Source organism: Anopheles stephensi, chromosome 2, assembly GCF_013141755.1.
Source record: "Anopheles stephensi strain Indian chromosome 2, UCI_ANSTEP_V1.0, whole genome shotgun sequence".
Taxonomy (NCBI): Eukaryota; Metazoa; Arthropoda; class Insecta; order Diptera; family Culicidae; genus Anopheles; species Anopheles stephensi.
In genome coordinates, this window is record NC_050202.1 from 75513057 (window position 1) to 76628300 (window position 1115244).

The window sequence follows — 1115244 nt, forward strand, 5'->3', positions numbered from 1 at the left end:
GGCGCCTGGTGGGTGACTTAATCACATGCCGGCATAACAGCGCGTAGGACACTCAGATGTCTCATATTTACCGGCAATTTATTTGCTTCCCCCTCTACTGTCCTCTCGGGACTTGCTTGGGAGAAGATGTTTGTATGCGTTGTACATACGTTTGTTTTGCTGACATACATGGCACGCGTATTGCACGCACGCGGATGCAATGATCATTGGAGCGCTATTTTGAGATGAGCTATTTATTGCTGCGGTAGGATAAAATTGGATAGCCAACTATAGTTAGGATTAGGGGGGAGGAAGGCACACTGTGTCTAAATTGAGCTACGATTGAGGCTCAACAATCATGCTAGATTAACGAATTGTTAATCAATATTTGCGATCTGGTATTTAAGTAGTGTTATTATGGGACTGATATAACACTAGGAACCTACGTAATTCTTCTTGAATACGTTAATGGAGCAAATGGTTGGGTAAATAAAGTAAAAAGAGCAAGAAAATTAAGGTCTTGTATCTTTGAGGTTGTAGCACCAGAAGCAGAAAGATATGATTTATAGAAAACGTCTGGCCAGACATAATTGAGAAAATTTACTTGAGAGATGCTTTTCAATGATTGCCAAGATAACTCCAAAAACACAATGGCAAAAGAAAACAATCCGGAAAATATTGAGCAGAAGGATGGAAAACATCATCTTTACTACCATTCCCCAAACGAGGTGAAGGTGAATCAACCTTCAGCGCTCCAGGTCAGATTAAAGGTGCGAAGGTTTATTGTAAAGAATAAACAGCGAAGCAAAGAAAGGTAGGGAAATTGTAAAGGTAGACAAAAGGAAACCTTTTACAAACACTTGAATGATTGTCCTTTTCAATTCGCTTTGGAAGTCTCTTTATTTTGACAGCAGGATTTTTTTTGTTTTCGTCTCTTTGAAGATCCAGCCTGAAAGGAAGTGATGGGATGCCAGCGGTCACGCTGAAAATATGTCATAATACTGACGTCACAATGCTGCATGCGAGAACTCAAAAAGCAGGCGCTCAGTGGGTGCTTCGCTTGGCGAGTTCTGCTCGCTCGTACTACAGTCTCTCACAGATTCGCAAAGGGAAGCTTTTTGAAGCATCGTGTACATCCTGCAAAGATAACATTCCATAAAGCAGTGCGCTGTTGTGTACGTTGGGCTTTGGAAACTAAACCAAAGTCACTCACACTCTCTTTATTTATCCTTAAAGTCTCTTTCCCGTAATCTTCCTGTTGGTTTTTCATGTTTTTTTCCCTAGAATTACGCTTCAAGGTACAATATTTTGCAATGTTATTGCACCATAAACTCGTTATTTACGATATTGTTAATACTAACTTTGGGGGTTTATGGAATTCAGAATGGTGGTTTTCTATATGTTAACCAGTATTTAAGAGCAAATAAAATTTAATTTTTAGAAATTATCCAACTTATTACAATGTTTACTAAACAATAGTTGAAAAATTATTTGAATCAGATTAACACTTAACAACATTAACAGATTAACAAATCAGGTTAACACTGTGAATTACTTACTATGGTCTTTTTAGTGAACGGCATAGTAGCAATTAATCCGAAGTTGTGGCTTGTGTTAATTAAGCATAATTCCTTCCTGTTGTGATACTGAACCTGTGGTTTATTTTTTTCTCAGGGATAAAAAGACTGTATGGTTTCGTGTACAATCCAATAACTACCCACACCCAATAATTCGACGAGTAATTAGGCTTTATGAAACTCTTCTACAACTCTTGAGCTTGAAACTTTCTCCGATAAAACCAAAATAATGTGGTCGTTCGATTTCTGGGTTCAAACATTACCTCCTGTATCGGAGGACCCACGAAAATTTTGTTCCACCTCTATGCGTGGTGTTTGCTTGACAATTAAAAGGAATACGTAAGTGGTGCTTGGTTGATTCATTGAAGTGCTTTAACAAATTGATTAGCTTCACCCGAACAGGGGAGGCATTAACATTATCACCCACAACTGTTCTTAGGTCTGTCACTGGCAGACGGATGTCACGTGGGAATGACATGCTTGGGGTGGTGTTTGTTTTCCACTAGCTGAAGATGAATGCTTTTCATGTTAAGCGTTTTAAATCTGCTTTTTCCGGTGTCGTTTCATCCTATTTAGAAGCTTTAGCATGATTGACAGCACAAGACAAGTGGTGTGATAGTAAGTAGCCAGCAAGAAATTGCACGAGTCAAGAAGAAGAGTTACAGATTGAAGCAGCATTACGTTTGAAATCATGTCTTAATCGCATGTCACTGGAAGATATGAAAGTTCCGAGAATGCTTCTTTCTGATAAACTGTTGATATTAATGTCTAGCAGCTAGGAAAGAAAATGGCTGTGTGTGTGGGTGTGTGTTCGCCTAAACGACCTACTGACTGATGCCGCTAATGGTTAACGGGAATTTATTACAATCAACGGTGCTTGCATTTGGAATATGCTAAACCGAAGACCAAACGACGAGAATATGAATATTATTCTAAGAAGAAATCGTGTAAGACATAAATTGGAAGGAGGTTAGACTACGGCAAATAATTTATTTCATTATGGTTAACGATACGTCTAAATATCGAGTGAATAGAATTTATGAGGTCGCAATCGTTTGTTTAAAAAAAAGATAAGAAAAAAGATAAAGATGAGTCATTTTCGAAGCATAGAGAAAGATCGATACGCAAATCGTAGCGGAAAACAGCTGCAATTGCAAACGACGAAATGTAACGAAAGCGGCAACCACTTTGCACTAGTGGAAAGCAACAGCAAGATAATTGCATTATAGCCAGACACCGAATGACATTGAAGGGAAAGGGTTGTGCTCTGTGTTGAACATTTTTTGCCAGCAAATACTTTCTCCAACGTAAACGGACAGAAGGAGCAGCAAGCTGGGAAAATAAGTTCGATGTTCGACATTGGGTGTCATTAGGATTGTTCTTTCTATGGTTTAAAATATTGATGACACAAGGGCATGGGCATATAATTCAAGGCCAGCGGTAGGGAAAATCAATCAACGATCTGACTTTGATACGGTAGTTAGTGTTTGAATATCTTACACGTGATAGCGCAATGAGTGTGTGGTTTAGCCAGGAAACCCCCTTCTTAAATATTAGATCGTCATGGAATTAAATCTCAGTACCATTAGATTGTTTTTCGTCATTAATGAAAGTTTTTTTTTTCTATATTCTTCTGTGACTCCTTTGACTCTTTTTACCTGTAGGTTCTTTTTTTCTTCCGTGGGTTCTCAGTCCCACGACAATTAAGGAATTTGTGGGATTGGGATTTGATAGAAGGAAGATCGCAGCAGCAATCATTGCTGCTACACTATTCTACCAAACTATCCAGATAAAAATTCAATAGAATCACTAAAATATAAATGAAAAAAAATCGATACGAATCAATAAATTCCTTAAATTGGAGGTTATTTGAGCCACTATCCGTTCGTTGTCTGAAGTAAACAACTCCCTTAAAGCTCTGCGAAGGCAGAGTCCTGGAATACAAGCACAAAGCAAGGACGCCTGTGAGCTTTCGAAGCAAAGCTTAAAATGTAACCATTTGAGCTTTCCTGCAGTACATCTTACTGTTATACTGCGTGTATTACATTTTCCTGTTTTCATCCGTAGATGGTGTTGTCAGTAGAATTTAAAAATTAATTTTTGAATTATGAAAGGTTCGGGGAACAAAAACAAAGTTTTTGTAAAAAGTGAACGTTTTCGACAAAAGATATGGAGATCTAAATTGCAAATATAATTTCTAGATAATGTTTAGCTTTTTCAAAGAAGGAGTTCAGAAGATAAATTATTATTATTATTCAATCAAATATTCCAAGTACTTCAATGCACAAAATGCATACATTTTGAAGGATAATTAATTAATACAATCATGCATTTCGAGCACATGTGTTGAGATTGAACTTTTAAACTTTTGACTCCGGAATGGATTGAAGTCGGTCAATCAAATTGAATTTATTACACGCTGCCACAGTCTTATTCCATATCCACACACTCCGAGCACTCAGTGTTAGAAAGAGCACCATTAGCATAAATTTTGGGGTGGGGGTGAGACATATCGTGGGCCGGGTGGAAGTTTGTTGATTGGTGTCCAGTTTTCACCGAACTGGAACATTAATTTTACAGCTTCCATCCGGGAACGGAGCAAGTTCTCTGCCGAATTCTGCCTGTACGCACCGCACTGGAAATAATGCTAACGAAATGTTTTATCACGAAAATTAATTATGCAGTGCGTTTTGGAAGGCACCGTGGATTGGAGAAGAATGCCCTAATGTTTGGATTGGCGATGGTTGTTGAATTTTCATACCGCTGCATGCGTGCCTGGTGCTGATGGGGTGCATCGTTCATCGGTGATTCCGCAATCGATCTAATCAAGTGATTTTTATATCCTCAAATTCCCAATTTTGATGTTTGAAAACGAAAAATTGGCTTGGATATTAGAAACCCTTTTAAAAAACGGTACCGATAATTTTAATAGTTTAAATATAATACTAGCACAGCTTTGGGTAGTGTCCCGGAAAAACTGATTTTATTTTGATTACGCTACCAAAATTAGTCTTTCTTTGGACCCGGAGAAATTATTAACGTGTTCCGATTCAGCAAAACAGATGCTTCAAGGTTTATAGCGTTTGGCTGCCAATCAAGCAATCGTGGCTCAGCTTAACCCTCCGGTCCAATCGGATCTAGTACCTAACCTTTTCTTTGACTTCAGATTAAAAGCAACTAGTTGTCCATTGTTACCACGAACCGGGTTCCCCGAATCGCTCGAATGTCTCGTCCACCGGAGGAAAGGACAAAAGTTTCGCAATGATTTCCTTACCCAAGAAAATGCTTAAGCCTATAAGCAGCCAACGCCCGCCAACACTCGATTAAATATTGATTTTACTAAAAGCGAGGGTAACTGGACGGAGCGGACCGCGAAAGCGTAAAGAAAAGAGGGGCCTTCAGTTTGACCAAAGTACCCCGGGGGCGAAAATTTGACGGCCGGAAATAATCAGAATTTCTAATCAATCAATCGTCCTGCTAACTGAGGCGTTCGTTGGGTGAGGTGATTGAAGAAGTTTTTCACTCTCGCTCCACGCCGCAGACGCTCTGAGATAGAGGGCAAAAGGATTGCTTTTTGTTTGCCCGGCCGGATGATTGAATGGAGAAAATGTGAAGAGTGTAATAATAATATGCCGTTCCGAATCAATTGCGAACCAAAAGTTTGCAATACGCTGCAGATTTCCCTCGGGGGGCGGCGATGGTTGAAGATTGATATTGTAGCAAGCTGTTGGGGCTGTGCAACCATCAAGTGGCTCCATTTTGTTATTTTTATATTGCATTATTGTGTTTTGGAAGCTTTTGATCCTGGGTAAACGAGGATCAAATTAATAAGGTTTATTCAATGAGCATACCTAGAAGTGTTGCTTGCTTGAAAGCTATTTCAAGCATTTTTTGCCGGTGATTTGCTACAACTATAACAGGATTTCTTTACTATTTTCCCAGAGAGATTTCCCTACGATATTACGAACACAAAATTCCGTTAAAGTAGACACCACCAATCAACTGGTAGCTTATCGAGCAATTTGATTCACTCAACACCGAAACGGTAACTCATTCGCCGCGTTTACAAGCTACTCTTTATACGGGGCGAACATTGAACCATGGCTGGTGTTGATTGCAACAAGCGAGTAAGTCGGTATCAAAATCCAATTTATCAAGCAATGAAAGCAAATCTACCCAGTGCCCTCGGTTAGCCGGCCCGTCGTTGTTTGCTGCACCATGTCTGCGCGGTCGGTGTCTCCATTCACGGGCCGAATCAACAACATGGTGGTAATACACAGATAGACTTCTTTATTTGCTGCCGTAAATCGCCCGAACATGGTAAACTCCGGTCTGTGTGTGTAATTGTTTGTTTTATTATTTTAGTCACACCGTTCGGGGTACTTTATGTTTATGCCCGCTCGATTAAAGTGTGCCGTGGCCGTTTGGCAGCTTTGGACCCGCACTCAAGCTTAGGTATGTTTAGAAATGTTTTGCATTGTTTTATTTAAACACACTTTCTCACGCACCCTGGCCGACATGCGAACGGATTAGCTATGGGCGTAAGTACGTACGGCAGGCAGCTTTTCCCCTTGTACAGAAGGGATGCGATGTACAAAAGCGACTACACCGAGTGCACCGATGAAGCGTGCCGCGTGCAAAATGAGGCAATAAATTAGCCGCATGCGTTGCATGTATTTGCATTTCGGTTTGGGCAAGGACAAGCAAAATTGGTCATAAATTTCTGGCACCGATAGAGTCATTAGTCGCAGGCCGTGTCGGTTCGAATCGACGTAAAGCGTAAGGAGAAAATAATTAGCCATGTACCTTTGCGTGTGTGGTTTGGCTTTGTTATTATAAAACTAATACTTCCTGTTCGGCACAATAAAAAGTGGATTACCTTTTTGGCCCACACAAACTGTCGGGTTGAGCTTATCCGCTCAACAGCACACTCAACTCAGAAACCAGGTTAACACGCTGTAAAGTTTCTTGTTGGGAAGAATATTGAACGCTCCGTCAGCAGTGGAAGAAAAAGAACCGTATCATCGTCTAAGCGATGGAGCCGGCTGCCAACTCGTTCGACCTATCAGATCCCGCAAGCTATCCCGTATTAAACGTCACTTAGGGCCCTATCGCGGTGAGGCCCTGGATCGTTCCGCTGGAAGCTTGAGCTGAATTTTAAGTTTTGCGCTCCGTCTTCTCGGGCAGCGGGCCAACTACGGTGGCGACAAGTTTGAGTTGTTTCTAGCTGCTGGGAATGGAGCTGTAGAAAACTACCACCTCCTTGACGATGGTAGACATTCACAGTGTTCTCACTCGTCACCGCTACAGTTGGCAGACATCGAATTGAATTTGGGAGCCTTATAAATCAGTACACAACCATGGGAAAAGGGCGGAACAAAGGATCGGACGGTGAAGCGCGATGTCTGGAGTTTTATGTGGTGGTATGGGTAAGAAAGCCTTCGTCATCGTTAAGGTATGTGGAATTGAAAGGATAGTGTTGTTAAAATCAACTCATCTGACACTCAGACAAATTCTATTTGATCTATTTCAAACTACTTAAACTACTTCATCCTTTAAAGCGAAAGGCGTATTTAAAGAGTAATCTTTACAGCAATAAACGTCGAAATGTTAGCAAAAGAAATTAAAAATGCATTCAATTTTCTCTTATTTCTCTAAATTTGTTTTTATTTCTTTGCACATTTGCTCTTGATGCTCTCTCCCATTCTCTCTTTCTCTCTCTCTCTCTCTCTCTCTCTCTCTCTCTTTTGTTTAACCTCTTATTTCCACCTCAATCATCAATCTATATTTCAAGACTATCATTTCTCTCCTATTTTTCTTTCAATTCTCTTATTCCACTCTTGATTCTCTCTCATTTTTTCTTGATCTCTCATTTAATCCTGAAATCTGTCTCGTTTTGCGTGCATCCTTTTTTTATTTTTTCCTCATTTTTCTCTAAAGTTTACATGATTTTTCGTATTTTCCCCATTTTTTGCCCATATTTTCCTATAACCTCTTAATTCTCTCTCAGTATTTTTCTAATTTTTCTCTTGGTTTTTTCTTATATCTCTTGGAATTTAGTCTCATTTCTCTCGGAGTTTTCTCTCATTTCTCACACAGTCTTTTCTTTCGTTGAACTCTCGTTTTTCTTTCTATTCTCATCTCATTTTTATTTGATTTTTCTCTCAATTTTCTTTATCATTTTTGCTATTATCTCTCATTTTTCTTTCGAATCATTTCAAATTATTCTAATGTTTCGCTCAATTCTCTTTATTCTCTCGATTTTCTCTAATTTTTCTCGAGATTCTCTTGCATTTTCATCCCTTTTTTCTTTCGGGTTTCTTTTATTTTCCTCTCGACTTTCTATCGATGTTTTCACATTTTTCTATCATTTTTCTCTCGACTCTCTTTCATGTTTCTATAATTCCTCGCACCGGGTTTTCTCTTATTTCTTTATTCTGTCTTTATTGCTTATTTCGCAAAGCATTTTCTTTCATTCCATATCTCATATTTTTCTCATTACTCTCTCATGTTTCTTACAATGCTCTCTTCTTTATCATTTTTCTCTCGGTTTTCATTTTTAAAAATAATTTCCTTTTTGAAATAGTCTGATTTATTTCACGATTACTTTTTTTAAATTATTTTTCCCTAATTTCGCTCTAATTTTTTCTCAATTTTCTTTTGATTCTCTTTATATTTTCTATAATTTTTCTTTCTATTTCCTGTAATCATCGCTCTCTTTCTTTCTCCCTCGATTCTCTATTGTTTCACTCTCATTTCTTTATCATTTCTCTCTTATATCTCCTATTTTTTTATTCTCTGTTAATTTGCAATCATTTATTTTTGAACTTATTTACATTTTATTTCGATTCTCTCCCATTTTTGCTCATTTCTCTTATTTTATGCTTATTCTTCTCTCAGTTACCTCTCACAATTTTCGTTAAAACTAGTCAAGAACCTCAAAAACTCTACATATGTCATGTTTCCTCTTCAATATGGAAAGCCTTTAAATCTCCCTGATGCCCTGAATAACAATGGCATCGGTAATAGGCATAAATTTTGATTTACCCTTTTCCCGAGGCCCGGTACGCATTACTTACTTATTACTAGGAGTTTTGGTGAGAAAGTTTTCAACTCAGAATCGTATGTGATGCGTCCAATCCCCGGCCCCCGTGGGGAGGTCATGGTCGCAACTCGTGCAACACAAAGTTTGCCACAAATCTTGTGCTTACCGAGTTTTGTTTCAATGATGATTTATGTCGACTGGTGGCTGAGCTTTGAGGTTTATGGTGTCAGTCTTCGTACGGTACTGACAGCAGCACTACCGCACGAAATGGAAAGCAGAGGCAAAGGACTACGGGAAAGATATTGCTCCCGTTACGCTCGAAACCCATAATCTATGGACTTTGGGTGTTGGAATGGGACGGTCAGGGGCAGCACAAAAAACACACACACACACACTTGGGTAAGACGACAACCGACAAATATACTACGCCTCAACAACAGGCGTTGGGCCCTTCGGTACCAAAAACACCCGACACGCTGCTAGCCTTGTGTCCCGTACCGTGGGACCGAAACTTAAAAGCTGATAATCACATTGTAAACTCAACAACGTCAACGTTCGTTTTCCGGTGACTTACGTGCAGGATGGAAGAGAGGAAGGCTGGTGGGTGAGGTCTTTAGCTGTTGCCGAAAGCACACACCCGTCAGAGCATATGTTTGCGAAACCCGTGACAGCCACCGGACTGTACAGAGGGCTTGATCTTGTTTGCAGTTCATGCAGAAAAGTCGCTTTCCATCAGTGCACCCGGTCAACGGTGCCGATTCTGTACAGCGGGTTAGGAGTATGGCGAGAAGAGCCAATGGAGGGAAAGGGGGGGGGGTGATGCACGTCGGGGGCAACGCGTCCAGGTTCACCGCCCATGTCGAACGCCGTTATTTATGAGGCCGGTTCAAAAAGGGTGACAAAATGTGAATTATGTACTCGTAATCCAATTTGTAAATATTTCCTACCGGTCCTTCGTTGTTTGGTAGTTTTTCGCGAATTTGCGCGGGAGCGCAGTGGTGGTGAAGTGGACCAAAAGCCATTTGTCATACACTCCAGTCCAGAGTGTACGAATGGATATCATTCGTTGTGCTATGAATTGAAATGGCAAATGCACTGTAGTTGGTGAATGGTGAAGCTGACTGAATCATAGGAATGGTAATGGTGAGGTGACCGTTGACCTTCATCAAGGATGCAAAAGTATTAGTGATAACTTGCTCTTTTCGATTGACCCACCACCTATTGATAATTTGTATTAATAGGCATAACTCTTGATCGAGTTCGAATAGTCATTTCTAAATACTTTGATGGTCATTTCGGCTTGGCGTCGTAAAGTGAATCGCTTAGCTAGCGAACAGATAAATACGGCGATTGGAAAAGCCCTTCTAGACAGCTTCCATTTGTCCACCAGAAAGCAACCAGTGCCGAGCACAAGCTACCCTGATAGCAGTTTAAGTATTCGTCCAATCTCTACCGCTCTACAGTCGAATGACATCCAAGCCTTTGCGGAAGGATTTCGCTAGGGCTAGAATTCAAACGCTAGAACCAAGACGCCATGATAGAAGGAAGACCTCAATAGCAGGAAGTCGCCGGGTGTGGCCTTCGCTAGGATGGAGAATGATGATGCAGTTTACGGCTTTTCTCCTTTCTTTTACGACTTCAATTTACATAATTGGATGATCGGCTTGAAATTATATTGATCGTAAAATTCGTTCGTCGTTCCTGAGCGCACAGCTTGGGGCCCACAGCGCGCCTCTCGCAACATGCAACTATACCCCCGCCCGGCGCTCACCACCGAAAGGTGGACAAATAATACAGATTTGTGACAATTGCGATCGTATCATCGAAGGTTGTACCGTCTTCTTGGCAGACTGAGCTGCTCTAAGCTAGGGGCTAAGAAGCTGCCAACAGCAGGGGCCACACGGCGACGACGACGGCGATGGTACGTACACAATCCGAGAAAGAAGTCCGGCTTTTCAAAATTTACTGTCCCGGGATGCGGAAGGAAATCGATTCCGAAGATTTATGGCGCATGGTCCGTCATGAGAAAGCACCTTTTAGGTGAGGATGGTTTTTGGCCCAGTTGCACGGTAGCCATCCGATGTCGGGAGGCAGTATTTATTGTCCAGCGACCAATGCAGTCCATGGTGGCACACACAGTCGTACAGCACATGTGCCGAAGTTTTCAGTAATGTTTTACGATTGTTTTGTAATAATCGCTGGCGCTGCTGTTGGAACGGTTTTTATGGGCGCCGGGTTTCACGACCGGGGTGAGCTACAATATTAGGATTTGTGTTATGAGTAGGGTATGTGTGTGTGTGTGTTACGGATACGGGACGTCCACTTGTCAAGAAGAGGAATGCTTCTAAGGTGGGAATGGTTGTAAATAATATCATGATTTACTGCTGTCAGCGAATAGTTGGATAAATTTACGCTCTTTACACTGCAGATTTGGCAAAGAAACTTTCGAGGTAATGAATTTGTTGACCATAAAAATCAAATCTTCTATCTTATTCTAGAAATTATAACAACTTCTATTTGTATCAGAAGCAGTTGAGCGGTTGAGTTCCAGTGATTATTTTCTGTTCAACGCAATTCCATTAGCCCAATAATTCTCAATTATAGCTAAATATTTACATTTTCGCTCGGTAGTTCCCTGCAACTATCATCCAATAACACGGAAACAGAGCATAGAGCTATTTGTGTCATTTGGTACAAATCTGCAGCCAGTAGATTACGATGAAATAGTTTTTTTTAGAAGTAAAAGTTGGAAAGAAAGAAACAACCTGTGTCATCAGGCTAGTGGACGATAAATTTCAATTCTCGTTTACTGTTGGTCCGCTGCGTCGTCCGAAGCGCGAGTATTGCCAGCCAGTTGATAAAGGAATCAGCTCCGGTACTTTTCCCCATTTTTCTGTCTGCTGATCATCGATTCGGTCGATGAAACCATTTTCCATCCCTACTTCGTACACATGAGCAGCGCGTTCAGCCGAAACTCAATTATTGTGTAATAATAATCTCACTCACCGGAAGCGTTTGTGTGCATAAAATGGCGATAATTTACAAACTTCCCTCGTTTGTCGGCCAACCCTAGCTTAAGCGCTGACCACGGACGTTCCTATTCATAGCTTCTTTGCCGGCGAGTGTTCACTGTTGGCTTATCCGCCGGAATAACGTTTCCGGATCCGGCTAGAGTCGGTTAGATTTCGGCGTGAAAGTGGTGCTTCTTCTTCCCTGACGACGAGGAACACCGGGTGATAGAGTTTTTCTTTCAAAAAGTGGGTTCTTTTCGGTGTTGATGTGACGGTACCAGCCCGGTGTGATTACTTGTGATTCCAAATCATCGTCATCATCGTTATCTCCGGAGCGCTTACGACGCGCTTTTGCGCTCCTTCCAGCCTTGGTGTGGATTGCTGCTCGATTTTGATCCCTTCATCTTCTCCGCCATTGCCAGTGGTGCCGGATGAACTTTCGCGTGACGACCGTCGGCTCAAGACGAGCGAGCGACCGTGCATACCGCTCCGGTTGGTACCGATTTGGCCGGGCTTTGTTGGCAGCTTACCAAATATCCGATCGGACCACGAAAAATTATCACCGGACAGAGTGCATTATCATAACCATTTATTCATGTGGACAGAATTAATGAATTTTTTAATACATTGTACATTGGCACGGTCCGCGCTACCCACGTCACCTACCGGCCCTTCCCGGTGTTGGCATTTGTTATTCCGTTCGTGATGGTTTCGGAACCGGGCCGGATTTGCATCGTACCGGCAGACAATTCCGTTGCCGGTAACAGATAGCGATGCCGAGCGGAATCTGACTGGTGACTAATGTTGTCGTCTTTCCTGGGGGAGGGGGAAATCGTGCCACTACGATAGCCTGGAATTGAATGTCCTTATTCGATTAGGGACGGTTCGGTCGGTTCGGAACTGAAAGTGAAAAATTACGTAGACAATCCTCTTTTGTTTTCCAGCTTCGGTCGGTTGTTTGTGGGGTGAGATAGTGCAGTAAAGTATGTTTTCGGTAGGGAAATTGTTGTAAATCTTCGATATAGATGGCAGATCATGGATTTGGTTTACGAGTGGCGTTTAAGGAAGCTTTAGGGGTGATATCTGAATCGTTTAAATTTATTTCCAAAATAATCTTCCTTTTATCGGATTCCTTCACTCAAAACGCAGACAGCTTTGCTCGTCCCTCAATCTTGGGGAAGTTTAAAAAAAATACTTCTTTTATTGTGTTAGACTCCCTCTCCACTAAATTTAAAAATTAATTCAACACGACAAATGCAAATTTTCTAGATAACCCGCCGTACCAGCACTCTCATAAAACAGCACACACATAGGAGAAAAAAATCCTCAAACAATGTACATGTACACATCAAAAGAAATGACAAATGTGAAAAGTTTGCAACATAATTTCCTCCCTACCACTTGCCACCTCCAACTCCAATTCCCCCCCACCTCCCATACCAAAGGAAAAGCTAAGGGAAATGACTTAAGCATCGTGGAAAAGTTCGACCGTACGCCAAATGGATAGAGCGGCCGGCACCTAGAGGGTTTGGGCACCACCCCGCTCCAACATTGAATACGAGGATGCTCATGAAAAATTGAAACCACGATATGCGCCCATCCACCCGTGCTTGAGTGCATCTGCATTTGGGACGGTGACAGTTTCAAAGCGACGATGCTGCGAGCGAGCGAACGCCCAAGAGTGCATTCGAATGTGTGTGTAGGGCGAATTCCTTTTTCTGGTCCATTTACCATCCGACGGAAGCGCCTCGGCCCTCTAACATCAAGGAAAACGTGTGTCCTTTTGGCGGGCCCTCGATGGCGGCGTGCACGCTCTATAGGAGTGTCGGTGTGTGTGTGTGTGTGAGAAGGGAAAATAGGAACGCGAGTTCTTTTGTGTGTGGAGAGTGCAAGCGAGCAGCAGCAGCACCAGTGAAGTCCACTGGCTGGCGATGTGTTGTAAAAGTTTTTATTATCTTAGCAATGGCAACAAGCGCCCCAGAGTGGAATCTAAATGACGCAACAGTGGAAATGGCTGCGGGCAAAGCGATGCGGGATAATGTGGGTAGACTGTTGTACGTGAAGTCGAATGCCGTGTGGCGTTTCGAAGGGTGTGCATTGTTATGATGTATCATTTGCTACAGCTCACTTAAAATGGCGGTCGGATAGCGGTTGTGCTGTTGATCTTGGCGTAATTCAATTGTTTACGACGTATTCCATTACATGTTTGCCCTTCTACTTCTTTTTTTTTTCGTTGGTGTACATTAGACCGTTAGAGATTCGGAGCATAAGGGAACTTATTGTGTTATGATGATTTATGCTTTAATTGTTGGGGGATTTTTAATTCAAAAGTAGAGTTGTGATTGCTTTTCTTACCGCTAAAATTACACACAGGCACAGCAAAAAGCCTCCGAAAACTGCCGGAAAAGTTAATAAGTGTCACATTTTATACATTTCCCATTGTACCATGTGTGTACACGGTTCCATACACGCCAACCCCGGGTGACATTATGCACACCATCCCGACGGAATGCCGAACTAAATGTGCCGAAAATACAAAACAAAATACAATCCAAGTTCTCACAATTATAAAACCAATGTCCGTGCTAATTGAATTTCCATGAGTCATTTGATCTGGTGAAAACACTCGTATGTTGTATTTTTTTTTCTCCCCCAGTACCCAGTTGCTCCCCTTTCTCGTGGAAATCGGCACAGCTAGTACGGATGTTTGGATGCAAAAATTGAAAATCCTTTCCCAGCAATCAACAGTTCATTCAGCCGGAAGCTATTCTTTTTCCGCCTGATTTGATATTTATAGCTAGGGCTTGGGGAGTAGAAAGGGAGACTCCACCGTGGGAGAGAGTGAGAGAGAGTGAGAGAGAGAGAGAGAGAGTCCCAGTTAAAGGGAAAAACAAAGCTCCAAATGGAAACCATTCAAGCCGGTGACGGTGACGGGGCTTCATATGCATATAACCTGGATGAAGCTGGTGGATCAACGGACGTATGCTTCATCAAATCTCCCGCGTGTGTGGACGTGTGTCGACAGAGGAAAAACCTGGCCGGTCGGGAAAAACATGCAGCAATACACCGAAACCGCAATTGAATTTTCGGACTGAAAATTCTGAATTTAATTAAACGTTCTTCGGGTGTGTCCCAATGTGTCCGTGGCAATCGGAAGCGCTGCGGGAAGGTCGCCCTCTATGCAGATATAAACAGTTTTGCAGTTTTGTTTGCAGCATAAATCGAAAGCCAGAGGAAAAAAGGCCGTGTTTTCAGCCAAAAACATATCAGCTACTTGCGTAGAATTCTAGATTTAGCATTCAATCGGGTCAGCTTCCTGCCCGTGGTGCAGTTGAATGAGGGTGTTTCAGGCACCGCAGAAAGCAAACCAAAAGGTTGTGTATATATTATGGGTGAGAGAAAGAAAAAAGTCATCTTCTCAAAGGCTCATGAAAGGCTCTCGGTAAAGTTCGATATGGGGGTTTGTTTTTTTTTCTCTTGTTCCAAATGTAGCAACTCCGGATGGAAAATATGTTGATTATTCGTTGCGACTGCTGCCGGTGCGAGCTACTCGAGAGGAGGTGTACCTTTCAACAAGAATGCTACACACTCCCGAACGCTCTAAACCTCAAAGCCCTCCTCGTGCCAGTGGGGTTCTTTCACCAGAGAAAGAATTTGCATATGAAAGATTGTTAGCTTTGACTCTTTGCTTGAGTGTGTGTGAGTGTGTTGAGTAAGTTTTATGCTGAGTGTGACAAGCATAAAAGTGTGTTTGGTTTCCCATTTGCACATTGCGATGCGTCTGGCTCTCTCCGAAGGGAACGCCGGGGGTACTCGGGTGGGAGCAGTGGAGTGGCAGTTGTGCTCTAAACAAGGACACATACACTGTGCGCTATAATTCACTTGCGCAAGAAGATGGTGGGTAGTTACCCGTACCCGGATAGCATCAAAAGGCAAGATGCAGCAGCGGCCGACCACACACCGAGGGTCCCAGAGCTGGAACGGAATGAAAATCCAAGACGTGGAAGGGATATTTTTGTTTTCAATTCCTTTCTTTCCATTTTTTTTCTTCGCATGTTGAGTTTAGCCGATTCTTTCCGCCATAATGTTATTTTACCGCTCAAGTATGCTTCTCTCGAGCATTCTGCCATAACACTGGACGATGGCTTTCCGACCCGTTTGATAATGGTCAAGAATGGAATGGGTGGATGAGTGGAGAGAGTGTTTTTCTTTTGCAAGGTTTGAGCTAAATTGTGTGAAATTTATTCGCATTGCATCTTTTGTACTGTGTCCGGTTTTCCAAAAGTGGAGTCGGAAAGGAAACGGGCAACAACCTGGCCGCTTCGCCGCTTTTGGTGAGTGCTTTGGGAGCTTTTTCTTAGCAAAAACCCACCGGTTTCTGCCAGTGGTCCAGTGATGGTATCCGGTGGTCAAGAGCATTTTAGTTTCAGTGTTAGTGTTGTGCTGTACTGGCCGAGGGTCGTACCGTTCCACACCGCAGTGCATCAACGTCATCGGAAGGAAAAATGGAATTATGCGATAATGTACACAGCATTACAGCGGAGGGCTTCTAGAGTGAGGTAAGGTGAGGTTGTGAGAAAATGAGATTTATTTTGCCACAGGTTTTTCTTGAAGGTTTGCTGTAAGAGGGACGGAGACTTTAAGTCTTCGGACAGTCCGAGGAAAGTTTTCGTTACATATTATACAGAAACAAGTAAAGGGGGGGGGGGGGGGTGAAACTATTCCCCCCATAGAAGAAGGCTCCGGCAAGGGTTTTGACTGGTCGCGCAGGTCATTCAACGCCCATTACACTGTGCCCACCGGGCTCACCGTACCGAAACTACAACCCTTTGAGTTTGGCAACCTCGCCGTCACCGGTCAATGGAGTAGCAACTTTGCAGTAGATGAGCTTTTTCGGCCAAAGTTTTCGGCTAAGTATACGCCGTCAACGTGAACGTCATCGACTAGCGCTGATTGTCCGAGCAAGGTACTTGTACTTTTTGTACTCGCAAAAAGGGACAGACAATATTAGCACAAATCCATCATTTTGATGTCCCCTTTGGGTGGGGCTTTGGCCTTCTAACTATCTAACCAAACGGGACCGTTGGACTGAGTGAACTCCTTTGTAATGTTATATGGATTTTCCTTTCCTTCCAACCAGTATGGAAACGCAGCGTTCGGAGCGTTTGGCTTATGATAAAGAGTAGAATGTTTGAGATTTGCGGTTTATCGACCAAAGGGAGTGTGTGGCCATCGTACAGCTTGCTATCGAAAAATTCTAGCAATATTCCCTGGAATGTGTACATCGTTCATTTCTCGTCATACATGTTAACATTTGAGTCGTTTCCGTTATTAGTTAATATTTTTTTATTTATTGTATAAAAGTATTACCAATGTGTTATTCACCCTTTCGCGTGAAATTGCATTGTTGTCGAATATGTTTTCCCGCTATTTAACACTTGCCAGTTCGGTGAATGGCGGGAATGAATAGCTATTCACCATTTATTGTAATCAGTACGATAATGTACATCGTTTCATTTCCCGGCGCACAAGAAAGGTTTCTTTATTCAGCCCTTTGTTCGGGGTTCAGCTGTGACGCACCGTTGCGTACACGCGTAAGGTTTGGAATTTCTACGAAATCGCAAAAGAAGAAAGGGAGAAAGAGTTAAGCACTTTTCATCCCGAGTTGATTCGATGCTCGAGTCAAAGATTGTGTAGCTGGAATAGCTTACACGTGTAATACTGTTCGAACCACAATGCAATCAAAGAGAGAAGAGAGAGAGAGAGCGAGCGAGATCGAGAGCAATATTGTAAGCTTGCCATACCTGATTTTGCACCAATCGAAATACAAGCCGCTTAACCTCGAAGTGCTTGGCGTACCGTAAAAATATGGAAAATAATCAGCATAACTACGAGCGCGCACATCAGAAAGGAAATGATGCTATCACAGTCACGAAAAAAAAGAAAAGAAAATCCAATGGAAAAATGAACGGAAATCAACAACAATGCATGGAATGAAAGTCGACGTAAAGATACAATTGGTTTTTGCTCCGGTTTTTTTTGTTACAATGTTCGATTCCATACGAACGCAATGGAACCAATTTAGAGAAAACCCTCTTCCTTTTTTCTACCGGTGGAAAACATAATAATTTTTCTTCACCGCATTTGAAACGTGTGTGTGTGTGTGTGAGAGTTTGCCGGTGCCTTGTGAGGTTAAACATACAAGCCAGCAAACGTATAACAGAGCATCTCAATCACCCCTTTGTTGGGTGTTTGGTGTTTTCGGTGGCAACCGGTGGTGTGGTTGGATACGAAAAGCGGGGTGGGGGGAATCAATGCCCCATGTCTCACCCCAGATATTTTTTCCTCTTTTTCACAATGATAAGCAACCATATGGCTTCACTTTATGGCCATACACGTGGCGTCACGGGAACAAGCACCTACCAAGATGCTTCCATTCACGTGTGCAGAAGCTTACGGGAATTGATTCCCATCATTCCCCTCATTCCATTTTTTTGCTTCTTGTTACTACTGCAATCATTTCCAATGCGGGGCAGGTTTCAATGGACGATCGCAGGGCAACGGGGCGCGCAAGTAAATTGGTTGCGCAGTTTTTCGATTTGTGTTGTGATTCAATCATATTTTATATGAATTGCAAAATCCATTCGCCGAAGGACGTTCGAAGATTTATGCACACCTACTTAGCACATTTTTGCGTTCGATTTTTTTCTCTTCGTTTAACAGCTTAGCAGCTTTTTTATGTTTCAGGAGCACAAAATACGAACCAACACTCTACCGAAGCATTCGCTACGGTGCGGTGAAGCTTGAAGCGGACAATCGGTTAGCTAGGCGAAAACTGCCAACGATAAGTTTGTCACAGGACACACGCTAGATCGATGACAATCCATCTCGGCAAGCTGCAGTGCAACGGACCGGAGAAGTAGTGCACTACGTTCGTCCGTTGATTAGCTTCAAGCGCAAGACGTTACAGGGAAATGATTTCAAGCGAGAAGATTTCAACCGCTGTCACAGCGAGTGCTGTTGGATGGGATGGTGACAATGCAAATGGCAACCGAAAACGCCCTGCCGTAACGTGGGACGGGTGGGGATGGGGCGACCGAAAATGATTATAGCTTCCGTGGCGATCCGACCGTGTAACGTCTGCTAAATAATGCATCCACTTAATTATCGCAACCCATTTGACGCTGATTCGGTGCGACGTTGCCTGTTCTTGTTCGGTTGGCGTTTCCATTCTACGTGGTGCGTGAAAACGGATGCGTTCAGTGGATAATTGTGGTATACAATCGTAGGGTTCTATTCGTTGAAAATTTCAGTAAATAAAATTAAAGAAGTAAAGTTATTTAATGTAGTTTTAAAACTTTTTTATAATTGTTTTAGTACAAGAAATAAAACAAATTTTTTTCTTTTCTTGTTTGGACAAACGACCTCTTAGGTCATGCCTGCCATATCCTGCTAACGAGCCTTAGTTGAATAGTCAATGCTCACTAAGGGGGAACGGTCAGGATGGGATTTGAACCCCGGTCCTGCCGTATGAAAACCCTCTATCACCGAGCCGCCCCAAAACAAAATTTAGCCGTAAGATAATTACCGAATGAGCAAAACATACGATAAAACTCAGTAATCAAATCGATACAGAAAATGAATATTTATAAATATTATGAAACCCTCTATAATTTTAATAACCTTAAAAACTTGCTCAAGAGTTTATAGTTCATTGGCATTTATCTAAGCATTGTTTCTTATGTTGGATGAATCATTTACAACTTTCTGAAACGTTCATGATGGCGGTCCGATGGCCGAGGCGATAACGGTGCTAGTCTTAAGACGGCAGGGGACCGGAGCTCAAATCCTATTCAGACCGCCTCCCCCCGCACGCAGGGCTTGACTACATTGCTTCGGGTAAAATCGAGTCACAGAAAGCCAGAAACGACAGACCGAGCACCAAGAGTTAGTGTCAAGAAAGAAAAAGAAGAAGCGTTCATAACGGATATTTATATAATTACTTTAAAATTATTCTTATGGTAAGCTCGCAATAGATCATCAGTCCGTCATTATTAAATAATAAAATAAGCTTGCAATAGATTTCTGTTCAATGATTTTTTTTTAAATAATTTTGTCTTTAGTTTGGTCAAGCGACAACCAGCGATTTTTACGGCGCTAAAAGGAGAATATTTATTATTTCATTAACGTTACTGTTCGATAAATTTGCTACAATAATTGCAAAAGGTCTTTATACACAAAATGGGAAAAACATCATCAATAAAAATAAAAGCTTTGAAGAATTTACTCTCAAAATTCTAATTTTTTATTTATTTTTTAATTGTGACAGATAGACGCCGCATTGTCTAAGATATCATAATATTAAGGTTTCAAATCCATTTAGATGGACAAGGTCTCCGACAAGGACCGAAAAATCTACATCTTTCTACATCCTTTCAGCAAACTTTCGACATCACAATAAACAAATAAATCGTTATAAAACTAAAGATTGAATTACAAATAAAAAAGATTCTTCAAAGTCCTCCACGAAATTCGTAATTCAAAGCCAGCCCATCCTCCGTTACGCCCGAAAGTCATAAAAATCGACCACCTAGTGCGACAAACCAAGAGGGCCGACTTCGGTAGGGTTTGGGAAGTTTTATGCGATTTCACTCCTTCCGGCTGGTTCCACATTCGGCAGTGGACGATTCGGTCGTTCATTTACGAACGACCACCCGGCGATATGTTCCTGTTGTCCGGCTGTGCAAACGTTGATTTCTTTACCCTCCTCGGTTTGATAATTCGTTTTGATTGGATCTATCGCCGGTTCGTCCGCGGCAAATGATCGGAGCAAAGTTGTGGCCCGTTGTGGCGAAATGGTGAGTCCGTTTTTATGATGCGTCTCTTTTTTTTTGGTTCCCTATTTCAATGCTTGAGCTCAATTTATGCTTTGGAAAGTTTTTCGCCGCCATTGTCACATAACTTACGCTCGCTGCATCATCCATTGCCGGCTGAGCGAGCGAGCGAGCGAGCTGGATCAATTTTCCGTCTCGGTATGATTTTTTCTAACCGGCACTTTCCGTTTCGATCGCTTCAGTGATCATCGCCCTGAAGTTGATAATATTTTCATTTGCGCAGAAGGTAAAACTACCTCGACAAGCGTCGGAACTTATCTAGTGCAAGAAGATTTCCAGAGCATGATGCTTCTTGATGCTCATGATGCTCAAGATATCCGGGAGGAAGAAAACCAATGGAAAGAGTACACTCCACAACCAGACGCACTATCATTATCATTCTTCATCGTACGGTATACCTTCCCCGCCACATTTCGGCCCCTAGATTGTGTACGTGTGTGTGTGTTTCGATTTACGACCGAACAAATGTTGATTTACGACCAACCAAAACATGGCGAACGCACACAGGAATGTCCTTTCGGTGGTGGTTCTTGGAAAAATCGCATAAAATGGACCTAAATCAAAATTAATGTGTTTTTCTGTGTATCGCGTGGTGAAGAGGCTTAATCGGTTAGGCCTCCAAACCCCTCGAAAGCACACGGTATTAGTCGGGAAGAAGAAATTGATTTTGCAATCTTACGAGCCGAAGCCGCTTCCCACGGGGCGGAAGGTTTTTGGCGTCCGGATGATCGATCGCTATCTTAGCAGGGAATGAATATAAAAGATGACCCGTACCCTCCAGCGCTGGAGATCGTCACGAGCCTTGGATTGAAATTTGATAGCCATCTTCAGCGTGCCGAACTCTTGGCGGCCGGGAAACATAACTTTTTCTTCTAATTTAGATCTAATAGAGCGACCGGACGGACCGTCGTCCTGTGCGTCTGGCCAGAGAGGTCAAGTGAGTTGTTAAAGCCGATGTCCTATTTTATGCCAGCTAGCGGGAGGGAGGAAGAGACAAGGGAGATCTTATAATAAACAACCTAAAAGCGAATTTTCATCTGAAGGAGTGAATGGGGCCAGATGATGGTACCGGAAATGGTGCTTAACGTGCAAAAATCAAACTCCATTAGTGCAGGCGGCTGGGCCTGTTTTCGGTGAGACTGAAATAAATCCGTCGCGGGCCGTTGCTCATAAACCTGCTGATTTGAAATAAAGCACAGTTATCACGGGTGGCCGTGAACAAGGATTTCTGAAGCTGAAAAAAGGGAAGCCCTCTGTGCACAGGAATAGCTTTATTCGCCTCTCTTAGCAAACGATTGTATCGGAGGAAATTGGAATCAAATTCTTGAAACAGTTTGAAAATCATGCACAAAAAATCGGAGCCACGAATGACCATCGGAAACGTAACGGTAGCCTGTGCCGCCAACCAAAACCAATAAGCTTGTTGGGGCTGATTTCTTTTTGATACCTTCATTACCTTGCGAAAGGATCTGGATCAGATCGAAAGCGGAAAAAAAACGGGAAATGTGTGTGAGAGTTCCCTGTCCGTTGAAGTAGAACATCTGATCCCAAACGAATGGAGCGCCAGTGTAACAGGTTCGCAAGTGCTCCATCAGCAAATGCAAACGAAGAAGGTGAATTCTTGGGCTGAAACACACCGGAATGATTAAAAAAGTAATCAGCGGGATTGGCGAATGGATCCGATTACCACCCGGTCCTTATTCGCTACCGGCGACCGCGGTAATCAAACGTTTGCCGAAGGGTGTTTTAGTCTCAGGACGGTTCGGTCAAATCAGTTACGGGAAGTGATGAAGTAAAAATGGTATGACGAATCGGGGTTGTTGAATTCATCCGGGAGCGTAGGTCAAACAACGGAACTGGGATTTATTTTGCAACTGGTGCTAATTGGATTTCTAAAACGTTATATTTATTTTAGTTTGTTAAACGGTTAGTTTTTCTTAGGATGTATGTATAATTTTAGTTTCACATTATTCATACAAGCTTGCTTCAATTGCGGGGAATTTGTACCATGCGCGTTCGTTTGGAATCATCCACCGCAATTCAACAGGAATTTCTCGACAACCAGCGAGCTGCATCCCGTACCCTTTGACATTATCATGCATATCCCATGGATGCACACATTTCCGAAACATTTGGCAACATGCATTTCCAGCTAATTGAATGCTTCATTTAGCATCAACCGTACGTTATGCGAGGTAAAGAGGCGAACACCGTTTCCAGTCGAACGCCACCGCACACTGGCTATTTCCGCCTATCAGTTCAGTTCCGATTGCGAACCGATCGAGCACGGCGAATGTATCGAATCGATGGTGCAGAGTGAGAGTGTGGAGACAAATTTTCGGCTGCATTTAATAATCCGACTCGGTTGAAGTGTGCTCCGACTTCAAGCGGGTAAGAGCATGGGGCACCACATCACCTGGTAATAATTCGTGTTCGATTCGGTTCGATTACACATCAATCTGGGGAGGAGTGTCCGGTGGTGTGGCTTAATGATTGTTTGGTTTTGTGCTGGATGAAACCACCGAATAAAATTTGGTACGCAAAAATGCTGCACCATAAAGCGCTCCGGCCCTTTGACCGTTTGCAGGCTGGGTTTTTGTGTGCACGTGTGCCGGAATGGCGGTGGGAATGGGAATGTGTTTTTGAAACGGATCGTTAGCAAAGGAGTATCTCGTTAAATCTCGGTTTGGCGTTGAAGTGGCAAAATGTGTGGCCGTTACTATGTGCAGCACGGAATTATCTCGCCCCCTGCTGCTGCTGGCTCGGTGACAGAGCGCCCGGTGATGCAGCTGGCGTGCAAAGGGCAGGGCTGGATGCTGCAACAGCGCGTAGGCAGTAGTAGTTAAGGCTGCCGGCTTAATGATGTGGCCCTCACCGTATCGTGTGCAACAAATGATGCTTTATTAGGTTGAAGTTGAAGTATTTAAACTGTCACAAACACATTGCACCGTACACGCGCACACACACACACACACCTATGCACAGCTTAATATGGTGCGAATGATGTTCGCAAAATCCGTGATTGGATCGTTGAATTAAATGAACACTCCAAATTGGATTTGCCGCAAAACACGCCGAACGTAACATTTTAATCGGATTGCGGAACCGATGTCAGAACGGGTGGTCGAAATATCGGATTCAGGACGCGGTTTTTTTTTACTTTGGTTTGGTTTTCCACGAACTGGAAGGCTCTGCTTAGAAGGATTAATTAAACCGAACGGCTCGAATAACGGAGCAAAGCCGTACTTTACGGGATACGGGTCGGCAGCTATGAAATCATTACGGGGAGTGTATGCTGTATATTAATACTTTGAACAGCTATTGGTGATGTTGGGTAGATTGATTCATGTTGCAACTCTTAGTGACAATAAAAGGGAAATAATAAATTAAGAAATATCGTTTAACGTCTGTTCAAAAGTTACAAACCAGGATCACTCCTAAACATAATCCTTATTTGAATTTAGTTCACAATCAGATTTGGTGACTCCAATTTGAGTCCCACTCAGAATCCAGATCCTAATCCGAATCCTAATTCAAATTTGAATCCCAGTCCGAATGTGGTTCCTGGAGGAATAGAAGGGACCTCGATCCCGGACTTTAGGTCTAGTCCGGATCGATCCGATATTATTTATTAGGTGCTACAACTGAATCGCGGTCTTGGGATGCTACAATAATCCTTGATGCCACTAACAGTTTAGCGAAGTCGTCTGGTAATCCATTATCCCGGCCGTTCTGGCGGACGCATCAACGTCGTCACTAACTCTTAGTTTGGGCCTACCAAATCTCCTCTGTCCGTGTGAACGACTTAAAAGGACTTTACTGGCTGAATCGTCCGGTGTCATTCTCATGACATGACCAACCAACCGGAGCCTGGCTCGTAGAGCTCGTCATTGCGGCTTCTACTGTATTGTCCCTTTTGGCATACGGGGCCAACTAGGATCCTATAATTAGATAGGGACTCAATTTTTTAATCTCTATTGGTATCCATTGTTTCCTTTCAGACATCGAACAGACTAGCTGCAAGCTAAAAGATCTCTTGAGTTCTTACTCAACGCTCAGAAGAAAAGACGATCCAATCAATACCATCAAACGGCACCCTTCTTGATGTCCACGTGCTGTTAAAGCCATTACTGAACAACCGTGCTCATTGTCAGTAGATTCGGTTGCAGGTGCCTTGTACTTTGACCCTATTTAAGAAACATTTTTTCCCAAATCTGATTGTTCCAGGCCGCTTCAATGCACGTTCACATTACTGTCCATCACTTCACGCATTGGCAGTTGATCGCAGAACGAGCTTGCGGCACCGTCCGTACGTGCCATCGTATCCAGACCGACACGAATCGATCGCAAATTCGGTGCTGAAACTGGTGCAAAAAGAATCCACTGCACTGCACTGCATCGACCACATTCTGCAGATACAATCGGTGCAAAGAGTAAAAGCGTAACGGTGCTGGGAGGTTGATAAATTTGTTCCGAGAAACTAAACCGATCGGAACGGGTGGCCAATGCAACCGGGCCTCCATCACCAGGGAGCACTTGCTTGCTTGCCTGCCACATCGGAAGTCACTTCCGCACAGCGCACTTTATATTCAAATCACATAATTCAAAGACAATATCGAGTGAAAATCAAATTCATAATAGTAAAATATGATGATGGTTTTGTTCGGGATTGGGCTGGGAAATTGGCTCCAGACGATGGGGAATGGTCCATCCACCGGCATTCGGATGGCTGGGTGCGTTATTGTTTCCCGGATGGTCCGAGCGCCCGGATGTTTTAACAAGAAGCCAAAAAATACGGAAAAAGGGTTTAGGTTGGGGTTTTTTTCTCTCTCTCTCTCTCTCTCTCTCTCTCTCACTCGCTCGCTCTATGTTATCCTCCCCCAAGGGTACTGCAGACGGAAATTCTTTTTGTCAGTTCGATGTTTGTGCGGTGCTTCATTCTTTTGAGAAGCATTTCGTGTGTTTTTCTTTTGTTTTTCACTCGCAAGAAAATACTCGGATGCATCCAAATAAGTGAAGGAAAAGAGTTTGCTGTCTGTGTGTGTGTGCTCCCTCATTCTTTCCAGCCATAACCATTGCTGTGGGATGTCGAAGGAAGCAGTACCCCGATGGGAAGACAAATGGTATGCCACTCGAGAGCAAACATGTCGGTCGAGAAATTTCTTCGAGCAGAAGTTACGTTCGTTCGGTGAGGGTTTAGTTTTTTTTTGTTATTGTACGTTGCTACTATCGTTCGACTTAGAAAATAAAACTTAAGGCAAGAATGGCTGGAATGCAGGACGGGAGTATTCAAATTGTTCGTTTGCATGCAGTTTACGACTGGAGGGAGGAAATGCTTATTTTTTGTTGCCTGGTGTTCAATGGCTTTGATGCCCGGTACCATGGTTTGCATGGTTGTGCAAATTTATCTAATTGCGTACGTTTTGTTACATCGTTAGATGTTAAAATGTAAACATCAAGTTTTATGATCGATTCAATTGCAATTAGATTTGCTCGTACGCATGGAAGGCAGCGTGTCGTGTTTCGCTCGGTGTTACATCAAGAGTCCGTTTGATTGCTATTTATGAGCATGTTTTGTTGAATTTTTTTTTTTCTGGTGCATCCATGCGATGCAGGTATGATTGCAGTTGGAATGATAAATGGGAAAATTTTGCTACAAGCTAAACTACAAGCTGTTCCGTGATCAATCGTGCAGGCATGTGTAGGGAGAGAGCAATGCAGGCAGTGAAAATGAAATAAAATGAGGGAAATCTCAAGCATAATTGATCATTTCTGTTGCGAATCTACTAAACAATGTTCGAAGCGCATAATTTACCACTCTGCAGAGAGAACCAACCAACCGGTCTGCAGTGTGGTAAACGATGTGATATTAAACATACTGGAATGTCATCAAAAGCTATGTGATTGATTGAAGTGAATTGATGCTACGGGTGAAATAACAAAGGGACTAAGTCAAGTGATTGTTTTAAATGTTTCTCTAATTTTGCATGCAGGATTTTGTTAAACAGTAAATTTAATTTAATTGACATTTTTCTTCTTCTTTGGCACTCAAGCCTTGAAAGGTCTCGGCCTGCCATTTATAACTTTCAGTGACTTGGTTTTTGCCCGTAGCTGGAAAGGCAGCTCTGCGTGTTGCGAAGCGGTCTGGATGGGCTTGAAACCCCGATCCTGCCTTGTGAAGACCGGTGCCGCAATCGCCTTGACCACCAGACCATTCGAACAAAAAAAAATTAGAAAATGGGCTGATTGTATTATTTCACACAGGGCGTTGCAGATTTCCCCCAAATTGATGCAAGATTCCAAAATGCGGTTCCATCCAAGATGGGCTTTCAATATTCCACTTTCTGTTTGAAATAATCCCCTTAATTATTACCAATGTATGGATTGAAACCTCGTAAATTGAATTAATTTTTAAAGCTGGAGGATTATTAGCTTTTTTATTTCATTCTTTTTATCCTCTCCACAAGGATCTTTCCGCTTTGTTAGGGCATTGAATTAAATGCCATCAGTTAATAGTTTTATTGTGTGTGTTTCTGTCCATCTCTCTCTTTCGGGATCGGGTTTTAAACTGTAACGAGCGCCTTTCACTGCTCGTGCTAGCAATAATTCCAACCAGTTAATACATTTTTCATCCAATGCCTCAGCCCGCCTTTCGCATGCCAATCACGTACGAGCTTTTATTATCAATTTTCACCATTGTTCCCATCTTGTTGTTTTTCCCTTTTTTTCTTTGCCCCCCATTCGGTTATCGTCCACGAGCCTTTCCGACACCGGGGTTAACATCCGGTCAATTTCTAGATGCTTAGTGTAACGATTCGTTGTCTCGAATGCAAAGGGCTTGCGCTCGGTACCATGTACAGGCCCATGGTCGTGGCTCGTATCGTACGGCGCTTTAATGGGGAAATTTATTTGTATTTCCTACCGTCAACCTGTTTCCCCGTTTGTTGGGACCGGGAGTTTTCCCCTTGCGCCATTGTGGCCGTACCAACGGCCGCCCATTCTCGCTCGTTGTGGAAGATACGGACCAGGGGCCGGAATTTTCAACCATGTGTGAAAAACTGAGCCTCAGACATTCTTTCCCCGGTAGAGCAAGAGAGAGAGAGAGAGAGAGGAAGAACGAAAAGATTCTCGTACCGTCGTCCGTTTTCCCTCGATGGCACTGTTCTGTCATCGTTAAAGAGCGATAATTTAAGCAAAGCCTTAATTTTTGTTCCTCCCCAAGGATGGAACCGGCGGTTCCGTTGGCGAGTACCTTTGCATGGGAAGGAAAAGCATAAAGTGGGTTGTTCTTTATTACGACTTTCACTCCAAGGGGGGGTGCAAGGCGCCGAGAGAGTGTGTGTTTTTTGGTGGAGGACTGATGTGTGGAGTAGATAATTCTTCTGGCCGATGATGAGAATGGATGAAGTCTTCGAGAAGTAGCTCGTGCAGAGTAATATTTACGTTGCGGTTAGGCGGGTAACGCATCATTACTTATTTAATTGCAGCAGCTTGACGACAGGTGCTCTACTTTTCGAATGAAAAATGGTAAGTGAATGAGATAAATCAAACTAGAAGCAGCAGTTCTAAAGAAAGATTCATTTGATTTTACAAAAAAGGGGGACAGTGGAGATTTATGTTCCTTTTTTTTTTGTATATTGAATGAATCTTTGGAATGAATATTTAAAAGCATTAAACGTTGGGTAGACAATGTAGAGTGCAGAATAGTTAACAGTCCAACAAAGAAACTATATTTGCCCTAGAAACAAGAAGGAAGATCGATGCTGAAGTAAGTCTTATTTTAGACTAGGCAATGAACTTTAAAAGGGATTGAACCACTCCAGGACGCAGGATTGTCTCCCCTCATGATGGGTTGAGAAATTGAAGACAACGAAGCTGGTAATGGCCAGGTCAAAACCTTCAAAGGTTGTACGGTGTAAGAAGAAAACGAAGAAAAATCCACCTCTCTTATTGTCATGATTGGGAGCTGTTCGGGAGTCAGTAAAATTAAAGTCAAGTAAACAAGAAACTCTAAAAGAAATAACGTGATTGAAGTGCGTGTGAAGGAGAACACCAACACCAGACATTTCAAAGATTTGGTTAATAAACTTTTAAACATCAACCCATTAAGAGAAGTGACAATTCCATTGAAGTTCTTTTACATTTTTCTTTCTTCTATGGGTTATAGAACTTTGCTATAAAAGTAGCAGGAAAAGTCCCGACTTAACTTGTGCTCTGCAGCGGTCATACAAGTGGTCAAACTTGTTGGTTCCAACTACGATTGCGACACTAAGTAAGCAATTATAATCACACTCCCCAGCACGGTTTGAAAAGTTTTCGCCACTGATTCTTTTATCGCTAATTCTCGATTCGAGTCAAATTGTTAATGCAACTACCGAACCAATTACATCCGTGGCAACATTCCCTGCTACCCCGAGTGTGGAGCTTCATAAAAGGTTTCCTCGTCTAGACCGTCGGTGTGAGAAATTACAACAAAAAAGAAACATCACTAGTTACCGCTTCCATCCTGAGGCGTGGAAAAGAAGAAAAAGCCTAGGGATGCCGATGAAAGAAGCAAAGGATGTGGCCAATAGCTCAAAGAAAACCGAAGGATTACTCCCCCCCCCCCCCATCCCCTTTTGCCCCCAAAGCGCACCGTCAGAATCGATGATGAAGCGGGGAAACAAAATCAATTTCATGGTGCTGAATATCGTTCGCGGTCGATGCGGTGATTACAGTACAGAGCTGGGATCGGAAGTTTGGATCCACACCTTGCCATACCGCACCATGGCGCCGTGTGGTGTGGTGAAGTGAAAGTTTTAAATCTAGTTGAAATGAGTTCCGACCTTTCGGCAGGACAGCGCGGTAGCCTTGCGCGAGCAGCTCACGGGGGTGTGCGTGCCGAGCAAAACAAATGCGCCCTGAAACATGCCCTCCTTCCGGTCAATGTATTAGTGGCGTACGGCTTCGGAAAGGTGTGCTGAAAGTTTTTTGCCCCAGTTTTGGGTTACAATTCTATCCATGTTTTTTTTTTGCTGCTAGAATTTTGTGGTGATCCGAAGTTTTCGTCGAAGGATTACGATGTAGCTGCTTTCGGGGTAAAGGTCGTCAAGTTGTTCGTTTGGAAAACATCGATGTTGAGTAGGTTTCACCTGTGGGCTTGTGGGATTTAGACCGTATTTATGATTTGATTCATAGTGGATAAAATGAATGATCCAGCTTCGGTACTGGCCATAGAAAACTCGTTTGAGATGTGCCTGTTTTTTGAATGAAAGATTCACAATAAAAAGCGAAGTTTGTCAGAAGCATTGAAAGGTATTTTAAAAGGAAATGTTATTGCTAAACCTTACTTTATAGTTGTGAGAAAGCATTAGCAAATGTGTTCATGGGTATTGCTTTATGAGCGGATATGGCTGTGGTTGCAATCACACGACGCTATTACGGAACTTTTTCTTCCACTAATGCCAATAGCAGCAATGACATTTGCGTTACGGCCATGATGATGATACGGGGAAAAAAGTTTTAATTCTGTGCCTCAACTCTCGACTCTCGTGTGGTGTATTGTGTGCGTTTGCATTAAATGAATTAAAATTCCATCAACCCGGGATCAGGCCGGGATGCAGTCACACACACACGCGCCAGAAGAAGCAGAGAAGTTTCAATGTTGCGATCCCGCTTGCTTACTGCAACAATGCAAACAATTTCCGAATCTCATCAGCTAGCAGTTTTTCTCCGCTTGCTCTTGGCCCAGCAACACCCGGAGTGCATTTTGCAAAAACATTCTTCGTCTTGATGTTCGTGATGGAAGCAGAAGCAAGTAGCGAAAGCAACAAGGACAACCATCATAGCAAAAGAATCGTAACTAAATAATACAGTTTTATGTTTTTCTTCATAAAACTCTACGGCAACGAAGCAATTTCATTCCGCAGCATTGCAATCCATGTACAAAAACAAACAGAAGGGCAAGGAAGATGGAGGGCATGTTGCCCACGGTGAGCCGTGTAGTGCGGAATGCATAGTGCCAGGCTGATATGTAACGTGTGCATGTTCCGCTCAAAGCGTTACTTTAAGAGATTCCTTGTGTGAATCTTTATAGCGAATGCCCTGTACAGTGTGAAGCAGATTCATCTCCCCTTCTCCCCCCCCCCCGTTTTCACCCCACAACCCACCTCCCGTTCACTTTCCCTCACCGATTGGACAGCACAAACTATTTCAATTTCACCGAAAAGCAATCAAAATCAACTTACATGCTGCTATTCATGCAATCTTTTTGCCCGCTTGCGTGTATGCACCACATCCGTGTGTGCAACAACCACGATCAGCTCCGAAACCCTCGTACTTGGGGGGCTTGGGGCCAAATTTTACGAACGAACCGAAAAATTCCAAATCTAGTGGCATTACGGGGTGCTTTTTTTCCAATCCCTTCCCCCCTTCCCCCCACAGGCGCTTTTCCATGCACTACGATCAGTTTTTCCTTCTTGTTTCACATGCCCATTTTGCTGATCTTTTACCCACGCATTGGTCGTTTGGTGCTGCTCGCTTTCTTTTATGATCGTGTGCACGAAGCAGCATCAGCAGCTCTTGTTTGGGGGGTTTCGCGTTTGAAGCATTCGCCTTCTTAAACGTTTCCCTCGGGCTATTGAAGGCGGTGGAGCTTTTCTTCGATCGTTTGCGCTTAGAAGGGTTGCACTATTGTGTGTGTGTGTGTGTCGATTGTTTAATTTGGGTGCATATGTGTGGCTGTGTGAGTGACTACCACATTTTTCCGATGACGAGGCAAAGCACAGCTAGGGAGCCTTGGGTGAAGAGTTGCCCTTTTCTGTACCTCATGCCCGAAGTAAAATTTGCATATCGAACGATATGATGTGATTGAAAGGAAGAAGAAGAAAGTGGAAGGTATTGCTCGAAAGGATTGCAAGTACGGGCAATGCAACACTCACTTCTTTCCCTACTCGCATCCCGATTACTACCTTTTTTTCCTGGGTAAAACGAAAGGCATCAGCTGATCGTAAGAAATCTCGGTGCAACCATTTTCTTAACCGAACCGATTGAAATATCTGCCCCGAAAACCTGAAAAGAACCTCAGCCTGATTGGCTCTCAGCATGGTTGAAAAAGGGAGGGGGTGGTTGTTCGCACATCGTTCTCGCTTTTATGCCGTTCGATGATCGTCTGGTTTGGTTGGTGGGACTTTTTTATAGTTTGGCCATAGGAAAATGGTGCAGATTGTGTTTAAATATGATTTTCACTAACGATGTCCCTGGGGATTAAGTGGAGCTCGTGCATGATGATACGATCAAACTGTTTTACTATCACATTTCGTAAACAAGCATTCACTTTAACGCTCATATGCACTTGCAGGCCCTCAAAATGTTTTAACTTGCTTTTCACCGACAATTTTAGTTTATTTCCTATAAACTTATATAAAGCTCTTACTCTTTCGTGTTGAAAAACCACTGCGGAAAACTAGCACCACTAATGCGTGTGCAGCAACTAATTAAAAGGTAGAACAAATGGTCAGCGTCGAAAGAGAAAACATTGCACTAGGTACAAACCATAACGCTTGGTATTGCGGCGCTAATGCAATTACTTTCAATGCACAAGCCCAAGCAGAAGGAACACCGCTCAAACTTGGCGCATTAAAAAACGCATTCCCATTCTAGCTAAGTGCAACTGCAAAAATGAATCCTCCCCGTTCTTCCCGGTTGTGCCCGGTATCTGTCTAGGAGTGGGTGTATGTGTGTGTGTGTGTTTTAATCTGGACAGACACACAGTCCGTACAGCGGCGAACGGTTAAATGCGAAATAAAAACCATCAGGCACGGTACGGCATGAAGTACGGCCAAACTTTTTTGTAACAACCGTTCCACTGCAAACGCGTGGAGCTGTTTATTTTCATTCATTTCTGCGCAATTGGACATTAACGGTGGTTGAACAGCAATTAGAGTTTGCAGCTTATAGGGCGCATTTGGCCTGGTGCGCACCGGGTTCGTGGATAGGTTTCCACTTTTCCCCCCTCCGTTGCTACTCATTTTAATAGTTGCTGCCGTGCAAAACTTGACATTAAGAAGGTTGTACACAAATAGGCTCGGTTTATGGGGTTTCATTTAATGAGCCTTTTCTTGACTTCCACCTTCCACTGAGAAGCTTGCGAACTGAAAATGATAGTGGAGAAATTGCTTTTGCTTGGAAAGCACGGCTGTTTGTGAGGGAAACTATTTAAGCTCTTTTCGCCTGAGTATGACTTCCGTTGTTTTTTTTTTCTTGTACGTCGATTTTGCTAAGAGGATTTATGTCGTGGAAACAGTTTTTTTTATTCAGCTCGAATGGAACGAAGACCACTAATTTGTGGGGAAGAAAAGTGTGCTCGATTCGATTGTGCAGACAGACAGACCACCTTTCTATCGCCTGTTTTTCCCCACTGAAGATCCTTTTGCCGATGATTTTCTGCATTTCAACCCACACTTTATTTATCAACAAGGTTTGCCTCCACTCACATTCCGGTGAAACGTTCACGATCTCGATTAAAATCGGTCCCCAGCTGCTTGCTTGCATCGTAAAACGAGCTGCATTGCAAATTGATGGGCAAATCACAACTCTTCTGGGAAACCCCTTGCTCGAGGACGAATTAATGAAGCCCGGCTCGTGAACAGCAAATCAAACGGTCGCCTTGCTGACAAAACCATTCGATGGTGGGATGGAAACCCATCGTTGGCTTATGCTTGCCGGGAGAGCAAAAATACGTAAACAAGCAAATTTTAATTTATATGCAAATCACCAATGCAATTTAGAGGCCGCAGCGGTCGGTGTGGTTGATATCTGATTTGTGCTGATTCTTTTTATTTTTTTTTCAAGCACCGTTTCGTATCCGTACCGGCAAATGAAGTAAACAACAATGAAGAATTGTTTGTGAATTATTAAATTTACAGAAAAAAGGTGAGCGAAGCAAGCAATGCTGAAGCACATTGGGTTACTTGTGGCTGGAAAGTAAATTGATTTAAAATTAAATTTATTGATGATTCTTGGGGAAAAATATTGTTACGAATTTATCGTACCATTGCTCTGGAAAAGAAAATATAATGGAGCAGTACGGATGTGCATAAGTTCAATAATATATCTCAATAGTATTTTCATACACATACAGAACACGATGAACCTGGCCAATCTGTTAAAAGAAATATAAATTTTATAGATGAAATACTGTGTTCAGAATTTAAATCTCTCTCTCTCTCTCTCTCTCTCTCTCTCTCTCTCTCTCTTCTTAACCTAACGACCTTTTAAGATAATGCCTGCCATTTTTGGCTTGCTAGACTAAATGATACCAAGTAGTTGGTTGGTCAGTCCTCACAATGGGGGAACGGTTCGAATGGAATTAGAACACCGGTCGGTCCATCTAGATGGGATAAAGGCCATTGTTGCCTATACCACTCTAGGACATACTGCAAGACTAAGAGACCTGAGCCTGAGAGACTAAGAATATATTACAAATTAACAAGAAAACACAGATTGACCGTTACGATAAATAAGTAAACGGCGACAAGGTACATGGAAGAATCGTCAAATGGTTTTCTTGACCTTAGATAATTGTTTTTTTTTAAGTTGGAAAATTGTTAACTGGAAAACGCCATCCAATTGATTATTAAGTTGTATGTTAATATTTACATTAAAACGATTCCACCTTAATATCTGATTTTCAAACTACTTTCGATACTACTGCCAGGTATAATCAAACCAAAATTTTGGTACAAAGCACCAACATCACCAACAACATCATCTTTACTTTGGACATAACGTTTGTGTTTATTTAAAAATGATCAATTCATAGAATTACGGAAAAAATCAGATAAAAAAAAATATATATCATTGAGTTTATTCTCAATATAAAAGATGGCCCATGCTAAAGCTGAAAAGTTTAGGAGAAGAAGCCTTAAGCTCTAAAAAGCTTCTTCTCCCTCTCTATCTTTTTTGAGTTTTTTAGATTCGTTAAAAACAAGCTGCATAACCTAATATTTGAGTTTTTTAAATCAGGTAATCTAATTTTATTCTCCATCTAGTGGGTGCAATATGGTCCATATCGTTAAAGAAAGTAAAGTATTTTTTCCAATGATTGAAGGCTTTTCAGTCGTTTGTCAGAACGATACTGTTTGATACAAAAAGGCAGATATTAATATTTCACAAAGTAGCGATCGTAGCTACTTACTACTAAATAAAATAAATTTACCGTTTTATCATCCCAAGCCAAGGCACTAGCATTGTGGTGAAGTGGTTCCAACAATTTCTCCTCGTAAATGAAACTTGCCGTAAAACAAAACGAAAACAAGTAAACAGCATCAATGTGAACCATATGATGGTGCTTATAAAACCGGAAAGTACAAAATCCCCTCCGGGGTAGTATGGTTAAAAACTGATAACTCTGGCCGCTCGGCCGCACTATGCAACGAATGACGATGGGTACAGCAGGTACAGCAGCTCAATAATTACTGCAATGCTGTTACTGGACGTTGCACAGCGCAGGCTAACGCGCAAAGTGTCCTTGCGCGATCGCAGCTAATGGTGTAATAGGATAATTATACTGCCAACAAAAGTTTGCTCCCCAGTGCACATCATAATGTGAGTGCAATAATAAAAATAATACTATGTGATGGTCATTTGCTGGGACGGCAGGGCAAGAACTAGTTCTGCAGTAAAAAAAAAGCAGCCGCAGATCAAAGTAGAGGGCCAAGTTGAAATGAAACTTTTACTGTGTACTCGTTTGTGTTCTGCCAGATATTGTTACGTACAGACACACACACACACGGTGGCTATAAAAGAGAAGGGTGTATCTTTTCTGGTGGCTGGTCGTGTTTTTTTTGCTCTCTCTGTGTGTGCTATACTTGTGCCCGCTTTCTGAGCCACGGACCGTACGAGGAACAAAACAGCACGGGAGTATAATAAAAACTGTTCCGTAACACAATTCGGAATGAAATGATTCCGATGGCAAGAAAGTGGCATCGGTGTTGGGTGAACCGTTAAATTAGATATCCTTTCCCCTTTTTTGTCAGTTCGTGCTGCTTCCTCCTGCCACGACCTGGTTCTCGGTACCGTGAGTCTCTAAATGTGCCACGTAAAATGGCTTCCGGTGGTCCAAAATACGATTACGATATGTTGACACCATTTACGGGATAGTTATCTCCGGAATTGTCAACCCGGAAGTCGGTCTCAATGGGGGTGTGAGTAGGAGTGCGTGGGAAAACTTTTCTCTCCCAACCGTTCCACCTCTTTTTCACAATGTTCCTCCCCCCGTTTTCTTACTCTTGTGTGCTCTAGCCGCGAAAATTGTTAGAGATCTTGCAAGAAAAATGTGACCAAGGTGAGAAATCGAAAACGAATGGGGGGGCCACACGGAGAGCGATTGAGTAGAAGTAGTGGCGGTAGTGGCGGAAAGACAAAACTCGATCGTACTGCCTGGCTGTGCAAAGGTTTTGTGTTAGGCATGTGTTTGTGTAAATGGAAATCTGGCGAAAAGCTCGTGGTTAACCACAAAAGTTTCACGTTGAACTTCGTCCTGTTTTTAAGCATCCGAGCGCATTCGGATGGTACGATGGGGCAAACAGATGGTACAATGTAGTGGAAAGTTCATTCCCTTCGATTGCGTTGGAGATGATCAGATTTCTCCGGGCTGCACTTTTCCGATGAGGTGGACTGGCATTCATTAGGCAAAGTCCCGATCGGATTGTAGCTGGTTGGATGCTAGGATCCGGCATCCCATCCGTTCCGTACATCTGCCTGTGGTTCCTACTCCCGGAGCGATGCAAACGGGGTTTGAGGATATTTGGGCGCTTAATTACTCTCCAATAACCACAGCCGGCGTAGGGCAGCGCCGAATGCATCTATTCATACACCAAAAGCAAAACTGTTGGCTTTTAACGAGCGACCGTTCCAGTAGGTTGCAGTACGAAGAATCGTTTCCATTTTATTAAACACACCGGATTGGTGTGCTTAACCTCAACTTAATGAAAGCCGTGCTCGCGCGAGAAGCATGGCGATGAAGATGCGGGACGGGTTGATTTTTCTTAATTGACCAAACGGGTAGAAGTTGCTCATGCTGCTCATCACATCTGATCCGATTTTCCATTCAGAGGTTTCGTTTCCTAAAAGATTCCTGGTATTCGGTGGAACGATTGCTTGAAAGACGTCAATGATAGATGGAGCTCTATTTGCGAGGCAACATTCATGGGAAAGCGCTACGTGAAAGCGTTTAAGTGCAAAATGAATAGTGAATTGGTAAAGCTTGGTGGATGGACCTCAATAATATAGTTTTTCAATAGAAAAACTCATTCAGAATCAGAAAAAATGATTTATTTCTCCAATTTAAAAATAAAATTCAGCACATCTCCGATATTTTTGACTGAAAAGCATAAGAAAATCCTAATAAAACTTTACAATTCACAAATTTCCCAGTACACCACTGACTCGAACCTACCAGAAACGCCTGACAGTGCCGCAACGTTATCACAATATTCCCATGATTCATTACCGTCGTGTTTACACCTGGCAAAAGCATTCCATTTTTTTAAAAACATGCTCATAAAGTATACGCAATTCCCATCCAAATATTAGCCACGTTGTAAACGCTTCTCCCATTAGGCATAAATTTTGTAATAACCTTTGCGTCAGCGTACTAATTTCACCTGGCACACACGAGGTGTATATGGTGCCCCGTGAACCGGCCCCGGCAGGCTGATTGCGCTTACGCCTTCAAAAACCCACCCGCAATTTTCTATGCCTATTTTACGACACAGATTCTCAGGTGTGCCGTATGTGCCGCTCAAAAGATTGAGTTTGGCAAAGTGTCTTCAGCCAACTGGAACGGCAACAAACTGGATTGCGGCCAAATTGCGGGCTTAGTAAAATTTAATGCCGCCAGGTAAGTACCCGAGATGCGGCAGGTAGCTCGAGGAACGATTTTGGAAATGAGTATCTTTTTAAATTGTTTATACGTTTTCAGGGAGGTTTCGACAATCACTTTTTTGCTCGTGCTGTGATCGTCACAGGTTTACCGTCAGGTTTTATACTAAATGTGGCAATTTGCTGACTGTTGCTTCGCAACATTTTTGCTTGAAGACAACAGCTAACAGGTGAATAGTGGAATGAGGAATATGTTGTACCTTCAATGACTTAAGAAAACAGATCGAATAACTAATATTATCATTTGTTCTTATTCAGAATGTCTAAAAAATACGACCATTTCCATAGATTGTTCGATCTTGATAGCACAACTCAATCCTATTACTTTCTTCGTTATGTTTCTCTTCTCTACACCCACCGAGCACTATGCAAATGGTATCGTTACTATCTTTTGTCTTAAAGCACAATGAGCTGTCGTGTCCAGTGTCTAATTTACCTCCCCTAGACACAAACGGGACATTCCGTGCCGTGGACATTCCAATCAGTCAACTACCAGATAACACACAACCCATCATCACAACCGTACGCAAAGCAAGAAGGACCGACTTTTTCTTTTCTTCGGCAATGACAAATCAACGGATCCAAAGAGAGAAAAACGACTTGGGACGTTAGAAAAACTAAACGTCTCGCCAACAGAACGACTGAATGAAGTCAAACGCAGGAGCAGCTGTAGATGATGTTGATAAGCGCCGAATGGGTAGCCACAGTGTGTCGTTTGCGTTGAACCGGCGTTGAACTTACGGGTCAACAGATCTTGTCAACAGGATACGACAGCAATCACCCTGCCGGCCTTCCTTGGCTCCCTTGCGAGCCGGCTGGGAGACACTTTGTAATGTCGTGGCTTAGCGTGGCAACGTGGGCAACGTAACGGGCAAACCTGTGCTGCTGGACGTTTTGTGTCCTACCCGAAGGAACACCTTACCATTTGCATAAAGGATAAGCGCTTGAGTGTTGTGTGGCTTATCGCGCATGAAGCCACTTTATTTTCTGGGTTCTTTATACGGGCTTTGGTGAGAGATGTCCAACGTTGTGCTGTTGGTAGGGGCTTCAGAAGAGAATCGTAAAGAATTTAGCGTCCCTCAGACAGATGCAAAGTGCCTGGCAATAACAAAGAGGTCAACCATTGCATTGATCCTTTTACGGAACTCAAGAATGCCGAACGCTGTGCACGAAGCAGGTGATGGAAGCCCGACACGCAAACGAGATACACCAAACTTCATCCCGGTATAATTTGCCTTATCGACGTTCGCAACGGATCCAGGTGGAATGATCCATTCGGGTGAGTGGATTTAATTGTCTCGTCTTATCTGTAACCGTTCGGGTACGCTGTGCGTAAGGTGGTCCCATGGACGACCAGTACCGGTCATTATCAACCCGGCCGGCCAACCAGGCCGGGCATCCTTGGTTGTCCATGGTGGCCGGAATTTTGTTTGTTCACCGGTCACTCGGCAAACAGTGTAAGGTACGGCCCACCGTACGGCAATGTTCAATTTGTGCTTGATGAACAATCATCAAAGAAGGATGAGATGGGCTTTTGGCACTGAAAGTAGCAGGAATTAGTGCTCACAGTTTATCGGACGGCATGTTTTTCTAATGTTTGATGCGAAGAGAGAGAGAGAGAGAGAGAGAGAGAGAGAGACAGAGAGAGCGTACCCATGGTTGGTTTTGTAAGACCGGGAAAGTTTCCATGAATAAGCCATATGAAGCAGGAGCAGCATGTGGAGTGATTAACAATGCAATGTTGGACGAAATTGCAGATGCAGGTGAACACGAAGGCTTTGTGCGTGTTAGCAACATGAAAGAGTTGTACGAAATTCATGTGAAATTTCGCTTAAACATCATTATCTGTCTTGATGCTACTCACGTTTGGTTGAGACAACTCGTTTCTTTAGTTTTACATCAGTGAATCTGAAATCCTAGCATTACATGAAAGGGACTTTACTACGAACTAGAGAGAAAGAGCTTTATATTTGTTAATTTTACAGTCTGAAGTCGATTGTTGTTTTACGAGACTTCATCAGCAATGATAATTATAAATGGTGACAAAACGTGCTAGCTGACAGTAGTTGAAACATTGAAGCAAATTTCAAGCTGTATAAATAATGCTTCGAATTTCATCATACTCTCAAACATTACTACTCTGTGGTTTTTGAGTGGTTCCGGGTTCCAGAAATTAAGGATTCAACCTCAAAAACCACAGTTTCCTATTCAAACAGGCTAAAAATACAACCAATCGCCGTTGGCCAGTTTCTGTATGACGTACTAGGCCGTGAATTGTGGTGGAACGTTGCTGCACATTCTGCCAAGGTGTTGGCCGACACTAAGATACCGGGATATTTCGACACGGCACAAAAGACCAGCATTTGGGGTAATGAAAAAATCCTGTGTGCCTCGGACCCGGCCAGCAAAGGGGCCACCAGCCACCGGCCAATCTACGACATGCACTGCTTATTGAAGGGAAGTTTTGTATCTCGGGTTGGTTGGCTGGAGCAGCAACTGGCTCTGTCTGAAGCAACCACGACGATGAAGCTGGACTGTAGGGGTGAAGCCGACTGCGGTGGCCGACGCTTGTTTCGTGTTGCACTCGAAATGGTCAGCTAGATGACAGACAGATCTCATGCCCTCAATTAAACGGGCCTTGGTGTTTCCACCCAGCCCACGGACGGTGTCTTACTCAAAGGACGTTACGAAACTATTGCATCCCGTTGCATCTGGAACTGGGCAGGGCTATTCAGAATCTTTCAGCTACACTCTTCGCAAACCCACTGCTCCATCATTTATTCAGTGTGCTGTGTATGCGTCCGGTTTTCGAAATTCAACGGGTTTTGTAACCGGCAGCTAAGCCTGTAAGGTGTCTCGGTGCAACCACTAACCAGTGCTGGGGCTAAGAAGAAGAGGAAGAAAAAAACAACTCTCGCTGACAGTTCAAGCGGCAATCGGGCCGGCTGTCGGTAGGATTGCGGTAAAGCGGTACTTTTTCTGCTCACTGGCCCGTTTAGCACCCGGTCTGTCACATAATTCTTCCGAGCACGTCGCGCCTAGACAGCGTTGCACACGGTGCAGAAGGCGTGCGGAGGAAGATTTGATGCATTGATTTGCCGAGAAGCTGAAACTATTTCACGCATGGGTTCGTTTGTCCGTTAGTCCGGTGGTTGGTGAACGGAACGAGAGTTCAAGGAGGATTGATGGTCGTGGCGAGTCTTATCTGAGTGCTTTAGTGGGAGTTGAACCGAGCGTTTGATTTACGAGCGTGGGAACAGTGAGTAAGGTGATGTATTTTTATTTTCGCTCAACAATTTTATCATATTATCGTTATCAAACTCACCCTAGTTATTTTGTATAATTTTCAGCGTTTGCAGTTAAATAGAATTTTTGAGAGGCAACATGTTAAACTTTTGTGATGTTTTTAAACATCGTCAAATAGATTTTTTTTAAATTTTTCTTTATGAATTCATTGAACATCATTAGCTGCTATGGATGTTTAGATAAAAAATGTTAAATTCTACTCAAATTCAAACATTTTTATTTTGTCACTCATTGTGCTTTTCATGGCTTGCGTTTCTGATTGAACGACGAGAATCGCATCTACCATTCCGCAGCCTTTCGTGACATTCTTTCCAATTCGATTGCCTAATGCAACGTTGGACTCTTCTGCAAAAGTTTCCCCCTTGCAAGCTCGCTCTAATAGACACGAGAGCTGCATAGCTGATTGACTTTCGATACATACGACCACCAATCCTAACCGGTAGCCCGGTAGGCATTCGTCGTTTGCTTGAACGTTTTCTTCCCCTCGAGCGAACCTAGTCGACCGAACCGAATCGATCAACTTAAGGCCTCGGTATCCGTTTTCAGTGTCCATCTCTCGAAACTGATGCTTATTTGCCTGATAAAGGTTCGAACACGTTCTCACCCACCACAGGACGACAGTTTGGAAACGAAGCGCAGCACGGCACCAGGCGCCTCCATTGCGATTGGAATTATGGCAAGATTTTGGCAGTCCGTCACCAGGCGCCTCCATTGCGATTGGAATTATTTCAACGTTTTGTCACGACAGGTTTGGTAGCTTTTTCGGGTGGCTGTTAGCGTGTATGGGGAGTAGGGGTTTGATGAGCCGCTGAAATTAAGGGTCCTGTAGAAGATACGATACAGTCTCTTCGGACTGTGTGATGTTCGCTGTGAAAAGTCTTGTCAAGCACGTTCGTATTAGTCGAAATTTTGTTTGAAATAATTGATTAGCAAGTTAGCAAGAGGAACGTGCTGTGTAGTGTGATTAAATGTAACCGTCAAAGCGTCTGACAGCCTTCCCAGGTCAGACCACCCTGCACAGTAAAAGAACTCATTATTTCCCTTCCAGCATACATTGTTACAAACACAGCAACCAACATCCTTTTTTTTTGTACTATTCTACTCTCATCAAACAAATCATTACACCCGAGCAACTCGTTTCGTAATGAAGCATACCATTTCCATTGCTAAACTGTAGCCTAACGCGACCCTTATGTACGGGGCCCGTTTTTTTGTCTGCTCCCATCCAAAACCCTTACGGAGTTTGTTTGGTGAATGCACCATTTCAGCTCATCATTAGATGGTGGCAGAGAGATAAAAAAGGGGACGAAGCACATTGGAAGCACAACTTCAGTGGTAGATTTTGCGGGCATGGTAACAGCCAGAACGAACAGGGCACATCGGACTGGCGGGACCGCATTACGGCGGCAATCCGAGAGGCGGCAGTCGGGGTGGTAATTGCAGTTTGCACTTATCGTCAATGTATCGCTCGACCTGTATGACGGTTGCATCTTTTCCTACCCGCCCCGAGATGCCGAGAATTCCCTTGGCCATTCCTGATAGTGCTGATGCCGAGATGCATTTGTGAGGTTGATGCCGAAATGCATGCTTCTTTTTTTCTCCTTGCGTTTGCCTCACTTTTCTGGTGTCACATTTTCGTAGTACCTGCATAGCGTACAGCGAGATCACTACTGTTCAACATTTTAAATTGAATGAATTGCCATTTCATCGTACGTTGCTGGTTGGTGGTGACGTGGTCGAGATTTTTAGGTTATCTCTTCCTTCTTCCGGTTCGTTCCGCATGCACACCGGAGGCTGCCACATGCACCACACAGCATATCGCGGTATTTGGCTGCTTCTCAAAAGTGTAGTGTGCAGAGTGCACGGGTCCGGTGCAACGTTTGGGGTGCTGGTGGGAAATGGTGCTTCATCATGCATATTTGATTGGCGCTGGGTGTATGGGGAAGTGGTTTGAATTTCTTATTGCAATCAATCTGCCAATTTTGCGGTTATTGTCATTCGCAGTAGCAGCAGTATTAATGCACAATTGATTTAAGTGCATGTGTGTGTGGAGGAAATACGGCAAACGGTGTTTGATTTTGATAAGCTTTTCTGAGGAAATTGTGTAATATGTGTAAGGTTTTCTCTGAAGTGCTCGTAGTCTTGGACACAGTGACACAAACACCTTTCTGGACACCATTCTCACAGAGAATTTTGTCTTCGTTTTTGGTATTCTTTGTCATCACTATTAAGACTTCGGTTAAGGATTGTGGATTTTGCCTTGGCATTATAGGCATCGTCAGTAAATCGTCCTCAAAGTCGTACAATTTTTCAAATTCAACCTGTCAGATTTCCGTCTGAATCACTGTGGATTGATTTAACTCTATTTAAGCTTCTGTGCGTATTGCACAACTCCATCCTGCAATAACCGTCTCTTACATTCAACATTCTTCCACCATCACCCAGGACGAAAACAAAAGCAACTCATGCAACCCATATGAGAAGTGTTTCGAGTGGCAAGAAAAAGGAAAGCCCATATTTACCTTACCAAACTTGAACGCCATACTGTTGCTCTCCGCCAGCAGGTACACTATCAATCATCATAACATTTGCCGAGAGAAAAATCAACATACATCAAATCAAAACTCCCTTTCCCGGGGAAGGGGTTTTGTATCAACTACTCAAAACGCTTCCTGAAGAGTTCGGTGTAGGTGCTTTCGTGTTTTTGTTCTTTGTAGTTGTAGTGCCGGAGCAGGAAACTTTTTCCCTGCCCCAAACATTGCATTGATGCCACGAAATCAAGATACAAAGTGATAGAGAGAGAGAGAGGGAGAGAAAGAAAAAAAATGCAAACTATTTGTTTGCCAGACACAACTGCACTTGTGTGGTTGGCGCGTGCAAGCTACGGTGTGCATGGATTCGAAAACCCGTACGGTTTGAAATTCGTGTCGTGCGTTTGGTTGTGAGACGAGGTATGCAGAAGGTGCTACTCCTTTCTTAACGTGTGCCAGTAAAGTAAGTTTTCCGCACAAAAATAAACTTGTTCCCTCATGAAGCGCAGACACACACACACGCACACGAATTGAGGTGCAGCAAGCAAAAAAAAAGCACGACCGATCCGTTATCCCGCTAGAAGACAGTAAGATACTTGGATGCAGCAGCAGCAGCAGCAGCAGCAGCGTGTCGTGTGTGTGTTTTTTTTTCGTTTTCCCAACATTTTTTTCCTCCTTGCCAAACTGCACTCGGTGTGTGAAAAGTTGATTTTGGAAGCTGACAGATTTAATGATGCTTCAAATGATAGTCCCGCTCCACTCGGCTACCGGTAGAAAGCTGTGAAGGGTGAATGCTCAAGGACAGCCGGAAGGAACAGCCGACACCAGAGTGGGGGGGAGGGCAGTGAAAAATGATGCATCTTATCGCAAACGCGGAACGGAATAGTTCCTTACCTAACCGTTTCTGATATGATCGTTTGTGACTTTATTCGGTGCTCGTGTTTCTTGGAACGGTGGCCGTGTTTTCTTAAAGGCTTTGCTTATTGAGAAAGGAAGTCTATTTGTTCTGGTGCGCTTTAACGTCTCGTTCCCGTTCGTCAGTCGGTCCGCCCGTTTCGGGTTTTCGAAGGGATGGGGAATGACAAATTGAGACACGTCATGTAGATTTGCGCATTTCGATTTGTATGTAAGAGCGCGGTGCAAAAAGGAGCTAGGAATGTTGGCTGGCTGCGAATTGCCATTAGCTGCAGGGTTTGGTAGTAGCGTTTGTTTGCAGAGAGTTTGTGTTGTTTGCATATGGCTGGTTTTTGTTTTTCATAGCGAATTATATTATAGAGTGTTTTTGAGTGCAAATAGCTTGTAAAAAACCAAATTTAATGCAAATATTTTTGTTTGCAAAATGCCCAGTTAAAATATTAATAATTTATTTTGAATATTTTAACCAGCACTTTGATCAAACATTTAATCGAAATCTTCTTCTTCTTCATTAGCACTAACAACCTCGAGAGGTCTCGGTCTGCCGTTTCTGGCTTGCTGTCACTTGATTTTACCCGTAGCAAAGTAGTCAGCCCTGCGAACGGGGAGGCGGTCCGGATGGGATTTGAACCCCGGTCCTGCCGTGTGAAGACCGGCGCCGTTATCGTCTCGGCAACCCGACCCCTAATCGAAATAAGCAGAGAATATTGTTGTTGTCAATGTTCGTGACGCTGATGTGGACCATTACAGGGGTTTGTTCCGTTTACTGCAAATACATAATGAATCACTTAGGGGAGTATTTCAAACGAATAATGGAGGAGCCGCTACGATGTCGAGCTCTGCGAACTGTACGATGATCTCACCATCGTGCAGCGAATTAGACTCGCCAGGCTCCGGTGGGCTGGTCACGTCATGAGAATAACACCGGACGACCTAGCCCGTAAAGTCCTTTAAGGCCGTCCACACGGACAGATGGAGTGATGGCGTTGATGCGTCCGCCAGAACGGGGGCAGAAGACGGCGCTAAACCGTGCGCGGTATCGAGGATTGTTGCAGCAGGCCAAGGCCGTAAAGCGGTTGTAGCGCCTGATAAGTAAGTAAGTTATGGAGTTTTTCCTTATCTTTTTATTTACTATCTTTACTTGGAAAATTCATTGTCCCTACCTTTCACTACCTTTCACTTTTGAACAGGTTTTGCAATTCAACGAGCTCATCTTGGCGATCACAACTCTGCAAAACACAAAATTTAGGTAATTTCAATTACGAAATATTGTACAATTGTCATTGTAATCTATACACAATGTTTTGCTGCAGCGCTTTTAATACCAGATTCCTAATTAATTGAACGTATTTAGGAGGAAAGCAATGGTGATTGCAGTGGCCACCGAATACCAGTATGATCATAATAGCAAATCTCACAGGCATCTCCTTCGAAGTACAATACGCTACCAGATATAATTGAAATAAATACAATGCCAATAGCTATTGCATCGAAAATGAAGGAATGAAAAGTTAACTAACCCAATAGTGTGCCATTGCTAAAAGATGAAGAAGCTAATTCCACCCGGCAAGAAAGGGGCTGCTTTAAAATTGAATTAGCCACTCCCTTTCTTCACTTGAAACATCCGCACACAACATGCCTACGATGGACGATGTTCCCGATGCATCCGATGGGAAGCAAAAATGAAGTACTATCGAAACGGTAAACCTCCAGCTGGTGGACATTCTTCGGGACCAAGAGGGGGTGAGTGGCGAAGAAAAAAAGTTAATGAAAAATCCAATAAATTTATCAGTTTATCGCCATTATTGGACACGAGCTTGATTGGCCGGGTAACGTTTCGGGCCGAAGAATGGAACGTGACTATGCTGCCGAGCAACCAGTGCTGCCAGTCGAGCTGAGTGGACGACGTCGGGCTAAACGATAACAAAAATCTCAATCGCACCTTCGCCAGGTTGCGATTCATTGCTGGCTGCTGGATGATGCTGCTGCTGCTGCTGCCAGTGCCGCCACGGTATATACTTCAGCTACGAGTGACAGAGAAAATTGATTATATAAATTGTTTGATTGGAAAATGCACTCCGCTCGAGATGCATTTGTTTGGTATGAATGATGATAATGGTGGTCGGATGAAAAGCGTGGCCAGGCCCAGTTTGATTCGATTCGTGCGCAAACTTTTCCATCAAATTCATTAGGATAATTTGGTGATTGTTATAGATGTGAAGCAAATTTCGCCTGAAAACGATGTTTGAAAGTGATCGATTTCTGTTCCGAGTGAAACGTTTCCTTTTTAAAAGGGAATATTACGAAATTGAAGTATTTAGTAGATGTGTTAAAAATGGGGTTATTTATTGCAGCCTTTAAATGGATGTATATCGTTAAGCTTTCGCCATTGTTATTGCTAATTGGGAGCGTAGGAAGAACAATAACGAATTTATTGATTTTTTAATACCTTTTGTTGTCACCGACTGTTTTGTGGTGATTTTTTTGGTTTGCGTTTGTTGACGCACACAAACAGACACACACAAAAAAAGGATTCCATCTGTCAGAAAGATAATCTCATTACCGGCCAACATTAATACAATCCGTTTCGAACAGCGATTGTCTCATTACCCGATCGTTTGGTATGGTGAATGAAAGGTTTGAGCATGGCATTGAAGCATCGAAAGCTGTCCCCGGATCAATATATGTTACGTTATTAAAGGACATAAGATTCCACACTATTACATTCATCCACTCGAAACTCGTTCACAGAATGTGTTTATGTGGGAGAGTTTTTATTTTTTCTTTTGTGAATAAATATTTTAGTTTCATTTTATGACCTTTCGCCTCTCTCTGTTCCCAAACCGCGAAGGGGGGAAAAAAATCAGTGGAAACGAGACCGTTACTTTGACAACAACAGCGAGCAGCAAACAAGCGTGTGTACCATCTGCAGTAACGGAGGATGGAGTTTGATTGTGTTCATTATGTCGCGCCCCATATCCGGTCCGGTTTTTTGACAGCATGAAATACACAAACCGCATTACCGTCGAAGCCACGTCAGCCACGAGTCGGTCGGTTTTTTGTTTCGTTGATTTATGGTGCGAAGCAAAATGAACTGGCGGTGCAATCGCTGCAATCCATAACGACCACCACCACCACCACCACCAGGCACAAAAGGCCTCCGGAAAAGGGTGAGAAAGTCAAACAATGATGAAAATGTCGGAGCATGATGAGCACCACAAACATACAGGATCCGCCTGTTTTTATTCTTCCCAGTGCCAAATCGACCGTTGAGCGAATGTTTTAATGCGACACTGGTTTCCCACTAGCGAGGGGCCGAGCAATCTGTGTGCCTGCCTGTGTGTGTGTTTTTGTTCCGATGTGTGCTCTTTTTATACGGTACGGTATGTACACAGTACCGAGCTTTTCAAGAATTTCGCTCGACAAGCTTCAAACGTACCGCAGCAACAAGCAACTCCGAAAAGAAAACTGCGACTCGAGTGTCATCATAGTACATTTTCATTTTCCATTCGCGAGAGATCCTGAACCCCCGTCCTACACACATAATGAATGGGAGCGTAAAGAAAGGAAGGATTTTGCTATTGTGCACTGGCAGAAAGGCGAACAACTCCTCCCGCCAGTCAGAACTTTCCAGCTATCGTGTCAAGAAAAGTGACACAAGGCGGGCTTTTTCTTATTTCAAGGGAGAAAAACTACCGCATTATCATTATTACAGTTGCAGCTACAGTTGATGCTTGAAGAGCTTGTAGAATATTATCTAGACAGGGGTATAGAGAAAAAACAGGGGAAAAGATCAGAATAACAGGAGTACATACATGGCCGATCGAGCACGTGACACCATTAAACCCAGCACCTAACGTGGGGTTAGGCAGTGTATTAATAGAAATGCTTGTTTATGCGTTAGACCGATGGGGGAAGAAAATCGTCCGGAGCGGACCGGTTCCGTTCTGACCGATCGTAAAGTTAACTGACATGAAGGTGAAATGGTGCCGATGAAAAATGTGGTCAATATGTTGGGCAGCGGAAATGGAGTTTTTGGAGGAAATTGTTGGTTTTACCCATTGCGTGACACCAATGAGTTCTGTTTGCTTATTTCGCTTCTTATTTGTATTTATGATCGTTGTTAGACGAGGATGATTCAAGCTTAGTCAAAGGCATCAAAAAATGGTAGGCCAAGATCTCTTGAAGTTAGGGCTAAGAGGCCTGTGACTGCCTGAAGATCAGCCTATGAATGACTTCTATTATCTACTCATAGCTGGATGGGTCTTCTCCAGTACAGCTCACCATATAGACAGATCACTTGAGGCACTTTTGATTACAATTTACTCTGTTATAAATTATTTTGTAAAGTTGCCTTTTTTTAATTTGGATTACCCTTAAATCAAAGTAATAAAACTAGTAGAGCGAGATCGATACAACATGTCCTATAGATAATTGAAATGATTCAGTATTCTGCTAGTTTCACCAAGTACATTGTGTCACGTGTTGACCGATTCAATAAAAACCGTTAACTTACAGTTACCGAACTCATGTCCGAACTCATGGGAGTGAGGTAAGATCCAAACTAAACAATTTATTACCACCACGAACAAACATTACGACCGTTTGGCACAAAGCGACAATAGTGAATCAATTTTTAAACTTCTCCAACTCCTTCGCTATCCTCAGTAAGACTCGCTAAATGTGAACGGGTGAAAAAGTAATTGTCATCTCATTGTCGGAAAATTGGAAAACAATTTCTTTGCCCCCGGTGCTTCGACCCTATCTGTCCCGGCACTCGAACAGCCAATGGTGGAATCCTCGTCAGAGCGTACCCGACCGGAAAGCTGTTGAGACTTGGGAGCTTAAGCTAGGGGAGCGAAGCAACCATTACGGTGGCGTCCACCATAGGTCATAAAATCGTCCATTTTAGAAGATCTCGTTCCGGTGACGGTGCTTCGACCACCGTTGTTCGTGTCCAGTTTTATGGGCAAAGTTTTAAGATGCTGTAAACGTTCGAATTTACGACAGCGAAGCATAAAGTTATTGCCGTACCATCTCGGGAATCTGATGCACCCCGGTGTTACGCCCCGGAGGTAGGATTTCGGGATGGAGCTAGGGCGCTGGAGAAAGCTGTTTGGCTGGAAGTACGATGGTGCGGACGTACCCAAACTGATGTGTACTAATTTTGGTGGAAATCATCGGCACGTAGGCGCTGATTAACTGGGCCACCAGGAGCCTACTGGATGGGACACATACTGCTGTAATGCTGATCCCGATCCTAAATGTGCTGATCCTAGGTGTGTTATCCGGCTGGTGGGTGCGTGCGTTATGATGGTTGAAGGTTTTTTGAGCCGGATCGATTGCCAATCGAATTGGGACGTGAAGTTAACGGGAGATGTACGGAAGATGGTGCAATGTTTACGACACGGGAAAAAGTTTACGATTTTGCGACTTATTGAGCAAAGGAAAAGTCGGAAAGGTGGTCACGTCCCACGGTGGTGGTTGGATGAAGACTTGCATCATGTTTTACTGTGCTTGAGTTTTATTGTGTTATTAGTCAGAATTCTTATATATTAATGTGTTTTAAATATATTCTTACTAATTGGAGATTCGAATCACTCCTATTCAGCAAAAAAAAAACCCTAAATGCTGCAGAGGATCATCCACTCACGAGCTCCGAAGATTGCCCGGAAAAATGTCACAAATCACACGCAATAAGTGACCATCTAACCTTGTCTCCGGGTTGATTACGCACCGTTCATCTTGCTGTGGAGGCACCCATTATGCCATGAGCTACTCGCCGACAACATTCGATTGCCTCAATTGGAGCCCAACTGTAAGGATGGCCCTTTTCACGACGGGCTCGTTGCGATGACAGCCGTCACATGAACCGGTACCCAGCACGGTTGGACACTTCCAACCAAGCTCCGATCGTTAGAAGGACCGCCCGGCTCCGTCACGACCCTTCTGCCTCCCCCACCCGGACCCGGAAGCGTTTCGCTTCCGGATGTGTTTTCGTGTCAGTGATTTGAGTGTTGATGGGCGGCCGCCGGGCCACACACTTGCCAGTGGACGCCCTCGTTTCAAATAACAGCCAATTTTATCGGGTGCTTTCCACTCCAAAGCAGATCCTGCTCTAACGCCCGGTTCCGTCCGGTTTGCCTGGTGACCCAGCAGCACCAACCCTGCTGAGCTTTTCCTGCAGGGGAGATAATTTGATTTTTCCACCATCGAATCGTCACCGAAAACTCGTGCACCAGGCAAACGCAATGTTTGCCCAAGCATAAATCACCGTACACCGGACGTTGCGTGATTTTGGCTAATTCTTGGCACTGCTCGCCGCGACACCGACTCGGGTTACACGGGGCCACGAGGTTCCTGTGCGGCTGCCGGGGCACACTATCGGACGTGACGACGAGCGTTGACGAGCAGGGATGATGGGGGAAATTCATTTCCGCCCTACCGATGCCGCGCTTCATTGGCATGTTTTGGACGCGGAAAGGATTTAGGACGGTACGGACGGCCGTTGGATTGTTGTGAACATTCTCGTAAGTCAATTAGATGCGTCACCGGTGTGGCAGGCCGTAAATTACTTTTTCGCTACGCAGCGTATCCTTTTTCTTACCGGGCAAGCATCTTTCTACCCCTGTCGGTCGCGTTGGTCACAATCCTTCCGGGCAGTGGCACATCCACATGGCTTGAGACTTTGTTACGCTGTCGTTGGGGTTTTTGTTTTCGTTGCTTCTTTGGTAGGATAACCGTTTTTTTGCTCGATACCCTGCTGTTTTAGTATTCGCTGTGATGATTCTTTTGGGAGAAAATTCGGACCCGTACACTTAATAGTCGAGGGAGCGAATGAGTGACGGGTGGTCACGCATTAACTATTCCGGTACCGTGCCGGTCGTCGTATGACGACGGTAAATGTATTGGGGTCCTTCCCCCCTGTTAAAGGCTGTCTTTGGGTCCGGGTGATTAAAACTTTCACCCCCAAAATGATACCGGTATCACCGGTCAGGTGGAGAAACCTTCCGCCTGTCCTTAACCTCAGGTGGTCGGATGCAAGACTGTTCGCTGTTGGAACACCAGAGATGGAGTCGTTAACCCTTGATAATCCAGAGCTGAGGTTAATTCTGATGCGATGAGGAAATATTTCTAGTATGATGCAGAGTTATTGAAAAAAGGCCTTTCAAAGACTTTTATTAAAATTCGTCTAATGTTGGACTAAGTAGTAGCTGGCAGCAGTACTACGTCACTGCGCTCAAGGGTTACATTGGAGCGTGTTAACCGTCCAGAGGTAATATCTCCGCTCCCATACATAACTCAGTTGGACATTTTTATCATAGGAATCACGTAGTTTTTTCTTCTCTCTGCGTGTGTGTGTGTGTGTACTGCATCTAACACGTACCACAGCCATGGTGCCATCCATCATGTCCGGCTGTCCGAAGTCCGTTAATCCGGTGCTTTCTATTCGTCAAAACCGTTGCCGCTTTCGTTTAATCACATCGGCTTTCGCAATCGCATCCAGCAAAAAGGGTCGAGCAAAGGATAAGCCCCGTCGCCGTATCGTAGAGATTATGTGTGTTTGTGTGATTTTTGTTTCTGTTTCGCTGCGTGCATCGGAACCAGGCATCCGGAAGCCTCGAGATGGTTATTATTCTGCAGCACCTGTCCGGGCTTCTGGTTTGGTAACGGTTTTGCGCTGTTCGGTATCGGTATTTTGGGGCAGGGAAAGATTGCACACCTGAGCAGTTAGAACACCGTCCGGTTCCATGGACACCATCGTCTCCAGGGAGAGAAGCCAAACGGTGGTAGAACATTGGTACGTGATTTTGCTGATGTTTCGTAAAAGCTTGCGCTAGCTCAGGTCCCTTAGGTGTAACGGTTGCAGGAGACTGGGTGTGCGATTGTATTAATGCAATTCTCAGCCCTCGCTCGGTGGCAAGTAGTTTTGATTAAACTGGGCCTTCCATCAAATCGTTATGATCGCTCGGATTGATGAGATAATCCTATGTGGTTGCCTGTAATGCGAAGAGATTTGAATGCTGGATAGCGCTTATGAAGACGAAGATAAATGGAGCTATATTATCGATACAGGGCGCGCGTGTGTGTTAGATTTATTGAGTTTGGTGATTTTCGCTATGATAGCTCACCGAAAGGGATGGAATTAATGATGCGATATTAAAATTGAAATTAATTTACCAATCTTGGTATCCAAATTGGTTTATGGTTCTTTGACAATCTGGGACTGTAGTGAATATAATTAAATAATAAAATAAATCCCATCTTACCCTACCTTTGAGTCTTAATTCAAATTAGCAAGGAAAGTGGAAACAGTTCCCGATTTTTCACTAGCTAATGGCTTGAACTATTTGATATAGCTTCCAAATGGCTATATTAACGATGCACAGGAGACCGTTTTGAAGTGCAAGCGTCTGGCGTCTAGTACATTAATTCATGCACCAAACCATTTCATTCGCGCAACCGCCTTATCGTACGCCAGAAACACCGTCGGTGGTGGCAAATTTTAATAAATAATATTTTATGTTAATGGTGCTGAAAATGATTTATACTGTCAGTTGGCCTATCGCGGCAAGCGTCTAATCGTGGCCAGTACGCCCGAGATGCGAGTGTCTTAGAAGCCGGATCCCGGATTCGTGCTACTCTTCACGTTCGGCGAAAGCAACCACAAACGAGTGGCTGGGTGGAAGAAAAATGTGGGAACGGAGTGAGAGAGCTGGGAAGACATTCAACTTTGTTGAAAGCGTAAATTCACTTGGCGTAATACCGGCCCTTTGCTGGGAAAAGGGAATCTCAAATCTCACGCCGGAATTCAGTGTGCGATGTGAAATTTATATCCTTTTCGTGGTCGTGGTCGTGGACTCCGCTTGAAGTGTGGTTTCCATCGGAAAAGTGTCGATTCCAGACCCACAACCAGCTATTCCAGAACCGTCAACGCATGTCGGTTGCCGATTTTCTGGGGGGAGGGAAAACTATCTACTAAGATTCGCAACACACTTCGTCGTCTTGGAATGGAGACTCCGGTGACCGGTACCCGGTCCTAGCAGAAGGATTCAACTTTACGTACACGACTGGTTCGCCCTCGTAGCGATGCGGTTTTTGGGTTTGCTGATAGTTGACATTTTTCTCGTGCACACTTTCGGTGAAAGCTAAGTCAGCGGTAAGGAATCGGTGTTAAGAAACCACCAAAGCAAAACTGTACCGAGTGATCGCCGGCTGCCAACCATCTTCAAGATTGAACCAGAAACAGTGCCCGATAGCATGTGGCGAACGCCGTGTCACGGACGAAACTTTGCTCACTCAAGTCCGCTACGAAGATGCTTGCCACCGCGGGGTCCGCCGGGTGATATCGTCGCTCAAAGTGTCAAAAGCGGAAATGACACTCGTTAACAGCAATCCTCCCCCGACAACGTTCAGTGATTTTCGGTCGATCGGTCAAACCAGAAGCGCGGTGGTGAACTGCACGTCGCACGCCGGGGCTCGACGCTGCGAGTTCGAAAGCAGGAAATGAACTGTGAAGAAATTAAACTTAATGGACACGTCTGGTATGTGGGTGCCACCGGACGAAGGTCGGTGGTTTTTTTCCCCTCGTTTTTTGGTTGTTGCATTTAAAAGATCCACAGTGGTAATTGATGTCACGGGCAATGGGACATCCCGGACATCTGTTTTCGTGACATCCGAAGGTTATACTGATGTCACTTGAGCGATAAGAAGCGAGCGACAGTCGGCTGTTACATGAAGCGTAACATTCGATGGAGAGAAAAAAAACTTTTACGCTTCCAGGAAGTGTTGTTCTTTCATATGTGCGTTCTAGTAGGTCAGTGAAAAGCAAAATGGAAAAGGAAATACTAATTCTCCATGAAGTTCGTCAGCAAGTATCTTGCGAGAAACTCAGATAAACATTCTAATTTTCCGGTACGACACAACCATTAACGAGCGAGCATGTTTCGGGTCCTTTCGCTTGCATACTGCACAATGTGTGAACAATGTCTCTGACCCACGGTACGGTGTTCTGCAAGCTCGTCTCTAACCAACCCTAACCCGGAAAGACATCTTCATCTTCCGTGCTGGGAAGTCGGGGCTCGCTATAGGGTGTTTGTGGGAGCAGATGATGGATTGGTCAGGGAAATGGAAAATGCTGTCATCCTTGCTCCGAAACGGTAGTACCCAAAACACGATAAGCTTTCCCAGCCCCGCTGTCCAGCTGGTCGGATGTTGATGTTGATTTGAAAATATTATTGTTTTCCTCATCTTTGCTGTTGCTTCCCAGACTGCAGCAGAGCTCGGTAGCATACCACTGTCACCGGAGGCGAGATAAACCACAAATTTTACTTATCTATTTAATTTAAACTTTGAAAATGGAAAATATCATTTCATTATGCGGTGCGCCTTTGTGCGGTGACTTTTGTAATGCTAGGATAAATATCAGTTTATTCTCATAATCGCTTGTGTCAGGGCCAGATGGGTGCGAGCGGTCAGATTTGGTTAATTAAATGTCCACTCGCAGGAAGACGATAACGCAAGCGAAAGATCGTCTGGTCGGTTTTTCGGGGTAGACCGGGAAACGAAGGCTCATAAAAATAATTTTAATGTACTGGATTGCAGGTAATGGTGATCGGGGGTTATTCTGGACAATCTTCCATCTAGTGTTAATAAAGACACAGAACAGATGTTTTAAGTGTTCCGTTACGAGGAGGTTGACGTAAATTATAATTTTCATTCTTATTAAAATTTATATGAGATTACAGTAAAAAGAATAAACTTCTTTGACTTCTTCTTTCTTGGCCTAACAACCTCTCAGGTCATGCCTGCCATTTCTGGCGCACTAGACTTATTGTTACCGCATAGTTGGATAGTCAGTTCTCACTATGGGGGAACGGCCCAGATGGGACTTGAACTGCGGTCTTGCAGTGTTCCAATCAATCCATACTATTTCATGCTTACTAACCAACCAATGTCTTTACATTGTATCATTTTGCATTGTACATTGTATTCTGCTGTTACGGGATGGAGCTCGCCGATAGCTTCTGAGTTCGGTGCTGGCCTGGTCGAGCTTTGGCTATCACTGCTGGGGTGCTTGAGGAATACTGTTCGCAGGCAATTGTGTGTGCTGTCTAGTTTGCTGTTTTGATTATTGTTTCAGCCCAGACCCGATAGACGGAAGGAAGATGACCAAATTCCGATCCGCCGACACCTGAACCCCAAATCCAGCCATCACATCCGTAGAAACAGCAATAGAACCAGATCCAGATAACTAACATTTCCATCATCTACACCAACAACCTGGATACATACCCTGCAACCACCTCACACTCACAACCGAGCATGCCCTGGATAAGGCAAATAATAGGGAGGAAGTGACTTGTTAACTTTTGTTAATGATTTTTAATTTGGAATAGTCAACACATGCGGTGTTGACAATACGGCGTCAAACCGTAGTACTAAAATATAAATAAATAAAATAAATAAATAAAATTTATTTGACATTACAGTAAAAAGAATAAATTTCTTTGACATTACTCTGAAATTTTCTCTGAATATTTGACAAAATGTTCCAATCAATCTATACTATTGCATGCTAGCTAACCTATCAATGTCTTTACATTGTAACAGTTTCAATAAAATAACTTCAACGACAACAGCCGCTATTGTAAACTCCTTCGGTACAAAGGCAGCGCTCGCAACAAACAACTCACATCACATTTTCCTAGGAAAATAATTATCCTTTCCCAACCTCCAGGAGCCGGTGATGCAAACGTATGACAATGGTGAAGATTGTTTCGCAAATCTACTTACCATTACACAAATGGTACCATTTTTTGATTGAGAGTTTGCTCCTTTTGTGCTTCACGAAGGATGGAATGCGTAACGCTTATGTGTTACGCTGTGATGAGCATTTACAGCGATCTGACAAAAGTTCGTGTAGCAGATGAAACAAGTGTGCTCCCGTCATGGTGCATAATGTCAATTTTACAAGCAAGGCACGCAATCACGCAGCGTTTCTTTTTTCTTTCGTTCTTGCTTCATAAAAGTAAATGTAAAATTCAGCTCCAAATTATCATTAGACGTGCTGTTATTTTTTGTTTAACGCCATGGTATGTGGGTTGGCAAATTTGATTTGAAAATCCTTTCGCGAGGAAATGTTTATTCACACGTTCGTCATAATTGCAGTAGTTGGTAGGACAAATGGAGAAATTTTTTTTTACACTGCCAAGCTTGAAGAACTTCTTTCTGCAAACGCAATTAATTTTGGATTTGTGCTGAAGTTGAACGGGGTCTTTTACAATCCGATTTTCATCCAATCGTAGCAATTTGGAATTCCTTCCACGATATTTTTTCCGCCCCCCTTTTTAGTGGTTTCACCAAACTGTCAGGGAGTATCTCAGCTTACTTTTTGATTATCCCATCAGCAGGGATTGGCTTCGTTACGGTACGCGGTTCCCGCGGTTGTCATTCCACAGGTCATTAGTGTGCGCGTGTGACGTGTGAGTGTGTAAAATGAGCCATACCTGTGCGAGTTCCAGGTATTTCGAGGCATTCGAAAGCATTATTTGCGTCAGCAACGTGTGCAGTGTACGTGTTGGTGTATAAAATTCAACGATCTGCTGTTAATTTTCACGATATACATTATGCTACGGGAAGAAGCAATTTTTAAAACCACCCAAGAACAACGCAGAATCAATGTGATTCGAAGGTGAAGGGAAAAGGAGCGTCCCCCTTAATTCTGTGTCACACCTGTACAGGAGTTAACCTTCCGGAAAATGGATGCTCACAAACTATTTACAGGCCAAGCGTTTTCGAAGGTGTTCTAACGAATGGTTGATGTTGGGCAGGTCCTTCAGAAAGGTTCTTTTTTTTCGACACCGACCATTGTGGGACCAAATTTCATTTCACCAACGTGCGATGTCATCAGCGGTGAGCGCGTTTCCACCTTTCTCCGTCCCATTTGTATTGTTTGACGGTGAGATCGGTTTACGATGACATTCGAAAGAATTGACAATATGGATGGTGTTGTGGAGAAAGCAAAAAGCGTGCGTGTGTGTGTGAGTGTTTGTTTTGTGCACACCATTTTAATCAAACGCTTGATTGGCATGGAAAGGATCTCATTTCGGGGACGATAGAACGGATAGTGTTGGTGATGCGAGCAGTTTCAAAGAAAACGTCATGTTTCGCCCTCATAATAAGCGTACGGATGATGATGATGATGAAACACATCATGAGCGTTCTCGATGAATGCTTTGATCTGGTGTAGTGTAATTCAATTTGAAGAAATTGCCGATCGATAATAGTCGGAGTAGGCTTCACAACGACGTGGTGTGGATCTTGAGATGCTATACTTGAATAAAGTAAACTGAACCGTACTCAAATGAAGAGTTATGATAATTCTGCTGGATGCTCATGCATCCAGCGAGAAATAATTTCTTGAAGATCACCTACGGATCGTTTGCATCTGCTTCTTGTACTTTAACTGTTTTTATTTCCTAGAATATCCCATTCTCACGCGTGAGGCCCCCGGCAATCGGCTTTACCCAGCGTGTTATGATAAACACCCAACGAGCTATCCCTTTTTTTCCCCGGATGAGTGAAAAAACAATTCAACCGTTTTATTTGCCTCAATTCCAGATATGACTAATGGGTTGCATAAATACAGGTTAAAAGGTGGCGAGAAATCCATGGGTACCGTGTAGCGAAAGAAACGACACTATACATGTTGAGAAAAAAAAATCTCCCCCGTCCCCCTAAACGACATCAAACTGCATCCAACCGTATCCCTTGCCGGCTTAGCAATCTCTAATGTTACAAGACATTTCGTCCCGCAAAAGTGGTAGTCTCGCCCGCACAGCAAACCGTCCGCAAAGGTGCCGTGCGGTAAAAGTGTCCAAGACGTTTATGTTTGAATTTCAATCGAGCACAACGACCGCTTTTAGTGTGCTCTACTCCAATCCGGGTTTCCGGATGGCGTGCGCTGTTACGGAGCAGCGAGCAGACAGACAGTCGAAAATAAAATAAAAACACTTGTTGAGAGTTGCGGATGCAGACGAGTTTGTCAACACTTTTAATAAGCAAACCCCATACAAAAGTTAACCATTATCCTCTGGCTAAACATGATTCCGTTCTGGCAGGGAGAGAGTTTGGCAATAAAACCAACGCAAAAGCCCCATAATTGTACACCCTTATTAGGTTTCCCTTTCCCGGCGCTTTGGCAGCGCTTTTTGTCTTGTTCGAATACAGCATTTTCCACACACCGAACGATCCGAACGTGTATGTTGACATCTTCTGTCATACACATCACATTTGCTTCGACAGGACGCCGACCGAGGGCTGGGATGGGTTGTTTGAAGAGGAAGAAGAAAAAAAACGCCCTCACGGAAACCCGTCACGGAACAACAGGAGTTTTCATTGTAATCTCGCGTCGTGTCGTTGAATCTTTGCACACAATTACACGATTTATGGCGAAAGGTACCGGTGTGTTGTGGAGTGCAAACATGCTTCACAGCTCCTTGCGGCGAAAGCAAACAGTTCGTCATTAGAGCTCAGGCCGAGCGGTATCATGCCGGGGAGGGCGGCGGATCGGAACGGGGGTAGGTGTTGGTAAAATGTTTATTATACCACCGCCGATGTACGCCGAGGAAGTCTTGGAACCGACCGACAGTTCTTAGACACCTAGCTACCTACCTACCTATCCAAACAACATAAATTATGCGCGAATTGTTGATACATGCGATACATGCGGTGTGGGAAGCAGAAAGGACGATTTTTCCTTCAATCGGATAATGGGCAAGACAACACATTCTTGCGTACAAATATTGAGCCGTCGGAATGGGGAACGAATATTTAACGGAAGCGTAACCTGATACCGGCACGCAGCGGGCTCGTGGCGCGCGTAGTAATAGCCATCGATGGGCCAAAGCTGTTCTACAATTAATTCTTATTTATGGGTAGCAAATAAATTTTGAAGGTGGAATCGTTAGTTTCGGGAAGTTATGGATGTGTGTGTTTGTTTCTTGGGGAGCATTAACAGGTGTTGTGTGCTAATAAAACGAGTTGTGGTATTTTATTGCTGTTTTCGAAGGTGATAAGATGAGCTTAGGTGGAGGAAGCTGCCTCATGCTAGTAAGGACACATATTCGTAGCATTTGGTTCTTTTTGCAAGAGTTTCTTTTATGCTTTGATGTATTTAACTGTTGAATACAAAATTTGTTATTTTTGACATGATCTTGCCTCTGTGAAAATTACTCCCTGAGTTCTTCTGTCTTTATGGCGTACAACATCAGAGGAAAGTTTGAACGTTTAATTCAAAATAACTTAGTTATATGGCCTATATTCGTTATATTACAGGCAATGAATAAGTTGCAATAATTAAACTAAATCCCTCAAAAAGTCATCGATTACAGCTTCAATCCTGCTTCGAATCCTGGAACAAACTAGATGCTAGTCTTCCTGGGAAGGAGCTCAAACGTTCTTTAGATGTTATCCATTAACTGAGCTATTGTACAACTAGAAGTGCTGTTGGTGCCTTTTTTTAACCTTTGCTTTGTACAAAATAATCCGCAAGATTAGAATTGAAGATTAGGTTAAGCGGTGTTTGGAGGATGAGGCCTGCTGAAGTCGTTTGAATTTTTGGATAACCTACGTTTGATTTTTCGCAGAGAAGGAGAGAAAGGTCGAATCTTGCTACGACACATACAGCTTACCATTAACTATCTCTGTTATCCCAGGCTGGGCTACCAGAGCAGTCATTTGAAGCAGCTACCAGAGCAGTCATCCAAAGCAGTCATTTGAAGCCAACTTGAGATTTATCTTGAAAAATACCGAGACATCACACCACTTTCAGAGGATACATATTCACAATCTATCACAGCTTGGGGAAATTAAGTCATCACCTCACGAGGAATGTCCTAGCAAGTATTTCGTAAATGCCTGATTCGGCAGCAGACATAATATTCTTTTTCCGATGGTTAGCTCTAATCATCATGAAACGAGTTTTATTCTCTTTCATAATTTCTATTGTAGCCTAAAAAATAGCCCCATCTGGTCTATTAGCGGTAAACACAACTCTCATGAGCAGCACTAAAAGTTCGGAAAAAGGTTTTTGCTCGATTGATTTTCCATGCCAGTATGCCGTTCCGATCAGTTAGGAATGCTTGATTGCACAATTACAATAACCCACCGGGAGTTGCTTGTTCGCTTGTTATCGGTGGTAAATGATTGATTGTTTTTGTTACATACATTTCAATGCAGAAAAAAAAAGAATCCATTTCCTGAGTATGATCCATTAGCACAACGTGTTGAAAGAAACAAATAGAAAAAAATGGTGGATAGTTCACTCAATTGGTGGTCATGCACCCAGCAGAAAGGGAGCAGGGATGATGATGCAAGTGCAGTGTGGAAACCCTCTAGTTGAAGGGATAAAATTTCAAACACACTCACACACACACATTGTTTTCTGCTTTCTCACACGGCGCAAGGAACCCTTGCACGGAACTTTGAAACCGGTGTCAATAGAGCCATCATTCAGGATGTTCACATTGCCCGCCCGGCACGATGACAGAATTCATCGTAAAGCAGGAAGAAATTCTAGCATTGGAAGGGTTTGTCGCTACGGGCGTTGATTGCAGGAAAACGGGCTCCGAACCAAGCTTTTTGCCGAACTGTCACTGCTGTATGGTTTCCGTTGTGATTGTGTAACGAAATCAACGTCCCAGCGGTTCGAGTCGTCGATCCCGAAACCCATCGGAACTGGACTCTTGCAGCTGGAAGCAACGGATGCCCACGCTTTGTCAGCGTGTTCCGGAATGTTCTTCGACGGGGAAAACAATTTTCCCACCGGTTATCGGATCCGGTTTTGCTGCCGGTGATTGTTTTGCAGCACCGAGAAGCTGATGTTTCTTTCGTGTCTTGGAAGCAAAACGCTATCCCACCCGCTAGGAACCCGAGACGCGCCCGGAGAAATTCTGATGATGACAAGCGATGAACCCGTGTGCCGTGTCTGTTGGGCAATATTGTGGATTGGGAGCAGGGATAATTAAATTGAAACTTAGCGTGCGCATCGTACCGGGGCCAGGGAAAAAGGCTAGCCAGCATCCAATATGTATGTGTATGTATTTGGGCGAATTTTTGTTTTCGGTTCATCGGGAGGTTCAATCTAAAATTCAACCACTTGCCGTGTGTCAGCCACTCGATCGACGAACTAGTGCACGATAGTGGCAGGATCAATTGCAACGATTCGTGGAAGTGTGAATGGAAAAAGCGGAACATCGAAAGGGAACTCCATCGGGACGCGTTGATGACCCTTGGTCGACCCATGGTGAAAATGGAACGCTACCCGGGGAACGCCGAACAGCATGATTGAGCTTTACAAGCAATCGACACGAATACAGTCCGTTTTTTATTGCTGCCGATGTTGTCCACCATTGGTAGGAGAATTTTTCCGAGAAATTGCAAAGCAAAACGAACTCCGGTGGGAACGGGAGCGCTAACTGGTACATTGGAAATAGAATAGAGAATATGCTCCTGGAAGAATGTTTCTCCAGGGCGGCGTGAATATGTGCGTTTTAAGTTTAGATATGAGTAGCCAGCAATACTTTATCTAAATTTTGAGTTACTGAAATCATAAGGTCTAAACCGGACGAAATGCTATCCTACACTGTAGGATTATACATATTTATCGCTGATGCGCAGGAGCTTTTAAAAGTCTCTTAACTTTGATTCAACCCAAGTTCAGTACAACACCATGCTCTTCCTGTCTACCCAATCTCTTTACGCAGAATGCGGATTTCGAGCGAATTAGAAGAAAAGCTTCAACAAATCCGGTTTTTGCTGAATCCATCCTCACCGATGAACACCATCCTATTTTAATGTCCCCAGCCAATTTTAAATTGCTCTTTCAATACAAAAATTTGTTCGGACGGTTCATTTTATAAAAAAAAACTCGTGTACCAGATAAATCTTGTAAAATAATGATCAAATCTCTCGGCAAAAACCCCATCCTACACATCACACCGATACCAATTAGTTTCGGCAAAGCAATAGTACTGTCCCATCGTTGGCACCTTCCATTGGAATGCTCTCATGCAGAAAGTGAAACCTATCGCAACCGTTGTCCGACTCGGGGCGCGAACACACACACACCTTTGGCCTGTCGCGTCGGTGTGCTTCCGGCACCCGAGCAAGGATATCGAACTGCTCGTGATGATATTATTTGTGCCAATTGGAGGAAAAAAAAGTACAACCATGAAAAATATATCCTACAGATTGGGATTGAAGGCGTGAGTAAACAAGCCAGAATAAAAAAAAAAAACGAAGGCACAAAAAAATGGGTTAAAATGTGAAAAGTTCAGCAAAAGGGACGTTACATGACAACAACAACGGTGAGCCGGTTCATTCGCCGGTTTGTCGTGGTGGGCAGCCACTAGGCCAAACATCCGAAACATAATCAAAAACCTAATTTGCTGCCTCAATTACGCTGGAAATTAAAATCCCATCCGGCATGGCAACTGGCTTCTCGAGTTCGATTCACCGCTACCATGGATTACAACACGTTGAATTGATGGGTCGCGCCTGCAGTGTAGGGCTCACGATGAATGGATTCGGGTAGTGTCAACCGTTACCGGAGTCATCATTCAGTGATAGGACTCCCAGCGGAGAGTAATTTTAGCGTTTGGACATGAGTTTGGCGTCGTTTAAATGGGTTGTATCGTAACAAGTCAGTAGGGCACCCTACCATATCACGATTTCCATATGTAGACAACCATGGAAACGTTGTTCATGGTAAGAAAATGAATATTTAAAATAGGATTTTTACATCCATTGCTCATCACATTTGTTCCTTGTGTCGAATCAAACAGCACGACTGTTGACTGACCATTTGACAGCCTTTTCTGGCTTCCTGAGCCTTAATTTTACCCGTTGTAAAGTAGTCAGCCCTACGTACGGGGAGGCGTTCTGGTTGGGATTTGAACCTTGGTCCTGCCGTGTGAAGACCGGTGATGCTGTCGCCTCGGCCACCCCTAAATCTTTACTCTGCTTGTTCTCAATTTCTTGAGCCTTATCAAAGAACATTCTTACCCACTTAATGAACTTTCCAGCGCGAGTAAAATAAACTTACATGAGCCCATCACATTACCAGCATTTACCTCATTTTTTTTTATTCATAAAGAACGGCCTGGCCGTATTGCTAGCATTTACCTCATTACCAATAAAAAAAAAAAACTACAGCTCCTACGCCTTCCCCCAACTGTATAGACAACTGGCAGCCTCAACTTGTTCGCGGGTATCAAATTGCGTTAACAAATTGCATCCAGTTCTGGCACTTTTGGTTTTCCCAAGGTAAACTTTTCCGTTTAGCTTCCACGCGCAGTCAAAGTAGATGCAGATAAAGTTCCGGTCGGCTTCGGGTACGGGTGCTGCTCGTCAAAAGCAAAGTGTAAAAATATTTTTACACGCAATAGGAAAAGAAACTTGTACCTGATGGGCTGGGAAACGGGGAAAATTTATCTTTCCATCCGATCCTGCCGGCAAAAGGGTGGCGAAATTGCATTTCTTCTGATTATTTCTACCAACTAAACTGCACACACACATATGCACTCACGTGGGACGTCAAAAACAGTCACGTTAAGTTTTGTCCGCCCTATCGTCAGAGTGGAAGGGAATTAGCGGTGGCGAGTGAACGCACCTTTCTTCGCCGCTCTTATCCATTTCCGGTGGAAGTTTGTAAGCGACAGTGTTGAGACATTGAAAAGATGGCCGGTCAGCAGGGATTTGGAGGTATTGCAAGGTGATAAAAAATGTTGCTGCTTGAGAAAAAGTTTGAACAACGGAGGTAACGTCGGTGTCAGTTATTTGCCACAACTACCGGCGGTCGGGAAGGGTGGTGAGCGCGGCTGTAGATGTGTCTTCCTTGCGCTTATTTACTGTATTGTGAGATTCGAACCAGGAAAACAGAACGGAAACGGAATATTTGAAAAGACAATTTTAACCCGTAAAACTTTGGCTTAAGTTTGGGGTAGCCTTAAAGAAGCAAGATACTGCTAGCCTGCAAAGTTTTGCTACCGTGTTCAAGCGCTGCCCAACTTGAATGGCCGACATGTCACATCTTAAGTGAAGCTCGAGCAATCGAGGATCGTCCTAGAATTTTCAACTTTTGCTAGCTTTTTGTTATGGGCATTCGTCAGAATTTTTCTCACTTCGTTCCGATGTACCTGCACGCTGTCAGATGTGGTACAAGGATGTCCTTTACCATCACAATGCACTTCAAACTTCGTCTGTCCCGCTTATAGGACTCGAAAATGCAAAAGTTTCTGGAGAGTGTTGTAGCTGTGGGATACCATTTATAAACCACGTGATAGGTGAGTGGGCTTATGAGGAGATCATTCCGAGGAGAAAAAATGACTTCATACCTAACGCTTTATTCTCTTTGGCGGCCATTTCTCCAACTTGTCATTCTTTTCATGGGTAAGTACTACGTCATGCAAAGAATATTTAAAAAAAATTCTGTGTGACCTAGGTCGTTGATGATCGTTAAAATAAGGAATCTTAATGATTTCAATTGCATTTTCGATTATTTTAAAGAACAGGAAAGCACCACTTCTATTCAGTGCGCTACCAGTATTCGGTGCAAGTGCCGTGAACGCTCTTAAACTGAATATTTTCTTATTATCATCCAACCGTAACTAGCGCCACGTGGCAAACGGATTCAAAAAAGGCACCAGCGGTGGTGAGTTTTCATTATCTTAGCTTTCACCCAAAAATTAGGCTGATGAGTAATGACACACGATTAAAAGTTGCTCTTTGACTGCACGCGCGAACGGTAGGTGTCCTGGGCGGTGCAGAAGTAACGAGTTTTTGCCAGCCACGAATCAAGAAGTATCATTGAAGAATTTTGAGCCCTCCTTTAGGTATGGAACGCTCCAATTTGCTCTTGCTGGTAGCAGCAGCCGAGTCATTCCATTCCGTTGGGTTTATTTGAAAACTTTTTGCCGAACTAATTTATTCCTTCCTAGGTGGGTAATGGGAACCCTACCGTACTCATGTGGGTGTTTTATTATTTTTGGAACAGGCGTGCGATTGTTTTGGTATGGAGTGTGATAAATTTGAAACGCATTACGAAAAACAAAAGCAGAAATCATCCCATATGGGGGTCGTGCAAGCAAGAGCACAGTAATTTAGGTGAAAGTGAGTAGGAAATTAGCTTTCCTCATTTTGAATTGAAAATCCTTTAATTTCGTTGTTTGTTTTGCTGTACAGAGGCTTTTTTTTATCATACAGCAGCAATGGGTTTGATTTCAGGACGACTGAATTGCGATAATATTTTTGTCGCTAAAAAATGAAAATCAGATTTTGTCACAATTTATTAAGCATATCATTGTGGTAATACTAGTATTGTAAGTTTCGAATCCCATCCGGAATGGCTGCCATATAAGAAGTGCTGTGACGATCCTAAGAAAAGAATAATAGAATAATAACATGCAAAGTAATCAGACCCAGAACCAGATAACTTCAGGATGCTTAGTAACTCAAAGTAACTCAAATTTTCACTTTTCGAAGAAAAATATGTTTATTTTTAACAAATTATGGTCTCCAATTCTGTTTGTTCGGTCGGTTTTTATGTTTCAAACGAATATTTTTTTTCATTTTTCATTTGTTAGTGTCTTTTTAATTTTTTCCTGATTTATAGAATTACATTTTCAAAGTGTTTTTATGGCTGTAATTTTGGATTTACTTTGAAAAATACTCGTTTGACAACCTTTCTCCGTCCTAGCACCAACCACAGGGCACACCGCCCAACCGTTAGCGCCATTGTTGTGGTGTGGCGGCGCTCGGTACTACTGCGCAAGACAGCTGTTGGTTGTTTTGATCGCGAACTGTCAACGTGGTGTTGTTGTTTAGAAGGCAAAACAGGTTTTTTGGTGTACGGTACGCATGGTGTCGGGGATAGTTTCAACTTGCTAATTTCACGTGTTACGGCACCGGACAACGTGCGACGCACTGCCCGGACCGAGCAGGAAGTGCAATGTGCAGTGTGAAGTGAATGCGCTTCTGGTATCGGCTAGCTACGCTTCGGATCCGGTTTTTGCTACTTCTGATAAGCACGCGGCACAGATCTGTCCCAACCGGGGACCGGGCGGACAAGAAGCAGGTGAGCAAAAGACAGCCCGAGGACCGGAATAGTAAAAGTGCCTTCCTTTCCGTTGCCGGTTCCCTTAACCTTCCAGCGCGGGTCGGCAGACAGGTCGGAATCAGCTGGAGCTGGTCGGAAGAGAAATGGTAATTTACTTTCACTTTCCGAATGGCGTGGCTGGTCGGTTTTGTGTAAAGTCGTTTCGGGCCGCTCTAGGAAACGTGCTCTGAGTGTGCAACCCGGTCGTGTCTCGGTGTCCCGCTCGCATCCCATCGTTGGTCTGCTGCCTGCAGTTAATGCAGGGTAGTGCGGGCTGGGAAAAGGGCACACCGGGAAGGCCATCGTGAAAGCTTCCTCAAATTACAACCGATCGAACCAGGAAAAGGGAGCGAACGTGTGTGTGTGTGTGTCTCTGTGTGAAGGAAACGTTATCAGTACCTCGGAGTACTTGTTGCAGTGGAGCAAGCAGTTTCTTTTCGATTTTTTATTGTAATTATTGGCCCTGATCTTGCATCACGATCATCGTCATCGGGCGAAAGACGTCACCGATTAGGTGACGCTGCGTTCGAGCTGCATTATATTACTCAATATATGTAAAGTACCCAACCTAACAGGGCCCTCGACCGATAGGCGAAAAAGGGCAGATTAGAGGCTATACTCAATCACGGTCATCACCGAGATGCTGGAGCTGATCGGTTGTTACGTGAATGTTTCATCCAGACACACGGCGAGCTGAAGCAATCGAAGCTGTGGTGCTTCGCCATCGCTTCGGGGCCATGCTTGAACGGGTGAGGATTTCGTATAATCATCAGTTATGTGTCTGGCCGGGAACTATTCATACGATTTATGTGCGGAGGGATCAATATCGCAACCCAGTTGATTTTGTCGAGAGCGTGAACCTAAACCCGTTAACGGATTAGCGTGACTGGCGCGGACCGGGAAAGCAAAAATCGTACCACGCTGTGCTACAAAATAGAAAAATTGCTACAATTACGATTATAATTCACACACGGATCTATGCTACGCAGTAGAAACGTCTGTTTGTGGGTCTCCCTAAAGCCTTGCAAAGCGATTAAGTTTGACCCAGTTGACATGGAGATTGAGCTGCACGTTACCGATGGCCATTCGGTACGTTGAAACGAAACAATCCTCTATCAGTTTGGGATGTTTGAAAAGTCTTAACCAATCACTGCAAAACTTATTTAAAACACTAGCAACGCTGATGATCCAGTAACATCCAGTTCTTCTGATACCTCGACCGTGGACGCACCGTAGCTAACCGAGCGTAAAATGTGCGGCCCAGTGACCATAACACACCACAACACACCACTCTGGCTGTTTCGGTTTCGGTCAAAAAAAGAAACAGGCCTGAAAGAAAAAGTATGCGAAATGACGTAAGCACGGCACTCTACCACACGAACTGTATTTATCTCCCCGTGGGTAGCGTACGCACGAACATCAAGGCTTGGTTGTTTATTTGTTTGCCAGACTTGTGACGGGCACTTGCCGTGCCGTGCCGTCTTGCGGGCACGTTTGCAATGGTTTGTGCATTTTTATTTACGGGACGCGTGTAGTGGACTGTGTTTTCATGAAACGTAGCGCAAACGGTAAGGAAAGTGAAGCTTAAAAAGTTTCACTAAGTACCGCGTAGCTATACACCGCTGACCGCTTGTTGTGGCGAAGCGATTTTGAACAGGAAATTCAAGAAAAAAAGGGAGCACGAAATTGTTACTTGTAGAACATTAAAGGGGGTGGGAAGCTTTTATTTAAAGTATCAATCACAATCAAATGCAATTGTTTTTACTTTTTGCATCCCATTATCACCTTTACACATGATAAGAGTAGTCGGGTTCCTTTGGCGAAACCATTATCAGCCATAATGTTTGACCTGACCTACATGCACAACGCTCGTTGCATTTGTTCGTGTAAATGCAATTACAGAACGATTCTTTGTTGGTAGGGTACGCGATGCAGTGTGTTTTGCTATTTGCCCGTTGCGCTTGACTTTAACGCCGTCAATGTGATGGACGGAAGGCTCGGTTCGGAAACGAAACCGAAGAATGCTTTCAGTGTTCGATTCGAACCGAACGTCTTGAATCGGCTGTTTAGATTTCAAGGTAAACACACCTCACCTCAGAACACAAAGCGCTACAAGGCGCGGGACTTTGCTGATGAGTTTCGAAAAAATCCCCTCGAGATGGGTTTTTGCCATCTCCGCGCCGTACGGTCGATGCATCTGTTCGATGGTTGGTTAGGTTGGGACGGTGCACTTGCGCACTTCCGGAACGTTTTCATCGATGTTCGCGCTGGATGAGGTCAAACGGCCAGAGGAAGGCAGTTGGTGGAGTGGCAGCTCAGCTCACGTGTAGTGATAATTGTACAATCTCACAGTACCAACGGAAAACCGGTGTTGTGTGTGTGTGTCTTTTGGAACGAGAGAACATCGCGTCCGGCTAACGAAAAGGAGCGGCCAACGGGCGCGTCGTACGTATTGGTGCGATATTTTCGGTGTAACCTTGAATTTTGAACGGTTGACTAATGCAGCCTGCACTTATGTCACTACCGTTTCCGTCCGTCGGGCTTAAGCGTCGGCATCGTGACGGATGTGCTTAGTTATATGTGTTCGGTATTCGGCCATAACGATTGACACCTAGAGCGACTTCGATGTGTGGGGTAAGGCTAACGTTAGAGATGCAGCGGATGGGTGTGAGTTATTAAATCACCATTGGCGGGTGGTTCTTTTTAGAGGCTAATAGTTAGCTGCTCATAAAGCTGGTTATTTATCGGCTATCGGGACGGTTGACATTGTTCATTAGCAATAAAATGTTGAGCTGAGTTAAACGATGTGGGAGTTCTTGTTGTGACACAGTGGGAGATTTGTAAGCTAATGCAATCTTATTCGGGGACATGAGTTTTAGAAACACATAATGTACTCTGATAGGTTGATTTTTTAATCGCATTGTAGTGCGGCTTAGCTTGGGATCGTTTCCCTAGCTTTGCTTTGAGAGGAGTAGCGGAAGACCTCAAAAGGCGTTACGGACCAGGAAGAACAATTGACCTGTAGTCGGTTTAAGGAGAGGGATCTAGTCAGTTACCAGCCCCAAAGATTTTCTTTCGATAATCCCAGTATTTTAGTAAGTTGATAAACGAACTGTTAGAGGCTCCACAAGCAGACAATATCTTGCTATTGTCATCAAGATCGACTAGTCCCATACGCCGAAGAGATAGTTGGAAACTGACTGAGAGGATACAGAGAGGAGATTCGGAGTTGGAAACCTTCGGGAGCATCCTCTTTAGGTTTAAGTCCCGGCATCCTGGCATACGCTGATAACTCTTCTAGGTAGCAGAGGTCCACATGAACCAACGCATCGCGCAATCGGCACATAACCTCAGGTTGGAGATTCTTTTTCTTCTTTCCTGGCACTACAACCTCGAGAGGTCTCGGCCTGCCATTTCTGGCTTTCTGTGACTTAATTTTACCCGTAGTAAAGTAGTCAGCCTTACGTACGATGAGGCGGTCTGGATGGGATTGGAACCCCAGCCCTGCCGTGTGAAAGACCAATGCCCTTGATCTCCTATTCTGTTGGAATATAGTTTAAAGTATAGCTCTCTGACATTCCCTTCTTTCTTCTGTATCGTATCGCCACCCTCCTGGATGATTGAAAACAATCAATCGGCCTGCAATACTTAATGTCATCTTCAGGGACACTCAAAGCCTTCTTCAAAACCACGAAACGATTGACCGTAGATCGAACAATGCCATCATAATTGTAAACCATTGACATTCTTAAAGACAGTTTCTCTTTAACGGAGCACTAATGTTGTATCGCACCAAATACACTCTGCCAGTTTTGGTGGAAGTCGCACTAGAATCGGTCGCTGCGGAGGTGAACCACGATATATACGCGACACTGGCGTAATTTAAAACCACCGCTTTACCTTCAGCGTCTTCAGCGTTGCTGCCCCGTTTGCTTTGGCCATTAACTCGCATCTGACCGCCGCTCGTTTGGAATGGTTTTTCGAACTCGAGCGCAAAAACCCGCCGTGTGTGTGTGTGTTCGCGCGCTTGGAAAGGCAACCTTCGCAGACCAATTGACGTTTTTCTTGGCCCGTCCAACCAACCACTTCCACCACGATTACCCGGTGATGCCCGGCTCTCCCCGACAGCCAGTGTCAATTGGCTATCGAGGTACGTGCTGGATTGTGGTTTGAAAGTTACGATTAGCTAGCAGCTTTGGTGGGATACGCGTTTATTTTTCTCTCGAGTGGCGTCCTTAGCTGTGAGTGTCCAAAAGTTAAACCATTTTCAGCTGCACATTTGCACCAAGAGTTATGGTGATGATGACCTCCCACCCCCCCTTGCGATTGCGCATAATGATGATGAAGTGCGTAGAAATTAGAATTTCTATCCAAAACCTTGCAGTTTGGTGAATTTTTAATGCGAATGGCTTTATTTCTACTCGCGCCCTGCACACTCGCTGGCACAACATTGTTTGTGGCAGAAACTGCGCGCTTCCGCCGTACAGTTTCCACGAACTTATCAGTGCGTGCATGCCTTTTTTTCTACCACAAAACTGCACCAGAAATACCTTTCAGATGTTTGATAAATGCCTGTGCCGTCTGACGATGGCGAATGTCGGTGTGTGTCGCTGTGTTGTGATGTTGCGTACGTGTTCGCCGAACACCTGAGAAGACCGGCACACGGCCACCACTGGTTCTGGACTGAATTCAGGCCGATTCCAAATCACGACAGTAGTCCGTCCACGTGCGACAAACTCCCCCCCAGTGCACACACACGTGGTTAGCGATAAGGGGTGGCAACCCGCCTGTTGGAATGCAGGCGAGAGAAATTGGAGTTTGCAATGGCCGTACAATGGCAGCAATTAAAACAGCTTTCCGTACAACAACGTTACAAGATTTGCTACCGGTGGTGGTGGTGGTGTGTGTGTGTGTGTGTGTGGTTTACCGGTTGATAGACGGGTGAGCCAGGTTGCGTTTTTTTTCCCTGTGTATGGCCGTGCCTCGTTTCTATTAGAATCACTTTGATTGCATTCTGAGTGTGATTTGTCGGTGTTTGTTTTTATCTTTCCCATCAATGGAACACACGCTCGCTTTGTGGTGACTTCCGAAATGGATCCATTGTTTTTTAGCATTCTGATTGGTCGATTGGCACACAAAGATTAGATTTGTATGATTTGTATGAAATTGTCTCGTGCGCGATTGCGAAATTGTTGTTGAATGCTGATTGGCGTGAGTAGGAATCCCCAGACATTATTCTGCTTTTTGTTGTCCTTTGAGAGGATTCCAGAACGAGTCGTTCAATGACATTGGAACCGTTTGGTAGATTTTTTTTTGTTGCTGTCCAAGCTGACCTGACTGACCATTCTATCGCTCGCCGTGTTAACAAACTTTCAACAACCTGCACCACTTGAGCAGCTCATCTCATCTTTTTCTTCTTCGTCTGTTTGCAGGCACTAACCGAATGAGACCCCTGAACCAGTGCGAGATGCCTGAACCGTTCAACATACTGCTGACCCTGGGCCAAATAGTTTGCTTTTTTTTTGCTGGCCTGAATAATTTTAGCATTTGAATTTCTGGTGATTTTTTCGCGTAAGGAACTTCCTGCAGAGCTTGCTTCTTTGTTACTCGTCTGGTCCATTTTATTCGCGATTTCACTCGGTGGGTCTGTTTTTCTTGGTTGCTCCATCGGGGGTTGGAAGCTGGTTGTGCCCTACCCCCCCCCCCCCCCCATTTCGAAGGACGATGTGTGAGATATAGGGTAAAGAAGAAGCTTGAATGTGTGTTGGTGGACGGCCGCGAAGAAGCACGTTCGACAATTTACGGCTTTCGTGAATAATCCGACAAAGCTCCGACAAGAGTAGTATTCTCCTCGGTGAAGCAGAGCGTGAGCGCGAGAGAGAGAGAGAGCTTGCAGGTGGCGTTGCGAGCGAACGGTCGGGTTTTTCTCGGAGAATCTTTGTTTTCCCATTTTCCATGAGCCTCATCAAAGCATTGTTCGCTTTTATTCGTGAAAATGAACGAGCCTGGCCCTCCTTCAAGGGTTGGCGGAGATTCTGTGGGGCAACTACTTAACGAAAAAGGAACCGCTCACCGGTTGGTTAATCCAAAATCTCGCTTCTGTCTGTGTCCAGATGACGAACATCCAACCGAACACCTCCTGTACGAGAGTTTGCCAGCGTGCGAGCACTTTGAGAGAGTGTGGTGCTCAGTTCCGGGCGGTTGCATGCGCGCTTTCGCAAAAGCTCTGCCACCGGGCAGGTTCGGGGATTTTTGTGCAATCGTGTGCTTTAAAAATTCATTTCTATTCATCTTATGCTGCCCCAAAACAGAGAGCATCGGGCGAGAGCGGATAGGAGTGGACACTCTCACCACTCGCCGCATCGGGCGGCTTCAGCTCCAGCTGGCGAGAAACGCGAACGATTCCGCGCGTTCATTCCGTTCATTCAGTGTTGGAACGCGTTCCGGTGCGGACACGGTGTCGACGAAGTGCCGACGGCGACCAAAAACGAAACGCGAATTCGTGGCGATTTGGTGGTGTGAATCGTTTCTTTTTGTGCCGTTTTCTCTACCGCGCGAGTGCGTGCGTGTCTCGGTGCGGGTTCTGGTTTTTTGTTGTTGTTGTTGTTAGTCGGTTAGCTCTTGCGGGGACGCTTTCCTCCTTCCGAATTAAGGGGGTTTTCGGAGCAGGGTTACGGTGGTGTGCTGGGGAGTACGGTGTGACGGAAGTCTGCCCTGCCCCGGTGGTGTTTCTTGCAGTAGAAAAGTGTAAGTTCCTGTGAAACCCCTTTCGGAGGTGGTTTGCTGGCCGCCTGACCAAAATTCATCATCCCCTTCCCGGCTGGTGGTGGTTTCTTTTGCGCCCCATTACTGATGTGCTCCACTGCTCGCGAGCTCACGAACGGACGGTCGTCAATCGTCGTTGTTGCTGACCATTCTTTTCATACGCTAAAGTCGTGCTGCTGCTGCTGCCACCGTTGTGTATTGCATGTTGTATTGTGGCCAGTACCAGACCAGACCCGTACATTTTGTTGATCACCTTCAGGGCCGCTCTCTCTCTCGCACTCTACCCCATGTTGCCCCGTGTCCGGGAGGTACGAATTGTTGCGCAAAGTTTGCGCCGTTCAGTTGCCACTAAATCCATGTGCGTGAGTGAGTGTGTGTGCGTGTGTGTGGCTGTGACTCAATTCGATCGCGGGTTAAGCTGCTGGATGTCGGCAGCAGCAGCAGCAGCAGGACAAATTGACGTACAACTATCATCATCGGGCGACCATAAGAGATGTAATCATCTGCTGCACACACAACATCAACCATTGCGTAGTGCAGTTTCTGTGGCCGGTTTTGATTCCCACCCCACGTTTTCGGAGTTCCAACGCGCAATTTTAGTTCGTCGCCGGATTAGCGGTACAGCCGTGGCCGCACGCCGCTGTTTGACAAAAAGTTCAAGTGCGACGAAGGAAAAACAAAAAGCCCCCAACAACTACTATCCAACATGGAAAAGTGTACAGATCGCGGCTGGTTAGGGTTTAACATTAAAACGTGCTACCGGAACCGGAACTGTGCATTGGTCTGGAGGTGTTGTTTTTTTCGCTGTTCGCCTTTCTCTCGCACTTTGAATTGAAAAAGGAATTTCTTCTTGAACCCCTACCGCTTCGATCGGGTCTCTCTCTCACACACAGGGACCAATTTTCAGTCGGGCCCTTTTTTTTGTGTGTGTCCCGATTGATTGTTTCAACCTGGGCAATTGGTGTTGTGTCCGCCCGGTGCGGTCGGGTTTAGGGTCCGTTTGCCAAATACAGGAGATAAGGTTTTGCAAATATTATTAGGGGAAGTATAACCGTGTGTTGGCGAGCGGTGGGTAGCAAGCAAACTGGATTCATCCCATTCGAGCTAGAATTGGTTGAATTTGTTGAACCGACACCGGCGGTGGAAAATCCGGAATTTTCTCCATTTTTTCACACGAGCAAAAAAAAAACAGCAGGAAAACTGAACCGGTCATATCCTGGTTAGGTAATTCTCGTGCGTTTTATTTCATGCTTCCCGGGAGAAAGATTCATACCCCCGGTTCCAGACGGGTTTTTGCGGACTGACCGGCACAGGAACAGGAAACGAAACCTTCCGGGATGTGTGTTGCCACCGGTCTTCGGAGTGTGGGCGTCCTCTTTTTTTTTGGGATAGATTTTGTTGTTGCTTTCAGTGTATCGTTTCATAGCGTCTCTTGCTGCTGCTGGAAGCCCTCTGCTTCTGCAGTGATTTCATCCAATAATTTTGTTTTAGACACTGGCTTTTTTCTTTCTCCTCCCCGCGACTGGTTTGCTTCACAGTGTCTGTGCGTGCTAGGAAGACCCTTATCAAAGGCGTGAGGTGAATGAAATTGGACATTGGGAAAAAAAAATATATGCCAAGCCTGCACGTGGAAGTATTACGCAGAATGGAGGAAAGTGTGCTCAGGACTCTAGCAAGTGAACAGTGCACAAAAAAAGGTGACAATTTCGCATTAAAACTGAAGAAAAGCGAGATTGCTGCGTACCGGTTTGTGAAAGTTTTTTGAATAGGTTCCTCGCTTTTTCCTCTGGTTTGACAAACGAATGTATGTCTGAGAATGGGTCGGGATTAAGAAAAAGCTTCTCCAAAGGGTTGGCTTTGTACTTGTAGCTCCTTCAAGTTTAAAATTGCAACAGATTCAGCCGACACAAAGGCGAAGGTGATGTCATGCCGATGATGCATCGGCTGTGTGTCTTTCTCACTCGCAACCCGAAACCCGTCTTCAAATTGCGTTTTGTGGACAGACAAGTCCTCAATGTCGCAAGAGTTTTGTTTCTGTATGGATCATCATTCTTGAAGAAGCTAATGAATCATTGGACTCCATTCCGCATCTCTGCTTCGTATCCTGCAGAAGGCTTGTTCGTGCCCGATACGAATGGTGCAAAGTGGCGTTACGTTTGCCACAAATGTTAGATTAATAGAGCGTATCGAAGTGCACTTTTAAACTAAAAACCATCGCCGGTTGATGTGGACTTCCGTCGTCGAGGTGAAAAGCTCGTCGGTGTTTTGACAGTCGGTTGTTTGGCAATGAGGATTTAGTTTGAGGAATTTTTAAATAAATCTAAAGTCTGAAGTGTTGATGGCACGAATCGGCTACTTCCTTAAGGTGGTAGTAATTGGACTTGTTGAAAGAGACTGCTCCCTAAAATTTCCCGAAACAGGCTTCATTCCGTCGGTTTTCGTGTGTAAACTGATAAGACCTTTGCCTTAAAAAACTGCTTCAAGGGCCATTATTGCATGCTGTTAATCGAGTATGAGGGAAGAAAAATAGGAAAATCACGCTCATTTTCCCTCAAGACTATCGAATTTTTCTTTGATTTAATTTCACCACCACTTTAACACCTCTTTCTTTGTTTTATTTCCATTTCAGCCTTAAGCACTAAAACTGGCAGAGCCTCTAAAAGGCAGTATTGGTCATCCTGATAGGCAATTGCGTTCACTAGCGTTTAGTTTTCGCGCGAAATTAGTGACGAATTATACGCGGGTACAGTAACCGAGCTCGGTTGCGTCGCGTTCGTAGTGTCGACGGTACAGTGTGTTCGTGGTGAATTATCGCCACCAGAAAGAAAAGGTTGATTCTGGCGAGGGTTTACTGAAACCTTCCACGCAATGTGAAAATTGTGAAAAATTAAGCATTTAAGGAAAGAAATAGCTAAATAGTGCAACAACAAAAAAAGGTGATCGAGCAGAAAAAGAAGTACTCGAGTGGGTCGGAGGAAATTGGAAGGAGCGAATCTTATTTCGCCCTCTTACCCCACAGCGGTACGTGTGTGTGTGTATGGGTGTGTGCGTGAGTGTTGATTGAGAAAAAGCGGTCGGAATGTATGCCGGTTTAACCTGTGCTTAGATACCGTGCATCAAATTTCTACCGGCGCCACGAGTGCGGCGGTTTGTGCTTAGTGTTTCATTAAAAAGTGTCAATTGAAGCTTTCGGGCCGCGTTCGAAGTGGGCTCTCACCTTTTCTCTCTATCGATCCGTTGCTTCGGATTTCATTTGCCGATTGCTGTTTTTTTTTTTGCTGAACACCGTACAATTTACCAGGTAAGTGGTTTTGCAGCTGTGACAAAAAAATGAGGTATTAAATCACTAGGCTTCGCCAAGCCGAAACAGTAGCGAATGGTGGAATGAAATGGGACAACGTGTGAAAAGATCGAATTTTTTTCCTGTCACTGTCAGAATTCCAAGCAATTGGCAAATGTTGTGTATAGATTTGATGCGTAAAGAAATCGAGCAATGTAGGGGATGAGAAATGGGTGCAAATAGGATAACATGATCCTAGTCTAGACGGTTTGAAGCAACTAAAACACTAGCTAATCTAGGATTGGGGTGGTCCGTAGGACGAGGGGATAACGGCGCCGGGCTTCACATGGCAGGACCGGGGTTCAAATCCCATCCAAAAGACCGCAGAGCTGACTACTTTGCTAGGTGTAAAATCAAGTCACAGAAAGCCGGAGATGGCAGGCCGCGAGAGCTCTCGAGGTTGTAGTGCCAAAGAAGAAGAAAAAGAAACTAGGACCAGCGGCCAAAGAAGGTTCTGCTGTGTATGTGGTTGGGACCTTAAGGAAATCGTTTATTATGAGTTGCTTCCGTGCGGTCATAAGCACTAAAATCAGTTGTCTTGTGTCAACCATAGGGACCGTTTGAGGCTAGAGATTTATCAGAATCAAAATTTGCCAGTAGAAAGGATGTTATGTTCCATCAGGATAATGTCATGCCTCGCACGACTGCAGCTGCTTACGGCACCTGACACCAATATCACCCTTTTCTCGCATCGCTATTCTTCCTAAGTGATAAGAAATTGTGATCAAAGGATCATATAAGGACTGATACTTCTATAAGAGAAGCGTCACTAAACTGTCCTTCGAAATGGCATCAGATTGTACAATAAAATAGAGCATATTTGACATGAACCGAAAAATCCAAAGAGTATCTTAAATAATATCATGAAATTCACGCAAAAATAATAGATTCGGTGACCTGACACTATAACATTGCTGTCTTGTCCTCTTGTTCAGACAGCTCCAAGCCCGTGTTGTCTCCATAACCACCACCTTCACACTCGCGACAATCCGAATGGAAAACGAGATTTAAAAAAACGCTTCTCATCATCGCACTCACCTGACCTGGTGATGGTTGTGGCCTCCTTTTTTTTTGTTGTTGTCGGTGCGTGGGGTGCGTCCCCGAGTTCCATATTGTTCTCCAACAGCACGCTCTTGTTAGCGTATTTTTTTAACCACACTCAAGTGCCGTTTTGCCGGATGGCCTGTGATGTAACAGACGCACAATTCACGAACGATCTTTCTTGGGCTGCCTGGCGCTGGCAGTGTGGTAATGCGAAAGTGACGCGAACACAGCAAACAAGCGCCTGCACGCGCAATACCGCCTTACCACCGATCGCAAAACCGATAGCGCACCCGCTATCGATCGTTCGATGGTGTTTGCAGTTTTGGCTTTCCTTTTTTTCGTTCACGCACTTCGTCCACTTTTATCTACTGGCGCGGGATCGAGTGTGGAAAAGCTCGCCGACGGAAATTACGCTCCGCCGTAGGAAATTACGCCTGAGTTCATCACGGGAATCGGGGGTTTCGATTTCGGTGCGGTTTGCTCTCGTTTTTTGTTTAAAATGGAAAACGCGCGGCTTTAGATTATGAGCCGCCTGCCAGAGGTAGCGTAGGGGCGAGAGTCTGGCAGCTTTGTTTTGTCGGTGAAGCGATGACCATAAACCGAGTTACTTAACACGCTTCGCCGAATGCCACACAAGCACACCCTCCAACCAAAACTCGATCACATTACCCCTAATTCACTAATCGCTACACTTTCATCGTCTGTGCCCTACCGTATTGTCTGTCCGTATGTATTATCGTATCGTAAGCGTATTAGTTAAAGGCCACCATCCCTACTTGGGTTTCCGCTTTCCGGTGGCTCCGGCGCGAGAGCGTGCATTTTATTTCACTTTCTGCTGGTGAAAATGGTATAGGCTATAGGGCTACTGGCGGAACATGTTGTTAGCGAGGTGTTGAGCATGCCGGGGTTAAAGTTTTCACTTTTTAATTGGAAAAGCTTAATGAAATTCAAGATTTAAAAGGCGATGTGAGGGGAGTAGAGCGAATCGAAATTCGTTAATTTTATGTCGATATTAACATTCGTTTTCGATTTGATAAGTAGATTACAGGAAAATCGATCAAACTTGGTTTATCAAGCTCGCATCAAGCTCAAGTAAATACATTTTGTTTAATTAGAAGTAGAGCAAAATGTGATGTAAAACTAGTAAATTTACACCACTATTTCAACACGATTATTTCAGTTGAATGTTTTCTATCCACAACCATCCATGCACATTCCGGAAAACTGGGTTAGCCCTAGATTGACGTAGAATTTGGCTCTAAAATTCATACGCTTGTGGTTGTTTCTGTTTCTCTCTATTCGCGTGGCACGTGTTCCGATTGTTAGTCTCTAATCCAAAACTCTGCAAAAACCCAATAAAACATTGCCATTCCACAGTACACGGACCTACGATAGCCTCACGATGGAGGGGTGGGGGAAAAACGGCAACCCAAAATACCCTATACATTCCAAATGTCGCTTAAATTGTCAATCCAAAGTTCCGTGGACAGTTTTTGCACCACCAGTATGTTAGGAATGTGACTGTATCGGAATATTGTATGGGTTGTATTGGAGTGGAGCGGTTTTTTTCTGTTTGTCGTTATTTAAAAAGGATACGTTTTTACTCCTTTATCGCTCTGCGCATATTAAGAAGCTGGCGAGCGCGCATTCAACGTTCAGCGTTTTCATCTACCTCAGCCCTCTCGCAACGAAAAGGACTCAACAAAAACCAACACTACTTCGTTTGTTCAACTTTGACTTCGTTATATAGAGAATTGAACGAATGTGCGGCGGAAAAAAGCACAAAACAGCAAGAGAAACAAACAAGAATAAACAAAAAAAAGTCACCCACAAATCAGCATTGCTACCACCCAATCACAGGGCACAGCGAGGGAGACGCACAACGAGCGTAGAAGGGAAAACAAATAAAAGCCTCCGGTGGCAAAAGGCAAAAAGCAAAAAAAAAAAAAATACAAACGAACGGGTTCCGTTGTGCATTTTTTAGCTCGTTTAAACGTAAAATTTACACTAATCAGTAAACTTTTGATGGTGAATCACTTTGACGGTGAATCCACCGGTGCGTGGTCCATGACGCTCGTGATTCTGATAAGGGCGGGAGGTATTTTGGAAAGGGGAGAGCGTTTTTTCTTATGGGGGCTTTTTTTGTTGTTGACTTTTATTTAATTTTCATTTATAGCGTTTTGATCGCGCGAGCTGCGTCGGGAAGGTGGTTTTGTTGCCTGGTTTGGGCTTTTTTCCGATATTCCTGTACCGTGCCTATCTCTCGGGGAGGCTGATTGAATTTTCGCTTGGGTGGGAAAAGTTTTAAGTAAAATATTTTGCGAATGTTTTTGGGTTTCTTTTTTATTAAAATAGCCCGGAGGTTTTGGTTAGTTTTTTGTTTGGTTTGCGCTTGCAAATAGTTTTAAAAATATTTAATTTAAATTATTAATAGTTCTTCTTCGCTTGACGGTCTCTAAGGTCACGCCGGCTATATCATGGCTTACTAGATTGATTTATACCGCGTAGCCTGTTAAACAGTCCTAGCTACAGAAATGTCTGGAAGGGCTTCGAATCCTTATTTTTTGGTCTAACCCTCTTGGTCTCTTTGCTCATGCCTACCGTTTCTGGCTTATTAAACTTATTGATATACCGCACAGTTGGATAGTCAATCCTCACTATGGCGGAACGGACTAGATGGGATTTGAAACCAGGCCCTTCCGTGATTATGGTTTATTACAAAACCGACAGCTATTGAATTTTCGGTACAATTTCTTCTAAACTGTAATATAGCAAAATATCCTAGAATCGTTTGTTTACATCACGTTAGAACATGTGAATACACATGTACAGAACATTTATAGTCCCAGTACTCACATACGCCTCTGAGACATGGACTCTGTCCAAAACTGACGAAGCCCTCTTAGCCGCGTTCGAGAGGAAGATGCTCAGAAGGATTTTTGGCCCCGTATGTGTGGAAGGACAATGGAGGAGCCGCTACAACGACGAGCTCTACGAGCTGTATGATGATCTCACTATCGTACAGCGCATTAGACTCGCCAGGCTCCGGTGGGCTGGTCACGTCATGAGAATGACACCGGACGACCCAGCCCGTAAAGTCCTTTTAGGCCGTCCACAAGGACAGAGGAGGCGTGGTAGGCCCAAATTGAGATGGAGTGATGGCGTTGATGCGTCCGCCAGAACGGCCGGGATAACGGATTGGCAGACGACGGCGCTGAACCGTGAGCGGTATCGAGGATTGTTGCAGCAGGCCAAGACCGCAAAGCGGTTGTAGCGCCTGACAAGTAAGTAAGAACATGTGAATGTTAAAAATAGTTGAAGATGTTTTATTTATTATCCCTAAGTAAATCCGCAGTTGAATACCAATTCGCCCCTTACTGAATGTCATTGTTTGACTGGAAAGTTAAAAAAGCGGGCATGAAATGTTTCGCTAATTAATTTGTAGTAATAAATACGTTGGAATCCCATTATATGGATCTAAACTCCGTATTGATAGTAGTAAAACTAGTCATTAGAACCATGACATTTCAAGCAGCAGGATTTTTTTATTTAACAAACTCGGTTTTAAATTGAAAATTATTTTATTTATCGAGCTATTTTCATAATTCATAGTCCATAACATAACAAAAACATAATTTATCCAATGTTTTGCTGTGAACAAAAAAACATCGTATATTGTATTGCTGATCCTCATTAACTGCGATGGAATATCTGTGAGTCACAACATTTCATTGAACAACGAACAATACCTGCCGCCAGAACAATAAAGAAATGGTTATGATGCTCGAAAAGCACCGTACAAACCGCTGATCTATGTACACGATCGAATGGTACATTACACCAGCTTCGCGAACTGTTGCTTCCTTTGTTCTGCTTTTTGGGGTTGTTTTATTTAGCCATTCACCCCAATTATCATGTGCCGTTTGGGCGGGTCAGTTGGTGTTTTCTTAGTTGATTAGCAAAGGTTGACCGAGAAAACGGAACCCCGGAGGTTGGTAGAATAAAATGTCCGTCACACCGTACGTGTGTTTTTAATCGCTTGCGGTAAAATTGTTTGGCTTTTGGTGCTGCTTTGCTTGGTTCCTGGAGAGAGAGAGAGAGCGAGTACAAGAAGTACGAGAATTTCTAGACCATTGAATTGTGTTGTTTGGGGTTTTTTCTCTCTCCCGACTTGCAATTTACTTTTCGAGTGCATTCGATTAGCTCTGTGTTTGTGTGTGTGTGTGTGTGTGTGTGTGTGTGTGTGTGTTTGAACATGACTGTACAGTCCGCAAATGTTCGTTCCTTCGTGCAGCCCTGGTCGAGAAGAGTGGTCAGCTCAATTTACAGTATTTGTGTAGTGGTTTTGTGTTCCGCTTTGTGTCCGCACCGTTCGGCAAAGTTTTCCCTTAAGCTTTGTATAGCTTTGGCACACTTGAGCGCTTCTTCACGAATGCTCGGCACGTCCTTCCTTCGGTAGCATTGCAGCGAACATACCACGGCCACTTCCTTGGCAATGGGTGGAAGGGGGAGAGAGGAACCGACCAAATCATGATGTAAGATTTAAGATGCTTTGCCGGTGAAAGTTAAGTTTCTTTCCGTTGTTTTGATTTCATCTGAACTTTTTTGCCCTGCATCGGGCGCCCTCTTGCTTGAAATAGCGCAGCCAGAACGGGAAAGATTTGAGGCACCAAATTTTAAATCGCTACCGGCAACGAATGTCCACATCCACATCTGGTGTGTTATTCGTTTCCCGATCAAATCGCGTAAAATCGCGTGGTAGGTTTGGATTGGGTTCGGTTGCTCTAGTTCCAGGTTGTGGATGCTGCTTGTCCACTCCCCCTTGTCCCCCTCTTCTTTCCGGTTCAGCTTACATCGGGGCGTGTTAGGGGTGGGGAGAGGGAAAAAAAATATTTCCACTTCGCTTTGATCAGGTTACGATCCTTCCCGGTGTAGTATGCCCGCGGGCTGATGATGAAAAGTTTGCACGAAGTGAGCTCGGCGCAAGAGAGATTTCTCATCTCGAGCAGGAAGAAAGTAAAAGTCGTGGATAAAAAAAGGAAAAATTAGAACAAAAAGTCGTTTGCGAGTTGAGAAGCTTGGAGAGATGGCTTGCGGCCGGGACACAGGGCGAATGCTCAAAAATAGCAACAGGAACTTGGTGCTGTTGTGTGTTGGTGCATGGACCTGCCCGGTAATGGCGGAAAGTGTAATTTCGTTTTCATTCGAAACTTTGGACGTGCGCTCCAAATAGCTTTATTTAGGTGTTTATGGTTCTAAGCCGCGTAAGTGTACCCGAAAGACACACACACAGTGAAGTATGTGATCCAAATGTTGTTGTTTGGTGGGTAAAGAAAGGAAAGAAAGGAAAAAAAAACGATTGAAGACAAAGTTTGATCGTGTCTTCGTTTGGGGTTTTTACGATTTATTTGCACAATGTTTTGTTTTATTCGACTCGGTCTCGTACATAAATCGATCGAACTCTGGTGCTTAATCGTGCATGTACTCACATTACGGAACACCGCACGAACGGGGAAGTTTTTGTTTGGAATGCTTCATTCGAAGGAAGTTGTATAGCTGTGACTTTCTGACGATATTAATCGCCTTGTTGCTGTGTCGCGCAATACGGGATTTGAACGGTTTTTCTTTCGTTGCTCTCAATTCCGTTTAATGCGTTGAAGAACGCTATGATATAGAGCTGTTGTTGAGGAATTATCTGTAAGTTAGACGTTAATTAAGTCGCTCTGGATTAGGAGATTCCTTCGAAAAATCTGTTCACTGTTAAATGAAGCAAATGTCTTTATCGGTGTGACGTCAATTCGAGTACTTCAAAGTGTAGTGCATTTTCCGAACACCAGCACCAAATTGCGCCACGAAAAGCTCGATTTGTGTGAACCCCCGTGATGGTAGTAGTAACGGTGGTTTTCTAGCCTAGCCCCGCGTATTTATGCAGGCGTTCAAGTGGGTGTGGTACAATTTAAATTTAGTACACGTCTACCCAGGGGCCAGCAACAACTGCATTGAATAGGCTAATTCCATTCCCATTTTCCATTTCCATTTCCATTAGCAACCGCATCCGCACTGCCGACAATTGTGGTACCGCCGGACAAAGAATATACCGTGTTGGTAAAAGGGGAGCAGGTGGTGTGGGGAGGGAATGAAAAAGCTCCCCAACAGCTATTGCACCGGTTATGTATGCATGTGTGTGTGCGTGTGTTTGCAGTGAGGGAAAACAATAACACAACAAGAACAACCCGGGTGGTAAAACAAAAAAAAAAACAGGTGGCAAAGTGGAAACACTCAAGTGTGCAAATGCTTGTGCCCAACCCGGCACTCGTTGGGTGCGTACCTCTGGAAGGGACGATGGAAAATATTAAAGAGAAAAAAACACACACATACACACATGCCGAGAGAGAACAGTGAGTGGGGTGAAGCGATGGAAATGAAGCTTGCGAACCCCTCCTCTCCGCTAACGTGTACAACAAACGGCTCTGACTTAAAACATGCGGAAGATGTTATTGACCAATGTTGCCTAGTGGTGCGTTTTCACTGGGCCTCGCAGTGAGTCCCCAGTGTAGCGAGGGCTTTCCAAAAGGCGCAATTGGTGGCCGCCGCCCTTTCCCGGCCTAGAGGTTGCATGCGTTTGCGTTTCCATACCCCGGTGCCATTGCTGGGAGGGTTGTTTGCATCTGGCACCAACACACCGGTCAGTTGTTCTTCGTTTTGCGAACGGTTGCTGCTGTGTACGTTTGTCCCAAAAAACAAAGGGTTTTCATCTGGTTTTGGAGCTTTTTTTGTTGTTGAAAGAAAGCACACCAAACTCGGGAACGTTGGTGCGTCGGTGTGATGGTGTGTGAGAGAGTCCCCTATTGTGACGCATGAAAGCTTATTTCCATTTTCACCCAGCCTGCTGGATTGTTCACGTCGTGACAGGTGAGAGCGAATAGTATAAAAAAAATCTCTGGCAGGGTTCGTCGCTTTGGTCGTTTTTTTTGGTGTTGGCGAGCCATCGTTACACACGCACACATCTATTCATTTACGTGCTCGCGTGTGTGTTTGATGTGTTTGTTTGTGGGCTGGCGAGTGGTTTGAGTTTTTTTTTTTGGGCGGGGGTGTTCACTTGCAATTCGATGTTAGATGCACCTGGCATCGTGTCATCAGAATCAGGCTGTCATTCGGGCGACAACCAGCTGGCGCAATATACGCGCCTGCGAGAACGACGAACGTACACCGATTGGCAATTACAGCAGAATTGAAAGCATTTAACAAGCGTGCTATCAATTGGAGAATCAGTGGGCAAACAAAAAAAAAAGTCACACAATTCAAATAAAAAATTAGTTAAAAAATTGTTATGATGATGCGATCACGAGAAGGAATAGTTTGTTTGAGTAAGCAGTCAGCTTTGTTGGATTATTTATGTTGCGTTTAATATATTGCCTTTTTTCGACCGTTCGGTATCATTTCTATCCCAAAAACGGGGAATCCCTGCTGATGATGCCTACCTACACACGCAAAGAATCCAATGTTCAGCATGCGACGAAGCTCACTATAATCAATCGAACCGGCTACCAAATCATACCGGTTCGTGCGTGATGGAATTCTGCTGCGAAGCGTCGTTGCACCTATTGTGGGCCAGGCCGGGAAGGATTTCGCACGAATGATAATAATTATTTTTCCCGATGTCATTCCATCATCATTAGGATTAATTGCCGTTGCCATTGGATGCTGCAGCCCCTGTCGAAGCATTCGCACGGCTGTCATCGTGACATTATGTGATTGGAACCGTCTGGCTGGTTGGCTGGCCGAGTGCGGATGCCTTTGTTCGGGGGAAGCCTTGCATTCCTGCTAAAAGCCGCTTTTATTGTCAAGGAGATTGATGGTTAAGCGTGTAAAAAAGTGAATTAATTAGTAAATCAGATTGAGAGCGAGAGAGTGAGAGAGGGGGCATAATAAGGGTCGGTGCATTTGTTAAATTGATTTCGGAATAGGTCTATACGTTTGTTAGACATTGATTATTGAATGTTGACTAGGTTAGATGCTAAATACATTCTAAAAGTAATATGGTAATTATTGTTTTTTCTCTATGTTATAAAAGTACATCTTTGCCCTCTATTTATAGGGAATTCGTTAAACTCATTAACTCCTCATATTTTTTTAATAAAATTGGATGCTACACAGCTGGCAGAATCTCGTCCAACCGTCTTCCCAGTACACAAAACTGATTAACTCTATATCCTAACTGAGTCTAGGAAGCAGGCCAAGACCTCTGGAGATTGTAGAGTCGAACAAGAAAAAGCAACAAACAGCTTGTATAGCTACAGTCGACAGCGATTCGGATCTAAGTGTGTTCTTGACAGTGATTAACTTGTTGTGTGCCACCTCTCTACAGCTAGCTAGCTTCCCAAAACTGAAAATTAATTTTCTCAATTTAAGCGAGCAAACTAACACGTGTGATTACTAGCCTCTCCTTCTGGCCGGGTTGTAAAAAAACCCCAAATTCCCACGCTCGCCTACGTTGGCCACAAGACTTCCTTTGCAACTTTTTCGTGTCGTCATTAAATTGACTGCTTAAACGGACAATATTTCCGTCCATTTAATCATCTGTTTATGTGACCCACTATCGCTAAGCCAATCGGCGGGAGGGGAGGTTACGTCCGTGTGATTCGTCCAAAGAAAACCTCCACCTTCCGGTCGGCGGCTACGTACGGATACGTTCCTGCCCTTAATGGTCGCCATGCTTTAATAAAGTCTTTTTCCCTAGCCTTTCAATTGAGGGGGGTCGCAGAGGGATTTTTTGTTGTTGCTGTTGCTTTGCTTCCCGTTGCTGGCAAGGGAAACTTTTGTAGTTTTCCCTCATGTGCTCGTGTGTTTGCTTGGTGGCGGGCTTGTTGGTCAGTAGAAGGACTTCATTGCGTGAACGTCCTGGCAGTGTAATAACCACCGTAAAAGGGGAACTGTGTGCGTGCAGCGCCACACTACTACTACACTCTGTGTGTATGTGTGTGTGTGCTTTGTGAGAGTGTGTACGAGTAGAACTAACGGCGTTCCTGATGTACATTACCGGCTTATTGCTACGTCGTAGAGCTTCTCGTACCCTGCGCCTGCTTTTATCCCCCCAAACCCCCACCGAATGCGCCCTCCTCGAACGCGATATTATGTGAGCGAAATGACCAATAAATCCTGAAAAAGCACTATTGCCCTCCAACCACGTGGGACATTTTTATGACGCCTTCCTGGCTTCACATGGTCGATAGGGCGTCCATCGTTGCGACAGTGGACGCTGGAAATAAAGAAGCTTTTGGTGTGTGGTTTACGGGGCGGTTTGGGTGGGTGTGTGTGTCGGGAGAGACGGCACGAGAGGACCAATAAAGCCGGATGGACGGTTGCGCCCAGGATGCTTTTTAGAGTGGTCACAAGGTCATAATGGTGGTGACACTGTCCACTGGTTAGCGGTTGCTGATAGATCCGGTGGTGTACGGCTTGTCCAGCCGGCAGTGCACTGAAGCGCTACACTGACAAGATCATTGCCGCACAAGAGATGGCCGTTTTGAAACGGGGACCGGCCCTTTTGTGGCACTGGCTTGGGTCAATAAAAGCGGGAATCGCTTCCTATTGAGGTTAGTTTTAATTGAAAATGGCTTCTTGGCGAGACTGTTGAATATTGTCTTTAATCCGTGCGCTTATGGGATCGTAGCGAGCATGAGTAAAACGGGCAAGCTACTGGGTTGGGTCTGCTTGTTGTGCATACACGCGACGAAGCAAAGATCCTGCAGGCATGTACTCTGGAATAAAGGTATTAAATAGTAAGAATATGGTTCGCTGAAGCTCCTTGCGCTGTGTGGTGAAAATTCGCCGCCAATCAGTATCGGCTGGGCAGGAGTGCTAAGTTCCAAAGACCCCATTACACATTCTGGCTTTCCTGGCCAGAACAGTCCGGCCAGCTAGTCAATGACCGGAAGTGTTCGTTTCCTGGTGATTAACATGAACAACGGTAGGGACGTGAGCGTACCCACTAATGTGTTCATTTTGTTATTCCTGTGCAGACGGTTCGTGCACGAGCATTGCTATTGCGTTATTGAAACGTCCCTCGTCGATAGTGGCTCTACCGTTCTTGGCGGAGTTGGCTACCATTTCATGCTGCGTTGAACACGTGAAATGGCTTCGCCACACAATGGCAAGCAGTAGCGCTAGATCCGTGGCCGTCTTCATCGTCGTCCTTCGCCGCCTTCGGTTGACGTGCAATCGCTCTTTCGTCCTGAAGACAGAAGTGGGGCAGGGCAGTGTTCCGGCGGCTGCAAGGTGTTGGGACGACCATTTCTTGGAAAAGTGAGTACGCCAAGGCGGTGGTCAGACTCTTGCTTGAAGTGGCGGCTAAAGTGTTGTTATTTTGGATACCGTAGCGGGGCAAGCCGGGCAGCCCAATTGCCTTGGGAAATTTATCGGCATCATCCAACATTAAGGGCGGATGGTCGGTGGATGGCGTGGTTTTGTTCACTTGCTGACCATTGCTGGTCGATGGCGCATCTGGCATGCGCTATGCTGCCCGCCGGAATGTAATCTTGATGCTGATGTGTGGCTCAAGATATTTTCACTTCACTGTCGTCGCGCGGGAGTGGGAGTTGGCTGTCCGTGGTGTTAACGTTGATCAGAGGGATTTTGCAGCGATTTGTGAGCTTTAAAAGTGATTTTCAATCGAACGGTTTGCTTTGGCGGTGCTGCGATGGCGGAGATGTAATTATTTTTTCACACAAGAATCGTTGCTGAAATGTGCTCAACAGGGTAGTAAACTGCTGTCGATGTTTTAAGTTCTATGGGTTTAAACAGAATTCCAATAATGACTAATACATGAATTTCGCAACTGAGCTATCTATAAAGACGGACTCGTAGTCTATATAATTATGCTTCAATTTCCAATAACACCTATTGCTCGTAATAGCTGTTTTATCTTCATCAACTGATTTTGTTGCGAAAAGTGGTGAAATTGGTTTGGCTGCGTTTTCTGCATTGGACAACCCATTACGCTCTGTTTTCCCCGCCAGACAGATGGCAATATTGCAATATTTTGTTCAAGTCGCCACGATCAGCGGGCGACGACGAAGAAAGGGAAACGCCGTTGCAGTGAGTAGCGATAAAAAAGCGATTTTGTTTTTGCTTTACCACGGTCGAAACGTTTTGTAACGAGTGAGCTCCCAACCCATTTGCACCGGACAATCCGCCATTCCGGCTACGGCAAAGGTACGTCCGTGTAAAAATATCCGATTAAATATGCTTTGATTAGTTTAAAACCAAGGGCAATTGTTGTGCACTAGCTTCACAGGTGCGGATGATGCAAAACTGCATTCCCAGCGTTGGTACGTTAATGTGGTAAAATGAGTTGGGGTCCGCTAGTTCCGCTGAAACCTTGAGTTTTTTCGCTCGGTGGAAACAATTTTCTTGCGGTTTCTTTCGCTAACGTTTGTGTCCGGTGGTACGAAGAGCAGTGGCGTTAAGCAGGTTTGTAAGAAATGTCTGTCCGTCTGGTGTAAGAATTAGCCCGCTTCCTGCCTTATGTCTGCAATAGGGTGAGAAACTGAACTCGATGCTCGATTGTTTGGTGCGGTGTGTTTTCGCATCGCAGCTATTTTGTAAGATAGGTATGCGTGTTGAATGTATAACGCGCCCAACACCTGCAACTAGTTGGAGGAGGTGTTAAGATAGTGTTTTGTAATCTCTTCGTTGATAATAACACGCTGAACAGTTTTGTTGTGATGTTAAAAGAGAAACCTCTTTTTACATAAGATGTTTTGAAGGCATTTCCGATTCAGCTGGGCGGGTTAACATTTTATAATAGTGTGATCTATATTGATATCTGGTGGTTCGGTGGCCTTGGTTTTAGTGGCGGCGATCTTCACACGACAGGAGCGGATATAGAATCCCAACACGACCCCCTCTTGACAGGACGAGACCTCTCGAGATTAAAGAGCTATAAAGGATGTTGGAGAGAAAGATCTATATCAGCGATCGAGCGTGTTGTACTAAGCAAAGCAAATCAATTCTACTAAACTCTACTGCATGTGATAAACTGTGTGTTGCCTTATTGACTGAACTACACCTTCCGTTTTCATATTTGATTTGCTTGCCTTAAGTGATGCAACGGCGTTTCGATCCTTCCGGCAAACCACCTGCGGCCTTGAGAACAGGCACAAGTTCCTGGGCAGACATTGTGTACGGCTCCTTCTTAGCCCCTTCGTTATCACGACATTCGTTACGCCGTGTTTGCACAGCACTCGCGCGAACACTTTGTGTACACCACGCTGTGTTTTCACTTTCCCGGGGCTTGGCGGATGTAAATCCGGAGACTGAGCCCGGTCGGTACAAGGATTGTAATGATGAGCGTTAGAAGCGATCCGGGGGCAGAGGAAAAACTCCCCGGAAAAATCCTGTTATTTCGTTCTTGTAAAGGATTTTCTCAGGTCTAATCCTTAGCGAGACAGCATCGCGCAGAGCCGAGGCGGATGGCGTATCCTGCATCAACCACACCGGGAGCCATCAGTACGCGGTATGTGAATCGGGCGAAGTGAAGTTTGCCAGAAGCGTCAGCAAAAAACAACGGACCGGGTGCGCCATAGAATATGTTTCCCGTTCCGTTTTTCTGCTCGTCCCACTAATATAACCTGCTCGCGTGGCACAGCAGTCTCACCCGTTCCTGGTACAATGGTGCGCGTACGAAGGGCCGTATGTGTAAGAACAATACGGCAGCGGATGGGTGAAAGATCAACATTTGCTCAACCCATTCGGGATGCGTGTTTCGACGGGGTTTTTGCGGGCACTATACACTTGACTTCCTGGCACCGTCGCTGATGCCAGGAAATAAGGTGTGCACGGTAGTTGTGAGCGAAAGAAGAAGATAAAAAGATTTCATTGGAAGTCGAATTGGGGAAAAGCATACGATATCGCAGCGAATTGTTTATGTGAATCTTCGCTTCGCTTATCCGATGTTCTCTCGTTGCAATTGCCGGAGGGATTGTAATGAAGTTTCCAAGAAGTCCCTTTTTCTATTATCTCCGCTGGTTTTGTGCTGCTTGCATCATATGTGTGTGTGTGTGTTTGCATCGTGATCTGTTGTAGTTTGTTGCTGGCTGCTGGTTGGGTTCCGTTTCTTTCTAGGAGTTAATGTAAATAATATGTCTTGTTTGCGTATAGCATCACATTCAGATGAATTGTTATTTATCTGGGTTTTTTGTTGTAATTAGCTGGTTTCATGGTGACTCAATTTTCTTAAAGCCAAAAAAGACAAAAGAAGCTATGTTCGAAAAAAACCTCTTTAATTGATACCGCAAACATTCCTACTTTTAGACAATCACTTGCCAAATCAGGTGGCAATCGCGATCAGTTTAGCTCAGCTTAACTCAAAGTATTCTCCAAAGCATGTTGTCGTACTTTGAATTTCTACTCAGACTTAGTAAATAAGGCTTATTATTTTGGCTCGTGTAGCTTGCTTTCCTTTAAAAAGCACTTAAAAAATCTCCAAACTTACCGTTACGGAGGGTTTGTATAATAATTTTCAACCCATCGCAAATAAAGCCACTCAGTCAGATTCAGTAAAAACACAGGCAATACTTTGTAGACGGGAAAAACACCTACACAAATTGATGCAATCAAATGCTGGCCCCGACTTAAAAGGTTCCTATGAGCACACTGCCATAGGGAAGTAAACCCAGCATCTCTCCCTTTTAAAACCACCAGGCAGTGGCGGCGGCCGCCGGTCCAGTTGCTCATGCTGCTGGCAGAACTCAATGGACACTACGAAAAGAGAGGACGAAACAGCACTCAATATTTTCAAGTCCACTTGAATGCATTAACATCTTCTGGCTCGCGCAAACAGTGTGGCACCAGTTCCATCCAACTTCCAACCGAACCGAACGAGCTATCGTAAGCGACCTTCCCGGCGCTGTGAAGTGCACGAGCCGCCGTTTTCCGTTTTCATGTTTTTGGACCTTTTCGGACCGACGTTCGACGTTCGATAAGAGGATGCGCCCTTTTACGGGAAGGTGAACCGAGGGGCGGGGGGGGGGGGGGGGGGTGGCTGACTTAAGGGTCAGGCTAATTTGTCGCCGGTTGGAAGTTTGGAAAACAGAAAAGAAAATGAGTTATTATGCTAAGAGCATCAAAGTACGGCCGGTTGCCTGCCGAGCAGATTTGCCTTCACATTATGTGCTGTTGCTGTCTTCTTTACGTTTGTGCGTCGAGGTCAGAGTGTGAAACGAATAATTACTTTCGTCTTCAGCTTCGTCTGCTCACCATCAGCCCCTGGTGGGCCTAATTATGCACCCGGCCTGCCGGCGAAGTGACGGTCGACACTGTCAAGCACCCTCTTGAACCTGGTGGAAAAAGTTTCCCCCAAGCCGAGGTCGAGGTTACTCCACGCCATGGGTTTCCGTGGACGGGCCGTTAACTTCTGTGATCCGAGGCATATTTCGCAGCCGAGTGGTCCGCTAGTCTCTTACTTTTCGCTTCGAATTCTCAGCTTTTCGCCGATCCCCCCCCCCCCCCCCCCCCCGTTACGGTTGCTTAATGAAGAAAAAGGAATCGACCTGAAGGAAACTGGATGGACCCGGGACGAGTTTACGAATGATCCATGGAACCAATTAAAGAACATCGGTCCAATCGTTGGGTGTGGTGGGTCTGTTTTTGGAGCAATTTGTGTGTGTTTTTTTTGTTGGTATCGGTTTCCCTCGCGACGGCAACTATGCCGTATGGTTTCTGGTACGGTTCTGATTTGCAAAAGTCAAGAAGGGCGTAGAAGCCGAAAGGGAATCAAAAATTAAAAACAAGAACCCGGGTGAAAGTGTCTGTTTCACTTTTGTTTACAGCACGGGGAGCAAAAGAAGGCACTAACCGACAAAAAAAAGCATGTTGAAGGAAATCCGATGGAGGATTTAATTTATTGAGTGAAAACAAGCTGAAAAGGGCCAAAGTGTTCATGTAGCGGGAGAATGAGTGAGAGCAGATCTGTGGTTGGGTTTGATTATATTTATCATTGGAGAGAGTAATTTATCACGAAAAATATTAGGATATTAAAAAATAAAAAATAGAAAACCGAGTTCAATAAACGTTCTGCGGCAGTAGCTCTTAGCCTTTTCCCCGTAGAACTCAAATCGTCTTAAGCGCGATTCAATTTCTGTTACCAATATCGTTACGATTTAATCCTTTTTGTGCCCTATCAAGCTCAGAAGCTTGAGAGAGACATTAGCCAACGCTTAAACAGCGGTGCAAAATCCAGGAAAACGAAATCCTCAAATTAGGCATACCCAATTAGGTAAATCATGTTAGGGCTTAGGTTTTGCTAGTTTTCGGTGCGTAGAGCAAGAGAGAGAGAGAGCGAGAAGGTTCGCTTCACAAAACCTCGCGCTTAGACCTCAGATCGCCTTAAAGGCGTTGCATTGTTAATAGCGTGTTGCAGCAAAGTGGAGCAAATTTGTTTTCCATTATCCTTTCCGGGTGCCGAGGCTTAACCCGACCCCCCCGGGGCTCGAACGACGAAACCATAATTCCCAAACCGGATGCGTAGGACGCTCTCTAAATAGTCATATTTTCTTATCTGCCGGTGAACGAAGGCATTCGATGTTTGGGAAACGGAGTTTTGCGATGAAAGCTATACAAGACCACGGGGAAAGGGTCTGTGAAATGTGTTATCTACAAAGGGCGACTGGCTAGGAAAGGTGAACGTTCAGCTCCTCGCGGTCAATCGATACGAAAAGGTAAACGGTGTGACCCTATTGAATACAAACAAACTACGGGATACTCTATCCAGCATGATGAACCGTTTAAATGTGTTGGTGTGTACTTGTCGAATAATAAAAACCAGCACACGGTGGTCGGAAGCTGTGGAAGGAAGCTATCATACGCAGGAAGGAGTTTTTTTTCCCCCATTTACCAAAGATGTTCTGCCTCAACCGAAGGAATGTGATGCAACCACTTAAAAGTTGTATGAATTCTAGCCCCCGGGAGTCAACATCTTGTGTGTGTGTGAGTTGGGGATAGAAGCGATGCTACTTCCTGCTCGAGAAGGATCTTTCAAAGCCATTCGCCCAGCCAATCTGGGTGCCAATTTAGTGAGCATGCATGAATATGTTTGCATAAGCAGATACAGAGTCGTACATTTGGCTCGAAAACACGAAAAGCAGCGAGAGGTTCTGAGTGTGCGACCGTTGCGGATACAAGTTCAAAGGAAACCCCTAACCTTAAATATTGCGCTCAAGATATCGCCAGAATCGAAGGATATTTATACGGCCTGAAATATGTATCCCAGCGTTCGCTTCCCGGTGCGCGTCTGCCCGCACACGCTGCCCATATTTAAAGCCATGAATTATTGCCCGATTATTTACCCTTCAATAAACAAACCATTCCGGTGCAGGACACCTCGTTTCGGGGTATCCGCCACGGACGGTGCGCGAAAGGACGTCCGAAAGGATCCGAAATTCTTACGGGAGGGGTTTTTCTTAGCTTAGGTTGGGATTTTCCGCCCGCTTCCAGCATACTCAACCTCAAAGCACTATCGCTTTCCACGGGAAAGACTGAGAGAGAGAGCAGATAGCTGTCGATAAAGGACATCATCTTTTGTAAACACATACACACACATAATGCTGGTGCAAAAACTCTTACACCGCGCCACATATGCCGATCCTGTGGGCTGGCGTTTTGTTAGGGCAGCTGAAGAGAAATGTGTCTCGTCGGGAGGGAAACCAATACAAAGATGCCCATCGGTCCCACATACGTGTCCGTGTCCGTGTGTGTGTCCATTTTTTGGGTTTCTCAAGCCGACAGTCGATGGGTTCCACTTTTCCTTTCGATCCTTTATTTATTAGACCCTGGCTCATCTGATTTATCTTTCCCTGCTGTTTTTTTCTTGGTTCTTTGGGCGAGGAGTTTACAACGGTCTCGAACGGAGCTGGGGGCGACCGAAAATCAATCTTCAAGGCAACATTCCTACGGGGCGGCGGACAGGAGGAGATTCCTGTGGGTGGGGAGGAAAACAGGGAAAAAGAAAAATACCATTACTATATACGGCGGTGGGAAAAGCAAACATTTATTCCACAACAGCCCACTGCCCGGTTAGCAGCTCACAGGACGAAAGGGCTGAAATGGGAGGGAGGGTGGGAGGGGGGGGGGAGGGGGCGGAGGATTGTCCAATCCGAGGCACGTTGTATTGGCGGAAGAAATGAAATAGTTATGCTTTGTGTAATATTTTGCTTCCTACCTCACGGCAGTGCGTGCGTGTCTGTTTGTTTGGCTTGCAACGAGAGAATATTGTTTGTTTTGTTTGGTGTTGGAAGTAAAGATGGGCTCAAGAATATGTTTGCACTACCGCAAAGAAGCTTCTCGTTTTTTTTCATCGTGGGAGTGTGTGTGTGTGTGTGTGGTTTTTGTTGCTGTTGCGTTGTAACGGAACGGAAGAAAAAGAAATCCTTTATGTTTCCGGCTATCCGGTCGTTGCTTCTTCTGGCAGGAATCTGTTTTATGTACTCGCGCTTACGATGAAGAAAGCTCCGCGGTAGATGGACGACGGGGGCGTAACGTACGCGTATCCTGTTCCGGGGCCGGGTTAATGCTTAAGCAGCATCTTATCTATTCCTGTTCCGCAGCATTCATTCATCTGTCAGTTTTAATTTTAGCGTCCTGCGTGCTGGATGTGCTCGGGTTTTTGCTTCGTCCTCGGTTTAGTTAGCTTAATACACTTTGTTTGCGAATTTCGTGACAGTTTGTTCCGGGGAAGATTTTTTTTTACTAGTCCGAGGGAAGAAAAAGGGCATACGTTAGTAGCAACGTAGGAACTAGTGAGGTGGAAAATTGGTTGACATTCAATTGGCAGATGTGTGCCGTAGATGTATCTTATCTTGGGCCGGGGGATTTTTTTCTTCTTCCCTGGACCTACTTTGGGCTTAGTGCTGCTTCGACTGGAGGAAGGCAATAAATTAGTATTATCACCAATATTTATCTATCCTGACTGGGCAAGGCCATCAGCCATCAGTGCGATTATTTGGATAGATTTTGACAGTCAGGAATGTGAATGGATTTTTTTTGGCATGTCAAGTTTCCTTAAGGAAACGAATATGTTAAAAATGCTGTTAGAAGAGCTGATGCTGTACTGCACTGTCCAATAACTTGCAACACAAAGCAACTTTAAACGAATTGTGAGTATTATTTTTTTCTTCCAGCAAAAGAAAACGGGATTGAGTTTTCTCATCGGGAAGCCCTGTTTGTAAAGTGGGTGATATTGATGAAAGGAGATAGTATTTACACGGCCATCCGATTTTCGTTTTCCTGTCCCTCGTCCCGATAGGGCAAGGCAAAAATGGGCTAAAAGTATTTGCCGACATCGCAATGAAAGGACGCATACAAACTTTCTGAAGATCATCCCCCCGTTCAGCTCCGACCGACAGAAGACGCCTCCTAACGAATCCATCCGCACCCAAATCCCCCGTCCGGTTACTTGCACCGAAAACCCTGTGCTAGTAGTTTTCCTTGGCGTTTCGCAACTTCCGCGCAAACACATGAGTCACTGTGGACCGAACTTGAGTGCAGTTTTGCGTTGGAGTCGGTTTGCTTTTTCGGCTGAAGTGAAAGGGATATTTCAAAAGGGGAGTTCTTTAACAAGATTTGGATTCTGGCAAGCTTTGGGGCTTTGTTTGGCGACATCCTCCCATATCGGAGCCGTCAGTGAGTGAGTTCGGAGCGTACGATGGGTTTCAATCACAACCGGTCCGGGTTGGCTGAGCACCGTCCGCCTTTTTCCGCATGACTTCCGTGAAACTATGTGCCACGAGGGAGACGAGCCATACATGACGCTGGCCGGAAAACCCGGGGTTAGTCGCCGGTTTGGCGGGTTTCCTCGGTCGGGAAAGTTTCGGAACCGCACGGTGACGCCTTTGTGGCTTCTTGGTTGTTGGAGGAAAGTTTTAAAATTTTCGTTTGGCTATTTGGGAATGCTAACTTCTTTATTTTTTTGCTTGCTTGCTTGCTGCTGTTGCGATGCTGCAACGGTGCTGGAGCGCATGGGATCGACGTGGGATGGCGCTTGGAGTCAAAATTTAATTTTCAAATTGTTTCGTTTGTGTGTCGAGGCTAGGTTTCCTTTGGCAGTCACTTATCTAACCACCTGGCCCCGGTGGTGGTTGGTCTGCTGCTGCTGCTGCTTGGGAGTCATTGCAGAAAGTTTTGCGAGGAGCAGAGTTTCTTTCATGTTACCACGGAAATAAAGTTAAAGCTTCCCTGTTGGGGACTTCCGACAAACGAGATAATATGGCAAAGTTTGATTTAGTTGACTTTTTTTTTGTCATACGATCTGTACGTGTAGGGGAATATGCTCCAGTCAATCCTGTAATGAATTTTAGGACTCTTCGAATGCAAGCAATGCTAGCAACAATTGAAACTACCATATTCATCGTGAATGCAATTTTAACAGCACGCACACATTAAGCTAGGCGCAAAAGTAACCAGATTCACCAAAGTGAACATCTTTCCTACCACATAGCAAACGGTTCCACCTTGAAACGAGTGGCCGAAGGCGACCTCCATCATCTCGACACGGCCATAGATCAAAGTGAAACCGAATGAAAGTGAAACGGTGCCAAACATCGTACCTTGGTAGTGCACACCCTCGGACAACGCTGTACGAAATCGATCGGAATTGGTAGATCTATAATTAGTTCCAATTTGGGGCAAATGACGCACCATTCTGCAGCCGAAGGTCCTTCAAACCGGTAGACGCTAACGGCGTCAACTCCGCACGACTTCGTTTCAGTCGATTGGGTTACCTGGCTGTAAGGCATTTTAATTGCCTCCGGAAGTGAAGCGTATGAATTTGGACCGTTTCCGTAGTGAAGATATCGAGATTGCATTTGAAAATTAAAGACTTCCACTTTGACATTCTCCGAAAACAGTAGTTTCTGAGCAATCGTTTTGCTGTACCTTCTGTGTGTGTGTGTGTGTGTGTTTTAGATTTCCGAAAAAAAAAAACACAACTAGTGTGACAGTGGTTTTCCTTCTTCCTTGGTGGTCCCGAATGGGCGTTCGGTCGTGTCCCGTTTGTCGACGTACTCTGTTGGAACGGTGCATTTTGTTTCATTTTAATGCTCATTTAGGGATCGTTAGTGCACGAAAAAGCTGCTCCAGATCTGGCCAGTGATAAAAGGGCTGATAATTATATAGCCATAGCACCCGGTAGCAGCACACCACAGTTGCATAATCCTACACCGGGGGTTCTGTTTTGCCGGAAGGATGATGGTGGCGTAGAAATGAAACCATTTCGTGACCACAACATCGCACGTTGGGCTTGTTAAAATCTACTTTCGTGTTGGACTTTCGGTTTGGTTGCGGGAGGTTTTCGTTCCTTCCTTCCCTTTTTTTTTTGTTGGGCCCCGGGAGGCGTATGTCTCTCTAGAGAGGTATGGATCGCGTGCCTTGCATCGAGAGACAGTTGGAAAACACTGAACGAGAATCTCATTACGGTTTGTTGGGTTTGCTGTGGTAGTGATCCAACAAGGGGTTCCTGGTTTGCTTCTTTTTTTTTCCTGTTGGTGCGATGAATAGCCAAACAAAGGGAGGACCAAGGGTTTGGTAACATCACGTACACGTGGGCCAGTTGTGAATCAGTCCCGAGGGAATCATCAGCACCTGGTTGATTTCATTTGACACGGACGGAAACAGCTCCCTGTCAGGTGGAAATTTGTGAATGTTTCCGGTGCGCGAAATATCTTGAGACAGTTTTTGGGCACGGCCGGGGGTGCCGAAACGTGCTGTGGAGGCAGCAAACAATATTTATCATTGGTATGTATTTAAGTTCGTTACTAGTTTTGGGGAACTTGTCGTTAGTTGTGATACGATCGTGTGCGGTGCGGAGGCACAAAGAGTAGTGTTCTAGTCATATCCCACGATGAAAGGTTCTTATTGTGATATGACTAATATTTAGCAGAACTAACCATTCAGGAGGAACATTTCTCTTAGCTTTGCTACAAACTTCATAATCAAATATTTTAAATCTCTTAGCCCTAATGAACACATTTTATGATCATATCGATCTTGCACCACCTTGTACACATGAAACCCTACCCTTATCGTATACTCAGTGCTCCGCTTCGTTGAATGCACTTGTCCCTTTGCCGCTACCGGAAGCACGTCTTGGGTAGCTTCCTGGTGCTGTGCCATGCCCCGAAGAAAATTGGTCCGATTCAGGTGGTGGAAAGCTGGGTGGACAGTACAGACCACCGAAATCGTAAACCACCACGGAAAGCCACGGAAGTCCAGGGCAATTTTGGCGTAAAGTGATCGTAAAACAGGGCGCATTGCAATTGGTGCGTGGAAGCCGGGTTGTTTTTTTTTTCCATCAGGTACCAAATAAAATGGTGGCGTTCCATGTTTCGGACGGTGGATAGTAAAATAAATTGTTTCAAGTGAATAATTAATTTAATTAAATTTCATTTCCACTACAGATGCGACGTGTAGGTACGCACGCACGTGGGTTGTGTGTGTGTGTGTGTGCGCGCGCGTGTGGTAGAGATTGTGGAACGCTGGTAGCTTGCAGGACCAGGAGCTCTGCGGGAAAAAAAATCGGAGGAAAAACACACACACAGACACACACCAACCAACGATTGCTCAGCTGGCCTGGCGCGCATAAACATACGAAATGGATTGTTGCCAGTGGTAGGCTGCTGCCTGCCGGTGGGTGGTCACAGCAAGCAAGCATATCCTGTCCGGTGCAACATAAAATGCTGACCAAACACACGAGCGGTGACCTCACGTGGACGCTGGTGCTCAATTGCAAATATTGTTGTTGCTGTTTGCATTCTCCGTGCCGTCTGTGGAAAGAGCGAAACGGACCGATTGTGTGCGAACGAGCTGCAACGGGCATGAGGAAGGATGTGGTCTCCGGAGAAGGGAAAGCGGGGAAGGATATGTTTCATGTTATTGGCACGATGCGGTGGTGTACCTTCATTTAACCGGTTTCGATTAGGTTTAAAAGCTAAACCTAATCGAAAGTGTTTTTGTGTAATAATTCCGAAAAGTTTTGCAATTGTCGCCGGTGCTCGATGAGTAGCTGTTCGGGAGGGAATGAGGTGCTGTCAATAAGTAATTACTTTCATCGTTTTAGGAATTTAAATTTAATTTAAACAGTGGCGCGTTGATGAGTATTAGTATTATACATTTTTAATGATGCTAATAGGGGTGTTAGCGAACGGAAGTGGAGATGGTTCAGTAGAAATATTGCTGCTAGCGAAAAGTATTTGTTATGTGATATTCAATGGACTTGATTTTACCAGTTGTTGTTGTTTAAATATTATAGAGATTTTGGACCACTTGGGTCTCTTTCGTCTCTTTTACTGGGATTGTGGATGTTGAAGGAATTGGAATGTTGGATAGGTTGTGTGAGAGGGTTACTGAGACGTTAAGGTGTCCCATTCCTTTCGACTTTAGAAGTATCAGACTATTTTCAATAGTTGAATCTTTTTCTAAGTTTGTACTTGAGTTGTTGAGGTCACTCAGTCCTTTTTTGTGTTGTGGACGACAGACTACTGCAGTAGTCGAATTCACCACATTGTTTAGTTTTCCTCTCTAATGTTGAGTGTGTTTCTTTATTATTGTTATTATATTTTTTTCCCCCTTTTTTTACCGGCTTAATTATATTTGGTTGTATAAGTTTGTTTTTCTTAAAAATTTCAATACTTTTTTCTCTTCTTTAGAATCTGGTCCTAAAATGCAGTCAATATTGGAATTTAACTTAAGGTGGTGTCGCTCCCTTTCATATCCTCGGCATTCCGTTAGGATATGATGTATAGTGACTTGGGTTCCACAATACTGGCAAAGTGGCGCTGGTGCTTTAGCTAATAGGTGGCTATGGGTTAGATTTGTGTGTCCAATCCGTAATCTGGATAATATCTTTTGATCTTTGTTGTTATCTGGGTCTTTCCAAGGTTGGATTGTTACTTTTACTGATCTCAACAGGTTGTCTATTTCCTTATTCCAAGCTCTCTGCCATGATTTTTCTATTAAATATTTGCATTGTTTTAGTGCATCCCTCTTAGAGATAGGAGGGGAGTTGTCAGTTGGTAATTGTCGACCTTCATTTGCCAGTCTATCTGCTTTTTCATTGCCTATTATACCAGTATGGCTTGGGATCCAACAGAAGGAAATGTTTTTAGCATGGTCTATTGCATCTATTGCCTGAATATGGGGATCTTTTGAACGACCATGTTCTACTGCAGCTAATACACTTGCACTGTCGGAGAAAATTACGGTAGGTCTGTCTGGATCAATGTTTTCATCTGCTGCTATATAAATAGCAGTGGCCTCAGCTGAAAAAATTGATGAGTAGTCAGGAAGTTTTATCGCGCAACTAGAATTATCAGAGTAAATGCCACACCCTGCGGAGTTCATATAGATTGACCCGTCGGTGTAAATTTTGTGATGGTTGAAATATTTACTGTTGATATGCTCTATTGAAATTTGGTATGCTTGTTTATTGTTTTGTCTAAGTTGATCGTAAATAGTCCAGTCTATTTTATGTGAGTTCTGGAACCATGGGCGTTCCGAATTTCTAGTTATTTTTAGAATATCTGGTAGGAGATGATTAGTGGTCCTTTTAAACATGTCTTTTGCTCTCTGAATTAAATTCGGGCATTCTACTCTTTTCTCTAAATTGCGTAAAGCCGTGCCTATCAAACGGAGTGTTATTATCTGTGGAAAAGGAAGAAGACCACTTTCACATATAAGTGATTTTATAGGGCTAGTAATGAATGCACCGGTGGCGCATCTTATAGCTGAATGGTAGATAGGAGCTAAAATATTATTAATACCGTCAAACTCTAAACTAATAAGTTCTATTCCGAACAAAATTTTTGGGAGAAGCCATCCATTAATCAATCGAATCATTATGAGACGAGATGCCCTGATTTTTCCATATCCTATCATTTTGAAGACATTTATGTACGATGTAGAGGATGTTTTGATATTTTTCAGATGTGGTTTGAATGATAGTTTTGAGTCGAGAGTAATTCCTAAGATTTTAGCTTGATTAACGTTCGGAATAATGCTGTTTTCTATTGAAATCTTCTTAAGATTTTTTGTCTTCTGGGTTTTACAAATTCGTAAGATTTTGCATTTTTCTGGTGCTATTTGGAAACCTGTTGAATCACACCATTTTTTTAGATTATTTATGCCAGTTTGGAGAGCCTTTCTCGATTTACTGGAAGAGACATCCGAGGAAATTAATAGAATGTCGTCTGCATATATGAGGGGGGTGATATTATTAGGGACATGTGTGAAAAGGGACTCGATACTAATAAGGAAAAGGGTGGGAGAAAGGATAGCACCTTGCGGAACTCCATTTTCTAAGTGTTTGATTTGCGAAAATGTATTGCCAATACTAATCCTAAAGGTACGGTTTTCTAAAAAGTTTTGTATAAAGATAGGTAAATTTCCTTGGAAGCCCCATCTTTCCAATTGATGTAAAATGCCATGTCGCCAAGTCAAGTCATAAGCCTTGGCAAGGTCAACAATGGCTAGGTCTATGTGTTTATTATTGTTCTTTGCGGTTGTCAATATGTTTTCTAGTGTGGCGAAATATGTTTCCGTACCGTGACCGCTGCGGAAAGCGTGTTGGTTTTTATGGAGTAATTTTTTAGATTCTAGTTCATGACAGAGTCTTCTGTTAACTATACGTTCGAGAATTTTAGAAATACAGTTTAATAAAGAGATTGGCCGGTAGCTGTCAACGTTAAAAGGTGATTTAAGTGGTTTGGGAATAGGAATTATATAACTGTTTTTCCAGTGCAGCGGGATTTTACCTGTGCACCATATGTTGTTATAAATTTGGAGGAGATATTCTAAAGCACCACTGGGTAGATGTTGAAGTAATGGGTATCCCACTCCATCTGGTCCGGCAGACTTTCCATTACATTTGCTAAGTGCATGAGAAAGTTCTTTTATTGAAAATAGTTTGTTGTATTGTAAATCTTGGGATGTTTGAAAGGATGTTTTTTTCCGTTCCATAGCTCTTTTGTGCTTTAAAAACTTGTCGGAATAACTATGACTCGAAGATATGGATTGAAAATGTTTTGAGAATTCTTCCGCTATGGCAACTGAGTCATTAATAGGATTTTCAGGGTTGAGTAGGGAAGGGAAATTTGTGTTGGATTTCTTGCCGTTCAAAATGTTTATTCGCCGCCACATTTCCTTTGAGGATATGGACGGATCGATTTCTTGTATGAATTTTTCCCAGCTATTTTGTTTTGATTTAGCTATTAATAACTTGGCTTGTTTATTTGCTTCTTTGTATTTTTGTAATATTGCTGGTTGGATATGGTCGTTAGTGATCGAGGTTGACAATTTCCTGAGCTTTCTTAGGTACTTCCTACGAGTTTTTATTGCTTCAGCAACTTCCTCATTCCACCAGGGAACGTATTTTTTGGGAATTTTCCCACTGCTTTTAGGAATGCTTTGGGAAGCAGCCTCTAGGATTATATCAATGAATCTATGTTCATTTACCTTCATCCTGCTCCACGGAATATTGTTCAATATTTGTTTATATTTTGACCAATCCGCCATGTCGTACTTCCAACGAGGACGGAAGGAAGGAAAATTGCTGTATAGATTAGTAGGATTAAGTTTAACTGTAAGTGGGAAGTGGTCACTGCCATAGAGGTCATTTTCAACAGTGAGAACAAACCTCGATGCTATGTTATCCGATGTAGCACAATGATCTATAGAGCTCATTTGACCGGTCGAAGGATCGATACGGGTAGGTAGGTTATTATGGAGAGGAAATATTTGATTTTGTTGTAAAATGTTATGGATGTCTGTGCCTCGTTTGTTGGTTTGGGAACAACCCCACTGTGTGTTTTGTGCGTTTAAATCTCCAATAATGAGGATAGGATTTGGAATTTTTGCAAGGAGGTTGTTCAGCTCTGTTACAATGTTATTATTATAATTTGGCGATAAGTAAACACTTAGGATATTTAACTCTATTGGGCTTCTAATGTGAATGCATACTGAAGGTATGGAAGTTTTAATGCGAATTCTTGTGTAAGGTATGCTTTTGTGGATTCCCATGCAGGTGCTGTGGGATGTGATAGGGGAATTGTTAGTTATCCAATGATAACTGCTTAGTGGTGTTCTATTGAGCAGAATAGGGTTTGTGTAGGCTTCTTGTAATGTTATTATTTTCGGCTCATGTTTGTTTATTAATATTTTTAATTCATCTAAATTTTTTGAGAAGCTACGTATATTCCAATTCAAAACAAGTTTAGTTTCACCTGGAAAAATTGTCCTGATAGAATTATTTGTAGATTGTGCTGTCATGATTAAAATTTTAGGCTAAAAAAGATTTGCTGATGCGATGATTAGGTTAATGAATTGTTTTTTTTTTTTTTTTTTGTTTCTATTTACGATGTCCTTTCCTTGTCTTTTTGGCCGAGAGTTCTTCGCTAGAGGATGTCAATGGATGCTTGAAGGTGGATGGTTTGTTATTTTTATTTGTGATAATTGTGTTACCTGCGGTGTCTTCTGTATCTGAGTCCGAGATGAGGTTTTGGCATTCAGTTTTGTTCTGTTTTGTTTGAGTGAATTTTTCAATGGTTTTTGTGAGAACAGCAATCTGGTCTTTCAGTAGGTTAACAGTTTGAGTGAGATTTTCTATAATTTTATCTTTCGGGTCTATTGCTTGGGCTGCAGCGATTCTTTGTTGAGCAAAACTGTTTGACATTTGCTTATGCGTGTTTTGTTCGTATGCTAATCTAGCCTCGCGGAAGGAGCAGTTGTTGTCGGTTTTAATTTTTATAATCTCCGCTTCTTTGGTGTAGTGTGGACATTTTTTGTCAAAAGTGTTGTGATGTTCGTTACAATTAACGCACGTTGGTGACACTGTGCAGTGACCGTGGGCATCTTGTCCGCAATTTGCACAGATTTCTTTGTTTGCGCAGTTTTTCGTAGTATGGCCAAATCGGAGGCATCTGTTGCAGCGCATAGGTCGGGGATAATAAACCCTTGTTTTTATCTTCTCTAGCCCGATGTACACATATTCCGGAATTGCCACTGCTTGCATAGTCACCACATATGCATTTGTTTGCACAATTTGGCCATTCACTCTTTTTGTGAATCTGTATACGTCGGTGATACCTTCTGCTCCCATATGTTGTATTATCTCTTCTGATTTTAAGGCGCCAATCGAGCTGCACGTAAACACAAACTTTACGGCGTTCAGTGTAGGATGAGGTGTAATTGAGATCTTGTCGCCGTTCATCAAGGAATTGATCTTCTGCAGTTCGGTAAACACTTTTTCTGATCGTGTTTCCAGCAGGAATGTTTTGGAATCCAACGGTCGGCCAGTAACAATTTTACCAATTGCACGTTTAATCGTGTCGCTCAGTATCCATGGATTCGCGGGAAGGGTTTTTTCCCCCACTGTACGTAACAGCAAAAACCGTTTTTCTCCGTACTCGCCGTTTCTATCCATATACAATGGCAACGTTCTCCCCCTCTGCTCTATAGTAGAGAGTGGGGGGAACATAGCTGCGGCCGCCGACGGGCCCGTCATTGGGATTGTTTGACTTTCTCAGAATCTGTCGTTTTGCGTGCACTGTGACGTTAAAAAAAAAAAAAAAAAAAAAAAAAAAAAAAAAAAAAAAAAAAAAAAAAAAAAAGGGGATTTCGCTAGGAATAGAGGAGTAGCAATATCGCTAACTAACACACACAAACACACACAATATCACTCGTGAGTCGCGCGCGCAAGAGAAAACACGTCCGATCACATCAACGTTTCGACAGCAACTCTGATTTTACCAGTGGCTGGACAGCAATTTAAGCGAACAGGGAGACGGGATTCGACATTTGGTCCTACCGCTTCGTTCACCGGACGGTCCTCAAATAATACAAGTACTGTTCTAGATCTATTGATATATAGAACGATCTGACGGTCAAAGCGATAGCGGTGGTAGTCTCAACACCGCAAGACAAGGGATCAAACCCCATTTTGGCCCTCTCGCCGGAAGCAGGATTGACTATCCAACTGTAGGTAAAATATTTTTGAGGCTGATACCTTTTGAGGTTGTAGTGTCAAAGAGGAAGTAGAAGAGACATGAAAGATCTACTGAATCCTTACTTTTAAAGGATAAAGGATGTTCGAGCTCTATCTAAAAATTCTGTTGAATTCTGCTACAAAGTAGATGATTGAAATCATTTCATCATTACTTAAGTTTAAGTGAAGCATAAATCGAAATACTCATTCGTGAGCGATTGTGCGAGCTACAATGCTCTCGTATGTATGCGTATCATTAAAAATACTGAAGCAAATGAATCGCTGTCCAGCACCGTACACCATTTTACACGTTCGAGTTCGTGTTCTATTTGGAGGTTTAATTTTTTCGAAAAAAAAGCCATGACACTTACTCGGGCTGCCACGTTCAGTAGATTACGTTGTTTTAACGGTTTCCGCTGTCCGAATGAATTTTATTTCCCAAAAAACCCCTTTAAAAGCCATTTCGTTTTATGCGGTTACCATTTACCCATCGGTGCCGACCTTTCCGAGCGCGGCACTTTCCTTTGACGGATGGAATTGGGTACTGGGTTCGTGATGGAGCGTTGTCGGAGAAGGCTAACGAAACACACTCACCAACACGCAACGCATTCAAAAAAAAAGAAAAAGGAAAGCATCCTTGGCATCCGTAATTTTTACAGCTCTCTTTCAGCTCGCATTTCATTACACGGCTGTTTCCGGTATTTATTTTTGTACGGACGGATAAAACACCGGGTGCCGCCGCGTACCTTTTTTGCTTGCGCTGTGTGCGGGAAAGCGGATGCAGAACGGGTGTCGTTTGGGAGGAGGCGGGTTTGGGAGGAGGCGGTTGTCCGAGCTTGAAATGAGGTTTGATCCTTTGATTTTTCGGGCGGATTTCGAGTGGAGCGGTGGATTAAAGCGTTCGCTTTCGGGTTGTTGAGTACTGTTGTTGGTTTTGTGTGTGTGTGTGTGTTTCGAAGTGAAAGTTGTTTTCATAAAGTTGATCGTTCTAGCTATTTATTCTAATGTATTTTTTTTTTGTTCTGTGTGCTTTTTTTCGATTCGCAGGTACGTTCATGGTTGAGATTTGGTTCGATAAGAGCGGGTAAGAGATTACTCTTAAACCGTATCCATGGCGGGCTGGCGAAGGAGCATCAATGGATCAACAACAGCAAGGCACCTGGAAGATGTTGGATCGCTTTCATGACTGTATTATCCATGGATATAGCTTGGAGATGTGGTGTTCTTTTTTGTTGGGTTTTTTGGGGGTCGAAGGCCATTTTAATTTTGATGAGAAGAAAAAGCAGAAAGAAATAGATTTAATTATTTCTGTGGGAAAAGAAAGTTAGGGTTAGAAGGGATGTTGGAGTTGTTTTAATGTTTATTGAATCTTGTTTCGTCCTTAACCAGCGCTTTGTAGTTGAATGAAGAAATGCTTTATTCCGATTAGTTGTTACTTTTTGTTGGAAGACTAAGTTTTCCTGAATTGAAGTTACAGTTTGGCTTGATTGACATAGAAATGATGGAGTATTTTATTTGTGATTAAGTTAATCAATAGAACATAATTGGCTCTTTATACTGAATTTATATCAATCGCCAGACAATAACATTGAATTCGTAGCATTTCATTTAAAACTGCATCTGTAGTAACTTTTCATTAATTAAATTCGTTAATAAAATAGGATTAATAGGGCTTTGTTTATTTAAAAAGCGAACTTATTTCATTATCTTTTATTCCAACTTCATTTTCCCATTCAATTTTTCTTTACTGTTGTACTTTTCTTATTATATCTGCACAATTGAAATTTCAACAAAATGTGCGTGTTTACTGTTTCATCAGGCGTATGAAGCAGCTTCCTTCTAGCTATCTGACAAATGAAATATGATTCCAATTAACATCGAAATGTGCATTCCGCTAGACAATGATGGAATGGCTGTCTATTGAAATGTTTGGCTTCAACTTGTTTACCTCAATGATTTCGCTGTTCATGGTATTAATTTAACTGTAATCAACCAATTGTGTTCAAATGCTTGAAATGGCCGTTTTTAAAACGCTTGAACTTTTTTAGCTGATATTCTTCACTTACATGTACGTGCATTCCAACGAAGTTACAGGGAGAATATTTGCAAATCTTCGACGGAAGGTACTGGGCACCATAAATCATCCTTTGCATTGATCATGACGATGAATGGTGGGCGATTTGTAGCTGACTTTTAGCCGTCGAACACACGTGCTGGGCGGTGCGTACTCTGTTTACCGCTTGGCGAACACAAACAAACAGCCCCGAACCGGAGCGACCCATCCTCTACCGGCGCCACACTAGATCGATTTACAGCGAAACCGAAGCTTGCCAGCTTTCCCGGAATGAATTGCCATCCCGTAATGTGGCGTGCTAGGAAGCGATTCCGCGAACCGGAATCTGTTGGTCCGGAAAATGTCGAAGATGAATGGATTAGCTTCTGTTGTTTTCGTAGCAAGATTTGTCAAAACATAGCTTGCCGTGCCCTCCGCTGGTTGCAAATGTGCCTCGATGTGCCAATTTGCGTCCATTTTCCGTGGCCTTCGCGCAGAAGATGGATGGAAGACGGGCGAATTAGAGCAGAGTGGTGCTGGTGGTGGATGGTACAATGCTCATCGCCATTGTACTGTCGATCAATGTCGTTGCGCTGTGGTTCCATTCACCGGGGAGCATCCGCTTGTGGTGTGTACGCGCGCGCCCTCCAACACTACACACCACATTCGACCTTTGCCGCATTGAACCGGTGGACCAAGATTTTATTTCACTGCATGCACACGGCCGATCGAAGCGCAGAGATTTCTCTTCTGTAGGAGGGGGACGCGCGAAGGCTACCAGGGGTTGAGATTTTCCAGTAATTGTTTTCCGGACATTTTCACGATCAAACGCGTCGGTGGAGCGAGATGCGCTCAGATGCCGGTCAGGTTCGTCTACCGGGTAGATATTTCTCGTGCTGGCAAATGTCTCGGTTTGCAACGCATGAGACCGCTGGGGGGAGGGTTTTCTGTTTTCTGACCGACATTAGCACACCGCGGATGGTAGTTGGACATGAACGCGCGACATTTCGCGAACGGGAAACAGCGAAAATGCGCGATTCGAATAACATGCGCCATGCTAATGTGCATTACTAGCACCGGGGGTGTGTGAGTAATGGAGAAGCACAGCCTGTGCGGTACGCAGAACAGATCAGTGCATGTGTCTCGGTGCTCTAGACACCGGCCATCATTACCAACCGGCTGACCAATCGAAACAATCGAGCGATAATCGTTTCCGGTTTACGGAATTGTTCGGTGCCACACAAAAGCACAGCGAACGATGGCTGATCAGCCTCGCGATTGATCTCACATTGTCCCAGTGCACACCGGCGACATGGCGCGAGGTGCAGACCGGAGACCGGGGGTCGACATACAGAAAGGCGAGGGCTAATTATATTAGCCCGTCGCACCAAGAGAAGGGGTAATGGCTGAAGCTGGCGATTGAAGTTGGACGACGGTTGGCTTTTCGAGCCAGCAGTACACATGTACTTTGCGCGTGCGGAGCTCTATTCTATTCACGCTCGGGGCTTCAAGATCGACGGTCAGATAAGGGATGATCACGCTCGAAGGAGAAGGTGTATTGGTTTGCGCGCGGGTGAAGCTGAACATGAAATCTGCTGTCAAGGTTATCATTTGCCAATTTAATGCCTTTGTCTGCCTCGGCTGTTTGATGGGATTGCTTTCGTGGACGTGGTCACGGGGGGTTTTGTTTTCTGTGCTCTTCTTCCACTGAACGTACAGAATGTACGTCTTCTGCTTTTTTTGGTTTTGGAGCAAATATTAAATAAATAGATTCGCCTTCATTGGATTTAAAGTGTACAGAGCTTCGTCAGTTACGTACGAATTTGCATGCCTTTGCAATATATTGACTTGCGCGAATTACATACTCTTCATCTTCTGCAACGAAACTCGGTCTTAATGTAAAGGTCAAATCGAAACCTGATTGCGATGGTGTTTAACTCGTTTAAAGTCTTCCTGCACCTAACCTTGACGACGTGTTCTATTTTTGAAGCTACATTAAGGTTTACGGTGTGTTTCACCTTCACTTTTCGCGTTGTCCCCAGCTGTTCTTTCTCTTTTGGTCTCCAAGCTGGCTGTCAGCGGGACAATGTTAATAGTCTTCTGCGAGCGTGCGTCTGGCTCGGCGGGATACGATGCTGCAATCAAAACAAACCGGTTGCATGCTTGATTGTTGGCTGCGGTATAAATTGAATCCGGTCACAATCGCTACAATCATAATAATAATAATATTTGTAAACTCAACGGAAGACGCTTGATTATTTTCTTATCGACGAAGCTTCACGGAACCAGAGAACTTTTCTTGAGCATTTCTCACAATTGTTTTGGATTAAAATTCTAAAATAATGATAATAGAAACCGTTACGAAGAATTGCGGAACAATCATTGAAGGCCTGATTAATAAATTCCCTTAAAAATAAAACTATTTACGTTGGTGTAAATGCTCTGTACAGAACTGTGCCATCGAATCGAATCGTAATTAAAGATGGTAACCATGGTGCCATAAACTAGGAGTGGGCGAAGATCCGGTACCTCATCGCATGCCGGCCGTGTGTGGAGGTGTCTCAATAAATGAGCCCAATTAGGTTCTATTTCACATGAGCGCACTTAATTCACTTCCTTTAATTATCATCCCCATCGGAACCGAACCGGAGGGTCGGTTCAACGTAACACCCCATCCTGCTTCCAGCGTCAAGTTCCCAGCTTCACAATGACTGATAAACATATAATTTTGCCAACCATTCCCTGGCGGAATCATTAGCACTGGCACTGCAAGTGGTTCTATTGATCAGTACCGTGAGAGTCACTAATGACAAAATCGTATGGAGTATCAAACGGGCCCGAGAAATTGGTCCGCTCAAAAAGGGGGCTCGGTTGGTGCCTTTTGGAGTAACACGTTTCGCATCGTTTCCCTTCGATTGGGGTCTAGTTTCGTAGAATAACATTGAGTGATGATGTCTGGTGAATTTCCCTTTTTCTTTTTTTTTTTGGTAGATGATTGGGATCGAGTAGATAAGTGAGTGAGTTAGTTAAAAGTACACATGCTCTACAAGCAGGCATGTGTTAAGGTTAATTAGTAAGAGAAAGAACACGAGCTTATGATGATAGTGTAATTTGAGCTGGGAGGTAGAAGCTTTTCGAAACTGGGGATAAAACTCTTGCAATGGCGACTTCCGATTGGACTGGTTGAACACTGTCCATCAGGCAACTGTAATCATGGTTCGATGTGAGAATCAAAAAAAACCCTCAAAGCTCACACCGGATCGATTGATTAGCATTATTATGTCCTAGCACGCGCGCCGGTCCTTGAATGCGGTGTGGGTTGCCCGCAATGACGCATATTCGTAGGTACTTCGGACATGTGTGCTTGTATCGTCTACCGCTCATCAAGCACCGTGCAATAGCACCCGTGTGAGTTTTGTGATTTGATTTCGACGCCCTCGTGTGCGCCAGGGCTACCAGGGCTAGTGGCGATTCCTCGGTTGCCGTTCTTCTCGACGGTGAAAGAAAAATGATCAGAAATCATAGAAATCATTGGGGAATGCGAAACTGATTGCGAGACTGCAACAGGTGGGTCGTGATGGTTGGAAAGGGGGCAGGACGGACGGACATGCATGCGAGTCAAGCTCCAGTAATGGTGTTCTGGGTGTAGAATCAATAAATCGTTTTCTTCCAACGTTCCTCATTCCTGTTAGGATGAGTTTCATTATTTGATCCCTGTTGGCTTTTAGTTTGATTTCGTGCAATTGAAATACACACACAAAAAAAAACGCTTCTTCTACACTAAGGGAGATCAATCCTGACGACGTTACAGATGGAGGCAGTACACGGGTCCCCTGTTGCACCGCGACCTGATTTATCGTTATTGGGTTTGAATCGCGCGGTTCAACAGGTTTTGTGCACGGGTTTTAGGCTGAAACGTAGCACAATTACTTACGCCTATAGTTACAACCGACCGACCCAGCTCCGATTGCACCTGACCGAATGGTATACGTTCGGTATACTGCGCTTGGAACCGTGCTCCGAACGTCTAGGCCTTTGCACTCTGGGTTTGCGTATTTTTTGGTATAGTTTTTGCGAATCGCAAAAACCATCCGATGTCATACTCGATTGCAATCGAGCTAGCGGAGGGAGCGTAACACGAAGCATTATTGCGTGCACAGCTCACCTGTTGCTGCGTTACACACGCATGTAACCCGTGAGCCATTCGTTTAGCTGTCGCTTGTGTCGCTTGAGGATTGAGGCAAGATAGATTGAGCTTCTTGTGTAGCTTGATTCGGGTTTTGCACGGGTGCGCGCTGGGTGTATTTTTGTTTGTTTTTTTTTTTACTGCTGCCGTTGCTATCGCTTAGATACGCGTTGTTTTATGGAAGCTTTTTTTGTCGCGCTGTGTGCGACCTCTCGAAAACTGTATCATGCGTACGTAATTCATACGAGCGTGCACGTGCTGCGTTTCGGTTACGGCTATCCACGGCAATCCATTCCACATGACGAAGTCAGCTTGTTTTTTTTTCGGCCTGCAAGGTTAGACGAGATGGGGCCTGAGATGGGGTTTGCATTGCAACAGTGTCAGACTTATGCGTATATTCGTTGGACGGGTCTGTTTTCCTCGTCCGCAAGGTAAGAGATTGTTGAAGTTTGTGCCGATCTTTCCAACGGTCGTGAGCAAGATGTATTGGGAGCATAAGTACAACGCTGGACTGTCGCATGAAGTCAGGATCGAATTTTCGTCATGCTGAGCTAATGATGGTGTTGAAATTGCAAATATATGTTCATGGCACTTACCGTGGATAGTTTCGACGGACAGATTGAAGTCGAATTACCTAAATTCTTTTGGGAAAGCATTTATCTATACCATTTTGGGGAAAAGTCTCGAGGTTAATAGAGATTCACTCAAATTTTTGTAATAATAGTCAACTTTAGCAATGTCACTTCCCCTTTCCCCGTTTGGATTTCCCTCCAAACATTAAATTAGACTGTCACTTTCTCAATGTTAAACGTTCCTGCTGTGAAAGCTTGCTTTGTTTTTCCTCTTTTTCACAACCGCTGAGTGGTGGGTTGTCCTACTACGCCGGTGAACGTCAAAAGTGCTTAATAATCGTCATTAGAAGTAAATATTTGCTCTGCTTTGTAGAGTAACGGGCGTCTCGTTTGCCCACCTCGGCCGAGGCCATGCTGTTCGGTGTTGGTTAATGCGCCTGGCCAAACCGACCGCCACCCTAAGCTTGCTGCCGTTGCTTTGCCAGCGAAAAGCCCCGTGCTGATGGGTGCATGTTTATGTTGATGCTTGGTGTTAGCGTAGCGGATTATGTCACGGTAGCGTTTCGTCGTCAGCGTCGTCACTGCACCCGGTGAAGGTCTTCCCGGAGAAAATGCTCGCCACAATGCAGTCAACCATGCCGTGTCAGGTAACGCGGAGGCTCATTAAAGCATGAACACCGCATGCTTTACTTTCGATCGTTGCAGTATGTTTGTCGGTTACGCAGGGAAAAGTTAAGCTTGGGGAAAAAAAGGCAGCGGCGTAAAATTCAGATTATTCCCCTTGGCATGGATTAACGTGGTGTTTTTCGAATCGGTGCGTTTGCAACCGCCAACACGCCTAGCTGGGCTTAGAAAATGCTACGCAAAAGGTCAAGATCTGTTCAGAAGCCGCGGGGCTCGGCTAAACATTTAGGCGCTCTCCCCCCGCGAAAGGTCGTTTGCAATTATTAGCTGAAGAAATACTTCACACAACTGATCGTTGTGTAGTGGGTGCGGTGAGAAACGATCATAACCTAGAAAAGCGAATCTGTGCTAAGGTCTGCGCTCTGGCATGGGTTGAGCTAGGGTTCGGTTCGGCTGTTGCACACGATGTTCGTGGTGTTTGAGGCGTTTGTTTTGCGTGACTTTGGGAGAAACATTTGGAGGACTCGGCTAATGATTTCTTAGAGCTATAAAGAATATTTTAAATCGTTTTGCATGTCTGATTATTAGCATCATCTGTTGAGGAATTATTTTACTCCAACACCACAAGATACTAATACAGGTTTAAACGATCAAATAAGTGAATGATCGGTCGCTCAGCACGGTCGGCTGAATGCATAGGCTTTCGAAGCTCGTTACACAAGCACCGTACCGTTTATCCGTCGGTGTATCAACTCTGCAGCAAACGAGCGTAGCCGTCAAACATGCCCATTGGTCCCAAAGGCACCGGGAGACGACGGTGTGCGCCATGCCACGTGGTACCGATATGCTGTCTGTCGTGTGCAATGAAACACATTCCAACCCAAGTCGTATCTTGCCCGAGTTCTTTCGTGCTACCCCTCTCCCTCTGTCCGGAGTAGCCGTTTACCGGATGGGAAATGAATTTGGTATCCTGGGCTATCCGGGTTTTACTGCTGCTCTGTCATTCATGGTTATGTATGCTTCCGTCAAGGGATGACGCTCGAGCACACCAGCCATTACACCATCTCGCACAACCCACCCACCCGGTCTCGCACGTCCTGCACGGGCACCTAAATTAAACCTTCTTTCCTTTGCGGAGGGACACATTCAAAACAAAGAAGACGTCTCTCGAGTTGTTGCAGACAGAGAATGACACACTGTACGTTCTGTGTTTGTTATATTCCGAGCACAGAAGCGACCCGCTCGCTTCGATTGCCGGAACGAGATTGTGATGCAATTCTGCAGTTGGTGTCCGTAGCGAGCGCTGCCGGATCGGTGGACGCGTTGGATGGAAATTTAATTAAAGTACTCTCCACAGATCACTCAAGCGGCAGCTTCAGTAGCAGATATGCGTTGTCGGGTCTGCCGACAGTATGAAGCTGCTATAGGATGGGGGTGGGGCAGTAAATTTGCTTTTCTATAAAATAGCCCATAAGCCGATGTGTCATCGTCACCCGAAGATCGTTCGCCCGGGATCGATCGAAAGTATTGCAGCATGATTGGTGTAAAATGTTTCTTGTTCACTGATAATAATGGAATCGGTAAAACGCTTCTGCGAAACAGACGCCCGCTGATGAAGAACCGGCAGCAGTTTTGCGAGTCGTGTCGAAGCGATTGAATAGAAATCGATTTTATGAAGCATCTCCACCGTGGTGGGATATGAATTGAAATCCATTGAATATCTCAAGAATAAACTAGATTCATGCAATTTAACCAACAGTCCCGTCACACAAACTACGCTCAGCTCTACTCTGGGTGGGATCCGTTGGCCCATAACTTTTTGGCTTTATTGAAACGGTTCATCCCCGGGAAGGATATCACATGATCGAACCATAAATTTGCTCACATAATGGTTCTGGTTGAAAAGCAGGCAAAATGACACAAACAGTCGTCATCCAGGGATGCTGATGCTGCTCTTACTTTCATACTGCGCTAGCCAAGGTGGATAACGATTTTCTTTTGCCCTAGTAAGAAAATGACACGAACATGGAAGCTGGCCAGCCGCCTTTCATGGTTGCCGTGTTCGTGTTAACACTTGAACGTAATGGCGGTCCTCTCGAGACACCGTCTACCGTTTCGATCGAAGATGGGATATGATGAATTCAACATAGTGTGAAATGCAAATAAAAAACCGGCCGCCTCTGGGAGACATGTGGTCATTCATGCAATTCGATGATTCGATGGTCATTCAACCAATCGATGCGTCAGGTTTTTCGTTGAGAACGAAAAAATTTGGAGTGCAAATTCTGTTCAACTGACGTCATCATACGCTTTCATCTGTTGGCCTACTTATTTTCAAAACGACTTACTATATTCAACTACAGTCGATTTCCTGGAGTCCACTTTTTTGTATTTAGTTGCTTCGGCAAGCTTTTCTTTCGTTCCACATATGTTTTGTGCTAGCAAGAAGTCGTTGGGGAAGAACGGTGGAGGGAATGTATTTCCCCCACAGCTTTCTTTCCATCCACGGTCTTCCGTGCGGTGGGTAATCTGTCTGTTGGTCTTTCGGGAAGGAATTTCGTTGTGAGGACGGTTAAGTACGAACGCTCACATCCTTGAACGGTTTGTGTGCGAAGCGTATATTTATGTCTAGACAGAGCGAAATGTTGTACTTGCAGAAAGGCCAGGAAAGGAGGAACTGAAGTTTGATTATATGTTTGTCAAATAAACAGATCTCGTCTTGCGAATCGGAAGAGCAAGTACTATCGAATAGTTATTGGGGGTTGTTTGGGAGGATTTGATATTGATCGGCTCGGGCACGGAAGTGAAGCACCAAATGAAGTTAAGTGTGGTAATATGCTCTCGGAAAAGTCGGTCAAGGGGATGTGGATAATAGAATGCAACCAGTTTTGGGAGCATCTGACATGTACCATCCGTTGGTACATCATCATCATGATCATCATCATCATCATCATCATCATCATCATGATCATCATCATCATCATGATCATCATCATCATCATCATCATCATGATCATCATCATCATCATCATCATCATCATCATCATCATCATCATCATCATCATCATCATCATTATCAGCATCATCATCATGATCATCATCATCATCATCATCATCATGATCATCATCATCATCATCATCATCATCATCATCATCATCATCATCATCATCATCATCATCATCATCATCATCATCATCATCATCATGATCATCATCATCATCATGATCATCATCATCATCATGATCATCATCATCATCATCATCATCATCATCATGATCATCATCATCATCATGATCATCATCATCATCATCATCATCATCATCATCATCATCATCATCATCATCATCATCATCATCATCATCATCATCATCATCATCATCATCATCATCATTATCAGCATCATCATCATGATCATCATCATCATCATCATCATCATGATCATCATCATCATCATCATCATCATCATGATCATCATCATCATCATCATCATCATCATGATCATCATCATCATCATCATCATCATCATCATCATCATCATCATCATCATCATCATCATCATCATCATCATCATCATCATCATCATCATGAGCAACCAACCTACCTCTTGGATGGATATCCAATCTTAGGTTTTGTTTTTCTTCTTAGATTTTTAAAAGAATTTTTGTATCCCAGCGATGGAAGCGCTCAGTCGGTTTTTTTTTTTTAGAGGAAGAATGCATAATTTGCATCTGAAGCGGAAAGTGTGTCCAAGGAGTGCCCATTCTGCATCACCATTCGACCATAACCAGTGAGTGAGTGAATGGTAATAAACAGCCGTATGTTTGTTTGGGAACTAGCTAGGGTTACTATGGTACTAGTGGCCGGGGTATGTACCAAAATCTAGAATAAACATTCCCATCATGTATCATGGTTGCATATTGACATTTAGGATATTTATTTAAGCGCCACCACCACCAGGCGGTAGAGCGTGGATGGAAGCGGGTTTCGCGCTCGTGAAGTCAAGATATAATTGAATAGAGTGCGAACGGATGTTTGTTTATACATTCCTTGGTAAATATGTTATCAATAGCTATCGATATTCCTTACAGCATCTTACAGTGGCGCGATTGAGAGTTGTGTACTTCATTTACACAGCAGTAGAGTGTTCCAATGCATCCTGAAGCGGTTTGCGCGCCGGAAACAATATCATTTCCTTTTCCGATTCGTATCAAATGGACAATCGTTGCAGGGTTTTCACATCCAATCAGTTGTCGTATAGTTCCTGCAAGTTTTCACTAACTCAAATCGTTGTTATGTACAACATATTAAACTTTTTCGATCTGTTTTGTCGTTTCGATGAGAAAATGAGAATGAATTGAGAAAGAATTAAGGGGAAATCGAGACAGAAATCAAATAAAACTGAGAGAAAATCGAGATAGAATCCAGAAAACGTGAGAAGAAAGAGAGAATCGAGAGAGGAATTACTGTAAAATGAGTGAGAATTAAGAGTTGATATTGAATAAGAATTGAGAGCGAAATGAGAAGGAATCGTACGAGAAATGAGATTAAAGAAAAATGAGAGAGAAATGATTGAGAAACTAGAAAGAATCGGGATGGAATTCGTTTGGGAGAAATAAGAGAAATTTCAGTAATAATCGCAAAAGACACGAGAGCGAATTAATTCATCGGAGCGGATAGAATCAATTGATCGGAGCGGATAGGACAACAGTCAGGCGCTTTACGACAACCGATTGTCAGCATAAAACCCTGTAATGAAGTTGCTACGGCTAAAGTCTTTTGTTTTCATGTATTGGCACGACTACAAAATCCTGTTATATTCCTACTCGAGCGCTTTCCATGGTTCGTTTTTCTATCTACCCACCGACCCAGCTCAACAAAGAGCTCAAAAATCATAAAACTGATGTGAAACTAACCGTGGGTGATTAACAGATAAAGTATATCCTTTTCTCGTTACTTTCTCTCGCTCTCTCTATCTCTCTCCTTCCCTATGCTTACGCATACCACCTTGGTGGTCGAGTTGAGTGTTTGCTGGCGGCTTGCTCGCTTTCCCCGTGGGTACCTTATCTGATAATGAAATTTCACGAAGACTATTAGAGAGCTCCGAAATTTAATTACAAACCAACCCACCCACCGGTCCACGCTGGGCAGGATTTAGTGAGTGCGCTACGCTATTCATGCATCGCATATATATACCTGTGCCGAGAGAAGCGGAACGGACTGGGGTTAGCCTGTGAATCCTCAGATATCGTTTCCGCTTTCGTATGCTGGACGGGTAAGCTACCCGTAGGCTACCTTCGTCTGTGAAATTGGCAATCGTCTAGTAACCATTGTCACTGTGCTGGTGCCCAGAGATGGGCCAGCGAGCGAGAGTAACACACATTTGGTGGTGGATTGTTTATCGTTAGCGTCTGATGCTCGCAAATGGAATTAAATTTCCAGATTGATGCGTCGATAGGTGGCTCGGGAAGGCTGGATCCATGTGCAATGGTGGTTACGCTTGGTTGTTTAAGGCACATATGGCATGCGCCGCGGCGTGTAGACACATGGTCTGAGATTTGTTATCGCATCATGGCTTAGTAGGCTTTGTGGGATATGTTTGATTTGTTTTGGTTAAGCAAATGTTTGATAAGATAACTTTCAAACTATTTTATTTTTTGCCTTAGTGTTTTGCCAATAAAACTAGTTTGGTGTTGAAGGCCTGTGCAAATCAATTTAATTCTTTAGTTTTCCATAAAATAAACGCTTAACTTTTCACCGACACAAGTGCAGGGAAAGCTTAACTACTTGCTTTACATGTCTTCCTTCGCGCATGTATACCCGGTGGGATCGTTACACTCGTGCGAAAAACATTTCCTTCGCCATTACGAAGAATGTTGTTCTGTTGGGTTTGGGTTCTTTTATTCTGTTGAAAACTTTTCCGTCATATTCAATAAGCGTTGGCACCGTTGCATGGTACGTGCTTCCGCCGATACAGCGGTATGCAGCTTCAAATGCACCGTGGTGGTGGGATGTGTGCTGCCTGCGAGCTCACAGCACCGCAGTAATGTTGATTCTAGAAATTTTTAGCAAATTCAAACTCAATTTGAGTAGATTGAGCCTTACCCGTCGTCGTCGGCGGCGGGTGGTTGGCAATCGCAGAATGTTTCGTTTTAGAGCGGAAATGCTATCCGCGAGAGAGGGAGAGAGAGCGATGCTTTCGCCGGAATATAACTGTTAAGAACGAAAAGAAACGAAAAACAAGAACACAAATGGAATGAATTAAATTTGGAGCAAAACCGTATGCACGTGGTACCCTTCTTGCTGGGATCTGGTAGAGCCGGTAGAGCCAACATCCATTGCCAACTCTTCAAATGAGCGGTTCGGTGTTCGGTGGCCGTACCTCCCGGAGCGAAAGTTTTTCCACACACACACACGTCCCAGGCCAGTAGAGAAGGGAATAAATTCGAAATTTCTAACTTTTAAATGAGAATTTATATTATTTACTATTGTTGAGTCTTTGCCCCGGCAATATGTGAAGGTGGATAATTTCATTCCATTCACCGAAACGGTTAAAAGGGTGGTGCGCAAAAAGGTCGGGCTTTTTTTGGGGGGGGAGGAAAACTTCCGAAACACGTAACTCTCCGCCGCTCAGCCAGCTGCGTGAGAAAAATCATCATTTTCCATTGCGCTTCGGTTGGAAAAGTCCGGGCATTTGCAAGAGGTTCCCGTTGGGCAAACGGCATTAAACTGTGTAGCACTGTGTGTTTGAAGCCACGTTATCGTGCTGTAGTTAATTTGCTTCTGGTGGCCGACCGGATGGAGGCGCCCGGTACCCGGTGGATGGAAGCGGGCCATGTTTCGGCCGACCGTGTTCGGGAAATTTTATCTCGTGGCTCGTCTTCACGTCGTGCTCGCTTCGTGAATCCTAGGTGCTTGTGTGCAAAAGGAAACGCGATTCCTACGAGCAAAGCTTGTGCGCGTTTGGGAAACACGTGGTGGAATAAAAATTATTATAATTAGCTTCATGGGCAAGGGCTGGATGGAGTGGATGAAAGGGGGGAAAAGTGTAAAGTGAAAATTTGTACCTTTTTTCTGAATTACTGTGCTGGTGGGCTGTTCTGGCACGTTGGCCTTCGGGGTGGCATGAAAAATCTCGCGATAGAAAGTTTAAGGTTTCGCTAACGAACTTTGTACGGTTGCCAGTAGTTCTTCGCGTTTAATCGAATGAAGCACGTTTTGCGGTGTTGCTTTAAGGTTAGGTTTACTTACCAGTAGTGAAGACATGCGACTTCCTGAATTGGTGGAAATAATAGAGCTGCTGGACACGAAAAGAGCTAAACGAATGTTTTAAAATTAGTTGACCGTTCCAGGGGTTCAAATCCCATCCAGATCGACTTCCCGTACGCATGACTTGACTATCCAGCTATGGGTGAAATCAAGTCACAGTGTGTCAGAATCTGACCGACCTACCCCTTTCAAGGTTGTAGTCACAAAATTTGTGAGTGGGATTCTTTGAGACTTGAAGGTAATTTGAACCAAGAATAAGTAATCTAAAGGTTCAAAGACTCTATCAACTAAATATCCAATCAATCAGAAGATAGAGGAACAAACAAATGCAGATCAATCCAAAAAGAAGAATTACAATAAGGTGTTAGATCAAATACCCGCAAGGACAACTGCTAGTTGGATAGCAGCACAGTTTGTCGTTTGCAATTGAGACAGCGAAAACCACCCCGCGCACTAACGGAGTATAATCGTGCAAGTTTTCCTCCTGTTTGCGGTGTCGAAAGTTTGTTCACAGTGGTGTTGTTGGAAGTGGAGCAAACGTTTAAAAAGTCGTGGCAAATGCATGCAACGACTGTGACCTTCTGTCGATGGGACAGGGCGCGCGGTGATGGAAGGAAGTCTTTTCACCGATGCTCAGGACCTGTGCCTTCAGGTTGTTTCCCGGTTGTCACCGATTTTCACAGCTGCTCACACACGCACACCCGTGCAACATAGTCCGCTAGAGTGAACCGTTTTATCTTAGCTCAAAGTATTTTCGTGGCCGTTGTTTTTTGTGTTTGCCGTTGCGGGTATGCTTACAGATTCCTTTTTTGTTGAACACACCCCGTCTGGCCGTCCCTTCTGATACGGCCCAGTGTGCGGTGGCTCACAGGCGGATGGTGTGCAATAGCAGCAGAAGAATTGTAATATTACAGCGCAAAGTGCGCGCTTCTATCCATCTTTTAAGCCAAATGCACGTTTGGAAAGGCAAGACCGAGGAAGGCTTTTTTTTTCTTGGTGATGATCTGTTTTCTTCCTGCACCACTTTACTAGATTGCTCCTAGCATCATCGTCGTCTGACTTTCTGGGTATCTCTCACTTCCGCTTCATCTCTATCTCTCGTTCATCCAACACCATCAAAGTGTAGGAACAGTGTTTTTGCTTTTATTTAACTGTCCTTTTTGCAGGTTGTCCTTCCACGGGCAAATGGTTGGTTGGTACTTTCGGAGCGGAAACGGAATCGGTAGCTGTGTTATCTGTTTTTTTTTGCTTCTAACGGGCTTACAGTTAATATACACACATCGACACACATCCTGTTGCATGCCACCCACCGTCGTCGTTTCGAATGATGTCATCAGCTCGGATGCTCAGTTTGCAGCAGTTTTCCCTTTTGCAGCTGGTGTAATTTTCCTCGTTTATTTGATTTTCGTGTACTGTCTGTTGGTAGTAGCGTAATAGCGCATCAGCGAGCAAGATAAAACAGGAACGGAAACGTCTAACGTCATATCGGGCGGCGTGTGTGGAAGTCATCGTCAGGAGGTCGTTGAAATATAATCGAACGCATTAAGGTGAATTATGGCCGTGAGGCTGTATGAGGACTTCCTTTTACCATGTACGTAAGAGAAAAAAAGCTTGTTTTCACCATAGATTGGCGTCACTTTATAATTTTTGGGCAACGATTTTTCAAACCTCTTTTTTGGAAGGTTATCACAACATTGAAATAAGCTTGTGGTCAACAATGCTCATCCTCAATAAATGAGGATGCAAATTATTTGCCATCAAGCGCAGAGAGTTATGATGCATTTCATGAAAATCGGTTCCATGACTTACGGGATCGACGGACAGCTGTCCCTCAGCCTGTCGGTTCCCTGGAGAGCAGCGAAAGCCAACTTTAAATGAGCACCGGGAAATCTCGTTCGTTGTACTTTCCAACACCCGACCAACACGTTCGGTACGTTCGCATCAGTGACTGTTAAATTATGTCACTTTCAATTAGGGTTCATTCAGCGTGCAGCGAAATATTGTTTGGGGAATTGGGAACGATGGTTGCCAGAATTTCGTTCACGCGCGCAAGTTGTTCAAATCATCGCTCATCGAACCTGGGACGAGTGGAGAAAAAGAAGGAGATGAACGTTTTTTTGTTGCCGTTCTTTCAATTCTTTAAACTGTGAGCACGAGAACGTCGGTGGTGTAAGAAGTGAAAATTTGTTCTAACCGCTTTCCATGTGCCCCGGTGTAGACAGGTTTCTCCCTTTTTTTCTCGAGTCCGTTTTGAGGTAGTATGATAATCACTTGCAAACGAGAAGAATGATCCAATATTGTTTGTAATGAAATTTTCCGACCCTATCAAGCGCGCTTGTGTACCGAGCCCGGCTGCGGAAAACAACGATTGTAACGATGCAGAAAAGGTGTAGCGCTGGTCCGTCGATGTGCTTTCGGTGTATCATCATCAACGTCACGGCCAGCTGTAGTTGTTGCTTTGCTAATGAAATTATCGTTTCTCATTTCAGGTCAGTGAGCGCTTATCGGGCGGTTTGGTAGGATCAATACTCACCGAGCAGGTCGGACAATAATGATGTGAATCCTAGCTCCAGCGTTGAACTATGGTAAAGGATTGTAGAAATGCTCTTAATTTGGAATATTTATGAAAAATTGCCTCTTAAAGCTCTATAGAGCCTCCCTTTTCTCCGTCTTTACTGCCAGTAAAGTAGCCAAAGAAATCAAATCGCCTGAACCACCTTGTAGCACCATTCCCACATTTTTGTTCATAAAAAGCAATCACAAACAATATCAAATTTATGGTTTTGTTGCGTTTGCTCAAACTATTACGAGCACACTCCATCAGTCGGTTCGCTTCTGTTTGTATACGAATTTCACACTTTAATTTCCTGCCCGTCGGATGTAACTTCGACATGGCCTCGTTCGAGTTGGTTTTGTTTTTGCCAACCGACACACAGCAGAGACGTCAATCCGAAGCTGACAGCTTCACGGTGAAGTGTTTTCACAACACATTATCTACTTCGTTTCATTCTCCAAGGGGTAAAAAGTAGTGGGATAGTGTACGCTTCCTTCCTTCGATCGACGGAGGCCACACGCCCGAGGAGAATGGTGGTGAGCGAAGCTGGTGAATCTGCCCACGTTGTCTGTGAATTTGACAGCCGGAAGATATCGAGAATCGGTCGATCGAGTTCTTGCATTCTCCGGTCACGAAACCAACAGTGGTGTGTCTGTGTGTGTGTGTTTGTATGTGTTGTGCGAGACTAGAGACAGCGTAGTTGATATGTGGTATCCTTTATCCGCTATGTGTGTGTGTGTGAGAGAAAGCTGGCGTTACAGCGTTCTCGTATGCGGCGACATTCATCCGCATGCAGTGCCGTCCCAGTACTGCATGAGCGCATGCTAATGCCAAGAATTGAGCATGACTTGGCGCACGGGCGCATGGTGGTAGGAAGTAGCGATGAGCTGTCATCGTTTCCATTGCATACATTATTGTCCCCATCAATTTACGAGATACGGCGCTCGATCGAGAAACCGTACCGATCTGCTGTTTGCTTCATGCTCCCTGCTAATAGTCGCTAGTCGGAAGATGCTGGGTTGCGTTTTTGGGGCGGCGGTGTTTGGTTATCAGTGGGTGCAGGAATGAAGGTTTTCCGAGCTGTGTATGGTATGCTTGCTGGTTGCATGTTGTTGCCGGGATGTACAGATGATTGTATTGTAACTTTCCAATGAAGTGCTTCATTGGCTTCCGTTCGCCATTGCCTGACAGCCTGGTAAATGTTTTCTTCTCCATCCCGACGTTCTGTGTCTGATGGTTTATCACATTTTGTGTAAGGATGTTTGTGGGATTTGATTCTTGTAAAAATTTAAATTGAATAGAAAACGTTTGAAACTTAAACTGTTCATGATTCAAGTGAGCTTTTTTATAATAATGTTAAGCAAGACAGGACGCTTTTGTGAGTATTTAAACAAGCTATTTATTTTGTGGATGATGATTTTTTCGTGAAAGAACGTGTGCACTTGATAATGGTTCAAGTAAAAGTGTATTTTTTGCAGTTTTTTAAATCCTAAATCATTCCTAAATCCTAAGAATTCATTTAACCCAATTAATCCGAGCTTCTCCTTCGGGTACGTGCTAGGCGGATTGCCTAACTGTAAGGCGTGAACAGAAACGTGGTCTAGCCTTTTCCTTTGAATTTATGAAATCAGACCTCAACTCATCAAATTTGTTACCCGCGAAGGATATTCATATTACAATAAGGTAACATGCGTTTTTTCCCCGCTTAAGTGCAGCCTTGCTCAAATGTAACAGTGCAGTCATAAATCGCTACAAATCGGTAGTTTGACCAGCCGTCATCATTATCACACGGTGTGAGCTATTTCACCATCATCGAATGCTCGTTACACAGCATCACGGTTGTCCGCCGAAATTGTTTCATCCCTTCGTCCGAATAATGTGACTAATTGCAGCAGCTGGGCAGTGTGAGATGACGCACACACATTACATCGAATGCATCATCGGGCTCGTGCTGGAGTGCCACGGAGATCGGAAGGATGTACATACCCGCCCGGTACCCGGTAGGCGTTGATGTTATCATTAACGGCTCAGCTTTCCCGTGCACTGTATTACAGCGTTTCGGACAATACACTTCACCCGCCGGACAGAAATCAGCGGTGATGATAATGATGATGATGATGATGATGATGCTGATGATGGTGGTGCTGGGCGTTGATAATATGTGTCCTCCGATTGTTACCCGCCGTGCGTGTGTTACGCGAACCCATTAATTGAGTTGTTTCACTTAACGAACCGAAGGACGATCTCGTTAAAGCAATCAGGTAATGCCACAGCATTAACCAGTGTGCGCACTCGTGAATGTGGAGTGGAAATTCCAGCTGGAAAATGTGCATTACGTTGTCCCCGGCTCTTCGGCAATGTAGGCGTGCAGCAATCGCCCTTTTATCCTACCTAATTGACATTTTTCGTGCCCTGTGATTTACTTTGGCGAGTTACGGCGAACTCGAATGCTTGATTTGGGTTCGCATTGTTCGCGGTTCTGACGGCGTGCGAGGAGTGTCCGTGCGGACCCTTTTTTCTTGCTGTTGTGTAGTGATTATGATCATTTGAAAAAGGTTTGGGCAAGTTTGTGTATTGAACGTGGGACGTTGCGTGGAAAAATAATGTAAAGGAAAGCCACAGTAAGAAGCTGTATTTTCGATGAGCGAAGTGAGGACATTTCCGTCAGACGGCATGTTATTTATTGAATTGAATAAAAACCGTCTACCGTCTAGCTAGTCGTGATTGTTGAAAAGTTGATCATTATGAAGAAAACAGCTCTTAACGACGCAAAGTCACGTTTTATCTAGCATGCCGAGTAGTGCCGATTGATTTTATAAGCAAAGATTTTATTTTCTTTGTTTTGAGAGTTTTTACTAACTTTGTAAAATCTACTTCAGGTCGAGCTGTAACATTCCTCGTCTATCATTTCCTGCTTTAAAAATCACGTAATGTCCGCATGGTACCATTATGAAGCTCTCTACTTTTCATCCCTTTGAAATTGAACTTGTAACGCTGTGAAACTGTCCCCTGTAGCAATCGTTTGAAAGCAGAGCAATCGTTTCATTTTTCTTTTTTGTTCTTCTGACCGGCAGTTGATGGCGTAACGAAAATCGGTGAAACGTAGAAATTAATTTCATTGTCTCGCTGTTGCCAATCCCTTCGATCCGGTGTAATCCAAGTGTAAGAATGATGGACGTTTTTGTCGTAGATGTGAACAATTTCCCAAACAATTAGAATCATCTACGGTCCGGGACTTTGGCTCCTCTTTTGTGTCCTTAATTTAGTTGCTGCTTTTGTTAGGTTTTTTCTTTTTATTTTTAAGGCTTTTAGAAAATTCCTTGTTCTTATTTCATCAGCGAGAAAATTTTATGGCCAGTGATCTCAATTCCTTAATATCCCGTTCTTGTGGTTTGAACAGGAGATAGAAAATTGTATTGCAAGGATATGCCCTACTGAACTGACGTCCATCTGTTTGTCATAAACTGTCGTTTCGCTGTCACATCATTATGTGTTACAGAAGAAAACATATTTTCCTTCAAGTGTACGTGTGTCCATACTCCATTCTCCCCGCATGTAACGTATCATTCGCCGTTGAATAGCAATCGGAAGTCAGTATCAATGTTGTCAAGTTGATCTAGAACATACTACTTCAGAGTCACCCCGGTTAACCGTTCTCCGCCCCCCTCCGCACACACTCAGGATGCAATCACGTTTGGTAGCAATGTTGCAGCTAGGCTTCTGCTCCACCAAACCAGCCGGCTGCCGGTTCTCCAGCTGAGGCTCTAGCCAGCAACCAATTCGCATGGTACGTTGGATATAGCTTGTCAATATGAAATACCGGTAGCAAATTGTCGTCGGCGAGCCATCGAATGAATATAAATTCAAATCAATTTACATAACGAATCAGTTCGACATAATTAGCATAACTTGCGATTCGTCACACAGACGAGCAGATGCAGAGTGTGGTACGGGCACAGTCGTCCGAGTCGGCTTCTTCGGCATCGGTCGGCCAGACAGTATGGTCTCAGGAACCGGGATATAGAAGCTATCAATTTCTTCCTTCCTTCCGGTGGGTCAATGGGCAAGAGCAGTGGATTGCATGCTGTTGAGGGTAGCAGTCCTAAGAGGAAGTGTTTGAAAGTATTTCCATACTGTGTGCGTGTATGTGTGTCTTCGAGAGCCGAACAAAACTACAATAACATTTCCGTGCAATCATTCTCGAGCACTGTTGTTTTCGGTACTAATGGTAGCACATCCACCACAGCAGAGAGCAGACAGGATGCTTGGCAGGTACAAGTTAAATTGACCAGCGTATGTAAATCTAGGCAAATCTTTTCAATCCGGTGGCTAGTGGAATGCAGTGTAAAAGCATCACCTACGAGTGGATTGAAAGTTTGATTGATTTCGTATTGTGCAGGACATGAAAACTCATGGTTTTTCTTTTCTGCTTTATGAAAAATGCATCAAGTTGTGATTATATTGCATAAACCAGTGTTTTGAAGCATTCTTCAACCAGTAATCACTCATCAAAACGATGCTATCGATGTATCGATCTAATAACTATATTGACATACTTTTCATTTCCGATATCGACCGTGCGTAAGAACGCATGGCCCTTGTGCTCACATGTCAAAATCATAATTAATGAAGGATACTTCCAAATAAAGGTTTGTGGTTTCTGGATTTTCAATCTTACGAATTGATTTGCACATTGAAGAACATCTCTGATTGGAAACATATTGGAAATCCACTCCACTCCAACCATGGACAAGCATCATTCGAATGAAACGATATGTTCTACCATTCTGGGCTCGAAGTCTGTGTTTTTTTTTGTTCTCCCTCCCGTTGGGCCTCGAAATATACGCTTCGTGAAGGTACTAAGCTTTGGGAATGTTGCTTGTCCCCAATTTGCTCGGTCTATAACCGTAGCCCGGGAAAAAGAATGCAAATTGGTTGCAAACCCCGTTCTCGTGCAGTTGCAACAAAATCTGGTCTGTGGATTCCAATTTTTTATTCAATCTTACAACGAAATTGGGGAACCGATAGAATGAATTGCACCACAGTGGATTGATATGTTCTTGTGAACAGGCCGACGTGCCTGTGTGCCTGTGTGTGTGTGTGTGTGCGGCAGTATGAGTGCAGTCCTTGAGCAGAGTGCAACTGGCATAGCACGTGTAAGGGTATGTTTCAGCTGCAACAAACTTCCGAAAAGCTGCTTCTGCTGCTGGCTATACGATTACACGAGTGCACGGCGACGACGACAGGACTCATCATTTAGGAAAAGTACAATGTAATCCCAATTCATGTTGCCCAAGAAGAGGGGGTTGGAGTTTGGCAAATGAAATTGCAATTTCTTACGGTCCCATAGCAATGTACGTGCGCCGTAGCATAAGCCATTGTGCTGGTGGAGTGTGTGTGTGTGTGTGGGATTGAAAATTCTGGGAAGATGCAACAGGCACAGCACAGCCTGCCGACAACGTGTGCCCCACCGTAGGAAGGACCGATCTTTTCGAAGTACCTCATCTGTGTCGAGTACTGAGGGAATTTCGATTAATTGGAAGCGACTGCTGCTATTGGTAAGTCGAACGGGATTCATTCGAATGGAAATGTAAGACTCTCTCTTCGTCGATTGCTGCTGCTGCTGTAGGATGGCAGGATCGAGTAGGAATAGTTGTTTACACTTGGTTGAACACATTGAAACCGAAATCGGAAGGAACTCGGCTCGGCTTACCGTATCCCGGATGTGATGATCCTTTTCGGGGCGCACGGGTAAGCGGAGACGAACTGATAAGTATGTTAATTTGCATGAGATATAAAGGGAATGATGAGAGAAATGTGAATCTAGAATTGGCTTCCTTAGCCACAACTCGTTAAGAATCGTACGGGTTTGTGGGATTGGAAAATTGGCTAGCTGAAATAGGAAGTTTCATGATGAAATGCATACATTCTAATTAACCATCGTGCTGATTTCACATTCAAAACGCATATTGAAAGGGTGAGTGGAAGTATGGTTGCATATTTAAATTTGTTGACAAACGATGCACATATTCCTCGGTGCTATTCTCTGTAATTTTACACGCTTTAAAGGCGTTTGATAGTTGTAGTAATTATTGTGTAGTGTAGCTCAGGTTCTTGGGTATTTAATAGAAGTTAAAGATATTTCAATGTTATTCTGTTTTCAGACCATCATTCAGCTTTTTTTATTGTGAAGATTTCTGTGAAGCTTTATAAGAACAGAACTCAGCAAAGAAATCCTTTTCTGAGCAATTTGTAGGCAAAAGCTAGCAAGGACAAACCAAAATAGATTTTTGCTCACCAAGGCAGACTGTTCTAACCCCCGCCCGTTTGCTGTCCAGACGCCCGACACGAAATTGTACTGCGGACAGAATAAAAATAGATCAATTGAAAGTCTGTGCTGAGTTGCTCGTCTGCTACTCTTAGCTCTTGCTGGCACTTTGAAGGAAATGATGGAGAATAAGAAAAACTCCAAACAATACCATGTGTGAGATCGTAACTTATTCAAACGGCCAAACAAGTAAACTCCTGCGTGTAGGTAGGTAGAAACTACAACAAACCACACCAATCGAGAAAGTATGATGGGGAAGGAAAAGAATAACAGTAAACAATGCGAATGAGAAATAAGTGTTTTCAATTATGTGTGCGAAGAAACGGTCCTGTTTTGAATGTTCTGTGATCTGTGGATCTGAACTTCCAAAAGTGGTTAAAAAGAGAGACCGTAGCCCGAATTATAAATAGAGCGAACCGTGCCGATCAACTTGCTCCCACCGCAGCGTTCTGTTGTGTTGTGGCTAGAGAAGCTCATACATACTCCATTTTTTATAGCAGTGGAAACAAAAAAAACTAGCAGAAACCATTGGCATTGAACCGGAAATCGATAACGCACCCAACTTTCCGGCTAGCTGATGATAGCATTGCGTTCCGGTTCAATAAAACACGATTATAGACCTACTACTACTACTACTACTACTACTGTTGCTAGTACTACTACTACAACTTCCACCAATACTATCACTAGTTTTACAACTACACTATTGCAAACTTCTGTAACTACCAGGACCGTCACCCCTGTTGCTGTTACCCCCACTACGCCATTGTCGACGCTCTACCCCAAAGTGTCATAAAATGGCGCCCCCGGGGTTCTCCGTTCGGCCGCCTTCCCAGAAGTGGTACGATCGTGGAAATTTATTTTATGACTCCATCTTTTTCGGAAGTTTCCATCATCCGCAGAAAACGCTGCCAACGTCGTCCGAGGACCAACTCTACGAAGCACGGCGGAAACATTCGTCCGATCGTTTGATGATTTACCGTCAAGCAAACCCTCAGCAGAAGAGAACAAAAAAAAAATAGAACAAACTGTCGATAAAAAAAGGATATACGAGCTTTCTTTCTTTCTCGTGCTCTTTTTGCCCTCCCCCCCCCTCCCCCAATTTTTCGAAATTTGGAAGCAAACGAGCACGAGACGAGATGATAGTTACTTCCGTCAGAGTGTTTTACGATCGGCTGGGCAGAAGTTTGTCTTTATACGTGTTCCATCAGTTTTCCCTTTCGGTTTGCGTTTGACTCGGTGTTGGGTTTTCTTCTTTTTCTTTTTTGTTTGGACGAATGTTAATACAATGTGGACGACTTGTGACCATCGGGCATGCTTTGATTGGGTCATGGTTCTTTGGTTAGAAGATGACCTGGTCGAGAATGTTTCCAGTCCGCAAGTTGTTGGGAGAGGTTAGTGAATGTTCAGGACAGTGAGATGGTTCGATACGGCAGAATAGCAATATAACTTCATAATTATTTGGATTATTTTGTGTACATTATTACGAGAAACTAGTTTTCCATTAAATTGACAAAAACATCCTCAAAACCCGTGCTTTTCATTGTTATGATATTCAAAAGAAATTAACTCATAATACATGTTAACCTCGAAGGCAAAAGCAAGTCTTTCCTAGAATTAATGATTCTTCTGTTGTTTTGACTACTGGAAGCCGTAACAGGGATCTGTTGTTGATGATTTGCTGCAACACAAACACTGAGCTACATTTTGAACCTTGTTTGCGACTTATAGGCAGAAACATCTTCACTACCAAAAGCAAGATTAAGCCATCGAAGCTGGTTTCGATCTACGATCAATTTGTGGCCTTTGTTTTGATTCAGAGTTTTATAAAGGTTATTGTTGTTCTTTCTAGACCTTTTAAAGCTAATTGGAATTCTAAGATATAGGAGGTGTGAAAGCTTTCATAAAAAAAGAATAAACGTCTCTGTTTTTGTTGGTGCTTTGTTTAAACCTTGATGTTTATGATGATGAGTATGGTGGATTTTGTTCATATCTTCTGAACTGTTCAAATGAATGAGCTGTGTGAAGAAGGCATGCTTGTAGAATATCTTTAAATTGTCCAATTTTTTTAATGCAAAATCCAGCTATGGTCCCATGTTTTGAAGTGTAATGTGCCCTTCAATGTCACCTGATATTATTAATTTTGCTCTCATTCTTTCTGCTGTGCCAGCTGAATCCCAACATCAACACTTAATCATTAGCAAAACGAAATCTATTTGTGCAAACAAGTGGCATTGCATGCAGCAAAAAATACCCAACCTAATGCTTCCCAAACGAACCATAACTTTTGTCAACACTACTCATTCTTGACTTATGGGAACAACTTCCCATTATGGTGGATGGGTTTTGTTCAGTACGGAACGATCGCGTGTGTTGGTTGGATCCGCTAACCCAACGCTTCGAAACGAACTGTAAATCAAACATAATGAATGCATAAAGGAAGGCGCCTACCATAAACGTTTGCCGCAGTTGTATTAATACAAAAACCGCACGCCGAAGACTTTTTTCTTCCTGTCGCCGCCAAAGAAGGGGCTTTTAACAGCATGGCAAGAAAGGCTCTCAAGACTTCTATCAAAAAACCTTTACAGCACGCTGTGTTCCAAGGCACCGTTGCTGGATAATGGTTGGATAATGGTGGAAAGCTAACCCACCCGTACCGGGCGCGCGTTAGTCGCGAAAGCGAAACTGCAACGAATGCATATACCGTTGACCCTTGCCAACACCAACGTTTGTCACAGCCGTCGGTACCTCACCGCGCTTGTGTGGCAACTCGAACGGTTGCGGTAAGCAGCAGCGCGTATTGCGCGAGTTGTGTTGCGATGCAGTTTAGCACGCGAGCGCATGGTGACATTGTGACGATGGTGCCACCACCGAGCACCGAATCACAAAGATACGGTACAAATCGAGGCCAACAATGTCGCTCGATTGTCGCAAGGCCACCCTGTCGTTATGCAATATGTGTTTGGTGGTAAGCTTTGATGTTTGGCTGCAGAAGGATGGTTGGATGGATGGGAGATTGTATGGTTGTGGGACGTGATAGATTTTTGATTTTATTAAATCATGTCATGTTGCAAGGACTAAAATAACTGCGATGCGATACGAACAGAGTTAGATCTAGGTGCAGTCAGCACTACACTTCCTATCGTCTGTGATGCTTTCAAACCGTGATTTTAATTTAATGATCTACCTTAAGCGCCCTCGGCTCAGCATAAAAAAGAGGAATAGATAGATTGAGCTTCATCAGCAGGCTGTAGCGCATTACAATGTTGTTTTGCCTGCTTGTTTTCATAGTCAATGGACGAATGGGTACGGTGAAGATGTCTCGCTGCGACGGGCTATTGAAAGCCCCATGTACTCATGCATACTTGACCGGCGAAGCTCGTAAGCTTACCCTCTTCACGATTAACAGGACAGCAGACCGAGGCGTTGCAAGCGTTGCAGTCGATTTGCATCACGTTTGCAATAGGGAAGGTTCAACGCATTTTTTTGCTCTCTCTCTGTCTCTCTGTCTCTCTTTCCCTTCATACGACAACTTTGATTTCTCGGGCCTCCATCAACGCAAGTGTTTTTATCGACTGCAGAGTATAGCATGACCTACCTTACAGTTTTACAAACTGCCCTCAGACTCACACGCGCGCATTTGAATGAGTGACTAGGCAATGAGAAGTGATCGTTGCGACGTAGATAGAAGAAGGGTGTAGTTTAGTCTAGCGTGTGATGTGTTGGCATGCGTTGCACACCGGGCCGGGGTTTGGGTGCAGCGTTGGAAAGAGTGTAATGTCGGCACAAGCGAAACAATCCACCATATGAAGGTGGTCGTGGTCCCTGCTGCACCGGTGCACCATGTTATGCATTCGATGTTGGTCATCGCCAGGTGTGCTTTTTTATGTTTAGCTGTTGACATGGAATGAAAATGACTTTATTTCCTTGCAGTACACGTGACACGGTCGTAGATTTGTAATCAACCGAAAGAAGCCTGAATGGTACTCAATCTATCTTATAAAGGAAAACAGAAAAGGAGCGATTGACAGATGGCAATTACGTCAGAGGAGCTATGCGGCGGGAGTGGTTGATGGTGACCGTAATTAGGAACATTTCACTGTAATTAGCAATACTAAACTAAACTGTTGTGAGAAGCTATATCATTTCTAAATATTTGAGGCGAACATGAAAACAATCAGCTTTACGGCCGTCAATACGTTGAACTTGATGAAGCTTGATGGAGCTGAAGTTATTTTGTTATAATAATGATACAAAATTAATTATACTTTAGTACAAAAATGTTATGAACAACAAATAGCACAGTTCTATAGGAATGATTCAGTACCATTTGATTGTGGTGAAGTCTGTTTTATAAGGAAATGGCACAGCCACACTAAAGCATCACCAAGGCATTAGAATAATCCAATTCATTTGTCCACTCCGGATGTGCCATGATGATAGACATTCATCCACCGCACGATCAGCCTAGGTGAAAATCAATCTCAAGCTCAATAAAAGAGATCGAACTCTAGGCTCAAAGCTAAACGCGATATTGGAGCTTTTGTGACGTGGCTAGCGATGCAACTTTTTCCAAAACTATCCTCCTCCCAACGTAGTCCTATCAATTGTTGACGATCGAAATCGGGTGTCCATTTTTACCTATTTTAGTGTACCGGGTACCGGTTTGGGTAGTCCATCCGTTTCGAAGACGAATCCCTCCGGACGGGACGAAAAGCTGCTCATTTGAAGCTTGATCCAATTTCCATCGCTGATGTGTAGTTTGGTTGTCCGTGATCCGGCCACAATGGACGACTGTGTCCAACGGTGCTAAAGCTGCCGTGCCGATCGAGATGATGAGCAAACAGCAGCATCATCCGAGCTTGATGACGATAGCTTGATGATGAAAAAATGTATACACTCCACGGTACCGCAGACGTAAATGAACAGCCATTGCTCTGTGATTTGCTGCACACACACTGGGACAACCGTTGACCGTGCTGTTTATTTCCCTAGTGGCAGGGAGAGTGGCAGAAAAAAGCATTGCAGTCGGAATTTGCTTCCAGTGTGAGCGATGTGAAGCACGCAGAATGTACTGTATGTTCGCAATAGAGTGTCATATGGCATAAAGTGGGCAAGGGTGATCACGCGTTCGTGTATTCGCCAGGTTAAGCCAAACCGTTGGACCATGCGGTGGCAGTAAACGAACGTAAATTCGTTTGCAAATATAGATTAGATTGGGAATTGGTGTGTCACAGGTTCGATGCTTGATCGGGACGAATTTCGTTGCACTCGGTATGATCATCGTCCACGGCTCTGTGACGTGTTTATTGAAAGCAAATGGCGACCGAATTCGTTTACGCATTGATTTATGCGATATGTCTGCTGATTGTATAGCAAACCTTAGGTTTGCGAGATCGCTTGACTTGTGGTAGGTGCTTTAATGACGGTCAAAGCACGACCTTGAAGAAGGAATACCTTCAGCGTTATGCCTTTAATATTATCGAACAATTTACAAGAAAGTGGAACATCGCATGCAAAAATGATTATCACCTTTGGCGCCCGCTTCGGAACCCATCGGCCCGATCGCTGATCAAACTCTCCTTCAACCTCGTAAAATGTTACGATGTCAATTGACAAACAGCACCGTGACACACTTTGGTCCTTTACTGCACAGGAAGTCAATTGAAAGCGAAAACGCCGTGTGACGCACACGGCACAAAAATGTGTCAAAATTGTTACAATCGCGCTGAAATGTTGGTCCATCATTCGTAATTCAATTAACACCAATGAAGTGAAAATCCAACAGTCGGGGTTATTCCTTCGGTCACCGCGGTCTCATTCGTCGATCGTTCCACTTTTAAATGTGCTCCATATAGGGGCGTTTTTTTGCCCCCCTCGTAGAGAATAACAGTTTTTGTCTGCTTTCGATCAATAATCTGAGATGAGTGGGTGAGTAATTTGTCATCCGGGAAACAAGAGATAGGAAAAATTCTTCCATTAAATTCCGGTTCTGCACGGGGAATGTTGGTAGCGCTGGAGAGAGAGAAAAAAATGGTGAAGCTTAATTTCAATTTTTATTTCTCCCCGGCATGTTTTAATATTTCCGTACTAATTTCCGCACGGCAGACAAGGTGAACTGCTGGAACTGCTTAACTGGTACAGTGTTAAAGTGTACGGTAAAGATACTCCCGTGCAAGCACTCCTCAGCTGTATGTTGAAGGAATTTATTTCTTAAATGCTTTGCAGAAAACATGCTCCGGAATATGTTATTTAGTCTTTCTGCCTACATGTACGTTCGCGCACGTTAACAAGCGCAAATATTTTATTCCGGTGGCGCTCCGAAACAATGCAGCAATCGGATAAGGTATAGCTAATTTGCATTCCCTGCGTTTGCTGGTACGTTGTTCGCGCGGCGAAGCTTTACTGGTGGTGCAGTGTTTTCATTCTCGTTTGCCTGGGTGCTTGAACCAAGAGCTCAGAATCATATGATATCTATTTGATTGTGAGAATAAGAAGTATGTTTTTGTTAACGAAAATCTAGTTTTTGCTCCACAAAATGAAAAAACGCAATTAATTCAGTTAAGCTTACTTAATGTTATCGTTTACCTTTGTATTATTCTTCAATAGTTTTAGCAGTGAAGCATAAATATTGCCTTATAACAAAGGTACTTAAAAGCGTGCAAACAGTATGGAAATTAAATAAACGAAGAAACAAAAAATCGATTCCCAAAACGATAATTTGAGAAGCGTGACTTGAGTCTCAATGTGCCACGACGAATCACAATAAGCCGATCGATTGTTACTGCGCCTCGTATCGGTTATTTTCAACACATGAGCTTCTTGTAGGTTAAAATAATTTATTATCTATTCTTTATTTATTATCTTTTATTTTTACGAATTTAATCTGCTAAATCAATAAAATTTCGAACATCAGCGGCAAGCTTTCGCACATTTGCTAATTAATTAACTGGCTATCTCTAGTTAATAGTATCATCTAGCGATCGATTTCAAACATGCATGAGCAAGTTGTTCATCGATTAACACTTAAATAATCAAAAAAACAATCCGATCAGCGAGCAATCGGGTCAGTCAGATCAGTTTTACAAATTCTTCTCATAAGCATGCCCCGATTTAGCTGCCATCGGTTTTTTGTTCGCTATCGGAGCGCTTTTTCGATATCGGTTTTATCTCTCATACGTGTTGACCCTCCCAACGGAATTCTAATGAGATTGAACGAGATTGTTAACATATTCCCACCGAGCAATCTAAATAGAGCTCTAACAACAGAGCAACTCATGCTTGCGTTGTTTATTGTGTTGCCGTGATCGCATGAGACGAAGCTAATTGATTCAAGCAAGTACGAGAAGGAGCACCAAGAATAGCTCCGCATGTGATTTAAAAACTGAGTAAGATTGTTTGTATGCAAGGACTTTCTGCAATAAAAATAAAGGTAAAATAACTGGTTTGTCTCATCTAAATAAAACCCAAAATTAGAACCAAATAGCATCGCCCAACACGCAACGCGTCAAATCGTAACAAACGCCACTGAAAGTGAAAATAAAATTTCACCTTTGCCAGTGCGCTTTTTCCCGGAAAAAAAAAAGAAACTTCCTCCAGGGCATCCACCAGAGTACTCCACCAGCAGTACGATTACGACCGACCTGTTCATCAACACTCTATTTATTGCACATCTTTTTCCACCGAACCGGTGTGCCGCCACACGAAATTTCTCGCATTCGACCCGCCAAAACCCCGAGAACACATACTTATGCTGACGGGCCGTAAAATCGCAAAAATCTAATTATTCTTCTTATCGTCGTTCTTTTTTTTTTTGTCGGTTTCGTGGTAATTGCTGAACGCAACCGAAAGCGCCTATTGTATCTTCCGCCAAAACTGCTGCTGCTGCTGCGGCTGCTGGATATGTATTGTCCCTTTTGTGGATGCTCGCGCGCGCGCACGCTTGCCCCCTGTATGTATGCATGTATGCGAAAGAATCAGAGGGTGAAACGAGGCAGCCCTTCAGGCTTCGCGTGCCCGTTTGCCGAATGAGAAAACATAATTAAGCCGCTGCTTTTCCGACCCAGTGCGGCCGCTTTTCGAACCGGATCGGAGTGGATTCTTTCGGGGCGTGCTTTTTTTCCCCCTCTCTTTTCAGATCCTCCCGGCCGGTGTGCAATTTGGTGGAGTGGTGCGCCTGCACACTGATATCTCAAGGCGATATTAATTAACCAAACTTTCGGTGGTGTGTTCGGTAACTGTGCAAACATCATCTTTCTTTGACCCGATGTCTTGCTGTGTGTGTGTGAGTGTGTTGCGATCCCTGCGAGCGATTCCAAAATGTCATCCACCGTTCCCGATAGGAACGACACACGATTCGTCGTTTCGTGGAGGCTCAAATTAAATTACTATCTTTATCTAAATTATGACATTAAATCACATTAAGCTAACAGGACGAGTTGTCCTCCGGGAGACACATCGTTCACATGTCAAGCTGAGGGATGTTTGTGGACCAACACATGGCCCTCGGAAAAAGCGTTGTCAAAGCGCTAGACTTGATAAAGAAAAACTATGTTTTATGTGCGATTGGCATTAGTTATCACCTGCTCAGGTTTCTGGTCTTCAATGCAGTGTACGGACCAAATATTGAACAAAGATTCTAGCTGCCAGCTTTTTCTCTACTTTCGCTGATCCAGCGTAATAATTGAACGCGTGCTAATTAAGTTGGTTCATCCTTTCGAGGAACCACCTGGGAGCAGATTGCCCTCCCACGGACGACCTGCGGCGGGAGAGTTACAGATTGCCATTACCTTTCCCCGATTCCGTGATACGAAAATGGAAATAAATATTACCTAATTTACAAGCTACGCTCCGGGTCCTGTGCTCCGGGTCGGGCCCACTGTCCTTTGCTTGTCAAGAGAGCAAATAAAAATCAAAAAACCGGAACGACGGACCCAATTCCTAGAGATAAGCGAAGGCGAATGAATCTCGCTGCCCGTAATCTTATTTCCTCTCGCTCTGGACAAAGTGGTGCAATGGTGTGCTGGTTTACGGTTGGTTGGACCCTGCATGACCGCACCGCGCATCCCGGATCGAGCGACGACTGTTGTCCCTTCGCGGTCCGTTTCAATCTTCAGCTCATCACGCCCCAAACCAAACCCCGGGGAGACATTGCTCTCCCATTGTGTTTGTGTGTGTGTATGATTGTGGCTGAATTGCTGCTGCTGCTCAAACTGGCCCCGAGCGGAAGTGGAAAAATGTATGATAAATTTAATTAACATACATTTATCAGCGGCACCAGAAGAGAGAGAGCTCCACTGCTCGGAAAGAAAGAACACCCAGCGGATGTGAAGCTGCTCAGTTTGCGTGCGTGTGTGTGTGTGTGTGCTGATGCTTAATGGTAACATCCGATGGCGCCCGATGTCCGACCTTCAGTATGACAACCGAACAGCCGAGTCCTAGATTTCCCCGAAGACCGATGGGTGCCAGAAAAATTACCTCAGTGGCCACTGTGCGAACCGGGCAGCGGCGCCTTCAGGGTGATGCCCCTTGCGGTAGTTGCAATGAGCATTTTCTTCCTTTTTGTTTTCGGTCACACACAGTGTGACCTTTTTCGTCGCCAGTGGCCACTTGGCCATCGCTAAGCAACAGTTCCTCGGCGCTGTTTGCGTGTTGGTTGTAGCTTCCGAGTGTGTGTGGAATTTCCCTGGTGAGATTGGTTTGGAAGGGACATTTTATCACGAGACCGGCACTAGACGTGGAGGGTCAAATTTTTAATCAAGTGATTTATTGGATTTGACGCACGGTTGGTGAAATGGTTCTGGCAACACACGTCACGCGTCGGGTTTGTTTGCAGAGGTGGTGAAAAATTGGATTCGAAATGTTGTGGATCATTTTATCCATCAATGTGTTTGAATGGTTTTGTACGAGGAGAAGGTAGCGATGGTTGATTGTTTTGAACATACTGCTCAAGTGTTTGATATCAAGTTGAGCTAGTTTATCATTCTAAAACGTTCATTTTTACTTATTACTACTTTTACAAAATTTACTTACTTATCAGGCGCTGCAACCGCTTTGCGGTTTTGGTCTGCTGCAACAATCCTCGATACTGCTCACGGTTTAGCGCCGTCGTCTGCCAATCTGTCATCCCGGCCGTTCTGGCGGACGCATCAACGCCATCACTCCATCTCAATTCGGGCCTATCACGCCTCCTCTGTCCGTGTCCGTGCGCTGTCGTCCGGTGTCATTCTCATGACGTGACCAGCCTACCGGAGCCTGGCGAGTCCAATTCGCGGTGAGATCATCTTACAGCTCATCATTATAGCGGCTCCTCCATTGTCCTTCCATACACATACGGGGCAAAAAATCCTTCTGAGCATCTTTCTCTCGAACGCGGCCAAGAGGGTTTCGTCAGCTTTGGACAGAGTCCATGTCTCAGAGGCGTATGTGAGTACTGGGACTATAAATGTTCTGTACAGTACCAGCTTCGTCCGTCGCGACAGGTATTTAGAGTGGAGAAGTTTCCTCAGGCTGTAGTATGACCGGTTGGCAGCCAGCACCTTTGCGCGTAACTCAACATCAATGTTGTTGTCGGTGCTGGCTTTTGACCCCAGATAGGTGAAGTTTTTTTTAATTGAATATAAAATATTGATGTCATCATTTATTAAACATTTCCAGTAAATAAGCTTTTTTGTAAATTTGTTGTACTTTTAATAAATAATTTGTACAACCATTCATGCGTTCTACAACAACAAAAAAGATACCCTGCAAAAGCGTGTAATTAAAAACCAAGTTTTTCGCTCGCTCGATCGCAGTTAATCGCATATATGTAAAGCTGCAAAAAGTTTTACGCCACTGTCGGCTACTTGCCACCAATAATCGATGTTCAAAAGTAGCCCAAGGCTAAAACCGTTTTATCCTGCATTGCCATACCCAGCGCATTTTAAACGCAAAAAACCCCATTTTTTCCAGTATATTACTAAACGATGGAAGAAACCCCAAAAAATAAACCTCAACGTTCATTCCTTTTGCTTTCAAGGTTCGCTCGGAAGATAAAAACAAAAACCCCGAACTGTAGCTTCGACACGCGGGAAAAACCACCATAAAACGATATGCAACAACGTACGCACCGAAGAAAGGGACAGGCTACGTTTTTTACGACACGGCACTTAATTTAGAGGCGATAGGCATGGATGCAAATTTTCTAACGAGCCACGAAAACTATTGCGCTGTGTGGGCAGGAGTTGCCGTTTGCCGACGCTGAGCTGATCCAATCGATTCCACTGGCACTGGTTCGGTTTTGGTTTTTATTGTACCAAAAAACCATAACATTTTTGTATTGGGGCGAGTGGTGATGATCTATAGTTGGCTCGGTGACCGTACAATAAAAAAATCTGACTCCCAACAGCCTGCAGCTCCGTGTGGCGCGAGGGCCAAGCGGAAGTCTTTTTGCCCCGTCACGTCACACCGTGATTGGATTGAACAAAGGCAGATGCTCCCAATTCTTGCCGTAGGATGAACATTATTCCCGCAGCTTAATGTAATGGAAAGTTTGATGCCATGCACCATATTTGCATCCTGCTTTTCCCGGGGATGCCTCACGTCCGATGCAGTTTGGCGATATTGTGTGTCTGTGTGTATGTGTGTGTATTGGGTTTAATATATTTCCCAAAAATAGTAAATATTGCGCCGGCACCCACGGCAGCACCGTTCCTTAATCGTTCAACCTAACGATGCACCAACTAGGCGCAGATCCATCGTATTCCATACCTTCCGGCTGGCTACCGGCCTTCTGCCCATGTATCATCTATGAAAGCTTCCGGTGGGAGAACCTGGCCGGCCGGTGCTCTGCTCCCTTTGCTATCCAATTCCGGCAGGATGCACCACCATCTAACTTGTGGCACACGCAGATAAGAGAGTGTGCAGTACAGGGGGAAGAAAAAACGAGGAAAACCTTCCTCCTGAAAACGGAACGGATGGCAACCAAAGAAAACAAAAAAAAAAATGCCTGTACTCACATCACCACGAGTGTACCACCGTACACGAGCGCTGGTGAGAGAGTAAGGCGTACAGAAAAAAAAATGGTGGGCAAAAAATTGCGATCGAGGCCACTGCAAGAAAAGCTACATTCTCGGCCGGAAGCGTAGTTGGGCAGGAATTTTCCAAAAAGGAGGGAGAAAAATAGGATGCACCCGAAACGCTTGTGTGCACGTTGCTAGCGCCATTTACTGTGCAAGACATGTGCGGTATGTATGTGAGTGGTTGTACGTATGTATGGAATCGTAGTGCACATACCAGAAAGTGGGTCAATCGTGTGGCGGTGGCAAAGCTCATCCCGATGGGAAGCTCAAGAGTTGTCTTCGTCCGTGAGCGTGAACACACACACACGGGCACAAGGGTGTCTGAGCATGTTTGTGGAAAGGCGATGACGGTGAGTAGAATTTATTCGCCTGTATCCTGTAGCCGGTCGGGTTTTTTGTGTGTGTGTGTGTGTGCATGTGCCGTTCTCTTGCGTCGTTGCTTGTCCTGTCTATAGGTTCATCGCGTACATTCGAATGCGATTTTCCATCATCACTATCGATATTGATGCTGCTGCTGCCGTTGTTGTCGGTACACTCCCGTTTCGCTACATTTCAATCCCGCCCGGTTTTGGTCTGGCCGCGTGGGAACCGACGTACCGTTCCAGAGATGCCGGAAAGCATTTCACTATTAGCAGCGTGATCGAGAGGCACTTTTTTGCTTCAATGCGCCAGCGGTGAATGATTCTGCGGGAAGAAGTTTTTGCCAAACGTAGATCATCCCTGTTCGGTTTCCAGTCGAGCCCGCTGGCTGGCCTTCCTTCTTGCGCTCACTAGTGCTAGGACTCATACAAACATATGCTCTGAAGGGAGTGACGGTACGTCCGCGCCACTCGGAACACTTCATGTTGAAAATCTAATAAAATTTGTTCATTTTCTATCTATCAGAGTTTTTTCTCCTTCTTTGGTGCACTCGAGTGTACCGTTTCTGTGGTGATGTTTGTGCTCGGTTAGAAGCGGTAGGATGTAGCTGGGATAGGGCTGATGTTTTTTTGCTTTTCTAAATACTGTAACACATGAATTTTCTTCTCTAACTGCTGCTTTTTACAAACCACTTCCGGCTGATATGAAGACCAGGGTTCTATGGCCAATGATGGCTGGAGTAGACACTGACATGTTGGAGCTGATTGTAAGAGAATTTGTGGCATTTATGTTCTACGTTATGTACCTTTGGCCCTTAGAGATAATTTAGTTAGTTTTATTTATTTTAAGCAGCTAGAGTAGGGCTTAAAATGTCCTGTTGATGTTTTATGATGCATTAAATAGTACCTCAACACAATAATCTAATCAATGCAAGAGATCTTATTTTGTAAGTAGAAACATGTTTGGTTATAAAATTTTAAATGTTTGCTCTCAATCATCCATTTCATTTTAAACATTTAAACATGTTTGCTCACTTGAATTCTTCCTCCAAAAAATCTTCAACATCCTCCCTTCCAAGAAGTCTTCCCTTAAACCAAGCCACCAAGAAGCAATCCCTTAAGCGCGACACTCCGGCAAGAGACCGGCCAAAAGAGCCATCGCTTGAGTGGTGAAAGAAGAAAATGGTATTTTCAATTTTCCCTCTCATTGATTCAGTTTTCCCTTTGATGATTGAAGGCAAATTAATAGGTTGCTTGCTTTCGATGCCTGCAAGCAGCACCGCCTGGAACCCAAGCGCTTCGCACTGTATCACCCGATAGGAAAACAAACGAAACGACAGGAAAACCCTTTCAGCTCTTTTGCACCCCGTCGCCTGACAATGGACAAAGGGGGGGGGGGTGGAGGGGGGGGGCTTTTGGGGGAGAGAGGGGGAGGTTTGTGCAAGAGATCAGAGCAGCAAAAGACCCAAACCATCCGACAAATGAAGTGGAAATTTTCGCATAAAAGTCGTCGCCGGGAGCAAATGCAGATGCACTAGACAAATACTGGGCGGCACACTGAAGTATACATAAAGCGTACCTTTAGAAGTAGAAAGGAGAATCTTTCAAATAAAGAAGGGCTGGGAAGTGCTTTTTTTCTCCCTGCACTTCATCCCACCTAGATCTTCGGAAAGCTTTCTTCGTACGCAAAACATTTCCCGCTAAAAAGGTGAGACAAAAGTTGTTCGGCCTGTGAAACCTGAGCAGATAAGGATGGCAGGCGAGTGTTCGAGACGCAGTTTCGTACCATTCCGGTTCCGTGCTGTTTTTCGTGCATGCAGGGCGAGTTTGTTTTTAATTTCAACAATGCCAAACCTGTTCGAGTGAAGATAGACTGTGTGTGTGTGTGTGTGTGTAGGTAGATGGAAATTGAATAAAACAAAGGTCAAAAAAATGAACCATCGTCCTTTTAGCCTCGTTTGTATTTATATTGAGCAAAACTGAAGGAAAAACGGCGATAGCAAAAAACAGGGCCAAGCAAGGCTTCGTATTTCCCGTGAAGCGCGCCCGTTGCTCTCGAGTGGGTGAACGCTGCCCGGGTTGATTGTGCTGGACGGGTTTGTGTTTCTTTTTGTCTTGCTCTTTCCAGCTGGGTCTTCCGTACCTGTGAAGCTACGTTGGCAAAGAAGCGACGAAGCAAAGGTAAACTAACCGAGCAGAAGAAGAAAAAAAATAGTCCGAAAACACTATGCAGATCTTTTAACGAGACAACCGAAAATGGGATGTACAAATTGATGCCTGTGCTCTCAGTTTCCAGCGCTCGTCGGTGTTGTATGATCACTGTGGACCGGTGTTGTCCATCGGTGCTTCCACTGAGGCTAATCTTCGCCGACAAAAATGGACAAAAAAGTGGGTCGAATTGACAGCACAAGGATAGTAGTGCATTTTAAGTGTCTTGGGAGAAGCAGTTCCAGTAGTGTTCCAGTACGGTGTGCTTAGCTACAAAGGATAAATTGGAAGCAATTCATGCGAAAGAATAGGAGCAACCTCAGAGAAGTGTTCGCTTAATTTGCGATAAGGGGTTTTGTTTTTTGTGAGTGTGAGCGTTCTATCGCTAGGTTTTGTCTCATCATCACTATTTTTTCTATCCGTTGGTTATGCACAAGAGGGGTTGTTTTTTTTTTGTTAGTTGGTTTTATAGAGTTTTTCATGTACGAAACCACACTGAACTTCACTATGGTCCAACAGGTAACAGGAAAGGGGAAGGAATAAATTGTGGTGGTGTTTGGATGGTAGAATTGATCGAGAGAAATTTAAAAGTAGAGTTACTTACCTTTGAGCAATGTTGAAGATGCATGCTTCTTAAATACTTTAAATTGTGATTTGGTATCTTGATCTTGTAGGGCATTTCTCAGGGCCTGATCTGGCCATAGAGTTGTTTTGTTTTCCTTTTGCGATCTTTTAATGATGACGATTTTAATTGAATAAAAGAGAAAATCTAATTCGCCATTTTTTTTAAATAGAATACATTGTAATTACACGTCGAATACCAAACAGAAGCTTCGATTTGATATGTTTTAAGTTAAATATGTTAAACTTCGGCTTTGATTTATAGACACATGGGATAGCAGCCTCACTTCATGAAAATGTGCCAACTGTATGAAACGTTACTTTATCACAAAGTTTGAAAGCCCCCGACCAACAGTTCCAATAGACACACACGTTCCACCAGCGTATAGAAAGAATCGACCACAGTCGGCAATCTGGTCGTACGGTTCGTAAGTGAACCATGCAACTCATGGAGAAAGTTTATATGCTGTAAGCGAATTGAAAAAGCATCCAACCCCCAGCACCAACGAGGGTAATGAAAAGCGATCCACTAGCCGCTAGGTAGATCAGTGTTACCCACCCGAGATGGGTCGCTCGAACTTCTCGGCGGGTTGGTTTGCTGCACTGACTTTGTGCAGTTCGAACAAATATTGTTCCGCATGCGGGCAGTTTAGTCAGTAGATTACATTACGGAATGCGGTTCTTATTACGTATCGCTGCTTCGACTGCGATGAACAACTTTTCTGGCGATCATTAAAAGAGCATCCACGTCCCTGTGTTCCATTCGCTTCAGAGCGGGTACGGGACGAAGACTGTTGAAGTATTGTTATGAGATGTCAATAAAAGGTTATAGCTTGCGCAAATAAGGCTCGGATATTAGCAACGGTTCAAAACTACACAAACAGGATACAGGATACGGCTCGAAGCGATTCGCGTAAGGCCCGAAAAATTTGTAAAAGCAAATCGTAACATGATAGAGGTCGCCGTCCGGACGGGGGTCGGGTAGCAGGAACAAGTATTGCTACACAACATGATTGATGTCCTTTTTAGTGGCGGCAGGGCGTCGGCCAAACAACGGCCATTACATCGGTTGGAAAATCATTCCCCAGTATGAATGATGTTGCCAGAGTGTGTTTCTCGCAAGTGATGCTTGCCATTTTGCTCGGAATTGATTTTCCACTTCCGATTATCCTGGCGGATGATGAAGTCAAACACGGTGATTGACTGGCTTTTCCACTCGTTCGCTCGCCGCAAGATGATGCAGCAGCAACTTTCGACGGTGGCACAAAGTGTGTGAAATGAAAAGCAGTTTTAAATTGCTTGGGCTGGCTAGAACCGTTCCATCTCCCCCTCTCGTGGGGGAAGAAGATAATTTAAAATCGATTATTCCTTGACCTGCTTTGAGCAAACGATTGATTTGTGGGGGGTTTTCTGTGTATTTTTTTCCTTCCTTTTGTTGTCTCATTATTTCCGGGCCATCTAGCTGGAAGAGAGTAGCAAACGATCTAATGGGGATGAAAGAAAGCTTTCCGAGGGCGCATTAACCTATTTGTGACAGGTTAACCGACGCCTAGTTACGGATATGTTTGAATTGCTTTATTTGCATATTTGTAAAGAGGTTTGTCATGTGAAGGCAGTACTTGCAAGGAAATAAATTGCGAATATTTAATTTATTTATTTAAATAAGACGTTAAATATGAGCAAATCAAATGTAAGTTGCTGATTGCAAGCAATCGATTTGTCGTTGCTTGCGAACCCTCTCACCGATTGATTTATTTGAATAGCACGCTACAGTTGCTCATTTCCCAAACTGGATTACATACAGTCAAGCTTTAAGCTATGGAAAAGTCGCCGTAGTTTTGTGAACTTTCTCATAAGCAGCACAAACTCAAACCCTATGTCACCAACACGCCCGAGGGTAAACTTTTAGCATATCGGCAACACCTTACTGCACAGGTTCTCGAAAAACAACATACTTTGCATCAGGTTATATGGCGAAACTTTTCGTATATCGTTCTGCGCCACCGGACACGTTGTGACGGGAAAATTGGCTCTACCCAGAGACTCCCGAGTGCACTGCGTATCGGAGATCGAACAGGGTCATTCGCTGTTCCATGCGACACCGAAGCTGCTGCTGCTGCTGCTGCAGTCAATCCTTTTGCCGATTAGAAACTTTATCCAATCAAACTTTCGCTGATCGCGACCGTACAGAACCATCCGCAGCCGTAGAACCACACCTTTCGAGTGCAATCCGAATGGAGCTGATGGTGGGTGGTGGTGACCGGTGCGAGCAATATGCATACAGTGTTTGGCACGTCGATATCCGGGCGAAAGTGTACATTTCACCCTGACAGCGTACGTTCGATTTCTAGTTATAGAATAGTTTCTGGTGAAAGTTTGCCGTATTTTCTAACCGTAGTCGTCTACCGCACAATCGTGCCGCTCGTTGGCGCACTGTACGGTGTGATAAGCAATGATGGATTTTCTAGCTGCTTTCAGTCGTTCCCAGTATGCCGATCGCTCCAAGTACACAACACAGGCACTGAATAGGCGGCAGTGACATGCATGCGTGCGTGTGTGTGTGTTTCCCCCCCATTTTTTTGAAGAAACACATTCCACCATCAAGCATTTTGGATTTCGACTAAATAATAGGGAAAATCCTTTGCCAAATCCCTCCTTGGCAAATCCTTGACGAAGGTACAGGATTAGGTCGGAATGAAATCTCGTTCCTTTCCTTTTTTGCTGTTGCTCACCGCATCAACCCCACCGTGCAGGTTCCCTGTGTCATGCGGTGTAGTGGTCTGTTTTACTTTATCGAAAGGATTTGTGATTCGAATCAAACACGTACCGGGTTTTTTTTTTGTTTGTTTCTCCAGCTCCCAGTGCTCCAGCTACTAGTGGGAAGAAGGAGCATACAAACCACTCAACGTTAGTTTGGCAGGTGGCAAACGGATGACATTTCGGCCAAAGTCCCAGGCCAATTCTTTCCAATTCATTCTCATCTCGATTGACATGGATGGCGTTACACGAAATCAGCTTTACCACGGCTGGCGTTGGGTTTTCGCTCCGATGAATGTGTCGGAGTTTGCTTTAGCCTCGACAAGATATTCGTCTCCCGGGGAGCGCTCGCAACTCGTGGGAGCTTAGGCGCGACTCGGCCATCATTCACGTCGGCCGCCTGAAAGATGTTCAATATTTTTTGGTGCGTTCCCGCCGAAATTGGGAAGACGTATCCAATTTGATTCTCTCGGCGTGTTTGACACCCGTCCAGTGAGTTAAAAAATTCGTTCCGTGGTAGGAAATGGTTTTGTAGCAAATTGTTTTGTTTTTCCTGGAGCAAGAGTCGATCGCATGGTTTTATTAACAAACCATCTTTAAGCATAGTGAGCTTCACTGACTGAGAGTCCGCACACACATTTGTACTTGCTTCTTGTTTTGCCCACTTACGAGCGGAACTTTTCAGACAGGATAATGTCGGAGGTTGCGTCCGTGATGTGGCACTCTCTGTAACGAGACAAAAGCCACCAACCGAGCTCACCAGAATCTACTGCGAAGTGGAAACGGTACGCGGTACAATGTCAATATAATACACACATCATAACATTCAATCCAAACGAAGCAACGTCAGGCTCCGAATGACAGCTTTCCGAAGTGCTTGTCTGTTCAGAGGATGTGAAGCTACCACCGCGCGATGCTCACTGAAGCAACGATATCGGACGGTTCGGTGGTTCGGTTCGGTTCGGTATCGACACCACTAGACAGACACAACAGGCAGCTAGATAGGTATACGGCATCGTTGGGCGTAAAAAGGGGACTCTCCCAAGAGTCGGCGGGAACGGGGAAATAAAATTGTTTGCCTGACGCACCAAACTCGTACACACTCACATATTGGAGTGAGACATTGATTGAATTGAGAGTTCAAAAAATCGTCCGACGCTTGAAACCACGAGCACGTCCGGTCGATGATGGTTCTATCTTTTTGTACTGTCAAGTATTTTTGAAACCACCGTTGCTCGCGCTGTGTGTCTGACACTTGGGTGTCAACTTCACCTCATTAGATGCTGTTTCTTTCCCCCGGAAGGGATTCAGTGTTTTGTTATAAGTGAGGTGTTCTTAAATTTTCCCTCAAGGCAAATAAGATGTCTCTAGCAAGAAACAAAAGAAATATTTATTGTATGATAAACTTCTAACAGTTCGTCAGCGCTCTTTTTTATGATAGTGGTATATTTCTGTGCAGTAATGCATTTTCCTGCCAACTTTTTATACTTGAACCATTCCCTCCTTGGATCGTTTTCCTTTTGGCAGTCAAAACCAGCATGTTCAAATTTAAATGAAACTAGAATCGAGACCTTTTTATGAATATTATCCTGAAAGTGTTTAGCACACCAAGAGTGTGGGGCAGGACGTTGAAAGCAGTGAGGGAGGAAAATAAAATATTATGATAAAGCTGCTCTAACCAACGCCACCGTCATGATGCTACTGAGCATCCGGCCAAGACACATTCGTTCCCATCTTTGAGGTGGTTACCGACCGCAAAAGGCCACTATCAATCATCTAACGATGACTAATGGTAGAAAGATGTCTCATCCTATCTGCGGACGGTGGCGGTGGCGCAGCACACGCTGTTTGCACGGAATATCCTGAAGGATGTAGAATGATGGACGAAACACATAACCAAGGCAATAGGTAGATTTACGCGAAGCGTCTTGCAGGAAGCGTCGTTTTTTTTTTTTTGGTCTGTAGTTCGTCCTCTCGAGTCTCCAGTTCCTGTCACCGTTCGTTTCACAGAAAGGAAAACCATGAAAATCTAATGGAACGGCAACGGTGCCATACCTACACGTGCTTGTTAAAAAAAGGTAAAGGAAACACATATACATCAATGAAATGGGGAAGAGTTTGTACCTAAACTCATACAAATACACACACAACCAACACTACCGTAGTATCGGTCGGTTCCAGATGGTGCATCTGTACGTATGAATAATGTTCGCTGGCCGGAAAAACCGGGCCGAGTTTTACCTTCCGTCCGGTGTCCGGGCACGCTCACCGTATGTAATGTGTGAAGAATAATAGAGATGATTTGATGATCGAATGCGGGCAAGAAGTGTAGGAAGTGTCCCCGGTTTTGTTGACTTTCCGTCATGTCGGTTGACCACAGCAAGACGGATGCCCATATGCATCCGCTGCGCCAGATGTTTGACCACTTCTCGTGGCACACTCTTCTCGCTCCTTGCGTGTGACCGCACCGGGTATCGTTATGATGAACATGTGTGCCGGAAGGTGGACCAGTCGGCTGCTGCTAGTGCTGCTGTACGGTAAGCTCGAGACGGCCGGTCATTTGTTATGTAATTGGACAGTTGATTTCCGTCAAACTGTCAATTACCGTCGAGTGGGGAGTTTATTAATATTTACTTTCTGTCCCTGGCTTCCATCAGAGTTTTTTTTCTGGATCGAGGTTGGGGCGTGGAAGGACGTAGTGATGCGGGTTAATAAGGATGGAGAGGATGAGATATGTGTGAAGAATAAACACACGAAGAAAGAGTTCCATTGACAAGGTAAAGCAAAAATAATGGTGACATTTCTCGAGAAGGGAATGATGGTAGAATGACCATTAATGGTAATAAATTTGCTATCATCATACAATGAATGTGTATGAGGTCTAATGGCCGTACTGTTCACTGTTCAAAACTACAATAAAAAGAGAAAAGTGTAATTTAAGTATAAGTACTCCAGTGTTTTATCAAGAGCGAGTACAGAAACGAGTGATACAATGATATCCCAGTTGTCTACGTTATAGCCAATGTTGACTAAATTATTCTCAACGTGGCAAGTTGAGCTGTACGTCTCTCAGCAGGGTGTTTGAATACATTACCTCCGACTATCGACTACTGCTCGTTCGAACATCACTCACTCGAACGTCAAAGCGTTTGAACGGGTTGTGTCTTCAATATTTGATATCAAACAAGAAGCAACCTAACCCGCGTGGCACTCGCCTTTTTTTTGTGAGTCATTCCCCGGGTGTCTCGTCCTATCAATATCTTGTTTTTCTGTCGATTTGCCTGACGTGCTTTTGTGGCACCGGAAGCACCTTCCGTAGCGTGCTCGTCGATATACGCCTCCCTTACGGCAGTATCACCTTTCATCCGAGCGAAAGCCAGTTGCAGCTTCTTTTTGCGGAGTGTCTTTTCGGTGTGCAAAATACTTTAGGGGGGCTACACAGTGCTGACACAGTTATCTTGTAGCTGATGGTGATCCTGTGTGCAAAAAATAACCCCCTTGTTGGTGCCGTTGTTTCGGGTGGTGTTCAAGCTCCCATTATTTCCCCCCCCCCCCCCCCCCCCCCCCAGTTCAGGAACGAATTATGATCGCTGACATGCGGTAAGAAAAGAGGCCAGCATTATCGTCATCATCGTGCGCTTCTATCACCATCATCACCACCCTCTACGGTGTGCACGTTTGCATGCATTTGACGTTAAATATGAAGCCGGTTGTCGCTTCTTGGTGCTTGCAGAAGATAGTGGTGCCAAAAGCACAACTCCATCAAACCTGTCGATGGTGGCCCGGCAGTGACATTCAGCGGGAACGGAAATTAAATGGCAAACAATCGAACCCTGTCCCGTTGTGCACGGGTGAGAGTGATAATGCTTTTGAATAAATCACTCTTACGTCCGGAGGATTTGGATATGCATCGATTGGTTTGTTTGCTGTCACGAAAGTGAGTGATCGCAACGCAACCGATTGAATAAATTATTTGTGTCGGATAAATACGCACGAATTGGGAGGGGGAAAAAATACGCCCGATGGAGTTGTTCCGGATTGGACGCGTTGGATTTTCTGGTTCAAGAGATGGTTGAATAATAAAGTATAAGTTTAAAATTTGTTTGAAGGTTTTGTAGTAATGCTGAAAAATTTGGGTGAAACAATTTTAAAGGACAGGCAATTCAGTGTAAGCCTTCTATTACTGCATCCCGACCCAGTTCATCATTTAAAATCCACCAAAATCTAGGTCCTGGTGGGGACCAAACATCAGCTCAGTGCATACGAAAGCTTCCCGTAATGTGGTAATGTGGCAGGTTAGAAAAAGGTGCTTTGCACTATTACAAATTGTCGTTGCGCGTCGCAAAAACGTGTCCTAGTTCCACGTTCAACAGCGCGTGTGTGTGTCCGTGTGTCTAAGTGCCGTACATAAAGTAACCTGTGCATGGTCTTATCTTCAGCGACCCGTTGCTGGCTTCATTCCCTTTTCTTCGAAGGATTTTCCCCTGACCTTCATGGCCAACGGTTGAACGGCTACAGTCTGACCGTAGCCGGACCAAACATCGGTCGTCCTGTGTGTTGGGTCACACTGATGAACATTATCCTTTTCTCCTCCTTTTTTTTTTGCTCGCTGCGCCCTCAGGGCCAAAGCTTCGACGAAGCCGATGACACATGGGGTCACGCAGGGAAAGGGGCATCACTTCATGTGCTTTATGGGGCGTAGCAATGGTCGTATGTGAGCAAATCGACAGCCAAAGTAGGAACCAACCAAAAAGAGAAAAAAAACGCGCCCGAGATATATCCTTCAAGCTGCGCAACCTTCCATTTCATGTGGTGGAACAGCGCAAACACAAAAAATGGAAACACATTCTGCATTTAAGGCGTGAGCGGATTTTTTTGTTGTTGCTTCTGCCTGGCAGGCAGAAAGCACGCTGCAGATCATCTATCACGGCAAAGCGAGCTGCTGCTTCGGGCAGGGCAGCGGTCGGTTTTTGGAAAGCAAAATGGAAAATGGTCGCCTGCCATATGTTTACTTTATCCCCGTCGGCGCATAAGTTAGCTTCCCGGGGTTCCACCCAGTTCGACTGGTATCCAGCGGGTCCTCTCGCCCGGGGAGTTTTTTTTCTAACCGCGTCCTGGAAATCGGAATCCTGCATAGCTCCTGAAGTGATTTTTACTTCTGCCCTTTTGCCCTTGATTAATCATTCAAAGTGGCATTTTCTTTTTCACCCAGCCTCGGATACGTACTCCCACGTTTGGCCGCATTCGTTTGACCAAATGGAAGACAATGCGATGTCGGTTGTTGATTTGTTTTTTTTGTTCACCATCTAGAAAGAAAGTAAGTCGTTACTTGGCCTCCAACATCCAACTGAGCGCCCGGGTGGTCCTCCCAAACCCTCCTACCCCTCGCTTTCCCTCCCAAGCACAATCCCCTTCAATCATACGGTCCGTGAGTTTTCCCTATTGTTCCAAGAAAAGGGCAGTAAATGGCTTGCTGCTTTTCAACGGTCGGTTTGCGATCGGCTTCCACAGGTGAAAAACGCCATTGTTTTTTTCCCCCCTGTGTGTGTGTGTGTGGGCCCTTCACTTATGCCCACTGCTGTCCTTTTTTTTTCTCTGCTTCCCGGTAGAAATGGGTAGCTTTCGGGATTTTATTGGCCGGACAAGGTTGGATTGTGATTGGGAGCCGAAGTTGCCATGCCATGACACACCGACTGTTTTCACGCTGCCGCTCATGTCAATACGAAGAACGGTAATAATGTGGGCTGGTGTTTTTTCGGGAAAATGGGCGGATGGTTTTGTTATTTTAACATCCCAGCTTATCTAAGCCCGGGTTGGATCGCTCAAAGTGGACGGGTTCTAATGCGCTGCTAGCCTTTCGGTTCTGTTAGGTTCTGTTGGGACAGAGAGAGAGAGAGAGAGACAGAGAGAGAGGAAAAAAAAGGGATGCTTTCAAGTAAATGTGTTTTTACAGTTGTATTGTATGTGTGCGAGAAAAATGTGTTTGTGTCTGGAGTTCGCTATTTTGTTGTTGTTGCTGTTGCTGGTCGCAGCTACTTCTGTAGTAAATGTACATCAAAAACAAGAATATTTTCACCATTTTGGTTGAGTGTTTCCAAGAAACGGCTGCTAATAATTGATACTGGTTTCCGATGGTTTGGTGTTGGTAGGGTGACTTCTCTTTTTTTTTTTTGCTATTAGAAATCATTCCGTGCGTAGAAGCGAGTGCCAAAAGGGACAGGATGTTAAGCTGTAACCGGAACGATAAAGGTGTGAAAAAAGGGTCAGTTGAATGCTGTTCCGGTAACGCAGCAGACTATTTGTGGGGGGCCATAAGTGGTGTAGGGACCGGATTAAAACAGATTACCGAATGCTAAGTAATGCAAAGTATTAAAAGGGTCGCTCATAATGTCACTTAACTGTTGTCAGTGTGTTCTTTCTTTTTTTCGCTACAAATCACGTTTAATGTACGGAAGCGTACAAGTTGTAAAGTTATGTTATAAATATCTTTATGAAGAAAAAGCTGAGATTCTTGTACAAAAAATAGCGTAACAGTAGTTTAGTAGTGTTCTTCTACTGCAAGTAAATTCTTAATTTCCTTCACCAGTTTTTGAGCGCTTATTACACAACTTTTATGTTGCTATTCTGGAGAATCCTTTCAAAGCAAAGGTCCACCATCTCTGTTTTTATTTCGTTGTTTAATCTACTTAAGGTTTCACAAGCAATTTAAAGCAACAGTTAAAACAACTCCGGCAAGCACTTGTAAAATTATGCGTGCGTTCCCAGTGATACAATGATGGGATGAATGAAACAACCTACACAAAATACACCACGATTTTGTGGAGCATGGCATGGAAATAGCTTTTCGCCCGAAATACACACCACAAATAGCTTTTTTTTAAATGATCCGAATGGATTTTTTTGGTGAACAAACTCTGCTTTGCTATGGTAAAGCACTAGCAACTCATGGAAACGCATGGTACTTCGTGGAAGAATTAAAAGCCCACAATTGTGTGTTGAGCAGCTCTAATATTTCTTAGGAAGAATTATTTCCGCATGTGCATGTGTGTGTGTTCAGAACTCACTCTCACTCGCAATGAGTTTTGAAGAGTATTTAAAATTTGCTAATGCACTCATAATGATTCACATGGATTTAAACGTAACGTTTGCTGGTCGGTAAAAAAGTTAGTCATTCGAAGAAATACGGTAAATTACCTGCCAGAAACAGTTGTCGTTGTGCAGCTCGTCGTTCTAATTGTGTGTGCTCGTACTATTCATAGCTTTTATATTGGTTGTCGCGTTTGTTTTTTTATTTAGCTCCCATCCGAGCGAGGTCACCATTTTCTTCGCCCGGAGCTACCCCAAGCTACCATTAATTACCATTAGATCAGGCGCAGAAGTTTGCCCCCTCAAAGGAAGCGGCGGAAGCTCAGTGGGAAGAAGAAACCGTCCGCTGTACTGACGCTGTTAGATTTGTGTTGCCACGTTACAGTGTCTCATCCGGGGATGTCCTTGGCAGGTGTGGTGCGTGTTTAGTACGCACTCATCTAGGCCGCTGCTCAGCGATCACCTGCCCCGAGTCAGAACATCGAATCGGAACTTCTTAAATTCTGTGCCACTTTTTCGCAAGATTTATTCAGCGCCCGTCCAGCTGGGCGTGCGGATCCCGGCTTTGCTACATTAAATCACGAAAAAACACGCTCCTTCCGTTTTTTTTGCGTGCAACCGAAAACAGCCCCTCCCCCCCATAGCCAGCCCGACCTACCGCCATCGTTCATTCTTCTTAATTGGATTATGGTTGTGAGCTGTTCCGACAAAACCTCGCCCACCCGCCACCCCTCTCAAAACCTGTTGGGTGGACCAACGTTATGGTTGTGTTTTCCTTGTCCGGGGTATTTCCGGCCGAATGTTTCAACGATTGAGAAGAGAAAGCAAGCGAAAAACAAGGACAAGGAGGTTAGGAGATGGGGGGGAGGGGGGGGAGGGGGGGGGGGTGGTAAACGGGACGGAAAGCGTGGGAGGATCGTGATTTTACTTTTCTTCTTCGTTTTAACAGCTCCCGGCATAACAACACGCGTTATGTACGTGCAATGGGCAGGTGGATGGGGGGAGGTGGGGAGTATGCCACCACCACAGGTAAATTGGAGACCGAAAGAAAGCGCGCAAATGAATGTAAGAACTAGCGCGAAAACGGTTTCGCGTACACCGGAATGAAAAGGAAAAGATGCACACTTACACGGTACACCGGTAGCTCCCGGTTGCGCAGAACACCTTTTCGGGGCCGGGGACAAACATCTGGGCTCGGGGAAAAGTAATGGAGGCCTTCCGGCGCCCGGTGGCACAATCAACCTGACAAATGTTGATTATGTTTTAAATATTAGAACGCGAGCGTCAGTGAGGTTCGCTTTTTTTTTTGGGGGGGAAAAGAGGAGCTACATTAATGGCTTTCCAAGCCACGCGACCAGCGAGGGCGAACGCATCGGGGGTGGTAATGGTTTTGAGAGGGGAGAAGAGAGTAAAAGGCAGCCGATTTTCCGAATCCACCCGGCAGTGATGCGAAGTGACGGTTTTGTAAATCAACTGTATTCGTGGTTCTTTTAAGGGGCAACGATGGCAAGAACCATGTTCGTTACGTCGTAACGCGAAAGGTAAGATTTGGGATGGTTTTCCGTCATTTCGAGTGCTTTGTTTAATTCTTCTGTTCTGTGTACGTCAGAAGTACGTGTGTCGTATGTTCGGTGGATTAATTAACATTTAAATATTTATAATTAAAAACTTGAACCGTAGGAAGGATGCTGGCAGTGACATTGAGATGTTGGGATGTTTTTTTTAGCCTGAAACATATAATTGGGTTGTCTCATGAAGCGGTTCTTTTCTCCCGTAGCGGAGGACATTTGCTTAAGGACACACAATCTTTCAATGGAAGAAAGGATACAGATGTAAAACAGAGAAACGAGTGCTAATAGGCATGTTTTTAATGCTTAAGTTCGCGCAATTAAAGACTAAGGCTTATAGTTAACATAATATTTATGTAACGTTGTTAAAACTAGCACATCTGAGACCTCGTTTCGAATGGTTTCAAGTGAAATATTTAAAGACACGCCGACATATATATTTTTTGTTATATCTGATACTATTCCTCATCCAGAGGTCATCGAAATGGCAAGCACAGAGAGCAGTAGCAAGCCCTGGATAAAGAAATCCGAGGATTCCCTCGGGGGAGGCATCCCATCCGAACGGCGATCCTAAGCAAGTGCAAATGATGTTGCCGTGATTCCGTGGCCACTGACATTGCAAACAGAGTAGGCACGGACAAAGCAGCATCGACGACCGGTACAAGCGGCCGAGGGCCATGTTGATTACATCTTATTACTTTGCGCGATAGCCATCGGGCATCGGGCACTGTTACCGTGGACACTGATAGCGTCATAATAGAATAGCGTACGGATCTACCTTCTGCAAAGCACAACCAACGCAAATCATGTTAAGGTATTCCATGGTTGGGCGAGCCGTGAGATTTACGAAAGCAAAAACAAAAATGAACATGAAATACAAACCAGGGCAGGTATTGCACAGTGTGAACCTGAACAGCATCCAGTGCTGCAAACTACACGTGCCAGGAATTTTGTGTGTGTGTGTTGTGGCTTGAGCTTGAGCGAATCGTTTGTTTGCGTGGTCAACCGCCGTACAGAGACGACGGGTAAGAGCGAAAAATATCTCTTTTTTTTTGGCTCGCGTTAAACAGAGGTAAGACCTCGGTAAGACTACTACCAGGGACGGAACTCACGTTCTGGCGCTTCGTCCATTTCGAAGGTGAGAGCTACCGAGACAGAGAGCTTATCGGCGTTGGCATTAAGCTAGCCCGCGGGCTAAGGATAATAATGGTACGGGTACGAGATGGCGTCTAACCACGGACGGGCACAGAACTAACTAATGGAGCCCGGGTGATGGTGCGTTTGTGATTTACATTTTGATTAACCACCGCTCGGCGAGTTGCAGCCGGTGAAGCGAAGTGCAACAATGTGACGCGAGTGTTGGAGCTAAATTTTTCATTTTCTGCGCCAGGGAAATGGGTGGATTATGATGGTTGACTCCCGTGTCGCGATGTGGCAGAGCCCTTTGCTTTAGGGCAACTTAATTTGATGTCGTCGCTTATTCGGGCTGACGGTTGGTAGGTTGTAGTTGATGAGGTAGGATTATTTAAGTACAGGCGAAAACACTGTTGCCCTCAGTGTTAACGTGGCTAGACGCTAAAGCCATTTTCTGCAAGGATTTCACTAGATATAGACTGATATAAAATGTGAGAATTGATTTGATTTTGTATCGCGATTGAAAGCAATTGCAATGGCAGGGATAGACGATGTAAACAACAGACCAATCTTCAAGACTTTAATATATCCTCCATTCCAACATACAGGCGATGAAGATTTTCGTACTTAACCTTTGCTTTTCTCTTTTTATTTTCTCTTTCAGATCGAAGCTGCTGAATGTTAGCTAGCAAAGCAAGTGATCGGGCAAAATAACCGAAAGTGTGTACAAAATGATGAATTGAAAGTAAACGACCCACGTTCAATGGTTCCGCACATGTAAGCATGTTGTTCGGATGAAACGAGCGATTACAAAACGCAGTGCGCAGTGCCATTTGCTGATAGTGCGCCCTTCCTAGAACAGCACTTGTCACATTCTATTGATCCTCGTTTGTTTTCCCACACCCTCCAGACACCTTCTCCTTACTTTAACATCCCTATCAAAGTGCCCTGTTTTTCGTTTTCCTCTCACCACGTGGTGTAGTTTGCCGTGCGATCGCGATCGTGATCGTGTGTGTGTGTCAGTCGGTGACGTGTGGTCTAGAGCGAAGAGCAAAAGTCAGTGTTTATGAGCGCGCTAAGTGTGCACGACCTCAACAGCAACTGCCCATCGCTATTCCGCCGCAAACGGTGTTGCTGCTGTCAGCGCTCCGACCCGACCGCAGCCACCAGCTAGGACCTGCGACGCGCACAACATGGCGGCACTATCACCACCAGCAAACGAACAGCAGCGATCATGCATCTCGTCGAGCGTGAGCCAAAGACGATCACAGCCACCTGTCCACAGCCCTTACCGGGCCGTTCCACTGGCAGAACCACAGGTTAGCAGTGGCAGGAAGATGGCTGCCCGGTGGATCTACGTAGCGCTGGCAGCACTGCTGGCTGCAATCACACTGCACGAGGTTGACGCATCGCCGAACGCAACCATCGCTAATGGAAGCGTTAATGGGCCGATTTCGGTGCTGCCCAATTACAACGTTAGCAGCGATGATCTAATTACGCCGGATGAGATCAATGCCGGGCTGCTGGAGTACGTAGCCGGGCCGCTTCCACTGGCAGCGGTGGATGCAGCCAAACCGAGGCGAGAAAATGCACGCCCAGCCGCCATCTACATGAACGAGTTCGCCGTGTACATTCCGCGGGGCGGCGATGTGGCCGACTCCATCGCGCACAAATACGGCTTCAGCAATATGGGACAGGTAGGTGCAGGCGGTGCATTTAATGCTCTTGCGTATTCGGGGGTTTTCAGGATGGTAAAGGTCAAGCGAAAATGTCAAACGGTGACCGCTGGTCCGGAAAATAATCATGCGACAATGATGCGGATGTGACAAAATTACATCACCATTAGACACCCATTATTGGCAGCGTTTGACAGTTTGGGGGGGAAATAGGGAGTTGCATTTTGCTGCATAGTTGTTTAGAGGGTGCCAAGCACACACGGACACACACATACTCGATGCCCCACATTTCCCAGGAGTCACAAGCCCTCGTGGGCTCGGTGGGTATGTGACCATTTTCTGCGCTAGTGTGCCGTGGCTACAATTTGTCAAGCGCCAACCATTGCCATCACGCCCGCCGGCACGGACGGATAGCTCGGATGGCGGACGGCTGATAGGCAAATGAATATTAAAATGTATAATCATAAACCGTTTAGAGAGGGCTAATCGTTTAATAGGATTTTGATTGAGAGTGCGCACATTTCGCCTCGAGGGCTCGTCCTTTCGGCGTAAAAGAGTGGAGAATAAAACCGATGAATAAAAGACTACAAGTTTCGGGCATGAGCGAAGGCCAATTTTAGATGGGAGATTTTTTTTTTTTTGGGCTACTTCTACGTACTCTACCGGATGGGATGCGTTGCCCCAACGATAAATCGATGTAGCTAAAGTAAATTCTGCCCGTCTGCTCAGCCGCGCCGTTGCACGCCGCGTTCCGATGGTTGGCTGATAAATTGAAGCTGATTTATCATTTATTCACGCACAGCCTGATGTAGATTTTGGTGGGGTTTTTGAGGCGCGCAGACATAAAACGGACAGTGCCGGTACACGGTTTGCATCAAAATTCTGACCTAATCGAGAACGCTTCAGGGCGAATCAGCTCGGCCTGTTTTCGTAATTTAAAGCACATATCTAAACCATGTACAAATTGCGCGTGGTGTCGATAATCTGGTCGACCAGGACACGTTAGAGCTATTATTAAGTGGCCCCAGTTTACGGCCATCCTGCATTTTATATGCGAGGTGTACCAAGATTGAATTGCTGACAGAATCCCGGAACGACCCTTTGGTTTCTCCCCAGAGGGAAAGAGAGAGAGAGAGAGTGAGTCAGAAAAAATGAACTCTCCAGCGTATAAGCTCGACAGAAACTCCTTCGTTCTTCGCTCAAGCAAACTTACCATGCACTGCAGCTAAATGTTTGGGAAAGTGCCGAGTGACGGTTTGTTTATCCGGCAACAAGAAGCCGTTCGGACACACGCCATCACGTGTATAGGCTCTCTGTTTGTACACCTCATTCTTGGCACGTACTTCAATTTGTCAGCATCGTTCAACGCCTTCACATTTTTCTAGACGTTGTAGGGTATTTGTGTGTGTTGATAGACATTTCTTTTAGTTGAAAATGGGTTTCGGCTGCCCAGCTTCTTGACGGTGAGCAGCCTTTGGAAGGTTAGAATATTTAGCGGGTCTTTTAAGTAATTCTGATAGGTTAAATTTTGTGGGACAATCAATTGGTTTGTAATCTATACGCACGGGGAACAGAACGAATTAGGCATCCATTTTTTGTACTCTCCATCAGAGATCCTTACTAAGTAAACACGTTTTGTCGAACACGTTTTGTGGTTCGTCGTGGCGCCACAAGTAGATGGCGCCTTCCACCGGCAAAGTCAGCTCAACCAATTAAGGACGGCTATGGTGGTGAAACACAATTTGCATAATTTTTGCATCTCTAATCCGCACGCTGATCAAACAGAGCGGGCTTCTTTAATTAGCGACAAATTACTATTACCACAGGTTCTTGTTCTAACACGGGCGAGAGAAATTCCGTCGAACGAGCGAGCTCGCAACACGCTATCTTTCCTGGTTATCTACTGAGCTATCGGGCGTTAGTGTTCTACTAGAAGTAGCGTATTTAAAAATTAGCCTTTCGACTTAAAAAAAAGGGTCTGTTAATTTAAAGTTAATTCAAGCGTGCCAGCGTCTCTGATCAAATATTCGGGGTATTCTGTTTTGAAGACAACATCCAAAACTGTGGTGCCGAGCTGCGCTGAACTGGAGCATGGATAGAGAGTGAAGAAAATAATCGTAAAAAATGCCACCATGATGGAATTAAAATCCATCTCTATTCAATCGAATGCCCTTTTGTTCGAAGGGCTATCCAAGATGTTCTCCCCCGCCACAGTGTCATGAATGTTGAATCGAACAGCATTGAATCTCATTTGAATGCAAAATCGATTGACTGCTAATTACGGACCCTCGAAAGAAAAGCCAATCCTTGCAGGGTGCGCGGTGGAACCAAATGTTGGAAATCTTCGATTCGGTTGACGAAATTTTGCACAGAACCAAAAAACAATAACAAAAAAACCGAAAACAATGCCAAGCAAGGAGAGGGCGAAATATTTCGATCGGGGAAAAAGTTCCATCCTACGCGTGTTCCTTCGCTATCCAGTAAGTTCGCTTTGTTCGCTTTCGGGTTTGCAAGAGTTGAATTGAAATTCTCGAAACTGCGTTGTCTGGTAGCACTGGCACCACCAACGAGACCCACTGCCGGTGCGAACAAGGATCGGAACGGGGTCTGTGTTAACATGCCGCAAGTATCTTCGTCGACCGAGACAATGGATGATGATGGCGGAAAAACTTGTGCCATACCAATTAAACCGTTTTCGGAAAGGCAAACCAAACCACCAAGCCTCCTCCTTTCCACCGGTTCTTCCACGCGTAGCTGCTTCCTGTGGAGCGGAGGCGCGTGGTTGCTGTGAATTGCTTTCAGACAGGCCACTTGACGCTATCCTTTCCGGATTCATCCGATGCCGGGAGATTGACACTGGAAAATGGCAACAGCACTCGAGCGTAGCCAAATGCCACTACTTCAGACTATTTCAGCTGAAGAACTTTGGCGTCGTGCTGGTGGAGAGCGGGAAGAGTGCGATTTTATACCGGGGGACAGAGTTGGCCACCGTTGGTTGTTGGTGGTAGGATTGCACTGCGAAGGAACGACTACTTGAGCCACATCTGAATCTGCATGAAGAACTTTGACTGTTTTGATAAGCAGTTTCTCCTTTTTACGGACAGGATTGAATGTGGGAAAAACTTGAGCTTATTACCCATTTCAATTATTATCCATCCAAAAAGAACAATTTTCTATATAATGTATGTTTCGTTAACGTATCTTAAGTTATGAACAAAAATTGCGGAATAAAATATATCTCATCTTACCTTCAAATTAATTAAAAGAAGTAGTCCAGTTCTTCAGCAAAAGCTTATCTTTCCGGTTCAGATTTTCATCGTTTGTTTGCTTTGTGACTCCTATCAATCGAAAAGCCAATTTTCTTTAAATGAAAAAGTGTCAAACACCTCTTTAAAATTACCTTTCTCCTACGTTGGGAGAAACTGACGTTAGAAACCTAGATCACCGATAACTTCCTTCAAGAGCATCCACACTTTAAGCTACTTTACGATCGCACCAGAACTTGTGGCGCTGCTAACCAATTATTTATGTTTATTAACCCATTTTATAAAACGCCCTTCACATAATCTTTTCATAAACTTACCCGATTTACCGACCGCACGACGACGGACCGCCCTTATTCCAGGCGTTCTCAATTCAAGCCGAAAAGGGGGTGGGTGTTATAAAAATCAAACTTAACCCGTCGTTCCGCCCATCGTCGTCGGTGAAAAACACATTCCATCCGGTCCAGTGATCGGTAGAGGGGCATGCTTAAGTGCCACATCCAAACACGTTTAGCGGAGCAATACAGGTCGTAAGTAAATTCATCACATCCAACACCAACAGGCCTGGGCGCCACTTTTCCACGAGGGTGCTCGGAGCTTCGTGCATAAATGGCGCCGTTACCATTTAACCCTTGCGAACCCACTAAAAATGCCAACCCCTTGCTGGCCGGTTTCGACAGCGACAACGACGCAACTACGAGCACCATTACCATCATAACTAAAAAAAAACGGAACCGATGTCTTACATGCCAGACGGTGGGACCTTGACGTTTCCGGTGCGAGTTTTCCATGGCCCTGCTCACCGGAAGTTGTGCTTCGATGCCACTTGCGACGGTGTTGTGTAGGTACGTGCTGCCGCTCACTCGAACAGACAGACAGGCATACAACCGCACGCACTCACACATCCGGCCCAGCCCGGCCCGTGTCTTGGCGGGGTTCGTTCGCAGCGAAAACTGTGCCACTTCCGGTGTGCGCCAGCGATGAGCGAATATGTTGGCAAGTTACGTGACTGGAGCGACATACAAAAACAGGCAAATAAATTTATTCAAATTAGAGTCACTTTTCGGCACAGCGCCCACACACATCCCTTTCTCGATGTAAGAGCGTGTGTGTGTGATAGAAGTTGAAAATTACTCGATCATATGGTTGGGATCTGGCGAACTTTTGAGGGGGAGTAGTGTTTGGCATTCTAGCAAGGCAATTTGGCTATTCGGGTTCCAGGAGTAGCTCGTGAGGGGAACGTGTAGTCGCAGAACCAGACATCAAATTAGCACCCTTTAGCTTCTCAAACAAGATCATACTGATGGCGAGGGGGGTGTTTATTGACTTGCTGACTTCTTTATCCCTCCATCTGGCAGCCCTTATGCGTTACGGGTTGCCGTTTCGTTGAACGTTTCGTCAACTGTACTCGCAGAGAGCATAAGTTCAGCATTTTGTTCCTTTTTAAAAGCACGTACCAAAATAAGCGAAATAAGTCCTTGGATACGTTCCAGGGTTAATGTTTGTTGTGGAGCTCTCATCTTTCTGTCACCTATCTCCGCGGTATCATTCTTGGAAGGTGCTTAGATGACGCGGATGGACGGGTTCTCACCTACTACGAAACGATATGGCCGTAGTAAAGCAACAGCAACAAAATTATAAGCCAATTTAAAATCCATAAAGACACGTATAAAGACGTTTTTATGGCGTGTTTGCTGCTTCACGCTTCTGTCTGCGTTCTACAGCTCACCAGCACCAGCGTTCATTATAGTTCTGCCATCCAGTGGGCTTTTCGGATATGTACTTCACCAACAAGTATGTACAACCTCTCATAAGAACCACAAAGAGAGATTGTGACCATTACCAGCACTGCCGGGGCTAGTATTTAGCATAGACAAGTAACAAAAATACGAAATTCGAAATTCCTAATGAGGGAAGCAAACACACATTGCCCGCGCCCTTAGCACAGCTTCAGATGAAAGCATTTCAGTGTTGGCACAATTTTTGTGGATTTTCGAGTCGAGCAAAAACGTTCATACTCGAAACATGTGGCCACTAGTTCGTGTTGAATTTCCCGGAAGGTTTTGTAGTTAGTGTTGTGGAAAATCTCATTTTAACCCTTTTTCCCCATGGCCCATCCCGTCCATTCCCAAGCTGCTCCCGGGTGCCTGGTTGCTGCCTGTGTATATCGATCGAGTTGCTTCATGTGCGGTGCTAAAGACAAGGATTATCCCGTTTTGTGCTGTGTGCTATGTGTATCATTTCAATCGGGTAAACAGAGCGTGTACGTAAGGTTTTTAAAAATTCTTTTAAAATAAAACCAGAACCATTCATCTTATTTCGGTGCTTTCCCGGAATGTTACTGTCCTTTCAATCTGGGACGGTTTTCGCTGAGATTTGAAACAAAATTATGGTTGGAAATGTGGTATAAGCGTAATGTTATTTAAGCCCCGTCTGGTTGATGTACTTGTGTGATGTACATGTATAATCGTAATGAAGATCTTAGCACAACACATTAAGATGAAGTTGATTTCGATTTCCGGTGCTAGAGTATGGATGGCCTTCTACCGTCATTATTCAAACAATAACTGCCCAATGTCCAAGTTGTCTGCTTAAGTCGACTCCTGTGAGTAGATCATCTCTGTACGGTAAACTGCATCCTTCGAAGTATCTAAAATCTAGTTCTATCCCTTCCCTTATGCTTCCTGGAGCAGCTTCAAGCACCTGAAGGTACTCCCTGAGGGTACCACGCCTTTCGTACCGATTATACCGATAGTTTTGATCAAGCTGCACTCTCGGCTTTGCAGATTGTGGTTCTTTGTATAAATATGTAGAATTGTGCTTGTATTTGTGCATAGTGCACAACTTTTTCGATATACACGATCTCTTGATTACGGCACACCAAGGTGATGGTGAACTGAAGTCCCCGCTCCCACGTGGCTAGGGATTAATAAGTAATCGTAAAACTTGTACATACTGTGTGCTATAGGACGGGTTGGCTGTAGGGCATAGTAGCCTTCTGAAGATTATTTATGTATTTCGGGGAGGTACTGCAGAACGCCTAAAGTTAGTCTAGTACGAGAAATAGAAGCATAAAGAGAGACAGAGGGAGAAAGAGAAAGCAAGAGATAGCCGGAGGGAAACACATGAAGATACAAATAAATTGAGACAAAACTCTGTTAGAAAGTAATTATCCGCAAACAAAATATTAGCTATCGGAAGTACTTAACAAACTTTTTTTATACATACTCCTGTACATACGCTATTAGAACTCAATCCCCAACAGATCAGCAATAAGTCTGTCGAGTTCGCAATCCATTTCTTTGTTCTTCGGGTGGTCTTTTTGATAGTCCTGAAGTATATTTACAGTCAAATACCCTCACGACAATACATTGCGTCTATTGTTATGTTGCGACTAGTTACGTTATAAGCCTCAGGTCCTATCCACAATAAAGATCCGGCCGATTGTCGCTACCACACCAACACCAGCATACGGAGCGAAAAATTCCATGGCGGGCGAGATGGAAATTCGTTTGCACTCCAGCGTGTCGTAATGGCGCATAAAACGGACACGGTCATCAATCAATCGCTTTATGGTCGATAATGGCTTAGAGTGGGTGTTGGCCCAGGAAGCCGTCCAATGTCGCAGCAGCTCATCCAACAGAACTGCTGATGCAGACTTGAAACAACGACAGCGACTTGCTGTATTGGCTTGGTGGCCTAGATGACAAACGCCAAACGCGCATTCGGCCGTAGCGCTCGCTGTCCGTGTGTCGTAAAAAAGGCCGGAAATTGTAGCACGTAACATAGGATGGGTTAAGGATTCTACGAAACTAGGTAGGGTGTATCACCATGTCAGGCGATGTAATGAAACATATTGTCATCAGTAGAGTGACTTCTCCCTCGGGTGCAGCGATGGTCGGCGGCTGCTTGGTTACTGAAGTCAGCTAAACTTTGCACCATTCTTCGGTAGCGCGACGTGTCCTGGAGAGAGGTCAGGCCACTTCGCGGGCGGACTATCCTGGCGCATAAATAGTATCATGCTTGTGTATCAGACTCTTATCAAGGTTCGGTACGTCGCGTACATCAGCACGCTCGCTCAATCTCACTATCCAGCAGGAGCTAATCGTCATAAAACAAAGTAATTGTATTTTCAGTAAATGTCGCGTGTGTTTTTTGTCCCTATCCCCGACTTCCTTAGAAGCCTTTAGTTACCCGGAAAGGTTTCACGTTTTTGCTCGTTTTTGCTTCGTCAGCCTTCCAAATGGATTGATGGCAAGCATGTGCTTTGAGGAGGAATACAAAAAAAAAGTATCAACCCTGTACCAACTAAGCACAAAACACAAATTCATCCATCCGTTGTTATTGCTTCCGTATTCTAGCGCGCTGGGAGTGAACTAAACACACACACACTCACTCCTTCGCGTAAAACCCCCGCAGAAAGAATGATACCCGATTTAGCTATCCTGGACCTGGAGAAACCCTGTCTAGTAGGTCTAGGTTTCGCCACCGTGGCATGGTACGGGGAATTATGATCGATACATGGCACAAAATTAATAGTCTAGGACTACAGCGTCATCATCACCCCTGGGGTAGCCCAAAACCGAGCGCATGTTGCCAGCACACTTTTCGGTCGCCGGTTGGCGTGGTTCGATTTTTGGGCTGGGCTCTCGCCACCGCTACCGGAGATGACGGTGCTGTTCCTGTTTTGCGAAAATTTTTACTCCCCACCTCGGCCGGCGTCTAGATTCCCCGGCCATCCTCAACTTCGAACGGACGTACGGCTGGTAGCGGCAAAGTTGGCCATAGATTAAGTGTACCTCATCCGCTGGGGCGTTTCAGACCTCTCGCTTCCCGCTTCAAGCTCTGTATCCTTTTGCCGGTCTTCCAGCAGATCAGTGCTTAACTTTTTAAGCAACGATCGGGTCATAAGCTTCGTGATCCGCGTTCGTGATTTTTTTTGTTTTGTTTTTTTTTCGATGTTTTGTTCTCTCGCTGGGGTGCTTTTTTTCTCCAGCACACCTTCTGAAATCACCACTCGCTCGCTAGTGTTCTTATGGTGCGAGAATTATGGCGTGGTTCTCGTATAAGCGGTGGGGCTCTACTCTTCTACTGAGCATGGTTTTTTTTTGGCAACCGTTTTCTTCGGTCGAGATTTTGAGCGTTCGCTGCTACTGGTCTCTGTCTGCTGTCTTCGTCCTCGCTGGCGCTGCCAGATGGAATTTCCAATCTAATCTGATGGTGTTGTATATTATCATACTATATTTGCTTTATGTGATAGGAATACTTTGTTTGAGAAGAACGGCCAACGCCACCGTGGTAGCACAGCAAGCGATCGAGGACCGTGAGCAAAAGCAAGAAAAGATTCTTGGCGTTTAAGACTTCGGGCCCCGGGAACGGTTGGTAGCCTTCGCGTGTACGAAAAACTCTGGAGGAAAAAAACTTCGTGCACAAACGATTCGGTGGTTTCGTTTTACTCCGCCGCTACCGAGCGAATCTTGCATATGTATTTGGTGGTGTAATTATCCGGAGCAATATTTCGGACGAGTTTATATTGTTGCCAGACGGTGCGGGAGGTATCCCAGCAGCTGGGTACGAAGATAATTTAGGAGTATAATGATATTCATAGGATTATGTGTTTTTGATGAGTTTCTTCCCGGCTGGGCTTTGGCCTGAAGGGGAAAGTTAACCGATATTGTTGAGTTATTTATAGATTGCCTGTTGGCTGGAGATGCTCAGCAAAAATTGAATGAAAAGGTTGGTACAGGGTTTTTTTTTCTCCGGACACAGATTATCCTTTAATCAAAAATTGCTTGCGGTAGCAAAATTGTTGAGCTTGTTTTCGTTCGAAAATATTCGGGTCGATTAAGACATTGCTGAAGTGTGGGTTGAGTAGAACCCTTTATATTTTTGTTATATTTATTAATTCGTTAAATGCTCTAGCGATTCGTGAATGTCGTGAAAATTTAAAAAGGAAATCTTTTTTTGCTACAGCTCTCACATTGCATAAAGACTTCAAAAACGGATTCAATAAAATCCTGCGTCGATTGCCATACATTGATGTAAAAGCAACCGGAGCTTTCATTGAATCTTGTTCCTCTTCCACAAACATACGATACAAATCATATTTTGGATCTACTATCTATCCTCAACAGAAAAAAGAAAACCAAAGTAATGATATCCATGCTCCACACTAAGAAGAAAAAAATCACTTCCCAGAAGCAGCTCCTTTACCATAAGACTTCTACAGTAAACATCACGGAGCTGCTGCCCTGACTGTGGCCCAGCACACACGATCATGCTATTTACGTGTTTCGGTCGGCTTTGGTATGGCAACACGCGATGACACAGCAGCATCCAGCATGCAAAAATGAAGCACTAGCATGGTGACACGAGAGCAGACAGCAAAAAAAAAACCCGGTGAAATCTTCACAAACCGCCTGCAGTCATGCAAACGCGCGGGTGGAAATACTTCAATCATCGTGTGTATTTCCACCACACAAAATCCGGTCGTCATCCGTTCGGTGGCACCAACGCTGATGGGTGAAATTTGTTTTTGATTGATAAGTGATGTCTGAGGCCTTACACCCCACAGTCAGCCGGGCAAAAGCGGCTTCTTTTTCCATCAACCACACCTAGCAACACAGCGCCACAAACGGGTTCGAAAAACGGTGCGCAGTTCCGGGCAGTATCCACCGTCGCTTTGACTTCATTGTAGCCTTCCTCCACTTGGCGACGAATCGCTTTCAAAGCTCTGTATGCTGGAATGCTGGAAGGCTTCTTTTTTGTTGTTGTTGTTACTACGAACCAAAGTGCAAAGCATCATGTCATGACATTTTGATTTTCGTACCGCGGCTCGGTTCGGGCAAAAATTCTGCTTCCAACGAAGGCGTGACGGGGAGTGAGGTCGTAATCGAATGTGGCGTGGAAAAACTGGCAAACAAATCATAATCCTGTAAAGCATACACATCATGCATACATATGATACCGTTGGGCTGGCGATACGACGATTTACATTGTGCCTGTGTCATCGCTATCGCTCTTCAGAATCTCTTTTTCGATCTTTGCACAAGCATTTGCAATGGATTGTCACAACTATCTCATTAGTTACTAACTTCAAAGCCGACCGATATGCAATTGAATTTCTTATTAAGAGGAAATTATTCGTAGATGAGTTTAAAAGAGGGAAAAACATTTGAAAAACTTTCACAAACACACACCCATCAAGCATCGCGAACTGTTCAAAATAGGATAAGTTTCGTGACAGTGAAGGATGATACTGCTTGACGAATGACGAAACGTATGAAGGCATAATACACGAAGTACAGGTAGCTCTATTCTCTTGTGTGTCTTTCGTTAGCCTTCTTAAACATACGATACCTCCTCACCCACTCCCCCCCCCCCCCCCCCCCAAATTGACAAAGAAACGATGTACGTTTCCATCAGGGACGACTACCCTTTGTATCATCACACTTCCGCCAGCTTGGCATGCACTGTAAGCACTGTGAAAGGATACCGCACCGCATTCATTCTGCATTCAGGCTTCGGTGTGTTGAAAATCTTAGAAGCACAAAATCAATCTCACCCGTCACATCAATAACCGATACGGGGGAACCGGTCGGAAAACAGTTCGACAAGGAAGCAACGTTGAAACAGTAAGCGTACCTTGACTGATGCGCGGAAGAGAGAAAAAAAAAGGTCCAATCCCAAGTGATGTACCGATGGGAAAGCTCCACAAAACGAAGGCATACGTGTGTAGTACATACCTTTTGCAGCCCGAACGAAAAGCATCAAGAAGTGCCGGGAAGATCTGAAGGCCAACCAACAGAAGAAGAAAAAAAACCCGAGAAGCGAAATAAATCGCAAGCAGATGTCAGGTGTCGAGCGGATTGAATGATGTCATGAGTGATAGTGGGATTGAAAACACATAAACCCGAACGGAGTGCAGTGCCGTTTCCCTGCACTCCCCGACGGTAGAGTGGAGACAGGCATAAGTGGCAATGTTGCAGATTGTTGCAATCCATCGGGATTCGGGAGGCTGTGCCGCAGCGGTGGCAGCGATGAACCCTCCGACAGTCGCAATGAAGACTCCCCATTGACTTATTTTGGCTCGAGATGCTTAGTGATTGATGGTTTGAAGCAGCTCGGCATAGCAAAGTGTGAGCCCTGGCTGTGTTTTGCATTGCACGTGGCGGTGTCCGTGGGGAATGTTGAGATAACTATCGAGTTTGTTTTTTGCAACTGAACTTGACGTGTACCGCAACACCTAACGAATAACCCCTCATAAATAGTACGGCATAGAATTTCTTCTTGATGGAGATCAAGAAAGGATTTTGTTGGATTAAAATAATTTTTGAAAATGAATACACTTAATTTATAAAAACTATTTAGATCCTTTTAAATTATTTTACTGAACTATAAAAAATAACTTTTCTTTATGTTTTTTTTTCCTAAAAAAACAACTCGGAAGTGCATATCCGATCCGAAGACGCACTGTCGCATTTGTTGTTCATTAGTGCCTGTACCGTGCCAAACTCCGATAACCGCTCGCTTCGTTTCGCTCGTCGTCAGCGCAATCGACAACGCGCCCGGTAAACACTGGTGCGTAATCGAAAACTGATGACCATTTTCATCACAATCATCTTTCATTTTGCGCACTCGCTCGTTCGTTCGTTCGTTAGGCAATTTCCCGCAGTGTTGGAATGCTGCATACCGATACCGAGGAAGAAGCGAGATGGGGAACACACACACAAAAAAAACGCCGATACACCCAAAGTCTTAAAGACACATCTGTCTTCCGGTCGTTGTGTTCTGTTTTCTTTTCTATTCTCTTTTTTTTCGCTCTCTCTCTCTCTCTCTCTCTCTCTGTGTTTGTGTTGCGCTCCACTGTCAGCCTCCGAGAAAGAGGTCATCGACGGATTTATGCGTTGTTTAGCGCTTGCACAGCACTAGCGCGTAAGGCTGGTGAAATGGGAAGGACCAGGCGGAGACAGCAATCGAAATCGCCCAGGCCTTGAATGGCGCCGCCTTTTGGTGTCTGGGCGATTGATGGCCGCCGGGAAGCACAGGAAGCGACCGGGTCGGCAGATCGGCACATGTTTATTAATGATCCGGTATCGAGAACACCAGCCAGCCAGCCAGCCAACCATTCGCCCATTCGCTCGTCACGGATGGGAAAATTGCATGGTAGATTTTCGGGACGACGATAAAGAAATGGTGCGTTTTCTTTACAGTGTGTATTGTCTGCGAATGTTTGGCGCACGAGTGTGCGTAAGCGAACGATTCGTTCGTGGGTTTGTGTTGCTGTTGATGGGCAGGATAAGATTTCCGTCCGTACCGTCGCAAATCGGTCGACAGGATGTAGAAGGCTGTCGCCTCGTAGGTTGGCCAATAATCAGCCCTCCCCTCTGAGCTGGTCGTTAGCAGTGGAGGACCAGCTGTGTTCCACCGTGACGTCCTTATCGATGTCAAGCATGGCTGCTGATGAGCGCTACCGATGATTGCACGTTGAGCGAGCGCTGGGCCATCAATCGATAGCTGGAATGATGAGGCTTCTTGATTTTTTTTTCGTAAAGTTTTCTTATCGACGGAGGAGATGTGTTGGCGGCGGTCGACCCCATACACCGAAGGTGGGTTATCGAATACTATCTCGACCGTTCCCCTAAAGCTTTGGATATAAAATAGAAGAATATGAAAGTTGTGTGTTCGACTGAATTTAGAATTGAGTGAGTTTCTTAAACTCAATTTTAACGATCTCAAAACACTTAACAAGAAATGGAACCAAAGCTCAATCGTGACTGCCGGGTTTGAACCATATTGCCTGCCCGTTACTCTCGACCGGTAAGACAACTGGTGCAGATCAAGGACAACTGCTGTTCCGAATTTTAAACTCGTGATAGTTCAGGGCCAATTGATCCATTCGCTTCACAGATCAACCGCAACCGGTATTGTGGAGCAGCAAAAGCATCTCCTGCTTGCTTACGCATGTTTTATTCAAACAGCCATCTGACTGACTCTGCATCACCATACAAATGATACCTTTTAGGAGGCACACGGTGGTTTTTTTTTTGGTTTCTTGCGTAATGACGCATTAATTACGAACGAGACAAAAAAGGAAAGGAAGAAATAGAAGCTAAAAAGTGAACCCGTTCGCCGAGTCACTAAACTTAGTCAACAAGTTTAACTTTGGAAGCTGGCACAACCAGACCACAACCACGTAGGTGAATGATGCGTGACACTGGAGGTTGTGGGTAGCGTCAACTAGTTGACCGTTCGGTGGCTTTGGATTATTAATCATTGCCAGTGAATTGCTCGCATGGTTTCTGATGGTTAGTTTTCGGAGACATGTCTCATTCTTCTTCGTTTATTGTTGCTCGATGCGAGAGACACTTTGACGTTATTTAGTTTTGCTTAGTGGCTTTAGCTTGTACTACTCAAGTCTTACTTGTTCGGTCATACAACTAACGCTGAAGTTTTTATCAACATCTGTAGAATTTATCACACTCAAACTTGTTTTTTTTTTAATTGAGGTTATGCTTTAAAAACAGTTTTTCAACCCCAAAAAAATCCTTTCAATAAATTCACGCAATATGTCGATAAAGCTGACCGTCTGCATAATGAGATGGGCAGAAATAAATTAACTTGATAAATGTACCCTTCGTTAAGTAATTTATCACTGGATTAAGGGCACGGGATGGAATATGGATCATTTAGGAGCAAAAAAAAAATGGCTGCTTATCCGGCGATGATGACATTATCAAATTTACACATTATGAACCCTGGCAAACTTATAATCCTCGGCCCTCTCCCCCCCTCCCTCCCCATGGAACGTTCGCTGGCCCTGTGTGAATTGAGGCCTTTTTAGGCGACGCGAACCAATAAATCAATTAAAAAGTCATCACCCCAATCAGGATCCTTTGACACTGTGTAGGCTTTCCAGTAGTCCGCGTCAAGAAAAAAGCCGAAGCGAATTGATGTCTGCTGCCTTTTCTTTTCAGTCCTTCTTCTCACCGCCACACACACACACACACAAAGCAAAAACGGATTCCCTAATCCGCTTGGCGTTCTTTAAATCCTTCCAAAGTCGACGACAATCTGGCGATTGGAAGTCAGTCAAAACTTTCAACGCCAATTCGTTAGGTTTCGTGCAAGGTTTCGGGATGGTGCGAGTGCGAGCGAATGTTCTCCATCCATCCTGAACTGATCTCCTCGGCTGGCAGCGGCGAAAGTAAAAAGTCAACTTTCGCTCTTACAAACACACACACTCACTCAACTATATACGCACGCTCGCTCGATTGCTCGTGGACGTGACGAAAAACTTTTCTACCCTACCCTAGCGGTTTGCTGCTTGTTACCGCTTCTTGTCACTGGTGTTCACCCTCCCCGGGGGTGCGAGGCGCTAGGTTGCCAGCGCGGCCAAGTCGGAAGTAGGATGCCGATCGACCTTAACCATCTTTCAATCTAATAAAACATGATTAATAATTCAATCAAAAGATCTTATCAAACTTTTACAGCTCCTGTCTCTTTACGCATCTATGGGATGGGATGGCTGTGAGTGGAAGGAACTTCCAGTCCTCTTTTTTGTGTTTTCAGCTTCCTTCCAGTTGCGCCCCGAACGACGGAAGGTTTGGTGAAGAAATTGGCTAAAGAAATTAATTGCGGGATATTGGGAGAAAATTCACTCCTGAAGCTGCCCTGGGCTGAACCGTAGGCTTACTTTTAACTTACTTGCAGAGGGAAGTAAGTGTGTCACTCGAGCTTCATTCGAAGGGCAAAGGAGATCAATTCTAGCTACGTTCTTGATAGACTTGACGATGTCCAATTGGACTGTTGATAGCTGCAGTGATAATATTGTCTCGGAGCGGGAGTTGGCAAACTTTTCCGGTGGAAACAAAAACCACCAGCAACGATCGAACGTACGATATGTGGGATAGCAAAGCATTATGAGCAGTTGTTGAACATGCTATTAGTGTGTTCTGATTACTTTGAGCCAGAGGATAATCAATGGAATAATCCAATGTCGCTAAGAGACACTGGTTCGTTGGGTGTCAGTGGTTGATCCAGTTCTTCTCTGGAGGATGTTAGGATAGAAAATGGTATTAGAGGTGGAAACATGGCTTAATTGATGAAAGTCTCACACAAACTTGCTAGTCGGATTTAAAGCGAATCCTTTTTACTTAATAATCCTTGCATGAAATGTAGCTAAATAGTTTTTCAAAGGTGTTTTCCTGTTAAAATATTTAAAAATGTTCTTCTCTATACTTTCTATACAAACAGCAGGATTCATGTTGTTAATGATATTAAAGGATTTTTACTCCTCGCTTACTTCTTACTTTCTTACTTCCATTGTTCCCGAAGAACAACACAACTTGCTTCGTCTTTGTAACAAGCGCTCTTTCTTGCCCTGTGGTGGCCTGCTGCAAACTGATGGCTCCATCATTTGATTCTCGCATTTAATACGAGACACCATCCTGTACATTACCACATTACATCGGAACCATCATCGGATCTTCATCACTTTCGCTTCTCACACGCGTTGGTTGTGGAAACTTCCCAAGAAGGTAGTTCAGTTTGGCCTTTTTTTTTGTAAATCCATCTTCCGTCGAAAGGAAAACAGCTTCGTCTCTTACTTTGTTTCTGTTGCCTGACAAAAAAAATAAAACACGCAGAATGAACTATGTCTCTTTTTACAGAGGCCAGGAATAAAATCAAAGACCAAAAAACCACGATATGATGCGCGCCCTAGTGAGCCATCCGTCGGTTGGTACCTTATCTTCGCCCGATGCTGTGGCACCTTTAGCAGAGCTTGGTTGCCGATTTTTTTTTTTTTGTTGCTGTAGAACTAAAAAAGCGGAAGCCATCTTCGCGCAAGAAAAATCTTTTCCCCTGGGTGCATGGAAATCTTGTGCCGGCAGCTGCTGCTGCAAAGTTGGAGCTTCATGTGTGCGTGAGCGTACGCCATAAGGCTCGCCTCGGTGCTGCTGCCGTGCTGACATGGGTTTGGATGGGCAAAGTTTCGAGCAGTTGTACGACGGGACGTTGCGAGAGAGAAGGAGAGAGGGAGTGTATGAAAAGTCTTTTATGACAGTTCATTATTATCCTTCGAGTTATTCTTGCCATTACAACGGCGATATCCGATCTCGCTTGGCCTTAGTTCACCCGACGCAGGTCGACTCCATTGAGTCGAGATCGCAAGAGAGAGCGAGAGAGAGAGTGCATTACCGGGTTTCTTTGCTCCACCGTCCGTTTTCTAGGGTTCCGGGCTTTTTTGTTCCGAGGATTGTTGTTGGTAGATCTCGCCCTTCACTTCCCGGCTCCGGCATCCCCGTCCCACCACCGACGGTTCGTTGAGTTCGGTTTCGAATGTTTGTGAAACCGTAACTAACGACCGCCGTCGTAGATTATTCCTTCGCACCACAAACCGGGTCACAAGGGGGTCTGTCTAGGTACCACCGCTTGAACGTTCCTCACGGTGGTGGTAGTTCGCTCTCCTTTTCTCACGGTCACGAACATGTCATTATTTTCCCGTTTCGCTTCCGTCTTCCGGTTGTACCACCACCCCCGGGAAACAGTCCCCACTGACCGTTTCTAGGGGTTTGTCCCACCAGCGAAGATGTGCGAAGGTTTGCATCACTTTATTTTTCTCCAGAGAGTCCGATGCTGCTGTCAACGAATGTGGGGGGGGAGGTCAGAGGACTCAGACATCTTCCTGCTGCACGGTTGTCAACGGGTATCTTCGTTCCGGTGGGCTTTTGTTTTGTCTATACTTTATCTACTTTATTTTTTCATCCTTTTCAACCTTGGCAAGCTTTTATAGTGTGTGTGCATTTGTGTTGTATCTAGTTGTAAGAAAGAAACGGACAAACGGAGCAGAATATTATTACTTATACTCATTTGTTTGCCGTGTATTTATGCCGATAGGTATCGTCTAATGCCTTCAAACTTTTCCCTGATGAAACCAGAATCGGTAACGTTGTTGAATGAAAAAAAAAAACGAAGTGGCCTGCACGGTCGCACCTTTTCAACTAGCTAGCCAGTCTAAAATGTGAGCAGTTGCTTGTGAAGATGGTCGTACTGAAGCTTTACAAAGCAAATGCGTACCTATAACATTGTAATGGATGTTTGTAATGGCGAAACTTTTTTAATGCACCATTTGCGAAATGTTTTCGTTAAGAGGTCGCTCCTTGTGTATAGCTCCGCGAAGTGGTGAAATTCATTGTGGCTCTCACAGTACTTAATATTCACTTACTGCTATATGGCTGGTTTGTCGAAGCAAACCGTTTTTTTGTGTTTGTTTTTCCTTTGAATGGTGTTGTTGGAGGTATTAGTTCGTTAATTTGTTTCTTTCTTTTCTCTTTACAGGTAAACATTACAAATAGATTGATATCGTTACTGGACTTTTAACGCAGTTTTAAGATAAGTATAAAGATGTTGACACTCGCCATGCCGATGCTTGGAACTACTCTGAATCCTAATAACGATGCAATACAACGATGTCGATTTTATCAGTTGAAACACTGATTATCTCATTTCCACTGCAGTTATACAATTTCCGTGCTGCAGCTAGTCACGCAGTTAAAGCTATTATTCTGCACAACCATTGTCAAGGCACTCGTCCGCATATTCTCATGTGGCTTTGATGTGCTACTGCTAGTGGTGACAAAAAAAAGACCAGTGGAAGCTCTGCAATATTTCATGTGATTAAAATGTGCCCTCAGCATTCAGCGAAACCTTTTTGTTGGCAGCCGTTAAAATTCGTACCAAGCACATTTCTATCCGTTTATGGACACTACAAAAAAGAAGAAGAAGAAAAATAACAAAACAAAACCCACAAAAAAATCGTCCACGCGAACAGAATCCGGTCACCGATGTCATTTGCAGAATATTTATTCACCGAAGTGAAAGACATCTCGACACCATACGCGGGCGAACAAACACAGTGTCACACACGAGTCAGGCGCATCACACGTGACGATCGTGTGTCTGTTTGTGGCAAAGGTGTCAACAATAGTCCATTCAACCAGGTTTTTTTTCGTCTTCTTCCTCTCTTGTTGTAGGTGTCTTTTTTTTTACTTTTCCTTTTCGGTCAATGTCAAAACTTTTTTCTGCCGCATCGTTTATCGGTTGGGGCCGTGCATAACCGTTTACAGCCGCTTATCCACACGTTCTGTTATGCTTTTTACGCTTGCAGGTGGGAAAAGGCCACTTGACCTTAAACAATGGCACCTTTCCGTTGTGGGCGATATTAACTTTGCGATGCGTAAGTAGCGCCACATAATGTAATTAATTTTTGTGTCACATTTGATAGCAGTGACCTAGGTGATGTAAGTTGCTGTAGTTGGGGTGGGTTTTGCCGGAGCGCTGTTTAAACCGGGGCGCCCCCAACAAGTGTGGCATTCTTTGATCTTGTGCAGTGCGGTGGAACAAAGCTCATAAATTAATTAGTCCGGGTGTGTTTGCCAAGTTTATGCGATTTATTTTATCACGCCCGGATGAACAGTAAAGGGAAAATCGGAAAAGTGGTGCTTAATAAAATATATTAATTGCTTTTCCACCTGTCACTTGCATGTTATGGCGTTGTCGTGCATTATAGGTACTGGTGTTTACTAGCCGGTCTTAAGGACTGACACATGAGATAGTGGATTTCTTTAATCGATTATTCTTTAATTGTTTGATGAGCTTTTGAAATGTTGGGCACCTCATGGTTTTGAGATAAGCTTCCTGGATCTTACCCAATTGCAGTGTTAACAGACCAAACCCGTTTTAAGCTCACTGTAAAATAGTTACAATTTCTCTTGCACTTGTTGTGCGCTTATTCAGCTTGTAGTTCGTGCAACAGTGTGAGAATGATCAGTTCATAGAAACTGTACAGCAATTTCAATGGTTGATGAATTTGCATAGAACAGCACAGAAGGATCAACGCTCAAACGTGCTATGAAACGTTTGCTCCGAACAGCATTGTAGTTCGTTACCTTGCTCATTAGATTTGCCACCCTGTACCGCCACTCACACGGTCTACACAAAATGGTGCCAAGTAACGCCAGCTGAACAAACAGAGCCTTCTGCCGCTTTGCCGGAAGCCGCACTAGCTGCAAAGTTTCTGTTGTTTGCACTAAATAATTAAACCCAATGTCATTAAGCTGCATCCGCTCTGTTAGTCTATGGGTTTGCTGACTTATTTACTGTTGGTTTTATAGAAAACTGCGTGCATTTGGGTTCTATCGGGGAGCTTGGTGGTGCTGAGGGCGGTTGAAAGGAAACGCGTAAAGAGGTACATTACCGCGCACTGCAAAAGCAAATTATCAGCTGCAGTTATTGTGTTACTTTCACGATAATTGCTTCGCTGTGATCGACTGCCGGAAGAAGCTTGATCAACGATCTGTCTCGGAAGTTACGTTGGATAGCAAAGCAGGCGTAGGAAAAAAATCATACACAGGGATATATGCATTTGACAGAGCGTAACTCAACATCCGTGTTGACGTAGTCAATACTGCGAGTTAGTTTGTGCGCGAAGGATGAGGCGTCTCCATATTGGTACAAATGACTGGGCGTCTCCACCGCAGATGGTATCGAAACATATTTCTGACGTTTTTGCTAGCCGACCGTGAAACTTTTCAACCATGAATTCCAGGAACGATTTTTTTTTTTTGGTGTTCGTTTTTCGGAATGTACGTGATTCTTCCGTCGCCGTACCTCAGGAGTAAAGTTTTTTTTTCTTTTTCACTTTTTCGAGAGGAAATGATCCGTTACCAATTTATTTATAGCGTGTAGCTTCTGTCATTCCTTTTTCCCTGTGATGTGCGAGTGTATGGTTTATGAAGAATGAATAAATAAACAGTTTCGTTTTTACTGGCACGATACGATGAAGAAGAATTGTTCGAGATCGATTCGGGTCGATGGCTTTATGTGATTTTTGTCATGATTCAATTTTTCGAGGAGTTTTTTTGTTGTTGTGTGGGTCGTGTCTATATTCGATTGTTAACTGTTTGATGCAAAGTGAATGTTAAATAGTTTATGAAGCATTTACAGTTTGTTGAATTTGAGTATAAAAAAACATTCTAATTTAAGTGCAATAGTTCCTTTCTAAAAGCACAAAAATTATTCTTCCTTTTTTGTACAAATGATTGATGTCTGGTCGCATAAATTATCGACAGGCATTGCAGTTTCTCAAGTTAGCATAGTTGTGTACAAAATTTCAATAGCCAAAGACAACAGTACTTAGAATTTCATTAAAAGGAATGTGTTGTTTGTGTGTGCTTCGCTGCCGTACGCTGTATTATTTATATCTTCATTTGCTGAAATGAGCTATTCATTGAACCGTTTCATAGCCCCCACAACAGTAGTTCCTTCCTTCCGCATGCTCTCAATATTTTGTTTCATTCGGGCTAGTGTGAATGTGCACACTAGCATAACTGGAACATAGCTGTGTTATGCAACCAATAACACTACTGTTCAAGGGTGGGGACGTGGGAACCGTAAACCCGCATCCGTTTGGTTCCGGCAGGCGAGATTGTAGCTCTGGCCGGACGGCAAAAAGAGTCCTCAGGACCGCAAATCTTGGGCGTAGATGTTTCTATCCCGACTACCCTCCCTCGCTTCCCCACCTCCCCTTTTCTCCCTGTGGACCGACCCGTTCATTGAGCGTGGGAGAGTGAGAAAATCTCTTCGCTCCTAATAGTTTAGGTCATACGAAAATGCGAAGACAATAAAAACGTGATCGGAATTTTATACCCTCAGCAATTTACCTCACTCCGAAGTTCGTTCTGCCCCACCCAGCGTCGATGTGGTCGTCGCCGTTCGTAGGAGAGCGAAGGTCGGAGTTGCGAGATAGATAATACGAGTGACAATGTATATGTGTGTGTGAAAGAGAGCGACGAACTCTTGGTGCTTGTTACCCGGGAAGTTCCGATGGCTTGCTGCTTGCCCAAGAATGCTGCTTTCCCAACACCCCCACCCAGACTAACCGAGCGAAGCATCAGACTGTCTACGGTGCAATGATTTTCGACGGCTTCCTTTCGATGGTTTCCGGTTTGGTAACGCGAGAAGTCGGCTGGTTGCTTCCTCTTCTGCTGCTGCTGCTGCTGTTTGCGCTCCGTTTTTGCTCGAAACGTGCGCCAAACAAAGATGGGTTGAGCGTTACGAACCTTAACTTTGCCACCCGGTCGCGGAAGGAAGCATTTCCGTAGATTCCTTCCAGCAGCGGCAGCAGCAGCAGCAGTCAAGGATAATAGCGTGTGCTCTGGAGGGCGGCGAATGGCGTTGGGAAAGAAAAATACGACCGGGCAAACAAGATGAGGTTTATCTTGGTATTCCCTATAATCATAACAGCATGTGACGACTACGGAAAATGGAACATCCCTCCAACGAGATGTGTCTCAGTATGCCTCAAACAAAGCTATTGTTTCTCGTTTCACTCGGCGTCCGCAAGATGTTGGCTAACCCCTTTCGGGACATCGCTTCTGGGAATGTTTTATTCCTGTTAATTCGTTATTTTTCTGCTAGCAGGTCCTCAAGAGGACATACCTTTACTTTAAAATAAATTATCACATAAATATGGATTGTGCAAGCAAAACTAGGTGCAAACATTATGGAAAGGTCACGAACAAAATCGCCGGGAAAATGTTGTGCCAAAACCTGCATTAAAGTAATTCACCCTCAGCTACCTGCTCATGGTACCCTTGCGTTGTATGGTTTCCCTGCACGAGGTCTGATTGCATTATCCTTGCACGGTGCTGTTTCGACAGTCTTATTTCCTAACCCAAAGGAAGCAAGTGTGAATAAAGACTTGCAGCGTTTGCTGCAGGTTGCACCAAATTTGGCAATCAGCTACTGCCGTGAACGCTACATTGGAGACTGGTGTGGAAAAAAAGAGGAGTGAAAGCGAAAAGGCTAGAGTTTGCGAGAGAGAGAGAGAGAGAGAGTGTATGTGTGTTGGTTGGGGTGATAAACGTAAATGCATTCTCACTTACTGTCGCTGTAAGCGTTTTTCCGTTGATTGCAGTTTCATGATTAGATTTCGCCGGAAACCGTAATGTCATAAAAACAATCTTTCCGGAAGTAGGGGGCGTACACGAGCGTATGTGTGTGTATGTGTGTGTCTATCGGTTGATGGAAATCCAATCCAATCAACGATCGTTTGTTTGCTGTGCCGTGGCATCCAACCGAGCTGAGCTGCGAGCATCGCATGAACAGTGGCGCATCGGCGCTGTCACTGTGGTATCGATGCTCGGTACTCGAGCCACGGCACACTCACACGCAAAAGTGTAGTGTGCGAAAATCACATCAAATTAAGTTAAATTTTACCTAGGACCTGGTACATAAATTGAATGATTAGCTTTTCCAATGAATTGGTTCGATTGCGCTTAAAGTGTTCCTTTTTAATGGCGTTGCTAAATGCTGTGTTTGCTGAACGCGTTCAGCTTTGGAGAGGTCTACCTAACGATTGTTATTATACCATTTGAGGCAGCAGCTTCGTTTTGTTTGTGATAACTGGTATCCCTCTTTAATAGTTTGCGAATTGATGCAAAATAGTGTGCCGTTCTTTAAGTGATACAAAATAATTTAAAAACAAAATAGCAAATCAGCTAAACACAACACTTGGCCAATGAAGATTCCCGGAAAAGTGATTTCTGACTTCAAGTGGCTACGGGCTAGCCGCTGACGGTACGAGCAAACTAATGAATTAATTAGCACATTACTCGGTGCTGACGGGAAGCAACAATTTGCTATGAACTTTTACGTCCCATCTTGGCCATCTTCTTTGTTGATTCCGCTGGTGCTGCTGGTGCTGCTGGGGCGATGGGTCTCACGGAAAAGTTACGTTACGGCAACCTCTCCCGGGCTTGAACTCGTGCGATTGCTATTGTACGTAGTGTACTATGGTCATAAAACATTAACGCTGGCGCTTGATTAATGGGCGACTGGAAGTGGTGTAACCGGAACCGGCCAAGCCTACAACTACGGCGGCCCACCCGGACGATCCGGACCGTCGCTCGTTCATTTTGTCCGAAAGGTGTTTAGCTTCCCTGCTAAACTGGGCCAACCGAAACGGGACACGGGACAGCCTCAATGTGCTTTTCGGGCAGCACAAGCTGCTGGGCGATAAGAAAAAACTATCTACGGTGCTATCTACCAGGCAATGTTCCTGAAGGATTACAGCAACAGTGCAGGAAAATGGGATCTTTGACGATGTTTGTTGCTACCATATGGTTCGTTTCAATTGATGCCGCTTATCGTAAGCATTATTTAAATTCTGTTCTTTTTCAAACATTTTTAGTTGATTTCGTTCTATTTCGCTGTGTTTGCAGGTTTGACCGAAACACAGAGCAATCAAAGAGAATTAATTTAACAATCAAACTAACTAACTTCCATTGAATTGTAGTTATTCTTCGACCGTTTAAAGTACTAACCGTTTAAAGTGACTACATCCCCCGAAATTGAGTTTTCAAAAACGAATTCTTTAACAGATCTTCCTCGATCATGATCGTTAAACCTTTAAACACAAACGTTGATCCTTTTCGTGAATCCGAAAAACCCGACCCGACCCATAACGATGTCGGTTTGCCGTTACTTTGCTTTTACGGTCGTTACGTTTTGTGGTCGTGTCACGCCTTAATCAGTGTCAAACATCAAATTAAATAGCTCATTGGCACATTTTTCCCAGCCATTCCCAGTCGCTTTAAACGCATCCCTATTTTACTCGCAAGAAGCAAATGGTTCTCAAGAAAAAAAGGGCAAGCTTACGAATCCACTTCATCGATTATTGGCAGCTTTGCAATTTTTTCGTACCTACCTTCTTTTTTTTGCTTGTTGCAAGTGTAATCGTGTGCGAGAGATGTCCCCACTTTGCTGCCCCCCACCGTCTCCAAAGAGTCGACTGCTAACCGGTGCGATTAAATACAATTCAATGAACCGAGGTACCGCTTAAGCTACTGACCGTGGCATTTCGGTACAAAGCTACATCGGTGATCCCGGTTCAGGCGGTTTCCCACGCGAACGGTACGGAGTCTATTTAGCCTCATTTAAATTTTTATGCAACCTCTTTCTTCGGCAGCATTCGATGTACCGGCGCGGTGTGCGGGTACCAAAACTATTGGCGGCAAACGAAGTGTGAAAATGGATGATGGTCGACAAGAACGAGAACGAGGTTCACGATCGAAGCGTAAGAGACCGGGGGCATCTTTAGAAAAGCCAGCCGAAAATGGGACGGGAAAATCGGGAGCGTACCGTGGCTGGTGAATAGAGCTCGGAATAACCGAAAAAGCATGCGCGAGGTGGCGTGGCGGACGGCGGAAGGAAGTGAAACAAATTTCGCTGCAAACCTCCTCATTTCCGGATCATCATCATCGGATTCGTTGGTGTTGTTGCTGTTGTCGTGTGCACGACGCAACCCGAAAGCATCTCCTGCCAGCGCTGGCGGAGCAGGATAATAAGAGAACTTCTCCAAAATCCAATTTCGACAAAAATCGCATTATCCCTCAAGCGAAGCGAACGGATGCGAGAGACAGACAGGCTGGGTGGTTGGAAAATTCGTTGGATTTGGTAAATTTGGGGCTCCACGAATGGTGTTGCAGCACTGGTGGATCGGTTAGATGTCGTTTGCGCCGGTTGCTCTCGCAACATTTCTTCGCCAGCGCCGTTCAGGACGAATGCGGAAGTGGGCCTCTCGTCGTCCAAGGCGACCGACGTACGTCGACGACGACGATCTGGCGATTTACCATGGCGCTAGCCAACTCATGTACACACGTACGAAAATTCAACCCACTGTCCAATGTCCTATCGTTTCGCCTCACTATAGCAACACGACGCAGCGTCATTCTGTGGAGGACCTAGATTTAGTGATAGCGTTTGCCTTTTCTTTCGAGGTATGAAACTTATCGAACCGTCCTGTGAATACATTCAACCATTCCCGTTAAAACATTCTACAGTGTGTGTGTGTATGTCTCTCTCTTTCTCTTGGTGGATAATTTTCTTTCGCTTTGCATTAAAGTGGACCCTTGGTTGGGCCGGCCAGTGCCACAACACTTTCCTTCCTTAATCCAATAGTCCTGGTGCCAAAAAAAAACAGGGGAAGCATCCTTTAAGCAGGACACACCCGCCGTCCCATGGACATGTGGTAAGTGAGTTAGTGAAACTGAACATGAAGCGAACAACGATGTTTGGACAGGAACATTGTGAAGTTTCGGTTGTTTTTTTCTCAAGCAAAAGCTTCAGTCACCAGAGACAGTTGGCATGCGAGCTACGCTGGTGGATATTCTCTGAAACATTCAATTTTCAATTTTCCTTGATTCTTTGTCCAACCCTTCTTGGCCAACCAGCTTAGGTTTGGTTGATGATGCGTTAGAATCCTATTAACACTAAAAGGGGTTTGTGTTGGCCCTGCTCTTCCTGATGCTCAACAAGATCCGAAAGGGTTGATCTGAACAAAAATTTTGCTTAAAATTTCAATGGCAACTCTTACACGGCGTGCAATCGAAATACCAGTCCAGTTTGCCGGAGAAAGTCTGGGTGGAACTTTCGCTGTCAACATGGAGTGGACATGATGGCAGTACGCTATAATGATAAGGACAGGTCGATGCGATTTAGGACGGCAGTGGGCAACTGATAGCAGCTGAAGTGGGCTTGTTAGAATTCATTCTGTAGTAATCTTTTAAATCTTTTTCTACACGTCTACCTGTAGCTGGATTAGCTTTCCATTTGGGTTTTTTTTTTTTTTTGCTGGATGATGAGGTAAAGGTAAAGTTATTCGTTTTTCGTTAAACTGGGTAAAACATTTCTGAACACAATCATTTAAATTGTAACCTATTTGTCTCCGCACAGATGTTACATCTTTTTTCCTTATAATAAAAAGTTTAAAAGAGACCCTTACTCTAGTTTTTTTTTTTCTTTCGGAAACGGTTAAAAACAGAAAAAGGTTTCTTAAGCTACCCAAACAACAGCTTGAAAGCAATATTCATTATTGTTATTATGCCCCTTGCTTGCCAACGCTTGGGTTGGCAGTCCGCTCTGCTGAAAGATTTAAAAAATGTTTTCAATCCTCCTGTCACATCCGGTCTGCGGGTATGGCCGTAGCTTTCACTTATTAATATCATTATCCGTTTGCTAATGCTCGTGCCAAATTTCATCACCTCGCATTCGCTTTTATAGCCAGCGAGTTTTCTTAGCTTCCGCTGCTGATGCCTTCGACGGTGGCTATTCGATGCGCTGCTCTTGCTTTACGTTGTTTTCCCCTTCAAAGATCGTTCTTTAAAGGATCTGCTTTCCTTTTCTTCACTAAACTCGAACGGGGAAGAGAAAACAAGGAAAAATTAGAAAAAATGTGAGCATTTTCTGAGTGATGCTCGCTCAGCCATTTGCTCACACAGCAGAAACCTCCGTTGGCCGGGTCAGCCGGCCCCTGTTTCAGGACGATGTCGCAAGACGATTGAAGTGGCGTTCGGCTTGGTCCCTTTTCCCCAATCATGCTCCTCATTATAGACACAAAGCCGAAGGAATGTCTGCGCTCGCTCGCTTTCCCGCGCGACTCGTGTCCTTTCACGCTAGCGGCGTGCGGGCGTGATTTGCCGGCCAGAAATAACCCCTCCAGGGCAAACAACTATGATGCGACAATGACACCATCTTAACGGCTGTTTCCGGCTTCGAACTTGGCCACCACTCATTTTGCTCGCTAATGCTGCGCTAGTTTGCTCGCATTATTGTGTGAAAAAGGGATAATGAAATGAGAAAAGATGGCGCACGGCAAGCAAACGGCCGACGAACGCGTACGAACAGCCTTAAAAGGACTGTTGTGCACACTGCCGGGTCTCTGGAGGTTGACCTTTTCTTTTTTTCGCGCGACCGGCAATGAAAGGAATGTGACCGACCCCAAACGTCGCCCCTTTTCTTGGAAGCAGTAGGGTTTTGCACAGGAGATCGAGATCCAGGCCGGAAATAGGAGGCCCCTTCAAATGGGATTATCATCCCTTTGGAAAACCGGCCTGTTCGGATGGTTCGTTGTGCTGTTCAAGGGGGGACGTCTGCTCTGGTCGAATGCGTTTTGGGTTCTATCTATATTTACAATATTTCTTAATCCTATCCTATCTTATGCCTACACTAATACTGTTACAACCGTTCACAAACACGTATTATGGCATGCAACAAAATCGCATGCATTTAGGCGTAAACATGCCGACCACCTAAAATTCATTAATTTTACCTCGCATGCTTGTAATCCTTTTCGTGAAATAATTGCTAGCTTCATGCGTTTATTCCTAACCTTAGAACATGCTATGTACAAACTTTAATCTAACTTCCATCGTGTGCCATTTGTCGTTCTTGATTCGGTATAATACAGATTCTCACAGTTGGTCTTTTAATCTCATTGCCTTGAGCCGTACGTACCTTTACCACTCTTACTATGCCGTCACTACCAGGGTAAACCTCTGTTATTATCGCCAATGGCCATTTCATAGGTGCTACATTATCCTCTCTTAACAATACTACTGTTCCTGGCACAATTTTTGTCGCAATGCAATCCCATTTGTGTTTCCCATTCAATTGTTGCATATATTCTAAACGCCACCTTTCCCAGAAGTGTTGTAGTCGTTTTTGAACGAGGCGCCAATGGTTCACACGGTTTTCTGGTACATCCTTCAAATCAACCTCTACGACATGCTGGAGGTGCGAGCCAGTTAGGAAGTGTCCAGGGGTGAGTACTTCTGGATCTGTGGGATGATTAGAAAGAATCGTTAGAGGTCTTGAGTTAAGGCATGCTTCTACTTCCGATAGCAACGTTGTCATGTCTTCATAAGACATTGACGCATTTCCGATGACGCGAATCAAATGGTGCTTCATAGAACGCACTGCAGCCTCCCACAATCCGCCAAAATGTGGAGTCCGGGGTGGGATGAACTTCCACGATATCTGGTTCTCGGCACACCAAGATGAGATCTCCCTTCGGTCATCAGGAGAATTGAGCAGCTCGTATAGGCGGTGTAGCTCGTTCGCAGCTCCCCTGAAGTTCGTACCGTTGTCAGAGTATAACTCCGATACCAAGCCTCTTCTCGATACGAATCGCCTTAATGCAGCTAGGAACGCTGGTGTACTCAAATCCGACACGAGCTCGATGTGGACGGCACGCGTAATAAAACACACAAATACTGCAACGAAAGCCTTTATAGGGGCGGCCCTCCGCGATTGTGCCTTCACCCAAACAGGACCGCAATAATCGTTGCCTTATTCTGGTAAGCATCATCTGTGGACCAGCATGCAGGTTTTTCCGGTGGTAGTACTCAGCTAACAGGATTGCCAACGGGTGTTTTTTCGGTATCACTATGGGCTGTTTGGCATCAGGTGATAGAGATGCATGTTGCAATCTGCCGTTTATCCGAATTAAACCATTGCTGTCGATGAATGGTTGGTACCCTCGAAGATGTGACGCTCGATGAACTGGTTTCTTGGCGTTTAAATCCTTCCATTCTCTATTAAACGAGTTACGTTGAGCCAATCGACACAATACCCATTCTGCCTGCTGCCGTTCTGCCGTTGAAAGGCCCTCACCAAACTTAGGCTGGACCTTTGAGCTGCTTACTCTCATTCGCAAAGCATGTATAAACCGCAAACAGTACCCAACTACCATGCGAAGTTTTGAGTATGATCCGTAACGGGTGAACAAATGGTCAATAAATCCTTCTTCATCCAGTGAAGAAAGTATTAACTCGTTGGAACGTTCTTCACCCGTCTCCAGAGTCTTAGACTCCGGTACTGTTGGCCAATTTTCTTCTGTCGATGCCAACCATTCTGGCCCCGACCACCATGATGTTGACTCCATAAACGTTGCAGGATCGCAGCCTCTAGACACCACATCGGCTGGATTCACCACTCCAGGCACATGTCTCCAGTTGGCTCCTTCCGTAAGGTTTTGAATCTTCGAAACCCGATTCGCAACAAATGTCTTCCACCGACTTGGAGGGGAATGAATCCAATGCCAAGTGGTCATCGAATCGGTCCACAGGAATGTAGGCTCATCGCGGCCAATTGCCTGTTTTACTTGCTCGTACAATCTGCTTGCCAGTAACGCGCCACAGAGCTCCAAACGTGCAATGGTCATCCTCTGAGATAACGGTGTCACCTTGGATTTTGAAATCATCAGTCGAACTAACACCTCTCCTCTGGTCGAGACACTTCGAACGTAGCAGCACGCACCGTAGCCTTTCTCTGATGCATCGCAGAACAGGTGATACTGCATCGATAACGTATCACTCTGAATAACTACCCGTGGAATGCGTACCTTTTCCAAGAGATGTAGCTGCATAAAAAATGACATCCAATCTCGAGCCAACTGTTCCGGGAGTTCTTCATCCCATGGCCAAGCGCGCTTATCTGTTCCCTTCAACATCCAAATTTGCTGCATAAAAAGCTTGGCCTTCATCTTAACCGGATCTATGAAGCCGAGTGGATCGTAGATACGTGCAATACATGCTAGCACCTGTCGTTTCGTGCATTTGCTCTCCTGTATCGGTAGCTTAACCTGGACTTGTAAAATATCCGATTCAGGTGTCCACAATAATCCAAGCGTCGAAATAGAGCTGGTCTCGGCTGCCAATTCATGCTGTGGGTTGGTTGCTCTTTGATCTTCCGGAATATCTTTCAGCGCTTCTGGGCAATTGGATGCCCACTTTCTTAAACTGAATCCTCCGCACGAAAGTAACTTATTTAACTGCCCGGCCATTTCTTGTGCATCACGTGTTGTCGTTGCACCGGACAGCAAATCATCGACGTAAAAATCTGCCTTGCATGCCATTGCCTTCGGAAACTTGGTGCCATGATCATCAAAGATTCGCTGCAGGGTTCGGATGGCTAAGAACGGAGCACAGGCCGTGCCGTATGTGACCGTGTTCAACTCGTACACTGCTATCGGCTCATTAGCATCGCTGCGCCACAAAATTCGTTGCAATGCCTTATCGCAGTCCTTCACGAGTATCTGACGATACATTTTTTCCACATCTGCCACTACAGCTACTAGTTTCATCCGAAATCGCAGCTGTATCGATACAACGTCGTCTTGTAGTTGCGGACCGGTTAATAGCACATCATTCAGGGACCGACCAGAAGTTGTTTTACATGATGCGTCGAATACAACTCTGCATTTAGTGGTGGTGCTGTCCGTTTTCCAAACCGCATGATGTGGAAGAAAGAAAGAAGGTCTTAAGTTATTTGTATCGATTTCTGCATACGTACCCAAATATGACATGTGTTTAAGATCAAGGTACTCTTTCATAAAGGCTTTGTAAGCGTCGTCGAGCCTGCAGTCCGATTTTCTTCGCCTTTCCATAGCCATGAACCTTTCCAGTGCAGTTTCTTTGGATTCTCCAAGTGTCTTCCAATCGAACCGTTTGAGCAGCTGAACCACGTATCTGCCTTCCTCGTTCTGGTATGTTGTTTCTTGGTAGCTGCGCTCGCATTGTTCCTCTTCCTTTGAGCGAATTCTTTCTGTTGGAAGGTCTTCCAGCATCACCAACCGCTTCATTGCCGTATCAAAACTATCGTCTTCAACAGCACAGCACGCAATATGGGCTTCATCAATACTTCCTTTAGGATGCTCAAACACAGTGCCACTAACTATCCATCCAAGATGAGTTTCGAGTAGCTTGGGTAAGTGGGGCGCGAGTTTGATCTGACCTTGCTTCAACATATCGGCAAACACTTCCGCCCCCAATAAAAGATCTATTGATCCAGGCTGGTAGAATGATGGATCTGCCAATTCCAATCCTGATGGAACATTCCAGCCTTCGACTTTCACGTATCTCGATGGGAAGTTAGCTGTTACCCTTGCCAGTACTAAAAACTCCAGCCTCTTAACAAATGTGGTTGTTCTAGATTTGACAGTTGTCGAAACCAAATTGTTCGCGGTCAATGCAACGGTTCCCACTCCTGACAGCGGCTTGTGAACTCGTTCCTTCTTTAGTTTTAGCTGCTGAACCAATCTTTCGGACATAAAGTTAGACTGGGCTCCCATGTCCAGGAGGGCTCGTGCAGGAATCGTAGAACCATTAACCCCTTCTACCAAAATAAGAGCTGTTGACAACCAGACGGTTTTTTGTGGCTTCTCTACCTTGTCCTGAAGTGTCGCACTAATTGGCAGCGCTGATGTCTCTGAGCTTGTTGATACTGGAAACTCTCCCTGCTTGATACACAATAAAGTGTTATGCCTTCCATTGCAGTTTAAACATCTGCCATGCATTCTGCAAAATCGTATAGAATGTCCTCTTCTTAAGCAGCTGAAGCATAACCTAGCTTCCTTCGCAACCGTCTGCCTTTGGGACAAGTCCATGCTTCTGAATGAGGTGCACTTCGCCACATTATGATCAGCCTTGCAGACCGGACAGGTATTAGAGGCTGCCTTGGGAGTTTGTGCTGCACATGCTAAAAAGGTCGCACTTTCTTTCTTCTGACGCGCTGCTGCATAACTACGTGGTGATGAACTGCCGACCACCCTTGCCGGCCTTGTGTCTACAGCGTTCGTTGTGTGTGTGGTGCAGCTACTTAGTATTTTCACTCGTTTCTCGCAGAACTCAATCATACGTTTATACGTGTCTGCCTCATGATCGGCAGAATATTGTTCCCAGGCCATCAAAGAAGCAGAATCTAGCTTGTAGAGAATCAAACTTGTAAGCGGAGTGTCCCATTGATTTACCGGCTCATTCAACCTCTCCATCCCTCGTACCAGCCGCCTGGTCTCATTTACAAGACGTGCCAACTCCTCAGCGCTTGACCCGTTCATAGACTCCAGTTGGTAAAGTGCCTTGAAATATTCTCGTTTTATTCTCTTAGAATCATCAAAACGCTGTAGCAATGATTTCCATGTTGACTCGTAGTTTTCTGCTACTAACTGCGTATGATCGTATGGTGTTGCTGCACTTCCCTTCAACGCCGTCAACAGATACTGCAGTTTTGTTACATCTGGGAGTTCTATCACTTCATGAACCATAGAGGTAAAACGATCTTTAAAAGTGAGCCATTTCGTTGCATCGCCGTCGAATGAAGGCAGATTGATTTCGGGAAGTCGTAATGGTGTATGCGTCACTGATGTTTGAAACGTACTGCTAGCCACAAGATTTGTTGCATCTACTCGTTGTTGTGCGCACAAAAAACCCTTCACCTTCATATATTTTGTCATGAATGTCCTTTGATCATTCCACATTTCGTCTTCGACGCTTGACTCTTCGATGAGTAACTGTGCTCGAGCATCTGTAAATGCATTTTTCACTTCCTCTAACTGTTCTAATTGCACTGGGACCTGGTCACTATCTCTGGCTGGATCGTAATTGTTCACAAACTCTTCGTAAATGTCAATGCTACGCAAACTATCGCGATATAAGCGCTGCAGCTGCTGTAATTGTTTCTGTTGCTTGTCCCCTGCAGGCATTTTAAATATTTTTCACTTCCTTCGCGATAACAAAAAAGGATTACGAAATGAACGCGAAATCCACACGTATTATTACGACCGACACTGTAAACGATTCTCGATGAACACTTCACCTTCACTGATGAACCCTGTCGTACTCTCAAAGCTGTTCACTCTGACGCGTTGCGTTGTAAGGTTAACGTACTTAGTTCTTTCGCACTAATACCACTATCAAGCCACGTGTTGACCACACACTGAATTCTATAATTTGAACCTTGCTATCGGCACAACATCAATCTCTGCAAGCAAGCTTGTTCCACACTTCACGGATAAAGCTTCAAAAATTGCCACTACCGCCGTTCCTGCCTAATCACCGTGGGTTAGTTGCAATGGCTGCTTCTATCCTTATCGAAGAACTTGCTACGGCACCGAACTGTTCATCGATGAACTTTCCTTCCAGCGTACGAAACACTACACTAATACCACTGCTGTAAACACACTAAACCTTGTGCAATGTCCGTCCTTGATAGTTCACTAGTTCACCGACAAATCGAAAGGTCAACACCCTGAACCCACGCTTAGTTAAGTCCGCGTGCAATTACTTATCTGCATTCGAACAAATTACTATGTGAAACTTAAACAAATCACAAATTCCCCTTGAAAACAAATAAAAACACTGTCGTTCTCCGTCCTTACACCTTCGCTGGTTACAACTGACACAAAGTTCTTACGAGCGCAAGCGCAAATTGTTCACAACAACACCAGGACGATAAACACTATAACTTTGCACAAAACCAACGTAACTTAAACAACAATAGGAACGGTAACTAACAGGAACTATCCGGTTCGAAGGACCAAATGTTCGGATGGTTCGTTGTGCTGTTCAAGGGGGGACGTCTGCTCTGGTCGAATGCGTTTTGGGTTCTATCTATATTTACAATATTTCTTAATCCTATCCTATCTTATGCCTACACTAATACTGTTACAACCGTTCACAAACACGTATTATGGCATGCAACAAAATCGCATGCATTTAGGCGTAAACACGGCCGAATGTACGTTTGGAATGACTCGAGAGAAAAGCCGGGCTTCCAACATCTAACCGGTACCGGTAGGGAGCGAATACAAACTGCTAGACACTCGGCACGGAACTAAACGATACGATCCGGCAATTACGGTCACGTGAGATTTGGCCAGAAATGGGTTGAATGAGCTATAATGACGTTCCTTAACGGCACCACCACTACACAACAGTTGTGATGGTTGATAAAAGTGATGTTCGATCATTATTATAGCCGATTACGATCGGCCAAAATTGAGACTAACGAGAGTTGGGGGCAGAAGGGTGATGGTCTATCTAAATGTGGTTTAGTGAGATATTTTTATGGTGCTACTTTTAATCGTCTATTTTGATGGTGGTTCGTCTAAACATGTTTGCTCTGTTTTGTCGTTTGTAATTGATAGAATTCGGTATTAGTTTTCCATCAAAATCGTTCTTTCCAACGATGACTTCAATCACCGCAAAATTCTAGCCTAAAATAGCGAAACTCTGAAGAACGATTCAGTGGCCTGTGGTGGCAGTGGACCCCCGGGGGGTTACCAACCGTTGCATTCATAATAAATGATCCACCGATTGACATTCTTCGACATCCATTTACCCGAGACACGTCCATCAAACATCATTCGCGGCTTGCCGCAACCATTTATCACTGTGCACACCGTAACCCACCGTACCCTGGCCGCTGTCTACCTAAATGCTCCTGCCGAGAGAAATTTTGGCATCACACATCCCGGACTCGACCGGCCTTTGCGGACCGGGAACCTCCGGCAGCTACCGGATCGGCTGTTTTCTTTTGCGACCGTACGATTATGAGCAGTAATTTAAGATGCCTCGTGACCGAAGAGTTCGCGACTAGTGATCACATTAATCTTGCCCCTTGCTTGCACTGCCCCGACAGATGAATTCGAAAACGGGCAACCACGTGCCACCCATTACGGGCACGAGCATCATTTCGCATCGCTTCCGGGCCCCGGGACGGAAATATCACATTTATTTATCATCTTCATCGAACCGAGTCCGCCTCTCGGTGGTGGCGGGAACCCGACAAATACACGGCACCAAACCACACTCTCGTGCATCAAGGACGAGCTTGTCCGGGTTCGGCAGAGCGGCTGATGAAGTCATTGCGAATGCTCCACAGCAAGCTTTAATGTTGCTGAAGCTTGGACAAAAAAGTCCATTAACAGCCAGAGAAAAAAGCACTGTCAAATCGGAAATTCAAAAATACTCCATGACCCAGAAAGTGATTTGGGTTGTTGTCATACATACTCGATAACATGTAGCAAAACTTAAAATGTTTATCGTACTAACTGCTTCTTCTCCAAACTTGTTGAAACATTTGTGGTGTTTGCCGTAAATATTAGTTAGCGGGGTCTGCTTTTAATGCTCTCCCTGGTACACCTTTTGAAGCAACTAATGAAATCTTCCCTAATGACCCGGCAACCCGGGAAGCTCTTGACTTCGCTCTAATAACGCTGCTCCTGGTATAAATGGGAACAAAATCTAACTACCCGAGATTAGTTAGATTTTGTTCCCATTTATACCAGGAGCAGCAGCACTCCAGCAGCTTCAGCACTTGAAGTGTTGCTTACAACGCTGTACAACGCCGTAACGAATATTAGTACTTTGGCCCTCCTCTGCCGGTGCCTGTAGCCCAGTTTTAAGAAAACAAACTAGAACAATTTGAAAGGGATGCGGATGGGGATGCCATCCGCCTAAGATGCTCCTCTTATCTGCCATATTTTAATGGTTTACCTTTACGAACGAGATAAACCTTGCCGGTGAAGTATCCGACCGACGGCCAGCCACAGGTGAAGATTCTGTGAAGTTGCTACCGCACCGCAACTGGCGGCACCCACGTACGTACTGTGCAGCTCCATCGTTAAGGGGAAACCCACCCGTGGCTTACCGAGATGAGTGTCGTTGAGCAGAATATTAGCAACAGCAAAAACCGGGTCGATCACATGCAGCAAAGCGGAAGAAAACGAGCAGCAGTTACAAAACCGTCCTAAGGGCAGGCGATGCACGTGTCCCCCGGCACCGCATGCCCTTACGCCCCCCCGCTCGCTCTTTCTCTCTCCGCTCTCGCGCCAAGAAATTCTGCACAGCATTCTTCAGGCAGATTTCCCCCCGCTGGAAAATAACCGAAAGGATGGGGTGAAGCAGTAGACGATCATTCCGTTTTCTTGACTGGCGAATCCTTCTGCATTCGCCTGAAATACCACCTCCCAGCGCTCTCGATGTGTGGAATGCAGGTGGAGGACAGGAATGCAGTTTTCCACATCTGTAAACGCGCCGCAAACCACTACTCGTGGGTCGCGTTGGCAAACGCGTTGGGCGATGAGTTCGGGCTGCCTCAAAGCTGCAGTTAAGGTCAGGGCGACTGGAAGTTTACGGAACAGAAAGTAAAACGAGACGGTGCAGACGACGCTGACGAAAGATGGGAGGATGAGTACGATTTAGCAAAATAGCTCCAGGTTTAGGGAATGTCTTTCTTGGTGAATCGTAGCGAATAAAGTGTGGTGACATATTTTTCATCCACTTTTTTTTCTGCTTCTTGCTCTCACAATCACTTGAAGTGTTATTTTTTCAACTCCTTTCAACCTCTCCGACACAATATGAAGTGTTGCTAAAGCGGACGTGTCGTGCTGGGGCACAACTTTCGCTTTACATCTTAATCTTTGTTAATTAAAGTTAAAGAGAGTACGCTGCGAACTATTTTAAACGACTTGGGTATATGAAGCGAGATTCTATAGCAGCTTGTGGACTCAAATTAATTGAAACTCTTTTGGGAACTATCAAGGACCACTATTTGCACGGAATTTGTCCTTAAGCTTAAAGCTGTACTTATCACTAAAACAGGTTGAGATTACTACGAACACAAGTCTTGTAAATACTGAAGGACTTGTATGCAGCATTTGTTCTCGCAAGTTAATTATTGACTACCCTAAGCCTACATCATTCAGCGATCCGGGCGCCATTCTCCTTCACTGCACTGCACGTACTTCAAAATTGTTTGCGAATTAACTCTGATTTGTATTCACACTCGTTTGGTTTGAGCCACACCACAATCGCCTTATGGTAACAAGCAAGGTTTGTTTTCTTCGCCCTCGCTTCGCAAGAAACACTCACTCGGCTTACAATTACAAAGTAAGGCTTCTTGAAAAACCGCAACCCATCACTGCCGCCACTTCATTACGCCGACCCTTTCCGCCGCTGCTTGTTCACCACTTTCGCCCAAGACATGTCGCGCAGTGTCTTGCCTCCCGGTGGCGGCAAACGATAAAATGTATTACATTAATTTGCATTTTAAATCCGACGGCAAATCATTACGCTCTGTGGCGCGCGCGCACACACGGCGGCTCGGTCGTCGTCAGCCTGTCTGTCTCCACAGGCGTATTGGCGAAGGTGTTTCGGGCGTGCGAAAGATGCGCCGGCCGCTTCAACCGGTTGAATTTTCACTCTGTGACACAGATAAAGGAAACGGGCGACGGCAGGAAACATATGTGATACCGGGTGGGCGCCCAGTTTCCTTACTCTCGAGCACAAAGGACGTTACTTGTTAGTGGAAAATTTGCACACCGAATCGAGTCAAGCGTGACGGCTCGTTGAATGGGTGCTGGAAATTACGTCTAATTATATGATGCTACCTGACGTTCGCCTGTGACAGCTGGTGGGGGGCGACAGCACTACACAGATCGGGAAGACGACGTCGTCGCTATCGTCGGGTGCCTTCAACTCCTTGCGTGTCCTTGTGCTAGTTTGAAAGGCACACGCACTCCTCCGTGTCGCGTATTCTTTTCTACCCCGATGGTGGATGCTTAACGTTTTCAACGTTTGGTGGATAATTAAGACGAGATATAGCGGCGCGCGCTTCGGTAATGTCATGTCACCGTTACCACGCAAGTGCTGTGGCGATGGTTTTAGGACCTGTAGAGAGCACAGGTTTTTTTTCTTCTTTTTCTATCGTGCAACCCGTTTCCTTCATCAATGTCGTCGCACGGTAGCTACAAGGACCCTTCTACTACGCGTGGGTCTTAGAAACTAGGGCGAAATGAGTGAGCGAATGTGATGTTCAACATGGTGGAAATGTTTGCGGTTTTAATTAGAAGTCATAATTCGCACCACAGCGACAAACTACCTTTACAGTGGCACGGTTTACGTACGCTGAGGATGATCATAAATCCGTCACGCTGTTGAATCCTGCCGCGTGTAGCTTGTGTTTATCAATGTAAACAGCAGGTTCGAAAGAACCATGCTCTTTTTGTGTGTGTGTGATTTCTTTAGAAAACTTGAGCATGTACATACAGGGTGGCAGCATAGGTTCCAGTTGAAGTACAGATTTTTACATTGAAAGCTCACCAGTTCGTTAGGATTCTAGGGACAAATTAAAGGCTCAATTGTGTATGATATTGCAGTATAGTCAGTCTTTCATTCCGGTGGTTTGTTATGAGACAATGCTACTGTAGACTCCATTTGCAAAGGAGTGTCTATGCATTTCAACGTAACTATACTTACTTTTGCTCGTCGTATAAGGAACATAATGCTTGATTGCTAATCACAAGAGCAAAGATTAATTAACATTTTCTGATAAGTAACTGGCTCTGGAGGGTGATTACTGGTATCCTTAAAGTGTTTCGAAGAATAAACATCCATTTAATGCCTAGATATTAAAGCTAGCTAGTCTGGACTTAACAGCTGCTTGTACCTGAGATTTGATAACCGAAAGTTTGAGGAATGCTTCTTTGAGGGCTTATAAGAATTGCTCTGAGATAGTACTTGTTTCTGTTCGACTCAAGGTTTTTTTTCTGTACTATTTAGTAAAAATTACAAATCATACGTTCAACACATCCATCCAGAGAATTTATGTTAAACTTTGTCTGTCGAATTTCAAGCATTATTCCTCTGCCAATGCTGCATCCACCACAGTTTAAAAGTGACGCTAACGACGCGCTTGCCGTTTTTTTCCACCGATGTCGCACATTATCAACTACGGTATAATAACGCTTGCCAGCATTGCTTAGAAGAAGAAAAAAAAACTACACAAATAATACGCTGGGACGGAATAAATACGTCAGTAACAACTGTTGCGACAAACGGTTCGCCATTCGCAGTCGCACCAGACATCGCTAACGATGAGCGGGAAATAATTTTCTTCAAATTCATCCAACCGTAAAGCATTCCCGCCCGATCCAGCGGACCCCTCAAGGATACCGCAACCCCCGTCGTCTACGCACGGCGGCAGCAGCATCTTTCGCCTTTTGCCTTTCGTGCGCACACTTTGCAAAACGACATGCTAACGCCCCGATATACCGCCGGCGCCCATAGCAGAAAAGGCTCTCTAGGAGGATGGAAGGGTGCGCCTGGTGCGAATGTTGCTGCGTAAAATTGTCCGCTACTACTGTCCTCCTTGCCACGCCAGGGGAGGGGGGGTTGGGTGGTTTGCTCCCACAACCGAAGACAATAAAGTATTTTTTTCTGCGACCCCAGCTCCCCAGCTGCCCCGTCCGTCGAACGCTGCTCACGCTCAACTGATGCCGGTGAGGATGAGATATCGCCCTTTTTGCTGCTCATTGTTCCTGACTGTTAAAGGCCGCCTGACGGGCAAAATGGCTGACGGAGACGTTTGCTGATGCTTCAGCCTATGGCCAATCGAGCTGGTGCCGGTTCCCGCTTTCTTTCTCCATTGTTTCTCGCATTATTACGTCGCTTCTGCCCGACAGACACGCAACGTTGTCTTAGAAACGTGAACCTTAAAGCTGTACTGGTGCTATTGTGCGAAAGAGGCGAAACAACAAAACGAGGAGCGAAAAAAAAACGCCACGGCGCGATGTCAACAAAGCTGAAGGGTCTTGTCCGTTATCAGATGGTCCCCGATTGGAAGGGACCAAGATATTGATATCTTAATATTATCGCACTCTTGACAGTTTTGTCCTGTTTTGTTGTTCCAAGAATCTTGGAACCTGAAAGCGAGTGGCAAGATTAAATCGATGAAGCGGTAGGGCCGTTGGCGGTGGCTGGCCGGTATTGGCAGAAAATTCGAGCTTTATCAGTTTATCTGTCCGGAAGGGTGGTTTGGTTGGTCGGTCCGTGCGCCCTGCACTGCGACGCCACGTTCCGGTCAAGGAAGAAAACTTTTTAATTGAATTTTGTTCCACCATTATGATAGAGCGGGGTTTGCACGGTGCTATCGATAGGCAGCAAATTGACGATCAAGTGAGCGTTAGAGAATGGTACAACAGTGTGTATGGGAAGTAAAACAATTCGAACGAACGTTGAAAGCGGACTGAAAAACCAGAGAAAATATTAATTAGTATGCTGTTAATAGATCTTTTTCCGATGTGGTCTCATGGAAGCTCACCATATTAATATTTTAAGTTAAATTAAACAAATGGATTTTTGGTTTCATTTATCCATATTTTGACGTATTATCAAAATTTCTTTCGAAAAAAAAATTGACAATAAAGTATAATTCATAGGGGCACATTTACACTACGGCACTCGAACATCTAACATCGATTTTTAGGATTTTACTTCAACACTTTTATTTGCATTGATCCAGCAAAAATCCGATCTTTTCTACTATACACTCATAAATAAAACCGCTGCATTTTTTTAACGGTTTGCATGTTTATTTTTGTCACGCAACCCATTTGGAAAAAAGCCAATCCAACACCGTCCGGGGGAAGCCGGTGAAAAATAGATTAAAACGGCTTCTTATCGTCGGGATTACAGGGGCACAGCCGGCAATAATTTGTTGGTTTTCATTCGATGATATGTAGAAGCATGCGTCGTCGTAGTGCTCGCCGTGCTGACGTGCGAGATCCCACGGTTGTTTCGCAGCTTCCAACACTGGCTGATCGTTTGAAACTACGTCCATTTTTTTTTTGTAGCTTTATTGACCGACCGAACATTCTTGGTACTGTTCGCACACACGCAATCCATCATCAAATTAATCCACAATTTACGAGCTGAAGCCCCATAGCTCTCACACACAGACACACATTGCTCGGTCCAATCTCTCCCTCCCCTATCGGGTGGACTGATTGTGAGGCTTCAATTGCACAATTCCAACTGCTGTTTCGCGTTTTTAACTGTGTTTTTTTACTGCATCTGAAAGATATGTTGCAATTTCTCTTCCTTGTGTAAGTATGATCGAGATGTCGACTGCTTGTTGGCTGCGTTGTTGGAGTCGCACTACAGAATGGGAAAGGTGTTATTTTGCGCGCGTGGAATACAACCCAAAGCCCAAACTCATTTCAACCCCGTACATCCCATTTGTAAGAGTATTATTCGACAGAGAACCAACACAGGGGTGAAAAAACGATCATACACAGCTTGGGCCAATTTTTCCCCATTTTAGCCGTTTGTTTTTTTTTTTTTATCAGAAAGTATTGAATCACTCGATTTTGTACAGCTTTTTTGTTACTACAGTTTCAAGTTATGTTTCCTTTTTTATAGCATAAAACCTTAAAACACAACATAAAACACTGTACGAAGCGGCAAAAAAATCATTCCATTAGTATCTCTCTCTCTCTCGGTCGTGGCGCGATACAGCACGGGAAAAGGTGGTGTCGGTACTTTGGCGGTAGTATTATCACGTGACTTTACCAGTATTTTCTGTCCGCATTTTGGTTGCGCGTACGCGCCGGAAGAATCATCTTCAGTTGAAATATTGCACTTTGATTGCCGACCTTTTGCCCGTGGCCATAAATAATAGGTTCAGAGCGAGCGCGGGTTTTCAGGTTTTGTTTTCTCCACTCGAACCGCGATTGCACAACGGGAAAGGGAGCGAAATATGAGCTCAGATTTTTGTTTTTATCTGTTACTTTAATGGTTTTTCTTTGTAGTGTGTGTATTTAAAAGTATTTAATTTATTGTTGAATAAAAAATTAAGCATTCGTTAAAGCTATGTGCTCTGGCTATCCTTTCAGTGCTCCAACAAACCTTCTCATTAGTTTATAACGCGTCTTTTGAAGCATCCACCATCTTCCTCATCAAACGTCGCAGCATCGAGTGCTTTACTTCTGCAAACTTCCGTGACCATAAGCGGATCGAATGTCGCTTAACGATCGCTTCCGGTTACCAGCGAGACCTACCTACGTCCTACGTTCAACAATTGTCCAACCAGCGGGTGGAACTAATTGTCCGTCTTGCTGTGTCGTTACCTTCGTAGGCAGCATGATTGAGCTATAGCGTTTCGTCGACTTTACATAAAACTTGTTACACGGACGCAATCGGTTGTAAACTGGTCTGATGATGCCCTTACAGAAATTAAGTCAATGGTGTGCAAATGACAGAGGAAGAAGGGGTGATGACGTTCGGACTGGTTCCGTCGGCTGGGACAGCTACTTTGGTGGTTGATGAGACTGGATCAATACAAGCCACGATAGGGGGGCATCAATCGTTTGCTTTTCCAGGCTGATGATACCTGAAGATAATTATTCATGCTCCTGGAGTTGGGCAGTATGAGAAAGATTACGTCAATACAACATCACTTTTTTGTGATGAAGAGGGTCGATAATGAGTTCAACGTCCAGAATATTTGTTCGGATATTACTCTAATTTTAAAAATCCTACATTGGGGAACGCTAATCTTGAATTCTCCTATTTTATACGTCCTTCCATAATCATAATTTTGTCTACGTTTGCGGAACTGCATTGCAACACATATTAAAGCATCAGCATCGTTACACGCCACGCTACTGCTTAAACCGAGAGCGAGAGTTTAGTCGAGAACCGGTTTGCCTCTCGCTTTTTTTTTTTTGTTTTTGTTGCTCCGCATAGTCTGAAACTGAAAGTTGCTACTGCATCCACGGCCATAACATGATCGGACCGATGAAGCTGATTGCAATGTTGCATCAACTGCATACCGTATGCGCATTGGTTCATTGGCTGGCACAGTGTTAAATAACGATACGCTGCAACGGTCGGTTGCAGGGATGGAAGGCACATGTGCCCCAGCCTGCGTCTGCGTCTGGTGCAATGGGTCGTAAATGGTTAACCACTGCTGAAGTTGATTTAATCCGGTAAATGAATTATGCTTGAGCAACCAACCGGTGAAGTGTCTCGGAGAAAGACATCATAATTGATTGATGCTTGCGTGTTTAAGCGTTTTTTTTTCTCCAATATATCTTCAAAACTGCATTTCTGACGCCCATCAGTGTATTGTTTATCTCTTTGCCTATTTTTAATTTTCTTCTGAAAGTTTTGTTTGAATCGATCACCACTCAATCATTTAATCAACACTATTGCGTTCGCTAGCTGAACCAGTTCCCAAGGATCTTGCTACAAAAACCTCTCTCAGCACCAGCTTCATTCACGCTGTGAGATATTCATCTTGAGCGCAAGTACTTACTTAACTGCCCTACATGATCTAACAAAGTCCCTTCTCCACCCCAACGCCCAGCATTAGGTGTCAGATGTGAATATAGCATACACACCTCCTGTGCCGGTCGGAAGTGCACTTGATTTTGCTAATAGAAACCCACAGCCCTGAGAGAGAGCCTGTGTGTGGTTGAACAGCATGAGTGGTTGGAGGCATGCATGAGTCGAAAAACACGAACCAATCGTCCCGTACCGGCGGACAATCCTGCCAACAGTAAAATTGTAGCAATCTTCCTCGCTACCATAAATATTGGTCCATGCCGGGACGTGTATCGTTTAAATTACTTGATATATTGGAAAATAAATCAAATAGCTCGAGATTTCCGAGATCCACCGTATCCCGTATCCTTTCGTCGTGCGGCGGGAGTGTTGGGCAAATCCTTTTCCAACACTTCCCTGAACAACGATCATGATGATGTTCCAGCAGTGCATCCCTCTGCTCGGACTCACCCCTTTTCCGCTCGAAGATTGTTATCCTCCTCATGTCCGTTTTCCTCTCATCGATGGGAGGGGGGGAGGACACTTTTCCTGCTGCTTGCCAATTTCCTGACCTCTGCTGCAGTGGTTGCTGGCCGACACTGGTATAGCTATTATTTTCTCACGCTGCATCCATGCCTTGTGCGCTTGCAGGCGGGCATCGTCTTCTTGAAATAGTTGCAGCGTGTAAGACGTCCTAGCATCATTCACGTACGCTCTTCGTACGTGCTTTTCCGCCTGCAAGCTCGGCAAGTACTTTCCTGCAGCTAGTGGAAAGCTCGTCTTAAAATGTCGAACAAGAAGAAGCTCCCGGCGTGGCAAAGATTTTCCCTAGTCGTATTAAAGCTGTGTGAGTCGATTTTCGTTACTGATTAAAATATGACATTAAGAAATGGCGAGCGAAAGCAAGAAAAAAAAGCTTGTGGATTATTCAGTTCGATAATATTTTCTTTCTTTTCTTACATTTTCAGATCGGTCCCCTAAAAGGCTACTATCTGTTTCACCACAATCACGTGCGCAAACGTTCGCTAGATCGTAGCGAAGTGCATCACAATGCTCTCAATACCGAACCGGAGGTAGGAACGCTGCAAACGAATGCATAAGAGATTGATCAGTTTGAGTTGCTTTTTCTACAAAATTTCCTTCTTCGTCTACAGGTCCGATGGGTGCAGCAGCAGCACGAGAAGCCCCGATACAAGCGTGACTACAGCACGTTCGATCAGGACTTTGTGCGATTTCCAGGCTTCCGGTCGCTAGTGTCCGGTGCGAGGATGGCCTACCGTGACACGAGCACCCACAACATCTTTCCCGATCCACTATTCAAGGAACAGTGGTACCTGGTGAGTGCAGTAGGTGTTCTTCTCCATTCCGTTCAACTCATTGTGTGCGTGCGTGGATGTGTGTTCTTGGCTGCCACCCCCTCCTCCTTTTACTAATGTTTGTTTGTTTGAGCTTTTTCATTATTGCCACACTACGGTTTCAAGCTTTTTTTGTGGATATTATTACCAATCATTTGCCTTACCGCGGGTGCTGTACAAACGCTTGCATACATTTAGGCGTAATTTGTATTTTATTTCCTCTGACTTTACAAAACCAGAAAAACAATCCGATTTATGAGCGTAATTCAACGCATCCAAAAGTTTAAAAAGGATTACAAAAGCTGCTTCTTCGAATTAAAGTACAGCTCACGTGAAATGATTGCTTTCCCTGCTACATTAAAGCAAATTCCTCACCCTCACGTCACGATCAGCTGTGTATCAATTTCTCATTCCTAATGCTAATTTCATTTTTTTCCCCTTCACATTTGCGTTTGCCAGTCAAACGTTCTTATCACGTTTGCACGCCGCCGAGGTTGCGAAGTAATTTGTTTTCCCGTCTTACGTACCCAGCGCCCGGGGTTGAGTCAACCCAACCCCCCAGGAGCCAAGTTTCGTGTGCGTATCAAAGCAAACACGCACCGGCACCGTCAAGCTACAGTCAAGCGTGTTGGCTTAGAAAGGAAAACAACCCAATGCGTGCGAGAAGAAAATGGTCTCCCACCACGAAGGTGAACCGTTCACACCGACGAACGGGATGGTGACCAAAAAAAATCTGATCTAAAAAGATAACCAGTTACAATGCGCGCTAAAGTCTGCATGTTCAGTGTGTTCAGTGAGAATCGCGTCACTGGGTGTGTGTGTGTGTGTGTGTGTGTGTGTGTGTGTGTGTGTGTGTGTGAACTTTTTCGCGCCCTCGAGCTTTTGAGTCTGCCAAAAAGGGCGCGTTTGCAGACGGGTGGAAAATATAATCATCTACAAATTCAACAAGAAATATTTAGCTCAAATATTGTTCTTGTGAGGAACGAGTTTAAAAGGAGCCGAATCATGACTTTTGCGCCGCTCGTTGATGAGCAGCTGGTGGGTATGTTTGTATTCGTCGGCGGGTTTGCTCCTGTTTTCATTTTTGTTGCCAAAGATAGTCGCTCGCATCGTGAAAATCTCCAAAACTCGAACGGTTCTAAAGCTCTCAAGGGCTTCCCTTGCTGATATGGCACCGTATTTGTTAACGACGCACGCGATGTACGTATGATGTTTTGAGCATTTTCTTGTCTTTTACGGTACTTTTCACACATCCCATCACCCAAACACTCGGGCAACCGGCACTCAGCTACTTCACCGAGCTCAGCTACGAACCGTTAAGCTTTTGCCGGGCCGACCTTCGCTAATCCTTTCGAAAATGGTTCTACGATGTTTGACTTTGGCTCGAGAGCATTTTTGATTTATGTATTTTTCCTACACTTTACTCGAACGCTTGCTAGCGTAGCCATTTGGCCAACAGAAAAAAAGCCGGCAGGAGTTTTGCTCCGTTCGCTTCGAAATGTGATATCATGCTTCCGTGTCGTTTCGTTCGTCAACATTCTTCTGCTGCTGCTGCTGCTGCTGCTGCCCTTAGCGACACATCTGGTTCGGGTGTAAACGCCCGCCGGAAGCAGGCATTCGAAAGCATCCGCCGGATGGAATGCATTGCATGGATAATGCGTGCGTGTGAGTGTGTGTCACGAGTTACATGAAGGAGACACACAACACACACACACACACAAAAGAGGGAATAAATTTTCTAGTCGGCTCAACAAATTCGCCAGACTAATGACTCCCGCTCTCGGGCGTGCAAGAAGTCGCGTGAAAATAAATTTTAAACCATCGCGTGAGGTTGGGTTTGTGCCTAAACCCTTCGGCCTTCTATTACATCCTTGGCGCCGCGCTCAACCATCCCCGAGCACACCCGTTGGGCAAAAGAGTTTCTAATGGGGGTGGACGAAATTGAATACCGATACGCAAAACCAACACTCACACCGGCTTAACGGTTTGAATTTAATTACTTTTTGAAAACGAGATTTCGGGCAGTCAACTTTTTCTCGAGCAAACAGGCTAGGAGTTTTCCGTGTTTCCTTTCCCAGTGCTGTTTTCCCTGTGCTTCCATGCCGTAGCTCGAACCACTTTCGGTTTCGGTTGCGCTTGGTTTTCCACCGTTGCTTTGGTGGGGAGGAGTTTTTTTCGCACGGTCGGTCCCTTCATGCCCTGTATTGGGGTGTGTCACAAGTTACACAAAGATAGAAAATAGGCTTCTCGTTATCGATAGGTTCTCCGGCCGTCTTTTGTTTGCCAGCGTTTTTTTCTCTCTCTCTCTCCGCCAACACGCGGGTAGGTGAAAAGCGTTTGTTAAATACATTTCACCAAAGGGATGGAAAAGCCTTTTTGCCTGGTTTTCCTGCCCGGTTTCTGGTTCCGGACCCGGTTTCCCATTTCGCCGGTCGTATATCATAAATTTCTACTCGCTCTTCATTTCTTTACCACGTCTTGATGGTCCGTTTTTATCATTCCATCCCGTCTTCCCACTGTACGCTGAAGTAATCGTTCCAGTCTTTTTGGAAAAAAGGCTCGTAAATATTAGCACCACCCGAAGTCTGAATCCACAGGAAAAGCATCCCGCTTCCTTCTCCGTTTCGCGTTTGATGTTGCGAAATTGGCAAAGAGATAACTTGCCGCTTGTTTGAAAGTGTCATCAACAGCCTCGCGCCTTGCAGCGTGCGCACCCGACCGAACTCGGAAGTGCTCTCGCCGTATTGAATCGGCACAAAAAGTAACATAAATTTTCCAGTTAGTTTACCATTGCCGTTGTCCTTTCAATCCTTGCTGGTGCTGATTCCGAACTCCGAAGCTGGCTTTCCCATCTTACATATCTCGCGTCGTTTTTGTTTGCTTGTGAGCCTCATTCACACATCAATAAATTTACAGAATGTTACATTAAGACGTTTTTCCTTCGGGGTGTCTCTTGTTTTTTTTTTTTTTGGAGCGTGGAAATCTTTAGATTGGAAGCAAGCATTAGTGTCAATTCCGGTTAGGATTGTGCCATTTTTTCTCCGGGCCAAATTTCTTGCCCACTCTGCTCTCACTTTTCGGGACAGCTTTGATTTATGACAAATTAAATAGCTGATACTATCCGGACCGTTCATTCCCTTCTTTAGAAGCGTTCCTCTCTTTTTGCGCTAAATGAGAAGTGAATAAACGTTTGCTCGGTTCACTTGGAGTTTACTCATGAATAGGGTACAATGTTTGAAACACTGTTTAATTCATGTCAATTTTGAATTCAACATATATCAATTTGTGACACATCAATCTCCCATGTCTTATGTTCTACCCTCAGACCGAAGCTCCAATCGCTACACTAACCGAACGTTGTTACGCTTAATTTTTGTTGATCAATTTGCACCGAGCTAATGCAAACGTGTAGCAGCTGCCCATAAATTGAGCAACAATTGAAATGAACACCTCGATTCCCTCCGTATGTTTATTAATCGTCTCAATCGCCCGCGGGGCTTGGAGTGCTTTACACAATTTACACACTCTGCCACGCGTATCGCAGCTAATTAGGCTCGTCGGAATTTACAGCCCACTGAACCTCTGCAGCAAATGACCGTGCAGCCTGACCGCTTCGGCAGCAAGCTTCCCCTAAACTTCCCACCGGGTGACAATTAACCTCGCACAGGCCCAATACATTAGGCGGCCGGCCGTTAGCGTTTGACGAAGGTATACGGCTAGCCTAGGGGGGCCGTGTGGGAAGGTGCAATCGCTTGTGGCATAGATCGAACCACACTCATGATTTATTAAAATCCTACACCTGCCCTGTCCCGGTGGTTTTCGGGCGTGCGTCTTCCAGTGAAACTGGTGTGCCATACCAGTGTTTAATTAGGCAGATAGAGCGCTGGGTTGCAAAGGGTTTCGGAAAGGGAAAGCCCGGACGCCAGATCATCTTCGTGAAAGCAGGCTGGATCAAATCTAATAGTAATACCGACAATAAAGTCATTAATTCCAACGATTTATCAAACGGCCCGAAACCGATCAAAACCGGGGAAGTAATGCTTCGGTAGAAGGGCTTTTGTTTGACATGTCGCGCACTTACCATATGCATGTCCTTTCATGTAAATCATATTCCAAGGTGGGATTAAAAACGGAACGCTACGCCCCGTGCGCAAATCCCACCCATCAATCTGGAAGTCAGTGTTGCAGTGTTCGATTTACATCGGACATAAATTATCACAGCACATTCCCCCGTATGGTGGTGGTGGTCGGGCAGTGCGTAACTTCTGTCGCTACTGTCGACCGGTAATAAAGTGGCAGGATTCACCGCGAACGTTTCCTCTCAAGTGTATCCGGTCACATGATGTTTTGCAAGAACGGATTTCACATCACCATCACCATCAATAAAACAGTGCGGCCCGATGTTGGGAACTGACCCGTAAGCGGTGAAGAAGCTCTTGCTGCTCGAACCGAACGTGAAACAAACTGCACTATAATTACGAAATAATGTCCCTTTCATATCGGCGCACACAGGCCGGGGAATGGTGGCGATGGTGAAAGGTGATTGAATTCGCTTCATAATTAATGTGAAGTTTATGCATATTACCGCTGCCAGAGGGAGTTTTATTTTGAGCAATGACAGCAGCAAAACAAAATCTAAATGCAAACCCACCAAGCGGCACAGAATGGGAATGCAATGGGGCATTTGGAAATTCTGGTTCGGTCGAAAACCGAAGATGTCGTGCCAAATTCTCTTACGAGGCTTTTTTTTCTTGCTCACCGCGCCTTAAAACTTTTCCCTCGTCCACGAATCAGTATGATTTATAGCTTTAAAATGTGATCCCGAAAACTCATTAAGCAACTTCGCCCATAATTCTAGTCGTTGGTATATTTTTTTGCATGTCTGTAGCGGATGTTTGTATAACTACGCTACGGTGTCGCTTTTCGTGTTTGCAACATAAATTCATCATGAGATTTTTCCCCCCTTTTTGTTTATGATGCAATTCTTAAGCCTAATGAAAAACGAAGTGTGCAATCGTTCTGTGGCGCATAAATTGCACAATGAAAAAGAAGAACCAGATATGGAACGCTGTCGCAGTTCGTGGACAAACATACAGTCTTACATGTTGTTTGTTTTCCTTCCAGCCCTTCCTTCAGACTGCCTTCCATCCATCCAGCCAGTGCCATAAGTGAAATTGTTTTCTCAAACCTATTTATGTTTCTGTCGTTTGTACGTGTGTGTGTGTGCGTCGTGTAAAACTTTCACTCCACTTTCCGGCATTAGCGCGAGGCTTGAAAAAGCGGCAAAATTTGTACATTCATGAGCATAAACTTGATTTCCAAACTATCAGCGCGACACGAAATTTTGCAACATTCATAAGCTGTTGCTGGGGTTTGGGGGCCTGTTTGAGCAGGAACACACTGTTTGCACTGCACGGTGTGTCTCGGGCGAGAAAAGTTGCTCCTGTCACAAACAAAACAAGCACGTGAACGTTTTCCACCGAACGAACGAAAAGGAATTTTGCTTCCCAACATTTGCATACCGAGCCACCGACGGTGTTCTACACATACTTTTTGAGCGCGATCTTCCGCGGCTCGTGCGAGTGTCATGTGGATCGACCAGCGCAAGACGATGACTATCGTCTCGGTGAAAAGTCATCACTAAAATGTCCCACTTTATGTGGGACGCCTTGCGCGGAACGGTAAGACATTGCAGCGTTGTGGAAACGTTGTTTGCTGTGCCGCCACAAGAACAACACAGCCGTAGTACAGGAAAGCCGATTAGCGAAAAGCACAGTCGGGAAATATTTTCGTACGCTCGCGGGACTGACTTCCCGGCGTGTAGTGTGGGGCGATCCACGATCGAAAGAAAGAGGAAAGAAATTGGGGCTGGGTATGTTGCAAGCACACGGTAACGGAACGTGGGACCGCCTATCTTGCGTTTGCTCAAATCCAAACGACATCCAGATAAACTGAACCACAATTATAGGCATGGCAGGAGACGCCAAAAAAAAGGATTTTTATTTGCGTTATTTGTTGGCTTGCTGGCACCTTAGTTAACTTTAGAACGCATGCGATGGTTGAATGTTTTCGTGGTCGGAGAGCCAATTCGATACTTGATTTTAGTAGCTTGTGAGAGGAGGTAAATAATTGATAATTGCTTCAAGAGTTTATGCTCGCTGTTAAGAAACTAAATAAACGATAGCAGTCGTGAGTAAGGATCGTTATATTCACATAAGACATCGTATCATACATTCTTAAAACCTTCAGCGATGCGTTGAAGATGCTTTGAAGCTGTAATACTTCGCAAAAATAGAAACCATTAAAATTGTCTTCAAAATAAACAGACATGGAGGAAAAATGCTATCATAACCCCACCGCTAGCTTCAGAGAGCCATAATCACATGGGACTCTGATGTTTTCTGTTCCTCATAACCAGTAGCCCATACAGCATCATAAAAGTTCCATTAGATTGCTCTTAAGGATAATGCAAATTCATTGCGTAAATTATACGCCTACCAACGGGCGCAAGGATCCGGCTATCCAGCACTGATTTGAATGGTGGTTAGAAATGTTTAAACCCAAGACCACCCGGCATCCTTACGGCAGCGTACGAGCGAGTGCAAGACGAGTTTGGAAAGGCGACAAACAGTGCTTGTCGACAGATTTAATCAGGCCACACCGTACGTACGAGACAATGGCGTTTGGCCATTTTCTTTTGCCCGCTTCCGCTTCCGTCCGCCCGCCCACCTCCGATTATGGATCAGCATGGTAATGATCCTTGCGGCATGAACTTCTGCTTCTGTCACAAAACTCCTTGAGTGTGAGTGTGTGAGTGTGCGTTTTTTTTAACTAAATTAAAATGTAACGGGCCCTTACACATTACGCATTCACATGAGCGGTCACCCCGGAGCTGACCCTTTTTCGAATAAGCTTAAGCTTTGGGGGAAAATCTCCATCTCCGGCATAGATTTTCTGTCTTGCTCTCATTCTCTCGCAAAGAAGGGACGCAATAGCATGATGTAAATTTGTGTGCTGTGTCCTCAATATCCTGTCTTTACTTGTACTGTTGATTCATACGAACAAGTCCACTTTTCAACGGCTGACGGCCGTTCGGCCGGGTGGCACTCCAGTCCCGGCACACGATATTGTTTGCCTTCCGGCCGTTAGTGGGAAATTTGTGTTCCGGACAGTCTTCTTTTAGCTAATGACAACTTAAGCGCCCGAACCTCCCATTTCCTTTATCCCCCAACCTCCCGCTTCACCGCTTCCGCCATGTGCTGACGACGACGCTGGACAAAGATTTACTGATATGTGCGTGTCTCTCTCTCTCTCTTTCCTTTCACAGAATGGTGGCGCCAAGGATGGACCGGACATGAACGTTGGACCGGCCTGGCAAAAGGGCTACACGGGCAAGGGTGTCGTGGTGTCAATTCTCGACGACGGCATCCAGCGCAACCATCCGGATCTGGCTCTCAACTACGTAAGTAAAGATTATTTGCATTTGCAGCTCTCACCAAAATTTAATCATCCGTATTGCCATTAAGCACATTTGAGTTGTAAAGCGTATGGGAGAGTAAATTTCCCTCTTGCTCAATGCACGATACCAGCAAGGCCGTATTATTGGGTTTGCCGAATACTTTGGAAGCACAGATCGCACAGATTGATGTGCTAGGGGACAAAAATTCTCAGAAAAGACATGCTGGTCTCGATGGTTGCATTTTTAATCCACCGTATGAAATCTATTCGCTGCGAATCACTCTAAGCGCCGCTCGAAGCTTTTGAATTGTCTGTTCGATTTCCGGTTCAATATCAGTAGTCATTTTGGCGATGGCTTCAATGGTGTGCATGGCGTTTTGATGAACAGAGACTACTCCGCACAAACGGACACAATTCCGGAACCGTAAACAAATAGCCAATGACACGCGCACGTTTGAGCTATATTCCTATCATAATCAACACACACACGCACGCACATATTCGGTCCCGTGTGTGTTTCGTTTGCAAATATGCTTCGGCCAGAAAGCTTCCCGCCTGGTTAATCGTCACGTGCATAACTATCGCCGGCACCGGACCGGAGATGACTTGAAACTTTCCAGCACTGACCATCGGAACGCGTACGTAACGTCAGGCACGACTCTGGGATTTGGAGGTTTCCGCTTCAGCTGCACTGTGTACATTATCGGTGTATCGTGACGCTTTCGCCGTGTCCTGCCGTGTGATGTGGCACAGTCGATGACTCACGAGATTATATATCATTCATCGGACGGGCGCACAGCTGCCTAAATTGAACCAGCGGCCGAAAGCCGGTCCTGGTGGACATTCCCAAAACTTCCCGTACAGCATTCGCAGTGCACGGAGGCTCTAGTTCGAGTGGTAACAATCAGGCTTCGGAAGCTTCCGCAAAAAAAAAGGCATCAGTTTTAATAACAGTATTGTGACGGCAGTTCGTTCACACTTTTGTTCGTTTTATGATGGCCAAAAATGGTGGATAGCCTACCGGCAAACTAGCAATCCGCCATCGAGACAAAGCAATGAATATTTATAATCCTCGGAATGTTTGTATCCTGATACAGGATAAAGCAAAGAAATCGATTGCGATCGGTTGAGAAGAACATTTGTGGCGTATATCGGCATTCAAACAGTTTCAACACACAACTCCACATTCCTATCGCTTTAATCGCTTTCTGGTCACATCCAGTTCCCTTTATTAATGTGCGTATTTACTAAGTTTCCATCGAACGAAACTGCACAATTGATCATTAGCGGTTGTCTGCATTCGAAAGCGAATCGAGTTTTCCCTACCCTTGTCACAAGCCATGTACTACAGTACCACTGTTCCGGTTCCGGAACGTTCTGAATGTTCTACCCTGCCCACATCGTTCTGCCGTGCTATGGTTGAGTTAATTATGAAAATGAAGTAGCTAGGCTCGGGTGCGCCCGATGCTGCCCCATAGATCAGTGCACTATTAAAACGCGCCTGTCCACACCGGAAGTCGCACTTCCTCGAACGATTCCGGTAGTGAAATGATAAAGATGAAGAGCGGCGTGTGGTTTCCGTTCGTTCGTGATGCATGCGTGCCCGCTCATCGGACGCCAATTGTGCTCACTTCCGCCACAGGAGAACCGTTCGTGTTGTGTTGTGCGTCAGTGGCGGAACCGGAGAAATCGATACTAATCAATCCTGCCTCACCGACCGTGGCAGCAGGGATGGCCATGGTGTGCTAGCGTAAATTTCAATTGATTATATTCCGTAGGATATTCCGAGTTGGCCAGGTTTTGTTTGATGTGTAAAATGAGTTCTCAAAATGGTGTGTGGCTAGTAGCTACACAGAAGAAACAGAACGATATTGCTATTATGAACTCCGCGATTGAAATAGATATCCAGAAAAGCGTGGTTTTAACTGCGATTCAAAACATAATGATTTTGGTTGTCATAAATATACACAATTCATAATCAAAAGCTCAAACTTTGATCGATTTAAAATCTGTTTCTATTTTGATTTACTCTATTTACTGTACTCTCTAGTTAGTGTTGACATTATTATTATCAATCCATACATCTGCAACATCCTCCACCCCAGCAATTCAGTTACTTGAACAGTCCACCCAACACGACAAATCACGACAAAGCAAACAAATTCCATTCATCCGGCATCAGCGCCCAGCCATAACAAATGTATGGCCCGAACACTCACTCTTGTTTCCGTGCGTAGCCCGATTCTCCGAAAGCCAGGAAAAAAAGCCAGCCAGCATCAAATTCGATAAAAGCTCTAAAACTCATTATTCAAATTAACCTCCCAAAACCGTTGCCACACCCCAGCACGAACCTATCGCCGCCAATCCATCCGGTGGCATTGGTTGGCGCGTTTGAAATCGTGTCCGGGCGGCATTTGCCAAATAACTCCCATTCCCGATCACCCGACCGGGGGCAGCATACCGTGCGTACGCATTCCTAGTCTCATTCCTTCATCATCCGATACTTGTCAAATTAAGACCCATGTAAATGCCACATTCCCACAGCGGTGGTGTGGTGCGCGGCACGAAGCGCGGCACGTGAAGTCAGTTTTCCATCCACAGCTTCGCTTCCCTTTGAAGTCGCGTCTGCGGCACCCAGCGTTTCGTGCTTGCCAGATGATAAAAGGTTTCGAAATGAGAAAACGGCCACCCAACCCACCGTGTCCCTGGCCACCGCGTTCCTGCCCGAATCTTCACCCGCCCATTCATGACCAATGGCGCGAAATAGTCTTGAATTGATGAAAATGGGATCAACTCATCTTCGCGGGGATTTGTGGCGGGGGGGGGGGGGGGGCGCTCTTCATTCGTGGAAGGGCTTGGCCGTAGACTCCGGTTGTTGGGGGTCCTGCTTGCGGTGTTCATGTTCAAACAGATAAGGCGACAAACCGATCGAACCACCACCACCATCGCTGGGTTCGCCAAAGTCGGAAAGCTTACGGCGGTACCAAATTTATTCAACTACCTAACGATTTCCTTTCGATTTTTATTCACTCCACATCGCGCCTCTGCTACCCGAAAGGGACGCAAAAGCATTCGAACCCCTGTAGGAGGTGGTATCGGCCTGTCCCAGAAGAAAAACTGCACAGGAGATAACGAAATCCGATTCCCTAGACCTGATCAGCTGATGGCATTAAATTTGCTTTCAATTTTCACGCGCTAACCAGTACCCGGCCGGTACGGTGTTAAAGTTTCGCTCTAGAGTTCTCGCCTTAGCTGGCAAACGATTGTCTTAAGCTAACCTTGCCAAACAATACCGATCGAGACACGAGTAAACAATTGTGCTGTACATTTGCACGGGCTATGCAACAAAAACACAAAGCGATGATTTATTGATGTCGCCACGGAGCCACGCACCACCCGCAGGGTAGGAATTTTTCACACTGCTTTGGTGTTCCGACCCTCCCCTCCCGCCAGGATCGAATCGGATTAACGATGGAATCCATTTCATTAGCAAAAGCATGCCGCCCCGTTTATCTGTTGCCCCATTTCTTAGCGAATGGTGTCGGATGAATGTAGGTGAATGTTGTGTCAATTGGTAATGCATCACTTGGGCAAAGCCGTAATTCTTTGTAATGACTTTTCAATTTGTTTTCGGCGAATTGATTTTGACGTTCCCTGGGTGAAAGACGGTGGCGACGACAAACGTGCAACTGGTAGATTTAGATAGAGCTGGGGATTTTATGAGCAGCAGCAGTAAAACGGATGATTATTTATGGTATCAGTTCATTAAAGAGGCTCTAGTGCGATACATTTGTCTTGCCTATCGTGTCGTTACTGTGGTGTGGTGGGAACGGTTTATGTGTGACCGTGTAACGACTTACAGGACCTGTTATCTATCTGCAAGCAGCTTTAAAGAATATTAAGTACAACTGTAAACATTTTTACAACGTGTCGAGGATCCTGACACACAAAAAAACTAACTCCAAACTCCAACTGTCACACAATATAAATTGTGCAAAAGAATTGCATCACATTGACTTCTTAATGCTGTACGGAGCGACGCTAGTGCTCCCTCGGGTACCATTCAGGTCAAGCTATGCTCGCTTGTGTCATTGCTGCAAGTTGACTCCATTCACGTTACCCGTGTTGCATCCGGTGCTAGTTCTTTGTCCTTAGAACCGGACCACTTTAACATTCATCCATTACGGAGGAGAAGTGTGTTGTGTGTTGCTGTGCGATTAAATTTCCTGTTCCCATTACAGCATCAAGTACTTCAAATGGAATCTCATGGAAAACTGTGCCAGACAACAACACATGCACACAAAAAAATGTAGGAGAACATTCTGGAGAGCTGCTGACAGTTTGCTTTTTAGTTTAACATCAGCACATGAAATGGTACATTTATAATCAGTACCTTGGCTTGGTACCTGGAAAGCAACTCAGCGCTAACCGAAGTAAACGTAGCCAGCTTGTTTGTAAACTTTTTCCAGCCTATTCCGCTGCCCCTGCAACCTTCCGCACCTTGCTGCTGTTACCGATGCTAATCGGATTACAAGCAAGAAAACGATTGAAACACTTTTATCTTTACCTCTGCAGTCAGCAGTACTTCTTGTGCTGTGATGACACACCCAAGCGTAAACAACAATAAAGGGCAAGATCTGTATCTGTAAAGAGTTCACGCACACGTGTAGTACGTCAAACATGCTTTAAATATTTCATGTTTTACCTGTCGACAGCGTAAGGTAAGCGGTACGCTTTGGGCACCCCTCTTCCGGTTTCTGAAGCAGTTTTGTTTTGCAAATTTTTAAGGAAAATATAAACAACAAACTCTGTCCCCCCGATATTGACACGCGCAGTCATCGGTTCCTATGTGCCGGTTGATTTTCTTTGAAATCGAATACTTTTATCCTGCTGATAATACACGGAAAAAGTTCGCGACAGCTTAGGCCCCAAGCAGGCCCATCGGGAGGGAGCGAACGTTCTGTCAACTTGCAAATATATTACAAACCTCTTTTGTCAATCAATACATAAAAGGCCGTTCGAAAGACGTGTTCGACTGGGAGAGCGTTTATCGAACAGGAAGAACTTTGTCCTGAACTCAAAAGTACTTCAATCGCAAACCCCAAATCATTACAGCCGTTTGCTTCTTTTCGACTTTCTTTTTTCTTCTTCAAAATGCTTGCACCACTGTTTGATGCCTTGTTCCACGCACTCGCGCGTACGTCATCTGGCGTCATCCCGCTTAGTCAAACACCGGTGGTCCGGGTTCGATATCAGCTCAATTTATGCTCATTACTTCTGCTCATCATCTGACAGCTGTTTGCACAGCAGGGGCACGGGGCTGCCGAAAGTCACGAAACTTGTAGCACTACAGACGCTCAAGAACCGAACGACGCTTTTGCCCCACTCGACTCGTACGAGCGGTGTGTGTGTGTGTGTGTGTTTGGGTATGTTTCCATAAGCAAATGAGCATGTGACGATGACACGTGCTTCAAAGTTCGATGAGAAAAGTTCTGATTTAGATAAATGAAACTCTGATGTGCGTATGTGCCCTCTGGCATACTTGTACCTGGTACCTGGAATGTGCTCCAAGGGGGGGCAGTGTTATTGAATTCCTCTTAATTTTGTCAAATGAGAGCTAGCAGCAGCTTGGGACGCTGACACCGTCGTCATCGGCATTTGCAAATTTATGCTCAATAACCATCGAAGATAACGCCTCTGCTCTTGTTGGATGGATGTTGTGTCTCTTGGTGTGTGTGTGTGTGTGATGCTTTGACAATATGTCTGATGATTTCACAGAACTCGATTAACATAACCTTTGTTAATTCGCCACAAAAGATTATCGCAGGTGTGATAATAAAAATAACTTCCTTGTAAACTGCTTTTCAACTACTTCTTAGCAGTGAATAGGCCAGTCTAGTGTTACTAACCAAAGGAGTTCTGCCTAAAAATATGGAATGAACCTTTTGCTATTCATAGAAACCAAGGTCTGCTCATGCTCTGTCGATCAGTTTCAACTCAACCCCTTAAAAAGGCTTGAAGGGTGTTCTTTTAAATTTTCCTCCCACCAATAAAATGTTCAACGCCACCTCACATCCTAAATGGTTGTAATGGATGGAATCAATAAAATATGATGAGCATCACTTTTAAGTTATGACTTCTCATCCCCAAAAACTTGGCCGATAGTTTTGAACGCTGGTCTGTAAACATACCATCGCCAGCGATGTTAACTCAGTGCTGACCTCCACCGGCAAAGAGTTGCCGCCTTCGCAGGCGCACTTCATCACTCCACACCACTTGACACACCGGCCACGAAGGTTTCGCCAGTCAATCAATGAAACTACCGAAAAGTCCTGTAAACGAAACTATCAAATTAGCTTCACCGTCAGCCGCCACGAACCGTTTCAACATCGTTGACCTCTCACTAACTATAATCGAACCTTCTTCGTTTGCCGAAAAGGAGAGCGAGTGAGTGGGGCACGTTTTTCCGGTGCTTTTCCGGTGCTTTTCCAGCACTTTTCCCAGCAGCGGGAAGGGAAACGGGTGGGAAAGCTCCCCACCACACGCCACACACGTCCGTTCCGGTGCGGAAATCAGGTGGGAGAAAATTGAGCGCAAAAGCGTGTTGGGAAAAGCGGAGCCGTGGTCTGGTTCTGGTGTGTAGCGTTTTCGGGTGCCACACATCCCACATCCGACACATACACGTCTGCACACACTGGTACAGCGGTTCGCTCCAAAATGTCGACAGGCCAAACTTTGACAGACAGGCTAGCATTGGGGCTCTGGTTTTTCGGGGTTCGGGTTTGATCCTGTGTATGCCAGAGGGAACGCTGAGAATGTGTGCCTTCTGCCTGCTGCCTTATGGGATACGTCTCTGTTTTTGCCGGCCAAGATGGATGTTTTCTTTCCCGTCGCGCACCGTTCCCACCGCACGCTGTCTACCCGCTTCGAAGGCTTTTAGATTTCAACAGGGCTTCACTCTTCCAGTACACTTCCCCATTGTGCTGATGCGGTCCGGTAGGAGGTAGAGCGTTAGTTAGTGCTATTTGTTTGCCTTTCGACTTCGGCCACACATCAGCAAAACGTGCCTGGTGTGTTCGGTACACACTCACACACGATCTCCGTGATAGACGATCGGTATGTCTTTCGGTGCTCTTTTCACCAGCTTCTTCCTAATCTATTTTCCAGCTGCTTTCGATGCCAAACTCACAGCAACCAAGCACCTTCCCACCCAACAGCCAAAAAAAGCTCTCCGTTTTCCATCAATCATAATTCTGTTGGCTCCGGTGTTGTTTATGCGAAGCAGGTCACTTCCGAACGGGGAGTCAGGTCCGAGCTTCATCAAACAGATATCCCACCAAGTTGCTACAGCTGCTTTGGTCCATTACCTCAGCCTGTCGCTGGCGTTCCTTTCCCTGCCCCACCGTTCCCACTGAATCTTCAGTTGGAATCTGGAAGGAAAAGCATTATTTCACTCCATATGTCGATACGATTTGGGCTGGCCTTCGTTCGGCGGCCCCCTCTTCCCACGGGACCGATCCGGGCCGAACTTTGGATTGCCACTTGATCCTGACGACGTCCGGTTCGTGCGGGTAAGCGTATCAGCAACAGGAGCTCGGAGCCACGGATCCTTGGAAGTGGATGCGATATTTGGAATACATTAATGCTATCCACCGTCAGTCAGCAGCCCGCACGGTGCTTGTTTTGCGCCGGAAACGTTGCGGGAAAGCCAAAAAACCCGGACATGAGGTCAAAGGTGGTATAATGTGGTCAATAGCGCAACTTCACGTTCGTACGCTACATATGGCACCTTCGTTGATGAGCTCGTGAATTATGATAGGTTTGATGGGGTTCGGTAGCATAATAAACCGAACCAGGCCAGCCAGCTGGAGGGGGATTCCGATTAACCTGTATCAATCATGGACGATTGGGTTGGCGTTTTCGGGTATTTCTTCTTCGGTAGCCATTTTCTTTGAATGATTTTCGCCGAAAGCATTGCCACCGGAGAACAACAGCAAACCAAATCACGTACAGCTTGCTACATGGCTCGGGGTTTGGCTTGAGCATGACCGATGACAGTTGCAATACACTAATCCGGCTTTTCATCGTCATCATTCTTGACCGGATGGTAATGGCAGTTTGGGCAATCCAGCTATCCCTGCGAATCGATTTGTACATGTTCAATTTTTGGATGATTTTTTTTTTTTTCGTCAGCCACAATTTATGATTGATGATCATTGCTCCAATCACGTTTCAACATGCAATTAGTGGTGCTAAAATCATTCACATGCGCAACACGGTTCCGAAAAAAAGGTTAAACTTTTATTCAAAAGCTCCTTAACTATGGCAGAAAATATTTAAAACATGGTTTTTACACTCAATTGTACATTCTTCTTCTCATACACCTCGCCGAAGCATTGCTCACAAATCATCATTACCATCCGCTTCCAAATTTTTCCTCGACTTCGTGCTGCAGTCTGTAAACATACTTCCGCTCCGTCAGCCAACCGGAAAAATAGTGAAGAAATCCGATTCAATCCAAAATTCTAAGTACCCGTTGACAGTACCTTTCACGATGATTTTGGCATCTCAAGTCCGCACAACAGCAACTACAACAAAAAAGTACCCTGCGAACAACGCAAATGATATGTTATATGCCGTGCCCCGAAATAGTGTTCGTTGCCAACAAATCGTAACAATTCCGTCGGTGATGGCATCCATCATCGGGATATCGTGGAAGCGCAACCAACCACCCCACCTTCCCCCTTCGAGCACGTCAATACCGATGAGCAGGACGAAAAGCGGGCCAAATTCATTCAACCGATCAAAGCCCCATGTTCCACGGCGAGCGCTTCGGTAATGTTGCATTGTGTGTAGGGAAAATGAAGACGAGCCACGGGCGAGAATCGAATCAAGCCGGCTTCACGGTCGCTAACGGAGGGTTTGATTTGCTTGAAGTTCGGTTCCAATCCTTCCAGTGCTTCTGTTACCGGTAGCGGTTTGTTTCGACTTCGAACGTAAAGGTTATTTCTAGAGACCCGCTGCTATCAGTGATTTTGTCTGATTCGGTATGCAGCGACCGTTGCCAGCCTGCGACTCCTCAACTCCCTCTACCCATTCGTCCCCCATTCAGCGGTGGATTTGTTTGCTTTGATTGCGAATTGTTGTTATTTTGGCGCAAGTGAACCGAACGCGGTAAAAGCATACACAATATCCTTTCCCTGCACAGGAGTTATCCGTTCGGGTTTGTGCTCTCGTTTTTTTTTTCGTTGTTGCGCTGCATAAAAGATTGTTTCCGCTTCTTACATCTTCACGGTTTGCCTGGTCGTGTGGTTCCCCGGGTTTGGCAGCAAGCACTTCACCAGTGGCTCAAAGCTCATCTAACCTCAATGTAGCCCTCAGGAGTCGTTTAGCTGTGATGCGAATAAAGTGTGTCGGGCAAGCATCGTTCCACCAATCGTTTTGGTGCTGCTGCGCTGAAGTGCTTTGTGGCCAACAGGGGCAGCCGGGAGGACGCCGAGAACTATCTCGTTAGAATGTATCGGTGCGCAATTGCATCCTCAACAGTTGCATATCGTTAGCCAATTGCATCCGAAGGGAGACCCGGGCTGCACGGATTTGGTACAAAACACACCGAAACCCGGTCTTGGATTGGTATCGTAAATTTGTTCCCCACTTGCTGCAAGGTCAGGCAGCTCTGTTCCTCCTATATATATTTTTTTTCGCTCCCTGCTTCGTTCCGTGCAGATTGAATAGATTGAATAGCTTATGTTCGCCGAGAGTTGGGCCACACTTTGTTGTACACTGGATGGATGGTAAGCAAAATGCCTTCGTTTATGTTGCTTCTACAGCAAGACGGGTGTGTACAATCACTGAAATGGTTTCTTATTTTAATGTGACTGCGACTGATTGAATGCGTTCTTTGAATGACTGTTGCGGTTGAGAGAGAGAGATCTACAAAAAGGGCGTGCAAGTGTGTTTAAGTGAAGCTAAGAGTTTCTTGTGCTCTTGAAACGTTGTTTGAAGCTGTGAGAACATTTATTTAAAGACTTTGTTATTAGTAAAATATTTGTCTTTTTTGGCATGATTTGCATCAGATCGTGCTCAACCGATTCTAAACATTCGATGAACTCAAGGAAGAAAACAAAAAAGAATATAAGTTCTTCTGTAGGAAAATTGCATTCCATCGCATGTTGAAAGGTGTGCATTTGGTAGAACCCACCTAGCTGTTTCATCATGTTCAACCTCCGGGAACAGTTTCACATCTGAAACATCAAGACGTACGTACTGCGTTATCCTCACATCATCATTACCGTAACCGAACTGGGGAACGGTAAAACGATGCATTCCCCACCCACCAAAACCCCTCAATCCTTTAACCGGTGTTGCCGAGCGGGCTACCGACCGCTTCACACATATGTGGCTGACGGTGGTGTGGTGTGGTGGGCACCAAGAAAACATAAGGTTAGTTTAAGCACCCCATTTCCGGACCGGGAGGTCCAAAACCATGAAACGACTGAATTAAGATCGGGCACGTGAAGATCAAATACCGACTTTAAAGGGTTGCTGCTGCCGACACACACACACACGATGCTTTTTATGCGCTCTACCGATGTGAAAACGATGTGTGTGTGGCTCAATGGGAGGTCCAGGTAAACGGGGCACCATAACTATGCAAAAGAACGTGTGCATGCCGACAAATTTGCTCCGCACGGGGAAGGATTCCTTGCACTTTCTCCACTACACACATTCCTGTCGGGAAAGGTTAGAATGATCCTGTACCTACTACTGGTTGTGTGTGTGTATATGTGCCGGTTTTGCTGCTGGTCTGCTGCTAGCCCGTGCACAAGAATCGGAGTGTCAGAAGGTAGCCTCCGGCCAGGTTAGATCGTTCCCAGACCAGCAATGGGCCGATTCGGTATAGCCCTACGTCAAAGGAAAACATTCGCACACGTCGGAAGCGTCCGGATAAGTCGAGCAACATTAAAATGCAGGTTAAACGGTGTACTCAAATGGTATTCCTGGTGCTGCCTTCTGGGGGGAGGGAGTTTCAGGGAAAACTCAAGCAAAAAGGTCAAATAGTGTGACATTAAAGGGCACTTCGGCTGCAATTCGATGCTATTTCTAAACGATGCAATTTCGCTTACCCATTATGGAGGTGTGCAGGTGATGTCCTGCAAAACGCCCCAAACTACCAACAGTACTTATCAAGGATAGTATGCCAAAAAGCCGTACGGACCGGCGCCGTTCGGTGCAGCAAATTGATATTAATTGACAAAATTAATATGGTCAGAGTATCTAATTTTTCACGGCACAGCTTCATGCACCAGCCGAATTGAATGAATGTTTATTACTGTATTCACAAAACAATAGGCCTGCACGGGTGGTGTCCAGCTCGGACTGCAGTATCATTTATCATCACAAACGAAAAACACGCGAAAAAATCATTTCTCAACTCCGTGTGGGTGTGTGGATGCTGTTCGATAGCTCCTGTTCAGTCTTTCACTATTTACTGTACGAAAGGCTTGTACCGTGCCGTGCTGTGTGCCGTGAGTAGGAACGGAAAATGCAACAAAACAATGCTGCAGTTTCGATTCCTTTCGTGATGCTGTAGCGCTGCAAGAGAAAACGGAGTGAAAAATTGGCGCTCGCTCCGGAAAACGAGAAGTTACGTGAGCGATATAATTTGTTTAAAAAGCATTAATATTCTTGCGCTTGCACGGATGCATTCAATTTCTTTACTTTTACCCTTTTTTTTTGTTGGCTCGTACTGTTGCACTCACCCAAAACAGACCCGCATGGGGCCAAGAAGGGGTTTCGGATGGCAACAGCTTTTCCATGGCAGAAATGGGGAATGCTGGCAACAGTTCCCAGCGCTAGTAGTAGTTCCCACCGGAGCAACGAAGGCAACTACAAAAAAAAAACACAAAACAGAACCAAATTTGTAACGGGCAAAGCAAACAGCACTCTTTTGGTCATCTCAATTTGTTTCTGTCATTTGGAAATGCAAAAACCGGCTGCGACTCGCCCGATGGTGGTGCACTGTTGAGTTTTGTGCTGACTAGCTCGGGGTCTGCACTGTCCAAGGCGCTTTCTGCTCCTCTTTTTCCCCTTTCGGGACGATTGCAAAAGGCTATGAATGGCTCTGGCGCTAGGATTCAGTTTTGTTGAAAACGGATGTGTGTCGTGTATAAAGTATGATAGATTGTTTATAATTTATTTCCCTGTTTGCTTTCTTGCTTTGCGCTCTCCTTCTCGCACCCAATCATTCTTGCTCTGAAGCTCCTGTTTTTGTTGCCCACATATGCAGCAGCTTTGCTCTTGCAGCATTTTCCCGGTCTCCCTAGAACGCTTTTCGATGACGTTCCTCTGCTCCTAACGACCACTAATCCTACTCTGGGGCATGACGTTACATTTCAACGCAACGACTGGAACAGGTCCTGGGCACTGAAGCAGGTCGGGCTCCGCATCAAATTAATGTTTAATTGTACCTATTGAAAGGACTCTTTTTCGCCTTCTGCTCATTGCTCTCGTGTGCTGCTGCTGCTGCTAAGTGGCTCACATTAGAACCGATCCATTATTAGCTATCGTTACATGGCGTTCCACGAATGTACACAGTTTGTTATTTATTTGTTGCAGTACGTTGCAGCTGTTGCAAAACCGGGCTGCTCCGGGTTGATTGAGCCATTGATCGGGGCTTTTGTTGTAAATAATCGTTGTTGGAGGTGAAAATTGCCTTAGTCTCGTGTTTTTCTCGTGGAGGCAGGCTGGTCGTATTTCTCCGGCAGAGATGATATTTCATTACATTTTCTGTAATCTAGCGTCCAGGTCGCATTGTATGTTGCGTCACATCGATTGATGGATGGTTGAGATTTTAATTAAACCTTTATTGAAACGCAGGGGTTTTTCCGTTGTTCGAGCATTTCATGATAGTTGGACAGGGAAAAAGTACTAGCCGGCATGGCTATCAGGATCCAATTCCACTGGTCGTAATTCCGGTTGTCTTTGATAATTTCATTGATATTTTCGCTCCTTTGCACGGCAATCGGTTAGATTTTATTGATTTTATTCTTTATTGATAGAAATATTTAGATTAAATATTATACAATTATTAACTCATTTAAGGGAATGTTTCAAATGAATAATGGAGTTTTGCAATCATATAATGGATTTTTCCATACTCACTTACTTACTTATCAGGCGCTACAAACGCTGATACGGTCTTGGCCTGCTGCAACAATCCTCGATACCGCACACGGTTTAGCGCCGTCGTCTGCCAATCCGTTATCCCGGCAGTTTTGGCGGAAGTATCAACGCCATCACTCCTTCTCAAGTTGGGCCTACCACGCCTCCTCTGTCCGTATGGACGGCCTAAAAGGACTTTACGGGCTGGGTCGTCCGGTTTCATTCTCATGACGAGACCAGCCCACCAAAGCCTGGCGAGTCTAATTCGCGGTGAGATCATCGTGCAGCTCGTACAGCTCGTCATTATAGCGGCTCCTCCATCGTCCTTCCACACAAACGGAACGCGGCTAAGAGGGCTTCGTCAGTTTTGGACAGAGCCCATGTCTCAGAGGCGTATCTGAGCACTGGGATTTTTTTCCATAAAATTATGGGAATGCATGTGGTGATTCATACAACATTTTCAAATAATTTGCGCATTAAATCCAATGTGACTTAAATGTGACGTGAACAAATGATTCAATGAAGCAATACGGCCAGGCCGTTCTTTATGAATAAAAAAAAAATGATTCAATGACATCTCGCAATTTGATAGTTTAGCATAATTGGATCTCATATTGAGGTAAAAGCCCACTGCTGATTGCAATATTCTCCTGTCCCTTTTAAACATTCTAATAAGTGATTCGACAATCGCATTATCCTTTTATTGATCATTGACATTTATTCTGAAAATTTAATAAGTTTAATGTGTATGCTTGGGTACATTATTGATTTCAACTTTTGCTTCAAAGTTCTTTACCTTTAACTCGAATTAAATCGCATTTCTTTCACACTTCATCTTTCAAAACATCGTTTCCGTTTCCCACCAACCCCCCGCACGCATGAAGCGCCGGAACTTTCAATGCCTTAATTTCGCGCGCAATGTATGCAAATCATGTTCGCATTCCACTACCGTTCGCGAACATTACCGATAGCAAATTGCTGTTGCGATAAAAATCAATCGTTACAATCAATAACGAGGCGAGCGGGCGAGGCAAAAATTATACACACACAAAATTTTCCAATACACGAAAAGTATTTTTTAATTTACACCCATTTATGTTGACAGCAAGGAGGGCCAACCATTTCTTCGCGTCCCCCCCACCCCCCCTTCCGCTTTCCTTTTCATGGGGAAAATATGTTTCATGTATGAAAACTTCCCTTTAAAAGCAAACACTGGCGCACTTCATTTCCACGAGCTGGCTGTTATTTTATCGTTCCGAATTTTCTCCCTTTCCCATGCGTGGTTTACCCTCCGCTGAAATACCCTCTGCTCGGAAGCTTTTATCGTCTGCATCACCCGTCAGCGTGTTGTTGTAGGCAGGGTAAAAGTTTTTAACCAGCTTTCAAATAATATAGAAAATCACTTTCACCTGCCGGCAGGAAGGTGAGGGACCCAGCAAACGGACGGAGCATAAAATCAGACCGGAAACCGGCGTTCCCCCCGAAACGCTGCTCCGTTCCGTTTAAACGATTCTTTTTATCGACGCTTGCAAAACGCAATCAGACTGTAAGGGAGGTTGGGCAACAGCAGCAACAAAAAAAACCTCCCGCCGAAATACCGCAAGAACCGGGACACGGTTTGCATATTTTCGATACAACCGTAGCGTTTACTTGTGGAATTTTGTTACCGCTTCGTATCAGACACACAAGCACGGTGGCTTGATTTTCTTTCGACGAAAATTTGCATAAAATATTAAGCATTTCCAATATTGTGCAGTTGCACGGATCGGCAAAAGGGCAGATAAGATTTGAAAGTTGAAATGTAGAAATTTCCCACCCCACACAGAAAAAGGTTCAATTTGCGATTGAAAACGAGCACAAGTTGAATAAATAAAATGTGCCAACTTTCTAGTTCATTATCCTGTCTTTCCCAGCGCTTGAGGCGTGAGACACAGCCAACCTGTACGCAAACCGGAACAATCCTTCAACAAGCGAACGAAAGCACAACAATGAAACACCTACAAATGCATCTACGGGGTCACGTGGCAGCATGTTGTTCCAACGATCGTTTCAAATAATACATTATTACGTTTCATAAATCAACACCCGAACCGAACGATGCAGTGCCTTCCGGTCTCTCCGGTACGTTCGGTTCCGGCCATTGCGAAACCGTCTTGCTGCTTGAACCACCTTCAGCCGGACCTTGAGCTAGGTAGCACCTACTGGACGCATCGTCAGCAAGAGTGATGGCCTCTAATAGGCACCTTCTGGCCGGTACGGTTAGGCGCCCAATGGCCGGGCGTAACATTGACAAAACGATACCAACGGCGTATCGTCGCACTTTCGACCAACATTGTTTCTGACCGCACCAACATCACTATTATCATCATATCACCTAACGGGCGTCGGAAATGGGTCCGGCGGGGGTTAGGTGTTTCGCCATTATCCTTCGCCGCCACCCAATGGTAAGGTGTTCGGCACCGAACCGGCGCTCCGGAGGCCTAAGGTCGTAATTATGAAAATTAATAGCGCCTAGTGAGACTAATATTCGGTTGAGCTATCGATTGTGTGGTTCCCGGGCAGCCAAGGGAAGACGTTTACGCGAGAAAGCCACCATGGATGTGGCCACATTTGTACTGCTAGCTCGCCAAGCAGATGTTCCGGGAACGGGTGATCACAGGGTGGGGGTAATTACGCCCCAAAAACCTTAAGCAATGTGTCTATTACCATGTGTTTCGCGCTGGAACCTTACCACACTTTACCACGTTCGGTCACTTTGAACGGACGTATGGAACTGTCGGAAGCTCTTGGTAAGGAAAATATCGCGAGAAATCCTACAAATCTTCATACTAATCTGTTGTTCAATATGGAGTAATAGTGTGGCTAAGTGTTTGAAGAAACTGGGTTAAACGGACCATGCAGGAATCTCTCCTAGTAGCTAATATCAGATACCGACCTGTATATTATCAAACCTTGGTCGGGGACATTTTTACCCAAAATAATAGACTATTAACGTACAGGAACACAGTACCTGATGGCACTTTGTTTCAGCAGCATTTTAATATGTTATAAGCAGAATGGTATCAAAAGCACTTCGGCACTCCAAGTTCTTTTCCTCTTGTACAACTTAAGCACATTATCCATATTATTCCTTCCTGGTGCCTCTTATACGGTACGGATTTACATCCCATTGCCGTTGTATCCGATTGCTTTCGTGTGCCCTTAATCCTTCCCGGTTTTCGATGTGCGGGCATTATCGTTCGCCGGTACCTCTCATCGTTCGAATACTCATTAATAATCACTAGAAGCGATAGTCCATCGCATTAACTATACATTTATTGCATTCCGAGTTCCGGGCTGGCGAATGGCAGGGAAAGCGAGAGAGAGAGAGAGAGTGCGAACCGAACGACTCCCGAAAGAATACAACGATACGCCACAGTAGTCGAAATCCGCTTCCTTCTTCGAGTGTAATCTATCCACGGGCCAGGAAGCGGATGAAGTTTGTTGTCTGTTGTTCCAATCGATTGAATACAATATTACGCACAGTCGCTCACATGCGCTACGTCAAACCTTATAGGATACAAAAGGATGGTAAAAATCGATCCATTGTGTCCATTGTGCTGTTGCTCGTCACGGCCATTATTGTACGGAGCTCAAGAGCTGCTCCATATCTTGCCAATCATTCCGTAGTCCTTTGGTTACGTTATCGGTTGGACCTCTCTCGATTGTCTTTGGGTAGGGTCACAATTGTTTTGGTCGACGCTTGAACGCTTGCCTCGGATACTTCTATCGCCCGATTCTAACCTTCGGCCGTCTTTATGTTCTGCTATCTTTCTCCACAGGATCCGGACGCTTCGTACGACATTAACGGCAACGACTCGGACCCGATGCCGCGCGATAACGGTGACAACAAGCATGGAACGCGCTGTGCCGGCGAGGTAGCGGCCGTCGCCTTCAACCAGTACTGCGGTGTCGGTGTGGCGTACAACGCCAGCATTGGTGGTAAGTGGACGTACCAACAACCTGCCTAATGTGGCTTTTTTCTAACGAAAAAACACACCCACACACACACACACAAAAGCTTCAACTAGTTTTCCGTCCGCCCAGTCCGTATCGCGTCACACAAATTGGTAGTCCTTTTTTTTGGTTCTATTCATGTACAAAGTAAAATTGAGCGATAAACATGACCTAATGAAAGCAGGGAAAATGACCATTTAACGCCTGGTGCGGTGGGTTGGGAAAGTGTGCGTCCATTATCGAGTTTTTTTTTTGTACGCGTACTCTATCGACACACAATGGCGCTTCGGATGGGCAAGCGTTTGTGCGGATCGGTGGTGCCACCCATCCGTCAATCATGTTTCCTACTTCCTGCATATGCACAGAGTCTCTGCACCGGAAAGCCTATGTGTGATAAATAGTGAGGTCGTAAACATTTTGTTGACACATGTCTACAAAGCCCCCCCACCCGCGTGAGAAGGACGATGCGCGCAGGAAAGCAGCGTATGCAGCTTTCAATTAAATTTTCAACATTATTCTCCAGTCCACAGCAGGATCTATTAACACCAGTAAAAGCAGTGCGTATGTGTTGCGAACACACACACACACACACACATCCATCAAGGGTGAGATTAATCTTTTTTGTTTGTTTTGTTTGCTCATATTGCGTTCGACACTTTGGCACAGCTTTTAGTGCCATTCGTGATCGATCATTACATTACATGGTGCCCACCGTGCTGGAATGTGCTCAGTGGGAGTAAAAATACCACGGAGGGACAGAACTTTACAGTAACTTATTGTGCAAAACAAATGCCGGTCCATTCATCATGCATGATTCACCTAGCACCAAACGAAAAATCCCATCACATATCTAATCGTGCAATAAAGATGCTCTGACCGGACCGGTGTCCTTAGATTTGACGAAGGTAGCTAATAAAGTTTTGCTTCGTTTCTTCATTTTAGAAAGAGTCTTGTTGGGGGAAGAAATATTGGTTGAAAATAAATAAAGCAAGGAGGAAGCTAAAGCAAAGCAGTCAATTTTATTTTTCCCTTTCTTCCTTTTTTCCTCCCTTGCGAGTGTGTATCCATCATCCATCATTGATGAAGGAATGTTGTACAGGAAGTAACCATCCCGTCCTTGAGTAAAGTAGGGCACTACCTTTAACATATGAATTGTGTGTAGCGTGTTTTTCTTCTTGCTGTTAAGCGAAGCATTCCACACACACACACACACCCACTTGTAACGCGTTCCGATTCCATGTCTCTTCTTAAAACACAGCGCAGAAACATGGGTGTTATAGGCATTTTGATTAAATATTTTCTGTTCCTTCATGCTGAACGCGACTTCATTTTATGGCGTGAGTGTTTGCCTGCCAAAATGCCAAAACCACGATCGTGAAAGGGCATACCATTTTTCTCCATTCTGCCAACGACGTGTCACAAACCCTTGGTAATAAAAATTTGATGAAATGTTCCCGTGTCGTCGTGGTAGTGAGCGAGTTGGACGGGCCCAGGCATTGCACCAAACATGAAACTCATTTCTTTCCATTATCAATTTCGTTCATTTTACCAACGGGGGCGTGTTGCTGGCCGGTCGAACGATTTATCAAACTAAGATCAGATTACATTTAAGCAGCTGGAACAAATGGGCGCTCATTCTTAATACCTGTGGGCAGTTCGAGATGTTTGCTTCTTTTTTTATACTACACCGTCCTGAAAACGCACACCACGAGTAGGTGTATCCTAGTCGGGCCAGAGGGACGGACGAGTGCGCCGTGTACGGATTACTCCCGGTAAATCGACCGTATCAATCACTATTGATCAATTTTAAATGGATTTGATTGGATTTACTTTTTTCCGCCGTTGTTTCCCGGTATGCTGGAGAGCTCTTGATTATCTATCTCTATATTTCTTTTATGTACGGGAGGAACAACGGTTAAGGCTAGACCTAGCCCAGAAGAAAAAAGCATAAAGCTCGCGAAAATAATGTGCGATAAAATTAAATTTATCAGGGCTGTGAGTTAAAGCCTATCTCTTGTATCCGATGGACCAACATCGCCCACGTTGAGCATTTATGGAATCAAATTTTATTTCCACATCTTCGCTTCGAAAAAGTGCATACTGTGCGGTGGGAATTCTCAAACACCTTGCTAAGCAGAATAAAGCTAGGGACGATGTTGTCGAATAATAGCAAAGAAAGCAGATTCAAAGCTTCAAGCTGCTAAAAATTGTTTAAACAACACCGATCGAACGCGCAACGCACACACCCCGTACTGCGAAGGTCCTATCACGAGAAGATTACATATTTTATGGTACCACATTTTTCTTTCGCATGGCGCATATTTTCACCCACATTCGTCGGTGCGTGCGTAATATTTCTTCCAATTTGTTCGACGTCCCGCTGGTCGGTAGTCTGCCGCTGGGATCCCTTGCTCGTATTTTTTTGTTGCCTTTCGTTCACCACGTTTGCATATATCTTCATGGGTGGTGTGCCGACAGCCGTGGAATCGGGTTTCCTCACCGATAGAAGATCACACAGCCACATCTTATCACCTTCCTTTATCCTTTGTCTGGTGCAAAGATATGAAACCCCTGAGCGTACGGAGTGAACCAACCAACGGATCGGGTGTTATCGCTCTCCTTGCTGTCGCTACGAATTTCTCCTGGGATCAACAACATAAACAAACAAAAAAAAAAAAGATGTCATAACTCGTAAGCGAATTTATTTTTATCTCTTCATTGGCTGGTGGGTGGGAATATTTTCGATAAACATGATCTACTTACACTAGCGCGTACAATTTCCTAGGCACGAAAGCGTTACATGCGTCATTTCGTTAGAATTCGCTCGTAAAACATTTAGACTGTTGGAGGCTTCTTGTGTTGCAGCAAAGAAGATACGTCTTATCATATTGTGCATCTCTCGTTTTTCTTTCCCATTTTCCTCCCAGGCGTACGTATGTTGGATGGTACGGTGAACGATGCGGTAGAGGCCAAAGCACTGGGGCTGAACCCGGACCACATCGACATCTACAGTGCCTCCTGGGGCCCGGAAGACGATGGTTCGACGGTGGACGGACCGGGACCGTTGGCACGACGTGCCTTCATCTTTGGTGTCACCAGCGGCCGACAGGGCAAGGGTTCGATTTTCATCTGGGCCTCGGGCAACGGTGGTCGCTACACTGACAGCTGCAACTGCGATGGGTACACCAACTCCATTTTTACCCTATCGATCTCCAGCGCTACTCAGGGCGGGTAAGTCTGCGCATTACGTCAATGTGTTATTGTTGCTGCTGACGCACTTGTCTTGTCTTTGTTCCGTGTAGCTATAAGCCATGGTATCTGGAGGAATGTTCGTCCACGCTGGCAACCACCTACAGTTCGGGCACGCCTGGACATGACAAGAGTGTCGCCACCGTCGACATGGATGGTTCGTTGCGTCCTGATAGGATCTGTACGGTAGAGCACACGGGAACTTCGGCCTCGGCACCGTTGGCCGCCGGCATCGCTGCCCTAGCACTCGAAGCCAACCCAGCCCTTACCTGGCGTGATATGCAATATCTCGTAGTGCTGACGTCACGGTCGGATCCGCTCGAGAAGGAGCCGGGCTGGATACTGAACGGTGTGAAGCGTAAGGTGAGTCACAAGTTTGGCTACGGACTGATGGATGCAGGCGCAATGGTAAGTCTGGCCGAACAGTGGACCGCCGTACCCTCGCAGCACATCTGCAAGTCACGCGAGATCAACGAAGATCGTCCGATCGAAGTGTCGGTCGGCTACACGCTGCAGACGCACATGGATGTGAATGGGTGTGCCGGTACGGTGAACGAAGTACGCTATCTGGAGCATGTCCAGTGTAAGATCACGTTACGATTCTTCCCACGAGGAAACCTGCGCATCCTGCTCACCTCACCAATGGGTACCACGTCAACGCTACTGTTCGAGCGTCCGCGTGACATCACCAAGTCTAACTTTGACGATTGGCCGTTCCTGAGCGTACACTTCTGGGGCGAACGGGCAGAGGGTCGCTGGACGCTACAGATTCTGAACGGAGGACCACGGCGTGTCAGCCAACCGGGCATCCTGTCCAAGTGGCAGCTCATCTTTTACGGAACACAGACCGACCCGATCCGGCTCAAGTCGGAAGGCACGCGTTCCGGAGCGGCCGGATATTCCGGGCTGAATCCGTTCGTGTTTCCCACCGAAACGGACATCAATCAGCAGGCAGGATCGCTTGGTGGAGCCGGCGCAGCGTACTATCAGTCGGACCTGTACAACAACTTCATGAACTACCCGAACCTGTACAGTGCGGCTGGCAGCGGGATCGATAAGACGGTGGCAACGCTGAACGGTCACAACATTCCGACGGCCCAGCGTGAGAACGTGATGGCCGACTCGAACAACAAGCTTGTGGTGTTGCACGACTGTGACCCCGAGTGTGATCAGCAGGGCTGTTACGGGAAGGGACCGACGCAGTGCGTCGCCTGCAAACATTACCGGCTGGACAAGTAAGTAAAGTGGTGTGCGGCCCCAGTACACACAGTTCGTGAAAGTAACCACCATCTTTTCATTCGCACGCGTTTGCAGTACCTGCGTAAGCCGGTGTCCCCCAAGGAGCTTCCCGAACCAGGGAGGTGTTTGCTGGCCCTGTCACGAGTCGTGTGAAACGTGTGCCGGCGCCGGCCAGGACAGCTGCCTGACGTGCGCCCCCGCCCATCTGTACGTTACCGATCTGGCCGTCTGTCTGCAGGTCTGCCCCGAAGGATACTATGAAAGTAAGTGTGCGTTGTGGCGCAATTGTTAGAACTCGTGCATACCAAATCCCTCCCACAGATTTTATTATTAACTCCGCTCGCCGCTTGCGCCACAGTGTCAAAAACGATGCTATACAAACGCATACCGACCGTGGCGGAAGTGGCGTTAAGCAGTGTGTGTGTCTGTGTGGCCGTTGTGGCCTGTGAACATAAAACACAGAATACACAGATTCGGTCGCCGCCGGCCGAACGGCGAACGGCTGCGAGTGTATGAATTTAATCCGTACTTTGTGCTACAATATCTTTCGCTTTTCGATTTCGAAACACCCAACAACCCCGGACGTGGATTCATTCCATTCCATTCGTTTCGGGGGTCGGTAACGGAAAGCAGTCGGAAAGGGCAAGAATGCCTCCAACCGTCGCTGGAACGTGATTGGATGGTATGAGCGGTGTGTTTGGTTCGGCATCCTCTGCCGTCGGCTGAGACCCGGTCCGAGCTCGGTGTGGCTGGGCGTTACAACCAGGGGGAGTGAAATTGTAATTTCACTCCCATCGCGTACTCTCCGATGTCACTGGCGACCACCATCGCCACCAGTACGACGACGACGACGACGATGATGATCACTCGGATGAGCACTGCTGTAATTTGTTTTAATTATGTTTGTTTGTCATTTATAATTATTAATTTTAATGCCATCCGGAGGACACGTTTTCTCGTGCCGTTTTGGGGGCGGGGGGTGGGGCCGACCGAAATTTGCTGTCACTGAGGGTCTCTGCTCTGTGGAATGCTGTTCTGTTTGTTCGCCGTCCGCGTGTTTGGCTTTGCGTGTCTGCTTGGCGTGTATTCCACGATGTTTGTCGATTGGAATGTGCTTGCGGGCCCGAGGCGTTATTTGTGAATTTTTCACATTCATTACAGCACCACTCAGCAGATGGTATTCTAGGTGCCGTGTGTATCTGAAACGTTTATTGGTCCGTTAAGACGTTTTCCGACACAGGTTCTGAACAATATTTTGCCAACTGGATGACACGGATGTTTGTGTGGTTTAGCTACTAATCAATGCCGTGACTTGTTGCATCCGTATTAAGAATGTGGAAAGGAAGTTAAATTTTACTCACCAAACCAATTGCCATGATATCACACGATTGTGAATTGTTAAGACTTCGAAATGGTTGGCAAAAACAGATAAGACTTTAAATTGCTTCACCATAAACATTTTTCTTTCCAGCCGCCGGCTACTAATTCCTCCGGCACTATTTATCGCCCAGCTTTTGGTGCTGAAACCAGCGTTTAGTTCCTTGCAGCTCCACGCGCAAGGCCGCGACACGTGTTTGCCCTCACCGAGCGTGGTGTGTTAATTTGTGGTTGTAAACTGCAAGGCATTTGCATGGTGAAGACAGCATCCTCGCAGCCCTACCACAACAACAACAACAACAACAACCTGACAAATGTGTGATAATGACAGCGAAGGAAATTGGGCTGCGAAAAGTTGTCTTTGATCTTACGCTCCGAATGCGGCTCACGGTGGTGCAGCAAACAATGGCGGTGCGGAGGCGGCAGGCAAAAATCCGGACCGTAAGCGGCGGATCTTTTCCTAGCTCCTCGATACGTACATACATACATGCAAGCGCTCGGTTTGTGGCGAACGCAAATTCAATTATCTTCAGACTAATCGGTTCGGGGAAGAGTGTGCTTGCTGTGGGCACGAGCAACACGAACACAGGAAACCATTTTCCGAAAGAATGTGATTGTGCAGATTAAGTGCATGCGAATGCCTCCACTGCTTCCGGCCACCGGTCCGGGCGTCCCAGTAAACACAATGGTTCCATCCCTCGCGGTCGATAGCGTACCACCATTGTGTAACCGTCTGCATGAGCTCCCATGGCATATGAGCATGCTTTTTGATGGAAACCCACCCACCAGTGCTGATGTTTGCATAATTTCGCCAAGAAAAGCACATCCCATAGTGAATGGGGTTGGGATTTTCCCAAACTCAACTTGTTGGCAATTGAGCTCCAGCGGGCTCCAGAGGTCCCTCACCACCGTAGCCCATGGTAACATGATGGTCAAAGACAAGCTGGTCATTTACTTTAATTTAATTCTGTTTACTTTAACTCGCCCACTTTTCATCGCCGCTCCTAACGCCTGTATGTAGGCAATCCGGGGTCAACTGATGCTGAATAATAACGATTTTCAGGAGGATGGTAACTAACCGATCTCCTCTTTTTTTTTTTTGCTTCCCTAACTCCCTTTTCCAGATTACGATAATCGAACGTGTGTGCCGTGTGAAGCAAACTGTGCCTCCTGCCAGGATCGACCCGACTACTGTACGAGCTGTGATCATCATTTAGTTATGCATGAGCACCGCTGTTATGCCGCCTGCCCGAAAAACACCTACGAAACGGAGGATTACAAGTAAGTACAATGAGTTTCAAGGTCCTACGTTGTGAACTGAACATTGGCCGGGCGACATAGTTGCAAAAGAAGTCACTGTCAGTTCACTGTTTGGTACAAAACTTTCCCTACTAGCTGGTCAAAAAATCGTGAGAATGCCGGAAGTTTCGGGCGAGTCCCGGGAAGCACGGGAACACTGTGACTATGATAATATTAGCACTGAAACACGTCCTTACTCGATGCGGTGTGTACACCGGGTACAACCGGAAGGAGAATGCATAATCTCTATAAGTCTGTACCATCCGCCGGGAAAAAAAAAACATGTGTACGTTACGCCCCCGGGAGGTTAAAGAAAGAACCCATTAGAATGACAGTGTCCGTCCGTAGCAGGCAAGAGTCCAGCACCGGTGCCGAAGCACCTTTGATACACAGAAGTATTATTTTAGGGCATTAACATGCTTGACCGAGTGGTTTCAAGTAGTAGACCACCTGGCCAGGCTCGAGCACACTACTGGCCGACCACCTGATGTGAGTGTGAACTACTGAAGCGAGATGTCTTTATCTGAGTGTAAACAAAAATTGCCACACATAGGGGCCCGTGTGTGTGTGTGGTTGTGTTGAACGTTCTTCACCTGGTGGTGTAGAGCGCCGAGACCACCATAGCATCACTGGAACCAATCCAATATAATCCCCCGTACGTAACAGGGTGTCCTTTTGTGAAACCCATTGCCAGCGTTTTATGGTCGACAAAGTCTATCGAACAACAAATTCATTCCTTCCCTGTTTCTTCCCACTATCCACCGGGCCCCCTTCTTCGCCTATCATCACATACCCTCAATGACAGCACAAAGTAATCTGCAGGTATTCAATTGCCAGAGCATTCCGTTCGCTTGCCTAGTGTCTTAACTTCTCGGCTGCGGTAGAATCGATTCCATTCCCTATTGATTATTTTCCTCCTCCCCGGTTCAAAGAACACCGACAAAGAAACATCTTGCCCGCTCCCGGTAGCGACGGGTGTTAAACTTCTTGTAAACAAACGGTAACAGGTTGTCCATTGGTTGGCCGGGGGTTCGTTCGTCTTTGCACGGCTGCTCGCCAGCCAGGACGACAAAGTGGACAGGCAAAGATTATTCTTATAAATTTGCACACACTTACCGTGTGGCGGTGGTGGTGTGCTGACAGTTGTCGATCTGCATTACAATCGTCCTCCGAGGACACGACGGTTCGACGGTTTCGGTGGCAGTCCAGCGCCAGCCTGGACCGACGGTGTATCGTACCGTGCCGGGCAAATTGAAAACAAGATAAGCAATCATTTAATATTCCATTGAAGATATCCTTGCTGGACGCGTCGGTTCGGCTCGGTGGGTCGACGATTCGCTGCCATTTTCTTTATCGTGCCTGTCCCTCTACCGAACGGGAAACAAAATGGAGAACATTGGTTCGTATCGCACACGCTGAATTAGCAGCACTCCAAACAAAGTACCCGTCGGGGGTCGCCCACCCCCAGGAGTGGTTGTCTATCGGTTGCTGTTGAATAGAAAATTTGCTTTTGATGAAATTTTCCTCCATTTTCCCTGGAACCCAAGGGTTTGCCGTTTTTTCCCCCCCACAACATTACAACACATCTGTACCATACTGAATGTGCGAGTGGGAAACTTTGAAAGCGTCACGAACCGTTCTTAACCCCCACCCGCAAACCTTTCCCTGTCCCATAGCCGACGACCGGTTCGGAGTCGGTTTTGTAAAGTAACAAAAAATCGGTTATTTTATGAATAAAATTTTATTACATCGTTTCACCAGAGGAAAGTGAGCAAAACGTGACGAAACTCACAGACTCGTCGGTTCCCACACACACACTTAGACCTCCCCCCCCACCGAGGGCTGTCACGGTCTCATCCTGCCCGTAACGAGTATGTGTATGTTTGCACCTCATTTCACACCCCGTCCCATTGGGTTGCCCAGTTTTGGGAGCCCAGTTTTAAAGTGACGATTGTAAAAATAATGCTTATGCTGCACAATAAACGGTGTGTCGTTTTATGTTTAACGCTTCCTTTGCCGAAAGCGATGGCGAACCGATCCCGGGGCCTGGTGAGGGGTACGGAAAATTGGATCGATTGTTTCGATTGTTTCGTGGAATATCTAAAACCGAATGTTCCGAAGCTCACCTTTTTTTTGGTTTGTTGAAACCACTTGTGCTCGTTCTTTAGTCCTCTTCTCTCCGTTTAAAGCCGTTTAAAGGGAAAGGTACGGGCTATTGGTTGAGGCAGAATGATGGATTAGCCGTGATTTCTTTTCCAATGCATTTGTGATGAGGTTCGTGAAACTTGAACAGGCAAGATAAGCAAAAAAAAAACAAACTCTCTCATCAAGCATAATTGATTAGCTGCCGGGGTTCGTTTTTTTGCACAAGGTAAGGAAAGAAAGTAGCAAATGCAACAAAAAAGCGGTCCCACACACACACCGTTGGGTAACGGCAATCTAATTCTAAACGCAGGAAAGCAGGAAAAAATATGCGCCAACACAAAATTAATTTAAATTCCATAACGTCACCGGGTACCGTCTAATCCTGTCCGGCATCGGATTACGTCCTGCGTTTTTCTTGTTGGTTCTTGTGCAGACATCCGCCGGGAGGTGTTGCGAATGGGGAGAAAGAGTTCTGGGGTTGTTTTTTTTTGTTACTACTAGCTGGAAAATCTCTACTCCTTCCTTGATGGGGGTAGAAAATAAAGATTTGCGTAATTTTACGGATGGGTCCAAATTTACTTACGGTTGCTATAGGACACAGCCACTCGCCCCCCCAAAAAAAAAGGTTTACATTAAACTATTGGAAGCAAATCCTGCTCCAACCAGTGTCCTTTGCGAAGCGAAAAAAATTAAAAGGTTATGCTCTTTCCTCGTCCAACGAGGAAGTGGAATCGCTAAGCCTCCATCTCCATCTCTGACTACTGAGCGCTTACGCCTCGCTCCATTTCTTCACCGGCTGTGCTGCTGCCCATTTTGCTGCCAATTTTCGATTATGATCCCGTTGGCGTAATTCTATTGATTTCCATTTGGCAATGCCATCTCCTCAAAGGCTCCCGAACAGTGGGACTGTTGGTTGGCTGTGCATCTGAGAGTAGCGGATTATTTCCGTTTCGGATATTCCATTATTATGTGCTCGATTGAACCCATTATAATTTGCCCCGCCGTCCCAAGGACGGTCGCGAGCGCCTGCTGAATGTGCACTGCCAAATGATGTTTCCTTACGTAGTTCTTTAGTTCTGTTTATTCCACATCAAGTGCAGAAGACAACAAAAAAGGAAGAATACGGAAACTATTCTCGAATGCGTTTTCACAGAACGTGAAGTAACCGTTTTAAACTGCAGCACCCTCGTTCTTGTAGCTTTTTTTTCTGCGTTATGTTTACGACACTCTTTCTTTTTGACAGCGGTCGGCAAACGATGTCGGTTGCTTGATGGAAGGTTAGCCAAAACCAAACGGACGAATCCATCCAACCCAAACCCGTTTGACACCGTGCCAATTTCTGTTTTGACTCGACTCGACGATCGCGGATATTGGAATACAGTAGTGAGTCCCTTTTCGCGCGATGGCCATTGTTCTGCTGGCCGCCCTCCCCCAAGGGGTCACTTATCGATGAGCGCTGCCATTGGCGTAAACTAGCAAAGCACCGAAAGCGATCACAATAGCACCGTTTCAAATGCTTCAAACGGTTGGATCGGATCTTGCGCCACTATTGCCACTTCCCTCTTTCTCGGACAAACATTTCGTACCCAATTTGTCGTTTGCCGTGCAGTACATTTGTGCGACAAAAGCGTTTCTGTTGACGACGGATTTCCTTTAATGCCACCGCCAGTGCCATCGGTGAGGTTATCGCTGTAACGAGCACGGGGAAAGAAAAACGGAACCAAGACGGAATAAAAGAAAAACCACAGCTCAACAAAAGTGGCGAAACAATATTATTTCAGCGAATCCCTTTTGCCACTACCATCAATGACAATTCGTGATTTTCAGTTTTTTTGTTAAATGAAAAGCTCGAGAACACGATCGAAAGGAAAACCCACAAGTTAAAAACGCACAAAGTAAAAAGGCTGGAGGAAAATCGTTCGGCTGGATTCGTTCAGCGTAACGAACCGTGCCGAATGACAAGATATGGGACGGTTAGGGATGAAGTAAAAGTTCCCCGCGCACCGGTACTCGATCGACGAATGAAGCGTATAATTCTATTCGAGGCAGAACGATGCTGTGCCAAATAAGCGCTGAATAAGAATATGCTTCGCTGGTTGCGTTTGTACTTTGAATTTTGCGGTTAGCGTCTTCGATCGATTGTTGAAATTTACAATTGTTTCGCGTTCGCTTTCGCTGTTGCTTGTATCTGTCCTTTTGTTCGCTTCTGAATTACTTATCATGTTGCAAACGACTTTGAATGGTGAAGAGAAAGGAAAGTAAAATCTTTTGTTCGGGACGATCTTAGCCGATTGTGCTTGGTGGCAGCAGGAACGAATCATTTCGCAACGATTGCAATCAGTTCATCTTGATTTAGTCAGTGTAATTGATTTTGTGGTCTTTTCGAGACTTGTATATGCTTTTCAATAACAACCAGTCGATATTTTTGGGTGTACTGTTATAATTTTCTGATCAATAATTTGAATGGTTGGAATAACATGATTTGAAAAATATTAAGACAAACATACAAATATTTGGGATTCACCAAAAAGTATCTGACGGAAAACAGAAATGCATAGGAAAGCCTTAAAAATAACTTCGGAATACCCTGTAATTGTCATTGAATAATTCTTCCGGAAAGGATCGTTTGGAGAGGAATATACCAGCAAAAAAAAAAAAATAATCGAGAAAATTTATTAAACTCGGATTATAAATCTCTACTGCATCAATTTCGTGCTTTCGTTTTGAGAAATGTTTCACCGAAAACGAAACGAATAGCTTTCCCTGAATTTTCTTTGGAGAGTCTACAGAGGAGGTTCAATCATAGCAATTGCATACCTTTAGGCGCTATTCGCTCGCGAACCGTTATTTTGAATATTTCGATGAATCCTTCCATCTTTTTTGCAATGTAGTATTTACCCAAACTCTTCTACGTAATGGTTAAGATACATCAACTGTATCCTTCACCAAATCCCTCCATTGTACTGATTACTTTGGCATAGTTCGGCCACTGTTTCGCAAAACCCCCCTCGGTACGGCTAACCCCCAATAAATAACTTCACTTTATCCCATCACAGCTCCGTGTCACCGAAGCGTAAGAACGCAAGAATGATGTAATGCAGTGGCGGGTGATGGTGCATCGTGCATAAAAATCATTTCTGTGCCTGCACCGAGCGCCCGAACCCAAACTCGCCCGTAACAACATTATTTAACTTTCCGTTCTCGTGGCGTTGCCGGGGCTTGCACAGTTTTTCACCACATCCAATGACTTTCTGGCCTCGTAGTCGGTGGCCTCGCTTCACGCGCTAGCATCTTTCAGCTACGGGAAGCAACATCCCTGCCCGGTAGTGTATCGCGCGCATTATGCTATCGCTCGTTAAAATCTTCACCACCAGTCTTGCACCACTCCGCCGTGCTGGCTCGTTGCGCCAGCTGACACTAATGCTGCGCATACGAAAACGAACGCTTCCTTCGCTTCTTGGGCGCGAACCACTGTAAGGTGCGCTTTTGTTTGCTCTTCGCCACGCCACAACCCGCCACCGAAAAGCTAATGGACGTGTGTCCTCCAGTGTCAACTTCCTTTATTTTATTCCTTTTTTTTTTTTTTGGTGGGGAGTGCCGGGAGAGCTACTCGCGGGAATTTTGCACCCACGCGACGTTGGGTCATAAAAATTGAAAATAAAATTTCATGCCGTCTTGAGCACATACACCACGCGCGAGCACCGTCACACTGCCGAGCGCTCCTGTTGACGGCTGCGGACGACCCCTGTTACCTACACGAACATCCCGATGCTCCATTCTCGACCCCTGCGTTACGGTCAACTTCGGGAGCGCAACAGTGACGGTGGCAAATATTATCTGTCACTTCATATTTTTTTACGATTATTTATCGCAATTTGCTGTCGCGTTTCACAGCGTGTGTCCCTCCTGCTTCGGTCGTGTCGCGCCGGCAACTGCAGACACATCTTTAGCTGCTCCCGTCCGTGTGCCAGTGCGTTCCGATTAAAGTTAGCCCTTTTTCTACGCGAACGGATGAAATGCTAGAACTGCTCGGTTCGGTCCCTGCCCCCCGAAAAAAGGTAACTTCCTGGCACTGGGAACCGGTATCTCATATTTTCTCTTATTTCATTATCATATGACACATGCTGGAACGAATGGTTACCGGGGCGTCGTGTTGCGTCGTCCCGGTGTCCGCCCGGCGAAAGCGACGCGCAGCCCTTGGCGAAGGTGCAAAAGTGGCAATTACGTGCGCCGGTGATCTTGCGACGGAAGGAAGCTAAAGCTCTCTAGGACACACGGCTAGAATCTGACGTCCCATGTATGTCTTTTACTGGTGCTCGTTGTTCGCGGAGAACATTTTCTGAGACAAACTTGCACCCAAGCGGGAAGGGGGCAGCCATTTGCTTGTGGTGTGGAGTTGCCACGATGGCGGTAAAAGTGTAGTGGGGGGCAGTGTCACGTGCACAGCCATGTGTGGTCTAGCGTGGTGAAAAGTCAATTTCAGGTGCCTCACTACCGGATGGTTAGCGGAACATAACTCATACGTGCGACCCCCCATCATCGTCGTCCTGCACACACCGTTGGGCTGTTGTTTCGAGTGCAAAATGCTTCGGCGATCCGACGGCCAAATGCATGCGCAGGCAGGGCAGTCAGACGGCACAGAACCGGGGCAGTACGTGTGTGCATAATTTATGCTGCTTGAGGTGTACATAAAAATTCTATCTGTATTTAAGTGCTTCCTACTGTTTTTATTCTACCCTCCGGCCGGAAGGAAGCTCTCGTACGTTACAGTTCCATAAGAAGCTCTCCACGACTCCCTGTGTGCGTATGTGAATGTGTGTTCGCTTCTTTTGCTGCCGGTCCGTGGCTATATTGCGAGTATTGCATCCACCGGTCGCAAAAGCGCACCAGAACCGCCCTTGTCTTGTGCATTTGTGCTTTGTTTCGTTGTTAAATTTTATTGCCACATCTGGCGATCGTAAAAGTGCTGAGTGCTGCTGCCAAAACCGCAAGTGCCCGTTCGTTTCTTCGCTACGTTTGCTGTATGTTTACCTTTAGATTTAATGTCCATTTTAGCATTGTGTTTTTGTCGGAAATGGATATTCTATCTGTTAATTTCAGTAAAGTAAAACTGGGGTGTTTTTTTTTGTTGTTGTCGGTAAATTGAATGAGAGAACTGGCCATAAATATTTATAAAACAATGAAGCTAAACTGCAAGTAATCTATCCTTGCTGCCGATGCATTTAATGATCAATTAGTCGGACTGGCACTTTTCGTGTGGCTCATCGTGGTAATAGCTATAGCTGTGGGAGCATTGCACGACAGCAGTACCAGTTTTAATTTTATGGTACCGTGCTGTATTAAATTTAATTGAACACCATATTACTCTAGCGCAAATCCAATATCAATAAATATCGTTAAATCCCTCAGCTTGATTTTTTTTGTTGCAGATGTGTAAACATATCCGAGAACAATGAAAAAATGTTTGAAAATCGCTTTAAATTCCCTTTTAATTGGTGTTTTTGTGTCGGTTGTTAATCTCTTCTCAAAGCTTTTTAAACGAATAAATTGTTAGAAAAAAATTGAAAAAGTAAACCAATTCGAACATAAAGTAATCCTCTTATTAAAGATAATTTGTAAAAAATATACATCTCTATCACTTCAGTATCATAATTAACGTTCACTTTCGATCTTTCATTTCCATTCCCAGCTGCGCCGATTGCCATCCGTCCTGTGCCACCTGCAACGGATCGTCCGAGAGCCAGTGCATCCTGTGCCGGGCCGGCCGGTTCGCGCACGAAGGCCGCTGCCTGAACGCCTGTCCGGACGGTTACTATGGCGATAAAAAGCGCCACGAATGCATTGCCTGCCCGCACGGGTGTGCAACCTGTGGCAATGGGGCCGTCTGTCTGACGTGCAACGTCAACTGGACCATGAACCGGAAGGGCAAGTGCATTGCGAACGGTAACAACAACTGTGACGAATGTAAGTGCATTTAAAACGTTTTAAATATGGTCTGGATGGAAGGTGATGGGGAAAGTCCTATGCACAATTATAAAGCTTAAATCGTTTAGCCATTGCACCGTGGAAACGTGCTTTCGAACGAATGACCAAATGACAAAATGGCAAAAAAACACAACGAGTCCTCCTTTTTCGCTTTCAGCAGACGCTCAGTTTGTACCGATGCCTCTCCATGCCGTAAACTACGATTAAACGGTGGCAATAATGGATTCAACGTAATAAAAAAGAAGAAGCTTCTTCTTCATTTTTCTTTCCCCTCCCCAACTCGTCACTCACACGGTCGGCCGAGCGGCTGAGATTGACCCGGCACGAACGGACCGAAGCGTAATGGCAATTTTATTCCTCGCGATAAAACCCAATGGTGATGATCTTCTCGGTCCATTTGGGTGGAAAATGCAATGTCTTGTCGTGCATCTTGTGCACCATTGCACTCGGACCTTGATTACAGTTAGCATATGGTCGGACCGGGATTGTGCAACCCTTTCTCGTAACTGGACTGCCCGGGGCCGCTGATAATCGGATGCTTTCGCACTCCACACTTGCAACACGTTATTTAAAGTATGGAAATGAATGAAGCGTACGCTATGGTGAGCTATCAGCTCAATTCACCTTTCATCTTGCACATCATTAACGCATCAGATCCGTATCCATCAAGTGACGGCTCCCGGGTCAAGTGAACCCTGATCCCTTAAGCATCACCGATTGTTGTGTCTCTAGCGGTGGACTGTAACTTGAGGGGGTGGGGTAGTAGGTTTTCTTTCACCATAAATCGGGAGCCCTCACGGAAAAGACGATCTTTCTTCGTTGATGTCGCATGCAAGACTAAAGTTCATTTATTATCACTTCAATGTGTGCGTGTCGCACTCCGAATTCTACTGTCACAAAAATATGCAAACCCAAGCAACAACCCAATCCCTGTGACACATGTCAATTTGCCCAAGCAGCAAACGCAATGCGCAACTCGCACAACATCCTCCCCGGCGTTGAAATGTCATTTCAATTTTCATCCTCGTCTAACGGTAGAAAACAGACCTCAGTTACCGCACGCTTGAATTCCGCTCCATTCGCTGTCTTAACGGTAACGACACGAATTGTACCATCATCTCCAGGGTGTGCGGCAACGATTCTGGCAAGTGGCCATTGCAGTAGTGGCGCATTCTGGTCAGCTAGTAGCACAAGTGATCCTACTTTAATCACCTTCCGCTTCAGCCATTTCGATCGATTCTGCAGCTCCGGCAGGTACTCGGCGGTCCATCGTTTCCAAAAGTGTTGCAGCATGGACTGCACTAACTGCCATCGTGAGAGATGATTTTCCTTCAAGGTAGAGTAGTCAGGTTCAGGAACCGTCTGCATCTCCCGTCCGATCAGGAAATGTGCAGGCGTGATCGCAGTGTAGTCGGATGGGTCATCTGAACTCGGTACCAAGGGACGAGAATTCAGTACTGCTTCTATCTGGGTCAATGTCGTGTAAAGCTCCTCGTAAGACAGCTTCCTATCGCCAACAATACGTTTTAGGTGGTATTTGACCTGCTTCACACCAGCCTCCCAAATGCCACCAAAGTGTGGGCTTCGTGGTGGTATGAACGACCAGTCAATACCCTTGTCGACACAATAGTTGGTGATCTTTTTCGTAGCGCAATCGTTCTCGAACATACGCCAAAGTTCATGTAGCTCGGTTTTAGCTCCGACAAAGTTAGTCGCGTTGTCAGAGCGTATCGTTTTCGGGCATCCACGTCGACTGATGAACCGTCTCAAACTCGCTAGAAAGGCGTCTGTCGTCAAGTCTGAAACCAATTCCAAGTGAACCGCCCGAGTCTGCAAACACACAAACAAGCACACGTACGCCTTGGTGATTTGCGGTTTGCGAGAAGTCGTTGATTTTATCCAAAAGGGACCGGCGTAGTCCACACCGGTATTCGAAAAGACGGGGGCTGGCTGGACGCGATACGACGGTAGGTCACCCATCAGTTGCGTCGTCTTCAACGGGTTTGCCTTGAAGCACACGATGCACTTCCGTATCACCTTTCGAATAGTATTCTTCACATTCAGTGGCCAGTACCGTTGACGTACAACTGCAAGCAAACCTCTTTGCCCGATGTGTAGGTTGTCGATGTGTAGTTCGCGAACGAGGGCTTCAGTGATTGGATGCTTAGCCGGCAACAGCATCTGATGTCGACTGTCGTAAGGTATGAAGGCTCGCTTGATCCTGCCTCCAACTCGTATGATCCCATCGTCAGGATCCAAAAACGCTTGTAGTCCATTAAGTCGATGTTTTGTATTCGCACCGTCCATAAGTGCGATGATTTCGGGCTGGAAAGTCTCGCGTTGAACCAGTCGTACTATTAAGAGCGTCGCTGTACGCACTTCCTTCGCTGTCAGTCGGCCCTTTACCACCTCCCTTTTGCGTGATTTGATGAACCTAGCTAGTCGCACCAAGTAGGCCATACTCCTTACAATCTGTGTGTAACTGCTCAACCTGTCAAAGATCGGAAAACGTTCGATCGGAACAGTCATGGCTAAAGCCACTCCAGCTCGCATTTCCGGTAGCTCACTATCCGGAATTTCCACTTCGTCCTCATCCTCGATGAGGTGTTGTGTTGGTTGGGGCCGCCACCAAATAGTTGAACCAATCAATTTCCTCGGTGTAACTCCACGTGAAATCAAATCGGCCGGGTTGTCATGTGTGGAAATGTAATGCCAATGGAAGGATTGGCTAAGCTGCTGGATCTCGCTTACCCGATTTGATACGTATGTCTGCAGTAGTTCTGGCGTTTTCTTGACCCAAGCCAAGACGATTTTTGAGTCGCTCCAAAGATGTACTGATTCAAACTTAAGCTCCGTAGCGTTCAGGAACTTCACGACCATTCGAGCCAGTAACAGTGCCGCTAACAGTTCGGCTCGAGGGGTCGTGATGGCCTTCTCCTTCGGACTTCGTTTTTTCGGTAGGATCCGAGACTTGCTGCAAACAAGCTGCATCTTGGACTCCTCGTCGGTGAAAGTGCCCTGCACGTACAAGCAGGCACCGTAGGCTTGGTCGGATGCGTCAGCGAACCCATGTAGTCTCAGCTGGAACACATCCTTCCAGGAAATCCATCTCGGAACTCGGATTTCCCTCAGTGATGTCATCTCGGTCCGAAAGTTTCGCCACTTCTCGTCGATTTCGGTTGGGATGGAGTCGTCCCAATCGATTTGTAGTTCACCTACTTCTCGCAAGATCAGCTTCGCGTAGGTGATTACTGGGCCAAAGAATCCAAGTGGGTCGAATATTTTGGCCAGTTGACTCAGAAGTTTCCTTCGAGTCATTCCTTCTGGGTTGTCAAAGTCAGGAACGGACACCGAGAACCAGTCCTCCAACGGGTTCCATGTCACGCCCAGTGTCTTAACGATGGTCTTCGAGGTGTCGTCCGTAACCTCGAAAGTGTCTCCTCGTTGTTCTTCAGCTACACCTAAAACGATATCTGAATGGTTGGCGCACCACTTGTGAGCGCTGAAGCAGGCTTTCGCCAGTAGTCCTGTCACATCTCGCTGTAGTTGGCAAGCCTCAGCAAGGGTATCGGCACCAGTCAGGATATCATCCATGTATGTCTCCCTGTTGACCACCTCTGCGGCCCTTGGGAACTCATCGTGATGATCTTCTGCAGCTTGCTTCAGAGCCATGGTTGCTTGAAACGGGGAAGGTCCCAAGCCATACGTAACTGTCAGCAGCTCTCGCACCGTAAGTGGGTCGTTCCGATTGTACCTCCAAAAGATTCGCTGGTACCTTGTGTCATCCGGATGGACCACCACTTGACGAAACATCTTCGGAATGTCGAGTGTGAAGACGTACTGAAATCCTCTGAAACGAAGCAAAATTGCAGTAAGATCGTTCTGAACCGTCGGTCCAGTCATCAAAACGTCGTTGATCGAGACGCCGGTTGACGTCTTCGCTGATCCATCAAACACGACTCGCAGCTTGGTTGTCGTACTCGTTGGCCGCAGCACGCAGTGGTGCGGTAGATAAAACACCGATCCTGGGTCGTCATTCGGTGTTTCCACAATCTCGCGCATGTGTCCGAGATCCTCATATTCTCGGATGAACCGCGAATATTGCTCCTTTAAGTCCGGCTGCTTGTCAAGTTTTCGCTCCAAAGCCAGAAAACGTCGCAGCGCTGTGTCTCGCGAGCCGCCAAGCTCGCGTTTACGTTCGTTGAACGGATATCGTACTACATACCGTCCCTCCTCAGTTCGCTCGTGTGTGCGCCGGAAGTGTTCCAGGCACGCTTCGTCATCCGCCTTCGGGGAAGGGCGGAGCTCGTCGCAGGATTCTACCTTGTAGAAGTTCCTCAGCAGTTCGATGAGCGGCTGATCGTCAGCAGTTTGGCAAAGTGTACGCGCAACGACCGTCGTGTCGCTCGCGATCACACCTCCAGCGATCCAACCCAGCTTTGTGTATCGCAGCGCAGGTCGGTTCGGACCGAGTTCACATCGGCCGTCAAGCATCAGGTTCCAAAAACTTCCAGCGCCAATCAGCATATCGACAGGTCCTCTTCTGTTGAAGGTAGGGTCGGCCAGCACCTGTTCGCTCGAGATGGGCCACTGTGATATGTCGAAAGACTTCGTCGGAAGTTCCCCAGTGATTCGTGGTGTCACTAGGAAGTCTAACTCAGCTGTAAAGTCACTGGCACGAGACCTGATCGTCGTGCGCAGTTTACGGCAAAGACGAGTTCTATTGCCGTTCAGACCACTGACCGTGACGTCAGCGGGTTTTGTCTTAAGGGAGAGAAGGTTTGCAAATCGCTCGGTGACAAAGTTCATCTGCGAAGCAGAGTCTAATACCACTCTACAAGGGTAGGGAGAATCGCACAAACCATCCACTAAAACAATGGCAGTCGAAAGGACGGTCTGCTTCTCCGGTTCCACGTCACTCGCGCACAGGGTTGTCGGTGTTTCAGTTTGTACGTTGGCTGTTTGGGATTCTTCTATCACTGATTCACTAGATGTCGTTTGACCTACGTTAGTTGCAACCTGACTTGGGGAATCTTCATGGAGTAAGCTATGATGTTTCTTACCGCAACGACGGCAAGAACTGGATAAACATGCTCGCAATTGATGGCCTTTGGAGAGACAATTGAAGCAAACACCGCACCGTTTTGCAATCTCGAACCTTTCCTTAACACCTTTAGCCCTGAAAAGTTCACAAGCTCGGAGTTCATGAGCAGCACTGCATACTGGACACTTCGCTAACGGTTTAGGTTCACTCACTACCAGGCTCCTTGCCACTGTTTTCGGCTTTGTACCTTCCGTCGATGTTTTCACGCTGGTATCGAGCTTCTCAGAAATTCGACACTGCTCCTCCAAAAACTCCATCATAGCGGCGTAGGAAGAAAGTAAGTTCTTCCTTTGTTTCGTCTCCCAAGCCACTCGCAACTTCTTGTCTAACTTACCAGCTATAAGGTTGACCAACATTTGCTCACCGAGACCACCTACCGGAAGGTTCTGATTCTTCAACGCCTCAACGTTTTTAGTGCAGGTGTCAATCACTTTACGAAGGCTCGAAGCATTGTCCTGGTTGATCTTGGGTAAGCTGAAAAGGTTTTCAATGTGCTTATCCACAACCACTCTTTTGTCTTCATACCGCTGAGTGAGAACCTTCCAGGCAGCTTCGTAGTCGTTGTTGTTTACCAGCTCATCGTCGATGATACCAGCCGCCTTTCCGACAAGGCAGTTTCGCAAATGAAAAAGCTTCAGGGCCGGTTCTTCTTGCTGGTATCGGTTCATCACCGTGGTGAACATCGCCTTGAACGAATACCACTTTTCGTATGACCCATCAAAGGTCGGTAGGGGCACTTGCAACGGAGGGAGGTAGGGCTGAGCCTGCTGCTGGGTCAGTGGGAGAGCAGGTGGAACGGCTACTTCAACTTTCGTTACGGCATCGAAACACGCGGTCAGTTTCAACGAAACGTCATTGAAACGTGTCTCAAATTCGATGTATTTGTCATTCTGCTCTTTGTCTTGGTCATCGTGCAGCGTTAACTCGTAGATTTTGTTCTGTATTTCGTTGCACTCGCTATAGATATTTTCTAAAGCCTTTTCCTGGAGTTGAAGGAAGCGCACGTTTTTTACGTTGAGGTTAGGCTGCTCTGCACTGTCACACAAAGCTGCACACACACGACTAAGCTTTCCACACACTGCTTCCCGTTGCTTCTCCAACACTTTCAGCTGTGCCTCCATTTCGTCGGAATTGTCTTCTACTAGCTGTTGTTGTGATGATGTTGGTTTCGGTGATGTCGTCCCACGCTTAACTGGTGTTCGTTTTAGCTTTTTCGATCGAGTAAATGGTGATGGCATCGTTCGTCACACATGCACACACACCATCAACGTCGTATCGAGCCGTTGCACAAGAATCCGCGCCAAGCTAAGCTGTCACACACACACGCGCATACACGTACACGTACATTCGCTTGCGCCACTGCGCAATTGCACACGAACCGATACCAAGCTGAACGCACTAACACACATTCACTTGCACCGGCACGCCATTTGCAACCGCTAAAACCCAAGCCAAACACTTCTCCTGAAAAGAACACTTTTCCCTTCTTGTTGTCTGGAATGCCCTCAGGCAGCTTCCGTCGAACAGCACTGACCGAAAACACTCGCGTTTACGGATACTGTTCGATCTGTTTGTCAGTAGTAACGCACCAAAAGTCACGTCACTGTAGGGCGTCTAGAGCCCTTAACACCCGGTCTCGGATGTTCCTTTGTACCGACTTTACGCGAGAAAGACAAACCACTTATCACAACACTGGGTAACTTTATCCGGTTCGAAGGACCACAATGTTGTGTCTCTAGCGGTGGACTGTAACTTGAGGGGGTGGGGTAGTAGGTTTTCTTTCACCATAAATCGGGAGCCCTCACGGAAAAGACGATCTTTCTTCGTTGATGTCGCATGCAAGACTAAAGTTCATTTATTATCACTTCAATGTGTGCGTGTCGCACTCCGAATTCTACTGTCACAAAAATATGCAAACCCAAGCAACAACCCAATCCCTGTGACACATGTCAATTTGCCCAAGCAGCAAACGCAATGCGCAACTCGCACAACACCGATAATTACTGTTTTCCCAGTGCAGTGCACTTGTAATGAGTTCCAGCTAAAAGTTGTTATAAAATTTCACGCATCAGGATTTGCTATGTTTTATTCGCTTCAATTCACTGCCGATTTCGATCGGGTAAAAAACTGCAACCGTAAAGAGCGTTACATTCTTTACGCGCCACCAGGCGTCTCCATCATAATAAGTATGAGTTTTGCATGCCACTGTTTTCGCATTGTGTTTCTCTTAAGCACCGTATTTCTAAATACGGGCTGGTGCATCGAAGTGCTGCTCCGGTGTAACCGTCGGTCCCGATTTCGATTAATGCGTCCGGGTGTAAATTTTGTGCTCGTTAAGCACGAGAATGCCCTTATCATTACCGCTGTAGCGCAGCAAACTGCACAACCGGTTTCTCCGTAATTGAAACGAAACCTTCACCATATTGTGACGATTGCGCGCATATTTCGTATCTAATCGGTGATAACATCTCCCTCCCCGATTTGGAAACCCTGAAAGCGCGGAGGAAAAACAGGGAAACAGAACTGATGGTCGCCACCCATTGCCATTCGGTGGAAAAAGCAGTCACAAAAGTACGCTCGCGTGTGAAGGGCAACCAACGGATCGAAAACTGTCATTTGCGCTGTGATGCACGGGTGAGTCCGTTACGCTGCGGATAAGCTTTGGACGTTACCATGACATTGGACGGGGCCATGGGTCTTTTTTCCTTCTTCTTCGCTGCCCGGATCATCATCACCGTACGTTTGCGCTCCGGTTGCACCGGATAAACGGGGAAGGGCAAAAGTAATTTCATCTCAGTCGATGCTGTGCATATTATGGACGCACTGACTCGCAATGTAGAAAGTCGGTCGGTTTTCGGCGTACCGTTCGGACGTTCGATGAATGTGTACCCACTTTTCTGATGATTAATTTCACCGCTCAAATAAGCGCTATCACTCGGTGCCGACCGGCACCAGAAGCGTGTGACGGAGAAGCATAAATACGACATGAACTGTTTGATTTTAATAATGGCCAATAAGTCGCTTGTATGGCGAGCTGAGATAGGAAACAATAAGTTGATATGTTGTGACGGCTCCGTATGCCGACCGTGCACAAATGTGCATTCAAAAGCTCACAACAAAAAAGTGGGAGAGAGAGAGAGAGAGAGAGAGAGAGGGACAAATTTCAATACACCCATCATACACACATGATGGATGTTTTAATTGGAAAACTTGATGAAATAAAAATTATAATTAGCAATTTTTGTTCAGCTAAAGAAAACAACAGCGCTCACTGCTGTCAATTAAATCCTATTGCTGTGGGGATTTCGTACGCCAAACAAAAGTAAAACAAAAAATATTGTAACACTAACAAAACGCGGTATAGATTTCACCGTTCGTTCAGTGTGCTTTCGTTAAACAAAATTTAATTATCTCATGCTAATTAATTAACATCGGTTTTCTTTCTCGTTTCCCGGTTTTTTTTATTTTTTTTCGTCGCAGCTGAATACTTTGAGAATGGTCACTGCCATCCGTGCCACTCGACGTGCGAAACCTGTACCGGGCCGACGGAGAACGAGTGTTTGACCTGTGCCTCGAACCTGCTGCTCCAGGGCCAACGGTGCGTGAATGTGTGCGACGAAGGCTACTACATGGAGGTCGGCGTTTGTGCCAAGTGTTTGCATACCTGCACCCAGTGTGTGTCGCGCATGAACTGTACCGCCTGCATGAAGGGACTGCAGCTCCAGAGCGGAGAGTGTCGCACGACGTGCGCCGATGGGTAAGCATCGACTCGGACTCAGAAGCCACCTGTGCGAAGCATACATTGTAATTTGTATCGTATTGCTGTTTGGTTTGCCTTTACAGCTATTACAGCGATCGTGGAACGTGTGCCAAATGCTACCTAAGCTGCCACACGTGCAGCGGCCCACGGCGAAACCAGTGCGTCCAGTGTCCGGAAGGGTGGCAGCTGGCGGGAGGCGAATGCTTCCCCGAGTGTCCGGAAGGATTCTTCAAGACAAAGTTCGGATGTCAACGCTGCCATCATTACTGCAAGACTTGCAACGGTAAGATTTGACCGTGCGCCTAAATGTATGCAACGTGATTTTGACCCTGCAGCAGCTGATATGCTGCTTGCAGCAAAGCAATTGTCGAAATAGAATATTTTGGCCGCTAAAATGGACGCTTTTCGTTGCTTTGTTCCTACTCCCAGGTGCGGGTCCAGTGGCCTGTACGTCGTGTCCAGCTCACAGCATGCTGCAGAACGGGCTGTGCATCGATTGTCTCGCCTCGCAGTACTACGATCCACCGACGCAAACGTGCAAAACGTGCCACGAGTCGTGCCGGACGTGCAGCGGTCCCGGACAGTTCTCCTGTCTCACCTGCCCCTTCCCACTGCACCTCGATCGACTCAACCATCAATGTGTGCCTTGCTGTGCGGCGGACGCCTCGCCCGATGATCAGAGCTGCTGCCACTGCGACAAAACGACCGGTAAGTGTCCCTTTCCCATAAGCAAAACAGCTCTTCTAAACATTGCCCCCCCCCCCCCCCTTTTGGATTTTCATTTCTTCCGCAGGTGGTTGCATTAACGCATCACCCGCCGGCAAACGACGCATCGGGGCCGAGCAACAGCTGCTGCAGTTCGGCGAGGAGAGCAACAGCGGTGCCGCGAACGTTCCCGGCGAGGGCACCGAAGCCGGCCAGTCCCGCCGCGTCTGGCAGCAGTTCCTAACAAGCACGTCCACGCCGACGCTGATGGTGGTCGCCGTGTCCGGCTGTCTGCTAATTGTTACCCTGTTTGTAGTGATATTTACCGTTTTACAGGTGAGTTCCCATTTCCTTGAATATGATGCAGAGCATCTTTTGACTGATCCGCAAACCAGCATCCAATTTCCAATCTAATATCTCCCTGTGCTCCAGTCGATACCAATCGTGGCAATGAGCTGCACTCCTTCGGGACGTGTAATCGTAAATTCGGTTAGCTCAGTTTATTAATCATCGGTCGTTAATTAACATCGACCCTAGCTATCAGGCACGAAGTTAATTTCGTCAATCCATACATGTACGTCAACATTGACAGACATTCCTGCCCACACACGCTCGCTCTACTTTAAGATGCAATCTTCGGATTCGAAGCGAAAAAGGGGAAGATTGAACGACTGAAGACGCTGCTCACAATTTCCGTTGCGTTGTGTCTCCACACAAACGGATCACGGATCACCTTTTCAACCATCGTGATGTCGCCCGCACGCGATAATATCGTGCCCTGCGTCGATAAATCACCATCAAACGCTTCTTCATCCATCGGAGCGATGCTTCCCAAAATGACTGTACTCGACGAGCAGCTAAATCAAAGCGAAGCTACACGATCGAATCTCGCATGCTCGGTGGCACGCCAGGGGAAAGGGAATTTCAATTATCCATCCCGACGTCAACCGGTCGGTACGGTACCGGTGGTGGAGAAGTTGTTTAATCGGAAATATGATTAAATCTGATGCGATGAGCCGCCCCGACTTTGAATTTTCGTTCCCATTTCGTTCGGTGATGAGTGAACAATGTTGTAGGATTTGCGCACGGTTCCAGTATCCTTTCCAGCGCCCTGACAAACGATGGGATGGGTTTACGAAGCTATTGACGCTCTTGAAACGAAAGTTTACGCCCAATGGGTTTGCCGCGAAAAAGGGACGAGATGCTACGGGGGGTGGGTGAGCCAGACCGCAATTTTCGGCTTTGATTTACGATACAAAACGGTGGCAAGTTGGAGGAAACGCAAAAGAACCACCACGGACCAAGATATCGGGCGCCCCTTTAAAACGCAGGAGCCACAGAGCCACCAAAACCACCGCGCGCGCAAAAAGGGAAGCAGCGAGCGGCAGGAACTTTCTCCAAGATGCTCGCATATACAACCCACCGAACGCTCACCTTAACGCTCACGGCCAACAAGCCGCAAATCAATTTGTCGCGCTAAGCCAACATCGTCGCTTCCGGTTACGGTGGTTTCCGTCGCGTTCCTACGCTTTCCCTGCCGATTTTGGACGACGGGCCCTGTCTTTCGTCGCGTAATACAGAACCCAACCACAATTCCGGGCAGAGTCCTTGATCCGGCCCACGCCTCTTTATTTGAGCCCCCTTGGGCGATCACAGCTTTCCAATCCCCGTAATGTCTTTCTTCCGGCCCTTGTGCGAGATAATCGAACGTCGACGTTGACGGTGTGTACGGTACGGTCGGTGCAAAAGCCATCGTCATCGAGCATTTGGGACCCTTCGGCCAGTTTGCTCTTCGGCAAACTGGAGAATTGGTGCCTTATTTATGGCATCCTGTAGGTGCTGGTGCAAATGATCAAATTTCAGTTTCGGAAGCGAGCCTTTCGGGGTTCGTTTTTTCTCTCCTCCTCGGTACAATACTCAGCAATGACTCAGTGGAAGGAACACTTTAATGTTGAAAGGATGATGAAGGATTCCACCAGTCAATAGCATGTGTTTGTGCGCCTTAAAGAGCGCCTCTGCAATCCGGTTAAATATTGAACGAACGACATTGCACAAGAATTTAGCAGGGCATAGCAATGTGGCTTACGTTATTAAACTCTTCCTCGCATGGGAATAATAGCGCCTGAAACTATGCAATCTTGGTTTAACGAAATGCTCTTCAAACTTACTGCCTCTCAAGCTCTGTTCCCAGTGAGAGCTGCTTCACCGAACGAGATGTGATCTAAGATATGAATTCGCCGAATCACAACAAACTGTTCCTCTCAGCGGCATGTGCAGAAACTTCGCAGAAGGATGCGACTTGAGACTTTTGTCTGCTAGCTGTCAAGTGTGTTTTACTAAGTCACTGAGCGCTTTTGAATAGGCCAGAATCTCACCTGTAACGTGGTGAATTGTAAAGATACATTTTTTTTAAAACTCTGGCCATTTTTCCTTGCTTGAGCTGAAACGAACCCAGACTATTTTACTGACATTTATAAGAACTGAAGAATCCTAAACTGAATTCTGATTGTCACTCAGTATTTCAAGCTCTAAACAGCAAACGAAATTTAAAAAAGGAGCTGGTATAACAGTCATTTTAAAACGGCTGTGCGTAAAATCCCTTGGATAAGATTTCTTTTTCGATACTTCGCGCCTGAAAGTATGCAATCACATTTTTTTAAATGTATTTAATAGAAAAATGAATGTTAACGAGACGGTCTAAAGGGCAGGTGGCCATTTAATGTATGAAAGCCTTGGGTAAGATCTCGTTCAGCTTTCCCTTGCGATACTTCGCGCCTGAAAGTATGCAATAGCGATTGAAACATATTTTTTATAGAAGCAGCTAGGCCAGTTATTGTAGCAATTTGTATACCATTTGAAGTAAAAATATGATAAAATGATTCCCAAATCCATTTAAGCTGAGTGATATCCATCATTTACGTCATCAAAGCGCTTTTAATCCACGTTGTCCCTCTTCAATCGTCAACAAATTGATGCTCAACTTCAATTTAAACTTTAAATTGTTATTCCATTTTTTACAAACAATATTAATGTATCTCTGTTTCGTTTTGGTACTATTTTTCCATTTCTCTTTCTTTTCCTCTGCTGCATCCATCGGGCGCTAATCGATGCACGCGAACGCGCATAACAAATCAAACAAAACCGCATCGTCGCTCGCTCCCCACCCAAACCGAAACGCCGTTGGGTCCGGGCGTCGAGCAGAAGCGTAGCCAAACGATGTACACTGGAATTAAGTATAATAAATTAGGCAAGAAACCAGCGTCGGGCGGTAGCCGAACCACCAGGATATCGATACCGGCCGAATGCGATGATTTACTGGAACCAATTGTAAATAATGGCGACGAGGATGACGACGAGGACGACGAGGATGAGGCCGGTGGTGCGTACGATGGGGGCGAGCGGGGAAGCCGCGGGGAGGACGGGGAGGAGGACGATGAGCAGCAGGCTGGCGGAGGACGTTTTGACAGCCGGAGGTTAACCGCAGCACGAGGGAAAAGGACGTTCCGCTATGCGACGACCGCCACCCGGACCTAGTTGGGGGCAGGGCTGTATTTAGAAGCGGAATCAACATAATTTTACACCCCCTTCCTCACCTGCCAGCTCTCTGACCGTTTCCACCGCCATCAGCGTCCGAGGGGGGTGGGGAAGCGGACACGAGTCTGACAAGACTGGAAATGGAGCGCAATGGTGGACGCGCGTGTTTGCCCTGAATGATTGCTCCCGAGTGTATGTGTGCATAAGCGTGCGTGTGTGTGTGTGTGGTGATGAAAAACTTTCCAATGAAAGGACGTATGTGTGTGAGTGCGTGTGTGTATGGTAAATCGGGGAGGAAAATGGAACATGGACATCAACAAGCGCGGACCCGTAAACCCAACACCTGCCCACAGTAGGAGGCGGTAAGGCCGAGGCCATGATAAACCACGGCCATTCACAAGGCAGCATCGGAGGGCGACACACTCACACAACCACACACCTCCATCGTGACAGCGAATTCATCAGTTTAGTTCACTGTATTTTCTTTCTCATTTTCATTTTCTTCTTCTGGGTGCACTTTAAGCTAAGTTCATTTTTCCTGCTTTTTCTATAAGAACGAGGCAAATAAGTCGTCCTTCCTTGCATTTGCGGTCATTATCGAGATGGTAGGACGGCGTTTAGTGCATAGTTTTGAGTGTGATTGAGTGTGCGTGTGTGTGTGTGTTTTTCGCCCCTCTTGTTTAATTTATAGTAACTCTTTCCTTCTTTTATGTTAAACACTCTTTCTCCTCTTTTTCGATTAGTAATTCTTTCGTCATGCCGTAATACTGGAATTATAAATAATTCTTTTTTTTTACTCATTTTCTTTTGTTTTTCTCTCTTTTTTATTCATTCTTTCCTTTCTTGTATGTGTGTTTTCTTTGTATAGTTATAAGTATTCGCTCTAAGCTTTCTTTAATTATGCTTCGCCCTTTTTTAACATTGAGCTCGGTGTGCATTTGTGTGCGTGCGTGTGTGACTAACAACCATGGTTAACAGAAAGTGGTGTGTTTTGCGCGTGGATGTGTGTGTGAGTGTGCGTGTGTGTGTCCAAAGGAGGCAAGTGAAAACACAAAATCAAAATCAAAACACTCAAAACAAAGGGGCGAGTCAAGTGTAAAGCAAAAAGGGCCACTAATCGTGCTGCAAAAAGGAGGAAACAAAACGAGACCGCAAGGCAAGGAAGCTAGGAAATATTATATATATACATATACATATATACATACTTTAAAATAGATATATATTGAACTATACATACTTTTTATTTTTATTTTAAAAACAAACAAAACCAAAACCGTCTAATGCATTAGCACGGTAGCGAAAAAAAAAGCGCCTAACTGGGAAGGGAAGATGTGAGGTAGATATAAAAACGAAAAACACCGACACACTCACACACACACACATTCTAGAGGAACTCAGAAGCAAAAGGGCGACATCTAGGAACTCTGTTTTAAACAACTCTCCCTGGCGGTTGCCTGTAAAATGTTGAACATTGTGTATAGAGAGATAAGGAGGAGGGAGGAAGAAATCCGATTATTAAAAGCATAAAACCCCCCATCTTAGGCCGGTAAGCGTGTGGGAAAGGTGAAAGGTGATCCCACTTTCCTTTCGAGGTGAAATCGGAGGTGCAACGTGAATACACTCGCATTGAAAACTCACACACACTCACACGCATACATAAAAAAAGCAGACGTCGGACGTGATTGGCGCCGGGGTGGGGATAGAAGAGAAAACAATGGAAAACAGGGGTGATATGGTGTTATACTAGGTAAATTTAATTATTTTTTAAGTCAAACAAGATAAATAAAAGGTAAAACAAACACACACAAACACACGAAACAAAACTAATGCTGATCAAAAGAAAAGCGTGGGAAGGAAGAGCTCGAACCGAAATCAAATAAAAAACCCCCTTTCGAAACACTCTCGCAGAGTAGTTAAAGGATTAGGGAAAAACAGAATCAAAAGTGGATGGAAAGGAAGGAAAGAACAGAGAAAGAGAGAGACGCGAGAAGGAGAGAAGGAGAGAATGTGAGCAACGAATGGGATCGAAAGAAAAAGGAGCTAGGAAAATGCGAATAGTGCTAGAAAAAAACACAGGTGAGTATCAGGGGAGAACCATAATACATAAGCCCCCTCCACACACACACAAAAGCAGCCGGAGGTGAGAAAGCACCCAATACACTGGAAAACACAGTGCATGACGAAAGAAATGTTCAACTTGTTTTTGTAAAAAAAGAGAACGAATAAAATGGAACACAAAACCCAATCAAAACGCTCTTGCTTGCCTCGTATTATCTGTTTCTTTATCTGCGGAAAATTGGAAAGAACACAAGGAAAATCCACGCTCAAAGGTAATGTATAGTAAAATTTTAGCTTTTTATTAGCACAGAAAACCCCAATGTCGGTGGAAAATCCCCTTTAACGATCTACCGCATCGATTCGGCTAGCTCGAACGTTCGGGCCCCGTTGCCCGGTTGGGCCAGATAAAACTGGGCCCGATATTTGCCACCCGTTTTGCGCGAATAGATCGTGTCCATCTCCTTGACCACGTCGGCCAGCGCGGCACGTTCCACCAGCGTCACGGTACAGCCGCCGAATCCTCCGCCGGTCATGCGCGATCCGAGCACACCGCGGGCCGCGATCGTGGCCTCGACCAGCTGGTCCAGCTCGTAGCAGGACACGTCGAAGTCTTCGCTGAGCGATTTGTGCGATTCCGTCATCAGTTGGCCCATCTGGTGAGAGACGAACAGCGAGAGAGAAAAAAAAAGTTGTGTGAGACCGGGAAAACCGAAAAGATCCGAAAAAAAAAACGGCGATCGCGCGTCGAATCGCATCGATCGCAGCGCAGAAAACGGACTTTTGTAACAGGAGCGAAGAGCATGCAGCAGGTACCAGCTACCGTGATCGAGGAGGTACGAGATGGCGCGATCGTACGAAAGTGGGGAAGTGAGATGGCGTTAGTAGCAAGGTTGGAAACAGCTGTCTGTCTCGCTCTGACATGTGTGGTGTCAAGAAGCGAGAGCGAGTGAAACGATAGTCAGTCAAAAAGTTAACCCTTCAATGATCAAAGCCAATTTTTATTTTAGCAAGCTATAAAAATATGTATATTTATAGAAAACTAATTATCAAAATTAGTTTGCTATATAAATTTATATTAAGAGCAAAACAAAAATATAAAATATATTTTTATATTTTGCTAAAGATTTTTATCTAGCGTTCGTAATTATTTATTTTATTTTTAAAGATCAAAACCTTTGGCCGTCAGGCTGTCTTTTTGTATGTCTTTCCTAATTAAAAATCATGCTTAATTTTTTCTATAGTTGTATTAATTTTAAATAATTCTTTCTAAAAGATGGAGTGCCTAAAAATCATCAAGGCTTAGAAACAGTTGACTAGGTGATAATATTATTTTCAGAATGCTTTCTGGTTCAGTAAAATTTTAAATTTTGTTTAGTATTTTCGTAATAAAAATGCTTCTCTGCAAGAGAAGCTCGTTAATGTAATATATGTTTACTCCATTCAGCAGAAGTAACTCTACCGTCAATTATTCGGGGGCGTATAATCTACCAATTGTGCTGAATAAAAAGGCCCACACATGCTTCGAATTGCCTCCCATTTAACCGCTTAATTGTGTAACGGTTGTCACCCAGCTAACATTGCTACCTTGATGTTTCACAATTACCCAATAAATTGACACCTTCGCGTGCGATCAATTGATTCGTTTTGGCACAGCACAAAACCGCCCAGCGAACTGATATCACAGGCGGTGCTGAGCCGGGTTAATCGTTAACAGGTGCCAAATTAACATTTAACCAACACCGTTTACCTTAATGAAGTTCTTCGCCTTCAGTGCTTCAGCAGCCTGCTTCGTGCGTTCAATCTCCGTAATGACGTGCCGGGCTCGGCGCAACAACAGCTCGTTCGCCCCTTCCAGTGCTGCGATTCGTGCGACGATCAAATCGTTATGAAAAGGGGTAAATAGAAAACCCATCCGGTTGGCAGTGATTAAAACGTGGTGTGTGTGAGTTAATTATGGGAAAGCTGCTAGAGAGTTTCGAAAATTGTTTAACAATCTGGGGTTTACTTACCCTTTAAATGGTCGAGCGTTGCATCCCGGTAGCTTTCCAGTTCCATCAGCTCTAGCGCCTCCTGGCACTGCTTCCGTCTTACCGGGTATTCGCTCGAGGACAGTTCATGCTTTACGTTAGAGTTGCAGATCAGGATGGCCAGGTGAGGTGCATCGAACGGAATCGGTTCCGTTTCGAGGTTGCTGCGGACACAAACACATAAACAATAGCATCGATATGTATTAATGACATTGACATTAAAAAATGTATACTGCATTTAACCTTAAGTTAAATTTTTAACTTTAACTTCATTGTCTTTTAAATTTATTTCTCAGCTTCTAACACCGTTAATGGCGTTGCTATTCTTTAAATAAATATTTTACCGAGGAAAAGTTCAGCTAGCCTTACTTCGAATATGTATGTAAAAAATCTTTTTTATTTATTTTATGTACAATATTTTAATATAAGTTTTGGCTTCATTTTATCGAAATAGTAGACAAAATTAGTCAATAATAAAATTAACAAAACATGATAATTGAAATGAAGCAACATTTTCCAGGCTCTCGTAACTCGATGGAGGCGCCCAGTACATTGTAAATAAAAATTTAAATTTTATTTAACCAGACATTTGTGTACGTTATTTCAAAATATTCTATTCACTTTACTTTAATTTAGAAAAAATAAAAAATTGAAACACTCCAAGTGATTCCAGATTAATTCTTTTACGGGAGATATTCCACTGATTGCACCCTCCAACAGTTACCCGTCGCAGTAAGCAATGCTGCTGAATCAATGTACTACATGTGTCTGTGTGTGTCTGCAGAGCACTTTTCTCTCAACGTTAAGGATAGCTCGAAGAATCTACAAGCCTCAAGTTACAATTATTGCCTTTCGCTCGATCGTCAAAGATGCTACGAATGAAAGGCAGCTGCATTCACCCGACATATCCCAGGCGAACACACACACACACACACAGAACACAACACAATCCCCCGGCCATCATTCCTGGGATCCGAGTGTGAGTGAGTGCGAGTTGAAACAGTTTTATAATCACATCGAGTTGATCTTCTCTTTCTCTCTCCCTCTAACCCATCACCTTGTGGGCTTGTGGTTAATGGGGCAGCACTGCCTTTAGACAAAAACCATTTTCCAGCACCTGTTTTGAACGATTCCAGTACCAGAAAGTACATAAGTTGCTGCAAAGGCCCGAGCTGCCGGGAGTTTAGTTTGCAGCTAGAAAGAGCTTACACTCACACACACACGCACGTACACTCGGCAAGATACGACCATGTAATCGCGTCAAGCTTGCGGACGATTCTGCAGGTGTTTCCCGTACCCGGTTGGTTTGATGTGGTAAATTTTAAAAGCGCCTTAATTTACACCTTAGTGGCAGTTGAGCTGGCAGTCAATTTAACACTTAGTGACTGCCGGTGCAGCCCAGCCTTTATTTGGAATGGGGATTGTTCGGTGCTTCGGGGCAGATTTGAAACACTTATAACGGGGACAGGGGTGATAGAAAACTGAGCTTGAACTGCAATTAATATCGTGCTCTGGTTTTTGCAGTAATCGGAATTCAATATCAAATTTTCTTTACTCGCTTTTAATAATTCTACAATATCTATCTTAAATTTATAGCCTTTCCCATCTTAAGGAAGTAGGATTTTAGTAAAACCTGGAGTTAAAGTAGAATATTAGGAGTGTACAATGAGACTAAGGGTCCAGATATTCATATGAATATTATTAAATAGATTTAGCAAAAAAATCACAGAGTCGCCCTGACGATTATTTTTTAAATTGCAGGTATTCCTCTTCTTATGTGGCTCTACGAGCTCTTGACTTGCCATTTCTGAATGATTTTACTCCCAGCTGGATAGTCAGTCCCGCGTACGGGAAGGCCATCTAGATGGGATTTGAACCCTGGTCCCACAGTCAGCCCCCTGCTCAGCAAAGATCGGCGCCGTTAAAGCCTTGTACACTTCGACAAACATAAATAAAGCCATAATGCTGGTCTAGATATCATAGGTTTAATATTTTCTTAGACAAAGATCGAGAAGGTCTTCAGGTTTTTCAAGCGACACCATATTTATCACCCGTCCTAGAGTTATTTGCCTACATTCAGAATCCCTCACTGAAACTAAATTGGCATGCAATACAGCCCAGCAAAGCTCAACACGGCATCCGGTGCCCGTGGAAAAAGGGATTCACATTCTCCTGACCTGTACTGTGCGCTGTGCGCCTTGTAATTTGCTTTGCCATTTTGCTGAAATGATGCACTTTCTGGCCGCTCAAATGTCAAGCTCGAGCAGCATCGAGCAGCAGGTTCGGATAATATGGTCAGCTGGTATTCGCATCACGCAACTGATTAGAGGCAGCGCCAGCGCCAGTGGTGGACTCGCAACTGTTGTGCAACGGCCGTTTTGCTGGCCGGCTTGGCAAGTACAAAGTAAATGCTGCATACCTCTTACCCTGATGGCATGTTTCATATTTCCGCTTCCGCATGTTAACACGCATGTTGACCCTTTTAGATTTCCTCCGTCACACACCCCGGACGGCGGGTGCATATCGTGCGCAATGGTTTTCCGGTGCATTCGATCCATTTCCGATCCTTGAACAATGGTGGTGGTAGTAGAAGCTGCAGCAGCACCAAGCGTGGCGTAATGAATGTCTTCCTGTGTATTCCGCCCCACTTATGTCTGGTGTTTGTTGCCGATGGCATTTCGGTTGCGATGGTACAGCCCAAAGTTTTGCAACGATGACTCGCTCTCTCTCTTTGTCTCTCTCTCTCTGCCCGTTAAGTCCGACACCTTTAGGTGCAACAGTGCACCGGAAGAAAGATAAGACCCGGTTTGACAAATTGTGTCTTGACATGTCGGATTTTCTGCCTTCTGCGCCCGTTCACCCGGGACGGATAAGTAAACAAAGGCGCACACAGGATTTCCGGTACGGTAGCCGATTGCGATGGATAACATGCATTGTATAATGCACTTAAAGGATACAGGGACATCGTGACAGGGCTATGGCATGTCTCGCATTAATTGCAAGCAAAGAAGGAACAAACTCATCAGAAGCGAAATATTGGGGCGCAGAATTGTTGTTTAATGTTTGCTGCCTTATAATATTACACGAATTGTAATTAAAAGAGTCCGCTAGCTTCCAGACTTCAGTAAGGCAGAAGGAAAATGAAGTCTAATCCCGCTCCAAGTGCATCAATCCCAGCAAGCGTTCTCAAGAACATCATCATCCATGCAAACCCTCGCCATAGCAACGGGCTTCATCGCATCGCACAACCGGCGGTAGAGTAAGGATTAGCCGTTTGGACACTACTTCTGTCCCTGTACCACGATCCGGGATTTTATTTTAACCAATTTTCCCGGTATTCAACGAACCAAATCGTTCGAAACGTATCCCGCCGTAGCATTGTCCGGTTAGTTGAATGCCCTCGGCCCTGGTAAAGGGTGTGCCACCGGAAGCGATATCGAAACACTCGTCGGAACAGTTTCGAGAACTCGGTAGAGTGGAAATTCTTCGAACACGCACACTCACACACACACACACACACACACACACACATCTGCGAATATATTAGCCAAGAATTAAGCCCTCGCTCCCCGGTTGGCTACCACTCTTGGATACTGGTCGAGAGTGGTCAGATGAAGGCGAATCTCTACTCCATAAAGCAAGCTCGTCCCTCACGGTCAGCAAGGAGAGGATTAGAGACGGATGGCTGTCCGGGGGATTCATTTGTGCACCTTAATTAAAGAGATATGCATCCGGGTAAAGCGCAACCCGTCACCTGTGTCCCTTCCCTCCATGTTTGTTGCTCTAAGGACACGTACACGTCGATATGTTTCCGTCCCTTACCGACCATCAGTCACCTTTTTTGGTGACTCCAAAGCATTACGTCAAGTGACGCTTCCCCCCCTTATCGTCGCCCCAGAAACCCGGTAAGCCGTTGCGAAAGGATTAAACTCACCCAAGCCATTCACTCGAGTTGGGTAGCTCGGATGGCTCGCCTGGACCGTGTCACACTGAGGATAATGCTTTAAAATCACAAAACCCCCGGTTCCTGACGTTGGCAACACGTGTTGCTTGCCCTTTTTTCGTCAGCCGAATGGAAGCATTATTGGCGTAGCAAATCGTACCAGCCAATGGAGGTCCGGGTGCCGGTGCATTGCCAGTCGGGTTAAGATGCCGCTGCAGTTGGGGTTTTTGAGTGGCATTAAATAATCCTTCGATGAATGAAATCATGGTACCGGGTGGGTAGCAGATAAAGTGGCCACCCATTTTTTTTTGGAAAAGAGGAAATACAAGGTAAACATGTTTATAAAATGCTCAATGCACAAAACTCTTGGTACTGTTGACACAGTTGGTAGTCAACCAATAACAGCTAACAGAAGAAGATTAAACCTTGCATGTTGGCAAAAATGGACACTGTTTTGGAAATGTTTTCTTGAATATTTATAAATTACTTCTAAGGAGTCTTCTTTCTTTCTTCTCCTAACGACCTCCTAGGTCATGCCTGCCATTTTTGGCTTACTAGACTTATGTTACCGCATAGTTGGATGGTCCGGTCCAGATGAGTGGCGGAACGGTCCAGATGAGACTTGAACCCCGGTCCTGCCGTATGATGATCGGCGCCACTGTCCAATCTATCAGCCCGATGGTAGCCCCATGGATTATTATTATAAAGTGTTCAAAAGTGGTGTCTTGCTGGGTACTTCCTACTCGCGGAATTTTTATTGCCCATGAAACTAGACTAGCTAAAGCACAAGACTGCCCGTTGGACAAACCGAACTGACTAAACACTTGAGAACAATTTGAAAGAACGATCAACTCTACAGCTCGACACAAAATGTGCCAAAAAAACGCTGATAAGTGTCCATCACTCGCAATCCACCAAGGACCTGTGAAGGATCTGGGAGCGGATTGACTCACCAGGGTAACCCTCTAGCCACATGAGGTCGAAAGTTATTTTTGAACAGACAGAAAGTATCTCATAGTCCTGAACGAATGCATAAATACCCAATCAAGTATCAAGCACTTTTATGCCGAATTATACTCACCGACAATCGATCAACAGTGCATGATCGGCACGTCCCTCGATCGCAATCAGCTGGTCCATAATGCCGCACGGCACGTTGGCAAACGTATGCTCCGCCCTCTGACACATCTTGGCTCCTTCGGCCGCACTGGGACAAAAAAAAAATCCTTGAAAATGACACTCTTACCACATACCAAACCCACTTACCTTGGGACCTTCTTCAGGGTGAGCTCCTCCAGGAACGTTAGCGTGGCCACCTCGAGGGCAGCCGAGCTGGAAAGACCGCTGCCCACGGGAACGTTCGTGTGAATAACCGCATTGAAGCCTGGCACCGGTTGGCGGAAATGAAACATCACACCCTTGACGTAGTTAAGCCATCTGGAAACAACGAAAAGGAAGCGAGTAATATAGATCGGCCGTTTCCTTACACTTGCGTGATTTCATTAGTAAAAAGCGTGTGAAGAGAGGCGCAACACATTTTGTAACTAATTATTACAACCGACAATCGCAGAACTGATCGTAATACGAGCGACGCTCGCGGGCAACTATCAGTTGAAACTTTAATTAAATTGACCAAAGTTTTGGCTAATCAGCACAACGGCAGTACCGGCAGCCAAAATTCACCTCTCGACAGCTCGATTTCAATTACATGCCGAAATTAGCTTTCGGGCCCGCGCCATCCTTTGTTCCGGTTCTCCGGGGAACCGTGCTTTTGATCTGCTGTCCCGGTTGTTTGTGCTTGTGAAATATGATCGTAGCGTGAACAACATTGTTACAACATCCCGATACATTTCCGTGTTCCCGGGGAGGGTTTTTCTCTCTCTCTCGCTCTCTCGCGCGCCCTCGGCTGTACAGGGTGTATCGTTAAACAATCATGAATCGGCATGCTCCACCCGGCCACACATCGGCATGTTGGAGCCTTAAAACCCGGCCACACCAGTACAACAGCTACAAAGCAACAGCAGCAAATCATCGCACGGCGATGATTGCAATTATAATGATTACGTTTGCAAAAATGTTTCATTTCGCTCTGGTGGACGTGTTGCGTGCGCCGGCCAGTGCCGAAACATTGATTACATAGGGCGTGAACATTGAACAATGGGTGCGGGTCATCCCCGGTAAGGGGGATGCTACAGGTTGAAGTTTGCTAATTATAAATGCAATTAACTCGATTCGCTCAAATGAGTTTCAATTTGGGATGGGAGGCGTGTGGGAAGCGAAACCCCGGCCAGAACCGGGACAGGGTAGCTTATGGCGAAGGATAAACAAGAAGGGGTTTTCCAATTTGGAATGGGATGTAAGGATGGAAAACAGATCTCATAATGCATTAAATTATGAGCATTTCAATACAAAACCAAAAAAAACGTGCAACCGGTAGCTCAACGTGACTTTTACTTGGCAGGCAATTAGTTGCTTAAGACTGAAATGGATTTATGGTTAACGAATGCTACCGCGCCTTTGAGGCTTTCGATAATTGATTCAAATGTTTGAAATTCTGATCGGTAAATGGAATATTCTGCAGTATAAAAGGGCAAGACCTTAAAAATATTTGATTAACGACACAAAGTATTACAGTTCCTCATGGCTGACATGTTAAGACCTAGAGGACCCTTGAGGACTCTGTTTCTTCAGTCTAACCTTGTTAAGTAAACCACAAAAATTGCATACGGTTATCAAGAATCCAACATTGATAAACCTACAAACAAATTTGATAGTATAATGTGCATAAGGGCAGAAGACATACACGACAGGTCCGGGGATCAACTCCTTTCTGGACCGCTTCGCCGTACGAAGGGCTGACTACTTTGGGGTCTGTGGGTGAAAACCAAGTCACAGAGTGCTAGAAGATGGTAGGCCGAGACCTTTAAAGATTGTAGTGCCAATTAAGAGAACGAGATTTTCTTTCATATGAGGTGAGATGCATATGGGAAATAAAGTAATCGAAGCGTCCGATCTTCAAACCATGCTTGATCGACACACCCGATCGTATCCCCTAATTTAATGTAACTGATAACTGGAAGCATTTTGAGTTAGTTTTGCTAGACCGATCAGTAGAGTTAACTATTAAACTACTTAAAACACTATTCGTTCAAATCTCATCAAACCCCACAATACAATTAAATTAGCACAACGTTTTCAAAACCAAACGAAACCCGCAACGATCACCCGGTCTCATCTGCTAAGTCCTCACATCCAAGCACATCAGTCACCAATTCAATAGCCTTCCAATGCGCTCCACCCCTGGGCAAGGGGTTTAAATCATTTGCCTCACTAGAAGGCGTTCTCATCCAGGCGGGCGAGCGGATGTATCCAGTGGCTTAATCGCAGATAATCACCCATCGGCGAATGCGTATCCCAGGCGAATCCCCGAGTAATCCACCCCCAGAGTGGCGGATATGTGTGCACGTGTACGCCCGTTGTGTGCTGTCTAACCAAGGGCCACCAGAATGCTTCGTCCAATGATGCTGATACTCCTGGCGATGATGATAATGATCGCACGACCTGTGACGAACTGTATCTTTTCTGTGCCTATTTGTCTGCGCGCGTGTGTGTGTGTGAGCGAGCAGGAGTATGCTTAATTTTTCCTCGCGTACCGCACGTGTTTCTTGCCCTCCTTCTCGTGTCCCACACCGCCTAGTGGCCGGGTGAAATAATTCTCGGTTAATTTGACAACAAACGGTTCCAACGGTTGCAACGGTTGCTGGGTGAGGCTCGTACACACACAGCAGCTACTCCCTCAGAGCTACCGAGTTTTCCAAACCGTGCCGTGGTTTCGGGAGAATTCGCCCGAACCCCTTAATCAAATTTTATCTTCCAGCACTGCGGGCACAACCCCTGAACGACACATGTTTTCGCCAACCTTTCCCACGCAGTGCACCACGCGGTGCACTTTTCGCTGCAGATGAGTTCGGGTTGGGTGCTGGTTTATTTTTCTTCCACAAACACATGCCATTAAGGTCACCCCACGAGGGCCAAATGGGGGAACGAGAGTTTTGCAGAGAGTGAAGAGAAAAAAAACCCGCTTCGGTCCCCATTTTTCCGAAAATCCTTTTTACTTTTTCTCAGAAATAAAACACGGCCACCGATGCGATGTCATTCTCGCTGTGGTGAAAGTGTGGGAAATTAATCAATTTTCTCCTGCCGTTGGTGTTGCTGGCAGGGAAAACATTTGCTAAAACCCACATGCCAAGCCCAAACCGTGTTACGCGAGCTTACCCCAAGCCGAGCAACCAAATCCCCGCCTTTCCAGAGGTGTTGCTCCTGTTTTGAAACGAACCTGCAAGAGGGGAAAACAAGCACAATCCACTTTTAGCTTTTCAGGGCTTTTCCATTGGAAAATGTGCGAAATAAAGAGAGAGAGAGAGAGAGAGAAGGAGAGCGAGTGAAAAGATAGAAAGAAGCGTACCCTCCACAGCATAAATAAAACCCTCCCTCATCGAAAAATATAAGGACACACTCGGGACAGTTGAGCCGGACGATGTGAGCCGATTAGTTTCAGTCTTCCAGGAAGGCTTTTTGCTCCGATCCAAAAGCACCACCAACAACACCACCATCACCATGGGGGGGGACAAAAAATGAGAAAGAAAACCCAACGATCCCACGGGGAACATGCACGACAGCGCGTTTCTTCGGTCGAACGTGGCCATCCAACGGATGGCCATGCGATACACACGGGTAGCGCGCCGCCAAAAGTTTGCATGAATTATGTACACGTTTGCACATTCATTATGCGCGCGAATTTTCCGCGAGTTTTGATGTCGTATTATTTAATTTAAATACATGAATATGAAAATGAACGCGCCATTTTCTTTTCCGCTGCGCTTCCGCATGCGGCGATGGTGGGAAGAGGGAGGAGGAAATGGCTGGTGGGAGGGCACATACACACAAACACAACATGCGAGCGATGTTGCACCGTGTGCCTATGAAAAATGGCCAACCCGGGGCCAGCACAGTGGGCTGCACATGGATTTAAAACTTTATTTTAAAATATATTTTTCAACTTTAACTTCCAGCTTATCAGGCGTAATAATTTTGTTTCAGTTTGTATTAATGCCGAGCAGCTTAAAATTTGCATATCAACTTATTGCCTTTACTTCAATTGTCTTAAAGAGTGTTAAAACGTCTCTATTCTCCTCTAAAACAGCATGGGAAAATGTGACGTTTTCCTTCACGGAACTTGCCAACCCAATAATGACCGCATATTGATGTGAATTACGCACACTGTGCCCCACGGATCAATTCTCAGAAATAGCGTTCCCGATGCCGAAATAGTGCGAGGTGTAAAAACACACGAACAACAACCTGCCCCACTCGCCTACTGACTGCTGCTCTGATCCGCGGAACCTACGCAAGCTCGTACGCCGTTCCTCCCAGTGTTCGAAAAGAACGCCGAACAAGGATCGGCTTTCGCAGCGCAGCTCAGCATCCCCTTCGCTGGTGGATCGTGATGGAAGGGGGTGTGGGTGTGGGTTCTGTTTGTATATGTTCGAGATCGCGGTCGCTTGCTGCAGTGCGGAATTTCACGCAGCGTACATGTACCGGCAACTGGTAGTCCTGTTTGCTCTGCCCTCTCGCTCTCGCTCTCGATTGGCTCTATATGTTTTGCTATCATTTCCCAATTGCAAAAACCCACCTGCGCCACGATGGCGCTCGGTCACCGTCCCGCTTAAGGACGGCGTGCAAATGCAAATTATGCGTGCGCGAGCCCGCAATCCTGAAAACGATGTCTAATTAATTAACTAGCGATGGCCCCGAATGTATGCAAGGGGGATGGAAACGGGAGGAGGAGAGTGGACAGTTTGTGCCTTACTTGGGCGATCCTTTCGCGATGGTGCTGCTGTCGAATTGGGCGCGCTTCGTGCCCTCCTTGATGCTGTCGGAGCAGGTAACGACGTCGCAGGTCGTGGCGGTTCCGTTACGCCGTCCAACAATCACCGTGCCCAGCTGGAGCGCCTGTACGGATGTTGAGGTTTTGTCCCGGATGATGAAGCGAGGGCAACGCAGCAGGCAAGAAGAAATTAATGGGAGTAAACAATTAGTTCGGTTGTTGACTGGACCGACACTCGTGGCGTTCACCGGTCGCAGTGACTTCTCGCTGCGAGATTAGTGTGTTATGCTGTGAGAGTGTGTTGCTGTACGAATCACTTTAAAGGTAGAGAAGGGCTGTTTACATTTCTAATAGGTTTTTTGAAACTAAATTAATTTAATTCACAATTTAAAATCATTCTAAAGGTAGTAAAACAGTTAAAAACCTCTTGGGTTTGTTATTTCGAACATACCGATGCGTGCATATTGCATAGCTTTAGGCGCAATAACATTAACTTGATTTATGATCTTCCATAGATTCTGGGAGGTCATTGGTGACTTTTTTTAAACTTAAAATTATGAAAAAAAATGACAGCACCAGATATCTAATCCCTCCCGGAACATTTCCTCTCGTACTCTCGACTGACCTTCCACCTACGGGTCAAAACTAACTCAAAGAAGTCAGCAATGACGTTCCACAAGCGCTTGTGAAGAAGAGGAACCTCACAAAACTGACAGTAAATTACCACATCTTGAGCTAAGCCTATCAAATAAACGCATCCTTTAGTTTAGTGCCTCTTACTACCCATCACTCTGAACAACGAGCGCCAATAATAATCTTATCTAAATACTAAAACCCATCAGTTTATAGTGCCTTGCCGACTTGCACAAATTTGCCCTCCTTCCAGGAAGTATCAATAACCCTGCCTGATGCTGATGATTCTTGCTGAGTGGCTAATAAACACTCGATCGATTAAACAAACGCACCAGCAAGGATTCGCCCATAAGCACCCTGTATCTTGCACCACACACACTCTGGACGAATCGGATTATAGCGTTCTATGCTTGTAAGTGGTAAGCCACCCACCACCGATGAGCGGGAAAGCTTTTCCATCTGCCAGAAGGATACATCGGAGTTCGTCAAAGAAACTTTTATCTTGAACCCTGCTCGTAACTCCTTGATCATCGCAGTGCCACAAGATCGGGCCTACCATCAATGCAAAACGTACGACGTAATTCAAGCTAATTTTCCTATCATTATTTTGTGCCCTTTTTACGTGGAGCGTGTGTGAGATTGAGATTCAATTCCGTAGCTTTTCAGCAACAGGTGAGCGGAACAAGTGATGTTTTTATGGCAAACTCTTTGCTTCCCCGCCTGTACTAAGGGTTTTCCATGCTCCATCTCACCATACATCCCGATAGCTCACCTGCCATCGTGTAGGCCGCCGGTGATAAAAATGCCAACAAATGTTATTCTTTCATCAGCGAGCCGGCGTATAGTGCTCGGCGGGAGATAAATGCGACCACATGCTGATAAGGCGCTTCCAGGCGGTTTGGGGGGATTGGGTTGATAAATCGATTCTCAATGGGAGTGGAGTGTGTTAATAGCACCTTCGGCTATGATCGAAGCTTGCAAGCTGTTCCGTTTACGGCACATGTTTGGGGGGGTGGGCGACCCCACTCATATGGTTTATTACTACTGTCTATTCAATTTCCATTTGTTGTCTTTTTTTCTCACGGCCGACTTTTGTTTTATGAGCCTCGGGGAGGTAAAGTGCTTCGTTGTTGACATAATTTACCCTCTCTTGGAGCCCTTTTTGTGGCCTCCGGTATTGGTTTGTTGTAAAATTTATTAGGCTGCGGTGTAATGGTTTGCAGCAATTGAAAGAAAATCTATTAACGGAGCTTATATTACTTCCGGTGCAGTTAAAACAAAACAGTTCTGTATGGGACTCGGTCGTACATCGAATGGAGATTGCAAAACCCTCACCAGCATCCCAATCAAAGGCAAAAACCCCATTGCCTCTACCTTTTATCGTGAGCTAATTGCCTCCGCCGAAAACTGATTGATACCAATTAATGTTGAATCACGAGCCTACGCTGAACCTGATTCCCAAATGCAAATAAATATACCACAGAAAAACCAATTCCACCCACTCAGCTCCAGCTCGGGAACTTTGATTCCAGCTGGCACGAATGACACATGCTGAACGTTATACTCAGAATGGGAGATGAAGCACTCGTAGCATGCTGCTGTGTGACAGAGCGTCCTGTTGCATTCAAGCCCCGGCACCAAACTCATCAACGCGTGTCGCAAACGAAACGATTTTGGACGTAGCAGGCTGGGACTCTCGATGATCAGCACGAATGGAACAAGGGTTTTTCTAATGTTTTACATGCTACCCCTCCCATTGCTGCCCGTGCTTGCATGTTGCCCGCCGGAGGCCAGAGGTGGATTTGAATACTGATACTTTGCTCCTCCTCCCCCCTCCCCTCGGGGGAGCATACCGGGAATTTCACTCACACACACATACACACACACTTACCATCGGTAGGACGAACCCGTCGTTGTAGTCGATGTGCTCGCCGATCAGGTTGACCCGGCCCGGGGCACAGGTGGCCAGGTCCGGCTCGGCTCCGAACGTGTTGCGGAATGTTTCGATTGATGTTTTAACAACCTCATCAAAACTAATTACTCTCGACAGCATCTCGATGTCCTCTTCAGAATTCCTGCGAAATAAATGGATGGCAGGTTACACACATGCAGGTTAAAAGTGCGGCACTGTCAATGCGCGGAAACTCTCGGAAACTCTAACAGCTCCGAGCTGTACTAATGACTTGTGGGAGCAAATCGAGGGTCCAGGGTTAATTTGAGCCAGCAGTCGGAAACGCGTTCGGGTCGTTGCACAAATTATTTATAAGTTAGTGTTGCAGTGCAGTGCAATCGAGTGAAATTATAAAACATTTCCATTCCGAACGTTCAATTCTAAGCCCCTCTAATTAACAGCAGCAAAAAAAAAAAGAAGAAAGTCTATCCAGAAAGCATTTCGAAAACGAAACAACAGAACATCAAACAAATCAATACAGAACGGGAAAAAGAGAACAAAACAAGTATCTAAAAATCGTTTCCAGAGTAGAAATAAACACAACACAATCTCAATCAAGGCAAGTAAACAACCCAACAAAATTCCCTTTTTTCTGTTGCTTCTTTCTGACCCTTTTGTTGTCCTTACGCGCTCATAAAAAATATGATTGGAAAATGGGTTGAAAGGCTCGCAATAATAAACATCGCAGTTCTAACAGCCTCCAGCAGCAGTTAATTAATGTTTTCAATACGCACTTCGCGTTTGTAATGTTTGTTATAGCAATACGCACTGTGACAGCTGTTCGAGAGCGTTTTGTTAGAAAGAGAGAGAGAGCGAAAGACCAACACTTTTCAATCCACTAAGCAGTCCCTAGGTAGTAGCAAATTAACACCTCGACCACGCACATTGTACTTAGCTTAGCTCCAGTTGCACCTCGCTCGTTCAGTCTGTTGCCGATATTCAACACTAGCACACGGAAAACGCTCGGCACACACAAAAAAAATAACCACACCGCGGTGGCGTTCCACGTTTGGTTAGCAGATATCAACTGACGGTAGTAACGCACGCCAATCGACCGAGATCCGTCGGTCGATGTGAAGAAATGTACACATCCAGCATGTATTGCTGCAGCTCAATTATGGCTCCACACTGACACGTACCATCACCAACACCATACGGTGGTGGTACCATACGATTAGTGCTAAAACCACCACCACTGCTGTACGGTTCGGTTTGCCGAATTAAGCTGAGATAACACGCGGACCACGAACACACTCATACGGCATCAACAACGAACGTTATTGTGTGTCATCGCTGGAGATGGCCGGAGCGCACTACTTTGCGTAAAACGCAACTGATAGCAGTGCGTACCAGAATACCGGTGGCCGCTAGCGCGCCGGCATAACGCTGGTGTTGGGTTACATTAACCTTGCGCTATCAAATTACTTGTCAAGTGGTCGATTGATTGCCGAAGGAATGTATGCTGCCGAAGGGTATCATAAGATAGGGTGCTATTTTCAAATATGCCTTAACCATGTATTGATTAGTGGGATTTTACAATGTTATTGAAGGGACCATATGTCGTTGAAGGGTTAGTACAACTCTCTACACGATAAATCTCTAGTATTACAACATTATTCTTTTTTAACAGTAGGGGATAATCAAAGCAAGTGTCATCGATGCACGAACATAACGCAAACTGGTCACAGCAGGCTGTGCTTTGCTTTGGGTGAGCGCCTAAATGTAGGCAATTAGCATTACACCTTGCCGCTTACGCTCGAACCGGTAAAGTCAGTGTAACGCATTTAAAATAAAAGACAAGACGAGAACGGTTGATTTAGTTTTTTGGATTTAATCAATCAAAGCTTATGAATTTTTAAGTTTCTCACGAAGTTTTAATAAAATTTGAATCCGGTTTCATTATAAAATAAAATATTTATATCATTTTAACCATAAATATTGCTTTAATTAGTTGTATTTTTTATATTTCCACTTTAATTATTCAGTTACACTAAATAAAACAGCTTACGCTTCTAATTAAACTCTAGGGCTCTCTAACCCAACACTCTCTAACCATCACATTTTGTTTAAAACTCAACTTAATGAAGACCGAAATTCCGATCCAATCAAACCTTACCCCAACCTTTATTTCGCTCCCGTTTTTCCTCAATCCAGCAGGACTGTCAGCCGGAAAATCGATTTTTGAAAATTTCGATAATTGGTAACCATGGTTTCGTCCTTCGTGTTTTCCCGAGCACAGATAGAATTTCAATAACATCCATACAGCTTATTCCCAGCCCCATAGAACATACCGAAACATCCTCACCGTCTGTCTGTCAAATGATTTTGCCTCGGCAATCGTTCAGGATAGAAAACAAAAATTTCCCTCACATTACCGTAAACAGTCGAGCCCCGGGCCACTCTACCCCCCTTCCAGCTGTAGAGGATCTCCCAAACTCCCGGAGGATAGATAAAAAACAGTAAGTCCCAATAATGGATGGAATCCCTCGATTTGCCCTGTCCCGGAACACGGGTTTCGGGTTGGTACCAATTATTCGCATATTTAGTGTCTAATTTGTGAACCGTTCGGTTCGGTTGAGCGGAGGAAATCAAACGGAAGCATACAACGAGCCAACGGAAAAGGAAAAGCACGCGGCACGGACAGTGGATTGCAAACATTTCATCAAAAGCGAACCGTACCAACTGTTGCCCACGAAACGATTCCTTCTCAATCGCAGAGCGCGGAAAATAACGATCGGAATCCTATTAGAGGCGGGCTTCCCGGCAAGCACGAGTTCCGCGGGTCCACGCGGTCCGTTACTGTCACCGTACGGCATGGACACACTCCCCGGGTTCGTGTAACCGTTTCGCACAAATATTCAATCACCGGGCACCATCTTCAATCTGGCGGAACCGCGGGGTGATGAGTCGGTGAATCAGAAATAGAAATATTGTGCGACGACAAAGGACACACTTTCACACGGGCGGCGGGTTATTTCTTTTCCCTTCCGTTTTTGTTTTTTCGTTCGTTCGAAAGGGAAAAAAAAACAGGCGGGAGACTAGTGAACGAAAAATACTAATCCTCGATTCGTGGACCCGTAACCCCGAGCTTCTCGCCTGCGTACGTACCGGTCGTAAATCCTGTAATTTATATTCAATTTCATTTTCCACAATTTCGGACAGCAGGCGCCCACCAGCCATGCCTGCGCAGTGTGGATGTGTAGCTTTCACTTCCCTTTTTTTGTTTCGCGTCTGCTTGATTGTGGGAAGCGTTTTTTTTGGTTGGTTGCTATTGCTCATCCTACGCCCTTTTCCGTGCACTTACAGCGTGAGCGGACTTCTCGAGGTCACGACCAGCTTTGGCGACCAATTTTCGGTGCGTATTTGGCATAAAAATGATTTATTTATTTTCCATGGCAGCTAGCCTGAAGAACGCGGCCGAACGAGGATGACACGCCGGGATCGGCTCCCTTCCCGTTTGGACTTTATTCAAATGGGGTGTCCTTTTGGAGGGGGGGAGTCTTTTCGGCATGCGTCGTCGCCCGGGTGATGGGTACCGTTCGTTGGTAATAGCGGAAAATATTTCCACCGAAATACCAATGTCAGTGAGCTTCCAGCGACTACGATAACGCAAAGTAGGGACAAATATTCGGTGGAATTGGTTTGACGCTACTTCAAACGCCAAGAGCTCTCTAGCGGACGGAACCGGCTTGACATTTAAATCTGTTCGCAGTGTTTCCAGTTGCGATATGAGCCGGATGCAGGCGGAGACGATCTACCTGAAACCTGTCAAAACATTACACCAAATTCAGTGCGCGTACGATCGAAAGCTTAATTTCCGCTCGCTATATAACACAGCGAAGCCCTTTTTCAGCGAGTTTAAAAATACGACACTCTGAGAAGGTGCTTGTTGAGTTTGCCAAAAAACACACACAGAACCAAACCCATTCCCTGCCACCGCGTATTTATACAGCGACCGCCGTTGCTTACCTATTCTGGTTCTGGTTTCTGGTACTGTTTTACTAGCATCTCTTTATCTAATCTCTTCTGCATCATCTCATTACGCGCACCCTTCCAGGAAACGTATTGGGCCATATTTGCACGCTGCCATCTCGGGGCTGCCTTCCAGCCGTCCCAGACGTTGTTTGTCTTTCGGGGGTGGGTTTGTTTGGCCTGCTGCTCTACGTGTACAGCTCCCGCAAACAACGTGGCCCACGAGGGTGGTGGGTGAGATTTACGTTTGTAGATTTGGAAACATAGCCTCGTGATGGTTGTGAATCTTCTTGGCCTTGCAGCCTGGTCCGGTGTCTGTGGCGCTAATCACAACACATACTTCTCGGAAGATCCCGTCCATTAGACTCAAGTCAAGAGACTCATTAGTCAAGATGACAAAAACAATCGATGGAGAAGAACTCACCAGAAGTTTTTGAGGTAAGAAATAAAAAAATAGGTACCTGCTCTCTGTGAACTCTTCACAGCATCCAGTACCTGAGCGATGAACTCTGTAAAACACCTCTACCCGGTTCGATCCTGAGTGACTCCATTGCTACTGCTAGCAAATACCGGAAGCGATGCCAATTGAACCCAAAACTCGTGACCGAGTCCGTGTCATAAGTCGGCCAAAAGTTGGCAGCCTCCCATCGACTACCGTTCGAACGGTATGCGAACGGTTCGGCCGCACGACGAAAGCGAAACCGGAACACCGAACGACCTCTGGAGCGTACCGATTGATCCTTGGCGCGCGGTGAAGTTCAATACCGACGTTTCGTTCCAGCACGGTGGTAGAAGTGCATGTCCAGCACGGTCTGCGCTAGCTCGTACACGGAACAGGTTAGACCAGTAGTGTGCGCTAGTAAGGCATGCACACATCACGCCGCCCTACCTACGAGCAATCCGGTGTGCCGGTGACGCGATGCTATACCGGCCCCGAGTAGCCAAGTAGAAGGGGGGGTGGATAAAAAGCTCAACCAGACCACACCCTTTCCCTGTGGTCAAGACACGCGAGTGGGTACGCGAGATTCCAAACCAGCAGTAGCGCAGCTAAGGAAACCAACCCTCAAGGGCACTCGGTACGTGTCGGTACCGGTTCTACTAACCGGTGGCTGTGGTATGTGTGCGTGGTGGACAACCCCTTAAACTGCACTATTTGCAACAAACGCTCCACGCCCTCCACCTCTAGCTGTCTAGCCTGGCCCTGTGACCGGGTTTTCCATGCGTAACGTCAAAACACTAGCGTCCCCACTCGCGCTGAGTCCCGCGTAGCCGATCGACCATACACGGTCGCTTAGTTTTCGCACGTGCCCGCACATGACCAGAAGATGACGATGGTGCGATAATGCATCGCGCTTCGCACGGATCGCGTATCAAGTTTTTGTCCAGCGTACCGGCAACGCTAGCTTCTAGTAGACCTGTCACCGGAATCGGTGTTGACGTTTAGCCCGGCTGACCTGTCAACGGGTGATTGTTTACTTTTCCCGTTTCGTGCGACCTTACGACTAACCTCTGCCGAGATGTGGAGTTTTTCTCGCGGCTGTTGTAATAATATTTAGCAAAAAAGAATCTGCTTCATCTCCCATACCGATCGATTGGGCGATAGCACGCAGATGGACGGTTTTCCAACGGTGGAGCATCGCAAGGTTAAGTGAGTACATTGTTACCCATCGAGCTACACTACTTCCGTGAGATTGCGATATCAAGCGTTTTTTTTTTACCCTCGCCGTGGACAGCAACCTGTTGCTTGTTGCAACAATCAATTGATTGCACTTAATTCGGCATGCAATGGCACGAATCATGGACCATCGGAACACCGACCGTTTATCGATTTGCTGGTAGACGTCACCGGAATACGAAGCAGGTGATTCTAATGCTAAAACGATGCATTAAAAGGGGTTTCGTGATCGCTGTCGCTAGCTGGCAACGATCAGTTATTAACCTCACAAGGGCATTTGCGAGCAGCTTGCTCTTGTTGACAGTGCTGATCGGGCTGTGGCAAGAAATTGTTCGAATTTTAAACCATACAAGCTCATCAATATTTAAGATCTACGTACTCTGGCCGGTTAGAATTATGCATCGAACGATGCCAAACAAATGCAGCTGTAATTGGCAATTAAAATTGACCAGCTTCAGCGCCATTTAAAACGAGTCAGCTTGAGAGTGGAAGTGTTGAAAACCCGGGGTCAATTTTACTATCTTTAAAGATTCGCACCCGGTCCCGGTCGATTCGCAACAAACACTAACAAGCGCACTGCACGCATCAGTGCCCTGAGTCCGACGACGGTGGCCATTGGACGTCGTGGCCGCAGGCGACCTGTACGGCCATCGCGTTAGCCTGCCCAGGCCGGTGCTCTCGTAACGGCTTCCTTAATTAATTTACGGCCACCAAATAAATCTTCACTTCACTTTGCGAGAGCTCATCTTTTTCGCTCGCGCGACCCCACTCCGAACTGCAACGGCGCCTTATCTTGGCGATCGCTCGTCTTTTGTTCGTTTGGGGCGGGTGAAATTCGGGGAGGATTAAACGTTGCAACTTCGTGCCCTGCTTGCTTCAGCCGGTTCGGGGCGGGAATGATTTCGTGCCATCATCACACAGACGCGCGTGCTCGAAAGGGGGTGCGGGATCCCAACACCCCACAGCAACAACGCACCATATTGTTACACAAATGCACCTCTGCATTCAGAGCCAGATCAAATGACATAAAGGTGCAGAGAGATGTGAGTGAATGGCGCTTGAGAGCGATGCAAGAGCGAAATAGCTAGCCACAGATCAGATGCAACAGATGCCACCGGGCGAGTATTGGTACGCGAATGGTGGTGCGTGAATGTTTGCGTCAATTCGTCACGTTCCGTGCGATCGTGAGGAAACGGTGGCCGCGATCAACCTCAACCCAGTGTTTGACCGAGCGGACGGGCGGGACAGGTCTCGTTATCCATTTTGACGGTAGCCGTTCGATTGCGTTTCGATTAGTGAGCGAGTGACAGTTGATGGCGTTAGGTGGTGCAAAGTCACGGTTAAGCAGCTGATTGAGCAGCTTTCCCTTATCACAGTGCTCAAGTTCGCAGGCAACACCCCGCAGCGTCAAGTGTCGATCCAATCTCGTCCAAAGTTTGCCCGCCTCGTGTTGTGTGCGTTTCGTGTGAAACAAATGCGGCCCTCGCGTAAGGTAAACTGTGAGAAGAGCCATTTCTACACGTGCTGCAAACTCCCACCCGGCCGCTAGCACCGTTCTCGGAACGCCTGCTTGGAAAAGCTATTGCTCCAAGCGTTCCCTACGGCGGTGGCGAGAAAATCTACGAAACGGCAACGCAACTTCGCTATGCTGGGAGATTTCTTAATTGAAATCTTTGCACCCGGAAAGCGCATCATTCTTCGGCCAGCGTAAGAGGTGTTGAGCTTAAGCATTCATTACATCCCTTCAGCGGCGCACCATCTGCCGTGGCCTCGCGGGATCGATCGCAATCTACAACGCGCCACGCAGCACTGGAGCGCCCACCCGAATGGATGGAAACTTGGCACGCCAGCCAACCATACCGGCATAGGGGGGGCAGCAGGGGTGGTGAAATTCTAGCTAAATCGTGTTGAAAGCTGCCGCTGATAATTACTGAAGAGTGGTGCGATAGAAGCTTAACTTTTTGCAACCGTGAGTCGTTTCCCAACGACAACCTTTCATCGTTAAACCCAGCAGGCCGAACGCACGGATCCGGAGCCTTCCTGCTTCCTGCACAGGTGAGTGTGGACTTCAATGGCCGATTCCCAACCCCCCCCCCCCCACCCCCCATTTCGGCATGGGGAACGATAGTCCGGGCTTAGGTTTGTAGTGGCGCGGCCACACCAAAGAACCGATGCAGGTGAAACAAACATCCGTTAGAAGTATTTAAAGCCTGGCGACGGTCCGTCAAGTATTTTCAAACCCCCGGCACAGCAAATTACGACACCGCAATGCACGCGTTGTACACGCGAGGAGCGTGTAAATTATTTTCTTACCGTTTTGTTTTTAGAATTTACACAACCACTAATCTTTCGCCGGGAAATGGTGGCTGGGTGCCTTGGTTTGGTTCGTGGTTGTTTTTTTGTTTTTTTGCTCAGTGCGGCATCTTGACCCGGCGTTAGTGCACTGTGCGATGCAGATGCACTGCAATATGCATATGAGGGTGTGTATGCATGTGAGTCAGCGTGATTGCAATTACTCTACGCTAATGATACGTTTTTTTTGTTGGTGTTTACCACACCATAATTGTGATCGTTAAGCGTCAAACGTGTACAGGAACATTCGATCATGTTTACTGTGTGGGTTGAGCCTGAACTAACTGACGCTAAGATTCCTCTTTATTCAAATAACGGGTGTAAAATATGTATGCTAAAATTTGTAAACATTTTATTTACAGCTACTTCTATCGAAACCAATTTAAAAGTATATTTGTTTTGATCGTGTAAAGCTATTTCGGTTCGATGCTCCGAATTAAAAGTCTACTACAACCTCGGTCTTGGCCTGCCATTTCTGACTTTCTTTGACTTACTTTGATTCATAGTGAAGTAGTCAGCCCTGCGTACGGGGAGAGGTGATGTGGATGGGATTAAAATCCCGGTCCTGCCGTGTGAAGGCCAGCGCCGTTGTCGCCTCAACCACCGATCCATCCTCCTCCTTATAAGATCTGAATTGCTTGGCTGACAGTCCAGCATGCGACATCGACCGGAACAAGTCGTAGTTCAATGCAAAACATCCGGAGAATACAACGGTTGTGTCTAAGCATCCCATTTTAAAGTCTTCTGGTATATTTCTACCAGTTATGTAGCTAGTTGGTGAAGTTCACAACGAATAACACCGGTCTAATCCTATCAGATACTGAGCAAAACATTTGAGCAAAGGCTCTTTAGCCGTGGAAATGAATTTGTAGTAAATGTCCCGTGGCGGTGACGTAGTAAAGGAATCCCTTCCGATTGTACCACTCGTGTAATGTCAGTGGTGGGTCAAGACATCGTGGCTTCAGTTCAAGGGGAATCCGTTTTCCATCCATTTACGTCAATCCTAACAAAAGTAACCTTGAAGATATTGCTTCCTTCGAGAACATTATTGTCATCGGGAAAATCAACGATTCACAAGCGTCGGATCCACTCTCGAAACCTTGTTTTACTAAGAGCAGCATCTCCGTAAACATTAAATAGTTCTTGACGGCATCCGAAGCCATAATTTATGTGTGGACCTCATAGTATCGGTGTGTTAAATTTTTACCAAGTATTTTCCTCATTTTATTTTGTTAATCAAATGTGAATCAACCATCATTATTGATTCCCACGTTGCGTTCTTTGCTGACGTCACTCTTTTTTTTTTACCTGACTCTATACTCTTTAGCATAAGCTTACCGACCATACTACCTGGATCTAATTCCAAAGACTCCTCTTCATAATCGTACCACCGTTTAGCAGTCCCACCCAGGCAATGCGTTAGAAGAAGGAGAAGCAAAAAAAAAACACACTCAAACACAACAGAACATCACGTGGTAAACGAAGGAGGTATAGTGAAACACCCACCTGAATCACGATGGTGGCCCACACGATCAAAACATACAATCAGCGTGAATTAGCTCTATTGCTATTATTAATCCATTAGGAGCATGGGAGTCACGGCGATCATCTTTGGCGCACCTGAGAGCCCTTCCCGCGGAAGTAGCATCTTTTGTACGCTTGCGAAAGTACGCAAGTGTGTGCCATGTATGCCGGCCGTGGTAGCAGTAATTTAATAGCACCTTGCCGACTGGCTGACCCGCTAGCAGCTCGCTTTTTTTTTTGTTGATTGTCAATAGATATCAATTAGCTGACGTTTAGTGGGATACAAAAATTTGCCAATCGCGCTCACATAGTTGGCACGAAGGTTGGGTTTAGCTGCTGTAGCATTTCTGTTGCTTTAGTTTGTATTCACACAAACAGGTAACATCGATAAACCCATTAGGGCTGATAATCGATCGGTACTGGAAGGACCGGCCGCGAACGCAGAGAGGCAACAAATTTAGCTTCGTTTGTTTCTCGACAGCCAGTTGAGAGTATAATCCATTAGCGTCCCATTCTCTGATTGAATTCAAACACACCCGTCCGGCGCGGACGGTGGCTGAATAAGAAAAGCTTCCAGCTTACCAAGCATCGCGCGTTGGGCGTTGAGGTATAATTACTACAAATCACTCGTAACTAGCTAGACAAGCGGCCGCCATTTGCGAAGTATTGTTTCAATTGAAAAGAACGATTAGGGAAGAAATCAAAATCCGCTTGATTGCATACTTCAGAAGGAAAGCTTGATCGGGGTTGCTTCCGTACATGAAGAATCTTGTGGGATGTAGTAAACCTTGATCTTTCCCTTTTGTGAGAAATTCTATGCACTAACGTTCGTCCATTTAATTGTTGTCTCTAATTATTTAAAAATTAATCTCATGTCCATGCCGTCCTTTGCCCGCGACACCATCAAATTCTACCACCAGACAGCGTAAATCTCTTCTGATCTCGCGTCTGCGCCAGCATAGACCATCCAGAATACCGCGTTCTTTAACGTGCTTTCCGACTCAATTAGCTGCATGAACAGCGTGCAACTAGCAAAGTATCGTGTACCGGTGGGCACACTTAATTAGTGTCTTGTTGTAATTATGATTTAATTCCAGCCGGCGGACACGACGACGAGTTACCCGCCTAAAAGAAATGGAACACGGGTAACACACACTGAGCCAGCGATAATGATGTCTGGAGAATGCACTCGTTCGTCCGCCGTTCGCCTTGATGTGATTTGGCCTCAGAGTGATACTTTCTGTAGTTGGGTTTAAAAACATTGAAGAAAGGGCGGCGTTTCTGGCGTCAATTGTCATACGCGCACATTTAATCCTTTCATCATATTTTACAGCGCTCCTTTTTTTCGCTGATGATGACTTTCGTATATTTCGCCGCGCTAAATACCCGAGTGGTTGTGAATATTCATGGTAATAAATAAAGATAGAGCGAACCAGAACATTCAGCTAGGGCCGTGTCGCCAAACTTTTATAAGCCAACAAAACAAAAACCAACCAAACAGAAACAGAAAAAATGCTGATAGAACTGTGCACGATGAACAGTCATCAGGAAAAAAGGAAGAAAGAAGCTCTTGACGAAGAATAATTAAATGCTACAAAACCCTTTTCATCATCGCCGTCCCTATTGCCGTCCCAATTTGTAACAAGCAGTTTGCAGTTTCTGCAGCCAGCGCAACCGTGTGCACACAGCGCAATAGTTGGGAGTCACGGTCGCGGAAGATGGTTGGGTGCTTTTGGGGTGTCCTTTTTTTTTGTTGAAGTTTTTCACTCTTGCTATCCCACCGTCCAGCAGCAAAGTGGAACTGCTCTGGGAGGACGGTTGTTGCTGAGTGATTTCAATTTTAGCCAGTCGGTAAATAATTCATTTGCATCTGCTTTGTTTTCTGTTTGTCTCCGGGCCGAACTTGAAAGTTGGTGGTGCATTTTCCCTTCCTTTGCCTTATTTTTAATTCACCGCGCGGAGAGATGTTCTTGCTCCTGCGAGATGGTTGAAAAAATTGTCACGGATGTAACGCGGAAGCTGATGCTGGGCGAGATAAAAGTTTGTCTTGAGTGTGTTGCCCAAGAACAGAATTACTTACACGCAAAACAATGTAAAAAAAAGCGGAATTACCCATTCTACCGGGGAAAAAACACATCCCAAAGCGCCGTTAAAGATTTCTTTTTTTCTTTCGCTGTGGTTGTTATTGCTGCCCGATTTTGAATAGCTTCAATCAAATCGTAAAAAGTACGACTCCTTAGAAAGCCAAACCAAACAGCTTCCTGGGGTGTAGTAAATCATCGAGCAACACAATCCGATGGTGATTGCATTCCGTTCTTTTTTCCCTCCCGAAAGCCCTGGCCCGTTACCGTACCGTACGAAGGAAAATAAAACTCGGTCAATCGCGCTACCATCTACCCTCGGTGAAGGGGTCTTCGTGCACCCCGTTAGATTCGATTCTAACGAAAATCGTTCATACGAACGTTATAATCTGCAAGTCCGTGTGTTCCGCTCACGTTAGCAGCAGCGGGGGGCATCAACATATTACTGGCTACGGACCGAGTGGAGAAAGTCGAAGCGAGAACATCCTCCACATCCGCCATAAGCCTGCCGGACGTGGTCGCAGAAGAAAGCCCACGCCGTCAAGGCATTCTGTCACACCTGGCTGACTACTGCGGTTGTTTGCGTGCGTTTAGATTGTACGGTTCCCCCACTTTGGGGAATCGAAGCATTGTGTGTGAGGCGGGGGGGGGAAGATGCTTGTTTTATTGCTGAGCGTCAATCAAACCGCGAATTACGGAACAGTGAAAGGGTCATGGTGTAGAACCGTTTTAGGAGAAGCAAACAAGGTTTGTGAGGATAAGGCATACGAAGATAAGACTCACCTTCAAATGGCAAATAAGAAGCGAAAGCGATTCAATCACTTTTCTCTGCGATTAGCAGTTAACCTCTGAAGTCTTGAAGTTATCACTATAGACACAACAGCAGTATGCACTCAGAACTCATCCACTGACAGGTCTTCAATTTAACTGATCTCTACCCAAAGTATCTACCCTGGTTTTATCCACAATTACGCCTGGTATAGTAAACAATCACTCAGCTTCACTCCAGGAACATCAAAATGCTCACCAACTTCGTACAGCAACTACTGGACCGTTGCACGGACGCAAGTGAACTGATTACTGTGCCGGCGTCAGCCTTCCGTACTGATGTCACACCCCGTCAAGGGTATCAGGAAAAGGTCCAGTCCCAAGGCTCGCTCATCGCAGCAAGCCTTGGCTAACAGAAGGAACGGCACGAGCACCACAAAAACAAAACTACACCCAACACAGAGAAAAACTGGCTGATATAATACGAAAGCGAACGAATGTAAAACAAACGATCGACCCCGCACACGATTGCCCATCGATTGGCCATCGAGGCGCTTGTGTGACCCCTTCGAGCACCCCCGGTACTCGATCCTCTTATCAGAACCTTCTTAGGCTGTCGCATGCTGCGCCAGGGGCATGTTTGTTCGAGTGGTGCCGAATCGAGGGCACAAAGTTATCAGTTATACGATTCTCCGGGACCTGAACATCCACCAAGGTATAAGCTGCCATATAGCTCCCAGCGTTCTATAAGTGGACCCGATCGTTTTTTTCTTCTTCAAAATGAAAACTAATTGGTAGATTTGTTCGATTAGCTGCCCGCCAAAAACGGCAACACACGAACGCGGATGATAGGAATCTTGTTGTTTGGTCAATAAATACTGATCCATGGGCCGATTACGGCACATGGGTCGTTCTAGCTGAATCGCCGGGCTTAGCATGAACCATAATCCGTTTATTCGAACGTAGCGGATTTAATCAGTAAGTAAAACACTTACAAACGATGAGCTTCGGTCAGGTGGTAAATCAAAATGCTAATTGAAATCATCCCCCGGTTTGCCCGGGTATGGTGGCGTTGCGTCAAAGCATTTAATGCGAAACATCAATATGAGTGAGCTTGCCTGCCTCGAAATGCGTCTAATTCGTAATGTAAACAACCGTTGATCAGTTCGTCCGAATTGGCTCGAAAACAATGATTTTTTTATTTCAAATTATCTTGAGTGTAGTAATAAAATTTAAAAGCAAATATTATTTGCCTTTAACAGGTTTGAATAATAAAACAGAGATCCGTCAGACTTTTTTTATGCAACACTTTTGACTTGGCGGTTCTGTTTTGACGCTAAATTTGCTTTTACAGGGTAGTTGTTCAGAATTTTTTTTCAATTCTACTAAGCCTCATAGTTAATAGAACTAGTCAAAACTAGAGGAGAATCGAATTTCATTAAACCACTCACCAGCTCAAAACAGGATGCACTTGGTTCTCGGGATTCGGGAGGATGGCGCGGCAAATTTCCGTCAGATATTCTGATACACGAAATTACATATTCCGTGAAAAGCTGTAACTTTCTCATTGTTAGTCTCATTATTTGGGCATGCCACCGTGTACAACAGGCGCACGTACAACTAGACGTGTGTAGTGCATCCTAATTTCGAAACGCGCCGGAAAGGACCCCTCATTCGAACCAGATTCGGCAACCGATTCATCATCGGAGGGTGCTTGTTTAATTAGTGCAAGAGAAGAGACCCTCTTACAGCGTACCCTTTTGATTGTGGAGTCCAAAAGCGATTTAGAGGCGAGTAAGCCACAGCCATATAGCTGTTTGAAAAACAAAGGATTTAAGAAGAGACGATAAACTGCATCACTTTGTACTCGACACCTCTTCTTCAAATGCTAATTCAATGTACTAAAAGCATATCAATCTGGGCAACGAAACAAAGCGCCCGAAAACTACTCCCAACTAATTACCAAACTACGGACGTGGGAATAATGTTACAACAGAGCGATGGAAAGCGAATTGCGCCCGGTGCAAAACTCTTCCTTGTTGTGCCGTCTGCCCAACGCTTCCAATGTGCAGCTTCATACGTTCAACAAGGCAGCATGAAGGGAGAGAGATAGAGAGAGAGAGCGGACAAATAGGAATTAGTTTTGATTGCTTGAATCTCAACACTCGTACACAACAACGATTTTCAAATGGAACTCAAATTGACAGGAACAGGGTGAAACAAAACGGGGTGCGAAACGATAGGGCAAATCTGCAACCTCCCCCCAAAGCCCGGCCCAAACAAACTGAGGGGATGAAATGAAAATGATGCATATGGCGTCACTTGCACCACGCGAATGGGTTGAAGCATGGGCGACGAACCTGCCACGAGGGCTGCCACTTTACATGCGTCGTAAAACCACACTTGAGGCTCGCCATCACAGCTACAGTCGCAAGTGCAGCTCGCTACTTGTATTGTCACTGTTGCGTATTTTCCCCGGGCAGCGTGCAGCAATCGACGGGTGGTTTTATCGATGGCACTGTTCAATTGGACGGACCAACGAACCGACGAACCCATTGCAGTGTGAGATCAGTGTGAAGCTCCCGCTGTCAGCTGTTGGGCGAAAGTTTATCAGCGTTGTCCGTGCACTTCCGGTCGTTTGCCGGATGGTGGAGGTCAGCGTGCGCTGATTGATCGATCGATGCAATGGGGAAGGGACAGTTGTACCTCCCGCTGGGTGTACATATCGGCTGGTTTAAAAAGGGTATTATTTCGGAAAAATCAATCAGAGTGCAACATGTTGGCTGCCGGACGCCTGGATGCTGGATGGTTCGGTAGCACATTGCAAGACAATTATGCAAATTCGGGGAAAAATAATTTTCCAATACGATGGAAAATCGACCACATTTTGCCAAGGAAATTCTTACCAAAACGATCTGTCAAGCTCATAGCAACAGTTACTTCAGTTTACGGAACACATTAACCAAGCCTTAATCATTGGTTCAGATTGGAGCGGTCCAGAGGCCCAGGCGGTAGCGGCGACTGATGGACCGGGTTTCGAATCCCATCCATACCGCCTCCCCGTATGCATGACTGACTATCCAACTACGGGTAAAATCAAGTCACAGGAAGCCAAAAATGGCACGCCAAGACCTCTCGAGGTTGTAGTGCCAAGAAAGAAGAAATTGTACTTTAGATATATCACTTTGACTGTTCCGAGAGAGAGAGAGAGCGAGAGAGAGAGAGAGAGAAGACTTATTTCCTTCACACAAGATATCCTCCAAAACAAATAGAAGCAGTTTACAGCAAATCACGAGTTCCAACATACATATAATCGTGTTACATTAGGTGTCTGTTACTGATGTAGTCTGCTCAGAATCGACAACTGAAAATGGCTGAAAGTACTACTCATGCATGGTCAAACTTGACGATCCACTTTCAATTTTGGGCCCAATAATGTTCGTATTTGTACGTCAACCCTATCGATAAGTTATTTCTACTTCGTTTAATATAGAGTTCTCTGCTATTTTATTAACTTTTTTGTGAAATTTGAAGCCGTATCATAAAATTTTACGTTTTTCTACCCAAAACACTCATTAGCTTTAGTTTTCGTTTGTTAATGTAATCGTGTTCGATTTAATTTCATACAATTACATACGCCCTTCAATTGGTATCCACTATTTCATTCAATCATCACTGCTCCTCAGTTTTCTCTGGCCATCAATTCGAATCAATTCTGCGAATTGAAGCAAACATATCTCACCAGCAGTGATTATCGTTAGCGGCTAGAATGTTTGCAATTTCTCCAAAGCATAGCTTTGGGAATGCTTCCGGTAAACCACACTCCAACAGAGTAGATTCCCACCCCAGAAAGGAGATCATTAAAAAGTGTAAGTGGTGTTTCACCGAAACCCGTTACTGACTGACGAAGCGAGCACCCCATATGTCTCCGTAATCCTAGCTCATCGTCAATCCTCCCTTTGTCCCCTCGCAGAAAGGGTTAACACTGACGCAACAAGCATCCAATGATCTGGTTTCGAGCTGTGTGTTATGGCGCGAAAATAAGATACCTGGTCGATCCGCACACACGCTCATCTGTTACCGGGCTTCAAATTAATATAGCACCCCAGTTTTGATCACCAGACATTCAATTCCACCCTTTAATTTCTCATCCCGAGTCCGTCTTGGGTCTCCCATCCGAATGAACTTTGCGCTTTCGGTCACTATCGCGAAATGGTTTCAGTTTGTGTGGTGCGTGGGGTGCTTTCCGATGTTGGTAGTTGGTGTGTTTTTGGAAGATTCACCCTCCGCCCGGTGCAGCTGCTCTGCACGAGTGCTCTGCTCTCCAGCGCTTTCCCACCAGTCAGCGTTTTTCGGACCCAAACTTGAGCGAACAATTCCATCGACATCCAGCCAGATCGGTTGGGGTTGGGGGTGGGGAGGCCGTGACGCGAGATGGAAACGTATTATGCAATGTTCCCACAATTTAATGTTCGGTTCTGTGTTCGGCCACGCACGCAAAGGTTGGAAGGGATAGGGGTACCCCCTGGCCCGGCAAGGGGTATAATACGGCAAAAGGGTTTCTGCAGTTTCGTGTGCTAAAGGAAGACGTGCGGCTAGGTACCGTGGTTTTATTTCTTTTTCGGGGTGAGGGCAGATCTCGCACGGCACCGCTACGGGCACGAAGGTGAATTGTTTCGCAAGATGAATAATTTCGAAGACACCGGCACAAACGGGCAGCCGTACAGATACACACACACCGAAAGCGCTAGAGACGCGAAAAATAATAAGCAAACGGCTGCCGGGTCGTGCGCTTTTTGTAGGTGTGTGCATGAGTGGTTCGGCCAGTGTTTGGGTGGTTGGGAAGGGGGGGGGGAGGGGGGCAGGTGTTAAGGTAGAGCCCAGCCCCTCCCCCCCAAACTCTCCCAGCCGAACCGTGATGTTTGTAATTCGTTTGTTGGATGCTGTAAAGAAGGCAGGCGAGCATGGTTTTCGCCGCTTCGCCTGCTGGTGGTACTCCATGAACAGATCTGAAACAGTTGTGTTCTAGCAGCAAAATGCTAATGTTTGCCGTTGTTACCACACTGCAAACGAATAAATGTTAAACATCTTGCCTTTTTTTAAGTATTTCACAAGGTCTGATGTTAAGTTTTCTCGGTAGACTCTTGTCAAGTCGATCCTTTATTTTAAAAATGACGGAACATTTTTTTAAATGGAGTAACATTCTTCAAGCTGAGTACCATTTTTTATCGAGTTTTTTTCTAAACCATTGAACAATTTTAACAGCTTAAAAAGCTACCTTATGCTGCATTTTTCTTCAATAGTATCGAGGCTTATCTCTAGTCTCCGCAAGCCGCTGTAAACGCTAGTACGATCAAATAAAACAAAAAGGAAAGGGCAAACTGTGCTCGCTCTTGCTAATGGTAATTTAATTAGTGGCAAAATGATGGCTTGCCTGCAGCTCCAAAGAACAGCTCCCTCCTACATGACTAATGGGTGTATCACAACATTTTCCCTAGCGCAATTTACCTGCTTGCGGCTCATACCTAGACAGCGCATTAGCGTCAAGATAGAGATCAGCACGTGCCCCTCGATGCAGCTCGTTGACGTGACGAATAAAAACTTCAATGTTTTACCATAATTTTTAGTGAAAAAAAAAGAAAACCCATACAACGGATGATCGTAACGAACATGTGGTTAAACGCATCCCGTGTTTGGTTGCGATCGTTGCAGATCGTGATGCATGAAAATGGTGGGGGAAAACTGACACATTTCCTTGACGTTCTATCGCATGCGTTACGATTTAGGTCATTCGGTGCTTTCACTGCCGAGCTTCGACAGCCAAAACCTCCCCCGGGCGCAAGGCAGTGAACTGCTGCTGCTGTAACAACAATGAAATGCGTGAGGAAAAAGGGAAAATGCAGCGGAAAAGCTTTACGCTTCACAACGCTGTCTGATGGTAATAAATCTGTTTTTTTCGTTTTGCAAATTGATCAAGCCTGTGTTGGTCCGATATCGAGATATGAATACATTTGGCTCGTCAGTTGCAATTACCTACCGCATGTTAATACTTAATTTATGCCCGTACCTGTTCGGAGATCAGCCAGCGCAGGTTATGCATATGGATTGGGAGAAAATAATTTAAAAAAACAACCAAAAAACAATGCTTCAATTTGGTGAACGGTAAAACTTGATTAGTGATTCAATTGGACTAAAAAGTGAAATGGGATACGGGTTGCGCGTGAGTGTGATGTGGTAAGAGGAAAACTCGTATTGTGCATGGTGGTGAAATAATACATTCTGCTAAAAAGCGTTTGAAGTTGAGCAAAAATTGAGCGAAGAACTAGAGCTAACATTGTAGCAAAATTCCCTCCGCACTTAAGCAAATCGCTCACCGGAGGAGTGTAATAAAAGTCGAATCAATTCTCATAAGCACCCAAAGTCCTGGCCTACTAGAGCAGCCATCTTTATCTTCATCAGTTTAACTCGACGCTCTTAAAGAAACGGTTTCCTAGCTACGTTTGTCCTCCCGTCTGCGATGTAATATTCTGCGCACCAGCACGCATTTCTGACGCCGAGACATTCGGTTGAAACGCTTGAAAATGGTTCTACAAACGCTTGACTACTGTGCGGCCAAGTTCAAAGCAAACTAAGCCTCTGCTACCGTGTTCGTTCGTTCGTTCGGGATGGCACGGGACCAGGTTTGGGAAGCGATGCTGGGAAACAGCCGCCGAGGGTAGGCAAGTTGGAAGCAAAACAGAAGACGGACCCGGACAGTCGTCACGGGAGCCCCGGACATCACTTACCGCTGGAACGATTTAATTTAAATTTGCACAGGAAATTGTTATTGCTTCAATGAGGAATGCATGTCGTCCAGCATTTCTATCCATACACCGGCCACGTCACGCACTTCAGCCGGTGCTCGACTACCACTCGGCAGGGTGGATCGGAAGGATGGCACGACCAACAGAAGGAACCGCCGCCAGTTCACAGCAATTGAGTACGATGAGTTAACTCATCATCATCATCATCGTGGCCGTCGTCGTTCTAACGCGACTGGACTGGAAGCGATTGTACGCTGAGGGACGGAAAAAGCAACGCCACAGAAACTCCTTGACAAGACGATGCAATGCTAAGATGACAGAAGCGATGCTGGTCAGAGACGGAGCGTCGTAAAACGGAACGTCTTTCTCTCTGTCCTGAGCATGGTACAATAATCAGCCGCATTAGGAAGAGGAGCACTTCTAGACAAAGAGCCGATTCGAAATAGTGCAACGAAGGCGAAGTTTTAAATAAATACCACTAGAAAACGTGCTTCTTTTATAGCAACTCGCTTCCCTAACTTGATACTCTGTTCCGTTCTGTTCGGTCGAGTAGCTGGGCGACAACAACAAAAAAAAGGCAAGTGACAGGTGCATTATTTTCCTGCTGTTGCAACACACATACACACACACACACAGTCTTTTGCATACCGCCCTCGGACGAACGTGATGCACATTAAGAAAGGAAAGTGCAAAAAAGTCCATCTTGATCTGGCTGCACGCGGCAGGAATCCGGTAGAGAGAAAGGTTTTGAAAATAGAACAGCCAGAAGAACATAGTCACGATCTGACGTGATTGGAACGCGAGTGTTACTTAGCTTTCTTAGACAGCTAGGAGCTGCGTTAAAGGCGCTGCACTTCCCACGCAACCGAACCGGGAAGGGTGGTCCGTTAGTCAAGAGGGCGGACAGAACTCGTTCTCGTCGCAACGGGTCGCCTGTGTGCACTCCCTGACCAAGGGCAATAGAAGAGCAAAAGAATCGAGTTTATCAACGTAAGATAATTCGCCACAGTGTTTCCCAAACCCGCCTGTGTTGCCTGTTTTGCTGCTGCAGCCCCCGGTTTTACTGCGCAAATACTGCCCTCGTGCGCCGTTATGTTGCACCCGTTAACAGATGATCGTTGACGGGGTTGGTTTGCTCCATTGGCATACTCACACTATCCAGTGACGGAGGGTGAGTTTTTTTTTGCAGCTGCTGTTGACATTTAGCTCTGGTCCGGTGTTTACCGCAGGAAAAAGACTAGTTGGAGTAGAACCTTTCGTGGTTAGCCTAGACATTGTAAGATATGAGATATGTTCATTGTCTTGCAGCAGCACTAACCATGGGCACACGACACTTGACATCATGCTGGCAATTTTGGAGATAACTATTGTTCGCGACAACAAGATGGATGGTGATTCTCTCAGCCAGCAAGCTCGCTAAAAATAGGAAAAATAGATATTAAATAATGCTTATATGCTTACCACATGCACTATAGGTTGCTTTCAGATTCATAAATTTTAATACATTTTCTTGTGCGGGTGAAAACACGCAGTTTCAATAATTACTCATGAATAGGGATTAAATTGATCTTTAAAAAAACTGTAATCGATCGCGCACAAAACATTGATGATGAGCAACATAATTTTACCCCTAGCAACGCATGCTACGCTCTCAGTGTGCGAATCAAAAAATAATAAAGAGAAAATTCAACACAATTACACTGAGCATTGCTCTCTCGCATCATGCTTCGATTTCTCTTTTTGAGTCGCTCTCGGGGGTTGTAAAGTGTGTAAAAATGAAACTGTTCTGCTGCTTCAGGGGAAATGATGCTGCATAAAGGGTTCGGAATCAGCAAGTGCTTGGGATGTTGTTTATAATATTTACAATTTTAATTCGTACCTTTGTGAAAGCCTTTATAAAAATAAAGGTGTGATAACATAGATTATTTATTAAGTATGTTTACAGATTGATTTGCTTGGGTGCTATCAATTACAATTCATTTTGCGTAGAAACATCAGCTCCGATGCCTTCTCCACATTCCGCATCATAAAAAATCGGTTTCAAATTTACACACGTACACACACACTGCACGTTTGCTCACCGATTTCCATTCTCTCACTCTCGCCATGCTCGCCGTCAACTGCTGTTTGTTCGCACTCGAAGCAACCGCTGTGTTTTGTTGACTGTGCTGTGTTGTGTTCCGCGACGAAACGATCCCCGTGTGTGGTTTTGCGCTTTGTCCAATAAAAAACTAATAAAACGCGAAATGTTATCCTCCCGTGCTCCAGGATTTATCCGCCTGGACCAACTGTGAGAACTGCTGCTCGTTCCTGCAGCTGGATGGCGTGCGCAAATTCACCAAAATTGGTGTGCAGTCTCATCTTTAGCACACTCACACGCTATCAGCCCGCGAGTTGTTGTTCGGTGCGTTATCATCCCGAGGTGCATCTTCATGTGAGAAAGGTTTACTGAACCTGGTAAGAAACCACAACGACGACGACGTGCAGCTTCAATCCACTAGTTTGTGCCGTGCCAAATAGGTTTTACACCACACTCTGCTCGTTTCGATTCGATTCGGAACGTGATCAAAAGGCCGCCGGATTGCCGTTTCCACCATCAGTGTGGCCCAAACCAATCCGTCGCGGGTGCTGCTGCCGTACGTCATCGATTCCGCGGTGTGCGCGACGTAGTTTTCAATGTTATTTCCGTTTTATTCCAACCTCAATCCAGTGGTCAGAAAGTGATTTGTTTAAGAAATCGCCCCTATCAACATCGCACGAATCGTCTCGGTTGATGCAGTGGTTGCTTTGTGTGTGCGTGTAGTGGTGTGGCGCTGGCTGGTGGCGGTGGTGTGGTGCGCATTGTTTTGACGTTTGGTGCAGACGTGAAAATATCGAACGAACCACTGCCGTGAGAAGTGAGACGTTCTATGTGGGGATGTTGAGAAGGTCATGCGGTGTTTTTGGGGTCATATGCGAGTGGAGCATCTCTGATGAGCTGTGAAACGGTTAAAAATTATTACGAAAACTTCACCCCATGTAATGAGTTGCCCTGAAATTGCCCAGACGTGTGGTGGATGGAACGAAATCAGGTGAGAGTGGGTTATATTGATTTTGTGTCAGTTCGAAACAAACGGTACCCTCTGTCAGGGGTGAGCAACCCTCATTAGGGCTGAGGAGTGCAGTGTAATTTTTATCTCATTTCATTTTCGCGGAAGCGTGTCAAAACATTTTGGAACGAAACCAAAAATATCCAGGAACGTATGGAAAAACCTCGAGATGGCCTGTGCAATTTATATGCCACTATTCATATCTTTCAATCAATTACCCCTCCAAATAATCTGCGGAACGCAGATTGCCTATCCCTGCGTAACATGGAGAGATCATATTTTTATGCTTTTGCTCTCTCATTCTCTCTCAAATGTTGCTCACGCAGCATCACCATCTGTACTGTAATGTACAAGTACAACATACCCTTAGTTCTCATGAAAACGGCATGCGAGATAAGCAGAACATTTGTAACTTTATGTGTTATAGGATGCTTTGCATAAGTAATTTTGAAAGATTAGTTATTTAAAGCTATCTAAAAATTGTTAAATTAATTTAACCTATATTTTGTATAAAAATAACAATCAAACTGAACATTTTGATTATGAATGATTGATCGCATCGGTGAACAAAACTGAAATACTTTGATTGGATGGAAGTACATCCAGAGAGATGTTATTTTAAAAGTAAAAAAATATTATACGTAATCGAATTCAGCGTTTTTATTTTGCACAAACGATCTTTTTTCGATCCTATTTTTATTCAAACATATTCTTCCTCATACGAAACAACAAGAGTCATTACGAGCATGAGAAAAACCTGTTTCTTCGATCGGTGTCTAGCAAAAGGCTACAATCGACTCACTGCCCAATACATCAGCTGCATCACAGTGAGATGAGATGAGATCTCGTTCCCTGGTGAGCTCGGGAGCAGCATTTCACTTTTTGTTTATTTTCTGCTTCTGCTACCTCCATTCCGTTCCGTTTCGATGCACCGGCATGCGATTGCATTCCGGTGGATCGTCATCCACCCGGTACCGCATTGCCTATCGTCGGTAACCGCGTGCAGTCCAACCCGGAGGAGTCTGTGAGGAGAAAGCAACCAGCACACGGTGAGCAGTGAACGAAGGTGTGAGAAGTGAAATCTGGCTTGATCTTGGCTCAGGCCTCGAATACCAACCACGGAGAGCGCAAGATACGAAAGCGAATCCGAAAAAAAGCAGGGAGGGAAAACTATAAACACGCGCGACACATGCAACACAATTGAATATGCATCGTGGCCAATTACACCGATTAATTTAGTACACTTTAGAGCCCACCGTGTGTTTCCAGGTTGACTTTTTGACATCGACGATCGTAAGAACTTCGTCCCAATGATTGTGGTTGGCTCACCGAAAATTGATTGGTTTGAATGGTTTGCCGATCGCACTACTATTGTCCCTTGAGCGTCCCCCAAGCGCAATTGTGATCATCCCCCACGGGGAGAATGTGTCCGTCAGTTCACTTTCATCCCATCACCCGCGACGAGGATAATGGTGTGCCGAAAGGAAAAATGGCGAGAAAGTGGGTCAGTCGTACGAACTGCAAAGTTTTTCTCTACCAGTCCCTAACGAACTTGTCAACCTTGGCGCGGGTACGCATGCTCCCACGAGCATTTCCCTCACTTTTCTTTCACTTCCCTGTTACAACCCTACAGCCCAAAAACGTACCAAACTACCCACCCCAGCAACGTGCATCGTCGGTCATGTGCACCGTCGTAAACATTCAAAACCCACTGACCCAGAGTCCCCCGAAAAGTACACGACCTACCGGTCGGCTAGTCGATGCCTCGCACCGAGAGTAGCGTGAAAAGTGCATTCATGTGCATTCAGCCATGATCGCAGTCAGTGTCCGTGTGGTCTGCAAGGGTGGTGGGGAGACTGGGCGAAGACCCAGTCCGGGGCCTATTGGTGGAAAGGAAACAGAAACGTACCAATCTTACCAATCTGCGATGCACCGTGTGGGGTACGCGCTTGCTGACTGCATTCTTCGTTTTGCACGGCTCGTTGCAACTGTGGGGGGTACATCCCCCCCGGGCTGAGTCGTGCCGCTGCTAGACTATCGCTTGATTCAATTTTTCCAGATTTCCCACCGCCGAATGCTGATTCACGACTTTTCTCCCATTCTTGGGGGTCGATTGAGTTTGAATGGCTACGCGTCCTATTTTCTGTCCATTTTTCTTTTTGTTTTAGAACCGAGCCGAATATTCATGAACCACTTTGTGGAGGCTTGTTGTTAAGGTGGGTGAAGCACAAGAAGATTGATTACATCTAAGCGTAAATCTGTGTAACAAATATTTAAACAATGTTTGGTGCCGCGTAGTGCATGATTCGAGGCAGTTTGTTCGTTCTCGTAGCTCGTGTTGAATAATGCGGAATAAATTTACGCCTGGAGGCTGTTAAGAACGGTGAGCCAAACGTGTAGTCAATTGGTCAACACTTACAGCAAACGATGTGACCTGGGTTCTTTTCATGTTTAATTGCTTTACAAGTTTGTTTTTATGTTACTACTTACTTATCAGACGCTACAACCGCGGTCACGGTCTTGGTCTGCTGCAGAAGTCCTCGTTACTGCACACGGTCTAGCGCCGTTGTCTGCCAACATTAACGCCATCACTCCGTCATCACCATAATGTAGACAGCTTGAAGGATCTTTATGCGTTCAGCAGTTCGGTGTCATTCTCATGACATGATTGTAGAGCTCGTAGCTCGAGGTATAGCAGCTTCATCATTGTCCTTCCATGTATAGGGGGCCAAAGCTCCTTTAGAGGATCTTCCTCTCGAACACGACTACAAGTGTTTCGCTAGTTTTGGACAGAGTCTAGGTTTCAGAGAATTATGTCAAACTATAAATGTTCTATACAGTACCAGCTTCGGTCGGTTCGGACAGGTACTGTGTTTGGAGAAGTTTCTTTTTGAATTTGATGAAGGACAAAAGAGTTTCGATGGTGAGTGGAAGTTTTCTACGACTTCAAGGGTACGATGCCTACAATTTTTAAATGAATATTTTTAATATAACATCCCCGAAAGCATAAAAGCTTTTTTCTACATTTTTAAATACTCTCTTGGCGAGTCCCTTAAACCACTCATTTTGGCACATAAACCGTACAAAAGAACATAAAGCCTTTAGAACGAAACTTTTAATCCATCATTAACGTGTGTGCCTGCGCCAGCCGGATTTGCATCCTAACGCGAGTGTGATGCGATTTTACGACTGCCTGCACGCGCACTGTCGCACTCCACATTTTCTGCCAAAAAATCGGCTCAAAACCTGTGCGTTTGCTGTGTGTGTGTTTTGCTGCAAACTTTTCCCCATTTCGCTACAAATTTTATCATAATAGGGGGAGGGAAAAATAATAACAAAAAAAGAAGAGAAAAGAAAAATACGCAAGCCATACTCCGCAGGAAAACATTCGTTTACATTGCAAAAAAGTTTCTCCTTGGCACACGGTGGCATCATATTTGAGGTTCATTATTTCACCTACCTGCCTACAAAGAGCTTCCCTTTTCCCGGTACCATTCGGCGCCCGACGCTAATCTGCTTGCCGCACAGAGAAGCAGAGAAATATGAACAGATCATTTTCCTGCCCGACCAGCCGGTTGGCCGTTTTCCGGGGGGGGAGGGAGGGCAACTTCCGAGCGGCACCTTTCTCTAGCTCGCTTGAGTTCCAAACATTTTTTCATAACTTCACGCTAACCCTCGGTGCGTGTAGGGGAGAGGGGTGGCGAGCGCACACAATGGCAAAACGGATCATCGGATCATGGCCCCGGTGTGCTGTCTTGGCAAGATGTTGTTTTTACCCGCCGCCAACCACCCACCAATCGGTCTCCTTTTTATGATGCCACTCTGCATCACTCTTACTTTTACGTCATGGAGCATTTTATGGTGGCTACCTGGTACAGATTTGTTTTTCCGTTTTTTTTTGTGTTTGTTTTGCTTGGATTTGGGTAACAGCAGCCAGACACGAAGAAGAAGAAAAACGTTAATGGTGGTTGGTCTTTGGGTTCGGGTGAGTCAGATGGAAGGCGCGAGTAGTTTTGCTGCTAGCGATCGTCTCTTGACCCCGCCAAGAGTTGAAGATGGGTGCACATCCATCTGGATGGCATTGGCTGGCTTCTTTAGCATTACTCAGGCGATGAAGGGTGGGAGTATCATTCTACTTTTCTTCTTATTAATATGAGAAATTTCATTAACTTGCTTTCCGTGCTTACCGGGAGCTATTACGATGTCATTATTTCATCATAGGCTTAGCCTTCACGCCATTGACACTGAAGCTTCTCCGGAGTTTGTTTCCTTGAAACATGAAAAATAACTCTTGTATTGAATGTTCGAAAAGAATTTCTATTTCAGTGTGCATTTTGAAGATCAATTCTTATTAATAAACAAGAACAGATACACTTTCAAGCTATTAAAAGCTATACAATTGTTGGAACTGGATACAGATGAAACATTCTTCATAAAATTGTCCTACGGGATCTGAAGTACACTGAATATACTTTCAGTACGAGATCTCGTACCTTCCAAGGAGTACCTACCTTTCATCAGTTCAAGCAGTTTGAGAAAAATCTTAAATCATCGCGTCCTACTTTTAAGTTTGACTTATTGTTATGTGTGTACACAGATAATGCCCAGAATGTAATCGATTTCTCACCATCAGCTTTCCCTCAACTTCAATGGCGGCATGCCCCTTTTTTTTGTTAATATGATTTATTAACCACGATTTAATAACATCATGAAACGTGCGTGTGCCGCACGTGATGCGAAGCAATATGTTTACACCCGTACAAAATGCCACAAATGAGTGAAATGAGAAAACAGAAACCGGGCGGAAAACTTTTACTCCTGCGTGCGTGTACACACCCACACCTGGCGCGCAAGTACCCGGCGGTTCGTTGCCACACGGGGCCCCGGCCAACCCAGATGGAACGCATGGATAATGCGAATCGCGTGGATTCAGTAGCTCGATCGCAAGGAATCCGCGTCCGTACAGCGTATGTTGTGCCAAATGAAAACTTAATGATCCGCTTGGCCTTACGCCGGTTGAACCGGCGATCGATTGTTCGCGTGGCACTATGCGAGTGCGATGGACGGAAGACATCCACGATCACTACCACCACTGCACTGCACAAGCGATGTTTTCGAACATGTTTTTTTGTTGTTCCACGAATGGTACGCGTCTTGACGACAGACCTTGGAATTAGGAGGGTGAACTGTTTGAACTCGGCAGTGTCGCCTGAAGACCACCTGAAGACGAGATCAAGGCGTATTTTTTTTGTGGTGCCGTTCGGTGTAAATGAGCCTCCGAAACCTGTTTCGGTGTGGAGTCTGTGTGGATTTTTTCGCTTCTCGTTAGAGTCAACAAATGGCACGATTGGCTAGTGAATGTCCGATCCACCGGGCATCTTTCTGGTCGCTTACGGAGTTTTGCGCTCTGCACCAATCTCCCGAGATGTCCGAGAGCAAAGGTTAAAAGTACGAATTATTGTCACGGAGCCATGTAGATCAACTTTTAAAAAGTTAGTGCATTTTAAAACCCCTTTCGAAGGAAGGCAAGGACGCCAGGAAAAGCTACCCCCTGTTGAATGAGAGATACTTGCAAGGGTCAAGCAAAGCACACCGTATTTGTGACCCACTTTTACTGACCAAATTAACTCATCTATTTCGCTATCACATTAGCGTAATTGGAAGGAAGGGCGGTTGATGGATGAGAGGCGAACGATGATGCTTACACGTGTAGATGACCCGCCGTTGCGGATTATCTTTCCACAAGCAATGAACAAAGAATGATAACAAGCAGACAGAAGTAAATGAAATAATACGCAATTCTTTAAGAGTTTTTTTTTTGCACCCAGAAGGATGTCAACGTCAAGATGGTTCACCGATGGTCCGCTTTATAGACAAAAAAAAAACGCCCGAAGTGATGCTGTTTGAATCGTTCAAAATCTCGTCGAACTGCTCGCCGTCCGCTTGGGTTCTGATGCGATATGGCCTGAGGCACCTAAAATCGGTGTCAATGCGAAAACTTGCAGAACTCTCCGTCCCCTCTTCAGAACCGGACCGTAGCGGGCGTGCGGGTGTTTCCCGTATTGATACTTCTTTAATCTCAGGAATGAAGCCGGTTTAGGAAGGCCGTCGTGGGCCTTGATTTGAATTTGGCCCAACGCTGTAGGAATTGCTTCGCGGCTCTTCGGTGTAGACCAGTTCGTTGAAGCGTTTTCCGTTTTCGCAATCGCCCCAGAGACTGGTGAGAAAATGGTTGCCTTTTTTTTTCTATTGGCGTTTGTACAATTTGCACAATTCGGTACAATATGGGGTCAATCGGCATTAAGATTTCGATCGCTTGGGGCATGATTACATCACGACAGTCGTGTTTTGGACGATAGTATTCTTGGGTGGATTTTGTTGTTGTTGTTGTGCCTCTTCTCCCCCGGCCCGGCCTATCGTCGGGGGGGCGGTGTGTTTGGGTTTGTTATTTTGCCGGAAGCCATCGGTAATCGAATCAACGCGCAACACGGAATGGTCATTAGCTAGCGTGTCAGATTCTATCTGCAGGCCGACTATTGTGTGCTGTGGGTACTTGAAATGTATTTTTGCTCCTCTTTGTTCGGCGTATCATTCAGGCAGGATTGTCATTAGTACTGTTCATTGAATCTTTTGATAATTGTTTTAATACCGACAAACGTATGAAATTTGTGGGCAGTAAATGAACTATTACGATGTGGAATAAGAGTACTTTTGTTCACTGGCATTGCTGACCATTAGTATTGACGTAAAAGGAAGATTTTTATTTACAGTTGATACATTCACAGTCGGATGTGTGTACGTGCTTGTTGTTGTGTACTCGTATCATTCTGTTTGTTCTATCATGTATCACAAAAATGATGTCATTTGCTAAGAATGCCTGACACCGATTTGAACTATGCATGTCAAATAGCAGATGTTGCTTACTTGGCTTGTCAAACATTTGTTTAATAATGCAGTTTGCAGTGAAAGTTGAATTCGGATGAAACAACCCACCCTCAAAGTTTCGAGCATGAAATATTAAAGCATTTAGACAACTTCACCGATTCACTAAAAATATTTCACATTTTCCCCTATAGCTCCAAAAACACATGAAAAATGGCCCTTATCGCACTGTCTTCCAGTGGTGTGGTTTTGAATGGACGCTTCCCAGGACACGCCACGGGGCCAAGGATTTACTTACATCGTCCCTGCTGCGAGGCCACATCATTCCATCACGCTGCTGCGGGAAGGCGCATGTTACTGTACCCGGCACACTGTTACTACAACAATGATATAATTAATCAGAGCCGAAGAACCAAACAGCAGCCTGGCATTACAAGCGCTGGTGCCCGATTTACGGTTCACGGCAGTGTCCGAGCCGGTTTGCAATCTGCAGCACGCTAGATAAAGTGTCCATCATACTGCACGGTGTGTCTGTGTGCGGCGTTTCCGGCGCGCACGGAAGAAGAAAACCGCGAACGTCCGGAACGGCGGTGGTGGAAGTGCACTTCACGCCAACACCTTCACTCGGGGTTGCCTTATCATTGGCGGCCAGCGACTATGCACACAAAGCATATTGGCCGGAGGGAGCCAACCGATGGTCAGCTGCGTTCATGTTAATCCGGTCCCGGGTGGCCTCTCCAACGTGTAATGCACAGCCCACGCTGTGGAGGTGGCGAAAATAAATATGTTTATTATTAGTGCAAATCAGAAGCTGTCGCAGCCAGGCAAGTTGGCAGGTCCATTCCCCGAATCTGCCTACCCGGTGGCCGAGGCCGAGGCTTTCTGACCAAAAATGGGCAAGCTTTCCGGACGGTGACAGCGGGTGTTTGCTGCATCGTTCGTCAACAAACATGTTTTGCCAGGCGATGGAAGCATTTGGAGTATATAGAATTGAAGGGAAAGAGAGAGAGAGAGAGAGAGAGAGAGAGAGAGAGAGGAAACCGAGAGAGAAGTTTGTAGAATATGTGTCATTTGTACGGATATTCGTTGGAAAATTGTGACACCACCAGAACCGGACGTGTACCACCGTCATCCATCTGCGATAGTCTTCGGTATGTTCTGATGTGTTATGTTCGTGTTTTTGAAAGAGCAGCACACGGGACATGCAGTTGACGAGATACGTCGGTCGTTCGATTGTCCCCAACTGCAGACCTCCCATGCGAACGCCTGGCCCGTGTGCTTGTGGGTGCTTGCGTGTTGGTGGTGGCACACGTGTACACAGCACTTCAGAAACTAAATTGCCACCGAACTGATACGGCTTAATAACCATAACGAACACGAACCTTGCACAATTCATTCGCCCTAATCGTGTAGCTTTCGTACGGTCTCGTACCGACCGTTAGAACTGTGCCGTATGCAAATCGGATAAATCAAACCAAACTCCGCAGAAGCGTCCCGGCGGGGAAAATGGACATGTATGTTGTCGGAAAAGCCAGTGGAGCATTGGTTTTTAAGAATCTCGTTGAAATTGAACCGTTTGGCGGACCTGCGGTAACGAAATGCTGAGCTGGTTATGGTTGGTGTTTTAGGAACTGAAACTGTTGGGATACGTAATTTCCAAGAATTGTCTAAGCCCTTATTCTAGGTGTCCGATAGGATACAGGATTTAATGACATATGCTTAACATACTTTAACAGCTTAATGCTCAAACGGTATATTGCTGCCTGCGTCCTAACTTCCCACAACAATAGGCTTTAACTAATTCTAGGTCTGCAGTAACGCTTCATCAGCAACTAGTAACGCTGGTTAACGAGCTCATTTGGAAATCCCAACGGAAGGTAGGAAAGAATGTGGATATTTTGATGCGTGCCCAGACGCGAGTTGATTGGTATGGAATTCTGGTTCATTTCTGGTTTTCGGAGGTCTAAACTACGTTGGGGGTGATGTAGGTAGTTTGTGTACATATTCATAAATGGAACGGGGAGTGAGAAAACGTTCTACTACTCGGTAACCTGCGCCAAGCGCGGGCACAATGAAGCAACTCCCGTTGCGCTTTTCGCTGGCTTAGGGGGCGGTGATGATTTGAAAGCGAACAAGCGCCATACCACAGCTCGTGCGGTGGTAAGTCTCTCGTCTCATCCCATCAGGGATAGGCATGGTCCCGGGACCGCTTGCGGCTATCGAACGTTAAATGATTGGAGAAGATCGACTTGGGGGCTCGCTCGCAGTGCGTACCGTGGCCCATGAGCGATTTTCCCACGGGCTCCTTTCAATCGCCGCACATGAAATATTGATGCCTGGCAGTACGGTTTCCCACAACGTGTGGCCAGGGTGGCCGCACATGAGGGTGGTTGTGGCGCATCACAAACGATATGTGTTTCAATAATTCGGCACGCCGGAGTCCGTGGACCGTGATTTTCTCTCCATTGGCGAACGGCGGTTACACAATGCGAGCGCTGCTGCTTAACCGTTGTTTAAAGAGCGAGAGAAAGACGCTTTAATTAGCCAGTCGGGCGGAATGCGTAGCCCGGTCCCGGCGCGTACTTCCATCGGCTGGTAATTGTTGGTGGCGGTTGATTAATTGCCAATGCTCGTAATGACATCGTGTAAATGAGAGGAAACCGTGGTACCGGAAAAGCGCGGTGGCTTCCTACCTACCAACCCTCGTTAACACGCGCGCCGTCGAAGATTCTGCCAACAGTGGTGCAAGAAGGGAGGCTTACAAAATGAGCGATAGTTTTTTGAAAAGCCCACTGAAACCTCGCCTAGATTGTAATTAATTGTGACAACCTTAAGAGGGCACCCTCACCGGGCCAACCGTCCGACCTATACCACAAGCTCACGCGAGAGAAATGCGGCCCTTTAACCGGGAATGCCGGAGGCCGTCCATTATGTTACGCCTGTTTGCGTTATGGCAGGTTGCTCAATTCGTAACGAAAGTGTTGTCACCGATGGAAAATGGTTTGCCTAATGGAATTGCATTAATGTAATTTTGCAAGAAAGCGAACGGCACGAGCTCGGGTTGAATTGAATTTTGAAGTTCAAACATTGTTAACCCGGTTTAGTACACGTGTTGTTTGGTGCGTAGATGCTTGAAGCATGCCCAACAATGTGTCGGCCAAGAACGGTTCATTAATGCAACGCAAGGGACGAAGCCGGAAGTGCAGTTAAGCTTGTTTATGTTCCCGAGGGTTAAATAAATTATTAAAATATTGTTGTTGTTTTTTGTAGGTGACGTTCTTGAGCTCCTGCTTCCTGCTTAACGATACTGGGCTTAGCAAAATCGTTTTACGTGCTGCTCATTTGTGAGTTCCATTTTTCTTACGGCAACGATTGTCGTGCCCGTTGAGCATATTGTCTTTAGACGGGTAACGTTCATGAGTTTGCATTTTATTTACTATCCAGGTTTGGCATTAGAAATTCCTAAAAGCGTTCCCCAAAACCAAAGCGACCGTTCGGTAACAGGCCTCCTGTGACACATCTTCTTCCCATGGCCTGGGAATAAATCGACATGATCGACATTTCGGACGATTTATACTCACCGTTCCATCGAACCGTACGTCTTCTGCACATGGCGCTATTTGTTATTCCAATCCAGTCACGTCGGAACGATTTGAGAGTGTGATTTAAGTCAATGCCGCCAAGATTTGTCCTGCCCGCGAAGGAGGGTGGGGGGGGGGGGTGCTCGGGTGCTTAGCCACACGAGAATCACAAAAGACGGATTATGCGAAGTAAGACGCAGACAACGCAGCACGATTGCATGCTTTTTCCTGGCGTGAATAATTCTTTGTACAGGTGACATTGGCAAAGCATTCTAATCGTTGGCCACATTTATCTCTTTCGGGTTGTTTCTTTTATTTCAATTTTGTTTTCTCTGTGGGAAGGTCCCATGTCTTGGTGTACCATGTGAATTTCGAATAATCAATTGCTCGTCCTCTAACGTGGATCGACATTTTTCAAAAATGGCGGTTAAATGGAACCTCACCCTATTGATATCCGGTTAGATTTATTAGCTTCGTGTGTGTGTGTGTGTGTGTAGAGTAGCAAGCTCAAAAACTCAGCGCATTATCACCTCAGGCAGCTCATGTGGTTTAAACTTTTTTCTCCTTCTTTTAGCATTTTCCCCCCACCACTACGACAGTGTTAGAAACCGGTTGCAATAAATAAACACCGTTTGCATTTCATTTTAACCCCGTCTCCGGGTATCACTTGGCCTAATATCGCTATCGAGTAGCGTCACGCTTACTCAAACATTTACACCAAACCGGAAATGAATTTGTTTGTGTGTGTGTGTGTGTGTGTGTGTGTGTGTGTGCTTGTGACAGTAAAATACATGGTAAAAAAAGCGATTTGCTTATTGTAATTAACCACCAGCACACACACACACACACCACGCAACGCCAGAACGTGTGGGGGCCAACGATAAATGTTTGACGGCTGACCATTAAAAATAACTCGCGCGGCAATGCGGATTTGCGCGAGCGGAATGCAAATATGCAGCGCTGCATTGTTGTTGCGAGCCGGCAGTATAACAGGCGTGTGCAATAAAATCTTCTATGATCCGACCCACTTGTCGAGCAAGTGGTCACATCTCGAGCGCAGGGCGGAAAAGTAGGTTGCTTGTTGGTTGGGTTTCTTTTCAATATTTTACGTTCAACCTTTCTTAGTCCCATTCGGGCTACAAACCCTTGCTCAACCAGATCGTTTTAAGAGGTAACGTTTATCTGACAACAACTTTGCAGTTAACGTTAGTTTGTGTGTGTTTTTTTTTTAATTATGCAAAGACATGTATGAGGAAGTAGTTATTGCTCACAGGATGCAATCTGAAGAAAGGCGTTATGTAAATAGAATTTTAAGAGAGGTAATTCAATGGTATTAGACGACTAGTCACAACATATCCCACGTCTAAAAGCATCGTTATCGCTTCTCCGTGTCTCGTTACCCTTGATGATGTGTTAAGCATATTTTTTTACTCTGGATTCTTATCAGCTTTTGTCTTGATAAATTAGTTTATGTACAATATGTGAATATGTTGTAACCAAGCCAGCCATATTCTTTGATATACTGTAGCACTAGGTAGGAAGTACATTCGTTATACATATTACTAGTACCGATAAGCTGTAAAAGAGTACACAATTCAACAGGTACTTTCCTCTTCATTTGTAGAACTACCGTCAAAGGACAACAACTGTCCAGATATCACCTGGACACATGCTTGCTGTCCAAACGTGGCCTGGTACAAAGTAGCTTTGTTAGCTCTTTTTGTCAACCCTCAACCGGACAAACCTCATGATCGATTGCCAAACACAAACTTACCTCTCTTTGTGTCGCTGGGAGGGACCGTACCAACTTACCGAGCGTATGTGTTGCTAGTTTCAATTCGCCTGCTTGAACGCACCGGGTTCATCCGCGAGAACAACTCAATCAATCATGAAAATCCAATTATTTTGCCAGCGTACCAAACGAAATGACTTCTTTCTCGGCGAGCTGGCTGTGTTGCGCCGGTGCCCTGCGTATCGCGTATCCCTAGAGCGATGTGCGAATGATACGCGAATTAGTGGCAAATTATTCCACACCATGCACTCGGCTGCGAGCGTGGCAGTCCGTAGAGACGAAGCGCAAGAAAAAAAAAGTGAGGCGAAAAAACAGTAACCAAACGAACTGCAAACAAATCGCAATCCTATCCCCTAGTTATGCTGTTTGGGGTCAAGTTTGGTGTGTTATGATGTCGGTTCAGTCGCATGTACATACCAGTGCCATACGCTCACTCGCCCAACTTGCCCAACGCATGCCGAACTAATGCAATCAACAGCCAACTGACCAGTGACGCGCATGGCCGAGCAAATTCTGCCGCCCTGAGCCGGGCTTCAACTGGCTCTTAATTAGCCTTTTCCGGTGTAGCACTTCCGCGGTTGACACGACGCAGGGATGTGTCCGTACCGTGCGTGACCCGGCGATGGATGGAAGGATTTAGGATCTCGAGAGGATTTGTGCCTCTGTGTGCGCTGCCACCCCGCCAGGCCAGGGGGGGGGGGGGGGGGGGATGGCGGTGGGCTACCAGTATCGTCAGATCATCACGTTCGTCATTGGCAGGTTTTGGGATCTGCTCGTACCGAGTGGCTCCGGCTCTGGGGACGTCCGTACATTAGAACCGGTGGTCCTTTCGAGCCGGACGAAAGGGATTGATTATTCAACCATATTCGGAGAGTAGTACGAAAATTGGCCAGGGGACGAGGAACTCCGTTATTGTTTATTCTGTGGCCCGCAGGTACCTTTGGTTGCGTCGCGCCCAATAACCACCCGGGCCGGTAACCAGCTGGCCGCCCCCCCCCCTCACCCTGCTCGCTAATGACATTCCGATCCCGGATCCCGGTACCAATACACAGCGGATGCATTCCGGAAGCATGCTTACGGGGTTGATTGTGTCAATATTGGCATCTAACTCGCGAAATTTGTGGCCTGTGTGCGTGTAGGGGTTTGTGCGAAACAGATCGCGAATCGCCGTCGTGCCCGATCGATGGGGGAAGTAAATTTGATTGCGCGCACCCAGTGTGGAGCGTGTTTGATTTGTGCGCTGGCGGCACAATCCAGGGCGCGCAATTTACTGCGTCACGCAAAGGTGGTGCTCCGGATTCAATTAGCTTTCTTCTGGGACTGGAGCGTTTTGACGACGATCCAGTGACCCTGGCGGGAGAGATTTATTAGCCCGATACACAGATGAATGTTTGCATGAAGTGTGCGGTCTGGAAAGGGTATAGGTTTTGATGGTGCACCCTTTTATTTGGTAGTTGAACCGTTTACATAGTGGGAAGGCTTTGTAGGAGCATAATGACATTGCATGGGTGTTTAATTTTCTGTGTCAAAAGCGATGTGGTTTACTATCTTGTCGGAATCTTCACGGAACAAGAATTTATTTTCAAGTACAATTTAGAGAGAAAAGTACTTTCGGAGCGCGGATTTTCTTTTATTGTTCAATTCAACGTCAGTTTCCACTTCGTCGTGTATAAAATGGCTTTTAATAGTGTACTCATCCAGCTGTTGTTTTCTTTTCTTTTCCAGCTACCATTTACAAAGCGATTCGAACGACTGTGGTGGTGTCAGCCTTGCTTCGTCTAACATATTTGTAAGTATAATTGTGCTCACCAGACAACCTTGAACCTCTTTCTAAACGACTACATCTGCCACTGCATCTTGAATGGTATATCAATGAATGCGGAGCAAACAAAAAACAGTATGGGACATGATTTAATCCAACAAGTTGATCATCCGATTACGTACCGCCGTTGTTAGCTTTGACACAGCCAAGTGTCACCCGAAACCCCGCCGTTCGGCCCGACCTGTGTTCCACGCCATTTAACACTGACGTAAGTGTAAACATTTGAGTGCAATTTTTGTTGCAAACATTACCCAACACCATCGGTTGCTCACTCCAGCCCGTTGATCGCTCAAAAGAGATCCAAGCGTCTGCGAGGGTGCAAGGATTGCGTTGTCCAAAAAACAATTTTCCAAAAATAAATGAAAAAGGACAAAAAAAGGAACACACGCAAAGCAGGTCTATCAGGAGCAGGAATCATTGGCAACAACGCATCAGTTTATCAGCATCATCCATGTCGTGCGGCGATGTTGTACATCTATCTGTAAAGGTTTCACCGAGATGTGCTATCGTGCGTGACGCGTCAACCTTGAACTGATCGATTCGGAACCCTGCCACATGCACCATGGTGGTAACCGTGAGCTGGTTGCAGTTTGCGGTACAGCTTAGCGCAATGTTTGCATGTTCCTTCTGTGCGTGTGTGTGTGTGTGTCACGTGTCAAAGAGGGAGCATTTGAAACCGCGTGGATCAGAAAGAAGCGTGCCCGCGTTCGCTTTGCCGTCGAGCCCGGAAGCTCGGGGTGGATGGGGTTCGATCATCATTATTCGCTTTTGGGCACGGAAGGTGACACGATGTATACGACACGATGAACCATCGAGCCGTTACATCGTTCGGCGGGTGATCAGGTGAGACCGATATGGGACACCGCGACATGAGACTGGCGGGACGTGAAACATGTGAAGCTAATTTTTCGTGGCAGACGACAAGAAAATGACGCCGGCTGTGGAGTGGAACGGAACTGGGCGCGGAAGGTGGATGGCAGTAGCTTAGCGTACTCTGGGTTTTTGGGGCATGTGGAATACATTTTTCGGGGACAAAGTGAGCATGAAATTGTTTGTGACACACACCGAAAACAAAAAAGGCTTGCATAGAAAGCTTTTGTTGGGGGTTTAAATTATTGGACATTTTTTGGATTGTTGTTTTGGACAATTAAAAACAAAAAACATTTCAGATTCAGTTGAGATCTAGCTGAACGAACATTGCAGGAAGAAACGATAATAGTGACTTTATGACTGATTTAACTTGGGAGATTTGAATACTACGTTCTAAAAGCTATTTAAAACAATGATGGGAAGAAAATTGCGCCATAACCATGGATTCTTTCGTCCAAGATGATGAATTGAAGTTTACTTTCAAATATTCTTGAGAGTTGTTAAGATTAATGTTGATGTAAATCTCATCACTCACACTCCAAAAAAAAAAACACCCCAACACCTGCGATGACGGCTTTTTTGAAAAGCAAACTTCACCACTTCAAGGTCGAGGCCGAGAGCGGAAATTGGATCGATTAAGCGCACTTGAAAACCGTTACAAAGACACCGCTTCCGGTGGCACGATCCAATTTGCCACAGATGTACTCTCTCACTCGCTCTCCTTCCGACACACGTGATCGTCACTCTTTTTTCCACCGACAAGGCAATGCCCAATGCCAAAACCTCTTTTTTGCAGCATCACCATGCTGCCAGGTGAGAACCCAAAATAATGCCAAACCGTGTCGGGTATTCCAATTTTCGCGCCTCACCGCACAGGCCTCCCCGTTGCCCGGGAAAAGTGTCCAATTAATTGATCAATTTTTCAAATCACTTCAACCGCGAATGATGCTTTCTGTGGCCGGGTTCGACCGGGTCCGCCGGTTGCTGGCTATTGTTCGGCCTGGGTTAGCGAGAAGGGAAGGGCCGTAGCTGCTGGTACCCCTAATCGCGGGAGGTAGGACACACCGAACGAATCGTGGTTTTGGTCGAAACATAAACCGCAGCCGGTACATTTGTGGTGTTTTACCATTTGTTAGCACCTGCAGCTCACTTTTTGTTTTGGGTTTGGTTGTTTTCGGCGAGCGCTTAGAACAGCTACTTAGCACGGGGTACGAAATTGTAAATTCGGAAACCCGATCGTGTGTTCGAAAGGTTGGCTGGGGCTGGGTAACTTTATTGGATGGGCCTGGTTAGACGGCGATGCCTTAACGATAATGTCATCATTTCGTTTTATTACACCGCCGGACTGCTGTGTAATGGTTTAATACTATCAGAATGTGCCGGATAGAACAGTGGAAGGCTTTTTTCCTGTGGTGAAAGTGGTACAAAAGCTGCCTTTTTATTGGAGAAACGATCATTTTTCCTTGAACATTGGAAAGTATAGAAACATTTATTTGTTTTATTCTGAAGAGAGTATTTTTTCCACTTCAATATCGCCAACAAAGAAGCTATACATTTAGTAATTCCAGTCTTTGGAAGGATCGCGGTAACAAGTCTTAATTGAAGTGATTATTTACCGATGCACGAAAAATAGATTAATTTCATCTCGCCATTACGGCAACAAAGAACGTTCTCTTACGTGGTTAATCGATCGAACAACAGCGTGGTTCTTTGTTGTGCAGAACAATTTCTTCCCTCGCTCGACCGATCTCCGGGGACATCTCGACCGGAGGGAAGATGCTTTTGATGCTGTACCGTCGGCAACCAACAATGCACCAAGTCTTCTTTTACAAAGCGTCGGTGAATGGTGAGCGCCGCCCCGTTTATGAAGTTATAATCGTTACATAAAGAAGTTTCTGCTCCACTGATGAGTGCCACTAGTGCTGGTGGTTGAAGCGCATTCGGGAAAACAATTCGTAATTGAACCATTAAGTCACCTCTTTTCTTCTTCCCTTGATGATGCTTCGGTGGCGCGTCCAGCGCACGGGTAAATTGTGTAAGAGTAATCGACTATTTTTGTTATGACCAGCAAGGCAATCCGGGGTAAGATCGTTTGTAGACACAGCTTACACCAGAGTGCTATCTTTCCTTGACCACCACTGAGGTTGGTGGAGGGTGCCACTAATGCGAGGTCCACTGTTGCGATGGATCTTCAAAGCTCCCTACTTCATATAGGGAAAAACAGTGCCAAAGAAAACTACTTCACTGCTCCGGTGTGTGTGTGTGTACCTCTGCTGTGGGGTACAACATCTTCTTCACGCTCTTAGCATGTCTTCATTTTCGTGACGAGTGTGCTCCACTTATGTCTCTTTATTCCTCGCTCTCTATCCAAATCACGCTTAAACACGCCGATCTTCTCGGTTCGGTTGGTTAGAAAAACTTGATTTTTGACCTCTTGCTCGCCAAGCCATCCGTTTGGGCACCGAAGCATCGAGCGCATAATAAGATGCATGATACAGCTGCTACTATCTTGATCGTTGATCCATACTTTCTCCAAGGGACTGTGCCTTTGTTTCGGTAACACACCGACAGGATGAAAATGGTTCCGCGCCCGCGTGATGTACGGGAAAAAGTTGCAACCCCCTTCATAATCGGAAACAACCGGTTTCCGGCTACGGGTTTGCTTTCGTAACCAATCTTCAACTCCTAGAGGCGAATCTATCGCGCTCCGGTTTGCAAGTTGGCAGCAAATCAGTTGTAACTCCGAAAATGGGGCGCTCGGAAATTTCGCCCAAAACAAAGCTATTGCAAACTTAGTCCAACATCGCACTTCAAACTCCTAACTATCGTGCAATACACCGTAAGTAGCGTATCAACACTCCACTGCATGGCTTCAGCATCGATTCAAATCCTTACGAGATTTGTATTTAATTACAACCTGCCAGAGAACGGCAACGGCACTTTCCGTCGAGTGGTGGCTTTTGAAGAGATCCCCCAAAAACTTATCTGGCCCGAGATGTTCCCCAAATCCTTCGGCAGCAGTAGCTTTCCAACACTCCGGCACCAAATGTGAGCTGATCTGATCCAAACAGTTTCCCACAGCGGATGGGGCGGAAAGCGTTGGCGATTGTTTATGTTACGGTTCGATGGGTTGCCTAATGTGTTTCCTTCATGCAGATGATACCTGTTGCCAGGTTTAACAAAGTGGAATAACTTCTCCGGTTAAGTATGTTATCGCTTTTGAGTGGTTTGCACGCACCGAGCGCTGGAAAGTACAATGGGAAGAGGATGGTGTAGTCGTATGAGTTTTTGGAAGCATTGGGATGATGATGTGCGAAATATGCTTTCATTTTCTTTTTTTGCGAGATATATTTACATTTATCTTACATTAGGTTATTGAAGCACTTTTGGAAGACTTTAGAATACTTTTCTATTAAAACTGACCGGTTGAGAGTGCCAACGCAATTTTTCCTACAAAATTTGCGTCACATCGAGAGTTTGCGATAAACCTAGCACTAGGAAAATTCATCGTTAAGGGCTTATACACTCGCACGCGTACGCAAATACCCAAACAATATTATTCTACATTCGCTCCGTTAGATTCGTTCCTTAATCTAACTCAATTTTTGTAACTTGGAACCATTTTTCCGAGAGCTTTTTTTCTGTTCACGCTACACGCCGTAGAGGATCAAACCTGCGCTAACTTTCCCATTCCAAACCAAATCCATAACGCACAGCGCGCGGATAAATCGTGAAAAATCAATTACAATCAATGTTTGTTCAGAAAACTCCATGTTTGTTGCTGTGCTGCTGCTGCCGTGATTGAAGAGCATTAAAATATAGAAAAAAATCGCTCAAACCAATGTGTGAGGTTTTTGGGGGACCTCAAAAACGGCAAAAGCAAACAAAAAGGGGGAAAGGAACATCACAACAAGCTGACCGGTTGGGAAAAGCTTGATTTTTATTTCAACACTCGAAAAGCCAACATAACCTCGGCACCGGAGAATTAGTGTGAAAGTGTGTCCTACGCGGCACAGTACGTGTGTGTGTGTGATCGTTTGTACAAACACGTTCAAAAATTCACGTTTCGTACCATTCAATCGGGGTCCGGCAATGGACTGACCTAGAACGATTGAAAATAAATATGAAATTCATTCATTTTGTTTTATTTATTTTTTTAAACAACAATCTGCCGCTAGTGGCGAGCTATACAAAAAAAGAAAAAGTAAAAACAAAAATTTAAAATAACGCAAAAATCAAATCAAACCAATTGGTCATTCGTCAATATTTTTAACCAAAAAACCACCGGATCACACACACACTCAGAAAAATGTCGATATGACGAAACAGAATACTACAATACTACTGCGCCACGCTACGGAACTGCCAATATAGTTTGGCAAACATGATTAAACATTTATTTGTGGACTTTCCATATAAATTGCATTCCCCGCTTTGCACTGTTACGCATCGGTTACGAACCGGGCAGCTTGTTACTGGCCGGAAATATATTTCAGCTTGTGTGTGACAATCGGTTTTTGCCTACAACAATTTTTAACCCTTATCGGTTTGCGGTCTACCCTGGGACCTTCTGGTGTGACGGGGTCTCTCCCCGGTGGTTTGAGGAACAATAGACGGCTAGATACGTCATCCGAATCGACGACTACAGCTTCTAGGGCCGGTATCGATAGTGAAAGCCCGCTCGGAGCCCTTGTGCGAAAGATTTACTCGCAGGAAAAGACACACGTGCGGAAGATAGTCGGTGTCTCAGGTCTCAGGCCCATGAGCCACCACGATGCCGTTGTTTATGTTGATCGATGACGAGCGGGTGATGAGCAAGGTGCAAAACCGTGCTGTGGAAGGAAATGGTATAGAATCTGGTGTCGGCGGACGGGCCCCGCGAAGGCCTTCACCTTGACAGCGACCATAAATCCGTTCGGCTGGCGGTTGATTGATTTATGAAGCCTGTTGGTCTGGTTTGTTGTTTAGTGTTGTTTCTTTGTGTTCTTCCGTTTAGCCGCGGCCAAGCTTTTCTCCGGTTTTTTTTTTTGTTTTGTTGCTGTCCCACTTTTCTTGCAACGTTCTAGCACCGCCGGCAACGATGACGGTATCAAATTCGCACCTCACGCCATTACAATGCACTGTGAAACACAGACGCACTATGTGAACACGGTGCTGGGCGAAGAAAAGGGAAAAGTGTAGCATGTGGAAAATCGGTGGGCGAGGGTATTGCACGTAAGGAGAAGCAGCAAAAAACGAGAGCACCGCACACCGCAAACCATCGCACCACAGGCGCACAATAATGCCCGGGTGTGCATGAAAAATGCATCACAAGGCAAAAAGCGAACATGAATGATGACAGTTTGCAGTGTCATTCGGTTTTTTTTCGTGTGTTTTAGTTTTTTGTGCGCTCAAATCTATAAACTAAGCTCGTGCGTAGCTGTTGGCTGTTTGGAGGACCGGATTGGAAGTGGAAGGCGTAATAGCTTATTGGTTGTGGCATACGGTGGGGAGATTTGTACACGAACCCCATCCTCTACTATTAAATAGTTTAATTTTGTTACAATTTAATTTATCTAACATTATTTCTCAGATAAGACGCATAAGACGAGTATTTTCACGTTTAAAGCAATGTGCAATTTGAAACAGGAACAGCCCCTTAGTGTTTTAAACATGCGGACACTTGCTATATGAACTGAGCATATAGACATGTTAAATAAAACTGTGAATTGAAAAAGAAAGCCCAATTTTCGCGAAAAAGAATTGCCACAAAACCGTTTACAAATCGCTTAAAATCACAGCAATTGATTACACCAACCGTCAAACAAACATGCATTTCACCATTTATCTTGCCCCAAACGATGTTAAACGCCTCGAGCCATATGTGGCTAAATGGCGGAAAAACAGTCTGCAAAGCGCTGTGAGACAGCGGCCCCACCGGTGGCTTTCTTTTTCGAACTACGTCGAATTTTTTTTCGAGCGCGATTCCTTCAATCGTTCCTCGCCACCACCACCATTCACCGTGACTCACTTTCAGCCTCCGGCCTCATCTTAACAGAGAGCGGGTGCAAGCGGGTGGTGGGCACCATTGTCACCCAGCGTAACTCCAGCCATTCTTTCCCAGCTTTTCGCTGTGCATCATGATGCATTTTGTATGCTTTTTCCCTTTTAAAAGCGATCATCGGACGCATTTTTCCGAGGCCCCTTTTCTGGGGTTTGCTTTTTCACGACAGTTTCGCTTTCTCCATTTTCCCATGCTTCCGATCCCCAGGGAATGGAATTTCCCCCATTCCATTCCTGGTTTTCCCGGGCCGTTTGTACGCTACGTTTTGTTTTGGTGTTTTGGTTTGAGATAAATTTCTGTTTTTCATTTGCGTTACGCTCGATTTTTACCCCGCAACGAAACACAAGGCTTTCCGAAAAGCCACCAGCACCTGCACGCACATTAGCACCTGTCTCGCGCACCGCCGTGTCTGTCCGCTTTTCTTCCATTTTCCTCCATCCACTCGTTCGTGTTTCGTTTGGTTGAGTTTTCTTCTTTTCCAGCACATAAGGTCACAAATTATCGCTCTCACACATACAGACGGTGCCTCCTTGGCCGAGATCACGCATCACGATCTCCGATGAAACTTCGGTTTCGGATGGCTCCGTAGTGGCTAGGAAGATTAATTCGCATTATGATTTTTTTTTTCAACATTTTTTGAGGCCAGTTTAGAAATGAACGGCTCTCCCCCCCTCTAGACCACAATGCCGCCGAGGAGTCTCCTTCACGAAGAAATTATGCCGATGTAATTGGGTCAATTTCGCACTTTGCATCAGACAGGGCACGGAAAATGCGCTTTCTTCCTGTCTCCCGGTTTTTCTTCACTCTTGCTTTTGCTCGATCCACGCTTTTCGGGGCATAATGTAATCAGTATGCACCTTGCAATTCACATTCTCTCGCTGCTCCGTAATGTACCCGTGGATCGTCGGTTGCCTTTATGCGTACGCACAGCCGCAGCGCTTGGAAAGCGACGAGAGATCACATTTTCCTCCCGGTTTTTTGTCAGTCGACGGTTTTGTCGGTGTGTATGTGCGTGTGTGTGTTTTTTTTTTGGCCAACGTCGCACCATTTTTCTATTTCCGATTTCGAGGTCGTCGGAAAAGACCGCATGCGTTGAAAGACGCTGATTGCAAGTGAATGCGCGCGGCTCCTGACAATGATGAAGATTGCGATAATGAGGCTCGCCGAGTGTGTGCGTGTCTCTCGACGACTTTTCTTTTCGCACTCGATGGGTGGGTCAAGAATTAGGCACGCGTTTACACTCTCCACCCTCCATCCCCCTGGCGCCCGGAATTACCCGGAGAGAAAATAAAATCATGACATGAAAAACGGTTCCTTTCTTCTCGGAAGCAGCCCCCGGAAAGTGGCTCACGAATCTCGAACAACAACTCTTTAGGGTCGAGCCGGGCAGCGAGCGTAATGGATGTCACAAGATGATCGTTCCTCGGCAACCGAGTGCCCGAGACGCTTAACGAAGCAATGGGGCCGAAAATTGGAGCCAAAACACAACCACACTTAGGCGGTAGGCAGGAGTGGTGCCGATGTTGCCTGCGGAAGAACGGAAATTAACACCATAACAACGGAGGCGGCGAAGAGAAAAGAGGCAACGATGGACACGAGCGACACCTTTACACACCTGCCGGCCACCAGCAGAAGAGACGAATGGTTCCGTACGAAATTAAGCGAGCGATTACGTCGGAAAACGTTCACCACAAACGAGGCGACCTGACCTGGAACGGTGAAGAAGCGGCATTTCTGCTGGATGGGAAAATCTTACCAACAACTACTCATTTGCCCGCTTGCTCATCGCGATAATCTTCGTAACCCTGGTGCCGTGACCGGGATGACCGAAGAGGACGGCCGATGTAACACACTCCGGCTCATAATTGAATGTCACCGCAAGCCGCGCGGGAACAAACGGTACCAGAGCTTCGCAGTCGGCTACGCAATACAGAACCACCTTTATTAGTCCCGGGTCTTTAAAACCTGCGCAACCAAGACCAGTCAAGTCCAGTGGGAACTCGGTCCCCCCCCAAAAAAAAAAAGAAAGGCATTTAGGTCAGTCGGGTGGAAAACTTTAGCATATCGCTAGTTTCGCGTCAGTTTTCCAGCGTCTTCGCGGACTTAACGGATGAAAACGCACGAACCCACGAAAGGTTAATCAAAGCCACCGCAATGAAAAGTAGAGTAGACCGTAGTCTCAGCTAAAACGTGCTGTGTAAATATTGTGCCAGACGGATCGGTTTTTCGGCGGAACGTGTCGTGGCGCGCGATGTGCGTAAAAAGTAAGCCAACCTGATGAAAAGCGGCCGTTTGTCACAAGCGAATGGCACTGCTGCTGCTGTCGCCGCCAGGCCCCGGATATCAAGCAATCGCATATTGTGTTGCAGGTAGAGACCGCTGAAAGGCATTATATAATAGTATCACGCATGAGACGACGCAGGCAGAAGAATGAAGGCGTAGTGTCAACGAGACGGTTTTTCGTTATCACAATGATAACGAGTGTTTAAGATATCACGCAGCAGACGGGGTGATGTTTTTGATTCGCCGGTTTAATTGATCGGAGAAGAAAGTGAATGTGAATGAGGTGAGCTGTGTTTATGGATGTTGGTACAGCCATTTGAATGAGAACTTGGCTCCCGGTTTCCGAGAATATGTTTTCAACACGCTGAAGGCTACAAGCGAAACAGCAGCGAATTTACAACCACACAAACGCTCGCTTTTTCTCAGCCAATTTCTTACCCAGGAGGACCTTATCTCCGGCCATGTTCACCATGTTTATGATTCACAGGGTAATGATTGATTACCGCGATCGCCGTGGACACACAACCTTAAAGCCGAAACTCGGCAGCCCATTCGTGATCGGTAGTTCACTCGTGCGCTGGAGAACTTTTCTTGTCGATTGATTTATGCTGTATCTGAAGGCTTAAGTGTCAAATCTCTGACTTTGGCCGTCTGGACTGGCGATTAGTGGCCACCTGATAATTAATGGACGTTCTGGTCCGATGTGATCGAACAGGTCGAAACGAGCAATAAAACGTGCGCCGATAAGATTGGCTTAAAGGAACGAATGTCTACCAAACAGTCAGTCGGTGACTAACCTTGGCGTTTAACTGAGTTTCGTCACTGCTATCGCATGGACATTTGTAACAAGTCAAAATGATTGTACTTAGACTGGATTTTTTAGCAGCATAGCCAGAGTGGCATTACAACTAGATTTCCGCGAGATCGAATCAATGGTGCACGGTTTCACAAGCTGCTAGAAGATCTCACCACCAGGTAACTGTGCGATAAAGCGATCCAGTTTTGTGCAACCAAATCCGAGTTACAATTCATTTCTAAATCCGATCGTTCATTGAGCAAACCATCTCTGTCCTCTGTCCGTCCTAAACCTAGGCTAGACCGCCTGATAGTTGCATCCCCTTATCAACGAAATCAACAGCCGAAGCATAAACACGATCCAGACGAGTTCAAACACCGATCTACGTCAACCCGAGGTCAATTGCAGCGCGTTTATGCAATTGCGCAATTTTTTTTTCGTGGAACGAGCGATGGTTCCTTTCACGTGGTCGCCCCGAGCGATGGACCCGTCAGCGGGTCAGTGCAAATTGTGCAAATATACTGCACCGTTCACACCGCTCTGCTGGCTGCAGTTTTGAGAGTGTCTGTGCTTTACTATCATTAGTCTTTGTTCACAGATGAACTGCCAGAGCTCACCAGTGTTTGTTGAAGGAGGGGAGTTCAATTTTTAGACTATCAAATCTAGTTCCCATACTACGATCCCCAGTACTATGTGTTACATTTTTGAACCAGCAGCAGCAGCAGCAGTGCTTGTTGCTTTAAGTTTCCCGACTTACCAATCATCTGCTGGAAAAGGTCAAAGTCGTGTATGGCCGGCGATATATCATGGATGTGAAGCATCTTTAATTTTCCAAACACTTCCTACAGTTCCCGCTAACTACTGTATTCACCGGAAAAGCCTCCACTGTGTAGTTTATGAACAGGTTTTTAGAAGGCTGCTTCTCGTTTACTTCCACCTTCCAGTGCTGCCTAGCAGCATCCGACGGTTGCGTAACTCGTGCAACCAACTTTCGAAGAAATTTTAATGAAAACACTACCCATTAACCCACAAACCGAAGCGAAGCCCTGGCTATTACAACTCGACAGCGAGCAGCTGCTTTTCCTATCCATTTAACAGTCGGATGCCGCATCTTTGCATCTTTTCCTCCTAGCGCGCGGCAAACGAGCTAACCCCCTCGACTTGAAACTTTTGTTCAGAATTTGTAGTTTCGGGCAGAACAACAACAACCATAGAAGAAAAAAAAAACAAATGATCCTTCCAAATGATGCAATACCGCAGTGGGCCTACGATTATAGAGAATGGGATCACAGGGAGTAAAAGCAGGCCAACCGGTACATGCACGATTTTGTGCCCGGTGCTTCGGGCTCGTGAATGGTGGTTCCAATCGGTCAGAACCTTCGATGTTACGATACAGATTGGTGAAGCAGCTTACAGGGAAGACCGGAGAAGAAAAAGAAAAATCGTTGCGCATGGATGTAACAATTAGAAGGTTTACCACCATCATCCCGTGCGATGGTACGAGAAAAAAAAGCTCCAGCTTCTTGGGGTGGCTTATCGATCGTGGTAATGATTTATTATCACCTTCCCGTACCAGTCGATCGATCGATGCATTTGGATGCTTCCAAACCAAAATGAGATCAACTCTTCTACACTCGCCCCTCGAGAAGTGATCCAGATTGCATTGGACGGTAGTAATTAAAGCCTCACCATCAGGAAACTTGTTGTTTTCGGGGATCGTGAGCAATTATAACGTTGGTTTTGTATTGCCAGAACAAACTTTCGGGTTGCATATGATTTCTTTCCGTGTTCAGCTACGTGCTGGATATCATTAGGTGCTGTAAATTAGGGGAAATCTATCGAACAATCCAAAATTAGGCGTTTAAGAATGAAAATTTTGAGAGCGTCTGAAGATCTCAATTGGGTTGTAGAGAAAAGTTCTAATAACTCAAACTTCCAAAAGCTGATCGTTAAACCTATTTAACGTGATAGTAAATTAAAATCTCGCAACAACAATTATATTATGACGCATGGATGAAGCCAATGCCAAAGCTGCCCCTAAGAACAGACGATAGACATGTTTCCAAAACCACAACAATAACCACACGAATGTAAGATAATGAGACCTTCCAAGTGTACGTTCCCGGGAGCATCAAGCACTGTTCGGTTCCGTTTCTGAGCCATAATCCGTTAATGATTAACCGTCTACGGTACGGGGCTAAAGCCTCCTCTGGCTGTGGTTTCTGTATTCTAGGTTTCAGTTACATCCTCAAACAACCACCTCCGCATCCTGCAATAAAGATGGCACCGAGACGATAAGTTTGGGAATTTTCATCCCCGCAAACGCCTTCCCCACACACCCCCCTCAATTTTAGACCTGGCGCGTACTGCGCGTTGCGCAACAGGGCCACTCTGATCTTTGATCTGGCCAAGATTCACATCTTTATCGCTTAAGCAAGTTTCGCTTTTGATTGGCTTTCGGGGAAAATCTTTTCCTTCTTGGTTGCTGGCTCTCACCGAACCGGAGGGGTCCGTGGTTTAATTATCGTTAACCGGTAGCAGCGGTAGAGAGGGCCTTGTGTAGCTGTCCCGCACGGAAAGTGATCCATTTCTGTTGTCGGCTGGTCCCGGTCTCGGTCGGGGTGCAAATGCTTCTTTGACGATGCAGCGATACATCGCGCGATAATCGTACGTGTTTTCTGATACCCCATTTGAACGATAATTCAACATGTTGCTTTCTTTTATTATGCTTAATTTTTATTTCTCCCCTGACTTTCCGTTTCTTTTCGACTTCTTTTTTTCCCTCCCCGACGCTGCGCTAGCGGTTCTGTACCGCTAACGGCTGTTAACCGCTGGACCCGTGGTGAGCTTTCCGAAACGGTCCGTTAGCTAGAATTGCTATGCCTTTTCGGTGAGGATTAATGCTTGTTCATCGATGAGATAAGCACTTCCATAGCCACGGCGGGAATGAGCCCGATCGATAAAACCGCGAAGCGCGAGAAAACTCAATCAGAGCAAGACCACGCTTCGGCCCGGTTTTGAGTTGATAATTGTTGCCTTTTTTTCTGGCTTATTTGTTCAAATTACTGTCATACCTTAAATTGCCAAATTTCCTTCCCCATCTCTTGTCGTCAGTTCCCGATTGGCCGCGCAATGGTGAGCAGTGGTTTCCGTCTCCTTTAATGGCTGTGTGAACATTGGCGCTTAAGCTTGACAGATTATGTGGAAAAACCGCCGAAAAACAATAAAGAAAAACGAACTCCAATAAAAGCAAATAGTAACAACGTGACAAAAAGGCAGCACCACAACCGACATCAGGTTCCAGCCGAGAGCATAGCGATCAAAAATCAATTTAGAAACACAACACAGTATGAATGAGGTAGGAACACACGAAAATCACTAAGCGACACCGCCCGTGGCACGATCGTAACCACCGTTCGACCGTTTTGTGCTTGCATTTCCGGTCATTTCCTCATCCAGCAAGCGCTGTTTCCGTTACAGTTTGAATGACTGAAATGTGGCTGCGCTGGTGGGAATCCGGTGGGTATGAGCCGGTGGGTCAGGTCATCGGCACGGCGAGATACTTCTCGTTAATTCGTTTGTACGCGGCCGGCGCGTACATGGACCCGTTCATAATCCCTCTATGTGGAGCGAAACTGACTGACTGACATGCGTTGTGGCCCACGGCACAGACTCGGCAGACGAGACCCGTACGAGTGCGCGATGATTTATGTGTGGCGGATCGGTACTCGCACCCCGCACGATCACGTCGAGCATCATCCTTTTCGGAGATCGTTAATCGGAGGAAGAAAACGATCAGCTCCAACTGTGTGAATATTTCTGAAAGTATAACGCAGCCCAAACATTCCCGATTGGAAGTGGTTCACCGGGTGTCCGTCCGTCTCCATTTCTCCCCTGCGGTCGATCGGTCCAAAATCGCCTAGTTTACATACCAAAACTTAACCTACAGAATGGCCCAATTTTTTGGGGTCTTTTTTGTTTTTGGATCCCCCCTGCTTCCAATCGGCGATATGTGTTTCCTTTCGCGAAAACATTTCTAAAACACTGTTGGGAAACGGGGTCAACGCTTGGTGCATCAAATTAAATCTAATCACCTCGTCGAAATGGGAACTTTTCGGTGTGGGCATCATCTCATTCACCAGTAATAACCGCAATCAGACGGAAACGGATGCCTCTCTGCACCGCAGCCACCAGATGCAACTGGCACGAACAATCAACAGTCTTGATGGGTGGCAAAAAACCAACACTCGGGAAACAAATCAAATGAACAGCTCAACACAAAAAAACACACGGCCCACGTGGGTTGCCTCTGCGCAACTGTGCGTGTGTGCTGGCGCGCGAAACGTCAGCCCAATCAGGAGCAATATGCATATATGGGTCAAACTGTAATTATCCGCCAAACGCGCATATCTTGTGTACACGATGTTTTGCTCGCATCATCACACGGTACGGGCTGTGTGCGGATCGATACGATCAGGCAACGATCATCAGGCGTGCAGGTGCGTGCACCGTGTGTGGCCTTGTTCTTATAATCATAATTTCGCTCCCTCCCTTGCTGGTCTAATGCAATGGCCCAAAAAAAAAGAAGAAGAATTACACAAACAAAGCAAACACACAGCCACCCTTATCCCATACCGTCTAGTGTAATGAGGGGCAGAAACAGCTCTGTCTACATCAAATTCAATCAGTGGTGAGAATCGTATTTGAATAGTCTTCTCTTCTTACGTTCTAATTCCAGAGCCACACCAGTCGGTCTGTTAGGCAGCCTGCCGAGCATCGCAGACGGATCGGATCGATGGTGTACAGCTTCGAGTATGATCGAGAACAAAACTTTCTCCCAGAAGACGATTCCGTAACGATCAGTGATTCAACATTGCAACAGACACGTTGGTGAAGAGCTACGCCACTGCGTAAAGTGTCCAGGGCACCTGTCGAGCGGGACTTCAACAAACCAGCTCACCTCGTTACCGTTCGTCCGGCTCTAGGTGGATCTGTTCCCAAACCTCGATACACACCACTACACCCGGGACCATCGTCATCTCTCCCCCCGTCATCATCACCAGCTCCAGCGTTCGGTTGCGGATACCGTGCCAGCAACGTTCGGGGCTAACGCAATCGCCGGAGCGCATCCCGAAGCGCTACCACGAAACACAACTCACCCCAAATCGAAAGCTCCCGGGGTATCAGTTCTCCCGGAGAGTTGGGCATAGGCTTCCGCGTGGTAGTAGCTTCCAAACGTGGGTAAGCATCTTCACGAGAGCAGCCCGCCGCGCGAGAGCCACCGCCACAGTATATCCAGAGCATACCGGAGTCGGACGTCACAACAGCTGCTCGGAAGGGTTATAGCCGGCGCGCGATAGTTAATGCGTCGCCGCGCACACGAACAGCGCACCAGTGTTGGCTCGGGTTTCGCCCGAAACGCGTCGCGAGTAGCAGCAGCAGCACCATATCTCAACGAACCAACGGCTACGGGCCGTTGTTTGGGGACCTGTTAGGTGGACGACGGGCATCACAGCTCGGACGTGTTATGTAAATCACTGGAATCTCAGCGTGATCACACGAGAGCGTTGTTCAGCGCACATCCGTGCAACTCTCCCATCATATTCTTATCATCCGCCACCATCACCGTCAGCATCCAAGCAACCCTCGGCAAAGGGAGGGATGTGCGTTTTTTGTCAGTGTGTGTGTGCGATTGGGGATCGTATTCCCGTGTTGACTATTGCGTGCGATTCGTAATATAATTCTCAACCGCGAGCGAGTTCCGAACAGCCGCAACAAGAACAGCTAACTGCGCACCGTACGAGTCATTCGCAAACTAAACCCCTGTCAGCAAGGGGCGACTGACTTTACCGATGTGGCAACCTCGCACACAGTGGACGGCAAGTGTTGCAGTGTGCTCGGTGGTGGAAAAACAGCTGAAATGCTGACTTTTGCAAAAAACCATCCAATACGACCGCGACCAGTATAAACAGCCAACGGCAGCAGCAGCAGCAGTGGACGGTGGCCGACCACCAGTGGCTTCCGTTTGACGATGGTGTCGTTAGCGACAGTGCAGCACTTATTGATGGGCCCCGAGTCCGTTCACATCATCGCGCCGGGCAATAACGCGATAAGAAACGATCAGTTAAGATCAAGCTTGTGTGCGATCTGTAGCGCCATGATCTCGTTCAAGTGATCCCTCATCCGAACGATTAGCCGTGGGGTGGGCTTTAAGGTGATTCAATTGGCAGAGTGATAAGCGCGAAACCCTTTTTTTTGTACCCCAAGCGTGTGGTGTGGAAGGGCCCTCCGTTTGTGAAGGTGAAACGGCAATCTTGGAGCGCACGTGTGTGTGTGTCTGTCTGTGAGCCTTGTGTTGTTGTTACTTATTATTTTGAATTTGTGCTCTTTGCGCGCTGCAGCGAGTGTGTGTGTGTGTGTGTTTGTTTGTGTTTCAAGACCATTCCGGTGAAGAGTTGGAAGAAAGGTATTTCGCGGTACAGGAGGAGGTCATACCAGACAGTGTCGAACTGTGTTGGAGGTGTATGTAGGTGCTAAAAGTAACGTTGTAACATTGTGCGCAACGTTTGGGGCAGCTAGTTAGCATCCCCCCCGACAAGCAGCAGCAGAAGCCTGCCACTCAGTGTGCAGTAACCGTGGCGAACGGATCGACCCCAACAGTGTCTTGACCATTCTGTCCCGACCGTAGTAGCATCGCATCACCGTGGTGCCCTCCATCATGTACTGGATCCGGTCGAAGAAGCTGCGCGAGCGGCTGGCGCTCGGATTCGGTGCCCTGCTCGTGCTCTTCACGCTACTGCTGGTGGTCGATTTACAGATGGATCTCGGCGTGTCCAGGGGTGAATTTATCCCGTCGCACGCGCGCATCCGGTACGCGAATCAGCAGGACCGAAGTGGCATCTACAACGAGTTTCACCGGAAATATCTGGCGAAAAGTAATGCGTCCGGTTCGAAGGAATATCTCACGACAAACGCGCAAGCCCAACACCGTGGCCACACCGACACTTCCGGTCCGGGGTATCCCGGCAAGTCGGCATCAACTACCACCGTTCCACCGCCACACGATCGCTTCAAGGATCTAACGGCGCTGGTGGTGGCCCCGCGCGCTGGCAAACACCGTGCACCGCAACCGTTCGAAAGGATTATTGTCCGCGAAGAATCGTACACGGACGATCCGATCGATGAAGATGAAGCGAATCCAACGCTCGGCGAGCTGCTGGACCTTCGGCCCAGTCCGAATGCGTCCAACCTGGAGCGGTTTCAGTTGCGCATCTCGAAGCGTGAACTGTACAGCCGGGACGATACGCTCGTGAATGCGGTGATCGACGACATGATCCGGCTGCCGATCCTGCACGTGGTGCAAAAGGAGGGCGGCACGCAGCTGAAGCTGATCATCGACTACCCGAACGATGTGCACGCCCTGTTCAAACCGATGCGGTTTCCGCGCGAGCAGCAAACACTTCCGAATCACTTCTACTTCACCGACTACGAGCGACACACGGCCGAGATAGCGGCCTTCCATCTGGACCGGTTGCTCGGTTTCCGGCGCGCAATGCCGGTGACCGGGCGCATCCTGAACATCACCACCGAAATCTATCAGGTGGGCGATGAGGTGCTGCTGAAGACGTTCTTCGTGTCGCCGTCCAGCAATCTGTGCTTCCACGGCAAGTGTTCGTACTACTGCGATACGTCACACGCGATCTGCGGCAATCCGGACACGCTCGAGGGTTCGTTTGCTGCCTTCCTCCCAACGCAGGACGATACGCAGCGCAAGGTGTGGCGGCATCCGTGGCGCCGTTCGTACCACAAGCGCCGAAAGGCACAGTGGGAAACGGACTCCGACTACTGCACGATGGTGCGTGACATTCCACCGTACGACGAGGGTCGCCGGCTGCTCGACCTGATGGACATGTCCGTGTTCGACTTCCTGACCGGCAACATGGACCGGCACCATTACGAAACGTTCAAGATCTTCGGCAACGACACGTTCCCGATCCACCTTGACCATGGCCGTGGGTTCGGCAAACCGTTCCACGACGAGCTGTCCATCCTGGCGCCGGTGCTACAGTGCTGCCTGATCCGGGCGTCCACGCTAGAGACGCTGCTCCGGTACCATAACGGGCCGAAACCGTTGTCGGAGGCGATGCGCGAATCGATGGCCATCGATCCGATTGCGCCCGTGCTGTGGGAACCCCATCTGACGGCGCTCGACCGGCGAGTTGCCATCGTGCTGCAGGCCGTCCGAGACTGCATCCGGAAGTCGTCGGAGGAGGAGGTGCCCGGCGGTATTCCCGATGTACCGAACGCGCTCGGCGAGACGGACACGGTGGCGAGGAATGGGTTCTATCGTTCCTAGCGACTGGCGGCGTACCGGCAAAGGACGGACCTGCAGGAGCGGCATGCGCGGCTGCACGCGGTTAACCGGTACTCGATGGCGGGTGATCCCGCGAACCATCAGCTCCAGTATCACCCCCAACATCAACACCACCACCACCACTATCACCAACCGCAGCAGCAGCAGCAACAGCACGGTGCTCCAAGAGCAGGCTCGTCGATGCGCTTCGACCGAAGCCGAACTCTGTACATAGTTTAATTGATATAGTCATACATGTGTGCGTGGTGCGAGTTGAGACACTATTAGCGCTAGGCAGATAAGGTTTAGGAAATTGGTTTTTCTACACAAAAAAGGGATGCGAATCGGCGTGTGTTTGCGCGAGCGTGTATGTATGTGTGTGCGAAAGAGAGCGTGAGCGATGTGCAAGTGCGCGTGTGAAGTGAGTTGAGAAAAAAAAGGGCCAGCCAACTATACGGACGCCCTTCGGCCTAGGTTCCTAGCGGAGTGTCAAGCGGAATTGCGGAAATACGAAAAGGGAAGCGATTGTGCTTTAGTTTATTGATTTAGTCTTTTAAGAACACGGATACGCTTAGGAAGCGAAACTCATCTAGCGGAAGTTTAGCAGCAGCAGCAGCAGCAGCACACACGTACAGCTGATTCTTCTCGGTAGGGTGGTTCGATGAGTGGCCGAGGATCAGTAAGATGGTTGTAAAATAGAAAATAAAAACTGACGACGACGAAATGTAAACGAATCGAGCGTTGTACGAAAAGCCTAACCACCAGCAACGTGCGTAGGTTCCATACTCACACCTTCTTCGCCTGTTAGGCCTACTCTTCTTCAGGTGGTCACTACACTTGAGTTAAGTTTCTCAACCTTCATTGTTAACCCAAAACCCGCGAAATGGGAGTTTATTCCCCGTCTGCCTGTTAGGGAAGCTAGGAGTAGGTAAACCATTATTAGCGCAATAGTTACATACGGTCTTCATCCATCGGCGGCGGAAGAAATTTCCACCAGCCTTTGGTGAAGCTTTGAGGCCAAAGTTTTATGACACTACTATACACACATGAACACACGGGATAGACTAGACAAACGGTTTCCCAACAGTGGTTTATGTTTTGCGAGTTGTGAATTGTTTGTGATTCTTTGAATTTGACCATCGTTGTTGCGTTTAAGTTTAAACTTTGTCATAAGTCAACTCTGTCACTCTGTCAGGTTAATACCGTTCTTTCCCTACTTTTTTAAACTCCCAGCACTAGTAAAACAGGACACTTTGCCAATTATTAATGTTGATTTCTCGTGCCGGATTTGGAACCGACTTCACTTGAAACGGGTGAACTGTGGCTAGCGCAAGTTCACTCGAGGGGCCAGTAAATAGAAAAAAAGGCAAAAGCAGATACCGGAAAACCGATCGCGATCGAGACGGATCGGGAGATGAAAACAAGCAAAGATATTAGCTACAGCTTGCCGAAAGCAAAACTTGTTCGGCTACACATTAAATATCAAACCATAAAACGATACGAACAGATAATGGACGAGGTAGTAAAGCACAGTGGCCATTTCACACGAGCCGCCAGATTTGAATTGAGAGAGCTTCAAGCACCAGACGTCAATAGTTAAGTTTGCATCGCGCACATGGTGCTGTTGTGTGCTGTTCTCTTGTTGTTATGTTTTTAAATAGTTCGCATTGCGCATCGCACCGAGAGAGGTTTTAAGTTCCGTCAAGTGGCGTGAAAAAAAGGGGGATAAAAATCTAACACATAGCACACAAGCAGCTTCTAGTAGGTGGCAAATGGAGCAGAGAGAAGAGAAAATGCATTAAAGAGCATGAAAATAAAACACCGGAGCAACAATAAATCTAAAACAAACACACACCCATAATAAATACCATAAAAACAACCAACCATGATGATGCGCGATATGGTGAGAATAGCAACAAACCAGTATAACAGTAACGATTATAATAATGGACATGCAATATGAAATACGCTATACGATAAGAGAGGGGGGCGATCTAATAGGCCCCCCCCTGGCAATACCCGTCTGCAAAGCCTCACTCACTTCTGTACGATCGGTTCAGTTTACGCTAAAGAAGAAACCAGAAAAAAGCAAAGCTTTTCCGCTCACATATCGCCAAAAACAAGCGTCGTCGATCGGTGTGGATCGAAGAGTCTGCGGAAGAAAGATGCCAAACAAAAAAAAAAATCTCCCTCCTTGTCAGAATGGGCGATAATAGCCACCCCTAAGCAAACGGGTATCGATTGCTCGACGGTTTTGTTTTGGTTTTTCCCACCCTTTATTATGTACACACTCACTCCCCCTGTACGGGGTGAGATGAACTTCGAGGGGTTTAGGGCGCCCATTCCCGACCTGCCAATCTATGACTCCTCTAACGGCTCGATTCGATGTTAATATTCGGAGGGATACCACAGATTGAGCAATGGATAGGTCAGCTATCGGATCGGATAGAGCCATACCCGTTAGTGTCGGAATTTTTAGCAAGCAATCATTCCCCATCCCATGCTTCGGTTGGCGGTCAGCTGTGCGTTGAGTATCGTTGTACATTTTGTAAAAAGAAAAAACACACACATTCACAAATCCTTCCGCTTTGTGTTGGGATGTGCTGTTCCCTATGTATGTCTGTTATCCACTCCAAATCGTTATTCGTTATGCTATTCTAGTGTATCTGTGTGTGATGGGAGCGACAGTGGTAGTAGTAGGAATAGTAGTAGACAACACTATCGGAGCAATATTTCACTGTTAAAAAGCATTGTGTCAAAAAGCAAATAGTAAACAAGGCTATAAACCGAAGGGGAAGTAACTTCCTGCCCTTCCTTGGGGGGATTTTTTTGTGTGTATGTAACGATAAACTCACATCTCACACGGGGTCTGTCATCTGTCAACCATAGTAAGCATGATGATTGTGTAGCAGAATAGCTAAAAACAAACACATTAGAACTTTCAAGAGCGAATCAAACAAAAACACAAAACAGCACAATATAGAAGAAAAAAAAGCATGATAAAAGTCTGTTGTTAGTGTTTAGCTAAGCAAGGTTGAAAACAAAACGAAAACTGATAAACGGAAAAGGTGACAAAAAAAGGTAGGACAAACAGTAGCCAACCAAGGAGGGTAATAAGTAAACAACTGAACAGCTGTGGTATCGATTATAAACTAATGATATAATATATTATTACGAACGGGACGGATAGAGGAACCATCCCTGAACGTGAACGAATAAACTATGAAATTTGACAGTCAAAAAATGGACGCTACCAGCGCGTTACATCCGAAAATGAAGTTAAGCCAATTATCACCGCATTTTTCCGAGCTAGGAGATGTGACTGCAACGGGTGTGAAATTGTGCGCGGTTGGGCGTGCTAATCGGTTCGGTTGATTGAACTTTACCTTTACCGGAACAGAGCAAACAATTCTAAGCCATTCCATTTGGCACGTTGCGATGTGCTCTCTGCGGGGATGCAAACCCAGCCAAGCCAGCGGAAGATGTGTTTTCGCTCGTTTGTTTTATTTGGAGTTTTCTTTTTGCATACATTTAAAGCAACAGCAAAACAAAACCGTTTTGTCGTTTTGCAGCCATATTTTACTTCCCCCAAGGATAGTTTGTTGGGGAGTTACAGTGAAACAAACCCCCACCCGGTCTCGGTCTCCGTGACGCTAATGTCAATCATGGCGTTACCCCGTACGTGCCTGTTCGCTTCCTTTTTTCCCGTCCAGGGACACTTCATGTACTAGCACACCGTTAACGTCTTGTTTTAATTCTGAGAGTTTGGGTGTTTTTTTTATTGCTAAGTGCTGTTGCTGCTCAGTTTGGCCGGGGGGGGGGGGGGGGGGGGGGGGTGGACATTTATGAATCTGTAATCCGAACGGACGGAATCTTATCAGACGGAATGGTCGGTCCAGCTGTAAGTTAAACAAATGTCAATCTACCACGAACGGCGAAACAAAGTGAGGGAAAAGTTTGGGTAATGAAATCATTTTATCAACTGTCCGTCAGACGACACTCGTCGGAGTAATTCGCCCGAAAACCCTAAGCTCAACCACGCGAGCTTTTGGTGTTGGGTTGAGGTAAAATGTGCTGACCGTGTTACCAGACTACGGGGCTGTTGGTGGAGTGAATGTTACAAAGAATTCAACTAACCACCCAAGAACTGAACGATTGTTACCGCTCGAGGTAACTGGGCGATTGCAACTTCGCATCTACAGTCTGTGGCCCAGTTTAATGTCACTCGGTGCCCCGGTGCTCGGTGAGGGTGCTAATCGTTATATTTACATTTTTGTCACTCAAGAAAACCTTAGATAACGGGACCTGTGTGTGTGTGTGAGTAAAGCTCTGAATAACTCCGGTGCGCTGTTGTTATGTAGCAGCATGTAATTGTGATTTTTGGAGATAAATTTTGCACTTACAAACTGTTCTCAATATCAAAATTGTAAACGGGTTGATAGTCTCGGGGAAAGTCTTACGGCCTGCGAATTATTTTTGTCCGTCTGGAGCACTAATTATTTACCGGCAGCTTTAAACCCCTTACATAATTTTGCATAACTTTTATTGTTTCGGTGAATCTATCATTATCAATTGCTACAGCGAACCGAACAAGCTTCTTCCAGGTTGGAACGGCCCCAAAATCACACGGCGCCAAGCTTCCAGTTGCGTAAGCTGCTACGGTTCGGTGGACAATAGCTTTCTGTTTTCGTGAAGCTGGGAAAATCTTTTTTGAACCAACCCTTATCAGATGATCTCAGCTCGATGCGTAAACCCAGTGTTTCATAGTTCTGGTATTTCGACAAACAGAAATAAACAATGCAACAGTGCAGTGATACATCTCGCGTTACGTCTTCTCTTCTCAGGGTGCAATCAGCTCGCACCGGTACAGCAACAAAAAAAAAACATCACCCACAAAACAGTTCACGAAAGTTCAGCAAAGCCTAGCTTCAACCCTAGCCCGAACGTCCTTCAAATGCTGGTGACGACCCATCACAAACCCTCGCGTGACTCCCGTCAATCTTGTTCTTACACTGTCTAATTAACGACAAACCAACTCACCCCGATTGCAGAATGCACAGACAATGGCACCGAACCGCGGACGCGCCAAAAATGGTGCTCGAATGTACTTTTTTTTTGCAGCAATCCTGCATTCAGTGTTTCGAGCTACAATGCTTCCCTATCTGCTGAATCCTTTGCACAGGATTGCCCGTCCAGCGCTGCAAACTTTTGCGTCGTCGAAAACTTCATTCATCGCTGGCGGATAATGATGACAGCTGCCCTTTCTGCTCGGTGCATTCTGCAGCGCGGCCGACTGCGATTAGTAATTTATTGTCGTACGCGCTGAATATTATTTGTGCAAAAAGTTTTTCGCAACTCATTTCGACGACTAATTAGTAGCGGGAGAGGGGGGCGGGGACTTTTTGTTTGGCGATCGATTGCGATGGTTTTGTGTGTTCGGGTCAGTAAGACTGCGAAGAGAGTGGAAAGTAAGAAGAGATTTAAAAAAGGTTGTTTTTGTTAAATAGGTTTATAATATTTAAATTTTTAAAGACGTAAATTCTTTAATTTTATTCCTTAGCCGTGTTACGCGTTACGCGTGAAAGCGTTACGCGAACCGGTTCAAAGCTGTGGTGAGAAATGCCACTGCGAATGTGTGTTGCACATTGCATACATTTGGGCGCAAGCATTTTCTTGCGACAGGCGCACTGTGGAGTGATGTAGGACAGAAACGGAGGCATTTAAGAATCGTATAAATATCACATACATAAAATCTGTAGTTTATCCTTAAGGAATAAAGGATTATAAGTATATAATTAAACTATTTTGATTCACTATTATTGCAAGCAATTGAAAAAGACTAAATTCAGTTTAAAAAATCCTTTATAAACTAGATATCTCTTACAATAATACTTTTAAGCTACTTCCCAATTGGCATTCATCGTGCGTTTCACGAAACTATTTAAATTTATTACACTCTTTACCGGGCGCGGCAAAGGTGCAGACAGCTGACCTTCAACCCTGCGAATACTTCGCCCCGGCTGGGCATCATTTTATTAAGCACTCGCTCAATTCCAAGAAAAAAAGCCAACGGTCTAGCGAAAGGATAGCACTTCAGGCACAAATGATGGCAAAACTTTTCCCAACCACTAACGAGTAACGCGCCGTTGCGTTAAGGATTCCACCGCAAAAACGGAAAGGACTGAAAAACAAGTACAGGATCAGAAAAAGATCGGCCATTGAAGTAAGGTGGGCAGCAGCAGTCCAATGTTTTATGAACTTTCGAATAAAAATATCATAAATCTTCGCGAAGGCTGATCAAATTATAAAACTTCGTACCAAATCAATTTGCCCCGGTGCCTTGGCGTCCAGACTTTACGAACGATCGTATAAAAATGAAGCTTCTCGAGACAGGCCGAATACGAATCTCGACGGATGTCGTTCCGGAGCTTCATAAAAAAAACTCTTTCCCTATCGTTCCGTCTCTATTACAGCTTGATAGCTAGCTCTTTCAACGCTCCAAGGATGTTTCTTGGATTAATAAAATATACATATACATCGCGCGCACGCTCTCACCACCATCCCAAGTGCTACACTCTTCAGCTTCAATTGTGAATATTAAAAAAAAACAAATCCCAACCCGTGTAGCTTTTATAGGCGGCAGCTTCCACGCGAGGGACTCATAAACCGCGGCAATGTAAACCAAACTTTTGACCATAACACTACGTAACCAGAGCTAACTTTCGGCCATTAAAAGTGCGTCCAAAGTGGTGGGGAAAGAAAGTTACCCGCGCTAAACGGCCACGATGACGACATCACACAGCTATTCCATACATCACCCACCAACCCCGGCGCGTCTTAATGGGCGGGGCGAACGTGCGAGGATGATGGAAAACATAGCTTGGTGCAAACAAAAACTTTGGCTGTATCTAATTATTGAGACCTCATCCCGTGGCACAGTGAATCGCCCAACACCACCAGCATAGCACAAGGGAGGAAGGAATGGGACGATAATTATGACAGAAGTATGGCAAGATTTATGATACACCCGTCATGTTTATGATAAGTACCGCTGCCCAGTTCTCGCGGTCACGCGCCTCTGTACTACTTGTTGGGTTGTTCTGGTTGGTGTCCGTTCCGCAGGACGTAGGTGTTTGTAATCGGTTATTAAAATATCATAGTCTGGATGGCCTTTTGCCAACTTCCTTCCAAAGACCATGATGCTTGTCCCAAGCAGACCCCTGTCTAGATTCTCTCACCCTTAAGACAAATATGCTATTCGCTACCCTCCCCCTTGCTGGTCACACTCACACTGCTTGCTTAGCTGGGTGGTTCGTGCTGAAAGTCATTTACATAATTGACTAACAGTTTCACATTTGACTGGTAGCCTAATGGTACAGAACCCACGGCCCCCGCCGTCCTGACAAGCAGCTACATAAAAGGAATAATTTCCTTCCTTCGGATGTTTGGGCACCCTTCGGCAAAACAATTCGTACAGTTTCATTCGCTTCCACTATCGCACTTCCGATCGTGATTAGCCTGATGATGGGAACTAGAAGCAATTTGGTAAGCAATTAGAAATCGCTGACGATAACATGCAATTTTAACTTACAATTGCTTAATTTAAGATGTAAAATTCGTTTTTTAAACTAGAACATTAGTTCAGAGGAACGATATCCAATCCTATTCGAACCCCCTTCTCGTTTTTACTACAAACAACACACGGAAATATTACGCGCCTAACGTGTATGCAATCCTCCGGACACAGTCTTCTTTCATTCAAATCGACGAACGACAGTATCCGCGACGGAGAGCAAAGTGAAGACAATTGCTTCTTCATTTTTTACCTGCGCACAATCTGCGGAACAAAGCTAAACATGATCGAAAAAGTATTCTTTACGCAAAAACCCCAATCAGTTCTTTAAGCAAGGTTTCAGTTTTGTAAAATTAATAGTAAGCGTTATCGGGAATTTTTGCATCTGGCCAAGACCGCTAAGGGCTCGTAGCGTATGTTTGTTCGTATGGGTTCGAATAGGATAGTTATCACTTATGAGGATGAGGATAGGAGAGGCAGCAAAGGATATTAAGCATAAAAAGAATTAAAGATACACAGCAAATGCATAAATTAAGCGAGGATTAGATTGAGACCTTTCTGGCATAAATAGCGGTTAAATCAGATCAAAGAAAACATTATAGGGGAAAATTTGGCCCGATGGTGAACTCAAAAATTCAAATCACCGCGTGATAACGTTGCTAGCACTTCCAGTTCGAAATACGATTCACGTTTGCTCGATTTGGCTATTTCTCGCTCCACAAGATACTGTTCGTAGGGCGACTCGATAGCAGCTAAATAGGCAAGGAACTATTAGTGCAGTCATGCCACGCTTCGAAAAGGGGTGGATTCTTTGCGGGCTACAAAAATCTTCTTGTGATACGCTTGGACTGCCGAGAGTGAGTTCAGCAGTAGTAGTTGCACACGCTGCAAACCCTCGTTCGCTATTCCGATTTTACCTTGGACGGCATTCGACGCGATCAACGCCACACACTACGATAGGAAGAGAGTCTTGCACGACATGTTGCTGATTCCGTTGGTGAACTAAGCTGTGAATGAAAATCGCTTTGCAGGCGCTGTTTATACTCGCTCGTATTCAAGCAGGACTCGAAGATGTTATGTTGCCACAAGTGTCTTCAACTGCTGCTGGATCAATGTACTCGATCGGGTTGTTCGCAGACCCAATAGTGGTGGAACAATCTAAATTACTTACAGTAAACATGGACAAATCGGACGATCTTAGGTGGTCTGCCACTTCGTGGATAGCATTCGTGAACATTCGCTATGTGCTGTTGTAGCTGAGAACAGATATTATGTACGGCAACCGCAAGATGAAGGTATGATCAGAAGTGGGCAAGGCATTCACCAACAACAGTTCACCAATTGGCTTTAAACAGCTGCTAATTAACCAGCTGTTGACGTCACTCTATTTTGCAGACACTTCCATGAGACAACAATTTGAACAGATGCGCTGGCCTATCTGGTATTAGTAAGCTGTGTTTTTAGTTTGCAGTACTTGTCAGACTTTAACAATCGCATGAATGATGCGACCTATTTAAACACTGTTTACGTAGCTGAAGATGTGTAATAGTAATTGCTTTCAGGATGCTTTCTCACCACTGTTTGCTTCCTGTGGTTCTTTCGAGTCTTATAACAGTGACAACTTTTCGTCATTAGCAATTTAGTCGAGCTCGTTTTATTCCACCATTGCTTGATCCTGAGAATCGCAATCATTTAATAATAAGCCCAACGTCGACTGCTTCCCAAGCACGCAACCTAAGGGAGGGTCTTTGTCCATGCAAAGTCACTTAACGGACCATTTATCTTGGGCGAGCTGGGAATGCACACACATATCCATCGAGCTTCTTGTCGCACTCCGAATCGTCCCACTTGCCGCGCTGTTCACCCTTCCAGTTGCCGACCGTCAGGCACTCCTGGCGTCCACCGAGGTTGTTGGGCTCTCCGGGATAGAAGTTCCTGTAGTCCGTGTCCTTGAGCTGCTTGTTCAAGCCGATCCACATCCAACGACCGTCTCGGCCAATGTCCGTTCCTCCGATGAAGTACACGCCATTCGGATTGCTCGATTTGGCCAATGCTTCATCCACAAGAGACTGATCTCTCGCAGATTCTATAGCAGCCAGGTATCCATCGAAGGAGTTGCAGTCATGCCACGCCTCGAAGAAGCTAGCGCTTTTCGTGATGACGACGAACCGCTTAGGAATAGATTTTTGTGCTAAACGGGCAACAATTGAGGTATTAGTGGTCGCACGCATTTCTAACCCTTCCTGCTACTCCCATCTTACCTTGAACGGCATTCAACCCGATCAACGCCACACACAACGACAGGAAGAGAGTCTTGTTGCACGACATGTTGCTGATTCCGTTGGTGAACTAAGCTGTGATTGAGAATTGCTTTGCAGGCGCTATTTATACTCGCTTGCATCCGATCAGGACACGGAGATGTTGTGTTGAAACAGGTGGTTTACGATGTGGCTGCATCCAGAACCACCTGTATAGTTGCTTCAAAAAGCCGAATTAGGATCAATGCATTAAAAAGAGCTGATGGTGGAACTATTCTTCAATAATTGTTTATAAAATGTTCCGAACGTAATTCTTATTTTAGCAAACCTCCACTGGTCGACTAGTCAACTGGCATTACAATTTTGCTTACCTCAACAACAAAATAAGTTTTCCCATCTTTTGCATATAGTCGTTGTTGCTGAAGCTGATAGTTTAGCTATTTATTGCCCAACTGCTTTAGTTTGTTCGCCAGTTCAACATCCTTTTTCTCTAGGCAGACACTCTATTGGATATAATAATTACACGTTGGCTTATTCTGCAGATCTATAGGGTAGCATTCGAAGACACCTGTGTCAACAAAAAATCTCCGTGTCCTGATCGGATGCAAGCGAGTATAAATAGCGCCCGTAAAGCAACTCTCAATCACAGCATAGTTCACCAACGGAATCAGCAACATGTCGTGCAAGACTCTCTTCCTGTCGTTGTGTGTGGCGTTGATCGCGTTGAATGCCGTCCAGGGTAAGTTCGGCAGACAAGAGTTGTTTGAAACGTGTGCGACCACTAATACCTACATTATTGCCCGTTTAGCACAAAAATCTATTCCTAAGCGATTCGTCGTCATCACGAAAAGCGCCAGCTTCTTCGAGGCGTGGCATGACTGCAACTCCTTCGATGGATACCTGGCTGCTATAGAATCTGCGAGAGATCAGTCTCTTGTGGATGAAGCATTGGCCAAATCGAGCAATCCGAATGGCGTGTACTTCATCGGAGGTACGGACATTGGCCGAGACGGTCGTTGGATGTGGATCGGGCTGAACAAGCAGCTCAAGGACACGGACTACAGGAACTTCTATCCCGGCGAGCCCAACAACCTTGGTGGACGCCAGGAGTGTCTAACGGTCGGCAACTGGAAGGGTGAACAGCGCGGCAAGTGGGACGATTCGGAGTGCGACAAGAAGCTCGATGGATATGTGTGTGCATTCCCAGCTCGCCCGAAATAAGTTATCCGTTAAGTCCGTTAACTTGGAAATCATGTTGCTGTGACTTGTATGGAATAATGGGAGTGAATGGGAATGTTGTAAAATAAATTCTCATACATCTACCAAATCTGCTGAAAAAATTATTTAGGGACAAGGTCTGCGAGCTGTAGATCGATCTAACCATCGTGCACATCATTAGACTCGCCAGAGTCCAGCTGGGTGGTCCCAAGCAGTGAAGTAATTTTAGGTCATCCACATGGACAGAGAAGGCGTGACGGTTCCAAATGGAGATGAATGTGTCTGCCAGAATATCCGGGAGGTATAGAACAGTTTGAGTATATTTCATATCGTATATTTTAAATTTAGTAATTTGGTTTCAACTATTATTTTTATTTCGTTTTATTTATTAATCATGACGAACCGTATGATTAATGGCGTATTGTCACCACCGCGTGTGGTGAATGTGAATTAAATTCACGAAAAAACAAGTATAACAAAAATTAACTAGGCATTTCCTCCTAGTTATTTAGATGGGTAGTTGTTGTCCATTTCTATTGTTTGTGTGTGTTGTAGTTTTTTTTTATTCCGGTTTTATTGTTGTGACTACGACTTCGATGGGGGTTGATTGGTTCAGGTTGTCTATTGTGGGTCTGGACTGAAACAACCAAGCACATTTATTTGGACAGTACAAACTTGTACTTTTGTCATCTCCAAGTAGCCCAGCCATGACACAGCCCGTGATCGACCATGTCAACATCGAATTCAAAAGCGATCGGCGAATCCCATCTCGCAACAGCAGAAGTGACTCCACTGTTTACGAGGCTGAAACTCGCCGACCACTCCCGAACCCAACGCCAACACAAGCGACCCCGCTGTACCAAAGCTGGACTGACTTCAAGCACACTATTACAGACGAAAAAAAGCCAGCCTCCTTTTTACGGCAGTATGAAAATTGCCCTCAAATGATATAGCTCCAACAACGCATAACCCGTTGCACAACATAAAACACTCACAACAAAGACAACGCAACGAATAACAAAAAGGGAATGGCGGATATGGATTGGAAGGATAATAGGGATGTGGAATCAAAGAATAAGACCGTTGCCTCTGGCAAAGTTTCAACTGATTATTAATATAAAATATTTGAACCGATTCAGAGAACTAAAGAATTTCCAATAGTTTTTAAACAGAACATCTTATCTCGACGCAACGTATCTTAGATAGAGTTAACAAACATAGGTATTTGCTGATAGGAAACTGAAGATAGGCCTACCCCGAATGAAGCAAGCACAATATATCGTGTTCAACTTCTTGAGACAAATAGTTTGGTACATAATAATACCTGCTAGTGTTGGTAATTTTTATAAAGCTTTTATCTTGATTGCAACAGAAAACAAGAGAAAAGGAAAGCAAAATGAGTAAAAAAAAACAACGAATTACATTCCTCAGGTGTTTCAGCAGCTTATCCACTGTGCCATTATCCAACAACCATGACATTGCAATTTTGCTGCTATCAAACAGCATTGATGTAGGTTATGTGCTGGTTGGAAAATGTTTACCCAACTGCTGCTAGTAGGGCTGGAATTTCCACAAAGGCAACGCGCCGATTGACGTCTTTCGTCTATTTTTACAGTTGCTCTCCAATTTGTTAAACTAAAACCCTAAATCAAGGCTAGAAACGCCTGTCAGGGAGTGTATTCCTTTACAGCTGTGCAAAAAACAACCAGCATTGGGTACAGTTATTGTTAAGTCAGAGTTAACTCGTTGGACTTGAGGAAATTTAAACAGACTTCCAGGTAAGAGAGCTATTCAACATCGTTAGAGGATTTTAAGCTTAAGCTTGAAAACTTGAAAGGTTCACCTTGATGTTCTTTCTTAACTAAACGGATGCTCAGTAATATGCTTTGGGTTTAGGAGTTAAATGGTATCCAATGGACTTTTGTTAATTTCCAGGACGGGTTAAGCTTAACGCCTTCGAGCCTTGTTCTTCTTCCTTGGCACTACAACCTCGAGATGAATCCTCGAGCCTGCCATTTCCGGCTTTCACTGACTTATTTTTATCCGTAAGGGGACAATCCCGGTCCTGCCATGTGAAGACCAGCGCCGTTTTCGCCTCGGCCACCGGATCGCCCCAAGCCTACTACGGACATAAAATAGGAGAGATCAACTCTTCTGAAAGGGTCCCATCTATACTTATTGAATCCCAATCGCACATGTATCACAAGCATTTTTAAATCGGTATACATGGATTTATCCACCAAGCCCTCTTTCGATAGAAAGTTCTACACGCGAAGCGTTTCTTCGAGATTTTGCTGCTCCAACAAAAGAAAAAAAGCCATTTAACTGCTGCGCTCCCATTCAAATGTTTACTCCGCTTATGAAACAGGAACACGATTGACGTCATTCGCTGTTTGTTTAGCACTTGTTTGAAGGACATTGGAGCACACTGCCAGTTGCCACATTTTAACTTTGGCTAAGTTTGCCAAATTCGGATTCAAGTACGATCGGCGCGATTAGATGCATTCACCTGCGCAAACACAACACAAGAAGGCTTGGCTGCGCGTTGCTTGTGTGCTCAAGTTTTTTTTGTGTGTGTGTGCGTTTTTGTTTTGTTTTTGTCAGTCAAACAGGCAGTGTTTGTTTGGTGAAGTAATATGAGAAGCAGAGTGAATAAATAATTTGAAGCATGCATGATGTAGGAGACTTTTTTAATACAACATTGTGTGTGTGTTAATTTAATTAAACAATGTCTGGCTTTTATTAAGCTGCCTTTACCCATCTTTTTACCTGCCCAGTAAACAATGCACAGGCAATGATGATACAGCGGAAAGGCAGAAAACCATAAAGCTAAATGCTTGGAGTGAAGCAACCCTACCCACCACCAGGCTCAGCGTTGCAGTTCCTCCAGAAACCGGACACTAACCAAACCACGGACGGAATTACCACGGCAGCAAGACTCGTGGCGTAATGGCGTTGGTTAGCATTTGCCCAACTGCAGCAGCAGCACCGACAGAAGCCGCCACCCCCTAATGAGCTACACCGCGGTGGTCGCCTGTATCGAGAGTAATTTATTTTGAACAGAAAATTCCAGGTGACCATTAAACTAATTAAACGGTACCGAAGCGCATCTCACCTGGCCCGACCTTTGCCCCCGTCCCGCCCGTCTACGTCTTTCCGACACCACTGTCAAGGATGTCTGCTCAAGCAGCAGAGCACTATCTCGTTCATCCTCAACTCAACTCAACTCAACTCGGTTGTATCCCTTTTATCCTACCTTCATCGAGATTATGTAGTGTTGGGTATCGTTTTTACCTTTCTTTTTGTGCTTCTTCTACAGTAAACATCCTGTTTGTGCAGAAGCACCTTTCTTTGCGGTCCACCAAGAACGCTGATGCATCGTGTGCGACCAAAACGAGAAAGGTGGCAATTTTCGCGTAAAACTTGTGCTCGTGTATGGTCAAAGTGTCATATTTTTGTTTCGTTTTGCCCGGTTGGAGTAGCACTGCTGCACCATTTCACGATGATTGTATTGCTGACTTGGCCACTGACCACTGGTTTCCAGTGGTCCGAGCACAGCAATAAGAAACCACCAAATGATAGACGATCTGGCGGGCGATCGGTATGTTGCCAGCCCGTTTTTACCTACGCGAACGGATATCGGGTGAGCTATCTCACCTGTTTACGTTTAGATGTTTTGTTTACGCTTAGACGTCACACCATACTTGACGAAAGCTAGTTTCGTCAAGTTTTTGATAAACGAAATATTTCAAGGATACAGTGAGTAAGGATGAGTGTCGCTCGCGTGGGGGGCACTCAGAAAGTTTATAAATAGGGCAGAAAACACAATTATATCTCTCTTCGAATTTGGAATCTGAACACGACGCTTGGTAAATATTGCAACACACCTCGATCCGAAACTCCGCGAATTCTTCATGGTGCCGTGACCAGGATATATAGCTCGAATTTCTGGTGTTTTTTCGCGAGTTTGATCGACCCGTCGTTAACCGTTTTGTGTGTGGTTTGGATTTTCGTTTGGTTTGGATTTTCGTGCACCGTACAGCTGTTTTTGCCGCATCACGCATTACACTGCAGGTCACTCACTCACACGCACATACACACACACGATTGCACAATGCCCGTACCACCCGTTGTTTTGGCGTCCCGTCGGACAATTTTGTTGGCGTCCCTTACTCGGTACGAGAAATTTTTGGATAGTTTCGTTCACGCACGGGATCAAGTACAAGTGGAGGTTCGCTTAAGAAAATTCGAAACATTATGCAAGGACCTAGAGAGTGTTCAACAAGAATTAGAGGATTCCGCTTCCACGCTGGAAGAAACAACGCAGAATGCTGCATTTCGAGAGAATTTCGAGAATAGATTGATTCGTGTCCAATCTCAACTGCAGGCAAAGCTAGCTTCTACCGCGCACCCGAGCACTGGATCGAACTCACTCAAGGGCATCAAGCTTCCCACCATCGCGCATCATACGTCACAGGGTCACGAACTGAGTCACTCGCGGCGAATAACCTTTCCGCGTCAAACTAGTTTTGGTACCACGTCACATGAAACGCGAAATTGCATTTTATGCAATTCCTCGCATTCATTGCTAAAATGCCCACGATTTGAAGGAATGGAGCCTAAGGATCGCTATCGTTTCGCGATGACCGCGCGTTTATGCACAAATTGCTTACGCGAGAATCATGCGGCTCGTGATTGTCCGGCGCACTACAAATGCCGGTATTGTAATTTGGCACACCACACAAAACTGCACTTCACACCGAATAGCCCTAGTGACACAGCTCCGCCACATCACACACACAACACCGCTAACGATCACACGGCCACCGATAACACACAACGCACATTTGCAGCAGCACTACAGCAAGCACCCGAGCAGGTATTGCTCCAAACTGCTTTCGTGAATATTATTGATAATTTCGGAATTGCTCATCCTGCGCGCGCGCTGTTGGACAGCGCATCGCAGCCGTATCTAACTAGTGATCGACTCGCTAAACGGCTAAGTTTGAAGACGAGTAACGTACACGTTACCACGCTAAATTGGATTTTGTCACCACCCAACACCTGGAAAACCGTTGTGGCTAATCGTGTTGCTGAGATCCAGAACTATTCACGTCCTCGTCAGTGGAAACACATTCCCGGCTCAACAAATCTCGCCGGCCTGGTATCTCGTGGGATGTCAGCAGTGGACATGCTGAAAAGGTCGATATGGACTTGTGGTCCCGAGTGGTTGGGGCTACCTGGCTACCTGGCTGGCTCATTGCTGGCGGCCGAAGCTGATATTGAAATTCGTCGGACACGCACACAACAATCGTCACAAGTTACTTCATCCGCGATCACACCTAAATTCCTGGAAGCAGCTAAACTCACATTATGCATCCTGGCGCAACAAGACGAGTTTTTATCGGAGATCCGGTTGCTGAAAAAGGGAGAAACTATAGGGCGGCGCTCACCTCTACGGCGCTTGAATCCATTCCTCGATGAGGAAGGAATAATGCGAGTGGGTGGCCGATTGAAGCTTGCACAGCTTCCCTACCAGTTCAAACACCCTATCCTACTTCCCAAGAAACATCCGTTTGCTCGTCTCATCGCATACCACTTTCATAAAAAGCTGATGGATGGCGGGGGAAGACTATTACTTTCCCAGATTCGAGAAGAATATTGGCCGCTCGACGGACGGAGATTAGTGGAAGGAGTAGTCCGTAATTGTTTTCGTTGCATACGACAGGATCCCGCCCTAGTGCAACAACAAACCGGCCAATTTCCGTATCAACGCATCACTCCGAGCCGGCCGTTTTTTGTTACTGGAGTGGATTACGCCGGCCCATTTTGTCTTAAGCCGACGTACAAGAGAGCTGCCGCTGCCAAGTGTTATTTGTTTTTGTTCGTTTTTTTTGCAACCAAGGCGGTTCACCTGGAGCTGGTCAGCGATCTCACCACTGCAGGGTTCTTGGCCGCTTTACTTGGCCGCTTTACGCTTGGCCGCGGGCTACCGTCGGATATACACTCCGACAACGTAAACAACTTGAAGGTTCGTCACACGCGCTAAAAGAATTTTTTGAGTTATTTCAGAGTGAGCAACAGCAAAACATCATCGCAACCAACTGCTCTGACATGGGGATTACCTGGCAATTACTCGTGCAACGTTTCTGGAAGCATTGGACCACTGAGTATCTGCAGGAAATGCAGAAGGACAATAAGGTTGCGGTTCGGTGCGAAATCGTTCCCGGCAGACTGGCCATCCTTGTGGACGATTCCCTCCCCATCACCCGATGGCCACTGGCGCGCATCATTGTTGTACACCCTGGAGAGGATCAGCTTACAGTAGTGAAGCTGAAAACGGCAAAAGGATTAGTCTCTCGTCCTGTTACGAAAATTTGCGTTTTACCTGTTGCGAAACCGTCCTGTTAGTACCGCGTGTTAGATATTTTGTTATGACATTCTGTCATGGGGGGGAGTATGTTTACGTTTAGATGTTTTGTTTACGCTTAGACGTCACACCATACTTGACGAAAGCTAGTTTCGTCAAGTTTTTGATAAACGAAATATTTCAAGGATACAGTGAGTAAGGATGAGTGTCGCTCGCGTGGGGGGCACTCAGAAAGTTTATAAATAGGGCAGAAAACACAATTATATCTCTCTTCGAATTTGGAATCTGAACACGACGCTTGGTAAATATTGCAACACACCTCGATCCGAGTTTTTTTTTTACCCGGGTACTTCGCGTGAAGAAATGCAGAATAAGCTGTGATACAAGAGAAAGCTAGTACGGGGGATTTTATTTATGAAAACCCCTTTGCGCTATCCAGCATCGGAGCGGGTAAGTCCGGCAAGATTTGTTCTTACTTCCAGAGATAATAAAAGCACAACTAAAGCAAGGTAGCGGGCTTGAAAACAATTCTCCTTTAGTCCGGCCATTGCCCTGCGTGTGATAAATAATTTATCACAGCACCACAAAACAGACCCATAAATTAACTCCAGTCCAGACTCACTTTCCCACTGCAGACAAGGCGTAGACTATGAAGTGAGTCAGTGAAACACTTAACTCATTCTGGTTGTCTGTCTTTGAGAGAACCATAGAGATGTTATAAAGTACAACGATTGATTAAACTAAAAAAGTGTTAAGTCAACTAATATCAGTCAAATCACAATGTTTTTGCTAAGCAGATAGGTGGTTTAGATAGGAGAGAAAAAACAGTCGTTGTGGTTTCAATGTCCAATAGCACCAATTATTCATCAATTGGTTTTGGAAGGCACAGAAAGCCCCGGACTAAAGGCAATGCTCGACAAAGATTCATCACAATCTTCAATCGAACTCCGTTGGAGTAGCTCTGCCAATTAATGGCGAGAAGAGTGTGGAGTTCATGGAGATTTATCTTGGTTGTGTGTTTGGTGGGATCAGTTGTGAGTAATGTATTGTGAGTTCCATCTCAACATAGCTTGGCTGACTCCGAAGAAGTGGAAACATTGATCGATGCTTTCAATAGTGCGATTTAAAAAAATTATATTTACTTTTAAAGCTAACCGAGCATGCCCGCGATAAGGCTACATACAAGGAGGACGTACAACATCAGCACAAGGTGTGCTGTTCATATGGTGTTGAGCCATCACATTGAATTTTAAAGTAAAAAACAGTTCTGTTTATGTTAAGCCTCGTATGCCAACAAGTTTAAAAGGTTTCGTTTTGAAAAGTACTATTGAAAAGTACTATTATAGTTTTGAAAAGTTAAAATAGCTCCAAAAATTGCACTGATTGCATACCTTTAGGCGTTCATACAGTAACGCGCTGAACCGTTAAGAACTCGTGGCAGAATCAACTTTAAATATTCTTCTCGTTGTTTTTAAAAACACTTTAACATCTCAACCATGCTTCAAGCTATTATTTAAGAATAAAAAAAAGCAGTTAAACATCCTTGTCATGATATGGTAGATACAGATTCAGGAACCAGCAGCCATCTTACCATCCCATTACGGCAAAGCTTATTCACACTACACTTTGCATAATATGACAAGCCTTGTGCACTGTGCAGAAATACTACACACTCACCACACACCGACAAAAAAATGGCCTATTTATTTTGCTAACCTACATTTATTGTACGGCCACCAGTGCCGAACCACTTCATCGCCATCGCCACCATCCAAGCCGGTGGAGTTGTTTCGCTTTTAATCAACATTTACCCCACACGAAACGAAACGCTGGCGAACCTGTTGAGAGTACCACCTGCAACACAAATTCATCAAAAGGTTAAGCCCACCCGCATTGATAGTCCTGCCACACCGTGGAAGAGCACGTTTTGCACGCTCCATCTACGTACTGCTGTGCCTTTGCACGTCGGCTTAATGCTTCAATTTTCGCCCTGCCCTGTCCCTTCCCCCCCCCCCAGTAAACGACATGGCGTCACAATTTCATCGTCGCACACAATACAAACATCTCGCGGCGCTGGGTGAAAATTGGACGGGCCCCCGATCTATCCGTTATGATGAAATGGAGACGCATGGTACTTTTCGTCAGAAATTCGCTTGACTTTTCCCCGGGATACTTTCAAATGATGAAGTAGTAAGCTGGCCGGTGACGAACGGCACGGAACGGCAACAAACAAACAGTGGCCGGAGCAACAGCAAAAAATGACACCTTAGCCCTGCCCCTGCTCCACTCCACGGTGGTGGCACTTGGAAACTAATAAAATTTACGCCACACAATCCTTACGAATCGCTCCCATGCTGTGAGCGGTTTTCCCGTTTGTGGTAAAGACTTCTGCCGGGGAGGGCTGCTTGGTTTTCAAGCATTCCTTTTAGCTCCTTTTCTCCTTTTTTTGCGCCCGCACACACACACAGTCATCGCTGCGCGTCCCGTGTTCCGGTCTGAAGCTTGGCCCGGTGGTGAAGCGAATCGACGGGTTTTGCTCGGGAAAATTTATGACACCAACAACATAATATCACTTTGTCCACACAGACACACACACACACATGCGCGCTTACCCACCACCACAACGTTATGTGCGGACCCGGATGGGAATTTATGTGCTTCCGGGGTTCTATCATTCGCTGCCAGCCAATTTGCCAGCCTCCTCCCCATGCACGGTTTACACGGGTTTGGTATCGCCTTCTTTTTCTCACATAACCAATCAACTCAAGGAACCAGCGTGGACGCTACATATTTCGGGGTAAAAGATCGTGCTTTGCAATCTAAAACAATAACTGCATACACACAGAGAGAGAGCGCGCCGCAACAGCGCAAAGGTTGTGCATGCAAAAATCATAAAACCGAACAGTGGAATGATACCGATTATTACAACGGAAACGAACGCCAAAAAAAAAACAAACAAGGAAGAATATCGTTCTCAAAACAACGGCCCAGTCCCACAACACCCCAAAATAAAGCTGTATAAGATTCCATTTGCAAACGACAATTACCCAAAGCTCGCCAGGGCTCGCAGGCATACCCGTGCACCGAACAACAACCCAATTTCGTTGGCCACCAATGGTGCAACAAGATTACAGCGAACAACGGTAATAACTGGCTGGCTACTGCTGCCTGCTGGCTTACCGAGCAGCATCTTTAGCACGGAACCTAGCCTAGCCAGCAGGTCAGCGCAGAACACATTGGATAAATATTGGCACTAAAATGCACGTTGCGTCCCACATTGCACGAAGGCAGGAATTTTAGTTCCTTTCGGGGCAGAAGGCGTAGAAGAAGAAAAAAAAACATCCCAAAATCCCCACCCCATTTCGTAGGTAAAGAAGCAGTGGAGAAATGAAGCACGGTACACGGCACGGCTTAAAAATCCTGCCCCACAAAAACCGCATAACACCCATGCGGCTAAATTACTACTACAGCTCCCGAACTGCATCCGCCGGTGGTGTTCGTATCTGTGTGTAGTGTGTTTTTGTCCCTATGTTTGCAAAATCCATTCCACAGCAGTAATCGGTAGCGCGGGGTCCATTGTAATGATCATAAAAATTCAGTAAATATTTCAATTTTGTTTCCTGCCGTCTTTTTTTTTTTTGCTTCACTAATCTACACTAAAACCACTGCCTACAGCAGCATCCCTAAGCTGAACATTTTTGTATAATATTCTGCAAATTATTTCAGAATTTAGATTTCTATCTCACCGCATGAAATATTTCTGAAACTTTATTAAAGTAACATAACAAACAGTTTACAATAGAAAACAATCCATATTTAATCTTAATAAACTACTCTTAATTAAGGTCATGCCTGCCATTTGTGGCTTACTAGACTTAATGATACCACGTAGTCGGAAAGTCAGTCCTCACTTCGGGGGAACGGTCCGGTTGGGATTTGAACCCTGGCGTATGAAGACCGGCGCCGTTGTCGTCTCTACCACCGGGCCGCCCGTAAAGCCGTTTAGTGAGTGTTTACTGTAAAAATGACTTTGTTTCAACTAGTGTTTCTCTTGGTGGACAAAGCAAATTTATTTGATTAATGTACATATTTATTAGAAGTTCTTATATGAGCCTGTTCTAATGAGAACAAAATTTTACTGTTAAACTATTCTGATCGGAAAATGGTCTTGTAATTTTCATAAATTCAGATTTTATATATTTTGTAAAATAAACGTTCTTTTTTAAATAAATAACGTTAAATTTCAAAAAGTTTTGTAGACAAAAAAACTTAAATACCTTTCAAACTACCCCAAACATATAAGCGCGGCTATAGAACGTGGTAGCAGTGTAGAGAATGCGGCTGATTGCTTCCACACGTGGGCTGGTATGGGTAAGGAAGCGCTTAGCAAGTTAACGTTTCAATCTATCTCCCTCTCCCTTTCTCTTTACTTCCTGTTGGATTTCTGCTTTCGTAAGGATTTGTATGCCTGTGAGAAACAATTTTAAAGGATTAGGTAGTTTGTTTAGCTGCAGAAGGTAACAAAAAGCTTCGAGATTAAAATAGATTTATCAAGAAACTCTCGTTGGAGGAAAAAAAAAACTACGTATCATGGATACAATGTCGCTTTAGGAGTTTTTAAATTTAATAAAATTACTAAAATATTTAAAAAAGAAAAACCTGATTAAATTCACAGTACGTTATATTAAAAGGAGAAAAGATTGTAGTCGTCTTTAATCAGTCATTCACGCTCAATTACAACGATTCCTATTAACGACTCTTCTAGCGTCCTACTTGTTTGTCATTATTTGTACATTTTCCACCACTCACGCAATTCCATAGCCAACTAGAAAACTAAAAACAAAATAAAAGATCCTTTCCCTTATAAGCTTCCATAGAGACAGATTAACTACGCTCCACGCGAACGGTAGCCACCATGTAGCCGTCCGTGGTCAGTTTTATGGAACTGAACCAAAGAAACAACAACAAAAAACGCTCACAGCCCAACAGCAGAGCTACAAACAACCATAACGAAGCACACAGTCGCAAAACAAAACAAACAAAAAACACATTCGAAAGAGATTTGCACAGTCGTTGTCCAACGGGCACACGAAAAGATGCTAAAGATAGAGAGGAAAATAAGAACAGCACGGAAATGCGATGGCCACAAACCTTCCAGTGAAATACGGCGCATCATAAGATACGGCGCAAACAAGCGACGGTGCACAATCCTCCGCGGGGCACGATCTGAGCTCTCGCCCCAGCAAACCCAGCACACAGCGGTACAAATCCTCGAACGACACTTTCGGAAGGATAGTTTTATTTACATTCCAAACTTTTCCATTTGTCCGTTGCCCGAGTAACGGCTACTAGGACCATGTTTTCGGACTATTTTTATTCCCAGTTTTTTGCACACTTTTTGTTCACCCTTTTTTGTGTTTCTTTTTGGTTGCGTGGCGCAATGGTTCCCTTTGGACAAATTCGGTTTACACCCGCGAGTGGTGCACACCTCGTTTCATCTCGCCTTTTTCGTCGCTCGTTCGTTTAAAGTACTTTTTTCCCACGGCACTCCGGCACTCCAACTCCTTGTGCACCCGGTTTGATAATGAGATATGATACTATGGCAGTGCAGAACGACCAACAACAATAACAACGAAAAAGTCCACCATAAAACTAAAGGACAATTTTTCTTTTTCTCATCCCACCACCATCACGGAATGTTTATCCGCCACACCACGGGCAACTAATAAGCGGTCTTATGCCGTGAGTTGGCTTTCCCACCTCCCACCTAGTCGGGGGCCGGACAAGCAAATTGGGACGGTCGGAAACCGAAAAACTTGCTGCACACCAAACACACACCGAAACGTTCACTGCTTACCTTACGCTTGGGCGTAATGGTTTGAACGAAGGGGAAAAAACGGTGTTCAACGGAGAGCCACAAGACACTAAGAGACTTGGGAGAAAGACATAAGCAAAAAGCTACCTCCCCCCATCCGGATATCCGAAAATGGCGATCAGAGACACCGGTTCCTGGGGGTCGGGTAAGCCACTGGCACAAGATCTTACAAGAAAATTGGTGCTTCGGTAGCCACCATTCCAGGCACCGTATTGGCCTACGGAAGGCCTTCCCATTCGCGAGGGAAACGGTGCGCGAAAGTTTTCCAATAAATTTTATTTTTAATTAATTTTAAATTCAGTGGTAATTTTTGTGGCATTAATTTCACAGATTTTCCACAGATGTTCGCACCACGGGCGGGGGTAGTTAGGATTGGGGGGGCAGAGGAGAAAGAGGCGTTCGGGAGGTAATATTCCTTGCCGTCGGTTTCCGGGGGCTTTCAAAGGGGAAAGGTAGCACCAGGCAGGCGGGTTGCGTTCTCCTGCTGCGTGTTGCCCAGCATGAGACGATATGGTTATGCTTCGAAAATTGGTAAAACCTTGCGGGATGGAAAAAAAACCACAAACTGGTGGCCAGCCCGGAGAAAACAGTTGGGAGCTTTGGTGGAGGACGACGGTTATGATGAAGATTTCTTTCCCGAGCGGTCTGTTTTTTATTTGGGTGGCCCAGTGAAACCAACCGGAAGACGAAATTACGTTGGATCATGTTCGGAATGATGTATACTTGCTCTCTTCTACACGCACACACACCGTTTGCACGATAATAGAATGCCCCTGGCCCGGTGGACGTTCAGAGCGGGGAGGGGAGGGAAAAATGGAGATCCCTCCCCCAAGGCCATGAAGTAACGCTTTTCATCCGGCCGAAGCTGTCCCGTAGCGTTAGCTTCAATTTTGCCCAGCTGCCATTAAACTCATGTTGATGTGTTCAAAATTAACGATAAAGCCACACCGAGCCAGAAACGGCGAAAAGAATGCGGGAGACGCATGAAAAACACTTCGTGTGACAACATGCTGGTGTGTGTGTGTGTGTGTGTGTGTGTGTCGCGATCGCCATGGATACGGCCGTTTTTATTCGCATCACCGTCAAAACTTTTGCGCTTTAATTTCCGCCCGTGTCCAGTGGTGGCGTTTTTTCTCTCTCTCTCCCTCTCTCTCTCTCTTTGCTGGAGAGTGAATGTTTAAAAAAGTTTCACCAGAACACGGGGCGAGCGCACAATTTCACGCCATGATCGATGTGACTGACGTTGCGTTACATTTGTCACAATTTATTTGCCACGCTTGAAATATGACGGAAGTAGGTCAGTTTTCGGGGATCGGGGCTGTTTTTTTTGGGTATTTGGTTTGAGGAACATAGCACAATTGGATGACAATTTTTAAACACACGCGACAAGATATTTCCGTGAGGAAGAAAAGTGACGATGATCATCGTGTCGAGATTAATCATCCTTGACTCAAGCCACTGATGCTGGACGCCCCAGGATGACATATATCATTGTGCTCAACGTACAATGAAACTAATGTAAAATGGAATTGTTTTGCGAAGCAACAAGTCGGACAAGCTATTAAATTACTGTATTTTTAATGCTTCGTTCTATTCTGACCGCTTTGTGGCCTTGGACTTGCTGGAGAAGTCTTTAAAGGTGTCGTCGTCCTAGTATGGATAATGTTGTTTATATCCCGCATTCTAGAGTCTACCCATATGGGCGATCCGATACGTTATCACGGCTGTTCCGATGGGATGTGATACCAGGGCTCCGTCTGACATTTTTACATAAGCTATGTTTTCACACGGCGTGACCGGAGTTCAAACCCCATCCAGAGAACCTTCCCGTAAGCGGGACTAACTATCTACTACTTCGGGTAAAATCAAGTCACAGAAAGCCAGAAACGGCAGGCCGAGACCCTTCGAGATTGTTAGTGCCAAGGAAGACGGAGAAGTGTATTGTCTGCCTATCCGTTGGTCTAACCATGTCAGACAATCTTCTTCTTCTTGACCTACCGACCTCTGAAGTCATGCCTGCCATTTCTAGCATGCTAGACTTACAGGGTTTCGTATCATATAATGGAACTTTTCAATAACTCTGTGGAATGTTTCATACGAATAATGGAATATTTTAAAACCATTATAGAAAGTTACAATCATACAATGGAATGTTGCATTCAGTTAAGGAAATTGTGCTACTCAAGTGTAGAACTTTGCTATGGAACTTGCCTCATCCAAAGGGCACAATCCACACAATCGTATAGTGGAATTTTACATAAAGTCAGTGGACTTTTATACACGACTGTAGATTTTGGATCGAAACTCTGTAACGTATTGGAAAGTTGATTCCGAAGATCCTACTATCAATCCACAGTAGATCTATAAAGAGTTCCTATAACAAATTAACCTCAAGCAACAAATCCTTTATTCTGATCCAACTCCAACCAGCCAAGGATTTACACCTTGTCGCCTTTTCTTCAGCATACCGCAGGCGCTAACAAAACATAAGAATTCTCCCCCGCCCCCCCCCCCCCTTGGCTGTACTATAAATCATAATACAATTTCTTCCCGTCCCGATATTTACTCCGGAAATGCTCGCGCACAACGGAAATGCAATGCAATGCAATGTGTCAGCCGGTGTTGCTGCATTTCTTGTGAGGTGACAACGGTTTCCTCTGCTGTGCAAGCCTCACACATCCCGCTACTTACCGCTTTTCACCCGTTTCGCTCCAGTTCCTAAATAGCTTTACACAAGGGAAAAAAAACGGCGAAAAGAAAGAGAAAAAAAGTCATATCTCGCAACTGCATGGTTGGAAACTGCCGCTGGCAATTTTCATTTATTGTTTCAGCAAATCCCGCACCGTTGGGCGGGTGAGGCAATGTTCCGTCATCAACTTCACCACCGTGCGGCACAAGGTACAAGAAAATCAACGCAAGAAAATAACTTTTCTCATAGCCCGCCGCACACGCGAAGACGAACACGGCTCGGCAGAAGAACTGGCGAGACCCCTTCCACCAGACCGTAGAACAAACAAACTAAAGTGTCAGGAGACGGAGGGCGAGAAAAAAAAACCCTCACCCACACACACACACACACCCATTCTGGCCGGCAAGTCGCAACCATAAAACTGTCATATTAGAGAGAAGATATTAAATCGTTCGTACTTGTCACGGCGGTCCACCAAGGCGCCGGCTTCCGGTGCAATTAGAGGCGGATGCATCGGGCGGCCGCTCCCAGCTGCGACACCGGTGGTGATATTTATGGCTTTAAACTTACTTTTTTACGCGCCATTCCGGCGATGAGACAGCGCTTCTGCTAACTATGATTAAAATAAACCTTATTCTGACATTCCGCCAACGAACGCCGGGCAACGACGAGCCACTCGTGTGTTTACATCTATACTTTTATTTAGCGCTTTCGTCCTTGTTGCAGAGCGCACTCTCTCTCTCTCTCGCTCTCTCCTTCCAGTCGGCTTAACGTACGATACACATTCTTAAATAGTGACACAATGGGATAGAATAAGGTAGCAGCAGCTTACGGACACGGGTGGTGGGAATGGGTAAATGATTCGGATGGAGTTCGGTGCGACGAAACACTGGTGTGTTGTGTCAGGGAAGCGCAACTTTTGTGCAAACGTTTGCTCCGGCGCGGCCATGAGTTGTGTGCGGAATGAATTAAAATGCGCTTCGAGAAGCCATTTGGCACCGAAATTTGGCTCCCGGCGGGCGGGGACGGTGCAGTTGATTAAGTATGTCGGTAGCAGCTCATTTACTGAGCTCCTCTACCCTGCCCGGTCTGTTGGTCGCCTTCGCTGCCGTCATCGCTGCCATTGACAGCTCCTGTGTACAAAGTACAATGATCGTCGGGTAAGGTGCTCGGGATCTAGCCCGGCCGGGGGAGGAAGACACGACCCATTTCGATGTTCAATTTTCACCTTATTTCGGTTCGCTTCTGTACCGGGCAGCTAAACGGTGCATTCTACATTCTCCGTTCAATAATAGGTCGCTCTTACTGGGAAAACACCCGTGGGGGGGGGAATTTGAAAGGGGGATGTGGAGGAGGGTTGGTTACATCCAAGTTTGAGATAGTGAAGTTGGGGAAGAGAAGGTACAGCATAACACACACTCTTGCTCTCTCTCTCTCTCTCTCTCTCACACACACACACGACTACTCTGTCTGTTATCAGTGCGCCCTCCAGGGGGGGTCAGTGAAGTTCATCGTACGACTGCTCCAGCTCCAGCTGCACTGTGCCTGCTCCTGTAGTGGGCTATGTGTGTGTGTGTGCGGGTGTGAGTGTGTGCAGCTGACAGTGATTGTTTAGTTCTTGTTTCGTCCGCCCGATTGCAATTTGCCACCCTGCAGTCCACCGATGCCGGACGATTGGTGAATGGCGTTTGGATTTCCCTGAAAGAAAATTCGAGGGTCGGTGGGCGAGCGCGAGCGAGGGAGGGAAGAGAAAGAAAATCGGAAGGCGGGCATTGGCATGAGATATGGATTGCAATAGAGGACATACTACACACGCACGCATGTTACGGCAGTTGGGTCAAAGTGTGAAAATGCTGGAATTGTTTCCGAACGTCCGATAAACCTGAGAATAAGGCTTTTTTTGATTATTTTAACTAATTTTACTTTATGAAATTAAATACATAAATAATGAAAAATCAACTTACTTGTTAGTTAAAACGTCTTAGGAACAAAAGCTCCTAAACTTATCCTATTGCTCATGTATTTATCGGACAATTGTCACACAACACACCAGCGTCTTTCCACACACATTTATTTGCCGGACATACCTTGCCTTGCTGCTGTTGCTGCTGCTGCTGCTGCTGCTGCTGTTCCGGTTCGTACTCCAACGGCAACGGAGTGGTTGGTACGTCACAGTCCTCAGTCGGTGGTACGACACAGCGCAGACTGCGTCGATCGAACACGAGCATGGCAGGACAGCGTTGGAGCCGCGGGTAGCCACCCTGACACTGCCAGTAGCGATTGCAAGACTTGCCTAGCGGGACATTGCCGTTCGCGTCATCGTTGCAGAGTGCTAAAAAAAGAGGGTTGTGAAGTTTAGAAAATGTACACTTGGTTCATCGTAACTCCTAGCACATCTATGAAGCTCTCACCGAATGCTCCAAATTCAGATATATGATCTTCAAGGATTTTTGGGAACAATACTTTGACACTCTTGACTCTTTGACTCATTTTTGTTAACTATTTTACGATAAACTAAATTGGACTTATCTATTAAAAAAAATAGCACCCAGACATCTTAAACATCTGAGAGTCCTTGTAACGAATTGCAATTCCAACCCGATGCTCTCCACTTATTTTGTTGGAAGTCATCGACGTTATTTGTCCCTCGTTTACACCGCACGTGTAGCTTCCATTCCTAACATTCCAAAGCGGTAACAAAACTAACTGCTTCCATTTTTTGTTTTTTTGTTTCGCGTTTGCTACTTACGGTGCTTCTGACATCCATCAACGTTCTCGGGCCAATCGCAGCTGTGAGCATTTTCGTTGTACAGCAGCCCACCGATGCAGAGCTGCTCGGTGGCGGTCCCGTTCCAGCAGGTCCAGTATCGCGTACAGGACGTCTCGTGCCCAAAGATGCCGTACAACCAATCGCAGTGTTCCGTCGAGATCGGACCGTCTGAAAGTAGAACGCCCCGTGGGGGGGAGGGGGAAAGGAATACCGATTAAGGGAGGACGCGCCGAGTACGGGTACGGATTAAAATTATCGCCCGTCCGAGAAGCGACGACGAGCTCGAACCGGAACATGGGGTCTTTCGCTCGAAAGGACAAACTTTGCACCGGTCATTACGCCCTGCTTAAAACTAAACGACACTCGAGCGTGGTACTTGTCGTCACTTGTGGCAGTCGGGTACTGGTGAGGTTTTGCACGTCGATTTTTCCACCGTCCACCGAGCAAAATAAGGGTAGCCGACGACCGACCAAACACACACACACACACACACACTACAGGACGTTCGAGTGCACTCAATTTTCAGCAATTTTGTTGCACATCGCCCATACATAAACTGCCGGGGTGCCTTGTTGCTACCCTGCCGAAAAAGAAGCTCGCGCAATTGAACAAAGACTATCAAAAAACGAGCTCGATTAAGTTTTAGATGCTTCCCTGTGCGTTCCAACCCCGGCGTTCCGACCTAAGCAAGAGTCCGAACATTGATGATGCACTTAGACGAGCTGCGCAACAACAACAACAACAACGACCCCCCGGGTGCAAAGGTGCACACCGATAAATGAGCGTCGGAAGAACCGGCTACCGACGCTACCGGCAAACGGACACCCTTTGATGGAGTTGCTAATTCGGCTTGGCGAAAACGGGGTTTCATGTTACCGTGCCCGTGCCGGGGAGCTGCATAATGTCGGTGAATTGGGTTAATTTCCGGAAAAGTGCACTGGGAAACTTTATTTTCGGTCGCTCGCTGTGAGTGTGTGTGTGTTTCTTCTCTCGCTTTAATTCTTTTTCGGTTCGGGGTTTTCGGGGGGTTTTGCGGTAGCATTGTGAAATCCTTATCCAGCTCACACGGAGCGCTTGCTACTTCAAAGAAACGATTGTTTCGAACTTTTCGTCAGCACTTCCGGTGAGCGTTTTGTTTTGGGAACACGAGTTTCGGTAAACCCTGTTGGCAAAGCCGTTTTTGTTATGCCGGTAGAATGATTGTGTAGCATTTTGTGTGTAAAAGTGCTGTTTTGTTTCTTTGGAACAGGTAAAATTCGTGCTGTAAATTGTTCGCAACTTGCTTACCGTCTTGCTATGCGGATTGCATACTTCGCATAACACAAAAACGCCTAAAGTTAGGCAATGTGCAACATCACCACTTCGAACTTAAACAAATCTAGCACGCTGGGGTTTCTTACTTACTTGCCAACTGTTTGCCATCGCAGTAGTTCGATCGCCACGGATAATCACAGCCCTCAGTAACGCCTCGGTGCTTGCCGGCAAACACGAGCCCATTCGGACAGTCGTACAGCTCGGGCTGGCTGTTGATGCACTCCCAGTATCGATCACAGTACGTCACGTCACCGACGACCTTTGATTTGGTTTTGCACGGATCCTCCTGGTCTTGTCGCTGCGCCGTGGCAAGTCCTGCAAATTTAAAGAAAAAACGAAAATTTTATCAGAATTCAATGACACCAGTTTCTAGTGGAAAATAATCCCGCCAACAGTGAAACAGATGATGCACCTTTACCGGTCTTACATTACATCTTCTCTTCAGCTCATCAGCTAACAGTCGCTCAAAACTTTCACCCCGAACCTGTTGCCTGTATCAAAGGGGCCAATAAAGTCACCGAATCGTAGAACAAGTTTAAACCCCCAGACACTATGCGACACCCATAAGATACTTAATTCAAACTTTCCGATGTGACTCGCTTAGCTTACCGCTGGCAGTACCGTGCGAAGGAAGAAATGTAAATGCAAATGAAAACACTGTTGCAACATAAGGAACACTCCACTCCTCTCCCCCAGCATGAGTGTCTCCTATGCTGTCGACCTACCGATCAGCGAAAGTGTCGCTGACAGACGCCTACCGACGCCACTACTCGCGAATCTGACACACACACCTACACACGCCCAAAGAAAAGCTCACCGTGAACGAGCACAACTTTTAATTACATTCCTATGTAATTGAATACCGAATAGCGTTAGGATCGTCCCGCGTTTCCCCTTGCCATAGTTCTTGTGAAACTTTCTCCTCTCCGGCGCAGCGAGTTTGGTCAACTTAGCGGATGACGGATGGAGAATAAATTTTGCCGCGCCACCGTCGCAAGTGCAATGATTTTGACAACAACGCGTTGGGTTGCAATGGGGGGGGGGGAGGGGGGGAACTGGGCCCCTGTTTGACAATTGATAAAAGCTTTAGAATGGTTCGGATTGGCCAACCTTATTACCAGTGTTAAAGTCGAGTGTTGGAACTTGGTTGGACGGTGGATTTATCGCACTTTGTATTGATAATTTAACTACAGTTTGTCCTTTACCTTTAAAATCAAGACAAATTTCTGTTTAAAATTCAATTTAAAAATTTCATAAGCAATCAAAGGACAAAGTTTTTCAGCTACGCAAACTATTTGTAGGAAACTGATTGCATTTCATCGTGTCCAACTCCGCCAACAGCCTACAGGTGCTCGGTTTGCAAAGGTTTAGCTAGCCCTTCCGCTACTAAATAGCACTCTGTCAATTCAATTCAATCTTATTGTTCGATCCCGAACTAAAATAACAACAACAGTGGATCCAGAGCACACAGGCACCAATAAGAACAATAACGAATCCACGCCACACGTGCCGCCGTTTCCATACTCGGCTTCCAAGAAGTCGAACCGTGTGGAGCGCTTTTGTCAAAGCGTTCCAGAAAGTGTGAGCTGCCGTGCGACGAGAAAGTGCTCGTCGCAGAAATTTAGAACACTCGGCTTCTTTTCCGAAAGCTATAAAAGAGGTGCTGATCGCAAAGCGCGGTCATTCTCGATCACACCGCGGAGGGAAGCCAAGCCAATCCAATCGGCTCTTTTCAGAGCCACCTAATAATTGAAAGAGAATATTGGTTTCAACAAAAAAAAAAAAAAAACACAACGTAGGCCGTCTTCGGACGTAACATTTGGTACCGTGACCAGGATTGGCGGGCTTCAGCACTCCTGTGATCCGTGAGTAAAGTGCGTACGTATTTTTTCTCACGCGTTTCGTGTCGTCGCGCAAGTGCGTGCGTGTAACGATTAAGCGAGTTTGTGTCCTCGCGCGTGTACGGGTGTGATATACCACGAGTTCGTGTCCTCGTGTGTATATGTGCGACTCTCCGTGAGTGTGCTTCATCGTGCGTGTGTGTGTGACTTGTCACGAGTTCGTGTCCTCGTGCGAGTGCGTGCATTCTTTTATTCAGCGAGTTTGTGTCCTCGCTTGTGTGGCTAACCACGAGTTTTGTGTCCTCGTGTATGTGATTGTGTTACTCTCCGCGAGTTCGTGTCCTCGTGTGTGTGTGTGACTCTGCAGTTGTGTGTGATTCGCCGTGAGTTCGTGTCCTCGCGTGCGTGTGACTTTGCGCGAGTGTGTTTTCGCGCGCGTGTGTGGTTGCCGCGAGTTCGTGCCCTCGCGTGCCTGTGACTTTGCGTGTGAGTGTAGTTTTTAGTCCAAAATGACCAAGGCGGACAAGCTTAAGGCCAAGCAGGCCAAAAGGCGATCGCTGATTGAGTCTATGCGACGCTCACTGCAGTTCGCAGTGGATTACACCCCCGAGCTACAAGATCAAGTGCCTGATCGTCTTGCAAGATTGGTGAAGTGTTGGGAATGTTTCCAATCGATCCATGAAGAGTGTGAAGAGCTAGATGAATCGGAAAACGCTACCAGAAGCAACGATGATATCCTAGCGCAAACGGAAGATCTATTCTTCGAAACCAAGGCTGCGTTATCAAAGCTAGTGAAAAAGGAGAAAGAAGAGCAACCACGCTCAAAGCTCGTAAGCGTGAAACTACCCACTATATCGTTGCCGGTTTTTAGTGGCGAGGTAACGCAATGGTTGTTATTTCATGACACTTTTGTTTCTCTTGTGCACAACTGTGACGATATCGCACCTATACAAAAGTTTCATTACCTGCGCGCGTCATTGAAAGGGGAAGCGGCAGGAATAGTGCACCCAATTCCCATTTCTTCGGAAAATTATACTGTGGCATGGAAAGCTTTGCTTGACCGGTATGGTAACAAGCCGTATCTACGTAAAATGCACACGCGTGAATTATTTGGGTTGCCTTCCATGATCAATAGTGGTGCGCAAGAGCTTCGACAATTAGTGAGCAAATTCCAGCTGCATATTGACATTCTAAAACAGCTAGGAGAAACCGTTTCGGATGATAGTAGCATTATCATGGAAATTTTGGCCAGCAAGCTCGACAAGGCATCGTTGAAGGCTTGGGAAGAACACTACGCTCAGGAGGAAGCTTTGTTAACCTATCCTAGCATGACAGCATTTCTGCTTAAAAGAGCGCAAGCGAGTGAGTCTCTAGCGTTGCAGGTAGGAAATCGTGTTAGCTCTTCCAACGCAAAGGTACCAAACCAGAAAACATCTAAAAGGCTTAGTGTCAATGCTGCAAGCATGAAAGGGAACAATGTGGTTCCTTGTGTTTTGTGCTCTAAAGACCATTATTTATGGCAATGCCAAGCATTTCTGGATCTTAAGCCTAAGGATCGACAGAGTGCTGTTAATGGCAAAGAACTTTGTGGCAATTGCCTACAAAAGGGGCATTTTGCAAAATCATGCCGATCAAGATATACGTGCCAGCAATGCAAAAAGAAGCATCACACATTGCTACATTTCGTGGAAGATGCTAAACAGCCCTGTGAAAAAGGTTCGTCTGATTCGAGCATTATGGCAGCTGCGCATGTAAATAGTGTTGATCGTGTATCCAAAAACGTGTTGCTTTCAACTGTGTTGTTGGAAGTAAATGATGCATATGGACAAAGGCATCTCGTGCGTGCGCTGTTGGACAATGGTTCGCAACCTAACGCCATTAGTGAGTCGCTGTGTCAACAATTGCATTTGCCGCAGAAAAAAGTGAACATTTTGATCGTTGGTGTCGACGGAATAGAATCCAGTGCCAATCATGAAGTTCGTGCAAAGGTACAGTCGCGCGTTACCAACTATTCGGCGGAAATGGACTTCTTAGTGTTGCGAAAAGTGGCGTGTGATACTCCATCCCACGAAGTCCCAGTGCAAAAGTGGAATATACCTGCATCATATCCTCTCGCAGACCCGCATTTCTGCACGCCCGGTCGTATCGATATGATTATTGGAGCAGGGTATTTCTACTCACTATTGTGTGACGGTAGATATAGTCTACCAAACAAAGGCGTGCTGGTCGAAAGTGTTTTCGGCTGGATTATGACCGGTGACATTCCTGCTATATCGAGTGATGCGGTTCGGTGCAATGTGGTAGCCGTCCGTCCTACGATCGAAGAACAATTGGAGCGATTCTGGAAGATCGAGGAACTCCAGGTGAGCGAATACTCTTTTGATGAAAAGGAGTGTGAAAGGCATTTTCAACAAACCGTTTCGCGTGATGGAAGCGGCCGTTATATTGTTCAAATGCCCAAGCAGCCCAACTTCAAGGAAATAATAGGTGAGTCGAAAACCAATGCATTGAAAAGATTTCACCTTCTTGAGAAAAGATTGTCGAAGGATGCTTGCCTCAAAAGCCAATACCACGACTTCATGCAGGAATATTTAGACCTGGGGCACATGGCTGTTGTTTCTGAAAATCAAGAAGAAAAAATCGGTGCATATTATCTTCCACATCATCCGGTGTTGAAAGAGTCCAGTTCTACTACGAAACTGAGAGTTGTTTTCGACGCCTCTGCTAAAACTACGACTGGAAAGTCATTGAACGAAGCTCTGCTAGTTGGTCCCGTGGTTCAGGAGGAGTTGCTAACTTTAGTAATTCGTTTCCGAAAATATCGTGTAGCTATTGTCGCTGACATAGCAAAGATGTACCGACAAGTAACAATGCATCCAGATGATCGGCATCTGCAACGTATTTTATGGAGATTTGACAATGCTCAGCCCATCCGATCATACGAACTAAGCACAGTGACATATGGCTTGGCACCCTCAGCATTCTTAGCAACACGCACATTGTTACAGCTTGCTCATGATGAAGGTAAGCAATACCCCAAAGCCAGTGCCGCTGTGAAACAAAACCTGTATGTGGATGATCTACTAGCAGGAGCGGGAAGTATTGCAGAAGCAAAAGAACTGCGTGATCAACTCAATGCTCTTCTCGAAAAAGGTGGATTTTGTCTTCGAAAGTGGTGTTCCAATTCGCTAGAGGTGCTAGCGGATCTCCCTGCAGAACTTCTTGGAACACAATCCGCCATAAAGTTTGAAGCTGAAGAAAGCATCAAGACACTGGGCATTTGCTGGGAACCCGAAGCAGATTCATTTCGTATGAATGTCTCTATTGAAAACAAGTCCACTATTCACACAAAACGCAGTATATTGTCATCAATAGCTCAACTCTATGATCCCCTCGGTCTTATTACACCAGTGACTATACGTGCGAAAATCATCATGCAACAATTGTGGTTGCAGAGCTTGGACTGGGATGTGCCAGTTCCTCATAAGTTGCAAGAAAAGTGGACAGAATTTCTGCAACAAATAGCAAACTTAGCACAATTTCGCATAGCTAGGTTTGCATTCATACCAGAACATCAGCATGCAGAGCTACATTGCTTTGTTGATGCTTCTGAAGTGGCCTATGGTGCATGCATATACATCAGATCAATCGACAGCAACGGTTCAATATGCATAACATTATTAGCGTCGAAATCAAGAGTGGCTCCACTGAAACCTTTAACAATTCCGCGATTAGAGCTGTCTGCCGCCTTGCTTGGAGCTCGACTCTACCAAAAGGTGGTGTATGCATTAGACACCAAATTCGACGAGTGTTTCTTTTGGTCTGATTCAACTGTTACGCTTCAGTGGCTCAAGGCAGCTCCCAGAACATGGAAACCGTTTGTGGCCAACCGGGTAGCTGAAGTACAAGACATAACACATGGTGCGCAGTGGCAACATGTCTCCGGAAAAGAAAACCCAGCCGATATGATCTCTCGGGGTATATCAACAGTCGAGCTTCTAAACAGTGATCTATGGAGAAATGGTCCCTCGTGGCTTGGCGGAGTCAAATCATCTTGGCCTTCTCAACACTTCGGCGAGAAAGGTGAAACAGAGTTGGAGAAAAGAGCCATCGTTCTCACGGCTCAAGTTGCTGAGACGGATCTAATCTTCAAGCGATTTTCATCGTTTCAACGGCTGTTAAGGGTTTTTGGATTCTGTGTTAGATTCATCAACAATATTCGCAAGCGTGAACCAAAACAGTTTTCGTCTTCGTTAACAGTGAAAGAGTTACAGTCGGCTAAAACGATCCTGTTCCATATGGTGCAAAGAGAAGTGTTTTCAGACGATATTCGCGCTATCACAAAGGGAAAGTGTCTAACAAAGAGCTCATCCATTCGATTGTTGAATCCATTCCTCGATTCTTGTGGATTATTACGCGTTGGTGGCCGGTTGCGTGAATCAAATATGGCATTTGATGGGAAGCATCCAGTTCTTTTGCCAGCATTTCACCCATTTACGCGTCTTTTGATCAGGGATCAGCATCATAAAACATTACACGGTGGAGTTACAATGACCCTTTCGTCCCTGCGTGATGAAGTGTGGATTCTGAATGGCATGCGGGCCGTTCGTAGTGTACTTCGAACCTGCTATCGGTGCATAAGGGCCAATCCAGTTCCAATAGCACAACCTATTGGTCAGCTACCAGTGTCACGTGTTACGGTAAACGAAGTGTTCGCTTGCGTTGGAATCGATTACTGTGGACCGTTTTATTTGCGCCCAACACACCGTAAGGCAGCTTCTCCCAAGTGTTACGTGTCAGTGTTTGTTTGTATGAGCACAAAGGCTGTTCATTTAGAACTCGTTAGTGATCTGAGTACCCCTTCTTTCTTAATGGCGCTGGATAGATTTGTGGCCAGAAGGGGCAAGCCGAAGCATTTGTATTCCGACAATGGCACTAATTTCGTAGGTGCCAAACATGCCTTGCACGAACTATACGTTCTTCTTCAGCGTGACAGTGAAAAAATCAGTGACTATATGGCCAAAGACAGTATCCAGTGGCATATGATTCCACCTCGCGCTCCCAACTTCGGCGGCTTATGGGAAGCTGCAGTAAAGGTGGCAAAAACTCACTTAGTACGTCAGCTTGGTGCAGCTCAGTTGGCTTACGAAGCTATGATTACTATCTTAGCAAAGATAGAAGGCCATATGAATTCCAGACCTCTTGTCCCCCTTTCACAAGATCCTAATGACCTAGAGGCGTTAACTCCTGCACATTTTTTGATGCTCAAGAAACCACAAGTAATTCCCGAACCTGAACTATCCCATCTCCCGCTTAATCGCCTGTCGCAGTATCAGCTTGTTCAGAGATATGCCCAGGGTTTCTGGCACCGTTGGCGCAACGAGTATGTGAAGTCGTTAAACGGTCATCGCAACGTCAAACGGAGCATTCAGGAGCTGAATGTAGGTGATTTGGTGATAGTGAAAGACGAGCAATTACCAGCAGTGAAGTGGCCTTTGGCGCGTATAGTGGAAAAACATCCTGGACCAGATTCAGTGACACGTGTCGTGACTCTTCGTACAGCGAATGGGATCATCAAACGTCCAGTTTCCAAAATTTGTGCATTGGAGTGTCATCAGGAAGTGTAAATTTTGGGAAATGTATTCCCAAAAGGTGGCCGGTATGTTCGATCCCGAACTAAAATAACAACAACAGTGGATCCAGAGCACACAGGCACCAATAAGAACAATAACGAATCCACGCCACACGTGCCGCCGTTTCCATACTCGGCTTCCAAGAAGTCGAACCGTGTGGAGCGCTTTTGTCAAAGCGTTCCAGAAAGTGTGAGCTGCCGTGCGACGAGAAAGTGCTCGTCGCAGAAATTTAGAACACTCGGCTTCTTTTCCGAAAGCTATAAAAGAGGTGCTGATCGCAAAGCGCGGTCATTCTCGATCACACCGCGGAGGGAAGCCAAGCCAATCCAATCGGCTCTTTTCAGAGCCACCTAATAATTGAAAGAGAATATTGGTTTCAACAAAAAAAAAAAAAAAACACAACGTAGGCCGTCTTCGGACGTAACACTTATCGAATAAACAGATTGATTGGAAGTTTTCATCAAAACTGCCTACCGTCGATCGCCCGTCCGCATCGCGTGCACACACACAGCGAGCGCGGGCGAAAGCCATACCGACATCGTGATTGAATACCATTTGTGAATCAACCCAAACAAGCCGCCGTGTCAAAAGGGAACTCACCGGATATCCTTCTCGACGTGTTCGGCTGATTATCCGTCCATATCCCACCCCCATCCCACTGCCAAACACGTGCCGTTTCGCAAACCGAATCCGCATGCCGTTCAGTGGGCCGCCCCTCGTGCTTGGGGGAACCGGTTTGGGAACTGGGTATTTGTTTGAAATTGATTCCCATGGATCGGTTCCAGAGCGCCACCGACACTAACACAGAGTTCTAGCCTGCGAAGGATTCTTTTGCAATCATGCAATCACACTCGTAACGTGATAGCCGAACGAGAGAGCTCGGGCGAGAGATAATTAATTCCTTAATACTTTAAGCGTTTTAACGGACCGTTCGCACGCCATTTTCCGGGCGTAGCCGGTACGCTGCAACCCGTCCGCTGAGCTTGTTCCATCCGACAGGTGGTCGGATTTCACAGGAACGCGACGCTCTGCCGATACACGTTTAGCACCGTGGCCGGGTAATCTGAACATTGTGTTCACCAAGGGCCCCCTTCGTCACATATGCTAGCGAGCGGTGTCAATGTGAAGCTTTACGCGGGATAACATAATGTAAAATCGTCCGGGGTTTTCCTCAGGGAGGGGGCTTGCTGGAAAGGGCGGTCCAGCACCACTATCGACGGCTTGTAATCGAATTACACGAAGCACTTCTTCGTTCTTAGTCACCTGGACCACTCATCCGGGTGAAGAAGCGATAGAGAGAGAGAGAGAGAGTGAAAAAGAAAAACCTCCCGCCGTTGTCCTTTACACATTAAATTAATTGCATCAAATTGTTTTTTTTTTGCGTTAGGTTCACACTCACTACTCGATTTTTGGGTACGGGTTGCTCTTTTTTTGGTGCGGCGGAATCGGCACACACACAGAGGTGGAAATCTCGCATTTCCCATTTGGCGCTACGGTAATTAATTCGATTATGATGGAAATATGATTTGAGATTTCCACCTGCCAAACACGGAAGCTAGCGATAAGGGACTGTCGGTCGCTCGCGTAAGCGCGTTAAAGTGGTTTGGAAAAAGAAAAAAACCGAAAAGGACCGGAAGCAAAATCGTCCCGTCACCGACACAAAGCCAGCCCTAAGGAGAGTACCGTTTTTCTTCCTTCACATAGATGTCGTGTGCCAGGCTGCAAATCTCGAAGGAAAAAGCGCTCCGTGCCCAAGGCGTTCGTACTCACGACGAGCACCGGTGGCTCTCTGCCACTGCTGGAACAATCTATTTATAATCTCATTTATCGCGTCCCATTGTCGCTACTGATTTTCACCTTACACTTATCTTGATCATAATTCAGCTTTCGGCCGATAAACACATTACGAGCCTCTTTTTTTTCTCTCGCTCTCGCTCCATTCAACACAATTAAATTCAATCAAACCAGCACGAAGCCGCACGAGGCTCCTCATTTTGCCGTTGCAAAAGATAGATTTGCGCACCAAACAACAAAAAAGCATAAATTCAAATCGATACAGAAAAAAAACCCCGGTCCTTGATTCAAAGGCGAAACACAAATTAAATCCCCAGGCTTTTGATAAAATGGACTGTAAATTTAACACTCATTATGTAACACTCACTCAGCCCGGTTCATTCTCCCCTGGGGCGGGAGAACACACAGCAAAAAGGACACTCTGGACAGTGGCGTCCATTAGGAAGCCGTGCCCGAAAAATGCGCGCCTCTTGCTTGCGGCATGCTGCCAAGATTACGGCCTAACTTCATTGCCAGTCCATCGGGACCGATAATTAAATTCATAAATACAGCGCTCAGCCACGCCTCGGGCTTTCGGCTTAAATCATCCCGAATCGTAGGTAGGCATCCTTTGTTTTCCTAATGCCACCTTCCATTCCACCCCCACGGAAAGACTTTCGATAAGACACATCGGTGCCGATTTTAAATGACCATTGAAGCCATTTCTTCCGAAGGCAAGGTGAAACCGAATTCGAATTATCGTTTCTCGTACCTTTACCCGCGAGCAAGCTTATCGGTGTACAGTTGTCATGTCGTAAATCGCTCGCCCGGAATTATCCCACTCGGTCGCCTACAAGCCGAAACTGACAGCCGCGCAATTTCCCCATTCGCCGATGGAGGCGCCCGGTCATTCATGCGGACGACTAATGGAGACGCCCGGTACCTGGTACCCGACACACACACACACACTTATCGGATGTAAGATATCGCTCAAGGGCGTCCCGCGATGGTTGCTGCCCATAAAAATTCACTGCCACCGGTGGCCAGTTTATCTAATTTACCATTCCCTCACGATTGCTCGCCCTGAATGTTAATTACTGCGATTTGTTCGCAGTCCCGCGCGCTTCTTTCTTTTTCTACGCCATTTGAGCTTCATGCTGTCCCAACCACTCCACCACAGTGCACTTTTCTTTCACTCCCGTTCTCTCCCTTTCTCTTTCTCTCTCGCGGTGTGTATTTTGTTGCCTTTGTTGCGTCTCATACTTGAAGCTGATCGCTATCTCCACCACTGTCGGTTGCTCATCCTAATTAGACTTCGGGGTCAAATTGCAAACTGTCAGAACTTTATGGAAACGACCCACCCATCCCACCGTTGAGGCGAAGCAACACAGCACTATCCCGCGACTGGCATCGACATTTCCGAACCGGCCATTTCTCCACAACCTTACAACGCGAACCGCTCACGATAAGCAGGAGCGGACTTGGCAGGGAAGCAACAAAAAATGTAGGTTTTAAGAATTAAAAGCATTTTTTCCTTAGCTTTACTTTGCTATCGTTCTCGCTTTACCGAGTCAATGCGTGTGCAAGATAAAACTGTGACAATGGAATGGTGGAAGGCATTCCCAGTACCACCGTTCATTTGCCTCCATCCGACCGTTCAATCACCCTCAGGGGTGACGTTTGGTCCACCAGGAAAAAGATGTGCTTAATTAGCGCTGTGACTTTTATCGGCGAATCTTTCCCTAGCACTTTGCAACCAAAAATGCGCTTAAAACATCTGCCCTTGCTGCCAGAACATCACATCGGCTCCGTAACTGCAGTATCATGCTGCTGCCGATTTGATGCTACTGCCGAGAGCTATTCCTTCTCGTTCGACCACCCCTTCTCACAGCAATCGTTATAAATTATGATGAGCTAAAACGTCGGTCAGGGATTTGACGCTACCAACGATGGTATGCGGCAGCAACATCCACCCGGAGCAATACAAAACAGAGCGCCAGTTTTATTGCACTTCAGGTAAGCAATCATCGGTTTGCCAGTCAGCCTGCCAGACGGTTCGTTTGCTTCAGTGAGTGAAATTGAAATTAAAATAATTATACGAATTAAAAGCTTCACCGGTGGCACCGTTCGCTGCAACTTCAGAAGCTTCCCCTTGCGCAACACAAACACTCAAACACCAGCATACACACACACATTCTTCTCACGTTGTACCCCTTTTTTGTCCTAAATGGTCCCGTTGCGGTGATTTAGGTAACAGTGGTAAGTCTCCTGGCTGCTTTCGCCCGCTCTCAGGCGCCTCTCGGCGAAGGCTGAAGATTTTGGGAAAGTCATAATTGGAATTGGAGCCATTCTTCGAGTCCTGCTGGGCCCGTGTCGATAAAGGAAAAACCCGTTCCCATACACACCATAAACGCCACTCAGCACGTACTTCATTAATGTCCACGGTACGGTAACCCACCCGGTCCTTGTGTGTGTGTGTGCGTGTGTGTGTGTGGGACATTATGCAAAGTGCTCATTACATTAATTGATAGTGCAACCGTTATGTTTATCTTTAGACTTCAGATTTCCAGTATGGAAGCTTTAGCGGCAGTAGCAGCGATTAAGACGCTTTTAGAATAATTACCTTTGCGGAGGTTGCTAGTTTTCAAAAATATATCCCTGTGTGTGTGTGTGTGTGTGTTTTTTTAGTGTGTAATTTATTTGAAACCGCAAAGAAACCGAGCCCGCAGTGTCGTCCCATTTACTATTTCTGCGCCATAGTTTGTAGCGTAACAATTGGAATATTTTAATTATCCTGATCGCGAGCGTAATGATGAGCCAGATCCAGCAACGGGCGCGCTCGGCACTACAAACTGCACCAGACAACTGCAGCTTCAGCATCCAGCGTACACCGTCGTACCGGCATTTCTTTCCAACACAAAAAACACTACCCCATAAAACTCGGTGCAGCAGCAGCTCCAAGCTATCTCGTGCGCGCCTTGTTCCTGCTGCACCGCAAAAGCCAGGTCCTGATTAATTAACCCGCCAGGCAAACCTTCGCTACGAAACACTAAACCGGCAACAACTTTTTCATTACCGTTGCAGTGTCAGCGCAGGCAGCGTCGTATATTCTGTTTTGCATTGAGTTGGTCGCTGGCAAAGGGGATACTTATCGTGCGCTCGAGCCCACCGCGGGTCGCCTGCATTAAAAGCATTCACAGGCAGGAGTTACGGAACGTACTAAACTCGGTCGCTAATGAAAACGACCGACCGACCGACCGACCGGGTTTGGCTGACAAACCGATCAGCGGATGGAAATGGATGCGACCCGAGCAAAACAATTCAACGGAAACAAGTGCTGTTACAGTGATGGCTTTGTAGTAATACAGAAAAATAGGAGCAAAGATTTTAAAGCAACTACCCTGCATTGCTTTAATTTAATTCTTTGTGAAGTCGTACATATAGATAAAATTTCTTAAGAAAATCCATTTTCTCGACAACCTCAGGAGATTATTGAGGCTTCCCGGAGGCTTGATGAAGATGTGCAGCTTGCTTGTTGCCTTCAATGCCTACTACGTATAGCGATCTTCTCGGAAGCTCTCTGTCTCTCTCTATCTCCCTCTCTTTCTTGTTCTGTAAACCACTCCCTATTTATCTTAATATCCTTTATCCACAGACAATAAGACTTGGCAATTATCAATCCGGTGCTGAAAGCCTTATAACTGTTCCCTTGCACCAACCAATACAGATCATTTCTATATTTCGATTATCTTCCATCATCCTTTTCCCCCGGCCAATCAATGGCCATGATCTGCCTTCCCTAGCGTTCGATTTGATGAACATCCAGCAAAACAAAACAAAAAACTTTGCCTTTAATTAATTCCGCAATAAATAAGTTTTCATTCCAGTGCCGTGGGCCGTTCGTTCCGGGCTTCGAGAGCCAATAACAAAAACTGTAATTAATTACACCGAAGCAAAGCTGACCGTTGGCTAGTCAGCGGGGAAAGGGGGAAGGATGGCAAACAAGCAGGTTAGAAGCAAGGTTGGAAAAGTTAAGGTTTCTTTCGACATTTACTGCCCGTCCCCGTTTCCCCGTCCGTTCCATACTGTGCCAGCCACGGAAACCGCAAAACCGTAACCTCGACGAACGATGGGACAATTCTGCACCGGAATGGTTGGTGTCTTGCCCGGTACCCGGCAAACTATTCACCATGTCAACGCAAGGCCGCAAGTGGCAATTTTCTACGCCAACTTTTGCCTTCCACACGCACACATCTTGGGGCTAACTTATTGGATCGGGGTGCTGTTAACTTTCTTATCCGACGCATGGGTACCGATAGCGGCACAGATTTCAACGGTTGTTTGATGTGGTTTTTCTGGACCGCTGAGCAGAAACAAACGGGGCGAGGATATTAAAATGCTACCGATCGGCTCGGCTCGGCTCACGTACCGGTCGCTACCGTTTGGCCGATCCGACAAACTTAAAAACCACAACTACAGCACGGTTCGGCGAGTTGATTCGATTCTTTGTCAAGCGATGGATCATAACGATGGGATGATGGATTGCGGGGTAACAAGCGCCCGAAACTGTTGTGTTGTTAAATGATGGCCAGGAAAGGCTTGTGTGGTGTAATACACAGTTCAAGTTCATAAGATGTCTTACAAGGATGCTAAATTTGTCCTCGTTTTTTTAAATATTAACTGAACCCTAATTGATCATCTCAAACTATGTCCCTTACTTTCTAACGATACAAGCTTAATAATCATCAAACTCATTTCATAATCAGACCAATCTCTCGATGTATGCAGTCTTTTAAAACACTTTGTACTCACTCTTCTATCTAGCAACTCTTTCACCATCCAATCAAACTCACTCCGAGCACTTTATCCAATCAACTCGCCCCAAATTATCTTGACGAGCGGTCCCGCCAACCAACAAAAAACGCACAATAAAAACAATCCATCCATCCAGTGTTTACCGTTGTGGTGAGATTAAAAGAAAACATCCCCATCGCATCATCCAAGCAACCATCGTTTCAAAACTTCAACCCCGCCCGAGGGGTGAGGATCACCCCGCCACCACGGCCATCACGCTAAACCCCTCGCAGTCATTTCAAACATTTGCACCCCGAAGGTACAGGCCACCGCCATCCGGAACAAGAACAATTGCTCGACTTGCGTCCACATTGCCCTAAACGTGCTCTGGACGCGCAAAAACAAGAAGCGTTTCCCACAAACGCACACACGCAAGTGTACCGGAAGACCGGTCGGCCGGGCGGTTAGGACCAGGACCAAACACCCATGCCCACGAGTTCGGCGTAGTGTCAGCTCGGCTGCTCGAATGACCACCACCAAGAATAGCACAAATATTTTCTCGAGACAGCCAAAGTTTTCCGGTAAATATTTGTATATTATCAAAGATTTTCTACGCCAACACACGCACATCGGCGAACGTTACAGGCTGTGGTCGGTTGGTATTCTACTGTACTGTCGAGTACGGATCGCTAGCTGCATCACTGGGCAGAAGTAACGAAGAAGAGCCGTGTCATCATGTCAGGGAGAGAAAACCTCATCAGAGCGACTCCTATCCTTCGAGGGGGAGTCCGGCCACCGACCACCAACCGAGACAACGACACATGATGATCATGAAGCGAAACCATTTTATTAGCCCGAGAACCCCTTTCGGGGGCCGGTGCCGTGCCGGGTTTTGAATCGTATCATGCTCTCCAAACATTCCATACCTGTTTCTGGGACGCCTGGACAGGCCGTACAAAACAGTAGGAAACCGGCACGCACGCACGCCCGCACCACCAGTATAATAATAATTTCGGTAAAACTTAATCAAACTCGTGCACAGAAAGCTTTGCTCGGGCTCGGGCCATCCTACACCCGCCCGTGGTTTTTGACGGCCGTCCGTACCATCCTCCGTACCATCCTCCGTGTTGTGATCTCTCATAACAGTTTATGGAAAAACATATTTGCCTTAAAACGGCCGTCATAAAATCGACCACCTACCGAGAAAAAGGCCTCCGAAAACCCGGTACGGCACGTGCTGTTTGGACTGCTGCACTGCTGCGTCCAAACCCGGTCCCGGTACTTGCTGCCGTAAGTGCAGGACAACTTTTCATCAAACATTTTCGACACCTTGGTTACTTAAAGTTGGACACACGCTGCAGGGACTGTTTATCAACGATCGTCACATCGGGGCGCAAATGCGGGGCAAAAACGTCGTTCGACGTCCCCCTGGCTGTGTGCCTGGTGGTTAGGTGTGTTAGGTAAACAAATTTTCGATTATCAGCCCACATTGGCGTACCATGGTTACGCTTCGGATGAATGGATGGGATGGATGGGGTTGACGAAAGCCTTCCATCCCCCCCCGATGTGCCAAATAAATCCTTTCACACGGCCAACCGACGGAGATGGGACCCCCGAATCGATGTCAATGGAAAGAAACGATACCTAGGGTCAGTTCTTTGAAGGCGTTCGTGCCATTCGTCGGAATGGTTGAAAGTTTGTGCCAGTGAGCATAAACATCGTCACGAGTGATGTATTTCTGAGAACATTGTAACAGGTTTCTAATACAGGGCGGTGAAAATATTTAAAACTTAAATGGAAAACTAGTTTTGGGAATATTGGTTGCGAGAGCTTCCTGCTCCTGTAGATTTCAATTCTGAGCTATCAAGCAACATCTAGATAAACAGCCTGATCATGAACGTCGAACGGCAAAAAAGCTTCCTCAAAAAGCTCAATCAGTATCATAGCAGTGTTCGAGCTGCCGTTCGAGTAATAACCGGAGCTTTCAATCGACGAATGCTTGAAATGAAATATGCTGAAATCATTTTTGTTTACAGCGTTTACTCGCTGAAATCGTTTTTACTTTAATTTGACAATAGTTTTTCTTTTCCTGTATTTTATTTGTACTTTATCGCTCTCTGTAAACCAAATGGTCATACAGTATTGTTTATATTTTGGGTCCGGTTTGACAGCTCAGAAGTCAGTTTGACAACCAAAAAAGCTAAAAAATCGATGTGACATTCGTCGATTCGAATATGTTAGATGATACCAAATTTTCTGCCGTTCGATTCGAAGTCGCCATTCGATTCGACTGCCGTTCGACATTCATGATCAGGCTGAAAATCTCTATCTACAAACATGCCTCGGGCTTAGGATGAGACCCTTGAATCTTTCCAAGCTGAGCAGCAGCGATCGGTTGAAGCATTCCAGTACGGGGAACCAAGATTTGCTCGACTTCAGCGTCCATTTCTGACTGAAAGGCAAGGTGTATGTATTTAGAAGGTGGATTTTTATCGATTTGACAGGGCGACATTTTAGTCGAGTTATGTCAGAGTTTGTTTACAAAAACATATGGTATGGGGCTACCAACATGAACAAACAGCCTCGATTCTCAGTCCTTTGAGCAATTTCGCTAATTTATGGGTCATCTTCGCATATTAAGTGTTGTCCCACAGACGATTGACGATATTTGGTTGCATTTTTCGTCAAAAAATCGCAAGCGATACCACCACCGGCGCCTCCTCCGACGCTGCCGTCACTCTTCTCAATACCCTTCCCCTTGATCTCCTCGGAACTGTTATGTCAGGTCGAGAAATGTCAATTTGCTCTAAACAACTCTACCTTCTATATCTACATACCTTGCTGAAAGGTGGGTTACGAAGTAAAGATGAAGCATTTGGACTTAAACCAATCCACACGTTGGTTCAACAAGGCGCAAGGCATACCCAGAAAATCACTAATAAGCATGTATTTTGGGGTTGGCCAGCCACTGCTCTCCTGATCGATGAGGTCAACATGTTCACGTTAACTAACAAATATTATCTCGCGTTGACAACTCACCAAGTCACCAGGATGTTCTGTATTAACTAGATCTTTTTTATATAAAAAACACCGCAAAAATGTCATAAATACAATAACCTTTTTCTAGGAGTTTCCCCCGAAACACCCAATCGTGTTAGAATTGTAAACTTTACTAATTACAAACCCCTCAAAGTGGTCCGAGTGTTGAGGACTGTTGAATCGAAAAAACAACACGTTCACACCGCCAAATCCTTGAGCATGGAAGAGTGTTTATGTGTTTTTTTTTTATGATGGATTTCCCTTTTCTCCCCTTTTTGCTTTTTATCCAAATCCATTCATCTGTCCAAACCTTTCGCAACAAATAAAAATGAGCGTACTACTGCGCGCTGTTCCGTTCGCTCACTCACGCAACGTGCAGCGTTCGGTCGAAATTTACCTGCAACCAGTGATTATTTAGCGCTTGAAGTGGAAGCTCCAGCTCTAAGCCTTTACACTTCCAACCCGTACTGGGAGCCACCATTCATCATCGCTTTCAATGAAGGAAGTGATTATAAAACTTTTCACCGACTCCGCCAAACGTTGGCGGGGAAAACTCAACCCATGGACGGAGTGTCGTGGCTGAGTATGGGGAGGGTGCGTAAAGCATTATTATTATTATTTTTAACTCAAAGTTATGGCCATTCTTTGACGCCACTCGGCAAGAATGATAGAGTGTACTTGGTTCTAAAGATTTGACGCGAAACTCCCATCTCCGTCTCTCCATTGGCAGGCCACCTCCTTAGTTATCCGAACGATCAATAAAGGGCAAAATAATAGCAATAGCCACCGTGGCTGTGTTTGTGCTTCAAGTAAAGACACTTCTCCACCTTACGGGTGCTCCCGAGAAATTTGATGTCCATAGTTCCAAGGAGGACCAACGTTTTGGCGATAACCCCAAAAAAAACCCTGCCCTGGTTGGCCGAGCACAACAACAACAACAAAAAATACCCGCCACGACAGACAGATTGTTTTTGGATGCTTTTAACTTTTTAAGCCGATTTCAGCGAATCGGTTTGCGAGGGCAAAAGTTTCCACCGAGCACTCCCAAGCATGGCAGCAGGAAATATCCATTAAACTTGATTCTGATAAAATGCTTCATAGAAAAATATCTGCTACCGTCCTTCCTTCAGGTGCGTCAGGTGCTTCAGGACGGTCGGTGGGGGAAACAAAAAACAGCAGCCAGCATAATGAATTTATTAAAAGCAGGAAATACAACACGAATAATAATTTAAACACAAAAAAAAACACTCAATAAATTTCACAGTGTGATAATTCTATCGAAAATGTTTGCCACCTCCAGTTCCGGTTTCCGGTTTGGTGGTTCGCTCGAAGCTCCGTTTTACAATTGCTTGCTCGAAGGCTCGAAGCGGGGCTGTTTCGGTTCAACACCATCCAACAATGACTAATTACCATATTCCGCAAACGTTCCTCCCCCCTCACCCCCCCCCCCCCTCCCCTTCGAAAGGCGAGAGTCCATTTTCGGGTACAACACTTCGCACGGGTGGGGGCTTCCCAAGTCCCACAGGGATCAGCGCCGTATCAGGGCGTACCGGCGAGCTTTTGGCGTTGGCCACCTACGGCGTACCATACTTGAACGATCATATTCTACCCCGTTTTGCGTCAGAGTTTAAATTAGATTTAACCACCAGACACTCCATGGTATCGGACAGGGTCCTTTTCCGAAAGGAATAGCATTACTTGCGAGTGCGGCTACGATTTTGGGAGGGCAAATTTCGGCAACCGAAACCGGCACAAGCATATTTATGTTAATAAGACAAACTTCAATAAATTTCAATAACTTTCACAATTATGAAATGTATCCTGTGGCGAAAGTTATATCAGACGAACACGGACACCCCGGAGAACTCATCTAAATCCCATTTCTACCGTGCCGTCTCCTAAGTCAACAGTGCCGGGTGCTACGGTCGGCCGAGACAGACCAGCAGACGGCAAAGGATAACAAGAGTGCAGCAAAAGGGAAATATCGTGCATGTAAGCCCGGCCCCCGGGAAGATAAACCGTTCGCTTACTGACCGGCGTGGTCACCCTCGCTCGAGAGCTTGAATCTTGAAGCCACCTTAAAGCCGAACACCAGGCGTCTCCATCGCCGAAAAACCGCACCGCAACGAAAATTAGATTGGCTTGATGGTATGGCAGAGGGGTGGGGGGTTGTGAGGCGGCCATTCCGGCAGTATTGGCGGAGTTAAGCCGATTTCGTGGCGATGGTTGTTGCGGTTTCTGCGTGCGGTATCAATTTAAATTAAGACACGACATTTAAATTATCCACCGGTCGGCTTTTCCCAGCGACGCGCGACCCACCGTCCACTCTCCAAACGGTGATCCGAAGCATTATCTTTGCTGTGCTGTGGAAAATCCGTCTCTCTACGATGATCTAGATGAAGCCGAGCATCCATCCATCCGGTGCGCTCCGATGGCGACATTTAAACCGAACCGTACACGCTGCTGCTTGTCAACGAAGCCAAATCAAGTGACCTGCTCGAATGGGGGCCAGGTGTATCTTCTGCTGTTAATCGTCTTATCATGTTCTCACTGAAATCTGGAAAGTCAAAAAAAAAAAAAAACAACGCGGTATGTGCGAGATTCTTTGCTTTCCAAACTTTTTCCACCGAGAAAAAGCGGTACAGGTGGCGCACAATTCTCAATTTCATTTAATAAACCTTTTGAAGATGTGAGAGCGAAGCAGCACAACAACATACAAAAGAAAAACAATAAACAGCATCACTTCAACATAACAAAGCGATAGCATTCCACATCAGCAAAAGCGCGAGCTTATTGGTGTGTGACGGTGCACGGTGGGCTAAGTGCGGAAGAAGATGCGGGCGGATTTTTTTTTCAAGTTAATAAGATTTCCAGCATAATACTTTGAGGAAAATGGTATAAAAGTCATGAAAATTAATTAATAAATTGTAAACTCTCTTCTTGGATACTATAAAATGAAGTTTTAGAGCCAAAAAAACGAACAATAAAAACCTTCCTATTTCATAACATATTTCATCAAACTAAGAAAGTACCTCCGGGTACCTTTATTACCATCAATACACGTAACACACTTTACTATAAAAATATTTCGTTTTTCTTCCCCCTTCCCTTTCAATGTCCACCCTTTAGCCCACCGTGTGCCCCATTACCCGCACCGTACGAACAATGGGCGAGAAGAATGTTCGGAAATGGATCCGTTTCGGTTGCGTTCCCTTTTTCGCAGGAAAACTTCCCCTGCCTTATCAGCAGGCACCGATCGTTACCCACCGGTGTGTGCGCCAGGCGGATGTAGATCTAAAAGCTTCGCAGAAAACTTTACCTCAGGCTGCCTGGATGCGTTGCCCGGGGTAACGCTAGCAGGAAAGCACCGCTAGCCATCACCCAAACCCCTTCGTCGGTTATCCATCGTTCCATCCCATCGTTCCCCGGGTGGAAGCTTCATGGGTGGTGTTTTGTTTTGCCTGTGCTTGTGCCCCTCTCACAAACGCCAGCCTAAAATAAGCTCGAGCGTAAAGTGGGGCCAAATTTTCGTTTTCACTGGAAAAATTGAAACGCAATTCACTGGAATCATTATTAAAACACAACAGTAAACCAACGATAAATGAAACCTTACTGTACGGGCGCATAACACAAGCTCATCGTACAAGTGGTGAGTTCAAGCACACGCCCGAACGTACGTACAGATTCGAAAAACCAGATCCCAAGAGGACACTCAAACCAAGTCGTCCGTTCGGTAATTTACGGGCGAAGATTTGCATTCCGCTTTTTTGTAAATCTCCACTAATCAGCATACAATCTCACCCCCGATACGGTGCTTCAGGATTCATCAAACAAAGCCCACCACCACCACCGCGCGATAGATAAAGAAGTGGCGTAAGACAACAAGGGCAACAAAAAACACATTCTTCTACTCCAATGGCCAACTACACTGCCACAAATGCTCACGGGCTGAAGCAAACGTAATACCCGGGCGAAAAACATTGCTCGAGAGGGTGCTTCTCAATCTGGAAAATTTATTTAGCGTTACACACCACAATACCCGCGGCAGCGACTGAGTGCTGTTGAAGCTTCGCCATCAAGTATCAAGCTGCAATCCAGCTCAACCACCGCACACACACACAAATAAGCCCGATAAGTACATCGCGCGCGCATTCACTGTCACCCGGCTAATGGCGCGCCGTCGCTACTTTCAAGCGGTGAAGTGCAACCGATGTCGCATCGGTGGCAGATCGTCGTACGGTGGTACGGCTGGATTTAAGTTGAACGCTATGAACCTTATTGTCATAGATTTTCGTCTCGCACTATTTCACCAAAGCCGCGCCATCGACTGAAGTTATGCCACCCCCCAATCTGGAAAATCACTTTGAATAGGTAATGAAAATGTGTGCCGCACTAAATATAAAAACCACAATTTGCCGGCACACCGCATTCGCTTTCGGTGGGGCAAACCAGAAACCCCCAGAAGGAATGCTGCCCCACCTACGAAACCTAAGAGATACCGCGCATTGAGAAGCATCATCCTCGACGTCCAACAACAGGCGAAACAGACGAAATTTTTCCCCAAACACAAAGGGATGTGAACTATACTATCCGGACCCCTCGACGGCAAGCCAAACCAGCCTGCCAGTTCTCGTGATTTCAAGTGCTTTCATACAATAAAAATAATAACACCCCGCTTAATGCTGCTCTTTGCTTTGCAGGCTTGTCCCAAACGAAAAAAAAAAAAACGCAAAAGGCGGGTCTCTTGGGCGGCCTGAAGTACTAATCCCGGTTGCGCTGGCCCACGCGCATTATGCCTACCAAGGAATCCATGGTTCACATAAAACAACGTAAAGCGGGAAATCGACATCAAGTGGCATTTCGTGGAGGGTCGGCTTTCATACTGCCGACAGGCTACCCCGCGGCACAGGGGAAAGCCAAGGATCAAAGCATTGCGCGGTTTCGTCCTGCTAGGTGCTTGGTTTAAAATGGAGCAACAACAACAACAACAAAACAGCACGCAAAGCGAAGAAGGGAAGTTTAATAAGCAAAAGAAAAGATTAAGACAGGCCGAGATAATCGCATTGGCGGAGAGAATGATTGCCTCCTGGGCAACGCCAATGAGGTGCGGTTGTTTATGTACGTAGCAGCCGGGAGACAGTGCCATGGTAACGGGCGGATCAAACGAAAGCTCGGCTCGACTCTCGATCTCGGGAATGAACTCTTTAAGTGACTCGTCAACCGGGCTAACCGACTCACTTACTCACCAACTGACTTTGGCCGTCAACGCTGCACAAACATTGTTTGCTGTGTACGCGTTAGATGATGATTTTTTTTTGCTGTTTTATTGCATTGCTCCGTTTAAAATATCTGCCAGGATATGTTGGTGAGATGCTGCATTCCGACGGAATGAAAAGAGAATTCGCATTGCATAACTTCCAGGCGCAAAATGCAGCCAAATATTTAACCGAACGATACTGTTGTTTTAGTTTCATTTAAAATGCGGTCATTTGGATAAAATTTCCCGGAGTTAATCTCCGACCGAACTCACTGAGAAAATAACAAATTTTCACGGCTTTTGCCAAGAATTTGTTAATTATTGTGTGCAATAGTTGAGTGACGAACCTTCAACTACCTATGCTGCACCGTACCGTAACCCACCACTAAATCCGGCCACCTTAACCTCGTTATTAAATCTTAAACTTAATGTACGGCTTCAAGCAGCACTTACTTCAGCACAGTGACACGCACCATTAAAGCACCGTTTCGTCCCACCGTAATTGAGCACACTTTAAACATTCGCTCTACCGCCCAGCACCAACCGACCACCGCAGCCCGGTTGTGCTTTTGTTTGCGCGCGCTTGATGCGTTTTGTGCGAATGACACGCGCAAAACATCGTGCCATCGAAAAGAGGGATCAAAGGAAAGCGCGCATCGCAACCGACCGGCAGTACATGACCCCCTCCGGGACATAGCGGTCGCTCGCACGGTCGCTTGTCGCTGGGGAGTTATCGGTTCTTTGAAGATGTCAGCGTGCCAGCAAAGGCGCGCACCTTCGTGACAGCTGTGTTGCGGTTAACGCCACGCGTCACCCATCAACAGGTGCCCCGTCTCCCGCCTGGACGCTCCAAGACTTTATGAAGTTTTGGCCAACTTGTGGGCTGTTAACGGGTGTGTGTTTTTTTGTTTTGTTTCCCGTTAGCATTTTCCACACCCGAGCTCATCGCAGATTCCCATTTTTCGGCATCTCACCCACACGGTGAAGCGGTTCGGGTAACTGGCTGGCACCAAACGTCGAATCCGTTCCCAGCACGAGTTCCAGCGCTTGGTTGTTGCGCCCGTAAAATTGAATTTACGTAAACCCGGCACATATTCACCTATCTATCCCATCCACGCTTGATTGAGTGAGATGAAATCAGGACGCGTGCATAGCCGGCTTTCGTGATAGCCAGCTCCTCGGTAAGACCTGCCAGTACCAGCACCAGTACGCAGTTGCCGGGCAAGTTGATCGACACTTGTGGCAAGGCTGAAGGCCCAAACTTCAAAGCGCTTACACTGCTTCACAATTTCGAAAAGGCGCTCGTGGCCACACTACGTGTTTGATGGAGCAATTTAGGGCAAAATCAATTTGGTGTAACACTTACACGATCACTGATTAACAAAAATGAGTTTCTGTGGTAAGATGCTGCTTATATGAGCGTATTTATCTGATAGGCTGACCCGCATCACGGCAATTCGCCTCATTTTCTGTCGCGTGGAAAATCGAGGCCACTCGATTCTGCAGTGCTGCACCCCAAACTGCTCCAGATGCACCTGCCAAAGCCTCCAGACACAACGCGCGAGACGGAAGAAGTTAACCCAACAAGTCACCAAAGGTTTTGCACCCGAAGCCAGCAGTAACCTTTGGCAGTAACATAATTAACGATAATAACACTTAAACGATGGCACTCGGGCACTCGGGCACCGTCGGCCGACACTGTCACCAAACCGGGCAAAAACTTTCACTCGACGGGGGGTGGGGGGTAGTGGCCGGTTTTTATCAGTACACCGGTTGAGCGGACAGGAAGAAAATGCAGGAAATGCTTTCACCCACCTTTCCCCAGGATGACCTTATTTCTCGCTACTGTTTCTAATGCACTGCCACCAATTTTGTTGGGGAGGGAAAAAACCTTTTCCAAGTAAGCATCTCGCACTGCAATGGAAGATAGTTGGCACATTTTCCGATAGCGTGTTGGGAAGTGTGGGAGTTACCTTTTGGTGCTTCTAACTGCAAGAAATGAGTGAGCAGGGTGAAAGAGTTTTTGGTTGTAAAAGTTCCCGAACCAAGCTCAAAGTGTGAGCGCTACTTTTCATTGGCTACCTTACTTAGTTGTAGCGACTCGTTCGATTTATGAGCTTCCGGAGGACATTTCGGCGAGGTTTGCTCAACAAGTAGCTCTTCTTCTGCTCAGTTTTACAACCTCAAGAGCGTTTGGACTGCCATCTCTAGCTTCCTTTACTTTTTATTACAACCGTAGCTAGATAGTTCAGCGCCAGAGAAGACGGTTTGGATAGGATTCAATGGCTGGTCTTGCTGTGTCCATCTCGGCAATTCACCTCGGCTGCCCTGGATTGCTCCGGAAATTTATCATATTATTTGAAGCCTCATGATCGAGGTCACACCTTTCAGATCTCATCACTGTTGCTTTAACTTTAACAGTTTAAAAATAGCATAGTATAATTCTCACTGCATAAAGTCATCCTTTACCCCACCAAAGACACCCTGCAGCTTATAAAAGAGTTGTAATCCTGTGCCGGCGCTAAATAGACACTCGGGACACCTCGTTTGGTCCGACCAACACAAAAAAAAACCAAACGGTCCTTGTCCTTGTCCAAGCACGTTTCATGCACCTTTCAAACTAAACGGTTGCCCCACGCTCGACTGCAGCGCGACTGGCAAATATGCATTCGGTGCATAGTTTCCACCAAACCTACTGTCCTGTACGCAAAGAAGCAAGGCCGAAAACGTGAGAACGAAAATATGTCAAACCAAACGTTGAAAATATGTATTTCCCCACCCTTCTTTTAACATCCCAGAACTCGCAGTACGAATTGGATGCATTCATTCAGCCCACAAAGTGCACTTTCGCGACTGTACACTCAAAGTCACGTACATGGACAACGTACAGGCGGTGATGATGGCGTCCAAAATAAAAAAAACGGAGAAAACGCCCCTTCTCCGACTCACCGAAAGCTTCCAAACATGGGTTGCGCGTCTGTCGCGCCATCGCTGACGGGGTTTTGGGTTTGTGGCGCAAGCCTTTTTTTTATTACTGTTTGTTATATTTACCATCGCAAACGATAGACAACAATACGATGGGGAAAATAATAATGGTCGAGCTCCAGCTCTAGCCCGAGCCTGAGCGGTAGCAGCAGCATCATCATCATCACGATGGTTCGAAAGGAGTGCTTTGCTCGCTGCTCGGTAAAGAATAAACCACCGGGCGCTTCCTAGCCCGGCTGCAAAGAAGAACGCTTTACGAACGCTTCATTCCCACTTGAAAGCTTACAATAATATTTGCCCTTTTTTTGTTTAGCAAAACCCCCAAACGCAGCCAACGGGGTTAACCCCTGCGCAGGGGTTTTTTTGTGTTCATTCGAGTATCATTCGTGAAAAATAAAATGGATCACTTTTTACAATCTGCCCCCAGCGGGGAAAGGAGAGGGGCGGGGGGTTTGAAGCGAGGGTGAAAGGGGGGAGGGGGGAAAGACAGGAGTGGTTTGGTCTGCTTTGAAAAATGCCATTTTTAGGACACCGCGCGTAACAGCAGCAGCAGCAGCATTTGCGTTATTCAACCGTTCACCCGGGGTTCCCGGGGAAATAATAGTGCTATGGGCTATGGTGAATCGGCAACAACAGCAACACCAACAATTGCTTACTGCTGTATGTCAAGAATGGGAACTCGAAAGGATTAACCTCAAAAACTCGATCGTTGCATTTTGTTTGCTATTTCAACGAACCCCGTGCCTTTGACCCACCCGTTCGAGGCCACTGTTTCGCGAAAAAGAAAACGTTTATTGTCATTCATTCTTAGGACTAAAAAAGTAAATGGAAAACAGTAAAAGAATAGAATTTTTGGGCAAATAGAATTAAAATAAAATTTACAGCTGCACAAGTTTAAGAATATTACACCAACCCCTACCGAGAAGATGAAGGTGATAAAAATAAATAAAAATAACTAGTTTTATCAGAAAAATAAGAAGACAATATAGAAGCAGAAGCAGCAAAGAAGAATAGCAAAAACACATTATAATAAAAATACAAAAGAAATAACAAACTAGATCAAAACAATAATGCATACAATTAATTTAAAGTACGCATTGAAAGAAAATTAAAAGTCATTAAAAATTAATTTAAAATATTTAAAAATAATTGATAAAATATAAATTTTACCAGCTATACTAAAAGCCAAAAAAAAGAACAAAAGCAATCAAAAATACGAAATAAATAAAACACAATGCTAGGAAACACAAATCCTAAGACATGAATATATAGAAAGTAAAAAGACCAATCTAATGCTCAAAAAATGATAAACAAGAAATGTTAAAATAAAAGTTTAAACAAATCAAACACAAGGTCGAGCTAATAGAAGAAAGCTAAGATAATAGAAGAAAGAAGAAGAGAGCTAAGTGAAAATAAACAAAAAAATCAAAACATTATAAAACGATTAAGCTAGAAGAAAATTTAAGACAAAATAAATCAGCATCACACCAGAAACAGACATAAAACAACAAAGAAGACCATATAAAAGAAAAGAAACCCGACAGCAAATAATGATGAAATATTAGAAATAAGGAGTATAATGAAATGTATGAAGAAGAGTATTCAAGAAGAAAAAAAAACAAGAAAATGATGAAAAAGAAGTAAAGAAAATAGTAAAATCGAATGCGAGATGAAACTACTCCAAAAAGCCTTCAAAAGAAGTGACTTTAAGTTGAAAGTTCACCAAAAGTCTGATTGATTAGTTCGCAGGCAAAGTGGATCTTCCTTTACCGGGAATAAGGCACTAGTGTACCGATGCAAATTGAGTTTCAACTAACGACCCAAAAAACCCAAAGTTCTTCCCGCAGCAGGACACCAAACTTTCCACCCCATTCTTTTTCCTTTTCCCTTTTTCTTAACAACGCACTACATTTCCATCCATCCACCAGGTTAGGCTATTGACAAACGGCGACGAACGAATCGCTCGATGCACCTGGGCCATAATCATTGGCCCGACCTGAGCCAAAACCAACCGGCCTCTCACACTCGACGACTGCCATAAAGTCAAACCGAAACTTTTATCGCGTGATAAAATTACTCCAGTCAAAGCTTAAAAATAGTTCACACACCGACGTGCCACAAACTTTCGCGTCACTCCTACCTGCATCCACGTTGAAGTTATTCATTATGATTTCTCTTTCGCTTCCACGTGGTGGAGCGTGGAGCTCCACCCAGCAGCCCACTAGAACGAACGAAGGAATGCTGACAGTATTTTGCATCAAAGCGAGCGAAATGCAGCCCGGGAACAAATGACCCAGCCGGGTGCAAATAAATCGCCCATCGTCCGGAAACGGTTACAAAAGATAACATGCGCCTGTTCGCTCGGTGGTCCGTTTGGAAGGAAAAGTTTTCCCCTTTTCCGACGGTGACGACGGCAGTTCCAGCACAGTCCAGCATTGCCGGTATCGGCCGGATGGGTGATGGGCTGGAGAAATTTGTTCATTTTTCAACCCCCGATACGCTGATCGTATCCTTTTCGGTGCTTTTCGGTTACGGGGACAGTGGGAAGCAGCTGCACTGATCCCGCTCCGTCGAAAAGCGGACAAACGCGAACCCAGATGAATGGGAAATTCCTTGTGCTTTGTGAGCGTGTTCGGTTGGTGTTGGTGTGCAGTTTGCCCCTAAAGTTAAACCGAAAGCTTTCTCCCGGCCACTGCCGGGTGTAGGCGGCTTTGCTCTTTATCGCGCTGGTCTGCCGGTGCTGCTGCTGCGAGAAAGGTGGTGAAGGATTTCATCCGCCCGGGTTTTTCCTTCCATTTCACCCAGCACGAGCGATAGCTTCCACTTTTCGGTCGCCAAATGGCAACATAACTCCAAATCGCTTTTTCTCCACCACGGCGATGCGGATTTAGTTTAACGTCAAACGTGGCGGAAATGGACTATTTATTGTAGCTGCCCGGGATGGAGAGGGAAATTTCCATATTTGTAAAATAAATATCTAATTTGTTTTTCCCTTTTTTTTGGGTTTTGTTTCACCCATCCACAAACCTCGTAACTGGCGTATGTGACTGTGGCCGAGTTCGAGGTCGGTATGCTGTACGGAAGTAAAGAAATAACTACATCAACACGAAACGTGAATTCACGGTTTACGTCCTGTGCATATTTTAAGCCATGTTTTGAATGGTATTAATTTATTTCCTTGCCCGCTAGTGGTGGCCATGTTACATTCGGTCTGTGTATGTGTGTGGTTTAGTTGCAAGTTTCGCTATGGACTGCTGGGAAAATTTGGTTGTTGAATTTGAATAGTTAAACTTCTCAAAACAAGCTCCAAACATTGAATGAAGATAAGTCAAACCCATCCAATACTTTAGTGCACAGTACCTCAGTAAAACCTTATAAAACTAAATTCATATGCAGTCAAACCATTTTAAGCGTAGATAAAAACACTTTGTCACCTGAATTTCCCTTTTGCAGCAATATTAAATTCTCTCCCCCCCCACCGTAAAAGCAATGGTAAGTTAAAAGCGCTCTTTTGCGTTGCCGAAAAGGTCCTTTTAAATGCAGTAAATGCATTCACCCGCTACTGGCCCTGACCACAAGCAGCATTGGTTTATTTTAATGAAACTGCTTCTGCTCCTTACTGGAAAACCGTCGCAAAAAAAAACCAGACACCACATTCGGCACCAACGAACCAAGCAAGCACTTTCATCAACATTGGCAACCGGTTGCTAAGCAACGCGCACACAGCAGCAGGTTCACCCTGGCGACTGGCGAGAAAATGATGAACAAAATCCCAACAATTCTCTTCCCAGTTTTTCCCAGCTCCGGTTGACAGAAAGGGGTGCGACCATGTGCACAAAGCGAAACGTACCCTTGTGCTGCATGTTTAAACTAACCGAATTCCAAATAAATGAGTCATGTGCAGTTTCCGAAAAGCTGTACAACCTCGGGCGGACTAAATTGTGCCCCCCCCCCCCCCCCTTTCTTAAGCGGAGCCGGGACGGGCGAGTGAAACGGGTGGAAAACTCGGGCCACCTGGATGCGTTTTTCGGAGGGACGGGGGCACGGTGTACCGGAACTGAACAAAACTCAAAACAAGAGACAGTCAACCACACTCACACACGGGTGGTACGTGTATGAGAATATTTGCAATTTTATAAATGGGAATGCATTTCGTATGCTAAGCGAAACCGGTTGCCCATTTTCCCAACCGATTTGGTTGGGTTTATCCTGGACACCACCCATTGGATGGAAAACAGTACGACACATGGGTTAAGACCGGGGTCCCTTTCCTAGCGCACACCACCTTTAAACAATAGTCCATCGCAATCTGTCCCCACGTGTGTGCCAAACTGCCGGGCTGAAATTAACAAAATTGAACCTGGAAATACCTTGGAGCACGTTGTCCGTTTTTCGGGTGTACCCATTGGGCCAAGGAAATGTATCGTACGTACACTCAGACACTCGGGGTTTCCTCACACCCTAAAACGCATGCAACGAGTGAAGAACGAACGGGTTTACCTTAATTTGACTCTTTTTTTTTTTTTTTTTTGAGTGAAAACTATTTCAATTCGTCTCGGATTGATTTGCTGCATTTATGAGCGATAGCACGGGAAATTGTTAGCTTCAGTTTTAAATCAGTTTAAAGGGTTAATTTAACTATGTAAAGCTTTTTGTTTTATTCATGAAGGACGGCTATTGCTATGTAAGGGGTTTCATTTAAAACTAATACCAGGTTTGTGGCACCGACCAACAGCCTGTGGCAGGTGAAGGTGGGCGGATTTGAATGGGAGATGAGCTGATCTGTCTTCAATCTGAGAAGCTCGAGAGAGCCATCAGAGACTTTTACTGTAAGACTGAGGAAACTTCGAGAACCACCTACTGTAAGTCAACTGTGATCCTGGCCTACTCTGATGCTTTAAACATCATTGGGTTGGAGATTTAGAAGTCTAGAACCAACATGACGGTTGCACTATCAGCGAGCCTGCTAATAAAAACTGATTGACGTAGAGATGATGTGTAGCTAGCTGATCACAGCAGCCCAAGACTTCATCCATCTGAGATAAAAAGTTAGTACAGATGTCGAAGAAAGGATGGACTCAGTTCAGAGCTAACGGATAGAAGAGGATCAGAAGATTTTTCCAAGATCGGCCCTTTATGTTTGGTAAGACTGTCTTGCCTGGGAGGGTAATGTCTGTTTAAAGCCTTCCACATGGACCGAGTTGATGTGTTCGCTAGAAAAGCCGAGATATTCGAGAGCGATATTAAGGACTTTTGCTGCAGGCTAAGATCGCAAACTGCATGAAAAAATCTGTTGAATAATGGAATTCAACAATGTTTCAAGTATAAGGATCGAACGTCAAACCACAAGGCAAGAAAATTGGGGCTCTCTGCCCGCATAATTGAATGAAATAGTATATCTGCTTCTAGCGTAATACAGCGCTTATTTGAAGCTTTTACAGCAAGATACTTTACTTCTTTTAACAGTTGTAATTTTCGACACTATTTGGAAGATAAACGTTGTTAAACAACTTTTGTACTAAAAAGCTCTCACCATTCCCAATACAAATTTAAAAGTGTACCTTGCCATATATTTTTATTCTCTCCTTTTGAAACCATTACAATCACGCTACCATCATCCTTATCGTCGTTTAAATGGCATCCCAAAAACATAATCTTCCTCGCCCCCCCTTTCTCTCACCTGACCCGACCCGCGACATTTAAATTGTCCCCCAGACCAACAACGCCCAAAGCCAACGACAGGTGTGAACACCGATTAGCACGGGTTTGTTGTACACATCCTCCCCCAGTAGTACACAACGCACCACCGTTTTCATCGTCCCACGGTAAAAAAAAGAAGCGAGGCCGGAAATAAAAGTATCCAACTCCCCCCCGTTTCGTCCTCCTCCTTTCGACATCCCAAGCCAAGGGGGGCCTGAACACTTATTTTGGAAATTTAAATTGAATCCACGAGACCGCACTGCCGCTTTTTAAAGGCGAACGAATTTAATGAAAATTTAATTGACCTCACAGGCGAAGGTGCGCTCGGCTGTGCTTAGGCATGACCGGTCCCCCGCCAAAACAAAAAAGAAGAGGCAGGAAGTACACAGTACACAATTTGCAACGCCCCCAAACACGTGGACGACTCGGTTTCCGGTCGCTCGCTTTTCTTTTAGCTTCGCTAAATTCCCACAGCAGCAGCGGCAGCAGCAGTAGCGAACCGACTGTTGACCGACCTCCCGACCGTCTCGTCCGGGATACCAAAAATGGGGCAAACTTTAAGTGCAAACCCACAAAACAAAGCACAAACGTTTCATCCTTAAGCGACACTTGCGTGATTGTGATGTGATTTTTCCTACACTTCTTTCCCTGGTCCCGCCCGTACACGAAAGCGAGAAATGGGGGAGAAAGCACGGGCGTAAAGTCGTCGTTATGTTCGCCCCAAGTTAAGAGGCCATTTTTCCAACGCTTCGTTCTGCTTTCTGTCAGCTTGTCGTACTTGGTTTAATATTTTTCAGATTGATTGTTGGTGGTAGTTTTATTCCCGCGCTTTCATCGCTCTTTAGTTCGTTGTGCAGAGCGTTCGTCTCGTCATCTGCTGGGAAGCTTTTCCCTTGGCGCCGTTCACTCACTTTCATTCCTTTCATTGTGTGAAAATGGTGAGGAGTGGTTGTGTGGTTGCAGTGGCTCATACAATCATGAAAAAACCATTCTTCCCCAAATCCCTGGGCGGACGATTGCAGAGTAAGATATTTGAATAATTCAAGATTTCCGCTTGCTAAATTAAGTCTAAGGTGATAAGTGAACCGTATCGTAAGTAGGCAACAGTAGTCCCTCGACCTTCGACCGAAAGGAAATGGAAATGTGTGCTTCTTCTAATTGAGTTTACAAGGATCCGTTTCCCTATTTCTAAGTCTCCCCTTGTTTAAACCCTCGTTTAGTAAAAGTCGGTCGTATGTTTAGCGTACGCTTATGCAGTATCAGTTTGTATTTCGTACTCCTAATTGAACCACACTTTATCACAAAATTTTATCTCTATCGTGACCTCATCGCCGAGACTTATTAAGAGCGATATTATGAGACAATTCACAAACCGTAGCGAACTTCTTAAAGAGTATAACTGGTGAAGGATTTAGATGCTGAGTTTATATCCTTCAAATTGCTCTCCTTTCAACCTATGACGAACAGGAAAGCCTCTGATACATCATCAGTAGCCGCTAAATTAATAATATTTTTGGGGCTAAATATGGAGCGGTCTGGTGTCTTCACACGGCAGGACCGGGAGTCAAATCCCATCCAGACCGGCTCCCCGTACGTAGGGCTGACTGCAGTGCTATGGGTAAAATCAAGTCACAGAAAGCCATAAATGGCTGGCTTGTAAGACATGGCTGGCTTGTAAAAAATTGTAAGACAAAACAAAACATTTTAGCAATACGGCCAGGCCGTTCTTTATGAATAAAAAAAAAAAAAAACAAAACATTTTAAGTCTTTTATCTTGATTTGGAGAAATTTTATCTGCTTTAGATATCTATGGGTATCCGGAAGCTTTTTAATTTCTTATCGAGGGTTTTCGAGCTTTCAAGTTTGGTGTAACAGATATTCCTGTGGCCATCCCATAGTTCTTTTAAGATTTCTCAGATAGTTTTAATTCTTTAAACGCCTTTTGAAACACATTTTTTTCTATTTATAACAAATTTTGACAATTATTTGTACCAAATTCTTCCATCCCGTAATTCTTCCTAAATGTTCTTTAGAAATTTGGTTACTTGCAGTAATATTCTGCCTAATGGAACAATATTTGTAGGGGTACGGCCTGCTCCAGGGTTTCGGTTGGGAAAGGGAGGGGAAGATGGTAAAAACTCCGGGATGGTGGTAGTGGACTAATTCCGGGAAGACCGATACAAGACCGTTGGACTGCGTCTGGAACTGGTAGACTATCGAGGGGAGGGGTTGGTCCGGGCTGTTGGTCACACCGAGCAAGCCACGTCCCAGGGATGGAAGGGAAGGGTGCGGATCGTAGGACTGTAACAACTAAACGCGTACCAGATGGGAGAAGGGCTAGGGTAGAGGACGAAAGGCAGGCTGCGGAAGGCTAGACTCACTGGAGAACACTGCAGAGTGTCGGAATGTCGCTACCCGGATAGGACTCCAAACCGATTCTATAACTTGGTGGTCTAAGACTTATCAGGCGCTACAACCGCTTTGTATGCGTACAATGCTCAGTACCGCTCACGGTTTAGCCTGCCAATCCGTTATCCCAGCCGTTCTGGCGGACGCATCAACGCCATCACTCCATCTCAATTTGGGCCTACCACGCCTCCTCTGGCCGTAAGACGGCCTAAAAGGACTTTACGGGCTGGATCGTCCGGTGTCATTCTCATGCTCGTAGAGCTCGCCATTGTAGCGGCTCCTCCATTGTCTTTCCACACACATACGGGGCCAAAAATCCTTCTGAGCATCTTCCTCTCGAACGCGGCTAAGAGGGCTTCGTCAGTTTTGGACAGAGACCATGTCTCAGAGGCGTTTTTGAGTACTTGGACTATAAATGTTCTGTACAGTCCCAGCTTCGTTCGTCGCGACAGGTATTTAGAGCGGAGAAGTTTCCTCAGGCTGTAGTACGACCAGTTGGCAGTCAGCACCCTTGCGCGTTACTCAACATCAATGTTGCTGTCGGAGGGCTGACTTTTGACCCCAGTCGGATGCAGTTTAGGACGACTTCGAAGGTGCGATCACCTATCTGTACATCACCCCTGCGTAAATCAGTGTTTGTTAGCAGGGTCGCTGGTGGTGCCCCGCTCCAACCCGAGGTTCTGTGCCGCACGCTCGATCCTTTGATAAGCTTCTGCTACATAGGAGAGACTCAAACCAATGCTATTTAACAATATAAGACGTTCAATTTTCTTCCAGTCCACCTGCTAGAACATCATACTTGGCCATGGGTTTGTTCAATTGTGGTCGTTCGAAAAAGATTCAACTTAAAAAATGCGAAATGGGCAAAACAGTTGTGAAACGTCCACAATCCACAAACAAATCCACAATTCACTTTGTTTAATTTAAACCAAAAAGAAACAGAGTTCACTTTTACCCATTACCCAGGAAACGATTTACCGGATGTTTGTCGTTCGCATTTGATGTTAAAAGAGAGAGAGAGTCCGTTTCCTCCAGTGATACCAACCATTGTACCAGCTATCACCCATCACCCAAATCTGGTACGCCCGATTTAAATGGCAGTTAACATAATAAAACCAATTATCTGCTCCCCCGGTCGGTCGGTCGGTCGGCCACCACGACGACAAACGCATACCACCCCGGCGTGATTAAGTTGTGCGCGACCGATGAAAATGAAGTGATGGAAAATTAACGCTTTGATCACAGTGTGGAACTGCGAGTGTCCGTGCACTTTTTCCACGTGTATCGAGGTGGAAAATGTTTCAAATACCAACACGAGTGTGCGAGCGCACTCATCAAAAAATAAATCGAATAATCATTTGCTTCGTAAATTGCAATTGCTATGATTTTCTGATTTTTATTCACCCATTTATATTCTTTCCATTCAACATCTGTTTCGATTTAACGTTTTTTTTAAAGCGTTTTCTCTCTCGCACTCTCGCTCTATTGTTTATGCTTCACACACACTCGGCAGTTGTGTCCGTCACCTGACTCAGACAAACTGCAGCTTTTGCACATCAAACGGCAATTACATCGGTCGTCCGGTTTCGATCGATGATGCGTGAATGAATAGAACTACTGCCCGGAACACGCGCATCCAGTCGAACTTGCAGTCGAGCTTTTCGTTTCCCATTCCAAGAGCTTCACATATCAATCGCGTAATATTAGTCACACGATTCATCCAACTGACGAGAACTAGGGCGGTAAGCAAACAAAAAAAAACATGACGAACTCACCCCAACAGAGCTTTCGCCCCCTCGACCCACTCGTCGAACCGAACCATTCGAATGACACTCGATGTGTGGCGGAAGCGCTCAGACAATTTGTTACCATAAAATTCACACAAATTAATTAAGTCACGATCGGGTGCAATTAATAATTGATTAAATCCAAATTAATACATCCACCGCACACGGTTAGCGCTCGGTGGCGCCGTGGTCAATTATGCATTTTTAGCTGTCCAATCCTCTGCACGGGCCGGGTACACGCATCAGTACGCGATGCAACAATAACACCCGGACGATGTTTTGTTGACGGGGGTTTGTTTGAGGGTGGTGGGCTTTTGTTTTTGGTTTTGGGGAGACGAATGCAACGAATAAAAACATAATTTGATAAAGCGCGCCCGGCGAACTAGCTAGCAGCAGCCTGATTTTAAGCATATTTTGAATAGTTTTCAACATGGTTCACACTATCGGAGGATGATTATCATGCAATAACATTGTTTTTTTCTTGTTACTTATGGGGATTCGTCGAATAATTAAAATTCCAGAACATCCCACTGCAGGCCTTCAAAATTCAAATTTCAGCCTATAAGACACTCCAAATAACAAGTTCTCCAGCAGTAATTACCGGTGGCGGCGCCATCACACTTGCTGGTGCAACTTTTCCCCACATCGAAAGGCACCAAACTGATGAAACCATATTTCAACGCACCTCATCACCCATAGGTTGCGGCAGAACAGCCGCGTGTAAGAAGAGGGCCTTTTCGACTCATCATTATCCATCGATCCTTGATGACTCAACCGAACAAAAACCCGTCGGCCAACTCTCCCCATCCTCCTACTTGAGCTGATAAATAACAACAACAAAAAAACCCGATGTAAAACCTTGAGAAAACCCTCCAATCGAACGCAATCTGCGATATCTGGCCAAAAAAAAAACAGCCCCATAATTGAAGCTTTCAAGACCGACCGACCGACCGAAGCTGCTTCAAAAAACCGTCTCAGACCCAAACCAAACAACATCATTACAAAACATCGTAATTTTCATCGTTACCAGGTCAACATTGCATGCGTTTAATTAACCACCACGACCGGCAGCAGCAGCAGCAGCAGCAACAGTTTTTCACGGTGGCGGAAAACCGGGCCATCGCCAGTTCCAGATGTTTCCTCTCACCAGCTCTCGCTATCGCAACCGGCCCCGCCCGGCTTATGATCAGAAAAAAGCTGCGCACGGGAAAGCTTTCGTGACGTGCCGTGGCAGAGCTTCGATCACAGTTGTCAACTCTTGATCTAGCAGGCTCTGTTGTGCGTCCCGCAACACGCCGCCTACCTAGTTTTAGATGACTAATAGGAGCCCAGCCTCCTGGGATGAAATTTGGCCACGGTGCGTCCGATATTGATTTCTTGCCGTAACTCACAATACACCCATTTTCGCAAAGCATCTTCCCCAATAACCTGCCCCCCTTTTTTTTTTGGTTTGGACACTCCGCATTCATTGAACAGCATCGGCACGGCACGTACAGCAGCAGTTCAAGGTGAACGTACAGCCCAAACCGGAGCTCACCTCATTTTTCACCTTCACGTGTCATTTTTCTCGTGTCGCGTCAACCGGGCTGATGGATCTGTGGATCCAACGGAACAGCCGATCGTACGAGCTTTTTCGCGTGCTTTTTTGGTTGCCTAGGTTTCGTATTCGTTTGGTGTTAAGTAACTTGACATTTGAATGAAATGTCACAGTTTGTAACAAATCATCCGGCTACTAAAAAAACCCACCAAAAAACTGATCAAATCGAGCTCATTAATGATACACGAAATCGCTGCGTTTGAGCATTTGCAAAGACAATGCGTGTTAGCTTTACTCACAGCTGCGTGATGGCAGTGATGGCAGCCTAGCACACTCTTGCCAAAGCTCCTCTCCGCAACCACGCAGCATCTCATCGCTGGGTGCAATAAACAATTATCTTTGCCCTTCTGCTGCTGCTGCTGCTTCACATTTCCCACCTGCTGTTGCGAGACTCGCTTAAGAAACTGCTTCCACGATGATTATTTTTTGTGTGATGCGTCTCATTTCTCACGCTGCGAGGAGGTGATGAAAATTAGGACAACATCAACAAAAGGTTTAAAAAAACCAAATCAAAACTTTAAACAAAATTGTGAAACCATCACGCAATATCACTCACTGCAATCGTTCAGTACGCGTGAACAGCTGCTTTGAAGCTGTTCCCGACGCCAACGCCATGGAATCGCACCCATGATGTCCCGTGCAGGTTAAACGAATTGTTTGGCTGCTCCATTTCTGCACACATTTACCACACGCACACGCACACACGGAATGTGGCGCAAAATCCGAACCGCCGCAAACAAAAGACTCTTCAGTGTAGCGCCTCCTCGCCTCAATGTGTTTGGCCGCCGGCTAAAGCTATGAAAATCTTGACAACGGTTTGTTTGTGGTTTCTCTTAACGTTGACGGTGTTTGACTGACGACCAACCCTTATTGGGCAGCCCCGATTATGGACCCGTGGATCACAGTTCGGGCGGGCGTGCGGTGCTTGATGAGTTGTTGGGTGCTTTTATTATTAGTTTTTTTTTTCTTAACGTTCATTACATAAGAGCAGAAAGGGGAACCCGGAGCAAAAGCCAATTCCTTGTGGTGGTAGACAACATGAAGGCTTTGAGGCCCCCCATTTTCACCCAACGAGCTCGGGTTTTATCCCGATCACGTTTATTAAATAGCGGCCACACAACTACCGCTACTGGGGCTACTGGATGGGAAGAACTCTTTTTCACGAACGAATGCAAATTTTGTTTTCCCTCCCGCGGTAGCCTCTTACACAATTCCAACTTTCTTTTCGTTTGCCGGACGGTGCAACATACAGTGCTATCGGTTTTGGTTTCGAAGAAAACGCCTTCCAATGGGGGTAAATTAATTTCGTTCACGTCTCCAGCCAATGTACATTCCCGGTTCCGGGAGACTATGCAGCGACTTCATTAGCTTTGCAGTTGCATTGCGAAAGGAAGACCAACGGAAAGGAATCTCTTAATATTGACCTACCGCTTTACCGGCACAAAATTTGCGGCTTTACACTGGAAAAACAATGGAAATATTACTACTCCTTGCACTATTTTGGACATCGGTAGTAATGTCACATACAAAAGCCATTCCCAACACGAAATGCAGCCAAAAAAAATCTCTGATAAAATTATTTCTAATCCACAGACAAATGATTGCAGCAGAAGTTCTAGTTTCCTGGACACCATCATCATCATCATCATCATCATCACCATCAGTCACAGGCTATCTCCAATCAAAGCCTCACCTGCTCGGTACGCACTGTGAGCGATAAAATCAGTCCCAACATGCCAGTTCCAGTACCAGCAATTTGCAACCAATTTTCTGTAACCGAGATATTAATAAATTGAAGCACTTAAACTAAGAGCTGGCGGGAAGTAGGCACCATACAGTTCGGAAGAAATAAAAAATATTCCCCATCCGTTTTTTTTTCCTACGAAAACAGAGTACCGGGGGGGAGGTGTTCCAGTTGGTTCATTTGTTCTGGAGCATTTATACCGAAACAGTTTGGAAGGGAAAAATCAAAAATAGGCATACGCGCACTACCAACCGCACCGATAAGCAGCATCCATCCAATCGGTTCGGTCGAAATCAACCGTGCCGCGTTTTATTATATTTTTTTCATAACTCGCTCCCGCAACACACCGTTGATTAAACGTTTCCATGATTTTTTTGGTGTAATATAAATTTTGCACAAAACTTCCCGAGAATTTCCATTCCCGTACGGTACCTGGGTGCGTTGAGATGGGAGCAAAAACCAAAAAAAGCAAACCCAAGCAACTCACCCACAGCTCGTTAGATTCGTGCAGATTGATTACCGTGCTGTATGTATAAATGCGTGCCCTGTGCCGAAGCACACAGGCGACCCATCAACATTCGGCAGCAATTTTTATCGCAGTACTTTCTGCGTGAATGAACTGCTCCCTCGCAAAACAATCGGTTTTGCTACACAGAATCACCCGACAGAAGTTTGTCTGATAATTTTCATCAAATGATTCGAAGAATACTCGGTTGCTTTTCCAGCGCCGCAGCGGTTATGGGTGATACCAAAATTGGGACTGCCAATTTTTTGCGCTCCATAGGCATAAGAAAGAATCTGGTAACTCTGGTAACGAAACGTTAACAAAAAGAGAGAGAGCAAAAACCATACAAGAATTGGCAACAGAACCGCGTTCTGCCATTCAAATAAACGAACCAATGTACAAACCACATCTGTACAATAAAAAAGCGAACTTAAGATGACTTTCAGACCCAAATAATACGAGCCTTTTCATAGAGCCCATCCATAAAAGAAGCAACGGGCCCATAAACCAGGCATAGCCGAACCGGTATGGCACTCACGAAAAATCGCAAAAAGCAAGGACAATTTTTTCAATTTCATATTTTAATACTCTAAACTGATTCCAAAATAAAAGAACTTTTCTTTAAAAAAAATCAAGCACTCACCAGAAGAAACTACTCAACACATCCCGGGTTCATCAGGAAAACGTAAAAAAGACTGTTCACCAACTAACTTGACCATCGGACCAACGTCCCTTCCGGTTGTGTGCAAGTGCACCGAAGGGATTTCGCAACACCGAAATAGCGATTCCGTGTTATAACCCATAAACCCCAAGTTGAAATTGTTTTGCTCCCCTAACGAAGTATACCCGGATCCGTTCGTTCGTTACCACCGATGAAACCCCCGAATCCAGCATTCGAAATATCAACATAAACTTTATGCTTACCATTAAACACCATGGACCCCCCCCCCTTCGACCCCGTACGTTACGTTAGGCTGGTAAACTAATTCGGACTCGTGAGCCCCGGACAAGCCCGGCCGGGCATAACAACTCACGCTCGTGTTATGAGTGTGCGGCGGGCTATTGTTTTTTAACCTTTCACAGCTTTTACGACAACTTACACCGATTGGCAAAGGGTGACAAACAAAAAAGTGTCTCCCAGTGGTTGTAAAAAGCAAAAGGCTCTATTTTTTATAGAAAATTTCCATTTCAAATGATGGGCTCTCTTCCTAGTTCTCTTCTCCCGGGTTTTGTTCCTTATATGTATTAATGTTTTCTCCTCTACTTACCGATTAACAGCGAGATCAGCACGATCGAGTGTGTTTTCCACGCCATTTTCCCCACTCGGTTTGATGCTCGATTGACACACGAAAAAAAAAACGAAAAAAAATCCTGGACAGGTCACTTCTGCCACCTGGCAAAGCCGTTCAAGTTCACCACACTCGTTCACAGATTTCACCGGATTTCACTTTCTAGCCAGCCTGCTGCGCCAACCGGGTGAGAGTCGATCTTGCTTCCCGATCTCGTCTACTTGCAGCTGCACTTGCACTTCTTCACAACGGTACGCACACAGGCACACACACGCATGCATGCACGCACGCTCACACATACACACGTAAACTTAAAAGGGGATAAACCTGCTCGATTCCTGTTCGATGCGCGAGAGCAGCGGGAAACTGGGAACTGATTTTCTGCCGGATACGGTTCGATGACTTCCTTTTTAACCAACTAGTAATAAATTCACTTTCGAGCTTATGCTGAAACGGAAGCAATTCTGTTAGTAAGGATGGCCACTTCGTTGGTTTTATAATATTTTACAGTTTAAAATTATATGAAAGGATGGTAAAGTCTGCAATTTAAATTACCATAAGTGGTTTTCTCTCTCGAAGACGAGTCTCTCGCTCCACAGTTTCTAATCGAGCGAAGTCACATAAAATTGCTGCCTTCCGGTGTTAATTATCTTGGAATTGAATTATGTCGGTTGAGGGTTCACACTATAACCACTAAATTTTAAAATGCCTGTAATAAAACGTCAGCAATGAACTATTACAGTCCTTAATACTTCACAAAATTGAATAGTAAAATCTTCACGATTAGCAGTCCTGACTGATTCGTGAATCGTCCAGTTCTTCCAAATGTGTCTAGTATCGCACACCTTTTCCGGTTTTACAATCCCTCCCCTCTCTTCACGCAACACTTGTACAAAAAGCTTTGTGACCCGACGAATCACTTACAACCTGTGCTGTGCCGCATTCTATTTCATCAAACGAAACCCAGGAAGAAAGCAAAGCAAGCCGCTTACCGAAGCGGTTCGGACAACACACGTCACAGTTCCCACCGCACCAGATTGTGCGAATGGCAAAGCTGTCCCGGTCACAACCCAACCCAAAGGGAAGCCGCGTGAGAATGATGATTTTTCATCGCTCAATTGAACGGCATACGAATGCTGGAAAAGCCTTCCCGCAAATCCGATTACCAGCGAGTACAAAGAAGGGCTTAGACGATGTTGGTGACGTGAGGGGCGATCACCACACATTAGCACCAACAGCCGTGGTGTATCATCGCACACGTTACACTGTAACTCAGAAAGGGTCCGGAGAGAGAGAGAGGGGGGGGGGGGGGTTTAAAACTGGTCAGTCAGTTGCCATAGAATCCTTCTTGGAATATCCTTGCGAGCTTTGGTTCTTCGAAGAACAAAGACACCCCCATAGGGTAGATTTTTAAGGAGACAAACACCCCCCCACACACAAAGCACACAAAGCACACACGCACACAGTCCCCATGGTTCACTGGTTTACCCTAGCATTGGACGTATAGCACGGATAGAACACGGTGGGAGATGAGTGTAAACGGTCTGCTGGCACCACGCTCGCGATGTTTGTCACTCAAGTGGCCAAAACGAACTGGTGAACCGCGCACCGATGCGATCGCTACGGGACAAGTTTTACCGGCCCGCGCAAGAGCTCTCTCGTGGGGATGTGATCCCCACCGCCGCGAGAGGGGTTTGCGGCGAAGACCCCTCGTGGCGTGACAGCAGACACAGGACAGCAGTTCTTTCCACCCTTTCCTGTAAACGATCACTCGCTGCCGTTCGCACTCGCTCCCACTCGAGCCAGAAGGGCTCTGCCTGGTGTGGCTGGGAAACCATGCCGCTTTGGATGGGTCGCAAACCGAAAGAGAGGGTGAGAAAAGCGAATGGAACGGGATGAACCACACCGTAGACACAAAGTCGGGCTGCTGCATTGATGCGCCTCCCCGGCGGGGGTAAGCAGCACCAGGGCACCGTGTTTGCCTTTAAGTGATCGTGTGTTTTTGCTTTCTGTTTTCTCTTCTCCCATCCCAAAGGCGAATGTTTATGTTTGCCTACGGTTGCACCTTCTAGCGCTGCATGTCGAGAAGGTTCATGCCGTTTCCTCCGCTTCTCCGTGGCACTCCGTCCAAGGCGCCTTCAGCCTATTGCTTGCCCGATCATGATGACCGTGATGACAGCTCTTTTTTTCCTGTTTCTACTACTTCTATAATCCCTGTAATAAATAGCAAACTTTTAAAATTTGAGTCATACACAAAAAAGGACTAAACAGGCATTAAAAAATAAGCTTTAAAGGTGCGAGACGATGCTATAACGCTTGTACTGCCACTGTCCACGGCCGCTGAGTCGGCCCGGTCTCCGATGCGGCTGATTGCGTAACCCTATTTTCGCATCGTTTTCGAATGGCCAAATAAAGCCTGTGTGTTCCGTTCCTCCCGAGTTGCTCCCAGCTTCCCGAGCAGCACCCCGCCGTGATGCCAGCCGGGCTCGCAGCCTGAGTGAAAGCGAGAGTGATGACGTTCGGTCGCTACTTTGCGTTCGATCACCCGATGCGCTGCGTGAAGTGATGGGCCTGCCTAACCGCATCAAAACAGGCGTTAGTTGTAACAAATTACCAATCGGACAAAAGCATAAAAGTGTGAGCATTTACAGAAAATCCTATCCAATTTCACGGTGAGCCAGTTCGCTCGCTTCGCTGCAGACTGTGCTGCTCTCGCTCGATGGAAAACAATTAACCGGGCTGACCGGGTGATGATTGATAATATGCAACAGCGACGACACAGCGGGCACGGTATGACTCACAGCCGACCCGAACTGCACGCGGACTTTCTCGACCGCGCTCCACTAAGGGGTTTGGTTGGTGCGTATGCCCTTAAGCACAACAACCAATTTGCCATTTATTCACCGCCGGGTTTCATTTCTCGCCCGTTTACATGCAGCAAAAAGGGTGCCCTGCTTTTCGGTCGGAGGCTGGGTTGTGTAACGCAACCGCACCACACAGACACACGAATCAAAAGCTTCCACAGAAGGTCTGTGCTGCGTCTACCGCTAGTCTGCGATGGTGCTTCCTCCGATCCTCCGATTTGATTCCGTCCGGTTAGGCTGGTGAACCCATTAATGATTTGCCTTTAAAAAAAAAAAACTGCAACACAAAACCAGATTATTTACATAATCACGCACCTCAAGTAAAAATAATCAATTTAAATACCTTCCGGTTGGAAGAGGGTTAACGTTAACGCAAAAAATTCGGCTGCAGATATGTCTCTTCGCCTGCTCCAACTCGGTTCGGTTCAGTTTCTGGTGGGCAAAAATTATATAACTTCTCATTTACGTGTTCGCGTTCGAGCATCAACACCGGGGCGACGGATTCCAGTGCCATCGTCTTGAAGCATTATCCTGCTGAAGGGCAGAGACGAGCAGTGAGTTGGTTCGCTGGCTGACATTTAAAACTGCCTGCAACGAACTGAGACGCACCAAGTCTCGCAAGCGCACGCTGGAAGTAAAGTGGGGCAGCTGTAAATATGGGAACTTACATTTTTAGAATCCAGTTTACTGCACGCTTTTGCCCCTTCCCACACTCACAAGGGCTTCACCTTCGCTGCACGACATCATGCTCGCACCTATGTCTCGTCGGTCGGTCGAACGGAAAGAACAGAAAGCCCGAACACGGGTGACTGCAAGCGACGAACCCGTTCTGGCCGCGAGCGGCTCATCTCATGGGAAGCTGGCTGCATCGGCTGTTCTACGCCTGTGTGCATCCGACACGACCTTGAAACTTCTTGCAGCAGCCACCGAACCTGTGCAACCTGTTAGCGTGCGTCTCCCGCTCTCAAGCGTGCGAGCGAGCGATGAAGATTTTCTGTCCGACTGGACTTAAGCTGGAAAGGGTGGGAGAAAAAGCGACTGTTTAGTATGCATCCAGTTTGCTGCAGTAAGGTTTTTATTTCAGGAAAGCGATTGAACTTTCAAACAACCTGTGCGCGCATATGCTTTCGTACCGTATGAGGTGGCGTACGCATATTGACCTTTCCCCGGTTATATCATACGATCGGTGGACCAGCATGAGCGCTCCTGCTTTCCTTTCGATGCCCTTTTGCCCTTCAGAAAACACCCACTGACCTACTCGGTCCTACTTACTTTCCCATTCCCAGAGCTCGCGTTTTGGGCTCACCCTTTCGCTGCTGGCTGAGGCTCTACGATGGATGGTGCCCTTTGGCCCGATCAAAAGTCAACCCCAAGCACGGCTCTCGAGATGGATCTTATTCGTTCGCTTTGCTTCCTTTCGCTTTGTGATTCGTATTTAAAAAGCAATTTAGAGCACCATTAGTATTGCATTGTGCAATGTGCATTCGACACTAGCGGCTTGAGGTTTTATACAAGTTTATCTTATTGAAAGCAAAACTAAAGCGAAATCGAGTTAAAAATTACATAAAAGGTACACCTATTAAGGCTGCATATAAAAAGGCTTGTAGTTGTGTGTAATATACAATGCAATAAACTTTGAATCGCTGCAACTGCCTTAATCAAGATAAACAAATCATCTCACACACGCGCCTAATGAGATAATCGGATAACGACAGTTGAATAAACAGACGACTACCGAACTGGCGGCAACATCACCAGCCACACATTTCAACCCTCTCTTTCCACCTCATACACACACACACTTTCACCTTTCTTTTTCCCTGGCCACTAACCCCTCGTCGGCAACAACCGACCGATGATCTAATCACCGGTATAACCGGCTTTTTCCTCCTGGTCCGTGGTCGAATAAAAACGGCACAAATCGATAAGCCCATAAAGGCCAATCTGATCGTCGATTGATGATTATATTATGAAATCTGGCCGTCCTGGCGATGAGTAATTAGTGTTGCCGGGACTGCCGAGGTGCGTCCGAACAAGTTAAAAGCTTCGAAAAGTTCTTCTGTAAATCTGTAACGACAAAAGTGAAGCAATGCGGTTCGTAAACTCGGCTCTACTGTCTGTCTAAATGGTTTCCATTTAAGGGGTCATTATTTAATGGACACCCTAATGCAGGCACCCCAATGATGAGTCACACGTAATGCACCTTCGCGAAGGAAACACCCGGCCCGAAAGCAATTATCTAAGTGTGAAGAAAACTTTTCATCATACAGCTAGCAATCACCACAACACAGGCAATCAAATAGAAATTATCTGTCTGATGAACTTTGGCTGTGTTGTTGGCTCGGTTGTTCATTAAGCTAGCCGTTTTCCTTCTATTTCAATTAGAAAATTGTTTACTATCGATTACAATTGTCCTACCATTCGCTACTACACCTCGGAAGGGCTTTCTCTCACTGATAGTAACAGGCTGCGGTGGGCGTGAATTGTGTTTTGCTTTCTTCTTGCAGCAAAGAAAAGTGCCAACGGTTCGTCACCACCGTAACCCATGGCCCCCTGTAAAACTCGTCCATTTAGTCAGTGGTTAATAATTGCTATCACAATCACGCTTGACGCCTGCATTTTCGTTCCACTTAGTTGCACACCAATCATTATGCTGCCGTACGGCCGCTGCACCGTTGCGGATCATAATTATGACACGGCCGGCACGGTACGTGTCGCCCGCCCGCGATGGTCACTTTTCCTTTTCCTAATCTCATCAATCAGTTATGCCACTAGGATTCGCAGTCGTTCAGTAGCACCGAGGGGCGGGAAGTCCGCTCTTCCGGACTCCTTAACGAGGCACGCCGGTGCCTCAGCCAAAACCCCAACACCGACACCGGGGTGGACGACGACCATTGTATGCGAAATCAGCCACCCGCGAACGGTTCCGAGCACATGTTTTGTTGTGCTTACGGTTCGTGAATGTTGTCGCGAATGATAGATTAACCGCCGTCCGTTTGCCGTTCCATTTCGCCCACGGGTTCAATGACTTCGGCGGTCCGGTCCCTTGCGCTGACCGGCGTATAATGGCGTGGCACAATTGCAACGCAACAGAAAATGCATTCAAATCAAATAAATCATCATCGATGTCTGAGCATGCCGTCCTTCACCCTTGAATCCTCCCGCTACTACTTCGGTTCGGGCGACACGCCTGCATAAATTGTCGTGTCATCAAAAACTGGTGAATTATTTGATGCACATATGCATTATTCACATCGTAACCGCCCTTTGTTCAGTCCGTTCGGACCGTTCTATACCGTGTGCTGAACCGCTGAAACAAAATCAAAGTTAATGTGCCCTCGGCATACAGCTCATTTGCAATTTGCAAGCTCTGTAATGTAATCTAAATGAACGGCATCCTACGTTTAAAGGTGCTCATGTTTGTTGTTAAGCGAGCTACACACAAAAATAATATTATCTACTACAGTTGAAAGCTGCCACCTCACCCAGCGTTTGCGCAAACTTATCTTTCTCTTGGCGTTTGGCTGACGCAAGGCACAGCGCCTGTGGCTTGCGTACATGCCTTTGCTGTATCTTACACATTGTGCATTCAAAAGCGCACACATCGCGCACATGGCAAGATTGTAACGCAGATGGCTCTACGTCTGCCACTCCGCTTGTCTTCATTGCGCACACATTCAAATGTTCATGCCAGCGTTATTGTTTTCCTTTCTTTACGTGATGTTTCTTTTTGTGTGTTACAATTGCAAAATGTGGATGCGATTGCAAAGTGGAGAAGCGCACAGTGCAGAGTTTGATTAGGGTAAGTGTGGACAGCGTAGCAATCATGTTGAGGATTACTCTTCCAGAAATTGCAGCCTGAGTTTAACGATAAGGTTTCAAATACAGTTGAGTAAATTGATAAAGCTAGAAACACAAAACAAAAGTAAGTCAATAATATGCCTTAAACAACTTTTTATATCTTAAATAATCCTACTCGCGAATTGTCTAAGTAATCTTCTCATTTTCTTTCAAATTACTTTACGCTCCCATCCGAAAATGTCACAACTATTTCCACTGCAAAGTCATTTATTGATTCAGTAGCTTGATGACGTACTTGACTGAAAACCGAAATGTCCAACTGCATTACATGTATTCATCATTCGCGCACTTCGCATCATTGTTATCCCTAAACATCTACATCGTTAAGTTACACTAGAGACGATTGTGCAAATGATGAAGAAGACTTTTAAAATTGATGCTGTTAATCTGCTGTACACATTCATTGCAAGACATATACAATATTCGGTCGCTGTCGACTTTGGTCCGGACAATGAGTTTTTTGTCATTTTTAAATTGCTTATTATCCCTGAACGCGATACTGGTCTCTACGCACGCAGGACTGACGAGGTCCTGCTACAGGTAAAGTAAGTCAAGGAAGCCCCAGCAATGGCAGGCTAACCTCTACTGAGGTTGCAGGGCAAAAGAAGAAGAAAGAAAAACGATCCAATGAAGCAAACATCCCAATTCTATATCGATCCTCTAACATGGTCGAACAAATGCATGATCTGTACATGTAAGGTATGCCAAATCGCCCCCAAAAAAGGTGTCTAAATGCTATTGATTTTGAAACAATTGCATGGCATTACGGAGGACTAATGAACAAACGTCAATCCAAAAAGAATCCAATCAAACTATGTATGGAAGTGTAAAAACCCTGATGTAAATATGAACCAAAAACCGTTTGAAATTTAAATTTTGCTACGAACCTATAGATAAATCATGTCACAGACAGCCTTCCAATAGAGACTAGAGGGAGGCCAAAACCGACAACGACAGCATTGCCAAATAAGAAAGAAAAAAGACAGATTGGGATTAAACAAGTCCAAGACGTCAAAAGACTGGAGTGCTCGTCACAGTATACATTAGTCACACTCCCCGATTATGCACAATTATTTGCAGGATTAACACTGCTGCCAGCCCTTAAAACTCGCGCCGATGATACTTATCTGGATCGAAGTACGACGTCACGACGACGCGATCGCTAAACTTGCGCCCGGTAAGCGCTTGCTGCGCCTTCTGACAGTCGACGATCGAGTTGAACTCCACGAACACCTTGCCACAGCCGGGCACGTCAACGCCTTCGATCGGTCGAGGAATTTCCACACTGCGCACCACACCGTACTTGTTGCACTCTTCCCGAATGTCCTCCAGAATATCCTCGTACTCTTCCTCGTCCTTCAGCTCATCCGGTGTGACCATGTTCAGCAGGCAAAGCACCTCCGTCGGTGGACCCGATGAGCCAACCAGCGAAAGACCCGGTACCTGTAGAATAAAATAAAAGGCGCGAATGGTGAGTAAAATGTTTGAGCTAGCCATAATTATACAGTATGTACCGCGCCGTCCAGAAACGTACCTGAATCTGTACCGGTGCAACGACGGCGGCGTTCGAGTTCTTCGCTCCGACACTGGCACGTTGTACGATCAGTTTTTTGTCTCCCAGCTGCATACCGTTCAACCCTGCAATTGCCTGCGAACAAAGTGGACAGTAGTGCACCAATTAGTCATGTACGCTTTGGGTCGTCTTCCTCGCTGAGCGCCTTGCCGCCGTACCTGATCGGTAGTCGTATATTCAACGTACTCGGCAAAGGCGTAACCTTTGCCCAGACCAGTTGCGGCGTCCTTGACCAGATTGAACGCCTTCAGTTGACCGAACGAAAGCAACAGCTCCTTCACCTGTACACGGAGAACACATCGAACGTCCAAAAAACCGGCCAACAATGCACCGATTTTTCGATGGAATCGAGGAGTAGGAGGATACGGTACGGGTAGGAAGCATGGGATGGGAAGGTCGATGCATCAGGGCAGAGAGGGGAAGGGATAAAAACGAAACAAAAGAAAAACGTTCACATATTATTATCAGTTTTCGACACTTTACAAGTATGCTGTTTGCAATCAAACGACGCAATCACCGTTGCAATTAGGGTATCGCACTCAACACAACTTCCAGCTACTAACTGAACCTAGCAACGGAAAACTAGTGAGATACTCTGCTGTTAAAAATCAGAAACATTTCATTCAATTCGCAGTTGATTTTGATTTGTTTTTAATCTCGCACTCTGCCTCTTCATTTATGCCTTCAAAGTAGCTCTCAAACCTCAACGATACTTACCACAGTGAAAGTAAAGCTACGGATCATTAACAAATCAATCTAATCTCGTTGCTCAATAACCTCTTCTACTCTCCGATCAGCAGGTAACCATTTCGTATTTTCCTTTCAAACTAAAAAGCTACCCAACTAAAAGGCCCTTGCTTTCCTGTACCTATTCCCTAAACACAAGTAGAGTTGTTTGCGCACCTACACGCTGAAAGACACACAATTCCTGCGGGGAATAGGGGAAGAGAATAAATTGCTGCCAGTGGTGTTTTGTTTTGCTGAAATGCACTTGCCTTGTGGCGAAAGAGAAACATGGCCAGCACCGTGCTCCACACACACGCACACCCCGACATGCACTTATGCCCGCCCGGACCTATAACAAACGCGCTTGGGAACATTTTTGCCTACGAAAGAAAACCTCCGAAACCGGTGCTCTATCCGGGCACTGGGCACACAGCTGAAAATTATAATAACATCGCTAGCGTTTCGATTTGCCTCAGGTTCGCTTGGCTCGCGTAGGCACATTCTCTGACGGGAGTATGTGTCGCACGTCCGTGGCGTGATGCCTGCAAAAGGGTGAAATTTTCCTAAAACACAATTCCGTACGGACCCTGCCCGGAACCCATCGAACAAGCAAAGCAACGCATGATTCGCTTCCCGTTGAAACTGAAAACGGTGCGAACGGTGCAACAAGGTGCAACCCCGACCATCCCAAGCATTTTGGCCTCAAACCGAAGTCAGGTTTTTCGGTGCAAGGATGGAAAGAGAGAAAAGAAAGAGAAGAAAAGAAGAGAAAATGGATCAGTTCTAGTTATCTGCTTGAATTTTAGTTGCATAGTTGCGTATGCCGGACGCAGTTTAGTGAAACGCATCCGTACGCTAAATGATAAAAGTACGCTGTAATAAGATGAGAAAACTGAAACTGAAACAATTCTGCAAAAGGAAATAATATAAACGATCCTTCTCTAGGGTGCACACAAGACAAGACCGTAACGCGTGGACGCCCCCCATTGGTGGTACCGGTTGCAAGATAGAGAAGAAGCTGAAAACGGTACTGAAATCGAGAAAAGGAAAATGCAGGCAGATGCACCTCACAGTTCCGGGCCAGCCGAAGAAGGACAAGGATACTTTTAAGCTGTTTGCATCGGGGTGCGCTAGCTGAAAGTTAAATTTAATTCTAGATACAAATCCTTTTGCTCCTGTTCATCGTCCACCCCAGATGGTGTTTGCACTGAACAACTGCAGAACAACTACAAAGCAAGGATATCGATGAACCTATCTGAAAACGCTGCCTAAACGTTATATAGAAAAGGGAGGGGGAAAAAGAGATGTACCAACAGTGTGCTTCAAAAACAATCATCCTTAAAAGAGGCTAGAACATTTTGAACGTCTGTATCTGAAATGAGACAAATTTACCGTCTGCAGATCGAACTTGCGGGAACGCTCTTCGTACAACCGGGGGGCTTTGAACTCTTGCCTTGACGTCGCGTCGGGATAAAAGTCAATTCAACAGCCAGTTTTAAAGCTTCTATAGCTTATTGGCAGCAGCGAAAAGCACCATTAGCTTACACACTGGTTAAATGCCACGTAAGGTTGGAGGTTGGCTGTGCAACGGAAGTTTGATTCAATCGTTTTGCCGCTAATCACACACACTAATAATCGATTGGTGCGCCATGAATTTTCGATGTGCTTTTGCGTTTGTTAGGGCTATGAGTAAAAAATGTTGGGTAAACGGTGTACCAATGTCGCAAGTACCTAATACCGGGATGGAATTCCGTGCATGCATTCTCTGTTCTATTGCATCCCGCAGCATTGGCATACATACACACACTTCCTCAACAACTAGAAAATAAATCGTTCGGTTCGTTTTCCTGTTTGTTTCAAAGCCTGCTACGATATTAGTGCTTCTCAGGTTGCCTAGTGCAGGTTGAGAAGAGAACACCGAACAACGCTGCCAAGCAACACGTACCTGATCCTCGTTCAAGTAGTTCGGCAACCCACCGATGAAGATTTTATGCGGCGAGTCCGGTACCACTGTGCTGATGACGCCGGAGAATTTTTCTAAAATGAAGCCCCGAACAACGAATTAGAAAGGCGCTTTTCGTTCGCTAGCGGAACCTTACACTTACCGGGAACATTGACCGCCGCTGAATCGGTCATACCGGGCATGGGCTGGTAGTCGTGCGGCCGTCGAATTTTCAAACTTTGTCCTTTAAAATTAATGCTATCGAATGCCATGGCTTGCGTGGTTTCGTCGATCGACCGGAACTCCAGGAACGCAAAGTTCTTGTCCAGATTGATCTGGCAGGCAAGCACCGGATTACCGGCCGCCTGAGCCAAACCGGACAGATGCATTTGCTGGTTAAAGAATTCCATCATTTCCTCCTCCGTAACGCCGAACGGTATGTTGCCCACGTACAACCTTCTCGCCTGACGCGTGATGGTGGAACCGACCACCGGAACGGCTGCCTGCGGCGTGTCCGCCACTATGTTGGCCGGGATTTGCCCAGCAGCCTGCATCGCTTTGTACTGCAGCGGTGTAATGTGTTCGAACCCTGGCGGTGGCACATCCCAGTAAAGCGAAGGTTTGCGCCTCCGCGAACGATGCTTCCGGTAAGGTGAACGGGAACGCGAGGATCTCCTCCGCTCGCCACGGCTTCTGGAGCGGCTACGGCGACGCTCGCGAGACCGTGAACGATGGCGTCCACCGCCTCCTCCGCCACCACCGCCACCACCACCGCCGCCACCGCCTCGACCACCTCCACCACCACGATACTCACGATCACGATCGGCTGAAACAGACAAACGAAGATCAATTAAATCACCGCCGAAAGAAACCACACGACAGGAAAGTTCCCCCTTCACGGTAGCTGCAAGCGCCAGCGACATATTGATTTTTGCGGTCTGACGCTAACGCTGCAGCACGCCGGAATTAGCGGTCGGAAAGGCACAAAAACCCATCGCCACTACTTACACATCGCGTTTGTTATGCTGGGATAACCAATTTTAAAGACCGTGGATGTAGTTTTCTGCACAAAACTGGTATTTTTTAGCGATGCGGAAGCCTTTTTGCGCTTGGAACAAGCGGCAACAATACGGTTTATGTCAAAGTTTACTCAACGAAGAAGACGAAACGGCCGGAGGACAAGAAGAAGCGAACTGTCAAGCTTCGGAACACTTCGGCTCGGTTCGGCATCGTTCGTGCTGGTATAAACGTCAACTGAAATTATACGAGTTCAAAATTAGGAAAATGAACGGTTATTTTTCAAGTTTATTTTTTTCGGCAGGAAATATTCTCATTCCCAACCTCACAGACTCTTTTTCTTTCATGTTTAAGCTTTTAAAGCATTTTCTCACACTTTCTTTAAATTGCACGCTTCTCAGTGAAAAAATATTTGCGAACAAAATCGATTGTTTTAAAATTTTATTTGTCTCTGGAACAGGTGGAGTCTGGCAGGGAACGACACATGTTAGAAACAGATATAAATTAATCGATAAAACAACAAACACAGTCACAAGTGGGTGGGATAGTTAATACTATAAAACTGTGGGCGGGTTTGTAATCGGATCAGCGGGATTATCGGTTGTACTTTGATGTTGGGTTTGCAGCTACGATTGCACCAGGATTTAAAGGAAGCTACCCGGACCCTTAAGCCCGAATACTCTTCACGCCCTTAAGGTAAACACCGTCACCGGGCGATGGCACATATTCGTTCGTGTTGAAGTTCAATTCCGACGGGTTGATGAGAAACCGATGCGGATAGTACGAGAGGACGGGGCTAGAGTACTGTCCGACTGGTCCATTACTGTATGCTTGTGGTTGCTGTGGATGCTGCTGTGCGTGGCTTACAGGGGCATATTGTGTGGCGGGCTGGAATGGAAGAAATCCAGCCTGCGTAGTGGAAGTAGTCGGTGGAGGAGTGGGAGACACGCTGTACGGTGTCGGAGGGACCGGACCATGTGCCGAGTTGCTGAGGCTTGCGGGAGACTGCTGCAGATAACTCGGATACTGCTGATACGCTGCTTGGTACTGCTGGTTTACCGCGTACGGATAAACGGCCGGACGTAGCAGCTGAATGTATTGCAGACCACCGGTAGGTTGTCCCTGAGGATTGATGTACTGCATGATCAGGGGCGTCGTCGCTGTGGAGTAGGTTGGTAAAGCGATAGGATCATTAGAACACACGTCCAACTAGCGTGTGATTTTTATCCACATACCAGGCTGCAGCATATGATTGCCTGCGGGCTGTGGAACCATGGCCAGATAGTATTGACCCTGGGCCGAAACGGGAGCGATCGCGGGCGCCGGTTGTCGCAGGTAGGGTGACGGCAGTGCACTCGGCGGTGCGATCGTGTGGAACGGCGACGCTACTTCCGGTACCTTAGCCGTGGTGGGCGATTTGCTCGGGATTTGAACCGTCGGTGCCACTTGGTTCTGCAGTTTGCTTAACGTTTCACTGTCCGGCGGCGAAATGGTATTGTAAGTCGTCGGTCCACTCGCCGGGGTACGCACCTTACGTGCATCCTGCGGTCCGATCACACCAGGATCCGCAAGTGCCAGGGTGAAACACAATATCAAACACACGAACAGCTTCATCTTCACTCTCACTAGATCACTCAATCACTGGCCAAATGCACTAAAAGTCCACCACGAAGAAGCGCGACAAACGAAGCTGTCCAGACGTCAAGAAACTGGTTGCCTGCCTGCCTGCCGGTGCAGGATTTTGATTGATAAATGAACGCCACACTGATAGGTGCCGAGGCTTTTATATTACGCCACACGCCGCGCGCTACAATTGCCCCGTCGGTAGGGCGTGTTGGTACGCAGGGATAGGGAAAAATAATCGCACCAACCGTACGCCATACGGCTGCATTAGCTTTTTTTTCGCAGTAAATCCGCCCCGATACACTGGGCCCTCGGCTCGGCGGCGGCGAACGGAAAGAAAAGCGGAAAAGCGGAAAAGCGAACGCGACAAAAAAGGACGGACAGTGAAGTGTGGCGGCCTGCCTCTTCGCCTCTAATGATGGCTCGTTTTGGGTTGCACGGCCGAATGGGGTGGTGGGAGTAGGTGAAGGACACGAAGGGCTGGCGGTAGCGATGTTGTTGTTGAACAAGCAAAATCATACTCAGTGCTCGAGCATCGGCCAGGACCAGGTTGCCCCGGGAGCCCTTTTTGAGCGATCCGCGGAATCTAACCCGTGTGCCATGTGTAAGCCTGTGTGCGAGTGTTGGATTGGGCGCTGAAAGACACTTCCTTCTTACATTGCTCCCTTTCTTGATCGATCGAGACCGAGGATCGATGTAGAATTAGAGGGTACCACCACCTTCGGCGCAATCCAAGCATCAGAGATGGTGTTGAGGGTGTTTCGTTAAAATATCGCACATTTTCCCCCAGCTAATCATAGCGCGATTGGACGAATCCCTAGCCAACCCCCTGGCCACAAGACATCGCTACGATCGCTACAAAACAAACTTCCTCCGAGTTTGCCCTCAACCTACAACTCCGACCTAAGCTTCGTTGCTTACGTTGCCGTTGCTAATCATCACAACCATTATCTGCGTACCGGTGCAGATTAGTGCGAGAAGTGCGCTGGTGAACGTGGCCCGCTCGTTTGTTCCGGTATCGTATCATCCGGTTGTGCGAATCGCGATCGCATCAGCGTCCGGTAGTACGCACTGCACCAAGGGTATGCAAATACGTTGCTCCCTTTCGCACAACGGGCGTATTGAGCCACGGACTCCACCGACTCTGGACAAGGTCTTGTCGATCCTGCTTCAGGTGCGCACTGGTTCCTGATGCACGTGTCGGCCCTCGGAGAGTGTTCAGCGTGTGTAGAAAATTATGTAGAAAGTAATCACATGAACAACGGCTAATCATCTGCCCCCTCGGGATGTATCGATGGCCGGCAGGCTCTGGGCAGGCTCCGGCTGGCCAACGTTTCACGCCATTGCACACTTAAGCCCAAACACTCACACGGCCCGGCTTGCAAACGGTACTGAAACGGTTGGTTTCCGTGCGATCAGTGATTACGTTTCAAGTTCATTATCCTGCTTATCGTTTGGACAGATCGGACTGTCCGCGCTCTAAAAAAAATCTAGGCTAGAGAGCCCTATATTGAAAATATTGCATTATAAATGCCCAAAAATTGCATAAAACCGAGGGCCGCCAATTCTGAATATCCATCCCCGTGACGTCATTTTACTTGCGTCAGCTACCGACCAGAAATTTATCTTCGAGGGTACAGGTTCATTGCTAGCTTTTCTGGAGATAATAAAACTATGTTATACGCGTAACGACTTTTATTACTCTGCCGCACTTTTCGTTGACGATCGTAAACCTATTTGCCATTAAAATTGTGACATCTTTTCAGTTAACAAAGCCATGGTTAAAATTCATACCCCGCCATTTCTAACCATCACCGGCGTGACAAATCATCCGCCCGATTTCATTCATTTCCTCGAGGGCCACACATCCAGCTCTGCCCGCAATCGCGTGTTCCGCATTCTCCGTAGATAACTATTACGCCACACATCGGAACCACCGTTTACACGATTTTGTAACCTCTGAGTTTGTTTTTTTTTTCTCTTTGCCTCTGCTCTGCACCATTCCCAGAGTGTCACTCCGAAGCGACACGATCGATGCAAACAATCGGTAACGCTTCCGGTAGTCTCCTAAAGTAGGGTAAACAAGTCAAACTGTCGCTGTGGCTGTGGCCGGGTATGGTCGTACGTTTACCGTGCTTTTGGTCACTTTCCTTCTTGAGCGTTGAGCGGTTCTGCCAGTACGCTTTGGTACCTTTTTTTCCCTCGTCAAAACACATGGCAGCCTCCTCCCAAGCGCCGGGCACGGCTCGAATGAGACAGTTTGCTCTGTCGCGGCTGTATGCGTTGGCCCTTTGGTTCGTTTCTTTTTGCGATGAAAGTGGGAAGTGAGAAGCAATAACAAGCGCAAAGTCGTGTTCCAGTGAAGACGCTGATCTGCAGAGGAACTACTAGAGCAGGGTAGGGAAAAGCACCAAGGCACCGTTGCGGCATGGTTGAGAGGACATCCTCTGGTAGGTGGAGAACGTACACGCGCGACTTGTTGCTGTTGCCACGAATTTGTCAAAAATGGGAATTATTTCGTTACCTACCCTTTCACCCGCCGGACATAACCCGCTCGAAGGTATCTTGCCGGTTTACGATCATGGCCTGGGCGGACGGTTTAACCGTTGACTCACGTACCTTTCCGTGTTGCTTTCGCTCTCGTTTGGTTGCTTTTCCGCGACGGGTTCCGCGCTACAGCTCGTGCAGCGGCAAGACATGGATTTTCATGGTGTCGATGTATTTCGAGCTAATAACGACAGTAATTACATTACGCCTAGCGCTAACATAATCATTCACCGCTGATCCGCTGAATGGAGTAGAACCGGACCCCGGGACCCTGTGTCTCTCTAATCATCATCACACTAATCCCCGGGGTGGGCTTGGGCATCCCGGGATGGACACGGATCACATCACTTACGCCACGGATTTAAGCGTAAGCCAACGCAAGGATCCCGGGACCAAGCTTCGCCGGTTGGGAACGTTCAACCGTCCACAAAGGGGCTACAAAGTCGATCGCAGCAGCGCTGATTTGCAAACAAGCGTTGGTTGCTTTGATCCGTAACGACTTTCCTCATAGCCCCCGTCACTCATTTCGTCACTAATTTCGGGGGGACGGGTTATAATTAGAGCAATGGCCACGCCAGCTTGGACCCGTTGAAAGGAGCATGCTAGCTGGTAAGGCGAATCGCCATTATTCGACGCCTTCGTACGCCGACGGGGAGCGTGCGTATGTGAAATCCAGACGCTGGAGATCGGCAAGTGCGCGCGCTCTTCCATGATGCAATTTGTTGTCCATTTGAGCGCATGATCACATTGCACCATCGTGTGGTGAGGTTCGAGATGAAATGCCGGGTGGTGTGGTTTGGTGCGGATTTTGCTTTCTGCTTTCCTTCGGACGACCTTGCCCCGGCGTGGAAGCACCGGCGTGTGGTGCTTTTTTTGTTATGTCCGCCTGGCGAAGACGAAGCGACGAAACGGCGATAAAAGATTGCGATGCGATGCGGTGGGGTTTATTTCTTCAGGGTTTTCCGTTACGTGGGAAAGCGTTTGGGCCTTATTGTTTGCCGCGCAATTCATGAGCAAGTTCAAGGTTTCATGGTTAGTTTAGCGGCGAACGAATTGGTAGATAATCCAAAGATTTAAATAAGGTAGCAAGAACAGAGCCACGTTCCAAATTTTCCGATTACTCCAAAATCTTCTACGCAAACCACGATCCAACATTGCAACAGTCCACTTCATGACCCGCACCATATTATTACAAAGCAAAAAGTGTTTTAACCATTGCACCCCCCATGCCCATAGCGGGGCAATGAAGTCTTTTCACTCTCTTTGCATGAGGAATGCACTTCAAGGACGTTTTTGGTGTGAGCTGCGAACACCTCAGTATCCTGGGTCACGGCACCAGTAATACTCTCTTTTTCTCGCTGCTTTCGATGGCGAAACGGTTCATGAAACTATGTAATCCTGCCTGCACACTACAGAATTCCGAAATACAGTGCTTTGTTTCAGCTCGTACACACACAAGGCAATTCCTCGAACTTCTTTGTCCGAAGCAATAGAAAGACCTGATGGCGTATAGGCGAAAACGCTGTGAGGTAAGAGAAAGATGGTCTAGATAAACGGGCCTAAAAGCTTAAGGAACTTAACTAAAGGAAGACACTCTTGGAAAAAGCTTCATGTATCTCAAGTACCAATTGGACCAAACAATGTCCATCAGGAAATTTTGTTGAAGCGATGATCGCCAAGGAGGATCTTTTTCTTCTTTCCTCGAAGAACCTCTCGGCCAGCTATTTCTCACTTCGTATAATTTGTAATTTTACCCGTGGTTCATGGATAGTCAATCCTCCGTACGAGGAGACGGTCTGATTTGGATCAGATCCCCGGTCTTCCCGTGTGGAGACCGGCACCATTATCACCTCGGCCGCCGGACCGACTGTGCATGAACCCAGCAAAGTGCATGAGCTCAAGCACCTAACGGACGAAATTATCAAGGAGAATCTGGTGGCTGGAAACTCCATGCAGGATCAACGAAAATGATCCTCGGCGGGGAAGTCGATAGATGTTCATCTTCTCTATCTCAAAATTTCCCTCTTAGTATGAATTTATCGTTTGACATTTCATATTAAGGAAAAAGTATTTATATCGCTTTCATTTCACCGCGAATTTTCATTCCACCCATTACAGAACCATTTACCAGTTTCAACCCATTTCCCATCATCTGCCAACCGGTGTCGATTAGCATTTAATTAGCGTAACATTAGCTCCACCTCAGCATTACCGTATCATATAGCGTACAAATTGATTGAAACTATTCCGTCCGAAAAACGGCGGCCCAATGCGAACGGAGGATGGCCCAACCTGCGTTACGTAGAATGTTCACGCACCGAAACGAAATCGACACCACATACACGTTGCCACTTTCGACTTGGTATGATGAGGCTGGGACCTTTCACGAGATGCATTTAAACCCATCGGTGGAGAAAGGAAGCAACTAGCAACGATCGCGGTTATGTGTTTGTTTGTTTATGTTTTATTTAATAAGTTCGCTCGCTTGCTAATGCGAGCACTAATGAAGCACGTGGCCACCGTGCAGGAGTCATTGGGTGGTTTTTTTTTTTTTTGTAATAACCGGTGTCACACTGTACAGACTTTGCTTTTAAATATAATTAACACATATAAGTTAGCGTATCGTACACTCTATCGCTCCCGCCAGGCTCGTTTTAGTCCATTATGTTTCCAATACGCCACGAATGCCTTTTCTCTCCTCTTTTTCTTTTGTTGATACATCCCCCCTATTGGTAATTGTTGAGGGGAAACTGGGGAAAAGGCACACCGGAAACCCGATCACGTCCATGATGTCCGTATGGTCGGAAACAAATCGGCGCACATGCCCAGAACGACCGAGCAGGAGCTTAAACTAGTTACGGACTAGTGCTGCCAGTGATGCGACGACGTAACGGACGATGGCGGCGTTGGGACGGATGCGGTCGCCCCACTATACTCGAGACTTTCGCCAGAATGGTCGGAATGGTGGTGAAGCTGTGGCTTCCGGCCGGTGTCCTCGTGCGAACCGGACGACGATGGTGCAGAACCGGAACCGGATGTGTGGGAGATGTAGCTGGTGCTGCCGCTCGACACCGGTGGAAGATATCCATGGGCGGGTTTGTTGAGCGGCGGTAGGTACGCATTGGTGGAGGGTGGTGGTGGTGGTGGCGGAGGAAGGTAACCATGCTTGGCCGGCGAATCGTAGCTCAGCTTGTGCGGGTACTGTGATCCTTTGCTGACCGGGGGCAGATACTGCAGCGAAGGAGCCAGATACGAGCCGGTGTGGGAGTTCGATGGCGAGGAGACAGTTTCGTGCGTGGAACCGAGGTAGGTCGAAGGTTTGAAGGGCTTCTGGTGACCGACCGTTGAGTGGACGGAGGTGTGCAGCGGCGAAACCATGGTGGCGGTGGTGGGCTGATGCAGATTCAACGTGGAGATGTACTTGTTGCCCGAGTAGAGATCGCCTGCCGGGACATTCGGAGTGGAGTAGTGACGGAGTCCCTTAACACCGTTCGCGTACGAAGGTTCGTACCCGAGCGAGTGCGCTACGTGGCCGTACGAGGAGGACGTTGAGGTAGGACCGGTTGGGGCAGTGAGTGCCGCGGCATGCGGCAGACCGTTCGACGAGTGGGAAAAGCTTGGCACCTCGTGCACCTTCAGAGTCAACGGTTTCAGATGGAAAGCGTTGTTTTCGAACACTACCGGCGGGCTGTTGCCAGTGTCGTGCTGCTCGCCGAATGGAGCTCCGTACGCGTAGCTGCTCGGGATAGCCTTAATCGTAAGCGGACCGACCGAGTGGAGCTGTTTCAGCAGGTCGGATAGATCCTTGGAACCGTAGCTTCCATACTTGAAGCTTCCCGCATCGCCAAACCCTCCGAACGATTGGTGCGGAGCGTGGTGGCCAAGCGAGGGCGCGAAGAAGCTATGCGACGAGGCCACACTGGGCGTGTACTTGAAGCTGGTGAGGGATGGGGCAGAGCCAAGGTAGAGCTTGTGCGGCCCGAACGATGCCGGCACGTGCATCGATGAGAAGGAAGAAGAATGCTGCGGGATGCTGTAACTGTACGATCCGTGGCTGGTGGCTGGTGCGTAGAACTCGGTCAGCGGTTGCGAATGCGCCGCGAACGAGTAGCGATTGTGCGTGTGATGAGGTAGTCCGTAGCTGGCCACCTCTCGCTTACCGTGCGGTGCTTTCTTCGTCACCGTGGCTGGCGGTTTGGACGGTGCGGACGGCTGCTGGTTCTTCGGGGTGCTGGCAATGGCCACGCTGTCGACCGGTTTGCTGGCATCTTTGCTGGCAAGGACGGCTACCGTGAGCAGCAACAGCGAGGCTACCAGTTTAACGGCCTGTCGAAGAGAGACGCGTGAAAACACGTTTGAAACTAGTGCAAGTTCGGCATCCTATTGTTATGGTGATCGCGCAAAGGCTCTATCGAGAGTAAAGTGTGATGAGCTGAGGAACCTTAAGGTCATAAAGATGTAACACAAATTATCTTCTGATTGAATGTCAAACGTCTGCTGAAGAAATTGAAGGGCGCGGTTGGACATGATTTCTTTATCTTAACTTGAAGTTGCTCATTTCCATAGCCGCCATCGAGGAAGAGAAAAAGGAAAAACGACCGTTGGAAAATTTATTTAGAAACTTTTGCTGCTTTAATTGCTTGACGATCATCGAATTAAAGCAACGAAAAGCTCCATTAACCAGCAAACACATGGACACACGTTCGATTTCATTTAAACTCAGCTCATCACGGCACTCAGCAGACGCTTTTCATGTGACATTTCCACTTCAATGAAAAATTTCACTCCAGTTAGTACGCCCCAATCTTCGCCACACACGACGATCGCCCGTGTATGTCTCCACCTGCACCAACTTTCAATCGATAATGTAATTCCACTCTAATTGCTCCCGCCATTTAGACGTTTCTACTTTCAGGGCTTCACTAACCATTTCGTCAGCTTTACTCCACACTGCACGCTTTTGATGGGTGAAAAGCTGTTCTCCCCGTTTGCACTTTCTAAGTATCACCACGCTCACAACACAACACTTCACAAGCTGCTTCCGCTTATTAATCGCACCGTTCTGTGGCTGGCTCGGTGACTTTCCGCGGGGAGGACGCCTTATGAACGACCTGCCTTCAAACACTGACCGCAAAGGAATGCTTCAAAGACTGCCGAAATTCACCTGCTTATATACCACCTCCAACCGGCCCATTGTGCTGTGCGGGTCGGTTATTGTGCTTTTCTTTTCCGTCTGCGGGGCAGGCTACATCACACTGGCTCATTCGTCGGTGTCCGCGTCGTCGTCGTCGTCGCGGTCGGCGATTCTGCGGAACGAGATCGCAGACCGATGATCCTCAAAACGCGTCCACCACCAACAATTTAGACGGTCCCCGGTAGTAGATGCTCGATACGGCTGGGCAGGTCATGAGGTAAGCTAGCCCTATTCAACCCAATCGGCCGGCATTGTGTTGGAGATGGAGAAAACAGGAGTTTGAAAAGGGTTTTGACAAGGGAGCGGTGGGGTAGGTGAAAGATTTGTACTTGCTTGCCTCGATCGGTGTTGCATCGACGAAGTGTCCCTTATCGTGGCCCCCCTTTGCCTGCTCGCCACCACCACCCACAGCACTGCACTGTGTGTAGAGCACGTGATCGAGATGGCGGGCGATTGTAATGGGGTGGGACTGATTCTGATATCACCAATTGCATTCAGACGAAAGAACGCATGCAATTGCATTCGCCGGACAATAGCACTTTTGTGGAGAAAGTTTCCATTTTTTTTTACTCGATCTTATTTAATTCAAATGAACCGATGGCAGAAGAAACACGACATCGATAGATCGTACCACGATGCCATTAGACAACGATCGACGATCTTCTAGCACACTATCATATTACATGATCGGTCGTTTGGCATGATTGTGCGTCTTCAAACACGTCCCCAAACAGGCGATATGGTTCGTCGCTTTTCCCACAATTAGTTCTCATTAAGCATCCTCAACGGGCGGGCTGTTTGCTTAGCCATTATTCGCCGGTTGATTGTTTCTGGCCGCGGTAGAAACTCTTCCGGATCTTCCGAAACCGATCGGGACGGTTTACAATATAGGAAAATAAAAAAAACCTTTGCAAAAAAAGTGAAACCTTTACGTAGTAGGTGTATCGGCATCGGGTTGGGATCTTTTTTCATTTTGTTTGGTTTCTTTTTTTAACAACAGGCATCGACTCACCACTCCTATGGGCCTCGGTTAGCGCCAGAGGGAAAACGCAACGCATCCACGGACCGGTGACTTCAATGCCCGAACCGAAGACGAACTTAAAAAAGGAAAAATCTTATTGCTCCAATCAATCGCTGATTTATGTCGCTTATACGCAGTCGGTGAAAAAAAGAAAAAAAACCCGGGTGTGTATTAACCCACCGAGGAAGAAAGCATACGAGTGTAAAGCGTGCCCACGGAAGGTGGTAAGTCATAAAGCATCAAGCCACACGGTAAACATGATGAACGTAAAATATGAACTGGCAACGGTCGCCACACCACACGGTTCGAGACAGTGCGCATAACAATCTGCACACGTTTTTCGGGGTTTTGTTTTTTTGTTGGTTGATTTTGGTAGACTGTGTGATGTTACTGCACTGAATTTGAATTAAGAGCGTTTTTTTTATTGCTTTGCGTTTGCACACCGAAAAAGGTGGTTAAATGGTTCGGGTTGGTTAAGCAGCTGAGCGATTGATACACGCTGGAGGAAGTCTGTTTTGATTCGCTGAGATAGAGGATGGTGCGTAATTAATTTGACTTCGAAGAGCCTTAAGAGAGACAAATTGTAGTTGGAGGATCGACAGAAATTCCAACTGAAAACATCCATGAGGCCGCTCAATTCTAGCTAAAGTTGCTCCGGAATACGTTGATGTTACACATGATCTTGTTGGTCTAATGTTGGGGTTAGCAAAAAATCTTGATCCTCATCCTGAAACCTCACTTTGATATTATTTCTGTTAAATCATAAATAATGCAAAAGCTCATCGCAATCTCATTGCCAAATTGTTTTGTTTCTGTTAATTATTTTTCAGTAAAGAAAGAGAAGATCAAATCATAAGAAAATGTGTTAAAACCCAAAGCTCAAACACTCATTACACACACACAAAGGCAATGATGATCGCCCATCAACATCGCCTTGTCAATCTGGTGTGATTTTTGCAATAGCATTTGCGCTCACATGCCGCTACCAAAACGGAAGCACCCGAAATAACCTCCTCGCTAACCTGGCCGAGTGTGGCCTAACGAGCTGTGTTTAAGATCGATCGAGACACCCAAATAAAGAAAACCAAAATACCCTCCAACCTTTTCCCACCACCCTCCCTCAAACCACCCCAGAGAGAGAGAGAGAGAGAGAGAGGTCTCTAAATGTGGTATACCAATTGGACTCGTTGGACCATTCGGCGGCGATCATCATCAGGTGCGGTGAGGCGGTGGTGTACAAAACGGTGTACAAATGGTGGCGATCTGACGCTTCGAAATCACCTCGTATCGACCGGTCATTAGGAAAATACTCGTGCACGGTTCCGGTAGTGAAAAGAGACGCTGGAAAACAACTGCGGCTGCAGTGCACAAAACAAACACGCAGGGTAAGCGAGACATGCCAGCAGGTTGCGCTGATGATCGCGACTCTCGCAAGATGAAACGGCAAGGGGGAAATGCTTGCACCAGCTCACCTTCACCGAGGGGGGACAAACGAGTGCGAGGAAATTTGCGGCCAATTCGCAACCATCGCACAGCACATCGCCGAAATGACCCCCTTCACCAATCGGAAAGCTGATCGCAAAATCAATCAAACATCTCGCCCCATCTCGATCGACGGAGCTGAAGCACTGGCCAAGCAGCAGGAACAGAACTCACTTTTAGAATGTACAGCCTCATGATGCTTTCGCCCCCCGGTTACCGACGATCATGATGGCGGTCGAGAGCCTTCGGACGTGAACTCTTCTCTTACAGGTAGCGATCGTACTCTGCTCCCCCTCTCGTTCGCTTACAATGTTTTACGCTGCTTCCACGACATAATAAGAAAGCAATTTCTTACTGTGCAAAGTTCTTCCTTCTACCGGGGATATATCTTGCACACCCGATCAAGGAAGCAGGGGAATCGCGTCCCAAGCACTTTCGCTACCAGGTACACCAGGGTCTTTGGTCTTATGTGATTTAATAAAGATTAATGAAAGCACACCCCAAGCCGGGGAGTTCCTGCTGGATTTGAACCACATTTAAACCGGGCGCTAGATCATCTCGGGTGAAGGAGGCAAAAGGAAAGCATCGGGCCCATTTTCCGTAAGGCAGGGCGCGCTGCAATCAGTCAATTGGAGCGGTTGCGTAATGACCGTTGCAAAAGTGGTCAATCGCAACGGGTGTGTGTGTATGCTGGATGGATAGCTCTGCCACACTATTATGCATCATTAAAGGGGCTTTTTGTGCTGACCAGATCCAAGATGAATGACGCTGGTGTAATGCTGGAATGTGGGGGTCTTGGAATGTCTCCTTTGTTTCTAACCATTGTCGGGACTTTGTCCTACAGTCCCTTTCCATGTGAGTAATGAGTAGTGATAGTGCAGCGACAGTAAGCTTCTCCATTTCACTAACATGCTTTTGATGAGGTTCAAACCTGGAGCAGCTTGAAAAGAAAGCAACGTCAGCATTGCGACCGTAACTAGTCATTTTCTCAATCTTTGCCATTTTGAAGCGATCAATAATACCACTTGAATACCACAAGCACATTTCACCTATCCTCCACCATCCTGACTACGAAATGAGAAAATCGTATCACACAAACAATACGTCCCCGGCTTCACACATTGCTCATCTCTAACACAACTCGTGTATTACGTCTTATGCTTTTTAAAAAGTAGGTCCTAAAATTACAAAACTACGTACCCTTATTCATTCGCCTATCTACGCGTGACCGGGATCCCCGACAGCTTAAACAAGCATCAATTATCCCACTCTCCCACAGGTGAGCAGTTTTCGGCTGCAGCGAATGCAAACAAAAGGATGATTTATCATAGCCGTAGGATCTCTCGGTAAGGGTAACAGGCGCACAGCAGTATGTTATGAGTGCACGTTTAAAACAATAGACTAACCTAGGGGAGACAAAAGAGAAGGTCACTTTTTACATAGGCAACGCACATACGCGATAGTGAAGTGTTGAATGTAAAGGAATTTTGAATAAATAAACCAACGGTCGCGTAAAGCGAACTATCATGAAAAGAGATTTCTTCAAAACCTTATCCAATTATGCAAGGTAGCCTCTTCATGTTATCTTTATAAGCCATTTTAATTTACTTAAATTAATTTTTTCTTATCTCTCTTGCTTTGCCGAGGGTGTTTTGCAACGACTTAAAAAGCTCGAAGAAATTTAATTTTCTATGCCAAATACATCAATATATGTACTTAATCCCTTCCGTCAAACCATATTCCACCGGGCCAAAAGAAACAGATCTCACTTCACCCGCCCAGTAACCATCTATGCGTTGATTAGTTAGTACAGGATTAAACGAGCTTCCACGCGTAAACAACAACATCCAAGATCCATAACACACCGACACAATGGGTGAGAAAACGGAAATGAAGCGCCTAATTTGCAAACAACACGTTGGGCCACGCTTGGCCCACCTGTTGGCTCCATTTGCCCAGCGGCATATGCCAACACGTGGCCTTCTTCAAGGTTAGTGGGGCGGCGGTGGTTGACATTTTCCCAGCACGATGAAAACAACATAATAACCTCAGCGCAAGCCGTCCACGCCCGCCCGCGCGAGTGTCAAGCTCATGAAATTACAAATTGTTTGATTACGCCAAGGTAAAGATCGCTCTATCGCCTTATCCTGAAGGTTTTGGGAGTTAGAATTCTATTCCGTTGTTTTCTATTCTAACCGAAAATAAAATCACCAAAGTGTTTCCAACGCTTCACACCAGCGCACACGCAATCTCTTGGCTGAGCTGTTTACCACGTGCCACACGGTTTGCGCTTCAATGGAGACGCCAATCGGAAGTACGCTCACGGTGCACGCGACAGAGAAAGTATGGATGGATGAGAGTCGGTTGGGGAAAAGTCGAGCGATCCGTAAGTGTTGATTGTACGTCATAAAGCGATCCGCGATCAATCGGAACGGTTAGTAATGAACGTTAGTAAAAACCCATCGATTTCGGAGCAGTTTATTAAGTCCACCCCGAATGTTTCGTCTTCGTTCCAGCGTGCCACAGTGACATAATGTGAAAGGCGCTCTTGGACACTTTCATCTTGCGCGAGCACCACATGCATAGCAAACATACGAACCAATGCGGCACCCATCCCAGCGGTGTGTATCTCGCTCCCAAATCGCATTAGTTTCGCGCAACTTACACACGTGGGTTGAGTGATTTCCCTCCCTGCCTGATTATATTATTTAATCCACGTTTTTGCACCCCAAAATCATCACCTGACCCGATTTAGACGGCGCGAAACTGATTGACTGAAAAGCAATTTAACAGTGGTTTACTAAACCCAGCAATTAAATCGATTCGATTTCCTTGGTTTTCGGGTTAAGTTTGGTTTTTGTACTACACAATTTTCCGGAAAGATGTAATGCTGAGTAGTTTCGCGAGCTTGCAACTTTGGGAATTCCATTCAAAAAGGTGGTTTCATACCTTCCAGAAAGAGTTTGAGGTCTTATTTCGGCTTTATAACATTTATAAAATCTATTCTAATGGCTATCAATATTCACTTAATGAAAAGAATTTTCCGAATCCATTTCCCAATCCCATTTTTGCGCGGTAAACCGTTCGGCACATTTTTTTTAAATGGTTAGTTTCACTAAATACCGCTAGGAGCGCTGAAGCGTTCGTTTGCAGCTTTGAAGCGTTTCGCCGTTTCGTTTCGCTTTTGTTGTTTGGATGAAGTTTATTTATTTACATCTGCCTCGTTTGACAGTTCTAGAAACAGCGTTTTTTCTTCACCCGGTTTGCATGTTTATTATCTAATCGTCAGTATCATGTTGTGAAATAAGGCTACCTGAAGCTGTTGTACAGAATCTTTACCTCCAGTTAAGTTATTTAAGTGCAAAAGTCGTTTCGTATACACAACAGACCGAGGAGTATTTCATCATGTCCCGTGCACAAGATGCAGTTGGTATTCTGCGAGGCCTCAAAATCGTGGCCGATGCAGTGGGCAAATCGCAATCCGAGTACGCCAAACATCTGTGGGCCAACTCGAGCGTACGGGAGGTGCTCGAACAACAACTCTCTACCAGAGAACAATCAGTAAAGCAGGTGCTTAATAATCCAACCAAGGAGTTGGAAAAGGCCGGCGGAATGCTACGTGAAACAATCGAACGGACAGCTGTGGTTGCGGAAGGCTTGCGACAACTGACCGTAGCCGCAATGCCAAAAGTTGGACCACTCTCGCCAGAAGCGTTTTTAAATCAACGTGTCCAGCCGTCCGGAACGGTGTCCAGTACAACGACCGATGGACAGCCGGGCGATATAGCCAGCTTAGATATTTCGAAGATAACGCTAAAGGAGCTGGAATCGATTCTCTCCGAGCATAGCAAGAATCGTGAAATAAAGTTAAGCTTAGACAATGGCAAACAATCCACCGTGAAGGCGGCGGAACCAGCAATCGCTACAGAGACTCCTGCTGCACCACAGCACACAACGACACCGCAAACCAATCTACCTCCGGAGCCGGCCCGTAAGGAGCCGATCCGTCCAACGAAAGCTTTTACACGTGACGAGCAGCAGATAGAAAAGATGTTGCATTTTGTTTCCTCTTACGATAAGAATCCTGCTGCTGCTGCTGCTGCACAGCCCGTTACACCTCAGCCGAACAACCCTACGCAACCGATCGACCTGCCTCAACTCAGCACAGTCGCCAAGCAGCGCAAAGTGCCCTCATCTCGCGTGGCCCGTCTCGCCTCATTCGGTGGGCTCTTTGCTGGGCTTGGACTTGGCACGGTGAATGAGCTCGCGAAAGGTGCGCTCGGCATTGGAGGAACGTTGGATGTGAAGCAAGCCCTCTTTAGCCCTACCAACGCCGAACGTATCGTTGACACACTGTGCAAAGTTCGTGGTGCAGCCCTGAAGCTGGGACAGATTCTCAGCATCCAGGATTCGAACATCGTTTCACCGCAGCTGGTGAAAGCGTTCGAGCGCGTCCGACAGGCGGCCGATTACATGCCCGACTGGCAGGTGGAAAAGCAACTGGTCAGCGAGCTGGGCCCCAACTGGCGCTCGAAGCTGGCCAGCTTTGATCAAAAACCCTTTGCAGCCGCTTCGATCGGGCAGGTGCATCGGGGCGTGCTGAAGGACGGTGGAATGGAAGTCGCCATCAAGATTCAGTATCCGGGCGTGGCCAAAAGTATCGAAAGTGATATCGACAATCTGGTTTCGATGCTGAAGGTGTGGGACGTGTTTCCGGCCGGTGTGTTCATCGACAATGTGGTAGCGGTGGCCAAACGCGAGCTAGCCTGGGAGGTGGATTACACGCGCGAGGCCGAGTACACGGAACGGTTCGCCGAAATGATACGCCACATGCCCGAATATCGGGTGCCGCGCGTGGTGAAGGAGCTCACCTCGAAGAATGTGCTGACGACGGAACTTGTGCCGGGTGTACCGATGGACCGGTGCTTTGACATGAGGTAAGGCGGAGCTAATGATAGAGGAGAAATGTATTAAATCCACTCGACGCTCTCCATTTGCCAGCCAAGAACATCGGGACCACATAGCCTACTGCGTGATGAAGCTCTGTCTGAACGAGCTGTTCACGTTCCGCTGCATGCAAACGGATCCCAACTGGTCCAACTTCCTGTACGACGCGTCCACCAAGCAGGTGATGCTGATCGACTTTGGTGCAACGCGCTTCTACCAGAAAGCATTCATGGACGATTACTTAAGGGTAAGAACGAACTACAAACCCTTTGGGCAATCCTGCTTGACTAAGCTTATCTCGCTGTAGGTTATCATTGCGGCCACCAAAAACGACCGGCAACAAATACTGGAGCTATCGCGCAAGATGGGCTTCCTCACTGGCTACGAAACGCCCGCGATGGAAAATGCACACATCGACGCAGTGCTCATCCTCGGCGAAGTGTTCAGCGTACCTGGCGAGTTCGAGTTCGGGCGGCAGAGCACAACGAAGAAGATTGCTGCGCTCGTACCGGTCATGATCGCTCATCGATTGTGTCCACCGCCGGAAGAGATCTATTCACTGCACCGCAAGCTGTCGGGAGTGTTTCTGCTGTGCGCACGGCTAAACGCGAAGATCGACTGTAAGCCCATATTCAACGAGGTGATGAAGAGCTACAAGTTTGACTAGCAATCCGCGTGGGGCGAGCGCTACCGATAAGCGAAATAAAACGATACGAATAGAGCTATTTGTATTTGTACGGGTGCATCTGCCCGCAAGGCGTCGATCGCTTGTACGTTACTAACCTAGCATTCCTCTTCAGTAGCCATCGTTTATTGTTCATCGGTGTGATCGTGCCTTAGTGTTTAAGGTCAATGCCATGCTTTTCGGCCGACTCCTTCAAACACTTCATAATCTCCACCGCCAGCTCGCACCGGTCGTCGTGCGCCACCTCCTTACAGTCCGCGGCGATCTCCTTCGCCAGCTCGATCTTGCTCTCGTCACCCTTCATCAGCATCTTTGCGATCTCGATGAACCCATCCTCCTGGAACGCTTTCCCGTTCGAGATACCGAACTGTTCCTGCATACAACCGGCCAAACATTTTTGGGTGCGCGATTCGGGCATCTTATCATTCACGAACCCTTCCACATCGTCATCCGTAGCGCCTTCCTTAGTTTTACACTCGGCCGCCAATCCTCGCAGCATTTCCTTCGCCTGCTCCATCTCCTCGCCCTGGTCAGCCTAAAAAACGAGCACGGGAAAAATGAGTCTGTGTGTCGGGGAAACCCTCCACGAACGATCGGTTTTTACCTTCACGCTGACCATCACCGAGAGACAGACGGCCACTAGAGCAATGCAGAACTTCATCGTATTAGCTTCGAGCGCAAACTATACACCATCCAGCGGTAAAATGTAATCTTTTATACACTACGCGACTCGGTAGGAACGTGTCGATCGATCCATTCCAACACGCTGGAGGGCTGATAGCGACAATTGCAAATGTGCACCGTTTTTTTTCACCCCGTCCACTAACCGATCGTCCACACGTTTACTAATTATAAACATTAGCTGCTGCCCACCTGACCCTGTGCCTAGTGACGGAATCCGCCGCCCACCGGAGCCCAATTTCCGGTGTCGAATAATCAAACCACCTAGTGATGCATCACGGATCACGGTAGAAGGTAATTCTTTTTTTCTGGACCCTCCACACGTTTTTTATCGGATTGCAGCCGGGGAGATCGGAGTTGAGGATTAAACACACACTCGCAACAGTTATTTTGCATGCATGTGCGATGATTTCCGTCGGAATATGCGATGCTTCGGTGTGTCGCGTCGTTGCAAACAGGCCTAAGATTAATTGCGCCATGTTTTATCAATCGAGCTGGACTGCATATGATACGCTAGCGATTCGTCACTCCCCAACTTACGGCAGTAGAGCAAAACTCAAGTCCTCCTGCTCAAGGTTCCCCATACTGTACGGTAATTGAGAAATTTATTGCGAGCAAACAAACAGTTTATCGAGGCTCCGTTTAAATCCTTCGCTAAAAAAGGATGTTGATCGAATTGCAATTAACCAATCAACTTATCGATTGTTTGTACTCTATTTAATTCAATGAGCAAAATGACTGCCGGGAAAGCATCAGTGTCCAATTATATTGGCTCCTTATTTGCATGTTTATATGTCAATATTTTACATCTTATTCAGATTGGTGGTATAAATGCAACGTTGATAAAGTCTGGATAAACGGTGCACAGGGCCTTTTGGCAACGGAAGGCCAAACAATGAATGTCAGTAGGGAGCTTCTCGAGCTTACACAGCGTGTGATATTCCCATTCGAATTAAACCAACTCCTGGTATGGATATGTAAGTAGATTTTTAAGTTTTCAGAATGGAATAACGCTGTACAGTTTTTCTGTTTTACAGTCAACCAACATTTGGTAACCTTTTTCTGTACCTGTATCGTCGTGGGCACAGATAGCGTAGGACTTTGGGCGGCTGCCGCTGACCAGTTTCCTCATCCTGTTATGATAGTAAATTTGTCCACCAACGAACCCGACGTGCTACTGCGAGCGATTGAAAATGGATGTCAGGTAGTGTAACGATCGATCGTGTCCTTCGGAAGTTGCTTATCATCGTCGGCTTCCTGATCCCACGGCAGCAAAACCACTAATTACGAGCCCAATGTAGAGCAATCACGCATCACACCATTCCCTCTTCCAACAGACCTTCGTGCTGGCCCAGTCGACGGCCATCACTTTTTTGGATCAGTTTCACTACGTGCATGATCGTGCCACGGCACGCTACTCCCACAAACGGATCATCATCGTACACGATGAGGGCCGGGAGAGCGTGCGTGCCGTCTTGGAACACGGTGCCATTCGTGACGTGATGGATTTGTTGCTGGTACGCCCCCAGCCTGCTCACAACCGTGTGGAACTGCTGACGAATGAATGCAACGAATGGATACTTTTGGATAGTTACGATTTGTCCAGCGAACTAACGCCCAGTACCACCACCGATCTATTCCCTAACAGGCGTACCGATCTGCGGGGACGCTACGTACGGCTTGCAATCTTCAATTACGAACCCTACACGCTGTGGAGCAGTGTGGCCGAGCCGGACGCTGCGAACGCATTCTATCGGCACAATCGGTCGCTAGCCATCGACGGCACCGAGTCACGGCTGTTCGTTGAGTTCTGTGCCAAACTGAACTGCAGTCTAGAGATCTCGCTCGATGAAGCAGGTGAGTGGGGCCAGATTTATGATAACCGAACCGGGGATGGAATTATTGGGGCGTTAGTCGAGCGGCGAGCGGATGTCGGAGTCGGGGCACTCTACTCCTGGCACCACGAGTCCCTGTTTCTGGCGCTCTCGAAACCCATCTCACGCACCGGTGTGACGTGCATCGTTCCGAAACCCTTGCCGCTGTCCTCGTGGATGATCGGTATTCTACCATTTTCGACCGTTCTGTGGATGGCAGTACTCGCCACCGTGGCAGTGTCCACCGTTGTCGAGGTGATAGTCAGCTTCGTAACGCAGAAGTTTAAAGCCAACGAGGTAAAGTTAGTTGAAACCCGCCTCAAGAAAACGAACTAAATCGACACACTGCTCCACAGACACATCGGGTCGATGTTTGTGAGTCCATGATGGGAGTCATCTCGATCTTCATCCTGCAGGCCGTGCTATTGCGCATCAACCGAAACCCCTACACCTCGCAGATGATCCTGATCGGGTCGCTGCTGTTCGTGGGCTTGATGATCGGCAACGCGTACAGTGGCGGACTGGCCAGTGTAATGACGGTACCGAGGTACGAAAAATCGATCGACACCGTACAGGATCTCGCCGACCGCAATCTACGCTGGGGCTCCACACACGACGCGTGGATTTTCTCCATCCAACTTGCAACGCAGGTCCGTACCGTTTGGGTTCTTGCTCATTGCGCTCACACGTTTGATCTTCCTGTTCCATCCGGATTTCCTCTAGCCGACGATTGTGAAATTGCTGGACAATTTTGTCACCTACCCGAAAGATGTGCTTCACCGGCACGCAAAGCAACGGAACCTGGCGTACAGTATCGAACGCTTGCCGTACGGTCACTACGCTGTCGGTGACTACATTACGGACGATGTGTCCGGCAGCTACGAAATCATGCTCGAGGACATTTACTGGGAGAACTGTGTAGCTATGGCCACCAAAACCTGGCCGCTCATGAACGAGCTGGACGAGCTGACGCTGGTCATTTTCCAGAGCGGCATTCAGCGCTACTGGGAGCTGGAGGTAAGGTACGATGCTGCAGGTGGACCTATGTACAAAGCCACGCCACCTGACAAGAGCCTGTTTACTGGGTGGACAGTGTCAGACAGAGACAGCTACTGTCACCGTGTCGCCAAGCACGGGTTCTATTGCGCATGAATGCTGACCAACGTTGGATCAACCCTCCGTAGAGATACTATTGGCAAACGACAGCTCTACGGAACATGGACGCCAACCGGACCAATACCTTCGCTCAAAGAAACACGCATCACATTTTCCAACCCCTTCCTTCTATTCCTCAAGGACATCGTCCCCGTGCCGTCAGCAGCTTTGCGTACTAATTCCTCTTCAACCCGTTTTTTTGTTTTTCCCCCCGGTAAAGGTGGTGACAAAGTTTGCCGATAATAAGGTCCAGCACGCCATCTCCAATTCACGCCATTTCGATAATCCGGGACCGATTGCGCTGCAACCGTCGCACCTGCTCGGCGCATTCTTTCTCCTTGCCATCGGGCTTGGGTTGGGGTTGGTGTGTTTGCTGCTAGAGCTACTGTGGCACAGATTATCTACCACGCGCCGATTGACGAATTAGTGTGGCAGTGGGTGGTTAGAATCAACAGCAGGACAGAAGCAGCACAGACCCCTGCCAGGTTGTTGTTGAAAGGGGGAAAGAAATATGCTCCCGGTACATAGACCCTTACCGGGAAGCGCCCTTCGCTGCGTAATAGTTCCCTTCTATTAGGGGATGAAATGAAAGCAAACAATTTTCCCCCAAAAAAAAAAAAACCGGGACGCAAGTGTTCAAAGTACGCGATGACTAGCGGTTCACTTTAGTAATCCCCCTTTCCAGTGACGCTCAATCGGGAACCAGCTTACTGATCGGCAACTTGCGTAGGGACGTTACATTAGATAAGGCCGATCGCGTGCAGGACGGGAACTGTTTCCCATGCAACACCTTGCACCTCTTGCGAACCCCCAACGGTGGCGCGAGTCCTTGCGGGCTTTTCAAGGTTCAGGTTGAGCGCGAGGAGTAGAGGAGACAAATAAAAACAAATTACACACAGGGGAGTATAAAACGATTCAGCCACCCTCCTACAAACTGATGGTCCCACAGACAGTTGAATAGGTTGGTAGGACGCGATGCGTGGTAGAGTGGGTAAAGTACGTGTGAAGTGCCGAATAGATGCAGACATTTATTGGTGGTGTCAATGCATTGTCGCAGGGCTAAAAATGATGTTACGTTTCACGCAAACCGAGCAACAAAATACGCAGCTTTGCATTGCTTGAGTTAAAGGGAGAAGCAATTGCTTGAGATATATCACAATTTTATCACGATATTATTGGTAGACGTTGGTAGATTGGGGCAGCCCTGTCGTATAGGCGACAACGAAGCTGAGCTTCATACGACCGGGGTTCAAATCTCATCCGGAACGTTCTTTCGTAGTGAGGACTTGATTATTCAACTACGTGGTATTATTAAGCCTAGCAGGCCAAAAAAGGCAGGCAGGACCTAAGTGGTCGTTAGCCCTAGAAGAGAAAGAGAGAGGGATTGGTAGCCTAGACGTTGACCCATTGCGACAAAACTTTTCTAAATTTTAACTTCAAATAAGTGAAAAGAAATCGATTTAAAATGAATCCTTATGAGGTGATCGATTAAAACACTTTCCTTAACAATTTTACAAAATGTTCTTATATTGAATCCCAAACTCGATACACGATCATCATTCCGCGCGTCGATCAATTGCGAAACGGAACCTAACCTAACCTATCTTCCGCCACAGTTTCTGTACGTACTCTTCGACTGTACATCTCGATACGCTTCACTGCACCTGCCACGCATAAGGTGCGTCACGTGGACAATGAATAAACATTACAACAACAAAAAACTTCGCAGGACACATGGCTATGGCGGCAGAGCGTAGCTTTAAACGGACCCTTACGGCGGACAGCTCTCTACAAACGACAATCGACGCTCTAACGAGCTTATGTAAAGATGTCGTTTGGAATGCAATTGGTAGCAGCAAAGGCAGACAGCAGCAGTGCAAGACTATCACTTCCCTCCTTGCTCGCGTGCTGAGGTCAAAGTTTGCTCTTAGTTTCTGCGTCTTTCTCCCGTAAAGTAAGGGTCATTGTGGAAACCGGCGTGTGCTTAAATCTGGACCCGTGCGGGGTGAGTGGGGCGATGACCGATTAAGCTCTGTAGCTGGAGCAGGCCTACCGTGGCCTACTACATACAATGACGTCATAGTGTCCTGCTTTCGCGTCAAACATCAACATCAGACCGGATGTTGCCTTATGTATATACAGCTAAACAGAATGGTATTAAGGTACAACACACACACACATGGGTCCGAAACGCAAATTCCATTCCCTTTTTACCCGAGACCCCTTTTGCTCTCCCTTTTGCTCGCTTCCGTAAAAAAAATTTGTTCACTCTGTCGCTCCTCCGCTAGCGACCCTGGTGCCGGAGGTCCTTGTTCATTCTTTATTCATTATCGTTTCACTTACAAACTCAGTCAATGGAACGTGCAAAGGGGACACAGGAGAATTTAAAAGAGAAACGAATAACCGTACCCACTTGGTGGCGTCCTGGCGGTGGAAGGAAACGCACAACCTCCACAATTCCCTTCTATTACTAGGGCAAGTGAGCGTTGCCCAACCGTTAAACAATTCTGACACATGTGCACGAACACATACGCCGGAGGACGGTTTTTAAAAGGCCCAAGCACATGATGCAACCGAGAAGGGGACAGGAATTATGTCCTGACCCGGTGGTATCCACAAAGGCAGGATCCAGCCGTTGGACTAGAGCAGGACCTCACCGCCAAGCGTTTCGTTCGCGTAACGAAAAAGGACATCTGGCGACGGTACGATCGAACGCGGGGACGTGTTCATTTTCCGAGCCTATATACGCACACACACACGAACACAGACGGGATGTAAGTGTAATGCGAGCAAGAGGTCAGAGAGTAGAGGTGCCAGTAGTGTGTACCGTACGGCAGGACAGAACGTACTGCGTGTCTGTAGCCAACGGTCAACAGGACCACCGAAACCGAGAGCTAGCTAGAACAGGACGACCAGTCACTGCACCGACTGACCACTGTGACCGCACGAAGCTGTGGTCCCCGATCCGGCGAAGCCTTTGTCCAGTCGGTCTCATCGTACGCAGACGGTAGCAGCAACGGCCAACCTGTCCGTCAATAGTTAAAGGGGCGCGCGCACAAAGAAGGAGGGTGAAAAAAAAGCGTCGGAAAATCGTTCCCTTAACTCCCTCCTTGCCCGGAAGGGGGGGGCGCGAAGAAAATTTTAATTTTAAAGAAAGAAAATAACACAAAAGTGTGCTACGAAACATTCCCCCCCAAAAAAGTGAAACGCTCGGTGGCAGATCGAATCTCAAACTAATCGATGAAATGCTGTCCATGATCGAATCGTTACGCGACATTCGACGTGAGCGGCCCAGTGCGCCTGTTTTCCGTTGAAAAAATTTGTCATCGATCCTTGGCCGAGTGTGACCAAACGGCGTGCCTGGTGTGTGTGTAGTGAACCATCAAGAAGAAAGAATTTTTAAAAGACGAGTGCTTCATAAATGGGTAATTTCAACGTTTAAAATGAAAAATGTGCGTTTAACAGATATTGATAGGGAGAAAGTTGGTCCAAAAAAAAGCTGTCCATTGGAGGATTTTTTTTTGTCCTGCTCGCTTGCGTGAATAATTGATAACGGCCGCTGATGCGTTGGCACTTACGTGACCCGTAAAAGTGAAGCTAGGAAAGCGTTCCTTGCGAAACACCAGTGTCTATCAGTTTAACAAGGATTACGAATAAACCCATGGACTTTTCTCCTCCCGGTGATGGATTAAAGCATTCGAATCATGTACGCAGTGCGCAATTTCTAGTGTCCCCTGGATAGAGCGCTGTAGTAAGGTGGCGTGTAGTGTAGTGTAGAGTGTGGATGTGTCGCTGAGAAGCCTCGGCCTCGTGGCTTTTTCCTCTGTTGCGGTGTTGAGGAGATTGATTTGAGCATACGCAGCTCCGGCTGGCAGTCGGGTACGCAATCACACCATGACGCAACTCGAGGAGGACGACCTTTTGAACAATTTGCTAAAAATCCCCGGCACCATCATCATCTACAACAACGATATGAGCTGTAAGTAGCCATTTTAGTTTTGGTGCAAGCTTTTCAACTATGCTCAAAGTGAACAAATGTCTAGGGGGTCCTAACCTTGTTCTAGAACCTCTACGAACTATGCCTTACTACAATGCATATTGATTGATAGACGGACACAGTGAACAATAGCTCACTTTCTAGCCTTAAAGAATCTGCTCTCCAACCGTTTCCTTCCTTCCAGCCTACGATTACATACTAAACGCTCACAATGTGGCGCTCCCGTTGACACCGGCAACGTCCACTGCCGGTTCCGCCACGTCGGAACAGTCGGTGGACGACCTTAACAGCAGTACATCGATCGATGCGGACATGACAGCATCGCCGGGCCATAACTACACCAGCGGCATTTCCTCCATCGCACTCGATACCCCCGGTAACTCCGAGCTGGATCAGAGCTTCAGCAGTGTGGAAACATCCGGCCCCGGGATATCGGAATCTTCCGACGATCCCAACGCACCGGGTCTCTGCTGCACCGGTGAGCCGGAAACCGATGAGCTCGAGTATGAAGAGATGGACACCGGGCCGGCAGAAGCTCGGGATGAGGACGACGAGGATGATTCCGAACCGGAGCTAACGAATTTGTCCTGGTTGACGGAGCTGAAGAACATCACCAACCTGACACCCTCGGACGCTCCGCTCACGGATTTGCCAACGGCACGGTTCAATAAATTTATCGCGCAAGTACGAAGGTAAGTCAAGCGGGGGGGATTGGGGGGATGGTCGTCGCCGTTCTATTTCGAATGTCTAACGCTGCTGGTTGTGTGGTTTCCCGTTTCGGGGCAGGAGTCGAGAGACGTACGACAAGCGCAAAGAGCAGTACACGTCACTGGCGAGCTCGCTGGAAAAACCACCCTTCAACTATGCACAAATCATCGCAATGGCCATGCTGGAGGAGGGCCGCATGACGCTCAAGCAGATATGCAAATGGATTCAGGAAAAGTTTTCCTACTACAAAGTGCACAAAAACTGGAATGTAGGTATCATCGCGCGTTTCGACCGCCTTCGGTCATGATGATGCACGTGGGTTTAAATCAACACATTCATTGTTCTTCTAACGTCCCGCTCAATGCAGAACTCCATCAGGCACAATTTGTCGTTGAGTTTTTTCTTCACCAAAGTACAACGGGCCAAAGACGAGAAGGGCAAGGGCGGCTACTGGGAACTATCCATGGATGTGTCAAAAAGCGAACGGCGCCGGGTACGTGTACGGCAGCGGAACAAATCAACCAACAATGGCGGCTCACAACAAGCCAACCGCCGATCAACATCGGCTCGCTTTGAGTCAAAGGCAACCACATACAGCACTGTCGAGCCTGCTGGCAGCATCACCAACAACAACAACAACGAGCAAACGGTTAACAACAATCTTCCTAAGCAGCCGGCGGCAGCATCCTGTGAGGTAACGCCAGTAGCGATCGAACCAACGTCCCTACTGTCACCAACGATCGATTCACAAGGAGCGCATCGGGAAGAGCAGTTAATTGCGCTGGACAGCAATAACAACAATTGTCCTGCGCCGCAAGCCGCAACCGTAACTGCTCCTCTGCAGGTACAGAACGTGCTGATCGATATTATTGACAACTACAGCAAATCCGCGCTGGATAACGTTCTGCAGCCGCTACCGGAACAAACGGAGCACTCTACCTTGCAGCCGGCGGTGGTGCAGCTACCGGTAAGCGAGGCACAGCTAATGCAGGCCAGCGCAATGGTGGAAAGCTGCACGATCAACTTCGATTCCATCATCAACGGTGAGCATGATGGTGCCAGTATTTTCAACAATCTCAACGTGGACGAGGTAAGCGTCACCGCAGGGCAAGCAGCAAGGCGTATAGATGACTGTAACAACTACCCTCTCACTGCTTACACAGATCTTTTCCGATAACGAAATTCCGCAGCCCGCAAACGACGACATCATTGTGCCATTCTTCAGCAACGTCCAGCAGGTGCAGGCCGGCCCAAACGTGGTGGTGGAAACCATCCCCTACTATCTGCCCGACATGGGACACTTTGACGAGAGCGATTTCGGCAACCTGATAAACATCAACGAGCAGGAGATTAGTGACGAGTTTCTGAACGAGCATGGATTTCTGTAGTGAAGCCGTAGCCAGGTTTCGGAGGGACGTAGCTGTTTTCTCACTCTCTCTCTCTCTGTTAGGCGGTATCAAGTGGTCGACCCCATTATTGAAGGGAGTCCAACCCATCAATGTAGGGTTATCTAGTCTCACTACATTTTAGAAGTACAGAACAACAATGAACCATCATTACACACACTACTAACCTAAGAATGGAACAGATCAAGTGCAACTTTTTAAGTAAGAACCCGGCGAAAAGGATTACCGTTCGGCGCTGGTGGGACAAACAGTCTCGCCGGAAGTTCCTCCTCCTTCTGCTCATCTGTAAATACATATTAAGTGGATGGACGGGTGAAGAGGTGACGCAAGATTATCGAATAAAAAAGTTTTCATTTCAGCAAAACGTTTGCATCCATACGCATCTTACTTACTTATCAGGTGCTACAACCGCTATGCCCGGTCTTGGCCTGCTGCAACAATCCTCGATACCGCTCACGGTTCAGCGCCGCCGTCTGCCAATCCGTTATCCCGGCCGTTCTGGCGGACGCATCAACGCCATCACTCCTTCTCAATTTGGGCCTACCACGCCTCCTCTGTCCGTTTGGACGGCCTAAAAGGGCTGGGTCGTCCGGTGTCATTCTCACGCTCGTAGAGCTCATCATTGTAGCGGCTCCTCCATTGTCCTTCCACACACATTCGGGGCCAAAAATCCTTCGAGAGCATCTTCCTCTCGAACGCGCGGCTAAGAGTGCTTCGTCAGTTTTGGACAGAGTCCATGTCTCAGAGGCGTATGTGAGTACTGGGACTATAAATGTTCTGTACAGTCCCAGCTTCGTCCGTCGCGACAGGTATTTAGAGTGGAGAAGTTTCCTCAGACTCTAGTATGACCGGTTGGCAGCCAGCACCCGTGCGCGTAACTCAACATCAATGTTGCTGTCGGTGGGCTGCCTTTTGACCCCAGTCAGGTGAAGTTTTGGACGACTTCGAAGGTGCGATCACCTATCTGTACATCACCCCATACGCATCAACTCACATAGATGGAATAGGTTTCGGCAATAACATTCAATTGTGACGCGTGTGCGGTCTTACACCGCCACGGTATGCATGGTGTACTTACTTAAAAATAGTGGATCTTTTTATTTCATAAAATGATGCAACTCATTTACACTTCGTCGTAATAGGGATAAATCTATGTTGTATATAGTTTTTGTTTCTTGTTCTGCTCTTATCAAACTTTTGCAAACTTTTTCAGCATAATTTTTGCTTTCTTTTAGCTTCTATTACCTCTGTTTGTAATGCTGCTTCACCACATTCACCCCTTGCCCAGGTCACGTTGCATAAACTACTCAAACCGGTACTTCTCGGGGTAGCCTTATCCTGCCCGTTCCTATGTGTCGTGTCTATTCCAAGAGAGTACACTCCCAAAGTATACCAACCAACGAAACGAGTCCATCTGTCGTCTATCTGAATGGGATCGTGGCATAAAGCCCTTGCTCTTTTGAATTTCTATCTCTATTTTTTCAAAATCTATCACAAATCAAAACCAACACAGCTGAAAACAACAAACTAATAAAGAACTTTGCCAATTGCAGCGGATTGTATCGGTTCCGTGAAGAACGAAGCATTATTGGATGAAAAGGCACAAGGAGCATTGATGGTTGAGAAATAATCATTCTGTGGTTTGTCTTTTGAAGTTTGAAGTTTATCTCCTTGTGAGATAAACGTACCGCCCCCCTGCTGCTGCTTCCTAGTATGTTTCATACCGAATTTGAAGTTTGTCGTGCATTTCTGCTGTGTGTATCTCATCCTCCACACTACCAGTCATAGTCATTTCAATCAATGCTCGTTACATTACTATTTTACTCCTTGCTTCCACCACCTCCTGTTGGACTCTCATTGCACTTGTTTGTCTTGTCTTTTGCGGAGTAAGTTTGCACTTTTAGTTTGTTTTGTTTTTTACCATTGTGAAAGAAACAATGATCAAGGCGAGGGATTTAAAATTCACCAATCAATTACACCACACGCACACAACTATCGCGAATTTAAAACGAAACCATTACACGAAGGAAACAAAAAAGAAAAATGGCACAAAGGCGAAGCACAGTTTCGTACTAGAAGAAAGATTGTATCTTTTTTGCTTTTTTTTAAGCAACAAACTTGTGGGGGCACTTTAGCGGTTTAATTTTGTGGTTCATTGTGCAAGAAAAAGAAAGTGGAAACCCCGGAATAAAAAACGGAAGGCTCTGCCTGTAACAATCCCTACCACTATTCTCACCTAAAGGCGATTCACACAACAAACAGAAAAAAAGGGGAAACTAAGCTATTGCCCAATGTTATTTTAAAGTACCCATCCCAAGGGTTTTGTAAAGTAAAATCAAATCTCTAAATTGGTTTCAGTAAGATTTGTTTCTCGTGTGCAGACAATATTTTACTCCTTGTACATTTTATAACGAGTTTTGTTACAACTCTAGCGAATGCTTCAGCAACATATTTGATCGATATAGTACTCCCAACGGTAGGCAAATCAAATCAATGAGTCTCGGGATAGCATTGCCCACCACCACCACCACCAGCAGGCAGGAGGAGTTCCATCATGTTAGTTTAACATACTTTTTCAATCAGAGGTAGAACATTTTTGTAGGTTTGTTTGTTTGTTTGTTTTCTGTTACGCTTTGATACACGCATAAGCGCACTCGCTTCCCTTTTCTGTTTAATTTAACGCCAAATTTGTATTCTGTGCCACTAGGTGCCAATATCCCTCCCCTCGGTGTGGATTGAGGCAGTGTTTTGCTATTTTAAACGTATTGAGTACATGCATCCAACGCGTCTTAGTCGCTAGCAGGCTTACACTTTCGATCGCAGCAGAATAGCAAACCGATAAAGACACCGTGTAGTGCTTTCTATGTTCCTTATGCTTCGATGCGTGTTTGTGTCGTAATATATCATATTTCTGTTGCTTCTTTGCCCAACATTAGTATACATGAGAGAATGGTTTTTTTGCTGTAATAAGGTTGCATCACTTTCATGCCCTAGTTTCTGTAGCACTATTCACATCTCGCCTAACCGTGGCCATCTCAAAAAAAAAGCGCACATTTACATTTTTCACGCTTGCATGTGCCTGTGTTCTTATCAAACTAAATCTTTGTCATATTAGAATCACACTTGTACACACTACGAAACCCACGCCAACACGTCGTCGTCATCGGACACACACGCCCATTCACCCCACATCATTACGGACCCTTTTATGGTCCGAATCTATATTTACATAGTGTTGTTTTTTCTCTCTCGCTCTCTCGACGAATTCTTATCCGATATACGATCATCAATCGTACATCCGATTAGACCTATCCCCCGTTTCAGCATGCGTTTCCGTTACACCTTTTCTACCAATCCGATTACAACGCAACCAGCTTGAAGTTGCATACATGAAAACGCTCGTGTGAAAGCGTCCCTGGTTGGCCTGCTGGAAACAAGCAGCACTGCAATCGAATCGGGTTGAAAGGGAATCGAAACTCCAAACGCATGCCCCGCGCGATGTAGTGTACTTTAAACGCTACTTACCGTACCGCACCTGCTCAATGTTTTCAATTCTGTTAGCTTACTGTTAGCTTAAGCTTATTCGATGGCCCGGGGTCCATCAATCGGCATCTGATGCAGCACTTCGTCCAACAGTTGTAGCGCACGGTGCAGATGCACCTCCACCCAGCAGGGCGTTTCCTTGATCGATTGTCGCGGATAGTCGGGACCCCAGCCCTTCACGAACGACAGTCGCAGGATGCAAAGACGCCGCAGGTCGTCCACGCCGATTCCAGCGACCGCCGAAAGACCTAAAATGAGCGTAGGAACGATCAGATCGTCGAAGAAAAGGGGTGCTAACAGGTTACAATTGACATACTTCTGGGAGCTCCTACGGCCGACACACCCGCCACAACGGCGGCTTGCATTTGAGCCGCTTTCTGGGCACAGTTGGCGAGGGATTGCATCTGCAGATGACACTGCCGCAGGTCAAATACCTGTAAAAAAATGGGTTATTGCATTACTGCTTGTAGCATAATTGTCTGCGAATGTAAACAGCCAACCTTTATGCACGCTCCGGGATAGATTTTGTGTACGGCATCGCCGGGCGTTCGGCCCGCTTCCCGGTCGAGGTAATAGCTCTGCACGAATACTGAATGATCACTGAGACACCGCAACCAAACGTCTCCTTCGCCACGCAAATCCAGCTGTACACCTTTCCCAATATGTAGCCTGCAGCAATGGAAGTGTCATTGATGAGTTCCTTGGTTTCAATTCCCGGTCTGTTAGATAACACTTACCGAGCCTTTTCACTTTGCTCCGTACGATGCACGTTGCTGAGGGCTCCGAGACAAAACCGATTGCCACCGGACGGGTCGACGTACCCGTCGATGGTGACGTTTGGCCGGTTCGAAGGTACCTTGAACATTTCGCCCACCTGCGTGTCGAGCTCGAAGTACGCTACCGAACACCAGTACTCGGGTGCGGGCTGACGCGACAGCAAGCGCTGCTGACCGGGCAGTTCTGCCAGCTGTCCACCGGTGGCGGTACCAACGGTGGAACCGGTGGCAGCACCAACAGCACCACCACCACCAGTACCACTGCCGGAACTGTGGGGCCAGTATTGTGCGGCGGCCTGTGACGGTTGCTGTTGGTGTGAACCACCGGCATGTGCCGGCGGTTGTATCGATTGCGTGTAGTTTAGAGTATTCGAACCGGACCACGTCGCGGAACCACCAGGCTGCTGCTGTTGTTGCTGTGATTGTTGTTGTTGCTGCTGCTGCTGCTGTTGCTGGAATTGTGGCGCACCCGTTTGATTGGGCTGCGGCTGCCCAACGGAAGGGCCGGCTTGTGACGACTGCCCATTGCTGGCCGACACGTACCCATTTTGCTGCAGGTGGGGCGATACGGGCGAGGTTGCCGAAAGCGAGCCGGACATACTGGAAGGCCCCATTGCACTTTGCGGATCGTTTCCCATGGAGGGGTCCGTGCTAGCCGTGTTGGTATAGTACTGAGAGGCTTCTCCACCGATCAGCCCGCCACTAGTGCCACCACCGCTAGAGCTTGACTGGGTGGCGCCGCTGCCCAGTAAGCCACTGTTTCCGCCGTTCGTTAGTTGAGAACTGGATTGTGATGAAGGCTGAGGTTGCTGCTGTGATGGTTGTGTCTGTTGCTGTGCGCTTTGCGACGGTCGCAAACCATTGTTTGCCAGCACGGCAGGACCACCGATAACGGATGCTAGAAAGATTTGAAGAAGATGAAAAAGAAACGTTTTATAAGTGATACTGTTGAACAAGGAAATGTTTCTGCTTCAACAAAAATAAAACCAAAATTAGAAAAGCGCTCACAAAGTGGTAAAGAAGAAGATAAGCGAGGGTGCTGCTGCTGGCTTCCGGAAGAGGATGCCGAGGATAGCATGGCCGCCGCAGCGGAGGATGGACCACCGACACTGCCAGCACCGCTCATCCAGCTGCTGGGGCCACTATTTCGAGATTGTTCGGCAGATTCCATCTTCGGTATCGGCCGTGGACCGCTGCTAGACCCATACAGCCCACCCAACTGCGATGGGTCTGTGGCACAATCGCGACAAATGCACAAACGATAGAGAACGCAAACGAAAAGAAAACCGAGAATAGAAAAAATGAAAAGTTAAACAATAAGAAATGAATTCAGCAAACCGAAACCAAAACGTTCAAGCCGGTGTGTCCTTGCTTACCGGGCACTTGCGGATGCATCGACATGGTACCGTAAGCACCACCGGCAACCATCGAGGGATGGTGTTGTATGGTGCCAATTTCATTGCCATCGATATCCATTCCTCCACCGACGACCGAGCCGGGCGTGTATTCATCCTTTATTAAGCGACTTGGCCCAGACTGCAGCGTGAGTCCCGACAGATCTGCAATAACAAGATGATTCCGTGTTAAGTCTTTCGGAACAAGTTCGTTCCAACCGTCTTTACTTACCGATCCCGGGAGAAACGACACGCTCGTAATGGTAGGGATTAACACAGACCGAGTCGCACTTCAGATCGAACGCGAACTGGCAGAACTTTACGTGCTTCAGTTCATTTTTGTGCAGATCGGGCCAACGCCAGATACGGGCATAGATCACGTGCGGGAATCCTTTGCGTCCGGCGACCTGTAGGGCGAAGGGGGAACAATTAAATGAACATAATCGGTTTTTATTTATTCTTCTACTGCCATTTTCTTGGCAAACGAACCTGCAATCGCCCGTCGAGCGTACGCTGTATCGTGACACATTTACTCGGATGTGCCCCGTTGGTGGTGATGGCCGTAATCAACGAATCCAGCTCGTCCCGTTTTTCCTTCAGCTTCTTTACCAGCGACTCGATGGCCCGCTTGGAGAATCCTTCGCTCTCGCCTCCCTGCCGGTGGCACATGAGCGAATGAACGATACTGAGGCACGCGTCCGCACTGGTCGGGGCCGCCGTTGGCATGGCGGCCATGTCGCGGACGACTGTAAGGAGGGAGCCAGCGTTAGTGAAGCGAAATTATGGATCATATTAAGTAAACTTAGACCAGCACGTACTTTCCTGTGCGGCCGCTGGTATGCCGGCCGCATACAGATGCGATCCACCCGTCAACCCGACCATCCTTTCGAAATCCTGGGAAAGTCCCAGGTTGCTTTTAGTATCCACCTTGCTAAAACCTGACGGTGCCCGTATACTTGTGTGATGCTGAAGTCCTTCTTAGGGGAGGGCTTGGATTTCTTACAAGCAACTAGAGTTTAGCGAGTTACACTTGCAGACGCTTTCGGTCGGCTTGCTAGTGATTCCGCGCGCGTTGGGACTCTATGTTGCACTGCCACCGCACATAAAGCCGAACTGGTGCCCGGTCGTTCAAATGTCACCAACTAGATGCAATTCGCCTCGGTCACGTTTGTTTACTGCCTCCCGTGCACCAACAACGGCCATATGCATTCCAAGCAGGAAATGCATCGGACGTTACACAAGTTTGCTAAACAATCCTAGCCACAGCAAACAGGGCAATTTTTGCTTATTTCACCGTCTCTTCCTGCTAACGGTTTACCGGCTTTTCGCGACGGAAATGCTTTTCCACCCGGCAAGGTGAACGGCACACTAGATCAAAAACAGACACACGGGGCGTTTGCGTTTTGATTACACACACTTTCTGCTGACCGGGAGATGCAAGAGGGAAACAAAACACCAACAAATCTCTGTCAAACTCAAGGTTTGACATTCGCCGCTATAGAACACACAACGCACACCACGATGAAAGCGCACGCGCCCGTCAACACACACAGCCACAGTCAGATGCGTGCGTCCGATGTGCTATAACAACGACCCCTAGAGAGAGAAAAACGGGAAAATGTTAGCTTCCTTCAATGCACTACACACAACTTCACCAAAGAACGGTGGTAATTATTTTCACAAGGATACGCTCCCACACACACACACACACACACACTATATTTACCGAGCGGCAACAATTTGTTCGCTTCCGTCTTCTCTCTACCATTCGCAAATAATATGCTTTACCCCCCACCGCGGACGGGCGTCAAGGAGTGTGCCAGTTTCTTGCAGGAAAAACGTTGTCTTCCCGCGATCTTGTTTTCTGTTACCTTCTTTGCTCTTCGCGTGGGTTTCCTTTTTGCTTACGCTTCGGCTTTCTTTTGGAACATGCGTCGGAAACACACACACGCACACACACACACAGTAGGCACACACCAAAACGCACGGATTACGGCGAAAGGAACACTTTTGTTGAGAAATGTTTAGCTTTCTATACAACAAAACACATCCGAATGTCCATTGCGGAAATCTGCCTTCGCTATGCTAGCCAGCCTGAATCATCCAGAGCGATGATATCGTTGGTCCGGATGTGAGGTAATGCTGTTGTTTTGTTGTTGTTTTCTTTGCTAATGTTGCCCATGTAATTCTTCACAGTACACTCTGTCGAAACTCGGCACAACGTTACGGCAGGCGGCTGGGATGCAACAAGCCATTACTCGATGTGGAATTGTTCGATTTCCGCATCTGCAGATCTTGCCGCTGTTGATGTGCCGAGCGGGGAGGCGGTGGGTTCCATTGCATCAACAAGCACAGTTCCACACCAGAACGGGTTCTTTCAGCGTGAAATCCGCAAAAGAAAGTAATTATGCATTCGCGCTCTACACCCGCAGTGCTACCTCCTATGGCACCCCGAACAAACGGTTGTATATCTACGGTTTGCGATTACAGTTTTCGCTTCCTGCACTACGGACGCGGTCGCCTTGCGCGCCGCCTGACGGGCGATGAATGGGTGGCCCGATGCAACTTTCTCGATTCTAGACGAATGTCTGCACTTGCTCCAGCATCCTCCTCACTGCTCTAGCACGGTTTTTGGGGGCAAACATTCCACTTGTGCACCAGTTACACCATGTTGCGGAACACACGCACCCCGCACGGATTAATAGGGGTTGCAATTTATTGTTCTTCTCTACTCACCCCCCGCTTTTTTTCGCGATTCGATACTACGGGGAGCAATCGTAGCAGTAGCAGCAGCAGCAAGTGATAGACTTTTTAAAATGGCGAATTCCTTTTTTGTCTGTCCCGTTGGGGTGCGTTGCTATGGTTATCCTTGTCGCGCATGCAGTGATTACGGGGCATTTGTCTGCTTACTCACTCACGCGTTTGTGTCCTTTCGCTGACAGCTGGTGTTTGACAGCAACGTAAAAGGCCAGGCTGGAACAAATTCGGACTAGCGTTTCGATTTGACAGTTACGTTCAACAAACAAAGAATTCTGGATTCCAAGCATTTTGCTAATCGTTTTCAAAATAATTACCTATCGTATCCTCTTTCTGATAAGAAATTCTGTCAATGTTCTATTGCTTAACGATGTGGAAATGTATGTTTTATTGTTTATAACACCCGATAGTGATAGTAGTACATCAACGAAACACTCAAGTTCCATCCTATTATGAGTGTCATTATATAGAACAAGCTCAGCAGCGGTAGTGTTACGAGAATTATTCGCGTATTTTTCAGCGCTGGAACAACTGCAAAACACAACAAAAGAAACAAACATTGGTTATACACAATTTCGCTTACATTCGTGTTTTGCCCATCACGTACCGTTGTATCCCAGGAAAGTAATGTAGATGTAGTATCCTAGTGCCAACAGCCAAATGGTGTTGCCAATAAAGGTGGACACAAACCAATCTCTGCTTATCAATGGGTGGTAGAAAAACAGCTGAATAAAGTGAAGCAATATCAGGGGCGGGAAAAAGGCATTCAGGTGCACATCGAACGCGTAGCCCCACTCCATATCGAAATCGCTGTTCCGATCGCGAAAGTATCGATTCGCTATCAGCCACAGCATTGTGGCCACAATCATGCCGCAGAATATGCAGTCGACGAACACGACGTACAAGGTGAACAGAATGGTTTGCACGAATCCTAAGCTTAATACCCAGGCAAAGCCAATGGATGTAACTGGAAGCAGAAAGGAGTTTGAAGATTGTAGAAATGATGCGATTAGGAGATGTCCATTATCCTACCACAAAGACATCCTACAAGCAACACCAGAAACGCTGGATCATCGCGTGCAAATTGTGATTTGGTTTCTGCAACAGGAAGGCAATCGATTAGCACGATACGATGAGCTGTGGTGTTTGTGTTGGTGCTTACGTTTGCGGTAGTTGAAGTTACGGTACACTTTCTTCGGTGCTATGAACAGGTACACCATCTGCCACATTGCATACTCGAAGTCCATTTGATCAAACTTGACGAAGCGCCGTAAGTATTTGTAGCTTTTCGTGGTGGCACTCATGCAATCGCGATAGTTTGCCGGCGGAGGTAGTGGCGATGTAGTTCTGGAAGACATCCCCAGCAGCGAGCTGTTGCTGCGGGATGGCGTAGGGGACGTTGCGTACTTCATCGTATTCTAGTGTAGAGTCGCCTTCCTTATTATATTTTCACTTGCATGCGCTTGTTAGAATTCGAGAAAGGGTCGCAGCAAATTAATAAATTCTTTCGTTGCTCATCGCTACGACGGAGACAAAAACCTATTTTGGTAAACAGTAAATAACTTCACGTCGATGACGGCTCGGCAAGTGACAGGGCTGGCAAACGTCATGTCATTCCTTTCAGGGTTGAATCGAAGATTGCTACGTTATGAATACAATTATTTAATTTCTTCTTCCAATTCGTTCAGTACGACGAAAATGGTATATTTTTTCCATGTTAAACTGTTTTCATAATTTTCTAGTAAGTGGTGATGTATCTGCTGTTTTTCCACGGCCTTTTATTACTACGGACGAAGCGAGTAGAACCATCCCATTGTCATCGGCATTTTGACAGCTGTTCAGATATTTTGACGTCGCTATTCATACAAAAATTATGCGTGATCCTAATAAAAACACAGTGTATGTACCAGCAGTTTCGAGTGAAATTTGTGCAAAACATTGCTATTCCTGTAGCTAATTGAAGCTGGAATCGGGCGTCCGGTCCCGTCCCCTAGTCAGAGAGCAGCTAATAATCCGGGAATAGCCCATCTTTCGCGGAAAACGCGAGCGTACCTGTCCGTTCGATGATTCAGTTTGTCTAGGTAAATTGCGCTAAATCGGGAACAGTCATGAGCTATCCGAAGCAGTTGCACATGGGCGAGCATATCGATGATCTGGAGGAGCTGTACATGAAGCTTCCGGCCGACATCAAAGACCGCGAACTGGACATCATATGCAAGTCGGCACGGAAGTTGATCGAGCAGAGCGAACGACACTACATCAACCGGGACGAGGAGCTGGCGTACATTGGATACATGAGGCTAATGAATCTGGTGCAGGTGATACGGAAGAATAAGGATTATGGGCGGAAAAAGGAGACGGTCACCAAGCTGCTGGGCACGCAGAGCGATTTCAATCGGATCTTCGATAAGTTGAAAAAGCTGAAAACGAGCCTAGAGATGCGGTACCAGGAGCGAGCCCGCCTGAAAGGGTTGAAAACATTCGCCAAGGATGTAGATTTGGAACGGGAAAGTAAAAATGGACCATCGGGCGGCACTGACGGCGGGACGATAATGCCGGCTACGATACAAAAACAGACCGTCACTGCGATGGAACTGCACGGCATGATTAACGATTGTCGAATTAGCATGCTGATAATGGATTGCCGGCCAGTGAAGGACTTTGAAGCGTCCCACTTGCGGTACTCGTATCTGGTGAACGTGCCGGAGCATTTATTGGTGGCCGGTATGACGGCGGGAAAGATCAACCACGCACTGCCACCCGAATCGCGAACCCTGTGGTCAAACCGAATGGTGAAGGATCAAGTGGTGCTGATGGATTGGAATACGGCCGGCGTCCCGGTGAAGGATACGCCCATTTACATCTTGAACTACATCCTGTGTCATGTAAGAGCATTGAATTGTTCCCTCAAATTGGACGGAAATCAATTTGAAATTGTCTTTTCGCTCTCTTTTGCCACAGTACGATCAGGATATAGAAGATACGAAAATTATTCGACTGGATGGTGGATATGAAAGCTTCGTTTTACACTATCCGGCCAGCTGTTTGAATCCTTCCTACCGTCCACCGATGGTTGTGGACGGTCTGGGAGATAATATAGGTAAGCTCGCATCAAGCTTCTCAGCCATTGCAATTCGTTCTTACACTTTTCGCCCGTTTGTTTGCAGACGATATCGAGTATCCGAATATAAGCGACATTCCAATGAAGGAAGAAAGCTTCTCAAAGCCCGGCTTTAAACCGACCATCGATCGCAACAGCAAGGTGGCAGCCGTCAGCTTGTACGAGGCGCGCAAGAAACCTCTGGAGGATATTCTAGTCGAGCACGAGCAGATCTTGGACAAATCGAAACAGAACGCACTGGAAATTATTAACACGGAAACGGAATTGCAGAACCTCGAGAAGCAGCAACCGCTCGAGCCCGGTGCGGACGAAACGCAAGAATCGTTGCTGTTTGAAGTGATGCAGCTGAAAGACCGGCAGCGAGATTATGTACGCTTTTTGTTTTGTGTTTTTTGTACGGCGATCATTAGGGATTGTCCCTGTGTAATAATTTGATTTGCCCTTTACAGGAAGCGGAAAAAGCACGCATCCTCGAGGAGGAAGAAAAGTACAAGGAAATGGAAAAGGAGCAACAGGAACGGGGTGAACAAATTTCGACCGAGCAAGCGGAACAGCTCGAACGGGAAGCGTACGAACGCAGGTATTTTGGGTGCCAAACATTGTTGCATTCCCCCGTATACCAATTACGCTTTTCTTATCGTATGTGCTTTTGCCTTCTTCTTTCCTCCGCGACAGACTGCGCGACAAGGAACGGGAACAGCGCGAGCTGGAGGAGAAATGTCAGCGGTTGGCGCGCGAGCGCGAGGAAAAGCTTGCGCTGGCCCGTGAGCTGAAGCGGCACCTTAAGGAGAACGTGCCCGAGACGGTAAAACGGGCCTACCCCGAAGAGGACCCGGGCCCCAACGCGTACGGTGTCGGCAATGCGGCCCGGTTGCCACTGTTTGACCGGTCCGCCAAACCGCTGGCCGACCACAATCAGAACCTGCGTATGCGTGATCTGGACGTGGTGCAGCGCGACTTTGCACCGGTGTACGGAAGTGTGGTGAGTAGACGACACCTGGGTGTATGGGTATTGCTTTTGTATGATTTCCACCAAACGCCATCAGTGCTGGGGCGGGCAGGTGATGTGGTATCGTTGTACAGAACGTGACCGGTACGGGATTATGATGTGACGCGCGTATCGTTCCATGCGTCGTTATCTAACGCAACGGTGGTACGTTTATTGTGGTGTCTGCTGAAACTTTCAATTTCTAGTGTCTTTAAGACATCTTCAAGACTTCTTCTATGTCTTCTCATATATCACAAGACGTTTATTTTTCCCCTCACTTTTGAGTTATTGTGTCAGGATGGGAAAAAATCGATATTATTCTAATGACACAATTGTGAAGTTGATCTTAATTGATTGCCATCTGGAAGAAATCTTCTCCTCTACGGATCACACCTATGGAAGTTATAAAAAGCTTTTTACGGGCTTTATTTCCTGATTTTCATCAGAACAGACCGTTGGAACAAAGAAAAGAATCATCACACGAGCTTACTTCACCGTAAACAATTTGATTTGATTTGAGGAAACGCCAAATTTAGCAATAACAAGCGTGCTATAATTAAAACCTCCATAAGTACGATTCACTTTAATGCACGTTGTCTTAAGTAGTTACCTCTTGGGCAAGAAAACACCTACCACTAAGATACGCCACTTTCACGCGTATCTCGAGTTCCTATTCAAGTATCCTTGTTTTCGTATCTCGGCGCTACGAAATCTAATAATAACAAGCTGCTGTTTCCTGTTTGCCTTTTTCCCCATTTCTCCAATGCGCCCACAATGTCCAATAGCGCGGCGGCGCCGTCCAACTTTTTCCGATACACGATTCAATCACTAGCAGCAATTGGAAGGCAGAGAGGCAGAGAGAGAATGCTTGAATTGCTCTTCAGTATTATTTCCTACCAATGCCAACCTTCCGACGGCCAGTAACGGACACTACCAAACCAACGACGGATGGCAATAATAATGGAGCATAATTGATGCGCTGAACATAATGGCGTATTCATATGCGAGCATTTCGGCTTGTTATGGTTTCGAGAACGAGCATGCCGGTGTGCCTCGAACCAGTCACTATAATTTCGGCAAGCCGAATACGGCGCTGATGCTGGCTGTAATGGTGGTGGTGGTGGTATTGGTGATGCATTGCAGATGTAGACGAGCAAATTGTCATGCAATTGCTCTACCCCGGTTGTGACCCGATGCGACACCCAAACCAACCAACCCCAAAACAACGGCAGCATCCCGTACCTGCCGTACCGTGTCTAGCGTGCCCTTGGACAGTGGCTCTCCCTTTCTTTTTCAATCTCATGCCATCCGTTCGTACGTGTTGGGGTGTGTTTTTGTTTCCGGTCCGGATGGAGTGCCCCCCCAAAAAACACACCTCATGCTAACCTTTCCAGAGGAAATCAGATTTGCGTGTTTGGTGTACGGGTGGGTTTTTAAGGTTTACCATTTCCATCGGTATAGCGTTGAGGATTTAATTTGACCGTTGTCAATGGAGACGCCTGGTACTTGACGCATAGCAATGAGCGAAGCATGCTCTGGATGAAAAGCTTTTTGAATTAAACCCTTATTTACGACTGTTTGGAAAAAGGAAGGAATAATTTCTCTGGCGACACACGCACACGTAAACTGGCGCTCTACAAATCTCGTACAACAACTAGCCCACGAGCCATTGGAAGAAACCATAAGGCGAAGCGCATTAGCCACACGCGTTTTACGCTCGCCACGTGTATCCAACACGACCGACTACCGGCTACTTGTGCAATAATGCTAAGCTTTGTTTATGCTGTTTTGCACTCCACCAACGGAGAAAGCCTGTGCCGAGGTTGACGCTTTTTCGTCAAATGTCCCCGGAAATGATTGAGGTCGTCACAGAACACGTTGCAGTGCCGTGCGTCTTTAATGGGGAGACCATTCCACCGCATGGTGGTGGTCTGGGTTTACGTTTGTCCCTTCCCCAGTCACGGCCAGAGTGGCAGGCTGCTTGGCCATAACATTCAGGCGGTCTACGCGTGTTTACGGTTTAGTGCGCGACAGCTCCATGGCAATGACTTTTGTTTTGCCATGTGTCGGCATCGTTCGTGTGCTGTGCCGATTCTTGTCAATTAGTGGAAGCAGACTAGCGGACTAGGAATCGACGGAACTGTTGTTCCCCCCCCCCTCCCCTCCCCCCGCAAAAGCTTAGCGACTCAAGAGAGTGGCCAGCCAACATTCGCTCCAAGGCTCTCGCTCTCTCTCTCTCTCTCGCTCTTGGCGCGTCATTCGGGGGTGTCCTTTCGGCACGCCACGAAACTCTCGCAAAGTAGTTCGGCGCGCCGGATCATAGTGCATGTTTGTCAGCGTTTTCCGGCACACGACAGTTCGTTCATGTCGCCGGTGGTGAAACGTCGTCCCGACGGTTTCTCAGCTACCAACTAATAGACGGACACACCGAGAAGGAATAGGAGGCCTTTCGTTTTTCGGCGAGCAACGCTTTGACTATTTTCTTCGACTATTCTTTTGAATTTGCGCGTCTGTGGTAGTTGCTTTATGGATGTGTGTGTGTGTTTGTGTGTGTTGCGTATTATTTCCACTAGCATTTCGGTAGCCTTTAGTGACGGAGAACGCTCGCATTACTAACGGTCGTGTGGAGAAGTTTGGTGGCGGTCGGGAAAGAAATCAAATTCTTTCGCGCGGAAAACGCCACTTTACTACCGCCCGTCTTCCGTCTCATTAACGCGTTGTTTGGTGCGCCAGTGGTGTGGTGAAGAGTTTGTGCTTTATTTGTGTTCAAACCGATCGAAATCGATACCACACGAAACGGTGTGTGCGGTGCGAGCTTACACTGAAGTAAAACTATTAAACGGTGATGACGGGAAGTGACGAGTATTGACGAAAGCAATAAGTTTTATCGCTTATTAACGATCAAGAAGAAGGACTAAGTTAACATACGAGATCGTTTAAAAGCGTGTGCCTTTTCGCGGGGGTTGATAGTGACAAACCGGCCAAGTTCGCCAAGCTGTACCTAACCGCCCATCGTTTGAATCCAACTGCAATGAGAACTGGTGCGAGTGTTACTAGTAATTTGAGTATATCGCGTTACTGGAACGCATCATCAGCCTTAGCTACGCCACCATTGGATTGGGAGTTGAGGCTAACGACGAACCAACGATCATCAGCAAAGAGCACGGCAGAGTCAAGAAGTCTGGGCGGACGGGAAGCAACAACTAGATTTGGCTGTCACGAACACCTTAAGTGCCAAAGCAGCAGCAGCAGCAGGTTCACCCAAACCTAAACGGTATAGAAACAAAGGATTGTTTACTGTTTGGGTAGACTAAGACACAGACTCTCCCCCTCCACCCACCCAAAGAAAAAAAAACCTCGCAGTCAACCGTCGTCGCAACTCATCGGAAAGTGTGTCATGCGCTAGCCAAGTACAACCAAAGGCTACAGGGAAAACAGCTCTTTTTGAAACACCAACACACGCTTTGAACGGAAAGTTCCCGAAGTGACGGCAGCAACCGAAGCGCCGGCAAGATGGTCGTTGTCGCGGGTTATAAAATCAAGCTTCCACACTACCATCAGCTTATCCCGTACAAAAAGGTATGTGAAGCAGCACAAAGACTTTCCAAAAAAGGAACGACTGCACACCGAAATGTTTCTCCAATTCGCGGTTTAAAGATTTAAAGCTTTGGGTGTTTGGTGGGTGTTTGGTTGTGCGTGTGTTCGCATCTCCTAAGGGATCGACTTACTTGCGGCTATCCGGAATCCGTCTCACCTTTGGTGTGTGTGTGTGTTGTTGTATCGTTTGGAAATTAAACAGAGTGGTAAAATTTATCACACCCTATCATCTTTTGCAACCGGTGGCGGTGTGTGGCGGCCCCAATGGCCCCAATGCCGGTAACATTAGAACACATCGCCCCGGTAGCGTGACATCAGCACGTGAAGCGAAAATTACGTTCGTTTTATCATCCCCCCCCACTCCCTGTCCCGGGTGTTCGTTTCCTGTTTTTTCGGGCGTAAAGCTGCCGCACTTTGTGGCGGTAAATGGCCACCGAATTGTATTCCTCTGGGAGGCCACCGCGGGTTGAAGGACATTCGCAAGTTCGGTTGTGGATGTTTTACTTTCTACCGGTGGCCGCGATCCGGATTCAACACAACTATGAAGATATGAATACCACTAATTAGCAGCGCCAGTGAGCACGAGCCTCCAAATATCGTGGCTGGTGGGAATTTATAATTTTAATTGCCCTTTGACGCTACATTGGGTTGAATTATTTGGCCGGCAATGGGTTTTGTAAAGTATTTGGTTCGCTTTGGAAGCTTAGCAAAGGCCTGGAATGTATAAAAGCCATGTATAAAAAGCAACGCTAATAATAGGAAAAATGTAAATACCACCAGAGCGCCAACGACAGGAGCAAACCTATATGACCGACCGGAAAATGAACATCTGTCAGCGGGCTGTCGGCACGCTTCCTGGTTGGTCTTCAGCTTACCACCCGTTACTGCAAAGCGGCTCGTCTTCTGACCCGACTCTTCGAGGGTTGGAGGGACCAGCGAGTGGCACGTGTGTGTGGGCTGACTCTGTCAGTTTCATTCGTTCCCGACCGTATTGGTAACCGTCCCCCAGTCAAGCTCCTTATGACGTAGTACAGCTTGGAGCTTCGACTTCCTGGTACCGAGAGAGAGAGAGAGAGGAGGGGTGGCGCATGGCAGACGATTTAATTATTCATCAATCCTGAAAAGCTATTTTTAATAAAATTGTTTTTGCACGGTAACGATCCCGGTACGTACCGGAATTGATGGATTGCAATGCGTCCTTACTGTCCCTACTGTTAGACGAGGGTGATGCTATTGCTCAGTTCAGTATTGTTGTTTTGCTACTGTTAACGGTTGCACAAAACCGGCGAATAGATTGGGTTGTGATATTTTTGGTTCCGCTTCTCCACCATCACCTTTTCCGCGCGGGGTTAAGATCGATGACCACACCAGCAGCGGTCCAAAGTTAGAAGTTGCCTTTCTACTAACCCATTTGCTTTACTTCACGGTGTTGTAGCACGTGGCAGCAGATGTATGTTATTCGATAAGGTTAGCCTCAGAGTTGGTAAGAGAAATCGCTTTTGCTTGCAGGAAGCGGTTGGCATTTCCATAAAGCAAATGGTGCTATGGATCGTGTTATCCACTGCTTTTTGTTATACTTTGGAGCTTGTGAAAATGGTGGCCAAAGGGGGGGTTTTGGTCTAGGAGACCTGCTGGAAGAAAAGAGGGATGCATTAATAGCAGTAATTGATTCTTTCTCTGATGTTTGCGCTTGGTTTTTGTGGTAATTCATTTATCGAGATAGCATTTTGGCCTCTTGACGGGAAATGCTTGCTGGCCGGGATAAGAGCTTATTCCATGTACGATACAATTTAAAATTTTCTTGTCTTAAAAATACCAAAGCTCATCTAATATGCTGCAACAAATAACGAAACATCTGATATAGCAATTTTACGACGCAAAGCCGTGAAGCAATCTGCTCGGCCAATATTTAAAAAAAAACAACGATCGATTATTACTCAACATATGGTGGTGTTCAATCCCATTTTTCATTACACGCCGCTCCACTGCCCAACGTGGCCCTCCGTGGTGAGGTTCAGTTTTGAGTAAGGATTTTTTTTTTCAATAGTATAATTTAATTACCCGCGCATTGTCGAACCACACACGGGTGAGCGGATTACACGACCGGGTTCTTGTCATTTGTTTCTTGTCTTCCTGCTGCAACCGTCTTGCCGCTTCTTGACCGTGTCAAGCAAGTTGGAAGCGGCAGTGTGCAACATTTGCATATTTGTATTTTGAACCTTCCCACCGCTAGCGAGACGACGAAGGGGCGAACGCTTTTGAACTAAAAATGGAATGGAAAGCGAAAATGGGAAAATGTCGTGCATGCAAAATATTACTTGACTCTCACTCATTCCTGTTCCTCTCCTTCCTTTACTTCCAACAGGGACGTGGCCTGACGGGGTTGAAAAATCTAGGTAATACATGCTACATGAACAGCATACTGCAGTGCCTCAGCAATACGTACTTTCTCAACGAATTCTTCCACGATCCGTCGTTTAAGATGCACCTCAATCGGTGAGTATGATTGGCATGCATCTCGCTTGCAAGGATTATACTTATACTAGGCCTTATACTTACTCTCTCTCTCTCTCTCTCGCTTCGCTTTTCTCCAGCAACAACAAAACGCAAGGCAAAATCGGCGAAGAGGTAGCCGCCGTCATCAAGGCGCTCTGGACGGGGCAGTACAAGTGCATAGCGAGCAAAAATTTGCGGGTAAGTTTTTTCCGATTAGTTCTTCCTCAAGTCCAGCCTAAGCCGACAGGTGCGATGGTTCGTGTTTTGCTTAATTTATGATGCAAATTGTAGCGCTTAGCGTCCGTCAACGTTGGGACCGTTTGAAGGACCGGACGTACGGAAAGGGGAAAGTAATTAGCTTACCCAGTGGTTACGAACAAACGCACCACTCGCCCCAGGCACACAGCACGTGTAATGGAGAGTGATTTGAATAGAGTAAATGATTTATGGCTAATATGGATAAGAATATCCTTGAAATAGGAATAGCCCATAGAAATACCCTTGGTCTCGCTCATCGCTTCAATTCAAGCAACGGTTCGAAAGGGGTTAAGCGATTGGTGCTTGCTGTGTGTTAAATTAATCGGCCGGAACATCCACCGTATGACACGGATGTCATAAATGAAGCTATCTAATCCTGTTAGGCTTAGGATTGGCGATGTATAATGGTGGCTTATACGAGGTACAACAGCTTAACTTTTTCTTCCCATTTACAGTACGTCGTCGGGCAGTACGAGCGACAGTTCGGTGGCATCGAGCAGCAAGATTCGCACGAGTTTCTCACTATTCTGATGGATTGGTTACACTCCGATCTGCAGACGAAACAGATGCAGGTAAGCTTGACAAATGGTTTTGAGTTACTTTCTTACCTTATTCAACAACCCGGAATGTGTGTTTGTTTCGTGGCCAGATATCAACCAGCCTCGACCAGATGCCCCCGTCCGAGAAGGCGTGGATAGAGCATTTCAAGGGCAAGGGCAGCTACATATCGGAGCTGTTCTACGGTCAGATTAAGAGCACTGTCAAGTGCACTCGATGCCACAAGGAGAGTGCCACCTACGAGTCGTTCTCGAACCTCAGCCTGGAGCTGCCACAAGATTCAAACATCTGTTACTTGGAGGTATGTAGCTTACCGTTGCCTTCCAGAACCACCTGAACTTGTGCTGACCGTCCTCGTTCCCGTCCTTCTCCCATCAGAACTGCCTCGATATGTACTTTAACGGCGAGGAGGTGCGCGGATGGCACTGTCCAAAGTGCAAAAGCAATCAGGATGCGATCAAAAAGCTAGACATCTCCCGGTTACCGTCGATACTGGTGGTACACTTCAAGCGCTTCTACGCCGACCCGGACACGATGGCGACGGTGTACCGGAAGAAGCAAACGCTCGTCAAGTTTCCGCTGAGCGAGCTGAACATGACCCGGTACCTGGCCCGTACCGAGGTGAACCGTAACAAGCGGCTAACGACGTTCCGCTACCATCTGTACGGTGTGTCGAACCATTACGGCTCGATGGAGAGCGGTCACTATACGGCATTCTGTTTGAATAATATTCATCAAAAGTAAGTAAGGGGGTGACCGGAAGGGGAATAGAGGGGAATTATTTTATCGGGCGCTTTTTTTTGTTCTTATGCTCTGCCCCATTACAGATGGTTCAAATTTGACGACTACAACGTGTCGAGCATCGACGCTTCGGATGTGCAGGCCAGTGCGGCGTACATCCTTTTCTACTCCTGCTTACCCGACCGGCCACAGTCTGATGTGCGATAAAGGGGGGAGGGAAGGCGAGCGATACGTCTTCAGACGTGGCGTAGAAACAAAAGCACACAGCACGAAGCTTACTCTTGTGTGCGTGCGTGTGTGTCGTATCGCTGGCGAGGGCCAGTACGATCAACGAAAGCTAAGACTTGAGACTTGTTCAAACCGATGTTAACGTTAATGTTTACTGTTCAGTGAGGAAGAGAGCGAGTAAGGCCGATAGTAACGTACGAAAAACGGGGCAAAATGGGCGGCTACCACACTACCACTTCGAAGGATTATGTAAATTAATGTAACCGAACCGGGCAAGGGTATATATGAGTTGAGCGATGGTGAGGTAAGCTTACTTTACTGTGCATCTTAATATATATTGCTAACACCTATTACTATTACTACTGTGATTGCCAATCAAAAACAGAAATAAGCGAGCGAGAGAGAGAGGAGAGAGAGGAGAGAGATAGGAACAAACGGGAAAACTGGGGACAGGGGTGAACCTCGTGACTGCGACAGAGAACTAGGAAGGGATGTCGGAATGAAGGTTTAATATAAAAGCAAAGCTAAGAATGTTTTTTTTTTTTGTTTGGATAATTTGACTGTGGTGAGGTGCAAGTCGTAAAAAGAACAGGGAAGAAAATGTTCGCCGTTCCCGTTGCCTGTATCTTCGTGGAGATATATCGCAAGTAAAGGGGAACAGTGGTTTATATATGAAACAAGAACATGTTTAGAAGCTATGAGCATATTTTTGCAAGCAAATATATGAAATGGTCCGCGCGGATGGACATCATTCTACATTTCTCTTCCCCTTTTTTTTTTGTTGACGAAAGAGACGACGACACGACAAATTAAGGAAATTGTCATTTAAATTGTTTATTAACTTATTCCTTTCGTAGATTGATACATTATTATAATGCATTTCCGTTGTATGTCCCTAGCCCCTTGAAGCAAAACGTGTTTTCCTTCGCTGGATCATTAATACATGCCCCGGAACACCCGGCAACTGGGGTAAGTCTTGTCTTACGCTACTAAATATGGTTTGATTTTAGCTTAACTCGCAAACTGTATTACACACTCAGCTAAACAGTCTCTCGTGTTCGGTTCCTAGATATATCGCGATTGGATTGTTTCCTGTTTCGAGTTATTAATTTTAGACTGATAATTTTCCCCTTTTTCCCGTTTGATAGCGATCGTAGCGATTGTAAAATACACGAGCAGTACGAACACATTACATATAAAACAGGAATGAATACAGCTAGCGGAGAAAGCTACCGGGGAGAAATAGCAAGCGGAACACATATGGCAGTTGGCGTAAAGTTCACTCCCGTTTTTCGTATTTTTGGTTTGCTCCCTTAGCAGTGGAAGAGTTTGGTCCCTCGCACCTTCCTACCAAAGTTGTGTTAAGGGTGAGGGAAATTCTACTTCCTACCTTGTCCCGTGTAACGTTCCGGAACACGGAACGGAGTAAGGAAATGACTAGCCACGGGTAAATGGTTAGTATACCAAGCCTGACCGATTTGTGTGTGTACTTTGAAGATTGTACGAAAACCAAACGGTTGAACGGTTCAATCCTGACTGATCCCTCTAAACCGAGAGCTCTTCGGTGGAAGAATTAATTTGCGTCGATTCACCCTGCAGCCGGCCATCGCTCGGGTGAACCCTTGCACCGGCCGGCAGTCCATCCTCTCCACCGGTCGTGCCTCCAGCGTGCGGTGGAGCATTGGCCGGACATATCTCCGTCAGTATGACCACCTCGTACGGACTGCAGTCGGAGAGGTGTAGCACCGAGCACAACCAGCCGTAAAACCCTTTCTCGATGTCCGACACCTCGTTCAGCCAGGCCCGAAAGTGAACGCTAATCTGCCGGATGCCAGCGTACAGCGCAAGCCCCACCGTACACAGCACAATGCCGAGCGGGTAGGCCAGAATGAGCAGTGGCGACATCAGCAGCTTGTGGCAGAACGAACGTTCCTCGTTAAAGTACGTAAACATGTTGTACCAGGTAACGGTGCCCATGTAAAACGAGTAGATGCCGGTCGTAAATGCCACGAACGGTAGACATACTAACGAAAGCAGCAGAATGTGCACCCCGGTCCGAAGCGTGCAGCAGCTCCGATCGGTTCGATTTGTCTCGCCGTGTACGGCGGCGAGTGCCTGCTTGCTGATCTGCTCCAACTCTTCGCGGGAAATGTTAAGCTGCACGTCGATCGATTGTCCCTTCTTGCGACCACGCTTGATCGTACCCGTCATCGTAAGATAATTGTCGGTGGACGATGCGTACGATCGGTTCGTATTGTACCGCTCCAGACTTTGCTGGTCCAGCTCCGCGTTTAGCACGCTCGTTTCGCCCGACTCGAGATCCTCGTAGTTGCAGATCGCGGACGGTGATCGACGCCGCCCTATTTCGTCCAGATCCGTGCGAATGTTCACACGCTTCTTCGAACGCTTGCCACTGCCACCGGTTAGCAGTTCGGCCGATTTGCTGGACTTTACGATCGAGACTGCTCTCGGAGATGCTGCTCGGCGTAACGGTGGAGCTATCCTTGAGCGGATGAAAGTGCTGCAGCTCGTTCAGATCATCCTCGTCCTCTTGGTTCGTGCCGTTCGGCGTCGGCCCCTTTACTGTTCGAGGTAATCTCGATGATTTCCTCACTGTTCCAACGCTTATTCTTGCGGCAGTCTTCACGTTCCGGCGTCAAGTCCCATTCTTTGCGCGTACCCTAGAAAACGAAAATGCACACAGAATTAGTGGTCGTTAGAGTGAAATTTGAATTGCAAAATAGAGACGCTGGACGGATATTTAACCGGCTCCCGGTCAAAACAAACATCCTTCTTCTGCTCAAACACAAACACACAAACACACATGTGCAATCTCCGCACGTCAAAACATTCGCACCAATACTACGACAGCCATCACGCAGAAAGGATATTCAGTGCAATAACAAAAGCAACAACCTGACCCACCCAACGAAGAAGGTAAAGCGTGTTGCCTAGCGGTACGGATTTAGGATCTGATTCTAGCCGGATCCTTACCTGTATATTGACGATGTGGTCGATATGATTGCCAAGGTTGGATTTCTTTCCCGTTTGCCGTTTTCTCGGAGGGATAAACACGGGAAATTCACTCTGGCCACCGCCTAATTGTCGGTTTGGCGATGATTGCTGCTGTTGCTGCGTTCGGACGATCATGTCGTCCGTTGTTAGGCCAACCATGCTCGATGGTGAGAGTATCTATCACTTACGATTAAAAAAATATTATATCAACATGATATAGCACCACCGGAAAACGAAAAGATTCAGGACAACGGCAAGACGCGATCCTTGCTGAATCCTCTCTCCTGTACAATGTAGCTCCTGTCAGATGCACTAGCAAAGCGTAAGCCAATGTGGTCCTCCACGCAACAGACAGGCGCAATGCGGTGCCAATATTGGCCGGCAAATGAACACAAAGAAAGCGGTGTAACGTGTGTTAATTGAACCAGATTGGACACTTTTAATATTATACGGATTTCGCTGGCGTTTTCTCGAGCAATTTTACACTATTAATGTTTTTGCAGTGTCCACGTGCTCCTCACTGCACTCCAACGTCCATGCGTTGCCATAGCAACGGGTTTAAACATTTTTTTTACACTGGGCATGTAGCAGAGTCCTGTTGAGACGAACAGCGATCTAGTTCAAATGCTTTTATCTATTTTATCGTGCCTTTCCGCGTTCTGAACGAAGCAACCAGCATTTAAAACAGTTCGATAGTTTAAATTCAAATCTACTCAACATGATCAAACTGGCAACACTGCTTACAGCAGCTGACAGCAATGCCGATTTGTTTACATTTTATTCCAAAAAGCATTGACCAACACACCGCAGGTATGTAGCACGGAAGGTTCGGAAAAAGAAAACTATTTAAAAAGTGAAAAACATGAATAATTCTACGAGAAATGAATACTCATCCTTGATCAGAGAACAGCGACAGCTGAAAAAAGCGGAAAGCGTGCTTAAATCCATGATTGAAAAGATCAACCGTGAACTGAACCAGCTGGTGGTAAGCGAAAGCATTTTACAGCAACTTAGTGATCATTCCTGAACCAAGATCATTCTTTGCCACAGGTTGAGGAACTACAGATCAAATCGCGAGATATCCAGCTTAGCATAGACACCGTAACTGTTGAACCCGTTAAACCATCGGTTCCACCGCCGGATGTAGCCACCTCCAGCAAGGAAATTAATCAACAAACACTCAATCTGGAGGTGCAGGACGAACGATTGCTGGAATCGCTAGAGGAAACGGAGGACGAGCTATAGGGGGATGGTTTCTCACATGCGCTACACGTCACAAAAACTACGATCTCTTTGTACTTGTACTAAATAAAACACTTTTACTTATCAATTTAACAGCAAACCTTGCGGCGAACACTTGTCTTTCGGGAGGAAACTGCTACTACTGATTACTTGGCCGTTTCGGGCCTCCCCGTACCGGGGTCCGTTTTTTCTCCTTCCGGTGGCTTTGCCTCCTTCAGTTCCTGATCTATTCGCTCTTTGGCGCGGAACACTTTCGATTGTAGATAGAACGATCCGCCCTTTGATTTGTCGTTCACGTTGAACAAATGTTCGTAGTTTTTCTGCACCTCTTCCGGGTCGAGCTTCGTTACGTTGAGGATTTGCTGTGCCTCTTCCAGGGTCATACCTACCAGAAGGGGGGAAAAGCACGTGTAAGCGAACGTGTTGTACCCATGCAGGTGATTTTCGCTTACCCGTCCTTAGGTTGGCTGCGGCACGATTCTGTTCCTTTTGTCCACCACCGGCACGCTTTGCTGCTTCTTGAGAAGCCGCTATCTCTTGCTTGAGAGCCCGCGTGAAAGCCTTTCCTATGATTTGGCCACCGAGTACGATGATCTGGGCTATGTACTTTGCCATGCTGATGTCGCGTGTTTCACTGGTTAAACTTTTACTTATCGAACGAACTAGAAATATGTTGTATGCTTTGCAATTACCAAAGCTAGCAATAACTTCCTGTTAGTAATTTAACCAATTTCAACATACTTTCCGGCTTCTCCGGATTCCCGAGAATAATCGAAACAAACCCAAGTTACACAACGAACCAGTGACAGCATGTTTCTGTCAAATTTGTTATTGCGATGGTTGCACAGTGGTTGCGTTCGGTCATGTTATCTCGGTCATCGAACTACATCACGCGTCGCTTTATGCTCAATTCTTCCGTATTACGAATTTTAAAATTGTGTTTCATCGTAGATTGAACAAAAAGCCCCTTTCTTTGTTTGTTCCGCATTAATTTATTAAAATAATCCCATTGGCCATCTTTCCCACCCCTTCTGCTTCATGACAGTTGGTTGACAGCAGCAATAAAGCGTAAACAAACGATGCCGGCTATTTGTGCGTTCCTTCCGAAAAAGTTGTGAGTTTTTTGTTAGGGCTTACTCCTGTGCTACGCGTGCGATATTGCCACCATCGATTTCCTATCCTTTTATTTACACCCTCCAATTTATGTGATTTTTGTTTTTCTCTTTAATCCTTTCATCTCCTCCGATTCCCTTTGTTACGACGCACTACCGTCCCCTTCACCATCGCAAACAGTGTGCTAGGCGCGGCTACAGCCTCCCTAAAACAGTTTCCACTGCTGCAGTCCGCAACTTACGGCCTCAAAATTAACTACTCCAAATTCCATGGCTCGATGTCGCTGTCCGCGATGTCGAAGGTAAGCTAACCGTACCGTACCGCAAAACATTCAAACAAAGCGCGAGATCTACCGAAAACCCCTTGAAGATAGGCAAGCCGCATAACATCATGTGATGGTACCTTTATCGACTGGTTTGTTTCGGAGCCTGTTTCCAGGAGAGTGTTCGGATCATTAGAATACCGATAGGAAGCAAAACAAAAACCAGTTCTCGACAAACCGGCCACATTCCGGCCGCCTTTCAGTCGAAGAAACAATCGCTACCAGTCGCATTCACACAAAATCGTTCCTTGCGTACAGAAGTGTTAACATCGTCATGGCTAACCAAGATCTTCTTCCCGAATCGCAGCCCATCCTGTACTCGTACTGGCGCAGTTCGTGTTCCTGGCGAGTGCGCATTGCGCTAAACCTGAAGGAGATTCCGTACGACATCAAGCCGATCAGTTTAATCAAGTCCGGAGGCGAACAGCACTGCAATGAGTATCGGGAGGTGAACCCCATGGAACAAGTTCCGGCACTGCAAATCGGTAAGTGTTTATTGCTTCCTTTCTTCCGTGAAACATATTTCGAGTTGATCTTTAACGTACGCTATCGTGTAGTTGAAAAACAAAACAGCTTGTGCTAGACAAAATTCCAAATTGTACAGTGCATCCTCATAAGCCTTCGCATTCCGTGCGGCGATCGATTCCAATTCGGTCTGCGCAAGAAGCCATGCTTGCTCCAGCTCAATCCGACGCCGGTGTAAAGCTTGAACCTGTTCGGATGGATCGCTCTCCCTTTCCAGCACATGTAAAGATGCTCCGATGGTTTCCGTAGCCAGACGGTTGGCAGTGGAAAGTGCTTCAGCGTATTCCTCTCGGTGCTGTTCCGATATCGATTTGTACAGGTGTTTGCTGCACTGCGAGACATCATCACCGAATAGCTTTGAATACGTTGTGTGAGCCAGTTCTGTTGCTTCAATGCAGGCTGCTTCCCGGGATGAAAGATCATCACCGAACGAATCGATAAACTGCCATACTTCCCTGGTTCGTAAGCGACCATCGGTCACTGTTTCGCCGATCAGTTTAAGAGCACTGATGCTGACGGCGCTTGCAGCGATTCGTTGACTTTCATGAATTTGTACCATTTGAAACGTTATGCTCCGTCCTTGCGAGGCGAATGTGGATTGATATTCCAGAAGATTACAACGGCCTGATGGTACTACGATGGTGAGAAGAACAAGCACCACAAGCGTCGAAATGTGTAAAGCTTTTGCAGAATGAAACATTTTCGAATTAACACAATGTACGATTAAAGACGGACGGTACAGTACTGTGAAGAAAAAGCGATTAGCTTAATCTGCCTGTGCAACAAAATAGGGACAGATGGTTTAATTACCATTTAATCTGCTGCTAGTGTCGTCACTGTGCTTATCTTGTTTTATTGAAAAACTGGACACGACACGGAGGTGTTTTGAGCCTCTTATTGCTGATCCAATCAGTGCACGCTCGTGTTGCTTTTATTTCCAAAAACCACTGGGAATCCGCTCGGAGTATCGCTCAATTCGCAACTCTTTTCGCTTCATTGTCACAATTCGTTTGTATCTCTTCCTCAATCACGTCTACATCTACCTGTTGATATACCAGTGCACGATCGATGCACACTGCCAGCCGTCCCATCGTCCCACTCACGATAGCGTCGTGTCGCTGAAGCTCTTCCTGCAGGGTAGTTGCGTAGTACTCCCAAGTGTTCTGATACGATTGCAGCTCTTCCGTGAGCTTCGCGCGAATGCTCTGTTGGTCGAAGATGTCACTCATCGAGAGGGTGCGAATGGCCTGATAGGTAGCGGTCTTTAGGATGCGCTGTGCGGAGGACGCTTGCGGCCGGAAGCGATCCAGCCTGTCGTACTCCAAATCCTGGTACGCCTCGCGAACGCAATTCTTCAAATCTACTCCCCACAATGCACGGTAGAATGCATAATATTGCTCCAAAAACTCCCAGCAAAGGTCGCTTATGCTATCGCGTTCGTTCTCCAACAAATCCGCTACATATTCATCGCGATGCCTCATCTGAACGGTTGCGTCTCCGATTTGTGCCAAGATTCTGCGGTTGAACAATCCATTCAGCTCGCTATTGTCGGCCCAGCTGGCGGTTACTTCGCGCACCGCCAGCGAACTAATGTTGGCCAGCTCATTCTGATACTCGAGCAGAAAACCTTCCGCAGGCGAGCTCGTGAGCAGGACGCTCCCGAAGGCGCTCCACGTCAGCAGTAACCACTTTGTCATCATTGCAAACTACTTGTCGTCACGAATGGCTAGCTGTACGATACTGATCAAAGAATTGGCGCATGGAATGGATTTCCCCCCCAGTTGAAGCTGAAAAAGCTCATCCCTGGCAAAGCAATAACACTACCCAACGGCCGTCATTCGCTCCTGAACGTTTTATGATTTTATTGTCCAACCGATAATGCGTGTGGCGGTGGCGCAGACATTTACGACCTCCGCTTACAAGTAGCAGTTTTCATCCAGATAGCTCTTGATGTACTCGATATCGTTATCCTGCCAATAGAACGCCTCATCGCGGCAATCCTCGAAGCGATTGATCGTGATATACGCATCGTCACCATGCTTGGCCAGCTCCTCCTCCAGCAGCGTACGGTAACTGTCGCGCAACACCGTAAAGTATTCCAGCTCCTCTTGCAGCTCCGCCCGTACCTCCTCCGGCTCCAGCACATTCGTGCGACCGAGCGTAATTACGGTCTGGCTGATGGAGCGGTAGTTTTCTTTCGAGTACGAGCGTTCCACCGGCAGGAACCGATAGAGCGCATCGTTCTGCAGATCGGCGAACGCATAGTACGCACAGTCCTGGATGTCAAACTCCTGGAACGTCCGGTACAGCTCGAACAGAAACACCGTGTACTCGCGGCACTCGTCCTCCACATCGTCCCGATTCTGAATGTACATCTCCAGCTCCTGGCTAGCCTGGCGCATGCGCGGAATCATGCTGCCAAACTCGAGCAGCAGCTCGCGGTTAAATTCCCGAATCAGTTCCCCATTGAACTGACGCATCTGCTGCAGCTCGAACTCGACCTCGCGTGCCAGCTCGGAAAAGTTTCCATTGTAATCGACGAGAAAATTGGCCGACGCGCAGCCTGACAGAAGCAGCAGAGCTACCGGCAGCAATAGGTTCGCAGCTAAACGCATCGTTTTTGAATTGTGGTAACTGAACGCTTTTCACTCTTCACACCTAGACACGAATCCTTACGCAGGCCAACGGCTACTGACATAAGGATTGGAACGCGGCGCAATAATGACGGATTAAACCGTGCCCATGATAAGCGCCATTTGCGGGAAATACGAACCAATATCAACGCTATATCTTGTAGATTGTAAACTTCCGAGTAGTAAAGGCCCTCTCTATCGGCGGACGTCATTGTGCGTCATCTAGGTTTCCCGTCCTCTGTAAGAAGATGTGAGGAAGTGGAATTCTCACATGGCCATGACGCAACGATTATGTTATGAAATGGTCGTCGAGTTTTTTTTTATTAAGATATAAACCGACATTCGTTTAGTAGTGGTCTATGTTTTGTAGCTTATCAGAATACAGGGTCAATCTGGTTGCTCGTAATCAGGCCCCACACCAGAGGGTACATTTTCCAATGATCACATCACATCACTCCGCTGATCAATGACATTCATGCAACCGCTATCCACGTAACTGAGCACGTACTCCATGTCCAGTTGATGGTACGTCACGGTTGTATCCAGACAGTCGAACAGCGCTTTCCGCAATGGATGATCCGGCGGGCCGAACCGCTCCAACTCTCTGTTCAACACCTCTTGAAGCGAGTTGTTAAGGCTGTTAAACCGGTAGTACTCGTCCGACAGAGTGTCCCGGATGTTGTCCATTTGTGTGAGTTTGCTGTACTGCTCCAGGATGAGACTCACGCGATGCGTGAGTTCGGTCGCTTCACGGTGCAGTATGTTCGCGTAGCTGAAGAACCGCTGCGTTGTCCAGTAGCGCAATTCTTGCGTGGCGTACGCCGCACATCCTTGCAACTCCGCCTGTCCGATAGTGCGGAAAATTCTGAACATTTCCATCACCAGCTGGCGGCACGGTAGACCGATGGAGCTGGACTCGACGATTGTGCTCTCGGTGGTGTTGTCGATCAGCCGCATCTCGATCGTCGCGTTGGCTAGCAACTTTACCAGCTCCTTGTTGAAGTACAGCGTGGTGTTCGAGTTGGCCTGACGCTTAATCTGCAGCGTAGTTTCCAGTATGGAAGCGTACTCACTGAACCACTGCTGGTACTGTACGGTTGCGGGCAGTTCGTCGGATGATGCTGCTGATGCAGCTACGCAAAGCAGGAAAATTGTGCAAAGCGCGAGCTTCCAATGCACATGAGACGTCATTTTTGTTTTAGAAAGCACCTATGAAAAATCACTTTTGCTTGATTGAGCTATCAAATCGCAACCGGACGTGCCTTACCGACAGGGCATTTGCAACTGCTAGGCAAATTCTACCGACCAACCACAAACACAGCCGCTGATCAAGATAAGAGGCTCGATAATTGAACTACGCCCTATCGTCCTAGCCGCGCGACGTCAGTGAAATGTTTCTTTATCATAGCCAGAGATCCGTCTGGAAGTGTGTTGTGGTGGCACGGTACGGATGTTATTGAAATATTTCATTCAAGTTTCACACGATCAGTTGTGATATTTGTTTCGCAATGTCCACAGCGTCGTACACCTATTTTTGCTTCTATTTATTGTGGACTTCGTACCGTTTTGTTTTGATCAACAGTACAGATTTGCATAATCCAGCACAAACTCCATGTCGGACGAGTACAGCGTCAGTATGGAGTCGAGACACTGGCGCAGATCCACCCGAAGTGGATGGTCCGGATCGTCGAACCGCTCGAGCTCGTAGTCCAGTATGGTTTGATACTGGTTGTAAATCCAGCTAACGTTTTCGTAGTACTGTCCCAAGAGATTCTCGATGTTGCCCATCTGGGTCAAAGGATTGTAGATGCCCGTTACCCGCAGTACGCGGTGTACCAGCGGCGTCAGCTGTGCGTTGTGCACGTACTCCGTATAGCGGAAGAATCGGCTCAGCGTCCACGGTATCAACTCTTCGGCCGTGGTCCAAGCGCACTGCTTCATGTCTACCACCGCGTACCACGTGTAATACTCCTGCAGGTCCATCACGATGTTCCTGCACGAGTCGTCCGCGATTTCCGCATCCTCTATGAGCTGTACCGTCTCGTTGCTCGTTTGCCTGAGCGACACCGTAGCGTTGGCCAGCAGTCGCAGTAAGTCCGTGTTTAGCTCCCGGATGGCAGCCGAATTTCGTTTCCTTTTGTCCTCCATCAACTGTTCGCCAGTGGCTGAGTGTTTGGCAAACCGGTCCTGGTAGCTAACGATGGCGGCAGGTACAGCGCGGACACCTTGCCAACCTGACACCACGATCAGGCAGCAGGTTATGGTGGTGAACAGGTTGGTTAACATCTTGCTTCACGTCGGTACACTGATGAGTACTGGCATGTCCAACACAGTAGGGCGACCTGTACATTACATTCCTCCTTGGCGCTTACCATTCCCGCTGATAAGGAGACGCTAATCGAAGAGGTTGTAAAATGTAAAGCTTGATTATCATCGCTGAGGCTCAAGGATAGAATGGGGCCGGGGGTCAAAAGTTTGTTTAAAACTTTGAAACGAAGCTCGATTTCGAATTCGTTCATTGATATGTGCCCGATAAAAAAAAACGCTCCACAAATTTAATCAACTTGTTAAACGCAACAAATCTATTTCCACACCGTTTTATAGGCTTACTTAAGTCTACACATCGCGACGAATGTCCGCACAGTTACCGTCAATGTAGCTGAGCACGTACTCCATGTCACTCTCGTACCAGTGGACGGCCGTGTCGAGACACTCGAAAAGCGCTTGGCGCACCGGATGGTCCTCGTCCTGGAAGCGTTCCAGCTCGGCGCTCAGAATGAACTGGTAGCTGTTGTAGATGAAGTTAAAGTCCTCGTAGTACAGCTGCAGCTGATCGTCGATGCGATCCATTTCGCTGATCTTGTTGTATGTTGCCAGCACCTGCGACACTCGGTAGGTGAGTTGCGTTAGCTCGCTGTGCACGTACTCCGCGTAGCGGAAGAAGCGCTCCAATGTCCACGGTTTCAGTTGTTCGGCTGCGGTGGCGGCACAGTAGCTGACGTCCATCTCGCTGAATAAGGTGAATATGTAGCGCAGATCGTTCACTAGCTCCCGACACTCGTCATCGATACCGTCCGCACCGACGATCGTCTCGATCGTAGCGTTTCGCAATCTGTCTCAGCTCGACGGTAGCATTACCCAGCAGCCGCACCAGCTCAATGTTGAACTGAGAGGTGACCATCGAGTTAGCGCTGCGCTTGGTCTGCATCAGGATTTCGCCAGTTTGTGAGTAATTGCTAAACTGCTCCTGGAAGAACACGAACGCGGGCAGGGATTGTACGAGTGTCGGGCCTAGGGCCAAACACACGAAAACAAACGTCGTGGCGGATCGTCGTGTTTCGGGACATTCTCGTTTAGCAGCAGCACCACTGTTCTTACCACGCCAAGCAAATGATTACTTATAAGATTGTTTTGCGCTCGCCATTGCGCGCAGAGCGGATGTTGTAAAACTTGGCGCGCAGGCAGGCAGCACCTATCCGATCGCCACGATAAGCAACCGATAATAATTCGGTAAGCGTTACCGTGTTGTGCTGGAGATAGAAAGAGATTTTGGGCTCTGCTGGTATCGGAGTAATAATGTGAAATTCATCGAGTGATACAATGTTTACCACACCACAACAGGGGAAACCTATTACGGAAAGGTTTAGCTGTGGTCAGTTAAGGGCAATAAAGATGGCCGATAGTGCGGAAGGGAAGTGTTGTAACGTGACCATGATCGATGTATGCTAGCGACCTCTGTTTGGAAAATGAGCGGAATACCTTGTTCGAAAAAGCTTTAGTGGTTCGAGCATTTGAGGGCTATTGCATGCAAGCTGCGTTCCTCGATTTAGCGCTTAGTCACAGGCTCAGTCTAAGTCACTTGGAGACAGCATTGTAGAGAGATATATTACGAAAAGGAATTGTACATTTTAAAGTTATTTAATCAAATCGTTAGTCAATCAAATCGAATGACTGAATCACTTTCGCTCAATACAAGTCGAAACGTGTATCTGCCATTTTTGTGTTGTTTGTGAATGAATCCCTGTGGCTTGAATTTCTGAACGCCTTTATCTTAGATCAGCGTACATCACCCCAAGTGCAGGATATAATTCCCTAACGCCATGCGGCTCAGCTGTGTTATCACAAGACAGTGAGTGACCAGCACACCTGGCCATGAACAGCAACTGTGTTGAGTCAAGTTTCCGCAATCCTCCACGCTCAGGTGCTCCGAGAACTGTCGTAAACTGGTGGCTACCATCTGGAATTGATTCGAACGAGAAAAGAAGAAAAAAGCAACAGAACATTGAGCCTACCGGGCTGCAATCTAATCGGACGACCTGGTTCACTCGATTAACTTCACTGTACAGCTTGATCTGTGTTTCCGTCGCTTCCGTCGTTACTGATATAAGCACCAGGTTTAGGGAGCTGCGGCTGCAATTAGTTAAATTTAGTGGTTGCGTGCAGTATCGCGCACAGTTTAGAGGAAGCCGCTCGGCAAACCACAAAATGGCGTGGAACTTTTCGTTCGTCCTTATCGCAGCATGCGCACTGATGGTGAGTAGCCAACCTTAGCCGATGTTGTATAACGAACAGAGCCAGTACGTACTGAACGAAACCGACTGCAGGTTAGCGCTGCGCCGTCCAAACCGGCCATCAAACCCCGCAACCAAGAGTTGCGCGAAGCGATCGAGGAGTATCGCGTCCGTTTCGATGAGCTGCACAAGGAAAAGGATCAATTCCTGCAGTTTGGCCGTACCGGGCTGTGGGCGACGGTGCGCGCTATGAACGAGGAAATTTTGGTCGATCTCGGTGAGACCCGCAACACGGTCGAGTACGGTTTCGACGATGTGCGGCTAGACATTAGCCTGCTGATCGTCGAGGGTAACCACAACGAGCAGTGCCTGCTGGATCTGGTTTACGAAATCGTGGCCGAGAAAGTAGAGCTGGGCGATGAAATCAGTCGCTGTGCGGCCGGTGCCACCGAAACCAAGGACGCGCTGCCCGAATCGTTCTACGAGTTCATCAATCTGCTGCAGCGCCTTTCCAACTCGATTGCCGAGACGACGCTCTACTCGTTCGTGAGCCAGAACTCGGTCACCGATCCGGAGCGCCATCTCGAGTTTCTGCAGGAAGCGTTCGAGGAAACGGACCGTGCCTGGAACGAGGAGGCTCTGCCGCTGATGCAGTTCGAGCTGGACGCTATGGAGTACAACCGTCCGCTGATCGTGGCGGACAATGCGCAGTGTCTGCAGACGATCGTCGACAGACAGCAAGCTTTCGAAGATTCGATTCGCGCGCGCATTCCGTCGTGTTTGTAAGGTAGCTAGCAGGAACTCATCCTTAAGAGATAATAATAAAAAAAGTAAAAACGATATGGCTGCTGCCAGATAATGGATACAGGTGGATCAAATCACGTTTGTAGCGCATGGTTCCGATGAAAGTACAATCAAATTTCCTCTCTCTCTCTCTTTTCTTGGCTGAACGACCTTAGCTTAATAGACTTATTGATAGCGTGTAGTTGGATAGTCATTCCTCGCTACGCGGAATCGAATTTCTTATTGAAGTCACATGACTTCAGATTGTCCGATTGTCAGCCGATTGCATAAGTTGTTCATTTTGGGGATGTGTTAAAATGTGGCGTTAAGAGTTTCCAACATTGAACCACAAAATCCCAAGAAATGCTGCTGTTCAAACAATTGCGAACTTTTCGGCGTTTTTCGTAAATCAGTCGATTCGACCGTGTCTCTCATATACCAGTGCTCAAACGTTAAGCATAGGTCTCTTAATCCTAGCCTCTAATAGCCAACTATAGAGATGTTCCATAGAAAAAATTCTTAATTCTACCCCGTTCGCGAATTTTAAAAATGCACCTCAGTCGTCCAGAACCGTAAACGTCATGCTCCATTGATGAAACACCCAACAGAAAACGGCTTGTCCTTCGCCATTGCGGGAGTACTGGCGTACACGGCGAGTCCATAATCCGCACCGCCACTAAAAGCGGTAGATACCATTTGCTTCCTCGGATCCAACGGTTTAGTGTGTGATAAGAACATTATTTTTCACCTTCGTCATGCACATCCGATGATTATCAATTATCGTCCAATTTGATAAAGCCCGAAAAAAAATATTCCACGAGTCCTGCAAGGGAAACGAGTCCGTATCAGCGCCCTTGGCTTATCTAAATTCCGCTTGCAATTGGTTCATTAATCTATTAGCTAACCATCGTCAATTCGATAACGCGAGCAATAGAATTAGCTTTGCGGTCCAACAATCATCCGGAGCGGGTACTAAGAACCGAGGAAGAGAAAGGTGACCGATCGAAATGAACTTTGTGTTGTATGCGATTCGTGTCCAGCCCATATATGTTACGTTACGTGCTTTATTGTATATAACCGTTTACACACATACACAGGGGTACAGTGCTATTGAAAAAAAAAAATGGGACAAAGGACAATCGAGGGCAGAAATGGGATGCTGTCGTCCCAGTTAACAGCTGTTGATCTGCTGACGAACGCTGTTCATGGCGGTGTTAAGGCTGGTAACGACTGCCGCCAGGCAGACGCGATTTTCCTCAACCAGAGCGGGACGGTTGATTTCAAGATTGTCCAAATCTTCCTGCGCCTCTGGACGGGCCACATTGTCCCAGAACGTGACCTGATTTTCGTAGTTCTCCTCCAGCCATTCCACATGGTCCTCGGGATCGGTGAACGAGTTGTGGATGGCGAACGTGTACAGCGTGTACTCGGACGCAGCCGTCGCGATGCGCTGGAGCGTGTTTGTCAGTGCCCGGAACTCATCGCCGAGCCCTTCCTTGATGGTGATCTTGTCCGCGGCACAGGCGCTCATGCCCTCGCCCGCCCGACGTCCCTCTGCAATGACCGTATCGACCAGCGCCAGCAGGCACGCTTCGTTCGCGTTTGGCTCCAGGATGGCCGCAGCAATATTCTCGCGCGTTTCCGTCAGCAGGTCATCGATGTCGTTGCGCGCGTTGGCCAGATTTTCCAGCGTTGCCTCATTCAGCCCCTTCAGCTCGGCCCGCGTCAGTACCCGGGTTAGGTCGAGGAATCCATCCTTGTCGTCGTACAGCTCGTCAAACCGGACGCGGAAATCTTCTGTGATTTGGGTCAGCTCGCGCATCGACAGCTGCGCCGTTACCGACTGTGGTGAAACGGTGGATGAGAAGAAGGATCAGCATATCCCGCAATAAACGTTTGGCGGAACATTATTACTTACCACGGCAGCAAGCAGAACGCACAGCGCGTAGGACGCAAACGTCTTCATCTTTTGTTGTAGTCACGAGCAGCGAAACGAGCCTCAATGATGGAGCAATAGCTATATCAAAACAGCCGCCCCGTGAAGGCTCTTATATAATTTTCAAATTCCTCACCCGGGATAAGGGAGCTTGCTGGAGGACAAGGCTTGCCGTGCCGAGCAATTTGTACGTCAGTCCGAAAATTACATTTACCGACAAAGCCAGAAGGCGAAAGCGAGAGGCATCGATGTTTTTGCCTATCGCACCGATTAGATTAGTGTGAGGGGCAGGCAACGGCGACCACTCGGGGTGAGCTGTTTTGAGGGTTAAAAATCGTTTAATCAGGAAAAAAACAACGCTTTACCTGCTAAAAACCATTTATTAGAAGCCATATCTCGATAATTGAGCAGAGCGCATACACTCCCTCGCCTGGCCTGGCTGTTCCGTCCCGTTGCGGCGAGGCACGCGGGACGCGCTATCTTTTTACGGCAGCAGGCTCAAAACACCGGAAGATGAAAACACCCCCCGCAAATTTTACGCAATCGATCGATCGGCCCGATTGGCTGTAGGGGCGTTTAAGAGCAATCGAGAGCATCCTCGAGCAGCAGGCCCATGTTGAAGATGAAGTTACGCCCGATCGCATCGGACATGGCCCAGATGTCGCGGCGCACGTTGTTCACCACCTCCTGGAAGTTTGATAGCTCTTGCTCAACGCCGGCCAGCACTCGCTCGACTTTGTCCTCCTCGGCCTCGTACATGTAGGCCAGCTCGGCTAGCGTAATGTCCAGCTCGGTTACCGCATTGGAACGGCTCAGCTTTTCCAGCACCACGCTCTGCAGATCGGTCGAGCTGTTCTGGAATGCTTGCACCTGCGGGTAGAAGAAAACGCGCGATGCGGTAGCCATGTCGGCGTACGCCAGCTCAGCCGCCAAGCTAATGTCGGACGCCGCCTGTGTCGCCTGACGCACCGCCTCGTTGTTCTTCTCCACGATGCACGGATTCTGCGTGTCGCCGATGTCCAGGGCGTGCTGCAGGATGGCGTCCTTCACGCGCAGCTTCTCATGCTGGATCTCTGTGATGACGATACCGAACCGCGAGATGAACTGTGCGTTCAGGTTCTTGATCGCCAGGGATTGGTTCATGCGCAGCACGCGCAGATTGTAATCGATGTCATAGTGCAGCTGGTTAAACAGCCGATCGAACTCGATCAGCACATCACTCTCGGCACGGGGCCCACCGTCTTTTGCCGCTGCCTGCACCGCTACCGTTTTTGACCAGACGAGCTGGGAAGTTGGGAACAAAGCGTCGGGTTGAAATGTTGTTTCCCCACACGCTGCTGGGCAAGTTGTTTCTCACCTGCTGGCAGGCAAAGGATGCCAACACCGTTACCAGAGCAATCTTTTGCCACATCTTTGCGCTGGAAAATCACTGTCCACAGACACTGTCACGCCTCAAGTTCCGGAGGAAAACTGATGTGGATCCGATGCTTGCGCTCAATTCTATAGCAATCGGAACGAATCGCGTTTCCGTTGGATGCCGTAAAGCGGAACCTCGGAAGCGGAATTGAACGGTCAGTTTGGGTTTTGATGGTACACCATAAACCGTTTATCATGTCCGTTCGCTTTATGGCTGTCGCTCTATCGAGGATCAATGAGCAAAATGCCGCCGCTGACAGCGGTCAGTGTGTCTCTTTACCGTAGTGCGTAACCTTATCGCAACTTCCCGTAGAGTGATGATCCTTTGATGGGATGATAGGGCCAGCTGGATCTGCCGCTGTACGATCATTAAAGCGTTGCGCGTTTGGAAGACATTTCGGAGGACATTTCGTTGTTGATGGACGTTTTTGGTGTTTCGAAATGTTTTGCAATCTAACTGTTTGCTTTCGTTTGCAGATGGCCACACGCTCATCGAATCGCTCTCGATTATGTACTACCTGGAGGAGACGCGTCCTCAACGCCCGCTCATGCCGCAGGACGTGTTGAAACGTGCCAAAGTACGGGAAATCTGCGAGGTAAGCTGAAAGAGGAGTAAATGGATTTTTTTTTCTAACGCAGCTCGCTAATAAATGAGCCTTCTCCCTTCGTTTTAGGTCGTCGCATCCGGTGTTCAGCCGCTGCAAAATCTGATCGTGCTTATCCATGTGGGCGAAGAAAAGAAGAAGGAATGGGCACAGCATTGGATAACGCGCGGTTTCCGAGCGATCGAGAAGCTGCTCTCGACGTCGGCGGGCAAGTTCTGTGTGGGCGATGAGATCACCCTGGCCGACTGTTGTCTCGTGCCGCAGGTATTCAATGCACGTCGCTTCCATGTCGATTTGCGCCCGTATCCAATCATTTTGCGTATCGATCGTGAGCTTGAAGGGCATCCCGCCTTTCGGGCCGCCCATCCATCCAATCAACCGGATTGTCCTCCGGAAGCGGCCAAATAGGTTGCCAAAGTTCGCGATCACCATGCCCGATCGATAACCGACGCATTCGCATTCCCATTTTCGCTGATGTCCGATGTCCTGAGTATGTATGCAATGCAGCCCGGAAGCACAAATCAATCACTCTCATCCCACCTTTGTCTCTAAATACCTCCAAAATTCTAACCTAGCAGGAGACATTATTTCGATGTTTGAATTTGAAATGAATGTTTAGTCCCGATGGCCATAAGCGCTCGATACAACCAATCTAGTCCAGGAAGAAGAAGAAGAACATATATTGTCGTATTTAGACGATGTCAGATGCCATTTACGAGTAATAAGGACAAAATAGATGCAAATGTTATTTACACAAGAACGGGACGAAGAACGTATACAGGATACAGTAAGTAGAAACTCACAAAACATGGCGATGCTCCATATCATTTGACGTCAAAAGCAGCGAGCAGTAGCATGAAGCGAGTGACCCACAATTATTGAACGAAAGCAAAATCAGTATACAAAATCAGTTACCACAATAGAACGAAGGAATGTTGAGGGTAGAAATGGTTCTGACCGTTCGCTTCTAAAGTGAGAATGGCCTGGCAGAGAGAAACAATCTTTTACTTTAAGTTGTGCGCAAAGCGATGGCTTAGATATCGTTCAGACCCCTTCTTATCTTAACCACTTATTACATTATCTATGCTTTCATAATCGCCAACCATGTGCATTGCATCAGATTATTCAATACGCACATTGAACGCCAACAAAACGAAACAATCAATCGAACGTTTGCCTAACGGCAAGATGACGAATCACGCGCAAAAAGGTGATAAGACATCTATAAAACAAAACTATTTTCTCTATGGTGATTTGCATTGATTTCTATTTCTTGCTTAAGTCCTTATTACAGAAAAAAGGATCCCTTTACTAGAATCTAAGCTGAAAAAGCATCTCGTTTAATTAAGAACGATTGTGTGTGTTACCTTTATGATTTACTTTGAACAAAAAATGGTGTGCTTTTTTTAACTACCTTTTCATGGTATAATGCTTCCCAATTCCTGTGTCGCGCAGCTTTTGATTAACATTAATGTTTTACGTGTGTGTTTTGTGTTGTGAAACAAAAAGAAATGGAAAAGAAAACAATATTCCGTAGCAGACAGCAGCTCTCTATCCAATCGTGAGCCCAAAGCAAGCTAAAAATAGTGTGATTGATATTCGGTGTGTGTGTGTGTGGTTTTTTCGCATACTCGTACAATAAATATTTTGTGACATGCATTAAACACATATTTAATAGAATAACGCTGAAAGAAGGCAGATCATTGCTAATTAATCAAACGAATTGTTCCATCCTAAAATGCAACAGCTATGGAATAGCGCACGTTCGGCGTTCGTTGAAGCGTCGAGAAACGCTTAACGTGAAGCGTTTTTTGCCAACGCGGTTGCTGTCTACGGTTGCTTTGGTTCAGTTAGCGACGCTCGTGATGTTTCGTTAAAAATCTCCGAAGATTTGAATGATTCGTTAAAACATCTTTGGAAATCTTTGTAAGCAAAGAAAGTGTATTAAAAAATGGGTTTATCGTTTGTTGTTTTAATAAGACTTTTCTTCTTTTTAATTTTAGATCTTTTTCAAGGAGCATTTGCTGAGATCCGTTGTGAAAATTATCGTTCAAAAGATTTTGTATGTATTTACGATTAAAAGATTCTATTTTTTTTTATAGATTTTCTTTTCCCAGCACACTCATCCAATTCTACTCGTACTACTTAATGCGAAGAAGTGGCAACGAAACATAGAACCCGAAAAACATGATTCCCCAAAATCATATCGCCCGTGTATGTCGAGCAACAGAGAGCAATCTTCACAAATTAAGATTGTATTGCCGGGGATGATTGTCTGCGATATATTCGCGCGAATACAAAACGGAACGTATCGTAAGTATAATTTTGATAGCCTTCGCTCTAGACGCGCACCGCGAACGAGCGCCAAACAGTAACAAAATAAAGCTGACCATGAATGCGCTCATTATCTGATTCTTCAAGCAAACCACCACCAAGGTTAACCAAGATTAAACCGTGAACATCATCGAGGTTTTCTTGTGTTTGTATTACCGTTTTTTAACAGCATACGCAGCCACATTACATCATACGGTCGAGAGTTTCCGTGTCTAAGGTTGTGATATTTCACAGAGCCACAAATCGAGTATCGAGATGAAGATCTTTCTTACGACGTTCGTCAAGTGCCTGATATCGTGTTCTATTGTTTTGCCAGTTTTGCGTACTTTAGCGAGCATCATCGCAAGTGCGGAAGAAGTCCGCCAGATCGGGTCCGAAACGCATTGCAAAAATAAAGTGCGATAACGTGATGCTACCATCCCTCTCGGTACAGCTTCACGGCCCCCCGCCACGTTTGAATGCGCAACAACTCGTTTGCCTAACTCGTTGCCAAGGCCAGCCGTGTTAATCATATTCGTCGTAGTCATCGTCATCATCATCATCATCACCACCATCAAACTCCTCGGCGTCGTCGTCGTGTTGTGGCCGTACAAATCAATTCCATGCGGTCGTCGCACCGCCATCTTCCGACGCCATGATTGTGGATGCACTCTGGCCCTGCACCACGATCGGTCGGTCGCCCAGATTGTAGTTGACGCACGCTACGTACACAATTGTGGACATTAAGCGCTACACTCACTACCACTGCGATCGTACCGACACAAGCTTTTGGCGGCTGGCGCGATCGTGGAGTAGCGCTTGTTCAAGTAATGAACGGGGTAAAAAACAACAACTTCCTCACTCGCGCGCGCACACTCTCGCCAGCAGCAGCGGAACCTTATTTGGAATGCAAATGGGCCGGCCCGAAATGCACCGGGGATATTCTGCTGTTACACTTTGACCCGGATCGACCTACCTTACGGCCGCCACTAACAGGAAGACGGTATGGTAACGATTTTTTAGCTCAAACATTTTAACATAACGACCGAGTACATGAGTGTTTGTGTATAGCGCAGCACATACTTTTAACCTTGACATTGGCTCCTCCGAAAAGCCTTCGAGGTCTCGGTTCATCTTTACACAGTTCCCACCGTGTTTCTTGGCGAAATAGTAACCTTACGGCTAGATGTATCATCAGTAGCGTGAAGGCACAATTAGTTCACTCTTCCAATCGGCACTTACTGCCCTGCGCTAATCACGTTTTTCCACGCAACTGCGCACGAGCCTGCATTAATGCATCACACCACGCCACGCTCACAGCTTGAGCTAGGTTGAATTTCCTGTTTCGCTCGCTGAAACAATCGACCATTGTGTTGTATGGGCTGGGGGGAGGTTAATGCAGCCAGCTTCCGACTGCGGTTGAAGGTGCATCTGGCGAGTGATTCGTTCTACTACTTTAACCTTAATACTCATTAATTACCCACTAGTTTTTGGTATATTCGTAGGTAAAAATCAAAGAAATCTTCTAAAAGTTGAATCTCTGCACGGATCACCCCCGATCACTCTGATCACCCACTCAGCATGATCGTAAACACGTGCCCAAACACCTCTGGGGTTAATTTGAAACGCTCTGTGCGGTGTCTAGTTGCAAACACTAGATTCCTTCCAATGTCCTTGGCATTTGTTTCATCCCCGTTAAGCTGTATGACGCTCACAAGAGGAAACGAACTCAGGGGCGCCGGTACACACACACACACACACACACACACACACACACACACACACACACACACACACATACACAGACCTTACGGGGTTTTACTGTCACGGCAATGACAGTACAATAATAATTCGGCATTACCTCTATCCCTGGTTGTGATGATGAGTGTGCGGCTTTCTTTTGTCTGTTTGTCTATTTTTGTACTTTTTTTCTTTATTAATATATGCAAACAGAAATATCCTTTAAGAGCTTCTTTTATGATAAAAAAGACCCAGATGACCTTTAAGATGATCGCTACAATGGTTTGAGTGGTTTCTTTCCTCTTAACATACAGTTTTTAGAAGCAAAAAAATAGTTCATTAAATTATGAACCAACATTTGGTATGATGATTTAGGAGGAGACCTTATTTGACTCCACAAATCTTATTGCTTATGTCCTATAACCGGACCTAGGACCTATTCATTAATAGGAGAATAGGTGAAAAAGGGGCAGCCCTCTGGTACAGCCAACAATGGCATCCGTTCCTCCGCAGTGAGGATTGACTATTATCGATGACAGGCATTACCTAAGAGGTCTTTAGGCTAAGCAGAGTGAGAGAGAGAGAGAGAGAGCGAGGTGATCAGTTCCCTGATATATGTATCGTCGACTGTTATTAGCTAAGCGAGTTATTTATTTAATTGAAGGATAATAATCTTTAAATCCTTTTCTGTCTTGAATTATCAATCTCTTAAATTTATTTATATATCATAAGGATTAACAGAGCTGGAATAGGTGCTCAAAACGACGCAAAAACCCTCGGTCGGGGATTTCTGCACTCTAACCCCAAGAGAACCTCATCAATAAGGTTAGCGGCTCTTCTTCATGGATTTCTCCCTTCATGGAGATATGTGTAACCCTGTGTCTCCCGAACGTGAGTACGCAGATTGCGTCAACCTGGACAAGATCCGTGTGTCATGAAGCGAAGCAATACATCATAAAAACATTCTGAGCTTTTTTCACCCTGCAGACTCATATGCCCGTCACTGAACCGCAATGTCATTGGAGTTGGAGCGGATTTCTAAGCTACAGATAGCTTTGAAGGACTGATCACCATCCCCCTTTTTTCGGCAGTTCAACATCAACTTGGACTTTGAGCTGGTCATATGTACGACGACCTTCTACCAGAAGAACAAGCTCTGCAAAATGTAGAAGGCCGTGACGCGTACCTATTATGAGTCATGCTCTTGGTCCTTTACCTTGGTTGATGGGCAACAATCTCAAAGAAATAGGAAAAATATAGAAATATGAGTGAGTTAGCTTTAACCTCCACATCTCACACACAGTACAAATCATAATATTTGATTCCCGCTTTGTCCCTTCCAAATTCTTATCTTCTTTGCACGATCGGCTGCTTCGTGTTTACGGTTGACTTCAGTCACACGTACCCGCGGACACATTTTACCAACCTCGCAAACAACCCAATCGATAACGTGTTTGATTAGCTGCTTCACGACTTTCGAAGGATCTCCCATAGTGCCGAGCGATCTCGGCAGCTTACGCCCCTTATCTTATCGCACACAATTTCGGGGCGTATTTCCACTATTCTGTTATCAACGAACCTTTTCGGTCAGCTCGCGGGTGTTTCGGGATAGGCTCAAGCCCGGCCAACGGTTCTGCCCTGACCACGGGCGAGTGTTATCGAAGTAACGCCAGTATTGGGACAGTATTTATGATCCGCGATTGCATCAGCCCGGTACCGGGTGCTTTCTTCGGCTAGGTCGCGTTCAGACGGACGGAATTCACTCGCGCCACATGTCAGCCACCGCTCGACAGTTGGAAGCATAAATTCTCGGCCCAATATCAAAAGTGAGTCGTTAATAAAACAGGGTGTGCCGGGGGTCCGGTAGCCATCCCGGTTTGGCCATCCAAGGGCCGATTGAATGGGTGCAAAATTTATGAACCTTACACCATCACCATCCGGCGGGAGAGGTCACACCGGAAGCGGTAAGTCTTTGGCGTTGGCGTGACCGACCGGCCCCAATACTCCCATTGGTTTGACCCAGAAAAATTGGTGGACCATATTTATAGGGCCGCCCCTCCCCGTTCGAGTCCGTAGTCCAAGTGCCGGGCTTTGGCACGTGTTTTGGCGTGGGCTCGTCCCTAACGTCGAATCCATCCGAGTGAAGCGAGGGCTTCGAAATACGTATTTCGGCCCCCCGGTTTTCGGGTAAACATCACACGGGACAAAAATACCTTTCCCTCACCACACAAGCAGCATAAATAAACCAATCGATCGTGCAGCTAAGCGGCTTCTAGCTTCGGATGTCCTTCCGGATCTATCGCGCCCGGGTTCCGAGTTCCGGCAGGAAGCCTGTGTGTGTGTGTGGGGACCGCGCACTCTGGTCAGTCCCATTCGACAGCTTATGGACATGAAATTCAAATTATGTTTCGTGACTGGTTGCAATCAAAAGGCGCTGCTGAGGGCGCGCGTAAATGCAGCACCCGCAGCGTGTTTGATCATCATTACTCGAGTGTTCGCCGTCGAGTGGTCTCGAGGGGACGAGAGAGAGAGAGAGAGAGAGAGGCGAGCAGAACTTTAGAGTACTTTAGACAGTTCTCGATGGATGGGGCCGATGAGGTTGTTTATCTATTTATCTGATATGTTTCCGTCGCTTGCGGGCAAATTGTTATTCAAATCATTGCCATCAATGACCTCGATAATGCCCGAAAACGTTTAAAAAGGCATAAAATGCGGCTCCATCGACAACGGGGAGAGCTTTGGAAAAGAAAAAAAAATGAGTGACGGGCATGGGTGAAAATTTAAAATAAACCAATGGGGAGAGGAGGGGGTTTAAGTCCTGATAGGCACAATGGCGAATCAGATTTGTAGCGCGTGCATAACGAGTGCTCTGAGGACGCTTTAGTGTTAAGTAGTAAGAGAACCGAGATTTATGATGTTACATTCGTTGTTTCAAACCCAACCAGAAGTGACCATTGTGTTACACCGTCTCGGCAAGGGGCACATACGTGTGTGTGTGTGTGTGAGCATATGATTCACTGGCCACGACGTTCCGATGGCCGGCCACCCCGGTCAGCTGGGCTACACGACACGGTGCACGGGTGCTAAAAATAAACAAAACCAACCCCAACAAACATTTGTCGACCCCCCGATGCCGATGCTAAGAACTCATTCAAACACAAACACACACAAACACACACACTCACATACCCATCGATTGCAAAAGAATTAAGCAAGAGCGCGAAAACTGAAACCACCTCGAGAGACAAAAGGAAAACTGGGGTGGGAGGGGGGGAGGGGGAGCTTCAGCTTTCAACGTCAACCGTCGATGAGATGAGAAGGAGCCGAACATTCATTGGAAATGGTTTATTTTCTGCCTGCCAGCCGTGGTCCGCGCCAGGTGAACCGAGAGTGCGTCACGCATACGCGCTCCCCCCATACGCAGGAAAGATGGAAAACTGCACCAGCTGCAACCGATATCGGTCCCGATCATCGGGGTTTTTTTTTTGGTGGCAATTCGATCACATATCCGTAAGGTTAGAATGGGGGTCAGTAAAATCGGTTGGCAGTATTCGGCTTCTTCTAAGCACACTTTTTTTTTGTTGTTGTAGCTTATGATTCATTTGCTTGAAGAAGATTAAGATAAGCCAACGAAGGTATATGATCCGGAAATAGCTAAGCAAAATGGATCGCACGCAACGAGAATGTCGCTTATCGTCGCTTCACTTTATCTCGTTTACACAACTCGGCATACAGCGCCGAGTGAAAGCCCTACACCTTATGACCCTTTTCGCCCAGTTCCAGTACCATAGGGTTATGCGTCGAAGCTGAACGATTACGTCGGACAGCATAACCCGTGCTCAGTGACCGAAATCTGTCCGATTGTGACGATCACACACGGTTCATGAGAAACATCTGTAGAGGGTTTGTGGTACTTTTTTTTCTCCATAATTATGACATAGGTTCGCCAGGCCATAGGGGCGCGTTGGCCCGATGCGTCCATTTAACCCTATTCCGGGCAACCGAGCTAGCCGGATAAGTGGTCAAACCGAATTTAATTGCTTATTTTTCCGATGCTAGGAATCTTATTGATTTGAAATTTATTTTATGCGAGTGAATTACGTCTTTGGGCGACAACGGCACCGGTCTTCACAAGGCAGGACCGAGGTTTAAATCCCATCCAAGATCGCCTCCCCGTACGCAGGGCTGACTGACTACCTTTCTACGGGCAAAATCAAGTCACAGAAAGCCAGAAATGGTTGGCCGAGACCTTTCTAGGTTGTTGTATCACCGAAGAAGAAGAAGAAGAACAAATTACGACTTATTTTATCAATTTTTTCCAATTTTTTAAAAGATAAAACTAGTCATCTTAAGCACTCGATTTATCTCTTATCTGCTTAGGGAAATATTTAAACAGCGATGGACCCCCTTATATTTACGAACTGTTCAGTTTGACTGGTTTAACCGTCGTGAATCATTTCCGATAAAGCCGGACCTACTAACCATGCGCAATGTTTTTTTTTTTTTCGTACGCATAGACGCACCACCCGAACCCAAAAGACCAGGACCGATCGATTCGTAACACGACTGGGGGACCATTACTTCCTTTGACACATCCTTCAAGGGAACTTTGTTTTGAAGGTTTGACTTAACCTCGCGTCTACAGCATCGACAACGTTTCAATCGGTTATTACACAGCAGCACCGTGCTGTGACCACGTGTTGGATCACGTTTTTTGGTCGACCGATTCGCTGCCCGCCGGGGTGACGCTCACCGTAAACATCGACCATGACCAACATGATGCGATCGAACGAATCAACAACACGAAATCAAATTTCCACGTGGTGATTATTGGGGACCAAAGACTCCAATACGTTTGTACGATGATTGCGTAGTAGCTATCTTTCCTTTGGAAGATGAAATTAAATAAAGTTCGTCTTGCGGTCATGTGGGTTAGAATGAGTTCTCCACCACGTTCTCCACGTCCCATCGCAAAACGAGTATGATCGCTGTTGCTCCAACCATTACGTAACGGCGTCAGGTGACAACCGATCAATCCCCGTCAAAACGGTAAAGTTGATGCTTTCGTAGACATCCATCCTACGTGCGACCATTGTTTCGCCAAACCCCCGGAATAGCTTATCTGGCCATTACTTTATGAAGGGATGATAAACGAAATAGCACTACTGCTGGGACGTGCATCTTCGAAGATTGTATTGACGGCGGAGCAGTATGTAACGCACACCGTTAAGGCCGGTTGTCCGCTCGCTGGTTGATGATTAGTCGTGCACGATCGGAAGGTTCGTTTGGCCTTCAATTCGCGACAATAGCCTGGCTAAAGGCTGTTTCCTGCCAATCGCGCATCCGCACAATGGCCGCAATCAAAATAGATAAAGCATCTTCAAACCTTTGGAGACCTTGCGTGGAGCTCTGAGGGGGGCGGAAATGACTTCACAGAGGGTTGGCATGGGGAGATTGTGCATCGGGTACAGTAACATCGATGTAGTTATGATCATTAACCTTCACTTTCGGCTCACAACAGGTTGCGGGAGGCTGAAAAGTTTATGTCTACATCGGGAGATGAGATATTCCGAGCGCTAGACGTAGATGGATAGGTCACGATCGGTGAACTTTTAGCAAAACGTGTAAATAATTATAATTTTCAGTTATAGAGGGTTAGTATTTAGCTCCTCGTTTCAGCAGGATTCGCAATTGCGGGATTGGTACTACCATAACGCCATTAGACGCATTACTATTCCTCCCATCTTGATTGGCCACTTCCTAAACAATGAGAGCGAGAGAGAACTAACGAAAGAGAGACAAAACGCGCGAGAGCGATTGAGTCACGTTGTCAACAAAATTTAAATTTATTTTGGCCTGACTCGCTTCCAATGTGCGCACTGACCGCCATCGCTGTGTTTGCGGTGTTCGCGAAGCCCACTGTATAACATTAACCATAACAAACAGCATATTATGACAGTTGGACAAAAATAATTCTAAATCACCAAAATATTCAGAGTTATATTTATGGTATTTTGCAGTTGAAATCACTTAAATATACACACACCGTCTAGATGGGGCCTATCCGTACAACATTCCACCACATTCTGTGCTCAGCGGAACGTCATCATAAACACACGCACACATCGACAGACCATCAGAAGCACGAGCATAGAACCGCGCACATACACACACACACACGTGTGCTAGCAGGCGTTGAAACGTGTGCGAGAGAGAGAGTGAGCGAGCGAGAGAACGCGCAATCGAGCAGGAAAGAGCGAAACACGCACGAGAGAGAGAGCGCTCGGGCAAAAATTGAGCTGCGTACGGACAGCAGAACGTCAACATCAGCAGCAGCAGCAGCATCACGTTGTAGTTTGCCAGCAGCCAGCGCGCACGGAAAAAAGGTTTTGGCATTTGACAACGGCGAACACGACGACGACGACGGCGATAGACGACGGAGCGCGGAGCTGGTAGGCCCTTTTTACCTTTTCGAGGCGCAACTGTGGCCGAGTGTGCAGGTGGTTTTGGTGCGGTGTCTACACATAATTAGATCCACATTAGTTTTTGGTGCCCACCAAACCGAGTGAGCGTGTGTGGATAAGCAAGAACGCACGGATCAAGAAGTACGTCTTATCATCAGCACGAAAGACAGTGTGCGTGCGTGCGTGCGTGTGTGTGTGTTATCAGTGTGCCCGCGGTTTCGGCGAGAGTGAATCGATCGAATTCGAAATACCATCGCATACTTCGTTTTCGTCCCCTGCCAGTCGCAGAATTCATTTGTTCAAACGACCCACATTGTGAACGCAGTAGCACCAGCGCCAGCAGCTTGTGAATGAATCCCGGAGTGCCCCTGTGTGATGTGAGCTCGTGAAGAGTGCGTGTGTGTGTGTTTTTTTTTTGTCGCCATAGGATCTCACCGCTTGTCACGGTGTGTTTGTGCGTGTGTGTTTTGTCTCCACCCTCGTAGCCCCACCAAGCCCTCCTCTGCCCCTCCCCCCCGCCCCCCACCAAACACTCTCTTCGTCTTCCGAATCGAGTGACGTCATCTTCGCGCGCTACCTTTCTGCTAGCGACTTGCGCAATCATTGTGCCCGGGTCGCAAACACGCCGTACACACCAAGACTTACTTGGGGCCTCGGTTTTTTTTTGTTTTTGTTGTTGTTGAGTGACCTAACCCAGTCGTGAAGTCGAACGTACACGCACAGCGAACCAACCACCCACCAACATACCCACCTGCACGCACGATTTTGAGTGAGAAAATTCAACAAAATCAGTGAACGAGAGAGAGAGAGAGAGAGAGCGTGTGTATGTTTCAGAGAGTGAAAAAGAGAGTGTGTGATGCGTGTTCGAAGTACAGGGTGGTTTTGAAACAGTGCGGACCGGTGTTTGTTTGCAAGTGATTACAAAATTTTCTGTGAAAATTGTGAATGGAAAGGAAATTATACGGTTCACAGAAGGACATAATTTTCTCGGGTTCTTCGACGCTCCAAAGTTGGCAATACATGATAGTAGCGAATGAAAACCTTGTAAAATTGTAAATTAGTAAACACGTGTGAAGTTTCGGCAAGATGGCGAACCTAGCACTTGTTGGAAGTTCGATACATGTCAGATCTCCTTATCTAATTCTTTCTCTGTATAATAGGACACAAGTCCTAGTGATACGTGACGTGGATTACCATATTCGGAAGAAGAGTTTAACCTTCTTAAAGTTAGTGCTCTTCGATGCATAACTATCAAAACATTTATTTTAAAATATAATTCTCGAATTCTCCAGAAGCCTCTGCAAAATGGTTATCTTGTGAAAAACGCTTGTTTACAGTATGATAAACCAACACACTCACCCAGAGCACGATGTGCCACCCTGTTGTGGTGAGTGAGACTTGGAACCGTATCGGTATCTCACCGCGAGGCGCTTTTCGTGTGCGTTAGCCACACACCACTACTCTGGGGACGACGCGGATTTGCTCCCCCAGTCCGAACCACCTACCACCACCCATCACCCGCTTGCATCGCGGCCAGCACTCCCAACGATGTTTGCTGCTGCAGCGTGTAAGTCGAGTCGGGTTCGTTTCGCTGGCAAGTGGCAGTAGGTGACTAACTTCAAGAACAGCAGACAGCAAACGCCGACCAACCACTGTGACAACGGTGTAGATCACAAAACAATAAAATTTCGCTTTTTGTTTGTTCCCAAGACCACGAAGACGAAGGTGCGACGGTGCGTCAAGAAAAGTTCGCGACTTCGTGTGTGAGCGTGTGAGAAATCTGGTTTCCGTGACCACCTGTGTGTGTGGCGTGTGGAAGTGGATTTTGTGCCCTAGCTGTGTTCAAAACCTACAAAAAAACCTCACTCTACCACTCGAGGTTGTCACCTACGAGGGCCGTCGGTGCTTTACCTGGCCCTACTTCCCTGCGGCTCTGTGTCCGCGTGATCACTGCGCAAGTGGTAGCAGAGCAGGAAAGATTTTCTATAAAGTCGGTTGCCGTACAACAACTGGGTGAATTTATAAGACACACTCAGCAAACACACTATCGCACATGGTATGCGGTTGCACTTCCGAAAACGGAGAAGAAGGAAGCACTAAAAGGCGGTGCACAACACATGCAACAAATTCCACATCAATCCCAACGAACTCGAGCAAAATGCGTGTGGCCAGTGTGTGTGTGTCTACCAGGCCTGTGATGTGTATTTCGGGTGGGATTTTTTTTAAAGTCAAATAGTGAAAATGCACGACACGCCGTGTGGCTTTTGTCAGCTGGTTGGTGCCCTTCCGTTTGCCCAGGAAATAGTGTCACAGAAAAGTCCGAATCCCCTGTTTTTTCATAGGCTAACTAACCCCCTTCACTATCAATAACACACACAGTTGGTGTGTTTTTCTCTTGTTGCTCGCCATTTCCCTAGTGTGCCATGAAAATCGCATCCTTTTCACCACAGTGAGCTGCAGTGAGCAGCAAGCAGGCAGTTCATGCTACTACGAGTGAGAGTGTTTTTATGGTGATGATAGTGAGAGCGAGGTTTCTTCCATCGAGAGTCCAAATTCTTATCGGTGGCTAGCAAGACTTGCAATTGAAACAGAAGAGAAGCATGTGTGCTAATTATTCCCAGCTGCCAAGAATGTGTTCTTGATGGCTTTTTGTAAATCTAGAATTGTCTTCTAGTACTAAAATATGTATTTATCCAATTCTTGAGAATTGTCCAGTGGCAAAGGCGGTTGCGGCACCGAAGTCAAGAAAACCAGTAATGGTAGACTAAGATCTCTCGTCAGTTTTGGACCAAGCCTCTTGGAGGCCCTTGGCGGCAGGGATGTTGACATCAGTCCTTTAGCTGATCGAATCTGATCATGATGCCTCAGGTTCTTTCACTGACCCGTTTTGAGGATTCTCCTAATACGAAGCCCCTGATAATAGTTAGCTTATATGAGGCCTCTTACAGGGTTATAATCCATATAATGCAACTTTTGAATCACTCAGGGAAATGTTTCAAATGAACATTGGAGTATTTCTATTCCACTGTAGAACTTTATGTGTTGCAAATTGCTCCCAAACTGTATGCAATTTTCTATTATATGATTGCAAAGCACAACGTGTCTACAACGAGCTTGCAATATTCCACTAACCATTTGAAACATTCTTCTAAGTGATTCAAGTGTGCCATTATATGGATCGAAACCCTGTATACGAGACTTCCTACGCAGTTGATCTAAGCGGCCAGCTATTTCGCTTTAAAGTCCCCTACTGCCTTTTGTGGTTGTGTAGTTAGGTTAGACAATTCCCAATTCTCATTAAATCTAAAGATAATTGAAGGAAATTTCCTCCCTCCCATTCTACAACTTAATTTAAAATAATTGCTTCCACATTACGAGCACTGATCGCGACCGATCATTCATAATGCGTAGAGTGTTGATCCTGTTTGCTGCTTCGACTCATTTAACTCCGTCTCCCGAGCTATTACGCATTGTGAGATAACCAACACACAGGATCACCCTGCCTTGGTTGGCTGTACGCAAACGGCAAAAACAATCATGGCCGCGGCGTTTGTACTACCCCTCGTTCGATCATGTTCCGTTGATGACCTGCGAGGGTTTGCAGACGATTATTTATACCCGCTCATTGTCACAGCACAGACTCACACACGTACGGTGGTGTGTTACAATTTACATCCACCACCGTATGAAGCACGCCGGGGCGAATTGATAGTGTGATTGTGCGGTACCGCGCAACGAAGAACGCACTGCAAGCAGAGATAGCAGCGAGGTTCAGCGTTCGTCTATATGTGTTTGATAAGAAACATTAGCAATGATTGGGTGTGTGTGTGTGTGTGTGTAGGGGAACACGCGAGTGTATTTCGGGCATGTTGCTACGTGTTCTGGCAAACCTACCCGGTCACTGTTATCAGTTGATTTGCCTCATCCGGGCACGCTAGAGCACGTCTCTCGAACCACACATCCACCAGGAGGGTAAGATAAGGCCCGGGGTGAACGCGAGCGATACATAGAGTAGCAGGCAGGAACAATAACGAAAGTGAAGCATATACACGCACACACACACACAGCTTTTGATAAGCTCCCGTACCTCGTACCTTCTGGATTGGTTCGGTCATGTAAAACGTGTGCATCTAATAAGAGTTTCTCTATTTCTTTTCCCCTTCCCAAATTCGTCGATAACAGCAGCATCAGCCTAACAGCGGTTGTCAAAAGTGCAAAAGCAGTGTTCCTTCAAGCAGATCAAAAACCGATCGAACGATCGTTGGTGTGTAAATTGGCGGCTCGTCTGTGAACTGCAGCGCGTCTTAAGGTTTCGTCGCTTGTCGTCGATGCCGTGCCAGCTGCGTTGAGTGAGCGTGTGATATTTCGTTTCGTTCGTTCGCCCTATCCAAGGATGAGCTTTTCGGACCGTGCACCACACGGCGAGTGAGTGATTTCGTGGTTCCATTATTGGATAACACACACTTGTCGTTCGGCCTACCCGGTCCAGTGGACCAGCAACACGCGGGATAGTTTTGTTTCCCCGCCCCCCCGGGGACGTTCTTCCGTTACATCCCTTACCAGTGTGGTGTTGTCGAGGAAAGTTTGTGTGATTCGGTGCTATGGTTTTTGTGTAAGGTGTAAGTGAAGCAGTGCGATATGTAAAAGCCGCTCAAAGCGACCGAGATTCAAAGCGCAAAGTTTCGTTATTAATACGCGTCCGTGGTGAAAGTTAGCCGATCCCAGCCCAGCCGCAAAAGGCATACAAGTGCAGTGAGATTCGCGTCGGAAGTTTGTTTGTCAAATTTTATTCTCGTGCACCACAGGCAGGAGAACTCGCGCACAAACTCTTACCCCAGCGAGAACGACCAGTGGGGAGCACTTTGGCCTCCGCGTAACCTTCTACCCGCTCTCCACTGTACTGGTGGCATAATACGTAGTCACGGTGGAGCACGGTACGACAACAGGGGCGGCGGCGGCGGCAGCAGCAGCAGCGGCAGTAGCGGCAGCAGCAGCCTCCGGCAACGTGGTGTGTGATAAGGTGCTTAACATCATCAACAATAACAACAACAGTATAATGGCCGCCGATGCCGCCATGGACACCACCTGTCCAAGCCCGGAACTGGGTGATTCGCGCAAGCGGCCCCTGGACGACGGTACCGACGACGGAACCTCCAAGCGGTCACACTTCAGCACCAACGGTAAGTCTGCGGTAGTGTGCAATGCTGTGGCCCGATGCTGTGTGGCCCCTTCTTTCCGCCCATTAGAGCATCGTGGCGTAACGTGAGAAGTTTAGGGTTGAAAGGGGGGAGGGGGGGTGCTTTTAGATGATTTTAGGGGTTCTACTGAGCGGCGAGGGTTGTCGTATTGTAATTCTGTGGACATGTGATCTTCGTCCTAGCGGTGATCAAGAAGCTGTTTTCGTCTAGAACTCCTTGATAGGAATGCTTTCATCATAGGTTATTTTGCTCTGTTTTAAACAGTCCGCGAGACAGCCTCAACTTCATTACCCATTAATGAGGAAGCAATATTGACCGTAACGAAGCTCCAATAAACTCCCGCCTGATGCTCCTGTTAAACGCTTCTAACAAACAACCTTCAACTATGGTAAACAGCGCATCATGGCTTGTGACGGATTACTGTTAGTTATGTTATTTCTATTTCACCCCTTTTTCGGTGTACTTTCACGGATTATCCCTCTACCCAAATCGTGCTGTGCATAACTCGTCCATCACACGGTATTGAGCGTTTCTCCCCCCCCCCCCCCTTAACCAATCCGTACCGGTGTACCTTTTTCTGATAGCGGGCCGTATCAGCGGCGTTGACAAATGACCGCAAAACGTCATTCATCATGCCATTTTTCGGGGTAAACATTTCGCCGTTGCAAGCGCAACTCGCCCAATAGCGGCGGCCTAGTTCCAGCAATCATCCCATAGGCTAAGCGAAAAGGGCAACCGTGCCCGGTCCCAGCCCAAGGTTCAGACACATTTAATCAATCATCGATTTTATTTTTGTGCTCCTCTCTGCAACTCTTTCGCACGGGTGTATTCGGCATTGGAGGTTGTGAAAAGTTTTCGGAGGTTTGGGTTTGAATTTTAAGTGTGGACTTAATAATGCTCCCTTCATTTTGTTTGGGCCGCAAACGCATATTCATGAGGAAGTTAATTGCAAAATGGATATCGGCATCAAATCGGTGCTCTTTATTATGCTCCCAACTCAAGCATATATTACAGCAATAAGTTGACTTGCTGGTGAGCTTTTGTGGTAGTAGAACTAGTACAACATAAATTGGAAATGCTGGCCGTTCGAAAATTCTTCCTCCAAAGGCTTACCATCGGCAAAGGCTTCTCTGCTTTCGACGAGATGATCAGACATATGTATTACTTCCGCAGTAAACGAATTTCCCCGGTTTTTGTTTTTCTCATTCTACAAACGCTACAAAGTTGCTGCCGTGCGTGCTCCGTCCACATACAACAGCTATCGGCAACAATAGGCACGCGTCTATCCATTTGTGCCCGGTCCAATCCCTGTCTGTGATCATTTCTCCGCCTTTGTTCCTCCGTCTGTGTTTTTTCATCAGTACCATTTTGAGTGCATTTCGTACAGCATCGCTTGCCATCGGCTGCCAGTGCACAAACAAAAGCCTTCAAGTACGAAGCAACGGACGAACGCCACAAATGGCAATGCCGTGGCAGGTCGAGATGTGATTGCTACGCGAACGTTAAGCTTGATGCGATAGGTCAAATCATCGGTGCAATACGGGTGCAGTGTGAAACAGGGCGAGAGCACAGCGCTTCTAATTCGTTCGCGAGGTATTTCCATTGTTGTATCCGGTCCGGTGCTGGTACAACCAATTCCAGGGCCCCGTAGGTGCATTGGGGTGGGGGTGATAAAATGCCGTGTGCAGGTGCCGGATATGCATGCGGGAGCACTGTGTGCATTGTGTGCAGTGCAATGAACGAGCTTGATTAGAGCGCCGTTGGTGAGGTGATGAAGATGAACCAGTGATGATGGGCTGGATCGTGTCCCGTCGGGTGCACATGCACCACCATTTTTCTTTTCTGTGTTTGACTGTGTTTGACTGTGTTTGATGTTCCGATAGGGCACGGGATACAGAAGTAGTAAGTGTGCTTCACAACAGCTCCTCTCTCGCTTTATTTCATCAGGAAAAGGACTTATCCCACACAGCTATTTCCGGGACCGGCTTGTTACATAGAACAGTGGATAAATTGTTTCACAATTTAAATTTTAACGAGCGGCAGATAATATAGCGCTACCGGTATATTACTTCACCACCAAATTCGCATACGATTAGACAAGCGCAGTCGGAAGTGTCACAACTCCAATTTTTCACACTCACCGCGCTCTGCTTTGCCATTCACAATCAATTACACTCATTTCCGCTTTTCAACTATCAACCAACTCACCGGCGGCGACAACATCGCCCCAACCTGGTGTGGTGTAATTCGTCTCTATTTCTAAATGTTTTATTACTTTATTTTTCATGATTATTGCTTGTTGCCTTCTGCGAACGATGCGGGTTCCTTGGTGAATCATATGCACGCTTGAGCTGCAAAAAAGCATAAACAGACCCGATATGTTTATAAGCAATGGAGCACAAATTACCTTATCTGTGGTGCCATACATCAACACTGCGTACTGGTTCTAGCGCTAGCGTGGTGTTAGAGCTAAACAATTAGCTGGTGCTTCGTTTCCGTTCGAAATAGGTTACAATTTTATGCCTCTAATTGGTTTGATAGCATTTAGCTGATAAAGCTCCTTTTAAAAATAGTCGTCGTGGAGTAGCTTTTTTTCTAAAATGCTTCACCATTATTTTAATCAAACCATTTTCCATTCCATTCGCACACAAAGCTCTCTAGGCACGCGTAGGCTGCACTGCGAACAAAAAGCTCCCAACAAAGCTGTATGGCTTCAGGTGGGGTGGGTTTCGGTTTTCATGCCAATTCTAGACCAACATCCCCACAGAACACTATCCCCAGCTCTTCCCATCCCCATTTGCTGTTGGGTGGGTGGCCGTGCCGTTTGGTGACCCATTTTCGATGGGATTCATTTCAAAGATTACATTATTGTTTTATCGTCCTTTCGGCGAGTTTCATTCTGGTCCCATTCTACGTAGCGTAAGAAAGGGGGGAAGGTATCCACTACTTTTTTTTCTATCTGCCTCCTTGTGCTACAAAAGGCTCCCATTCACTCACGACGAAGAATCTCAGTAACGATTATGGTGTCAACAAACAAAAGTTGCCAACCTAACGGTCCTGTGTTTCTATCGTACAGCTGCAAAACAAAGGCAATGAAGATCTTAATATAGCGAATCTGTGCAACCCCTGTGCAGACTGGTTTGATTTGTTGTGTGTAAGGACCCGTTTTGCAGCTGCATCAATTCGCCTGCCCAGGAGATACGGTCCAGTACCTTCACAGTTCCGTCAGTGCTAGCGGAAGGCACTCGTTCGGGATGCGGCCATTCGAACGGTGTTGGCATCAAACGGACTTTAACAGCGTTCGTCCGTGTCCTACATTCGCCAGCTGCTTGGCTTTTTTTTCCTTTTCGTACCACCCGACACACACACAGAGAGACACATGGAAGCCTCTCGTTCATGCCCGATTGCTCTATTTTCTAGTGTGGCATTGCGCCAAGACTGTGCAGATGGGTACACCGGATTATGCCGGACGAAAACTCCCGCTCCCCTCCTGCCGGGGTGGATCAAAATGTATCCTTTTTTTCCTGTTAGTTGCTCGCCTATTTTATTTTTCATGCGGCCTCCTGTTTAGATTTAGAGCAAATGTTTTTCATGTCAAAGCTTTTCTAGAAAAGTCCTTTCAACACTGACTTTCGCTGACAAAAATCGTGCATATTCGGCTGCCTACTCATGGAAGCTCACGCGACAGCTTAACACCTTCTAATACCATCCCGTAAGGACTTATGCGGTCACAAAGTCGTACACTCACGCTAAACCAGCCCCGTGAGATGGATACCACTCTAGGATCGCTAGTACGGAAAGCCACCAAAGCTTCTCCTGTGTATAGAAGCTAACAGGGGGAAGAAAAAAAACATAGCACTCCGATGAACGATGAGGCAGGCACCATGGTAACGATGTTGCTGTTACTTTTTTCGTTTTTCCCATCTTTTTGCTCCGAACTGGAAAGAAATGATCCGCGCTTTTCTTTTCAGTGGATAGCAGTCAGCGGTGGCGGATCAAATAGCAGCGACGGCAATGTGAGCGGGAACGCTGCTGTGTGTTAGTTAGGTTTGTGTGTCAGGGAAAAAATGGGGGAGCGACATCTGCGCAATGCATGCGACCTTGTAATAGAAACCGAGAAAGCGAAATCCATGCCTCGAACGCCGGAGCTTTTCAATCCGCGCACTTTTTTTTCTGCTGCTGGTGCTCTTGCAGGAGAGCTTATGCCGCCACCGGGAGAGTATTCAATTTTTGGTACATTTTCCTCTCTTCACGTTCTCTCTCTCTATGTGTGTGTGTGTGTTTATTGTTTCTGTCGGGGGAGCTGTTGCTGCGGATTCCGGACGCATCCGTATGAAGGTGGAAAGCTTACCGTCCTTGTGTATGTGTGTACGAAATGGGAGGAAAAATAGGGGTTGAAGCTTAGAACAAAAAGGGTAGTAAAAGCGAGGGAATAACAAATATATTACTATTTGATACTGTTCAATATTGGTCCCAGTTCTACGAACCACCTATTTGACGGTGGAAACACTGGAACAGCTGCTCGTTGTTTCCGGAATCAGGTGATATGTGTGCGGGTGGGGGCCGAACCTGTGCAGTGGAAGGTACCACGTGACTTATGGATAATTGATGACCGTTTCGTAGCTTTCCAGTATCGTTTCTACTGTCCCTTTTTGATAGGATTCGGGGGGGTTCGGATGCGCACGGACGCTCTACGGTGTAATTTAATAATACGCCTGCATACGTCACCACCAATCCAATCCTTCTGCCGCTGCTGCCGCCGTACAGAGCTGCACTTTCGCTTGGGCAGGATCACCTCAGGGATATTCGTTTGCAAAACGAGCCCACTCGATACGTGATGTGGTTGGCCGCATTTAATTTACTACGGGAGAGCGCGGTCGGTGCAGTCCTGTCCCCTTTTTATTTGGAATCGTCCAGTGATTGAATCGTTAACTTGTCAGTATTGTGCTGTCGCCAGTGTACAATAATGATGGGGAGCCATTCGTACACTAGTTGCTGTATGATGTACATTATTTTCGTTGGAAAGTAATCGGATTAGAGCAATCTTCACTATACCAACATTTCTCTATCAGAACACAAACATGGTGACCCCAATGGGAACTCTGCAGCAACAGCTTCACGTACACCAACTCCACTATCCTTATTTATTCCCCCTTAAGCAGCCCACTAGCTCTTTTAACCAAAAAAAAAAAAGTGGATCAATCGTAACACGTCACCCAAAGAACCCGACCTGCTTAAACCTATTCCCAGCGAAAGGCAAGGCCTACTATTCCTGTGCGGACCTTTTAAGGCCTGCTTGAATATTCAAAGCGACGAGGATCCCCGGGCTACACTTGCCTTCTCGGTCATGGGCATCGTTGGTGGTGGTGGTCCGCTGTGCGATGGACACTCGCAACTGACCGTTCCTGAACGAATGACCGAAAGGATCCTGAAGAACTGGCCGGGCTTTAGTGTTTTTCCATTTTTCCCAGGCTAGCCGATGCCCGTGGGCTGTAAGTCTAGGTGCGAATGATTTATGGTGCCAAGTAAACCCTTGAAATCCTCCACCGGAGATAGCACAGTTTTAACGAACGCACAGCCCCCGGGAGAAGTTGGACTATTCGTTTTAAGGACTCTTAAATTTTGAGCTTTCGCAAAGCCTACCAATTTTCGTGAAGCTTTTGACAAACAGCACCACTAAAGCTGTTCCTTCATACGCCAGGAGAACATCTAATCTAAATCATTTATCTCGCGTCATGACGGCTTCATTTGTTTTAGGGGTCCTTCTGCACTCCAACCGGACCTGGCACGGTACGGGGAGTCTTATTTTTAACATAAAACTCACCTCCGGTGTGGGTGTCGGTACAACATAATACAACTCATTTCCCAACCTATAAATCATCAAATCATTTTGTCAGCCGTATGGCGTTTGGCTACCTGGAGGGTCTCGACCGAGCCATCGACGATCAATTGTCTGGGGGCCGTCGCAACATAATTAAATGTCCTCGTGTCTTGTTGCTGGCGGATGTCCCCGGGAATACAATCCCGGCACACAACATCACAAGCTCCGGACTCGGCGGCGTGGTATGATTTGGGCAACGGGCCTATCTCGGTGTGTCCGCAGTGCGTCATCTTTTGGTAGATCAAGAGAGAGAGAGAGAGAGAGAGGGAGAGACGTTGTTACGCCCCGAGGTTGGGAGTAAAAAGTCATCCCTCGGGCGGTGATTTCAATCTGTGCCACGGATCAATCTTTAACGCAATTCCAGCTGCCAAACACGTGTACACCGCACCGGTCATCTACCATCATTAACCGTCACGGAGAAGTTCTGGCCAACTTTTGCGTTTCCCTTCCTGGGGATAGCAGTGGGTCATGTCCCACATTTCTTGCTATTTGCATTGGGTCAAGCGAGGCAGCATTTAATTAAATCGGAGATCGTATCGGAAAGGATACAGCATAAATAAGAATCTGAATACTTACCGAGGGCTTTACAACTAAACACTGAGGGGTAAACATTATTGACGGGGGCAAAAAAGGCTATAAAGTCTAATTTTGGCCTCGTTTTCTTTAGTTTTTTTTTGGCCGAAGCATAGCGCCGAAAACACGAAACAATCAAACTGAATTATACACCCACAAAACATACCCAAAACGGATCAGGCTACTGATTAAATCGTAGCCAAATCCAATTTATTATCCAAAACTTGGGCTTTTGGACCTTTTCCGTTCCTGTTGCGTGCCGTCGTGTGACCTACGCACGTTAGACCAAGTTGGGGGTGTCTCGCACTAGAATTCTTTCCCACCAGATGGTAAGCGCCACCGCCACAGTAATAGTTCCGCACCCCGGGGGAAAGTTGGGCCGGGGTCCATTTCTAATGTGCGGGACATTAAATTTCCATAAGCTCATCCTGCTGCGACCATCCGACTCGGACGTGATTGCTGACGCGTTGTTTAAGTCCCGTGACTTACGTCGACCGCACGGCAAACGCCCGGAAGGATGAACAGGCGCTTCCTGTGCTAGGAGCTTCCGGCAAACGTCTGCTATTTGGCGGCCTAAAAGCTTCCCGTTTGGTTGGTTATTTTTCACCGTTGAAAGGGCGGTGTCAAAAGAGTGATTCTTTCTTCCGAAATATCCCTCCGCCAAAAGCTGTCACAAGAAAGACAAAACATTCAATCGCAAAGGTGGTTTGGGGTACGGGACGAAGAAAAAGCGATAGAGCTGTGAATTAAAAATACATTGCAAATCCATTACCGATCGATCCGAAACCGTCCACATCCGTTTTCGGGTTGGGGCCAAAAATAGCAAGATGCAGGTCAGCCTTACGAGATGGCCCGCAGCACACAGGACGAATCAAGGACGGCCGCATGTGCATTTCGTGTGATTCGCATCGCAGCCACAATCCGCAAAACCTCCGACTAATCGGTAGCCGCCACTCGCTATCCGCTCGCATTGTACAGATTTGTTTGATGCCCTTGAATCGGGACGAGCTGCTGCACCAGAAAAGCCCCAGTGCCCAAGGGCGGACGGACGAAACGTTTATTTTCGGATGAGCTTTTGCTGCTCTCTTCTGCTTCTTCTTCTGTTGCGCTTTCTTTATAAAAATCCCACCACAGGAGCGTGTGCTGCTATGTCGGCCATTGTGTACATTTCATTTAGTTTTCGCTTGTTCCGTTTCTGCTTTTACTGCTGCCCGCTGCAAACACTGGTGCCCTTTTTCGTGTGCACGGTTTGTTGAATAACACAATTGTGCGCGTTTAACCCGTAGCGCTAAAACTGCAGCTTCATTATCACTTGCACTTGTGCACTGTCGGAGGGGTGGTGGGGTGAAGTTGCCATTTTGAGGACACACGAAACCTGGTTCCGCGAAAGAGAAAGAGAGAGAGAGAGGCGGGAACATAAAAATAAACATTGAATAACGCAAACGGATGGTATTCGTCGTGCCCGGTGATGAATTTATGGTTTTACGGATTAGGTAGGTGATAATTCGGCGTGTCCGCTTTATTAACAATTGCACACTGTTCATTTGCAACGTTGCTTTTTGGTGTGCGGTTGCTTACTCGTATTCGCTTTCGCTTTATTTATTGTTCTGGGTTACGATTATTAGACTACAAATATAATTCACAAATGAAATTCGTAGTGTCTGAAATATTTTTAAACGAAAATAGTTTAAATGAATTGTAACACGTGGGACACTTGGAACCCTAACCCGAAAAATTTGAGATCAAATGCTATCTGAGCCAATTTTAAATAAAAAAAGCTACCAACGACAGGTCCAACATGACCTCTGGAGATTATAGCCCCGTAAGAGAAGAAGGAAAATGAGGATATTCCTGAACATGTGCTTAAAAGCATTTTTAACATCCACTTTCCTTGTTAAGTCACTCTGTAAACTATAACCTCGAAGATTTATTGTAAATAACTCCGCAAGGAAAACTCAGCATTAACCTGCATTGGCTCATATGCATTGTCCAACCCATCCCGGCCGTCAGCTGACCAGGCTTAAAATGTTCCCCAACCCCCCAAAAAAACACACACAAATGGCCAGCGCCACGCTGCAACAACGCCGTGTGAGAAAATAATTACAATAATCCAATTTCGTGTCGAACCGATTAAAAGCGTTCCTCGCCGACTTAGCTGTCGATGGCGTTTTGCGCCGCAGTTGCGCATTGCGACGACCCCGCCAACTACGATTCGAGCGAACACGTGCAGTCGGGCAAACGTCAGGGGTGGGAGGGGATAGGTTGGGTGCACCAGGTAACAATCTGTTGGGGTTGTAATGGAAAAATTAAACAAACTCGTACCGACACTCCGACGTTTGGTTCGGTGAGGATCGTTTGCATGTACGATCAGGTAATGAGGGCATGTGTGCTCCCTTTGCTATCCTAACAAAAGGCTAGTGACATTCGCCCTGCAAGAAGCTGCAAGAGAAGGCCAAAAAGGTGGTTCAAATCTCGAAACGAAGTTCAAGTGATATCAAGCAGTGCATTGCATGAAATCGGGCTACCAAGAAGGCTAATGTTTAAAATGTATTTCATCCTCTCTCTCTCTCTCTGCTGCATCACACGCCGCTCTCACACAGTTGTTCCATGCCATTGTTTCGTTTTTTATCATGCATCATTTTTTTCCCCCTTTTTTTAGATGACACCCATTTTCATGATCATTACACACTCTCATTCGGGACGATTCATGCCAAATCATCATCGTCGAGCAGCGGCTCAGACCTGCCGCCGATCGCACAACCATACGCGGGCAGCACGATCGGTAAGTGTGTGCGTTTTGTTTCTGTTTTTCTTTTGCCATACTGTTGTTTGCTATTTTCCACAGCTTGCGGGGTTTTTTTTTACTGCTTCCTACCTTTTTTTGTCGTTCTCTTTCCGGTCCGGATGTGCGCGGATTTGCAATTCTCTTTAATGTTTAAAATTGGAAAAGTTCTAAACGGATTTTCCGTCCATTTCTTTCACCGGGCCTTCTTTCAGGACGGCTGTTTTTTCTGACTTTGACTAGAATTTTCCCTATTTCGTTTAATGTATCGTGAAAATGTGTACTCTTAGCGCAATCGGTCTTCGAAATCATTCTCATACTTCATACAAAACCACGCACACATTCGCTCAGCATTCTCGAACCCGCAGCTCCAACTTCCAAAAGTGGCCTATAAATCTATCACTCAGCGTAACACGCCCAGGATAATGTAATCGGCAAATTGGATCAACTGTTCACCATCGAGCGGGGGGTGAAATTACTTTTCCTCCCACACGTCATTTAAATCGACCACGTGTTCCGATGCAAGACGAATTTTCTCATTACACCACGGTTAATGTCACCGGGTACTTCGGAACCAAACCTCCTCCATTCATTTTGTTATCCCAAATTCCCCAAGGAGGAATGAGCAGATTTTTTATCTCTCTCTCTCTCTCTCTCACTCTCTCTCTAAAACGCTTACCGTTAATTAACGTCGTTTTGTGCGATTCCGTTCGATACGAATGCGAGCAAAATTGTCACCGGGCAAGGACACGGCCGATAGATGATACGATGAGTCCTGAGGTCGTCTGCGCCGTTTACGTCACTGCGATCCTACCTTTCCGGGAACCTTAACCTGAGAGGAATGTTTTTTTTTTCGGAGAGTGAAAATTTTGCCCTGAATGCCCGAAGCTCTTAAATTCACATAATTCACTCATTCCGTGAATCAGACGTTTTCGTCACGCCCTACTGCGGCTCCCTTGGCGGTGGCAGCTTCTAAGACAGCGCCGGTAGGGTTCGGTTCGGTTCATTTCCCAATCGACCCAATCGTCGCAGTTAAAACATCATCCAGATGAAGTAACGTCACACGTGAAGCTACTAGCCGTGTATGTTTTACGGACTTTATTTTCTCACGGTAACGTGTGGCTTTGAAGCTCATCCATTTTGGATCCTCCCAGGGGTTTTAATTTGCTTCCTGATGCTATCACAAAATGGAGAAGAGTAAAAGCTAGAAAGTGAATCCATTGGAACGTCACAAATTGGTCCTGTGGTATTAAATGATGTCCAGTGACTAATTCTTCAAGGCTTCAAATGCTTCTGCTGGAGATTTTTAGCGGTTCGTTTTATTAAGCGGTAAAATAAGTAGTCTTGCTGTCTATCTATTTTAAGAAAGGAATTCAACACCAAACACCAAAATATCCCAAAGCCATAGCCCAAACACAACTTCCGACAGTAGAAAAGCCAAAACAATGCTCAATGCACCGTAACAGGTTTACAAATCTTTTGATCGTTGTTCCAAACATACAACAATCCCCCACTACCCGCACCACTGTCGCAACCTCCACGTCCACAACGTACGATCAAACCTTACCCAAACGTAGGTCGCGGCGAATCTTGTTTACCCTCTGATCACCCTTGCGCCGTATGTTTACCACGCATAATTGTTTCCTCTGGATTTCTTGCTATTGAACCGATCAGCTGTGATCTTGCGCTTCTAGTGGTGGTAGTGAGCGGTGTTCGCGGTTTTGCTTGCTGATTGCGCAAACAATGTCATCGCCATCTTGAACAATATCTCTACCCAACCGAAAACTGCATCAACCGCGGGCGAGTCAGTGACATCACTACGGAGTGGCCTATTTTCATGCGCTTACGTAAAATCGAAAAGAGAAAACCGGTTCTTACCACCCAAAAATGGCCATCGTATGGCATTGACAGTGAGTGAGAGTGCACCATCGATATTGCGTGTGGTGCTGCAGGTGTGTGAACAAGTGGGAACAAGGCAAACCATGCATTGTCTTGTCAATCGGCAGTGTAGGTTTTCTGCTCCAAACTTTTTAAGATACAATTCAAAATGTAACAACAAATCAGAATCCTTTCCGGAAGCGCTACCAATTCGCGCTTTATGTGTCAAGGTGTTACACCTCGACAGCACTGACCTCCACCCGATTCTTTGCTTTATCCTTCCGCGCTAGTTCCTTACTGGCCAAAAACCGGCTCGAAAAACTTGCTCACCAGTTCGGCACCAAATTGGTCGCGATGGCGTAAGGTCAAGATGAAAGGGAAAGCTGCGTTGACTGACCACCCTGTTCCAGTAGCAACCTACTTTCCCGTTCAGAAAGACGCTCAAGAAAGCAATAAAGCACAACGAAAGCGATGGTGTGTATCCGCACACAGTAATGGCAATTGTTGTAGGTCACGTTCCGTCACAGAAACGGTATTTACGAAACAGGACAAACAGGTTGGGTGCGAAATTCGCATCTTCCATCGTTGGGATCCTGCTAAACATCACTTGTCACGGTATGGCAGGGTGGTGTAAAACAGATCAGACCTTCGCCAAATGATTTCCATTTTAACTGGAAAGCCATAATACGCTATTGAAAGAATAGCTGCGAAGAGAGTGTAAACGATTTTTGGGCCTTCCACCATGGCCAGAAGAGATTCATCACATCGGCGGATGATTTATGGTCGCGCACTAACCTAACACAAAGTCGTCTGCCGTTCCGCTGCCAAACGAGCCGCAAGCGAAAGGTCATTCAAAAATCATTCCCTTCGTCGATTTATGCGCTAAAAAATGAATTATTTTTGTGAGCGTAGTAGCACCAATGTTGGTGCCCTTTCTTTCTCGTGCTTTTTGGCTCCCATACACCACGGTCATACATCATCGGAGAAAATGGAAATGAATGTTTTAATTTTTCTAAATCATAAGTGTACGTTGGGAGTGTAAGGGAGGGAACCGCAAACCAAGCGAACCATTAGAGCTTGTGAAACCACAGCACATAAAAAAAGGGCACGCCATTTGTGAGGGCAAAGGTGGTATATTTTATGACATCCGCGACGGAGTAATAAAATAAAATCTCCCCAACACCAGCAAATCAGCCGCGCCAAGCCGACCGAACCGCTTCGGAGCGTGAACACCGGTACGAGTGCCGGTGGAGATGATTCGTGTGAGAGTGGTCAGTGATTTTAAGGCCGTTAGTGTGCAAACCTGCCTCACCGACGACATCTGTTTGCACAATCGCACACCAAATCGAACCTCTGTGTGAGTGTGTATGCACATCATCTTCCCCTTTTTCATTGGCTTAGCTTAGCTGCACGAGTGGTTTACTTTGGCAATGGTGCTTCCGTTTGAATCGTTTTCCATCCCCAAAACTTTGCTTTATTGCTGGGCTTTTAAAAACAAACAAACAAAAAGAAGAAACCACAAACTTCTTGTCCACACAGGCACACACACACACAGCCGTGTTGGACTTGCAACATGCCGAAACAATAGAGCCCGATGACGACAATCGTCGGTTTGTCGGTTGGAGGTCGCCGGCGACCGTGTTTCGTCAGTTAGCGTTCACGTTTGGATCGCGCCCCATCATGGTGGTGTTTGTGTTTAGCGTGCACCTGTGTGTGTGACCGGTATGGTGGATGGTGGCAAATCTTACGCATCATAACACTTTACACCGCAACTTTACGCAATCGTGTGCCGGATCGACTGTTAGGATTGAGTGTTAAATTCCGTGCGATCATTTGCGGACCGGAGGCGGTTAGGAGGCGCGGATCGAAGAAGAATCTCTTGGAGGAAAAGGAGTAACGCCATGAGGGAGACAGACACACACACGTGCACATTGAGCAGGCAATCCAATTGACCAATTGTGGTGCTGCAACAGCACTACACGCCCGACTTATCGAACGAAGATGCGGGTCTGAGAAGCTGAGATTGGTTGCTGCTCTCAGAGCTCCGATCTTTGGACGCTTCACTGTCATCGGAGTAACAGCACCAGAACTTGATCGACTCAATTGGATGCAATTTAGCATACTTGTTGAATCCCCGGCTTCAACGGATACGATACGATCCCCCTTCCAGAGCACCAGGAATAAGGGATAGAGTGACGACGGGGTATATGATATATGGACGTTAAATATAGCGTAGCTGCGGCGTATCAGCTGTAAAGTGCTGCCGATAGCGCCCGGATGTTTCCATTTTAAGTGATTTGAATTAGTAACAATTTAGTCGGCTTCATTCGACGCATTATTTTGGGAGCCGAACCATCACAATCGCCGAATCGCCGGTTTTTGTTGCTTTAAAGACTCTCAACTAGACTCTTGGGTGTTGGGTCTGGGTTGAGTTTTCCATCGATTCATCAATCAGACACATTTGTTTTATGCTCTGAGAAACGTTGAATGTTTTTAATGCCGAATTTCATATAATATAATTTGTTTTACATTTTAATTTCAAAAGTCGTTTTAAAACTGTTACGCTAGCCTAACGCAACAAGCTCACTTTACAAACGCTTACGCCCCAACACCGTGAGCTGATGTGACACGGGGGGCGAAAAACATTAAAACATTCGCGTCCGAACAGCGGCACCACCAGTTGACAGCGTTCCGTCAGCAAAACCGGAAACAATATTCCACTTGTAAGTAAGATGCCATCAGCAACTTTTGTGTTAATTATGTACCCCGTTTTCCTCGAAGCAGCTTCTGCTGACTGTGCCCACTTAATAATGCCGACGAATATCACCGACCATCCAGCTGCCAGGCCACTGCATCACCCGACATTATGCATCTCTCCCGCCCAGAAAGTGGGAAAAACTTTTTCCCGAGTCACAACTATCACAGGCACACACACACACACGTACATACAAAACAGCGTTACAGACAATGGAGTGCCTTTCGGGGGAAAAGGCAGAGAACGTCCGTCCACTCTGCTCTCTGGATGGGTTTCATTCTTCATGTGTTCTGGTGGTTCGTACATGTATCGCGACAACCATTATCGCTTGAGTTTTTCTTTCCCTCTTTTTCCCTCTCTTTTATGTTGCTTTGGTTGTTACTTCTTCGGGAGCGAGCGCGAGATGGATCGCATGTGATAGTGATGCTGGTAGATGAAGTGGATTATGTTTAGTTGTGTTTTTAATGCTTCGCTGGATCGGTTTCGTTAATTGCGTTTATCGAGTTTGATATTTTGTCGGTGCTGGTGTTTTTTTGAACGCTCTGGTTTGCGCTAATACGTTTTGAGATTTATTATTGATATTTTAAACGAGACATTCGTTGGTACCGATGCTTTGAAATATTCTGCTTGTGGTGCCATGTGTAATACAGTATCACCCAAGCTAGCAGCTTCGAATGGCCGATAAGAACAGGCAAACACGTTGTATCGAAAGCACATATGTAACGAAATCATTCGCAAACCGTCAGCTTATTATTTACCTTAGAGCAACCGCTTGTTAATTGTGTCGAATTGATCGCGAGTGGTTTCAGATATTTTTTATTAATTCCTCCCTAGCGTCTCATCATACTCAAAACAAACAGAGGTATTTGTGCTCAAATTTGTCGCGATAAGATTAAGCATAGCTCAACACGTCCGACTGCCGAACGGGATCGGTAGGAATTGGCTGTGACGTTGTGTTGCTTGCTTGCATAAACATTGTATTATTTCTTAACAAGGGGTTCGTTTTCTTTTCATCAACGTATTTTAGCCATATTCTTATCGAAACCCCCCCACACTCCCTGGTTATACAAGTTTATTTAAATTTTTAACATTAACATGCTCGGTAGTCCCGTGGCCACATTATCGTGATGTAAATTGATCCGCATACGCTTGGCCTACACATTGAGCGTTGAGTCAGAAAGATGATAAGTCAACCATTGACCTGGATTTTGTTTCTTAATAAAAAACTTGCTGATAAGTAATACGGCACGAAATGTTCTGAAAATGACAACAAACTATCAACCATTTTTTACTCTTACAACACTGCGTTCTTCCTTAAAACAGTCAGATATTTTTGCTATAACTCTTCTGACCGTTATAGAACTTTCTTCTCCGCTGTCTGCTCCAATTTATCCCTTCAAATGGCTTCACCATGACGCAACCCGTCACCGACCGAAAGGATCATGGTCAATTGTTCTTGCCATTCGCTGTCAGCAAACCGTGTATACGTATCGCCCATGGCATCTACCAAGAACTGTTCGCAGTGTTCTCTCTCACAGCGTTCTGCTGTGTTTGCTTCTTGCCGTAATCACTCGTTGCTGCACGGCTTCCCTTTGTGTGGCTGGAATTAGAAGAAGCAAAATTCCTCCAGAAACGGCCATTCGGACAACCCGGTTCCCTTACTTGTATGTGTGTGTGTGTGGGCTTCTTTTGCGGTCAATGCAAAGTATGGTTTCCTTCTTTTTTTTTCTTCTAAACCGTAAAGACAGCAAGAGTAAATATGTATGTCGTGGGATGTTACGTCTTGTTTCACGCAACAACGCCACCACCAACATCAAAACGGGGAAAAAAGAGGACACAGCAAAGGATCGAACATATCAATCGCCCTAATTTGCGAAAAGTCACAAAAGGGGTTTTGCTACCCGTGCGTACCCGGTGTGCCTGTGGCCCCGGGGGCGTCAAGTCCTAATTAAAATCCAATAAACGAGTGCAGTGCCGGCGGCCTGTTTGACGCCCCCTGCATGCCGGGCGACATAATTGAGCGGAACCCACGAAGCTGCCGAAGTGTGTCCGGACCACGGATGTCGTGAGGATTCTGGCAAGGGAAGCAAGTTTTTGTTGTTGTTGTTGTTGGTGGCCTACCTGCGTTGTGGGAGTTGACGTGGAGAAAAAAGGACAACACGGGGAGGGAGAGAGAGAGGCAGAACATGGCAAGGATCCTGTAGCTGCTCGGGTGTGTGTGTGTGTACGACAAAAGGAGTTTAATGAGAATTTTGAATGAATTTTAATTAGCTGCCAGTGTGTCCCTTTCCCCCCTCCTGCCCCAACGCTCGCTTGGCCCTCATACGCCAACGTGTCGCGTCCATCCATCCTTGAATGCGGTGCACTTCCACACGACTACTGCACACACGACACCGGACGACCTAATTTGACATTGAACGAGACATGATTCTTTGGCACTTTTGGCAGAAGAGCTTTCCCGAGCCCGTTAGCTAATTAGGTGAGGCACTTCGGGTGAAGGCGGAATCGGTAGCTGCCCTTCTACCCGTTTGCTAAACGCCAATTTCACCCTCGGGGACTGTAAACGCGGGACGCTTTTTACAGTGATTGTCGGGCTCGACCCTGGGGAACGGTTTTGGTAGATGCATGCAGATCAGGTGCTAACATTTTTCACAGATCGTAAGAGATGAAATAATGTAATAATTTTATTAAAAAATCAATTACTATCGGCGCCATGGATAACCGTGAAGAATTCTTTGGAAGAAACTAATACTCTCCTGAGAAGCATAGCTCGCATATGTTTACTGTGCCAAATCCAGCACTGCATTCATCTAAATTAACTTATAAATTTGTTATTCAATTCTGCTTAAAACACTATTGTAAATAATAAGCGGGTTTTCCTACCGTTTACATAAGCTTTTCTTATTTTTATAATTTACCCTTTCCAACCATTGACTCAGCTCGCACAAGCTTTGCTGAGATAAATTTACATACACCTAACCTAAAAGCAGTTCATCGTTTTAACACTTCAAAATTCCTCCCGCTGGTATAGTTTCTGCCCATTTAGAAAAAAAATACGTCGCTCTCATAAAAGCATAAGCATCGTGGCGAGCCTCATAAACCCACCCATACACGGTTAGGCCTGGTTTAGATTTTTTAATGTTCCCTGGTGGGCTTATTCAAATTACCAGCAGTGTGTGTTTTTGCTGGGTAGCAGCGGCATGCGGTCGTCGTGCACACAAACACAGCCACACAGATTCGCCTGATTAGAGGCTGATCGTTTAATCGATGATTCGCGAAGTGGCACGACAGGTTCGCGGCCTGGGTTGGTCAGTGTCTGAATGTCAACACAAGGCAGAGATAAAGTTGTACAGCACATAAAGCTCACCCATACAACCAAAACACCCACACACCAAAAACAATAACAGGGGTGCGTGTTGGGGAGCATTGGGCGGGGGATGGGGGTTGAGGAGGGACAAACATAAAAAACAGGAATTCCCAAACCGAATCAACCTTCGGATTCCGATTTCGTGTTCGTTTCCGTACGCAACCGGTTCGATTTAAATATTTTTTCGTTTGTTTCCTTTTTTTTTCTCCGTAGCTGTATTTGGTTGCTATTTGTTTGCTCACCTCACCTCTGGCTGTCCTTGTTTTGCCTGTGTTTGTTTTATGCTCGGTAAAACGGGCCGCTGGGTATAATCCTTCGCGCGTTGTGTTAGGAATAGTGTTGGAGACTTTTGAAACGATGCTGATGGTTGATGGTTCTTTGGCTTTGTTTACTATGCCTTAAACGGTTTTACGGGGACATTCGTTTCGGAATGTTTGTGATGCCACCAAATGCGAAGAGAATCGTTTAGGTCATATGTGCATACATTTTTGTTAAGTGGAGGAATCTTCGTCTTTGACAATTATTTAAAATTTCCCTAACTTAAAAGCTCTCTCACTATGGAGGTTTGTTTAATATTTAGTGCCCGTTTTGCGTGTCCTTAAATCCTCCATTTAAATTGTAATGGAAAATCTTACCGTTGCGTGCTTAAAGGCTTTCTTAACGAGTCCACAGTCTAAACAAAACCTGTGCGTGATTACAATGCGATGTATTGCAATGTTGTCGTTCGCTGCCTTTTTTTGCAATCATTTATAATGCACATCGGGCACGATGCAATTTATCATGTGAACAAATGCTTTCCATTAAGAATCGTTTGGTTGGGAGGTATTTTTCAATTAGCAATTTTTCGTTGAAAGTAAAAATGATAATCTTACAGTGCTGCCGTGTGAAATGCAGTTCCGCAGGCCATCATTAATCTCATTTATAGGTTTTCCACACGCAACGCCAATAATCGGCAGAATGAAATCGGCTCAAAAATTGAGTACTTTGGCTTCCATTCTGTGAATTCACTTTTGGTCTCATTTAATCTTTTAATAATAGATTTCTCTTCTACCTATATCATATCATCAGTATGTGGGATGCTTCAAAATAATCCCAGCTTTTTATGGAAAAGGATAAGGGCATAAAATCAACACGCTGGTTGTCATCGTAAAGGGCGATACGCCTGAAATGTCAACGAGCGAGCGAAAGCCCTGACAGTGCTGTTCTGATGCGGCCAGTCTGGCTGGCTAGAAAGCATGCGACAGTAGCGACGGATTCGTTCCCGTTCTTGCCGCCAGTGCCAGTGACCTAGTTTTCGTTGTTGATCCGCATTATGAATACTTCCCACCCGGCAAATGAAGACCCTGGTGCCATGGTGCGGGCTCTGTGAGACAGATATTGCTGCAATGAGGGAACTTTAATGCAAACGAAAAAGGCCAGAGCGACGCAGGTTGTTACCGAAAAACCAGGACTCTAATGGTAATCAGGCTTAAGACTGTCTCAATAACTCCAGCGAACGGGGAAAAGGTTTGCAAATTGGTTTCGCCTTCGTTATACGTCACCAAGCTGAAGTCCTCGATTAGAGCACAGCTCCACCAGCTTCTTCCTTTTCGCAAACCCCCCTTCCCACAAAATGCGAACCAAACGTCACGGAACATGCCTTGGATGTTGTTCGTGGAATGTGACTGTTGTTTTTCTCTCGTTTTTTTCCTTTCGTCGTCGCCTACTGCACATAACATACCATTACATAAACAATTTACTCTCCCGGTTGGGCATGGAGATTATTCGGTTGGGCATTCCGCGTTTCGCTGCCGCTCAGTTCACAAACCACGTGGATGGACGCGAAGGAGTCGCACGCTCTCACAGTGCGACAAAAATCGTCATCCCCAACCTTGGGCTGGCTGGGGACTCTCACTCTCCCGATGTCTGAGTCTCTCACCGTTCGGACATCTTCAGCTGATAATTCCACCATGGCGCTGCGGCCACTCAGCTGACGGAGAGGGTTGTTTGCTGGTAGCGATTTCGACCATCATCATCATCATCATCGGCCGAGGTACATACGGGCGGGCGACGCACAGCCGCAATCGGTTGCGGGCACTAGCGCTTTTGGGGGCCACTGTTGGTTGGGAGCGCACTTCCTACACCATTCTGTTCCAGCTGTTGTGACTTCAACGTTGGAGCGGAGAATGGGAGTAAACGCTCTCGTGCTCTAACCACTCGTTCTCTCTCGCTGGCTATCTCTCTATCTCTCGGTTTCCAAAGTACTGCGCCAACACTGACGGTTGCGCAACCCCCCAAATGGGGTGTCTTTTCCATTCGAACCCCGAGCACAAACGACGTCCGTTTGACAGCGCGCCGTTTTTCTCTATGTGCTTTTTGTTTGCTTCTCTTGCTTTCCATACTGCAGCAAACCTGCTCCGATGTGCTGAGTGGCTGTGCTGAGTGCTGTCCGACAGGGGGGGAACCAAAATCGACGCCAACAGACCCCTTGCAGCGGGGAAACGGAGCGTGTGGAAAGGTGGTCGCGAGATCTGACACTCCCGATGACGACGACTCGGCTCAGAACTCGGATGCCCAGGGTCTACGATATGGTGCTTTCCCTCTAATCGACCGAGCCTTCCGCACTCAGCCGGTCATATTCTCTCGATCGCGACGTTCGCCGTACCCAGTTCAGTTGTTTTGCAATACCGCGGCAATAACTGTCATTTCATCCTTCGTGCATGTGGGTGTGCGTTTTGCGCGTGTGAGTGTGTGCAGGTGTTTTATGTTTCTCCCCGTAGAAGGACGTTGGAATTCGCGTTGGATTTTCTGCACCGAGCGCGTAACGTGTAATGTAATGTAACATCCACACCATCGCAGTAACCTGGTGAGGGAACGAACATTCCGTTCCAGCAGTGGGACAGCTGCACGTCAGTGCTGTTTTCCGGTGTGTTATTATTTTGGTGGTGGACACTCTGGGTTCTGGGTTTTGTCCAGCTCCGTTTCTTGGTTCTGTAAAACCCTGTGCTATCAGTTAGGAAAGTTGTGACATTAAAAATCTCGGGAAAAAACGGATCAGCTTTGCCGAACGCTTCTCTCGCTCTCTCTCTCTTTCTCGAACGAACAAAGTTTTTTTGTGCGTGTGTGTGTGCTTTGCATTATTTTTTGTTAGTTCTCTTCGGTAATTCTTGTTTGCCGAACAGTTCTGGCGCATAACTCCAGTGGTGTCCCACTAGACAGTGTCCAGACCCAGGACGTGGCACACATTCGGGAGTTGTAACAATATCACACCCTGTTCCCTGTTCCTGTTTCCCTGTTAGGCAAATCCTTTTCCTTTCGGAAAAAAGTGACAGCTTTAATGACACAGTCAGTCATCCTGATTTCAGAGATTGTGTGCGTGTGTGCGTTTCCGGTTTGGTACGAAACACGGCTAAACTTCCTCCAGGTGGGTGTTACGGTTGTGGCAGACCCAACCGAGGAAGACACGCAGCATAATAACAATCAGTTCAGTGAGAGTGCGAGAAGCAGAGAGAGAGAGCGAGAGAGAGTGTGTGTATGTGGAAGGCTCTAAAAGATCCCCGAAGACACCGTCGTCCAGTGGCGCAGTGTTGTACTTTTGCCGCAGTTCTCGTTTGTTGATGCCCAAGCACCCGGTCGAGATGCGTGGTGTCGCGGCGGAAACCCATCGGTAATCCAGGCTTTTCCTGTGCGAAATTGCTGGATGTTCTGTTACAACCCCCGAAAAGTGTGCCGAAAAAAAACTCAGAGCCAGCGTACAAGAGAGATGAAACGTTCGGAGAACGAATGACGAAGAGTGGGAGAGTCGCTCCTTGCGGGACCCAATCTGTGTCATAACAGTGGACACTCGTTCCGTTGCAATTGCCATTTGATTGCAAAATCAAAACAGTTGCTTAACGAATCCTAGCCTCATGCCGTTGGACATCCAGACAGGACGCACACACGCGTAGAACCGTACGTCATTACTGGTGCGTACACAGCGACCGATCGACGGTAGTTTGCGTGTGGTGCGTGCGTGTGGTATCGTCACGAAGGATAGCGGGCCTAGTTGCCCGGGGATTTCGTCTGTCTCCACGAACTGTCACAGTTTGCCAGTGCCCTTGCATCCTGGTGTAACTTTGGCGTGAATGCCTTACCGATTTGTATCCAACCGATGTCATTTACACTGCAGGTTATCCATCCTTCACTAGCTCCCAAGAAGTCACCAGGGTTCGTGCAAAAGTATCGCAGTGAATAGTGTTGTGTGTCCTTTACGGTGACTTCCGGTACGAAGTCGAAGAGTATGTGCATTCGGGTTGGCCCGTCCGTCATCCGTTCCGTGTCCTTGCAACTGCAACACCTCGCCAACGGTGTGAAGGGTTAGATAGTGTGTGGTACTGCTGTCCCGTACGTCGGCCACGAGTCTACCGAAATCTTCCACGAAACAGGGCGAAAGGTGTGCTGGCTCATTTCACTGCCGGGAAAATCGATTCCACCGCAACGTCGTCGTTCCAGCGTACAGCACCGCGTGTGTACGGGCACCCAGAACCGATACACGTGCGCGCACCGTCAGTGACCGGAAGCGTTTGCTAGCGCCAGTAGCAGCAGCAGCAGCAGCAGTACTGCGAGCGCTTCTAAGGCTGCAGGTTCCGTCGACGGTCCGGTGGTCCGGTCGGGGTTTTTCGTACGCAAAACGGTCCGCTCGCGGATACGCAGCCTCATCCTGGATTCCTTCATCGTCAACGGTGGTAGCCACCAACGTAAGCAGCATTTGTTTTTATTGTTCTTTTCCTTTGCTTTCTTCATCGCTCTTTTTCAGTTCACTCCGTTTGGTTACTGTTTTATTTATCCTATCACAATGTGCTGTTTCGTTATTTGTGTAACTGTGGAGGAAAATGAGCAAAACTGTTGCGTGAACGTGGAAGGTGTTTCCAGCCAATTATACAACCAACGCCGCACCGTTAGAATAACACCTTTTCTACCTCAATCGCAACGTGTACATACACAACATTGACGTTTGAAGGTGATGCGGATTGGTGTGAGTGCTGCAACTCCCTTTTTGGTGGTGCACGTGTGCGTGTGTGTGTGTGTGTATGTGCATGTGCTGTAATCATTCATTCATTGCGGCAAATATTTTTGGCCCCAACCAGAAGGTTCCTTCCCACTGCTCGTGTGTGTGAGGCCCGAATCGGTTTCGGAAAAACGAAACCGAAACCAAACTAGGACGATTACATTCCAGCTGGAGCTCTAGGAGGGCGAACGAAAAAAAGAACGTTTTAGTTTGCCCACCGACCCCCCCCCCCCCCCCCCCCCCCCCAGGGGTGTTAGTGATTCTCCGACCTCCCCCAGGGCTCCATTCCATTCTCCATTTGCAGCTTTTGCACAGCTGTCAATAAACTAACAGAGAAGAAAGCATTAAACGGGGAAAAGCACGAGAGAGCTCTCTCACAGGGAAAACGAATCAAAAATAGCATCAAAAGGACAAACGAGTCCTACATGTCCTTGTCGAGTGCTAGGGTATTCAAAGCTCACATCGTGAAAATCTTACCCTCTCTCAGTTTTTTTCGGATATTGTGATCTGATCTGGTAGCTATGCTAAATTTTCAATCGTTTGTGCTGTGTATAGAAATTGGGCATTCGCCAACGCTCTCAGTTGCGTGCTCTTCCTTTTGCTACCGACGTCAACGGAAAATAGGCAACGCACGTGTTTTCTCTGGAAACCCCATATTCTCTCCACTACATCTGGTCCTCCGTGCTTGCCTGTGCGCCTGTATTGGTCCGGCAGAGTGTCCTTTATTAGGGATTCTCCATACCACCCCAGCGTATTGTTTCTCGCTCTCTGCTGACGTACACGTTCCTAGTGCTGCTGATGTTTTGCTCACTTCGCAGGTAACTCATGATGAGTGTCTCATGGGTTCTTCCTTTTTTGTTTTTTTAACTGATCTTTTTTCGATGCTGGCCATCATTTTTTATTGTTTATGCCGTATCTTTGAACTTAAATTGCTTTCAAATACTTAAAAATATTTGTGCAACGATAGTTGAGCAAAATGTCCACAACTCTCGACTCGTGAATGTCTCCTCCAACGAGATCCTGTCACGGGGACACCATCCATCAGCTGTTTGGCACCCCGCAACGATTATACTCTTTGTGGCTCTCTTGTTTTCCATAGCTACCACCATCCCATGCTGCACGATATTGATCCTTTTCGCAACACACGTAGGACTTGTTTAATCTGACACACACCTTAACCTTTATCGGTGGCCCGTCTCTCCCCGCTCGGTTCGCTCAACTATCCAAGCGCATGGTGACGCGTTCGTGTCGGGTTTCGATGGTGAACGTGTTTGCCTAAGCGTGCTGCAATGCGATGGCAACCCCAAAACTGATGATACCCTGTCGCTGGAGTCCCATCGCTACAGCAACCATGCGCTATGTCACTTAACTTCGCCGTTGTCCTACATTTCGCTTCAATATGTCAAATGTCAGGCCGGAGGGGGGGAATATTTGGAGCAAAGCTGACGGCATTTGTAATTCCATTCCCTAACCGTACGATCTTGTCGCGTCCTGGATTGATGAGCGGTGATCACCGATTTTGGATCTTTTATCTGTTGGTCCAATGCATGTGGGCTGCATGCGTGATGCTGGTGATCGGCCGTTAGCCGGATGTGATATAAGAAAGCTGGCCGTATCTAGCTAATAGATAACTGTTTTGTAAATTTATTGCTTTCTTATCGCACTCTAAGGAATGATTATGATGATATTTTTATGATAAGTGGAAACAAAACTCATGTTTCATAGGGACGGATTGAATACTTCTACGCGTAAGGAATCGAAGGAGCATACTCCGAGAAGGAAGGGACACATAGTGAGACAAACAAATACAAAACAATTATGGGTAGCTTGTCCAATCAATAACACTAAATCAGCTTCACTATCTGCGGTCCTACTATTCAACAACGGTTTGATAAGACACAAAGTTTGAAATATCGTTTTTACTTTCCCTTTTATGCGGGGTCGAGTCGCTCCATGTACTCCCAGCGTATGAGTTAATTTTTTTCAGCTACTTCTTCGTTTTTTTGCTCAGTAAGTGAGCAGTTCCATCTACACCACAGCGTGATAAGAAACAAATGGTAAACTGGTTGCTTTTAAAGCGATTTTTCGTATGCTTCCTCCAGTGTGTTTGCGATAACGCTCTTATCAATCGCATTGCACAGTTAAACAGTTTCGGTCTATTTCTGTCACTTTCTGTCCAGCGTGCGTGCTTTACACACACCGGGCAGAATGCGGAACTCAAAAGCGCGTTTGATGCGATGCGACTTAATAAAACTGGACCCGAACCGAAGCTCTCACCCGACGGCTTATCTGTGGTTTGGTTTTTTCCTTCGATAAATCAATCCCCTATTCGGCCATTTATGAACCTTGATCGGTAATCGCGCGACTTGATATAGGCGTACAACGCGATTGCATTGACCCACACGCTCCCGAGAGGAGGAAGTTTGTTTTTCTCGGTGGATTACCAGCCGTCGGCTTCAAATCGGTTTGAGACGAGCTATTTGGCCGGCAATAGCTGATTGCAGCAACTGCCTGCTGCGGTTAAGTGGTGTTATAGGCAGTGTTCTAGCGAAATGCCTTTGCCACACCCTCGTATCGGATACTGAATCTTTAAGACATCCGTCAGTGGTGAATGTGAATTTCGACGCCTCTTAACACATTTTTTGTGCGAGATAAACGGTGCCCTATATAGAACAATTGCAGCAGTAGAAGAGGCATAAGCTAGCGATTGTGCTGCAGCGCAAGTGTTTTAGCAGAACAATCCTACGCTTACCTGCAGAAGTGCAGTACGCGACGCTGCAGTTGTGCAAACCGTTCGTCCAACGATGAAGAATTGCTCAATTGAATTTCTTACCCTCTTAGCCTCCAACTGCTGACGACGGTGGTGGAGGAAGTCGACTCGTCAGCCTTCGACGACAACGATCTCAACGGCATAGATCCAAACGAATTGTAACAATTATAGTTTGTGGGTCATCGACTGTCGTAAAAATTTATTTAAGATGCACTATTAGAAGATTTGTTGCCAATAGACATAATATACCTTCTGGCATAAGTTTGAACTCTGTTTCCCATTTTAATACCACATTCTCTTATTGGATCTCGTGACCGTCATTGCTACAACGGACCATCAATTAGCAAACCTGTCAGCGTAGGGAAACGCTCTCCAACTCCAAACTAAAGAAGAATAAACGATCGTTTAAACGCCGCCGAACAGAAAGGAAATAGAGTTTAACGCTTTCAACATTACGCCCAACACAACAACACTCACACGCACGGGGTGGCCAAACGAGCGTTTCAAATCAATCACGCACACTGTCCGTTAAAAACCCTTCTATTATATCGTGCAAATTAGTCGCTAATTATCGGTTCCAACAGTTTTTCGCACCTACCCAAAAGTGCGCACCCTTGGTCCGAACTTTGGTGAAGTTTAATTTTCGGAGCATCGCTTGAATCGCCACTCCCTCGTTTGGGAAAAGGATCGACCGCTTCAACACGGCTAGTTACAGACTGACTGGAAATCATAGACAAGAGCGCTTGCAAGTTTCCAAATTTTGATTCAAATTCTTTGCTAGCTGAAGTTTTGCAAATCTATCAAACCCATTCCAAAAAGCCGGCGTTAAACGGTTTACTAATCTGAATCACAAATCCCTTCTTGCGTTATCACGCTTTCGCTGGGCAATGACTTTAACGCGATGACTTGACCGTATGTCCAGCCGAAGACAGGAAATGGAATGAGCTTAAGCCAGTAAGCACCTCATATTTACAACCCCTAACTTACCCACACATACAGCAGAGGCAGGCTCCAGCGGCTCCATATTGATTTGTCTCATTAGATTCGGCGATCGCGTTGTTCTCCGGCTCTCGCTCTCTCGCTCTCTCTCTCGGCTTATTAGTTCTCTTTTTTACCCTTATCGGGGTCTCATTTGCACTTGCGTCGCTGCACAGATTAACAAGCGCGTGAGGACTTAATGTCGCCATGATCATTTCATTTCGTGCTGTTCGCAGGAGAAGTGTTAGTTAGCAATCCTTCCTTCCTGGATCCGCTGGGTGTTTCGGAACATGATCAGACATTTGTTTGTACGATCTCTGTATGATCCGATAACGATCCGATGCACTAGAGACCTCGTGTGTTGAAGCGCGTGGCGCCTCACGATCACCATCTTCAAACACACACACACACTCCCCAACTCCTCCTGCTCCCCCCAGCAACTTTCCAGCGGTGTGGCTCTGTGTGGCCGTTCTATGATTGCGCCACGCTATTGGAAAGAGGAACAAATGTGGTAGGAGGAAACAAGAGCATAAGCAAGAGAGCGAGAGCGAGAAAGAGAGAGCGAGAGGGGGTTGTAGCGATCGGAATCGAACGCGCGTGTGAGCGAGAGATCCGGATCCCAGCTGGACCACGCTGACAACGACGACGATGAGGGCGTCCGCCACCACCAAGCGCGTGTCAGTTTCAGTCCAATATCGGTCGTGAATAGAAATAGACAAAAACGGTTGACGGTGCTGCTAACTGGCTCGCACCAGGGGTTGCTCACTAGCGTTAAAGTACGTGTGTGTGTATGTGTTAGCGGGGGGTAGGGGGGGGGAGAGGGGGGAGGGGGTTCCCGTGTTGGTGTTGCTAAACCGTGACGTTGAGTGTATGTTCAAAACATGCTCTCTCCATAGCATTCCTTCCTTGCTCGCTGTGACCATCGTGTGACCGTGACAGAGAGCCACAGCCTCAGAACAACCCCTTTGCCGACCCGAATGCGTGTATGCGTGTGCTGTGCTGTGAACGAGTTGATAAAGTTTCTATTGATATTGCTGGCTGACACCTTACGGGGAGAGTACGATCCACGTCAGGGCTGTCGTCACATTAGTAGAACTGTCAGACGACAGAATTGGGAGTAGGAATCATCTTTTCAGGAACCAAAAAAAAAGAAACACATTCTCACATCCACACACACACACTCCGATTCCTGTTTGCACTTGGGCCACTAAAAGCGCGTGTGAGTGAACCGAGGGTACATTTCGCGACGAAACAGGCCCGACAACCGAACCGAAGCAGAACCGTCAACGTCAACAAGTGTCAACCTTCCGCGCGGTACTGCCCCGCCCGGAGGGACCACCCGGTGCCGTATGCGTTTGAGCGTTCGATCCGCGGTGACACGATTGGTAGTATGCGTGCGTGCGCTGGTGTTGTGTTGATGCGCGCGCGAAAAGCCTACGATCGTGCGACGGCCAGTGCCGCCAGTCTATCGCGCCCAGCTCCATTGTTTGTTTATCTAGCAAGGCGTTACGCTGCGTTACGCGATCGTTCTTGGCGCGCATGTGTGTGTGTATGTGTCGGGGTGAACTTTTCCTCCCTTAAAACTCAGTGCGATCGTGTCGTGCAGCGGAGGTGACACGTACGCGGAATTAGTTCTATCGCTAAACGCCAGAAAAACGGGCTTCCCGCAGCGTGTGCCGCTGCGAGCCTAAACCAAAACCCTAAAACGTGTTCGTGTGCTCGTGTATGTGTGTGATTCGCTGTGCTTCTATGTGCTAGGCTCTAAATATGCTTCTCAAGCTAATATAAAGCAGTGCTTGTGTGATTTTTTCTTTCTTCGCTAGAATTCATCCATACACTACATGGTGACATTTAACGCTCAAGTTTCCCTAGACCCTAGTGGCTTCATTTTGTGATTCCCTTTAGCAGCATAAGTGCATAAAAAGCCCCGGGTTTCCTTTCTTTTTTTTTACTGTGGCTGGTGTCCATATCCTTACACCGACCGGCTGCCAGCTCCACAAGCTGCGATGTGGCGCTTGGGGTACGCAACGGATCACAACGAAGGCAAAGCAATGGAATCGCACCTGCTGGCAATGATCCTGCAAAGTGAGTTCGATGTATTAATTCTTCATTTTGAAACGCGAAGCAACGCTGGTGTCCCTCGTGTGACGACTTCCAATCACAGAGCGAGTCGACCATATTTTACCAAACATTACGTTTGTCACGCAATTCGCCAGGACTCTTGGATCCCTCTTCACAAACCACGAAAAAAGAAATACAAACGATTGACTGCGTGGAAGTTGGAAAAAAAACACACACGCTGGCAGCAGCTTCTCCCTTTCCGCGCACAGCACACGCTCTAATAATGCGTGTTTGTAATGTGCCTTTTGCGGTTGTACGTTTGGTGGTCGCGTATTGCGCGATGATAAGAAAAACAGCTTCACAGTCGAACACAGTTGATACAGTTCTCGTTATGTACTGTACTGTAATATGTCGGGTGCCTTTCTTTCCACTCTTCGTCTTCTTTTCTCCATTCTCCACGCAACTGTCGCGTTGAATGGTGTTGTTTTGTTGGCAGCGTTCAACCCGTTCTACACTGTTTTGTGTTTGTTCACATGTGCTTCGATAGGCCGCGGCAGTGTCTGCCCCGTCGACAGCAATAACTAGTATCGTTTCTTTTTTCCCCCTGGCGGAGTATGAGTTTCTATGAGGAGCAGGGGAGAGAGAAGAGAAAAAAAAACCTCAATTAGAGTTACAAATAATGACGATACAGTTTTGCCACCCCATTTTCATATGCCACAAAGCTGAACTACCCTTTGGCAGCGGTAGTTTTATGTTCTATTTGGAGGTACTCGATAGTTAGGCATTTTGACGCCCGCTCTGCTACCGGAACTAATATTGCATTTCCGCCCAGCACAACAATTACATATCGTTTTGAGGCGTAGTTCCGGCGTAGGTGGACCGAAATTGTAATGATCTTTTGGGATTCACTAATCAACGCTTATCACGAGCGCGCGCGATGTGATGAGCACTAGATACCAATTTTTAATGTTTAAACAAAAATTCCTCTTCTTTCGACACTCGTGTTCTAGTCATGCTTAGCTTGAAATGTTTCCAGCGTGTCCACAGAGATTCGGAACACTAAACAGGGTCACCCAACCTGCCACCCTACCTAGAGCCGGTTGGCGTTGGTTCGAAACTCGCGATCAAGCTTTAACGCACACATGACACAATCCCCTATCGCGATGATCGTCCCCGCGGCGCCCTACTACACAACCCAAAGCCCCGAATTCGATCTGTTTTATTTGAAGCTCGGCCAGCAAAAAAAAAAAAGGAGCTAACCCATTAGAGGATGATGTTCCGTCATAAGGCACTCGCTGCTGCGTCCAAACATTTCCCACATGTGCTCCCTTGTGCTCCACGATCACTTCACCCCTAGCGCGATCTCGCTTTTTCTCTCTTCTGCCTCTCTCTCTCTCTCGCGCAAGCAGGAAGATGTTGCTCGTTGATGCCACCCAAAAATGCAAACGCAATCTGCAGAGGCCGGTTTTATTTGAATATTTTAATATTCAAACTGTGCGTTGTTTCTACAGAGAGCGAGGGAGAGAGATGGCCAACAAAAAAACGCTGCTGGGTTTACTGTCTCATTTGTCACATTTGTGGTCTCTTTCGGTGCTTCTCGTTTTCATTTGATTCTTTTGAATGTTTGTTTCCTCCAGTATGAGTATGTCATCTGAGTCGGCAGTGGTTTTTAGGGTGGTTCAACGTGGGTTGGTGTGGGGCCCAGAAGCATAAAGTGATAATGAAGCGACAAGTAAGCACAAGATGCTGACCCCGAGAGTCAACATTTCGATCGAAATCGGCTTTCAAGCGGGAACGACACAGAGGGGGAAAAAATTAAACACAACTCCATAATGTTTTAAAAGAATCTCCCTAACGCGCTGAAGGAACTAACTCTGAATGAATTGCTGGTCGAGCGGAGTGGAAGAAGAAATCAAAGCAAAGAACTGATTAAACCTTTTCGATTGGTATTTCGTTTTTTTCTGCTTTTCAAGTTGATCCCAGCTTGCTTGCTTGGAGCCAGTTTTATTCAATGTCACTGTTCTGTTCGAACGAATTTCACAACGTGGGTCTGGCGTTCGTTGAAGATAGCTTTAAACATAACCTTAGAAGATGTTTGCTTGACAATGCAATCGTGGTTTAAAGATCCAACCGTTTGTTTGGTGCGTTTGCTGTTTTGTTTTCGAATTTGTTTACGAACCTTATGACGTCTTAAGAAATGAGTCCCCGCATCTAAAGAAACATAAATTATTCATCGTGCATGAATTAGCCAGCGCAAGCAAACGAGTCCCTTGTGCACGGTGCCAACCTGTAGCTTAAATCTGATAAATGTGCTATAATTTTGGGGTTTGTTTGTGGAACTTTTCCCTTTTTTTGCGTATCTTCATGTTATCCCATTCTTCACTATTGTTTATCGCTCTCCGAGAAGCTTGCTCATCACACATAAATAATCAATCGGCTTCTAGGGCTCACAAACCTTCGTCAGCTATACGGTGGACGTCTAACGGCGAGCTCCACGACATGAAGCTGATATCGTACTGATGTAACGAATGAGTGTGGTGCTGTGGTAGTAAATGAAATGTGACAAAGTTTCCTCAACCCGGGCTAATGTACACAATCCAAAACAACCAAGTGCAATTATTTCCCGATCGAGTGTGAAAACCACAATACCCAGCGTAGCTCAGTGAAGAGTTGCGCCCTCTTGATGCACAGCCTAACCGCCCCGTTTCGTAGAACGGAACAAGCTCTTTCCGCAATCGCACGATCATTAACCCCAGTGGTGGGACTGTGTGTTGTGGCGTATGGTCATTAGAGTTTGACCACACAAACTAGCTGCCAGAGAGAAGGAAACAAAAAGCAAGAAGCTTCCGTGATATTACTTGCCCCCTCTGTCCTGTGTGCCTTCGTCTGTGGCTGTGGTGTTCAATCGTATGGGCCTTACGCTGTTGGTCTGGGTGAGACTGTAGAAAGGTGTGATTGCACACGTGTACACACCTGCCCGGTCGGTTGTCGCGGAAAAAAAGCAAACGTTCCAAATGCTGAACAACGACCAGCGCCAGTATGCAACGGGACAGCGGTTGGACAGTGGGCAACCGCAAACCGGTGGGAGCCATTCGTCGGCGGAAAACTCTCCCGACCATAGCAATACCTCCAGCACCGGCTTCTTCATGTTCGACGAACTTAGCTCGGCACTGGCCGATGAGCGAAACAATGGCAACAGCCATCTGCACCATCATCAGCTGCATCAACAGCACCGGCAACAATCGTTGGCAAACGGAAGCAGCCCGTCGGCGGCCAGCTCCAACAACTCCGGCAGCACCAACAGTTTGCTCAGCAATGGCGACAGTCTAATGGCACGAATCAATCAGCTCAATCAGCAGCAGTACCGTGCCGCCGGTGCCCGATCACCGCCGTCGAATGGTGCAACGATCGACGGTAGCACAATAGGAGCGGTCACCATGCGCACTTCGCCCACGAATGGAGGTGCCGGTGGTGCGGTCAGTTCCCTTGCACAACAGCAACACCACCACCAGCAGCAAATGCTCGCGTCCGTGTTGGTTCGCGCTGGCGGCGGTACATCCTTTGCGCAACATTCGCCGATCGATGCCACCGATGGCACAACATTCCCGTCGACCGCTTCTGCTGCTGCAACCAGCATCCAGCAGCAGTACGGTGGTGGCAGTAGCGCCCAGTTCCACAATAGCTTTGCTCAAACTGGACATCAACCACAGCAGCAGCAGCAGCAGCAGCACAAAGTGACCTTTTATCAGAGTCAACATCAACAGTACCACAATCTTCACCATCACCAGAACACACAGCAGAGGCCGGGTTTCGGTGAGTTTTCACTCCTCAAGAATCTACCACTGGCAGTCGAACAGTGGCGATGTGTTGTTACCTATCCTCTTTTCGTATGCGACTTATTTGTTTAGTTTGTGCCCAACAGCAATCATACCAATAACATCTCAAGAAGATAGCAATAACTCATACCGGGTGGCGAAAGAGAGAGAGGAGGATGTTAGGAATGCGATGAAGAAATGTGTTGTTCTTTGTTTAAGTCACCAATTCCCGCCCTGCTGCCCATTTTTCGCCAATAAATATAATCATCTGAACGTCATCGCACACGCAAATGCATGTGAACCTCACCAATCGAACATAACAAAACCAAGACAAACTGGCGAACTCACCATCTCACTACAAATCTTCATCGCCATTATCACCACTGCCAATCATAGTGCGGAGTGTGGGACTAGCTGAAAGGACATATCGCATTTTACACAAACACATGCACATGCACTCAAACTGGAGGAGAAACTACACTCATACGGAAGGAGCTGTGGAGCATACTCACCGCTGCTGTCACATCAGGGACAGCTGTCATCCTCAGTACAGAGGAGCTGTCACTACTTCTACCTCTATTACTACTGCTACAACTATTACTTCCGCATACTACCAACTTTTGCTACAGGCGCTAGTCATGTTTATGGGTTTATCATCACTTCTATCATGATTTAAACCAAATCGCCACCAATACCTACAACGCTACTACGCTCACAGAACAGCTAATGAGAAGCTCCTACTGAAAGGAAATAACCCGCCACTCGATCTTCCTCGTCGTATGCGAAACAATGACATAAGCAACATACACCGGGAAAACATGGCGTCTTGAAAAAGGGGGCAAGGATTTCGGATCGGAACTCATCATCCTGCTTTGTTCTTGCTAAATGAAGACAACAACAACTCAACAACATACATAGCTGGGGAAAAAAAATACTGCTGTCAACTGTACAGCCAAAATCATTCGCGAGTTTTCTTTTACACTGTTTCAAACTTGTTTAAGCCTTATTCTTTATACATTATATTAAAATCGTATCAAACTCCCCAAAAACTCATCCTTTCGCCGTTAATGCTTTCCACAATTCCTTGTGCGCTTACGATACAGTCAGCGCGACGCTGCCATTAAAAACTCATTCGAATTCCATTTACTTCATTGCTTTCCTTTGTGGTACGAATAATTTATGGCGGTTGAGATTCTTGGGCGGGATTTTTGGATTTGGATCGCATTGTGGCGTTCGGACTGTGTCTGTTGGTATATTATATTTAAAATTGACAAACTTTAAAGTGGCTCGTAAATGTAAGAGTACATGCACCATTACTTCATTCCATTAATTCGATTTTAACAACCGGTAGTAACAGTTCGTAATCGCTTGCAAGTGTAAAGGTGCTTGTGGTAATGATACGCCATTAAAAAGCAGACGTTTAGATCTTTTTTAACAACCAAAAGATTGCTGCTAAATTGATATAGTTATGATAGATGATGGATGGTGACCGTACGGAATACACAGCAAAAAGTCTTTGCATCGTTTTTTCCCCCTTAGCTGATAAGAGAACGTGTTCTATCTTAGCATTGCCTTTCGTTTCGTTTTTGCCCATCGCTTCCCATCGCTTGCAACATCTTTCGGTCCTTTCAGCATAATTAATGACCCTTTGCGCTGCTTTTCGATGCACTTCTCAAACGCGCTGCTGCCGGCTACTGAGGAGGTCCTTGGTCGATCTGCTCATTAAGCAAAATGCTTTCCCAGCCTTGGCATCGGTAGCACCACGAGGAAGCGTGTGCCCGAGTGTGCCCTTTGCGTTAATCCATTTACATCGCCCAGAAGCTGCCTGCTCCAAATCTGTGACCGGTTCAGGTCATGGCACAGTTTCTGGTCGAAAGCTGCTTAAGCTGCCACCATTTTCTACCCGACCGCATAAACGGGCATCTTTTGTATGTGAGTGTGTGTGTGTGTGTGAATGGGAGGTGTGCATGTTGGAGTGGTTTCTTTTATAATTCCGTTCGTACCGTTATGTAAGCGATGCAGTAAACAGTATCAAGGATTTAAAACTGTTCGATTTTCTCCACCATTGTTCTTGTTCTTGTGTGTGTCAGTAGTACGAACAGAGTGTTTAAGGACTTTTTTGGTTTTTAGTTGTTGGAGTGGGGTTTTTAAAACATTTTAATTAAAATTGCTTATTATTCACTATGCTTTTTCAAACTAATCATTTCAAACTTCATCTACTTCATCGCCTAGTTCAACAAAACGACTAACCAAAGCACATGCGCTTTAAACACGTGACAGCACAGTGCCAACGTGAGGCTTATTAGTTCAGAAATACGTCCAACCAACGTTCCGTCCTGTGTTATTTGGTCCGGTGTGAGTGAAAATTTCCCACACGCATCGAACAAGGTCTGCGCTCTGCTGTGGTCGTCCGCATTTTACCAGTCCTCCTCCTGGTCTACCCCACTGGTTATGACTTTGCGATGCCCAAACCCACACATGCGGTCGGCTATCGTTCAATCGGTCCGGCTGAAGAAATCGAACCTGCTGGCCTAGTTTTTGTTTCATCCTGCCATCCTCTGCCGACCGACCGACCGAATGCGTCCGATTACTTGTTTTCCTTGGTGAAGATGTCACTTGGCTGCGGTTCCTCGTATGCGTTATGAGTCAAATGGACACCATTCAAAGCACCGATGGGGAGCTGTTGACTTAGTTGACAGATTTTTTGAATTTTTTTTTTCTGTCTGTGAAACAGTTTTTTCGTTCGGGTTTGGGTTATCCAAATCATGATAATGATATTCATCAGCCGAGTGATTTTGACACGAGGTTTCGAGCGCAAGAAGTGTGTAAAGTGTCGTTTGCAGAACCATGCCTTTTTGCTTCTTTTCACACACGCTGATTGATTGTTACTTGACGGCTGGTATGTGAAAGAGGGAGGAGTGGGTCGTTTTGCTCTTTTTACACACTCGGGTGTGGAATCTTAAAGATGTAACGTCTTATTCTATTTTGACTAATTCAATTCGAAACACACGGGGTAGACACTAATCATAAACACATTCACAGGGAGAAAAGCTTGTGTGCCCATTTGGAAACTGATGGACTTTGATCCGCTTTTTTAGTTAAAATTTCGCATTTGATGATTTGTTGCTTCATTTCCTCCTTTTATCATCATGTGAAATAAAATAAGGATCAATGGAGGCGCCCGGTGGCTGTTAAAATACAACTTACACAAAAGCTTATTTTCAACAGTTGGGGAGTTATTATGTTTCAGAAAATTAAGGATGTCTGAAAACCCCTTTTTTATCTGGCATTTAAATAAAATAAAAAAACAAAAAAACACCGTCCTTAAGTGTTTTCATACGATGGAGACGCCTGGTAGTTTTAACCTGTCGATATTTTGTTTCGGAAATTAAAACACATGTTTGCCGCACTTCACTTCTGCTTGATGAACGATATTTCAAAATCATAAACGCTCATTCATCTACGCTAAACGCTGTGTTCGCTTTTTGCTCATTTATGTAAGCACCAATGAAGTAGCTCGAAGCTGTTACTATTGTGCCTCGACTGGCTCCAATAAAAACGCGATTGATATCAATTGCCAATATGCCCCCGGGCACCATCACGGCTACTTGTCCGCATACGGTATCAGTTTTATCATCCACGCCATGCTGTCCAATCTACCTCGTGATAGTAGCAGTTATAATTGCTCGTTACTTCTGCCACTGAACGCCGCCATATATGCCCAATGCAAGTGTCAATTGGAAATTGTCGGTGTTACACGTCGCTTCTTTCTTTTCGCTGTAACCGATACAACTACACTTAGCGATAGCGTACAGCCAGTGCAGATGTCCGTTGTCGGTTTTGCTTCTTTTTTTTGTCATTTTTATTTTCATAACAAGCGGTTCGTGTTTTTGTCTGCTTTAACCCACCCGAAAATGCTTCCGATCACATTCCGTTTGGTCGATAGTCGACAACAAAACTGTGGACCGGGTGATTGATGCTACACGCTGCACATTGTGGACTGTTGGGGGGGTGAAAATAAAGCATGTAAAACAATACATAATAAATCAAAAAACATGGTTTTGATTACTTTGTTGTATTGAAAGCAGTTTTTTTGTCCCTTAGCCGTATGTTTGCCATACCAAAACTTACTTCAAAAGAGGCATCTTAAGCGTACTACAAATATCAACCGAACAACCAAGAATTTCTATGCTAACATGAACAGCTATAAACCATTTTTAACAACAAAAGTTAAAGCCACCAGGCTCTTCATTTGTCTCGCGGGAAATATATTTTACTCGCTGTAAGTGATGACTTCCGCCATCACTATCACGGACCGGCCGACGGGAAAGTGAAAACTTACTGCCCACGCTCCCCATTTGTGTGCTTAGGGATTTCCGCATCACTGGTACGCACATCTTCATTTACATTCTGTGAAGTCAAATAAAACGTCTAGAAAAACTACACCGTCGCTAGCACCATCAACGTCCTGCCTGTTGTTTTTTTTCTCCTATGGCCGTTCGTACACGGTTTGCTTATTTTATTTCATTTGCATTATTGTGAAAGTACTGTTTGCCGGTACCGTGTGTCCTGTGTGTTGAGTGTTTTCTACGTCGGGAAGAATTCATCCACGGCAGGCATCCATTGCGCGAGTGGAAACTTTTTTTTGTATGATAAAATATGGAAATTTACGATACCGGCCAACCGTGGTAGGTAGAATAGGGAAAAATCTCGTTTTTCCCTCTGCCTGGTTGGTCTAGTAGTGAGCAGAGCAGTTCGTGGGGTTCGCCTTAGAGCTCGGGCATTGTTGATGATTCGATCGTTGTCTCGTTAGTTTGGTATTATTGAGATGTTTTCCTCCTTTGTTTTCCAACTCCACGAAGAATGTCATCGGCAGGTCAGGAATCTTTCAAGGTCTTTTCTATTCGCTGGGTGCTATATGTTGGGTTGAAACTTATTGAAAAATTATTAAGGATATCTCATCTAAACTTAGTTTATTTTTAAGAAATTATTTGCCAAAATTAGACATTTTTTTACTTTCTTTTATACTTTACCTTCTATGATCTTCCATTAATACACTACGAAACCGTGCTACTGGCACGCGCTACGCAACGCTTCATTCTCTCACGAGCATTTTCCTGCATTTCGCTGCAGGACCATCTTTGCGCAAATGTAATAAATGAACCGCCTAGCAGTGGAGCAAAGAAAATGCAAGTCGAGAAAAGAAAAAAAAAACAACAAAACCATCAGCTAAAGAAAACTCCGCCACAGGCACTCCCACTCAAAGGCTAGGTGAAGCAGGTCGGAACCGCTGGCAGCCTTTCCCGTGGTCCGTGTGCCAGAATGGCTCTCGCGCGAAAACCCGGTTGCCCTAGTTCCTTGTCGTATCGTTCCGTCCTGGCTTCACCTAGGGTTTTCCACCGATTTCATCGCTTCCAACCCCTGATTGCCTCAGCTTCCTCTAGGGGAGTTGGATTTTTCAAGATTATCCAAGCCAAAAGTCGGCCAACCGTCGGCAAAACGGTTCGCTTCCCAGTGCCCAACCTTTATTTGTTCGCGCCGTCCAGCAGTATCCCGGTCTACATTCCATTCCCGGGATACCGTCCTTACCTTTTCATTCACCTGCGCGCTATTTTTGTACACGCCGTATTGATGTATAAGAAATAGAACAGACACGCAACACCGCGAGTATATTACGTAAAACCGGGTCTAATGTTACCTTCCCCTCTCTCTTTCTCTCTCTTTCTCCTCTCCACAGGTAAGTCTCCCGATGCGCACATTGATCCCAGCAGGACGGTCGCACAACTGAACCACGCAATGGAACTGTTCGAAGGTAGGATCACTGAAGGAAATTCAAAGATGCGCAGATGGAAATGCTGCTCCACTTTTCGCTCGTTTTTCCGCGCCCTGCTTCTGTGGGTGAGGGTGGTAGATAAACGTTCCTTCTCTTCTGCTTCGTCTGCACTCAGCATTAGAACCGGTCATTGCTGCCATTGACTTTTGGCTACCATAAATATCACAGATTATGGAAATGGTTGCAGATCTCGGAAGAAACCCGACGGTGGGATGCCTCGGTTCCGTCTTTTTGCTGTGCTGCTTCTCTGCTCAAAAAGAAGGGCGCACGAATGTTTGTGATGTGATAATGATCGGACGGGAAAATCCAACCTTGAGAGGGAAGATTATTACAAACGAAAGGTAGAAGTGTACGTAGGAATTATGTTTGAAAAATTTGTTAGACTTTAGACGCTCCTTGCTAGCTCGTAATTGCTAACAACCACATCTATCCTTGTGGATGAAGCGCAACAAAGTGTGTAGTTTAATACTCTTGTTTATGCTCTCATGCATCATAGAAACAAATGCTGAAAAGGTAGTAAACAATGTTCGTTTTTTCAAAGTAAACAAACAATTTTACTGTTTATCAACAGCAGCATCTAGTAACGGCGCAATCATCATTTAATTCCCAAACAAACAAGATACGCTGCAGTAACAGTAACCCTGGGCAGGTATCCTGGGAGTAGGTGTTAGATCACAATTAAAATAGCATCAGAAAGCGCGATTTCCCGCGATTGCATAACTTCCACCCTTAAATTTGTGGAATGGTATTCATCGGTATTCGTTTGAGATCAACTGCTTAAATTGTCACACGTTTTAACTTCAATATCTGCTCTTTTATCCCGCCGTAATGCGAGAATCTAATATTTATTAGGTAACGATCTCATTAGCCTTCTCTCCGAACACGTGTTGGCCACTTGACAATTTATTTGACGTGTTTTTTTGATATCCTACAATTCAAGTCGGTCAACAAAAAAAAAAGCAAACGACCCGTTCTCACTCACCTATTTAGTTTACCTTCAATGCTGAAATTCCTTTCCGTCCACTGTCTGGGGCAGTAGCGGCTGCCATAGGTACGCCGGTACTCGTCTGGCCGAAGAATAATCACTATAATAGCATTACCAAGAACCCCTAGCATCGTTCCCGCCTGCCCTAACGTCTGAGTGTGCTCGGTGGCGTCCTTCCAAGCGTCGGGTTTGGTTGGAATTTATACAACCTACAGTTAACGGGCAACCACCCATCACCCATGGCAACGAGACGAAGCAATTTCGTCGTACGCACATATTGTAAAAATAGATACCTACCTTCCTTCGCAATGGTCAACACACACACAACGGCAATGCCCGGCAGCGCGCACCTTTCCATGTTCGCATAGTCAGGACAGTTTTTCTTCGGCCCAAGGGGACACTTTCTGCGTCCTACAGGGCAGGGAACGATTTTTCCTGTCTGGCCCAATGCACAGACTGTTTTCCGTTGCATCTGCAAAAAAAAACCCGTGGGTCTACGTCTCGTGCGACTCGTGGTTTAAAACGCGTGTACTGTTTCCTAATGACCTCAATTCGTTCGACAAGTGGCACGAATTCCCTGTCCCATCGATACACATATCAACGGTCGAGATCAAGCTCATAAATTGACGATTAACTACGAGCCTGTCCGGCCGGACGGATAGTGCAGTGCGGGCGGGTGATTTATGCTCGAGAGCTTTAGATCACCGTTGGCCCACAAGTACGCAGCGAAATTCGGCCCGTCCGACACAAAAAAAGGAATTCGATTTTTCTGTTTGTCACCGGACTGGTAGCGCTTTGTCGGCGTAGGGCGAGCAGAGCGGTCCTAATTGTCTATCAATTACTCCTTGCGCATTGTGGGAATTAATTTATTTTAAGCTACTCTCTTGTTAATTCGTTTCAAATCTAATTCTTATTCTTTGATACGCTTGATGACTCTCAATATTTATCCTCTGTTTCTGTAGCTCCTTCCTCGGTGACAAAGCGAATGCTGAGCAGTGAAGTATTTTAAAAGTCAAATCACTTACACAAGAATTTTGCACCCATGCCCTCGTATGTCAGCGTACCTAACTACGAAACAGTCAAGTATGTGGTGTGAAGCAGTGTGAAACAGTCCGCACTAGCATACCACTCCTTGGCCGTAACGAGGGAAAGGTTAAGCGCGCGCGCGCCCGACCACATACACGCAGCGGGGGAAAAACGCCAGCGGTGAAACGCGCGCAAAGTCTTGGCCTTGGTACGCATTTTCGTGGCCTAAACTATATAAAACGCTCTCGCTCTCGGGCGTGCTCTCGTTTTCCGTGCCATATACCGTAACACTTTCTCGTGTACCTTCTGCTTCTTCGAGGGTGCGTTTTTTTGTTTGTTTGTTTCTTGGCCCGCCCTTCAATGAAGCATTGAAAGTGGCGATGCTCGATGAACTGCGACCAGCTACTAATTGCTGGGGGGCGTGCTCGAGTGTTTCAGCGACGATACCACCGCTCATCGTATGCGTGCATCCGGCAGGTGAAAATTCGGTCGCCAGTGTACGAAACGAACTACAGTACCGATGGTTGGCTTTTATCTCTGACCCATTTGTTTCAATTAGGTGGTAGCGCCTTGCGAGCAGACGGGGTCTGGCTGTGATGTCATCAAAAAGCCGACGTATTGCACCATTTGCAGAACATGAGATTTAACAATAGTCCTCTCTTATGCTCAGGCACCCCGGTTGGAATGAATTTACTGCTGAAAAGTAATATAAATAACCCATCTCACTGCATAAAACTTCACCCATAAGGCTACAGTGACTGTGCTCAGTAAATGGCTCACCATTTCTTAGCCGTTCATAGTTTTCTTTTCCTCCCGTACTAATGCTGCAGTAATTTTCAATTGAAGCCCTTGCGATGTGTGACTTTACTGGACGCGCTGCAGCCATACTGTCCCGTGCCGCTTACTCAGCATGTTTGTCATACAGTGTCTGTGTGAGTTGTGAGTTTTTCCGGCAGCCAGTAGTAACCTGTGCAGTGGTGCAGCTGAACTGCAGCATACCTCCGAACAAATGCCGCTGTCCGTGAAGGTCGCGCTCGAATGAAAAGTAGCCGGTGTATGATGGTTCAGTTAGCGGGCATCGAAGTTACGGACGTCAAGTGCTCGCAGACCAACCGAGAGGTTTCCACTTCGTGGCCTTGCCCCCGATGGCACCGCTATCGGTGGTTGGGCTACTGCAACGCCGCAACGCTGGCTCCATCCGCCCGTCCGCCTTGACAGCGATTTGTGCGGCCATTATATCATGTACGGCGGGTCCATCAAGCATTTTGTAAGTGCACGTGCCAACACGCTCGGTGATGGATAATTGATTCACATTATTTTGCTATTTATTGCAACTGCAACCAACCATCGAGCAACCTGTTAATGCCGATGTGGTGGTTTTTGTTGTTGTGACGCTCCGTACCGGTAATGTGTTTATTGTACACAATTTGCAAGGGGATTTTTGTTGGAGAATTAATAGAGGAATGATTGGGCTAAAAAGATCAAACTCAAGTAAAGCACATCAATTCGGTGTCTTCATCGCTGATTTGCTGAAACAAACTTACATCCATAGTTAACAGACAACCAAAAATTTGGAAAAGCATTTGAGTTAAACGTGTGGTGGCATATTGGAGTCTTCTAAAATATTTACGACTCTCTTACGATATCGAGGAAATTGAATCATCAACCATTCATGAGCCTCACTCACACCGTTCCAAATAGAAGAAACCGAGGATTAGGATTACAACTGCTAAGGTAATCGAAAACATTTCTCTTGCCTTTTGCGTTTATTTCCGGGGGAGCCTCAAACAGGCGTACGCCATTTTGATCTCACTTCAATAAAGATATTGTATTATCCCATACTCTTACATACAAATCGAAAAATTGAATTTAGAATTGTTACGATTGTTTATAATAACCTCGCAAAACATCAAACGACCTAAACCACGCAAATCAGGCAAAACAGGCTCAAAGCAGCTTCAAAGATTAACGATGCATTTCGTCGAAATAGACCTCCTACATCCGCTGGTCTGTCTGCCGCTCTCATTGTGCAACACACACAGACACACAGACATAAATTAATGAGCATATTTTCATTCCAAATCCCGGGCCAAACGATAACAAATTGCAGTATCTTCGGGGTGCCCATCTATCACGCAGTGCAGAGCAATGCAGAGCGTGCCGCCACACTTTGTTTACTCAAGCCGGCCAGCTTCATTGAGGTATTTCCGACGCGTACGCTTCGCATTCGTTCGCTGATTTATGTAGGCAAATCAAAAAGAGCCAATGCATGCGCCTTACGATTGGCAAACAAATAGACAAAAATAGTCCAGCACAATACTGCCCGGCGGGAGCGGATGCGAAGTGATGATAAGTAGTAATGTCTTAAAGTGGCACTGTGCCTGGAGGCTGCATCTAGTGACGGGTGTGCTATTTGATTTGCCGGAAATCGTGTTTCTTTTCCTTCAGAGGATGCTTAAGGATTCGGAAAAAAATTCGATACTGTTTCCCTAGCTTCGACATCCTGTTGGCAGACGTTGATGGGGCGAAATCATTCAGAAGAGAAAATTGATTTTAAGACAAGCTACATGTTTAATTCAAATTTCAAACCAACTCAAGTGACTGCAGTCAGCAGACATGAAAAGAGAATATTGCCATCAAAGTGGTGTGAAAAACAATTCGATCGGATACTCGTATTGCCGCTCACGTCTGCTTCGGTTATCCTCTCTCGGTGTCCCCATTTTGAAGCGCAAAACCCCCGGACGGCTTGACGACGCCTGTCACATATCGGAGTCAGTGGGAAGAAATCTCCACCTTGCACAACCGTAGCTGGGGAGGCGCGGGCGTATGGTGGTTTCATTCTTTCACGACACATTTTCCTTGTGTGTACCTTAACTTCTTCTGCGTAGGAACTCTCACCACATGCACACACACACACAGAGCTTGGGATCAGGTCTAATGCCGCACGACAAACCTTACCTGCCCCACATCCGTTCACGTTCACTACAAGGGACTTAAAAATAGACACCGAACCCACCGGCACCGAACCAACATTGGCACATCGGCATTCGCAGGCATTTCGGATAGTTCGAGGTGTGGTTTTTGCTATTTTCTGCTGACGAGCAGGTCGTGCCATACCTGCCCGTTCAAGAAGCTGCAGGAAACCCATCTCAGCAGTCATGCCACCCCTGTAGCAGAAGAAGACTTCCGCCAAGGCCCGGCTTCTAATCACTTCCTGTGCTCTGAGTTTGCAATTGTTCCGGCTGTTTGGCTGAGACGCGGTCGGTACTCGGCAACCAACAGAAGAGAAAAAAAGCGGAGAAAAGGGGATGTTAACTCAGCCTTCGGTACTTGAGCTACACGTTTGAGAAGTTCTTGCACCGAGTGTTAAGCCTCCTTATTTCGCTCCAGCACCAATCGCGCACCATCGGTAGCGTGAATCGGTACGGTGAATTGAGGAGTTGGAGAAAAAAACAGACCGAATCGTTGTGCAGGTACTGCTCACTCGAAGGGTGTCTAGGAACGGATCAATGATTGAGTCCTCACGGTCGAGGAAAGCTGGACGACTTCCTGCGGGATAGCAAACTCCAAACCGTTCCGTTGCCTTCATTTAGTAGCGCTATTGTTGTCGGAAGCTTTCCGCTAGAGCACACTTCCGTCCTCCGCTGCTATAGACCGTTGAGCACAAGGTGTACCTTCTTTCTGTACCTTGCTGTCGCTTTTGAAGGCGCACCGATGACGTGCGCCTGTGAAGGGACGAGGCTTGAGAATATGCTACACAAGCGATTCGTGCAAGGTTGCATGATGAAGTGATTCCTGCTTCTGCTTTCGTGGTGCGAGCTGAAACGTTGCACTGATACCGGAAATTTGTACGGCATGTACACCGCACAGTGTTTCTTGGGCCTTCGTCGAGAACAACGATAAATTTACTTGCTCCAATGCAGCAAGTCTGGAGAGCTTTCGAATGTATGACAGTAGTTAATAGGGCACAAAAAACGGAGGAACGATACAGGATGTTTAATGATGATTTTTATGTGATCATAATTTGTCGCCAACACTGAGTTTAGCAAAACACCTGATGTCTGGTACCATCATGGAGGTTCAACGATGCTCTCAAAGCCAATATCACTCCTTCAAACATCCAAGGATCAGAGGATCCTGACCACCTGTATTCACCAATTTAGTCATCAATATTTCGATCCAATACAATACAGTAAACAAGAACCTCACCTCCACAGACAGATCATTCGAACGAATCTGTCAATCTATCAGTATCACATTTCGCACCTCCGTTGCATCGCACATTGCCTCACAATTCCTTTGCAATTGACTGATTAGGGATCGAAACGTGGCAAACGATGGTTGTTTGGTTGCGGGCGCCACCACCACCAAATGTAATCTCTAGATTGCGATCCATCAAACGAAAAACAACACGAGCAACCATCACCGTGCTTGACACACGCATCCCGCTACGGGACTAATTAGAGCGAATTGCTTAGTCGTGTCACACGCGCGGAGAAAGACACCGTTCCGAGCTGAAATGTGTTTCCCAGGCGCCTTCGTGTGTGGGTTTTTTTTCTTCCCCAAACGAAAGTCACCGGCGGTTCGGTCGACGGGATACGTCGGGAAGCACCTAAGCAACCCCCCTCCCCCCCCCCCTCCCTGGAGCGGAATTCGGTTCTGATGATGTGTAAATATTTTCATATCATTAGTCTCGGCTGCTGCTTTGGTGAGTGGCGATGAGAAACTTATCCTGTCTTATGTGTGTGTGTGTGTGTGGGGGGGTACGTACCTGTGTCCCCTACTCGAATGACACCTACTCACCACCCCCCCGTAAGAAACTGGGATACTCTGAATTACGTGGTGCGGCAGATACGCAACGTTCAAGAAGAATTTTACGGTCCATCCCGTATGAATAGACATACAACAACAAAATATACGTACTCCAACACGTGTCCAATCGTGCAAATGATGGTCCAAACTGACCCTCAGGGAAACTCATCCTATACTCGCTGCCTCATATGCGTAACCCGAGTATCAGCTACCTGGGCCAATGTGGAAGTGTCATAAAATGCCGGGACCACAGGCACCGGCTCTGCTCGATGCGTCCGGCAATAAACCGGTTGAGATTTGTCCTTCCGACAAACCCCGTTGGGAGAGTGACGTACACCGGAAGTGCCTCATAAAAAGACATCTTGTTAGTGGTGGTTCTTTAAGTGAGCAAAAAAAGAGTACGAGAGGAACGTGGGACGACACACAGAATATTATACCACTGACCAACTGAAGGTGTTCTAATGGGCCACCAGGGTAAGTCCTGAAGTCACTAGGGTATCGATCAAGGAACTCTCAACTGACGTTTCGGAAAAGGTCAAATGGAAGTAAACGGTCGGTACAAATGAGTGCTTGTGCTATCTGTTCGCCTGAAAAGTTGGAAATCAAATTGGGAATGGTCTTTGCCGTAGGGTTAAAAGTATTCGCCTCAACCCTTTATTGTCGGACATTTTAACTACACGTCTAAAGAGGATCACACCAAAACGAAACATGTGATATCAATTAACTTCCCTTTGATGGCTGTAAGCGACACAGACGATGAGTAGACCAGAGAGAGAGAGAGAGAGGTCAACTCAAAAGCACGAGAAGCACACTTTAAGATGCTTCTCTGTACGAACTTACATTAACCTCACGCTGTCGATAATTTTATTTGCTGCTTGGGTGGGTCATTTTTCATTCTCTTTAACCCTCCCATCCATCAAACGGGTTGTCGAATTCATTCATCACCCACACCACCACCATATTCGATGCTTCATTCAAATCTTCCGCCCAGAAAAACAGAACCGATCGGAAGTGTTTCTTTCTCGGCTTGACTTTTATCCACGGCTGGGGCATCTGGAAACTTAAGTAAACGAAGCAATGCGACCAACAGCTTGCAACAACCACGTTACGCTTCCGATCGTTTCGCAGCTCTCGCTCAAGAGGCCACTCGTGGTGGGCCGCAAGCCGCACATATCTAGTCTTTCCTCACCTAAATATTGAAGCGATCCTGTCAAGTGTCCATCACTCCACCCACACTTCACGCGAGAAAACTTCCCTTCCCCGGTGCCGCTATCGAGAGGAAATGCTTTCAGAATTAAAAATGAAAAAGAGTTGATGCTGAACATCGCATCACCCTCTTGACGCGTTGCTTTTGATGGGTGTGTTAATGTGGAGAATGCGTGTTGGCGTGCACGTGCGTGTGTTCATAATTTCACACTACAGTGCTTCACTGGCCAGCAGCAGTGCCCGGGGAAAATGTTAATAAATGTGCCTTTCGTCTCCATTCATCCATTAGGCGTATTTATGCACACGTTAGCTGCTCATAAATGCAGCAGTTTACGAGAGTGTCTTTATGGCTGTTATTAATTACAAGCTTCTTGCGACAATTGATTGCTTTTCATCGTGAAGTATCTTGTACAAAATGTAAAATAAAAATTATTTTCGAGCATCTTCGAACAGTAAAACGAGCTGCGCTTGACACCTTCCAAATGCAGAACGCAATCACGATAATTACTTGTCACGATATGAGCCGCAAATCAGGCATGAAACTCGCAAAACAAACTCATCATCACCTACCACTGTTGCCGTGGTCAAAGCGGACACCCCATCCACGGCCGACGTTTACAATTACCGGACACTTCTAGCCACAGGACGAGAACGATTGGCTTCCTCGCCGTCCTGCTAGACCGCGTACTGCTGCATTCCCCAAAAATTGCGAGCTAAAAATAATTTCCTCCCAAAAAAAAAACACCCAATTCTCTAACCTCAGCTTGCAGCTAGCGCCACCACCACGACCACCACCAACATCATCGTCATCATCATCACCACCATGACTGGTGAGCATAAAATCAGATTTTTCTTCACCTCGTTTTGGGGCACCGGCCGCGTACACTCGATGTGCACGATCCCTTAGGGAAAGCTGGCCCGCCGAGGGTTGGGTGTTGGTGGTGGTTTGCCGCACCGGCCATGTACCTTCTGCCAGATCGCCCGCAAACACCACCGGCGTTTGCAATAAAAGTAATAATAACGCGCCCAGCCAGTCACATTTACGAGCGCATAAAAAAAATATGTGTCGGTACCGCTCGCTTACGCTGTTACTTACGCGTACTGCCAAAACATTTTGGGCCGCAATGGTGCTCCGCAGTAATCTTCACACGTAGCAACACCCGGGGACCGCGCGCGAATTGAAGTTAAATCTTTTGTCTGATGAAGCCATCAGGCAAACGAAATTGAAGTCGTCCGATCGGCGACCATCTCCGCTCACCTGCGCTGCCTTGCTGAGTCCGAGAGCGAACGATAGCGAACTTGTCGTTAGAAAACGTGAAGAATGCGTCCGTTTTAAAGAAAAAAAAAAAACAGAAGAAAATGCCCATAAAAATGCGACCGCATTAAGGCTGCTCAGTATGCGGACCGTACGCTCTGTTCGCTGGGTGTGTTACAAATTTTCGGATGTGCATTTAATTTTTTTACGCCAATGCCTAACATCATTGGAAGGAGACGGTTTGTAACGGATTTTATTCGTTTAGAAATGAATTTGAATGTAAGAATGCTTTAGGTATTTTATGACGCCGCACATAAAATGTAGGCAGTTTAAGCTTTTTTTACCACTCATTTAAATAGTTTACAATTAACGAAATCATACGGTACTTTTTCCCTATCGAATCTTCATCTAACCAGAGCAATGTTTATTTGGAAATCAAACCGCTTATTACATGAAGTATGTCTAGCACCATCGCCATCGATGTTGGCCCATTTTTGGTTGGTGTATTTTTGTGAAGTGTTCCGATTGAGCCCAATTGCTAGCAATTGACTCGCTATTTTTCCTTATTGGTTACCGCAGACCTCTGCAAGTTAGTTCATCGTCTATCATCTGCGATCGGTGATGGCAAGTCGTCGTTGAGATGGGATGCTCGTAACATAAACACTCCGCAGTACTGAGGTAGCACTAGCCACATCACTTCTCAGCCTCGCTAAGTAGTGCGGCTCCGGTGGTTAAGATGTTCGTGAGATGAGTTTGTTGATTTTTTCAACTTTTCCCATCCACGCATTGTGTCATAGGACTACGTTCGATGGACATGTTTCGGTTGCTTGCTGGATAGCGAACTGCTTGCAGCTTTGATCAGTTATGCTTCGTACGTTACTTTCCGGAGCAGTATGCTGTTAATTTGCTACCTTGCTGTCAAACTGTGCTGTATTGCAACCAGCTACACGAGCGGCGGCAAAAAGTTTGTTCGTTAAAAAACTTTCGCCACAATTACTATTTTGATGACACCGTAAATAAACTTACGGAGCCATTTTCCCTTTATCTTGCCCGAAAGAATCGCTAGAATGGGGAGGAAAAGTTTCGCTGTCCCTGTGCTACGTCAACGGGGAGATAGGAAACTCGGTGGGTTACATTTTGTAAGCACAAACACGACCGATAATAAACTGGCCATTGTTGCAAATCAACGTGTAAAAGCCACACAATCACATACTCCCGTACGCTCGGAATGGCGTAATCATTTTCCAAACTCGGTCGAATTGCGCCAGCTTCCAGCACCATTTCCAGCATTCTAACTCCTGCAGCAATAATAATCATAATCGTCGGTTATTCGGTCGGTTGAACTCGACTCAATCCCCCCCGGGCAACACCGGAGTCTCAATCATTTTTGCAAACGATTTTATTACCCTGATGTGGCTGCTCACCTTCCAGCTGCACGGACAAGCGAAATAATCGCGCACAATCGTGAGCAGAGGCACAGAACTTTCTGATTACTTCTGGCAGAGTGTGTAATTTTTATTATCGCACTTCACTCGCAATCGTTATCGCCAAGTATCGCCCGGCGGAGTGCGGAACCGGAACTGGAAGATCAACAGCTTTAAACCACTTCGAAAGCGAACGTTTGATGGTGTGTGGCCGACAGTGACAGTTCATTCTGAACCGGTGTTGTAATATTTATGGAGACGCGGATGGAGTGTGGCAAGTAGCGCCGAAAACCAAACACAAACACCTATACCCTGACACGGATATTGGAATGATTATTTTTTATCACTCCTTTAACTTTTATTGCAACAGTACTACTTTGGCACAGTTATGGAGTGTGGTTGGGATCCATTGGCGGTTGAACTCGATCCGCAATTTTGCGGACGAACCGATCGGTGCGGAGTTGAGACCATTTAGCGATAAACGTACCAAATGCAATTGAATGCCGAACTTACTTGGAAGTTCAACTGCAATTGAGTTGTTTTGAACAACAAGGTGTAGGAGAGCGTCATGAAGGCCTCGTTAATTTGATACTACGAACGCATCTCTTGATAAGTGATCCTGCCAAGATTCACACTCATCGAAAATGAAACAAACGCATGTCATCGGCAGTTCGGCAGCCATTACGCACTGCGCACGTGCCGGATAAGCTTTCGCGGCGGCTCCATTTTGTTGCATTAAAAGTGCAGCCAACCCTACACGCGCTAACAATGCAACGGCTGACTGGTGCTTATGCTTGATCACGTTTTTTTCGTTCGATGAATCGCCCTAACGAATGTTGACGCAATCAACGCCCGGCCCAACGGGTCGCTCACGGCCGTATCCACCGAGACCTTGGACTTGATTCGAAAGTTTTATTCAAATTTTATTAGCGAGTGGACGTTTTTTTGTAAGTGTGTCGCAGCTTGTGCTCTCTTGCTGCTGCTGTTTCGTGTCTATTGGATCGTTTCGGGGTTGGCTTTTCGTTTTCGTCTACCTTGCACGGAATTTGGTGAGCGTTTCGGTCACGTCCCATCATCATCTCACCACCATCGAACGAGGTGCAACAGTCACAGCAAACAAAAGCAATTACAAAGGCCACGTAGCGCTGCAGTCATCATCATCATGCTGCTGCAGCTTCGTCAACTGCTCTGCTCGGTTTAAAAATAGTGTACCACGGTACTGTGGCTGGTGTCCCCGTTTAGAAGCCAGCCGGGTAGAGAAACGAACGCGGCCCGATCGTTTTTATTATTCAATCGAATCAAAGTCCGAACGAAGAAACCAACCGGCCAAGCTATGTTCAGGTTCGACGGACCATTCGATGAACGCATCTCGTTGACATCAGGGGACACTGAAATGTCACACCGTCGTGTTTGTCTGTGTGTGTGTGTGTGTGCGTATGCACAATGTGTGGAATTGTAAACGACCATAAAAATACAGCCCTCCTATGCACAGCGTACGGTATCGCATAAAACAATGTCTAATGAATGCAGCGGACAGTAGCGCCCAGCAGCTTGTGGGGCTGCTTGAAAGCTTTTGTGCATGGTAAGATCGATACTGGCAACCCTCTCTTTGAATGTTTCGCTTTATAAGATTAGCAAAACTGAAGAAGCTACTGTGTGTGTTTGTAGTAAAGTTTAAAATAATACCATTTTCCTTTAACCCGATTCTCTCGCCAAAGGAAGGTTTTGCTGTGGTCGGTCGTACTGACGGCCATCGGTTCGAGACACAGTACTAGGCTAGGAGGTTAGAACGGGTCCAAGCTCGCTTTGCCATCGCTCTGACCCTGACCGACAAACAGGCACATGTCGATTGTCGCAACCCTTCCGCACAGCTTCCTTCCTACTTGCCGCCAGCGTCACCCGGCCATAAGCAGGGGTGTATCAAAGGCAACTATCATTAGCAGCCGGTCGGGTCTTGGCTATGACATCGAGCGAGGGATAATTTAGTGTTCTCCTCGTGCACCCGCCCTCACGTCGTTAAAGTATCGGGCAGGCGACGTTAGGGTAAGCATTACGGTCATTACAATCATTAAGACGATGATGCCCAGTTGTCGCTTGGGACGGAGGACTGGAAAAGGGAAAAACTGTAGTGAGAATTCGTGTTGATCTATTCGCCGAGCTTCATTACTTCATGATAAATGGTATTGCGTTTCCAGTTTGTTGCCTTGTTTATGCTGATTAAAATGAATATTCGTTTATGGAAACCGATAACGCGAGAGCTTTTATTTCAATTACTAAGCATTAGGATAAGATAGAGTTATTTAGGAAGTGTTGCTTTCAAATACTTCTTCTTCCTTGGCTCTACAACCACGAGAGGTCTCGGCCTGCCATTCCTGGCTTTCTGTGACTCTATTTTACCCATAGTAAAGTACTCACCCCTACGTACGGGGAGGCGGTCTGGATGGGATTTGAACCCCGGTCCTGCCGTGTGAAGACCGGTGCCGCTATCGCTACGGCATTTAGACCTCCCCTTTCAAATACCGTAACCTTATATTTGGAATAAATATTATTCTGTTTCAATCCATATATTCTAAATTTTGAATCAGTTAGAAGAATGTTTCAAATGGCTAGTGGAAAATGTCTAGTCTGTTGTGGAACTTTACAATCATATGATGGAGTCTTAAACATACTTTAAATGTAGTCACGAAATACATTCTCGCCTTAAAATCAGGTATCCCAAACTACCAAACTTCAAGAATTCTAACATAAATCCGCCAAGCTTAACAGAACGATCGTCAAGGATAAGTTTCCTATTCACCCGTAGTGTATCGTTTCTCTCTTCTATGCTTTTTACAAACGAAACAACGAAACAACGAAACGGAATTAGTAGTACTGTTCCGTAGCACAATCGCCCGATTCCTTCCGGCAGGATAACTTCACTTGTACGTACGTGACATCGACCGCTTTTGGAGGTGAAATTGTTTCTTTTTTCTCTTCTCTCGCTCTCTCTCTCTCTCGCTCTATCTCTCCCCCGGTTTCGCACCCGGAACCAGATGGTCTGTGAAAGTAGGTTAGATAATGGTTCACGTGCCGGACAACATGTTCTGCCGGTCGCTAAAACCCTGTTCTGACCGGCGGATACAGTTCTACTTGGAGTCCGCAAGCGGGTCGTTCACGAGGGAAAAACACAATTAACTTTTATTGCCTGCTGGCCATGATGAGCCATCCCTGGCTGGCGCTCATGGCGAAGGTAGTGTTCACCGTGACTGGGATTTTCACCCCCGGATGGAAAACCCCAAAACGTGTATCGCTCGATAGAAACAGGCAGAAAGTGGAACCAAATGAACCATACACAACATATTCACTCATACACTGGGCAGGATCGGGTGAGGCAGGACACCACAACCGCTACCGCATGCACTAAAGTTGTTGGAGAGGTAAATCATGCAGATTGAAGCAACTCGTTGATAGAGCACGCCCAACTGCCCAACATCGTTTTAATGGGTTCTAGGTTCTATCTTTTGTTTCTTTTTTTTTCGTGTGGAGCTGCGGTTGTACTTTGAAGAGATTTGGGGTACTTCCTGCTTGCGAGCTGAGCTGGTTGCATTAAGCGTTATGGAAGTGCAAGTGGAGCATTGCTTTTATCTTTATCGTTTCCATTTGGTTGTGCTAGAAAGAGGAAGGACTTTTGATTAATTTTGTACGAATTCCATTATCAAAGTTCCGGTTTGACGTTTCAGCTAAGCTAAAGCGAGTTAGGTACTGTAAGGTATTTAGTTCAATCTCATCTTCACTTGCACAATACCCAACTCCATGTATAAAAGTGAGGACTCCCAAAGAAGAACACTCCTAAGAGCCAAACACTAACGACGACAGCAACCAATCGAAACCAATGCATATCTTAACACTCTTTCCATCAATTGATACCCCGTTCCCGAGAGCACACACCGAGCACACAATTCATCAAACGAAAGTGAGAAGAGTCGTGAAAGTGAAACCGTGTAACTCGATTGTGCAATGGGTTAGCCCGTTTTGCACAGCCAAACCCGTACACTTAACCGTACCACACCGCACCATTTACGGGTGGCATAGGTAATTGACAATTCCGCAATCTTGGATGGGCCGTGCGCCTCCCCAACCATGCACGGCTCGCTCCTTCCCGGTCAGGGAAGAATGTGGGTGAGTGGGTTTTTTTTTATGTCTTCGATTTCGACGCAACCCACTGGTTCAGTGGTCGTTGAAGCTGAAAACATGGGTAACCAACAGCCGTGATTTAAACATCGTTTCCTGTGTTTTGTTTCTCTTCTTAAGAAGAGTCCACTCGAGGGAGTTTTCTTATCGGTTTAAAATTGAATGTCAAACGACTCTGTTGGTGTGGAGCATGGGGCGACGTACGAACAATTATTTGCATATCGGATCATAGCTGTTTTGCTGAGGTCATCGGGGGTAGTACAGGCGACCGTGACATTCTAAGAACGATAGAAAACGTAAACAGCAAAATTCCGCCAAACCTCCGCCTACCTGGTTTAAGACGATCGGCTTGGTGTTGAAGGCCCGTCACAAAGCTGTCCCCCGACAACGCGTTCTTGAGTGAGCTTTATTTGTTTTTACCAAAAATCGCTGCGGATGGAACTTTGATATAATATTATCACATCAAACCAGGTGCCAAGGATGATTGAAGATGTCGCTACTTCAAAGCGTAGGAGCTACTTAATTACATGAATTACGCTGGACCGTTAAGAAACAATAATTTCATCCTTCGAAAGCCTAATTACGTTATATTCATGTCGGCACATTGCTCTCTTGCTTCTCCTTACAGCTACGGGAACCACCACCGCCACCACAACCACAGCCACCAATGGCGGCGGCGACAACTATCACTTCAAGACGCTGGTACCCTCGGTCGCGGCCGGTGCCATCATCGGCAAGGGTGGCGAAACGATTGCCTCGCTACAGAAGGACGCCGGTGCCCGGGTGAAGATGTCCAAATCGCACGACTTCTACCCCGGTAAGTGTTGACCTCGGGGCGATCATTCTCCAGTGTTTTACTCTCTTTACTCGACTGTGCTTTCTTTTCCCCCCCAAAAAAAAAAACCCTTTTTGTTTTCCGTTGTGTCCGCGCTCTCATATTTTAATCAGTTTGATGTAACTCGTGTGTTGACTGTCTTATTTTTAAACTTATTTAAACGAACCAAATTATCCCAAAATTTCGTCTTAATACGTTTGTAAATCGATTGAGCCCCTGATTATACACTTGTTTTTCTGTATCATATCATGTTCTGTTCAACTCTCCTCATCTGATGTGTCCTTGTGCAATCTCTTCATGCTACTCCAAGCAACAATCCAGCCGCATCATAACACTTGGTCGTAACTCATTCAACTATTGCAAAACAAAAGGAATCCTGCCATCCGTGTACTTAATCATATGCGTCATGTGCGATATTGTGTGCCTATTTATTCTGTTATTGATGTACTTTGTTTTGTACCTTTCTTTTTCTTATTTGTTGAATAACATTGCGCAACAGCTATCCACTCATGGCATCTGTGTACCTTCTGTATGCCTCTGCCCATAATCGTTTCGCAGCCAGCCCACACACGCATACACAAATTTACCCGTCAGAATCGTCTGCACTTGTCATGTTTCATCTTTCGTCATCTCTAGGGGCAGCATCTTTGCGAGACATGAATCTGGATTTCGTATTTCGTATGCGGTCGATCGCGCACAGGACATCATTCTGTGGATAATTGATATTGCCATGAGCACTCTCTTGTTTGTTCCGTTTTTTTTAACCAGGACATTGTAAATGACAAATCAAGCGCCAATTGCTGTTGTAACAGCCCTTTCATAACGTTACGATATTAACGGTACGATCATCAGTACATGATCGGATTTTTAAAGCTGGCACGGACGAATTTAACACCCCCTCTACTCGTTTTGTATTCCCACCTTTCCACAACTCCTTTTCTTCGCACGACCGTCCAACATGCAGCTGAAGCAGTTCAGAACCATTTGTACAAAGGAAGTTACTCATGCATTCAGGCTCATCAACTCTTTTTTTTCTCTTCTTTCTCTCCCTCTCTCTCTCTCTCTCTCTCTCTCTCTTCTTTCTCTCATGTTGTACTCACTTCTCTTCATTTTTCAAAGGAACCACCGAGCGTATCTGTCTCATTAGCGGCACGGTCGAGGGCATCCTGACCGTGCTCGACTTTATCACTGACAAGATCCGCGAGAAACCCGACATTACCAAAGCACTGACCGAGGCGGACGCGAAGCAGGCCCAGGAGCGCGACAAGCAGGTCAAGATCCTGGTGCCGAACACGACCGCGGGCATGATCATCGGTAAGGCCGGTGCGTACATCAAACAGATCAAGGAGGAGTCCGGCTCCTACGTGCAGATCTCGCAGAAGCCGAAAGAGCTGACGCTGCAGGAGCGCTGCATCACGATCATCGGCGAGAAGGAGAACAACCGGATTGCATGCAAGATGATCCTGGCCAAGATCGTCGAAGATCCCTCATCCGGCACCTGCTTGAACGTATCATACGCAGACATCAACGGACCGGTGGCCAACTTCAACCCCACTGGTTCGCCATTCGCCGCCTCACAGAATCCCAATTTCAGCTCCAGCACCGCCTCACTCAACTCCGCCATCAGCGGGCCCCTGCCGAGTGCGACGGCCACCGGTTTGCTGGTCAACGGCACCGGACTCAATCTGTCATTAAACCTAGGTGCACCATCACCACAGACTAATCCTACAGCTATCACACAATTGCTTGATCATATTAAGGTAGAATCAAACGTTCATCGTATTTTTCTTTTTTTTTCCCTCTTTGTGTTGTTATACTCTCTCAAAATAATATCCCTTGTGTCCCCTGTGCTCCCAACGATCACTCGATCGATCCTCCCAGTCCAGCGCTCCCTCCCGAACCCCCTAACCATCCAGCGCTCCCTCCCATCACCCATCCGTTTTGCCCACAGTGAAGCGATTCATCCTGTGCGCGGTTCCTACGGCACGGGTTCTTGATGTTTTGTTCTCGTTTCCCTCTTTCTTTTCGTATGTGCGTGCGCCATTTTGGTTTCGTGTCCTTTTTTTTTCTTCCGCAAGTTTCCTTTCGGCAAGATCTCTCGCGTCTCTTTACCTGCTCTTGCTCACCATTCCAACAAAGCCTTGCAAGTTGCTAGCCAACAGCCAACCGCATTTACATTACATACCATAACTCACATGGCTCCTTGCTACGCTCTTGATCTACGTGTATGTTTCACTGGATATAGATGTGTAGATGTACATTTATTTGTTTTGTAAATGTTTTGCTCCTATCAACATGATCGAGCACCTTCAATGAATCATTCACTGTCGCCATCTTGTTTTTTGGACTGGGATCATTCCGGATTCAAAGGATCATTTTGTATTTTTTGCTTTCGTTTTTGAGATGTCTGTGATATTTTTGACTCGATCTTTTTCTTCTACTCACAAACATATTACGCATTATAGGAGCTTATGGCTTCGTGCCCACAAGAAGATCTTGTGCAATTTACAAACTGGCCATTTGTTTTTTTTTCTTTTTCTTTGTCCTAACGATCGTCCCGATCGTATGGAATTGATTGTCAAATCTCTCTCTCTCAAAGCTTTTCCAAAGCTTACACCACCTCCTTCTTTTTCCTTCCCTTCCATCCATCCATCCAAGCTTCTTTTTGTGACTCCCTTCTCAATGTTTTGGTGTACAGTGCCGACACAGATCGTACTTAATGTGACATCGACATTAACTTAAATTTTCTTCCCATTTTTTCCCCTTTCTTTATCTCTTTCTCTCTCTCTCTTTCTTTCGCTCGTGTGAAATCTGTGTCGTGTCGTCTGCAGACTGCCATGAGACAGTCCGGCTACTCGGACACGGCTACGGCTGAAGTGCATGCCGCGCTCGGAGTCCTGGCAAAGTACGGTGTGCTGGGCATCGGTGTCGGTCTGCAGAACGGTACCCACTCGACCACACTCGGCTATCTGGGCATGCCGGAAATGCAGCAGTCGACGGCAGCCGCAGCAGCGGCAGCATCCGCCGCCACCGGCGTGTACGGTGCCGTCGGTCAGCTCAACCTCGATTCGTACCTGCACGGGGCGGGCACGGCGACGCCCCGCACCACCACCATCGATCGCTACGATCCGACCACGTTCGATCCGTTCCGGCATCCGGGCACGCAGGCCGCCACACCGATCTCGATCAACAACAACGCCTTCGGGCTGGGCAACCCGAGCGCCCTTAATGCGGCGGCCCAAACGCTCGGTTCGCTCAGCAAGAGCCCAACACCGGCCGAGATGACGACCAGCAAGGAGAAGAACGTCGAAATCCCGGAAGTGATCGTCGGTGCCATTCTCGGTAAGTGTGCCCGGGTTCTGAGAACTCCCCGGTCCCCCTGCATTGGTTTGTGCGTGTGCGCGTTTTTTTTTCTTTTCTTTCGATTTTGTTGTTTGGGGTGGGTTCCGTTAAAAGGACTACAAAGTGATCCCATTCGTTTTTGGACCGAACAGAAAACCCATCCATTAAAACACACATTACACACAAACGCACAAACTCATTTCCACACAGAACCACAGTACACAGTCTCAGTTACTCAGCACAATGTCACTCAAACACTGACATACTCACATTGCGTTCTGTTTGATTAAAGTGGTCTCAAACACTCAGACGCACATTCATTATCACTACCATTTTGTTATCTGCCAGCATGGTTTTGTGTTTCCGCTAAAAATAGTCCATCCTCCCGCATACACATCTTCACCGCATCAACCACCCCGACTTCACCACGCTCAAACCTAACCTAACATTCATCGAAGAATTTTACTCTAACTGCTTCTTCATCACTACTGCGTCCTATTTCGCTGCTTCCAACTTTTCGCTACCTCTATTGTAATAAAGTTTCGCGCCAAAAACGGTTTCGCGCCCGCTCTATCGTCCATCGCACGATCGTTACTGATCGTTTGTTTTCTCACGACGCTACTGCACCGACTCTGTCTCTGTCACCACTTTTATCACGCGCCGGGAGGAAGGATGCTGGGAAGAGTCCCGCAAACCCGTCACCGAATACCATCGTTCGCACATCTTATTTCGGCAACCATCAACACTACTAACAATGAGCATTTCATAGCAGATTGGTTGGTTGTATTCTTATCGCCATCTTGGCGGCTGTAATATTGTTGAACACAACACGTCTATGTTTGTAGATATCAAAGGGATCCCTCATTGTCGGATGCTCTCACTGTCAACAGCGTGTTTGTTTGTCATGCATTACGGACGGGGAGATTGGGTTGATCAATGCGGTAAAGCATTACATGACATTATCAAAGTAAATTTCAATCAAAGGCGTTTTGGGTGACAGCTGCACAACTTTTGATGATCTGTCTGCGTCAATAAGAGCAGTTGAGTGAGCAACTTTCTTCACATGGCTTAACAGCTTGCTTATTAGCTTGAACCCTCTAGTTAATTAAGTAGCTCAAGAAAAAGTTTAGGACAAATTTGACATTCAATTACTCAATCAAAAACTAATAAAAGTTTGTCATGAAAAAATATTCCTGGCTGCTACAAACTACAACCTCAACAATTCTAGGCCTGTCAGCCAGACTCCTTTGACTCAACTCAACCCCAAGCTATAGAGTCGAGTTCTCTGTAAAAATACCCTTACCGCCTTACCATGAACATAAGGGAACTTAACTTTAAACCATTTTGTGTAAATAATTGTACAAAGCTAGAATTCTCTTTCCTATACTCAGCAATCATACGTTTCCGTCATCATATCGTCCATTCACTCGTTCATCACGTGTCACACTCACCGTACAGATCGTTTACGTGTACAAAGCAAAGCAAAACTCTGCTGCTCCTCATATCAGGAGCAGCAAACGATCGCCCAGCATTTCGAACCTTGCGATGAAAAATCAAAAAGTAAAGCAGTACAGCAAACTACGTTAACTTTCCGTGATCATTTATCGTATCATTTGCTAAAAACCAAGCAGATAACAATATCTTCAAACCATCCGCTCAAACCAAATACCACCACAGAATATTAAACAAATGACCAGTTGTTAACCAGTACAAGTACAAAAGCAACCTACCGGGCACGCCTGCTCGCCATACGCGCCATCCCCCTTCCAATAGAAACGCCACCAATTTGACCAAATAAAACGTTTACTCTTCCAGGTAATCCCTACCTGCAATCGACATACACGCCATTTCTGCAATGTGCATATCCCATGAGCTCGGTCGAAAACGTGATCGATCATCACTATTAGGACGATTCTCAGCAAGGACATACACCAACACACATAAGAACGATGTTGCTTACCTAGCCTAGAGTAGATTGTCAGAGGAGAGGCAGCTGTAGAGGGTTTTTTAATGCGAGCTCTCGAGAAAGGAGTCTCGCGATGCCACTGTAAACTATCGCAAAGAATTCCACTAAACTGTACGTTCCGTAGGAGTGCATGTGATAAGACCAACGGTGTCCACTGAAAGTTAGTTAGTGTACAAGGGTAGGATGTAGTTTTCTCACCAATTTGCCATATTCTTCCCATTTGAGTGCGGTTTTACTCCACTGGTTCGCGCGCGCAGTGCGTGTGTTAGTACGTTAAGAGGCTAGTTTTGTAGTGATTTAGTGTCATATCCTTGCTCGCTATCCATAATTCCATTTTACAATTCATATGTGCCTTTCGATACAGGAGCCAGTGCGATGGCTTGATAGAAATGAAGAAAGAATAGCACCCATCAGGGTAACGCCTAGTAACGCCTAACGTTGCCACGTAGTACAAAACGATAGCTAGGACCCAAACAGATATCCTTATCTTCACACGACACCCACACAAACACAGACAGACAGGACATACAAGTACTCTGTGATGCATCGAGCCGTGTTTTGACCTACTGTTCCGCCATCGGTGCCGCTACACCATTTGCCGGCCACCGGGCACTGTTGCGGTAGTGTGCGTGCGTTAAACCCGCGCCAGTCAGGCGGAGTGCAAGAGCGTGCGAGACACGGGTGACAGAAAAAGTTGTGCGACGATCGATCGGGACCGAATCTGGCCGCTTTTTTGCGTTCCCCATGCCCAAGTATATACACACTTTTATTAATAATCACTACTGTTTTATTATCCTTTTCTGTTCAACCGCCATCTTCCCTGCTGCTTCTGCCTTGTTTTTCGGGTTATGTGTATGTTTGACTTTGTTTGTTTTCGCTTCATCATTCTTCACTTCACACCACTCATCTACTAACAGTTGGTTGCATAAGAAAATGGGGCGGGAAAACACACGTTCGAAGTATGTGCTGTCTGTACGAATCGATCCTTTTGTGTGATCAAGATCAAATTCAACGAAAGATTAAGAAACTAGTGGAAAACTAAATTTGATCCGGTAGCAAAGGACAGTTCAACCATCATCATTGCCAACTAATCTGCACGAACTTCATACAGTATGTGTATCCGAGTTTTGGAAAGGCTTCTCTCATCTGTACATGGGGTGCATCAGTTAAAGGGTTTCTTGTAGCAGTCATCTCATTATGTGATCTTTGTTTTTGGAGTAAAGTTAGTCCTGCGGTTGTTGGACTCTAAAACATCCATCAGTCTTTCCATTGGGCAGGCATTGTGAGAACGTCATCGATTGTCATAGAAAAGGAGATTAAGCATTAGGTCCCTATGTATGCACGATTCTATCGTTTAAATGTTCATTACCCGTTGAGTTTTCTAAGGCTCAATCAATTCTTATATTTGAAGACCCTCTTCTCTCATAGAAAACATATCAAGAGAAATATTTTGTCTACCGGAAATGAACCTTTTACCAGTTGATTGAATTCGCCGTGCCGTAGCACTATTCTCCTCGCCGAAACTTCACTTCACTCTATCCCCCCAGCCATTAACACTGTACAGCGAACGCTTACTAACTGTGGTGTTTGGGGACAATAAATATACTAAACCAAGCTTTACGCGAAACTCTCTCTTTACCCTCACACATTGCGCACGTGACACTTTTCCAGCGCATGCCAAATGCGCATGCAGAAGACTGTCTTGTGGCTGCCGAATGCGCATGGAACAATGTCACGTGGCAGAAAGGGAAACAAGAACCAACTTCTCGCCACTCCCGCTGCTGTAACGAAACATACTAATTTTGCTACAATTTCCTCCCGCACTCTCAGGACCGGCCGGGCGCAGTTTGGTCGAAATCCAGCACATATCCGGCGCCAACATACAGATCTCGAAGAAGGGCATCTTTGCGCCGGGCACACGGAACCGGATCGTTACCATCACCGGCCAGCCGAACGCGATCAACGTGGCCCAGTTTCTAATAGAGGACCGCATCAGCCAGGAGGAAACGAAGCGCGCGTGCCAGACGGCGGCCAACGCCGCGGCCACCAACAAAACATCCGCCGCGTCCGTGGCGACGGTGACGCAATAGGGGTGCCGGACGGCAACGGGAGCAGCAGCCGTCGCCGCCACCAGCCTAGCCGCGTTCGCCAGTCCGCCCAAGAGCCGCCTCCAGTCCGCGATCGACGAGTTTAAGGCGAACATTCATCTGTACGTAGCGCATCCTTCGATCTGAGTGCAAACGGAGGACGGAGCAGTCGCCAAAACCCCAATGCGGCGTGCGCAAGCCGTTGCCGCGGCAGTAGGGTTTTTAGATAGTGCATAGTACGAGTGTGTGATAGACAGTGAGTGCAAAAGTGGGGGGGGGAGGGAAAAATCGGGAGAAGACATACCGAGTAAAAGGGGACTTTACTGTTGTTGCGGTTCGTATCGCGCATTAGTCGCATCTCACACGTGAAGCCTGCGAAGGCGAAGCTATCTCTTCGCGTCAGGCAGTAAACGGTCGGCCAGAAGTTTTTGTAGGTTTTGTTTGTTTTATGAGGGGGGGGATAGCCAAGAAACCTGTTTTAAATACGAAAGGATTGTTTATTGTTACACGTCGTTTCAACCGTACTTTGTTGTTAATTTTAATGCCGATGCGTTCAGTTACTCTCTGGGTAGAGTGATGCGGTAAAAGCAGCACGTGTCTGCAGCTAACGCAACGTGAACGAAGAAGAAGAGGAAGAAAAAAAACATTATCATATATCTGATAAGGGATAATGGAAGGACTAAATGAGGAAAAGTTAAAGAATTGTCAAAGCTCGATGCAACCAGAGACATGATTTCGCAATGTGATAGCGAAAGAACACAACACGGATGGAAGCAGACGGATTAGGTAATAACCAATGTGGGATGGTACACAAAAACAACACAAAAACAAACATACACATTCATCTAACACGTACACAAAACTAACTACATGATACATCTATATACATACATAGAAGTAGGAAATATGTCAGATGAATTAATGAATAATTGTTATTTTACTAGCTAAATTGAGGGCCGTGATTCGTTCGAGCGAGGAGGGACGGAGATAATCGTACACGCCGAAAAGGGAGGCAAAAACACATCACACACATACATCTAGCAGAAGGCTCACGTGTACAGAACAATTTTAACGAAGCGATGAAACAGTGTCGATAGTGTAACAGTGTCGAATGAATCAAACACGGAAGCAGTCACCACACAAAACAAAAAAAATCACACAGTTAAAAACGGTACGTTACTAATTCGTAAACATCACACCATTTAAAAGGGCAAAATCACACACCCAAAAAAAAGCACGAAGGATGGTAGCAAAGGAAAGTCATCACTCATCATGCTCAGCGAAAGCATATTTAGGTTCGTTTGCTAGTTTTAGCCAGGTTAATGTTTCATTGTATGTTCCAACCAACCGAGACGAGATAGGCGTAAAAGACGATTTAATTAGCCGTTAAAATATGTTACCTTAATGTTGTGCTGCTCAGATTCAGATTCAATGCCCCAATCGACACAAGGACAGGACAATAGAGGTGGACCAATGGTCTGCTCAACTGCTGCTCACGATGCCAGTCACAGCATGCACGTATGCCGTAAATGAATACCAAAAATGAATCATCGTTCCTGCTAGAGATCATCGGAGAATGCGCCTCCGCCCCACTGCTGTTAACCTCATGCGCATCCATTTGCAAGATTGTTTTGTTTATGTTTTCTTAATTTAATTGTAGCCCATTTCCGAAGCGCATACATTCGATTTTGCTAAAAGACGGGTTAGCTTACCCGGGCCATAGTCACACTGAACCGATTACCTGTCCTGTGTGTTCTAGCCGATCGATACCCTACGCCGGCCGCATACGGCGGAACCATTTTAATTGTAGTTTTATTCTCATATTTCGTTCCGCCAAACAGTACTGTACTGGTGGAATGCTCCAACAAAAAAAAAATACTAAAGGAGACACGTCGGGAATTGTGGAATATTATAGGAGCGGGCAACGTTTCGGTGCTTTGAAAAAAAAAAACACAGAAACGGAAAAACGAAACACGAGGTGGTGATCCGAGCGATCGGAATGGAATGGGCATATAGTTGGATTTAGTCGGGATTCTAGTGGTTTAGTTTGTACATTTTCTTTTTGTTCTTCATTTTACCATCTCTGCGCAACGGAAACCGGCGAGACCCAGGGTATAGCGGTAGGGTAGTAGGGTAAGCAAGAGGGGCGATATAACGCGTGTATAGTTTTGTGTTATCCATTTTCGTTTTCTGTTTTACATTTTACATCCCTGTTAGTAGAACGTTTCAGAGCGAACGGTTGCAAATTCGATGCGCAGCTCTATACTTCGCTTACTATATTATAGGGGCCAGGCCTAAGAATTCATTTTCTTCCAAATATCTAATCGTTTCGCGTTTTGCGTTCGTAATGTTACCTTATTGCTTAAGTTTTATTGCAAGCGCAGACAGCAGTTAGTCACTTAGAGGGCGACTAATACTAAAAAACCAACCCTTATCACTGGTGTATGTTCTTCCAATCGCGTGGAATTGCGGTGTGCAATATTTCACATTGTTTAGAATACCATCTGTTTTATACATTACACGTTACTTCCCCAATGTGCTTTGTTACTTTTTATCCTCACAAACATAATTGTGGTTTTGTTCTTTTTTTCCGCCCTTTCATCACGCGCATCAACGTGCAAGTGCTGCGGACACATGGTTTATCTCGTTCGTTCCACCTTCCCTGGAACCTGTCTGTTAGAAGAAGAAAGAAAAAAGAAGTTAGTTTAGTTAAAATTAATTAGCAGTTAAAGGTTTTTCGGATGGGGAGGGGGCGATAAGAAACGGGAATTATAGAAAAGGAAGTAGAGCGAAACACAACCAAAAAGACGAGAAGGAAGCAAAAATCTGCTTCAATCCTGTTTCGAACGATAAAAGCTAGATCCTTTAGCATCAGCAACACACAGCTGCAGCAAAAGCAAAAACCCCTGAGAAGGAAGAAAGGCAACCAAAAAACTGTATGAAACAATTATAAAGAGTTTGAGCAAGGAGAGAAAGCTAAAGAAACCACAAGAAAGGGACGATCGAGAGAGAGAGAGAAAACATACAGAAGAGACAATATGCTCAAACGCTTGAGCAAAACCACGCAAAACAAAAGACACGTCGAATTTTATGTGCCAGGCCATGCAACGCACCGAAGCTAAGTGTGCTTGGGCCACCCTTCCACTGAGAGTGCCGTCTCGACGAGCGACCACAGGAAGCTGAGCTTCACGGTTCCTTTCTTCTCCCCTTGCTCCTTTTCCCTTTTTTTTTTGTTTTGCCTTTCTTCCTTTGGCTCCTTTTGCTGCATCGTTGTGTGTGTGGGTGTGTGTCCCCCCTTGTCATCTTTCTGTTTTGCACTATTTAAATTTGCAAGCATAATAAAACTTCCGAATTTCCTGCAGTCCTGCTGTTGTAACGCTGCATCGGTCTCGATACTGGGGGTTGCCAAAGGCAAACCCGCAGACCCGCACGCCCCGAGTTAGACAAATAAGATCGCTTAGGATCGGATTGTAAGAAAGTAAGCGAATGGCTATAATGGCAAAGTTCCGGAACGGAAACGGGTACTGGGAAAAGCGACGAACGGCACACATGTGCGTGGTGTTGATTGGTGGAAAAAAGTTTGCTTATAAGTCAATAAGTTTAGTGCATTAGCCCACGACACGTCACACAAGGCCACGTTTCTAAGGATTGTAATTATTTGTGCAACATATTAATATCTCTTCATTCAGTTACCATAAAGAAAGAAGCCGTCTTACGGTTGGGCCACCGGCGAAACCGGGGTGCCATCCAGCAGTCACCCGTTAGAAGATTGTGAAGGATGGATGGAAGGAAGGAAAAGCCAGGATTTCTTTCGGCTGCGATGCGTACAATGCGTTTGTAGCAGAACGGGTTTCTTTTATGCCGTGTGTACGTGGGAATTCCGATCCGAGATCGGAAGCGAAATAGAGTGGAGCGATTCACCGCATCACACATAACGCAAGTTAGTTCCAAACTAAAGTGTAGTCAATCAGTCATCACCGATGTCAAAGAAGAAAATAGAAAGGTATAGAGAGAGAGAGAGAGCGAGTTGAAACCACTTTTATCATCACAACACCACATATAGCGCACCTCACAATGATAACTCACACACACGCAGAGAAAAATCACACATACACACATAAACCCATAGAACATATTGCATGCAACAACACTTGTACCATCTACTACTACTACTACTATCTACTGTGTTATGTTTTATTCAAAGTTTATCTATATTTATAGTGAAAATGAAAATGCGCCCACACCAATAAACAAGATAGGAAGTTTAAAGAAGACGGTTGCAGCGAAATTGAAGTAATCGACGTAATGTGGGAAGGCTAACAAACCAGGGGCAAAGTGTAGTAGGAACATTAACAAATTGAATTACCACAGGCGAACGTTACCGATTAAAAAAAAAACAGAAAATGGGGGTTTAATGGAAAAGCCGGCCGGAATGCAACAACACAAGAAACGTAGGCAAGTAAACAAGAGGAACTGGAATTGTGGAAAAGAAAGTGTGAGTGTGCGTGGAAAGGTTTAGCTGAAGAAGGAAAGTAAGAGAAAAGTACATGAAATACATTACAAGAGACAAAAATGAACACCGGTACCAGGGACAATGGTCCCGCGAGTGTAAGTTTTTTTTTTTGTTTTCCTTTTTTTTCTTCCTTTTTATATGGATAGTCGTTTTGTTTCTCCTTGTTTTACTTCCCGTTTTACATGTTTATTCTTCTCCGTTTGTTTTCGCTCTCTCTTTTTTCTACGTTTTATCACTTCTTTTATGGTTTGTACAGCTGTTTTACTCTTTTTCTCAACTTTTTCTTTAATTTACATTTTATTTTTAATGTTTTCATTTTTAGGCAAAGTGGTTGCGTTTTGCGTGTCCGTGCAATGCCGGAAAAAGGGAAGAATTAATTTAGCAATCGATAGTACAACAAAACCGGGCAACCAAGCGTCGCAGGAGGTGAAGTGAGGCAGGCCTGTTTTGCTGTTGGCTGTACAAATGGCTGCAGAAGGATAAATATTACAACAACAACAACAAAAAAGAAAGAAAGAAAGAAAAGGTTTGTAAAGAACGAGCAATGTTTAGAAAGCCAAGTATGTCTAACGTTGTGATGGTAGATAAATCTATTGCTGTTACTTGTTGAATGGATAACTAAACACAACACACAGACACGTACACAAAGACACACTAGAGTGCTGGAGGTATATTATTTTGACGAGAGTTAGAAAATTGAATTACGTTGGTTAGCTCCTTATATTGGCTTGTTTTCTTTTGAGATTTTCTATCCACAGTCCACCACATGCGGTGGAATAAAATTTGTACGAGTCACCGGGAAAAATCACCAGCAAATGTTAAAACCAGTCTTCATAGTACGTACTTACTGAAGAAGGGAAGCTGTTCAGGCAAACTTATCAGGCACACAACCGGTTTTCACAAGGTCGTGGAAACGTGAGATGCGTGGCTTAGAAAAAATACGAATTTTATCCTACACTCACACACACATTTATTGTGTGATCCCTTCACTCCTGTTGCATAGAGACAACATAAGACACTCCTACCACACATAAACAGTAACACATTCCATATTAATTGAAACATCTCGACCGAGCTAAGAAACGAACAGTCGTTCCGAACAGCGTTGTGAAAACAAACAAAAGAAAAGTATTTATTAAACCTTTCAAAAACACACACAAAACTAAGAGAAAAAGGGACAGAAAAAGGAAGGGTGGAAACAAAACATACAAATCAAATTAATGCATGCAAAACAAAGCAGTACCATGAACATTCGTTAAGCAAGTGTTATTTAAAACAAAACAAAACAAAGAAAACCCAGTGCATCAAACATTAACCGAATACCGCGTCCGTTACACCGTAGACAATGTAAGGTAGAGTAAAAAAGTTTATAGAAAGATATTTTTCTAACAACTAGCAACACATATAACACCTATAGGATTAATTGGTTACACACGCACACATAAGGGGACACTCACGTAAAGGAAGGGGTACATGGTAATGCATGTTGTGTTACTGTGCGTGCGTAGTAGTATGTCTGTGCGGGGGTTGCGCCAAAGGAAGAAAAAAAAACCACCCGTGTGTTATTACTGTGTATTAGTCGCGAGAGCTCTATAGAAGCGAAGGTGAAGGAAAGGATGTTTGTATTGCATTCTTTCAACTATACTCTCTTTCTACTATAAAAAGAAAACCCCCTATTAAAGACGGATGAAAAGATAGAGAAAGGAAGGACATACATTTGAGTAGAATCCCGACCGAACGTTTCTTGTAGTATGATACTGTTAGACTGAGCGATAGCTATGTGTAAGCGAAGGGCGACTAGGTAAATACTTTTCCCAGCAAAGAAAGGAAAGCTTCCTCAACAATCCGCTGTTAAAGGGCGCCAGAGCTCAGTCTGAAGCTTGGGTGACTTCGATGCGGCAGTAGAAGACGAACCTTGTTTGTTTTTTGTTAAAATAGTCTAATTTTTGTAAATTGTTATCTGCAATTTCTGCACACCAAAAAAAAAAAACCGATTGTACATGGTAGCCTCAGCCACACTGTAAAGTCCATCTTACTATTTTCTTCCTAATGATGCACACGGTAAAACGTTTTTGGGCAATGGAGGCAATGGGTCAAAATGCAAGGGCTTCATCACGGCAGGTGAGCTCCCTGCTTTCCCAATTATGATGCACACACTGCACCACCATACCACCATGTTACACCGATATAGCTAATCGATGCAATGCAACTGCATGTTCTACTACTACTACTACCATTACTACTACTACTACCACTACTGTAACTACTAAAAGAAGAACTTTGCCATACCTCCTTCAAGAGAAAGAAACAAAACAAACACCACATTTTTCCCACATCTGTGCGCCAGGGTTTTTCGCAAAAGTGTGACAAAACCAACACCCGCCCCGTTATTGTGCTCATGTTTCTAGGTATGGTTTTGGGTTTGAAAGACGTTTAATACGGTATGTAACGTGTAGCAAACTTATGAAATGTATCTAAATAAGAAAGAAAAACAACAACACTCGTTATTTTTTCGTTTTTCTTTGTTCTAATATGATAGCAAAAACCAGTTCATCCATACAAAAAACTGCAGGGGTTGAAGGATAAGAATGATGCAATTGCAATAGCTAAAAAAATTTAAACCCACACTACACCACTATTGAATGATAGACAATATTTTCCACGACAACCCTTTAAAGCACACTCACTCACTCTCTCCCTGAAGAGGTTGCTGTAAGATAGAAGAGTTCTAAGAAAATCCCTCATTCCAATCGAAATAAGGGGGCAAACCCGTTTTTTAATACCACTACTATTACTACTCTCCACGGCACGCGGTCTCACGGGCGCACAGTTAAGCATCGATCACACGTTTCTCTACACACACTCTCTCTCTTTCTCTCTTATTCAACTTTTTTCCCAACAAAAAGAACACTCACACTCAAACACAAACTACATACAGAACTTTACACGAGCCCATTTAGGGAAAAATGGTTTTAAACAGCTGTTGAAGTTCATGTTGTTCATGCTGCTGCTTTAAGTGAAATGCTAGCAAAGCAAAATGGAACAAAACAAACCAATGCACATGAGCAACGGGTAGTTTAAGTTATCTTTCACCCGTATCTTCTATTATCGAAATAGCAAAAGAAAGAAAGAAGAAGAAAAAGCAAACAAACGGTTCTCTTCTGATGCGTTGTTTAGTAGTAGTGAAGTAACTTAGTAATGCAAAACAAAGTTAGCAAAACAAAAGCCAAGCTGTGTTTGTTTCGAGGTTTGTTTACCATCCTATCTTACAAACCGTTCTTGGGGCTACCTTATAGGGGGGAAATTAGAAAGACAAAAAAAAATTGAATTGTTGTGTTGTGCGAATGTTTCGTTGGTCTCAAAGGAACGCAAGGAATCAAGGGCTGCAAGGGTACTTGTTCCGCAAGTTATTATTGCGTATATAGGAGTAATGAAAGTGTGTGAGGAAAACAGTAAATTAATGAGAGAGAAAAAAAAGCAAGAAAAAAATGTTAAAATAAAAAAACAAAACGAATGTGACACCGTAGAATAGGATGCAATAAAGTGTTAAAAGCAAAGGTGACAAGGACATTAGAAAGGAAGAGAAGAAAAAAACAGCCACACACACACGCACACACACACAGACAAAAACAAATTAAAAGTGAATAGATAGTGTCAAGAGAATTGTTTATAGAGTGAAAAAACTTAAGAAAAAAAAAGATACAAAAAATAAAAGAAAACGTATATGAGAGAAAGGGTGAAAAAATAAGTAAACAAAACAAAACAAAACAAATCAAATTCTGGCAAACAAGGATAGAGAGCGAAGAGAAACGAAAAAGGACATGTAAAAAAACAAAACGAGAAAACAATGCAAGGACAAAACAGCAAATACTAATGTTTACGTCCGTTTGATGTTAAAAATCGTGCGCCAGAGCATCTTCTAATCCTAGCCAGTAAGCAAGCAAAGGTTGACTCTCACGCGTGGTGTTTTGGGGGGCGAAGAATAGATGGATACAAGCTTTACCTCGTTTCACTCCTGCGAAAAGAAGAAAAAAAAACACACACACACGCGCGTGACTCCATTTCCTACATCTTTTCTTCTGACGGGATCTCTGACTCCCAAGCAGGCAAGCAGGCAAGCGAAGCAGAACAGAAACACTTCCATCACCATCACACATTTATTGTGATCACAGTATGGTTCAGCGCTGGTAGCGGCCATGTTTCTGTACTACATTTCTGCAAAAACAACCCCAAATTATTTGTAAAAGCTGCCGGGTGAGGGGGGGGAAGAGAGAGTAGAAGAGGGAGAAATTTCAATAAGCCCCTGCACGAAAACAAAACAAAAACACAAATCAGCAAAACAGAAAGTCGATGCAAGCGAGTAAGAGAAAGTTTACTAAAAATGGTAAAACTCAAGCAAACAAAAAGTTCAAAATATCTCGTATATTATATATATAAAGGAGCATGTAACAGCAAAAAAAGAAGCAAGCAAACAAAAACCTAATCCGTCAAATATTAACAAGAAGAGGAGAGATTAAAACCACTCACTCACACGCCGACAAACAAACCAACAAACACACACACACAAACACATTTTTCTATTAACTGTGACAAGATAATGGAAGTGGAATGAGCAAGTAGAGAAGAAGAAGGAATACAAAATATATTGCAAAGTTCATATTTTTACATGGTGAAAACAAAAAGGGGAAATTAAAATACACACACACACACACACACATACACATGTTAAACACACATCATTGCAAAAGATCAAACAGTACCGTTCTAGCAAAACACTTTACAGCAATTCTTTACGCTATACTCTCTAAACAATAGGAAAGAAAAGGAATGACAAAAGAATATAAAGAAACGAGAAGAAGAATGCTAGTTCGCAATGACACAAATAAAAAAAAAAGAAAACACATCCATTACCACACAACAAACATTTAAAACTAGTTAAATATAAATAATAAAAGGTAACACAAGAAAAAAAAGAAAACTTATTAAAGAAGGTGGTTAAGACAAAAGATAAAAAGAAGCAAAAGAAAGTAACAAAGTAGAAGAAAAAAAGGAAGGATAAAATGGTAAATCTAAATATTCCTTTTTGCCATCGGAGAAGCACACAAACATACAAACAGACATACAGACACAAACACACACACACATACCATATATTTAGAAGAGTGAGCGTTTACCGGTCGAATCCACCGTTCGGTCGGAATTAGTTCAATTATTATAGGACGAAGTGGAGGGGAGTTAAAAAAAGAAACTGAAAAAAAATACAAAAAAAAATTGCGACATGACGCTGAGGGGGGGAGGGAGAGAGAACCCGGGAATTAGGAATGGGATAATTCAAAGTTCAATAAAAACAAAGCAAAAAACCTTTACCGTAACTGTGTGGATTTACATTACACTTTGATTTAAAATTACCTAGCTACAACAATGGCGTGTGGGAGCGGAGGGCGACCGTGGGGAGGGTGTCACTAATAGGGATTGAATTTTTAGTGTGTTTGTATAGCAAAAAAAAATAAATTAGGGCAAAACATTGTATTGTACGCCGGGGAAATTGGGAATATGCGTTATCGAATACAGGACTTCAAGTTCGGCGGGATGGAAAAGCCGCCAACAGGTACGGTACCGGCCACTCCAAAGCTACTGTTGCGTGTGTTACGTTTCGTGCCACAATAGTGTCGAATGTGTGTGTGTGTGTTTTCCGTTGACCGTTTATTTCCGATGAGTTTAAAGGGACAAATAAAGAATGGTCAGATGTAACAAGACGGCGGTGTTCATGTTGTTTGATTCGAACGGTGAAGATATGATGCGTTGCTTGAGCTACTCTCCACTAGATGGCGCCTTTATTACGAGCTACACCATCGATTGAGCCTAAAAGTATGCAATCGTTTGTATTGAAATAGCATCACCATCACCGTTTTCCTTATGTGCTACTCTTAAGCCAGTGTTATCTTGATTTAAATTCATCGTCTTTCATGAACCCGTGTAAAAACGTTCAATTCGTTGCCCAAAACATCGGAACTTATCAAGAAATAACCTAAAATTCGAACGCTGCAAGGAAAATAACACTAGCAAAGGAATACACTGGCGATTCGTTTGGCCTGCCCATAGTGTGGCTCATAGAGCAGAACACTATGAAATCGTATGTATTGACGTTTCTTAGGAGCTACTCTTATATACACTTGTTTACTCTTAGGATAAAGAAATGAGATAAACGGCCCGCTGAAGCCTCCCCCTATGCACGATCCGCACGCAAAGTAATCTTCATCGGCAGACCACCGTGCGCCATGAGAGTAACGTTAGCCGGCTCAAATCGAAGCTTCTGTGGGATGGTAGCCTCAAACTCGAACCGGGACAGCATCAGCACAAGCCCAATTTTCGACAGTATTATTCCTTGGCGAAGTCCTGCAAAGTGAAAGCATTATTTAACGATAAACGTCCCGCAAAAAAAAACACGGGGCAACTGCCATTTTTGCTACCTACCAATACAGTTGCGAGGCCCAACTCCGAACGGGTAATACGCGTCCGGATCGTAGTTCGGTGCCTGATCATCGAACCGTTCGGGCAAGTAAGCCTCCGCATCGGGGAAATACTTCTCGTCCCGGCTGATACCGAGCAGAGGTATAATGACCTGGGTACCTTCCCGCACCACAATGTCACTGTCCGGCACTGGGTAGTCGCGGGTGCAGATACGATTCAGTATGGGCAACCCGGGGTACTTTCGTAACGTTTCCTTCACGCACAGATCCAGGTACGTTAGCTCCTGCAGGCTTTCGTAGCTAATGGTGCCCCCGTACCGCTCGAGCACTGCGTCAATCTCCTGGCGTGCCTTGGCCATCGCCTGCCGGTTGTGGGTAAGTTCGTGCAGCGTGAACGAAATGACACCGGTCGACGTATCGGCACCGGCCACATAGAACAGAAACACATTGGCAGCACACTGGGCGATCGTCAGCCCATCATCGGACTCGTCCGTCTTATCCGCCTCGCGTCTCAAATCGATCAGCAGCTGCATAAAATCTTTCCGCCGTTCCTGTGGATTACGCTCCCGATGTTCGATCTGCCGCGTGACGACTTCCATCGCAAACCGGCGCATCCCGGGCGGCAGCGAACTTAACCCACTGATCTTCAACAGTCCCGGACACACGAACACACCCGCCGAACGGATGTTGTTCATGAAACTGTTCGGATTGTTAATGTCCTCGAGCGTGCGGATGAACGGATCCTCCGGATCGCGCAAACAGTTCGCCTCGAAGCCAAAAAACACCGACGCAATCACGTCCAGCACGTACCGCGAGGCAATGTCTCGCATGTCCACCACACGCCCACCCGCCGCCAACGGTTCCAGCTGCTCCAACAGCTTCTTGCTGACGTCCAGAAACGTGGGCATCATCTGACGCAGCTGCCCAGAAGTGAAGGTCGGTGTCAGTTTCGCTCTCAATCGCTTCCAACGGGCGCCCGGCAGTGCGAACAGATTGGCCGACATTGGGTCCCGATGCTCATCGCAGAACACACCCCGATCATGGAAGTGCTGGAAATCGGCCACCATAATCCGCTTCGCCAGGTGAGCATCACGCACAAGTATGGCCGGCCGGAAGAACAGATACACACCAACCACCCGGTACGTGCTGCGTTCGTACAGCTCGTTTACGGCCACACCGAACGATTCCCGTTTTTCGGCCAGTGCACGCAGATTGCCGTACGGGATTTCGGGACGCAGATGGGGCAGCCCGTGGCGGGCCCAGTACGAGTACACATACCGGAGACCGAGATAGAGCGCTAGCGCGAACAGAACAAGCGTGTACACAAACATCGGTCCGCACGATCGGTCCGAACGGTCGCGAGTGATCGGCAGCATGCATGTTGTCGCTTGCTTTTATGGATGATTGTTCGGTGGATCGGTACGCGTGTGCGGGCACTAACTTTGGGTCCGAAAACATTGGGCTCAACACACACTACAGCGAGATTCATCGGGGGTTCGGTTCATGGCGAGTTCCAATCAGCGGAGTTATAGGGGGCCGTCTGGAAGCTTCGAGCTGGCGAGACGTTAATTTGTGCAACTCATCTATTTACAGGAATCTTCCTGTTGTTCCTTCCCCTGTCAGAACAGATAACGATCTTCCGGACGATCTTTGGAAATCTGGTTCATTCATGATCGTTTACATCACAGCAGCAAAGGGCTTTCAGGCCATTTTTATTTGTTTTTTAATAGCTTTCTAGTTGACCCTTGCCCATTTAAACGATAGCTAACATTTTACACGTCTTCATCGTCTAAATTCTCGTTTTTAAACCCATTTTTTTATTTTTCAAAAATTATATATAATTTTTTTGTAATAAATTCATGAATATTTGCCATAATTTCTTCCTTTTTTTGGAATTTTAATCATCCGAAAAATTCTTGCAAAGATTTTCAATATAAGTCAACGCTACAAAACAAAGTGATCGTACAGATGTAATTTAAGTTTACAGACTTGTACTTCCAATGCTTCCAGGATTTCGACACGACCACGTGCAATCGTACATCGGCAGCAACATTTAATTGCTCTTAAACCTTAAGCTGGTTCTAATAGCTCTTCAAACTAATCTTCTTCCCCTTGTTTTTTTTACCCACAATCCGGTAATGTTGCATGAAAATATTGTACGTCTCGTGTAAACAGCGTCAAACGTGTGCCCAAACTGCTGTTGTTGCGACTAGTACCAGGAGCGCAGGGTGCTTTTCTACCAGGCGCACCAACCTTACCGGCTGCTACAGTGGTCAGCAAGCTGGGAAAAGGGGATTCTAAAATTCGATTTAGGGAACTAAACTTTTCCATAAGTTAGGAGTAACATAAACACAAAGTTGCGTTTAAAATAAACAATAGTTGCCAATCGCATGGATGATTTTATATTTATTTTCATTTGCTAAGATTCTTTCCATAAGTTTTTTGAGAAATGTAACAACAAGGGGCGATTATTATAAACTAAATTTTATCCTTTATTTTTGGATTATGCGTGCCATTTTTGCGTTAAAAAATGTACGAAACTTTTGAAAGAAATCGAATAAATAGTTAATTTAAGAAGCAGACAACGATTGCTATAAATAATTATAATCTAATCGTGTGTACATTGACAACCCCTGCCGACAGATGAAAGTAAAACGCCAGCGGTAAGAGGCAAACGATGAAGAAGCAGTTTTCACGATGGCCGCCACCGCAACCGTGCGCATGTCGGCTCAGTTTGCTATACAACCACCAGGGGCGCAGCCAGCGTAGAAACCGGCCCGAGCAACGAAGCTATCGCGCACGCGCCAACGGTTCAGCGCACTGGAAGTGGACGGCAACCGTGTGGCCTGTGCCGGCTCCTGCTCGCCCGGTACAGTTGCGGTACATTCGTTCCAAAAGCGAGCTATCGTCGAATTCCGTTCGACGACCCCGCCGCGTTTTAAGGTCGGATAGCGAGCGGGGCTGCACGCGGCACAACTGTGAAGCGGGTTTGTTTCGCTGGTTCGGTTTCGCACTTGTTTCGCACATTTTCAACACTTTGTACAACCGTCGCGTTTTCCTACCAGGCGAGCAGCAATCTCAGCAGGTGGGCGCGGTTCTTCCATGGCAACGCGCGTTGCTGCTTGGTTGGTGGTTGTGTTCGTCTATCTCTCTCTCTCTCTCTCGCAAAGCGTGCTGTGACGCTGCGCTTAGACGGTGGTCCAGTCCTCGTGCGAGAAGGTTTCTTGATTTTGGGGGAATAAAACAATATTAAAGCCCTTTTCTTTGGCATACTGTGCAAGCTGAAAGTGTTTTCATTTTTACAGAGAAGAAACATATTTTAAACATACTATCATAAGAATCCACAGTTGCACAGGAAAAAACATTAATTTAATTATACTCGCATATCTCCCAATAGACCACAGCCTCAGCGCGCGCATGCGCACGGCGCAACATCCATCGCAGCAGCACGTTAGCAGGTTGCGAAGTGAAAACGCCGGCGAACGAACGAAAAATTAGCGCGCACATGTTCGCGTTGCGACACGGTAAAGGTTTGTAGACCTTTCGCGTCATAACACCAGGAGCGCAGGCTGGGAAGAGCGTACGCGGCTCGTTTGCACCGCACGCTGACATCCATCCGTAGGCAGGGCTCGTCAACACACGGTTTTTAAATCGACAGTTTGTTGTTTATTTTTTTAAATCAAACTACATGAGAAATTTGTGAAATGAATATCCGTGTAAGGTTAGCACGGTAACAAATTGTTTTTAAATATAGGCAATAGTTTTAAATCAAATTTTGTGCGCAATAAAAATCGAATAAGAAAAAACAGCATTTTAAAACACGCCTTCAGACGAGCGTGCCGAGCCCTGCCATCCCCTTCCAGGTGTGAAGCGTACCATCGCTACTGAACGGCAAACGAATGAAAGAGACAGCCATGTGCTCCATCCATTTAGCTCCAATCTACCCCATACGGTTGCACCCAGTGTGCCTGCGAGCCTGGTAAGCGTGCGGCACAGTTGTGCTACAAACGCGGCATCATCCCAGCACGCCCAAACGGCATCCAGTAGGGGCAAAACGACAATTACCACAGTTTAAAATGGCACTAGAAAAGCGCCACTGTTCATTTCTTTACATGTTTTGAGCGATTTGCAATCAGTATTGCACCGTCATTGCGAGTGATGAGCGATTTTCGCTTTAAAAAAAGTTACTTACCTCGAAGTCGATCAAGAATGTCTCGCAATTATAAAACTATCTTTCTTTTAGAAAAACGACACACAATCTCCATAATATCTCTTCCGCTTATCGCGCTATATTTTTTGTTATACGGTTAAAAACAAAATGTATCTGTTTGGACACATCCAATCCAACGCTACGCAGCACTACTTTTGTTCGGTTTTGTTACTTTCGTCTACTTAATTGGCTAGTCCGCTTGGTAAAGGAAGCAGTGGATACCGTTTGGCGGCCCTTCGTATCTTATCCGCCTACGTTTACATCGTACTAAACGTTAAACAACAATAATATAAAAGGACGCTGCTGGATGTAACGAACGGAGGGAGGGATAGCAGTCGCAGGGGGACAGCAGCCTGACACGGCGTCTTCCGCCGTGGGTGACGCACGAGATTCACGTTCCACGCTCCTCGCACATCTACCATCTACACTTAAGGACACTTTTTAGTACTACTCCCGCTCGCCCAAGGTGGTGATCACGGCCGAACTTGCGCGGCCCGTTTGCTGTTCGTGCTTCAGCCGTGCGATCTGCTGCAAACGTTCCGATTCGGCCGGCCCCGTGGCGAGCACCATATCGCGGAAGATGCTGATCGGTAGCTGGAGCAGCTCGAACGGCGTGCCCAGTTCCACGGCCTGGCCAGCATCCATCACCAGCACCCGGTCCGAGTCCATGATCGTGTTGAGCCGATGGGCGATCGTCAGCACGGTACAGTCAGCAAACTTGTGCCGTATCGTGTCTTGGATCAAGCGATCCGTCCTGGAAAGCAGGTACACAAAAAGAGAAACAGTTTCAATTCGAAGCTCTGCCTCCACGCGTTCGCACGGCACTCACGTTGGATCAACGTTGGCGGTAGCCTCATCCAGCACCAGAATACGATTGTTGCGCAGAATAGCACGCGCCAAGCAAATCAGTTGACGCTGGCCAACGCTAAAGTTGGACCCCCCGGCAGCTACCGCCATCTGCAGACCGGCCGGTGTGTTGGCGAGCTCCTTCAGCTCGACCTGCTCCAGCGCACCCCACAGCTCCACATCCGGGTAGTCCTCGAACGGGTCCAGGTTGCGGCGCAGCGTACCGGAAAACAGTACCGGATCTTGCGGAATAATGGACACCTTCGACCGGAGGCTTTCCAGCGTGATGTCCGCCGTATCGATACCGTCCAGCAGAATCTCACCCTCGATCTGTGCCAACCGAAAGAGGGCACCGATCAGGGACGACTTGCCAGCGCCGGTTCGTCCCACGATACCGACCTTCTCGCGCGGTCTAATCTCGAACGACAGATCACGCAGCACCGCTGGCGCACCCTCGAAGTAACGGTACGTAACGTGCTTGAAATCGATCCGACCCTCTTCCGGCCAGCTCGCATTGAGTGCCCGCGGCCGCTCCGGTTGCCGTTCCGGTGCGAGATCACGATACTCGAGCAACCGCTCCACGGACATCATAAAGTTCGCGACCTCGGCGCTCTGCCGAATGCCCCACTGCATCATGCCGGTAAGGGCCATCGCCTGCGTAATGGCCAACCCGACCCGATCGCCGAAAGTGTCCTGCTCGAGCAGCAGAAAGCTAAACACGACGATAAACACAAATATCAGACAGAGCAGATCGAGCGCGAACCCGAACGCTGTGCTGGCCGTGATGAACATGTAGAAGGAGGCGGTGTGGATGTCCTGATGCGCATCGAACTCTCGGATCAGTTCTTTCTGCGCGCCAAAGGCACGAATCGTTGGCAACCCCGCCAGGGAGGCCGACAGGTGCGAGAAGACGGGCGATCGCGTAATACCCTCCAGCCGTTTGATGTTTTTCGATGTTTTGAGGTAGATGCGGCGCACGAACCAGAAGACGACACCGAGCACGGCCAGCGGCACGAGGAAGAGCGGATTAACGATCACCGTGACGACAAGCGTGCCGCAAAGGCTGAGGATGATCTGGGAAGCGTCCAGCATCGCCTTCGGCAGCAGCTCGTCGACCGAGCCCATGTCCTTGGAGAAACGGTTCAGGATCCGGCCGGACGGGTTAGTGTCGTAGAAACGCATCGTGGTCGATACGCAACCGGCAAACATGGAGTCGTGCAGGTTTTGCGACGCGCGCACCGACGTCTGATAGAAGCTGATCGATCTGTAAGCAGGCAAGCAGCTGGTGTTGGTGGCCTTTAACTGAATCTGCTTCGATTGCCCTCACCTGCTAATGGCGATGAGGAAGATGCTTCCCACCAATGCTCCGTGGATGGCCATGCAGGTTTCCGTACTGAGCAATGGGCGAAGTTTCTCTCCGGATGCATCCGTACCGTTCCCTGTGAAGTTCACCGGATGAGCCGCTCGGAAAAGGCGCTGTTCTTCTTGCGATGTCCTTCAAAGAAAAGAGCGCAAACATGGACATTAGCAAGGTGAAGGGCGTTGGGAAAGGGGCTCGAAAAGGCACCTACCAAAAGGCCACCCAATAGTCGGCCCCACTGGCCGCCAGTTGGGTCGCTAGGAACAGGGCCAGCAAGCCGCACATCACCAGCCCATTCGCACCACTGCCAAGGTAGCTCAGCAGCAGCGAGCCTTGCACCTTCCCGCGTGAAGTTCCCTCCATATTGCTCTGGACCGGTGCATCGGCCGCCAGCTCACGCTCTTCCCGTTTCAGCTCCTCATCCGTCAGGTCGCCGTGCGTAGACGATCCGGCCGATCGGGCCGAGGCACGCGAATCCCTCCGGCTGCGCTTATCACCACCAACAGACACGCTACCATCCGCATCACCACCTCCGGGCCCATCGTGCTCACTGCCGTCCTCTCCTTTACGCTCCACCAGCTCCACGAAATCGATCCCACGCTGGGACAGATCGTGCGGAGTGCCCTGTGCCTGCACCTGGCCCTCGTTCAGCACCACCACCCAGTCAGCCTCCTTCAGGAAGTGCACCTGATGCGTGACCAGTATGCGCGTCGTCCGCAGCGAACCGAGCCGGCCCTGCGGACCGATGCACAGATCGAACAGATGGCGACCGACGTGCGCATCTACCGCACTGAGCGGATCATCCAGCAGAAACACGTCCGCCCGGCGGTACACGGCCCGAGCCAAGCTAATGCGCGCTTTTTGTCCTCCGGAAAGTGCTGCTCCACGCTCACCAATCATCGTGCGATCCCCGTCCGGAAGCTGCTCAAAGTCCGTAACGAGCGCACAAGCTCGCACCACCGAGTCGTAGCGTTCCTTCTCCATCGGTTGACCGAACAGAATATTCTGGCGCACCGTGCCGGAAAACACCCACGGTTCCTGGCTCACGTACGCAAACTTGCCCTGCGTTACCACGCAGCCCGCTTCCAACGGCAGCTCGCGCAAGATCGCCTGCAGCAGTGAAGATTTCCCCGCCCCCACCGGTCCAATCACTCCGACGAGCAGACCCTTCCGGAAGTCAATGTTCAGGTTCGCGAGCGTTGTCGGAGGCGTCTCGTCGGTTTCGTCCGCGATCGCTTTCACTCCACCGTTGTGTTGTTTTTCGCCCTTGCGTGGAAAGTCCTCCTGCTTGCGGACAGCACCCCACCGAGCGGTCACGCCCTTCATCGACACGGCGATCGTCGGCGGCAGCTGAGTTTCGGATTCGATCAATCGCTGCTTCTCGGTCGCATCACCATTCAGTCCAAACTCTGCCAGCAGCCGGCTTTTGCTGTCGGGCAGTGCGTCCACCGCCCGTTCCTCAAACTCCAGGAAGCGCTGCAACCGGCGCATTGCCACCATCGCTTCAGCAATTTCCGCAATACCACGCACAAACATGGCCGACATCGTGTTGGCCAGAATGCCGAAGTACGTCGCGACCACGAACACTCGGGCCGCCGTCAGCTCGTCGCCGAGCAGTGCCATCGCCATCATCGTGCAGAACAGGGCGGTTCGGGTGGTGAACAGCAAGAACGTCATGTAGAGACCCCGCACGTACGCACTCTTGCGTACGATCTTCAGCTCCATCTGGCGCGCGTGCCGGATCAGCTTCGCAAACGGTCGCTCCCAGGCGTACATCTTGATCACCTGAATGCCCGAAATGATCTCGTCCATCAGCCGGATGCGTTCGTCGGTACGCAGCGCGGTCTGCAGCCGGAAGCGCGACGTCAGCTTGCCCGTGTACGATTGGATGGGCGTCACGATGAAGATCACCACCATGCCGATCAGGCCGGCCACCCCGATCTCGACGTACAGCAGTATGCCGATCACGATCGCCAACAGCGGCGCGGACCACATGGAATGCAAGAACACCGACACGATATCGAACCGGTTCACATCGTTCGACAGCAGATTGACCACCTTGCCGGGGGCAGTATCACCGAGGGCGGTGCGCGATAGACGCAGTGCTTTGCGGTAGATCACACTGCACACCGCTATCCGAACTTTCATCCCATTCTGGAAGCTGCCCAGCACGTACTGATTGATCGTGATGACGCTGAGCGCGTTCAGCAGCACGATCGCGCCGGCATACATGAACGCACTTTCGCGGGTCACTTCCGAGTCTTTCCTGTGGAGTGGACAAAGTGGAGTTAGCATTAGTAAGGTGAAATAGTGTGTAAGGACAAAAAACTCACCGGAAGTAAAGCAGTAACCAGCCGAGAAAGATGGGCTGTGCTAGCCGGATGACAATGTCGTTGATGATCGTGATGAACCCGAGCACACCGTACTCGCGCCAAAACGTTTTGAAGATTGCCTTCACGAGCGATGGCCGACCAGGTCCGGCCTGCTGTTCGTACCATTTTCTGTGGAAGGGAGGGGTAAAGTTGAGGGATGATTAGTACATGGTTGCATGCCATGATCGATCCTTATATCTCGAGCATTATTACGGGATAGGTTCGCGATAAATTTTGCAGCTCCGTAAGGGAAGAGAAAATCTTATTTGTATCTATTACATTTCACAGCTTGAATCCTGCTCCCAAAGCTCGAACAGCTTGATTTGTTAGTCTCCTCTTTGTTAGCCAACGCTACATATGCTCATCTGAAGTCATTTGGAGGCCCTTTTTTGATAAATGCTCTTTGATAAAGACATCGCATTGCCTTCAGAGGTTACATATCCGAAAACCATCACAGTTTGGGGTAAGTTAAGTCTCCATTTCAATAAAGCCTTGGAAGGTGTCATACGAGGCGCGGGGCTAGACAACGACTCCCGTGGCACGATTCTCTATCGGTCTCTCTAATTTCTTGGCTTCGCGGACGACATAGACATCGTTGGCAGGACGACAGCGAAGGTGTGCGAGGCGTACACCCGACTGAAACGTGAAGCAGCAAGAATTGCAAGACTGATGATCAATGCGACGAAGACGAAATACCTGCTTGCCGGAAGCTCTGATCGTGATAGAGCCCGAGTGGGAAGCAGCGTGTTAGTCGACGGCGACAACCTCGAGGTGGTAGAGGAGTTCTGCTATCTTGGGACTGTCGTTACTTCGGATAACGATGTCAGCAGCGAAATTGTGCTGGGGAATCGTGCCTACTACGACCTTCACCGTCTGCTGAGATCCAGAAGACTTCGAGACCGCACGAAATGTGAGATCTATCGCACACTGATTCGCCCGGTGGTCCTATATGGCCTCGAGTCTTGGCCACCATCCGAGCGGAGGATGCAAACGCTCTGGGCCATCTTGGGCGGTGTGTTCGAGCATGGAGTGGGGAGGAGAAGGATGAACCTCAAGCTTGCTGAGCTATAGGCGAACCGGACATCCTGACGGTGGCGAAGACCGGCAGAATACCATAGCTAGGGCATGTTATGAGGATGCCGGACTCATGCCCCGCCAAGAAGGTATTCGTCAGCAACCCTCAGTTCGGCACGGGGAGGCGTCGGGGAGCACGGCGAGTTGGTTGGCTGGATCAGGTGAAGGGAGACCTGTCGGAGATCGAGTTTCCCGGAAATCTATTGTTGACCGGGCCATCTCACGACGACGTGCTCTTTAAAAGAGTAGGCCAACTTGATGCTGATGATGAAGTCTGCATTTGACGAGGAATGTCCTAACAAGTCTCAAGTCTCATGCCTGGTTGTTATTGCTATATTCAGGGAGCATTGCAACACTGTCGTAATAGTCATAATATCCCTATTTAATTGGCCGAGGTAAACCATCATGAGGCAAGTTATTCTCTTTCATAATTCTGGTGAGTTCCATTCTTTCTGATATATATCAGAATAGTAATTGATGGACTCTGTGCCATTTGTATTGCTTCTACAACCCATCAGCAGCACCATTTAGAGTGAGTGAAATAGAGAAAAAATTCAGACCCACAACGACACAACGAGCAGCATTGCTAGACGATGCTGGTGCATTCGAGCAGATCACGCCACGAGAGGTTTAGTAATTAGAGGTCTCCTCCGAGCCGGTCAACCATAAATAATTATCATCCTCCTCCATTTGCGTATACACAATGAGCTAAACAAATTCTTTACGAGGCAATTTTAACCCATGTCCCGTTTTTTTTTCAATTCTAATATAAATGAACGAAAGCTTCTCATTCATTGTTAACCACCAACCATCATTGTGAAATGATAGTACTTTTACGGTGCAATGCTAGGTAACGCGTGGCGTGGATTTTTTTTATCACGCTCTTATCACACCGTGTCTAACGATGACGAGCACTAACAAAATCTGGTCAGTGACACGAAAATTATGACATCGCATGCAGCTGATTATGCTGGCCTGCTAGCTCCTCTCACACACGAAGAGCAAACACTAGACGGAAGAGAGAGAAAAAAAGAATAACGATCACCCTCAACCGATTGGGGAGGGCAAAGCAATTGGGTGGGGTGGAAGGGATGTGACGTAACAATGATGATGCAGCAATTTTAAAAGTTCCATCCAGTACGTAGTACGATCGTACGCGGGAAGCAGAAACCGCAGAAACCACAGCCTACTAGCGCGCGCGAGCCATCGAGTCTTGACGGCAAACAGCAGCTTCAATATTGAAGCGCCAAACAACAACCCCGGGACCGGCAAACATCGTTCGTTTGGGCAAAGTTGCACTGTGGTTAGATGATGGTTAGAAGAGAGAGAGAGAGAGAGATAGAGTTGCTAGAGAAGTTCAAATAATTTGTTTGTCCCAGGGCAACAGCAGATCGATGAGCGGAAAAGCTGGGTAAGGGAGGCGACAATTAAACCTAATAATGTTGGCCGGCCAGTTTAGATTCGATGTCATTCTTTAACTAGCTGAAACTAGAATTTCTCATTCGGGGTTTAACTGTGAAGAACAGTTTTGTTCCTTTGTCAGTTGAGAATGAATTCGAGGGCGTTGCTGAATCTTCCCTTTGTGCATCATGCTTTTAAAAATACATGCAAATAATTGCTACTGATTTTTGCTCTATACTAAACTCTTTACCATTCCTTATCGTCACAGTAATTGGCATATTCATCATACCATTTAAGAGACTCGAGCATATTTTTATCGCCATACCAAAAACGTACATTGGCCCGGACGCGATCGCATATCAATTGGGAACCCCAGGTTCGCGCTGTTCGCGGTTGCTTTTCGCGACCGTCACATAAAGTGATACGCGTGACGCCGGTCAATTAGTTTCAATAAAGTTCAATTTGTATCATCATCGTACGGCGCTTCCTAGCGTAAACGGTTTGCCGGGGTCCCAGCTACATTGCTCCATGACGATGGGGTGGAATCGGAGCATCAGCTCCTCGACAGACGGCTCATGTTCCATTTATTTTATTACGGACGCGCGTCAACAATCGAGAATGGGGTGGCATGGTTTTGCGTACCATCGCGTTACAGGTACACAATTGAATTACATTAAGTTGGCCCTCATGCTAAAAGAATTAACGAGCATCTCGTACAAGAATATTCTAAAATATCATAGACTCAATTTTCCACGGACGGGTTTTGCAGTAAATCAACCACGTGCCAAAATTAGAATTGCCTCTAAGAACAACAATCAAACGCCACCAACGCGTACTGCTTGTTCGCCCAGCCAACCAACGATTCAACGACGGTTTCCATTGCTGTGCGTTAAATCGTAACGTATCACACCCAGCCATATGGAAGGGCCCAAGCGCTGAATGTAATCATCATTCTCATTCCCAACGACCGATCTTCACGTGCCAGCAATCGCGATGAGAAACCTGCTGACTCACGGTTTAACGCTAATGCGTTGGCACACAGCACCATCCAGCTCGCGCCATTCCACGATCCTCCAAATGACTTGCACGATCGTACAGCTCAGATTTGGTATGGGCGCACCATCGGCAGGGCGATCATGCCGACCGACACCGTCCAGGGATTTCAAATGATTCCGCTGAGTTTGGCAGCTTTGCACAAGCTGTGGAAGGAAGAGTTTAAGCAGTTTCCGTTCCGTAGGCCTTTTTGGCAACTATCCGAGACGATAGTCAGGTTTGTCGTGAAAATGTTTGTTTGCAATTGTTCAGCTCTTGCTGGCAAACAGTTGCTACACCGATCTGGGCAAGGTCTTCAATAAAAAAAATCCAATAATCGCTGTTGAGATTGGCGGAGAATTCCCTCTAATTCAGGATATTCTTTAACGTACTATATGCGATAAAGGGTCGGTTTTTCTCCTCTACTTACTTTTCCAACCGATCACCAAGCACATCGGAACGATCCACATCGAGCGGGCGGAAGAGATCCGGCAGCTCCAACACCTTGCTGTACCCTTTCCGGAACAGATCGATCGTCCACCAGAAGGTAAGCGTAGAAACGATGCCGGCATTCTGTCGCGGGTTCGGAGGTAGCTTACGTGTGATTGCTTCCATTGTTGGCACTTTTCTACGTTTGCAGCCTTTTCTCACACACTTGTCTTTGCACAAATTTTCTTTCCAACCCGTAACGATCGTTCCCCGGTTCTCATAGCCCAGGTTTGTGGCAATATGTTACAATCACGTGGCATGCACACTAACATAAATAAAATACACTCAACTGAAATGACGCTCTCTTGATTCAAATTGGCACTAAACAAAACACACACACACACACACTTAAATGACTTTTTCAGCTAGTGAAGATCATTTGGACACCGTCGATTTCGCCACTACCTTCCGGACTGGGTGGACTGGAAACGTAAATCGTGATGGATTAGAGATTTAAAAGTCTTATCTCCCGAAATTGGTCACACGACAGCTGGGCGCCCGCAATTAAAAGATAACTCATATTCCCCGTGCCATTAATTTCGATCCTCCTTACATCAACCAGCCACCCTTAACTGTGAATGCAATCGGAAGGTGGCATGCTGCATTTAAACTACGTCATGCGCCATCGGGGTTTTTCGCGAGTCCTGATCCCTCTTATCGTAGATAGTTTTAAGCTTCATGCAAATACGGTATAGACCGATAGAGAGCTTGTTCCGTTTGTGTGTTAAGACAGCGCAGATATAGAAAAACATGAATATTCATTTCCGGCTGAGAGCAGTATAGGCCACGAGTCTCGTGTGAAAATGCTCTCCTACCCAGCATCTTTTAACACCTCGTTAATGTAAAACAACGAGTCGTCGTTAAACGTCACCTTTTAACGGTCTTTTTAAAAAGCTTCACTATCTCTACACTGCTGTGTCATGTATGCACGGCCTGCTTTGCCTGCTAGCTTGTGCTACACAGTACCTACGATCGGTTCGAAGTTACTACACGTGAGTTTTATCAATTGGCAAAGACACTTTGATGCAGGAAAGATAAGGCACCGGGGCATGTATTTATGTTTCATTTCTATTTTACGAGCCCTAGCAAGCCGTTGTGGAAAGGACACACGTTTGCACCCAACAGCAACGAGCGGTGCAAGTAAGATAACGGAGTAGGAAATAGTAGATCAAACTTTGACGGGTCGATTACTCGGGACGGCTCGAACGACGTAGTCACAGTTGCGACCTTGAGTGGTTCCGTGTTTTTGTGCTTCCCTCTCATTTGAAGGGTTTGTGCCCACTGATAAGGAAGGGAAGCAGCTAAAAAAAAAACAGACAGCTAATGAAGCACACCACATATCCATTTCATATAATTATTTTTGCTGCGCTCTCCTCATGCTTCCCGAACACTACTGAAACTGTACGGCACCGGGTCTGGCCGCAGCCTGCCCTATCGGGCCTATCATTGTGTCAACAGCAAGCAGGCCAACTACATGGCACACCGTACACATGACGCAAATATTTGATCGTGCTCCAGGCAGCTCCTTCGATCAACCAGCATGACGAGGCAAACTCTTGTTTTGTTGCGTTGCGCATCGGTAGGTTGTAATTTATCCTCCCACCCCAGAACCGATGGGTTCCACCCGAATGCAGTCCACCGGGCGTGCATTCTACTTCCCCTATGTCCGGGAACTGCAGCGGTAACGGTTCACCAGTTGGAAGCCGCGCAACACTTTCTTATCATTCGGGCATACACGCTCCTCGCAAGTGGCGCTCCTTTTCGTTGTTCTTACGTTGTCCAGATTAACAACAGTCGGGTTTTTTTCCCCGCTAATGGGTGGTATATAATTGTGCTGGCGATTTAACGCCACCGTCATTGCGTGATAAGCATAGGACAAACGTCCGTCACAGCATCCATCCAGCGTTTGGACTGCGCTTTTTCACCGGACCATCAAATTGGTTTCCGATAAGAAGAATACACGATCCACTGTATGACAAATTTACTCTTTAACTTCTTTGAAATGCAAACGACGCTTTAGGGAAACATTGGAGAGCGATTAGCGAGATCCGGTTTCCGAATTGTTTCTGGTTTTGCTCAAACGCGACATCGAACGTGTCCGCCGGCTGCTGTCCGAAAGACCGGTACTGGCAATCTGACCGGTCTATAAATAGTCCAAAAAAACGGACCATCCACTGTTTGAAAGTCACCTCGACACCGTCATCCATCAGGCGTGATTAACAACAATGCAAACAAAAAATTGCACGCTCACATCCACCCATACGCACGCAAAATCTTCCACATATGGCGTAATCTCGCTCCCATTCCACCGTTGCCAATCTGTGCCGGCTAAGCAAATACGAACGTAAACAAACAATGTTATCTGTCAAAATTCCGGTAACTCGCTGCTGTCGCTGCTTGTTTATGGTATTATTCCTCACAACCTCACACGCACACCTATCCAAGCAGGGAGGCACTGTGGCGATACTGACACTCTGCCAAAATGCAGCTATGCACTTGCAGCATCGCTTGTTCTTTTTTCTTTACAAACATCAACACAAACACCTGTGGCTGGCACGTAAACGGGCAAAAGGACGATGGATGCCCTTCGTTTCGTAATGCACGCTTTTCACTGTCACAAAATTGCGTGCGCATAAAACACACACATTCCTTGAACTCACGTACACATACACATACACACAAACAGATGGATGGGGTGCGTGTAATTGGAAACCGCGGGATAATTATGACGGTATTCACGCTTAACGTCTCGAAATAGCATTCCGATAAAGAGTAGGCTGTGTGCAGGTATAGGTGAATGGGTAAAGTATACCGCCTACTAAACAAAACAAATCACAGCACTGATACACCGTACAATTCACGCGCCCCGCGAACAAGTACCGTTAGTGACGCCGGTCGTACGGTTGCTGCCACTCCGTGCCTTGGGAGAAAAACGAATGAATGGAAAAGATTGGCGCTCGAGTCGGCGAGGCCATGGGCCGAGAACTTCGCGCAATGCTCGCGCGAGATGGCTCGGGGTGGTTCGAAGATAGCAGCCAGGGATCAGCAACCCTTGTCGCGAACTCAAAAGGTCGCCGAATCGATTCGAAATCAGATGAATAATTATTAACAAATTTTGTTAATTTACTTTTAATAAAGTTTTATGAAACTAGAATGATTGGCTGGTGTTCAGGGAATAATTACTGTAATGGAAAAATACTACAAACCTGATTTTGAATTAAAAGGAAACCTCACGTTGCTCTACCCTGTTCGATTGCGTGCGCAAGATCGATACGCACAGTAGGCTCACAATGTGCGCTCGTCGGTAAAAAATTACCCCAAAACGCACCATTCGCACTAGATTAAGAGCCGTTTTAAAATACACAATCTCCGGGAAATTGCTAATAGAAACCATCAATATCGCATTTTCCAGTGAAACAACACACATCCACATGCTTTTGCATGCCGTTGCTATGGTACCATTCAACACACACACACAACCACCAACCCTTCATTCATGAGTATGAGTGAGTAGCGCGGCTTTCGCGATTCTTGCCACCCATTAAATAACCGACCGATTCCGGCCCTGGTAGTGTTCGCGGAATCTTGCACCGCAGCGGACTGGGTCGTCCCTTTTTTCCGGCACCCGCACCGTAACGTTATCAGTTCGTGATCTTGCTACCCGTCGGCACCCGGTGCACACTTCCACACCACACAAACACTTCACAGGGCCGGCGTTCCCCCCAGTACAGGACAACCTTGTCAAGGCAAAACAGCTGATTTTCAGCTTGCAGCATAAAAAACGACAAGAGTACAACAAACCAGTCGTGTGTGTGTGTGTGTGTGAGAGAGAGAGAGAGAGAGAGAGAGAGAGAGAGAGAGAGTTTGCGTCAGTTAATATAGGTGTGTTGGGGACACGGGAAGATTCAAGTTCATTGCCAACGCTGGCCTAGTGGTGGCGTAAAGCCAACGATACGCGTTTTTCTCTCATTGTGGTGATATTGTTGCAACTTTGTTTGTCTATTATTCTTCCGTAAATTTCGTTCTTGAGGAAAAGTAATTCTCCCCACGAACGGGGGCTGTGCTGTAGTTAGGTGCTCTGGTGCTGATTTATAGTTGACGGCGTGTGGCGCCGGTTGCTTCTAAGGACAAACAACCTGTTTGCTGCTGCAGAAGGCGATACTGTTTGCTTGCCCTGTTGTTGAATAAGCCTGTTCATTTCCCGTTTCCCACTGGCCATTCTAGCTGTGATAAGCGATATCTTTGAAAGCCAAACAAGCAAACCTTGGTGCTCTGTGCGTCTGACGTGCGACCGTTCTGTTTGCATGATGAAACTAAGCCTACCTTTGGCTTAAGCTATGAGTCTTCATTTAAAGGAAAGCCGGAACTAAAAAGTTGGGTAGAAATCAAATCCTTATCAACAAAAAAGGGGTCAACGATGGAAGCAACACGTGTCAATTTAAGCGCTAATCCACGGCAGCGCGCCAATTTTCTCTCCATACTGACGTTCTGGTGGACGGCGGACATGTTCCGGAAAGGGTACAGCCAGCGGTTTGAAATTAGCGATCTGTACGAACCACTGGAGGAGGATCGGGCCAATCGGTTGGGTGATCGCTTGGAAAGGTACCCGGCAACGATGGTAGTTGTGTTACGATTTGTACACCAAAAAAAACTGCTAACAATTTCTATGCAATTCGCACACAGACAGTGGAACAGACAGCTGGAGCTACAGTCCCGCACAGCATCCCACAGCCCATCGCTTGTACGTGCCATCTTTCGAACGTTGTGGAAGGAATGGCTCACACTGTCGGTCCTGGCATTGCTTGCCGAGGTAGTGCTACGTTTACTGCAGCCCATATTCCTCGGCCGAATGTTGCTCTACTTCCGGTAACTATGACCCACAACCGCTGCCAGTTCCTCGCTCTCAACTCACTTCCCGTTTCTTGCAGCGAAGGATCAAACATGACGCACGAGGACGCACTGTACTACGCTGGCTGCATGGTGGCAGTGCGAGCGATCATCGTGCTCTGCGACAACCAGTACGGTATCATCTCCGTGCTGACGGGTGTGAAGGCCAAGATTGCTGTCTGCAGCGTGGTGTACCGGAAGTCACTGCGATTGGCGCGCAACGCACTCGGGGACACATCCCCGGGTAAGATGGTCAACCTGATGTCGAACGATGTGAACCGGTTCGATATCGCGTCCTACCTGGTGTGCTTCATGTGGACATCGCCAATCGTAATGCTGCTGGCGGCCGCACTGCTCTGGTACGAGATTGGCTGGTCGGGTGTGATGGGACTGATCGCGATCGTCATTATAACACCGATCCAGTGTGAGTAGTTTCTCACCCGTTTGCAGGCAAATTAATGCCTAAATTTCCCGCTTTGAAATTTCCAGCCTATACCGGCACCCTTACCTCGCGCTATCGCCTCCGGACCGCACTGAAAACTGACGAACGCATCCGGCTGATGGACGAAATCATTGCCGGTATCGCCGTCATTAAGATGTACGCTTGGGAACGTCCCTTCTCGAAGCTCATCTCACAAGCACGCCGGAAAGAGATGAAGGAGGTGCTGAAGAGTGGTTACCTGCGAGCGCTGTACATGTCCTTTCAGCTGTTCACGACCCGGGCCGCCATACTGGGCGTAATGCTGGCGTTCATAGCGCTCGATGAGGATATTACGGCGGCGAAGGTGTTCGTTGCCGCAAGCTATCTCTCCAACGTGTCCTACACGATGGCCGGTTTGTTTGGGCGAGGAATCGCAGAGCTGGGCGAGGGCCTCGTGGCAACACGCCGACTGCAACGCTTTCTTGAGTACGATGAAGTGCAGGATCAGAAGGGTCAGGAAGGCACCGCTGCCAAGAGCGATGGGAAGCAGGAACATGAAAATGGTACCGTCGGTGAAACGCTCCGTTTGCTGGCCGAGCCGAACGACGGTCTACTGTCGGATGAGGTGGTCATTGCGATGCGTAACCTTACCGCTCGCTGGACTATGCCGGATGAACTATCCCCCGAGCCACCGAAGATCCCACCAACACTGTCGGAACTGAACGTACAGTTTAAGCGCGGCTGCTTGATCGGAATCGTCGGACCGGTCGGTTCGGGTAAAAGCTCCATCCTGCAGGTCCTCCTGCGAGAACTGCCGCTGGAGAGTGGCAGCCTTAGCATGGGCAACTGTTCGGTTGCCTACGCGAGCCAAGAACCGTGGCTTTTTACGGGCAGTGTGCGACAGAACATACTGTTCGGTGATGAGCTCGATCAGTACCGGTACCGGCAGGTGCTGAAGGTGTGCGCCTTACAACCGGATCTGGCTCACCTTCCTGCCGGTGATATGACCGTTATCGGCGAGCGGGGCGTTTCGTTGTCCGGTGGACAAAAGGCACGCATTTGGTAAGCTAAAAAAAGACGAAAGGGGGAAAGCACCATTAAACCTTTACCAGGGAAATGCATTCTCTCTTACTGTCCTTACCTTTTGCAGCTTAGCCAGAGCGGTGTATCGCAAGACGGACGTGTATCTGCTGGACGATCCACTGAGTGCGGTGGATGCACATGTCGCCAAACATCTGTTTGAGCTGTGTATCGGGAATGGAGGGTTCCTAAAGCGACGCAATCCAAACGCGACGCGCATTCTTGTCACTCATCAGATTCATTTCCTGAAGCAAGCGGATTGGGTCATTGTAATGAAGGAGGTAAGCCGTCTGCGAACTAGAAGATTCACCTTAAAGCCTTCATCTTTCAACTATTTCAACAGGGCCGCGTGCAAGCACAGGGAACACCAGCAGATTTGCAAACGAGAGGCATCGAGCTGGAACACCTCGAAGCAGGCGAGTCGGATGAGGACACTAGCACCACCGTTCGAAAGATTTCGCACACCTCCACCAGCTCCACGGTCACGGTGGACAGTGTCACGCTGGAAGAGCTAACCAGCGGTGATCCAAACGATGCGGATATTGGGAAAGAAAAGTTCGAAGCCTCTTCGCAGGGCTCCGTCCCAGGGTCGGTGTTTCTGCAGTACGTTTCCAGCGCCGGCAGCTGGCTGATCTTTGTCGGACTGGTGCTCCTGTTCGCGGTCACGCAGCTTGTCGTCAGCATAGCCGACTGGTGGCTGTCCTACTGGACCGCGCTGGAAGAGAGAGGAGCTCTTGAAACCGCCCCAGCTTCTAATCAAACTCAACCACCGGAGGAGCTTGAAGGCGCTCGCGAGCATCTGCTCACCCGAGACACGTGTGTGCTCGTGCACGTCACCCTCGTGTGCACCATCTTTTTCGTGGCAATACTGCGTGCCTTCGGTTTCTACAGGGCGTGCGCCCGTGCCTCACAGTCCATCCACGATACCGTGTTTGCCGGGTTTATCGGTGCCAGGATGCGGTTCTTCGAAACCAATCCTTCGGGCCGCATTCTTAACCGCTTCTCGAAGGATATGGGAGCGATGGACGATATGCTGCCCAAGTCTATTCTGGACGCGACGCAAACGCTGCTCATGTTCGCTGGCGCCATGATGGTGGTGGTGTTTGTGCAACCGTTCTTTATGGTGCCGATCTTGGTGCTTTTTGTTGCACTTCTAGCGGCCAGGAGAGTTTACCTAAGGACATCGCAGAACACCAGGCGCCTGGAGGGAATAAGTAAGACCCGGCAGTGGTGAACCATAAGGCAGGAACTGTCCCTGACCGATTTGATCCCCCTTTTTGCAGCTAGATCTCCCATCTTCACGCACATTGCGGCGACCCTGAACGGATTGCCGACCATTCGATCGTACGGTGTGCAGCAGCTGCTTATACAGGAGTTCGACACGCACCAGAACGTGAACACGGGCGCCTACTTTATGTTTCACTCGGCCCGTATCGCGTTCGGCCTCTTCCTGGACAGTATCTTCTTTCTGTTTCTCACGATCGTAACGTTCAGCTATCTGCTGCTCGATGAGGATGCGATCGCAGCGCGTGTCGGGCTCGCCATCACGCAGATCGGCAGCATCGGTAGTCAGCTGCAGTTCGGCATTCGGCAAAGCGCGGAAATGTTTAACCATCTGATTGCGGTGGAGCGATTGCTCGAGTACCGGGAACTGCCCGCCGAACGGCTTCCGGATGCATCGGAAGCCGGCGGAAAGAAGCACTCATCGTGCCGTACCGGCCCGATTCCCGTCGTACCGGTTCCGGCCGAGTGGCCTCCGAAGGGCAGCATAGAGTTCCGAAACGTTTGTTTCCGGTACGCGGACAGTGATGTGGCGGTGCTGCACGGTCTAACGTTCACGATCAAACCGCGGGAAAAGGTTGGCATTGTGGGCCGTACCGGGGCCGGCAAATCCTCCATCATTGCTGCCCTCTTCCGGATGGCACTGGTCGAAGGTGACATACTGATCGATGGCACCAACACTGCCGACGTGCCGCTGGAAACGCTCCGGTCGCACATATCGATCATACCGCAGGATCCGGTCCTCTTCTCCGGCACACTGCGCCGCAATCTGGATCCATTCGAAGCGTACCCGGACGCGGCCCTATGGCGAGCGCTCGAGCTGGTAGAGCTGCGCGAGCTTGCCAGCGAATCGTCGGCCGGACTGGGACTGCAAGCGTACGTTGCTGCCGGGGGGCAAAATTTTAGCGTCGGCCAGCGGCAATTGCTGTGTCTCGCGCGTGCCATTCTGCGCGGTAACCGTATTCTGGTGCTGGACGAAGCCACTGCCAACGTGGACCCGGACACGGATCGACTAATTCAGCGCACCATCCGGGAACAGTTTGCCGACTGTACCGTGCTTACGATCGCTCACCGACTCAACACGATCATGGACTACGATCGGGTGTTGGTCATGAGCGACGGTACGTCGGTCGAGTTTGGCCGGCCCGGTGAATTGTTGGCCCGGCCCGACGGTACATTCCGCAGTATAGTGCTCGCGACCGGTCACGATGAGGCCGAGAATCTGATGAAGATGGTGCACAATCTCCCACCGAACAACGGGGACAAGGAGTAGGCATGCATCTTAACGAAAGTTGTAAAATTTAGTTGTACTTAATAAGTGTAAAAAGTAGAGAGAGAGAGAGAGAGAGAGCGAACAAATAGAAAGCAGGGACAAATATAGAATCAACATACTATCCGTACTCCAGCTGGATGTGAAAGGCCAGTTTATTGTTGGATAATTGTGAGTCCTAGCGCTAGTTTCCTATAGCTTTATGCTATAAAACGAAAAAGGAACTCTTAGTTTACTTGCTGCTTGCTGCTTTCTGCGAGTTCAAACGAGGAGTTTCCTGAATCTTGTTTGCAACTGCTTTTAGTTTGGTGTTATAATCGTTTGCCAAACTTGCCGAGAGGTTTAACAATTAAAATCGGTTTTCTTAGAGTAAAGTAATCTTCTTTGCTGCATAATGGCATCGGGAAGAGGAGAATGTTAGCTTTGCTAGTTAGAGGGAACTTGTTCGCCAAATTAAATGCCATTCAATCGTTCATAAGAACTAAGCTACGGTTTTCACGTGCAATGTCGTGCTTTTATGGCAATTTCCTTTCCCCCTGCATCTCACCTACCAAATTTAGATGGTGGTTACTTATGGGAAGAACTCTATAAATGTCGTTTTTTTGCCTATTTTATGTCACATTAATCAACATGTCCAAACAATCGCGCTCTGAATCTTCCTTTTTTTCCATTTGCAACAGGCTTTCCGCCTATTCGGTGCCGAATGCCATTCCCCGGTACATACCCACTAGTATCACATGTGTTTGAAGCGGTTCCCGATGTCACACGTACCGCACGCCCGTTCTGTCCCGGCTGGTAACGATCTTAAGTAGCAACCGTTTCCTCTGCACCGCCGGAAAGTGGCTCATGGGCGACCGTTTTCACCGTGCCATGCTTCGCACCTTCGCTCTGGTTTGTCTTCCAGGACAGGTACGTATTCCAGAACACGGCAACCGACTGCACCAGCAGCACCTGGTAGTTGAGCGGGACTAGATAGAAGTTTGCCAGCTGTACCCACGGCCAGATGTAGTAGTTGGTCAGCAGAATGTCTCCGTATTCGTGGTGCAGTTTGTGCCTAATTTCGGCCACGTTGTGCCCCTGCAGCAAACCGATCGTTCCGATCAGTGTGCCAAGAAAGATGGGTGCGAAGATGAGCTGATCGAGGGCTACCTTTTTCAGCGTGGTCATCGCTTTACTGCCACCGGCACTGCTAACGTGTCGGTCCAGCACACCGTACCACTTCCGCAATCCTGGGCCCTGAAAGTAGGTCAAGTGAGGTGGGAGCAGGATTTCAATGATCAGCGAACATTTTTGTGGGCACAGCACTGTAACTTACACCGACACAAAATCCGATACCGAAGAACTTGAAGGCACGCATACCGTCGAACGACTTCCAATCCTTTCGCTCGATGAATCCTTGCGCAATCACATCACCGGCCCCCATCAGCAGCCCCGATTGGACCGACTGCACCAGCACGGGATAGCGCACGAGGGCCCGTTTGTACAGCGTAGAGACGGACATGCTGCAGCGTGACAACAACACGCGTTCACGGTAGAATGCAATTAAGACGCAAACGAAAATAGATTGCTACGTCCGTGACACACACCGAGGGAAAAAAACTCTCTATCAACGAGCTTTAAAGATTAGTGTGTGCGCGCTATCACACACGAAGGAGAAAAAACCAAATAACACCGAAACACCACAATTTCTTCACAGAACCGAAGACACAACTGCCTGCCTTGTCCGACGGGACCGATCGATCGATAGTTTTGTTTTGCCTTCACGCTCGTCACGCTCTCCCTTTCCGTGCCATGTGCGGGTCCCGTTTTTTCGTTATCGCTTTCGGGCCGGTAAAGTTGGTGTAAAGTTTGCTCTGTATATTATTGTTTGTCCGCCGTCCGTCAATCCTATCTGACAGCTGTTTTGATTGTGCAGCGATTGGACACCCCTGACAACAACAAAAAAGGTAAACGTCAAAGTGAGCAGGGTTGCTTCGATTGATTGAAACAGGGGTTTTCTAGGGCGTTTCGGCAGGGTTTTTCATTGTTTCAGTGTCCAAGAACGCTTGAAATAGTAGTTTTGAGCAGCAGTACTTCCATTGGACTTCCATTGTACTAGACAAACACGCAAATGCATCATCATTCATTTATTCATTCATTAATTGTAATATGTATATGTTTTTATCTGTTTAGCATAAATACAGCGCTTAAAATCTATACATGTTGCTGTTATTCGTTATCGTGATCTCGGTATGGTGTCAACTGGGGCCCCCTTTTGTTTTTACTTTGTTGTGTACAACGTGTGACGGTGTGTATACAAAAAAAGGATCCTCGAAATATTATGTATTGTTTCCCTTGCGTTTCTTGGCAAGCTTGCAACATACAACACACACACACACACTGCACACATTAACCGCACAAAACACGAGTACATTTTTATTATTCATAAGGAACGGCCAGATGAACGTATATTGCTGCTATAGAAACGAGCTGTTGATTTAATTTAAATTTTGAAACACAATTTCGTACCCCGAATTCGCTGTACCTCGTTTGCATGTGATGTATTATGGTTATTTGCACCACTCCGATCTCCGCTTTCCCATTTCCCAATCTCTTTTCAATAGTTGTCGGTTGTGTAAATTTCATTTAAATAATTGTTTGCCGCCGCATGCAACATTGAAGATTCTATCAAGACTGTTTGCCATTTTGTAGCCCTGTTGCACGTTTCTGTGACGCGCTTTTTAACTACTAACGGTGGCGGCTCTCTTAATTTGTGTTGCGCGCTTGCAAGAATTCACCCAACTAGTTTATTTTTGTATTTCGACAATTGACACATATAGAACGGTTTGGTGAACTGGCTTCCGGCTAGCATGTTCTTATTATCCATTCACTTCACTGCTTACTTTCAAACGCGTGCATTTTTCTCCCAATCCGGCAGGAGTCTAGCTCAACAGCCACACACTCCTGTTCATGTTAACGCGTGTTGTTTAAAAGTTTTTAATTAAATCGCCACAGTTCGTTTATAGATTCATTTTACAACATTCAACAAAGCTGCACTACTAACTTCTCTAGAGCGAATCAAAACGATGGCTGAGCAACGTAACGTACCCGTTGAACGAAAATCGAAACAATAACCGTGACTGTTACGTAGACGATAGTCATGGGAAGAAACTAGCCTTGCAGAGAGCGTCAACATATTTCTAACATCGGGAAGGATATGGGGTGGGACTAACTGATCTTCTCTTGCAGCGATGAATTTGCCATTGGTTTGCACACCTTATTGTATCCTTTCATGCTCGTTAGGTCTAATTATCACATGGACATATTCTTAGGTTTATACGCATCCTCCTCCACACCCAAACACACCTTTCGCTCCCTCTCTCTCTCTCTTTCTTTCGGTCCTCTCCAATTATCGGCCGTGGAGGGAAAGTGGAAAATAACATATGAAGCATGTAAAGGTGAGGTTTTGCTAAAACTTTCCCGAATGATACGAGTGCCAAAATTCGTTGTTTACCATAGGGAGAACATTTTAAGGAACTAGCAAATGTATGCAACGTGCACAGCTGATCCATCCATCAACACGCGGCGAGAACATTGTCAGAGTGATGCTACAAAGCTAAAAAAAATATCTGTAAGCACTAAAAGCTAAATCGATAGCTAAAGGATTATCTCCCTGTAATACGTCGGTCGGTGCGCGCAGCAGTAAACTAACCCTAGCCTAGATCACACTCAAGAGATCTTGTCGATCATCTCTCTTGCTGACCCACTCGCTTAAACCTAACAAAAAAAAAAAAAAGGTTCAGATAATACCCTAAAGGACAAAGCAACAACGTAAGGAACATGGATTTGTCGTCGATGCACATAAAACTTTTGCTTCGAGATATGTAAAAGAATTTAGTTTGAAACGCTATCCAACTGCACAACCAAATGAACTGCAAGCGTTTTGGGGTGTTACGCACAAACACAAGCACACTATACACATACTGCTAGGACTGTACTACTTTCCTTTTTCTAATTCTGCGAATGCGTTACTAAAAATATACTGCATTTTGTATGATGATGAGCGCACAGTAGATAATAAAAAAAGGGAATCGAAGTAGGAAAAAACAAAACATTGCAAGAGATCACACGTCTAAGAGTATCGTTCGTACTCCACGACACTGCTTCATTCATGGAATTGGCTCTGGTTAATAAATACCCCCGCCGATAGCGCTGTCCGCCATTGATTGGAAACTGCAAACCGTTTCGCTTGCGCTACGTAGTAAATCATCAGTCCTAACTACAAAACTGAGCCACATTCGCATGCAAAAAGCTTCTACCTAGCTATCAAAAATATGTACCATCATCACACGCCTCCCTTCCTGTTAATTGTCCACTTCGAAAAGCGTTTCTTTGGCTCCTGGGGTTGTCTAAATCTTTGTGTGTTTGCGTGTATGTGTGTGAGTTTTTTTTCTTCATCTTCCTTTGTTGCTAAACGTGCTTCTCGTCTGAGCGTCTCTAAAAAACTTTAAATTACATCCTGAAACGAATAAATAAATTAAACACGCCTCACAAACAAAATGTGTTGTCCTTCGTTCGGCTCACGTGCACGTGCACGAACAAAGCTGAAAACGTTACTCCATCCGCGTATGAGCCGGTCTAAGGCTTAGCCGTATGTTTTCCATCGGACGCTCATTTCCTTACACCTTGCGAATACAGATGCTGTCACAGATGCTGGGATGGACACCGGCTGCGGCAGCCCTCCAATTACGGGGCCCTTCGCACCGACGATCAGCATCAGGTGGCTTTACGTGGCGGTTGTCGTCGGTGGGGGTTGCCCATTATTTCCGGCTGCTATACTGCTTGCGTCGGACGCTTTGCCGGTACAGTCTGCAAGGGAGACGAGGAGAAAATACAGTGGTAGGAGCGTTAATAGAAATCGAATCACACAGGGTCAAACGTTTCTGCCTTCGGTAATTATGTACTAATTAAATTAACGACATTCACGCGCAGGTTAGGGCGTACGGCGTATCGCTGGCCCATCATTCGCTAGATAATGTATATGCTGGAAATCATCGTGTCATTTCTTCTCTTCGGCCCAAGTCGCGGATCACACGTTTGACGAGTGTGTAACTGCAGCCAATTGATGCAAGCAAGTGGCGAATTTTGGATGATATTAAAACGTGCAAGTGATAAAGTACCATACACAACTGATGCATATTTTTATTCCATTTCCCGTAGCTAACATATGTTGCGTAAAATTTAAATAAACACTAATAACGTGTGATTTCTTCCGGCAGAAAGATTCTTGGTAAACCCAATACGATCAACGATGCAACCAATATTGCTTACGAGCAATCAATAAACTAATAAAACTCAATCTCACACTCTGCGTTATGCAACGATCAACTTCACCGCGCTGTAATTGAATCTCGATTACGTGCCGGCACTAGCCGGACGCATTCAATCCATTGTCCGCGTGCTCAAGGACAAACAGGATTGTCTACAAACAGGACGTCTAAGCCACCGCGTGCTGGCCGCGGACTGGTCGCAAACTTACCCGAGGTAGAGAGAGCACCCAGTTGCGTCGACAGGTCGGCCGTTGTCGTGGTACAATGCGTCCCCAGGATGTCTGGCAGTGCATTCCGGCGTCCTATCCGGCCGGTGTTGTAGAACTGATGGTGATACTCGTCGGAGCATCCGTCACCGCCTCCTGCTGCTGCCGCCCCTCCACCACCACCACCACCACCTCCTGCGCCCCCTTCCGTCGACAGCCGTTGCTGAGCGGTCGGGTCATTCGGTCCGCCTCCGCCCGTTTCGCGTAGCTTGTCCATGGTCGCTAATTTGATGATGCTTAACACTGGCCAGCGAACCGGAGGTATGAAGAGGGAAATCGTGCCGTCATCACGGTGTCGGCCGGTACAATAAGCCCATCACGAAGCGCAGCATTCGAAACGATGCGACGAGAGTAAGCCGTAGGGTTGCCGTATCGTCGAGATTGAAAGTAAACGAAAGAAGAATGAAAGGGATGGTAAGTAACAGCAACGGACAGCAAAAAAAAGCTGGATACCGTATCAGGGCGCATCATCTACAATCAATCCACAAAAGCGGGGCTAATAGAATTAATCAGCCGACATTAGGGGACGGTTTAGTGTTTGATCCTTCTTTTTTGCCTCGTTTAACCGTATTAGTCTTCAGCATTCAGCTTTCATTATCGTATCGCACAACAGGCGGAACCAGCTGAACAAGCTATAGAGCGAAAGTACCGAACGGGATGTGTTAGTACGTGTGCAAGGATTCTAGAAAAACACACACAGCCACCAACCAATGCGGAATAGAAGAAGCGAAGGATTCGCCTCGGTGTAAGATGATATCGAGGCTTGAATAGACCATTTAAATGCATTTCAATGGGTCGGTGGGAGTACATGCCGGGATTAAGGGGGAGAGAGAAAGCGAGAGATAATGTTCAAGATTCAACAAACGAAAGAAATGTTACGTTCACAATAGATGTGTTTATCGTAGAAGGTTACAAGCATAATGAGGACACATGCGCTAGGCACTGTGCGGCCTTTATGTCCCGTCGATGTTCCTCGGAGGCATAGAAAGGGGGCGAGTACTAGTAATTGTACGAGCGATAAAAGAGTGTTACTCATTGTTAGTTTGCAGCTGTTTGTAATTATAATTACACAGCATAACACTGTCCCGTTTAATTGAGGGCCTCAGCTTTTTTTTAGTAAAACAGAAAGATTATATTCTTATTTAAATTAACCTAAAGAAGCCTACGGGGCGGTCCGGTGGCCGAGGCGACAGCGGCGCCGGTCTTCACACGGCAGGGCCGGGGCTCAAATCCCATCCAGACCGCCTCCCCGTACGTTTGACTACTCTACTACGGGTAAAATCAAGTCACAGAAAGCGAGAAATTGGCAGGCCAAGACCTCTCGAAGTTGTAATGCCACAGAAGAAGAAGAAGAAAGAAGCCTACAGGGCTACACAAGTGGCCACTGAAATATTACAAACAGCAGTCGCCCGATTGGGATTAAAGTTTTGACCAGACCTGTACCTCTCAACCACGCTTCAGTTATTGTGACTATGAATATGATGTTAATGGAAAATCCCACCTCTTCTATCACAACACCGACCTAAAAGGCACAAATTTAAACATTATTCAAAACCACGGCGGTTTGATCTGGTACGAACCGATAAAAGTTCGACATGCAGGTTAATCACCGTGTGAAACTTTGGAACTACGTAGCTTGCCGCCTGGAGAAATCGTTCGTCACCGCGTCACAAGGCTGACGTAAACTTGCGAACACAAACATCATCGGTCAATCCGATGAAACATAGCATTCTTGAGCATATATCAAGAATCTACACACCTTACTATAAATGGGATGTGTTGCATATGTCTGTAAAAGTGCTCGAGTGTGTGCCATCTGGCAAAAAAAATAAATAATAGAAACCATCGAAACACACCTGCATTTCACAGGCGAGACAGCACGCTACTCATCCTAGCGACGGCCGGGTGTTTGTTACCACGAGGGCACTTCTCGATAATGACGGTCGTCCGCGACACTGTCGTAAGGCACCGCATAAAAAGGATAACGAGTCCTGCACCACTTCATCGCAACCCCGGCTAATGGGCTGCAGACTATAGCCTGGCACTGATGGCAATGGCGAACGGAACGGATGAAAATACACTGGTGGGCGTACAATTTAATTTTTTCCATCGAATTTCTTTACATCTACGACCATGTGCATTTACTTCTAGCTACATAGAGGGCGTGTTGATCTATTGCAAACTATTAAAGCTTCCGGTAGCACAGCGAAAGGAAGGATATATTACACAACACAACGCCACATTTAAAAGCAAAAATCTTCCACAGCTACCGCTCTCAGAGTAAGTAGCCTCGCCAGACATACAAGACGCATGGTAAAAGCGAAGAGTAAATAAACAATTGAAGAAGAAAAAGGCCTCCCCTTACATTACGCTCCGATTGACGTCACACGCACGCCCCATATACCGCTGTATCAGGTCCTTAAGTGACGCGTTTAAGATACGCGCGACAATATCTTTATCGCGTGTGAGAACAGCATGCGCCACCCGGGCCGATATCTGATAAGAGGGACGTATACCACACACGCGCTGTTGCTTGACCGCTCCGCTATCACCGTGTGCGGGAGTATCAACCACCGCCGAATGCTGGTTGTTTGGGAGTGCACGGGGTGGTCAGCCTTCAAATTACGCGCGCAAACACGGCATAAAGGCTGCTGACAAACAATTTCAAAATGCTTTCAAAACGCGCCGAGATGTAAATCGAGCGAGCGTGTGTTGGGACGCACGCCAGCAGAGGCATGCTGTGTACGATCGGCTAGGGAGTATATGTTCACCAACACCCACTGTCCAAAAAGCAGGTAATATTCCATTCCCCGGGAACGTCCCCGGGAAGGGGTGAACCGATGGTCGAGGTGACAGCGGTGCTGGTCTTCACACGGCCGGACCATGGTTCAAATCCCATCCAAGACCGCCTCCTCCCGTACGCCAGGGCTGACTACCTTTCTACGGGTAAAATGAAGTCACAGAAAGCCAGAAATGGTAGGCCGCGAGACCTCTCGAGGTGTTGTATGGTGCCAAGGAAGAAGAAGAGAAGAAGAAGGGAACTTTCCACCAACCAAGCAAGCCGGGTGACAGAAAGGATGGAAAGTAACGGACGAAAAAGCAATTGAATAATGTAGTGAGAACCAAACTTTTTCGCCTCGATCGATTAAGCTCCAAAGGGCCGTAGATGGGATAAGCGTTAGGGATCTGTCGCTGTCTCTCTCTCTCTCTCTCTCGTTTCCCGCATCATTTTCGTCTTTTCATCAATTCCTACGAGATTTCAGCCTCAACAACAACAGCAGGCACAATTCAGCAAAGTTTCCAGCGACAACAGCGGTTCCAACAAACAAGGGAATGAAAAAATGATGCCCCTGATGCGAAAAAACTGTGACTCCTTTTGGTCGTTTTAACATCATCCGCACAAAACAATCCACGCAAAAACGGAAAATTTTGACGATGCTAGGCGAGTGAAAAAAAAAAGTTACGCCAAATGAAAGAACCACTCCGGCCAATTGTGCCACGCGTGTTCAGCGGAAGGATGGCTGAAAAGAAAAAGTGTTCCCCATTCGGCGTGTCCTTATCGTTCCTCAAGGGTAGACGTACCGAGTACACACGGCAGATTGAAAATCAACTGCAATTTTCTTCGCCGACAATGTTTTTCGAGTGAATTATGATGAGCGGCGGCGGCAGTCCATCATCGGTTTGGTTTGGGCGAGGAAAATTATTCTCGCGAAAGAAAGCCCACCACTTGGAGGGGGGAAAACAGGACCTCGACCATGGCCACAGATAGACGGATAAAACATCGAAGAACGGAACTGTACGAACTCGCAAAGTTCATGACCGTAATCAGCTGTCTTTGGATCGGTAGAGTATGAATTAATTCAAGATTAACATAGGAAGAAAAACTCAATGCCCGATTTCAAATAAGTCCCTAACTTTTTGGTACGAAAATTATCATTAAGAAGTTCTGCGAAACGATCGTCCATTCGGTGTGGCTTTGTGCTGCGTCTCCCACATGATCCGGTGTCCCCACACACACAAACACACAGCTTCTTATCACTTAAATTATTATTTAATTACCACCGTCGTGCCCGATCTGGGCGTACTCCAAACGTGTTACACAACGTAAAGAAGAATAGTACCATTCCCTTAAACACCCCTTCGTCGAGTCAAAAACGGGGTGTGGGGAAGTAGTTGACACTTTTATCATTTCCCGAAACACACACGCACGCACAGAGCTGTCCGAGGTTCGGGCGCAGAAGCTGGAGGGTAATTAATTGTCCATCAAGCGACGTATCCTATGCTGTCCAAGTGTGAATACTTTTATGGTGCCTGCACTACACATCATACACTGTGTACCGCTGACGACGACGACGACGGGACATTGTTAGCGTGCTTTTAATGGCACGGTTAAAGGACACGCGACCGAGACCATTCGGGAAATAGGGAAGGTACGTTCCGGAAGGTGTAAGTATGCCGTGCAGTATTGTGTCCAGCTTGATCGTCCTTATGCAAGGGAAGCAATCCAAAGCGGAGTAAGCGACGAGGAGTTTAAGAACGACACAAACAATAACGCACCGAATCATTTATGGCTGGCAACGGGACCAGAAGACCATCGTCCTTCATATATGAGCTAAATTTATCGCTACCCATAACCGTGGTTTGGTCGTAACGTTTGACGGGTGTATCCGTGGTGGTTGGAAGGACAGAAAACAGATCAATTGCGGATGAGTCTGAGCGGACCTTGGCTGCAGGAAATACGGGGTCCTACTATTGGTGAACATATTCTGTAGAGGTTGAAACAAGTAGATGATACGAGTGAGTAGAAATAGATAGGAATAGTCCACAAATAATCCATCAGTATCAAGGTGCTGAGTATCAATATCTATATCGTAGAAACCTATAAGAGTTACTACCTATAAGAGTTACAATTTCAGCAATTTCTAACTCAACCTAATACTTAGTCGACACACACACTTATTCGGTTTGTTAGTCAGTAGCTAGCTTTGGATTATAGATGCTAGGAATCCCTGGGCACGGGCACGGGCATCGATGCAATTAAATCTCATACTAGAAACGCTCCAACTATTAAAATATGCATCTGATGCATTAGAGCTAGCAAAACGGGTGATTGCGATTAAAGCCAGAACAATAAGTAGTGAAACCAAATAATCACACACACAGAGATTAGTAGTAGTTTCCCAGCGGTCAGTAAGAGTCTCGTCTCGCAAAGTCGATACAGTCCCGATTGTGTCTGTATCATCCCTCCAAAGGGTGGGAGTACCTTGGATGCGTGTAAATCGTGACATCATTTTAGCCTTTGCAACGGTGTGTAGTGACGGTTGATCCAGCTGCTGCTCCTGATACCGATGACGCAGTAAATGTTGGTTGCGGGGCCTACGAAGTGCTCGCTGCTGATATCCGGCCATAGACAACTGATCGCCATTTGACTTGTTGATAGCAGAACCTACCCTACCGCGACTTTTGACGCTGGTTTGGTTCATTGTATGATCATCATCATCATCGTCCTTTAGTAAAGAACGTTGCGTACCGGTGGATTTCATAGTAGAATAAAAAAGCTCTTTTGCGAAAGTTTAGGCTAATTATTCCCCACTTTTTTTCCTAGGTTCAAAGATCGATACCGAACTCGGACCGAATATATTGGTATGAGAACTGTTCCTTGGTTTAGCACAGTATTTACATAAAAAACACGTTCATACGGAAAGCAACGGAAAACAGAAAATTTGAATTATTTAAAAACATAAAAATCGATAAATAAATATTAAGCATTGTACAAGGCACAGAAAATATAAAGATACATCACCAATCATTACCAGCAACCCAGTTTGGTACAAGAAACAAAACAAAATACCCACAGAAAAGGAGGAAAGAAAAGGGAGACAAAGAAAAGAAAAGAAAGAGAAGGAAAAGAATTAGAAAATAATTGTTAATCTGCCGAAATTATGCGGAATGACGGAACAAATTGAAAAATGGAAAAGCGAACAGTACAACACAAAATAAAAATTATAATAAACTGCTGGTATAGAACCACACTAGAACACTACGAAACGAATAGCAAAGAATGAGTGTGAGGAAACGCTTGGTTGTAATTTAATAACAGTCTAAGAATAAAGCCAGATGAACGTGCCATTTCCCCCCCGTTTTATCGAAAGCTATCTGTACAGGTGTGCTTAAATGATGCGATGATGTGACAGGATACGGCTTGATTGCCATGCTTCAATATACCTTCACAATTGACCGGATCCGATGTCGACACAGGTCGAAGCGTGAGAGTGCCGAATAAGGAGGCTCTACCGTTGATACACCGGCCGTGCGACTACCATGCGGAAACAGCACGTCGATAAGGACGAAAGTCACCAACAGCGGTCCGCACGTCAAGCATGCCTTCCTAACCGAATGCCACTAGGCATGAAGATGTCTGAGAAGAAAATAAGAAAAAAGGGGCCGGATGAGAACAGGATGCTGAAGGAACGTTAAGATACGCTGGTGGCAACACCGAACAGCGATCACTACTCGAACGTGGACATGATTTGCCGTAAACGGTAGGGATGTATTCACAAAAGGTAAGCTTCAACCATAGGTGTGTGACAGGTCCGTGAGCAGACATCTCCACTGAAGTGTGAGTATACAGTCAGTGGGCACAGTTGGAGGATAGACGCTAGTGGCTCGATTCCGGGTTTACGAGAGACAAACAGCTGACAGAGTTGGTAGAAATTGGTCACACACCATCAGTAAAACATATCTTGACAAGCTCGGTGACATTTTTGTTTGCCCGTTCAAGTAAACTGGGTCATTTCCAGTGGGGTGAGGCAATTGTGGTTGTCGGTCGACCATTTTCTTCTTGCGGCTAACCATCACCGGCAGTGTTGGTACTATGTTTGTTCTGTTGCTGACTCAAACTTCGACATCGGGGGGGGCGGTCAGTGCGGAACAGGCTGATCAAGGACTACAAACAAGGATGTATGATTTCCGCTACAAACGTCCATCATCCAAACGTCCGTCCACAGATTATTGTCCGGTGATGAGTTTGTGACTGTGCAGGTTTTGCCATCAGTAGAATCACTGCCAGTAGAGCAGCATTAACCACAGACGTTACACCATAATCCATGGAGAGAGAGAGAGAGAAACATTATACACGATTGCTGTACATGTACAGCACCAGAATGTGGGCGTTTTTTGCTTATTTCATAACGCAATTCAGTACATAAAAAAGTAACAGGATTGATATTAAATTGTTCCCAGAATCTGATAGTGTTATCTGGATGAACGTGTAACAAATCTATTCGGGTACTTGGGCAATCAACTACCAATAAACCTGGGGAAACAGCAAATCCATCGGTACCGCTATCGTTACAAGCATCGCTTGTTTCACCGATGGCCAGGAAAGCAAAAGGCTCTGACATTGAAATACATCATACAGGTGAATTTGAATAGAACAGGAGGTCTCTTGTTTGGTAGTGAGATCCATTTCCATTTCCCGGACGGGGTAAAACATCAATCCAGTACCGATTTCCACTGTGCCATGCTTGAAACCTCTCCGTTCTCGAAGGTCATTTAATCGAATCAGTTCGGAGTCGAACGACAAGCTAATTGGAGTAGATGAGTTTTCAATTAATTGGATTAAAGCAAAAATGATAGCGATAATACATTGCAAAGCTAGAGCACAAGCTACAGCCACAGTGCTACAAACTAGAAACGATTGATTTGCGCCACCATAATACTCGCTGGTTTCGTACCGGTTGCACCACTTGGTGTTTGTGCTTCATTAAATCGTTAGGGGGAAAAAGAGCCAACAGCTCATTCCCCATTTAATTAGCTGCACATTATATTCCCGGGAACGGGCACCAACCGGAAGGTTGAGCTGACACTGCTCGTCCCATAGTGGCGCAGCAGTGTATTCTGTCCATACACACGCACAGGGTATGTTCATGATGCACGACCGATCTGCACGGTTGATTCTTCTCCATTCCGTTGCATCGTCATGTATATTCAGCACGGCAAAAGCTACGTAGCGATTGTAGTTTCACTTTTCAACGTTATGTCCCACCCGTTGTTAGTTTTCTCTAGACCAGAAACAATCAAAAAGTGTCGACAGTAGTTGGGAAGAGCCATTCCTGGGATCGTTGAGGTTTCGGGTTTCGAGCCGTCCAGTGTGCCATTGGTTCTGGAGGATGGCTTACCGTGCAGTGCAACCCCGCAAACGTATAATTCCTTCTTTCTTTCCACACTCGACCAACTTCCGTCGACCTTCGAAACTTTCCAACATTGCGATTTGTTTGTGTAAAGGATATTCCATCATGCTGGGTACGGTACGACGGATAGTTGCATAGTAACCGAGTAACGTCACCAACAAGCAGCAGGGGAACGGATACCTATCATTGCTATCGAACACGGCTGTTGTGGGGGGTGTGAGCCAGAAGCTTGCCTTGCCTGCGGTATAGAGCTTCCGTCGGCCCGGGACGATCAAATTAAAGTTTGAACTAACCGCTCGCTCTCCCGCGCATGTCCCTATGCCTGTGCTTGCCCGGACCGGGAAGAGCGAAATAGCTAATAAACCATCCAGCCAACGAAAGGAACAGACACGGCAGACAGACAGCCAAACAGCGATTTATATTAATGGGTCTCTGCCGCATGGTTCGATCGATTCTCGACCGGCGACCTTCTGCTCCGCGTTGGAAGATGCGAAACGAAACCCTTCAACCATAAGGTGAAGCTACCGTAAGATGAAGCTAATAGGGGGAAAAAATTGTGGAAATTTTCTATGAATCCAGTTGTTGAAGGTAAAGTTTTCCGGTTTACAAGCTTCAAGGACTGCCAACTTTAATAATAAAGAAAATACAAGTAAACAAATACCTCAACTCACGAGCTCATGGTTTCGCTACAGGTTTGATTCCCAGGAGTAAACAGTAATTAATCATATATGAACTTTGTGGGGTAGTTTTTGCACACGATCTTACCACCCAAGGGTTAACAATAAAGCAGCAAATATGTCTACCAGTTGAGATAGTGCCTCAGTTACTGGAGCAGACAACGAAACAAGCATAAAGGCTCTGATCGAACTTTCATCCGTAACAGCCTAAGCACGACCGACCTCAGTAAAACGATCTCGCACGCACAAGCCCAAGCCTTCCCTAGCCGGCGGATGGTCAAAAACCTTCCACACCTCGAAACTGCTTCGTTTTCGGTGCCATCGTGTTCGTACTAGAACTGGCACCATCAATTTGTAGCACACGCAGACGCCACACAGCAGGCAATCCGTGGTGTGTGCCTTCATTCTTGATTGGACTAATTAATTGATTGCATAATTGGTACCGGGGAAGCCAGGATGGTTGCGCGGGGTTAGCAACCGGGCCCCACTGGTCGCAATTTGTTTGCCGGAAATGATATCAACGCCGGATAATACCGGTAACGCAAACAACGGTGATAAGGAATGATTTTCGCCAACGGCCACAGCAGCAGGTTATTGAAGCTGTTGATGTATTTGTATGCTTTTGAATGACTTATTTTTTATGTTGCGCCAACGAATGGGGTACCTAAGCAAGGAAAAAGAGGCTAAACACCCTTAGCGGAGAGAGCCTGATTCACATTCAATATCAAGTCTCATTAATTTTACAGGATCAACTTTAATTGCAGGAAGATTGCAGGCAGACTTACGGTTCACTTTTGTACTGTTTTTTAACTTAAGAATAGGAAAATTTGACCTACTCGCTAACCATGTGTGTTTCTCGTAACTTGTTCTCTAGATGTGGACAGAGTGAAGGCTCATTTTGATGATATGCATTCATCTTAACTTATGTTCAAAAGACGGACACGCATATCTTGTCCACGAATCGGTTTCGTTTGAAGTAAATTCCAACAAATTTCGGCCATTCCTACTGCGCGCAGAGAATGTTTATTTGTGTTCTGTTCTCTCAGCGCAGTGTCTTTAATCATACCATCTTCCGACAGGCCCGATGGTGTGTTTGGCATAACTACTACGTCAATTTGCATACCAGCGCGTCTGGAACATGCCGAACAGTGAAGCTAATTATTGCTTGGCAAGCTTCTGTTCTTCCTTTTTTTTTTGTCTCTGAAGCTAAAACGAATGACTGACTATTGCCAGTGCCGGTCAAACACAAATGACATCGTTTACTTTAAGTGTGCTTCATGGTACATAGGGTTTTTGTCAATTATCTTTTTTGTGTTTGTTTTTTTTTAGACTAACATTTATTTACTACAACTTCTTCTTATGGGCTGAAAGACCTGCTAGGCGGGTCGTGCGGGTCGTCTGATGCCACACTAGAATTATTGCTATCACGTAGTGGGGGAGTCAGTCCTCACCACGCTCTGGACTGGAGTCGATCCCCGGTCCTGTCCAAGGAAGACTAGCCCCGTTTTTCCCGATATTTTTTTATTCGCCAAGTTGGACAAGTTTTTATTCGCCAAGGCACAATGAATAGTACTTTATTCATTTTTAATGTGATAAAACATAGCACAAGATAAAGAATATTATTAAGGTGAAAATGAGACAATTCTAAATACTGTTTTACAACATTAACTTCAAGGAATTATTATACAAGAAAACAGTTTTTGCTTTGAAATAACTCAGCCAATATTTTGCCGCTGTAATTGGCTGTCTTGCGGCTGAAAAGTTGGCGTTCACTGTAGCTCGTTGAAGAGCATAAATCTTTAACACCGACACGCACACACCACCTCAAATTTGCACGACTGTAGTAGGCCGTAGGGTATGATGAACCCGGAATGAAGGGCTCAAGGATTATTGGTTGGTTTATGGTGCCAATAACCGGGTACAGCAAATAGGATTGTTCAGCATTATACTCAAAACAGGATTTAGCAATGTGATTGAATTTTCGATACTACAACCTCAAGAGGTCTTACTTAGTTGAGTAATATTTGCCCCTGGCTGGACAGACAGAAAATCGGACGGGCTTCGATCCTTCGGTGTGAAAATAAAAACCACGCCGCTCCGGACCGCCCCAATGCGATGCGATAGTTTTATAATAAAGTTTCGAATAAAATTACCTCGTTTTTATTTCTCCATACTCCTTGCGATATGTCCGCGATAAACTTTGTGCTAAATTTGCTAAAGTTTTCCAATCAGCTCTCGTGCCTGCTCCACAACACACTGTTCACAAGACGCACACTTTGATTGACGGAAAATAGCTATGAAAATCTGTAAATCTGAAAAGCTGCCCTTACACCCTGGATCTAGTTGACCATGAACCGGTACCGCGCGTCTGCTTCGAATGTCGCTATTTTTACCGGTCAACTACAACACTAGCCAACAACTATCCGAAAAAAAGAGTGAGAGATAAAGGTAGCAAAACATTAGAATCAAACGAGGGAATTTTTTCAACCGTATTTTCACTTCACACTTCACTTTTCATTAGACCTCGCGAAACCATTTTGCTCTTTTTAATAACATCCAAAAAGCAAAAGCTCGAAACACTGAAGCAATAGGGTACGGACGAGAAAATGAAACACTATCCACTTGGCATCCCCATGCACACCCACACACGCACACACACACAAGCCACGCACATTCACAATTTGGCTTAGCTTCACGGGTAGGATGGGAGGAAACAGTTGTAGAGCTGGGGCAACGGCTGGGGCAATTTCTTTCGCACAGAGCACAACCCGGAAAGATGATGCTGTGGCTGTGTGTCAGTGTGTGTGTGTGCGATGGTCGGTGAAAACCGCAAACTACGCACTTCGCACGCACGTTCTTTTTTTTCACCTTCGTTCGAGTATGTAGCGCTGGCCTGCATAAGAAGGTCGTTATGCAAAATATATACACACGGAATAAAAAAAAACTAACACAGAACCGAGTCACCGAATCGAACGGGCTCGGGTTCACATCGACCAAGGCCACCAACGTAACCAGCGATGGGATCCGGATGGTGTTGGGTGTCGGGTGGTATAGAACGGGGGTACCGAAATCCGTGACGTAGAAAACTGTCGGGGAGGCAAGACACGGCGATTAGGCACGATGCGAATGAGCCGGACAGCCGAGATAACGACACGGCGGTGGTCAGATTAGCGAAGCGCGTCAGCGACCAACGCGTGAACGCACAATGCACAAACATGCACACAGATGCATATCAGAACGTGGACGTCACACACTGTGCACGGCGAACGACGATGATGGGGTTTTCGGCGAGCGCGGAAGCAAATTCCTGCAGCAATCCAAACTCACACCAACGGAGGCAATACTGACGAAACGAAACACAATCCCGTTAAAACGACGTACTTTGGTGTCGATCCGCAGCTTCACTCGCGTATCATCGGTTTAAGTGTTTGACAGCGAATGAACTCAACCATTTGTGTCAGTTGGCGATTGTTGTTGTGTTGCCAAGGTGCGTCAAACTGGAGAATTTTGACAGCGGAACGTATTGATACGGTCTGTTAAATTTTTGATTTGCTTCTGGACAAGTTTTATAATTTTAGTATCTTGTAGGGAATTATAAAGGAATTCATCTTGATTGAGATATATTATTGCGATTAAAGAAAGCCGGAATAACTTACATTACTGGTGAATCGATCCGAAAAAATGTATCTTCAAACGGAACGGATCGTAATGAATCGCATTCGGAACATGTGCCTGGAGCAGCCAGTTCCCAGAACGATTTGTTACCATCCCTACAAAATTCACACATCGTGCACGGGTTCTGTTCGAAGGTGTTGAGATAGATAGCGAAAAAAAGGTGATATGGCAGCTGAAATAGCTTAAATAGCATAAAAATTTGTTGCTCTATTTGTTAAGCATTAAGTCCGTGTGTTATATTGTGCGAATCTTGTAGCTTGCCTTCGTTTTTTGGAGACCGTATTTGATGCCGTAGCTAGTCGGAGGGATAGAGGTAAGAAGACAGCCAGGAAGGGGCGCATAACTTGTGCTTACGAGTGGCACCCATCAGAGAAAGGAATATTTAAGAAACTCGTAGAATCCGGAATAGGTACGCGGGTAACCATGGCCATGCGACGTAGACACGCCCGGCTGGCCTACGTAGCCATTTAGGTCCACTGAGAACACCAGCAAGATTCGGGGAAGCAACGTTGGACAGTGTGTTGGTAGTAGTGGTGTATCCGCAAGCGCTACCATCCTGGCGGCAATGGTCAAAAATGGATGATGGCGGAGTGACTGGTTCGTAGAAAAATCATTCCTCAACGTACGGAAGATTTGTTTGGATTTGCACCGGGGTTAAAATTTGGGGCCGGTTTAGACGAAAGCAAAGGCGTGTTAGCTGGTTCTGGTGAATTGCACAGTCATACAAGTAGAAGACATGGGAGTAGGGGGGCTCTTTTTCCATGCAACAAAATGTTCACCCAACAGGGTAAGCTATGAACGTGTGCTGCCAAAGCTAAACCTGGATCTTTATTGCGTGTGTGCCCAAGAGTAAATGTACAAATGTACTTTCTGATTTTTCACCAAGAAGTAGATCATTCCATAGCGAGGAACAAGCAAAAAAGAAACAGAAAAAGCCGAGAATTGCACATCGAGGAAACGGATTATTGACAGAGGTAGGGAAGAAAAGAGATAAGAACAATAATAGTAAGAAGTGTAGCAGGGAGTCTGGATGCGCGTTTCGGTGTCCGCACCGGAAAATCCGGAGCGTGCGGTAGGAAGAAGAAGAACGAGGCAAGCAAGCAAGAAAACGGTTCTTTTTCGGTGGTCGTCGACACTCGTCGCTACGTGTGCGCGAGTGTGGCTGTGTTCGTGTGTAGCGAAGACGGAGGATCGAAATCGAGAGCCGTGTGTCAAAGAAAATAATGTAATTTCTGTTTTCTAGTGTGAGTGAAACAGAGCACAGGACGTCAGTGCGACGGCTAGCGAGCGAGCGTGTGTGTGTGAGTGTGTGCGCGAGCGTGTTTGTGCATGCTCTTCACCGTGTGTCACTGACATATGCAGTGGCAACACAGTGCTGGGAGGAAGAAGAGCGCCGCAGTAGTACCGCAGACCCAGTTCAACAGCGGAGTGTTGTGTGAATTGGTGGTGTTCCGGAAAAGTACTGTGTAGTGTGCAGACAAGAACAACGTTCGTCCACCGCATTATTGGTTCAATCAGTGAAGTCAACTTGTTGGAACGCGTGTCGTAGCTGGAGACAGATTCTGTCGATGAAGCAATCAAACGGGCTGCGGCACTACAGTACGACATTATCTCATAAATGAGAACGGACCGCGGCAGCAGAGTGAGCATTAGCGAAATCGTGCAGCAGCATTAAGCAGCAAAAGTCTCACTCGACAAGATGTCGACATTACATTTTGTCGTACATCCACTCCCTGGAACAGAGGATCAGCTTAACGACAGGTAAGGGGTTGTTCCGCAAGGTACATAGCAAATATTCACATTCGGCAAAGTGCTGTATAACCCTACTCAATCGCCAAACAAGCAGTGCCAAGCTTTCTCATGTCCGCCATTGTGGTGTACAGGTGGTAGGTACAGTTAGCACAGTCGGTCGGTACCGTTCACGGTCGTTGCATAAAAGCGATCTTAAAACACGAGGTCGCAGCAACAACCTGGAAGATGGGTTGAAAGGATTATTGACACCCATGCTTATCATCTGCACGGAACATTCATCCCCTAGCGATTTTCCGTAAAATGCGATGATAGTTCTCAGTAGCAAAAAAAAAAAAAAGGTACAGCGAGCTGTCAGATGTATATGACAGCGCCTCCTTGGATTGGATAGTTATTTCCCCGTCTCTTTCATACCTGTACGTTCTGTGTTCAGTTGGCATCCAACATCATGATATTCTACCCTACATGTGCGTGCTTGTTCACCGTGGCGTCACCGTGGGGTGGTAGTATGGCCTTTTTTTTTTTGTTATATTTATGCATTAACTATCATGCATTGCATGAATAATGTTGTGCAAATTAAAACATAAGGATATTTATTTATTTATTTATATTTCTAGTCAGACGGCTTGACACTGTTTTGAGAAAACATAAGGATATGCTGGGTAGAAAAAGTGTTTTATACTTTCATTATCTTTTTTTTTTTTTAGAATACGAGACGTGGCTGATAAAATCAACAAATATGGTGTCCAAACGCTACCCGGGCTACAGTCACTGAAAGTCCCAGTGAAACAAATTGTCATCGGACCGGCACATCTCGGTATCCTGCTCGAGGATGGACGTGCCTTCCGGGTTGCCTTTTCCATCATACCCGAACGGTTGGATCTCAGTAAACAGGACGCTTCGAAGGCTGGCGGTACCGGTGGTAGTGGCGGTGGCGGCGGAGGAGGTGGCGGAGGCGGCGGTCCCGGTGGTGGTGGTGGTGGTAGCGGTGGAGGAGGAGGTGGTGGAAATCAATCTTCGAATCAGTCAAACAACAACTCCAAAAGCACGCCTACCTCCCGTCAGTGTCGGTCCCGTACGCGCATCATGCGCACCAGCAGCTCGGTCCGTGCCGGCAGCGGCTCGCAGGGATCCGGTTCGCGCAGCACGGGTGTTATTATGGGCGGTGGATCGTCTGGCAGCCGATCGATCGTATCCGTGCCGGCCCCGTTCGTGCCGGAAGAGCTGGTAGCGCAGGCACAGGTGGTACTGCAAGGCAAGAGCCGCAACTTGATCATCCGTGAGCTGCAGCGCACCAACCTGGACGTGAATCTGGCCGTGAACAATCTGTTGTCGCGCGATGACGAGGGTGGCGATGATACGGAGGAGGGCAGCGACAATTATGTGGCGGAGGATTTGATCTCCCTGCTGGACGGTGGCTTCCATCCGGACAGCAGCGTTATCATTGACGCGGAAGCCATGTTTACCGACGATGTGTTTGGATTTTCCAACATTCGAAAGTAAGTATTGCGTTCAACTATCTCATTATCCAATATATTAGTTTTTTGGCGGATGGGCAGTAAGGATAGAGTTTTTGGGTATGGATGGATAGGTGTATTTCAAAAAGGAACAAGTTGTACATTCAAAATTACGCTTCCGATAGGTTGTGGGGTAAGAATGCCGCCCGGAGATACATAGTAAAAATGTGTTTGATGTTGGTGTAACATGTAGATACGATTTGCTTACGAGAACTCTTCATCCAATTAACCGAAGATCCTGCAGATTCAAAGATCGTACATATTACTTTTGCATAGAAATTGTAGAACGATGGTGTACTATTCCATTACTCATTCCGTTTTCATCAGAACGCATTGTAATGCAATGTACGATACGTCATGCATGACTCAACAAAGTGTCCGGCCTTGGATAAAATCTTTACTTTTCAAACACTAACTATCCAGGTGTCAGATATGTCAAGATATCTAGGCTCGATTGCCGGATGCAAGTTTAAATACTAAAATATTAGTTCTATAATTGTATTTAGTCCTGGCGTTTGACTTCCGTTTGATTGAAAAGTATCGAAGTTTGAAGTGTTTGCCGTTTAGCATCACTAAATTGGTGATTTTTTGTTCTGCATTGAAATGAAATGTATATTAAGAGATCGTGTGGCGATGGGTTGAGTAGCTTGAATTGCAGTATCAGGGACAGAAGGGTGAATTTTGAATGTACATTTTGGAAATTGTTAATCTATTTCGGCCCTCTGGATCCATAAGTCTAACATGTATGTACATTTTTCGTCGTTCGATTGTTTCATTCGCTGAAACTAGTTTGATGTTATACAGTCGTGCCCGTAGCGAACGAAATCAAAACAATTCATCATCTGGCGGAGGTGGTGGAGCCGGCGGCGGTTCCGGTGGTGCAACCGGATCGGCAGGAAGCGGCAACGACGGTACCGCATCCGGAAGCCGCTCGGGTGGCGGAGGCGGCAGTCAGTCCGGAGCGGGCAATGGCGGTGGTGGAGGCGCCGGTTCGTCGGCGGTTATTTCTGGCAGTGCACAGTCGGGCAGTGGCAGCTCATCCGGGGGAGCCGGCGGTGGACCCTCTGGCGTGTCCGGTGGCTCGGGTCTCAACAGTGCGGAACGCGAAGGCTTTGGACGATGGCGCGACCGGCAATACTTTGGACCGCGTCGTTGGTTCCAAGGAGGAAGGGAAGACGTATGGGAGAAGGAAGCGGGTGGTGGTAGGTGTACAGTTTGCGGTACATTTTAAGGAAATTACAATTACAAATGTTTTATTTTTCCTTTTTTTGCTTGCTCTTCAGATTCAAAAAAGAAGGACTATTCATCCGGCTATCCGCTGTGGGTGTCGGATGAGATGGAACCATGGCCGGAGAAGGATCATGCGGTGCGCTTTACAGAAATTGCCTCACTCTACTCGGAGTTTATAGGCGTGACCGCCCGCGGCGAAATACATCAATGGCGGTGGGCCGACGCCGAACCGTACCGTAGCAATGACGCAGCGAACGTGCACCATCCGAAGACGATTCCGCTGAATCTGTTGTACGAAAAGGTGACGCACATATCGGCCACCCTTATCCGCTGTTCCGTAGCCACCGAAAGTGGTCGCATCGCTACCTGGATGGACGAGTTGCTTGGTTACGCCGGCAACAAGCTCGAGCACAGCGCCACCAACTATCCCGAGTTCGCACTCGATCGAATAGTGTCGCTGCACACCTGCACGCTGTACACGGTGGCGCGCACGGAAAGTGGCGAGCTCTTCTGGTGGGGTGTGCTGCCATTTGGGCAGCGCAAACGCCTCTGGGACAAGTATCAGGCGAAGGCAAAGAAACCGGTCCGGCCCAGTCTGAACGCGCCGGAGGTGACGGTCGGGGCGCAGGTGTGCATGAAAAGCTGCCCCATGTATCAGCACGGTGCAATCGGATTTACCATCTCGAACGGTGTACCGAAAGTGGGGCAGCTGATGAATGCGGCCTGGGAATTTACGAAGGTATGCCGGTTTAAGCTGCTTTCCATGTCCACGCTATCGCAGCAGCTAGCTGCCAGCCAGCAGGGCGGAAGCGCCGGTGCATCGAGCGGTTCGGTGGGTGGAAGTGGTTTGGGCACAAGCGCGACCCTTTCCAACAGCGGTATGGCCGGCTCGTTGGGTGCCGGGTCGAACGCAAACGGTGGACTAGGATCGCAAAGCTCGTCCGTCACGTTATCGGGAGGGATGGGTGGAATTTTGGACAAAGATTCCAAGGGTGGTGGGACCTCTGCCTCCGCAGCATCTAGCGGTGGTGGTAGTGCGTCCGGTTCGGGAGGCGTTTCCTCTTCAAAGCAAGGGGCAGGCAACAATAAGGAATCGGCCGATCGCATCGATATGCCGCCACCGCCTTCGCCTGCTTCTAGTACGTGCAGCGACACGGGCAGTGTGACCAATTCTCACAAACGTCCCAAGCGCATGACACCGAAGGAAGAGCCAGATCCCAAGAAGGACGAAGAACAGTGGCTGCTGAAGTAAGTACCGTAAATTGATCGTAGTGCCCTGTAAAGTTGGCACTAACGCGTGTGCGTTTCCGTTTCGTTGTAGGGACGTAATATTCGTCGAAGATGTGCGCTCTGTTCCGATTGGACGCGTGCTAAAGGTGGACGGTGACTTTGCCGCTGTCAAGTTTCCTCCGCCGCCGGGATCGGGTGGTGGTAGCTCCCTGTCCTCGTCGAACAATAGTGGCAGCAATAGTAAAGACAAGTTTGACGACAGCATCGAAGCTTGGCAGGACTGCCGGTTGCTGCGGAAGGACGATTTGCAGGTGATCAAATCGGCAGCGACACCCCGCGTGCCGGATTGCTTCCAAAAGATACCGCGCCGCATTGTGCTCAACCCATCGGCACCGTCCAGCAGCGGCAGCAGTGAGGCAATCGGTGGTACCTCTCAGCTCCTAACGATTGCGGTCGATCCGAAGGGCATTCATGGCATTATGAAAACGGCCAACAATCGACTGCACTACTCGCTGTTTAACCTGAACACTGGCCGGCAGGAGCAGGACAGCGTATTCCCTACAGACATCGGCTCGTTCCTCGGCGCTTCGATGCAGGACGTTTCGCTGACGTGCGTCGGTGACAACAGCTCGGACAGTGTACTGCTACTCCGCGACGGCAACAACACGCTCTATCCGATGGCAAAGGATTGCGTCGATGCTATACGCGACCCGAGCTGGCTCGACCTTCCGCCGATAAAGTGCATTGCGGCAGCTTCGCTCACATTACCGTCGGTGGGCGTGAATCTAAAATCACAGGTAGCGCTGGTGGTGCTAGCGCCCGAGCAGCAACTGCTCATGTCGAAGATATTGCGCTGCGACATCGACGGTGTACGACAGCTGCTCGGTCACATTGCGGCCGACGGACCGGAGCAGATGAGAAGCTCGCTGGCCTCAATTTTGGCGGAGCACACGGACGGGAATCGAAACATCATCCATGCCTGCATTAGCATGTGCTCGCCGACGTCAAACCGGGAGCCCGACTTTGTCACCACCGGCAGTGGTGGTGGTGGTGGTGGTTCTAATGGGAACGGTGGCGCATCGAACAGCGGCAACAGTTCGTCAGCGGGAGGCAGTAATGCTGGCGCAGGCCTCGAACCGATCAATGTCATCACGAACACGATCATAGGCAACCGGCCGGTTAGCATTCGAGAGATAATGCGCCGAAACGTAAGCAACCGTGAGCTGGTGGATAATGCTGGCGGCAGCAGCAGTGGCAATGCAATCGTTTCCAACAGTGTGCAGAACGCTTTGGCCGGTGTTCCAGGTGCGTCTGGTGGTGAAGAGCCACCGGTGCTGGCTGGGAACTCAATGCCCGTAGTGTACTGGCCCACTGAGTACGATCCGACGAGCGGTGATGAGGACAGTCTCGGTGGTGGGCTTAACAGTGTAATGGGCGGCTCGTCCGGAAGCCACCAGCAGCAGCAGCAGCAGCAGCATTCTGGAGCATCCCAGGCGATCTTCACTGCCCAAAAATCATTAGCCTCGATTCCGGAAACGTACGTGTCCGATCCTAACGAGCGTCGGCAGAACGCTCAGCTCGTGTTGCAGCTGCTCTGCGAAAGCCCTGTGCTGCAGCCACATTTGCGCACGCTGCTGAGCGCTAAGGACGCGCAGGGCCAAACGCCGTTCATGCTGGCCGTTACATGCCGTGCGTATCAGGCAGGCATCACGGTGTTTAAAGCGATACAGAAAATTGCCAACGGTGACGAGGCGGTGCGAGATTCGATGATCTTCCCGCCCGGCTCGTCACCCGATCAGTCCCCACTCGGGATACTGTGCTGCAACGACACGTGCTCGTTCACCTGGACCGGAGCGGACCACATCAATCAGGACATCTTTGAGTGCCGTACCTGCGGCTTGACCGGGTCGCTCTGCTGCTGCACCGAGTGTGCCAAGGTGTGCCACAAAGGACACGACTGCAAGTTGAAGCGCACCTCGCCCACGGCGTACTGCGATTGTTGGGAAAAGTGCAAGTGCAAGGCATTGATCGCCGGTAACCAATCGAAGCGGCACGACCTCCTATGCAAGATGGCGGCGGAGACGGATCTCGTAACGCGCTTTAATTCGCGCGGCGAATCGATCCTACTGTTCCTTATACAAACGGTCGGTCGACAGATGGTGGAGCAGCGCCAGTACCGGGCGACATCGCGCGTACGCTCAACGTCATCCGGCAATGCGCGAAAAACACCCAACCTCGAACCGGACAACGAGATGCCAGAGCACAACCTGGAACCGCCGCGGTTCGCCCGGAAGGCGTTGGACCGTTTGCTCAACGACTGGCCAGCTGTGCGTGCGATGATCATGACGGGGGCCGAGAACGAGAAACCGATCGTACCGAACGCGAACCAGCAACCGTTCTACGACGACGACAACCAGCAGGTGTATCTGCAGTCGCAGAGCGGCACCTCGCTGCTGGACAAGTTTACGCACAGCTTAATTGTCCGGTGCAGCAGTGATCCGTTGGAAAAGTTGCTGATGACACTCGTGCACGAGCTGCAGAACGATTCGATCCCGGGACGTGTGGAGGAAGCCCAGAAAGTGGCCCGCCGTTTCGTGCGTTCCGTGGCCCGCGTGTACGTGATATTCAGCATCGAGCGGTTCCAAAACCCGGAGAAGCAACGCAACTCAACCACGCAGACGAAGCATCTGCAAGCGTATCGACGCGTGTTTACGGCACTGTTCAAATTTGCCATCGAAGAGCTGGTGGAGATAGCGGACGCACTGATCACCCCGGTACGGCTGGGCGTAGTGAAGCCTATCGCGCCGTTCAACTTGTCCTCGAACAATATTGACGTGAGTAGTTGCAATTGCTGTTTCGCAATGTTCGCACGAGCCGACGAGCGACAAGCGAGAGGATTGGTAACATTTTTCGTTTTATTTGGGTTTTTTCTCCCCCTACAGAGCACTGATGAATTGTTTTCAGTCGAGCCGTTAGCACCGCCGACGAATCGCTCCAGTGCAGCGGGCATTGCCCAGATTACTAGCAACACGGCCAACGTGCACCTCGGAGTGGTGGACCCGATGGACAGTGAGCGTTCGTCGTCCGGGTTTATTTCGCGCATCAACATTCGTCTGGGTGATATCGAGGACAATAACGATGCGGACGCGTTGGTGCAGGACGACGGTGAAACGTCGGAGCAGGAAGATATGGCGGAACGGGAGCAGCCACCGCCGCGACGCTCCACCTCGATACGGCCGGTCACGAGTGCGGCGTCCATGAATGCCGAAGAGGAATCGCAGGATTTGTTGCGCAGCGAGGAGAATGCCCAGGGCGAGAGTGATAACGAGTTCAACTTCCACGAGGCAGAAACCGAATCCGATTCGGACGACAATCAGAGCACGCAGGACGCGCAGCGAAGCGTTCAGACGGGAGCGACGGCCGGTTCGGATACAGGTGAAGATCCTGTTTCTCTTTTAGTTTTGTTTACATGAAAATATCCTCGCTATCCCGGAAAGCGGCGACCAGTAATGCTCACCCCAAATGACTGAAATGAACGCTTTCCGGGAAGTGCGCCGGGCGATTGTGGTGGTTGATGTTTAAATGGTTCCACAACTTGCAGGGCTAAACTCTTTGCTGTTCGACAACGAAGATGATTCGGGCGATTCGACCCAGCCGGACGATGAAGGATCGGAGGATGGCGAAAGCGACGACCAGTCCACGGTGGATTTCAATTTGAACGACGATCAGCTCGAGCGCCGCCAGACACCGGGTGGTGGCAACCAGCGCAACAACCTTGCCCCACAATCGATGCAGTGGGCGATACGCAGCCGCGAAACGACGGCACCGGAGCGTGTCCGCTTGACCGCGGGCAGTTCCAACCTGGTGTTTATCGATCCGAGTTCGTTGCGTCGGTCGACTACCGCTGTTACGACCGCGCAGCAGCAGGAATCGCCTACGATGACCACCACGGCCAGTGCGCTGGCCCGGGCGTTCGGTATCATATTGCGACAAATTTCCGACCTGATTGGTATGTTGCCCACCAGCATCAGTGGTTCCTCGTCCGTGCTGGACGTGACTCATCAGGATGCTGTACAGCTGCAGGTACGTTTGCCCGACCTCGTCGTACGTTTGCGGTCGGAGGGTTAATCTCCTCTTTGTTTTCTCTCCCGCAGATGTACGTTGAGAAGCGGTTGAAACTTACGTGGGAGTGGATACTAACCGTGATGGAAGCGACCGAAGCTCAGTTGCGCTTCGGTGCTTCACTGACTGATTCCACCGATCCTTCGCATCCGCTGCATCCGCTCAACATTCCGTCTTCATCCAGCACCAGTGAAGCAACTCCGTCCGCTATGATCGGCGTGACTGGTAAGTGTCGTCGCTAGCGAAAAGTGTGTTAAAAATGTGTTAGCACAAAATCTTTGCACATCGAAGCATTTGTTTGCTTGAAAGCAACCCAGGCCTTTCCACGAGAAGAAGAAAAAAAAGGTTTCTCTTCCGATGATGGGCACACGTTTCCAAAGAAAAAACGTGCATTGAACGTGGGGGTCATTGCGACTTGTAACTAATTATCCCCCCCCCCCCCCCCCCCTTGTATTTTCCCTTTTGTCTTCGCTTTGTGTATTTCCAGCAGGCAGAAGTAGAGCCACGATTAGCACGCTGGGCACAGCGACCACAGCGCGTAACCTGGGCTTTGCTGATAGCGACCGCAGTGCGCGAGATGGTACGTTGTGTATTTGGATTGTATAAGAATCCCTCCTTAACCCAGGAAAAATAGTGCAAAAGATGCTATGACTTCCAAGAGCTTCCACACTTTTGATATGGCTTGAAGGATAAAAACCGGGCTTGTGTCATGTAATCAATGGCTTATCGTTTTCCCTACAGGTGGCTCTTCTATGACGGCAGACTCGGAATCCAGCAGGCGCGATTTTCTCACCTACTGCCTTTCGTTGATGCGTGCGCATAACTCCGAGCACCGCGACTCGTTGCCCGTGCTGGATGTGACGGCCCTGCGCCATGTGGCCTACGTGCTCGATGCCATCCTGTTCTATATGCGCGCAACGAACGATTGTGATCTCGATCGTACCACGAACGGGTCAAACGTGTGGGACGATCAGGATGAGAACGAAAACGAAGAAACGGAAGAGGACATATCCGCTTCCATCGTGATGGATACCGATTCGGTGGACGAGGACATGCTGAGCCGCCCGTCGCTCGGTCGACGACACTCATTCTTCCAGCGGTCGGATTCAACGCTCTGCCTCGGCTGCCCCGCGCCGGATCCGTTCAATACACCATTGATCGAAGCGTTACCGTTGGCGGACCAGCCGCACCGTCTACAGCCGACGGCAAAGCGCGAGGATCTGTTTGGCATGCCGAAGTGGCCGATCACGCTTGCACCGGGTGCCGCCAGCGGTACGCCACATCCATCCAATGCCGCCTATCCAGGTTCGTCGGAGGGTATCGCCGTGGCGTCGAGTTCGTCCGCCGGCGGTGCCACAAATCTGGAGCTACCTCCCGTTCGGCTTAGTTTGTCGTCCTCGATACGGCACGAAATGAGCAACAACCAAGCGGCCACGGGCATCATCGTCGACCCGTCGGAAAGCTTGTATACCGAGTCGCAGCAGCAGCAACACACCAGTCAAGATCACACCGTAGCTTTTATCGATGGAGGTGTTACACAAACCACTACTTCACCGCCCAGCACGGACTCCCGTGTGCGGGTAGAAATTTCTCTTCCCGTAGGAATTTATCAAGCTGCGGCGAGCAGCAGCAGCAGCGGCGGCACGACGGCATCGGTTGGAAACGGATCATCAACCAAACAGCAGCAGCAGCAGCAGCAGGAGCTTGACGTCGGCGGTGGCGGCAGCACGGCACCAACAACGAAAGCTGGTGAAACGCATTCGCCCAAGCCGCCGCCACCACCACCACCACCCGTAAGCGGGGGAAACAACAACAGCAGTAGCAGCAGTAGTAGCGGCGGCAGTAGCGGAAGCGTTCCCCCCACCTCTACCGGTGGCACTAGCAACACGTCGGCCTCACCGTTCTCGGAGGTGTACTACAAAAAGAACCGACTGTTCTATCTGAAGAGCAACAACAAGTACAGCGAAGAGTCCGACGTCGATGAAGTGAGTATCAGCTCGGATGAGCCACAGGACTTGTCGCAATCGTCGATTAAAATCGATGTCGATACGGATCAGGATCACGATGAGCTGTCGGAGTCGGATTCGGAGGATTCGTCGCGGCACCACTCCTCGACGACGGCGGCCAAGCGCCAGAAGCTGGACGATGCCGCCGGAGGTGGCGATATGGGTGGTTGCGTTGGTGGAAGCAATACAACCGCCACCACCACCACCGTCGCTCTCACGATGTCGCTACAACAAGGTGGAAGCAACAGCAGCAGCGACGGTGCGCCGGTTGGCCAACAACAGCAGCAGCAGTCATCGCAGCCGGAACAGCCCGCGTCAGCTATACGCCCACCGATCATTGTTGCCCGGCGAAAGGTAGCGGCCGGTTCGGGTGCCGGCGCCGGCTCCACACTGGACGCATCATCGGTTGCCCTTGGTAAGTGTGAACGATGCATCATTGTGTTTCACCGTTCACCCTGGTTTACTAATTTGTTGCTCCATTGGTTCACACTTCAATGCAGGACAAGGATCCGTTTCGTCGGACGTTGTGATGGGAAGCGAACAGCAGCAGCAGCAGCAGCAGATGGGCGGTAGCGGAGCGCCGTCGTCCTCGTCTTCCTCGGGACTGTCAGTATCGTTCGCGAATCCGCTGGTAACGATCGGCAATGCACCGGCAGGGACATCTCCCGGCAAAAGCGTTATTGTTCGTGCTGGCCCCTCATCATCCTCTACGGTAAGTGGTTACTGGGTGCGCAAACAAACGATGCCCCCAATTGAGCTTCACAGATAGCGAAGGAAGTTGTTGAAAAGTCGTGCATTTCCTTTCACTTACTGCTCATAGATTATGGCGCGTGGTCGCGCCATACTTTCCGATGACCTCTAGTGGGTAAGCGTTTGTTTAGCTAGAGGACAGATACGAAGTGAACACCACCTTACACGCAACCGTTTGTTGTGTACATACGCGATCGGTCGCTCGCGCACGGTTCGATGTTGCTATATGCTGTTTTCTCTTGGTGTCTTTTAGATGTTTGCTGCAGGCGGCGCCACTATCGGCAGCAGTAGCAGCGGCAACTCCGTCGATCTGATCCAATCGGCCGAGGCAATGGATATACAGGAAATCTCGGCCCACGTCACGGTCGAAACGACACCGAACGTGCTGCCGACCGCTGTGCAGCCAGAAATGCCACCACGCGGCATCTATCTGCGCGGTTCGTCCGCCATGTCGTCGTCGATTCTGTCCGACATACTGTTGGGCCGCTGGCGCTTGTCGCTGATTCTGTTTGCACGCGTCTTCCTCGAAGACGTTGGCGTCGAGCCGGGCAGCGTCATCTACGAGCTGAACGGATTCCCCGTGAAGGAGACCAAGTTCCGGCGCTACATGGAGAAGCTGCGCTGCACGACGCAGAAAGATCTGACGTTGCTAAAGATGGAGCGCAACAGGGCGGCACTGCTGACGCAAACGTTCAAGGAGCTTAACGTGCTGTACAACAACCGGCGGGTGCAGCAGCCGCTCGTGTTTAATCGCGTGAAGGTCACGTTCAAAGATGAGCCGGGCGAGGGTTCGGGTGTGGCGCGCAGCTTCTACACCGCGATCGCCGAAGCGCTGCTGGCGAACGAGAAGCTGCCACCGCTCGATGTGGCACAAACGCCAACCAAGTACGGTGCGGGACCGTTCAACAGCATGCTGCGGCATCGTGGCAGCAGCAGCAGCAGTAGCGGTGGTGCTGGTGCAGGAAGCGGAAGCTCGGGCGTTGGAGGCGGCGGTGTGGGTGGAGGCAGTAGCGCACAGGGTGGCGGTATCGGTGGGGGAGGTAGTGGCAGTGGTAGCAGCTCTCGCCGTGGGCTCTCCAGCAAACAGCCGCTGTGGCGCCCGAATCGTGAATCTCGCAAAACGCTCAACTACGATGCGCGTCCCTTCCGGCCGGCCAGCGAACAGAATGTGGCGGCTAGTGGTGGGGGGGCAGGTGGCGGAGGTGGTGCCAGTCCCCCCACCCTGCTGAACGTTGGGGAAATATTTTCCGTCCAGCAGCAGCAGCTAGGCGATCGGCTTTATCCAAAGGTACAACTGCAGCATCCGAACAATGCTGCGAAGATTACGGGCATGCTGCTGGAGCTGCCCCCCACCCAGGTGCTGCATCTGCTGGCGTCGGATGAAAATTTGCGCCAGCGGATCAGTGAAGCGGTCGAGATCATTGTGCAGCGCCAGCGGTTAGAGATGGACAACCTCTCCAACGGCGGCGGTGGCCAATCGTCCTCATCAGCGCCGGGGGGCGGTGCTGGTGGATCGTCGGTGGCACAGGGTGGACAAGGTTCCTCGTCGCTTGGCGGCTCGGTTTCGTTGGCGGGCGGAGCCGTTGGATCGTCGGGATCAGCGGGCACCACCGGTGGCGATCAGGTTGGTGTTACGGCGGGCAGCGGCGGATACAGCAGCATGACAGGGCAAGGCACAAGCTCGTTAGCGAAAAAGTGTACCCCGGTGTTGCTGCTGGATGACTGTCAGATGGATGCGCCCTTGTTCTACACGCCGGGCAAGCGCGGCTTCTACAGCCCCCGGCAGGGCTATCCTTCCAGCGAACGGATGAATGCGTTCCGCAATGTGGGCAGGTAAGGCTTGATCGTGTGTGTGTGTGTGCATCCTATCGACCGCATGAGCGACGACTCAAAACCTCCGATTCTCTCGCACGTTTATTCACTTCGCGCAGGTTGATTGGATTGTGCTTGCTACAGAATGAGCTGTTCCCGCTGTTCCTGCAACGGCACGTACTGAAGTTCATTCTCGGCCGACAGATTCGCTTCCACGATTTGGCATTCTTCGACCCGGTGCTGTACGAATCGCTGCGCCAGCTAATCAAGGACTCGCAAACCAAAGCGGGCGGCATCAGCATGCTGCAGAGCCTTGAAATGAACTTTGTGTAAGTTTGCGTTGTTTGTTTGTTGATGGCTGCTGTTGTGTTTAAACACGGGCAATTAATGTGTGCTTTTGCTTCTAAACCCGAAAGGATTGACCTCATGCTGGAGGAAGGGTCGGGAACGGTGGAGCTGGTACCGGGTGGACGCGACATTCAGGTCAACGAGCACAATGTGTACGACTATGTGCGCAAATACGCCGAGTATCGTATGATCAAAACGCAGGAAAAGGCGTTGGAAGTAAGTGGAGTTAACAAACTTGATTCTAAACCGGAGGGAGAGCATTAACTTTAATACGCACTTGTTTGTTGCTTCCACTCCGACCAGGCCATTCGTTCTGGAGTGTTCGACGTCCTGCCCGACACGGCATTGGATCAACTGACGGCGGAAGATTTGCGGCTGTTGCTGAACGGTGTCGGCGATATTCACGTGGCCACGCTCATCTCCTACACGGCGTTCAATGACGAATCGAACGAACCGAGCGACAAGCTGACGAAATTCAAGCGCTGGCTCTGGAACGTGGTGGAAAAGATGACCAACCTCGAGAGACAAGATTTGGTAAGCTGACACAGCATGCATGTGCAAGGCTGATTGTTTCGATTTTTGTTTTGACGCTTAATGCTCCCCCCCCCCCCCCTTTTGCTGCAGGTGTATTTCTGGACTGGTTCACCAGCGCTTCCCGCTTCCGAGGAAGGATTCCAACCGATGCCATCGGTGACCATACGCCCGGCCGACGATTCGCATCTGCCGACAGCGAACACCTGCATCTCCCGGCTGTATATTCCGCTCTACTCGAGCAAGGCCGTCTTGCGGCACAAGCTTCTGCTAGCGATCAAAACAAAGAACTTTGGCTTTGTGTAAAAGTATGTGAGCGAGAGGACAGTCAGGGAGAGCTAAGCGAGGGACGGACCGACTAGGTGTGGGGGAGACTAGGCATACTAAAGTAAGCAGCGCGCACTACGACGAAAAAAATGGGGGAAAAGCGTGTTTCCTTAAATATGCAAACGCCTGCTCTCGAACCAGAATATAGGGAAGAAGTTGCGCGCGTAGCATACATACACACTAGGCAAGGCAATATTCGTAGTTTTGTTTTGTTTCTTTCGTTTGCTCTGTGGTTATAATTAACAATCGGTTTCAGATTTTCAATATTTTTCTTCTTATTCTTTCGCTCTTTTTTTATTTTAGTTTTGTGTCATTCTCGTGTGCATAGTAAACCATAGTAACAGGAACTAAGGCAACCAAGTAAGCAAGAGCGATGCACTTGCTCCTATGATTTGAACTAATGGCACATGAAAACCGATCAGCAAAATGGTAGGGGCGTAATTTTTGCGTATTATTTAGGGTGATACTAGCTTAAAAGAAGGGGGAGGGGGGGGGGGTGCATGTGTGGACCTGGCAACACACGTGAACGGTTGCTATGATGTCTCTGTTGCTACGTAACGAAGAGCCCCTATCACCCAATCCCATATTACTACACAACAGATAGGTCGATACACAGGAATTGTGAATTATGTGTGTTCTTTTGCTACGGCTTGTGTACATGCATACATTGCTCTCGTATACTTGGTGTGAATTAGAGAGAGAGAGAGTGCCCTCGATCGGTATGCAACTTTTTTTTTTGTTTAGCGTACTTTATAGATAGATACGACTTGAGTTGCGATTTGGTTTATCGCTCGAAAAACGATGGAGAGGATAGGACACGGGCATGCATATATGAGTAGCCACTACGAGTCCTATACGAGTAGGAACAACTAGTAGAGGGAGGATTGATTAGGATTACCATTACTGCTGCTACTACTACTACTACTACTACACACAGCTACGAATTAGAGGGATTAGAAGCGAGAACAGAACACACGGAAGCATGCAAATATTATAACAAAATTGATATCTTTGAATATAGATACACATATATATTTATAATCGTATATATACACAATGGCCAAAATTCGCTTACCAATACGCACCTCAGATCCCCCCCCCCCCCCACCCACACCCCACCATTATTCGGTGTTAATCCACTATTGAAAAATTGAATGGTAACTCTTCCGGTTATTCCATCTCTCGACATCCGATTCGGTTCAGTTAATTCAACCTTACCGCTGTTCCGTTGGTTTCAGCTCCATAAAATCAGTGTTTACGCAATGGTTGCAATGGAGAAGCGATATGTTCAGGCGCTTCACCAACCCGACAAATAATAGTGGACAATATGCAAAGCATCAAAGCAAGTGAGAGAGAGAGAGCGAGAGCGAGAGAACCGAAAATGGGGTTTCGCGAACAGGTGATAATAGCAGCCAGCGCAGCAACACGGATGATGAATAGACGAAGAAATGACGATTTATGTCCTATTTGTAGATAGCAAACCGGAGAGGGGGAAATCAATCGCAAGGAAAGGGAAAATGAAAATATTGTGTTTGTGTGTGTGTGTGTGTGTGTGTGTGTGTATGTGGTTTGTAAGCATTGACGACTGTTTGTTTCGATGGCTTTGTTTTACTCTTGCAAATTACCGTTCCAATTGTGCTGGAATATGTATACAAACTTCACTGAGTGTGATCGTTTCCTTCAAGATGTTTGAGTAAAGGTACCGAAACGAGAGAGAGAAGATACGGAGGGATTTTCGTTTTGGTACTGGAATTGAAGACACACATATCGTGTAAGAAACGACCCTCACTGCAATGTCGTAAGAGCGCTATAAGGTTTTCGTAAGGGGGTATCGTTTCTCAAGACCGTCGTAGCTTAAACCACAGTTACAAAGAAGCCTGAAACTAGCCTACGTGTGATTTCGTTGGCGTAACAGAACAGAGCGGATCCTCTTTTCGAGCTATAGACCGACGAAGGTATAAGTAATGAGTAAAAGGTAGAGTTTAGTTCGGCATGACGCTATTTCATACTGGAGGTAGTAGTAGTAGTGCCACACACACACAGACGGATGAGACGGTACGAAACGGTATAATAAAATTATCAATTTTATGGAATACATCCCAACTGTGTTAAAACCGCGGAAAGTTTTTGGTGTAGGGGTGGTAAGTGCGTTACGTCGTGTTTTCTTTTGCGTCAGCCGTTTGGCATTGGAAGGTTTCGGACGGAAAGTCGCCAAAATCCGCATCCTTCGCTGCATAAGATTAGATTGTACTTTTGTATTTATTTCTCTAAAATGTACTATTTCTTACACTAGAAAACAAAAGTGAGAGTCTATTGCTGAAGGGATTGTTGTTGTCAACCGTGGTGGAGAGAAAGGTGTGTCGGTAGTAACACTCACACACCTGTCCTGAGAATTGTCATCGCCCTCTACAAACACGGCTACCGTACGCTCGGTTCGGTTGCAACTATACCACCAACCCGCTACTACCACTACCACTATGCCCTTAGGAGAAGTAAGGCTGTGTGCGTGTGTAGCACACGTGGTGCCTACGGGTTAGATCCCTTTCGCTCATGGTTGGTACCCTTGGTTTCAGTTCCGGTGCGATCGCATTACCCATGACCGACAGACAATCGGTTGCCATGGGCGATACTGCTGTTGGATGATGCTGCTGCTGCTGCTGCTGCTGCTGCTGCTGGCTGTCAAGTGACATCCGTCTCGGTTGCGGTTGTTGCTGGTGCCCGTAGTAAACATTGCTGTTAGAAAATCGGCAAAAGGGAAGAGAAGCTCAATATTAAGAGGATTTTGCGAGTGATTCGTCCAACTGGTTAAGTAGATTGTAGGGATAATTTTTTTGGGCTCAAAAAAAGGCTCAAAGTAATTAAAAGTGATGGAGTGTAATAATTGCCGAATCAATGAGTAGTGCGCGCGTTGGTTAGCATATCTACAACACATAATCTAGAGCAGATGAAGTGGCTCAAGTTAGACGGACACACGCACACACACACACACACACATGGAGGGTGAAAAATTACCCGTAGTCTTCTAGATGGTATGATGGGTCGGTATGGTGAAAGCGCTGCGATGGATGCTGCTGTTGCGACACTAGTGAGGGGGAGGATGATGAGAGGAACTTTCCACCGCTCCCATTTTGCAATGTGGGATGGAGTACTTGTGCGGAAGCCTGGGGAAGCAGCTGGTTGCCGGGTCGTGGTCTACCACCGCCACGCACTGTTGACATCGGTGGAGCACGCGAATGATGTTGCTGCTGCTGCTGCTGCTGCTGGAGTGGTCCACTGTTTGCTGCCTGATGCTGATGGGACAGCTGGTGGTAGCTGTTCGCAATGGTGCGCGTTGCGGACGCCACGACACTACATTCCACCGTCTGGAGCAGGTGGTTACGGCACGGTAGAGTCGCCAAATGGAATGAGAATGAGAAACCGGTAAGGTATGAGCATGATGTCGTCGCGGGTGATACGGTTTGCCGGTAGATCGATCTGCTGGCACGTAGGCGCAGAGATCACACATGCACGAGGCGAACAAAAGCAGCATCGAGCATACCGGTCCCCGGTAGATGGCGGTAAATTGTGATGGAAATTAATAAAAAAAAAACATCGATCGATGGTGGATCCTTGCAAACAACGCAACGACGACACACAGAACAGCAAAGTAGGCTACACACATTACACAATGGATCTTCGATTAGTATAGCACGAACGGTTACTACATAGGAGGGACAACGCTTTTAAGAAGCGTCTAACACATACCGGAGCGGTCGAAATGAGTTTTATGGAAACAGATCCCCTTTGACAGGATGCTTGAAATGAAATGTTTTCGCTAGTGTTAATATCACATTCAGATACGAGCTACTACTTTCCAGGACGTTGGACATATGACATGTAAATGGATGAACAAGGGAACGGATCGATTCGATCACATCCATGCACAAGACGTGTGATCAAATGAATGAAGTTGATGGGCACCAATGCCGCAGATGACTGTCGCTGATGATATGGCGAGAACGGACACGGAATACTACGCAAAACAGAAACAGAACGGGACATACACAGTTAATGGAGGGGAACAGACAGCCATCGCACACGAACCCGGTCGATTCGCCGTGGTGTCAAAACATTCACAGAAGCTTAATGGACGCTTACAACAAAGCGGAAAGCGAAGATGAAACGGAAAACGTTACACACAGAGTTAGTAATTAGGCAGGCAGTTAGTAAGAAAGATTATGGCCAATTTGCTTTACCTAACCATCGCTCTAAGAAGCTAGCGGCGCCTATATGCATTGCATACGCTTCGTTCTGCTACAAAAGAACGTTGCACTGGACTAATACGTTCCGAAAACAGGACACAATGTGCAAGGATAAGTAAGGTTCATATGTTGCCGTACAGTAAGGGATGCGTGTGACCGATAGTTGATCATTCCAAAGGCAAAACTTCACCATTTGGTGGTAACCACACTTCTGAGGTGGGGGGGGTGGTACTTCCGACACACTAAACAAACACACTAAGTTGCCGAAAGATGGCGACTGCGTTGTTGTTGGAGGTGGTGGGGAATATGCTGCATTTTGCGCGCCTGTGTCACGCCCGCGGCTACCGAGCCCACTACAGCAGTCGGGGCAGCGCGTTCTGGTACCTTGATCGCTTTCTTCGGCGTCGGTCTTGCCGGAATGTTGTGCGTTGAACCAACATTCGGAAGACGATAATCCTTGCCCGTGGTACCACCAGCACCTAGAATGGAACCAGCAGACATTAGGCCTATCGACATGCTAACGTACAATTTTCCTACGCACCTGTTCCATCGGAGCGAGTTAAATTACGTCTAGGGTTCAGGGTGCCCGGTAGATTGGATGAGGTCGGAGGTAATGCACCGGCCCCCCGGGAAGTACTTCTGCTGGCACCGAGGTACCCACCGCCACCGTCAAGATGATCACCCCCATCGCCATCTGCATACGGAGGATGTCGATTCCGCCCGGCTCCAGAAGGTCCGTTCGAGTGACTATAGCTCCCGCTGGATGTGTCCGGTGCGTGACGCAAGCTGGAGGTAGCCGCTGAGCTAGTCAAAGCCGACTTGCCTCCACTGCCACCTCCGGCAGCACCCTTCGGGAAGCTCAGCCTCATCTCAACGTCCGGTGCCATTTCGGGATTGTAGTTACCAGCCACTGTCACCGTCCAGCCTACGGGAAAACGAAGGGGGGAAAGAATGGAAAAAAACTCATATAAGTAAAGGCAGAGCATTTAATCCTTAAAGTGGTTAAGGTACAGCAGTAACATTTAGTATGCAGACAGGTGAACGTGAGCATATTCGAAGAATAGAGCAAGAGCCACGCGCAGACGCTGCTGATTCGTTCGTTCGAAGACTCGTGAGAGAATCGTGAATGAAGAGGGAAGTAGTAGTACCTTGGTTGGAACTTGACTGTGTGATGCCGCTGATGATGTTAGAGGTTGTCGTCGTACCGGCCGTAGAACCCACCATCCCACCACCACTACCACCGGTAGTCCCCATTTTAAGCGGACTCAGTTCGCTACAACTGCCCACCGACGCCATCACTACGTCATCTTCCTCTGCCAGCCGGTTCCTATCCGATGGTTCCAGCTGCTGCGAACCATCTCTAGTGGCTCCTTTGCGCCACTTACTGCCCCATCGGCTAGCACTCACCAGCTTCTGAATGGCCAGCTGCGATAGATTGCGCTCGCTATTCGTTTTCCAGCGCGTGGCGGCCGTTGGTGGTTGAGCGGCGGACGGCAGTGATTGCTGCTGCGGTTGCTGGGGCTGCTGCTGCTGAAGGTTCGGTCGCTTGAACGGGCTAACGTTTGGACTGCTGTCTGCCATGGAGTCACCGTCCGATGTGTCGGAGCTACTCGTTTCGTTGTCGTAACCGTGCGTTTCAGCCGACCCTCCTGCCACCACCACCTGCATCGGTGCATCGTCAAGTACCTTGACCGTTGGCCGCCGTGTACGACAATCGTAGTCCTTCGGAAGATTCAGCCCAATTTGTCGTTCCTTCTCCTTGCGATTGCTTACCTCTTTGGCCGTCTTGGGTAGCACACGGATCGGTGCCCGCAGCTCATTCTTGATTTCCTTCTGCACCGACTGTACCACGGTACTGGCACGGGTCAGGTGGTTCGTGTACTTCGGACGATTCAGCACACCACCCGGTTCGGTTGGCTTTTTGCGTGCCAGCTTGGGAGTTGCGCCTGGCACTGGTGGTAATGGTTTCTGGGGGCCTTCTTCACTACCGGTCGATACCGTCGATACCGTCGCAGCGGTGGATGGCTTAGCAGCAGCAACAGCAGCAGAACGTTTGCTAGATTTGTCCGAGACAGTTTCCGTGGGAGGTGGTTTCGGTTGTTTGGTTTTAGTCGCGACATCGCCTCTCTTAGGCTGCGGATCATCGCGAGATTTAACGCCCGGATCGGTCATCTTAACATCTTTGCCGGTCGAGCGTGCCAACGAGCTCTTACGGACTGGCACCGTTATCTCGTGCAGTGAGGGCGTCGGCGTAAGCTCAGTGATCGGTGTCTGGGGTGATGGTGGAACGGGGGAGGTCTGTATGTTTGGAGGTGTCGGTGGTGCCGGAAAGCTTCGCGTGGGCGATTGTCCCAACTTTGCCCGACAGTAAAAACACCCATCCGCTATCGACTTCATGCTGCTGGCGGTATGGTTGTGAAGCTCGGGATTGCAGAAGCAGCAAGAGGAGCACGTCGTGTCGGAAGTCTTTGGTGGTGCGTCCGACCCGGGGCCGAAGCTGGTGGTACGCTGCCGATGCCACGATCCCGTACTTGAACGAGCAGCCATGTCTTCGAGCGAATCGGCCGTTGAAAGCGGAGCCGCCGTGTGTGGACAGAGCGCGGACGTTTCGGCGGACGCAAAGAACTCTCCACCATCACCACCACCCGTAAGGGGCGTCCGGTGGATGGACGTTTCGTAGTACTCGATCTTCGATTGGATCACCTTACAGTCGCCCGTCTGGAACACCTGCCACGCATTTTCCTCGCGTATCTGATGCTGGAAGGGTGGCGCTGGTAGTCGATGGTGATGATGGTACGGGACAATATCCACCAGCTCCTTACCGTTCCACTGTTTTTCGCCATTCGTTTGACGGCTATTTGTGGCATTTGCTTCGCAGCACCGAACTGCCGACGAGGGCAATGAAGGGAAGGAGGGTCCCGATGCAGGCGTTAGCTTGGCGTTTAAACTGTCCGTAACGAACGAGTCGGCTGCTGTGGAGTATGGGCGCGAATCCCCGATGTCATCAGTAGCGTCGTCATCGTTTGGGTGGAGGTGCACGGCGGATGCACAATCGGCAGCAGCACCGTGGAAGGAATTAGAAACGACTGTCGAATGGTCGGGTACTCGGGCCCGATGGTGCGGATGCTGATCGATCGCCGCCGGCACACAGTTGCCGATGGTGATCGTCCTTACTACACTTCTACCGACGTGCGGTGGGCTACGGGAAGTGGTTTGCTCTAGTGCGCCACGAGGCACGATGTGGAGTCTTGTGTCTGAAACGTATACGGATGGAGGGGAGGGCATAGTAGGAGTGTAGGGTGCGTGTATTTACACAATCGTTGAGGTAGTCGGGCACCCCCCGTCGGTGAAAGCTACATTTATGGGACTGACTGATGAGTATGTTGGGCTGAAAGAACCACAACTAATACGGCTGACGAGGAACTATTGAGGCAAGATATTAAAAGATTATTCTTTTAAAATAATCCAAAAAAGCAGCTTTCCAGACAGCTTCCAAAGTTTCGATCGATCGTGAAACCGCCCCGGGTCCGGTGGTACAGGCGACAACGGCAGGACCGGGGTACAAATCCCATCCGGACCGTTCCCCCGTAGTGAGGGCCCACTACCCAACTACTACGTGATATCTTTAAGTCTAGTAAGCCAGAAATGGCTAGCATGACCTAAGAGGTCGTTAGGCCAAAGAAGAGGAAGAAGATCGATCGTGATTTGATCTAAAAACTAATTTTGACAAATTTTCTAGCACAGGACACTGAGTCGTAGCGCTACACCCTACTGTCTGTCGTCTGTTGCTCATGTCTTTTAAGTGCACATAAAGTACTCCAGCGTTATCAATCAGTTTAAAGCAGCTATGGCAAAAAAACCAGAACTTTAAATACAGAAACTTGAAATCCCGGAGAGAAGAAGTTGTAAATAATCAGTAGCTCTTTAATTGAGTGAAGAAGGAATTGACTAAAAAAGCATGATACCTCATCGTCTGGAGGCTTTAACAGTGGGAAACTTCGATCTAGAAGTCACACCAACCGTGAAAATCGTGAAAAATATACTCCACGAGACGGTCATGGTTACACAGTAATCGCAGACAAATATGAGAAATAATCTATAAATCTTCTTTATCAGCCGTATCTGTGGACTTTTTATATGATAAGAAAATGTAATTACTGTCTCATGATGATTTTTTTTACATTTTGTACATTTCATGTCATGGATCTTTTATTAAAATTACTTAAACGGCTTTAACTACGAGCAAAGGGTGTTAACACACTTAACACTAAAGCTAATGAACATCTGATTCCACACGCCAAAAACTACCTTGCAAAGCTAAACAACGCATTCGGTACATTGTGTACACATTTAGTTTCGTTTCGCACATGCTAACGAGCTAATCCTCCATCCACTACCAACTACGTTCTACAGCAAACTAATCCTGCAAAAGAAAAACAAAATGAAAACTAGTCAAACATAGCGGGGCCCCACAAGCGCACACAGCTGGGACATGAAGCTGGGGTGGTGCAGGGAACACCTTACATTTGCCAATCGCGCGAAGGACGAAACACACCGGACGTGCAATTAATTGCGCTAAAACACAAACATAAATGCACACAGATAGACGCCAGCGACGGCGGGAACAGCAGGAAGATAGAATCACAGCACATTTCATTTTCGCTATCACAATCGTACACTGCTATCCTGCTGCTAGAGAGACACACACAGCACACGGTTAAAGCTTAAAGTTGACATAGTAAAGTTGTGCGAGAAACAGTTGGTTTGGGTTATTTGGTGGTGGTGGTGGTGACTCTGTGGTGACTAGGGTGTACTACACGATCAGCAGTTCGTTCACGATGTAGCAGAATCGAAACAGAAGCATGCCGGCGTACTGAGCGATGCGTGCAAGGCAGGTCGTTAGTCCTGTGTGTGTTAGGGTGGAAAGAATGGGAGGAAAAACGAAATGGAGATAATAAAAACAAACATAATGTATAAATTTGTGTAAAAAAAACTGTATTAAAACAATAAAAGCAAAGAAAATATAATAAACCCTGCTTAACAGTCCTAGATGACCGCACTTTCGAAGTCGTCCAAAACTTCACCTATCTGGGGTCAAAAGTCAGCACCGACAACAACATTGATGTTGAGTTACGCGCACGGGTGCTGGCTGCCAACCGGTCATACTACAGCATGAGGAAACTTCTCCACTCTAAATACCTGTCGCGACGGACAAAGCTGGGACTGTACAGAACGTTTAAAGTCCCAGTACTCACATACGCCTCTGAGACATGGACTCTGTCCAAGACTGACGAAGCCCTTTTAGCCGCGTTCGAGAGGAAGATGCTCAGAAGGATTTTTGGCCCCGTATGTGTGGAAGGACAATGGAGGAGCCGCTACAATGACGAGCTCAACGAGCTGTACGATGATCTCACTATCGTACAGCGCATTAGACTCGCCAAGCGGCCGGTGGGCTGGTCACGTAATGAGAATGACACCGGATGACCCAGTCCGTAAAGTCCTTTTAGGCCGCCCACACAGACAGAGGAGGCGTGGTAGGCCCAAATTGAGATGCAGTGATGGCGTGGATGCGTCCGCCAGAACGGCCGGGATAACGGATTGGCAGACGACGGCGCTGAACCGTGAGCGGTATCGAGGATTGTTGCAGCAGGCCAAGACCGCAAAGCGGTTGTAGCGCCTGGTAAGTAAGTAAGTAAGTAAGTATCCAGCCAGTGGGGCGGACCGGTGGCCGAGGCGATAACGGCGCCGGTCTTCACACGGCAGGACCGGGGTTCTCAAATCCCATCCGGACGCAGATCTTGACTACCTTTTTACGTGTAAAATCAAGTCACAGAAAGCCAGAAATTGGCAGGCCGAGATCTCTCGAGGTTGTAGTGCCAAAGAAGAAGAAGAAAGAACAGTCCAGCCTGATCAATGCCGGAAAATTCGGAAATGGTGGTTTCTAAGTCCGCAATCAATCCAATTTGCTCATTTACACGAAAACTACAACAATGACCCTCATGTTCTCGAAGTCCCTCAGAGTGCGTCAACGCGGATAACCTCCACGAGCTCTCAACCATGAAGGTAGAAGTTGTTTTGGGATAGAAAAATAAAAATTCGTCCTCTCTAAGGTCCTCTCAGCCCTCAACGAAGGCTCAAGGGCTCGATAACCTTAGCGCGGTCTCTCGATGGTGTTAATACTATCATTAACGAAAAGGGAGGAAAGCGCTAAGTACGTGGCAAGGAAAACCAATAAACGAGTTAAGGATCCTTGAGTTTGAGGCTTATTAGAATATTAGCCTCTCGGGGTTTAATTCGTGATCTACGGAGGCTCAGAATTTCATTTCAGAATCTATTTTCTCTTTCTGCTTCAAAAAAGCATTGATTTTCCACCGAAACATTTTTCCCGAATCCCGCGCTGTGTGTGAAACACAAAATGGAACCATGAACCGGGATTGGATAAGTTTCAGATTAGAAGCGTCGGGTGCCCGCGAACCACAGCATTTGTGGTCCCCCATTGTGTGGATTGTCCGGCACTGCGATGGTCGGGGCGCCGGTTGTTGGCTCGTTCGGAAAAAAGACAAACACAATCGCAACATAGCAAAGAAAGGCACACGGTTCGGTCTCTGACTTCGTACGTCCATCCGTTTCGTTTCTTTTGTTGAAGGAGCTCATTTTGTGTCAAGGATTTGCTGTAGATTCCAAGTGGCCCAATTATGTTGGGTACCCGAACCACACAAGCGCACTAATTTTGCTTGACGGGTACGGGGGCAATGAAGGTTTCGAATGGAAGACGTAAAGTTTAACTTTGTCTAGCATTCTGACTGTTAGAAGAAAAAAAAGCTCGCGAACCAAAAAGAATGAAGCTACCGGAAAATTGAATCCCCTTACTATGGATGCAATGAATTTGTATACCTCTCATATGGCAACAGAGTATAGCTGTACCGTCATCGATAGCGCAGCAAAAGAGAACTGAAGAATGAAGTGTTGCTGCTTCGTAAGGCACCACTTCGTATGACACAAAGGACACCTCCCTCACCAGAACACGCATGGTGGTTACAATTTTCGGCCAAGCTGACATACAACGCGCTGCTCGATTACAAATGAAACATTTGCGTGCCAACTGTACAGTCCCACCCATTTTAAGACCCCGAAACGAATGTGGCAAGCAGCGCCCATTTTATTCGAAGGACGGAAGGTCGATCGACCAAATCAAACTGCGACATTGCGGTGTGAAAAGTGGGTTACCTCCTGTGTACCGCCGTTTAGTTTGGTCCACCACCCGTCCCCGGCACGGTCACAATAGGTATGGTAGATTAATGTAGTGGTCCGATTCTCTCAAGAATGGACCATTGTGGTTCATTATACGGAAACCTAAGATTATCGTCAACTCGCAAGTGAGGGCATAGAACTCATTCATCTCTATTAATACACGATTGAGCAGCGTGTGCGTAATAAACCAGTATTGCCCTTCATTATCTGATGAAGGATTTTTTTCGCGAGAAAGCCTGGCTGTCTGGTGTCATTCTTGACACATTACCAACTCATTGCATCCCTTCGAGAAGACACTGTTGCTTCGTTTGTAAAAAAAATCTCAAGTCATTTGTTTTCGTTCGTGTATGATAAAATGTGCATAAATGAAGTCCTCAACGCAACAGAGTAAAGTGTCCAAAACGAAAAAAAAAATTACGGACGTGCTCATTCCACTCATTCGTGCACATACAAACACATGCATAGCAATACAACAGGCGCAAACTTCAAACGTTGTTGATGTAGGAAAGAAAAATAACGTCCGATAAATACCTTCATCGTCCTGCCCGTTTGGGACCGGTGTGGCCATGTCCTCGTGCTGGGTACTGAACCCGATCCATCCCCTCTCCTCGATCACGTCACTCTGGATGGCCGCCTTGCCTCGGCTGGTTGTGATGGTGGTGTTGGTTGTGCCAGTGTTGCCCGCGCCGGTCATTACCGTAGCCGTGCCCTGCTTCTTCACTCCGGCCCCCGGCTGGCTTCGGGTGGGACTTTTCGCGGGAGACGATGTTACGGGTTGTCGCTTGGGCGAAGGACTCGGCACGAGCAGTGTTGTTACGGTCGGTGCTTCCAGTTCGTCTCGGTTCAATATTTGATGGTTTTCATCGAAACTGACACGGCGTGGCGATGGATGTGGACCCTTCTTACGGCCACCTCCCCCACCAGCGGACAGCTCCTCGGTGGAAGACTCGATCGAGACGCTGGATCGTTCTTCTGGGATTACCTCAAACTTTTGCGTGTAGCGCCCGCTGGCGGTGCGTCGGGGGGTTAACAGATTGTTGTTCCCACCACCGCTGTTACTGTTTGAGGAGACCGATTTCTTCGTTGTGGAAGCACCCGATGGTCTGGATTTGGATGACGATCGAGAGGTGTCGCGTAGAGTTTCCGGCGTTCGGACTAATTTCACACCGACCTCTTCCGGGTTGCTGAGCGCCTCGAGCAGCAGATCTGCAATCATCCGATCTACCTTTGGATTGCTACCGGTAGAGAGCGGGCTTCCATCACGCGAATGCGTACTCCGACGGTACTGTCCGAATCGGTAGATCGGTACGGGGATGCGCGATCTGTGCCTGTTTCCCGATTCGCCTCTACCGCCTCCTCCCCCGCCCCGCTCATGACGCCGGCCCGCACTATGGACACGGGCTGCCCTTCCACCACCATGTCGACCACCGCGCGGAGCACTGTCGGCACACTCTACTATCTCGAGAATCTCGATGTGCTTATCACCTTCCTGAATTTCGGTCTTCTGGTACACACGCCGAGGTCCACCTTCAATGTCCGGTGTGAGGTCCGCCTGCGGGTACAAGGTCATCTGTTGTACATCCTTCAACACCTGCTGTCGGCGCCGTCCATCAGTGGCTGCAGGAGCTTTACCCGTACCTGTCCGTCCCGTGCTCGTACGTCCCGAACTACCCACCGTAGTGGAAGCGGTAGACTGAGCTTGAGGCGTTTTCCCCTGGCGTTTATCGGCTGCCAAACCCCACGGACTCTTGGCCGACACTATCGGTGGAGCAGCACCTCCTCCTTTGCGTCCACTGGCTGCACCCGCAGCAGCGCTCTGTATCTGCATGTTACCTTTCCCATCGATCTTGTACGACTCCAGCATGCCCAGCTCGGAGCGCAATGCCGATCCGGACGTCGCCGCGGCACCTCCGGCACGCTTCTTTGGCTTCATCGCCCGGAAGGGGGTAGGAGCAGAAGGAGTGGACGTGTCACGCACTATCGCAGAGCTCGCACCGCCAAACACGGTCTTCTTGGCACCGGGCGGAATAAACTCCTTACGGCTGATTGCCTTGTCGATTGTGCTGATCACCTGTATGGCTGGTTCACCGTAGAACCGTTTCTGCTCGATCAATCGCATCATTTTGCGCTGCTTCTTGAGATTCTCCTGCTCCTGCTTCCATTTCATCAAGCGTCGCCGGTTGTTCAGTCGCTCCTTAATGCGCAGCGGCATCGTATCGGCGACGACCACGCGCTCATTGATCCTTAATGCGGCCGTCGTTTCAGCGTGGATCGGTACAAAGAACGCTTCCCCCTTCTCGTGCCTTGGCGATCGATCGTTGGAGCTGGTGGTCGACTCCACTGTCTCCGGCTTCGGGTGTTTAGGTTTTCTGGTTCGCGGCATCGGCTCCATCAGCTGCGCCGACCCGAACCCATCCAAACTGTCCACCAAACTGCTAGTATCCGAATCATCGTCATCATCATCATCCGCACCATCATCTGCATCGTCTCTTCTGCCGGTTCCGTCTGCCACATCGAGATCGTCCTCAGCCGAATTGGTGGAGGACGGTTGCACTTCCATCGATTCTGTGCGTGGCATTGCGGAAAAGCGTGGTACTACGACCGATCCACGATCGTACGTAGAACCAGTGCCAATCTTGCCCAACACTAACCCTTCCGGCTCTGACGCGATGTCCGTATTGTCTGACGGATCCGTTTCGAGCCCGTACGCCGGAAAGTAATACTTCCCATTCAAATCTATCTCGGTCGCACCACCATTGATTGCAGGATCGATCCGGCGAGGTGATCTACTGCCGGATCGTAAGAAGAACCCGTTTCCTTTCGCACGTGTCTTCTGCCGGCGGTGGTTACGCTCTACAGGGCCACTGCCGTTATTATTATTGTTTGAGTTATTGTTATTATTATTATTACTGTTTCTTTTGTTGTTATTCGCGACATCTTCCTCATTCTCCTTATCACACTCTGCCCCTGCGCCACCATCTGGGCGCTTGGGCGAAAGTTTATGTTTGTCCGTTTGCGGAGGCGAATTGCACACCACACCACCACCATCGCCGATGTACTTTTCCGCAAACTTTTGCTTCATGGTGCCGTTGCCGTTCTGCGGTTCCGAGGCGGCGCAAGGTTGATTATTATTCTGGCGATCCGATTCCGTCGGTTTTGGGTCTCGCAGCTGTGCCCGGCGCTCACTGTAAACACCGACAATTTCGGTCTCACCGTCGCGGGTATCCGTGGCCAGCACGAGCTCTTTAGCGTCCGCGAGATTGTTCAGATTGTCAAGCAGCAACTCGGAGATGTACTCATCCAGCCGGGCCCGCTCGGCTTCACTAACACCGTGTGTCGTGCGGTCGTCAACCTTTATCTCACCACCGTCGTCTGTGCTAGAATCAGAGTCTTCTGACAGGGCCGCACTTTCAGCGACACTACTGTCCTCACTCGGGCGACGTTTGCTGCCCGGTGGAAATTGTTCCTCTACTGCTCCGGTTGGCTCGGAAGTTTCGACACCTTCTGAAGCTCTTGCTGCTGTTGCTCCTGCAGCGCCATCAGTAACCGGAGTACGTTCTCGAGGATAATCGCTAGTACCAGCACTACCAGTGCGGACAGAAGCACCTTCCCGAGCACCCGTGCGATCAACCCCATCGCCATCCGCAGCAGCCAACCGTTCCTGCTGCAGGAACTCGCTAAGATCACTCTCGTTATCGTGCCGAACGCGGGTGGCGGACGATACGCGGTACGATTGCGACGCGATCGAAGAGACTGAGCTACTGTGCGAAGGATATTCGTCTTCAAGGTCGTCGTGTTCGTCGTTGTCGTGCGCCACCTGATCGTTGACTGGGTGGTTGACGTCCTCCTGCTCGTGCTCACCTTCAAGAACTGTGGCCGCAGCCGAAACAGCGGCCAGTATGATAGTCGGCTCCGATTCGCCAAGATCGGCCGTTTGCGAGGAACACATGCGTCGTCGGCGCCGCTGCCGCCGGTCATCGACCGTGGCCGGATCGGACGGTGCAGGGGAGACGGGGGGAACCGGACTCTGGTGGCCACCCGAAGCTTGACCCGAACAGTCGATATCGCGGGAATGGGTCGTACGCGAGAGCAACTTCTTGCCCGTACCGAAGTCACCGTTGTACTGACGCTCGAGCTTGGCACACTCCAAGCACGAGGTCGTACCGGTCGTGTCAGTCGTCCCGGTCGTCGTCGTCGTTGCCGTGGTAGCGCAACGACCACTACCGACGCTGCTCCCGCTACCGCTGCTGCCCGGTCGGCCCGATCCGACTCGCTCCCCCAGCACGCTCTCGCTATCGTCCGCACGCGACGGACTTTGGTGGCCTTCGACCGAGGCGATGATGCTTTCGACGCTGTAGATGCGGGGCGGCGTCCGGCGCAACGGTGGCGACCAGCTACCGGAGCGTTCGTAGCGCCGCAACTCACGGCTCCACATGCGCCGCAACAGCGTCGTCTTTCGCATCGAATATTCTCCGTCCCGGTACGAGGGCACCAAGGGATGGTGCTGCTGATGACCACAACCACCACCAACAACACCGGCACCAACACCACCACCAACAGCGCCACCATTGGCAAGGGGTCCACCGTTCAAACTGCTAGAGCTGCTGCAACTAAGAGAATTATTGTGGATAGATCGCAAACTACCTCCGGTCCCGGTGGCCACGGCCCGGCTTGACCCGATGCCATTGCACAGCGGGCTGCTACACCGTCCACCAGCCAGATTCCGATGCTTCAGCGCAGCCAGGTTCGGATCCGACCCGGTTGCGATGAGCGCTCCCGTGCCCGGCGGTATCGTCCCCGCCAACCAATCGTGTGCTCCACTGCCTCCTCCTGCACCTCCACCACCACCACTCTCCACGCTACTGCTGCGACCAGTCAGGGAGCTGTGGTGGTCCCGGTGATGTCGCAAACCGAAGGACTTCCGGTGCGGTGGTGTCCGCGGTCCACTGAGCCGCCCGTTCAGTATCCCTCGGGCCGAAGCCGTGCCGGTGTGTTTGTTAACCACCACTTCGATCACATTGTGATTGGTGTCATGGTGCAGCCACAGGGATTCATCATCGGTTTTCTGCTGCGCCAGCGTATGCCTTGAGAGATGGGAAATAAAGCAAGTGAATAATGAAATAGAGAGCGTTTTAATGTGTTAATGTCAGTGTAAACAACTTTAAACAAATAATCCAAATTCTATGCTAGGCAGGTGGGTAGGTAGTAGATTCTTCTGTTTCATGATTTGGGTGACCCATCCGTTGGCATTCATCGCATTTTACAAAAAATTGAAAAACACACCGTGGGCTGAACCCGTCGCCTCATTTAGCCCTGTCCAATATCCTTACGAAAACACCCTCTCCCCACGAACGCCTTTGGAGCGTTGGATCGATAAAGGCCAACCCCAACCGCCAGCAATTAAAAGCCGCATAAAAAAGATTGTGTGTGTGTGTGTGTGTGTGTGTGTGTGTGAATAGGACTAACCTTTTACCTGACCATTTTGGACTGTATTCCCCTCTCAAACGGAAAAGGTGGTGCGCCATCAGCATATGCGTTTGCGTTTCTGAGTTTTCCATACCAAACTTTGATGCCAAAATTAGGCTAGAGCACCACAAGGGAGGCCCCAAACACACACACAGACACACAAACACATAGAGGATAATGGTGGTGCCAAAGACCCTTCGTTGTGGCTAAGAATTTCCAGTGGAATAATTACAGCGTTTGTTATTTTGCCTGCATACACATACGTAAGCTGGGAAAAAGTTCTCGCTGATTGCCCTCGAAAAGTTGGTCGATCGAAATGCGTAGTTCGCAAAAGCGGCTGTTCTTGGCAGGTTCGCAACGAGCTGCTACTTACTAAAGGGTCGTCTGTCTAGAGTTACAAACTAGTTCGTCATACTTGGCCTAGAGCTCGGGTGTTTATTTTTAGGAACAGCGGTACAGTGTGGCGAGATGCCTAATAACGTATGAAATAAATTATTAATTCTCGTTGACCAAGATCAATGTATATCGATTCGTGCAATTGAATCGATCATACCGGGGCAAAGGTTAGACAAAGCAAAACCTGCACACCACACACTTCGCCTCCCGATTGAATATTTCAGTATTTATGTTCAAACCCATCCCGCCCCCTAATTGACTGTTTGGCCTTGAACGTTGCCTACCAGGAATCGCCGCCATTAGCACGCGAACCGCCGAGAGGACATTAGCATCGGGGTAGGAAGCCGACTTGCCGCAGCCGTAAACGAGCAAGTTCCACCCGCCAAAGCTTCGTCGAACACCCAACCAGCCCAAAACAAATGACGAGCATAACATCAATGATTGAATCGCCTGCCGATACAACACCCTTTGGTGGAAGAAACCTTTTTTTCCATCGATGAGATCGACTCTAGCGCAAAGCGAGGTCAGATTTCACATTGTCGTGTGTGTGTGTGTGACAATTCGCTTGACAAACGGATCAAAACAAAACCCTCCCGAATTATGGACCCTGAGGCCCTTTGGGGCAGCTGCAAAACTTCCTCCACAACTCCAACACACGGAGGACTCGTTTCGTTTTGGGGGTTGGACGAAGGTCAACTCTTTTATGCTGGGTTGATCGTTCCTCGCACCTGTTTTTCCTGTTCGGAGGGGATGTGTTGCGCAACGTTTTGATTCTAATCAAATCAAACTCAAGCGTTCTTCTGCTTCTTCCGTTTCACGTGCCGAAAGCAAATCTCTTCCACAGAGCTCGGGGAGAGTCGTTCACGACGGGGTGTTGTTGTTCGGTTCACATCACCGGTGCGAGGGTGGGGGGATGAAAGCTCCGGTTTGTCTGGGTGGCTGAAGTTATCGATTTTCCGACCACGTCGAAAATAACGCCAGTGGTCCTTCGTGCTCGTCTGCCACCCAGCCCCGAGCGCCGTGACGTCAGCCATAGTAATATCCTGTACGTTCTGTGATTGTGTTTGGCTAACCGGTGGTGGGTGCTTTCACCCATATGCGAGGATGGTTCGTGGATGACGGTCTGGACGCTCTCCTAGCACCAGTCGTTCTCACATGTGATTGGCGCTGGGCGCGATTTTCACAGAACGAAGGAAGGAGAATTCGATTTCCCACGATGAGTTTTTTTCTTCTTCTGGTTTTTGTTTTGTGCATTAGAATGTGCAGTTTTTTGCGCGATGATGTTTGTGGAGAAAACGAAGTATGAATCTGTGCATAGTATAGATTGGTTGAAATGGCTGGGCTGGTGGTTTGTATCTTAAACAAATTGAATTGAAGGAAGCAAATAGAAAGAAAAGGATGAAAAGCAAATAAATATTTAATGCTCAGTTCAACACCAACCGTCAGTTGGCTGTTAGTGTTGAGACGAGATTGTTTCCAACTTATTCGTCCTAGTGCAATTGGCCAATCAGGTACAATCTGCATTAGTTTGGTGCACATCACCGTACGAAAAGGATTCACTCTGTAAGCTCACTTTCTATCACACGTCTAGTACGTTTCTGACCTTCAAAGTAACGTTAGCAGCAGCTCAGTAATGGCAGACGGAAACGATCATCTTCATAACTTTTGATCTTTTTTCCCTCCGCTGAGTCCATAAAATCTGTAACTGCAGTCCCATTGAGTGATGCGTTAAATGCATTTGTGCGTTGGTCGATTATTTTGGTACCCCCATCCAGGGAGGAACAACATCAGTAAATCAGAGAAGCAAACCAATTCGTGTTTTTAACAACAATCCTCAATGGAGCCAATGCGCGAACAATTAGCGCACAGACAGCAAACGGAAGATCTGTCGATCTGGCTTGTCGGGTTGCTATGCTACAGATGCGATGCTTACTAGCTTTGAATCTCTACCTGTCAAAAGTACGTTGTTCACATGACGAAATGCCTCGTAGACATTGCCAGTGCGGCAGGGTACAGTGTTTGGCGAAAGAAAACAGAACCACCCCCTTCGACGTAACGGTTGTCGAGCAGTATTCAAATTATACCCGCGGACAATTTATGTCTTTGTTAGCAGGAGGTCTTTGTCAATAATACCAAAAAACGCCCACCGGGGACGGCCCCCATTTTATTTTGAAAAAAAAAAATGTAGCACCGTCCCTGGGTTATTTAGGATCTCCTCCCACAAGCACCACCAACTTCTGAACTGGTGCATGCAAGGATAAGAAACAGGAACGATCCTGTCCCCGTAACGATCGACGTCGAAGTTGACCTCGTGACTAGTGGCACTTACGGTCGCTCGTATTGCGATTATGCTTTTGCTGGCAAATTGGATTTAAAACACATCTGGTGCGCTTTTTAAAACCTATGTTTTTGATGTAATTAAAGACCTGTACCGGGCGTCCGCATAGTGTAGGGCATAAAAGTACACGAAAAGCTTATCATACATCATCATCATAGCAGCAAACTACTCCAAAAGGTTAACGAACTTGTCATTCATATGAACATTAATTTTGCTAGGTCATTTGAAGGAGAAAATTAGCCTACAATTGGAGTTATGTTTTACTTACTTGCGCATAATGATTTCCGGTACCGAATAGCGCCTCCGAAGCAATCCCGGCCCGGGACTGGTGGCATTTGCGTACGTTCCGGCACCCATCCTTTGATAAACTGGGTTAAGGCAGCAGCTATCGCACAAGCTCGATAGGTCCCAGTTCGAGGCGGATGATTCGCGGCTGTCCTGGCTGCCGAGGTACGGGAAGAAAAAGAAAAGAAAGCGATGCTCTAGTACATTAGACACAGCATGTTAACATACATTTGGAGAAGATTATGGTAAGATTCTTCGCAAGGTATCTTTCAGAGCAGCTGCACAGAGAGTTGATACATTGATGACATTGAGCATTATTTTTAGCACATGCAAATTCCGAGCAATGCACACGCCGGTACGCCGGATGTTGTCGAATGCAGTTCACGCCGCCAGACGCGTAGTAGTAGTCTTTGGAAAACATTTCGAGGTGGAAACGACGCTAAAATTAAACAACACCGGCATCAGACGGTGCTTCTACACGTGCATAACAGACCCGGCCACATCTTGTGAAACCGAAACTTCCTTACCAGTCTACTTTAAAGCCAGCACACAGGCCAGAATTTTACGAGCCTTGGACTTGGCGTTCCGCTTCTCACGAAGGCATGCGGTTCCGGGACGGAGAGGTCAATGCTACTGCTATCCAATGCTGCTAGCCAGCGTACCGCGGTTGGCAATCTTGTTGCCAAAGTCACGCCAATCTGTGCCCGTTTGCCGGCGTTTTTTTCCCCTTTTCTTTTTCAACAAATTCCTTGTCATGCAAAATTCATTACGACGAGTTGTTGTGATATTCCAATGAATACCTGATGCACGAAAAGGCATACTGTTTTGTGTACTTTCACGAGACGGTTGTGCAGTAGGTACGGGAGCACACTGAGAAAGGATGTTTTTTTTTTGTGATTGCGCTAGTGGTTGTGCAATTGACAGCTAGGATCGATCAAATCATATTTGCCAGTAGCGGACAACTCCCTTTGGTTTGATCTTTGACTCATCATGTTTGTGATCATTTACGTTCCCCTTTATAATAAATACCGGACAACGGTTGCGGGCTTACGGGAATATCATTATGCAAAACATGTAAACGCTTTAAAGCAATCTTTCAAGACAGTTTCGAGCGCAACCAAGCAGACCAATAGCAGCAAGTTGTCCACCACTGAACTAGGCAGTATTCAATTAATCGATGATCGTTTTTGAGATGCAACAATAACAACGCTTGGCAACACTGCGGATGACAGATTTACTGTTTACTTCAAATTAACTAATCCTGGGAATGTTTGTAAAAGTGCAAATAACCGGCCTTTCAAGTGCTTAAGGCTGATGGAATCGTATAAAATTCAGAATCCCGGGCTCTACGACCAAGCGTTGTCGGCTTTCGACAGCCCATTACCCGATAGCAACACGCATTTGCAACAGAAGCCAGCGTTTGGATACTGTTGCTCGATGCCATCACGGGCACCTTGGACGACGGTGTCTTGCATGGAGGTAATGCGACTAATACAAAGTCGAATCAAAACATCATAGAATAACAATTTCAATATCTGTTTTTCACTACAGCATTTGGAGAATGAAATACGCAGCGGCAACAAGTACAAAGTCCCAACTCCATTCTATTCTCCACCAATCGAACTAATTGCCACAATTCCTTGCAAAACGTTCCCGCTCCAACACTCGCCGTATGTAATACAGCCTCAGAATGAACCGCATTCTTATCATTCGTTCGATGAGACAATCCTACAACCTGTGCCGGACAATCCAGAAACCGTTAAACCGACCAGTGATAGTCGGGATGCCTCCGGTTTACGCTGCAAACAGTGCAATAAACAGTCCTTAAAGTTACCGGACTACGGCAAAGCCGTTTGATTTACGAAAAAAAATAACGAATATTATGGATTTAGCGCTGTACTGTAGTGTTAAAAAACTTGACGCGTTGTCACCGGTTGACAAATATGGAAAATATATGCAATTTCTGACTAAAAAATACATATCTTGTTTATTGTCGTTTACTAAAGGCATATCCTTACTGAGAAATGTTTTAGCCGATGTAGAGCGAGCTTAAAATGGTGAACTAAATTTCGTCCCAATTGCTCATAGCGGCTAGTGGTGCTAATGCATTTGTGGCTTAGTCATTGCATCTTCCATCCCTCTTCTTCCTTTTCTTTTCCAAAGGTAAGTAAAAAATAGCTAATTAGGTAAGAGAGCATCTGTCAACGCCTCCCAACGCAGCACGTAGAGCACACACAACAGGTACATCTTGGTTATGTTTGGTGCGACGCCTGGAGCCACAGAGGATGCACAGACAGGTAGCATAATCGTACCCGTGGCAGGATAACGTGTCACAGGATTTACGCCCCCGAAATGGCCACGGGTTCGTGGTCAGCTGGCAACGCAAAAGTGTACGCTGCACTTTCTTCTCTCTTTCTAGGATCGTGTCAGGAGGATCGCCGTATAAAAGCTGCAACCGAGCATAAATCACGTAACAGTCGGAATATCTTCCCACAACAGAGTGGAAGGACAATCCGGGGGGAAAAACAGCTTGTTGTGCTAAAGTGTGTTTGTGAACGTAAAAATCTTCCGTGTATCAAAGATGCAAGCCAACACGATCGACATTATGGCGAGTGACCAGCTCAGTGGTGCGTGGAACGCGATCCCGTACGGTTACGGTGATTACAGTGTTCCGGTGACGGATTGGATGACATCCCCAGCGACGAATCTGGAAAGTGCTCGCCCCAACAGTGAATCGACGGTGCAGCAAAACAATTTCTTCCAATCGATGGCCGGCAGAGACCGGCTGCAGCGCGTCACTCCGCAAACTTCCTCGCCGAACCCAGCTTCCGACGCTGATCCTACCGAAAACAGTTACCTTCACGCGGTACCGTACCATTATCAGCATCACCATCATCTTCACCAGCAGACAGCGAGCCATGGTTCAAATCAGAACGTGCAACAAAATCACCCGCAGAAGCAATCACAACCGATGAGGAAGGATTCCCCAGACGGCGCACGATTGGTACCGTACGGGTATTACACCCAACCGGGACGTACATTGGCACCGGTTGCACCCGGATCTCCGATGCCGCAGCCAAGCTTATATCCTTCGCCACCGGGTCCGGTGCTTACCACCGCGGAAGAATCCAACTACAACAGTAAACAGTTCGGTGGTATGGTTTACATGAACGGTAACCATGTACCGGCATCGATCGGTTATACCGGCTATACCGATCCTTCGCTGACCGGCTTATGCAGTGGGCCAGGTGGCAACGAGCCTTACCACCAACCATACAGCGTGTCCTCCATGGGCCACTACGGCGAAAGTTCACCAACCTTCCCGGGCATGGGACTGGCAACGGTGGAGTCATCGTTTCCGGCACTAAAGTACGACGCTTGGAATTTGGAACCGTCCGTCATTCAACCGTTGATGTCGCCGATGGAACAGCCGATAGCGATCAAGCAGGAGTACATCTCGTCAGCCTACCACAGTCCGTCGCCGTCTACCATGGCCAGTGGAAGCTGCGTCAAGATGGAGCTTCTATCCGACACATCCCGATCGCCTCCTCCGGGGAATACTCACCTATCGGAAGGGATGCTGCCCCTGCACGGGTCCCACCCGTCTTCGTCCTCCGTCCTGCTAGCCACACCGAGCGAGAAGGCACCAAACATCAAACCGAACGTCGCGTCAGTGAAGAAATCTACGCGCAAAACCAACAATTACGGGGACCAGTTTGCCTGTGTCGAATGTGCGCGCACCTTCGCCCGGCAGTGCGGTCTCACCCAGCACACCAAGTGGCACCATTCGGGCGAAAAGCCATTCCGTTGCCTAACGTGCGGGAAGTGTTTTAGCGAGCAGATTGCACTGGACGATCATCTCGAGCGGCACACGAGCACCGACAAACCGTACCAGTGTCAGCTGTGCCCGAAAGCATTCTTCCACAAGAACGATCTGCGCCGGCACGGGTTCCAGCACACCGGCAAGGCGCCGCACGCGTGCCGCTACTGCTCGAAAACGTTCGCCCGGAAAGATCACCGCCAGAGCCACGAGGGTTCGCACGAGCGGAAAATGCAGCGCAAGGAGCGGAAAGCGAAGAACACATCGCGGATGGCTGTTGCCGGTGGTGAACAGCAGCCACAAATCTCGAGTAATCCGAGTAACGGAACACGGTTAACGATTTAGAGCGCCTAGTGAATGTTTGTTAATTTATTGTATATTAATTGTATGGACTAAGAGACATGACTTTTTTTTTTTGTGTGTACGCGAATGTGATTATATCGTTCAAAGCCGTTAGGACATGTTGGTAGGTTTTAATCGTAGGCAAAAAACAGACAATCGGTTCAATGATCGTACCAATAAACCATTGTAAAGACTCGTACAAAACTAACATATACTAACTGGTCGTGTGAAGTTCATTTTTAACAAGTTTAAGAGAAACCATCAGTTCCGTATCATGCAACGCTATCTATACGCTGTATAGAAGAATTTTCCGCCTCAAACAGATGAACGTCTCCGACCGAGCTCCAAATCAACCAAAGTTTATAACAATGTTTGGCAAGTGTGGCATCACGCTACTTGTACTCTAGTAGAACATGTTCTACATTATTTATTTATCGTTCACAATTGTGTACGTTGTTCTCTTTTATTGCACTATATCCTAGTCGATGCGATGTAATGGAACTTGAAGCTTGGAATCTACTCCCCAGAGAGGAAAAGGAAAGAAAACGGGCCGACTGTGAAGATGCGCATAGCTCTTCTCCTGTCAGAAGTCGTTACATTGATCCGACCAACCGTAATTCAATTGAACATCTTTTCGCCTGTATGAATGATGGGTGGTTCTGGTGTTTGGCCTGCCAGATCGGATACAATTTGAGTACAAACCAAGCGTTAGAAGCAATTCAGAGTACACCTGGGTCTGAAACGGCAAACTAGGCTTAAATCTACAATAAGCAAATGTATGCGAATAATTCGAGAAATATCAATTATTTTAGTAAATAAAAGTAGTTCTTACCCTAGTTGGGTTTGCAAACCGAAAAAAACGGATTCAATGCGCATCCACATGCTTCCTTCAAACACGCAAAGGACCTCTGTGGTTGAGTCCTCACGCAACCATTTCATAATGGGCACCACACTGACCAAAGGGGTCTGGCCGGGCAACCAGATGGTGAGCAAATATAGTTAATAAATTATTCATGTACATAACGAAGTTCATGAACTTTTTAGGTGTCACTTTCCCTTTTCGGATTTTCGTGCTAGTCCTCCGTTTTGCGAGGGTCCATTGGTTTGCGCTACTGTGCAATAGATGGCGCTTCGTTAATAAGAGAGCCAACGTGAGGTAAAGCGAAAAGTTTCCACAGTTGAATTTACTGACTTTCTTCGTCAATTATACTAAATTTGATCCTTTAAAAATATAGCTTAAGGGCTGCTGGACATACGTGCTATTCGTTGTGCATCATTTATCATCATTACTTCCCAGAACGATTTTTCCTACAGGAATGACGAATCAGTTCACGTGCGAGCAAATGGATTAGACAAACAAAATCGTGGGGGGAAGAGGATGTTATCCGTTTTCCTTGAATGCGAGCCTCCTTCGAGTATCATTAGATGGTTAATCGGCCGGGGACGAGCGTGCTTCGCAGGGTGAGCTCGAGAAATCAAAAACTCCACACTCAGCGTGATTACCCAGGAGAAGAAAAGTTTGTGTGTGGAGGGCTAAAAAATCACCCATGCCAACAGGGTGAATGTTTTCAGGTGTTGGAAACGTAGCACGATCACACAACTCCCAAATGATGCCGATATCCCAACACGGGCACACGTGTGCTCCCCGCAATGTCCGCTGATGGTGCGCGGACATTCCGGCGTTGCATTATTGATGGGAGTCAGCTTAAGGAATGGCAACGCCGTCTATCGGTGGCGTTTAGATTTCGGATGCTTGGTTGGAGGATATGCTGCTGGCGTTGGTTTTGGTGTTGCCCAACTGCTTAATGGATGCCCTTTTGTGAGACGGAAAGGGTCTCCGCTGGATGGCTCGAAAGTGGAAATCTACTCACCACCAGGGTGCCGTAAACAGTTGACCCAAACTCCAATCAGGGGACCACCAATCGAGTGTAAAAGCGAAAGAGCTCCGAGCGATCATTAAACGGTCCTAGAGGGAACTCCAAAGCGGCACTAAAACTGCAACGATTATCCTCGCGAAAACTGGTGCGCCCAGCGTACCTGTTGAACGGTTCTGAGGGCAGCCGCGTTAGTAGGACTGGGCATATTAAAATGAAATTTTAACTTTCAACAGGCACATGTTTTAAGGAAAACTAAGAGCGGGTGCTAACTAGCTCTTTCCATTGAATCGAGCGTTAAAAGGCGCGTTGAAAAACTTACGCCCACCCCACACAACCCAACCCAATAACCCCTACTCGACCAGCGGAAGTTTGAGCTCATTTTCTGGTGAATAATTGTGGAGCTGCTCATATTTTCTACCGCGCACGACCACTGCCAGGATGCTTGGTCTTTTCCGTTTCGTCATCCGTATTCCTTTCGCACCGCCGTGCTTTTCCACACCCACCGGAATTGCGTCAAGCGCGGTGGGTTTGTCTTTAATTATTCACGCGTCTTAACCCCCCCCGCAGAACAAACGGGGTGGCCCGTATTTGTGATTTTTCGAAGGCGTTTTGAAGTTTTGTGGTAAGCACCGGAAGATCCGAAACGTGGCTAGCAACCACACTTCCTGCACTGGGTCAGAAACCGACGGAAAGCTGTGTATAAAAATAGGGCGGATAACGAAAAACACATTCCGTGGCGGGTCTCCGGGACTCCTGGTGGGGCCGGTATTATTTCATACCGCAACGGAATGGAAACGGATTGTGTGTGTGTGTCTGTGTGGTGCGTGGATTATAATTTAATTAGTGCCATTTAGAAGCACACGGCCAGGAGGGCCAGTGTAGCAGAGCGTAGGGCAAGGAAATCGCGTGGCCCTTGTTCAGTTTTTGGTGGAGCAGCCCTGTGGTTTGTGGACCTTTCACGCACCTTTCTCAGTAGGTCAGTTCTGGAAATGTTATTCGTAGCAAAGTTTAAAACTTCCAACCCTTAAACGAGCATACCTTTGCAAATATGATCGTTGCGATTTCGGTGTGTTCCAGGCCGATCGAACCGTACGCAGAATTTGCTCGATGTCTGGAATTTTTCGACCTGCAAAAAGAGAAAAATACACGAGCAATTAATTGAGCAACTGTTTGATATTGGTTTGTGGTAGATGTATGTGTAAAAAAAAACATTCTAATGTACGTGTTGCTTTTGACCGCGATTGCGCCAGTACGGAGTACGTGCGTTCGTGCCAATCGGTGCGGGATTGGTATCATCATCAGCAGATCGGTTAAACACTGTTGGGATCGGGATTTGGGCCGGCTTTTGGAGTGCTTCAAATTTAATCGCTCATTTGTCAACTCTTGTATGCTGCTTCATTTATTTGATGATGTGGTGCATGGACATGGTTTGTGATTAATTGGTGAAACAGAGAAACATTTAAAATTTAAATTGAGGTAAAATATGCTCTCCCAAATTATACACGAAAATTACACATTCTCTTGATAAGATTCTTCTAGGAGTAATGAAATAAAAATATTTAAATAGCTTAAAACACGTTACAGAAGTGTCCAACGTAATGCCACAATATTACTTCACTTAGCAAACCCCATTCAAGCGCTCTAAATCCCAAAAACCTCATTCGGAATAGCCCACCCGGCGTCCAAAGCAAAAGTGAAAACGTGTGTACGAATTAAGTTGTGTTAAAATAATACAGTTTGCACCATGTTTCATCACCCGTGCGAGCACAAGCGTGTGGCGGTCCGTGTATCTATAGTGTAGACTTGCCGAGCGTAAATAAATAATGCATTTTCGATACCCTTCCACGGTTTCAGAAACTCGTGTATCTTTTTTCGGTTTGGGAGACGCATCAAAAGTGCGGTGGTAGTGTACAAGCATGGGTCACTCGGGGAATCTTCTACCTTCGTCCAATCGCCTTTCTAATCGTTCGCACAGAACCATCAGGCGGCGATGGGCGAGATGAAAAACGAATGGGAGCGTTCGTTGGATCAGAACGGCGTGCGGATGGTTCCGATGACCTTGAGCAACGGCATCAGACGATCGATACACCGAACCGCTGTCCGTGAAGACACTCCAGCGAGACGCCGCTCAGACAACGGTCTCGAGTGTCCGATACGGTGCGAACAGCTGATAAGCATCGACGGAGATTAGAACGCATCGCGATGCAATGCATCGAATGGTGGGCGATTACAGGAAGTTCAGCCATAAGTTGAACGTCTCAATAGCTACGGTAGGTTAGTAGTTGTAACCAGAAAACATGTTCGATGAGGATGAGTTCTCTTTCCTGTCTAGACTGCAGACTACAATAAAAAAAATCCACGGAAAGCAAAGACATCGCATCGCCCATGTGGTATTATTTATGAACCGTCTGCAGGGCAAGGTTCTAACAAAGCTGGTCCAATACCATATCGAGCGCACCGGTGTAATATTGAATGTTTAACAAATGAAGGGTGGCCGTAGAATGGAATAATGGAGATATAAAATTGCTTATTATTCGCCAACAGATTATTATTTTTCTATATTTTACCAATGTTTAAGATTATAACGTCGAGAAGATATTGCTTTGTCTCAGGTTGAGTTCATCGTTCCGTACCTCGTATATCGCGGCAATATTTTCCTACGGAATTCTCACTCTTCTTCTTCTTCTTTCTTGGCACTACAACCTCGAGACGTCCTCGGCTTGCCGTTTCTGGCTTTCTATGACTTGATTCTACCCGTAGCAAAGTAGTCAGCTCTGCGTACGGGAAGGCGGTGTGGATGGGATTTGAACCCCGGTCCTACCGTGTGAAGATCTGCGCCGTTATTGCCTCGGCCACCTGACCGCCCCAATTTCATCTGTATTATTTTTTGTTAAACAATTATAAAAAAAACTCAATTACCACCCGACTCCCACATCAGCTTAACATTCTTCGTGTTTAAACTTAAAAAAACGATAATTAAATGAAAGTTCATATGCGGCGCCCAATAAGCCATATTAATTGCAATTACCATACCGATCCGATAAAATAGCGAAACAAACACACACACACACACACACACATTGGCTCAAGTAATCAATTGCTTGTGCAATTGCACTAAGCCGTCCGTCGGTTGTTGGTGCATTTATTGTTTTAATTCTCCTATGCTCTCAACCAACGTGAGCTGCCCAGGCGGGCACGAATTCAATTACGCTCGCTGGCCAGCGCGCTAACTGCGAGAGAGTTAAAGTTGGTGACATTCAGCGCTAATTTATAGGCCTTCAAAGAAAATATCGACGTCGGCGAGGGATGATATTTCTATGGAACATGCGAAGGAAATAAGCATATTTATGCATCATCTGGCGTGGGGCGGTTAACCTTCTAAATTGCGAGGAATTGCAAAACGGCTTATTACAGCAGACACTTTGCAAGGTTTTATGGAGGAGATTAAATCTAAAACGTGATAGCGACATGTGTGGTGAGGCACATCAACTCGAATGAAGTTCTCGTGAGGTGCCACGCTTATCCGCTGGGATGAGTTTGAAGAACCATAAGGAGAGCCCATGTGAACTATTACAGAATTACGGGACTGTATTGGATCTTCATATCTACAAGTACCTGCTGTGATCGGGGAACTGTATACAACCCTTTTACAGGTTCGCAATAGCGAAGTCTTGCTTTCCCTATCGAGTGAGACGAATCGGAGGTTCTTAAGGGTGTTGATTTAATGTTACCCTATCGATTGCTTATTGCTTAACTACTCAACTACACCGATACACAAGAAGCAGCAAAGGCATTGAGGTAGGACTGTAGCTCGAAACTCGAGACGCTCTTAGCGAACCTTTCCAAAAGGAAAACTAAAGTGAGAACCAACACCTGCCGATACATTCTAGAGATCATGTTTCCCCGGGCGGGTGATGTTTGACTTCCCTTCATCTTGCTCATATTGGATTTTGAAGCTTCTGAAAGTGAAATTTTCTTTCCCACCTATTGATCGTAACCGGCAACAACAGCATCATCCTCGCCCACATCCCTAACATGATGACAAAACTCTCACACTCCCGGAACCCGACAGTCAAAGGTCAGTGTAAAAGGTACGTGAGCTCGACGTTGCTCCGATACTCAACTTGTAAGGTTTATTGTCTTTCCACCTTGTTGGTCCTTTCCCACTCAGCTGCTGATGCTGAGTTTTTCCTATCCTAACCCAATATTTGCCTACTCTCGAGAGTATTGCACCCCAAAAACAATAAACATTGTTTGAGGTGTATCGCACCGGTACAAGCTCGTGCCGAAGAAGCACCTGTGTGTCCACAGTAGCTGGTGATCATGGTTTGAAAGTTTTCCTTCTCCGTGGCGTACCTTCTCCCGGCCACAGTGAGCCATAAAGTTCTACACCGTGTGCAGAGCAAAATTTACGTCATTAGCGAGCCTGACACTCCTGGAGAAAAAAGTTAAGCTTACAAAGAATGTCCGCCACCCTAATTGGAGTGGATCTCCCTCCCTCGGGGGCAAAAGTTTGAAATTTGATGATAAACTTCACATTCGGACGAGCACGCGAATTATCTATCTGGTCGTTAGCATCTAGTAGTAGTTCGTGCATGTTTCCTCCGTTGCTTATGGCGGGAGCAGGCTCATCCTTCGCTATCTGTTCCAATGCCCCGTTGGAAGTGTAAAGTGCTGGATCCGTTTGTGCTGGTCCGAGTGTTTGTGCTGGCCCACCACCATTGCTTACAACGCTCAAATTAGGGTCTCTGCCTACCGAACAACCGAAATACATGAAAGAGGTTAACGAAAGTGAATGAGGTTAGGGTTTGAATCTGGCGCCGGTAAAGGAGCAATTAAACTCGCGTTTGAGCTAGATCCTTACGCTCCGATAGTGCGCAACGGCAAGACCCACCATCTTAACCCCAATGCCCACCAAAGGAACAGTGGTAATGTGTTGCTAATGCGTTGTTGTGATTCGACTCACGAGTTTCGGGGTTCGAGCCGACACCCGGGTCTTTACGCCGATTGACCCGCACAGGCTATTGACCCAAATCGTCCTGGTGGGGGGTAGGATGGAGAAATAAAAACTAACCACACAAAATTGTGAAGCAAAAGTCGCACATCGGACGGACGCGAAAGTCTAGGACGCGAGTCGCCTGGAGCAGGTCAGCTGTCACACTTTTCGATAAGCAAATGCTAGCGATGGGGAGCGAAAAACAAATCTGTATGTTTTATTCCAATTGGAGTCTTTGTGGTGAGGGAGAGACATAGAGTAATTCGTAAGTCGTACAGCGGGACTCTGCCATAGCCTCATTTCTCGGGTTAAGCTCAACCGATTAGCACGTGGCCGGACCTGAGTGGTTTCCTGTTTGTTTGGGGCAGCGGCCACAGTAGCTTCGTCCGGCGTTTGCTCGGAGTGTCTGAAATTAATTGATCCATTCAGTCCTCTGCCGGGCAAATGCTCGCTGGCACACCATTGCTGTGACACTACGTAGTAATCGGTGAGCATTCTTAGCCTCGTTTTGTTTTGGGGCAGCGTTTACCGGTGACACGTGTTTGGGACATGACTATCGTTATTTAATTTTAAAAGGGTACATTCGTTTTAAAGGCTACATTTAGTGTAGTACAATATTTCCTTTCGAGCATATGACATGTGACAGTCTTGCTTAAGGATTGTGAGAAATTTATATCACAAACGGGGAGGTTAGGAGGACTTCCGACTTCCGGGACTGTAGCATCTCTTAGCTAAATCTTTTCACAAAAATAATAGAACATCGCTATACTGACAGAGTACAAATATTCCATCTCAGCTCCTGTCCGCAAGCTTTCAATTTAACCTCAGGTCCTGGAACATGCAAAAACACATCAACAGTAGCAAGAACCAAGTCAATTTAACCACACAATCCACACCTTCCATCCATTCTTCCATCAGCGAAAAGCTGTCAACACTCTGAAAAGCTTCTGCCATGTTCGGCCGCACTCTCCAGCGCCAGTGTCGCCTTCAATTTCCTACGCATCAAGTCCTTCCGATTGAGATTAATTTGCTTTTGACGAGGAACAAACAACCAACAAAAAAAAAACCCATGTGACAGAAAATCAAACACTCGGGCACCATCAATAAATGAGCAGAAAAACTGAAGACACCAACCAACGCCATCATCAAATCAGTCAGTCTTCTGCCCGTTGGTACGGTGGAGAAGGTCGTCACGTCTCGTCGATAAAAGTCCTGACGCGGACCGGATCTCCCATCAACCCGAAGCCTCGCAACCCGGCACCTTACGGTAGCATATTTTTACAGTCCCATTATATCCACTTGTCTTGTCGTGTCTTGCCGAACGATCCGACGCAAATGATGTGATAGATTGCGTTTTGGGGTGTTGTGGAGCGATTTATCTTATCACTTTCACGGCTCGTCGGAATCTTCCTTTTTTGTTTTGTACTGTTGACATAATTAAGTGTTGAGTCCATTTGAGCCGTGTTGCGATTTTGCTTCGATGACCATTCGATGACAGATCCAACCCGTGTGAGTAAAATCGGTAAACAAAACTCGTAAATTGGTGCACTGGCGTAATGAAGCTTGGCCACGCTTGTTTGCACGAATGATGGGCAAAGTGGACAAAGTTCGAGGTTGAGAACCTCTTGAAAAGGGCTCACATATAATGGCAATTATTCTATTTAAACCACAGCCTGATTGATGTGAAGCACCATCAGAAGCGCTAGCGAAATCTAATTTTACAATCTGCTGTAATTTAAATTGTAAATTACACTACCTACAAACGAGTGGAACTCGCATCAGTGCAAACAGTTGCAATTGACGAGCAAGTGTAGCGTAATATATGGTGGAAAAGGATTAAATTTAATCTCCCCAATGACTTACTTTAGCGTTAAGAACGTTTGAGTCTAGAGCTTTGTACCGCAAAACATTAACTCAATTCGAACCGCTTGATGAATCAATTACACGCTCTCTCCGTCATTAAGCTATCGGGGAGGGAAAGCTTAATTTTCCCCTTCCCATATTATCCTGTACATCACACAATCCATCAGCAATTTTCATTTGTGTGCGCCAGAGCTGGTTCCGCTGCACAGCACCATTCCCGGGGGATCCTATCCCATCGCGATGACCATGACCTTTCACAACCGTTTGTCGTTTCAATCGATCGAAGCACTTGCAGCCAAGTGAAGTGGAAGGTACCTTTAAAAAAAAAAGCCCCAAAGGCAAACCCCCACGAGACGGGAACGACCATGGGTTGTGGGAGAGAAAAACTTTCACACTTCATGTGCTTCGAAAGGGAAATAATCCGCCAGGATAGTAGCAGGGCGCGTTGTGGAATCTCGCTGATGGAACTGTATTGCAACACAGCTCCTGCCTGTCATGGCAAATGTACTCGCTCGACGTACACACGCTGAGTGAGCGATAAAAACGGCAAGGTAAGATTATCTTCCCCGTTTCCGTGTCCGATACAGTGGGTGGAAGGGAATAAAATGGGCACCACGAGAGCGAAGAGATTTATTGGGGCAAATATTAAGAACGCCAAGACCGATAACAGCAACAAAAAGACCTAGAACATCTGGCACAGTTTATGCACGGACGTGAAGGAGGTTCGGTGAGAGGCGTCCGGGAAAGCGTTGGTACGTGGTACGTGACAATTTTTCCGAGCCGCAGATAATGCAACACGTTGTCACTTAATCTACGTAAGCGAAAAGTGGGTTTGGACTTGGTGGAAAGTTTTATTAAAGCAAGAATTGAGGTTTGAGAACATTTAAGGCCAGTGTACTCCAAAATAACTCAATCATGTGTAAGAGTGCTATAACGGCCTTTGGTATCAGAATACATCACGCAATCTCAATTGCTGCCATGTTAGGTGCAACATACTCATGACATGCATGACCCTCAAATCAATTTAAAACACACATACGTCCTACATCTTACTGTAGAACTTAACACTTAACATCTAATCGTTTCCATATGAACAATTCAAAATCCAATGTTACTGCTCCATAATTCCAGCTTAATGTCCAAAAATAGTACGCGAGCATTACAGATGTGGTATCGCCAGCCGGAATACTGAAGAACCTCCGTGTGGGGGGTTCATTTTCGTTGCATAGGTCTGCCGTATGTGCGTTCGCCTTCCAGAGTTTCCAGCGAAAGGCAAGTCTCTCGTTGTGGTTTAAATTGGCCCACTAATGAGTGATGTGGCATTCGATCGGATTCCCTCCGGGTGGTGATAATTCGGGGGAACAATTTTCTCGCCGTTTCGAAACGAACGAAACCGTACGTTATGAGCGTCTTGTGACGGCGTGACGACGATTCTTCGACGCCCTTGGTCATGCTCGGTGACTCATCCTTTCGCATTGCTAGACACCATCATGTTTTGGGTTATTTTCTTTTTTTCGGCATGCAAAAAGTGGAGTGAGCGGATGTCATAAATGTGTGATTACTGGCACGCTGACAGGTTCTACTTGGTAGAGCGGCATGTCTACCCTCGGTTTGTGGTTGTTCTGGGAATTATTTGTCGTATTAGTTTAAAGAGTTCTAGAGTGTGTCTTTGGATGGGATATCCGAATCATGTCAGTTATGAAAACGAGTCTCAGTGCCACTAGAGTTTTTAAGGGTATTTATTAAACTACTAAAGAAGACTTTAAAAAAGTCTCATTACCAGCATGATTAGCTTGTCAAAGATACCTCGAAGAATTGATCGTCTGACACAAGGGACAATATTATCAAATTTGAGCCATCAATCAACACTCAAAAGTATTAAAATTGTTCCTTAAAATATTGATGCCAGTATGTCGAGAGCTACCATTGTACGTGTGGTTAATTAACCAATTTCTGCAGACATTCGAGCAGCCTCTTTACCAAAAGACAAAATCCCTGTTCGTCTAAGGTAACAATCAATCTACTCAACACTATGACAATGGAAAAGTTCTTGAGTGTTCTCTTCCTTTCACCCGATGCCACTTGTTGGTGCAGACAAGATGGGGCGAGGGAGACTGTTTACCTCTTGGCAAATTGAAATAAACAGTAAACAACATACTTATACCATCCGTCCGTTCAAGATCATCAACTATTGAGAGTGCTCCGCTCGTAAGCCAGTACCGGCCCGGCGTCCAAAAATCTTCCACCATCTGAAAGCTTTCGTTCGGCGTGTATCCTGTTCATTTAGTTATTGTGCAGGACCCACCCTCACAGCACAGGGCCGCATTCGGTGCAAAACTTTTCCCAACCGTCACAGGGTTGAAAGTTTTATGCGAACACGCAAAGAAGCGACCGTTCGCTTTTCCGTTCCTCGGCCAACTTGGCAAGTCCCGGCAAGTACGAATTGAATTCAACGAACTTTGAGACGATAAATTATGAACCAAGGCGTAGGGAACTGGTCCAGCTGTTAGTTCCTCTCGGCAGGATATCGCTAACATACGCAGACACGGAACATGCAGCGTGTGTAGCCGGCACCACCGAAGCACAAACTCTCAAATAGTCCGTTGAAGGCTGCACGGTTCAATTACGGTTGAAGAAAAGAAACCTTCCTGCGTCATGAAGTGGTTTTCATTTTTTACGATCGGTTTTTTCTTTTTGTCGTTGCTTTTGTCTTTCACCTATTCAAACATTCACAAGACTTGTAATCGATAATCGGACAAACTACAATTGATCACAACAGTGCTGGCGTTGATGACGAGGCGTCGGAACGGGTGGCTCGCACAAAAGTGGTCTGCCCCCAGAGGCGGACAGTTGGGGACGAACATTTAAGGGACGAAAGGAGGCAGGACCGGTAATCGATCGTAGCAATGTAAGAATCTAATTTAGCGGGGCGTAGATAATGGGGATGGAAATTGTTCCGTGTAGCGTGGTATTACAAGTAACCGAACGACGTGATGATACATGTTCGTGCAAGCGATGCGTTATCGACAGTCGACAGGATATTGGGTTAAGATAAGAAAAGTTTATAAATTAATCAAGGAAGGATTACCACGTTACATGGAGACAATTTTAATTCGCTAGTCCCAAAAGATAAATGCGCCTGCCAGGATGCAATTTGCATGACAACTGGGTCCGTCTTTTAATCAGACCCACACAAACACACCAAACAATGGCGCTCCTCTGAGTCTGAGGACAGAACAACACAAACAACGTTACAACTACCTTTTTCACTCGGTTAATTTTCCTTCCCAGCAAGATAAAGGCTACGATGACGGTTTAGGATTTGTTTGCATGTAATTTCTTGGAAAAACAGTTCCGACCAACCCGTTGTTCTTTCGTGCGAGCGGAAATGTTACGGAAAATATGGGGCCAGTTTTCCGGGAAGGTATGGCAAACGTCTTCCATCCACAGTTCCCGTTGGAGTTCTTTTAAAATGCTACCGAATCGCAATGGGAACCTACCTTAACGTCTGCACTGAAGAAGAGTGGAGCTACCTGGGAAGTAATGCCGGCCAATTGTCGGCCTCCAATCGTTTACGTTTTCCGTCTAGTCACCCGAAGAAAAGTGGTCCCATTCTTCAGTTCCCGGCTGCTGCTGCTGCTGCTGTGTGCTGTATGTGTTTCGTTTGAGCAAAGGACAAATTATGCCTGTTGCACGAAAACATGCCCTACTGTGATAACCATCTTAAGAGGGGGGGCCGCCAGGGTTTTAAATACTTTTCGCTCTCGCTTTTTTTGTATAATAACACTTGCGATAATATTATACACTGCACAATCAAAACAACGCTTTAATTGGTGCCTGTAAAGGTGCTTGCTTCACCTGTTCGAATCTCGAAACATTTTCCACTAACTCGGTTGCAATTGATGGACCACAACGCACAACAACAAACCGTTGCACGGCATCACACTTTCACACCTCCCGCACACGACACACCTCGCGTTATGACCTCGCGCGAGGTTACCGTCACTGACCCAAACGCGCCGAATGTCGTTGCACTTTTATGGCACTTTTGCACAAAGAACTAAGACGCGATTTGTCTTGGCGTCGACATCGATGTCACCCGGTAACAAATCGAAACCATTTACCTTCGAATGTGTCTTTGCTTGCTCATGTACGGAGCCGCTATAAATTAAGCCTGGTCTTCCGAAGCAGCGGCTAGGTGAGGTCGGTCGGGACGATCACCAAATCCGGCAAAGACAAACAACGTGCACCGTTGGCGGCCGTTAGCAGACTCGGTGTCGTTGCGTCTGCTGCCAACGGGGAAGGCCTTCTCAGCGAGCAGGAGAACTCTACTTTAAGCAGCACTCACAAGTGAGTTCGGTGCATCGATCGAGTTACTAGGATGGTACTCATGACCGGTTTTGCCGGTCTGGTCGGGTTGTTTGAAACGTTTGAAATTTGTAGGTAAATGTATAAAATGTTTTAATAAAAACTTAACTTGTGATTATTTAAAAATAAAAAATTAGCTCATGTAGGCTTGGATTGTAGCCTTATGTCCGATGGAATTTAGATCATATTGATAGCAATATTATTTAATAAAAAAAATTATTAGCTTTATCAAGATCAAGGCAGAAAATACGCAGGAAGGAAGCATTACGGCCAGACCGTCCTTAATAAAAAAGGAGGAAATAGCTAGCATGAACATTGATTCAATAATCCAACAATTTTTTTAGACAGTTTTTTTAAACAATATTCAATTCTTTATTTAGCAAATTAAACAAAAAAAAAACTTGCCAAATTAATTCTCCCGGTAGTAAGAAAAAAATCGCCATCTGGATGAAAATGTATGAATTAATTAATTGAAACTACTTACAAGAACAGATACTAACTGACAGCAGTAGAAGCCAACCTTACACTCATCGCATCTCATCCGTACCTTTGCCCAAACGGAGAGTGAGTGCCGCCAGCCAGCCGAGTGCCGTTCTCCGGCGGGAAAATACCCGAACTAAAAGTGTTTGTGCTCGTGCGAGAGGAAAAGCTAGCAACACGTTTCCCATCAGCTGTTTTGTTTACATTTTTTTCACACGAGCCGCACACAGTTTGGGGTGCATGGATTTTCCTGACCGGCGTACCTATATGGCCCGCTCCATTGCTTCTCACCTAGTCTAGCCGAAATGAGTACCATTGGAGCCGAATTGAATCACGATTTCGGTGGTGCTGAGTTATACCCATCCAATGGAAAAAAAGGAGTGAAAATAAAATCCTCTCATTTTCCATTTTCTGGACGAGTTTTTCCGCTGCTTTGAGGAACTCATTGACGATTCAACCTTATTCATATAGGAGAACCAAACAATAAAAAAAAAACCAAAACAGAACACCAATTTACTTACCGTGCTGCTGGGCCAATGCCTGCAGTAGCGTAGGGATGAGAAAATCTCGATTCCAGATAATGCTTGGCCACGGTACGAGTGGCGTTAGCCGGTCTTCCCGATCGATGTGCCGCACCTTGGACGAGCCTCGGCCACACGTGTGCGAATGCTGAATTTCGAGCAGAAACTTTTCAAAGTTGCTAATCCTCCGATGGGTTCGGTGCTTTTTCGACCGCTTCGGTGGCTCCCGGTGCGATTGGCGACACTGTTTTGGGTCACCGTTTACCGGACCACTGCACAGTCCATTGATTTTTCGCTGCGGTTTCGAAGCATTGCGCACTCCGTCACCAGTAGTCAGCTTTCCGTTGGGCTTACATAGTTTCTGCCCTCCATTCGCAGTTCCGTTGCCGTTGGTACATTTGGCAGCGGTCGATTCTGACGCCACAGGTGCCTTACATCCGTTGGTGGCCTTATCCCGAACTTGGGCCAGTTTCGCACCGCTGGCTGGGGAAGCGATGCCAAATGGATGGGCAAAGTAAAACATGCATATCGGGGCCGGATTCTGAAAGAGACGCCGGGGGAAAATAGAGGGATAAATTAAATGAATTGATAATGTTAATTATACAGTTGCTCCTTAAAGTATGCAATACACTGAACAGTGAAGTAATATTTGAATTGTTAGGCCTCTTCGTCTCTGTAAGAGTCATCAGAGCATCAACTCCTATTCAGCCAACAACATTCTAAGCCCTTATTGCATTCCCTTCTCAAGAAGAACTCAAGAAACAGACGACTCCCAAACGACCGATCCGACTCCCCGCTGGATGTAATTAATCTCTCGCAACCCGAAGTGTTGTTTTCACTTGAGTGAAAACACATGGCACAAACACAGGAAACAGAGCGCAGCGTGCCTGCAGTACACACTCAACGACGGAAATATTTTTACTTATCGGTCACAGGTCATTGACGGTTCAAGGCACTGGAGGGAGACCACTTTTCTTTTTTGCTTTTTTGCAAACTGGGAAGACAGACATCATAAGTGGATCTTAATTAACGATCAAGATACGGGCTTTGTCAGCTTGCATAGACGTACATTGTGGCCTTATGGATTGTGTTCCACGTCAAAGATCGATCGCATTCCTGGCTGCTGCTACTGGGCGAGGCATTTGCATAGACACACAGGCACTTCCTTGCTTTGGTTGATTGACTTTGATGATCGTTTGACTAGTTGCGTTGCCGTATGCAAAATGGGACCATTACAAAACTTAATTGAGTTATTGTGGCTGACTGGTTTAGAGTGAAGGGATTTTATTACCTTTAGATTAGTTCTATAACGTACCTGCAACAAACGATATACCGAAGCAGTTGTTGTCTTTCCCTCGTTGTTGTTCGTATTCATTTTGTTTCCGGTTGCTTTTACAAGCACATGCTTCTATTCGGAGATTTACAGAAGTAATTGCACTCTATTTCTTTCTTTTCACTTTTATACACTCATTAGATTGATGCTCGCGCCTTTCACTTTCAACATGATCATTTTTGCACTTTATAAAAACTTATTGCATGCTTTCTTATTACCACCCTTTTTACAACACATATTAACATTTCACATAGAAATGTGCATAATGCGCTTCACTCCACTGTCGATCTGTTATTCCTCTTAATTTGGGGAATATTAACACTTTTTTTAATGCCTCCACTCTGTCGGTGAGTAAACAAATTTAAAATCAATAGCTCAGTGCATTCGTTACGATATCATTGAATTAGTTAGATGCAATTGGAAGCAAAACAAAACCAAAAACCGGGTAATCATAAAAAAATCGAATTGTCAATGTCAGTCGGTTCCTTCCAACCCCAAGTTTAAGCTTCGCGCGTTTAAGTTCTAAAAAAATCGCATTAAACAACATCCACTACGCCCTGCTAAACCCACCCTCAACCAATGAACTGGAACCAACGACCTGGCACGAATTGGACACGATAACTCTTTTTCACCCCTTCGGTTCGTTCTCTCTCTCTTTCTCTCTCTTGCTTGTAATCTATTTATTCCTGCCTTTACTGCACTGTACTGTTTCCGGACACGGTCAATTCGACCATCACCTTCCGGTTGGAGTCGACCCCAACAGTTGCAAGGCGAGAGACGCAGGGCACAAACGAAGGCCACTGGGGGATGAACATCAACTGCACTTGTACTACTCATTTAATAAATCAGCCTTCAATGGCATTTTTACAAATGAAGTATTTTTTATACCTATTTTTAAAACTATTTTTGAACCATTGGTTTTAAAGCTAAAACTAACCACTTGCTCTCCTACTGCGTTATTGCGTCGTTGTTTTTGTTTTGCGTAGTTGTAAGGTGATAAAAACAAAATCCAAAACTAGGTTAAACAGTTTTTGGCAAACCTTTCCCCCACATTTCCAATGTGGCCACATAAACAAAACGTAGCATTCGGTATGCTTCGGGGAGTGCGTCACGTTTCCATGACGTGAAAAGGAGGGGACAAAAGAAAGCTCCAGGCAGCGAGCCACCCCCCCCCCCGCCAAAAGGTACAAATCATAAGCTTAATATGAACAAATGGAAAGGCAACGAAAAGTTAATGGCGTTTTAGAACGAATCCATTCTCGCCCACAGTACCTCAGTACTGGCCGGGAACTACAGGAGCGGGAGATGTCATTAGTGAAAAGTAGATCATCACCATGGTCCTTGTGGGCGTGTTGTTTGCTGGTCGATCGCGGTGATAGCGAACCAATTTCATGGCCCTTTCTTCTCAGTTACAAGGCAAGGTGTAAGCGAAAGCAGTTACAAGGTGTAAGCGATTGTTAATCCTTACAGTAACATCCATTTTGCATTGTAAGCGATATAGAGTCGGTAAAAGGGTTATCTAGAAACGATTAATCTGCCCATTACACTTGGCGCGTGTGGTAATTTCATGCAATGGATGGTCCAAGGGGGTTGGGTTGGCAGCAAAACAACCCCAGTGCGTCACCCAGGACGACGGCGACGCAACCAAGTGTACTACAGCACTCCCACCTCCCCGAGGAACCCCGAGATTCTTAATCGGCCAAAATGGCGCCACAACAAAAACAACTATTACCGTACTATTCACGAGGCATCGACGAGGCAAGGAATGCGAAAACATTCCCCAAAGGAAAGGAAGGGGTGGGGGGGGGGGGTTTGGTTTCCAAGACGCCCGCACCAAACGACGACCAAGAATGGCGAACAATGCTGGTCGCACCGTGCAGTAGGATGCAGACACGGTACTATGGTTTTGATTGATTAAACATTTTCGGTTTTCGGTACGATCGGCGTACCAATCCGGCGGCGGAAGGATGGAAGAAACTGATGGAATTTTCTTTCCCGGCACCTTGGTAACCGTAGGGCTCTGTAAAGGCGTGTCCCTCGAGGGTCCACTCAGTAAGGAAGCTACGATCTGTAAGTCACTTTACCGCACGTAATTCATTCAATCTTAGAGATCTCATTTGGATGTTGGAATTATTCTAAAGCGGATATCTTTCGGAGGTTCAAAAACTAGCTCCCATACAGCTCGGGCTGCAAGACTCGTAACGAACGCACCACAAAATTTGTTTCGAAACCACCCAAAAACGAACCGAGTTCCGCACGATCACGCGTCAACTATTTATAGGCATACGAGAAGACAAAAATGGAACATATTCTTCTTCTGCATCGGGAGTCTGTCTTGGCTGCCGACAGACGCGCAGCCCTTCGTTGCGTGTCGGCCCTTAGGCAAGACGTCACCTTCCCGCTGCCGCACCAATATAAACCACTAATGATGACAGAACAACGAATTTTAATCACCAAACAGGCGCACTCTTAAGCAGCGGATCACAGTAACACCGATCAACAACGTACCCGGTAGCCACCCGTAGAATCCCGGCGGAAAATCCGTTACCAATCCGGCGGACGAGCAGCGCGCGACTAAAGCCGATACTTCCCCATTCCTAACGCAACCTGCATACACACACTCGCTCCTTCTCGCACACACTCACTTGTGCTATCTCGTTCCATCCTCCCCCAACCGGCGCAGTGGATGGCTGGGGAAGACACCACACGCCTAACTTCCGCACTGTAATAGGGCGCGGAAAGAGAAAAAAAAATGCAGGGAACGCTGTCCCGGCAACGCATCAACGCGACCCGGGCAGGGGGGGGGGGGGGGGGGTTTGTTTTACCCGATCACCCCCACGGACCGGATCACTACTAACTTCTGCATTTCGGCACATCGTGTGTGTGTGTGTTGAGGTGAAAGAAGAGGACGGAATGTGCAACCTCCCCGTTGCAATAACTCAATCGCGATGGTTGTTCCCGAAGGGGATGGTTCTTAGGGGGTTTGTTTGATGTTTTACTTTTGGTTCTTGGGAATGACCTAGTTTGTGCGTCGAGACATAGTGCCACCTGCCTGCCTAGAATGTACACCTTCGGCCGACGTTTAACGTAGTAAGTTAAGGACCTACAGGAAAAAAAAGTTGTAATTGCACGTTGTAAATGGCAGTATAGTAATATCCGTGGTCTCGTACCAAATTCCTGATGGAGGTGAAATTAAAATGACCTTCATTTCTACCCTGGGACCACAATTTCTGTGCAAGATTTCAATTTATATTAATGAAGGTAGAATTGAAATGTCGAACTCCTACCTGATACCTTCAGTTGTGGTAAATAGTATAGAGGGCCTGCAGACAGTGCGGCACTGCGTTAGGCAAATAGAAATTGCCCAACTATCACTTACCTCCTTTGCTATTGGACGCTTCTTCCGCTTGGTGGTCTTGGTCTGCTACCTAAGTCCATGATACCGCTCTGTACGGTCTAGCACAGTCGTCTAGCAATCTAAAATTCTGGCCTTACTGACGGACCTATCAACGCCATCACTCCGTCTCAGTTTCAGGCTTACTACGATTTTCCTGATCGGTACCATTCTCATGACATGTTGAATTCACTGCACAATCCTCAAACCAACGATGTCTATTTACCCCCTTCAATTATTTGAACTCTTGCACGGTAGAAACTTTGTCCTTTACACATCCTTTCAGTTTAACTATCGACACTGAATTAAATTAATTGTCTTCGTTGAGGGCCTTTTAAATTGTACTTCCAATGTGTACTTTGATTTTCAATAACATGCTATCAACCAAAGCATCCAGGATCTGTGTTTGCTTGGATCACCATGTCATCAGCGTATGCAAAAATTGAGGATTGACTTATAGAAATACAGTGGGCCGAAATTTCCCACCCCCGAGACTCGGATGACCCTATCAAACCTCAGTCGTTCTTACAAACCTGGTTTGGCGGTTTTCTCGTGGCCGTTGATCAGCTCCTCAGCTACTATGCCGTGGCGGTGCTTGATGTCCTTGTTATCGTTGAGCCGACGGATGACTTTGAAGGTTCGTTCATTTCAAGACCGTTAATTAAAATACTGAGCACTCAGTAGTTCAGATCCATATCCTTATTACGATAGCAAGTAACACCTTAGCTTTGAAGTTATTCGTGAGACTTGCTAACCCCCGATGAAACTTTCTTCCTGAACGCAAATTCTTTCGTAGCTATAAAGACGAAACGAAACATGAAAACCATTATCGGAATTCGACTGAAACGAGCTGTTTTTTTTTATTATTTTAGAGATTTGTCTTCTTCCACTGTCACGTTATAATTTGTTTTTGCTATATGTGTGTATCATCCTTTGTTTATTCTGTACCTAACAGCGAGAAAATTGTATCTTTACTACGCACACCCACACACACCACACGCTTTCCCTCTTGTAATGAAGGTTTTTAGTAGTTAAATGTTTCTACTCTGCACTTCCAAATCCTCCAATATCTTTATTCCAACTTCCGAAAGAAAGGGGAAAGTAAGTGTTCTTATGGATCGCAAGTGTTACTACATGGTTCCTTCCATCATTAAGTGTGTCTGTGTGTGCGTGTGCTTCTGCGTATGTGTTGGTCTAGAATTACTCGAATTTGGTTCATATATAAACGACCCCACAAACAACACATGCTTTTAATTCAAATTACTAGTATTAGGTATGTTCTAGGGTAACGTGTCATTTATGAATGTTTTCCTTTTCCAATTTCGAGCCCCAGCTATCCGTCCCAGCTATCGGATGGGCCCAACTATTGGACCCAACGCAACATGGGGGCAGCAGCCATCAATTCTCCTGGCATGTTCCTTCCTTCTGTCTGCTCAGTACCGCTCAAGTTAACAGACTATCGCCCCTTTTTCCCTTGAACTCGTACGACTTTCCTCAAATAGTGTGCAAATGATACAGATTTAAGTTGTTCTGTTTCTATTTCCATTACGATTGTAAGAACGAACAAAGTTGCAAAAACTTACCAGGCGTAACTTATGTGCTTCAAACATAAAACGGTTTATCCTGCCGCTCACTGTCCATTATCGAGCGTGAGTTTGGCGAAAGTGTTTACAAAGCAGTACACTATTTAGATGATAAAAAATATATATATGGATCGATTAAATCTGTTGACCCTTCCCCTTTTAACTACCATCCTGTCTTTCTTCTTACTTTGGCAGAACGCGTGTACGCACGCCACCCGATTAATGTTACCCCACCCCGCTCGACTTTTGCTTGAGCATAGCTAGCCTCATCTTGCGTTGAGAGTTTGATCCCGTTGTATGTTGGTTGGTTGAGTTCTACCTTTTTCATAAGAGCTCGATTCTGCCTTCTTTTCCACCTTCTTATCACCCCCTTGCCTCTAACAAACGGAAATAGTATAACCTAGCAGGTATTCGATTCGCGAAGTTGTTCCTTGCTTTGTCACAGAGGAAAACAAAAAACCAACTTACAGCTTGTCTTTTACCACACCCATCATCTTGTTCATCTTCCTCAAAGCCGTCTTCCGCTGCTAGTCGCATAGTTCCCTATCCTAACCATCTTGTTACCGGTCCCTCTTCGCCTCGTGCCGTCCAGGGTGTGTATTATATATGTCTTTCAATACTCGGCTACAGTGTAATGTTGTGTCTAATTAGCATCGCTTTACTAGCTTTAGTTTAATTGGTAATATTTATATATACTAGGTGATCACAGCTGATGAATATATTTATATATTATGGTTTTCCTTTTCCCCATCCCGGTTGGCACGTTTGCCAAGCGGTTCAGGTCGTTTGTCACCCAGTGTTCCGTTCAAACGCTCCAAACCAAACTCATTGCCACACTACGTGGCGTACGAGGAATTTGCGTGAGTGTTCCGCATTGCAGTAAATACGGAAAAAGGATTCAAGTTTTCTCAAAAAAAACACTCACACCCGCCACCAACTTTTTTTTGTTTTGTTCAGAAATTTTAAGTCGAAAAGCTTTAATATACGGAGGATGTCGCTTCTACTATGCCACTACAGAGTATGCCGAAACTTCAGAGTTTCCGAGGCTGCTTTGCGAGCCACATCGCAGTCCAAAGGAGGAGGACTCAAACAAGAAATCAACTTCACCCATGAAGTTGGGGCGGTCGTTAGTAGTTCCGGCTCGCGCAAGACTCCTCTGCAAAATACCAAGTGCGTATTTCCATTTGGATACTTCAAATTCTGTGCAAATCTCTACAGTGTTGCGTGTGTGTGTGTGTCAGTACTCGTATCATTTTAGCTGATCCAAAATGCAAATAGCTCCAAAAGTGTTATTAGCCATCATTAGCTTGCAATTTGCATTCTGCATGTTCAAGGTTTTCCTATAGATTGATTATGACGGTATAAATAGGGTGCCTATAGCCGCGTGTTACATTTTAAAAATGGTGCTGAGTTTTATGAGCTTCGTTCTCTACAAACCAAATGATACAGAGTTGAATTGGGAAGAGATTTCACATAATATATCTCCAGCACAGCAACAGAGCAGAAGGATTTGAGGGGAAAGCAGAGTCTCCACGCACCAAATGATAGCTGTGAAAGCGGATTTTAATTACTTTTTTCAGTTCGATTTCTTCCCCTAAATTATGTTGCATTGCTTTTGATGGTTTCGTAGTACAGTGAATCTGAGGTATATGTTTCCACCGCTGCGCAAGGTACCACCATCATCTGCCGGGTGTCTTGTTTAGCCTTAGCCGAGCTTGATTACGACAAAAGAATCGCGAACGAGGGAAACTTAGTCCTTATCCTTAAAAACTGAAATCTTTTCCCCCAAAAAAAACAAAAGCGCCACGTGTTCCGCACTGTACGGATGGTTGGTGGTAGAGGATATCGCTACGCGTAATAAAGCTTTTCCGTGCTCTCCGGGATGTTATGGAAGAAACCGATTGCGTCGGGTACTTAGGCTACGCTAGCCGGCCCCCTTCATTATTGTGGTGCATCCCGTCTATACACGTCCTAAACTGTGGCCCCCTCGTCCCCGGGCATCCTGTAGCCATTGGTGAGACCTCCGTTCGGTGTGGAACCATTCTTGGCATCAACACCCGTGACGATACGTTTGCCATTGCTGACGTACGTCGTTTTTAGATCCAGCGTGACCGGCTTGTTTGCGACATTATTGTTCTGCTGACAGCTGGCGGAAGAATTCTGGAACGAAAGAACAAAACAAAACAAAATGGAGACCGTTAGCTTTGGGCGTTCTAGCTCTTCATCTTGTGCGAAATTCAAGGTACCTTTTTGTTGAGCTTGATCGTGTCACCACCATTGGCAAGGGCGGAACTGCGCCTTCGTTTGTCCAATATTTTGCGCACCTTCATTATCGTGGGCAGTACCAGCAACAGGGCACCGGAAATGACTATGAAAAAGCCAGCCAAATAGAATGCCAAATCGTACGACTCTGTTAGATCGGAGATCCAGCCTGCGGAGGAAGATGATTGTTTGTACATTAGTGATGTTACAATAATATATCTAAGAAGTAAAAAAATACGGCAACGAGTAGATGTACCTGCTAGTGGAGGACCGACGAGGTTCGCTACACCCTGCACCAGCAGCAGCAATCCGTACGCATTGGTGAAACGTTCCAGCGTGATGAGTTCCACCAGGATAATACTGGTCAATGAATAGTTTGCTGCTATAAACAGTCCAAATCCACCAGCCAACACGGACAGGCTCTGTAGATGGAAATAGACGTTAACCGTTAATGGACTCAACCGCTTAATGCCTTCCATTTGTTGCCTCTTTCTTACCGTGTAATCTTTAAACAGTGGTACCAGCGCAGTCACCAGTCCGCACAGTGCCATACAGATGGCGTACGTGTAGTTGGCGTTCACCGATTTTCTATCGCCCATCCAGCCAAGCACCACCTAGCAAACGGCAGCCCATCCATTAACGAAGTACGATGAAGAAGAGGTAGGAACAACGACAATAAAAGGTATTAAAATAATCGTCCAACATGTCCACAATCCAGGCTCCTACTAGAGTTCTAATGCTCAGTTCCGTAATTCGTAGTCCGACACTGGCACACACATACACACACACACATACGCACGCATGTTTAAGGTAATACAATAGATAGACACTGATATAGATATATAGAGACCACACTGTTCAAACGGGTGCAGTAGCGGGCAAGAGTATCGGTATTGGTTGGGAAGGGAAGTGTCCAATGTGAAACCTTCTTGCGGACGGAATCGAGCGGTTCAATTTGTGTTTTTTTTTTTTGGGAGTAAGAATTGCTTCTCATTGTTCTAGAAAAAAAATACAACGTCTTTAATAATAAACATAAACCACACAACAGTCAGTAGTACATCAGGAATTCGATATATCGAAAGGAACGTATATTCCGAGACGTGTCGGCAAAATTTTAGAACGAGCAATTGGTGCATGCGGCGGAAAATGTAAATCCAGAGCCAGCGAGAGCGTGCCTTGCAGACGACAGAGCATCGAAAATTGGGAAAGCAGGAACAAACTACTGCAAACACTACTTGATGGTGCTGCACTTTTAACTTGATTCATGATAAATGCGCGAGGAACAATTGAAGCTCGCTTCAAAGCATGGTCAGCCCAAGCACTTCACGCCACAGCAGCTATAATCTATTTGCAATCGATTTGCAACGAAACACATGCATCAAATGATATGTACGTATGATCAAATTAATATCAAACTCTATGTGAACTGCAACTCAAAACATGCCGAGTAGCGTATGGCCAAAACAGGTGCTCAGTTATTTCCTACCCTATACTGATGAACCATGCAAACAAAAAGCTACAGCCAACGTGCAGGACAATGCGCCCTTCCAACTTACCTCGCCAACCATATTCAGTATGCCGATGATCGCGATCAGCATCGACGACTGGGCGTGGGAAAAACCGATCTGGGACGCATTGTCGCCGAGGTACACGTACGGCACGTCGTAGAACGTGTAGAGCAGAAAGTTCGAGATGGCAAACAGCAGATAGTGCACGTCCGAGAAGTAGGAGAAGTCCAGAATACTGACCAGCAGTGTTCGGAACTCCTCCACGCCCTGGTACCAGGCGGACTTCTCCTTCGCGATCGTCGTCATCGAGTTGCGGTAGATGTCCGGGCAGGAGGAGGCCCGCAGCCGGTAGCGCTGAATGTTCAGCATAGCACCGCGGTACGTTAGCGAATGGCGGTGCATCCGCAGATCCTTCAGGTAGGAGGCGGTCGCGGCCGGTGGCCCCGCGGACGGCGGGGCCGTACCGCGCGTGCTGTGGCTGTGCACCCGCCGCAGGAACACGGGCGGCATCGCGGTGCCCGGTTCGTACGGGGTGCCGCCGTCGGCATCGGTGGCACCCCCAGTGCGTCCCCTTGCACCGGACCGCTGACCGCCGGCTGCTCGGTGACGCGACGGTTGCACCACCGTGCTGCCATCATCATCCTGCTTGCTTTCCTTCGCTTCCTGCCCTTTACCGTCGTCGTCGTTGTTGTCCTCGGCCGCTGGTGTCGCCGGTTGCTTTGTGGTGTTATCCTGCTGTTCCTGCTCTTCCTTAAGATCGGCCAAATTTTCGCCACTCTGAGGAGAGAGCGGTTGACTAAAGCTTCGCGAGCTGCTCATCCGCGCTGTCGGGAGACTCTGCAGCACATGGTGATCGTGCATGTTGTGCTGCTTGCTTAGCATAGCGAGAACCTCTAGCGTTATCTTATCCTGCCCGCTGCCATTTTGTAGGAACGTTGGCAGCGTTATCAACGAGCTGAAGAGGCGTGGATCATCCAGATCGTAGATGTGATCGTTGGCTGCATCTACGAGACCTCCGTTGCCACCGATAGCGCCCCCGATCGGTACTCCATCGATGATACCTCCGTTGCCCATCAGCACGCTCGTGTTGCCTCCGGCCGTATTCGTACTGTTGCTCACCGAGTCGGCTTGTTGCTGCTGCTGCTTACGACGCTTCTGCTTCGATTTGTGTGTCGTCCACTCGAGATCACGCATCAGCAATCCGCACAGGCACATGTTCAGGAAGACGCCGGCTAGGATCAGAGTCGTACCGCGCCATCCATACTCGTCCAGCAGGACCTGCGTGAGCGAGGCGAACACGAACGTCCCAATGCCACTACCGCACACCGACAGACCCGTAGCAAAGGAGCGCTTTTTGTCGAAGTAGTACGCAACGATAACGACCGCTGCGACGTAGCACAGACTAAGCCCAAACCCGGACAGTATGCCGAACGTGAGGTACAGCATCTCGATCGAGGTAGCGTACGCGGACAGCGCAAACCCGATCGAGGCCATAATCGACCCGATAATCGTCACCTTCCGGCAACCGTACCGATCCGTGAGGAACGACGCGACAGGACCACACAGCAGCGGCATCGCCATAAACAACGATCCTACCCAGGCCGTCTTTCCCTTGCCTTCGCCGAAGTATGACAGCAGCTCGATGTACATCACGCCGAAGCTGAACGTTACACCGTCCGCGATGAGGTTCACCATGAAGGAGGCAAAGCAAACGACCCATCCCCAACCACCATCCGGCGGACGTGCCTCAGCGTACGCACCCAACGAACTGTTCTCGTTCGACGACGACGACGACGATGAACCGGATGAAGATGATGAAGCTGCCGAACCGTGCGATAGGATGCTTCCAACTGGACTCTGCGGTTCCATCGCACCCGTACCGATCCCTTGGCCGTACGGTCCACCGACGAGAGCCGTTCGTTCTCCGCCCTCGCCACCGGGCACGTTAGCATATCTGCTCCCGTTACTGAACTGCACATGATGCACCGGACGTTCGGCCACGATTACGGACTCCGGTTGGGAGAACTGCAGACTAAGCTGGCGTACCGGTTTCTCCCCACCGATACTTTGACTCGAGGGACTCTTCACGATGCTCTTCGTCTTGCGTCGTTCGTTCGTAACCTCCAGCAGTGGTTTTATTTCTTCCTCTTCCTGGGTTTCCTGCTCATCACTAGCAGCTGGACCTTCAGCACGCGCGCCACCATTCTTTCCCCGCATAGAAATAGACACATTCACGTCAATACCCTCATCGATCGGTATCGAAACAGCCGAACCGGTATCGGCACTTGCACGCACTGCACCGCCCTCCTGCCCTCCTGCATCATCATCCACATCATAGGTTTTGTTCACGTAAATATTTCGATTCGACTTGAGCGATGACGCGGACGATGATCGCGAGGGTCGGTGCGGTTTTTGAGTTTCTGGATCATCCACTACACCACCACCACCACCGCCGGAAGCACTAGCACTGCTACAGCTGCCACCAACACTACTGCCACCACCGCCGTTACTTCCACTGCTCACACACGAACTGTTGCCCGAATCGGTCGACGGGCACTGGGGTGGAGTTTGGCGGTGGGGCGTCGTCACCGACGCTGCCGATCCGGGCGAGGCAGTGGAACCCTTTAGGCCGTTCCGTCCACCGGGCGCTGGTCGATCGTCGGGAAAGTTGTGCTGCCGCAGACCGCTTCCACCACCATTATTGTCCTTGCACTTGGCCCCTTGCGGGCTGCGTAACAGCGGCTCCAGACTACTGCTGCCGCCGCCGTCGTTACCATTAATATTAATATTTCCAGGCGTTCGGATAATATCCATTCTTCCCGATTATGGCGATCGTGACGCCTCGCTAATGGATCCAGTTGGGGGGCAAGCATGCGGAACACCTACAATCGATCGGAGAACCAGAACGCACCAATAATTAGTACCAGAGATTCCAGAGGGCACAACAGGATGCCTCCTCTTAAGGTGCTACTGCCCGTACTTACCTCTTGTTCGGAAAAAATATTTCTCCTTCGCTGCGCTTGTTTAGAATAGGGCGTGGGGGAGTGAAAATCACCGCCAGTTGCGTAATGTTGCCTACGTTTCGTTGAAAAGGCGTCCATGCGGTTTTATCCGTATACTATACCGTACGATGCGTTGAATCTGTAACGATGGGATGGAAAGCAAACCGGAACATTAGAGAATCGAATTTCTAGGTTGAGTGAGACGGCAAGTGCTCTTACGGAGCACATTGCGTAAGGGCTACACTAATTAAACCACTTGGCAGTACGACAACTAGGTCAAATTGACAATTTAAACGGGGATCAACACTTCGGAAGATCCTCGAACTCTTCGTGCATCTCTGTCGAGCGTCGATCGATACGTGACGGGAACCCAGCTCGATAGCAATTAAGAAATAGAGCCAAACTGGACCGATCGACCCGCCCACATTGCTATCAATTGTTTAATTGCATCCAATCAACTTTGTCCCAATGTCAGGTACGGACTGAAGGGATGAACAGGAACAGAATACGAATTCACCCCTGTCGCTGGTATATGCAGGTCACATTATTTTACCGTTGCACAATCCCTTTATTTAGAAAGACGTCTTAGAAGAAATATCTTCAACTTGAGATGATCTGAACAGTTGAAACCGCGTGAAATAGATATTTAAATGCTTTGTATTCTAATAACCAGTGGCATTGTAGGAATTTTAATTATTGACCACATTCCCCACATGACAAACCAAAATTCTATTTCCATGCCCATCAAACTGTTCCACTGCATCACGCCTAGCTATCACCAATCATCCTCCCAGCTGACAGAAACCCCCTGGTCCGTGGTGCACACCGGGCGCTGGGCAGCTTGCCGTTGATTAATGCTTTGTACAGCCCAGTTCGCTTCCGGTGTGCGGCCCCCGGTGCAACGACAAAACGGCTGTCATCGTTTCCTTCCCAAGTGAACATTAAAATCACCTTCATTAAGTGAACAACGGTGCGATGTGGCAGAGGCGACACACCGTGACGCATTACCATGCCCATCAGCACGGAACACGTGTGCGTCGTTTTACTTTCGTTCCATGTTTCACCAAATGTACGCTTCGCCCCCAGTCAAATTGGCCTGAATGTCATATCCTATCACCACGCCGAAGGACCTTTCGAGGCCGAAACCTTTGCGGAATCGCTGGGAATGAAACCGTGGCTCAACGCCAAACTACTATGGGCCCGAGTCGCACAAGTGTCGCATCCCGGCATCATGCAGCACGGACACCAATATTGAACGAGATTGAAACACAAAAGCTGCTTCCGACAGACGGATTGCCTGATGAGGCTGCGAGAAGTGGTACGGGCACGATGCCTAGCTAGATTGAATTAGAATAAGTGCGAACCAGCAAACACTTTGCAGTTTGGTGTGATTAACTGATGTAGCTGAGCTGCTTTGTGCATGCCGATGATCAGCACCAGTACGACACCCTCGTCTGGTGAACTGCGTTTCTAGGTCAAACAGGTGCGTAACGAAATAGTGGTTCACATTCAACCATCACTCTTATGTTAGAGGATCATTTCGGCATGCATCAGAAGAACCAGCGGTCCTAGCGCTAGCGATAAGAGTCAGGCAAAGCCTGTCCAACATCAGGCCTCTCTCACTACATATCGCTGCTCTTATCATCTCCTAATACTTTCCGAATCTTCAAATCACTGGCTCGTAGCCACGGTAAATTGATTGATTTTGAGCACGTCAAATTATTGGGGTCCTAAAGATAAGACACAATAATAGACTTTTTCTCCCAACCCCTTCCCGCAACAACCTACGACACTCCTTCAAAGCAAATCAGTGACACGTTCGCACAAAACTAGTACTAAGGTTGAAAGAGTAACCTTTTCTTTTTTCCTGGACCAAATCAAACCTTACTACAACTCTAACCCCAATCGGCGTGCTTCTTATCTACAGGGAAGCCAAGTCCCCCTAGTAACAAAGCCGGTCCAACGCTATCAAGCATACGCAGAGTACCGGATTCTGGAAGTGAAGCCGGGCTGAAGTAGTTGAGGTCAGTATTAGCCGTATTATCATCTACCCTTAACGGTCGGATTACTATCAGAAATTTTATCGGTTTGATGGTGAAATGTACACTATTATTAAAGTTAGTGAGCGAACATCAAAAGTGACCCACAAAAGCTGGAACACTAAGCTACCCTTCGAAGCACGTTGTTCGAGACCCTTTCCGGGTGACCTTGATGCTCCGATGCGTTAATTGTGACGCAAATTTCGCGCACCACGTTCGCCTTGACTTGGGGTCGATGACCTTTTCGCTCTCGTTTTTTTTTTTGTTTCGCGCCCGATTTTGAATCGATTCACGTGTCACGAACTTCTTTGGCATGGGAGGTCCCGCAAAACGTCACGATTGTGTTACCTAATCGTGCGGTTTACGTTACGGGTCATGGACGGCAGACGACTTTTGCGCTTGCTGGCCATTTTTCATTTCAAACACACCTCCTGTGGCATGTGGCGACGAGGGCCAATGGCGGCTAGTTGCTGTCGCAAGCCGTCCCTCGACATTGTGTGTAGTCTACGGTGGTTGCTGATAGGGCTCTCTCATAATCAACACATGTGCGTTTAGACGACGAACGCATGTCATCATGTTGTGCTCCTATGGGCAGAGAGAACTACCAACGCTTCCAAAAACTTGACTGCACAGTTGGAAGAAGAAGCTATAAGAAGTTGGTGCTGGTCGTATGGTGGAGATAAGCGAGACTACATCGTGGAATAGGCCAGCTGATGGAATTGGTCCTGAGCGATAGAGCGAGATTGAGTCCAATCTTCCGGCATTGATTTGTTGGTTCGGTGTGCTTCAATCTACTCATGTCGCTCGTGTGAAGATACTGAGCACTGCATTAGTAATAGTTCGCGCCTTTTCGAAATGAGCTCGTAAAACCCGTTTGGATCTACACCCATGCATAATTCGCTACAAAGTTGTGTGCACGCGAATAGTTCCCGTCACCTGCCGCTACTGCAAACCAAACCGAATCGCCCTTGAACTTGGCCAGCGTGCTTATTTTCAGCCCCTAGTAGTGCACCGCCAGATTTTTGTTGATTGTGCGAAGACATAAAATGTTTTCCAACGGATGACGCGTTGGCAGCACCGAAATGGGATGGGGCCAGGGTAAAAATAACAATCATACCAAATGCAATCCAATCTCAGCCCGTTCGTCCCCATAATTGTGTTCACCTTAGCAGTAACAAAATAAAAACGAAGCTGTGTGGATAACAACAAAACAACACACACAAATCTTCGGCAAACGTGAGCATCCTTTGCATGAACCGGCAAATAATAAATTTTAAAAATACAACCAACCCCAAAAAAACGTGCACATTATTACACGTACGGTGGCGGGCCCTGCCTGCACGCTTCTTTAGAACGCTCGCCATAGCGGCTTGGGTTCGGTTGTGTTGGAACTCTCCCCCACCTCATTTTCGCTTTGATACACCGCAGATCATCAACGGTAAATAGCACAAAACCTTCGGACAAACACGCAGACAGACTGCCGGCTGCATTATCGTATGATTTTTGGTCGGAAAATTTCACCACCATCAACGGCGGTAAACAAGCGACAAACACGGTGCATAATTCATCTGACGCAATGGTGCATCAACAACAAACGGATTGGCGTGCTGATGAACAAGCGCGGTCCACCGTGGTGAACTGAATGGAATGAAAATTTCTTCAGCTTGTTAACGTATTTCACTAAGCACTGGTGAAGGTTTTAAACGTCTAAAATGGTTAACATTAATTCTTTGACGTTGAAGACTGTTTGAAGAAAGCCTCCGAGACTCCGTGAGACCCAATCTCTCCACAAGTCCACTTGCCTGCTTCGGTGTTCCTCCACAAGGCTTGTTGTTTGTGTATTTAACCTTACAATGCACATGTACGGCGAGAGGCAAGTGATGCAACGTGACAGAAAAATGATAATGTCATCTGTTTGTCAAACGTCCGATCGCCAGTCGGCCAAGGAATATTGAGGCGCACTACGATCAGCTGATCAGTTGCTCGGATGGCGTTGGCGCTGATTGTGGTGAATGTTTTGCTTTAGTGGAATGAATGATTTTAGTTTTTTGAATCGTTGTTCAAATACAATCCTTTTATTTTAAAACGCTCATACTTATAAGCACCATTTTAACAAGAAATATTATCGATAAAAAAGCTAAAAGAATAGGTTGAAATTTGCTCCGAATATATCCTAACTATGAGATGGTCCGGACTAAGGAGCAGCTAAGAAATTATATCATTGGTCGGCATGACCCTGCAGGAAGGTCGTTAAGCCAACGAGAAGAAGAAGAAAATCAAAGGTCAAACGTCCCAAAATATCACAAACTTATTTTCCAGCCACAGTCTTCAGGCTCTTTGGCGCCTACAAGAATCGAGGACATCGTACTGATTTTTGGGGAAAACATTTCCACTAATTCGTTAACTGAGGCACCCACCCTTGGCTAACCTGGTGAGCAATAAAATAGTGTTCTCGTAGTTTCCATTCGAATCATCTTAATTTAGCAGTAACCAAGCGCTGGAGACTTTGTTGGTTGTGAGATAAAATTCAAAACTGGTCCAATCCAGTCAAAAAAAAAATAGGACATTCTGCAAATCACATCAATACCACCGTCAAGATAAGATAATTGCATCCTTCCAAACGGTAATCGATCATAGCTGTAAGCCTGGTAAAATCCTTCCTTACATGATAGTGCCAGATAGATATTGTATTCAATCATCAATTCGCATCGCGTGCTACGATAAGCCGGTGCGCTGGTGTTCCAGCCAAAATTTTGCACCAATTAATCAAACCTAATTGCATAGAAAACGAGCAAAGCGTGTTTACTGCTGTTCGAGAATTTTCCCTTCAGGTTCGCTATCACACAATACCTTAGTGGCGTATAAATAGTGGTGCCAGGTTGGCAAACATCCCAAAAAGTGAAGCCCCTACGGTAGGTCCTCGTTTTGTGTTTTGGGGCGTACAGTATTTGTTCGGTATGTTCAGCAAAGAAGGAAGAGTAGAAAACAATGAAAAACGATAGAATTTATTGATAAAATTGAACCGTCCGGCATCTCTCGAACTCTCGCCCTTAAGGCGTTTGCTATTGATTCTATGCCTGTGGTTCAGTACACATAACGATCAAACATCATTAAGCAGACATTTCCTTTGCATTGGCAGCCACGAACACGATGGGATGGATGGGAATGGATTTGCGGAAAGTTTTCCTTTTGATTACTAGAAGTGGGTCTCCTTGCTCAGACTGATCCGGAGGCCACACACGACCGGAACCGGGCATGACACCGAGCTAATGGCGAACTTTGGAAACGGGCGAAGTGAAAGGCTTGCCGACTAAAAATAGCACCATAGCCCCCCCCTGTACTTCTCCAATCTGGCGAGAATACGTTCCGTACTGTCCCGAAAGTCCTGCAAGGACACATGGAACACATACACGCTCATCTATTCGCCCGGTTGCTCATTTATCAGCCCACACCGAGAACGACCCGGTGCACCCCATTGTGGATATTCTCTGGAAATTCTAATTTTACTACAATGCCTTCCTGGTGTGTGTTTGTGTGTGTCAGTAGAGAAAAAAAACACCCTGGAACTACCTTCCACAGAGTCCCGATTTGCACCTGCCTACAATGCATCGGCTAATGTCACTAGCCAAATAGAGTAAGCAGCGGATGGATAAGCCCATTGACCTAGATCGCAACGGGACGGAAAGTTGCTTCCGGTTGCATCTTTCATAGCGAGCGAACGAGCTCGCGGTACCAGTTTCCGTCTCCCGAAGGAATGGCTGCGAGCGGAGTTCTTCATCTTCATCCGGCTTCAGTCGGTAGCTTCGGAAAATGTTCTTAAATTTAAATTATGCAAAATGAGCAGCTTACAGTTTGCTGCACAGGTTGCATCGCACCAAGAAGCGCTACCCTGTAGAAGAATTCACAAACTTTGCCACGACGGGCACGTGCATATCCCTTCACACTATGGACCGTATGTTTAGCCTTACCGAACGGTGCGAAAGATAGCTTTACAGCAGGATAGCCATAATAAATTATTAACACAACCTTCGACCCGGCCGGCGAAATGGCTGTGCACTATCGAAATTGCTGGCATTCCTCAGTAACATTATATGTTGCTCCTCGGTGTTTGGGGCTTCTTTTAAAACTACACAGAACGTTCTTGCCGGAGTGCTGCCGAGAAGTTTACTGACATTCACCTGGGGTTTGCTGGGTTGCATCCACCAATATGCACACTGCTTTATGGCCGAGCTAGTAAAGAATTCCTCAACTATAGCATCTCAACCAACCACCCTTCGGGCCATATTTCACAGAGAGGAAGAATCTCAACTTAGAGGAAACAAGCTTAGTTATTATTGTTTGATCCATTATAAGTTAGGTGGTACGTAGCCAGGCCAAAGAAACCGAGCATCCATCCATCACGGTGCTACTTTGTACTTATTTTACTTTTATACGTCTTCATCTCGGAGAAGAAAGTGCTTCCAATCGTACATCCATTTCCGGTCGTTTGATTTAAAATGTTTCTACTTCATTTCACTTCCACACCATAATGCGCACACTTGAAAATATGCTTGATGTAAACACATGATGCATTCAAGCGACGCGATGCATTGGGCTGAATGAACATTGTTGGGGAGATCTTGATCCACCGTTGAGCAGCATTCTTTACTTGTGCTATAAACAAAATATGCCACCAACCAAGCTTCGGTCAACCGGAAACACACACAGCTCCAAACCAAACAATAACATTGCGTATGCGTTCGGGATGGATTTGAGTAAATAAACCGTGAAGCATGTGAAGCATAAAATGGCTTTGCATATAAGATGAGAGGGCAAAAAATGTGATCAAAAGATTTTTTGTTGATATAGAAATTCGTTGCGGTGACATAAATCGCCAACAATTTTTACGATTCCACAAGTCAAAGTATTTATCCTTCCGCATACTTCCCATTGCAACTGCATTTCTTTGCAGGATGATAAATTAATCCTAAAACCTTCCACCGTCCACTGCGTAACATTGATTCCGTACGAGCATCCCTAACCGGTCTCTGTGACACAGATTTACTTCTGGACGCTTCACAAACGCATCACACAAGAACGAAGAAAATGTAGGTCAGCTGACTAGCAAAATGTGTGGTCGGTAGCGTAACACGCTGATAGCAATGTTTCATCCTCGAGATTGCCTTTCTGCCCGGCGACACAGAATTGAAGTGTAATTAGGTGGAAAAATCGTTCCCTCGGTGACAAATTAAAACAGTGTCTTTTGCCGGGGATGAAAAGAAGAACTCTCCCTTTCGGGGTGTAGTCCGATCCATTAATCAACGATCGAAGGTTCTTGCCATTATCATCTAGATAATGTCCCATTAGTTGTAGGTTTCCTTTGCTTTGTGATACACTTTTCGCTTTCATGAGCGCAACCAGCAACAAAAAAACAAACATGAAACATGAAACATTCAACCGTTGCGGTTTGTGTGCGGTAAAAAAATATGAATCTTTTCGATATTAACAGCAGACAGCATATCAAGTTGCTTTCGGCAGAATTCCATTACTTCGCCACAGCACAGCAACGCAACGAGTTATTCTTTCTGGGCCGTCGTCTAGCCGTGGCCCATGTGGCTCATGTTTCATTACGTCCGAGCTGATTGGCGTTATAATTGTGTAACAATGGCACCAAAACAGGGCAAAGCAGCATAGGTATGAGGAATGTATAATAAACGTTCCTTTTGCCCGTGTGGTAACAATATCCTTTCGGCGACCTGTTTTTGTTGGTCTACTTTGCTTCCATTCTAAGAATAAGAATATTTCGAGACTTTTATTGATAACTTTGGAGGTAGTGATGAATGTTTTTTTAGGAAGTTAATAGGAGAAAAATATTATTCTTCCAATTTTCAACTCCATTTGTAGTGGTGTTCACATTAAACACACTCACAAAGCAGCGTCAGTAGAATGTGTATATTAAATTATATTTGCTCAACAATTAGCCTAGCGTAAGAAATGCTCACAAGGGCAGTATAATTCACTGAGAAATCGTCTTTATTACGATAAATTGTAAAGCAAACAGTGGTCGGTCAGTATGGATCAAACGGTCAACTTGATTTGCACGTTTTGTTTACACGAAAGCATCGGAGGAACAGTGAATAACGATGCTTGATAGTTCCTTTAACGATCAGTTCTGAGATAACTTAATGCTTCATTAGCCATTTAATGCCACCTTTTTAAAAGTACACTCAAGTCAATATTTTATGTGAACAAAGTAACTACCAATAACTCCCATTGAACAATTGCAAAATGTTTATTCGCTTTGAACTTTGGTCGTTAATTAACGGAAATCAATCAAGTTTGAAGCTCAATTATTTTGTGTTTATTACCATGATACGCTGCACCATCGCTGCTAGCCGCTAAAGATCACAGAAAAAACCGCCGTCGTAGTATCACCGACAGCAAAACAGTCCTTCACAAAAACACCACCTATTGCTAAATATTTTGTGACACTGGAAAAACCATCACCACCATCAGTTGGTTCCACGAAAAGCACCGTATCACTGCAAAAACACACGCCAAACCAATCACCACGCAGTGAGCGAATGCTCTTTTTCTCCCGCTCGTACAACTAATTCACCCGCAGCCCTTCGATGTGGGTCCGGTGACGCTCTACCGGGAGCATTACACACCGATTGCCGAACCGGAACGATTGGTTTGCTCTGCCGTATTTAGATCATCCTACACTGATAATGATGCCACCGGTCGGACACTTCCAGAAGCCGGCTTTGAATGACGCTTGAACGGCGGTGATGACAGTTAACCTCTTGCCGATTACGCGTTCGAATGGACGTAGAGAGCTCTACTTCCTTTAACCAGCAACCTTGCGAATGTGGCAGCCTCTTACACGTTCGTGTTATCATCTAGCTCTTATCTTTTCGTTTTCTTTCCACGCCGGCATGGGTGAAAGTCGTGGCTAGAAAGGAAGAGTGCAAACAGCCGACTCGGCGACAACTATTCTGCTCCACATGCACTAGTGGTAGGGATGCACCGACGTACGCACACTTTAACTCACTTCTTGGACGGAATGCATCACTATTCAACAAAACAAACCGACGAAATCACATCCACCGGTTGCACGGACTATCGGACGCGTATAGGGCGCTGCAGCGTCTTCTGCAAAGGTCACGAACGAAAGCGCGGACTAAGCCCGTACACACCACCCAAAAACCGTGCCGTGTGACGCGCGTGCGTGGCCCACGGTGGTTTGTTTTGGTTCTTTAAAAATATCGTACCGTGTCTCTTTTTTTTTCGCACTCCTTTTGCCACAAATAAAGCAAAAACGGCAACACCGCAAAGGCCAAACACCTCCCCACAGCAAGCACACTGTTGAGCGACTGGTTTGGTTTGTGTGAGGCCAACCCGTTGCTGGCAGGCACACAACCTGACATGGTTCCACGGCAATCGATTGGGTAATTATAAACAACAACAAAACCCCTCCCGAAATGTTATAGCCGGGGCCACCTGCACTCCACCTGCTGCTACGGCACTCCAACCCGTCTGCGCTCCCCCGTCAAACCGCTCGGAAGAAATCGAGCGGAACAAGGAAGAGAGAAAAGTGCTACCAGCAACAAAGAGCACCGGACGGATACATCTTGTGTCCGCAATCGTACCACAAACACCCTAAACAACCACCGGGGGGATTTAACGATGTCTGTTTGCCCGCACGCGAACTGCACTATTTGCACTAACGAGTCATTGTGCCGGACAAAGGTTTTTCTGCTGCTGCTGCTTCCCGAGCCGGACCGAGAACTTGCTTGGGATGTGGCAGCTTCGAAGCCGGAAGCTGAACTGCTTCAACGGCTCGGAACGGAACCGATCCATACCGACCGCTCATCAGCTGAACCGGGGTGGCCGTTCGCTCAACCTAATGCATGAACACGATGATCATTCCGAGTGACAGGCCGGGGTTGGTGTGTGATCGCCGAATGAATTCACGTTCGAGTGCAGCGTATGATCGGCGTGAACGAATGAATCAATTAAGAGGAATTTCTACGGCTGTCATCTTCTCTTCCATTTTTCGCTAGCTTGATTTGCATTTTAAAGCATTTAGAGCTTTGTAGCTTGAGTCATAAAATATTCTTACGTAGAAAAAAAAACAACAGCAATTATTAGAAAACTAGTTACAAATGTACAATCATTAAATCATTTTTCTTCCACATATTATTTATGATACGGCTTACTTATGTATACGATTTATAGATTTATCCAATTTATTGCATAACAGCGCTCGAAAACGAGCGACAAAAAAAACAAAAAAGAAAACGCAACCCGTTTTGCTTTCTCACTAGCATCGATTGATACACGTGCAGGGCCGAAGAATTCTAGACGACCCCCGGCACCGTCCAATAAATTACTCCGGGATAGTGCTTAATGTATTTATAATACCCGTAAACATGCATACCGAGCATGCCACGGATGTTCACAGCCCAGTCCAACTGCCCCATGACATGGCTTCTACCGCTAAAAGGGAATGGCTTGTCGGGGTGAGGAGCATACTACACACCAGGAGAAAGCCTATGTTCTCGACCATACACGTGTTCCATTATGCCGGTATGGGAAAGCGAGCGAGCAGCGGAACGTCGAAGGTGTTCAAGAAATGAGGAAGCATAGTTAGAGGGAAAAAAAGAAAATCAAAACTACCTCACAAAAACCTTGAACCTCTCGTATTGTCTCGGGCGACGAACGTTCGGTGAAACCCATCATGCGCCTCCATCGCACCATCGGTGGGGTTGCAACAAGGGTGTGTGTGTGTGTGTGGATAGTTGAGGCAGAGACAAATGATCGTTTGACGGGTGGTACGAAATATCCTTACCCTTAACCTAGAGGCACGTGCCTTTTAGCGCTGGGCTACGGGCTCGCTCGGCTAAGGACACCAACCGTCAACCATCGACTAAATCAATGGAGCCGCCTGGTGGGCTTCATAAAAATAGCAGCCTTTATTAAAGATTTGCCGGTTTTGCCCGGGAAGGAATTTTCATCTGAGCAGGAAGAAATGCATAACCTATTTTAACCGTTTGCTTTTGAATACTTTCGTAAAAGTTGCTGGGTAACTGAATTATATGGAAAAAAATTGTTACGAAATAATAATTTTCTAATTCAAACAAAAATTATAATTTGAAAGGAAATTTTAAAGAATAAATATTGAAATAGTTTAGCAATACGGCCAAGCCGTCCCTAATCAATAAAAAAAGTATTGAAATAGTTTAAACTTTAAAATAAAATGATATTAAGCCATCTCTATCGATTATCGTCTTGCAAAATCGATAACAGTAGCTAACCGATATTCAAAGGCGCTCAAGCCATCTTGAGTTTGATTCGAAAATTGAAACATAGATATAAAGCATATTAGTATACTTATAACGAAGATAAAATAGGACAATATTAAATCATTGCAATTCAGAAGGACAATCAGACATGATTTTCATGCTTTTGATCCTTTTAAACATGATCAGACAGAACATAAAACGAAAGGATGTAATGACTAATCCTTAAAAAAACGCACAAACACAACGTTTGCCACAGCAAGCTTCTAGCCGTATCGACACCAGTACGGTGGCGGCGACGACGACAGCATCAAAGACGACGGCGACATCGATAAACACATTCATTGCTGGCGCCAAACGTGGCGCAGCACGTGCCTTCCTTCCACAGTAAAGGTGACGCCAGCCAGTCCAAGTTGAAATGTTGCCGACGAAAGGAGCGGTTTTAATAGATACAGCAATGAGAGGAAAACAGGAAAGGAACGCTCTATCACACACGAGCATAGAGCGATCCTTGGCGAACGATTCCAGGGGAAAGAAAGATTGATGGTCCGCGAAAATGGCTTTTGTTCGACGGCTTTTCCGAAGTGAAAGCGATCGAAACTAATAGGCGGCTGTGGTATGAACGCCACCGCACTACTGTTCGACTGTTGGGAAAATCAATTCGCTATTTTCGAAAAGGAACACAAAAAAGCCACCTCGCGTTTGATGAACGATGGCGATTAATGGAAGGATCGTGACAAAAAGAAATATACTGAAGGAATCATGTGTTCAACATAACGTTTGAGGGGAATAGGAAAAAAAGATTGACTTCTACAACTACAATAATGATAGGTTTCATGCCTCAGCTAATTCAAAATCATAATATGTATCTATTCGAATACATTATTACACCACTCGAGCTGGCAAAAGCTTAAACCGCAAACCGTTTATAGACTCGCGCAGAATGATCCGAAATTTATGTTCTGTCCGGTTCGACAATGCATTGCAATGGACTTGGTGCCATGAGCATAATAAATTAACCTGACCACAGCACATAAATAGTGCATCGCCCTGGGAAAGGAAGGAAGGAAAGTCCACGGTAGTGCATGATGGGGCAAAGCGTGCGCCATTGCCGTTATCGCGTTAGTTTCAACGAACTGGTAAAAATAGTAAAATAAATAAAAATCAATACGCTGCTCCAGCAGAAGCGTCGTTAGGTGTGGAGTGTTCGTTGTGTTTATTTTTTGTGGTTTCATTATCCAAAAACTCAACGGTCGGGTCCATTATTTGCTGAGTGTTACGATGACACAAACAGCAGATGGTAGCACAGCGCGTAAACCGTCATGCGTAACAATGATGACCAGCCGGGTGGACAAGCGTTCCGAATCGCTATTTGCATAGTTCGCTTATGTTTGTTGCTCTGTTCTCATTATTTAAATTAGTTTTATAGTTCTTTTCAAACACTTTTACAAAAGTTTAAGAACAGAATACATCATGGAAATATTTTAAAAGTTTCCCAGTGACAAACGATTACTAATGCAATACTTCGATCGATTGAAGTTTGCTCACGAAACCAGTCTTATAAAAGCAAGCAGAATACTTAGGGACTTGTTGATGTTAACTTATGGAATGAAAGCGTAAAATTGGAAATAAAACCCAACGATACAGTCGTTTATGTTTACCAATCCCCATCCCTCCTAGCACACCCATATAACGATCATCGTTCGAGTTGGCGCGTGCCATTGACATCAACAATGCTCTGCACAATTCGGTACAGTGGAATGTTATTATGCCCGCAGACTACGCGCCTTTCGACGGAAACAGTTTTCCACCATCGGTGTTACGTGTGGTGTGTCAAACGATCAGGGAAAACCCCATCCGCGTTTGTACCATTATCTGGTACACAATTATCCAGCGAGATAGCTTTCGCTTCGGTCGAGATGACAGGCGCTTTGGAACAGCATCCGCCGCTTTTTCCGCATTCGGAAGCGGATGGTTGGATGAACAGTAGCGGTGGGTGATGTTATTTACACCTGCTTGAGTGCACGACACATGGGAAACAAAGGGAACAACCGAGATTTCATGTGATAACCGCTTGCGGCACAGTATTCTGGTGCACGCCGATTTCCATGCTGATTGCTCTATTTCATTTACGTTCTTCACGGACACGAAATGAACAACAATGTGCCTGGAATGTGTAGTTTTTCTCAGGATAATAAACAGAGATAAAGAACCACAAGGTAGGGAATTATTTCGAAACCCTTGATAACAGCGGAAAAAGTAAATTGAATAACAAATTTTACATACGAAACGAGAGCTTTTGATGAAAAAATGAACAAAAAAGGGAAAAAAGCTCTCATATTTCATGCTTAACTTATAAATCACCGAGCCTTCATTTGGCAGCTTCGTTTAGACTCAGTCACGTGGCCAATGCATATATCCGTGATTTGTCTCGCAGTCGTGGTCAGGTGTGTATTTTTATTTGCTCTTAAATTAATCCGTTTATCTTCGTTAAAAACCGCTTATCGTTCATTACGGGCCACTGAAAACATTGAAATTCAACCTTCGCCAGCAACCACGAGATAAATCCCACCGTTACACGCGGAAAAGCGTAACGAGCGAGTCGAATATAAACGCTCACTAAAGGATACATTTATCGTTAATGGTACGATGCGGTTCGTTTTTCACACTCCGGCACGTGTGATCCAGTGGTGTTTATTGTATGTTTACTCGCTTATTATAATGCGTCAAGTATTCGAGCAAATTTTAGTGGAAACAAAAGCAAACTTTTTTATCAACCATTTGTAGTCACACAAGTGTAACGCACCAGTACATAAATTTACTCTCAAAGTAAAAACAAGAACAATTTTTAAGCAAAAACTGCAAAAAAAAGTTACACCACAAACCTCATAAATCTCATGAATATAGAAGGAAATGCAAACAGCACACCGTTGTTACGCAGCGTTTGGAAGGAAAACAAGCCACAAGATAAATCAACCGACCACTCAAGGTCATATGCAAAAGCCGGCGGCAAAGGACGTTGTTCCGTTATTTTAACGCTAGGTCAACGGGATGGTGAGCATGGGACCAGAATGCATCAGCCGAATGGAATGTCCTTTCGACGGTCGGTTCGAAATGGCAAGCAGTTCCAGTTTTGGACCTATGCCAACAAACCCGCTGTACGGTCGACCAGCGGGACAACATGTTGCGAACTGCATCGTTTCGGCGTGGGGCCATGTTAAACATTGTGTCGTAGCTCGAAACCACAAAAAATTGCTTGTTTTAGGCTGTGTTGTCGTAGTAAGATTTCTTTTTTTTTTTTTTTGTCTGTACACTTGTTACAATGGACGAGCCCATGAGCCTGAGTCTAGAGTAGATAAAGTGGAATTCAGCGCAGCTCGGTTGTGTCTGCGGATGTTGCTCGGCACTGCAGATTGTACGTGCTTTTTCGAGAGGAGGATTCACCGTACAGCGTCCGTTGTGCTAGCGTCATACTCTACGTGCAGCTGTGTGTTTGTCTTTTTGAGCGTTTTTTTTTTCGTTTTACGATCCAGCGATAGATTGGACGAACTGAGTTGGCCATCTAAAACATCAACACGTTTGCCAATGTTGGGGCCAAACGATGTGGTTCTGTGGCCAAACGATGTGGAAAGAAGAGGATCCAACAGCAGTCGTTCGATTATTTGTTGTAGGTGGTTTTTTGTTTCCTGCTGCAGGCTATCCACCACTGAACCTACCTTAACACAACTGTATAATATCGATTGATGCTTTGAAAATCAATCTCTGTGGAGACTTGTAAGATACTCGGAATAAGGTTCGGAATGAACTTTAGACTCTCAAGTTGACATTCAATATGGATGAAGATGGTGAAATTTAAAGAGTTTTCTTAGGACAAATTCACAGGAAAAAAAGCGCAGACTCAACAAAAACGAAAGTAACAGTAACGTTGTTTTTACAGCATACGTCGCGATATGATGTCCAATAATGAATTATCCATGTATCCTAACAATTTACCCAGGAGTTCTTCGATTTTTTATCATGCAATTTTTATCTACAGACAAAGTAATTACAACGTTATCAGTTGAACAACTAAGGACAAAAAAAGTTGAGGAACTGCAATTGAAAGTTTGTTCATATCACTTACTGGCTTTGTCTCTGAGCGAAGCAAGAAATAGTGAGGCACGATTTTTTGGGACAAATTTTAGCCTCCTGACAGAGCTGTAGCTATTTGAAATGCAACAGAAATCGCCTGATGGCTTTATAGCTGTCACTCAAAAAGATCGGCTAACGCAGTTGGTGGAAACTGGACTTCTAAAAAGGATTTAGAGAGCAGAATTGTATAGCCTTTTCCAATCGCTCTGGAACTAAGACAGCAGCTTATTTTCTAGGCTCAGAAACGGCCAAAAACTGTAAAGATTTGTAAAACAACGAGTAGTTGCAGAAATAAAGAAAAAAATCTGTCATTTTCTGTCTGTATTCAAAATTGTGCCGGTTGAGCATTGCTTCCGTTCTTTTATTGCTAAAACTTTACGCCAGTTTTAGCATAGCATTACCATTTATAGCAACTTCAGCTCCCTTTCAAACTGTACAATCGACCACTTCAGTGTACTTGTTGCAAGGCGCAGATACAATAATGACTCACGCTAGACCACCAGAGCACGCAGAAGGCAAAGGTTCAAAACAAAGCCAACAAAACTGCACTCAAAACCAGCTCGGCAAGCTCTGTTCCGCATCAAAAACAAAGCGGTACGTATGCACCACCACTTCACACATATGTGAGCATCGAATTCGGGCACTGTTGTGTCGGACGCGTCGTATCCCCACCAACAAGACGGTTGGACTCTCCGCTCCGGACGATAAGGAAGTTCGTCAAGTTCGTCGTCCAATTCCGCGCTTTGAATGGCCTCCGAACGGCCATGTCTTACGGTATCTTCTTACCCTCGGGGCAGACAGTGAAGAAGCGTTTGCAGAACGTCACGATCCGCAAAACCATCCATCCATGCGCAATCGATTCGCGCGTTCACATTTGCTAGACCAAACAGCCAACGTCGGCAAGGTCGTGCACCCCGGGTGTATCTTGTAGCACTAGTTTTTGTTGACGGCGTTGTTACTGCACTGGAGCGGGTTTAGAACTCGTTGCACACGAGTGTGCTAGCACACTTGATTGCACTATAAAATGAACCGGTCGAGACGGACCAGGAGGAGACGAATTATGCAAGTTGCCCCCACTTGGTGTAGAGGGGTAGAGAACCACGGGAACCAGTTATTCTCTTATCTTGTTCACCAGAAGTATATGTACCCCACATATGATGCTTGTATTCAAAAGCACACGACGGCAGTACACAGCATTAGAAGATAGAAAGGCGTACTAAGGCCCAACGCAAATGTGGATATCGCGGTGAAGCAGTGGTATGTACATGCTCATTGGAATTGGAAATGATTTCCATTGTAGGCTTAAGAAATACAAAAGGGAATTACGACAGTCTCTAGAGTTTGACTTCAGCTGAAATTAGAGTGTACCTCAGGCCATTAAACAATTGTCTTCGTGCTTGAAATAAAGTGACGTTCAAGTAGCTTACTTGGATTAAAAACAAAAAACGAGACAGTTGTCTTAGGACCTGAGAAGCACCGACTCACAAGAACTAGCTATAACATAAAATACAACACCCGATTAATATTTGTAATACTTACACAAACTTTCCTTTCGCTGTAGAACGATGCTAGAAAACTCTGAACTGGCACATCCTTAGCTGGTGTTTGAATTGGGTGAAGCAGAACCGTCCGGACTCCGGGTTGGGGTAAGTTGGGGGCGTAGATTAACCGACGGGACGAGAATTGGCTCGCAACCCCTTCCCGAACACACGGTCGAGGGTCGAGGAGAATTGGATCGAAGCTATGAGTTCGTTGGCTCCTGCAGACGGAACCGATCAGACGAAAAAAAAACCAACCGCTCTAGTGTAGGATGGTCTACACCTTTGAACCTTTCGTCCACGAATTTCCTTCCCAAGGATGAAACTTTGTTGCAGGTGTATTTTACACCACTGGATAACTACTACTCTTCACTCACTTTGAAGCACTGTGAACACTGTTCGGAACACTTTCTACTCGAGCCAATGCAAGGCAATAGTGACGGCGGCTTCTGAAGTTGTTGCTGTGACCTACCATCCGGCAGGTGAGCGCGAGAACTGTGAATAAACAGGCAAAGGAGAATCTTCTTCAGCTACTTTGGTTACCGTGGACGACGACGCACCCCACTCGGGTGGGTGGTTTGGATGGGTGTTTGGCGAGCTTTTGCTCCGGAGAGCATGCGAAAACTCTTGGCAGTTTGCGTTGAATTGGTGAGCATATGCTGTTTAGAAAACTCGTTGGCATCGCGTGATGTATAGTGGCTATGGTAATCCCCGTTTTGCGTTAACCAAAGCATTCCAATCCAAGTTGGTCAAGCATATTTTAAATAGAATTTTATTTCATCAGTGCGCGCTGTAACGAAAAAACCGATGCCTCCTATGCTCGCGAGAGCCTGGCCTCGAGATATGACCGTCGAAAGAGAGCGAACCAAAATTGGGAGAGAAACATCGCAAGTGCCGATTCCACCCCGAAATACGCAACTCAGGGACCTCCTCCCTTGGACTTCCCCAACAGTTGTACGTTGTCAAGTAAACAGCTGCCTCTAAGTTCTCTTCAACTCCCTACATTCTCCCTATCCGGTTGGTCGTACGCAAACTCTTCCAGTGACCATCAGCTGTGCAAGGTTTGGCGTTTGACAGCCAGGGGTTCTTAAATATGCAGTATGTAAAATGTGTCCATAAAATATGCTAAGTTAAACATGGAAACCACTAAAAGTGCTGAACGAAGCTGATCGACTTGCAAAGTCGATTCCAACCATACACCGTCAACTGTTGTTGTAATGTGTTACATTCGGAAACTTCAACTTCAATTCTTCAAACCTCAAAACATGTTTAGGCTTCAAAGTATGCTCCAACACACAAACACACGCATGGCCATAGAAACTGCTGAGCATCCCTGACCTCTGCCGTGTAAAAAGTTGTAATCGTCTGCTTTAGCTTAGCAACCGGCACACACATGCACGCTCTAGCAGCTCTCCCTTCACCGTACGTACGCTTGTGTGTGTACGTTGTAATGTCACGCAATGCGGTGCGCGTTTTCTGCAGCGCGGTTCCGCGTAACGTGCTCGTTAGACAACCAAATGCATAGCGGGAGGGGGCTCGAGATAGAAAAGCACTTTAAGAAAAAGAAAACGGAAGGCACCAGCAGGAGACGACTCTCTTAAAACCACCAACAAAACACTTGTCGACTCACTCCATCCATTAATTGTCGCCGTTAATTATTCGCCATACGATAACACACCGAATATCACCAACTATGTGCTCTGAAAATCTAACCAGTTTACTATGGATTTCTCTTGCTTTGCTCTCTCTCTCTCACTCTATTAGATCACTCCTCTCGCTTCACCACCGCACGCACGCACTCTTCGTCTGCTAGCGTGCATTGGGTTGCTTTGCATATGGGTAAACTGAAACTGAGAGCTGCTTTGTTCGCATTCGAAATGTATCCGATCGAAGCAGTGCGATTCGCCTTGAATACGCGTTTCGCTGGGATCTTCAAAACGCACCACACAGTTCGGTAATCGGATTGAATCAACACTTCAAAACTCAAAATACACCTAGGTAGGCTGTGTTCTTGGTAGACAGGATAAAGGACTTCTCACCAACACACCCATACACACCACGAGTATCCGTTTTTTCACGGTTCCAGTATGACCTTCTATTCTTTTCTTTTCCCCCCACCGTAAGGACTTGTGGAAAACGTGTTTCCTAAGTGTGTGTTTGAGGTAATTATGGGACCAGTATTCAGAATAGGAGTCACACCACATGTTTATATTCCGTCCTTAAGAAAAAAAAAACGATTTTTAACCATTTGCCATAACAAAACACAACTCAATACAGCTTAATTTGCTTCCACAATATATTACGATTTGTTAGTAACCGTTTCTACACCGTTTCAGAAAACATACTTGAAGAAATTACACTGAAAACTGGCACAAACGTTAGACCCACGAGCACAAGCACGGTTTCGCACAGTGTTTTTCCGAACCAACGAATGGTTTTTCTTCAGCTCCTGCTTTTTACACACAGCATTTCTCAATGTGTGTGCGTGCACACTTGCGCGACCAGTTGACGTAACTGTCAAACGGAACCGGTTGAAACGGTTTTGTTTATGTTGTAATTTACAACACATTTTATTTGCTCCATTTGAATAACTTAGCCAAAAGCGCTTTTGTTTGTTTGATGGTTGTATGTTGAAATGTGATTTATGTTTGTTTTGTACCATCGTACGCGAAGAAACCCTTAAACTGTTTGTTTCGAACGTAATTCTTTGCTTTTATTCACAGTTTGCAATCCATTTTTACACAATAAAATAAGATATGTTATCCCACAATTTCCTTGAATAAACGTAACCGGTTTTTTCATAAAAAGCTCTTATTATTTTCGCTCAGATGAAACATTCACCCGCCCGTGAAAATGTTAGCCGCCACACGGCATTGTAGCCGCCAACACTGACATGAGAATAAAATCATGAAATTATTTGTAACCATGCCATGATTTAAAGGTTTCTCTTCAAGAAATAAGTTCTTCAAGTGTTGCTTTCATTTTACACACCCAACTTCAGTTAAATTTTGTCTAGTTTACTTTTATTTTTAAATAATTTAAACTCAACGTTCGTTGATTTGACGTTTGCCGTTGCAACAGACGAACATAAATAAGAATCCTCGCGCATTCCTCCTTCGGCAGCCATCTTGTAACGCAATTTGACATTTGCTTAGCATTGTTATTTTTGCTCTGTATTCTTCCAAGCGCGTAATTGATTTTTCACTAAAAAAACAGAGTGCGTGATGGCCGACAGTGAAATTTTCTTTACGTTTAACATTATTTTTGCATGTAAGCTCAAAAAACACCTTCTGTCGGATGAACCAATTGTGTGCCACAAATGTCGTGACAATTTGCTCCACCCGTACCCGGTCCACATGCAAGCTGATGGCTCATCGCTCCACCGTCCGTGTGTTGGTGTATTGAATCGGTCGCGCGATGAGAAAAGAGAGTACGTGAGAAGACGTTCACTGCGTATACGACGATCGGAGGTGATCGAAGCTGTTGTGTGCCGGACAGCATCGCGGAGTTGATCAACGCAGCTTCCAACGGCTTGGAAGTGAAGTGCATCGTTTTCGGTGTACTTGCGAAACACGGCCTGCCCATCGTTCTAAGCCAGTCGGCAGCATTTGTCCCCGGAAGCAAGTCCCGTGGTGTGTTTGTGTTGTGTGAATTGTGTGTCTCAAACATTTGTGTGACTGTATAACGAAAAAGAAAAACACACGTAAAATCCACGCGCCGCACCGTGTCACAGTTACCTGTGTGTTGTTTCTGGCTGAATGTGCGTTCGGTTCAGAACTAGCCGTGCGTTCGCGGTGCAAGCTGCCATCTGACACCGGAAAGGAGAAAGAAATCGACCAACGCAACGGTTGTGTGTTATTCACCTTTACGAAAAACCCGTCGTTTGCGGAGAACGGCCGTGGTGCAAAGAAAAACCCGAGTAAAGTAGCGTGTGCGAAAGAATATTCCTCCACCATAAGTTGTATGCGTGAATGTGCTCGTGTGTATGTGTGTGTGGGCTTGTGTGTTTATGAGTGTGTTTTTTTTCCCTTCGATTGCGGTTTTATGAAGCGCCAGTAGGCTGTGGAGCAAAAGACGATGGCTTGCTAGTGGCTGAGCAGCACGGAAAATGAAGCTGGCCCCTCGCTGTCAGCTGGAAAAGCTTCTCCTCTCGCCAACGAAAACGACCATCAAAAGACGCCCAGAAAGCTTGTCGCTGGGTGGGTGGATAGGGCAGAGCGGTCGATCCCAGCAGTAACCGGTAGGTGAAGTGGCATAACGAGTTTCCTTTATCAGCTGGCATCCTCCTCTCCAACCTCCTGCTCCTGCTTCTCTCTCTCCTTTCCTGCATCAGAACCGAAACACACGTCGTCGTGCCTTTATCAGTTTGCTTGTTTGTTCCCTCCCGTACTACTGCCGTTGCACAAACGCTAGCTTGCCGTAGCGTCCCTTGGCTTCCAATCGGCGGGAATTACGTATTGCTCACGGTGCGGTAGAAAGCGAAACCAAAACAGAGAGGTGAATCTGTCAAATAGGAGGCGGCTACTTCGATCGGCATGTAGATGGTTGTGCCTCCATCCTCCGGAACAGCTTGATACAATAACCACAATCTCCAACCGTAGTTGCGACATGTGGTCACACATCGTAAGATTCATTTGCATCTACGGTTTAATCGGTGAAAAGAGGAACCCACCATCCGTCCGTCATTGTTCGGAGACAGATTTCATTCACCTGTCCGCAGATACTGTCACTGGACGCCGCAGAGAACCGCGCTCTAAGTTTGTTTGCCCAACGCAAGCACTCTCGGGGCCGACACGTTCTGTTCCACAAACCGCCCGAACGACCGACTGCTGCTCGAGGTCAACCGGTTCGACGTCAGCGTTCGTACAGCTCGTAGTCGTCGTACCCAAGAAAGGCCATCAAACCAGTTGTCACCTGTAGCAGCGTCATCAGCCCGATAGCCAAACCTCCCTCAGTGCATTAGCAGAAGAGACGGTAGGGGTGGTTAAAATTGCCAAGATCCATCCAAGATTAGAAGCGTGGATTTTAATTTGCGCCGAAAATTCCCACCGTAGCAGCTCCAATTGTTGGGTCATTTTCCCAAGGCCACCTCATCACCCTTTAAGGTTGTTACAAGATGCTTTTTTTGGGGGACGATTTTTGTACTGGCGGTGAGCGATGAGAACCCGCGCCCATTGAAACACCTTCCTAATGGCAAAGGTGCATTCATCAAGGGAAGGTTAGTTCCGGTGTGAAAGAGGTCGATCGTACGGTGCTTTGCTGACGGCACAAAGGGTTTCGCTGCCGGGAGGGCTTAAGCAGTAGAAAATGCGTGCGAAACTGAAAAAAGCGTGCTCCAGATGCACATCTTCCGGTTGGCACTTTCTTCGCCCAATTGCACTCTAAAAGCATCATCATTAAGCACGGTAGCTCAAAAAAAAAAACTCATTGCCCTTTTGCATTGGAGATCTGTGGCCGTCTTTCTTACTCCAAAAACTTACCGACCGAATTTACCCTAGGATGCCCTTAAACATTGAACAACTTTTTTTTTCGTTTCATGTTTTTCTTTCGGGTCTGAATTGTCTAACGCAAAGACACCGCTGCGTGACTCGCGAGTATCGATCAAGCTTGCTCCAGTTCTTCCCGAGAGTAATGTTGTAGTTATTTTGCCTTTTAATGCCCGTAAGAAACAACCGAGGGTTTTCGGGTGTGACGGATATAGTTGGAAAAGGAATATTATCGAAATTGCTACCTTTCTTGATAGCAAGGTAATCTAGTTCCATTAGGTAGCTTAGAATGACTCGGTCGTTTTGCGGGGTGCGTGAGCACTGTTTATTGCGTCAAATGAAAAAACTGATTCATTATGTCGTATTTCATCGATTTACGAAGAATTGTGACGTCTTAGAGCGTAAAACCTAGCGTTCGTAAGCTATGAACCCTTCGGCGAAGGAAATGTAGTTCTTAGAAGGATTATGGAGACTAAATTATTCGAGGTAAAAATGGACTTAAGACGACGGCTCCGATAGGAAGACGATAAGTGTCTTGCAGATCAATCAAAAAAATTTAGCAAGCTAAACATTTTGTGTAAATCCTAATCCTAAGACAAACTGCGTTTTTGTTCAGGGTTTTGTGTTAGAGAACGCTCACACACCGTAAGTGCGATTGTACGATTAGTCATCCACTTGGCGCCGGTAGACAGTCTATTTGCTTGTGTCGCAACTCATCAGCAGCCACTCAGGGCATTCCTGGCAACCCTTCCTTCTGATAAGACACGTCAAACACGTGGTGTGCACCATTTCCTTTCCATTCAGCAATACTTAAGGTGTTGATGGTTTTGCGGAGTATAATTAGTTCTTTGTCGGTTTTATTAAATGACTATAGTCTGCCTGGAAAGGGTTCACCTGGAAGGGGTGTTAGTTCAGGTGGTTTAGTGGACCAGGATGCGGAAGGCTTGCCTTTCTTTTGCCTCGGTTAAGTTGAAGCGATCCCCGCTTGTTTGTAACTTGAACCCCTTATTCATCTAATGCTTTCACCACCGGCCAATTTGCGTATCGAGCTACGCTCAAGCTTAATATAATTCGCTTTTAATTTGCCCGGTAGCGATTAACTTTCGCAAAAAGACGAATCGGCGCGGCGAATATCGAACCCCTGATTACGCGCCCGGTAACGCCGTGCGTAGAAATGGAAACAAGATCCACCGAAAATGGAGCATAATATGATCCGATCTCGATCACCGACGATCGAGCGACTAACCTTTCGCCCTGTGCCAACTCCGGAAGAGCAGATCACTTTCCATTTCCAATCGGCGCGTCAGACTTTTGTGGAGCATCCCGACCAACTTCGGATCGAAGAAAACCCGGTGTAGTTGACGACCAAATGTAAAAAAAGGGGTGGGGAAGGAAAGGATCCAACGCGTCTCAAGGTGTTAATTTCCGGCTTCCTACGCTTCTACGGCACTCGGCAAGATACGGAAACGAAACCACTAGCAATCTCTTTTCTTTTAAGGTGGTCAAAAGCGAGCTGATGATTGAAAAGTTGATCTTAAGCCAGCAGGAGTGTGTCATTTACATCGTTTGGCGAAACACTAAACATTCAACAAACGACCGCATCGAAGTCAACAACGGTCACGAAGAGAGTTGCAAAACTTTATAATAAATGCAATCCAACCGATGAAGGTTGTAAAGCAAAAATCGAGAATTATGGATCACGTTCCACTCGATCATCCCGTGCGCGATCATTTATCATGTGGCGCTCGTAACGAATCTCTGTACCGAAGCAAAGCACAGCTTGTCAAGCGATGCATTTTCTTCGCTATTTTCCTCTGCTGCGACTACTGATGCATGTGATCAGTTTCTGTGTGAAATCTAACTTCTTTTTTTTTTAAGTTGCGCACGCTTCCAAACAATCGTGCCATGAGACTGACACACTGCGCTTGTATGAGGGCGTTGGTGGAAGACAAGAGTGAGAGAACTGGTGAGACACATAAAGGGAGGGTAAGGGATGGTAAATTGCACCGTACCATGCAACGAGCAGAGCCCCAGCCCATCAATATGCATATTGCATTCGACGCTGTGTGACCTTTACAATCGGCAGCGCTCTATCGTTTTCACGTGCTCGAGCTAAGGGAGTTTAAGTCTCGAGAGTTTAGCTATCGGTGAGATGAGTAATAGATTCGCTTCCCTGCTGTTGTACAACGTACTCTCTTTTAATTAAATTTTACAACTACAACATCCTCCAAGATATGTCGAACAGTTTGAAATCCTTTGTAAAACATTATAATCCATCACCAAGAACCAAGGCGCTTGAGGCCAACCAAATCACGCACGACCGACAGCTTCCACGCTGGAAACGTGCGAAACTGTGTGAACGATCGCGGAGGAGGATCGGTAATCGTTCTTCGGCTGGGCCTCCAATAAGCGACCGCACCTAACCGTCGCTGTGCGACATCGCCGTCATGATCGTCATCCTACGCTAGACGATTGTGCGTTTTACAGCAGGCAGACAAACACAACACAGCACACACACACCGAATAAAAAACGACCATCCGGATACAAGGTCCCCTCCGGATGGAAGTGGCCGTCGATCGGCAACTTCATATCACGCCATTCATTCGCTTGCTGCTGTTAGCAACTCTAAATACTCTTCGATCGATGGAGATCTAGCGTTGGCGTTGGGCGTGTTGGTTGTGATTTTTGAATGGATCCGCGCTTCCATTCGGTGACGTCAGTGTGGCGCGGTGAAGACTCCTCTTTCGCCGGTCTCGTACATTCCAAACCCCCCAAGTGTCATTCAGCACGTACCGGCCGTGGGTTGCGACAGTTTGGTCTGATTTGATTAGAGATCGAAAACGGCTCGCGGTGTTACGTTCTTAATGTGCTGTCCTGCATTCGATTTGATTCGCTAGCTTTATTGATTGTTTTCGCGGGAAGTGGATGAATGTTTCATGTTTTTTGCTGCTTTGATGACTATTTAGCGCGATTGGGGTTGTAATAAAGTGGATAGTTTATTGCCCTCTTACTTGAAAGGTGTCAGGTTCTAAATCTTGATTTTTTATAAATCCTCATGATGGAACTTTTGAATATCTTAGGAATTCTTTGGGGCGGTCCGGTGGCCGAGGCGATAACGGCGCCGGTCTTCTCACTGCAAGACCGGGGTTCAAATCCCATCCAGACCGCCTCCCCCCGTGCGCAGGGCTTGACTATTTTGCTAGGGGTGAAATCCTAGTCACAGAAAGCCAGAATTTCAGGCTGAGACCTCTCGAGGTTGTAGTGCCAAGAAAGAAGAAGTAGGAGAATTAGTTGAAAACGGCCATACTCAATAATATGCTGGAAAATTTAATTTAATCAATACGCCCTTAATCTATACCTGGTAGCAAAATTCTTCTTACTGTATGCAACATTCCATTATACGATTGCAATGTTCCACAATGATCTTGCATTAGTCCACTATCGATTTTGAAGCATTTCCCTAACACGTTCAAAAATACAGTTACATTGATCGAAACTATGTAAATAACTAAAAATTGTAAACATTTTAATTAACAGTAATAATAGCCTTTAAAAATTGAATTTTTATTGAATTATTATACAAATTTCTCCTTTATTCATTAAATAGCTACAATATACTTGCCACCTTCAAAACCCTGCTAATAATAATACAAGACTTGCTAATTAATTACTTCAGCAGATATGAATCTCGGTTAAATGATTCGCAACCCAACGCTACGCAGAAACAATGTAAAGCGAAAATCAAATGTGTGTCACAGACCCGTCCATCTCTCGTTGTAACCCATCCATGGTACGCGCAGCAGCAGCAGAGCAGGCCCGGCATGATCGGTTTAATCTGTGCCAAAAGCTCCCATCAACCACCACATCGCGGTGACCTACCCGCACCCGCGCGAAGGTCGTTATGCAGTTGTCGGAACTTTTCACTTCCGCTTCTAAACTAATCCTAACAGCAGGTCCCCCCCCTCTTCCGGGACCGTTTCTTTTCACCCTTTTCTCCTGTCCCGTGAATGCGCTGTCCCGGATAGTGCCACAGATAAATATAAGTCCCGAACGATTGTTTTCTGTATCGCACACAAACCACCACTGGCTGGCTGGTGTGTTACTCTAGTTGGGGTTTTGGGGACGAATGATTTAAATTTAAAAAGGGGTTTTCACGTACATTCAAATGTGCAAACCCCACTCACCGCTCTACGCTAACGCTATTTCCGTACAGTGCGCTAGTGGTGCACAATTGTTTCAATTTCACCTAAAGATCGCATCGTCGCGTCGTTGGAAAGCTCCGCTGCATTGCTCAGCTAAGCACCGAAACTAAGTAAAAGATCCGGTAGCGCTGCCGGTTCGTAGACAAGTGACTGTGTACACTCACAAGCCACCACTCCTCTGGCCCGAAAAACCCCATACAGACGCTACCATAGGTAAGGCAACAGTTTGCACTCCTGTAGACGACTTTTCAAACATTGAAACTAGCAGCAGCAGCAGCAGCGGCCGCAGCAAAAAATCCACCTCCGAAATGCGATCACTACTACTTGTGTGGCAATGCGGAATGGTACTTTCTTCCTGACGGATTTCTGTACTATTTTTGGGATACAAAAAAGCAAAGCAGAGTACAACTTATTTTCCCTTTTTTTGTGCTCTTCTCCACCTTAAATGACTAATCGATCGTTCGTTCAGTTCAGTTCAGTTTTTTTTGTTAGGTTTTTCCTATCCCCGCCTAAGAAGCAACAGGCCGGAAACGGTTCCGGAACATTTTTTGGCCACATGCCTAACGCATTTTAGCCGCGGCGACCTGTGCGAATGTGGGAATGTGTAACAATCGGAGAGAAACACCGCAGCCAAGCATTACTGGCACCTGCCTAGCCAACAAGCCCACAAATCAAATGAAGCAAAAAAAAGAGGCAACATTTTGTTCCGAAACTATCCGGAAGGTGGGGAACGCACATTTTCTGTTTTTACTTACGGAACGGAACCTTTTAAATGGAATGGAGGTTCGGGGGGGGGGGGGGGAGTTTTTTTTTGTTGGTTATGTGATTCGTCTTTACCCGGTACGCAAATTCGCGGACGACCTTCACGTGTTTGAAGCATAGCTATAATTGGGCTTCGCGGGCTCGGCCAGTCTTGTAATTTCGGACGCGATCGGTCGGTCGGTTGGTTCAGGGTCGATCGGTTGGTTGAGGTGCTAGAAATTAACGACTCGATGCAAATTTCCAAAGAAAACGATCGCTGTGTTGAAGACGCGCCTTACTCTTTAAACGCTGCTGGAAGAATTTCATAGAACTTTTTGTTAATGGATTAACCACATGATTATGTGAAGTTGATGTCTTTAATAAGGATCATTGTCGGCACGTGCTCAGTAATGTAGTAAATGTGTTTAAGAAGCAGGTGACAAAAGTCTGGTAGCTGAATGTATAAAGTTAAACATCTCCCAAAACAGATTCTCAGATATTCCAAGTTGAGTTATACATTCAAATTAAACTGCATAGATCATTGTTTTAAGTTATATCTGAGGTGATCTTCAAAGATCTTCTAATCCAGTGTCCAACCAAGTTGTCACTCCGAATGAGAGGAAAACATGTAGTCACTCAACAGAAACCAACAGGCAAACTCTCCTTGAAGTTGATGTTTGTTCGGGCGTCAGATAAATAATTTCTTCTGCCATTTCCAATTGGAACTTCACATCCAAATATCATATTTTCAGGGTAACTCCCAAGTGTTATTTGCCACCTCGCTAGGTGCTTCATTTGTTTGTCCTTTGTTGGAAGATCAACAGTTGATGTTTGCTTTCCCTCCAAAACCCGTCCCATATCAAGTCGGTTTGCGAGTCGTGATGAGATCGACGGACCGTTTACTTTCAAGAAGACGTCATTTTTTCACACATTCTTCTAAGAAGTTTTAGTATGCTATGTGATCCTTAATCTGAAGTATAATTTGATTTAAAATACTATAAAAGCTAGAATAAAAATGCCACTCCCGCGGGCACCACCCGGAGGTTAACTATCGTCCACCACGTCCATTCGTCGAAGAAACTCCGTTAGCTCGCGAGACTGGATACACTCGAATAGTTTAGCTTCTTTCTTCGTTCCCCGGAATGCTCTCGTTTTGGACCACTTCTCGTTCTGTTCGGGCTTTTCCTTCGCGCTACCATTCGCCAAGAAAGCTGCTCCACGGAGAAGAACAAACTTATTGTGTAAATTAAAGAGGTTTTCTTTACTTTTCCCCAACTGCTTCCCGCTTCGGAGCTAGCAGAGTTGGAGAAGCCGGGGCACAATCTTCTGGACTCCCGTCCAGTCTTCTTCGGTGAGTGTAATTACGGTCGCTTAAATTGAATGACGAGTATTTGCGAGAAATTAACCGTAAACAGCACACACCTCTTCTTCGCACACACCCGGTTTGGACACAATCTTTCACTGTCGAGACCTGAGCGTGCTTGGGGCTGACGGATGGTTCAGCCGTCCATTAGCCATCTTCATCACCCTCTCTGTGCTGTGCGTCGCTTCCGTGAGGTGTTAGGGTACTGTCTTTTGAGCTTTGTAGTGGAAAATCAGACAGAAGATGAAACGGGATTCTTCGTCTAGAAAGCCTGCAGCTAAAGATGTTTGACCTGAGGTGTTTTCGCGCGGATGATACTCTCGGTCGATGCATGTGACATATTTTTGTAGCAAATTCTTGAATCAACCACGTACAATGCACTGTAACCGGGGTTGGATGGTTGGAAAGCGAACTGCGAACTTTGTCAGTGAACTTCCGAGATCATCGACAGTTGTGGCCACAATCCTCAAGGTTCCCGGTACGCCGTACGCCCTCATATGGTGGTGGTGGTGGTTGAATTGTGGATGTAGCACGTTATTTGCATAGTACAAATTGCGTACAGTTGTGGCCTTCTCGGTCCTTTCCTGTGATGGAAGTGTTTTTTGCTATTTCAACCACCGACCAATGTTTATTGGCGGAGTCGGTTGGCGGTGCCTGTGCCGCCACAGAAACCTTCAATGTTCAAACAAACGTTCGAAAGAAGTTGTGCAAAACATTAGGATCTTTTAATGGAAAATGTTAGGTAGAGTTTATTAAGTTTGGAGGAGTTTTCGCATCTTTATACTATGGATAGCATACGGATCACTGTGAAGTTGTCAAGCTCTCAAGTCACAAGGGCGCAAGTCCTTGTGAGCCTTCGAATAGGGAGATAATCGAATGGATTAAATGCACCTCCAAGGGTTAGCCTTCATGAAGTGGACACTACGCGAAGCTTTTTCTTGGTTTTCGCAATCCTCATGTTTGTTGTTTCTTGGTTGTTGGATCGGTCAAGTTCAGGGCAAAAGCATCAATACACTCTTCAACGGCGCTCGATGCTGCACGGTGGTAGTTCACTGCTCACCCTACCCAGTGTCTCAGTTGCTTCCTCCCTGTCAGAAGCTCTGACGATCGTAGCAAATGTCTCTGACCCCCGCCTCCCCACATGTTGTCTGGTGGTCCGCCGGAACGGATCGAGACAAATCGCCAGTGGTTTCAGGACAGCTGATTCGTTGCGTTTACCCACCCTCCTCTCGTGCTTTTGATTTATGAACTCTGTGGACTCTGTTGTTTGCACTTGAGCTGTAGTGTAGTGTGGTTGTTCCTGAGAAAGTTGAGCCCGGATGAGGTTGATATACGCAGTTGCCGCAACCGCAGTGAGAAGGTCAAGACTGTATTAATCGTACGAGTTGTTGTTACTTCCGAGTGTGTAAAGAGCTGCGTAAGAAAATGTTTTTGAACGATTTAAATTGTATTATACATGTGTAATGTTGAAGTACAGAGACAGCTGCTTCAAACAAGGTCTTAATGCGCCACCCTTCCAACAGAGATATCTCGCGGAGATCAATTGCCCTACATCGGACTCCCATTTTCTCTTCACGTGTCTATTGTTACTAAACTGCAGTGCACGTTTCGCGCTTCGTCCAACGGCCCCCAAAGCCCGCAGGCGAAACTCTATCCATCACCAATGATCGCCCTCCCCTCAGTAGGAGGATGCCACGGGATAGACGAACTTCCATCGCTTAAAACACATTCATTTCGAAATGAGCTCTCCGTTGCTGTCCCTCGTTTGCGCTGGATGGAGGGCGGTAGGTTTTAGCCATTGTTTTCGTCTTGCAGCCGGACAGTAGGACAATAACTGGGTGTTGTAGGGTCGGCGGTGGTACCAAGCCCATTACTGCTGTTGGTGCTGCTGCCGGATGAGGGTTAAATCTTTCGATCACCTCCTCCGATCGACTTGGGTGAACTTTCTACGGCAACCTGATGCAAATGTCGGCTGTCTTCTTCGCAACTTTGGTTCTTTTCGGTTAGACCCGGCAATATACTGAGCTGCAAACCCTTTTCGATGTGTCGCGATCGATGACTAGCAGCCGAGTCTTTCCCAACTGTTTGATTGCGCTACCTTTTGACTGGGTCCGCTATAATGCCAGCTCCCCCTTCATATTGTTGTTCCGTCTTTTCTAGCACAGAGGAGGTCTGAGGTGATTTTCAGTGCAATTTTAAATTTAAATGCTATTGCGCTTGTTGCAGTAGTGTTTGGTGAGTCTCTTTGTGAGTTGGACAAGGTGTGAATAGTTATAGGTTGGGTTTAGAACTCTTACTTGACGAGAGATATCAGAAATCAGTGAAGGACATTAGCCAATTAAATTGGTGATCTTGTTGATAATGCTCTGATTATTACATCCTACTCTGTGCCTATGTTTACCAGAATGTTGTTGGATCAATATACTGGTGCCTTCCAAAGTCGGTACACGCCGATGTGCGTGTCCGCGCCAAACACACGCCAAGGGACCACCAAGATGGCATTCCGGCGTGTATGACTCACACCGAAATCCCCGCTATATAAAACCGATGACGCAGCGACACGTATCGTATCGCCGTTGCCCGGCGTATTATGGACAAAAACTGCTCTAAATCGGTGGCGGTGCAGCCAAAAGACATCGTGCAAGCCACGGACGTCTCTCCGTACACCACGTACACCACCGCCAAGGATGCATTCTTTTCCGTCGCCTGGTAGGATTGTGCCGCATGCAGTTACATTGCACGTTTTATTTTCGTATGCATTCGCGCCAAGAGGACGAAATCGGTTTGCGTTGCCGGCGGCGGTCGTGGTGGTGGTGGTGGCGTGATGGATGGCAAAACCCGCGCGGCGTTAAACGGTGTAGATCTAGCGATGAATAAAGAGATTGATAGACCTGCCCCGAAAACTTCTTGACTTGACTGGCGGCAAGTACACGAATGGTGGTGGCTTGTTTTCTGGCTGACCTGCTAGCTAAATACACTAGGCTAGAAGATCACGGCAGATAAATGGCAAACGGAATTGCATTGTACGTTCGGGGGGGTGGGCTAGCAAAACAACCAACGAAACCCTTTGCCGATTTTGTCCGATTCAAAATAGAACTTTGTGCGGAATGGCGGACACCATCATTTCGCCATTGGCGAACGGGAGCGGAAAAGGTGAAAGACAGACTAATTATGTTTCATATTTTATTTGTCTATTGTTGTTGGGTTTTCTGCAGGACCACCACCACCACCACCACCGGTTGCGCTTTCTATGTTTGATTTTTATCCATTTTGTTTGTGTCTTTCTTATGCATGGCAGGACAATCAAAGGCGGTCGTGTTAGTAAGGGAGAGCGCCTAGGGCCAGTTTCACCACTGTGGTGTGGGGTAATCCAAAGCTAAGAAGAGGATTATTTGAATGGATTGTTAGAGTAAGTCGGCGGTGCGGTGGCTATGGCGACAGCGGTGCCTGTCTTCACACAGCAGAGACCGCCGGAAGGGCCGACTACCTTTCTACGGCTAATATAAAGTCACAGAATGCCAGAAATCGCCGGCAGAGATCTTTCGAGGTTGAAGTGCCAATGAAGAAGAAGCAATCAGCTTTAGTCGTGTCAGGTATGGCAAATTAAAATTCAGAGAGATCTTTTTAATCCAAACTTAAACAAAATAGTCCAAACAATTGGAGCAACTATGGCCAAAATAATCGAAGAACTTCAATTGAAGATCTCACCTTCTAGTATGCCCAGCTCCGGCTGTATCACTCTAAATATTTTCTGGGAAAGCATATAACGGAGGACCTTATCGAACACTGAGGAGCAACTGATCGTTTAGGCCCAGACAGAATTGGCATCAAATGTTTGGGTGATCTGTCCAATTATCTGTCCCCAAGAACTCTTGTCGGACTTGCCGTGCGCTACAGAATGACTAAGCAATCTAAGAGTAGAACTATCCCCCAGCAGGGGTACTCTGGCTGCTCCAACTATAAGTCTTTTTTGTTTTTGAGGGTAAAGTTCCTGCAATCCTACACATTGTATGTATTACTTGCGCACGCTCTGGAATGATTGCTAACGCCAGTCAACTGCTTCACGTTTCCAACGTTGCCACGGGAGGCTTTTGTAGGTCAGTAAGATAATGCTTTTGCGCACCACCTTTACCGAGTCGCATTTATTTGCGCTTAATTAATTTACGCACTTCCCGCAAACCCCTTTGTTCCCATGGCACTACACAAGTACAAGAGCTACACTGAACAATCCATTAAGTGAAGAAAGAAAGTTTTGCGAAGGGAAAAAAGTATTGATGGTTTTGTGGAGGAAGGTAAGATGCATTGGTTCCCCAGCACACGCAACTTCCCTTTCACTTAACCGATTAACATGTAAATGCAATTCCGGACCGATTGCCCAGTGTGCAGTATCGTTTGGTTCTGTCTGGTTTGCCAATTACGACTCCCTTCGTCGCACTTTCTTAGCCCGGACGAATTCTGATTACAAATTCAGCCCTCATATACGTCGCCGAGACAACACTTCTAACCAACCTCTGGTGGTGATTTTGTGACGATGAAGGGCCCACCCAGCAAAGAAAGAATCCCGTCGTCTAGCAGAAAAAGGTGTATGCGTTGCGCTAATTAGCTTATAATTGACGATTGTGTCACAACAAGCAACTGCTAGCAGGGGAACAGGAACCCGCGCAGACAGGTTCCAGGTCCTGCACTGACCGTTCAGGTTGTAAATGGATGAACTTCCATTTCTTCCCTTTCTTTCTGTGCGTGTGTGTGAGTGTTTCGACGATAAATTACAAGCACCGCCGACCAGCCACGCCGGTATGGGAGAAGGTTTAAACGAGGCCACAAAAGACCTGTCGGGCCACGGGTGTATCAGGGTCACTGTTTAGGTGAATGAAATGTGAGAACTTTTTAATGAGCTCTGGTTTTTTTGGTTGTTGTTGGTTGTGTTGCTTCTCACTGTTCTTGATTGCAGTTGGGAGGGCTCCACCAAGAAATGAGGCAAGAAAAGAAGATGGAGTGCAAGAAAGACTTGAACACATTATGCTAGTATTAGATATTAAATTACTACTGTTTTTTCCTCCTATTTCTTTTTAGATCCATCTTTACCACGTAATTTGGTTATTCAATGAGGCCTTCAGGATCGTCGCGGTGATCCAGCGAATAGAAGCCGGTTCCCGTTCAAGCTTTCTTTTTCGGCTGTGAGGCGAAGCAGTTTAAAACGAGGAGAACAAACCCCAACATAGAGCATTTGTCCCTCGTGTCGTCGCTACGGACGCGCCGTCACGCCGCACGGCAGGAGGAATGACCATCGTTATGGCCGGTCTATCGACATCGGAAATATGCGAAAACACGAAACTGGCCCGCGAAATGGCCGTGATGGGGAACTACGATTCGGCCGGCATCTACTACGAGGGTGTGCTGCAAATGCTGCGCAAGCTGCTGGTCGGTCTCAGCGAGCCACTGCAGAAAGGCAAATGGTTAATGGTAAGTCGGTGCCGCGACTTTTCAATGTTATCTGGCCACCCGTAATAAAACTTCTCGCGTTTCCCATTTCCTTCGTTCTAGATTCAGCAAGAAATCAACAAAGAGTACAATCAAATGAAGCTAATTCAAAAGACACTTACGGAGATTACGATGGATCTCCAGAATGCACCGCTGCAAGCCCGCATCCGCACACCCCTGCACGAAACGGCCAGCAAAGATCCGGCGGCATGGTTCCGGGCCGATCCCGACATCTGGATGCCGCCCGCTTCCGGTCGCGGCGGTATCGATCCGGACGTGTGGGCACCACCGCCCGATATGCCGCCGCCGGATCATCGCCGTGCCGTAGCCCCGCGTAATCAATCTCGCTCCAGCACCGCACTGAACCGCAAGTCGGAGGTGAACCGGCGAAATGCGGCCACCAAATCAGCATCCACATCGACGGTCGGAGGGCGCAAGACAATCAGCCAAACGGCCCGTGCAGCGGCCGGTGGTGGAACCTCGGGAATGAACGGTGCGTCACGCACCGGAACGCTGACAAGAACGAAGGGCGGAGCAGGGCAACGAAGCTCGACCGTAACTGCGTCGGGCGAAGCAACCAACGGCAATGGGGAGAAGAGCGACAAGGAAAAGCTGGACGACGACGAAGGCAACGGCGGCGGCGATACGCCGGAGGAGGTGGAGCGCAAGTTCGAACCGGCCAGCCACGCCGATGTCGATCTGGTGGACATGCTCGAGCGCGACATACTGCAGAAGAATCCGAACATCCACTGGGACGACATAGCGGATCTGCACGAAGCGAAACGTTTGCTGGAGGAAGCGGTCGTCCTGCCGATGTGGATGCCGGACTACTTCAAGGGCATCCGGAGACCGTGGAAGGGGGTGCTGATGGTCGGTCCACCCGGTACCGGCAAAACGATGCTCGCGAAAGCCGTCGCAACCGAATGTGGCACAACGTTCTTCAACGTGTCCTCGTCCACGCTCACCTCCAAGTATCGGGGCGAGTCCGAGAAGCTGGTGCGATTGCTGTTCGAGATGGCCCGCTTCTACGCGCCCAGCACGATCTTTATCGACGAAATCGATTCGCTCTGTTCGCGGCGCGGTTCCGAGTCCGAGCATGAGGCATCGCGGCGCGTAAAGTCGGAGCTGCTGGTGCAGATGGACGGCGTTAGCAATGATGAGGCGACCAAGATCGTGATGGTACTGGCGGCGACCAACTTCCCGTGGGACATTGACGAGGCGTTACGGCGGCGGCTCGAGAAACGAATCTACATCCCGCTCCCGAACAGCGAGGGCCGCGAGGCGCTGCTCAAGATTAATCTGCGCGAGGTGAAGGTGGACGAGTCGGTGGACATGCGCGACATTGCGGACCGGCTGGATGGGTACTCCGGTGCGGACATTACGAACGTCTGCCGGGATGCGTCGATGATGTCGATGCGGCGCAAGATCGCGGGCTTGCGGCCCGAGCAGATACGGCAGCTGGCCAAGGAGGAGCTCGATCTGCCGGTATCGAAGCAGGACTTCAAAGAGGCCATCGCCAAGTGCAACAAGAGCGTATCCAAAGACGATCTAGCAAAGTATCAGCAGTGGATGAAGGAGTTCGGTTCGTCGTGATGGAGCGTGTGTACCGCACGAGGAAGAGCAAGACTGCGACGACCCACCCGTGGTTAATGCGATCGTCGATGACGGAGCCGATGGGTGGGTGAGATTGAGCTCTGTGGCCGTGCCCGGAACAGTTCGGTGTGAGATTGTGATCATTGTATAGAGGAGAAGAAGAGCGCGAGAGTGAAACTGATCGCGAATGGAACAAGGAAAAGTCTTGGGAGCAACATAAATTAGCAAACTTTTAATGCACACTCGAAATGCACTGCGCTTGCAGAGTAATTTAGCCGGCTCCCACATCTCGGAATGGAATCAAAAGCATTCCGTTACCGTTTTGCTTGCTGTTGGATAAAAGCCTCCCAGCGCATGGTCATACTCTCGCGAGCATCTTAATAGTTCCTTCCAACTTTTGGTCCACAACACACCTCATATCAGTCAGTTAACGAGATAGTCCTGTGTACAGATGGTGACAGTAATTGAGTGGCCATTGGTTTGTTTTTTGTCCTGCTCTGATTGATAATGTGATCCATCGCCTTGATTGCTGTGCCTTTGCTGCATGCCCATAGGAACATCCTTTCTACATCATTTAATGCTTCAAAGGAGCGTCACAGTACCGGAAGGGACCGAGCGAATGAAACGAAACGAAACAAAATCATTGAAACTACTACTACTACTACTACTAGAAGCCCTTCGCGGAAGGGCAAGAACTGCTGTGTAGCTTGTAAATCATTAAAGGTTTCTTTTTTTGTTTTTCTTCTTTTAAATTTTAAACACTACGATAATGATGATAATACAATGATAATACTAGCGTGTAAGGAAGATAAGATGTAATAAAAGAAAAACACTTGAATAACATTTTATAAAAAAGTGACAAAATAAAATCACCAAATTCGTATTTCATTTCTTTTACTGGTTTTTTCGTGTTAACGGAATATTTAAATATTGGCACACAATGCATTAGATAACTTGCTCATAAGCTTCATGGGCTTAATGTTATTTTATTGTAAAATTAATTAAAACAAAACGGATTTCAAATTTGCAACCGTTTTTTTTTTCTCCGAAACGCTTCCGATGTCAAAATTGTGTCGAAAACGGTACAGCTGCTCGAATTACTGTAACGCTTCGAAATATTCGAGCATTCATCTTCGAACACCGATCGAGCAGTAGCGTGTCCGAAGTGTCGGCGCGCAACAGTGTGTGTGCAGGAAAGCGCGTGACCGAACCCGATGTATAGCACACCGCTAAAAGTGTAACCGAGACAACACGCTACAAGCAAGGGTGTGTGCGTGAAAGGCACCCCTGTACGAGTCGTGCGAGTGTGTGTGCGTGTGTAAATTCCGAAAATTGTTCGAAGTGAAGCAACCAAGCAAGCAGCCAGAAGCGCAGACCAAGCGAAAAACGCGAACGCGGAGATTTCCCTTCGGTCGCAGGGCATTTTGGACCGTTTCCGTTCGTTTTCAGTAAAAACCCATGTAAAAGTAGTTCGAAATCGGCTTTCTCATCGACCCATCGATACGCCGGTCATCGTCGTCGCCCGGAATACGGAATGTAAGTTAAATAAAAAAGCAAACCAATTCGCTGCTTCGTCGGCTTGGATCGATTATCCGCTCCTAAGCTGCTCCGTGAGGGCAACCGAGTAGAGACACCTTTTACCTCGGGATGGCTGTATACGTGTGAGTGTGTGTGTGTGTGTGTGCGCTCGCTGTGTCCGTCGATGGCGGCGTTGTGCTTCAGCAAAAATGCTTCCCAATTTCGAGGAATGAATGTACGGAAATTCTGCAAAAATCGGCTTAAACGTGTCAGCGGTGACCGACGCATTGTAGCTTTTGGGGTAGATTGTGCTGAAGTGCGGCCCCGGCTCGTTCATAAGACAATATGGAGAGATGTGTGATGATGGTGTGTATGTAGTCAAATCAACGACGACGACGACGATGAAGAAGTACACCGTGGAGCCTCTGCATCGTGAAAGTGCGTCAGCCATAGCCGTGTTTGCCGTTCCTTCCGAAAAACACAGCCATGCATTAACAGCGTAATGAACAAAACCTTTAATCATTTCGTAACCTTTTTTTTCTCATTCTCTCTCTCTCTCTCTCTTTGCAGTGTACGTGATTGTAGTAATGCCGTGAAGTATTTGTACAGATAATAGACGCTACTTTCGGATCGAAAGGCAGGGCGGACACCTGCTTTCCCGGAACAGACCGGAATCGCACCGTTTAAAATTGATGCTCCGTTGGAAAAGTGGCCGTTTTGATCGGTGTGTACCACACCAGCCAAATATTAGAGACACTCTGCATTCCTTCTTCTGCTGCCCGTTGTGTGTGTGTAAAGCACTGCCTACTTCGTATTGGGGCACGCGCGCTCTAGAGATGTGTTTCCGCCGTTACCGAGATCACCGAAGAAGGCTGCGACATTTTCTAGTGTTCCTCGGCACCCGGTACACGGGTTTGTTTCGTTCCCCTAAGTGACTGCCTTAGTTTTGGATAATGTGTCCGGACAGTGTTTTGTGTGCCCGTGAGTGTCGGGCAAAAGTGACGGTTTTTATATTATGTAGTTAAGTGGTGTAAGAGTGTTTGGTCATTTGAAAACATTGGTCCCCGATATTGATTCGATCTCCGACAGTGGTAACGGCAATGAGAATTTGTGTGTTTTCAACAACAACGAAATGAATCGAGCGCGAAAGAGACGGAGCAATCAAGAATAATCAAGACAGGAAGCTGCTAATGACGGCTGGATGATGGTGGCTTTGCGAGGTACACCGGAGGAAAAGCGCAACTAACCGGCTTACTGCACCGTTTCATCGTCGCCGTCTTCGTCGTGGGAAATGCGCGACACCACACGGTCCCATTTCCAACATCCGCTAAAGCCGGACATGTGTGTGATCTTATCTGGCCACTGCATCAAATGTGCCGTGCTGTGCTAGAACCCCGAACAACCGAATGAATCGGATTCGGCATTCCAGTCGGACGCAACGACGCTCTGCTGTGACGAGTCGCACAGCATCCAGCACCATTGTCCAGCCAGTTGTAGTGACCAGTTGTGAATGCGTTTCAATCTCACCAACAACACTGGCCAAAAAGCGCTCGCTATTGCTGTCGTGTTCTTACAGGTTTGTGGTACAAATTTTATTTCCCTAAAGTCCGTGTCTTAGATTAAACATTTTAGGCCCGTGGTGCGTGTCGGTTGGCCTCTTTACCGTTCGTGGCCCACGGTGTGCGGGTGTGAAAATTTCTTCGATCGAGAACTCGAACGGCGTCGTTCTTTGTTCCCGAAAACTTCGTAGTGTGGTCCGTTCGGTTGGCACTGCAGAAAATGAGAACGCCAAGAGTGAGGGGACGATAGTTTCGGCCGTTTTGTTCCATCTGTCAATGAACCATCATCAGACAAACGTTATTCCGGAACGCGTCTAAGCAACCTGTGTGCACCAATTGCTTTTCTTCAAGGTGCAATGGTTCTGTTTTATGTTGGCCGTTTTTTTTTGTTTGTTTGCTGTGGTGTGATGTGTTGTGTGGCTGCACAGCATACTTAGATAGTGAATGAGTGAGTTGGGAAAAAAGGCGACGTGAGATGAGAAGTGAGCAAGCGAAAGATGAAAACGTATTGTCACTGTTTGCGAAATTCGTGACTACGATCGTGTGTTTGGGATGGTTTCGGTATCCGGTAAAAAGAAAACGTAATCATGGGGAAATAAGGATATAAAGGACCACCGGGATCTACGACTGCGGGTCTTGACCTTTGCTTGTTTGGGATGGTGGATATAGGAACCCGTAACCTTCTCACCTGTGAAACATGGATGAGAAACGTTTCCTCATGTCGTGAGAAGTGAAACAGAGAGAGAGAGAGTCTCATACGTGACGTTGTGCGAGAGAGCAACAACAAATTTGTGGAATGATTTTTATTATGTTTTGTTAACAAAATCCGATATTTTTACGTTCAAAAAACGCAATGTAACTTTTATAAAAAAAAGGTTAATTTTTTTACATTTTGCGGCTGAGATGTCTTTTTGTATAATTCAAGATTATGATATTACATTGAATGTATTGTTGTAATTTTTAAATGTATACAAAGTTTAACGATTTACCACGTGCTAGTTTACATGTTTCACAGCACTAACATCATTATCGATTGTGTACATTACGGAAATATTCCTTGTAAATCAGCAAGGAATTGCTAAAAGCATTGCTTTGCCAAGGAATTATGCAACTGCAATCGTAAAAAATAATTTCGTTTGGCATTATTTGCTTTTACACATCTACTTAGTACAAGAAAACTAAGTAAAGTTTTGGAAAAATGACAAAAAATGATCTATTTAATGCTGATCATTTGATCAGCATGCCAGAGCGCTTGAGAAGTGTTTTTTGGCATGAAGAAGACAATATTTATTATAATAATTTCTCGTAAGTGATAGCACAAAAGCACGGAAAGTTTGAGAACGACTGGATAAATGTTTTTTTTTTTTAATGGATTACAAAGACTTTCCACCACTAAGGTATTCTTTCGTCTCTTTACCTATGTAGAGTATAACTTGTTTGTACTCGGCCAAAGCTTCCCAGCTTTAAATTAAGAGTTTGAGTAATTAAAAAATAATTTTCTTTGTCTCTTTTAGCATCAAAATCCTCAATCCACAATTGTTGCAAGTCGGTGCGGTACGGCAGGTGTGACACATTCAGCCAAGAAGCGCACTCAATTCTTTGAAAAGGCATGTTTACGGTCAAAGACACATCACCCCTTTCTGCACAAATGCACTTTGTTTGGTAAAAGTGCAACTCGTTTCCGCTCATTTTGGAAGCCCGAGAATAACCGTCCGATAAAAACGTGCGTTCGTGTTTGATGATGAATGTGTGAGGGAAGTGCGTCCATACGCGGCGGTTTGATTTCCTTTAGCATGATGTTGTATCGAGATAACCGGCGATGCTCCCATGTGTGTATGTGTGCGGGTTTTTAGCTGCATGCATGTGCAAAGCCCAATAAATAACAGCAAATTGACATATGACACTCGTCACCGGTGGTACACACCTTATCAACACGCTTCTAGTTTCACGTACGCGGGCTACAATCTCGCTGCCTTGCGCGTACCGGTAGCAGAACAAAACTAACGAAGCTCGTTTCGTACTCCTCCACAAACACCCAATCACAAGCCCACCCACCCAGACGCGCGGCTAAGAGCTCCGGTTTATTGGTTGGCCGTTTGGTGGACGTCTGTCATGCTTTCGCTTGATGTCAGTGGGACGCGCGCGCGATTGTTTATAAGCGGAATGCTGCTTTCGTTGTACGAAACGCTGTGACAACATTTGAAACACACTCACACACACACACACACACACCAACTGTTGTTGATGTTGTCATCGATAAAGAGGCTTTGATATGGTTAGGGTCGATTATTTATTCCCGCCATATCGTCCCATCGTCTGAACGGTGTCGGCCTGTTGTGTGTGTGTGACGCTGTGCCCTCAGAATATGTGTGTCATCCTTTCCCAAAGCCCTTAAAAAAAGATGTCCACTTGGGCTCGGCCGGTGTTGCAAGGATGGGTGGCGGCAAGTGGTTTCGCGATTGCACACCACCGAATACATTGTACAGTCAGTCAGTCAGGGTAAAAGAAAGTGAAAAGCGTCTTCTCTCAAAAGAGTGTTTTTTTTTGTTGCTGTTGTTTTTCCCTGGCTGGTTGTCCACCCTTCGCTAGAGGGCTGGGTGGCGGCTAAAGATTAAGGAAGCAAGCAAGCAAGCAAAAAAAAAAAACACCGACGAACCATTCGGTTGCGCTGTGAGCCACCACCACACGCGGCACATTGTGTGGAGTTCCGAAACCTCACACTACGAACTGGTGCTGCTGCTGCTGCTATGTTGTGTCCCTTCGCCAGCAAAAAGTGCCACCAAAGGCGAAAACCTTCAACACGATGCCGGTGCGCTACGAAACGAAAGGGAAATGTCTCGACTTTTTTTTGCTGGTCCTTCTTTTCCTGTTGTGTGGCAACCATGCCCTTTTTTCCTACTGCCATGCCTCTGCCCCTCTGGCTTTGATGTTTACAGACATCGGGGAGGACACCGGTGGGAAGTTTGCCATTGGCGTAACTGTTGGTGTGTGCTTCCTTTTCGCCGGGTCCTTTATTATCAGCCTGCAAACCACAATCAAGCAACCGGCAAAACGTCAAACACACACACCATATATCTCCGTGAGTCGGTTGGTTTGGCTTCACGGGTTTTGGGGGCCAGCGTATACTAAATCCCGGAAGTTCATTATTTTATCGAGCGCGCGTGTGGTTGGACTGGAAAAGTCACATGGTAGTCATGGTATAGAATGTGGCGAGAGTGTTGGATTGGAGTAGAAATTTCTGAGCTTGCCTCAATCTCAATTTCAAGACTTGTTTTGCTGCTAAATACTGAGTTAGTAAAGGCTTCAAGTCCTATGTTTTGGTAAGGTTATGTAAGAAAAATCTCTTTAAACCCCGAACTTGAATCAAGCCAAACAACAAAACCGATATGAAAAAGTACGCGCATTCTTGAGGCTTTTAATTGGCGCGAATGCAAAACACAAAAGAAGGACAACGTAAACGGACTAAGATAAAAAAAAAATACACGAGTACAATACAATGCTTTACGGGAATGAATAGCGGCGAGGCGAGACCTGATTGTGATGCGAGTGAAGGATTTTTGCGGGGGGGGGGGGGGGGGTGGTTTGCTGTTTTTTCCCCTCACGCCACCATTTGCACGTGGCCCCTTTTCGCAGGGCGAGATCCGCTTTCGTTCTCCCAGGCTGCTGTGTTGTTCCATATTATCCCATCGGGGTGGGGGTTGGTTGATTTGCGAAAAAGGACCAACCTTTTCCCAAACAGTGAGGTAGGTCCGGTTGTAGAGAAGAGTCTTGGATGGATGCAACATTATCAATTTCTTCTTCATTCGGCAGCAGCAGCAGCAGCAGCCAGCATTTGGCATCATATTTTGAAGGTTAAGAGTGAGCGACGTGATGCTGTGTGTATACAGATATTAAGATAATTATTTAAATTGTTCTTACTCAAGCAAGAGTCCTTCAAATTTATTTGAATGGATTGAAGAAACTCCAACTTTTTTTTCTTGGATACAAGATTTCTTATCCGGCGACTCCATCTGTCTATATGCTTCTTTTCGCACAATGCCGGGTGTATTTAAAAATCAATTTCAACGCATACAATACGCTCGGGAGTTTCTCTGTTCTGTGCGTCCTTTATGTGGGCCAGACCATCATTGACTCGTCGGTGGGGAGTGAGTGCAGTAGACGAGTAATAAGGGATCATATTGTGGCCTATGCATAACAGACAGAGCAGACAGACACGGTAGGCACACCATCCTCCACCAACTTCACCACACCGATTTCTATCCGCCAAGAGTTGCCGCGTTGCTTTACGATCGATAATCAATCTTGCACATGGTTACCCTTTTAGGCACCCTCGCGGGAATCGGAATCGGGTGGAATTGCGCCCGAAGAATCGAACTATAAAGGCTCCACTGTTGCGCTCCATTCGCTTCGCTCTGTGGCGGTCGATTTACGCGAGCAGCGCCTTGTATGGTGCCGTGATTAAGGAATGTAACGCGCGTTCGCCTCGCGCCACACACACACCCTCGCTCCCTGTAGCCTCTGATCCCTTTGGAAGGACTGACAAGAGGAGGGTGAGACTGGTAACTAAATATGCATCCACAAGGATACAAGGATACACAAGCTCCCGCGTGTATGTGGCACGGGACACACGGGCAAAGAGTCAATTTAGCTGATCGTTTGGTCTCCGCTTGAATTCACGAGAGCAATCTGCACTGCCGCGAATGTTGGTTCCAAACGGAAAATGGAGAAGCAAAGAAAAAAAAAACAACAAATCCTCGGAATGGACGAGACCCCAAGCTGCTGGCATGGGGAGGGCTGGTGAACGATTGCGATCTTTTGGCCCGTCCCGTCCCGGAGATCTCTCGACGACGGTGGAGTTTCTCGCTTTCTGTGGATGCAAGCGCGAACTCGCTCAAGTCAGCCTCGATCAGCCGTGCCAGTGTGTTTCACATCATCGTGGCAAAACGGAGGCATGATTTCATCTTGAATGCTGGTCCCCATTGCTGGAACAGAAGGTCAAAACGACGACGACGACGCCAGCTCAGCAGAGCAGCGTCGAGCATCACCACAACCGAGAAAGCGCTGGATCTGCCTGCGTTCCTCACCACGAAACCAAGGGGCCATGGGCGAAGGAAGGTAAAAAAAAAAAAAAGATAAATCCAACCGTTCCGTGCTGCGGTGGCAATATTTCAAATTGTGCTGCTGTGCTGGCTGCACCTTGATTAAATGGACGTGGGCTCTGCCGATTCCTATTCCCGCAACCACCACCCAGGTTACCTTTCACGACGATGGCACGGAACGCAAAGTTGTGCCGTTTGGTGTGTGTGTGTGTGTCGGGAGAAGAGCCATAGCAAAGCGAGATTGGATAAACGTGGTCCAATGTATTATTCTTCTGCAAACCACCGTACTTCTTTGCTATCTCCGGTGCCCGGGATTCTCTCGCGAGGAATTGGCGAGGCTCGTCTGACATTTGTGTGGGGCCATTCTTTTCTGTGATGGTTGGGTTTAAATTAAAAAAAAAAAACGGGTGGCCAAGGGGAGGCCGATGGTAGAAGAGCTTCGTCCGGCGTACGGGATAGAGAAACATTCGACGTAACTAGTAATTAGCCATTTTCCATGGATAATTTTTAAATTCGTAGACAAGCTCGGCTATTTTCTCGTCGTCAGGAAAAAAAAGGTGAGACGAGAAGCTAGAAATGTCAAATTAATATATGCTTTTCGCTATTCTATCAAGCGCAAACAGTTAAGCTGATGATTAGAACGGAATAGAGAAACATGTAAAAGGAAGAGAAATTGTTGATTGACTCATTAAACATCCATTGTGCGTTGAGCCGGTTGAGGTACTGAGGAGTTTGTCGAATTAGTTTTCTTTGAGTCCTGGACTAAACCTGGTTCTCGATTTAGCGCTCTTGAAGATGATCGTTTTAATAACGTATCCAAACTGAACAAAGATAGGTCAGCTTTTTTTTTGTTAATATCTCTCAGAATTTGAATTTTATGTTGATCAAAGTGACGAGACCTTAGACTCAGACTAGAATAGTCACAAATATCATAGAAAAGAAAGCACCTTTATGGTAACATTCTGAATTCGATGGCTTATGTTTTCGATTCGCTGTCGGCACCCCGGTATTGACAAGCGTTGCCATGCTCGTGATACACTTCCCGGTGCCGGTTGCCTCATCATGGCTTAATGTCTTAATGCCTACGTTTAAAGCGAAACAAAAATCAGCTGATCGGTATGTTTCTGTTTGCCCGTGCTCTGTTCCATTCTGTACAGCAGCTTCTCTAATTGATACATTTCCAAGATCACTTCTACCGTGGGGGGGTAGAAGACGTTAAGGCGAGCGTTGCCAGTTCCATAAATCAAATGCTCTTTACCGGGTAACGGAACGCCGGTAGCTGATTTAATGTGTATCTTCTTCCTGCTATCCACCCGCGGAAGCACAGAGAATCCTTACTTGGACGTGCTAACGTTGAACTGTTTTTATTGCACACCGGAGTAGGCAACTGCTTTTCACACAGTAAAATGTTAACTACACACCCAGTAGCAATATTGTTGCTCTTCTGTGCCGCTCATCCCTTAGGACGGAAAGTAAAATTAAAAATCCATCCCGCAGGCTAAGCGGTGGTGGTAAATTATCGAAAATTAATAAACGAAGGAAGATAAAACCGAAACGAGGTTGAAAATGCAAAGCAGGGACTGAATTTCGCACCTTTCCCAAGCCAGCCGCTCGTTGTGGGCACTCCTGATTTATGATTTTGCAAATTGTTTCTCCCATGCAAAAGCCACCCGGCCTCCCCGATGCTGCACTTTGGCGTTCCACGGAGATTGGATGCCGGTTTTTCGTTCTCTGTCATCCGTCATCGCCGTCATAAAAAGGTGTCCGGTTTGTCTTTCGTGGTTGTTTCCCCTTTTTTTTGGTGATGTTTGGTATGCTTCCATTCAGTTCGCTGCCAAGCATTCGGCAGGTCGTGCTCTCTTGAATTCTTAGCCTTTCCGGTTATTTTGAAGTTTGGTGCGCCTTCGGTTTCGCTGCCGAAAGGGACCGTTAAAGGCTTTTTATTGCTTGCCGTAAAGTGCTTTACGTGATGTAAGCTGTGCGTTTCTTCGCAAAAATTAAGCAGCTTGCCTGGGAACTTATCACACGGGTTAATTGCAATCGTGTCCTGGCGGATCCGGTGACAGAGGGCTTACGGGTGTCATTAACGATAACTTTGCTGAAATACTTGCTTTGAATAATTTTTAGTTTGTTAACTTACAGCCAGCAATTGACTTCCTACTCCGAAGCGCTGATGGCGTAAACATCATTGGTTTGAAGCTATCCTATGTTGACGAGCCCTAGGAGCTGTACGAAGATCTCACCAAAGTACAGCGAACCATAGTCTACATGGACAGAGGAGACTTGGTAGATGGAGTTATGGAGTTGATACGTCCGACAGAATGGCCGGCATCTGCATAACTACTGTTCCAGAATACTGGGTTTGGTATAAAAATCAATCAAGGCGCAGAACAAAACGAGCAATTCTTTCTCAGCTCGAACTTCAGGCAGCAATTTCTTTTTCCTCTAAAAATCAACCCCCAAGAGTTTTCTGCTGATCATGGTAAAGCTGTGTGTTTCTCATCAACATATCTCACTAGACGATCAAACTTTTAATCTCCGCACTCCTTTGACTTCTCTCGAGCAAGCGGACGGCAGAAGCAGGGCGTACCTGAAGCATAAGGTCGTCGGTATCATGTGTCGTAAAATGTCAAGTTTTTAACTTATCGTCCATCGAGGAAGTACATTTTAAAGGCAATAAGCAGGAGGAGGCAACACAGGATGAATGTGGGCGAAAACGAGAGACAGAGAGAGACAGCGAACAGGATTAATATTTGTTTTCCTCACTCAATTGGTGCTGATCAAGTGATCCTCGTTGCTTTGGTAAAAAATTGAAATGCGTTCGCTGTTTATGCCGGTTGCTGCGTTGTTCTTCCTCGCCTGGAACTTCAGCGAGTAAGAACAGCGTTAAATATCGCGAATAGATGATGATCGTACTCGGGGCGGGAAGTCTTCTCAGGTTGAAAGGCAAGCGCAGATTAGGTTGCCAGAGGGGGGTTGTGCGTACTCTGTTTTGCTCTTTTTTCGTTGTTGCGATCGATGCGAACTTCTACACCATCGTTTTGCGCTGCGAATGTGGTACAAGCACAAGTTCTCTTGGGCTTCCCCTTCCCCGCTCAGAATGACTAGCGCTTGTTGAGGAGATGGTGGTTTCATTTAAGGTTTTGGGCTACACACACTTTTATTCGCTCGTGTTCCATCCGTTCGTCCCACAGGGGCCGCCTGAAGATCGTCCGTAGAATGGTTCGCGGTTTTTGAAGCGGACAAGACACTGGATCTTCCGAGGCAAGAGAATGACGCAGCCTTATGTGTGTGTGTGTTGTCTCTTCTGGTTGTCGGGTCCCGGATGGCCGCTTTGTGTATGAGTACTTTTTTCCCCATTTATTTATTTCTTCCTTTTGACCCGGGTTTTCGCGCGCGCCTCTTTCGTTTGGCCCCGGTTGTTCCGGAGCTGCGGCGTACTCGGGGTTCCACTTTTGGTTTGGGCTGTCTCCCATTCTCTCTCTTCATCTTCATTATTCCACCCCTTACAATAATATGATGGCGATGATGGTGGTAAGGGGTTGGGGTAAGCGCTTCCCTTTTGGATACGGTCAAAGATGAGATTCTTCGTGGGGCATTTTTTTGTTTCTTCTCATCCACGTCTCCCGTACTTTGTGGCCACCCGTACCAAACAAAAAAAAATACTGTGGGCAGCAGCGCTTGATGAAGAGCGCAAGGAGGCTCACAAACAACAATCTTCTATACCCCCGTTGGCCGCAGAACGGGCTGAAAAATATAGCTTGAGATTGGTTCTGCTGCTGCTGATGTTGGTGCTTGTTTCTTACCAAGCAAAAGGCCAACCCAAGCTCTCCGTTTTGCCGAGAGGCGAAGCTACATTAAGTTGTGCGAGTTGTTACCCGGCGAGTCTCCCGGTGTTGTGTTTCGGTTCGAAAGCACATCGATGTTGTGTTGAGTGGCGTTTGTTCGTTCTTTTTTGCCCACTTCGCTCGCGCTCCGTGTTGCGTCGGTTTTACACTGCATGCTCGGTCTTTTTTATATGCATTATGTTTCTGTTTCTTTGTGGTCAGTTTTTTCTTCGGGCCCTCCGGTCGCACACCGTTGCATGCCATGGTGGTGGAGGAACCACAAGAAACGGAAATCCCGTTCCTTCTCTCTTGTTATTTCTCTTGCTGGTTTGTCCCAGCTCCTCGGGTTTGGGGCATATTTTTCTTAGCTTCTCGCGCTTGACAGAACGCCAAACGAGACAAGAAAATAAATACCACAAGCAAGGTTAACAGCAGGCATCACCGTGGGTTGGTTCGGTAGAGGTAGTCGGACAATTTTAGCTATAAATGTAAATCTTAATCAAAAGTTAACCATCTATTGTATTTCTAAACTAAATTTGATTTTCGTATTCTGGTCAATAACTACTTTATCGTGCTTATAGCAGAGGTACTGGCGATCTGTATCCGTTGGGGACAATTTCCAGACCTAAAATGAAGAATTGAAACATCTCATGACGTTCCTGGTATTAAAATAATCAGACTGATGCTTTTGATGTGTGTGGTAACTTTTTATAGACTTTATAAGAAATTGAAATACTTGTGTGACATAGTCTTGTAGTAGGTCTGGGCGATTACTAAGAAGTTTTAAAATTCGGATTATAAACATTCAGACCGTTTCCTAGTGCACGGGACAGACTATCTAGCTATGACATGATCGAGCTAATGAAATCAGAAATTAGAAGCAAAATATTCTCAAAGTTGTAGTGTTAAAGAAGAAGAGATAGAAGATGTGTTGTTTTTAGTTAATATATTACCTTAAGATGGACTTACAACCCAATAATATTCAATAAGATCAATTTTAAGAAAACCAATGTAGGCAACACTTAAAGTTAGGGCTTCAAAAACGTTTACAAACATCTCTTTTGATTTATTTTCCTACTTTTTAGTTATGGCAGTATATGGAGCATATCCACGAGTCTATTAAAGCGAATTACTTAAATTTTGTCCGACTGCCGCTATCGGTCGCGCCCATCGTTCGCAGCCAAGAGCGGCCGGTGCGACGATTGCCAGGATGTGGTTCCAGCAGCCATTCTTTTGCCAGCGGAGCAACCATTGGCATCGTTTCTTTTCCCGCTCGAAGGTAGTGCTGCTGCTGTTGCGGAGAGGTTGTTTGGCTGATTGTTGTTTCGAGCGTGCTGTGGTTCATTCTGTCCAACATCAGCGCAATCGCTCGTTTATCTTACGAGACATACACACACCGACGGTTAAGTGTTCTTTGCTTGCGAGCTGCCGTTTCATATTCCCCAAGATGAGGTTCGTTTCGCATTTCACAGTTGGCTCCGTAAGAGCTTATCCGGCAGAGCAAAAAAAAAAAAAATGGAAACGCTTGTAAAGCAGCTAAACCTTTTTTGAAGAAGCTGACCATCATAAGTAGTGTGTCATGGTGGTAGGCCTGAGAACGTAGCCGTGCGCTGATGATGGCGGTGGTGATGATGCTAGAGAGCCCCGAAAAGGCAACGAACAAAGTTAACTTTTGAGAGGCCAAAATTGAACAAAATATGAAAATCATTCCATTCCGGCGTGTTAGGTGGCTCGCACAGCTGCTGCTGCGCAAAATTATTGAAACGTGAAGCAAAGCAAATGAGATGATGACAGGCCCGAAGAGGGAAGGTTGCCTGCCGTTAGGGAGGCGATTGTGTTAGTGTATTTATTTATTTTTTATTATTATTTCTCCCAAAAAATAATGTTGTTTGCCTGGTACACGACGACCGAGAAGAGCACCAACTTTGTGCATGTGCATTTTTTGGGGAGGGCTACACATTTTTGAAGACGCCAACCAGAGCAAGCACGGGCACAGGGCAAGATGATGATGAGTTCTTCTGACTGTTCCCATGAACGCGCTGTTCGCTTATCCGGCTTTTGTATCTTTTTTGAAGCGAGTGCGTGCGCTGCTATCCATCCGGGGTCCGGTAACTCAAACCATTTCCAAGCTCTCGGCGGTCGGAGGTGTGTTGTTGGTTTGTTGCTTTCGCGTTTCCCGCATCTTCAAAACGTTGTTTCGAACACTCGGGGGGATTTTTTTTTGACACTCGGAATCCGGTGGAATTAAGAGTGGGACTTAGAGCGAGAGAGAGAGAGAGGGCGAAGAAAACTATCGCCACCGCGTGGTTTGTGCTTTCGAAAGCGCGTTTCAATTTATATGCTCCGTTTTGCCGGTTTCTCTTTGCTTTCAAAATCGCCGGTTCTCCACTTTGGCCACGTCCGATTTTAAAATCTTTTTTTTGTTTTGCTTCCTCACTCGATGCGCTTTCTCGCGTTTTGTTTTTCCCCTCGCGGTGCCGTTGCTGCTGTGGTGTTACACTCAGGCTAACTTTTTGTACAACCGTAGCATTCCGATTTTCATGCTCGGAGGTGAATTTTCATGAAGTTGACAGTTGAAGACGTGAGACACAGTTGTGCTTTTGCGAAAGGGAAACGTGCAAAGTTGCCCTATCGTAGGAGATGACACGAATATTAAAACTTCCCTTTTATAACCATCCTTTAAGTCGCTAGGCATCTCAAGAAAGTCACTTTTTTGGGATTTAACCACCAAAAAGTGATGGCTCTTCTGGCTGATCATTTCATCATCTCCATGTTAACTGACGATGATTGCTCGAAAGCGATGACAACTTTTCTCCCACCAACATTTTTTGGTTAAGATCTACTAGACTGTTTCTTATAGACTAATGTCTAACTCCAGGTTCATGCCAATAAGCCGACAACTACTGATGTTTGGTCGAGCCATCCACAAGATGTAGACCGATTTATGCGCTAGAGTCAACGGTAGATTAACCTCTCAGCTGCACGTGGCAATAATTGTATTAGTCACATTTTTACTATTTTTTTCAAGCTCGACTTCCAATCTACACAATTTTCCCTCAACCATTCTGCCTTTTGCTCTAGTTACACGTGTTTCAGTTATCAGTCTAACTTATTTTCCTCTTTTTTCTCTATTTTCAGAATTCGTTGCTAGATTACCCTTCACGATCGCTTCAGGACATCAGGACATGTGTGTCAGTTGTGATAAAAATCTTCATCTCTTTTGTGACGATAGATCACTGTTCGTCTGTCCGGCTTCCAGGACTCTCCAATACTAGTCCGGCGATTGCGACTCACGATCGTCTTAGTAATATTCGGACTGGCAAACACACTGAAGGCCATATGTCCTATGATCAAGCTCAGGCCTCTATTACTATTCACAAATTTGGACCAATAAGTCGTGCTAATTGTAGATTTTGGAGTAGGATGCGAAAGTGTATGCTGTGGGTTCTGTGTATTTTTTATTTTTTATTTTTACCGTCCGTGCATTTTACTCCGTCCAGCCGAACGTGTGATGCATGATTTATGGTAGTTTTATTCACCGAGCTAAAGCAATAGAAGAAAAAAGAAGTGATTTTACATGCCCTCCCCATTTTCATCCACTAGGGAGATGTTTTAGGGCCTGTTTGGCGACCACCTGTTTGACACCGCCGACCGACCGAGAGAGAGATAGTGGAAATTTCGCCCGCGAAAAGCGGTTGTGTTGTAGTGTGTTTGGTTCGCATTATTTATTTATTTTTATTTGTTGGGTGCTGTTCAGTATGGAACGCGCGAGCCGATAGAAAAGTCAACCAGTGTGTGTGTGTGAGTTGACTTTTCGTTTAGCTCATGACGCGTGTTTGCTGAAAAGCTTGTGCGTGTGAGAGTGTGTGTGTGTGGGTGCATATTATCTAAGCTTGTTGTGTTGTTGTTGTTGTTGCAGGAGGAAAATGCGTCCGGGCGATTTGTGCGACGAAAAGTGTGATTGAAATTAATGTGTAATGTTGTGTATCGTGTTGTGGTCGTATGAAAAAAATGTGTGTGTATCTGTGCCGCCCACTCGCTCGTGTGTTTGGTATGTGTGCACTGCTCCGTGAAGCAGCTTAAGCCAAGTGAAAGAAAAAAATAAAGCCGAGTTTAGAAGAGGCGTGCGAGAAAGTGGGGTGTGGAGCATGAGAGAAAGTGAGGGGGGATAGAAGAAGAAGAAGAAGAGAAGTAAGAGGAAGAGGAAGAAGAAGAGAAGGAAGAGGAAGAGGAAGAAGCTGAAAAGTGAAGGTTAAGTATTACTGGAGAAATTATCAACAACATCGGTTCAGATTTTGTTCAACCAACGCTCTTCCCGACGTGCTTACCCGCCGCACACCCGTGTGTTAGCCTGCGTGAGTGTGTGCGTGAGCGTATGTATGCTTTTATGCGTAAGTGTGTGTGTGTATGTGCAACCGTCGTGTACGTGTACGTTTGTAATGAATATTGTGTCGCGTGTAGTCGAGTTGTGAAGTGAAAGAACCGTTCTTGTGAAGTAGCGTCAACAGCAGGAAAAAGCGCGCGCGCGTTTGTGTGTCCAGCATCGTCAGTACCGGAAGGAAAGCCTTCAACATCTTACCCAACAGCAATGTTGGCATCGAACAAGCGCCGTTCGAGTAGAACAGTAGCGGCCGAAAAAGCACCGTACCACAGCAGCAGTTAAGTGGTGTTGTCACGGGAAAAGCAACACGTCAACGCAACCGTCGACAGCCGCTAGCAGCCGCCATCTGCCGCCAGCAATTCGAGCGGCAGTCGTCGCCAACGGCACAATGGGCGATCAGAAGAGTCAAAAGTCGGGTGGTGGGGCTGGAGCAGCCAGTGGAGCGGCCGGTGGCACTGGTGGAGCCTCCTCGACGGCAGCCGCCTCTGCCACGACCACGACGACAACGTCAGCGGCGGCCACACCAGTCACGACGCCGCAACAGCAGCAGCAACAACATCATCAGCCGCCTTCGCATCATCCGCATGCGCAGCAGCATCCACATCACCATCAGCAGCCGCCTCCACCACCACCGCCCCATCATTCACATGCCCCCCATCCGCTGCATATGCCGCCGCATCCGCATCAGCACCATCACCCGCACCACCATCCTCCGGGACCGCCGAGTGCGGGTGGTGACCATCAGCCACCGCCGCCGCCGGGTCATGGGCCACCGCCACACCACGCATCGCCCTACGACCATCACCATCCCGTGCCGGTATCCGGTCCGGGTGACGCCACGAATGGTGGAGGCGGCGGCGGAGGTGGTACGGGGACGGGCGGCAGCGGAAAGGATGAATCGCTGCCACCTCCACACCACGGCCATGGGCCTCCACCACCACCACCGCACGGTGGTGCCGGTGGTCCACCGCCACCTCCAATGGGTCACCACGGGCATCATCAGATGCAGCAGCATCACGGGCAGGTGTACGGTCAGCCGCCACCGCCACCGCCGGGCATGCAGCACCAGCAGCAGTATGCGCCCCGCTACCACCATCACCATCCGCATCATCCGCACGATCCGAACGTGCAGCCGCCCGGGGCAGGCGGTGCGCCCGATCCTTACGCACACTATCACGCGCATCGGATGGGCGCGGCAGCGGCCGCCGCAGCAGCTGCCGCAGCGGCTGCCGCCTCGACCGGTGGTGGTGCCGGTGGTGGAAGCGGTGCGGGAGGCGCGGGTACACCGCCTCCGCAGCACACCGGCGGTAAGCCGGCTGCCGCGGCCGCCGCTGCAACAGCAGCCGCCGCCGCAGCGGCAGCAGCAGCCACCGGCAGTCCGATGCATGGGCGGCACAGTCGCTACATGTCTCAGCAGCCGACGGCCGCTGGTGCGGGCGGTGCCGGTGCTGCCGGTCAGCCACCGCCTGGCGGAGGTGCTAATGCACCCCCGCCCAGTGGACCAGCCGCCGGCGGTCCTACGCCGACGCTTAACTCGCTGCTACAATCGCATCCACCGCCGCCACCTCATCCGGGTGCGCCACACCATCGCTATCCGCCGGCCAGTTACGACCCATCGGCACCGCAGGGACAGCAGCAGCCGCCCGGGCCCGGTCAGCCGCCGGGTCCAGGTGGTGGCCCACCACCTGGCCAAGGGCAGCCCGGTATGCATCCGTACCACGGTGGACATCAGCAGCAGGGTTGGGCACCTCCGCCCCGACCCTACAGTCCACACTCGCAACCGTATCGACCACCACCACCGGTAAGTAGTTGTTCTTGCATTTTCCTAAGCGCCCTGATTTCTAACTTTTGAAGTTATTATCTCAAATGGGGCAAAGGGACAATAATTCGTGGTATAACTACGGACGGATTGATATAAAGGCAAACCTGGCCAACAATTCGACAGAGTTATCCGAGCTATGAACTGAGCTGGATTGTCGTACATCAATGCTATTTTGGAGATCACTTTACCTTCACCGATTATCCTTTTCTTACTGCAATGCTTCTATGAAACCTATAATCCTTACATTCTTCGTTAGAAAGTTGAAAGTATTAACTTTGGTGTTATGCTGTCTTTTTGAAATAATCGCCAAAAATAGTCCGCCACCCATGAGATGATGATGAACCGGGGGAGTGGGACTCGCTTGTCGTCGGTTCGCATCAACCCGAACGATCGTTCTGTGACACTAAGGCGAACCGTCATCACCGTCATCAGGCATCATCAGCGCGCCAACAGAGAGATAAAAGTCCTGAGCGCTCGTCCATCGGCGCGCCACGGTTTCGTGCAAATGGGGTTTATAAATAACTGCATGCAACCGTTGCCTGCCGGCCGGAGCAGAGTGGTGGGTGGCCAACCCGGCCGACGACACACATAACCGCGTGGTCGTCATGCTCTTAATGCAAAGCTGTCGATGACGCACAACAAATATGCCGGTTGTGTTGTGGTATGGTGTGTGCGAGTAGAAAAACACGCCGGTAACTATAGACGGCCGCGCGCTCTGGCCGGATGGTTGACTTTTGAATATTTTTTCACGCTTTGAATAGTGAATGTGTGTGTTTGATAATTGGCTTGGCCTCGTCAATGACGTCATCTTGTTTGTTTTTTTTTTGTATCTCCACGCTCTGGTACAATCATGGTAATGACAGATTCTCAAGTGGTGGTCGTCAATGATGAGTGCGTTACACGTAACTCGGTTACTGTCCGGTGCAATTGCACATGAGAGTCTAATGCAGAATGTGATTCAGGGTAGGTTCATTAGTATCTTGAAGTTCGTTTGCTGCTGTGTTCTTGTTACTAAGCAATGCGTACGTCTTTAGCCTGGCTTATTAAATAAAATGTCGACCACTAGTTAGTAACAGATTTTCGAATTTTATTGTTTAAAAGCAGTCGAGAAACGTCTCTCTCAAAGCTCTATATAGGGGATAGAACACTCGTTACTCGTCAGCACATTTAAAATGTCTTCATTCGGAAAAGCGAACGAGAGAAATTTGAAAATCCTTCAAAACTGATGGAAATCATTCACTGAAAGTACGATGGATGCATAATATAAAGAGTACATCAAAAGGTGGGAACACCGAGAGCACACTTCTACAAACATGCCGCCCCATTTCCGTCGTAAAATAATGGTAGACGAACACGAGACGAGACTTAAAGGAAGGACTGTTCTTGAAATGGGGTTGATGCTTCCAAGTCTCTCGTTATTCTTACCGAGTTTTGTGCCCGTCTTTTCGGGCTGTTGAAAGGTTGTGTTGGTACAGGTCATGGCTTGAAAAAGGACGGCGTTTTAGCATTTCTTTTTGTGTTCGGTCGAGTATCTCTCAGTCCAAATGGCTAACAAAAATGGCGCGAAACAGCTATGATGACACCGTAAAGCAATCAGTGAAGGGTCGTTTTAAATTCTCACTCGTCTTACAAATTCTGAGTAAACTCACTTACGCAGCCTATTCGTCACAACAAATCGTGTTTTTCCCTCATTTGGATTGGTAAATGGATATTTTGAACCAAAAACTGAACCAACCACCAGGCGTCTCCATTCACTAACGAACTGGGCTTTCGCGACTCCTAACTTGAATAGATTGTTATCAGCTTGTTTAATCCAAGCCATTAAACCACGTACGAGCAAAAGGATATTCGATTACCAAAAAAAAGGTAAATCAGTAAAAACATTGCAAACTAGTCTAAATCCAATCCAATCGCACCCCACACCGGTCAGATAAGGAGAGCATGACTCGGAGAGGTTGGAAATTTCCATGGTGAAGCTTCAGCCTACCATTTACCTTGCTGCTCGGTTCAAGTTAATGTGTGCGGAGGCTCGGTTGAGGTTTTCTACACACACGTGTGTCCTTGTAAGGCTCGAGAACGGTGTACATCGGGAACGCACACTTGCTCTCTTGTACAATTTCCCGGAACTGCCGGTTTGTTTGTATGTGTGTGTGTGCCAAGGGTTAGAGCGGTATTGTGTGGTCGACGTTTTTGGGGATGGTGGGGCCGAGCTGCATTTATGCGTGATGTTGCGTTTCAGTTAAACACATTGGCGCGCCATGCCTCTGCATCATTCTGGAACTGCACACCAACCATACAAACGGCAATAATGATGACCGATGCGCTATCGAAATGCGAAGCCAAGCGCAGCCGGCTGCAAGCAGTGGGTGTGGGAAGATCCTTTGCTACTTTCGCCGTCATCATCTCCTCGGGCGAAAACGGACACGGAAAGTGCACACACGCCTGCCGCTGCCGAACAATATTGTTGTCCATTTCGGCTTTACCGTCGCGCTTTTCTTGCGTCTTTTCCCTCCCCACTATTTTCATCCTTTCGCTTGGTGAAATTCTAGTGGAGCAATTGGAAAGGGGGGGGGGGGGGGTGTTCGTCGTCACCCATCCGTCGTCGTCGTCGCCGCTCCCGATTCGCAGCAGCAAGCCACCAGGGTCGGAAGCTGGAGACTTTCGGCGAACGTTCAGTTTTTCGCCGACAGTGAAGCCTACAAGAGGTGTATTTAGTGTTGTGGCCCACATTTGCAAGTGCTTTTCGTACACACATACACACGCAAAGAAACACACTACGTAGTGCCGATAAAGTGCAGCCGATCGGCGCGCAGAACCTGCCGCTCTCTTGGCATTTTTGAATTTTCCGTTTTTCCACACTTCTGATATCCTTTCGTGTTGGTGCAAAGTTCCAAAGGCCGAGCACCGCTGCCCCCCTTACTTCAGTGGGTGGAACAAGTGATCTGAATCTGTTTGCTAAAGTCGTCTATCAGGTCGTTTTCTGCTTTGCCGCATTTTTCAAACTAATCTTTACTTTATTGGTTGGAAGAAAGAAGAAAGAAGAGAAGAGGAAACTCTTGCCATCCCTTCACCGCAGTTGGGGGAACCATCCTTTCTTTTACTAGAACTGCCCATTTAATCGTCGAGCTGGTGATGTATTGGCTAGAATCGAAGCTAAGCGCCCTCTTGTTGTTTCATCCATCGTAAATAATTTTAAGCGTGTTAAGGGTTTGGTTGCCTGTAAAGCGGCCGTAATTAAACTAATACTCTCTTTTCCTTCTCTCCCGTTTGCTCACGCCGCTTGCTTCTTCCAACTGTACAGGTAAGCGTTTGTTAGACTTTTTAAACAGTTTTCCGATATTTCAAAGATTAATGAATTTTAAACAAATTTCAAATCTGCATTTTGGTGTTATTCTTTGAATCCGAGAACACCGTCAGCCATCTTAGAACATGGGTGCGAAGATGTCGCCGTTTTCGGTTGCAAGCGAAAATACATGCGCAAAGCATATGCACAGATATATGGTACAGTCTTCAGGTTCTCCAAAGGCTCTTAAATAATCGATCGTTGCTATCGCATTTCGGCTTTGTGCGTGTATTTGTGTAGCACTGCACTATTACCAATTGTTTATAAATCACGGGATGCACTCGGTGTGTGCGCGCTTGGGTTGTATCGGATGCGTTTTCTAATTATGCTTGATGCAAGTATGTGCGTTGATGGACGCTCATCGTACATAGAGAAGCACAAATACACCGTCACATTTCATTCCTTGGTGTGTGTGCGTGCGTGTGCTTAGCTGCTATATACGCACTCGGCTCTCCATTTATCCTTGAAGAGATTTGAATTTCCTTGCTGCTCGGCTAAACGAACACCATCAATCCATGTCCTTTGCACGGTCGGTGAACAGGAGAGAGTATCAATCAAAAGTTAATTAGCGAAATTAATTGAATGACACCGAAGACAATGCACAAACACGGCGAGTGTGCGTGAGAGAGAGAGAGAGAGAGAGAGAGAGAGAGAGAGTGAGAGGATCAAACAAACCTACGGAATAAGCGAATGAGAGGTCAATGTGCTTTCTTGAGAAGCTAAGGTAACCTTCTACGAAAAGGGCTTCACGTAAAATTTTAGGAAACGGCACAACTGGCGTTACACTGTTTTAGAAATTGGTAACTGATGTTGGGAAGTCATCGGAACACTAAAAAATAGTAAATACTCTTTGTTTTGTAACAGTCAAAATTTTTCGAAAGTTTTTGATTCAGTAGACAGAATTGGACATTGAACATGGACCTATAAATCTAGCAATTCGAAGATTCCCGTTCTTTACCAGTAGCGGTGACTATGTTCTTAACCTCGGCAATCAATTAAGCCGGATTGGTAGGAAGGAATCTGTCCGACCTGAAGGTTATAGACGGTGACAACAGTCCTGCATCGGTCATTTGATGTGTGAAATTTAGTACATTTCACCTGTGTCAAGTCTCTGTTCTAATCCAAAACCATGACTGGCTGTCTGGATCAACATCAGGACACCTGCATCTCAAGCTAGCTTTTCTGGTGATTAATGATTATTGCATGATTTTGACAACGACTGAAGAATACTTCATTTTAGTCAGTCTGGAGGTCGTCGTTGAAGTTAATGACAACTACAACTATTTGTCCTCAAGTTGTTATGTTGTATGTATGTTTTTTATTATAGTTTCATTCTCAAAGTATGTCAAAAATCTGAAGCTTTTAACAGCGGTTTCCCCATAATAATTCCAGATTAATTTCCACAAAACTGCTTCATATCAATTTGAGTTGGGTTGGATGGTGATTGATTGATTGTACTTTGTTTTGGGTCAATCTTCGCTTTTAATGGCATTTAATAAAATCATACTTTTCTTTGTCATTCAAACCAATAACATAAATATTGGTTTTTTGTGCCATAATAGTTATCACGTTTGGATGCACTTTAAATTAATCAAGAGTCCTTCCCATTGCAAACCGGCAATACGTTGATCATGCTGCTGCGAGCAGGAAAACCGATTCGCCAACATAATTGGACGATAAATTAATACCTCAGCCCAGGATAAAACAATCATCGATCGGGGCCATTGTTGTTTCACTTGTTTTTATCTCTTTTCTCACCCAAATTGCCGTGATTGATGCAATCGTCGTAAACTTTGTATTTCAGATCCTCAATTTGAACTCGTGCCGTCCGCTACCTTTTCACACCCACGGCGCCCGGAAAAAAGCGTACCGTTCCCGTTACATTATACTCTCGCCGCACGTCGAACTCTTCTCTCTTCGCCATTTGTCCCATTTGCTCGTACCGGAAAACGCTCGTTTTAGTTGAATAGTTTTCCCCAGTCTCTTCCTTTTGTTTTTTGTTTTCCTCCGCACGGGAAAGCAATCATCCCGTGCGTACTGCTTCATTTCAGCAAAAGTTTCGCTTGGAATGGTGGTCGGATGCAACGATTTTTATGATGCACTCGATTTCACCGACCAACCGACCGCACACACACACCCTTCGCAACGGTTTGGAAATTGAGTTCTTCCCATAGGTCATGCACACTACAGTGTAGAGCCCGGCCGTGCCCTACGCAGCCGTTCGTACATCCATCACGATTTTGTATCCTTTTTTTCTGTTGCGCCGGTGTCGGAAACTCATTACTTCCGGGCAAGCGTAAACGAATACATCCGTTAGCTAGACTGTTTCTGTGTGTGTTTTTTTTTTCGTTCTGCTTATCGTTTAGCCTCGAACGTGTCATCGTTACCAACATTTATGGCACAAACCAGGTGAATGGAACCGGCCGCAGTAGAGGATGGCTTTGGTGTGGTGCAGATTTCGCTCGTTTACGACGGTCTGGGGCGTGACTTTTGTCACTTAATTTGTACCTAGGTATTCACGATCGCGTCAATTAAAATTTGGAGCCAGCCATCCAAAAAACTTCCAGGGTGTGAGAGCACGTGGAAATTCGTCCAGTAAAACTAACTGATAAATGGAGTTTCTTTAGTTTTTGAGCTCGTTCAAAAGCACCCTGTTTTGGTTAGATATTCTGGGAGTTGGTGTCTTTCTGAGCCATGCGGAATGTCTACTGTGTATTTTACTGCCTAAAATTTGTCCTGACTAGTGAAGAATGGCAGAAATGGTAGGCTGACACCCTGTCGACTTTTTAATGCCGAAAAAGAAGAACTTTGTTGACAAATACTAAGGACATTAAATATATTAGTGATTTTTGTAATAGAGTTTTTGTAATATATCTATAAAAAAATTTACTCAAATTTAATAAATTTGAACCAATGTTTTTACTAAAAGTCCTCAAATAAATTAAATTTTTCGTGTAGAATAGTCTGAGCTTGTTCTACTCTGCAAGCTAAGAAAATCTTCACAAGAATTCATTCCAGCTAGAGGACATAAACAGTACTTGAAATGGTAAACTTCGGTCCGAATCTCGTTGATACTTACCACAATATACCTCCTTTACCTTAGCCAACTGTCAACTGTAATGTCTTGCGTTATGTCCTTTCGGTTGGCATTGCTACAAAAAGGACTAGACCTGTTCGACGCTTTCACTCTAATCGATCGAAGATCAGATGTATCCTCCATAAACCATCAACTCTTCTCCGACATAAAGTCCTCCCTATACTATCATGTGCGTCCTGGGTGTTGTTTTGTACGCTGGTCCTCTCGAGCCCATAGAGTCCTTGCGTCCTCATTTATTCGTTCAGCGTCCTGCTTGAGTTAGAGCTGACGACGGTTAGATTTTGGGGTATCGTTCCACCCGGAAGAGCCATAGTTTTCTTCCACAACCGGAAAGGTGGAAGAAACTTTCTCAAGTACGACGACAGTTTGTACGTCGCTCCAATGGAATTGAAACAAACTGGAAGCGAATGTTATCCACAAACTGGCCTCACCGGGGTATGCTAAGGCTCTCTGTCACAGGATATACCGAGTAGCGTTTGCTTGCCGAATAGTCGCACCCATTGCTGGTGGAAGCGTAAAAAGCTGCCGCCCGGCGAGGTCTGGGTTTTTATCCTTCCCAAGGATCTCTCGAAGCAAACGTTGTCATCGTTGCCAACAGGACAGTTGGATGGAAAGCCGGTACCGGGACTTCTGACAAACTGCCACAAATACGTATGAGTGTGTGAGTCTGAAATTGCTGCACGCTTGCTCCACACGCTCCTCCTTGCTGCACAGGAGCCTTCCCAACTGCGAAGGTACCACAGCTAGAGCTGTTCATCGGCCTCGTGGTTTTAGTTTAGAGCAGGCAAAGACTTCTATCTTCGCTTCGCCTTTACTACTACAGTAAGTAGCTTGGATTTTCGTTACTGAACAACATCAAGCTCCTCCGGTTCTCTTCAGATAGCCGAACACGAATGCGCTGAGCCCGTGGGGGTGTAGTCGCCGCCGGCCTGGGGGTGGTTGATTGCGAACCGAGCATAAAATACTACCATCAGCGCAAAGTTGTGGCACTAGGAAAACTGGCAAGCAACTGCCACACGACTACGGCGACCGGGTAGAAGTAAAATCCATGGCACAAAACCACTGTCAGCGCGGGTCCGTGGCGCAGGGGTAGGGGTGCGGTGGGTGTGCACAAAAATGTGTTTTGCCTTCGGTGTAGTGCCTGGTGGACTATGTGTGTGTGTGTGATTCGATTGTCCCGACTCTTTTGCTGCCAGTGCTGGAGCCCAATGGCACCGGGAAAATGTGTTCGGTGTTTTGCTGGCCTGGTCGGTGCCCGATGCTAGCTAGCTGCTGGCTGCTGGCATTCATTCGTTTATGGCTGGCTAGTGTGTGGCGCTGGCTTTTCTGGTGTGCTCGGTAGCGATGACAAAACCGTCCCGGAACACTGGGTGCCATTTTGTGGATGTCAAAGGTCAAAATTATAGAAAATCCTTATAGCCATTTTATAGTGTTAAAAATTCAATTAACAGTTATTTTTATTGGGATTATTTATTTTACTGATGTTCGAAGTTTATTTTATTTGTATTTGCAAATAGCTGCTATACTTGTCATAAAATCGCTCCGGTACACAATAATTTTGACCAACGGGGAAAATCCTTTCCAAACGCACGCTTCAATCCCACCGTGCCCGGACACTTGGAAACACAAGGATTGCCCGACCGAGAGGCACATTGGAATAAAACGGATAACGATTCCGGCACGTGGGACACACGCCAACATTGTCCCTGTCTGTCCCGCGCCCGCCTGCGCGCATCCTTTCGCATGTGACTCCCTTTTTTTTCGTGCCAAAGGAAGTGAACCGCGGCGAAGCGACCGAGGAGAGAGCGCTTTTTGTTGTTGTGCACGCTTCAGCTCCGTGCCCGTAGCCGAGATATAACCACCAACGCAACCCTCCCCCTTTTTTCGAGTGGGAGGATTTCTGTATTTGTGTGCGGGTGGTGTGCGTCTGTTTTCTAACCCCCTGTTTTTCCCGGCATTGGCGAACACAAGCGGGGGAGGGAGCGCAAGAGAGAGACAGAGAGCGAAATGTAGCAGAAACGCAGGCAGCGTGAGTGATGTCCCTTCGGTTTTTGTGAAGTTGTGCTTGCGAACGATTTTGTGCTGCCATCCTTTTGCCACCCCATCACATTTCGGCTTTCCCGGCTTTCTCCACGGGGATTGAAAGACACATTGGAAAGGAGGAATCGTGTAACGGGCAATGAATGAGTTTTCTCTAGCTGGAGTTTAGCAGAAATCGGAGGGTGGGAAAAAATTGAAAACAGCAAGCAAAAGGATGCTGATCACTTCACGTGGCAGTGCTTGTCGAGTTTTTGTTGTTGTGTTTTTATGTATTTTCCAAATTTTTACTGCTGTATCTTGTTTTCGCCATTAACTACCAGGCGCCTCCATCGGGGTTCGATGTATAATCGCGCCCGTTTCTCTTTCTGAACGTAAGTTCGCGTCGGTTAACCGGCCAATTTGTTTTTTTTTTTTGTTAGAGGAGGGAAGCTAGTTGGGAAGGTTGGCGGAATTCCGGTCAGTAAATGATCCGTTTAACGGAAACATAGAATTGCACAATTGCGAAGGAGACAGGAGAAACAATGCACTATGCAATTGCCCGGTTGTGTTATTTGTTTCTTTCGCTTTCCACTGAAATCGAATTGCCCTCGTTGGTTTGGCTTGTTGATTGTTATGATTAAATCATTGAAGGGTTCTACAACGGTGTGCGGGAAATATATTTATGTTCCATTATATCCAGAACATCGAACAGCTCCAGATCGTTTCTGCTCCTTGCATTTCATGGGAGGAACAATTGCACAATTCCATAAAATTACAATCTATTACCGTTTTGTTTTTCCTCTCACTCCAAAATTTGCACAGCATCAAAAACACCTTGCGTGTCTTCATTTCAATCTGTCTTTTATTCGTCCCCTTTTGTGTTTCCCATGTGCTCCAAAGCGCCCAGCGCTGTCAACTTCAATATGGGTGCAATATGTATTGGAAAGTGTTTCCGCTTCTGGTGTGCTCGTTCACCTCCTCGTGCATAATGTATTTCGCCTGGCATGGTTCTAGAGCGAGAGACATAATAACGGGCGGAATTTTGACAGAAAGTGCAGTCTCTCTGACAATGCGGGTTTCGGGTTTACGGTGCACCGAATCGGGTACTCGAAATAGAGTTATCTTAGCGCAATAGTGTTTTCGACATATTTAACTTATTTATGTATCTAGCATACTTTATCCAGTCAGCTTACTTTTTTTTTAATCCCATAACTTTGCTGCCAAGCGTCGGTCCCTCATTAATTGTATCCCTTTCTAGCAGCACTGGAAATGACAGTTGCCACGTCAATAGCTAACTCAGGCTTACAATAAAAGCGCTCTCACCACTACACGACCATTTGCTTCAGCATTATACATGCCCTACTCTCTTTCGCACACACACACACAAACCAGTTAGAAACCCGATTGCTATGCCTGAGAGAGTATGCTGCTGCTGCTACACCACGGCAACTCGAAAGGAAAATCGATATTTGCCACCCTTGTGTTGCCTGGTAGGGATCGTCCAATAGCATCGCACTGCGAAGCTTCGAATACTGCTGCAGAGTGTGGTGATGGTGTTGGAGGATTCAACCCTCCACTCGTCTCGCCACTTCGTCCTGTATTCGCCGCCCCCTGTGTGTGTGTGTGTTAATACAGCTTTTTCCAGTGGAGCGTCGTCGCATTCAGGCAGCAACATCAGCAGCACACCAGGCACCGGTCGGGGGCTTTTAGCTGGTCAGCCATTTTGTGCCATTGCTGCCGTTTGCTGATGGCTGATGGGCGGAGCTTGCACGACACAAAATGTTACCATCGTGTGTCGGCTACGTACCAGGCGCCTCCATTTCGATTCTGCAGAAGGGAAATGTTTTTGCTGCCTTTTTTTTTTTTGGCTACCAGAGCACCAAGAGACAAATGCCTTCACGTGGTACGGGTTTGTACCAGCGAATTCGTCCTGTTTGGGATTAATGTTAGCGCTAGCATGGCGGGCGCACGAACTGAAGCGGCGGGGAAATGAGTAAAAAGGACGGGCAGGAGAATGGGCGTGATTGGCAACAGGGGCGTTTACGTGGATTCTTCACCATCGCGCGCGTTGATGATGCAGCGACTGAAAAGCCGGAAAATGGATATGGTGGGGTGCTCGCTGCTGCTGTTGTACACCTGACGCAAGCCGGTGTCGCGCCACCAGCGTGTGGAAGGATGGAACACAATTTTGCAATTGCTTGCCACTTACTGATGGAAACAATGGCTTGACTGTGTAGTAATGTGTGAAGGTGGAATTTTACGTACTATTTTTCCACTAGAGAGAGACCTTACGCTGCTGCCACTGCTGCCGCTGGATGGTGTGCAGTTTTGTGTAGTTGTAAATCCGACTTTTTTTTCGTCTCCTCCGGTTTTCCTTCCTCGACCATCGAGTGTTAGTTTCTCGGGAAGAAACTCATCGTACCTGGAATGCTGGGCACCCATTTGCTGTGTCTGGTTTTTGGTGGAATTTGAAACAACTGCCACTGATTATTCAGCAAAAACTCGTCCTGATGAGCGTTCGGAAGCTGGTAGAAATTATGTAGCATTTATCTAACAACACGGCACACGGTAAACACGCACCAGCCGTTGTTAGAAAGCGCACAGTAACAGGAATAATTATAGTTACAGAAGCCGAACAGTCTAACGGATAAAGTTTCGCTTAACGCATTCAGTAGTACTAGTTCATACACATTCAGTGTGAGAGATTGTAGGATTTTCATCTTTTCGTTCCAAATTATTGTAGTAAACGTTATAACCCCCTGATTGTTTGTAAATGTTATGTGTTAATTTTTTTATACGTTTTTCAGTAATGGAATAATCCTTGTAAACTGTGGTTGTAACAAATTTCTATTAGTAATGAAATGAAATATTTTACACAAAATTTTCAATTGAAGGCCTCTACTGAACGATGTTGGGATTTTGATCCACTGAATGGAATTGTTTAATCACTTAGGGAAATGCTTCAAATAGATAGTGAAATCATGCAATCTCGTTGTGGAAATTTGCATTCCTTTTGTGGAGTCTTTCATGCATGTAGAGGAGACTTGTAACGTGACTGGGTTTAGCAGAGAAAAATGTAAGCTATGTTTTGAATTATTTCCGCTATCGGATTTAATATGAAATAGTAGCCAAACACTTTTGTAACTTGGGTATTCCAATAGGAACATACTATAAGGATGGGAAACAGTTTGGCGAACGTCGGTGTATTTATTCGATTTGTTACAATGAAATCCTGACACCGTGTGATATTAATACTGTCCAACAAACGGACGGGTGTGCTGTTAAACGTTTTTGAAAACTGTATCGATATCCGCTCAGCAGTAACACGCGGAAGAAGCGATAAATTGTAAACACACATTCACTGCATGCGTGGTGCGTGCGTTGCCTGCATGCACGTCAAAGAACTAATAACACGCAGCACACACGGCCGAGTAGAGCTGCATGAACGACTATCCAGCAAAACAGGCATTGGTCCTCTATCGTGTTGCAATGGGTGATGATGACGATTATGGCACTATCCCTAGCACACGTACCACCGGATCCGGTGCAGGCTGACGGTTGTTTAATGTTGTTAGTAGTCATCGTTTCGGCGCTACAAACGGCTCGAGGGAGGATGCATCTTTCCCAAGGATACACCAGTGGCTTTTTACTTTGGTGTATTGTGCACCGTTATGGCACACGACTAAATCCGACTCATCATCATGATGATAAGCAATGGGACTTACGGCTGTTCACCGAATTTGTTGCCGTAATGTATTGATTGGACGTTCGGTCCTGTTGGTGTTTGTTTGACGGCAAAGTGAAGACCGGATTGGCTAACGATGGGGGACACTTGTGGAAGATGTTTTGAGACTGACGTTTGTTATTACATTGTAAATGCTTTGTCAAATGAGCTTGGAGCTATTGTGAAGACACTCAGTACATTGTAGAATAACACAAACTTTAACTTAAATTTGCAGCATACAGAAATCATGTTTCGAAATGGTTTTAATATCTTTTTTCTCTATGCCTTTTTTTTCGCTCCGCCTACAGGGTAATACCGGACGAGGACAGTCACCATATCCGCCGGGCCCACCGGGTCAAGCGCCCGGCAGCTATCCACCGCCGCAACCTCCGGGCCAGGGTTCGCAGCAGCAACAGCCACCCGGTCCACCGCAGTCGGCCGGTAGTCAACCGGGCGCGGCAGCAGGTGGCCCACCTGGGCAGGGACCGCCGCCGGCGGGTGCACCTGGTGGGCCCGCTGGCGGAGCGCCCGGCCAGTCACCCCAGCACCATCCACCCACATCGCAGGGTCCGCCCGCCAATACTCAGTATACTCCTTACCAGCCCCAGCGCTATCCAACGCCCGGTGGCCCCAACGCACCGAACCATCGTACGCCGTATCCTCCGCATCAGGTAAGAGCGCTCGTTCCAGTCGATAGAGACTAGTTTCCCTTCGAAACATAAATCACCGTTACTCAGCGGCGCTCTTAACACCCGTCTCCGCGTAATTTATTGAAGACCTGCCCTAGATTTACTTTACGATTCAATTATGATAGACCTGAAAGGGGCAAAAAGGACCGAGTTGTCGCACACATTTCGCACTGTCCTCGCATACTGCAAACCGTAAAGCAGCTGTTTATCAGTGCCGTTTACGCTACAACCGTGAAGTCCTTTTCTCGGACGCTCTTATGCATCCTTTTGCCATCAGCTGATGTTTCGTAACCAAAGTTGGTCAGAGGAAAATAGCGCTCGGGGTATAATTCCCGCTGTTTTCCGGGTTCAGATGTTTTACTGTGTGTGTAAGGCACGAGTAGTAAATCTGGGCTTGCTTTCAGAACGGAAAGTAGACGAAACGATCGAAATATTTGTTTCAAACATAACACCACTTACGAACTACTAAAATATACGCTAACGAGCATTTAGCTTCGAATAATCTGCCTCGCTTTTAAAGTACTAATTGACCAAAGGCTTTTAAATAAAATCGGTGATTTTCTGTACCGATATTCGATTCATTTACTTGTGCTGTACAAATAACTTAGTAAACTTCGTTTGGTTTCAAGCCATGTTAGTTATAAAAGGTCAGTCATCAATGTCCATGATTTATTTTTGAGTGCAATCAGTGAATACAAATTTTGGTCCAGCGAAAATGCTGCAAATGAAATGTTAGGATCGTAGGAATAATAGTGCTCTACCGCTCTCTCGTTACTTGGTTGACATAAATTTCATCCTATTTGAGCAGTGTTCCTTCAAATGTCTCTTTTTCTGCTAAATTTTTTGCTAATAGAGGTATTAAAGGTCAGCTCAGTTAGATCGTCCCCGTACTTCAATTCTGCTCCATTGAATCGAATACTGGTTTGATGAAAATGTTTGAATCGTCAATTTGTAAATTGCTGCACAGCCTTTTATGCTAATATGGCAGAGGTAGTTCGTGAATAACACAAATCCCAGCTATTCAACAGCTTCAACCTTTATTATGTATATCTGCGATTTTTTCATACAATTCTGTGTCCCTCTGTTCTTTCCACAGTACGAACCGGTCAGGTCGTGGCCATCGCCAGCCGCTAGTCCAGGACCGGGCCCGGGACATATGCCTCCCTCACCACACGGTCCACCGCAAAGTCCTGGACAGCAGCAACAGCAGCAACACAGTGGTCCCAGTCCATCGCCGCAGCCACCACAACCAGCACCATCACCGCATCAGGTTAGTAAGCGCTAAGATAATTCCTAGCCTTTAGGCACACTTTGGGTACACTAGGCGAATAAGGATTAGTCTGGATTGAAACGGTGCAAGAACTGCTCTTGCAAGGTTAGAGGGGGTTGGGTTTCAGGGAATCCCACGACCAGATAGGTGTGGTACCGCTAGAGCGGCGGGTAATGCACAGTCAAGTCTCCGGGAATAGCATCAAATCCATACTGATAGCTTGTACGCCTCTTGTGCCGCTCCTACCCATTCACATCGGGTGTTGATACCCGCGCAACCTTTTTCCCGAACACTCGCCACAACTTATCCTATCGTTCAGACGAGAGACGACCTTGACAGTGGCCCAGATTTCGCGTCGATTGCCATGCACTCCGTCCACAGCGGCGGGGGATCAGTACCGGGCAGGGAGTGAATGAAAAAAAGGCACTAAAATAAAACCAAACACAGGCACACATACACACACATACCCAGCGCGCTAAGAACGCCAGATAAAACAGGCAAATTTGCTTCCTTCCACACCCGGGCAAGGTTTGTTTTGGTTGAGACACATCGTACTCCCGTCGAGGAGGTGGGGAGTAGTGACGCGACGATGGCGGTGGAACAGCGATGATAGGCGGTAAGGTTGATGATAGACGTGGCAGCGTGGAGTGTTGTTGTTGCTGCTGCTGCTGCTGTTAGCTGCCATTCCATCAAACGCGATGAATGTGTCGTCAAGTTGGTATGTAGTATTGGACCAGCAAATGAGTACGAGGGACCAGACCAGCAGTGGAGGAGGGAGTGTTTAGGATGGGAGGTGAGAAGCGCAAGCACAAAACCGAACCGAACCGGTACCGGCAACAAGCGCGAAGAAGGACGCATTGCCCTGCCGCGTTCCTCTAGCTCACAACCTGTGCAGCGCCAGGTCTGATCGGCTGTGAAAGGGTCGGTGGGAAAGGAAAAAAAAAGAGCAAGAAAATGGCAGGACAGAGGACGAACGGACGGAATTCGAATGCCACTTTTGCCGCTGCGTTTTCTTTCCCGTTTGTGTGTGCCTGTGTGTGTGTTTTTTCTTCTTTCCTGTGTGTTTGCGTTGTGTTTTTTGGTTGTTGGTTGTTGCCTTCTTCTTTTATAACGAAGCAACAGATGGGATTGTGTGTTTCGGGGGGGGGGAGTGAGGGCTGGTGATGGGATCGACGGGAGGGAAGGGATGATAGGGGCAAGATAGGGGCGGAAGAAGATGGTGATTCACCATTCTCTCCACTGCGCGGCTACCTCACATTATGCCCCGGGTAGACGGGATTGAAAAAGGGTACGGTTTGTGTGGGGTGGTGGTGTGGGATTCGCGGGGGTGTTCGTTCATCTGTCGGTCGTTCGGTCGTTCATTCACCTCCATCCGCATCCATCCAACAAAACCGTATCCATCCTCCCGTGTTTCGCGTTTCGCCGCCGCTCGGTCTACGGGGTGTGTGTATTTGTTTCCCGCTCTGTGACCGACCCATCCACCCTCACGCGCCTAGTTCCGCCGACACATCACCGCACTGTGCCTCGCGACCTACTGACGCGGTCTTTCTCTCGACGACGACGACGACGGCAATGACGACGACTCGACGGGCAACAAGTCCATTCGACCTTGCCGCTCGGCGCTCTACATTCCCTTGCTTGCCCCGTCCGGCGGCTGCTTTTCCTTTCGCTGCTGCTGTGCAGTGTGTTTTATCGTGTGAACTCGTGCGTTTCCATACACTCTCTCACACCCCATCTCATCGGGGAGGGGGAACGTCGAGTGTAGTGCCGGGCTCTCGTCAACGCGTATCACGTAACCGACGGCCCTTTTTTGATGCTTTATCTTTGTCCACCGTGCTCCGTGTGCCATGTTTACTTCCCGTTGGTTTATTTCCTGCTGGGAAAGCCTACCGCAGTGCCCCAAAATCTATGGGAGCGTATTGGGGCTTGTGATGCAAAAGCTTTCTCAGTTTGCATGTTGATACGTTGCGTATGATTTCGATGCTCTGAACCTGATGGTCAGTTTGGAATTTTGTTCCAAAAATCGGCAGCCTGGTTTATTGCAAGAGTAGCTCGATGGACTCGGTAGATAAAGTCCCCAATACTTGGAGTGAATCTGAACTTGCAGTACAATTTCAATATTTTCCTGGATTGGTTGGTTCTACTGGGATTCAAAACCTATAACATTTCTCGTTCTTTGAAAAAGGAGTCTCCACGTACTCTGAAACCTATGCTGTCTCAGATAGCAATAAGGAAGAAAATATAAAGTTTTGCATACTGTTGCAGCAGTGATAGAGAAGAAAGACTTTTTTCTAGAAATGCTTCAAACAGTACTTAAAGCTGCTAAGCTTCTTGGTGTAAGCATCCTAGCCATTAGTCAATCTCAATTTCGACCGACCACACTAATTCCCGGATGGTCTTAAACATCGACTTTCCGGGGGGTTGCCAACCGGTACCATTCTTTTGACAAGTCCAGCCCTCCAAAGTCTGGCAGGTCTAATTCGCAGCACAATAGTAAGTTCATTGTTTAGCTCACAGTAATTGTCCTTGTTCAGCGTAGAGCCTCCATGGTCCATTCTTACGAGATGGTCACAAATTCGCTTCAACCAGCTACCACTAGAATGCAGCTGAAAGGTTTTCGGTAGTTTAAGATAGAGTCTATGTCTCAGAGGCAGATATGTTTTCAATGGAAAATCGTTGTCCAAAAAGGGATTCAATACCAGCTTTGTAGCGTGAAAGACTGCCACTGCCAGTCACCACTACACGAGCAGTATAGTAGGATGATCCGTCGCTAAAATTAACTTCGTGAAGGTTCATGAGCCCGCGTACGGTCTTTTCAACAGACGAAGGACTCAGCAGAAGAGATAATTTTAGCTCATATTGTATGCTCCAGCTTTCAAAATTTGAAAAACGTGTTAAGGCGTTTCTCAAATTATATTTCATTCCCTTTATGATACAATCCTTTTCAAATTTAAAGAAAACGAAAATGGATAGAAGTGAACCTCCTTATATGTTGATCAATCGCTCAAACAACAAGATTCCTAACGTTCATTACATGCCATCCTGTACTAGTCGTTTTAAAGGTTTATCTGATTCATTAACTGTTTCGCACACTAACTCTAAACTCGCCTAGAACCAAGTGCAAAACGGTAACATCTTCCAAAAGCTGCCATCGTTTCGTTCGTCACCCAATTCCCGAGTTGTTCTCAATGTCGGGTAGAATTCGCACTTCCAAAATACTGCCTCCCCAGTTGCCTGCATTCATTCCACTCACCTCTATGTGGTGTGTTATTCCGCGGCTTGTTAGACCTTTTTTTGGGGGGTGATGTCCAACCGTCTAGAGCTTGTCTGTGTTGTTCGAAAATCCATTCGCTTCCGTTCCTGCGTTCCTTCATCACGCCTAAGTGCGTCTCACCCCTTTTTTACGGAATTCACCGTAAAATTCTAGGACGCTTTAGCGGTCTGCTAAGGTCGTCGGGGTTGGTGGAGGGCAAAGGCCGAATGAAACAAATTTCATTCCCTCTTGCATCGTTGGTAGAATCTATTGCATTTGAAAAGCCTTTTGCACGTGGTTGTACGCGAGTTGTAAGGGGGGGAGCGAGTGTATAAAAAACACCGTTCTCATTTCCTTGTGGTCGTGTGTCTCTTTGGGTTGATTTTTTTCATTACAACCTGTTGAAGAAGAGATTGTTTTGGCAGGTTCATACCTATCGAGATATCAGATTGATAGTATATAGCTTATAGCTATGCAAGTTTTCTTCGCAATTTTATTTTTCCGGAAAAATTGTGAATGTATTTTTCATTGGAAACACATTGCAAGTTTCCACAAAACATATCCCTAAAAGTATAGTTTGTTGTTCCCTTAATGTTATTAGCAATAAAAAAGAGATTTTTCCCCCAACCAAAGAATATTACGCAACGACATACTGAGACAAATCACAGTGGAAATATTTCGTCAGTTAAAATCACAAAGAACATGAAAAAAGAGCCCGAAGTCAGACAATAACACAAATATTCCACAGTACACCATCCAATTTAGTTGTGCCGGGTTGAATGTTTGCCTCCATCCGAACGCTTTTACTATCACCTAACGCCGCCCTTTTCCACTGGTGGCGTAAATGGCAAAAGCAGCAAAGTCCTTTTATCGACCCAGCAGTAGAAGACGCTGCTTGGGCATGCTATAAACGTTGCGCCTGTGGAAAGCTATTCTGCTCGTCGCTTGAAAAAGTGCTTCTACATAATGGTGGAACTTTCTCTGGGGAGGAGGCAACCCGATGAAGGAGGTACATACGGTACAAAATCTTTACATAAAATTGTTCCATTCCCTTTCACTCTTCTCGTCTGTCTCTCTTCTCTCTTTCTCGCAACACAGAGTAACTGTATGGTATAACGTAACTTCTTGTAACTGTCTCTTTCTCGCTCTCCGAAGGTAGCTTTTCTCAACAAAGTACACAAAAGAAAAGTGTTTTCTTCCCTTTTACACACGCAAGCACGGGTAGCCCACTGTTGTGCTGGTGTGTGGAATGGAATAAAGTTGTGTTGCGAAAGAAAATCGATACGATAAGACAACGACGACGACGGTTGCTGGCTGGCTTATAGAAGAGCGTTCTTGCTCACTGCTCGTACGAACGAAATCGTTTCTTAATTTCTTTCGATCTAGTAGCTCCATGCGAGCAAAACCGATCGATTTTCAGATTGGTGGGGAGGGACTGTGGAGGGCCGAAGGAGTAGGGTGTACGGAAAACCCCGTAGAGTGATTGATATTACGTGGAATTGTCTCGCTATCAAGGGAAATGGTCCTCGTCGTACACCCACCCATAACGTAATCTTGGTTCAGCAGTTCATTTCCTTGCTAGATATGGATATTCTCCTTCGGTTCTTCGGTCTGGCAAACAATGTTTTCTATCATTTCCATCCCACGGCACGGGCAAACTCACAAAAACGGGACGGCAGATATCCTCGTGCTGTTCGCGCTCATTCCGGTCGTCAGCCACCGGGCGTCTCCATTTCGGTTCGTTTGACGTTTTCATTCGTCCTTCTCTTGCTCGGCGCTGCTTTTTTCTTCTACTCGTACTGGAGGTATTGTGAGACGCAACGGTTTCCGTTTTTTTTTTATTCACCGTGACACCAAGCGCGCACGTGGTGTTTTCTTGCTTTTCTTTGTGTTTCGCCTGAGACACACGTTATATTCCGGAGCGCGTTGAAAGTGAAACTTTGGACCGGAAACACGCGTCCCTTCGACGTCGAGCTTAAAAAAGAAACAAGTCGCTGGTGAACCAACTTTCGCACATCTCCCTTTCACGAAAAACCCCATAAAACGGATGTACGGGAAGGAGAATGGTCATGAAAATCGATATATTTCGTCTCCTGGCTTGCGTAAGGAGGTAATGAAAAATAACACACACCGACACCGATTCGATCGAATGACGTACGTAAAAGTTGTCCTTTCATAATCGTATAGATTTATGTAAGGGGAAAAAAACTCTCCCCGACGGCTAACCAGAACACCCCGACGCACTTGCTCAATAAAAAGGAAACGTAAAGCAAACCAATGTCCATTTTTTAACATGGTGCCTCACACAATCGCGCACACCTGATGCACTGGATCGGACTGAATGGGTACGGGTTTGCTCAAGGGAGAACTCAAACACTCCTCCCCGCGTCGGTCTCCTTTATCCGCTTAATCCATTCATTTCGCCATAAAACCCTTTACCACCTGTACGCTTTTCCCTCGCTCGCCTCGCTTAGCGCCTGTTCGGGCTTTAATATCCTTTCCCGCCGGAACACATCGTAAGGGACAACAGCGAAGCATGTAGGTGAAATTACGATGGCTTACATTCGGTGTTCTGCCCTGTTTCTGCTCCCATTAACCGTTCAAAAGTTAACAGCAGAATAGCTTTTGATTTTTATCGCCCCCGTACCCCGAATTCTTCTCTTCGCCCTGGTGTCTGCGTAAGCGATCGTAACAGTTAAATAAACATAAGGAACGACCAAACGAAATCCGTTGAGAATTCTTCGCCCCAACATTCGATGGGGCGTTTGTGGAGCTTTCCCGCTGTGTGGATTTACGGTGGCTGTGTGGATGGAAGGACATTTTATATTGTTCCAAAAATTTCAAATTCACCGCTCGTGTCCGCTGTTGCTCCGAACGTGTTCGTGGTGAAGAAATCGAAAGTGAAGGAAAAGCTCTCGCTCGCTCTCTTATGGTTGGTGGGAAAGCTAATGGTTGGCAGTAGGGCTTCTTCGGTGTATTTTGTCAGCTTCGTCAGCGCTCGCTGGATTGGAAGTTGGTTTGATGCAGAGTTCGTTACTCTTTATGATCAGTTTGCTAATGTAACCATAAAGTTACATTAGATTAGAATCATGATAAGCTCTTCTAGAGGAGTTTGGACGGTTGGAGAATTTGTCCCTAAAAAGGGAATATATTTTTGGTACTTTTGGTTTTGTGTCAAGGATATACATCTCGAAGAAAGAAGGGCCATATTGGAAACCTACTGTAAAGCATCCTACTAGTATAAGCTTCTTATATTCCTACACATAACTAAGACGATTAAATACATAATTACTAATGAACTCCTTTCTATCTTTCTAGGTATGTAAAACTGAACTCGTGGAGCAGGAGGATGAGCTAAAAAATTTAGTAACAAGAACAAGATACGTGGTAAGCGATCAAATAATATGTCTTATGGCTGCCTTGTAATTATTGGGGCTGAGGGAGGTCTATGATGACGCTCATTAGAAAACTGGTATTTTTAACCAGTGTCTGTGAACCATTCGAGCAATAAACGAATTCTATTAAGCGACCAGATATCGAATCCCGTTTGAAACTGAAGCCATTACTGGCAGGCCAAAATCTGACGAGGTTGTAGAGGCTAAGAAGAACTGTACTTGAGAAGTATCAGAAAATTCACTGAGGACTTTGTTTGAGCCTAAGCGCTAGCTTATTGCTAACCAGTAGTGTGGATGAAGAGCGATTGTTTTACCTCAATAATCGATTCTGTACAATCAATCTGGCTACATTAAGATTAATCGTTCAACTTTGCGTTCGAGCTAACGTTTCACTGTTCTTTGACGGCCGTGAGTCGGTTCAAATGAAACCTTTGCAACTCAAAAGGCTTCTCAGTCGAATCAGCTGATCGAACACGTACAATTCGTGTTGTTCAGCACATGGCTGGCTACCGGGAAAGTTCCAGTTTCGTTGTAGAACCATCAGACGACGACGACGACGTTGTGTAGTGTAGTGGTGCGTGTGCTATATACAGATGACGGGCATCGCTGTGTCGTGTGCCATTTCCGATAGGCTTGCCGGTTGGCGAATGAAGGCGATGCCCACCTACACCATATTTAGCTGGACGAACGAGACGAAGTACGCAAACGGCAGGCACATTTTCCACCCAACAACACACATGGGGGGGGGGGCTGCGGACACTACTGGGGTTTTATGTTGTGGATAGGTTCCGGGGCTATCGCTAGCACAACAACGAACGGAGATGGGAGATGGTTGCTCCGTCCAATGTCCATGGCGAGAGCTCTCACCGACTGAGACGGGGATCAACTTTTCGGACTTTTCGGAAGTGATTTGTTTGCGTAGCGAGAGTGCGTTCCAAAAACCAGGGGAGAGGGATGAAGGCTGATTTAAATTTATCCCGACGATCGCGCTTGTACTACGTCCGCTGTGCACCACAGACGTAGATTCCATCTCGTAAGGGCCCTAAAAGCGAAAACTACGCCGGTTGCTTTCACCGTCCGACGGAGAGTATGGGTGGCCAGGTTCATGGCTTCACGATTGACTGATTGAATGTCAAGGACGTTTAAAATGGTGGTGATTCCAAGAGGCACCATGCGCCGGGGTCTACCGTTCGTCGGCTTAATTCATTCATATGGTTGGTTGTAGAGCGCGCCAGGGGTGGTATGATGAATGTAAGGGGCGCTGGCTGAGTGTGTGTGTGTGTGTGTGTGTAGCGGGCATAGGCATCTCAATTTCTCATTCCGTGAATGGCCCAGTGAATATACCGAAGCCGCCGTGTTGTGCACACACGATTGTTCAGCCTCGGTACATGGGTGATGATGGTGATGATGATGCTGCTGCTACGACCCAGTCTAGACACACCTCCCTTACATCCTTTAGAAGGCAAGCTTGAGCTTGATACAAATACGCAACAAAAAAAGAACCGAATCCAAACCCCCCGCTTTTTTGTTGTTGTTGTGTAGGGATAGAGGCCGCAACATTCCCCGAAGATGACGTATGTGTGTCGTCGTCTAGGTTGCGGCGGGTTCGATTTTAGCAGCGTCATCGATGCAGGCTAGTTAAAACGACCTGTAGCTGTGTTTGTGTGTGCGTTGGGTGTGATGGAGTGGTGGGACAGACACGGTCAACGACAGCCATTTAGCTGCTCCCCCTTCGTATACTCCTAGTCTTAACACACCTCCGCCCTCTCGCCTCCTGCCTCGCCGGGACTCACACGCCAGTACATTGACCTTCATCGACAGACAGCTCTCGAGACTCAGCTGTTCAAAACAAACAAACAATCAACAAAACGGTACCACCCACCACCCCCTTTCCGCATTCTTCGTTTTTTTTCTGTGCTGTTTTGTTTCGGGCACTGAGGGTGAATTAGAGCTGCTGCTCTACAGGTTAGCAGAGGGGCGTTGGTCGCTGGCGGTGAAGGCTATTATAAAACAAATCGCGCTCCAACAAATGCCGGCCGGCTTATGGCGGCGGCAAGAAAAAGGTGTATGTGTGAAGGGATTTCAGCATAAGAGGAGGTCCGCTCAGGGCTGTGTGGAGCGACCAGGATAGCGACGAAGTGCAAAGCACGAGTGACTCTCGCCGCCGCGTCCCGACACACCTCGGGACGCGCTGTGTATGTGTGCATAATGTGTGGATCATAAATTAGATTGCTTTTGCTAAAGACAACACACCACCAATGGGTCCCCCCCCCCCATAATGCGTCAAATCGCGTTCACGCGGTGGCCACAGAGTCTTGCGTTCCTTTTCACTCTTTCTACCCCAGCCACGTAATAAAACCACACACACACACCCGTGCAGGCGGGACGAGATTGTTGTTCCACTTTCTAGCCGATTTGAGTGATTCGACTAGTTTTCTAAACCGCTAAGGTATGTGATGTGAATGAGCAAAAAAAAACACCATCATTCGTTATTAATCACTTGCGTGTGGGGCTCACAGCTCACGTTCTCACTTTCATCTCATCTCGCCGCGCTCTAATGGCGTGTTTGGTTGAGGTTTGGGTGGAAGTTCTTTGCCAAAAGATGAAATGTACTTTGCGACATAAAAGAGCGCAATTAGTTAATTTCATGTGGACAGTTTTGAGTATAAACCCTTCATGATATACCAAGGTCCTCGTGCTGCCTGAAAACGCACACAAAAATGAACTGATTGACTCCTTTTTTTAACGATCAATCATTTGAAGCAGTACACGAACACTCCACAGCGCACAGAAGCGAAAAAGGTTTATCTACGGCTCCAAATTGATAACAAAATTCGCAAAAGAAATGTGTCAGCGGTTCGTGAATGAAATATGATGCCTATTCATTGTACGCTCTACGCGTTCATTTGGAACTGGTGTGTGTGTGTTATTCATGCTTTTTCCATTCTTCTTTTATTTGTGCGTGAATTCGCACCTCTCCTGAATAGGAGGCTCAAACGGTGACCACCAAAGAAGAGGTGTGAATTTTTGGCGGCCAATGACCTCTTGTGCCCATTGTGTTGTGGGATTGTGGAATTGTTGGGCGTGTGTTGGTCTTATTAATGAACAAGATTATTTTAGAGTCTATGATCTTTTGAACACTGAACACGGAAAACAACACTTGAGTTCTAACACAATATTTAATCAAGGAAATATTTGGGGAATTTCTGAACTTAAAACACCTGACACGACGATGGTCAGTGACTGTATAAAACTTTTTGAAGTGCGTGAGGGCTTGCCGCTATGAGAGATGGACTCTGTCCAAAACTGATGAAACCTTCTTATCAGGATTCAAGAGGATGATGTTGAATTGTTGGCCCAATATGTGTAACAGATGAACTGTTATTATGATGAACTCTACGGAAGGGTGCGGAAGGGTGATCTCACCATTATTAGGCGAATTAGACTCGCCAGGCTCCGGTGCGCGACCCACCCTTTAGCGACTTTTTAGGCCGATTAGTGTTGGTTGGTAGTAGTAGCGAGTAGTTTGAGCGCACTGATATAGATTGATGGCGTTGATGTGTACGCGAGAATGTCCGGGATCTTTGCTGGCCAATAGGCGTTTCCATATCTATCTGCTCCTTTATTTGCTTTGCAAGATTATGTCTACGCTAATCTGATTGTGAAGCTTCTCTACTGCCTATAAGATATGCGTTGACCTATTTTTTTAAACCAAACAGCTGATATTGTGAATGAAGCACGGATACACATTTACCTGCTGAATGTGTGTCGACAGCGCGCGGGAAGACGAATGTTTCGTTTGAAAAAAGAAAAAAAACGGAAAACCCGCACTGCAACAAGTGCGATACTTCAACAGTGAGTCTTTCTGTTCCTCACTCGAACCCCTCCCCCTCAAATGCCGTCTGCTCCATCCAACCCGATTATGTCACATCATTTCGCGTCCTTGGCCCTTGTCGTTGGTGCAATGGCGCGAGCACGTTGGTGGTTGATGGGACTGCGCGGGCAAGTGTATTCGCCGTGCTCGCCGTAAGCGGCGTGTACTCTGTTCGCGTCAACACAGCGGTGGCGGCGGAGAACTCGCCTCCCCACGATGGTCTATAAAAATTTACGGGCTAGAGAAAGGGCTGCACGACGGTTGCAAAACCCCAGCGCGCAGGCAAGAACGGGATGCAACACGCTATGAAGGATGATGAGAAGGCCAAGGCAAAGGAAGCGGTTGTTAACTATCGAGACGGTCAACGGTCCGCGGGCGAGAAAGTGGGTGGTGCGCTATCGAGGTACGCCCGAGGAGGAAGTGAATCAGGTTCTGGTGGTGGTGGTGTGTTTGTAGGGCCATCCATCGGTGGAGGGTTTGTTGGTGGGACGTCTGTATAACCGGCACCCTTCCCCTCTCAAGGTCGTTCTGCGCTAGACGGTGGCCTTCCTGTTTTCCGCCACCGTAACTTATGCACGATACCGTTCAATGTGGAGCAAGATGTGGTGGTGGGCACAGAGAACAGGAAACCGGGGACGGATTGTGAGGAAAGCGAAACGAAGCAAAGCAGTACCACCAACAACAACGGAAAAAAGGAAAAGAAAAGTAAAACGAACAAGAAACATCAAACGACCTCGCGCGCGCACACACCCGTTCGGGGGGGGATGTGTTGGGTTTGAAATGTTTTCGGGGGGGGGGAGAGTTTTGGGTTGGGTTGAGTGGAAGCAGTTTGGGAAGGGGGTGGGAAGTGAGGGGTTTGTTTTGATTTGGTTTCGAGCAGCAGCAGAGGTTGGTCTCATTTTTTTTTCTGTACATTTTTTTATTCTTTTGCTCGGTCTTTTCTTATGACGCGGCACTGTGTTGCGCTTCTGCCTTGCGGTTGTTCCTCTGGTTCGGAAGCGTGTGCTCCATATTTTTGCGCCCTTTCGAGACTTGGCTTGCAGTTGGCGTTAAAGTTGCACACAAATAAGGTACAGCTGCTTGTGCCCGCTAAAGCAGTGTACAGTATTTTTCATGCTCCGTTCTAAGAAAATAAGAGAATCTCTTAGGGGAGGAAAGTTTCAATTGGATGATGGGATAATGAGAGACTACATTGATCGACTAAATCCTTCTACAAATCCGAGGCTACATTCGACTAAAAATCATCAGCTGATTGAAAAGATCCACGGAAAGAACCCCTTTCAATATTCCCCTAAATGATACTAAAATTACATTACATGCCTCGAAACCCTGTAATGCATCAAATTGCACTTCCGTGCCAATAACAAAAGGCATCACTTTACCTTTTTTCAATTTGTTAGCGAAAATCCTTTTTATGTGATGCGTAATCGTTCGCGATGAATATTTAAAAAAAAACCTCCTTCACAATGCATCCTCTAATAGCATCCAATGCGCAAAATTTCCGTTGAAACAATAATAAAGCGGGCGGAAAAAAAATTGTTTGTGGAATATTATGACACAGGCAGGAGGATTGCCGCCGCCGTCCTGGTGGCGTTGAGCTTCATTTTAATTATGAAAAATAATTATATTCAGCCACAGTTGCTGTGTACACGCATCCTTTCGCGCTCCATCAACACCAAAACCCCCACGCACAGGGACAGGCGGGATGCAACATTAATATAAATGCAATTTTTGCACGACCAGCCCCGAACCGAGCCCAATCGAATCAATACAGCGGGCGAGATACATAATGATGGAAGCAGCCAGGCAGGCTACAGGCTACACATATCGGCAGGCAGGCACGTTAATTAATTACTCTTATTGAAAATTATGAAATATGTGTGTTTGTAATAAGCCTTTGGCTTTAGTGGTGCTGGGCGGTTTTACGTGCGATCAAAACGAAAGCAAAGTTGAAAAAAAAAGTTCGGAAAATCGTTCGCATAATTGGCTTACAATATTTAAAAATTGCTTATCCGTCTGGTTTTGAGTTTAAAAGGCGTTAACGAAAACAAATTTCCATCTATCATTGTGGCACTGGTTGCCCGTGTAAAAAAGAGGTATTTTTAAATTTCCATTACTAACTCCCTCTCCCAAAATTTTTCACCCCAAAGAACTCATATGAGGACATTTGTTGTAAAATACACATTTTAAGTTTTGAATAATAATTTATATTAAAAACTCCTCTGTCAACTGGTCGAGTGTTCCCAAACCTCTCTCTCTCTCTCTCCCTCTGTGTATTTGATTATGCTGTGCTAATTATTAATACGATGGTGGCGATATCCAGCTATAATAAAGCAACAACTTTGGCTAGCGATCGATTATACGCCGGGCACAAGTTACGCGGATAGTATGCATGTCATATAGCCAACGGATGGATCGTCCATCGGGAGAGACGGAGAGGAGGGGGGTGGTGGATTTGCCAGCTGAATGAGATTTAATTTCGTCCAATTTCGATTGCGAATCATGGGTATGCTCTGCAGTCGATTCTTACTGCAAAACGAATGAATGATTGATTTTTGATTGATATTTTTTATAAAAAACAAACGGGCTTCGGCAAATGAAGCATAATGAGGCAGTGTTAGGGGGGGTGGTCCGGTAATGTATAAGCTAATTGTGAGCATTTAATACGGAACTAAATTAAATGTTCATATAATCCCTCGGTGTCACTCTACGCAGAGAGGGCACACAATCCACTGCTAAACAGGCAGCAGTTCGGCGCTTCGTAGTTTATATGCAGAGGATCTTCATTGTCTACATTCGCGCCTTTTCGTTGCGGCGAGTATTCATACCAAACTAAGTTGATCGCCCAAGCATGCAAGCATTTTAAACCATTTTTTATTGTTTTGCTTTGAATCTCTAATTAACCAGATACGCGCAATATTTAAAATATTTTTGATGTTAGTTTTAACACGCTCCGTTGAAGTGACTCGGGAGGGTTAATATGAAATTTCGTAAATTTAGTTGCAGTATTGCAAAACTTCCTTTTACTCTTTACGTGCCTCTGTTCCACCGGATACACATTAACTGCACACGTGTCCCCACTTATCAAGATGGCATTGGGAGGGGGTTTTCTGAAATTATTTATTTATTCGCGCTCATCAATCAACCAAACAGGCTCACCGATTCATCTTTTCTTCACACCACGTGTCACGATGGTCGAGTGAATTTTGGTAGGAAGCTAACGTAAATAAGCGAAACTGGACTCAAATTTCGAATAAACTTTCCTTTTGCAGCAGCTGCCCGCAATTATTGTTGCACTTGCTGTTCACGAAAACATGCTCCATTCTCCCGTTTGTATGCTGCAGTCGGAACGTGCAAAACACATTCGCACATTCCAAAACCCCAATACCACGTGCCTGGTTCACTTGTTGTGAAACGATGGACACTTCACATGCCGGGCCCCTTTATATCGAAATGCTTTTTTTGTTTTGTTACGCTCGAAAACGTTGGAAAGGATGGTTTCCTTTCCATTCTAAAATTCCTCCATCCCTCCCTGAGATAAGCGAGAATGGCAGAAAGAAACACACGGACCCAACTCAACTCACAAACGGTAAAGCTGACGCCCAGTGCGCGGGCTTTTTTCGTTTGGTGTTGCGTTATGTTGTGAAACTGAAAACTGAGCAGAAAAGAGTATTAGCTTTCGAGTCGAACTGAGAAAAGCTGCTTAAAATGGGATAGTAAAAATGAAAAAAAATTAATAATTAATTTACAGGGTTTTTTAGTTGATAAGGCAATATTTCCACGCTCTTACCCGAGCTCTGAAAGGACGTTTTCAATATCAACGGCTACTATGACTATATCATCTGAGGATATCACAATAAAAGGTATATGATTTCCCTGTCGTACGAAGCCGTTTCCATATCAATTAGCTTTGTTTGCCATTTCATCTAAGAAGCCTGCCATAAAAGTGGAAGCTATTGCCTTATCAACTGAAAAACCCTGTAATTAAACCAAACCTTTTTAACTTAAAAATTAAATAACAAAACCGATTGTGATGGTACAAACAATCGAAAAAAGAAACAGAAGCAAAACCATTACTTTCAAAGCAAAATGCTCACGCAAACGTATAAAGGAAACGGAAAAGGGGTGTGTAAAGGAAAGTTTGCGTTGCACTTCGAAACCGACTTGATGCATTTGGGTTTGATTGCACCTTTATCGGATTCCTGATCGTACGCTCTTCCGTTTGGGACTTTAAAAGCAGAAATGCCTTGAAAAACCAGATAAAAACGAAATGCAAAACAGAAACTATAAGGTTTGTCAGTTTATTACTTACCGACCGGGACGATAGAGGAAACAGTAATGGAAAGCCATTAAAAACGATACGATATATAAGTGTTCTTTGTCTTTCTTGATTTTAGCCAATTTATTACATTAGTCCCATTTTGTTCTGGTTTGTTTTTATATGTTTTAAACAATCGTTTTACTATTTTACATTTATTTATTAGTAAAACATTTATTACTGTTTTGAAGCTATTTCTCGTTACCTTTGTTTTGGTTTCTTTTTGCTGTTATTATAAAATATAAATCTATTTATATTTAACATTTTAAATTATTTAAAAGGTTTCTATATCATATGAAAAAATAGTTTTTTTTTAAATGAGTAATCAAAATTAAAGAAAATCAAAACGACGCAACAAACCTTTTCCATTTTCCACGCTAATGTATATGTGGGTTTGTTTCTGTTTTGCTTTCTTTTCTTTTTCCGTCCGTTCGCCCCGCCGACTTGCTTCCGGTTGTTGCATTTTCCTCTTTTTTGTGCACTCTTTTATCCTTACACTGGCCAACGTTACTCACTATCGTGTGCGGTTGGCCGTGTGGTGGGTCTTTGACGTAATTCCGGCGGGAAAGTTAATTGGTTCTACTTCCTCCGTTTCGGTTTTCGATTTTATGGTTCAGGTTTGGGAGCACCAGTAGTTGTTTCTTGTCTTTACCGTTTCCGTAAAACAATATCGCTTTCGATTCTTATTCAGTTTCGAGGAAAAGCACATGTGAACGTCTATGAAAAAAGAGTGCAGAAATTTCGTACCTGGGGTACAATTAATGCATCTTTTAAATGTCCTTTTTGAGCAATATTCTTATCTGTTTGCTCTCTAACTAATCACGTTTTGGAAATGAAATATTATACCCGGCATCCGTTTTTAATCGGTCGAGTCGTTATGTATACTTACAAAACATAACATTTTTATTAAACTTTTTACGTTCGCTTTTACTGTTTTCATCAGCCAAACCAACCAACCCCACAAGCATTAAAAGCTCTCCTCGCGTAAGAAACAGCGAAAGGAGCGTACACGAAACTAATTGCTTCTTGTCTTTCTGCGCTCGGTCTGTTGTTTCCTTTTGTTTCCCTTTTAGCCATTTTCACTTATCTTTTTGCCAAAAGAACCGTTTTTCTTTTGGTGCGGTGATTAATTTTTCTCCCATTGCTGCAGCAAACGCAACGCCGCACGTGGTAGTAGCGCTATCATTCATTCATTTTTTTTTGCTTCGATTTATCTTTCACTCTCTGCCTTTCTGTTTCACCGTCGTCACACATACGGATCGATGGCAAAATTTGGTGGACAAAATTTTTCAAATAATATGTTTGTGAGAATTTGAAGCTTCTGTTGAAAGCGGAGGCTGTAGTTCGTTGGGAACGGCTCGTGTTTGTGTACATTCTGGTCCCGGATTTACGGTTGCCCCGGGTGTGCGGGTGCTCTCTTTTCTATTTTTGTAAGTTCATCCGTTCAAAACAACGTCCCCCTTGGTGGATGTTTTTCATCCAACGATTCAAACCAAGAAATTATAAGCAAAATAGCAATTTAAAATATATAAATATACAAATTTCGACCAACTTGCAGCAGCAAATGGAAGTAATGTTCTGACAGTTTTACGCTCAACGGATGTCGAATACAAAAACAACCTTCAAACTCGCCTCCCAAATTCAAACTTGGCAAAGAAAAATGACACTACGAACGACAAATGATGGTCGTCGGTTGGTTGGGCTCTGCTGGATTCTTCCAACTTTCCCGCTAGCTCTCGTGGTAACGTCGTTTTTCCGGCGAACCAAGCAAATTTCCCGCTTTTCTGTGTTCATCTGGAGTGAAAGATATCGCCAGAATGTGTGTGTGTGTGTGTCTGCGAAGGTAAAAAGGGGTTCTCTGATGAGATTCTGCGGTGGGCGGACGGAAGCAAACATATTCCGAGCGGTTCTTGGCCCAAGAGGGAAACGAAGCAAGGATTCCTTCCACCGTCGTCATCATCTCACATATAGCGTTTTTGCCTTCTTCTCGAGCCATATAAATGGTAAAAAGGGGATTAGAGAGTGTCGGGTTTTTGTACCGGGTTGGACCCGGGCGAAGAATAAAACCCTCGATCGCTCGCTCGCCCCCGGCCGATAACCGTTCTGTTTTCCGCTGGGGTTGTTGGATATGGTGTTTTTATTCCACCCGGTTCCGTGGGCTTCTTTTTTTAAGGGTCAGGACACACGCGGTCGAATTTGAGCGGATCCGCGTGGTATCGTCAGAAAAAGCGACAGCGCGAGGGAGAGAATATTAAAAGAAGCGAACGCAGTCAGCACATTCCACGTCGTTTTGCCGCTCCGTCCCGTTCTAGCGGACATTCGTGCTCATTCACACTGTTTCGTGCGGCGCTCTGGCGAACGAAGCAGGCACCAACGCGCTACTACGGCCTGGTAAGAGACGAGGGGTAGCAGCCCCTGACTGAGCACCAGGGGGGGAGATGTTTGAAGATGGGCGAGAAGCCAGAGGACAGAGGGTGTTGTGTGGCGCTGCAGCAAAAACGCGCTCGAAATGAACGAGCGCTTTAACGAATGAAACGAATGGACGAACGGATCGGGCCGGTGGAACACCTAAAACCTCTCTGCTGTGTTGCGCGCTGCTGCTATAGCTGATGAGATGATATGAGATGGTCACGGACCCTGAGACCCGGTCCGGTCCGACCAAAAACCCGGTCTGTGTGTTGCTGCCTGTGGAAGAAATGAAGCAAAGCGAGATGCGAAAGCCAACCAACTAACGCACACGGGACACACTCGGAATCAACAACAAAAAGGGGCCCACGGAGCACAACACAGCAGTGTAGCTGCCAGAGCTCTAGCGCACCAACAACAACCCGGCACACCGGAGCAGCACACTGGCACTGGGCAACGGCACACTGGGATACGGGACTTGTGCGTTTGGTGGACAAAAATTGGCTTCACTTTATGATGAATTTGCTGGCCATTTTGAAGTTTCCCTTTACACAGTATTGTATATTTACTGTTCTTCCATGAATGAAAATTCCATTTCGATAAAGTTTGTAAGTCAAGAATTCTTTACGTCTAAAATTGGTTAAAAGAACCTGTATATCTTGTTACTATAAAAATTACACTGAAAGATTCGCGATTCAATCAGTAGTAGAACTTGCTAGGTTCGTGCTCAACCTACACACGGCAAATTATGAGCAATATAACAAATGGTTTTGTATACCGTCTTCCAAGCACCAGTTGTAAAAGAAACCCTAACTATCATTTTATGACCACTTGGAAGCTCGCTTCGCACCCACTGTCTCTTGCCATCGGTGTGCTCTCTCGGTGCGCTCGGTGCCGTGTTGTGCACAACCGACGTTGGTCGATTTAGCCATGCCTGCTGCTGCTGCTGCTATGACGTGAGCTCTTCTGCGGCGTTGTGTGCTCTCATCATCATCATCATCAACAGCAACAACAGCGCCGCAGCGTAGAAGAGCAAAACCCATCGGTATCCTCCCAGGTCCCGCGTGCATGCATATGGAGGGTGATGGTTCAATTCTTCAGCTTAAACGAAACGAAGCACAAACATACTTTGGCCCGCCTGCTGCAGTAGCAGCAGCAGCAGCAGCATGCCATACCAATGCTTCCTTCCCTCCGTCTGCCTTTGGCGCGCACCCCTTCGCCGTGTTGCCATTACCAACCATCGCTTCACCAAATTGCCGACGGGATCTCAGGGGGTGCGCGTTTTTCATCATATTGGAAAAAAGGATCACGTTTGGGTCGAGGAGCGTCGAACAGAGCGAGAGAGAGAGAGCGAAACAGAGAAAGCAATATGTTAAGATGAAATCATCAGCCTGTGCGATGTGCGCTAAAGTGAGACCGGGAGCAGGCAATCGGCCATGTTGTTCTCCTCTTCTAGCTTCTGCTTTAAAACGCCCCGGCTCTTTCTCTCGCACGGTCCCGCGTGCGTTGTTTTCGATTGAGCTAAAAGCCAAAGAGCCCATCTCATCAACCATCCATCCCTTACCGTCCGTCCGGAGGGTGAGTGTGTGTGTGTGTGTATGTGGTGCCTTAATTTTATAGCGTGAGCTCTGTGGTGCATGCTGTTTCGCATGGGGCTCAAATTGAACGGACGGATACACGGACGCAACGTCAATGGTGCCGCGCTTGTCTGTCAAAGTTCCCCGGTTTCATTATCTCGCACTCCGTCGCCGCCCTTCTCCTCCCACCCACCCATCTGCTCTCGATGCACGGTTCACTCCCTTATCCCCGGTGGGGGTTGTTGGTATGGGTGGTATGGGTGGGAATGATTTGTGCTACGGTTGCGCCGTTCTTTTTTTATTATTTTCGCTTCGTTCGTTCGTCGTCATTCGCACTAACGAACTTTCCAACCTCACCCTGTGCCCGTACGCGTCAGACTCTCACCCCACCGCCACACAGACACACGTGGTCGATCTGTCTTTAATTTTTCAATCCCCCATTTCCACCAAACCTTCCTCTGCCCACTCTCTCACTCTCTCCAACACTTGCGCCCCCCCTCGCGGTAAAAAAGAGGGGAGTCATTTTTGCGCGCCGGCAATCGGTTAGATTTTATATTTGACTCATCCAATCATCATCGTCATCGGTCGGGCCCGACCAACCAACCCGGGGCGGCCTCATCAGTCATCGTTTTCTGCGGTGTTGTACCCCTTTTGGGGTAAGGGAAGGTGCAGTGGCTTTTTTATCATCATCATATCTGTTCCAAGCTCGCTGGAGAGTCTTGGGGTTGCGGTTCGAGGAAATCGAGGAACGTTTCCATCTCGCTGGTCGCGGCCGCCATCGCCGCGCGTCAGCCCCGCTAGGGCTGTACGAGAGTGTTTGCAATTTTGTATGACTCGTGTGTTGCGTTTGAAGCAACTGTCACATTGTTGCTGTTTCGCTTCAACAACCACCCGTAAAGGCCGCGGAAAAGTTGGCGTCGTCGTTCGAATGTGTCTGTGCACTTTAGGGCCGATTAAACAAATATCAATTGCATGCACGCAGAGGCAAAGCAGCAGCAGGCTGCCGGGCGAGAACTCGCATTAATCTTACTCCGTTTCGTGTAGTCCCCCACTTGTTATACTCGCCGCACGTCAATTCTTCCAAGTTGGTATTTCACTGCTCGCTGTAAAATCCTGGAGGTCATCTTATTTATCCTTTTTTGCACCTCTGAACGTTGGCAGGTTTCTTTTGAAGAAGTTTATCTTGGAGACCTTACCGGAGGTACGGAGATCTTTGTTCCGTGGACATGATTATCCAACATGAAATTTCAACAAATTGAAAATGAAAACCAATTAATTGCCAAATAACGATAACAGAAGAAGACGCATTAAGCACATCAAGAAGATGATCAGGTCTTAGCGCGGGAAAATCCGACATCGCAATGACAGAACTCACCGTCCGAGTCTTCTCCCTTCACAGAATAGTTTTTGTTTTGCTCTGTTCTCGTTCGGAACCGTTTATTTAAACCATCAGATGTTTGTAGGGCGCGATGATGATGGTACTTCTTTCCGACCGACACTGATACGTACGTAACCCGCAAGCCCAAAGAATGCCGGTCAGCATGTGGTTCTCTCCTTCGTCGTCTGTGTGTTTGCCTTTACCGCAAATGTATTTAAATGTGCAAAAACATCGTCTCTGTTTACGCGCGCAGGCAGGCAGGTGACGGATGTGGGTTATTCGGCGGCGTACAAGAGAGAGAGAGAGAGAAAAAAAAGCAACACAAACGTAAATAATGCTCATGCAACATGTCACGTTGTTGAGGTTGACAGGTGTCAGATGAGGATCGGTTGCCCATTACTGCTCCTCCGGGTGCCCGGTGTTTTAGGAATCGGTTGTTTTGCAAGCTAGCTGAGATGAGACAGAATTTGTGAATTCTTCGTTTGTCGCATGAGAGCTATTCTTGTATAAGGAAACTATAAAACACCTAAGTATACTAACTAAACTATACCTGGAAGTTTCGGAATAGTATGTTTAGCCGAACATTCAGCGGAAGAAAACGCATGCTACAACCCATGTCACGGGTTTGTTGGGATCATGTATGGAAACAGAATTACTGGTGAGCCAAAGCATTACCTACTCTCGTTGTGATAACGCTGGTCAGCTGATCGGTAGACGGCACACCGCTCGTACGTACGTAGCCCAAAATGTCCCTCGCACTTCAAATAGTCCCGGTTCTCAGTTGTACGATGAACGAACGAACGGCTGTGTACCCATTTCCCATTGGGTTCCCTATGTTTGTGTGTAGCAATTCCTGGAATTGCTCTCTGCACCAGGCAGCAGGTTGCAGTTAGGGTGCATTAACGGATGCACCAGCCAGGTATAGCTGGCAAATGCATTTCTACCGGCAGCTTGCCTTCTTCTTCGAATGGTGTGGCTTTTGGGTTCGAAGGGTTCGATGTGTGATCCTATACACGAATGCCGGTCGGTGTGCCCGGTGTACACAGAGCGCCGTGCTGTATCGTACGCTCGTAACGCAGATTGTGCACCACATTTGGGCGTACGACGAGGCGGCATCAACAACCCTCCCTCCCCCCTTCTATGCTGTGTGTGTGTATGCACAGAAGACCAGTGCCAGACGATGGAGGAGAAGAAAAACGAGAGCACTTTTGAGCAGCAGCGAAGCAAGGGTATGGGGTGACGGTGACGACGACGACGGCCACGCGAACTGAAGCTGCGTGTTCCCGTTGTGTACGCCGATACAAAACAAACCGCTCAAGCCCCCTCCCTGCGTCGTTTCGTCTCATCGAATCGCACTTGGCCGTTTCCGGATGCATTCTCATTCATTCATTCATTCATGTGCGCCTTTTGCCTTGCTCGGGGGGGTCCATTCATGGTGTGTGCTGCCTGTTTTATGTACGTCGTTCGAGGAGATGTGCGCGCGTAGTCTTTTGTACACTGTACACGAAATAGGCACGGTGACACGTCAATGGACAAAGCGTGAAGCAACTATATTAGGCCCATTTCTAGGATAGCTCCGAACCACTCATAATAATCATATGTTGCAGTCAAGAATATTGACCCTATAATGCTAATCCGTTTTTTTGTTCTTCTCTTTCTATTTCTCGCTTTAGGTAAGTCTCGTCTGAAGTTGAATCACTATCAGGGCCGATGTTCTTTTGGGAAGTTTTGGGGTTAGATACACGTGTGAGTACCATCTTTGAAATCAATACGGCAATCATTAAGGAAACATTGTTTCAGGAGCTTCTATTCTTGAGTCATGTTGTACCTTGAGGACAAAGTTGAGACCATTTCACAGTGCAAAGGACATTTAAGGGTCTCTTCCATTGGCTGTTAAAAGGCATCCTAAACTCTGGACAGAGTCCAAGTCTTATAGGCCCCCTGTGACTTCTTAACGCAGCAACTGTACAGATGCTCACCAGTTAGAATTTAGAATATAATCAAGTTCATCAACCAGAGTTGGTTAAATCGCCCCACCGCTATGAACGATTTCTAGGTATCAATCATGGCCGCATCGGTCGTGCTTCTCCTACCAACATTGCTTTATAACGAGCAAGGTTTCTAGTTTCGATGTTTGAACGCTTCCAGTAACTTAACGCCACTCTACCAGCCACCGAAAAGACCTATAAAAACGACGCGTATCAAAATGAACTTTCGCCAATTGTGGTCTGTGTTTTTCGGTTGAAAGAGTGGCGTGAGCGAGAGTTTAGTTAGCTGCAGCTTCTTCGCCCCGGTCAATGCTTTGAATGGTCGTCGTTCGGTGGTGGTGTGTACGGGGTACGAATTGCAGATCCATGCATCCTCAACATCATCAGCCAATGCTCACTCTACGTACGAGGGGGGCTTGATGTCATCCCAGCCGGAGAAAGACTGTGGGAAGTAACGGGTCGGGCGGTGGCAAACAAAACCTACCTCCCCCGCTCAATCTCGCTTCCATCATCGTCACGGCCGCCTTCTCCGCGTTAGATCTCGTCGGTTGTCTCGTTATCGTCGGGGGACTGTTTTGTTTAGCCATCGACGAAATAGAACACTGAGACGGGGGGTCGTCGTGTGTTGGATTAGGGAAGGAGCAATCGGAGGATGTGCTGCTCGTCGTCGATGGGCGACCGCGCGGAGCCGAGAAAGAGAAACGGGTACAGAGGCCTTTATCTCCTGCTCGCCATCCAAATCCTCCAACCCCCTCCCCGGGTTCTACGTTGCCCCGGCTATCTCGCCGTCTGCGGGTTGTCTACTCGGCCGGCTCCCGCACCCCGTCTAATACACTTGCCAATCCCATCATTTCCAGGCTTGCAGTGAAAGAGGAAGACCTACATTTTTCATTGGCGGGAATTCATGGCGATGACGACGACGGGCGCGCAGCACTGTGTTCAACAGCTGTGTTTTGGTGCTCTCGGTTAGTGTGTGTGTGTGTGTGTGTCCCTTCTCACACACACACACTCCTCATCCCGTGTCTCATGTCTCCCCGGGATTTACCGTACGCACTTTCGGTTTTAGAATAATGCATTATGTGCCGCCTCAAGGTCGTCCATGGCAGTCTCAGCGCGACTGGACTGCACGTGTTTCTGTTTGCGTGCGCTTGTTTGTGGCTCGGGGGTCGGGTCTTTCGAGTGGTTTTTCCTTTATTATTGTTATTATTTGGCTGATGCGCTATCCTTTTGTTTTTGTACCGACACGCATGCGGAGATTTCGTGTGTCCTTCTGTACGACCCAAACTTGCTTCTCTGCTGTGCGGTGCACGGCTAATGAACAGCCAAAGGATTACGTACGGGGTTGGAAATTGAAAGTAGGTCGTACCCAGGGTGTTTTTTGTTGCTCAGCTTGTACATATGATAATCCTGTTTTTGCTGATGGCTGCAAAAAAAGGAGTTTGAATTAATCTCCCAACCTTTAGGAGATTTGATATGTACAACGTTGATTCTTGAAACGACTCTGTTTGCATGTGATCAATCTGTAACAGTTTTTGTGATCAGTAATGTTAAATGGTCCTACAGTGAACATCCTTTCACAAGTAATTCAATTATCCACTTTTACACTTGTGATATGAACTAAAGCTTCATATAATATTCATCTATGAACATTATCTGAAGAATCCCTGCTTTTACAGTATCTCTCAGTCCATAGAAAAAGTACATCTATGTTAAAGACAATTTTGATTTAACACAGAGTCTAAGCTATCAAATGTGTTTCATATACTCTACAATAAAGAGTAAATCCTATGTCTATCAAATCGCGGTTTTCCAGTATGCTCACCTAGTTTATAACACATTGTTCAGTGGCAACTTTTCTCTTCAATGACATTTCATTAAATAGCAGTTGCAGTTGAAGGAAAACACCATAAATCTAAGTCCATGGAGAGTGGGTGACACCTTCATCGATATCTTCCCTGTTTTCCTGTCATTGCCCCTGCCTATCATCTCCTGGGGGAACAATTCTTCATTGCGGCGATGCATCTCTCGTACAGTCTTAAATATTAACCCGCTTTCCAAGTCCAATAAGTTCACAACACGGGGGGAGGGAAAAAGGAGCTCCATTTGAGCATTGCCGACGACTGGTCTGATCGTCAGGTTCCTGTTTTACCGTCGGTGCAATCTAATTTCATTCCCATTCGACGGAATCGTGTTCCGGTCGGTCGTTCCTGCTGGCAGCATCACGATTGAATTATAGAAAAACTGATAGAACAGAAAGAAAAAGGATGGAAAAAGAATTCCAATCCCCTTTTTACCGATCCGATGCTAGTGTGTAGTACACCTCACAAGGAACGAAGGAACAATATTCACCGGGATAGCTAAGTAAAAAAACACGTCGCTTCAACACACGGAGCATCCAACCCCCTTGTGTGTACAGAAGAGGGTGCATGACAGGCTTTTGTTCATCTTGCGATTAGTGTATAAGAAGGGTGCCCACCTAGCAACTTGCTCTCTCTCTCTCTTTCTCTCTCGCCGTTCCCTTGGCCGCCTTTGGGAGGGTGTTCGATTCATTTTTTGCACGTACTATCTGTCTCGCTCGCGCCCGTTCTTGCTCTGCTGCCTGCGCCACCGCACAATCCTTCGCTGGGAAGATTGTGTTCTATCGCGTAAAGGAGAGAAGCGCGTTGGTGGAATGTTAAATTTTCGAAATGGATTTACTGTTTTGCCAACCTCTCCTGCACCACACGCCACCATCCCGATTTTTCCCCCACGAGAGCACCCCAACCTGGCTGACATCGTTTTTAATGCCCAGCGAGTTTCTCGCTGCGAACGTTGGAACGGTCTTCCTTCTCTTTTCTACCACATCGAGCACACCGAAATGCGCGCCTGCTGCGATGTGGTTTCTTCTTGGGTTTGGTGTGCTCGGTTCTCGGTGGTGGGTATAATTTTAACATCAACTCGCCATATTCAGCACCGGGCAGCTTCGGAGTGTGGTGAGAATGAAAAGGGCCACGAGAATATCGGCGCTGCGGTGTATGTAAACGCGCCGCCACCACACGCATTCGCTCTATCCCCCTATGTATTGTGCTGGCCGGGACTGTCGTCGATGTGTGCCGGTAGAGTGCTCTTCTCGCTCGTCAGCCTGCAGGTCCCTAAGAAGTACACAAGTTTGCTCTCTCTCTCTCTCTCTCTCTCTCTCTCTCTCTCGCTATCTCGCTCTTGCCAATTGCGTTCTGCTATTTCACTCTCTTTCGTACAAAACACAATCAACCGAGCATTAATTTTCCCTCTGTGCACACACTCTAACGATGGAGCATTTTATATAGCGACCATCGGCGTCGCTCTCGCTCGCACACTGCTCGAATTATAAGCACAACTGTACTGCTCGAATAAAAATGTACCCCGCTCGTGACAACCGGATTTCGATTCCGGTTCGGGGTTTCGGTTTACACCACGGTGGTAAGTAAGAAAAGAAAAATGAATCCATCCATTGCACCCGTGGAAGCAAATGGCCGTGTTTCTAGCGTTGAACAATGTTTCCTCTCTTTCCTTTACACACCATACACACTCACACTGCCGGTAGTGCGCACGCAGAGAGCGAACGAGGTGAAGTGAAATATTTATGCGCCAATACACACGCACACATCTGCTATTTCATCGTACTCACGCCGCTCTATATACACACAAACTCTCACACCATCCCGCGAGCGAACGCAGGGTTTGGTGCGTTGTGTGGCAAAAGATAAATAAAACCTCACACCGATCGATGAGCCTTCGTGATGCTAGAACGTGTGTGAGAAGAAGCGAGCACGATACGTGCAAGCGAAGTCTCTTTCACTCATTGAAGCAGCCAAAGAACAGGATGTAATGTGTTTTTTCCCTTTACAAGCGCTTGTTTTATCCTGGCTTGCAGGCCATTCGATTTTACAATCAATCGCCCTTTGAGACACACTGACTGCTACTCTCTGCCCCTTTACCCTTTACCTGCCGTGCCCAACCCAAACGCGCTTACTCAGGAAATAGCATTTTCGGTTGTGTGTATGCGTGCTCCCTCTTGCGTGTTTATGAAAATTGTATTCTTTCCCGTTTGCCGTGAAGAGGAAAAGCGGGCAGGATTGATTAAGGGTTGTATAAAACCCTTTTATCGATGAAACGAACCCCGCACACAGCAAAGAAACAGAGAGAGAGCGTCTGTTTGTGCAACCAAGTGCGGTACGACTGTGTGAGTGAGAATTGGCCTTTACTCCCTTTTCCACTTTGGAATTACCTTTCTTTCTCGGTCTCGGTCGGTTTATGCTGTCCACCGGCACTGGTTCTGCGCCCATCCACAAGCCGAGAACATACTTTCCAGGAATATAGTTGTAATAAAATTAAGAAAAAAAAAGAAACGAACCATAAAACCCTGCAACAACAAGCGCGCGCTCTGATGGATGGAATGGGTTGTAAGAGAGAAGTAAATTAAAAATGGATCGCAACTCGCTTTTATTGCCGACTCCGAGGCCCGTTGTATGCGCCACAAGGCTGAGTATGGAAAAACATCCCCCTCACACTCGTTCATGCCCTGTACCACCCCGGGTTATCTTATGTGTTTACCGCCCATGGTTTGTTTCCTTCCTATCAGCTGATTTTCGCAGAACCTTGGGATGCACCATCCTCATCATCATCGTCGTCGCAGGTCCCTAAACACATCGTTCGTTTCAAACGTACAGTCCGGTTCTTCGCGTTTGAGTATGAGGATGGGAAGGCCACAAAGAAGAAGGCCCTAACAGATGGTGGTAGGATACAAAATGATTGATCCGGGTGAAGTGTGTTCTGTCTGCTGTTGGACGAGGGAAGCATTACGTAATTAATTGGGCTGCATTATGGGCGAGATAATCGTGGGCTGGTTAATGAAGTGAATGCGCCGATCAAAATGTGGAACAGGAGTGTGGCTTCTGTTGCTTCCTCACTGTCTTTGGGCACATCCCGAAACTGAAAGTAGAAAGAAACGGGATTAGAAAACCTTGGTTGATGAACAAACTCACTGATTGTTGTTAATGAGGTGATATTGCAGTGGGATTGCATACCATTTGCTTCATCTTGTAATGCGGATTGCATATCTGCGAGGCGTAAGATGATTCCCTCACTTGCAGTGTTTCTCGGGTCGAGATACAACAACAATAAGACGGACGTAGATTTAAGCATGGCGATTTTAATTTTAAGAAATAACGAATTTTGTAAGCTACATACATTCTTGGTTAGTCGTAAAGAGAAAGCCAACCCCAACTCCTACTATGAAAATGAAAGTGATTCTTGTGCATGTTTCGTCTGTCTTCATTTTTCATCACTGTTACCATCCGGGAAACCGATTCAGAAAAAAAAGAGCCAACCGACACGTGTATTCCCGTGGTTGCTCAAAAATTCGTGCAAAAGTCCTGTTTGTGTGGCTGCCTTCATATGGCACTTAGTTTTTGTGGGAATCTGCCACGTGGGAGATTCCCTTGTTTTTTTTTTAAAGGGAATTGCAATAATGTCAGCTGTTCTGCCTTTTCCTTCCTCCGTTTTGCGCTTTCGTAGGTACATGTGTGTGTGTGTGTGTTTTCATACTACACAAACCCACATCTTCGGATACTTTCGCTTATCTCTTCAGCTTGGTTGCGTTTTATATCCAATCCTCCCTTTTGACTTGCATTTAACGCCGGAAGTATGTATCGATCCTGGGTCAGCTGTTCGTTTGTCATCCCGTAGCGCGTATGCTTATGGTTGCGTCCATCACCTAAACGAGAACTATTTGAATAGAAGAAATTATGCAAGATGTCTTCGTCGATTATTAAAATATATTATATTTCGATTATATTAAAAAAAAAGTTCTGTGACGGAAAAGAAGAAGTAAGGGCGCTTGGCATTCACATTGCATAACAACCCCGCTGGCTTCGAGACAGTTAAATCCGGCAAAAAACAAGCACACAACGCGCCACCTGACTGTAGAGTGAAGAAACCGGCAGACTGAACTGCATAGAGCAAACAACAACCGTCCAGAGTCGGTCGATCGGTCACTGCTTGCATATAAAGGCTCATTCACCTTCCGCGCGACGATGTGCGTTTTGTGCGTTGCGACGTAGACCAAAACACCACGTTGGACTACGGTGTATGTGTGTGTGTTTTTCCGTATGTATGTCAGGAAGACAGCGGGCACCACAGAAAGCACAAAATAAAGCTTCCCATCGTCCCCCCCAAAAAAAAAAGGAAGGTGTCTGGGCCTGGTCGGATGAGAAGAGGGTTTTACCTCACACCAATCATCATCATCATCATCGTCTACCGGCGGCCCCGGGATTCGATAACACTGCGGTCGGGCGGCTACACAAGAGTGGGTGGTATGTATGTAGTTATGCGAGAAAAACGTGTCGTGTGCCGGCTTTTGGATCGCGTTGAAGCCGAAAAGCCTCGGTAGGACGGTGCAGGAACTGTTTTGCGCGACGGCGGCGGGTCCTTGGGAGTTTGGGTGTTCGGAGAAATCCACTTGTTGGAAACTCTCGAGTTTGGCCAATTTTTATTACGCGCGCGTGCCAGACCTCGTTCCTCATGCGCCCCGTGTTTGCTCGGCTTCCCTAAACCCAAAACTTTGTCTACCGAGGTATATGTCCCAACCTTTCGAGCGCCCCCTCAAACTGATCCGATTTCCTTTGCTCATCCATCCTTCATCGACGGGGTGATTCATCATGAATTGCTATGCTGCTGTGTTGTGTTTGCTAGTGTTATTTTATATGTTTTGCCCAATTGGTTTGCTTCTTGTGCTTCTCGCTTCTTGTTCAACATTTTTTTGTTTCTGTTATTCACCACCGACCGCACGCTTGTGTTTGTGTGCTGAGGCTTGTGGCCCCCGGTATTGTGCAAAGCCGGCATTTTTGTTTTTATGTCGTAGCTCATTCTTTACATTTTGTTGTTGTTAAATGTTTACCGTTTTCTGTCCATTCTTATTAGGGCGTAATCTGCTTTTGTTTACTATCGGCAAAAGTGATCTCCTTTCGAACGTCACACAAACACACACACCACCAATCTCGCGTTGTCCACACTTGTTATGCTTATTTTACCGGCATTGCTGCTGCTGTTGGGGTTTCGCGTGCTGCTGCTGCTCGCCGAACCAAATTGATGAGATAATAGGATATGTGGCGAGGGTGTGTGGTGACGGTGGGGCGGGTGGGTGCTATGGAGATGATGATGTCGGGTTGCTGCGATACTCAAGAAACTGTTCTGTTCGTGTTGCTACTCTCTTTACTACACACCGCCTACCTTCCTACCACCCACCGCTACCCCACAATTCCGCCCCGAGAAGGTCACATTCTTTCCCATCTGCTTCTGGCAATACCCTGCCGTGCTAGCTAGCTGCCTGAGGAAGAAAGGTGTGTGTGTGTGTGTGCGGATGGGTAGAGGGTGATGGAGATGATGGTTGTTTTGTTTGTTTCGTTTTTTTTATGAATGAAAGTGAGTTAGGTCTCACCCACCCGGCGACCCCATCCGGAAGCCGAAGCTTTTGTGATGCAACTCTCGGTGTGTAGTACGGCTGTGTTGTTGTTGTTGTTTTTTTATTGCACTTCCATCCTTTCCATTTCACTTGTTTTTCATGTGTATGTTTTGCGTTGAGCACCACAAGCAACGGTTTACTGTGTTGAGTCCGTTGATCGGGGATGATGCTATTACTGAGGTTTCTTTTTCCAGTGCATATAACGAGTGTCTACATGTTTAAAACAATAAGCAATTTTGGCTTTACAACATAACCGTCTAAGCAGGCTACGACGTTTTAATGTTGTTAGGCGACGAATCGCGAACATAGTTTCAAACATGGAGACAGTTGTTTTATGGCCTGAGAAGCTACGTTTGTCCAAGAAGTTCTTCCAACAATCTCTAAACAATAAGTTATGATCGAAAATTTTCGAGAGTCCTTGTCTTACCATTTCTTGAATAAATTTAGCAGTAACTGGATAGGCGGTCGATCGGTAGGGAAGGTGGGAAGTTGGGCCTGGGACATTTCACAAATTAGATTTTACAATTAGCCAATAATTGTATCAGTCGGACTTATCAACTAACCTTTGACTGACTGAAGCATAATTGCAACTTTTGTTGGTATACTTCTTCGCATTGTTTGAATTAGAAGTGTTACACTATGGGCATATTTTTAAAACAAATGGTCTGGGATGCCTAGGTCCCTATGCCGTGATGTAATTTAGCATATTGTGGAATAATTGAAGGAGGCTGAGGAAACGATCCGAAGGACAAAGATCAAAAAGAAGAGCCGATCTATCGATGCTGCCTAGACCTGTTACAATTCGATCCGATGATTTATTTCGAAATGGTCCTTAAGGGAGGGCATCCTCTTTGGAAATGACAAACATCGAGGAATCGGGGTCACCCTTTCCCTTTATATGCTTGCTGCAACAATCAGCCAGAGGTCGCCAGGCTCTTTCAATCCCTCATCTGGTTTGGTGTCTCTCCAGTGGCCCGGATATGGTTTCATATTCCGTGTCCGTCCCTGCGACTGCAAACAGACACCCGGTTTTGACAGTGAGTGATGCCGTAGCTTGTGGCACAACGCCAAAAAGGAGGACGCACAACCGGTACCGTCAAACTTTTACCCAAAATTTCAAATGACATTTGATGTCCTTTCTATGTCGTCGGCTATCTGTGTGTGTGTGTTTATGAGACACAAATCCTTCTCACCGCATCTCGTCGTCGGTTCACTTTCTAGCAGGCTCAAAAAAGGGTGCGTGTCTCCATAGCGGTCGTCTCACGCAGAGGGGCCAAATTAAGCAGCAGCAGCAATCGTAGTGGGCGACGATGGTCCGCGGGCCCGCAACGATCGATTTGCGATGTGCGTATGTGTATGGGTGCGCGCACGTTTACTTGTTTATCTTTCTTCCGTGCGCGCCGACCCCACACCACCACCCTACGCGAGTTGTGTTGAGGAACCATCTCGTTTGCCGGCTTGTCTCTTCTTGCGATAATAGCGACAAGATGGAATAAGGAATGAGGCAAGAAAAGAAAAAATAGGTGTGCAAGCCTTTGTTGGTAATTGGGGGAGGGTGGTGGTCCCGGGTCTAAAGGGGGTTTATTTATTAGTTGTTTGTTCTGCCGCCGCGGTACGTTGCGTGGTTGGTGGTTGTGAGAGGGCGTTTGCGAGGAATGACTAAAACAACATTTTAAGAGCCGGTATTAAATTGTGGATGAGAAATGCCCATCGATGATGAGATGAGGTGCGCTGTGAATCGTCGTGAGACATGATGGTGGGATATTCTATTGCTTGCCGGATGATTGTTGGGACCACCGGGACCTGCAAATATTGTTCTGCAAAAGCTAGACCTAGCTGGATGTCGATGTATTTCACACCTTATAAGGCGATTATAATATGGAAAACAGATGTAGTCGTGCGGATCCGTGCATATTAAAATTCGCACGTAACTATGGAAGCGGATCTCTATTTGTACCACTTTGTATGACCTGGGGGTGAAATATCCAGTTGGGAAAAGCAAGCTCGTTTGAGACATGAAACTACGCTGACATGGAAGTGAGTAAGCAAAAGCCTATTCGCTTCATTCTCACCATAGTGAGCTATGGCTGCGCCTTCGAAATGGGAACGAAATTACACTCACACCACCAACACCTTCTCACACGCTTATCTCACGCTCGCATCGCCTTACCAACACACCAGAGCGCATCGACAGCAGTAGATGTAGTAGTGCTGGTGGTGCGCGATAGGAAAAGACGGCAAGCAGTTGGCAAAACATTTTTAGGTTATGTGTTCTTCGATCGCTTTCTCCCTGCGTTCGTGTTCGGTGCGAGATATGTGGGGCCGGTTGCGTTTGTCAGAGGCAGCGTCGCACAAGAAGCACACCAAGGGTTGACTATGCACGCGCGTGTGTGTGTGTGAGTTAATACAGTAAACTAGCACAAGAAGTACGACTTTCTGCGCGTGTGTGTGTTTGGTGAAGCTATCTGCCACAACATTGTATGCTAGGGCCCTTTTCTTGCAAAAGTGTCTGCTGCCGCCTTTTGGCATTGTGTGTTTCGCCGTTGTTCTTCGTGTGTTTGTGTTCTCATTTCTTTTTCTCATGCCCCCTTCTTCAGTGATGCGCGCGCTATCAATATGATTTTCCAACATACACACGCACGCACACAGCTAGGTAGAATCGTACACATACACCACCACCACTACCACACTATACACATCAGCCAAGAAGTACGCGCGTGTACGACCGGAGGGTTACGTCGTGAGATGGTGTGTTGTGTAGCCTCGCGCTTGCCAGTGTATAGGAGCTTAAGGATCGCGCTGTCTCGCTCGCACTCGTACACCGCGCTCCGATCGTCTCTGTTTCGCGTGTGCTTACGGCGTGTGTGGTTGTTGGATGGCGCTGCTGCTGCTGCTGCCGCTTGGCCAAGTTGCCGCCGTCGAAGCAGCGAACAGTCGGGTGCCGTTTTTCCGTACGGTGTGGTTCGCGTTTCGAGCTGGCCGTCGTTCGCATAATATTCCGTTTTATTAAACGGCGAAAGGGTCGCTCTTGCATTCATCGCTGGGGCACACAAAAGCCCAGCTTTATAGACAGTGTGTGAAGCAAAAGGAAAAACTGTAACCGAAATTGGAATCGCGCCGATGCCAGCAGTTGGTGCTCTACTTTACGCGCGCGTATGTTGTGTGGAAGAGGCGAAAATAAAACCCCACTAGAAAAGGTGTTCTCAACGATCGTGTGTGTGTGAAAAGAAACAGTGTAACAAAGTGTGAAAAAAGGTATAAATCGTGTTTGCGAGTGTTTAGTAAAACAAGCATAAAAATCAAACGATTTAATCGAAATCGTTATCAAGTAAAAAATAGGCGCGTTTCCTACTCGGTGAACAGCGCGTAAGCGCCCCTGAAGCAGCACAGCCGCTCACTATGTGAAGTGGAAACCCCTCAGCCGCAGTGCGTGTGTAGTAGTGTGGTGGTGGTGGTGCTGCTGCTGATGGTGATGATGGTGAGGTGATGGGTGAGAACGGTTTACGAAAAACAACACAACCAACCAACCCAGAGCCTACTCATCTCATCTCATCTCTCACCGTGTTCAGCATCCTGTGTGAATGTGGGGCTTTGACGATCGTTCAGAGGGAGCGATCGAGGTTGTGCATTTGTGTCGCTGTGCAAATAGAGGAGGGATAGAGAGAGAGGTGGAGTTTTGACAGCAAGTTGTCACAAAATAGTAGAGTTTCGCTTTTTCTACGTATGGTTAATGATAAATAAATTTGATGTCCCTTCCTGCTAGTAGTGTTATTGTGTTCAGGTGTGAGATAATTGTACCCCCTCCAAAAAAGATACAAAGTGTATTTTTGTTGGTGTTGCATGGTGTGGACCGCATTTTGACTCACGACGATATGAGCTACTACTCGATCCGGTGGTGGTCGGAGTCTTAGCTGCCACGTGAAATTGTCACAACGGACGTAAACGTGGATGCTGATGATCAGTCGCTTGACCGTTTACCTCCTATCTTCCATTATCATTAGCTGCACGTTGACGATAAATGTCAAAAAGTGTGTTCATTCGCACTAATGTTTTTCCACATACATTGTGGCGTTCAGGGGGTGTGGTTTTTCTTACCCATCGAACTTAATTTTGTTAAAAAGTAGAGGAAAAATCAAAAGAATAGCTTGTTGTCTGTATCTTTTCCTCAACGATTTTTCAGTTTTGCTAAAACACACGGAGAATAGAATAGAATTTTTTTGTATCTAATTTACTCATTTGAATTCTTCTTAAACTTAGCTTCTTCTTAGGCTTACTCACTAGGCACACAAGTTGAGTTTGATTATTCGAGATCGGAAATGGCTCGTAAAAGAAAGAATTTCATTGTGAGACGTGTGAATTTTGTGTAAAGCTTCGCCAGAGCATAAAATAGTGATGTTCTACCAAATGTAATGGTGGTCAGAATCGTTTCCTAAATGATCACTTAGGTGCAGTGAAAGAAGTGGATAGTTTGTTCGACTAAAAACACCTATATTTCTGCTGCGTGCAAAAACGTTCAAACCTTAAAGTTATTGCTCGCCGAGATACTGTGGAACCTGTCACAAATTGCATGCCAAATTGATTGTGAATTGCTTGCTGCTTCCTTAAGACAACTGGAAAAAGGGAAGAATAACGTCCTCGAGAATATAGCAAAAGTAAGTTATAAATCCGCCTGTTAAGGTTAAGGTTTGCCAGAATTAGACCTATTGCCTGGACTGGACTCCTGGTCCAGGAAAACGAACAGGGTTGTTTGGCATTTTCATAAACTTCAAGCGATCTCATCTCGACTAAACACACATACCATCGGAACGCCTTCAGATATGAATGAATGAAGTCTAATGGCTCAAAGTATCTATAAGCTACCCAACAAACCCCTATCACTAATGGGCTATCACATACAACAATACCCTGGGTCCTGGATGTGGAGATTCAAACTTCGCCAGTATATAGGATCCTATGTAGTACAGCCCAAAACACCAAAATCTCCAAAGGATCAACGATTTTTCATCCACAAACACACACACACACTTCCGTTTCGCGGTAATATCAGCGCAAAAAAAACTAACGTGCAATATAATAATAGAGCTCCCTTTTCCCTCCTCGAGAAGGAAGAACCAAAATGCCAGTCAGATACAACACGCGGCTCACTATAGCCGGTGGTGTGATAGCAGCGGTTCTTCGTGCCCAGAAAAGCACAGAGCGAGAGAAGTGAAGAATATGTATGTACTGTACCGCAAAAGGAGAAGCACAGAAAAAAAATGTAAACAAAGATTTCATTCATGATTTTTCGATGAAATTGAAATGCGTCAGGCAGCAGCAGCGAGTCTCTAGGAAAAGAAAAAAACGTGGAGGAGGGTGGAGAAGGTCGCATATGGTCGGTTGTGAAGCAGCGATATCACGTCCGTAACGCGCGTAACTCTCCTGCACAGAGACAGCGCTCTTGTTAGGTCATGGTTTTGGTTGGTGAAGCCAGATTGAATGTCCTTTGTTTGTGTGTGGGGTTTTTTTTTTTAAAAAGGTTGGACTAATTTTGAATGAATAATCTTAAGCGCAAACGTTTGATTCAACGTTTTTGGTGGTTTTAAAGATTGAATGAGTCACTGATAATTGATAGTTGAATGGAAACTGGGGGTGTTCTGACTGGTGGCCGAAACAGTCGTGACCCCGCCAGGACTCCGAACTCAGTAGTGATTATGGAGCTAAAGATACACTCAAGCCAAGGTAACCACAGTTGGCAAACCAAGATCTTTAGAGATCTCCAACATACTTCCTGTACATTTCTCCGGGTCAAGAGCGCAAGTGTGATAAGAGCTTTATGGTTCGAAGTCCGTCAAGTGCGTCCTACTCGTTCAGATGAATTTGCTTGCTTGCGGCACCTCTACTTCCCTTTTTTTTTCTATAATACTTCCTCAATTCTCACTCAACATCCTACGCAATTCTACTGAAAGGTGTGGAAATAGGTGAGAAAAACAATTTTTCGCCAAAGCAAAGGAAACCAAAAACGGATGCCAGGGAGAAAAGTTCGTGAAAAACACGCGCGTTAGGTCCACCTCTCTTCAACTTCAACGCCAAGTAATCAAAAGCCGGGGAAAACAACATAGCGAAAGTGAAAGGACTCTTTTTTTGGAGTCTTTTTGGAGGGTTGTATTTTTTTTGTCTGTTCCAGTTTGCAAAAAAGTGCTCCACCGAAGCTCACTCACACAGTGTGGGGAAAGCTGTTGTGCTTGGAAAACTCGCCACAGAAACTCGTTTCCGATGGGAAGATTTTTTAGGTCCTTTTCGGCGTAAAGTCCTCGCTCCACGATACTGCCACGCATATATCCTTTCCTTTCGGCAGTGTGTTGGTGATGTTGGAAAGCATGTTTATGTTTCATACTATCGTATACACACACACACACACACGTTTGTGCACATTTCAGGGAAATCGCTCTCGTTGTCCCAGTTTGGAATTCGGGAGCATCATAGTACACGCGGTAGATTACTGATCCACAAAAAAGAAACGGCGGAACTGGTCTAGACAACGACAACAGTCGTCCTTTTTTTTGAGTAACTTTGTGTTACCGAACATTTCCTCATGCAATTAGCTTGTATTATTCGAGCACCCCCCTACTCTCGGTTCTTGAAGTTCATGCCCTCAACGAGAACTGCGTTTGTTTACATCTGATTACCGGTAGTGAGTCGTTAGCCAGGGGACATTCCTTCGCCTACTCTCCCAAGCAACTTTGATGTGTCATCGTCCGCACCCTCTCGGGACAAGCCTAGGCCGTTACGAGTTACGGAGGCACATGATGGAGCCGTTCGTTCAATCGCGCATACAGACAAGCGAGACTTGGTGACATTCCACATTTTCACCGTTTCGGAAACCTCTTTTGCGCGCTGGACCATCTCATCTCTCTGACTCATCTCGGGGGGAAACCTCTGACCAAAACATTTGGTTGCATTATTATGTAGAATTTGGCCATGAAAAAATTACAACTCAGAAAAAGGGCACACACATCAGCAGGTTTCGATACACTTGTGATAAGATAAAACATATGATAAGAAACAGGTGTTCTCACGGGACAACCGCTTTTTTACGAGCTTTCCTCGGTCGCAGGGTGCAAGTGTACGGTTCGTGGTCGGTATAGCTAGCTGTCGGACGACCTTTCGCATACGACGGCGACCTTCGCAATGCGGAAGACCGCGTTGTGCCCGAAGATCGTTAGTAGATGATCAGCTGATGCTCGCATGGGGGGGAAACTCCTCGCAAGATTTGCGCCTTTCGTCGTCGTCGTTGCTCTGCTCGGTGATGTAATCGGTCATGGCTGTGGGGGGATGACGGAGTGGAGAAGGGAACAGAAGACGGGGGGGTGTTTTTTTTGTTCGTTACTTTTTTCCCTCCTCTACGGTGGTCCGTTTGTTTCTTCTTTCCCCATTTCGATCCGTTGTTGGGAGTTGTGTTTTGTTGTTCTTCTTTTATCCCTGTTCCTTTACGATGCCTCCGATCAGCCGCCGGGTCCGGCGATGGTTGAATGGTGGTAAAAAAAGTGAAGGTAAGCAATGGATGGGGATGGTATCTGGTTTTGTGCCAGGCAAGGGTGCGTGGAGGATTGATGCCCGGCGTAAAATAATAACAACACAACCAGTTGGGCAGACAGTGAGTGAGAGGGAGTGCGGAGGGGGACCGTAAACGAAAACACGGTATACGAGACGTCACAGTTCAGCACACCGGTAACGTTGATTCATTCATTAAACTCGACCTATCTCTTTGCTCGTGACCGACCCGGCATGGCCGCCAGCAGCAGCAGCACGTGCTCGCGCGATTCGCCGCCCTGTGTCATGCATCCGTGAACCGGGATGGTGATGGTACTACGTTTCTTGGATTTGCATCTGATTATTGGTGGGAGATGCTAGTTGAATGAAACACATTCTTGGCAATCGAAGGAATTATTCATTGATACAACGGAACTTCAGTGCTAATTGATTGTTGTAGCTGAATACTGAGCGGACTTGATTTATTCTGTCCGTTAGAGTTATCCCTGTACTTGTTTGATCAGTAAACTTCATCCTCATTTCCCTATTTCCTTGCGATTAAGATGAATCATTCCACCTCCAGCTCAAAGTTCCCACCACTATATCGAAGCTCGTACCAGCACCCTAATCAGCTGATCTTTGCATCTTTCGTAACCGTCCGGAAAAAGGGTCTCACGCGAGAGATCCACATGTCTGCATAATCCAAAAAGCAAGGTCCCCTCCGATGACTCACAGCTTCCTCCGTACCATCGGGCACGGGTTAGCTATTGCTCGTTTCGAATTTAGGTCGATGACCACGACCACTGTGTGTGTATATTCCCAAGGTCGCACCCGTGCGTGCACCCTTTCCTTCGGTTCCGACTGCCTCCGTACGAATCATGACGATAAAAGCCGTCGTCGTCGTCGTCGTCGGCACGGTGAAAATACACAAAGAAACACACACACACACACACACATATGTGTGGGAACGGTTGGTTGGCTTCCCGGCGGGTTCCATTCGCATTTCAAGTGAGTGGAGGATGGTGGGACTACAAACGATTCCCCAGCCGGCCTTTTGCCCAATTTTGATAATCGACGGGGGCTGGGGGTGTGGGCTTGTTGCCGTTGGAAAGTGGAGGCAGATATAGCAGCAGATGCGGTTTATTATTGTGTGTACACTCTGGCACGGTTTGGTCGTGTGCACTCACTTGCTCACTTGCTGCCAATGTCCACGCATCGGGTGTACTACTGGTCCAAATGATGGTCCACGTGGTTTACGCCGTCGTACGTATGTTTAGCAAAGGAAATGTTAACCACCAAGAGATATCTCTGCCGGTTTCAGGCAACTTGATAGGCGGCGTCAGCGTGCTTTGCGAAACTTCAACTCCAGCGTGCGACAAATTTGATTGCAATATTGCCATTTCTCCGAACACACCACCATAGTGCAGATTGTAGCTGTAGTATTCCTGTCCACATAATGTTCGTTGAATTCCTTCCCGATGTGTTTACCTGCTGTACGCTTTCCTCTGTCAGCCACGTGGCGTAGGTACGCTTCAGGAGGACATGAATTGCTGGAAATTTAACTGAGGTTCACTGCGATTCGAGATTCAAACGAAAATAAACAGCTAACGACATGCGTCGTGTGGTCGTCCTGCTGATGCCATTGCAACGATGCGTATGCACCACGTTGCACCAAGTTCCGTCAGTAACAACGTCCGCGTGATATGATGCTGCACGTGGTGTGGTAAGTGCAACCACCTCCGCAAAACGAGAACGTAGTGGCGGACGACGAGCCTTGTGTTCACTTCACCCATTTCGAAAAGTTTCATCCTTCCGGTGTGTGTGTGTGTCCGGCGGATTCTACATCACGAAAGCAACGTTAGCTTCTCTCCAGCCGGATGCTCGAATGGCCGGTGTGTGCGTATGTGCCGGTTCGTAGGAAGAATTACGCGTAACTTAATGCATACGCACATCATCTCATCGTTTCTACTCGGGACTCTCGTCGGTCGAGGTCTGCCCGGTTGTTCTGACCGGTGTTCACTAACGGCGGGGGTTTTTGGGAAGTTTTAGCAAGGTCGTCTAAGCTGTGTGTAGTGTGTACGGGTGTTTTTTGTATGTTGCTGAATGAATTGTGAATGAAAATCGTAAAACTGAATGATACACAGCTGTTTCGTTCAGCTGTTGGGTCGTCACCACCCCTTTTACTGAGTAGCGGGTAACGATATGTCACGCCGATTATTGATTTTATAGCATGGGGAATGTTTCAGCTTAGCTAATGGATTTTTCACGAACTATTTCTAAACATTTGCCGTCTTTTTTTCGTTACAGGTACGTTCCGGGAATCATTGTAACAGCACGTCAAATATATTGGATAAGCTTAAGAAGATATCAGTAAGTGTTACACTCTAACCCCAAATCATAAACTAAGTGTAAGGCGGCGAACTGTTTGCAGCAATCGAGTCATCATTGATTCAATTACACCCATCGCGTGGATAATGTACCGCTCTCAGTAACCAGTGATATGAATTTGAATTGTCAGTTAGTCTTACAATTTATACGCCTCGTTTCTTAGGGAGCCTATAATCCTCCTTAGTAACCGCGACGTGATGTCGAACAAGTCGACTGAAAATCCTTCATTCGTTAACTGTTCTACTGAAAATCCTTCATAAACCTCCGGACCTCCGTAAGGATTGCACGAAGTTCCATCACATCGCGGCAGAAGAGGTCGATCAATCCGTGATTTGTCATGTGGCTGATTTTATAAAGCAGCACAGCCTACAACAGCCAGTAAGGTGGTACGCTTCAGAAATGTGCACAACATTTGCAAACCAACCATCTCTCATCATCCGTTGCAAACTTTTCATTCACTTCACGTAAAACATTCATCGTCTGTTCAGGTTGGGTAAGGAGCAGACGATGGCGTTAAGAGCAGGGGAAGGGGAATACACGTTCAAAAGGTTTCAAAGAGCGGTGTATGCGTGTGTGTGTGTTGAATTCATCCGTTCTCGTCCAGTTTGAAGAGGAATTGCGTAGAACACGAGAGAAGAGACCGATAACGACGATAGATCCCCAACTCCTCCCGCCCAACAACGGCGCAAGAGATCGGAGGGTGGGGTGGTTTGGTGGTGGTGGGTGGTTTGTTTGGGGTTTCCCGCGTATACATACGCACAGACACCATGCCCCACAACGCCACCCAATGCCGGCCGCGTTCATACGCTAGTGCCATCTGTTCGCTGGGTAGCCTCTTGCCCTGAATTCTCTACTCATCGGCTCCTACCCTGCAATCGACCCCCCCCCCCCACCCTTCCGTGCGTACATTTGGTAAAGGTTGACGTAGGTCGGGGATATTTTATGTGTGCATTGCTTTATATTTCTCCGTTGTTGTGGGAAAATAACTATGCCTTCGGATCAGCGTCTGCTGTCTGTCGACTTCTTCTTTTTGTTGCTCTCCACTCCGAAGCAGCTGTTTCGATTGCTATGCGGTGATGTAAATGTTGCCATTCTTTTCTTATGTCGGTGTCAAGTCTTTTAAATTGATTGCGATTTGAATTAATTTAGAGCATCGGTGATATCAACATGGCTTGGAGATATGGTTGCTTTTCCATTTTCCTAAGCTGCCTGAGAAACCGCATTGCCTGCGATACATCTGATTCTGAGATGTGTGAAGCAGGATAGAATTGCTGCTGGCAAGATATCCCAGTCAAACAAAGCCAACTTAGAAGATAAATATATCGCAATGCAAACATTCCTTTATTCTCAACAACTTCCCATCTTCCAGCCAGCAGCCTGTATGGATTGAAAATATGTAGCATATTTTAATTCATCCATGTCAGTTCTTCGACTTGATGCCTTGGCCCTCACACTCCGAATTTTGTAGTGTTCCGTTGGTAGATCTTTTCTTCTTGAAAATGAAATGACAATTGTTTTTGTTTGTCTTTTACCTTTCATTGAGTTACTCGATGAAGAAGCGATATTCCAATCTCCACATCACTCACGTATTCCATGCCGGTATTGCCCCCAAAGCCGTCCAAAGAATGTGTGTCTTTTTGTTGCACTATTATTACTGCCGCTCTGCAAGGATGGCTCGGATACTTGCCTCGGTGTACTTGTATTTCATGGTAGAAAGAAGCTATATATCCACCCAAGAAAGAAGGATGTGCCACCTTTGAGCACTAGTGACTGTGTGAGTTTAGATTGGTAGAGTGCTTCCGATTCCGAAGGTGACGACGAGGGTGTGCCATGTGAGGCGTAGACTTGTTTGAGGGTGCGGCCTCGCATGTCTCAACCCTCCCTACTGCCTTAAGAAGCGTTGGTGGATCATCAACTTCTTTGCATTTTCCTTTGGCCCGCCACACGCCAGGACGCTTGCCAGGACGACGAATCTGTTCAGCAAATGGTTGATTCAGCTGATTCTGCTACTTCTTCTCGGGCGTATAGTGGATGTGTGCTCTTGGGGGTCATGTGTGTCCGATGGCTCCGGCACAGTGGGCCTGTTTGCTATCACTCCGTATGGTGAAGAGATTTTCATTTAAATACTGTTTTGGGAAATTTATTTATTTTACCGCAATTTTATAGAAAACTTATGGCTTGAAGGTACAATTAAAATATCAATTTAATATTTTTTGGGACCAATATTGTTCATATGTCCCAACGAATAGCAATCTTTTCCCAACAATGCCACGGCTGCTTTTTCCGGACGCTGAAGCCCAACATCGTTCTATCCGTACGGAGTTCGTCCCTTGCCAGGGCAGACCAGGCTACAGCCTGCCTTAGCCGCCGAGATACGGTCTCGACTCTGCTCTGACTGTGGTGGCTTCTTTCCCGAAGGAGCAAAAGGACGAGTCCGTTTTCCGTTCACGTACTATTTGCGCCACCGTATTTATGCAGCCAGCCTGCCAGGGCCTACACAGGAAACGGGTTCTTTCATTCCGGGGGTTTCCGTTTTATTGCGCCACAGTGCACACACACACACACACAGAGCGTCGTCTGGGTTTTGTGGTTGGCATTTTCCGACGAAGACGAAGCTACCCGACCGTACCAGTTTTTGCTTGCTGTCAAGTTGGGAAAACAACAGTCAGCGAAGGAGGAGTACGACGAAACGTTCCAGCCCGGTGTGGCCTTTTCCTGCTTTCCTTCCACCACCACCACACGGAAAAGCTCATCCAACTCCAGCGTCTTTTATCGTGCTGTGTGTGGTGAAGAAAAGTCGCCTACCGCGGGTGGGTATAATTTTTCTTTTTACCAGCCTCTGGACGTTTATTTCCTTCTGGTGTTCGTTTTCCCAGGTCTGTTTGGCAAGCAAAGGTGGATCATCCTTCCGTGCAAGAAATTTCTAAATGGGCCAAATGGGCTCTCGAAGAAGCATAAATTTGCGCTACGTGTGTGTGTGAGGTGCTCTGCTGACCTGACACGGAGGAATGTGTGTGTGTGTGTGTCGGTGGTATAATAGGCTTCCTCTCTGATGGGTTTAATTGGTTTTTATGTCTTTTCGTACCCCGGTATCCCGAAGTCAAATTTATGCGACGTTTTGCCTCCTGTTGAATGATTCAAATCATCCATACAGTAAACGTTATTTCTCGCACGTTAACTTGAAGCTCTTTGGGCAGATTAATGATGAGTAGTCCTGTGAAATGAGGTGAAGATGTCATTGTAATGTAGGAGAATTTTTCCCACGGAATTTTCCCACGTCGTGGGTGTGGTTTTGTTGATTAGAATCACATTGTGAGAGCCGCAGCCGCCCAACCCCATATCCAGGTTTCGCAGCTCAATTACACAGATTACATCGCAAGATATTGCACACGTGGCCGTAAGCAGCCAAAGAGAAGAAGAAAAAAACAGCACACGCTGTAGACAATCGGCACCGGCATAAGCGACCAGAGTTCTGGGTTGTTTGTATGTGTGTGTGTATTTAAAGTATTTGTTTATATTTCCTCCGTGACGACGATGCAGTGCTCTGTGGCGTGTGATTGGCTGATATTGCTATTGCTTGTTATTATTGAAGACCGACCCCACCATCTCGTGAGCATACACGCGGACGGATATACACCCATGTGATGCACACAGACACACAAACCGAGACAAGTGACGACACGGCAGCGTTAAATGCCGGCTCTTCTCTGGTGTGTTCAAACGTTTGGGCCCCATTTCAACCCGCGTGCGATGTCCTCCCTCTATTCCGCTGATCCCGTTTTCCACGTGTTCTCCACTGCACGCTGCCCTCGGCCGTTGGGTGCGGTGTGTGTATAGTATGTGCGCCCCCGGGGCAGTTGCAGGATTGGTGGTGGTGGTGGTGGTCTCTTTTTGGGGTTTGTTTTTATTCGTCTGGCTCTGCTCTTAACCTTTCCCAACTTGATTACGGTGGAACGGTGGTGGTCGTCGGCCTTTGTTGAGGTGTGTCTGTGTGTCTCGTCGCGCGCCGTTAGTGGGTTATTTTTTATCGCAACTTAATGCAACACGCGAGTGCGCTCGATTGCCATGGCGACGGGGAGAAGCCAACAAAGGGGTTCGTTGATTAAACGAGATGTATGATGATTGTGCCTTTCCCCCCCCCCCCACCATTATGATTGGCTGTGGGTGATACCGATCTCATCTCATCCTCGGCTCACTGAAGGTGTGAAGGCAGAGTAGTTTTGTGATCGAAACACAACAGCGTGTGCCGGTCAATGTTCCGGTCTGGGGAAATGGGAACTCCACCACGTGGCTTCCAAGATGCGGGGTCTAGCGTCATTTCCGAAGAGTTTCACTTTCATTTTCGATCTTTCTTCCTGCAAACAAAACATCACTACTCCACGTGGCTACGCCACCAAACCAGCCAAGCTTCTTGTCAGGGGGATGATTTCCCAGAGTTAACCGGCACCATGAAGAAAACGAAGCGGCGATCGAGAGGAATTCGTTTTAACCGGTAACGTAAATTTTCCTTTCGTCTACGAACGATGGAGGGAGGTTATAGCGTGGAATGTTTTTTCTAGCAATTGACGTTGGTCACGATCTTCCCCCTAAGTCACGACACGCTCTCTAGTGATATGAATGATACGCGCTCTGGTCTGGGTGGGGAACTATGGATGACTGGAAGCACGTGATATGACCGGCGGCGTAGGTTCTGTGTGTGTGTGTGTGTGGTTTTGTAAGTAGAGTCATAATAATGCCGGCTCATAGCATAACATGTCAGAGACCAATACCATCCACCCACCAAACCACCCAGCGGCGTTTGTTTGCCTGACCGTGTGTTGTCTCAGCCGTCTTTTTGGCAAAGCAAAGACTAACCGAAATGGAGTGTATTTTTCAATCAAACTGACACACACACACACTGTGTATGTGAGTGTGCATATATTACCGGCTGGGTTGTGGTTGGTGGGTGTGTTTTTGTTAGTGAAATGTGTACCGGTTTTGTATGGCAGTCTCCTCTGGCAGTGATGGTTAAGTATGCCGCCGAACTGCAGAATCAGCCGGGAAAACAAGAAGTCCTTGAAAAACTTCCTTCCGCATTTTTCCGCTTGGGTTTGATGGGCCGCCGAGCGAGTGTGGTTGAAGGCGAAGGTCGTGTTTTACCTTTTTTTTTTTCAACAGCTTTTAAACAGTTGCCTTCTTTTCACGTCGCACCTAAAGCTCACCCTTTCTCCTCTCGATACTCTTGAAACTCTATCCGAAGTTTCGAATGAAAAAAGGATGCAAAGTAGGTGTGGTGTGGACACACAGCGGGCTATACTTGCTGTTATGCGGGGATGTTTATGTTATGCTCTGCCAAGAGTGTGTACCTTCACTCTTTTTTTGCTTCCTTCTCCTCAATTCTCAGTTGGAAGAAGGGGGGGCGCCAAGAGGACGCTTTCGATTCTTCATCGCTTCCTCTGTGAGTGTGAGTGTTTTTTTTTAAATCTCGCCACGTGGTAGATAAGTATTTTGGCGGGAACATTTATCCGTTACCGAGCTTGAGTTGTGTGAACCTCACGCGACACGGGATTCGTGGAAGATAACAACGTGAGCGACGGGGATATACTACATCTCACTATTGCCCAGTAAAGTCACGAGATCATTCTCATCGTGGTGCTTGCTTCTCACTCACCTGTCAGTTGTTGTTGTTCAAGGGGGTGCAGAAATGCACCTACCGAAACTTCCAATCAATCAAGAGACATAGATACACTACCACATCTCAGCTCTTTTCATTAGGGCTTTGTTTTGGTCGAATGTATTCTGCGTTACTGAATGAATTTCAATGAGCGTTTTCTGCTTCTACCTGATGCGTCCTTATCGGCCACCGCACCATACGACCATGCGATCAACTTTGTTATCGTTTTTGATCGAACTTTTCTCACAATCAACCCCTCTGACACAAAGGCGCAATAAATTTCCACCCGCCCGGGTGCATAGTTGCGTAGTCAGTCCTCTCTGTGTGCGTTAATTGCTTTGCGTGTTTTTGTCCGTTCCGCATACTACATAGCGCGCGGCGACAGGTGAGACCATGGTGAGTTTTATTTTAACAACACTCAGCCGGTGTCTGTCGGCCTCTCGTACAGAGGACGCGTTGTTCGCAAAGGGCATCATCTCTCATCGGTAACAAACGGTGAGGAGTTGGCACATACATTTTATACATTTTTGTGTGTGATTTCAATCGTTCCGAGATAAACTAAAGCTTTCGATTCGTTTCGACGCGTGTGCACAGGTTTCTTGCTGCTGCTCTGTATGCCGCGATATCGCACGAGATATTTATTGTGTGTGCCGTTTTGTTGGCTCTCCCCAATCCTCTATGCTTGTGTGTGTGCCTGTGTGTATGGTCAGCTATTCTTTACGAATTACGGTGCCTGGTGGCTTCACTCTCCCCGTGGTCGACGAGCGAACAAACGGGCAGGGCCAAATGAAAATAAAGCTGCTGCTGGTTGCCGGCTCTCCTCTTTATTTTTATTTCATGAGCTCGTGGTTTCTTTACTTCCACTAACTCTCAACTCCAACACATCCCCAGTAGCGATCGCTGATCGATCGACAGTGCGATGCGCGTAGGGGATGTAACGTGAGAGGAGAAGGAGTATTTGTGTGTGTGTGTGGGTGGGGGTTTAAATTTTTGTGTCAGTTCTCGGCTGTCAGTTGCGATGCGACATCAGCACAAAACAACGTCAGCCGTAGCATGTGCGAGCGTGGTCGAGTGGAGCAGCAGAGTGTATTGGAGGGAATTATATGGCGCAAATGCCCTCCTCTTTATGTTTGTGGAATGTGTGCATGACGCAGAGAGAGAGAGATCGAAAGGGTAGAAAGAGGAGATTCTTCTTCAGAGTTAATGCTTTTGTGTTGCTGCTGCTGCTGCTTCTCCTCTGTATGTTATTGCTGGTTGTATGGAGCTCGGCTCTGCTCGAATGAACCACCGCAGCAAAGACGTGATGTGGACACCACGTCGGCAGGCCAGGCAGAGGCAGAAAGAGCGCGTTTTAGTGCTCCGGCGTGTGTGTGTGTGTGTGTTTGCTGCTGCTATAACAGCACAATACAGCGTCAGCAGAGCAGCAACAGCGCAGCAGCAGCAGCTCCGGGCGGGCCACACAACTCGCCGCCACTCGCACTCAGCCTGCGCGCGGCGGCCCCCTTGTATATATGTGTGTCTTTTGACTTGACTAACTCGACTCGGGCTGTGTGTACCCCAGAATATCAAGGGGGAAAAACACATCGAGAACGAACATCGACACCCGGACGGACGAATGGACGCGCTGGCATGACAGCACACCGCACACACAGCACATCGCAAGAGCACCGAAAGCGTCGACATTGGGGGTACACAACACCGACCGTCGAGGCACGGTGGTTGTTGGCGCTATGTTCCGCTTGGTCAAAATTTCCGATGCGACATAGACTCGAGAAAGCGGGTTTTGAAAGTAGAAATCGTATAATTACTATGCTTTTTTTTAAGTACATGACAATCTGTTTACATTATTAACGATAACAGAAAACTTTATTTTCCTGTCATTTGCCGATTGGTTGCAAACGCGTTGTAACTTGAATATCGCAGTTGGACTGCTGGAAAGTGTAATTATAATCAAATAGTCTCTACAAGACTGCGGCTTAAGAGTCGTTGAGCTTAATTTCGCATTTACGCACTTATGATCGATCGATGATTGAGGATAACACTTCATTTAAACCTCAATTTTTAACCAAAGAAATATTCTTACATTTCGTCATGTCGTCAGACACGATTCCACTTGGGTTATTGGTCTGTATTCACCTATCGTTTGTAGTACAGTTTTGACCACCTAAGAAATACACCCAACGCCCAGTGTGCCGGTGCGCTCGGTGTGTCGCTGCCGGTCCAAAGCCGCACCAAAAGCGCACAGCACAGAGGCGTATCGCGCGCTCGCTTCGGTCGGTCGGGTCCGGGTCGAAAACACACTTTACTCTCGATGTGCTCTGTGTGTCCCGGCTTTGGCTACGCTGATATGGCATGGCGCACGGCTCTGGCGACTGTGCTGTGCTACCACCGCAGCAGCAGCAACAGCAACAGCAGCAGCAGCAGCAGCACCAACTCACTAGACACGCTTTATTTCGATGTGGTGCGGCGGCGGTGCCTTGGTTCGCTGCTCGTTGCCGTGAGGATGGATTTTCGATGCTGTCGGGTCGGTGTGTTGCGCTGTGTGGTGCTGTAGAGTGCTGATACTGACGACGACCGACCGAGCTTCAAACCAGGCGCGCGCGCTGTTGGCCATGAGAGGCAGCAAAGTATAATTGGGGCTGTGGGGAAGAGTGGGACGTGCACGTCGTTAGGCCAACAACAAGCACCCGGCATCCCCTCACCTCACCTCTCCCTCCCCTTTTGTCTGCTCTGCATGTTTGTCATCCTGTTTTGTGTGGCGCTGGGAAGAGAGCTCTACGTCGACAACGACGACGACGACGACGACGACATTCACCGCAAGAGACCTGAACTCACTCAATCGTGTGTTTCTTTGGAATGATGATGTATGGATCCGTGGATGGGTGAGAAGCAGTCAGCAAAGAAGGCCGGAGCACCGGGCGGATAAGATGGTTATGTGAGCATTTTTTTGCCGTTTTTGTGCGCCGGCTTCATCGTCGTCGTCTCTGGCCCTTTTTCTCTGGTTCCGACGCTGGTCCGTGGTGTGGAGTTCAAGTCCGCCAGTCCTCCTTATCCACGCTCCGGTTGCGGGATTTTCGTTTCTTGTGAGGCAGAGGTATGAGCGATTTTGCCATTCGAGAAAGGAATATAATCGCAGGAATTGCTTTTGCGTGCGTGACTGAGCGAGAAGGCGAATGCTGGCAATTTAGCGGGAGACACACACACACTAGATTACGGAGCGCGCGCACTCCACCGGACGGGGACGGATTGGGTTTTGCTTGGTTTTGCTCTTGCAGCTCGCCCCGGTCCTTTGGGAAAAGCCAAACGAAGCCTGAGCTCTGCAAAACGGATGGCAGCAGCAGCAAGAGTACACCACCACCGCAGAGCGCACCCTCGCTTGCTTCGGAGCTATTATTTATTCTCTTAGCGGCATAGCTTTCCCAGATTCTATCTGGATGGCAACGGACCAAGACCTCTCGGGTCGGCGACGTTGCTGCTCGAGCCAGCCGCCGGATTGTGTTTGATGGCAATTTGGAATAGAGCGAACGTTCCGTCGTTGTTCCCTGACGTCCTCGTCTACGTCCGGAACTCCAAATGCGGTGCTGCTGCAGAGTGCTTGCTCTGGTGATGGGATGGGTAACCTCTCTGCCCCTTGCCCGTACATGCGAGAGCAGATGATCCCCTACGACGGAAGAGGAATGAGTCACTGGAATAATTTCCAATGCCGGGTTTTGGTGTGTCCTCTTCTCCATTAGATTAGAGACCCACGGCAGCACACCAGGGAGGCGCGCAACCTGGCAATCTCATTTATAGCTCGTTCATATTTACAGACGGTGCTAGAGCGTGCTAGGGGAAAAGTGGGGAGGAGTAGCATACAACAACAACAAAAAGAAAAAGGTAGGAGCGCCCTCAAAGGAAGCCCTTTTTCCTCTGTTGTATCTGTTGTCTTCCATCCATTCCGGAGTAGATCCCGGTGTTTACGGGAGGGACACACACAGCTAAACCGAGGGTTTGGCGCGCTTTAGTCAGCGCTGGCTCTTCTTTTCTTGGGTTTGGCGTCGACACGGGTGTGTGTGTGTGTGTGTGGGCGGAAATTTTGAAGTTGATGCATTTACGGACGTCGGTTTGTTGCTGAGCCTCATCAGGAACGGAAGCCTCGGCTTAATGCAGTTTTGTAGCAGGGTCTCTGAGCCTTTTGCTAGCAACATCTACATACATCTCGTACTACTCACTTGGAAAGTAGAAACTGTCCGAGACAGGAAGTGACGGAAGCGGGTTAGTAGTATAATTTATTTTTACTCAAGCATCCGGTGTGTACACTGTTTCACCGGCAGGACCGGGGTTCAAATCCCATCCAGACCGCCTACCCGTCGTACGCAGGGCTGACTACTTTGCTACGGGTATAATCAAGTCACAGAAAGCCAAAAAATGGCCGGCCGAGATCTCTCGAGCTTGTAGTGCCAAGGAAGAAGAAGTACACTGTTACAAGAGTATTTTGAAATTAGACTTGAGATTGAAGTTCAAGACTTGATCTCCTATAATACAAGTTGTTTGATAGCATTAAAATAGTGCAACACTTATCAGGATTCCCCAGCTATTGATATTTCTGTCGGGAACTCAACGAATATAATTGGGAAACACGCACGGGAAAGCGTCTTACGCACGATCAACGTGGGCGCGCCTCCCCAAGTAGCGAGGGATCCGTTTAACGAGTGGAGACGATAAAAAAATACGATTGGTGTTTTGCTACTGGTTTTTATGGAAGTTTTCGTAGTTCGTCGCCCGTCGCTTTTGAAGATCCGCCGGCGCAGCCCACCAAGTTGCGTCCTATTAAAGTCTTGAAAACAATTAATGATTGACGAGCGCTTAAAACCCCAATCGCCGAACGAGCTGAGTGCGGGATCCTCGAACGATGCTCGGAGCAAATAAAAAGCAGTACAACTTTTGCTCGCCAAAATTTGCACAGGCTAGAACACGCGAAGACTGAGTCTGTATTTGTGTGTCCCGAAATGAGTAAGATTGCAGCATTGTGTGCGCTACGACGGACACGAAACCCTCGTCCGGAACAGAGGGAAATAAACATACAAAGTTTACTGTCGGTTCTCGGCGCACCGTTGACTCAACTCGTTCGTTAGTTTAACGTTCGGGGACGGATGGGCGGTGGTAGACCCCAGCGTACGACCGGCCGTGCCAAGGTTAATATGGGCGCCGGTTTCTTTTGGCCTGCACTACACAGTTGTTGATGCCCGGCCGGTGATGACGACGATGACTTCGTTGCAATTTAATGCGTTTATGACAAGAACGAGCCGTGGAGCCGGTGTTGTGTTTTCCCCTGACCAGTGGACCGCTTTTGCAACTAATGTTCCTTCTTTTTCCATTCAGCACGTTACGAAGGGTTGTGGTAAGTTAGACGACCGGGAACGCATTGGGAGGAGATGGAGTGAGACACGGGTTGCGGGGTTTATGTTTGACCATAACCGCACAATGTTGCTGCATTGTACGTTTCGACACGGGACTCGCGGGCGATGATGATGAGGTTGATTTGGAAGGAAGCGGAGCGCCAGACTCACTTTGACTGCTATTGGAGACTCTCGCACCCCTTACTGGCGAGGGTTCGAGTGAGGCGCGTGTGTTTATGTGGCGTTTGCGAATTTTATTGGATACAACCGTCGCGCTTCCCTAACGTCCCAATGATGGCACCAAGCGGTGGTGCTATGATAAGCGAATGAGCACAGTTCCCTTCAGACGGCAGCGTTTGTGACATTAATTGACGTCACTTCAATTATCGTGCCGTTTGCTTTGGTCTGGTCGTGCGGTGGACTGGTCCGCTGAACCGAGGAAGAAATGCATCAAACCCCCATGGCTTTATTGCCGGCACCGGAAAGGACATAACATTCCTGGCAGCATAAGTTACACCGAGCTTAGGAAAAAAAAAATCGGAAGCAAACAAATGGATTGATCATTTAGGTTGTAAATTATGTTCACCTCTTCTGGTCCAATCGCAATCATCTGTGGAACCGATTGCACACGACCGAACTCTTAGTAACGTCGTCGCCGCCACCAACGCGCGCGCTCCCTCTATTATGCAATTATTGTAAACTTTTCTTTACGCCGGTGCTTCTGCCTTCTGTGCCCGAAAGGTTCGCTGCTCTACATACACCAGCAGCAGCATACGAGCGAACGATGACCTTAATCATCGTGCGGTGTGGTTGTGAGAGAGTGAGATGCAACTTCCGACGACGAGATGTGCACACAACGGACCGCAATATCACATTTGCCGCCGTGTGTTTGGACCGCGCCGCCTGTGCCTTCGTATGTATATGCAGACTGTGTGTATGCGCACACGCGTCCGATAACGGAATTCCGGCGGAATCGGTAAAAGACTGAGCAGCAAGCATCGCGCACGACCGACCGAGAGAGATGGGGAGGAAGCGAAAACGAAAACAACGAATAACAAAACCCTCCAACCTTCAACGTCAAGTGGTGGCTCGGTTCATCGGCGACCCACTGAAGGAAACGCGTATGCTTTGCCTGTGCTTGCCGGTGACCTTGAAAGCGCAACGTGCATCATCATCGGGGCTAAAGGGATTCTTGTCCGTGTGTGTGTGTGATGTGCAGCACCACATGGGCTGGTTGCACGCTGAGATGCAGGAGGAGTTGTTCCTCCATATGACACACTTTGGGGGCGATATGCATTTGTGCATGGTGCGCGTACGGATTCGGTGCACTGAATGCATCCGAAGTGGAGTATTTTATTTCGAGGTTTTTTTGTGTGTGTGTGTGGGTTGGAGGTCGATGACTGGGGCAAGGAATGTTATGAAAACGTATCAATGAACTTTATCATTCACTAGCGTCTGTCTCTCTGGGTCTCCTAATCTCAAGGACGGTGCAGTGGTGGGAATGCTGGTTTTGTTACATTAAGATTGATTCTGTTTTTGCTGTAACGTTTGGTGAATTACGTTCAAATGTGTTGACTAGTAAGAGGTGATCAAATCTGTCTATCATTAGATATTCGGAATGGAAATCCAATCCTTCGTTCTTGTACTTGAATTTGCGGTTGAATTTTAAACAATTCTTTGAGAAAGTCTTCAGTCCCAATATACAAGATTCCTTATACTTGTACAGCACAAGCACAGTTTGCCCGGTCTTTCAATATACTCCAATCAGTGAACGGCGGTTGTAGGATGAGAGCTCTCTGGGACGTGCCTCGGAAACAGAGGGACGACATGAACCCCTCCCCCGGCAAACTCTGATCGATATTTCGCACAAAGATCCTTTCCGTCTTGTCGATTTTCCGTCGGCCGGCGGAGACCAGTTCCAAGAAAGACTACTTCGCCTGCTTGCTGTCCTCCCCTGTCGACGCCCCTACGCTGCTCTCACTGTTCTCCCGGTATGCCGGTGTAATTAAGGATGATGACCGAACCGAAGAAAAGACGACCTAGGACGAGGACTGGTTTGCGGTGGAGTAGCGCCGAGAACGGAACGAGAAGCGCCTCCTTGCCTGCATATCCTCACGGAGCAAAATGTGAAACTCGAGCTAAAGAAAAGTCCTGTGGCACAACACACCGGTTCCTTCCTTTGGCTCTTCTCCCCCTCCCGGCAGAGGAGAAACCGAGGGTAAATAAATTGACGCTCGAGAATCGCTCGATTCATTCCCCTGTTTCTGAGGTGTGTAGGGGAGTTGCTTACGGTTGGAAGTTTTTGTTCCGGTCCGTGTTTGGCCGTCACTATCATTGGGAAGGATTTATATGAAATTAAAAATGAAAAATGTCGATCAGAAATCCTGCACGAGGTTTGTGTATCAGGGATGGGGAAATAGGGGTGGTGTGGATAGCTGCTTTTCCTCGAGTACTGTTTCTTCATATTGCTGCACTTGCAAGATGTGTTAAGGTAACGTTTTGTTTTCCAATTGATAGGAGAGCATGAGTTGTAGCTGTGTGTGTGGAATTCGATTACACAACGCTTCCGATTTCCGATCGTTACACGATCTATCCAAGCCATTTGTTGCTGGTGGGTACTAAGGGAGAAAACTTTCCCTCGAAGGAGAAAAATGCCCTCGAGAGCTATTTCGAATTATTGTACAGCTGAAAATTGATCATTGTTCCAGGAGAGTGTTTTACGAGCGAACCTATTTGAGAATAGAACGAGGTACAAGTACACGAATCCTCAGACGTTGGGCGTACTGAGGGTACCTTCTCCTAATTTTGAAATTGTAATGCTGGAAAGTATTCAATTAAGAGCTCATTTTAACGTGCTTTTAAAGTGGCTTAGTCTGACATGACCTCTGGATTGTTTGTCACCATGATGAACATATTATATTTGATCTTTCTTCTTCTTCCTTGGCACTACAACCTCGAGAGGTCTCGGCCTGCCATTTCGGGCTTTCTGTAACTTAATTTTACCCGTAGTAGAGTAGTCAAACGTACGGGGAGGCAGTCTCTGGATTTGAACGACCCTGCCCCGTGTGAAGACGCGCGCCCCTGTCGCCTCGGCCACCTGGCCGCCCCGAATTTGATCCTCTTAATGGCGGATAAAAACCCGCATTTGTCTCCCCCCACAATCCACACACCGACATTATATGCAGACCACCAAACCGAACCACGAGAACCAATCAATAATCTAGGGCGAAACCGCGAAAACATTTGGGTTTTTTGTTGTTTTCTTGCGACATATTTGTGTTCCTGCCCGTGCCAGCGAGCGAAGCCGAGACTGAGCGGGTGTACCGGATGACCTAAAAGCCGACATCCTTCCCCCGATTGTCATTGCACGCGTTCAGCAGGGGCGATCCCCACACCATATCGATCTTACACAGCTCAAATGCTGCAATATGCCTGAATGTGTTATATGTGTTGGCTTGAGTTGGGCATCCGCAACAGCCAGCAGCATGCAGTTCTCGGAGTAGCAGATCCTGATTAAATATTATCCTTCGACTGGCGGGATATCAATGATGTGTTCGGTCTGACTTTGAGTTTAATTTAATATCCGGTGATGATTTCGAATATCAAAATAAATAGAAGCGCGCACATTTACGCTCACTGATTTTGTCCAAATATTTTATCGTAGAAAATTGTAAAGAACACAAGATAAAAATATATTTTCCAATACATTAAGGTGTAAATGAGAATCTCCAACACAGGAGTTAAACCAGCTTTCCCCCTCCCCTGTTTGATCCTTTTGATGAGCACCACATTTGCATCATCCCCCATAGCGAGGGAAAGTCCCTATCCCCGTCCACAGCGTGAATGCGTACATATTTGCGAATGCAAGCATAATTATATTGAATGCGTTGGAAATTGATAAAATTAAAAACATAAAATACATGCCCACGTTTCCATCACCTTCGTTCGTTTGGGGGTCCCGTTTGTCGCCGTCCACACACGACGGGGATCATCAATCGTTGTTCCCGGGCGGCCTGCTGCGTGTGTACATAGAGACACTCTCCATCTAGCTCTATGCTGATGCTGTTTCGTGCATCGAACAGGACATTTCCGATACGACATAATATGCATTTTATACTCCATTTTTTGTTTTTGCTCCCTTTGGCATGGATGTGCGCTACCATCATACCGATTTTGATATGGATTTTTGTTGTCGTTGGTTTGTATGCTTTATTCTCCTCACCTTTTGTGACGCATTTCGGCTTCGAAATTTCATTACACAAGTTCACAAAAGGCACACCATTTTTAGGAATTTAATAAAGGATGTGAGCATAAATGGACGCGAAAATGTATGTGTGTCTGATTTTTCCCTCGAACCCATTATGCTTAAAAGCGACCAGTAGCGGCGAGGAGCAAGGCTAAATGAAGAATGTGTGCAATGCAATTGCAGCTTTTTTACTTTCATTTTAATTACAACCACAAAATCGAATTTGTGGCAGTGGGTGAAGAGTGAAAACCGTCGCCCCCCATCCCAACTCCCCCGCCCATTTTGACGTTTATCGCGATAGAGAAGGGGTTGTGCTTTTCGCTTATAGTAAAGGAATCGTTAGGAAAGTACTCCTTTTTTGCTTAACTAAATGAAGAACATATTATTCGAGTTTATGCCTAAATTGTTAATAAAATGTATTGGTGCGCTTTTCGGACAGAAGTCCTCTAGATGCATGTATGGAATTAGTTTTCGTACGTTGGATCTAATAATGGATAATACGGTTTCAGAGCTTTTCATAATCACACTTCCCTTGCAATAGACACCAGTCTGGTAAGTGTCCCAGCGCCACCTTCCATGTTAGTTTTTATTTCATTGCTCAGTGGCTCACACTCCCTTGGAAAGTGTATGATTTCCCGGGGTTACTTGAAAAATACAAATAAATGATGTATGTGGCTCTGGATCTAACGAAAAATAGCCTGTGGATGGGGGTGGTTAGACCGAGGGGGTGGATATTAAAATCACAAAACAAAAAGGAAGCTTTTCATCTGATATTTTGTATAGTCCGAGTCCGCCGAGCGTTTGGTGTGGAATAGGAGGTTTCGGCAGGGACACACACATATTAAACTCGATTGTGTGTGGCCAAAAGCCACTGCTGCATCACTCTAATTTCATTTCCACAATTGCACCTCCACACCCCGGGGGGGTTTCCTCACCCTCCATCTCTCTCTCGCTCTCTCTCTGTGTCCCCTTTGCTAATTGAATGGGATGCAATCCCCTGCCCAGTGGTGTACGCTCTCTTCTCCGTCGTTCCCTGTTGGTTGGGAGGTTGCGCGCCAGCCTTCTGTAGGGTGGTTTTTGGGTAGGGTTTTCTGAATTGCTGCATTTATTCATTTATTTATTTTTCGTGCTTTCCTTTACCCTGCACACAGACGCACGCACACTGCCCGGGAAACACAAACACTCGGGCGATTGCGCGCGGTGTGGTCATTTATGGTCTTCTCTTTCGTGTGCAAATGCATATTTGTAAAATGCACTCGTTTTTTTTTTTCAATTCGCTGTATGCATTTTTATCCTTCCCAATTCTGTGTGCGTGTGTGTGTGTGTTGTGGGTGGGTGGTGGTTGGGGTTTTGCATTTTTGTTTCTCATCCCCTATCTCTTTTCGGCAACTATTCGCGCACGTGCAATTTGATGTTCCTCCCCCCGCAGAAAAAAAGGGTAAAAAATACCACACGTGTGCGAAAGAGCGAAAACAGAGAGCGCGACACACACACACACGGCGCCGGGCTAGGCTTTCCCCAGCGTAAACGATTATTGGACATATTGGGGGATGGGGAGAAAATGCATTAAAATAAAAAGAGAGCGAACGATGCAAGGAACTAGGTGAAGAGCGTACAAATATGAGTAGTAGAGGGGGGGGGGGGGGGAAGGGGGGTGGGGGATGGTTGTGTGTCATGGAAATTTGATGTGATGTGGTTGTTGTCGTCCGGTTGAGGGAACTCACCAACCCCCTCCCCCCGCGCCTAGCAGAAGCAGATTCTGTTGATTGTATGTGTATTTGCACTGACCCCTGTGTGTGGTCCTGTGTAAAATGGAAAACATAAAGCATAAATAGGAAGAATACAATGAAAATGGATAGAAAAAAGTAGGCACCGAATGCAGCGACTACCGAATGTTTGCAATTTTTGTTGTTGCGGGAGGGGTGCATATCCTCCTACTCTACTGCTGCTGCTGCCTCGCTCTCTACCTTGGCGGTTTGGGAGTTTATTTTTTTGCGAGTGGTCAAGCTCGTCCTACAAAAATTATCGCGCGCTGTTGATGTTGTTGTTGTTGTTGCAGGGCCTTAAATATTCCCCCACCATCAACGAACTAAAGGCACATTTCAAAATGGTTGTTGCATTTGCCTGCCGCGCCTCATCTCGCTGGTTTGTGAGTAGCGGTGGAGGGTATGTATATCCTTCTACATTGGTGCTGTGGTCATCCGCTGTTTGGCTTTGCCCTCGTCCTCCCTAGTATACATACACATGTGCGTTTGTTTAAGTGGGAAAGGATGGGGGGGGGGGGGGGCGTGTACTGGGGGTGAGTTATCATTTGTATCTGTTTCATCTACTCCTGCCAGCTCTACCCCTCCTGCTGTGGCATTAATTTCCTCTTTTTTCAGTTCAGGCTCATCTCCAAAACAAAACTCCCCCAACTCAACCCCCCCGTCCGATTGCATTTTTGCATTCGTATGCGTCGTACATTGAGTTATAGGTGTGTGTGTGCGTGTGTCCTGTCCTATTACCTGTCCTTACTTACGTACAGCAGCAGCACCACCGTCCGCCGAGTTGTGCGTATGACGCGCGCGTGCTGTTCTCTGTAGGGATAATGTATCCCGGAGGGGCCCAGTAGGTCCTGAGATGTGTACCGCTCACCTGCTCTGTTACAGTAGTGGTAGTAGTAGTAGCAGCAGCAGGAACAGCAGCAATAGTAGTAGTAGTACAGTGTAGGAGTCTGCTGCAGCAGGAGCATAACGCTCCAGCAGGGCCCAATTTTGTGACTGGGGCTACTGCCTGAACACCGGAAGGCTATTAAATCAGTCACATTTGGGCGATTAAATGGGGAGGGTGGAATTTGTGCGAAAAAGTTGATCATATGCACTGGCTTTTTTTTTTTGCACGCTAAAGAGGGAGCAAATAAATTCGTCCGAGAAGGAAGAAGGCCACCTACAAAATATAGCGCAAAAAAAAAGGAATGCTCAAGGACAACCACATTTGAATAGCCCAAAAACGACCTCGTTCTTTTGTGAGTGTGTGTGAGAGAGAGAGAGGGGAGCAAAGGAAGAAAAGCAAAAACGGAAACTTTCATCCCTTGTGTGCGGCGCTTATGTGGTGTGAAGGGTGACAGTAAATAGATAGCGTTCCTTTGTGTCAGGAACAACATTCAGAGGAGGAAAGTCTTTAGTGTTGGTGTTCTTACTGTGTGCTAGTGTGTTACCGGAGTTTTCCTACGTACTTCCGGTTGTTTTCCATCTGAAACTATGAACTACAGGCCCCCCTCCTGTTCATCATCTTCCTCGGCGCCGTCATCCTCATCAGCGTCCTCTTCACCGTCTTTACCTTCGTCGTCAGCTGCGTACGATGATTGGTGGCGATTAGCGATGATGGTTTCGTCCTCGTCCGCTCCCTATACCGGGCTGACAATGTCCGGGTTCCCTCGGACACCGGCGCTATTACCGTCACCACCGACTTCTAGCACGCGACGTTGGCAATCTCGGCGTTACAGTAATACCGGGTCGGCTAGCTCGTGCTGGTTCTTTGGTGGTTCATTCGTACGTGAATACTAACATAGCTAACGTGATAGATCAAAGAACAACGCTTTTGCTACACATGACCACTAACTATTTCCATGTTTCATCTCTCTTTTTATCCTCAGGATTCCACGGGTCAGAATAGTAATGACAGTTCGACAGGAGGTAGCGGTGGGCCTGGCAACTCCACAGGGCCGTCTGGTGTCCACGGCGGTGCACCCGGCACACCAAACTCCTCCTCTTCGTCGTCGTCTCAGGGCATGAGGCCAACACCGTCGCCAACTGGTTCCGGTAGCGGATCGCGTTCTATGTCGCCGGCAGTAGGTAAGCAGAGGAGTGTTTGCGGCCATTTTCTTAACACACTTGTTGCTGTTCGTGCGTCTCTTGTAGACCGACGGTATTTGCAGGTGTCTGTGTTTGTGTTTTGATTTTTTGTTAAATTATAAAAAACAGAATGAGTGTTTAATTAGTTGGAGGAATCATTTGAAGATCCATCGTATCTGTTGATGGGCGATTTAGTGATACGCAGAAGAAAAGAGTAAACAAGGAAGCGTTACTATTATTGCAGCTTTCCCCTTGTGCAGTGCAGTGTTATGTTCCCTGTTCTAACGCGTTTTTTTCTTTTATCTCCCATATCCAGGCCAGCAAAGTGTTTCGATGCCTCCTCGTCCATCCAGCAGTCACTCGCAAGCTCCTAATCAACAGCAGGGCCCGAACCATCAGCACGGCAACAGCAACAGCAATCTCGTGCACGGCAATCAGACACAGGGACCGCCGGGACCGACGGATCACCACGCCCGTGTAGCCTCACCGAATCGTCCGCCGTCGGCCTCCGCGCAGCAACTGCCGCCAGTGTCGACTGCCCCGTCCGGCAGCTCCTCGTTACCACCCTCGTCTCAGGCAGGCGGTGGAGGATCGGCCGGTGCAGCGGCGGCAGGTATGGCCGCCCAAGGATATCAGGCGCAAGCGCCACATCCGCCACACATGCACGGTCCCTACAAGATGGGTCCCGGTGGCCCTGGAGGAATGCCGCCGGGAGGACCCGGACAGCAGATGTCCCCGTATCCACCACCGCCCCCACACCAACAGCCACCTCCGCAGTCGCAGCAGTATTCACCACACTCGCCCGCGAGTTACTCGCCGCGTCCGCAGTACCCGGGGGCGTACGGGCCGTCGCCACCCGTGCCGGGACCACCGCCACCACCCGGCACACAGTCGCCGCAGGGTCCGCCGGGGAGCGGTGGGCCACCGCCACCACACCCGCCGCCCGGTGGCTATCCGGGGCAACACCGTATGCCTAATCATGTGGGTGCGGGTGGGCCGCCGCCACCGCACTCCCAGTACCCTCCGCACCAGTATCCACATCAGCCACCAAGTCCGTGGGGACCACCGCACACGCAGGCCGGGCCGGTTGGTGCCGGTGGCGGCCATGTAAATAATCATGTACAGCAATCGCAGCAGGGACAGAGCGGTCCACCGACGCCCGGCGGTGGTCCCCGGCAGGGCAAGGGAATGCCGCCAGGAGGACCGCCGGGAGCGGGCGGCGTACATCCGCAGTCGCCCCAGCAGCAGCAGCAGCAGCAACATTCTCAACACCACCAGCCACCACCCCATCATCAACCGCACCATCAAGGGCATCATCAGCCGCCGCAGCACCATCCGGGCCAGGCCCAGTCCCAGCAACCTCCGCCCCAGAGCGGTTCACCGCAACCGCTCAACTACCTAAAGCAGCACCTGCAGCATAAGGGCGCGTACAGTGGCGCACCCAGCCCAACGCCACCGCCCGGCCAAGGCTACGGGAACGGTCCCGGCATGCATCCACCGATGGGTCCACCACACCACATGGGCCCACCGATGGGGCTGCCGCCACCGCCGAACGCAAGCAGCATGGGACCACCGCCGCCGGCCGGTACGCCACCGAGCCAGTCACCTTCCGGGGCCGGTGGTGCCGGTGCGGTAGGGCACCAGCAGCATCCGTCGCAGCAAGACAGCGGACATCCGCCTTCGCCACATCAGCAGCAGCCTCCATCGCAACAACCGCAGCATCCGGGTGGGCAGTCGCAACAGCCGCAGCAGCAACCACCTCCCCACTCGCCCCATCACCATCCGCACGGGCCACCGCCCCATGCGCAGCATCAGCCGGGACACCACCCCGGTGCCGATGTGCCACCGCAACCACATCACGGGCTGTTGGCGGGTGCGGGCCAGGACAATGGCATCGTAAATGCAACCGGCGGGCCAGGGGGAGGAGGAGGAGGAGGAGGAGGAGGAGCGGGTGGAGGTCCACATCATCACCATCATCCCCATCATCATCACCCAGTTACCTCACTCGTTACGACGGGACCTGATGGCGCTCCACTCGACGAAGCCAGTCAGCAGAGTACCTTATCCAATACCTCAGTAGGCAAGTATTTACACCATCGCGTGTGTGTGTGTGTGTCCCCCTAACACCCGTCTAATCTGTTGCTGCTCGTTGCGCCATCTTTACAGCTTCCGGAGAAGATCCTACGTGCTCGACGCCGAAATCGCGGAAAAACGATCACTACAACCAAAGCCATTTGACGGGCACCAACACACCGTCGTCGTCGAATGCGTCGCCCGGGCCGCACAACGCACACGAAGACTTCGAGCTCAACTCGTCCCCGACGTCCTGGCCCCGGACGCCAGCTAGTCCAGTGAGTATAGTAACGCAAGGCGAAACCACCATCACCACCGTCACCACTACTGCTGCTGTCGCCGGTGGTGGCAGCAACGTCAGCAGCAGCACCAGCAGCAGCAACAGCAGCAACGAAAGCAACCGCAGCAACACTAACCAACAGCAACAACCGCAGCTTCAGCAGCAACCACCCAGCAACAAGCGCGACAGCAATGATATGGTCGACGGTTGCCTGAACGCTTTCAGCACCGAGACACTTCTTCTCCCTTCGCTACGGTCTCGGAATGAGCAACAGCAGCAGCAGCAGCAGCAGCAGCAACCTCAGCAACACCACCACCACCAGCAGCAGGAACAACAATCGATGGATGCTTTTGATGGGCGCTGTGGCGTTGCCTTTATACAGCAGCGTCCCGGGCATGGTAGAGGCGCAGCAATGGCTGTTCGCCGCAACTTTCCTCCCATTTACAACGTGCCATTTCCACCGTCCGACCCGAACCATCCGCTCGTCCCGTACCCTTACCATCGGTTGTTCTATCGACCGAACGCTTACACCGCCCAACAGCAGCAACAACGATCGAATCGTTCCTCCTTTTCGGATCCTGCCTTTTGCTCCCAATCGCACATTGCGTCTGGCTCGAGAGCTGCTGTTTACGGTGGTGACGTTGCTGGTGCTGGTGCTGCTGCCACTTCGTCGGCAGGCTCGTTGCCCCGGCGAGAAGATTTGTCACCGTCGTCGCCATCGGCTTGTGCTGCATCTGCGTCGAGCTCATCGTCGTCGGCAGCGGCCGCTACGGCGGCAGCCGCGGCGGCACTCGTTGCGTACTGGTACTCCTACTCCTCCTACGCGTCGCCGTCGCGTTCACACGTCCTTGTGCCGAGCACGCCGGCGACGCCGACTCGTCGTCCGTCGAACGTAGCCAGTCGTAGTAGAAACGTAGATGTACAATCGGTTTTCTTTTTGCGCCTTTTTAACTACACAACAACTCTGTTCCACCCACCCCACCTTTTCCCCTCCGGAGTGTCCGGAACAAAATTGTCCATTCCCCCACCCCCCCCCCCACCCCAGCTAAGACAGTTTCCCAAACTCCACTGCAGCAGTATGACACGGTGCAAACACAGTGCACAGGCGTTCTGGATTGGTCACTTTGGAATTGAAGCTGGTTTGATTGAGAAGATGCTAAATTCGAATTTGTGTTCGCAACAAGGAACGTCTGTTAGAGCGTGTACATCCAACCATCTAACCCTCACACACACGCATACATATGTAACACACAGTTTACACGAATCACTCTTTCCTTACTGTTTCCTTATTTGTCCTTACCTTCGTTTCGCTCTTGTGTCCTATTGTTTTGTACCCAGAGAAGTGTTTTAAGGTTGCTTTCTTGAGTTTCAGCGTGTGCGTGATTTGCTTGCGTTTACTTTCGGTTGCTGCGTTTGCGTGTTTCGTTGTCGCTTTTAATCCTGGGTTTTGTTGGCCTGCGCTGGTTTGTTTGTCTGTTGTTCCTCACTCGCGACCGCATATGAGTTTAGTATCTAGTTTGTCCTGTTTTTAGTTCGCAAAACGAATACATTGTACACCAACAAACATACCAACATTCTCGATGGATGGACGAAAGCTGTAGCTGTAGCTGTGGCACCCCCTTAGTCGTATCAGAAACGCTCATTATCCTTTTGTCCCGCCAACCACACACCATGCCGTATGCAATTGGACTCTCCACCAGTTTGATGTGTATCAGTTGTAAAGATTACAAAACGGATACCCACTTTTCCGCCACCTACCTAACTGTTCGCACTGTGGACGCCTTTACTGAACCCGTTCGATTGTTTTTTTTTTCTCTTGTACTTTCTAATTCGCAGGTATTTAACAGTCACGTTCCTCCCACACCGGAGACACCTTTTAGATCAACTAAGGTTAATATCGTTTCTTTCCCTGTTTTGTGCAACCGAATTGCCGAATTGAGTGTTTGTTTTTTTCTTTCTTGCTTTCTTCAATGCATGGGTGGTTGAAATTGAATATTTGTTGCGTGTGTGCTCTTCGGTACCTCGGTCAATATGATGTTTTGATTGCATTATTTTAATATTACGTTTTGGTTTGGGAACTGATTTCGCACGGTGATAGCGTTTCTTTTAATAACCAGTTAAAAAATCATACTACATTTTTAATATTTGCACAGAGCTCTTTGAGTGAAGTTTTGTTTTTCTTTATTTTTCCAAGCAAAAATAACTAGTTTTGGTTTGATTGTGAATATGCATGAGATGGCGATGAGATAAGTTTTCCCCGGTAAAAAAAACTAATCTTTCTATGAATCGATCTGTTGTGAAACATTGACACCTATCGCGAACCAAAGTAACCATCAGACGAGATAAATATATCGATCGATCGATCGATCATGCCCGTCATACTAATTGTGAGAAAAAAGTCGAGCAGTGGTTAAAAATGTCGTTAATTTGCATCGCGAACGACACAGTTTGGCTATACCGATCGATAAAATTTATCTAACGGCCCCGAACCAGTTGATAAACGGTACGGAGTCGGATTTGAGAGCTTACGTTGGATTTAGGGAAAAAATGATGTACTATTTATGTGCTACGTCAAAATATAAACTTATTTTCCCTAACTTGTTTTACATATATTTCAACAAAAAAAAAAGTCAAACCATTTCAAGTAAATCTAACGATTTTATTAGGCCGTAAAAGAAAAAAAAATTGGCTGAAAATAATACTTATCATGATTTTGCCGAGAATTTCAATGAATTTCAAATTTTGAATAAATCTAAACAATCAACATGTAATGTAATACTATTGATCCAACTGAAAATCATGAAAACCTATAAAAATAGGCAACGGCCGTTGATCCAACAAGTGGTTAGTACACAACACGCATAATTTAAGTTGCTGGCAAGCTACCGGTACCGTAATGACCAACGGAACACTCAATCTCCTAGTAACGGGCCACGCGCGAACCCAAAGTTCAGTGTGCGCTTCTCCGGGATCTAGAGCCAGCAACTAGCCTGACTAGCCATAATGTAATGTGCATCCTTTCCTCGTATCAATGCAATCGATGGTCACTTCCACCGCACATGTTTTCACTTACGCTTTATCCGGTAATTCAAAATGCCTGGTAACAAATGCCCATTCGGTATGCTGCATGATTTGTGTGATCATCATCCGTGAAAAATAGTGCATTCAACATTTTCAAACAAACTTTTCCCACTAGCTGCTATTTGTAAACAAACCAGAGATTTGACAGCCAACGTTGACAGATAGCGTAACTACTCGATCAGTGTTTGCATCGATCGTTATCTTTTTATCAACTCATCAGCGGTAGGCGTTCGCGATGCCAATTCGAGTAGATACATTTATCGGTCGATATAACCAAACCGGTGGTTTATTTTTATCGACTGGCTTCGCGATAGGTGTCATTATTGGATGTGAGAAGTTCTTTCATCGTACGCAATTTTTATTTAGCTTTAAGCAGGGTTTGGTTTTGTTATCTATTTTCTACCGTTTACTTATAACCCCCCCCACAAAAAACTGTTGTTCATTTAACCTTATTTTCCCACCATTTTCCGCACGACATTTTTCCTGGTTTGGTGTGAGATTGGCCTTCTTTTTGAAATCTTTCCATAACACAGGTGGTTTTTTGCTGAATTTCTTTTTTTTTTTGTTAATTTACCTTCATTTTCTATTCATTTTACTAAAAAAAAAGCACGTATTCCTCTTGCTAACGAAAAACCTCAATTGACTAATGTGTTCCCCTTTTCTTACGTACGCTGCTCCAACTCCAGCAGAAATCGGACAGCCTGAACAAGCTGTACGAGATGGACGATAAGCCGGACCGGCGCGTGTTTCTGGACAAGCTGCTGGCGTACATGGACGAGCGCCGATCGCCGATCACGGCCTGTCCGACGATCTCGAAGACACCGCTGGATCTGTACAAGCTGTACGTGTACGTGCAGGAGCGTGGCGGGTTTGTTGAGGTGTGTAAGGTGAGTTGCTAAGCTGTCCTGACCTGTCCATATCCCCAAAACGTAACCCAACCCTCCCACTCTAACCGTTGAGGCAGCTGAAGCTTATTCGAGAATGGTTAAGCGTACAACGCGGGTGTCTGCGTGCCTTTTCTTTTTCTTTCTCCCTTCCTTCCTTCCTACTATCGCCACCCAAATCACTGAAGGTTACCAAGAGCAAAACGTGGAAGGACATCGCCGGCATGCTGGGCATTGGGGCGAGCAGCAGTGCGGCGTACACGCTGCGGAAACACTACACGAAGAATCTGCTCCCGTTCGAGTGTAAGTTCGATCGGGGCGGTATCGATCCCGGTCCGATCATTGCGCAGGTGGAAGCCGGTTCGAAGAAAAAGTCCGCCAAAACTACGTCCGTTCCTTCGCCAGGTAAAAATTTGCAACACACTTTGACTCCGATTTGCTGAATCGAGCTCCTCACCCAACAACTGATCGCTTCGTTACAGGATCATCCAACTCGCAAGATTCATTTCCCGCGCCTGGCAGCAGCAGTGCCTCGATGGATGGTTACGGGCCGTACCCGGGCAGTGGTTATCCGCCCGGCTCCACGCCAGACTATGTGCAGCAGCAGCAGCAACAGCAGCAGGGCACGGCCGGTGGACCACCAGGCGCTGCTACGCTGCCCGGTGCACAGCCGGGCCCGGGCCAGCAGCAGACACCACAGCCCCAGCAAAGGCCACCTTCGCAGCAAGGTGGCACTCAGTCTCCTCATCCAGGTAGGAGCGTTTACCTAACCGTTTTCTCCGTCCTTTAAGAGCAATGCCTCTCAACATTAACCCGTCCACCTGTGTGTTTGTTTGTGGATGTAAGAAGGAATTCATCCTGGTGAAGGCTTATGTGTGTACACATTCTAATGATGTCTCTGATCAATTGTCGTTAAAACACGTTGACGTTTTCCACTATCCCTTGCCAAATGCTGGGGTGAACATTTTAAGAAGCACTATTCAAATGAATCGATTTGAGAGTCCTCGTTCTAGATATGCGGTAGTTGTCCTCTTGTTATGTATGTCCTAATGTGGGTTTTTCAAGGGTACTTTGAGGTACTCCCGGTTTGTGTTGTCCGTGTTTTAGTTGTAGATGTGATTCATGTTTCCCCTTCCATTGTCGCATTCTCTGTCTCACACACACACACACTCTCTCTCTCTCTCCGTTTATCATCTTTCTAACATCGTGTAGGTTCTGCACCGCCTGCCTCTGGCGATAATATTAGCGTGAGCAATCCCTTTGATGATCCCGTGGGTCCACAGCGTCCCCCGTATCAGCAGGGCGCTCCCTATCCACCGGTTTCACGTCCCCAAGGTAATGGCACCACCATCTGGTCCCCCCCCCCCCAACCATCCATCCATTTCCCCGGCTAATACCCAACTCCATTTTCTCCCTTCACACACCATTTGTTTGTTTTTGATATGTTTGTCCAGCTCAAAAGTTACTAACAGCAAAGTCTTTGTACAAAAACAATTACCTGCTAACGCACCCCCCCCCCCCCCCCCCCCGTCCACCGCACCTCCTTGAAAACGGAAGATACTGTCTTTCCAAGGCATCGTTACTAACTGCTGGTTCTGCCATTCTTTGTACAGGCGCACCGTATCAAGGACAGCCGGGCGGTTATGGGCAGTATGGCGCGCCGGAACAGTACGGCCCGTCGGCCGGCACACCGCCTGGACAATATGCACCACCGCCCGGTCAGCAAGGCCAGTATCCGCCAACGAATCGACCGCTCTATCCGCCGTACGCACCGCCGGAAGCTGGAGAAGGGTAAGGAACATTGGAAACACTTTTTTTACGCTTTGTGTATAAATTGTGACCGTCGTCGTAGTGTAGTAGGTGTGGCGGTGCTCCCTATCTACCGTGTGGTCACTGAGTGTGTCCGTGTTGTGTACTTTTGTCGTGCAAAATGCTTAACCAGAAACAAACGAGTAAAGATCAATACGTTTAACCTAATGACAGATCTCTCTACAGAGGCACACCACCATCGTCGGCGGCCGGTCAAGTACCCGTTCCTCCTTCGGCAGCCGACCCATACCGCGGGTACGGCAGCTCACCGTACCCTCCGCCACCCCAGCAACGACCATATCCGCCGCAACAGCAGCCCGTTGTCAGTACCGCGCCAGGAGTGCCGCCAGCCGGTACGCCACCAATTCCGGCGGGTGGTGCTGCCCAGGGACAGGTACCGCCGGGTGGTCCACCATCACAGCAGCAGCAGCAGCAGCAGCAACCGCAGCAAGCGCCTCCGCCACAGCAGCAACCTGGCGCGCAAGGACAGCCCGGTACGCCCGGCGGCGGCTATCCGGCACCGGTCGGGCAACCGGGCGTGCCTCAGTCTGCAGCCGACTACTACCGACAGCAGCAGGAACAGGTAGTTATAGCGGAAATGCTGAAGGCAGCTTATCGTTTGCTGGCTTGCTCTTGTTTCTTCCTTTTTTTGTGTTTTGCTCCGGTATTTATCGCGTCAATGTTTGTTTCAAGGCTCTTCCCTATCCACAGCCCAACCAGCCGCGCCGTCATCCGGATTTCGAAAAGAGCCAACAGCCCTATCCTCCATACCAGCAGCGGCCTCAGATGTACCGTAAGTATCGCGTACACCACTTAAGCTCCTTTCTCCGGCGAATAGGGGTTGAACGTTTAAGGGGTTTCTTGTTGCTTTTCATTTACAGCAGGTGGATGGCAGGCAGGTCCTGGTGGCCAGTACCGTGGTCAGTATCCTCCCCAGAGTCCTCAGCAGCAGTGGGCACACAACGGTCCCAGGCCGAGCGGTCCGCCGGGTCCGCCCGGTGCCGGTGGTCCTCCCGGAGGTCCACCGGGTGCTCCGGGTCAGTGGGGAGCGGCGGCGGACGTTAATCGCTACCCGCCCAATCAGCAACAACCACCTTACCCAACGCACCAGCAGGTCAGTATTGCTCGGCCGTCTGGAATCTGGAATCCGCAACATCATCAGCTCCTTCTCTTTCCACAGGGCCAACAGCAACCCTGGAATCAGATGCCACCAACGTCACAGAACTCTCCGCTGCGACCACCGTTACGCACCGGCAAACCGTATCCTCCGATGACGGGTGCCGGTCCCGGTGTTCCGACACCACCCGGTTCCATGCCTGGAATGCCACCAGCCAGCATTAGCACACCGCCGCAAGCGCCGGGAGCGGTGGGTGGACCGCCGGGTGCAACTGCTTCATCCGGACCGGTCGTTCCCGTTTCCGGTGGCGTTCCGCCCGTCGTACCCTCGCCCGGAGGCGTCGTAGTACCGGGCAGTGGCGGCGTGCCTTCCGTGGCTGGTAATGCCAGCAGTGCAGTACCGGGTGTACCGCCAGTACCGAGCGCGGCATCCCCAGCGGTTAAAGCACAGCCACCTGCGCAAGGCACGGGCCAGGTACAGCCAGCCGGGCCCAATTTCCAACCGGCCGGAAGCGGCGGTGTACAGCAAAAGCGAGACATTGTCTTTCCGTCGGATAGCGTTGAGGCGACCACGCCCGTGCTCTACCGAAGGAAGCGCATCACTAAGCTAGACATCGGGCAGACCGATGCATGGCGGATATTTATGGCGCTACGGTCCGGTTTGCTCGTCGAAAGCACCTGGGCGTTGGATGTGCTGAACATCCTGCTCTTCGACGACTCCTCCGTCGCGTACTTCGGGCTAGCCCACATGCCCGGCCTGCTCAACCTGCTGCTCGATCACTTCCAGAAGAGTTTATGCGACATGTTCGAGAGCTGCAAAAAGGAGGGCACAACGAACCGCTTCAGCGTGGAAGGAACCGAGCGCGCGGCGCTGTTGGACAGAATGCGTGACATCGACGATGAGGAGGAGTCAGCAGAGAAGGAGCAGGAGGGTCGTAAAGGGCATCCTCAACCTTCCTCCGTAATCAACACGGTGACTGCTTCGGTGGTGACGACCGAAACGACGATAAAGCTGGAACCAGCGTCGACGCCCATAGTGACGGCAACGACGACGACGACGACGACGACGATGTCCACCACCACCATGATCAAGCAGGAGAAGCTAGAGAATGGCCTTCCGGAAGCGAGTTTACTGCAGCACAATGGAGGCGGCGTGCAGGAGATCGGCGGCGGTACCAAAGGAGGAGGAGCGTCCGTCAAGAGTTCGACGATAGACAGACGAAGAGGAACCACGCAGTGCTATGCGAGGCGCAACGCGAAACTATGTGATTTAAACGAGCTGCTCGAGCTGGATCTGGGTGCGGTTAAGAACCCACCGAACCCGGACGAACGCACGCTAATACTGACGTCGACGGCGAACTACACGCTGACGTCGCGGAAGGGTCGCCCGGTCAAGATACATCCCGCGGAGGACGATGTGTTCGTGCTGGACCATCGGCGCGATTGGGACCGGGCGTCCGATTATCAGTATCAGCGCGACACCGAGGTCGGTGGCGATCCGTGGACGGCCGGCCACACCGATCCGGACCCGCACGACTACATCATGGACACGTTCCGGGCCGAGTTTGTCAACATTCCATTTGCGAAGTACATTAAAACGAGCGCCAAGTATGCGGAGTCCATCAAGGCGCACGGCACCACCCGGAATGGCAAGCGGATATCAGCCAACAACAACAACAACAACAACAACTGCTACATCGGCAATGTCGGTAACAACAACAACAGTGCAAAGTGTACAAGCAAAAACGATCAGCAGAAAGAGCTGGGGGCAGCGGTGCAGGACGAAGCACCGGCGACGGAGAAAACCACGACACCGGCGTTGAAAAATACGTCCGACGCTAGCACGACGGAGATGGATGTGGAAGAGGAGCGGGAGGAGGAGGAGGAGGAGGAGCTGCTCTCGCCACCGAAGCGAAGGAAAGAGGACCCATCCGCAACGGCCACGCCACCGACGTTGCGCACGCGGAAAGACCATCACATCGCCCGGCTGATGAATGGCGAGAGTGGTGAGGAGGAGGAAGCGAAGGAACGGTCGGAAAGTGGTGGCGGTGGAGCGGACAAGGTGGTGAAGAACTGTATAGTGAAGAAGGAGAAGCAGACGGCGGCGGAGGAGAAGGACTCGGAGCCGGTCGAGAGCAAGCACGCGGCCAAGCGTACCACTCCGACACCGATGGATGCGGACTGCCGGGAGATCGACATGGAGCTGGAGAAAACGTCGAGCCTTCCGAATGGGCCACAGGCAGCCACCCCGGGACATAACGCGGAAAGTGATAAGGAGAACAGCGAAACGAGCGAACCAACAGCTGCTGGCGGTCGTGAGCAGAAGCGTAACGTAACGGCGGATGACTCGCCGCAGCAGCGATCGCCCACGGAGGAACGGCCATCGTCCAATCCGGCCGACGAGCGGATGGACGTTGACGAATCGGAAGCGGACGACGCGGAGACGACGGTAGCGGTTGGCCGACCGGCCGCATTCGATATCGCGCAAACAGTTCGTGATCCGGCCCGAGTGCTAAAGCGACGGCGCATGAGCGACTACGAGGACGAGTGCTACACGCGCGACGAAGCGAGCCTGTACCTGGTGACGGAGGGCCAGGACGCGCTGGCCCGGCGCTGTGTCGCCATCTCGAACATCCTGCGCAATCTCACCTTCCTGCCGAACAACGAGACCGAGTTCTCGAAATCGTCCCGCTTCCTGGCGATCCTCGGCAAGCTGCTGCTGCTGAACCACGAGCATCCGCTGCGCACGAAAAAGACGCGCAACTACGACCGCGAGGAAGATGCGGACTTTTCCGACTCGTGCAGCAGCTTGCAGGGCGAGCACGAATGGTGGTGGGACTTTTTGGTGCAGATTCGCGAAAATATGCTGGTGGCAACGGCCAACATCTCCGGCCAGCTCGACCTGTCCCGGTTCGATGAGCCGATATCGCGCCCCATACTGGACGGTCTGCTGCACTGGGCCGTCTGCCCGTCGGCGCACGGGCAGGATCCGTTCCCGACGCTCGGACCGAACGCTGCCCTCTCGCCCCAGCGTTTGGCGCTCGAGGCACTCTGCAAGCTGTGCGTAACGGACGCGAACGTGGATCTGGTCATAGCGACACCGCCGTTCTCGCGGCTCGAAAAGCTGTGCTCGGTGCTGACGCGCCACCTGTGCAAGAACGAGGATCAGGTGCTGCGGGAGTTTTCGGTCAACCTGCTGCACTATCTGGCCGCCGCCGACAGCTCGATGGCACGTACGGTTGCGCTGCAATCGCCGTGCGTGTCGTACCTGGTCGCGTTCATCGAACAGGCGGAACAGTCCGCACTCGGGGTGGCCAACCAGCACGGCATCAACTTCCTGCGCGACAATCCCGACTCGATGGGCACCAGCCTGGACATGCTGCGACGGGCGGCCGGTACGTTGCTGCACCTCGCCAAACATCCGGACAATCGGCCGCTGTTCATGCAGCAGGAGCAGCGGCTGCTCGGGCTGGTCATGAGCCACATACTCGATCAGCAGGTGGCGCTCATCATCTCGCGCGTGCTGTACCAGTGCTCGCGGGGGACCGGCCCACTCACGACGATGGAGATCGAATCGGGAGGCAAACCAACCTCCACGACGACAAGCTCCGCCGGTTCCTCCTCCTCCCCGGCTAGCTCTTCGTCTGTGATGGATACAAAAGCGAGTGCTGCTGACGGGGGAAAGCCAACCGCGTTGACGGCAGCAATATCGGCTACGAACGGTAGCGGTGGTATAACGCCAACAACGACAACCGATGGCTCGTCTGCGAACGCTGGAACGAATGGGAGTGGTGGTAGTGGTGCGACGACAAACACCGCGAACAGCAGCGGACCAGCGCCAGCAGCAGCGATCAATGGTCAGGTAACGGCGGAAGAGTTCGCCACACCATCCACACCTTCCTCAGTCGCTACCACCACTAACAGCAACGATGGTGGTGCGGATCGATCTGCGCACGCGGAACCATCCTCCTCCAACGTTGCTCCTACGGCAGTGACGAACTTCGATGACACCAGCTCGTCGTCCTCCTCCAACACTACGACGGAACATGGCGCTTCGGCGGTAAGCAATGCGCCTGCCTCACCAGCAACGGCAGCTGCGGTCAATCCCGACGGAACGCCCAACAGCACTACTAGCGGCAGCAGCAATTGCAGCAGTAGCAACAGCAGCAGCAGCAGCAGCACTAGCAGTAGTAACGCCGTTCCGACGAGCCCGTCAGCTGTAGCGGCCACTCCTACCTCCCCAGCTGCTAGTGTGGCCACGGCAGCACCGCCACCACAGCCATCCTCCCAGCATCCGATAACGGCTTCGTCGTAGTGGAATCTGTACTGCTGAGGTGGCACCACGGCCACACGATATTAGCCCCGGGGCGAGGCGAGAATACGAAAATGATACTACACCGGGACGGGTGCGACATGTATATCGAAGCAAACACACACACACGCGTACATATAAATATATATATACACAGTTATTTATAGTTACACACATTATATATATATTTATAGGAATATATATTTAGCAAAATGAAGAAGAAGAAGAGGAAGAAGCAGCGGCAGCAGCAAGAGACCGCGCAGGACTATGATGATAAAATCGCCAGCAAATGGATCAGCAGTGTGATGTATTTGACGAGGGTAGCTTAATAACTGGTAGGAAACACATCAGACGTCACACCCGGATTACAGTAGGCAAGGAGAGAATGTGTGGTCGAGAGTGTGTGTGTGTGTGCGGTGAGGTGTTGTAGATTACAGTTGTGTAAGAAAGGAACGCAAAGGAAGAGGAATTTTATTTAGTCCCAAGCAACCTGCGCTTACTCGTACAAGCGAGCGAGTAAGTGTGTTGGTAACCATCTCTCTCTTTTTGTTTTGGGCAGGGAATGCAAACGACCCTGTGCGTGTGTGTGTGTGAGAGAGCGAAAGGACAAATAACGCGCTTGACTAAGAGAGATCGTGCTTTAAGTCGCTTTTGATTGTGGTGGTTTTGGTGAGTGTTGTGCAGCTAAAAGAGAGCGAGAGAGAGAGCAAGTGATAGGAGGCAGCAGTACAAGTATTACCAACACATACACACCTAATAAGTGGTGAAGGTGCACCTTTGCGCTGACAGTAGTGAAAATATACTCACCCGGCACACACACACACACATACACACACGATTGTGGACTCGAGCGTAGATCTAGCAAGCGGGGATCTATGTCTGTAAATAGTAACTAGTAAGCAGCAGCAAACGAAAGGAAAAAGGGGGGGAAAGGACAACATGAACACGACCGATAGAGTAGAATAATCGAAATGTGTTACAGTAGTGTAGTTGAAACAGTTTTATGAAGTCGCAGGAGGTCAACAAACGGTGGTGAAAAGCCGTGCAAAAAGAAAAGAAAAGTAACGCCGCCGTGTGTGTGTGTGTGTATAGTAACTCTAATAGTAATTGTGCTAAATATGCTTAACTAAGGACAATGTGTGTGTGTGTGCGTGTGTGTGATGTACATAGTATGGTTTAAAACAGAAATGCACCTAGATTAGAGAGAGACAGAGACAGAGAGAGAGAGAGAGTAGTATGGATGGTAGCTATTAAATCAGCCGATATAAGGGAATGGCACAGCACAGAAGAAGTAGAAGAGGGAGGAGGACACAGCGGCAGCCAAGTACACATTCCCCGTGCTGCTACAAAAGAAAAAAACCTCTCCCGTTCCCCCCCGCGGGTTGCTTGTGGTGGGTGCCCTGGGCCGGGAACATGGCATTGCGCATTCTGTGTGCAGTGCGCGCTGGGGACGGGTCCGGTGGGAGCTGCAGAAAGCTGGAAACACCGAAAAAGAATCTCTCCACACTTGTGTGTAGCTTGTTTTTTGTTTATTTGTTTGATGATGGTGTTGGACTGCTTCGGTCAGGAAAAGGAAGAAGACACCGCTGGATCGCGTAACAACGTGCTCACGTTCACGGACAGTGGTGACCGTGAGCGTGAGTCGTGCGTGTATCTAGGGCCGGATCATCCATCGTGATGCGACAGGATATGTGTGTGTATGCGTGTGTGTGTGTATGCGTGTGTGTGCGTTTAAGTAGGAAGAAGAGCTACTACCTTTACTTAGCTATTTTACTACCAGGAGTTTTTTTTTCTTAAAGGGTGTGGATATGTGTGTGTCGTGGAGGTGTAATTAGGGCTTATCAAACAAACATAATGGTGCGGCCACTCATAGACTCACAATTTTTTGTTGTTGTTGTCAAATTCAAATTCAGTTTTGGAATATTGGACACAATTACTCCCTTCTCCTCTGGCTTTCTCTTGGTCTCTTCCTTGCTTAAACACAAGCCAATACATAAGCAACACCGCCCTCGTCACGGTAAACTGTAAAAAGAAAAATCTAGTAAAGTGAAGCGTAGCGCGTTATGAGAATAATTTAAAATGACACCCTAGCAAAGCACGTAGCCTGTGGAGCCGGCGGCAAGTTAAGATGATGGGGGGGCAAACAACGCGTGAGAAGGAAGCTGGACAGTAGTAGTGTGTGTAGCACATATTTAAACTTAAATCACTTGCCCGCAGGAGGAGGTTGATGGTGTGATTGGCTTTGGAGTGTGTGTGTGTAAGTGTGGTTTTTTAATTCAACAACATGCACACACGTACACACGCACGCATGCACACACACACACAGTGTCGCGAATTCGGAGCGTATGTGAATCTGTGAATCCCAGGGGGAAGGCCGTTTCGGTTCGACAAGAATGAGAGTGCGAGCAAATCGTGGCAAACACAAACACACACACACATACACACGTTGATAATATTTATAAGCAGATCAAAACAGGACAAACAAACAAAACGACACGGTGTATAGTTATAGGTAAAAGGTGTACTACACTAGTGGAAAACAACAAAAAAAAACACTTAGGCGTGGTAGCGTGTTGTTTCTAGTGAAAGCAAGCAAAACAAAGGATGGGACAAAATGGAGTAATGTAACACAAGAAGCCGCACACACTGCTGGAACAGGTGGATAAAAGAGAGAGGATCCTCTCTTTGTTTTGTTGGTGGCAGCAGGCGGTGGCGGTGTGGTGTGCTGTGGAATGCACCATCATCCGCGAAAATTAGCGCAAACAAAAAACTAAACATAAAAACTTACGAAAAGGATAAAGGAGGGGGGGTGGGAAGAACTAACACAACAGAAAACAAAAACAAAAAAATCCTTCCAGCAAAAGATGGAGGGACAGTGATGCGCAAACACAAGAAAGGGATAATTAACTAAGCAAGCTCTGCTCCCTCCCCTCCACTACTTTACGTCAGCGAGAAGGACAAGAAAAGGTGGTGATTGAATGTGTGTGAGTGTGATGTGTGTGGTTGGACGAATGAACGAAGCAAGGACGAATGCGGATTGAACAATACTTTTACACACACCCATAAACAAAGTCTCTATGTGTATAATAGTAGTAGTAGTAGTGTACGCGGTGCGCAAAAGGTGAAAAAAGAAGCGACGGTGTGGTGTAGGCATAATAGTAGAAGTAGTAGTGGTGGGTAGTAGCTGTTGTAGCAGAGCAGACCGCAGGGGCAAAAGGGGAGGAGCAGGAGGGGCGGCCTCGGGAATTGTGGTGGGTCCTGTGCCTGCCTGTCGCCTAATCTATGTAGAAAACACAAAGGGGAAAGCTTTTGAATTAACTGTAAAGAGCTGCAAAGAGCGTGTATGATTGATTCAACTCGCTCCGCAAGCAAAGAAGGGGAGTGGAGAAAAGGAACACAACTCTGTGGAAACTCTTAAACAAATACACAAACACTGAGAAACACAAGCAGCGTCATAAGAGAGAGAGAGAGAGGAAAAATGTCAAGCAACTATGTAGAGGTGGTCGTCAATAATAAGGGGGTGTAAAGTGGGGAATGGGCGAGACGGGGGGGCCGATGGTGTGTGCGAGGGCGACGGGAAAATTAGGCACCCTGCTACACAGACATACACACACACACACATATAGTAATGCGGGCGCAAGTGCCAGCAGATGAGAAATGGTAAAAAGGAAGCAAACAACAAAAAAAAAAACAAATTATATTACGAAACGGAGAAAATATTTGTAATTACTATTATTGATACATAAAAGTATAAATATACTTAGTTTTTTTTAATTAAAATAAAAATTGAGAAAAAATTAAAAATCGAACGTACGGAGTGTTACATTTTTTTCGAACCTACTGTATAGGTATGATGTCCGAACTTCTTTCTTTTCCCCCCTTAATAAGCTTCTTCTTCTTCTTCCTTGGCACTACTACAACCTCGTGAGGTGTCGACCCGCCATTTTTCGGCTTTCTGTGACATGATTATACCCGTAGCATAGTAGCCAGCCCTACGTACGGGGAGGCGGTCTTCTGGATGGGATCCGAACCCCGGTCCTGCCGATCATTTGAACAAACGAAAATGATCATTTTGCTGTGTTTTTTTAACGTTTTTCCAGACATCTTTGGTTTCGATTTAAGGTTTTTTTTGGCCGTTGCCCCGTATCTATTCATTTGCCCGTTTCTCAAAAATGTTTGCATTTGTCTTCAAAACATCTGCTTTTTTATACTAAAACAAATCTCTTTTATAATAACGAATACTTTGAAAGATGTTCATTTTACTTTTTGAGAGTTAATCCAACATTTGAAGATTCTTAGTTACTAGTATCGACCCCGTGGAAGTAGCGCCCTCTAGCGTTTAAACGCGCAAACTCGAAGCCTAGGATGTAACCATGATTTCGTTCATCATTTATCCTAGTAGCGTTGTGGTCTCTCTCTGCTTGACCTAGCGATCCTTTAAGGTAATGTCTGCAATTTTTGAGTGATACCACTTAGTTGGATAGTCAGTCCTCACTAGGCGGGAAGCGGTCCGAACGGGATTAGAATCCCAGCCCTGCCGTATGAAGACCTGCTCCGTTGTCGCATCTATCACCGGGCCGTTCCAGCGTATTGTCTGTCAAAATCCCAAAATGGTGATATTAAGTGATACGTTTAGTGGAAAACAGTGAAGTCGGTCGTAGAAGCTGGTAAGATTGTGTGCCGGAATGTCATCGATGAACGATCGATCAGTGAAGAAACGTCTACACACAGGTATACTACAGGTGGTACTTCCTTCATACTTTTATTACAGCAATCGTCAATAATAATCTCAGTTACTACTGCACTACAGTACAGTTGTCAGCTGGGGCAGATTAGTAGTGTAGTACAGGAGGAAAACAAAGAAGAAAAACAAAACACAACCAAATATCAACTACATTCTAATGCGGTCGTAACTCGCTGTCGTCATCACGCACGAGAAGCAGAGCAGGCCTTCCCGTGTGTCCTGGTGTACATAGTTACATAAATAAATACAAAATGTGTGATTACAGTCGCCTCTCTCTCTCTCTCTCTCTCTCTCTCTCTCTCTCTCTCTCTCTCTGTCTCTTTCTAGTCAGTGTATGTGGCTTGTTTCGCTCGTCGGTTTCGTGGTCACTGCTCTATACACTTCAAAGCGCTCTACGGATGGAGGCGATGGAGCAGGAAAAACTCACCCCCTCCCACCCAGCATCACGATGCCGGAAAAACCGGCTTTTGGCAATGCGAGATGTGTGTGCCGGAGACCGTGAAAGCCACCAACACCAACCCTTCCGGGATTACGGTATTTGCCGGTGCGCAATTCCACTCCTATGTGTAGTTCCGCTTCGATCGATCGATTTCACTTTCATCTGCAAAGCGCGAGTGTGGCCGGCGCGATTGCTCTCTCTGGCGCACATTGACACTGATCTTGGGGCCGCGCTTCTGTATATTGAGCTGTGTTCGGTTGTCGTCGTCTGGCTGTAAGTATGAGTTTATGTTTATGTGGTGGCTCTATTAAAACATAGATCTTGGGCGGTACGGCGGAACAAGCCGCGGTGGTCGAGTGGTCGGTCGGACGGTCGGTCGGTCTAGAGCTTAGTACCCGGCGAAACTGAACGTCTGCTGGGATGGTTTAAAGTCACCGTAGTTGTGGTTGGCCGCCACCTCAATCTCGCCACTGTTAATCTCATCCTCCGACGATTCGTGCTGCTGCTGCTGCTGATGCTTGCTGCCACCACCACCACCGACCTTGCCGATCTTCGCCTGCAGCGTGTGGCTGTTGCCGAGCCCATGACCGTCCGAGATCGATTGAGCAACGTGCACGAGCGGGATCGCAGCATGGGCCGCCGCTTCGGCCGCATTGTTCTGCGCTTCCTGGGCCGAGGCCGCTGCCTTGTGGGCCGCTTCCTGCGTAGCCTCAAAGTCCACCCGGGCCGAGTTCAGCTGCTCCTCGAGCGCTTCCACGCGCTGCTTCGCCGTACCGACCATCTGCGTCTGGGAGGCCAACTCGGCTGCCGCCTCGCTCGCGCTCTGCTGCGCATGTTCAGCCGCCACCTGCGCATTGTTCAGTGCGGACTGAAGCACCTGCACGTGGTTCAGCGCTTGTTGGGCTGCGTGCTGAGCCGCCTTGGCCGATCGTTTCGCTTGCTGCAGCTGCTGTATCTCCGCGTCGAGCGCTTGGTGCGCTTCGAGACTTTGCTGCTCCAGTCCCTGCAGCAGCACGTGCTTGCCGGCGAGTGCGGCTTGTGCGGTGGCCGCCGCCTGCGAGGCTGCCTGGGCGAGCGTATTCTGCGCCACGTACGCAGCCTGTTTGGCTGCGGCGTGCTGATTCGCGACGGCCGAATTTGCCTGATCCGCTGAACCTTGGGCGATCGAGCGTAGCCCACTGCCGGCACTGTAGCCCGATTTGGGTGTGTAGCTGCTGCCGGAACTGCTGTACCCGCCGCCGCCGCCGCCACCGCCTCCACTCGACAGGCCCGTCTCGTACTCGTAGTCGTAGTCCTTCTTGCGGTCCGCACCGGAACGGGCCGCGATACCGTCTGTAGGGAAAGGGTCGGGGAAAAAAAAGGAAGCCGCAGTTGAGACGCTACACGGATGCAAATGTGTTGCGCAGCAGTCGACTGTTACCGATGGCAAGCAGGCATAGCACCAATCCGGCGGCAGTGGTGAGGGTGAGATTAACGGACTTCATCTCGTGGCTCGGCCGTGGAGAAGCTGCAAGTGAAATGAACAACAAAACCGGGGAACAAGTTACGCCAGGTTGCAGAAAGGTGGCAAAAATGGTGTGTGTGTGTTTTCGTCTGTGTGTGTGTGCGTGTTCATGTCCGGAAAGTTGCATAATCGAACTACTGTTCGCTTTTTTGAAGGTGAAACATGACGAATGATTGCGTGCGGAAGTAGCGCTTCAAAATTTAATTCCATAATTCAAATTGGCTCTATATTTAGACGCGTTTGAATGCAATATTAGGAGACGGTATCGACAATTTACGTCAATATTTGTGTTACTTTCTAGCATTCAAAGTAATGCTCAACAAGCGCACCATCCAGAGCAGTGCTGTTCGAAGCTGACTTCCAGTTGAATTTCACCCCTGCTTGAAGACAAAAGCAGCTTCACTTGTTTTTATTGTCCTAACACTTTCACGTGTGAAGATTTATTTCTGTTTGTCTACACACACACACACAGAAAAACCCCCCCAAGCAATTACACAGGGCAAACACTGAAGCAAATAGAGAGGAAGTAGCTAACTAACCGAGGAGAGACCGACATCAGCGAACCCATGGAAGATCCCTAATGAACCACCCATCCCTTTAATGATCTCTATCCACGTTGGATCGTTTGGATGATGTGAAACATAAATTGAAAGCTAATAAACCTTTTCGGTCGGCGGCTTGTGCAGCATGCGGCCTAACCATCCGCATAATCGCAGGTGATGATCGATCGTGACGAGGGACCGTGAAATCGAATCAATTAACTGCTGCTGCTGTGAAGTTGTGCCGAACAGCCGGTCCATTGTGTTGCATAATTTAATGCAATAATAAAACGGCACGAAGAAAGAAAAATGCTGTGTTACATCTATCGTATTATAAAGCGCTTGGAATGCAAACGCATGGGTTGTTCGATAATCCATCCCCCGAGCCAGATGTAGGTCCGCGCACGGAACAGGATAAGGTTCCACCACCGGCTAACGTCCAACAGCTCACAATCGAGGCTGGCAGGTGTGGGATTTGGATCAGAAAGTGACGGAAAGGTGTGCACAAAAATTCACCACCGGCGAGCGAGACATTTTATTTGTTACAGTTGTTGTTTTGGGGTGTTTGGTGTTGGCTAAGCGGGCGCGAGTTAATTCATTTCGTTTTGCGAGCTTATGACACGTTTGTGTTATGATTTAGATTTGTTTTAAATTGTATTATTGGGGGTCAAGTAATCGATTGATGGGATAAAAGTGTTCCGAGCTCTAGGCAGGGAGCCAAGTAAAGGGTGAGGCTAATCGTAACTTTTGAAACACTTTATTAAATGATTGGAGTAGCCGATATAAAAGCATTGTTTGTCTCAATTTGTTCATTATTATTATTTTTTATTCATTCCTTTAAGTGGTTCAAATATGACGAGAAAGTAGCAATGACCCATTAGACTTGATTTAAACCACAACTAGACAAAGAAAAGGATAGCTTACTGGTTTATTATTATATTTCAAACGAACGGTCATCTCGTCCCCGGACACGTGTTACGACCACTTAAAACAAAAACCAAACCGTTCGAGGTTTTTCGCTAATGGCCTTCCTGAAACTCTTTCGCAATTTCGCCAAAAATTAGCAACAAAAGTTCATCCCAATCAGGGGATGATTTTAGAGCCGTTTTTTTACTTTAGGATCATCATTATTACTTTACTACTGCCCATCAGAGGTAGAGGTGGGTCCCGAGGCCCCCGGTGAACAACAAGTGTCAGCAAGAGCATTGAACACTTTCGCACTTTCACCTGTTCCGTTTTTCCACCCAAACTTCAAGTGTTTTTTTTAAGATTTTGGCATAAGGCGAAGGAGCAAAGTTGCGGAAATGCTGACCAACGCTGGAATTTTTTTTTATGCCAAAAGTGATATTTTTACGATCCAACGCTTGGTTCGGCGAGTGTTATTTTGCGCTGCGCCCACCGTATATTTATGATGTGCCATGAAATGTGTTGAAAAGCGTTACTTTAACCGAACGACCGGGGCGGATGCGGATTTTTGATTGATTCATGTACCGTTTGACCACCACGTGCCACGGCGCGGAGGATCAGTTCGGGAGCGTTAGAGAGTTATATTTTTAGGGGAGAAAAAATCGTTACATAAGACTCAATCTGATCGCATCCCATGTTTGGAAGAGGACCCATCAAGAAGGCCACACATCGAGACATTCGCTTCCGAGCGATTGTTGTATCGAGGAAATGAGATTTTAATTGAAATTAAGAAGCAATCCATGCACCATGATTGAACATATAATATCTACTAGAAGATTTGTTCGAACGATCAAGCAAATACATACAAATAAAATATTAAAGTGCTCCTCAGTAGTGTTTTTCTAAGTTTAATTGTACATTTTATATAAAAAACTAACCAATCATGGTGGACCTTTTATCGTTTAAAAAAATAAAAACTAAATGCAATATTTTTCTGAAATCACAACATGTTTTTTACTGTTAAAAAATCACACAAAAACATGGCTAAAAAGTGCGACGTTTAAGAAATTTTAATAATAATATAAAAAAATAGAACAAAATATTGCAAACAATATAGCATTTGCAGAGTAGAGCAAAAGAGAAAACAGGATGACAGGACTAGTCGAAACATATTACTAGGGTTGCATTTGAAGGATGAAATAGACCAACAATGATTTACTAGTAACAACTGCTAATGGCAAATTTAATTCTTTACTAGTCAAATGGGCTAGCAGGGGAATTGTGGATTAAAATATTTGATATTGTAATTGAAGCAAGCAGAAAACGGTCAACAATTTTTTTTGTCGTGAAAAAAATATAATTTGTGTACTATTAATGCATACGTACCAGAACTAAAAATTGCTTCGAAGAATAAGACTCTACACGCTGTTCAATTCACACCGTCACACACAGTAACGCTCGTTTAAATCACTCGCTTTCTTCGTGGTAGGAACCGGCTTGCTTAGATTTTTTCAAAGAGAATGGCGATAAAACACACCAAAGCACACGCATACACGCAACTGGATCGAATTCGGAAGTGCACACTTGATGGAAGCAACAAACGATAATTGACGCAAAACTGCTACAAAACTGCACACACGCAAGTGGTGTTTAAAGGAGGTGACACTGCACGAAATTTAAAAACAAGTGGAAAAATTCACCAAAAAAATGTGTGAGCCACCAATCGAACTAAAACACGAGGACCGTCTTAACAATCGTACCGACAAATCGCCAATGCTGCCTTCCGACTTCGAACAGGCGCATTTTTATAGATGCACCACACCAAACCACAAAAAACGCATCCAAACCACCGACAAGCGCGCGCGCGCCCGATCGCTGGTAAGCGACCACCCCGTTCAGGCTCCCATCTCACTGGATTGTTGCTTCGATCGTTTTCCTCCTTTACACACACACAACGGTTCTCTCTCTCTCTCTTTCTCTTTTTGCTTACCTCTCTCGGTTACTAAGGTTCCGGCAGTGCATACTACTACAAAACGAAATGGATGAAAAACGATAGAAAATGAAATGGCACACAACACCACGCGCTCGGGAGTGTACCGTAGGTCTGGTCGATAGTTTTTCACCCCCCCCCCCCCCCCCCCCCGGTTCGTTCGGTTCCTTTCACTGGCTGGCGATGGACACGGGCCAGTTCAGTCGGGCACAAAGGTTCGTGCTGTTTGGGGTCCGAAAACGAAAGCGATTGCCTACTACCGTGCACTATGGAGCAATTCGGTCGTAATGCTGATTGTTTGGATAAAATGTGTGTGTGTGTGTGTACTGATTAGTTATAAATAATCGTTTTGTTAACTTACTTACTATTTTAAGAAAATAATTATTTTAATACCGGTTTAGAGGAAAAACCCACCTAACCAGTTCATCCATCACGACTGTTGTTATGAGCGGCCAAGGCTGTAGTTGCCGTAGTGGTCCACTAGCACCCTTGAGTTTATCTGAACATTTATGTTGATGTCAGAACTGACTTTTGACCCAAGAGTGGTGAAGTTCTGGAAGGCTTCAGAGGATCGATCGCTCTTTGGATGCATTTATCTCTATTGCTGTTGTTGGTATTCGCCTCGTTAATCTCCATTACGAGGTTTTGTGCCGCTTGCTCGATGCAGTGGCAAGCTTTTACTACATATGTGAGCCTCAACCGAATTTGAATCAAATCTCAGTCTATTTTAGTCTGCCACAAACCTGTTATAATACACTTTGACGGAACAAAATCTTCACTTCTTATACAATCTTCCAATTAAACTGTTGACAACGAATTGAGTTAAGTGACTTCCTTAAATTGTTAGTCTTTTTTTTTCACTGTGTACTTTGATTCTACACAACTCGCAACCATTTCAGAACCTGCGTTTGCTTAGATTAGTTTTACTGATACTAAATAATATCTTCAGCGTGTATCTCAGAGATTTGGATTGACTTAAATAACGTGATCCTTGAAGATTATTCCCTTTCCGAGACTCGAATGGCCCTCACAAGCTCCAGGTTAGGTTGCCCCGAAAAGCAACCATTTAGCTTCACCGGGCATATGATGTCATACAAGGCTTGAAAAAGCTTCTCCGGGCTTTTACCAACGATTTACGACTATTAAACTAGTGAAAAGAGATGTTAGTTGCTGCTCTCTTATCGACTTATGCGAAATCGTCTATTTCGAAACAATTCTTCGACAAATGAGACACGTCAATTTATTTAACATTTAAACTTTCTTTTATCCGTAAAAACTGTAAGTCCAAAAGATTTTTTTAATTTATTTTAAAACATCACGTGTAGTCACCATACAGTCAAAAACAAGGGCTCAACAATTTTCTTCCCCCGTAGTAAACCGCCACTCATCTTTCCTTGAAAATCCCATAGTGCACACGCATCCCAACAGTAATCACACACTCATCCTCGCCACTTCGCGAGTGTGTTCTTCGTATAAGTACATTCAAACACTGGTGCGCACTTTCGCACCAACCAAAGAAAACGAATGTGTCAAAAGTGGCCATTTTTTTTTTGGGGGGCAGCGGATTCAGTTCAAAAAATTTGACCGGATAAGTGGTGCGGTGCGCGCCAGCAACGGTGGTGGAAAATTTGAACTTCCTTAACCGAGTGCACCCATCCCAAGCGATTTCCGCACCGGCACTCGAAGAAAGGCGCGTAATAAAACCGCGAAGTGAGTTTTTTGTTGTTGTTGTTGTTGCTCCCACCAACCCCCCCGATCAGTGCATTTGTTGTTACCGGGTTGCCTTCTCGCTCCCTATCTGCTGCTTCGAGAGTTCGCGCGGCTAGTACGCGTTTGTGCCGGGTGCTTCAGCTGATCGTGATCTTCATATGTGTGTGTGTGTGTGTGTGTGTGTTTGAAGAGGTTTGTTGTTCGATTGTTCCGGACGGTCATTTGGATGCGGTTTGCGCATCCGCGCGATAAGATAATTTTTCTTTCACTCAATTAAGAGAAAAGCAAAAAAACGGTTATAACCCAATGCCGGAGCTCATTTGGTTATGTTTACTGTTGCAAATTATCATTTTGTGTTGCCACTACAAAAAGGGGCCTCTTTAAGCCCTCAAGATGCCTTACCGCCAACAAAAATACGGTTCCGGCATCTTCTTCAATCATACTCGGGACGCGAGAGTGTCTTCCTTCGCTTATCTTTATCGCTTGCCAAGAGACAAGACGCGAAGTGCGAAAAAAAAACGAATCCAAATGAAAAACCCCCCAGTGCCAAAGGGATGAATCAACCCCAGTTACATGAGGGTCTTTTTATCCTATTGCGCAATCCGCATATGGCGCATCCTCCGCACGCGGTGCATTGTGAGCGTCATCGGGTTGACTGGGGCGAATGGAAATTGAAAGGGAAAATCCTTCTGTCCCGATGAGAGCCACCGACAGGGGCTTTACACATGCATGCGTTTCCAGTCGACCGATAGCGGACACCGGGTGATTGACTGCTGGCCATTTGATTCCTCATTGCCAACATCCCAAAATTCGTTCCGCCATCCGTTGCACAAAAAAGAGCCACACACCAAGGCAACCGACTTTAGGAGCAGCTTCCCTTTTTTTCCCCTCCAAACGCGGCACACAATTTGGACACAAAAGCACTTGGTAAAACGATTAATACGCGCTAAACGCACATCCGAGGAAGTACCGGATTAATGATGATGCCGAATTATGGACAATGATGGTCATGATGGGCGAGAAATGTTTCGTAACACTTGCCCAAATGGTTCCCGCTTGTGATGATGGCCGAACGAGCTGGGTATAATTATGGCGTGCCCTAAGCGTGCCCGATTGGCGATTTGGTGGACTGAAGTGAAGCTTTCGACATGGTCGCTACTGGTCAGCCCCGGGTGGCTTCGGGGGCTTATCACGTACGATGACGGTGGGATTATGGCGCGCATTCTGTCACGGGCTTTCATTCTTCTTACCCCATCGAATCGAATTGAAGGAGTAGAAAATGTATTCGATTAGGTAAGGTAGTCGCCAATCACTTCTGCTGGTGACCCAATTCTTACGACAGCTTGCCGGGTGATTTGAGTCCTACGACGGTTTAGTTCTGTCACAATAGCATAGTTCTGTGAACAACGATCTTACAATCATCGAAAATCTTTCCATAATGAACAAAATGGGTCTCAAGAAGATCATCAAGATAGATGATAAAGATCGCTTGCCGGTTGAGACATCGAACCGACGAGATCTGGCTCAATTCTTTAAAGCTAATTCATTGGACGCGAAAGCACATGGCCAATAATGTTGAATTTTACTTTTCAAAAGTGGTGTAATCGAGTACTATCCTGAGGATGTCTAGGGGAAACATCTTCTGAATATACATCCAGATCTTGGCAGCTGTTAATGAGTTGTACGTCGTGGCCGTCTTCTTCCTCTTCCGAGCCACTACAACCTTGAAAGGTCTCGGTCTGCCTTTTCTGGCTTTCTGTGACTTGATTTTACCCGTAGCTTGGTAGTCAGCCACGCGTACGGGGATCCGGACTTGATGGTATTTCTCGATGGTCTATGTAGAAGGACGCAGAAGATCAGATAGTCCTATATCTTGAGTTGAATGGTAGGAGGACCATAGTTGTGTCTATTAAATTCCTATCAACACAGACATAAGGCTGGACCTACTTTCCAGCTATTGAGTCAAGGAATGCAAGGAAAAAATCTCATTTCAAGGATCTAACCATTAAATTATTGCTTGAGATTTTAGAGGCTAGTCATTTTTTGGGTCTGATCTTCAACCGTCTACCCGACGTTTGGCAGAGGGATCCTAACGCTTACTAGACGCTTTTGCTCTCCTGCTACTGAGTCCTGCTATTGGAAGCCTGAAGAGCCAGATACAGCTGATGGAACTTGTCTCTGTTATCCTTTCCGTGCCCCATAAAACAAATACTGGCCATCAGATTTGGCAGAAGTGACGTGTTGAGTCCTCAGATAATCCCGATTACCATACAAGCATCTAAATCACTCCGGTATATTAATCATGGCTATGATCGTATAAGAAACGACACCATTAAAGCGAGCACCTTGTTCACGCTTTGGCCGCGAACAGCCCAGTTTTTTTATTCGCAATTTCGTTTCTCTGCTTGCGGAATCTCGTCACAAAGTGTAGCAAGATAAACAAGCAAGATAAACGTGTCTGTTTCGAGATGATCCACCCATCGGCACACACGTGCTTAACTTTACGCGCTGTAGGCGAAAGTGATTCGGTTACATGTCCATAGCTGTCCGGTTGAATAAGAGAATAAAATTAATTAAATTACCTGCCGAACAAACATTCACTCGCACGTCTGCTAATAACCAAGGAACGCATGGAACAAGAATGAGGCCATTTTTCTTCCGCACAAGTTCCGTGAAATCGGTTTTGATCGTTTCAATTATGCCAAAAAGAGGCGATTCGCGTTGGGTGTGCGTGCTTTTGGATCGGGTAAAATAATTATTTGTTGCAATTATTGCGCTACTGCTTCGGCGAGGACGGGGACGGTATTTTGTGGTCAACATTATGCTCCGTTTTGTTGAATTCGACAATAACATACCAGGCCAGCTGGACGATGGAACTCGGAACGTATGATTTCGATTGCACAATCAAGGGAAGCGGCACCGGCTTAACATTGCGTCGGGCACGCATAATTTATTTCGCACTGGAATGATGGACCTCACGCGTACTTAGAGGCGGCAGTGAAGGATAATTATTTAGATAAATGATAGGGGTAAGGTATTTGTAGAAGCCCTCAATTGGAGTAGGTTTTATTGAGTGAGCTTGCAGGACAGATGCTCATATTAGTGATCAGTAATACCAGCTTAGGACATTTGGCGATACACAGTATAGTACAGTCATCTTCCACCAGAAATCTATATTATCACCAGATAGCCGATAAATCATCCCGTGCCATCCACTGTTTGATTGTCCACATTCCTCGACACTTTGCTGCATCCCTGTGTAATGTGAAGTATAAAATTGAAGCTTTTCGCGCTTGACCTGCAGCGCGTCCAGTGGCCCTTCGAAGGCGCTGGAATGAAGCGTTAGGGCGATGACGACGGCCATTTCTCCGCTCGGTTACACCTCCGTTACGTCAGCCCTTCGACAAGATAGTAGACATCATCTATGCGTAAGTACCGCCCAATTCGAACGTCTTGAAGATGTGTTTCGAGCGTCTTCGATTTTTGGTGCCGATGCAAACGAACCCGGGGAGGGGGGGGGGGGGGGGGGCTAACACCGCTTCGAACACGGAACGAAACCCTTATGTATCGATAAATGCAAGTTACGATTTACTTTCATTCCGGGCCTTCATTCTTCGCGGTCAGCTGCACTATCTTGATTCGATTTTTCATTTGCACTCGTTCAAAATTTCCTCCACTCCCTCGAAAAGAGAGAGAGAGAGGGAAGTGACACATGAATTTTCATAAAAATAAATCAAAATCAATCCGGTACGCGGTTGGCTAATTTTTTGATTGCATCCGAAACGGGAGAGCAGCTGAAGATCCCGTCCCATCCATCTATGGCGATCAATTAGATAATTGGCATTGATTTCATTTTCACCGTTTTCGCTGTGTTATGTTGTGCTCATCGATCGTGGATAGCAGCCCAAAGGAAGGAAAAATGTGTATAAAATTAACCGCTATGGCGCTTACCAGTCGGCTGTCGGTGGCTCCCGGTGGTGGCTCCAATCAACCGGAACGAGCATCGATCGCAACGATTGATTGATTTGATAAATTTCGCGCGATCTTTGCGTCTGTTTTTTGGGGGGGAAGCTTTTATGCGTAATATGCAGGAGGGATCCTTATGAGGGTTCGCGATGAGCTTCGGATATCATTAGTATTGTTAACACAATTCAATTATCCGACTTGAATTGCGTGATGGTTGTAGTAATAGTTGTAAATTGAAAAGTTACGTGATGAGCTACCATTGAATTTGAATACTCTAGGAACACGTGTTGAATGATTAATATGACGATGACGATAAAGGCAATGTTTTTAAACATATTTAATTAAATGTCTAGTAACTTCATGTTGTGATGATTATGAGCTTCTGAGCGTTGAACATTATTTACTATGACAGGAATAAATTGGTTGATAATCCAATAGTAAGAATTTGAGCGTCTATAACGAATTCACCGCCTTGGCGTTGCATTCTAATTTAATTACAACTGATGTAAAAAATGTGAATTTCAGTAATGTAGCTATTGATTATTGAATAGTCGCGAGCTGTTGAATCCTTTGGGTCGTTGAGCAACCAGATGATAAACTTAACAAACACATTTCAAAATTTAACTGACTTTTTGAATCACGAAAGTCGCAACAGCTGGCAACTACATTCCTACCCCTCGACAAGCGCTGTCACTTCAATGTATATCAACCTTGACAAGGTTTACACAACCTTCACCCGAGTTTATTTACAACAAAGGCAGCCGAAACAACGCGTCCGCAGCAAATCACGAACAAAACTCTGCCGAAACTTCTAAAATAAGCAGAAAAAAGGTGCTGAGGGCGTTAAAATAGTTGCTGTTTTGCTGTGAGGACGACCTAAACAAACCCCATTAGACCTATGCTATCAACCAGCAATAAATGCCGGTTGCCGGAACATCGTTTAGTTTCTATAACCTAAACCCTATAACCCCATCAAAATACTGGTGATTTATTGGTGAGAAGTGCAATCGTGATTTCATTCATCGCACGCGGATCCACAAAACAGCAATGAATGTTCTGGAGCAGTTTAAAGCGACACCGCTGACGCTCACGAAGCTACCAGCATCCTTCATCGAGACGAATCTTTCCGAAAGTGGACAAGTGGTAAGGAGTAATGTATAATGGAGGCGCATCATTATGTTAATCGATCATGTTCTCCTTACATTTTTTGCCCTTCAGCCTTCGGATCACTTGCAGAGCACCACCCGGCAACCATTCGGTTCGAGCAATGTGTACAAAACCAGCATTCTGCTCTATCGTGTCTTGGCCGAGGGTGACGATATAAAGACCGTGTACGAGACCGCAATCAAACTTCCACCGGTAAATGTGTCTCTAGTTTGCAATCAACGATTATTCGCTAACGAAACTTCTTACTACGTTGCAGAATATGGAAGAGGAATATTTTCCTGGTGATGCAATCGGCATTCTCACCTACAATCTGGCCAGCGAGGTAGATTATGTGCTGGACCGGTTACATCTGCTCGAGTCGGCCGACCAAACGTACGAAGTGAGGCTGGCAAAACCGGTAAAGAAGAAAAACCCGGAGCTGCCCCATTACGTGCCAAAGTACGTCACTCCTCGGCGGCTCCTGGCGGAATGTTTGGACATTCGGATTACACCGCGGAAAGGGTTGCTTCAGGCCCTGGCCGGCTATACGGCTGATGAGTGCGAAAAGCGATTGCTGGAGATTTTGGCCTCAAAGGAAGGTTCCAACCTGTACAATGAGTTGATTCTCAAGAACGAGATGAACTTCCTGCATGTGCTCAAGTATGTGGCCACCTGTAAACCACCGTTGTCGTTGCTGATAGAGCACTTACCACGGCTGCAGGCTAGACCGTACTCGATAGCGAGCTATGGGCGAGAGAACCACATTCGCATCGCCTTTGCTATGCTGAACGATGGCCACGTTGGCATTACGACGCACATGCTCGAAAGCAAGCTGTTGCATCCGAGCAAATGGGACAAATATCTGTACATATACCTGCGTCAGCTGAAACCCGTCTTCAACTATCGCGAGGAGGATCTCGAACGTAATATCATCATGATCGGACCCGGCACTGGGGTGACGCCGTACATCAGCTTCCTAGAGTATCGTAAGCAGATGAAGAGCTCGAATCGGAAGATGAAAATGGGATCTGCCTGGTTGCTGACGAGTTGCCGCTACCAGGAACGAAACTATCTTTACGAGAGCGAACTGAAGGGTTTCATGCAAGGTGGTGTGTTGGATCGATTGCACGTGGCCTCGTCGCGGGACGAGGACAGTCAGTACAAGTACGTGCAGGACATTATCGAGGATCGGAAGGAGGAGCTTGTGGAGCTGTTGCTCGATGACGCTACCAAGCTGTATCTCTGCGGGGAGGGACGCACTATGCTGCCCCGCATTCAGGACACGATAGTGACGTGTATGAGCAAGGTGAAATCTATGCCCAAATCGGAAGCAGCCGACCTGCTGGCTGAGTATAAGAAGTCGGGGAAGTATCTGTACTATTCGATGATACGGTATTGAGCTGGAGGATTTACATTTGCTCGTGACATGTATAGAAATGCCGGGTCGCGAGATGATGTCGGGAGAAGCCCATATTTATAACTGACGACCGCTGAGTGCTTCATAATAAACGACGTTCGGACGTTCGCCTAAGTTATTTTTACTGTCAGAATCAGAAGAATCAATCGGAATGCCCTCAACCACAGCAAAAGAAGTAACGTACCTTGATATCATGCTCCAAGCGGTAGGATCCGTCGCAACATTTATTTATTGCTTTGCTTTCTTCTTCAACTGTCGGTACATTTCGATCACGTTTTGCTGTTCAAGTTCGATCTTCATTCGTGTCGCGGCAGGTAGGTTCTTCCGTTTGCCTTTAAGATCTAATTTCGTTTCCTTTGCCTTTGCCTTTTTCGACGACTTCTTTGGGAGCGGTTCCTCCTCTTCCTCCGTTTGTTTTGGGTCCAGCAACGAGCTGAGCAGAAGACTTTTTGCACCAGGCTGAAAATAATGAAACATTTTCAATTAAAACAACGTTCTCCATCACACACAGTAGTGCGTTGCTGCCTGCTCGGACTTACCCGTGCTACACCTTCTCTAGTGGCACGGCGTGGCAGCGTGTGGAGTGACGGCGGTTCCTTTACCACCTCACCGAAAGGCACCCGGTCGTACTGGTACTCTCGCAGCAATAGGTCTTCCTCCTCCCGTTGCGATTCTAGCGCTTTCTGCTTTTTGAGTGCCTTCTCCTCTGCTATCATTGCTTTGCGAGCTTTAGCCTTTTCGGCAGCCTTCGATTTTCGTGCGTTGGTTTTTTCATCGGTAATCTTTTCCAACATACCATCGACTTCGATTCCCTTCCGTTTGACTACACGAATTATTCCCGTTTGGTCATCGTGTTCCACCTCCACCCCGAACTTCATACCAAAGCTGGCCTCCACCTCGCGATCATGCTGCACGTTACTAACCCTGCTAAGGAACGCCTCCTCGGATTCTCTTGGACGTTTCTGAACCACCGTGTTGCCGATCTGTAATGACGATTTTTTCCTCGGTTCTTTCTTTTTCCTTCTGGTGCGACTGGCATCGTTCGCGAGTGCCATAAAGCGCTTGAACCGGTTCGACACCTCCTGCACATCGTGTTCCTTCGGAGGGTTGTTGATTTTGTCTTTAATGCTGTAATTGGAGAGAATGTATGCTGTTATTTCGGTAGGAAATGGAAGAATGCATTGAGCGTGTACTTACGAAGCTTCCTTCTCAGCGAGCCGTTTGAGCGGGTCACGAACACCGTGCCGTTTGGGCACAGGGATTTTACGATGCGTTGGACCGAAGCGTCCCATTTTATTGTTGGTATTTGTAGGATTTACTGTGCAACTTTAGCAAGTCAAATACCACTATTTTTACCGATTAACTCAATAGCTCAGCACGTTTGTTAACTTCTTTGGGGAGAATTGTTGAACAACAACATCGCACCGCATGCGAGTGAAGAGGCTGTCAGTGATTGAGTGAGAACTGTCAAAGTACACTGACAGCAAACTGACAGCATTCAGGCATTTTTGAAGCAACAGATGTACGATTTTAATTTTCTACGTACTTTTATAAAATTTAAATACTTATTTTTATTTTTCTACTGATTTGAGGTCATATCAATAAAATACTACCACATACAATACGCATGCAAACATGAACACAAATTTAAAACATGAAAATGTCAGTTTGGCTGGCAGCACTGCTCCGGGTGCAACGTGCTTTTGTTGTGTTTACGTTTGTTTTGGTCTGGTCGGTCCACCGGGATGTTTTCGGAAGTTTTACGCGAATTTGAAGGGAAGAAGCTCACATTGCCAGCTGTTCCTTCGAATTTTATTGCCCTACGCGAGACAGTAAGTGGAAGCGCTAGTTTTGATCCGTAAAATCCCGTAAACTACACCAACTATTGTTCCACAGGAAGATGTTCCACTGCAAGAATCACACCTGCAAGCAGCCGTAACTCAACCCTTTGCTGTGACCAAGGTTTTGGAAGCATATGTAGCTAGACTCACAACGATTGCTGAGGGTGAGGATGTAAAAACTGTACACGATGTTACGTTGCGGTACCTGAATGATCCAGGCCATCGCTATTGGCCCGGAGACACGATAGGAATTTTATCCTACAACACGGAGCCCGACGTGAATTACGTTCTAGATCGGCTAGATTTACATTCCGGCAGTGACGCAGTGTGTAGTGTTGGAATCGATCCGAATACAACAAAAAAGGGAGCAAAAGTTCCATTGTTTGTGCCTTCGGTGGTAAACTACCGACGACTGTTCAAAGAGTGTTTGGATCTTCATGCGGTTCCAAAGAAGGTAAGTGAAAGAAGGAAGGACTTATTTCAACCGTTAGATTACAATATGAATTTCTTTCATTCAAGCTCTTGATACGCTCGTTAACAACCTGCACCACCGACGAGAACGAGCGACGCGTTCTCGAAATTTTATGCTCAAAAGAAGGAATTGCTGCCTACGAGAGGTTCGTCCAGCAGCACGGAAAGGGCATCATTTCGCTGCTCGAGCTAGTTCCATCCTGCCGACCAACGGCCGCAATACTCATAGAACACTTGCCGCGTCTTATGCCGCGTCCCTATTCGATAGCTAATGCATACCGTGAAGCGGACAGCCCAACGGTACGGATACTTTTCTCGCACGACGCGAATAATCCGGGCATTACCACAACATACCTGCGAGGGTTGGAAATGGGAGCAAAGGTGTACCTTTACTTCCGCCAAAGTAGCTCGTTCGTGTACAGGGACACCGATCTAAAGTGTAACATCATAATGGTTGGCACCGGTACAGGGATGTCTCCGTATCTTTCGTTTCTCGAGCAACGTGCCGCTGCGTTAGCAAAGGGCGAAACGCTCGGTCGTGCCGAACTGTTTGCGGGATTTCGCTACCGTGAGCGTAACTACCTGTGCAGGGACGAGATCAAGGAGTATCTTAAAGCGGGCGTGCTGGACGGTTGTTATGAAGCGTTTTCACGTGATGCTGACACGCATCACAAGTATGTGCAGAGTCAGATGCATGAGAAGCGTACCGAAATCATTGCAAACATCCGTAACCCTCACGCTCTGTTTTTCGTCTGTGGAGATTCAAAGGTTCTGCTACCACAGATAACGGACACGGTGGTGAACATGCTTGCGGAGGCATCGGAAGCGGAAGAGGATATGCAAACATTCGTCGGTGGGCTAAAGAAAGATGGCAAATACCGCGAAGATGTGTGGCTGTAAACTGCATCGAAAGTTGTATGGATAGCTTCAAGCGATACAAACGAAGCCGAGTAAAATTCGGAACAAATAAAATGTGGAAAGGCTTCAACTACTTACCGAATATACTGTCACATCACACTTTCTTCGGCCTCGGTTTCGGACAGGAAAAAAAACGTAATTCAACCAGTACAGATTATTATGACATCCTATCACAAACTATATTCCTAAACACAAAACATTTTAACAATATTGCATAAAAAAATAGTTCTACAACATAATAGTGTTGAATGAAATTGGTTGTGCGATACCACGCTGGAGCAAAATGGAAATACTTTATAGAAGAAAAAAACTCATTGCTAATACCGAATATAATATCCTGACTCCTAGCCGTCTACGTAAGAATGTGGTAAAAATGTTCAAAAAGATTGTGTATGTACGTGTGTGTGGCTTCACGCCTTCAAAATACTCTATCCCCACTCTAAATGCCGGGTTCTGCAGTCGGGCCACATTTATAACTCGCTATCGCCGAATGCATTGCAATGTGGTAATGTGTTTTTGTGGTGGTGTTGCCGTACAAAGGTGATCCGAAAAGCGTTCCCCCTTTGTAGTGCAAATAGTTCTTACTCGTGTAATACGCATAAAAAATACATGCTTGCCTATGTATTTAAAAAAAGAACAGAAGAACGTAAGCAATCAAAAGCAATTACCGCATATGGTCAGAATGATTGTTCTACAGTTACGAATACAATGTGCGAGCTTTCTCCCACATAAGTGTCCCCCTCCTATCCCTTATCGGTAGATTGATTGTGATGGTGGTTTTTTTTTTGCTCTTCTCTGTTTGCAATGCTCTCTCTATCTATTTACACTACTGGCATCGGCTAACATGCGTGTGGAACATCAGCATTCTACACACACTTTAGTGAACATTTGTCACTTTAAGAGGAAATGTATACTTTCCGTTCGATATGTACAATAGCGCTAGACAGACATACAAAACCTTAGTAGAATCCGCATTTTTCTTGTGTGTGCGCGGCCTGGACGGCATTCTGATCGTCGAAACCTAAATATGGCCTGGGATGGTTTTTCTGTACATGGACGACGATGCAGATGCGCGCGTCTACAAACACTACACCTTGCCACTTGGAGTAGCAGAAGATAGTGTGCTCGTGCATCTATTTCTACTACACTAAACAAAACATAATTCGATGATGCTGGTCATACAGAGGGCGTTCTTTTTGTGGCGAGAGCAAATCGTTTTTTTTTGTCGACTTCTCCTCAACACGCGCTCTACTACTACTAAATCGACGACTATATCTCAGCTGGTGGTAACGCGGCACGTAACGTCGTGTAAGGCAAGCTGTGGCCAATCGGCGCGGAAGAAGACAGCGTGTGCTGCTAGCCCCCAACCGCCCCGAATGGGTGTTTTTCTATGCGAAACATGCATGCAACATGTTGGCGTTTTCTGCTTCCTCATTCATGGTTACACGCGGCGTGTGCTGTACGATCGGGACACTCCGCACGATCGACGCATAACCTCCAAATACACTGTTCAAGGCAATCCACGACAGGTACTGGCGAGGGTGCACTGTACCCGTGCGTACCTTACCCTAAAAGACCTCCTTGGAGGCTTGGTAAAACGGGGAGGAGTTTGTGGAGTGTGATGCACCCGGTACTGCACCAGATTAAAAATCGCCCCATCAACAGGGTCACTTCCTATAGTGCGAATTCGTGTCCGTTACACAATTTGATAAGAGGAAACAGGAAGCGCTCAGTACAGCGAGTGACATTCATACATCGAAGAAGGTAGAGTTCATTATTAGCACCTACGGTTCTGGCCACAAGACTGAGACACACTCCTGTGCCCGCCGCCGTGCTGGATGTGGTGCAACGGAGCAGTATATGTAATATACCGTAGTACCTTGTGGTGCTTTGCGCTGTTGGGTGCTTCAGCCTGTTATCTGATAACGGCTGATAAATGGCATTGCAAATCGAGAAATGGACCAAGCCAAGTTTACGAAATCGACGGAAAAACGGCATTACGAAGCTGTTTTTGCTTCCCTTCGAATAGACGAAGATGGTCCTGATACTTCCTGCCTTTTAGCTACACAGCTCCGGTTGGAGTCGGACACTTCCAGAACATGTTGGAATGAATCGGTAAATGCCCAAGAATTTGGGTGCGAAGCCTCTCTCTCTCTCTCTGTCTCGTCAAAGTTGCCGGAAATCTGAATTTATTCTACCCTTGCCGTACGGTGTCATTTCCTCGGACAATTTCCATTCCACAACCCTAGGAACAATCTTACAACAAACGGTGGTGATTGAACGACTTTGGGGTTCCCGAACGTCCCGAGGGGAGTAGAGGCCCGCCGCGCACAGTGTGTGCAGCATAAGGTCAATTTAATTTACCTCATCACATCAAGACGCTACCGCTACTACCGTATACACCGGGTAGCGTCGTTCGCTGGCGGGTGGCGGCCCGATCGCCAGGGCCACCAGCTGTCGTAACAGTTTCGATAGACATCGAGGCGTACATCGAGGTATAGAGCGTTGTAACGAGAAGAGGTGTCAGTATGGTACATCACACCGATTATCGTTGTTGCCGTGAAGCGTGAAACATTAAAGCACCGTTTTCGCAAAGCGCACCATATAATCAACCGGGCACGAATTACATTGGGCCCGAGTGTACAGGAGAATCGTTCTACGCCGTGTCGTCAGAGCGCGGCAGGTGATTTGCTTAGCTCTCGTAGAAGCTAAAGGAAGTTATCCATTCATCGGACCTTTAAGAATGTTTTTTGTTCTAGTCCCCCACATATCTACATATCTGTGTAACATCTAAAACCTCAACAGCCTTACTCTTAGAGCGTGCAATCCTCCAGCAAAACCAGATCAAATATCCCGATCATAGCGAACATCTTCGTCTACAATCCTGTTACAACCGTGTGTCACAATAGTCTTATGGATTTAATTCGTTTGCTGCTTGAAACCGGGCGCTAGACGGACGTCGGTAGGCCCGGTTTGTACAACAAAATGATTGGGTGGACTTTCAACGCGGATGAATCATCACCGTAACATTAGCTAGTGTCCTCTCGCCATCTTTGAGGGCGCTTGGCTGGTGGTGGGGGGGTATGATAAAACATTCGTGTGTTTAGTGGAGACGAGTTGGAGGAATAATGTAGGTATTTTGGGAGTGAGCGCAAAACCGGTGCTGACTCATAGGTAATAACCATGCCCGAAGGTAAAAGACTCTCACTTTCTACCTATGAAGCGTGTGTGTGTGGATTTGGAAAGGTTTCGAATGATAAAATCGGAACCCAACCGGTTCAAATTTGATCATGGGTAGAGCGAAGACGGCACTGAACCGCGCTACTCCTGCGCTGTGAGAGCAACCCGAAGAAGAACCCTTCATTGAAGTTGCATTTGGAGAAGGCAAATTATTTTTATAACATACATAAAACGCACATAAAAGCTTTCCTTCTTGCATGTCTCGCCTTGTTTTGTCGTCCGTTTTAACGCGTGCCTGTCTACCGTACAGCATTATGAAGGAACACTAGCCGTGCCATATGTTCGACGGCGGGGTCGTACTGTGCTGTTTGGCGTTTGAAAGAATTTCACCTCCAGCTGGCGACATGGTGCCCCATTCGTCTGCAAGATAGGATCGTCTAAGCCGCCCATACGGGTCCGGATGCGGATGGGTTTAGATATTTGTTTTGTGTGCGTATGCATCGCGATCTCGCCCTTCAATTCAAAAACAATCTTAGCCGCTGCTTGGTAGACCAACCAGCTCGCACCATGGTGCTAATGAAAATTGGCAAGAGTGTCGTACGTACACCGCCCGGGGCGCCCGCTCCAAGACGATCGCGATTGCATGGATACGTCACACGCCCGGCGAGTGCTGGAAATGCCCGGGACTGCGAATGAACCCCCCTGCCCCGTGCAACCAACGTGATTTTCTTCAATGAGATGTAAATTTTAATAGAATAATTCCAGCCACACTACCCCGACGATGGTGAGGACGACGAGCACAAACACACTGTCTCTCTCTCTCCCCACTTCCTCTGCAGTGCAAAAGCGCACTGGAACAAATGCACTTTCTGTGCACGTTCCACCAGCACGGCTCTTCCCTTGGGCTCATTCTCCTCTGCGGGAAGAAGTGATGGATGGATACGCGCAACCACCAACTCCATCTCGCACCACAAACAGACGGCGCGTATGAGACGGTCTCTGGGTCTGCTTGAAGGTTTTTTTTTTGTTTCTTTCCTCGATGGCTCACGCGAGTTCAACCGTCGAGTGAAATCATAGGGACAGGACGGAGATCGTCTTCGTCTCGCCATCATCATCGAGGCCGTCGGGTAGTACGCGCCACGACATCGCTAGCGACATCATCCATCCACTGCCAGTCGCAGTGGGCAGAACGGGAAAGGGATGCTCATTTGCCGCTGCAGACGCGCTTTACTCTATTCTGTCTTGCCTCGTGGCGACGATGGTTCCGGCTAATCACCAAGCGACATTATTATCGTTCTTGGGCTTCTTCGAGATGAGTCCCCGTCTTTCGGATCGCGGTGGTGGTGTGTTTCTTCCGTCGCTTTTGCTTTTTTGGCCATGGAATGTTTGCTGCTTGCTCGCCGCTTAATATATGCCCACAGCACCACCAGCTCCAAACAGGCGCACAAACGCGTCCATTACCGGACGCGAAGTTGCTCGTTTTGCTCACTACAAAAACACACACACACACACACATTTTCTCTTAATAAAACTATCAACTGGCAGTGGTGCGATCAATGATCTGCGCGGAGAGCATAGTCTTGCATAGTTTCCTTTCTTTTGCACTACCGAAACCAACTTTCTTCGCACAAACACGAGGAATGTATGGTGGGAATCCATCTTTCCGTCCAGCAAACTTTAGCTAGTTTTGCGTGCCAGAATACTGTGTTACATGTTGTGCCCTGGAACTGCAACACGCAGATCGTGTGGCAAAAGGGTCACACACGCGTTATGATTGATTGTTCCGTTCCACTTCGGAACCAACGCAAATCGAAGTGCTGCCACAACAGCCCAGGCGTGGACAAACGTGGAGCCACAAGTCCCTTATCATTTGCTGCTGCTGCTGCAACAGTACCGAACCAACCACCTCTTCTGACATTGCCGCCGCTATCGATGTTCGCTTCGATCTCGCACAGCGAATCTATACGTAAGCTCTACTTTTCCTTATCTTTAAGCTCGTTGACTATGGGGTGTGATTTGCTGCGGGTCACACCGATGGCGCAACACACACACACGCACACAAACACCGTGCCCATCCTATATCCTTCTACCGGTTTCGTTTTTCGTTTTATCAAACCCAATTTTGCACCACTGTGCCCTCGTTCGCTGACTCTACTGACTTGCTGTTGTTCCCATCATTCGTCGGTTCCCCCTGTCCCGCGGGAACGCGGTGTAAAAAGGCACTTAATCTCACAGCCACATACGGCAAAAATGTTCCTACTAACGATTCTAAATCTGACTTGTTTCACGTTCCGCTCCGTTCCGCTTTCCCTGTTACCTGCCAGACGCATGCCACTGCTCTCAGTTGTCCCGCTTCAGCAGTCTTCGGGCGGCCTTTATGAGCGGTGTCAACGTGCGCAGCTCCATACAGTCCTGCAGGAACGGATGCCGCAGTAGCTCGTCGGCCGACGCACGCATGTCGACTTCCACCTGCAGGCAGCGGTCCAGGAAGTCTTTCAGATTGTCCGACAGCTTGTCCCAGCTCTTGATGTCCGGTCGACCGTTCGCCGCAATCAGGTAGAGCGCTCGGAGTGGGGCCTGATTCAGGTAGGGCGGTTGGCCCTCGATCATCTCGATCGCCATGATGCCGAGCGACCAGATGTCCACCTTCTTGCCGTACTGCTTGCGCGTTACCACCTCCGGCGCCATCCAGTACGGTGTGCCGACCATCGTTTGCCGCTTCTCGTCGCCCTCGATGTTGGCGCAGAACCCGAAATCGGTCACCTTCACCGACCCGTCCATACCGAGCAGCACGTTGTCCGACTTGATGTCCCGATGGATGATGCCCTTCGCGTGCAGGAAGTCGATGGCGAGCAGCACCTCCCGGCAGACGGCCGCAATCTGTCGATCCTTCATGACCGTTTCGGTAACGACGTCGGTCAGTGGACCACCGTCCATGTACTCGAGTATTACCCACAGCTGGTCAACGTCTTCCAGGTAGTACGCTTCCAGGAAGTTGACCAGATTCTTGTGGTTAAAGTCCTTCAGCACGTTGATCTCGTTCAGGATCGATTCCTTCGACGATTGGTTCTTCATGTCGATCGTTTTAATGGCCACCTTGGCACCCGTGTTACGGTCGAGGGCAATGAACACGACCCCCGAAGCACCCTTGCCCACCTCGACCGTCTTCTCGTACCGTTGGAGCGGATCGTCCAGGTTGCAGATCTTCTTCAGCTCGAAGTACACCTGTTCGTCGCTCTTGGGCTGGCGGGCCAGCTTCTCCTTCGGTCGCAGTATTAAATCGCCGTCCGCCGGTTCGGGCTCCTGGTCGAGGCTGTTGTTGTTGTTGACGTTGGTGCAGGTCGCGTAGGAACTTTGGTGTGTGTCGAAATGGGGCACGTTGTGAATGATCATCGTTTCGCTGTTGCTGCCCGCATCGATCAGATGCAGATTGTCCATGCCTTTGTACACCTTGCTGGTGTAGTTCTTGGGCTTTGGTTTCAGCTGTGGCTTCGGCGGCAGGGTCATGCTTTTCTTGGGCAGCGGAGGTGGGGGCGGCTGCGGGACACTTTCGTTTTCCTCGTTACTCCCCGCCAGCGAATCTTCGCTCTTGTGCGTCGTCTTCTGGTCGAGAAACTGGTCAATCGATTCCGTTTCTTCGTGGATCGCATCTTCCGTGATGAACGGCTTGAACGGTTCCGTCGCTTCCTTCTTTTTGATCGAGTAGCTGTAAAACTTTACCGCCTGGTAGGCCGCCTCCGGATTTTTGCTTTGTTCGTCGAGCGTGATCAACGCATCCATCATGCGGATCCATGACTTCGGCAGGCCCTCCAGGTGCCCTGTTTGCTGGTTCTTGCTGACGTGCATCCCGTGCACCACGTTCGTCGGGAGACCGATTTCGGAGATCTTGTTCCGCTCGGAATCCTTCGCCCGTCTGCTGCCGAAAATGTTTTTAATCATCTTGCTCGTGTGTACGGCGCTCGTTGCGTCTGGCGATGGGAAGAAAAGCGACAGGGAAGGGACGTCGGTTCCCTACGAAGGCAATGTACTTCCTGTTCCACCGATCGGGGCGACAGTCGTATCCGCCACAAAAACACAATAGACTCACTCACACCAATCGCGCACTACGGAGAGCACACAAGCTTTTCCTCTTTTGTGTTTAACAATCTCACGCTTAAGGCAATTGCAAGATCACAGTCCCGTGGACACGCACCGCACTAAAACTCTGCTGCAAAGGGAAGGGAAACAAAAACCATTCACAGCAGCAGGAAGAAGAACTGTCCCACACCAAACGACGGGTGCTTATCGCTCGGGGTACTGGAATTTTTTCCTCGGGGATTCACGCACGAACACGAAAACACGGCCACACCACACCAACACACACACACACACACACACACGCTAACGCCCCACAATACTAGCCGTCGATTTATGCTTTGCCAACTTAATAAACCTGCATCCCAACGCGTAGCACGGATTTATGCTTCATCGCATGATGTTGTACCTTTCTCTGCACACACCAAACGCGAGGAACTTGGAAATAATGCTTCAAGTGCTATGACGAATCGTCGACACTTTGGCACAGCCCTACACACTCTGTCTTTGTGATGAAGTGTGCGTGTGGAAACTTCACCACCACACGACGATGCACATTTGACAGTACACGTGCCGTGCTGTAGCTGAGCGAATTGCTCAGTTGCTCAATATTTGAAAGTGACGGTTGAAAAATAATTTATGAGCAATTTCGTTGCAGAGAAGTTAAAAATTGGAAAAAATTTGAAAATTGGCATGTAGCAAAATATGAAATAAATCGATGGATAAATTTGACCATGAAATATGAATAATATTGATAAAAAACTACGCCCAACACAAGCTATATATTGAAACAAAACATTTGCAAGGCATTTTAAATATAGTCCTACAATTTAATCGAATCAAAGATTTAATGTAAAACTATTACAGTTTTTAAAGAAACACTGAAGCAAGGAGAAATCTTATCAATCCACTGAAATCTGTTCTTTGCCCAGTGATAGTAGCAAAGCTTGCAACCAACTTGCATACAGTAATATTGTGGAAACTCTACTGTTCTACGGAATTAGTTATACTTGGCTAGTGTTCGTTTCGTTTCGTTTAATGGAGAAAATATAAAAGGATTTCAGATTAATTTTCAGAGGAGAGGCCTAGAAAACCAAAAAGAAGAAGAACAACTTTGCATTCGAATAAGGCTAGATATATTCACGTGAAGATTGTCGTAAAATCATCAGGATTATTTAGTAAATACCCTATATACCTCATGAATGAAATAAAGTATAACAGTGAATTATCATGTTGAATATCGAAGCAGTTGGATTGTCACCTTTCTATCATTCCATCATTCTTTTCGTTCCACATTACACCAGATCGTGTGCTGTAATAAATTCTGTAACATATCCATTCGTTGATTAACAGCAGCACGGCGTGTTTGATCGGTCACCGGGTGGACACGATGGCACCAATTGTACTACCACCGGCAAAAGTTCAGTAGAACCATTTCCAGTTCCCGAATAGGTCAACAGTTACTCATTAGCAGCGAGACGACTCGACTCGCAGCTATTAGTGGAACGATGCAGTACACCAATTATTTCATTGATAATTACACTACACCCCAGGAGCTACCAACCACACCGCCCGACCGATCGACCAGCGGTTGGTGGAAAATTATCCCGCGAACTAACTCAATCTGCCGCAGAATATAATGTCACACACGGCTGTCCTTTGCGAGCCAATCACTGCCGGGGGAAAGGCTAACGGGGATTCGTTTTAATTCCGTTAGCGAAATTATCAGCTGATCATGAAACAACAAATTATCGAACAATATATGCAGATGAGTGGTGATGAGCTAGAAAGCAAAAAAACAATAACTGGTACAAGAATATAAGCGAAAAAAAAACTCGTTTCACAGCCGGTTGGGACCCGATCGAAGACGCAGAGAGCCAACGCGCAGGATGGCAAGACATATGGATTGGTGATGATACGGTACACGGTACCAGATTGAACCAGATCACACCAGCAGCAAATGCACGAAATTCCCTGTTCGAAAAAAAAATTGTTGTAAGAAAAACGGTCAAAAACAATTTTTTGAATTTTCTATAAAAATTATCAAAAAAAAAATGGAACGCAAATATTCAGCAGAAGAAAAGGACACCACAAAACCGCTTATTTGCGCTCCAAAGAGCTTTGATGATCTGATCTCCAACCCCCCACACAGAACAACGCTGTACCACGGCTGATCATTCAAGAAACCGTCCAAGATGTTTGGTACGAGGTGAGAGTGATTCTCAGTGGCTGGAGAGTGTCCGGCGAGAGAGCGCGAAGAAAATCCGACCCGGTGTGGCTCACGGCCACGGAGAGCAAAACCATCCCAAACAAAACAACACCGTTCTCCCGACAACCCCTCATACAGGGGGGGAAGAGGAGGGAGAGGGAAGCATCACCGACGACCACCACCAAGGGGGTGGTGGCGCGAACTCCACCCGATGCTATAAATGCACGCAACTGGCAGACGAACCGTTTCAGTTCCTCCGTAGCAGTGCGACCTCGCGAAACGGTCGTACTTTCGTGCTCTCCGCTGGTACAGACAGACACACACCACCCGTGTGTACTACTGGTTGTGCGTGTGTTTGTGCGTTCGTACGTGTGCTAGTGTTCGGGTGTGCGTGTGTGTGCATGTGAGACTTTATAAAAATTCTTTCAACGTGCGGTGTGCCCATTAGCATTGCGTGAGTGCGGTCCGCGCGCAACCCCAACTCGACGGTGTGCGGAGCTTTCTGCCATTGAGAGCTTTCGTTCGCGGTAACCTCCAAACGCGGATGGTTGTGGTCTGGTGGTTGCAGCATAAAGCAGTACCATCGAACACATCGACAATTATCTTCAGCACCGCACGACGACGACCCATGCAGTGTGCCGAATGCGTGTGATGACCAGCGGGTGGTATTAGCGAGGAGTGATAGCGCGTGAAGGGCACACAGGCTGGCCGATAGTCCCGCAGTGACTCGCTATCAGGACAGGGTGCCATACACCACGCTTCCGACTATATATTGGTGCGCTTGGTGAGGCCGGGCCGTGTAACTCGTGAGGTGTGATACGCAAGAACACGTGAAGATCGTGCCGAGATCGGGTGTCGTAACTGCAGAGCCGCCGCCGCCAACACCCAACCCAAATGACCAGCACAACGATGCAGACGGTTATCAAGTATGTACCACTTAAAAATGGTGACAATGTTACAGGTCTTCCTTAGCGAAACGGGTCGATCGCCGGTGATCTACTAACGCCGTCGGTGGTTTAGAGTGACCTGGTAAAGAGAAAGGTGACAATGCGATGTGCTGGAAGTATGCTAATCGAATGCAAACCGGCCACTTGTCACAGTGTACGCGGGGTGTTTCATCCAGCCTACCTTCCACGCACACCGAGGCTTTCTTTCGATTCGTCCACCCCTCCCCCTGCGAGTTAATAGGCCATTGGGTTGCATGTTGGGTTGCACAAAAGTCGACGAAGCGCATTACAATCGAAATGCATTACACAGCAAACACATCCAGCATAAAGCGGGGAGCTTAAAAAGGCACGCAGCCAACGATTGGCATATCGGTTCGTGTCCGGAAACGGCAAGGTTGTTTCCTTCCGCCCGGAACCGTCTGCCGAACCCTCTTTTAACCGACGCCGTCGTTGTCAGTGAAAGTAACCGGCAGCACTTGAGGTTAAAAAAAAGGTTTTCCAACATACAAATCGGCCCCCACGATCGCCGCCAGTGGTGGAATTCGGTACAAATTGTGGCTATTACGAAACACGCGCGAGCGAAAGAAAAGCTTTCACTGGTTCGGGAAGCCAGCGTTGGTCAGTGGAAGCGCAGGGTTGACACGGATTTATGGTACCGTGAGCCGCGACTGTCTGTCGATAAACGATCAAGTCCGCCCGAGCAGTTCCGATGTCAGTGGCCAATGTCAGTAGCAGTAGTTTACCCTTTTCCCGCTTGCCTGCCCCCGAACGAGAAAGGAGAAACAGTTCCGCCATTTATTGGCGCGAAACGGGTTGCGGTTTACTGAGGGTGCCATCAAATAGAAAACTCAAATATGGTTCCAGCTGGGAGGTGCTGGGAGTTTTTTTTTTCTTTTGCCTGATGGAAGCTATCTGCAACACACGACTTTTCGCAACTCGAGCGATGAAACGAAAATGCGGAATTAAATTCACCGGAAAGCATTTTACTTGATTGTTAAAGCCACCGGAAAGCTGTTGGGCGTGCGTTTGGGATGCAAACAACAATTAGCAGATGAGTCGTCTATTTGAGGTGACTATCGCAGAGAACCTGTTTCAAGTTCCTGAGGTTCGAGCAAACCATTTGGCAAATTCGTTGAGGGGTTTTTGAACATCTTCTCACTCTGCGACCTGACCACCTGACGACAGACAACCGAGTGGCCAGCAGAGTGCGTCTTCCTTCCTTTTTTTTTGTTATTGCCCTCTGGTCAACACAGTGTCGCCCTCAAGCAACCGGTTTTTTAACCTTTCGAGGGATCTCACGCTGAATCGTAAATGAGCCCTCTCACAGCCTCTCTGTTGTTGGCCACTTTTCGTATGGCGGTGCTTTGTTGTGTAAACTTGCAGCAGATCTGCATGCGATCGGCACTGACGGGATCAGGTGTTCCCGTTCTGAACTGATCGTTTTTCGATAAGTTTGCCATTTCTACATGCACACAACACCCGATCCCGATTAGATTAACGTCTCGATTGCTCTGCGCAAAGCTTTGTCTTCATCGCGGGATGCTCGCGGGTGTGACGCACCTTTAATGATGGGGTTTTCGCGATAAACTGGACTGGTTTTGTTACGCATAGGATCGCTCTGCAAACGTACGCGCGGTACGTGTGTGGGAATCCGCCAACAAAAAAGGTTATTTACTTTAGCTTATAAATTAATGGAAGCCCTTCAAAAAACTCGAGTCCGAGGATTGATTAATATCTTTACAGCTTAATTCCTAGCTCAACCATCTAATCTGGATTTACCTGATAGTTAGCTGCTGCTGGAACAGGGAAGTTTTCTCAATTAACACAGAACATTAAGGGTTCCTCAGTGATGGTGGTAAACGTTATACAAAGCTCATGGACTTATCTAAGAATACAGATGATGCACAGAGGTTTGATAAATGATGAGTTCTCGACTGACAGCACTTTGTACGGCTCATCCCTACCATCTCCCACGGGAATCGACATTCTATTTGTGTTTGCAATCTACATAAATCACCCGCCGCTTTTAATATTCCGAATTCCTCAAACTGCGCAAAACGATGATCGCCAATGTCCCGTCCGGTGGCCATATCTATTCCTTCGCTAATCATCATGCCTTGGGGCTTGTGGAATTGTGTGTGTGTGTGTGTGTGTGTGTGTGTGTGTGTGTGTGTGTGTGCGCGTGTCCCTTACATCCGACTTCAAACACTTGTCGTACAGCTTCATTGCAAACGATGCCGCCGGGACCTATATGGTCAAGGTGAGCCAAGACGCTAAACACAATGTTGACACATCTTCTCGGATGCTCCACGCGATGGCTAGAATGTGCACGTCAAGCCGATCGATGAGACGATGACCCAAACAGGACAGGACGAGTGTTAGAGCTACCCTGCGTTTTACGATCGCCCTGCCACACGATTAAGGAAGGCGGTACGACTATCCACAGGGAGACGGGGCAAGTGTCCACCGCAACAGCAAGTTACTGAATCTAGAGCCAAAACGAGATGTAGCTGGCACCGGTGCGTACGAAGACCGGTTTCTAACCTCCGGTGAGGAAAGTCGGGATTTTTTTTTTCTTCTCCCCGCCAACACAGGTGACCCGAGTTCCCGTGCGGCCGGCCGTTGGCCACGGTTTCGAAATTAATCGAAACCACCGTATGAAGCAACAGCTGAGACGGCCGGACAAAAATGTTGCGATTAATTTTAATCACGACTGCTCGCCGAATAAAGTTGTTCCCGCCCGCTTTCGAAAACCGTTTCGCCTTGTTTTTAACGGCGGCCAGTTCACACCAAACGTTTCAATTCATTACGTTATTAAAAAGCCCGCCAGGTACAAAGGAATGAATATTTTTGAAGATGTTATGCAATTCCCACATCCAAATTACTGTTGCTCTGTCTGGTGGCGGGCACGGATGGCAGCACTCCGAACCATCGCTATTATGATCGATCAGTGTTGGGTAGGAGTCTAAGGGAGAGAGGCTGTCTTCCCGGAAGATTTACACCCCGGATGGGGGTTGTCTTGCATTTAAAATTTGAAGTCATGGGAAACGATCATCAATGCTCGGTGGTTTAGATCAAAACCTCAGCTTCAAGCCAACCACAAAAACGCTTTGATTGTTATTTCGGGCCCGGCTGTGGTTGTAGAAAGGAACGTAAAAGCCATGAGAGATGCACTTTGCCACTGAATACACCACGGCTTTTTCGTGTCTTATATCACAGGCTTGTGCAGCAACGTAAGTAAATGAGCTAGTGGCTGCATTTTCTCAGCACCAGCCACAATGGAGTTGAAGATGTCCCCCGCCTATGTGAAACTGCGTGAAACAATTCGTTACAACTGCAAACAAATAGGCACCGGAACTGCTCGGAACAGGTCGGTGTACTACTGCCGGCAGGTCTGTGTAAGCGGGTGTGAAAAAACATGAATTAAATCGGTAACATTGCTAACGTCACAGCAAATGGACGCCTTTCTCCCGGACTTCCATGTTTATCGTGCGTTGAACTAAGGCGTTCCCATCGCTACAGCTGTCGGTGTATCGTCTTGATCACGCAATACGATCATCGATGCGTCCGCGATCGTCGAGTGATGCGTTGAAACTCACACTATCGGCTTACTTCTAAAGATACAAAGATCACGCTTGAGAGGTCACTCCGAATCGAGCCCCTTCGACGAACGTTCTTGCGTGCCATGATGGAGCATATTTTTGAAACCATTTTGTGCCGACCATTTGCTAACCACGAGCACGCGTCACAATGGACGGAGAAGCCAACTTTACGTCGGACCACAATTAAGCAGCTTGATGATCACATATTCTCTACCTCATCGCCTGCTGATGGCATCGTTTTTTGAAGGTTCCTTGATCATCAGCTCTCCATCATCACCCAGAAAGCTGGGCATCGTTTTAATAAGCCACGCTCAGTTCATTACCGCGCGTCGTGGTGAGGTGCGCGGAACTGCTGGAGATTGATCCGGCTGGAAACGCGGGTTTTGCACTGCACAGCGTCAGCGGAAGGTCGCTGCTAGCATGAGTTGCGAAAATGGTCGAAGCAAAACTTCATTTCGGAATAGAATTATCCGCTTTTACCTTGCCGAAGGTTAAGGCCCCGGGGATAAAAAAGAAAAACCGTTCATACAGATTTTGGAGACACCGGGCTCTTCCTTCGCCACAACGTTCGATCGGAAACGGATGCTGCGACATTCGCTTTTCTTGTCCTTCCCCCCCAATCGCTCTCTCTCTCTCTCCACCCTTTCCTTTCTCCGGAACGTTGCAGCCACTCTTGCTGCCCGATGATGGATGGCGGAAATAATAAATATTGAATTTAAGTATTGGCTCGGAACGTGTTTGCATGTGGAAAGTTTATATCGCACGAACTTCGATTCCCCGGGATGGAGCCCGCCGCCAAGCGAGCGTCGTTCGGGCTCGGGTGGTCAACTGACCAAGCCTCTTTTCCCAGCTTCACCCACAGTGGTCGGAGTGCAAAATTGGCACCACCAACGAACTTTCTTCTGAACACCGGAAGCGGAACACCAGCAAACGACGAGAGTACCAACAAGTAGGTCCTTTCGATGATTGATTGAGGAAATGATTAATCTATTCGGATTCGGTGCGGAAAAAATGTCGTCGTACGTCGGTCTGTTTATGTGGCGCAAACATTGGCCCGCAATCGCGGTAACACCACGATTCGGTGCATGTATGTGTGCTTTAAAGTACGCGACGCCTTATGGCGCATCATCGTCGCCAGCTGTTGCAACAAATATCTTGAGCTCAACTCACAGGTTCACAGGGAAACTGGCTGACTGGTCTCTCTAGACGAGTAAACACCAGCTCACTACCGATGACTAACAGCGAGTGCGAAAATGGATTCCACCTAAAACCACTCGCCCGCGACCTAGTTGTTTGGGAGAGTGGCGTTCTGAAACTACAAAACCATTACAACCATTTTTTTTCCACTGGTGTTTTGTTCGCCAAAGATAGCACACCTCGATTCTTTGTTAATGTCTTACTTTAATCAGGAGTGGCACATGTTGCTATTTACGATACACACACACCCTGCCCATCGCGGAAGCAAACTCCTAAAAGCATCATCCCTTGTGTCTGTTACGATCGAACATTTCTTCCTTTCTACATTCTTTTCTTTTTTTTGTTTTGGCAAACCATCAGACCTTAGTATCGCGTTACGGGCCAAAAACCCAGCAGCGAATGCGTGACAAGACCCACTATCCCCGGTGTGGAATGCATTCCGGTGCTGTAAATTGCACGGCTACCATCGGGCAGCGGCGGCAGCGACGGCGACGGCTGCCAAATGGACCGCTTGCATGACGCCAGCCCATAACAGGGGTCATGGCCCATTCCGAACATGCAGCAGTACCGGAAATGGCCCAACCGAAACCACAATCGCATCAACGGCAGAGATCAAATCGCACGCGGGTTCAATCGAACCGACGGCTCCTGCTGCCCCGGAGTTGGATCCTTCCTCGTTGGGACTCTCGGCGGGGGACGCACTGTGCGCACGGCTGTACGGCACGCAACGGGCGGATTGGACCGTGGATTACCGTCGTTAGATGTATGGCAAAACATTAAACAAACCCATTAAAGTCACACGGTGAGGTGAACCACTCCTTGACACACAGCGCACCGGGGCCGAGGGAGGTTGCGTTCACGCGATGAGCAGTCCCGCTGCATTACAATGAAAGTGGACGTGGTGTCCTCTTTGGAATGCATAATAAACCGCACAAGGGCGAGGGGCACTGGGGACAAGGACAAATGTGCCCTTGTCCACACACACACACACGCGCGGGTTGATTATCCTTCAGGTTTGCATTGTTGATGCGACGCTCGCACAACGTCCAACCGAAGGTTCCCACAGCAAACGTCAAGTCTGCCGTTCTAAGCTGTTTCATAATTCTATTTACACTTCAAAATAAACGCCCTTAATCGTGCGGACAGCGAACAAGGAACTGTTTACTAACCGTCCACCACTAGAGGGGAGGGGTGCTGGTGCTGCTACAATATCGGGGGTGTCGTTTGCAGTTTGCAGTGTCTTGAGGCTCACGAGACTCGACCTGTTGCAATGCGTCACCGTAGGCTCCATCGGTTTGCATTTCGCGCATAATATTCGCCACTGAGAATTACCGTACAAAGAAGAGCCTAAAGCACATGGACTGGGAAGAAACATTTCAAGGCTACTGGCAGGCTATCGAGCCAAGCCGGTTCTTGAAGCCCACGCCGTCTACGAAAAATAGGATTATCCGGGAACAATTCCGTGTGCGGTAATACCGGTGCCTCGGTACGTCACGTTTGTATTTCTGTTTGTCTGTCTGTAGCATTTTGTTGTGAGCTTTTTTTGTGTCTAAAATCGATAGATCAGAAGGAATGCTTGAAGACTTTGAATATTACAAGACATGTCTGCCAGTCTGCTGAGTTGTGCTACTTGACCTTTCCTTATGTGGTTGAAGCGTGAATGCATTAGCTCATCGCCAAAAAAAAAATTGTGATCTTCTCTCCGATGATCAATCAATACGGGGGCAATGAGTTCTTCACTGTAAAGATCCACCGTACAATTCTGTACCACATCTGCCCTTTGTTGATCAGTTGACGCACTACTGCCTGCTCGCCCGCTTCGGCAACGAAACTTGATAGTGAACTGCTATAGGTACAACAGGCTGGGCGACAACCGTCCTAATTGTACCATTTACCGAGCAAGCTAGGTAACTCTAACCGCATCCCTTACAAAACTATGTAACAACCCTTCCATATCGGTGCCCAATTACCAGAGACCAGAGGCTATAGAACACATCTCCTAGAAGTGCCGCGATAGCTTGTCACGTCCACGTATGGCGTTGCCCCGTACGGGCGCGCATCAAGTTCAAGGAAAAGCACAATCTCACTTACCGCGCTCCACATTCTCGACACAGTCCACGTTCTGCCATGTGTGACGTTCAAAGCCAAGCACAAGGGGAAAGATCTTGTCACCGAGCAGCGATATGCGAGCGCGGTTTCTTATCTAGCAGTCAAGAGTGTTGGAGCCTTGTTGGCGTACTTACATTGTGCGATTGTTGCGAATCCAGCACGGCCAGCAGTACGAAATGTGATGCGCCACGGTGTAGTGTTGTGTAGTCTGGCAAAGGCATCGTCCAGCCGGTAGAGTAATCGTCCAAAGCAGCCCGCGATATTGGCCAATAAATTTGCTGTTGCAAGTGAGACTTTAGCAATTGGCCACGCGTTCGGCACCACTCGCGATATCCACAAGTTTCGTCGCGGTCACGGTCCACACCGGCTATGCGTTGTGTGTGTGTGTGTGGTTGTACGTTGTTTGCATTGCAAACTTATCGATTCGCGTCGTGCGGCCCATGGCCTCTTGGTGGAAAGTGAACCTGCCCGTGTCTATTGTATAAATCATTGGCTCAATCATCAAAGGTCGATCTTGCTGGACGTGTGGTGGACCCGGTGGCTGAAGTTGGTAGCTGGGGTGGGGCATACGCCCGGCCAGCAAATGTGTACAAATTGCACCGATAACCTTAGGTCCGCGCAGCGTGACAACCTTTAGCGCGCTAGCGTAGCGGCCATCAAGAACTGCGTGTCGTCACGGGCGGCAAACATTGCAATGTCCACCGGGAGGAAAACAAGTCCCCGCTCCCCCCACTCGAAACACACAGTCAATTAGTAAAGTGCATTACAAACGACAATAAATCTCGGACCAGTTACAAAGATGCGGCCACGCGAAGCAAAAGGAACGTGATTGGCCCTGGTGTGCCTGATTTTCACTCAAGACCGAAAGCGATCGCTCCGCGCGTCAAGGGCCGTAGCCCGGTCGGCGTCATTGAACGTGGCGTGGCGGGACCGGCGCGGACGCACCATAATAATAATTATCAATAATCGTAAAAATACTGCCAACGAATCCTGCATCAGCCCAGTTGGATCGGAAACTAAACATTAGACTCTGGCGAAGGGCCATTAGCGTCACACTCAATGAAGGTGGAAGTAATGGGGGATGGTTGACCCCTCGATGTAACCACAGGGTGGCTTGTGTATGGTGGTGGTGGTTGGGGAGTCTCCCGCCGATGAAATGGAATCGAAACAAAACGTTTCCATCCTCGGCCCAGTACGTCCGGATGGGCATTTGTCCGAAGGGGTTTGGCCGTGCAAATTTCCTCCCATGTTGCGTGAATTTCTGTTCGGACCACTTCCTTGTACGGGGTTCGTGGTGAAACTGGACACCTATGGGACCCAACCCGGGCGACGTGTTATGTGGCGTGGCCGACGAAACTTTCCACGCTCATGTCACAAGCGGGCCGGGTCCGGTGTGATGGTTTTGCATTTCTTTTCGGAAATCAAACTATTTTTCCTGAGCGTTTGAACGATCGAGCGATCGTCGCTGGGGGGGGGTCGATCATCGGGCGACTTCATGACTGCAACCGGTTCGTAATGGTGGGATGAAAATATGTTTTCACCAGCGGTGGAAGTATGCGGCGCCTATTGCGTAAAACGCTTGCGGAACTGGTCAGATATGATCGGATCTGACACCGGGGTGGTGACCACCGCTAATATCGCTCCCATCGCACGGTTACGGCAGAGGGGTAAAATATTGCATAAATCTAACTGAATCTCATCGGAGAAGTGTACGGGGGGGCCATTTGCGAAGTTGTTTAGCTAAATTTGGTAATCCAAAACAAACCTCAATTTGGGGTCATTTTGTCACTTTAAAAGTGAATTCCACAGGGCATGCACTAGATAACACAGAAATGGTTAATTTCTCGCTCGAATGCCTGCGCTGAGCACACATTGTGCGGTGCTAAGTGCTTCACGGTATGAGCACTCCAGAATCAGCAGCCACCAAATTACGCCTGCAACGGTGGTCAGTGGGAGAGTGACGACCTTAATGATACCGTCCGATTTGTTAGAGGTAGCTTGCAAAACACTTTCATGCACTTCAGTGCTTTTGGGTTGTAAATTATTTTTTCTTTATCTTCTTTTCAAATATTCCTCCCTGCCACTCACGGTGCGGATACTTAAGCCCCGAGAGGGTAAACACACCGCAGCAGGAGTATCGTTCGCTCGTACTCTGCCCGCACGGTGGCGGCTTAGTGTGTTTGGGATCGGGTGCGCGAGAGTTCCTGCCATCCACTTAAACGAGTGCACATGCGACGAACTCGCGTCACTGGCCATCCGATGTGTCACTGCCGCTTACGACACTGCCGCCCGCTAGCGCACAAAAAAGGGATGTTTACCAGGCAAAAGGTGCTTGCGGAACGATTTGTTTCTACGGTTAAATGGCGCACGAAGCCGCCCAAAAGCTAATTATTCTGTGTTGCTTCCGTCCACGGGGTGGTGGTGGGTCGAGAACTGAATAGAAAATAATTGTTCATAAAAATTGGCCACAGGTTCTGGGTGGGATGTGTCGATAGCACCTTGAACTTTGCTCACCAATATGGGATTCGGATTCAGTGTTGTAACGGTTTACGAAGCCACCATTTGCAGCTTGCTTGACGATTGTCATTTACGATCGTCCCCAATAAAAGTTGTTCAAGTAACGGCTTTCTCCTCGCCGGCAGAGATTCTTTCTGGCAACCCCCGCAGGCTATTCGGGTATTTTTTCGTACGTCAGCAAGCACGCAGCTAATTAAGCATTCGGCGCTTTAGCATGTCAAAGCTTTAGAATGCAATCATGCAAAAACGAAAGGAGAAAGGGTCCGAGTAAAGGCCCATGTTGAAAGCGGATTAAACCGGCACCACCCCACCCATCGCTATAGAACTTTCCATCCATCCAGCGTAGTTTTTGGGGTCATCAGCAGCTTCTTCCATGCGTGTTCTTTGCTGCTGTCGGATCGTACACCTCCAGGCACCGTTATAATGTTGGCCGCGTTCTGTTTCTGTGAGGTTCACGTATGTTGCTTTCTGCCCCGTGTACTGTACGCTGGCCCGATGCAAAACCTGTTCCATCCGGGCGGGGATTTTCTACCTTTTGCCTTTGCTGTTAATTTGGAACCTTTACGAGGAAGGAAAAGAATGGTTCCGTTCTGAGGTTGTGCCAGAGCAACACACCTGGCGTGCTGCCGTGTCGTCCCACCGTATGGTTCCCCGGCCGGGGATCGATCAGCCCCAAACCGCTTCACTTGATTGATTTTTCGCTCGTTTGTGATTACTATTATCATTGCTTCCTTTTGCCAAATCGTCGTCGTCGACCATGAACACGGGCAACAAGAGGGGGAAGCGATAGAAGAATTACAGTTGTAGCAAAACCCCCAATCTCAGTTGTAGAAACCGATCCGTTCAAGCGTCTGGTACAATTTTCGCGTGCTGATCATTCCGCGGTTGATCAGTGACAGTCAGCAGCAGCACCGCACCGCGCATATGATGGTTCTCGAGGAACTGCGCCGTGCGCGCAACTCTATTTTCGACCCCGACGATGTCCCGATCGGTTACGAACGCTTCAGCGGCAAGTAAGTTCAATGCGAAGGACCGAAGCAATTGCTTGGGTTTGCCCCGGATTCATATATTCCATTGACGAAAACCAAAGTATACACACACACACTGCGTACCCCAAAACAACAGGTGGGTACGGCCTACTCAAATTCAGCAGCACCCTGTCCTATGCAGACTTGTTTACACTAAACTGACAACATCACCCACTTCGGTGACAGCAACGACACTAGCACACGGGTCTACTACTACCACTACGGCGGGTTCGATTGTTGTGCTTGACCAGTGACATTGGAATGTACTAAACGGACCTCAGGCCGTGGGAGAAATTGAGGGTGGAAGGAATGTTTATTTGTCTGGACTGTCAAACAAATTAATCCGCGCTGACGCACAAAACAGCAACACAAAAACGCTGAACGCTGTGCATTTTTCAGCCGTTGTTTTGCCGTTGGTGGTTGGTACGGAGATGAAAAACAAAACCTCGCCCAAACTGAGCATTTCTTCGCAATCCCTAACCTGCGCGGTTTCCTTTTCACCCTCCGTAACCTTCCCGTGGCAAAACTGCAGGGCTGTGCGTTGTTTTGGAAGATGAGGTCGGTACTATTTATACTGCAAGTAGCGACAGTGGGGACATAAATTCTACCTCAAGAATGCTGACTGCTGAGCAAAGCCTGTGTGCGCGTAGCAGCTCCTTTCCGAACAACACGTGGAGGACATGCGGAAGACTTTCCAGTGGCTGAAGATGTCCCGCTTGTCAGCATAAACAAGGGCGTGTAGTGTAAAACGCAAAGAAAAAAAAAAGCTGCAAAAAATCGTGCCTTGGTAGTGTACGCGCGCGCTGTAACACATCAGCAAAGGTCAGCGTGGTGTATCATAATTGCTGCCCATTCATTTGGAAGCACCCGACCAACGGACGCGCTGGTACTTTAGGCACTGCCGTGCGCGATAAGCCACGCAGAAGCGTCAGCGCACGGTTGCCGAATCTCTGACCTTCCCTCCCTTGGGCGAGGCGAACCTTCCGAATAGTTTAGCGGCATGTGTCTCACACTCATCTCTTGCTTTCTTCCCAGAAATCCTAGCTGGTGGCGTCGCCGAACCGCGCTGGAAAAGGTTCTTACGCTTATCAGCGTCGTGTGCGGAGTAGCCGTAGTGGCGTTAATCATATCGCTGCTCACCGTTGTGCTGACGGACCGAATTCAGAGTAAGTAAGCGTAGGAACAATCAGAGAGCCGAGGGTAAGGGCGACAGGACGATGGTGATCATTACGGGGACACACGCACGAATAATGAGCCCTCAAACTATTACACTTTTACAACCTCGTATCTAGTTCTGCTTAGGTGGTTCTTAAAAAGTTCTGAGCTAAGAAGTAAAAGGTTTTTACGAGGTAGTTAAACGGTGGATGTTATTACAACGTTGCGAACGCAAAGCTCATTCGCGTTTCTTTTTAAGTTACATTGTCTGAAAGTCTCGCTCGCTGAGAATGACTCAGAACTGTACTACAAAGCCACCAAAATTATGAACGATAAACAAATGCGACACACCGTTCATCGGTTCACCAAACAGTGGATCAGCCTCCCAAAATGGCGTAAAGCAATCTGCGACAGCGCCATATTAAGGTTTTGAGGTTAATCGTTCTGTGGGCCAGTAAAGTAAGCGGCCGATTGGGTTGATTGTTGTGTGTCCTGCACAAACGAATCGGCCATTCTTGTTTGACGACAATCAACCGCGAAATGGTGATCACGCCCGGTCTGTGACGCGCACTCATTAGCACTTCCGGTGAAAAGAGCACTTAGCGCCATGTGCCGCATGTGGCTTGCAAATACCCCATTACAGATCTTTATCCGCGCCTTGCCTTGAGTTGGGAGAGTTCTTCTTTGAGCATAAAAGAATTTTTTATCTGTTTCCCACAGGTGAAAGTAGCTCATCGTCAGCCCAACCGCTCACCGGTGGAAGACGTGGCAAAGCGTTGAACAAACACCCGAACGCCTACAATGGCGTTACCGAGAAGAGTACGGAAAATATCTGCCTCACGCCAGGATGCATCCATTCGGGTTAGTGTTGTTTTGTTGTGAAACACGTTTCGCCATCCGTTACTCATCATCCATCAACTTCTTCCAACAGCTTCGAAAGCGTTGGACCAGATGGACCGGGACGTGGAACCGTGCGACGACTTCTACAACTACGCCTGCGGCAAGTTCGTGAAGGAAACGATCATCCCGGACGAGAAGGTATCGGTGAACACGTTCTCGGTGATTGGGGATCGTCTCCAGCAGCAGCTCCGGTCGCTGGTGAGCGAAGAAATTTCCGACAGTGAGGCGACACCGTTCAAGCTTGCCAAGAACCTGTACAAGCTGTGCATGAACAAGAGTGAGTAGAGCAACGGAGCGTCCTGCTGGACATTGTGACTAACAGATGACTCTGTCCCATAGCTCGTATCGAAGAGAAGGGCATCAAGCCGCTGTTGGACATTCTGGACGTACTCGGCGGATGGCCCGTACTGAAGGGAGACAGCTGGGATCTCGATTCGTCCTGGTCGTGGGTGAAGTCGGTGAAGGATTTCCGCAACAATGGCTACAGTACGGATTACTTCTTCGATTTCTCCATCGGAAGCGATTTGAAGAATTCCACCCGTCGCATCATTGACGTGAGTATGCTACAAGATTCAAGGTGAGAGGCTTTATGTTATCTTAAACATCGGTTCCCCTTTTGCTTTGCCTCCCTAGACTGATCAAGCGTCGTTGGGCATTAGCCGAGAGTATCTTGTGAAGGGCATGGAAAATCCTATCGTTTCCGCTTACTACAACTATATGGTCGATATGGCGGTGCTGTTGGGTGCGGACGAGGAACGCGCTAAGCGGGAGCTGCTCGATTCGCTGAATTTCGAAATCGCACTGGCCAACATTTCACTGCCAAACGAGAAGCGGCGAAACGCTACCGCTCTCTACAACCCTATGACGGTGAAAGAGTTCCAGCAGCGCTATTCCTACACCAACTGGTTGGAATACTTCAATGCCATCCTGAAGGATACGGGCATTGTGATCGGCGAGGAGGAAGTGATCATCGTAAGCGTGCCCACGTTCATGGAAGCGTTAGGACCGCTGCTACAGAACACACCGAAGCGTGTCATGGCCAACTACGTGATGTGGCGCATCAGCGGATTCTCGTCCTTCTTCCTCACGGAGAAGCTCCGCAAGCGTCAGCTGCAGTACAGCACTGCGCTGAGCGGCAAGCAGGAACAGGAGCCACGGTGGAAGGAGTGTGTAGACATCACCTCGGGCAGCCTGCCGATATCGGTCGGTGCACTGTACATCCGGAAGTACTTCCGGGAGGACTCGAAGCGTGCCGCACTCGACATGGTGAACGACATCAAGAGCGTATTTGTGGACATTCTGAAGAAGGTCGATTGGATGGACGAGGTGACGCGTGTGTCGGCGCTGGAGAAGGTTTCCACCATGGCCACTCACATCGGCTATCCGGACGAGCTGATGGACGATGGCAAGATTGCCGAGTACTACAAGGATCTAGAGTTCCAGCCGGACAGCAACTACCTGAACACCATCCTGTACATGAACAAGTTTGGCACGACGAAAGCGTTCAAAAAGCTGCGCATCCCGGTCAACAAAACCGACTGGATCACGCACTCGAGACCAGCGATCGTGAACGCTTTCTACTCGTCCATCGAGAACAGCATCCGTAAGTGTTGGAAAGCTTTGGTTGGCTTCGCTCGACCCAATTACTAATCTCGCTCTCTCCCCTCCTTCCAGAGTTCCCGGCCGGTATTCTGCAGGGTCAGTTCTTCTCGTACGATCGCCCGAAGTACATGAACTATGGTGCGATTGGTTTCGTGATCGGTCACGAGATCACGCACGGATTCGACGACCAGGGCAGACAGTTTGACAAGAACGGCAATCTGGTCGACTGGTGGCAAACGGACACCAAGACAGCCTACCTGGAGAAGGCACGCTGCATCATCGAGCAGTACGGCAACTACACGGAGCCGAACGTGAAGCTGAACCTGAACGGTATCAACACGCAGGGCGAAAACATTGCCGACAACGGTGGCATCAAGGAGGCGTACTACGCGTACCGCAAGTGGGCCGAAAAGAATGGACCCGAGCCGCGTCTGCCCGGGTTGGACCTCAGCCCGGAGCAGATGTTCTGGCTGTCGGCCGCCCAGACCTGGTGCTCGGTGTACCGTCCGGAGACGATGAAGATGCGCATCACCACCGGCGTCCACTCGCCCGGACAGTTCCGCGTGCTGGGACCGATGAGCAATATGCACGAGTTTGCGAAGGACTTCAACTGCCCGGTCGGTTCCCCGATGAACCCGGAGCACAAGTGTGAGGTGTGGTAGAGCTGCGTTGCGCTCCCAGGTGCAAGAAGTGGTGCAGAGGAACGGGAGAAAGTGGCCGAGCGAGCTGGGGCGGAGCCGAACATACCTTCGGATGCGTTACTTAATTTATTTAGTCGACTGTCGCAGCGCTGGCGAAGTACAGCAACGCAACGCACGAACGTTCTGGGACGGCGACGAAGGGCGACTTACGGAACGGACGCAGAGACATCCCAATTGTTTCGGGGTGTTGCTCGTTGGTTTAATTATTATATAAATACCTTCTCCCTTTTTTTTGTTGTTGTTGCAAGCGAAGACAAACCAATCTTCGACCGGTTTTAGACAGAGTGTGGCGGTGGCCCCCCAAAACAACCACCCCGATGTTATCGTAGACGGGGTGGAGTTTTGCATGCGTTCAGGAGCAGTTCCCCATATGGGGGGATAAAAAAGAAAGTAAAACATACATTACCTTTCCCGCGGCATTAATGCACGCGGGCAAGCTACAAATTAATTTAAATTCCCACAAAACAAAAAATTGCGCCGCATTTCTCAGACGAAACGTTGGGTCTTCACAACAAATCAACCGACAGGTATTGTTATCAGTAAGTTTTGTCGCAACAAAAACAAAAAAACAAAAAAATCTGGGTAGCAGGGGGGTGGGGTTTGGTTATGAAAGAGGGAAGGAGGGAAAAGAAACCCAGTTCCCTCCGATCGAGTCCTTACGTTTCTTCTCTTTGCTATTTTTAAGTAGATTATACAAACATTAAGAAAGATTCTCATGCAAATGAACCGTGGGTTCTTTCATTTTATCAACATACAAATATTGCTTTATGATATTACCGTGTCATAAATACCAATAAACAAATGTTTTGTACAACAAAAGCGGGCCCACTTGTGATATGTATCGGACGGATAAGCTTTCTTTCGCGTCTCACCGTAGTTCATAAAAAGCGATTTTAAATCATGCTCATTGTGCATTTCTATTTCTAATGCCTTCCCTAACGTCCGTTTCAAGGAAACAAAAAACCAAAAAAAAAAAACAAATAACTTTAGCTCCGTAACAGACAATATTTGCAATTGTACGGTAGTTCGTAACATTACCGGTATATACCGCTAGAACATTGTGGACCTTATATCACTATCGAACATGAACACATGCGGAGTCGTGCAACGGTTGGGCTGCCGGGAAAGATGCTGACCACATCATGCACTTTTCATTAAAAGCTGTTCTTTTCAAAATGCATTACTCCGTGTGCGAACTGGGTGGTGGATTTTGATTGCGTCGGGCTAGTTCGTAGGAAGTTTAATATAAATCTCCTGCAGTCGAACGATAAGCCCATCGGCGATGGATGGTATGACGCTGTGAGCGGTTTCCATGTGCTGATGCTCTCTAACACCGCCGTTTTCCATATTTCCGGTTTCACAAACCCCAACAACTACTACTCATTGCCATTGATTGCACTTAATGAGCGGGCCTGGGATCGTTACTCGGGAACGGCCATCCAATCCATCCATCACCGACTATCGTATCCAATTCTACTTACTCTGGTAAGCCTGGGTAACGGCGTTACTGTGTCAGGAAGCCCTTACCACCGGTGATGGATTTGTGGTCGAGTTTTTCCTGCTCCGAAAGCCAAGCCATCTTCTGCCGATGCTGCCGGGCGGCGGCTTCGCACCGATCCAGCACCATCTGCTCGGTGAGGATACCTTCCTCCGATGCGTAACATGCTGCCTGCCACGATACGCCAAGCTTGGAGATTTCACGACCCGACATGCCTTCACACATTTTGGCCATTTTGCTACACACTGCACTGTAGTCCCACTGTTCCACCTTGAAGCGTCTGTTACAAAAAAGAGCAAAGAAACCCCCGTTGTAATTCGCTGTACTCCAGAGAAACTCTGAATCCCACTACTTACTTCTTGCCCTCGGCGGCGGGTTGCAGTACGAACTTGTCGAAGTACAAACGTATCAAACGTTCCCGTTCCTCTATTCCGGGCAGGGTAAACTCCACCATCTCGTCCAACCGATCGTTGATGGCGTAATCGAACTGTTCCGGTGTGTTCGAGGCCAGCACCAGCATGAACCTTGGATTCTGCTCACCCGTACGATACAGGAACGCATTCAACGCCGACCGCATATCCTCCGATATTTGTTCGGACGAACGTTTGCGCAGGAAAGCGTCCGCTTCGTCGATAAACAGCAGCAGCCCGCGCCTGCTCGTGTTGGCCCAATCGAACACCTTGTGGATTGCCGTCACTGCATCCCGGCCCATCGGCCCGACATCACCACCGGTCATGATGGCGTAGTCCATGCCGGAGTGTGTGGCCAGTCGTTTAGCAAACATGGTCTTACCCGTTCCGGGCGGTCCGTGCATGAGAATGTTCCGATACAGGCCCTTGTTGTTCTTGGTGTTTTTCGTGGCGATGGCGATGTCTCGCAACCGTTCCTCCAGCTTCGGCTGCAGCACAACACCTTGCAGCGCTTCGGTCGGTTTGTGCTTCAACCGTTTCACAGTATCGATGGGATGTTTGAGTGCTTCCAGCAGCGAAAATCGCGATGTTTCGTTCACCAACGATGGTTTGCCTATCCGTGCCTCTACGTAGCGGGCCGTCACTCCAGTGGCACCTTTGGCCGTGTAAACACCGAGCGCTAGCAGCGACAGACCTCCGACAGTGGTGACCACCTTGTTCCAGTCGGTAAGCAACGCGGTCGCACCCTGGCCCAGGACGGACCCAGCCGTCTTAATGCCCTCCATTACGGTGATTCGATTTTCTTCCGCCTTCAGACGAATTTGTTCCAGCGTTAGGTCGCGATTTTCACGGTCCACTTTGGCCTTTGCCCGCAGTTCGGCCTCCAGCAGTTTCATCTTGTTCTTCTCGCGCAGTTCCATCTCGTGCTCGATCGTTTTCCGGCGCATCGCTTCCTGTTTCGCAACACTTTCTTCCTGTTTGCGTAGGTTCTCTTCCTGCACGCGCTGCTGCTGGGCCAGCTGCTCCTCGTACCGTTTACGGGCCAGCTGATCCTGGTACTGAGCACGCTGTTGCTGCTGTTTCGTCTCCTCGGCCAGCGTCTTCCGGCGCTCTTCATGATCCACCCGCTTCTGCTCCACCTTGGATGACTCGATGTGAGCTTCATATTCCTTCACCTTGGCCATATACTCTTGCTGGCGCGTATTCTCTTGGAGCTTCGACAGTTCCAGCGCTTCGCGAGCATGTTCTGCAAAACAAAAAACGGAAACGTTACAGGCATAACATGATATCACCGGAGCGGTCCCCCCCATCACGATTACGCAACATTAAGGAAAACTTACTCGATCGTTCCAGAGTGCGGGCAGCTTCGGCCGCCCTTTCCAGCGCTGACGAATCGAACCGGTACGCCTCCATCGCTTTGCGCTCCGCTTTGGTCAGGTTTGCATCACCCGCCACCTGACCGGCGCTACCGGCCGATGAGGGTGGCGGTCCCGGTGGTTCCGGACCTCCATCACCGCCGCCTTGCGGAGGAACTTGGCTCTTATATCCAAACAACCACGACATTTTGACGAAAGAGCTTTTGTATGTTCACTATCACGGATGCTTTGCACTTGGTGTATTTTGGAGCTTTTTCTTGCACGATGAAGCGATTAGTATTTAGTTGAGTTTGGTTGGTTGAAATCGCAACGTTCCCGGGAGCCGATTCGGAAAATGTGCTTCGTGCTGTGGTTCGATATTTTTTTATCTTGAGTTTTGAATTCTGTCATCTCGATGGTACTGTCAGTTCACAGCCGTCAAAAGTGACAATTCGGCCGCAGTGGTAATTTTAATTTTATTTCGTGTTTTTAAGAGTGAAAATTACCAAAAAATATGTGAGATTTGAATAAAAAATAAAAATCAGAATACCTTTTTGGCAAAACAATCCGAACAAGTTCAAACGATGTGTGTTCGGTTCGATATCCGATCGGAAGAACTCAACTTCAACCCTGAGACTATAAACAGAACCAACGCGCCGAATTGCACAGCAAAACAAACGCGTCCAAGTGGAGTTGAAAAAGTGCAGCATTCGACAGTTGGCACCTGAAGAATATACACGTGTGATTAAAAAAACCGTTAGATAAATCAACCCAGGAAGAGTAAATTTTGAGAAAAGTGAAGTGGAAAAAAAAAACTCTAAGTGGACAGTGTGAGAAAAAATAATACCTACGGAGGATAGGAGGAAGTGGGAGGTATGGGGGTCCAGGACCCAGGGGGGGGGATTCCCCTCGGAAACTACTACAATGGATTAGAAGAGTACACGGAGCCAAAAAGGAAAGTTGGAAAGAAGACGAAAGCACTGCTAGTAGGAAATGAATCTTGTGATGAAGAAGTCTTCCTCATCATGGAGGCAGTAACTCCAAATAGGGACCTAAGTAATGTGAACCCATTCCTCATGGCAAAAGTGATTGACGATGCGATAGGGGAAAAAGCACGTCAGGTAAACAGATTAAAGGACGGGAAGCTACTAATAAAGGTAGCAAATCCAAGACAGGCTAATAAGATACAGGGCATCAAAAAAATATCAGATTGCAGAGGTGACATTATGTTAAAAACAACAGAGCACCCGACCCTCAATACCTGTAAAGGTATGATAAGGTGCCCTGATATCGAATTCTTAACGGAAGCCGAAATTCTAGATGGATTGAAACACCAAAAAGCGTTGGAAGTCACGATCCTAAAAAGAAAGATAGACAACCAACTAAAAAACACCCGTACAGCCATCATTACATTTAAATCAGGCAAGGTACCCCGGATGGTGGATTTTGGCCTTTACCCACTTAAAGTGGAACTATACATCCCCCGTCCCATGCGTTGCAACAATTGCATGAAACTGGGGCACACAAAGAAATGGTGTCGCGGGGAAAGAACGTGCGCCAACTGCAGCAAACCGGAGCATGAAACCCCGTGCAGTGAAGTAAAATGTGTATCTTGTGGAGAAGCTCATAACACGCTAGACAAAAATTGCCCCGTCTTTATGGACGAAATGATAATTAGCAAAATAAAAACAGAAGGAAAAATGACGTACGGTGAAGCAAGAAGAATTAGGAGAAAACAATGCCCTACTATCCCTAGGGTCTACACGACAGAAGTGTCCTATGCACAGAAAATGAGAAATACTACCACGACAAATAGTCTCAATAATGTCGACACACACCACACTACAGAAAAAAATCACTCACAAAACAGCTCCAAAATCAGCACAGAAATACTAATACCACATTCAGAAAACCACACCACACCACAGAATACAAATACCACTGCCTATACATCATTCCCACCAAACAACCATAAAAGTAAAAAAATCTACTATGACATAGATAACATATCGAGCGCATCCTTCGAATCGCAGGACTCGATATACATCGAAGAAGTGACCGAGACTACGCCAGCCATACACACAAACACTGTACACAAAATTGATCCAAAAATACTAGAAAAAAAACTATCGCCAGAAACAGAAAAAGACAACAACACCCCATAAAAAAAAATATATATATATATATATATAGGATTATATACATAAATCTACTTACCTATACTGCTCCTCTTCAAGATATTACAAGCTAATATTCAAAGCTTTAAAAATAACAAAGAGGAAATCCGTGAAATACTGATTAAAGAAAATGTAGATGTAGCTTGTTTACAAGAAACGTGGCTAAATCCAGACTCCATAACGAGTGCAAGGATACCTAATTACTACATACTCACACAGAATAGAGAAGATGGCTACGGAGGGTGCATGATAATTGCCCGCAATACACTTACCATCGAACGGTTAGATATCGTTACCCCCAATCCGCTCATCCAGGCTATAGCGATAAGAATAAAACAGTCCGGACTAGTTATAGCATCAGTGTATGTGAAACCGACTACACAAATAGCACGATTCAGGACACTAATCGGACAAATTATGAACAATCTTCAAAGATATAACAAAGTTATAATCGTTGGCGATTTTAACGCACACCACACAGATTGGGGAAACGATTATTGCGATGGAAAAGGCAAAGCTATTGTTGAAGAGATAAATGAAGCCAACATGATGCTAGTACACAACAAAGAACAAACGTTCATAAACCCTGACCCAGCAAAAAAGAACTCAGCCATAGACTTAACTATAGCTACGATGTCGGTTGCGCCAAGCATACAGAGACGGGTAACGGATCTACATATTGGCAATAGTGGACACAGGGTTATAATAACATCGTATAATGGCATTCAATCCCTAAACAACCAAAGAATCGTCTATCAAAAAAAGAAAATAGACGAGCAGATAGCAAACCTTCCATTCAAGAGAGGAAACAACATTAATAGCTTAACCAAAGATATACAAAGAATATTTATTAAAAATAGCATTAAGACAAAATACATACCAAAGACGTGGTGGACGGAAGAGGTGCAAAAAGCGTGGAAAAAGAAAAATGAATCGCGCACACTATACAATCAAAACAGAACACTAGACAATGCAATAAGCTACAAACGAGACTTGGCCAAGTTTAGATTCACTAAAAAGCAAGCAAAAACAAAACAAATGGAAGATAAATTGGATCAAGTAGATTCCCAAACCACTGCCACAAAGCTATGGAAAATAGTTGGGTCCATGAAGGGAAGTTCAAAAAACTACAACATCATCACCAAAGACAAAACCAAAGCATCTGAATTTCTAAACATCAATTTCGGCCCGACAAAGAGTACAAGCCGAATAAAAGTACATCATTTCTATAGTGACAAAAATATCATAGACCTTGAGAAATGGGATAGAATTATCTACTCTAAAAAGAACACTTCCCCTGGCATTGACAACATCTCATACAATATGCTTAAAAAACTAAACAGAAAAAATACACAAGCCATTATTGATGATGTCAATAACATGTATAAGTCGGGCAGAGTAGAGAAAAAGTTAAAAACGATAAGAATAGTTGCTATAGAAAAACCAGGGAAGGACCCAAACGAAGCTACTAGTTATAGACCTATAGCCATGTTACCAACGATTACTAAGGTAACAAACACAGCAATACTGGAAAATATTTATAGCGATGTAGAAAAGTATCGACTATTGCCCGAATTTTCCTTTGGCTTTAGAAAAAACCGTGCCACTACATCAGCGGTAGACTGCTTGGTGAACAAACTGATGTATGATAGCAGAAAAAACAAACACACTGCAGCACTATTTGTGGATATAAAAAATGCATACAACAGTGTTGACATACAAATACTAAAAAACTGCCTCTCCAACAATATGATATCCACAGAGGATATCAGATGGATCGTAGGCTTCCTAACAAACAGATGGATTGAAGTAGCAACAGAAGGTACTACCATAAAGAGAAGGATTTCAAAGGGATTACCTCAAGGTGATGTTCTATCACCAATACTCTTTAACATTTACACCAGTGAATGTCACACATTAAACGAGGATAAAATGAGAGTAATCCAATATGCGGACGATTTCGCGATAGTAGAAAGTGGAATAACAGCGTCAGCAACGAACCAAAAACTGCAAAGAGCTTTTGATCAGTTAGCGATGATACTAACCTCGCTGAAACTTAAAATCAATATTGACAAAACAAAAGTAATGACATTTGACAAAAATAATAGCAGAATGCGAATCACACTAAATGGGGCACCTATTGACCAAGTCAACTCACACCAGTTCTTAGGAATTGTTATCGATAGGGGCTTAAAATTCCACGACCATATAAAAAGCCAGATCGCCAAAGCAGATAAGAAATTAAACTTATTAAAAATAGTATGCAATAGAACCTTCAACATCAATCCTGAGAAGGCCAAACAACTTCACCAAGCCCTAATTAGGGGAAGTCTAGAGTATGGCATATCACTGAGCTATAATGGCAATAAAAAGGAGATCAAATCGATGAATACGACACTAAACCAATCGCTAAGAAAAATAACAGGATGCTCAAAAACCACCCCTCTCAATACCCTTCATGCGATAGCGGCTGAATGGCCTTTCCACGTCAGATCCGCATTCCTCATTCAAAAACAACTATGTAAAGCAATAGCCCACTCCCTGTTCAATACACATGTTCAGATACAACCCAACACATCACAAAAAATTACAGCCCAAGAGAAAACCTATCTAGCAGACAAAACGATTTTCAATAACATATTGAAATACGAATACAACCACGCAAAAGAAGATTGGAAGGATGTAACAATAAGCACATCAATCGCTGGAATAGATGCAGGCAAAACCCAACACAATAAGGCAGTTCTATACCAAAGGAGCATGGACAATATAAACAGGCAACAGGGCATTAAGATCTTTACGGATGGGAGTAAAAAAGAGAACGAATGTGGAATAGGAATCTACATAATAGTAAACCCTCAAGAAGTGCGTAAAATGATGTACAGACTCAACTCCCCAACGTCGATATGTACCACTGAATTATATGCAATTGACAAGGCACTCACTTTATCAGTAAGCGAAGGGTGGGTTAACATTAGTATATATACCGACAGTATGGCAGCATGCACTATTTTAAACTCTACCAAAGACGAATTATTTATTGATGAATTAGTTAGTAGAATTATTCATAATTGCCAAATAACCAAAGCCAAAATACAATGGGTGCCAAGCCATGTCGGCATACATGGCAATGAAGAGGCAGACAAGCTGGCAAAGGAAGGCCTTAAATCCCAATCTGTGATACAAAATAAACTAAGAATGAAGGATGCCATAATGACTTTTAAAAACAAAGCCATAATAGAAGCCGACCTATGGTACACAAATCTATGCTTAAACAAAGGCAAAAAGTTCGCTAGATACCAACATTGCATAGAAAAGAATATGTGGCACCACAAACTAAACCTCCCAGCAAAAGACATTAAAAAAATAAACCGACTAGTAGCTGGACACGATTACGGGAACTACTGGCTTCATAAAATGAAGCTGATTGAAAATGGGACGTGTGAAATCTGCGATGAACCGGATACAGCTAACCATAGAACCTTTTACTGCCAAAGATATGCAATAGAAAGGAATAATTCCAGCAACATAAATGAGGAAGACTTCATCAAAGCCTGGAAAGCAAAGAATGCAAACATCATAAAAGAAGTAACCAAATTTATTAAAGAGAATAAAATAACGTTCTAAGAGGGTCAGGAAAGTTAGGAAATTGAAACTACAACAACAAATTCAAATAGACGCATGTGAAAAAAACTAAGGGTAACTACCTCAAACAAACAAAAGCGTAACGGTTAATTCGAACCTTGTCCTAGGCAAGGAAAGGATAGGATACTTGTAGAGATTCACAATCAACCCTCAATGCCGAGCCAGCCCGGGATAAGGCTGACCTATTCAGGTCATTATCCAGCTCAAAACACTGGATTTTTCATCAATCAACAGCTTTCTCAAACAGTACAAGTACCCAACACCACAATATAAACAAAATAGACCGACCATCAAGGTGTCAACAAACATCTATACAGAATACCAACAGAAAGTGACCACAAGAACGACAAAAGATACAACAGTACAATTATAATCAGAAAAAAGGACATATGGCCTTTAGTTGCCGGTCCATACTCATTGAGGATCGTGTATCACAATCGCGGAGTAGTGCGGAAGGGCCCAGGAAGCTGGACTTCCTCACCGAACCGTGATATATCCTCACAAAGAGAAGAAGAAGAAGAAGAAAAAGTGCAGCTTTTCGATTGTTTATTTTGGTTTGAACACTGATAATTTTCATTTAACTCTGGCGCGATTCGATCCTTTCAATCGATACGCACGTTTCGCTGACCAACGTTGACCAATTCAAGCTTATGATTCGGCAAGCGACCAGCTACAACGCCAACCAAGATGACGAAGCGCAATATGTGGTCGTACGACGAAACACTGGAAATGTTGAACGTAATGCTTGAGCAGGAAAGTCTGAAAGCCATGAACGGGAGGCCGTTTCGGAAAGACAAAGCGTTTCGGTTGGTATGTGAGGAAATGATACACCGCGGCTACAACACTAAGGACCCCAAACAGATAGAGAACCGATGGAAGAATCTGAAGAAGCGATACACGGACCAACAGAAGGATCCCGATCTGGCGGAGAGTAATCCATTCCAGTTCTACGACGAGATCGATATGCTGATGAAAGGAAAACCTCCACCACCAACAGCACCATCATCATCACCGCCAGCCGTTACCGAGTCGAAACTGTACTCATTGAGCATCTCCAGAGGTATGTGCTGCTCAGGGGTTACGCATTAAATTGTGTTGGCATTTCTTCATCGCTCAACTATCATAATTCTTCTTTTCCAGTTGAACCGAAAGCTGGCGTGGACATAGAGGAAGAGCTGGCCGAGGCAGAACAATCGATTCAGGACGATTGTGAGGACGATATGGCAAACATCGAGGAAATCGACAAAGAAACTGAACCAGAATCAAAATCACAGCCCGCTGTGAGTAGCAGTCCCAGGCGGTCTAGGCGCTATAGAAAACGACCACCATCATATCGCAGAGACGAAACGCCAAAATCGGGTTTGCCACCGTACAAACTGGCGAACGAAGAAGAAGCCTATCGAAATCAGAAAAAGCTGATCGATTATCAGTTCGGATTGTACAGCAAAGCTCAGGAAGAGTCGGACCGAAAGTTTTTAAACATGAGTCGACAGATACTGGACGAGAGCAATCGAAAATTTCAATCGTTCTTAAACATGTTCTTGTCTGGGAATGGAGCTGGATCGCAATCGTATTCAAAGCATTAACAGAAGGATCCGTCACGACTCAACCGACCGTACAGGACCGACGCCAACGGATGGCTGGCAAAACCAAATAAAAGAAACAGGAATATCGATGGTGTAAAATTATCATAAAACCTGCCTATTTTATACGAATTTAAGATATGCAACCGTTCTGTACACCCATCCGTTTTCTCACTCACTGCTGCACAGTACTGTTCTTCGAAAATTAACATTACTTCTAACAAAAAAGACTAAAGTAGAAACATACTAAAAATACTCAGTTGACGACAAACGACCGCGCATCGCTAACGTAAATGGCACTTCGCTTACTTTTTGTCCACGTGCAGCTGAATCCAAGGGTGGATGGCCACATTCTCTAACGGCATACGGCTGGCCGGATCCTTGACGAGCAACCGCGAAATTAGGTGAGCGGCCGCCTTCGTCACATCCGGCGGTACGGTGTACTGCACTTTCATAATTTTACGGTACGTTTCCTCGTAAGTGTTGGCCAGGAAGGGAGCCTTTCCGCACAGCAGCTCGTACGCCAGCACGCCCAAACTCCACAGATCAACGGTTTTGGTGTGCGGTTGGCCCTGTACCATCTCCGGAGACAGATAATCGAGCGTACCGCACAGCGTGGTTCGGGAGGATGTCGGTTCGTGTACGGACCATCCGAAGTCAGCTATCTTCAGCTCCCCACCATGCCCAAGGAGCAAGTTTTCCGGCTTAATGTCACGGTGGATGACGTTGCGCTCGTGCAGATAGATCAGCGCCGATACGAGCGAGTACACGTAGATGGCGCACCGTTTCTCGGGGAACCGTTTTCCCGGCTGTTGCTGCTGCTCCTTGAACAGCGTGCCGCCCGGTGCGTACTCTAGGATGAGATAAATCCGCGACTCGTCGTGAAAGTAGCCGTACATGCGCAGTATGTTCGGATGGCGCAAATGGGACTGAATTTCGATCTCTCTTCGCACCTGATGCTCAATGCCTTGGGCGTGCACCTAAACGGGAGGGAACGACGATGTTAGCGTCAAAGAACGCAAATCATTCGCATACACCACTCACCTGCTTCTTAAACAAAACCTTCAGCGCGATGACAAACTTTGTTTCCTTTTCCCGTGCCAGATACACATTACCGAACTTGCCACGGCCCAACGGTCGACCGATATCGAAGTTGCTGAGCGTCCACACTTTTTTGGCCGGTTTCGGTGCCGCCTGTTGATTAGGGTCCGCATTCGTGCCGCTCGACCGCTCTCCACCGTTCGCCGGCTTATCACTGGACGGCGTCGTATCCATCGGTTCCGGCTGGCACCCATCATCAGTCTTTGGAGGTGGTTTTTCAGCGCCCGGTTTACTACTGCTGCTGGGCGCCGCTGTTCGTCCGACAGGTGGTGGTAACTGTGGGGCTTTAAACACTCCTCCGTGCGACTGCCCTTCCACCCCCTTCCCGGCCACCTTTGCTGCGTTGGTTTTGAGCGCGTGGTTTGCAGCCGGTGCAGAGCCAGTGGCGCCTTTCCTTGCCAACATCGCACCCGAATGGGACGGGATTATGGTGCCTGTGGTTACCGGTGCTGGTGCAGTGAACAGTTTACGATTTTCTTTGTTACACGCCATGTTTGTGCGCAAACAGTTCGGCAAAACAAATACGGCCAGGGGCAGCGTTCGATCGAGCAGAAGCAGAACGCAATCACTTCCCAACCTGCTACCCGTTTAAATGTACACTACAAAAGTTAAAAGCTACACCGCTGGAATGTTCGCCGGCGCGTTTCCTTTTGCTTTTATAGGAAGAAAGGTGTGAAGAAGAAAGTGCAAAACTGTTTGTTCTTTGAAACTCTGTGGGAACTTTAATTTTTAACGGCTCCCCGTTCTGACAGCTACGATTCGCCCGGCCCGAGCGAAATGAGATTTTTCGAATATGATCTAAACGTGCAATCAAGGTACTTAGAGCAGGGCATTCATCGGTGTACACACCTTGTGGGAAAACCCGATCGGTGTGTTTTAGACCGTTCGAAGGTGTTTCGAACGAGAAAGCTTTCGAGCAACCGTTTAAAGCAAAGCTTCGCTCTTATGTAAGGTTCATTCGCTCTCCGTTCCACGTCGTACGAGGGAAGCGAAGCCAATCATGGAATGTTGGTCGCCTTCTTTTTCTCCCATTGTTTTCACAAGTTTACTGCATTTGTACGGGGAGTTTTCACAATATCGGCAATAGTACTCAACATCCGGGAACGATTAATGATCAGAACTAATTTAGAAAACAAAAATCTACAAGTTTGTTGTATGCGTTGCGTGTACCTCTATCGAAGAAATGGAAAACCTCCGGGAACTTTCGAATAGAAAGCCCCGAAAAGCACCTACTGAAAGTGTTTGCGGCCCTCACAGGTTCAGATTCGGGTCTGATCTCACATCCATCCTCACGTTATACTTCAAATAGTTGTATTTATTGCAGCTTTTGCACCTAAGGACATAAGATTACAATGTAGCTTATAACTTAAACGTTGTTTCCCACTATCCATTTTCATATCTAAGCAATTAGAACGCAGTAAATCTATTACTCGAACACCGGCCAGTTCCGTGACTGTTGTAGTTAGAATTGCATGCCGCATGAAGGCATGGTTCGCTTATGCTGTTTACAATTGTTTTAAAATACACACACACACGGCACTTAATGACGAATGAATGGAAAATCATATAAAATACTAGCTGGCTTCAATCAGACTCAGACTTTTACATACACAATTTTCCCCAACTAGTGAAACATATCAAAACCTTTCGATATAGGATGTAGCGTGTAAACATAGCTTATTACCTTTATAACTACCTTACCTCGGGTTTACTCAAAAGCAAGATCGTTTGCGTACAAACAAAAAAGTATCAAAAATATAATTAATTAATCCCCTCAAAATCTCACGCCCCTGGCTTGGCGACCATTTCCTACGGACCCGGGCAGGTGTAAAAACTGACTACGTAATGTAAATGTAAAACTTTGTAAGCTACTACATGTGTGGTCAACTTTGATCCCTTCACAGATCATCGTCCTCATCCCACTCGCCCAACAGTGAGCTAACCTCCTTCGACTTAGCGTTCGCTTTGTCCTTATCCTCTTCGTCACCATCATCGTCGTCCTCTTCCTGCTCTTCGTCCAGTTCACTGGTGTCCTCCAGCTTGCTCCGGCTGGTCTCAGTGGCGGAGGCCGTACCATTTTTCTTCCCTTTCACCGAGAAGCTTTCCTTTCCTTCTTCCGCAGGTGTAACCGTTTCCTCTTCCTCCACATCCTCCTCCTGCTCCTCTTCCTCCGCCGTTGGCTTGTCTGCGTCCGCGTCCGTTGTGTCCGGTTTGTCGTGTTTCGTCGCATCCGCAGCCGCAGTGTCCTTTTTCACCTCGTTCGGCTTTTTACTATCACTCTCGCCGGTCTCAGCAGCCTTCACACCGGTCACTTTTGCTATTTCCTTCTCGAGATCCGCTTCCTCTGTGAGCTCGTCCAGCTTTGCCTCGTTGTTCCAATCATCGAGCAGCTTATCGATTTCCTTCTCGGAAAGTTTCTCCTCGCCTCCTGACTTTTTACGCTCCTTGGAAGGGGGTGCTGCTGCTGCTGCTGCTGGCGCTTCACCCAGAGGCCTCTTCTTCCCTGTCGCCACCGCTTCCGCTACGGGCTTTTTCTCTCCGCCGGTCGGCTTTGACGCTGTTTTGGCGGCAGGAGTTGATGCGGTTGCTTTCTTATCAACCGTTGCCGTTGCTGTCACCTTTTTCGTGGCAGGCTTCTCCGAAACGTCCGCGACAGCCGGTGTGCCGGGTTGTTCTTCCGCCGTATCCTCCGACCAATCGCCTTCCAGCTCGGAAATCAGCTTCAGCTTGTCCGATTGCTGCCGATCTTCCGAATCGTTCAGCTCGTCCTCCTTCGTTCCGTCGGCCGACGTGTCGGGGGCCCGCAACTCGTCCTCCAGATCCATCAGCTCGTCCTTGACAGCTTGCTGCAACGTTTCGTTCGTTTCCGACGTTACATCGCCACCGGACATGTCCACGTCATCGTCCATGGTGGTGTTGCCTTCGTCTTCGGCTTCCGGCTTGTCGGACGCGTCCGTACGGCGCGATTCCTGGCTCTCATCGCCACCCTCAAGCGACGGTTGCTTGTCCGCGATCGACGATGCTGCCTTGTCCTCGGACAGCGAGACGGATGCTTGCGAATTGTCGTCTTCCGAAGCCGTCGTCACATCGGCGGCGGCCACCTTCGCGTCGGACTTTTGGCTATCGTTATGTTCCGATTCGCCACCCTCCGGCTGGCTGTACATTACCATAATGTTTTGCGAGGACGTGTCTACGATCTGCACCCCTTCGTCTAGCTGTATCGTGGATCCGACCGAAAAGTTGTCCTCGTTCAACACCATCACCACGTCGTTGCCTGCCGTGCACAAGGAAAAAAGCGAAACTAGTTAGAGACAAACCCCCGAAATGCAGCGTAATTCTCTGTACTTACCACCGCCAGTGTTTTGTAGCTGAGAAATTATTTCATCCTTCTGCGATTGAGTCAGCTGCAGCTCGGTCCCATCGGCAGTCACCAGCTTCGGGATGGTTGTTTCCGTGCCCGTGCTCGCATTCTCCCCATGCACGCTCGCCAGCTCCGCTTCGATGAACTGATTCTGATAGTTGGGGTCGTCGATCACGACCCCATTGTCACCGACAAGCGTCAGACTGGTGGCGATGCCGGACGCCACATTGCTCAGTGCTTCCGCTTCGGACGATGGTTCGAGCGTGATGTGACGCACCGAACCACCAGCCGCCGCCGAGCTCGATCCCTTCGCCGGAGGCAGCGTAATGTTGGACAGGATTTTGATCTTACCTTCTCCGCTAGCCCCTTGGGCGGAGTACGTTTTGCCCGCCTGTGGGGACGATACTTCCTCCTCCTGCGATTGGTAGTCTTCATCGTCCGTAAACTCCAGCACACCGTCCGCGATAGCACGCGCCTTGTGCTGCTCCTTCATGTGATCGTACAGCTCCATCTCCTTCGCAAACACCTTGTTGCAGTAGATGCACTGCTGCAGGTCGCCCCGGGAATGCGCCTCCTCCTCGTGCTTCTGCAAATCGTCCGCCGTCATTGCGACGTGATCGCACTCGTCGCACCGCGGGAACTTGATCGTGGGCTTCACCTTGTGCTCGGTGAACCAGTGGTAGATCAGGTGCGGATTGCGCTGCTGCGCCTTGAACCCGCAGTGCTCGCAGATGCGCACATCGATGCGCTCCTTGTGCTTGTGGATCAAATGGTTGTAGAACGCTTTGTAGCTCGGAATGCTGATCGGACGTCCGTTGATGCCGCACCGCAAACACAACCAAGGGCCGGTAGTGTTTTCCGCACCCTTCGCGATCAGCGCGTGCATCGTTTTCGCGTCGATCGTTTTGGTTGTGCCGGTGGTCGGTTTACCGGTGGACGTCGTGGACCCGGCTGACGGTTTCGCTGTTTCGCTGCGTATGTTTGCGGTCGCGCGGCGCACCATCGAGAGGTCCTGCTTTAAAGGCGTTGCGGTACGAACTTCCATCTTCGGTGTCGCTGCTGCACTGGACGAGGCGCTGCTGGCGTTGGTTGCGTTCGCATTGTTCGGCGACGGTTTCTGCATGATCTTTAGCTTGATGTTTTTGTTCTTCTTCACCAGATGGGGGTATTTCTTCAGCACCTCCGATATGATCTTCGCATGATCGACGCTACCGGAATCGTCCTTCACTGTGATCTGTTTCATCGCGCTCGAATTGCCACCCGAGCCGGGTGATTTCGATTCCTGCTTGATGGTACCGTGCTTGACCGTTCCCGCGTGGTGACTGGCGGACTTTGCCAAAGCGGCTTTTACCGAAGCCGGTGGCTGATAATCCTCATCATCGTCGTCGTTAAAGTGGGTATCGTCATCCACGTAGTCGGGCGAATCATCATCATTCGCCGTCGCTAGCTGGCTTCGCATGCGGGCCGCTTCGGTGAATTCTTTCACTTCATCCAGGTTCGGCTTCTTGGCCGGCGGAGATGTGAGCGAGCCGCTGGACGATCGCTTCACCACGTTCGCGTTGGTGTAGCCTTTGCGCAGCTTTTCGAACGGCGATGTCTCTTCTTCCTTTTTCACCTGGTCGGCTGTTAGCAGTGGCTTGGTTTCGTACGTAATGCCATCGAACGATCCCTCGAAACCTTCGCCCATCTCACCGTCATCGAACCGCGATGGACCTGGCTTGACGTCCTTTGCTGTGCTGTGACCGGCCCCTTTGTGGCCGTACATATGCATCGGTTGGCGTGCCACCGGTAAGCGCGGTCTCGGTCCCACGTTCGCACCTCTCTGTGCGGGCATAACGCGCGGCCCAGCGCCTTGGTACACTGGAGCACCGCGAGGACGTGGCGCTTGCTTGTTCAACAGCACCGGTTGCTTCACAATTCGCGACGACGTTTGCCGATGGGCCTCGAGCAGCTTCAGCAGCACGGTCATGTTCATGTCGGTGGCCGTTTTCAGCAGCCGGTCGTACATATTGTACTGGAACTCGAGCGTGCCGGTGTACATAAAGTTCACAATCGGCACGATCACGTCGGCCTGCAGATCCATCGGCATGATCAGTACGTCGTCGTACATCTCGCACACGTTTTCCAGATGGTTAAAGTAGTCCGTACAGGCGGACAGCACTAGCCGGTGCACCTTCAGCTGCGAGTTGTCGTTGAACTGTAGCGTCAGATCGCAGTGGTCGGTTTTGTTGAAGAAGTTTTGCAGCTTCTGCAGGAAAAACACACCCCAGTTGTCCACCTTCACCGACTTGGCTTCCGCGTAACGCGTCATCTTGCTCATTTGTACTGTGTGTGTGTATAGGCGGTGCCGGATACTTTAATTACATCAGTCACATGCCTAAAAGCAAAAAAAAAACACCACCTCAATTACTGTGCCATCGTTCACCCGTTGCCGAAATTGGATGTTGCCGATAGGGGTATGTGTAGTTTAAAGGGCTCGGCACCACATAGACAGTTTGTTTACGTTTGGCGCTTTCCCCTTCCAGCGCATCATCTCACACATCAACAAACTTTCTTTGCCGTACTGTCACCGCATCAGATTGTGCATTTTTGGCCATTATCACCAACTAATCATGCTAACAAAACGCGAGAGGAGTTGAAAAAAGCAGATCGATGGTTGTTTTAAACTCCCGCTGATTAACCATCAGGTGGAATCGGTTGTAAAACTGGTTTGAATCAAGCGACCGCAGGGTGTTCGAGAAAGAATTTCACCACCTGCCTAGTGTGCCCTATGGTGCACCACACGAATGTGTGCTGACGCCGATTGGAAAGGGTCGCATTTTGAATTCGCTATTTTAAAAACAATCACTACACCTCCGTAAAATACGTTAATTGATACGCACACTGTGCTCACTGCGCGTCCTTTTTAACTGCTTTTTTCAGCTCTGCCAGCACTTCACCAAATCAAAACTGTGCTTTGTTTCGAGAACTCGCACAAAAGTTGACTTAAAAACGAACGAAATTTGCTGCAAACCAATATGGCGGCCTGACGCTGCTTACGGGATGAAAGCTTTCACGAGCGTGCGAGCTTTTTCAATACGCTGCCCGTTCCGAGCGGCATTTTCGAAGAGAGCATTTCAAGTGTTCGAAAATGAAATCGATTCGAAGGCAAGACTTTCGGTATATAAGCCTGCGTTTGGTACTTCAATCTCGATTCACATGCTGTGACAACACGCCGACTTCATATGTTTTCTGCACATGTAGAGCACACCGAAGCCAGCTTGAAGAGAAACAGTGCCCCGAAAAACGATTTAGATCTGATGATGACAGCCTGAAAGCTTTCGCCAAAGCAAAGTAGCGTTGTTTCTTTACTTCTCGGGTGTAAACAATTTCCCAAAATCTTCCCAACTGGATAAGAAAAACGGCAACGACGACGGGAAGATGCCCCCAAAGTTTAAATTCACCGAAGGTAAGCAACTGGCCTGGCAGTATGCGTTGGTGAACACAGTTTCCCTACCGGTCTTTAATTGCAGGGGAAAAGGTGCTTTGCTTTCACGGTCCGCTGTTGTACGAAGCCAAACTGCTGCGATGCGCTATGATGAAAGAAAAGCAGGTAAAATACCTGGTGCACTATGCTGGTTGGAACAAAAAGTACGTATCGAACGTAGAGGTGAACCTGTACTGCGTATATCGTTATTAATACACCTCCATTACACAGCTGGGACGAATGGGTTCCAGAAAGCCGTGTTCTGAAATACAACGAAGCTAATCGCCAGCGGCAACAGGAAGTCCACCGGTTACATTCGCCCCTTGTGAAGAACAAGAAAAGTAGCACAAAGGCGAAAAAGTCCGATACGCAGAGTGGAAATAACAGCCAGAGCAAAGACAACGATTCACGAGCTTCAACGCCCTCGAAGGAAGTGACGAAAGAGAAAGACACTACCGCCCAATCCGTTAGCACGCCTTCTACAACTACTACAGCGCCCACTTCCACTACTTCAAGCAGTAGCTCCTCAGGAAACTCGTCTTCTACAGGACGAAACAGATCCTCTCTCAAATCCACCGCTACAAGTGCAAGCGTTGCTTCGTCGCCCAGCTCCACCACATCGTCCACCTCTTCCTCGTTAACTGCCGCCACTGCCGCGGCAACAACTACATCCGCCACGAATGGAAAGGAAGGCAAGACGACAGAGGGCAAAGAATCGAGTGAAAAGGCGAAAGACGATTCATCTAGCGAGCAAACCAGTGGCTCTAAAGCGAAGAAACGCGGACGAACCGACACAAATTCGTCCAACGTCGAATCAGAGGATCAGTTCATTTCAAAGGTAGAGGTGAAAATTAAAATACCCGACGAGCTAAAGGTATGGTTGGTGGACGATTGGGATGCGATATCGCGCCAGAACAAGCTGCTAGAGCTTCCTGCCAAGGTACCGGTGCAGGATATAGTGGACAACTACGTACAGTACAAGAAGCAGAGCAAAGTAACGACGGCCACGAAGGAAACAGCCGTGACCGACATCGGCAACGGGATAGTTGAATATTTCAACGTTATGTTGGGTTCCCAGCTGCTCTACAAATTCGAACGACCGCAGTACGCCGAGATGATACAGACGCATCCGGGTGTGCCGATGGCAAAAATTTACGGCTCCGTGCATTTGCTGCGACTCTTTGTGAAGCTGGGACCGATGCTAGCATTCACTTCACTGGACGAAAAATCAATTCAAACTTCGTTAGGTCACGTGCAGGACTTCTTGAAGTATTTGGTAAAAAACAGCAGTACGCTTTTTAACATGCAACACTACGTTAATACTAGCCCCGAGTATCATCGGAAGGCCTTGTAAAGGCGTTCGTAGAGAGCAAAGGTGGAAGGCAGAGAACGGTGAATCAATTGAAGCTAATAAACCGTATTTTTAATACATTCTACACGTGCATCGTGCGTTATTAAGTTCGCGTAGCAAGTAATTGTATTCATAAGTTGATTTACCACATAAAACTGAGGTGACCCAATTTATTATTCTTCGTAACAGAATTGTTGCAGCATATTTTGATTTGCAAATCGTTGCGCGGCTTGTTTGAAAAAAGCTTATTTACCATTTGTGCTACTGTCAAAATGTGCTTTAGTACAGTCACACCTTGCTTTCCCAAAATGCTATACACCTTGTGCGTGTACGCGATTCACCAGCAACGTAAACAAACAAGGAGCCGGCTGGCGATTGCTACTTTTTGCACGTTCACCAACAAACTGTTTGATTGTAAACCACTTGTTTAACAATGTCGGCTGCAAAGTTAGTTCAATACATTGTAGTTAATGGAGAAATTGCCAAAACCTGGCCCAAAGGTGCGCTTATCGCACAGTGTTGCCATGCCGTGGCTGCTGTCGGCCATTTGTATGCGGCCGATCCGGACACCGTGGAATATTTTAAAGACCTAGATAATATGCATAAAGTGGTGCTCGAGGTATGTATTGAACCCGTGCGTCTATTGTAGCATAAACAGAACTGCCGAAGCAGGAGTATAATTTGCTGAAATGTCTTTGCGATATTTATCCATCTGCACCTTTGAGTTTCAGTCGTGGGCACGACATTTAGCGAAAGCAAGATGGGCATTACCGTACTGAAGCACAAACATCGTCCGTTTGGCATAGCGTACAGAATATTTGAGCGTGTGCAAGCTATTTTAGGATTTTGTAGAGAATTTCTAACACCTACACAAAATATGCCACAGAAACTGGCCCTAGCGAAGCGATGAAAAGAACATACACGGGGCCACGGTAGCAAACACACACACAAGTACTCCGACGTGAAGGGGTTATTTTGGGAATCACGACGGTACGAACGGGCAGTCCGATGCCAGCGTATTAGGGCCAGTGTGTGCACCGAATCGAAGCAATGGAGCAAATACCGCACACAGTTTATTGTAGGGAAAGAATTTTAAAAAATGTTCTGATATTTCAGTGGCCACCGTTCGCGTTTTTTTTTTCATCGTCCCTCATTTCTTGCTCTTCCATTTTAGGCACCTGACGCGGCCAAACTGGTTGGCCTGGGAGAAACGTTGCAACAGCACGACGTTAAGCATAAGGTGTGGATAGAGCAGCCCGAAAATTTACCAACCTGCATCGCACTGAAGCCGTACCCCAAGGAGGAGGTGCAGAAGTACATGAAGAAATTCAAACTGCTTAGCTAAGGGACGGCTAGGGGAGCGGGTTTGTTACAATTATGTGTGATATAGACGTTAAAACTTCCCCATTAACTATTTCTGACACCGAACGTTGACGAGTCCTTGGCAGTGCTCCGCACACTGCTCTCCTTGAACCACGCATGAAAGCAAACGCGGAGCCACATGATCGAACAAGAGGATCAAAATCGGATCGGTTTATCGTTTCACCATTTCACTGCAATACATGATGACATCATGCGGGGGACAAATTTATTACACAAAACATAAGCGTGCTGTCCCACCGTTGCCCCATTTGCTGAACAGTACCATAGCCAAAGTTTTTTTTTTCCAAATTTTCCAAGCAGCTCGACCCATTTTCACACCCCGGTCGGATTCGCTTTTGTGCACCGGGGAGTAGAAACAGTTTTATTTATGGAAACTAACTCCGTCCTGTGGGTGGTGGGTTTGAAAGTTTGATCTACGTACACGAGCAATCTTCGGCGGATTCTTGTCCGAGTTGCTGCAAAATGGCACAAACAGTTGCTGAAACAACAACGGTGCAACATTTTATTTACGTTTTCCCGGCACGATGAATGGGAAACCGAAACCGGATTGGCTAACGAACGGACAGACCAGCCGTGCGTGCGTGAGGTGGTTGTTTACCGCTGATGCGTGATGCGTAGGGAGTTCGGTATTTTTACGACGATTTGTTGAGTTTGTGGTACACGATGATCCTGCCATCGCTACCGAATCAAAATACATTAAAATTGGACATTGCCGTTTGGGATTGCAAGAACAAAAGCAAAAATCTAAATGAAATTCCATGTTTGTATTTTTGCAGTGGGTTTTTTCTGCAGATTTTGATCACATTTTCTCCAATGCAGAGATTGTGTTGGTGGTAAATTTAGTTTCCCATATGGACCGTCTCCCCGTACGAAAGACTGAATATCCAGATGTCGGAGACCTTACTTACTTACTTATCAGGCGCTGCCAATACGTTATCCCGGCCGTTCTGGCGGACGCATCAACGCCATCACTCCATCTCAATTAGGGCCTACCACGCCTCCTCTGTTTTTGTGGACGGCCTTAAAGGACTTTACGGGCTGGGTCGTCCGGTGTCATTCTCATGACGTGACCAGCCCACCGGAGCCTGGCGAGTCTAATGCGCTGTACGATAGTGAGATCATCGTACAGCTCGTAGAGCTCGTCATTGTAGCGGCTCCTCCATTGTCCTTCCACACACACACGGGGCCGAAAATCCTTCTGAGCATCTTCCTCTCGAACGCGCGGCTAAGAGGACTTCGTCAGTTTTGGACAGAGTCCATGTCTCAGAGGCGTTTGTGAGAACTGGGACTATACAATGTTCTGTACAGTCCCAGCTTCGTCCGTCGCGACAGGTATTTAGAGTGGAGAAGTTTCCTCAGGCTGTAGTATGACCGGTTGGCAGCCAGAACCCTTGCGCGTAACTCAACATCAATGTGGTTGTCGGTGGCCTGACTTTTGACCCCAGATAGGTGAAGTTTTGGACGACTTAGAAGGTGCGGTCACCTATCTGTACATCATCAGTGTTTGTTAGCAGGGCCGCTAGTGGTGCCACCATCATTTTGGTGTTCGCCTCTGTGCCATCCACCTTCACCTGGCATGTGATGTTGGCCATTGTCATTCTTACAAGCATGGTAAGCTTGGTAGGGATTCCGAAAAAGCTCATTGCGTCATACAGTTTTACCCTGGCTGTGCTGTCATATGCGGCTTTAAAAGCCAATGAAGAGATGGTAGGAGTAGGAGGCTGCTGCTCCGCCATCTTCTCCAAGATTTGCCGCATCGTGAAGATCTGGTCAGCGGTTGATTTTCCGTTACGGAATCCTCTCTGATCGTTTCCGACTATCTCTTCGACGAACGGGACAAGTCGACCCTTGTAAAATTAGGGAGAAGATCTTGTAGGCGGTATTCAACACCATAATACCCCTATAATTGCTGCACTCTAGCCTATCTCCCTTCTTGTATATGGGATAGATGATACCAAGATTCCAATCACAAGGCATCGATTCGCTATCCCATACCTCAGTAATAATTTGATGAATTTCCTGCTCGAGTGCTGCACCACCGTTTTCGATCAGTTCGGCTACTATTTCGTCGGTGTCGGAGATCAAAACGTCAATCAAAAGTCTCAAATGACAGGCAAAACCTCTCGAGGATGTAGAGCCGAATTAGAAGAATTAGTCCCAAGTGTCTATGGCTAAATTATGCTTCCAGCCTATTATACGATCAACACACAAGATCAACAGAATTGGTTAGTGTAAAATAAAGCTTTCACACATCCCACATAGTGAGGGCACTTCTTGGCTTCTAGTTCAAGTCCTTTTTTCGTAAAAGCATCGTACCAACTGCCACTTCGACATAGGAAACTAATTCACTTACATCGGACAGTAATTAGATTTATTTCTCATCAAAAGCTTCACGTGCACAAAAAAGGTCCTTGCTAGTACGCCCCGGCTGACATAATCGGCCAAGTTACGGCCTTTTGGAGGACTGCGCCACCAACAGCAGCTGGAACATGGACCCGGGGTGGTGTACGATCGGTGCAATAATTGAAGGGACCTTGGTTTGAAAACCATCTTCCATAAGCGTGGAAAGTGGCCGGTAGTAGGTAAGGGGTGATGTTTCTGGTGCGACCAAACAGAGCACACGGATTGTCAACGTAAAGGGCACTGGAATGGGCAGGAAAGCGGTGGTGGCGCTCGAGTGGAGCGAAAATTAATAACCACCAGTTTGATCTTCGAAAAACTCGTTCTTTATGGACATCGACAATGCGCGCACATGCGGTCGTCCTTGCGTCTGGGTTCTACCCCCAACTGCCTCTTGTCCTCCTGGACAAACATTCGCACTTTTCCACATGTGCCGTTGCCTCCTCCATGGGGAACAGTGGACATCGCTTGCGGCCCTGAGGTGGCTCCAGTTTGGCGAAGATATCAACGCGACAGAGAGAGAGAGAGAGCGTGAATCCGTCAAGCTGGGTACACACGATGGGATGTGTTTTGAGGGGATATGATGAAATTATGGATGGTGGGCAAACCTACCCTGGTGAGCTACCTACCCTTTGGGCACCGAATTGGCACCGAACAGCCGAACTATACTGGATCGAGTACCGAGCGCGGCTGCCACAACGACCACAGGCCTCTTTTTCCTTATAGGGCACCCGTGTTGTATATTGGCTCGAAAAGGTAGTTTGCATTTAAATTTCTGTGCAGTGATTCACCAGCTTTGGGGATTACGCATAGGCCATTGGAACGATGCGCGACTGGGATAAGAGATATCCTTCGTTCGATATCTAACTGGTTGTTGATCGGTGATGAAGGATCTTATGTTTTAAAAAGCGATAGCTTGAATAAGTCCCCCGTCCTCTACAGCTGTTTTTAATTCAACCTGTCCGCAGACAACACCTAAACGAGCGCACAGGCTGTTAAACAATTAGATCGTGTGCAGCAAACGCGAAAAAGCTTCACGTGTGAACATACCAGGGTAAGAATAGATTTAATGTAGAATCACGGCGCGGTCCTACACTGCAGCACAGTCACGCACATGCGATGCATCCATCTCCGTGATTCATTCATGGTGTGCAAAAATGATGAAAGATCGTTCCGGTGTTGGTTGCAAATCTATTTCAAGCGAAGCTCAGGATATAAAGATGAAGGATCGTATACCCGTTCTTACAAGCGATATAGGATAGAAGAATGCACAAGGGCAATCGAGACTGTGTACTGATGTATAGAAATTTCAGAAGAAGTTTGGTATTTTTAGCAGAGCACACAACGTCCATAGCTATTGTACATTGTTCTTGGTCAGAAGCCGGACGAGGTATTAGGATCAAGGATAATTGTGACGATTTTTTTTTAAGAACCCTGCAACCTAGTGCATTTGTTTTGTAGATAAACTTCAGTTCGAATAGTGTTGGTTCTAATGTTAAGTCATCGACCGAATTCCCACCACACCAATGTGATCGCATTTAGTCATTAGATACGAACTTCATTAGATAACGTATCGACAACCTGCCATTTGAAGCGCTGCACAGGTGCTAATGTCTGCCACCGGCTGAAAGCTGAATAATTGATCAATTGGTGTAATTAACAGCACCCCGAACAGCGGCCAATCATAACACCGAAAGGTGATCGAACATCAAGAAAACCGTCCTTTAGGGGGGGGGGGGGGGGGGGGGTACCAGCACTGTGGAAAGAGCAGCTTGATTAGTACCAATTTAGGTTTCATAAGGACCCGCTACATATGGGGCGAGTATTTCTGCTCGCCGAAGCTGATTCTTTAAGCCCGCGATGCACTAAAAGGCGATTGATCGCTATTTAACGCTCGCAATCAATTTCCATAGCTTGTCCGTTTTGGCAGATTTACACCGCGAGGTTGGACGATTTATGGCACCTCAATACATATGTGTATTGCCTCCCCCCCAACCCCCATTCCGGTTAGAATCTTCAGCCAGAAGTGGAGACCATATGACCCATTTGCAATGCATGACCTTCTGGCTCAAGCTGAACCTCTGCGAGCCTCGTAGGTAGTGTAATTAAAAGGGATGGAAATGAGCTGAGGGGGTACGGGAGATCGGGAGTGGTGGCCTAGAGGACGGCATGAAATAGAACGTACTTAAGCTGCCTTTTTTGCCTAATATGGGCACAGAATGCGGTGAGTGTGTCTGCGCAGATTCACAGCAGTTGCTGTGACACTGTACGTGCAGCTTTCCAGACACGACACGAACGGCTGGCGTAATGGCGCTAAACCCACCGTCCGTCCCCGCTCCGTATACTTCGACTGGCATGGGGCATGAACGATAAGATTTTGTACCATTGCATTACCTCATTTTGCTAACGTAACGGGGTAAATGCTTGGCGCCAGCTGTCTTTACCAGCTAATATGACAGCTAACTGACACTGGCGCAATATTGGACAGACCAGAGGGTTGACGAATATTTATTTGCATTTTTATTAAACATTTTGTTAATCGATAATAGTATTATGGAATCTATATGATTGAAGAGTAAAACTACTTAACGCTTGAGTAATCGTTTATTTATCAGTAAGCTTACGAATACTAAGCATTCAATAATCTTCTTCTACAACCTGGATCTACAACCAGGAGAAATTTTTTCTTCTATTTCGTAATTACGGACAGGAGACCGTATGCCTTACCTGGAGAGGTCTCGGTCTACCATTACTGACTTCCTTGACTTACTGACTCATCCGTAGCAATAAAGTCAGTCTTGCTAAAAGATAGACGGATGATATTCGATCTCCGGTCCAGTCGTGTGAAGACCTGTTCCGCTACCGAATCAATTCTAGTCCAATTAGCTTTCAAAAAAAAGGTTAATTTCATGTCTGTGGACAAGTAATGTTTGAAAATTTATAAATCGAAAAAATCCTATTCGCATTTCGGATCCCCGGACAAACGGAAGCCAGCATCGAACGGCTGCCAAAGACTCATCACGAGTCGCGGGGGTCGAAAGTCGAACCCCCGAACGCAACAGGTCTGTTGCTGTTGACGTTGTGATTCATTGAAATTAAATTTCATGCCATGCCTTCCACCTGCCACCTGCCAAATCACATCCCAACCCCCCCTCACCCCCACCCAGAGACAACCGATTTCGCATGATGTCCGTCGTGATGCCCCAATGATCCAATGACGTCACGCACGGCGGTCCGAATCGGCAAGCTCGACAAAACAACAAGAACTGGCTCGACAGTGTGCGCGATTCGGCCGTTTTAAAAATAGGATCGCTCGCACCAATCCCACCGGCGCACACCACCAATCGGGCCGGAAAAGTCGGCCCCTTTCGGTACGGTACGGGGCAAAATTGCCAGACAGACTTCCTTGCCGCATGGTGGTGGAAGTTTTCCACCGATCGTACACTGGTGGGGACTAGGCGGCTCGAACCGCGACCATGCGATCGTGCGAGAGTAGGGATGCATCGCTCAGTGGTGAGGGAAAAATTCACTTGCGCATTCGCGCACGATTTGCGTACGTACAGGCAGACACGCGTTACACACGCGAAAAGCCGAAGCTTCCCCGATAAACAGGCGCGTTGCGAAGAGGCTGCTGTAATTGATGCTGGGACTCGTGGATCCACAGACACACACACACACACGTATGTCTTCTTGAGCCCCCCCCCCCCCCCCCATGCCCATTACCTGATTCCCCCGCGCCGGAGAAACCGTTCGATCCATAGCGCCCGAGAGGACTCCACACCGGTTCGTGCGCACGATCGCGACCCGAACCGCGCGTGCACGTGTATGGGTGCGCGTACGCACACGGTTCGCGAGGCCGCTGGTGTGCAACTCCATCCCGGGGTGCGCACCGTGCGCCACTATCGAGACGGTTTTTCGACGTTTTTCAGTTCGCCTTTAAACTGTTTAACTCGCGGATTCAAGTGTAAGTAAGGTCCTCCCGGTTTGTTGTTCTGATCCGGTGCGGCCATATCTGTGCTGCGGGTGTTTTGTGGGATTTGAACGTTTTAAGGTTTGGGGCTTGTGCGATATTAGCGCTGTACTAGCTGGTTTGTTCGCTTGCTGTGTGTGTGTGGAAGATCCGAGTTGGATTGGTCGGGAAAAGTTGGACAAATTCTCCAGAGAATACGTACTGCCGTGACTTCGAGGTGTTCCAGCCGGTGTGAAGTTTTGAGTGTGAAATCGAGACGAGTTCTAGTTCCAAACGGACATCGGATTGTAGTTTAAGTTTTAACAGAAGAAGTTTTTGGGATACTGTGGACCCGGGATGAGTGGAGCAGCTTTCTCCAGGCGGCTGGTCCGTGTAGAATATATTGTCTGGATAGCGAAAGTGTTTGTTGGTGTAGCTTATCATGCGCCTGTGTATGTGTGCGTGTGTGTGCGAGTGTGTGTGCGAGTTGCGGGAGGAAATGCACGAGTGTATGTGTGCATCGGTGCATCGTTCTACCGGAGTGTGCAATGGCGACGTGTCTTGGGCATAAATGTGCAACCACACAGGGGTGCAATCAGCTGATCCAAAACTGGACGGTGTCTTTGGTGGAATGTCATCCAACACCCCAACGCACCCTCCCCCCCCCCCCCCTCTTTCCCTCTCTATCTCCCCCTCCCCCACCTGGTGGAATGTGCAAACAAACCTATCAGACCGACAAACCTGCCAGTCATGGGATTGGAATGTGCAGCAAACGAGCTGAACTGAGCAAAGCGAAGGACCGACCGACGAAAACAAAAGTAGAATAGGGCGCAAACCGGTGACCACCTAGTGGGTCGTTTGTGCTGACCGTGCCAGAAGCTACCCATCCCGTACCTTAATTCGCGTCGGGTTTTTGGTGTGCTTTTCTTCGACGCCACCAATGTTCGATTGTGTAACGTGGCCCAAACGGAAGGGAAAAAAAGGCGGCGTGTGCGCATGAGCTTTCTGCGAGCGAAGTGGTGTATTTTTAAAATTCAGCCGTTGGCATCGTCGGCAGCAGCAGCAGGGCAAGAATGAAAGCCTACCGGGAAGAAGCCGCACGCACGCACCACTCGTGGACCGTCCGGTCGGTCCAACACCGCCCAATCGATCGTGGGTTGTGGGATGCTGTAGGGTAGGGATGGTATTTTTAGAACACAGACCGTTAAAGCCGATCCGATCCTACAGCTACCAGCGCTGGCCACACGGTACACACGGTGGTCAACCGGTGAGATGAGCGGGTGTACCAGTTGTATTTTATTTTTTTACGTGCGCATCAAGTGCCCTCGTTGGCGGGGATGCACGGCACTGCGCACGGCCCGAACATTGTTGGGTGGGTAGGGTTTATTTTCGGCGAACGATCCGTGCACGATCGACGTTTATGGCCCGATGGCCGGGGCGTTGGCGCGCTGTTTGAGTGTCCTGGCGGAACACGCGTGCGTCGTGCGCGATTTCGACTGCGCCAACACCCGTGGCAGAAAGTTTATTTTTAAAAACATCGGCACGGCACTGGCACCGAATGCTTGAATGCTGCGAGCGGATACACGGATCATTACCCAGCTTATAGGCGAGCCGGTGAAATAGTTCGTGAAGCAACGGAGGGGAGGTGGGATAAAGTTTTTTAAGCAAAACCAAAAAAAAGGATCTGGACTCTGCTGATTTCAAGTCTCCCGGCTCCCGGCACACAGTATTTTCCATCATGACCTACTTCCCGCTTAACGGCGCCCCATTGAAGGGCGTCTGTCGCGTCGATCTCCAACGCACACCGGTGCCACTTCGATAAGACGTCTCACAGCAGCAGCAGCAGCAGCAGCAGCAGGTGTCTCAGGGTTGCCCAGCCGCCAAAAGGAGATGGGAAATCTGTTCTGCAAATTCCACCAGCGCAAACGAGCTCTATTCTTATCGCCTTACCGTCCGCACTGGATGATGTTTCAATGCCTTGCGAACGATCGTCAGCCCAACGCGCCCGATGCATTTGTTTTCACTCGAGGGTGTGCAAAACACATCCACACGCCACAAACGACAGACGATTAAATAATTAACATCCAGCCGTAACCGGATACCGTCACCCGGACCGGTTGGCCTTGGCGAACCTTGGTGAAGTTGGCAGTATGACCGAAATTTCCTACCCTCCACTCGAGAGAAAGTGGTCACCGGGGGACACCTCTGGAAACGGGTTTACTGCGATCGTAACCTGTTGCTTCAATTGGCCGCCTGGGACGATTGGAATATGAGACATCTGTTTTGTTTTTTTTTTTTTCGCTGGAACTTTCGCTTTCTTTCTGAGCTCCATTATTGGTATGGAGAATGGGGTGCATATGTGTTCTCAAGCTGTTCGCACATTCCCCTTACACGACACTCGGTGTAATGCGGCACCACAGTTACCATGGTTGCGGTTTACGAACCGAATGACATTCACCTAGAAGCGGGGTCCCAAGGGCTCCTGTTCGACGACCAAGGTCTATGGCAGGGTGTCATCTTGCCACTCTGCTACCCCTGGTGACATGCAAACCTCGGGGGACAAATGTTGCGTACAATAAAATCAAACACCATACTGATCGGTCCCGATGCACAGCTAAACCTGTTCGTATGTTTATTGCGGCAAGGTACGATAAAGATCCCGATCGACCCTGGCTGGACCCTGGGGTTAGCTAGTTTAAACGAGCTTTGTCGTCGCGCATACACTTCGAACCTCTCCAGTCGGGTGCACGATTGATGCTTCTGTCTAAAAACATGACAATAAACATTCCAAACTGACAGCTGGTTTTGCTCAGCTGCAAACTCCACTCACCCGACCCGAACGGTGCGAGAATGTTGTCTCCATTCCATATATATGCGCACTCTGACCCGCAAAACTACAAGTAGATGGAACGATGGAACATTAACTGGTACTGGCGGTTCGTCATACCCTTCCCCAATGTTCCAAACAGATACCATAAGGTCCCAAGGTCCCAAGCTGTTTGGTATTCACTGATATCAGGACCACGGAGAGGGTGGAGGATGTTTAATAAAATCCTAAGCTAACTGGTTGATCTTACTTGGAAGCACTTCGTAAAAGCTTCAAATAGGAAGCCATGTCCCTGGCAAACATCCAATTAGGTCGCCTCATCGGTGTGTGACATAAAGCTAGGCCCTAGGCCTCTACGACAGTCAACCGTCCGCTCTATGCATGCTGCCTGCCCATTGATCATCTGAGTAATGGGTTTAAGCTTGCGTCGAATGTGCGGTGGGGATCCCTAAAAACGTTGCCCATGCACACACACACACACGCGCGATGACGGACCACATTCGCGCTTTCGATATAATAACGCGATTAAATTGAAATTCACGTTTCTCTGATTTTCTTCCGTAAAAGGCAAACGGAAGGCCGCGGCGCATGGTGTCAAGTTGTACCGCCGGCGGTGGCCGGCTTGAACGAATGTGGTGCAGCACACCAGCACCCTACCAGTCGTCTGCATTTGCGTGTGTTTGGGGCACCGGGGGTGTGTGTGATTATGCTCTCAGCCCAGACGGTGCAGGATCATTTCGTACTTATTTACACAATGTCACAATGGCGCCGGAATTATGGTGCGAGTGCAACATCTGTTCGAACGCGAGTTCTTTTTCCATCGGCAGCAAGTCTTAGCAAGAGCGAAATTGAACTCTTGCTCGCTTGTGTCGTGTGAAAATTTAAGTTCCAATTAATTTACTTTAAAATCCTAAGCACTAAATACGTGAGACTAATAGACTCCTTGTCCTTTTCTGCTTGCAGGCTACGCGTGTGCGATTCGGTTTGTGTGTAGTGTTTACCTTGCGGTAGTGTTTTTGTTGTGAAGTGACCGTCGAAGAAAAAACCACCCAGCCACAATGGATGCGATCAAGAAGAAGATGCAGGCGATGAAGCTGGAGAAGGATAATGCCTTGGATCGGGCCCTTCTCTGCGAGCAGCAGGCTCGTGATGCTAACCTGCGCGCCGAGAAGGCCGAGGAGGAGGCACGCCAGCTCCAGAAGAAGATCCAGGCGATCGAGAACGATCTCGATCAGACCCAGGAAACGCTCATGCAGGTCAACACCAAGCTGGAGGAGAAGGAGAAGGCTCTGCAGAACGTAAGTACCGATGCATAATATAGTAGATAAAAGATTACGAGGGCAGAACAGTCAAACTAGTGGGACAAATCCGCAATCTCCGTTGCCGTGGATCTGAAGGACATTCATTCTGCGTTTCAAATCTGTGTCGGAAGATATGTTCTGCACTGCAGTTGTTGACCTAAATCTTTAAAATGTCTGGTTGCCGGTGCTAAAACAGCACTCATGTAATGTGATCCGATTTTCACCGAAACAAAGCAGCTGAAAAACAATTAGAGAATGATTAGAAGAAGAAGGAGTGAGTTGTGGGGAGTAGTGGAAAAACGTCGGTCCAAAACGGCCGAGCACACGCTGTACATCATCGAGCTATTTTTGGATTTTACGCAGCGCAATGTGTGAGGATGCGTAGTGCGTAGTGGTTTTTTTGTGCGATTTTTCCGAAGGTGAACTCATCTCGAATAAAGGAACGAAACGACAGCTAAAATTTCGTTGAAGAAGAAACCCGGCTCTGAGCAATTGTCGGAAAAATCGGACTACACACGTGGTTGTAAAACGGGGAACAATTAGAACGGAATATTGTGAATAAGGACGAGGTTACACCCAATCGTCTAGTCTGTTTTTATGACTGGTTCGACATCATCTAGCATATTGAGGTTTCCTTCGGTATGGTTTGGGTGTCTTGAATGGGTGTTACACATCCCCGTCACACGTACGACAGGCTAAAAATAATCTTTCTCGCTGCATTTCAACCGACGTTAAATTGCACCCGTCGTGCAGTAGTGACACTGATACACGGACCATTGACGGGGTTGCATAACCGTTGATCAGCTCGCAGCGCATTTAATTGAAGCGACATAATTTGTCGTGGACAATGTTATTGCAAACGAGAAATGAGAATAATGAATGCCTCCCATGAATAAAGGACGTCATGGGGGAACCATGAGCTCATCCTGCTTCGAAAGCATACTACAGAGCGGAGCGCCGGAATCGAGATTGACCAGGGAAATATGGCCTACCGATACGATTGTCTATTTTTAACGAACCCGTAAACCGTAGCACGTTGAACAGCAGAAGCCGTGCCACGATCGGCTAAACAGGAATGCGTACCATCGTGGGGATGCAGAAGATGAATCCCGTAACAGCCGCTATTTTCCGCCACTGCGCGTTTGCACGTGCGCAGATGAGGTCTGCGTGCGGCGCAGTACGCTCATGCGCACCGGAGCGCGCACAGCTCGTCGTGTTGCCACGTACCTGACCGCGGGGATTCGAAAGTATGCGATCGATGCACGGTGGCGAGACAAGCGTGGGTTAAACATGATCGTCACAGAATGCCGATCATCCGCTAATTTTATCAATGTCCCTTCTTTTATGCTAATAATGGACGAAAAGCACGCGCACGGTCAACGCATTCCGACCCAAACGAAACCATGCTGCTGCTGCTTCTGATCCGGTGCAAATATTTGAATGAATTGGTTTCGGAAAACTGCCGAAGAACCTCGGGCGTGTGTGAGGCGCGCGGGGTTTGTGGAATGTCGGAAGATGCCGGTTAGTAACAAGAAACCGGGACAAGAAGACAAAGAATGGGTCACCGCGATGACTACTACTACCTCCGTTCGTGTTTTAGGGGTGGAAGACAGACGAAAGAAAGCGCAGTTGGGATTCATTCACAAGATAGTGGTGCCACGGATCGCATACACGCCCGGCAGTAGAATCCGCGGCGCCGGCACCGGAGAAAGTTTTTACTTCTCATCGTGTTTGGAAACGGACCGAGCCAACTGTACTGTACTTGCAGCTGGGCCGAGAAGATTAGACCGTTGCGCCAACATGGCCGGCATAATGTCGTACGGCAATCGGAAGCGGAAACCGGACTGTTGTAGCCGGCCCAAACCGTCGCGCATTGTTGGCGGTGGCGGCGGCGGCGGCGGAGGCGGTAAGGGCGGCAAACGTAAGCAGCATTCGAAAAAGGACCGGCAGCGCTGGCGAAGAAAACGAAGAGGCAGTGAACATCGCCGAAGATTGCCGAAGCAGGCCGAAGCGAGGATGCGAATTGAAAGCGGCGGCCGAAGTGTGGATGCGCTTTCGAGTTCGAAAAACAAACGGCCAAACAACGGCTTTCGAACTTCCATCTTCGAACTCGTTGACAGGACGTTTGACACGAAACTATGGGATCGCGTTGGTGAGTCGGCGGACACACTGGCAGCAGCAAATAAACAAGACGTCGTGAATGGTGCAGCTGACGGTGGTGGTAGTGTCGTTGGTGCAAGTATTATGTGCGAAAATAACTCCGGCCCGGGCCCTGGCACGGGTGGACGGAAGCGGGGCCACCAGCATCATCCGCGCTTCGCGGGCACACGGCAATCGACCGTTCCGGCCGAGGACGTGATAGCAGCCCTGCGCGGAGCCTTCGACTGTGGCACCAACTCACTGTCCTCGTCGTCACTCTCATCTTCCGCATCGTCCCTGAACGTGTCGATTACGGGTATTGGTGGTGGTGGTGCTGGTGCTGGTGCTGGTGCTGGCGGTGACAGAATAGTGACGGGCAGTGATGGGACCAACAACAACGACAACAACAGCAACCCTCTGTCCACGGAGCGGACAACGATTGCCAAGCAGTCGGATGATAACGATGCAGAGCTGTTGGATGAATACGAGATAGCAGGATCAGCTGCAACGGCTGACATTGTAAATAGTAATATCGAGAACAACATCACAGCGCTCGGTGTACGGTGGAGTGGTGAGCCAAGCAAGGAAAACACCCCGGAACCGGAGCAGGACCGTCTAAACAACAATCGCAGCCACAGCAGCAGCAACCGCAGCAGCGTTAGTCCAAAAAATGTGATACCACTCGACGAGGTGGCCGACACGGACGGTGCGAAGCCCCTCCCAGTGGAACCGGTCTCCCGGCCGACGGAACCAGACGACGAGGAGAGCATAGAGCTGAAGCTGGATCAGATCACGAGCGGGAAGGAGCTGGTGCAGCAGATTAACAAGAAGCTGAAGCGCAGCAAACGCAGCCCACAGACGGACGACGGCAGTACTGCGCCGGCCAGTGGGAAAAAGAAGTCATCTTCCAGTAGCAAGAAATCTTCCTCGAAGTCGTCCAGCAGCACCGGAACGGATGGAGGAAAGCGAAAAAAATCCAAGTCAGCGGCGGCGGCGGCGGCGGCGGCAGCAGCGTTGGAGCAGCGGGCATCGGGGGATGGCGCATCGTGCGATCTGGACGCGGTGATCGGCGGGCTACTAGGGACGGCAGAGTACGGCGGCGGGCTGATGGCGGGCGATGGGTACAAGGAGCCGGCGAACGACGAGAACGACCCGGACGTGGCGGAATGGGCGAAGCTGCGGTGCACGAGCGAGCGGACGGAGGTGATCGCGGAGCGGGAACATCGAAGGCAGAAGCGTTGCGCCGACTATCCGGGGCTGGCATTTGGGCGGTCCATCTTTAGCTCCGACACCATGATGAAGTTCAACATCATTCGGAACGAGCTGCACAACATCATGAAAACGCAGCTAAAGCGGGTAAATATCATACCGTAGTATTACGAACTTCAATATCGGATTTTTGGCATATCTTTTAGGCCGTAAGGCAACAGTGTGGGGTGCACACGGTAAACCCATAACCCCCCGGGAGCAAGACAGGCGTGGGCCCCCGGGGCCAGATTTTGTGTGAGTGGTGCGCGCAAGTTTCTCGACTACAGAGACTATTTTTAGCTCTATCGCAGCACCACCTAAGGGAGCGGCCGGTTTCTGAAAATGCTGAATTTTCCATGAACCAAATAGCAGAGTGTGCGTAGCAGCAGCAGCCCATTCGGACGCTTCGGCGCTTGCGCATGCCGCATTTTAACGGAAAGGGAATTTTCCAACGGACCTTTATGGTGCTGGGGCTGAATACACTCCGGGTTTAAACGATGTGCGCACTGCAAAGTTCACAGCGCAAAGGGATGATATCATCAGCACGCAAGACGCCCCATTACGATTGCGGGGCCTTGCTTTGTACTGTGTGCCGTGTGTTGCGCTCTAAACTTAACTTTCTGTCAGCCAACGGTGAAGCAAATTGGCTCAGAAACCCAAGGACCGCCGCCGTGCGCTAAGAATGTTTAGTCTTTTGCTTCCTGATGATCATATCCTGCCCACCCGTTGCGCCCGTTGGTTGGGGGATGATTTTTGCGATGGTCAGCGCGACAAAGGCACCCGAAGTTCGGTCCGGCATCCGTCTACCTTCGGATGGTAAAAGTGTAGCCACCCCACCCCATCCAAGGGTAACGAGGCAACGGTTTCGGCCGACGGTGTGCAATACGTTACCATTGCGCGATTACGCTACGGGCAACGTGCACCTTTTTGGATGTTTGCCTGGTTTTTTTTTTTCTTCGCCTTGTCTCTTGTTGCTTCTCTTTTATTCTCACGCTTTCTGATGCGCACGGTCACTAGACGCCACCACCAGCCTCACAGACGCACGAACACACACACACGCACAGAGAGCGAGGTGTGCGATCAACGGGCGTGCTGTGGGTAGAGTATCTCTAACCCCAGCGAGCGGCAATTTTCGTGGCGTTTTTCTTTTTTCGCCACTTTTCGTGGAGTTCGATTTCACCACCCACCTTCGCCGAAGAGCCAACACCATCCGACCCTCGGTACGAAGCTCGGAAAAGGCAAGAAGCAGTTGTTAGCTTCAATGGGGATGCGCAATCTTAACATAACGCATATGCCATATGATAGTGAACGCTTCCTCTTTTGTTTATTCGATTAGCTATGTTGGGAATGAGGAACAGGAATTTGAATTTAATTCGATAAAGCTGGCATGAAAAATCCAGCCAGTGCAGGGGTACATTGACGATCGCACAGAATGAAGCGAGGTTGAAACGAACGATGTGTCGAGTGACTGGCGGTACTTACCAGTACAACTAGCCAAAAGGCTCATTGATGAGCCACACAAAATAGCGGATATCTTATCTTTTTTTTCCATTTCTCTGCGTACGCCCTAGATATGGCGGTATGTGGATTCAGGGATTGGCAATAGCTGAGTCTTCTGATTCCGGATGTTTGAAAAAAGACATTTAAATGTATAGAAAAGATTGGTAATAATGTTTTCATAAGAAAATACTATTACAAACGGCCTAATACTTCCCTTACATTACAACCGGAGGAACCCTGTTACCACAATTTTCTTTGTTTGCCGTGTTCCGTTTTCCTGTTGCTTCTCTGTCTGTAGCCTTTGCATCCCCTAGCACAGTGGGAAACAGCATGGGGGAACAGCGGAGCAAGCGGTGCAAGATTATCCAAATTATGATGAATTATCGACCGGCGAAAATCTATCCCCCCCCCCCCCTCCCCCCTGCTAAGCCCCAACGATTTCCATCGATCGGTACTTATGCAAGATAAACTAAAGGTTTATCGGAAAGAGGGTTCACTGCCATTAAAGCGAGCATGGCAAATGGAACCTTTGCGAAGAGTTTCGTACCCTGCTCGTGCAGCCGAAATCAGCTGCTGTGTTCGGTTCCAACTCCCCAACTCACTCGAATAGAGATACGTTTTTTTTTTCGTAGTCGTTCAAACCGTTGGACGACGGTTTTGCGCTTCGCACTCTAGTTTATTGCTCCGCGAAAGTAACGAGACCGTGTAAATATTTATACATTTCATTAAGGTTGAGCCTTCCTTTTCCTTCGCTGCCACTGTAAGAGCCACCGCGATCACCACCACGGTCAGTGGTCTCAGCATTGTTCGTGATGCACACGTACGGGCGGTTAAGGCCGGAGAAGAGAACGATACCAGCGATGCGCATCGTGCTTTGGGCGTACGAAAATCGGGCAACCATTAACAAACTGCTGTTGGTTTATGATACGAAATTCTGATTCATTTCACTGCTGATTGCTGTTCGGTCAGTTAACCTTCGTTTTTTTTTGGGGGGGGGGGGGGGGGGTGATGGGTATTACATTGGAAACCGATAACATTCCTGTTCAACGCCATATTTTCTTACAGAAAGGGTATAGCTTCCGTTTTGTTCTTAATACAGCACACATCTGTCCTCGTTTGCCTCCCCCCAACTTCCCGTGTCTCCCTGGAGGAGAATAGTTTTTAAAAATGATGATTTCGTGCGCGCATGTGGCGCCATCTCGCGGTCGGCCGAAGAAACTGTTTGACGTTTCTCACACGCGCGAACGGTACGCTTTTTAACCCTTGAAGCAACGCATACTTATGGCACTGGCGTCGTTGTGGCCTACATTTGCGTGTGCCGAATTGGTCCGCCGTTGCTGGTAAGGCGCGAATGAATGAAAAATAAATAATTGCAGTTCAGTTCTGCAGCGCGAAACGGGGAAGATACATAAACACACATCATAGTAACCACAGAAAAGGCTAAAGATGAAGCGGCGATGTGTGGTGCCGAACAGTCGTGGAAGGATCGATTACGTGTCCGGAGCTGGCGCCTTTACCCGCGAGACTGCCATTACCTTCTTGTGTGAGTGTGTGTTGTCTCTCGGAAAGTCAAGCGCTCGATGGCATTGGATTTTATGACAAAACCCCATGTATCACGCCAGGTCTGCCGCGCGGAGGATCTACTATGCTGGGAGAAGAAGGCAGAGAAGGTAAAAAGACAAACATAGTCATCGCTGATCTCTGCCTGACCGTGGTACACGTTCGATTGCTTGCGACGGACTGCTTGACATAGGGAGTCTGCGGGGATGTAGTGCGCGAACGATTTTGTCCATTTAAGGAACTGATCTTTACGTTTTCCTCGACCGGTATATCTGTGTGTGGATGCGTATGTGTGGTTAGGTTTGCTCGTTGGCCCTGCAAGAAGCTGGGCCGCTGTACTGAATCGGGGGAGGGTGGTAGGTAGGTTGTGGGGCTATGTGGTGGAGTTGTTATGCATGGAAACTTGGGACGCGTGTTGTGTACGATTTTTAACTCCGCTGTCGTCCCTCGGTGGACCGTTTTTTTCAAGGTAGTCGGTTTGTCTCTGTCCTGCTCCATCCGGACCGGACAGTAGATTACACCAAGGTATCGCAAAACTTTCCGACAGTAATTGATCGGAACAGCAATCGGTCGTGAACACCTGGTGTTTGGGACGTCCCGAAACAGGTTACACTTACCCGCTAACCTAATTTGACTCATCCCATTGGAATGACTCCTGCGCAAGTCGACAGAGGTGGGAAAGCTTTTGATGCGGCTTTGTAGCATCCTTTCGGTGGAAAGACGCTCCACCCAGGCGGTTCCTTCCAGTTCATTTGTCGCACGGCAGTTCGGCCTTGACGTGCGGTGTTAGATTAATGAAATATGCGTTCAACCATCACGCCGGATGACTGCCACTTGCGTGTGTGTGTGTGGCTATCTGGCTATATCTAAAACGGAGGTACCGTTGTCACCTCCGGTTGTGTCTCGGTTCCGTGCGTTTCCGGGGAGGACCCCAGCTAGCAGCTGATGATACGACCGACCACGAGAAGCTACGGCTGGCTGGTGACACCGATTGATGGCTCATTTCATTGGCTTAACTTATTCCTCTCCATTTGCTATATTTTTTGCACGTTCACATTTGGCCACAAGGAACAAGTGACGATCACATGTCATGATGAGGGGTTTTTTTCGTGGTGGGAAAGGTGTATGCGGTATTGCTGCGTCCGTTTTGCGTCAACGATCGATTGTAATTCGATCGGGATCGACATACAAATCTTCCCTTCGATCTCGATCGACACCCTGTGCTGTGGAGGAATGTGTCGTCTTGGTAGAGATGGTAGGGGTGCGGAAGCAAGTTCATGCAGTAGCTAGATGAAATTACAAAACGTGACCGTGGTCTACCTGTACTTCCACCGCCCGAGGTCGACGATGTAAAGTGATCTAGAACGTAAGGAAAGCGAAAAGGGATGAAGCTAAACATCACTCAATAACCCGCAAGCCAGTAGCACGTTCGCACAGAATACCTTTGATTTTTCTCGGGGATGGTGAGGGATCGGGCTGTTTCCCTCAAACTGTACATTCGGACCTTTCTTCGAAACAATGAGCCGTGGATCTGTGCTCTGCTGCATGGACCAGCACATGGTACCGAAAAATCACCGATTTTAGTAAGGGGGGAGAGCGCAACAATGCAGTTTTTGTCGGTCGTCTAGTATTTTTGGGGGCCGCACCGCGATTTATTGGGCATGCGAGGCACCCGACGTCGATACCGACCGTCACACACAATGTCCAGCTGGAATGCGTGTAGGGTAGCACCTGCAAAAAGGGTGGTTCCGCGTTTCCGTTCTATTCTGATCGGGACGGCCCTTTGTTTGGGTTGGGCGAGTTCGATATATTCGCCCCCATCCATACGGCTTCACCTGTTGGTAACGCATTGATCGATACGTGCCCCTGCCCAAAACATGGGCTCGGTTTCGATCACATTATATTTCATGCCAGAGCCTGTCTATGGTGGACAGCAGTGGACGAGTACGAAACGCCGCTAAATATGTTCGTTTTTTTGGTGTGTGAATGCATTTAGCGATTTGCAACGGGTCAAAGGTGCGGATAGGAAGACGAGAGGCGGCTACACAAAACAGAACAACGGACACGGCGCGGCCCCCATTCGAACGTGCGTGTTATGGTCCAGTGATTTCGGTCGTGCTGTGTGTATTGTGTGGCCGGAATTGACTGCGAGCTGCTGGCGAGTTCATGGTTGTTGGATTCGGGCAGATGATTGCTTGGAAAAAAAGGAAAACACATATCTGATCAATTAAAATGTGTGCTCGGTGCGCGATTAAGCTGCAGCGTGTATCGAATATTTGTGTCAAAACCAAAACGTATTTGAGACGCTCTTTAGGGGCAAGGTCCCAAACGTACTGGGGACGATATAGCCATGGACAGAGAGTCCTATTGCAAGTGGCCACGGGATTTTTTTGTTGGAAAATGCTCCGAGAATACCACTTTCTGCCGACCGTCTGCAAATTCGTCACGCGCGTCCAGAATCCGGTCCACAGAGCCTCCAGAGCGTGGCTCATTTTTGCTGTTTGGGGGGATGGCACACACAGTCGCATGAGAGAGCGCCAACGAAATTCCATTGGGAGACGAGAACGCGCAACACTGCCGAATCGACGTAAGAGCGAGAGAACGAATGTGTGCGTGTTGACATTTCCAGTCCGCAATGAAAGCGAACTGGATGTGTCACTTACACACACTTTTCTCCTCGTGATTCTTTCTCACTCTCTCTCTCTCTCTATCGCCCTGCACTGCGTTCACACACACACACACTGACCGCTTGCTCCTCTTCTGGACAAACAACATTTTGGTTGGTTCGGAGCAGAAAGCTGATCCGAAATCTGTTTTTGCCTGATCTTGTACAGCCATCCGCGCCCTGTGGGTCAAGGTGCTGCGACAGTGTGACGCTTTTTGGGGCGCCGTGTAGTCAGCGGCGCTGCCGACCAAGCCATATTGTCCTTTTAAGGACACCTTGGGCCGTCCACCCGATGATTCGAAGGGGGGGGGGGGGGGAGTGCTGCATATGGAGCGCGGTTTGTCCATAAAAGCGTCATCCGTTTGCCTTGCTCCATCTTGGGGCACTCATTGGCAACCGTGGCCATCTATCCCTCCCCTTCCCGCCTCCTTCTTCACTCTCTCTCCAGCAGTGCTATTGTATGGGCCTGATGGGCGAAAGAAGCACGCGAAACGGCTGGAAGATGCCGGCCGTCCTGCTCTGGTGCACGGCCCCGAAAGCGGGCTCGCCTGCCTATAGAGCGATGCGCTAGTATTGGTGTAGGCATTACTTGACGGTGGCAGCAGCAGCGCGAACAAGCGTTTCCAGTGGCAGGTCGAGCCCATAGTCCACTCAGTTCAGTAGTGCTTTTGATCGAAGTGAGTAACCTTTGCTCGCGAGCTGGTGTGTGGCCGCGTTTTAACCGTCCCCGTGTGGTTGGAATTTTCACATTGGCGACCGAGGAAACGATTTTGTGTGTGGTGCGCGAACTTGCGTCGATGTTGCTCGCTCAGTGCAAGAGGACCGAAGAAAACTGATAAATCGATCCAAAACTCTATCCGGTTTTTGGACGGGTGTGTCGTGTCGCATCCTAATCTTGCTTTTTTGTTCCCCTGTTCGGTGCAATCTTCTTTTGCTGCCTCCATATATATTGGCGTGGTGTGTGAGGAATGCCCGCGCTGCATGGTGGTGTGAACTCACCGATTACTTGGATGTGATGTAGCATAGTTTGCAGGTTCTTTCTGTTGTGTGCATAGAGCAAAACAAGGAAATCGTTCTGAAGATTGTGGAAAATAGAAGCAATTGTGTGCGAGTGTGGAGGGAGGGATGTGAATGGCATTTTATCTTTCATTCGAGGGAAAGGAAATGATATGAATAGTCCCTGTTTGTGCGTACAGCGTGTGCGTGTGTGTGTGTGCGTTGCTGCTTTGTTACACGCGGAAGCTAGTGTGTGTTTCATCTGCGGGAATATAAGGGAATACGGAGCAAAGCGCATGGGAGTGAGCGAGCAAGTTGCGTAATACCAAACCTGCCCGGGAAGAAAAGGGACAGGCGACTATCACTTGCACCCTTCTGTGGAATGATGTGGTATTTGCTAAGAGCAATCGAAACGCGAAATTGTGCACCAAATAGTGCGTTGTGTACAAATTTTGGATAAAACAAACACACGCCGAACGGCGGATGTACAGTGTTGTGCACTTTACAATTTAATCGAAAACGTTGCGACGAAAATGTTACTTGCATAGGAAGAATAGAAAGAGGAAACAAGAATTTGTAAAGTCAACTTTTGTTGGTTAACATTTTCATGTGCTAATGGGCAAAACGTGTGTTTTTTTCTTCTTCTATGTTTACTCAATTCTATTCCTTTAGTAGCAGTAAATAAATAGTTGCAATTTTCAACCAGCATCAGTTCACACACACACAAAAGTTCCGCGTTTTGGGAGGAAGGCAAATTTTCACTGTGTGTTTGCTCTGCTGCTGTTGTCTGCCTATTGTGGTACTGTTTCCGAGCGCGCGCGCGACTGTACCGAGTGAGTGTGTGCAAAAGTGTGTGCATTAATTTAGCACCAACAGAAAAAGAAGATATATTAAAAAAAAAAAAGTTATAATCCTCTACTCGGGCCAGTTGCGCCAAAATCACAGGTTGCTGTTAGCCTATTTCTTGGCCTGTGTGCTGATATATATATTGGTGTTATTGTTCGCGGTCTCGCTATCGGCTATCGACAGATAAGCGGAAAAAGAAGCCGAGCCATATTATTAGTGTCTTCGCTTTAAATTGAAACAAGAAAATAACACAACCGACAAATCAGATATCATGGCCGCAAACGTGCAACAAGGTGGCAACCTGCTCGACGTGCTGAAGAAGAAGATGAGACAGACGAAGGAGGAGATGGAGAAGTACAAGGATGAATGCGAGGAGTTTCACAAAAAGCTCCAGAACGAAGTGATGCGGCGTGAGGAAGTAAGTTCGCCCTGTTCAGCGATATATTCATGGTTTAAAAAAAAATTGGGGGTTGTGAAAGACAGCAAGAAAAATACCGCAGCCCTTGCTACTTTATCACTTTTCATTGAATAGCGCACAAATTGACGGCTGGCAGGATGGTGGGTGCGTTCTATTAATAACAAGAAAACAACATAGAAAAAACCACCTTGCCGCGTGTGCGTGTGGTGAAGCCGGTCGTAAATTGATTGAAACCGAAGTCAAAACTACAAAAAGGAAAAACAAGCGAGAGGGAGCGTGAGTGCGAGCGAGCGAACGAATCAAAATTATGTGTGACATATACACAGATCTGTCCGTGCTAGAAAGAGAGCACGACAGTGTTCCTCCCTGGAATGGATGTTGGAAGACACTGTCGCTAAGAATCCGTATCCATGAATGGTAAAGAAGGTGTGCTACTATGATTCAACTACATGGAGATTACATTTTGAACGTATTTTCGACTGTCAAAAACCTGTCAAAAAACACAATCGATTCGAGATAAATTTACCCGAAGGAACTAACTGAGTGTGTGAGAGAGAGAGAGATATCAGCAATACGTTATTGAACGCTGGGACAGTATGCGTAACCGCGTGCTTTCTTGGTGTGCGTGTGTATGTTGCAAGAGGCGCCGCAATAGGGTTGCATAGTAGTACTTCCGATGCTGCTGTTCTATGTTCTACCATTGCTGGGATGTTTTCCGATGGTCAATTTCTCTACTTCGAACCCCGGTTAATTGATTGCGTATGAAGCGGTGGCTGTGTTGTTTTTCAACATTTAAAATGCTTCCTTCTTTCAACGCCGGGTGGGCAAATTGTTTGCTGCCGAAAACATAAATCGCTTACCGATGATCACTCTTCGGACCTGTCGTGAGCATGATTTACCGATCAATTAAGATCGCTAAGTGGGCTCGGAAGCTATTACCTGTAGTTTTGGCTAGGTTTCCTCTCACTACATCAATCAGTCACATTTTAGGGCCACTTGTTGTCTGTGTGTACAGTTCGCTCGGAATCGGTGTCAGCAGAGCGAGCAGTAGTGAAATGGGTCCCAATAATTGACGTGCAATAGACGTTTGATGTCTATTTTTGCAGCGCATCGGCAGTACAGCGAAGCAATGAAGAAAAATGACCTCCTTCTCTTGGGAGCTTCATTCCCATCGAAAGCTTTCTCCTTCTGCCGTGTGTCCAGGCGCAAGCCAAACTTTCGCCCACTCCCGCCCCTAGTGCAATAGAACTGGCCAGAGATTGTTGGACGACTGCTGCCGTGCTAACTGTGAACCGGCCGGCAATCGGACGGGAAGCTTGATCGTGTTCGATCATCTTTCCCATTTTCGCTCCGACTCCCAAGAAACTGACGAGAGAGGGTGGCTTCGTGTGTAGTAATGCAAAACCACCACCCCCAAAAGCTGGCGCGATCCTCTGTGTTTGTGTGTACGCGCCCATGTTGCCGAGGGTGGCAAACGGAGAATGACGCATCCCTCGAACCGGCAGCATACATATATACATAACGAACCGACGACACCCGGCCGGTCATGGAACGAACATTACCAATACCACTGAACCGCTGGCCGCCGTTGCAGCGTGCCATGAATGAGATATGCTTTTTTTTTCTTCCACCACCTTGCTTCGGGAGGCCGCCGGGGTTCCTTCGCTCACCTGCACACACGAGGCGAAACGACGGCTCAAAGAGGAAACCAACACACAACAATCCCTCCGGAGCGGCGTCGTGTTGAGGTCCGCCGAACCTCTGTGGCATGGAAATGGTATGCGTAAATTCGCGCTACCGGCGCAAACTGTGGGGGGAGCATTGGTGTGAAGGAAAAACCGCATCATCTTGCATCAACCCTACGGACCACGGTGAGGAAAATATGCAACCGATTCCAATCCTCGCCGGGTGGTTCTTTTGTGCGGGTCCCGGGGTGCGTTTATCCCGTTGGATTCGAGTGCTACCTGGTTGGGAGAACGACCCATGCCCAGCGTGCCACAGTGGCACATAACTGTTTGTTGTTGGGGGGGGGGGGGGGGGGGGGGTAGAGTGTTGGTCTGCACACACAGACACACGCGCCGCGGCGACGACCAACGCCCTATTGGCGTGACAGTGCGTTTTGCAATGCTGCGTGTCCGATTGCAGGGTCTGTAGCGAAATTATGTAAAAGTCAAGGTTCCCATTTAAGGTTTGCCTTGAGTATGTCTCAAACGAGGTCTAACGCACGCAGGAAGGTTTCTAAGTCTGAAGGCGTAGAAAGTCTGGATCGGTGGTATCCCTACAACCAGCACCGTTTGGAGATGTGACCTTGAGCATAATGGCCGATGTGCGACGCCTCACGTCAAGTGGATAGTTTGCGAGTGGGGTCACATGGGTGGCATCCATTTAGACGGCGAAGAGAGGCGTTTGGATGATGTCAGCGTTGTGCTTTGTCTTCTCCTCAGGGTTAAGCAAAAATCCCCCCACCCTTATGTCTATTGAATTATGCTCCACTTGCACTGGGATTGAAATGACAGGGGATCGGAGCAGATAGGTGAACCAGGGAAGGGTAGCGACGATATCGTGTTACTGTTGAAAAGCCCCTCTGAACCATAAGCGTTTCGTACGGAATTGTTTCGAACCACTATGGGCGCACTTGACTCATCACAGGGTATCGTGGTGTCGTGGAGTTCGGCGATGATTATTATGCTGATTTACTGTATTTTCTATAGCGAGGAACAGCAGTTTGCATTTGAGAGCCTGCATTTGCTACATGTTCTATGTGTAGCTGTATCATTAATTGAGTCACGTTTTTGGTTTGCTGGCCGCTGTTTGGTTTGCTGAACGCGCGAGCGTTTACATTATACGCGCGGCTGGTGGCTAAAATGACGCATCGTACCATACACTCACCAGCAGCACAAGCGTTGTAACAGAGGCCTAGGTTGGTGTGATGAGTTCTGCATACACTACACCTGCCGCAAACAAGCAGCGAGCGAGTCTTATCTCTGTGTAGAGCGCACCTATGTATTGATAACCTACTGCTGCTGCCTTGTATTGTGAAATCATTGGGGACCCGGTGTATCGGTGGTTTGAGTGTAGTGGTTCTCTGCTCCTCAATTCTGTCTGGCATCTGCATAGGTTTATATCATCATCCCCATTGCCTGCCGCACTTGAAGGCGATCCTCCGGCATGGATTGAAGCCTCGGCCACATCAGGATGACATCATGCGCGCCTTTCATCGCATGCAACTGCCGGTACTGTTGTGGCTTGTGGCCCATGCAAGTACTGCCTGTAAGCCCCCCCCCCCCCGCTCTCTCGGTGACCCTGCGCCCCATACCATTCGGGCCCTCTTCCTTCCGTGCGCAGTGCTCTCGGGACGGCGGGATTGCCTTATTTGGTAGCAAATGTGTAGTCAGAAATGGAGAAACGGTGTTAAAAAAAGGCTTACAACAGAGGCCACCAGGAGATGGCATTGAGAGGCCCGAGGGGGGGGGGGGTTAGAGGGGGGATAAGATTGTTGTTGTTACTGCTTCAATTGTTTAATGTACGCGCGGGTCGTACTTTCACTTGTGGTTGTTGTTTTGGGGAGGAAGTTATGTGACCGAGATCCGGCAAAAGACCGGTAGTCAGCATACTGTGTTGGCATAAGCAAATTTTTCAAGAGGGAAAAAAGAGGGACCCTCCTTGACACGTAGTTCTTCTGTAAGTCACCATTCGGACTAGGGACTGAGATTGCGGATTTTACCTAACAAATATTTAAAATATTAACACCATTCCACTCAATTCGAAAAACATTTCTAATCATGTTTCCCCTTTTCTTCTCTTCTTCTTGTAGGCCGAATCGGAAGTTGCCGCTCTGAACCGTCGTATTCAGCTGCTGGAGGAGGATCTCGAACGTTCGGAAGAACGTTTGGCATCCGCCACCGCTAAGCTGTCAGAGGCTTCGGCCGCTGCCGACGAGAGCGAACGGTAAGTGGTTTGGGTTCTAGTAGCGAGTGGCGGACGAGTGAGCGGCAAACAAACAACAAAAAAAGTGATGGGAAACGCTCCGCGTGACTTCCCGTGGAAAACATATGCATATGGCGGGGCACACGGAAAGCCAAGGCCAACGAAATCAAACTAGCGAAAAGAAAAGCGACTAGCGAGACACAAAAAAGCAATGAGAAGGATAACGTGAAACACAACACGGAGGCGATCTCCTCCTACAAGATCGCGAAGTGGTGATGATCCCAAGCCCTTTTCACCTGTCGCTGAGTAATTTTTCTATTAGATTTGTTGTAGAAAAATCCCCCCTCCCTTCTTTCAAAAAAGTCTTCCCACCGAACGAACTCACTCATCGTTTCAACATTCTCGTACCATTTGTCCCGCCATTTTTTGCATAACCGACAGGATCCGGAAAGCGCTTGAAAATCGTACAAACATGGAAGACGATAGGGTAGCGATACTGGAGGCACAGCTCGCCCAAGCCAAGCTTATAGCAGAGGAAGCAGACAAAAAATACGAAGAGGTACACAGCATCCGCTGCTCCCGCTCCCGTTTCTCATATCATGCGGTATCATCTCATCCCATACACGTACCATTCCCTCTTCCTTAACTTCCGGTACAAGAAGTAGAGCTGTACGACTGTGTCTAATGATTTTGCACGCCTACGTCTGGAGGTGATGCAATCGGCTGTCATCTTAGAGATTCCAATTCCAATGCGTTTCCCCCTAAGGAGGGCGATTGCATACCTCCAGGCGCTTCGAATGTCGCTGTCTTTTGGATAGTAGTACAGTTCGTACTTATCCCACCTTCTCATAATCGTAAACAGATGCCCTTTTCAGGCATCTTTAGATCTTCCAACATTTACAGTTCAGTTCGTTTGTTATGGATAGACTCCGGGCTCTGTTGGAGGATGACTTTTGGGTAATTTGGGATTCCTTGCATTGCAGTAGTGTCCGTTTGTGTGCGTCTTCGCTAGGGCTTTTTTTTTTGCGACGTTGTCCTTCTCCTTCTTTAGTTTCTCGGCTCGGTACGCGTCGTTTGCGTATGGGATCTGTGATCAATTGCTGCGCGTGAGCTTTGACCGTCGTCTGGTTGTCTGGCCGATCTGCGTGTTCCGTGTCCGAAGGGTGACAATGATCCACATCACTTATAATGGTTTCTTTGTCTTTTTTTCTTCTTTCTTTCTTTATCTTTCACACAATCTCTCTTGCCCCAACGGCACGCAACCTTTATGTTTTTCGCTAAAATGGTTGTGCATTTGGTGGGGTTTCGCTATACTTATTTATCCTGTTAAACTCGTATCCGGCACTCACTCGCTCGCTCTCTACCGATATACAAAAAAATCTACCGCCGTATCCCGCCGCCAACGAAAACTCTCGCCCTCCCCTATTTTGTGCCCGCCCAACGTCATCGTTTATTCGACACAAAACAAAACAAAAAATCCGAAAACATTCCACCCGTGCTGTGATACGTTTTACTCTATACGTAACTATGTAATGTAATGTAACGCCGTCGTCGTACACAAAATAATGCAGCGCCCGCAAGGTTCTTGAGAACCGCGCCCTGGCCGATGAGGAGCGCATGGACGCCCTTGAGAACCAGCTGAAGGAGGCCCGCTTCATGGCTGAGGAGGCCGATAAGAAATACGATGAGGTGCAAACGCTAGACATCACTTGACTAATACTAGGCTAGGCTGTTTTCGTTTTTAGTGTGTTGTGGGCAAGGAGCCGAGGGTGTGTTTTGCTTTGTCGGGTTTGTGGTGGATTGCTAGCGCAGGGAGGGGACAGGATAGGACGAAACGGGCAGCATGCAGTATGGATTTGCGTGAGCTGTGTGAGAAAAGGACGAAAGGATTGTGTGTGTGAGGTTCTTCGAGGAAAATCTTGCCCCCTCGAAGAATGTTTCATCTCATGAATGACTTGAATGTGTGCGAGTGTGCGTATGTTGGTTGAAGCTGAAAGGGATTAGATTGATAGCGAAGGCAAGCATTAGGGGCCCAAGTTTAGCCTACTAACACAAGCCCGTTCAAAGAGAGGCACTAAGAATCTGGTCACAGGGGCACACAAGCATTGTGGTCTTATTTTATTAAAACACACCGAATCTATATTCTTTCACTGAACAATACCAATAAACGATAATAAATTTGTGCGCCTCCGGTCGACCAATTCCGTGTGTTTCGTCTGAAGTCTATCGGTTAGAGTTAGGAGCGTTTTTGTTTTAATCACATCACAGGGTTGTATCATTTTGCCGTGGGGGTTGCTTGTTGGTGCTAGAGGATAAGCTGAAGGACACATATGTGAGCTCTGGAGAAAAAAAGCTCTTTTTTTGTTCTCAAAATGTACCAGCCCACCCTTGAAACATATGTTGTCCCAACATCGCCAATGCGATTCGCAAAAAAAAAAAAACACCCATCTTGCCAACTTAATACCTTCCCAGCGGAACAAAATAAATAGCGAATTTAATCATCGGCCCAAATCTTGCCAAAATTGATGGACTTGGTCCATTTTTCACACATTTTACAAGCAGCTTGGTGGTACAGCTGTCTGGTGGTGGAGAGCACTTGAAACCATCACGGAAACGTTTTGTGGATTTTCTTGCACCTAATCGTAATGTCCATGGTGATGGTGTTATGCTGGTCGTGTGCCTTGGTGACTTTATGGCCTGCACTTTGTTGTTTTCATCGACCACTTTCCACATTGTCCTAATGATGAGGGCGTTAAACTTCGCAGCGTCCACAGGCCGATAAAAAAAAACAGTTTCTTTCTTTCATATATACGATCACGCAACCATCCTCCATCATCATCCTCACCACGGCGGTCGGTGGATGATGCTGATAGAGATGTAATCATTTGGTCGACAGAGCGCTGGTTCACAGCTAGCAATGTTTAGACCTCTGTTTTTCGCCACCCTGCTTGGCTGTTTCCGAAGCGTAGCTGTGGAATGTGTATCTATTCAGGCCCTCCCTTGTCTTGCAAACCGAAGAAACCGTCCAGAAAGCACCCTGCCAAAAAAGAAACCCTGTGATGATGATGATTCTCGTGCTGCTGCTGCCCCACAACAGCTTTTTTGTATGCTAAACTAACAACAATGACGGCGCTCGGTGTTAGGAGGGTGGGCGCTCGACGCCCGCGCTTTCCATCCAGATTTTTCCTTTCGATGGTTGATGGTGAAAAATGTGGTGTAAAACCCATCACCATCGGCTTGCCACGGGCCAAGGGTCAGCTCGTCATAATCTGAAACGATGCAATGCTCTAGCGTATAAAAAATGTTGTTGCTCATCGAGACGAATAATGCAAAGAAAGAGTAGGAAGTTTGAGGAGTGTACACGCGACGGTGCGTAGCGGAAACGGAAATGAACGGCGTAAAGCGGAAGCTGGACGGACGAAAGCTTACAAACAGAGAACACGCGTATGTGCCTTTTCTTGTTGTGGCCGTGATAAAAGCCAATCATATATTAACACAATCGGTGCTTTTTGTAGTAGAACTAAACGTTTGTATCAAGAAGAAGAGAGATCAAGGCAAGATAGAACGAAGTGCAGCTTGTCTTTTCTGTTAATAGATTTTGTAACCGTAAAACTTATTATCCATTTGTGTTTTTTTTAGCATAGTACTCACATTAAAGCGAACAGCAACACACATAGATTGCCGATCAATTTTTGGAAATAAATATTTTTCATCTGCTACGTTTCGAGAGAAGTGCTTTTGAGTTACACACAGTTAACACAATCAAATCAAATTTTGTTCTTTTATAAAATGTGCTCTCCGTCCTTTGGGTCAAACCGAAATGGAAACTGAAAAACAATAAGGAATGAAATAGAGAAAAAGCAATGCAGAGAGAAGAAAAGAACGCTTACGAACCAAGGAGAAGAGTTTCTTACGCCAGTCGGAAAGGTTTACCACTAGCGAATAAATTAATCGAATGAAACAAATCGGAATCTACTACCATTGCTAGCCGAGACACCATGCTGTGTACCGATCGTGCGCTGCACATACGCACGCGAGTTCTAATAGAGAAAGCGATTAACGATGTGAATTGTATACTCCAAATGTGGGGACGTTCATCTCCATCTTATGCTATTACACTGACACCCAACGAAACTCGTGTGCGATCGCATCAGATAGGAATGAATCAAATCGTCCCGTCAAGTGCTGCTTAATGAAGGAAGAAAAATATAAAACTATGAATGAGTATGACGAGGCGCTATATCAACATATACGGCATCTAAACAAACACATCAGGAAAAATATATAATATTTTAAAAATGAAGCAATAAAGCGACGACGAGTTTATTTATCGACCACACAATAAAGTATTGCAACCCAACCGTATTGCCTGTGTCTTCTGTCCACTGTATGGTGTGCCGCGCCGTGTACTGTGAAGAAGCAATAAAGCATCTTACTGTAATGTTTGGAAAGTTATTTTGCAAAAGTGTTTGGTGAGTGAGGACTGACGTTTGCCTTCATGCTATGTGTTCTTGTTTCGAAATGTCCAATGTTCCTTTTTCTGTCCGAAAGAATATTCTGTACTTATATTTAGTAAATAAATTTAATTCGTTTAATTCATTTTTTTTTGTGGCTTAACGACCGACTAATTAGGTCCCGCTGGCCTTTCTTAGGGGGAACGACCCGGATGGGATTCGATATCGGAATCCTGCCATGAGAAATATAGTATATTACCCTATCCGTATTTCATAAAAATGAATAAGATTGTGTAATTCGGAAGTATCTGTTGGAATGATTAGATAATTAAGACGATTATTACTGTTGGTAATTTACCACAAATTCTCGGCTTACCTTTGTTTGGAAGGGTGTTTTAATTATTCTTCTTTGGAAGCACTCAGCTATAAGATGTCCAAGTATGAGATCGTCAGCCTTTAGACAATCTGTTTAGTAAGTGTCTTACGACCAGTCTTTTGGGTCGCCGCTACCACAGTGGCGCCGGTTTTCACGCGACATGGTCGTCTCCTCGTTCGCAGGAATGACTTATCCTGAGCTCGGGTATAAATAAAGTCTAGGAAGCCAGAAATACCAAGCCACGAACTTTGGAGGCTGTAGCGCCTTCGACTGCCTGGCTGTATTGCTAACGAGATTTTTAATATTGCTGACGATGAATTTATTTGGGTTTGGTGTTGAACTCTTTCCGTTTTAAGTGGAATAGAGTTCCTAGAATATGTAAACGCTTGATTGACTATTTTATTTCATCTCTTAAATCATGCTGAGGTTTTAAGCAATAATATAACAGCAGCTAGTTACCAGGCCGGTAGTTGCGACAGCGGCACCGGTCTTCACACCGCAGGGCCGGGGTTCAAATCACATCTGGGCTCGTTCTCCCCATAGTGAGAATTGACTATCCAACTATGCGGTGGCAATAAGTCTAGAAAGCAAGAAATGGCCAGGCATGACCTTTAGAGGTCGTTAGGCCAAGAAAGAAGAAGATAACAACAACTATTTGAATTGCAATTTAGAAAAAAGATTATGAATTTTTATCCAAAATATGATTTGTTTTAAATGTTGTGAACATAGTTGATCATGTGATCATGTGATCATGTGATCATCACATTTGTTTTAAAAAGTTTTTTAAGTTGCACTGGGGAAGTCTGATGGCAGAACCGCGGTTTGAATCCCGTCCAGACCGTAACCGTCCCGTACACAGGACTGACTATCCAGCTACGGGCAAAATCAAGTCAGAGGAAATCAGGAAAGGGAGGCCAACATCATTCGAGGTTTCACCGCCATAGAAGAAGTTATTGTTGCCACAGTTGTGATAACGCTGGACTACCCTTGAGAAAGTTTAAAAAAATCGTGCGAGCAAATACTGACAGGATATAAGCAGAAAAAGTACAGTAACTCAAGGCAATAACTATTTCTATGCCTATTATAAGTGCAGTAAAACTGTGTTATAAAGTATCAATTTGATAGTAGTAGTAGATAGATTTGAATAGTGATTTGCAAGAACTATAAAATATACTAATTAACAGCGGACATTGAAGGATTCGATTGTGAATCGGAGATCTTAAAAGAAAGGACATTGGAATAAACATCGCAACAGAATGAAGGTGAACGTCCCCGTTAACTGTTACTCATTTACTTATAAGCGGCATTAGATCGAGATTGATGAGCAACGCATTTCCAGCGAGCATTGCATTCGTTTATGCAAGATTTTTGAGTAAAATATTATTCAACCTAGATGAAGGGAGTGTTACTTCAAGAAGAAAGATATGTTTAAGACAGTTGACATACTTTCTTCCTCTTGCATGCGCGTGTCATAGGCTAGAGGTCTATATCGCTAACATAGGAGCTGTGTGTGTGTGAAGCCCCAACTAACAGTCCCCCCAATCCTGTTCGAGTTATGTGTGCATTGCATGTGGAACCGGATACTATGTAGAATGTCCACTTGAATATGATGATACTAAGACCTCTCGATCTCTTCCACCGCTCACGCGACTGTTCCCGTACGCCGTCACCGTTGTCGATTGATCGAATCGGCTTGGGGTTCAACACATTTCCGGATCCGGCCACGCGGGGTGTGTGTGTGTGTAGGTCGCCCGTAAATTGGCCATGGTTGAGGCCGATCTTGAGCGTGCTGAAGAGCGCGCCGAAGCCGGTGAAGCGTACGTACTTTTGCCCTGTTTCCTCCCCGGGTTGTTCGTGTGTTCGTGTGTGTGTGTTTTTCTGTCCGAGTGTGTACTACAATTGCATTATTAACACATTGCTGCTACTGCTACCAGAGTGTCGATTTTCTTGCCCAAAGCTGAAGAAGCAGTAAGAAGAAAGGTAGGCCCTTGTTGTGTCCGCCCGGCGTTGTTCTAGTGGTGAAAAGCCCTTCGGTCGGCCCCGACCCAGATCGATGATCGCCTCCACATCTACTCGCTGTTCCTGTTGGTTTTTTTTTATGGGAAGATTTTATTACAAAATTAGAGTGCCGAGAGAGAGAGAGAGAGTACGGCCAACCGACAGCAGCGGTGAAATCAACAGCCGGCCATCTCGAAGAAGAGGTCGAGTAAATCACGTTTATTGTACTGTCGAGTGAAAGGTGAGAGGCTGTTAATTGGTCGGACCACATTGGAAACGCGACCGGATCCGGATGCATTCCACCCGCGAAGGGTGCACACCAAACATGACCCCTGAAGCAATCGTTCGTTTAAAGTGGTGAAATGTGGATAGCCTCCAACTGGATGTTAATTTCTCTTTAAGCTGGCGAATTGTGCGGGTTGTGCTGCAGAGTTGATGGTTTACACTAATCTCTTTTGCGTTGAATTGCTGTTTGTGTGTGTTGTTTTTGTTGTTTGGCTTTTAATTTGCTGCTCCTATTCCTAAACATCTGAGCGACATCAGGAATATGTCCCCAATGGTGTGAAGGTTTGCGCTGGAATAGGAACGTCTTCTCAGCTTTACTTTTATATTTTTTTCATCCCAAACCCCACATACACTATTATATTTCCACAACATCCTTCCTTCATGCTCCTTTCGATACCATTCATGCTTGATAAACGAATAACGAAGCATCATACATAACTAACCTCTTCTATGATCGTTTCGCTCTGTGTGTGTGTGATTGTGAAGGTAAAAAGTTAATGCTTGATCGGGCCTGAAGAAGATCGCAAACCTCTCCCCACGAACAACATCCTTTGCTCGCTGACGTATGGCGTTATCCTTCGGCGTATTGAGCACGGTGTCCTTCACAGATACAGCGCTCGATCGCCTCGATGTAGCAGCCTACTACGAAGCGATGTGGGGCACGGTTTCTTCACCTTCACAACAACACACACTGCGAAAGACTGCCATGACCTACCGATGTGATATACTAACCTCAACCCCCTTTTTCTTGTCTACTTTTACTCCCTCGGCTGTGCACACAATCATGACTGTGTGCTCTGCTTGTGTGTGTTTTTTGTTATTGTTGTGTGCACACACCGATCGACGGATGATCAATTATATTTGGATGCGTGTCGTGTTTGCGACTAACCCTCACTACTGCTGCTGCTGCTCGGCTTTAACACGACGTCTTCAACACCACACTACGACGCGCATGATCTATATCCTTCCTGGCATCCTCGACGGTTGGTTTCTGCGGCAAAACGACGACGACGACGGCAACGATTGGCCGCGTGTGGTGGTGTACGGACGGAATCATCCTCTCCTGCAAACGGCCCCTTTTCGTGTGCGTGTGTGTGTGCGCTGTTTGTTTTGTGCTTCCGATAACAATGCCCACGGCCACGGTGCTAACAACCAACGGCGATGCTTCAACCACACCCGATGCAATGGTGGCCGCACTGGATCAGGTGGCCAGAAAGCTGGTGCTCATGGAACAGGACCTCGAGCGCTCGGAGGAGAAGGTCGAGATGAACGAAAGGTTTGTATGTTTTGTGTGGCCGCGGCGCACGGTTAAACGTTCTTACGAGAACTCATACGGTGAAACATTGTTTGATAGCACTAAAAACGCTTTGGTTGTTTTAACCTTAATTTATTCATTTTTTTGCAGAGTTTCGTAAGAAAAATGTACTAAATGTTTTTTTTTTTTCTTTTTACCTTCCAATTTCTCCCCCCGTTGTGCCTTGTGAACCCATCTGTGCCCAATTTGCAGCAAGATCGTGGAGCTTGAGGAGGAGCTGCGCGTGGTCGGTAACAACCTGAAGTCGCTGGAAGTCTCGGAAGAAAAGGTAAGAATGTTTGACCTGCATAAACCTGTGCCGGTCCGGCGGTACGGTTCATGCCAACGGGGAGATACGATCCGAGGGGTGGATTCCATCCTTCGGATTCGTGTTTACCCGAAACACACCAGACACGACACACTACTGGGAGGTTGTTGCGGTTGTTGAGGTTGACTAAGAGTTCCTTAGCGATTCGATTCTGCTCACCACCGATCCTCTCCAACTGATGGATCTGATCGATCCAGAAACGTTTCGGCTAACTCTTGATCCTCCAGCAACCGCTGCAATCCTTCCCGTGACTACCTACCCGGACGCGTATTCGATTTACCACATTCGCAAACAGACCACAATCTCCTACGTACAGCGCATCACTCGTGTTGCGTTTACTGCCCTTACTCGTCTAAATCGTTTTTATTTCTAATTTTTCGTTTCAAAAACAAATACAAACCCCAATCTCTGTGCTTTCTCCCCTAAAAAAACTCCGTATCCAACTCTTGTCGACACTTGCTGTGCCGATGATGCTGTTCGGGATTATTTTGTCTCTGACTCTTTGATAAAAAACACCACAAATCAAAATTTGTGTGTGTGCGTGCGCCCTCTGCCTTTTGTCACAATGATTGCGTGTAGGCTAACCAACGCGAGGAAGAGTACAAGAACCAGATCAAGACCCTCACCACCCGTCTAAAGGAGGTACAGCAATCCTGTTGCCGTTCTGGCGTTTATTTTTTTGTCGTCTTAATGCAACCCCCCGTGTGTTTGTTGTGCCGAGTGAATATGTTGTTGTGATGTTTCTGCTTTCGGTTTTCTTTGTCCTCTCCGGCAAACCCTTTGTTTGATGACGAGAAAAAGCAAAAGGACACCATTAACCCCCTTTACTTGTTCTAGCAAATAATGTGTTTTTTTGAAGTGTGTGAGTTGTTTTCTTCTTTTTTCTTCAATCATGAAACTGATCAGCTCCCTCCCATACATCAGCCCCTCTAACCGTGCGAATCCGAGCGTCTTTGATAATAGTGCACAATGCAGCATTTGTTTAGTGTTCAAGTGTATTGCTTCGGCTGACGTTTGAAGGTTTGTGTCTTGGGTTTCACAACGCCCCTAAAGTTATGCAATCACTAGCTACACAGATTTGTATGGTGTTCTCCCAACACACAAATCAGCGACTGCTACGTCGAGCGGAGTACTATGCTGAATTCACTTACGTTGAAAAGAATCTCTCAAGGTTTTAAAAAAAAGTATTAAAACAAAACAAAAAATAGTTACCAGTGTTTCTAATAAATACTATTTTATTATACTTTCATATACTTTCCCATTCTCGTCGTGCTCATCTGATCGATATCAACCAACTACCAACTACTACTACTAACCCTTACAAAAATAAAACCCAAATGCGCAACACGATTAACCTGCCTGCATCAAACGACGTCGTCGCCCATAAATGGATGTTCAAAAATCGAATAAAATCGATAACCGGACGATGGCGGCAACACGCACAAACGTAACGCTCGATCCTCGCTCGATCGATGATCATTGTGTTTGTGTGTCCGCCTGGTTTAAATGTACTGACTACTTGTGTGCGCGTGTGTGTGTATGAACCGTTGTTGCTGATGAATCCTGATGGGGGGAACGGACATGCCACACGTGTCCGGAATCGTCAAAAAAAACACAACACAATCGACCGGTGTGCTGCTGCTGCTGCTCGCGACGACGATGACGATGGTGCATAGGCAACGCAACGAGAGGAATCGTACGGTGGCCAAGTGAGGGTGTTGGATCAACGTCTCAAGGAGGTACAGGAACCTGTGGAAATGGAACGAACATTTCAGCAGTAGGTGTAGCGTTTCTAGTATTTGTCTCTGATTAGATGGGGTTTTTTGTTGGGGGTAATGGGAGCACATAGAGAATGCGTTTACTCGAACGCTCGTTTACTCTCTACTAAATAGTATTTATTTGCCAAACTCACGCCACTTTTGAAAGGTTAGTCATAGCAGCGTCAGGATCTGTTATGCCTCTTATGCTCTCCTCGTCTCTTTACTGTCCTCACCGTCTTGCTGACCCGTTTCACGCCCCGTAGTAGTGATCGCTCAGTGTGACACCTAGCATTGAGTGGTTGTTTTGTAGCGATTTTTGTGCGATATCCCATTATGCTGCTGATGTCTCTGTATCTCCCCCCCCCCCAAGTTATGCTGCTGCTCCACTCTATCCTTTCTCGCTGCGAGTGTTGTACCGTTGATTCCTTCTATCCGTGTACGTGTCCGTCCGTTCGTCTAGGAATCCTTTATCCTCCCGTGTCATCCCTTGTCCACCTGTGTACGTTGCGCTTTACCCAGATACTCAGATCGCTTCAAGACTTAGCATTATTCACAAGCTTAGAGGCGATATGGTTTTTTTATGGAGACCCTCGCCCCTTACTATGGCAAGATTGACTGACCTCCACATTCACGTCCGTCCCAGTAATGGCATCACTTTCCCTTCGCATTTCGTCCATCCTTGGCGTTTAAGAATGACTTTCCCTTCGCGTTGGGAGAACGTTCTGCATGCCATGCACATTCCATTTTGTTTTTGTTCTCGCCAAAACTATTGTTACCTTGCCACACACGCCCATTGTTGTTTGTTGCTCTGTTTATCAACAGCGAGAAAGGTTAAATATGCCTAACTGCTGCTGCTGCCCAGGAAAAGCACAACAGAAATTAAAGGAAGCCAACTCCGCTGTGTCCACACGCTCTGGCCTACACACGCCGCTTAGCAGTGACATTGTATGCGTGTTTGTGTGTCTCTTTGCGTCTCTGTATGTCTGTGTGTGTGTCTGTCCGCGCATCCATGTTTGTCCCACGTGTCGATCCTCCAACATCTGTTGTCCCCGTGTTCAAGTCCATTTTCCTTCCGTTCCGAAGACCACCCATTTCATCCTCCGAAGTGTATCAGCTGTCCAAGAAGGATCATAATACCCCCCGACGATTTTGAATCGACTGACCACTGAAACTACTCAAGACTCCCAACTCCAGTACCGTATTGCGGTACACTCTCGCCCCCTCGCGCTCTCTCGCTCATCTAATCCTACTTCTCATTCCAAACAATTACGCGCTGATCCCAAACCCCCCCCCAAAAGGCAATGGCTTCTCGCGATTCCGTTGAGGACAAGATCCATCAGCTGAACGACAAGCTGACCAACGTAAGTGCGCGTTCTGTCGCGAGATCTCGCGACGCTCTCGTGTCTATTTCTTCTTAACGATATGCCCTTAACAGGTTCGGTTCGCTTTTCCATTCCTCTTGCCTGCCCCTCCAGAGATCCACTCTTCCAGCATTTTCAACGCATCGTTCATTTGGTCTGCCGAATAAGGGGGGTACATTCCCTTAAAAATAATGCTTTTACAAGGATCTCGTGAGGTGTGCAGAATCTTGACTACAGCAGCAGGTTTTGCTTTCTAATCCCATTCCCATCTTGTCCCCAAAGTGACAAGCAGTCAAGGTGTCTCCCGAAACCCCTTTACAATCTGTCCTTATTAACCCCGTGAGCAGGAAAAGATGGGGTTGGTTATAGTGGTGTTAGGCTGTTAGGCTGTTTGATGATATGATGGTGTAGGTAGTAGGAGCAGGGCTTCTTCAGCGTGTCCACTCTCAACAGTAACGGCGATAAGTTAAATGCGCGCGCACCGGTGAGGTAAGGGGGTGGTTTTTCCGTTACCTAACTCAACTTGTCTATACCCGTGTTACATGAAACTGTGTGATGTTGGTTACTGTGTTGTGTTGTTATCCGGCTTGCGGGGTCAACTCCAACCAGTGCCCCGCGGCTTCCGTTTTCTGCTCAAATAACCATCGCCAGCATAACACAAGCTTTCGCCCAACATTAGCGCGTGCTGCTGTCTCGCTGCTCTCGCTAGGGAAGCGACAAAACCTCTAACTGAATCCCCCCTGCTGTGTACTAATCCAAACGAGGATTACAGGCAAACATGATGTTCAGGAATATTTAGAATAAGCGTATACCAGGATATAGGGGAGTTGTTTTTTGTAGCCTTAGATTGCATGCTAATATTTTCGGTTTAGTTGTTTTGCTTAGTCGGTAAGCAAAATGGGGGCAAAAGGTTGAATGTGTGACGATCCTCCCGTGCAATGGATGAACCAAAGAGTATGATCCACATTCAACCAGCAACGCTCCCCTTTGCACGATGCTTTTTACGTTTTTTCCAAAGGACAAAGCAATTCTAATACAATTTTTCTTATCTCTTCGCCCCTTTGCGTTCAATCTGGATCCGGTATCTCTAGGCTGAGGCCCGCGCTGAATTCGCTGAACGTTCCGTTCAGAAGTTGCAGAAGGAAGTCGACAGACTCGAAGGTAAGTGTGTCCGTGTGTCCGATTGCGTGTGCGTCCGATTACGCTCATCCTTTCGTGGATAACGTTCCTAACGACCGTGAACGAGGAGAGCTGTGCTGTGTCCATTCATATGAGATCTCTCAACCAAAGCACACTGACGATGGATGAGCTGTGCCAATTTGTATTAATATCGCTAAACGCTAAATCAGATTGCTGAAGAGTTTTCGTTGTGTTGTTGTTGTTTTTAATTGTATAGAGAGTTTATTGGTAAAAGACGCGAGAAGGCCTTCCCCGTAGAATCTTTTGTGTGCAGCACTGTGGCCTGTAATTTTTATTGCACAGTGGGATTTTTGTATGGCCATAACTCGTTTCATATAAACATTGTGCATTGTTCCTTAATACTGCTACTGGAAAGCGAGTAGAGCATGATAATACATTTTAAGAAGTGAGTTGAAATGTTATTATTCTTATTTTTCCTCCTTTTCTGAATATCTATGCCCGTTAACAAGCATCCATCGAATCAATGTTCGGTTTAAGTCGGGGAACAACGTGTGTGTTGCAAGCCTGGTTGGTCGCCAACAATTATTACGTAGCTCCTGTAAGCCAATATAAATGGTCAGGATCGAGGGAGGGGGATTTAATCGAAGAATAAGCAATATTTCACTCGACTTTATTCAACCATTTTTGACCACACTGAAAGCACACTGTGATACTTTCGCAACGTGTAATGCGGGCGTAAATCCTACAGTGCCTAACAAATTTTGTCAGGGGGGCGGGGCCTTCTCGAGTCTTTTACCCAATATTTAATAATATTGTAATATTTGCTAACTGTTTTGTTTGAAGTTTTATCAGTTTTAGCTACACTTTTATATGATATCCTTTCCTTACAAAAGCGTGAAATAGTTGCAAAAAGCTCTAATTTATTTTAAACGTTTTAAACGCTAGCTCCTTTATTTTTCTTTTATGTGATTTTTGTGATTTTTATTTTCCCTTTTCTTTTTTTATTTTATTTTTGGTGTTCCCTTAACCTTCCCGTTTGTTTTGCGAATGCGATGTGTGTGTGCCATGCCTCTGCTAATCAAATATTGCCGAACATTGTTGCGTATCCAATAACCAAATGCATCGACCACCGGGGAAATTGCCACCGCCGAACCTCGTCGAATCATGCTCCCGACAACACGCATCGATAACACACACACACACACTTTAAAAACACAACCACAGACGATTTGACGGTCGAGCGTGCCAGAAACAAAATGCTTCAGGAGGAGATGGAAGCGACCTTGCACGACATCCAGAACATGTAAGGAGCGCGGGGGGATCACATCGGGGGCGTCCTCGGTAATGCCGCGCGCTAGTATGGATGACGATCATGATGATGATGGCGGGGTGGATGGATGATGGCCGCGCCACCCAAAAGACCGCGTGCGCACAACACCGATCGCGTCTTGTTAAGTAGCGAGAAGAGGAGCAGAATTTATGTTGGTCGAGTGGGGAAGGGAAGAATGTGTGTGTGTACCGCGCCCTGGGGGAAGGGAAAAATAAATGTATTATTATTATTGGCCGAAGCCCGAAGGAAAATGCAAAACGAGTGTGTGTGCGCACCGAGAGTGATGTACGTAATGCCAAAATCCATCACACAACAACAAAAAAAGGAAAGCAAGCCACACAGGGAAATACACGCCGCACGAAAATAATTTGACCAACGCATTTTGTGTGTGTGTGTGTGTACACGTAACCGCCACAACTACCCCAATTCATTCATTTAAAGTTTAGGCTTTGGAGGGCTCCATCGATCAGAGGACAGCAGGAAGAGAGTGTCATTTAAACATATCGAGCGAAACACGGATGATGGGGGGGGGGGGGGGGTATGGCCAACGGATTCCGTTTTTATTAGCAGAACACGCACAAGAAAACCCCTATGATATGAGTGTGTCGATCGATTGAGGACCAATAATGCAATTTTTCAAAAAGTTTTCCCTACACATACACCATAAGTCAAGGAAGAGAGAGAGAGAGAAGCGGCACACACACACACCCACAGCTCTGTGTCGTGTTTTAAGTTTTCTTTGTTGCATTTTAGCGAATCGCTTGTGAGCTAGGGCAAAGTTGCGTTGTGAGGATCAAGAGACAGACAACACGTGGTTGAAGCCAACCGGGGACAGCCTTTTTCGAGATTAGGGAATGAATTTTGTTTTTGAAGGTTCTAGGTGATCTTCCCAATACCCGCGTAACGCGTATTTTGATGCGGTGGGCGGGCTACCGTGCTTTTAATTGATTTTACTCACACACACACATACACACACGCCATTTAAACAGAAAAGAAAGACCCATTAACGAACAACATTCCAACGATGGCATTCCGGAAGTAAAAGATAGATTTTGAAGTTTTTTTTTTCTTTTTCGAAACAACAGTTCCAAAACAAAAAAAAAGAGGAGAGAAAACAGTGTAAATGTCCCTTTTTGCAATTGGTTGAACGTGGCATCATGTTATGCCTCATTCGTGTTCTTTTTTTTATCTACGTGAAGATTTAATTTCTTCTCTGCTCGCCCTGTTTGTTCTCCTTTATCATCGCTTTTTTTTTTAAATGTTATTATTTTAGCATCCCACACCCTTGCACACCATCCTTCCCCGCTGTCCGCAACAAGCGGAAGCATCATCCGCTGCTGTGTGCGTACGCGAAAGCAGGAGGAATGTGCGGATGTTAACACTAGAGCGAATAGGTCACCGACGGCACCACGGCGTCATTGGCAGGGTTTAGCATGTTTGGACTGTATCTGCCGCCGGTGGTGGAGGTCCCGTGCCGGTTATCGAAAGTAGAGCGTAAAGAAGATCCCCTTTTCCTTCACCCCATTCAGAGTCGAGCTAGGAGTGACAAAATGTTTGAATCATCCTGCCGCGGCAGCAGGACAATTGAAAGGCGCGTGCGTGCGTGCCAGCAAAACGAACGTGCCTTTAGGAGTTTCAATTTTCTTCTTATACATTCAATGCTAGTTTAGATACGACGATAAGCTTACGCGGGAAAGGACGATCGAAAGAATGATGTGTGCGAGCGCGCGTGTGAAGTATTCGTCGTTCCCGCCTGTTCACATAATCGACACTTCGATACACACTACGGTCCCACAAAAACACACCACACAGCGATTACACACTTTCCTCAACCAGCAAGAAAAATCCCCCCCGACACACACACACACGCGATAACCACAGACACACCAAGAAGTCGATCGTAGGTCCAATGTGGGATAACGAAAAGCGAGAGAAAAAAAAAAGAACGAACCCCGTTTATTGTATTTGAGTGTTTATAATATATTATTTTATCATAAATCGAGAACAAAAAACCCTCACAAACCCATCCGGTGGTTTCCCGTGTGCGCTGTATTTTTTTTGTAAGCTCATTTATGTGATTTTTTGTGTCTCTCCGCGTGTTTTATTTGTTCTATGTATGGCTTTTATGGTTTTATTTTTATTTTGCGCTTGGTTCGCTTACATTATGTCTGCTTTTATTTTCTTATTCGCTACCCGGTGCCCGCTCACACGGGGCAAATGCTTCTTAACGCTCGAAATTCCCAACCTCATCTTTGCTCAGACGAGCTGATCGTGGAGAAGCTACGGTACGCCGAAATCGGTGACGATCTCGACTTTGCCTTCGTCGATCTTATCCCCGGCATCGACCCGATCTGGACGGAGCGTCGCCCGAAGCCGAAGACTCCGCCGCCACCGCCGAAGCTGCCGACGCCACCACCGCCACCGCCAGCACCGAAGGAGGAAGCGGCTGCGGCGGCCGAGGGCGACGGAGCGGCGGCGGCAGCCGGAGGCGAAGGTGCACCGGCCGGCCCAACCAAGGCCCGCACACCGAGCCCGTTCGAGCTGCGCAAGCACTTCCCGCCCGAGGCGGCTGAGGTGCCGTACGTGCGTTCGTCCACCGGCACAACGCCAAAGTCGTCCCCGGCGAAGGAAGTGGCACCGGCGGAAGCGGCAGCACCGGCCGAAGCAGCAGCACCGGCCGAAGCAGCCCCTGCAGCAGCAGCTGAGGGTGAAGCTGCACCGGCTGCTGATGCGGCACCGGCACCGGAAGGAGAAGCCGCTCCAGCACCGGAAGGAGAAGCGGCTCCTGCGCCGGAAGCAGCCCCGGAAGCTCCACCAGCGGACGCACCAGCACCGGAAGCTGAAGCACCAGCATCGTAAATCCCCGATCGCCCGATCCTTATCCCCCCCCCCCCCCCGCTTACTGAGCCACCTGCCCCACCTGCTTTTGCTACAAATCTCTCGTTCCTTTGCTGCTCGTTGTGCTTGTGCGCTAGCAACAATTAATCCTTTTTTTTTATTACCGCCTTCTTTTCATAATACCGCCACATGGGATGTGTTAGTGTGTTTGTCTCTCTCTTTTTTTTTACTGTAAATCAATACCAATAAATCGATAAAGAAGTAAACTGTATCGGGTGACGAAACACCCCCGGTTGCTACACCGTTTGAAATGCTTTTACCCAGTAACCGGCCAACGCCTATATTAACTCACCGAATGTGCCGCGAATGAGTGATTGGGCGTGTGCCACGTGTGTTCGCAACTAGGGAAAGCAACCCGCCCGCTGCTGCTGCGCTCCATCCACATGCGATCAACGCTCGATCAGTTGCGATCTACTACCATGTATACCAGTTGCAATGATTCTTATGAATTTTCCGTTCTGTTTCTCTACACCTTGAACTTCCGCGTGGCAGACGAACTCGTCATGGAGAAGGAGAAGTACAGGGAAATCGGGGACGATCTCGACACCGCCTTCGTCGAGCTCATTCTCAAGGAATAAACCATCCCCACCGGATGCAAGGCTTCTTCCCTTTAAGCGCTCGGTACCCGTTGGCAGTATCACCATCATCGTCTCAATGCCATCAGCAGTACGCCATCGCCATCGAATGGTTGTTGGTGGTGGTGGATGCCATTTGGTCGCCGTGCCAGGGATGAAGCGCCGCAAGCAAGTTGGCGAGCTTAACATCATCGCTGAATGCAGAACGGGAGGAACACGTGGCCCAGGCTCGTGTCTTCTGGCAGCCCCGACGTCACCCATCAGTAGTACCACAAAGCGAAGGGATCGCGCTCCCCCAACAGAATGACCGATAACCACCGGAACACCCTGCCTGTGGGCCCCTGTTTGGGGGCGGCCTGGTGAGGGTCGTGTTTTGCTGATCAATCTTTGCTGTTATGTTTCCGACTACACCGATTACACTAGTAGAAAGCGAACGATGCGATTCTTCCGACTTGGTGAGGATGAGCTGTGTCGTTTCGTTACCGAAAGCCAGCCACCCGTTGTTATCGCCGTTTCAGCAGCGCGGGATCCTGCGTTCGGATTGTTGGTACTGAAGGTGGATGTGCGTTCTATAGGGCTATTGCAGGAGCGCAGAATGGAACGCCGTTGCTCCCCGATGCTTGTAAAATCAATCACAAGAAGAGAAAACGGAAAGAAAGAGCGAGCGTGTGTGTGGCCACACACAATAATGAAAAGTGCGGCATTAACAAGAAAAGTAAAACCACACACCTACACACAGCAACTATCTTGTTTATTTCGATGTATTATGATATGTTTATTATAAAAAAGGGGTAAAAAAGAAGAAGAAGAAGAAGGTAAAACCGCTGAGAGAAATCCAATAAATAAAGAGCTAAGAGTACTTATACGACAAGAAATGCAGCAAGAACAACGCCGGTATAACTCGATTGGAGAAAGCAGCACGTGTTACGAGTTTTCATTTCTCTATTGTTTCGTTTGGTGTTGTGTTGTGTGTCCTTGGTAGAGAAAAGATGCTTTCCTTCTGTTGTTTTATTATTTTTAGCGAAATATTCCTTCGTATGAAATAAAAGCCTCATTTTTCTTTCAAGACGATAAATAGAGTTTGTTTTGTGTTTTTGTTTTATTTTGTTTCGTAGCTGGTTAAGTTGAGCGTTTGTAGCTTTTTGAGTAAGTATTAAGATTTTAAGTTCAGTAGGAGAGATGCAAATGAAGCGCTGTTATGATTTATTATTTAGTTTCTCGAGATCGCCTATTTAAAAAGTAGAGAAATGCGAAGTGAATTCGATTCACTTAATTATTCAACGGCTTACCATCGAATTTTGAAGAGTTTTATGTAAATAATCGTTTAAATTTCAAAGCACCGCTAAAGTATGCAATCCGCATGCAAGCAACTTGATCTCTTCAACATACGCCTGAGTGTATGCAATCCGAGCGACACGTTTTCAAATCGTTCGTTAAACCGGTTTTTCAAACTGCTTTTGAGTGCAATAAATTTATTAAACGAAAAAAAAACTTAATATTGAAACACTTTCTTACACTCGCTTCTCTTCTCTTATCTAACCCTTCCAGATGAGCTCAACAAAGAGAAATCAAAGTACAAAGCAATCGCTGCCGAACTGGACCTAACCTTTGCCGATCTGTCCGGATACTAACAAACGCACTGTCCCTTCCGGCGGCCGACCGAAGAAGTATTGCACGCGTCGCTGCTAAAATCACCGACATAATCATTTCCATATTTGCATTCGCCATAATTATGCGCCAATTGCACGCAGCAGGCAGCCCCCTCGTTAGGGAGGATCTGAAAGAGTAACAGCACATTCCGAACTGCTCTGTGGTATTTACATTGATTTTGCATCAAGAAAACAAAAAAAAAAACCAGATGTACTTATTCGCTTAAGCAGCTGCGTGAGGTGTGAGTTCCAAGGAAGTAAAACGAAAGGTGTTACGTTTTGAGTGCGTTGATCGAGCGTTTACTTTTGCACTAAGGGGTTTCAATCATACAATTAACTGTGTTGCCGAGCTTGTTCTGTTCTTTCTTTTCAAGACAAATCGAGTGTATGTGTGTGAGTGTTTGCGAGTCTCTTCCTCTATCAGTGTGGTACAATCCAGCGGGTGATCCATTGAGGGATAGAAATAAATGCTTGTTTAGAGACATCTAGGTATTGTGCGCTTAATGAAGGAATATTTAAAAACAATCTTATTCAAGAGAGGGGTACAGAGAGGGTGTACGTTTGAAGATGATTTCGGAACGCTTTTTTGGTGATTTGCTGCTCGTTGTTTTTTTAAGATTGTGAGGAGTGGAGTGGCCCCTATTTGGCCAGCAAACAGGGTGATACTGCTACCACCCACCGTGGGGAAAGTTCAAGTTCAAGTAATCCAGTTCCAGTCCAAGAAAAGGAGAGAAGGAAGGAAAACACACCAAAAAGGGAACGTTTTTTGCTCGCATTCCAATCCTTACATCCTAACATCTATGCATGTGAAGCAAGCGCTCTAACACGGAACAAAATAAAGTACGATCCAACGAATCCAAAATGCTTGAGACGACGACGATGGGTTTTTTCTGTTATATCACGGGATACCGGCCCTCGGCGTCCAGTATCATAGGAATGTAGTTTTGTACCTCGGTGAACGCGACGTACTTGTTGCTATCGCACCCACCGTCCGATGCACGCGGCGCAGAACTCACCAACCCGTACAGATAGTACACGGTATCGCCCGCCACCTCTTTCCCCAGCGCAAACCCTCCTCCACTATCGCCCTGACACACACCGGTCCCGGTTTTTGGATTCCCCGCACAGAACTTATCGCCCGTCAGGAAGGGCCGGTAGGCGATGGGTGAAAACTCGCGACAGGTGACATAATCCACCGTCGAAATGTCGATCACCTTCAGCACGCTGCTCAGGTTGCCGGTGGTGGTTGTGAATCCCCACCCGGCCACCCGTCCCACACTGTTCGGTTTGATGCGCTTCTCGCTTTCGGTGCGCAGGTTTCGCTCGAGACAGATCGGCCGGATGTAGGTGCGGAAGGAGATGAAATCACTCAGCACCACGATCGCAATGTCCAGGTTGTAGTAGCCGGAAAAGTCCTGATACTGGGGCTGATGCAGTATCTCGTGAATCTGGAAGAACTGGGGCGGTAGCGCTTCGATCGCACTGATCTCCCGTCTGTACTTGCCAGCCACCAGCCGGAAGAAGCGCTTGGGGAAGAATCCTTCCGTCGCCCAGAAGCAGTGGGCGGCGGTCAGGACGAGCCGCTCGGTAAGGATGGACCCACCGCACACGTACTGCCAGTCGGACGACCGTAGTTCGGACAGTGTGTCTTCGTTCAGATTTTTGTAGATCGCCATATGCCAGGGAACCTCGGCGATGGACACATTACGGCCGCCGATAATGTACGCTTCGGCGTCGGGTGTTGGCGTACCGCACACCGGTTCACAGCGAAACACCGCACTGTCCCACGAGCCGTCGACACAGGTGAGCGTTTCGTTGACGGGTTCGAGCGGTTTCTGGTAGCCGACCCGACAACCGATGCGTACTCGCGTGGTCGGTGGCAGTGGCCGCTTGCAGGTAATCTGGCGTCGCTGGTACTCACAGAACGGTTCGATCGTGATTCCGTTGATTGGGATTTCGGAACAGTACTCTGGAGGGGGGAAACAAAAACGGAAGAATGAGGAGATGGCTAAGCGGGAACCTCTGCGCTGACTTACTCTCGCAAACCGGAAACGGTTCCAACCATTCACCATCGAGACAGACAATGGTGGCCGCTCCCTTAAGCGTGTACTTATCGCCGCACGCAACGTACACGGAGTTATAGTTCTCGATAAACTCGCCCGCCTTTATCAGGACGTTTTGAGCACTTTCGTCCAGCACGATGCGTCCATTCGTTGGAGCTGCCGGGACCAGACACGACCCCGGAGGACCGGTTACTGGTGCTGGCGTAGTGGTTGAAGTTGTGGTCGTCGTTGAGGTCATCACCGTCGTTAGGCGTGGTGTCGTAGAAGGGAATGGCTTTCCACACAGCAGCTCATCCTCGTCCGAACCATCCCGACAGTCGATCACACCATCACACTTGGAGTACCCGCCGATACAGGCACCGTAACTGCAGCGGAATGAAAACGATGGACAAAACACAAGGCTGCACAGTTGCTGCGTTTCGTCCGTACCGTCCGGACAATCCTCCTGCCCGTCGCACACCTGATCGGCCGGTATACATTCGCTCGAGTGGCACGCAAACTCGGTATTGCTGGAAGAAGGTAACAAGCATTGCTCAGCATCATCTGTGGTCCCATCAAACTGATCGTACCACACACCATCCATACTCACGAGCAGTTGCCGTGTGTGGCCAATATCATCCCGCTGTTCCCAGGACAGTGGGCATGTTCGTCGGAATGGTCGGCACACTCGCGTACCCCATTGCACAGTGCATTCCCATCGACACACGCCCCGTACTGGCAGCGAAAAGCGTAGCTGGGACACCGAATGAACGCACAGCTTTTGGACGTTTCGTCCGATCCGTCCTTGCAGTCGATCACCCCATCACACTGTTGATGTGACTCGATGCACTGCCCGCTGCTACATTTCCACTCGTAGTAGTTGCACACTTTTCGACGATCGCGTGTAAACGATGCCGCAGATGCTGCTGTGAACGCGATGGCGTAGCGAAAAAAAAAAACAAAAGCACACGCACATGGGAATTCCCCGGGTCGAAGGAGGGCAACTTTTGGTCTAGACTTACCGCACGATGCTGTCACCAGCACGAACACACAAAGCAATCCCGCCGCGGGCCACTTTCTTCGCTTTCGAATCATCTGGTCTGTCCGGTCTATTTGCTGCCCAAAATCGTTTACGGTTGGCGTTTGAGCTTCACTTACATTTCGCACTCGCAATGTCCGGTCCGGTTTGCGGCTGACCGTAACCAAGGTTACAAAGATTCTAATGATCTTTCGTGTTTGTGCAAGCACGCTCCCGTGCATACGCGATCGACGACGTTATCGCGTCCGTGTGATGCGTGTATGCGTGTTCGTGAGAACCTGTTCTCACCCCCTGAACCGACGGATGAGTTGCTGTCGATCGAGCTTTTTACGAATCGAAAATCACATTGTGCTGAGCATAGGTCAATGCATGGCGATTGGGGGTGCGATGCGATCCGGCAATCTTATGTTCTAAACAGCAGGGGTAAAGAAAAAACCAAAACAAGTACGCGGATGCTTATCTCACAGGGGTACGGATGCGACCGGGTTGTTTACGGTGAACGGACATTCTTACACGATTGGTTAAAAATAAATATGAGCTGGCGAGATATTTTGCGTTTGGTTTGTTTTAGACCACCAGTTTCGAATGGCCTAGCGAATCGGCATGAAAGAAACGGATGAAAACAAGCGAAAGAACTGCGATCAATGGCTAAGGTAGGAGAACTGATTTTATACAAAATGGGAAGATTGTAATAACTATATGATACAGTTTAAATAAATCTAAATCCATCCCTATATTTTAAGCATCAATATTGTTTTGGGTTCGAGCTAAGACTAAGCTAGCTAAATTGCTTATACGAAGGGATCGGTATCAAATCTCATTCAGATCACCTCCTCGTACGCAAGGCTGACTATTCCGTTGCGTGTACCAAGGCCAAGGGAACCCATTCACATCCTTTAAAAATTATTTTAAAATATTGAATTAAAATTATCTTTTTTTAATTTTTTATTAGTTTTTCTATGGCCTTGTTCGTATTGGAAATAAAATTTAAAATTAATATTCTTCTTCCTCCTTTTTGGCTCTACAATCTCGTAAGGTTACCGTCTGCCATTTTAAGCCTCCTGTGACTTGATTTTACCCGTTGCAGAATTCATATATGGGGCGGTCCGGTGGCCGTGGCGACAGCGGTCTTCACACGGGACAGAAACCCGGGGTTCAAATCCCATCCAGACCGCCTCCCCCCGTACGTAGGGCTGACTATTTTACTACGGGTAAAATTGAGTCACAGAAAGCTAGAAATGGCAGGCCGAGACCTCTCGAGGTTGTAGTGGCAATGAAGAAGAAGAAGAATATATATTCTTGTGTAGAGGGAGGTGATCCAGGCGAGATTTGATACCCGGTCGTGCCGTGTGACGACAATTTATATGAGTTATGTTTTTAATAAAACAAAAATAAATTTAAATGATTTTGGTTTCAAATAATGAGCTTAAATGATTTTGATATTTGTATGGCTTTAAATTTAACTGAATATCCTTTCCGTTCCCATAGGTGTCAAATTTTGTCTAAATAATTTATTTATTATAAAGCTGTACTCCTAAACGAATTCTATCTTAAATTTCTTCTCTAAAAGTAGCTCAAACCGTTTCAAAAACTGTAAAAAAAATTCTAAAGATCATTAGAAAAAATAAAATAATAGTACAAAAAACAGAACAGAGAAACATAAGAAAGTATGACTAATTCAGTGATCTTTCCCATTGTAAGAAGGTAAATATGCAACCAAACGGCTGGCCATGCATATATCTCTAGTTTGTGCCCCCGCCTGCTTAGAATACAAATGCGCTCAGCCGTGTGATCTAAATTTTTGGGTCAATTTACTGACCATCGGAACGGGGGGTAAAGGCAACAGAACTGGGAAAACTGGCCGGTTGGTAGGATGATGAAAATTTAATATTCCTTCGAATATATATTTTTGGGTTGCCTGCGCAAAGCCAAACGATTCAAATGGTTTTCACTGGTGTTGTTAGTTTATTTTCCCTTCTTTTTTCGGCTTCTCAAAAAACCACTGCCTCCGCAAACGGCTCGGGTTGGGTGGTGAAAAATTGGGTTGAGAAAAAATGTAGCAAACCATCGGTGATCATCGGTGTTCAACGGTACACCGGGGTTCAAATTTAGAATCGATGTGCCATGCGACGAGCTGTTAGGAGCTTAGCTGCAAAACAGGGGAAAGAAAATACGGTTTCAAACTGGCCGAAGGAGTTTTTTCCACCATTTGCAACGACGCTTAGTGCGCGTGCGAGCACGATCGCTTTCATGACAGATTCGCCAACGAGCCGAAGGGGAAAACATGTGCAACCCACGCACCACCTCCTTTAGCGGCCGAGACACATTTTTCTGCGGGGAAAAATTGAATTCAAGATCGGGAAAAATAGGGGAAAAGCGCGGTGACGTCATGGCGATCTTTGCCAGCATTGGAGATGCTACACGCACGATTTTCCCCGCTTTTCCGGCTCTCTCTCTGTGTGTGTGCGTGTGGTTGGGTGCGCCCGGGGGGTTTTTGTTGGGTAGTGTTGGTAGACTTCGTGCCGTGTCCGGGGGTGTCCGCGCTCGACTGTGTGCGTCGGTCGGCGTAAGGGTCAATCGGAGTTTTCCTCGTATTGCGCTACTCAGTGCTATCGTGTTTTTAGTCTTGCGAGGATTTGAGTGAAAGCGCTCAGGTTGGTTTTGTTGTTTTTGTTGTTGTTGTTTTTTTTTCCTTCTATTGGTCAGCGATCACCTGCAGCTTGCGAGAAAAGGTTGCTTCTTAGGAGAAATGTTTAAAAAAAAAGGGAAAAAGTGGAACAAAATCAGAAAGCAAAGGATAAGATAAGACTCCAAAATTGGTGGTGACGATCAGAAAAAAAGAAAAACAGAACGACAAGTGGAAATTGTAGTGTAACTTCAAGGATCTAATCATATTTATCACAAGAAGATCTCCAAGGAGGATGTGCATTGTGGGAGTGTTTGGCAGGACCTTGAGTGACGATCCAGCAGCGCCAGTAGCAGTGTGACACCACTATCGTGCGTACACAGGTGGCTGTGATAGATCCGGTCAGTCGGATCGTGTAGACCTGTGCCTTTCCTTACCCACCCCCCCACAAATAACTCCCCCTTGCCTACCGGACGACAGATTCCAACGCAGCGCGGTTATAATTAACCGCGTAGCCTAAATCTGGCCACCATGAAAAAGAAAAAAAAACACATCGCTCAAGTCGATGTGCACACCGACGGCGGGTGTATTAGGTGAACATAAAAAACCGTCGCTAAAAATAGTCTCCATCGGGCAGATTCTTTGAGCGTGATTGAGTAACCGCCTGTTGTTGGACCGTGGTCAACCGTGCTGCCGTCCCAAGAATGCTTTTTAGCATGATGAATCTCCACGACAAGTATCTTGGATCTTCATCGGTACTGTCCGTATATCTTATTGTTAGGATCTGCCAACAAATGGAACAAAAATTGCAATTCGATCGTGCGTGCTTGCAACGCCGGCTAGACTTTGTTTGCGCATGTCCGAATTTCGCTAAACCGGCGACGAACCGAACGTTTCCTCTTATAAGGTCCGTCAGCCGCCGACTTGCCGACTCGGCGGTGCCAAAAGGCTGGCGAGCTATTTTTACTAGACCCGATGCGCACGAACGCTAACGCGCACCCAGCTATGCGTATGCGTAGCTGGTGATCCTCGTTTCGTTGCTCGCCCGCACGCGACAACCGTTTGCGTTTGCGATGAGCGTATTCTGGGAGATGTTTTGTGCAACCCGCTAGCAAACCTTGGCCATTGTTGCCTTGGGGCCTACACAGTTATGAAAATGTGTCTTGAAATAAACAGTTGTCTAGCCTCGGTGGGTGGGTGGGATCCGCAGGGAATGTTGCGTTGGGTATGGGGAATGTGGAACAGACGGTGGAAGATTGAAGCCGAGCCGTCGAGCTGGAAATGGAGTGAAGCTGAATGTTCTATAATTAGGAATCGCAGTTGAAAGCAAACGCACTTGATTTTTTGCTCCCTTTTTCTCCCCCCGATGGTATGCAATTTTGGTGCTGCTTTGGTGTTTAGCCCGTAGCTCATGGATGCTTCCCCAATGATCACATGCAGAAGAACAAAACAGACCTTGGAGCGGTACTAGCGCCAATGATGACTTATGCAGGGCTTAGATGGAAAAGAGGTTTAGCGAATAGGAACTGGCTTTCATCCATCCAAAACGACTCTAACTTTTTTTTCGCCTTTCCAAACGTTCCTCCACTCGCACAGCTAGCACGTTAAGGAAAACTCCTTCCCGTTTCGTTTTCTGTGGCCCGAGGTTAGCAACCAACAAAACCATCCAAAATGGACGCGATCAAGAAGAAAATGCAGGCGATGAAGATCGAGAAGGATAACGCCCAGGACAAAGCGGACACCTGCGAGAACCAGGCGAAGGATGCTAACCTGCGCGCGGACAAGATCATGGAGGAGGTCGCCGATCTGACCAAGCGTCTCGAGCAGGTCACCCAGGATCACGAGAAGTTCAAGGCGTCGCTCGAGCAGGCCACCAAGGACTGCGAGGAGAAGGACAAGCTGCTCACCTCGACCGAGGCCAACGTTGCCGCGCTGACCCGCAAGGTGCAGCAGGTTGAGGAGGATTTGGAAAAGTCTGAGGAACGTTCGTCCGCCGCGCTGTCCAAGCTGCTGGAAGCCACCCAGTCGGCTGACGAGAACAACCGGTAAGGTTCTGACCGTGGGCGACCTCGGTGTTAACCGTTGCGTCAGAGATTGACGATCGTTTTGCTCTTTGCAGTATGTGCAAAGTGTTGGAGAACCGTTCCCAGCAGGATGAGGAGCGTATGGACCAGCTGTCCAACCAGCTGAAGGAAGCCCGTATGCTCGCTGAGGACGCTGATACCAAGTCCGACGAGGTGTCCCGCAAGCTGGCCTTCGTTGAAGACGAGCTGGAAGTGGCTGAGGATCGTGTCAAGTCCGGCGAGGCCAAGATCATGGAGCTGGAGGAGGAGCTGAAGGTGCGTTAGGGCGTTAGGGCTGCTGCGTCATTTAGCAGCGTCATCTCACATCCATTTCCATTTCCCTTCCCAGGTCGTCGGTAACTCCCTGAAGTCTCTGGAGGTGTCGGAGGACAAGGCCAACCAGAGAGTGGAAGAGTTCAAGCGCCAGCTGAAGACCCTGACCATCAAGCTGAAGGAGGCTGAGACCCGCGCCGAGAACGCCGAGAAGAACGTCAAGAAGCTCCAGAAGGAGGTCGACAGACTAGAAGGTACGTTCGTGCGATTGTGTCTTCTGTATCTAATGGTCAACCAGACACACACACACACACATGCAACAAGATACACAACAAACAATGCCAACTATGCGCGATCGGTAGATCCTTCGTGCCGATGGTCACAGTCTGCGTTACCGGCGACGATAGCGGGAGCGGTGCGCCAGCGTAGTGTGAGGCGCAAAGCAACGCTCCTCACTTGGCAACGCTCCTGCTCGTACACTCGTACCTTTCCGTAGGCTTTACAGTAACAGTAGATGTTAGATGCCACAAGCAAAACACAAAGACACGACAACGCCGCCATACTCACACCAACAGTCTCTAGCTCTCTATACGCTGTATGCTTCCTTGAATAACCAGAGCTGTAAATAGCCGAAAGGGTTTGCTTTTGCTGTTTGCCAAATCAAAAAACCAAAAACCAAATCTTTAAACCAAAGAAGAACCAAAGTCGCGATAGCCCACCTCACCTCACCCCCGTCCCCAATGGCGGGATGAGGTTTGATAAGTTGTTTGCAGAGAAAACACGACGACAACAATCCTTCCCTCGACGAGATCAACATACATCACCACCGCCTGGAACCGCACCACGTCCCGGCTGGTGTCCTTCTCCATGCCCCACTGCGTCCACTATCCCACGTCGCGGAGCAGCAAACAGGAACAACACAGCAAATCCTAACAACTACCTTTCTGTAATCTCTTGCAGACAAACTGATGAACGAAAAGGAGAAGTACAAGGCGATCTGCGACGATCTGGATTCGACCTTCGCCGAACTTACCGGATACTAAACTGCACGCTAACTTCCGTCTTAACGTTGGGCGTCACATTGCCTGCCCGTCCACCAGCTTGCTCCAAACAACCCTCCCCCACCCCCCCTTTTTACCTACTGCTGCCACTATCTCTCTCTCTCTATCTTTCCGAATCCTGATCGCTCCCGATTGCACCGCTGCCAAGATCTCCTCCAATATTATCCTCACAGCAGCCACCGTTACATCCCAGCCGATCGTTACGGCGCGCTCTCTCGCTATCTCTCGTTCTCTCGTGTTATATCCTTCGGGCGCGCCCTCTGCCTTTCCGTGTACTTCTGCCTCGTCCAGCCAGTTTGGCCCGTTCGGTCCTGAATGGCGGCACCGACCGAGCCCTAAAGATACGGATTGTGCACACGACAAAAAAACAAACCCAAACGGTGCCAAAGCTATCGATCGACCCTTAGGTATTTATGTGTAACGCACGTTACATACGATTCTGCTATGCGTTTCGATTTGATTTTTGAAAGTTTTCACAACCATTTTTTTATTATTTCGACTCCATACATCCATATCTGTTGTTCATTTTGTCAAACACAACGCCAGAAACGCCTGGTGGGGCAACAGAACCACAAAGCGCTTGTTGTGACTGTGACACTGTAAAGCTCGTCCGCATTTGTCCAGTCCGCCCACACGTCATGCCACGCCATGTCCTCCGAAATGTGCTCGTCCGTTCCGTTCCGTTGATGTTCCGTTCATGTGTACATGTGTATCCATATACATCTTGCAACAACAGCACATCCTCCTGGACACACAGCCCCCACCGAGCTGGGGCCTGCTGGCCGCACGGGTCCTCGTCCCAGTGCGCGCAGAGTCTTGCCAGCTCACACATCAAATCACGCGATATCGTCCTTTTCTTTCCACACACACACACACACACGACTTTTCTTTGTGGCGTAATTGTTCAGCATTCAGCAAAGCATTCCACTCTGTTGTTGTGTTGTGTGTTGTACAAACTCTGTTCTCACCCAAAAGCCCCCGTGTCACATTTACGTGCGTGCGTGTACATCAGCACAACAATGTCTGTTATGTGGCGTCTTATCTACATGGAGAGTGGATCCATCCGCCTGTAATTCGTTCTACCAGGAGAAAGATCTGCATTCGATCCGACCTGCGTATATATCCAACTGCTTGTAACATCCTGCAATCCTTGCGTTTTTTTTTTGCCTCCCCCTAACAAGAGTGTGCTGGATTATACTAACCCCTACTGTCATATGTTCGTCCCATACTGTACCCTGTACGCCAGGGGTCGTCAACTGCGAGCCCCGGGGCCAAATAGACAACGGGCCCAACTTCACCTGTGTCTGCCACAGGTCGATCGAACACCTACTGGCAGGTGGCCGATCTGTGGCTGTGTATTTAAAGTGTATTTTTGTGGCGTTGGAGTTACATCGTTTTTCTTTGTCTGCAGAATTGTTGAACGTTTGAAAGCCGTACCGATCGCCTAACACCACTTTTCTCTTCTCCACAGATGAGCTGGGCGTCAACAAGGACCGGTACAAGTCTTTGGCCGACGAGATGGACTCCACGTTCGCCGAGTTGGCCGGCTACTAAGCACCTGCCGGCTCGATCGATCGTACGATCGATCCGGCGATGGTCAGTTACTGGTGCACCGCCGTGCACTGAACGTGACCCACGCCACCAAGAACACCTGCCAACCCGTGTGACCGTTTCAAGGCATTTCTTACCAACTGTTGCGATCGAAGCAAGCGAGACGAGCGTAGTGAACGAGCCCAAAGGAGTTTTAGCAAATCAAGTTCGCGAACAGAGAGAAAGCGAGAGAAAGAGAGAGGGAGAGAGAGCGATCACGTTAGAACATCTTAAAACGCGATATTTAACCGTCACCGTCCCGAGATATGGTATGGGGAGCCTTACAGCCCCGAAAAATAGCACAATACTTGGAGAGCCACAACCACACCAGTGAAACCCTCCACGAGACCATCCTAGAAGCAAGGTTACATACGATCATGTTGTTGTTGTTGTTGTTGTTGATGTCGTTGTCATTTGTTGCTAGTTCGCCAGCGTTTGCAAATGGGCTCGGGGGCACCCGCGAAGAACCTTGCCATTTGGGGGGCACATCGTAGCTAGTGGAGGATTGTGACACACTGTCTTACAAACCGGGTGAACAGAGAACACCAAACACCAACAGACACTTTCTTGAAGCATGTGAATCTTCCAACGTCTACTTTCTCTTGATAAATGTATTATTTATATCTTTTGAATAAAACTCGGAGGACGGTCAATAATTTTAAGTACAACATCCAGAAACCCTGTGCGTCACTCTGTGTCTCAGAAATAGCACGAGACCTGCGATCACGTTGCCCGGTAGGTAGAGCCATTAATATCACTCAAGCAGGTCCAACGTTCCTCGAATACTCGGGCAGGATGTTCTTTTGAGGTGTGCTAAGACCGATACGGCAATCCTTGCTCCTTCCTTAACGTCATAAAGCTTTGTTGCAAACTTTGCAACGGAGAGCAGCTCCCATGGTAGTACAAATGGGGCACGTGTTTTTGATGAAGAACCGTACAAGTGCAACCGATCCTCAGATATTTCGCGTCAGGATCTTATTGCGTTCTAGTGAACCCCATTGACGTGTTGCCGGGGATCCTGTTGACAGTTGAAAGTCTTCCGGAAAAGTTTCCACGCATAAAACACAGTTCGTGGGTTGGTTGCTCGATGGGCGGACTCTCTCGCCTCGCTAGGCTCTCCGCCATTCGATTGCCGCGTAGGAGCCGGGAAAGAAAAGCTGGAGCCAATCAGTTGACGGCGACGAAAACAAGCAACAATCAAAGCTGGGAGAGCTTTGCAGAAAAGCTCCCGACTTCGTTGTGTTGTGGGTTGCCCATCGCTCCCGGCCATTCCGGCCCTTTTTGCAAGAGCGAGCATCGGAAAGCGCATGCGCCCCAGTTCAGTTCCGCTTGGTTTATCGATTTGCCTGCCTGAAGCTTCGCTCAAACGTACAGCAAAAGTGCGACATTGCGGTCATACTGTTGGGAGGTTCCGTTTTCAGCATCGCAGTCTATCATACGCCCCAGTGTTCTTCTTCGGTTCGGTGTTTTTTACAGCAATGGTTGGCACTCGGCACAGGTGTCACCGTAATTAGTTCACGCGTTTCCTTGGGCAGCTAACGCCGCGAAGAAAAGTGTCGTTTTGCGTATCGGTTTAGAAAGTACCGTGGGACAACTCCTTCGCCAGCGAGTGTGTGTGGGCGCGCGCGCGTTCGTGTGTGTCCGGAAGACACAGAACCTTCGAAAGGGATTTTAAGCAAATTGTGTAATCTACCGTGCAGCTGGTGACGTGTTTGGGTGTGAGTGGTTTTGTTCCGTCTGAATCCTGAAACCCCCGTAAATCGGCAAAACGGTGGAGTCCGGTGGAATCATCAACAAGATGGGCGACCACGGCCCAGCCATGAACACGCTGGAGACTGGTAATATAGGGCTACTTCAATTCTAGGGCATTCGGCCCACGCGGACGGGGGCGAACGTTGGGGCGGACGTTGGACTGAGCTGCTAGGAGATGTTTTGGGAGACATCTTCGGCACGGAAGCTTTTGCCAAAAGGTCTTGGTATGAAAGAATGAGGATGATGCATTACGGGAACCATTAACGTTGGAAAGTTCTGGCTAAAAACTTGGCGTTTAAATTACAAAGAAACTCTGATACAGCTAGGAATATGGGGAGGTTGGGTCGAACAGTGTTGATGGCTGGGCAGGCATTGCACTGGACGATTATCTCTGATGAAGGTGGCAATGCACCCCGACAGTCGGACGCCTGAAGTTGCGTGATGTCCGGTGCAGTGCGCTACAATTTTCTGGAGCCAATGTGACTGGCAAACGGGGAACCTCCTGATTCACCTGATCGGTGTGAGTCATGCCGAGCGCAAGGTGCAATGTCCCGGATACACTTTAGCTGTGTACTACTGGCAGGGTTATAGCCTCTGTTTTTGTTTGCACAAAATCGGAATCCATCTTAAAAACATGCATCAGTCATCGGAACAGCTGGTGTTGTAGGATTTTTTTCGATACATCAGAGCACATGTAGCCATCATTAATTCGCCATCGAGGTGCAAGACGTTGCCATGTTCATGTGTCCATCACCGTGTTTGATTAAGTTGGCGTTGATTATGGATCAACATTGTTGGCAGCTATTCAAGGAGCACACGGTAGAACCGTGCCACAACAACCAGGATAATAATGAAATAATGAGGCCACATCTGGGGTTAGAATTCGGTAGAAGAGCCTTTAAGCTGAGGCTCATCTATCGATACATAATTTACAATATCTCTACATTGCATGGGGATCTTGAGAGCTTTAAAAGGCACAAAACAAAAATGTCTGAAGTCGGTAACTAAACCTTGGATGGGTTTCTTGCACACGCTGCAACTAACCTTAACGCTACTCGATGTCTGGAGCACTTTTGTCCGCTTAATCCTGTCACCAGCAACCATTCCCTGATTTATTATACCTAGCTGAAAGCTTTCCCTCCTTGCTCTTGGATACCGAATTCCAATCCTTCCTGTCTGGAACTTACAGGTACGCTGTTGGCATTGCTACCCCAGGACAAACAAACATACCGATGTAATAAGTAATCCACTGCCCGTTCACGATGATTGAATGTGCTACCGTGCAACAATCTTATGTCCACGCGCATAAAAGAGTGGGGGCAAACACCACTCACCCCCCCCCCCCCCTCCGACCATGATTGATTCATGGGTTTTGCGCTAATTCCACAAAGTGTCAACTATCGCCAGGTACTCATAAAACACATTCCGATTGCTGGTCACGTTCGAAATGCAGCACGCGGAATAATCATGCTCCGGCGATAGATGGTGGAAAACGATGGAGAAAATCTTATTTTCATCCACCAATGTTCGTCGGTGTGAGGGCACTTTCTTATCGATTGGCCGTACGTCTTGGCGTTACAGACGCTGCAAATGCAATCCCGCCCTCGGTTCGGAGAGTTTTATAACTTCCAAACAGCAAACCGTAAGCTGTGCGCCCGCTGTGCCTTCCATTGTAGCATTGCAACGTCCTTGGAGCTCCGCTCGCCACCATGGCGGTTGTTTCCTTGAACCTCGATGGCAAAGCCCCCGACATTCCGGCATCTTTCTGCCGTTTCAAGGATGCGGGAGCGTCGAGATGCGGCGCACGACGCACACAATACGGGTCTGTGCTTCTTGGGCCGGCGTGTGCCAGGCACGAGACACGTTGCATTGCATGTCGGCTTGTCACTTACACTCGACACGACAGCAACTTCCGCCCAGTCTTTGCGACAGAGCGAGAGAGAACGGCAAAAGGTATTTCCATTGAAGCATCTCAAGAGACGTACGGATCTGCAATGAAAATGAATTCAATGAAGATGCTGTCGGAAGTCGGGACAAGCTGTAAGTGTGGCTTTGGGGACAGTTTCCAGCAGCGGTTTGCAATCGAATGCCGTTATTGGTGTGGTGCACGAACACGAGCACGATGTAGCCGATTCGGGGGCGATCCCTTGAGAGCCTTTTGACTAGGCCATCCAAACATAGCCACTGCAGTGCCAAATGAGCCACAGCTTAAGGAGTTTAGTGGACATTTAGCAGAAAAGACCCGAATGCGCCATTAGTCCTTGCTGTAGTGGTTGAACTGTTACAGATGGAATAAAGTTTGCTAGAACACACTCGAAAACGGATCGATCACAGTCCACAGCTCTAATGGAGAAGCGAATGCAAATATGGTTAAAGAAATTGAAAACTCTATCACACTCATCAACCCGATTGTGACCCGATAGATCTTATCAGCACAAGAAACGGCAAATAGAAACATATTTACTAGGTTCTAGGGGACTTTTTTGTGACCTTCGGTGGAAGTTATGGTTGCAGCGGCGAAATTTGGTTGCATCGCCCTAACCACTAACCTAAGCACTAGCGAGGCTTATCCAGCATGGCGTTTCAGCAGGACCACCTAGCCACCAATAATCCAATTAAAGTGGATTTGCATGAACGAGCACTCTAGTATTTGGTGTAGAACGCACTTGGGAAAGGATTTGCCCTGGCTTCAAATGGAGATTTCATAACTAGTGCTGGAACCATCTTTCTTCTGAAGTGTTCGTTTGTATCCTTTAGTGCGAAAGGATAAAAATACATTCTAAAGCCACTCTGAAGCTTCTTGCCTTCAATTTGTTTTCGTTTAGCTATGTGTAACTCATTCGGCTTTTCGGTTTGTTTTCTTACAAACTTTCAACTTTACTTATTCATGCATGTTATACACATCTTGTGGTCACACGTAACCTCAAGCGAACGCTACTCTTTGCCCACGTTGACGTGGGTGCTGGCTTTCGGTGCCATGAGCGGCTGTAGCTGGTTGAATATTTTATTTGGGAATTCGATTGAGTGTGTGAGTGGCTGGCAGAATGGAACTTTCGACCGTTTACGCACCACACAGCCTCCCGACTTTAGCCTCCCGGTGACTTCTGGGAGCCTTCGCACAGTCGGCGTAGCACGTGCTCAGCCTAACGTGGAGTTGTTATTGGAGGAGCTCGTTATGTTCTCGCTGGTGCTAGGTTTAAGAAATTTTATTTTGCCCTTTTGCCCCCTCACATTTTTTTATTGCTTTCCCACGGGTGTAAAGCGTCGGTCGAATTTTGTGCTGAGCTCACTCAAAGTAATTCAAACCATTATTAGGAAAAAAGGTCAAGAAAGTCGTTTACTAGCGGTTTGTCAGAGCCACTATTTGTACGCCTTAAATAAGCTTTTCGTGTTAGGATTCTAGCCCTCCAAACAGAAACAGGACAGTAGAACGAACGTAAGGAAATGTAATTACAATCTTCCAGCAATCAAAAGCACCAACCACCACGCGCAGAGCAATGTGCTCTTCAAAACGATGGCTCTATAAACCATGATTTGTTGGCAAAAGCATTGAAAGCTTTCGAGTGTTGAGGCAATTTGGTAAGGCAATGGTAAGATGGGGAGAAAATTTTGTTTTTTTTCCCTTTGATAAAAGTGCCATCAATTATGGTTGGCTTTTTACAAGCCGTGTTACAAGATGGCCTCCCTCCCCCGTTTGCTAAATGTCCGGCCGGCGTTGGTAGCGGCGATAGGAGAAATTGGATAGAGCAGGACAAGATGCAGGCCAGTGGCGTAATTGCAGGAGTGGATTTGTTCCTTTTTGTTTCGTCCCATTTAAAAAAAATATCAGTAGGCGTTGGATAGTTAGCAACGTTTCGAGAAAGCTTGAGTGTTTTGAAGAGAAAAGGTAAAAAAAGCTAAGATGGCGTTATGGAAAACGATCAACTGCTTCTACGGCAAATCCAGCTAAGAAGCTTTCATTCTTATTATTTCGCTTCTGAAACCTTCTCAGCAACTTCCACTTTTTTTTTGGAGAAGAAATGAGGTGAATGTTCTATAACTCCAACTCGAAAGCTCATAGCACGGGAACGCTGTTACTTTATCTTTATGAGCTTTGGCAAAGTAAACGTAGCACGGGAGCACATAAAAATATTGATAAACGTACGCAAAACAAACCCCCATCCCAAATAAACCATATGCCTGACGCACATACGCACTAGCCGCTCTACTCCAATCGATCCTGGTTTCAATTTGACGCGCCACATATCGTCGCTTAGAAGCCGCACCACCACGATGATGCCTCGGGCAAACTTTATGACGCTGGGGCGAAGTATTTCCGTAACGCCGTAATGATACCACCGGAACCAAACAATGAAGTAGAAAATGGGGGCCCAATGCAAAATGAATTGCCTCCGTAACTTTATGGCGCTTTGGGGGGGTGTTTTGCGCACATTTTACGAGTCCCATCTTGCTCATCTGCCTACCTGGCGTGATGAGCATCCCCGGTGCAGCCGGGCATTCACACAGCGCTACTCGGTGTGACCTTTTTCCGGCCGTGCTACTTCCAACCCCATTCGCTGCCCGTCTGCGGATCCTCGTACGCATGGTTCTAGCGTTTATCGCGTTCCTGTTCATTCAGATTACGTTGTGCTCATTTCAGTAGTGCCGGCGGTGTTAGGACTGACGGCGGCCGCCATACTGGCCGTGACGGCATGCTTCTGTGCCCGGCGCTTCCGGCGACAGAACAAGAAGGCGGGCCATGAAGCATCTTCGCTACCGTTCCAACCGCCGCGACCACCGAAAGCGGTCCGTTCGCCGAGCGGTCAACCTCCGCAGTATCTGAAGAAATCGCCATCGCCGACCAGCATTAAACCACTGCCGGGACATTTGCCTGCTCAATCGCCGACCGAGCAGACGACGGTTGCGGCAACGGCGGCCAGCACCACCACCACCACCAGCATTGTACCGCCGACCAAGTACACCGAGGAGAACGAGCTGATCCCGAAGAATGCGCAGCTGGAACCGAAGTCACCGGACGTGTCGGACATGGGTGATCCGGTCAGCGAGAATGGGGATGGCAGCGAGCACGGCAAGCTGGGCGCCATTGTGTTCAAGCTACGGTTCCTGGCCGATCGGAGTGCGCTGGTGGTGTCGGTGGTCCGTTGCCGGGGACTGCCGGGCAAGAATCATGGTACGGCCGCTGCCGAACTGAGCGCGGGCGGTGCACTGTGCAACGGAAGCGCCAACGGAAAGCAAACGGCTACCGATCCGTACGTCAAGCTGCAGCTGCTGCCCGACAAGCAGCATAAGGTGAAAACTAGGTAAGTTTCCATTTCCTGGCGGCTTAACAACTCCCAATGCCACGAGAGCGATTATGTGCGTTCGAAGAGACAGAGTAAGACAAAACCACCCACCACCCCCCCCCCCACCCCATCAACTCTCAAGGTCAAGCGGGGGGATAGCGGAAATCACCAAAGGGCGAGAAAAAGCGAAAAGGACGGAAAACCACAGCCCAATAAAACTTTGGGGCCGTCATTACGCCGCGAATGAAAGGTGGTACAGCTGTGATGATATATATAGCCCCAGATGTGGAAGAAAGTTTTGCCCCGGTAACGAGCGGGAATTGAAAAGTAATCCATTTACGGAGATCCGTCCTTCGCTGACGCTTCCCACTTGCTGCCCCCCAACCCCCGCCTTTTGCAACGGCTGTAGAGTACACAGATGTTTTCCAAAAATAAATACATAATCTGCCTGGCATGTTTTCTGTCAGCGATGGTGAAGTCCTTTCCAAGGATTTCAAGAGCGATGTAATCGAAATTGCGTTTGACTGTATCTGTGCTTCATCACATTCCACTCCTTTCCCTTATCGTTTGCTTTCCAGAGTGCTGCGTAACACTCGCAACCCGGTCTATGACGAGGACTTTACCTTCTACGGATTAACGCTGAGCGAGCTGGCCGGCATGTCGTTGCACTTCGTGGTGCTGAGCTTCGATCGCTACAGCCGGGACGATGTGATCGGTGAGGTTGTTTGCCCGCTCAGCGGCATCGATCTGCAGCAGATCGAGAACCAGCAGGTGGCGCTGAGCCGCGAGATCCAACCGCGCAGCCTGAAGATCCGAGCGCAGGGACGTGGCGAGCTGCTGATTTCGCTCTGCTGGCAACCGGCCGCCGCCCGGCTCACGGTGGTGCTGCTCAAGGCACGCAATCTGCCCCGCATGGATGTGACCGGGTTGGCCGATCCGTACGTCAAGATTTACCTGCTGTACAATGGGCAACGCATCGCCAAGAAGAAGACACACGTGAAGAAGCGCACCCTGAGCCCGGTGTTCAACGAAAGCTTCGCGTTCGACATTCCGACCACCGAGGGTGCAGGCGCTACGCTGGACGGTGTTTCGCTCGAGCTGATGCTGCTGGACTGGGACCGGGTGACGAAGAACGAAGTGATCGGGCGTCTGGAGTTGGGTGGGCCGCGCAGCAACGGGTCGGCCCTGAACCACTGGAAGGAGGTCTGCAACTCGCCGCGTCGTCAGATCGCCGATTGGCACAAGCTGCGAGAGTAGGTGGCGCATCCGGCGCATCCGGTTTGGTTTCGTTACGCTCTTCAACCGATGAAGCATGTTTCACCTTTTATAGGTTAACCACCACCACCAAATGACTAAATGCCCCTTATGAGCTGAACAGAAGCAAAATAGACAATTGTAGTAGCGTAGTACACAGAATGTGTAACCAGCATCAAGCAAATCAAAACTCATACAAAGCACCGTTTTTTTGTTCAATCAAGATCACGTCAAATTAGGCAGTAACTGCGCCGAGCACATCTTATCCGCCGAAATGGATGTCAGTTCTGGGCATCCAGCAGGACCGCCGATAGTTTGTCATGAAGCGTGATGGGAAATGTTTAGTAGCTCCTCGCTTTCGATGGTCGATAGCGTGTAGGGAGTGTGTGCTTACCGCAGATAATCCCTGCCTATCGTACATCGAACCCGTTTCCTGCACATAGTTCCAAAACCCAAAACTCACTCTTCCTCTCCATGATCAGATCTCACCATTAGAAAGGAGCTTAAGACAACTATTGGCAAAAAGAGTTCTATATGCATATATACAAACATCACATAGAAAGGATATCTGTTCCGATTGCTACGTACAGCAGAAGCAGCAGTCATTGAGATACACTCTTGCACAGGATGGCACAGAGCGCCTCAAGCACCGACAACACTCGCTACTAGCGCCGATGCTCACCTAACATCACACTTGATGTGTGCTTCTCCGTAGGCTTGGTTGGAAACGAATCCCCAATGATTATCCCAAAGACAGTGAGCACACTGGGAACAGTAGTAGCTTAAGGTGGGGTGAGTGGTCCCGTCCCGTGGCCATCATTGCTCAGAACCGCTAGCAACACACTTTGGTACACACCATATTTACTCTTATACCAGTAGACGCGAAAGCAAAACTTGAATATTTAAAGCAAGCCCTATATAACTAGGCAACTAGGTGGTGGCTATGGTCAATATGTAGGCGTAGTAGTACTGCTGTCCCTTCAGATGCCTAGGTATTATGGATACGAACGATGCAGCTCTTTATGAAAGAGCCGCAAGCAGAAGGACACCATTTAGTGTGTAGGGATGATGTAGGATGGTATGTTTGTACGTACGCGAGAGTAGCGAAGTGGCCGGAAAAAGGGTATAAAACCTTCAAACCAGATGGTCTAATTTAGGGTAGATGTTAGTAGCGACAGGAAATGGAAAGAGGGGTTTAATTGAGTCTCCGTTCTCCCTTTCTTCTGCAATGCGGATCGATGCGATCTCTTGTTGCTAGTGTGTGGTTGTGTTCTTTACAGTTTAGCTTTGAGTTTAAAACGACAAAAGTTCTCGTTAGTTACCAGCAAACCATGGCAGTGAGTGTGCTTTTGTAACTTAAATTTCCAGACCACTGGCGACCCACAGTACCAGTTGTACATATAGTTCTGCGATCGCGCAAGCGAACTGATCCCACTAGCGTTCTGTTCTGAAGCATTAGTATTATACATTCTGTTTTTTTTTTAAACTACGCCCATTTATGAACTCAAATCTTGGTAAGCGCAAATCAAACAACGTAGAATATGCTGTGAATATATAGTGCGTTAGCAGTTACTTTGCGGAAGTGTACCACGTCTAACGACCAACGTTAGGCTCTTTCGTTACGTTGCTTTATGTAACGAAATGTCTAAGGTGAAGTGCTCTATTTGATCGGTTCTTTTAAGAATGGTGAATCTCAACTAAAATTACTCATTTGGAATCTCATTTCGAGTCTTTAAATGGGACAACCCTTTTCGGCACAGAAGAAACGATTGTTGCAATGCTTTTAAACCAGGACATCTGGAAGGCTCCTGGCACTGTGCGCATCGTCGTATGCTTTGTTGGTTCGTTTTAGTAGCTTGGATGATTGGGAAACTATTTTATTCAAAAAACACAAATTGTTAAAACTGAATTCGATCTTTAAAAGAGGTAACGAACGGTGCAGTCGTCTAAGTGGCAACGTAGTGTTAAAGAGCGTCACTGCATGACAGGCAGACAGATGGACAGAGGAAACATAGACGATGATGAGGTGGTCATCAATAGTTCTGCTGTGTGAATGTATATATATAAAACACATAATAAAGCTATGCTCTATTTTATGTTACGAAATCAGTACAATATAAAGTGGTATAATAAAATAACGAAAAAGTAAAAAACCGTCCCCGGTGTCGTTCGCTACGCTACGAAGCATTGCTTTCCGTAGGTTCCGTGGGGTCCGGGTCCTTGAAGTTTTCCGCCTGCTTCAGCAACCGGTTCAATCGTCGGCCGATCAGCTTCGGGTACTGATTATGGCGGATGAGAAACTCCTTCGACTGATGCGTAACTGCACCGTTTGCGAGCTGAAATTGGCACAGCACGTGCAGCGGTTGCAGCAACTGTTCCCGATAGCGATCATCCCGTTCGAGCACGCTGAGTGCTTCGATGGCCGTCTCGAGCGTGCTGAGACAACCTTCCGTCGGTTGGGTGCGAATGATGTAGCTGCTGGTGCCGGACGAGACGAGCTTCACCTGGCGCATCCCGTGCAGTGCGGTTGAGCTGTGATAGATAGCTTTCGCCTGTGGCCATGTGCCATCGATCAGTATCAAATTGTACGGACCTTCGCTAGGATCGATCTGTTCGATCGGAATAGAGCGGGCGCTGGGGTAAAGCAGCAGCGACCGTTTGTCGGCCAGAATCGACTCCAGCTCCTGATCGTGACGGGGGAATCTTTTGCCCTTGTAAATAAGACACTTGCCAGGGGCGAGTCCGACGGAAAGCATGGGAGCGGTTCGTAGGGATCGTTTTTCTTCCGCGGGATGCTGCAGAAGTACTATGCGACCACCGGGACTTAGCGGTTGGGAGGGAAGCGCTGAACACCAGCATACTTGTATGGGGCGGCTGGAAAAGGAAAACACTGAGTTTAGAGCGAACGAGTTTAGTGTTATTAGTGTTAGTGCAACGATATGTTATAGTAATTCGAAACAAATATTGGATCACGAACAATATCGTCATTACAGCTCGTTCCGTGCGAACTTACCAGCATTTTCCACAAAGAGGCCTCATCCTCGGAGGATCGGCAGGGATATTCGCTAAATCGTCCCATGCCGAAGATTCTAAAACTAACTCACTCATAGCTACGCTGTTCGCTATTAAACGCGCCTTCAATGAACACTCAAGATTTTACTTTATCTATCGCTTTTTTCCGTCCGAAATTTGTGCAGAACTCGGTCGCCCCCGTTTAGCAGGAGACACTCGTTCCATTCATATCGCCGAACCACACGGTTCTGGTGAAAACGTAAACAAAACATGCATGCGTCAAACGATCTGACAGTTCGCTTTGTAGTGGTGTGCGTGCAGCACAATTTGACAGCAGAAAACGCACTGGAAACGGTGTTCGTGTTTCTCATCGACGTTTTGTCATCGTCTTTGCCTCTGAACACACAGTAGAAGGAGTTACATCACGATTTCACAAACGCAGTAATCGGAGAAAACAATTTACGGTGTGAATCGTGTTTTCGATAACAGTTGTATCAAGCGGGAAAAGGCCCAGCGGGAGCAGCACTATCCAAAACCAGCGGGCAGTGATCCACAATCATCACCGTGCGGTAGCGAAAAGTGCGCCGTGTGCGATTTCTAGCATGCTCTAGCGCAAAGGAAAACGCATCGAGCAGGACGTCGTCGTCGTGCGTGTTATCACCGCCACTCGCGAAAGGATATTGGGCAGCAGTTCCCTGGTGCGCTAGAGTATGACCGAATCGAAGCAGGTTGGTATACGGTTCTGGGATTAAGGTTCGATATTTGCGAACGACATCCAATAGCCCCCTTGGCCAATGTGCGCCCTCATCTCATTCATCGACCGTGTTTTATCAGCTCCTGCCCCGAGTGGAACGAACCACCAAACAAAAAACAACAAACGGTGCTTTTCTCTCTTGTTTTTACCTGCTTGTGTTCTTCCATTCTTCACGCATTTCCGCTAATTATCCAAAACCCGCAACTGTGGTGGCTTACGGTCATTCGAACCGTGGCGAAACAAGGGCAACTGTTCGGGAGCGCAATTACGATGTATCGTTCCCGAAAAAGATTTTTTTTTCCGTCGCCTACTGCTATTTCTCATACACGCCTACGACGTATGTGAATCCTTCGTTACCGTTACCTTTCTATGTGTGTGTGTGTGTGTGTTTTTTTTTTTCTCCTGTTAGTATCTCCATTCATTAGCTGCATCCGCTGATTACGTTTCTTGTTTTGTTTTAAATCTCCTACGGTTTGTCGGCAACCTGTGACGATAGACACCTTACTCTAGACTGCTCTGCTTTTCCCTGCGCTTTAAATTTCCCAGTACTGATCGTTTTTTGTTTATGGTTTCTTTTTTATTTTCAGTTTGTTGCTTAGCACCGCCAGTACGCGAAAGAGCGTTCCACTTCGTGTAGATAAGGTTGGGTGCACAACACCGTCTCGCGGTCACTCTCCAATTGCTTCTTATCCCACAGACGTTCGTTCAAGTTGTCCTTAAACTTGATTTAATTTTGTTTTTGTGTTCTCCGAGATCCCAGACAAAAGCACGTGGCTTGATTTGTTATTATTTTTTAAAGATTCTTATCCACCTCACTCATTCCATTCGAAGCAGACCGGCCGGAAGTGCGGTGAATAGAGGTTTTGCAAAACAAAGTTTTATCAGCGGTGTTTGGGAGGATTGAATCTTTCGAACCTGTTGTCGCTTTCTTTTCGTCATCCGCTAGCGCTACAACCGAGCGTGACTCGTGGGAAGTGAGGGAGCGATCAAAAAGATCCCAAACACACAACGATCGATTGTTAGATTGTTTAAAAACAAAAAAAAAACAAAACACGAAAAACACCCCCGGTATTAGAATTGTCACGTGTCGTGATCGCTCTTCCTCTCGTTTCGTGATTTACGGCCACGTCCACCGATGGCAACCTACCTGAACCGCACACTGTCGATGGTGACCGGAAACGGAAACGCTTCCATGTACGACACGGCCGCCCTCATCGATCCGAACGCCCGGACGCTGCACAACAATGCGACCGACGTGTCACCGCTACAGATCTTCGTGCGGGCCAAAAAGAAGATCAACGACATTTTCGTCGAGATCAATGATTACGTCGTCGAAACGACCGGGTTCATCGAAGGTAAGGTCCAGTCCGTCACATCCTTCCCCAGGCATTAAAGTGAATAAAGCTAATCGGCCGATCCTCTCTCCGGTTTTTAGAACTGCCGGCAGCATCGGAAATTGTGGACAAGGCGGAAGCGGAACAGTTCAAAAGCTATGTGCTGAAGGTGCGCGGCATCCGGGAGGTGTTGGCCCGCGATAACATGAAGGTAGCGTTTTTCGGCCGCACCTCGAACGGCAAAAGCTCGGTCATAAATGCGATGCTGCGCGACAAAATACTGCCGAGCGGTATCGGCCACACGACCAACTGCTTCTGCCAGGTGGAGGGAATTGATGGACACGAGGCGTACCTGGTGAAGGAGGGAAGCGACGAGAAGCTGAACGTTACGGTATGGTGTGCGGACGTACCTTTCCTTAACCGAACCGAGATTGATTAGAGGAGGTTTTTCCGGTGGATTTTCCCCCGTTTACAGTCGGTGAAACAATTGGCGAACGCACTGTGTCAGGAGAAGCTGTGCGAAAGCTCGCTGGTGCGAATATATTGGCCACGGGAACGTTGCAGCTTGCTGCGCGATGACGTCGTGTTTGTCGATTCACCCGGCGTGGACGTTTCGCCGAACCTGGACGATTGGATTGATAACCATTGCCTGAATGCGGACGTGTTCGTGTTGGTGCTAAACGCTGAATCAACAATGACGCTTGCGGTACGTATCTTTCTGATTTCAGTTTTGCATCCGGACTGTACAAAACCCTCGCCCTATGCTTACAGGAAAAGTCATTCTTTCACGAAGTGTCCACCCGGCTATCGAAACCAAACATTTTCGTGCTGAACAATCGGTGGGATGCGTCCGCTTCCGAACCAGAGTTTCAAGAATCGGTAGGTATTGTAAACTTGTTTCGAATCCCCATCTCTCCAACCATGTTCCATTCGTTTTCACGGCTCATCATTTCTAACCCAACACACGTAAAGATGGATCTGGAAAAGGTAATGAAATGCGTTAACCCAGTTGCAACGCTTAACGATGCACGCTTTCATTCTTTTCTGTCCGTGTGGTACAATTTGTGTAAAATAGTTTTACCTTTTTTCCTTTTGCGCTTCGTTGCGTCTTTAAGATTGTCTAGCGAAACATTATTTTAAAGCCCCGTCTATCGCATTCGCACAACAGGTGAAAGCTCAGCACCAGGAACGTTGCATAGATTTCCTCGTCAAGGAGCTGAAGGTGGCCACGCCGAAGGAAGCCGAGGAGCGCGTATTTTTCGTCTCGGCCCGCGAAACGCTGCAGGCACGGCTCAAGGAGCAGGAGGGCCTCCCACCGATCGCGGGTGCCCTCGCGGACGGGTTCCAGAATCGCTACTTCGAGTTTCAGGACTTTGAGCGCAAGTTTGAGGAATGCATTTCGCAGAGCGCCGTGCGGACCAAGTTCGAGCAGCACAGCTCGCGGGGCAAAAACATTGCGAGCGACATGCGCATGATGCTGGACAGCATCTACGAGCGGGCGAACGTGCTGCGCAACCAGAAGCTCGAGCAGAAGAAGCGGCTGACGGACCGCATCGCCAGCACGGAAACCTCCCTAATGCAGGTAACGCGCGAGATGAAGATGAAGATACACACGATGGTGGAGGAGGTGGAGCAGAAGGTGGCCAAGGCGCTGAACGAAGAAATCTGGCGGTTGAACGTGCTGGTGGACGAGTTCAACCTACCGTTCCACACCGATGCGCTCGTGCTGAACGTGTACAAGAAGGAGATCAATGCGCACGTGGAGAATGGGCTGGGGTCGAACCTGCGCGCCCGGCTCAGCACGGCGCTGGCGATGAACGTGGAAACGGCCCAGCGGGAGATGACGAGCCGCATGACGGCCCTGCTACCCTCGGAAAAGATGGCCGCCCAGCAGCATCAGGTGGTGGTGCGCACCCAGCCGTTCGAGATGCTGTACACGCTCAACTGTCAGAATCTGTGTGCCGACTTCCAGGAGGATTTGGAGTTCCGGTTCTCGTGGGGCATTCGGGCACTGATTGCCCGGTTCAATGGGAAGCTGCGCGCTGGCAATCGGAAAGCAATCACGCACCATCGGCAGAACAGTAATATGAATGTGAGTTGAATTGGGCGGGCGGGCCTCTTATGGGAAAAGAGGGGGGGAATGCTCATTCATCGTTGCGTTTTGCCCTCAGATGTCGCAGGTACTTTCGCCAACCTCACCGATGTGTCTTATGCCGGAAAACGAGCTGATAACGAACGAGCAGCTGTCGGTGATTTCAAAGGTGGCGATTGCTTCGATAGGATCGCAGGGAACACTCGGGCTAGTGGTGGCTGGTTTGGTACGTATTGAGGCAATGCTGGTTTTACTCTCCATTAGCTGGACAATTTTTTTTACCGAATTTTCTCCCCCTTTTCCGAAAGATGTTAAAAACGATCGGGTGGCGCGTTATAGTCGGTGCCGGTGTAATATACGGCAGCGTGTACCTGTACGAACGATTGTCCTGGACCAACACGGCAAAGGAGCGTCAGTTTAAGAACCAGTACGTGGAGCATGCGACCCGCAAGCTGAAGCTGATCGTCGATCTGACCTCGGCCAACTGTAGCCACCAGGTGCAACAGTAAGTAGCAACGCGACGGTTGGCAAACGATCGACCCTAATCCCACACCACCAACACTTGCCTGCTTCTAGGGAACTGTCTAGCACGTTCGCCCGACTGTGCCGGGTTGTCGATACCGCCAGCACGGAGATGAACGATGAGCTGAAGCAGATCGAAAGCTCGCTCGGTGTGATCGAGACAAACCAGAAGCAGATTAAGCTGCTGAAAAACAAAGCCAACTACATCATGAACGAGCTGGAAATCTTCGACAGCAACTACATCAAGGCGAACTAAACAATGATGTCGGGTTACTTGATCGATCGGTAACGACCGGTGCAGCAGCATCCCAGAAACGAATGAATGTGATTATCCTTTTTTCACGTCTCGGTTGCAGGAAACCGAGCACAGAAATCGTGTTTCGACTAGTAAAACGGCGCACCATTAAGTTTGCGCCTTCGATTCACAGCTCCGGCTAGGAGCAGTAGCAATTTATCGATTCTTTTCACAGTGAAAACCGCGTGAACATTGGAACCAAACGCTTTTAGTGATGGGATATTAGTTAGCTGAGAAGGAACGATGGTGCTTGATGGCAAAACAAAAGGCGGGAAATCGTCACATCGCGTACGACCGTACCCGGCCCGTTCCTGTACTGTATGATACTATTTAATGTACCGTAAATTGTAGCAAATATTACTCAACTGTTGTTTGATATGTATAAAAAAAAACCTAACAGTAAAGCTAAAATCGAATCGTTGTTCGTTCAGTGAATTAATGTAGATGCCCCAGGGGATTGCGCACTAGCGTGTATGAAATTGTAGCAACAGGCACCGGCACGTGATGGTCACGTTTCAACCTAAAACTAGACCGTGGCGCAAAATTGACGTATAAACTTCGTTAGGCAACTTTTTACAAAATAAATTGAACCGAGCAGCATTAAAAAGCGAAGCAAACGATCGGGTTTTCTGCTTGTTTGTGGTAATTTCATTTTATTCAATTCCATTCCGTGTGCACCACATTGGTTCACTTTTTGTTCTCCGACAGCTTGGCGCTGATCATCTCCTTGAACTGGGTGAGGATTTTGTTTTCGCGCTTCTGCCGTTCCTCCTTGCTGAACATGGCCAACGCACGCTTTTCGTCCGCCGAGTAGATCTGATTTTCCTTACGTATACGGACGGCTTCCATGCGCCGGTGCCGGCTACCGCTCATCACGTACCCAACCTGCTCGAAGTTGGCAATTTCGTCCGAAGTCAGCCCGATCTCACCGCGCCGTGGAATGCGCTTGCCCTCCGTAACGTAAGCGGCCATCGCCGCACCTTCACCGGGCAGCAAGGCTCGGCCGAAATCTTTCTGGCTCAGATTGCCGCTCGTCTTCACCGGTCCCACCACGTTGTCTCCGTCCTCCTCGACGGAACGGGCCTGCGAGGTAGCGGCTTGCGTTGCCCCTGAACCCTTACCGCTCGCCGTTGCCCTTGCCTCCGATTTCTCCACCCAAACCTCCTCATCACCGCTCGCAGATTCGGAAGCGGACTCGGAAGACGACGACGGGTCGGACGAGGAGGCGGATGACTCTACCTTTTTGGCCTTTCGTTTCTTTTTCTTCGAGCTCTTGGACTTTTTAGACTTTTTGGATGATTTTTTCTTTTTCTTGTCCTTCTTCGACCGATGTTTGGAGGACTTCTTCTTATCCTTTCCACCCTTGGCGCCTTTTTTGTGCTTCGCAGCGCTTTTGGACGTGTCTTGCTCGTCGTCGGAGCTGTTACCCTCGGACGGGGAATCGCCCCATGCATCCGGTACGCCCTCGGTGCCAATAATCTCACGCTGCAATCGGCGCGATTGCATGAAATCGTCATCCATCGGATCACGGTTCGAACGCCGGAAGCTTCGGTCGACGTTGCGCTGCGAATCGTGTGTTCCGTACATATCGTGCATCCAGCGTTTCGGTTGCCCCCGCTGTCGTTCGTCGTCTTCGTCGGAACGTTCCTTACGATCGTTTCTCGGGGAGTCTCGGCGAGCCCGGGGACTTCGAGATCGGTGGCGAGAGTTTTTAGACCGATCGTTTCCATTTCTTCGATCGCCTTCATTGCGACGTGTACTGCGGTCGTCCGGTCGCCGTGAACGCTCAACGGAGCGATCCCTTCGCTCGGGTGGACTGCGAGTTCGGTGGCGGCGCCGTTCATCCCGTGAATCGTCATCGTGCCGATTACTGTCGTTGTGTCGCCTTCCATCCCTTCTTTCCTGACGAGGGCTAAAGGAGCGTCGATTGCGATGCTCATCCTCAGGGTCTATCCGTTTGCGATCTGGGGTCCGCGACTGACGCCGACGGCTGTCCGTATGACGATGCCTCGACGACGCCTCATCACGACGGTCTTTTGAAGTACTATCCTTACGTTTGGGAGATCGCGATCGTCTTCTTCCAGATGCTTTATCTGTATTTCTCGCGTTAGCTTCAACACTTCTTTTGCGTTTATCCCTCGCATTGTGGCTGCTGCTGCTGCTGCTGCTGCGACTGCGGCTATTGCTGGATCTACCACTAGCACTGCTATCACTGGTAGAAGAGTTGGAACGGGAGCTAGTTGCACGCTTGCTCCTTTTCTTATCACGTTTACTTCGACTGCGGGAACGGCTTCTGGATCTCATGTTTGCAAACAATTTCGTCAATATTTTACTGAAAGCGAAAGCAGATGATTAACGCAGCGGTAATCGGGAGGATGTTTGTTTCTATTCGATTTTTTTTTCATTTTCCGCCCGATGCTCCATGGTTTTATGTTGACAGCTCGTTTTTGACAGATGAAATGTAAACGAATTAAACTTCAAGCAAATCTACTTTAATCGCGTGGAAGACAAAGCGACAAACGAAACAATAGAGGAAGCTTGGAATTTGTAGCGTTGAGCGAAATTACCTAGCACAATAGATAACGATTAATATTCTGCAAACATAGAGCAAAGTGGAATTACATCTCACCGATTTTTCGGACCGCTCGTTCATGTGTCATCGCGCCTGACAACGCGCTGGTGTTTTTGTTGGAAAAATCGAAAAACGACACAAACTTCGCTCGCTCACGCACACTGCTGCGTGCCTATTTTTTTGCACAAGCGCTCCCGGCCGTGTCATTCTCGACGGATTCGTCAGCTTTCAAGTGGCCAGAATAGAACCATTTTCCCTCTCGAAAGAACTTCAACTTCCCCCCGATCCGGCGAGCACACGAGTTCAAGAGCGTGCCATCGTCAAGTGGAAAACGCGGTTACCACATCCTTGGAGGCCTGGTGGTACCGGGAGGTTGCGTGCGCGACGACTGTGAGCGAGTGTGTGTTTTGCCAAGGGAGGGCTTGTGTCATCATTCATCCTCCCGGAGTGAGGTGGTTCGGAAATTGTTCGCACGGATATCGATCGCGTGATAGCGAACAGGGCTTTCGGCACGGAACCGCACTGTTAGAGGAAGGACAGGTTGAACGAGAAAGCGAGAGCGAAGAGCGCAACAACACAACAGTGGCAGGCAGCTTGTGGGGCGGTGTGCTAAAACCGTTCATTAACGTAACCGATAGTAAACCCGAAACCCGACGGTCCACTGTAGAAAATCGTGTAGCCAAACCAGGGCATAGAATCCGGCAGAGATGAGTGAAGAAAATGTTAAAGCTACGGTCGCGCAAACGGCAGCACCAGCTGTTTCGGCCGGGAGTGGCGAGGCGACGACAGCAAGCAAAAACAGCAAAAAGAAACACCAAAAAGGCTCGGCAAAGCAGGAGGAAAGCAAATCAGTGCCTGTGACGAACGGCGAGCTGACCGGTGATGGAGGTGGTGATGGTGCAAGTGCGACGGAGGAACGGGGACCAGCCCGCGAAGGTAGTGCAAAGGCCAAGAACAAGAAGAAGAAGAATAAAACCAACGCAACCGAGCAAGGTTCGTCCTCCATCGTGGCGCCTGGTGGCACTGCGGCACAGGTTAACGGAGAGCAACCGGTCGATCAGGTCGACGCTGGCCAGGAGGAAGGTGGAGACGGAGCAGCTGCAGAAGCCGACGGTGGGGAAGGAGTTTCCGGCAGCGGGTTCGGGTCGACACCGGACGGGGCGGAAATGTTGATGGGCATGCGGGAGGTGTTAAAGCGCATCAACATTAGCGCGCTGTCGAACCTAAAGCCTGCCAAAACGCCCGAAGAGGCGCTGCACAAATCGTACAAGTTCTGGTCCACCCAACCGGTGCCGCGCATGGACGAGAAGATCCTGGCGAACGAAGCGATCGAGGAAGACAAACCGCTGAGCGAGATCCGGCAGGAACCGTACGCACTGCCGGACGGCTTCACCTGGGACACGATGAACCTGAACGATCCGCTGCAGCTGAAGGAGCTGTACACGCTGCTGAACGAAAACTATGTCGAGGACGATGACGCCATGTTCCGGTTCGACTATCAGCCGGAATTTCTGCAGTGGGCCCTGCAACCGCCCGGCTGGAAGCGGGACTGGCACTGCGGTGTGCGCGTGGTGAAGTCGGGCCGGTTAGTCGGGTTCATTTCCGCCATTCCCGGCACGCTGAACGTGCACCGGAAGAAGCAGCGCATGGTGGAGATCAACTTTCTGTGCGTGCACAAAAAGCTTCGCTCGAAACGGTTAGCGCCGGTGCTGATCCGGGAGATAACGAGACGCGTCAATCTGACCGGCATCTTCCAGGCGGTGTATACGGCGGGCGTGGTGCTTCCGAAGCCGGTATCCTCCTGTCGCTACTGGCACCGTTCCCTCAACCCGAAGAAGCTTATTGATGTAAGTGTTCGTGGGCCCATCTGTCGTGTGTGATGGGCTTCTCACTTAACATTTCTCCTGCGCTTGTTTTTAGGTGAAATTCTCCTACCTGTCCCGCAACATGACGATGCAGCGGACGATCAAGCTGTACAAGCTACCGGACCAGCCGAAAACGCCCGGCTTCCGGAAGCTGACCGAGGCCGATCTGAGTGCGGTACACAAGCTGCTGGAATCGTACCTGCAGCGCTTCAACCTGACGCCGGCATTTGACGAAGCGGAGATGCGCCACTGGTTCCTGCCGCAGAACGGCATCATCGATTGCTTTGTGGTGGAGGATCCGGCCCACCCGGGTACGATCACGGACATGGTCAGCTACTACACGCTGCCCTCGACCGTGATGCACCATGCGGTGCACAAGTACGTGAAGGCCGCGTACAGCTTCTACAACGTCTCGACCCGCACGCCCTGGCTCGATCTCATGAACGACGCGCTAATATCGGCCAAAAATCTTGGCTTCGACGTGTTCAACGCGCTCGATCTGATGGACAACCAGAAGTTCCTGACGGCGCTCAAGTTCGGCATCGGCGACGGCAATCTGCAGTACTACCTGTACAACTGGCGCTGTCCGTACATGCAGCCGGAAGACGTCGGCTTGATACTGCTGTAAAACGAACGCGGACGACAGGGGGTGGAGGATGGATGGGGACAGCATAGCTTTCGTTTTTCGTTTTCACCGGCCGAACGAAGGGACTGGGTGCAGTGGAACCAAAGCTCTCATTCAGGGTGGGACGGGGCAGACATTGGTCTATTTGGTGGGAAGTCCACCATGGTTCTATGAGGTCATTTGACTAGCAAAATCAGGGAATATCAGGTGGTTGCTCTACTCTAGCTCCCGATCTTACATTTACAGACACCTGTTTTTTTTTTTCTCTAGTTCCCTTTTCCGGAACCCAAATTAACGAGCAGCGCTGGGACGTGTCCACAGAAGAGCGTTTACCGGCACGCATTACCAAATCGGTTGGTGGCGGCCTGGGAATGGAATCATAGTAGGCGGTAGAATTTGTTTACCTAGTTTTATCTTACTTTCTCCGTGTGTTGCCTTAGCAACGGCTTGCAGTACGGGTGTTCTGCAATGTTCCTGCAATGGCCGGCTTTTCAATCGAACAAGAGCGCACGTGTACATTTGAAGTATTGGCAGGGGCTTGGGAGTGTAATGCATGTTTTCGTTATTCCACGAATTATCCAGTCAATAAAGTGAACGGTAAAGCTAATTTTGTTGTGTTTTTTCTTAACCCGCATCGGTTCGATGTCGACTGAACAGATTGCCTATTTTCAGGCGTAACAAACTCTGCATGTGAAGACCGAGGAAAGGTCTCCAGATTGTCACCGGAAATGAATGTGTGTGGTTTCTTTCCACCAGTGAGCGGGCACACAAACAATTGAAAAACCATGGCATTATTGTTTTGCTCCTTCCTCGGCAATTAATTCGCTCATCAACGAGTAAGAAGGGGATAGCTTTTTATTTGATTTCTCTCCTTTCCGCTTCGAAATGTAACAATTGCCGAAGCAAGGGCACGCACACACACACAACACACACACACGATTAAAGCGCGTGCACTGTGCCGTATGATGGATGGTGGTCAGCCGGCCCTACGGCACAGAACAGAAGAGGTTGCAGTCGGGTGACGGTTGTTGCTATAGTGGTTAGATGGAACGGGGGTAAAGAAGCAGGAAGTGTTTACTTCTTGCTCTTCTTGTCACCGGGCTGGTTGTTCTCGTTCTCTGTCGCTTCCTTCGCCTTCTTGGCACGGACACCGAAGAACCGTGCATTGAGACGCGCCTGGTGCAGGGCCTGGAACGCGCTGAACTTCTTCTGCGCCTCCGTGATCGGTTCCAGCGTAACCTTCGGGCGGGCGTTGCGGATTGGCATCACCGTGCGCTTCAGCTGCTTGGCCATCTTGCACTCCTCCGGTGTGGCCTCGCCCTTGCGCAGCTTCTTGTTGCGGTGCACCGGGAACAGGATCAGCTTGCTGCGGTACTCCTTCAGGCGCTGCACGTTAGCCTGGCGGCTTTCGACCGATTTGTTCTGACGGCGCGGATCCACCGCGATGCCAATGGTTTGGGCGAAGTTCTTCGTCAGACCGGCACCCTGAAAAAGTAAAAATAGAACACAGGGAACATTTTTAATGCATTTATCTACATTTTACTTCAAAAAGCTTTGCTAAAACTCATCGTCTGGAAGCGAACATTCGAACGCTTGTGAGGTACTCTAGCCTCCGTTGTCCGCCGAAATTCCTTCCAGTGAATGAGAAGTAAATTTCTGCTAGGCGGCAATAGAGGCATAATCATAATCGTTCCCTAAGGTTGCTCGTTCGGTTTGAACGCACTGTGAGTCCTTTGGCCTTAATAGTCTATACCAACAAGGCGGTACCCGATTACTCGGGTCCACCCATAGCAGACCATACGATCAAGCACTCCCACGAGTTAAGATTGCTCTTGCCTCAACGGTTGATTCGGCGCACGATCAAATAAACATAAAACGCCAAAATTTAACCACGGGCAGGTGGCTCAAGTGCCGCCTTCTATAGGTATTCTCTCTGGTCTGGTCTTACCTTCAGCTCGGCAAGCGTAAATCCACGACCCGCACGGATCTTGGTGTTGTAGCGTTGCGACGGGCAGTGCACGATCGGGCGGATCGGACCCTTGGCCGGGCGGGGGAACAGTGATTTCGCCTTCTTGATGCGGTTCTGCCTTCTGCGGTACTTGCGGGCCGGCTGGTTGAACCAGGTGCGAATATGCCGCTGCCAGTACTTATGGAAGTGGCCATTAGAAATCATATGATTACCCTTCACCATCTTGACGGGTTATTTGTTGTTTGCCGTGTGCCTACAATGGGACAAAAAGAGAGCGAAAACACGATTGGTCATATATCTTTCCAGCCGCAATATGAAGAGTTCGGAAGAATCGGATGCCGAAATGTCAAAATGGATGCGCTACGTAGCTGGTAAAAACCCATCCCTCTCACATAACCTTGCCGGAATTGTCGGTAATAAACTGAAGTTTGCAATCGATTCGATACAACAGATCGCAGAGCATTTTCGGAAACCGATCAATACACTAATGCAGTAATGTACGTTCCTCGGGAATTTTGCGAGGAACGCCACTAACACGGCAGGCGGGAGGCTAGAGTGAGTTTTCTCTCGTTTTATACAGCTATACCACGAACTAGCAACAACCACGGCATCCATTTTGACACGCGCACAGTTCCGTGAACAGTTTAATACACCGAAAGAACTCAATACGGCACAAATTACAGTAAAATTAAGGAAAATTGTTCGCACCTCAACAAAAATGTGTTCAGACAAACACCATAAAGGCCGGAAAAGAGAGAGGTAAAGTTGTTTTCTCTGACAACTGATGACGGCGCGTGACAGCGCTGGTACTTCCGTTCAGCACAGATGACGGCAGTGTTGCCAGAGTAGCCGATATTCAATTTGTGCGTTTTGTCGGGCTAATAATTTAAATTGTTTTCAGCATTTCTGCTTAAATGATCGATTATATGGGCTTATTTTGATTGTTTTTGTAAAAGGGTTAAATTAATATTTGTAATGTGTATAATAAAGAGCACGCAATGATATTTTTCACGAATTATTTTATATGCTTACCGACTGCATCAAAGTATGCGTTCAGCAGTGCGTTTTTCGTTTAAATTGACCGTTACTCTATTGAGGTCTACAAATAAGAAATTAAAATTAAATCTAAAATTTAAAAAAAATGATGCTTATTTACCGTAAAAATAGGGTTTATCCACACAGTTACTATTAATATAATTTATTCGCAAATTATTAATCGAACTGTGCTGCCAAAAATCGGGTTTTAAATTATTATTCTTCAATTATTTTTCAAAAGTTATTTTATTTCTGATGATTTATGTTTGAGAAATGAAAATGTATTACATGTTGCCACAAAGAGGCCAAGAAAATTGTGAGCTAACTATCGAAATTGTTTTTCTTCTGTACAGCCAAATGTTCCTAGCTGGTAAAACAGTGCGTGCGGTTCCAAGTAAGCAACACAGCCAGTTTCGAGGAACTTTGGCTACACGTGTAGTTTTGAGGCAGCAACATTCTTGTACGATCCGGAACCCGCGATATGAGCAGCGTTTGCACACGTGCGCATCACCTTCCACCATCGCCACCAGCACGGAGCTATACGATCCGGCGATCCAAATTTCCTTCCCATCTGTAAACAAGCCAAATGAATAATTTTCATTCCCCAGCCCAAACCGACAAGGCCAGCAAGAAAGGGATGAATATTCAAAAGCAGCAACTGCAACGGTTGGCAGGGTTGCTGCACCGGATGCTGAGCAGTGTATGGACGCGGTGGGATGCGCGTCGCTACCGGGAAGGAACTCATAAACCCATAACCATTCCATCGCTCAATTCGTGGGCTAAGGGGATTCGCACCGGTGCTGTGCTGCCGACGAGCATGCCACGAGTGAGCAGTTGTGCCGGGCAAGTTCGAGTTGACGGTGCAGCTTTTGCGGTACTTGTTTAACGGGAAGCTGCACGTTCCTTCTGGGAAAAAGGGGTTGCTGCTACCGTTGCACCAAACGCTGTGTACCCATAAACTCTCCCGCACAGCAGCGTACCATGCCTAATGCCATGGTACCCGTTCACCGTCGGCGCGCTTTTTTGAGACAAAAGTGTCACAGTTGTGAAGGGTTATGAAAGTCAATTACTCGTGCTTTCCGGCGGCGAGTGTGGGTGGCAAATGGGATGAGATTAAACGGAGCACTGTATGCCGTATTGTGTTGGTGGCAGCGGTACAGGGCACACATATCCGATGCAGACACGATGGCGATGAAGTTTGCATTGTTAGTGGAGCAACAATTTCCACCAACAGTAATGACAATGTTTGGAAACTATTTGCCGGTGTGTAGTATTGTACTTAATTTGGTGGAAAACGAGTGGTACATAAGCGATTTGTGCGATCCGTCGTGAGACGGCGCCTAAATGTATGCAACCCGCAAAGCGCGCCAAGGCTTCAGGAGAAGTTTAAATTATGTATTTGTCTGTGTGTGTGTGTTGGCAACATGAGTTTAGGGTTCTTGTTTAACTTTTTAACGCAAACAACAGCTGTTCGTTGACTCGTCAAATCATTTTAATGTGATTAACAATTTAAACTTGCAAGCCAATAATCTATCACAAACTGGGCTTTTATCTGCACTTGCACAAATACTCTCACAGGTTACCCTTCTTGTGTTTGCTCTTGCGTGACTTGTTTGTTCTGCCGATGCAATTAGTCGCGTGAATCGTCGCGGCATGCTGCTAGAGGCATTATTTACCCATCCCAGCCCAGCCAGTCAGTCAGATCATCCTCGTCGCTTCTGGAGATGATATTGGTGAAGGTGGCGCAGCAAGTAGTGAACAAATGCCAGTATTGCCTACGGCTATCATTTGGATTCAGCTGCTTGCAAATGGACTCGATGTGCTCACTTTCCACCTAGCTGTTTCTTACTTGATAGAAGGTTTGTGAATCGTAATGCAACAGGATAAAAAATGCCTCCTCTACGACAGCCTTACCATAGGACGCTTCTTCCATAGTCTTGATAGCTGGAAGCAGTACCACGCAGTTAATACCGAAAGTACCAACAGAGCGTTCGAACAACTCCTACATGCGGCCATGGTACGGTGCAAGGTAACAGTTTTGCGTGTGCAGCAGACGTGCAATTAAATTGCAAACGTAATTGACATGGGAAAATTGTCCAATTGTTGTTTCGCTCGAAGGTGTGTGTAAGCGCGTGCTGTGCAAACTGAGCCGAAGGATCTGAGACAACACAGGTCAGAGGATGAAAGGGATGTAACTCCTTGTACGAACTGTGTGTCGTTTAAAAAAGTGCATTTTACCTAATGAACGGAAGGAGTTTAAATTAAATTGCTAAGGTGTGTCATGCTGCCACAAATAAATGCCTAGGTCCGCGGTCTAGGTTTTGAGTGTCTTCCAACTGAAGAGTACCCACTCGGCTCGAGAGTACTTAACATCGAATTTAGGGCATCGGATTTGCTTGGTACAAAGATCTAATACCCATTTACACCCTTTTACAAAATGCTGCACGCAGCACCCTCCTCCCCTCCCCCCCCCAATGTGAGGACCAGCGATGGCCGGGGCATTGCGATAACATCGATTTCACAATCGTACGCAGCAACATCACAACAATTGCTACATGCTGATCGATTTCTGCAATTGTGATTGCACCAGAAAACCCGCTGAAGGGCTGGCACGTAACCTTGGCCGGCATCTGGTAAGATTCGAGGCAGTGCGATGCAGTGAGAGTAGACACTTGCTCCGGCTATTTAGACGACCCAATCGATGGGCAAGTATGGGCCAAACTTTTTCTTATGCAACTGAGCATGCAAATAGATGCGACTCAAGTTCGCTGTTTCGACAGCAGTGCGGACTCGGGTTCGAACAAAGGACAGCAGAGAAGAGCAGCCCCAACAGTTGGACATTTTAATTAGGTTCGTAGAGAGCGAAGATGTATGTGGTTGAGTGCTTGGGGTTTTTGGCCCCCCTCAGCGAAGAGGATACTCCTCTTTATTGGAGGTGAACGATTGTTTGGCATTAGACGCGATGAGCAATTGGGCGAGAGGGCTGTTTATGTACCGTAACGTCCTCTTGCCCCGTTGGCACCCTCAGTCTCGTGAGTGTTATTAAGGGTATTTATTTACAAAATAGTATGGTCCATTTCGGCGCCTCAGTTAACGTTTGACATTTGAAACTTCACCGATGAAGGTTACTGTACCGTCTGTCCAGTAAAACCATATTCTGGGGTTGACCGTGATGGGTTGACCGACATTTTGAAGCTGGTTCCAGCGGTGGTTCCATAAATTTATGATCCAATTTTAGAATGTCAAAACACTAAAAAAGACTACAGAAAAAGAAGTATCGCGCAAGCGGTAGCTTCACTTCTTCAGCAGTGTGACGCACTTTTGAATGCAATAAGAGTCCTCGTTATGTTCCGTTCCTTCCAAAAAACATTCAACACCTTCTTGGGGGAAACATTTCCTCCTTTTCTACAGTCCCACTCACGACCGAATCACGTCTAACCCACTTCTTGGTAAAACGATAGCGACCAATGGAAACCACTTCCTGTCCATTTTGATTTCCTTCTGTAAACCAGCTGGGAGGCATCATCTTTTCACAAAACGATGCGCTAGCTCACAGGTTTGCTGGCATGCAGCGAAAGAGCATGGAATTAACCTTTTCCGTGTGTGTGTGTGCTCCTAGTTCCTGCTAGGTACCGGCATGCAGAATGGCATGCGTTACTGCAAGACATCGCGCACGGTGTCACAGCCGTGTGTATAATGGCAAAATGTCACCTGCCAGCTGGCTCGTTACCACGGCGAAACACCGTCCACGGGGCTGATAATCGAATCATCGTACAACCACGCTGCACGACCTTTTCAACGCTTCGGCCAAACGCCGTCGAAGAAAGGACACTTGCCGTCCCGGTAATGTTTTACGCCTTCCCGGAGGACCAAGAAGCAACTAAATCCCTAATCGATTAAATGGTTTATTTTAATGGCGTGTTGGCTGTTTGGCGAACACTTCTTCCGCAACCTTTGATGCTTAAGAAGCGTGAATTGCATAAGAGCGTTGTGATCATTTCGTGCGTGTAGTTTTCGTGGTGCTCATTAGTGGGAGCGTGAGCAATGGTGTGACTTGGTGCGAATCAGTTTTCACCTTTTCACCACCAAGGGACCACTTTTATGGGTAGCAAGCACAAAACGGGGGCCTGGCGATGGTGTGTACGTTAGAAATTGTTTTTCAAAACCAAATAACCGGCTAATCAGAGCTTATCGAGCTTCTTCCACACCTTCGAACCGCGGCGGTTTTCTCACCTGTTTTGTGTGAGTTCGGTGAGTCGAGAAAGTCGATGCTTAGAAAATCGATAATAGTGTTGTATGGTAAAGTTTTCAAATAACTTGCAGTTCTCCTGACTGTGAAGTCGCAAGTCAATTAACTGTGATGTCGGTGCGTTGACATTTGTACGGGGAAAAAAAGCATTAGCTCGTTGGAAGTTGTTACGTCTTAAGTAATTTCCTCATTTGACACTTTATGCTGCGGTGCCAGCTAATGCCTCCTGATAACGCTGACGTTGCACGACCATGAGGTTGCACTATTCCGAAGCTGTGGGACAAACAATGGTGGTCGTATGTCCAGACTTGCCGTGCAGCAAATATGTGCCAATGTTGCATAAGCTTTATGGTCCTTTTGCATCTATTCATCGCTTATTGCAACCCATGCGAGCCATCTATCTTCGGGTGCAGCCGAAGCCGGATTGCAACTCACGAAGATCATCTCTGATGCCTGATCGTGATGGAGAGATACAAGTGGTTAAAAATTCGCATGAACAGCATAATCCATTGCTGAAATTTATTGTCCAGCGTCGTCGTACTTTATTGGGGAATCTAGTGGAGCATGTCTGGAGCCGGAAAATCTTTAACCGGTCTTTTAGTCCCATTGAAACCGAAAGTGACCAAATGAAACATAAACCATAAATGACGGATCGATAACCAGGGACACTACCCGATGACACTTTAGTGCACGTGTTTATGATGCGTGGTTTACCGATTCGGATTCGACCTCAACGATGGTGTGTTCATCCCAAAATGCATCGTCTGCTACGAACAACACAGGAATCGTGCCACAATTTTGCTGTTGTTCTGTTCCGTTTCCAGCTGCGAAAAGCATATGCGTTCATTTTCTTTCCCCGCTTGCTGGCCCTGGGCTGGCAGATTATGTCGATGCTGCGGCGTGTATCGGACGACCCGTAATCGACGGTAATCGTGTATTGTATCTCACTATTCATCTTCATTAGCGATTAAATTTATCTTCATCGGCGACGCGATGCTGGCCGTAGCCCGGCGCTTTATGGCAGCAATCACGCCCGCACACGGATTTCTCCGAGCGCTGGAGCATCGGGAAGGCAGCATCGTGAAGGTTCGTGGTGGCATTTGCTTCCACCCATTCCATACGCGCGCGGGTTTTATTTCGGGTTGCCATTTTCCGCGGCCAACGACACGATCACGTGGATATTGGACCATCGGGCATAACTTTTCGGACGGGTGTTGATGTAGGTGTGCCCGGTTCCTGCTCGTGGTTGCATCGTTTGCGGGAAGCGAAATTCCAGGCTCAAAGGTTGGTTTCCGTTTCGTAGGAAAAATCAACCAGCGCGACCACTTTTACCCGATAGAATGGAGATTTATTGAGCTAGCGCCATGATAGCGCTGTTGGTATTGTCTTGGCATAAGGGCTAGCTATCAGCGGTATGATGTAAGAAAGATTTTGCTGGATTGGATGTTTTTTTCTGCTGTGCATTTTAAATTGCATGTTTGGACTGTGGGTATGGTTGACATTAAGGGAAAATGAAGCTTTAAAAGAAAGGACGATGACATAGGCCCGAAGAGCTTTTATCCCCATGAATGATGGATAAGCCTTATTATTACGATCAAAGTTCAAATCGAGCTAGAAGTTTGAAGAAGAGTAATAAAAAGTAAGGGAAGTATTTAAAAATAGAATCGTAATAAAGAAAATACTTTATAATCACAACATTTGAATTGAAAGCGGTTGGAGTTTACCCTTATGCGCCTTAAAGTATACAACCTTTACTACAAATCCTTTTCTGGAGATATGATTCTCCACCCGAGCGACACTGCATTCGATTCCGTTCGATCGGTACATTGCGGGGTAACATTTCCTCTTCTTCTATCGTTTCAATTAAGCTTCAATTGACCAGAATGCACCTCTTACACGCTGTAGACATTGTAAGAATCCAATTACACGTCCCGTGCGGACATTTCTTCTGATTGCTTCCAACGATCGTTTGATTGAATTTCACTGCCTGTCACATATGGGGCCGGTGGACGAACAATGTGAACCCATCGCCCGTGCGCACGTGCTGGGTGAAAGTGGATGCAATCCGTGTCCGTGCAATGCACAGCACAGCGAGCAGGACCAGAGACAGGCCCCGGTTCTTGAAGTCCTGTTGATGTCGATGATTATTACTATTATTGCTATTAGGTTAAAGCCCCATATCCGACGCTATCGAGCCGCCCATACTCTCGTAGGTGCGGTACAACTTAGGTGGAAAACTACTACTCTGGTAAAGATGCAACGGATGGCGTGATTGTTGTCCCACTTTGGAGGAAAAAAGCGTTGCAAGGCACAGTGTAATATTGACGGCCCGTTCCGTTCGTTCGTGATACTCATCACAATCAGTCACGATTTTCTTCACTTTCCTAGCGATGGTGGTGACAACGCTTTTATTAAAGTTGCGTATGCATAGATGGGGTAATTGATCTATGATTCGTGAATCGCTTGAGAAAATTCATGTGGAAAAAGGGTCTAGACATGATGGAAGCTGATGGTAAAGACTTTAAAAGTTTCTGAACCTCGTGGAACAAATTCTTCGTCTAATGCTTGGAAAAAAAGGCTTCCTGCTTGAGTAGAACTTCTGCTGGAGACATGTTGGATATTAAATCCATATTTTGTAAAGACATTTGAACACAACGACTACTCATTGACGGAAAACTTCCAAGAAAAACTAAATAACCCCCCGAAGCTTTTTCGGCTCGTCATCTAACTCCCCGAAGCTTTTTCGGCTCGTCATATAACTATCTTAGGATAAACATCTTTGACTTCTTTGGCTTGGCAATAGCAACATTTCTATTGTTCTGGATGAAAAAAAATAATGACCTGAATCTGCCGTTATATTTCAAGCAGAGCGAAATACAAAGGATGAATGTGCTAGACCGTTTTGTCAGTTGATTTCCGTCTCAATGACAGGCTTTAGTCTTTGTTAGTTGCTTCGTAAGCGTCTCGAGAATCTTTTCAAAATCGCGAAAGAAAAGGTTGACGGAGATAATCAAACATTTCTGATGGAGCTGTTTTCTTGTTTATTCTTTTCATGCTAAAGACCTACCAAAAGTCCACGGAAGACTGCAAAACAGTCGTTTCGGGACATTCGCCTAATAAGTATATCATGGGAAGCTAGCAAAAATAGATGCCCTTTCCTGTAAAAACGAATCATAAATGATAGAAATAGTCCGCAACAACAGCTAACGATCCGGTTCCCTATCGCCTTTGGATTAATTGAGTGACATCAGCATGAAAGTTGTACGAATAGAGCGAACTGCGATGGAGATTGTTGTGGTCTCGTGGGGCAAAAAACAAAAAAAAAAACTTGGAAAAACTACATCCCAAACCACCACGAGCGCGTTATTTGTACAGCTGTGCTAGGGCCCATCATGGGTTTTCTCTACGGGAAATCGGAATATCACAAGATCAAAACTCCCCAGTTGCCTTGCCTGGCTGCAATCAACAAACAAACACAAATCAATTATCAATTGGGGCAATGCAACTCGCCAACCGTCATCGTGCTGCACCGCAACTGTATTCCGAGCTGAGTTGTGCTGTGGATCGGGAAAAATGCATTTTCCAGGCAGCGTGTTTTTGTTTCGTTTTCCTTTCAATTTCCTATCTCGGAGAATGGGGGGTGCTCCAACGCTCGAGCTGATGGTGGTTTTGTGATTGTTTGCTTAGCTATTTATTTGTCCGGCCCGAGCCCCAACGCGCGAATCACGAACAAATATTTTGGCCTGTGTCACTATTGACATCGGATAGATTTTATTATGACTTTGTTTGCCATCCCATCCGGCCCGAGTCGATGTGGGACCGCGGGTATGGAACCGGCCATGCGTGCCAGCAGCGGATCGATTCGATGCGCATTTGTGGTATGCAATTCGCGTCCGCTAGCGATCCTGACCTTCGTGTGGTGTGTGCCTGTGCCTGCGCGGGGAAAAAAAACCCCGATTGGCGAGATATGTGCCTTCCGTTTACTTTATTGCATCAACCAATCGAATAAAAAAAATAAAGTAAAACCAAACTCCCACCGTATCGCTCGTGAAGCATCTGGCCGGTAGCCGATATCGGTGGATGTAAACATAAACAGCTTGGGGTGAGTAATTTAACTCGTGCTTATAGAGAAGTGGAAAAAACAACGCCCCCGTAAACGACAGTTTACCAATATCGACATGAAGCTACCCCGGTAAGCCCGGTAACTAAATTAATCGGACGCGAACAAATGCGTGACAAACCGTCTGCGTATGAAGTGTGTGTTTAGCTTGGAACGACCACAATTCTTTCATATTAATGTATCGAAATGTCGCGTCAATCGTTCAGTGCACGATGTGGTGGGCTGGTTGGATGATTTTGATTTAATTGCAGATTGGCGGTTTTTCGATCTAGCCCCCCCCACATGCATGGTGGCATGATGGAATGCATTGCTGCACTGGTTCGGTGTGGTATTTCGAGCGGAATGCATGCCGCGACCACAATGGATAACTGGCAGTTGCAGTTAGAATTCACGAGCGAGTGAATTTTGGTTACAATTCGCCGTGCACAGCTTTGAGTGAACAATGCGTCTAATGATTTGAATTTATGAAGGGAATTGCATTGAAATTGTAACGCTGAAACATTAAACAATCATGTGAAAATGGGCAATGAAAATAAAGCAGTAAAGTGCTTAAATAATTAAAGGAAACACCAGTTTACGCTTAAAAGTATAAATTAGAAAAATATATTTTAGATTTAGATAATTGATAAAATTCGTGGTAAATATTTTTATTTTTAATCAAACATCGGCTTAGCTAATTTGAAGTGAGATATTATTTAATAAAAAAATATGATTTAAGTATGGTATCCAGTATTGAAGGGCGCGGTCCGTTGGCAAGGCGACAGCGGCGCCGGTCTTCACACGGCAGAACCGGGGTTCAAATCTCATTCATACTGCCTCCCCCCGTACGCAGGGCTGACTACTTTTCCACGGGTAAAACCAACTCACAGAAAGCCAGAAATGATTGCCGAGACCTTTCAAGGTTGTAAGGGGCTAGTTTCAAGGAAGAAGAAGAAGAAGAAGAAGAGGAAGAAGAAGAAGAAGAATAAGAAGAAACAATAAAACTCATTTTATTCTAGGTAAACTTAAAGTCATAATAAATTTATAACGATGAACATTAGTTTTTACAGAAAAATTAAAGAACAAATAACGATGACACAAAGAAGTGAACGAAAAGATAAGACTAACCAAACATAACACAAAAAGCTTTGGAATAATTTGTACAAAAGTGTTGGAAAAATAATAAAAGAAATCTCCGCAATTCAAAAGTAACAAAAAGGTTAATACAAGAAAAGGGAAATGTTGAAGACAATATAGAAGATCAGATGTGTATAGCATAGAAGAAGATTACATTAAAGTAATTAAAAAATAAAATAAGAATAAAGAAAAATAATATATAATATAGAAGTGAGTAAAATAGAAAGCTTAAGCAGATAATTAAGATATAGAAGAAAAAGATACACTATTCAATTTACCGTGTAAGTTTGTTCTAAAGCAAAAGCGAAGCAAAATGAAACCCGTAAATTAAAAACTGAAAATTTAAAAATAACTTCATCCTGTCCCACTAGCCGGAAGTGAAGCGAAGATTATGTGACCGTACCATACCACGACCGGGGGAAAAACCGTGATGAAATTTTAATCGGACCCTCACTCTCTCTCTCTCTCTTTCTCGCTATCCTAGCATTAGTTGCCATCCCATTCCTTCCGCCAATCAATCGTGATTGTGATTGAAACTCGGGCTGGAGGAAAATTCGCCGAGAATGGAGGAACAAACCAACAACAACAAAAAAAGGAAGTCATAATGAACTATTCGCGTTTTCATGGGTTGGTGATAAAATATTCACTGCACGAAATGCAACCCAACCGTTTCGATCGATTCACTCGTCAACGCTCGCCTCTTGGTCGGTGGTGGATGGAGTTTATAGACAGTTTTCACCAACCGATCGCTAGATTAACGAGCGCATCTCGTCCCTCACGAAATTGCAGACAAAAACTGCCAACAGAAAGAAGCTATCTACATAATTAATTAAAGCGAACGGGGTCTCGAATCAGTTCGGTGTTACGTCAGATTGTTTGAAATTGACTCGCGATTGAAGATGGCCGAACGCGAACGGTCGTCACTGTTGGTATTTGTTTAATTTCAAGCCCATCCAAACTGTTCGATGGGGTTTGGCAAGGGTTTTCTGTTCTGTTCTCGGATGCTCCGGTGGACCTCGCAATCGAGAGTCACAGCGCCATACCGGTGCTTATCGCGCTTTGGCAGGCGGCTAGAATTACAATCAGCGTGGTAACGTAAGTGGATGGTCATTCCAAACGGATCGGATCAACTCGCTCAGTGGGACGGTAAAGGGAGAGAGAGAGCGCACCCCGAATGCACTTAATGTGCACGTTTTGTACACCGTCGTCTATTATCAAATTGGGAACGCCTAGCGCAATCGGAATGCAATCAGGGGGATGCCGTTTTGGTGACTCAAGATGGCGTGGAGTATCTTCGTTCGGTCCGTTAAGATTTTCCCGGCTCGCAGTGGATCTTCGTTGTGCAATCGGTCGGATGGCATAATGAAAATTATAGCGCTCGGTGTACTAAGCGACCACTCGGCTAAGGACTGGGCGCCCCGAAGCCTGGTCGCTGGCAGTGGACCACTCGAGGAGGTGGTCACGGTGGCGTACGACGCTGTAATTGAATTGTACCGCTTGTCCACGGTCATAAAACCGACCTGGGGGTAATGAGTCTGTCAGCCATTAGTTGCCCGGTTAGTGCGAGTTTCGTCCTAGCGTGGTTCGGGCGCTCGGTTACAGTTCCGCCTAGCAGTTTGGCGACATTTGCATTTCGTATGCAAATCGCACCGTCGTCTGGAGCGGTCGTCGTCTGTGTACGGCTCGTTGTGGTCAGCGTTGCACCGGAATGTTTCGTGCCGACGAGATGACGGTTGTGGTGGTGGTGGCATGTTAATGGGGGTAGCGGTTAATGTTAATGCAGTCGCGTGCATTATTGAGCTGATCACGTGTCGATCTTTAGTGGGATCATTAGCATGCGGCTGAAAAGGGGAGGCCCATATCTTTGGGAAATGAGGTGGCACTGTTGTGGACGGCCGTTAATTGATTGTTGAATTTAATTTGCCTCTATAAGATGCTGAGACAACTCATTCGTGATGGTTGTTGAGCATGGCAAGAGGGTTTAGGAGAGATAATCTTATTATGTTAAATAATAGAATTTTAAGCGACTTAAAGTACCCCCCATCGAGGGGTAGATTGCACAACCGCTTAAACCAGCGCAAACCACAACACAAATTCGCCATGCTGCGTAAAGCTTTGTCATTTAAAATGAAGTCAACTAGCAAAATACACACGAAAAGCTCGCCACAACATGCCCAAACAGTTAACGCCTGATTCAAAGTTAGCTACCGGCCGGTGCAATAGAAGCTGGAACTATTATCCTCTACCTATCCGCTCGATGAAAAACGAGGGAAAAACGAAGTATCATTTTAACGGTGCATTAAACTTTGCTGCCGCTTTTCACGGAGAAAAGCCTCCGGGGTGAATGAATTCTCCGACCAAACGCTAGGGAACCCGGTTTGGTTTGAGTAACTGATTTTCCAGTTGCTTGGTGCTTGAGGCGTGAGATGCGTGACGGGAAGGGGTGGATTTTGCCGCCCCTGCACTAGTTCCAATTCTATGCCCAAAACACCGATGAGGCGTGTAATGTACCGGCGCACAAATACACACTTTTTTCGATTCGCTTTAATAGCTGCGGTTGTGTTGTGTTGTGATTTAATTTAAACATTCCATGTACCGTAATGTCATCAAATGTGTTGCTGAACAAAACAAAAAATAAGATAGAAAGAGAGAGAGAGAGAGGGGGGGGGGCATCCGGCGTCCACCCTATATCTAGCGCTAATGGTTGACTGAACACATCAAATTAATTAGATGCAATTAGATTTTAATTTATGATGATAAGCAATGGCTGCGCGCGGTTAACAACCCTTACCCCGAGCTTTGGAACCTCCGGAAAAGCTTCCCCAAAATCACCCTTCCCAACCTCGGAATCGGATCATTATCGTTTGTAAAATGTATTTTTCGCCTTACTGAGCAATGTTGTTTGCTGTTTTGTAAGTGGTGTTGTGGGCCTTCCGAGTTGCGATGTGGGGATCCGCTTGCAATGGATTTAATCGATAGAACATCGGAACACACTGATATGCATTAGAGAGAGAGAGAGAGAGAGAGAGAGAGAGAGAGAGAGGGAGAGAGAGAGAGAGAGAGTCGTTAAACAGCGAAACCATAAATTGAGTTAAGTTAGGCTTTAGACATTCTGGTTGGTCACATTTAAATTGAAGCATTAATTGATGCAAATTCATTTTTTTTCATTACTTTAATGAGTAATCAAGCTGATACTCAAGACGACATTGTAGAGCTTTAGTATTTCTAATCGGGTATCGAATCTAGACAGTTCGTCCAGGACTGACAGGTATAACCAAGACAAGCAAGCTAGAAAAATGGAAGGACCTCTCGAGGTTCTTGAGAAAAACTTTGTACAATTGAGTAGATAATTTTATGTATCGGACTTAATTGGACCTTTTTGTTCCTGTACAGTAGAAATTTGATATGGAAATAAGCGGTCCAACTCCCTCCCCGGGCAAATGACATGATAAATGTACAAAATGTAGTTTTAATTGCTTCACACAGCTATTCTCAATCGATTTCCGGTATCGAACTCTTTTTCCTACGTCGATGGCATGAATGAAGGTTGGCTGCCGGCTACAGCTCTCTAATCACAAGCCTGATTGGTAGGATATCAATTATAATCTTTTGCAAATTAATTCTCACCAACGCTTCCGATCGGGCGAAGCTGCTGCTTGTGGTTTTATCTACGCCACACACACACACACATCTTCTTCACATAGAACCCACGGGTGGGCGTTGATAGTGCATCTGCCATATTAACTAAAGCATAACAATGGCCAGAGCAGGCTGGTTGAGGTTAGGAAGAATGTTGTCACCCGACGCTCGGTTGCCTCGAAGGGGGGAAAGGTGAAGATGCGGATACGGATTGCCCTTCCAGACCAAATGTGGCTTATAACCTCAAAGTAGCCGTAAATTAGAATGAAATCGACCATGCTTTTGATGGGTGTGCAGCCATCGGTACACATCGGTGAATGGTGCAAGGACGCAGTGCAGAGTGGTCCAGCTTTGACCAAGAGCGGTTTAGAGGTCAACTGGAACTCCTTCCTTCGATGGATGCTGATGTTAATAGACGGGGAAGGAGCCAGGGACCAGGGAGTCAAGCTAATCGTTTTGTTGCTAACCGTTGAAATCTTGCACACACACACACACGGAAGTCTCCCTCGAGTACTTCATTTCTGTACTTCATGAGCACTACCAAGATGGCATCGCATCAGAGCATCCTGATGTCACATGCCCTTTGTGCTGTGTCCCGGTGCGGTTTTGCCCCCTCCCCTTTGCCATCGGCCGTTCATGTCGGCAGGTCGACTACGTAACATCACGAGTTGGATCTTCGATTTTGCAACAAACCCTACCGTACGGCAATCGATGCCGGTCGCCTGCCCGTCCGCGTTGTGACTGCCGTGTGACCCGGGAAGAATAAGATGGCCCCGGTATTGATTACTGAACGGGGGTTTGCCGGCGGTGATGTCTTCATCGCATAGCGATTGCGTTTTCCATACAACCCCACAACGCACAAGGCTTTCGAGTGGAAGTTTTGACATGGTTCATACCGGAAAAGGAAAACATCGGTATGACTTTGGCGGCGATGCCGACCTCCTGACCCTCTGTGTGTGTGTGTGTGTGTGTGTATGTGCGCTTTCCATTGAACTAGCACTCCAGTCAGATGTGACATAATTCATTGCAATGGTTGCGGTGAAGCGAAGGGATTGGCATTGCAAATGATTGACATGTCCTTTGGAGCTACCTCGAGGGACGGTGGATCTTTCTCCCCCTGTTTTTCAGACGGGCCAGACGCTGGCGTAACGATTTTTCGTCACTCGCTCCAGCCGACTCCATCAGCATATATTACGTTGATTGATAAGTCGTGATATCGAGCACGGCTTGCTCTGCTCGCTCGGAAAGGATCAGGAATAAAATGGCCAACGAATTGAAACTATCCAGTTATACCAAGAATATATCATCGCAAAGAAATTCTTTCACTATCATTCATGTATGGATTTCCATTCAAATGAAGCGCAAAAAAAAATAGAACTTTTCCTCCAGCTCTTTTGGTGGCGAATTTTGATGCCAGCATCTTCTCAACCGGACACGCAGCATCAGCTGTCAAGTAACGCTGCTTCCAGATCACTGCAAAGAGGAAAAACAAATCCCTAACCAGATGAAAGCTGTTCCCTTTGCACTACTACTACTACTAGCTACTACTAGCTACTACTAGCTACTTTACCTTTTCCCCCATTTTGTGCTCTGACGATATCGATACGCGTCCGTCCGAGTCTTGCGAGGATGTATGACATGATATCGTGCTCGATGATTCCGACGGAAACGGAGAGAAGCTTTACGAAGCCCGGTGACATTTCGACGTAACGTTCGTAATGGAACGCCGGTGTGTGGTAGATGGGAAGAAAAGTCGAAGCCGTGCTTGCCCGTACCGTACCGAGATTACACGTCAACAGACCCGTCCTCGATAGTGGTATGACAGCAGACATTTGGCGCTCACGAGCTCACGTTGTGTGACGCATGCAATCCTTTGCCACTTTTCGGTGCTTTTGGAAATCATTGTACGGATTCGTATTTTGGGAAGACCGGGAAAATCCAATGGAAGCTGACTCGAACCGGGTTTTCCATCGCTTCAGCAACTTTGAAAATAGCTTCAGGTTTTTTTGCTTTGTTTGCTGGCACGTTACAGGGTTTCCGAGAAGAACTAACGATGTGCGAGCCATTTCTGGGCAAAGGCTAGGTTGAAGTAAACAACTGCCAGGTAGAACTGGCGATATGTTGCCCTTTCTGGACTATGGCCAAGTTGAACTAGACACAGGCTAGGTTGAAGTGGACGATGGCCAGGTTGAACTGAAATGTCAAATTTGAAACAATTGCTGAAGCGTTCGCAAACGGTTGGGGTAACGCTTAATTTTAAAAAATATTTAAAAAATGACCGGTAAAAACCATATTATTTGTAATAATTTTTTTTAAAGGATATTAATTGAAGAGAACGCTTCAATTGCAACGTAGCTCGTATGTAATTATAAAATTATTGTTTACAGCTCTTTGAGCATGTTTCAATGCTCAAAAATAATTTTTTTGTAATGTTATTTTTGCTTTCCAAGTGCAGTGTAATTAAGCAATATACGCTAAATTTAGGTGAGTTCAATAAATATAATATCTTGAAGCAAGCCATTGCAAATTCTTAAGCTCAAAGCGCATTAAATAATAATTTTATAATTACATACGAGCTGCGTTGCAATTGAAGCGTTCTCTTCTATTAATATCCTTTAAAAAAAATTATTACAAATAATATGGTTTTTACCGGTCATTTTTTAAATATTTATTAAAATCAAGCGTTACCCCAACCGTTTGCGAACGCTTCAGCAATTGTTTCAAATTTGACATTTCAGTTCAACCTGGCCATCGTCCACTTCAACCTAGCCTGTGTCTAGTTCAACTTGGCCATAGTCCAGAAAGGGCAACAGATCGCCAGTTCTACCTTGCAGTTGTTTACTTCAACCTAGCCTTTGCCCAGAAATGGCTCGCACATCGTTAGTTCTTCTCGGAAACCCTGTAAATTCAATTCGACTGTTTTGCGTAGCCGCTCGGGAGGAATTCAGAAAATTCTTGACCTAAACCATCTGAGTGTCAAGATAGAATCTTAATCGAGGAGGAAGATGTATACCAGTCTGTGCCGATATGGTAGAGCAAATCCATAAAAGGATTAATTAATTAGTCCCGCATATTAGAAAGGGCCAGCAACAAACCCTTTTTTGGGAACGTTGGGAAGAACTGAAGGCAGATGATTATAAACACTTGTGTTACGGGACGAGTCTTTTGATAGTTTGCGAACCCGATACGTGTGTGAAGGCACGTTCGAAGCCTCATTTGTACCGTGTGCCGACAGTAGTCGTTGGTTCGCAGTATTTGAATTAAATTAAAACCTCACAATGCCGTTGCCGTTGGTTGGGTAGGTTTCTGCCGGTCGAAATTCTCGTGACGGTACACGCTCCCTCAAGTATCATCGAGGATAAGAAGCAGGAGTATGGCATCCGAAGTAAAAAAATTAGCAAAGCTCCCTCATACGGTTGTAATCTCGTTAGAAGCCGGACGGCATTTGTCGTCTCGTACTGACCGAGATTGGTCCCGCATCTCGTTCCGGATCAACGAGACCGAAGTCCACACTTCCCATCCACAGTGAAGTCTTCGTTGTGGTGTGTGGTCGGTTAAGTGGCCGATCCGTCCGTAGCAACGTGCTCCACATCCACCAGGGTGGACGAATTTGGCCGGTTCGGGTCAATGCGGTTCAGTTCGTTAACGTTTGTCAACTTTGGCTCGAATGTTTCCACTCGAGCAGCACCGAAAAATCCCACCAAACAGGTCCTCCAGAGTGGGTCAGAGAGAGAGAGAGAGAGAGGGAGCACTGAAACAATTGAAAATAAATCACACAAATCGTTTGCACCACAATACTGATTATGTAGTTGGTGGTCGTGTTTCGTGAGCTTTCGGTAAGGGTGGTAGTTTTATGATTTTCCGCCTGACAGAAGAGCTTCTATGGGGATCAGAATTTCGCCCCTCCAGCGCCGTGTATCTTTGAGCTTCGGTAGTGAAACTTTGGTGCAAAATGGCCATCAAACCCGGGGGTTTGAGTCTGGGAATGAAAGCAGAAGTGGAATAAAAATAATGTTTCTATTTCGGTTTCGCTTTCCCGACTGGATACTGCGAGTGAGGATAAGGGATTTATTTGTCTGTCAATCGAAGTAATCGGTAGAAGCTGGTGTGGATCGGGGTGTGTGTGTGTGTGTGTGCCCGGGACCGGAGGAATTATGTGATCATTCGTTATTTGATTTTTTACGATTGCACCAATCGTATGGTGCACGGTTGGGAATGACCGTGAGGATAGAAAAAGTTACTGTCTGTTCGGCGTTCTACCACCCCTGGCCAATGTGTCGGTGGGCTGGTGGGACCGAATAATGGGGATATTCAATAATCTCATCACTTTCGATCTTTCATTGGAAGGTTGGGGTTTTTATGGGCACGACCGAATCCATCCTGACCGGGTGAGAGATTCGCCGTAATGGACATCCAGGGATCTGGCGTCTGTCTCGCTTTGCAAGCTTTGAGCTTTTTTGCTTTGCGATCAATTTTATGGAACGGCTGGGATAATTGGTAAACGTTGCGGATTTAGTAGCTGTTCCGTGCCCGGTTTTTTGGATGGTGATTTACGATTTCCCGGGCTGTGACAGTGAAGCATGAATAATTGAAATCATATCGAATTTTTCCTCACTTAATCTCTGCCACAGTAGACATATAAGCGGAAAATGGAAAGGTGTATGAACAGAATCTTCCGATTAAATTGTTCGTTTTTTCACGCGGCTAATGTCCTGGTGGATAAATTTCGATTCAGAAGTATTTAAAAAATATAGTTTACATACCTAGAAAGGCTGCTCTGCGTTACGGATCTCACAAAGCACGACGATGAAACCGCACCGCAAATAGCAACTGAACAAGGCAAAGATTGCGCAAACGATTTGAATAAATCAGGCGACAACTTGAAAACTTTCCACTCTGTTTTTCCACCACGCGTTCATGCATTTTTCTTCCCAGTGGGAACCTGGTGTGAAAGCTTTCCTTTTTTTTTTAAACCAACCCGCGCGAAGGTCGTCGAAAGGTATTTAGGTACCAGGTGAAGCTTGTGGAGAAGAATGGATGGAAAAGAGAAGGTTGAAGTCGGAGACAGAAACCCCGGAAAGCTCAATCCAATTGCAAGATCCTTTTTTCCAGCTTTCGTTGGTGCTTCATTTTTAAACCTTTTTTTACTATGAACAGTGTTGAAAATGTGGACAAAAATCTGTATTTTATGGCAAACAAATAGTGAAAAAATAGCGAGCAGATTTTTAAGAGAGTTCATTATTTAAATTATTTTGTTTTCCTATAATATTGGATGGAGTTAAAAATAGTTGAAAAACTCTTACTATCTATCGATTCCCACTATGCCAACCGGTCTGCGCAGCGGGAAAACTTTACTTCCCAGGTACTAATGGCTAAAGTTTTCCCTCGAATGCGCGTAACCGTTCATGCAGCAAGCGACCGTATGTGTCAATGCAGTTGATCGCGAGGCGTACGTACCCGGGAATGCCTCGAAAGTAAATCGGAAGCATTTTTCACGTTAAAAACAAACAAAAAAAAAAAAGGCCGAAACTTTTTCTCTTCACGTTTCGCTACAAACTTGCAACGCCCCTTGTCCAGTGTTTGAGGATTCATCGAGTCGAGTTTGTGCAGTGGCCGGGGGCATGTGATGTCGAAGTCCTCGAAGGTTTGGTGGAGCCGTGCGCATTGGCTGGGCTCTGTCGACGGCGAATGGTTTGGTATGTGGTGTTTTCGTGTTGTTTTTGTTCCATACTCGCCCGCTAAACCTCTCTCGGACACACACGGGTTGAAAGTTAAACGGCAATCGTGAAAAACCGGGATACCCTGTTTGGTTGATTGTAGGGAAAAATCGGCTCTCCACATACTGTATCGACTGCATTGGCCAACCGGGAAGGATGTACCCGTTGTGCCGAGTTTCCGCTTCATGTTTATGGGTAGCTCGGAACGGAGGAAAAGTACATAAAAATGGCATCTATTCGTCGTTTTTGTTTTCTCTTCCTTCTGTCGACCTCCCTTTTCTCTGGCAGTGTGTGATACATCTGCGAAAGACACAGAAGCGAACAGTGCCGGAAGAACGTATCGGAACCGTGGATCACGGTGGACGAAGGATTTCAGTAAGAGGATAAATTTATTGAGCCGATAAATCTTAATTGCTTCGAAATTAGCAACAATGTTTCAGGCGTTCCAATCGATTGGTGATCTGGCCCGGCTCGGTGAAAAATCGTTCCACCCCGAAAAAGAGTCTCGGGTGGAATACCTCGGATCAGCGCATCAGCTGTGCGATAAAGGATAATCTATTCCTGGCTGTATGTTTGAATAATTTAGCTTGGATTGAGAAAGAAAAGCCATTTGCTGCAAGGGATGAGCTTTATACGAAACTCCATGAACGATTTTCTATTAACGTGCATCGGAAGGAGATTAAAGGACCGAGAGAATGAAAAATAAGGAAATTTAAATCATTAAAAGGAGTTTACAAATATTGATCCTGAAATGAAAATTAATAAACACTTTTTTAAAGCTATTTTTATTATGGCATCAAAAAAGGCATGTTTACAGATAACTATAAACGAGAAAATGGACCAAAACGCGTACAATCACATTAACAACCTATTTGCGCATAACATAATTCACCGAACAGACCGAAAAAGTACATTACCATCACGTAGCTTCCCACTCCAGTCGCTTTTCCCAACCTTCCACACCAACCCCAATCGTCACCCCCAAAAAAGCGAACCGATTTATCACACAATCACCGGCGTCGACAAAACAGCCATAATGATTTTGTTGTCTGCAATCAAACAGAAACCGATGCGTACAATCACATATGCAAATCGAGGCTCGATCCCCAGAGCAACCACCCCCTCCCAGAATGGGGTGTAATTTTCATACGCATAATTCGCACGAGCCTCCCGCTTTTTTGGATGCTTAATCGAACGAAAAAGGGGTTCCTTTGCTAGTTGTGCATTAGCTTTGGATTGGTGGAGGTAATTTTGGCCGATTGAATTACGCCTGCCTACCGATGCTGGTGGTGCAATTGCAGTTTGATGAAGCGGATGCTTGATTGAATTGTTTGGTAGCCGGGGAGGTGAGGACGGTTGGCAGTAGCTCACTTATTAATAGCCGTAATTGTTTGTTGGCGTTCGGTGCGTTTCATCACAATTCTTGACCGAGTTTTGGACGACCGCTCGAAGGGTTTTGCTAAGCAACAGTGCCCACAGAATTCCCAGTTTGTTCAGAACCGTTGCGTGTCTCCCTCCGGGGTTTGGGAGTTTCTCTTTGTGCTTTGCTGTGGATCAAATTAATTAACAGTAAAGCGCCCTTTTTGGGGGGGAAGGTGAGATTGACGGGTAGACGTGCACCCGGTTACGCTCCCTTGGGTGACGGGCAGCAGCGAGGATAGTCAATTGTGTCGGAATTTGTGTAAAATGTCCACGAGCGTTCTGTTCGGTGTGTTGGGTGACTCTCGGTCGGTGAGTGATTGAGGGAATCATTCACTTAAGTGATCCCGTCCCATCATAACCCAACCCAACAAAGGGACAATTATAAATGAATGGACACATCGTGGGACAAGATGAAGCAGCATTCCCGAGGTGGTGCGTACCGGATTGGTTTGTTGGGGTTTGCAGTGATGACGATTATGGCTGCAAAGCTGTTCACGCTGCAGCAACTGCAGGGTGTGTATGGTAATGGAAATGTTTCTTCCGATTGGATTGTCTATCTTGTGTGTTTGTGTCACTGTTACCCATTAATGTTGAATGATATCTTGAGCGACGTCTGATAGCTTTGTTGGTTGGTTGAGGGCTTTCGCCGTTTGGAATGTGCGTGTGAGGGAGTATACTGTGAAATAAGATATTTATTATACATTTCCTATTAAAATGATTAATCAGGACAGGGAAATGGTTGGTTGTTGGTTCGGAATGGAGTTTTTTTTATTATAAATTGGTTACGAATAAATTACAACATATCAGTTCAGGGAAGACAATATCTTCAAACTATTGTGAATTATGTTTGATCAGTAGAAAGTTTGAAATAATAAATACTTTATAAGAAGAGGCTGACAAACCATATGTATTATAACTCGCTTTGTAAGCGCCTGAAGCTATGCAATGTGAATTTGCGCTAAAGACTTTATTGTTCTCCCAACTCATGTATGGGGATTAAAAAAGTCTAATTACTGCTAACTCGAATTTTTACCATCATAACAACCCCCAACCACGAACGTTCTAATCGATTTAAATGGTTGTAGCTTGGCTGGATGTTTCGATTGTTCTGCCCATTTCCAAACTTTTCGGTTCGTGATTTACGAACCTTAAAAACTTTGACCTAATGCGCCTCCTTAAGTACCTAACCATTCGTGGTGGCGTTGCTCGTAAATCTATCACTTCCCTCATCATCCATCATCATCTCTCCTGTGCCGACCGACAGACCTCAGATAGACTGCTGCACCCGAAACACAGAGCTGCTAATGTGCCTTGATGTGTGTGATGCGTTTGGTGGAAAGTGAAAAAAAAAACATAATCATTTTACCACACGCTCCTGGCTGGAGGGTTTATGCAATCCATATACCATATGCAACGGGTGCACCTAGGCAATGGGAAATGTTTACGCTGGAAAAAACGAAACACAAAGCACAAACGAAAAATAACAAGGAAAGGAGTTGATGGATTGATAGTTTGCTTTTGTGATTGGGATGATGTTTTGCTACTTGTGTCTTCTCCGGGGTAGATCTCGGTTCTGCTGGGTGTCTTTTGGAGCGCCTAATTAACTAACGGCAGTGGAGTGGCTAAAGACTCGTCGATGAATTTATGATGATTTTTAACAAGAGTTACAAGTGGTATTAGTGCTTGAGCTGATGGTACAAAGCGTGCCGTATGGTGGGGCGTTCGTCGGCTTCAAATCCCACTTGAGATGTGAAACTTCAATCTTGTCTTGGTTGGGACACACGCCTCGCCACTGTACCAGGGAATAGGACAATGTGTATGCATTATTGAACGATGTGTCATTGCGAGATGTTGACCAACTCCTGCATCCTCTTGGAAGTGAATAGTCTGGTTATGATTTCGCTTGCAACAGTCGGGCGCTTTATTAAAGCTCAACGATTCCGACCATCTTGTCTGCATAAAGCACATGCGGTTAGGCCTATAAGCGTTGTGCAACTGATGTGTGGTTTGAGAGCTAGGGTGTTGTCGAAGGTTGCTTCCCAAAAAGCCAGTAATTGACATCAATCGATACCCCCAAAAGCCTGATCACGATATGGGGCCTGGTGAATGAAGATTAATGAGTTTATGAACAATCTCGTTCAGGAATTCTCCTCAACCACCCCCCCGGTTTGTGGACTTGAGGAAATGGGAAAAGTTACCAAATGTGATGGAGCTTAAAGCGTTGCCTGATGATGAGTAGCATTTCTCGGTGATTTTAGCTCTAGGGGTTTACGAATTTAATTAGACCTCCGCCAGCTAATCTTTCTCGTTAGTGTCAATTGCGTGTTGGATTGTGTTTGTGGATTAGAACCCCGGCCCAGCGAGCTCTAGCAGCAGAGCTACAGTTAATGAGCTTTTGAGGCATGGTTTGGATGCTTCCTCGATTGAAATTTAATGAGTTGATTAAGCAGAAGGATCACTCGAAAAAGGATTAATGGTAGCTTCGGGAAGGCGGGTTCGGGTTGGGTTCCGATTAGATTGATTAATTAATTTAGAATAAAAGAAAAATATTTTGCAATCGATTGAAGGAAGAAACGATTTAAATCGGATCAGATTTCCTGATTGCATCACGGTTTGCCCGAGCCCTGACACACCTATTACAAGAGCCATGAAATCAATTTACCATTGCATAAACTAGCTAAAAGCGTCCCAAAAAGGGGCGTCACTAAGTAACCTTGCATCTGAAACCGCGAACGGTGTCCGCTAATATGAGAAAAGACCCTTGAAGCCTACATCTAACTAATCACTCGTTGCGTTTGCTAAATTGAGCCCATCAAGCAGTATGAAGCGAGTGAGCAAAGACGAAACAGAAAGAAACACATTAATCGTGTAGGCCCGTGTCGCTAATAAATGGTGTGATTGAAAAGGAAAAAAGCAAGGAATGTTTGCATTAGGCTACCGGATTTTCGATTGCGATCTGTTTTGTCCCGTGCTGTCGGTCGGTTCACGGCACACTTCGTGCGCGATTTAAATGAAGCCCGTGCGCTCGATCGTGCACTTTCCAAGCGACCGGCTGGCACGTTGAACAAGCATAACTTAACCCAAGCAAAAGCATGAAATTATCATTTGCAGTGTGGCCCCGTGTGGCCTGTTGTCTCTCCCGAGCCTGTCGCAGCTGCCTAGGTGACGGCAAATCCATTTATTCGTGCCGGTACCGCAACAACAGCTCACAAAAAAAGCCTACCCGAATGGGGAAAGGTGTCATTATGCGAAAAGTTCCATAAATCACACAACTCTTTCCGCGCGATTGTGTCCTTCCCGGCGGGTGTAGCGCCATCATAACGGGCGGACAGAAACCGAGCAGAAAATAACATTATTGACTTGTAAGAGCGACCAGGTCTACCAGGCGGCTGGTCAAAAATTTCATTAATCTACATCACAACGAATCGGGTGGGCGCTAGCGGTTTTAAACACTAAACACATTCATTCGACTTGCCTTCACTGGACATTGGCTGGAGGGATGGAAAAAAGTGGAGGGAGCAGTGCCGGGTGGGCAGTGTTTTTCGCGTGCGCCAACCTTGTCACGGCATGACGACGCGCTAATCGCAGAGCCTTACGAGCGGCGAGAGTGAAACAATTATTACGAGATAAATCAATCACGCGCCGGTTGGCCACCAATACGGTATGGGTTTCGCGAATGCACGATCGAACATGAAAGGCGGAGAGGGAGGGCCCTTTTTTCGGGTAGGGCCCTGTTTTTTGCTACTAATCCACCGGAGGGTGAGGTTTTCTGGATAACGTTAATGGTTGGTCACGTTGTAAATCCACCATCAGGATGCTTGGGGACTCGATACGCAAAAAATCGATCGTAAATCGATCGTGAGCGAGATGCAAAAGCAAGCTTATTAATCTAGCCCCCTTTAGCGATAATGCTCACACGTGGTGGGGGCTACTGTCACGCTGTTTAATTAAAATGTAGCTTGCATTTAGTTGCACATTTGACAAATGGTGTTCCGGCTAAGCGCGGTGCAACTTCCCGCGCGTGATTTTTCCTTCGGCTATAGACACAGCGTGTGCCATTTCGTGCCTGCTCATTTGGGTCATCGACGTCGACGTAAAAATTGGCTGTTCGTTATGGAATCGGCACGGATGGGGTTTAGATGTAACAGATTTATAAGGCAAAAACGCAATGTGCCAGGTCCGAACGGTTTTGAAGATGTGCGATATGGCATCGCAGGCGGTATTCGAACCCGGGGGTGGTTTGCGGGCAAAATAGGGGTTTTGCCCAACCACCTGGGCCACGTTGAGGCCGAGTACTGAGCGCCGGTTGGCCAATGGCAGGAAAACATGCAATTTCCGTTCCGATGCGAATGCGATTGCTTTCGACCATGGGAAATCGGGTCCGCTGGTCCGAGTGAAGATGCTGTATGGGGTGCGATGCAGTTTGGGAGGTTTTGCTAATTCCCAGCCGAAAGACGTGACTGCAAGCTATCGATCGTGGTGCAGATTTTACTGTTGATTTAGGGTTTGCGCTTAAAGGGTAACAATATTGTTAATTTGACCACAGACACGTCGTTTGGTTGGAGATTCGCAAAGTTTAACAAATCGTTACGGGTACGAGCATAACGCAACATGAGGCAGTCTAATTAAAAGCTTCCGAGATGAATCCATCACGATTTGCTTTATTTTCAATCGCTGTATCGGTTATTCAAGCCCATCTGGATGAGATATTCACTAGTCATTCCGTTTGCCAAGCAAATCCAAGCACGAGAAGTCAAGCAGAGCAACGAAACAACGACGGCCGGGTGAAACTTCCCCATAAGGCACTGCACGCGCTCCGTAACCGTTTGTTTGTGGTGGGCATTTTCATTCGAAAATCTTGAAATCGTTATCGCGATTAGGCAACACTGTCTAAGCGCACTGCACGATCGCTGCAAAGGCGAAGCCTCTGCGAAGACCCGCCCGGCTTTGTGCGAATTCCATCGCGAATGAGCATCGTGTGCTGTCTGGTGGCGTGTGAAATAAATATCTACAAATTTGTGCAAAAGTGAGATGAGCTGGGAAGAGATTGGCCACACGGTACACACTATTGCCACATTCAGAACTGAACTTGAAATGCCGACACCGTTTCAACTGGAACCGGGGCAAGCGGAGATCGTGAGTGTAAGCCACAACAAATCCCACCCTTTAAGGTAGCCGATCGTGAGAGTGGTTTGCTTTTTTTTTCCAACCGGACGTTAGATGGGAGGTGGATTTTGGGTGCGATCAGGCACGATAGCATTAGCCACCCGGGGCCACCAGCATTCCGTGCGGCCCGGTTTGCTTGGTGCCAAAAATGTAGGCCACTTTACATCACGCACGGACGCGTCCGTTGGAGGGCGTGTACGCCCACCGCAATTGGATGTTGTTGGTGGTGAAACACGAGATCGAGAGATGCTGCAGTTTGTGTGCCGGACAGTTAAAACGGTCCGGCAAGATGAACGATCGAGCTACCGGAATACGGCCGCACTGTGTCTTCGCTGTGTGTCATAGATCCAGGCTGTACCGATAGCGCCGAACATGATCTCGGTACTTGATTTCCGGCCATTTGTGCCATCTCATTGCAGGAGCTGCTACGGAGGGGAAAAAATATGGTCGGCTAGGGGGGCCACCATAAGGGGTTTCGGGTGGCATATGATTAATTATGCTACACTTTTGATGAACTCATCAAATTTAATGGCTCTATTTTGGTTTTTTAGAGGGTTTGTTTTTATCGTTCCCCCATCTGTTGGTAGTTGGTTTACAATTACGAATGCCCTGTTTTATGAGTCGTTATTATGTACTTTAATGAAGCTGATTGAGTCATATTCAAAGGTGGTTTAAAGTTTTGATAGAATAGGTTTGAATGGGCTAGCGCAAAAAAATGCATAAGTTATAAGATCTGTCTGTCTATGCAGTGCGTTACATACAGTAATGTACAAAACAAAAGGGTTTAAATGGTTTAAAACATGGAAAATCATCATCAACTGCATCTCAACTTTGCATACGGCAGGACCGGGATTCAAATCCCATCCGGACCGCCTTCCCGTACGCGCCGGGTTGGTTACTTTCTTCTCCCTTGACACTACAACCTTGAGAGGTCTTCGCCTGCCATTTATTTCTGGCTTTCTGTGACTTAATTTTACCCTCAGTAAAGTAGTCAGCCCTACTTACAGGGAGGCGGGTCTGGATGGGATTTGAACCCCGGTCCTGTCTTGTGAAGACCAGTGCCGTTATCGCCTCGGTCACCGGACCTCCCCCGGTTGGTTGCTTTGCTACGGATAAAATCCAGTCATAGAAAATCTGAAAAGGCAGACCTCTCGAGGTTGTAGTGCCAACCAAGAAGATACAAACAAATTTTACTGTTAAATATTCAAAATATTTCGTTACATTTAGCACTAGCACCCCGCATTGGGGCAAAGCCTTATTCCGTGCGATAATCAACATACTTTCCCTTGTTCAATATTTACCAGCTCGTTCACTCATAAAAGGTTCTCATCCGTACGCTAAATTTCGCACCCCTTTCTTCAGCAGCAGCTAGCGAGAAGCAGGGCGATAGATTTTCGGATTTTTCGGTGACGGAAACGGCTACCGGATGTACCGTAGACACCCGGGGAGCCACTTCGGATGCTAAAGGGTTCATGGCTGCAATTAATTATTTAACAGCCTCGAACAGTGAATCGATCTCCGCCGAAGGTCGTTGAAGCACGGTCGCACGTTGTTTTATTTATTTTTTGGTTCGGAAACATATAAATCACAGCATGAAAGCTCAAAAGTATGCTGCAACAAATAAAAATGCAAGCGTCCGCAAAAGATGACACTGTAGTACACAAATGGTGCTCCATGGGAAAAGTCAATCAGGAAAAAGCACGCGGGTGGGAAAATAATGAGCTGCGATGATGGCTGACCCAAAAAGCAGGGGGGACTATATATATATTTTAACCCATTTTGCTGACCACCGGACACACCGGGGATGTGTTGCGTTTGTTTCGGTTACTAATTAATAACTTTTCCCTTGAATTTCGCCACGGGACCAAGTGCAGGGGTTCATGGGTGTATGCACTCGGTTGTTTTTTTTTCTCTTCCATATAATTGATTGTCACCGTCACAGATTGTTCCGTAGCGAGTGATGAGAAAAATCGATAGGAAAAGTAGGTACAGCAAACAAAGGCAAAGGCGATCACGATCCGATCACAGCGTTCGACGTTGTGGCGGCTGCGGAGTAGTGCATCGGAAGCGGAACGGTTTTTAATTACAGCCCGCAAGACCGCAGCATGCAATTGACCGCATTACGCGCAAATGCGTAACCACAAACGAGAAACGGTTGCTCGCTCGATTCGGCTCGAAGGGCTTACCGAGATGGACGCCCGTTGATGAACGCATAAAGTGGGCTACTGTTTTCTTTTATTGGTTTAATGTGGCGTGGCGTTAAACTCTCGCACCCCGTCCAATCAACACACTTGCGAGTGAGCGTTTCGGTTAAATTGTGGAAAGTGGTCTAAGTTTCTAGCCGATGGAAAAGCGCCAAGGTCCATCGTTGGCTTCTGAAGAGAGTGTGAGCTTTATTGGAAATCGGGAGCATCACAGTTTGCCGGTGGGCAAATATCACGTGCTTATCGTTAACACTCAGCACCCCTGCTGGCAGCTTGCGGTGGCCAGTTATCCCCGACACCCGACCCAATCAATCGATCAACCGACTGCTGAAGAAAAGAGTGTGTCTGCATTTGATTAGTGTAGGCAGGTTTCATCGTTCCGGTAGCAGGAAGCAATAGCAATCGGTTCGAGTCCCAGTCCGAGAGTCTCTATGACCCGTTAATCGTCTTCTAGGCGTACGCATCTTGCATCTGTGCCGAGCTCGATAAAGCAAATCCAATTCTTAAGTGTGCATTCGGCATTCATTTCCGCACAGATCTAGCTCCACTTGAGCTGGGTGCAAGCTTCTTTGCCGGGATCGAATTGAATTGTTATGCTTGCCACCGATGGCATGCAACTGCAGCGACAAACATCAACATAATGAACGGACGATAGTGTCTGCAATCGATGACGATAACTAACCAACCCCGAACGCACGACTGATGTTGGCTGACGATAGTGTTGACGGTGGTCGATGTGCTGATGTTTATCCTATTTTCCCATCGTCATGCATTTATTCGGCTACGGCCACAAAACCCCGCAAAACTCTCTGGCGTAGCTCCGGTGCACACTGTCGGGCACGCCGTCGGTAGCTTGCTGATGGAAGTATGCAAAACACCACTCAATCAGAGCCATGCATCAGTGAGTGCTCCTGCCCTGACTGGTGAAATCACAACCGCACAGACGGGTGCCAGGTGTCGGACGAGATGATGTAGGTTAGTAGAGTTGCAGTGGAATTTGGCGATTCGGTTTGCTACTGCTACTGGGAGGACGCATCGGGAGGAATCGTATCGGGCATTGTCTTGCTGCTGCCTCGGATCGAACTACTTGCACCGAATTCTTGTCTCGGATCGAACTTCATTAGCATGTCCGCACCGGGTTTCCCTGGGTCCTGGGTTGCTGGATTGGTTTCGGATCGATAGTATTGCACCGAGCATTGGAAAAGTCTTCAGAGGTGGGCTACTTGAAGACAGGTTCCTATCCAGCCAGCCAGGCAGGTATGGGGCACGTGTTTTGTTGAAGTTCGGTAGCGTGTATGAACGAGCTTTTGAAGTGTAAAATCAATAAACAGTGTGGTAGCTCCGGAAGGCTCTTGGGATGAATTCTAATGGCTTTGTTATGCCGGTTTTCCGACCATTTTGCGGGATGCAGCATTCGTTGAGCAAGCGCCGTCGGTTACTGTGGCGAATCGGGTATGATGAGCTCAGAAATTGTTGATGTCATAGTTGATTCTTAAGCAAACACGATCAGATGTTTTATGTTTAAAGCTTTCTAGTATTTTTATGCACATCCGGTTGGCCTTCTTAAACGCTTTTTTTGATTTATTTTCAATTTCTCACCTCAGCTCGGGATCGTTCGTGCCGGATGTGCCTGCACATCCAAGCACGAGAGAAGGGAAAAACTTCCCCATTTTGCATCCTAATGGGGTGCACAAAATACAACGTGGGCGATGATGATGCAACATGCATGCATGGTGTGTTGGCATGATTTACTTTCAACGCGCTTCGTCTACTACCCACTAGCCTCCCGCCATTTGTGACCTAAAGGGAGAAAAAAATGAGCCACGAAAAAACTTCCCGTCTAAATCGCTTACCTGCTCCCCGGTGAAAAACCTGCACCCAACCCCAGCTCGGAGCAAAACTCGTACACAGCACCCAAAGTTGACGACACGGCACAGCTAGAAAGGCCAGTGAGAAATGGAAATATGGAGAGCGAGAATACGTTGCGCACACTCTGTGGTAGATATCTACGGCGCTGGCTTTCCATCGAACACGACGACCGGTATGATACAGTTTTTTTTATGCTAAAATGGACGGCTGAGATAATGGTTTCAAATATTAAATTTAATTACCTACGCCCCGGCCTGATGTAACGCGTTTGCTGCAGCTTTGCAGCCTCAAGCACGCTGGTTAAGCGGACGGTGATGGATGGATGGATGGATGGAATGATGGTTTTGGAAGTCTTGGCGCACACGAACGCAGCTTGGAATTCTTTGGGAAGTTTCGCTGCAGTAAAAGTTTCTACATCGGGACCCATAGTACCGAACGCTGTTCCCACTACCTGAGCCGTAAGTAGTGGAAGTCGTAGTCGAGGTAGTGGAAGAACTTTACAGCACCATCGTCACATTGCAGTTCGCTGCCGGTGGTTGGTTCTTCATTTAATTTCCTTTCCCTGTTTTTCACCGGTAATGCTTGCAGATACCAACCAACCGGGACCATGCCGTTGGATGCCGTTGATTCATCGCGCTCTGTACCGAGGAAGGAGATGAATTCTCCCTTCAGCATAGGGCAGTTGTACGAAAGCGTTCCGCGTTGGGGCGTTAAGAAAATGCCCGTAACGATCAGTGGCTATTGCGTGCGTTTCTTCCTCAGCCGCAAAGCCGAACAAAGAAAAACGAAAGCTACAAATTGAGCAAATTTCACTTCCTTCCCGGTTTAGTATAATATTTTTAGTATCAATAAAAGTACACCGCCACTTCGGGATGAAGGCCGATGGGGATGGATGGATTAGAAGCGGTTCGCTATCAAAAATTAAGCCACAGCACCAGGGTGGTGAAAGCGAGGGCCCAAAAGTACATCTCATCATGGACGCAGCAACGCTAGAAACTTGTCCATTTGGATGTTGTTTTAAGGCAGAAAGTAAGGTAAATATTTTGACACAAACTGTTCGACTTTTATTATGCTTTCTTAAGGTGAAGAAGTCCAGTTTGGTGCGTGCGCTGAAACAATAGCAGCTAGGCGGTGGAAGCATTCGTTAGGATGGACAATTTTTGTGTGTGCACATTGAGTGGGGCGAAACTTTAACGCTCGGCACTTGCGCATGTTGTTGCAGAATGTTTTTGGGAAAGAAAAGGGAAACTTTGTTCGATTGGAATTTCTAATGAGCGTAGCGTTTTCCTATCGAACGCATGTGAAAATATTTTAAGTAAATATCTTTTTGAAGCGTTTGAAGAAATAACCTTCCCATTTAAAGAAAGAGCTTTAAGCTTTAAGAAAGCTTTAAGGATGCTTTACTCGTTGCCTTCAAAATAAAAAGAAGCTCGAACTGGGTTACACGTTTAATCAATCGACCGTACCGTTCTCAGGTACCCCGGGAAGCAAGAAAAGCTCTAATTACCGATGATTCCTCCCCGGCACGGCAAGGCGTTCGATTGCACTCGGTACATCTTTCAGCAGGAAAACATCCTCATCCCAGCTAACGATTGAACAACGATTCTGGGCAAAGCGAGCAGAGAGAAGCAGAGACTCGTTCCGTGTCGTCCGGAGGGAAAGCCAATCGTAGCACCGGGCGGTAATTATCGGCTGGCAGAGATTGAGAAGACAACCGACCAATTAATCGGTTACCATTTGGCAGGCGAGAGAAAATACCTTTTAAGCCACCCGTACAGCATGTTCGTGTCGGGTCGCTATTCTAAGCTTTAGCTTTAAGCCACTCGAAGCCAGTTCAATGGTGCTGATGTGAAGAGGAAATGGATTTTGTCGAAAGAAAAGCCCTACAAAAAATCAAAATGTAGTAATGTCAGCGATTTTTCTTGGTGAATCTATAGGCCCGGAGCAAACGTTTGGTGGAAAAAAACTCATCCGAACTAGGCTAAACGCTGAAATGGAATTTTGGAATCTAGATAAAAGATTTAATAAAGATTGATACAAATCTGGTACGCGCCTCGACAGCATATCCGCGTGCGTGACGGTTCAAATTGTAAAATTGCTCGATCAGCAACGACCGTTCGCTTGTCGAAAAATTCTGAAGCTGGTGTACACACGCGCCTAGTGGCGAAAACTACTTCCGCCAATGAGTGTATGGTAAAACTCACCCTCCTAAGGGGATTAACTTCAGTTACATCAGTTCGCTGCACAGCTGCCACAGCACACTACCTTCCAGCATGGAATTTGTACGGCTGTCGTGTGGAGTATATGTGCACACTCGTGTACATTGTGGAGGCTCGGGGGGGATTTTTTTCTTTCCTTCCAGCAGAATCCGCTCGAAATCTATAGCTGTAAAATTTCATCACAGCGAGATGCAACGGAAACCTTGCGCGGAGGTTGAAAACTAATTAAACACAAATGCAATAAGTTAAGACGACAGCGCAGTAAGGAGTTAAGACGACAGCGCAACACGAGAAACGCCACGCAGCAGAACGCGCCACCGATAAACAAACAAACCACGCACGACCGATAAACAAACAAACCACAAAGCAGCGCGCACAACATAATTTGCAACGCAGCATTATTCAGCACGCAGCATAATTCAACACGGACCAGCGCACCAGCATCCATCCAAACAGTTTAGTTGATACTCAGACGCTAATCCGAACGGTTATTAACTCCGCCGGTCGATGGAAATAAAGTTAAGTTTTTTTTAAAAACACTTCTCCCGGACACCGTGCGTTAACTGGCGCCCGAATAGGGACCGCGCTATGTGAAAAATAAAGTTAAGGTGCAAGTGAAAAGTAACCACGTTAGAGTGAAAGTTACCACCAAATCCTAAACTAAAAAAGACTTCCTGATCGCCGAGTGCAGCCGTGTGAAAAGGATCCCGAGTCACCTGTGCAGTTAGCAGCTCACGCAGGACAAAAAGGAACCATCCATCACACTGAGAAGGAAGAATATCATAGCCGGTTTCCCAGAAAAAAACAACACATCGCCCGTTAGAGGAGCGAAAAACAACATAAGGCCCGTTAGAGGAGCGAAAAACAACATAAGGCCCGCCAGAGGAGCTGATAAAGACAACATAAGACGTACATCCAACGCCCGAAACAGGATGCGTATGGTACCGTAAGTACAGTGAATTATAAAAAATCGTAAGTGAAAATTTCAAACAGTGAAAAAAAATCAAAAACGAGTATTAAAAACGATTGCAAATTAATATTACATATTACTAACTCAATCAAGTGAAGTTAAAAACGTGTTTAAACTAACGAAAAAATCCTGGAGGATCTAATTAATTCATTACAATCTCTAACATTGAAAATGTCGAGACCCGAACTTGATCAAATTATCAACCGCATTGCCGCACTCGAAGCGTGCAATATTGCCCCCACTTTTATCGATTATTCTGATCCACCGCTTTATTTCACAAAGCCAGATGGAACAAGTGTAAATCCTGAAACTTTTGAAAAAATTCCCGATTTGGTAAAAGATCTACCAACATTCACTGGGGATCCCAGCGAACTGAATAGCTGGTTAAATGATGTAGACAGTTTAGTGAAACTCTATCAAACTAAAGGTACAGATACCATCGAACGTCAAAATAAATACCACATGATCTGCAAATTCATTCGTAGAAAAATACGCGGTGAAGCGAATGACTCACTCGTCGCTTCAAACGTAGGCATAAATTGGAACCTGATCAAAAAAACATTGATCACCTATTACGGCGAAAAACGTGACTTGGAAACATTGGACTTCCAACTCATGAGCGTGCAACAGAAGAACCGCTCACTTGAAGTATATTACGACGAGGTGAACAGATTACTGTCCCTCATCGCAAATCAAATAAATACCGATGAAAGGTTTACACACCCCGAAGCTTCCAGAGCTTTAATTGAAATGTACAACAAAAAAGCAATCGATGCTTTCATGAGAGGACTCGATGGAGACGTTTACAAGTTCATAAGGAATTATGAGCCAACATCGCTTGCAGGAGCATACAGCTATTGTATCTCTTTCCAAAATATTGAATGCAGAAAAATGTTAACAAAACCGAGAACATACACTCCACCAACGGCACCAAGGAATATGATTCCCTTACCGCCACCAACACCAATAAGGTACACACATGCCCAGCCACCACCTAGGCCTCATTACCCAAAACCTCCAATGTATGGAAATCGAAATTTTAACAATTTCATTCCAAGGCACCAACAGCCCTTTCAAAAAATGCAATCTAATCAATTTCAACGTCAACCTCCACCAGAACCGATGGACGTTGATCAATCTATCAGAACTCGCCAAGTAAATTACGGAAATCGTCCAAATTCAAACAATGTGAGACCACCAAAACGACCTAGAGTCAATAATATCCAAACAAACGCCAGAAACATAAACAACATTAATCATATAGCAGATGCCAATCTGGCACAAACATTCGAAAACGTAAACAACAACGTGAATAACACAACGGTTGACAATGTGCAACAGTCATTCGAACGATATTTCAGAACAATTGAAAAACAAGAAGGTAATAACTTCAGAGAAACTTTTGAAGAAGCAGAGCTGAATTTTTTAGAATAAACTCAGCGTTGCCTTACTTCTTATTCTATGGTAACGCTTCAGAACCACTCAAAATGTTAATTGATACTGGATCTAATAAAAATTACATACATCCAAAATATGCAATAATTTCACACAAGGTTGATAAACCATTTTTCGTATCATCCGTAGCAGGAGATATTAAAATCGACGCTTATTCTCAAGCACGATTATTCAAACCATATTCAGATAAAATGCTAAAATTTTATCATTTAGAAAATTTAAAATCGTTTGATGCCATAATTGGACACGATTCACTAAAGGAAATTAAAGCAGTAATTGACACAGCCAATGAAATATTAATCATTGATGGCACACATGTCATTCCATTACAACAATACCAACTACAGGAAGTAAATAAAATAAACATTCGTGATAATCATCTGAACCAAAACGAAAAAAGAAAGCTACATGACCTATTACAGGAATATCAAGATCTTTTCCAACCACCAGATTTGAAACTACCTTGTACATCGCGAGTAAAAGCGACAATAAGAACAAAAGATGAATCACCAGTTTATAGTAAAACGTATCCCTATCCCCAAGCACTTAAAGGTGAAGTTAACAAGCAAATTGAAAAACTCCTAAATGATGGAATCATCAGACCTTCGAAATCCCCATACAATGCACCAGTGTGGATTGTTCCAAAAAAACTGGATGCTGCCAATGAAAAAAAATATAGACTTGTCGTAGACTACAGAAAATTGAACACTCAAACAATAAGCGATAAATATCCTATTCCGGATCCATCTACTGTTTTAGCCAATCTAGGTTCAAATAAATATTTCACAACTCTTGACTTAGCGTCAGGATTTCATCAAGTACCTATGTCGGAAAATGATATCGAAAAAACTGCATTTTCAATAAACAACGGAAAATATGAATTCGTACGCATGCCATTTGGTTTAAAAAATGCCCCTTCAATATTCCAACGCGTCATGGACGACACTTTAAGGGAACACATCGGAAAAATTTGTCACATATACATCGATGACATAATCATTTTTAGCAAAACAGTTGAAGAACATCTGCAAAATTTAAGAATTGTTCTAGAAACTCTGAGAGCCGCTAATTTCAAAATACAACCGGATAAATCTGAATTTCTAAAGACAGAAGTTGAATTCCTCGGATTCATAGTCTCAAGTGAAGGACTTAAACCAAATATAAAAAAGATTGAAGCCATAAAAAAATTCCCAGAACCACAAAACCTTAAAGAACTAAGAAGATTCTTAGGAATGTCAGGTTACTACCGCAGGTTTATTAAAAACTATGCACAACTGGCAAAACCCATCACAAAACTCCTAAGAGGGGAGGATGGCCATCGCCAAATTTCCAAACACGAATCAAAAAATTTCCCTATTAAATTTGATCAAACCGCAAAAAACGCATTTCAAACCCTTAAAGACATAATATCTTCTAATGATGTTTTAGCTTTTCCAGATTTCCAGAAGCCATTCGAACTAATAACAGACGCATCGGAAAAAGCACTAGGAGCTGTGCTTTCACAAAAATGTCACGACGGTGATAGACCGATAACCTTCATTTCTCGTACTCTTTCCAAAACAGAGGAAAATTATGCAACCAACGAAAAGGAAATGCTTGCCATCGTTTGGGCACTACAAACATTGAGAAATTTCATATACGGAGCTAAAATTAATATTCATACAGATCATCAACCATTAACATTTGCTTTATCTCCGCAGAACAACAACGCAAAACTGAAAAGATGGAAATCTTTCATGGAGGAACACGATTACCAATTATTCTACAAACCCGGAAGATCAAACGTTGTAGCAGATGCACTTTCCCGTATACAACTAAACTCATTAACGCCAACTCAGCACTCAGCTGACGAAGACGATCATTCTTATATACCTTCAACAGAAGCACCAATTAATGTATTCCACAACCAACTAGTATTTAAAATTGGAACTAATTCTTCATACCAATTAATTACCCCTTTCCCAAAATTCAGAAGACATATTTTTATTGAACCAACATTTACTTCTGATTTTATCAAGGATAAATTCAAAAAATTAATCAATCCAAATGTAATTAATGGAATTCACACAGATGAACAAACAATGGGAATTATCCAAGAAGTTTATAAAACTCTCTACAATCCAAAAACAATCAAAGCTAGATTTTCCCAAAGACAAGTACAAGACCTATGCGATGAAGAAACACAAATTGAAGAAATCAAGAATATTCATAATTTTGCTCACAGAAATGCTAAGGAAAACTCATTGCAATTTATAAAAAAATTCTACTTTCCCGGAATGAGAAAAAGTATTCAAAACATTGTAAAAAATTGTGAGATATGTAAAACAGAAAAATACGAGAGAAAACCCCAAGAATTTATACCAGTAAAAACACCAATACCGACATATCCTGGAGAAATTATCCATATTGACATATTTGCTTATAACGCAAACTTTTTATTTATCTCATCTATAGATAAATTTTCAAAATACGTTAAAATACGACCGATAAAATCGAAATCAATCGCTGATATAAAGGAAGTTTTACTACAACTCCTATATGACTGGGACTTACCAGCTCAAATTGTAATAGACAACGAATGTACGTTTGTCTCAAACGTTATCGAACAATCAATACTAAACCTAGGAACAAAAATATTTAAAACTCCAGTTAATCGTTCAGAAACGAATGGACAAATAGAACGTTGCCATTCAACAATTAGAGAAATCGCTAGATGCACAAAAAAACTCAATCCAGAGATGAGCATTATAACATTAGTACAACAAGCTGTTTATAAGTATAATCACAGCATACATTCATTCATAAAGGATACACCACGAAATGTGTATGTAGGAGAAATATCAAACGATCCGCTAGAGAGATCAAGAATAAGAGAAAAAACAAATGAAAGAATACTACAGATATTCAAAAAGAATGAAGAAAAAATCAAAGATGAAAAATATAAGGATTACGTAGAAAACGAATATGCATTCGAAAAGAAAAAGACGAATAACAAACGCGAAAGTCGTTTTAATGCAGTAAAAGTAAAGGAGAATCATCCAACATATATTATCGATTCAAACAATCGAAAAATACATAAAGTAAACTTAAGAAAGTAATGAAAAAATATTAATACTTTTTCAAAATTGTTTTAACTATCGTTACAGAATACTTACGATCCTGTTGATCAAACTAATTTTCGCAGACATAAACATATATGATTTAAAAAACAATCCATTAGCCATAATACCGATAGGTAAAGCTAAGATTCAAATTGGATACGTAAGAACAATACATCCAATAGATTTAACTGATATAAACGAAACAATAGAGAAAACATTACAAGATAGTCCAAATGGAAATTCTACTGAATCTATCGAAAATTTGATCAGCATAAAAGCTAGCATGCTAAAGGACACTTTTGCGAAAATCAAACCATTTGTGAAAAGACAAAAACGATGGGACACGATAGGAAAAATTTGGAAATGGATCGCTGGAACTCCAGATGCAGACGACCTACATGTCATAAACTCCACAATGAACTCCCTGATAGCAGAAAGCAACAAACAAATAATAATCAACCAAGGCTTCAACGACAGGTTGAAACAAATAAGTGATGTCGCTAACCAAGTCGTAAATATCGAAAACGAACGCTTTGAGTCACACCAAGTGGAAATTCGGAAACTTATTCTACTTTCCAACATAAATATGCTACAAGAAAAATTGGATGTCATAGAAGACGCTATACTGTTAGCTAAAAACAGAAATAGCAGAAATCGCATCAAACTGCAGCAAAATGAACCAAGTACTGAACGGTTCCTACGTCATACAATTCGAAAATTGTAACATTATCATTAATGGAGAAATTTATTCTGATGTCGCTAACCAAGTCGTAAATATCGAAAACGAACGCTTTGAGTCACACCAAGTGGAAATTCGGAAACTTATTCTACTTTCCAACATAAATATGCTACAAGAAAAATTGGATGTCATAGAAGACGCTATACTGTTAGCTAAAAACAGAAATAGCAGAAATCGCATCAAACTGCAGCAAAATGAACCAAGTACTGAACGGTTCCTACGTCATACAATTCGAAAATTGTAACATTATCATTAATGGAGAAATTTATTCAAACGACGAAGTCACCATTCCTGGTAAACCATTCAAATCAACAGCAGGAATCAACATCGATAAGGGTGAAATCGAACATAAACCGCCTCTCCAACTCGTACAAAAACTCACCATAGAACATAGAGAAAAACTAAAAAGTATTAACTTGCAGAATGATTCTCTAAGATGGAAAATTAATGTATTCGGAGGAACTTTTGCATTCATATGCCTATGCGCATTTATAATCTGTTTATTCTTCCACTTCAAGAGAACGACGATAAAAGTAAACATGACTCAAGCGAAACGACCAGAAACGTTCGTTAGCAGACCTACTTCATTCCACGCAGCAACGAGACTTTGAGGGCAAAGTCATTTAAGAGGGGAGGAGTTAAGACGACAGCGCAGTAAGGAGTTAAGACGACAGCGCAACACGAGAAACGCCACGCAGCAGAACGCGCCACCGATAAACAAACAAACCACGCACGACCGATAAACAAACAAACCACAAAGCAGCGCGCACAACATAATTTGCAACGCAGCATTATTCAGCACGCAGCATAATTCAACACGGACCAGCGCACCAGCATCCATCCAAACAGTTTAGTTGATACTCAGACGCTAATCCGAACGGTTATTAACTCCGCCGGTCGATGGAAATAAAGTTAAGTTTTTTTTAAAAACACTTCTCCCGGACACCGTGCGTTAACTAATATTTTCCACACGAAAAAGCTTCCACACAGCGACTTCTACTGAGCCGAGCGAGAGCCTTATGTTACGGTGGGATGAATGATAGATGAATACGGCTTCTTGGCAGTACACATCACCTTGTGCCGTTTCATCCAACGCGTAGAAGCTGTATTTACACAGATTTCTCTCTTCTTTTCTGCCTTAAAGCCTCAACTATTGGATGTCGATTGACTAGCCGAATGTCACTGCGAAGGACGAGCGCTTGGTGCGGATTTGATGAAATTGGCTTTCTTTTGCGCCAAGTCATGGCAGAATAATGGCCCGATGTCGCACTTTTTAAATTTACGTTGTAGGTTACATTGTTGGTAGGTTTGGAGTGGGTTTCTTTTTCTGTTGCTGCCCTTTTTAACTCAAAAGTTGACCTTTGTAGAAAAACTCCCACGGTTTCTAACGAAGTGTGGCTCAGGTTGGCCTTAGGAAGCGAACATTTGGTGAGCTAAACGTCGGTTTACTTCGTTGAAGGTGTTGTGTGGTTAGATGCAATGATGGGAAGACGTAGAGGTTAAAAATGTAGTTTAAATTGTTTTAATGTACCGGGAAAACCTTAAGCTTGCGATAATAAACATCGAGGTTTGTATTACATTTTAGCCAATTTCAGGTTTACTTATCCAATCTAATCACGATCAATTCACTCGTGGGCCTCTAATTTGTAACTAGTTTTCGCTTGCCACGAAAACCCGTAAACAACAAATTTCGATTACTGTAACCGATTACCGTTTCCCGATTCAGACCCAGCAAAAAAGAAAGAAGCCAGCTTCCCGCGGAGTATTCCGGGAAAATGGCGGTGCAAAAACGGAACCCGATAAAACTTTTAATCACTTTTTTGCAACTTTCACCTTCCAGTCTGCAGGCGCCCATTACCGACATTGATAAATGAACGATTTTAATACAACTATCACACACACACACACACACACACTTTCTTCCTGATCCGCCTGTGTTTCAGATGCTGCACGCAGTGAGACATATGCTGTGATCTTTCAGCCAGGCTTCAGCGCCCGTGCGTGGATAAACATTGCCTTACGGCTTCTCCTAGCTTCCCCTTGCCGCCAGTAATTACAGGCGTTATTGGTTCGGGCTGTTTGATACGCCCGTAAATCCGGCTGTGATGATTTTATGCTTGCTTTACCTATGCACCTCAGACTCCCCGGCGGTGGAAAGCTCGATCGTACTCATCGAGCAACAAGCCAGGGCGTTTTCTTGTTCGCGTGTGCCACCTAATAAATGGTTTTGTTTGTTCGTACTATCGTGCTGCGGGAAATGAGCTGCTGTGGTGCGGTGCCTGGGGCAGGAAAATTGGAAACAAATCAACATTAAAATGCGGTGACCAATTGCAGCGAGATGAATTGGCCGTTTCGGCACCAATCAGTACTGATGAGCTGAGAGGTTATGGTTTGATGGATTGACTGTTTACGAGCCGGCGTTAGAAAGCCCGTTTTCCCGGAAATTTCTCGAGAGAGCTACACTTTGCATCGAGGAAATTTGGATTGATTTTGTATTGAAATTTCGCTTTAGTAAGGTGAAGGTGAGCACGTTGGAACCAATTGCTGTGCATTAATGTGTGTTTTGCAGACTAATGGATGAAATTTATCATGCAGTTTGAATGCAATTCGGGAAATTGTACGAGCCATTGAAGTTGTAGCTTGACGAAGGGAGGGAGCTCCGGATCCGGAATTTTGTACGCGGAAAACCGGAAAGATCGTTAACAACGCATAATGTAATCTAACCGCGGCGTGCGCGTCATCTATGCGTTCGGTTTTTGCATGGCAAATGACGGAATCCTACACTAAACGGCTGGGATGGAATTCAGACCAGCACAAAACGCATCACGCGATGATGAGGTGACTGCCACCTAATGATTGACATCAATGTTTGTAATTCCACGCTAGTTTTTGTTTTTGTGCCTTGCTACATATACATTACAAAATAACTAATTTGTTGCACGGCTACATTACAAAATCCATGCAAAAAGTGAGCCTCGCTCTCATGCACATCATAATTTTATAATGTAATTATGGACATCCATAATCATGCATTATCTGTGCCGGGGATGGGATGGCTGCTGATGACACCCCCGGTTCTGGCAATCGTTAAAGCCATCTGGTTTTAGCTTCACCACTGGTCGGTCACCAGTCGAGCAGTGGAAGGCAGTGGAACGTGTGGCGTAATTGTTTCGATTCTATCCATTACTCTCTATCCATATGTGGCCGGGGCTGGAGTTCCATGTTTGGTGGATGCGCTGGTGCGTCCAATAAATTGTAACGCGTCCAATTGCAACGTTCGGATCACATGATCGGATGGAGAAGAACGTTTGAAATACTAGAAAGTGCACTGGTGGTTGCGTGATGCACAATGATGATTTATCATTTGGGTTTAATGTTTCTTGTTGGATTCTGCTGAGCGATAGTGAGCTATGCGTGGTGTGGCCCAGAACTCTTCTGATGGTTATTTAATTGATGGAGATTGGCAAGCTACGCGGAAGAATCTCTATATAATCCCCAAAGTTAATACAAAACTCTATTCGGGTCTGCAAACTCTATAAGGGAAAAGCTACGCCCACCTCTCGCTGTGGCGCAACCAGCCATGTGTGTTGAGTGAAATAAATCGATCACAAATTTTACAGCAAGCAAAACACAAAATCCAACCCACACAATCGATTGTTGACAGCTTCGTGGGCGAAAGTGAATGCAATTTCCCTCTTAGCTTCCTGCACTGCCGACTTAGTTCTGCTGCAGTCTGGTTGAAGCATGGGAGCAAACATCCTCCTCTTCCAAACATCAAAGAGCGTTTCGTACAGATGAAACAATCATTGAGAGGGTTTAGCTTTGTTTTTTTTTTGTGCCTTGACTTGATCGTGAGGGTTGGCTGGCATCGTTGGGAAGGGGCGTCAATTGTGAGTCTATTTGGGCTCCGTTTGCGACACAAGTTGTTTGTGTCACTAGAGTGCGCCGCATTTCCAGTACACCACAATCACACTTTAGCTGGAGGTTTTCTTCTTTGCGCGGTTTTTTTTTCTCGCTCTGTGCGGTTGTCACAGTTAAAGGGTAGGTTCCCTTACTATAAACCCTTTCCCGCCCCTCTCTAGCAACTCCATAGAGCGATGCAATTGAATGCAAAAAAGGGCCGCGCAAAGTGCAAAGTGGCAAATGTTTGAGAAACAAGCATAAAATATGTTTTATGGTTAAACTTTCAACTTTTGTGCGCTTTGGTTGCCCTTTGTGTGTGTGTCAAAGCCTGTAGGGTCGGATTAGTGGGTGCAGGATGAAGAGGTTTGTGGGAAAGCTTGTGGAAAATTAAAATATGTCATCGCCGTGCGGTGCGCGAACTCGTTAAAATGCTGCTGCTGCTGCTACTCCCTTTTTGCTCCGATAGTTCGCTTGTTTGAGTTTTTCGCATTCACATTCGGGGTGGAGTGGCGGCGAATTGCGCTGAAGGAGAGGCTGAGGGTTGCTTTTTAGCAGCATCTCGGCACGATCAACAAATATGCACAATTGCACACACACACACACTCAAAACACGATAGCGTGACAAAAAAGCTCGCAGCGGTGTGTGTGTGTGTGTGTGTTTGCAAGACATTTCATCTTCCTGTGAAATGCAACCAGCTGCATCTTGCATGACGCGAAACAACCGACAGCAAAAAAAAAGTGCACACGCACCGTAAAAGTAGCGCCTTTGCACCATGGCGTGCGCTATCCGATGATGCAACATGTCGTATTCAAATTTCTATCTGTACATCACATTATCACGGTATGCCAGTGGAAGATAGCGCTAGACGGGAATAAACCACCAAACCCTTTGGTGGCTCCAGGCGTGGTGTACGTGACTAAAATCTTCATAAAAATTGCACCTTAACGAGCGATGAGAATGCTGATGAATTTTCTCGATAATTAGCTTTTTAAAGAGCTTTAAATGCTCCTAATATTTAGAAATACGGAAAAAATATAGTAAAAGAAATTTAAACACTATTTTCTTTTCGTAAAACTGATTACTTTTGACATCATGTAGTGCGGATTGCATACTTCACGGCTGTTAAGTAATATCGAACTTAAGCCATTCTAAGCACTCATTGCCTAATCTATTTAATTTACGTCATAAAAACACCAGCTTATTAAAGGATGAATAATTTCTTATAATGCAGCTGATTACTTCGATGCTTCATGTGCTTCAAATTCCTTATCCGCTCGAGGGTTAACTCAGTGCATACCCAAAAGCATACCCCAAAAAGTGCACAAAATTAACGGCAAATATGGAATATGTTGCAGTTTTTCTGTCCCTAAACTTTTTCCCTAACCACACCACAAATGGCTCACACAATTTTTTTCCATACTATCATTGGCCCTTAGCGTCACCCACAACCCTCCCCAGTGCCCTCGCATGCCCCATGATGAGGATGATGAAGAGAGAGAGAGAGCGGTGGTGGTGTAGGTTTTGCGTGGCATGTCTCCCCGTGCCTGCCGTGGCGGGATAATTATGGAAATTGCCAAGAAGTTAACGCGAGGTCGGATCGCACAATTCCGAGCCTCAACCCACCCTGTCGTCGAATTTTCCACACTGCGAGGGTGCGAGCTGGTTACGGAGCGCACCAAAGTCGCCAGCTCGTCCGACTGGCAAAAGTCGTCTTCGTCGCCGTTGTTGTTGTCGTTGTTGCACAAAGTTTCGTCTACTTCTACCCGGCCGAAGACTGGTGCACTATGATTTATGCTAAGATTATGTCACGATCTTCATAGCCGTTGAGGCTGCTGCGGTCGTATCGGGATGGGGAGAGCTTTCGGTGGTTGTTGAGTTTTTCACCACAACTCGTTACTGTTTTTTTTTTCTTTCATGAAGAAACGTCTTCGCCCTTGCCCTAAGCCCTGCGGATAGAGCTGCGCACATTTGATCGAGAGCGGTGGCGTGCGATGGTTTAGGGTACTGAGTATTTTTTTTGTTGTTGCTCTGCTCTGCTGGCGAATGAAATAGCGTACAAGATTACGACGGCTATGATGAGCCGTGGTGTGATGCATAAAAAATTAAAGTGATGAAGTTTAGCAATCGTCAGCATCGAGAATTTATGATGGCTCTAACTACCCGAAAGGAATTATGGTGTCGTTGGTGAGAAATTGTTCACCGTACCGGTGTGCAGGCGTGCCCGTGGTACGAATTGGTGGACGGAGCAGTTTAAGCAGAAGGGAGAATAATGTGATTAAACCGCACACTATGGTTGCAGTTTAACGAGTATGCAAATGATTTATTGTACAAGTTTGCGGAAAGTAGCGGTGCTCCAGTGCAATCGATGAGCCATGGTCAGCAGGTGGAAAAAAGGTTGCAAAGGTGTTTCGGTTCCTGATAGGACTGAAAAAAGTAATGTGGAAAACGAGTGACAAACAAAAGTTAAGTCAGGCTTTAAGTTGGAGATCATTGGAAGTCATAAAACTGATCCCTCTATACCGTTTTCCTATTACTGTATCTTCTTGATGATGGTGGGCAACGGTCAGTTTAAAATAAAAACGTTAAATTTGTGCTTTTAAAAGGGCTACACATCCAATCGCTGCAACCACCAAGATGCGGGTGTCTCGGAAGGCCATCGTGTCACGTTCACGAGCTCTGTCTGAGGCTATAAATATAACAACCTTTCTATCGACCCCTGCGACTCGCGACAAAGTAAGCGTCTGGCGTTATCGGTTTAATCAGCCACCTTGTAGACGCACGCGGGAAAAACTCGTTCCTTCACGCACCGATCCGCGCGTCCTTGCCACCGTCACCGAATTGTCGGAGTTCACGCTCATTAGCTGGCAGCGTCGATGGGGTCACACACACACACACAAAGGGCTGCTGCAACTGCAGCACAATCAGTAGCATACTTTGCATACGCACCGTCACTGGAACGGTGAAGCGAACGGAGCGCACCACATTTTCTGCAGACACGGCGCCACGCCACGTACGCCAACTAATGAGGGTGCACGCTGGTGTGCACCTTCACGCATGTGAACTCCCGTCGACCTTGGAACCTTGGGCGAAATGTGCAGTCACAGCTAATGAAGGGTAGTGTTCACCGGAGCCAAACACGAAGTCACAGCCAAAGTCGAAATTTAATCAAAACAGCCTCCAACTTCGAGCGCATGTGTGTGTGTGTGTGGGGAGTTTCAGCCACCGGCGCCCCAAAAGCGCATAAGACATCCGTCGTTCAGCGCACGCTGCACCGTGGAGTTACCGTGCTGAATGCGTCACGATCCGGACTCCCGAAATTATGACAGCTGGAGCAGCCGGCGGAACGTACTGCACGACCCGGTACGCCCTTGCTCACCTACGCAATGTGGCTCAAATTATTGGGCCCGGTTGCTGCTGCCACCGCATGGTACACTATGGTTAAGATGGGTGTACATTTCGTCATAAACCAGTATTATACTACTGCCGGTTGGGCTGGTTTCTGCAGCGCCTTTTCAAGCTGCCAGCGAAAAGGTCGTCGGCCATATTCGGCAAGAGGTGTTTGTTTCGTTTCGCCTTCGGGTGGGTTTTGGTTTTCTTCCTTTGGCATCTGTGAACAGCTAAATTATAGATCGCACGAGCATGTTTGAAAGGTTACTGTTCTGAGAGCAATGCGCAAATGCAAACCAGCGGTAAACAATGAACGAGATGATTTTGGGTGGCTGTTTGGCTGGAGCTGATTAATTCGATGACAAATGGATCGTGGAGAGTTACGCTGGGAGTTAGGCCCGTCCGTCCGGGCCTTGGCGGAAGTGGTGAAACTAAGAATCTGTCTATCAAAACCAGAAATCGATCGTCATAAAATCAGGTTCCCGCACAACAGGGCAGTAAATGGTATGCAAAAACAAACAACACTGCGTGCGTGCGTGGATGTTGCGGGATTCAGGTAAAATGAAGGCGTAGAGCAAGAAGGATTACGTAGCAATGCAAATTTATGAGTCTAGCAGCAGCGAATGTTGTTTTTAGTATCGAGAATGAGCTAAATAAAAATTTACAACGAATGTAAATCAAATGGCGTAATAAATAAATATCTCTGATACTCTTTCACACCAGATGGCACTGTTACGCTTAGTGTCAATATTGAATGCTGTACTATGACTGTCCTCGATAACACTCACAGTTCAGCATCATCATAAGCCAATCCATTATTCCGGCCTTTATGGCGGACGCTTCACTCTATCCCACTGTGGATCTACCAAGTCCTATCTATCCATCGGAGCCGCCTTAAAAACATTTCCGAGCTGGACCGTTCGGTGTCATTAACTTGATATAGCCAGCTCATCGAATTCTGGCAATATTTTGCAAAAATAAAGATTACAATCGAATGCAAATCGAATGGTTTATTTAATAAATATCTGCATTACCCATTTGAAAAGAAAAATTGCTACATTTTACGCCAGAGGGCGCTGTCACGCTTAGTGTTAATGTGGCTAAACGAATGATTGCGATGAAGCCCGCTAGACCATGATTGTGTGAAGGGAAAAGATAAAAATTGCGCACACGTACAAAACAACCACAGTTGCAGCACAATATTCATTGCGGAAAAGCAACAGTAGATGATGAATGTTGGTTGTTCCAAAATAAGTATATCGGTTAAAAAAAAAATGCACATTAAATTCACTCATCAATTTAAACGTTCGGATGAAGAAAGTGTATCGTCGAGAAGAATGGCTCATAAAAACGCATAAAATCGTTACAGTCGTTGAAGAGAGGGAGAGGAACAAAAAAAAATAGCTTTATTCAAACACTACCGTACATTAACCACACCCGATGGTACCTCGTTGGCGTAACAAATGATGCTCCACCGGGATGGTCCACGATGGCGTACCAAACAGTATCGTCAGCTAACGATTGGTGAAGATGTACAACTTTCCGAAACTGCACCGCGACTATTGTTCTGCTAATGGGAATTTTGGTACGCGTGCCGTACACAATCGGTAGTAGTATTTACGATCGCATAAAATAAAAGTGAACCTACCTTAGCGCCAACGAAAGGCCACGGCTATTATGCTAAATGAAGCAGAGTTTTGTTTGATGAGCGTACACAAGCTTACCAGTGGCTTTACAATGGTACTTGGCAAATTGTAATTGGTAAAAAAACAAAAATCCTTGCTGCAGTTTATTTTTATTAACTGCTTGCATGGCAAAAAAAAAACCCGAGCGTACTTCAGAAAGAGGAGCAGAAACCTATTAATATGACTAGCGGTCATGTACGAACACATTCGTAGCTTGGGTGACATTTATCATCCCGCTCCGGATGCTTTCGGTCGTAAATTATGCGCGATGCATAAAAATTCCAATAATCAACGAATTTTTGGTTGGCAGAACAGGCTGGCTTTCAGCATAGGAAAAAAAAAAGGGAAGAAAAACAATAGCTCACCCATGACAGCGCAGTAGATCAAACCCGGAAAACGGACCGGTGCTAGCAGGCAACTGTTGCAAGCTAGCGGCGTCGGAAATGGCGCGACGACGCTAGTGGACCCTGTCAGGCGAGGGTTTTTGGTTTATGGCTGCAAAACTGTCGAAAATGATACGCCACTGTGCCAAAGTTGGTGGTGTGTGCGAGAACACAAACAGCTGACGAGAAGCTGGTTTGAGGGCAAGGCGAACAATGACGAAAGTGTATCAATTACACGTTAATGGAGGCTGTGTGCGTTACCGTCGTGCCGTCGGGGACGACTGGTGTGTCATTTGTGGCGCTGTAATGGCCGGCATGTCCTCCTCGTCCAAGCCCTTCATCGACGCGGTGATGAATAAAATTGAACCTTTAATCTTGTCATTATCTCAGTTTGAAGTTCACGTCACGCAGACATTTGAACGGCAGCAGCTGAGTGAAGCCTGTTCCGGCCGTCCTTTCCGTTTCGGATGCTGTAGAGGGAGCTGGGTAAATATTGATGTGTCTGCTCGGGACATCCTTTCGCTTGTTTGGAGCGGAAAACTGGTGACGTTGTTGCAACGCAGCAAGAGTTGTGTATGTTGGTGATACTTTTTTTGCTGTATTACAATAAAATGTAAATTTTCCATTCCCCTTAGTGCGCTGTTCATCCCCAACTCATCCTATGGCTTCCGGTTTTGGGATGAATAATGGTAAAGTAATGTGTGCAAAAAATAGTTTTGGCTGGCTTTATTTTGCATAACTCAGCGCAACAAAATGATTTTGTTTTTTTTTGCATGCTCATTTGTTGGAGGGGGGTTTGTTTTTGCGAACGTTGCTGATTAACGCCCTGCCACCCAGTATTGTATTCGTCGAGTAAGGGAGGAGCCCTTTTTTGTTTGCTCTTGTTTTTTTTTTGTACCTTACCCTGCTGTGCTGATTGTTTTTATCTGCCCACACTATTAAACACAATTGTACCGCACGTTGCGTTACTGCAGTTTAAGCCCGGTACTGAAACAATTAAATCGGTGCTTTTATCCCATTACAGCCGATGGGTCACGATATCCTTTCCAGATTGATTAAATATTTAACGCGTTTTGTGCGCTTTTCCACCCAGATTCATAACGCGTTTTGCTTTATAATCCCATCTATTTTGTTGTGAATTATTATTGTTTGGTTGGTTTAATGAGTAATACGCTAGCAGTAAGCTCGTCTGTAAGCATTACGTACGCTCGTGATGGTAGATTTAATTTATTAAAGGCTTCAGGCGTAAAGTAATTTATTGAAAGGTATTCACCCACATGCATACGAAGTTGTGGCGCGTTTGAAATTTTGTGGAAAATTTTATTGTAACACCTCGTCTAAAACCTATTTCACCATTCTCGGCAGCTTAAAAGCTCTGGACAGCTCGTGCATCAAGATTGATAAAAACTTTGCTCTAGCGTAGCGCTATCAGAGCGGTAACGGTGAGTGGGTTTTTATACATCTGGAAGCTCTGCATATTGTTGGACACCTGTTTCACTCCCTTTCGGCAGAAAATGGGAGTGTGAAAGCAAAAAAGCTAAAGCTACGTATGGAAACTGTTTCTCGAAAATCGGTTTCAGGAGAAATGTGTTTGAAAAATATTCCTTTCTTTTTCGTTTTGAGCACATGCATAGTGAACAGGCTCACCACAAAACTTTTTTTATTCCGATGGGTTTCCCAATTCCCCCCCCCCCCCGGGCCACTGGTGTGGCATTCGAAAAACTTTAATGTCCCATTCGGATGTAAAAGCTTTTCGGTGGTTTTCGTGATTATTGCTTGCGAAACAAATGGAACATATTTGCGTGTTTGATGTTCGAGAGTGGGTAAAAAGCGTTTCCCGCTCTAGTTGGGAAATGGAAAACCTATGGCAGCACAAAACAATATGTTTCACAAAAGTTTTTAGGAAATGTGCAGCGAATACATATGAGTTGTCACGTAGCGAAATTCGCGAATTTGAGTTTACTTGTTCAAATTAATTAGTGTAAGGGATTGTTTTGCACAATTAATTAAAATGATACCAAGCTTGCAATGATCCTTTCGTTTTTAAGAGCTCATAGTATATTATATTTATCTGGGTTCCACCACACAGCAACACAGGCTCAGCTTGTACTTACTAATATTCTGCTTTGACCCGGTGTAGGGACTTATGGCGGCATACTCCGCTGTATTGTTAGGAACAGGGTAAAGGGAGGAAGGGAAGTCATGAGCTGGTACACGGACAATCCGATGCTACCAGGCCCATGGGAAAGGGTGAGGAAGGGGAACAAAAAATGCAGCACAGAATCGAAGGTGTGCTGGGGAACGCTGAAAGATATCCAGTATACGTTAGCCTCCAAGGACATGCACTGGATCTACCAGCTTAGCAACTTCGGGATGTAGACAAAAGTCAAGCTCCAAATTCTTGCTGGCGAGAAACTCTCAAATTGATTTATTTCATGATCGGTAGCTACCAAACACAACAGGATCCCTGTAGCGATGGATATCCTGTCTTACTACTAACATATCAGATGGAAATAATGTTATAGATAAAATTCGTTGACCCTACATTAAGGATACGCGACGACGAGAATTGCCTACCATTAGACTTCTTTCTGTGACACCCGAAATTGATTCTCGTCCAGACTGTCTCTCAATCCTCAGGATTAACTCTCCAGTTATGGGCAAACTATGTCAAGAAGGCAAGTAATGTCAGGTCAAGATCTCTTGAGCTTGTAGGACCAAGATTCTGCTCAGAGGAGTGATAACGATCATGCCTTGAAGAGCCCTTTCTTGCTATAATCAGATTGTATGTTTTGATTTATACTTCACCCGCAAAAAAAAATGCTAAGAAAATCTCCCCTAGTGAGCTAGTAGAAGAGAAACCGTATGAATGGAGTTTCCTGCAGATCAATGCAGACCGACAGAACTGCTCCCATAATAGAACAATCGAGATTTCTAACTGGTACGTAATTAATAGGTTCAATTTCTCTACGGGATTGAAAGGAAAGTTGCAAAAGTGAAAAGATTCACGTTTCCGGACGGACGGACGGACGGTGGACCCACTTTTTCCAACCAGCCAGAAGGCCAGTTTTTCAACTGTTCAACTGAAGAACAATGTTTGACTTGGACCATGTGGTGGTTTTCTTTCCACCGCTGCCGAGAGAATGAAAACGAGAAGGTAAAAGAATCAAATTAATTTACAGAAAAGCGCGTTGGCAGGCAAGATGGAGATGATTTTTTCATAAGATAATGCTACTATAATAATGATTGGTGAAAGGACTGCAAAAAACAACCCGTAATCATTTAAAGCTTTTGCGGTTGTGCGGTTGGTGGAAACTATTTTTCCGAACGCACTCAACCAGAAGTGGAAATAAATTAGCTTCTTCTGCTGCTCCCTGAAGTGAAATTATTTAATCCTTGCCAGTTTTTACCCGCTTCAAATTCTTCACCACACGAGGGCGGATTTTTCTTGCTGTGTGTTCGCAGTTAAGTTGTTCTTTCGCTAATGGAAGCAATTAGGATATAAATGTTTTATTCCACCCATCTTCAGCATTGCTTTCGCTGGTAATTACAAGTGTTCTTGGACGCGCTGTTGCTTTTGTGTAGCGGTAGCTTACAAATGGTCGCACGTAATTAACGCGATCGCTCTTCACGCGATCATTATTCCATGGCGGTGACATTTAAAGCATATTAAAACCATGGAGCAAATAAACAATAATATACAGCTTCGAATCGAGAAAACAAAGGCAAAAATAGCACGGCGCTATATATGGTCTAATCGAGCGAGCGCCTTGAAGGCGGCATTTCGGACGGCCCTAGTTGTAAAAATATAAATGATGAAGGATTAAAAACACACGGAGATTAAACATCATGCAAGGAAGTAAGACAAAAACAAAAACAAAAAAAAAAAAGAAACTTCAGGCTACGTGGTATTTACCCGGCATCCTGCGATTCGTTCAAGGTTGTTACGGTAACCGCCTTCAGCGTGGCGGTTTGTCGACTTTGACGTTCGATGGAAATGTCATCCATCGTGGCGCATTGAGCGTGTTGCATTGGAGATGGGCCACGGAAGATACGGTAAGAAGCAAGTCTTAAGGCAAGTCCACGTGCAAAAATGTCTTGGCGTCAGTTTTTTTTTCTCTCTATCTCTCTCTCTGTGTATTGTCTGGAAAGGGCACGAAGCTGGATGCATAAACGGCTGGGCTGGGAAACACTCAACATCATCATCTTACAGGGTTCGCTCCGTTGGGGGTTTGCTGTCTGGTGGCGGTTTGCTGGCTAGCGAAGGTCGTCCGGTTTGGATAGTTCCGAGACCGAGACTGAGGTTGTCCTGTGGTCGACAGCGAAAGCGACAGAATTCCAGCCGGCTTGGGAGAACCCGCACTCACGGGACCGATGGCTGTCGGTAAAAGGGCAGCGAGCATGATTACGTTTCTCCGGGAAGCAACCACAATGGTTATTGTGGTTTCAGGTCGTGCCGGTGGTCACGGAAGTAAAGGTTTTGCAGATGCATGTTTGCACCTTACGGCCTGTAGGCGCCGAGGCAGCCGAAAAGGGGGGGGTTTGTTGTATCCGTCCGATGCTTACAAACAAGAGTCTATCTTGTTATGGCACCGTATCGATGGTCCGTTTGAAAGATGATTACATTCTCCGGTACCGGTTCGGAGGCTCTTGAAGGGATTCAGGTTCGGGGAATGGTATTTTCTCAATCACGGTCTCAATATTGCATGGCAACTTCTTTGGCACGCGAGCAGGATTCAATAACAATACATACCTTCGGCTGGGCAAGTTTTTCACTCACTATGGTGCTATGGGTATTTTTGGCACTCCGTGCTTGAGCTGGGAGTTATCCTCCGTGGGCAAGAGGATCGTACCTGCAAACGGAAATTTAAGGCATCGTGTGTCGTTGTTGGTTTTGAAAATTGAATGTTTGAATTCGAAATTAAACAATCGATGAAAATTCCCTTTCCGTGGGTGGAATGCTCATCCGGCTGAACGAACGAGTTACAAAGTGTCCCCGGATGTACGAGTGCCCATTTTAAAATAGGCAAGCACCGAGCCAACCGCTGCACTTTGGGCCTCCACCATTCAAACACCAAATTCCACCAAGAGGTTAGGTAGCCGATGGTTCTAACCAGCGCTCAATTTCATCGCGCAAAACGTGAACGGAGCAGGCACGTGTCGTAAATAATGATCGGGACAGACGTTTTCGAGGAATGTGGTTCGGAATTTGCGTATGTGACAAGCGTCGGTAGTCGATTGCAACATTGAACGTTCCTTTCGGTGCGTTGCATTTCACAGAATCTGGCATTCGTGTCATGCCGTGTGGGATAGAGGACCTTTTTTTTTGTTGGATGGACGATATTTTCGAGTAGGGATAAGTGATCGTTAATCATGCAGGATAATTGGTACATTCTAATTGTTACCAACTGTCGATATGATCGATACGCGATTCTCCCCACTATACACACCGAGAACAATGAACGGGGTTGCGTGCTTTGCGTGAAATGCCACGTGATGGAATTTATTGCCAACTGTTACCGAACTCGCCCAAACCCTCGTGGATTTGGTCTTCAAATAAGAGGTTTGAGTTTTACAGCCCAAACCACCAGGCAACCAGGCAACCGATTCTCGTACCGATTCGGTGTTCCTTCCCGGGACGTATTTATTCATGCGCCTGGGCAAAGTGTAATTAAAGCGATATTCATCTACGGCCGAATAGAGTGCGCGCAAAACAGAATGGACGATGACGAGGCTCGATGACAGGAGCAAATATTTATATCTTCCCTTCGTTCCCTCGGCGGTGTGATTTTTGCTTCTTTTTTGTTTGCATGTTCTCGGGTTGGGTTCCGTTTTTATACACTTTTTTTGTCTCGGAGTCCCCGAATCTCTCTTTCTCTCCTGGTGCAACTCGAGGCACGAGTGGTTGAGATCCTTGTTATGATTTTTTCCTTGCCTGCCCGTTCGCAAAAGGTTTAACAATGGCAGGATTAACGATCACTGTAATTAACAGAAGCTGGAAGCCGGAAGAGGTCACCGGAGGCACCAGCGGCAGTCCTGATCCGTACGATCCGCACTGAAAGCAATCTGAAAGACGAGAACATTGGTTTGCTGTTAGGTTGTGGTCGGTCCATCCAGGTTGGGAGCAGGGAACGGGAGACCAACAACAATAACGATCCAATTTCAAGGGCTTTCTACAGGGGTGAGTTCGAGAGAGCGTGAGTGTGTGTGCGTAACACCAAAAGGGGTTGCAAACTGACGATGACAGCATTGCAGCGCGCCTGGAGGAAACCGGCAGCTGTCAAATCAACAGGTCGCGGTTGAGAGTGGCAGGGCAGGGTGGCAGCAGGAAGCCGAAGCACAATTTGGACGCTGCGACACTTGAGAACGTTCCGATCGTGGCGCAAGGATAATGGTAAAGTTTTTCTCCCGGAATACATAATCAATGGGGATGGGTTGAGGGTGTTTTTCGATGGTGGAATATCAGTTCAGCAAGCAGTAACGCTGTTGCCATTGATGCTAAACTATGAAGACATCGGGGCAGCTTTCACTTTGAACGATAAATCGATCGGACGCGGAAAGGGTTCTCGCGAAAGAGTTATCATCCTACAGACACACCGTTTGGTACTTAAATCTAGCGCACAATTCACTCCTTTCCTAAATAGCCTTTCTACTAGCCGAGCGAAGCCCACAATGTATCAAGATGAATGGAGTAAGAGGTCGGAGAGATCGTCGGCATCAGTGCGTCCCGAGACGAATGTGTAGCGCGCGACATCATTTGAACAATTAATCAACATAGCGCCAACTGGGCCTGAACAAATAAGCGACCGGGTCGGCGGTGGCCGTGGCCGAAACGAGCCGTCTAATGGTGAAGAGGTAAGTGGGGTTTCTCCTCTTTTTTCCCGCTCGGCACCAAGGTTTGTTTTCCAACCCATCGAAGGAAATTATGATGGAAAGAAGGTGCAAAGGTGTGTACTCGCGCTGTGCGCCGAAAATCCAGCGTCGGTGTGCTTTGTCCTTTGCGAAACCCCATACCCCAGAAGGTCGGTTTTTGGTATGTTTTATTCAGTGTGACGGATTGGAATGGCCAATTTCGGTATGTACCAAAGTAAATACTTTTTCCGACCAGCGTTTCTTCAACTGGGCAGCAGCGTTTGTGCTAATGGCGTGCTAACGCTGCGGCGTTTGCTATTTTGTGTTTCGGGCTACGCTGAATGTTTCATGTTGAATGTCGTGTTTATGATTGGTTGACCTTTTCCCATGTAGAACTGCTGGTGAACCAAATGTAATTGTCGGCAAATGTAATTGCTTAATAAAGTTCATTAAGAAAAGTGAACTTGAGAGAATCGAGCAAGAAATGAGGAAGCAATGTGCTAGAATCAAGAGAGAAATGACAGAGAAACGAGAGAAAATTGAGAGAGAATCGAAAAACAAAATACAAAGAATCGAGAGAGAAATGAGAGAGAATGGGGAGACAAATGCGAAAGAATTTAGAGAAAAATTACAGAGAAATGAGAGAGAATCGAGAGAGAAATGAGAGAGTGTAGAGAAAAAAATAAGACAAAAATGAAAGCAAAATTGGAGAGAATTGTGAGAAAATAAATAGAGAGCGAATCAAGAGAAAAATGGGAGAAAATCGAGAGCGATTCCAGAGAAAATTGGTAGAGAAATGAGCGAGAAACGAGCGAGAAATGAAAAAGAATCGAGTGAGAAATGAGAGATAATCGAATGAGAAATGAGAGAGAATCAAGAGAGAAATTTAAAAGAATCAAGATCCTTCGATTATCTCTTCTTTTCCCTCGAAACATTCCTGCTTTTCTCTTATTTCTCTCTTATTTCTCTTTCGATTCTCTCTCTCATTTCTTTCTCGATTTCCTCCCATTTCTCTCTGAATTCTTTCTCATTTCTCACTCGATTTTCTCTCATTTTTCTGTCGATTCTCTCTCAATTCACACTCATTTCTCTCTCATTTCTCTCTCGATTCTCACTCATTTTGCAGGAAAAGAATGTATTGTTATGTCGTTTTTATGTGTAAATGGCAAAAGTCAAACAAATTACTTAATAAGAAGTTCTTTAAATTGCAATAATAATGGATGCAGCATTTATTGAAGCAATATCTCCCTCTCCTTTTATTAGAATTACCTTTGTCATCTTGAACCCGTTTTACAACATTGCTCATTATGCATTGAAAGCAATAAAACCCCAATTCTCATTACTAGGCCTAATTAAACAGAATCCATAAATGGCACCAAATATGCAAATTTGCCAACAAAAAATTTTGACCAAAACCAAACCTCCAGCGAAGGTCACAATTCGCGATTTCATTTGGACTCGTCTCAATTGGACCACAAAATCACCGTAGAGACACCTTCATCAAAAGCCACCGTTCCATTAAGTATCGCTATGCTGGGAAGAAGGTCGAAGAAAAAAAAAATCCAATGGCCTCATCAATTCTGAACGCTGCGTTTTGCAATTTCATTCATTCTTCACTGCTCATCGAATTAATGTGAGACTGTCGTTTATTTCACGATATTTTTTTGTCCCTCGCTCGCACACTATTTGGGTCAAACGGATCGAGGATTGCTACCGGGGCTGATCGATCAAAAATCTTTGATAGAATGTCAAAGTTGCTGGAGCACTTTTACGGTGGCGTTAACTTTCGTTCATCTTCGACGCGGTATCTGTCAATCATCAGGCGAGATGCCACGCTCGGGGAAAATGCGTCAAACCCGGGCCCGGTCTTGGTGGAGGCGCGGTTTTGTAATTGTAAGTGGAGATGCGGCACGGCTCGAAAGTTCAACGTTGTGTGTGTGTGTGTGTGTGCAAGGGGAGGATTCCGGGGGATGATTCACTTTCGCGTTCAGATTTTATTTCCATCCAATCGAATTCTACAAAGCTTCGATCTCGCGCGCTTCGTTGCCGTGATATCGTTGAACAATCTTTTGACAGTTGATCATTAACACTGGGGGCCTGAGCACGAGGCCTAGAGGTTGGAAGCGCTCACGAATCTTTTGTTGCCGAATGTAATATTCTACCTACCCACGAGACCTATCAATTAATCTCGTTTCGAGGGGGGGAAGACATCAACATGGTCTTGTAGGTATGGTATGGTAGGTGTGAAGTAATAGCGAGTCAGACCCGATTCATCCATTTTCGATGACATAGTGCGGTATTAGCTTTGTATTTTCTTTTCCAATTAGACGAATATTACAACAAATGTCAACGGCCGGACAGGACGGACATTTTTATTTACAAATAAGTAAGAAACTTTTTCACCGATTGTTGCACCAAACGTACACGACGTTTGTGATCAGATAAGGCACTTCCAAAATACATACCGATGCCCGTTTATCGCATCTGTTAAAAGTTATGCTTTGATCGGGCGCCGCTGGTCATGTTGGTTCTGCTGGTAACCCCTTCTTGTTTGCTAGCTTTATGCTGACGGGAAAGCATAGGTACGGTTGTGTGCGTGCCCATTTCGCAGAGGCCGGCATTTGTCAGCCCGAAGCACGGTGGTTCACTTCGTTCGGCTTCGTTCGTTTGTCGTGAACAGATCTCGCTCTCCTTCGTTTGCTTTCGTTGCTCCACTCTGGGATCATTTTGATTCATTTCAATCGCAACTATGGTGTACATTCATTCGCGGTGTTTTATCTACTTAAACTTAAGTGGGATTGTTTTTTTATATGATAATTTTGGTTTCAAATAGCACTTGGATTGATTATTTTCGAATATGCTATCCAAACGACTTAATTGTATCTTCAATAAAGTCTTGAGGAGTTGTAATGGAATCATTAGAAATTGAAAAATTTGGTTGTTTTAAAAGAAAATTATTTTTTTACAGTAATCATAAGCAGTAGTAAACAAAACTAATGATCAGTGAAAGGCGACTCCAAGCAAACATGAGTATAAAATAGGATACAAAATGGAGAAATGTTTGATTAAAGCTATAAATAAAAAATCACAAGCTCAAAATAAAACCATAAAAGCATCCCACAATATACAACAATCCACAAGATCAACAATAATTTGAGAATAAAATCGTAGAAAATGCAGCTGAAAAGTGATCAAAACCATAAAAAACCCTTTACCGGCACACCGAGCGTTCATGCTTCTCCGATCCAAACCCCACGCCGAACATCGTACGTGTGTGCGCCAGTGCGCGTGCCTTTCCCGACGTAACGCGCGTTCACTCTCCCCTGGGCTGGGGTGGGCAGTTCGTGAGCCTTCGCGACTGGCATGGAAAAAATGCGTTCAGTCTTCGAAACACAACCGTAAGGGTAGGTTGCCGTCGGTCTGCCCGTAGAAAAGCTTACAACGCGCGCTCTCACTGTGTGTGCTTCGGATGGTGTGGAGATTTGTTTTGACGGGTCGCAGAACTCGCTGCTGTTCTGCTGTTTCGTGGCTGGCTGCCCTGAGACAGCCTGTTGTGCGTTGTTCAAAGTGAGATGAAGTGTCGAGCATCGACGGAAATATAGTGCTGTGGTAAAAAGAATAAAGAAGCAGAGAATTTTAGGAATAGAATTATTAAAAATTCCCCAAACAAATGAAAGGCCTTTCGGTGATACGCGAATAAACCTCTTGGAAATAAGAAGACCGGGCTTTCTGCATCAAACGTCATTTTTTGAGCCGCTGAAGAAAGGGGCGAATCGATCGTGAAGGAAGTGGGGAACTCGATATTCGGTCGGTCGGCTTTCGCGCTCGGGGTGGAGATCTCGATCGGAGAAGGTAGAGCCATACGTTGAGGTAAAAGCCGGTTCCTCCGAAGAAGCTCACCTTGGTGAAGATCTTCTCCGGCTGTCCGGTGTGCCAAGAAGCAGAAGACAGTCGCTTCCGTGAGTGTGTGTTTTGGATGTATCTTCTTGGTGGTTTTTTTGTTGCCGTTACTGCTGTATTTGTGAGAGTTGTTGCGTGAACTTGCAAAGCAAAATCCGGGTAAGGTAACCATCAAAACATCACCCCATGCTGCCGGCTGTTCCAGGGGGTGTCTCTTTGCTGATAACAATATTTTGTCTTAACTTCAACACCCCCCCCCCCCCCACCCCAAAAAAGGCCATCCTTTATCGGGTGCGCATAGACGGGGGCAGTAGATGAAGTGTAATGGGGATTTCGAACCGGAAACCGGATTCTTGTCGTGCGTTTTGAAGCGGCTCGAGACACTTCCAGTAGGAAAAACCGGTTTTTCTCGCACAAACTTGACTGCCAATTTCCCCTGCACCGCTCTGGTGTTGGTGCGAGGGACTGATCGGGCTCTAGTCGGCTTTGCGAGGTTGATAAAGTATTAACTGGCAGAAAATCGGCCTCGAACTCCTGTGGTACACTTGGAACCACTGGAAGAGAAAGGAAAACCAGGGAGAATCCATTGCATTCCACGTTTGCAGAAAGTGCATGCTAGTGTGTGTGTGTGTGTGTATGTGTGATATCATTTCGTCGTTTTTCTTTGCAGTGTTTTCTTTCGGTGTGTGTTGTGTTAAATCGGTGATTGTGTTCGGCTGCCAGGACGTTGTCTTAACAGGTCCTGAGAGTGTCTGTGTTGAGTGTTTGTGTATTTTACTGCCCTAATGTGTGCATTGTGATGTTGATAAATCCTCGTGGATGGGTGATGATTGATTAAAACGAAGTGATAAAAGCTGAAGCAAGAGAAGTGGAAAACAAGTGTCAAGTGTAATCGAAGAAATAAAAACGAAGGCGCATTTGAAGGTGGAAAACTGGCATTCACCAAAACCCGATTGTGAAAGCAATTTTTGCCATCGTCATCGACCATCTACCGGCCAGCTGGAAGTGAACCAACCTCTCTGTCCTGTCCGTGCCACTCGGAAAGACTTCCCTACTGTGGTACACGAATCGCTGGAGTCGCGCCCGTACACCGTATTAGCTAAGGAGCAGTAAAAAAAGGTAAGCAAAAGCAAAATCGTCCTGCCGCTCGTGGAGACCGTGTGGAGGGGGCAATTATCGCATTACAATTTTAATTAACCACTCCACGGTAATGGTGGATAATACTGGACGGGCTGTGTGCGGTGGTACGCTTACGGGATTGGTTAACAGTTTCTTTTCTGCAGGAAACCCTTTTGTGGTTGGGTCCTTTTGCTTCCATTTTTTTGCAATGATAGGATGCATCCAGCGCGCTTCGTTCAACAGTGAACAGGAAATTAGCTGGCAGCAATGTGACAATCATGTAACGTACGCACACATACGAGAGCTAGGGTTCCTCTGTGGCCGTATGTTCAGGGCTGTCTTACGGAAGTCTTTGATAGCAGGACTATGGGACGCTGAAGTTACGAATCAGAAAACACAAAGAGGAATGCATCTACTTCAAAGAGGACTTGCTTAAAGATAAAAGCGACCAATAGTCTTCGATAAACCTTCCCCGAAAAGGGGAATAAAAGTACGAGAATGTATCGCAGCGCTTAAACGTGGGGAAAAGGTCTGGTTCGCCTAGAAGCAACAAGTGGTTTTAGTGGTGGCCTTTCCCGTGTTTTGCATCACGGGGTTTAAGCCCACGGGTGTAAGCCTTCTGGTGAAGTGGGATCTATAAGAGCAAAAAGATGTGGTGTAAAGGTTTCTCAGGAAGGATGGGAGATTGTCGGATCTTTTTGGGGAAAAAATTGATTATGAAAGGATGATGAACACGATGGCACATGTATTTTGCCGGTCTGGAAAATTTGATTAGACATTTGATGTTGGGAAAAACAAATAATGGTAATAATTTTGATACAAGTACAGTGAGGCTTTTTTGCTGCGTGAGGCATCACCAAACGCCATGCTTACCAATGCTTCGCTTTGTACAATGTGTAGCACGTGAAAATGCCTTCAGTGACAGCTCATTAACTCATCACACATTTGTACAGCTCCAGTTCCTTGTTTCCCTTTGATACGTTAATTATGGTTTATTATTATTTATTCGTAAAGCATCCTTCTCGGTGCTGTCTGTGTTACTTTTTGAAACATTGTTTTTGCGTTGTTCGAAAATAAGTCGTTTCAAATGTTGCTTCTCGTGTAGACATTATTGATTTCTCTCATTTACCTGGATCGTACGTATGAGCTGATGAGCCTGTGGCTGAGATGATGGGGTTCGAACCTCTGGATTCGATGTGTGGTGGTCTTGGTTGTCTCCCTGTTTCGCTCATCATCGCACCATTATTCGCCGGTCTGGTGGTTGTTTTCCTTTGCTTGTTGCTTCCTGCTCCGTTTCGACCTGCATCGAACGGCAAATTATGCTCGTCCGACCGGGCTCTCCAGCCACATTTTTCACGCAAACTGCCCACCCGATGGGTGCGAGACAGAGAGCGAAGAGGAAATTTTTCGGTGGGCGCAACACGGTGATGGGTTTTTGGGTTTTGCCTTGTTGGTTTTTTTTTCGGAAGGCGTCCGATCGTTAAACCCCGTGTGAGCTTGTGTTTACCGCGCGTACGGTGCGCATACAAGCATAATTGCGGTCCGGTGTTTTATTATTCCCCGGCCCCGGTACGCTTTGTTCGGTTTCGTGGCCTATCCGGTCGCCCGGTTCGATGCTTTGGTGAGGCATTTTTATTTCTGTTTCGAACGGAAGTCGAGAAGACGCTCTTGGTCGATACTTTAGCACCGAATTTGGGTGGCGGTTCTCTGCTTTAAAAGCTTTCCGACCGAGAACGATATTGGTGGATTGGGGCGTGTTGAAGAGGCACACGAGTGAGCTGGTGAAGAAAGATGGCGACAGAGGTTTGGACAAATAATTTTCACCTTCCGGTCGCCGGTGTGTGTTGGTATGAAGCGCTGAAATTCACTGCAGACGAGTGCAACGTACCGACATTTAGTGCCCGCGAGGGAAACGTTAGAATGCTCCCGCGAGACTGAATGTAAGTGACATCCCAATGATGCTGCTTACAAGATTAGCAGGACAGGTTCTCGAAGGTGTCAATAATCGTTGGCTGTTGATTGTATCGATCGTGCATGATAAGGACTGGTTCTGACGAAGGTTTTCATCGAACTAAACATAATTGTTTCAATATGTTAATGACCCTGTGTGAAGAAAAGTCTACCACCTTGAAGCATTAGGGCGTTCGTTTGCCTCGAGAAAGGTGCAGAAGCTGCTGCAAAATAATTTATTTAATAAAGCACCATAAAATGCAAACGATAAAACTCATGCACAAACTGCTTATCTGGAAAACTTCTTCACTCGCTGCAGAGGTCGAAGTATATACGGACGGAATAGATTATTCCATCCACTCTGTCTCTCTCTCTCTCTCGCTTGCACGTTGCCAGGACGGTTGATTCGTTCAACGGCGCCCAGCAATAGATCAAACTTTTCCATCCCAGTAGTCGTAGCCGTTTAGCTTAAAAAGGCTACGACTTTTGACTTTTGGCAGGCAAAGTGTGCTCGTGAAATGTAGTGCACCCGTTTGCCGAACTCCAAGGTCAGTCTGTCAAACAGATAAGACTGGAGCGTAAACTGGACGTACCTTTTGTCTAAAATCGACCCAAACCTATAGGGGAAGTTGGGCGTTGGGAGGGGATTTTTTTTATAGCTTCTACTAAGAGGAAGTAATTCTATCAGATTTGTTGTCATATTGAATATTGCATTTCTTTCCAACATGTCCGCCGATGGACGTGCTGTCCGTCGTTCAAAGCCCGTGCTTCGGTGGCGGTGAGCTTCCGGCCCGAATGTCGGAAGTTTTCAATCAACTTTGTGAACTTTATCCCATCGTTCTGCCGTGAGTTAGCGTTTGCTCCCCAACGTACGTCGAGCACATTGGCACATTGCCCAAAAGCTGGGAAAAAGGAAGAGCTTTAAATATTCAGTCACGGCTGGTGGAATTGTTGGAGGCAGACCGAGAACGGTGGGACCGGGCCGGGGTTTGTGTGAATAAAAGTCGATCCGTAGGAAAAGTACACTCCAATTAAGACATCTTAAGTGAGCGCAATAAATGTTACTCGAGTATGAAGACTTGAGCCGTGGCGCAGGAGAACACTAAGTAACGTTCGTGAATGGGGAAGTGGTGGAATCTTGATGGCCAGCAGCACAAAGTTCACGAGAACAGGAAAATCTAACCGAAAGCAGCGAACGAAGCGAACTTGCGCTCGGGTTCGAGTAGTGGCAGAGATCTTGTTGTTGAATATTTCATTGTACCTCGCCGGGGAAAATGGATTTTTCACTTGCTTGTTCATCGAAGTTCCAACGATCCCGGGAACCAAAAGGGCGACCACTACCACGCCGGCGAGAAGTGGTGCACAGTAAAATGGACAACTACAATAGTGAGTTTAGTGTCGTGAAAGGCAAGTCATCCGCCGGGCGGGCGGTCGACTAAGGAACCAACGCTATCTGGCGTGCCGGGTTACCGATTGTATTTTGTGCCTGAATTCGTCACCTTCCCGTGATGGACCCTCTGGTGTGCATTTTATGGCTCATGAAGAGCCCGAACCCGAACAAACCCCCCGAAGAGACTTGACTTTGTAGCGAACGGTTTGTGTAACAAGGTTTGGGGAGAGAGTTTTTTCACTTCTTCGACGGTAGGAACTTGTGGGGCACGAATTTTCGAAGAAAAGAATTGCAAAATTGCATTTTCCAGACTCCCTCGGTGAAGCTTTGCAAGCATCCCGGGCTCGTCATTTTTGCTGCGGGCACGTGTCGTGAAGAGTTGGCTTTTGTTTTATTTTGTGTGCGCTATTTTGGTGTATTCCCTAAACTGCGGAAAGTTAATTTCCTCATCAAATTGAGCAGGGCGGTAAAGGCAGGATGCCTAAGGCACGGCGTCGTGATGTAAAGTTTTTAGCACTTGTCCTGTGTTAAGACCTTGCAGTTTACAACATCCCTGGGGAAGAGTTTCCTAGCATTTACTTCATCGGTGATCGTGATCGTTGAGTAATGAGAATAATGACGATTTCCAGCAGGGAAAGTAGACAATTTCCACACGCGCGTCACTACTCAACCGGCAGGAGCAATGCTCAACTCCATTCACCCGAGGGTCCGTTTAATTTCTCCCAGCCCGGGTTAATTATTTATTGCACATTGCAGACCGCGAAGTTGCTCGGTCTCGGCTCTCATTTGGTGTGCAAACCAAAGTCGCTCGCTGATTGGGGTTTCTTCTTACGCCACGTGCACATTAGAACTCGTTGGCGTTGTGTGGCAAACTTGACGCAGGGGTGTTGAGATAATTTCTCTAGACGTGTGTCGCCTTTACCGTAACTGTCTAACTGTGAAGACAGGGTGAAACAAACACCGAACGGTCGGCTATTTTGATGTTGCGTTTATTCTTGCCTCGAATTTGACGATGATTTTGAAACATTGGAGGCAAACGAATCAAGCCAAGCGAATGGGGTGCACGATTTGCGAACTGGTGGTGAGCGATTCGGTAGAACTCGAGAGGTTTGAGATTTGTGCGGTTTGTTCTTGAGTGCCCTTTTGGGCAACAATTAATTGCTGATGCATAGAGGCGCAGTTGATACGTTTCTAGACGTTCGAAGAAACCGTTTCTTGAGATTCTTAAGCCATATTTGCTTCGATTGTTATGCATTTGGAATGCGACACACATTCCACAAACTTTTCAACTTGTCTCACCAACGAACAGAACTCCGATCGTTGCTCCATTGCAATCCCAACCAACACGAGCGCCGATCACGAGGCGGTCAGACGCCTGTCAGACCGCTCAATGCAGGCGTTCGTCACTCTCAAGCGTTTTGTCGTAAGAACTGTGCATAATTAAAACTGTCGCCATCGTCACCACGAAACGAGCACGGCGAGCGAGAAAACTCATTTCCATTCATCACGAGCGAAGAAGGAAAACACTTTTTTTCTGGGTGGAGAAGCATCCTTTCGGGTATAGTTTGAAGAGGTTTTGAGGTTATCTTTGCGACGCATGGCGATGCTCTTTAAAAGGGGGGGTATTTGGTGGGGAACGAGCACGATGCAGTTGTCATAAGTTTTAGTTTGGTTCCCCCTAACGAACTCTACTCTCTGGCCCAGCAATTATATGCGTTCCGTTCCACACGACTGAAGGTGGACCAGTTGGATGGATCTGATTGCTAGTTTTCCTCCAGGGCCGGTGTGCCCTTTAGCAAGCGGATACGTTATTAAGTTCGGATCGGAAAAAGAAACAGCTGGGCAGCATGTTTATTAAAATCGTTCGGTCATAATTAATCGATCGACATCGTGTAAAGTGCGTAGCTAATCTCCGGTAGTCATTCCAGCTGGACTAGTCTTGTAACCGTGATCCCAGTCGAAGGTTTTATTTGTCTCGTCTTCTCAAGCACCACTTCGGTTGGGTTCCACACCCTGCATCCGACAACCATATGCAAACACAAGCATCCGGAGAAGGAAAGCGTGTGCAGTTTTGTGCTTCGTGCGCTCAATCAATCATGGCCGCAAGCAGTGACAGGCCGATCGTCATTGTTTGACAGGGCGAATCCGGAGTTTCTCGGAGCGCGCTAGTGGCCCGCCGGTTGTCAATTAGTGGATCGATTTCAGCAGCTTTCTAGTGTAAATTATAGGCATTTTACATTTACTGGTACGTTGTTTTTTCATTTCTCAAATGCATTCGGTGTTTTTAAATGTTTCTCACTGAATCTGCCCACGGGGGTTCAGCAGACGGTAGCGTCGTGCAATCCGGTTGTCTGTGTTGGAGGCAGAAAGTTTTTCCTTTTCCCGAGGCCCCAGACTACCTTTTTCACCCTTGCCGGCTAGACTCGATCGATTGCCGGTAGTGTCGGTTGTACATGCACGTCTGCTCGTTAATGAAAGAAAAATATGGCCGGCGAGACGGACATTCAGATCCATCCAGCCGTGAAGCGCGTGTTCGTTGAAGCGGTTCAGACGTCCACTTATCACTTAGTTCAACGATTTACTTCAATACTATTTTAAGGGGACATTTTTTAAAAGCCTGATAATGAGATCGGTTGATGGATATTCAATTCTGCAAGGATCACAATGTTTTTGTTGGGGAAAAATAGAAAACAATGAACCCGACATTCTACCGTACAATTATAACACTACATTATTCATCAATGTTGAAGCACCAGTAACAGCAACCCTTATCTGAATGTGGCTACCCTTAGCCTCCAACTATGGTCGGTGTATGTCGTGCTGCTCTAAATCAAAATGTCTCGTCCATTGTGTAGATAATAGAATCTAGATAAAACCCCGTGTTTCTACAAAATAAAAACAAAACTAGAACACGCCGTTATCCTTGTTGTACACGAATACACACAAAAAACAAAATGGGGTAGTGGTTGTTGGTGAGCTGGCGAAACTCCCAGCGGACAATGATGACCTGCTGACAGGACATGGTACAGCAGTGTTTGTCATGTTTCCATCGCTTCTTCATGGTGGCGATGGTTTGGTCTCGAGTCCCGACACGTGGTTAGCGTGGTTGACCTCGGTCGTTCGGTTGTCACTGTTGGGAACGGCCACTGCTCAAAACACTTTCCACCGATCCCGTCAGGACTGTTCCGGTCTGACTTACAAAGCTTACAACCATGGTGGTTGTTTTGTGTTGTTCTTTGTGTGCCAGCGGAAGGGTTGTTTGTGACGGTGTTGGATAGGATTGTTTTGTGATATGTTTTTTTATTAACAATCGAACAATAGCATGGGAAGGGATTGTATTAGGTATTTGGTTGTATTTGGACTCTTGTTGAGTAGCGCTTATAAAACCCAAATCCAAATTTATTAAATCAAATCTATTCATCAACCCTTACCGAAAATCCACGATAAATCATGGAGAGCTTAAAATTGAAGCTTTCTCTTCAGGAACACACGCACACACACAAATCTTAACAGATTGCATACTAATGGTCCAATAAAGCTGTCCCAGCAATTCATTAACGGATGCCTTATGCAACGTGTTTGTTTAAATTGAAACCTAACTGCCGAAACAAAGAAACACCCGGAGTACACCGTTTCTTTCGTTGGGTTGTTGAATGGAGATTAATCTTCGAATCGGTGGCATCGCGTGTAAGTGGACCCTCCATTAGCGCCGATAGTATCGACAACACTTCACATTGTGCCCGGACTGTGCTGGGGAGAGTGATAGGCAGGAAATAGACATACGAGAAATATCCATCTCTTCCCTGATGTGTGCGAGATCGAAAATATGTTCGCCGTGATCGTTCCAGTAGAAGACACCCGGCACGATCGTTTCGATGCACTTTACCGATGGAAGAGAAATTCGCCTCTCTGAATGCAATTGAATCGGCGCGCATTGGGAAGAAAGTGATACTGAGTGTGGAGTAAGAAAGGAAGAATGACAAGAGACGACAAACATGAAATTGTTTCCGAGACGCACCAGCACGAAACGCATCACAACAGTAAGTTTGTTTTCTGTTTTGGTCTGTTCAACACAAACGAGCGATACCCAGTGTGATGGAGTTGGTGTCGCGATGATCGCGCCACTCGCTCGCGATTGCTCGTAAGTCATGGGAAACGGCGCAAGTTTCACCCTTCAGCCGTTCCCTAACGTGACATTTCGGAAACGGTCGGAGGCGTTAGGGGACGCGCATTTAAGGCTGGTTGTGCTCAGCGAAGCGCAACATGAAGTGAAAGAACTCACACCTGAGCACGAACTCCCCGATTAGGGGGGGAGAAAAAATGCAGTGGCGATCAAGGCGAAAGAATGCCTGCCTCTCGTTACGAGCCACCGTGGGTGGGAAAAACTCAAGAACTCATTCATTTTGAAGTTCGCTTCCACTCTTCCCGACACGTGTTTCTTGTACATCAAGCTCGATTGTATTCGGGAATGGGTTTTACTTCGTATTTTTTTTGTGTCTTTTATAGGGTTCTGTTCACGTGGTCACTCGACGTCCATTACTCTTGGTCGGTGCCTGGAAGGCTCGGTGATGATGTTGTTCGCTCTAAACCTCGCCTCATGATATATTGGCAATTTATCTTCACTTTATGCGTTCCGTACCGGTTCATAAACTTCGCGCACGAAGCAAAAGGGACGAACCGGGAACCGGCGTCCAGGAAAGCACCACAAACAACTGGTGCCAAAATTCGTGGTTAGGTAGCTATGCTTTAAACAATCCTCGTTCCCGTTAGAGGCACTTTTAAGGAGCTGCCAATTTTTTAGAACATGAACTATGGACGATTAGAAGCGAAGTGGTGAAACCCGGGGAGTTTGGAGGGCGCTTTCATGCTGCCTTTCAAACCAGCGAGCGTATGCATGCGGCTTTATTAGCGGCAGCTGCCGCCATTTGCCGAGTTGTGCCCGTAACACGAATGAATCAACGACAAACGCAGGGATGCTAGAACCCGGCCCGAACCCCGTTGAAACTCTTGAGGGGGGGCCCTTTCGTAGGAGTGATGCTGACAAGCGGTTGTGTGTCGGAACATGCGTGGCGCGATGTAAAAACTGTACTCCCCGTAGATCAATTTGGGCGTGTGTGACATTGGTGACAAATCGGAGCATGATGTTTAGCTTTCAACAGCTGCGGTGCATTAATAATTTTCTTGAACGAGCTGGAACTCACCGAGCGTTTTTCTCCTTTCGAACTTGCTTTTGTGTGTGTATTGCCGGTTGTACCATCGGCTCGAAGATCGGCTCAAACACCCCGGTGCAATTCGCTTTCGCATCAGCGATGGCCAAAATGGTTGGCAATTTGAACTCATCTTTCTGTGAGTATTAATAATTACCACCTTCAAGGTCCCTCACACACAAGGTGGAAAGGCCATCGAGCGAATGTAGCGGTGAAGCACATCGCTAAGACAACATTGAACCACATTTCACTTTTGGCCGTCCGTGCGCGCACAGGCCGGTGGATGAAACGAGCGCGAAATGAGCTTTGGCCGATGCTGGATGCTATTGTGCAACGCTGACTGAAACGGATCGAAGAGGGCTGAGATCCGCTCAGACACACCGAGCGGTGGGGGGATATAATTACGAACCGTCGGCTCATCCACTTTTACCCTGCAGAAGGTGATATTTGCGCTCCACTTTAGGCGAGCCGCTCATCGCTGACTCACGGCTGGGAAAGAAGATTGTTAAACGATCTGCCCAGGTTATGGGCATGTGTTGGCAATTGTCTTCGCCGGCGTGCTGAGTAACGGGCGAGCAAAATTAGCAACAGCATTGCGATCGCAATGGTAGGGAACGCTCTGCGTGTGGCGTTTTCCAACGGTACAGTTTTAGCCAAGCAGCAGTTACTACTCCCGGTATAGGTTTGAGCCGAACATGTTCGGCTGACCTTTTTTTTCGGGGGAGGCGAACCTCAAGATTTTCTCATCCAGTTCAGGATGAAGGTTCACGCAGATCTTCCACCGATCTTCCACTTATTAAGTACCGTAAAAAGGCCCCTAATGAAGACTTAACGCATATGCTAATTATGCACACGAATGCAACAGTCCAACACTGACCTCACTGACACGAACTTTGTGGTTTGGAGGGGTTCTGAACGACAACGACTCGGACACACCATCGTATCTTTGTCCGGTGGTCGAACGCAACGCCGAACTACCGAAACCACTGACGTTGCATCTTTTCAATGCCAGTTGCGTTACGTTCGGTTACGCCGGGGTTCGCCTTCTTCATTGTGTTTGACGTTTTTGTTTATTCCACTACACGCCACACATGTTGGTAGCATGATTTGGTCGATTAATAATTTCGTATGTTTCGTGAGCGTCTGCTTGGCGGAAGTTTTTCCTTTTTCCAGCTTTTTGCTCGCTGCTGATGCGTCAGAGAGAGAGAGAGAGAGAGAGAGAGAGAGAGAGAGAGAGAGAGGGAGAAGACGAGCTGTCAGTTGGCAGACTGTGGTACCTTCGCTGACTGAGACATTTCCGACACCGTCGGAACGAATTATTTATTTTGATGCTAATGACCGTACCGGCAATGTTTATTGTTGATCGACGAAAACTAATTGTACGCGACTGCTTCTACTTGAGCACATGCTGGCGACGGTGCATGAATGAAGGCTGAAAATTTGGCCGTTGCCACTGTACTGTGCCTTTGTTTTGGAAAAAGCTTTTTTTTCTGAAATAGCCGTCATTGAACTCGGCAACAAGACGCTTACTACAGCCCGCAAGGTAACCGATTCTTTCCACGAAACTTTGGACCCACCGATACGATACGTCTGTCTGGTTTTGGAGGTTATGTGCACGCCATGTGCACCGAAAACTAGTCTCCGGGCGAGTCTGGAGCTTTTTTTTCTGTGTGGACTGTTTCCCTGGTGATAGGTGCTTTCTTTGTGAAAGTTCAGTTTTCAGGAGCGTGTGCGTGTCAGAGGTGTCCAGAGTTGCCAGAATAGTGGACTTCCAACGAAGACGCACGATCGGCCACGTTAACAACGGGTCCATCAGAGGCCACTCGATTGGAGGCTCGATTATGAAAGGCAGGTTGCGTTCGGGTGTTACATGATGTTTCAATCGGGCGATGATGTTGATTGAAATTTGAGAAGACAATGCCGAAAACGGTCTCCAGTTCCCGCGTGCTGTCAACAATGCACCACAGACGACTGTAAGCCGATATTCACAGACTGGTGGAGCAACTGCGGTTTTGCAGTTTTATTTTCTATTTTTAGGGGAACAAGGCTTTCAGCTTCTCCATAAACCGATAGCATGATTTATTAGCAAAATTGGGGCCAATTATCAAACACCACGTTCGGGGTGTGTGCCTCGGTGTGCAAAAACTTGGCCAACCAGTAGGGAGAATGTGCCAGTTTTCGTCGAACCTCGGAAGGTGTAGGAAAGGTGTTGTCCAAGTGCTTGGGCAACCTCAAAAAAAAAAAATGTCCGAAACCTGTCCCAGCGAAAGGAACTCCGTGTGACGTTGTGTCAAATCTTTAGCACTGAAACGCGTTGGCTGAGTTGGAAAGAGTGGTGAACCAACAGCAAGAACACACCAAGGTAGAGACGTGAAGTAGAAGTGAAATGTAAGTATGAGCACATGGCCGGTCCAGAGTTACCGGTCCAGTACCGGGCTGCAGACGTACGACTGTCTGTCAAAAAATCCATTTTAGAAAGGAAATTACTCTCGTTACCAGAAAACTAGATCTTTTGCTCGAGACGCGCATTGCGGGGATTGATCCATTCCGACCATCGCTCGGGCTCGGGCTTTTTGTTCGGTGCTTTGGAATTTGTACGATTGTAGACACGGCGAAGACAGCACTCGGCACGAGACATGTACACGAAAAACGGTGTTTTCGGTGTTTCGACCTCGTTGGGAAGTGTTGAGATGGCCGGACGGAACCAGCGGCCCCGAAGAAGGCAAACACGCAGAAAGATCGAGTTAAGGAGGAACGGTATTAATGAAATAAAACTAAAAAAAAACAAAACAACTCACCATTTCACTGCACCGGAACGTGGCGATGCTTGTGCTCTGTAAATTTTCGAGGTTAATAGCGTGTAAAACAAATTAACTCTTCATGGCTTCGCCCACGGTTAAAAGCTTGCGAGCCGCTTCGGAAATGTCCGTGAAATGCTGAGTGTCGATGGGGTCGATGATCAAATTCGCTTCCCAGAAATTCGTTTCGATTTCCGTACGACGCTTAGGTGGAAAAAAGTGTAATAATGCCCCATTAACGCACCGGTGGCCTCGGTTCATTAATCATTGATTTTTTTTACGTACCCCTTGCTTGCTTTTGGTCCTCCACACTTCTTGCTCTACATTCATTATCCTATTTCGTCACCTCTCGGCGGGCGATGCCCACGCCGGATTGTGCGTTCCCAGTCGCGAAGCTGAAGGACGTTGACAAGGTAGCAGGCGGCAAACGGAACACAACCGTACGGAAGACAGCATTCGAACAAGCGGCTCCCCGACCTTGATACGCACGTGTGTGTGTCGAAAGCCAACGGATCGACCGAAATCCAACATGGCGACGAACAAGCATTAGTAAACACGCACACGCAGTGAGATGTCAAGTTTGACAGCCGGTTGATGCGTGTGGACGGAGCTGCGCAAATGTTTACTTAAACCTCGTTGAAGCAATTGATTGTCATCGGTGTTCGACGGACCTAATGTGCGATCTGAATAATGGGGTTTGCCGCCGCGAATAAGCATGGTACGGTGGGCAGATTTTTGTCGAAAAAGTATCTTTATGAGTCATGAGTTGCCGCTCGTAAAGTGCTAAAGAGGCCAAACAAATATCGCATTTGCCTATCGCAAATCGGCCCTGGTTTACTGGCCCTGCAGGCTGCCCTCAATTTGGGCGATTTCAAGCGGCCTCACTTAAGGCTTTTATTGCTTTACACACGTTCGATCACTGTGGAAATGTGTGCAGGAAACTGCTCGCAATGCACCATTTGTTGTTTTGCGCACGTTGGCCAAAATTTCAGTCGAAACGGCAAAGCCTTGCGAGTACGATTTTAGTCGACGTTATGACGACAGCGTTTCGTTTCCTATTTTTCAAGACTTTTACACCTCATTGATTCGCTTCCGCGCGACGGAGAAGATTCGGGCCGTGTTCTTCTTCCAGCCATTCCGGTTCGTGGGTGGGAGTTTTATGAGAAGCGACCGAGAATTGTTCTGATGCCGGATCCGGAGTTCCGGTGACGAGTTCACAAGCACGGGTAGAAATCGCGTCCCGAAAAAAACACAAAGGAAGGAAATTACGCGTTGAATGCTATTTTAACATCAGCTTTTTCCACGGTTCCGTGAGCAAGCTGGCGCGGAGATCTTACTATCTGCCGGTTGGGCAGCAAGTCACGAGCTATTCCGACCTAGTAACGGGCTACCGGGAGCCTACCGCTCAGACAATGATTCTAACGGACGATGAGTTAAGCTGAGGGTAGAATTTACGAGTGAATGAGAGCATGAGAATTTCGTCTTTTTGACAGCGCTGTAGCGCTTTTCAAGTAGCGCAATAGTTTGCTGAGGCTACACGCAGATGTTACGGACAATGCGCCCATTCAAATGGCACAAACTGCGTAAGGTTAGAAATTGCAAGATTTTTCCTCCAGATTGATTCTAAACGTTATCTTCCTGTACGCTGGAGGTCTTCAATATCTCCGAAATATTTTGTTTAGTACTGCCCTGCCGGCTGTCTCGAGTTATCTTCCGCGATTGCTATCACCACCGAAGACAACCGTGAGCAAAGAGATAAGATCAATTCCTTTCGTATTCCTGGTCGAGAGTGGTAGAGTGGTCAGCTGTACTGCACGATTTGCCTATTGCTTCTGGAGCTTCAACATCATGCGGATGGTGGCATGCGGGCTGAAAGCGAAACCCGCTAATCCGTTGAATAATGTAAGACATTCTAAGATGTTACTCGACCGTACGATAAGACGTTGCGGATGATGTACTCTGCAGCTTTGTGGCGTGCTGGGGTCGACCATGTCTGGCATTTCCATCGCGAAGATACATACAAGTGAGCTACTCCCTCGGCTTTTTTCTCCATCCACACTTCACCTTCTATGTAGCAATGGCAAAGCTTCAATGCAGCAACATCATCTCTCTCGCCATTCGGGGGGAATTTCGTGCGTGGCCACCTCTCGCATGGTCTTGTGAAGTAAGTTTGTAACATAATTTCTCCTAATCTTGGTCTATTATCACCATCGTTGGGAAGATTTTTGACTTCGTTTGGTGTGGAGCATGGTGGAACTGGGATAAAGCAAGCTAAAAGGTGATTTCAAATGATGATTCAAGCAAATCGAACCCACCGTCACACGGGACGTCACACGGCCAGGGAACTCCCTGGGTAGTTCGCAAGCATACCAGCTCAAACCGACCGACGTGTTAGCTAATTCCCGTTCCTGACTAACGGGAATGCTGCCGGAAGGATGGTTGGAAGCAGCCGAAACTGTGGGAGATGTGGTTTTCATTTGCACTTGTAAGAGCAACCACACACGGCCACGGCATGAGAACTCTCCCAGCGCACTGTTTAGAATGGTAGCGTCACCAGCGCCACTGGACATTTGACACGCGGAAAGCCGTGGGAGCGCAGTACACCGGCGTACCAACGGAAGACGTTCCACCAACGGTGGATGAACAAACATTTAGCCCTCCCATGCTGAAACGGGGATGATAATGTAATGCGATTAAATGGTGCGATCGCTTACTCGGCAAGCTTAGCCAGCTCATTCACAGGTGTGTCCGGCGTCACCCGGAGCCCGCACCCACTCCCGCAGCCGTCGGTGGATGAATATCGTTGCCCGACATCTCTCACAATCGATTGGTCGTCGAATCCATCGAGTGTGTCCATCAGCGGACAGCAGAAAGTTGGCAAGCACAGCTCGTGCCGTGGCTTTAAGCCGCACCTTCCTCGTGTCGTGGTTGAAATCGTGGTGTTTGTGAAATTCCTGCCCGAACCATCGCGTTGTGGAGGGCTCGCCGTGGAATGTGTTACGCGCAGGCTAATAGTGGGATCGTTGGTGCCATGTGCCAGCGTTAGCCTTTTCTGGGTGCAGTTTGACGCATTACACTTTGCATATTGTTTTGTGGACTGTGTGAAGCCTATTGAACGCATTGAAGAGAAAGGCAGACGCTCGAAGTATGCATTCTAGCTCAAACAGTGAAAACTTTAATAAACTGTTCGTTTGGACTACAAACGGTGGGGCAGGAGAGCATAAAATAGGATTTTTGAATTAGTTTTCTTGTGAAAAAAAAACTCGTTCATAACAAATAGTTAACAAGCACTTAAAAATGTATGCCGAACGATTATTGATTGGTTCCACGAGACGATCTCCAATACCTGTGGCATAATAGGTCTCCAAACGTGAAGAGGGTACCTGCAACTCCAGTTGGCCACTGGAGTGAATTTTCGTCCCCAACGATACATCGGCAAACATTGGGGCCGATTACCCATATACCGATTGATACGCACCGTTTGTAACGAACGGTTTGTCAATGTAAACACAGTGCGTCGAATTGGGCCAGGCCGTGCGAATGTTGGACGAGTGTGCCGCGTACGTAAGCGACACTTGATCTCAACCACACCACAGCAATTGCAACAAGCTTTGTTTTGAGTTCTCTCTGTGTGAGTGTGTGAGTTTTTTTGTTGTTGCCATTATTCAATTTGAAGAGTTTCGTGACAGCAATCGCGAACATTCAAAATGCTCAATGTTTGCGAAGAGTGGCCACTTTATGCTGCGGGTGGATAAACCATTTCCATATGCCAACGCGTCGGCGGGACGACACCCAAACCATGGGACCCGAATTTTCATGGTGGCATACTGCCAGCCAGCCAGCCAGCCAGCCAGCCAGCCAGCCGGGCTGTTCTGGTGGAAACGGCGTGGAATAAAGAGAATCATTTTTGGTAACGAGCTTCCGCCCATTTGCAACAAGTGGCAGAGAGTTGAGGCTCGTACGCCATTATTTGGAGCCAAACCCACATCATAAAGCGAAAGAAGGGCTCTTTACCACATGGATCTGGAATTAAATAGTTCAACATATTGAGTTCTCCCGAATTATGGACTTTTCGCAATTAATATCAATCCCAAATTACATCAAAGCGTAAGGCAATATTTGTTTAAATACCTTCAAATTACAAAGAAACAAATACTAAATCAAAACCACCCCTTTAAAAGATGTTATTTAACCGCTCATTACTACTCCTGAGCCCTACCGAAACCCCCTTCCGACGGCTTAGACAATCAAAGTCAGCACGTGGTGATCGTCACGCAAAGAGCGGATTTCTTTGTACGTTCTGGCGTGTTTGTGTGTGTGTGTGTTTGCCAGCCAGCCGCTAGCATAATATGTTTGCCGTCAGCGAAGCATAATGTGCCGAGAGGCAAACGGCGCAAACAGTGAGGTCGCTGCTGCTGGTGGGTAGCTTGGGCTTTTTTTTCTATCTGACTCCCCAACGCCGGCATTCGTACACGGCATGTTTGTTTTCGCGTTTGTTTGCGTCTGGCTGTTGCTGATGCGTTTCGTACTGCCCTAAAACGGGTGTGTGGAAGACTGGATGCATTTGCAAGCCGGCGAAGGAGTAGTGTTGGCAGCAATCGCTGTAGGGTAGCTCGACTCGGATGCTGCTTCGGAGACGAAATGTGAATCAATATGGCAGATGTTTGATGTGATGAGTGTGTTTGGCGATGTTCCGCAAATGTTTTAGTTGAGTTGAACATTGTGGAGGAAGGCTATTTAATGCAAAATAATCTTGCCTACAGAATTTATTTATTTATAATCATTCTGAAGAAAGCCCGGAAGATTCTTCAATGTTTGGAGCGAATTTAAGAGTTGCAAACAAACGATATCAAATTAATTTAATTCAGTTGATCTTCCCATCCGCACTCCGGATTGCTTGTTTATGCTGAAGGAAAACATAACTAACATGCTGTTAATCAAGCTCAATTTAAAATCTGAGTGCAGCATCACAACAAACATTCAGCAGGGTCCCAACCGCAACATAAAACGCGAATGAATGAATAAAAAACCTCACCACGGCAAAGAAACGATATTCCATTCCGACTGCACCACGCTACTACTGCCGACGCTCTGCGAGAAGATCTAAGCCCATTGATGGCAAACCACGGTGGTGGGATATTGAACGTCGGCAGTGGGTGCAGTTTCCAGTCGACTGCTACCCATTGAAAGAAAGGTTGACATAACAGTACCGCCGCGTACTGTCCCATGTGAGTAGCGGGTGGGTGTCAAGTGCAGTGTTTTGAAAGCATTTTTGTGTAACCAAATCAAAAAAAGGGGGCGATCGTTCACCGTAACGCAAACGTTTATCGCGATATGCTGGCTTGCTTGGTGGTCGGCCGTAGTGTTCTCGCGCTGCTGTGCTGTCAATCGTCGATCTTGGGTTTTCTTCGATCTTCGGTTGGGTGCAGCATGGGATGCTAATGCTCTCGAACTTCAGCTCGCCAGTGGTTGCTATGTGTGTGGATGCGAAGCACACTTAGACGACTTAGACGAACGCTGATGGTTTCGGCTGCCATCGATTGAAGGAATGCAAAACGCCCCACTCCAATGACGGTCGGCATTGTCGGATTGTAATGGGGCAGATGGATGATGTGTAAAGGAGAGAAAAAAAGGGGAGATTAATGTTTCAAATTTCATTTCGACATATGCGATGGAAACGATTAGTTGGGGGCCATTTTTTTTTTGTTGAGTGTTGTTTTGTTCGGTGGAATGTGTCATTACTGAACGCTTCGGTTCGCGCAAGGCCAAGCTGTTGCAAGGATGATGGGGATGCACTTGGAAGCAGTTTTCATTTTTTAAGGTTAAGTTTTCATGCCTCTTAAGAGCTGTGGAGTAGAAAATATTTTAAGTAGGGCAGTTATTTTGATTCTCAAATGGTATTCTTTTCAAAAAATCACAACGAGTTCTATTATTTGTTTATTTAAATGTTAAAAATAGCTTAAACCTTATCGTATCTACATCACAACGATGGAGCTTATTTTGAAGCACCAACCTTTACACACTGAATTAGCTACAGAAAACTCGAGCCTCAAGGCCTTTCTAAAAGCAGGAAATGCGATCAGCGACAAAGTACGGTGTAAAACGGCACGTGAACGCCACAGCTCGCACCCCATCGGACCACTGGTTGCAGCTCGAACGCTACGCCAGCCCTCTGGCCTTCCCGAGTTTTTGTTGTTGTTGGTGCCTTAGTCAGCATAGGTGGGTTGAAACTGGTCCTCACCACCGATTGCGACCGCTTGCTGCACCTGAGCGAATGTGCAGGCCTGGCCGTGGGGTGACTTTACCACCCCCAAAAACCACGCCAGAAGTAGCGTGGCGTACGGAAACCGGTTTAGCTTCGGTGGTGGAGTTGGGTTTAGCGTGTCGTTGCTGTCGTTTCTTCGTTTCGGTGTGTTGTGACTTCGATTCCTTCCTTTTCCTAACACAGCCTCCATCACAAGTCGTAACTTGGCGGGCTGGTACACGTGTGTTTGGTTTGGTTTTGGTAAAACAAACACATTCTTCCTAAACCACACACCAACCTCTTATCGTCGGCATAAACATATCTTCGACTTTGTAGGCTTCTAGTTGCGGGAAAAACGAAACCTCCAAAAAGGGTAGTTTCTTCCCACTCGACCAGTTAAGGACGTCGGAGCGTGTGTTCCGATGTCTAAAGCCGTTAACTGTCGCTAGTTTGGACTGCTTTTGTCCGCGTGGACTTGCCGAATGCCGCCCGAATGCAACCTGTTCCGAGTCGCACGAAGAACAGAATTCCGGATCTTTTATTTTTTCCTCCAAAGAATGTATGCTCCCCGACAGTGGAGAGGAAAATAATTTAATTTTTCAATTTAATTCAAAAAAGTATCAGTGTCGGCTTAAATCCAGTCCCCGAAAAGGGGCTTCCCTCGATTCCTCCCAACGGGATAATACGGAATATATGAGCATTTTGCGCCCTTCTCACCAGCCAAACGCTTTTCACTCGATTTTTGCTCTGCCATAACACCGGCTTGAAGCACTTGAAGCACGGCGTCTGCTTAAAGGCACAACGCGAACCAGCAGGAAAAACACAAACCAGGAAACGCGAGCCAAAAAAGTGAAATAATTTTATTAGCAAATTTATGATAATTACCCACCCCATCCCAATGGCACGTTCGGTCGGAAGAAGCCGGTTCCTGCTGGCATTCGGTTCGGCTCGGTTCGGAAGGTGTTTTTCACTTTTCGGGTGGGTTTTTTGTTTGGCCCTCGCTCGGTGGTATGATACGTTTGTGGGTTTTATTTGGATGATGATGGTGGCGCTGCTGCCGGGAACTCATCGTGCCCGGAGAAAAACACCTTTCCAACAAGTTGGGTTATGCAAATGTTGCGAGAGGAGTATGAACGAAAGGGCGTGCGTATTTATTGTAGAACACGGTTGAAAGTTGTACAAGGAATCGCTTCATCGCTTGGCAAATTTATTTGATAACCGAACAATCGTTATTAAAACTGTATCATGGCATCAGTCGAACAATGTTCGAATTTAGTGGTAAAAAAAATTGCAATCTATATTCTGGGAGAATTTCAATAGTTCAAATGCTAAAAATAGCGATACAGTCGGAGCATCATTCCGGAAAAATGCTTATTATTAATATTGTTTCATTATTTCTAATTTTATACAGCATCGATATGCAGTTTTTTTAGAAAAAAAATATAGAGCTGCATAAATTCCAAACAGTTCGGTGCGGTGTTTCAAACCGGTGCTTACTGAAACATTATCGCTTCTGCGAATGAAAAGGAGGGTAAATTGGGATGAAAAATGAATCCTCTCAAGTTCAAAGGTATGTTTTTGCACCGGAATTCAGTTTGCCGTATAGTTGTGGTTAAATTGTTGGCAGTTTGTTTGAATGCATCGGTCTGTCTGTTGGAAACAAGTTTACCAAATCTCTCGATGGGTATAGAGCGTAGATTCTAGATCGTAAACGCCTGAAGGTATGCAATAATAAGTTCAAGGTATTTTAAATGTGCAATTATTTGAAAAATACTTTGAAATTTACCAACAGAAATACGTGTGAGGCAATAAATTTTAACTTGTTTCATTTTAAAAATATTCATGCTGGGTTCTGTGTTACATGATCCATATTCCAATAGTGAGGTCTCTAACTAATCATTTTTTGCCTTCGTTCAAAACCAGTCGCTTATCTCACGGGTTCGTTCCGAGTGCTGATAACAAGTTACAGTGCATTCAAAAATAATCATAAACAATAACAAAAAAGCAGCCACGCTCCATTTATCGCTAACACCACCAGTTTACTTCAGACTGGCCCGAGGTTCGCTTTCTTAATTCGTTGCATTACAGAATAATGAGCAGCTTAATTAACGCTACAACTACAACAACGGAAAGAGAAAAAAAACGACAGCATAATAAGAATTCGTCTCTGCCTCAAAATAAAACCCGGGTTGAATTCAATTAAACAAAACCCCCAGTTGTGCAGCAAATGAATAGCGCGCTTACTGGCTACAAGCTTTTGACACGCTGCCGAATGACCCAACCGGCAGTCCAATCGGTGCACTGTTTGGATGGGAATGCTTTTCGTTGGCTAATGGGGAAGCGAAGCGTCTCCCGAGACACAGTTTCCAAAACAAAAGACAAAAGACGATTTGTTGTGTTGCTGCTGATGAGCCTATCAGTCATGTTCCCCGGGATGGGTTTTTATTTTCAACCTCAAACCCGGCAGTGGGATATTGGGTCATTGCTGGCACCAGATGATAGTGCTGCCATTAGCTTTCGGTGGGCTTTTCATTCGGCTCTTTTTTGTTGGAATGCTGCCCGTGTTACTAATACTTTGTACAGTGTTTGAAAGCGCATCATTAAAAAGTAAACCAAAAATTGAGAATAAAATTATGGGAAGTTTTCAAAAGGGGAACCAAACCGATGCCGGCAGGCATCATCGAAGCCAAAACGAGAACGCTTTTTGGTGTTTGTTTTTTACGTGGGCATTGATGAGTTTCCCGTTTGGCTGACCCGTCCAATGTTTCGGGCGTGACCTTAATCGAGCCCTTTTTTTCTCGTACCTGTTCCAACTTTTGAGGTTTTGGGATGAAATTTTCATGTCAAAAAGTTTTTCCACGCATCAATGATGATCACCACCTGCATCGTTTTTTTGCTGCAGATTTACCTTGCAGTAATCGTGCTCCTTTTTTCTATCGTCCGGGTGTTTAGTCTCGATTGCACCTCAGCTGGGCACACACAACAGTTGATCAATGTGCGGCGTGAAAGTTTATCAAAACAGCTTCAACGCTTCGGGGAGGAACCGGTAGAACCCTAGTTATTGTGGCCGTTTGGGAAAAGTGTTGGCCACCATTGAACGACCGGTGTCGGTGGTGTTTTTCTTTCACCGGCTCGCAAGATGATGGACGGATGGTCAGCGTAAGCACGATAATTAGTTTGGCTTTTCGTGCACCGTTTCGGTGGGTAATTGTAAACTAATTTGGTGCATTTTATTCGCTTTCCTCGCTTGCCGGACGGTTGAGCGTCAATTATGGTTTCGGTGGTGGTGGTTAAGCGTGCTGTCTAGGCCGTGCGTTTATCCGGACGGAAAATCGGAAGGCAAAAGGTTCGCCCGTGAGACGTCCCAGTTTTGTCTCAACGTTCCATTGTGGTCGGTCTTTGTTATCCTGTTTCGATGCTAATGGTTGACTTAGTTTACTTTAGTTTGAATTTCATTTCAATTATCAATGAGGTTTTTTTTACATTGTTTTTCTTACCTATTTCTGTTTTATTTCTTTTCAACTGTTAGATATTTTACCAATTTTCAATCATATTGTATATAATTGATAGAATGTTTAATTTTTCTAGTCTATCAACTCGTTTTTCAATTTCTACCAATTTTTTCTCCTTATCAGTCAAAGTCTTTGATGGTTTTCCCTTTCTTAATTTGATTGCTTCTTTTACGCCGTGTTTTATGAACTTTTAAACGCTCGTTAATTTTCTTACCGTGCAGTTTTATTCGCGGAAAATCTAATCATACGATTTCTCTTGCTGTGTTTGCTATTTTTATTTTCCACCTCCTGCCCTGCCCTATCTCAATTTTCCACCTTCCGCTTTGCTGGCCTTTTTTCCCAATCAGCACCATTTTCACAACGTCGTTAAACGTATTAACAATTTTCGCTTTTTCCCTCTTTTGCTTCTTCTCTCGTTGCAGGTAAGTTGGAATTGCCTCATTGCGATTCAAGCCCGGGTTAGAAGTTTGGCTTGGGAAGGCTGCCCGACCTGCCGCGCAAATTTCCCAAGCGATCTCGCCATCGTGCATTGCAAACCGAAGTCGGTGCATCGCTGCTGGCTGCACACAGTGGAGATGCTGCGGACAGCATCGGAAATCATTCGAGCATCTCGTTTGTTTGTCGCGGTGCCTGATGAAATCGGCACACCGTACCGCAGCAGTGCGATTGCATCTTCGCCGGTTGGATCGTGAGGTCAGGAAATGAACTGTCGAACATCGTTAGCGAAAGGTAAGGCGAGCAGCGATGCCAGCCCGCGCTGGATAAATTAGAAACTGCAGCCAACGGTCAGTCGGGCAAAACGCCGGGCAAAACGGCTAACGAGAGATGGTAAGGCGCAATCGCGCACCGGTTTGGAAGACGGTTTGCCAATGGCCGGCCCGGCCAGCAGACGGTGCGAATCTGCTGCTTACGGAAATCGGCTGAAATTCGTTTCGGTTGATTCGCGTCTGTTGATTCACGCAGGCGACAAGTGACGGACAGCCGGGCTCTGGGAGGCTTCGTCCCATCACGATCCTCCCACGAGCAGAGGATGGGAACAAATGGGGGCAAAAAAGCGTCCGTAAACTATCGTGACCGTTTCGCGAAAAGCGGATGCGACGGGTGATGTTTTTGCTGGGTTTGTTTACTTGAGCCATCGGCATTTGATAGTGTGAAAGGGGAAAGCGATTGAACGAGACGGACGGCGTAGGGAAACATCACCTCCCACATGATGCAATAATGGGTGCTTTTGGGGTGAAACTTTGGTGAGACAGATTCGTGGGAAGTAGTTTGGGTCAACTTTTTAAGATTGACTTTTGGAAGATGTTTCAAATTTTGGTTTTGTTTTGTTGGTGTCTGGTCCGACGGACAGTGTGAGGTTAACTTTAAGTCATGTTGTTGATAAAAGGAAAGTTTTTGTTAGCTGATGTTATTGACACGATGACAATCGGGTATGCTGGAGGGTAGGCATCGTCTTCTTTCAATGTGGCTCTACAATTTCGAGTGATCTAGCTCAGCCATTTTCGACTTCATTGATAGTTGGAAAGATAGTCTTATGGAGAGGATTTGATACTTGACCTTGTCTTGTGTAAGACGAGCATCTCATCTCATCAATATTCCTGCAATTTGGATGGGCTTGCCTGTCTCCTTTTCAATCTGTCGCTAGAGAGCCATCCGCGACTCGGAGGTGGAAGCTTCGCGGACCATCTTCTATAAATCAATCCAGATCCTGGCATACACTGATGACATAGACAACATTGGTTTGAAGCTCTCCTATGTAGCAGAAGCTTATCAAAGGATCGAGCGTGCGCCACAGAACCTCGGGTTGGAGATTAACGAGGCGAAAACCAAAATGATGGTGGCACCATCAGCGACCCTGCTAACAAACACTGATGATGTACAAATAGGTGACCGCATCTTCAAAGTCGTCCAAAACTTCACCTTACTGGGGTCAAATTCAGCCCACCGACAACAACATTGATGTTGAGTTACGTACAAGGGTGCTGGCTGCCAACCGGTCATACTACAGCCTGAGGAAACTTCTCCACTCTAAATACCTGTCGCGACGGACGAAGCTGGGACTGAACAGAAAATTGTATAGTCCAAGTACTCAAATACGCCTCTGAGACATGAACTCTGTCCAAGACTGACGAAGCCCTCTTAGCCGCGTTCGAGAGGAAGATGCTCAGAAGGATTTTTGGCCCCGTATGTGTGGAAGGACAATGGAGGAGCCGCTACAACGACGAGCTCTACGAGCTGTATGATGATCTCACTATCGTATAGCGCATTAGACTCGCCAGGCTCCGGTGGGCTGGTCACGTCATGAGAATGACACCGGACGACCCAGCCCGTGAAGTCCTTTTAGGCCGTCCACAAGGACAGAGGAGGCGTGGTAGGCCCAAATTGAGATGGAGTGATGGCGTTGATGCGTCCGCCAGAACGGCCGGGATAACGGATTGGCAGACGACGGCGCTAACCCGTGAGCGGTATCGAGGATTAGTAAGTGAGGATGATAAGTAAGTGAGTAATTCCTGCAATTAATGTGGACCCTCTCTCCATTCTTAGGTTTTGTCCCAGAAAACCATGGAGCTAAATTGGTCTTTTAGTAGTTTTAAGTCTTTCAGTAATCATAAATGCTTTTGAGACATGGGATCTATCCAAAACTGATGAAGTCTTCTTGGCCGCTATTGATAAGAAGATTCTGACAGGGCTTTTTAGCTTCATTCGGTAGACATTGGAGGAGCTCTACGGGTTGTTCAAAAATCTCACCATTTTAAAGAAAATTATTCTGATCAGATTGAGGTTGGCTGGTCATGTCATGACAATGGCACCGAACGATCCTATAGAAGGAGGAACTGTGATAGTGTGACGGCGCTTGACCATGAGCAGTATCGAGAACTTCTACTATCTTGAGCTTTAATAATTAGAATTCTTGCGCTTAATATAGCCCATTCCATTGCAATAAGCAAAAAAAGTGCCCCATCGCTCATCACACCAGTCAAAATCCGTCCATCTGCTTCATGGATGAATTTAAGCGCCCTCAATAAATTCATCTCCCTTTTCCCCTTTATCATCCCCCCAAACGAAGCTCGTGAACGAAGAAATCGGCCAGTAGAGGGGTAACATAAAAAAGGGAAAATTAATCTTCCACCGCATCGCATCATACGCACCACCGTAGCCGCCCATCCGCGGCCAGATTATGATTCGCAACCGAACCGGAAACTCGGTCACTTGGTGGGTTGGTCACTTTCCAGCCCGGCCCGATATGCAGCTGCGCTTCCGGCCGGCACGCCAATCGCCATCGCTTTTCCCGGAACGGCCGCTCGGGAAAAACGGGTCAATTTTCACTGTCCCGTGTAGGATACGAGCCACGTCTGTGTGCCACGTGTGAGCTTGTGAAAGCGAATCGATCACCCATTCCGGGGGAAAGCGTGCACTATCGGAAAGCGGAAAAGCGTACAGCAGGGTAAGAGAAAAAAAGGAAAATATTGGGCGTACAATAACAGAACCGGCAAGGGGAATCAAGCTGAAAAAAGGGTTGTTATTAAAGCAAAATAAATAAGTACAGCTAGTTGTCCCACGGGTAGCCTAGCCAGGAATGAAAATTATCACCTGCACACGCCGGTGATGCAGTGGCCACCGATAGCACAACCAGGGTGGAAATATTGATCAATTTATTTAAAAAAAAAGAGTAAGCAACGATCATGATTGTGCGCACACACAGCCACACACTCGTACACCGGTGGCGAAAATCGATCATATGCCGTATCATTCGACGCTTTTGCTGCAAGGGTAAAGCGTCCGGGTGAAAGTTTTCTTCTTTTTCTTTTCCACGTGTTGTTGCATGCATTTTTTAACTGCAGTGGGTGGTGGTGTTTTGTTTTTTTTTTCGGGGTTCCGGTGCGAGCAAATTCGAAACAGCCGTGGGGCTCGCTCGCAAGGGAAAGCTCGCTGAGGTGGCTGGCCAGACCCTGCAGGTGGGAAAACCTTCTCGGCAAACGGGTGTGTGTGTGTTGTTGTTGTTTGGTTTCGGTCGCTCGGAGGGAAAAGCAACAAAAACACATCGACGAATTAAACCAACCAACCAACGCCACGATTGGTGATCACCGATTTGGCAAACACCTCTGTTTTCCATTTTCTTTGATGCTGCCTGTTGTTGTTGTTGTTGTTGTTTGGGGCCGGATCGCTACGGTACGCTTTTCCGCAGTGAATTATGCGCCATTTAAGCGAAACACAACTAATTATTGCCGGTTGGTGAAATTGGAGTTGGAAAAAGTTGGTTTTAATTACCATGCACGGCTATCTTAGTAGATGTGCGTTGTACAGGAGTGTGTGTATTGGAGTCTTCTAGAGTGTTGACCTTTAAACAATAAATTTATTTGATTTTTTGAAGACTGTTAAAACTACTCAAGGAATTCAACTAAGTCAGTTGAATCCGTAAAACACGAAAGAGAAAAGGAAAATCGGATGTTCCTAGCATTATGTTGTACTTCTTTTATCTTCACGCAAATCAAGCGCTTCGAAGCACTAAAAGAAGAACTCACTAACTACGCCGGTGACATCGATGCTGGTAACTAGTTTTCGATAAACTTTAGCGAACCAACAAACCCCATCCTTGTACGCATACGTGCCGACAGGATACTGTTTCAGCTTCGTTTTATGCGTTCGTCTGTCACTTCTTCAAAAGGCTACGGGGATTGTGCTGATTGCCGATTGAGTTGTTCGATGCTGCGGGAGAAAACGAGAGAACGGGTTAAGCGAAAAAACAAAACTATTGCTTCCATCAAATCGCACCTCACTAGAGACGAGAAGATTTCGTTTTATTCGTTGCAGTGGTTGAAGCAGAAAAGGAAAACCCGAAACGACTTATCGTTTGGACGAGTTTTGCAAAGTCCAACAATCAGAGCGTAGCCATGCTTGCAGTTGCAGAAATCGTCTCGCACGTCGCCACTTTCGGGTAGGGTAGCGGTGTGAAAAGCGATCGTCTTGAGAGAAACCCACCAGTGGTTGTGTTTTTGTTTTCCACGGTTTTTTTTGTTGTTGTTGTAAAATGCAATGTGATGGCGAAGGAAAGCTCGCGAACTTGTAACGCGCTCGGTACATGGAAGAAGATAAACTTATCCGTGCAGCACTGCAACCACCGTAACCAGCAAGTTTCCATTTTCCGTTTGAAAATGCAGCATCTTGGCGGGTTGTAGCGTCTCTGGGCGCTGTAACGTGTCGCGCCACCCAGGCGTAAGCGTCAGTGCGGCATTTTTGTTAGCGCGCCCGTGCCACGTGCCAGGCGCAAGCTTTGCATTTTATCACCGACATATGTATATGCAGCGTGAGGTTTGGAAGGGAGGGTTGGGTGATGAAAATGGTGATCAAAAGAAAAGGAAAAAAAACTCATAAAAGAAACGAACCAAAAATACACACACACACACACACACACAGCGGAATGAAGCGACGTGTAGGACGATGAAACAATTTATATACAGCTCTGTTTTGGTTCGTCCAAGGAATAGCGCCAGGAAAAGAGGTCTGTCTTAGGATGGTGAAAAAAGTTTTCCTTCACCCTTCTTTCTTTTTTGGCTGGCACACTGCCAGAACACAGACCCGGTCGCATTTTCTTCTTTACCTCGGGTGGATTAGGATGTTTGTTTGGCGTATCCTTTTCGGTTTTATGGCGAGCTTTATTTGACCGTGGAGCAAAAATTAGCACCCATTAGCCACCACGTCACCCTGCGAGAAAAGGAGACATAGAGAGAGAGAGAGAGATAGCTCGTTCTAACCCTGAGGGTGACGTGATGTGATGTGTAGCTGTACGACGGTGGGGATTGTTGTAAAATAGCATTCATTCGATGCTGTAAACAAGCGCTTAATACGCCAGACGACGTGTCTTTGGTGGATATTTATGGCGAAGGAAAGGATTGTGATTTTATTGAGAAATATTTGCGGGCATCACCAATTTCCGATGCGTTTGAGAATTCGTATAAATTTGTCGATACATTCAGGGAATCATGGAGCATGAAGGAAATTAATATTCTTCGAAATACCTGTTCTTTATTAAATGAAAGAAAATCCTTAAGAGATGAGTGACATTCATGCTCTATTGGTTTGACAAGAATTGAATTATTTGGCTATTTTAATGTTTTTGTACATTTTTGAACACACTATTTCTAACATAGGGGCGGTCCGGTGGCAGTGACGCTAACGACGCCGGTCTTCAGACGGCAGAACCGGGGTTCAATTCCCATCCAGACCGCCTTAGGGTAGGGCTGACCACTTTACTACGGGTAAAATCAAGTCACAGAAAGCCAGAAATGGCAGGCCGAAACCTCTCGAGGTTGTATACATTTTGTATAAAGGTTGCATAAAGAAAAATGTATAAATTTTTGTTCTCAATTAAAAAACAGATGTTGCAAAACCTATCAAATAGTGGGAAGAAATCCTGAGATAAAACCACAGATATGAGACAGCGTTAAACAACTAAAGGAAAGCCTCATAAGACTTCCTGTTAAACCCTGTAAGACATAGTAAATTCAATCTTTGATTCTTTATAAGAAGAGCTTCCAGCAATATCAGGCTAGGTCTTTATAACCCAATAAAAGAAAAGAAGAACTTCCAAAAACAACCCACTCAAAGTTCCTATTCCCATCCCTACTTCCCACCAAAAACCTTCCCGATAGGCAACAGGACCCCGAACAAACCAAGCCTGTCAGATGATGGAACAACCTTTCAATATTGTGGCCGGCAAATGGAAGAAAAAGTTGCCCCTAAAATATGACCTCCACACCGTTACACGATCTGTGCCGTTCCAAAAGCCGTTTCCTGCACTTTCGATCTTGGACGATTTCGGAATGGCGGTCGTTAGTTCTGTTGCTGTTTTTTTACTCTCTCTCTTCCATTCTACTATTATATGAAACACCTCGTCCATCGTCGATCGGACCTTCGGTGACTGTTGCCCACGCTTTCAGTATCACCGCACCAACCGCAAACCACAAACGGTGAATCGCTACAAATGTGCGGGTTTGACCATCTCCAAACTGTCCCCAAAATCGGACACGTCGGCACGATAAATTTACGCCCAGGAATGTAGCCTCCCCAGTAGGAAAACCCTCCTGCCGGTACCCCTGCAAATTTCTTTCGTTGCAAGAGCTTTTCCCACCGTTTCCATTCCCGGTGGCGACAATTATCGGTTATTCGATAACATTGTCGTTTTGAAGAAACGTCCTGCTGCACGTTTGCAGAAGGACATTTTGGGATAGGGTTTTTCTTCGTCGACTCTTCCGCTTTTCAACATTCTCACAGCCGGACAATGGGTTCGGGCTGGCGTCAAGGAGTAAGCTGCAAAACTGCTGACACGTACTGTGGTCATTTTTCTTGGCAGAATGTGTTTCTGGTCGTCTGGATGTCTTTGTGGCAGGAAAAAAAAACGGGGAAAGAAACTACTCAGGACCCAGGAAGCTACGGAGCACAAAACCCGTCCCGAATGGGAGGGCATATTCGATGCGATTTGAGCTCTCTCGATAGGGAAAAGGCAGGACACGCTGGTGGTGGTGGGAACGGATAGGGGGAAAAGAAATGAAAAAAGAGTTACAACTTGTCGAGCTGGTTCCGCTTCCTATCATGTCGCCCTTTTTACGACGATCATTTGCATGTCGTTACCGGATGATGCTGGCGCATGTGTCCTTATCGGGTTTGCTACCATTTCCTTTGGCTGGCGATCATTTCGGTAACATTTCGGATTGATTCGTCCAGGCGGAAAGAGCTTGTACTACTGTTAGGGAACCGAGGGAGTTTTTTTTTCTTCCTCATTTCCCTTATTCTAGTCCATTCTTGTATGAAGAAAAGCGAGTGGAGCTTTCCTTTTTTTGCTTGCGAGAGAGCCATCTAGAGTGCACTTATGGGAGATGTTTTCTTTTTCTACTCTTCTCTCATTCTCCTACGTTTACTCCAGTCCTACATCCTCCAGCTGGAATCGAACGATAATGGCCTCGCCAGGACTCGAGTCGCTCGGAGTCGGTGGTTCTGCACTAACAAGGTGCATGGTGGTTACTTCGGGTCCGGCATGATTTTTTGTTGCGTTGGGTCCGGCATGTTGTATCAAGGCATTTCCTTTTGGAGGTTTTTGATCCTCGTTTCGAGGTGTGTGTGTGTGTGTGCGTGTGTGTGTACGCTTGTGTCAGCCAAGCATCCGTTCCCTTCGTTTAGACCGGAAGTCCAGCTGATGGGTGTTAGTAATGGGTTTGACCAACTTTTTTATGAACACTTTACCGATCCTTCCGGTGACCGGGAAGGGGGAGTCAAAAGTTTCCCGGGCGGGGAAGGAGCAGTGGGAAGCTAACGGGCCAAAGTTTTCCTGTCCATCCATGTCCTGTTTTTGCTTTGCCCAGAATGAGCTCAGCTGTTTTTTCCCTGAGATGATTTTTCTCCCCGTCGTTCACTGGTTTTTTTTGAGTTGGGTGTGTGTGTGTGTGTGTGTTTGCGAGACTATTTTTTCCCCTTCATCCTCCCAATCATATTCAGCACCACCAGTTCCGAGCAGAGTTGCAGAAAATCGAGGAATTTCGACAAAAGCTGTCGTGCACGTGTAACTAGCGCCGAATGTGAGACTGTTTGCTTCGTTGGGAAAACTTTTCTTACGACTATTTTAGCTTTTGAATGCTGGCGAGCTGTTAAAATTTATATTTATTCATAGTGTGTTGACGGTGGAGGGAAAACTTTTTTCTCTTACCCGCTCTTTTCCTTTCCTTCGTGGTAAGTTGAACAGTCTCATAGGACTGTGGATGCGTTGTGCTGACTAAGAGAGAGAGAGAGAGAGAGAGGGGAGGGGAGGGGTTCTTTTGGCCCCATCGTTGTGAGTAAATCAAGGACCTTACACACAGAAACACTTCCTTTAGTGTATGTGTGCAACGTTTTGTTTTCGCCCTCATCTGGCTCACATCAAGGATATTTGCCGGCGCTCAAATTATTGAATGAGTCATAACGAAACGAAAAAACTAAACAAAATAAAATAGAAAATGTACACATTTTTCCTCTTCCAGTAAGGAAACAACCCAAGAAAAAGGCACTCTCGAGACGGAGAAGAAGTAAGCATAAAAACGACCGCCAGGAAAACTTTCACATCAAACGCACGCTTCTATGTTTCGACGAAATTTCCTCGTCTCGCTTTGTCGAGGTAAATGAAACCTAAATGTCGGAAGGAAAAATGAAAATAAGGTGGAATAAAGTGGTGTGAGCCAAAAGCAAACCTCCGCCGATCAGCGAGGGCCTGTGTCCCGTGTTTGTTGTGCGAAAGGAAAATTATTTAAATACAAACATGCGCGTGGACATCGGTTCGGTGGAGCGGCTTTTCTTACGGTGCCGCGTAGAGGATACGCTAAAAAGAGGACGCATGTCCAAGAAAAACAACATTAAATTCCTAATAACCTTTGAAGCCAACGACGAAAGCCAGAGCTTCCAAAACCAGGGGCATTTGGGGCCGTGTTCATGGAGGTGGTGGCAGCACGCGCTCGCTGCTCTGTATGAATTTAATTCAATCATATTCGCACCACGGTTCGTTGGGCCACTTTTCATTACGATCATGACTGTCGCAATTTGAGCTTTCGCTCTCTTCAAGAAGCTCGGTGAACCAATACAGGCTGGCCGTTCTATGTGAATACAACATTTGTACGAGCATTATGTTGTTCAATGGAATGGTGGACTGTTTTTGTCGTCGTTCATGAAAAAAAGTAATCATAAATTTGATATTAAAAGTTTGACCCACATTGAGCGAAAAGCGGAACATTAAATTGTCCTAAAATCGATCACGATCTGTGACATTGAGCTGGCTCACACTGTCAATTCTTCTGTAGAGTACTTGTGCATGTTACCAGAAAGCAGAAATTAATTGCCATAAATGATTGTCATGCTTTGTTTATTTGGGTTTAAAACTGTTTTTTCCTCAATAATGTTGAGGCATTTTTTTGCATAATTGGATTTATTATGATTTTATTTGCCATAAATTAATTACTCAAGTGCTTTATCGAACATAACATAATGCCAATTAATTATGTGTTGATGATCGGTTTGATAAAATGAATTAAAAGCTGAACAATGTGTCCCAATGTTTAATCACCAATTAATCCATTCTGTCAATTATTCTTTATGTTTTTGGAGGGAAAAAAATGATCGTTTTTATAAAAAAGTATGTTGTTTTAAGGAATTATGGTAAAGGAAAAAATTTTTTTATTCATCAATTTTTATTCAAAATTTTTCAAAAGACAACCTGAAAGCAGCAGGAAAAGAGACTGAAATTGATGCGGAAAAACAATGGCCGTATCGCTCCGGGGGCATAAATTAGTCCCGATCCAATCGATGGAAGGATGCTTTTGATGCAATCTCGTCGGCGATCCTTTTGGGCGCGGCATGAAAGAAACAGTATTTCCCAATACCAACAAAAAGAATCCCACCGGCTGGTTCGGTTTTATGTTGCCATTTTTCAGTACATTGATTTCACTGTCGCTTATCGTTCGGCGACAATCTCTGTACATCAGCATTTGAGCGCCACTTTCCCTCCGTCACGATCGTATCTTATTAGTGCGGGGTTGTGTAAGTTTAGTTTTATCCTTAGAAGCTTTATACTGTTTGGAAAGCCAGAACATTTGTCTGGGGTTATGACTCGGTTTCGCTTTTCTTTCTTTTTCGATGGTAAGTTTTTACGATAAAACGCTTCCGCTTGGGATGCCTTCACTTGCACAGAAGAAAAGCTTTTTTTTGCCGCAGCCCTGTAACACTTTTTTCTCAGGGAACGGGGTGAATGAATTGCACGGTGAAAAGTGTATTTACCTTCGGGGTGAAAATCTTCACTCCTAGGGAAAGGAATGTTCCTTTTTCGCAAATGGGGAAAGTTCTTCATCGTTCGTATCCGATACAAGAAAGAGTGCGTGAAGGAAGAAAACAAGGATTAGCATAAACTATAATCACGGCTTTCCATTTGTGCCCACCCCTGAGCGGAATACGAAATGAGCGGACACGGTTCTTCTTGCAGCTTTTCCTTAGACCCGTTCACGTGCACAATCATCGCTACAGAAGACGATTTTCTGTTTCAGCAATCCTTCCAATCGACTGTCCGATTGAATGTGTTACCGATCGAATGCGACAACAAAATCGAACAGGAAAAGCGGACCGAAGAAAGGATAATCTAAAGAGGGAAATCCTCATTCCACCTCTACCTAACGCTGATAATGAATGGGGATAAATGGAGGAAAAACGCATTCAACCACTTCGAACAGATCGTTTTTCTTGGGTGCTTTTTTTCTTGTCTGTCTGGAGGGAAAGCTCGATCGAGTCCATTTCGGATCTCGGGGACGGATTGTGTGTGTGTTGGATTTGTTTTGACATTTTTCAAACCAGCTTTCCATCCGCTTTTTTTGCGGGGAGGGGGGGGGAGGGGAAAAACAGGGAAACAGTTATTTTTGTGCAGGGCCGTGGAATTGAATTATGGGTGTAGGTAATTTTCGATTTAGCCAAACAAAGAAGGGTGCGATCGTTTGTGTTTGAAAATCAGATTTTCATGCTTTTCATCGTGTGTTCTCTTTCAAAGCGAGTCAATATTTTAGCGCAACAAATCTGGGGATGGCCGGATCATGGCCGCAGAAGACGGCTACCAATTCATGATGCAAATTTATCACGCCCTGTGATGTGTTTCCTCATTCTTAGACGGCTTTTTGCACAGGTGTGATGAGGCCAAGAAGCGTGATGGAGAGAACGGAGGGAAAGTCGAATCTTCAATTTGACGCTCCGTTGGGCCGGAGTTTTGCATCTTCGCGTCAGCTGCCAACCGTTGGCGAACGTCACGATTTTTGGCCCCGCCGCTTGTCTTTGATTGAATGGCTCCTGGCGAAGGAATGTTCTCTTTGCATTTTTGCTGTAGTTTGTTGGAGCGATTTTTCTTGCCAAATTCCTTTTTTTTTTCTTTGTTCCCTTACTTTGGTATAATTTTCCCTCGATTGGGGCATATGGAGCACACGAGCAGCACACGGTAAAAAGCGAGTAAAAAAAACCTTGCAAACTGTTCAATCGGAACGAACCGTGGGGAATGGTCGGCATGAAGGTTGCCGCTGGAAGTTATGGAAGCTTGAGAACGAAAATAGTCTGTCACAATCAGGAATCGTTTCCCCATTCCTTCCACACAGGGTGGAGATGGAGTGAGCCACGAGAGAAAACGAACAAAACGATGGTTATCGTATGAGTGGCTGGCTCGGAGTCGAGTGCGCAAATTCTTGTCGTTCGATCCCGTAGCAAGATCGATGTGTTTGCTTAACGTTTTATGGAAATTGGAGGGAAAGGACCGCTCATCGATGTGCGGAAGTATGCCAAACATAAACGGTAACATTTCTCCCGTAGTAAAGATGCACAGCACTTTTGGCCAATTCGTTTACTGCAACCCGTTGAAAGGTCCCGGAGTCCTTGCTGGCGTATCCTTTTCGTTTCTTGCTTTTTGCAAGAGGACATGCACCACCATGGTACGGTTAGCAAAGGAAAAGGACGTCCTCAGAACATAAAACGTATCCTTCGGGTCAACCCGTGTGGGGAGAGCGCCCTGTGCATTGCAGGCACCTTGTGGGCCTACCACCTGATGGTTTCAGTCAACCGATGGGGGTGGGATGGCGATAGAAAAATATGCCTCCAACTCCAACTCCAATTCTTGGTAGATCGTGGCCGAGGGTAAAAGTTCCTAGCTTTACGCCTAACTTATTCTTTATCTATCCCACCCATCAAGCCTGCTTCCAGGAATTTCCACCGTTCCAGGTCCACGGCACAAAATCCCGGAAGAACCGTTTAGTCTAGTACCGATCGGAAGTACGCTTGCTGGATGGGTTTGTGAAGCGGTTCCTCGGGAGAATCGTTTTGAAACCCCTAAAAACCGTCCACCAAGGCGAACAATTTCTCTTGCTCCTTGTGTCCCATCCAACCCTCGGAACGCTCTATCCAGAACGGAAGCTCACGGAAGTGGAATAATTTATACAAATTTATTGATTACGATCGGTAGGAGCTTTTTTCTTTGCGCCACGTAGTAGTAGTGGGAGTGCACATGTGACGGGACTATGCCTTCCAACACACAAAAGCGTTCAGCGTACACTGGCGTGAGCGAGGTCCTTAAGCGAAGCCACACACACACGAGGGTTGAACGAAATGCTTGTTTCGCTAGTAGTTTCTTCCGAACAACAATTGGAAATCCAGCTCGCTCAGCAAAGGAAGCGTGCGGGGCGGGAAGGAGATCATTCGGGTCGTGTGTGTCCTTAGAACATGCAGTAGAGTACCGAACTCCACCGGGAGTATGTAATTTGAAAACGGAACAAGTCAACGAGACCGATGCGAACGAGCGTGCAACAATAGCGGCCGGGTTGAATAAGATGGCTGGAAGCGTGGTCGCCCAGAGGAAAGGGGACGTGACGTCGAGCTGCGTTCGATTGGGAATCGGTTCTTGATTGAACGTTACAATGTTTTCGTTGCTGTAGTGCATAATTTATGAACATGCTGTTAAATGTCAGTGTGTGCTGCCACGGGGGGATTCCGGAGACAAATGGATGCCGACGGCGATGGTGATGTGCCGCTCGTCCGAACCAGAAGCAGCCTGCTTGTGATGGTGAACAGTTGGGATGGATGTTCTCTGTAACCTGGCTGGTTCTAATCCTTTCATCGAACAAATGAGCTTCTGCTTCAGCATCTCAGCGAACGTTGGCTACAAGTCGACTGCATTCGGATGTATTTAATCCACTCCTACTGATAAGCTTCTGTGGTAGAGTAGAACCTCTAGATCAAGAGATCCCACTCACTGGATGACTATGTCGACTCAAAAGCAGTGTGCAATACGAAGTGGCGTGGAATTGTACATCATGTAAAGCGTGTTAGATAATAGCCCTCTCGATGACGCGCGTAACAAACGCAAACATTAGCACGTGAAACCATCGCCGGATTCCAAATTCGCTGACCTACTGTCTTGGAGGCAAACAGAAAAAAAACCTCGGCAGCATTACCGTGGAGCTTGTGAACAATAGTGAGAACCTACCAGCAGACGTCGGTTACGTTCGCTTGTATGCTGAACCATCAAGACGCGCACGATAGGTTACATCTGACACTTGGGGTCCGCCACTCGCGAGCTAGCGATTTTTGGTTGTTTTTTGAGGTTACATGGCTAGTTGTTTACGTTCGTTTGCAGCCATTTTTAATTTAAAAGTTATCAGCCAAGATGTATTGTGGGATCTAACAGCAGTTTCTCTAGGGATCTTAATAGCTTGAAGCTAATCTATTAAATAAAGCTGTTCTTGTAATTGAATCTTCAGCTTATTTGAAAAATCTTTTGATAAGCTTGAAGTAACCACAGCTCTCCCGGTTACGAACGACACTGGTAAGCTGGTTAGACGAACGAGGCCTTTTCGGTACCACATGATGAACTGGACGCAAAATTGATGAACGCAGTATTAGACTTTACAGGCTTACCGAAAAAGCGCATTCCGAGAGCATCATTCATAAGTTATGATGTGTATATAACGCGGCTACCATCGTTCACGCGCCTCCATTGCGAGCTTCCATTACCCAGCAGACCGTCCGAATCCGATCGCCCAGTCGTTCCAGCCCACCCAGAGTTGTTTTACCACTCACCATTACCAAAGGATTCTCACAGTTTGCACGCTTAATGTGACCACAGATCCATTCCGTCACGGAGTACACTACTTCTCGGCGCTACTTACCGGGCGGAAAGGTTGGACGGATCGAAAATGGACGACGAAAAAGTAACAGTTCATCCAGCGTGCGGAACGCGTCCGAACGGTGTGTTTCAAAACCACATTTCGCCCCAAAACTACGTCCAGATGATGAATGGAATTACTTATTCATAAATCTTTCACTTGCTCTGACATCCCGCCGGTGGAGGCGCGCTTGCTGTTGCGTGCCCACGCGGTCTAGCCGACCGCGTTGGAGCAATGGCGGGCGCTCATCTTGTTTTTTGTTCTTACTTCCTGTCACTTACAGGATAGTGTGGCGCTCGTGCCTTTTGCCGAGTAGGTTCAGGTGCAAAATTCCAACCATGACGATTCATCCAGATTGGGATGATGATTGTGCCGGCAACGATCCACAACCGGGATGGATGCAACAGCGCAACGCTAAAGACATCCCGGTGGACAGTACTGGGCGGTGGTGGTACGGCGCACCGAACGGCAACAGGAAACGGGACTGTGATGGGTTGAAATTTAATTTATTTGCACCGGTGAGTGCAAAAACCATCTTCCTGGTGGTGTATTGCGGTCGGCAAATAATAACCCGCCTGCCTGCCTGCCGTGTGGATTCTTGTTGCCGTGGACAACCGGGCGTCAGCCTGGATGCGCCGGATGGAATTGCGTAATAAAATTTCATCTACTTGAGCGGCTGTATCCGGTGCAGGGATGTGTGTTTGTGTCTGTTGATCTTGGGGGGTGGTGTGGAGAATCACGCCGGCTGCGTGTCTGGAGCCATTGCAATTTAATTCTTCACTCGCATTTGCCTGATGGGGTAGGCCGCTCCTGGCATCCTCCTGTCGTGAGTAGTTTTTATTATTGCGTACGAAATCAGTGAAATATTAATGCAAACTTCTTGAATATTTATTTGCTTCGTAGTGTAAGTAGACTTTTACTAACGAGACTCCTGCTCCGTCTAACGATCCTCAACCTCGCTGGATGAATGCTTTGGATATCGATGCGATACGTTTTCCATTTCCAACTGCCGCCAAAGCTCTAGGGCAAAACAAGCAAAATTGCATGTCGACTGCCACGGTACCAATGCTCCGAGAACACGTTGCTTCCCAGACATCGCTTGAGGGGATGAACATTAATAAGAAGCAGCATTGGCAGCAGGCACACGGCCTAATGTTTGTCTAGTCGCATACGACACACCTCCCCATGCATGCCGAAGTTCGAGCCCTTGCGCTGCAGTACGGCTGCATAACTTCAAAGGCTCGTGAACGTGTGACAGCCAGCCTGTTTGAAGATTGGCTATCACGCTACGGTACCAAGCTGCGGATGGAGCTATCCATAGAAAAAAGAAGTCCGAATGGAATGTTCCATACGTTCTCCATTAACGTCTTCAAACACGTGTACTACGGGACAGAGGAGAGATGCTATATTAATATGAAGAATTGACAGCTGCTCGAGCCGAACCATGGCAGTGGTGAATAATTGATCTTGGAATGCTCATATGGGGGTTATCCTGAGCTCTAAAGCCGCATTGTTGGAATGTGTTTCATTTTACACTGATTGCAATATGATAAAACTACGATTTAATGCAGCACAACGACTCTCATCATCTTTCTTGGAAAAGATGACGTTTTATTTAGCGAATCAGGATTAATGGAGCCATCTGGTCAATTAGTTGAACTACAATGCTAAAAAGGAATATTGTGTTATTTAAACTTGAAATCTTGAGTCCATAACAGCAAAGCTTTACCCTTATTGTACCATATTGTAGTCGATGGAGCAGTAGTACATTTGATCTTCTTCTGGGAACTACCCCAATAACCTTCGATTCTCATCCATATCCCGGTGGGTATTTTTGTCCCAACAGATGGATTAACCTCTTCGGAAAACTGTACTCGCACACAAATGGAATTTCTCCTACCCCCCCCCCCCCCCCCTAAACCATCCCAAGGCATTATTGAATAACTAAGTAAAAAAAAGTTCCACGAAGCGTTGGGTTCCATCCCTGTGAGCGTGTGTGTGTGTGTGTGTATCTCCTAGTTTTGTTGACCGTGTCCTCGTGCACTTTGCGTTTGAAGTCCCCGTATGCCACAGGTCAAAATGGTGTTCGGCTTTTTCCCACCCATCCATTTTCCCGCCGAGGGACACATTAGTTCGAGTCCGATGAAGCGGATGACATTCGGGTGCAAAATGGGACCCGCTTTGGTCGCTGACTGGTCTTTTTCTGAATTTGTGAATTTTCAAAAGCCAACTTAAAGGCGTTTCGCCGAGCCCGAAGAGCAAGAAAAGCGCTGCAAAAACCTAAACGCTTATCCCTGGTACGTACATCCCGGGGAAGTGAACGACGAAAAGCCCGCACAAAGACTGTCAGCGATGGAAGGTAGCGAAGCAGGAGCATCCGTACCGTCCACAGCGTTCTGTTGCCGCGCTGCCAGTTTGGGTAAACCCGGTGAAAATTGCTTTTCAATCGTGTACCACCTGCTCGATGTCAGTCTCCGGCGTCCTTGTTTACGAGTTTTCCATTGCAAAACAGACGGCGCCTTGCTGTGGTCCTCGGCCGGCTGGTTTTTATCAACCCACTATCGTTGTTGTTCCGGTTCGGCGGTCGTAAAACGTGACAGGTTGTCTCTTTTGCTGTTGTTGTTGCGCGTGCTCACCTGCTAGAACAGGCATTGTTTTTCCACCTACTGGTGGTGGTGGTGGTACTATTTGGGGACATATCTCGTAATCAGAAGGGAAAAAAGAAATACGCGCTTTTCCCGGTGCTCTTCCGAACGTTTGCATCCTTTCTCTGGGCAGACTGTATCAGGTGAAAGGAAAGTGACCTATAAGGGTTTTATCGTGCAGTCGCCAGTCCTGGTTAACTTCGCGGATCACAGGATGGGAAAAGGATGGGTGGGAAAATATCGTTTGAAGTGAGTGAGCGTTTTTTGTCGTGCAAATGGGACAAAATTGACGATCGGTGAGGAAACAAACTTACGCCTTTTTCTTGTACCGGTCGCGAACAGTATGGTGATCGGGGTTGGGGCGGATGATCCAACTCCACCCGTTGATTGCTCACGCTCATTTCCACATCGTACAGTCCTTACCGGTACACCAAATGGTCATAGTTTTCTCCCGTAGGAAAAAAAAAGCAAACTACAGCATGCAAGATCCCCTTGATGGAGTGTGCCGTGTGTACGGGACAATATGAGGAAAAAAAAGAGTTGCCCAAGCGCTTCCTTTCTCAGCTCCGGCATTCCTAATGGTATGATCCATTAGTATTCCACTGCATCCACTGTACACCTGCAGTGCAAATGGCAGTCTGCCAAGTTTTTCGTCTCCTTGCGTTCTCGTGCTTACCGGGCAGAAATCCTCCCGCCAGCCATTCCATCCGGTTGACCGGAAATGGGTGCAAAAGAAAAGCGGGCACGTGTACGTGTGTCCAGGCCGGGTACAACATACTCGGGCGCTTCGATACCGGAGTGCGAGACAGCTTACTCACTCAGCACGACCCCGGAGTGGCTCGTTTCTTGCAAGAAATGATAAATTTAATTGTGGAAAACAAAAATAGAATGAAGCCATAAGGGAAACCTCATCATGCCGTACGGTAGGATCATCTTTCTGCAGTTGCTCTTTAAAGTGAAAACTTAAGGCAAAAGCCCCCCTCTTACTGAGATGTTGCAAATTTATGCATGGAAACTGTGACCGAACAAGCGGTCATCAGCTCCTTCTGAGTGCGGTCAAAAGTTCTCCGGTGGCGAGCAAATTGGATCCTTCCTGTCATAGAAGTATGAAGGTCGCTTGTTGAACATTTAAATTCTATCTACATTTATTAGGTGTGGAGCAGGAAATTCAAATTCTATTCTCCATTTTTTACAAGATACGAAACTAATGTGTAGGTATTTTTTCTACCACTTTCGAACATGAAAATCGGCTTAATTGTTGGTCATCCAACTACAAAACCCGCCAAGGGCAACATTCTCCTGTTTGTCCTGTAAGCAAACATAAGATTATGGGGAAGCTTTTTACAATCTCCCACAGTTCGACTGGTGGCTGGTAAAGCTAGAAACATTACTGCTAAGCCGCTTATGCTCTCATATTCCCACGCCCTTCTGCACTTGCGACCTCGACCAGTCATCGACCAGAGCGAGCAGCAAAAAGTGGAAGCAGTTTGTGAAGATTTGTGCAACTGGGGCTGCATATTTCCGAATGCCGATTTCTCGCAGCACTAACGGCGGATGTATCGATTACCATAAATGCATATGCACCGAAGAAAGAACACGTAACGGTTCGGCCGGCCGAAGAAGTCTTTACATTCCAATCCGCCAGTACGACATGCACAATCGAACCTCGGTCCCATAGTGGCACGATGCACAACAATGCAATAGCCACCGATAGGATCGGGCTTAGGATGTGCGCTGAATGCACAAATGCATCCGGCCGCTGGGAAGGTTCCGAGGCCGGCAAAGTGAATCGAGGGTCCCCGGTGTGTGATGCCAGAACGCCAGACCGTTGGGTAAGCGGCTTTCGGTGAAGTTGAGCATGGGCTTCCTTTTTTGGTTTCCTGCAATTAATGCAATGGTTTGCGGGTGTGTGTGTGTGTTGCTGTGGTTGGTTGTGGTTTTGTGCGGAAGATTTTAAGAAGATTTAAAATCTGTTCCAGCTAGCTTCACAAACCTTACATTTTTTTTCTTCTTTTAGTTTTGCTTGGTTTGGCACGGTCTTAAAAACATGAATTTGAGCAAGGAGGAAACTACACATTATTGAAGTTTCGAACAAACAAAGATGAGACTCCATAAGCTTAAAGTATATTTTATTTTAAAAAAATCCGATTTAACCAAGTTTAAGTTCAATTGAAAGTCGAATTCCTTTTTCAATTCCTTAACTCAAAATCCAATCCATGTCCAATTTAACATGACGCTTTAAAAAATTCCTCAAGAGGCCCTTAGCACCTGTTAAAACTAAAGTTGGAGCTCCAAATATCCTCCTGTTTAAATAAATCTATGATAAATATTATGATAATAAAAAGGGGTTTTATCCCAACATTTCGCCCCTAATGGCCACTGTGCACGATGCTTCAAAATTGTACATTTCTTCTCACAACCAAGTGAAGCTAGTAAAACGAACGTCAAAAGCTCAAATTATTACTTTGCAAAAGGGCAAAAATGTAATGCATATTCTGGTGGGCTCCGAACAGAGTCCATGCAACCCCTTGCGCCAAGGTGCATTGTACTTGCAGCACCGAGGAAGGATAAATTATATTTTTTTTACTCTGCTGCTGGTGCTGCCCGTTGTTTCTCGGAATGAATATCAATTTATGACTTCCGGCGATCCGTGGAATTGTACGGCTTACGACTGTGATGCATCGAACCGCGCAAGGAAAACGCGGGATGGATGCGCGATCCGATGTTCCGAATGGGTTCAACGCCGCAAGGATACACTGTGCACCGTGCCAAAACCGTTTCATCCGAATCGAATGTGGCCCGGGAGATCGAGGGGGTAGTTATGTTTGGAAGCGGGGAGACGAAGAATAACATCGGGTTATTTCAGGTGGCATTAAAGCTTCCGGCAGTTGGAGGGTTTGGGAAAACATCTCCATCTTTTGAGCACCATTTGCTCCTTGCTGTCTGTGTGTGTCTGCACCGCAAGGACTGCTTTTTGGCTTTGCTGTAAAAGTAGTTGGGTCTCACCCCAGGAGAGTTTCCCTCTCCCACCCCTCACTCCAGGACCTCTCTTTTTTGTGGCTTACAAAAGTCGGTTAGTCGGTGGGTGAGTGTGTATGACGAGCTGGTACATGTTTTGCTCCACTTTTCTGCAACAGCACAGCAAGGGTGCCTGCAGAATGGCAGCATTTTACCTGTTTTGTGCTCCATTTATCATCACGTTTCGTTGAGTTTCCATCTAGTTAGCACCAACGAGCGGTGAAGAATACAGAGGGAGCTGGATGCGATTTCCAAGGAATAGTGTGCTGCAATCGCAACCACTTCTCCAACACAGCTCCAACAAGCGTTTCCAGCAGCGAGATCGCGAATGGTTTGCACACAAAAGAGCGCACCGATCTCGTTGGACCATGGCGGATCGGTGGATGGATGGATGGGACCAGTGTTCCCCTAAGCTCTTCGCCTTTGTTAGTGTGCGATTCTTTGCAATTATTGGTAAATAGCAAATTTACACAATTAGCATGATTAATGGCTTCCTTTCGTTTTCCTACAGCCAAGCTGAGTGTGGCGGTGCAGTCGCATCGCATCGGCATGCAATGGTTCACTGCTCGATGCATCATCGTCATCACTCTTCCGGACGACCCAGCGCTGCACCGGGTGTCGTTGCCCTGCGAACGTTTATCGGCTCTGTTACGTTACTTTGCGTCCAACAGGGCCTTCCTCACCCAGCTTTTTCCGACGCCCGTTCATGGATTCTTGGTTGGCACGGAGCTGGTGAAAGGAAAAGCGCCGTCGGCACCGAAGAAAGCACACCGTATTATTGTTCTTCGGTTCGTGAGGGTAGTGCAAAATGTAAAAATTTATGATCTATTCATTCGACGCGAGCCATCGTTTGCGGTCGATGTTTGACGAGCTGGTGACAAAACGTCAGACATGTTCATGCGCGGTTTGCGCTTGGCAAACGTGGCCATTCTTTGCCCCAGGCTCAGCGCCCGTCATTATGATAATAAATGATGCGACAGGATAGATGCATAGCACCGTCACTAATCGGTTTGTCCACGTGTGAACATTTGTCTTCTGAATGTTTAAACAACTAGCTTAAATTAGGAAACTTAAATCCAAATTCAAGTGTGTTTCTTACTTGATCCTATTTTGTTAGAAGCACACCAATATCTTATTTTATTACAGCAAACCTCGGCTCGAACTACACTGCAATCATTCCAATCTGCTTGCACTGCGACGAACGTCGATAAAATGAGATTGAATGAGAACGGCTTGCCGGGCAGCTTGTCACTATATCGTGCAGATTAAGCTGCACCCCTGACGGAGCGCAAGAAGCTGCCGCATTCATTCACTTTGGCGGCCTGGCACTTGTACCTATAGCTGGACCGATCCACATCCTTTCCTTTTCTCAGCCTCGCTTGGGTGAGGTAATATCGGGTGCAGAATGTGTGGAATATAGTCTGCTAAACTGCTGTTGCCCCAGCCAAACGTCAAACGAATGGCAAGCTTACGGCTGGGAACTGAATCGTTTTCCATGTGTGTCTGTGTGTATGAATTTTTCCTTTCCTTCTTGATGCTACACCATCTGCCATCGCCGTAGCGTCGTGTACTCGCCAGTATTATGCAGGCAGGCTGCAGCAATCAGTTTTGCCTGCGCCGGTGCCTACATTATCCGGGTGCCGTTCCAAGATCTAAATATTTTCCCCATTCGGCAGAGCTGCATCGAGCAAGTGATAGCTGTGTGTGTGTGTTTTCTTTTTATTTAGCTGTTTCTTCAAACTGCTGTTGACGAGGTTGCAGACCAGAGACAACCTGCTGTGGCAAGCAGTGCATGTGCACAAAAATTTCTTAAAGGACGAAGGCGCCTCTAGCCTCGTGGAAAGAAAACACTGAGCCCCGAAAGAAGTGGGTTGCTTTTCGGGGCCGGCATCGAGAGCATAAAATACATCAAAAAGGATATAAACAAATCTGGAGCGCATGAATAGCGATAAATAACCGAAATAGCTTGCGCTTTGTTGGAGCACGAGACACTGCGGGACGCCAGCAGGCTGAAGGGCGTGAAGGACATGAAATGTGCACGAGTGCAACGGAGCGTAGATTGTTTGTTTGTTAAGCTGCAGCCGGGCAGCTCCCGATACTATCCAATCTTTGGGAAGAAACTTGCTTGCTTTCCTCTCGAAAACACCCGCGTCCCTTGAACGGAAGCAGACATTCTTCAAGGATATGGAAAGGCAAACCGATTGCGCTTGAAAATTCGTTTGATTTATCTTATCTTATGACGACGAGGATGACAAAATCTGTGCCGGGTTCGTTGGGATGATGCAATCCCCGAGAGGGTTGTGGGTTAATTTAGTTTACGTGCGGTGAGGAGGACGATGCCTTCGACTTTGATTAAATCTCAAACGAAATAGATCAAGGAAGCAAGATATGTCATAGTAAATAAATTGTGTATTGCGATTTGCAATGATGAACTTGTCGGGGAGTTGTATTTTGAGTTCTGTTAGCAGCGATAGAGAGCTCGGAGCAATCGAAACATATTTAGCTAAAGAAAGCTGTGAGAGTAATATTGATGAGAATTTCTTCTGAGAAAGCACATGAAAGGATCATGGCTGTGTATTTTTAGTAAGCTATCAGTGCTTTGGACTGTTTCATCTGTGCTTGTCATAATTTTACTTGCATGATACCGGAAATAGTTAGCACATATATGCTATATTGAAGATTTCTCATTTATTTAAAGAACTCATGATACGGATGCTCAATATAAGATATAGTAAATACAGATCAAGCCTATCATTTATGGCTTTCTAGGCTTATTGAGACGGTCCGGTGGCCAGTGGTCTTCACTCGGCAGGACCGGGGTTCAAATCCTATCCAGACCATCTCACCGTACGCAGGACTTTGGACTACTTTGCTACGGGTAAAATCAAGTCACAGAAAGCTGGAAATTGGCAGACCGAGACCTCTCGAGGTTGTAGTGCCAAGGAAGAAGAAGAAGACCTATTGTCACCGCATAGTTGGATAGTCAGCCCTCACTATGGAGGAACGGCACAGATGAGATTTGATTTCCGGTCCTTCGTGTGAAGACAGGCGTCGCTTTTTAGTATTGCGTTTTAATATCGATAGGTTTAGGGTAAGTCTGGGTAATATTTCTAAACGAGGAATCTTCCTAAATCCAACATTCTTGAACTCTTTCAAGCAAAAAAAAAGTCTAAAAATCATCGTAAAGCACAACGTGAATAAAAGAACCTAAAAGAAACGGATCTTTCACATAGTGCAAAAACACAAACACACAAAAAACACAGGGTAAACTGTGCCACGAACGCCCTTGAACGGTTGACAATACTCACAGCACAGAAGCACCCGAACATCACACCGGGAGATCCGTACCGGTTGGGACGTTCTTGTGACAGACAGCGTAGTTTATTTACTGTCAAGTGTCACTACACTTTCCGCGGATGCGACTTGAAGCGAAGGATTACAGTACAGCCTACACGCCTTCCGTTAGTGATTTGAAGAGAGAGAGAGAGAGAGAGAGAGAGAGAGAGTGAGTAAAGGCCTGAAAGTGAACAACGCGTAATCCGTTTTACATGTACATATTTTAATAGTTTCGCAAGACTTTCGCAGAGCCACGCACTGAAGCTGACAGGAAGCCGGCTAAGTAGTTGGAAAACTTTACCCGCCAACAAAAAGCGAAATGAATGACGGCGAATGGTGGAAAACAATATCTGGAAATTGTATTAAATTAAATAAAGCGGCGCGATGGCGTATTTTTCTTCGTGCTCCTATACGGAAGGCCCTTCGTGCTATACGGATACGGTAAGCCTTTCCGTCCATTTTCTTGGCGTTTGGCGCTCCGTTCTGCATCCAATCTGTTTTTCTTGTTCGAGCCACTTGCGTGACAAGAATGGCCGGCTCGCTGGCGGATAAACAGTGCCTGCTTTCATAAACAATATTTTTACAATTTCGTTTATCCACTTCACTTTGAGGGAATCAAATTATGTCAAAAGACAAAACACTGACCCACCCTACGCCACCACCTTTACACACCGAAACTTCGGGTGAACTTTTTCTTGATTGATTGTGCGCTTGTTGTAGTTGGGCTGGAAATTTGGCGAACGATGGCTTCAGAAGTGGCCAACAGAAAATGAATGCCCCGGTGTTTTGCTTGCTTACTCTGACAAATTGTGTCACTTTGATGATGAGTTGAGATGCGGCCGGTCTATTCTTTTATGCTTGTGTTTTCTACGTAGCGGTCCAAGCCTATTCTTGTCCCAGCCTGTAAGGACATTGACCCCACCAACGTGTCGCGATAGCTAGTTACAGAGTCCTTGCTTTTATTATGCTTTCATCGAGCTAATGCACTTATACGCTGGCCAGTTTTGCCAGTCGGCCGACGCAACCATCGGCACAGCCGGGAAGTGCTGACGTGACTATTTTCCACAAAAATGGCCCACACTCATACACACACACGGGAAGGAAACACGCGTAGTCTTATAGAAAGCGTTGGAAAAATATTGTTCCTTTCATATCGAAGCGTTCGCCATTGAGTTTGGTAACAAAACTAACTGAGTTTGTATTTTTCTCTCTCTTCCTCTCTCGCTCTCTTTCTGTTTTCATTGTACTCGTCTGCAGGTAATTATCGTAGATGGATCTAATCGGATGGCATTGCTGGGATCCTCTGTTCCTCACAGCGTGGAAAGCTCCCGCCTGCTGACACATGTGGTGAACGAATGAGCTGCTTAAGTGAATGGGTTTTCCCTTCGGAAGGCTTCAGGACGGAAGCCGCCGACTTCGTACGTCACGAGTGCAGACACATTGACACACTGCCGGGGCAGGACAGCATCGTGGGGGGTGGTGAGTGAGTTTGTGACCGTGTATTTTCCCGTTGTTTATCTTCACCATTCAAAGCTTTTCCTTGTTAACGGCACGTCCCTTTCGGTGCTCGAGAGGCTGTGAAGTGTGTGAGCGACCACTCGACGGTTCAGCTCGTCAGCAAAGGGGGGAAAAGGAAAATACTATAGACTGTGGGACAACCAAACAAAAAAAAAACCCCGTGCTCCACTGGGTGGAAAAGTGTAAACCAGGCCACCAGAAGTGAAAGATACTACCGAGAGGCATAACTCGGCTTAAAAATATGATACGCTTTTCCTATCGCACCTTCCTATTCGTGTTTCGCTTGCCAATCCAACCGACCGGCCAACCTCGAACCCGGGGCAGGGGTTGAGTTCGTTACCGTGCCTTTAGAATGGATTTGATTAGAGTCTGGGCTGAGCCTTTCCTTCAACAATGACCTACGGTCAAAAAAAAAAGAGAATGAAGAACAAAAAAACGCTACGCGATCCTTCCGGACATGGGACACATTCTTTCTAATGGTGCCTGCCGATGGTTGACGAGCAGTAGTAGATGAAGGAGATAAAAATAAAGCTACCCGAAAAGGGAGGCCTCTTGTTTGAGTAGCTCTAGTCCTTCCCACCCCCCGCCAGAGTCAATGAGTGGAGAAGTTGAAGCATTTTTAACATCATCCTCGTGATGGCCGTTCGGGCCCTGGAGGTGTAGTTTATTTCTGTGTCATTTTCAGCATGTCCTTTGTTGCTTGTCAAATTTGCTCTCCGTCCAATTTGAGTGTGTGTGTGTGTGTGGCTATTTGGAGAATGATTCTTAATCTTCACTGGTTGACCTTCTCGCACGTTTCGAGTGCTCGTTCTATTCTTCAAAGCAAGCCAATCCGAATGGCAATCCCTTCATGTCCCGAAAGTAAAGCTGGAGCCCTTGTGGATGAATTTGTCCCGAGCAGCAGAGCATTGACATGTTTTAAAGCTGCGTATCGCTTTCGTGGTGAGATGAGACACAGCGGAACTTTGCCTGCCGTTTTGCACTGTTGACCGTGCAAATTGTTACCATTGCTGGCACTCAAAAGGGGGAAATGTTTGTGGGTCGAAGGCAACGTCACTGGTCACCGGCCACCGTACATTATAAGCAGTAAGATTGTTTTTGAGGATTCCTGTGCCTTTTTGCTGTTATTGTGTAGACTGGCATGGGGCATCCATGCTACGATGGAAAATGGTTTGGAATGCTTTTTTTTGGGTTACTTCACCAGAAGTTGATGATTACTGACAGTTTTGCTATGATATCCCCATCGTCCATGCAACCAGCGACCTTTTGATGTCCACGACGATGAGCCAGTGTAGTGATTGTGCAAAATGGAAAAGGAATGTGCTTGAAAACTCACTCGGACAGAACCTAGCCAGATGGGTGTTCCACCAACCCAAGAAAAGCGGGAAAAGTCGTACGCAAAGCATTCGCCTATATGAAGAAATAGAAACCAGTAATAACAGCTGCAGTGTCCTAGCCATGCTCTGCTCTGCTAATGGAAGAATGGGAATGCTTTTGATATTGAATACCTCCGTCTGGTTTATTATGCTCCTGAACTGTTATCAAATTCTTTGTCCAGCTTAATGCAAATGCTTTGAAATTCGTAAACCACTCTAACCACCCCCACCCGAATGTTGTGCAATTCTGAGGGGAAGAAGCGACAAGCTGGAGCTCGGTTGCAGTCAAAGAATCACACCAAGTATAGTTCGGCGTGGACATGGTAACACCAAGTGTATTAATATCACATAACATTCCGATAGAGCTGTTAAATTGTGTCCCAGAAAGTCGAAAGCCACATGGGAGGAGCATTTATTTTTAGGATTTTAGCTAGGTACACAGGTACTCGGTACTTTGATTTTACTGGACCACACTAACTAGAATAAATTCCAGACTGATTTTGAAGAAATTTAATTTAAGAAACCCAAGTGTCCTCTTGTACACATGAACCTTCTTTCACACTATCGGTTTCGAGCGTGAATAGGAACAATAAAAGGGAATGAATTATTGTATGTGATTGAAATCATCGTCAAGCGGGCTCTTCGGTTTGGCACCGGTGAGAGATGCATTCAAAATGGTGATACTCTGTTATCCGGTCCGCTCTTAATGGTAGCTAATGGAAGGAACGGACACCACCGAATGTCATAAACCTAATGGTCTCAGCCATACCATCGTTTATCGTGATTATTGAATGGTGGCGATGTTTTTCGGTTGGTCCTCTCATGCTGCGAGTGGCACCCGAACCCACAGGACAACAGGTCAAGTGATCGAGCTGGTCGAGATGTCAACGAGTGCTGCGAGCCCTGAAGTGGTTCGAGCATGGTCAACGGCCGTGGGCGAAGGTGTGATGTTTATTCGTGGTGAAATGATGTTGCAAGCGGTGTATGACAATGTTGAACTGGTGTGTCGTTTGAAAGTATCACACCCTTGAGAGTACAGGTGTATGGTGTGCTGCTTTCGTGTGAATTTCGAATCAAAAGGTTCAATTTTAATAATATTTTCGGTTTGAAGTGCTAGCCTGTTATCGATTTAGGAATGAAGCAGTACTGGTGGTTGTTACTGGTTTTTTTAAACATAAATTTAGGCTTGCGTTTTATTAACAAAAATAATCAAATTCAAATTTCCACTGCCTCTAATACTATACTCTCTGGGAATATTGGCTCGAACTCGAATCATGAAGCTGTTATAAATTTCTGGGAACGCACCGGTGACCATAAATTATAATTAAACTTGCTTTGCTGCATCGGATTCAGCGTGCATTTCGATAAGTAGAATAACACCACCGATATCGGATCATTGTTTTGAGTGCTATAATTAGATTAACGCATGTATTTGAAATGTTTGATTTACAGCAAGCGTTTCAGTTGATGCTAATTCCTATTCCAATCAACTTCAACCTAGGTGATTTGATAGCATACAGGGAAAGGAAATGTATTTACTAAATGTGGTGAGTTATCCCTTCGTATTAACACGGTTTGAAATTCATCACGTTTTCCACCACATTAAGAAAGACAATGGAAGCTAGCTAACAGTAGAATTTACCAATTGAACAAACATAACTTTGCTGCCTAAACTCACAACTTTATTCGCCCGTTTTTATTCCCCCCGAATCCTGCACAACGCGAGCCCGCAATTGCTGCGCACCAAACGAGCAATATTGCCCAAAAATTCATTTCAATTTATTGTACCTCTTTCAATTAAACTGTCCGGGGGCCCGTTGAGTGTTTTTGCTTTCGCACTCGCCACAAGGCACAAACTGTGCACATTTTCTAAAACATTTCGCTTGCACACACAACTTCTAGCGTTCCATGTTGCCATTTCCATGGGTGACAGGCACGTTAATAGAGAGAGAGAGAGGCGAGAGAAAAAAAAGCTGGTGACAATATTACCCTACACCGGGCGTGCCTGGATGCATTTGTGTGAAATGCTACCGAATGTGGGGAACGAAACCAGAAAAATAAAAAATTAAATTAATTCATCCATCACAAGCGACAGCCGTCGTCGGTTGGCCCGTCTACTGGAAGCTGCCATTTCGGAAGGGCCGTTTGGTGAAAATTTGTACCCCGTTTTTCCACCTTGTGCTTGTGCAATTGTTTTGACTGCTTGTTTTTTTTTTTTGCGTACGGGTACAGTTTTGTGACGCACTTTGGTGCGCTTCGATAATATTTCTGCACCGGGACAATATTCGCCACCGTGACGCCACTGTTTTTCGCCACAAAGCGAGGAATCGATGCAGTGTGTCGGTGTTCGTTTATAATGCAGAATTGGGTATCCTTGGGCGTGAGAAGAAAAAAAAAACCTTTCCGAATCCGTTTCTAGTCAAAATATTTAGAATTGTACAAAATATAACGCAGAATGCGGAATGTCCCCGTTTTTTTATTAAGGCGACCTGCTCTGTGTCCGCTTTTTGTGTGCTTCGGAAGCTATTTTTTTTGGTACTAAAATGAATTTCAACCGTGATGGACAGGAGACGGAAATCAAATTCATCCCGAAAAGTTGCACCAAACCGTTTGTTGCATTAGATGCAAGTTTTTGTGCGACGCAACAACCCGGGCAGCGTATAATTGAATTGGGGGGGCGGGATTTTGCTACCGTTTAATGGACATTTGAATGCAGTTTGATTGTTATTTTTATGTGCATGATTATTGTGCAAGGGAAATATTGTTTTTAAATCGATTCAATGACATTAATAAGGAGAGTGAGTTAAATTTCAAAAAGGGAAATAAAATTAAAACTTCGTTACGCACTTCAAACAGCATTAGCAAATCACAGCTCGCATGACACCTCCCGGGCTGATTACTTTTATTTGGCGAAAACAAACCGATCCTTCATGAATATGTAATGCAAAGCCCCCAAAAACATGAACCCATAAATCCTTTCACACACCCAGAGGAAAGCTTCCCGAGCGAACGATTGCCAGGTAAAGCGCAAATTATCCATCTCACACGTGTAACTCTTTCTCTCCATTTTGCTGTGGCGGGAAGGAAAAGCGAGCAGGCACTTAATGTTTTATTCTTCGTACCACCGATTTTTTTCTTTTTTTTTTTGCTGTACAAGCCCCATCTAAGCTGTTAAAGCCACCAACGATGCTTGTTTGGTGTTACAATTTTTCTCCCATCCCGTAACAGGAACCGACCAACAGGAACGCTCTGCCTGCGTTTTTGGGGCGTTTTTCGTTCGTCTTCTTCAGGACAGCAAAAACAACACCCTGCACGATGCCTGCTATTCAGCTGCACACGTTTCAGCTTCAATCTTCAATTTAAATTTAAAATTTTATTTATGAATTTATTCATGATGAAAATTGTTTTTCATTTTGTGCGAGCCGGATGTTCCTGCCGGTGCTTACTGTTGCGCTGCTGCTGTGGTGGCCCCAGCAGTCCTTCCTGTTGATACAACAATGTGTGTGTGTGTGTTGCATGGTGGACGTGAAGAAATGTTTTTCCATCACCTGGCTTGCTGGTGTGCCCTATCGTCCCCCCCTCCATCCCTCGAGGGTACTTTGACACTGGGTGAGCTTTGGGCAGCTAAGGAAGCTTCGGAACGATTACGAGAAGCGCAAGGAGAAGTGTCCCGAAAGAATTGTTTCTAAAATTGGATAGTAACTTCAATAGGAGACCCACGGTCAAAACTAAACAAAAAAAGGCTCCGGATAAAGAGCTACCAACTCTACTCATGTGCAGCCGAAGCGAATGTGGAACATAAAATTGTCCAGTTTTTTCCGTGCCTGTCTATTTGGGTTTTCCTGCTACAAAGCAAAACTGCATCGCATGAGTGTGTGTGTGTGTGTGTGTGTGTGTGTGTGTGTGTGTGTGTGTGTGTGTGTGTGTGTGTGTGTGGAAAAGCATCCTAAAAAATTGACGCCACAAAGAAAACGAAACCGAAACTGGCATCGGTGGAAAATGGGCCCTCCCGGGCCATACAAAGTTCTCCACCGTTCCACGGGGCCGTTGTAATGAAAAGGAAAAGTCCGAAAAACACTGTCCTGACATTGTATTGTGTTGGGAAAATAAATTACCGCAGCTGGAATTTGCAGCGTTGTTGTGGCTGTAGACGGTGAAGTGGTGGCCACTGTTATTACTGGCCGTTGATTCCGGCGGATCTTTTTGGGATTTTTTTTGCTTTGCATTCCATAACTTGGTTCCAGCGCAACGGATAACAACATCCGGGGTGTGTGTTTGGGTCTTTTTTCTGCAGAACTTTCCCACTGGTCGCGGTGAGAAAACTCTTCAAATGGTTTAAAAATCCAACGGTAAGTGTACCGACTGTCCTATCTTGCTCGTTGGTGGATTTTCCTGACGGTTCGTTCCTTTTGTTTCCAATCTTCATCAGGGCCCGGTTGTTTTATTCTAGCGAAAGCTATCCTCCACCCGGATGACATTTTCCACGCGCTAGCAGCGGGAGGTTTCCGCAAAAGGAAAGGCAGCAAAAATAATCGAATGATATGGCGGACCATATCCGGTGATGGAGGAAGTCAAATCAAATTACACAGAGTTTTTGCCCCCTTTTTTGCAGATGCAGATTGAGTTGTCGGTTATTAAAAGGGGGATGAATGTAGCGATCTATCCGCTGTGAAACAAAAAAACACAACAGCAAACAATCATATCACTTTACATAACTGCAGTAGAAATGCATTGATGATAATAAAACAGACATATTTGGTGTAATTATTGCACCCATATCGCTGACCGTGCTGATGGGAATGGCATTGGCTTTTTCCCTCACATCACCAAACATTCCATTGCAAAAACCAATGGGAATGCAACCAATGTTTGCAGCGGAAATTGTTTTACTCAACCCTATATCGCTCACCAATATATGGTCGATCGATCGAGCGCCCATCCATCGAAAGGTGATAAATAATCCGTTAATGCGTGCAAATTCTTTTCGATCCATCGATTACAGCAGCTGGTGGGGGTAGGCGAATTTGAACATATTTAAATTTGTCCGTGTTGAACCGTGCTGAGAGCACAAAAGACAAAAAAAAACAAAAAAATGGATCACGAAAAAAGGGTAAATTGTAGTGAAAGCATAGATAGTGGAAGGAGAATAATAAAAAAACAGCAACATGAAATCAAAAAGAATGCAAAACAAACAACTCCAATTCCATGGTGAGTTTAAATGTATTTTTCGTACCTCATTGTATCGTCGCACACGTAAGGGATCCACCGGTTGGCCTACGGACGTGTGGCAATAGTATGCTTTTTTCATGTATGTATCATGTTTGTGCTCGCCCAAAACTCGCCCCTGCTTGCTGCTAGACATTCCATTACAACCGCTAAATGTTGGGTCTAGTGCCAAATTGGTTACACAAAGGGTAGAAAGAAAAGCAAAATAGATAACGACACTGCCGGGAATTATATCACGATCACGTTAGCCGTCCATGTAAACTCTGCTGGGAATTTTAACTATTTTGCGAACATTAAATAAATGTTGGAATGGTTTGAAATTTTCTAGAAAAATTTAACTACTTTGAAAATATTTTTTGAGCCAAATACCAAGGAAGTATTGAAAAATTTTGTGATTTATGAAACATTCGAACGCTGGGTCGTCCTGTGCCATTCGCATGACATGTCGCGACTCAATTCCAATCCAATTCCATCTTAGTTTTATTACTATGTGGACCAATTTTTATCTAAATTTATCACATGCTTATAGTTCAATTTAACCCAACAATAATGCTCAAAGTTTATTCAACCCACCGGCGCAATAAATTACGCCCCAATAATTTGTCATCAACGTCGGCCCGTCGTGCTCCGTATAGCTCACCTTAACCTTAACCGTGGCCGTCACGGCTAATCGCCGTTTCACGCTCACACGAACCTGGTGACAAAATGAGTCCACATCCAAAACGGTCGAAAAAAGCGAAACGAAACGATTTCCGTTTTGGCTTTAAGCGTGACGGACGGATGGACGGATAGGTATAAAACTTTAAATGCTTTCGATGACGGGTCGAAGCTAAAAATAGTTTTTTTCTTCCAGCTTAAAACCTGACCAACTCCCAACATACGAGCAGGGTTGTTTTCGTTCAATTATAGTTGAAACTAGTTCTATTTTTTGTTGTCTTTTTACTTCGAATCAGAGATCCACACTCGAATCGGAACACTTTTCCCCACCGGAACTGGGAACGCACCGATGCAACTTACATATCGGTGGTTACCAGAACGAACGAGAAGCAGGGACCGAATATTTCTGCATGGAATTTTTTAATTAATTTTGGTTTCGGTTACACCTGCTCCGGTCCGGTTCCGGAGCACCGTCCAGCTAGCTCGACTGTTTGATGGTATATTTATATTTTCGGAGCAAGAAAAATAACAATGGTTCGTTCTTTGTGCCAGTGCCTTGCGAACCTCGCCACCCTGATCCGGTAGCTAAAAGACTTTCGGTGCAAATGGACCGGCGAAGGAATGTATGCACCTATGTGCATACCTTTCCGAACGGGAATGTACCAACCGTTGAGTGTATATTGGTGGGTTTAACATTCATTTGCAAGTATCTCGCCCCACTCGAAAACTGTCGAAAATATCCCAACACACACACACAATACCACTTCTGGACGGATGGACGAACAAAACTCATCATCCTGCTGTGTTGATCCTGTACCTCATGGTTGTAGCTTGGGCTCGGTGTGCAGTGTCGAAGTATTTAGCCTGCCACAATAAACGAGCCAGAAATAATGGTCAAGCTATGGTGCGACCGGGTCACTGGGACCTCGGCACTTGTTATCTGTGAAGCAGACCAAACGAGCATGGATCTCGTTACCGTCGGTGGTAGCACGTTGATTAAAAGTCAACGAAAACGGGGAAATACTGTTCAGGAATGGGAATTGATGTTTACTTAAACGATTGCTCTTTTTGTCGGGTGGAAAAAAATGGACCTGGCGAATGGTTCCTGGATCATTAATTTCGCTCCCGACACATGAACAATTTCTTCTCACCAGTAGGAAAGGCTAAGCCAGATCATCTTAGAGGTTAATCTACCTTAAAGTATGCCCGCTGCTTGAACGATCCTAATCATTCTAATGAATGGCCATAATTGAATCCAGCGAGCGGTGATTTCTTTATTCGCACCTTTCCACCAATTAGTACGCTGCGTGCACTAAATTAGGTTTTCCCAGGGCCCGAAAAACCCTACAAGCCACATAGGCTCCCGCTCCCGCTGCTGTTGCATCATTATCCTCATGTATCGATCGATCGATGCCAGGATCGAGAGTGTTGCGGGCAAATAATGCTAATTGTTGTTTACTGTTTACCTTTTATCCTGCCACCGTCATGCTGTAACGTTACCCCGAGTGTAACGCCGAGATTTCGCCCTCCAAAGACAGAGTGTCTATTAATCCGCCCATTAATTTGCAATTATAATGGCCTCCGCATTTTCGGGACCTGGGACCTGCTTTCGGAAAAAAGGAAAGCGATGCGGAGTGAGTGAAAGTAACCTTCACGGGGGAGGCAAATCGAATGAGCATTGGCAACGACCACAAAAGCCGCCAACGGCAAACCGCGTGGATAATTGAACCTTTGCCCGGTCCGTTGAGCTGGGGCGAAAAAAGTAATTCTACCGTATTCTTTATTGGGTTCTTATGAATTCGTTGGCTTGTTTTGTTTGGTAGAGGTATTAAGGATGTTAGGAAATTGCGGCCCACATGGAGATCTGATACCGAATGAGTTCATTTATGTTTTGCTTGCAAGGAGGACCCTTTAAAAAAGTTTGAAATATTTTAATGGTGGTTATGCAGATGATAATAAACTTCAGTAGTTAGTAGAGAGTTGAAGCGCCATCTGCCGTAAAGTCGTCTAACCTGAACTCAAATACATTCGGCTCCATCACCTACAACTAATATAGAAAAAAGACATTAAATTGCCACAATTTACCTGCGTGATATTTTAAAACCTTTCCATACGGCACCTTTCCATTAAGTGAAATATTCCCTCGCAACTTCCTGGTAGTAGACGTTGCCGCTTACCAGGTAATCTACCACCTAACAGTCTAATTAGTATATTTACGACCGACTTTGTGCTCATTTGTCCCTCACACACATCCTGCTGCCAAAAGAGCACCGATCGTAACCGCAATCAGCTCGTTAGTCGCGTTCGGCCCCGGCAGAACAGATTGACCCTTATCCGGCACCCGAAATTGGTCACAAATCGTGCCAAACCAGGCAGGCGGGCGCGCGCGCTCGCGACCGAATTCCGACCGCTAGCTTTCGGGAGCAACGAATGTCGACAGACGATTTGGGGCCGTAGCGAATGAGGAAAACTAATTTAAACGGTGCACGGTGTATCCCCCCCGGGGAGCTTTCTGGCAGTGGTCAGGATTGCTGTGGTTCCGTTGAAAAGTGGCCCTCGAAAGTCAAACAAGTTGGCCAGTTTTTTTGTGTGTGTGTGTGTGTGTGTGGATGTTTGTAGTTGGTCCGGAGTTTGGCAGTGAGCGTACGAGGAGGTTAGGATTAACTTTGCTTGAGGTTCGTTCGCAATTGTCATCGTGCCTGCGAACGTCAAGCTGTGCGTAATTAGGCATTAGTGGCACGTTATAGTTGCTAATAATAATTGGCATTAGATCCACGGGCATGGCTTTATTTATTCTGGTGGCTGGCAAAATCTAGCTGCGGGACGATTTGGGAAAGGATTTTCCGTTTGCTATCTCCGTATATATGGTTCTATGTTATTTGATTACCAATACAAATACATTTTTAAGGATGAAATGTATTTAAAATTTGATATAAAAATAGAATTTGTACCAAAATGATGATCACACTTTAAAATAAAAAAGGCAAATCTTCAGGAACCGTTTCCCACCCGAAAATGCATTTAGCAAGGAGAGATTTATTCCGTTTATCCGATCCTAATTTTCACATCTCGAGCGTGCCTCGGGTGCATTTATCTCATTCGGGTTTTTTCTTTTTCTTGCTTTGTAGCGCCAAAAAAGGGTGTGCAAAAGCTCTTAAAACTCACACCACAAACCGATGAGACAGCGGAAAAGTGAGATACGCGAGACTAGTGTGGGCTGGTGTTTTCCACGGGTGCAAGATTAACGCCCTCGATGGTTGATAAAGACATGACACGAGAGCAGGAAATTAAACACGAGTGTGAATGAAAAGCCGTCCATTCTTACCAATAAATCTCAACACTAGCACACACACAAGCACACACCAACCCATAGAAGGAGAGACCCAAAGAAAAAAACCTCAACTACTGCTCGTCCAACACCCGTCGGAAGGAACAAATAAATTCGGCGAAAAAGAACGGAAAACTTCCAACATTAGAAAACGTTTCAATTGCTTTTGTTCTTCTCCCCTCCTTTTTTCTTCGCTCAAACCGTTCGACCGTTCATTCGGGCAGGAAGCTTTTCCAGCCGGGGGTAAGCTTATCTAGAGATCATTGCGCTTTCTGGTCTGGCAAAGTGTGCCATTGCTCCCGGTAGCACTGGATTTTGGCATTCTTGGAATGGGTAATTAACGTACTGTTTCGAACTTGCACCCTTGGATTACTTGAAGCGCGAGTGCGCCACTGTTTCATTTGCCGGAACAGGCGGGAAAGTGTAAAAGGGAAGCTTTTGTTTATTGTATCGAACTGTTTCCAAGAATTGTCACCAGTTAATCCGTGATTCGGAATGTCCTGGGAGGAAAAGTTTTTGTGCAGGCTAAGATGGGGTTGAGGGAGAACGATGTAGGCAGTGGAAAACTCTTTCACAAGATTTTCCACCCTCTCTCTCTCCCTCCTACCCCTCCCGCATGAGCCAAACATTCTCAAGTGTCCAAAAATTGTCGTTGTTACAAAGATTTGGAAAAGATGTTTAATTTTAATTCATTCTCAACTCGAAGAAATTAGCCAAATCAACTTCATCCGGGAGGAAACACTACGGTGCGGTGCGGACAGACACAATGGTGCCCCAATGGAGGAAACTTTCAAGATGTGGGGGGGGGGGTGACCCACTGCCATTCCCCATTTAAACAATTTAATTTGCTAATCTCGGGTGTCGTTTAATTTTATTTTATTTTCGTCTGTGTATTTAGCCGAACATCGGAGAGCGCGCCGAGCATTTGTTTGGGTGCTTAAAGTTTTTGGCACGTTTAGAACCGTTAAGGCACGCGTATGGATCACACAGTGCCGTTGGGGGGAAAACGGCATGCATTTTAGCTTCTTCCGTTCCTGTCAGTACTGAGAAAGAAGCGCCAAAGTTTTCTTCCCCCAAAAAATGCAAACTTTGACGATGCGTCTTTTGCGATGCTTGCGCCGCGACCGATGGATAAGGACATCCTCAAAGGGGACATTGCATTGTTTCGATCGAGGTTTAAGCAGTGTCCTCCTCCGGGAGGTTTAGTGATTTCTTTCATCGTTAGTGGGAAAAGTTTTCTCTTCATTGCCACGCCCGTGCCCGTGGTAGGAAGGATCCGAATAGACAGGGGCTAATTGTGGCACCGAGTAGACACCGAGTCGAGGTTTAGATTTAAGTGCAACCCCGACGGCAGCAACTGCACGACAACCCGAACCCGACCGGGTTGACCAGAAAAGGGCGAAAAGAGCGATGTTATTTATTTAAAATTTGCATACTATTTCAAATCAGTCCGCTAGCCCGCCCTACCCCAACGCGGAAAAGCTTTCTGGAGCGTGAAAAAGGATTGTTTCTGGGAAGACATTGCCCAGCCACGGTACTGCTCCATTCACGGCAACCGTTTGCAACATTCCCAGGCGGAAGCAAACAATTGTTTCCTGTCTTCCGTGCCCGTGCCGTGCTTTATGCCGCACGACACACGGGTGACAAATGTTTCGCGTTTTGCATAGGAATATTTAGTAGTTTCTGGACCGCTTCTCGGCAGCATCGACATTGTGCACTACACACACACACACACAGCGAGCTAATCCGCTTGGCAAATAAAACCCTCCTCCTCCGGGGTCGGGACTAATGGGGGCCAGTGGATGTTCGGGTACGAAGAAACGTTGAATAAATACGCTGGAGCATAAATAAATGAAGGATTTTTCCTTCCGAGGTTGACTAAGTGGATGGAACCGGTTAACCTGCAGGTTGATTGGGTAGAGCATCGAAATATGGCATTGCTGGTATCCGGTGCAGCTCGGTACTTATGTTTGGTTTGAACTTATTATGCAACTTATGGTGGCTTAAGTGCAAACCATGGTTTATTTCACGATTTTATTAAATAAAATTGGTAAGCCTCAATTTTAAAAATTCAGCAATACGGCCAGGCCGTTCTTTCATGAATAAAAAAAATAAAAATTCAAACGTTTTATTTGATTAAAGGTATTAATCCTTCTAGAAGCGCTAGGTTGTACAACTTCAAGGAATAATAGCTATCGTCTTCGGTTGGCCTTAAAGAAGTAAATACGTTTATTCCCATCTCGTAAACAAAAATGAACCTTGCATACTTTTAGGCGCTCTGTATCTTTCAACTGTACCTTATTTAATCGAAGAAAATGAATATTAGTTTCTTATGTGATCCTCGCAACAAAATAATAAAAAATACCTTCCTTCATATTTTAATATCCGGCTTACACTGTACCAGATTACATTAAGCGTGTCTGTAGTACAGCTTCAACTGCGGATAAAATAAATATCAAGTGGCAGCACACTCTACTAGAAGCCACTGCTCAGAATGCTCAAGAATTATTACACACTATAATCCACCGGCAACCCCGGGCACGTACGCAGCTCAATGCGACAGCATTCGATTACTCGTACCTTAGTGACACCATCATTCGCTACAAAACCATTCCGCCGCCAGAACTTCGAACTTGGAAAACAAACTGCCTTTGCCGGCGCCGACTGCCGGCGGGATTTAATTCGCATTTTTCCTACCCCCTTCGTTACGGGTAGGGTCGACGACACGACCGTGCAAGAAACGAGCCGGAAGCATGGACCGGCAATGGATGCGACAACCATTCGTGTGTTTTTTTTTCTCCTTTCTACCCCGATTTTCTTTCTTGTCCCGTGTACGGGAAGCGGAAAATTAATTGGTGTAATCCGTGAATTTATTGGCAATTGATAATTTCACATGTTTCATAATTCCTCCCGTTCCCAGTGGACCAACACGAACCTTTGTCGAGATGTGCCGGGTTCGGGTGGCGAGGATTGGCAAGGTCGGAAAATGCTCGGTTCGTGCTCCGTGTGGATGGTGAACATAAAAAAATGGACGACAGGACAGAAGAATTTTAATTGGCGGCATTTTTCTCCCGACTACCTACCGGGAGTCTGAGGCAGCATTTTTTTTCTTGTTGTTGTTGCGTCTGTGTGTTCTTCTGCGTTTGCCCCCAAACAGACGGTGGTTTGTTTCATCTTGTTTGTCGGGCTTGAAAACTGACTACCACACTGATGCCGCCGGGTGGGCTTCAGCAACAACAGCACACATTCCCCACGAACCTTAACATCCAACGAAACGGAACTGTAATTTTCCAGCCCCCTAGCTATAACCGGGCTATTCTTTTCCGCTTTTCTAACAACGCGCCGTGTACCTTCGGCGCATAAAAGAACAAATCTGCTCGGTGAAACATGTCCGTGTTTTTGTTTTCGAACTTCGTGTTCCACACACATACAGGTGGGATACGGGGTTTCCCCTTCTTTTTTTTGCTGTAATTTATTCGACAGGAATGGCTATGTGCTTTAAACCCCCAATCGGGAAAACCAAAACAAAAAATCCGAGCTCCAAAATGGCCAACCGAATAAAAAAAGCGATAGCATTTCCGATGGCACAATTCAAATCTGTACACCGTATAGATCGCTTTTCAAAATGTGCTTTTCATTTTCCTTTCTTTTTTTTGCTAGTCCTGTATTAATACATTAGTCATGCTCAATTTTCCGCGTGAGCGCAGGAACAATTTTCTACCCCGGGCTCACCTGCACTGTCTCCTTAATGGAGACGCCTTCCTGTTTACTGTTTTTTGGGGCATAGTTTTTTTTTTGAAAAATAACGTCCCACAAACTGATCGAGGAAAAGAACTCTAACGCGCCCACGTTCCCACCAATGGACGACATCCAACACGTGGTTTGTTTTTTTCCCCCCCGATGACCGCTCCAAATCCAGAAGGGAAAAAAAATCCCACCGGGAGGTCCTTTTTAACAGCAAAAAAAAAAAAACAACCCCCAAGAGTGAGAGAAAGAGAAAAATCCGGAAGAGGCTTCACCAACCGGAAAGAATCGAACATAAATCTTCCACTCATTTAGGCTGCCACCGACAAAACCCATTAAGTGAAACATCGGATCTTCCCCCGTTGCCGAAACTGTTGTGGTTTTCCTGTATTTTCGTGCTTCATTTTCTTGACACACTTTTTTTTTTCCTTGGTACGGCCTTTTCTCTAGTTTTCTGCGCTGGACAACACTGGGCTCCTTCCCGACAGCATGAAATCGCTCTTAATCCTTGACACATTAAATTCGGTATCCCCGATTTCATCCCACCCATGTTGGTGTTCTCCTGTAGCCTGCTCCTGGTGGTTAGGGAGGATGAGGGAGTTTGTTGCTGGCACGAGGAAAAGATTTTCTCCCGACCCCTGGGTTTGACGAGGTATCCATTGCAAGGTTGGGTTGAGTATTCCCACCGTTCCCCCACGGGTAGCCTAAAGCACGCTTTAAGGTGGAACACTACTTTTGCGAGGGATTTTCTCACGATCCTTACCAATCCTTCGGCGATTGGGAAGGTGGAAAGGGGAAGGCATTACAGGATGATACTCGATTTGGCCGAGAGTGAGTAAGCTTGTTTCGGCTGATGGAACTGAAGGAGACGATTGCTGGAAAAGTAGCACGTCACAAACTCGTGCTAGGAAATCTAGTCTCGAGCGGATTGTACAATCCAGAAATTTATAATATTAAAGTGATCGTTAAAAACAGGATAGTTAGTATAGTCTTGGATGTTTTTTGTATCAAACATTGATAGGAAATTCAACAAACTAACTTCATTCGTTCTAGGTACTTATCAATCCTCAAGGACGATCTGCAACTCCTGCATCGTTGGTTGTTTTTCTCGCTGGATAAAGTCACTCTTCATTCTTTCTAATACCTTCCGCAGTGTACAATACCAGCCAGAACCTTTAAACTTCCTGCCATTCTTCTCTCCGCAACCACCCCAAAAACCTACCCTACCGTACCGAACAGGGTTACAAGAGAAGTGTGCTTTTATTTTGGTGGAAAACATCCCTGATTTCCATCGCACAACACACACACACACACACATCCTTCCCAACCGGAGCAAAAACACAAGGATCGACGGGTGGTAACCCAAAGAATCGTTTGGGGCCGCGGTAAGGAAAAGCGGGGAGAAAAAGAAAGAAAAACAACAACGACCAAACCCCCGTCACGGTAGCCAGTGTATGAAACAAAGCACAACGATACCAGACACAACAACGCCTGGAACAAAAACTCCATTCGATGCGGTTGGATGCTAAATTGAATGTATTTAAAAGGATTTATCGTCTGTGTGTTCGCGGGTGTGTTGTAAATGTTTTCCATTTTTCCACACCACCCGTTTCCCCAACTGCATCGGTGCACGGTGGATGCTGCCTCTCGTGGGCTTGCTCTCTCGCTCTCTCTCTCGGGAAATTGTATGATGGAGTGTGGTCGGTCTTCATCATTCCAGCAACAAGCGCGTTTTCCCATCGGACGGTAGAGTTGGTGGAAGTTTCCTCGCTTGTCTTAATCCTGTTTGGAGGTGTTTGTTTTTTTTTTTGTTTCGTTTGCCTCCTTCTTACCATTCTTGTGGTGTGTCGTTACACGAGGTTTGACGAAAAACAAAAATATAAATAAAAACCCAGGGCACGATTAAGCTTCCCACTCACGGAGTGCTGCTTGTAAAATCTTCAAGAAAACGACCACACACACACATACATCCTGTTTCTTTGTACGAGCGCAGTGTGCGTGTGTGTGTGGTGCGGTTAACGGCTGGTGGGGAAAAAGTTTTGATGTGAAATTTCAAGGGAAAACTTTTCACACACTCTCTGGCTTTTTATTTTTTTCTTTTGGTTGCTCAGTTCCGTCCAAGGGAATGTGAGTCTTCTTCGCGCCCGTTAGCACCATTAGCATGCTATGTACTATGGGAGGCTTCTGCTGGTGCTAACTTTATCCGTGATGCACGCAGGAGCAAAAATATCACCAGAATGTGGAAATTTGGGAGTATTTTTCACACATTTTTTTACATTTTTGTACTACAAAATTTGGTGCGATATTTCTAGATCCACTGAAGGTCTTAATTTGATGATTTTAAATTAAAAATAGTTTCGCTCGCATTTTACATACTCTTAAAGTTATGGGACAATGTAAAACGGATCAAAATTATTCGCCAGAACGAACAGTTCCGTCCGAAACTTTATGCCCGATAAAAGTCCCATCAAGAATCTTGCGCCAAATTCTTTCGTTCCATCGCGCAGAATGAAAATTCTTCAGTGCCATTCACCCATCCAATTAGCGCTACAAATTTCTCAACAATTAACTTCAACTTTCCAAATGCGCAGAACGGGAATGATTCAATCAAAGAAAACTTTTACCCCTTTGATAGGGAAATCTCGGCCCGAATGGCGTTTTCGCTATTGTTTGTCCGCTACTGTGCCAGCTTTCGGGCATTTGAAATGGAAATCAGTACCGTGAGCCTTAAATGCATGAAAAGCGATTGCAGAAGCCGTTTGCGTCGCGAAGCGATGGTGAAATGATGGAAATTCCATTAACACCTTCAACCACAACACCCACCACACCGTACATCATCATGGAACCAATGGGGAAGCGAAAAGAGGGTGGGAGGGGGGGGTACGAGATCCGCGGGTGGCTGTAAGGATTATCAATCAAACACCCGCGTGTACGTGTCCTTACGGTTGCGATTGCTTGCCTAATTGAGATGTCACATTCTGCGGTCAGTTTGGTTATGGCTTTGAGGGACAGTGTTAATGTACGTTCGGCCGGTGGCTATACTGTCCATTAGTTATGTCGGTTTGAGTGGTTTCTGGCTGGCAGCTAATTTAATAGTGTTGTGAAATCATTTCCGTGTATACTTTTGCAATTTTCATGGCTTTTTTGCTCTCTGTTCTTTCTCTTTCATCCTTTCATTCTAGTGTATGTTTAAAACTTTTTAATATACAGCATATGTTGTAATCATATTGCTAGTTTTTCTATGTTCTTTAGCATTTCTTCAGTCAAATTTAACCTTACCATCACCTTCTTAAACATTTCGTGGAGAAATAATTATATCCATCGCATGTGGCCCATGATATCATATGTCATATTTAGCTCGCAGACTTGGCTTCACTATTTAAGTGATGCGTTCACCAAGGGCCTTCTGTCGGGCTTTATGTTTTCCGTTTAATCATCCATGTTGCCCAGGTAGAGCAATAAATAACTGGAACAAGCACCATCTAAAGGTCATGGTTAAGGCCATAACCTTAACCATAATACGTAGCTGATTATTAATGTTGTCCATGAAAAGACTGATATATGAGCGCTGCTTTATGTTGAAGGTTTTCTTTAATTTAAAAGAGACTTATTGTCATGGTTTTAAAATTGTCATATTTACGTGTATTATCCCAGAAAGAGCCCAAAATTTCCTGATTTAAAACAAAGCATTTAGGCTTAGCAGGAGTAAAGCCATCAATCAGGTCTACGTCCCATGCTTCCCAGGTGAATAGTTTCCAAGCACTTGCATTAAATTTTATTGTGCAAATAATTGATACACCCAAAAAGCCACAAAAACATGCTGGAAGACGGCCGACGGAACAGTGCATGGAACAGCCAAGACAAACTATCCCGTACCGAAACCTAACGTGTCGGTAATTGGGTGCAATTAATTCGCGCACCACAAACAAAACACACCCCGGGGTTTTCATTTCATCATTCTTGTTCTCTCCTCCTATTGCGCAACTTCCCAATCGGATCGGTGAAAGAAACTGAGGCACACGGCACAGAATGATCCCGGGCAGCCCCGAAAAAAAGGGAGTTGCCATTGCTGCTAGTGGTGGCCACCCGCCGTACGGACGACACACGACGGAACGCACCGGTTGCAACGCAAACGAAACCGAAATGTCCACCGCACAACACAACAGAAGCACAATATTAATGGCATACAATTCGTGGCGCAATCGTCATGCAAACCCTCCCTGCAACGCCCCACCTTACTAACGAGCGCACTCTTCTTTTCCCGTCGCGTCGCGTGATCGTCTTGCGCGTGAAGGGGCGGTTTCTGCGGAAGCGTACCATTTATTTATTAACGCTAAAGTCTAATTTGAACCGTTGGAGGAAACGGATCGTTGAAGACAAGTGGGAAGATTTTTGGACGCTACAACTGCAAGATGACGACCGGCTGACGATTTCCTTATTGTCTGGCCTTTCTCTATCGCGCCCCTGACCGGTCCCCAGTACCGGTGCTCTGGTTGCGTCAGTTAACAACGGTGATCAACACACGGCAACAACTAACCTCCCGTAAGCTCATTGTCCCAACCCGATGGACAATGGACGTGTCTGGCTGGCTGGACAGTTGAACGACACGGTTTTTGCGGTTGGCGTAAAGAACCGACCAGAACCCACCACTCCCCAAGCTCACGCGAGTCGCGCCCGTCCACAGGATGACTATCCCGACGTTATGGAGGCTTGCGCACGGCCACTCACTACAGTGTACAGTGTAATAAATCGGACTAATTTCAGTTGTGCGGTTAAGTGAAATGATAAATCATTGGGTGGCATGGAAAACCAATGGGTCCAAAATGCTTCTTGTTGGTTTTTTTAAAGTTGTCGCCGTCCGTTCGCCGCACATGCCGGTGTTCATTTTGCGTTGGAAGTCCCCAGGAAGTGTGTGTACGTTCGCGAGGTCTTTGAATCGGTCGTTCGGTCGGTTAGTGTGGTTGGGGTTGAGTAATGTTTTACTTTCATTCTTCAATCCGCTACGCCGGTTGGAATTGGTGAGTGATGGTGCGAGGAGGAAGGACGATCGTAACGAACAGCTGTGACTTTAACTAAAAGGCTGGTGGTTGAAAGTGAAAAAGAACAATAGAGGCTGGAGCCGTTCACAGCGGATGGATTGAGGATGGTGAACTCGGAATCAGCTGATCGAGGTGGAGCGTTGGGAGGTTGTCTAGGGTACGATTTTGTCCAGTTAGTCATCGAGTGAGGGCAACTAGCCTTGCCCAGAACTACAAGATAGCGAAATCAACCTTAGAAGGGTACCGGGGACCATTGGTTTAGTTGGCGTTTTCCAACCCACTCTTAAATCCTACATGATCCACACTGTCGCCTTCAAGAAGGAGTCCCAGCTCAGCACACAAAAAAAAAGAAACTCAATACCGGTGGTCAGTTAGCTGACTCACTTATAAATAGTCATCTACGACTTGCGCTAAGTCCATCGGTCGAGCGGACAGATAGAGAAACCAGTTGTTGGCAAGCTCAATTACCAGTCTGTCAATCAGCAAGCGTGACGCGTTGTGTGATGGCGCCCTGCCCTGCGTGTGTGTGTGTGGTGCGGATGGGCCACAGGCGGTAGAACTTTCTGTGTCACTTTCTTTCACCTTCCCCGCCAACTCCGATAGATTCTCGATCAATAATTTCTATCAAATCCCATTTCCACCCGTGGCGTCCGCGATAGTGACATCATGAACGATGGGGACATTTACACGCTGACAGTTATTGATAAACCTATCTACAACTCATCAACCGGGCGCTGAAGTCGGTCGGAAGTTTCTGTAGTGGCCACCCTCGCTTTTATCTTGCCCATCGCAAGCGTTGCGCGTTGTGCGTGCTGAGTGTCATGATTTATGATTTGATTATAGCACATGATTAGTTTCGATTTTCGAGTTTCATCTGTCGCCGCGTATCGACGGTGCTGTTTACTGATGGATTAGTTTTTTGGAGTGTCAGGGTTTTTTTTGTTTTGTTTGACAAATCGTGCCGTGCTGAAGCTGGATGAAAAGGTGTCAATATGGCGTTATGACGTGCTATCGGATGGAAGTATATAAACGATACTTGTTGACAGGTTGGGCGAAAAACAGCAGCAGCCGGGAAACCTTTTACGAACGAAGTGGTTTCATATGCTGTTGGGCATATTCTGCCTACAAGCTTTTCCAGCAACACAAAAGCACATACCACTATGTGCGTTAGTTTGGAACGTTTCTAAGGGAGACAGTTTGATCCTGCCCGTTGGTCGATTAGTACACATCCCTTTGAGCTGCTTTGCAACAGGGGGGTCATATTACTCCGCCAGTATCAAGTTTCCCGACGGAGGGCGAACAAACCTTTAAGCGGATAAAGGTGAGTGGGTTTCATCAATAGCATCGTTAGGTCAAGCCTTGCCGGGGAAGCTACTACCAACTTTTTACCCGCTGGCGGATTATATCCTTCGTAAGAAGATTTTCCATTCTGTAGATATGCGTTTAGCAAATAGGTTTGATAGCAGCATCTGAACAGTTTTGGACGTCCGATTTTCGACCCGATGTATTTCTTGTAAAGGAGTAAGCAAACGGCTTGCATTAAAGAGACGAATTCGCATTCTATGGTTAATAAAACTACCGAATGTCGTTTTTCTCTACTCCAATATTCTTCACCCAACCTTCACCTAGCTCGTCTAAATGAGTTTGTGCGCTTTTATTGCTTTCCAGGTGGCAGCCGTAGCCCACCAGGCACATCTTACTTGGCTACTTAATAGCAAAGATACAACAAAAAAAAAAAAACAGCACGACATAATTTTATTTAAAATACCCCAAATTACCTTTTCACAATCCTACAGGGGAGGGGGCTACACAATGTCTTCGCTTCTCGGAAACTTTGCTACCAAAAACTCATTACATTCCACTCTCGGAAAATCCATCCTCTCGCGGCGTCTTGAAATTAGCTATTCACCCATGGTTTCGGGTGATAAATTTTCTAACGCCCGTCCCTGAACCGGAAGCCCCAGCAAACGCAGCTCCGATGTCTGGCTCTCTGAAAAACGTACGTTAAGCTGCAAATCGCCGAAGAAGTGTGCTTTGAATATTGGAACAAACGCTTCGGTAAAAAAAAACTTGTGACAGGTTGAATTTTAAAGGTAGCGTCGATTAAGGGGTAACGGCACATTTGCATAAATCTTCTCACTTAATTGCTTTCGTAACCCCCCCTACCCCCCACCCTACCATTCACCAGGCGCTAGGGTCGATCAATAGGCGTCTAATCACAGCTTTCGGTAACGGTTCCGTTCCGTTAGCAATCATTGGTTCAAGCATTCAATATTCTGATTCAATATCGATGTCGAAAGAATAAAAAAGGTAAATAAGCGAAAGGATTCGAACTTGATGGAGAAGAAATTTAATAAAACCTTTCCCATACGCACACAAAACCCCTTCCCGATGGTGCGATGATGGGAAGGACCCCGGGGGGGTTTTCTCTACCTGTGTCTGCTTGGGTGCTTAAAATGCGCAATCAAGAGGGTAAAACAATTTAACGAGATCTCCGAGATTCGAGGAAAGGACGAGCTTCTACAAATAGCACTAAGAGCGTTTGTGTGTGTGTGTGTGCGAAGGGTGTTAAGGGTAAATAAAATCAGATTTAATGCTGGCAGCAAATTATACACCATCAAGCAATGGAAAGCATCGGCAAGGAGCTGAGCATGGGAAAAAGGGGTTTTCCGGTGTGGTGTATGCATACGATTTTCTCTCTCACACACAGACACACAATCAGAATGAGGTTGGGTGCTCACCAAACGCCACCCCTCCTGTGTCTGTTGCTGGTCGTCACCTAAACGGTTGAGTTGGTCTAAGAAATTGCCGGTTTTTGGCTGCCGGCAACAAACTTGCTGATTAGTGTTTATGTTTATGATCACCGAATCACCGCCAATTACTGGCAGGTGTTTGGGTGAAAGTTTTACTTCTGCTGCCCCTGCCACACAGCCCTCCTGAAACACCCCCGCAAGGGCGTAGCAGAACGTCATGAACGCATTCGTGGGGGTTTGCGATATACACGTTTATGACCACCACAAACGATCGAAGTTTGCCAATCGACTGACGAAACATCAGATCGTCCTGGGGAAAAATTCGCCCGCAACCTCCTTGGTAGCACCTTGCCAGCCGTAAACAGAATCATTTATCGGTTCTGCCTTCATGCCACGGTCGAGTGGCTAATCGTGGCCACGGTTGAGATGGGGATGAGGATAACGGTTGGCTTGGCCTCTGGTGATGATTGTTTTATTGCGCAATAGCAACATTGACGTTCATTATCGATTCAGATCGGTTGCCGCTTTTTATTGAAGGCCCTAGGGGTTTGAAGAATTCTTTCGAGGGGGGAAGGTGTTATGGGTCAATAACGAACGGTAGTAAATATCGTCAGATAATGGTACCAGATTTGGCGAGACACGCAGCTTAACGTGTTTCAATTAAACAGTTAGTAACTGATTTCGTTTATTGGACGTTAGCTGCAACCATAAATTTCAATTCGCTCCCAGTAAGCTCAATCCCTGTTTAGTATTCGAATGTAGCTTTTCGATCGAGCCAAAAACCTTGCTTAAAAATAAACCCCACGTGTCACAGGCAGGAAAGCCTTCCCCCGCGGGACAACGAAATCCCACACACTCGTGTTTGGACATATTTCGTTATCTCATGCGACATTGCCACCGACCCGTGAAAGGTTTTTCGCCAGCGGTTTTCCCATCAACCCTCCAGCGTGGAGTATATGATTGAGGGTCCTCTAGCACGAATGCTTTCCCTTCGTGTAAGGTTTCCACGTGAGGGTTTTCCCCATAATAATTCTACCATGTTGCTTCCGCTGTGTGTTTGTGTGTTGTTTTTTTCTTCGGGTGCCCCTAACCTTCCTTACCACTATCAATAATTCGCTCGGTGGGAAGAACATTCCTTGTACTTTGCCCACGCTACTTAAGTACCAGGGTTGGAAAAAACAAATTTCATAAACTAAAAAGACGTCGTAATTCCTTTCTGCTCCCTAGTTTTGCCGTTGATAACGTTTAACACTCCATTTCCGTGATCCGTTTCGCCTGCCACGGTAGTGCTTTTCTGACCCTCCTTAGTAGTCCTTTTTGAGATTCCCTGCGGTCCGGCGCATGTGTGTGTGTGTGTTTCGCCCCTCGAAGCATGACATCGAACCAGAAACCACCGATCGTCAGGCACAATGATACCATGTGCGGTGTGTTTCGCTTTCGGAGAGCTCGATATCTTTTCACCATTTTCCACGGCATCGGAAAATTAATTACCCCATCGCAAAAGTTACTCCATAACACATAATTTTGCCTGCTTAACGATTAACGGACAAATGTACAGGATAGGGGCGCTACAGAACACCAAACGAACGAACGAAACTCCACCGAAAAAACTCCCCCTCGAAAACCCCCCCTCCCCGGGTGGAATGAAAATGGAGGAGAATGTTTTTGCTTATCTTTTCCATCATCACGCCATCATATCGTGGTACGGGTTTCCGATTTTGTTGGCTGAATTTTTGAAGTTGCCTTTATGTAGGCCCTGCTGCTGCTGCTGCTGCCAATGTTCTGCTTTAACAGTTTGTTTTGTCGTTTTGTTGTTTCGTTTCAGAATTCCTTCCTCTCTGCTCTCTTCACGGTACACCGTCGCTAGTGCTGGACGTACGTTCGTGGTGAAAATAAAAATGTCATAAGCCGATTAAGAGAGGTAAGTGCGCCTTGATTTATGCAAAACGGTGAAACAAACCCCCGTGTTTGAGGTGCGTAAAGGTAAACTTTTGTAGCTTGGTTGATTCAAACTCGGCTTGTTAAGGGTAGTTGACAGAGTGATTAAACTAAAGCAGATTTCAGAACTAGCATAGTGCAACTGAAAATTCGATCAGACTTGTGAATTTTTCGCTCGCTGCATGCAATAAATTACGCTTCCGATGGCTTCCTCAACAGTGGCTTCGACTGAAAACCCCTTTTGTTCATAAATTACGCTCGATTTGTCTTTTATCGACTTGGAAACCGACCGTATTTCACCGTAACTCACCAACCACTAAATGATTGGTCTATTTGTATCCTCGCCGCCATTTGGCGAATGGAAACGCTTAGAACAAGCTCCAGCAGAATCGATTTATGCCCGCCTGCCAACAGCTAGAGTCTTCTGGCCGGTCTGCCGATCCCAAGATATCGCAAGCGTAAACCCTAGTCGCAGCTAGTTGCAATTCCCCGGAAAGAAGTCATTAAAAAGCTTTAAATATTATACCATTCTCGCTCTCGGTAGCAATGGCAGTGGGAACAAGCGGCGTACGTGTGTATGGTTGTGTTTTTGTATCGGCAAAATACACACCATCGTAACAACGTGTCGTCGCAAACGGAAGTCCACAACATGGGATGTCTTCGTTTTTTTTTTTCGTTTGCCAACGACTCACCGCCCAACGTCAAGTGGAACGGTCCCATTTTCACCTTTGCTCCATGCTTCACAGCTTGGATCGAATCGGGAAAAAGCTTCCACCAGCATTCCACTGCATCTCGTTCCCCTCTTGTTTCGTGTCCTGACGACGCTGGCGAATTAAATTATTGCCTGTAAATATCGTTTTCTGTTTGCTTCCGGTGCTTACACCGACGATGCCCGTGAAAGAGTGCGGCGCGTTTGTTTGTGCGATAAAATGGAATCGATACGAAACGAACACACGAGTGCTGGAAAATCGTTTAGAGCTTTCGGTCGGAGGGGGAGAAGGCAAGGCACTCTCGCTGCCCTGGCTCCTGGTCGGTGCGTTACAACCCCTCCAAGGCGTCTGTTTATTTTATCACCTTTTTTATATTATCCTGTCCTTGCCCTTGCTGTAGAACTGCGTGTTGGAGCATCCTGCCAGGATTGTGCTTTTTGTTGCGTTAAACCAATGAAGCCATGAATCGAACGACGCTCGTGGTTGGGGAAAAAATCGGAACTGAAGATGGACTCCCTGGTTGACGTTCTCGTCGAGTTCGATGTCGATGCGTAACGGCAAAACCGAACGAAGTGATGATGGGTCTGATGATCGTCCACAACCGGTTCCACCTTTACGCAAACGGTTATTGTAATGGGTCTTTGATATCCTTACGCCGTTATCGACCAAGGAAGGTGTCCTTGCGATGGGAGCAAACCGTGCGCCGGTCACGAAACGAACGATAAAGCATCTGTGTCTGCGTGATTTAATTAGCTGTCCACGAATGGTGGAACTTCGTTGGAGGAAACGTCCTTGCGCTGCAGGGTTTCTTTACCTATATTACAAGTAAATATTACTTACAATGAATTATTACACTACGGCACAAAATTCTCATAGATATCGAATAAAGATAGTTCATTAAGCGAGAAGTAGATAGTTAATCACAATACACTTAAAGTCTCCTACATGCGACAACCCCTGCATAATCACTAAAAGGACTCATCAATAAGGGAGTATAATGGTTTCACCCCGAAACGATGATACCTAATGAATTAAATGCCCTTTCCGATTGCGTACGACAATATTTAATGGGAGTAGTTATCGAAAGGGAATCTCTAAACCTCCCCGGGGGGGGGGGGTCGAATCGTTTTGCTGCTTCTTGTCAACCTCCTTCAATGGTTGGTTATTCCTGCACTGCCAGCACACTGGAAGGACGAATTGTTCAATCGTGCGAAAATACTGCTGACTCGTGTTGCCGTCCGTTGTCACAATCGACGAAGTATCACGTACCCACCGATACTCTCCTACTTCATATGGACATCCTTCCATTCCCCGATGGCCATTTCTCGCTCCCTCATCCTTTTGTTTTCTTGCGTGAGATGATGATGTGCCACCCCCAGTCTTCAGCAGCAATGCAGCTCGAGTAAAGTGCACGTTTTATATTCCTCTTCCGTAGGTGCAACGGCTGCAAAATATAAACTGTGGTGGCACATACCAAACCAACGAAAAAAAAAACTGCAGCCGAACACGGTCAGTGCGCAAATAAAATTGTAACATTACGTTTCCCAGTGACAGTGGTGCAAAGGAATGTGGCGAGGTATACTAATAATAAAATAAGAATTCCACCATTCCACACATTCGGGACTGCACCCTATGCCGTCGGTTTTGCCCTCGTTTGCTGTTCCATTTTTGGGTATGGTTGCATGCCGGGCTGGGTGGTTGTGGCTTTCGTTGAGTCATTCGTTGCCATCGGTGGGGCAGCTTAAAGAAGTTGCCAGCAACACTCGCTCAAACCTCCAAGACGTGCCACAAGCGGCAACCGACTCTAGACAAAATGAAGATTTAATAGTGCCACCGTGTGCCTGTGCCAGTGCAAATGTGCATCTAGGATGCAGCTTCGGTAGGATAAATAAAATCTCTCGCAGGAAAATAGGTTAAGATGTTCGCTAAATGTATGAAGAAAACGGCGAGCAAAAACAGTTGCTGCACGAACCAAGCGATACGATTATGGCGAAACTGTTTGGAGATGATTAATAAATGAGCTAAACGGAAGATAACGAGTGTCCCGGACCGTGGGGCAGCTAGCTTCACCCCCACTTCCGGCGACTATGATAAACGAAGCTTCATTTGTGCATGGTTTGCGGTAAGCGTGATTGAAATTTATTGGGCTTCCTCTCTGTGTATATTTTGCCAGAGCGCATAAAAATTATACTTTACGTTGCATAAAAAGAGTAATCACTTTTAAAGCTTGCAGTACGTAAAATTCTCACAGCGAGGGATTTCGATCCCCATTGGCCCGGTGGTCGGAGACCCGGAACATCAAATGAACCATCACTTTTCTGCTCCAGATGGTACAAAATCGTTAAAAAAAACCCTGGAACGAAACTACTGTGCAACTGGAGGCCAACGACGAGGAAGCCTACATAAGCACAATGGATGGCTTACATTGTCACAAAAGCAAAATGAGGACAAACGAACGACGACGGACTAATCGAAAGGTCTTTCGGAAAGGCCTGCTTTAAAATTACAATCCATCAGGAAGGAGGAAAAACTGTCAGGAAGTGTACTCAACAATATATCTGTTATGAGAACTTGACGTAGTTTTACTTTGCAGAATTTGGAAGGACTTCTGGTCGATTTCCGCACCGTTTGTTGCAATCTCGTGGATGTTCTCTTCAATCGAACAAAACAAACGGAACAACAATCGCACTAAACTGTGTGCATGATGAAAGGTCCAATTCTACGAACCATTCTGCACACACATCACACGATGAAATATCGCACTATTTTGTGCCCTAGATCGGTGGCCTGAACTTCAAGACGCAGCATCGAAACGTCACTGCGGCCACTACCGGTGAAGGAATGCTCAAGGTACGCCAGCGGACCTGGGAAGGGTTCCGCCCGGAGAGGGAAGAAAAACCATAAAGTACACTTTCTTTGATCAAGTGAAAAACCGGTTCCGTCTGCTGCCGGTGGTCACGTCTACGTGACATTGATATTCGGTGCCTCCTTACCGAGCGCGCTGGAGGTTGCTCAGGAGTGTGCCGTTGGGCATTCGGTGGCGCTGAACCAGAGCGTTCGCTCTGCGCAAATGCTGTGGAACCGCATTCTTGTCGACCGATGCAGCCCTTCCCGGTGACGGTGGGATTAATTTACGACCTACCTAGTTGCAGTGTGCAACTGCTGCTACTACTACTGCAGCTTGTTTCGGCACGGTACGGCAAGCAAGCAAATGATAGGGTTTCCAGTTGCCATACTGCCACCATTTACCACGCCGTACATAAGATGCGCACCGGCGGGAGATTTAAGCGTGTGTTCGTGTTGGGTGCTACGGTCGGAAGTTGCCCAACCGGCCAACCGGCTCTGTCCGCCCTCGAAGGGTAGTTGATGTAATCGAATCGTCAATTGAACGTGCCACAACTTCTCGCGATAGCCGTAAGTGGTCGGTAGAAAAGATGTGCACTGAAGAAGATTACGTGGATGAAGCGGTGCCGAGTATCACCTACTAAGAGCATTCCGCGTGTCCATCGCGAGGCGGATGTAAACACCCGCGTTGACAGTGACAGCTGTCTGGCGCATTTCACAATTTCCAAAACCCCCAGCACCCGGGGTAATCTGACAGATTTGAACAGAAAAAAGTATCTCCAAACAAATGATGATCCACGTGGGAAGTATGGCGCGGGAAGACCTTAGCGTCCGATTATTTGCTTCTTATGCAATCGGAGAAAGAGCTTGGAGTTAGAGCTATGCACATTTCCCATTTTTAATAAAAAACTGATAGCGATCACGCAAAACCAGCTCCGTTGATCGATTGCGTGAGGCGCAAGATATATCACTCACTAGCCGAATTGCATGCCAATCTTGGCTCACTGTCAGCTTAACGTTAGCGCAAATCTCACAAATTCCAACTCACATTACCAGGTACCGTACCGATTTTGCATACAATAGTTCGAACGTAGGGAACGGATTTCTCGCCGTCTTCCGGCCACGTTTTTCGCACATCCAAGTACCGTCCCATCGCCGTCAACGGGATGACGCGAACGCTGCCAACAGTGGTTGCTCGTAGCGTGTACCGTCCAAGCACGAATTGTGTGCCTGTGACGAGTAATGCGTTTTTAATTCATTTCCTCCCCGAGAGGTAGCTTTTTTAATGGCTTCATTTGCTTTGATAATTATCATTCTGATTGGATGATCAACGAGTCATCCGGTGACGGTGGTGTTCGATTGGAGTTTGAGCGAATGGACGAGGAACCCATCGTAATTTTTATTGAGATGGAAGTTATTTACGTTTTATGTACGGGGTTGGTCCGGACATCGGTCGGTTGAGCTGTAAATTAATTATCTCGTCTCATCCGGTACCGGGAGACCTTAAGATAGCTCAACACCACCACCACCATCAACGGTCGCTTCCGGAGGGGTAAGATTTGATCAGAATGCTTACGTCTAGCACGTTTCAACCGAATAGTTTGCGTCTCGGCGCGGGGCGAACCATTGTAATTTGATTGTTTAGTGTAAAACTGATCAGAAAATCGTACAGAACGCTCTTCGTTCGTTGAAACGACTGCTGGTTGCGTTTCTGTCCCATTCCGTTCGCGAATGAATTCCACCACGATGACCGTCGGATAAACGACCAGAGCTTCCTCTTTCACAAAACGCGATGGTCGATTGTAGTAGCGTCGTGATTTTCCTGTCGGCATAATCATCACCCGAGACCCCGAGAAACACACTGCTCTCTCAGGCTGACAGCTGCGGCTGGTTTCTGGCTGTGTGAGATTTCGCTTAGTGATCCATTGTTTTCGCGGTTCTCGAAGCCTATGGAAACACATTTCGATGCCGCACTAGCCACTCGATTTCTGAGACCCTTTTTTTCTCCACCAGGCTCTGCAAGATGGGTGCTTCGCTAGTGATGGTCACCAGGGGGTTGAAGGTTTTTCCGTGTTCACCAGCCATGGGGATGAGTAAAGCCGTCCAAAATGGGGAACTGTTTGGTGGGCTCAAATTTAGTTGCATCCAAAACTTATTTATCGACTTCTAAACATCCCATGGGCCAGAAAGGTTTTTGGTGCGTTGTTAGATTGCGTGTATGGAACCTCCCCACCCAGTAAGGGCTCCACATGCCGATGACAGCCACAGGTTCGGCTAGTGCTCCCCATTTTCTGCTGCAATCTGGTTGCAGATTCGCGACTGTCCCGTCCAACATTACCGTCGCCTAATCAACGTCCCAACGCGGAAAGCCACCAGTGTGGGATAAACTTCAGCGTACTGACTAGCGCTGACTAACGACTCCGCTAGAAACAATGATCCGGAACAGAAGCGCTGCCGGTGGTCGACGTCAAACAAAGTCTCCACTGCCACGACCGCACGCTGGCACTGGCAGATAGACGAAGCGCACAAAGCACGGCCAGCGCCGGACGGATTCAGCTGCTACTGCTGTGTTGTTCGTGATGATCCCACCAGGGCGCAGCAACTACTGCTGACTTGTGTTTGCTCTCGGGGCAAGAAGCACCTTATCGTGTGCCCTACGCCGTGTAGACATTTTGCAAACTCGTTGATTCCGATAGGCAAACAAGCGGGTTGCCCCTTTTTCGATCAACGCTTACCTTCCGGCAGGCCATAATGGAGCCATCACATTTGATTTTCACGAAAACCTCATTTCAATTTTAACCCTTTGCCACCCTAGTGCGCGGTGCAGGAGGGAAAGCGGTGGCACAAACATCCACCGAGTTTATCCGGGCTCTGGCCAGCTTTGCGGGAGGTATCTCAGTTCGGAAAGCCTTTCGGGAAGCTGTGCGTTTTATCTCTGTAGAATCGGCTAGCGCGACGTTCCATCCAAGTTTCCCAGTCAGCTGGAGCATCGAGGAACGTTCACGAGGGGAAGGATCCTTTCTAGCTCTTCACACATTGAACCAGCAGTAAGTGTTGCGGTCAATGCGGTGTGGTTTTGGAACATTTATCATCACATCCGCTTCACGCTTCCTGTCGTTGGGTTAGGCGCTGGTCGGGTGATACGGTGCCGCGCTATTGTGTAGGAGAAAATCGCTTTTGTTCTGCATACCCTGTGACTCGGTGCTGAGGAATGTAGTCGCTAGCAGTAAACCCGTTGTACTGGGTTATGATAAAGCGAATGTCAACTTATGCAATGCATTCAAACTCGGTGACGTTTAGTGCGGAACGACTCTAGAGGACTATAAAAAATGGCCCAGCTCGATGTGCGTTTTTGAAGTCTAAAAACGACAAGTTCTGATACTGTAAGCTAAAATACTAAAGCCTTTACATATACGCAATACGAATTTCTATTACAAAGCAACCCAAAAATGCAAGCAATCTTCTTCACAGCGGGATATTTAATCTCCCATCAGTACAACCCTATGACATACTGCGTCTAATACATCCCAGCCCAGTTAGTTTATGACGCTCATCAAACATTTGAAATCCGTCCGAGAAGGGATCCCCTGTCCTTACGTCATAAAGCCAAATTTCAAACAAACACACACACCACCCACTTCACTTGCCAAAACCAAACCGCATCCAAGGGATTCAAAATTCGAGACAATCTTGCCCTTCTCCCAGTGCTAACGCTCCAACCCGATCCCTCTAGTGGAAATAATAACTCGTCATTTAGCACCCATCATCTCCATTACCCCTTATCCCGACCGTTCATTATCCTGCCGAGCATCCAACATCAGCCGAGCTACCGAGGACACCACTTCCGCCGACCCGGAAACAACTTTAGCTTCCTAAAAGGGATACCCCAGCTTGAACTATGGCTTCTCGAATCGCTCCAAAAAAAACCATCTCCTCCACCTCGGCTCATTCTGTCTCGAGTGCGATTACGACGACGCAGACATTCTTCGGTGCGTCCGCCCAGCCCGAGATCCGAGTCCGTATCGCACAAAAGGGAGTTTTCTTTAGGACGGAACGTGAAAGAGGGTCCCCATTTTCACACACGGTACGTCCCACGCGTTTTTGCTCTTTTGCCCACATTCCGAGGGCACTCTTTAGCACCATTTTCACCAGACGATCCATTTCCGGGAGTGATGTGCTGGACCGGCTGGAAGAGGATCCATTCCCAAGATGCATACCGCTGGGACGAGCTGCTTTCCGTATCGCTTTTCTTCCTGCATGTTCTGCTTTTTTTGCTCTTCATCCTATTGTGTGTGTGTTGGCATCTTTCTTTCCAACCCGGGATGCAGTTTTGCAGCGCACGATGCAAGATGCCATAAAGGGCAATAGTCTCATCATGAGCCGGGGCAGTAAATCATGTGAGCTTTTCGGATATAATTTATCTTTCACACTCGACGCTTGATCGTTATTTTTCCATTTCTCCCCCCCACCCCCCTTTTTTTCCCCCCGAGATGCTTCACACTGCAAGTGGTGCACTATCATCTGTCAGAGCATCCTGCCTGGGTTTTGTGGTAGACGCAGCGCCAGAAGGAGTGCGTGCTTTGTTTCACACACGAGTGGTTGGGTAATTTTGCAAAATCAACTAACAGCCGGTAAACGGTTCCGGTGCCGGGGCTGTCAAAAGGCCTGTCTGCCAACAAACAAAAAAACCGGGCCCCCAGTAATGCTTGCCTTTCGGAGTGGGCTTTTCATTCCTTGAAAACGTCTATGTATGTAGGCAGCATTTGTGCTCCGTGCTTCGTGTTCCATGTTGTTTTAAGTAAAACCCTTCGCTTTGCTGAAAGATTATAAGTGAAGCACAAATCCTTCTTCAGTGCGCAAGTGGTGTCTTATGAGATGAGGCTTCTTATCGCCCAGAAAAAAAAATCATTCAAATCTGCAAGCACCCCTTCAATGAACAGGGACCACACCACGGAAGTGGGATTTTTGGTCGAAGCTACTGCTGCTGCTCAACCTCCTCACTCGAAGGTCAGTGGCATCATCGGCAGCATTGCGTAGCCTCGCTTGGTACACCTAGCGAAGTATGACGATGCGAAGGCACGCTAGTTACTTCAGCCTTCAACCCATCAATTATCAACACCTTTTTGCGCTCTCCGCTAACGGTGCGCTCATCACTAGCATGAGCTCATCCTCCACCAAGTGGCTGTGTTCTAGCGCGCAATTCTTGGATCAGGATGTACCGTGTGCCTTCGTTTTCTTTTTCGTTGCGTTCTCGAGGCGGAATGTGGCTTCTTCACTAGCCAGTCGATTCACCGATTATCGTCATCGTCTAATTAAGCCGTATTTATGAGGCTCCCCGGTCGGTGGTGAGCAAACCGAGCGAGGGTAAATTCCAACCGCTGACCATGCGACGAGACATTGAGCTTGAAGCGTACGAACACGATCTTGAACCTGAAACCGGCTGCTAGAAACAAACCTTGACACATGCCCCCGAGGCTCGGCTGTACGAAGTTCTCGGACGCCCGTCACTGTACGGCGGCAGGAGTGATCGTGATTTCGCACAAATCATCAACCCTTCGTACGCTCATCAATCTTTCCGAACCGATCGGATTGTTGTGCTCAATCCAAATTATGCTTCGGCATCGGCCCCACAATGAGTCATCGATATTGCGCCTCAAAATACAATTCGACAACAGCAAGAAAAAAAAAGGATTCCACATCTCGGGCGACGGTTTTTTGGCACGGTTCCGTCAACACAAGCGCCCAAACACGAACCGTTTCCTTCCGTGGAAGCTGCACTGCGAAACACTCGACGTCGTCCGTGCCTACAGTGCTGGTCGTAACAATAGCAATTAGCACCTTACGGTTTCCGTCCCGAAGATTGATGACCGAGCGTGTTTTGAGCCGCTCGCGTAGACTAATATCTCGAGGATCGTGCCTTTCGATGGCTCGTGTGTTGGTGGATGATTAAATGGTTTGCCTAACGTTTGCTTCAATGACTGGCGTGGATTAAGAATCAATTTGTGCGTGTGTGTGTGCTTGTGCCGGTGTGCAGGCGAGCGAGAAAAGGGCTTAACGCCGGTAGCTGAATTATGAAAATGTAATTTGATGGAGTAGCACGACGGTACGATCCGATAATGACAAGGCTTACACGACGATCTTAATTGGGCAGCCTGGTTTGGAGGACAGCACCAATCAAATTTAGCGGACATACGTTTATTCAATCACGTGTTTATTCCTCCGGGGTTCCTGTGAGGCCTACGTTGAAGGACTTATGTGTGGTCTGATACTTACTTAATTCGTGTCTGTTTTACTGTTTTGTTTGAGCCCCAGTTAGTTTAGTGGTCTGTTGCATTTGAATACTCTTTGATATATTTTTGTAGCCGTTTTACCGCATTTGCAGATATTCCTTTACATTTTTATCATCCCTGTAAAGTCATCACTGGACTTGAATATTAAATCAAGCTATGCTAAATATTTAAAGTTTCATTTCCGTGCTGCTATTGAGCAAACGAGGATATTTTCCATATTTTCCGCCTCATTTCATCTTTTCCCAGCGCAAATGTAACGGCCAACGTGCATAAACTATCTGGCCAACTAGCCAAGCGATAAAAACGTCCCATAAACGTGTCAATGCAACAATGTTACGAATGTGCTAGCGTAGCGCCGTCTCCGTTGGAAGCGATAATAATGATCTTTACAACTTCTGCTGCTGGCCCCCATCCAGAATTCTCGCCAGTGTAAGACTTTTCGTTTGGTCGTTTTTCCATTTTCTTTTCTGAACGCTTTGAAGCTGGGTTTAAAATTTTCATTCACCGTTTGTTTTATCCACTGGTTTGGGGGGAGAAGATACGCTAGCATAAATGTTTACATTACGCTCTAAAGGGTGAGCAGGGAAAAGGTAAAAGCCCGTCCACCGACAGATGAAACACACACCGGCCACATCAGAACCAAGTCGGCGTTTGTGTGTGTATGTGTGTGTGTGCGTTGGTTTTTCTTCAAGTGATGTGCACCAGATGTTTGGTGAGCATCGATTTTATGCCCATTTTTTCCACCGCCTGGTTTCCTTCCTGTTCTTTGCATACATTTTCCTGCGGGCTCGGGAAACCCGCTTGTTACACTTTGTGCTCAAACGATCGTTACTTAATTTATCAACCATTTGGTACCCCGGAACGGGGGAGGGTGTCAAGGTTTTTTTTTTCTTTTTCCACATCCCTCCTGAAGTGGCAGCAAAGTGACAAATAATTGACATTTTACCGGAACGCCACACACACAAACCCAAGCATGGTTGGGAACCTTCACAGCTCCGATGAGAGTTTCTGAAGAAATAGGGAAGAGATGTTTCCCATTCACATTTTACCTTCGATATGATTATGGAAGGAAGAAAGGAAATGAGTCTCATAAGACAGATTTCTCCCTGCTACGTACTTTGCTGGTTAACTGGAGGGAAAATAAATTTTATGTGTTGAGGACATTCAACACACATTCTGTAACGCATCGAAATCAATCAAATAAAATTAAAAATTTTCTGTTTCGGGTTACCAATTCCTCTGAACAATAATTCTGCTACAGAAAGAAAAAAACCAGTACGCAGCGCCGAGCAGTTATGTGCCAGCATTCAATTTCCCTTGCTCAATTTCCGCCCCGAACTGCACAGTGGGAGCACACTTCAACACCGGTGGGAGCACCATTCTTTTAACGCACCTTCATCACTTGTCATCGCTTCCGACCCGCCGGGCTGGCATGGCCAAATTCCACGGTACGAAGGAAAAGGTTGCTATTTATTCGTACGATAACTCACCAGTAACACCATAAGCAGAAGGGTGTGAAGGTGTCGTTTTTCTTCGCTTTCCCTGCGCAGAGTTTTCCCCGGGTGTGAGCTACTTTATCGACAACTTGAAAACTCGATTGCTACACGAATTTGCTCGATTCCGAAGCGACATTGGTGGGTGTGTTGGGGACGTTTTTTTATGCTTCGCTTCCCAAGAGTTTTCCTTCGCGTTGCTGATCAAAACTGTGGGAAAAGTTGTTGTAAAAGTATACTCCGATGGGGAAAAAATTTTACCAAAAAAAAAAACTATTACTTTTGAAGTATTAAACGATCGTTATAATATTCTACCTTTTGATCAGTTGTCCAAAAAAGAAAATCGCTTTATGACCAACTTTTCAACCCACTGGGCATTGACACAAGATGAATTTAAGCTTCAGAACCCTGTGCAAACAGATAGTACAGATCCGCTTGTATGTTTTGTATTCTTTTGTGACAAAAACAGAAAAACACGGAAAAAGTTTGGCTGAGTTATGCGGTGAAGTAAATGTTAAGTACCATCTGTTCCTTATCGTTGTGACTTCATCAAACAGCAGTTGAGCCTGTGGCATCTAGAGTGTGTGGCAGTGATAGACAGACGACCAAAGAAACAACCCAAAAACCGACATCCGAGTTAAGGGGATTGTTTAAGTGTTTCTTGCCGTACTAGAGCAAATGGAAACAATTGCACCGGCCGTGTCCTGTGGAAAGTGGAGTGGCAACCAAACCGGAAGTATGATTTATTCAAACCATGCCAGTCGATCGGTTCCGCCGAGCAGTCGGCCCAAACTCAACGCAAATAAAACGGAAAAGCCTTTTGCATTGCTGCCGAGCTGAACTCAGCAATCCCAATGCCAAGAGGAAGTTCATCATGAGCGAGCTAAGGGTCAGTTTTTGTCAGGATACCCGTCCGCCCTTACGCCCCACCAACCATCACCCACAGACCGGATGAAATCCGATCTTCATAATTGAGGAAGGAAAACTATTATCCTTGCACAAAACTTGCTCTACGCAAAAACCACTTCACAGCGCCAGGATGCACTAGCGCTGCTTCGGCCCAGCCTATGTACAACTTTTCCTCCGCAATTTTCTAATTGATCGAGCTTAACTGTGTGCCAGCGGATGTGAATGTGTGACTGGGCAAGAGAACATTTCTTAAGCGATTTTGTGGTCCACCAGCATCCAACCCGACGTTGACGTTTTGAATCGATAGAATCACCGGGAAGGGGTCGGTCACTCTTTGCCTGTGAGTGTTTCGACATCAAGCCATTCAACTAAAACCGAACAGACGGTGCCCTCAACTGGAGCGATTATTTATGGATAAAGTTGTCACTGCAAGTCACATCGTTGACTGGACAAGATTAAGCAGATCACTGTGCAATCTGCACACTGCAGCTGTTTCTGACGTGCGGAAACGCATCCCGTTTGTGGTAAAAAATGATGTCACAAATCGCACCCAATCGTTGGGGATGATAATCTTATCACTCGAAATCTAATCATTCTCCCAACCCCACCTGCTAGCAAGCACATTACTTGATTAATGTAGAACTCAGCGGCCCGTAAACTCGCCCAAAAACAGGTCTAAAGGAAACGAGCAGACAGGAAAAACTTTCTAATTGATCAAGCAGCATTATCCTTTGCGGAATCGTTACATTAATCCCTTTCCATCCACTTTTTTTTTTTTTTGCGCTCGCCACAAAGAAACAACACTGCAGCGGAAGCTTGCTGCGAAGCCAATCTTATTGCGTGTCCTGAAGGCGAACAATGAAGCGAGGGTCATAATTGAGTCGAGGGAAAACTTATTATCCGCTTTCAAACCGGGGTGGGGTGCCCCATACAACGCACACAAAAGAACATCCCAACCCCCCACGCTCTCCCTCCCATCCGGGCTCCATGCTTGCTCCACCCACAAACACCAGCAGCAGGAGCAAGAAGTTTCCGCTTCCGGTTAAAAAGTAACGTACTGGGCGGTTGTGGCGTATCCTTCAAAGAGATTGCATTGCTTGTTTGGCTTCGGCCTAGTCTGCTCACCGAGGTTGGAACGGAGGTAGTGGTGGTGGGATTTTTCGCGGAGTGAAAGGTTAGGATCGTCCGTGTTCCGTGTCTTGGAAAGGCTATAGCCGGGCCTGAATGCTTCTACTTAGCTGCATTTCACACAAAGACCGAACCGCTTCTAATTAATTGAGTTGCTAAGAGGCTTCCACTGCTGCCGATCCGTCGCGGTCCAGGTACAACAGTTTCAGCAGGTGCAGTACCAGACGAAGGCATTTTCGATTGAGTGGAAACTCATTTGCGCCCGTAAGCGAAGTGTGGACGACCACCAACTCGCACCACCAACAGCTGCAAAAGAAGTGGTGGTGATTCCGAAGCGCTTCGAGCCGTCTCGATTCGTTTTGTCGATGTACTGGCTGCTGCTTCGTTGCTTCGGTGAGTGCATCCCATAGTCCTTTTCTCTTTAAGAATCCCTTCCAAGCTCGGAAGCATCTTCGGTCTTAGAAATTATTTCGCAATGCGCTGATAGTTATCGGATTGTACGAGTAAAGGTGGCTAGCCGGCAATGATGTGCAGTAATGGCTGGCTCGAGCACGTCTCAGACAACCCGGCATGATTAAACCCGGACAGAGTCTGAGCAAATTTTTGGACACTAAGGCACACACCCACAAAACAGCAGCATGCATCATGCAAATGCTCTTATCTAGGAAATACCTCTCGGAATACTCGCCGGTATTCCCAAGGTATGAGGCTTTTGCAAATCCCCTCCATCCGTTCGGGCCCGCCAGCACCAGCTTCTCCCGGGCACAGACCGGGAGATGTTTTATCGTATTCAGTTGCTAATGAAATTAGTTTCGTTATGACAGTGGCTTTGGTTTTGCGGCACATAAAGCGCCACACTCGACGACGTGCATTCGCAGGCGGGCAGGCAGATTTCTCCGGTAATCCGGATATGGAATGAAATCGACCGGCTTCTGCTCGTCAACCCTGAACCGCCGTTTGCAGCTACCGTTCGCATTTGCCGGGTCGTATTCATTTTGTGTGACGGTTTGTCCGCTTTTTCCAGCCCCATTCATACCTGGTGCATGGTGCATGGCGTGAAATTCTGGACTAATTAGAAACAATATGCCAAAGCTCGGTACCTCGCTGCCCAGGTCCGTTCCTTCCCAGGTTCAGTAGCGGGGATGTAGTTAGTACACGTAACGTGAGAACTTTTGTGCTAAGCCGTATCGTACCGTACCTCTCGTGCAGGAATATTTCAATTCCATGCACTCCAAATAGGGATAAATCTAATACCAACACACACACACACACACACACGCGACCAGGCTGCAACGCTTCCCGATTGCATCCGTTCGACTGTTTGCTCATTTATAATGAGTTCCGAGACTAATGTCATAGCCTTTTAATTACACATTTCGTATTCGGATGGATGGGATGCGTATTATTTCAGCTGTCTCTGTTATCCTGCACGGCGGCACGGCGATGTTCGCTTCATGCTTATCGATTGTTTCAAGCCCGGGTAACGCTCCACCCAATTATTCTCCCCCACATAATTATGCACCGCGGTAGGGGAGCGCACAGGGAGAATAAGTTTAGGACGGCATTTGTGCCGTAATTGGCGTCGAAACCTAACCTGACCGTGGTTTGGCGAATGTTTTGGAGGTCGATATTGAAGGACTACTACACGTAGGATCTAATTGTACCCAACCACTTCAGCATTGGCGAGTCCACCTAATGAGCTAATACGTTAATTGATGCTCTCGCTCTTCTGCGAATGGAAGATCTCGATAAGAACGAGGAAGCCTGGCTGGCAACGGATTTCTTGAGCTTATCTCACTCAACCAACCCATCCAAAAGACCACCACCGGCGACGATGCGTGTGTTGACGTGTTAAACTGCCAATTCATGTTTTTAAAATAGCTCTCAACCGCACCGCACGGTAGTAAGTAGTTGATGTGCACCACGCTGACGTCCCGAATTCGGAAGCTGATCCTGCTTTGGGTCCCCCCCCCCCCCCCCCCCCATTAATCGTCACGTCCTCTTGAACGGCAAGGTCACGGCAAGAGGAGGGCACTTGTGAACGATGCCCAAAAGCACATCTTCACCGAGCTGAACATCACAGTAGCATCATTGCCGTAAAATTAAGCAAGATGAGATGCTGTCAGTTGGCACGATTGTCAAGTGTTTTGCCCCGAGGCGTCTTCGCAAAAGGGGCGTAAAGTTAATGCCACCTCTCGAGCCAGTGCTGGGGGAAGCGGGGGAACAGTTGTACTTCTACTATCATTATGAATACGTCGTCTTATCCTTTTTGCAGCCAACGCAATGGGTCCATGCAACAGGGGCGTTATCTGCAAATCACACCGGAGCCCTCATAATCTCAACTGCTCGCCCTAACCTCCCATGCCGAACTGACCTCCCCGACAAGTGAGGTCGATAAAAATGTGCTTTACCACTGCGGGACAGCACTGACCGGTGTGAAAGTATCGCACCGAAGCAAGGCAAGTGAAAGAGTTTCCTTTCGTTCACGTCTTCGCCGGGATCCGAGCAGCTGCCACTTGTTCACACAGCGTCAAGTGTGATAATCACGGGCACACTTGGGAAGCCGTATTTTATTCCCACACTTGAGGATTGCGCGTTGCGCTGATGCGAGTGGCATCGAGCGGCATGGTCGAGATACGAAATAATGAGACACACAACGGCACGGTAGTGTCCTGCAGCTCTCGCACCGAGTGAAGATATGCAATCCACGTGAGACGAACAATCCGGCCTTTGATTTAGCACGTGTAGCACAGGGACGCTGTGGAAGATGGTTATACATCTTCCCAAGTGTCAGGTGGCTTCATGACGGGGCTGGATGCTAGGTATGATGTAGATTTGTAATTTTTAATTTAATCCAGTCACGACCTTTTTTTGAGATCATCGTCTCCAGCATGAAAGCGAGCTTGCTGGTTGAATTTAAAGTAATCATTCCCCTTCTAATTGCGCTATGCAATGGTGAGCAAAGCTTTTGCATACCTTATCAAAGCTCAACTCTTTTTGCTAATGAGCAAAAACACACAAACCGGTGAGAAAAAAAATTAGAAGAAAATGTTCAAAATTTTGGAGAACTATTAACGCGTTCTGAATAATTCATTCTCGCCTAATTAATGCTTGTCCACGTCGTGCTTACCATGACAGGCCGCTGTTCGCTACTAACGGTTTGTGTGTGTTTCGTTTTGCTTTATCTGCAAACGAACTGTCACTCAATCTGACAGGTCCTAAACCTCATTCTGTGCAGTCATAATACAGCTCGACTTACTTATCAAGTGTCTCTTCTCGACGCTTTTTTTCATTTGTAAGATTCGGCCAGTCCAACTCACATAGAAACAAAAAAAAAGCTCAGCAATTCTCATCATCCCACCAAGAGGCTCTTTAACTTTTTAGCAAATGAAAACAACGGACCATCCTCTGATCCCTGTTTCGTTTTCCCACCTGCGTTACCACAATAGCGCGCAAGCATAAGCAAAATGAAGAACGATTAAGCAAATCTTATCTTGCCGTGTGATATCTTGTACTGTGAGGCCATTTGCTGTAGCCAGTGTGGAGCGGCTAAGAAGCCTACTAACCTCCAGACGCTTTGTTTGTGGCTTACGGTGCGTCGGAAATGCTATGAGGCATCTGCTTAACCTTCACCAGACGGGTCAAGTTTTGGCTCTCGATGGGATGCTCGGATGGCGGGATCCGAGAAGCCCACTGACTTTTTTCCTCCCCTGTATTGCCATTCCCGCGCTGAAGTTCAAGTTCCGAGGTCTGGGTACGGTGGGTAATGAGTCACGATCGGATCACTTCAGAATGTACGCTCGGATGTGGAGAAGAAACAACTCACCCTGATCGTTCTATGATTGATGATGTAAACGGAGCTGCCCGAGAACACGCCAGCGAGTAAGAATAATGAGCCGGAGGTGGTCAGAGAGCATGGAAAGATAAAGCAAAAACAACATCCCCGAGGCTCGACAGAAGATCGAGCAGTTCTTGCCGCTCGTGCTCGGGACCCGGTACCTCCTGTGGTGGTGGTCACCGCAATGGTCAGAGAGTCGAGACAACATAAAGCCATCCAGCAAATAGGGAAAAAATACGTGAAGATACCGACCGACTCACACACAACAGCAGAAAAGTTTGTATCAACAGTATGTAGTAATGTGATTGTGATGTTGAAAACATCCCTATTGTGGGATGGGCAGGGATACGCTTTCCGTGTGCATGCGTGTGCGTTTCGACAAGCTTTGAAACTGGCCTGTGTGTAGCAGCCTCACAGTAAGGAACACGGGAAAAGAAAAGTCATCTTGAAATGGATGCGAAAAGATGGTACCGGAATGGAATAACTTTGGCCGTGTGAGAAGAGTACGAGTACGAGAACCGAAACAGTGTTTGTGTAAATATCTGATGTGTACCATTGGGATCTTTTTCGTATTGTGCATATGATTTTGGCTTCTTTTAGGGCATTTCTGCCGTCCGGAAGGCGAATGCAAAAGGAACTTTAAAAACTATTACTTTTGAAGCAGATGGAAGAAGATATATATGCCATCACACACCAACTTTGGAATTTGCCCTGCGTTTCAAACTCTCGGCGCGATGTCGTCTTCCCAATAAACACAAGAAAGTCGATATGAAATAATTTGCATTTGATTATCACCGTCGCTCAGTTTACTCCCTCGTACCTGTATACATATGTCACCGAAGCTCCGGAATGCAAGCGGCCCGATATCATCCGCAGTCCGGGATGTGTTGGAGTTGAAGCGTTTATCTGTGCCGTTGCGTAACGCTCGCGGAACACGCTTCCCGATCGGTTCGTGTGTTCGATTATTCAACCAAACGGCGCTTTCGAATCCCCTCACACAAACACACTCTCATACAGTGAACATGTTTTCTAAGGCTTATCGATGACTGGCCAGTCACCATCACGCCTATTTGCCCAATATTTAACACCCCATCCGATGACACTGAAATGGAAACGAAGCGTACAAATAGTGTTGCGAAGTGAGGAAAGATATAGCGAGATCGTAAGCCAACCCCAGAGTAGGCAGAGTAAACTGCGAATCGAACATCTCCGCGGCGACATTCCAGCTACAAATCTGTGTCATTAAGCTGAGTCACTTGTTTCATTGCGCTGCGTTTGCGTCGTTAGTGACGCAAATTTTTAACTGTCCTCCAAATGAATCACAAAATCGGTATCGTGGAGATACTGATGCACAATCGGTTCCGTAGATTGGGACGTGCGATAGGGCCGTTATCAGCGTTACCATGGGTAGAGATCTTCTTGATGGTTTGGCTTAGTCGGTCATGATAAACATGCGTCGGAAAACGGTGGCTATGCGTTCAATTGCAGGTGCTACTTCAAGTTCAAGTACGGCCGGGTCCAGTCTAGACGAAACCTTTTCAACACTTTAGGCCACGGAAAACAACACACAAAAAAAACATCTAAACCGATCAAACTAGATGAAACATAACACCGATTAGTTCTCGATCGATCTTACGCACCCATACACAACCTGCCGTGTATATCGAGCCAAGGTGATGGCTGCAGTACGATAACCAAACCCTCCATCAAACCATCAAAACGCACAGCAAACTGTTCCATGCTTCACGAACGAAAGAGATGCACGGTACGCATTCCTTCTCACATACTGCACCTGACATCGCCGCTTCCAGGAGTCTTCTGTTCGATCGTGCGTGTTTCCTTTGCCGAACACGTTGCGGGTCGATCGTCCGATCGCATCGAGTAAACGCAACGCGTCCGAAGCCTAAAATCAAAGTCGACGCACAACATCCGTGGCAGGTTAAGCCGGTTTTCTTCCGGGCTGACTTAAGCGTGAGAAAGAGAGAGAGAGACAGAGATATCTCAAGCGAGAGAGGGAGAGCAACTTAAGCCGCCATAGTCTTATGGACCGATCGTCATCACTGCCGACGTCATCGTTGTGAGGGAGGTCATCGACGAAGACGTGATCTCCGTGCCGTTATCTCTCTCTCTCTCAACGTTGCGTTTTCTCCCGCGGTTTCTCTCGGCCAGCGTTTATGTTTACGCAGCGATCTCGCGTCCGGAGCGCATCGAAGATCGTCATTCCGCCTCGCAGTACGTTGTCCGTCGGTCGTCGGTTCTGTGATTGCTCCGTGCGTGGAGTGAATGCCGTTTCCAACCAACCGGTGTGTATGTGTGTGTGTGAAGAACGAGAAGTATAATTAAGAAGAAGGAAACGCACCGTGCACGTGAGATTTCCTTGAGGCGAGCAAACATCAACAACAATAAGTTTGCACACAGGAAGAAGTCGGAGAAGAATCTTCGCCGTGTTCTTGCCCGGTGCCTCTGGGGTGAAGCGAAGTCGTTCGCTAAGGGCAGTGAAGAAGCGCTACAACAAATCAACCATTGATCACGTTCATCTTGTTGCTTGTGCCAGTGGTGAAGTGATTTTTGAAGTTTGATACAACACGAAACGAGGATACGACGCGATAGAAGGCAACGAAGAATTAGCGGCGAAAGGCCCACCCCTCCACCCTGGTTTATCAAACCCCGGGCCACATAGGAAAGGGAAAGATCTTAGCAGCATAAGATTTTCTCCACTTTTCTTTCCGTGCGTCGTGGAGTGCGAAAAGTAGCGACGTGCATCAAAATCAAAAGCCGCACGAGTGAGTGATGAGAGGAAAATTGCAGCCACATCCAACCAAGCCGTCTCGTGTTTTACAAAAGTGAAGAAGATCGTTCTTGCCGATGGTCCTGCTTTGAGCACAGGCAAGCAAGAAATTGGTCTGAAAATTGAAGTGCTCTAGAAGTGGTTGTGTTTTGTCTTGGAGGTAGATTTTTTTTCTTACTGTGGATGCTGATTTCGTGCCGTGTGAATAATGCGATAAGAGGCGAGAGTGTTGAAACGACGGATTTTGATTTAAAAAAAAATCCCCCGTGCCGTTGCTGCGAGAGTTATTGAGGCCCTGCCAGAAGGCGAGGCAAGGATATGTTCCCATGTCGGGCGGTAACCTGTAGAGGTATGTGTCAGGTTGCACGAGGTAGACGTTTGCCACCAATGTGGCTCGTTTGTTCGTAGGTAATCGATAGCCATCCTTTCATTTTACCTTTCGTAAGGTTTCCATCTCCACAACTGTTTCGTAACATACACACACATGCACACAAATACAGCCCACAAAAAAAACAACAAGGAAAGGATCTCAAGGACAATAGTGGGATGCGGCTGGGATGTGCGATGAGAAGGAAAGATCAAAGCGAAACAAAGAGAAAAACGGGTCATGTTTATAAAATCCTGAAATTCCTTCAATACATGCTTTATGTTGAGTGAATACGCATATAAACGTCTTTTTTTTTTCGTTTGAGTTTGAGCCACAACTATTCTTGCGAGCTAATCGTACAAGCTTGTTGATAGTGGAAGGTCAATACGGTAGATTAACTGTACCATGATCGATTACACGCTTCAACCGCTTCTCAAGTGGCTCGTATTACATTGAAAGCGCTCACTCGCAATGCATTGTACAGTAAATGAGATTGATAACTCCGTTGTCCCGACCATTGTCAGGAAGCGATTCAATGGATGCAATCATTTGAAGCTTGCGTCACACAAATTCATCTTTTTACCCACATAACCCATATGTTCACGCTTGTTTCATTACCCCGGGCTGGTAAGCTGAGCACCTTTCAGCACCAGACAGCTAACTCTTCCGGTGATCCTTCCGAGAAGGATATTTCATCGTCGACCTTTCTCGTGTCGATGAGTTCCTCGTTCCTGGCGAATCACAAAACTACCCTCTTCTCTGCTACTTTGAGCCCATTAATTATGATTATTTCATTAAGGATGAACAGAAACTTCCTTTGAAAACTACAACTTTGACAGATCTCGGTCGGCCAGTTGATTTTTACCCTTAACTTGATAGTCCACGAAGATGGGACTTAATACCTGGAAACGAAAGAACGCCACAAAATCCATTAAACTGTGCCGTGCACTCTTTAATGCAAATCACACACAAACCATAAATCGGTGAGTAACAATTTTCATCCGCATTTGCATGAGTCATTAAAATGCGCTTCACTCGCGCAATCGGGCAGTCCGCCTGTGAAATCCCTCAAGCTCTCCGGTTTGGCGTGTATGAATAATTGTTCTGCTCTTTTAAGGGCGGAACAGTGTTTTTGGGGTTTTTTTTTTGCTCAATTTTATTGATATTTATTTACCACACACACACACACACACACAAATCCCCCCGATTCACACTGCAACTCCTCCATAGTGCATATTTAGCATCGTAGAACGATTGAGATTTTCCGGACCTGAAGCGTTCGACCGAGGCTTCGCCATTTGCTCCCGAAGTTTGTTCAGCCGATAATGCACCAACCAACCTTCGGTCGGTTGTTTGCCCTCGAAACACAATTTCCAGGCAGCACCGAAAAAAGTGGCCTCCTTTGGGGCGGGCGAATATAGTACCGGGGGCCAGCTCCCGATGTGGGTGGATCATCTTGGCCTGCGGATCAGCAGCTGTGTAAGCTGGACTGAACGTGCAAAAATGTTTACCATCTGAAGCATAGCCAATCGACACTTGTATGTGTGTGTGTGTGTGTGTGTGTGCGTGCGTGCGTGAGGCTTAAAATATGATGTTAAAGCAGATCATCCGATCGGACAACTTTTGCGCCTACTTTTACGAATTAATAATTGCCTATAAACACATCCGGCGAAAGCGGTCTCGCAAAGCGGCGTACTGCGAGATGTTAAAAATCGTTCCACCTTCCCCGTCTTCTGGTGATCCTTCCTCAGCGGTTGCTTTCCATTCCCGCTTCGATCCACGCCCGCGATCGACACCGAGATGGACAAATAAATAAACAACGGTTTTTGAGTGAAATTTGACTTCAGACGAGACGCGCACGAACGAACGCGCTAATGTGACGCAAGTTTGTGGAGCATATTTGCCGACACGTACGCTGGTCGCAACATTGTGGAGCGGGCTTAATCCCCGTGACCTCATTGATGGTTGTAGTTGACCGATTATTTGGCAGCATTGGCAAGGTGTAGATGGTACAGCATTTTTACATGATTCTTTACCCCCTTAATCTTATGAAGAACCAATTGTATTATACGTAAACAATTGACATTGCAACTGCGCGGCATGGTAACGTCCGCAAACGTCCCAAAAACAATGAACCTGATGATTAAGATTGTTAGAGTCCGGCAGATATGGGTGTAATTATTTGTACTTGCCCGTTATCTTATCCAAGATATTGAACAGGAACTATAACACAGCCAAGTCCAAATGTCTCCGTACTCCATCACCGACTAGACCTCCAGGGTTGGTGTGGAAATGTTGTGCGAACTGTGTAGTCCACAAGCAGACACCAGTACCAAGGAAATTGTAAACCCCTTTCCGGACCGGCCATCAGCGGCGTGAATCGGCATGGAACGACGAGAAGCTGCAGTGCTGCTATATACAAACACGCAGTCACCATCCATGTTGATGGATGCAGATGCAACCGAACGAATGCAGTTCGTAGCATTACGTCTTCGTTTTCGTCTGTTTGCTTTTAAATTTGTAACTGCCCTCCAGCGTCTGTAGCGGCGTGTGTATCGGCTTACGGTCCCGTGTGCATCCTCGGCATCGTTTCGGTCGTTATGTCACCGAAACGCGATACGGGCCGATGTGCATGGCCGTTCATGGCCAAATCCCGTTTTGCCCCCGGCCCGAAGCTGGCCTCGGTCGCCCGATGCCGTTCCGTACCGTGTTACAGTGTTACATTTTGTCGTACATTTCTTCTTTTTTTTCGTTCGTGTCGATTCCACCGACTTGAGGAACTACTCACACTCCATTTCCCTGCTCTCTCCCAATTTGATTTACATCGCATCCATGCTTGTTGGCCACTGTTGTTGAAGACTAACGTACACCAATCTCATCTCACGGAAGAGGAAAGTTTCCGACACTCTTCCTAGGTGCCAAAGATTTCGAAGGCCAATGCTAATTTTTATGTAATCCCAATCCTCAAACGGAACTGGAAAGTGCCCACGCGAAGCAAACAGATAAGCAAACCTTATAAGTATGTAGACCCGTTGATGTGATTATGAAATATCGAAGATCGAGTTTATTTGGGAGGAAAAAAAAAGGATACAGATGTATATCAGTCAATTAGTTAAATTTGCATGGTTTTAACTTAAACTGCTCCTTACGACCAGATCTGATGATCTCTCTTTCTCACTCTCGATCCCTGTTAGGAGCAAGCGGCTCAGCAACTGGTTTGGGAAGTTTTTTTTCGGGTTTTGGCTTTATGTGGGCAGGTTTGCAGTTTGCTGATTACCTGTATCGTCTTTCGTTTGTCCACTGTATGTGTGTGAGGCAATCGATTATATTACACCACTCGTTGGACATAATCTATCACATACCTTTCCCTGTTTTGATGTTGAAGTGCACCATGATTAACCTCAAACGATTACATTCTTATCGATAGAACTGGCATACCCGGTCAATACCAGATCGATTCCAGCATTCCCTCGTGGGGATACAATGTTCACTGTGTCCACGGTTTTCCGCAAAAAACAACCCTGAACTTGTCCGTTTTGGGTTTCCGGCCCGTGACACGTACGCAACTGCCGATCAAAACAGCTCCTCCTTATTGCCGGTCCTGGCCCCAATGGTTGTGGTTCATTATGCATGCACCGATTGACACCATGCACACGATAATATTGAGCACCCCGAAGGCTAATTACTATCAATCGCTTCGATCGCGTCAAACAAATGGTCCGGTTCGTTCTTGACATTGACATCGTTACGAGCGTTACGCCGTCACTACACTAACCAGGCAGGTGATGCAACGCACTCGTTCTGACCATTGATGGACGGCGTTATGCAAATGGTTGTTCGGACGATTGATATCGGCGTTGGCAGGGTACCAGTTTTAGGAGATCCGTCTCTTGTCGCTACCAGCGCTGCACCACGTCATCCATGTTGCCGGTGGCACTTTGTGTACTTCGCGTGCTCAAATCTCAAAGTTGCAAAAGCACTCTCCGAGAAAGGCAGTTTCTAGCTGTCGATAACGTGAATTTACCGTAAAGGTGACTGCCACCCATCATCCCCAAGGTTTCCCGCGACCTCCCCAATGTCAATTCGCCAAATTAGCCGCGCTTTTTGAAATGTTGTCCACAGGCACTTATCGGTTAATCGGAATGGTTGTGGTCCGTGCTACCTGCAGCCGTCCGTCAATCGTCTTCATTCACGTGCATGTCACATAAACGGAAGTTTCGGTTCCGCCCTCCGCGCTGCCGAACGTGTGCAGCACGGCACGATGCGTTTTAGTGTCCAATTATGTCTGCCCCGCAGCCATCGTTCCCCCCTGAACTTCTTCTCCAGAGGAAAGGGCTGCCCATTGCGCTATTAGTTGCTACCCAAACCCAGAAAGATTGCCTATTAACCGTGTGCCGTGTTGCTCTTTGTCTTTGCAGTTTATCGCGTTGCTTTTTCGTCGATGCTATCAGCCGTCCAGGGCATCCACTCACCGGCAGTACACACCATGAGACAGCTGCCGCCTACCGATGCGCCGTACGAGTAGCTCCCGCAGCGACCGAAGCAAGTCTGAAGGATTGCTTGCCCCAACGGCCACGGCACGGCCGCACCGCCGCTAGTTGCAGTTTAGTGCAACGCCCCATTTGGCGTATCAATTTTCATCTTCCTAGCCACTCGGCACAAACACATCGCGACCGCGACACACACACACAAGGCCACCGCCATGTCGCACCGTATGTCGCCAAAGACGCGGGTCGTGTTCAAGTTCATCTTCGGGCTCGGCATCTGGTCGTTTCTGGTGCTGGGCTTCTTCAAGCTGAATGGCGACCCGGTGATGCAGCACCAGTTCCAGCAGTCGCCCATCAACGGCCGGCTACTGCTAAACAAGGACAACCGATGGACCGGAAATGAGGCCACCTCGACCACCACCGACCGCTACCTGTCGCCGGCCGGGCTGGCGGGCGCAATGGCCGGCGTTGACGAGGTGCTCGTCGATAATCGTGCCGGTAAGTCGTCGACGTGCAGATTACACTTTGCCGCAGTACCACCGTCTATACCACCATTTTTGTTATGTGCGGGGAGGGGGCTGATGCATGATTAGCATTCTTCGGCCACAATCGAGGGGAAGCTAATAAAATGCGAAACCTGTCCGTCCCATTATGGTGCCTCCTGGATGAGACTCATCAACATCGCCGCTGGTGGACGTTCCTGGTGCGGGGCAAGAACCACTCGAAACGTTCTGGGGACTAGCCGGTTAAGTGAAAAACTTCCTTCGAGCAGCCGCTTGGGGAACTCCCGGATATTTGATGTTCGCACACGGTGGCAAATGGCGTCTGCTGCTTGTTGTTTTTTGTTTTGCATTACTGCGTTTAAAGTTTTTACTGACCATCGTTTAATCGATCGATCGCAGCGAAGCGGTCTGCACCGAGGTCAGTCCGAGTCACAGCTGCAGAAGTGGCAAACAGTTGGAAAACACTTTAACAGCCAAATAAATAACTGCTTGCGTCCCTCGGCCCGAGAGTTCTCAGCCAGATTCCACTTGATTGGAGTCGTAAATAAGCAGCCAAGAATTATTTAATAGCTCTTTGGAGCTATGGTTTAATTACCTGCCCATGCCAGGAGTAAGAAGGGACAGACAAAGCCGAGCTCGTGTCCCCACCTTCCTGATAGAAGGTATCATTAGAAAACAATTCGTTTAGCGCATGTTTTATTGAAACATCGTTTACACTGGATATTACAGCTTTGCCGCACTGATTTGTGAAAACAATTTGTGCATTCGCTTCCTTATTGCTGTAATCATTTTACAGTCATCCATCCATCCATCCATCCATGTCTGTGTCTGTGCTAAACGATTTCAAAGAAAGTTACCGCAACGACGACACTTATCCACTCGATCCATCCACCACCGGCTGGATAAAGACAGACGTACGACGGCGGATTGTCGACTCCGTTCTGTAGCCTTAACAGCCGTATTCGGATATTCGCTACGTCGCTTATTTGCACGGAGTAAACATCAACTTCCTTTCCGCTCGGTACTGTTTTATTTTTACCCGAGGAGCAACAGAAAGGGTATGCCAGGCCAGGCCACTGGTGACTTGCTGCTTTAACGATGGTTAACGATTCCAAGTGTTGTGTAAACAATAAATAAAATGTTTTTTAATCGATACCTTACCAAAGACGTCAAACTTTGTACCTTTTCGGACGAAAAAGCGAACGCTTTTTGCTGGCGCGCGGGAAAATGTCGCACCCAATGTATCAAATCTGTCCTGGCGTGGTTCTCGCGCAGCAAGGGACAATTTATTGCGCCTGTCATCGCACGAGCAATTTAACGCCTACATTGTCTCGGCGGGGTGTGACAACGTGCGTGCAGGGGCACACATACACACAGCACATAAACTTCTTCTCCTTAAGCCGACGATTATCGAAGATGTCTCTCGAGGCTGTGCGCTCTCGGGAGGCGATCTTCAAGCAAAACCGGCATTACGATGGTCGTAAACATTATTTACATACACACGCTCCATCCAATCACCGAAAACTAGTGTTTTCTTCTAGCCCGATACGATGGACTGCGGGAAATGAAGTGTAGAACCCAGCAGGGCAACAATGGCCCTAGACGACGAGCGATACACAGGGGTTGGGTCGTCGTAGGATCGATCGTAAATGTTTCACGACTGTT

At 46.5% G+C, this 1115244-nt stretch overlaps 60 protein-coding genes and 2 long non-coding RNA genes across 228 annotated transcripts in view; 29 read left to right on the top strand and 33 right to left on the bottom strand.

The window, feature by feature from the left end:
• Positions 1-66053: 66053 nt before the first annotated feature.
• LOC118507665 (furin-like protease 2) lies at positions 66054-257823 on the top strand. Of its 8 annotated transcripts, none has more exons than XM_036046442.1 (17): positions 66054-66319; positions 75735-76406; positions 157557-158589; positions 202588-202692; positions 202774-202965; positions 210302-210436; positions 227418-227577; positions 230520-230823; positions 230895-232076; positions 232156-232343; positions 234582-234738; positions 242591-242865; positions 251471-251747; positions 251834-252033; positions 252180-252458; positions 252544-252791; positions 255657-257823. In XM_036046442.1, the coding sequence occupies exons 3-17, from the start codon at positions 158086-158088 to the stop codon at positions 255987-255989; spliced, it is 4539 nt and encodes a 1512-aa protein (XP_035902335.1). In that variant the 5' UTR covers positions 66054-66319; positions 75735-76406; positions 157557-158085; the 3' UTR covers positions 255990-257823. The 8 variants fall into 8 exon arrangements, with proteins under 8 accessions (XP_035902335.1, XP_035902336.1, XP_035902339.1 ...); XM_036046443.1 differs by having other exon boundaries at positions 66316-66447; XM_036046446.1 differs by lacking the exon at positions 66054-66319 and adding an exon at positions 68959-68974.
• LOC118507667 lies at positions 184498-192254 on the bottom strand. The gene is made up of 2 exons (XM_036046450.1): positions 191328-192254; positions 184498-191233 (listed from the first exon to the last, which is right to left on the bottom strand). Exon 2 carries the CDS (start codon positions 191212-191214, stop codon positions 186820-186822), a length of 4395 nt encoding a protein of 1464 aa, XP_035902343.1. The 5' UTR covers positions 191215-191233; positions 191328-192254; the 3' UTR covers positions 184498-186819.
• A 497-nt stretch (positions 257824-258320) lies between the features above and the next one.
• LOC118507669 (galactokinase-like) lies at positions 258321-285371 on the bottom strand. Of its 3 annotated transcripts, none has more exons than XM_036046455.1 (8): positions 273373-273684; positions 272429-272612; positions 269887-270029; positions 265284-265454; positions 265099-265224; positions 260057-260238; positions 259795-259904; positions 258321-258700 (listed from the first exon to the last, which is right to left on the bottom strand). In XM_036046455.1, coding segments are annotated over exons 1-8 (1224 nt in total). In that variant the 5' UTR covers positions 273375-273684; the 3' UTR covers positions 258321-258394. The 3 variants fall into 3 exon arrangements, with proteins under 3 accessions (XP_035902348.1, XP_035902351.1, XP_035902349.1); XM_036046458.1 differs by lacking the exon at positions 273373-273684 and adding an exon at positions 285120-285371 and having other exon boundaries at positions 258328-258700; XM_036046456.1 differs by lacking the exon at positions 273373-273684 and adding an exon at positions 284876-285370 and having other exon boundaries at positions 258328-258700.
• Positions 280031-330418, top strand: LOC118507668 (extracellular serine/threonine protein CG31145). 4 transcript variants are annotated; one of them, XM_036046451.1, is made up of 4 exons: positions 293856-294120; positions 294374-294734; positions 308733-308796; positions 323560-330418. In XM_036046451.1, the coding sequence occupies exon 4, from the start codon at positions 325540-325542 to the stop codon at positions 327175-327177; it is 1638 nt and encodes a 545-aa protein (XP_035902344.1). In that variant the 5' UTR covers positions 293856-294120; positions 294374-294734; positions 308733-308796; positions 323560-325539; the 3' UTR covers positions 327178-330418. The 4 variants fall into 4 exon arrangements, with proteins under 4 accessions (XP_035902345.1, XP_035902347.1, XP_035902344.1 ...); XM_036046452.1 differs by lacking the exons at positions 293856-294120; positions 294374-294734 and adding an exon at positions 280031-280190; XM_036046453.1 differs by lacking the exon at positions 294374-294734.
• Positions 330419-336375: 5957 nt separating this feature from the next.
• On the bottom strand, positions 336376-337088 carry LOC118507670 (ladderlectin-like). Its single transcript, XM_036046459.1, has 2 exons — positions 337009-337088; positions 336376-336938 (listed from the first exon to the last, which is right to left on the bottom strand). Exons 1-2 carry the CDS (start codon positions 337073-337075, stop codon positions 336526-336528), a joined length of 480 nt encoding a protein of 159 aa, XP_035902352.1. The 5' UTR covers positions 337076-337088; the 3' UTR covers positions 336376-336525.
• A 551-nt stretch (positions 337089-337639) lies between these two features.
• Positions 337640-338350, top strand: LOC118507671 (ladderlectin-like). Its single transcript, XM_036046460.1, has 2 exons — positions 337640-337744; positions 337814-338350. Exons 1-2 carry the CDS (start codon positions 337681-337683, stop codon positions 338224-338226), a joined length of 477 nt encoding a protein of 158 aa, XP_035902353.1. The 5' UTR covers positions 337640-337680; the 3' UTR covers positions 338227-338350.
• Positions 338351-353833: 15483 nt separating this feature from the next.
• Positions 353834-399384, bottom strand: LOC118507673 (protein obstructor-E-like). Of its 3 annotated transcripts, none has more exons than XM_036046462.1 (6): positions 399083-399384; positions 397574-398041; positions 357332-357556; positions 355907-356095; positions 355245-355489; positions 353834-354855 (listed from the first exon to the last, which is right to left on the bottom strand). In XM_036046462.1, the coding sequence occupies exons 2-6, from the start codon at positions 397617-397619 to the stop codon at positions 354769-354771; spliced, it is 792 nt and encodes a 263-aa protein (XP_035902355.1). In that variant the 5' UTR covers positions 397620-398041; positions 399083-399384; the 3' UTR covers positions 353834-354768. The 3 variants fall into 3 exon arrangements, with proteins under 3 accessions (XP_035902355.1, XP_035902357.1, XP_035902356.1); XM_036046464.1 differs by having other exon boundaries at positions 353834-354807; positions 399083-399377; XM_036046463.1 differs by lacking the exon at positions 399083-399384 and adding an exon at positions 398587-398847.
• Positions 399385-404508: 5124 nt separating this feature from the next.
• Positions 404509-409733, bottom strand: LOC118507672 (splicing factor U2AF 50 kDa subunit). Its single transcript, XM_036046461.1, has 6 exons — positions 409569-409733; positions 408724-409386; positions 408564-408655; positions 406051-406173; positions 405854-405967; positions 404509-405762 (listed from the first exon to the last, which is right to left on the bottom strand). Exons 1-6 carry the CDS (start codon positions 409570-409572, stop codon positions 405421-405423), a joined length of 1338 nt encoding a protein of 445 aa, XP_035902354.1. The 5' UTR covers positions 409573-409733; the 3' UTR covers positions 404509-405420.
• A 241-nt stretch (positions 409734-409974) lies between these two features.
• LOC118507675 (leucine-rich repeat extensin-like protein 2) lies at positions 409975-411322 on the bottom strand. Its single transcript, XM_036046465.1, has 2 exons — positions 410813-411322; positions 409975-410737 (listed from the first exon to the last, which is right to left on the bottom strand). Exons 1-2 carry the CDS (start codon positions 411189-411191, stop codon positions 410244-410246), a joined length of 873 nt encoding a protein of 290 aa, XP_035902358.1. The 5' UTR covers positions 411192-411322; the 3' UTR covers positions 409975-410243.
• Positions 411323-416188: 4866 nt separating this feature from the next.
• On the bottom strand, positions 416189-418897 carry LOC118507676 (E3 ubiquitin-protein ligase arkadia-B-like). Its single transcript, XM_036046466.1, has 2 exons — positions 418675-418897; positions 416189-418073 (listed from the first exon to the last, which is right to left on the bottom strand). The coding sequence occupies exons 1-2, from the start codon at positions 418675-418677 to the stop codon at positions 416610-416612; spliced, it is 1467 nt and encodes a 488-aa protein (XP_035902359.1). The 5' UTR covers positions 418678-418897; the 3' UTR covers positions 416189-416609.
• A 5752-nt stretch (positions 418898-424649) lies between these two features.
• LOC118507677 (atypical kinase COQ8B, mitochondrial) lies at positions 424650-427153 on the top strand. Its single transcript, XM_036046467.1, has 3 exons — positions 424650-426381; positions 426446-426638; positions 426699-427153. Exons 1-3 carry the CDS (start codon positions 424850-424852, stop codon positions 427056-427058), a joined length of 2085 nt encoding a protein of 694 aa, XP_035902360.1. The 5' UTR covers positions 424650-424849; the 3' UTR covers positions 427059-427153.
• On the bottom strand, positions 427103-427839 carry LOC118507680 (general odorant-binding protein 19d-like). The gene is made up of 2 exons (XM_036046474.1): positions 427681-427839; positions 427103-427611 (listed from the first exon to the last, which is right to left on the bottom strand). Exons 1-2 carry the CDS (start codon positions 427735-427737, stop codon positions 427228-427230), a joined length of 441 nt encoding a protein of 146 aa, XP_035902367.1. The 5' UTR covers positions 427738-427839; the 3' UTR covers positions 427103-427227.
• Positions 427840-428870: 1031 nt separating this feature from the next.
• On the top strand, positions 428871-431888 carry LOC118507679. Of its 2 annotated transcripts, none has more exons than XM_036046471.1 (5): positions 428871-428961; positions 429095-429928; positions 429988-430281; positions 430355-430648; positions 431007-431888. In XM_036046471.1, the coding sequence occupies exons 1-5, from the start codon at positions 428896-428898 to the stop codon at positions 431211-431213; spliced, it is 1695 nt and encodes a 564-aa protein (XP_035902364.1). In that variant the 5' UTR covers positions 428871-428895; the 3' UTR covers positions 431214-431888. The 2 variants fall into 2 exon arrangements, with proteins under 2 accessions (XP_035902364.1, XP_035902365.1); XM_036046472.1 differs by having other exon boundaries at positions 430355-430653; positions 431007-431078.
• A 1170-nt stretch (positions 431889-433058) lies between these two features.
• Positions 433059-437261, top strand: LOC118507678 (forkhead box C1-A). Of its 2 annotated transcripts, none has more exons than XM_036046470.1 (5): positions 433059-434765; positions 434968-435475; positions 435570-435759; positions 435859-436581; positions 436682-437261. In XM_036046470.1, the coding sequence occupies exons 1-5, from the start codon at positions 434681-434683 to the stop codon at positions 436877-436879; spliced, it is 1704 nt and encodes a 567-aa protein (XP_035902363.1). In that variant the 5' UTR covers positions 433059-434680; the 3' UTR covers positions 436880-437261. The 2 variants fall into 2 exon arrangements, with proteins under 2 accessions (XP_035902363.1, XP_035902362.1); XM_036046469.1 differs by having other exon boundaries at positions 433061-434765; positions 436655-437261.
• A 707-nt stretch (positions 437262-437968) lies between these two features.
• LOC118507681 (mothers against decapentaplegic homolog 4) lies at positions 437969-445488 on the bottom strand. Of its 6 annotated transcripts, none has more exons than XM_036046475.1 (10): positions 445347-445488; positions 443429-444206; positions 443100-443356; positions 442843-443017; positions 442593-442775; positions 442225-442446; positions 441178-442114; positions 440941-441109; positions 440757-440874; positions 437969-440688 (listed from the first exon to the last, which is right to left on the bottom strand). In XM_036046475.1, exons 2-10 carry the CDS (start codon positions 443490-443492, stop codon positions 440477-440479), a joined length of 2337 nt encoding a protein of 778 aa, XP_035902368.1. In that variant the 5' UTR covers positions 443493-444206; positions 445347-445488; the 3' UTR covers positions 437969-440476. The 6 variants fall into 6 exon arrangements, with proteins under 6 accessions (XP_035902368.1, XP_035902369.1, XP_035902370.1 ...); XM_036046476.1 differs by having other exon boundaries at positions 445099-445427; XM_036046477.1 differs by lacking the exon at positions 445347-445488 and adding an exon at positions 445049-445069.
• Positions 445489-445725: 237 nt separating this feature from the next.
• On the bottom strand, positions 445726-446952 carry LOC118507682 (protein unc-50 homolog). Its single transcript, XM_036046482.1, has 4 exons — positions 446530-446952; positions 446400-446465; positions 445975-446334; positions 445726-445898 (listed from the first exon to the last, which is right to left on the bottom strand). Exons 1-4 carry the CDS (start codon positions 446777-446779, stop codon positions 445762-445764), a joined length of 813 nt encoding a protein of 270 aa, XP_035902375.1. The 5' UTR covers positions 446780-446952; the 3' UTR covers positions 445726-445761.
• A 272-nt stretch (positions 446953-447224) lies between these two features.
• LOC118507683 (ubiquitin carboxyl-terminal hydrolase 8) lies at positions 447225-458110 on the top strand. Of its 2 annotated transcripts, XM_036046483.1 has the most exons (11): positions 447225-448252; positions 448329-448467; positions 448535-448857; positions 448938-449068; positions 449164-449470; positions 455439-455569; positions 455668-455767; positions 456283-456399; positions 456477-456686; positions 456764-457125; positions 457213-458110. In XM_036046483.1, the coding sequence occupies exons 1-11, from the start codon at positions 447476-447478 to the stop codon at positions 457331-457333; spliced, it is 2718 nt and encodes a 905-aa protein (XP_035902376.1). In that variant the 5' UTR covers positions 447225-447475; the 3' UTR covers positions 457334-458110. The 2 variants fall into 2 exon arrangements, with proteins under 2 accessions (XP_035902376.1, XP_035902377.1); XM_036046484.1 differs by lacking the exons at positions 447225-448252; positions 448329-448467; positions 448535-448857; positions 448938-449068; positions 449164-449470 and adding an exon at positions 450587-453055.
• A 53-nt stretch (positions 458111-458163) lies between these two features.
• Positions 458164-460930, bottom strand: LOC118507684 (transmembrane protein 169). Its single transcript, XM_036046485.1, is given in 4 exon segments — positions 458164-459805; positions 459807-459920; positions 459922-460035; positions 460349-460930. Coding segments are annotated over 4 exon segments (1314 nt in total). The 5' UTR covers positions 460529-460930; the 3' UTR covers positions 458164-458899.
• Positions 460931-461140: 210 nt separating this feature from the next.
• On the top strand, positions 461141-461711 carry LOC118507690. The gene is made up of 2 exons (XM_036046492.1): positions 461141-461354; positions 461420-461711. The coding sequence occupies exons 1-2, from the start codon at positions 461232-461234 to the stop codon at positions 461612-461614; spliced, it is 318 nt and encodes a 105-aa protein (XP_035902385.1). The 5' UTR covers positions 461141-461231; the 3' UTR covers positions 461615-461711.
• Positions 461662-462424, bottom strand: LOC118507689 (mitochondrial import inner membrane translocase subunit TIM16). The gene is made up of 2 exons (XM_036046491.1): positions 462064-462424; positions 461662-461996 (listed from the first exon to the last, which is right to left on the bottom strand). The coding sequence occupies exons 1-2, from the start codon at positions 462224-462226 to the stop codon at positions 461758-461760; spliced, it is 402 nt and encodes a 133-aa protein (XP_035902384.1). The 5' UTR covers positions 462227-462424; the 3' UTR covers positions 461662-461757.
• Positions 462425-462653: 229 nt separating this feature from the next.
• LOC118507686 (probable maleylacetoacetate isomerase 2) lies at positions 462654-476894 on the top strand. The gene is made up of 5 exons (XM_036046488.1): positions 462654-462725; positions 462905-463025; positions 463354-463531; positions 475328-475446; positions 475525-476894. The coding sequence occupies exons 1-5, from the start codon at positions 462691-462693 to the stop codon at positions 475861-475863; spliced, it is 792 nt and encodes a 263-aa protein (XP_035902381.1). The 5' UTR covers positions 462654-462690; the 3' UTR covers positions 475864-476894.
• On the top strand, positions 470585-471580 carry LOC118507685. Its single transcript, XM_036046486.1, has 2 exons — positions 470585-470737; positions 470809-471580. Exons 1-2 carry the CDS (start codon positions 470690-470692, stop codon positions 471499-471501), a joined length of 741 nt encoding a protein of 246 aa, XP_035902379.1. The 5' UTR covers positions 470585-470689; the 3' UTR covers positions 471502-471580.
• LOC118507688 lies at positions 472532-473567 on the bottom strand. Its single transcript, XM_036046490.1, has 2 exons — positions 473417-473567; positions 472532-473341 (listed from the first exon to the last, which is right to left on the bottom strand). The coding sequence occupies exons 1-2, from the start codon at positions 473462-473464 to the stop codon at positions 472670-472672; spliced, it is 720 nt and encodes a 239-aa protein (XP_035902383.1). The 5' UTR covers positions 473465-473567; the 3' UTR covers positions 472532-472669.
• LOC118507687 lies at positions 473795-474944 on the bottom strand. Its single transcript, XM_036046489.1, has 2 exons — positions 474792-474944; positions 473795-474718 (listed from the first exon to the last, which is right to left on the bottom strand). Exons 1-2 carry the CDS (start codon positions 474843-474845, stop codon positions 474011-474013), a joined length of 762 nt encoding a protein of 253 aa, XP_035902382.1. The 5' UTR covers positions 474846-474944; the 3' UTR covers positions 473795-474010.
• Positions 476895-485810: 8916 nt separating the features above from the next.
• Positions 485811-559632, top strand: LOC118507691 (RNA-binding protein Nova-1). Of its 31 annotated transcripts, none has more exons than XM_036046502.1 (8): positions 485811-485960; positions 490155-491152; positions 500284-500406; positions 528794-528868; positions 544396-544584; positions 545722-546362; positions 547434-547944; positions 551741-559632. In XM_036046502.1, the coding sequence occupies exons 2-8, from the start codon at positions 491029-491031 to the stop codon at positions 551998-552000; spliced, it is 1923 nt and encodes a 640-aa protein (XP_035902395.1). In that variant the 5' UTR covers positions 485811-485960; positions 490155-491028; the 3' UTR covers positions 552001-559632. The 31 variants fall into 31 exon arrangements, 29 of the variants coding, with proteins under 29 accessions (XP_035902395.1, XP_035902408.1, XP_035902410.1 ...); XM_036046506.1 differs by having other exon boundaries at positions 485814-486113; XM_036046504.1 differs by having other exon boundaries at positions 485814-486008.
• Positions 559633-562316: 2684 nt separating this feature from the next.
• Positions 562317-564440, bottom strand: LOC118507692 (cytochrome P450 6d3-like). The gene is made up of 2 exons (XM_036046525.1): positions 562985-564440; positions 562317-562906 (listed from the first exon to the last, which is right to left on the bottom strand). Exons 1-2 carry the CDS (start codon positions 564354-564356, stop codon positions 562737-562739), a joined length of 1542 nt encoding a protein of 513 aa, XP_035902418.1. The 5' UTR covers positions 564357-564440; the 3' UTR covers positions 562317-562736.
• A 2804-nt stretch (positions 564441-567244) lies between these two features.
• Positions 567245-578795, bottom strand: LOC118507693 (multidrug resistance-associated protein 4-like). Of its 4 annotated transcripts, none has more exons than XM_036046527.1 (7): positions 578645-578795; positions 575706-576186; positions 571730-571897; positions 569608-571662; positions 569364-569531; positions 568020-569300; positions 567245-567944 (listed from the first exon to the last, which is right to left on the bottom strand). In XM_036046527.1, exons 2-7 carry the CDS (start codon positions 575888-575890, stop codon positions 567638-567640), a joined length of 4164 nt encoding a protein of 1387 aa, XP_035902420.1. In that variant the 5' UTR covers positions 575891-576186; positions 578645-578795; the 3' UTR covers positions 567245-567637. The 4 variants fall into 4 exon arrangements, with proteins under 4 accessions (XP_035902420.1, XP_035902422.1, XP_035902421.1 ...); XM_036046529.1 differs by having other exon boundaries at positions 578619-578715; XM_036046528.1 differs by having other exon boundaries at positions 578577-578683.
• A 442-nt stretch (positions 578796-579237) lies between these two features.
• Positions 579238-584878, top strand: LOC118507694 (multidrug resistance-associated protein 4-like). Of its 5 annotated transcripts, none has more exons than XM_036046532.1 (8): positions 579238-579646; positions 579989-580366; positions 580448-580630; positions 580693-581075; positions 581141-582134; positions 582223-582433; positions 582496-583366; positions 583436-584838. In XM_036046532.1, exons 2-8 carry the CDS (start codon positions 580182-580184, stop codon positions 584704-584706), a joined length of 4098 nt encoding a protein of 1365 aa, XP_035902425.1. In that variant the 5' UTR covers positions 579238-579646; positions 579989-580181; the 3' UTR covers positions 584707-584838. The 5 variants fall into 5 exon arrangements, with proteins under 5 accessions (XP_035902425.1, XP_035902426.1, XP_035902427.1 ...); XM_036046533.1 differs by having other exon boundaries at positions 579301-579408; XM_036046534.1 differs by having other exon boundaries at positions 579328-579396.
• Positions 584815-586609, bottom strand: LOC118507696 (protein Mpv17). Its single transcript, XM_036046550.1, has 2 exons — positions 586019-586609; positions 584815-585939 (listed from the first exon to the last, which is right to left on the bottom strand). The coding sequence occupies exons 1-2, from the start codon at positions 586202-586204 to the stop codon at positions 585508-585510; spliced, it is 618 nt and encodes a 205-aa protein (XP_035902443.1). The 5' UTR covers positions 586205-586609; the 3' UTR covers positions 584815-585507.
• Positions 586610-586814: 205 nt separating this feature from the next.
• Positions 586815-602639, bottom strand: LOC118507695 (accessory gland protein Acp32CD-like). 12 transcript variants are annotated; one of them, XM_036046539.1, is made up of 6 exons: positions 602529-602639; positions 601301-601566; positions 596504-596696; positions 595542-595930; positions 590222-590521; positions 586815-589551 (listed from the first exon to the last, which is right to left on the bottom strand). In XM_036046539.1, exons 4-6 carry the CDS (start codon positions 595819-595821, stop codon positions 589469-589471), a joined length of 663 nt encoding a protein of 220 aa, XP_035902432.1. In that variant the 5' UTR covers positions 595822-595930; positions 596504-596696; positions 601301-601566; positions 602529-602639; the 3' UTR covers positions 586815-589468. The 12 variants fall into 12 exon arrangements, with proteins under 12 accessions (XP_035902432.1, XP_035902430.1, XP_035902431.1 ...); XM_036046537.1 differs by having other exon boundaries at positions 602475-602609; XM_036046538.1 differs by having other exon boundaries at positions 595542-595936; positions 602475-602609.
• A 262-nt stretch (positions 602640-602901) lies between these two features.
• LOC118507697 (E3 ubiquitin-protein ligase hyd) lies at positions 602902-620541 on the top strand. Of its 7 annotated transcripts, none has more exons than XM_036046556.1 (18): positions 602902-602982; positions 604066-604583; positions 605279-606070; positions 606878-607290; positions 607372-608566; positions 608640-611382; positions 611491-611983; positions 612150-612631; positions 612703-612895; positions 613158-613250; positions 613412-614655; positions 614728-615091; positions 615177-615388; positions 615680-617259; positions 617358-617567; positions 617655-617802; positions 617890-618120; positions 618211-620541. In XM_036046556.1, the coding sequence occupies exons 2-18, from the start codon at positions 604522-604524 to the stop codon at positions 618421-618423; spliced, it is 10668 nt and encodes a 3555-aa protein (XP_035902449.1). In that variant the 5' UTR covers positions 602902-602982; positions 604066-604521; the 3' UTR covers positions 618424-620541. The 7 variants fall into 7 exon arrangements, with proteins under 7 accessions (XP_035902449.1, XP_035902444.1, XP_035902446.1 ...); XM_036046552.1 differs by adding an exon at positions 603079-603135 and having other exon boundaries at positions 602933-602982; positions 613412-615091; XM_036046551.1 differs by having other exon boundaries at positions 613412-615091.
• Positions 620542-620679: 138 nt separating this feature from the next.
• Positions 620680-660579, bottom strand: LOC118507698. Of its 6 annotated transcripts, none has more exons than XM_036046560.1 (11): positions 660530-660579; positions 658004-658362; positions 656689-657229; positions 645499-645586; positions 638405-638578; positions 630468-635020; positions 623834-625654; positions 623227-623610; positions 623070-623164; positions 621457-621806; positions 620680-621177 (listed from the first exon to the last, which is right to left on the bottom strand). In XM_036046560.1, exons 2-11 carry the CDS (start codon positions 658061-658063, stop codon positions 620928-620930), a joined length of 8316 nt encoding a protein of 2771 aa, XP_035902453.1. In that variant the 5' UTR covers positions 658064-658362; positions 660530-660579; the 3' UTR covers positions 620680-620927. The 6 variants fall into 6 exon arrangements, 4 of the variants coding, with proteins under 4 accessions (XP_035902453.1, XP_035902452.1, XP_035902454.1 ...); XM_036046559.1 differs by having other exon boundaries at positions 623834-625939; XR_004905687.1 differs by lacking the exon at positions 621457-621806 and having other exon boundaries at positions 621041-621177; positions 622680-623164; positions 623834-625939.
• LOC118507700 lies at positions 639633-640398 on the top strand. Its single transcript, XM_036046564.1, has 2 exons — positions 639633-639900; positions 639973-640398. Exons 1-2 carry the CDS (start codon positions 639736-639738, stop codon positions 640276-640278), a joined length of 471 nt encoding a protein of 156 aa, XP_035902457.1. The 5' UTR covers positions 639633-639735; the 3' UTR covers positions 640279-640398.
• LOC118507699 (PR domain zinc finger protein 1-like) lies at positions 640584-642801 on the top strand. The gene is made up of 2 exons (XM_036046563.1): positions 640584-640718; positions 640841-642801. The coding sequence occupies exon 2, from the start codon at positions 641003-641005 to the stop codon at positions 642584-642586; it is 1584 nt and encodes a 527-aa protein (XP_035902456.1). The 5' UTR covers positions 640584-640718; positions 640841-641002; the 3' UTR covers positions 642587-642801.
• A 1665-nt stretch (positions 660580-662244) lies between the features above and the next one.
• Positions 662245-689262, bottom strand: LOC118507701. 7 transcript variants are annotated; one of them, XM_036046568.1, is made up of 8 exons: positions 689108-689262; positions 686764-687257; positions 669753-669909; positions 666817-669650; positions 665758-665874; positions 665517-665682; positions 665245-665429; positions 662245-665158 (listed from the first exon to the last, which is right to left on the bottom strand). In XM_036046568.1, the coding sequence occupies exons 4-8, from the start codon at positions 669580-669582 to the stop codon at positions 664970-664972; spliced, it is 3423 nt and encodes a 1140-aa protein (XP_035902461.1). In that variant the 5' UTR covers positions 669583-669650; positions 669753-669909; positions 686764-687257; positions 689108-689262; the 3' UTR covers positions 662245-664969. The 7 variants fall into 7 exon arrangements, with proteins under 7 accessions (XP_035902461.1, XP_035902466.1, XP_035902463.1 ...); XM_036046573.1 differs by lacking the exon at positions 689108-689262 and adding an exon at positions 688393-688411; XM_036046570.1 differs by lacking the exons at positions 686764-687257; positions 689108-689262 and adding exons at positions 678157-678279; positions 679441-679625.
• A 943-nt stretch (positions 689263-690205) lies between these two features.
• On the top strand, positions 690206-706517 carry LOC118507702 (katanin p60 ATPase-containing subunit A-like 1). Its single transcript, XM_036046574.1, has 3 exons — positions 690206-691002; positions 703629-704018; positions 704100-706517. Exons 2-3 carry the CDS (start codon positions 703836-703838, stop codon positions 705627-705629), a joined length of 1713 nt encoding a protein of 570 aa, XP_035902467.1. The 5' UTR covers positions 690206-691002; positions 703629-703835; the 3' UTR covers positions 705630-706517.
• A 450-nt stretch (positions 706518-706967) lies between these two features.
• Positions 706968-813967, top strand: LOC118507703 (trithorax group protein osa-like). Of its 19 annotated transcripts, XM_036046576.1 has the most exons (19): positions 706968-707165; positions 721133-721157; positions 721236-721346; positions 721552-723814; positions 736327-736689; positions 737804-737977; positions 796455-796653; positions 796970-798733; positions 798820-799004; positions 800843-800896; positions 802774-802974; positions 803157-803376; positions 803454-803723; positions 804184-804306; positions 804585-804762; positions 804955-805363; positions 805474-805573; positions 805662-805894; positions 805961-813967. In XM_036046576.1, exons 4-19 carry the CDS (start codon positions 722402-722404, stop codon positions 810209-810211), a joined length of 10137 nt encoding a protein of 3378 aa, XP_035902469.1. In that variant the 5' UTR covers positions 706968-707165; positions 721133-721157; positions 721236-721346; positions 721552-722401; the 3' UTR covers positions 810212-813967. The 19 variants fall into 19 exon arrangements, with proteins under 19 accessions (XP_035902469.1, XP_035902472.1, XP_035902468.1 ...); XM_036046579.1 differs by lacking the exon at positions 721236-721346; XM_036046575.1 differs by lacking the exon at positions 721133-721157.
• On the bottom strand, positions 757323-758456 carry LOC118507716. The gene is made up of 2 exons (XR_004905688.1): positions 758176-758456; positions 757323-758011 (listed from the first exon to the last, which is right to left on the bottom strand). It is a non-coding gene; the product is annotated as an uncharacterized LOC118507716 (long non-coding RNA).
• A 978-nt stretch (positions 813968-814945) lies between the features above and the next one.
• LOC118507713 (ell-associated factor Eaf-like) lies at positions 814946-826008 on the bottom strand. Of its 3 annotated transcripts, none has more exons than XM_036046610.1 (3): positions 823082-823918; positions 816812-816898; positions 814946-816723 (listed from the first exon to the last, which is right to left on the bottom strand). In XM_036046610.1, exons 2-3 carry the CDS (start codon positions 816873-816875, stop codon positions 815780-815782), a joined length of 1008 nt encoding a protein of 335 aa, XP_035902503.1. In that variant the 5' UTR covers positions 816876-816898; positions 823082-823918; the 3' UTR covers positions 814946-815779. The 3 variants fall into 3 exon arrangements, with proteins under 3 accessions (XP_035902503.1, XP_035902501.1, XP_035902504.1); XM_036046608.1 differs by lacking the exon at positions 823082-823918 and adding an exon at positions 819727-820450 and having other exon boundaries at positions 814950-816723; XM_036046611.1 differs by lacking the exon at positions 823082-823918 and adding an exon at positions 824896-826008 and having other exon boundaries at positions 815272-816723.
• A 695-nt stretch (positions 826009-826703) lies between these two features.
• LOC118507709 (methionine synthase reductase) lies at positions 826704-828687 on the top strand. Its single transcript, XM_036046604.1, has 3 exons — positions 826704-827149; positions 827225-827365; positions 827430-828687. The coding sequence occupies exons 1-3, from the start codon at positions 827054-827056 to the stop codon at positions 828549-828551; spliced, it is 1359 nt and encodes a 452-aa protein (XP_035902497.1). The 5' UTR covers positions 826704-827053; the 3' UTR covers positions 828552-828687.
• Positions 828688-828750: 63 nt separating this feature from the next.
• On the bottom strand, positions 828751-830030 carry LOC118507714 (coiled-coil domain-containing protein 137). The gene is made up of 3 exons (XM_036046612.1): positions 829767-830030; positions 829109-829697; positions 828751-829028 (listed from the first exon to the last, which is right to left on the bottom strand). Exons 1-3 carry the CDS (start codon positions 829859-829861, stop codon positions 828798-828800), a joined length of 915 nt encoding a protein of 304 aa, XP_035902505.1. The 5' UTR covers positions 829862-830030; the 3' UTR covers positions 828751-828797.
• A 210-nt stretch (positions 830031-830240) lies between these two features.
• On the top strand, positions 830241-835630 carry LOC118507710 (methionine synthase reductase-like). Its single transcript, XM_036046605.1, has 3 exons — positions 830241-830401; positions 830466-830864; positions 830930-835630. Exons 1-3 carry the CDS (start codon positions 830315-830317, stop codon positions 831779-831781), a joined length of 1338 nt encoding a protein of 445 aa, XP_035902498.1. The 5' UTR covers positions 830241-830314; the 3' UTR covers positions 831782-835630.
• LOC118507708 (serine/threonine-protein kinase PAK 1) lies at positions 831954-839575 on the bottom strand. Its single transcript, XM_036046603.1, has 2 exons — positions 839463-839575; positions 831954-839186 (listed from the first exon to the last, which is right to left on the bottom strand). Exon 2 carries the CDS (start codon positions 838916-838918, stop codon positions 837320-837322), a length of 1599 nt encoding a protein of 532 aa, XP_035902496.1. The 5' UTR covers positions 838919-839186; positions 839463-839575; the 3' UTR covers positions 831954-837319.
• A 1931-nt stretch (positions 839576-841506) lies between these two features.
• On the top strand, positions 841507-857589 carry LOC118507706 (neprilysin-2). 4 transcript variants are annotated; one of them, XM_036046597.1, is made up of 8 exons: positions 849194-849348; positions 852460-852647; positions 853698-853828; positions 854538-854678; positions 854749-854994; positions 855057-855271; positions 855351-856320; positions 856392-857589. In XM_036046597.1, exons 2-8 carry the CDS (start codon positions 852559-852561, stop codon positions 856979-856981), a joined length of 2382 nt encoding a protein of 793 aa, XP_035902490.1. In that variant the 5' UTR covers positions 849194-849348; positions 852460-852558; the 3' UTR covers positions 856982-857589. The 4 variants fall into 4 exon arrangements, with proteins under 4 accessions (XP_035902493.1, XP_035902490.1, XP_035902492.1 ...); XM_036046598.1 differs by having other exon boundaries at positions 849271-849404; XM_036046600.1 differs by lacking the exons at positions 849194-849348; positions 852460-852647 and adding an exon at positions 841507-842188.
• Positions 857590-857911: 322 nt separating this feature from the next.
• LOC118507707 (ATPase family AAA domain-containing protein 3A homolog) lies at positions 857912-862658 on the bottom strand. Its single transcript, XM_036046602.1, has 4 exons — positions 862501-862658; positions 860269-861007; positions 858875-860174; positions 857912-858798 (listed from the first exon to the last, which is right to left on the bottom strand). Exons 2-4 carry the CDS (start codon positions 860489-860491, stop codon positions 858525-858527), a joined length of 1797 nt encoding a protein of 598 aa, XP_035902495.1. The 5' UTR covers positions 860492-861007; positions 862501-862658; the 3' UTR covers positions 857912-858524.
• Positions 862659-866185: 3527 nt separating this feature from the next.
• Positions 866186-867801, top strand: LOC118507715 (trihelix transcription factor GT-3a-like). Its single transcript, XM_036046613.1, has 2 exons — positions 866186-867165; positions 867246-867801. Exons 1-2 carry the CDS (start codon positions 866793-866795, stop codon positions 867689-867691), a joined length of 819 nt encoding a protein of 272 aa, XP_035902506.1. The 5' UTR covers positions 866186-866792; the 3' UTR covers positions 867692-867801.
• LOC118507712 (aurora kinase C-like) lies at positions 867777-869582 on the bottom strand. Its single transcript, XM_036046607.1, has 2 exons — positions 868733-869582; positions 867777-868668 (listed from the first exon to the last, which is right to left on the bottom strand). Exons 1-2 carry the CDS (start codon positions 869279-869281, stop codon positions 867994-867996), a joined length of 1224 nt encoding a protein of 407 aa, XP_035902500.1. The 5' UTR covers positions 869282-869582; the 3' UTR covers positions 867777-867993.
• A 496-nt stretch (positions 869583-870078) lies between these two features.
• Positions 870079-875205, bottom strand: LOC118507705 (centrosome-associated zinc finger protein CP190). Its single transcript, XM_036046596.1, has 3 exons — positions 875033-875205; positions 872139-874527; positions 870079-872063 (listed from the first exon to the last, which is right to left on the bottom strand). The coding sequence occupies exons 2-3, from the start codon at positions 874468-874470 to the stop codon at positions 870688-870690; spliced, it is 3708 nt and encodes a 1235-aa protein (XP_035902489.1). The 5' UTR covers positions 874471-874527; positions 875033-875205; the 3' UTR covers positions 870079-870687.
• Positions 875206-875374: 169 nt separating this feature from the next.
• Positions 875375-877054, top strand: LOC118507711 (mortality factor 4-like protein 1). The gene is made up of 3 exons (XM_036046606.1): positions 875375-875598; positions 875663-875780; positions 875848-877054. The coding sequence occupies exons 1-3, from the start codon at positions 875571-875573 to the stop codon at positions 876968-876970; spliced, it is 1269 nt and encodes a 422-aa protein (XP_035902499.1). The 5' UTR covers positions 875375-875570; the 3' UTR covers positions 876971-877054.
• A 226-nt stretch (positions 877055-877280) lies between these two features.
• On the top strand, positions 877281-878496 carry LOC118507717 (putative peptidyl-tRNA hydrolase PTRHD1). Its single transcript, XM_036046614.1, has 2 exons — positions 877281-877586; positions 878142-878496. Exons 1-2 carry the CDS (start codon positions 877401-877403, stop codon positions 878310-878312), a joined length of 357 nt encoding a protein of 118 aa, XP_035902507.1. The 5' UTR covers positions 877281-877400; the 3' UTR covers positions 878313-878496.
• A 6061-nt stretch (positions 878497-884557) lies between these two features.
• Positions 884558-924440, top strand: LOC118507718 (tropomyosin-2). 47 transcript variants are annotated; one of them, XM_036046655.1, is made up of 9 exons: positions 884558-884714; positions 888490-888824; positions 904014-904147; positions 904568-904685; positions 912445-912515; positions 912747-912822; positions 914538-914600; positions 917074-917143; positions 923474-924440. In XM_036046655.1, the coding sequence occupies exons 2-9, from the start codon at positions 888585-888587 to the stop codon at positions 923554-923556; spliced, it is 855 nt and encodes a 284-aa protein (XP_035902548.1). In that variant the 5' UTR covers positions 884558-884714; positions 888490-888584; the 3' UTR covers positions 923557-924440. The 47 variants fall into 47 exon arrangements, with proteins under 47 accessions (XP_035902548.1, XP_035902533.1, XP_035902524.1 ...); XM_036046640.1 differs by lacking the exons at positions 914538-914600; positions 923474-924440 and adding exons at positions 913441-913503; positions 920713-921596; XM_036046631.1 differs by lacking the exons at positions 904568-904685; positions 912445-912515; positions 914538-914600; positions 923474-924440 and adding exons at positions 905698-905815; positions 910703-910773; positions 913441-913503; positions 920713-921596.
• Positions 923847-926958, bottom strand: LOC118507719 (modular serine protease-like). 2 transcript variants are annotated; one of them, XM_036046667.1, is made up of 4 exons: positions 926639-926958; positions 926227-926542; positions 925611-926146; positions 923847-925543 (listed from the first exon to the last, which is right to left on the bottom strand). In XM_036046667.1, the coding sequence occupies exons 1-4, from the start codon at positions 926874-926876 to the stop codon at positions 924468-924470; spliced, it is 2166 nt and encodes a 721-aa protein (XP_035902560.1). In that variant the 5' UTR covers positions 926877-926958; the 3' UTR covers positions 923847-924467. The 2 variants fall into 2 exon arrangements, with proteins under 2 accessions (XP_035902560.1, XP_035902561.1); XM_036046668.1 differs by having other exon boundaries at positions 926227-926539; positions 926639-926957.
• A 2205-nt stretch (positions 926959-929163) lies between these two features.
• On the top strand, positions 929164-934946 carry LOC118507724 (tropomyosin-1). 4 transcript variants are annotated; one of them, XR_004905689.1, is made up of 6 exons: positions 929164-929309; positions 930878-931326; positions 931401-931620; positions 931694-931871; positions 932578-933085; positions 934150-934946. XR_004905689.1 is itself a non-coding variant. In XM_036046676.1 (5 exons), exons 2-5 carry the CDS (start codon positions 930953-930955, stop codon positions 934230-934232), a joined length of 855 nt encoding a protein of 284 aa, XP_035902569.1. In that variant the 5' UTR covers positions 929164-929309; positions 930878-930952; the 3' UTR covers positions 934233-934946. The 4 variants fall into 4 exon arrangements, 2 of the variants coding, with proteins under 2 accessions (XP_035902569.1, XP_035902570.1); XR_004905690.1 differs by having other exon boundaries at positions 929262-929387; XM_036046676.1 differs by lacking the exon at positions 932578-933085.
• Positions 934947-935622: 676 nt separating this feature from the next.
• On the top strand, positions 935623-944709 carry LOC118507723 (synaptotagmin-11). Of its 2 annotated transcripts, none has more exons than XM_036046674.1 (3): positions 935623-936106; positions 940639-941320; positions 941881-944709. In XM_036046674.1, exons 1-3 carry the CDS (start codon positions 936067-936069, stop codon positions 942557-942559), a joined length of 1401 nt encoding a protein of 466 aa, XP_035902567.1. In that variant the 5' UTR covers positions 935623-936066; the 3' UTR covers positions 942560-944709. The 2 variants fall into 2 exon arrangements, with proteins under 2 accessions (XP_035902567.1, XP_035902568.1); XM_036046675.1 differs by having other exon boundaries at positions 940660-941320.
• LOC118507725 (tRNA-uridine aminocarboxypropyltransferase 2) lies at positions 944619-945844 on the bottom strand. The gene is made up of 2 exons (XM_036046678.1): positions 945570-945844; positions 944619-945430 (listed from the first exon to the last, which is right to left on the bottom strand). The coding sequence occupies exons 1-2, from the start codon at positions 945662-945664 to the stop codon at positions 944734-944736; spliced, it is 792 nt and encodes a 263-aa protein (XP_035902571.1). The 5' UTR covers positions 945665-945844; the 3' UTR covers positions 944619-944733.
• Positions 945845-945909: 65 nt separating this feature from the next.
• On the top strand, positions 945910-951177 carry LOC118507720 (transmembrane GTPase Marf). Its single transcript, XM_036046669.1, has 10 exons — positions 945910-946296; positions 946910-947677; positions 947758-948047; positions 948132-948362; positions 948428-948535; positions 948825-949748; positions 949828-949974; positions 950057-950253; positions 950325-950555; positions 950627-951177. The coding sequence occupies exons 2-9, from the start codon at positions 947458-947460 to the stop codon at positions 950524-950526; spliced, it is 2319 nt and encodes a 772-aa protein (XP_035902562.1). The 5' UTR covers positions 945910-946296; positions 946910-947457; the 3' UTR covers positions 950527-950555; positions 950627-951177.
• A 13-nt stretch (positions 951178-951190) lies between these two features.
• On the bottom strand, positions 951191-952997 carry LOC118507722 (NKAP family protein CG6066). The gene has a single exon (XM_036046673.1). It carries the CDS (start codon positions 952867-952869, stop codon positions 951253-951255), a length of 1617 nt encoding a protein of 538 aa, XP_035902566.1. The 5' UTR covers positions 952870-952997; the 3' UTR covers positions 951191-951252.
• Positions 952998-953059: 62 nt separating this feature from the next.
• Positions 953060-956234, top strand: LOC118507721 (glycylpeptide N-tetradecanoyltransferase). The gene is made up of 2 exons (XM_036046670.1): positions 953060-954984; positions 955058-956234. Exons 1-2 carry the CDS (start codon positions 953845-953847, stop codon positions 955628-955630), a joined length of 1713 nt encoding a protein of 570 aa, XP_035902563.1. The 5' UTR covers positions 953060-953844; the 3' UTR covers positions 955631-956234.
• A 184-nt stretch (positions 956235-956418) lies between these two features.
• LOC118507726 (60S ribosomal protein L13) lies at positions 956419-958446 on the bottom strand. The gene is made up of 3 exons (XM_036046680.1): positions 958305-958446; positions 957576-957849; positions 956419-957112 (listed from the first exon to the last, which is right to left on the bottom strand). Exons 2-3 carry the CDS (start codon positions 957816-957818, stop codon positions 956702-956704), a joined length of 654 nt encoding a protein of 217 aa, XP_035902573.1. The 5' UTR covers positions 957819-957849; positions 958305-958446; the 3' UTR covers positions 956419-956701.
• A 14612-nt stretch (positions 958447-973058) lies between these two features.
• On the bottom strand, positions 973059-973770 carry LOC118502461. Its single transcript, XM_036034691.1, has 2 exons — positions 973326-973770; positions 973059-973228 (listed from the first exon to the last, which is right to left on the bottom strand). Exons 1-2 carry the CDS (start codon positions 973585-973587, stop codon positions 973059-973061), a joined length of 432 nt encoding a protein of 143 aa, XP_035890584.1. The 5' UTR covers positions 973588-973770.
• A 42392-nt stretch (positions 973771-1016162) lies between these two features.
• Positions 1016163-1115244, top strand: part of LOC118507728 — a 106409-nt gene continuing 7327 nt past the window's right edge. Inside the window, exons 1-4 of one of the 4 annotated variants that reach the window (XM_036046683.1) lie at positions 1016163-1016437; positions 1017399-1017847; positions 1088110-1088205; positions 1113008-1113574. In XM_036046683.1, coding sequence (XP_035902576.1) covers positions 1113292-1113574 — 283 coding nt within the window. In that variant the 5' untranslated portion in view covers positions 1016163-1016437; positions 1017399-1017847; positions 1088110-1088205; positions 1113008-1113291. Of the gene's footprint in view, positions 1016438-1017398; positions 1017848-1088109; positions 1088206-1107212; positions 1108572-1113007; positions 1113575-1115244 lie in introns of those variants that run through there. The other 3 variants (XM_036046684.1, XM_036046682.1, XM_036046685.1) reach the window with 3 other exon arrangements.
• On the bottom strand, positions 1043188-1107189 carry LOC118507729. 3 transcript variants are annotated; one of them, XR_004905693.1, is made up of 5 exons: positions 1106607-1107189; positions 1106255-1106536; positions 1062616-1062763; positions 1043722-1044218; positions 1043188-1043655 (listed from the first exon to the last, which is right to left on the bottom strand). It is a non-coding gene; the product is annotated as an uncharacterized LOC118507729 (long non-coding RNA). The 3 variants fall into 3 exon arrangements; XR_004905692.1 differs by having other exon boundaries at positions 1062616-1062755; positions 1106255-1107023; XR_004905691.1 differs by lacking the exon at positions 1062616-1062763 and having other exon boundaries at positions 1106255-1107023.

Bases quoted from the DNA above. Each gene is read 5' to 3' on its own strand.
- LOC118507691 (XM_036046500.1), top strand. From the start codon at position 522,256: ATGCTGAACAACGACCAGCGCCAGTATGCAACGGGACAGCGGTTGGAC. The intron at 528,869-544,395 runs GTAGGATCACTG...TTCTCCTTACAG, and splicing joins CGCAATGGAACTGTTCGAAG to CTACGGGAACCACCACCGCC. The intron at 547,945-551,740 runs GTAAGTGTGCCC...CCGCACTCTCAG, and splicing joins GATCGTCGGTGCCATTCTCG to GACCGGCCGGGCGCAGTTTG.
- LOC118507702 (XM_036046574.1), top strand. From the start codon at position 703,836: ATGACCATCGTTATGGCCGGTCTATCGACATCGGAAATATGCGAAAAC. The intron at 704,019-704,099 runs GTAAGTCGGTGC...CCTTCGTTCTAG, and splicing joins AGAAAGGCAAATGGTTAATG to ATTCAGCAAGAAATCAACAA.
- LOC118507679 (XM_036046471.1), top strand. From the start codon at position 428,896: ATGATAGTAAATTTGTCCACCAACGAACCCGACGTGCTACTGCGAGCG. The intron at 429,929-429,987 runs GTAAAGTTAGTT...ACTGCTCCACAG, and splicing joins AGAAGTTTAAAGCCAACGAG to ACACATCGGGTCGATGTTTG. The intron at 430,649-431,006 runs GTAAGGTACGAT...CCCCCGGTAAAG, and splicing joins AGCGCTACTGGGAGCTGGAG to GTGGTGACAAAGTTTGCCGA.
- LOC118507714 (XM_036046612.1), bottom strand. From the start codon at position 829,861: ATGGGACGCTTCGGTCCAACGCATCGTAAAATCCCTGTGCCCAAACGG. The intron at 829,698-829,766 runs GTAAGTACACGC...CTCCAATTACAG, and splicing joins CTCGCTGAGAAGGAAGCTTC to CATTAAAGACAAAATCAACA. The intron at 829,029-829,108 runs GTAAGTCCGAGC...CATTATTTTCAG, and splicing joins CTAGAGAAGGTGTAGCACGG to CCTGGTGCAAAAAGTCTTCT.
- LOC118507670 (XM_036046459.1), bottom strand. From the start codon at position 337,075: ATGTCGTGCAACAAGACTCTCTTCCTGTCGTTGTGTGTGGCGTTGATC. The intron at 336,939-337,008 runs GTAAGATGGGAG...TTGCCCGTTTAG, and splicing joins CGGGTTGAATGCCGTTCAAG to CACAAAAATCTATTCCTAAG.
- LOC118507703 (XM_036046576.1), top strand. From the start codon at position 722,402: ATGGGCGATCAGAAGAGTCAAAAGTCGGGTGGTGGGGCTGGAGCAGCC. The intron at 798,734-798,819 runs GCAAGTATTTAC...CCATCTTTACAG, and splicing joins CTTATCCAATACCTCAGTAG to CTTCCGGAGAAGATCCTACG. The intron at 800,897-802,773 runs GTTAATATCGTT...CTCCAACTCCAG, and splicing joins CACCTTTTAGATCAACTAAG to CAGAAATCGGACAGCCTGAA.
- LOC118507672 (XM_036046461.1), bottom strand. The intron at 405,968-406,050 runs GTACGGCGGCAA...CTTTGTTCGCAG, and splicing joins AATATACGACTACCGATCAG to GCAATTGCAGGGTTGAACGG. The intron at 405,763-405,853 runs GTACGTTTCTGG...TTTATTCTACAG, and splicing joins TTGCACCGGTACAGATTCAG to GTACCGGGTCTTTCGCTGGT.
- LOC118507668 (XM_036046452.1), top strand. From the start codon at position 325,540: ATGTACTGGATCCGGTCGAAGAAGCTGCGCGAGCGGCTGGCGCTCGGA.
- LOC118507710 (XM_036046605.1), top strand. From the start codon at position 830,315: ATGTTTTCGGAAGTTTTACGCGAATTTGAAGGGAAGAAGCTCACATTG. The intron at 830,402-830,465 runs GTAAGTGGAAGC...ATTGTTCCACAG, and splicing joins TTATTGCCCTACGCGAGACA to GAAGATGTTCCACTGCAAGA. The intron at 830,865-830,929 runs GTAAGTGAAAGA...CTTTCATTCAAG, and splicing joins TTCATGCGGTTCCAAAGAAG to CTCTTGATACGCTCGTTAAC.
- LOC118507688 (XM_036046490.1), bottom strand. From the start codon at position 473,464: ATGAAGACGTTTGCGTCCTACGCGCTGTGCGTTCTGCTTGCTGCCGTG. The intron at 473,342-473,416 runs GTAAGTAATAAT...GTTTCACCACAG, and splicing joins GCGTTCTGCTTGCTGCCGTG to TCGGTAACGGCGCAGCTGTC.
- LOC118507677 (XM_036046467.1), top strand. From the start codon at position 424,850: ATGTCCCGTGCACAAGATGCAGTTGGTATTCTGCGAGGCCTCAAAATC. The intron at 426,382-426,445 runs GTAAGGCGGAGC...TCCATTTGCCAG, and splicing joins GACCGGTGCTTTGACATGAG to CCAAGAACATCGGGACCACA. The intron at 426,639-426,698 runs GTAAGAACGAAC...ATCTCGCTGTAG, and splicing joins TCATGGACGATTACTTAAGG to GTTATCATTGCGGCCACCAA.
- LOC118507717 (XM_036046614.1), top strand. From the start codon at position 877,401: ATGTCGGCTGCAAAGTTAGTTCAATACATTGTAGTTAATGGAGAAATT. The intron at 877,587-878,141 runs GTATGTATTGAA...CTTCCATTTTAG, and splicing joins TGCATAAAGTGGTGCTCGAG to GCACCTGACGCGGCCAAACT.
- LOC118507719 (XM_036046667.1), bottom strand. From the start codon at position 926,876: ATGCACGGGAGCGTGCTTGCACAAACACGAAAGATCATTAGAATCTTT. The intron at 926,543-926,638 runs GTAAGTCTAGAC...TCGCGTTCACAG, and splicing joins GCTGGTGACAGCATCGTGCG to CAGCATCTGCGGCATCGTTT. The intron at 926,147-926,226 runs GTGAGTATGGAT...ACCTTCTTCCAG, and splicing joins GCCACACACGGCAACTGCTC to CAATACCGAGTTTGCGTGCC.
- LOC118507692 (XM_036046525.1), bottom strand. From the start codon at position 564,356: ATGCTGCCGATCACTCGCGACCGTTCGGACCGATCGTGCGGACCGATG. The intron at 562,907-562,984 runs GTAGGTAGCAAA...TTCACTTTGCAG, and splicing joins TGGGCCTCGCAACTGTATTG to GACTTCGCCAAGGAATAATA.
- LOC118507721 (XM_036046670.1), top strand. From the start codon at position 953,845: ATGAGTGAAGAAAATGTTAAAGCTACGGTCGCGCAAACGGCAGCACCA. The intron at 954,985-955,057 runs GTAAGTGTTCGT...GCTTGTTTTTAG, and splicing joins ACCCGAAGAAGCTTATTGAT to GTGAAATTCTCCTACCTGTC.
- LOC118507693 (XM_036046527.1), bottom strand. From the start codon at position 575,890: ATGGAAGCAATCACACGTAAGCTACCTCCGAACCCGCGACAGAATGCC. The intron at 571,663-571,729 runs GTGAGTTTTTTG...TCCACTCCACAG, and splicing joins TGGTTACTGCTTTACTTCCG to GAAAGACTCGGAAGTGACCC. The intron at 569,532-569,607 runs GTAGGTGCCTTT...TTTTCTTTGAAG, and splicing joins GACTATTGGGTGGCCTTTTG to GACATCGCAAGAAGAACAGC.
- LOC118507667 (XM_036046450.1), bottom strand. From the start codon at position 191,214: ATGCCTGCAGGGGACAAGCAACAGAAACAATTACAGCAGCTGCAGCGC.
- LOC118507706 (XM_036046597.1), top strand. From the start codon at position 852,559: ATGATGGTTCTCGAGGAACTGCGCCGTGCGCGCAACTCTATTTTCGAC. The intron at 852,648-853,697 runs GTAAGTTCAATG...CTTTCTTCCCAG, and splicing joins TACGAACGCTTCAGCGGCAA to AAATCCTAGCTGGTGGCGTC. The intron at 854,679-854,748 runs GTTAGTGTTGTT...TTCTTCCAACAG, and splicing joins GCCAGGATGCATCCATTCGG to CTTCGAAAGCGTTGGACCAG.
- LOC118507675 (XM_036046465.1), bottom strand. From the start codon at position 411,191: ATGAAGCTGTTCGTGTGTTTGATATTGTGTTTCACCCTGGCACTTGCG. The intron at 410,738-410,812 runs GTATGTGGATAA...CCTACTCCACAG, and splicing joins CAATCATATGCTGCAGCCTG to CGACGACGCCCCTGATCATG.
- LOC118507678 (XM_036046469.1), top strand. From the start codon at position 434,681: ATGACGCAACTCGAGGAGGACGACCTTTTGAACAATTTGCTAAAAATC. The intron at 434,766-434,967 runs GTAAGTAGCCAT...CCTTCCTTCCAG, and splicing joins CTACAACAACGATATGAGCT to CCTACGATTACATACTAAAC. The intron at 435,476-435,569 runs GTAAGTCAAGCG...GTTTCGGGGCAG, and splicing joins TTTATCGCGCAAGTACGAAG to GAGTCGAGAGACGTACGACA.
- LOC118507711 (XM_036046606.1), top strand. From the start codon at position 875,571: ATGCCCCCAAAGTTTAAATTCACCGAAG. The intron at 875,599-875,662 runs GTAAGCAACTGG...CTTTAATTGCAG, and splicing joins AAAGTTTAAATTCACCGAAG to GGGAAAAGGTGCTTTGCTTT. The intron at 875,781-875,847 runs GTACGTATCGAA...TCCATTACACAG, and splicing joins TATGCTGGTTGGAACAAAAA to CTGGGACGAATGGGTTCCAG.
- LOC118507723 (XM_036046674.1), top strand. From the start codon at position 936,067: ATGGGCGACCACGGCCCAGCCATGAACACGCTGGAGACTG. The intron at 936,107-940,638 runs GTAATATAGGGC...CTGTTCATTCAG, and splicing joins CATGAACACGCTGGAGACTG to ATTACGTTGTGCTCATTTCA. The intron at 941,321-941,880 runs GTAAGTTTCCAT...TTTGCTTTCCAG, and splicing joins CAGCATAAGGTGAAAACTAG to AGTGCTGCGTAACACTCGCA.
- LOC118507696 (XM_036046550.1), bottom strand. From the start codon at position 586,204: ATGTCCGTCTCTACGCTGTACAAACGGGCCCTCGTGCGCTATCCCGTG. The intron at 585,940-586,018 runs GTAAGTTACAGT...ACCTACTTTCAG, and splicing joins GTATCGGATTTTGTGTCGGT to GGCCCAGGATTGCGGAAGTG.
- LOC118507707 (XM_036046602.1), bottom strand. From the start codon at position 860,491: ATGTCGTGGTTGTTTGGATATAAGAGCCAAGTTCCTCCGCAAGGCGGC. The intron at 860,175-860,268 runs GTAAGTTTTCCT...TTTGTTTTGCAG, and splicing joins CCGCACTCTGGAACGATCGA to AACATGCTCGCGAAGCGCTG. The intron at 858,799-858,874 runs GTAAGTAGTGGG...TTTTTGTAACAG, and splicing joins CCCGCCGCCGAGGGCAAGAA to ACGCTTCAAGGTGGAACAGT.
- LOC118507705 (XM_036046596.1), bottom strand. From the start codon at position 874,470: ATGAGCAAGATGACGCGTTACGCGGAAGCCAAGTCGGTGAAGGTGGAC. The intron at 872,064-872,138 runs GTAAGTACAGAG...TGTGCACGGCAG, and splicing joins GCTACAAAACACTGGCGGTG to GCAACGACGTGGTGATGGTG.
- LOC118507669 (XM_036046455.1), bottom strand. The intron at 265,225-265,283 runs GTAAGTGGGTTT...TTTTTGTCCCAG, and splicing joins ACCCTGAAGAAGGTCCCAAG to TGCGGCCGAAGGAGCCAAGA. The intron at 259,905-260,056 runs GTAAGTAAACCC...CACGAATCGCAG, and splicing joins AACGCTCGACCATTTAAAGG to CACTGGAAGGGGCGAACGAG.
- LOC118507713 (XM_036046610.1), bottom strand. From the start codon at position 816,875: ATGAAGTCCGTTAATCTCACCCTCACCACTGCCGCCGGATTGGTGCTA. The intron at 816,724-816,811 runs GTAACAGTCGAC...CTTTCCCTACAG, and splicing joins GCTATGCCTGCTTGCCATCG to ACGGTATCGCGGCCCGTTCC.
- LOC118507724 (XM_036046676.1), top strand. From the start codon at position 930,953: ATGGACGCGATCAAGAAGAAAATGCAGGCGATGAAGATCGAGAAGGAT. The intron at 931,327-931,400 runs GTAAGGTTCTGA...TGCTCTTTGCAG, and splicing joins TCGGCTGACGAGAACAACCG to TATGTGCAAAGTGTTGGAGA. The intron at 931,621-931,693 runs GTGCGTTAGGGC...TTCCCTTCCCAG, and splicing joins AGCTGGAGGAGGAGCTGAAG to GTCGTCGGTAACTCCCTGAA.
- LOC118507708 (XM_036046603.1), bottom strand. From the start codon at position 838,918: ATGATTAAAAACATTTTCGGCAGCAGACGGGCGAAGGATTCCGAGCGG.
- LOC118507681 (XM_036046475.1), bottom strand. From the start codon at position 443,492: ATGGTCGGGTTGACGGGTGGATCGCATCTGTATGCGGCCGGCATACCA. The intron at 443,357-443,428 runs GTACGTGCTGGT...CCCTCCTTACAG, and splicing joins ACCAGCGGCCGCACAGGAAA to TCGTCCGCGACATGGCCGCC. The intron at 441,110-441,177 runs GTAAGTGTTATC...CCATTGCTGCAG, and splicing joins GAGCAAAGTGAAAAGGCTCG to GCTACATATTGGGAAAGGTG.
- LOC118507687 (XM_036046489.1), bottom strand. From the start codon at position 474,845: ATGTGGCAAAAGATTGCTCTGGTAACGGTGTTGGCATCCTTTGCCTGC. The intron at 474,719-474,791 runs GTGAGAAACAAC...CCAACTTCCCAG, and splicing joins CATCCTTTGCCTGCCAGCAG to CTCGTCTGGTCAAAAACGGT.
- LOC118507699 (XM_036046563.1), top strand. From the start codon at position 641,003: ATGCAAGCCAACACGATCGACATTATGGCGAGTGACCAGCTCAGTGGT.
- LOC118507700 (XM_036046564.1), top strand. From the start codon at position 639,736: ATGGAATCGTATAAAATTCAGAATCCCGGGCTCTACGACCAAGCGTTG. The intron at 639,901-639,972 runs GTAATGCGACTA...TTTTCACTACAG, and splicing joins CGACGGTGTCTTGCATGGAG to CATTTGGAGAATGAAATACG.
- LOC118507698 (XM_036046559.1), bottom strand. From the start codon at position 658,063: ATGAATACGAACAACAACGAGGGAAAGACAACAACTGCTTCGGTATAT. The intron at 645,587-656,688 runs GTAAGTAAATTG...CTCTTTTTGCAG, and splicing joins GGCATTGGCCCAGCAGCACG to GTCGAAAAATTCCAGACATC. The intron at 621,178-621,456 runs GTAATTTTTCAC...ATTTTCTAACAG, and splicing joins TACCATCTAGAAGACTACGG to CAATGTTTACTACGGGCACC.
- LOC118507726 (XM_036046680.1), bottom strand. From the start codon at position 957,818: ATGGTGAAGGGTAATCATATGATTTCTAATGGCCACTTCCATAAGTAC. The intron at 957,113-957,575 runs GTAAGACCAGAC...TTACTTTTTCAG, and splicing joins TTACGCTTGCCGAGCTGAAG to GGTGCCGGTCTGACGAAGAA.
- LOC118507694 (XM_036046532.1), top strand. From the start codon at position 580,182: ATGGAAGCAACACGTGTCAATTTAAGCGCTAATCCACGGCAGCGCGCC. The intron at 580,631-580,692 runs GTAACTATGACC...CGTTTCTTGCAG, and splicing joins CGAATGTTGCTCTACTTCCG to CGAAGGATCAAACATGACGC. The intron at 582,135-582,222 runs GTAAGCTAAAAA...TACCTTTTGCAG, and splicing joins GGACAAAAGGCACGCATTTG to CTTAGCCAGAGCGGTGTATC.
- LOC118507701 (XM_036046568.1), bottom strand. From the start codon at position 669,582: ATGGATATTATCCGAACGCCTGGAAATATTAATATTAATGGTAACGAC. The intron at 665,430-665,516 runs GTACATCTACTC...CTTCCTCCGCAG, and splicing joins CGTCGGTCCTCCACTAGCAG to GCTGGATCTCCGATCTAACA. The intron at 665,159-665,244 runs GTACCTTGAATT...CTTTCGTTCCAG, and splicing joins CGATCAAGCTCAACAAAAAG to AATTCTTCCGCCAGCTGTCA.
- LOC118507689 (XM_036046491.1), bottom strand. From the start codon at position 462,226: ATGGCAAAGTACATAGCCCAGATCATCGTACTCGGTGGCCAAATCATA. The intron at 461,997-462,063 runs GTAAGCGAAAAT...CCCTTCTGGTAG, and splicing joins CGCAGCCAACCTAAGGACGG to GTATGACCCTGGAAGAGGCA.
- LOC118507725 (XM_036046678.1), bottom strand. From the start codon at position 945,664: ATGAGTGAGTTAGTTTTAGAATCTTCGGCATGGGACGATTTAGCGAAT. The intron at 945,431-945,569 runs GTAAGTTCGCAC...TTCCTTTTCCAG, and splicing joins CCTCTTTGTGGAAAATGCTG to CCGCCCCATACAAGTATGCT.
- LOC118507673 (XM_036046462.1), bottom strand. From the start codon at position 397,619: ATGGCGTGGAAAACACACTCGATCGTGCTGATCTCGCTGTTAATCG. The intron at 356,096-357,331 runs GTAAGTAAGAAA...TTCTACTTTCAG, and splicing joins CGATGGCAAACAGTTGGCAA to ACGGTCCGATCTCGACGGAA. The intron at 355,490-355,906 runs GTAAGTAGCAAA...CTCTTTTTTTAG, and splicing joins TGATGGATGTCAGAAGCACC to CACTCTGCAACGATGACGCG.
- LOC118507712 (XM_036046607.1), bottom strand. From the start codon at position 869,281: ATGGCGTGTAACAAAGAAAATCGTAAACTGTTCACTGCACCAGCACCG. The intron at 868,669-868,732 runs GTGAGTGGTGTA...CCTCCCGTTTAG, and splicing joins AGGTTTTGTTTAAGAAGCAG to GTGCACGCCCAAGGCATTGA.
- LOC118507720 (XM_036046669.1), top strand. From the start codon at position 947,458: ATGGCAACCTACCTGAACCGCACACTGTCGATGGTGACCGGAAACGGA. The intron at 948,363-948,427 runs GTACGTATCTTT...CTATGCTTACAG, and splicing joins AATCAACAATGACGCTTGCG to GAAAAGTCATTCTTTCACGA. The intron at 950,254-950,324 runs GTAAGTAGCAAC...GCCTGCTTCTAG, and splicing joins TGTAGCCACCAGGTGCAACA to GGAACTGTCTAGCACGTTCG.
- LOC118507685 (XM_036046486.1), top strand. From the start codon at position 470,690: ATGGCGTGGAACTTTTCGTTCGTCCTTATCGCAGCATGCGCACTGATG. The intron at 470,738-470,808 runs GTGAGTAGCCAA...AACCGACTGCAG, and splicing joins TCGCAGCATGCGCACTGATG to GTTAGCGCTGCGCCGTCCAA.
- LOC118502461 (XM_036034691.1), bottom strand. From the start codon at position 973,587: ATGTCTGCTGTCATACCACTATCGAGGACGGGTCTGTTGACGTGTAAT. The intron at 973,229-973,325 runs GTAAAGTAGCTA...TCCTCTTTGCAG, and splicing joins AGCACAAAATGGGGGAAAAG to TGATCTGGAAGCAGCGTTAC.
- LOC118507683 (XM_036046483.1), top strand. From the start codon at position 447,476: ATGAGCTATCCGAAGCAGTTGCACATGGGCGAGCATATCGATGATCTG. The intron at 449,069-449,163 runs GTATTTTGGGTG...CCTCCGCGACAG, and splicing joins CGGGAAGCGTACGAACGCAG to ACTGCGCGACAAGGAACGGG. The intron at 456,400-456,476 runs GTAAGCTTGACA...TTTCGTGGCCAG, and splicing joins TGCAGACGAAACAGATGCAG to ATATCAACCAGCCTCGACCA.
- LOC118507665 (XM_036046442.1), top strand. From the start codon at position 158,086: ATGGCGGCACTATCACCACCAGCAAACGAACAGCAGCGATCATGCATC. The intron at 210,437-227,417 runs GTAAGTAAAGAT...CTTTCTCCACAG, and splicing joins CGGATCTGGCTCTCAACTAC to GATCCGGACGCTTCGTACGA. The intron at 232,077-232,155 runs GTAAGTAAAGTG...ACGCGTTTGCAG, and splicing joins AAACATTACCGGCTGGACAA to TACCTGCGTAAGCCGGTGTC.
- LOC118507715 (XM_036046613.1), top strand. From the start codon at position 866,793: ATGACGAAGCGCAATATGTGGTCGTACGACGAAACACTGGAAATGTTG. The intron at 867,166-867,245 runs GTATGTGCTGCT...CTTCTTTTCCAG, and splicing joins CTCATTGAGCATCTCCAGAG to TTGAACCGAAAGCTGGCGTG.
- LOC118507682 (XM_036046482.1), bottom strand. From the start codon at position 446,779: ATGAAGTACGCAACGTCCCCTACGCCATCCCGCAGCAACAGCTCGCTG. The intron at 446,466-446,529 runs GTAAGCACCAAC...TTCCTGTTGCAG, and splicing joins TAACTTCAACTACCGCAAAC to AAACCAAATCACAATTTGCA. The intron at 445,899-445,974 runs GTACGTGATGGG...TGTGTTTTGCAG, and splicing joins TACTTTCCTGGGATACAACG to TTGTTCCAGCGCTGAAAAAT.
- LOC118507686 (XM_036046488.1), top strand. From the start codon at position 462,691: ATGCCGGCTATTTGTGCGTTCCTTCCGAAAAAGTT. The intron at 462,726-462,904 runs GTGAGTTTTTTG...CATCGCAAACAG, and splicing joins GCGTTCCTTCCGAAAAAGTT to TGTGCTAGGCGCGGCTACAG. The intron at 463,532-475,327 runs GTAAGTGTTTAT...TTTCGTTTGCAG, and splicing joins AGTTCCGGCACTGCAAATCG to ATGGCCACACGCTCATCGAA.
- LOC118507697 (XM_036046551.1), top strand. From the start codon at position 604,522: ATGTCGACATTACATTTTGTCGTACATCCACTCCCTGGAACAGAGGAT. The intron at 611,383-611,490 runs GTGAGTAGTTGC...CTCCCCCTACAG, and splicing joins TGTCCTCGAACAATATTGAC to AGCACTGATGAATTGTTTTC. The intron at 617,260-617,357 runs GTAAGGCTTGAT...CACTTCGCGCAG, and splicing joins GCGTTCCGCAATGTGGGCAG to GTTGATTGGATTGTGCTTGC.
- LOC118507709 (XM_036046604.1), top strand. From the start codon at position 827,054: ATGAATGTTCTGGAGCAGTTTAAAGCGACACCGCTGACGCTCACGAAG. The intron at 827,150-827,224 runs GTAAGGAGTAAT...TTTGCCCTTCAG, and splicing joins TTTCCGAAAGTGGACAAGTG to CCTTCGGATCACTTGCAGAG. The intron at 827,366-827,429 runs GTAAATGTGTCT...ACTACGTTGCAG, and splicing joins CCGCAATCAAACTTCCACCG to AATATGGAAGAGGAATATTT.
- LOC118507695 (XM_036046539.1), bottom strand. From the start codon at position 595,821: ATGAAATCCACCGGTACGCAACGTTCTTTACTAAAGGACGATGATGAT. The intron at 590,522-595,541 runs GTACTCCCACCC...TTCGCTGGCCAG, and splicing joins ACGATTTACACGCATCCAAG to TGTTAAGCATCATCAAATTA. The intron at 589,552-590,221 runs GTAAGTTTGCGA...TCTCCCTTGCAG, and splicing joins GGGTGCTCTCTCTACCTCGG to ACTGTACCGGCAAAGCGTCC.
- LOC118507680 (XM_036046474.1), bottom strand. From the start codon at position 427,737: ATGAAGTTCTGCATTGCTCTAGTGGCCGTCTGTCTCTCGGTGATGGTC. The intron at 427,612-427,680 runs GTAAAAACCGAT...CTCGTTTTTTAG, and splicing joins CGGTGATGGTCAGCGTGAAG to GCTGACCAGGGCGAGGAGAT.
- LOC118507690 (XM_036046492.1), top strand. From the start codon at position 461,232: ATGAATAATTCTACGAGAAATGAATACTCATCCTTGATCAGAGAACAG. The intron at 461,355-461,419 runs GTAAGCGAAAGC...TCTTTGCCACAG, and splicing joins GTGAACTGAACCAGCTGGTG to GTTGAGGAACTACAGATCAA.
- LOC118507671 (XM_036046460.1), top strand. From the start codon at position 337,681: ATGTCGTGCAAGACTCTCTTCCTGTCGTTGTGTGTGGCGTTGATCGCG. The intron at 337,745-337,813 runs GTAAGTTCGGCA...TTGCCCGTTTAG, and splicing joins CGCGTTGAATGCCGTCCAGG to CACAAAAATCTATTCCTAAG.
- LOC118507722 (XM_036046673.1), bottom strand. From the start codon at position 952,869: ATGAGATCCAGAAGCCGTTCCCGCAGTCGAAGTAAACGTGATAAGAAA.
- LOC118507718 (XM_036046616.1), top strand. The intron at 904,148-904,567 runs GTAAGTGGTTTG...CATAACCGACAG, and splicing joins GCTGCCGACGAGAGCGAACG to GATCCGGAAAGCGCTTGAAA. The intron at 917,144-920,712 runs GTAAGTGTGTCC...ATCTTTGCTCAG, and splicing joins GGAAGTCGACAGACTCGAAG to ACGAGCTGATCGTGGAGAAG.